This window comes from Calonectris borealis, chromosome 10 (assembly GCF_964195595.1).
Source record: "Calonectris borealis chromosome 10, bCalBor7.hap1.2, whole genome shotgun sequence".
NCBI classification, from domain to species: Eukaryota; Metazoa; Chordata; class Aves; order Procellariiformes; family Procellariidae; genus Calonectris; species Calonectris borealis.
In genome coordinates this window covers 9,296,147-10,385,116 of record NC_134321.1, presented here as the reverse complement: position 1 = coordinate 10,385,116, position 1,088,970 = coordinate 9,296,147, and the positions used below count along the sequence as shown (strand labels likewise).

General features: G+C 39.7%; 2 protein-coding genes across 3 annotated transcripts in view; one reads left to right on the top strand and one right to left on the bottom strand.

The window, feature by feature from the left end:
• Positions 1–114,340: 114,340 nt before the first annotated feature.
• Positions 114,341–742,431, bottom strand: FHIT (fragile histidine triad diadenosine triphosphatase). 2 transcript variants are annotated; one of them, XM_075158454.1, is made up of 9 exons: positions 742,346–742,379; positions 733,384–733,483; positions 615,958–616,004; positions 550,994–551,115; positions 265,498–265,643; positions 264,580–264,609; positions 206,252–206,320; positions 122,447–122,550; positions 114,556–114,876 (listed from the first exon to the last, which is right to left on the bottom strand). In XM_075158454.1, exons 4-8 carry the CDS (start codon positions 551,091–551,093, stop codon positions 122,449–122,451), a joined length of 447 nt encoding a protein of 148 aa, XP_075014555.1. In that variant the 5' UTR covers positions 551,094–551,115; positions 615,958–616,004; positions 733,384–733,483; positions 742,346–742,379; the 3' UTR covers positions 114,556–114,876; positions 122,447–122,448. The 2 variants fall into 2 exon arrangements, with proteins under 2 accessions (XP_075014554.1, XP_075014555.1); XM_075158453.1 differs by lacking the exon at positions 733,384–733,483 and having other exon boundaries at positions 114,341–114,876; positions 742,346–742,431.
• A 63,824-nt stretch (positions 742,432–806,255) lies between these two features.
• Positions 806,256–1,088,970, top strand: part of PTPRG (protein tyrosine phosphatase receptor type G) — a 415,889-nt gene continuing 133,174 nt past the window's right edge. Inside the window, exons 1-5 of the mRNA XM_075158716.1 lie at positions 806,256–806,505; positions 898,813–898,917; positions 1,027,635–1,027,814; positions 1,032,853–1,033,001; positions 1,077,780–1,077,875. Coding sequence (XP_075014817.1) covers positions 806,421–806,505; positions 898,813–898,917; positions 1,027,635–1,027,814; positions 1,032,853–1,033,001; positions 1,077,780–1,077,875 — 615 coding nt within the window. The 5' untranslated portion in view covers positions 806,256–806,420. The remainder of the gene's footprint in view (positions 806,506–898,812; positions 898,918–1,027,634; positions 1,027,815–1,032,852; positions 1,033,002–1,077,779; positions 1,077,876–1,088,970) is intronic.

Here is a 1,088,970-nt window from a genome sequence, read left to right as displayed (position 1 = left end):
GCAGGGGTTGTTCTGGTAACAAAGGCCGGGGACTGGTGTTGCTTGCAGAGCCTGGCTACCGGGCTCTGCACTTCCTCGCTGCGTCGCCCTGTGCGTGATGGAGGTGGGGAGGGTCTTCAGGGGACAAAAATACATGAATTGTCCCCTCTCCTTACAGACACAGTGCAGACACTAACGATAAGTGTCCTGGAGGGCACAGGGATGTGTGCACTGTTAACACGAGCGCTCTCAGAGGGGATCACAAGGCAGTGCTGCCCTTTCCTGCTCTGATGCTTTGCAGAGCCCAGCAAGGAGCTGAGAGGTTTGAGTTCGAGGGATGCTGCTGCTCACCTCAAAGGAGGAGAGGCTGCCCAGGTCCTGGCCTGTCCCACACGAGGCTCAGTTCTGTCTTGAGGGGACAGGAGACTTTGAAGATGTAGAGATAGATAAGGGGCTGGTCAGGGTCTGTCTGTGGGGTGTTTCATATCAAAGCCCACTGATGCACCAGGGGGCTGGTGTTTGTATGTCCAGGTCCTGGCTGAGATCCTGACTCTGGTCAGGGTCTTGTGAGGATTAAAAGCTGGGGAAAGCAAAACAAAACCCAAACAAGGCAACTCTTGTGTCCATGGGCTGGAATGGGAGGGCTGCCTGGCCGCTGAACGCTGTGCTCAGGTGTGACTGCTGCAGACTGGGCGAGTCCCTGGTCCTACACCATGGCAATCCCTGCTTGCCTCAGTTTCTTCCCTACTGCATTTCACTCGCCATGTGTCAGCAGCAAGCTTTCCTCTGCAGCCCTTTGCCATCCCACCTCTTGCACCTGGGAGCCCCCGAGGGAAGCCAGCGCCTCGTACAGCACCCAGTGTGCGGGGCTGCCGCCGCGTCGGGGTGCAACGTCAGTGGCAACTGCTTGGATCCAACCTTTTTGCCCTCCGGCTTTGCAGCAGAGTGGAGGCTTAAAAACAGAAAACAAAACAAAGCTGTCAGAAAATCTGGTATTTGTGTTGTTTCCCTGAAGGCAGAGTGGCACAGCAGGCAGCTGGGCAGCAGTGGTCGCTTTGGAGTGCTGGAGAGAGGCTGTGTCTCTTGGAGGGGTCTGGATTTGACCACGTACTTCTTATTCTGCAGGTTTGCTAGTCTAGATATATTTACTACATGGTTTCTTGGCTAATTATTTCCAGCGTGGCACTGATTGAGCTGTTAATAAAGTGTGAAGGTGCCTCGCAGGCACTTTTTGAGTCTTAAAGAAATGATCTACATCTAAATTGCAAATAGTAAAATTTCCTTACCCACCAATATTAAGGTGATAGCATCTCCACTATTGTAAAATTAATCAAACTTCTCTTGGTGACAGAAACGTTAATTTAAATTTTTCGTCACAATTACAGAGAGAGTTATTGCAGCCTCTGACTTGTAATTAATTTCTTTTTCTTTTCATCACTGTGTTACAGACCTTTATAATAGTGATAAATGGAGTATCTACCTGACCTTTTTTTCTTATATAATATAAATTACTTTTAGATTTTAAAAAAATTACTTCTGGTTAATCAGTGCTTTTCCATAAACAGGAGGATAGGGTAGAATAGCTTGGGGTGGCTGTTGTTTTAAATAAACATTGCTGCAGTTAAGATGATAGGCAGCAGGGGACCAGAGTCAAGAGTAGCAGGGGCCAAATACAATGCTAGACATGGTCCCTGTGTTATGCGTTGTCCCTGTGGAACCACATGCGCAGGAAACAGACAACGAGGAGAGATTTGCTGCTGCTGAGGAAGGCTTTAAAATAGGATTGGCAGAGGATGGTAGTGCATCAAACCGCTGGCAGGAGCGAGAACTGGGAGAGGTTGGGGGATAATTGTCACAAGAAGAAAATTAATGGGTCCATCAGTCAAATGTTTTTAGATATGTCAGCACAAGCAATAAAAAGGAGGAACTTCAGGTCTTGTGTGTAATCAATATTATAATTTAAATGCCTTAACAGAGGCTTGGTAGAAAATGGCCATGGCTAGAGTCCTGATAGAAGAGCATACAGGGAGGACCTGGTCATGGGGGAGAGGCTGATGTTGTGGTATGTCTGCTGCAGGGCTCCTGGTGCTGGTGGTTGGGAACAGGCAGTCTGTCGGAGACAGAGATGGGGTGAATGAGGCTGCTGCTGAGCATCTGGCAGATCAGATCCCTGGTAGTGCAAGGTAGGATTTGGAAAGAGAAACACAGCAGGACGCGATACCCAGCAGCTTCGCAGCTGGCTGGGCAGGAAAAGATCTGAAGAAACAGGGACATGATGGTGGAGTGGGAAAAGGTGAAAAAGCAATGCAGGTGATGGCTGTGAAAGGAAAGCTCATGATTCAAACCAAAGGCAATGTGCTTTAGGATTGACATATAAGGTCTATATAACCAAAAGAGACCAGTAGTGCTGAGCCCCTGAGCTTGCTAGAGCCCTGGGGAGAAAACATCTCCCCTTTGCTCTCTGGAAATCAGTGCACCAGCACACCCTACAGACTTCCAGATTTCTGCAGCTATTAGGATACTGGGGCAAACTGGATGTTCCCAGCTCTTGGAGCATTTTGAGAAGAGGCTGGAGCAATTTGCAAGGCCTATTAGCAGTTATCTTCAAGAGCATGAGGAGGTCGGGCAAGGCTCCAGGGGAAGAGAAGAGATGTGGGTAGCACCTGCCTCTGAAAGAGAGGGAAAAGAGCCAGGCAAGTCTAGACTGGTCTGTTTGAATTTGCTGCTGGGGCAAACAATCCAGTGATCTGTTCATACCACTTGTAGCTTCACAGGTGATAAAGAACAGCCAGCACAACTGTCAGGGACACATCAACTCCACCTAGTTCCCCTCTATGACAGCATGACAGGGCGGAAGGAGGGGTGTCAGATAGCTTGACCGTGGTGAGGCTTTTCGTGCCATCTCTCATGACAATCTCCAAAGCAATAGAAGGAAATGGAGTCTCTGAGACAGGTTATGAACGATTGGCAAATTGTGTGCAGGGAGAAGTTATCAGTGGTTTGCTGTCAAACTGGGGAGGGCTTTAGGTGAGGTACCTTACGGTGTCTATCAGGGGTCTGGGGCTGTTCGATATTGCACTTGTGACTTGGGCAGTGGAGTTAAGAGTCTACATGCAGGGCCCGGAGGTGACACCAACCTAAGAAAGGTGGCATCACCTCAGAGATCAGCATTAGAATTCAGTGTCACTGTGGAAAAACTGAGAAATGATCAGAAAGCAGTTCAGTTTAAAAAAAAAAAAAAAAGTATATGCACACACTCTATTTAGCTTTGAGTTTTCAGTAGCAGAGGCTTATCAGGGATCAGAAAACGAATGGGTGAAGGACTGCGTGTTCTTGCAGAGAAAACAAACCAGCCGCCACTTGCAGACTGATAACCCGAGGGGGCGAATGGGAGAGGGGCAGTTGCCTTTCGCTTGCCCACAGCAGTGGGACAGGGGCTTGAGCAGGGTGTGCGGTTTGGGGGGTGCTGTGGGGAAGATGAGGAGCTGGAGGGATCCGAAGGAGAGCTGTGGAGAGCCTCGCAGGGCTGGTGGGCACGCGCTGTGTGGAAAGGCTGGGGGAGATGGGCTTGTTTAATTCGAGGTAATGGGAAACAGAGTGGGAGAAGGTGGTAGCTTTTTAACTTGGCAAATGATTGCAGCAAGAGAGAAAGTAAGTGAGCTATTCCCAAAGCCTAGTGTGGCTTGGAAAAGGGGGGTTGAACCTTCAAATAGGTTTGTTTGAGGCTTATCAAGGGATGTGGTATACTGTTTCAGTAAAATCACTTGGGTGTCACGTGTCAGAAGTGGCTGTGCGTCTAGCAGAGTTGCTATCATTAGCCCCTGATTACAGACTATCTTAGCTGAATTACTGTATGACATTCAGTGATCTGTGTTACAGGAGAGAATAGAATAAATTACGAGAATACTGCCTCAGGCTGTACAATCTCATAAATCAGTAAATATCAAATTTTGTGTGTATCTTTGATAAGCATCCACTTCTTTGGATGCTTGTTTGAAACATGTTTTCTTTACCGTTAAGTTTCCCACCTGTAAAATTTGTGTGTCTGTGTTGCAGTCTCCTGTTGGAGGCATTTGGCCACCAACCAATTTGCCAGGCAAACTACATTTTTCACTCAAATGTAGTTAATGACCCAAACTAAATGAAATGCTTGTTAGGGGTTGATTTAAACAATGTGATCTAATGACAATGTTCTTTCCTTTCTGCCCACTCTCACTAACAATTCCACTTTATTTCAACTAGGCAGAAAGGAAACGAGCTTTTTAAGTAAGGTTCAGAAACGTGTCTATTGGCTGGAGGGAAGGGGGGGCACACTTAGGTGGAGATTTTTACTTTGAAATTTCCTGACAAAAATTAATTAGAAGAATCATGTAATTACAATAAATGTATCTCATTGGTCCCCAATGGCGTGTTTCTAAACACAGAAGGATTATTTAGGCATTCATGACAGCAACAAAAGGTACCAAATAAATGTGATGGGTTCTTTTTATATACAATAAAAATGACATACAGTAGCTGCATGTCTTACTAATTTGGCAACAGGATCTTAAAGAGGTGGGTATGGCTGTGCAGTTGTTTTAACTCTTGTTGTGGATGCAGAGGCTGGACTTGTACTTGCAAGGGCTAAGATGCTGAGTGGTGTTCCTGCTGGAGTCCCACAAGATACTGGGGAAGAGAGATGCCCCAGCACCCAGAAATGTGGCTGTTCTCCACATGCTGTGTCACCCACACTGCATGTTCCTCCCATGAAGTGGGAGATGTGAATGTTCCTGAAAGGCAGAGTAAGGCTGACAAATAACCCGAGGGGGCTGTATTGAGCAGCCAGTGCCAGCAGAGGGTAAGACCCCATTGCCTGCAGGGAGAGCAGCCTGAGCCCACGCAGGGAAGGTGCGGGTGCTTCTGTCACTACCTGGTGTTCTGCACTGACACAACAGCTCTCTTCCTCTGGTATCTTTAAAGTGGCTTTTTGAGCATGCTTTTGGGATGCCTTTGGTGCTGCTATGGCACAGGTTTCTGCCTCCCTCAATTCCAGGTAATGCAAAGATCCCTACTGAATCCTCCAAGGGAGGAATAGCAATCTGGGGCCTGCTGTAGATGCTGCTGTGTATCCTTCCCCTTCCCACTAGTAGTGCAGCCAGGCAGCGTTTTGGGTCACGTAAGGCAGTGGTGGCTGCACAGCTCCCCTCCGCCCTCCCTGGCCAGGCACCGCTGGACTTGCGTCTGCTGCACGGAGAGTGCTTCCCGGCTGAGCAGGGCTGCAAAATCACACGGGTGTGAAGGCAGAGGTGCTTCATTGCAGGACAAAGCTGAGCTCAGTGGCTGTTGTGGGACACGGTGGCTTGGTTTTCATCATGCCTGTGATGAACTCTGTTGCTGTGTGAAAATGGGTAAACCTTTTCTGGGACATTTCTGCCCCAAAGCTCAGTGGGGCAGGAGTGGTGCACATGTAGAGTCTGGGAAGGATTAGGATTAATCCACCTCCACTGCTTCTCTCTGCTTGTTACAGGGCTTGCATCTGCAGAAACCTGAGAATTGTGGTGTGATTTAGTCTCACAAATGCCTTGAGCTCAGGTCTTTTTTTTGTTTCACTGTGATTCCAGGATAAGTGAAGTTTGGAGGGGAAAATCTCATTAATCTATCATACAAATTGGACTAAAACAGTTATAAACATATACATAAGGTGGACATGTGCCATCTTAATACACTTCTCGCCTCTCCCTCCCTCTAAGTTGTGTTGCTTACAGGGCAGAGGTCTTACTGCTCTATAGCATGGATAAGTCTGTCCTGTGACACTGAACATATATAGTATCATCAGATAAGTATGTAACATCATTTTTGCTTGGATTCATCAAGTAGATGATTGAGTAGGTGGGAGATGCCTTTTCCTTTTTTGTTTTCTATAGAAAAAGAGCCTCTATAGCAAAGCAGGCTGAGTGCCTGACTTTGGGATGTTGGTGAGGTGAATCCCACTCTCTAACTGTGTTTGGATCTTAAAGGTTGTGCATAAGAGCCATTGGTGGAAACATATGAACACTGTAAATCTTTTTACTGCATGTACCAACCATAAAGAGAAGTGATCTTCAAATGACATCATCAGCACAAAGGGCACTAGGAGAAGTTCCAACTTATGACACAATAAATCATCAAGTAGTCCAGTAATGGACATTGAGCTTAGACAGTTTTGCAAAGTGAGTTCTCATATAAAATGGTATTCTGCTTTGAAATGTGGGCTCCAAACCTGCTTAGCTAGTACTACTTAAGCTGCTTTAGTGAGATCACTTTGGATTTCCACAGTCGACCAATCTTCCCAAATTGCTCAGTGTCTAATGTAATCCCAGATGTATTTACCATACTTCATTGTATTTATAGAGGTGACTAGGCCATGAAGACATGGCTTATTTCCAGGGACAAGAAGTCCAGATTCTTCAGTGCATTTGCTTCTTCTAAAAGCAATGCTATGGCACTCTCGGAGTTTGCAGTGAACACATTTGTCTTTGCTCAGTGACGATGGTTGATCATTAGCAAAATGTATTTCGGTATTTATGGTTACAGGCGTATTGACCTTAATGCTACATACAGCAGTGATCGGATCACAGCCAGCCACCATTAGGAGAAGGGGCAAGAGCTACTCTGCACTGCTTTTTCTGAGCAAAGAAAATGCCTCCAAGGCACAGCAGCTGCGAAGGGCAGTATATAAGAGGAGTAAGTCCTTGGTTCAAGTATGATAAACTGGCCGCTACAGACTTGTTCTTCTTCCTCTCCACTGGTTCTTGCCCTCACTTAGCACACAGGCACTGTTAAACCACATGTTCATCTGGTGCTTTTATGTATAGCTGCCCTGCCATAAAGGGAATTGCACTAATCGATATCAGTGTGAGGATGTGGCCTATAGACATGTCTACTGGTGATGGTGCCACAACTTGTGCTTGAGAGATGCTCTGCTCCAGTACACTGCTTTGTAGCGTCCAACTGCAGTTTTGTCAGTTTACCACCAGCGTATGTATGTTTGCATTGCACATTGCTTTATTCTCAGAAGTTCGGTTACATTTGCAAGACAAATATATGATATTCTGAAGCGCAATTTGTATTTTGCCATAGGTTTAGCGTGGTTCCCGGCAGCAAAAGGGTCTGATCTAAGCCAGGCAAAAGGCATGTTTTTCTGTTGAGCAACATGACAGTCTTGTGACATAATGAATTACACACAGCTGGTTTTTCTCTGGCTTAGGAATTTTGTTTCATTATTACTGTATCTGTGTGATTTCTTAATATTCTTGAATCTGGGCTCTGCTTACAGGCATAACAGATTATTCATATGCTAGAGTGAAATATGATGTGGAGAGGAGCACGGAATGTGCTTTATTTGTGGGTAACTGGGTATGTAATGGTGTATAAAGAGTCAGGAGCTGGTACTTAGCTGCAATGTCTCTTCTGCTTTCTTATTCAGCCCCAAGCCTGAGTTTACAAGAGACTTATCTTTTGTAAGCCTCTTCTCCTAGCACTGCTTCTCTTCTCTATCTCACCTTCTGAAAATTCTTTCTTAGCTAACAGCCTTTTAGACAGTTGACAGTGGTAATTAAATAAAGTAGACTTCAAGGGGATGGCTGACATGCCTTGTATGCAGCTCCATAATGTTAACAAGGCTGGGCCTTTGGGCTTGGAGCTATGATCTCCTAGGGTGTTTGTGGGACATGCTGTGCTCCCATCAACCTCAGAAGAAATTGAGAAGGGCATTTAGTATAGGAAAGGGTTGGGGGGAGTGCTTCTCCTGGCCTGCACTGGGATGAAATGGAGGTTCTTGGAAGGGAAATCTCAGAGGACAGGAGCACCAATTCTTACTCCCCAAACCAGCCAGAGGCACAGGAGTTAGGGGTCTGATTGGGAATATGGGGGACAGATTTAAGATCTTGCTCTATGCCTCAAATCAAGGCCTCAAATCTCAGTTTTTTACATGTGAGGCTGGGTTACTCATAGCTAGAATATTAGGCTTACGGAAAAAAAGGCTGAGCTGAAAGTCCCATTTATCTATGGTGAAACTGGTATGTATGATGTTATGAAATACTTTGTCAGAAAGTGTAAGTTTGTCTAGCAGACAGTTTTGTTAGTGTATTATTACTGATCACTTCTGACTCCTTATGTTCTTAATGAAGAGCATGAGGAGCAATGACTTTGTTCTTTGGGTGCTTCTATTGGTCAATCACATTCCCTAATTGTATGCCCAGTTGTATTAAATGCCAGTGCCCAATTGCCAATGCCCTTGAATTTTCTAAGTGATATTTTATTGATGCAACTGCATCTTGCTTTACCATAAGGTTTTACTACATCTTCACCAACAGTGATGAGAAACTTTCTTTTGCATTTTGTTAGTGCCTCTGTCCACCTCCAATGAAATATATCTCAATATAATCAAATACTGTGCGGTTTACTACCGAATCCACTGTGCCTACGGGCTTCCATTTAGGTAATAGGGTATGCCTGGCTTGGCTGCTTATAGGTGGAGCACTTGACTACTCTTGCTGTTACGGGCTCAGAGTCTGGGTTAGATTTCTCTGGAGAGCAGCATTCTGATTTAATAGCTGGTCCACTGTTCCATGAATTACATCCAAAGAATTGGTTCAAGATGGATGATAACATAAATGTGTTACTTGGGCTAATTCAAGACACTTTCTTGAGCATACTAGGTCAATTTTCTAATGGATCAAAGTGGGTGTGTTTCGGAAAACTGCTGGCACACATGTACGTACACTCCCATGCTGCATCATGTAGATGAAGGCAATTCCAAATTCTGTTCTATTTCAGTCTATTCACATTTCATCTCTATTTGAGACTTTTGAAACCGAATGAAGCACTAGAGATTGTGCTATAGGGAGTGACCTGGGACTGGTAAATGAGTGGTCTAAGTGTTCCCCTTCTATCTCTTCTATTTTCTGAAATTCAAATTGCGGGACAGGGAATACTGGCGAAGCAGAGAGTCCGTAGGTTGAATTTGCAACCTTTGCTGCCTGGTGATAATACCAAGCAATGGAAATGCATGCAGTCTGATGTCTGGATATTTACCCTAAGCCTTTCTACTTTGGGATCCTTTTCCTCCACTTGATGAATCAGAGTTGGGAAAAAGCCACAGCGTGAATCCATAGTTTACTATCAAATTAAGCTAAAGCAAAACCTCTGCTTGTTGCATAGTTTGGCAAATTTTTCATCCCTCTCCTAAATTTGTGCAAGTTGCATCTTGCTTGTGTAAGCTCAAACATGCAGCTGAGGCCTGTGGACACCCTGACATCTAGAGACAGAGCACAGTCAAAACCTATGGAGGGACGTGGGTTTCATAGACACATGTTCATCCATTCAAGTGCACAAGAATCTGGTGGGTGTTTTGTGCCTAAACCTTTGTAGGTGAACAGAAAGGGAGGCATCACCTGGAAGGCATTCGCTAGAGCTTGCCCTTTCCACGTTAAGGCAGTGGTTCCGAAGTCAATTCATCTGGCAGTTCTCATCATCTCCTCTTCAGGAGCTGAATGAGTGACGTCTAATGTTCTGCTGGTACTCAGTAGAACAGCAGACCTGGCACATTCATTTGTTTTCATCTAGTTTTATACAAATGTGCAAGGGGTATACGGTTTCCATGGAAGATACTAATAGAGATTTTATCAGAATGCAGACTATTAATGTAATTAAACTTTCCCATGGCAAACACATAGCAATTGCCCTTCCTGTACGGTCAGTAGACATAACTGGATTTTGTTGCCCGAGCATGAAGTTGCTTTGCTATTGTGTATCCTGTAATAGGAGAGGTGGAAGGGATAGACTCCCCTTGGAACTTTATTTTCAATTAATAACAGATTAAGAGGACTGAAGGAGACATAAGAAGAAGTTTTTATGGCACCTCAGTTAAACGTAAATTAATTTTTATTTTCATTCTGACTTTTGGCACTGAATTTTCTTCATTTTTGGTGTTTTTGTGAATATGAATAACTTTCTGAATTAATGTGAGGTTTTTTGCTTCCAGTACTGGGATTTTTTTGTCAGGTGACCCAGGGGCTTATTAATGAGTGTGATATAAAGTTAAAGTTGCTTAAATTTGTGGCCAAAACCTGCAGTTTTATGTGTCAAGTGGTTTGCGACAATGAGTGTGGGTCTTAGCCAAGTACACTGCTCCTCTGTCAGGTTTGGGCTATCATGCAGACAGGAACCACTCTGACTCTGGGCTTGGTTTTTGATAGGACCTTCCCTCACCGCTTCACATCAAAGAGAGCCATAAGCCATAAAAGGGTAACCAGTCTCTGCTTATTTTGGCATAAAGGGAAGATACCTGTCAAAGTCTATTCCTCCTTGAGAAGCCAAGTATCAAAGGAAGCTGATAAAGTTGCTGGTGAGCGCTTCCCAGTCTTTTGGTGTAATCATTGGAACGGAGGCGATACAAAGGAGGTGACGTATCAGGGGCACTCACATTTCAAGTGAAGTCTGGGGATGGAAGAGTGTCCTGGGTTGATTTTTGTGTAACTTTAGGAGTGTTGAGTGATGCTGGCTTATGCTTTTGATATGGTATGCTACTTTTTTTTTCCTTCTTGTTTTGCATAACTAGTTTAGTTGACAGCGTACTGGTTTTGCTCCTTTGATCTCTGCTCAGTTTGACTGTATTTTCAATAACTACTTAGTATAAAAATAAAATGTGCAGGCCGCATCAAATAAACTAATTAAGGATTAGAATGAAAAAGTGTCAAAATCCGAGACCTCGCCGAGGCAGATTAGTCACTGCATACGAGACACGATCTAATAACTAATGGGTTGCTGTAGTAACGGGGGAATCAATACCCCTCGGCTGGTCAGGGAGCTGACAGTAATTTCTGCTGGGTCATAGATTCCGGAAAATGAAGTGCCACCTACTACAGCACAAGTAATCTCTGTGGACTTTTTGACAACAAAGCATCCTACAAAGTTTATATCAAAGAAAATATTAATCTCCCAAGTCTGCTTGTTTATCTCTGCAGGGGTTACCTGATATTGTTACAGCCACAGACAATTAAGTTTAGACTCCTATGTGAGCTCTTAATGGGTTAGCTTTGGAAATAAGCCTTTGGTTTTTCTTACTAAGTGATGGGTTTGTAGTATCAGTACCAGGGTGTTGGGAGTATAGGAAAGGAAAGCTGTAAGAGTCCAGTCTGCTGTCCCAAATCAGCTCTTCTTACTCAAGGAAGACTCCTACAGAAGGCAAAAGAAGTTCAGCTCGGGTGGAGGGGAGGAGATATGCTTGGGCACTTAAAAGAAAAATGTGGTTTGCAACTGAGCTGTAAAGCTGGGGTTGCTGTAGGCTGTGTGTCTGTGCCTTAGCACCCAAGATTTCCGTGGGGATGATCATCCTTCCTTGTCTTCTCTGTATCGATTGCAAGCCCTCTGGGATGGGGACATTCTTAGGTGTCTGAGCAGCACCTAGAACAGTGTCAGCTGTGTACCTTGATGGCAAAAAGGGACTTACTCCATGCTGGGACAGACAGCACAGCTCTTTCATCCATGACTGGGAGCTAAAACTACCCAGTGCAGAAACTTGAGAAGGAAACCAGCAAGTGAAGGGGACTCCGGCAGGTGTTTCCCACCTGCAGGCAGGGAGAGGAGAGCCCTGTGAAGCACAAGGAGTTAATGTTAGTCAAAGAGCTACAGGGGGATAATAAGGACTTTTTCCAAACATCTAGGGGAATGGTAGTGCTGGAGAGAAAGTAGGCCACTCACTAATGAGGGGAGTGGTGGTGTTAATTACGTCTTGAAATTGCCTGAGATACTGAGCTCCTGAAATTCATCTTCAGCAGAAAACCATCAGGAAAATAAGTTCGGGCAATTAGGAGATGGGGGGGGAGAAACAGTGTAAAAATAGCCTGGATAATTAAGAGCAGATAAGGGAACATCTAAGAACTGGCAAGAAGCGCAAAGAGAGCCTCTTGCCTTTGCTGAGCTCCGCTACACTGATCTTGCAGGCGCGGGGCCGGGAGCGCTTGCTGGCACAGACGCTGTGAAGGGCAGGTCCCCAGCCCCGCTGCTGTGGGGCTCAGCTGTGCGAGGGCTGCTGGGTGGCAGGGGCACGTCTCGTTCCTCGTACCACACTCGTGGCAGCGCCGCTGACACCGCTGTGCTGCAAAACCCTGCAAAGTCCGCAAGTTGGTTAGGGCAGGTCTCAGCTGCGGGTGCAAGAGGGGGATTGACACTGAGCCACTGGCAATTATAGCCACAGATCTTTGTGAGTGGCAACCCGCTCCAGGCTTGGCGGGGAGCAAATGTAGCTCTGAATCTTTTAGATGGGCTGTGTTGTGGAAAGGCATGGCTGTTTTCTGCTCTCTGCAGCCTCCTGCTGTGATATTGGTTGTGAGAGTGCGTGTGTCCTGCTTGGCACAGGGAGGGAACGGAGAGCTGCTTCCCCTTCAGCTGCTCCCCCGTTTTATAGGACCAGTGTATGGCGGGGAAAAGCCCGGCACTAACTAACTCTGATATTCAGTGACAGCTCTGCAACTGCTGCTGGTGTTCATGACAGTTGGTACATAATGTTGGTGAATAATAATACCTGACCTAGTAGAACAAGAACTCTTTTACCAAACACATTTAAAGAAAAATGACAGTCCGTGTAGCATGTAATGGAATGGATGATAAATCACAAAATGGGGAAAAACAATTGTGTTACTCCTGCTGGTATGAGTTCCTGTTCAGAAGGTCCATATGTTATGTTTTTTGATGACATAAATTTAATGAAATTCTCTGGAAATGCTGACCAGAAGTCAATATACAACTCGGTCCCAAGAAGTTTCTTAATATCTTTGTTTGTTTTAGGTAATAGATCTGTTGATGTGTATCTCTCCTATTAAGTGCTGTGATAGGATGCTATAATGAAATCACAATATGGAATGGTAGCTTGACTAAAGCGGCATTATCAGAAATGTCACCCCCTTAACAAATTAGCAGTTGCAATGTTTGCCCTCTGGTTACAAAACCTTGCTCCTTTTGTCTTTTACTATAACTTATAATAACAAAGCCTGCGATGTGAATGTCTGCAGGGTATGTTTCCAGTAGCTATGAGTGAAACATGTTTCAGTGGGGATATGGGGGGGAAAAACAGACTTTCTTTTTTTTTTTTAAAACTTCAAGACAAAGGATTTTTGGCCTTGGGCATTCCAGCTGCTGCTGCTGTCGATACAGGGGAGATGGGACTGGTTTTCTATTTACTCCTTTTTTTTTTTCTTTAAAAAGAAAAAATATACCCAAGTATCTGGTTATATAATCCACAATATTTAAAACAGACAAACAAAACAAAATCCCCCACAGAAAAAGTAGTAATTAATTTTTCTGGAGATTAATTTATGATGGAGACGTTGCAGTTTTCAAATGAGTGAGGTGCAGTTGGTATTTACAACTTCAGAGCCTGGGGAGCAAGCGAGGAAATAGAATGAGATTTCCCGTGCCCCCCCCAGCTGAAACTAGAAATTCACGGGGCTCACTCCAAAGCCAGTGCAAATATCTCCATTGAGTCTGATGGCTCTTCTTCAACAGGTCATGGGAAGAACTGCCAATTTTAAAAGAAATTTAGGAAAAACCCAACCCTCAAAGCCATGACTAACCCCAATGCTGCATGCGTTGGAGCAGGTCGAGGGGGACCCCCTGTCTCCGGCTCAGCCTGGGGGGGGCAGATTTCTGAGAAGTTGCCCCCAAACATCTGCCAGTGAGAGCAGGACACACAGCATCTCTCTGGAAAGCCCGCCCGGCTCTCAGCTCTCCTGCCCTTGTTGGGCTGCTCCATACAGGTGGGAGAAGATCTTCTCCCTGTCCCTGCCAGTGGCAGTGGTCCCCAAAGTGGCCAGTAAAGGGTCATGAGCCGGCCATGGTGGTGGGTGTGCAGGGCTTTGGGCAGCTCAAGGTTGCCTCCAGGGAGGCTGCAGAGCATGCAGGATGCGAGAGGGGATGAAAATTGGATATCCAGTAGCAGATGGGAAAAAGAGATGATGGATTTGGTCAGCACGATGAGCCATGATCAACAAGTGCACGGGGCAGCATGTACGGTTGTGCAAGCCAACCGTGTGGCAAGGGTCTGGAGCTGGTCTTTTGTGCCAGTGGGTTTTTGTTTTACCAAGCCAGCATGTTCATGGTTAATAATCTTTGCTATCACCCTTCCTGGGAATCAAAGAACAGGCTACCTTGTGCTCCTCAGGAACAGTACCTGTCTTCATTTCAACAAAGGAGTCAGAGCCAGTCTTCAGTTAGATATAACTAAGTGTTGGTTTTTATTTTTAAGATGCAACAGAGAAAACTTAGACTATAGAAGCTTAATCCATAACAGTGACATTTCACTTATCCAAGCAACTGGGAAGTGCTTAAATACTGAAGCCTGTGGCTTAATTATTTACCTGTGGCTTAATTGGGTGTAATTTTACTGACGAGTCTGTTTATTTTCCTATGGAGAGGCTCTAAGACACCTCTAAATGAAAATGTTACTGGTCTCTACCTGTGCCCCTTGACATCAGTAGCACAGAGCTCATTTAAACCTGCAGAAGCCTGGAAAAACCGTGTTTTCTCTGATGCAATCAGCCTTTGGTTTCCTATTGCTCTGCAGCAGGGAATGTGTGTTGCGGGGTGAGAACGACCCTCCCATATTTGGGCGTGCGTTGCACTGCTCGCATCTGGCCCAGGAGCGCTCAGCAGAGCAGGGCGACACGTGAGCTATTGCCGACACTGCGCTGGGAGCAGAGAGTCTCCCCAGAGGGGACAGAAAATATTGTAATCCCCTGGAGCCGTCTCTGGGGTGATCCCACAGCGGCACCCTTCAGCTGCACCCGAAGGACTTAGGAGCAGAAGTCTAGCTGGGCTGGGAGGCTTGTGCTCTTCTGTTGTTTATTGGGACCTCGCTTGGTTTTCATCCTCTGCAAATTCAATGTTGGTAATTGGTTCTCTCCCAGAGCTGGTTCATTTATGCAGGATCAGATATTCAAAGTTATGCTCGTATCAGTGTGTCTGTGGGTATTTGCTGTTTATATTCCAGGCACAAATCCCTGGTGAGTAGAGACAGACCAAGGGCCGTACCCTGGCCAGTCATCCTTATTTAGACGACCCTTTCGACTTCAATGTGTTATTCTTGCATGCCTAAGAATAGTTTTCCTGCGTGAGAGGTTAGAGGATTGAATATTGGGGCTTTCCATTTGCATACCCCGGTTAGAGGCTAAACCAGTGCTTGTATCCCAGTGTGTGGAAAAGCTCTTCCTATTGTTCTGCCAGCGTAAAGTGCTATGAAAAGATTTTTATCTTGAAAATCCATTTAATTCAAACCAAATGTGCTCAGACACATTCTGGCTAGGTTTTCAATTCAGAAAGCTCCGATTTTTCTTCTCCCTGTTCCTCCCCCTCCCCAGCACAGAGGCTTGAACCAGGAACCTCCTTTTGAATCTCTGTAGGCAATTTCCTTATAGTGCTTGGATCTCCAAGCTGCATTGGACTTCTACAACAACAGAAGCTTTATATCATTGGTTTTTCACCCCAAAATGCTTAGTGTCTATTAACAACCTTACAAAAAGGGCAGTGTATTACTACTTGGTGATCCCAATGATAAATGAAGCACATTATATGTGAAGCAAAGGCTCTATTTATCCTTGCTCTTTTTTCTAAAGTCCCAGCAGGTTTAATGTGAGTCGCTTTTGATGACCTTCATAACAAATCAAGAATAAACCTCAGTGCATTCTCATGGAGGTGGACAGCATTGCGGACATTTTTTATTGAAATAACAATAATAGCAACGAGCTGTAGTATTTGATAATGCAAAAAAATTAATGTTCACTGAAAGCCAGGTGCCAGCACTATTTGATTGTTTACCAACATAGTCATAAAGAAACAGAGTTATTAAAGGATCTGAAATCACTCAGTAATTCAGCTGCTGACGCTGATGGATGGAACTTGGCTGTTCCTCTTTGCTAAAGCTGCTGACTGGATAAATGTTTTATTCATGAAGCCCAGGGCAGGAAGGCATGCCAAAGGTTTAAGAATATTTTAAGAAACTCTTTGAGATGTCAAGCAAGTTATCAGGTGTTGTTAAGCAAAGGAGCTGAAGTACTACATTTAAACATAACCAAGCTCTCAACATATACAACAACAACACATCAAAAGCCAGGATGCGATTCTTGTCTCAAGCAGTATATGGAATGATGAGTTGGGAATACAAGTCCTTTTATTTCCTACACCTTTGTACCTTCAGTCATCTCGCAGCCTTGTCTCTTTGAGCATTGTTATACCAAAGGGAATTTTCACACATCACACTGTGAATTTAGGCTTGGAAACAAATAAATATTTAGAGACCGAAGCCTACAAGGTCACATACTCAGATCAAAGACAAAATAAATGATATGATGACAATGTTCATGAAAATTGCAGCCAGGAATGAACAATCTGGATTAGAGCAAACGGATTCTGCCTGACCTCTCAGTGGGAGAAATTGTTTAAAATGGTAATTATTGAAAGAGGCTATTACCAAAATACAGGATAATAGGGAATTTCCCTCTATCCTCTTCACCCTGCCCCTGCCTCCTCTTTGTCCAAGGGAACGTCTGCCGACAGCAAGCCTATAGCTCCTCACCTCTTTGGTGGGGCAGCGCTGCTTTGCAGCAGTGAAGGACCTGGTTGTAATTTAAGCAGTTCTTTCAAATGCCTTGTTCCTGTTGTATGAGAATTCAGATCCTGATCCTTTGTTGATTTTTTTTTTTTTTTTTAAAAAAATGGAAAGATGTGATTTTTATAAAGAATTTTAATGAAGAGATCCTTAGCCCCACAAGCTCCTGCATGGACAAGTGTTTTAATATTTCATAATCTATATTAATACCTTCTTTTAAGTTCTGCAGTCTCGTAAGAGCAGAACAGATGAGCTCTTGATGGAACTGAACTGTCAATCTGAGCATAGTGGCATTAGAAAATAGCTCCGTTTCCAAGTCTAGCTGCGTGAAATGTCCCTTCTTGCCAAGGGAGCAGCAAAGTATAGTTTAAATGTGCCTTATTATGAGATCTCAAGAGTATAAAAATTGGGAAAGGTATTAAAAATGAGTAATTAAAATTGAAGACTGATAGATAATGGCGAATAAAGAGCAGGTAAGTACTGCGCTCCCGCTGCCCTTTTGATTTGCAGAGATTCAGTGCTAAAGACCAAAAGCATGTTTTTCATGGGCCCCAGTTAAAATTCAAATCCAATAGACTGACAGTGAAAACTACTGTCAAAAATGCTGTCAAGTTGTGTCAAAATAAGTCACTATATTACCTCTCTTTATCTGTCAAAGGCATTGATTATTTTCAATAGAGGAGCCCTCTGACAGTTGCTGAAACTGAAGAATGCCGTGTTGAAATGATTTGGTTGGCATATGTCACTATTTCCTAAACAGATAAGTCAAATATGTTATTTTTGACTCTTTCGGTAGGAGAAAGGGTGTATATGTAGTATTTTATGAAAGATTAATAATGCAGAAAGAAAGGAACATCCATTAGCACTTTACTTCCTCATGTGTTTGTATTGGTGTTTTTTTGGTGGCATCTTTTTAAGATGTTGTTCTTTGCATAAAATCATGTGTTCCTTTTGGTGGCTGTGATACATTGCAGGGATTTGCTAAGATACCCTGAAGTAATTCAAATAATCAGTGAACCATATTGATGCTATTCTTGATGCCAGCTGACAGTTTACTGTTGACTACACTAAACTTCTGTTTTCTACCAGCCACACGTCTGTGGCAGTGATACAGACATTAATGTTCTGCAAAATGCCCGTTTGAATTGCAGATGGACAAACCGAGAAGGGCAAAATAAGGACTGCATCTTGGACTGGCTGCCAGTGTTTGGGGTGAAGCTGGGGCCGAGCCTCTGCCCAAGCTCTTTGTGTAACTGTCGATTTTCATGTGGTGGATGTGGGCACCCCTGGTTTTATAGGCGCAATCCTGCAAGGCATCTTTAGCAGAGGGGAAAGTCTAGCTGTCTTCCAACAATTCTGTTACGTCTGGAAGTAAGTGCCTCTTTCCAGCTGAAACCGTACAAAATGGAGAAAGTTTCCAATATGCTCCCTCGGGAGGAGGCTGTTGAGTGGCAGAGCCATTGTGAATTACTAACGCTATTAAGAAGGTGAGAACTGGCTCAAGCAGCAGCAGTCAGAGACAGGCTAATACCCTTGTACACAGTCTTTATTATTCATTAGCACATATTGTGCTTCCTCCTAAATATAATTCAGGCTACACTTGTATCACATTAAGATAACACTAAATCTTTCTCTAATTTGAAGGAAATACTGCTCCCAGCTGTTGTTGCAGAAGTGAACTAAACAAAATCCGAAGAGGTGCTAAAGGAACAACCGTAAAACTCCAACTGCAGTTGGCACACATCTCCTTTGGTGCCGTTTATCACAGAAGTGGTTAGGAGCAGACCTCTGCATGTGTGCATGTGATGGCTCTGTGCTCGTGGCATCTTGCACGTTGGGAATTACTCTGCCAAAATGAAACAAGCTCCCAAATCCCGCGGTACTTGAGCACTTTGCTGCTTTTGGGGAGTTGGGTACCTCAATGACTGATGAACTGGGCTATCAAGATCCAGGCGCAGGTTGGCACGAGGGACCCAACAGTCCTTCCTTGTGCCCTGAAATGAGGCACCGCTGTGCAGAGCGCTGCACTGACATTGTCGGGGTGCTGCCGCTCCAGGAAGTGTTTGTTGACTATTACTGAAAATGAGGTGTGCAGGGACTGGGAGCCAGTTCTTCGAAGACATCTGGGTGCCTAATTCTGTCTCACCGTAACAGAAGTGGGGGCCCTAAACTCCTGTGATGACCTGGCCTATGCAGCATGGCTCTGTTGACACCGAATCAACCTGAATGAAGTCCAGCATTTAAGCATCTCCTCTGTTACAAGCTTCTCCTGAGGCTGTGAGCTCTTTGGAGAGATGTCATGTTGGTTTGCATTTGTACAGTGTTTAATGGGATAGGGTTCTTACCCATGTGGCTGCTCAGGAACTGCCAAGATGAGTTAATATTAATAATAATACTGAAAATAAACACGTGTAAATAGGGATAGCGGCAAGCTCAGAGTTCTGACAGCCAAGGAAGGCTTTGATCTTGCATCAGTAGAGATCAGGCTGTGCCGCCTCCCCAGATGACAGGCTTGGATGGAGAAAAGAAGAAAGAGCTATCAACATAGCCTGTAAAGCATGCCTCCGTCGTCCTCCTCAGGCTCCCTCCCCCCTTAGCTCTGATGATTTACTAAAAGAGCGTGTCTAAGTACCAGCAAAAAAGCAACTCAGAAATTAACCCCAGCAAACTTACAATCTCACACCTGACCCCAGAAGTGTGCAGCGTTGGTCATCCAAGCAGTAATGGCTCAGCGTAAAGCAGAGGAGAAATGTGCCATTAAAAGAGAAGCATGGAGTGAGCTGCTGAGTGGTGACAGCCGTTAAAAGATACAAACCAACGCATGGTTCTGGCAGCGTATTATATTCAGAAGATAGAGAGGCAGAGAGAGGAAGAAGCAAAACAAATGGGGTTGCTCAGGACATATGGCCAAAAGGGAATCACAGCATAAACGCCGCCAGTCAGAAATTACGGCATGTGGATGGACTGCCTGTTGGGGAGAGAAGCACCAGCCCTTTGGGGCTGGCGCTGGCCGAAAGCCTCATGGCAAGAGGGGAAAATGTTGCAGGAGATTTGGGGGAGCATCTGTCTGGCAGCGGGCCGGCAGGTGCTGCCGATCGTCGGTGGTAATGAGCTGAAGACAAGGGAGGAGTGTCATTTAGGGGGAAGTGGCAGACTGTGATTTTTGTCTAACTGCAGATTTGGTTTCTGAGCAAATCAGATTTATGCTTCTCTCAGACAATTTTGCTAATAAGCCGATGACTCAGAGCCCGCAGCAGATGGGATTCTTTAGCTGAGGTAGAAACTATTGTTTTTGTCCTAAAAGGAAAGTAGCCATTTTTCTTTTCTAGAAAACTGATCTCTGGAAAATGTGATGATTTTTCCTTCCCAGAAGAAACACAGCTTTCTCAAATAACACCTAGCTGTGCTTCTGGGCTCTTATATAATATGCAGAAGTTCTCATTAGAAAAAAGTAACTTGTGACAACTTAGTATGTCATATGCTGGGGAAATATTTTTTTTTTTTTAAATCAACTCCTGTAATTAATAACATCCCAGAAGCCATTGCCAACAACCACAGCACTCAGTGGTGATTTGAGGTGAGCTCTTCAGCTATCTGAAGGGCAAAATGCCTCCTGTCCATGGCTACAGGAGCTGCTGCCAAGATCTCGGGAATATTTCTTTAGTAGGAACATATCTATCTAAATCCTTGGAAAGGAACTTCTATGTAGATGTGAAACTGCTGAAGATCCTCTTCGTCTCTCTTCTTTCTCCTGTGGATGTTCAGAAACTTGATTCCCACTAAAATAATTCAACACTTTTTATGAGGGAAAAGTACCCACTCTATAGGAAGTCTCTGAAGGATGGCAGTGAGCATGAATATATCATTATAAAAAGATATTCTGCATTCAGAAACCACATGTGGTCCGAATTCCACTGAGAGGGGTGTTTCTCTTCACAGGCTATAGAAGTGTGTGGTACATAGGGTGATGAAGCCTTTCCTGACGTTTTGTTTAAAATCCCTTTGAAGACTGTTGTGTTCACCTTTCTTGAAAATTGTGTTGCAGCAGGTAGAGGAGGTGGGTTTGTTTGGCTTGGTGCTGTGTGTGGGAACACACCCTGGGACGCGACAGAGGCCGCTTCCCTCCCTCCCTCTTTGTAGGCTTGTGGTGCAGGTGCAGAAAGATGAGGTCTGAGATTTGAAAATGCTTTAGAAATAAATTAGGCTTTTATTTATGTTACAATTTTTAAAGAATGCATGTATTATATCTCTGTGGAGAGCTTCAGTAATTACATATACAGTCATTTGTATGGTAGGCACCCCTTGAGCCTGTACCCAGTATTTTATGATAATATGAAAAAGACAGTAAGTAACAAATTGGTGAAATTTGATGCTCCAAAATTTAATCAAGTCTAAACATGATTAAGAGTTTCCTTCGATTTTACCAAAGCTATATTAATCAAAATACTGGTAGAAAAATGCAATGTGAGTAAAAGGAAGTTACTGTTAATTGGATGGAACTGTTGATCTTATAATGGGGTAAGCTTCAAAACAGAAAAAGATCTTGAAGAGCTCAATGGAAAACATCTGCTCAGGTCTGAGCGGTGATCAGGAAAGCATAAATATGAAATGGCATGACATTAATTTGCTGAATAGAGGACAACACTGAAAATATGACAGTGTTGTTCTAGAGATGGTGATGTGGCCTCACCTTGAGAGGCATGTTTGGTTTGGTTACCCTAATTAAAAAATGATAGAGCAGGAAATAGAAGAGGTTCAGTGAAGGGCAACAAACCTAATCAGAGGCATGGAAAATACTTTAGCAGGAAGATTTGCATGCAAGCAGAGACTGCAAAGGTTAGATCTGTTTATTTTAGGGAGAACAATACATGGGATGTGCCACTGAGAGGCAGGCTATGATGGATATAAATAAAAGAACAATGCCATGACGTTTTCCTCTCTTGGATAAGAAAAAGAGACATCAAATTAAATTCGAAGTCAATGCATTGAGCAGCTTTAATAGGAAGCACTCTTAACCTAAGTTTTAATTAGCCTATGGGACTCATTGCCACAAGGTAGGATATTGAGACCGACAGATTGGCATCGTTTGTATGATTAGCAATATCATCTACAGTCAGGCAGGCTGGAGTTTCATCCTTTGTACTTCCGGCCATACGCTAAACACAGCTTCTCCCTCAGGCATACTGGTGCATAATCCTCCATTATGGGGTTTTACAGTGCCTTTTGAAGCAGCTGGCACAGGTTGGTCTCTAGGCCACTGCTTGACTCCAGCACTTTGACTCCTCTGCTAGTGACAAGGGCTGGGCTATAATTCCTCGATTTAAAAAAAAAAAAAAAAGTGTAGAAGTTTGGTTTGTTGGTTTTTCCTTCTCCCCACTGTTATTGACTTCCCTGTGAGTTGACTGTGAATACATCAGCTTGGAGGAAAGATTTTTGCTTCCTATGGAAGGTGTCTATTTGCCCATTCTGGACTGGCTTTTTTTTTTTTACTTTCTTTGTCCTTTTAATAGCTTGCATTCTTTACAGTCTTTAATTATTGCACATTTTGGACTTTTTCACTCCAAAGCAGCTGCCATCAATAAACTGGTCTAGTAATTATTTCTTTGGCTTCAGAAAATGGCTATCGTGAAGTCAATGGTACTAGGAACAGGTGGACTGCAGAATGCCTGTTTGATTTGGTAAACAGCATTAAAAAATTGGCACTTGGACTTAGTCCCTGTAACAGACTAGTTCTACAGCTTTTCTTAATAAGATGCTGCATGTTTTCCAATGTCACAGCATACGCTATTTGTCATTGCAAGACATTTGTTGCTTTTTTTTCTTCTTTTTGAAAATGTACAAAGTTAAAAACACGTATGAAACATCCATGGGATGGAAATTCTTCCAAAATATACAGTGGTGTTTGGTTGAGGAGAGCCCTTTGGGAAAAGGGGAGGGTACAGATGGACAGGCAAAGTCAGAGCAGGCTGAGCCTGGGGTACAGCGCCGGCACAGATGCTCTGCTCTGTGCAGTTCCTATTCCGTGCCCAAAAATTGTGCTCTGAGGCGCTTTATGCTTGTAGGACAGTTTAGCCTAATGTAGAGCTGGTAACTTGGCACGCAGGAAACCTGCGGTCTGTCCTTGGCTCTGCTTGGACCTCCTGGGTAAGCTTAGGGAAGTCACTGCAGCAACCTCAGCCCTCTGCAAAATGGGGATTGTGAACCTCCTGTCCCACGTAGAGGCTCTGTGAGCTACTGGGGAACAGTGTTACTAAATGGGGGGTGAGATGGTTACGGCTCCTCTCGAGGACAGGGCTGGGCAGGGGCCAGGTCGGGGTGCAGTCACCACACAGCGGAGTGCCCCAGTGCTGTGAGCCGCCGGCTTTCCTGCCCCCATGGCATCGTAACACAGCTTCAATACCGAATAACGCGTCTGGGTTTCTCTGTTCATCTGTTCTTCTTGTAGTCTTGAGTTTTATTCCTCAACAGTCACTGACATTTGGAAGTGCTGTTTCCCACTGCGGCTCTCGGTAACCAGGTCCTGCAGGAAGGGCTTTGTAAGGCAGACAGCCGTTACTGAGGGGCTCAGATGGGGCCATGGCTAATGAGAGCAGCAGTCCTGCCCCTTCCACCTCCCCAAGGATAAACAGTGCTAAAAAAGATCTAGGGGACTTCAGTTCCCTTGCTCTCCTCTCCACGTTAGCTGGCAGAGCAAGACTGAAACCAAGGGAGAGCAAACTTCATCCCTTTGGGAGGGGAGGCAGCGGCTGCTCCTCCTGAGAGCACTGTGCAAAATTCATTCTTCATTGCAGGTTGCAAATGAGCAAGTAAATAGATTCTTCTCTTATTCGCCCCCCCAGGAGTGGCTGCAAAGTGGTGACGGGGGATTTGTTCCTTCTGCCACTGCTCAGCATCAGGGCACATACGTGGGGACCCTAAGGAAGGTAGAGACACAAATTGTGTTTTTTTGGGGGGTTCCCCCCACCCCGTAAACTAGATATCTACTTCTTTCATATTAGTAGTTCTTCCCAGCACAGCAATCTGGTGGTTCTTCATCTTAAGGGCAAGTTGGGTGACAAAAGTGGGCTGATACAGCTTCGTATGAAGCCTAGCGGATTTTAAACTGGAGAGAGCGGTGTCCCTGCACACATCGACATCTGAGAAGCCTGTTCTTCTGCTTCCTGTGCTAGCAGTGCAGCTGTTAAAGCTCTGGAACATTTTTGGACAAAGAGTGCTATGTTCCTGTGAGACTTTAAAAATGAATTAATAGAACATTGATTTAACTTACCGGTTTTTTGCAATGCCTTTGTTTCCAGGCAGTAAAAGTCTGCTTGCCAGTTGTCCAGCCAGAAGCCAGTGTCTATAAAAACCTGCCCCAGGCAGTTTGTGGAAGGCCTTAGTTAATTAAGATATGCATTATCATCCCTGCTTTGGGCTGCTTGTGAGAGAATGTAAAAAGCACAACTAGACAACTGTCTTTTCCTCCTGTTTTGAGACTCATTCTTGATCCCACTGTGATTGCCAGCAGCAGACAAGGAACAGAGCCAGAAGAGTGAAAATTAATAGTGGTGGCATCTGAAATCTCCATCCGTGAGCTTAAAAACATGCCTGCTTTAGACTGGGACTTTATTTGCAGGGGGGGAACAGCTCATTCCCCCAGCCTGAGTGCTGGAAAATTTAGAAATAGAGTGTAAAGACCCCTGCTGCCATTCTGCACAAGGCTTCAGACAGCACATGGACTTCTTTGTGATCAAATGGAATATGTCCTGTTGTCTGTATAACCATGTCTATTCAGGCATATACATTTTACAAAGTGACTGTGTTCTTAATAGTCAAGGGTAAAATGGTATCCTGAAGAGTTTCTCAAACGTTAAGGGCTTTTGGTCCTTGACACACAGCCTTCCTGAATAAGAAAGCAACAGGACTTTGTTCTCAGAGTCTCCATCTCCCCCTTCGCCACCTTCCTCCTCACACAGGTTCTTTGCTTCCCTCCCTCTTTTTGGCTCCTTTGCTGTTGATTTGCACTAGGACATGGTCAGTCCTTATTCTTCCCACAGGGACCTTCCCTCCGTGCACACCTTGCTTGCAGCCTGCTCAAAAGCACAGAGTGCCTAGGAAAGCCCAAATGTGCAAGTTTTACATTCTTCATAAACCTTATGTGTTGGCTTGAAGTTCTTGCAAGGAATGTTCTACAAATGGACAGCTAGTGAAAGCAGCAGGCTGTTGTTTGCAGTAGGGCAGAGACGATAATGGTGGTACAAATCCTCCCCAGTGCCAAATCAACAGGGTACTGCCTGGCCTGGCAACACAGCAAGCTCCAGGCTTCAGCACTTCAAGTGAACCCTTTTCCTTGAAGATGGATCGGGAAAGGTCTCTGCTGGGATGTAAGCATATGGCTGCAGTAAGGTGCCCACTGCCTCTCCCCTAGACCATCAAAGCTTGTCTGGTGGTAGGTTCTTCAGGCTGCTATGGTTGAGTTGGGTTTGACCTAAAAGGAGGTGGGGGAGGACTCTGAATGCAGTCAGCAACTTCTGTTCCCCCAAGGAGGAAGGCAAGCTCCTAAGCCCTAGATAAAATGCTCGTCACTTAGACAAATGCACAGAGATCCTCAAATCCTGTTGTGGTTTAACCCCAGCTGGCAACTAAGCCCCACACAGCTGCTCGCTCACTCCCTCTCCCCCCCCCCCCCCCCCCCGCGGGATGGGGGAGAGAATAGGAAGGGTAAAAGTGAGAAAACTCTTTGAGATAAAGACTGTTTAATAGCTAAAGCAAAAGCCGCGCACACAAGCAAAGCAAAACAAGGAATTCATTCACCACTTCCCATGGGCAGGCAGGTGTTCAGCCATCTCCAGGAAAGCAGGGCTCCATCATGTGTAACGGGTTACTTGGGAAGTCAAATGCCATCGCTCTGAATGCACCCCCCTGCCTCTTCCTTCTTCCTCCCCCAGCTTTATGTGCTGATCATGACGTCATATGGTGTGGAATATCCCTTTGGTCAGTTAGGGTCAGCTGTCCCAGCCGTGTTCCCTCCCAGCTTCTTGTGCACCCCCAGCCTCCTCACTGGTGGGGTGGGGTGAGGAGCAGAAAAGGCCTTGACTCTGTGCAAGCACTGCTCAGCAGTAATGAAAACATCCCTGTGTTATCAACACTGTTTCCAGCACAAATCCAAAACACAGCCCCATACTAGTTACTGTGAAGAAAATTAACTCTACCCCAACCAAAACCGGCACAAATCCTCCCTAGAAATAGGGGATTGCAATATTAAACATAATTATGAAATATCTGTAGAGCTGCAGATGGAGCTTTACGACTGGTTTGAAGTAAGGCTGCACCAGCATCAGTTATCCCCAGCAACTGCACAGAGATATTCTTGGGGTGATATTTTCATTTTACAGCAGCATTTAGTCACTCGCAGCCACCAGCCAGGTGCCTCCCCATTTGCACCCCAAGCATGCAGTGATCTCTCAGCAATGCATGGCCTGCCATGTCCTGTTGCCTCAATAATCAACAGCTCAGATGAACATTTTACCCTATCTTGGCACCTATGCTGTCAAAATTACTGTGAATGAGGGAGCCTGCCTCTCTGCTACTGCAGCTGTGAATATTAGCTACAGAGTAGCACTAAATCTTGTTTAAGCTACAGTCATTCCACCCAGTGATGAATGTCACTACCTGAATAATTTGGGTAATTTCCTGCAGCTCTAGTGTACTAGCAGAGAAATGAATGTTAATTTAGTGCTAATTTAGTATACTAACCCTTAATTAGCAACGAGCAAGCTCTGAAATATTGGATTCTGAAAGCTCATCAAACTTTTACCAAAAAAAAAAAAAAAAATCACCCCTCCCAGCTGAACTCTTCACTCTATTTGAGGTTATTAGCAAAATGCTGTGGGAGTGCTGTTCATTACCTCTCACTAGGATATATGTAGCTGGGAACACCCCCATTTACCACTCTCGCTGCAGAAGTCCATTAAGAAGATTCTTGCCCTCACGCAGTATATTCAGCTGTTGTACAGTACTGCAGTGTGCAGGTATGCTGTAGCTTTAGTGACGGGCAGGATTAATGGCACAGATTATGAATGACTGGTGGCTAAAAAGGTGAAAGAAAGGCTGAGTAGGTCTAATGGGCTGGGTCATCGCTACAGGCAGCAGTACATGGCTGTGTAAAAAAGCTGGATGTGACATGACTACATCATCTCCCACTTTCTTCTCTGGGCTGTTTTGCCCTTTCCAGTCAGGTCTAGTGTATCCTACTCAATAGCCCTATTGATTTTTTTGTTGGCTTTTTTTTTTTGGTGGTGATAACTTGCACAGTAAGACATAATGCAGCCTGAAGAGGGGTCTGTGTGTCCTGCGTAGGGCACCACATGCAGCCCTACCTGTGAATGGAGAGTGTGTGCAGTGGGCTGAGTGGTGATGGAAAGCGGTGGGGCAGGAGGAGAAGGGACACTAGGGAAATGGAAGACTGGAGAAAGGAAATTGAAGAAAGATGTGTTTGTCAGCTGAGCTGCTGAAGCTAAACCAAACACTAAGCTGGGCAATGGGCCAGCACATGACTTATCCATGTCTCTGTGTCAGTACTAAAATATTTTTGCAGAGAAAAGACCAAACTGTTAGGTGAAACTTCATATTGTTGGAGATGAAGTTAGGCAAAGCCCCGTAATACTGGAGAGCTCTGCTAATTGTCCAGCAGCAATTTCCCCTGCTGTGCAGGATTATTCAGGTATCGTCTGGCCCGATTGCTCAGTAATGAGTAAAGAGCTTTCAATGGTGAAGAAAGACTTTGAACGCTTTTCCTGTCCCCATGGAAGATGGACCTGTCTCAGAGGGGAGAGAGGATGGGAGCTGCTCACGGTGTGTGGTTATGCCCTGACTGTGGGGACAGGTTACCCAGCACCCATCATTGCAACTTGATTTCCCACACCAAAAAAAAAAGAACTTTCCTCTTTCGATCTATGCGGACTCTTCTTTCCTAAGTGCGCTCCGGGTATGGGCTTCTTTGATGTTTCTGCCTGGGACCCCAGTATTTACCCAATATCTGCCAGTCCCCCTTATTCTACTTTCCCTTCTGCCTCTTAAGCTCCTCTCCTGGCCTCCTATCGGTCACTTGGTTGAGTGACAAGGACTCAATTGCTAGTGCTAGGGATTACCAAATGTCCTCTGTAATACAGGATTTACTGCACAACTTCCGTCAAATCCTGCAAAAAGTTGATGTGTTGGTCTTCTCCTGGAAATAACCAACGGCTGGACATTCAGAGAAGTGGCAGTTGCAGATAAGCTGCAGTGTGCCTGGGCTCGCTTTCTGTGAGTGTGGGTGGGTGCAAATCGAAGCCTGTCCAGCTGTGCCATGACTGCTGCAGCTCCAGATGGGCCAAAGACACGGAACTGCAGTGTTGCACAGCCTTGTCCCACCACTGGTGCCCGGACAGCCCCTGGCAGCATGCGGCTCCCTGGCCCTGCATCCATATTGCCACGTTCCTGGTTCTCCCCACTGCCCTGAGACCAACTCCAGCTTAGAGAGGTTCCTCGAGAGGATTTCAGTCAGACAAGTAGGAAAGAGCTGTGCTGAGAAAGGTGTCCTTTCTAAGGTGAGTGGAGCAGCAGGATGACAAGCCAGTCTTAAGTGCAGGTCATCCCTCTAGAGGCCACATTGTTCTTCCCTTCTCTCCCTCTGTTCCCCACTTCCTCCACACCGTATCTTTTGTCCCTCCTCAGGTCCCACCAAGTTTCTCTGCAGTAGATGGGGTTTCTATTGTGTTGTCCAAAATTTTCCTCCTTACGTAAATGCCCATATTCAGTGCCAGAGGACCCATTTCATATCAAACCAAGCACCAGTGCACAGAGGACTGTCTTGCTCTCAATCCTACATGGAAGTGCATGTTCAGGGGCTGGGGCATGCAGAGATTTCTGCAAAATCTCCCTCTTCCCCACAACAGCTCTTACCATTTTCCTTGCAGATTCTCTAGTGTGCCTGGCAGGGTAAGAAACCAGTTACCTGGCATGAGCTGTGAGCACGGCAAGCAGGCTGCAGCAGTTTTTCAGTTTGATTTTTCTGAGAAGTTCTCTGGTTTTGGGAGATCAGCATTGCTTCATTAGTTGCTCTTCTGCTCCTGCCAGGAGGAGTGGGGAACGGTTGTATTTGCACATTAGTAAAAGCTGATGAAAAATGGCTGTGTGTGCTTTCCATTCAGCTTTCTCTTTGAGACTTTTTGAGGATTTGTTGAGCCCTTCTTCCGTAGAATATAGTTTTCTTAAGGAAAATTTTGCTATTGCCAAATGAGCCATTCCATGAAATATAAAGAGAAGAAAAATGTTGCTAGGCTGTAGTCTTCTCCTGCCCCTTTAGGCAGAAATGGACCGAGATGTTGATATACAGGTGAGAGGGATGCATTCTCCACCCCCATTTTGTGGTGCTGACCATGTTGGAGAAGGGAACAACTATCTCTGTGTGCCACTTTTTGGAAGGGGCTGATTCTACCCAGCTATTCTTTACAAGGACTGAGCTGGGAGAACCCCTTACTCCCTCTTGTCTTGTTACACACATGTAAGAGCAGAATCTGACATCAAAATTAGCACTTAAAATCCATTATTTAAGGAAGTATGCACTTCCATATTTATGTGATGGGTGTTTTACTACTGGAGCACTTTAATAAGGTCATACATGTTATGCTATATTTATCTGCAGTATATTGTTTAGAGGTGAGATTCACCTAACCTGATGTAGATGTATTCATCTTAGTTTGGACACATGCAGCTTCTAGTACAGTCAGGGGAAGGAAGCTGATACTTTACAGGTGTCATTCATTGTCCAAAAATAGACGTGTAAGACAGGTGAGATGAAATGAACCCTAAAAGCCCCTGTTTCTCCCCGTTGATCACAAAGGATGTTTTGGGTACCAGGCCTCAATGGGTCCAGTCTGCAGTAAGGTGAGTACCATCCCACCTAAGTCTTCTGCAGAGCTCCAGGAAAGAAAGGGCCCTGATGAACGCGGGAAGAGAAGACTTGGGTTCAAGATGTGAAAACTTCTGTGTGTGTGCTTTCATAGTTACCGTTTCACGTAACAGGTAACTTTAAGATCTGTTTTACTACAGCCAAACCAAGATCAGTAGTCAAGTTTACAGAGTGGGAATTGCTAACCCTGGAAACAGCGATTAAAGTAAGAGTTAGAGCACAGGTTGGATGGGAGAAAGTCTAATGTGATTTTGTGGTCAGAAAGTACAGAGCAGATAACTGTGTATATTAACGTGACTTTCAGGAAGATGCTGCTGCCCTAATATCTGGCACTGGGTGCAACTATGTCCCAAGCTTGAGAAGCATGCTAAAAACTGGAGTAGCCTCAGAGCACCATGAGAAAGCTCAGGGCCTGTTTCATACCCATTTAATTGAGAAAGTCTGGAAGATCACAGCCCTGGTAATGAAAACTCAGTCACCATCTGTAAGAGCTTGTACAGGGAGCAAGGGCTTGCCAAATTGCCCTTTGTCCTAGCAGAAGAGGCGGCCAGTGGTGGGTGGAGTATGGGACTGAACAAATCGGCGGCGGAAAGAAGCAGGGGTTTCAGTGGGAGCCGGCCCTGGTACAGCACATCACGGCCATGCCGGCTTCTGCTTCGCTGCCAATTTTGTAATCAGGATGGGGTGTTTTTCTAACAGAACTGCTATAGTTCAAAGAGGGATTAATTCAGGGAAGTTTGTGCTGTGCAGTAGGTCAATATAGCTGATCACAACAGGCTCTATGGGAAAAAAGACTGTGTTTCCATAAATCACGGCCGTGGTTTTGTCCAAATGGTTTGGAAGCAGGCTCTTGTTTACTAATCTGTAAAGTCTTTAAGCAGAAATTTAAATTTTCTTTCTGGAAGCTCTTTAAAATTGATTCCCACGGTAAACCCAGCTTCAGGAAATCCAAGACAATGCCAGTTAATTAATTAAGGCGATTAACGAGTAAACTGGTGCTTCCTTTCACTGTGGGCGAGCAGTTGGCATTTTAGCAAACTTTGCCTCATAATAATAGTAATACTTCTTGGGGCTGTCACACTGTCCTCCCCCACCTCCGCCCTTTCCCAATTATAATTCTCTTCTTTTGATCTCGAAAATGTTTTTTATTTTTTTTTATCTAAAATATGCTGCTTGGAGATGACATTTTACGAAACGTTCGTTTTAATTATACAGGGATGGTTATCACTGCAGGGATGTTGGCACTGGCTTTCAATGCAAAATCTTTCTTTTCTGCTGATTATATCTAGGAAAGCTCTCTGAGCCTCAGGCACCTGAAAATTGTAATGCATCATCGTTCACTACTGCGAACGGCAGGGAACAGAAATTGCAGCAGAAGTAGGAGGGCAATGGTGGTGGCACCTAAATCAGCAGTCTGTGAGGACAGCGGGGAGGCTGGCATGCAGGTGTGCTGCTTCTGGCCCCAGGCGGGGGACCAGGGCTGTGGCCGTGCCCTGTGCACATATCGAGGGGCCTCCCACCCAGGGAGGCTGGCACTACATGTCCTCCCTCCTTTGTGGTGATCGAGGAGGGGAGTCATGAAGGTTTTCCAGCTCAAGAAGCATGGACACGAGCCAGTGGACTAACTGCCAGAGCCCATGGCTGTTGATGGCACGGATCTTCTTGGCTGGCCAAGCCTTCAACCTGGGGTCTACCAAAGCCTGGGGGTATAGGACCAGTCCCTGCATGGCTGTGGTGCATGTCCCTGCTCCCCCAGACCTGTGTGAGGAAGTCAGGGCTCCATCCTCTGTTTGGTGCTGGCACCAACCACACCAATATGCCCCGGCAAAGATTTCCCTTGCTGGCAGCAGGTTAATACGGGCCAGGAGCCAAGGGCTAATGCCGGCTAATGGAGTTACTCTCTCAGGTCTAGCAATAGAGGTTCCCCGTTCAAAAGACCCACATATGACAGTGGCAATTTCTTTGTGCCAGGCTGCTCCCTCCTGCATATCTAATACTTCTTGAGGCTTTTATCTGTCTCAGTGGGACTGCCTGAACAGTAAAGTGCTCCTTGATATAGGTAGGGGTGGTGCAATCTAAGGACATGGTAATAACACTCCTCAGCTTCAGTGCTTTCATGAGGAGATATGAAAAACCTGTTACAAAAGAGGCTGGAGCTGTTTTTCATGTACCATGCCTGCGGGCAGACGTGTGGTGAGATCTGCCCCGGGGCACAGGTAGGCAGCTGCAGCCTTCACCCGTCCCGCTGGAGGCGGAACATGAACTGCGGTCACTCCTTGGCACGACTTTACAAAGCTATTGCAGCTTTGAGAGATTCCCTGTTCCAATGAACTTTCTTGGTGTCATTCCCTGGGTTTAAATTTGGCCCAGGGTACCTACATTAGCATTTCTGCTTTTATGCCTACCCTATGGGCTGTCTAATGAAACCCGCGGCCATAAGTCTTTCTCGTTACTTGTATTGCAATATGGTCTTGCAGTGAACTAAGATTTGAACTTTATGCTGAACAAACATGTGACTAACGACAGGTCCTTCCCTAAGGACCTTATGTTAAATAGAGACCTCTTCAGGTTATTAAAACTGTTGGTTTGCTGCTTAGGTGAAGATAGAGCTGAGTAAATCGTGGATATTTTGGTTCAGTAGTAAAACTGAAAAATTGGCTAGGTGGAATGAGCAGTCATAGTTTAGTGGCCAAAAAGAAATACTCTGTACTCTGAAAAAGTACTTAGTTTAGTTCTCTGTTCTTTAATTTTTAAAACTGTCCCATCTTCTAAAAAACAACTCAATATTTAGTTTCAAAATGGTATTTTAAAAATTAATGGTGTTGACAGTTTATTTCCTTTTTGGGGCTAGAGGAAAGGGAAGGGAGTGACAGAAACAACTCATTACAAGTCATTTGGGTTCTTTCATTTCTGCTTTTCAAGAAATTTAATATTTGGAAAAATTAATAGATCTCGACTGAAATAATAACATAAAATGAGGTCTGTCTGTCTAATGCCACCCGGCTGTTTTACCACCATGGAAAAGAAATAATGAATTTCATTCATAAATGCAAAAAGTGAATGTGAGAGCTGGGTATAAAAAGTGATCATTAGAAGATTAGCTAAGACTTTTTTATTATTAATGAAAACTAGTTCCAAGTGTTAAAAGCCTCCAAACATCTTTAAAAAAACAAAGTGTGTATCACTTGGAGAAGAAAGCTCAGAAGTTAAAAGACCAACTTTAAAACCTTTTTGTCTTAACACAAAAGCACTCTTTAAAGAAACAAAAACCCCCTCAATTTCTTGTGTGAGAGGATGTTTTGCCTAATTTGATGTATTCGAAGAGTGGGAGGGAGGCGGGTAGCGAGGAAGCTGCATGTGGACCTGAAAGAAACGGATGTGGAGAAGCAGGAGGCGAGGAGCTCGCGGGGCTCTGCAGCCCGGCAGCTGCCCCTGGGCAGAGAGCAGCGCCGTGCCACGGCACGCGGCCATCCCGCCCCCCACCCAGCCGTCCCCTGCCCCGTGGCCCCCCGCTGCCTTGCCCTTCGAACCGCTGCACCAACCGGGCTTGCAGAAGAAATAAGTTTGCAAAAAAGTCCAGTACGGCTGAGCGCGGCTCCCTGGGTGTCATTGTGAAGGGCAGCGGAGGAGGATGCCTCTGGCCTGAGCAGGGGATTATAGGATCCTTTTGTGGTTTCGGGGCAGCATAAAGGGCTTGCGTGAGAAGAAGAGACGTTGCAGTTCAGGGCCTCGTCCCAAGGCCCGCTGGAGTCGGTGGGAGTCTGCAGAAGAAGAGCATAGCTGCCCAACAGCCCCTTCCGCATGCAGCGTGCCCTTTCCTGCAGCTCCACAGCTCATCCACCTCTGGTTTGTTACAGAATTGAAAAGAACTATTAGCTAACTACCTAGAAAACTGATTAACCTATTGAAGCACAAATCCTGGCTTTACTGTTAATCTCATTCAAGGAGTCCTTCTGTCCTGGTTTGTCCTGGACCTTAAGGCAGGGAACAGCATGAGCTGGAAGTGTTCGGCACCTTTGAAAAAGAGACCACATGCAGGTAGCTTGCATTAAAGGATGCTGGAAAATAATCCCCTGGCACATTAGCTCATGGACGTGTATGTTGGCAGAGATCAAGTCAGCGATTCCTGCTGAGCATCTGAGGTTACAACAAAACCCAAGTTCTGTAAAATAATGCTGGCTTTTTTAAATCCATATTTATTTCCTGCTTTCAGGCGCTTTCGTAGGTATTGATCTGATCAATGTGAGTAACTTTTTTGATAAACAGGCTTCTTAAAATGCCTTAAAAGCTTCATTATTAGGATAATGGAACCAAAGTTAAAAACAAATCAAACAATGCACGTGTAAAAGGTTTCCCCCAGACAGCTTGAAAATAAATTGAAAACAAATTCAATTAAAATAACAATCAACCTTTTTGTTCCTTCAGTGGTATGATTTCTCTGAGGCAGGTACACAATGATAAGAGATTTCTTTGAAATGCTCGGGATAGCACACCCATAGGCAGAGCTATGACAGATCAAAGCAGTATTTTTGCTAAAGAACAGCCTGCTACTATTAAGTTTCTACTTTAAGGTCTGAAATGTTTTTTTGTTTTTGTTTTTTTTTTTTCTTTTTTGGTTGTTTTCAATCCCAGATGCTTTTGCATCTGTTGCTGTTCTTTCCTCATGCCTTTTACCTCGCTAAGCTGGGTATTAGATCTTGACCCAAAGGAAATGTCTTTTTAAAATTTCTTTTCACACGTAGCATTGTTCTCTCCCTGTTCTATATAACCGGTGCTTTTCTATTTCTCTGCTTACTCTGATACCCTTATGCCTGAAATTTCTTTATGCCATTAATCTTTTACACCCCAGATGTAATGGAAACGGGGCCGTGCTTGGAGCAGCGCGGGGAAGCGGCGCGGTCAGAGGCCGGTCTGCAGAAGGGGGGCTGGTCCTGCCTGGCCGAGGGGCAGTGTGCCAGCAGCACTGGGGCACTGAAACAAGCTGCCAGCTCCCTTCATGGTCCCCTTGAGGATGTTTTGCTGTTATGAATAGAATTACAAATGGGTTGAGGATTTGCTTCTCCATTATTTGGCATCGTGCTGGCGGCCCCACATCTGCAGCATTGTGTGCAAAGGTAAAAGTAATGAAGGCAGCTACTGATGAGGTGTTGTTTGCAAATGATTGTGCTGTATGGGCTCATAGTGGTAAAGACATCCAGTTACTTACTGAGCGTTTTGTATATCCTACAAAGCACCTCAGCCTTGCAACCACTCTGAAAAAGACACATTTTCTGTTTTAACCGAGATCTGGCACTGCAAGAACCATCCTTGTATTATCCATTGATTAGGGTCCTCTCAGGGTTGCCTGCGCAGTGTGCTCTTGTGAAATAGGAGCCTCTCAGCTGGGTAGTGATGCTTTGGGAAATTACAGTGCTATCTACGGGGAGCACGTGGTGATGTTTGCAGAAGAAACTTGCTGGTTTTGTTCATGCTTTTTGTTGCAAATTTGCTTGATGGCTACTCTTCTCTGCCGAAGTACCTTTTAGTCTGGAAGAAGTTGATGGGCTTTCTGGTTTGAAGATCCAATAAAATGAGGTATGAAATATTCCCGTCATCTAGTGTGTGTTGGGACATCCTGTTCCCAGGCCTGTAACTGGAATTGGTTTGGATTGGTACTCTGCATGAGGTGAGTATTCGGTTCCCTGTATTGTCCATGCGCTGGTAGGCAAGTATGGACCTACTACACCCTTTTAGCAGAAGCAAACAGAGGATTAGAGGGATCGAGGGCCATATCTTCGTCTCCTCGTTCATGTAGAATGATAGCATGCTCCAAGTGTAGCATGTCAGACATGGCCAGGGAGGTGCTCTTTGGGATGGTCTCAGGTGTGAAGGCAGAGCTCTGGTAGGTTCATGAAAGCCAGGCAAGGAGCTGGCATTGTGGTGCTGACTTCAGCATGAATTTTTTTTTCTTCAGGAATGGTTTTTCACCTGGTAGTTCTGTGTAATGGCCGGGTTCGGAGCTACTTCTTGTTTGGTTTGAAACGATGGTGTCACAGAAGCGTGGTTGTGGTCAAAGAAAGAGTTTGTCTTGTTCTGAATGCAAAGTATATTCCTTGTTATTCCAGGCGCTGTCACTTCCATAATCACAGATTGTCTTTTGAGTCATCAGAATTGATTTTCATGCCCCACTAATTACTGCCATGTCTGTTCCTTGGAAACCATGGGCAGTAAAGGCGTAGTTCATGGGCATTGAACCCTAGTACAGTTAATTCTGAGATGAGTTAATATCTTGAAGGATATTTGATGTTAAATAGCTGGAGAGGTCCTGCAAGGTGTCTTGCTGCTTTGGAAAATAATATGCTTACAGTCACCATTCTGCGATTTTTCTGTTCGCATTCCTCTTCACTACATGATGCAGTCAAACTGCAAATCAGCTGGCATCATTTGCATTTTATACAAGCTCTGAGTTTTACTGGTTTGATTAAGGACTCCCAATAAAATGGTATTTTAAAGATAATTTTAGAAGATGTTTCCTTTCTGTCATCTATTGTCAGCAGGTCTGCCAGAATAAAAATAAGAATTGGGGTTGGTGATGTGTTTAGAGCTGTGTTTGGATACATCGAAGAAGAGCCAGAATATGACACTGGCAGGGGTAAAAGAGGTCGGTGTGCTGCATTCTTCTGTAAAAGCAGCCACATCTGCAGGATATTCTAAGCTGGCAGTACCTGATTACCAGAGCAAGTTCTGGTAACAAGAAGATCTTGGGAATTAAACTGATTGTACTGGGTAAGAATCCAATGGGGATATCGTATGGGTTAGGTGGTGTTAACATCTGTTTCACAGCAGCAAGGCAAAGGGAAACAGGACAATTCTGGGGTTTATTTCTCTTTCAGAAAAATATGATTTTTATTAAGACTTTATTAACAAGTTTTTCTGGAACGTTGTGCTGCTTTCAGCAATTACCAGGCTTTGCTTTTTGAACATGCAGAATACAGCTTTGTATGAAATCGGTGGGAGCTAAAGGTTTTGAGCACCTGTGATTAAGAGATAAACCAAAACAAGCCAGCTCTTAACAAGCTCTTCTCACTCGATAACCCAAATCTTTGGACAAGTTTGAAAGCTGAACCTGAATCCAAATTTTACAAATAACCTTTACTTTTTCAAGTGGCTGCACCGATGTTCCAGGTCCTGCAAGCACTGGCTCTGAATATTATAGCTTGATCCCATCTATGGTGATATAAAAGATATATATGATATATAAGTTTATCTGTCCACAGAGTGTAGTCATTCCTGGGTGAAATGGCTGGAAGCTCTTTTTAGCAGCATAAAGCACAATTTTAGGTAGGAGAGGAAATGATTTTACAGCCTACTCTGAAAGTAATTAACAGGAACCGGGTGTAAACACAGGCTTCTGCGCTCTCTGAAGTAAACAAAGTAAGAATTTATGCTATTGACCTTGTTAAGTAACTAACATTTTTCCTCCTCTGCAATAGCTTTTGCTTTCTCCCACAGTTCAAACCCCTCTGAGCCTGAGGCCGCATGCTACACCGAGATGTTCAATCCCACATTTGAATAAGCTGAATAAATCCAGCCATACTGCTAAACATATGGTAAGTAATAGCATCATTAACAATAGCATAGTGCATGTTTGACAACTGAAGGGATTTGGCTGCTTTGTGCCATGGGAGTGACAGCAGAGAAGCAGTCCTGGCTGCTCCTGCTGGGCTGTCCTGTCTTCCACCCTCCCTCCGCCCCTGCCTTGACCTTCTTGAAAATTTGAAAGGCTGCCCATCTTCCGACCTGTGACTTGGGCTCTTATCTTGCACTGTCAGCTCCAGGGCTACGTAACACCGGCTCTGCGAGACTGTTTCACCTTTAAACGCTGCTTTTTATTCTGTTTGGGGTGATAGCTTGCGTGGGAATGAGAGCGTAGGGGAACGAATGCCCTCTGCATCTGGTGAAGGCGATCGCCCTGGGGCCCACCTGCATCCTGAGCATGGCCTTCCATGGCTGAGCACTTCTTGTGGCATTTAAAGCAGGCTGTGTGATGCACTGGGGATGCCCACACTGTCCCAGCCTCCGGAGCACCGTCAGGGGCACAGAGCACTGGCACATGGTGCGTTCACCGCTCCGAAACCAAGAGGCCAGCAGACTGGGGCACATGGAGGTAGCTGATGGAGTGATGTATATGAATTTTGAACTTGTTCAGAGGAAAGCACATCACTCTCTTTCCCTGACCTACCCTGAAGATACAGGGGCTGTTGTTGCAGTCCAGCGCCAGAGGATGTGCACAAGATCCTGCCCCTCCTCTGCCAGAAGTGCTCTCGGGACCACGCTGCTGCAGGACGCAGCCGTGCTCAAGGGTCCTTGGGGTGCCCTGGCCTCCAGCACCTCGTTCCTCGGATGGCAGTATGGGATGGCAGCCGCTGTTTGCTTGACTTCTTGCTGCTCCTGCGGCAGTTGCTGGCAGTGACTCATCACCCCAGTCCCCTGCCTTCCCTGTTGCCCTTCTTTCTGTCCTGCTCCATCTTTGCTTCCCCTTCAAGCTGTCCTGGACTTGCTGTCCCTCCTTTCCCCCTCTCTCATTACCGGATTTGAAATCCATAAACCCAGCAAGTGCAACCCCTGCCCATCTCAGAGCTGGAAACACCAGGAGTTATCCCAGTTCTCCCACAAAGACCAGACCTTTGCCTTCTGCATCTGAGCAAATGTCACTGCCTGTCACCCTGGGGCCTCAGCAGCGGGATGCCTCATGCACTCTGATTTGTTTCAGAAACGGAATTAATTTGCATCTCAGTGTTGTTGCTGGTCTGGTGCCTGACAAAAACACCCACAGCCAAATTAAACTTTTCCTGTTTTGATAGCCAGCTTTGCAAATTCTTTTAGACTTTTACCCCGGAAACAGCAGATGGGTTCTGACCAAAAAGTCACTCCATCAATATAATGCTTAATGCTAGGGGATAAGTATTAAGATTGCTGCTTTACTATGCATCCTGGATACATAAAACCAGTTCACTTCATCATCTCTGAGCTCCCTTCGCTTGCCACCTGTTATTCTCCTCCTGTGGATCAGTGAGCTCCAGATAATCTCTCTTTCTGCAGCGGTGTGATGGGCAGTGCTCTCGCTGGTCGCCCGCAGCCTTTGGTGGCTGAAGGTGAGCAGCAGAGGCTCCTGCAAATGCTTCGTGCTGCAAGAGGTTGTCCCCGACAATTTGTCTGGCAATATTCGTATCCCAAACTTGGGGGTTCAAAACCACCAATGAGTGTTACGGATAGGTCACCAGGTCACACTGTCCCTTTGTTCGGATAGTGTTCTGAACTTCTGCTAGTCACTGGGTTAATAAAAACACCTCCGTAAATGAATTTCTTTTGTTTCTTTATTTTCAGCATGGGAACATTTTTTACATAAATGAGCATTGCCCTGCAGCATTTGCAATCCAGATGTTACCGCTTTATGTTAATGAAAAAGGACCCCGAAGTGAATTGACTATAAGGTGATGATATGCTAGAAAGTAAAAACAAAGCCAGGAAGTCAGTTCCTATATTTTGCACTGGCTGAGCTCTTAGAAATGCAAGAATTAGAATAAAGCATAATAAAAAGAGAAGTTAAATGCAAATGTTTAATTTTTTTTTTTACATGAATCATTGAATATGCTTTGAATAATTATCAAGACAAGGACTTTTTCTTTTTTTTAAATAAGGGATTTTAAATAGATTGTTTCAATGTAAAGCCATGTTACGCTGCTGGAGAAAGACACCATTTTATTCATCTAACTCACACTTGTTTTTAAAGCAGTATGAGTGTGTAGTGGGGGAGAGGTACTACTGGCCTGCATTGGAAAGATCAAGAGAGCAAAGATGTGTTTGGCTGTGCCTCAGGTCTGTTTTAACTATGTAATCTACCGTGTATCTATATATGAGAAGCTAGAAAAGAGAGCAGGTAGTGGAAGAGAGTCACTAGTAACAGCTGAGAACTATCGGTGCTGTGGGCTGAAAATAAGAAAAAGATTTATCTGCAAACAAGCGACAATGCTTTAACCAAAGGGGACGGTTGGAAAATGTGTTGTTACAGAGGGGTTGTGATTTTCAGCGAGCGAGGGAACCCGTGTTGCCTTATTGTACATAGGGAGCGTCAGCATAGGTGTGTGCGCTTGCACGGAGCATCGGGTAGGAGTTGTGAATGGTGATGTGTGTAAGGGGTGTTTATGTGCAGCCCCTCCCTTCGTTTGCATCCCAACGCTTGCCAGAAGGACAGCGCGTGTTTTAGGAAGATACACAACGTGCACCCTCTGCGGTTGACTTTGGCTGACGTGACTGATTTAATGCCCTAGCGCCAGGCGTCAATATGCCTCGAATTTATCGCTCAGGCTGAATCCTGCTTCAGCCCCCGCCCTTTCCTTGTCCCTTGTGCGGGAGCCCAGCAGATGGAGCAGTGTTCCTGCTCTAGAGGGCTGCCAGCGGGGGGGAGGATGTTCACTGCCTTGGAGCGGGCCCGGATCCAGAGCAGCACTATGAAAGTCAATAGAGTTAAGCCGATCGGCCCCCTGTGCATCTATAAAATACAGAATAAAAGGTTCAGTATAAAAAATATACGTGAGATTCCCAGTTTCGGGGAGGGAGGTGTTCTGTAATATATATATAAGATTAACTGAACAGTTTATATAGAAATATATCAGCTTTTCAAAACTTTATATGCTCTACAGTAGATTGTTTTTATCTGAGCTCTAATTTACAGTTAAAACTCAGACAAAGGCATAAGAGAATAATCCTTTTGATCACATTGCTATTTTATGGTAACGATATACTTTATTATTTTTAATAAAACACTAGTAGCTGCCGTTAGCGGTATTCCCACAGCGGCACAAACATGAACAGAGAACCCTTCTCCATCTCTTTTTTTTCTTAATAAATAATTGAAGGAGAAAACAAGAAAAATATGGTGTAGGATCCAAACAATAAACAAAAACCAGGGTCAGAAAGCAGGGCACATGCTTTCTTCTCCTTTAAACCTAACTACCCATATTTTTTTTTTTCTTGCTGTGACAGAGAAATGTACTCAACTCTTTTTGTAGTGAATTTTATCTTGGAAAAACATTTTTATATATGGCAGTGCTGAGCGGAGTAGCATGTTTAATGGCACATTTTCGTCTATATTACAGCAGTGGAGCTGAGGCAGCTCCGCTGCTGTGCAAAGCACAGCCCTGCTCCAAGTTAACGTACTCATGGCTGTGCCTGCCCTTAACCACCTGCTGCTCACCTGGAACAGTTATTGCACCCAGGTAAGTCTGGAATAAAAGAGGTCAGCATCTGGCCCCTGCAAGCTAATGGCAATTCAGCCCTTTGTAGGTTTTCTTGTCTCTCTCTTGACTTCACTGGCAAGGCAATGGCATCATCTTCCAGCTGTCTGTGGGCATTGTGCCTTGCTGGTGTCTGTGCATCTCTGCTTACTTCCCAAACTTCCTTGCTGCAGTGTATGTCCTTTGGACATCTTCTAATTTTACCCTCTGAGGCTGCACTGCTGTGACCTCCTTCTACAGCATCCTGCTGTCCATTTGTCTGTCTCTGTGTCCAAGATACCCAACAGATAATGCTGCATTTCAAAAGCATTAGAAGTTTTTAATTGCAAAGCAGACCTAACAGGAGTGTAACTTCCTTCCCCTGAATACAGGTATTTGACACTAGCAAGGCGTGTCTGGCAAGCTTCCCTCCGTTTCAAGAGGGCTGAATTTGGCTTCTGTTCAACCATCCTACCTGGTTGCACAAGGTAAGCAGTAGAAGTGAGCTTTAGCTTGCTGTGTTCACCATCCTGTATTTATTTCATTCACCAAGTGCCTATATTTCTAGTTTTGTGCCTGTAGCAGGAAAAAACAGGCCACTATTACATCATTTTAGCTCTATTTAAAAACTAATAGGAACTGCTACAAAGTCTTAGCTAACAAATAGATTTAAACTTCAGCTTGACCTCCTTAGCCAAGCAAAACAAAAGCCGAGAAGGGATTAGTTTGCTTCCTATGAGCACATCAAGGGGCAAAAACCCAAGCGGGTGGGGAAGAGCTGTTTCAGCTGAGGATAAGGTTAGCAAGAGAACAAAGGGGGCTAGATTTGTCATGAATTAATTTAGGATGCTGGAAGCTTCCTCATGTCTGGTCAGGGCAATCCTGGGACAACGTCTGGGTAGGAGCAGTCAGGCAAAAAAACAGAGCTGGCTTTTCAATGGAGCATCCTCAGGGCATGAAAGGGATTATGACGGGGTGGTGAGTCCTGCAGGAGCCTGGACTCACTGCCCAGGGAGCCCTTCTCAGTCCACTGCTACTTATTCCTGTGTTAAGAACATTTAATGCTCTAGTTGGAATTACTCTGAGGTATGGAAATTAGCGTTTCTTGTGGTTGCATTGCTCGGTAAGAGCTACCGCTCAGCTGGGAGGAGTAACCAGCAACTCCCAGGCTCTCTGCCTGACTGCTGTTTCACAGCTTTCAGCAGCTAGGTCAAGCTCGTGCCTCTGCTGCTTCTGGTTCAACCGGCTACCTCCTCTGAACCCTCTTTTGTCTTTCCATCAGGTCTATGTCCTGACTTTGAAAGCCACTCTGTACTCTGTCCTAGCCTCCCTCTCTGGAAACCTTACCCCATGTCCTTCACCTTCCCCAGCCCCTTAGCCTCATCTGCACCCCCAGCTGCCATTCCTCTTCCCAGGGAGCAATGACCTGCATCTCTCATCTGCAGGTATCTCATTTGGACCCAGTGCTCTGTTCTTCACCACCTGCTCCTCCCTTGGAGTCTCACCTGAGTCTGAACACATGCAACACCTGGGTGAATAGATTGCCCTCCTCCTCCTGCGCTCTATGCCCCAGTCTCTGCATCTCCTTGCTCTGTGCTAGAACATCTTACACCTGCTCTGTGGGGTTTTGTGGAGGCTTAGAGCCAAATTTCCAAGTGTGGCTGGTAGACTGTAACATTTTGACATGGTGCACACTTGGGTCAGTGTTGGTGACGCTTGCTTAGGACTGCTTTTGTGTCTTGCTGAGTACAGCTGTAGCACTCAATTTTATTACTAAGGGCTCTGGTTAAAGCTGGGTGCAGGGAAGAAACTTAAATTAGTGGAATGCTGGGTGTGATGGATGTATTTTCTGGGAGAGATGATCCAATTAGAGTATCCGTTGTTTCTTTGAGGATCCGCCTTGGATGTTTGATCAACTTTGTCAACAGGTGGAAGCCACGAGAGCAGGTGAGGCTTTGTTCAGAGGCAGTTCTCTGTAGTCTGCTGTTGGGTTGGAGTCTGGCCCGTAGGTGTAAGTGACACTTCTTACTGATTTCCCATGACCTTGTGCTGCGCCTGGCTCACTGCAGAGCGTGGCTGTTGTGCCCACCAGGGTGAACGCGTCTGTGAGAGCCTGTGGGTCTGCAGTACCCTGGGGCAGATCCTCACCAGCCCATGGAGCAGAGGTGCCACTAGCCAGGGCAAACGGGAGCCGTTATGCTGTAAGTCAGGCACTACAGGAATTCAGCATGCACTGCGGCAATGCATTCCAGCTTTGTACTGCTAGAATGGGGGTCCAATCTATCTGATCCATCTGCTGTCAAATTAATGTCCAAAGCCGGCTTTTGGATTCAGGTCTTTCACAAGGAGCAGCCTGAGTGACAGCTAGGGGAAAGAATAGAGAGATGTGAATTTCCTGCACTATAACTCTTGAAGACCAAAGTAGTTGGTATTCATAGTTAAGCTCAGCTTTGGCAGAGTGCTCTGAAATCATAAGTTACACAAAGGAGAAACCATGTGTGCTCAGATACATTAGATCTTTTTTTATTGTTATTGTACTAACTCTTCATTTCTAAGTACCTACATGCCAGATGCATGCCATTTCCATCCCGCCTTACAACAGAATTTTAAATTATGAAAACACTTTGTCTGAACTTTGGCAAAAGGACATCTAAAGCTCTGTGAGCATTGCAAGCCTCCCAGAGATGTAGTCCGCAAACTTCTGGCACTTTGCAAGTACCACCAGATAATACTTTACTTGATTATGAAGTTTGTGCATTTTGCCTTAGTAGTACTAATACCTCAGAGGAACAAAAGAACATTTTTAGCATTTCATTTACATAATGGCTGAAGTGAGAATTTGTTCCTTGTTGAATAGGTACCCTGGGGGTCCTTTGATTTGCTGTAGAGCTCTGTACGGCATGGAAATAGCACAGGAGTTAGTAGCACCAATGGAGCTTAGGTACTTTCTGGCTTGTCAGTGTCTTGCTACTCAAACCTCATTAACTTGCCACCTGCAGATTAGGTAGTGTCATGCATTTGCTTATAGTGATGCTGATTAGCCAACCATTAAGCACGGTGAGAAACCCATGATTTCAAGGCAAGTTTAAAGGAAGGCTGTGGACAGCAGTGAATTTGGGAGAAGGCTGTGAGCCCTGGTGCATCCTGCCTTTGCCTGAGGCAGAGGGGAGAGGGGTACGGCCGGCATGACTTACCTGTGCAAGCCCTGTTGCTCGTGCGGGGTGGCACTGCGTGTCTGTCATGGCCCAGGTTCCCGCTGTTCTCCGTGCTGTTCGTGACCATGCTTGAAGGATCCTGAGCCAATGACTTGGACGGGCAGTGCGCAGGTGAAAATAAGTGATTCCTGACCCTGTCTTAGAGGAGATTGAGGACCAGGGAAGGAGTTTCTCCATCATGCAAGGCAGTACAGCAAGCAGGTGAGCCCTGGAGCCAAAAGCCATTTAGCACAGCAGCTGTCAGTTCAAGATCGCAGCGAGGTTGATGCTGATGACCTGGGCACATTCCTCAGCTGTCACATACCCGCTGGGCTTGTCCAGTATGGCCAAGAGAGCCTTTGTTGGAAATGTGAATCTCAAAACACTGTCTTCTATTGCTTGGTACAATAAGCTAATCTCAGAACCATCCTCGCTCTACAACGTGCATTGACAGCTACTTCCAGTATGGAAACAGTGGGCCCAATTCGCTAACCCTTCTCCAAAAAAAAATTCCCATAAATTTATTCAAGAACTTTTGCTCCATCAAGGAATGCAGTATCTGACTCATTATTTTCTAGTATTTCACTTACGGTTTGACACTTGCAAGCCGAAAGAAGGGGGAACATGTGTTGTGGTGACATAAAGGAAAAGTAATGAAAATTAAGTGGATACATACATTTAAAGAGAATTAGTTAAACTGCATTTAACCTAAGCGTGAACAATCATTCAGAATTAGCGAAGTCTTCATTTGCTATAATTTACTTTGAAAGTGGATTAAGGTAAATTGAATTAAGGCCTCTTTAATTCTAAATAGAAGCATCTACATAGTGATGCAATTAAACTAATCTGTTCTGAGAGTTAATTTGAATAATGTATCTAGACCCATGAAAAGGGCTATGGGGCAGTTCCTTAGTTTGAAAAATCATGTTTGCTCTTAAGAGGGGCACTGGAAAGTATTATCTCATTTCAGAGATCCATGAAAATGTCATTGGAGCAGGTTCCCCGTGTCCTGAGCCATGCAGGGCCTCTCAGACACTGTCTGCAAAACCTTTCCAAGCACCTTGTCGTCTTCAAGCTGTGGATCCTCTGCTGCAGCTTTCTGAGCTGCTTGGCTCAGCGCTCCTTTCCTCAGCGAGGAGTAGTATGGCAATGGCTGCTCATTCATGGGACCGTAACTTGAAAAGCAGATAGAAACTCAGAGAAGAAGGTTGGCAAGAGTTATTTAAAAAATCCACCAAATTTTTAATGAAGGAAAATGCAAGGTGATTATCGTTAACCCTCTCTGGATCCAGAGCACAGGGCGAATGTTTGGTTTTTTAGCTAAAACTTTCTACGTATTCCAGCCCAAGAAGGAACATACAGGTGCAGTGTCTATACTGCTGTAGACTGATATATTCTTTTGTTTCCCCCCCAAAGACTACACTTGTCTTAATTTCCTTTCAATTACACTCAGGCATTAACTAATACTAACTACGGCCCCAAATAATTATTGCTATCTGTTCCCTTTGTAAATATAACTCCAGCACTGAGCTAGAAGAATAATGGCATATTTACAGAAGGCAGCTAATTAAATTGAGCTTCAATTGCTTTCAGTTTGCCAGAAGGAGCCATTTTCACAGCAAAAAATGTGTGCAAGCCTGCATGCTTACCAGGAACAACTCGGTATAACATAATTCAGAGTTCCCAAGACAAAAATTCAGTTCAAGACAAATTTACACTGGCAATAAAAATCTCATTAAGGAAGATATGAAGATCTTGCTACTACACCACGACAGTTAAAAGAGGTTATCATTTTTTCAGTTTATTTAAGGAACAGTATATATTTCATTGTTTCGGAACAGCTGTAATTGCAAGTGTCTTTCAAACACTGCTTGCAGTAATGCATTTGTCTTATGACTGTAACTTCAGAACCAGCCTGTTGATGCATCTTCATTAGGACAGGAGAAGACGCTGGAGTTTCAAAGCTCTTCAAGGCTTAGTTCAGTTTTTCCCTATTTTTCCAACCCTGGCTCCTGCACTTTGGAAAGTCTCTCTCCCCCTATTATTCAGCCACCTGCAAAGATTTCCTGTGGTCACAATCTGTCTCCAAGTGTTTGCACCCTCTTTTGTTCCTTTGAGATGTTTAGCTAAAACCATTCATGATAATTACAGAGCAGCAGTCCTTTGACAAATCAAAGTTTGAAAGAACCATTCTTGTTGAAGCCTGTTGTTACCAGTCCCCAGGGCCTTTTCTGTTTTGCAAAAACAAAAACAAGGGGATTGTTTCAGAGTTGTTTTTTCCTCCATAACAAAGAATGTGTCTTTCTTGTCCCAGTGTTCAGATAGAGAAGCCTGGTGCGCTGATTGTTATTTACAGTCTTTGTTGTAATAGTTCAATGTGTTGCTGGATGGAAAACTGATTTTCTTCTCCTGTCTGCATATCATTCCTAAATTTTTTTTTTATCTATTGGAAGTAACAATTTGGCAGACATCAGCACTTTTCCCATGTTTAATTAATTCCTTTAATTTCGTGGTAAATGAGAATAATAGGGCTTAATTTTGCTATTTATGTAAAATTGATTGGTAATTATGGAGATGGCAGGAGATTTGGCTTTACAAACCAAAATTAAGTGACCTCTCCATGAGGATGACTTGGCACATCTCCTTCACTTGTTCTGTGAAAGTGGAGATGGCACGGAAGCAGATGTCGCTAAGCTACGTTTAGGTTACAGGAAGACAAAATGTGGAAATTTGTAATTTAAAAATATATTACAGGAATGGAAACTGGTACCAAGAGTGAAACACAACATGCTGTACAAAGAGTGTTCCTACCAGATCCTCCTCTGATACAATGCCCCTTTCCTTTATTTATGAAGACGTGGCACTGTCGTGCCTCAGAGGGCTGAGGAGCAGGGGGGAAATTGGATAAATGGATGGTAGGGAGTGTCCGAGCTTGAAGCGGAGGATACCTGGCTTCAGTTTCTGTTTCTGCCACAGATGATTTCGGTGCACTTTAGCAAGTTCCTCATCTTTTTTTCCTGCTGCACCACTGGATTTATAATACTTCTGGTCTACTTTGGCTAGTTTTAGTGCCAATGCTTTGTGGAAGGATTTATCATGAAAAGGGCACAACAGAGGCAGGTCTGGCTCCTGTTGGAGACCTCTGTGTGCTGCTGAAACACCTATGGAACATAACACCATAAGATGTGCGCCAGCGTCTGGTGGCTCATGGTTGTCTCTAGTGATCCAGGATCTGGTGGGACAGAGATGCCGTAGGTGAGCTCTCCCCATCCTGGCTCTGCCGTTGAGTTTGCTTTGAAGAAATCTGGACTTCAGTTTGCACATTGAGCAATCATGAGCTGACCTGTACCTTTGTCTCAGAGTGGCTTTGCTGGCACTGCTGAGTTTGCAGTGCTGGCTTGGCCCCCCCGGCTGATGCTGCTGCAGGTGCAGCGCTGATGCCAACCCCCCATGCAGCCTGTCGGTTGAGCCAAGGCTCTGGGGTGAGACATGGCGGGCTGGACCCAGTGAGAGAGAAGAGCTTTTGTTAGCCCCTGTCAGAAGCGCCATGTTTATTCGCACGGAGTGGGGCAAGCTACAGGGGCTTCTTTGAATTTAGCCTCAAAATCTAATTTCAAAGGCAACCACTTGCAAATTTCCAACTGTCTTTTAGTCTTAATGTTGAAAGCCCCTTGCATTCCCCCAGTGGCAATGCTCAGCAGCCCTTGAAATTATTTCCAGCATGTATTTTAAGTTTCAAAAGGAGGAAGCATGGGAAAAAAACAATCTAGATTCTCCTCGGTGATGCCGCATCGATACTTGGCTGATCTGTATAATGCTAAGCACAGCGGAGCAGAGCTGAGCTACCAGTTGCTAGCTAACGAGAGGATTAGCTATGCCTGCAGATGGGCTGGCATAACTTAAGCAAGAGGGCGAATGTGTAGAAAAGTCAAACTCGGACTCCGGGTGAAGGTGGTACAGCTTTTCCTCTGAAGAGCATCTGCTGCACAAAAGGTGGGCAGGAAAGCAAAGCGAAAGCAGTTGTTTGGCTGGGGCTTGAAGAGCGTTTTGCAGTGAGTCAGTGCAGCTTTGCTTAATGCTTGTAACTACTGATAATTGTATTTATATTCCTGGCCAGCCCAAGTACTCTGAGGTTTATATGTGATAATCAAATTCAATCAAAATGTATTCACAAACTCTCAAGAAGGAGACATTTAACAAATAGCATCCTTCAAGGTGGGCTAGGGAAGAGGGAAATCAAACAAATTGAAAGCAAAGGGTTTTCAAAGCCAAGAAATAATGTAGCAATGCCTTTTCCCGTTGATCTAGGGAAAACAGATGAAAAGAGAAAAAATGCTTTTCCCCCTTGATCTGGGGGTGAGAACCCAGTCTGTGGGTGCAGGGGGGGTACGTGCAGTGGTCACCCTGTGAAATCTTCTCAGTACTGGGGTGACCTGAATTTCTTGAGGTTCCTTTGAGGCTTCCTCATTGAATGCTGATGATTCGAAAGGAACGTGGCTGTTTCAGAGGGATCTTTATCAATTGCTTTAATAGTCTGGAGAGCAAGTTATTCAATCTCACACTTAAATGTTTACATTTAATGGCTGTTTAAAATCTGTTGCTGTTGGAATAGAAAGTGATGCTATGTTGCTGTAAAAGATGAACAAATTTTCCATTGTTTTAAATACGGGACAGAAATGTTTGCTGTTTATTTCTGCATTTTCTGCATGATGTTTGACAATTTTTCCATCCTCATCTATTATGAAATCTGCAACCTTGCTAGGATGTAATGTCATGCTATCATATTAAATTTCTATATTTTTATTATTCTATAAGTCATAGAATTTCCATTGATACCTTTGGGTTCCTTTTACAAATTGCTCTTCCTTGTTGCTGATTTACGCTCCTTGAGATCATAGCCATCATTTTTCCATTTGTGATTGAATTTTTAAATTCTTTTTACAGCTTGCATTTTAACTGGATATTTTTCCTTTTTAACTAAAGAAACTTCCTTTTATGGTTGTAGGGATTTTTTTTTTTTTTGTTTTGTTTTTTTTTTTCTTACCTCCTGGATGTTATTCACTCACACTTTATTTGCCTCAAAAGCATTTTCAGTTTCTGTTTTGGCTTGTTGGTTTTTCAGAGTACCAGCAGTCAGCATTAATGGTCAAGCTAGTATCTGCAGAGAAAAATGAAATGTGGTCGTGATTACTAGTAGTGAAGCCATGATGAATATTTATGTTGGTGATTCATTCTCTTTATCTATTTTTTCATCCAGGGAGATTGACTGTTGAACCACCTCAATGTACCTGCTATTTTTTTTTGTGTTAGAAAAATATCAATTTCTAAAGTGTTTCCTGAAGTTGAGCCCCTGTGGTAATGTAACTTCTTCCACATATTATGGTAGATGCATTTCAGTAGGTCTGGAGGGGTCTCGGAGTGATGGCTCTTAATGCACTGTGGTAGCACCCTATACTAACTGGGTCTTAAATTTATAGATAAGCCTCTAATTCTGGGCTTTTTTGTGTGTTTAGGAAGCAAATACAGCAGTTTGAGTCAGGACCAAGCAGGAATTACAGTGATGGGTGAGTCAATAAAGAGGTAAAAGGTGCAAATTCAGTGAAGGACCAAAAAAAGCTGCTGACTTGGGAAGGAGTCGGGTCTAAAGGCACACTAAGGCACTTCAGCTAATTTCTGATATGTGGGCAAGTCACCCTCGGGGGTTGGCAGGTGGAAGATGGACCTCTCATAGAGACCATCAGCCCTCCCGGAGGAAAAAGCAGAGGCTGAAGCTTCAAATACTCAAACGCATTAAGCTGAGACTAAGGACATTGTTACTTGGGGGAGTCAGGTTTTGGTTGTGGGGAGCACAGCTGACGGTTCAGTGCTGCTGTCTCGCAGCATTGGGAGCAACGAGGAGGTCGTGATTTAAGGACCTGCTTCATGGAGTAATGCAAGCTGGATTAAGTAGGGAGGGATTGGTCAACTGTAAAAGCTCATGGTGGTAGAAAAGAAAGAGAAAATCATAATTGCAAATAGCAGGTGAAAGCAGTTGAAATTAATTAGGACTGCAGTGTGAGGTGAAGTTGCAGAAAGCTATGTGCAGGCTGTGTGTAACTACCTGCTGATTATCACAATCTCTTTGTTCATCCACAATTCCTCGAGGCAAATCGTAGCCCCTTCGCTTGAGGAGTCAGAGGAACAATTGGATTTTGGCCTCAGAGAGAAATCCTTGTTAACTTGAACAAGTAAAACATCCGTGCTGCTTATTCTATGCTTTTCATATGCTTATTGGCTGTTAGTTTAGCATTTTACAAGTGAGGCCAAGAAGACATGATATTATTTTATCTTTTCACATTTTTTTCTATAAATTTATTCTTTGTGTCCCTGCAGAAACCAAGTTTCCCCCTATTGTTCTTATTATTGGCATCATACATAGATAAAACGATTTAAGAGAGTATTTTTCCTAGTTAGGCAGAGCAGAGATACAATATACCATAGGCACATCTGTCAACATGATGCCTTTGCCTGTCTTTATTTTCTCAGTTTGCTTGTGGTCCATTTGAAATTAGATTACGACTGATTGGTTCCTGCATTCAAACTACTTTGCACGACACTCCATCCACTGGCATATAAAACAAAACTGAGGCGACTGGAAAGCCTAAGGGATCAATTCCAAATATCACTGTGTAATAAAAACTGTATTTCCTTAATTTTTTATTGATTCAGCACTCATTCTCCTATAATGCTGCTGTGGTAATATTAAAACTCAGTGACTGACAATGGCATCCCATAGAAGTGATTTAAATAGCAGTACCAGGGAAGAAAGTAGGCTTTGCTTTTGCAACAATTTTGCTCAAACTGGCCCATAGGATCTCCCTTGCAGGGAGGAAATAGACTGTGCCCCTTTTCCCCTTTGAAATATATCATCCGTATTTCTTCCAGCCCTGTACTATGCCTGTGAAACCAAGAAGATGCCTGCTGTTGGCACCGCTGGGTGCAGCCTGCAGCCTTTAAAAGCAGGTATGAATATTTGGGTTGTACAGGGGAATGGGTTATTTGTGTAGGGTAGGGAACTGATTATAGAATCATAGAATCATTAAGGTTGGAAAAGACCTCTAAGATCATCGAGTCCAACCACCAACCCAACACCACCATGCCCACTACACCATGTCCCTAAGCGCCTCATCTACACATCTTTTAAATACTTCCAGGGATGGTGACTCAACCACTTCCCTGGGCAGCCTGTTCCAAGGCCTGACCACTCTTTCAGTAAAGAAATTTCTCCTAATGTCCAGTCTAAACCTCCCTTGGTGCAACTTGAGGCCATTTCCTCTCGTTGTTTGTTCAAATGCAAACCCCAGACTATTCTTCATGTCATCCACAATACAAAACAAATGAAAAGAGCGTTCCTGTGAAAGGGAAGGAATTTGACTAATTAATAGTCACAAAATGTATGGCACTTACAGGTGGGAATTTCAAAGGACCTTGTGAGGTTTGGATTCACAGTCAGTGAAGTGGGAGCTGGGCATGGGAGTCCCTTGAAAGTGCCTGGGAGTCCTGGCCTGCCCATGGAAAATGGGATGGAGATTTCCTTATGTGCTGTGAACCTCCCGAGTCTGCAGCACTGCGCTGATGAGAGGCGTTTCTCAGCCTCTGCCCGTGAGGCATTTGGCTGGGGAAGCAGGGTGTTCGCAGCACTCTGACATGGGTTTCCGCTCCCTGCGGGCACAGACAAATAAAGAAGAATGCTAAAAATGAAATAAAACTTGAAAGTAGATATATGGGAGCTCCAGAGCCTGCTGGATGGTAACTGGTTGCTCTGTCAAGACAGGTTAATCTGCTCTCGTAAGCGTCCCAGAACCATAAAAAAGCCGTGGCCCAGAGTCCATTTCTGGACTGGGAAAATGTTAATGGAAACCCCTGCAGGAGTCCCCCAAGGTCTGGCAGAGACAATATTTCATGTTGGGGGTAGGTATAAATCTCCAAGATGTTTGTGGTCCAAAACTTGGAAACAAAAGCCAGGGAAAGTTTGATCAAAACTGTCCCAGTTGTGATGTGCTAACCAGAACTATTCACAGCAACTAAACTGTGATTAATGGGGATGTCTGAAGTAACCCAAAACCATTCAGCGGCAATTTGTCGAAGAGAACTGTGGCGGAGCCTCTGTAAGGACTGGCTGCTAGGAGCAAAGCTGAAAGCCTTCCCCCTTGGCTCAGCCTGATGAAAAAGCAAATCAAACCCACTCCTGAAAAAACAAGAAGCTGAAATCTGGTCCAAACCCAGCATCTCTGCACCCGAGAGGGGAAGTGACACCCGCTTTGACACTAAGTGGCCATTTAATTTGCTCTGCCAACTCTGTGCTTGTTGTTGATATCAGATACTAATTAAAAGAGTGAAAAAAAGGTGGCTCAGACCTCGTCTGAGTGGCATGAACAGCCCCTGGAAGCATAGGCACACGGGCATCTTTGCCTCGACAAGCAAAGCTGCAAGCTCAGCCATCAGCAGATGGAGGGGAGCCCAGCCCACGCCACCCTCCGTCATGCCGGGGAAGTCTCTCCCCCTGGGCCCGGTGAGGGATGAGCGCCCTGTCCCATCGTTGCTTCCCAAAGCAGAGGGCTGGTTTCCGAGCTGTAGCTCTGGACTTGTTTTTTGTTGACTGAAGTCAGGCAGTGGTATTGTTCGGGTGTGATACTGAATGAATATTGAGTGTGCCTCTAAGATAAAGTCATTATTTAGGAGCTCATTAAAGTACTGGCCTTGAAAAAATTTCCCACTGCTAATATCCTCTTCCATCACTGTGTCAGGGATCGGAGCTGGTTTGGAGAAAGCGCTCTGTGCTCCGCAGCCGCCTCCCTCCTCTTACCTGGCGGGCTGCTGGGACCGGGGCTGGGATGGAACTTTTTTAAGCCTAGAGCTAAGAAAGCGCCATGTGTTAACACGAGCTGTAAATTGCTAAGTACCTCTGGCAAAGTCCCTCAGCACCCTCATTTCCAGAAAAGACCCTGAGGCTATTTTCTCTCTACTCCTTCCTTTAGCGAGCTGGGGTATTGTCCCTGCCATGAAAGCACCTTTTTCCTCTCGGTTTCCCACCCCGCTTTCCCCTTTCTCTCCTCATGCTCCTGAGATTCACCTCTTGCTGTCCCTTCAGGATTTGCAAGGGGAAGGGAGAGAGCAGCCACCGCCATTCCCACCCTCTGCTCCCCTGTGTGCCGGGAGGCGGCTGGAGCCCCAGGAGTCACCGCGGACCCCTGTCCCACGGGGACACCTCTGAGCCTGCAGCTCGGGGAGCAGCATGGGGCTGCCTGAAGGTAACTTCAAAAAGGTCAAAAACGAGTCGCTGGACTTCATGGGCATGAAGTGCTTCCTCGCAGCCCCGTTGCGGTTTCCCAGGTGGACACTGTCAACGTTATTGCTGTGCTGGCAGATAGCAAGGTTCTCAACTCATCATGGCGGGATTCGGGACAGCAAGTGTCTGTGCTGGAGAGCCTGTCTGCAGCCCACCTTTTCTCCAGACGGTGTGCAAAGGCCTGCTGGAGCTTAAATAAATAGTAATTTGCAGTAATGGCATTTAATCCTCTTCAAACCATAATTTACAGTATCAGATTATTATCATAATATCTGATCTACTGTTCGTAATGCTTTATTGTTATCCCATTACAGGGAGTTCTGCTGGCACTGCATATTGTCTATTTCTCTTACAAATGTTCTACAGAAACCTTATTAATTATTAGTCTCATAAAACACCTGTTAATGTTACCATTTTAATAAATCTCCTCCTTAATTAAATTAGGTAGTTCTGATAGTAATCCTCTAATGTCCACTGCCTTTCTGTTCTCATCACAGTCTGATTGTAGAGTGGGAAGCAGTGTTCAATTATAATTGATGTGGGCTATAATTCAGAACCAAATTATAACATATAAAGCCATATGATCGTGGAGGAATATAATAGATCTCCACACTAAAGTGTCATTTGGATTGATTAGTGCTGTTTCTAGAGCCTTGTCAGAGGTGAGAAAAGGCTTAATTCAAAAGGATCTTTTTTCGCTTTTCTTTTTCTGTCTTTTTGTCTTAAATTCATGTACTCTATTTCCTCCTTGATATGCAGCATCTAATCCAGCTACTTTGGTGTAGTGTTCACAACATCTACTTTCCCACTTGTGTTTCAGTTCTAAAGCTGACCTTTTTTTTTATTTTGTAAAGCAGACTACATGATGATTTTATTTAATGATTTAATAAAACTTTTCCTCCTGAGATAGGTGCAAGAAACCTTGCTGATCTATTACTGCTGCTACCCAAGCATGAAAGTATAGTTATATATGATACAGCAATACTAAAGCTATAAGCAAAAAATTAAAAATATATCAGAATGAAGACCTTACCCTAGCTGGAAAGTTGAATAGGCTCCCGGAAGGTTTCCCACACTGGAGCAAACATGCTGCTCGCTTGGGTCCAGGTTGGTTCCTTTCTGCTAGGGAATGTCTTGGGAAAAACCTGTCGTGGAGACCATGCTGGTCCTTACCCAGATCCTGTTCCCATGTGGGGTCTGAGCACCTCTCAGCCTTGACTGCTTCTTTTCAGCTTTGTGAGTAGAGACGTGCCATGTTTTATGGGATTAGTGATGATCTCTTATCTTGCAGGAAACCCTAGAGCAAAGAGCAGTGCTTTCCCAGGACCATGGTGAGAACTTGACTCTCAGCTCTCCAAAGCTTTTCTGCTACTGGGGAAAGGTTCTGTTTTACGTTGCTTCACTGCCTGCCTCCCCTCCCATCATACTCATTTACCTTCCCCATGACAATTACAGTCATTTATTGTCCAGGAAAGCAATGTAACAAAATGTTATGTGTGGTTTTAATTGATTTTAATATAACTTAGAAGCTCAAGTCATAGCAGTTCCTCTTCAGGGTCTCCCCCTTCCCCTGTGCATGATGCTTCCTCCCCTCCCACTCCTCCCTCTTGCCTGTGGGCTTCGGTATCCAGCCCCTGTGAACCTAGTGACAGCCCCTGTGAACCTAGTGGAATGCCCTCCTCAGTAGGCTGTTGACTTCTTGCGCCGTTTCAAGAGGTGCATCCCATCTCTCCCCAGTAATCCTCATTTCTCTAAGAGGATCCCATGGTTGCAATTTTGGAATCAGTTGTGAATCAACCAAAAGGATGCCGTGGCTACTTTGTAGGTGATCTGACTCTTTAAAAAAAAAAAACAAAAAAAAAACAAAAACAAAGACAAAACCAAAACCCAAACCCCCAAATCTTTGCTTTCTTCCTTTTAAAACACACCAAAAATGTTTTGAAGAGAAAAAGCTGCAAGCTTCATTTGGAAGACATTGAAATGAAATATTTTGACTTTTTAAAAATGAAGCACTTTGGTGTGTTTGGATTATTTGCCTCATGTTTTCCCACAGTGGAAATATTTTATCAATTTTTTTCCACGTTTGCTCATAGCTTGCTGAAACTGTGTTGTTTTGATGCCTTCTGCAGTATCAGCTTTGGTTGCTCATTTGCTTAGCCCCAGATCCATTGGTTTTGGGGTTCCCATGCCTGCCCCATGTGTATCCAGACTATCTGTCCTTTCAGGCAGGGACTGAATAGGGATAGAAGATGAGGACTTCAATCTCAAGTCATTGAAAACAAGAAATAAGTGCAAATCCATGGAAAGCAGCTGTGGAATTTGGACTACCAAGGGGGGAAGGTGTGACATAGGTAACTTGCAAGTGATTGAAAAGCCCCGTGAACAAAATGAGGTGCCGGTTCGGTATGCCTAACCAAATTGGAAGTCATTCTCTAGCATTTTTCTACCACCTGAACTGCAGCCGTGGGTTGTTGTAGGCCTGCAGGAGTTTGTGAGCAGCAGATTCTGCAGCCAAGGCTTGCGATGAGGCGTTAGCTCCTGGTGCACACGGTGGATCTTCCTGTGGGAAAGAGATGATGCCCGTTTCTCTGTCCCCTCCCGGCACAGAGCGGAAGATCCTCCATTCACTTGCACACAATGTGATAATTGACAGTGAGTTTCCTGGAGCTGAATACTGCCTGCCCGAGGTCAGCATCTGCTCTTCCATCTTGCCTGCCTTTGACGTCCGATACAAACTCCCAGCATCAGGCGATCGAGGGAGTCCTCCAAGCTGATGAGCCTTTTTGTTGCTAAGAGACGACTTCTGGAGGAGCAACAGTCATTAACTTGTTGGGAGTGGATAAGGAAGCGCGAATTAAAGTAATTTGAAAACACTTCTACCTTCATACATTAATTGCAAACAGAAGGAAATTATCCTGAAATCTGGGGTATTCTGGTTACTCTTGAGCGTGGTCGTTCTAATGGATTGTTTGGATCTTTCACAGTGGGGCTGCAACTGTGCGTAAGTATTGCTGTCCTCCCGCTCTCTCTCTTTTGGGGTGCATTTAACCCATGCCAAGAGTGGCAGAGCCCAGCATCTGCTCGGTCCTGTCCCTGCTCTCCACTCGTCACACAGAGACACTCGGAGACTATTAACTGGTTAAATGTGGCGATCCTCAGCAGCAGTGTGTGGTCCAGCCTTACCGAACTTCGGTAGATGAAGCGTGTCTGTTGAGCTATATTCCTACTAGAGGGAGGTGATGCAGTAGGAGATAGCACGTTAATTACCTTGGTTTCAGGGCATTTTTTGGAATGTCACACATCTCTGCTGGGAGAGGAGAGGCAGGGCATGGAGTCACTCTTGTCCCAAGCACACGACACTTTGTGCCTCACCCTCTCCAAATAATACTTTGGACCATTTAACATCAGCAAAATCACGACTGTGGGCCCTTTGCAAGAAATAACGTGTGACTTCTGCCTCGGGAGGCCTGATCCTGCCCACAAACACCTTCCTGGCCAGGAGGGAGCCCTTTGGTCAGCGCAGCTTGTTCTCTCTGCCTTCATCCCCATGGAGTTTTAGTGATTGACTTGGCTGCCCGTTGCTGGGGTGAAGGCTTTGGGGGGGCTGTCTCCAACTTGCCGGCATGGCTGTGTTAGCATCCTCTCTGCCCTGGCCCAGGGCAGTGCAGAGCACAGCTGTGCTGTGCAATGAAACGCCTCTCCCGCGTCCTGCACAAAGACAATCGCTTACTGCATGTTAGTGGGATGTGGTGGAAAATTTATGTACAATTTCTCTCCCTTCTGCGAGAGAAGTGGGCCTCAACAGAGCTGAATGGCTCGAAGAATGGGTCCTATCAAGGCTGATAATCTTCCCCAGCGATAACGCAGTGGATTATACAGCGATTGGATGTTGGGAGTACGCTGACCTTAATCTCCCTTAACTTTGGTTTTCTCTCTCATCCGATAATAATGGAGAAAGTACAACATGTGCCATAGAAGATTACACACATCCTGCCACGCTTCGCAGATGGCTGATACAAAAATCAGAGACAATGCTAAAATAATTAAAAAGCCCACAAAAATAAACCAGTGTATTCAGCTCCTTTTGTGAGGCTGTGGCTAAGGAAACTGAGCCAGCCGGCCTGAAATGCACAATATAAATGTAAGTAGATCTTATTAAGATTCTGTGTGGCTGTTAAAGCATCCTCAGCCGTTGCTTCCAGCTTAGCGTCACTGCTAATGGGGAAGAGAGGGAGAGATTAGTTTAGGCTACTTTGAGACACCACAGATATACGCAGGAGGCATCCTCTGTTGCTTGAACTTGTATTTCACTGACCTGCTATGTGATGAGCGGAGTGCCAAAAATACAGAAGAGTTGGCACATAAAATCCATGTCTACTCTATCTACTCTGTCAAGGCTAAAAAAAAGTCCTGAATGAGCCTTGGAGAGTCAACAAATCACTAAAACAGCAGCTAAAGGAGGAAGTTCAGCACGAGTTCAAGTCATTAAAATTCCCTCTAATGTATGCTCTTGCAGACCAGTGGGCTGAGGGTGATCCTGGCGAGCGGAAGGATGCATGTGAACTTGCACGCAAGTAGAAAACGGGCAAGGTTGATGTGACTGACCTTCAGGGTTGAAGCCTGATCGTTCCTGTCATTTGAGATGGCTATGCGGTAAGAAAAGGTCAGTGGTGCACCTCTGAGCTGGAGATGGTGAGAAATCAGCTTTCTGCACAACTTCCTTGGGCAAATCCCCACCTGTGTGTAGAGGAGTGTGGCTTATTTATGTCTTGGAGTTTTGCTGGTACTGGCATGAGTTCCCAAAGGGGAAGGCAACTAGGTAAAGAGGTGGCTGTGGCAGGGCATGAACACAGATTGTTCATTTAGAAAACACCCTTTCCTAATGGTAATATTTGGCTAAAAAGCAGAGAAGGCCTATGAACAGTGAATATGTTCCTTTTATGTCCTTCCACACAGGCAACGTGGAAAAAAGGAAACTTAAACCTGCATTGTGTACCTTACCCACATTTCTCATTGCCTCCAATGGGAGTTTTGCTCAGGAAGTGGAAAACAGAGCTGGTAACTATATTTCCATTTATTCAATAGTTCCGAGATTGAAAATGATGGAGACTGGGCAAAAGAAATAACAGGGGCATCTCATATCTATGTGTCGCTTCATTAAACATCTGAAAATGGCAATGAAAAAGCAGAGATTGCAGAATGAGATTTCCAGACAGCAGGATGGTAACATGAAAGACTCTGTCCTCTGCTTGCACAATACACGTGGTCAGAAAAATAAAGGCAGCAAACTATCTTACTGTATAATAGACGAGGATTTTCATAGCTGTTATTTTGAATGCACAGGAAGTAGAAAACTGCTTTACACAAGAGTCACTTGTTAACTTCGGATATGTGATATGTGAATGTATAACTGAGATAAAAAATCATATGGTTTCATCCTTCTCCTTGTCAGGAAATATTTGCATTCAGAAGCTCCAGAAGTAACATTGAGTAGCTAAGGAATATATGACAAAATATTGTAAAGCTAACTGATATTGTGTGCAAGAAAATTAGTCTTTACAAAACAGGTTGTTTGCTTTTATTGCTGTTTTAAATAGAAAAGACTTGTTCAATCTCTGCCCCCTCAACACGCGGAAAAAAGTGACTGGACCACGAATTCCTGCAAAGCTGCTTGAAGGCGTAACGGTTGCTGAAGGAAGGGTTGCTCTTTCATCCTTGCAGAGGTGTCTGGTGGCCATGGGCGGCAGAACGGTCCTCCTGTTTTCAGATCCATCTTTTGGAAGTGGTAGCATCCAACATCTCATCCCCTTCTTTCTAAGCCCCATCAGAGAGATGAGGATAAAGCAGGCCCATGATTTAGTAAGCCTGAAGTGCCCAGGTCTGAGGGCTTTCTCAGGTCCTTCTTGTTCCTTTTGCTAACAAAGGTCTTGACGCCAAAAGCATCCCACAGCTGAAATGAGTGGATGATCTTCATATCAAGGATGATTTTTGAATGATCAAGGTCAGCCTGAGTGGAGGAAACAGCATTGGGTGACTCTGGCATAGGACCAAAGTCTTTGAGGAGTCCAGCAGAAACCCCTGGGCCCGGAAGTGGTCTTGTTCATCCTAAATATGCAGGCTTCTGCTTCCAAACTGTCTGTGTTTCTGCCTTGCTGTTTCTGAGGAGTGCTTTGATTTGCATTCACATCAGAAAGGAAAAAAGACTGAAAATATTTTGCCCTGAACAAAATTCAGATGACTGATTCCAACCTATTGAGTCCTTTTATGGCTCCAAATAAACTGCCCTGACCACTTCCATCTGCACAGTTTAGCTTTCGAAATCTGATATTAAATCTGAGGGTAAAGAGTAAATAATTAAAATATTGGGGGTAGGCAGTCTCACAGCTGTCCTTACTGATAACTTGGTCCTGCTGCCACAGGGATTGACTCTGCAGCTGAGGAAGATGCAAACCCATAAATTCATGCTCATGGACTTTCAAAGCCCATCTCTGCTGCCATTTACACCCAGTTCTCCTGCAGCATGTTGGGATCTTGCTGTAAGAACTGGGGTTTAAAGCAGTTGCCTGTCATCTTCACCAGTCCCATGCAGGCATTGTCCCTGGAGCAGAAATCGCCTCCCCATGGCCTCCACCCTGGGCAGCTCCCCGCCTCAGTTGGTCACCCTGCCTCTCGCTAACCAACTCCCATGAAACTCTGAAAGCTGCATCACCTCTCAGGAGCAGAGGTAAGAGCAATCTTTGGACCTGGTGTGGTGGCTGGGATGGAAGGGACCTGCCCAAGCCCTGCCTCTCTGTGGGTGACTTGTCTTTTGGTTTAGCTCAGCCCCCGGCACTGCCCCAACGGTCCCTAAACCAGCCCTGCTGCGGTGGAGATGCTCCAAAAGCCTTTTCTGACAATGGCAAATTTGTAACGTAAATTCCTACTTTTATTTTGAGATTTGTCGTTTAGGAAAAAAGGAATATAAGCTTTGCTTGTACTAGTTTGTGCCGTTAGGTCCTGAGGCAGACAATGAAAGCTGTAATTCCAGCTGTGTCTGCACATCTGGCCAGCTGCTGTATGCCTGCCCGATGGCCCTCCATGCCACTGCAGTCTGCTGCCATCCGCCTCATCTCCCTGGCACAAATCTCCTGAGGCAAATCACCTACTTTACCAAATTCAAACCCAGCTCCCTCACTGGGGAAGGGCTGCCCCTGAGCTCCTGCCATCCTTTTGTGTCCCCCCGAGTGGCTGAGCTCCCAAACCAAAGGGAGCAGATGGGCTGGGAGGAGCCCAGCCAGCACCAGCAGGTCAGGTTTTCGGTTCACCCAAATCTCACCTGCTGTCCAGGTGAGCTGCTGCTAATGTTGGGGCTTGTCCTCGTTAGCTCCCACGTGCTCTCCTCTAGTTGTCAAGGGCTTTGCCTCTTCGCTTTGACTGTTAAAAGGGACTTTTAAATTATGTTTTTGATGCATCTGTCTCTGTACAGCATTTCACAAGTTATGTGGTTCCCTGCACACCTTGGGTTTGTGTTGGCTCTGTAATTACAGTGATGGAGACGGATTCCCCAGGAGCTCCCAGCCTTTCCAACAGGTCTCTGCTGGTGGCACCCAGGCTGTGGGCTCTGGCCACACAGTGGCTCGGGAGGTGAGGAGGGACATCTCAATCCCTGCACCAGCATCCAACCTAACAGCCCAGCGCTGCCGCTGGCAAGTAGCACATATCACAGCGACAGCGAAGCCTCCAGCCTCTGGAGTCCGGATGCATTAGAGCCTAAAGAGCGAGCTGTGCTCCCTAATGGACACATGCCGTGTTTTTGAGCATCTGCGCATCTTTTCCTGATTGTCTGCTGTTGAGCTCTCGTTTCAAGCAGCGCTGGACTCTCCACTGTACGCCAGCAACAGCTCTTCCAAACTTCCTTGATTGTGTCTGTGCCTGTTGCTCGGTGCTTGCACGATGAAATGGAAGGCAGCAAGAGTGATGGAGATTAAATGAGCAGGGAGAGGAACCTGAGCTGAATTTTGGGAGGGTAATTAGTGGTGCCGGTGGCTCCAAGCAGAGTAAGGGGTTTTGCTTTCTTCTATTATCCGTGTGGCACTGGGAGAACACTGGGCAACTCCCTCCTGATCCTTCTCTAATTAAAAGGTTTTTCTGCATAAGGACTGGAATATATGAAAAAGTGATAAATTAAATGCTGCGAGTTCCCCGCTCTGTGCTCGTGCTGCAGCAGGAAATAGATTTTGCATCTCGCAGCGAAGGCCAGCGAAGAAACTGTTCCTTTCCCTTTGCAAACAGGAGCTTACGGCGCTTGCAGCAGCAGCCGGCTTCCCTTGGCAGGCGAGGAGGTGGACTGCTGTGTTTTCTGTACCTGGACACCCGTGACAGTGCCCAGTGTTAGCGAACTGGCCGTGGGAGGTAGCAAAGGCAGAATAAATGTGCCGAGTGCGGTAGGGCTCTGCTGGCATCAGTCCCGGAGAGGAAAGCAAAGGAATTGCCTTCTTCCAGCAGTCAAAAAGCAATAGCAGAGCTGCTTAACCCAGTTGCCGCAGCCCCTGGGCTGCACTGGCCTCTTTCCCAGTACACAGGGTAGAAAACGCAGCTTTTCTGCCTAACTGCAGGAGCTCAGGCTTCCACCCGACGTCTTCCTTCCCCCGCGCATCCCTCACGGCGGGCTGGAGACAAGCGGGGTGGATAGCAGGGAGGAGACTGGCAGCCCAGAAGGATGGAGCAGGAATTAATTGCAACCCTCAAACCCCGAGGTACCACAGCCCTGCTGGGACAGCTACAGGAGACCATCCGGGGGGATAACCCAGAGATAGAACCCTCTGCTCCCAGCTGACCTCCTTGGCACTGGGCAAATAACTAATGCACTAAGGCAAATCACACCCAGACAAAAAAGGAAATGCTTCAGGTTGATCCTAAGGGATTTTTTGGAAATTTTTCTTGAAACATCAATATTTTGTTATTTTATTTTTTTTTTAAAGTCTTGGTTAGAATGAAATGGCCTGGAGTCAGTTTTTAAAAAATATAGTTGTAAGTGAAAAATCATTTCAAAATAAAATTAAAAGCTGCCCCTCAGTGCTAAAAGAATGTCAAAGTGGAATTGTTTCGGTATAAAGATACGTTTTTTTGACCTGACCAAAACAACTCAACAGTTCAATAGCATTTCAAAATACTTGAGTGAATCCAAATCTGCATGTTCTAAGGAAAAAGCTTTCTTTCAAAAAAAATTCAATAAGCTCTCCACAGGCATCACCTCCCGGTCTGTCCTTGCAGTAGGAGGGATGGTTTGTTCCTCTCCTTCTGATAGATATTTTTTATTTTAATAAGTAAAACTCATGCATAACATAAACACACCAAAAAGCACACGCCCTATTGAATTTTCAGAGATAAGTATTTTAAATCCAGCCTTTCCCAAAGCTCCAGACATGCATTATTTACAATGGAGAATAATAATATAACAAAGCTGTATTATATTAAAATTGTTCCATAAAATATTACGATTATCATTTTTTGTAGCTTGACTTAAGGTGCACAATTTATATAAAACAATATGAATTATTTTCTGTTACAAAAAATTATTCAATGTGGGCTCTGTGTATTACAGTTATTAATCTTTCTATTTAAATGCAAATTTTTCCTTTCAACTGAGAGCTAAAGATACTTTTTATAAAACTAATAAAACACAACTTTGATCTTCTGATCCCTCATCAGGGAGATGGCTTTCTCAGTTGTGTTTGGGATGTCTCTGCCAGAACATGGTGTTCCTTTACAGCAAGGATGCTTTCTTCATAAATACATTGAAAATTATTCCCTGTTAAAAATGAAATATTCATTTGTACAGCAAGGTGTGACTTGGGCAATCCTTCGTTGCTTTGTTTTTGTAATAAGAGAAAAGAGCTAAAAAGAGTAGTGTCCTTTGTGTGGGCATATGCCGTGCCTGCAATATAGGAGGGTAATTTATCCTCAGAAAATCTTGCTTCGCGTCCCAGTCGGTTTGCTGCTATGAGAAACTTTAAATCAAGGTTTCTTTGAGCAGGCTGTTGTCAGCTCAGGCGGGAGCTGGCAGGGTGGCTCTGTCAGGGGAGACGGACGGGGTGGTCAGAAGTGTTTCATCCAGCCGTGAAGCAGCGGTGGAAGAAATGTCAGGCTTCCCAATCACCGCAGTACCTGTGCTGTTAAGAAACTTCAGAAGGCTTCGTGTCACCCCCAAAATGCTGTATCACCGGAAACTCAAGGGACATGGGAGCAGTTTGCTCTGCGTAAGCGTCACAGGCTCTGTCTAAATCCTCTCTCTTCTCTTCTGCAGAAGGGAGTGGAAGTGGCCCCATTGGACTGGAAGGAGACTTCCAGCGTCTGATCCCTGGGAGCTGCCATCAGCTGGTGTTTTCGCAGGTCTCGCCATACGTGCAAGAATGTGACAGCGCTCAAGGAGAGAGGTAACTCCTAGTTATCTGGCAGCTTGGATCCTAAAGCAGAAATCAAAGTTGTTTATGTGATTTCAGGCTAATTTCTGTCAATTCTTGTTCTGACAAATACTACTATTACTCTGAGCAACTCCAAGGACAGCTTCCTTAACACTGTTTATAGTGTCAGACTTTTAGTTACCAGTATTAGCAAATGAAGTTGAAAACGATGCTGCACCTCTGTCTTTCATCCTTGCATGAGTACAGGCTTCCTATTCCACCTTCTGAGAAATGCCATCTTCTGCTGGTGGAAAGCTTTCCAATGGTTTCCCAGGTCCTGCGTTGGCCAGCAGAGCGTGTTTTCCTCTGTTTGCTGGCCACCCCTTGGTCTCCCTTGTTAGTTTTGGTTGGACTAACTCTAGGTGGAAGCTTGGCTGCTTCAGCCAGTGGAAATGTGGGTAATTGAAAAGGCTAAAGCAGTGAGCAGTGTTATAATTAACTGGCCGTATTAGGCATTTTACAATTCTGACACCTTGCAAGAGTGGAAGTTTAATGAGAATGGAGAGAGGCTCAAAAGCAATCCATTTTCCCAGTAAATATTGTAATGAAGGTGTGAAATGATGCACAGCTAACTAAACCTGTCTGTAATGGCCTCTCTGTTATAATGTAGTGATCTGACAGACTTTAGAAAAAACAATACAGTGGTCATGTATGTGTATATATAATACACATACCTTTCCTTACAGTGCTAGTGTAATGTATAATACAGCTTCACTGGATGGGCCACACATAGGTCAGGTGCCAAAACGTGTAAAGAACTGATCTTTGAAAGAAAATGCTCATTTGCAATGCGAAGATCAATGCAACCCAAGGAACGCCCCATAGAAACCTGTCCCAGAAAGGACCTTCAAGTAGAACGCGTGGGGCTGTGAACGCCCGTGCCGGGGCCAGCTCTGATATGGCACAAAGTCCTTCTCTGCTGCCCATGTGCACCGGCACAACCTGCTCGCTACAGCCCTAACTGTGACAAATTCCTTGCAGATCTGCCACGGAGGGGCAGAAAGTTAGCGTAAAGGTATTTTCTTCCTATTTGCTTCAGAAGAGGCTGTGTCTCTGATTATTAATTTAAAATTCAGCGGTAGCAGCTGTAAACAGAGTGTACTTTGTACAGCAAAACCCTGTAGTCTGTCACTGCGATTGCATCTCTGTCTTCATTTGCAAGTAACACATCAAATTAGGGTGGGTGCGGAGGGAACTGGAACGAGAATGGCACATGTCATGCGGCTTCTGATGGCACTTGGGAGTGAGCAGCCCTCTGAGGGTATTTTTGGAAATGGATGCTTTCCTGTGGGATCTTGTATCCCCCATACTTCATAGGGTTTTATCTTCCAGCCCTGCAGGGTTTTACTCTCAGCTGAAGAGGAGCTGAGTACCTGTTTAACGCCGTGCCCTGCAGCAGCAGATACGCTGTGCCTCTCTGCAGCACCCGGTTGGTGCAGAGCGTGGTCGGGAGGTCATTTCTGCCCACAAAACGTCCCAGAGCTGTCCCCAGCACGGAGCACTGAGGACTGCTCCAGGTGTATTGCATTCAAAGAGGCAGGTTTCAATTTGGGTGGGTAAGTTCATTTGTCTACCTAGCAGCCCTTTGCCACCCGACGTCACCTTTGCTCTGCAGGATGAGCCCGTTCTCAGCTATCAGCATCCTCACGGGGTGGGAACGCGAGTCTGCTGTCGCCTTTGCATTTCCAGCGGGCTGAGTGGGGGCTGAGGGCCAGACCTCCGGGTGCTCAGAGGTCTGATGTTTCCTGTGCTGGAGCCTAAATGCATCAGTGTGGTTTATGGCAGATGTGCCTGGAGGACGGTTTCCATTCTGTGCAGCTCTTGTTCCAGTTTGATCCCAAAGAGGACTTTTCCTAGCTGAACTGAATTACCTTTTCCTTTTTTAAATGTATAATTTGTATGACTGATATAAATGTCAAGCACATAGACGAAGAACAAAAATGGAGATAAACACATTGTTATTTGTAATCCGTATGTAAATACCTGAGCCCACAAATTCCAACTCACATAATGAATTTTACAGTTTTCTTTACTTGTCAGGACTTGCATGAATATGGCTGAGCTTTCGCATAGCTGCTTGCAGGATAGAGCCTTGATTTCTAAACTGCATGTGTTTTGCATGTGGCATATGGTGAGAGCTCATGAAGCATAATTGTGGAGCATTAATGTTCAGCTCTCCTGCGGGGAGTATCACATCCTGAAGGGTGACTCCCTTCAGTAACATCAAGATCCTATAGGAAAGGAGCTTCTTTTAAAGATCTCAGCCATATGATTTATGGTAAATAACACTTGTATTTCCATACTATATGCTTCTGTTCTAAAGGCTTGCCCTTGTTGGTGCTCAAATTTGTTTTTGTTTAGCATGTCACAGGACTTGGAGCAATACAGTTTTGGCAAAATGTGTGGGAAGACTATGTAAACACCATGCAAGCTTTCTATATACTCTGCGTGTCCTCTCCAGTATATTTAAATGATCTAGCTATGCACTTAAAGCACACCCATTAATACAAGTTAATACAAAGACATGGTTACTTTATGGGAGTACTTAAGTTACATTTTTATAAAGAGAACAAGAGGATCCCCTGAGACACTGTTGTACAAATAACAAAGGACAGAAGCTCAATTAGTGAAAGAAGGAAGTGAAAAGTGAGACAAGAATCATGTAGAGTATAATTCAGTAGGTATATTAGTTTGTATAATATACTGTTTCTTATACATTAAAAGGCTGCATTGAGGAATGAATTAGCTGCTTTTCCTATGGCAGTTTTCTAAACTGGGGTTGTCAGAATTTTTTTGCAGTGTTCTGACTCAAGATAGGAAAAGTCGATTCCTTAATTCTAAATTGATGGAGGTGTCACTTTGATACTTCCATTTACTTTTTTCATTACAGGAAGAGCAGAAATTGTCCAGGATTATTTTTTCATTTTGTGCTCCCCTGAGACTCCAAAACCAACCAGTGATGTTTTTTGTCCATATTATTTTAGATTAATATTTTCCAAGCAGTGATATATAGAAGCATTATCCTGAACAGTTGGCCAGAAAGTAAAGAAAGAATTGTGTTTATGGAAATAAACCCAATCCCTATTCTTTTTTCCTTAGAAGCCAACAGCGTGTTTCCAACAAGGTGAGACTACATAACAAAATGCTGCACTCTGGCCGGTGCCTGCAGAGCTCTTTGGTAATGTGGCATCTGAAGCCCGTTATGCCTTTTCTAGAACAAAGCCGTGGTTTCCTTTCTGATCTCCTGAGAGAGCCTAAGGGCTAGCAGGGCTGTTTGCGGCATGTGCAATATGGGGTTTGCGCTGAGTTCAGAGACTTGAGAGCCTGATTTCATGCAGCTTCACATGCTTTAATCCTGCTCTCGTGGTAGTTCTCTCTCGGGGACTGCCAAGTGTCCATACTGGCCAGTGGTCTCATGAGGAAAGTGCATCTGTACAGAATCCTGGGAATAATCCCGGGGAAAATGGTTGCTAAGAAAAAATGAAATTATCGGCATCTATGTCATTTCCATCAAAAGCGCTTCCTAATTATCTGGTTCAAAGTGATTGTCGTTGGTAACCTTCTTCTGTCAATCACTGTTCCCATGTATTTATATAGGGCTTAGTGATGAAACCACTTTGAAACAAGTGTGAAAATATGTATTTTGCAAATTAAATTACTGTTTACCAGCTAAAAAGGAAAACTAAAAATACTGACTCTGGCAGAAATAGGGCCTGTAGAGGAACTTTTCCAGGACGGAGCTGGAGCTGTCAGCACCAGCTCTTGGTCTGGGGGAGTGTGTGGGGCAATGAGATTCAATTCAGTGGAGCTTGGCTGCAACCCCCATCTCAGCTTGCTGCTACCCTGGGAAGAGAAAAGATATTTTCAGAGCAAAGGTTGTCTTTATAAAGCATCTTGGAAGAACGCGTGGATGTGTCCTTTTCTGCAACAGCAATTTGTTTCTCAATTATCTTTACGTTCTTTTATGGCATTGGAAATTATGCAATTCCTTTGACCCCCTAAGTCATTATTATATTACTAAATGTTTCAGAACTTGAGTCGCTATTTTTTCTGTCACCAAAAATTGACAGCGCATTGCCCCCACTACAAAGATGCTGTGAGCCAGGGTTTGGTGTGGGCTTGTTTTGATTAGGGTTGGTACACAATTTTAGCATTTTTATCAGTATTTTGCCAACGTTGCCATTGGGTTTGCAGGCACCAGAACACAGTCCTACTCTCTTTTCGAACAATGACTACACTGGCTGCCTTTGTGGGCAAACCCAGAAAGCAGTCTGGAAACTTCCTTTCAAAACGTTATATACTGCCTGTCTGATGACAGCACCCACAAGTGAAGCAATACAAGCGGCGTTGCTTCATTTAATAGTGTGAGATCCTCACAATGTGTTTCAGTTTATATTATTCTAGAGATAAGAATCTTTAAATGCTGAAGGAGCATACAGTGTACAAGAATTGTATTGACGTTTTTCTATGCTATCATAACCATGGATTCATCTGCTTGTCCTTATGTTAGCAATTTAATTTTAATCCAGGGCAATAATGAAAAAATGCATTACTGGGGAAAAACAAACCCTTCATAGCCCGTGTTCCTGATATTTTTAGGGAATTGAATTGCATTTTCTGTTGACAATAACAGACTATCTTTAGGTCTCCCATGAACATCTATGAACAACAAAAATAGGTTTGCTAATGTATTGTCAGCCAGAAGAAAAAAACCTATTTGTAGCTCTTGTATTGGGGGGTGGATCTGGACGCCCCGTCTGTGTCCTGCGGCACCTTTACTCTGCAATTTTCCGCAAGGAACTCGAGCAGCTTCTGGGACGCAAGGAGGCACTTCTGCATGTGCTCACCTTCAGCTGGGAGCCCTGCCCTGCTCATGAAATGTTTTTGCCTGTCCGTATAGATTGGCGAGGGTGGGCTGAGCTGCCCTCCCGGCTCAGGGTGTAGTTGAGCGGAGCTGGAGTGCCCAGGTGGGGATTGCTCTTTCTGCTGCGTAGCCAGAGCCCAGGCAGGGCAAACCTCCCCCAGACCTGCGGAGAGGGGTTTTAACTGCCAACAGCAAGAATCCCTTCAGATGCTGAAAACCATGCTCTCCTGACACGGTACAGGTGACTGTTGCCGATTGCAGCGGGCACTGGGGTGGTAGCTCCCAGCCAGAGCACCCCAGGTGTGGAGGGGAGGCTGATTTTGGTGCTGTGCAGGGAAGGTGCAGCCTGTGTGGCTGCAGAGCACGGTGTAGCATAGACTGGGAAAGAGTATTCAGCAAAGGTGGCCTGGGAGATTTGCATCAAACGGGGCTCCTCGCCCCTGAAGAAGACTCGGCTTCTTGTAGGGATGTGGGTGTGAATGCTCTGGGATGGTGGGTCCTCCCCAGCTCCGGTGCCCTCCAAGGAATGGAGGCACAGCCCAGAGGCTGTTCAGTCGCAGGTTTTCATGGCCACAACACAACTGTAGCCACAGATTTGTTCAAAACTGGAAACAATGCAAGATGTAAAGATATTCAGATCAGAGATCAGACTTGAGTAAGTGCTCGAGAGTGTTGTAAAAGCAGAATAATTTGGATTCCATTTTTTAATAATTTAATCTTTTTATATATATACACTATTCAAAAATCCTACAAGATGGAGCACAGTATGAGATTTATTTCCCTTAGTTATTTTTTTCTAAACCCTTCCAAAGAATCTTCTATTACAATTTTGAGCTTTATTAAAAAAAATCCTGGGGGAAATGTGTACTATTCTTTATTAAACTACATAGGATGTATTCCTAAGAGTCGCTCACACTCCTCCCACCCACACCTTCCCACATGTGAGATAAATTAAGAATGTCACTATCTTTAATGCCAGAAGTATTTCCATCTTCCACTGCAAATATGCAGTGATGCATCTAGAATAGCACTGTCAGGGGAAGAAATCTTCACATGAACAGAATTTAGCTATTTGTGTTCCCTTTCTACGTGCACTTAGTATTTTATCCACAGGGGATATTTTCTTCAGTGGGATCATGTCAGTTGCAGGTAAATGGAGAAAGAAAACTCTTGTGTCTTTATATCTAAACCAGTTCTGAGTCCTGCCCCTTGGCCAGTCTCTCTCTGACAGCCTGCGCCCGGTTCAGAGCCTTGCAAAGCTGTAGGAGATGTTGACTGAAGGGCATTGCACTTGCTAATAGCGTGGTGGGTGCTGGGGAATGAGTCTGACATGTGATGGTGGTGCTGAGCCTTCACCTCCTGGGTCTGCGCAAAACTGCTGGCTCCAGTGGGGAAGCAGACGGGAATGGAGGCTTGAGAACTAATCTTGTGTCTGTGCTTCTGCCTCTGTGACTAATTGCTCTGAAATTTGCACATGTAATAGCTTTCACTTCTCCTAATACCTCTTACTAGGTTAGCATTTAAAAAGGATGTATTTTCTTGTCATTAAAAGTGTTAGATGCAAATGGAGAAGTGGATAGATATGCATTGCTTAATAATTAAAATAGAACCACAAATTTCAGGGAGTGCGGTCAGGCTCCAAAGAGTACCTGATCCCGTGTCCAACGCGCGGTACAGTAGCAAGAAATGCACCCACTGCACCACTCCTCTATGGGAATGTACAAATTAGAAATTTCAAGGGCTATTGAACACTGTGAATTTCCACTGTGGATCAGCACAAAGTTATTTGGCACAGGAGGTTCTGTAACTGTGATACATTGGGGAAGTTCATATTGTGCAATGGCCCTAAAACTCACCCTTCCTCCTCTAGTATGCAGAGATCCAGTGCTAAGACGTGTTTAATATAAAGCAGGTAGGATATTAGCTGACTGGAGCAGGTTTTTTGTGTCTTGTTGGTTTTTCATTATTCATCTTACAATCATCTCCTTTGCTATTTATATTCAGCATAAATAATAATTAAACCAGGGGGCAGAGGTGTGATAGTGTGAACGTGAAGAAAAACTCCATGTCCCTGCTGTTGCAAAGTTGCAAAGCTAGCCGGGACTGGAGGAGTCCTTAGCCTGAGGGAAACGTGGTCCATTGCAAATGCTTGCTGGAGAGCAGGAAAGCATTAACATGCAAGCACTACTCTTAAGTGGCCAGAATGTAGTGATTAAAGTGCTCTTGCTGTGTGATCTTGGGCCTCTTGCCCTTTCTATTCCTTAATTAATTTCCTCTATCATTTATGTATTAATAAAAACAAATTACCTGCTTCATGGGAGGTGAGAGGTTTTATTCATTTATGTTTGCAAACAGCTTTGAGATCCAAGGAAGGAAGGAAGAGGCTACAGAAGTGAGACAGCTGTATGTAGTGCATGAATGATATATGACAAGGTTTTATTCCTTGGCAGTCTGATAATTTGGCATAGGAGTAAGTCTTTTTCCTTTTCTGCTGTCCAAGTTTCTTTTCCTAACATTATCAAATAAGGCACAGCTTTGGCCTCTAGTGTGATATGTAAATGGATGGATGTATGGACACTTTGATTTGGGGTTGATCAGTACCTTTGTTTCAGCCTTTTTTCTTTCGTGAGCACTTATGGAGAAGGGCACTGCCCAGTGACTGTGGAGTCATCTGCCAGCAGGTCATCCATTTGAAACCAGTGCTGGGATTTAAAATTGCTACCATGTCCCATCTTTATGGAATGAACATGGATTTATCTCCTGGAATGACTGTCTGCTTTCTGCTATTACCAGTAGGGTAGCAGCTGCAGAGGTTATCGTACGCGGGACAGAGGTGTACAGAAAGGACGTTTCCAGGTAGAGATGTAGAGTTGGTTATTCTCTGCTGTCACAACTTGCGTCCTGCACTAGAATTCAGATTTTTAATGTCTTCCTCTGAAAACCAACTTGATCAAGGTCTTGCAGTCTAGCAAATCAACATGCAGTAGTGCTGGCCAAAGGCTGCCTATATATTGTCAGTAGCTTTGTTGATGAAGTTCAGTGAAGGCTGATGCATGCCAATGAAAGGCAGAAATGTGCTATCAGTGGATGCTCTTGATGTCTTTTCTCCTGGTGAGTAATGCAGACAAACACAACATTCCTTCCTACCTGCGCAAACCAGTCTCAGGGTGGAAGCAACATTAAAAGCCAGCATCTCTTCTCTTGTAATGTCTAATAGCAATGTCTAATTCTGGATTTTCAAAGCTATTCCCCTTAAGGTTATCCTGTAATACAGACCGTGTTTGTGCACAGGCGGTGTCACGAGAGCAGCTCAGCGCACTTCAGTATGCAGCGAGCTCCTCGGCTGCCGTTTCCCTTGGAGTTCCTCAGCAGGCACTAAGGATGTGTCATCCTTTGAGTCATCTTTTACTTTTAAAGCCGCTTTCCTCCATGAAAGCTGTTTTGGTTTTGACTTCAAAAACTTTACACAGAACACTGCATTTCACAGTCCTTTGACACAGATTTTTGCAGGGGCAGCAGGTGGGGGGTGAGAAGATGAGAGCTGCCTTTGGGGCCACGCATGCCTTCACCCCTTGTGTATCTCATGCCTTTTTCATCAGCAGTCTTCTCTGTGCCCCTCCCCAGTTTGCTTCTCCCAGAGATTTTTAGAAATGGTCGATGCCCTCTTGGACTGAGCTGTGTGGGGTGGGGAGCTTAAATTGCTGTTGGGTGTTTGCAGTTTGTCTCTTCTCAATCTCTCCTATGAAGATGCCTCTCACCCCGTCTCCCGTCTCGGATCGAAGCTCAGGTGTCCTGTTCCCTTCTCCCTCTTGAATGCTCAGGATTTATGTTTCTTTTGTGCTTATGACCTAGATTCACCCTGCGGCAGAAACTTCTATGGGGCAGGGAGAAGGGGAAATATCTGCCTTTGCAGTGCACGAGTGGCCCCAGCTCTTGCACAGCAGCCTCCCCTCATTTTTGGGGGTGATTTCCATGCTGCAGGGTGCTCTCTCAGCAGCTGGCGTTGAAACCCTCCTGGAGGCTCCTGCTGATGTACAGCCCGGCTCCCCGCAGGCAGTAGGAGTCTTGCACCCCTCCTCTGAGCTCTTGGGGCCAGGTCCCCGGGCAGCCCAAAGTGGTGGGCTCCCGTCACCCAGCCCTTCAGAGCCGAGGGCCGGTTAATGGTGTGTGTAAAGCCCTCCTACTGACGAGGCCATCCGTGCTGTTCCAGAAATGTTGAGCTAATTGCACAAAAGGTGAAGCTCCAGTGCAGCAATGATTGATTCAGCCGCAGGCCCTCCACAGCAGAGAGCAGCTCATGAAAACCAAAGACGAGGCATGTGATTGCAGACCCTTAATCCAGCTAAAATACCATGACGCCTGACCTCATTAGAAAAAAGCCACAAAACACATCTCCCTGGATTGTTCCTTGCTGTGTCCAGTGAAATACTGGGAGCTTGGCTAACCAGCCAGGTATTCCTCCCCCTCCTGCAGAGTACTGTGTTTTCCTCTCTGCCTTGGAAACACTCATAGACCCAGAATGAACTCCTATAAGCTCATGTGGAGGAAAACTTATCACTTACTAATTATTACATAGACATAATGTGATTGTAGCCGCAATGATAAAAGCTGATACACGGCTTGTAGGGTGAGGGAGTAAGGCAAACAAGCAAGGCACACGTAAGGTGTTATCAGGGGCCAGGAGAATTTGTAAAGTGGTCATCAGTGTTTCCCTTAGATACTAATTTTATGGGGAAGTTAATGCACAGCCACTGCACAGTCGCAGGGCTGCCAGCCCATAGTCTGGGCTAGCCCTCAGCACGACCCTCCCTCTCCCAGCAAGTCTGGTCCGCTTCAGAGCGTAAGTTTAGACTGCGCATTAAGTAGGGTGGACTTTACATGTGGCAGTGTTGTGCCTTTGCTTTCAACGCCTATCAGTTTCCTTAGCATAGACAAGTCTCTGCTTCTAACTGCAGACAGCTCTTGCTCCAGGCCTGACAATTTGGATGCTGAGGTCTCTACAGCGGTCTTGGAAATTCCTGGGAAAGGTGGGGGAATACTGGCATTTCCATGCATGTGGCTTAATTCTTACAGTGGTTGTCTGCACCCCCTGGGTCATGAATGAAGTAGTCCTACAAGGTGGCTTGGTCTCTACAGAGGTGCCTCTTCAGTTGGAGGGAGCAGGGTGCTGTGTCCCAGCACCCTCTTCTTTCTTTTGCCCCTCTCAGCTCAGCACAGGTAGGTGGTCCTGGCAGTGCAGAGTAATCTTCCCTTTCACAGCTGTGCCCCAGGCAGGGGATTGGGGGGACGAGGGATTTGGTTGGCATTTGTGGGCTAGGGATGAGTAATGTTTCCCTGTCACTAACACATCACCGCTTGTATCAACCAGGAGCGTCAGAGAAGCTTGGTGCAAACAGGCTGAGCGTCGTCAGCGATTTGTTGCGGTCATTAGCGTGGCGCGAAGCGCCGCGTCCGCAGGCTCCCGCTGGCATGCGGCGCTATGGGGTGCTGCCTGCAGGGCCTGCGGACCCCTCTGGGACACCCACGTGCAGCGGCTCTCATCTGTACCGTTCACGGTTAAATGTCAATATGAGCCTATTAGAGAGAGGCCAGGGGAAGCGGGAATGGCAGCTCAGCGGGCAGTGACGGATCATACGCTGGCGAATGATTGATTTACTTATTTAGGGCTCCGTTCAGCAAAGATTCGGATCCATGGGGCTTGGGCTTAATATGAGCTGGGGAGATGAGGCTGTTTCAGCAGCAGAGGAAACCACCAGTACTTCAGGCCTTTCATGGCACAGCGCTTGTGCATTTATTTACCCGTTGCAGAGCACTGGGGCCAGCCCCCCTGACAGCGGCAGCCCTTCGCCGTGCCACCAAGCTCAGCCACCGTGAGAGTTTCAAGTGCTGCAGCAGCACGGAGGGGAGTTTTGGAAATGCAGATTTTTGGGGGGCTCTGGGCCCAGCCCAAGCTTCGTGGCAGCAGCGCCGGGCAGATGCAGCCCCTCGTTGCAGGGGATGCTCAGTTACTCTCCAGCTTTTGCTTTGCTGCAATACACTGAAGGAAGAAGAGTTGCAGCGTGGGCTTTGTGAACAAGAAGGACCATCTTGGAGCAGGAAGGCCGTGGGGTAGGGTGGTCCTGGGGCCATTTCGCCAGTGACCATAACCGTCTTACTAATTTGGGAGACATCTCTTGTGAAATGCCTGTTGGCATGCCCTACCACTAATTGGGACAGAAAGACTCAATCTGACACTGCACCCTGCAAACCTCTGGTGTGATGTAGCCCAAATTCTATGCCCAGGCTTCGCTATGCACCTTCCGGATCCAGAGCACATGTCTGTCGTGGTCCAACTTGGTAGGAATTGCCAGGCTTAATCAAACCAGTGATTCATCCGTTCTGGGAGCCTGTCTCAGGGCGTGGGCAGCACCAGCTGCTTCCGAGGGAGGTGTGAAAGGGCCCTGACAAACAGCTATGCAATACCCCCGGGGAGGTGTTGCTTCCTGGCAGCAGTGTTTGGCCTGGAGCATCAGCCTTGTCTCAAGTGAAAATACAGCAAAGTACAGTCGTAGAGCACAGAGATTGGAAGGGAAAGGTCTAAAAAGGTCTCCCTATTTAAAATGCTACCTGAGGAGGGCAGCCGCTCTTCCTTACAGCTGCACGTGGCTTTCCTGCAAAAGAGTTAGAGACCTTCTCCTCCAGACAGGTCTTTGGCTGACAGCAGCGGTTTTGATGGGGCTGCCTTGTTCTCCTGCATGTCTCCACTCTACCAGGACTCCCTTTAGTTTAATTACCTGCTCTGTGCCCATTTACCACTAAACTTTTTGGGATGGTTTCTTGGCTGAAGCTGCCAATCTGAATACTCTATGACTTGGGGAAAAAAAAAATCAAACGTCTATTAAAAGTAGCCAAGCTGCTAATGGAGACAGATAAGTGTGATGTGCATCACCTGAGGGCTGAGACCAGGAGGAAGCACTCAGCTACTTAAGAGAGGGATGCAAAGAGACCCTCACTGGAGGAGGCACTAGCTACCTGTGAGGTGTCTGCAGCTCTGCCTAGTGTCTGCTGATATTCCATTCATTAGATGGGTAGTACAGCAGAAAAATTAATGCGAATAAGTCAGAAAAGCTGGAAATTTAGGGTGTTATCTGCAAAATGCAGGTGGAAGAAATGTGTTCTCTCTTAAAGATTTCCCACTGATTTAAGTCCCTTGTGTCTTTCCTCCTAAAGCCAGTGCTTAAAAATAGGATTGAAGAAGGAATATAACATTTTTGCTGGTGTTAAGCTGGCAGCTAGTTAGTGCTAGCTAATTATTGTATAGGCCATATAGCTCAGAAGAGACCTGCTTTATGGATGTGCAAAATGGCTGCTGCTCTCAGGAAACGGAAGAATTAGGAATCTCTTGTCTTTTTTACTTTTTAGGAGGCACAGTGCCTTAGTTTAGGGTAAAGAGTCTCTCTATCTCTATGAACTGGGCTCCTGGTAGAGTTGGGGAGGCTTAAATAAGGACAAGTAGGTTCTCTAGTGATCCCTGCTGCACTCCCGGAGGGGGCTCACCTAGGATAATGCTGTCCCTGCTGAGTGACTACCATCATCCTTTATTTCCAAATCTGCTTCTTGTACTTCTGTGGTTAAGAAGGATTTAAGGCTGTTCGCAAAAGGCAATGTGCTGTTTGGGAAAGGCTTGGCTCTGTGTTACGCTTCCTTCTGGGTGCTGGTCTGAGCTCTCTGCTGCGGAAACATCCAAACACTTTTTTTTGATGACAGCGAGTCACAGGTATGTCTGTTCATGGTCCATACTGGAGTTGCCAAAGCTGTGTGCAGTTATACTAGGATGCTGTCCCTTCTGCTCCCAATATCTGGGCATTCAATGCTTCCAGTCCTGATGATGTTTCTTTTTTTAAAAAAAACTACAACAAAACAACAAAAAACCAACCCCCCCCCAACCAACTCTGAAGTCTGAAAACAAATTACTAGTTGCCACTCTAATTTCACTAGTATAGCATCCATGACCATCAAAACCAACCCTTGTCCTGAAGAACTTGTAGTGGTTGCAGACTGAAGAGGGGTGGCTTCAGAGGGGGGCAGGAGCAGAACGAATGACCAGGCAGGGACCTGCCCCGCAGTGGGTAAGGCAGTGCTGGAAGATGGACCTCAAGTTCTTCAGACCCACAGACCTCCCCTACAAGGCTGTGTTTCAAATACAAAGCAATGTATTTTAATCAAATGTTTGAGAACATCTGTGGGAAGGGACTCTGCATTTGGTAGCTGTTTGGGTTTGCTGCCTGCTGGAGCGGAGTCTGCTTGTCGCCTACGAGGCACCGCGCCGTGCTGGCTGGAGTCTGAACATGCTGCTGCTTTTGCCACGCATCTGATTTTAAGTTCCAAAGTTACTGGTTTGGGGGAGTGGTGTGGCTGACTGGGTGGTTTTGTGATGGGCAAGGGGAGCAGGAGAACAGGCTGGAGTCCAGCAGCGGGAGTGCAGCGAGGCAAGCCTGGGTTCAGACTCAGTGGCTGAGCTGTGGGCTAGACCTTGCAGGGGTGTATTAAAGGCAAGGGAAATGGTGACTTGGGGACAGGCCTAGAAAACGGGGATGCTGCTGGCTCTCAGGGATTCCTGCCTCTTCCTCCGCCAGCATCTATTGGGTAAACTGTTTCTTCCAACTTGGTACCTTCCTTAGTGTGATGAGGCATGCTGTGGACTGAACCGCTCTTCTGCGAAAGCGTGCTCTCTGCAGCGAGTGAAGCTCTCTGTGGAGCTCAGTGACCCAAGGAACCAGGTAAAGGAAGAAGAAATCCTGATGGGAAGGTAGGGCTTCCCTGCAAAGCCATACGGTCCCTCCTGTCAGCACCTTTGAAGAGTTAGCTTGGTTTTCGTTTCAAATACATTTAGAAACCTTAGTCTGGTGAGATGGGATTCCTCTTCTCAGGTACCTGCAAAGTGGCTCTTTCTATCATGTCCTGCTTCTTTCCCACCAACAGCTGTGCTCATCAGCACAGATCTGCCAGACAGTACGAATCCCCATGGCTGCAGGAGAGGCAGGCAGAGCCCATCTACATGGTCCTTGCTTTCTCCACAGCTTCTCAGGCCTGATCCAGACCAGCTGAGCAGCTCTCTTCACTAGTAGCATCAGTGGATGCCCGTTGTCTCCTGCCGGCCAGGCAGCGGGGAGAGGTGGTGGCACCCCGTTGGCACAAGCAATTGCTGGTGTTGCCAGTTCAGGGTCCACAAAGTACATTTGTGGTGCTCCAAGAAAATATATCCCTCTTTCTGAAAACTATATGAGATGGAGCAGCACCTTCTGTTTATGCTCCCTCTTGCCAGGCTTTTTAACATTATTTATTTAGCAGCTTGAGAAGAGCTCACCAGCCAGCAGCACCTTCCCTTTGAACCATGGTCCATGCTGTCCCTCGCCGTGGCAGGCTGCCCGCTTGCAGAATGTGTTTTGCTCGCTCTTCAGCTGTTTTAAGGACCTGCTCACCAGCTAGACTTTGGAGAGATTAATAATGTCTCTTTTCCATACAAATGTCCTTGACAAGCCAGAAATCCGCCCATTCACTGTTTTGAGCAATTAAAATGATGACATGGCCATCAACCCCCACGCAACCAGTTGGCGAAAGCATTCTGCAATGGAAAATCCAGTCCTCGGCGAGTGAATTTGTATGTAGTTTGGCAGAGAACAGCCCTGCTGACTTCCCAGGCCGACACTGCTTTGTTACTCAAATACAAACATCTAAAACCAGCATTAGGCACTGCGAGCCGCGCCAAAGCCGACTGCTGTCGTCGTATAATAAAACAGCATGTTGAGGTTTGCTATTCTAATTGGGCAGCCAGGAACCCCGGCGGACGGCGGAGCTTATTTATTGATTGCTCTTCAGATCAGAAACTGGACGGCACCGCGGGGAGCTAGTAAAGGAGGAAAACCATTTTAAATACACTGTAAATGCTCCTTTGCAGGATTAATGAGCGGGAAACTGCAATGTGTGTTAACAGGATGCACAGAAAAGTAAAAGCTGGTAAACTTGCACGGCTTTCCCTTCCATAGGAGAATCTGCTTCAGCAGAGATGGGGAAATACAGGCTGTAATAAATGTTGCTTTATTGCTGGGGCCTTATAGTGGGAAAGAATCTATATTCTTACACTGAAGGTCTTGCAAAAGTGGAAATTGTTAGAAAATATAGGGGGAAAAACACTTTAAAAAAAAAAAAAGATGGGGGGGGTTGGAGTCGGCAGAAGTGGAAACCTTTCCTGTTGGCTACTTATTCCCTCAGGGCTAGCTCGCAAAAAGCATGAAATGCGTGCTATGCTCTATCTCCTGCATAGCTGGGAGGGATTCACCAAGCAAAATAGCTGAAGGGGTCCAGAGGGACAGGTTCCCCAGCTCTGTAATAGCCACGGTGCCATGAAGCACCCCACTGAGTCACCTCTCGCTGTGCAACACCTTCCCATCCTCAACAGCTGGTCTAGTCGGTGTGAGAGAGAAGAGCGGGTTGTGATCCTGTTTATCGCTTTGCTGAGTGTTTGGATCTTCACCCAAAAGCTTTGCATGGCTCTGGTTTACTTTCAAAATGCCTGGGAGGGGAGCTGAGATACTGATGCACAGATGTGCAATGAAAGTATAAAAGCCTGTGCTGTCGTTTTAGGAACATGTGCTGTTCCCATGGTTTGCCAAACTCTTATAATTATCGTAACACCTGCAGCTTGCCTGCAATTCAATCCTGGGTGCTTTTTTCCTGCTTGATCAGCTCATTTCTAGCTGCCTGTCATTTGGGAGATGCCCCCTCCAGCACAGCGGTTATAGTTACTGAAGCAACTCCTGCGAGGAGGGTGGTCGGCAGGAGGGGAGGTGCGGTTGCTCCGTGCCTCCCTTGGGCATCTCGTGATCTTGGCTGAAGGAGACAGGTGACAGGCACTGCCGGGGATTAGCATGTAGAAGTCTTGAGGAATTTAGGAAGTTTAATGTCTTCATGGTGATCTGACTCCTTGTAGAATCACTTATGAGTGAAATAGTAACAAAGTTAAGTAACCCAGAAAGATGCTGGAATTTCTCCGTATAAGGGGCTAGATGGGAAATGAACTCATCTGCAAAGCCTGTTTTGTTTTAACGTGGTATCACCCTCTGCTTGCTTCCCCTTTGTGTTTGTCCACCTGACACATCCAGTCTGAAATGTGAGCAGCTTGCGACAGGAGATGTTTTTCTTGTGTTTGTTAAGCCTGGAGATCTTGGGCTGTGGTCAAAAGGGGCCTGGGTAATCTCTGGTGGAGCGAGACCTGATCCTGAACTGAAGGACCATCACCAAGATCATTGCGTTAGATGCTCAGACCTCTGCATCCTCAGATATTTGCCATCCTGTGACTTTTAAGACAGGGTTGGTAGCGTCCTCTGGGAGACCTTTGGCCCACCCACGCATGGGTGTCTCCCGGGCCATCTGCCTGGGAGGCAGCTGCTCCAACCCCACCGCGTGCTCAGAGATGTGTTTCAGGACATCTTGGCAGACTTGAATGCAGTGGGCTGGGCTGTCTCCACAGGGCTCCGATGCTTTGGCGGTGACATGACTGCTTCATTGCTAGAGCTATCAGTCAGCGCTGCTTGAGAGATCTCCACTCATGATTAGACCACCAAGCACTTTTGCAAATGAGAGGGCTCTGGTTTTGTTACCCAGTCCTTCCTTGTGCAGCGTGAGTGATTTCTTAAGCACGCAGAGGTTTGTGATGCAAGTACTCATTATCCACCCCAGTTTGTGACAAATGAATCATAAAGTAAACTTAATGAAACAAAGCACACAAAAGTAGATTGATGTTTGGCTTGGCTTGATTTGATGTTTTCTCTTCTGGGTTTTTTGGTTGGTTTTTTTTGTTTGCTTGTTTTTGTTTTGTTTTTGTTGTTGGTGGTGGTTTTTTTTGTCAGTTTGGCAAATACTGTAGGTTTTTATCCAGCTTTGTTCCTTCATGTCATTCCTTTAGAGGTTTTCACAGATCAGTCCAAAGTAAGGAAGAACCAAGCAAAATGAGAGACAAACAGCCAACACAGAGGTAAAAGCAGAACAACCATATCAGGGTGTATTTTTCTTTTGACCGAGGTCTTTTGCACCCATTTGGGGCATCTTGACAAAGAAGCTTAATGTCTAAAGTTGTGGATATTATTTTCAGGGGACTCCTCTCTGCAAAATGCTTTGCTGTAACTGAAGAAATAAAGATTGGCATTGCTGCTGAGGGTAACTTCATGTGATGGGTGGAAAAGTAAAGTAAAATTTGCAGAATAACTATGGAAAAAAAATCATAATTTGTAGCCAAGTCCCAGGGCATATTTCCACTTGTTGCTTTAGAGGGGGGACCTTTTTGTTAGCATCTGTCCTAGGCCAGAGAGAGAATCACAAATAAAAGCCATCAGAAAAAGGAATGGAGAGTTATTTTCAGGTCGAGTCTGCATTAGCCAACAGTTTTGTTTCCTTTTAAAAACCAAAACCTCGTTGGAGTCAGTCCTCTGGCAACACAGAGCCTGCTTTGGGGAGGCTTTTTTTCTGGTTGCCTCAGCAAAACAAATATACTCAGGGCATATCTCACTCTGTGGGCTGGGTAACAAGCAAATAAAACCAATCAGCCCATCTCCAGGTGGCTTTTGATGCCTTTTAGTAGCAACCTACCTGCCAGGAGCATCGCTGCTTCCCTGCTGAGAGCTGAAGTGCTGACCGACGGGTGCAGGCGCAGCTCTGCACTAATGGTGGTGTGTGTCCGCCTGTCCCCCGGCCGGTACGACGGCTTGAAATAACGTAGTAATTCAGTTTGGCGGGGGTGCTGAGGGCTTTCAACTTGCTTGAGGCTTCAGGAGGTCTTAGTCCCAATCCTAAGCACCAAGCACCTTGGCAACCTGAGTGTTTGGAGGCCAAACCCACCACCTTTGAAAAGGGTGGCAAAGCCAGCATCGATTCCAGAGGATGAGTGTGATTATGTTTGCTGCTGGCTTGGGTACATCTGGGATCCAGGTGACAAAGGCTGGCTCCAGCGTGTCCTAGGTGGCTTTTTTGCAGGCAGAGCATTAGTCTGGTGAAGCCAAACCTTGAGGGTCAAATCCTCCACAGGCAGAAGCAGATGCAGTTGTTAGTGCTTTTGGAAAAGCTGGGCCATTAATTATGCATGGAGCACGTGTACTCGCCTGCTTCCAGGGGACACGGAGCATAAGGGTGTCTGCCTTTATACAAGATGTGTACAGGCACACAGTGAAATACAGCGATAGTTAAATCTTAATGCTCACGGTCTGGTTTTTGGCTGTCTTCCTGCATTTCTGTTTGCAGATGTGAGTTTTTTGTGTTTGGGGTTTTTTGTTGTTTCTTTTTTAGGAAAAAAAGTCTTGAAGAACAAAGAGCCTGAGAGCCCTCTGCATAAGATCTAAAAGCTCTCCTAATTAGAAAGGAGGAGGGAATAATTCAGCCAAATAAAACTCAGGTGCCAATTAAAACCAAAACAACCTTCCACTGACATTTGGAGTGATGTCTCGCTCCTGGAGAGGGAACGGCGTCTCTGGAAGCCTTCCAATTCATACATCTGAGAGTCACTTTTATTGACATTGACCTAATGGCTCAGGTCATTTGTTATAATCATAACAGGACTTTGATTATTCCTTGTGTGTGCATCACAGAGAAGTTATGAGACTTCTGGACAGTCTATAATGGTCTTTGGCTGCAATACTGCGGTTATTTGATGGTTAATGACAATATCACCCATTTAGAATCGCTAAGAAAAAAATAAAGAAACATAAAGCCTGGGCAATCAATAAAATAATTTTTTTACATAGTCAGAGTAAGGCAATAATTTTGCTATTTGAGAACAACAAATACATCAGAATCTGTGGAAAGCTTAAATTGTTTTACTGCTCGGGCAGCTGTTTGACAATTTGTGAAGCAGCACTGAGGTCACACAGTCCTGTTGTCCGAGGACGAGCGGCTGCAGGGAGCAAGGGCAAATTCAACAGGCGTCCGTGGCCGCAGGAGAGCCCGGCTGGGGAAAGCCTGGCTCCTGGCAATGCCGTGGAGCCCGCGCAGGCTGTGCGTGCCCTGAGGAGGAGCCTGCGCTGCCGTGCAGCACCCCGGCATGAGGGGGGTCAGGTGGGGCTCATTGGCCCTCAGCGCAGGGTGTGAATGTACCGACTTGGGGTTTTCCACTTGCTTTTGTGGAGATGGGAATCCTTCAGGCAGCCTCATTAGTTGTGGTTTAAGCAGAAAGTTACTTTTCCAGAACTTGGTTTTCTCGATTCTTTTGCCCTCTGCTTTGCTGAGACTGTGTGTTAGATCACTTGGGGAAAGGCGTGGGGATGGTGTGCCTGTGCAGCCAGGTTTTGATCCTTCCTGTCTGCTTTGCATGTATGCGATATGCTTGTTTCTGATTTTTTTTTTTTAATTATTTTACTTTGTATTGCTGCATTGATGTATTTATATCATTTTATAATCAGAAGTGTCTAGAGTATTAATTACTAGAAAACCACATGAGAAAATTGGGCTTTTATGCCAACATTCCTATGCTAATGTACCAAAAATAATCGTATTTAAGCATCACTAACACTAAAATACATTTAAATTGGAACTATTGAAATTCACCTCTTATTTGTGTCAAGGGCTCCAAAACATGTTTTTCTAAAATACAAAATGTAACATAAAAGCCTAAGGCTTCTAAAATGTCATCTCTTAAAAAATAATCTGGATTTCAGCTGGAGTTTGGTAGAGATGCAGCAAACCTTTTAGTGACTGAGCTAAGCAACCCTGAAAATCAAGTTTATAGTGCTTGTATCAACTGACTGGCTACAGAAGTTCAACTTCATTATCATGGCAACTTGCTATAAATAAGTGGTGGGGCAGTACTGAGAAGCTGAGGTTGTGCTGTGGGCTGCCTTGAGAAGCTACAGAGAAGTGAGAATGTGGGCATTCGTCCTCTGAAATGCATTGCATTCGTCTGTGGAAAAATGGGGCAATCTATTAACGTGCATTTCTAATCTGAACTCCTGCTTTCAGTCAGTCTTTTTAAGGATAAAGGACCTTTGCTGAGGGCAGTCACTCTCTGTGGTGTGTTGCATTGCTGCCAAGTGGAATGGTTCCTCAGGAAAGGACGAGGCCTCGGAGGCAGCACCAAAGTGTTTCTCCGCAGTCCCACGGATGAGCTGGGAGCGGCTGGCGAGAACCCGGCACGTGGAAACCACTGCCCTGTGCATCGGGCTCTACTGTGGTTAGTTCACAGCCCTCGCTGGGAACGGCAGGACCGGGACACGGAGGGGCCATGCTCAGCCTCCGTCCATCTGCGAGCAGATGATTTTCTTCTGCTCTGCTCTTTTCTGAGCAGCAAAGTGGTAGAGAGCAGGGGCTGGGCTGCCCTGTAGGGCTGCCCCCAGGACTGTAGAGAGCCCTGGGCTGCCCTGTGAGGCTCGGGGACATCTGATGCGATGCGTTATATTTTCCAAATCGTTCTCACTTCTCTGTGCTTTTACTTCCCCCCTGTATTAGTATCTAATACAGCAGCAGCTGGCTGCTATCGTTCTCTGACTTCCAAAGATCTCCAATTCTGGACTGGCTATGCAGAAGGAGCCCCCAATAACACACACCAGTGATTTTTTTTCCCACATGACCCCCCTTCTCCTCCCCAGTCTTCAAACCCAGATGCTCTGGTGGAGTTCAGGTGTCCCGCAGAGGTCCAATCTAAAGAGCTGTAGTGACAGAGAATCTGTCACATCCTCAGGTAAATTGTTCCAGTGGTTAATTAATTACCTTAACTGTTCTGCACCAAGAACAATTTTCTCTGTAGAAATGCCTTTGGTTTCCAGCCACTGGATCTCAAGATGCCTTCATCTGTCAGATTAAAGAGCCTCATCTTATTACTCCTCTCTCTGTGTGGGCAGTTGCTGACCACTCTCAAACCACCTCTTAACCTTCCCAGGGACAGAGTAAATGGATCGAACGTCTCTAGTTCCCTGCTGTAAGGGAGGTTTATCAACCTCCCCTTCTTCTTGCTTCTGCCTGCTGAAACCCCTCCAATTTATTCTTGTCCTCTTTCCCAGCCGGATGCACAGAGGCTTGTGCAGTCTTTCACGTCTTCTACCATGGCTGAAGAGCTCTGGCCACCCACTGAGCCTGGCCCTGCTCTGTACATCCCAGGGCCAAATCTGTCCTCAGCTGCTGCCATGTCTGGGGTCAGGCTGAGCCCTTAGTCCCACTCCAGTGTCCCCATGAGAATGGGATGGGAAGCGTGCAGAGGCCAGCTCCGAGCACAGGATCAGCCTGTTGTGGCCTGAGGGGTTTTTGTGCCTCTATTTTGGCATCTGTCCTGGCTATGAAAGAAGAAAAGGAAGGTCCTGAGACAGGCAGCTGTGCTGAGCTGGGAAGGAGGGACAGCGGAGCTGGCTGCGTTTGGAGTCCGCTCACACAAAAGTTCACCAGCTCCAAGTGAGTGTAATTGCAGAGACAAAGTAGGAGCAGCCTGAAAATCACAGGGAGAGCATAACTTCCAGCCGAGGAGAAAAGGGCCTTTACGAGGTCTTGAACCAGTGTCCCTACGTGCGCTGTGCTGCGGTGTGATGTGTGAGCGCTCACCACTCCGCCGCCGGTTAGAAATGAGAAATTTCAAGGGCTATTGAGCACTCTGTGAATTTTCACACTGGCTCAGCGCAAAGTTATTTAGCACAGGTGTTTTGGTAATTGTGATGCATTGGGAAAATTCACAGTGCTCAATGGCCCTCAAACTTCCACCTGCTTGGTGTGGTGGTTAAGTATTAGTGCAGTGGATTATAAGATAAAATATGCAGGAGAGACTTGCTGGCTGCAGGACTTTTTCTGGCACTGGTTATATTTCTTTGTTATTCTGCCATCGGTTTGTTTATCTGATGTGTATTAGAAGGACAGAAAGTTGACTTCGGTGGCTTTTAAAGTTGAGTGTTTTGCGCCTAGTAAACCTGACGGGCCCACGTCACCTCATGGCCCGGGCGAGAGCACCGCGGAGAGGAAAGGGGTCTCCAGCCCACATCCCTGGCTGCGCTCAGTGGCATCTCCGGAGGTCCCCTTCTGAGGCTGCATCGCTTCCGAAAATACCCAACCGCGAGCCCTGGGAGGGTGGAGAGGGAAGAAGAGGGACCTCTGCCCACACTTCTCTGAATGTGTGCAACTGCAGAGGGCCTGAGAGTCCTGGGTAGAGTTTTCTTTTAATTACTGCTTTCCAAGTCACCTCTGCTCCCATGCTGACTGTGCTAGGAGGGGCCCTTTGGGAAGGACGCTCTATCTGTCCTTTCATGCACAAATGAATTGATTAGGTATCTTTGCAAGGATGTGATATGGCCAAGTACAAAGAGTCAGAAGAAAGCTTTAATTTTACTTTTACTTCAGCCCTGGAAGTGGAACAGTGGAACATTGTGGCAAACACAAACGCTGAACTAATGACACAGGCCATTATTACAAAATAACTAAATACAGAAAATATTGTTTTCTGCTGTCTCCTAAGCTGAATTGTTGGACTGATCCTGCAAGTTTTACTGATTTTGCTGTGCTACGGATGGGCAGCTAAAGCAAAAGGACCTGTGACAATGTGGGATGGCTGAGCTTGTTGGCTGCTGCCATTTGCAGAGCAAACTGATTTTTCATTTTTCAGTTTTTGGTGCTGAATGGATATTAGCAATGTGATTTTCCTCCTTCCTCAGCTTTCCTCCCAGATAAACACGCGTAGCTGACTGGCTTCATTCCACTCAGTTATCTCCATATATTCACCCCAAGCCCAGTTATCATGGGAACGTGCCTGCACGCAACAATTGAATCAAAATTTTCAAAGAAGGGAGAGTTCAGCATCTGAAAGTAAAAGGTGATGAACAAGAACGCACTGAAAATCCCAGATCCGTGCAGTGAGAGGGGAAGGGTGGTTGGGTCGGCCGAGAGCCTGTCGCTGTATTCTTACGTGGAGGTGTAAGCGCAGGTGAGGAGGAGGAAAGCGGTGGTTGCGGTGGGGATGGGAACACTGGGATTGGGAGCTGTCAGTGTGTCCGTGTGCAGCTGCCACACCGCCGGAGCTGTCTGTCACCAGAGACAGCTCCATCCATGGGGACTGGAAACCCCTGAGTAGGGCTGGGGATGTTCAGCCCAGAGTTTCTTTTCAGTTTGTGGTGCCTGGTCCTCCATATAGAATCATAGAATGGTTTGGGTTGGAAGGCACCTTTAAAGGTCATCTAGTCCAACCCCCCTGCAGTGAGCAGGGACATCTTCAACTAGATCAGGTTGCTCAGAGCCCCGTCCAACCTGATTTTGAATGTTTCCCAGATTGTTCCACAACACGCTCCTCCACAGCCCTGCTGACCCGAGTGGGATGACAGTGATGCTTTCTTGACCCCCAGCTCCCGCAGCTAAGAAAGCAGCATTTCTGCTTTTGCTTCTTTTCTTCCCACCTCGTTTAGATGCCGTCTTTCTAATCGCAACCAGCCGCCTCCTCCATGCTGGAAGCGAGCACGTCCCCTGCGAATCCTGGCAAGGCTGCGGGCTGGCTCGCTGTGTGTCATGCTGCGGGTTTTTGGCAGGGCGAAGTGCTGACTCTACGGTGTATTTGGCTCTTGCAGGCAGAGGTGGGATTGTGGTGATGAAAAAGCAAAACCACAACAGTCAAGATTTGTCATGAGCAAAATGCAGCCACCTGCAAGAGTCTCCAGAAGATGAAAAGCTGATGCGTACCTAGAGGGTCCTGCCATGAAATGCAGGTAAAGTTAATGGATGGATTTTATTTTGAGCTTATTGAAACATTTCAAAATTCCCAATTCTGACAAGATTTCAAATGGAAGTTTCAGTTGTCTCCTCCCCACTTCACTTTCTCCTCAGTCTCCTCTCTCCCTCTCACACTGTGGTTTTTGGTGTTATTAACATATAAATTAAGCTCATTTATAGAAAGTAACATCTTGACAAGTTGACAAGTGTTGTGTATGACAAGAGTTTGGGCTGGGAGCCGTTCCTGTTTCCACAATTGCTTTTGTTCCCTGGGATGGAAACATAGCCGTGCGCAGTGGTGGTCTGGGGGCTTACGCTGCATTTAGCCCCAGTTCACTTGGAAATACGCAGCTGGGACACCGTGCTGGGTGCAGTCATCGGCGGCTGTGCAGGGTCTCTCCAGGTCCTACCAAAGTCAGCAGATGATTTGCTTTATTGCTGCTACTGGAATCAAGTTTGGACCTGTGTGTTGCATAGCAACCCAAAATTATTATAAGAACCCTCAAAAGAGTATTAATGGTACTCATGAATAAACACAGTTTGTCTCACTCCTGTTTATGAATTGTTTTTATGCCGTTCCCCAGCCGAGTGAAGGCTTTCATCTTCCCAAACAATGAAATTCAAGTTACTGCCAGAAGACTGGTAGCTCTCGCTCAGTGGCACAGCGGCTGTAATTAGTCTTTTCCAGTGCCTTCTTGGATTTCATTTTAAGGAGGACTTGGCTTTAACTTGTTGCTTATTACTCACAGCTGACCAAGCTCAGCTCCCACTTGTAAAATGGGTTTCCTGATAAGTGTTAGGAAGAGGTCGTGTTTCAGGTGTGGGTGTTTCCTGCGTGGATCCTCGTTCCCAGATGGAAAGCGCTTACAGTTCGTCTGTCTTTGTTTCTTCTAGGAAAAATCATCCCTGAAAGCAAGGGATATATTTTGCCTTTTTCTCCTACTCTTTGAAAGCTGTCAGTACTAATTTAATTAGTTGGTGCAAAATAACAGTTTATAATTTCCAAGTCTAATGTATTATAATGTTGTTTATACTGATTTGATGATTAAAGGCCTTGTCAGTGTCTTTGTTTCTTTTCAAAAAGAAAATGTATTTATCACCCTTAAAAAAAAAAGGCTTTGTTGTTTTGAAAATGAGACACACCAGATTAAGGAGGCTTATTTTACCTGAACAGGTATTTACAATAATTTTCCATACTCTTGCTGTCATATTTTTGTCTGCAGTGCCCTTGCCTTGCTCTGCAAGATAACTCCTCACCGGGACCAGCCCTGTCACGCGGCACTGTGGCTCTGCCCAGCCTTGGCCCATGCTCATGTCCACCCACACCCTCTTCGCCTTTACCTGTGAGCCCCATCCATCCTCAGAAGGGCCCTCCCCGCCTCTGTGCCTGCTAACAGGGTCTCTCAGAGCTTCTCCTGCAGCAGGACCCTCCTGCACAGGGCTGTTTCTTAGGGATGCTCCCAATGCACTGGTCCAACTGCAGGTCCCCGGGATGCTCAGTGCAGGCACTGGGGCGGCTGTGGGACCCACCACCAGCTGGGGAGCCCATGCCTGGGGGTAAATCATGGTGTGTTCAGGGGCAAAAAGCCCAGTTTGGAGGCTGAGGGAGCTTCTTGCCTCTGCTTTGCTGATGCAGGCAGTGTTGGTGGGTATGACCCTGCCCAGCAGAGAGGTGCTGCCGTCCTTGAGCTGATGGGTCTTCCCCAGCTGCCCTTCCCAGGGACCACGGAGCCTCCACCAGGATTTTACCAAATCCTACTTTATTTCCCCGATCTCCTTGCAAGAAGGAACATCTCTGCTTTGCATCAGAGTTGGACTGAAGATCCAGTCAGGTGAGTAAATGGAAGAAGGCCTCTCTGCTCAGAGCAGGATACTCTGTAAAACCTTCTGGTTTGAGGTGTTCACTATGTTCTGCTTTATTTTGCATGCATAAAGATGGTGTCCTACATGTGATGGCCATGGCTGCAGGCTGTGTTTCTGGTCCTTGAAAAAGAAATATGTTTCCTCCACCTTCCTGCTGGAGCCTTAGCTGCAGTTTTCTGCAGCTGGGTGAATGACCGTGTTTGTATCTGTCATCAATTCCACAGTCTGTTATTTAAATTACAAAGCTCATTCTTTGCATCAATATATGCACAGCAAGTTAGCAATCTATGCATAAAGTCCCAGCAGGCAATGATTGTCTCCTAAGGAAGGCAGAAGTAAGGGCAGCCCACTGGATTGACAGAAATATCGCCGAATTCAGATGCGTTCCTGGAACAATTGGTTTTCTTTCGAAGAAAGTTGCTGTTAACACTGTTGCGACTAAGCATAGGTGAGCAGGGTGTTGAAAATTAGGCTGCCGGCACAATTACAACGTGGTGTAAAAAACCCCCAGTGTCATCAGCTTGTTTATGACCTCAGTAAAAACAAACCCCAGACCTGAACAATTATGCTAATTCTGCTTTGATTTACAGCAATGATAACCAGCAAATGCGCTGCCGGAGCTGTCTGATGCGTGCGCCGGAGGAGCAAGCAGGGATCTCATGGGGCTTTCTGCAATGTTTTTCCTTAATGGTTCATTAAGTTTGGGTTCTGGTTAGCATCGCCCCCCCTTCGGGCACCTCCTCCAGCCGTGGGTAAGGGCGATGTGAGCCCACTGACTCGTCTTTACTAGCGGGGGAGAATGTGGGTGTGGGGAGCTGCACCCCATGAAATGGGGTATCAGCGATCTGGGTGAGCTGGCAAAGGAGAGAGGAAAAAGAAAGGGGTTTTTTAATTATTATTATTTTATTTTTTCTTTAATTGCAGACCATAACAGGGCTGCCCTCTCCTTGGCCTGGGCCGCAGCCAGGCAGGGAGGCAGAGGAGACTGATTTAGCCCTGTTTTGCCTCTGCGGTGTGGTCTCTTCAGGACACTGGCAGCAGACACTGCAGTCTCTCAAATGTGCAAGTTTGAGCTGTGCTGGCGCTTCCTCAAACCCTCCAGCAGCTCCCAGAGTGATCGCCCGCCCCACCAACACCCGCTGGGGCCGGCGGAGCCGGCGCTGTTTACCCACGAGCGTGGTGGAGATAGCAAGAGCACCTTGGGTCCTCTGAAGGTGCTGAGCCACCTGGATTTTTTGTGCTTACTGTGGATAAAAAAGCTATTTTCACAGAGATTGCTGGTTAAACTTTCAGTGGATAAAAAAGGAGCTAGAACTTAAAAGGAAATGAGCCCTCCCAGACCGTTCCCAGGTATCTTTGCAAGGGCAAGTTTCGGGGTCTTGCTGTTTAGCTGGCAGGGACGGCGGGGTGTGTGTATGTATATATGTAAATATATTTTATATCTATACACACACGTTTGTGCATGTATGGGTGGGAGAGATGCTCTGGAGGCTCTTGCTGTAATCCGTCTTGCTCAAATAAGTTGGAGGAAGCGGCTTCTGCCCTGGAGAGCCCCCTGCGCCAGCGGACCGGGAGCATCGTCCCCTGGCCACCCTGCAGCTGAGCCTGCTTGCCCGTCTCCCCACCTCGGGTAGTGCTGAGCGTGTGGAGGAGCCCCCCATAATATGTCCTGAGTAATTTTAAGCCTTGGAAAAATTTCTGGGTCCCTGGTAATTGCAGCAAAGCAATCTGAGAAAGGCTACCCTTCACTCTCAGGCTTTAAAGTGACCTTTTTTTCCCCTCTGGCATAAGGATAAAATCACAAAAATGAATGTGATAGTTTTTGTTGTTTGGGGTTTTATAATGCAGTATCTTTTGGCTGCTGTGAAAGTTACACTCACTGGATGTAGCTCCTGCACGCTTCGCCAAGCAGTCTCTGAGTGATAGGATTACAATGGCATGTCTTAGTCTAACGAGTTTAATCACAAACAGTTATTATTTCTAAATAAAAACGTGCTATTAAGTGCTATTAAGCTTCCACAGAAATTATTAAAACAGTGGATGGAAAACATATAAAAGGTTGAACCCTCACCTGGGAAGCAGCACATAATGCAAATCAATAGAGCTGCATTTCTTTACCACTTTATTGACTCACAAACATGCAGCTTGTAAGAATCCTTCAGGATCCTCCCCCCTTCACAACTCTCTTTTATTTCCAAATACCACTAAAGGAACATTTTTTCCCTCAAGGTAATTGCATAACTTCTTCTATTTCACACTCAAAAAGCACCCGTGCAAGTCAATGGACCACAGAGCGTGTTTAGATATCTCTTACCCTTCGCTAATGATGTTCAGTAGATCAATCAGGGGGAGAGAGTAATTTCTTTTTTTTTTCCCTTATAGAGGATCTTGATCTTTCTCTGAGGGGAATGACCTTGACTTGGTAATGCAGCTAAACTGGGAAAGCTATTCAAACTGAATTTAGACTAGCTAAATAAATAGTAGGCAAAAGAACAAATCTTGTCCCTTAAACAAATGTGAGATATTAAGACCTGGCTTTGTAATGATTATAGTCTAATACACAGCTTGCTGAGAAGTAGTATTTTTTCTTTTTTGCCTGTGTCTCTAACCTTGAATGTTCCATTCATCTCTGTGGAAATGCTTCCTTTTTGCTATACATTTTGTGCACACAAAGAACAATTTAAAACTTACATGGCATGGTCAATCAGAGATACCTAACTGGCTCTTTGGAAAACATGAATTGTGCTGCTTTTTTTTTTTTTTTAATACAAACACAAAACAAGTCAGTGGCACCACATTAATCATTCAAGCCGATTGGAAAGTCTCCAAGCACCAGCTGAGTTTAAAAAAAAAAACAACAAAAAAACCAAACAAAAACCCCACACACTTTGATAAGAACCAACTGGGAATGAGATTTCCCCCCCCCTAAGTTTCAAAAAGAACAACAAAAAAAAAACAATTCGAAGAATTGGCAAGCAAACGAATTGAACTATCATGGCCGGTTGTAAGGACCATGCTTTGGCTCTGGAGAAATGATTCATAAATATTCATTAGCCTGGGGAAACATGAAAAACAGGATTAGACTTATTCATGGGAGTTCATCTTCAGGGTCAATGCTAGGGTGAGAGAGCCAAGACAGGCAAATTGCAGTTTTATAACATATTTCCTGGGACAGACAAGATCTGCAGTCTTCTCTCTTAAAAAAAAAGGGAAAAAAACCCCTCAAAGGACAACAAAAAAGCATTTTCATTTCTTTACACAGCAGAGATGCTGTCTCAGCTCAGATCTGCCCATGGGTGATGCCCACCCCATGTCCCCAGGCGCCGTGCCACGGGACAGCGATGGCTCTGGCTGTGTGTCCCCAGGGGCTCTGTCTGGCATGTCCCCAGGGGTGGGTGCTGGCCTGTCCCCGCAGGCCGTGGCACCGCTCCCTGTGCTGTGTTTGCCCCTTCTGCAGTTGCCTTGGCCCGTTCACCCCCGGGACGCGGGAGGGTCCCTGTGCTCCTCAGCACTCGGTGCCGAGAGCCCCGTCCAGGCAGCCCTGTGCTGGTGGGGGATTAGTGCCCGTGGCACGATGTAGCCCTGTACAGCAATGAGGTTTTTACCGTAGGAAAATATCCTTCAGTTTTGAAGCTGGCAGGGTTGCTCCTGAAGTCCTTCCACACAAAGTCGGTGCCCAGCAGAGAGCTAATGAGCTCAAAAGGCAGAGAGGATGGAAAAAGTCCACGATGCTTCCAGGAACCACCCCCAACTTACCAGGGGAAAAGAAAAGGACTGTGACCTCTGGCAAGGTGGCCAGGAGCATGAAGACGTCCATATGTCACCTATCCACTAGAGGCTGAGATGAAGAGAAGCGAGTCTCAGGGAAAGGTAGCCAGGTCCAGACGATAACTCAATATTGCAGGACTTGGAGTCACTGCCTTCCTCTGCTTCCAGGGGAAAGGCTGTTCCTCTGTTTATCCTGCATCCCTTCGTTGCCCGTTTAGAAGGTGACATTGGTATTGCCTGTTGCCAAATGTATGCGTAATTTCTTAGCGATTGCTCTCCGCTGCCGGGATGGATGGCGATGTGCTGCCATGAGACACAGACTGATATTAGCAGCAGAATTGTGGAATCTGTGAGTGAGCCCCTGTGCTCATATTAAAGGAAAAATACAGCATGAGCGTATGCAACATACATTAGGAAATCTAGCAGACTGATGACAACTAGAACCAACTGAAAAATCAGACCTCCACTTATCCACCCTCTGCAGCACACAAAGTTAATCGTGCTCTAATGCCGCTAAAGCGAGTGGATAAGTGATTTTAGTGAGTTTATCCATCATCAGTTCAGGACAGATACACCAGTTGTGATTCCTAGACTTAGAATCATAGAATCATTTAGGTTGGAAAAGACCTTTAAGATTATTTAGTCCAACTGTAAATCTAACGCTGCCAAGTCCACCACTAAACCATGTCCCTAAACACCACATCCACACATCTTTTAAATACCTCCAGGGATGGTGACTCCACCACTTCCCTGGGCAGCCTGTTCCAGTGCTTGACAACCCTTTCAGTGAAGAAATTTTCCTAATATCCAATCTAAACATCCCCTGGCACAACTTGAGACTGTTTCCTCTCATCCTATCACTTCTTACTTGGCAGAAGAGACCAACACCCACCTCGCCACAACCTCCTTCCAGGTAGTTGTAGAGCGCGATGAGGTCCCCCCCTCAACCTCCTTTTCTCCAAGCTAAACAACCCCAGTTCCCTCAGCCGCTCCTCACAAGACTTGTGCTCCAGGCCCTTCACCAGCTTACTTGCACAGAGGGATATGATCCCCAAAATCAGGTAGCTGGGAGAAGGCGTCGGAGCCTCGCTGCCAGTGCACCACGACTGGGAAATGCAATATCCCTTGCAAAGTGTGCGTGGGAAAGTACTGCCAAAGAGTCTTGCCAGAAATTGCACAGGTTTTGTAGACAAATTGGGCAAGGATGAAGCTGAATTTAGGAAAACAATAGCTATAAATATTTTCTGCTTTGCTATAAGCAACAAAACCATAGAAGCAAATTGGTTAGTCTGCAGGATCCAGCTGTTAAATATCAGCTTTCCCAGTGCTGGTGGGAAATGCTTTGCCTTGTGGTAATCGGGATACTGTAGCATTGCCTTGCATTTTTGTCTGTTCTATGTCTGCAGAGTCATTCCCTCCATTTTTTTGGTTAGTATTGTTATCTCTGGTGCCTTTTAATATGCCAAAGTAACTCTTAGCAGAAGCACCAGAGGCTGAGGGGAAATTGGGCTTTCTCTGCCTGAGCCTTTTTGTGCAGGGTTTTCTATTTGCTGATTATTATCTTGAACAAGCAGAATCCCGACAAACAAAGGGGGGGAAAGGGGCGCTCACGTTACTTGAGCTTTTGTACCTTCCCCAGGTTGTTTTCCTCTGCTAGCTGGGTTACAGAGATACAATCATGGTGCTTTAATACTCTTGCTTTGGAGCGAGGGATTTCTAGTTCCCCAAGGTGGATATCACTGAACAACTCCGAGCTTGATGATGTGGGAAGGCAGAGGCTGCGGGACAGGCTGTGCTGTGCTACGGCTTTTCTCCATTTCGATTAGAGCTCATCATGTGCTGAGGATAACTTGCTGTAAGGGGAAACCAGCCCACAGCAAGGCAGTGCCAAACAACCGATTGCTCTTTTATTATAAGAGGACTTAAAACTCTCCTCCGCAGTGGGTCACCCTGATTCTGCCTTTTATCCTAGCCCAGGTGTCCCGTGGCTGTTCGGGGACAAGGGCTGTGGAAGCAGCATCCCGACTCAGCCTGACGGGGAGCTGCCGGCTTTTGAAGGGCACATCGCTGCTGTTTCCTCCTCCGGCACGCTCAGGCATTTCAGGCACTACCAGGTACAAACAGGGAGTCTGGGGCCCCGTCCCTCCCCACTCTGCACTCGCTCCAGCCTCTTGCTGTTTTCTTTTTCTTGCCCTGCATTGATACTTCCTTCACACTTCTGCTAGTCCTCGATCACCAGCAGCCAGGACATTGCAGCTGTCTATATTTTAACTTAAAGTGAGTGGCATCTTTTCTCCTGGCAACAGGCTGCCTTGCTTTCTTCCCCTCTCCTTCGATAAAAAGTGACAAGTGCTCCTTCACAGAGCAGCGCAATCAAAGGAGCCGCTCAAAGAGAGCTGACAGTAAGTTGTGCGCTGGCTGCAAGCTGTTTTACCGTGGGACCGCTTAAATAGAGTTCACATCCTTCCCATCCGTCTCCCTCGTGTGACAGTGCTTTGCACCCTTTCTGGTGATATCAGAGCTTATCTCGTTGTGGCTTATCTGAATAATCAGCTCCGGGGTTTCTAAACCATCTCAGAGGGGTTTTTGAGGTTCTGCAAGCTTTCCAAAGTCTGGTACGATGCAGCTGCGAGCCGTGCCAGAGGGCTTCAGTCCCCGCTCTGCCCCTCAGCACCCTGCTAATGGCTGGGTCAACACATAAGGAGCTTTTCTAACCATTTCAGGATGCACTGATGTGTGTCTTTAGCACTGGTTCAGGCAATCACAGACGCTGTTTGGAGGGATCCAAACATCTTACTGAGTGCCAGCGCTGCCTAGCAGCAAGGGAGCCTCTCAACAGTGCTGCAAATCAATAACGTCTGTAGTTCTCCAGATTCCCTGGAGCCAGGGAGTTTACTTCACCCCTTTCTTCATCTTCAGTAGTCTTCCTCAGCACTAATGGGCATCTATTACCCACTGTCTCAGTGCCAAGCATTTGCAAGCCTGTGTTGGAGGCACCTTGATTGAAAGCGCTACCGTTACTGGTAGCAAGCTGACGCTGAGCATCTGTGTTACCCAGCGTAGCTCCGCTCTCAAAGGGAGCATTTGTCAGGCTCCTTTTGGTTTGTAATGGCTGCTTTTACAGCGCGGCAGTCAATTCGGCAGACATCAGTGTAAGCGCTGATGGTAGATATGGCTGCTCCCCTCCGCTCGCCACTGTGGATACGGGGAGGGCAAAGTCAGCATGATAGGAGCTTTACGTTAAATGCATGCTTAAATCCCCCCCAGGGTAAGGCTGCTTTCTGTAACCCGGCCTTGCAGTTAGGAAGGGGAATGACTGCCCTGGCCACGTGTGCTCGGACAAACCCATCGCTGGGGTGCAGGTGTCGGCAGGAAGGTTTGGCTCCATTGCTGCCGCAGCAATGGAAGGACGGAGGGTTCAGAGACGGCTCTTTGCCTCATGCTTAAATCTGAGCATGCCTAAGTCCCACTACACTTAGTTTTAATTTGTTTGGACCAAGTGCATTTTAAGACGAAGTTTTGAGTTCAAAAGAAGTCACCAAGTCCTCCAGCCTGGCCTGCTTTCTGTCACCGGCCATTTCATCTTGGCCTGTTTTCCTAGAGATGATCCCAATAACATAGACTGGGCTACAGCGTATTTCCAGGGGGGCATCGGTCTCAATCTTTCTGTGTTCTGTTTTTTTTTTTTCTTAATTGTATCTACAGTATGTTCCAGTGCGTTATCACCTCCACTGTTAAATGTATTTTTTTTCTCTTCTAATTTTAAAGGGCGTGGCTTTAGCTAACCGATGTGCACTGGGAAGAGCATCAGGAAGTTCAAAAAACTACTTTGCAAGGGTTCTGCTGCTGCTGCTGCTGTACTAATGAAACTGAAACTCTTCCTTGCAGTGGTCTGTGTAAGATAGCTGGACTTTTTACATTTCATAATTAGTTTCTGGATGATTATCTATTAATATTTTCATGTTTGATTCCATGCCAATATCTGCTTTTGGCCAAGGTCTCTTTTGGCCGTCTTATTTTGCATATTTGGACTAAGCTGCTGAAGAAAACACTGCTTTTGCTGAAATTAGGGAGACTGCATTTGCTAAGCAGACTGGGGTAGCAATTGGGAACTTTTTGATAATTAGTCATTCATTTCCAGAAGTCTGCTTTATGTGGCACATAAATGTGAACTAACCTTTAGGAATCCTCTGAAGTTCTGACACTTAGTATCGAACTTACACTTCGCAACAGGACAGAGAATGTATAATTTATGAGCTAGTGAAGTATCTTTAATTAAACCAGTATTTTCTAAATTTTGACTTAATTTAATTTTAATCTAACAGAAAGAAGCAATCTGAGTCCAGCCAAGGTTTTCCTTAAATATCATCCTTGTTATCTGGGAGGCTTTGAATCAAGTAAGATAGATGATTTTAATTTCCATGTTCTCAGTGTAACACTTGGGGTCAATGTTTGCATACTTATCATAGGCAGTTTACCATTGACAACCACCGTAATTGTTCAACTTTTCCTTGGTGAAGACCTGATTGACTATTATGCACTGTATTTATTATGTCTCACACTAAAATGTAGATGATTGATTATTCCATTATTCTATTGACCAAGGCTGTAACAAGGTGTGACAAATATGTGCCATTACTGTCCATAACCAACTGAGGAAGGTAGTGCAGTCAGGTAGGAGAATTTTAATGTGTGCGACTCTCTGGAAAGCTTTAGCAAACTTTCAGGACACTGTATTTAAAAGACTTTATCTGAATGAATGTTCTTCATTTCTGCTAGGTACTTTCTAAGGATAAAAAAAAGGATAACAGGCCCTAATCTGAAAAGCTTAGAGTATGATTGAGCGCCCACTGGAGCCAAAGGAAATTCTTCCAATGGCTTGCTGGGCTTTGGCAGGGTCCTGAGGGTAATCTCTCTGTTTACTTCACTGAGAGTTGTGTCAGACCCTGAAAAAATCACCATTTGTTAACTGCATTAAAATGTGCAGGGAAAAAAAGTGTCTTCCGTCACTGATGTAGCACATTAATGTGAATTATGTGCACATATCAAGGGGACTTATAGTTGGAAAGAGAAAAATCCTGTATTTTAAAGCTCTTTATCTGCAGCTTGGTATTTGAAATGCATAATTTAATTATCTTTGAACTCCTTTGTTCCTCCTTAAAATAAATCATGTTTAATTTTCATTTTAAATATCATGCATTGATGGACGCAGCACTGGGGATCATGGTAACAAAATGGTGTTGAACCAGCTACTTAGTAGTAATAAACAATGCATTTGCTACCAGTCTGTCATATTAATTAGTCTTCAGAATGTGTCAGTGCTTTTCATTTGTATTTAATGTTGCCTGAGCTTACTGCCAATTAAATACAATGTTGTTATCAAATCAGCTCGCACGTGATTACATTGGATTAATGTGGTTATTTTCTTTGATCCACTACAATTAAAAATCACAGTTGTGATTTTAAACAAGTGTAAAAATATAATCAGTTTGCATACGCAGCTGCCTTTTTCTTCTAATTTACTTTAATAATGTTTTCCTCTAATTAACAGTTGTGGAAGTCTCGGGCCCTGTTTAGCAGCTCAGAGGAGACAGCAGCATTTTGCAAGCGCTGGAAGAAGCCCCCCACACCCGTGCTCTGTCCTCGCCTTCTGCCCAGCCATGGTGGGCGATGTTTTTGAGCGAGATCTATGGCAGTTCAGTCCTCAAATCCTCAAGGAGAACTCATCAGCCTCGAGGCAAAAGAAAATACCACCTTAAAACTCAATACTATTTCCCTTGAAGCCTGACGGCTGAGTCTAACAGGCCAGTCTGCACCGTGCTTAATTCCCAGGGAGGCTTTAATCGCTGTGAGCACTGCAGCGGGCTGCGCCGTGCAGCCTCCTTGCCCCCACAGAACCCGTCACTCCTGCAGTTAGGCAGCCAAGAGGCATATAGAGACATGGGCTCGTGCAAAATGGGCAACCATGGCATGCTGAGAAGGTGCGAATGCCTGCACGCCATCCCCAAAATGTCCAGTCTACCCAGCGCCGGCTTTTCACTGAGTGGGAGCTCTTCTTGGGACCTGCCACCCAGCAGGGGTAAGGGGGTAAGGAACAGGCGAAATGCCACAGCCCCGACCAGAAGGACGTTGTTTCTCATCGCTACCCACTTCTCTGCTGCTGACAGACAGGACCCAGACAGCAGAAAGGCTGGAGGAGACTGCTCTTCTGCTGGAGCAGATAGAAGTAATTAGTCAAATCACTGCGGCGCAGAGCGGGATGCTGGCCCATCTCCCGTCAGGCAGCAAATGACTCATTGCATAACAGCTTCAGTAAAGGAGCTGGTTTTTTTTTTTTTTTTCCCACTTTCAGCAGGGAAACAAAGAAATGAATTTTTCAAAAGGCCACAACGGCTTTTGTTTGGGAGCTTCGCCTTCCAGGTCTCCTAAGGCCACTGAGAAAGTCACCACCTGAATAAATGTCATCAGCAGTTACTCTGGTAGGGATGGAGACCAAAAGCCTTGCTGCCTCTTCAGGAGGCATAGACATGGTGAGCTGGTGAGCAGCTGGTAGGTAGCTGGTGAGTTGTTATTCACCAGCCTTATTGACCCATTTATACCACATGTGGATCAAGCGGTGCTGGATCCTGCAGGAATAAGGCAGCCCTGGCTGCTCACCACCTCCGACCACCCAGCCCCTTGTATCCCCCTTGTCCATGCCAGCCATGGGGGTAGGGCACAGCGAGGACATCACCACCGTGCAGCCTCCCAAAGCACTGCTGGCTGGAAGAGCACTTTCCCAACAAGCAGAAACAAATAGAAAAGTGCCATCATACATTCTGCATCACTTCCAAGCGAGTGATGAGTAGTGAGCACCATGTTTGCAGAAAGTTGGCCACTTCAGCTGAGTTTTGCCCACTGCTGTACTTCATCAGATGCCATCGCAAAGGTCTTCTGCACTACAGGAGGCTGAGTTTGCCGGTCCCACTGTGTGCCCTTCCTTACCAGTTCAGAAAGCAGATGAGAAATAACTAAGCAAAGAATTAAGCTTGAATGAGTGGAAGTTAGTGAAACATGAACCATGCCTCGCTGGCCCTTCGGTAAGTAATGCGCAGTGTTCTGCTGAGGTAGGGCTCTTTGTGCACATAATAAGTAATGTTCCAGTGAGATGAAACCTCAGGCTCCTGATTCAGCTGATATTTCTGGCAAATTGTTGACCTATTGCAGTTTATTCAGGATTTTTCTAGTCTTGGTAGAACTGCTTTAACAGCGACAGATTTGTCATGCTCTTTCTAACAAATATGCAGCTTTTGTAACTCCGAAAGTTATAATTTCTTGAAGCACCACAGATAATAATTGCCTCTGTCCTCTGCAGTAGCACTCTGTGTTTATAGGCAAGGAAAAGAATTAATTAAATATTAATTAATAGGATTTAATATAGCCGGTGCTAGCTTGTGTCGTAGAATAACTCATAGGGACAATTTTAATTTCACCTGACGTATGTATATTGATGATTTCTCTCCTGGGCTGGAACTGGAGGACTCTGTGGCTGCGCCGCGGGCGGGGAGAAGGGCAGCCTGGCTAATGAAAGGTGGCTGTGGGGAAAGGGTTCAACGGAGCCGTTTGCCACCTGGAAAAGATGTAAAGGGGAAAGCAGGAAAATGGCCCTTCTTTCTGTTCACCTAGGGAAGGAACAAATGCAGAAACCGTCTCCTTGCCTGGCTTTGATGCAGTGGGCATGATGGGGAAAATACTGCTCTATTAGAGTGGTTTTCCCTGCTTTATGATAGCACAAGCAAAATTTTAGTCCAATTTTGGATCTGTTAAAATTTGGAGGAATTTTCGGAGTTCCTGTGAAGCTAACAAAACATAAGGGCATTGCTTATGTCAGTTCAAAGAGGAGATGTGTAAAACGGAGTGACAAAACCAAATGCTAGCTTGTGCTTCGCCACCTATTAAACCCAGTAAGAGGCTGTGATCAAACCCCTTCTCCGAGTGTTGCTAAAAGGCTTTTATTAGCAGAGAGCTGCAGCCTGCGGGGACCTGTCACACCGATGTTTCCCTGCCAGGGGTCAGAGATCAGACAAACTACTACAACGCTGTAGGTCCGAGTTGTCTTTCAATATGCTTTGCCCTCAGATTTCATGTCACATTAAGGCTTTTCTCCAAAATACTTGTTTAAGGTAAATCTCAGGCTGGAGCTTGTACAAGCCCGTAGGTGTGCACCAGCAGTTGGTCTTTTGGTGATTTTTGGGGGGCTTGCCGTTGGAGCCCAGAGGTCAGGCAGTGCACGGCTCACCCTTGGCTGCTGTGGGGTGGACCTCCAGCGCAGCTCAGCCTGCGTGGGTGAGGATGCTTGCAGACAGCTGAGGTCTTGGGAATTGCTAATGAAACCGACTGCTCTGCCAGCAAACTATCCTGGGTCCCCCACCGGCTGTGTAATTAAAATGGGGACTGTATGGGTGTGAAGTTAATGCTGTATACATAATGTATCTGTCCCAAGGTAAGCCTTCACATCTGTTCTCTGTAAAACTGTAAGTGCAGGATATAATTAAGCGAGTGAGAAATAGTTTGAGCAGAACGCAGCGTTGTCCACCAGCAGCTCAAACCGCCTCTCGCTGCAGCAGCACAGTGAGTCTAACCAGCCAGTTAGAGCTCGTATAAAAACAGGCTGGAGGCGCTGGTGGTTAAAAACATTCGTGGGTTTGGCTTTTTTTTCTTTTTCCCCTTTATTCTGTCATTGAGCACAAGGAGAAACTTCAGTCTGTAAATGCCACCAGTTCTCCATTTCACACTGATGTTCCCAGGGACAGCAGAACTGCCTGTACAGTGTCTGTCACCCAATGAAAATTGGAAAAAAAAAATCTTCCAGGCTTCTGCACACTCTTGTCACTCGTAAATAAGCTGTCACTTAACCCCTGCCTGCCCTCCTCCTCCTGCTGCTGGAGTTGAAGATGGTGAAATGTTTGCCTCAACACTGCCGCTCTTCTGGGTGCAGGCAGTTCTGGGGGAGCTGCTAATGAGATGGAAAAGAGGGGGAAAATACTTTTCCTGGTGTTTTAGCAATGGGTCTGGAAGTGCTTTTATGTTGGAGAGCCAGAAAGGCTCACTCAAAAGATTTGCAACCGTAGCCAAACACACAACTACCCACCCAGGCTTTTCTTCCCATCTCACCTATTTTTTTGTTTGTGGTTTTTTTTTTTTTTTTTGTGTTAAATGTCAGTTTGCTTGTCAGCCTCTGGCTGAGGTTTTGATGTTATTCCCTCACTTCTTTCAGCAGGATCCCTTTGCCAGAGAAGAAGAGAAATGCCACCGTGTGACAGCTCCTCCTTCCCAGCCGGGGCTGCGCCTGAGAGCAGGGGCTCTGCAGCGGACGGGCGGCAGGAAAGGAAAGAAAAGAAGGGAAGGGGAGGTGTCAGGGCACCTGTCAGGCCCCAAAGCAGCAGCCAGCGGATTTAAAAGTAAGATGTGCAAACGGGGTGTCTGCACACAGGGGTTTGTCCTGGCGCAAGGGCTGGGGGTCTGCCCCGCAGGGCAGAGCAGGAGGGTGCCACGCGCACCCCGGGCACTTTTCTCGCCCACCATCATGCCCCAGGGCTGGCCCCCAGCTCCTGTTTTGCCAGGGCTTCTCATAAGTTACTGACATGCATATTGTATACATACTGCAGGAGTTTTATCCAGTTATACCTAACTTCATTTACAAATACACACACAGACTTTTCATGTGTAAAACTCTGCACAGCTACAGGGAGCAGTATTATTCCTCTTCTCCTACAATTTACATAATCTTTGGTGACGGGTTGCTGATTTTCTACACTAAGTATTTGTGCCAGCCCAGCCTCAGAGAGCCCCACCTGAGCAGCTTTTCCTTCTGACGGTCCCAGAGAGAAATGTAAGATGGGGTGTGGGTGTGCATACGCATGTATATGTGTGTGTATATAAACACACACACACATATATACCTCTGTGTGTGTGTGTATAGCATTGTCTAGGATCATTACGGGATGTTATCTACATCTTTTCACATTTGTATCTGCCAGGCAATAAGCAAGTATTAGTAAAACAGGGCTGCTTAAAAGAAAGCAGTTGGAGAAGAGAGTTTTCATTATGAGCCTGACAAATTATTTGAGTGATCTCCTCACCTTACCTCAGGTCTACCCAGGGGCTGCAACTGAAACGCTGTAAACCTCCTTCTGTGTTTTTATTTATTAGTTTTTCATTCATTCATATGCACAAACAGATATACATAAAACTATATGTATATATGTGTGTTTATATGCATATATATGCTGATTATACTTATATATGAAGACCTTTAGACCTTTAAAAACATATAAATATATATATAAAATTATAATATAAATGTACATAATGAAGAGCGTAAAACATACATAATATATATCTATTATATAATTATGCTTAGTATATTACAAAATGTGTGATAATATATATAAACTTTAATATTTATAGTTTATGCACATATAGTTGTATTTATTGATTACATTCATTTTATATATTATATGCATATTCATATAAATATACATATATGCACGCACATCCATATATATAGTCCTTCTAAAAGACCTTTATATACTTATATGTATGAGATGATACATAATATATATGTAAATGTATATATAATATAATATATACGTGTATATGTATATATAGAAGTCTTATATATGCATATATGTGTAAACATGTGTGTATATAAAGTCCTTTTAAAAGATCTTTATATATACATGTACAACCAGCGTATATATATATGCATATAAATATACATTTTAAACATTAAAAAAATTTCTTTTTTAGATATATAAAGATCTTTATATATAAATACCTGAAAACTTTCTAAATCTCTATGTCTGTCTCCCTAATATATGTATTTTGCGGGGAGGGCTGTGGCCCCGGTGCCCGGCTCAGCTGTGCTCAGCAGTGGCCGCGTCACCCGCCCAGCAGGTCTGGGAAGCCCCGGCCGGGGGGGCTGTGCACCCCTGTGCTGCTGCTGTTGACCCTCCTGTCCAGCAAAGTGTGACCCAGTGCCCGCAGCACCTTGGTTTGAGCTTGTGCCTGATGATTTGTGTTTGTTTCTCTGTCCCTTCATGCCACTCTATAGGGAAAGGATGGGATTTCCATTCCCCCCCGCCCCCTCAGCATTTCCAGGCATCTCTCTGTGTTTAGACCTGATAAACACGGAGTGTGCCAAAGCTTGTCCTGTGGGAGACACACAGGTGTGCGCACACACGGGGCTTGCTGTCTTGCAACTGTTAATTTTCCTCTCTTGTTTTACTGACAATCGTTGCCTCAACCTAATCAAAAAGTCACTGCAGAGAGCGGCCGAGCACAGCGAAGGGCCAGAGCCCTGCTCCAGGGCCAGCAGCGACGGCTAGGTCTTTGGAGAGGAGACCTAGGGGTGGAAAGGGATGCTTTTCTTCTTGGCTGCTGGATTTGACTAGAAACCCTTAGTTTAGTGTTTGTTTATAGCACAGATACTGATGGTTCGCTTATAATCTGCAGCTTGGTTTATGCCAGGAGAGGTTTGGGATTCAGCGTTCACTTCCCTTCTGGTTATGGGGCTCACGGGTGCTGCAGGAGCAGTCCGAGCCTGCGGGCAGTACCTGGAAAACCCCATCTAGCTGTGGCACGAGCATCTGTGCAGAGTTAAGGCAGTGTGACATTTATGCCTGCGTGCAGTTAAGTTGTTGTGTTGATTTTGTGCTTTTGTGGAAAGACTTCTTTTTTTTTGGCCATTTTTTTTGTACATCTCTGGCTTGAAATTTATAAAGTGCTTGATCACCCTACTCCGCCATCTGCATCGTCGCACAGCGAGCAGGTGGGGACAGGCCACCTGCTTCGGGTCTGGAAAGCGCCTCTCAGTTTAAGGGGAAAAAAACTTTAGGAAGGAGCTGGAGGTGGAATTGGATGAAAAATGTCTTCACAAAGAATCAGCAGAGTCTAAGTGGCATGAAGAAGGAAGACCTGGCAACAGAGCTAGCTGTGTGTAATAGGTCAGGAAAGGGAAAGGATGAAGAGAGACATGCCAAAAAGCACGCTTAGGTAGACTTAGGAAAGACTGTTCAAATGCACAACTTCTACAACCACAGGGCAAGAGAAAGACCAAGGAGAGAAGACTGGAGGGCTGCTGGCTGGTAGCACAGGGTAGGAGTACATGGGCAAGCATAATGCTATGTGTCCTCTTCCTCAAAGAGGGAGAAATGCCTGGCTTTTGGATGAGGAGGAAGATTTGGAGCACGGGCTAAAGGCAGCATGACAAAGGGACTGAATGCAAAACTGGAGGTTAAGAAAGATGTGCAGAAATGACATCCCAAATCCAACAGCCCACCTCGAGTTAGGTTTTATGGCTCCCGATTGCCCAGTGGGAACTTGCCACAGGAGCTTTTTTAGGTATTTAGAGACTTCATTGGGTTTGTTAGGCACCTAAGAAGCAGGTTCTGGTGCCCAACAGCAGAAAGTCCTGCAATTTTGAAGGGTCTGGCCCATGGACCCACAGGTAGGTGCTTAACAAGTATAGCAGCTCAGGGGTGGGACTGTGTACGTGGAGTGTGGCAAACATAGTGCATCTGTTTAAGAAGAGCTTGCTAAGTGAGCAGGGGCCAATACTCAGAGCCTGGTGACATTTTTCTGAGAGAAAGACCATTTACAGAGACATGAAGGCAAATGGGATAAAATGCAACATGATTTACCAAGCAAGATTAACTTGAAATCCCTAACTGATCTTGCAGATTAAGGAAAATCCAACAGTTCTCCTCCTCTAGGATTTCAGAGAATCCTCTGCCTTAGTGCTCTGAATATCTAACATTATAAACCATGCTGGAGAAGATGGGGATTAACTGAATACCTCAAAAATGGGTGGGGAACTGGCTAAGAGGGCCCAGTAATGGTGAAAGGAGAGGTTTTTCAAGCACTGGGCTGAAGCTTACTTTGATCCCTATCTGCCTTCATTAAAGGCCTCAGCAGAGGAACACGGGTGTTTGCTAATGGTACCTGGTGAGGAGGGTAGCACAAACCCATAAGGAGATTTGGGACATATTAGTGAAAAGATCTGGAAGACCGTGAGCACACAGGAGATCGAAAACAGCTGGTACAGCATGGTAGGGGGTACCCTGTTGTCCCCCAAGCAAGGCCGTGCACCGAGGCACTGGGCTTCCCAGTGCCCTGCTCCAGCCCTGTGCCTGGAGGCAGCCGGAGCTGCACGTTGGATACCGTCAGCTGCATAAAGCTGTGCTACAACCGAGCAATGCTGGGGCTATCCATTACCGAACAACCATTTGCGGTACACGTGCACCTGGTGCTCCAGAGCCTCCTGGGGAAATGCTGTATTGTAGCATGTAGGAAGGTACATACGGGAGCCTAAACTGGCTGATAGGAACATCGCTCCCAGGAAAAGGACGTGCCGATCAGCCCTGAAAGGTCGCTGAGGAAAAGCAGTGGTGCTGGTGGCATCACGCCTGGCTCAGCACCCCCTTGTTCCCCAGGGAAACCCGTCACAACCAGGCGCTGGGTTTTCTTTGCTACGCTTCTCCTTATTGTCACCCATCTCTCTGCATGCCTGATTTCTGACTAATATAAATACCCGCCCCCTTCTTTAGCATAATGAATATGTGTTATTCCTTAATACATGTTATTTTCTGCTGTATCTCCATTTCCCTGTTATCCATCTTAAGAGCACCAACAAGTGCTATCACCGTTTGTCTGCTCTGTGTATATAATTAGAACAGTTGGCTCAGGTAATTACTTTTTGCTTCCTTCAGTTCCTTACCCTGCTTTGCACTACTCTGCCTTGTTGGGGTTTTTTCTTCATTTTAGACTCTTTGGAGGAAGTTTTCAAAGCAGGGTGTGTGGCTTTTAACTCTACCAGCCATTGAATTGGAGGCCACCAGCTGCTAAACCCTCTAAAACCTCTGAGTTTGTTAAAAACTCCTGAGCAGCCGACTCTCTCTCATTCTCCATTTCTTATCCCTGAGGCTCTAAGTGGAACTTGGTAAATGATATTTCTGCAAGTGAATTGCCTGGTTGAGAAAATTGCCCGGCTGGTTTTATTCCCCCAGGGCTGCCAAGCATCCGGCACTGCTGGTGCTCAGCTACCTGCAGCATGCCCAGGGAAGGGAGATGCAGGCGCTGGATCTGGCCAGCCCCTCGCCTTCTGCTGACGTGTCCTACCCAGATGGAAGTCAGCGGCTTTCAGTGGGACATGAAGCCATCCTTGCTCCAGCAGCAGGAAAGGAAAACTCCCAGCGGTTGAGGGATTCACGCGGAGACACGAAGCAAACCCACGACAGAGACCTGGGAAGTTCCCGCTCTCCTCACCACCATGTCAGAGTTTGTCTGGAAAGATTTCCTTTCACAGGTAAGTATCTGTTTAATTACAGCTATTGCAAAGACAGATAATAGCTGATGAACACGCCAGTGTATTTTAATTGAATATATTGAGCACGCTGAACAAAACCACAGCTCTTGACCTTTCCTGTAAGTGAAATCTTAGGACAAGCTTTTCTGCATTCAGAGCCCAGGGAAAACGTGGAGGGGACCACCCACTGCGGTTAATGGGAGCCACCCATGTAAATCCCTTTCATGTCAGCTCAATAATAGGCTGCTTAGTGTCCAATTAGTTTAATTTCACATAGTCATTGTTCATGTTGGAGGGGAAAAAAGTGGGAGGAATGATCTGGCTAAAGCAGAGTTGCACTGTCTCCTCCGGCTACTCCAACCTCAGTCATCCCGCAATAACGCTTTTGTTACTGCCCTGAAGGTCTTGGGTGATTTAATGCCAGTGGCTACAGTTTGTCATTGCGATGGGACAGATCTGTGAACTAACCACCCTCTCCTGCCCTCCAGGATCATGACAGGACAAAGCCAGATTTATTCTGGATGCTGGGATGGCGGGAATCGCTGGCCCTTCGCCCGCCTGGGCACAGGCGCTGCAGGTGTGCGGGACCCGCACCCCCTACCATCCCCTCGCCCCCGCCAGCTTCTGTATTGATTTCTAAGGAGCAGGAGCTTGTGATTAAAGTTTGCTTGTGCTTAGGTACTTTCCTGAATTGGCGCTTGGGTCCTTACTCCAGCAAAAACTCTCATTGATTTGTGCTGGAGCACAGGCTGAGTAAGCCCCCGGGGACTGGCTATATATTTGCAGCATGGTGCTCTTCAGACACATGACAATTTCAGGGCAATTTTGTAACATTAAAACAGCATTACCGGTGTGTCTTTAACCGGCCATAAATAGAAACCTTGACTTGTCTATAGTGGTTTGATATTCCAAGCTAGGCAGGAACATTCAGTCCTGGCTGGCAATCCGTTTTATCACCAAAAAGAAATTTTGTAGGTTAGATAAGTCAAGAGCTTACTCTCGCAAAACTTCAGCCTGTGTCTGTGAGCTGCGGTGAGGCTGCATCTAATATTCAAGTGCAGGAAGAAAAGGGAAGGCTCTTTTTAAGGCTCATTAGAGATGGTAAAAAGATACAAAAAGACCAACACCATTTTACACTTGTAAAAATACCCCTAGTAGATTCATATTTTTAATCTTCAGTACAAAAGCTCCGTAACTACAGCAAGGCATTAGTTTCCGATGACTAGCTACCTTTTTTTCTATAGCCTCTGGCATTAAAGCTCTCAGTGAAAAGACACTTTAGAGCTAGTTCAGGCAGTTCATTTTCTGTCAATCAACTCTCAGGCTGGAAGTATAAAGGCAGTAACATGACAAGATTTCTATTTTAATATCTTTACTCTTGATAAGATAATCCTAGAGGAACGGTGGTGATCAAATATTTACAGGCAGTGCTCACTGGCACAGTCTATTGCAAAATTAAATACACAAAATTATGTGGGGATAATGTTAATGTTGTGATATGAGGACAAAAGGCAGCTCGCTTGAAATGAAGGTTGACTCTTCTTAATATATCCTCCTCTGTGGCAGGGACCAGTGCTGCCAGAGCGGGGAACAGAAGAGCAGCTTTCATTTCGCATTTTGTGACCTTTCTCCGCTTTTCAGTAGCTTGTTTCTTATATAAACATATTTGCGTACTTAATGATCTTGATTTTTAAGTATGTATTTATGTGTGTGTCCTTGTGTGCATCTCTGAGATGCACTAAATGACTAATAACGCCTGGGAGAGAGCAGTATTTGGTACTGAGCCGCCCCCTTGCCCCACTGTGAGCCCAGGCTTGGTCCCAGCCCTGGTTTGGGCTCCCTGGGAATGGCCGGTGCTGCAGGAGGCCGTGCAGAGCGGCAGGTACGTGTGGGAGTCTTTGCCAACTCGCTGCATGGGTCAGAGCAAGCCGTTACCTCCCGGGAGCTCTTCCTATGCACCCTGCAGACGTGCCCAAAACCAGACAGATGTGCCCAAATCCCTGGTTTTACAGACCATGAGACTCACAGCAAACGCACTCAGGGAGAAACCTTTGTAAAAGTGGATTTTTTTCTTCCCCTTTTCTCTATGCATCCCTGGTGTGTGGAGGTGGGACACGCGGTGACCTGAAAGCCCCGTCCCTGCCCAGACCGTCCCGGAGGAGTGCTGGCAGCACCGCGACGTGCTGAGGCTCCTCTGCCACCGCTTTTTAACGTCGCTCCGCTGGGGCTTAGCCAGAGCCCGGGGAAAGCGAAGCGCTGATTTAGGCTGAAAGGCCAGCGCTAGCTAATATGGGAAATTACTCCCGCAATCATCACTCTTTTCCTGTCACTATGGTGACAAAAGAAATGACAAAAGCCTGAGCAGAAAGAGATGGGGTGACACAAGTACAGAGGGACAGTGCAAATGCTTGGCAGCTGTGGCTGGGTCAGGGACAGAGCCAAGGGGGGGACAGGCAGTGCCCGAAAACTGCACTGGAGCCACTTCTCGCTGACGGATGCAGCTGTGTCCTGTGTGCGCATACAGGGGTTTGCAAGGTGACAGAAGTACTAAGCCCACTTACACCAAGAGCCACAGGCAGTGCAGCTACCACAGGCCTAAAAAAAAATAATCATGGTCATACAAGGCTTTTCTGCCACGGCTTTAATCCTAATGCATTAATCATTGATTTTTGCACCTCCTTCCTCAGCAGCTTTAAGGACAGGGTCTGCAACCCGCCTGGCCTCCCCGTCTTTCGGCTCCGAGCATCGTTAGAGGACACAGCGAGGAAGTCTGATCACCCGTGACTGAGAAACACATGTCTAAAAGGAGGGGGAAGGCAGTGGGGACATGCCTGGAGGTAACCCAGGACTGAGAGGAGCAGCTGAAGGCAGACCAGCGACTTGCTGCTCGGTCCCTCGTCTCTGCAGTGCTGCTGGTCGGGTTCCAGCGCCTGCCTTCTCCCCATGAACAGTCACCGTCACCAGCTCCCAGGTGCCTGAACAGCAGGTTTCTGAGCTGCTCAGGGAGGGGGATATCTTGCAGAAACTCTGAAGAAGAAACTGAGCAGTGGCAGCAAAAAGTGCAGGTCCAAGGACCTCTCGCCCAGGAGTCCCAGCTGGAGAAGGTGCCAGCGGGTTGGTGCCCGTCCTGCAGCAAGGCTCCTAGCCCTTGGGGGCCGGGAGGAGCTTGCCAGCAGATCAAACAGCATCCAATGACTTTGCCACTTTAAATGGGATTTTTATTTTCTGGAGTCACCTTCTAAAAAAATGGGGTAGGGGAGGAAAAAGGGAGATGCAGGCAGGAGAAGAAGAGGGTGCTGGAGGGAGCAGTGGAGAAAATCTTCATCCTGAAATGCCAAGCCAAACATCCCCCCTGCTCCACCAAATCTTCTTTTTTTTTTTTCCAAGGAGAAAAATTGCATTTTCCAGCCAGCTCTATTCATGAGTGATTGTGCAGAGCTCTGCTAATGGGCTATGCCAAGCTGTGGTCACCCTACAGAGCTATTGGCAGGAGAGGTGGCAAGTTGGAGAGGACTACAAGGGAACTCTGCATGGTATTTTTTGATGAGCTGATTATTCAGAAATTTCACAAGAACTGAAATACATCACTCTCTTCTGAAACTCGCAGCCCTGCCAACACACAGGACAGCTTACACGAGCAGCAGCGTTTTCTCCTTCGCAGCGCTGCTGGCCTGTACGTTAGGAACCAGATGCAGGAATCGGACAAGGCTGTTCGGCAGCCATCGACCGCAGTGACAGCGAGAGATGGGGAGCGGATAGGAGGACACAGAGAGCTGAGCTAGAAATGATTTAGGCACTTTCATGGCTGTCACTATGGCTGTCACTATGCCTGTATTTGGGCTTGCAAGTTTTTCATTAGCTCCGTGGGTACTGGGGTATTATGATTTTTATTGCTTTACAACTAGGGTGTGAGATCACCCCCCTATCCCACATGCATTCACGTATTTTTATTTCAAGGGGTGCTCAGTCCCCAGCCACCTTTCAGGGTGCTGTCAGAAGCCAGGTGCCGACCTTGACTTCCCTCATCCCGACCAGGATGTCGTCCCGAGTCTGCAGCCAAGTCAGGCTCCCACAGAGACCAAATGGTCATTTTCCCCTCTCTGCAACGTTAATTAAAAACCAAAACCCTGTGTTATTTGAGCACAGGATCAAATGAGACCCTGATACCTGGGGGCGGTGCGTGTGTGCTGGAGGAGGTTACAAGCAGCATGGAGCCCATTTCTGAAATACCGCACAAGGAATTCAAGAAGCCGACGTGGCACGTCCCCAGCCCATCGGTCTGTCAACACACAAGCACCTTTGAGCTACCTGGGCTGACACCGTCTGTCCCGTGGAGGACCAGGGGCTGGTGCCGAGAAGGACACTCCTGCTTCTGGAGCAAGAATAATGCTGAAAGGTAATTAAAAAATATCCTCATGCTGTAGTCACAGCCTTCATTGAAAGCATTGTAGAATAATACCTGCCTGCCTCAGTGCAAGCAGATTTGCTGCAGGACAATTAGCCATCTAAGTTGCTTTTCTGCACAAAGAAACATAATTGCGGTCCAGATGAGCATTCACACACTGGAAAACCAAGCAGGAATGTGCAGAAGCTGGGTGCCCGTGACCTTGCCAGCACAACACAGGCCCAGGCTGCCACCGCGCCAAAGCCTTCGGAGCCCGTTCCTAACGTTTTTGGCTTTCAAACGGGACTGCACACCTGGGCTGCCTGGCACGGCAGGGATCGGGTGCATGGGCTGACGGTGTCCCTGTCAGATGTGTGCTCCCAATAATCCGACTGTTCTCCTGCCCGCGGGACTAAGCGTGCCCGAGACTGCTCTTCTGCAGTTTCTGTTTCAAGGCCGGCAGGGGGAAGAGGGCATGGGGAGCCATATCCTACTCCCAGCCTGCTCCTACAAAAGTCAATGAAGAGCAATGTGGCTGAAACACAGCTGATTTGCTAATGAAAACAGACGCACACTGGCACGGCCGCTGCAGCCCCTTGGAGGAACTGCTCACTTCAGCGAAAAAAACTTTTAGTAATCGAAAAAGCCTGGGAAACTTGCTCATGTGTAAGGACAGGGAACGAGGGTCCGAGCTGTGTAACAGCAAGCACAATTAGCTCTGTCCTGTTATGAAGCCACCCCACTGGGACCACTCCACTTGCACTGTGTCCCTCTGAGCCCCCGCACGGGCAATTTTTCCTGTTTTCTGCTTTCGGTGGAGGAGCTCAGTACTCTGCAGCATCCCCCTGCCCAAAGGCAAGCCCTGGGCATGACCCCAGTGAGGGCAAGCGATTGAGGTTGGAAAGGACAAAGTTGGTTATAAAGACCATCAATGCCTTCAGCACAGCGGATCCTTGCATTTCCAGCAACTGCATCTTTGTATGCAGCGCCCTGCCTGAAGACAATTAAGTCTATAGGAAGTGTATGAATGATCTAGACACCATCCTCAAGGCTCAGGTTTTCAAAAAAGGGGGGTTTACTCCACATAGTGCTGCAGGATGTCATGTACTTCATGATCTGCCTTTTCTAATCTCTCCTTATCTCTCACTTCAATCCTTTCTCATGTCCCTCATCTATTGCAAATTCCCTTTTTAAGCTGGAGTGAAGCACATAAATATTTTCATGCTGCATAAAAAGGTTGTTTTGTGCATAATGCCACAGGAGCTTTTTTTTAAAAACAGGATCTTTAGTGCTGTGATAACGGCCTCCTCATTTACACAAATGAAATCTTCCATACAGCTCAGCACTCATCTGCTCGGCAGCCCCCATGCAAAATGGTTGGCACAGCACCCGCTCATCACAGGCTACAGAATTAATACAGAATATTCCATACTTAATAGGAAGCCATTGAGCATCAGGTTTGGAAATACCTTGCAAATGTAACTCAGGTTTTCCTTTTAGTGCTTCCCTGGCAGTACAACCGTTGTCTTCCTTCTATGTGAAATCACAGCTACTTTAAATATTAAAGTGCAAAAGAACAACCCTTTGTGTTGGCCCATTTGCCAGCATCTTTGACCATCCTGACTACTCACCTTTTCTTCTCTGTCACATCTTGCCCCCTGACCTTCATTTCCTGTTTATTCAGCCCTTGTTCAGGGTCTGGAAAGTGCAGACACCATCAAAATGTACTTTTCATTTACTCTGCATGGAAAAAGAAATAGCAGTAAAAAATCTACAGTTTTTAAAAGGGCTAACGGAAGATATTGGTGGTCACACTGGGTCATGGTAAATCTTTGAATCAAACTGGCTTTTCAGGAGCAATATTTTAACAGCACCACAGTAAAACCTGGAATCAAATATCAGTGATTTTGCTCTAGTGTTTCTATTTATATTTGACCAGCACAAAGACATCAAACCAATGGACTGAATTCCTCTGCAATATACAGCAGAGAGAGACTTAGGGAAAATTGTATGAGTCCATCCATTGTACATTTTCATACTTCTCAGGTCAGGTTGCAACCCTTTAGGACAGGCTGTTTTTCAGCATTTTTATTTGTTCAGGACAGTGACCACACTGTGCTGCCAGGCACACAAAGCACTGCCAGGCTCTGGTTTGGACCTGACCCTGACCTCCTCAAGCCTTCAGGCAGACTCTGCACCCTACGGCCCCTCTCAGCACGGCTCTTATTGAAAGACTTGGTGCATTTTATTCTCCATCCTGAGTTCAGGGGACACAGAAAGCTTCAGTTGTCGCTTCCCCGCAACTCAAGAGCAAGATTACGGGTGCTCTTTTCATACATATCTTGCAGACTCATTTCTTCTCTCTTCTATCTGTTGTCTGACTTTTTTTTCTTTATTATACGTTAGCAATCAACAGCTAAGCCATGGCGGGTTTCTTCCTGCGCAGGGCTCTGAACACGGCATTTCTTGCCGAGGGAGCGTTCCACATGGGTGGCTTCCACTCATGTTTGTTGCTGCAAGCGGGACATTCGTGCCAGTCTAACTCTAATGTGATTACTATCCCATTAACAGCTTTACATATTCATTGATTTGCAGAAGCGTTTTGTATCACCTTAAGCTCCAGAAGCGTTGTGACAATACATTAAAAGGAACAGAGAAAGAAAAGATCTTGGGAAGTGTTGTATTTCTCGTTATACTACCTTATCTGACAAAATGGTAGCTCTCAAAGTTTATCTTGGCTAGTCTGTAACAAAGCCTTGGTTTTTATGAATTGTCATTCTGCTAAAAGACCTAATTTTTCTACGATGTAATAGCCCACATACAATAACCGAATCTCAAAAAGCACAACATGGAGTAAACACTTTGTAATGTACCTAAACACAGTAGCTACCTGATTTTGCCACCACTTTATTTCAATTTAAGCCAAGGGACAATTTAAAAAGATTCATTCCCAAGTACACAATTCAGAAAAATATGAGTTACTACTCAGAGCAATATTTTGAATCAGTGCTGTTAGTTGTCTTAGCTGAAATTCAACCTTGATGATATCCAAAGGTCCAATAAAATTTTTCATGGAAGAATCCCATATTTGTAGAACATAATAAAATTGTTCAGCTGCAGCTCCACGGCCACTGAGAACTGGAGAATGAAGTCTGTCTTTCTGGGGAGTTTCTTATGTCACGGGATGTTTTTCAAACACTCTGTTACCTGAGAAATATCAAACATAACGGATAGTTACATATAATAGTACCTTTGATCTTTGTTAGTAACGGTTGGACCCGATGATCTTAGAGGTCTTTTTCAACCTTAATGATTCTATGATTCTAAGATAAAATGCAAGGCTGTTTATTGCTAACGAGTTAGGTGCTCATTACTGTGTTCCAATAGGAAATACTGACAGCGATAGGCAAAAGAAAATGTTCAGTGTTAAATCGACACACAGCACATTTTAGGTCCTATTATAGCCTGTGCAACGGAGAAAGGAGAAAACCCTTGCACACAACTATTTTAAAATTATGTATCAGAGCAAGAAAGAGGAGCATTTGTTTGATTTATTATCTACTTTTTCAATAAAGTTCACTTCCAAATAATACTAATGCCTGCCTTTCACATTGTGCTTTTCATTCCTAACTCACAAAGCACCCTCCAAAGGAAGTCAGGTTCATTTTACAGAAAACAAAAATGAAGTGAAGCCACCTCTCTGATGTCCCGGAGTAAGACAGCACAGTCCCCAGCTCTGTTGACCGCTAGTCATAGGAACAAAGGATTAGAAAGGGCATCTTGTGTCATCAAATCCAGCTTCTTACTCTTCAAATCAATTTTGCTATAATAATCTCATGCAAGAGTCTTTGGGGCGCATGATCTCCGATATAAGCTCCTGCAAATGCTCTTTCAAAATCATCTCTTGTATATCCTCATCCACGCTGACCCTGCGGTGGGACTCTACCTAACGCCAGGGTGTAACACACCAGTGATTTGGGACCATCACCCTGAAAATGCCCCCAGTCTCAGGCACTGGAGGATGAATGGGGTATTTCTTCCCATGTCTGCTCCAATTTTATGGAACTTTTGGTGTTCCATCCTAGTAAAAGACCTGTAATAGGTGCCGTGACAGACCTGGAAGGTGTTCCTGAAGCAGAGAAATAAAAATGCCGAGAGCCTGACAAGTGCAGCCGACTGCAGCTGTAAAAACTGTGTGTGAAATCCCTGCACAAATTCATGGCGCAATTATTATTGCAGCGTTAACTGGAGGCTTGCAGCAGCCCCGGGTGCTAACACAAACAGGGCATTTGGGTTTACCCATGCACATACCTGTCCTTTTGTGTAGAGACTGACATCCTGGCCAACCACAGAGCCTCCAGTACGCTCAGTCCAATATATTTCCAATGTCCATCACCCCCTTCCTCTTTCAAATAACTACTTACTGGAGGAGTTATTAATGCCTTTCCACCTACACAGCCTAGATACTAAAACTCACACAAAGGCAGCTTTTAAGCTTTGAGGTCACGTTCGAGTTGCTGGTTAGAGTGTCTCTCTGGGCAGTTCTATTATGCAGCAGCTACAGCAATAGGATAACATGATACAAACCTTTGCTAATAATTGAGCGTGAAGTGGGCTTTTTGCTCGGTATCTTCAGTTTTTGTACCTTCACTTCAGAGCATGTTTAGAACTGGCTTCAATACTGGGAAAATTATTTCAGTTTGTTAAACACAAAGCTGTTACCCAACTGTTAGATGAGGGCACGGCCCCCGAACTTGTTTCCCGGGGCTGTGCATGAGGCTTGGATCCTTGCTGCTGTTGCGGCTGCAACTCCCCAACCGCCCACTTCTTTGTTTGATTGTCTTTTCTCACTGAAACATATGTTCCCCCTTTCGATGGCATTTTGAGCAACAGTTTCCATTGTATGCCCCTCTTGACTGACAGTTTGATGGCAGCCTGTAAATTACTTGGCACGTGTTTTGTGAATCTGCTTGAAGGAGGGTCTGGCTGCTTAGGTAAGTGCATCCTTTTGCAGCTTTGGGGGCAAGAGATCAGCACAGGTTTGGGTATAAAAATACTTGACCACAGTTGATATCATCCTTATTTGAAGCTCAGCATTGTCCTGTACCTCAACACCTTTATCTCAGCTCCTGGGACACAATGTCCATCAGTTATGCTTGGCTTTCCCCATTTTCCTTTCATACAATGCGACACACATAAAGCTTAATGAGGAATCAAGAATGGATCAGACTGAAAACACCTGGGATCTGACAGACAGCCCAGGTAAGCATTCGGGCTGCTGGATGTGCAAGTTAAGAGAACTTTGCTAACAGTAATGCATTTGCTGCTTTGCCTTTATGCGGTACAATCTTGTCTGTGTCTCTGGCCATGACGTTTCCACTGTAGCTATAATTACAGGATCCAAGCAGTGCTGTATGGAATTCATGTACTCTTTACAGCTGAATCAAATGGCCACCTACAGGGAAATGGAAGTCCAGAAAATGAGGTGTGTAACTTTTAGCACAGTATTACTTACAAACTCAAAATAGAGCCCTGGAATAGGTGCGAAGGGGACATTATGCTTTTGCTGGCCTCCTACAAGAGGACGACATTTCACTTATAACCATAGCTAACTGTATTGCAGCTTTGTTTTCATAAGAATGATGATATGCTTCAACCAGAAAAACAATCAACCTCGATGCTGAGGCTGCTGTGCGTTAGCACACCCCATCTATTTGGGGAAGCCTTTTGCCCTAAGCCTTCTAAGAGTGGGTATGACTGCTCTGCACAGTCACTGCACTTCTTCTGGTTGTTTACATCTTCTCTTGAAGAGATAATTTAACTCCTGTGTGTAGCCTTCTCCCTGCTACAGAGGTGGTGGCTCCAGATGTTTTACACTTCAAAAATACCAGCACGGGCCAGATTATGTTTGTCTGTTGGATTTCTGTTGATATTAACTTCCCTTGCATTGATTGAAATGACAAAGAGATTACTTTATATGTACTTACTGCAGAAAAAAGAGAATTTTGGGTGAAAAAGCATAGACCCTATGATCTGATCCATCTTCTCTTTGCTATTTCCAACTACTTAAAGCATAATGTCACACTGAAATGCACACTTGGAGTGCTGCATTCTCTTCTCCTGACAGATTGTTATGATATTTTCCAAGGTGACCTTCATAAAACATGGTTTTTTTGAAGCTTATATTTCACTCTCAGGTCATAACAGTCTCACACAGACAAGCAAACTGTCAGCTCCTGCTTTCTAATTAATGGTTCTTGGAGGCTTCTGAGTGGGGGATATAATTAATAGCACTTAAGTTTGGAGTGCAGAGAAATCTATAGCTGATTACTAGGATGTGTATTTACTTAGGGATTATATGCAAACAGCTTCTAAGTGCAGCCATGAACAGCTCTCAGGAATGCTCTCTGGAAAGTCCTCAGGACCAGGCACCACCTTGAGTCTAACTCCAGTGTAAGCACTCAAAAACTTGCCCTGCTTATAAAGCGAGGCTCCCGCAACTGAGGGGTCCCTTCCTGCTGTACTCCTCTCCCCTGCTCCCGTTCCCCACACCAGAGTCCACAGCATGTTGTATTTTCTATGACTGCATGGTGGTTCTGCTTGCCAACAGGCCGCCTACAGTGGAGGAGAACTATTGCAGAAAATACCTCTGGCCATGCCTGTGTTGTCACTGTGGCACCCACCCAGGAGACAACCTGCTCTGTGGCCCATACTGCCCAGGTGCAGCATCTTCTGGGGCAGACGGGCCCGGATCCACCCCGTGGATCCACTCCGAGGCATAATCATTATTTTGTGTTTTTATTCAGTTTAAAGTACCAGAACTAATGGGAGGGCTTTTCTTGCAGTAAAGCAACCAAAGAAGGGTGTTGCGAGCCACCTTGTCATACTTTCCTAAATTTAAGGAAAGTGATGGGATTGCTCTGGCGCCCACTCGCACGCATGCAACGTGGATTGTCAGAGGTGCCGGAGCAAAACCAGATGCAAGCCAAATTGCCAGCTTAAGCTCCCTCTGGTCAGCTGCTGCTAACAGTGGTAATTTCCCTGCTGAAGTCAATAGAACAGCATCTTTTCACACATGCTGAGATCTTGGTGCAGAAGAGGTAGCTGTGAGGCAGGATGAGTGCTCTCAAAGAATGAGATCGTCTCTCTTTCACAGTGGGGTGAAAAAAATGAATAAAATTTCATATTCTCTGACAAAGTTGAAAAGACTGTATTCTCCAGAAACATTGCCAGACTGGGGATGAAGGGGAGAATTGACATCAGAAATCGTGTGCCACTGTGCAGCCCGCATTATTTGGAGACATTTTTAAATGAATTTTGCATGTTGAATGACACAAAATATTCAGATGGTTAAGCAATTAAAAGCTATTGAATATTTGTAACTCAAAAAGCACTAGGCAACAGAATATCACTGTCAACCCTTTTATGCAAAGGGACGTTTTGACATCGCACTTAAGACTGACTACTTTTCTAATGGCAAAAAAAATTACTTCAGTTATGCATAAAATAGGAAAACTTCTACTGAAACTTGTGCAGCCTGGTTCTTTCTTCAGAAACAACTCCACAGAGTGAAACTGCCTTTGAAGAGAAACATTTTTCATATACCATCTGAAGGTTAGTAACTCTTTTAATCTTTAGCCTTTTTGCTGGCATGTGTAATTTAAAATGCACAAAACAGACTATCAAACACTTACCCAGCTATAGATAGTTAGAAAATTTAAAAGGTGCATCTGAAAATAGGAAATTGGAAATTAAGATGCTGCATCAAATCTTGCTCTTTGAGTAAGGACTCTATCCCCATGGATCCACCTCAAAGAGCAACCAGTTATCAAACACAGCTGACCCCATGACAGCCAACACTGAACGAGGAATGGTCCCTAAAGAGGTCAAATCTTGGTGCTACTAAGCAAGAAAGTGACTAACTGGGGCAAATTATATATTAAAAATCCCTTCCACAGAAAGTTTTTTTCCTTTTCTTGTCCTCCTCCAGAGCCACATGAAGTTCTGCTGACCTTCGGCACTGCAGACACAGCACCATGAGCAGCCCTGCAGAGTCCGCACATGCTGGAGGTGTTCAAGAAGTGACAAGTCTTCTAAAGAGATGGGATACAGTGGCATGGGGACATGCAGTGAAAGACAAGAAACACATGCAAAACACAAATTCACTCACTGATTTCATCCACTCTAGGCAATTGTACACATGAATGAATTATTTTAAGACAAGTATTTTCTTAAGGGTGTAAACTTAGCAAGGCTAAATGGGGTTCATTTCTTTAGGCAAGTAGCTGGGTATTTCTGATCATCTGGGCACTGGTGTAGAAGCACTCAGCTGTGGCTACTCAACCAGTCAAGAGGGATCAGTACCAGCAAATGTAGTAGGGAGAAAATCTTGCCTTGTTCAAGTATTTCTTAGGAAAAAGTCACCTGCAAGTCCTTCTTGATCAGATAGTCTATAAATACAGGTAAAAGGTGCTACTGTACCTCGTCAAGTCATATAGGAGTTGTGGCAGTTGGTGAAGGACTTGTGATAAATGTAAGGGTAGCTGGGAAAGCTCTGAAACACAGCTCAGTCTGTCCAGGCTAATCTAGTTGAGCTGGGCTTCTTTGAACAAAACACTTAAGTAGAAAAATAATGCATGAGGCCTTAAAAATTGCCATTTTTTGGCTCCAGAACACCCACATTCAGCTCTTTCTGACTTTCCCTGTGCCACATGAAAAAACTCAAGTCAAATAGCATCCAGGTAAACTTATAAATGGCAAAATAAATCCTTTGTAGGTGAAAAACAAAAATAGCTTTGAAGAAGGATGCATATAACCTTGTTAATTTGCCAAAAGTTTTCAATCTTCTTCATGTTAGAAACAAGCTTGAGAGAGTAGATAAAGGTTGAGAAATTCAGAAGGTGCTTAGATATACCTTTATCTGAGGTTCAGAGCCTTAAACCTCAGAAGCAAAACAATGTCAGGGAGAAGAGATTGACAGTGATGCCTTGTGTTGGGAATCAAGGGTTGGAAGGACTGACTGTACTGGGCAAAATACCCTCATGATAATGATGCCAGTAGGATTTAATTTACCAGTCTGTTCTAGGAAAGGTAATGACCTTAATATCATGGGGAACTTATCAAGAGGTCATCCATGCTGATTTATTTTCATAATGAATGGAAATAAAAGTACAGCCACATGAATTTGCTTGCAGGAATGAATTTACACCATCTATCCAGCTTTGTGTTTAGTACCAGAAGAGCCTAAGAAGATTTTATTGGTATGTGGGGATTTAATTCCAACCCCTTTGAGAATCTCTGCAGAAAAGCATTTCTAACCAGACCAAAAAAAAAACCCCAAACCTACCAAATATATAATGGGGAACAACATCACATTGGAACAGGGATGCACCATTTTATCCGAAGTACTGTTCATTTGCTGCTGTGCCATAGATGAAGCACTACATAATGCCTCTGTTAGCAGAGAAGAGTGCCTACCTATGCATTACCTAAGGTTATGCTCTTTCTGGCCAAGTAATTAATTTTTGAGAAGCATATTTCCAAGAAGGTGAAAAGTGAGTGTCTGAATACAAACCCAGCGGCCACTGTGTAGTCCAAACCCTGCTGCTCCAAACCCGGGAGGTCCTAGGTCCCAGATGCCGAGGACAAGTTTCCTTCACAGATGGGAATTACGTGTGTTACATAGCTTTCTGTGTGCCAGTCCACAGAAGTGTTGGCACAGCTAATTTGACTGGAGAAGACAAGAGCATGGTTATCATGCAAGAAAAAGCGGAAAGGAAAGAGTCCGATGAACCAGCCCAAACGGAGATGACAGAATGGCACGGGAGACGAGAGCTGCCACGTAAGTGTGCCACGCGCACACTTAGCTCGAGATTTCTCAAGCTGGGCTGCAAGCAGTGAGTCACAGGCAGAGAGAAGGGATATTTATGGGATTTCGGTTCTTCAGAGGAAAAAATATGAAACAGTCAGAAATGACAGAGAAATGAGAGTGCTGGATGATGGCAAACAACATATGGGGAACAGGGGAGAGGGAGCTTTTGGCATCATTGCTGCAGCGTACATCCCAGCGTAACTCATATTGATCTCCGGGGGCCGGTTCCTTTCTACTGGAAGAATCTGGCTTCTGGGACTCCAGGTACAAAATGAAAAACTCTCAATTTCTAGGGCACCAATGTTAGTGTTTGCCGAGTGTTTTCTCTTTTCTATTCCTCCCTGCAAATCTTTTTTTTTTTCTTTTAGAGCCAGTGGAAGATTTAGCAGAACAGGCAGTTTTCCAGCAGGCTTAATTTTGAAAGTTGAACTGATCAGATGATTTAAGATTTGCCAGATGAAGTTAGCATTTGCTTATCCACTCTATCGTCTGAATTCTGCTGGGATTTTGTATCTATAGATGCATACACATACCTGGGTGTACACAGACACAGCAGTTTTTAACTCATCATAGAGGTACCAAGGCTATTTTCTGTTCTAAAAACACAGGGAGGATATGTTAGGTTAGACATTCCTCTTAAGTAACTGCTGATGATTCTGATTTCCAAATATGTTATTTTTGCTGTCTGGAAACTAAATGCTCTAGGATGGTGCTGATTTGTTCAAGAAGGAGCATGTTCCTTCAGCCACTGTTGGAGTGCTGTGTCCTTTTGGAAACAACACAAACCTAAGAGCTTTCATTTCTTTCGTTCCATTTTACATATTCTCCCTCTGTCCTCAGGAAGCCTATGGAGGACTGAACAGAGTTTTGGGTGTTGCAGGAGAAAGTTAATTTGTAAATCATTACCTTTAATTTTCCCCAAAATACTTCTTCAGAATTGCTGCTTCAGCTGCCATTTCTTCTTCTGTCCTCCACTTGTCAGAGGAATCCTCTTTGTCATGTCGTTGCAACTTTTTTGAGGGAGGAAGAAGAAAAAAAAGAACAAGTTTGTTGATTTTTTTTTCCAGTTTCATTGTCAAATTGAGGGCATGCCTGTATGCAACTAATCTAACTACTCCATGTGTCCGTGGGATGGAGGGACCTGGTGATGAAGAGATGAAGGGTGAAGGTTACTGGTTTAGAGTGTTGACAGTAGTTAACTGGCCCTGATGGATTTATGACGATAACGCAAGGTGCCAGGGTGATTGATAGGCAGTGAGAGAGTTCACCTTTGTGAGTTGATGGTCAGATACCTTGCGAGTCTTTGATGCAAAGCTGGTAGGTAACAGGATAACACACACACTCAGGTATTTTGAAGTGCCCATTACATCCATGGAGTGAGCTAGGCAGAAGCTGCCTGGAACCTTGTCAGTAATTCATGTAAAATTTTCTCTCTGCCTTTTCCTCTGCCCATGGGGCCACCTTTCCCATCAAAGACCTATTGTGATAACAAGGCCCTGTTGCAGCTGTTTCCCACTGGCAGTTTATACCAGTAGTTTTCAGAAGAGATACATTCCCTCCCTCCATGCAAGTTATTAGTCCTTCCTCGCCCTTGTTGAAAGTGAGACACATCCTTAGTCTAAAAATAAAACTTGTTCTTTTAAGCACAACTATATTTCATTGGTGATTTAGTGGGGAAAAATACCAAAAGTATGTGAAACAGGTAATTTTTGCATCTAGTTTGCATAATATGCCCACAAAAATAAGTTCTATCCCATATGCAGTAAGTATTAAGTGTTATTATCTCAGATATGACAATTTCAAACACATCCTTTGCCTCTCCGGAAGAAGGGAGAAGCTGATGGTTTTGCTGGTCTCCAGAAGAAGGGAGTTCTATTTTATGGTAAATATGTGCCAGCACTTGAGTGACTATTTGTACACATGTCCACTCAAAGAATGCCTGCCACTCATCGAGGGAAGACTACATTTACAACAGACAGCAGAAACATTTGCATGAACAGCTGAACTACTGAGATTTCCAGTGTATCTCTAGGTAGAGAGCTCAGCACAGATTGTATTAACAGCATCAGTACTTCTGAAGAAAATTATAATACCAACTTTTTGTTAATGTCACAAAGTCAGAAACTAATGAATTTACACCTTTTACTCCTGGACAAATTTTAGTACAGAAGATGAAGCAGTGGAAAATGAAGATGAAACAATACTGAACCTGCCAAGCAAACTGCTTTACTGTATATGGCATGTTTAGCAATAAACTAGGATTGTTAGCATACATCCAACTCACAAATACTTTTATTTGTGCTGTTTCTCCTACTCTGAATTTTGCTGCCAGCTATAGTCCTATGTAGTTTTACATTCTGCAGCACAGATTTCTTCCTGCTCAGCAGATGAAGCTGTGTCAGAAAGCTATTTCCTTTCATGCCAATACGATACAGTAGCTGTAGGCAAATTAAAGTGTATTACTGTTTGACTAGCAGAGGACTAATCTTCATTGTTACATTAGCTCTAGGTGTGTTATAAATCCATCTTGTAATACTGCTATAGTATTATGGAGAAAGATCTAAAAGCCAGGAACAGGTACAGTGTATACACTGTCACACGCATCCTTTGTGTCCATGTGCCTGCTCTCACCCACTCTACACCTATACGGTGTATAGGTACCACAGCTGAGCTGGCAACGAGAGGGAGTTATAGGAAACAGCATACATCATACATCATCCTGTACTTTCCATGGACTGCGAGCACTTACACTTCACAAGAGGATGCACCAGGATGAGCCAAGTGGTGGTAAATCAATTATCTGTCTGAGGTGTGAGCTGTTTTTCTAAAAAAGCAGTGTCTTGCTCATTCGACCCAGCATCAGCAGGAGATACAGCAGGCAGCAGCTAGAAGGAAGGGAGGGAAGCTCCTCTTCCTCAAGGTCTCCTTGTTTAACCTGCAAGAAGTGCTTTTAGTGACGTGATTTGGCTGCTGTTCTCCCTTGCTATCCTGTTTCTGCGCAACCCAGGTGAGAGCTGGCTCCAGGAGGAGACTGGTAAAGTGGGGATTTGACTTGTAGTTTTTATTTTTATTCTCCCTGTTCAAAGAAACTGAAGTGAACAGTAATAAGGAGGCATATCCTGAAATGGCTGTTGTTGTTGTCTAAATTAAAACCGTGTGAAGTCGCAGACCATGGTGACTTCTCAAAGCTGGCAAAGGAGAGGGTTGCTTTTGCTACATAACTGTTAACCTTTAAAAATAATCAATCTTTGACTTAAGGTTAAAACAGATATATGGAGAGCAGCAATGAATTCTGAAACTTGCCTGGAAATCCAACCTACTCCAGCAGCCCTGGCTCCCGGTACACAGCCCGCAGTACCGCACAGCGAGCCCCAGCCTGGCACGAAAGCGCTCAGCACAGCCTCACCGCGCTCTGCCACGGCAGGCGTTCACGTGCCTCTCATACTGAAAAGATGTATCCACATTTTGTGGACACACCGGGTATGACAAACAACAGACTGCAGTGTTAAATCACTGCCATGGCCATTGTATTAATCTATATTGACTTATAGATGAATGTTATTTCAGTATAAAATTGCTATATCTACCCAAACAGGATCCCAGGACTATTCTGTGTTCAAACCTCTTGCTGTGTCAGTAATTTCTGAAGTGCAATAAGCAGTTATCACCCCGATGCCACTTAGTTTCTGATATTATCTAACCACCACTGTGGAGATTTGGAAAACTGCCTCTGGTGGCTGCCTACCCTTCCCTGCCACCGCCATCCTGCAGCTCTACTACAAACCGAACTGTAGAGGTAGCCACTTTGAAGCACAATACTTGAATTATGGATAACCTTGCTGGAGGATGTTCTGGATGCTAAACATTACGCAGGTTCAAGATCAACAGTACCAATAAATGCAAGATAACTAAATTAAGGGCTGCTGATACCACCTCTAGTTCAGAGATTCTGCATGCCACAAATTAATGGAGGCTGGAGAGCACAATGGAGGCACATCTGTGCACCCGCCTGGTTCTTCAAATCTTCTCTTAGCATCTGCTAGTGGTCTCCAATGGTGACAAGATATTGGGATCATGGATGGGTTTGGTTTCAGCTAGTTATTTCATGTGTTCTTATGTAAGGTACTTTTCAACCAGCTTCAGATCTCCATGTGAGGGCCTCAGTAAGCAAGAGCTACTTTATTTAAATTTTTTTTTTTTTTAAAAAAAAAGAGGCTAAGAGTCTCCATAATATTTTGGCTGAGTTGGAAAGCTACTTTCAGGGAAGAAGAACATACATATTTCAGTATTAAGTTGTATTGATTTAGAATTCAGCTGAGAAACAAACGTAACAGTCGACACTTGTTTCTAAGGGACTTCTGTGCCTTGGAGTGTGTTCATATTCACACGCACATGCAAGTCCCAACCGTGCATCTTTACAAACATCTGACATACTATTGAAAGTTTGGATTATACAGGGGAAGCAATGCTCTTCTGCACCTGGAGAACACTCCGAAGTTCTGCTCAAAGCAAAAGGAAAAAAATACCTCTACTTGCCAGCTATCCATCCGTAAAAACAATTTCCCCTTGTTTTTTCCCCAGTCAGAAAAAGCTGGAGAACTTCAGCTGACATCCTTACTCAGATAGAGATATTCAAACACAGACTAGCTTGAAGTCTGTGATACTTTCTATATAACAATTCTCCTTCTGCAAGCTCTGAAAAGAAAAAACAAAAAAAAGTCTTATGCAGAGCCCCACATCATCTGCCTGACATGATTTTCCATGAGAGATGTTTTGCCCAGATTTCCCTGGTGGACATTGACACACAGGATCCACATCCTCTCAAAAACACTTTTGCTACCTTCTCCACGGTTCCTGGGACAGGGCTTCTATATTACCCAAAGGCCCCTAAACAACAACCGTCGTCTTTCTTGCAATGAACGCTTCTAGAAGAAACCGCTCATCTTCAGAACCCCTTCCCAAGCAAAACGTGTGCATTTCCAGTTGTGATAAGCTGCTACTATTTCAAGTGAGATAAAAATAGCAAATGATGAGGTTACAAGAGTCACTTGTGCAAAACACTGAAGTAAAGGGGACAGGGTCTTTCAGAGACATCCATGGGGTGATGGGGCCACCAGCAGGGGCTTTTGTGGGGCTCTGCAGGCACACTGGGCTCTCTGGACAAGCACTCTTTGGTGGGTAATGGAAGACTTGTCCCCACTGAAGCCCAGGTCCCCCATAGACGTGGAGCAGGAGAAGAGTGGGGAAGCACAGCCTGTTCTCAGCAATGTTACGGTAATATTAGCCAAAGTTGGTCAAATACAGACTAAAATATACAATCCCTACACTAAGTGAAAGAAAGAAGAATTAGGAAACTATAATGATTAAAAAACCCCCAAAACTGAAAAGATACAAGCTTTGGGTTAGCCTGGCAGGAACAGAGACAACGAATACCAAACTACAAGGGATGGATCTCCATAGTGTTTTATACTGATATGAGCTTCATCTTCTATCTCTAACCAAATCCTTCTGTTCTAGACTGCATTCCAGGAAGGAAGCAGCATTTCTTGCTCTCTGTACAGCAATTCCTCCTGCAGGACATGCTGGGACCTCCCATAGGTGCTGGGAGCGGGGTCTGCCTACACGCAGCCTTGCATCGCTGCAGCCAGAGTGCTTACCAAGGCACAGACAGGGCAGGCGGCAGCCTATAAAGCCTTTTCCATAGAGCTCCAAGCTAATTACCATTTTAAAACTGCTGGTACTTTGCCTGTTTTCGTAAGAGAAAGGTGACGCAAAAGCACCACACCAGCTAGACAAGATGTTCTACTGCAAAACTCAGGAAGCCCCAAATTCTCTGTTGTATTACAAGAGTGTCTCAGAAGCATAAGCATTAACAAAAAGGTAAGCAACCAGATTAGCGTAGCTCAGATAACTCCAAAAGGAGAGGATAGGATGGGAGAGCAGGAACATTTCTTTTAGACAATCTCTATTATGCTAACTTTTTCTTTTAATATTCTGAAGAAGCACCGAGACACACATTAGTCAATTCTCTAATCGCAGTTGCCCAGCAAATTACACACTGTATCTGTTCAACATTCTTCAAGCACTGAGACTCTTGTTTATAACTTAGTACATCTTCTTACCTTGCAGTACAAATAAATGCACTATTTCTAAGATATGCCCTTCTTCAAGCAGATCATTACTGATGTCTGACTTCTTGGGCTTCCTGATAAATTATCCTCTTCTTTCACCTCAAGCAGAAAATGCTCTTCCACCAATAATCTATGACTGTCAGTCTTGATTACTTGTAAACACTGAAGCTCTTTGAATATTTCTGCTTGTGAAAAGCATTCATTTTCTCACTCATGTCTCCCAGTGTGACATGCTGGCAGACCTGACAGCTGTACTTTATGTTATTTTATTAAAGTTGTTAGTGTTGCAGAATGGTCTACATTTTTATCACTGCAATTCTTAAGGGAAACGCAATATTGTTTTATAACACATTCACATTGGGGAACCTCTCCTTCCTGCCCTTTGAGGAGGAGCCCAGAATTCTCAATGCAGCAGGCTATAGGAGACCCGGGTCTAGGACTGGATGTTGCTTGAAGTAACATCTATATTACGGTTTATTCTACTTATGCCGTAGCATCAGCAGAAAAGCAACCTGTGTTAATATAAAGCACTAGCCAAAAGTATTGGGAAAAAAGCTTTTACAGTAGTTAGCACTGTTCTCACTCTCCATGAATATTTACTGTTGATAGTTAAGAGTTTATAACCTCCAAAGCATTTAACTAAAAGAAAAATCATAGTGATGGAGACTAATTATACCAAACTGCTGCAACACAACAAAACTCAACTGCCTTGGTGATTATAAGATATAATATTATCAAAACCAGCAGCTAACAAAAAAAATACCAAAACAAATTTCTGACAGCAGTTTGCATCAGACATTAGGCATTAGCCAGCTGGTGATGTTCGTTATTACAATACAGCTCGGGATACGCAGGCATCTTTTCCATACTTAATACCCACACTTGGGTGAAATCTGCAGAGTGATATTTCAGCATCAGATTAACATGTGAAACATGAGACTGAAAGTCTCATCTCCTCTCTCCAGTGGCAAGCCTTTTCCAGAGACTGGAGACAAAAACAATCCCACTGCTGCTACATGTACCTCTTCCTCCAACTCCCTTATGGACCCAGAGCCACGTGATGAACACACACCCACAGCACGTCCCTGCCCTATTCTTGCACTGGGGCAAACAGATGTGGGGGGGCTTCATCCCGAGCATCCCACTATGTGGGAGAAAAACTTGAGGACTCAGCTGGCTATGGCTCCTCATTCCTTTGGTGATACTAAGGACCTCCTGGTCCTGGTGGTGACTTCCAGCCATCCGTGCCTCCTCTTGTACTGCCTTTACATCAACTTAGTTCCTGAATTGCCTCCTTTGCCCTCTTCTCCCTGGTCTTGTCCTCCTTGTTCTTTTCCCCCAGTGCTTTCTTTCCTTTCATTTCTCTTTATATTTAGCTTATGTCCTCATAGCAAGACTTCATTTCCACTCCTTCCCATAATGTAATTAAATGTGACCTTTACTGCTATTATCTGTACCTCCTGCCACACTCTCTTTCCTCACCCTCTGCTGTCTTGCTAAAGGGAGCGTGAGCCTTTTGGTGGGCAGCCTCCTCTGCCAGCCCATGCCATTTGCCTTCAGTTGTGGTTCGAGTCTCGACTTGACTAGCAATGTAAAATGAAAGAATAATGGATGCAACAGCGGTTTCACAAAGCAGCTTCTCAGGGATGCTGCAATCACATGGCCCTAAATCCTGTTTTACCTACCTGGGGGTACTCATTGCAGGAGCTCCCACAGCCCTGGGCATGCCCCAGCAGGGTATCCCCCCTGCAACTGCTGCAGGCAGGGCCCCAGGAAAGGCAAAACCACAGGCAGTGTGGCACAGTCCTCCTTGACCACCTAAGAGACCACCTACAAGGTATTGTGCTAACACACTGCAAGAGGCCTGGCTGCCCCCCATCAGCTGCCACGGGATCAGGACCCATTTCTGAGCTGCCTTTACCATTGCTCCCACTCCGCAGCCTGAGCAGCCCTGGCAGTTCAGTGCTTTCCGCATCTCTGGGCCCATCTCCATATTTAATTACAGCTACAAAACTGCTGTAATTTAATTGCTCTAATTTACAGTGAACACTGCTGAAAAAACCCACATCCTATAATTTTCTCATCTGTTGACTTTGCTTAAGATTCTATATCATACTGATATCTGTGTGTGCATGAATCAGAAATCCCTGATTTTGGGGTGTTTTTCACTGGCTGCATTAAATCCGAGTTATTTAAGGGATGGAGAAAAAGCCAAAGTTGCCTGCATTCTATATGCGACACAATTTTTTAACTATCTACTGGAAAATCCTTCTCCAATTATTTTACCGCTTCCACATGAAAGACACTAGTACCTCACAGCTGCTGCTATTATTGCTGCAAAGCATATATTCCATTGGAAATCTCATTTTATCAAAGCTGTGGTTTAGAGTGGTGAGTTTTTTTCCTCCTATCAACTCTTTGTCAGTGACTGCAAATATTTTTTCAGTGTTATTGTTGTGCTTTGGGGAAAGACTTGAACCTCACACTTCATGTGGACATATGAATAACTGCATCCTTTTTAGCAAAGCACTTAGACGAAGAGAACTTTGTGGAACACACATAAAGGTTAAGTAAAACCCTTAAGCATATGTGTTTATGTGCTTTGCTAAAATAAACTCTGCAAACGCTAGTTTCTAACCATTCTGCATACAAAAATGATACGAAAAAGAATAAATATAAAAAGGCTTCCTAAGAAATTTGCTTTTGAAAGTACAAAAGACAAGTAAGCCCACAAGCAGAACGACGGTTGTATAGAAAACACATTTACCATTTGGTGAAATATGTAGATTGCATGCTGAAGAGCTCAAATCTTGACAGACTTCCAGTTTGGCTCCAGCTGAGATAAAATTCTTGGAAAGTGAGCACATTACAAAGGAGATACTTGAAGGAATATCCACTGAGGTAAGAAGTCCTGCCAAAGACTTGGAGAACTGCTATTTACAACCTGATACGAATCCAGGCAAGAATCTATAAATGTGTTTGGATACATTTTCACCATGCCCATTATCCTCCTAGTTAGCAGATAATGTTATAAACACCTCTGCAGTCTTCCTCACCTGGGAAGAAAAGGTAGATGATTGTGGGGAGCTTCCTAATGGCATTTGCTAGAGGGCTGCCTACATGAGAGAAATGTGTTGCATAGAGACCTGGGTAAGAAATGGCAATTTCATCAATGTGATAATGTTGGAGGAAATGTTATCCTGTGTGCACAGCCTGCCATGCAACATTACTCATTTGGAAAAAGGCTATTTTTAATCAAGGAAAAGCACTTTAATCAAGGATAGAGTCAGTGATTCAAAAATTTCATGCAAGTGCATGTATTACTTGACTGAAAGCCTTTTCCCAAAAGGTCAGAGCTGCAGAGCGATGTGCATGTCCCACTCCAAGAGCAGAGATAACCTCGAGGCACCTGTATCAGGCTGATGTATTCTGGCTCCTGACGCAGGGAGTTTCAAAGTCAGAACTGCCCCTGCTAATCTTCTTAACTTTAGATAAATATTTGCCGTACGCTGAGCACACTCAATAAGATTCACGGCACGCCAAGGAAGACTCATGTGTGTTAGGGAGGTTGATTTGGTTTATTTGTTTTCTTTGTCTTTTTCTGCCAGCACAAAGGAAATCAGCTGCAGGCCCCATGGCATTGGCACAGAGCCAGTTCAGTGCGCAGGGGGACGTGAGTGTGTCCCCATCTCCTGGGGGGATCTTCACCCTCCTCACCACGTCTCTGGCAGTTGCAGGAAGAGCCCACAATGGCCAAAGCGGAGAGCAGATTTCTTCTTCTCTGGGGAATTAGCTTATTCCTTTTAAAAAAATCCCCCCCCCCCAACACTTTCTGAAATTAAGAAGAAAACATGCAGTCAATGTGTCCTGGAGGAACTCATACTCTGAGTCACTCTCTCCACTGACTGTAGGAGGATTTTAAGGAGACTTCAGATGTCTAAAATGATACATACTGCATGCTTGAGGAAAACCACTGGGGTTTCAAAGCCTGCTTTTTGTGTGTGCTTCTCAGGGGACCACTCACCTGCCAAGAGACCTTCCCAGGATGGTCCTGTCTGCTTTCCCTGCAGCGCTTATGATCACGGCACTCCTGGATGACGCTACATCCCCAGGACAGCCTTTTCCCCCAGGCATCCCTCAAATACTTCTTTAGCTTTCAGCCTTGCACACGCAAGGCTACCTCGCCACCGAGATTGCCTCTCCAGGATGTAAGCAGTCAATACCCTCTAGTAAGTAGGTACTAAAATAGGTTGAGGAATAAATTGCTCTCATTTAACATTCACTCCGAAAAATACGGCTGCATTTATTATGCAGCATATTGTTTTATATACTGTTTTGTTATAATAAGTCATGTTTAAAATGTCATGACATTTAAATCAACAGCAGTAAGAGGGGAATGCTGAAAAAGAGCAAGATGATCAAAAACGATTTGAAAAATCCTGGTGAAACATTATGGGCCAAACACCCTCGTTACAGTAAAAATAAAGTCACAAGGGAGCTTAAAACTCATCTATGAGAAACTCACTCTGCCCCTCCTGTGAGGTGTTCTCCATGTTAGGTCTCTGTGCCACTGTGGTTGTCCCCAGGTCCGGTGGCCGAGGGGTGGTACCACCACCAGCTGGGCAGTTGGGGCTGGCTGTGGCCAAGGGACTCGGGCACCCGCAGCAAAGCCCTCCTGGTGCTCTGAATCCCCTTGCAGGATTAGCCTTCCTCTGTGCTGCCCTTTGCCACTAAGCCACCGCAATACTCTGGAAAACTCTACTGAATACGTCCTTGGAACTTGTTAATGCCATTTGTCTCGTTGAGGAGCTTTATTTCAATGCTTGTGCTAAGTTATATGAATGAACTTTACATATAATATAAAAGCCTACTTTAATGTGGCTTCTGCTTTGAGGAGACACAGAGACTATCTACCACTGATGATCTACATGCATAATGGCAGATTTTCGGCAGAAGACATTTAATGTTAAAAAGAAAATAGCTCAGATCAGAGGAGCTACTTTGTTCCTGCAGATTCAGTGCTCATCTGTTATATCTGGTCTGGACCCATATGCCAGCATCCCTTACTGCTGCCTCCATGCTCCCTCACCCCCCACCAAGGGAAAAAACAACAACAACTGCAACAACAAAACAGATGGTGATGCAACGAAACATTAAACCCAATCCCAATACCTGAGCCGTACCATGAATATTTCACTGAAGCATGGGGTAGAAAAGACAACAAAATGACCTTTTCTAGCATCTTAAGGGATATCTAACCTTGTAATTGCTATAGACACACTGAAGACACACAAGAGGGAGACCAAGACTGTTTAAAAGAAGCTGTGTATATTTTTAAAAATTAGTATCTCAATGTTCCCATTATAACCTGCCAATATGAATGACATTTACTCTTGCTCTGAGAAATGAAAGAAACTCTAAAAGACAGACTGCATTAAGAATCTATTGATATTCCACTGACCTAGTGGCATAAGAACCAGACAAGCTTTGTCAAGGGCAAATACCCCAGAGTCTGCAAATTCATCTCTTAAAGTAGCAGTAAAGGGAAAAAAATCTTCAGCGTCTAGAATATTTATAAAACCCAGCAGAGGCTTGCACTTCTTGATGTTATAATGGCAGTGGATGGCACTAGACCCAGATATGGGAGCAGAATTGGAGATTTCAGATAGTCAATCACCTCTTCCAGTTTTTCCAGTCAGTTAATACTGCCATAAAATTTATGTGGGAAGTTCCCTTAAGGGACATCTCATGGGGTTTTGCCCAATTTATTTCTTTCCTATTGTACAAACTTCACAAAGATATGTTATCCACAGCAGAATACGGTCCAAGATTCTGTTTGGGATGGATGGACACAGGAGGTGTAATCTGTGCAAGAGGTCCCTGCTGCGTTGCCTTCCCAGCATTAGTGGAAAGAACCAGACAAGGGAAGAGGAGGAAAAGTGAGGAACAGCTTGGTATTGTTCAAGCAGGCTCCTTCATCCCTCAGATGAACCTCTTAACTCATACACTAAATCAAATGAGAACAAAAGGTCACAGACAGCGGGCTCAATACAGAAGCCCTTATTTACTTGGTGAGACTCAGACTGGGATAACAGTGGCTTTTTCAGAGGGCGGAGGGACACAAGCTGCCTTCACTTTGAGGAGGAGGAATCTATTTGCTCCTCTTCCAAGCTGCAGTGTTGGCCTTCTGTTCAAATTCTTTTTCGGGGGAATAAGACCACAGTTGTACCCACATAATGCCCACGCTGAAGAACAGGGATGGCATAATAGCCTGGGAATATAATATTCTGCAATTAATTTCAGTGAAGGGACTGTGAATTTGGGGAGAATTAATTTTAGCTGGATACATGTTGCAGTTAATTAAGGCTGATAGCTTCTACTAGTAGGAAGGTGTTTTTGATGAAAATATATTGAAAATCTTATTAAACTGCCTAGGAAAAAACAGTTGGCATTGCCCATGCTACAACCTCCCAGACATCCCCATGTTTCTATATAGGAATCATACAATAGAATCATAGAATCGTTTAGGTTAGTAAAAAGACCTTTAAGATCATCAAGTCCAACTGTTAACCTAGCATTGCCAAGTCCACCACTGCACCATGGCCCTAAGCGCCTCATCTACACGTCTTTTAAATACTTCCAGGGATGGTGACTCAACCACTTCCCTGGGCAGCCTGTTCCAAGGCTTGACAACCCTTTTGGTAAAGAAATTTTTCCTAATATCCAATCTAAGCCTCCCCTGGTGCAACATGAGGCCATTTCCTCTCGTCCTATCGCTGTTACTTGGGAGAAGAGACCAGCACCCACCTCGCTACAACCTCCTTTCAGGTAGTTGTAGAGCGCGATGAGGTCTCCCCTCAGCCTCCTCTTCTCCAGGCTAAACAACCCCAGTTCCCTCAGCTGCTCCTCATAAGACTTGTGCTCTAGATCCTTCACCAGCTTCGTTCCCTTCTCTGGACACGCTCCAGCACCTCAATGTCCTTCTTGTAGTGAGGGGCCCAAAACTGAACACAGGATTCGAGGTCCGGCCTCACTAGTGCCGAGTACAGGGGCACGATCACCTCTCTACTCCTGCTGGCCACACTATTTCTGATACAGGCCAGGATCCTGCTGGTCTTCTTGGCCACACTGCTGGCTCATATTCAGTCGGCTGTCGACCAACACCCCCAGGTCCTTTTCTGCCAGGCAGATTTCCAGCCACTCTTCCCCAAGGCTGTAGCGTTGCATGGGGTTGTTGTGACCCAAGTGCAGGACCTGACACTTAACCTTATTGAACCTCGTACAATTGGCTTCGGCCCATTGATCCAGCCTGTCCAGATCCCTCTGCAGAGCCTTCCTACCCTCGAGCAGATCAACACTTCTGTCCAACTTGGTATTATCTGCAAACTTACTGAGGGAGCACTCGATCTCCTCGTCCAGATCGTCGATAAAGATATTGAACAGAACTGGCCCCAATACTGAGCCCTAGGGAACACCACTTGTGACCAGCCACCAACTGGATTTAACTCTATTCACCACAACCCTTTGGGCCTGGTCATCCAGCCAGTTTTTTACCCAGCAAAGAGTACACCCATCCAAGCCATGAGCAGCCAGTTTCTCCAGGAGAATGCTGTGGGAAATGGTGTCAAAGGCTTTACTAAAGTCTGGGTAGACAACATCCACAGCCTTTCTCTCACCCACTAAAGCGGGTCACCTTGTCAGAGAAGGAGATAAGGTTAGTCAAGCAGGACCTGCCTTTCATAAACCCACGCTGACTGGGTCTGATCACCTGGTTGTCCTGTACGTGCCACATGATGGCACTCAGGGTGATCTACTCTATGATCTTCCCTGGCACCGAGGTCAGACTGACAAGCCCATAGTTCCCCGGATCCTCCTTCCAGCCCTTCTTGTAGATAACCTCCAGTCAGCTGGGACCTCTCCAGTTAGCCAAGACTGCTGATGAAGGATTGAAAGGGGCTTGGTGAGCACTTCTGCCAGCTCCCTCAGTACCCTTGGGTGGATCCCATCTGGCCCCATAGACTTGTGTGTGTCTAAGTGGTGTAGCAGGTCGCTAACCATTTCCCTTTGGATTATGGGGGCTTCATTCTGCTCCCCATCCCTGAATTCCAGCTCAGGGGGCTGGGTACCCCGAGAACAACTGCTCTTACTCTTAAGGACTGAGGCAAAGAAGGCATTAAAAGTACCTCAGCCTTTTCCTCATCCTTTGTCACTATGTCCCCCCCTCGCATCCAATAAAGGATGGAGATTGTCCTTAGCCCTCCTTTTGTTGCTAATGTATTTATAGAAACATTTTTATTGTCTTTTACAGCAGTATCCAGATTAAGTTCTAGCTGGGCTTTGGCCCTTCTAATTTTCTCCCTGCATAACCTCACATCATCCTTGTAGTCCTACTGAGTTGCCTGTCCCTTCTTCCAAAGGTCATAAACTCTCCTTTTTTTCCTGTGTCCCAGCCAAACCTCTCAGTTCAGCCAGGCCGGTCTTCTTCCCCGCTGGCTTGTCTTTCAGCACATGGGGACAGCCTGCTCCTGTGCCTTTAAGATTTCCTTCTTGAAGAATGTCCAGCCTTCCTGGGCTCCTTTGCCCTTCAGGACTGCCTCCCAAGGGACTCTGTCAACCAGGCTCCTAAACAGGCCAAAGTCTGCCTTCTGGAAGTCCAAGGTAGCGGTTCCGCTGACCCCCCTTCTTACTTCACCAAGAATCGAAAACTATCATTTTGTGATCGCTATGTCCAAGACAGCCTCCAGCCGCCACATCACCCACAAGTCCTTCTCTGTTCACAAACAGGTCCAGCTGGGCACCTTCCCTAGTTGGCTCCCTCACCAGCTGAGTCAGGAAGTTCTCTTCCACACAATCCAGGAATGTCCTAGACTGTTTCTTCCCTGCTGTATTGTATTTCCAGCAGACATCTGGTCAGTTGAAGTCCCCCATGAGAACAAGGGCTAGCAATTGTGAGACTTCTCTCGAAATATCATAGAATATTTCATCTGCCTCTTTATCCTGGTTGGGTGGTCTATAAACAGATTCCCACCATGATATCTGCCTTGTTGGCCCTCCCCCTGTTTCTTACCCAGCTCCCCAGAATTATGAATTGATAGCATTTGCATAACAATTATTATTTAATATGTAGACTTCAGTATCATTGCTTTTGAACAGAATTAATATTCAAACATTTGAGCACAGACATTTTAGAAATATTCATCTGGAAAAGTCACAGGAACTTTTTTGCTTGCAATATTTTTGCAAGTTCCATTCCTGTGACGATACCCTGGCAGCAGATCACCACCTTCTCTCACCTTAACTCGGAGAACATGCATCAGAGCTACAGAAAACCTACACTGCATAGATGGGGTGATCACATGAACACGAGGGGATGGAGAGTAGGAAGGGTACAAAGATGGGAAAAGCAACCCAAACATTCTTAATTTTCAGAGACAAACAGTAATTTTGTTTGCTTTCAGTTCAATCCGTTTGTTCATGCCTTAGGAAACAATGAAATCAACAGAAATGAAAGCAATTTTCAGTAGATATGAATAAAACACATGGCTCAGCTGAGAAGAGGTTGTAGATTACTCCAGAAGCTCAGTCAAATACTTGTGGATTAAATGCTGTGAGAATGGATCTAGCGTGGGCTTGCTTCATCAGAGTTTGCCAGACTAGGAATTTGCAGGTTTCCCACTCATTGTTCATTAGAGTTGATTGGGGAATAGGTTGTACCCACCCACTCTGTGGAGGACTTGCAAAATAATTTTATTCATTTAGACACAATTCGAAGTCAGAGCAGGGTACCTTGCAAGCGGAACTTCTTGCACAGAAGGTCTACTGCTACAATTTTCTCTTTTTTCTTTAGGTCTTTTTTTTTTTTAAACTAGCCTTCAAGCAAAATTCACAAAAAATATCATGTTCTCAGTCTCTTTCCAGGGTTTAGCTTGAGCACGTACTGAGGTGTACAAAGGCACACAAGCTCTCCTCATTCATTCTGACCCGTAAGCATTATTACATTACATTTAATTGCAGAAGACACTGTCTTCACAGCTTTATTTCTCATATGACATCTTGTGAATTGCTTTTAAGAAAAGCCATTTACACAACTTCTATATATATGTAAACTAGTACTCTAATGTCACATTCTTGTTCACACATACCCTTGTGTTCATGTCAGCTAATCCTAATGCAAAAAGCAAGTGGCCCTTCATATATTTCAGTTAGGAAACAGTAGCATGGATTTTCATAAAACAAAAGTTTGACTGATACTATGCAAAATCTGTTCCACTGGAAAATGGGCATCTTGCCCATCATCTTCCACAAAGTTCAGTATCTTTGTCAGTGCTCATCTACTTGACTTCTTAATTGTCTGTGTTCACTGGCTGTATCAAATGGAGTTTTCTTTTTGCTTTTGCTCACTGTGTATTACATCTTTTAATCGGTATATATAATTACTTACCACAATCTGCCATGCCAGATTTTCCAAGCATTAGTCTAATTAACTTAAGCTTGATAATTATGTTTCAGATATCATAACAGTACGCACAGAACTTGCAGATTATGCTGTTGGCTTAGCTGTTTCTGATAATATTTTTCACCTATTCTTAATTTTCACTTTTTCCTTTTGCTTTTTCTCTTTTTGTACTGGGTGAGAGCGCAAGAAGAAAGAGACATTGCTGTTTCATTTAAATGACTGGAAGTTTCTCTAAAAGCAAAAGCAGGCTGTTTCTAATAACAAGTCACCAAGTAAGTCAACACAAATGAGAACAGATCCAAAACGTGAGGATTTCCTCTTTTTGTAAGAATAAAAGATGTCACTGAAGAAAGAAACTTGAGCTTCCAATAGTGGAAATCATAGAGGATTGAAGCACAAACCTACAGCACTTACTGGCCAATTATGAAAGTACTCAGACTTTCCACAGGTCTCCAGCCTGAGCTATTCTAATTATACGCCTGTTGGCGACAGCATGCCGCCAGGGAGGCAATAAATAAGTGATAACATGCGTGGGACCTGGCACACATACCTTTTCAGCACAGAAAGATCATCCTTCACAAAGTGATGCAGGCCATCTGGGCAAATGAAATATGCAAGTCTGAGACCCCAAGTAAGAGTAAATAGATGCAGAGGACACTTATGTCACAGTAATAAATAAAGGAAAGCAAAAGAAATCTGTAACAGGCTATAGATTTTTATTTGGCGCTCTGATGTAAAACAACATTTCTTTTCACTTCTGTCCAACTCACTTTGGTATTGTGCTTTTACGATGGAGAATGTATCCTGTATTGTTTAGTTTGCCTTTCTCCTGGATGAGGGCAGGGATATTGTGTCCCACCACACTGAACGGCCTCTGCCTGGTGGGAGATGGGGCAGAGCCAGGAGGGCCAGGCCTCCTCTTCCTGCTCCCAAGGGCAATGGATCTGTCATGCTGACTGGAGTCCAACAAGGCACGTTCAGGTCCCAAAGGCACCCAGACTGCAATTTGGGTACTTGGGCTGCAAACCCACCAAGATGCCCAGATGCTCCATGCCCAGAGCCCGTTTGTTTGAATTTTGGGTGCAGTGGTACATAAGTGTTGTCAAGTCCACTCAGAGAACCACACCGAAGACTTTGCATTTACTCTAGAGTTATTGGTGAGGATTTAATCAGCTATGAAACACTGACAGACTGCTCAGCTGCTCCTATTTTTAACAGAGACTTTCTGGATACAGAGACAGGAACAGGCAGTTTCTCTTGCTGAAGTTCCCCTCATTCAAGCCCTTATTTTCAGTTGACTGAAGGGCTGTCACCCTTGACAGAAAAGATTACCAGCAGTCAAGGAAGTAATCAGGGTGGCCAGTACATAAATAAGCATAACATAAATCTGAATATTAGTAATTAGCATTTGATTCAATCAGACTAAAAGTGTTAGACCACTGTAGCAGCGATCCCTTATAGGAAACTATTTAACATTCCAATTATCTTTAATGAATTAACCTCAAAGTATGGCTGAGGTGCAACATCCTAAGAATCCCTTTGCTCATCTACAGTCCACTTGCAACTAATTTCACTTCACAAGCCTACCTCAATTAACATTTTTCTGTATTTCACACATGAGTAACTGCAGTACAGAAATATGCACTCCTTTCCCAAATATAATAGCTGATACCTTAATTTTTTTTGATTCTACAAATGAAGGAAAATCATTTCCTGCTACTATCTCAAACCAATTAAAATTCTTTTTATATTGGCTTTGCATCTCTTCGATATATGTATGAACCAAAAAGGTCCTACGTTTTTCACATAATAATTACTTGGAAATGATCTGCTGTGCAGCACTCCAAAGACAGAGAGGCTTACAATTAGCAAACTTTAAAATTTGCTTCACAGTTTCCTTCTCTAGAGTTTTTAAAGAATGTTTTTTGGTTGAATGTTTTATCTCAGGAAAGACAACTCAATCAGTATAACTAAACTATCTGAATTAAAAAAAAAAATTGGAAAAACTGCAAATTTATTGATAGGCCTGGGAGGAAAGGAGAACACACTGCCTTATTGGCCACTATGCAACTACAATTACACAGATAGCTATTGTAAAATAAAGAACACTTTTGTATAATACACCTTGTGCATTATGTAGCATGGGTAGAACGACGTATCTAACTGCACGATCTCAAAGAGTTATCAAATGCCTCTAGGATAGGTTGAGACTGGTCAATGGCTTCCCTCTCTGCATAGCAGGGCAACTGCTGGCCCTCATGACTCTTTCCTTCTGCTTTCCTTGGTGTTCTCTGTGAATTGTATAAAAAGACATAGTGTCATTTAATATCATTCCCGCTTTAATGGGAAACATGGTGAGGAACCTCTTGCTTTGCACCATGGTCGCGGTAAAAGGAGCAGCATTCTTGAACAGATTATAAATCTGACGTTATCTTCCGTTTCGCTGCATGTTTGCAGCATTATTTTAGCATTAAGAAAAATGAACACACATGTAGATACAGCATCCACGCAGCAATATGGCATAGCTGTTACTCTTCTTACAAGCATCCAATTTAATTTTATCATCAAACACCACACAGTACAAATTCCTATGTTCTATTCCTTACTGATTTCAACCTCAGTTTAGAGCTAAGCATTTTGTGCTGTGCATATCATCTAGAGCTCACTGCGGAGGAGAGCATTACCAGTAGAGAGACACGTGTGGATACAGTACGTGAGTCGCCCTCATATCAGGACTGTTGGATTTTCTTCTCCATCTGAAGCACCCACGTGGTGTCACAGCGCTTCACTGTCATTTCTTCTCTGAGCTACTGAGTAATGTTATAATGAAGTTAACGCAGATAGGGACAGAGACATAATATAACTTGCCTATATACCTACATAGAGTTTATTTTGTATATTAATTTTTATAACAAATAGGGATATGCATGGCCTATTTGGTTACACGAGCAAATCCGTGCCCTGAAAGATGATGTTCTCATTAAGCAGAGCTGCAAGCCCAAATCTTCTCTAAAGTGCTGTTTACTTTGCTGGCAGAACAGTCAGCATGCTACAGAGCATAAATCTTTCACTATTGCCACTCAAATTGAGGGCACCCCATAGCAAATACTGAAAGCTTAAAAAAAATTGAAATCAGCCAGTAAGAGGAGAATGTATATTAATAATCAATAACTGCTTAATTTAGCTAACATTATAAACTAACATTTCTAGATGGAATAAGTTTTTTCTTATCACACCATTTCTCTCTAGTACTTTATCTACTCTCAGAGAATACTGAATATTTTAACATTTTACCCTTACCTGAATTTTTACCAGCCCTTGGTTTTTATAGCGTACTGCACTTTGGAAAGTCTAAATAGTAGTTAAAAATAAACTCTCTGCTATCATCCTATTTCAACTACTTCCATTTATAACCAATACCACACTGCATGTATACATGAATCTGTTCTTATTTCAAAATCTGGTTCAAGCCTGATTTTGTTGCTCTTTGTCAAACGTCACTGGGCTCCTGGAATGGCTCTGGTCCACTTGGCCAAGTTGGGAAGAAATTCTTTACATCAAGCAGGCACTTTTATCCCTGGGCAAATGTCCAGGGCCAAACCTTTGTGTGGTGCTCCACTTGAGCTAATGCACTGTCCAGACCTCTCTCTGTACCTTCCCTCGACTTAGGAGCCCAGCCAGGGCCATCCTGCTTCCAGGAAAGCACAGTAGAACTCTATCAGCTGCCTTGCAGCCAGACTGAGCCTGCAGGGTAGCAGTTCACTGCCTCCTATCACAGCTCACTGGCGCTGCTATCTGAACTGATCCTTTTTTTTTTTTTTTTTAGAGTTTGCTTTAGATGACAGTGCCAAGCATCTGGAGACATTTCAGGAGATAGCCTTGAGAACATTAGGAAAGCTATAAACACCGTGTTAGGGATTATTTCTGTGACACAGATCAAATCAAGAGTTTCCATCCTTCCAACTTATCTCTGGGGTTTTGGGGCATCAGTAAAAATTTGGATAAATCCGTTATTGCAAAAAAAATTTTGTCCCCATTCACAACTAAAAAGCCTCTTGAAAATTAACATTGTGAAGCATCTCATGTTCATTCTTTAATAAAGGGAGAGGGAAAGGCTGAGAATAAGCTAAAGAAAACAAAATAGTTTGTACCAGCTTGCTGCACTAAGCCTTTGCTTACCACATAAAGACAAATCTTGTGCTGATTTTGGCACCAGTAGGAAAAGGCTATTATCTCTAACTCATCTAATAAGATCCTAGGAAGGAAAGACATTTTCTCTAGATAATAATTTCGTCAGGAAATCAGAAGCTGATTCATGTTCCCTTTCAGCGGGGCATTTAAGTTTTCTCTTAATAGTGAGTGTATACTTAAGATCTGTTTGAACTCACTTAAGCTGATCACTTGCTTAAACACTAAAATGGGATTGCACTGAATACCAGTAGGCACATATGTAAATAAAAAAACCCTTCTGAGCCTAACAAGCATGGCTATCTGTGTTACTCATTGTCCACATTTGAGGGTAAGGACTTCTGCTTTAATTAAAGTGATTGAGTGAAGACATCTGAATGCTCACATATTATGGCAGTGAGCACAGTACAGAATGAGAAATTAAGTCTAGTGGTAGTCAGAAAACCACATACAAAGGTGGATTAAAACTAGGGAAAAATTATGACAAATTATTTGAAATTCTTCATGAAAATGTTATCTGTTAGTTCAAGATCAAACATTCTGACAAATTTTAGGAAAACACCACTTCCTTCATTCTTAGCATCTCTTCTCTTGCATCTTCAGAAGCTTCTCCTGTTATCACACTTTTCCACTGTCATGTTTCATTTGTGGCTAATGAACACTTAATATTATTTACAGTATTCTTGTGCCTCAACATAGAAAATATGCATGGCACTTCAGGGGTAAAAGGAGACTCAGCAAGGTCAGCAAGGGAGGACCACATCTTGCAGTGTTTACTTAGAAGCTTCATTCTTATTCACTAGCATGTCCCTTGACCCACTGTGATAATTGGGGTTTGCAGATCTTCCATAATTGTGAGCTTGGCACAGCAAAACGTGAGGTTTCACACAATAGTCTGGAAACCTGTAACACTCGCTGTTGATAAAAACAGCACAGAAAGGGAGGAGCCTGCATTCATCCAAACAAGATAGCTTTGTATGTAAACTCAGAATCATGATTAACACATAATAAATTAGAGTAGATCATAATTGGCATATCCACAATTACATTGACTTTGTGAAAAAATAAGGTGAATAATACCTACTCTAATATTTCCACCTCACTTTGGGGCTTCAAAAAAAGGCAGTATGAGAACACAAGGGGTGAAACAGGCTCCAGTGAAAGTGGGGAGAGTGCTCCTTTTTGCTCCAAATACTCAGTTTCAGTCACAGCTACACTGAGGCCAGCATACTTGTCAGGACTATAATCTGCTGCTGTGGAAGGAGATGCACCACAATCCTGGCCATCCTTCCCTTCCTTTGTGTGGTTTTCCATCCTCCATTGTGTTCTTCTCTTTCTCTCCCTTTCAACTTAATCTGATGCCCAACCAGACGCTGTGCAGCACCTAGCACGACTGAAGGAGATACCTAATCCAACAACGGTGAGAGGACAACCACGAGAAGGGTCTGGGATTTCCAATGCAGGAAGCATGAATTGAGAAGAACCAATTCACAATCAAGTCATGGTGTCCGCAGCACTGTTTCTTCTAACAGACGGTTTCAAAAGCATATTAAAATTAAAAACCTATACACCATTTAACACTGATGTCAGAAATGACACGTGGAGCTAATTTGATGCATTTGTCTGTGAGAAGAGGGGTATTGCTTCCATTTCTCTCTGCCACTGAAAAGCTGCCATGCAAACAGAGATGAAAAATTCCTGCTGTTTCCGCATGCCTACAAAGAAAGTATCCATAGGTCTTTTCTTTAAGGACACATTTTTAGTACAGATTGAATGAAAAAAATGACACATTTGCATATTTCCCCCAGCAACCACTTGTGCATTAGATCAGCCCTTGGCTGCCTTGGCAAAGAGTGAAATCATAACGGGGCTTGTCACAGAGCTGCAGATAAAGCAAACTAACCCCGTCCTGCCAGGCAGCCGCCCCTGTTCACATTTGAGCCACTGGTAACAGGAGACCGGGGCACGTCTTGCTGTTGGTTATTCTGCATTATCCAGGATAAGTCCTGGAGCCTGCATCGTAACTCTGGATTTGCAGAGCTGTAATGGGGCTTTGGTCTAATGTCACAACAGGTACAGGCAGCGAGTCAGGCCCCAGCAGCAGCAGATTTGACCCAGCCAGGGTCTGCTGCAGTCAGTGGAAAAACACCCATTGGCTTCAGTGGAAGTGAGTTCAGCATCTCAGTGACAGCAGGGAAAGGAAAAAAAAGCTCAAAAGGTCATACAGAGAAAACATAAAGGGGGAATTGTTCCAAGGCACAAGGAGCTGCTTCAATTTTTTTGTTCAGGCTGGCCTATCAGTTTGATTTTCAGCAGAGCAATGCATCTTACCATGCAGCCTGCCCTAACTAACTAGGCAGGAGCATGATCAGTTTTAAAGAAAATCATGGGTTTGTCTGCAGACAACTCAATATTTCATTGCATCAGGCCCTGTTCTCTCATACTATTTTTTATTGATCAGAATACCTCAAGCTATTAAGTTTATTAATTAAATGATAATTTTTTTTCCTGGTGAGTATACAAGGAGATAAATGCCTTACAAATAAACTCAGAGCTTGCAGGCTGAGTCATGTGGTGATTTAGAAGTCATTTATCTTTTTCTTTCCCCCTCAGCAAAAAGTAATCATTGCCACAATGCTCTGCAAGTCTAATGTGGCTGTGAAATGTGCAACATAAAGAGATATTTTTCATTTCCAGCACAATTATACCAAGCTTTTATGTTATACTAATTTGTAATTGCAATGCTAACAAGAGGATATGGATAGCTGCTAATCCATTTAAGCACAAAACTGCCACCCTTCTGAAGTAGGGAATGGTCTGACCCCATCGGCTGAAGCCAACCTCTGTAGAGACTGCATTTAGACTCAAGTGTCTCTATTCTTCAAAGACATACAAGTTTGTGTATGCCTGAATTTCCCAGCACTTCATTGCTGTTCTGAGCCAGGCCTAGGGTTGACAGGTGATGCTTTAAAGCTGAGAGGCAGTAGCTCTTTGAAGAGCTTTCCCCCAGTGCTGTTTTTCCTGGGCTGAGCCACTGGAGAGCACTCCAATGGGGAACGAGTGCCTTTTACCCCACCACCCACCCCAGGGCAAGCAGAGAAGCAGGTCAGGTGCCTGCTAAGCATGTAGGGAAAATACCATGGTTCTTTGATCACAGCCCCAATCAAACTGTGGGTGCCAACTGACACCAGGTAGAAAGGCCGAATAACAGCAGAAACTCAAAAAGCAAGTGTCCAGGTGGACAGACATGAAGAGAAGGGTGTAGGCCCACCCTGGAAGTGAGAGAAGGGGTGCCAGGAACACGAGGACATGTTCAGATACAGCAGTGGATGTAGTTCAACAACATGGACAGTTCAATCTAAACAAAGCCTCTAGACTGCAAAGAGGCTGCATGAAGCTCCCACTTACAAGTAGTTTTAATACATGGTAGCGTAGCTATTGCTTTAAGTGTTTGTAACACTGAATACACAGTGAAGCTGAACCCATTCCAGAACCCCTTATTTTCTTCTTGCTTCATCAACAGTACTTTGATTTTAAAAGACCGTCATCAGGACAAGCACATAGCGTGCAGGGTAACAGCTGAAAGTCTGGGTGATCAGGAGAAGAATATTGGAAGAGGGGAAAATAGTATGAACTGAGAGCAGCCTAAATAATTAATCTGAAACTGGACTTGTGTTCTGCAACAAGACAAACCAGCAGCAGTTGACATCATCTATGTGTAACTCTGCATTAACTCCATTAGCCCACAGGGTTTTCAGACCACAGGATGGTAGGAGAGCTGGAAGGGTGACAGGGGTTCCTCCTCTGCTGAAGCCCACAAAAGGTGCGGTTTGCTATTCTCAGTGGAAGTAGGTGAGAATGCAAATAACGCACCTTAATTTTTGTGCTCTTTGTCCTAAAAATCACAGCTTTTTGTTTCTTGAAGAAGAATATGTACAATATTCTTGGAAAGTGGGGTGTATCATACAGCATAGAGAGGGACACAGCAGCATTTGGGAAAAGAATGGTGATCTCTTGTGTAAAAACCAGACTTCAGTCTGGATCTCTTTTCTCTGATAACGGTTTTGCCCAAGTCAAGACAGGCTAAAAAGCCTTCACATTTTGGCCCATACATTCCTCATCCTCAGATCACCTGCACTTTGAATACAAAATACCAAATATTACTTTCTTTTCTTTAGCATTTATGAATCTCTTGAAAATCACAGCATTATTTCCCATTGATGGTACCCATGGTTTTGGGCAGGCTGAACTAGTTTGGTCCCAGATAGGCTGATTTGCAATGTCTCACTCAAAACTAACATAACAAGAGCCACATTCTCCTATGTTTGCTGTGTGGCTCTACCAGTTTGGAACTAGAAGAGGGGCTTAGCAGAAAGAATCATAAAGAGGCAATGGCAGCAAAGGCAGTGTTCACAGGAACATATTTTAAAATAAATAGCACAGGAATATAGGGTAAGGCCTCTAATTTTTCATGCCTCTTTCTGCAAGCAAGCAGCTGCCACAGTACCAGCCTACAGGTGGCTAAGGGACATCTGCAATTCCTTAGGGGGACCGTGGATGTTGTTCCAATAACACGTTTGACAGTAAGCTCAAGAGACCTTACTGACATCTTCCAGCTAGAAAGTAGGGCATGCTGTTAGCAGCATGCACCATGTACACTACACACAAGTCCTTTGGCCTTAAGCACAGAGACCACATTCTCCACAAACCCACAGCCATCATGCCTCTGCTGGCAGCTCCATGCACTCTAATCCAGGCTGCTTCCATCAACGCAGCTCAGGGGTATTTCTGCAATATCCCATCCTGCTCTCCAGAGCTCCTTACTTACTGTTCCAAGTCGACACCTGATACAGATTAAAAGAACCATAAAGCGTTTAAAGAAATCAAGACCATGACTGTCCTGTGACAGCTACGCTAAGAAACAGCGATGCTGCACTGAGTGCTAGTTTGTCAACCTTTGCTACTTATGCAATTCGCAGCCAATTTAATTAAAAATATAACAGATCTGAAAGCTGCTAAAATGCTTGCAATGACTATCAGTCATTTGATAATGGTATGAAAGAGCCATTAGAAGTGAACTGTAAGCAAACTTTTTCAAGATTGAAATACAGGGGCATTACAGTTCCAGCCATTAATGTCATGGTTTTTAAAAAATTAGCTGTCCATCTCGACCTAAAAACTAAGCATTTTTATCTCACACACATTTACAATCAAAATATGTTTATAAAAGGTACAGTAAATTTCATGGTTATGAGCTGCACATTTTGCATTCTGAACACTAAAACCGCCTCTGCTGACTCACTTCATCATTTAGGTGATTTAATACAAAACTTCTTTTCCAACCCTTTTCTGCTTGTCACTAAGATGAATACTCTGTATTCATTAGTAATCAAATACAATAGCAAATGTAATATTGTTGCACAGATGAACTCTTTTTATTACCAACACCCTTACATGTTTAAATTATTTCCTTTAAATAGTTGTCTCTTGTTATTCTAGTTCAGCTCATGAAGGAAGTTCTGACAGCAACAGCTTGGACAAAGAATGCCAAATTAGTTAAGTGAAAAAACCCAGAACCAACGGATACTGGTTTTGTCATTAAAATAAAGTCACATTTAGCCATACCCACAAGCCTTTGGGATTTCTGTTGTGGGATAGTGCTGGGAGATAATCCTACTGCTGGTCCTGAGCATAAACCACACAACTGTTTTTGTCAGTTGAACACTTAAATACTGATTGCCTCAACTTTGGGGCATGGACTGGTCCCAGAAAGCCTGCACAGCCCTGCAGGTCTCCCTGCTAGCACAAGGTGCCCACTAGATCAAAGTCAAGCATCCACAAGTTGTGCAATCCTGCAGGTGTTGGAAGACCTATGAGCTTTCAGAGGTTTGAAGAGGTGGAGAATTTCAGTCCCAGGAATATACAACTGGGAGGTCAGAACAGTATTAGCAGTGTTATTTGACTGGTCAGAATCCTGCAAATCAAATTTTGAATTTAATTCTGACTTGAACAAACAAAGCCATGGGTATTTGTTTTGCGAGATACATTTCTCAAATCTGTCTTCTAACTCGAGTACTTCAGATTACCTGCAAAGAAAGAGAGGCAAGTAGCTTCAGTTCCGAGTGGCTCGGGTGTTGTGCCCACAGCAAACTGCCAGCACACAAGCACACAACTGCAGATGTAAAAGGAAGCCTGCACTCCTGTGAGCCAGGACAGCCATAGAATCATTAAGGTTGGAAAAGACCTCTAAGATCAGATGCAAAGCTCTCCTAGTGAGAGCTCAAATTTTCAAAATGTCAAAAACATGAACCAAAGGAAGAAAAAAGAAAGCAGTGGCTTCCTTTGATCACATAGCTCCAAGAACGGAGTTTTTTTAACGATACTGTATTGCATACGAACTATATATACACACACACAAATATGTATTTATATGAAAAACAAGAGTTATTAAACCTTGTGCTGGAGATTAACCCCTATTCATAAAGGTCCTAAGCTCTGTTTTGAAATTCATTTTATATATCTTACCACAGAATATTTTTTCTGTTTAAAACTAGCCCAAATTACCTGCTTTATTGAAGTGCCACAAAGTTAGAATATTTATATGTATAGCAGCAGATGCTGCTGTATCTCTGTACAATATAATATAACTTTATATCATATACTGCCTTTCATACCACTGTATTCCCAAACACTGAACAGAATTAAATACAAGGAAGCAGTGGATGCAGACAGTACATAGTATAAATTACAGAAACCAGTGGTGTAAAGACATTGTATGATGAATAAATTAAGGCACTGAGCCATAAGGCCAATAAAAGAGAGAAAAAAAATTAAGAGGCATATGCAGATGAGAAAACCTACTTTAAAAAAAAAAAGAGAGAGACAAAGTTGAAGAGATGGAGAGTTGATGAGGCAGAAAGATTCACGGAGGCTGCTCCAGATGGTAGAAACAACAGCAAAGGTTCCTATAGTAGAGTGGCAAGACTATGTACAAAGCAGCACGGGGTAGTTGCAGAGTCTGCAAAAAGACAGCAAGCAAAAAAGGGGCTGCATGCATTGCTGAGATGAGTCACTATTTTTGGAAATAAGGAGGGACCCTGAAAAGACTGAAGAACTTGTTCTGAGCATGGTCATATTGCTTAAAGTACATACGAAGGCACCTGTGACTATGGCTGTAAAAGGGTCCTTTAGCTCTGGTGCTTGAGGAGCCTCTATTGCCCTGTCAGGGTGATTCGCAGATACAAGGGTCAGAAGGGAACATATTACCATGTGGTCTGATAACCACTGATTAACAACTGGGACAGAGAGATATCTACATGAACCCACGCAACGGGTACACGTGCACACAAGGTATTACTTATCTACATCACAAACATTGCATCAAAAGCATTTGCCCAAATGTGTGGTTGACCTAACATCCCCATAGTACATATTAGATATATGCTGCTACACATATGTTAGATTCTCCTTAGGGGCTCCACATATTTTGTGTACAGTGTAGAGAGGTCAATACCTAAAATACCCTGCTACCTGAATAGTTTTTAGCACAGACTGAAATGATGCACTAGTATCACCATATTGTTTAATATTTTGAAGAGTCAAACATGACTGTGCTATGCTATGCTGTTTTTAAAATATTAATAAACAAACATTAAACAATCTCAGATTTAGCTCTTGGGCCTGAAGCTACGATACACGAGTGGCAAACTGGCATAGATGTGTTGGCCAGAATTTACTCAGCTCTGAACTAAGTGGCAAAAGTGATGATAGTGCTACTTGAAATACCAAGCATACATATTTGTGGATCCATTTCACTCCGAAATTGTCAGTGTGAGAACACTGCTGAAAATAAACATCCCTCTGTTGACCTCCACTAACAAGCCTGCACAACCTTTAGGCTCTCAGACTAGCAAGGTCTAGCGCTCACACATAGCTTCCACAGTGGCATTTTCAAGCCGAGAATGACAGCAGTGACATATTTAAATCTTGTTCATCTCCTTTCCCTATCCAGCTTTATTTCCTTGCCCATCATCTGTAGTCTCTGCCAGCCTACTCCCAAGAAGATCCTGGTATATCAAAACAGGATACAGCTACAATACTTGTACATGTGGTCTTGCACACCTCAGAAGACCCAAATATATAAATGCTGTGCTTAACATTCATCAGACAGATCCAATAAAGCTGTAAATGAAGAGAAATTGAAGGGACTGTGTGCCTAGGAATAAAGCTAAATTAAGTAGCAAGTGTTTATAAGACCTAAACCACTAGCTCCTACAACATGGAATCAGTCACTCTGGCACATCTGGGCATTCAGTGGCCAGAAGCGAACTCAATTCTTACGCAGAAACCCAGTAAATAACCTACAGGTAATGCAAAAGCCCTCAAGAGGGCATGCAGAAAAAGCCAAGTCACTTACTGAGTTAGTATGGTGGCTATACATCCATCCCTCTGGTGTCAGCTAGGGAAGGCAGTAAATGTAAGCTGTCCCATGCACCCAAACAAAACAGCATGCAAAGAATTGGTAGCAATATAGATTCACTTTCCTGGCTACCTCCTTCTAGCTTTTGAACTCAGGCATTTCATTTTAACAACTGATGCTTTAGACACCTTGGCATTATCACCTATAGGTAGCCAACAGATAAACAAGTACATAACTCAAACATTTTAGGTCAGATACTTATTTTATGCTCAGTTTTGAGGATGATGGGTCATTACAAAGAGCTTGCATTACACAAATGCTTATGATGTGCTAGTGGGTCATATTCATATCAACGTGACAGTCCAGAATATGAAATGCAGTGTGAATAGATGCACTAAAAAGCAACAAATCACACATAAATAATCAGTGTTCAGGTTGAAGACAGGACAGTGTTGGTTTATATGAAATAGCCCTTGGAAAAAACTTCCATTATTCATCTATAACCTAACTTGGCATTTAAATAAGCTTCAGTTAACTATTAATACTCAGCTATCATCAATTTGATTTGCTTTTACTTTTCAAATAAAATTCTCATTAGTGGACCACTGGATTGACTACTTAATGGCACAGTGCTTTAAAGAGCATGCAAATGTCATGTGTGTCCAATGCCTGTGCAATATAAATACAGAACAACTCCATGACCAGAAGAATTGTATGTCTTCATAATGAATTTCGGATCCTGTCAGTCACAATCCTTTGCTTGGAACATCATGCTGAGATGCCAGCTGAGATCCCCAGACTGAGCAGGAGCTTGGGCTGTCAGAGCCATCCAGATCTGAACTCTTCGGAAAGGATTAGGTCTTCCTCCGAGTCAGAGGCAAGAATGCAATGCAGTTCCTTATGAAATTCTGAGTAACCTCTGTCCAAAACCACAGAAAAAACATAACATTTACAAAATCTAGGAGAAAGATACAAACGATCATGGCTAGGTGCATGTATAATTTGGAAAAAAGAAATAATCAACCACAAATAATCCACTGTAGGTATTTAGCTGCATTTATTCAATCTGATTGAGCAGAAAAAGCATTATTAAAAGAATTAACACATCCCATCCTGAGATTTATTTGTATGGAACCAAGTGGTGGGTGAGATCATGTAAGAATTGATTTTTCTGCCTTACTGAAAAAATAAGGTTATGTAGAGACTAAAAATCATTATCGGAGGTGTCCAGAAAGTCTTAAGCAAAGCTAAATCATACCTACAATTCACCCAGTGCATGTATACATCTGATCAAGGGGTGGTAAAAGTTGTTCTAATGGAGAAATTACTAAATACTTTTTTTAATTTTAATTTTTAAAGTACATCACATATTTTGAAGACACTGGGACTAACATTAATTCATTTACTAACTTGGTCAATAAAAATTGCTGTAGCCAAGAGCTCTATTAAAAGTCCATAATGTTACCTTAATGGAGGAAAACTAATAGAGTTCTTCTGGAAGTTCTCCATAAAATTAATATTATAGAATTTTAGTGGATGTCTTAAATAGTTGAAATAGACATTTTTATTAACAGACCTAATAATAGAATTAAAACAAATTAAAATCATTACTTTCTCTAAGAGAACGTATTTACATTCCAAGCATCTTAATGGAGTTTATTCTTAAAAGAATTTAGAAACAGTGTTCATTATTCAACATTGTGAAGTGGGAATTGGTATCTGGCACCCATGCACAGAAGATCTGCCAATTTGCAACTACTGTAGCACTTACTCGGAGCCTCTCTGTCTAAACCGCTTTGGCAGCTGTCCAGAACTTCGACCTGCAATACAATCCACCTCCTTGTCAAGAGCCCTCCTTGTTGCAAAGCATTAGAGTCAGCCAGCAACCAAGTAACAAAAAATAAAAAAATAAAAATCTGGGTAATCCACAAGGCAGATAACTGTAAGAAAAGTATTGTATCAGATATCTGCTCATACCATGTTTCCTGGGCATTTCACCACTTACAATTACACCCTTGGTTTACCTCAGGTTATCCTGTATTCCTTATTTCTGTGGCTAATTGCTTACTGATGGTCTATGCACATTTGCAGCTGAATGAAACCTTTATATTTCAATTGGACCGACTACTTGCTTGTAGGGTTAAAACACCCACCAGGCAATGCAGATGAGCTCAGTGTGAGCCTTAGAGGATTGTCACGGTTTAAGACGCAGACAGCATTCAAGGTGCTGGAAATGGCCCATCCTGCAAAACCAAGCACAGCACTGGAGGCAAGTTTTTGGCAAACTCTTCTGCTCACAGGACAGTAAGGGATGGCGCACAAAGTGCTGTGCACCTTGCACAGCTGGAAGAAACCCAGACTCAGAGGCAAACTTGATCTGGTCACAATTCTTAACTCCTGTTGGTGGGCAGAAAGCAAACAATGATATAGCTACTTTGGCCAAAAGCAGCCATGGAGTCTATGCTTGGGACCAAAACAGACAAATTTTGCTTTGAGCTCACACAGGCATTTCTCAGGGGGTTTATGGAGAAAAGGGAAGCCCTGACCTGACGGAAGGGTACTGAAGCAAGTTTACTTTCTTATTGAACTCTGTAGGCTTCCGATTCTGTTCCTAAATGAACAAGCTGATGAATTTCTGATGAAACCACTGTATATATAATATCCAATTACTGTGCAGGGGCAATTGAAATTAATGCTTTTGGAGTTTTATTGCCCTATGAACATTATCACAGTCTTAGGTTAGAAGAGTGCATTTTCTTGACCTGTCAGAGTTGATTATAACAGGCGTTACCAGCACTGGTTTTGTACACCAGGGTAACGCATGCATGTGCCTTCCAAAGTGATCAAAAATTCATGTCACACCTACACCTTCCTTACCTCCATCACACAGGGGCGAGGGGAAGGTTGCTGCGAGAATGCTGTCTGTGCAAACACAACCTGCCACGAGACCCAGCACAGCTCCCAGGCTAGGCACCTTCATTAAAAGATTTTACCAAAAAACACAGCTCCTTTGTTCAAGTCTTGTCATCAGAACACTAACTTACTGCAATGAAAACAGCAGATTATACAAAAGTTATTTGTCATTGTGTAATCAATAGTGATAACCAGATCTCACTTCTTGTTATCAAAGTTAGGTTGGAATACATATTGGCAGAGGTAGAATATCACATAATAATTGCTGCCAACACTGGAAGATTCCCCCCCCCCCCCCCCCCCTCCCCCGCCAAAATGGCTTGCCAGGGAGTTAAAGCCCTTCCACAGAAACTGGCAGCATTGTAGCATTCAGAGAACAGACCAGAGCACTGGGAACTGTTTCAGCCGTTACCTTACCAGACGCACTAAAGGACCAGATCCAAAGGCCATAAAAGCTCCAGGAAACTTTTCGTAGTCTATAATGAGGTTTGTATCATGCTTCAGGTCCCAAAAGGCCATCCCTAGTTTTGGTATTCATGTTTGCTAAAATTACAAGATGTCCTTTCATTCCACAGAATCTTATCAGAAAATTGATCTCTTTATATATAAAGTCTTCAGCCAAGGTAAAGTCCTTTCAGGAGCTTTATGGTTTGCTATCATTCTTTTCAAAACCCTCTGCAAACTGGAAAATATGCTGATACTGTTTCTATGTTAAAAATAACGGTTAAATAAAAGACAAATATAGTTCTCAAGTGTTTGCAAATATCCAACCTTTTCTAGTTTCTTTGGCAAAAATGGCAAAGGTTAATAGCATACAGGTAAAAAAAAATTCAGAATGACACAATTATTTAGAGAAGTACCTATGTGAACATTATCTCACTCAGTTTCTTGTTTATAAGACCCACAGCTGTGCTCTCTCTATGTATTTAGATTAAATTATCTAATGCAAATGTTATATATGAACAGCTCAGCAAGACACTGTATTGTAACAACACACCTTATTCCATGTAAAAGCAGATTGCTAGTTCTGGGATTGTAAATGTGTCAGACAATAATTCTGTTGCTTTGCAGGTAGCAGAACACCCAATGTTCTTGTTCCCAAATGGTGATTGAGTGATAGCTTTTAATATTGTCTAATGATCACAAACATGTGGAGTCTTGTGTTAACATCTGGTTTATGGGTAAAGTCGCACACAGAAACTATTGCAAAACAAATAACCCCCTGCCCTCCAAAAGCTAGAATTAATAGAACAACCACATGCTCTTTTATTACTGAAGAAAAAGTAGCAGGGCATGCTGCAAGTATTCTAGGTATGTTTTATGTAGTGTAACTAACTGAAGAACTTTTTGAACAAAGTGATCTCTTAGAAGTCACGAGCTCTAACGAGGGCAAAACAGTTTGTCAGGAACATTGGAGGAAGCAAACAACCACAAAACTAAATCCCATAATTCTGAGCCTGGCAGACTTTCACTGCAGACAAGGAGAGCTTTGCCTAAGGACAGCCTTAGCCAATAATATGTGATGTCCAGGTAAGCTCAAGAACTCCTGAAGATAAAAATAAAAACAGTGTCGGTTATTCCATCCTTATGGCTCATTTTTCAGCAATGAGCATCACATAACAAATAAAGCCTCAAGGACTATTAGAAATCGCCTTACTTGGGCAGAGCTACATTTTACTTACAGATCTCCTTCTATAAAACTGTATTCAACAGGCTCCACTGTGGGCTTTCCAGCCTTTTCACATTTATTCCAGTATCCCAGAAATTGCACTACTATACATTTTTCCTTTAAACTATTTTTCTTTGTTCTATCCCTATTTTTTTCTGTAGGGCTGGACTTTTTCCTTGATGCCTAGATCTTTCCAGATGTGTGTTCACAGCCCGGAGACCTGTTACTGGTACGACTTCAACAGAAGACATTGTCATTTGCAAGGCAGAGCAGCAGCTCTGCTCGGGGCTGAGAGAGCATGAAAACAAGTCCCCCACACCTCTGGCATATCCCATCGCATACCTCAGGCCAACTTGCACCTCTTGCTGGCCGTCCTGGAAGGGATGGGAAATATCTAAGCCCGGCGGCTGCAGAAACTGCTGCACTGCAGAGATGCAGAGGATGGAGGGGAATTTATTGCAATTGTTTAACAGAGCACCAAGGACATTGTGGCCATTTTGCAGGCATTTAGAGGGGAATCATCTTGTGTCCAAGAAGCTTGTGAAATCCAGATGAAGGATGAGACTGCAAATCTGCTATTCTGTAGCACTGAGATACAGAAAAAGAAATTCTCTTCTGAGCAGAGGGTGTACACAAGGCCTGTTCATTACACTTACCCCATATACACCAAAGATCTCAAACTCAGCAACACCCTTGCACCTGGGCCACAGGTGCATTATAAAGACCCACCAAAGCAAGCAAGTTTAAGCACACCAGTGCAGACCCAGCTAAGCGCTGTAGAGAGCTACAGCTCTGTGATCCTCTCCCAGTCCTCAAAGCATATCTTTCAGACAAGTTTTGGAAGAGAAACAAAGTGTGATTAATGCTATGAATAATATAGAGAACAACCTTCAGCATCACTGAAACTGTCATAAGTCTATCTCTTTACGATACCGTAGGGTACAACTACTCTTCCACCTCGGCATCAACTAGTCCTTACTGTGTACTGCTTTCCATGGAGAGCAGATTTCTCAGAATCCCAAAATGCCATAGCTGAGATTTGGATGAGACTCAGCATCTCTGCCCTCTAGACCCTAACATATGCATATATTCCCTTTCACATTCTCCCCCCTGCAATTAATTGAAGAGACATATATTTTAACAAACCAGTTAATTGAACAGAGCTAAGTTGCAAAATTTAAGAAATTTGCTACATTTATATACATAGTAATGAGATCAATTACTTTCAGCTCATGTAGACGTATTGAGAACTAATGAGGTACTTAAAACGTGCATGGAGAAAGTCTACTTTCTATTTCCACGCTGTAACTTAGAGCTTGTTAGGGATTTAGCTCTTTATCAGTTTGAGCTATGGCACTTACATTGATAGAAGGCCTGTTAGCTGTGGCTCCCGACTGCATTAAAAAGTCTTTTAATGCAGTTTTGTAGTGGCATACATCTCATTATAGTGCAAAAGTGGGCAAACACTGAAGACCACGTTGTTGGAAAATACTTTGTCTGAGAACACAGCAAGCAGAAAGCTTGTCCTTTGAAGGATAACATCCACCTCACTCATAATTTAGATAAGTAATCCAGAGACCCTTATAATAAGAAAACCCTTATCATTTTTTAAAGCTATTAAAAAAGACCTGCAAAGGTAAAGTGCCAAATTCTAGAACTGTTATCTTTATGGGTCACTTTTAACAACAAAACGCTCTTTCTCCCAATACAAAACACAGTGGTAATTTATTTCTTCAAAGAAATTGCACTGAGAGAACATCTACAACGCGCTACACTTCATACACTGAGCTCTAGGTTATTACCTGGGAAGCCAATTTTCAGGCAGCGATTTCAACATCTGAGCACAGCCTGGGATACAGCTCCAGGCACATCCAAAATTTCTCATTAAGTTAGACATGCAATGAAAATGTTGAAAGTTGTTTAAGGGTGAGGAGAAAAGGGATACAGATATTGTAAAGGGACAAGAAAGAACAGAAAGAAGCTGAGAAACCTTTGGCTCCGGTATGGAGAGTTACAGGTGAAGTCAGCCCAAGACAGTCTCACCATACAGCAGGTCCCCGTGTCCGCTTTCTGCACAGGCATGCTGGCCAAGCCACAGCAAAACTTTAAATCTTGCTGTTTGGCAGATAAAACCAGCTTCTTTTTAACTATAGTTCTGACCATGTTCTCTGCCTATTGGACCCTCTAGACATTTTATTTCCCTAGCCCAGATATTAAGTGGCACCCTTATACATGCGATAGCCCTCATCCATCAGGCTGTCTTCCAGGTTAGTATAACACCTTTCCCTGAGGAACAGGGACTCCTTATGCACAGAGGGAATGCTACTGCATAGATATCTCGGCTTGGCTCCCTGGGGCCGTTCAGGTTATGAGGGACATCTCCACAGCATGACTGGGAGCTTCTGGTTTCCAAGATGCACAAAACATCCTTTTGCAGCTCTATCACTGTAAAGCCTCCCTTTTCCTCCTACAGTTAAAATGGCTCAACAACTTAATTTTACTCACGCTTTTGAAATGCTCACTTACAACAAGACAACATCCACCAGAACAGCACCCCTTCAAATACCAAATCAATCCTGGATGTGAGGCTCAAGGCAGGAGACACAGGAATGACCTCCACGTGGAGCAGAGACTTCCAGATCTGACCTTCAGCTGCTAAGGGGAGGGAAGGAGAAAAACCACTTACTCAGCCATGGCCAAGTGAAACAACCCCCAGGCAGCTGGAAAGCAGCAGCAAAAGCCGAGGTGGGTGAAGGAGGATTTAAATAGCTGGCGTGGGACCCAGTTGTGATCCTACCGGGTTCACCTGCCTCCAGCACAGCCTTGATTACCCAGCCTGGGTGAAAACGTGACCCTATGTACACAGGTCTGTTGTTATAAGGCAGCAAAGCAGCTTATGCCCTGATTCGCTCCAGCTGTGGGTGCATCCCAGGGCTGATGCTCCCCATCTATGCCAGAATTGCCTTTGGGTTTCATCAGTCACCTGAAAGAGGAATAGACTCTGTCCCTAACTATCAGGCCAAATCAGCTCTGTGGGATTTTGTGGGCTTAGAGCAGGGCATCAGGGCTCCCAGTTCACAGTGAGAATTGGGAGCAGGTACGTGGGTCCACCAGCTCCTCCTCCCTGCAGGAGATGACAACCTGCAGAATGGAGGAGGAGACAGCTACGGGCTACGCCTGGCTTTGGTTTTCCTTACAATCAGTATGCATATGCACATATGCAGTATGTTCAGCCTGAATATACTGCTTTCTGTAGCACTGATCATACATTTGCTTGTCATTACAGTGCCTATAAGTAAATACAGAGAAATAAATAAGAATACTTAGCACTTTAAGCCCATTAAAGCATTGGCAAAGTTTCACATGAGATGGTCTTTAAAGCTTGATGTATGGCAATAAAATTAGTTCAGAAAGAGACAGCTGCATAAAAACAATGTATGCCTCCACATAAAACTGTGAAAAATATTTTGACTGGTACAGATTTTAAGGTAGGCTTATTTATTGGAGCTATGCTTCAGTGATTTACAAAATACAGAATCTGATAAACAGGAGCGTCAGATGCTCGCGGAGGGGAAGACCAATGTGCACTGATTTCAGCTGATGAGTTTGAAATCACATTAGGCTCATATCAAAGATTTATATCCAGTGTTGGGGAATGATCACACTTTACAGAAACTGACAGCTAACAAAGTAAAATTAAAAATAAGTGGAGTAGCAAGCTGAAAAGATTATCTAAAAATATAATATGAAAGGAATATCTAATAACTAAAGATTAATTCTTTTTAAAAAATCTACGAGTATCAAGTTTGAATTAGAACTAATATTTTTTTTTAAATTGTGCTTCTAGACTACGTGTGTCAGAAAAAAACATCCAATCTGTGTCTTTGATCCAGTTAGCAGTAATAGAAAACACTTTCCCAGAGAGTGATGCAAAAGAAAAACAGATTCATGAGAGCCTCCACTCCTTATTTATAGCTTTATGCAATTTTTATCTCATATCCTTCTTCCTGTCCTTTAATTGAAAAGCAAAATTTATACCTAAGAGCAACAGTGCAATGAGAGATGGTGCCTGTAGATTGGATTTGAGTCTCTGAAGTGAACTGAGTCACATGAATGATGCAGTGTTCTAGTTTTGGTGTGCTCTTTGCTATCTGGTTAATGATGTTGTGAGACAAAGGCACAGGACCAGCAGCAGTAGGCTTAGCTAGCTCTTTCTTACCCTGTTTTAAAGTGGTGACTGTAGTGGACTCAATTCACACAGGCCAATGAAAAATAGGACCTCTTACTCTCTGGAAATCGTAAAATGAGACAGAAACTTCATATTTTTAAACAAATATTAAAGGTGTATGTCTTTTGACAAGACCTTGGGCTTAAGAAAATAGATTGCTTTACCTTTTTATATCAGATAAAAAGTTTCACATAGTCAATGACCATTTGTCCTGGCTCTCCATTTACGCCTGGACTACCACTGAGCTTGTCTCGCATGGGGAAGGTCCTATTTATGCATTCTCTTAGTTGTCCATATAACGAATTCTCATTACAAATTGAAGCCTGTGCAGGCACATTAAAGTCCATTTATGTTCTTATATGTACATATGCGTTAATTCAGATTATATTCCTCTAATTGCACAAATTAATTGCTCTCTGATGAATTTTACAACACCTCATTTCTAAGGGTTTCTCCTGAAAGTACACTGAAAAGGTCAACAACACGATCAAACGCTATCCTGTTCAACATGCTTCGAAGATTATAATTATATCTAATTAGAACTTTTTGCAATTAGCCCATATTGTAAGTTTTCCATTCTACGAATTAATAAGATGCTTTTGTATTTATTTACCCTCCCAAGCATGTGTGCACGTACCACCCAACTGCTATTGTTAATGGACTATTTCAGCTCAGTGAGGACAACGAGATATCACCATTATTTGATATTTTTCTCAGGCAAAGATCTCCTTCTGCCTGGAAGTTTACCCCCAGTGTCTGCAGCCTGACCAGGACTCTTGGGACAGAAGAAGAATACGAATGAGCTGATATTTAATGTCACAGGCATTAGTAGTACTCTATGCCTTTTTCATGAAAAAATGCTAATGTGAGGAGAAACTACTGAGATATCGGGTACTCTGTGGTGACCGCTGTACATAGCCACTGAGCAAAGGAGAGGCACGAAACCAATGCATTTCTGAGTCTGCCAGAAGGCACATTTTTCTCATTCAGAAGGGTACAGATAACAGATTAGTATTCCAGGTATTGGTTGATTTTCAGCTCTTCTCTGAAAGCTACACATGCACTTGTACCCCAGAGAGCAACATAAGAGCAAGACTGTCAAGCTTCATCTCTGCTGTAGACTAATTACAAAACCTAGGAGCCTCATTTGCAAAACCAGGCTTCCTTTATGCCTATCCACGCTATTTTATGTATCTTAACAATATGGGGGATATTTTATTATGATAACAGATATGTTTAGTTTCTGGGTCTCTTTGAAACAGCAAAACAGGACAGTGACAGTATTTGCAGCACCATCAGGAGGAAAAGCTGGCAATGTGCTAAGTTTACCTCAAATTAATTACCTGCTGAAATCACAACAACAATTAGTTTGTTGATTTGAATTTTACCTAGGATATGAACGTAAAAAGAAGAGAAGATTAAAAAAACCGAAAAGCTGTAATGGTGAAATCAAGGTTTGGTTGTCATCTCTTGGGACAGGATCTCTCTCTAACACTCCATCACAAACATACATGGCTTTGATTGAAAGCCCATTGCTCTCAGGAAGATTTGATTACTTTCCAAACACAAGAAGGAAGCATCATTCCTCAAAAATCTGTCTTCCAGAATATACCTGGGGCTTTCACATCACCATTCATTTAGGGTAGCAACTCACAACACAGCCTGTCCCACAGCAACATCATATCAAACTTCATTTAGAGAATGGCTCATCTGTAAGTCTGTCTGCTGCCTGAGTATGCCCAAAACTGCCCGGAGAGCTAATGACTAGTTTAATGATCAGATTTTAATATTCCTGAGCTGCCACCACATCAGCCCTTTCACTGGATTGGATTCACATGTACACTACAGAGCCACTTTTTATCTACTTGTACATCCTCAGGCATGTTCTGTGCCGATTTGCTCACTGTCTTGGATATAGTATCTCTTTGGAACATAAAGAACTAATTATAAATAGAAATAACAATAAAGAGCCTTTTATCCCTCGAGGCAAATTTTCTTTGAACCTACATACTTTTAGCATATATGTGGCTTCCATATCTCAGCTTGAAGAATTACAAATGTATTACCGAGTGTTGGTAAAACTCTTCAGATTTATTCCTTGTATTCACATCCAACTGAACCAAATCTCTTTTTGTAGGATCTGTCTTCCTCCGACAGTGATGTCAATATAATAATCCCTTACCATCAAGGGAAACATGAATCAGGTCTCTCATTAGAATTGTTTCATTAAATCCTCCTTTATTGTCCCAGAAAATTCAGGAAAAAGTGAAATTTGATTCATTGCTCAGCTACCAACTGTGACACAACTTCTAATTGACCTTGACATTTGAGAACTTCACAAGATGGCAAATTACTAAGAGGACCTATAAGTCAGCCAGGTTAAGAGAAGTCAAATAGTGAATAGCAAGAAGGGCAACAGAGCCAACAGTATGTAAATTAGGAATTGTATTTAAGCCAACATATTGCATTATGCATGAAAAGGTGAGTAATAGCAAATAGTTTAAGAAATCTGTCCACAATTAATGAATCTTAAATAGCTTTATTAATGTAGGTCAAATTCCATCTTCTTGTGGGAATATGACATTTACTAATATGCCCCTGTATGAATTATTCAAAGAAGATATATTTAATATATATACAAAATTGTATTGAGTATGCTCTTCACAAAGGCTGCATTATACTTGTATTACAAAATCTACAGGGCTACTTAATTTCTAATCCAGTAATCATTAATTAAATAATATTTAAATCATACTCTAATATATCTAAATCCAAATGTTATGCAGAAGTCTGCAAAATATTGTTTTATTTGTAGCCTGTAGCACAATGTCATCACCCATCACAGAGCAGGTATTCAAATTTTGTCTTTGGTTCTTGTAAAATATAAACCTAGTATCAATTCCCACTGTGAAGAAAAACTATGATTAGTAATTAAATTACAGTGCATTAAACTTACTTAACTTAAGTTCACCAGCTGGGAAAATTCTATGCCTCTGGGCTTACCAATAACTCCTAATCTTGCTGTTGCCTGTACCTATTTTTTTAAGTTGTATTATAATTTTCTTTATTGGAATTTCATTAAAAATGGTAATGTCATTACTCCTGTTAATGCTTAAAACCAACACTATAATCCTGAATTTTAATTAGTAATTATAATTAATCATTATTTCATTAATGAAATGTTTAGTTGCTAATTGTCTTTGAGCACCCCAGTCCCTAGGCTTATAAGCATTTCACAACATTTAATTTCTCACAGTTTCTGATTAAATGGAACCATCAGCCTTATTCACTTTTAACACTTTCATGTGGTGCAGTACTTTGGGCCTTTTATTTACTGTTTCCACCTGTTCAAATGGATGGCTTCAAGTCCTGATTAGTGTGTCATTAACAGAGAAACAAATGCCTCAGGTATGCAGCAGACAACACAAAGCTACCTGGGAGGTAAAATCAGTTCATCCAGGGCTCTTTCCAATCACTTTGCTGTACCTGTAGATCTTCATTTTCCACCATCACAATGTCACACAGGTCTGGCTTCATCCACCTGGCATTCGGCAGACGAAGGAATGGCCAAAATTAGCACCTGTGCTCCCTACAGAGGGAGAGTGGGTGCCGGAGGGTCCCGTGGTCTTCATGGGCATGGGCAACTGCGCCCCTGACCATGATAGTAGTTGAAATTAGGTAGGATGATCTCGGGCCAGTCTGGTTAGATGCAAAGACTCGTGAAGATGTAATCTGCTTTTAGAAAACTTGGATCGACCCTAGAATGATTGCAAGGAGAAATGTGCCAGTGCGACGGCTGGGATCCACACACCATGAATTTTGAAGGACGGAATACAATGTGCAAAATTTTGCAACATGTAACTTATTGAACTATTCTTATACAAATGTCTACCAGCTCTCTCTTGGGATTAATTAAAAACAGATGCTGCCTAGCCAATGGCTGGGATAACAAACTGCCTTTTCTTTTTGTCAGGGGGTTGGAGGGTACAAGAACCAAAGAATTAAAATTAAATGGCTTAGTTTATGTGTGTGTGCTCTAAGAAAACTAACCTCTCACTGGCTGCACTGAACTTGGGCAAAACTGCAGGGGAATGTCTTGAACCACAAGTCCCTCTAGCCCAGGACCCATCTCCATCAGTGGCCAGTAGTGGGTCCCAAGGAAAGCACAGAAGAACAGGTTGAGTATATGTTGACGCTTCCCCAAACTCTTCTCCCTCTCTGGATTTCCCAAACCAGGCTCCTTTTATAAGTTTTATAAGTTACTCATAAAAGTCTAAAAGTGATTAATAGTGTTATTATACGTATACTACAGATACGAGTATTATGCATCAGACATCGTCCTAAATACAACAAAAGAAAGCTTTAGAGATGATCGCAAGACATGGTGATAATTGTTTTTTGAAGCTGTGGGGCTGTATAACAATTGGCTCACTGATGAACAAATATATCACTGCTAACACTAATATATTAACCTTTAATTTATAAATGGAACTCAGTATGGAGTATAGCCAATTTGATCTGCAAAAGGGGCTGTGAATCTTACAAGGAATGACTGATATTCTGCATCACCGTTTCCTGAGCTAAGGTTCACAGATTACTGACAGCCTGTGCAGCCTTGTCGGAAACCTTATCTGGTCCACAGAGACGTAACGCCCTTTGGGAATTTTTAATTTAAGGCTCCTTGATAAGGCTGCATGCCACCCCTAAGAAATTATGAGGACCAACAAATGGATGCTGGCCCAAAAGGCTGGAAAGCCGGAGTTCTGGGTTTATGCTGGCATTGCTGTTATGCCGAGCCAACATTCACTGCGTAAAATCTTGGGAATTCAAAATAGGAATTAACCTGAGGTTTTGGTGAAAGTCTGATATTTTTGTTTCTGCACAGATGTTCTTATTCCAGGAGAAGTAAACCAACAGAAATACCTACCATTTTTAAACCCATGTATTTTTTGGTACAGCAATAAAATAGTATTCCTTTACATTACACAACTTAAATGTCTACTGATCTTGTGAATACACACACACAGAGCATTCTCGGGGGGCGGGCGGGGAATACTTCTGTAAATTAGTTTCTGCTTATTTTACACTGACTATTCTTTAATATGCCTAATCATATGCGGTCTGTTACAATGAAGCACAAAGGACATATTTTCTCCTTTTCAGAACACAATGCTAGATTTTTGATGGCTACCCAAGAGAGGGTCAGCGAAAATGTCTAGAAATATGGTGGGATTTATATATAAAGAAGGGCTGGATTTTGAAAGAGGCACATTGTGCTCAGGGAAGCACCTCCCTCAGTCGGTGCTCAAGTCCATTGGCACCAGTTGAAGCTGGAGTATTTGTCTTAGGGCTGAAGGTTCAGAATACAAATCTCTGCCCCAATGCATTCAGGGACAAGAACTGCATGAAATACAGTAACAGCAAATAGACTTCCTCATGGTTCACCATCTGGATATTATCTAATTATTAATTAGGAGACAAAAAATAGGAAGGAAGCTATCTCTCTGTAAGATGTGGTCTACCCCCAGGAATATCTGACAACGCATACATCCAAACTCATGATATTTGCAGACAAGGGCATTTAATTGAGATTTATACCATATTTTCTTGGTTGCCCAGGAAATAAATATGCAGAAAGCCAAGAGCATTCTTCTGTGTTATGGTGGCTGAAGGATGATAGAAGTACATTTCTACTTACTGCACCTCTAAGAGCAACTCGGATGCTGTGCTCCGTATAAAGTTATGTTGCTAATGTAGTACTTGATTCAGTGAGAGAAATTCTTAAAAGATCATTTTGAAGCAGATGGGGGATCAATAGTTTCCTGTACAGTCTGTACTCTCTATAGACCAAATAGTATTCATACATCTGAAGTTTAGCAGATGGTGTTTTTGCATTAATTTTCTAAACTACCAACTGTAGGATACTCTGTTTTCAGAAAACCAGTTGCCTTAAGGCTTGAATTTTTAAAAGTATTTCAAATGTTTTCATGTGTTGTAAGCACACCTCTTTCTCAGGTTTTCTCTCCCAAAGGTGCCGTTCTGATTTTGGATCTCAAAAAAATGAATTGGCAACAGGCTCAGACGTGCGTGTTCATACTATGTTTATAACAGAAGGGTGGAATACGGCAGCAGTATTTCACCAGAGGGCATTTGCTCCACTCTGTCTGGCCACAGAGCCACGCCCTTTGCCATCACATTACTTTGCTGCTTAGAAGGAAGAAAACCAAACTGGTGGGTGGAAAGCACAATAAAACCATTCAACATGCTCAAAAGATGCCAAGGACCATTCGCTTCTGTTTCAAATCAGTGTCCAAAACCCACTCCACACTTGGAGCACCAATTTTCATCTATCTGCACTTCTTTTCTGATTTAAATTATTTATGTAAACAAAAGAAAAGTTGAGAAATTATGGGAAGGCATAGTGCCTCTGAATATTTTAAAGATAGTGGATTCTTCTTTTTTGGCCAGCTATCGCAAGCAATACTTTTGAAAATTTGACTATGGGTATATATATTAGGGCAGAAAAAGTTGCATGAAGGTCACTGCCTCACAGATTTTGTTTGAGTTCCTAAAGAGTCCCCCCAAACTGAAAAGTCTTTGATCCACACCAAAGGGGGAGAAAAAGAAAACTTCAAAGAAGAATAAAAATCCTCCTACTTTGCACCTGTCTTAACTGCAGTCAGTGTGTATTATTTATCATGCTCACCTCACTTCTGCATTGCTCTAAGCATGCCGAAGTCATTCAATTTAGCTTTTCAGTTTGGTCAGCATGCCAGGAAGGAGTAATCTTGCCTTCACCTTCCCTAGCCCTCTTCTGAACGTAAATATAGTGTGACTGCTAATTTGTTGATTTATACAAGGTTTAATCCACTAGAGTCATAAAATATTAAAGGAATCTTTCTTCAGTAAATTTACAGCTAAATAAAATCGTAGCTCTCAAGACTTGCAGGAAACTAGAGTGACATTTTATTTGCTTGAAATGCATTTTCTGATTCAGTGAGGTGGACTGACATGGGCAGCTTGCTTATTTAAACCACAGCGTATGCAGTGTGCTTGGGTGGTATCTTCCTGAGAGAGAAAATTTGTTTCCTTATTTCACAGAATAATGCAGCTAATGCCTTAATCTCATCTTTTATTTTTACTACTAAATAATTGTAATGAAAGAGTACATAGTTTCTGCTATAATTAATGTGAAATAATTAAGAGAAAACCCTGAATTAGTGCAAGATGGAAGCTTGGCTGATTTTGGTTGAAAATACATGCCCAAGCACCCTGGAAAACCTTGAAATAAGATCTCTCCTTCCTCCTCCCATTTAACAACTAATGGAGTTGGTACCCATGTCTGCTGCAAAGTGAAGACTGTGGTGTAAATACCCAAAAGGAGACTCAGTTTCCTACAGCACGTCTCCAAATGCTATTTCTATCAGTGTATAATTTTGCAACCACCACCAGTCTAGGCAGCACACCATGAAGAAAAAAATTCCCCCCCCCCATATATTTCAGATTGGAGGGAGGTCAGACAAGGCCTAGGAAAAATAATTTGATTTAAAAACATTAATTTCATCCCAAGTGTGATCCTGTCCATTTTTATTTCCATGTTTTATTTTATTCTTCATCAAGGGTCAGGCTATTCCATTTTGCTTTTCTGAGTACATTACAGGGGTCAAACAGAACATTTTTAGCTGTGGATTTCCATTACACAGGGTTATATGCAACCACTGTTTAAAAAGAAAGAAAATAAACATGGGGCTACATTTTTTTTGAGCAAGGCAGAATGGGGAAATGGCCTATAGATTTCAACTTCCCACTAACAAGAATGGACCATAGGATGTCATTTGTGAACTCCAGAAGTTCCCCTATATAAGCACTCTGCATATTTGTGGCAATTTCTCTACTGGAAAGATTTGTTTAGATGCTTGATGTGAATTCTATAAGGCAACAGAAGTTCTGAGTATTCGGCATTTTTGAAGATTCAGTCCTTTACTTAAATGCCTAAAAATAAGATTAAAGAACGAGTCAAGTGCCTGTATTAGTTTTGTTGCAACAGATTATTCAAGTGTATGGGAAAAATATGAGAGCGTGTGAGCTCAATGAACATTAAAATATGCAGATTATTAATGGGAAAACTAACAGTTTCCATTTTTTAAGATATTTATTGAAGAGTATATCTTTAAAAATGATTATTTTCAATAAAATGTGCTATTCTTATTGGAATAAAATCTTTTATGAGAAGTATGTGTTAGCTTGAAATCAGAGTTGTTCCTTAGCATGGTTTCGAGGCCCTTATTGACAAAGTCAAAAATTATTAAAGATTTTAAATCTCCATGTGTGGTTTTCTAGATATAATCCTAGAGTGGCTTTGCTGATTTTCAGCCTACAAGGCAGAACATCCGGTCCTTGAAGAAGACCAATTAACAATCAATCCTACAAATCCTATATTTTCTACGCAACTTTCAGAATCTGGCAGTTTCTGAATCCCCAAACTTTGCAGTATTGCAAAGAATCTATTCAAAGTACGTCTGCGTTGCTCAAAATAATCTCTTTGATGTAACAAAACCAAACCACAAAACAAAAAAAAAGTCTGCTCTCTCTGAGTTTTTTTAAAAAGGGGATTAAAAAATTACCATCTTTAGCTGTTCTTCTAAGAGCAAGCCTGCATCAGAAGGAATAATCTCCCTTGCCTCTTCATCACAGAAACAAGAGTGTTTCCTTAAGGATATAGCTCTATGAGTATAATCTGAGATCACTCAAAATTTTACCGTAAGCTTTCAAAACTTGCCGTGGATGAGGATAAAGTGCATTGCCGCACTTCTGCAGGCACCGAAAGCCCTGGCACTGTCCCTGCTGCAACTCAGCTTCAGCCACTCCCAGGAGTCCCCCAGCCGCGGGTCCCACAGCCCCGCTGACCACACGCTCGGCCACACTGCTGCGGCACACGGATATTTTCCAAAATGCTGGGCACTAGGAAATATTTAACCACACTCTCATCTCTGCGTCAGAATTAGCATTGTCTACTGAAAATATACCTCATTTCAAGCTCCATAATTTATTTTAAAAAAATATTTATTTCATCTCAGTACTGACCTATAGGAAATCATGTTGTTAAATTAAGATATTTGGGGTTTATACAAATGTTTACACGTAGCATATAAAGCCCGTTGCTTCCTTCCATCCTGAGATTTTTCTGTTCTCTTCTGTACTCTGATGTTTCCCACTGCATGGGAAGCAGTGTGTCAACTGGTAAGTCAGCTGCATCACTTCTTAAAACTGAGTTTCTCCCTACGTTTTCTTCTCGTTTATCTTTAAAAATCTACACTGTTTAGCAGTCATCCTCCTGCAGATCTGCACGCAGGCTGCTCCATTGCCCTCCATACTATGTTCATTTATCACTATTCCCTTCCCTCTAGACCTTGCCTCTTTCCATAACAAATGTTCCTATAATGTCTTTTTCTTCTTTCCCCTAAACCTGCACAGGAACTTGCCATAGTTTCTGCAAGCCTCAGTATGGGATTAGATGTAGCTTTGAATTCAGCTGCTGGCTAAACTCTGCCTGCTTGGGCCAGTGCACCTCTGCTCTTGCTTTGACGAGTCGCTGCAGCCTGCTGCAACTCTGAGTGACCCCAATTCCACCCTTACATGGTCCCATACTCCTCCCAAATGTAAGTCTTCCGCTAGCCCTAAACTCATCTTCATTTAAGTTGATGCCGATTCCTACTCTGGGACACTCCAGCCATAGGTCTACATAGAGGGGATGCTAACTTGTTATATCAGACGCTTCAGCTATCTACAGAGGTCTGCCACGTGGCAATGAAATTGCCAATACATATTTTACAATCCAGTTCTCAGCTGTTGAGGATCCTGAAACTCTTTGAAAACATCGGGAATTCAGTTGCAAAATTACATGTGCTCCAAGCACTAGCTTCTGCTATCAGTGCTTTCATTGTACTTTTCATTCAACCGGTGATTTAATTTATTGTTTCTCTTGAAGCCTTCCTTTGCTACTACTGGAGCCATAGCTTGGTCTAACACCATTTCCATCATGCTGCCCATCACCTATTTACATACAATATTGCAGCAAAGATGGTTGGATCATCCAGCGTTTGGGGGTTCTTGCAATGGGATTTATTCACCAAGAGACAAACCTGATTTATATGTTGCAGACTTTATACCTTCAGCTCTGTTTTGGCATGCCCTTCATACATTCAATATTCATTCCCTTCACTCTTATCCTTGCAGTTGTTGAGTTTATAAATCCTAATCTGTCTCTCTGGGATGGCGAGGTTATATTGCACCTTGTGCGATTCTCTGGCCCTCTCGAGATTCGTATCATTTATTAACTGTTTGCAAAAACATGAGATTGGAAAAAAGCTTTAATGCAGGGCCACGGATTAATCATAGTTATCAAAGCTCCTTTTTAAAATGGATAGCAACAAAGTATATACACACACACTGCAGTTAAAATTTAAAATGCATTACTAAATTACTTTTTCCATTTATATATAAATTATGCATCTAAACAGAAGTGTTAATAATTTAAGTTATTAAGTTGCTCAGCTAACATCAGATCTTAATTAGTCTTTAGTATATCTGTAAAGTGTAAATAGGTTGATTAGAACATGTAAATTTATTACATGTCTTTTCAGCTCTTAGTACAAAATGAAAATTTGTTTTTTGTTTGTTTGGGGAGCTTAGGTATCCCAATCACTGTGTACACTTGAAATTTTGTTGTTATTTTCTCTTACAGGCAACAAACAGGAAAGAAGAGAAAGAAATATTTAAACAAATTCCAAATTTTACTAGTAACAGGTTTTGGACATGCTTGGGATTTTCACTGTGAAACATGTTCTGAGTGAATGAAGTAAAGATTTACTGCCGTGGAACTAGCTGCAAGGAAATATTCTGGGGCAAAACAGTGTATCCCAGTTGAATCAGAAGCAGGACCCCAGGTTCAACAACACTGGGGAAATACTGATGAGGGGAAAAAAGTCACTGATCTAAAAACTGGAAAAGTGTTTTGAAAGTTACTTCCTTTGCCTTCACAAACAGAGTTAACTCAGTAGCCACACGCTCCTTCTTTGCTTCCTGGCCAACAGATGCCACCTGCCTGGCTGCTTGCAGTGGACCTTCTTTTATTTACATATCACATATTTCCAACTGGTCCATATTCAGCTCTGAGTTTTATTTGGGGGTGCAGAGGGCATTAATTTAAATACAAATGTACAAATATTATGCTTTGAAAAAAACACAGGCACGGTTCAATAAGAAAAGTTGCGAGCAGGCCTGCTCTTCTTATGGTTAGATAGTTGAACATGGGTCTAGTATAGATGAACATGTAGGCACATGTGCACCTTGTCATTGCAGTACCCCATTCTTGGCATTTCCAGCCACACACTCTGCAGAATGGTGATTTACCATTCAAAGGGACCAGTGAGGTCTGGAGACACCTGAAAATGATGAAGCACCTCGATAGTGTCCTGGATGGGCACAAGTGGTGCTGCCATCCTCTGCAAGACCACCAGCTGCTGGGAATGAACCCCCTAAGCTGTGATAACGCTGATGCTGAACAGTTTCTAGCGTTAATGGCTCAGCGAGATGAGGCACTTGAGCCTGGTCTTGTGTCCCTGCAGACATGGCAGAGTCCCAGATCTCATTTTGCATTTTTTGTATTTGCTCAGCTGGACCAGGTCCTTTTCTGCTCCCCCTCCAGGCAGGACTGTGGCTCTGAAAGACTCGGGCCCATTTTCTGTCTTCCTCTTTGCAGTCAGTCCTGCAGGTTTTCCCTCCTTGGAAGCAGCTTCTCTCCCAACATCCACAAATATATGGGTTTTTTCCTTCCTTCGTACATCTAAGACATTTCCTTGGACTTGTGAGTTGTATTCTTCAGTACGAAGTCCTTCTTGATGAACTGTAAGAACCTTTGTCTCCCAGCCCTGCTTCACCCGCTACTGGTACTGCTGCAATTTCAGAGATTCATTTTTCATCCTCTGCCTTCAGTACTTTTTTCCCCAGCAGTTTTGAAAAGACATGTCTATGGAAGGTTTCTAGATACTGCTCTGCCAGTTTAGAAGTATATTTCATCTCTTTAGTGCTAGATTTTCCTTGCAAGATGCGAGAATTATACAAAAAACCTCACCCCAATAACCATCTGTGTTCCTCTGTTGAAGAATATGTATGTGTACACATGGAAATAGATCTGTAAGTGAGGAGATGAACTGCACTCATCATGTGTGAGGATGAAGTTTTCTAAATTCTCTTTGACAGAAGACATCCAGCTTCAGGGAAAAAAAAGTAACAGTAACTGTTAACACAAGGCCGTCAGCATTTCCATGTGAATTATGAAGAGGAAGAGCGACTATGACCATCCGAACCGGAGAAAACTGTCAGCCTTTATCATATATAGACAAACGTTTTAATTTGAAAACTTTGCTAGGGAGTTTCCAAACAACAAATACGTCCCTTTATCAATGCCCACCTTTGTTCATAATGTCCAGCCTCATAAATAAACTTTCTGAAGCCATGAGCTACCAATCATCCCATGAGCGAGTCCTGTGACTTTGCTGCTCTACCGCATTACAGTGAAATTCAGATGCAGTCTAATGCTAGAGGACCTCAGCCCTCAGATAAAAAATGATATATGTATCTCCTCCTAAATTACAGGAAAGATGTGATATCTGCCTCATCAAACAATAAGGAGGTCCTAGAGGCTGAGCTATTGCAGTTAATGAGGCAGTCGCAGACCAAGCACCCTAACCTAAGAGGTCAGAAACTGAAAATGTGCCCATAATTTGCAAACTTCTTAATTTAATTTTTCAATTAAAACCCCTCCCTCACAAATCTCTTGCAGATCAGGGCACTTTGATCCAATCAGGGAACGTAAGCGCGATGCCTCTGTCGTACGTGAGCAGGTCCCTCGTGCAGCGCTGCTGAGCGAAAGGCACAGCCGCACCGGCCTGGCTGGCGGTGGCAAAGAGCAGCGCGGAAACTTGCATCTGGGAAAAACTCAATTACAGGCATTTTCTTGAAAAAAGAGTGAATCCGTCCTTGCCAGTGTTGACAAATGTCTGACTCAAAAGTTCCTCTGCTTTGCTTCCTCTCCCAGGCTTAATGGAGGTTATTAACAAAAAGTGCTTTTTGTTGCTTTTGTCCCCACATTTAACCCTTTGCTTCCTCGACAGCACTCATTATCCAAGGGTCAGGGATTTCCCCTCAAGCCCAGTCACAAAGTCTCTGCTACAGAACAATCCTAAACCAGCAGACACTAATTACGGCATCAGTCTGTAATTCAGGGGGCCCTGTTTTCCCACTCCCCAGAGCTGAGGGACAGCAAGACCCCGATGTGGCCGCCCCCAGCACTCTCCCGAAGCCGCTCAGCGCAGGGCAGCAGCTCCATGGGACGAGAAACGTGAGCCCTCACCAACATGCGAGTCGCAGCCCTCCACCACCGCCATTTCCAAAGGCCAGGATTGCCAGCACGGCTCCAAAACTGCTTCCAACCTCCACAGTTCAATTATGCATCATCTAATTCTATCACTTGTCTCAAATATATTGCTTCAAAGTTTCACTATATGTCCCCTCCTGCCCTTTCTTTGGAGGAACAGTGAATAACCATCTCCTAGTCACTCTCTCCACGTTATCCTATGATTTTTAGACACCTTTGTATTTCCTCCCTTCTTTGTCTCTTTTCCAGCTGGAGAACCTTAACCTGTGCGGTCTGCCTTCCCAGGGAAGTCGTGCGGATTTTCCTGAAGCTATTTGGTCGAATGGATTTCACTGAAAATTCCTTACATCCAAAAAATTCTGTACTGAACCCAAATATAATAAATCCAATATGCCCAAGAGGAGGTTTTGTTTATAGAAAGCTGTGAGTTCTGGGAAGAAAAGGGAAGGAAGATTATAATGGATGCTGCATTTCAACATTAATTATATCAAAAATGTTTCTGGTTTCTTCTGCAATTTCACATCTTTGTTGTGTGTCCCATCCACAACATAGTAATTTTCATTTATTCTCCAGTTCAAATGCACATATCTCTCCACAGGCCTTTTTTAATTAGCAAGAATATTTTATAAAAAACTATTATGTCTCACAAAGTTACAGCGAACTTAACATTTGTGCAACTACCATCTCACCAAAATAAATGCTCAGAGCAGAAACTATGCTTTAGCTAAAGACAGAATCTCATTTGCAATCCTGGTTTGGGACAGAGCAGTTATATTTTGAACGACTTCAGATTAAAAGTTCTTTCTAGCATTAGATGATGAGAAAATCACATTTTTAAAATTAATTTGGAGGGATGGAAACAGCTCAAATAATCAAATTCAGGGTTACGCAGCAGACACATATCTGTATGGCTGATTGTAATTTACAACTCCAAATTGTTTTAATAAATAAGTAATGCTAAAAGAGGGATACTTTTGCTAGGCATTTAATTTTTTATATATTACATAAGTTATTTAAATTATTTACTCAAATTTCTAGCAATTGAGCTACGTCTTGTTCACACATGCTTTCAAAACCCAATCTTTTACAAGGGAAACTGGGTCTAAAGATCCTGGAGACTTCCACATAAAAATCGGAGGCAGGAGGGGAGGAAGACTGAGGACAGCGAGTGAGACATCTGATTTTAGGCATTTAATTCGAGTGACATGGCCCAGCACCCCTCCCCGTGCAATCAGCACAGCCGAGGTCCCTACCATCGAGGAGGGCCCTTACCCGCCTTGAACAGATTTGCACGGATTAATATCAGTATAACACATCGCTCAGCCCCGTGAAACACTCAGAGACAAATAAATGAGAAACAAGTATTAGGATGAAACCGAGTCCCCTGCTTATTTGTCCCTCATTTTGTTAATTAATCTTTTTCTTTGCAGTCATGCTGGCTATTCCTTCCCAAGAAAAGCGTGAGAGCTTGGCATGATGGCAAGCACATCCCACGCCGTGCTCCAGCAAAACTGGAGTGATCAAACCTCGCAGCCAGATTCTCCAGGCAGGTCCCTTTCACCGCTGCCACGGGACTTACTGCAGCTTCAAAATGATTTCAAAGTGCGTTAACGGAGCTCATTTTACCTCGGAGCACTATTAGGAGGTTACCTTGCCATTGACTTCGTTTGCTGGGGAGAGTGGATTAATTGCCTTTGTTAAGTTATCATTACTGAGGAAAAAAAATTACTTTCACTGGGAATATCTCCCCCAGGCACCACCAAGTTATCTTACAATCTCCTAACTTGTTCATTTACCGGTAGAAACTTCATCATTTTCCCCTAATTTATACACACTCATATATATTATATGTATTCCAGACCAGTGACAGATATCTTGTCCAATATCTTGCAGTCCATCAGGGTTAGTAACAGGAGCTTTAAGCCATGGAAAACTACAAATCTCATTTTCCCAGTGGAATATGGCTTTATTTCTAGCCTTGAAAGGCCATGAAATGATAGGCTATAAATTGCAAGTTTTAATATCTATTTATAGGCACTTCTATGGTGCACATCTATGTATAAAAAAACTTTCTGATCTCTAAAGTTCTAAAATATATTACTGTCCTCTACTTCCAAGGTCTTTCTCGTGGAAGTCACAGATCTAAAGAAGCCAGGGCTTGCAAATGGCAGGGATCCATGAGACATGGATAAATTCATGCCAAAGTACCAAACTGCTGCCTCCCTGGACACGACACTCTGTTAGAGACATTGTCTACACCAGCATCATTTTCAGACTACTTATCCCATTAATATCTAATGATTAGTGAAAAGGAAACGCAAAGCAGGTGACCAGGACAGCTGATGCAATGAGAGTCTGGAGCAGAAGTCGGTACCTTCGTGCCCTGTCTCCTGTGACCCACATGACACTTCTGTCACTCACAGAGTAATGTGATAAGAAACAGCAAAGTGTTTCTTGCCACCACTTTCTTCTACACAAGAGGACAAATCTGTAAGACGTGTGAAGGGTAGTTATATTGAAAACTCTTTGCAGGAAGCATTTCCTGGTGGGTTGTGCCTCTGCATCTCCAGCGAAACCCCGTCCGCTCTGGCTTTGCACACACATCAGTGACCCATGGTGGTGAGCGCTCCGGGGATGGCAGCAGCAAGCTCCAGATGTCTACAAAAACACTGAACAAACTTTCTTCTTGAAATCAATACTTGCGCTAAGCTTCAGGAGCTTCTCTTGGACTGGGGACCATGCAAGCCAAAGTGAAACTGAAAAAGCAGAAATTGTGTAGGTACTGTCAGGAGCTGTTAGGAGCAGAAGCCCTTTCTGGCAGGAACAGCCTCCAAGACCCTTCTCTGCTGGCTGGAGTCCTGCTGCTCATGAAGATGGCTCTTCCCAAGTCGCAAGGCTGATGTATCAGGGACGAGCAATGTGGAGCCTCCACCCCAGCTGGGCTGCTGCTCCACGCTGCACATTTCCACCTCCGTTCCCCTCGCACAGCAGCACCAAAAGCAACCCCGTACAGAAACCACTGCGTTATCCAGAAGCAAGGGTTTCAACGGGCCACTTCAGCCTTCGCAGGAAGTCCAAAAAGCATCAGAAACAAGACCTGACTCTAGTATCAGCTAATGAGAGCTGTGGGCTGGGCTCATCCCTCTCTGCCTCATGGAAACCAAGGGAGTTGTTCCCGATTTGTGTCTGTGCACCAAAGCGAGGGGCCAGCCGGCAGCGCTGTTTGGCAGGACCTGCCGCAGCAGTGCACAGAAGAAGATGACAGCTGCAGAGTTGATTTGAGAACTTCACATGACTTTTTTCCCCCTTTTTTTTTTGTGTCAACACAGGCCTGAGCAGAATGCTTAATGATGGTGCACACAGCTACCACAGCACAAGATTTATGATTATTTTCATAACATAGGCCTTGTCAGGGATTTTTGATTTGATTTTGGTTGGATTATCTATTGCAATGCCAATAACATGTTTCACAGTTTTTTTAGGATGCAATACAGTCAAGGCTGGCGGAAAGCAGGGACAGACCCACTTAAATGTGATTTGTTGGGCGTCCTCGATTCTAGGAGCTCCTCCCTAGGGGCAGCAAAGTTTGCAATGCTCTACAAAGGAATTTCTTAATATCTTTTTTTTTTTCCCCCTAGACAACTACTTCCATTAATTATTTGAATAAGATTTAACTGAGATGAAAGGCTCTGGTCTGTCTTTGATGTGAACGCATAACTATCATTAACATTTTATTATTAATAGGAGTTGTGCACATAGAGAGGGAAGAATAGATCCCTTCTTATTTTAAGCTAAAGCTTTGCCTCTTTTTTTTCCCCTGTTCCTTTTACCTCTAATGACTAAAACAAGGGATAAACAGCTGGACGCACGCCTTAGTCATGTTAACAGCCCACAACACACCCTTTCTGTGATGGGAAGCCTTTGCCAGCCTCCAATACAAAAGTGGCAGAGCAACTTCCTCTGAAACTTCAGCTCTTGATTAACGTCCTCATGTGCTCACCGTGGGGATCACATTTTGCGTGGCTGACCAGTGCCCCCCCACCTACCTTTTGCTGGAAAGCTTAGGCATTAATTTGCTTGTTATTTTTGCATTCCAGAACAACAAAAAAACCCCAGAGTTTTTCCCCTGGAGACCTCTTTGTTAAAGTGAGGTACAAGCTGCCATCTGAACCTTAGAAAGCATTTATGCCCTGCGAAGACTTTACCTACATAAGGAAACTGGACTATAACCATGACAGTGAAATTCTCTGCATGAGAAAACTACTTCAGAAAAAAATATTTAGACTAGGAAGAGCTACATTATAATGGTATAACTATAGAAATGCAAGTATTTTACTACACCATTGCCGACCTATCTACAGATGTGGACAGGCTTTGCATCTAAGACATTCATGAGGCTTTAGGAAAAATTTAAAGGGTATAAACACTGGAAAAATTATACTATAGCATAAGGAGGGTTGACACCTCTTAGGAGTTTGGTCAAGCCTTGAGCAAGATCCAGCTTCTCCTACAAAAATGCATATTCTCACTACACATCTATTTTCCTGGTTTAGATAAGGAGATTGTGCTTCTTTCACAGAAATACCATGTGAGCAAATTAATGAAGCTAACAGAAACTTAACTTTTTCATTTCCAGAGTATATCATTTTAACTGTGCTGGTTTTATGGTGCATTAATGTTGTTGTTGGCATTTATATGGCATATTAATTACATTGCACTCAGTTATTTTCTCTGCTAAACTTAAAAGGTCATATCCTTTGTGTATACTTTTCTATATGGAAAGCTGATTTCTTTAGCATACCAAATAGAAGCTAAATCAACGAAATAATGCATTTTCTATGAAACGAGTAAACAGTATTCAGTGAAAGGACAGTTAATCTACAGGCTTGTTGTGAATGTTTGAGCATTAGAATGAATGTTTTCTTCCAATTCCTGCAGCAGAGGAACCGTGCCGCTCCTGTACGGCACTGCACGCTTTCTGCCAGTGCCAAGAGTGCTGACACCTGAGAAAGAAAAAAATGAGGGTGCGTATATAGCTTTCTATGTGCATAGTTTTATACATGGTATAGAAATACTTTCCCCAAGAAGATGGCAGCATAGAAGACATCTGATATACTACAAGCTATTAAGTTGTCACTAAGTCTATACTATATATCTTCCCTCGAGTGCAATTCTTGGATGTTTACCTTTTTAAAAAAAAATGGTTATATTTTACCCCAAAAAAATTCCCTGCAAAAATGAAGATCAATGGGGTGAGTGGAGAAGTGTAAATATTGTCTAGTGGAAAAAGCAGTCAATGCATAAAAGTTATTGACAACAGCGGGGGCAATACAATGATTTTCCACAGAGATGAGACTATTTCATCATGAAAAGTTCGTGTAACAGGAAAAAATTCATTCTGCTAGGGACCTGCTATACAATATTTTTCCACAGATTTCCTTTCTACCACAAGCTGACATGCAGGACACTAGTATGAATTGCAATGATAATGTGTTTTTTGATTCTTAAATTTCAGAAGTATGCATGATCGACAGCGCTCTGCTCCTGTGCTTGGGTTTATGTAGGGAGCTCTGAAGAATGCAGAGGCCCTGTGGTCTGGGTGCTTGGTCCTTGGAGGAACAACCCCCTTGAAATCCACAGAAATTGTGTTCGAGGGAAGCGGCAGGATGCAGGGTGCCAGCAGCTGCTGGCAGCTCCTATGAGATGTCAGACCCGTGAGCACAGACGCTCCGACCAGGGTCAGGGGATGTGTCCCCCGCTGCTTTCTTAGCTAGAGAAATGGCTCTGATCTAACGCAGGGAGACATTACGTCTCAGCCCTAAAATGGAAAAGAACATGAAAGAAATGCACAGGACAGCAGCAGCACAGACGGGGGACTGCGTGCGGAGACGCGATGGGACACTGCCAGTGCCTCCCGTGGAGCCAGGCTGCCTCCGCCTCCCTGCTCATCGCATAGACACCGACACCCTCGCCCCCTCCAGGATCCGGGGGCTGCCCTACTACAGATAAACAATAATGCAATATGTAATAATTACATTACAGTGTAATTACACCATTGATGCTCTACTGGAAACAAGGCTTAATAGCTAAATAAATGTACTTAGAGATCTGAGCCACCAACCACAACAAGTCTTTACACCATTTAGGTGTCTGACTCGAGACAACCATATCTGAAAAACATTTACTTTGGCCTCTCAGTGGCTGAATTTCCACCAGTCATAAAATATCACCCTACTGCCTGGTGCTTTGTAAAAGGCATTATGCATCTGCAGAACACAACTGCCATTACAGTACGGTCAGTTGTGCACCGTCCGAGTCAGCTGCTGGGTCTCGTTGGGACGTGCTCCGTACAAAAGCCATGAGGAGAGGTGCACCAGGGTTATCTGTCTGATGGCCATTCCCCACCATATGTTCAAGTATTTTTCAGGCAGTTTCTGCTCACAGCCCCCAGCGCTGTGGGGCAGGTACACACGGAGGGATGTCTAAGGTAGTTGGCACCGTAGCTCTTAACTACTTGAGTTTCCCTTAAGCAAAGGAAATTACACCTAAGCGTTCTTGGGCTCACAGGACAAAGGACTGGTGAATTAAGGTATTTAAGTTTAAGCATTTTCATTTCTTTTTGGAGAGAAGGCAAATTCCTTTCTGTCAAAATAGCACCCATCCTGCAAGGCAGCAAATTGCATCTTTTCACCCCAAAAGTGCAGGAAAGAATAGATGGATGTAATGACCATGTGGTTTCCTCAGGCCATATCTGTTTTCCTTCTTATAACAGGCTGAGTAGAGTGATTTTTTTCTACTTCTGCTAAAATGCAGAGGGAGTTAAGGCTGCAATTAAAAACCAAATATGAATTAGAAAAGCAAATAGAAAATAATGACATATATACAAAAACCCAGGCAAGCACAATGAGCTACAGCATTCCTTCAGCAGCTTGGGCTTTTTAAATGTATTTCCTTTGGAGAGGGTGGTTCCCTCCTATCACAACAAATATCTTGAAGGGCAGGAAACTGCCAGCAGTGGCAATAGCAATATATGAAATTGCTTCTCAATTCTTCATATCTGCAGTATGCCAGCAACTGTAAATCTAGCAATGTAAAAGCAGTCTGAACCCACTGGGCTCCAGTTGTGCTTATTGTAGTGTAGAATGGCCAGAAACTAGAAATGAATATATAACCTAGTGACCATGCTTGTGCCAGGTTCCCCCACGCCAAGTAACCGGTGCACTCAAAAAAATTTTAGGAAAAGATCATTGCCTGTAATGGAGCTGTTTGCTCCTTTTCATTCATTTCGCAAATTTATGTTTTATTGCGAGGCCACCCATTCCTCCACGATGAAGTGATGGGGGAGGAGAAGTAGCCTCCTGATGCTGAGGATGGGAGTGTGTAAGGGGGCTTCTGAGGAGGCAGTACTCCCTCTCTGGCAATGCACTACATGTTACTGTGTTGACTTGGCTTTTACCCCCGGTTTTGCCATGGGGCAGGGATGTGAGGGCTGTCTCACCCCTCTGCTGCATGGAAGCGGCCACCAAAAGCATCTCTCCTTCCCTTCCATCTCATCCAGTCTTCATACATCCTCTGAGGAGGCTCTGGGGGATTCTTCCTCCAGCTGAGGAAGAGGAGAAGCAGATGGCAGAAGAAGAGAGGGAGAGGATGCCTCTTTCCCGGCTGCTAAAACAGGGCTGTGACATTTAGGGGAGAAGAAAGACGGGAAGGAGGTCAACTCTCTCAGCATGTAGCACTCCCTCCCTCCTCCCCAGCACACAGCAGCGGTGCAGCCCGTGCTTCAGCGGCTGCAAGCTTCTCCAGGGATTAGTACCCGACCTGCCTGGAGCAAGGAAAGCCAGACTTTAAACGCACAGAGACTAGGTCAGCAAGGCGCATGCTCGTGCTCACACACATACAGGAATGGGCTGAAACCTTGTTGGAAGCAATAAGACTTGAGCACAGAGCTAAAAGCTTTGCTGCATCAGCAAAGAAAGGCAGGCTTAGGGTGGGGGGCTCGCCCAGGCACCCCCTCTGCCCCCAGGCAGCTCTGTCCAGAGCTATCAAGCACCATTCCCTGCGCTGAACCCCGCCGGCCGTTCCCATGTCACGGCTTCTCAGAATTTCAGCTTTCTTAAAGAAATAAAGAAGAGACCCTGAAATTAGAAAGGACATTTCTCTTCACATGTCCGGTGGGTTATCAACATTAGAAACTTAAAGTAAATTAATAACACCAGATTAGTACTACAATGGAAAATTAATTCAATCTTTATTTTTTTAAATAAAATTCCTTTTATGCTGTCGGTGTCACTGTGATATTAACAGTGTTGAAGCATAAATCCTTCCCTTCATGAAGCCATCATAATTGCATGCTGTGTGCTAACTATTCTATTCACATCGGAAATGCATCCTTAAAATATTTCAGCTTAAGCCTTGTCAGTACTAATCCTAATGCCTGATGCTGAGATGTGTATTTTATTACTGTCTATAAATGAAAATGGAAATCCTTCATGGAGGATTACAGGGTGTAGTAATGACCTCCACAGCATTACGGCACGAAGATGTTCCCAGGCGCCAAACGGGATTCTGGGATAAAAGTGACATGTGTCTATATAGCCTTGGCACCTGCTCCCAGTACACATGTACCTACCAGCTGCGGGATTGTAAACATATGTCCCTTCTAGTGAACTGAATTTTCATTTATGATGAGGCTAAAAACAAGGAGCGAGCAGGGGAGATGGATTTTGTCTGAGGCAGCTCGCTTGCCCCTAGCTGGGAAAAAGACTGCTGTTGTTTCGTGCTGTCATGAGAGCATGAGGGATGTCATGGACTCAGGGATGGCAGTGAAAACAAGAAGAAATGGCAGGAGAATGAAAAAGCGGAGGAGAACAAAGCTGGAGGGGGAGGAGAGAGGAGGGGGGAAGGAAGATGCAGGAGGAGGAGAGGAGGCAGCAAAGGGCTGGGGACGGGGGATGCGTCCCCCTGCTTCCATGTCCCACCCCTCCAAGAGGACTGTCCCTCCTGTGCGTTTTTAGGGATGCTTCAGAGAGGAGCTGTGACTGATCCACCCCACACTGGGTTGCTCCAGCCCAAGTGATGGACGAGCTTGGGATTACTCCAAAAGAAGAGGGGGAAGCACACCTGGGGAAGGGGAGATGGAGAAGCGGGGAAAGAGGCAAGGTTTATGTCACCCATGCTCCCTAAAAACATTCCTCGCTACCTTTTCCAATAGCAGTGAAATAGAAGTGAGATGCTTTGAAGGCTCATTTTATTTGGCCCAGTTTTACTCCAATCTACCCTGGGCCCAGAAACACAGCTTTTCAATCTGCCAGAAAGTTGTTCTGCTGACCCTGAAATGTCAAACTGTTATAGGGGGCTGAATCCAAAATTGATTACTTCAGAGGTCAGACAATAGTCAGTTTTATAGCGATTTTTTTTTTAAAGTCTTTCCTATAAACTTCAAAAAAAGAAAGAAAGAAAGAAAGAAAGAAAGACTTTTGAAATAAGAGCAAGTAACCACGAGCACAGAGCTTTCCGAGACACCGGCAGCGGCTCTTTGCAGAGGAGGGGAAGGATGCGCAGACCAGTGCCGGACACGGTGTCTGCTGCCCCAGGGCGAGAGCGAGACCCCAGGGATACAGCACGCAGGGCATGTTTTTAGCCCAGTACTAGTACACAAACACAGATTTGGGGCCGGTTGGCTGCCTTGACTGACTCCCAGTCCATTTCCATCATGAGCTTACCCCTTACAGACTTGCAAGGAACCGTGTGCCTTTTCCCTCCACCCCACAGCAATCTCCAGCGGCTTCGGGATTCATCCTGCAAGATCCGAAGCTGCAGCAGCCGCCGCCGAGCCACTGCGCTCACTGGGGAGAGCCCCCTCCTACCTGCGTCTGACACAACTCCCTCTGCCAAAGCCCCTTGTTCAAGTTCCCCTCGAGCAACGAGAAATGCCCACAGGAAGCGTTTGGATTACTGTCTCCAGCTATTAGACCATCGCAAATACTGTAATCTATATGTTTATTCTCCGTAGTAAATATGTGCTCTTGCTAAATTTCAGCAATTACAAGTGCTTCATCCTTTTCTCTAGCCAGCCAGCAATATAAATACATTTAATTAGTTAACACCCCCTGCCAATTACAACATCTGAGGAAAGTATTGCTGAGATTGTTGGTCCTAATTATTTTAATATTCAGGAGAACCACTTTAACATAACAAGATAATTACTCACGGATAAGGGTTTATGAGAGCTGCAATCCTTTTCTTTATTTTCTGCAGTGCAAGCCTGGGCCTAGTTAAATTTCTGGACACATTTTCAATTTAAGATTAAAAATTCTAATTTGTGAGAAATCATCAAAGCACCACATGTTGGAAGAAAAATAACTATATGCAATCTCTGTTAACACTATAGCAAAATAAATTCACTGTGTATTACATGTGATTAAGAGTGGAATCTAAGGGAATCAGTTTATTTCTTTTTAAAAAGATCATTTTACCTGTACTGAATTGATCAGCTATGAGAAAAACCCTGACTGTTCCTCATTTTAGACAGAATGTGAGTTGTCCTTTATTAATCTAGCCTGTATCCTTTTGTAACTATGTAAATCCTCTTTCCCCACTAACGGCCAATCGAAAACCTGAGCTACCTTCTCTACTGCCTATCTGAGAAATCCTTAAATCAAATTTCTGTTTTTTGCAGCGTTACCATCAATGGAAGAGTTATTCAGCTCAAAAAAGGTTGGTCTCGGTATCTGTTATATATTAATACTATAGCACGCCCAAAGAGATATCCCACAAGGGTTTTTCACATGCCAAATCCCAGAAATATATGCATGTATTCATTTAAAAAGGGTTTGGCCGGGGCTGTTGAACAATAAATTGTGTGCTGTTCTCTTCATGTGCATTCAGAAGGAAACCTTTCTTACCATGTCCCCAAAGACAGCTTTAATATATATCCAGTGAAACATTTCAATGTTTCTGTTTCTCTTTCTGTATTTGTACTCATGGAAGTACAGCCTGTTTACAGCAGAAGCCCATTTTCAAAGGAAATTTTCCTTTAAAAAAGTAATTTGCCCATAACTCCCATATTATGTATTTGCTTGGTCTCTGTACAATGCGCTAGTGGGAAAATAGGAAGACAAGAGATCAGCGCCACCATTAAATATCTCCATTGGCTCTGTGTGTAAAGAAGGCACCTGATGACACAGCCCTTGCTCGGGACGACGGACTGGACTGGCTTTTGGGTTACCGCTACCTGACCATTTGACTTTAGACTGGGGAGATGAATAGGCCAGGCACCAACTAGAAATAAGAGTTAATCATCAGTTCTACTCCTTTCACTACTGCCACCACCAAATACTAGAGCTAACCTCAGGTGAAAGAGGTTGGCTGCTAATTAGGTGTTTAAATATTAAGGAAGAATTTAGAATTTGACCAAAAAAAAAAGGAAAATGCCAGCATTATCCATTACTTCTACTCTATAATCAAAATAATTTGAATTTATTTACCAGAGTATTTGCCACTTTTACAGCGGACTACCAGAGTGCACAGGAAAAAAACCTGTCTGGGTAAATATATAGTAACAGAGAGGAGAAAGAAAGCTGCTTGATTTAGTGAAGCAAACTTTGCCTTTAGCCCAACAAGTGTGCTTTAACTCAGTTGCAAGTGTTATAAAAACAATGCATATCTAAACAGTGGTGATAAATTAGTGAAATTAATCTAAGTAATAGGCAAATGTTAAGAGCAACATATGTAGAATGATTGCAAAGTTAGATTAATTTAAAATAAAACCCTGGAGTTGTGTAACCAATTACAAAAATTGCATTTAACAGTAAAAGAGCAATTAAAAACAAAAAAATGCCCTAACCCCGACATTATGTGCTGGGGACAGAGACAGGGCTCATAGAGAACTCGGAGATGAGCTGGAAAAGCAATTGAACAGAAAGTTAGTCTGGTTTTACTCTGTTATGGAATCAAAGTGCTCAGATATGGCCTCATAATATACAGATGAAAGGCTCGTTTCTCCCCAGATGGGGCTCAGTAATCAGATATAGAAACAGCTATTTTTAATGAAGACCTGCAAAATCATCAAGGCTTAGATGTTGCTGGCTGGGATAAAGCAATGGGAGGCAGACGAAGCAATTTGCTAATCTGCCTGGTGGCACAAAGTCAAGCCCGATCAACACATTTTTCATAGCAAATCACATTCCTTCAGTAGGGCTGGCCCAGAAAGGCAGCCATGCCAGGCAAGGGGGGAGCCTCGTGCCAACTGGCATGCGTGCCCCTCAGGTGGGAGAGCCCAAGCTGCATTACACAGCCTTATACATTAAAAGACAGAAAATACCTGCTGTATTTTTCAGTCCATCATCCTGACAAAATGTTCCCATCAGTTCACTTTTTTTTTTTTTTCCCCCCCATGTCTCCTGTCCGGTCTATTTAAAATTTTTCCAATTGGGGGTATTCATTCGGTATGCAGGCAGACATCCCGGTAATTACAGCAAGACTGAACATCTCTCCCTTAACCCCTTATTTTCCATTACACACACTACATATTCTTTGAATTCAACATGCTCTGATATGCAAAGTGAACACCATTTTTTAAAATGAAGTACTATCTTCTAGTGGTAAACATTTTGATAAGTGGTGGCAGAGAAAATTGACTTATCTTTGTAGTACACTAGGATGCTAACCCTGAAGGGCAAAGACACCAAAGAAACAAGCACCAAATCCCTAATAAAAATCTTAGTGGAACAAACACAGTCTCAAGCAAGTCAAATAAATAATTTCTAATGGGACAAATTTGTGTATTTCCACACTAAGCAAACACATGGTTAAATTGCTGTCCAAAGTTGAAATTTTATATGAAAAGACCTGCAATGTGCAGGTTCTTTGTGGCACCCGCAGACACAATCTATGCGCCGGGCACCTGAGATTCACCATCATTTCCCACCTGTTGTAGAAAAACTTAGATAACAACTCTGCAAGAAAGAAGTGCTGTCAGATTCCTGGCAGAAGCAACATACATTATTCTTGGCGAAACAAAATCAAGTTGTTCCTGCCAGAACAGAAGCAGAAGCATGAGATCCTGGCTAGCAAAGATAGCAGTAGAACTCCTATTCTGAAAAAAAAAAAAAAAATTAATAAAACAAAGCAAAAAGAACTTTACATAATTCTTGGCATTGAAAGTATATTGTGTGGGTTTGATTTCCTGACAAGACAATCTGGCATTTGCAGACAAATAATACCACACAGACACGGGCAACCACTCAGCTCATGCTACAGAGTTGCCAGCCCACCACAAAAGCAAAAAAGCAAACATAAAACCCGCAGTAGTTCCGCAAAACCATTTTCATTTCTTTGTGAATCCTGGCCAAGTTACACATCTCATGCCCACAAGAAAGTCCGTCCGTCTTTCCCATGAGTAGATTTTCTTAGGAGTGGAGAATGGGGGGGGCGGGGGGGTAATGCATTACATCCTCATTTCAGCAGTGCCATGGCTGTAATATTCCCATAATGAAGAAATTAAGAAACACGGCTAAGTTTCATAGAAATGTTAAGCACTATTAGCAAGAAGTCAATGTATGGACTTCTCAGCCACAGCAACCTCAAATCCATTAAAAAATAAAGTCACAGCTATTAGAGATATAGGACATTACCAAATGTCCATTAGCAAAGGCCAGTGAACTGCTGTAAGTGGGCTGTCAGGCTTGCAAGAGCAAAACTCAATATTTGTCTATAACCTCATTTGAGTTCAGTGTTCTTCTGACTCACCTGAGTAAAAGTCTGGCTTTCAGACACCCCATTCAGGCTTTTTCTGCTTCAGATTAAAATCTCCCTACTGATACTGGATGCCAGAAATAAAAAATAAAACCACACATACAAAAACATTGTTTTGATGATGGTTTACCTTACTGTTGGCAAGCTATACTGTTTTCACACTTGCTGCTGCTTCCTTGTCAGGTATCTATGAATGAGGCTGAGGATGTGTGAAGGAGGAGAAGTCACAGAAATCCAGCAACTTACAGTTTTGTACTGAAATAATCTTTATCTTTCAATTCTTGGTAAAACAAATAAATTAAAAAGGAGGTCATAGCATTTCTAGCACACTGATGATTAGATGAAACCAGCCTTTACTGTGAAATAAATGCTTCCGTAGCCAGAGCAGGGAAGAAGCCATACCAGCCAGGGACCCCAGCAAACTCTGCCTGAGAGCTGAAGTCAAGACACTGTGTCTTGGCTGATCTTCTGACCTTGCTGTCTCAACGAAGCCAGCGGAGCGACCTTGCTAGAGCCCCCAGCTCGCCCTCCCTTTTGCATTGTACACACCCACAAGGTGGGAGGGTGAGGAGAAACACCAGCACTACAGACATGGGTCTGAACTGAGAAACTGCGAGGCGTTCAACCAGATTTCTTAAAAGAGCTGTGTTCAATCTAGAGAAAACTCTTTGCAAATGCAGAGGTCCTAGTAAGGAGCCTCCTTACTGGTTCTCAAAGCCTCTGAGATTTTGATCTCTGCTTCCCAAGGGGCAATGGGCTGCAGTTTAGCTTTATGCGTATCAAAACTGCTAGTCAATATAACTGCTATTTTGGATCATCACAGGATCAAGCCCTCACTTCTGTGAGTCTGTTGCCAGGTTTTCCAGTCCACTAGCAATCAGTCACCCAAAGCTGCCAGAAGCCACAGATGTTCACTAAATGACACTTTCTTTCTTGGTGGGTGGGTAGGGGTGGATTTTTTGGTTTTTGGAGTTTTGTCCTGTTTTGGTTTTATGGTAGCTAAATGAAATGCAAGTGCAGTGAAATTTTGCCATCTAAGTCTTCAATTACCTGAAAGCCTTCCTTCATGGAAATTTGAGGACAAACATGTTTGTTCATTCCTTACAAACCCCAACAAGTTGGGCTGACTGTTAAAAATTATATTTTAGAAATAGGTAAAACTAAACGACTGAACAAAACTCCTAAGAGAGACAGAGGGTGCAATTTGCCAGCACATAGCACACAGTCTGATAATACACTCTACTGCCAAGAACTAGCAAACCCCATGGTCTGATAAAACAGGACGCACAAGAGGGTCAAGAGTCAGGCCCAGGAAATTCCTCTGTATCGATGACAGCAAAAGAGAGATGCCAACAGCCCGAGCTCCATCGCTTAGATAAAGAGGAAAGAGAGGGTTCAGCTATGTCATGTGTACTCACTGGAGAATTTTTAATTCAAGAGCCTAGTTTAATGCCAATCAAGCTTAATATATCTTCACACTGGTTTAAATAGGAACAGGACCGGACTCCAAGGAGCCTGTGTGAGCACAGATGTCCTCAGCTCCCAATGCACTGAACAGAAGCTGGTGGTCTGCATTCCCACTATCAGGCACTAACCATCCCCATATGCTATCGCAGTCAAAAGTGTTAACCACCATCAGAGTTTAATATTAACTCCTGATACAGCCATAAATGAATTCCCAGCAATAATCTGCTCTGCTTTTTTTTTTTTTTTAATCTTGCTCTAATTATTAAGGAGCAAAACACTGATGAACAACACTGATTGCATATTCTAAAAAAAGTACCACCCTCCAGCTGCTCTGCTGGTGAATCCCCTGCTTGCTGCTTGTTGGGATTTACTCTCAGCCCGTTGCATCTGAAACTAATTACTGCAACACCATCCTTAACATTAATTCCCTTCTCCTCTCTGGAATCGGAAGCAATATGGTACATTCAGAAGATAATTTTTCATCTCTCTTCCTAAAGGGAAGATCTCAGCTGTTCAATGGAGATAATGGTAAATGAGTACCAATTTCAGAAGGTGAAGCTTTCTGACGTCCCTTTATCAGAAACCATTGTCCGAAATTTCAGCTGGTGATTTAGGAAACTTTTTTTATATGAATGTCACCAAGACCTAGAGAAATCTGTCAGCTTTCTCTGTGATCTCAAAGACAAATTGCAGCAATATCTTGTCAACCAGCTCTCTTAAACTTACTTCACTGCCTATTCTCATTGCACCTGTTTCACTATTATTTTTTCTCCCAGAAAACACTTTGCCCAACTTCCTTCAGCCATACTTGCGGGAAATTAACTATTTTTCTTCCTTTTTAATTAAGTCCCTTTGTTTTCAGTGAGAAGAAGCACTTATTAAATGACCAGACTTATCAGGCATTTATGGTACGGCACTATTAAAAAGAAAGATTGTGCCGTCAGGCCCCGATACGTCAGTGAGATGCCCTGCCACAGTCGGTTTCAGGAAGGAAAGTCATCCCTTGCCACCTGCCTGAGCTCACTCCTGTCTCCTGTTACCTTATCAGCCCTGTTCCTGCATCTGTCTGGTCTCTGTGCTCTGGTGCAGCTGCACCTCTGGTGCACCTAAATGTCCCTCCCATTAGAGATCCTCGGCTCACACTTCAGCAAGCAGCAAATGTGCTGCCGCCCACCTGCTCCCTTGGACCAGGCATCTGAAGAGTGGCTTTTTAAGAGGCAGAGCCTTTAGTCCAAGAGATATTGCTATAGCAAATACGTACTCATACATTTTCCGCTCTTCAACAGGATGCTAAAAATAAACGGAAATGAAAAATCAGTAATTCATTCAATTCAGCAAGCAGATGTAACTTGTGCCCTTCCACATAGACTTCCCTATGCTAAATATTAATCATAACAATTAGACCTTCTAGTAGATGACATCGTGCTTTCTCAAATTGCTGCAGAGCATTAAGACTTGCTGCTCGAGTTCTCTGGTGCCTGAACTATTGCATTGCTATGCATAACATTAGAAGAATTAAACAATTCAAAGCTGTACTGTTATGGCCACACTGACACAACTGAAGCAGTTTTCAGTTTCCGTGTGCGTTCTCTGAATATAACCTGAGCCTTTCTAAGAATACGTTCAAAACACTTACATCCTGACAATGCATTATAAAGTTAGAAAAACAGCAACAAGATAAAACCAAACCCACCTGAGGATCAGATGTCCCCAGTCATTTAGGTAAAGATGAGAATGAAAAGCTGTATCATTTCAATAAAACTCTAGTCCAAATACTCTCAAGATCTATCTAGTCTGTATTTTTTAAGCTATCAGGTTAAAATGAAGAACTGTTTGTTTGGCCCTTGTTTTTTCCATTATGTTGACTGAGAGATTGCATTTGGCACTTGCCATTTGTGGCTCACTGACATTTGAAATAATGCAGCCAAGAAGTTTTCAATGGATGAAACGGAAAGCGAATAATTGAATGAAAGCAACTTTCATGCAAGTCGTGAAAGAAGGGCTATTTCTGTTGGGTTTAGCCTGGTTTGGTCCTGACCTGAAACTTGAGTCACGCACACATCCCCTGTTCAGGCTGATTTTGTATCAGTGCTGCCTAACACAATCCCTCGCATGGACAAGCCCTTATTAACGCTGTGCACAGAGGTGGTGAACAGCTGTATTGCTCCAAGAGGCAACATCCCACTCTTTGTGCTGCCCCGTTCCCTATGTTGGTGGGCTGTGCAGATGAGTCACTGGCACCTTGAGATGACTCTATTACATTAGGGGCTGTAATTTCCCCCTGTGTAGCCCACTTGTGCTTTGAGCACAGTTTTCATGCCCACGCTTTGGAACGGGAGAGCTTTAGAGCCGACAGTCGAGCTGAGAGCGAGCTTTGACTGCGAGGATTAGAAGAAATTTGCAACATCGTGTTTGCAGTATTTTGTACTCCGTTGTTCCCAGAGATAATGCCTTCACTTTTACTTGCAAGAGCTGTGTGTTCCCCACTACAATCAAGGAGAGGAAATCTTACTGTAAACCTTTTTGTTCCATATTATCATTTCATGTTGGTTTGGTGTGTTAATCAATGTGTCAGTAATGGCTGCAAAAAGAACTCATTCAATCCTCAAATGAAGAGAAATCTGAGCTTTCTAACACTGGCACATTTTCCAGTGGATAAGCTTTTTCACAAAGTAATTATTTCATTTTCCAGAAAGATTACTGATTACATCACACTGGGAAAAACTAAGAGAGGGGCCCTTTATCTTCCCCATGTTTCTGCAATTCTTGTACAAACTTATACTTGTTACCATGAAAAATGACAAATTTGCCATCTGATCAAAATGTTAACAAGGTAAGTGTCACTGAGATGGATCACTGACTGTCACTGCAAGCCAGAACATGAGGATACATTGATATTTCTCAATATATTCACTGCTTCCCCAATGTTCGCTAACAACATTTCTACTGCGAGTGTAATAAATCACGCAGAAATAACAAGCTGCATAGGATCTCTAGGATATGATAGATTTGTTGTAATAGCAGTATCTGCAAGGTAGAAAACAATTGGTAATGATCTATAGAAAGACCTAATCAACTGTCATTTGCTATAATGTGGCAGATGAAGCAAAGATATGAAATCCATAACACTTCTTTAGCCACTGCCCTCCCCCTAGACATACACACGCGTCAAGTGGGAAATAGTAAAAAGAATGAATGAGCTTTGGGGTTGCAGAAGTAGAAAAGAAAGTTAATAGCACGCCCTGGATGCAATCATTAAGTTATACACTGCTGAACAAGGCAAGGGATAATCACAGAAGCTGCACAGTCCTGTAACAACGATAAAGGCTTTTACCAAGCCTGCTCCTCCCCCTTTGCTTTATTTCTTTTTCATCGATTTCAGTATTTTAAAAAGTACTTATGTCGAGGTGAAACCAAATGCAAGTGGGGCTGGATAACCAAAGGAAAAACCCATCCTGAGTTCACAGGGGATCTCAGAGGACTGAAGGCAATAAGTGCCAAGGCTCTCCAGGTATTTTGTGCAGCTCCAGAGATCAAAAACAAATGGCTGTTTTGCACTGGACTGTGCCAGGTGCACAGTCCCTGGCCTCAGCAGGGAGGGACTTTAGTGTTCCTTTGTCTGTTCCTATGTGGGAGTGAAACACTCACCTTCCAGCAGACACATGCAAGATGTGCAGTTTCAGTTTACTGAAACACAAAAGTTTATCACAACTAGTTTCCAAGGAGCTCAAGTGCTGCCTAGGGTTAAAGCCTAAAGTCTTGCATTTTTATACACTGAAATACCCTCTCCCCACCACATTCGCCATTGCCACCTGCCTGCAATAACTTCCAGGTCAAGAACTAACACTTACCTATTAACCCATAAGCTTCCTAGGTTACACAGACTATTCTGCACAGATTTTTCTTGCTCGCCACATCAGGGAAGTCTCTCTGGAGAACAAGGCACTGTAGTGCATGCAAGGGGAATCTCGGGTTTAAAACTTCAAAAGAAAAATTCAACCCGTTTTTACAAGGTACAAATGAATCTTTTCCTTCTCCTCTCCTCTCCTCTCCTCTTTTCTCCTCCCCAGGAAAGATGGTGGAAGAATAATGGCTGCTTTGTGCTACTTTGCTTGCAAATCACATTTTGCTAAGTGAATGCATTTTTGGGAACACAGGAATTGCCATGCTGCCTCAGCACAGCGGTGCTCTGCTCCAGCATCCTGCCTGGCAGCTGCTGCAGAGGAATGTGCAGGAAACCTCCTAGTGGGCAATTATGGGAAAACCTGTTCAGATCCAAGATTTTCTCCCAGCCCCTCTATCAGTCAATAAAAATTGGCACGTCTTGAAACCTGGAGGTTTGTCTCTTCTCAAACATTTGTTTCAAGTCGTTCCCGATGTTTGTAACTTAGTATTTTCCATATCAGAGAGTTTGTTAAAAGCCGTATTTTCAAAAGTCCTCATCTTCCAGCTCGGCGCTAAACAAAGCTGGACTGATTTTGGAAAGGGCTCAGCTCCTTGGTGAAAGAGAACTGCTGAGTTCTTTTGCAAATCTGTCCTTAAAGGGTCACAACAGGAGCTGCTCTGTGTTGAGCAGTTTTGAAAATCTGTCCTCAGTGGGAGGTGCTAAGCCTTTGGAAAGCTGGTGCTCAACACTTTTGATAATCTGGCCCCAAGTTAAGTAACAGGGGCCAAATTATGTGATTTAGAGGCAGAAATTCCCTACTGACAGCAGTGGAGATTTCCACTCAGCGATGAATGCCTCAATAGGATTCTGGAATAATAGAGCCATGAAAAGTGGATAATGCAACAAATAAACATCAAAGGGTAGTACTTTCCTTTTCAATCATGTCTCCTTGCGCTCTACATAAAAGGACTGAAATATTCTGACATGAAAGAGGGAGAAGGAATGGTTAACTATACAGCCCTACATTTGCTTCTAAGATGAAAATACAGAGCATTTTTTAGGAACAGCGTATTCATATAACATACAACTGGTAGTTTACACAATATATACGACACTGGTGGTGCTAGCACTAGCCTCCTCTTTTATACGCACTGACATGCATAGAGAGAAGAGCCTTACATTTCTCCAGTTCTTTTCCACGCTGGGAGCAAAGTTTTCTCAGTTGAGCTCACCCCTTTTTTCTTATGAACAAGTGACCTCCCGCTCTCTCCCTTAGATATTTTCAACATTCAGCCACTTCCACCCACAATTCTGATCAAAAGTGAGTTTTGCACACAATTATTTTATGATTGCTTGTGGCATTTTTGACCGAGAATTTCAGGGGAACTTACTGGTACCCAGATGAGCTTGGCCACCACAGAGATTGAACCTCAGGCACTTTCCCCACATTCCCATGACAGTTTTGGCCATACTTACCACCATGATTAAGACTTTTGTCCTTCACTTCTGCTGGAATATCCAGTTAACGGGTTGCCTGTGCATTTAGAGGGGTAGGCTTGAGCACAGAGCTAAGGATGGTATGTAAGTTGTAGGCTGGATGGGAGTACATCATGTTTCTTTCATGGCTTCCAGTCTCTTCCAAAGCCCTCGACAGAAGACTTATTCCCAGGTCCCTGTAACACAGCCGGACGCAGGGGCACACAGGTTTTTTGGGGCCATAGGACCGGCCTGTTCACAGAAGCTGAAGACACCATATTAGGAGGACAGTGGGAAGATATCAGGGAAGACCCTGATATCTTTTCTGCACTCTGGGGAGAAAAGTTGGGCACTGGACTAGTTATCAGAACAAGGTTATTTAGCAAGTGTTAATGGCAGCTTTCTGTTGCAGGAGTTATTTGTCTTGGTGAAACCATGGGGTAAGGCAGAACAGACCGAGACATGGAAGATGCTGCACACTCCTTCCCCCAAAGGAAGGGAGCAAGGCAGAGGATGAACATTTTCATTTCACCCGAGGAAAACTGGTTATCAAGATGTAATTTGCTAATAAATGCTGTTCCATGTAATTAAAAGAAAACAACAACAAACAAAAATGACTGTGGACCAGCAGGAAACAAGAAACTCTCCACGGAGAGTGGCAATTCAGAGAACACCCACCACGCGGCCCACCTTCCCCATTCTCCCTCTAGAAATAGACCCATTTTATACATGGTGATTAAGGCACTAAAGAAAAAAGTATTAACATGATTCACATGTAGAAAACAAGGTTATTAGGAGTAGGGATCATTTCAGCACATTGTTCTCCCTAATAAGCATAGCAACGAGTAATTGAGATTCAGGCAATCTCCAAGGTGGCGCTTTGTAGAGAAAACGGAACTTGGCATGATGTCTACTTTTCCTTTAATTACATTGCCCTAATGAGCAACTTTCTTTACTCTCAGCAAATTTATTTCTTGAGAAGAAGCAACAGTAATAAACGCGTAAAAAGGATCACCAGGTAGTACCAGAGAAGAAATATCAGCAGCTTAAAATGACAAGGGGTTGCTAAAAGTGATGGAAAAACACCAGATTGCTCTCAGCTTCATTATGTTTACTGCACTTAAAAGTGGAGTAAAGGATGTTAATCAATGGAGCACATTATCTAACCTGGGAACTGTCCTTGTTCTACAGTTATTTTCCTTCCGCACATGTTCACAAGAGCAACCCAGAAACACGAAGTGCTGATACATCAATCCAAAGCTCCTCTGCTCACACGCAGCAGAGGGCAATTCCGCCTCATGCCCTTGTGCAAGATGAGAGGAGAAAATCACATGCCAATAACATCCTACTGAGTGTCAATACCGCACACCGCAACCTAATACAGAAGGAAAAAGGGCTGGCTTTTCAAAAGATTTTAAGGCATTTAGACACCTGACTCTTGTTGAAATGGCAGGCAAGGCCTGGCTGTTCTGCTTATAGTTTTTTAGACAATTCCACTGAGAATCCACTTATGGCAAAGGACTCCCTGGATGTGCCTTTCTGGAGCAAAAAAAGCTCGGACACTCCATACATGTGTTCATTCTTGTAATTTTTTTCCCTAAATATTTGCTAGGAGACACCACAACAGTGAAGGTAGACCCCCAACCCTAGTAAAACCACTCTTATCTACAGGTGGGTGAACATGTCACCCTTTGTTAAAATACCTGAGGTGTCCACCTTCAGAGAGTAGCAATTGCTACAGCTCACAGGCCTTAGTTGAATTAAGCCAGTATACTCCCAGGTGACAGTCTGACTTTGTAAATGCCAGCAGTATTATTCTCCAGAAAAAAGCTGAAGCAAAGTTCTTTAGAGTCATCCAAGTTTTCAATGTTGCTCAAAGCTGGGGAGTACATCCCAGCATATCTATCGGCTGCCTTAGGGCCACAATTTCCTACAAGGAAGCATGAACTTCACGTGTTGGATTACTCCATGTAGCTGTAGATGGGTGATCAATCCACCTCCCTCCTTTTGCTTGTTCAGAGATTCATGAATGTATCTGCACTCAGCAGCTTTACCCTGACTCATTCCATAACTTCACAATGTCCCTTCACCTCTCTGCATCGCACCTGCAAGTACTATTACTTAACGCACTCACTGAGCTGGTAGGAAATTTAACATATGTAAAAAAAAAAAATACTCGGAGGTCTCCAAAAACAGGCACTTCAGATGTAAAAGTGTGAAATGAAATTATCTTCAAATAGAAAATTTGAAAGTGCCAGTGGAAGCAAACACCTAACACCTTAAGTGTTTATGCAGCTTTATGTATTGTTATTTCTTCAGTAAGACTGTCACAGAAATGGCAGGGGTATGGGCAGAAAGTATGTTAGCACTTAGAGTCTACTCGTAAATGCATTAAGTGCAACTATTTTACTGAGAAAAAAATCAGGAGGAGAGCAGAGTCCCTTCTCCTGGGGAGCTAATCTCAATTACTGCTCACAATCATGCTTCAGCTGAAGAAAGCCCTGCATAACTCCCATGCTGTACGTGATCTGGCAGTTGTGTGCATTTGCCACTTCCAAGACACTAATGTAATGAACGAGAACAGACTTTTTCCTTACAAAAAGGAAGAAAAAAGTGATCGTTCAAGAAAAAAAAATTCTAAAAATAGGCCTTCCATTAAAAACTCTATTTATTGTAGTACCTTCCCACGTCCACAGAGACTACAATCTCTAGAAGCGAGTTGCCAGTACACAGAAGTCATTTACGTAGGCAAAAGGGAGATACAAATGTTTAGTTGGATTTGCTTATACGTTTACCACAAACTCATGATCAGTTTTTGCAATCAGATGCAGGAAGGGGTTCTTTGCCAGCCCCATACACAATGCTGCAACTGTCCAGGCAATGGGGGACAAAGGCTGCCTTATTTCTTTGCTTTCCCTGGTTATTGGAATACCTGCGTTTGGATAGCTATAATTAGGTTGCAGCTCAGTCCAGCAGGATTTTGAAGCTTGCTTTTTCTTGAAACAGTAAATGCCGCTGCTCGATGTGGGCACCAATAACCACTTTCTCCATTTCACAGAATGCAAAAGCTGAGATTTGGGAAAAATGCTGCACAGCACTACTTGAAACCATTTCAGTGGCTCCCTGCAACATGGGGAGGCATTTTCAGCCGAAAGAAGTTGTTAGCACACAAGTTAGTTGTCAGAAATATATAAGTTTCCTATACATGGAAAATAGCAACATGAGCTGTTTTTGAAAACAGACCATACATTTCCGGTAATTAATTAAATTTTGGAGATGTTTCATTTTTGCCCCCCAAGGAAACACTATTAGCTTCTCTCTTCTTCTGAGCATCCTGTGTGTTAAAACGCACACTTAATTCCACAGAGAATTAACAATTCTGAAGACTTTGCAGCGATACGAGCATTTTAAAGCTCCCTGCAACAAGACATCACCCAGTGTGGGAATTAAAGCTCTTCGCTCCCCCCACCCCGACGGGTACCTTGTGGTTCGAAGCTGGGAAGTGTGGTGGCTGTGGTCTGCTCGTGGCACTGCTGAAGCCCACCTGCCTCTGCAGTGCCACGTAAACCCTGTGCAGGGTTATAAACGCTATCTAATAAATTTGAGGGCTGGAGAACAGTAGGAGAGAGGGGAGCAGATTCTCACATCATCAGGAGGGAAATAGACTTTTAAAAAGCCAGTTGTGTCTGTGCACAACAATGAAGCTTTATGTCTATATAAACTGACAAGTCAAATTGTACTCCTGGGCCCAATTCTCAACATCAGCGCCATTTGACGGTGATAGCTCGCCTCCTGCCTCTGCAGCCTAATGGCTCTGTCTGCCAGGAAGGGCAGGCAGGATGATTAAAATAAGCGTTAACAGAATGGTTCGGTGATTAGCTTCTCCCTCTCTCTTTTTTCTCTTTGCTTTCTCTTTTTTTACATATAGTTTTGTCTGCCAAAGATTGCTAAAGCCTTTTCTTCATTAGCAGTGTACTTAACAAGTGTAAATTTAAAGTATTCATTTTCTTAAGGCCAAGGATTAAAGCAATTATGGAAAACTGCTGCAACCTAGCACTCAAGTCAATCCTTAACATGGAAAAGAAACAATGGTGCTTAACATATTTAAACAAAACCAAATTGTGTATAATTATCCTGACACTCTGTCAAACTAAATTTTCACTCTGCTGAAATGATTTGTTAAAAACTCTTTTCTGAAACTGTAATAAACATTTTCTTTCCCAGTAGCAGAACAGGTCTGTGGTCTCTTTGGACTACCTTCATGGCAAAAACGTTGCAACAAAAGGTAATGTTCTGTACTCATTTTACCATCCGCCTTCTTCCTGATATCGTATGGGCTTAATCCCTCGCCAGGTCTGCCCTGGAGACCTGAGCCCTTGCCATCCCAGCAACTGGCCTGTGTACTTACATCATCAGGGCCCAAAAGAGCAGAAAATAATTTTGAGCAAATGCATCTAGAAAAGGAAGCCGTATTCCTGCCGTATTTAGCCTAAAATAATTTTGTACCTTTGCCTTTCATGCACATTAAGTCCTTCTTAACATATGGCAATGATGGTATAGAATGGGGCCTGATCTATCTTTGGCAATGAATTTTTTAGCTACTGTTTTAAATGCATGAAACTAAGACTTGCCTATGATAAACTCTGTAGCTTTTTTGCCAGACCACAAGCTGTAATGTAAAGTGTTGTCTTCTACAGAAAGAGGTGAGGTGTTAACTGTGAAACCACAGCGAGCTGGTAACAGAAAAGTGTTAGCTCTGGAGCCTCAAGGATGGCAATTTATATTTTGATGTTGTTAACTGTTTCACTGATGATTGTTGTCGCAGAAATACTAAGCAAAGGCATGACATAATCAGATCTTGCTCAGAGATGTAGGTGCTCAAGTCCCATTCATTACTGTGGAAAATAGAAGGTCCACAAGTTCCCACAAACACTAAGTTTATGAATAAAACCCAAACACACAGCTATGGCATACTACAATAGAAAATGTAAAAATGCGGCATTATTCCTCTTCTCAGAGGGAGCCAAAATAAATACTCCATGTGCTTCTGAGCTCTCCACTCTGTCCATATGTGTATGCCTATAAGTGTGTGTCCATAAAGTGTATGCCCATAAACATATACATGCAAATGTATAAATACCTGTTTATTAAAAAAGAAGTATTTTTCTTCAGACTTCATAATTTTCACTTTTATTTTAATAAACCATTTTGTATTTAAAAGTGCCTAAATAAGAGGTTTGGTGATTTTTGTTTCAACTTAAACTGTCAGCATGTGATTTTGGTTTCTGAAAACCAGAAACATTCAGCTCTCTATTTTCCATTTTAGGATTATTGGCAGTTTTTTCTAACTCTCTCTCAGCTCAGCTTCCTTCTACACTTTTATTTCCCCAGAAGAAAAAAGAATGCTTTTTTCCCCCCCACAAAACGAACAAAACCAGAATGCAAGCACATATCTGGAAAGCTTATTTCTCATATCTATATATTTTTTCACTCTTTTGACTCAAAAAATAAATGAACTTGACCTTGCAGATATTGGTAAACCCATCCCGTCAGACTTTTATTTACTTCCCAACCAGGAAGAACACCTGGCTCCATTAGTATACCTCCACCTTCATTTACAAAAGTCATATTCAGAAAGTGACAGAGAGCATCACATCTGAACCACTGAAACTGCTGACTCAGTTCTGGGTGAGCCAACGAAACTGCCAGCAACAACCAGCTCAGATGGTGTCTCCTATAAGATAATAATTTCCAGGTACCTGATACTTGAACCTCCATTGGACAAAGCTGATCCCTCAAAATAGCGTGATCCACATTTGCAAGACAGCAGATAAAGGAACTGCCCCAAATTACAGGGTACAAAGAGCTCTTTCCTTGTGGGATCACCAGCTAAAACCATAGCATCTTTACACAGCTGCATGTGGGTCAGAGGGTTGGATCACTGTGAGCTGCTGGTCATATCGGAACCAGTCCTATGGATTGAGAGGGGACTCTCAAAATTCTTGCTATTGGCAGAACAAATTGCTGAAGTCATCTGTTGCACAGTGCATTGGGTTTCAGTCTGATTTGATTTGGGGATTACCAACTAGGTGCTCCCATATCCTGAACCTTAAACAGAATGCAAGGGAGTATTTCATTTTAAGTTTACGGCAACATTTCAGTTCAGACAAGAAAAATCTCTTTTTGGAAAATGCCAACTCCCTGATAGTTTTGTTTACTTTCCATCTCACCAATTCCAAAAAGCCGAGTATCTAGGATACTAATGGGGCATGTTCTCCCCACCAGCATGAATTCAGCTTACACTGTGCATCAAAGGATCAGCAGAGGTCTGGAGACAGTTTTACCTCGGTGACTGGGAATACACAAGAAGCACCTGAGCAGCTATGCAAGCCCAAGCACTGACAGAGGAAACAGGCCTGAGAGACCATGTTCACTTTAATCCCCTTATCAGCAATTTGTCTTTGGTTGGAGGCTTTCTGTCATTAAGTCACTTGCCAATGAACTACCATCAAGGACACAAAAGAGCAAATACACCATGAGCTAAACACAGTAAATATCTTACAGAAGGGGCCAAGAGATCTTTTATAATGGTCACAATAATTTGTCTCTGCTATATTATAGACTAAATGTAAGTGATTTCTGGAAGCCGATATTTTTTACCTATGAGGAAAACGATTGTAGAAGCCTTGAGGCAGGAAAGGGTAAGAAGCAGCAAGAGCAGTGATGGAATGCAGAGAGACAGCCGGGCTAGAGGGCAATCAGACTACATGATGATATGTAAAATGCCAAATGTACGGTACCTTCCAGACAAAGCCTAGGTGTAAAGGTCATGTGTGTGATCATGAGGGATGGCTGCCTTAATGGGAACCCTTCTAACCACTTCTAAATCGTTCCTGTAGTTGAGCTGATTCCACTTCTCTAGATCCGACGGAAGATATCAGTGAATATGGGTCTTAATCAGATCTGATTATGATATCCTGCTATCTTAAAATAAATGCAGCAATGTATGCAGCATACCGGCAGGTCTCAGAGATTTCAGGTATCAAATTAAGAAATGCCTCACAGGGTTGGAAAGGGCAGAAAATACCACAGACAGTGGGGTTTCCACCTCGGGAGCTACACGTGACGATAGGACGTCTCCCAGGATTCCTGCTAGGCCCTACTGACAAATTTGTCAGTTTTGCCTTACGTAAGTTGGGTGCGTGCAACAAGCTTGCACAGGGTGCCAGCAGTCTCCAGTGGGTTTCAAATCATAATCAGATAAAATATCATGGTCCAGAAAACAAATCACCCTGTTTGACTCAAAAAGGAAATCCATTTGATGGGAAAAAAAATTGGTTTAGGTCAACTCAAAATGACTTTTTGTCTGTTCAGCTACCAAATCCAAAACATAATTATTTGCACAGTTTTAGCTTCTATGGCAATACTCTCAGCTGGAAATATTCATGCACAGTTAATTCGTCTTGCCCTGCTGGAGTCGCTATAATATCACAAGACTCATGAAGCAACTGGGAAAGGCTTATGCTCCTTGGCTAGCAGAAACCTCCTCTGATGCTCTGTCAGTCAGAAAGAGCAACACTGGCAAGACCATGATAAAATCCACAGCCTACTGGGAAGAATTTATTTGCTGCCACATCAGAAGATGATAGGGAAATAGACTTGTACCTGGAAAAACCGGAGCTTTTTCTTAAAAAAAAAAATACGAATTTAGATTCTGTGCTGCTTCCCTCCCTTTCCATGGGTATACCCATGCAGGGTGCAAAGAAAGCAGAGTCTGGCCCCAAGGGAGTTCAGATGCAGCAGACTGATCTACCAGCAGGCTACAATATGTTCCCAGAAGGTGCAATATAATTCTGAGGCCAAGGAACAGCCTATTAGCTCTGCATGCCATTAATTTTCATGAATAGTTCAATCCAATGCTCACAGAAGCTGTTGGGCATCTTTCCATTTTGTCTAGCAGGACCTGGATTAGGGCTTATTTGTCTTTTCATTATATACCTTATCTTTAAGTAGGAAGCAGCCCAAACAGTTCAGTGCAGCTGTGCAGGTTTCAGGCCCTCCACCAGGCTCTGTGCCCAGCAGCACGCGAGACGCTGTCTGCAGGTCAGAGCGAAGGCATGTCACAGTCAAAGCCACTCATGGAGAATTAAACTTCAGGCTTGTTTGACTAAACTTCTGAATTTACCACGGTTCCCCTGTTTTGCCAGCCTGAAGAAGCAGCCCTGCAGGTTCTTGAGTCACATGCCAAAATGCCTCCTTCATCCTCCCTGGAACTGGAAATGATTACTAATAGGTATTCTCGCTGAAATGATTTAACATAATGTGCCGAATGAGATCACAAAGTCAAAATATCTTTCCCTAAGTGACTTTCTCTCTGCGTGCCTGAATGCCGAATTCTTTTGCTGGCTTCTGCGTTTTACAAAATCTCTAAGTTACTGAAGAATTCACATTAGAAGTCTCACCCAGGCTCATTACAAGAGGTCTGTGATGCAGGTCTGGCAGGCAGCTGGGGATGGAGACACAGGGGTTTGGGTTAACCTCTCTCATTCACACTTTCCCCTTCTACAGTATTTTCAGTGCTCTCCAGCCTCGGTTGGGAACTGAAGACGGGCGAGGAAATGAGGTGGGCATGAAAGCAAAGCTGGCGAGGGGATGGGCACGCTCTGCCCTGCATGTGCAGCCCTGGATGTGCATCACTGCTGCAGCTGCATCCGTTCCAGCAGGCTGCAACCACCAAGTGAAACACAGAGTTTGGGGAGGAAAAAGGGTCTGCACCACAAAACACATCACTGCATGCCAGGGATGCTCAGGGTTTGGCTGAGAGGCCAGCCTGCCCTCATCCATCCGAGTCTGTCAGCCTCAAAATTAACTTATTGAGGTCAGTACTCATAACAGCGGTATTGCGGACTTTTGATTCAGTCTTCCTTTCTGAGAAAGCCCCACACTCTCTGGCCCAGTACGGCTATTACCTGCCAACCTAAAGGATGATGAATGTTATTTATATTGCGGTAATGGCTAACCACTCAGTGGAGACCAGGGACAGGCTGTGCTATGGACTTTTCAAACACACACTGAATGAGGACTGCCCACAGATGGCTGAGTGTATGAAACTGCTGAGACATTTCAGGATAATGTTCTTGAATGCCTTGGACAGGATGACCTCCAACAACTCTGCAGTACTTGTGCTGACTGCAACAACACAGGGTGCCATTCTACAGTAAAGACGTTCATTAATACCAAATTCTTATCAGTTACTGTGAACATGCCCTTACAACAGCAAAAACTCGTCTACTTCAAAGCAGACAACTCCTTGGTAGGAAGGCCTTTAAGTTCCTTGATTAATAAATGTAAAATATTAATCTATTTCAAACTGAACAGAAAACATAGAGGAATAAAGAAGTATTCTGATTAAAAGTTTTCCTAATATTTAGCTGCTATAGTTTTGCTGTCCAAGAAAAAAAGTGAATCAATGAATAAGAACTACTCAAGATGTAGATGAGAAAAGTAATCCAGCAATAGTAAAACATGAAGGGCCTGATCCTTTAAAAAAGCCTGTAAGACCAATTTAACTCTGACATGTGCGCACTTGCAGGATTAGGCTTCAAATGATTGCAAGAAAATGTAAGAACTGAAAAATTGTACCTTTAGCTTTTCACTGTGGTGAGCTCAGAGGGTGGATAGCTAACACTCCCTGGGAAATATCGTCCCAAGAAATAGCCCCACAAAGAAGCAGAGGAAATACACCTAAAACATTCAATGCAGATTTTTTTTTCGTTATTAATCATTCTCTCTGTATCTTAGAAAAATCATGCAGGGACTTCTTTCATAATGTACTGAGGTACAGAAACCTAAAATATTAAGTGACATACCCCACCAAGAAATACCTTAGAGAAGGTGCTGTGGAATAGGTGTCGGCCCCTCTTTTATCCCTTCCACAATTAATGTTCCAGTATTGAAGTTCTAAATATATATCCAGAAACCAGCAGACATTAGTGTCCATCAGCAACCTTATTAAAAATCAAATGCTAAAGATATACCTTACCCTTAAGTATACTCTTTACAGTTCAAAGTTGCTTTAGACAAGGCTATGTCAGAGCTTCATAGCCAAAAGCCTGAAAGATACCAGAGCCCACTAAACAGACTATGCAGGGATCAACCTGATGTGCTTTTTTCTGTCTTTTCAATCAGATGGGTGGTCACTCCCAAACCGAATGGGAGAAATAAAGCACACGGTAAGAGACTGCAAGCACTTTCTAGCTGTCTCAAATCTAGAAGTCTCCTAGGAGGACTGATGTCTCAACATCTGGGCATTCCCTTCACTGTCAAACATTCACAGAGCAAAGGGATTTGTCAGCAATCTGCTGAGCATATACAGATGACAACTGCAGAGCTTGGAGAGCTCAAAGGCATTTACAGATAGATAGGGGTTTGTGATAAATATGTTGAACCAGAGCTGATATCCAGAATCTGTGAAAATTACGCCCAATAGTTGTAAAGCCTTTAGCTGCGCTAGTTAAACCAGGCACCACAATATGCAAGATTTAGCCTGGGTGTGCTTTACAATTACACAAATTGTTTAAGGAAGGCTGATCAGCCCCCATGTCATATACTACAAGGAAAAGGCTGTGGGGATGATTTTGGAAGGTGGTCTTTGCTGCCTAAACTACAACTCGATCTATCACTCAAATATATGGAAATGAAGCATTGTTTATAAACAGGTTTTGGATTGTCCTAAGTACAAATTTCATGGATGATGGATTTAAAGCTCTCTCCAGCACCTACATCTCACCTAACGGTACTCTATCCCTTGTAGATTTTCAGCCTGTTGCTCCACCATCATCCACATATCCTCCTAAATCTTTTGAAAGATCTTAACAAAGGGATATGTCTTGTTGGTACAACACAGAGAGGCATTATATCAAAAGATACAATGCCTTACTGACATAAGCTCAAATGATTTCCAAAGTCAGCTGTACTTTCAATAATTTGTCCATTTTGTATTTTTCAAACTAGATTTATCCACTTATGATAGCATACTGCATAAGCCCCTCCATCCTCCAGTCCAGCCAGTGGTAGAACTTTGCATCAAATTTTTTATAGTGGGTTTTTTCCCTGGCATCCTAAAAAGAATGAAATCTTCATCCTAAAAAGAATGAAATCTGATAAAGATTTTGTACAGTCTGTACAAAAGCATAAGTTAGCTCTGTGGTATTCAAGAATAGCTGGTTGACTCTGAGGCTATACAATCTTCTGCTAAAAGATATATTATCACATCGGTGTCTAAATATTTTTGCTTCCTATGTCTGCTAAAAGCAACACCTACCATTGCTGTAACTGAAAATGACAAGATAAAAATATTTTTCACCAACTTGTCACCTTTTTGCATTTAACAACACTAAATGTATAGTCTAGTTCATTAACAGAGTTTTGCCTGTTTGTATTTACATATAACAAGGGAGAAATAAATGTGTTAAAAAAGAAGAAAATGGAATTGTAAATATGACAAAAATGGAAACAGAGTTTGTGGGTTGGTGCAGCCTCTAAAACCACTTAACCCATTTGAAAAGGAAAAAATATTAACTTTCAAGTTGCCTTACTTAACTGCTTCTAACTACAGCAGCACATAAGATGGCCGTCATGTATTTTCATTTGTTTTCCTTGCTCAGCAGTCTCATTATAAGATTTTACCCTTATTAGTGGGGTTCTCAGTCTCTACGCTTCATATAACTGGTCAATAATAAACTTTTTTCACCACTTTTGCATAGTTAAGTCATTAAAAAACTTTAAAATACACTACCTTTTTTTCGCGAGTGGGGAGTTGTCATCATGTATATATCACAAAGGAAAAAATACAAAAGCAGAAAATGTCATGAATTCTCCTTCAAGCAGATGGTATTGCAGTAGCACTGAACAAGTTTATATTAATTACTTTCAGAAAGAGAAGGAGATGTCATATTTGAGATAGAGGATCCTACCAGACCCACCAAGAACCATCTGTAAACCTAACAATAGTGAGATTTTTTTCATTAACTCATTGTGACAGCTGTCAAGCTGGGGAAAACTTTTTGTTAATGCCAGTACAATTGTTCATTTAAACAAAAGCCAGTAATTCAGTCACACTGGAACAGCTCATGTCCCCAGCTCTACCGTACAATCTGCGCACATGCACCTATCACATCCATATGTGTAGTCGCTCTTTAATTTTTATCTTTGGGCAGAGCTCTACAAAAAGCAGGCCAGAAGGCAATTTGTGATTGAGTTGTAACGAGCCGCCTGTGTTTTCCCTTGTTGGAAGGGGGAAGTTTGGCACCCCAGGCTGGCAGACGGGGGTAGGACATGCTCCCTGCATGCCAGGCTAACCATGTGGTCATCCTTTTTCCCCACACCCTCAAAATAAGAGAACACAACTATTGGTAGAGATGTCACCTCACTCTGCGTGTGGTAACAGACTGAAGTACCAAAGGCATCGACGGCATCCTCCCTCAGGACCCTGTGTGACCACAGCTTGACCCAGAGCTCACAAGGAAATCCCAGTGTAGGGCTTGGTGCTATCACAGACTCTTTGCAACCAGTAAAGATGCAGAGATCCCATTAACGACCTCCACTCAAGGCAGGGTCTGTATCGTTAAGGTGATTTTCTCACAGCAAACCCAACTCTGAAAAAGAAATGGAGTGCAGCCCTTACCTCCTCGTAGACATCGTCATTCCTGCTGAAGTCTCCAGCCCTCCTTGGAAGGACATGGACATGAACATGCTGAAAATGTGAAACAAAATAATGGTGATTATCAAGCTCATGACTTTCTTTTCTGGATTGTCAGCATTATTCTCCACACATACAAGTTACCATTACTGTGCACAGGCTCCCACAGTATTATTTTCAGAGGAAAATACATTAACCTGTTCCATAACTGTATCTCAACTCTTTGGAGAATATAAAAGATGAAAAACATGAGAGAGTAGCTCTGCTGTATTATATGAGCTTCAGAGTGAAATGCCTGGAAGTTTAGGGGCTCTGTGGAATTATTCATAGTTGTCAGTCAGAGACGTATTTAGCCACAGCTTTGAAATGACAATGTACCTCGGAGCTGCGTGTTGTGACTTCAAAACCTACAAGAATAAGAAGGCGCCAGTGATGGGACACGGCTGTAGCAGGCGTGGGCAGAGGGCTCGCATGGGCAGCCCCGGGCTCAGTGCTGCGCTGCACCGGCCGGGGGATAGAGGAACCGATGGTACCTAGTGGAGACCACGCAGGTGGAAAGGCTGTCAGAAAAGGACATGCACTAGGCTGTTCAGCATGGCTAATGCAATGTCTTTTGCAAGGTTAAAAAAGACTTTAATGTTTTGCTTTCCCCCCCTCAGAGGTTGTAGCCCGAATATAACAAGACTGAAGGCCCCAGGGGTACGAGGTGCCTGCTGGGGGCACACGTCTGCAGGGACACCGGTTCCAGTGCACCAAGTGGTCCCAAACCTACGAGGCACAAGAATTATGAGTCCGGTTTTGTAGACCCTGAAGTGTGAGCATCACTCTCCTGACGGCAGGGCCATCGCTCGGGGGGTAGCAGAGCTGAGGACTATGAGCTGCACAGGCGGCTTTGGGTTTCCAGTATGGAAGGGAGGTGAGGGGCAATGTATTTTTGTCACAAATGCTGGTGAGATATGGGGAAAAGGAACAAAAATATGGACAAGAAAGCAAATATATGACTTGCCACCTTGCCAATGTGATGTTGTATTATTACTATTTTTTTTTTCTGTTAAGAGATTATGACAGTCTCTTTATACCATTTAGGAAGGGTAATTTAAGATTCTCAAGACTCAAACTCTACTAGGAAATCAAACAAGCGCTCATCTATCTGCATTTCTGCAGTAAGTTCAGCCACAACATTGCAAAGCACTCCTTTATCTTCTCCCTTTTCTTTTTCACTCTCGTTTGAGAAAAAAAAATGACTGAGAACAATTCTTCAGGAAAAAAACCCCACCACCTCATTGAGGAGAGGCAGCAAATGATCTGAGTGACAGATCACATTTATGCATCTCCAGATCTTTTTAGATGGTGCCTAAAACCTTTTAAAAAAAAAGACTGCATCAGAAACAGCACCAAATGCTTTACATAGAATTTAGATAGCTTGCACCTGACTCAATTTGATGAGGTAGAAATCAGCTGAAATTCATGCACCTCATTGAAACATTCTCAAAACATGGCTCAAGTCTATAATGAAATCCAAAATCAAAAAAGATTTTCTTAGGCTATTTGTAAGAAAATTCAAGCACACCTACATTGTGTTAGCTTCAATCCATAAAAACATTTGCTCAGTGAATAAAATGAAATCACAAGGATGTTTCAGTTAATAAAATATTCCTAATACCACTCTTTTTTTCTCAGCTTATCCGAGAAACCGAATATGTGATCGCTTATTCTTATCATTACCCACAGCTTTCATTGGATTCAGCCTAGAGATGAGGATGATTCTTGAGGGTTAAAAACTGTGTTTTTGAGTAATACATCAGTGATAGTGTTCTGATAGTGTATTATACTAATATATCATGAGAGCGATAGTGCTCTTGTGATGTATTAGTGCAATGTATCATCTGAACATCACTGCTCTCATGATGTATTGCTCAAAATCACAAGGCAAGTTTAAAGATGGTCTTCAGTAGCCCTAGGCCTGAAATTTTGCTTTTGGACAAAGACAGACTTTCAAGAAAAATAAAAGTGAAGATTAAAGTTTGCAGTGGAACTGTAAAATTTCAGTAGTGCGTCACACCTGTGGTTCTCGTTAGATTTTAAATTTATTCATAAAAATAGAGAATAACCTGCCAGTCAGTTTCTTTCTCTTCTGCTACAAGGAGTGATAGTTTTGCTACAAATACAAATTTTCAGGAATTTCTCTTGATGATATATATACAGCCTAATATCAGCTATCAACAACCATATCACCCAAAAGTTCAGCCACCTTTAAGAGTAATTTTCATCTCTGTGGCAGAATGTTCCAGGATGCACACAGGAGAAGATCTGTATACCCACGACAGACAATTTGGGATATCAGAAAGCACGCAGGGACGTAGTCCAAAGCTCTGTGCAGGGATGCTGCACTGCAGATGCACCGACCAGCACAGCAGGTAATGAATGAGCCTAATGTGATCTTCTACCCAAAATGGGCTCTTGCGATCAGCGTGAAAAAAAGAAGAAAAAGCGTTTATGACAGCATATGGGCCACTTGGCATCAGTGGGAACATTCTCAGGGGTTAGTCACCTTTACTACATGCATTATGTTCTTACAAAATGCCAGGCTGCATAGCAAAATCTGTCAACTGTATCAGAAAACAAATGAGTATTTCCAAGGTTTGAGGTAACTACAATCAATTTAAAAGAGTAATTTTTCCCAGACATCCCAATTTTTTTTCAAATTCTGTGCATGGAACATAAATAAATATCTGGATTCTCCCTACTGTTTTTGTAATAGAAATGAGCAGGATTGGCAATAGTGTCTGAAGTAGTTTCCGTCTCTTCAGCTTTACCAAGAAAACACAGAGAAATAGAAGCAGCACAGAGTGGTGGCTACCACGTAGTAAGAAACACCGAACAAGGGGATTTCACACCTTCTCTAATCTGCCTTTCAGCTTCTGGTCTTCCCAACTCAGGGACGCTGATATTTTCATTCATTAGGAGTTCTTTAATTGATCATTTTTGCTCCTTAGTGCTATTTGTTATTGCTAAAGCCTCAATCCACCAAGGCACTTAAGCACCAGCTCGATTTCCAACCTGTCAATTGGTTCAGTGGGAGTATTCGCATCCCGGACATTATGTATATGTCTCAGTGTTTTGCATCTGCTGCTGGCTACAGAGAAGTCTCCCCAACTGGAGGCAGTGGAAATAACTTCAAGATGCCCACAAATTAAAGTTGCTTCCTTCCATTTTGTTTTCCAGGCTAAACAAAAACCTGCACATCCAAAAAAGACATTTACAGTTGACTGAAATGTGTCAGTAGATACAAACAAAACATTTGGTTGCACTTTTTTTTTAACCAAACAAACAGATCTTCCCTCAAAACACTGCTTGGAAACAAAAAATCCAAACATTGTTTGTACAAAATGTCAAAATAAAGCATTTCAACTTTTTCCCCAGTTATTGTGGGTATCCTCAAGCCTGGTGGGTGGCAGACAGCCCCATCACATTCCAGCAGGCTGTATTCAATCACTGTTGATTGTATTTCATTTTTTTCCTAAAAAATTGCTTTCCCCTCATTTTGCATTATTTTGATTAATAAGCAAGAAAAGCAACATACAAAAGCCAAGACATTTACATTAATGGACCGATCAATATCACCCGCATCAGGGTAGAAAAAATGCAGACACACGCTTGCATCGCTTAGAGTGTTAGCTACCATTCCCTCTTCTCGTCAGACACTGATGGAGAAAGCTGCACGCGATGGCAGGAGACGGGCACACTGGGTACGACAACATGGGGACACAGCAATTTGTCCCTAGGTGGGGTATACCATGTGGGTCAAAGGTGCCTGAGCCCCAGTTGCTTCTGAAATGGGGGACAAAGTTTCCTGCCAGGGATGTCCAGAGCAGCAGCAGCTAGGAGGAGGCTGTAGGAGGCTGAATTTTATAGCACCTTCAAAATTAAAATTATTAGACTGACAATCTTGTAGGGCTGAGACTGTAGCTTCCTCTATTTTCACAGTGGCTACCACCTTATAAATGAAATCTCAGTTTGAGAAACTCCTAATGGTGGGAATTGTTCAAGTGATGCAAAATCACTCTTAAGAGAAGTTTTTTCAAGACCTTTAAACAATAAATAGCAAGAGAATTAGAAAACATACTGCAAGGAACAAATCTGTAGTGCCGTGAGGAAATCATGAGCCAGAGCCAGCATGTGCCATCTCTGACCTCCCACCGCAGTGAGGGGACCCTCCACTCCAGCCCCACAGTGTTCCCAGCATGACTGTGAGAGCGTGGGGCTGCTGACGGGCACTTCGGAGAGCGCTCATCCCACCACTGCTGAAATCTGGCAGCAGCACAGGCATTTGTGAGATTATACATCTAAAGCCGATTTCCAGTGAACCAGGACTGCAAAACGCTCACAAAAGTCTCAGCCAAAAAACCTGGAGCCTGTTTTGTTGGAAAAACACCCATTCACATCAGGTGAGTTTTGCTTCAGCACTCAAGGCCATGCAGAAAGCAATGTTCCTAGTTACGGCTGTTTTTATATACTGAATTATGGTCAAATAACCAATGTGTCACCACTGCACTGGATGTAAAGCGAAAATAATAGGCAAAAACAGACACTGAAAGAGATTTCCCGGGTAGACCAGAACAGTGAAGAGCAGATGACCCTGCCACACACCACTGGGGAGGACATGGACATTGCCTGCAATAATTCATGAACATTATGTTGTGTTCGCTCAGCTGCTGTGCTGGTTAGCAGAGAAACAAAGCTCAGCTTCCAACAGAAAGGGAGATAATAGCCTGTACGAGAGCCCCTCAGCACACACCCAGGGTTTATTAGCAATAAATGTTGCTATAGGACGAATATATAAAAACTGGCAACGGGTCACGCAACCTTGAGGACAGGGGGATTGCCAAAAAGTTGGCAGAGAAAGGGTTGCTCCCCCCATGCCTGCAAAAGCAGTACGTGGCTGAGCTGTGCCTTCACACAGCGAAACCAGGTGCCTTTCAGCAGCTTAATCCTTTCCCTCGAAACTTTTCATTCTTTCTACAGGGACAAAGCTTTGCAGCCCTGGGCTTCCATGGTCTCATGGTGCAGCAAGATCAGGAAAAGCCGTGATGTGGGGCATGGAGGGAGATCAGGGCCGGGAAGGGTGAACCCCCATGTCCCTGCCACTGTTGTGTTCAGGCAGGTGGAAGGGCAGGAAGGGCTTTAGCGGCTGCAGGCAGCACGACTTGCTGGCCAGGAGACCCCCATCAGCCAGGGAAAAGGATGGGAAAAAGGATGGTGGTTTGCAGATAACACCTTGTTTGCTCCGAAGTCCCCTGTCCATTACAGAGACATGGGCTTCTTACGGGAGGCTGTGATAATGCTTCTTCTAAACTACCAGATTAACTGTAGAAATTCCAAACTAATAACCATTCTCCAAGTAAGACTGTTAGCAGGCGATAAAGAAAATCAACCAGAATACCGAGATAGCCACATGAAAAATAGGGCAATTTTGTCCTCTCTGTAAACTGGGCTTCCATGGAGCCCTTGTTTGCTATTCTTGATTAACTGCTCAATTATCCCTGTTACAAAATTATTCCGTGGAAAGCCCTGCCTGTATATCCATAGCTCATTAACAGAAAGCACTCCCTCTGCTGTCCCCGAAAATACATCGCATTACCCAGACGCTAGCAGGCTCGGTACAATCGCTCTTTCTAGGCATTGCAAGCCAATTTCTAGGGCCCTTGATTTGCAGGCCCCGGCAAAGACATCTTCATGGGAAAGCAATTCCTGTTCAGTGAGTATTTATGAGTTCTTGACATTTTTCCTAGTCCTGAATTGGGTTGAATTGGGAGAAACAAATTAAAAAAAAAAAAAAATCCTATCCAGCATTAGGAAAAAAAAGAGTTCCGGTCAATTAAAATACTCAGTGTTCACAGCCTTCAAAATTATTGCCAACACTAATATTTTTCTTTTTTTTTTTTTTTTTTACATTTCCAGGAGTTATAAATTACACAAAGTAAGACCACTTTAAAAGACCTAATTTTTAGAAAATATTAAAACATGACAGGAAACTACTTGAAACAATTCCTTTCCTACAAATATTTCCCATTTCTAGGAATCAGTATTTTCCTTTCCAGCATCACCAAACCCTCATGCACGAGGCTGTATAGATGCAGGCACCCGGCGCCTCCTCCCCAGATGGCAGCTCTGGCATTCTGGTGGTAGGGTTGCTCCAAACCCAGGAAGGCTGCACAGACTAACACGCTCTTGTAACGCCTTTGCTTTGGCTCTGGTTTATTAAAACACAAAACCGAAGCTTGCTTTTCTACCATCATGAGAAACGTAAGGATGCGATACAGAAGGAAAGGAGTGGCACAGACTGCCAGACTTGAGAGCAGCCTGTGCAGGGGGACAGAGGGACGCTTTGGAAGGGAAGGGCAGGGAAATCCACATCTGTCTCAGAAAGTCCAGGGCAACAGCAGAGGAAACAGCAGAGATGCAGATGGGAATGGACTAGAAGAGCCACCAGAGAACAGGAAGGGTGGGAGCTACCGACAGAATGGAGATGGTGGTGGAAGTTTTGTGAATCAAAAACGTCATGTGGAAAGAGGGTCCAAAGAGAGAAAACAGAAGAAACTGGAACAAGTCTTGGGAGAGGAGGCCACACAGGCTGCCCAGATGCTACCAAGCTGCAGCGTGAGGACCCTTTCAGGAGCCACTTGTGTACCTCTGCATGGCACTGCATGTACACATACCCTTAGGAGGGAAAAAAAAATCTTTGCAATGATCCCTACCAAGGTTTATACCATGGATTTGCCTCTGGAAGAGTGAGTATCAAGATACTTGCTCTGCACAGAGAACATGTACTTGGTAAAGCAACAAAATGGAAAGAATTTGCAAACATATCAGAAACCAAACCAAGTGGGGGACTTACAGCAGAGTACATCTTCAAACACGTAGACTGAGAAATGTGCAGATTCAGCATCCTCCATAAATAATGTATCTGTCAACTGCTATAAAGTTTTAAAGACATGAGCTGTGGATGAGCTAGAAAAGAGACCTAGACCTAATGAAAATATGCATAGAAAGATTTTAAACCCACTTGAGATCTGCAGTTATAACTTCCACAGCTGAAGGCAACTTTAGCATCTGCAAGAGAACTGCCAACTCCTCCCCTCCAGCCCCAAACCCAAGAAAATTGGCACAATAATGAGGGTAATTAGACTGTTCATTGGAAGTGGTGATCCAAATGTAATTTGGACGTCTCCTATGAGATCCTCTGAAAGGCAGCAAATGAATAAACTAAATGGAAATAAGGGTGGGATGGTGCTTCTGAACTGATATTTCCTGACCTCTAACCTGGTCCACAGCTCTAGGAATGAGTGTCGACACATGGTGATAGGAAGGTTAGGCCAAGGACCATCACCAGTTCCTCTCACCTGCCATTATTCAGTGCCTATCACCTCCCCAGCACCCACAGAGGACAGGATGGGCCGAACCGTTACTCTGTGTGAATCAATAGGAAGAACAACACCTTGGTCCAACCAAGGACCCTGATGGGGAAACTGCTACGCCATATTCCTAGAATATATGTCAGCAACACTACGACTGGAACACTGTGAGACCTGTACAGCATCTTCTACCCCCTGAATACCAAAGAACTGCAAAACCAACCCTAAGCCCTCGCAGCCCCTGCATAAAGTATCACTTCCATTTTACAGATGGTAAGGCTGATGCACAAACCAATGAAGGTGCCTCCAAAGATGCTCGGGAAGATGGTGCAGGCTTAGGGACAGCTGGGGAGCACCTGCCTTGAGGTCCTGTGCCTTTGCCTTCCCTCAGGGTCACTTTGCCCAGGTGTTTTTGTGCAAATTTGGTGTTGCTGAGATGCAAATGAAAGCCAATTGCATTTCCCTTCACCTCTGATCTTTAGTTAAGTCTTGATAAATGCATATTGTTTTAACACTTGTGATACGTATAATTAGGGTTCTTTAATTTATGTTTCAATAAAATGTTCCATAATAAACGTTTACTGCTCTGCAAATAAACATTTAAATGAAGTTCCTAATGGGGTTACATGTTTCGAAGCAGTTCATGGCTTTGCCGAAATCTCTCCCTATACTTAATGAGAGTAATTTCCATAATCTGTGCATTATTGCTTAAGCCTCCCTTTAGGAATATTTTACAAAGTAAAATTCTGTGAAATATTATCAGCCAAAAGAGAAAATGCTAAGAGGATTATCAAATTGTCCCGTTAAAGGGACAGCACAGGCTTTCATTTCTCCCCTGAGATGCTAATATTGTAATTACATAGAATGTGCTTACTAATTATCACACCAGTGTGTTATCACTGGGTTTTTCCCTCAGAGACCTGGTCTAAATGAAAAGGATGGGATACCCCTAAAAGGTCTGATAGGAAGGGCAATATAATGCTAATTTACTTTCTGATATTAATAAGAGTAAGGATCAACCCCCCGCTAGGCAAATCTTGTAGATGCCAAGAAAGGTCCAGCTCCCTGGGAGGGGGCAGAGTGCTGTTACGTACGAAGTTGTGTACAGCTTCTCCCACAACGTCGGCCCTACAGCCCCACAATTAACACCCAGGGTCTCATCCCCATTTTGCTGACACTTGCACCCATTTTTCTCACTGACTCCAATAACAGCAGGACTCGGCACCCCAGCTGAGATATAAAGTACACTGAGGTCGAGGGTAAGATTATTGTTGGAATACAGAGGGTTTTCAATTCTCTGGAGTATCTGCAATGATACAAACACCTGTAAGATATTTCTTCCATGTGCCTGAGTACATTTGAGGAGAGCATAAAACTGAAATATATCTTCTCTCCACTAGCAGGGAATAAGAGCATTACAGCAGCAATGGCCCACTCCCCCTTTAATGCAGGGGGTAGGGAAGTGGAAGGAAAATGAGAGAAGATAAATCAGGAATGGATGTGGCAGGGGGAAGACAAGCCTTACCAGTTACTCTTATTCTGAGAGGGAAATCATTATCTCTAATTTTTGTGGTTATTGCCTTTTTAGACAACTGTTGCAACTACTTCTAGGACGATGACAAGGTTCCTGCAGAATTAAAATACTGTCCCGTCTCCTCTTTCATTAGTTAAAGATGGAAGTGAGGTGCTACTGCAAGGAGAAAGAAAAGGTTTCCAATGACAGTAACGTGACTGAGCCTCATAACTTTCTGCATTCAAGACACGGTGCTTTCCGTCACCGTATCTATCGGTGCTGAGGGAGATTTCTGAGGCTCTGTGTCAGTACTGAGGCATTTTATACCTTTAGGGATACATTTCCCAAGAACTAGCAAATACCTCTCTGCATACCTATAGCACTCACTAGACTGTATTTAGTTATTTATAATATTAAAATTATATATAGCAGCGATGGGTTCCAAAACATGGGCTGTTTTCCTGTTTTATTGCCGAATGTGCACATTCATCTCTAAGGTTTAGCTGCTTCGGTTAAACCTTTTAAATGTAAATTATTTTCTGTTATAAAAAGCTGATTGTGGGAGTTTTATTATTTCAGAGATGGTAATTTATGTGACTGGAACAAAATAAAACATTCAACAGAAACAGAATTTTACTTGATCAGAAACACTTTTATGTTTCAGTATAGTTTTCTTTTCATATTTTCCTCCTGCAGCAGTGGCCTCTGTCTTTCAATTAGCTTGAAACAGAAAATCTTAGATAAAACCATAATTTAATGCCATTTGCATACGTGTCATTCCACAACTTCTTCACCTCACATTTAAGGTATTTTTAAGCTGTTGTGAACCAACACCTGAAATCCCTTATGCAGCTGCTCAGCTGTTCATCCCTCAACAGTCCACCAAAGTCTCTGGGACGACGGGGAAGCAGGACCAGTCTCCAAACAACCCACAGGAGTAAGTCTCCTCTCTTGTCACCTCAAACCATTTCAATGGCATATCCTGTGAGGGAGCTGAGAATCAAGAAAGCAGATTTTTGGCATGGACTATATGACTGCTGGTCAATCCTATTTTTCTTTGACTTACTTCCCGCACATACTGTTGAATGTGGGATACAAAATGGTTTTGTGGAAGTAAACAGCCTCCTTGAAAATCAGACTTCATAGGTCACCTACAACATCACCCAAAGGTGACTGAAATCCCCATAACGACTCCTCGGTCTCAGCAGCTATTGCATCAGGCCTTGCAGAATACCACAGTATCAGCACCGACACAAGTCACCGTTGAAGATTTTGACAACAATCTATACAAGCTAATAACTTCTCCAAGGCTACCAGTGCAAAAGTACTTTCATTCTTAATTTCCCAAGTAACTAGGATTTTTCTTGTCATCTTTTGTAATATGCAGGCCTGTGCTAGCTCCCTTTCTGCTCAAGCCAGTGGCAACACTTACTAATTTCAGGTTTGTAGAAATCTGGCAAGCAGATGTGCTAATAATGGCAAAGGATATACAATAGTATGTCCCTAAACTTCAAAATAAAATAAAATGCATTCCATTGCCTTTATTGATTGTGTAATATTTTGAAATCAGGTTAGAAAAGGTACCGATGTCCCTGTCTCAAACTTTTTTTAACCTCTTAAAGTACTTCTTTTGTAAGCCCTTACATGGCATGCAACGGTTGCACATCTCCCACCTAAGTGTAGTGAATGGCTACAAGGCCAACACTGATAAACACACAGAAATGCATTTTCCATTGACTGTTTGCTAAAACAAGAACTCGATCATTTTAACTTACCAATTTAATTACAGAAATGTATTATTGATTCAATCTTTTTTCATATTCATGAGCTGGCTAGAGAGAAGAGTGAACTGTTCTTCTTAGTACACTTTCACCTTGATAAGCATGAATTACCCTAATTGGGAAAGGGGTTCTTTCAAAATTGTTTAAATCCACAAAGTCCTTTCAACCAGGGAACTTTGGTGGATTTGTAATGCACGCTGGCGTTTGCCAGAAACCCAGCTGAAACCACCAGACTTGCTGTCCTGGAGACCTTTCAACAGACAGTCTGTCCAAATGGACTTTCACTGTGACTAGCAGGGCCATATGGGCAGAAGGGTAGCAGAGGTGAACAGTTTGTGATTACGTCCCTAAGTCGTTTAACCTTCAGATTTACGATTCCGCACACTCTGCCACCCAACAGGAGGCTGTACAAGCAGGTGAAAAGATAGATGTCTATTCTTAATGACTGTTTAGGAGACTGCTGCGCTCTGGTCTGTGCCCATGTTGGTTCAGTTCATTAATGTAATTAACCAACAATCAATCTTTTTAAATTAGTTACACAAAAACAGCTACTGCCAGATCAACTGACATGAAAGTTAGGTCACGCTCCATTTCTGCACGATTTAACATCCACACTGGAACAGAATACAGGGCATGGAAGCATCAGAAACTGGAGCCAAATTCATCTGAAGTCCTACAACTTAATTAAAGTGTGCAAAATCTGTGCAGCTGGCTTGGTCTTATTTGCATGGCCTTCCGTGTTTGCAGCTAAACACCTTGGCAATATAAAAAGTGCTCAGAAAACAAAAGAAAGAAAGAAAGAAAGAAGTGCTTCCAGAAAATATTTAGTAGTGAAGGAATTTAAATAAATTTAAACAGCGTAACTTTATGCAGGGCTTGAAACTGGACCTTAACAGCAGCTTTCATGATTCACCAGCGGCTATGTTCACAAAATAAAATGAAAACAGAAGGGGCTGAAGTCCTTATTAGTGTCTGTTCCCTTTCTTTGGGCTAGGAAAAGATCATCAAAGCAACCTTGGTTTTCACTGAATGCAAAGGTTACCTGTGAAGGGTTACAGCACAGTTTCACGGCCAGCCTCGACATGCTTGATCCGCTGTCCCAGCATCAGAGCTGAGAGCAGCTTATAACTCAGGCTCACAACCTGCCTCCCTCTTTCCCCTTCCCTCTGGGGCTTGGGGAAAGGATTTGGTTGGTCTAAACCTGGTGCAAAGTGTTCTCCAGAAGTGCTGGCCGAGGGGTTGCTAAGGTGATCGAATCCTGCCCCTGCTCGCCTTCCAGCCCAGTGCTGGAGGGACGAGGAGCAAACAGCAGCCCTGCAGAGTCTGGTTCAGACCGAACAGACCTCACGTCGTACAGACGTGCCCCATTTGCACCAGTCTGAGAGCTGGTCTCAGGGGAAGCGGCTCAGTGACCTCTGGGTTGCCGCTTGTGCAGGTCCGCAAGCCCGAGCCAGGCTGCGAGGGGAAGCGCGTGCCCCCGCGTCGCCGGCAGGTTAATGCGCAGCTCTGCCTGGCGGGTGCGGGGCATCTGCGAGCTCGGTGCGGGTGCACTGTCAGCCTGGTTTGAGACTAATAGACAACTTCTTTCTCAACCCTCTAAGCTGAACCTGAACCAAACTGCTTTCAATTTCCCCAAAAGGCCAAGTTTGCAACTTCGCCTTATGCTTGTCCATTAAGACAGCATCTGGCTTCTTTTAATCCCTTGCACTAACTGAGTTGATCCAATTGCTTCCACTGGGCCTAATGCAGGCATTGCTGCTGAATGACTGCCCTGAAACCAGGTTCCTCCTCCTAAATCCACCACAAAGCGGATCGGTAAGAGCCTCCCTGCGATGCAGGGCTGCAGGAGAGTACAGCAGTGCCCGGGCTGCAAGTCTGCAGATGGCTGAGCACATCCCATAAAGTGCTGAGCACTTTCCCTGCTGTTTGCCAGAACAGCCATTGAAGGCTGCAGGATCAGGCCCGCAGATTCCCCTTAAGTGAAGAGTAAGTGAAAAACCCACCTGGTTTTCACTTTTGTGAAATCAGGCAATTAGGCTGGTGCAGCAGAAGAGGAGGAGTGGGAATTGGGGCAGATGGGGAAGGAGAGGGAGGATGCCTGCTCAAGTTTCGTTTTGAAAGCTGCGTGTAAATTAGCATGACTGGAGGAAAAAAAAGCCATTTCTAGGAGAGCGAGGAGGAATGTGCAACCTGTCACTTAACACTCCCCAGCCTCTGGAGCGCTGCTGCCAGAAACCCACCAGAGCAGGTGCCTCCAGAAACGAAACTGAAGCAGACGTAACTGAATTTAAAACTAATAACAGCAAGAAACTATAATGAAACTCTCTCTGACTGGCTAGCGAAGCTTTTCTCATATAGGATTTTCTGAACTTTTATAAGTTGCACTCAAAAACCATCCTAAAGTTGCAGACAGCATATTATCACTTCGTGCCTCTGTGTGAACATACATGCATCGTTCCTGCAGCATACGTATGACAGCAGCAGTTGTAACAGTATATATATAACAGTATAACAGCAAAATTGGCAAATTCCTTATTCATTACCACAGTGATCTCCATTTTCTTGATATATGCAATTCTGTGTCATTGCTCTATGATATACACGCTGCTAATTGCAAACGGGCTGCTTCTGTAGCTGGAGGACTGGGTTACGGGAGCTGGGGGAGAGGAGATCTTGCCCCAGGGGAAGATCCCAGTTTGGTTTGGAACTGCCTCACTCCACAAGCTGAGCAGAGAGCCTGAGCTATTTGTGGTTTTAGTATCCAACATTGCTGCCAGAGTCAAAAGCAGGCTGCAATGCACAAGGAATACAAAATAGAGACCTAGAGGGCAGGCAAAACTTTCATAAATTCAGCTCATCTACCAACATCGAAAGAATTACTAATCAGAGAAAGAAAGCTACAGAAGTGTTAACATTAATTCTACTTTGCTACAAGCATGTGGCTAAGACCATGACACCTTGCCATTTACTGAGGGAGAGCTATTTATTTATGTAACCTATAGCTCACATTTAAATAATTAGTCTGCCTGATAAATTTTAGAACTTGCAGTCTGTGTGCCACGTTTGCGTAAGCACAGCATATTTAATGCAGGTACAATTGTTTAACACCTCCAGCATCATATTAAAGAGTTTCATATAATTAGCAGAGTTAGTCACTCCAACTTTCAGGCCAGTTACACATTTTAAAAAAAAAATGTGCTAGTTGTACAGAGTGAAGCTGCTGCTCCAGAAATGTAACCTGCGCTCCCAACAGGGGATGTCCAGAGAGTGATATGTGCTGCCTAGGAATAAGCAAATCAGATCAGATAAGACAGGACTTGATCCAAAGTTCCCCCCAAATTTTCTGTTATCTCCAAGAGTCTGAACACTCCCCAAATCAGTCTGCTGTCTTTGGTATTCTTTCAGCCCACCAGGAGCAAAGGCCTGAATTTAAGAGGTGCTGACTAGTTGTTGCTGTCTTCTGCGTCAGAAGCTCAGTGCTTCCTTATAGCCAGATGCCTGAATACCACCTGCAAGACTGTGGATCAGAGCTGAGCGTTTTTTACATCACATCATCTTTGCTTTAGGCCAGGTTTCTAGAAGGTGAAGAGTAAAACTCCTGGGATGCTATTCTGGATGCAGAAGTTCTGACTTCAATAAGCAGCAGCAGCAGTTGCATAGGGATACAACTAATGAGCTATATTCACTCCTCAGCAGAACGGTCCTCACTTCCAGGAGGTGCATCAGGGATGAGCTTGATCTTTGTTGCTATTATTTTGACATAGTCAGGTGAGCAGAACCCCAGTTGTGTGAATTGTATCATGGCAGTCTCTTGGCATCTCAGCAGAATAAGAATGCAAAACCTTGTAGTTCAGATTGTAAACATAAACTACAAAACCTTGTAGTTCAGATTGTAAACATAAAAATAAACCTGAGTTTCAGCTTAAAAATTGAATCAGTGGAGGAACTTGAGGTGAAAGCTATGCTCATAGAGAGTGGATGCCATTGACATTCCTACTATATTAGAATTTGCTAAACAACATGACCTGAACTAGCCTGTATTTTAGAACTTAGGGTCTGCAAAGTGACAATTAGAGAGCAAGGTGATATTCTGAAAATCAGATCACAAATTCAGACATTAGAAATGCTCACTTAAGAGCTTTCCTTTAGGCATCTCATCTGAAAAGAAGGCCAAAATAAATTTTTTTATTTGCTTCTTTGTTAACTGTTGCTCTTAGGCCAGATCTTCAAACACCCAAATTTAAAGCCAAATTTCTGAAGTCATTCTGCAACGAGCAGCAACTGTGACATTGACACCTCTTGTCAGATTTTCAAAGCACTTCAACATTCAGTACACTTCAGAGAAATTAGCCACCTGCATTATTGCCAATCAGTTCTGAAAACCCTGTTTCATCTATGTTAAGCTCTCATGAAAACTTCTACCTATATGTCTTTTCCAAATGGTGTTTAGGCACTTCAGAAGCTATTCTAAGTTTGATTATTTTGGAGACATGTCAAGGTCCTTTGCACAGGGAGTTATTTTCTAGTTCAATCTATACACAATTGTAAAGAAACTGGGATCAATCCCACCTGTTTATCACAAAGTCTTGTATCTTCACGTGACATTCATCCTAGACAAGTAAAATGAAGCCAAACTTAAGCTTAAAAATAGCACTACGCAGACTCCTACTTTGGTAACTTAGCTGCTAGGAACATTTACCTCTATATTATACCAAACTCAGTCAAGCAAATAAACACCCTCTTGCTACTGCTGGAGAGAAGGAGCAAAGACCAATATATCTTTTAATAAGGAACCTTGATTTCTCTGGGAAAATAAGTTCTTATCAGTGAGAAGAATATATTCTCCAAGGAGAACTGCCACGAGCAACGATGACTCTTAGCAGGAGGTCTGGGGGGAAGCACCGCATGATACTATAAGGGACATAAAAGACTCTTATAGTGGCACAAGGAGAGCATAAGCAGAAGACAAAAGGGATGAAATATTCCATATTCTTAGGCATGAGAAAGGAAGCAGTCCATATTCAGAAGTCCAAGGAAAGAAGATGCCTGTTCTTTGTTGAAGCAATGCACAAAACATGGCCTGGAAAAAAAGGACCTTCTTTCTCCATGTGCTGGTTTTGAGTGGGATAGAGTTAATTTTTTTCCGTAGTAGCTAGTATGGGGCAATGTTTTGGATTTGTGCTGAAAACAGTGTTGATAACACAGGGATGTTTTCATTACTGCTGAGCAGTGCTTACACAGGGTCAAGGCCTTTTCTGTTCCTCACCCCACCCCACCAGCGAGGAAGCTGGGGGTGCATAAGAAGCTGGGAGGGGACACAGTCGGGACAGCTGACCCCAACTGACCAAAGGGATATCCCATACCGTATGACGTCATGCTTAGCACATAAAGCTGGGGGAAGAAGAAGGAAGGGGGGATGTTCGGAGTTATGGCATTTGTCTTCCCAAGTAACTGCTACGCGTGATGGAGCCCTGCTTTCCTGGAGATGGCTGAACACCTGCCTGCCCATGGGAAGTAGTGAATGAATTCCTTGTTCTGCTTTGCTTGTGTGTGCGGCTTTTGCTTTACTTTATATAGACTTAACTCTCTATATCTCAACCCATGAGTTTTCTTACTTTTACTCTTCCGATTCTCTCCCCTATCCCACTGGCAGGGGAGTGAGCGAGTGGGTGCGTGGTGCTTAGTTGCCAGCTGGGGTTAAACCACAACACTCCACAAAGAAAAAACACTGCACTGAATTCAGTTACACCAAAATCCTCAGCTGAACAGGCATTTTAAGGGGAGAGTTTTCCCCTGATTTTCTCCACAACTTGAAAACAACTTAAAGAAACTCTTCCCCCCCAGTCATTTCTATGAGGAAGCAAACTCTCCATTTCCTACTTCTCCAAGCACAGAACCAGATCCCTGCCCTCTCCGCAAGAGAGAAGAGGTGGGGAGATACAGGAGAGAGAAACCTCCTCTTTGCCTCTTTAGAGAGGTTGTTCACCCTGAGAAACAGGTAGTCTCCTGCCAAAGAAGGACGACACTGGGAGTAGGCTGATGTTGGTATTGCAGCAGGATAATGAGCAAGGCTGAGACCATCCAACCAGCTGCAATGCAACTGTGCGAGGTCCATCCATGTGGTGCATTTCAATGTCAGGAATCATTTCTCATGTTGAATCAAAGCCAGAATAAATATAAGGGAGTAGGCTGCGAAATCATCCTTCGTAATCTGCAGCTCACAAAAACCAACCACCCAAAGGGGTATTCCAAAACAGTTTCTGAAGCTGTGTTTGACAAAACCTGTTAATTTCTGAAATGCTAATCAGGGCAGAATTAGCTGATCAGGGAAACGCCAAATTAGATGAGGATAGGAGGCCAGCAGCAGATTACAGTCTAAAAAGGTTTAAATAGACTTGTTAACATCTGTTTAGGGTACAACTATAATTAAGAGATCTCCTTTCCATGTTTGGGGGTTTGAGAGTTTTGTTTGTTTGGGGTTTTGTCTTTGCTAGTTTTCTGCCTTTCCAGTTCTGACAATGAATTTTGTATCAGGACTCTGGGGAAGCAGAGCAGACTTTCAGCATTCACAATCAGGAGAAGCAGAAGATCATGGCAATGGAAAGGCAGTTTAGTCCCAGAGTTGTTACATTCTTTCAGAAGCTTTTCATCTTATGAATACAAATCTCTAAAAATTCTCTTTGCTCATGGATTTACTTCTTTGGGCAGTGGTATCAGTAAACACCTAAATCTGCACAAGTCACTGTTGCTCATTTGTCCATACTTGTTCTGCTACCTCACTTAGTCACAAAATTAGTTAAAGAAATCAATTCCTTCCATGTGTACAGGCAGTTAAAAGCAGATGTCCAAATTACACAACCCTCACTTGATCCCTTATCTCCTTCAAAAGTATGGAGTAAGTCAAAATTTATGAGTAAGCTAACAGTTTTCATAGTGCCCAAATACATTCCAAGGGGCAGATTTTGAAAGGCAGATTTTTTTGGACCATCCTGACCAGGGGACATGCACTGGTGATAGCCAGAGAGCACAGCTTGGAGGGATAGTGGCTAACAACAGCAAAACAGGCCACAGGTTCACCTAGACAATGGAAGGCTAGCATTTGTCTTTGGTAAGTTAATGTAGACCTTTCCAAGCAATTTTTTAGGGCCTACTTTTGCTTTAGACTGCTGAACCTAATAGGTGCTTTTAGCACAAGGAGTGGGAGGGATCCGTTTGTCAGGGAGCAACTTGCTGGGAGAGTCAAGAGGATATGATAACAGGAATATCTAAACATAAATTGCAGCCTTTTCCTGGAAGACAAAGGAAAACACAACAGAAGTGCAAAGGGCTAGGGAAAGACCATACGATCTAGAGTAATACTACAGGTCTCGGTGATTAAACTGGGCTGGCAAAAGCAAGGTACCTGCATCTAAATTTAGCTACCTAAATGATTGGTTTGATTTTCAGAGGTGATGAATGCCTGCAGCTCCTGTCGACTTCAGGTGCCCACATTTGAAATGTTTGGCCTTTAGTCTTCAGCTCAAACTAATTGAAGGATTTAACATTTCAAAGCTAAGGGGGTTTATCCAATCCAAAGTGCCATAAAGCTGCCGTTCCTAGGCATGAGAGATATGACACACGAGCAACTCAAAGGCAAAGCAGGAGAAGAAAGATGATTATTCCCTAAAGTGCATACATTTGAAAGACAGGCTAATGAGTTCTTAAATGACATAATTTAATCCCAAGGCTTCTCAAATACAATGCTGGAGTTTTCCCTTCCTCAGTCATTACAGAGTGCACAAGGAAATTTTAATTGTACTTCTCCTGCCCTTTGAAATACAGAAAAAATGTGCCCCTCAGTTTAGTTCCCCCTGAGCTGCATAATAGATCAAATTAGCCAACAACAGCCCTGCATCACAGCTAGGCAGGAAAGCCAGCCAAAGGGATCCTGCCTTCCCAAAGAGCGCGAGGCACAACATTTTCACAGGGATCCAAGGCCCATCAACCCTTGAAAGCAGCAAAAGAGCATTGCCAGGAGCCGCGACAGGCTTAGAGACACTTTGCAGAGAAGGGGACACCTCTAGAGAGGGGATACCGGTGTGGACGATCCTACAGAGTATTAGGTGCTCAAGGTGCTCACACAAGGGATGAGCAAATTTTCAAGAAAGCCTTGTAGGCCATTTGGCATCCAGTTCAACAGCTGTAGTGCTGTCTGTGGGGTTTTTGTAATGGGGCTATTCCTAGGAGCCTCTGCCTACCAGGATCCCCACTGGCTTTTGCACCAGCTTTACCCTGGAGAATTAAGCTTCCATCAGTCTATATGATGATAAAGAATACAGTGTAGATGCTTAATTATAGGTTAAAACATTTAGTCAAAAGCAAGAACAGTGAAAATATTGTTTTAAGAAAGGAGTGCAAAGCTCAAGAGAGAGTTCTAGCAGCAGATTGAGGTTAAGTGAGGCTTTATGTGAGGTGATATGGTCCTTGCTCTATCTGGTAGAGACATTTGAGAAAGTCCAGTAAATTATGCGTAAGAGTGTTACAAGAAAAAAGTTAAGGATAAACCCATAAGGTTTATCAAAGGATAAGGTAATTAAACACCATGTTACAGAACAGAGCCTATCCTTTTTGCCAATTTTGTACTGCTAGGAAAGTCACCTCAGCCAGAACATCCAACAGTTGGTCACCTTCTAGGCATCCACATGAAACTTGCTGGCCTAGTCTGCAGAAATCCTGAGCAATGACAAGTGTAACTGTAGTCTGTAAGAGTCACGAGCTGAATCTGTCATTTAAGCTGCTAAGTATGCAAAAGAAATCAAGCTCTAAAGCTGAGTTGTCACCCAAAGAGAATGAGCATTACTTAAAATATAAAATATATGTATTAATGCTTCAGAGACTTTCAGATACTCTGCTGAGAGGCTCTGTACAAAAGCTCAGAGGACATTAATAACCTTGTATTCAGGGCAGAGTTTGGATGGCATCTAAGTACTGGAACTGCACACTGAACAATACCGATAAAAATAAACACTTGATTTTGTCCACCCTGTGCACAGAATAAAGTAGCAGCTTGTGATTGAGTCTTTAAGACTGTATCGCATTCATGTTCCAAATTAAAGCTACACAGGCAGTCTTAATTCTGCCTTTTCCTAATCCTTCAGAGTTCAATTTTGCAGTTCTAACTTTCTTTAAACATAGAACTTTTTGCACATCAGTAATAGTTTACCCATCTCTGGCAAGAGTGATTTACATCCAGTGTACTAGCAAAGTAAATTCTAATGAAATGATCCCATGAATCATAACATAGCATTACATTTAATTGCTATATTCATTAAATAAGAACATTGGAATTTTTTGTACAATTAGAAATTTTGAGGTGCTATCAAGTAAGATTAAACTAATGAGATAAGATTTAACTGCATACGTAACTTGTATAAAATAAGATTTTATGCTGTGCTCGATTCTAGCTCAATTTTAATTTGATTTAAGACACCAACATCAAACTCAGCTTTCAGATTTGTTTCAGTTAATTTCATGCTAGCTTTAAGAAGTTGAGTCTAATAACGATTGCATTGATAGCATATTGATTTCTTTTCCTATTACAGGTGATGTTTTCTGAGCAACACCACTACTATTACACAGAAAAAACAAGAGGTGGGCAAGATTTGCTTAGGTGCAAAGGGGGTCTGTTTATACAATGGCAATGGAGAGCTTATATACAGAGACTGTAAGATTAACTTTGTGGGGATGTTTCTGAGGCATGTAATTGCACTTCTCACCTAAGCACAAAGCTGCTATAGGGTGGAGGGTCCTATGGTGACTGCAAGAGTTCAGACAAGGTGGCTGATGATGCGCATTTGTACAAAACAATCTCTATGTTTCTTACTTGTGTTAAATAGTGCTAATTAACATGTGCAAGAAGTTGGTGAGGGGAACTCCTTTAACAAGCACAGGAGACCATCGCAGGATACAGACAGCGGAACAGGGAACTACCATCAAATTCCTAAGCAGCCACTCAGACACAGGGCTAAATGTCACCACTGAGAATCCCAGGAGCCCCACCAGTTAGGGTGCAGAATTAAATGTCTTGGAAACATTCACATGGGCATCGGAGGATATAAAGATTTTTTTTTTCCCCTGGAGGTAGTCTTTCTTTTGGTGACTGGCTTGCAAAATTATAGAGCAGAAAGGCCTGGGCATCTGGTGAAGAGAAACATCTCTCTTTTGCACCAGGTCCTGCCTTCCACAAGTATAAAAACAACCTAGAAGCCTAATATTAGTGCCAACTATGAAGATTTCATAAGCTTTTCTGTGAGAAATGCTGTTGTACCTTGGAGCACCATCTACTTAAAAATTACCATAAATCATTAACATATACAGTGACTCTCACAAGCTCCACAGCTTCCACCCACAGCAAACAGTTGCAGGCATTCATTTCAATGACTTTGACATGCTCTTGCTTCTGTTTTGTGAGAGAAGGTTCTACAGATGTCCAATCTTCATGTACAACTGAAAAAAAAAAGGATGCAGAGACCGGAAACAAACTGTCACACAAATAAAACAAATACCTGGAAATGCCCAGAAATGAGAACACAGAAGTAGGGTGTTTCCATTATCTATTGGGTATTAAAAGCCAGCTGCAGACTGTTGAAATTAGACTTGAGTTAAACTGACAAAAAGTGTTACTGAATAACATTGGACTATGTGAGCAGCACGAAAATCAGCAGTGTAAGTTGAGCAGCCCATTTGGGCAAGATACAGAAAAACAGGGGGTCTTTTGAAAAGCGAATTGTAATAAGCCAAGTGTGAAGCAATCTTTGACTGAATCACTTTTGTAGTTGCATGCAGAGTTACTTGACAGAGGACTTCAGAAGCATTAAGCAAATCTTATCTCCGAATCTGAAGAACTAAGCAGGCATCAAACAGCAGCAAAAAGTCACAACTGAAAATGCGCTCAAGATCATCACCAGCACAATGGGGGCAGAACAGCATCATAAAGAGAAACAAATAGACAGTTTGGTAACTGAAATAAAAGCTGTATAGTTTGTTTTATGCCAAGTTAGATTTTGTAATGCACGTCAGAAAAATGATGTGGCTTTTAGTAATGCTGAGCAATTGAAAGCAAGCTCAAGGACATGTTCCTACTAAACCTCACTTGTTTACACACTCCTTGCAGGCATACACGGTTGGACCTACCAACTTCGTAATTCATTGAATTTTCAAAAAGATACACTTCTTCATTTTAGCACTTCCTGGACTTTTTCACAGTGTTTGAATTGCATACTCAGACACAGACTTTTGTAAGTTCAGTAGATCCATCTGCACTTCTTATGGACCATTACCCTGTGCTCTCCACTTTTGATCCAACTATGCCACTCTTAAACAAACCAACCAACCCACCCTAATTATTTTCAATTTTCATGCCTTTGTTTATGTATCTTCAAAATATAAATGTGAAATCTGAACAAACCCAATGACCCTGATACTGTTTCTTCAATGTTAGGATCCCTGCATTCCTGCCATATTACTGACAGACAGGCGGAGGGTATTGGAGGAAATCCGAGCACTGATTATGGTTTTCTCTCTAGCCTAATATATGTAGCAACATAGAACCTCATTAACACACACTTTAAACACCATACTCTATAGCTTATCAACCCACTTACAGAAAAAGAAGCCTTTGAAAATAGTCCCAGTTCAAAAGGGGGAAAATACCTCCCACCAACCATAAAAGTGTCAAATCAGAGCCTCTCTCCCTGGAAAACCACTCATCCTCGAGCTATGGGGGTGGAGGAGTCTTTTGAGGACAGACAAGATCTCACTGTTTGCATGCCCAGAAGGCGGGATGCAGGGAGCACGGATTCAAGCACCATGACAACATTTACAAGGTCCATGGCCCAAGCTTGCTGGGTTTATTAGCTTTCGTTCACCATGATGCTAGCACAGCCTCGGGGCTTTTGGATCAGTGCTGCCTTGCGTCCCCCTGACCTGCACCTCAGGCAGAGCTCACCTGCAACTGTCTTAAAGAACAGGTAGCCAAAGGCCTTACGTTACCTTCTGTGATTGTGACTTAGAGCTGTCTATTTGTCAGAATACCTTTCACAAATGGCTAAGGAAAAAATCAGGCAAATCATTACATACCCTTACTGTGGCTTCCTGCTTTAGAAGCTTTAAACAGGCCTTTTTTGCCCTTAGCAAACTTCTATATCAACTGCGCTTTGGTATGCCAACATTATTCAAGTGTGGATCTGGTTCAAATGTTACAGAAAACCATTGGATATTGTACCAGAGCTTTGGATCAGACACCGTAACACTAATGCCTTTTGGTTTTGCAGAAAAATCATATCCATATTAATATTCTGAAGAGTGAATACATAGGGCCTGTAAAAACATGATCCACCTAAAATCTAACGAGATATGCTCTTTGTGAATAAGTTGTCCCAGGTCTTTTTTCCATTAATCTTGCATATTTTCTTGAAAGAAATAATTCCTAATAAAATGGAAACTTTTTACATTTATGCATAACTCATCCTACTATGTGAAGCTCCTCTGGAGAATAGTATGTGGAGAACACAGACAATAAAATTGTTTGGCAGTCTCTCTGACATACAGGGGTATCTTGTCATAGAAGAGATGCATATGCTTCTGATAAGAGTGTACAGTAGGTCACATTGATATTGAAGGTTTGATAACTCCCACAGTACAGAGCTGTCACTTAGGCGCTCCATACAACAGTGACTTGTTTATGTCTGATATACAATAATTTACTTCTGTGAGACAATTCAATAGCGCTAATGGCCAGAGGATTCTCTTACCGTTGGTTACACTGATTTTGCTGCTTGAGAAGAAGCTATTAGCTAATGACAAGAATTTCCTCTGTAATCTTCCCTTCATCTTTGGGGAAAAAAATTAATCACGTTCCAAGTACTTCAGCATTGCTCAGTTCATTATTTCTGGTTGCAATTATTCTGTGTTTTGCTTAGGTTTCTAAGAAAGCCCAGTATACATGCTTTAGTTGGTATAAGAAATTAACCATTAAACAACAACAAAAAATGTTTATCTTAACTCTTGCGTGGAGTTAACATTTATTCTCTTGTCTGAATTCTGGATAAGAATGTTATCTTGTTTGCTCTCTATTGCCATGGTTATGTCTGTGCAGGTCATGAAGGGCTATACTTGCATAATCTACGTTGAAGTTGCAGGAACACTTAATTTGTTCTGTGTAATATGAAAACATTACCAACATTTACAGCACTTCTGTGCATTTTTTGTACTGCTAACCTCACTGGGGGCATTTCACATTCTTTCACGGATATCTTTATGGTGGTGGAGTTCTGTCTCATTGACTTTCAGTTTAGTCTACTCTTTCAGTTTATGCATAGGATTAAATTGAACAGAATTGTTTATTTAAAGGAGACCAACCTGCTATTCATCCAGGCCACTGTAAAGCTGAATAGTACCTAACTACAACAGGACAATTTGTAGAATAAAGCAGCACTCAGTGTTACTGTCGTAGGGTGGAATCCAGACCTTTACACTGCATGTGTAAAGGTTTGTAATGTGACTATTTATGATCCATCCAAGCAAAATGAAAATTTAAGTGCTTCATTTTCTACAAAGTAAAAACAGCTTCACCACAATCACTGCTCAAGTAATTTGCCACTTGGTACATTCCATTCAGGTGTAGGTAGAAAGAACAAAATTACTCAGTCAAAGGTGGCAGAATTCAGAGCAGGTAAAAAATTCTGTAAAAGTAAAGGAGGAAGATAATTACAATCTTTCCAGCACAGAACCATTCTAATGTGTACAGAACAGCTTTACCTAGTCTCAATCCACACACATTTTCATTTAAATACAGTCCTTTGCTAATTCTACCACTCTTTAAAGTTTACTGCAGGGAGCATGAAAAAGATGGTCTTTATGAACAGATGGTCTTTTCAAGGAAATGTAGTTACACTTAAATACAGACAAATGTACTGCAGACTAATGGTCCTGTTAGAATGCAAGTTCTGAAAAGGGAAAATATGGGACCACATAATATGCTAGCCCTTAATTATGGAGGGTTTTTTCCTCTTCTGAAGACAAACTAATCACTAATGAAGCTTAATTAGCAGTAAACAGGTACCAGTGTACAGTCATTCATGTACAAACAGATGTCTATTGATTGTATTTGACTGAATACAAATGTGAGTAACTGTTGTTTAGGTATTATTAGTATAGGATGGGAAATCGCAACACAACTGCTACCTCCTGTATGACAAGTGAACAAATTCAGTCTGTCATGCACAGCTGCATTCTTACTTTAAAGGATCAGCTTACATCTGAACACTTGGTAGCAACCTCTTAGCATCCAGCATGCTATTCAACGAGCATAGTTGTATTTGAGAGCAAAGGTGGAGAGATTTTACCAAACTGCAGTCCAAATGAGCAATATGCTTTTTTCTTACCTTCCAAGACACCTCCTGATATTTGCTGTTTTCCACATTTTTGCAGAGATCCTGCAATTTTGTGCACACTGCCTGGGCCAGCTGTAATGCTGAGTGCAACAAAGGACCAAGTGGGACATAAAAGTCTGGTTTGGGTTTGTTTTTTCTTTAAGGCACCTCTCTTCTCTTTTTCGTGTTCAACAGGGTTCGTTTATCAAGTCCATCAGGCCTAAATCTGTGAAAGGCCAGCTAAACTTGAGGAGGCCAGATGACTTTCACAGGAGCAGAATATTTGGGGAGTAAACACTGTCAGCTGGGGAACACAATCATGCTAGGGCAAAGATACAAAGAAACCTTGAAATTGAGAAGAAATCCTAACCTTTAAACTATATTGCTTTTTGTGTGCATATGTGTTTGTTTTCTTTGTAAGGCTCCTTGAGCTCACTATCTGAAGTTTAGGGCAATGCCTTTCAATCCTCAGCAGCCAGAATCCACTTTCAAGTCTACAAATACAATAAAATTAAATTATGGAAGATAAAGGCCCTCTGAATTCTTATTTCTACTGACAGTTTCCTATTAGGTATAATGTTTTTTTGAAAAACATTTGAACCAAAGTAGCCAAAGTTGTACTCTTTTTCTTTTTTACTCTCTAATGAGAATGGTGAACCTTTCACCTTCCAGAAATAAGCCCTACGGTCTTCCCTGTGGGTCTGTGGAAACGAGCAAAACGATGTGAGTGCTAACAATAGCCAAGATCATTCCCCTGCTATGTCTGCAATAGGAGCAGCAGCACAAACAGGCGGTGCTGCCTGCTGCAGGACTCCAATTTCCAGAGATGAAAAGTGAGCACAGCTTGGAGTTGCACCACCTCCCCAGGAAAGCCCACTCTCTGGCTGCAATGGCACAGATGCACCAGAGTCTAACTGAGGGCACTAAGAGTCTTTCTGATGTGATGAGGAGGGATAGGTATCAAGAGCTATTCCCACTCTTATGGTTATCCAGTGTCCTCAGTTAGGAGGCTCTCACAGTCACCAGAAGACACTTGAAGAGAAGTCAGTACTGCAGAAGTCCACATGACAAATCTTAGTGACTTATTTTGGTCTTCTCTAATTGGTTTTTCAAAGTGAAAGAGGCAGTGAATTTGGAAAGGATGACAAGACATGCAGTGTATAGCACTGGACCAGGACTTTGGGGTATCAATTTATTTCAAGTTCTGCCCCAGGCTCCATCTGTAAATTTCAGCATGTCACTTCTCTCCCAGTGTCCCTCCATAAAGCAAGATAACAATGACTCCTTTGTCTGTTTAAGCTCAATTCTAACACTAAGTATAGTTACGTATTTCATCAAAGTACTTCCCGATATAGGAGTTTAGCATTCAAAAGAATTGAGGCTGTGTCTGTACAGCACATACTGTGATTTCAAATGCTACTGCAATATTAGTATAATAATATTAATAATTTATTTAATAATAAAGCAAGTTGTAGTTGAAGATGCTAACAGAAATTTTAATAATGATCAGGTTTCCATTTATTACTTTTTCTAGTATTATAACGGAGAATGAAACATTCATTTTAAAGTCACTTAGTGATGAAGATTGGGGAAAAAAAAATCAATGATTAATATATTGAGTAAAGAAATGAACACTATAAGGCATATAGTGACAGATAATGTCACAGCTGAGAAGAAGCATCTCCCACAGTTAAATATTCTGTCATATCACGATATCTTATTTCTGTTTCTCCCTTTTTTGGAGTAAAGTGACTAAGCTGAAGAACAGCAATGCTACATTCTCTTCAAAATCAGATGAGTGAATATGCTCAAAATTGTCTTCTCTTCCCTTGGGCAACAAGGATGATATGGCTAACCTTAAATTGGGATTTGGCAAAATAACACATGAAAACTGTAACTAAAGGAATGCCAAATCTATTAAGATGAAGACAAAAGAACCATAATATGTATTATAAAATAGGGAGGCTTATTTGATGCCAGTTGAAATATTCATTCTATCCTTTTTGCTGTGGCCAGTATTTTGACTGAAGTCCTAAGAGAACGGCCCAAAATTTGGTCTTGCCTCTCGGGTAAAGCAGTGAAAATCCAGAACAAATCCACTAAAGCAACAGAATTAGTCAGGATTTATTCTGGTGTTCTTCAGAGTACACTGAGGCCAGTTGTTCTTTTCTCTTTTAACTTTAGGGTTTAGTTTTAAACAAGACAGAAAGGACTTCTCATCACAGTAGAGGTCTATGGATGGTCTGACTGCCCAACAATCTTATTTCTCTTCCTTGAAAAACAACTTGATTCAGACAAATTGGCACAAGAACATGCAGATACCACATCAGAGTTCCTATCTTGAAAAGAAGCGGTGAACCAATGTCTCATTCACAGCCACTTGGGACTCTGCTATTGATTTCACACAGCAGTTAGCTTCTCTAAAGTATGAGTCAGGTGTGTTAGGCAGACACAAGTGTATCCAGTCTCCTATTTCTGTTCTCCTCCCTCATTTGTTTCACCCCACTGATGCATCAAAACATTTACAGAAAAGTTAAAATTTAACATCTCTATCCATCTGATGGCTTTTGACTACAAACTTTGTGAAGGAAGAAATAAACCTCTTTAAAATGGTAAACTGCACGCTTGTCTATCATCCAGAATGGTTACTGGTCTATGCCTCAAAACACAAATAACATTACCACATTGCTGAGCATGTCCTTCATGTCTTTCCACTTTGTTTCAACTATAAACATTAAAGTTCCTTCATGCAATAATTATCTTTTTGTTTGCAACACAAATACGCTCAGTAACAACAAATAATTGAATTTTCCAAGGAAAGAATTAATTTGAAAAGTCTGTTTTAAATATTTCTTCCTGCTGTAGTTCTAAGTAATCCCCATGCTTACTGTAACTAAGAAAAGTTTTGTGAAAATATGTATTTGTCCTGGCTTTTTTTTTGTGTAGATAGCAATACCTTGAACACATAATCCTTCACTCTTTACTTCTGTGGTTGATCAGGTATGAAATTTTCACTTGGCTCATCAGCCATAGTGGAGGAGGAAAACAGTAAAATACTGACTACCCTGAAGTCATCAGATGGGTCTTTGGCAGTTATTTCTGTGGAGACAAGAATGAACTCTATGGCAGCTTTTAAGGAAATAATCAGTACTGAACTAATTCAGCTTGTGCAGTTACTACTGGAAGTTTGACTGCGGAAGTCAGCCAAGTGGACATCAGCTGATGATAAACACTTGAAAAAAAAAATCCTTATTTTATAAAAAATAAATATATGCAACAATATCAATGCTTTGACAGCTGTCCTATGAGGAACTTAATTTTTCTCTCTTAATTTGGAAACAAACATGTAGAAAGTTGACAATGTCTTTAGAGTTTTCTTATTTCTAGCTATAGAAACAGTACAGAACAAATAGATTAGAGATTATCTAAGAGTCTCTAGTAAGTTTGCATACATTTCCCCTTGGATTTGACTTTGATTCACAATACCATCATTTGCACTGTTTCTGAAATAGGTGACACGTATTAGTCCTGCACAATTTTAGGTTTACAGATTCGAGACACATTTGTAACTGATTCTGTAGCACAGCCACAGATCAAAGTGATGATTAAAATCTAAGTTCTGGTGGGAGTTCAATCACTTCAAAGCCTATACATAGCAACATTAACATCCAGCCGTGCATAGTTTTAAAGAGTGTGTGGCTGGGATCAGAACTCCCGGAGGGAAACGAGGCAGTCTTTCTGTGGAAGCAGATAGCACTCATAATATTCAAAGGTTTAAATCTCAACTACTGTCAAACCCTCCTGGATGGTGAGGAGTCCTTTTGTGTTTATCTCAAGAAGAGTAGCGTTTTTTATTTTTTTGCTCTTGCTAAAATAGTAACAATAGAATTTCCATGTATAAGATTAAATGCACTGCTGTTACCACACAAATGCAGTGCAAAGAGCAATCTTTGCATCAATTGCATACAGACATCTGCTCCATAAATCCAAAAATAGTTATTTTGAAATCATCATTTTCTACTGCAATGCTCAGGAACATTCCCATTGTACTCTTTTGTTGTCTCATCCAATAATACCTCCGCACATAAATGGTACTAACACAATCAGTTTACCTCTGCTATTATTTATTATTCATGTTGTGGGAGCACATAGGAACCCCAGCCATGGGGCCTTGATCTTATTTGTACTTGCTGAACAAATACATCCTGAGAGACAAGTTGCTGTCCTGAAGATACATTTTATTTACAGCCTAAACAGACAAGACAGACAAAGGGTGGGAGAGGAAATAACAAGGTGAAGTGGCTTGCCCACAGTCACACTGCTAACCACTGACTTATGGAGGACAAGTAACAAGCCACTGTCAATTCTAAGAATAGAAATCTGGTCAACAGGATTGCTGCAAAGAGCCAAACTCCCCAACCTGGCCCCTGGAGTACAGAATGCTTTGACTACAGTCAGCCTTTCATAGACACTGCCCTGAATGATCTTATATGGCAGTCGTACAATCCATCACATCTCAAACGCTTTTGCACTGAAACCTCGAGAAGAAGCTACTAGGTTTTAGGGGTTGCATGGAGTATATGCTGCCATAGTTGAGGATCAGCAGCACAGGTTCGCCCTGTGAGATGCCCAGTTCCTGCAGCTTTCATACACGTCACGTGATGCACATCAAATTTCTTGGGATCCCTCACAGAGTTACTATGCTGCGAGTTTGCCTGGGCAGAGCAAAATACATTTATTTATTCACGTCTGTCTCAGTGGCATAAGGAGCAATTACTGCTTACGGGGATTGAATGTGGAAGTCTGCAGTGATTAAAGAACATAGGATGGAGAACAGCTCGATCACCTTCACCACTCCTGAAAGACTCAGGCTCATTAGGCTCATCTGTTCATGCAGAACAATGTTAATTCACCCTAAAAAGGATGGCAGGAGAGGTGAAAGGTTGCTACACATCCCCAGAGCTTACATATGGCACTGATAAGCTACAAGAGATAAAAAAAAAAAATGGAAATGAGTGGGAGACGCCCTTGGATCACAGCGTGACTGGAGGTGAAACAACTGTCACATCCAGTTTTCTACAGCACCAGAAAGACTCATTTATTACCCAACTCTCCATCCAGAGATTTATATGCACAGTAACATCTAATAGGTGAATGATATAAAACTTAATAGTTACAGCTAAAAAGGTAGAAAGACTTAGGAAAACCTCACCAAAGCCATAAGACTGAAGTGCTGACTCCTGGTCATCCCAGATTAGATCCCAGGCCTCTGTTCTGCGTAAGCAGACAGGTTGGCACCAATGTCCTGGGCAAATTGCAACTGAAGTAACAATGTCCCTCCTAATTTACACCCCACTTCCCCACCTTTTAACTAGCCATCAGATTTTTCTTACTGCGTTTTCACATGCTGCTTTTTAAATGATAGCACTGTATTTTTCCAGAGATGTGGCTCTATTTTCTGACAGATGGAATAATTTTTATATATTGTTTTACCTGCCCCACTGGGGAGCTCTGCAGCATAACTAAAACACAGGACAGATGAAGAGGTTTACAGCACAACTACATCACTGCAATATAATGTTCACTTGAGCATCACTTATTTCTTCCTGTTTCCCAAGGATGCAACAGACAGTGCAATGCTTGCTGGATGCCAGGCTGTTTGGCTCCTCCTGGTAAGTGACTGGAGGGCAAAACAAATGCAGTAATTCTGCCCCATAGTTGCTTGGCACCAGCTTAGCATCTAGACCTCTGTTGGCCATTCCTAACCTAAAATATTACCTATATCAGAAAAATCTGTTCTATGAGAAGGCAGATGAATCAGGTAATGGGACCTCACAATGTTAGGCATGGGATAGAGAAGAAACAAATTCAGACATGCCACTAGCTGTGTATTAACGTGTGCTACACTAGCTGATCACACCAGTGCTAGTGCGGGGGGAGAATTCAGAAGTTAAATGAAAAAAACAAAAACAAACAAACAAAACAACCCATACAAAGCCGTTGGGTTTACCTATCAGTGCTGGGATTTTCAATGATACCTCCCAATGAGATTTGTGCATCTAAATCTCTCGATCTTCTTCAAAATCCCAACCTGAAGGTTGTCTATAACCATAGTATTAAGAGCTGTAATGGTAAATATAAAAAAACCCAAACCAACCAAAACCAAAAAACAAATAAACAAACAAAAAACCCCCAAACCCTCAACCCCAAACCAAAAACTGTTTGGAAACAGCTAGAGTGATAACCTTCTTTCCCTCTAGAGATTAAACCAACATCAAAGAGCAGTATGGAATGTATCCAGAGGACCAGTTATTGTATTATTATCTACAATAGGGCTTCATCCTGACGCACATGAGATTAGCCATTATTGGTGAGAAATTGCTAGACTAAAAAAAATAAATAATAATCACTGGTGTGAGGCAACCTGGCTGTACATATTACCACACTGCTCCTATGTTATTTCTTAGTGATCTTTTCTCAGTTTCTGTCTTTTATCACTCATCGGGCATGCTGTGCATGGGATGAAGAAGCAGCAAGAAATACCAGCAAGTTTCTGGATTAAGAGTGACCTTCTGAAGCTACTATGATAAATTCAGCCTTGCTACTGCTAACGATGTAAGTTCCCAAGGGTACCACCAGCTGTAAACAGCAGAGAAAGAAGACTCTGCCCCAGGATCTTAGGGTACAATCCATAAACATGACAGAACTACCCATGTCGGATAGTCTTTATACATATACATATAGAATAAAGCCCAACATTTTCATAGCATTTCTGATGCTATTTAATTTTGTTCACTTTTGCACAAAGAACATAAAACTTACACAATATTAAACTGATACAAGACTCTACGGACAAATGTCTAGAGAATTTTGGAGTGAAGACTTCACCTCATTCCCACAGCACTGACAAAGCAGCTTAACAACACAGGAAAGACAGATGTAGTCTGGCATTTTTTTGTTGAACAAAGGAAACAACAGAGAATTTTTAGCATTTTAATTTTTTAAACTACTTTAGAATGGAAATTAAGTATAAAGACTTCCATGAAGTCAGCAAATCACCAGAAACCAGATACGTAGATAAAACACATGTGAAATGAGTGGTTCAAATGGACGCAAGATGACATTAACTTAAAAATTAAAGTAAAAAAACCAGTAGAACACAGATGAACCATGAAGGCCTTGCAGACAGATGTTGTTACTGAGGTCAAAAAACCCTTTATCTTGGCATGCATTAATAACCCATAGGGACTGTAGGTATCTGTTCAATAGTCTGAACTATCAGCAAGATCAGCAAAACCAGAAAAAGTTATTGATTATCATTAAAAATCAGTTGACGTGAAGTCCTCTGTGAATAGGCAGCACTTAGGATCGGAGATATACTCATGGCCGACCTTTTTAGTGACAAGATGAAACAATAAATTGACTATTCAGACAAACCTCTCTTCTCACATTTGCCTTGGAAATATCAGTGTTCTGGAAAAAATATCAAGGAATACCCCTTATTAGACAACCTACAGCATATCATTAATTTTATTGGAATTTTAAATTTCAGTATTAGTAATCTGAAAATAAAAATACCTGTAGAGAAAAGTTCTGACATATTATTATAACAAAGGGGCAATGTCAAAAAAAAAAAAAAAAACAACAAATCCAAAACAAAAAACTCTTTGCAAGGCAATATCCAGAAGAAGCAAAGTGAAAGACTGGATTATTTCTGTATGTTAGCAAATTAAGTTAGCTCTGTTGTCAAATAAGTTTTTTGCCATTATTATATTTTTAAATAATTCATGCTCTTTTTTGCTCCTTCTTTTACTAACAGGCTTATGTTTCCTGTTTTTATGTTTAGCAAAACCAAAAGGCATATTTTATTATGTAAAGATAAAAACATTCTTATGTGGTTGGTTAGCTGACATGCATCATGACAGTTTCTCTACAAAAAGCCTTTAAGACACTATGGGAGAAATGCGACATTCAGGGACACATTCCTGTTTAGCTATCTGCAAAAATCAGATCTCAGCAAACCTACAGAGCAACAGGACATCTAACAAGTCCTTCTGGCCATAAACACAGTTTATTGTTACATAAATATGATACTGTGAAGCGTTCTTGGATGAGGGAGCGTGACCCTTGTATTTCTAGCCATCTTTTCCTAATAAAATCTTCCTAGTCTATGTGGCTGTCCTTGAAATCTTGCCCTTCTTTTGCTAGTATAAGTCAGCCTTCTTTTGGGTCACTTTCTACTTTTCGATTTTTCTCTTGGTACGCCTTTAGAAAAACTTCCATTTTCCCTGTCATTTCTTCTTCACGGCTCTGTTGGAACCATGGCTCCTTCCCTTTCCCTGGTAATCCCACACATGCACACCAGCCGTTACCCGCTCTCGCAGAGGACACACAGGTATATACATTTCTGCACCAGACCACGACTGCTGCCTGTCTTGTTGGGTCGGGGCATTGTCCGAGACCATGGCAAATTTAATCTCCTCCACTTACACCTATCCCCAAAGCCCTGTAAAGATCTTCCCTTAGCCTGTTATTTCGGCCATCCTACCTCTCTCTTTGCATCACTGCGTTATCTCACTGTCTCTTCTTGTTTCACCAAACATTAAAGTTTTTCCTTCAAGAGAGACATCTACCTCCATCACCGATAGCACTCCCTATTGCATTCTCTTCTGCTGTCAAATACTTTATTTTAAGATCAGACGACATTTGTTTAATTGCAAGCATGATTATAAGACTTCTGCTACGACAGAGGCAATGCCTGGTAATAATTTTGTTTTGCTTTTTAAGTAAAGCAAATGGATGTACTTATGCTTTTTAGTCAAAAATTAATTCCTGCCAACATTTTCAAACAGGCAAAATTACATGAGCTCAGCATATAGAAATCTCTGATAGGCAGAAGATGAAATATCATCAAGCTTCATCCACTGAATTTGTATTATAGGATATATTTATGTTGTGCATAGAGGATAACTCTGCATTACTTCTTTTTACATATGATAGATGTCTTTCCTCATTCCGGTTATACAGTATAACTTTGTAGGAAATACCACACATTTCCTTTAACAGCAGAATTTAACCCCAGATTTTGCCCTCTAAAACTACAGTGTGGCTTTTATCCTCATTTATTCTAAAAACACAGTAATCCACTGCTCTCTACCACTTGAGGAGTGTGGTAACAGGCAATCTGTTGCAGCCAGTTCTCTGTTACACTTGCTGGGTGGTAACAGAGCCATCACCTGGGAGAAGCAGCAACGTAAAGCAAAACCACTCATCTCCTTCCACTTAGCTGTTGTGTAGAAAAAAAAAAGTAGCACTGAACTGGTACCACCTGATGCCATTCGTATCAGATATAATTTTAACATTTATCACTAAATTTGGTGATAAATTTGGTGGTGTGAAGCCTGATACTCTCCTGTCAACCAAGCTCTCTCACTACTGCGTTGTGCAGGAGACTGCATAGCAGCCACATCTCAGCAGACGAAACTGTACGTAGCTGCACGGAAAAAACTGAATGCCTTACATGAAAAGCTGTTAAGTGATTTTTAAGAGATATAAGACAAACAGAACAAGGGATGTGTCATGATAAGAGTTCTTCTTTTGATCAAATAGCTTCCTGTTTTTACCTGATATAGCAAACAGGCACCTCTGACTTCCATTCCCTTAAACACTTTTGGGCCTACAGAAGGAAAGATGAGGAGCATCAGTTAAGTATTGCAGCCCATACCATGCCTCACCTAAATCGTTTTTACAGAGATGAGCACATGCGAATCCAACAGATGATTTTGCCTTGCAGTGTGTGTTGGGCTGTGGACTGTAGACAGTAGCTTAATCGAGTTTTGCTGTGAGTATGCACAAGCGCTTTCAGCGTACCTCTTGTTTGGGGTGCTAAGCTTAAGCATCATTAAATTGACATAAATGCAGTAGACTTCAAATAGCAAGCTCAAGCATTAGACCTAGAACAAAAGTCTTAGATCACCTTGTCTGGACCCTTACCCCTCCAGGACTGCTCCCTGTGATACATGTTGAAACGCTGTTTTACCTACTCCTGTTGTACCTTTTTTCACTCTTGTATACCATCAGTGATTACCACTTTGTTAACATTCAAACAAAATAATATCCAAGGCCAATATTTAGTGCATTAGCAACACCCTGTCCCAAGACTCAAACCTGTTTGGAGACATTTGTAAACCTAAGCCTTGGTATTCAGTTTTTAATTAACAAAGAAAGCTTAATATGCGATTTTTTTCATCCATCTGGCACTAAAATTGCTGAGTTGCTTCTGTTGCATTTTCAGGAAGAGTTTGGGGCTATTAGAAGAAAATTACAGTATATTTCTCTCTCTATGGTCCACTTGCCTATTTCAAAGGAAAAGGTTGTTTGGAATTGAGAAAAAAAAGTGTTAGAGAAGATACATATTTTTGTGCATTCTTTCTAGTGGCAGTAGAAAAGCCTTTTATTTGCCTTTTCATATGTTCCATATCAGCTGTCTGCATTTTCCCCCCATCAAATCTTAAGACACAAAGAAAGAAAGGGGGGAAAAAAAAAAAAAAAGCTGCAATTAATGCATTGTCCATAGCTTGAAAAAGGCCCAACTTCCAATTCAAAGACCCTGTTGTGGTGAAATGACTTAAAAGTGGAATATTTTTATATTGCAGTCTAGCACTTGTTCTCCTCAGTGATTCCTTTATTCACTTGGAGGTATCTTCAGGGACTGTATATTGAGCTTTTAAATGAAACTCTCTGAGTCTTTTCCTTCTGATGCTTTCAAACTTCACTGAAGAAAATGTTTGTGAGCTCTGCACAGCCTTCGGTAGTACTCCTATCCATATTCTACCTTGCCTGTTACAACTTTACCACGAACCACATTATAAAGAAATTCAAAGAAACTAGAAACAACTTTGTTTCTAACTAAAAACCAGAGAGGGCAGAACATGTAAGGAGCATGTTAGGAACTGCTCTTTTTCTGACTTAGTTTCATTAGATATCCCAGTGGAAATATAACAGGGAACATATGTTCATAAATAAAGTGAACATCTGATTAATTCTGTTCCTATGTTTTTAATTGATCCATTTCTCAATACATAATGCACAAATTACCATACCTAGGTTGCACTGGAAAGCCCACATGAAACCCTAGAATATGCAGTGGAAGAGGCTTTGGGGAATTTTTAGCACAAGGTAAGCTTTAACTAAGTTCATTCGCCCCCCCTTTCTGAAAGGCATCCAGCACACCCCATCTTCACAACGGCTCCCTGAAAGGCATCACCCCGTGACACCCTCCGTACCAGAAGTACCACCACCCGCCCAAGCCAGCCAAGTAATCCATCAGGGCCAATCTCTTGCTGTGGGACTGGCAACTGCCAGATGCCGCAGCAGAAGCTGAATATCTCTTAACAGTACATCTAATTATCTATATTATCCAGGGGAGGAAAAGAGATTTCTTTATATCTCCACATGGTAATCAATAGGCGCAGAACTTGGAGATACAATCTTTGACTTAACTATAATTTGGAACTTGCCTAGTGCCACCACAGATGTTATTCTTCAAACAGGAGCTATCAAACACTAGATACAAACTTCTGAGTTCATTACTGCAGCCACTGACAATAACATCAGGGTTTTCCTTCCCTGGGAACAAAGGGCGTGTCTATACAGCTATCATTGCAGTCTATCAAATGCCGAGTGTTAATTGTCTTCCCTCCACTGCCACTTACTGCAGGACCACATAGCTGCTTCTGCAAGAAGAGTCAGAGAAATACGGAAAATACAGTTTCAGCTCAAGGAGGTTTTTTTCTAGATACGCTTTCTTTCATTAAAATTCCTGTGCAAAGGAACAAGCCTGCAAAGCTATGGACTCCAAGGGTGTCACGAAAACTCTAAGATTTCTAGGATGTCCTTGAGTATGAGGGAAATTTTCACAATTTCTCTAACGAGAATTTTCTTGCCTATGTTGGCCCCCAATACACTGTGCTTATTTATATAACCCAGGATTAATTCTTCATTCATTTACAAAACAAATCAGTAAGTTTTGAAAGGATGGGAAAGCAAAAATCTTTTGTCTTTTAGCCTAAAAGGCCAAATCTAAGCCTACTCCAGAGTTTGCTGTAACCAATACGAAAAAAGGACACAAACCGATGCAGCTTATTCCCCTGGAAACAGGAATCTGAATTTACATTCATTTAATCTAAACACATCAAAAGGAACATCTTAAAGCAGAATGATGTTTCACAGTTCATATGGCAATTACTACGGGGTCATGTTGTCCATTACTGTGGCTCTTCTCTTGCACTGTATGTTTTTATTGCTTACTAATTACAGGAATGCAAAATCAATTAAGAGAAAATAATGAAAGGGAATATGTAATTTCCATAAATAAAAAGAGCCACTTTCTTTAAAAACATTATATAAGCAAATGAAGGAAATCAGCTTTAATTTAACAGATGGCAATCCATTTGAAGACACTGCTCACCACTAAGCCATACTTCCTAATTAGAGAATTTTGTCTCTGTGAACCTTTACTTATTACTGCATCATGATCTTTCCTGCCTAATCTGCCATGAAGGGCTAATTAATAATAACCCACACTAGCCAATGCAGACAGACTAAAGTGAAAAGAGAATTAGATATACATTATCTGGAAATAATGCTCACTCTCTGAAAAACAACTAAAGGACTTTATTGACCTAACTCATTTAACAAATGACACTTAAGTAATTCATTGACAAGCCAGAACAATGGCAGGACTGAAAGCCTATTAAGTCATTTTTCTAACAGACATCACACTGCATTGGCTGTAAATTTCTGGTGTAATTAATTAATTAAGACTTAAATATTTCAGTGATTAATTTCTATGAAAAATTCATAAAATATAATGGCACTTAGGGAAAGAGATTAAGGTTACTAGCATTTATTGACTGGGCTATACAAAAAAAACCTATTTAGAAAAAAACCCTCTCCTAGTTCAGCCTCAGAACACTGAAAGCATTTATTGCAAACACTGTGAAAACAAAGTGCTGATACTGCTCTTACTTTTGGTGCATTTTCATTTTTCATTTGAGAACTGCTTTTAGCAGATTTTATTTAGGGATGAATATTCAACTCAACTTAGCTGCACACAGCATTTCCAAGTCCCACCACCCCAGGCCTGTCTGCTTAAGGATTTGCCTTGAAATTGTGGTGCACCTTGCCCAGATATCACAGCTCCATCTCCTCTGTTCCCTGCTGAGCTCGTGCCACATCCAACCCAACTTGTAGACAAGAGCATGCCAGCCTTTCCACCTAACCTCAACTCTGTGCCTCTCTTCATTGTGTCTTGAGCCTCCTCCCTTCCCAGCCTCGTACTTCATGTAGTGTCTGCCACCCAGTATAATTACTGTTCTACTTGCAGCACGTGGGGAAGTTCTTTTTTTTCTTCTTTTTTTTGGCTTTAGCACCTTAGCACAAACCACTCGTCTCAGTCTGCCCGCTAGAAAGAAAGATGATTTGCTTTTATCCCTCTTCCACATTAAAGTCCCAGTCACACACGGAGGGACCTGGATACCAGTGCAAAGAGGCAGCGAAGCCATGAGGCACACGGTGCCTCCACAGATAAAATTTCCTTCCAATCCGCAGGAGATACTCACAGTTTTTAAAACCAGCAGGGGACACTAGATTACCCACACTGACCTCCGTTTTACGGCACATTAGATTTCTCCCAATTACCATTCCACTGAGATCTGCAGGTTTAGCCCAACCAGCTGACTTTGCAGGATCAGGGCTAACCTCTTCCATCCCACAGGAAGTAATAACAAGAAAAAGAAACTTAGAGGAAAATCAAAAGAAAATAATTTCCTGGCATTCTAGCCTTAGCTGTTATCAATGCATATTGCATTTCACTTCATCTTCTATACACCTCGTAGCATATTCAGCACCTCTGATGGAAATCAGCATGGTAGAATGACAACAAACATACCCAGGGCTCTTCAACCCTCTTGGCTATATCATTTCTTTTTATCTGTTGTCTGCATAAGTCTCTTTATTATAAACTCTTTCTTGAGGCTAAACATTAATGAGTGATATTGCAAACTCAAAGCTCAAGATTTCTGCAAGCTCAATAGAATTTATAATCATTGCAAATGCTTTTTATATAAAAAGCTAATATTTTAATATTTTTTTCTTTTTTTGAATTAAAAGCCTCTTTCATATTTGATGTATTAACTGTATTAGCATTTGTTCTCTACGGATATCAAATCTTGATGATAATTATTTGCATGTTAATGCTTATTAGTACATCCAACTGGATGTGAACAATAAACAGAAAAAAGTGTAAAGTGCAAAACACTTCACATTATATATTTCTGGAAAAGGATGGGAAGCTCTAATTGCCAGTGATTGCAGCCAAGCCTATAATAACTGGAGTGAAATCTAACATGAAAACTGTAATGTAGTTTAACATAAGTTAGAGGGTTAGATTAGTTTATTAAATTTGCCTAGAAAATAGAATAAATTTAGTTTCTTTACATTTCCTCAGGTACGGCATTTTGAGTAATGTAAGCAGTTAAATAATGTCGTCCCCATAGTCCTCCTTAATTCTCTGAATAAAATTCACCTGTTCACAGAAACACCAACATCCCTGGAGCTGGAGAGCCATGGGGGGAACACGGCTCCAGCATGAGCCGAAAGCTGTGCCGGTGAGCGCAATGTATGACTGCACAAGCTGGGTGCCACTGGCCACACTTCAGCTCCTCATCTTTTTGGTCTATCAGACCTGTTTTCCCACAATGGCTTTTATGCCAGTATCATTGTGGTGATGACTGAGGGTTTGGCCTGTTTGTGGGGTTTTGGTTTTTTGTTGGTTGGTTGGTTTTGTTTGCTTGTTTGTTTTAAAAGAAAAAAGATTATTTGGGGACAAATTAAAGACCTAGCAAGTACAGGAGAAACTTGCTCAGCTTGTTCTTTGGAGTCATTGTCCATGCTTGTCCTTTTCTCTCAGTTTTGCTCCTCTGGGATGTTATCTCCCCACTCTCACGGATCACTGCAGGGTTCCCTTCTCCTTTTTCAAGCCCAGAAGCTTCCAAGTCTGCTGCCCACTGCCTTGGCAGACCACTGCCACAAGGAGGGAGAGATGCCCAGAATGACTCCCAGCAGCAGGAGGAGTAGGATCAAGCAGGGCTCTCTTACCACTCTGTCACCTCTCATTTGCAGTGAAATTATCAGTCCTTTGAGAAAAAACCTGTGTCTTCGTGCATAGCCTCAGGCAAAAGATGCTGAGTCTGGATCCCACAGAATTTTAGGGAGCTGCTGGTGTAGGGGAACAGATCACCCCATGTCCACTCCACAGTGACACACCACCAGCTGCCAGGGCTTGTGTTTGTTCTCTATGGGAAAGGGTAATCTCTACTTAGGATAAAAGGGTTATCTCCTGCTGATTGTTTAAACGAAAACTGCTATGAGACAGTGAACATACACTTGGACTGCCAACACTGTGATTCAGACTCCAGTTCTTGAGGGTACTTAAAAGTCTCTTAGCACAGTCCTAGTCAAATACAGCTCTTCAGTCTGATGTAGGACTTGACCCTAACACAATCTTGGCCTGAAGGCAGGAGTACCAGCCAAGCAAGGCACACTAACACCTACACTATGACAAGATAACCTCTTCTTTCTTTCTGAAAACTGAGTTTAATTGCAGTTTCATTCATGATAATGACCTACATAATTTTCAATAATTGGATACAATTTATCTTTTCTTAATGAAAAAAATGGAAATTAGCAAAGAGATAGGATACTGGAAAATGCTTCATCTGAAACCTCTTCATTAATTATCAGGATGGCTAAACACCATTTTGAGAACTGCACTTATAGAACAAGAATCCAACTAATAATTTCTTTCATTCTTCTGTAGAGTTTACTGTAATACTCTACTTAAAAAATAGCACCTTCTTCTAGGAGGTACCTGTTTCATTTGGGTACCATTAGCTCCACTTCTGAAGTGAGCGATAGCTCCACATATACTTTCTTGAACAGGTAGCACAACTGCCAGTATAAATGTGAAGGTACACTCTGAACTCATTAAATGAAGATGTTTAGGACTTACTGACATTCTTATAAATTGCTTGGATCTTCCCAGAATTTTTAGTGGGCTTTGTATCAACCACAGAATTCTTTACATCCTTATTTTAAAATTAATTAATTAATTATTATAATTCACATCATGTTCTTCATAACTAGCTCTGACACCAGTGTTTGATGGATGAAACAAAACAAACCGGACTTTGAAAAGACTAGTATACCTGTTATATTCTTGCAGATGACAATGATTAATAAAACTTAGTGTAGCACACTATATTTACCAAGTCTCATTTTACATTTGTCGACTTACTAAATTACTTTGACATATCTCCAGTTTATGTTCTATTACTGAAGAATAACTACACAACAGATGGCAGTGTGTTTGCATAACAATTTTTTTAGGCAGGTCAATCTACAAGGTGGTTATAGGGATTGATATATATTGGTAAGCATGGGGATTTTTTTGGCAGGATCAATCAGACAGTCAATCAGTCAACATAGTAATTTCTATATTGCAAAGGAGAGGTTTAGCAAACATATATCATTATGAACAATTCTTTAAAGAGCAAAATTGTAGTACCAAGGACTAAGATTGGAGTAGAGCCAGTATACGGAAAACGACATTTCTAGATAGAATAATTTTTCAAAGAGGGACTTCAAACCTTTGAATCTTCCAAAAATATTAACAAAGAATGGCTCTGAAATCATATTGGAATTCATTTGGTATATAATTAAATAGCTATAGCTATATCTATTGCATACTTCAGCAATAAGCAGTAGATAATTACGGACTATGTCATATCAAGTGAAAATAATATCTTGCAAATAATGAAATTATTATACAGGAAAGCTATGCTGCTCTGAGAGCCATGTTATTTATTTATTAAAAAAAACCAAAAAAGCAAATCCAAAACAACCCCCAAAATCCTTGATTCCTGGAATGCAGCCAAAGATATTTGAATGAAAAGTTACATTTTCCCCTTACACTGCAGACTGAAACAAACTTCTCAATCTAACGGGAATGACTTTGGTTGTCTTACCTCAGCCACCACTCCGCAATGCTACATAACATGACAGTACTGATTAATAAATCAGAACAGTTTGATCCTGTCTTAAGATGGAATGGCTGTAGAGAGAATGTAGAAAAATGAGTCGACCTGCAGCTCAGGATGCCTGGCTTCAATTCCCAGTGCCACTGTCGTGGTTTAACCCTAGCCAGCTACTAACCACCACACAGCCGCTCTCTCACTTCCTCCCTCTCTCTCCCCCCCGGTGGGATAGGGGAGAGAATCGAAAGAGTAAAAGTGAGAAAACTCATGGGTTGAGATAAGAACAGTTTAATGATTGAAATAAAATAAAGCAAAATAGTAGTAATAATAACAACAATAATAAAAGAATATACAAAGCAAGTTGTCGTGGTTTAACCTGGCAGGCAGCCAAATACCACGCAGCCGCTCACTCACTCCCCCCCGCCCACCCAGTGGGACGGGGAGAAAATTGGACGGGTAAGAGTGAGAAAAACTCGTGGGTTGAGATAAAGACAGTTTAATAGAACAGAAAAGGGAAAACAATAATAATAAATAATGATAGAATATACAAAATGAGTGATGCACAACGCAATTGCTCGCCACCCGCGCTGACCAATAACCAAGTAGCAATTGATACTTCCTGGATCACGCCTACCGTTCATATACTGAGCATGACATCACATGGTATGGAATACCCCATTAGCCAACTGGGCTGGCTGTCCTGATTATGTTCCCTCCCATCTCGTGTACCTAGCTCAGTCAGTAGGCATGGGAGCTGTCCTTGGACTAGGAGGGCACTTAGCAACAACTGAAAACATCAGCATGTTATCAACATTCTTCTCATACTAAATCCAAAACACAGCACTAGGAAGAAATTTAACCCTATCCCAGCCGAAACCGGGACACAAGTGATGCACAATGCAATTGCTCACCACCCGCCAACCGAGCGGCGGTCACTGCCCCCCAGCTAAGTCCCCCCAGCTTACATACTGAGCATGACGTCATATGGTATGGAATACCCCGTTGGCCAGTCTGGGTTAGCTGTCCTGGCTATGCTCCCTCCCAGTTTCTTGTGCACCTGGCAGACCACGGGAAGCTGAAATGTCCTTGACTTAGTGTAAGCACTGCTCAGCAACAACTAAAACATCAGTGTGTTATCAACATTCTTCTCATACTAAATCCAAAACACAGCACTATACCTGCTACTAGGAAGAAAATTAACCCTAACCCAGCCGAAACCAGGATAGCCACCCTTGTGCTGTTGTCTGGCCCTGGACACGTGTCTTAAACTATTTGCATTTCAGTAATTAGGACAGTGATTCATTCTCTGAGACCTAAGAATATAAAGCATTATAACAAAGTGAGGTACTTATAGTTGCCATACACTGTAAGTGGTTCTTTCTATTTTGTCTGGTTGTAAGAACTGATAAGTGACATTCCAATTGATTTTCAGCCAAAGAGACAGCTGATATTAACAACTTTTTGTCAAAGTCTTGAAATGAAATAATAATGAAAGAGTTAACAAAACACTATCATTGTATGTTCTTCCAAGGAACAATACAAAGACAAAGTTCTGATTAATTAGTGCATTCTTTAAAAAGAACATCTCTTTTGGCATCCTACTCCAACGTATGACTGCCATTGGGGAGGGCAGGGAACAGCTGTTTTCCATGAGAAATTCTAGCTTGTCTCTGTGGGTGAGTATTTCTGTTTGTGATGTACCCTGCTTAGTGCCAGACCACTAATTTTTAGTAATGCAGGCTCTGTCTTTGAGGCACAAAAAGGGTGAAGTGGTGTAATAATTTGGAGGTTGAAAATTCACTGCTTGATGCCTCCTGTAGTAAATTTGACCCTGGAATATTAAGGGGTGTTAAATAAATTGGACAAAGAGGTGTTTGGGGAGTAAAAGTGCCAGACACACTGCCATGAATGAGCAATTAGATGTTCACGAACCAGCTTATCACAAATTACATGCCTACAATATCTATTACTGTAATGACCTTGAGAGTTGACTCATATTCTCCCTTAACCTAATGAGCATGCTGAGTATAATCAATTACGTCTGCAATTAAAATTATAATTTGTCTAACAAACTCTTCTTTGCTTTCAGACGTTTTTTAACAAAGCCTGTTACATACTGGTAAAAGATAAATATTAATTTTCTGTTGTGTACTCATTTTTTCACTTACTCTGTGGCTAATTTATTAAATCATATTACCTCTGCCATTATTTTTTAAGTTTTCAGCAAAATTTAGTTAAGTTTCAGTCCTGAATGTCACGGGATAATTATAACATTTAACAGCAATTTATCATTTCCCAATAGGGTTTGCAACCTGTCTTTGCCTGCCTATTGAAATTTGTTTGCATGTCCCACCCAACAGCTACTGCAAATATTCTGCCTTTCACTTCTATACACACATGTCCTGTTTTAATGGAATGACCAGAAGATATTCTGCTGAACAGAGCTGACATCTGTTTGCCAGCCTGGACCTGCTGAGGTCAAGTCAACACAACATAAGCAAAACTCGGCCCTAACCATTAAGGAACAGGATGTCATTCATTGCAATCTGCTGCTAATTATAGAGCCAACCAGGCAGGTAACTACACAACAACTTTTTTGCTTATGTATCCAGGTGTTCAACAAACACTTAGAAAGATTAATACAGAAATTCAGCATATTAATCATCAGAAAATGGAAAGAAATGGAAGAAGGATTTAAAAAATGGATCCACGCATTTTATGTAAGGAACAAGCAAAGGAAACCCTTCCAGTTCTCAAGAAAGGACAACTTTGGCTCTTCTAATGTACGACTGGTTCAAAGTCCCCAGCGTGCTGAATCCCTGCACTGAGCTCAGAGGGTTTTGAGAGAAGCCATGTATCTCTAAAGGGTCATTGCTTGGACACTCCTCTCTGTCAGGACCGTTACTGCACATGCTGCCAGTGAACAGCACCCACTGGCATGCAGTCATCACAGCGAGGGGAGCAAGCATCTGGCTGGCTCTGCACCACAAAAGCAGCAGCTTGGCTTCAGGCAAGTGAAGGCCAGGGTTTGTAACTGCAGGCATAAGACTTCAGGGCATCGCACAAAGATGCTCCATCAAGTAAAGCCAACCTAGAATAATGCTCTGTCCAAGGCAATATGCTCTACTAAATCCTACCACTAGCCTACCTGCAGCGAGCTAGCTCAGGGATAGCGTGTTCCCCAGCACAACAGCAACGAAACGCATGCCCAGGTCTGTACAGATGTGTAGACTCCTGCACAGGTAGGCTCGGCGCTTTCTACAACAGAACAAGCAATCTGTCTCCCTGCTTCAATCTGCTGCCAGGCAAGCCCAGCAAATGCAAGCAAAACACAGCCCTAACCGCTAATGAATGAGATGCCATTGCTCGTCCTGCAATCTGCTGTTAATTATAGAGCCAACCAGGTAGGCAACCCCTGAGCCACAGATGCCACCAGGGCATTGCTGTGGCACGGTGCTGTGCCAAGGAATTACACCCAAGGAGTCTTCTCACCCAGGACAGCAGTGTTTTGGCACGCAGCATTTTTCATGCAGAAGGGAATTAGCTGAAAGACTCATTTCCTGCTCCCACGATCTGCTCTTAAAACTTCCAATTAAGTGAAAGTATGTCAAACTGAAGAGCTTTATTTGCTTACTTTCCTTCTCCAACACGCCTTCTTCCCAGGACCTTCACAGACTTAATGCTCTCTGTGAAATATTGATGTCTGCCTCAGAAATGAGGAATGATGAAGCTGTTATTTACATGAAATGAATTAAGTTTCCCACAGAAATGAGTTTTGTATCCTCTGGATTTTGAATCTTTGTAATGTACTACACCTGAATGGGGCCTGGAGGATGACTGACTGCTGTGAAATACAGCTAAAAGCACAGGAAATGGGGGAAAAAAGCCCCTTCAGGTACAGAAATACCCATGAGTCACTTCTCTCAATATGCTACAGATAATGAATAAACTATCCTATATTTTGCATTTATTTTTGTCAACAAAATCTAATCAAAGCTCATTTTTTTTAGAAACTCAATAGTTACAGTAAATTAGATTACATAGAAAATTAAATCATAAATCCATGTAACTAGGCCCTGCCTCTGTCTCTGTTGCTCCAAAACACAACTTTGCTCTCTTGAGCACCTCATTTAATTCTAAGAGCCTGAGCTTCCAAACTAGTTATGGATTTGATCATTTAATAACATGAAACAAGTAATTGTATGAGGGAAAATTTATTATTTAATTAGGCCATACTGGTAATCAATAGCAATCTATTAATTCATTAATTTGCATAGCCCTTATTTTTATGTGTGTCCACAAATTCTGTTAGATTTTTTTTAATTTATGAACTTTCTACCTTCACTATGCAAAAGGAGGTGCTCAAACTGTATATATAAAGTAGAACAAATAATTGAGCAGCAGGAATGCATGTATGCCCTATAGAACTGACGGCAGGACAAGATTTAATACTGAAAACAAGGAAAAGAAATAAAACAACAGCGCCTATTCTCCCCAGGATGCATGCATAATTCTCATTAATGTTAATGAAAGATACTAAATGTATGTGCACTGAGGGGAGTTTATTAGAACCTAATAAATTCTGAGATTTTTTCCTTTTTTTTTTTTTTTACTTGATAGTTACTATAACAGTGAACTTCTTCAGGTGAAGTGGAAGATATTTAAAGAAAAAAATAAAACCACTATATCAAATTATGCTTCATAGGTTATTTTCTCAGAATGCTATTTTGCATTCAGAATTACTAGATTTACACATATGACTAATAATTGTAGGTTTAAATGATAAACTATATGAAATAAAGAGTTGTTTGTATAGAAATGGCAAAAGCTCCATTGATTTAGTCCACATATTTTCACAAGTGAACTGAACCATTTATACCAGAGAATAATCTAGCCCCAGACACCAAGGTTGTTCTACTTACATGGGACTCAAAGAATCGAAGACAGGTTACAGATTCATATTCTGCTAGATCATAATTCTAAATGTAACTCAGGGTGGCCTCACCAAAAGGCCAGGGTTGAAAGAATGGCTTTTGTTGAGTTCAGAAATTACTTATTTGCAGAAAAAAGCATCCATTAAATATGGTTTGAACTGATCCACTCCTCAATCTTGGCAGACCGACCACCCCCTAATGATAACTCCACTCCAGCTGAGGTGTGCTGAAAGGCCAGGTGAGAAAACATCACAGTATTATTGTCTTTTCTATACCTTCTCAATGGAGAACTAATAAAGCTCATTCACAGATCCATCAAAAAAAACGAAAAAAAAAAAGAAGAAAAATAAAGTGCTACCTCTAGGCATTATTACTTCAAATACTAAAAACTACACTTGAAATGGGACAAAGAAATTCAACATTCATGAAATCAGATAGAGGAATTCAGCATTTCAGATTTTAACATCTTTACAAGCAAGATCAAGACAATCATTCACATGAGCACTTTCCATCTGGTCTAGTTTATTTTCTTTCAGCTCTAACAGAGAGAATTTGGATCAGTGATGCCAGGCAGACAACATGAAATACAGATTTTCATGGTAGCAATGAAGGAGGTAACTCACAAAAAGTATAAATGAAAGAGAAAAGAAAATGGTTTGGATTTTTCAGAGATAATAAGCTAGAAGATTACCAAAGGAGAAACCATTTTTCTCCTTCAAAAGACCCGAGCAATCTAGCAAACACAGGATGTTTTTCCAATCTTCTGCCTTTGCCACTAAATACCAGCAGATTTCCCCGGCTCCTGGCTGCAGAGCTTTGCTCTGAAGTGCTACTAGGCAGGATTTATTTAGAGGAGACATGTGCATGGACACATCACACTTAGCACTGGTCCTTGCATACGGGTACAGGCAGAAACAAATTTGTTCTGACTGCATATGTCATTCCCCAGTCCACAAGCAGAGGCAGCCTCTTAGCCCAGACTCGAGCCCATGCTAACAAATCCAGCCTGTTTGCATCTGTCCACGCAGACAGATGCATCCATGATGAAAACCAAACTAGTTTCTCAGGGTTCTCCACTTGGGCATGCTGCCCCTTCTCCCTGGGACTGCCATAGCGAAGGATCCCGTTCGCACCCTGCACAAAACAAAGCCCCAGGTCATGGGAGAAGGGATGGGAGAGAGAAAAGCTCAGGACAGAAGCAAGACATGGTGCAGATGTAAAACTCGGGGAACAACAAAATGTCACGGATACAGGTGAGCTCTCCTGGCACGGCCAGAGCAGGGCAGTGCCCCATGACTCTGTGCTGCCTCTAAACAACACAGGTATTATCAACCCCAGCTTCTTCATCTGCTCAACAAAACAGGAATAATGATTTGGCCCTTCTTTAAATCACTTTTGCCGCAACAATTTGTTTGGTAAAATTGAATACCAGTCTGCTGCACCTAGCAAGGGACTGAGAACTCCTGGGAAGAACTGAGGCATCTCAGACTCCAGAAAAAGGCAGTCTGTGATGGAAAAGAAAAAAATGTGCGAAGACCTAACGGTAAAAAAGAAAGCTTCAGGATTAATTTTACTCAGCTGGCTAACTATTACAAGTGAATCTTCCTCTCTGAAAGTGAACAGTTTATCTCCAAAGTAGGTAACTGTGTTAAAGTAGGGAATCTAAGCTTCTCTCCTCAAATCTTCTGTCTGTAATTTCAGTTAAAAGGACAGTGTAATTGTTAAAAGATTCATTTGGTTTTCCCCAATTTATGCCAATTGTAGCATCATTCCTAGAAATTTGAAATATTAAAAGAAATTTAAAAATACCCAGAAATGTTTTTGTTTACAGAATTCATTGTTTGGAAGTTACAATTTTTTTTTTTTCCTTCAAAATCAAGGGGCTGCAGAATGTTTATGTATTGAAAGAAAATCATGAGCAGCAGCAGCTAATTTAGACAAAGAATAACTTATTTAAAAAATCTGAATCCTGACTGCCAACTTATTTACTAGTCAAGCAGGGAATTTCTCCCCAGAAAAGGCCTGACCGTTGCACTGAACTGCATCCATAGATGCTGATTTCTTTCATGTGATCTAAAACCGAGAAGTGGATACATCTACCAACCTGATTTTACCAGGTAACTGCCTACATTTAAGTAAGAATCAGGCTTTGTTTCATTATTCCTTTCTCTTTTAAAAGACACGTCTCTTAACATTTGGTCCATGTATGCGTGTGCAATCCGCCTGGAGACACCAGCATTCAGATTTCTGCAAAAGGGAAAGGGTTTAGAGTGTTTCTCTGACTCTTCAGGGAGTGCTACACCTCACTTGCCCAAAAAAGCACCACAGTGCAAGCAGCAGAGCATTGCTCAATAGCTGTCACCAAAACGGTAAAACAGAAAACAGCAGTGTGGAGTCATAGACCTCTGAAAAACACAACTAGTGGAGATACTGCCTTGAGGAGTCACCACATGAGCAGCACTGCATAAGCTGCAGGTTTTTACTCCCATCACTACAAGCAAGTGAAAGGAAAACGCAAAATGGTGAGCACCACACAAGAGGTGCACTGGCATCTGTTCTCGTTCAACCTCAGAAACTGCTATTCCAGCAACATTTCCATCACCAGCTAGCGTGGGCTTTTCCTACAGCTAACCAAATGAAGAGGGGCCATTTGACAAAGCTCCCAGAGACTGGATTTTGAAGGCATATTTCAAATTCTTTCAAACCGCAGCTTAGCTTTATGGAATGACCCTGTGTATGAGTGGTCTTGCCAGAGGGCACCCAAGCAGCTTTCAGGAGGGATGGAGGAAATGAGGCTTGAGAGAGGGGTTTTGTTTTATATTGCAGGAAGCTCTTGGTCCAGCCTGGCTTGCAATGAGCATGATACAAAAAAACACTGCAGTATCCAGAATGCTTGACTTTTTTTTTTTTAACAGTGAAAATATTACATACTCTTCACCCTGTCATCCTGTCTGGAGCTTGCTGAGCAAGTTTTATTCTATTATTTTAACCTTAGTTTTCCATTTCTAAATCATTTCAAGCAGAGGCTTTTCTTTCTCTGAAAGAAAGAAAGTCCTACATGGGCTAACATGGTGCTGCCAGAACAGACTAAAATGCATGGACTAGATCAGATGTACTTGTATTTAAGATGTGCTTAGAATTTCAGTAAGTTACAGGACAGTGTAACCACCTACTCTTTCATGTGATACAGGAACATAGGGCTAAGAAAGGCCTCCATTCCCTTGCTATCACATGCAAAAACATTACATACACTTTCCCTATTGATATTTTTAAGGAACAAACTCATTCAAGCTGTGCAGGCTCTCTGGAGCTGCAGGGACAGCTATAAGTAGACAGCTCTTTCATTTTCAGAAGGGGAGGTGACTTTAAGGGAAAAAAAATATGGAGCCAAGTTAACATTTTCTTTATTATTGTATTGATAAGGCAGCCAGGACTCTAATAAATGGGTTCCCTTTGTCTGGCTGAAACTGGGTCATTAACACGAGCAAAGCACTGTGGTTCTGCCCTTCCCTGGGAGACTCTGGATGTCACAGCATCCAGCCAGACAGCTGAGGCACCAAAGTTTCACACAGATCAGTCAACTGAAAATGCCTTTGGGCAAGAACACCCAATAAACTCAAGCACAAAACAGTTTAAGTGTGGGTAAATGCCTTCTTATAGAAGGCATACGTTGGCATGAAGAAAAGTCGTCTGTTTTGCACGTGACCCTTTGATATCCCTTCTAATTTGTGGTCAGCATAAGAATAATTTTATGGTGGATCTTTGGAGGAAGCAAAAGCAGTACCTGGTGGGTAAGAATGCAACGACAAATGTGCAAAATCACATGAGGTTAGAGCACTGGCACACAATATTCTGTTGTAAAGCATTATATTAATTTTTAGGAGTTAGTCAGAAACCTATTAAACTGAAATCTAGCTTTGCAACACTTGCTTAATAAACAATTTTCACCTAGTACAAAACACAGAACAGCATCAAGTTACACATCTGAATTAAACGGGAATGCTTTTGCACACTTCTTGGTGAGTTATATTCTAGTTGAAAGCAATGTAACAAAAAAAAAAGCAAGCAAGCATTTCCTGTTAAATGAAGAGGTTTATAAGATATGAGCTTGACAAAGAGAAAAAGTATTATGGATGAGATGGAGCTTGGAAAGAAATTCATACACTAACCACACAAAAATTAATCAGACAGCCTTGACTGTGCTATTAATGATTTTAGACCTCATGCATTGTCTGGGATTTCTAGAGGCTTTGCATTTACAGTACAATAGGGTATTTGTAGGACCTGTACTCAAGAGTGGCATTTGATCGATTGTACATACTCTGAGACAGAGAATGATTTAAATGCAAAACATATTGCTGTAACATGGGAACAAAGAAGTGAAAGATACTTTCTAATTAAAACATAAGATTTTTGATCCTAATCTCAGTCATTGTGGGGCAAATGAAGAGCAGCATGTACAGCAATTCATGGATTTCTTAACACCCCTCCCCATATTGTTTTTTTTTGTCACAAAATGCCAATTCAGTAAAACAGAAAGCATTTCCAAAAGAGGTTTTTTTTTTCATAAAGAAAAAGGTTTTGTTGTCAAAATACCATTACAACTTTTTCAGAGGAAAACTTTTCCACCTTTCTGCTAGAAATACTTTCTCATTTTGAAGTGTAACTCTGTTTATAGGGAAAAAAAAAAAATAAAGAGCTCTCAACCTCCCAAATAAACCCTTCTGAATGACTGATTTGTTCAAGATTCTCCTGTCATGAAAATTGTAAATATCTGAACACATACCAGGGGGAAAAAAAAAAAAGTATATTTAAAATGCTTTTGTCAAAGCAGGAGCAGGCTCTGCTGGAGCTGCACAGAAGGGCAGAGCATGGGGAGCCCTGGCAGTGTTTAACCCTTCCCTGCAGTAATCAGTCAGGTCACTGTGGGCAGCATGAAGCAGTGACACAGCATGAGCAGGGCTCCGTGGGGCAACTGCTTGCTTTCCACTTGGAGTAGCTGCTGGCACAGCCACCCGCAGCTCCAGCCTCTCCCCAGGCTTGCAGGGCTCTCCTGACACATGATGTGGCTGCTGGGGACCGGGACAGGCACAGCTGTGCTCCCACGGACATTCCTGAAAGTCCACACACCCTTCACGTTACGCACAGGCAAGTACCTTTGCAGGACTGCAGGCGTTACCCGCAGTTTAGCTCTCACCCGTTGACCTTTGGGAGAAAAAAAAGCCAGTGGCCAGCGCTCTGCATCTGGGATCATGCCCAGCAAGGGAAGAGCTAGATGCTGGATGGGGCCAACAGAGCTGCAGGACTTTTAATACCTGTACACTAAGGCAATTTAAACAAGCATTTGAGCTCACTTACTTGCTTATTATAGTTTAATTTAGACAGCGTCAATAACTCTGACTAGCTCTGGGGGTATTTTTGGAATTAAACTACCTAAAGAGAATATTCATCTATTTCCTTCCATATGGCAGGAAAGAAGGGTAGAATTGCTGGCATGGAATAGTAAAATCTTCCTTCTCATTACCATTCTTCAACTTCTTTTACTTTCCTCATTTATAGTTGCATGTTTTTAATCGTGTTTTGTTTTGTTTTGTTTTTTTCTTTACATTCTAGTCCATACAGACTATTCTGTGTTTGTCCAGGGACAGAGAATGATATTACTTTACAAGTCAGGGGTACAGCATGTCATGACATTCACTATTGGAAATTCAAAAACATCCAGATTCAGAACCATCATAATTCACTGCTAAAGAGAATCTTTCAAAAATTTCTGTCCTCGTCCCTTCAGGGAACTTCACAACCCGATATTTCTAGATCAGACTTCATTATCCAGGTCATCATTTCAATTTATCAGTGCCTTGGAGCCTCTGGTATTCTCAGCTAGGATGGTGTCATGTCCATCAATCACTAGGCTGTTTCCACATTCCCAATTTTCTTTCATCTCTTTCAGTCTTCAAAAAACTTCTATAACTTTACATGGGTATCAACTGTTACCATGTTTTAAGTACAGGAACGCATCTGTGCAAATTAAGGGGGGCTTAAGAACTGTGTTCATTCTAGGTCCTGCATATTATTATTTGTATTAAGGGAGGGTTTACAGATCCACCAGGGCCTCTTTGGACTATAAGCATGGCAAACAAAAAAGCAATACGATGCTTTTCCTGGAAAGCTTATAGTTCAATCAAAACCTAAATGTTACATGTAATGAACAGGAGTAAGGACCTGAGAAAGCAAAGAGGAAATTGGGACTCTAGCACTATATCCATTAATTGCATCATAGAACACATAGGTCTGGCCAAGGGACTGAAAGGAGGATTAGACCAACACAAGGCAGATTTTGAAAAGGGCCTTGAAGGAAAGGGCAAGAATTATTATTAGAGTGAGTAGAAAACAAAGAGCTAGCTAAAGGCTTTAAGGGAGGCAAACTATATGGATGCCCCTGCTGCTTCACCATGTCTGTAAGGGGCAGCATAATCCTAGCTTTGAAAATATACACTAACATCCCACCAAAACCCACCCCAATTTAAGTATAGTACCAAAATAGAAAGAACATTATGAGCTCCAGACATACATAGCAGCCCTGAAACTACTGAATTTGCTGTACCAATTACCTACCTGCAATATTACATATTCTCCAACCACTCCAACCAAATATTATTAGTGTGGTTCGCAAAGCAATTCAAAGAGACTGCTGTACTTCATCAAATAATTTTTGGACATCCCACAAGCTTTCAAGAGAATCATCATTCTTAAGAGTAAAGCAAACGACCATTTGTTCACATGTTTCGGAACAATATAGTTTTCAAAAACTTGTTTCTTTCTTCCATGTTTTTTCTACTTGAATTTTTATATTTGTTTAGAGGTAAGAAAAATTGCATTTCTCAAATGCCAGCTATTTTGTTCTTTTAAGAGAGCAAAAGGTGATTTCCAATACTCCATTAAACAAGGACTTACATCTGCCAGTCTACAGGGAAAGCATGCTGAGGCATCAAAAGTATTGCAGTTAGTGAATTTAATCCTTCTGATGCAATCAGTCTGCAATGCGATCTGATTAAATTTAAAGACTCAAACCTGAAGTCCAGTACTTCAGGCCCAGAGATAAGTAGACAAATAGTATGAAAGAGCAGTCTGCTGTGGGCTTAAATAAACCCTAGACTCCACAGTTCAGGTTAAGATTTCTAAAGAATGCAAGCCAGGTGGATTGATTTAACACAACATTAAAAAAACATCTGGGAAAGAAAAACATGTACATCAAAAAATAACCGTGAGACAATCTTCTCAGTGTAAAATAATTAGTGGAATGCGTGACATATAAAATAAATTTCTGCACGTATACCCACACTGCCACCATCAGCCTTGCTTTCTCATTTATTTAGGTGAACCTGTAATTGGCAAACAGGCACTTACTCATGGCTAACAGTGGAGGTGCTGAACTGCTGGAGACTTCAACACTGCTGCAAAATAGAGTATGTGTTCATATGTGTTTGTGCAATGGACACTTGCTGTGCAATATTATCTTGTCTCCACAGATAAATTAGTTGCATCATGCTCCTGCCAGCTTGATTTGTTTTGCCTTTACGGAGTACACAGTACATGGAGTTTCTTGTGATTGAATCTCACATAAAAGGTAAACCTGAGAGTTTATTCTATGCTATGCTATACATCCTCCAAGGCATCTAGAGCATTTGCTGACTTGACGTTGAAAAGAAGGCTATAAAATATACTGGGGAAATCTTGAAACGTCACTCACTTGACATAGCAATAAGAGCCCTGCATTAAGATACAGCGCTGATTTCCCTGATCCATGAAATTGCCTAGATATTTAAGGCATTCTCAAACAGAACTGGCATGAAACTCACCCTCCATTCCTGGCACAAGGACACCATGTTTCTTGTGTTCTCCAAGAAAAAGAGAGCTCAAAATTGCAGAGATAAATATTCTTTAAAAGAGGACCTAAACACAATTTCCTTCCTTTCTCAAGTAAGAAGAAATAAGTATTCAAAATGTCTTTAATGCTGGAAGATGGTTATGCTTGCTGACACACTGCTCAGAGATGCTCAGGTTCTCTGTTGTGAATTGGCGCAAGAACCTCTTACAATGAAACACAAAGCGTGCAAGTCTGTGACCACCTTTGGAGAGGGACATTTGTCCCTCTCATAAATAGGTGACAGGGCTGGAATAGGCACAATCTGTGGACAGCTATGAAAAATATTATGATGCAATATATTCTATTATTTTACAGTCTGAGATCTGGGACATGGTTCAGAATTCCTTAGCAAATGTATATTTCCAGCTGCTAAAGGGTAAGAAAAGACCCATCTACACTTCCAAAGTATTGGTGAGCTGAGGGTCACGTATAAGAATATAATTTCTTCCAAAGGCTCATCCAATGCAAACACACAGTCTGCAATAACAGGGGAATTTGAAAGGACTATAAGCTTCCCTAGAACACTGTCCTGCAGGGTCTGCTAGCTTAGATTCAGAGGAGGATAGCATCCACAAGGAACAGAGTACAGCAATAACAGATCTACATGTTAGATTATAAACAGCTTCCCATTAAGTAGCTAGGAAGGTTTTAGTCCAAGAGGCACCACTAAAGTATCCTGACATTGCAGTACATGGTACATCTGACTGAAACCTGCACACACCAGCACAATGAACACGTAAGATTGGCAGACAATCTTATCATTGATTTCTATCCTAAACCACACTGAAAGGGTAATCTCTTTTAAACCTGGTGCATGCATTGCACATACAATTTTCGGCATCTCCATAGCAAAGAAAGACCTGAGACTCATACTCAAACTGAGGTCCAAGATTTTTCTTCGACATGGATTACCATTCCTTCTTGTTGACAAAGGAAGAGAATTTCCTAATTTTTTTCAGATAAAATTTCTCAGTCAGTTTTTGTCTTAGCTAGGCTGATAGCTCTTCCCATTTTGTAGTAAAGCTTTGCACTGACCAATTTAACAGCCAGTACTCTTCCCCTGCTTCCTGTAACTCTTTTCCTACATAGCACACATAGTAGCCTATATTTATACAGAATTTATACAGAATTATACAAAATAGGAATAGAAAGGACTCTTGAAGCCATCTGGTATGTGACCCCATTCAAAGTAAGATCAGCTACACCTAATTAGCTCCTGACATACGCTTGCTTACCTTATTGAAACAGAGACTCCACAAACTCCCTTGGATATTTATTGTGATGCTTTGCTATTCTTACTATTAGAATGTTTTTCTACTGTTTAGTCTGTTCCAGAAATTTTAATTAAAAGGTCCCTTAGAGGAAGACTGGATTATTGTGCATTCTGATACATTAAGAAAAACACATACAGAAACACATGACACATTGAATTTAAGGTTCATAAATTATTTGTAGATCACATAGGTGGTTTTTCAAACCTTCTGGTTCAAAACAGCTTAAATGGAACCAGCTATTTATGTATCCACTCTATCGTTCACTTTAAAGAAGATCTTGATCATAGTAATTTCTTCCCCAATTCAAGTTTTGAAAGCTCTAAGTTCTCTGAAGAAAATAGTTGTTGGCATTTTTGGGTGATAAACATCCCAAAGTGATGATGATAAATTACAGTGTTGCCCAATGATGCAGAAAAGTAGAGAAATGCAGACTGCTAACCTCTGATTTATGAATACGCACTCTTTATTACAGAGTCTAGGGGTTCGCAGCTGTAAGAGCGGGTCTTTTTCATCTCATTGCTTATTAAAAGCGTGAGAAGGAAGCACGAAGGATGACTACTATTTTGCAATGTGTTGGATAGATTAACACTTAATGCTCGTCTCCAGTACGAATACAAGATGATACAGAATTTGCCTTTTTAAGGCCTACATAAGCATTTGTTACTCTTCACAATCACAGAAGATGGGAATTTTTACATCTAGTTTTGCTCATTCATACTAGCAAATTTTCTCACATTTTAATATAACCATTCCTATAAACCTTTTCTTTACACAGAAAAAAACCTTTGTCCAAGATGTTAAAAGAAATCCTGTGATCTGCTTGTCAAAACATGGTGGCGTTGATGACAAAATTTACTTCGGAAAGTATTTAAACTGAGACTTTCACCTATCAACAGGCATTCCCAGTGAAACCCACCCAATGCACTATAAGTCACGAGGCAAGGAATCTGTTTTGTTGCAGTACTGAAGTAAATTGTACTACATTCCTTCATCACTCCTCAGCTTTCCAAAGTTTGGGGATTTTCTAATTTCTTCTTCTCTCTCCCTATTACCTCTCTGCTAAATATTCAAAGCAGGCCACAAAAAGGAGTAGGAAAAATAAGGTCAATACAGGAAATTGGAAAGAAGTAAAATGTTTCTATACGCCATCATTTGGTTGTTGCAGTTATCTTAATCAACCCAAACAGCTTCTTTGAGACATTTAATTTGATTTTACAAAGTGCTAACCCATAGCCATATTTGACTTTCCTTTGATTCCAAATGTAAAAACAGCCTTTATCTAATGTTCAGGCATATAATCTAACTAACTACACATGCATTTGCATTTGCATTACGAGGCAGTGAAACATGGCTGGAGAGCCATCTTGGATGTTATCTATGTTATTACTCAAGTGGAGAGTATAATCATAAATCCTTCTCTTCCCCTCCACCCCTCCGCCTTTTTTTCAGAAGTACACTTAAAATCTGTTTTTAAGCTTCACTGGCTCCATTACATTTGAACTTCAGTAACAAGAATGTGATATGAATATGTAGAGAGAAAGCACAGACAAAAGGTATATTTTCATAATGTGGTTCAGTTTAACTGTTCCTATAATTAGCTTCAACTCATTAGGCAATAAAAAGACAAACAAAGAGATTATGAATGGAAGGGCAATATTTTCTCCATAAAACAAACAAAAAACTTTAACACATGCCTCTTTTCTAAGGCTTTCCTTGCATAAATACACCCAGCAGCTTAGAAAAGATATTTTCATGATTGAAAATTTTTGTCTAGAAAGAAAACCTGTAAACATTATCCTGTGCAATTTCAATAAAAAGTATTTACAGCTATTGTACACTTGGGATTTTTTGATCTCAAGGATAAAATAATGATACAGCAATGTTCTGCAGATGACTAGCTTTGATCTTTTATTAGTTCTTAGAATTGTCTCTTAATTTGTATTCTGCATAATAAGCACTCACCTTCACCGTTTGTCCAGCTTCGGGGCCATCCTGTAAGCAAAAGGAGAAGTCTCAGGTTAGAGGAACTAACAAGGATCACACAGGGATTCAGAAATCTTACCCAATAATCATTTACATCCAATTTTACTGTATGTTAATTTAGCATATTTTCCTGGGGACCATCCAACACAAAGTTTTTGGACAAGGCGCCTTTCCATATCAGGCCATGGCAAAGTGAGAAACTGCATCTTAGACCACGAAAATGACAGTTGTTATTTTTCATTCTTTCAGATCATATTTTTTAATAGCTAGCAATAGATTTATGATCCTTGTGAATATAAAATCAGACATGTGAGTGAGAATTTAATCGATGCATGCTTGCTTAAATTCCTATTCTAATGAAATGGGCTTAGTCTCCTGATTTGCTTTAAACAGAGCTCTTTTTTTGGTATAAAAAGACCCAGCACAAATAACTGAAAGGTCAGAATTGATAACATATTTACATAGCTACATCTCTCTGCCTGCATATAAATAGCTGTAAGCAGGAATTATCTGTTTCCACCACAAGCAGTGGGTTACCTGCTGAACAGGGAGATGTGGCTGCCTCCTCTAGGTCAATCCTGCAAATGCTTCTTTGAAGGAAGAGTATTTGCTGAAATACTCACAAGCAAACACTGCGTTTGGAGTGTTCACAGGCTTATTCCAAAGTTTTGCAGTTAGCAATTATCTACACTTTTCTGCTGGTTTGCATCTTAGGTTTCTTTCAATGGCAAATCCGGCAGACTGCAATGCTGTTATTGTGCCTCTTTTTTTTTATTATTGTTTTGCATTTATTGCCCCTCAAACTTTGAATGTCCTTCTGTCATTGGACTAGGGAAGAAGGTTGAAAGCTTGATAAAATCAACCATTAAACATTTTTTAGTTGACTGGTTTACAAACCTGAATTGAGATGGTGAGTGAGGTGCCGCAGAAGTGTTTCTCCACCACATTGCCAACCCTTTGCGCCGTACAAAATAAATCGGCCACTTCCTCAGGACACAAGTCACGGAAACGCGCCACTGGCCGCAGAGGACAAACAAGGACATCTGAAGGTGGTATTGTCAAGGCACAAATGCAAGTCTGAGTGGTCCAGAAGGACAAGTGTCTCAATCCCTAGCCTGTAACCTGCTTCTGATCACTTTTGAATTGCCTAAATTCCTCCTCTCCAAGGATTACAGCAAGAGCAACTAAAACATAAGGCTAAATACAGGGAATCATATGATGCTTTGTTCAGAAGTTTCCTCAAACCCCTCAGATATGGGCAAAATGGCTAAAATAAGGTCCACATGTTACTACTGAGACATCTAAAAGAAAGCAAAGTTTTCACAGACTTGAAATTACCATTTTGATTGAGAGATGCTCGTATTTAACACCTCTGAAAGTCAGAGACCTTTCCTTTTGTAATTAAAAATGGGGGAAAGCCAAAGGAATTTAAGATAGGTTTGGCTGTGTGATCTGAGACAGCAGCTTTACAATGCTTTTCCACATATGTGGTACGTATTTTCGAAAATCTTGATCTTGCACCTCTAATTTTAGGTGAAAAAAAGCTGACACTATGCTGATAATAGCAGATCACTTATTTCTACATCACATTAATTACCATTCACAAGGAATGCCCACCTGTTATAAATATTATATGTTTTTAGAAATTAAGACTACTCCCTTTGAAGCACGGTGTTCACAACACTGCAAATATACTTTGATTTTACTCTATCTTGGTGACTGCACTTTGTGAGTCAGTGAAATGAAGCTATAAAGTAAACAATGGAAGTACACAGACACTATTCACTGTCACCTATCTGCTGTGTTCACAGAAATTAATAATTGGTATGATTCCTCACTTGAAAGACAATTTTGTAACATTATTAATAAGGTCCAGCATTCTTAGCAGTGCCTCAGTTGTGTAAATCCAACAAGCAAGCACTTGGGACTTGATTCTCATTTCAATTCCCTGCAGACAGGATTTTTCTTCTGACTTACGGTATTGTGTTTGCAGAATAAAGACCTTAAAATCACCTTTTACATCACTTGAACTTTCATGACCAAAGGCTATGAAATTAAAAAACTTCTTATTTTTTCAGTATTAAAACGAGTGTTCAAAGGACTATTTGAAGAAAATTAAGTTTCATGCCATTGTATTACAGTCATTTTTATTTTTACTGCATCTTGAAGCCTGCAGGTATTCAGGAATATTCTCTATACTCCAGGAAATGTGACTAGGAGATAGTCTGTAGTTAACAGGTTCACACAAAGGTTACATCAACCTGATTTTCAAGAACTGTATGAGACGTTTGAAATAAAGAATGATTAATACATGTGAAAGATAATTTATTTCCATAAATACAGAGACAACATGTTTACATTCACCAAGTTTATCACAGGAATCACATTTATAATTCTGATTGGAGGGAAAAACAGACATATTCTGGAAGTAAAGAAGTAGGGGCAGGTTTTGATCATTTTTCAGAGTCCAGATGAGGACAGACAAGATTGTGATGGATATTTGCTAAAGTGGGAGCAGATTTTTCGAGCAAGCGCCCAACAGAACAGGAGAAGACTGGCCCCAGCTGTAGGTGTTAATCTGCTTTGAAAATCTGTCCCTCATGTTTTTTAGCACAGCACTGGCTATGCCACCACTATTCTCTTTTTCTCTTGTTACGGTATTAAAATTTAAGAAAGAAGAAATACATATTTAGAAAGCAGGTACTTGGAAATAAACCAATCCTGGACGGGCACAAAAAGCCTAGTTTTGTGGGTTTTTAGTTCTAAAATGCCGTGCTTCTTGGAAAGCTACTGGGCATAATAAAGCTCCTGTAATTTATTTGTGCCTTCCCAGCACACTGTACAAAGCACCTCCATAAAGGATGCTATTGGCTGAACTTAGGGCCCAAGGGAAGAGCTGGAAACTTGCTTGGCAGACCTGATTTCCATACCAGGAATAAAGGAATAGAAAAACTAATTAATTTTACTCATAAAAAGGAAATCCATGTCAACAGTAAAACAGGAAAAAGGACATTCGTTTAATCTGAGTTCATTTTTCAAAAGGAGAGAAGGGAAGCTTTTACCCTTAGGGCATCTGATACTTAAGTAGATAATTATCCTTCTTCTGCAGCACTGCTTTATTATCATGGGTCAACGAACCATTTATAAATGAAGAATTTCCCCTCACTTACCTCTAGCAAAACTGCTGCTTACATTAAGACAAGTTTCCTTTCCTCCTTTAGATTTTTTCCCAGAAGTTTCTCGCCCTCTCAGACGCGCACACGCCTCACCAGCAATTGTTTGTTCTCTGCCTAGCTCAGGGCCACAGCCACAAGTATGAATTTTTGCATTAATCATGGTTTCTACAACCTTATATTAACACTGTACTACTTGTCACTGTGATGCATTGTGAAAAACATGGGCTAAACGCTGCTTGCGAAAGCTTTTGTTTCCACAGCACGTAGCAGAGGGAGAAGAGAGTGCGGTGAATGCTGGTTGTGACCGAGGCAGGACATCTGTTTTCTCTTCTTCATTCTGTCACTAATCCGCTATGTCATTTGGGCAAGTTGTCTCTCTACCTCTCTCTCCTCTTCCACACTTTATCTGTCTTATCTGCTTAGATAGCATTCGCCAGTTAGTGCAATGGATGTTTTCGTATTAAGCTGTGAGGCTTTCCGCGCATGTGGGGCCGCAAAGTGCTCCCGCAATATCAAACGATGCACCCATAAACCATGTCGTTCTGCAAAAAGGATTTTTACTTCCTCCTGACATTACCAAGACTCATTTACAACTCAAACTAGATTTTAACCATATTTCTGTCTTTGAATGTGATAAATAATTCAAAGGCACAATCACACATTGGAGCATCTTTACTGAACTTTCCATCATTTCAAAATAATTCTACAAAGAATAATGATAGAAATTCAGAGCTAAATTAACATGAGAATGTAATTAGGACAACATTCAAGTTATATTTAACTATGAATATATAAAAAGGCAAATGTTAGAATGAATTCATGGATTTGAGGTCATTAAGAAAACAACCATCCACTGCAACTTTAAATCATAGTTTTTAACTACAGTTTTTAACACTAGGATAGTTTTTAACTTTATATCCTGGTAGATTTTAATCTGGATAAATGCCCTATTCACCTCAAAATTCTTCCTAAGTTTAAAATTAGGTAAACCGTTCATTGCTTTCTGCAATTACCCACTGCAAACACTGCTATGAACTACTGATGTGCTTCAGGTGACTGTGTATTAAAGATGCAAGTGAAAGTGAGTCTGTACTTATGTCTACGTGCAATTACTCTTAGACAGAAGCATCTACTGCCATCTGAGACACCTCAGGGCATCCAGCTGCCACTCCAGAAGGGCAGGAGTCTCCCATATGCCCTGTGTCATATCTGTCAGCCAGGTGGGAAGCCTGAGTCATCTTAGGGTATCTGAAATGGCAGTAGGTGCCTATGTTTGGGCAAAGCCCCCACCTTTACAGAGTGGCTCAGCAGGACAAGGGGCTGATACCCAGCAGATGTGCTGCATGATTGAAGACAGCATTCTGCCTTCAGAAAATTTGAACTTTATGTTTCCTTTCTCTAGCCACCATAATTAATAATTTTGTGATTTCTTCATTCATTCTAAACTGCTACTGACAAAGTTTCTATTTTTAAGCTTTGATGTGCACAGCTGTTATTTCCTTCAAATTCTCTGAGTCAGTCCACATCATTAGAGTATGTGCAATTTAATATGTCAACTTCTCCATTTTAAGGAGTGGAAACCCTTTACACCTTATTATAATCTGTGATTGTACATTCTTCTCTTTAGATCTTGCAGGAGTCTCTCAACAGCCTTACTTTTTTCCTAATACCTAAATATGCATACACAAATCAATATGCATACCCTCACACACAGTAAAAGCTCCATTAAAGATTTATTAAACAATTAGGAATGTCAGTATTTTCCAAAGACTACCAGTAGATAGTAGACTAAAACTCCAGGTGTATTAGTGGAAGTGCATAACCATAAAGAAGCAGTAAAGCAACAGTGGATCAGACCCATTACCCCCAAACTGAGCTAAAACCTAAGGATGACCTATGATTTCAACATCATCACTTGTCCTTATATATTGGGCACAGCAGCCCGCTTCCTGCACAACCTTGGGCGGGCTCTTTAATGCACCAAAGCCCATGAGCCTCCTCCATAATTCAAATTAACAGCCTCTGCCTGTTGGTCTATTAAGATTGTAACCTGTCTGGAAAAGATCAGACTCATGGCCAAACAAGCGTGGTTCAACAAGTTTCTACACATCAGCAGAGCAAGGATGCTGAAACACCTGTGCCAGCTCTCAGCCCTCAACAGTCAAGGTTGCACACATTTCTGTAAATCTCTTTCACTCTTTCATTGACTTTTTAAGCCATAATAACTGGAGTCCTTTGAGACTGGCATTCAGAGGCATTTACTGCAATGTGGTTCTGCAATGGGCACTCTGGCCACTGTCAAAGCTATGTTCAATTGTGCCAAGCACAAGTACAAATTTCCCAGGTAAATCTAAGTATTTAAGGATATGCTCACACTGGAGATTACGGGTCACTACTGAAAAGTGAGCATTTGTTAACCGCATAATGACTTTAAGTTGATCAGACAGAAAGCGCTCAGATTCTACAAGAAAAGCAAAACACATGCCCAACATCTGCATGCTGACCACTTCAAATGCAATTTTCCTTCCACTAATACACATAGAGCGGAGGCTGAAATTGAAAGACACGGTAGCAATTTTTATTTGCTTTATCTGAATTTTGACTTTGAAGCCTAAATTATTGCAATTCTGTATTTAAGCTCTAAGACAGGCTCTGTGTTCCCTTCAATGGGATTCTGATCAATCCCACAAAGTGCCCATTATAAATTTTCACACACAACTATCAAGGTACACACGTTCTGTAGTTCTGAAACGTTGGGAAAATGGCCTTTGGGGAGTCAAAAAAAAGAGAGAAAACCAAAAAAAAGAAACCCCAAAGAGGTTAAAATTCCTTTTATGTGACAAGCTTTAGAACTAAACACAGTTCTTTCCTGGTTAAGTCCATTAGTTTGCTATATAGAAAACACACTTTCCGTTTTGACTTTTGTTTTATTCCTGAATTTGAACTTCAAACAGAACAATTCAAAGCTTTATAAAGGAAAAAATTAAAGGCTCTCCAGGTACTGACATTCTAACAATAGGAATAAAGTTGTTTTTTTTTTTCTTTGTCTTTTTGAGGAACCAGTTAAAAACATTAAAATTGACAGGATTTCTTAATATGCGAGACTTTAAAAGAACACAATACAAGGGGAAAAAGGCAGAGTATCTAAAAGAGAAAGGTAAATTGCTTTTTTATGAAGCTCCTGGGTTTGACCAATATTGTTAGTTTCCTAAACCATTTGTTACAAAAGTTTTTAACTTAGGAAAATTAGTTATTTTCAATGTGCAACATGGTCAGGAATCCATAGCTCACATTGGGATGGAAATACTATTCCTGTTCAGGAGACTTTTTAAAAGATTTTAAAAAGTCTAAAGATTTTAACATTTTTACACAAAAGGCAGCTTAGTTAATAATAAAAATTTTCCTTAATAATTTAAGTTTGGGAAAATAATCAAAACTGACTTTTTCATTAATATTTTGGTTTTGACTAACCGGTTTTCATTAAAAAAAAAGTGTCCCAAACTATGGTACCTATGGACACTTAATATTGCTTCATGTAGTTCATAAGCTTGGGTGAATAACTTAAAGCACAGTAGCCTCTGCCTCTCCCTCCTGGTGAAAACACCCCAATCATTTACAGAGCAACTTTCAGCAACAACTCCTGCCTTGGAGATCAGGGCTTTGCTCATTTTAGGATTAATATAGACTGCAGCACCATGGATACTGCTACCGTCTCTTTCTAACAGCAGGAAGCATTTGAGAGACATATAGAGATGGTGTCCCCTGGGCGCGAGGCTGCTCCGTGGCCAGTTCAGCCCTCACTGAGGTGGGAAGACAGAACCTTGGTGTGGCTGCTGGGAGCTTAAAGGCCAGAAGAACCAGAGGCGGAAGACTGCAATAAATGATTATTTCTATCTATCTCATGCGCCTGTATGAAAGACCCCTTCTGCACATCCATAAGCTAGCTGACGGGAATGCAGAAATAATGCAGAAATAATGCAATAACGTGGGGAGCTCGGTGAGGGATTATTCTTTTCTTACACTCTGTTTTACATGAATTTGCATCAAGTGCCCCAAGCAGAAAGAATCACTCAGACAAAGCTTCAGGTATTAAAACTCACCACAATGTTGTCCCCAGATTCAACTGAGGAGTGTAGGCAGGGGTATTGAATTCATCATTGCATCTAAGCAGAAGTTTTCTTTGTTCAAAAGCTCTAATTGCTAGCAGGAAGAAGTCCCATAGCTCAGAAAAAACACAGGAGAATGCATGACTAATAAAATTAATATAACTGAAAAACAACTGCCAGTCATTTATCTTTTTTCTGCCCTTGAACAATTCTTCACATTTTGAAGGCTACGGGAGCAACTTCTCTGTGCAGAGAAAACAATAATGGTTCCACAGACACTGCCTATAGGAGGAGTTAAGAAGGAAGCAAAAACAACTGAAATAGCGCACACACGTACGCATACAAGGCAAAAAAAAGCAAAAGCCTTTAAAAATGAATCAAATACATATTACGACAACAATACATCAAGGCATCCATTCAGTCCCCACTAAACCCACTGAATTAGGATGTACATAAAACTGTAGTAATGCAAGAACTGACGTCTCCCCCCCAGGACAAATCTTATTCAATAAGATGGAGTGACTCACTTTTGGAAGGAAATCTGTAGAGGCTATGTGGATTAAGAGTGAGCATCTCATAATAGGAAAAGGTGGAGGAGCACTCTTTAGTGCATGTTGTACATGTAGAAGTGGATTTAAACATATTTTAGAAGGCTGCTTTGGTACAGTACAGGAAATAGCACATCGCAGAACCTGCTAGTCTGGGAGAACACTTAGCTGTGAACGATAAAGATGATTAAGAACCAATGAAAATGCCTTAAAATTCCAATAAAAACTTAAACATTGCTTCAGACTATTAAAACCACACACAATGCATTTTTTTGATCTTGCTATGCCACATCTTAGCATTAACAAAAAAAGGCATTAAGATAAGACAAATTATCTAAACACAGTTGATCTTGATAAGGCAGCTCAGTACATGTTTACAGTAATACAGAAGACCAGATTTATGCAATGAAACAGAGAATTAGTGGTTCCAGTGGAAAGAAGAGCAATCAGTGTAAATCTTTGACGTGGATCTCTCTGCACTATCAGTGCTTTAAGACCACACCACAGTGTGTTTTTTTACTCTACCTGATCTTCTCATTCCACTGAAGCTACTTAAAATAATTCTTCATATCAATGAAAGGTGCAACAGTTCCAAGAAATGAACAATAAATATTATTTTACTTTTTCTGTAGGAAAAAAAGTCAATACATTTAATTTAAATATAGATATGGCTTATAGTCTAAATCATGCTAGATAGCACACCAAAGTATAAAGTACTGCTACTCAAAGTACAGTGACTGCACAAGACAGAGGGCCACAGCAAGGAAATGTGAGATTCAGAACTGTTCACTTTTCATTTTAAACAAGCCTTTCATATATTTGATATTCCCTTTAAATACCTTTAGGGTATGTCAAGTAGGTCACTAAAAGCTCAGTTCCTCATAGCGAGTGGTATTTTACTGTAGGATTCGTCCTTTTCTGCTAGCTACTGACCTCAGGGGCAGCCTCAGGCAATAGCAGGTGCCTAAGTGGAACCACAGTGAGAATAGCCATGGGAGAGTTTGTGGCTCAGAAACACGCCTCTGATCCAAGTTTTACTTGGTACAAATTTACTGCAGACCTAAACTTACATTTGTACCAGGAATCATGATCACATTCTAGAATCACATTAAGCTTTTGATCTTGGAAGGCCCAAAAGCAATAACCAGTGGCCAAATTGGAAATGTAGAAGTCCCAATATGAAAGGACTTCATCTACAACTGCTAAGATGCTCTGAGAAGATCCTGTAAAGAAATACTGCTGTACAACAACCCATTTCAGCTAAAAACTGCGTCTATATTGCTCCAGATGGTATGTCCTACTTCTAAATATATGACGAAACTATTCATAATTACATGAAGCTATCTATGCACATATACCAATTCTAAATGTACAAGACCACTGAAATAAACAGCCATGCCTGAAGCTGACAGGAGAAACCAAACAACACCTGGGGTGTAACACTCAAAGAGTGGTTTTTTGGCCTAAACATTGAAGCGATGGCATTTGCCATAGAAACTAATACGTCCATGCAGAACAACTCAGCAGCTACAAGTCTTGTTCAAATGACGTGCACCACCAGAAAACTGCACTGAATTCAATTTACCAAACTTAACCCTGCTGGAATTGCAATGTGTCATTGCAAAGCCTCATTTCAAACAGAGGAAGTAAGCTCATGATCCAGTCTCTCCACCTGTGAATAAGAAACAACTTGTGAGAAAATGCTTCAGCACTGAGTCTTAATTAAAGCTGTGGCACCATCATATTCAAAAAATAACATGATCATTATGAAGTTATATTCTAGCTCGTGATTCAGGAACCATGATGAGGGAATAATTAATTCCTAAATATTAGTTATGACAAATTTACTTTCTTGCAATTTATTGGATGCCATATTCCAGACATTAAGCTTTATCAGAAACAAGCTTTAACCTGGTAGAAAGATACCATAGAATATGTTGGGAATTAAGGTTCTGTACAAACCGTAAGAATTATTGACATTGTTGTCTATGGTACTTGAAAGTACAATCTTTTTTTCTGTTCTGGGCATCTATGGCTGGAGACAGCAATAAAATAAATGGATGAATTTTCGGTGAATGTCCCTGGGATTTAGCTTGCCTAATTTTGAAGGTAAATTGGTTTGACCAGCAGAGCAAACCACTGGATTTGGAACTGTGAAAAGCCAGTGTTTTATGGCAGTGTTGAAGTATCTTGCTGCTCAGGAAGTTTCACTCTTCCCATCCTCTTCTGTTTTGTCTGGAATTAAGTTATCTCAAGGAAGGTTCTCTTGGACCTGCTACTGGAGTAGCTGCTAACAGATCCACTTTCTCTAACTACCTATCAATGGCAGATGATAAAGAGCTTTACACATACTCTTTATAACTCTGCACTAAGTCTATGCTGAACAGCACAGAGAAAGACAAGCTTGTGGTAGCACGTGCCAGACCAACAGTGCCTTCATTTCATAACCAGTGAAGCATCAGCTAGAGGACTGCGGTACAAGATCAATTATCAGAGTATCACAGGGGACAATGAATACGTTTGGATAATCAAGGTTTCAGGTAATGAAGGTAATTTTGAATGTAATTGATAGATAATGAGGAACATGAATAACAGGGAGTTTTGGAAAACTGAATTTGGATAATTCAGACTGTCTTACACTAAGTGTATTCCTCAAAGAGTATTGTAATGTATGCTGGGATTTTCAAAGTTTTTAAATTCAATAAACCACCTGATTCCCATTAATTTCTCAGAAGTGGTTTTCTACCTTGTTCTGTTAGGGCATTCAGAAAACTGCTCCAATTAAAGTCAATGGAGAGCTGTGTTTGTCTTAAGCTGGAAGCTCTCATGGCATATTTTGCATGCTTAGTTACTGAAATTGCTTCTAAAGCAACAGGATGGGCTGTTCCAGGGAACTATTCCATGAGAGTAGAATAAGCCTAAATTACAAAGGAGAAAAAGAAACTCTCTCGCAAAAAAGAAATGCTCTCTACACCCCTTGCAGGAATGGCTTAGCCCTCCGTAAGAACATCAGCACCTTTAGGAACAGTCTGAAAAATAAGAGAACCTTCTATCTGCCTTATGAAAGAGCTGTTCAGCACACTTGCACAGCAGAAAGGCAAATCACAGTACCTTTGCCCTTCAAGATCACATCTTTGCTGCCACACCTAAAAATAAATCTGCCAGTGTATTTCCATCAGTTCCTTTGAATGCTTAAAATTGCAAAGTCCGTGATAAAGAACCTAGATGAGTATCTTTACTGCATTGGCTAATACACAGTTGAAGTAGATGTAGCGAGAGATGACTTTGCAAGTAAAAGAGTTTATTATTGTTTTTGCAAATGTTATTACTACTTTGCTATTTAGCAGGACCTACTGAAAACAGTAGTGTTGTCATCCCAAGGAGTTCTACATTATTCACCAATGAAACCCAGGAGCATGCACATACCCCTCCATGCATTCAGGAGACAGGTGGTGACCCTTAGAAACATTAATAGTAGGAGGACGGGGACACTGAAATGGTAAACAAGGGAAATGTAACTGGGGGCTGAGAGAGGTATTTCAAAATGAAAAGGAATAGAGCAATAGCCTCTTCTGCAGTTTACGTATCTGGGGATTAAAACAACTAGTGCAGCAAAGCAGGGAATCAGCCTTCACTGCAGTAGAGCGAAAGGTGGGGTGGAAACACCAAAGACCCTGTGTAGTGTTTACGCAGAGACTCAGAGGCAGTCCAACATGAAAATAAATTATTTTAAGCCACTATTCTTTAGCTACTTAATTTTGACAACTTATTTCATATCTGCTTTAACACAAAAAGCTTGATATCGACAAGAATGTTCACAGAAAGTGCATGTGTCAGGGGAAAATGCTCCCAAAAATGCACTTTCCCTCACCTGCCAGGGGAGTCAGTTTTGGATAAGTCATACTTAAGGGCTGATAAAATGTAAAACAGATGTAGAGTACATCTTCAACACGAAACTACCCGTATGAAGCCCTCCTTTTAATACAGAATAAAACTCAAGCAGAGATGGTAAAACATAGCTTACAAAGCACCCGAGACAATGAAAGCTGTAAAGGAGGAGGAAATCAGTAAGTAGGTCTCCCCCCTGTTTTTCACTTGCATAATAAGCCCTCTTGGATAAGGACAACAGGGCCCTGTGTCATGATTGCCTCTGTAGATGTTGTTCTAATACTATTACTGTCATTAATGCTCATTGTTCCCAGCTCTGCGCATCATATCTAGGCATTTCAGCATGCTCGGTACATAAATTCATACACTCATCCAGGACTCCTGCAATATTCAAGAACATGAGGATGAAGAAGACAAACTAGCAGTTTAACTCTGAATAACCTTATTTTGTGTGTGTGTCATCTGAAACCATTACTTTAATGTGATTATCTGTTTTTATTATTTCCTTTCTGTGGACTTGGAATAAAGACACAACCGAGACTCTCTCAGACACGGTCATTGGCATCATTACAGTCTTTCTACTGTCATCAACAGAGATCTGATCTGTAAATCAAGTTAGACTGTAAGGGCTACTGAAGAGCAAGCACTCTTTATCATGCTATTACATACCCAAGCTACCGATTCCTCTGGTTCACTGAGAAAAACAGACCGTTTTAGTTCCTTTACATAACCAGAGTAGTTCTTAATGCACAGATTATTGACTTAGTGGGGTTTTATCATGTCCCAGTGTACCAGGGGATTCCTTAATCCAGGACTTCTTCACGTGATCTATTTTCATGGCTCTTTTTATTGTCACAGGCTGTCATTATAATGATTTGCAAATCCAGAACCAGTATATGCTTAGCTCCTTAACAGGTGCTCAAGGAGGAGAGGGGGAGAAGGCGTTTCCCCCTTCTCGTTTGCCCTCTCACACTCCATAAGTGCCGAACCCCATCACACGCAGCATGACAAAACCCCTGCAGGTCTGAGCGCCGTAGGGAGTTGCGTGACACGATGTTGGCTTTCTGCCCATAGGAGCATTTCCACATCAGCCTATCACCTTCACAAAACCAGCAGGACGGAGGTCCTCCTTTGCCGTTCTCCAAAGGTCAGCCTTTGTAGAGAGGCACAGAACATGCACACATTCTTGAGGAGCGAAGTCCATCAGACCAGTGCTCTACAGAAACAGGAGTCTCCAAGAGCAAATATGGGTCTCAAAATGGTTTGCTGCACACCAGTCGCTAGTAAAAGCCATTGATGTTTGATTCCTTTGTTGATACTACTGAAAGTAGCCAGAGATGTTCATTCCTAATACACGGTCACTGCTGGGAAAAATAAATGTTCCAAAGCAAATGGGTGATGTCACATAACTGTGAAGGGGAGATCCTGAATGTTTTGTAGTCGTGAGATCAACAAAAAATCAACTGAACAAGGGGTATGAAGAGATGTCTGCAGAGATGAAACCTTCCGTGTCTCCCTCTGTGGGTTTCTGCTCAGTAAAGACCTGTACCTGCTCTCCTCCCTTCCACTCCCTCCTCCAATTTATTGAGCCCCAGTTACATAGGCCCAAATAGAAACATCCATATGTACTTCAATACCTGCATGAAGCTCCCTATGAGTGCTATACAGTACGAGGTCAGGGTTCAAGGTTATCAGATGCTTTAGACTGAGGTCCACCACGGCAAGCATCTGATTTTATGGCCCTTCAACCCTTACATCCTATCTCACCCTCATTAATAGATATTTCCCTTGCCACTGTTGGAACCAGTGTAGGAATCTGCAAGACCGCTGTGTGCTCCAAGTTAATCACAGGCCTAAAAAAGTCTCACTGGAGCAAGATCTGAGTAGCTGTTAGCACTTCACAGCAAGTCTACATACCCCCAAAGATTTGGGCTGTGATCTCTGGTTTGGACCTCTCAGCGTTACCATAATACAAGCTGATAACAACAATATGTCACTGTGCATGTTGCTAGCAGACAGTTCCCTGGAGTGAAGAAAAAAATGATTTAAATCTGACATGTTATCAATGTTAAAAAAGAAAGTAAATTTATGCCAAAAAAAAAACCCAACAAAGAAAGATGACAGTACTCCAACTGCATCCTGGATGCGAGGGAGAAAATTGATGTTGAATTTGGTATCACAAACTTTGTTCCAGCAAATAAATGTCTAGATCTCTTCCTTAAATTACAGGCACACAGCGTTTCTTGGGGGTTTATGATCACCATCAAAGCAGTCTTGCTGAGAAACATGGATGTCTTTCTCTTTCCAAAGGTCACAAAGTAGATATCCCATATCTAGGGGCTGAAAGAGCAGGAACATCTGGTATTCCTCCAAATGAAAGCATCTCCAGTGTCATTTGTTCAGCTTCCTCTTGTTAAGCTGTTGGATGTGAATCACTCAGCGACCTCCCAATCATGTCAGTGATGGCTGTGTATAGCGTTATAAAACTCAGTCTTGCAAAAGTGATGTGCATTCTTGTTGCTCTGGAAATTAAACACATGTTCTCTACAGAGTCCCCTTGAATGTGTCTGTCTGAATTTCACATGCAACCCCATGCTGATACTTACCACTGGTGTGAAAAACACTTGCGAATTATTTTTCCTGGGCTTTGCATTACTATCTTAGGCTTCTTATCAGGCCAGTCAGAAACTGGTGGTACACTCATTCCTGGCTGCATGTCACTGATACAGAACGGAAGACACAAGAGATGCCTAAGCAGAAGCAAGCAAACTAACAGCAGTATAAATAAAAAAAGGCAGAAAACACTGCTTTTCAGTTGTTTATAGGAACTTCAAAGTTCTCCTTGATTATAAATCATTCTTAGGCAACTACCAGTCTGCCTAAGGATGGCTGTGCTTTTGAAGGTGAAAGCTTGAAGATCAGACTTTGGGTGATAAAAAGAATGCTGGTTCCACTACAGACAAATTCAATTGCAGAGGAGATAAAATGGTGTCCAAGAATAGGATAGATCAGGCTGAGATGTTTTTGCGATGCAAGAGATGAAAGTACTTCTATAGGATAGATTTTCAGTAGGACAGAATTAAGCTCTTTTAAGCCATATATGCCACCAGAAAGAGAAAGAGTAAATAAAATTTCCATTTGACTACCACTTTCTTAGGACATTTGATTAGAATGGAAAGTTACTGAATAAAAACCCCAACCTTTTAAACCAAACTTAAAAAAAAATCTTAAACCAATCGTGAACAATGTAAAAAAATGCTTGCAGCCATGATGCCACATCCAATTATATTTGTACTACTAATGTATAAGTGCAAGATAAGCAAAGTTATCAATGGAGATGAGAAGCCAAAGAATTATAAAAGGGAAGGGAAATTGTTCTGTAGCAAGACATGCTCAGGATGTCCTCAAAAGAGGAACCAAAAGGCAATTTAATGTTGCTTCACTCTCTTCTGTTCCAGAAGCAGCTCATCAGATTGCGTATGAAAACAAAGGACTGGCTCATAAAACTTTCAGACAAACTATGTTTAGGAAGCATTAAAAAAAAAAAAAATCAGCCTTTTCCTGGAAGAAAGTGATTTGTATGCAAATATACCCCAACATTTGTCACCAAAACTAAAGAATTTTGAAGTCAGAGAAGTTTTTTGGAATATAAAGTTTATCACTGCTTTGATGAAATGAGATGCCAGCTGCGAGGTTGCTGCTGTCTCCTTTAATACCAATTAAAAGGATGAAAAATGGAGCTCTAGCTTGTGCTCACAGGCACAGCTGACACCACACGTGTAGCACAACTTTGACACCTAAACCTCCAGTAGCAGCACCTAAGACATTAAGGGGCCTACATTTAAAAGTAAAACACTAGACTTACTGGTAACCTCTATGACCTGAAGTATTACAAAATGCATGAAACACTCACGTATTACTTATAATAATTTAATGTTTTCCAATGACAGGAGGAATGGGGAGCCAATGTTTGGCTAAAATAAAAAGCACACTCTGCTGGTCAAACTTGTGTCATTTTACATGTTTTAAACTTCTTTCAGTTTGCTCAGAAAAGTGTGTTTGCCCTTGGGCATCTTGGACGGTTTCACCTGATCCTTCTAGTCAGCAAGGACCGCGGAGGAAAGAAGTACCACAAATTGCACCCAGTAGCCATGCCTCCCTCCCCAAGCCCCAGGGAAGGGACAAGCCTTCCAGCACACTTTAAAGGTCAACAGGAGCAGACAGAGCCCAAAGCCATGGGGCCCACTTAGAAAATGCCTTGTCAGCAACTCTGTCTTACAGATCTCAGATTTGGAAACATTCAATAACCCCTCTGTTCTTTTTAATTACACACTCTGCATTTTTATTTGCACTTACAGAAATCCTGAAATAATGAAATCCTGCAAGGAGAAGCTTCCTACTCTCCCAGTAATTTTGACCTCAGCAAGTACTGGAAAATTCAAAAGAGTTGCTCAGACTTAGAAAACTATACACACTTCCAGATGCTATTGCTATTGCTCTGCAATAGTCAATTGCTAATTGATTTCCTTTAAACTTGTGTAAGCTATAGATACATAGATCTGTACATGCATTGAAACTCAAAGTGTGTTTCTTTGTTCAGAACTCTGATATCAAAACATCTATAACGTCCTCAAGTGTGGTCTAGGACAACCTACAGGACAAAAGTATATCAGTTTTAACAAAGCAGGAGAGATTACTAGAGTAGTGAACATCTCCTTAAAATATAATTTTTAAAATTATTTTCTTGCCTGAACTCACGTAGCCGCACAACAATGTGTTTTAGAGGATGACATTTCTGAGACTGCCACTGATCTATCAAAATAACCCCAAAACTTACCAACAACCAGAGAACTCTCACTTGGAGGTTTAGCTTACATGCCTGCACGTACATATCTGCTTCCTCTGTTTGCATGTTATAAAGATTTTCCAGAAATAAGAGTCCCAATAGGTGAAGGCTAAAGTCATTAAACATCATTTTGAATACATCAGAGAACAAAACATTCCCACAATGGCAAGCACAATGCAAAAGAATACATCTGCACATAATAGCAAGTAAAACATTGGGGAAGCAGATGTCAAGAAAATGGTTTTACCTTGATTTAGTTTCCTCAAGCTGAAGGATTTAAAAATGTTTTTCTGAAACATGGCTTCACACTGATGGACAAGAGGCTGGGCTGAGCAGCTGGGACATTTGCAGCTCCCTTCTCCCACAAGGTATCTGTGTAGGTGATAGCACATCTGGATCTCTCACCCTGCCTTGGGCACATGCAAGGAAAACGCCAAGCGTGGCTGGTTGTGCTGCTGACGTGTGGGAGGCCATGCCCAGGGAGCGGGAGGCATGGGCGGGCAGCAGCATGCACCAGCTCCACTGCAGGCAGGAGGATGCAGCAAGGTGGGGATGCAGCCCTCATGTTGTGTGTTACACCTTACTGGTGCCCTAGTGCATCCTCCCACTGCTCAGCGGCCATCTCACAGCACAAATCATGCCATCGAGAAAATGCAACTGAAAAATCTAACATACTACATTACGTATCTTTAACTACAGAAATAGATGCATGCACAGAACAAGACCCTCTAGAGCTGTCAAACAAGACTTGCAACCCAGTTTCTTTGGCATGGGGCACACAAATCTTCTGCAACAGCTAAAGGAGATCTTGACTGATGGTGGGAGCGCACACAGATACTGTTTGTTTTACACACAAATCTGCACAAAGCAGAAACAGTTTTGGGACTTCAGCTTTACAAAATAGTTTTACTATTCAGAAATGCTAACCCTTGAGACTAAAAAAAAAAAAGAAAAAAGCAAAGAAGTTTTCCAAGATAACAACTTTTTTAGCTAAAAGAATGCTTAAAAAAAACCAAAAAAAAAGTAGAGAAGAAAGGACCCTGGGATCCATCCATCCTGCTCCATATAATCCCCAAACAGGCTGTGTGCAATAAGGGATATATTATTATGTAATATTTTTGCCTTACATAATTTAGTACAGCACTGGATGTTGCAAAACCTTTTAACCCCTGCTTTTTTTTCACTCTCAATTTCCACAAAAACTGGTGACTTTTCTGTAAGGAAGTAAGTAAGGAAGTTAGTAAGTTGAGTAGCATTTCATCCTCACATAAAAATTCATAAAGAATTCTTTAAAAAACAAACCAAGAGAAATCCCAAATAGAAGAAAATCATTAGTGCTAGAGTTTCAACAGAGGGCAACAGAGATGGCCTCACTTGGAGCCCAGCCCCTCACTCAAAAGAAAAAACAAGGGTATCTATTGCCTCTTTTACAAATGCAGTTTGGAAGCCACAAAAAGCAGTTGTAACACCACGTCAGGCAATGTAAATATGCAGGTAGGTGTCCAATTACTTCAGCTTTAAAGATCGGTGCAGTCTCTCTCTTTATAAGCAGACAGGGTGCACACAGGTTTTGATACGTACGCTTGATGTATTTACCTTTGAAATCTGGCACTGCTGGTGACTGTTGTAGTTCAACCAAAGTGTATGTATGCAAAAGCTAGATCATTTTCATCACGCTGTGCAGTGTATAGCTGCACCTTTCAGACTAAATATCTATACTGCTGAAGAAAATGCCCTTTTTCTTTTGAAGTAGGAGAGTACGAACCTGAAAGGTTCATTTCTTTGCAATGACTAAGGCCTTAATGAGCATAACCAACACGCTATTACACCAGCTCCGGAATTACATACAAATATATCCAAGGTAGATCTTTGTCAATACATCCCATAGCACAAATCCATATTGCAGAGAATAAAGTTGGTATAAACTGTGCTTTCATATATTATTTCATATTGAAAGAAATATTGGTGACCTTATCCAGCATGACTGTTATAATAGTAATAAAACTGAATCTTGGAAGATTACACTTCTGGTCAAAGTAGTAAAATGTGACCTTATGCTATTCAATATTGACATTTATTATATTAATTCAGACACAAAAACTGCATTAAAATGATGTTAAGTGTCTGGCTTTCAAGCACAACAGCTAAAAAATTTGATCTGCAAGTAAGACTTCACCAACTCTCCATTTCGCATTTCACCATTGCAACACATATAGCACAAAATCCTTCTGGCTGCCCAGAGGATCTCAAATCTGGTAGTTGGGGCTCCTTAAATAAAAATCTGCTTGTATCTCAGCCACAGGGATCATGGCAGGGGTGACACAATGTATTGCACTTACAGTGTTCATACACGGTGACCTCAATATAAAAACCAAAATGCAAAAATACACCCCAGAATCAGGAGTTCATCTTTGCTTTTCAAGTGGAAATACAAAGGGCTAAATGCAAAATGCTGACCACCAGACTGCAACAAGAATGAAATTTTTCACAGTCATTTTTAATAACACAGCAGCATCTCCATTTCAAACACAGAAAAACAAAAAATCTAGTCTCAGGTCAGCAAGGAAGATCGAGCATTCTGCAGGCCCACATACTCTGAACTCCCACTGATTTCACTAAAAATACAGGACATACAGAGAGAGCAGCATATCAGAGCAAAGATGTGCACTGCAGATCTCGGAACAGAATGAGGTCTGGAGCTATTTTGGGAGAGAGCAAAAGTTGAAAAGTAGAGCTATCTGGCATTCTTTTTTATTTTTCTTCTGTAGTTAGTGTTTATTCACAGGCAAATATTGCCATACCAAAAAAAGATTTTTCAGGGTTATAAGACAATTCCTGGTTTAAAAAAAATAAAAAGAATAATAATATTAAAAGACTCCAGAGTCTAAGTGATCTCAGATCAGGCAACAATATGGGGATTTGAGCATTCATTTGGAGCGTGGTAATTCTGCACACAGATCTGTCTCCTGTTATGAGTATCCTGACTGTTCTGTGCTGTGTTACATGCTCACAGTGATTTTTAATGAGAAATTCAACAGCCATTTCAGTAACAACAAATAGCAGGATATCAACCATTTTTTTCCCAGAACAGAACTCTTATTTTCTGGCCAGCCTAAATTTGCAAATATGCCTGATTTTAACAATTCTGAGAATTAAATGAGAACGCTAATGCTTCCCACTATGTTGGCAAGTTGCAAATTTCTGTTTTAAATTTCAGACAGAAAGAAAAGAGAAAAATGTTGCATTTTTATAATCCAAGTTGCATAATCTGTCAAGAACAATGATTTGCGTCTGGCAAATGCTGATACGCATTTTTAGCAGAGCTAAGCAACAACAGCTCAGTGAAGTGAGCAGCATCCTCCTCGCCTGTGGGCCAGGCATTGCAAATGAAGCTTTTTTTTTTTTTTAAAAAAAAAAAAAAAACCCAAAAGTGGGTTTGTCATCAGAGTGGCAGGCAACCACATTTATTTCATTTCAGTAACCTAGAATACAGACTTTGTTTTTTTAGGCTATGACTGACAGAGCTGCAGCTCTCCTGTAGTACGGATGACATCTCATTTCAACAGCACCCCAAAACATCTTTCGGGTATGAGCACCAGGCATACTCTCTTCCCAGACCCTCCAGATTTGCTCGAGCATCGCAACAGCACATTTGTGCAGGAGATCTACTGCTCTTCTGCCTCAGCAGAAGCTGTTCCCCTGGGGATGGGCTAAAAACGCAGTGCTCTGTGTCACAGAATCATAGAATAGAATCATAAAATCATTAAGGTTGGAAAAGACCTCTAAGATCATCGAGTCCAACCGTCAACCCAACACCACCATGCCCACTAAACCACGTCCCTAAGCGCCTCATCTACACGTCTTTTAAATACTTCCAGGGATGGTGACTCAACCACTTCCCTGGGCAGCCTGTTCCAAGGCCTGACCACTCTTTCAGTAAAGACATTTCTCCTAATGTCCAGCCTAAACCTCCCTTGGCATAACTTGAGGCCATTTCCTCTCGTCCTATCGCTGTTACTTGGGAGAAGAGACCAACCCCCACCTCGCCACAACCTCCTTTCAGGTAGTTGTAGAGCGCGATGAGGTCTCCCCTCAGCCTCCTCTTCTCCAGACTAAACAGTCCCAGTTCCCCCAACCGCTCATCATCAGACTTGTGCCCCAGACCCTTTACCAGCTTCGTTGCCCTTCTCTGGACACACTCCAGCACCTCAATGTCCTTCTTTGTCCTTCTGTGTCTACACAGATCCCTTGATTTGGTTCCCTTCCCCTCTCAGGGGTGCAACTGGGTCAGGCTTTTTTTTTTGAAATCTCCTTTTTGACACATTTCAGCAGGTTTCTCCTAATCCACCCATATTCATGCCTCATCTTCATATAATGTGCTCTTTCAACAATGCGTAATGCACAGCAGGCCCCAACACCTGGATATAAAAGCCTTCTTTCTTTGCTCTTTACCTCTTCTCCTACATTATTTGCATCCCACTATAATGCATCTCCTCTTATTTAAGAGGACAGAAATGTGACTAGTAAGGCATATTATGAACTAGAGCATCTCACAAAAAATCTGCCAAGGCCTCCATGGCCAAACTAATTATAACTATACTCTCTCCGGCTTGATGAAGCTAAATGCAGACATACAAACTATATTTGAAAATAGAAAAACACGCAAGTGAAAAATGTTCATATGGAGAAATATGCATAGAGCATCAAGGCTTCAGGAGCAGCAGTTTATAGACCCAGTTACTACTACATGCATTTTAAATTTGAATGCCTCCTCAGTATTCATGAAGTGTACCACAGTTCAATAGTTGTTTTCATGAGTTGTGCCTTCATTAGGTGAACAACATTAAACACCTGGGATACTGTTCAAACTAGTCCTAAGGGGCAAATTTTCATGACAAATGAGCTGAGATAAATTTTACAACTGAAAAAAAAAAATCTCTATTTTGCAATGGTAAATTTACTACTTGTTTCAAAGAAATAAAATAAAGCAACAAAGACACAAAGTTAATATTAATATTACTTCTACAAAATCCCTACAGAAAAGCTTTCAGCTGGCTGTGCAAATAAGAACACTTTCAAATACCGGAAAAAGAGTAAATATTTATTGACACGTGCTTTTTTCCCCCCCTTTCAGGTTAATGGGGTTAATTCCCCACTATCTTTGGAAACTTCTCTATGTTCATTATCAGGGTGACTTCTCATGCGTTTATGGCTAACAGTATCTTACAGATTTTGTTCAAATCTGTTCTTTTTTTTCCTAAGGCTTGTAGCGTCCTTGTTTCGATTCTTATTTGGATAACATCCCATTGGAGATGTTACCAAATGTACATTTTTATCCGCCCTCTCCTTCCTTGTTCAGCGCTCAGCAAGAAGTGCTCAGTGCATTCACAGCCCTCTGGCTCAGAGTCAGCCAGAGGTGTTTTCTCACCCAAAAGCTTTGGGAAGGCACAGAGACAGCTAATTGCAAGGAAGTCCTCTTGCCCTGCAGGCCTGCCGTGACTTCCCACAGCCCTGGCCATCCCCACTGTACACGTGGCAAAGGTTGATTCCCCTCCGGGTACTGCTATCACGACAGAGAAACATTTTGTATATGGGATTTTCATCTCTCCACTCACAGCTGGCCCTGTCCAAATGGGTGTTAACCTTGACAGCTTACTGAACTGTAAAAAGACTTAAAATAATTTAGACTGGAGGTCTGACAGCTCAAGACTTGGTATCAGTCTGATATCAATGACTGTCACACAGTCAGGCTGAGTCAGGGCCAGTCTTTTTCAGCTGGCTCCGCACCATCTAGGCAGCATGACAATCTCAGTCCCGTGCCCTGCAGAGAAATACTGACATCGTCACCTACACTGTGAGCTGACACTCATGCCAGAGGCAATAAGGACACAGAGACAGGCTTACATCTCCATTTTGTTCAGACACCAAGGTCATGGAGAAGATGTGGTGGAGAGGACGAAGGAGCAGGGAGGACCAGCCTGCTATTCCTAACGCTGCCGGAATCATATGCAGGAAGATTCAGTCTGTGGTCCTTGCACCCGGCATCTTCTCCCAAGCTCTACGACAGTTGCGAATAAGGAAAAGCAGCTGTATTTTGAGATAATTCTAATAACAATTACTATTTCCATAAATCTTTAGTCTAGCTTCTTAAATCACAGTTGCCTCCTCCTTCAATGACACCATTGCAGTAAGATAATACTGTCTAGTTGAGTAATATCTGTACATGCACAAACATCCCTTGTGCCGTAGAAGCTCTCAAGACATTTTCTTCTCTGCCTCTTTTTACTGTCTTTCTGGTTTATTATACCCTAAACAACTCCTCCCTCAGGAGACCTTCCAGCTCTCTTCCAAGCAGCCACTGAGCCTTTCATACTTAATAAAACATAAAAATTAAAGCAATGAATATTAGAAATATCCATCTTACTCGATTAGCTACTCCATAGTGGACTGTAACCCTTTGAATGTGGTCAGCTAATCCCATTAGCTGATCAAGCAATTTTCTCTACTGCTTCTAGGAGTACAGAGCTCACTAGAAAATACATTTACAACCATGCTCACCCTTTAGATTAGATTAAGCTGCCTATACAACTCCGAAGTGTTTCCCTAAGGTTTAAGACCTATATAGTAATCCCTGTATTTTTCACAATTCAGTGGGTATGCATTGCTCCTAAAAATTACTACAGGCTTCATTTCATTTAAAGGTTAGACCCTCCTCCAAAGTACCAATTATTGTGGAATTACAGGCCAAGGGAACAAGGACTTTCTTTAAAGATTACCAAAATGATCTTTTTCCTCATAGTGAGAAAGAATTCCCCCAAATTTGGTTTATTAGCAGATTTGAGGAAGGCTTGAAAAGGAGCAGGCTGGTTCCTCTGGATTGCATTTCAGTGACTGCTGGCCTTTGCTGTGCAGGAGGTTGCAAACTCTGACTCAAGTCCCCCCTGTGCTGGTCCCCGTTCATAAGGACTCAGTGGTTTATTGCTGTAAGCTCATGCTTCAAGCCCTCCTTGGAAGAACCGGGGGAAATGAGGGAGGACAGTTGGAGCCTGCCTCCTGCACCCAAACGTCTCCATCCAGTTACTAGGGAACCTCTGAGAACATAGTATCTCCCTTCCCTTCTCACCACTTGAGACCACTTCCCTGTCAAAGTTGGTTAACGGGTTCAAAGCATGGGCAGGCTCCAGGGGATGCTTGGATCTGAATCCAATTTTTCCCTTGGTTTGAAGGTGGACAAGACAGTTCATTATCAACATCAGGCTTTTTTTTTATTTGCACTATAAAATACCAATCCCTTCAGGCCCCAAAAGCAAAACTAGAGGCAAGGTGCTAGTTCCTGCACAGACGAAGTAAGAAATAGTCCCTGCTCAAAAACCATGCAGGGCAGACAGGGGACAGGAACACAGAAGAAGAAGAAATAAAACACATGTTCAAAACAGAGATATATAGCACAAGCATATAAACGTCATTTCCTAAGAAAACTCTGCTAAAAATCTGTCATAATCTAATTCGGCAACACAGGCTGCAGATGACTGAAAAACCCCATAGTGCTTGTAAACTTGTAAACCCTATCCATGTGGACTCATTTTAAGAGTGCAAGAAAGCAAATTAGTACCAAAGTTTAGCTATTTACATCAGATAATAATGCCAGAAACATGTTATGTCACTCTGTATTATATACCTAAACAAAGGATGCTAGAAGAGCAGAAGAAAGATATTTGAAATTAGTAACTAGAAAGGCAAATTATTTTAATTTTAAAACAGTGACATCTTGACGTGTGTTTTCATGAAAGGTTCATAAATTGGCTGGTATTAAAGCTGAGTTTAGCTCAGAATATTCTTCATAGGTGAATTATTCCAACAACAGGAGGCTACTGAGAAAATGTTCTCTGAGCTGAACCCTAATTATAAGTGTAAAACATACCACTTCACTAATAGAGCACGTCTTTCAGTGACGACTGTTCTGAAAAAATGCTACTTTTTGTCATATGTGTGAATTCTCTACATTTTCCAAGAAGCAGCAAAGTAATAGTAAATATTTGGTTGGCACAGCTTCAGCATACAGATCACATACTCCAAGATTTGAGGGCTCCGAGTCAAGAAAATGCTTCAGTGAATGCTTAAGCTTGAATATTTACACATCAGCCGCCTTCTTTCCCCACAGTTGCTCCCCACAAGGCCCCTGCGTGACAGCATAACCCTGTAGATTAGACAGGCTCCACTCCAGCTAAATCAAAAGCAGGTAGTGCTGCGAATCTGGGAATGTCTGCAGAACAATGTCTGCTCTAAACCAGGGATGCAAGAGTCTTATTTTCATAAATGAACCATTTTTGTAAGTGATACACAAGTGAGGACTTAAGCAGAAAAAGGGCAGACCGCAGAAAATATGTCACATCACAGGTATGCAGAAAAATCAACTGTAACATTTGCCCAAGAAAGGAGATAAACAGGGCTTTGATGGGTAGGTTCTTAAATAATCCCCATGGAGATCTTTAATAGGAAATGCATTTAGAAACACATTTGTCTACTTTCAATAACAGGGCCCACGTTTTTATAAAGTCGGGCACACCGAGCAGAGCACAGACAACACAGAGGAAAGCACACAGACACGGATCACAGGCACTCAGTCACACCCAGCGCGAGCTCGACGGGGAGCAGACAACGGCGCAGCTCCCTAAGCGCACAGAGCCCTGTGCGGCCGCACAAACCTCCGGCACGGGAGCAGAGCAGGGTGCTTGCCCTGAACACCTGCCCAAATTGAGCCATGCAACGTCGCACTGATGTGGCTAAGCGGTCCCATGGCCATGCTGACTGGTGTCACAGCTGCGGCTCTAACCCACCCTGGGCAGTGCCACAGGAAGCTCTGGCAGTAGAAGTCTATCTCTAAAGGCTGCTGCTGGGTACGTGCATCGCTGTGCTGTTGCTTAGCCCCAAGTCCAGACTGGTTCACTGCTGCTGTGTGTAATTTGGAGGAGTCTGGGGAGCCAAAGCACCACAGCCTGGAGTTATGTTGTTTTCAAACTTTAACCTTTGTCACCTCCGGCCCTCAAAGAGCCAAGCTGAGCTCTGGCACAACTCAGAATCTACATCACGATGGGTCACTTGGTATCAGAAATGCTGGACACTGAAAAAACTGAGTCCATAAGCAGGATGATATGAGTAGATTCATCTCATTGCAGACATACCTTTTATCTACTTAGCGGCATTTGACATGTTAAGGGAGCCAACATGCATGGAAGAGAGAATGCATTTCAGTCGGTGACATTTTCACTACAATACTCAGAGTTAAAAATGCATTAGCAGTAACTTTCCATCTATCAAAAGCATGAGGCAGGAAGCAACACTTGCCTGGCAAAGTCTAAGAATGCTATTAAATGTGCTGGAGGCCAGACTCTGTCCTTTTTTATGATCCATTTGCATAAATAGGACATTTTCACATAAGTCTACATGGCTCTAGGGCAGCATAACTTACCACCTCTCTACCTGACTTGGATTGCCTGACTACCAAGCATCAAGGGCTGACTAAACATGGTTTTTAAAAAACGTTTATACCCTGACCCATATGATATTTGCTCATTATTTGAATTTTTATAACATACAAACAGCAAGTAATTACAATCTCATATGGCTGGAATGACTGCTGGGGGTAAGAAGCTACAACACATCAGCTGATTTGCAGTAGCTGTGCAAGCACACACTATCCGCCCTCAGTGAATACAAAGGACTTAGCTTGTGCTCAAGGAAAGAAAATTACTATTTAGCAATAAGGTCTGGAAAACCCCTCACAGGTTGACGCAGACATCCCTCCCTCCATACATGGGGTCACTGAGTCTCCATCTTGCCATGGACTTGCCTTTGATTTGCAAACCCATGAACCACCCCCTTCTCCTCGCTTTCTTCCTGTTACATGGAAGTAGAGATCACTTCCTATCCCACAACGGCAGTTCATTCTTGCAGCTCCCCAGTGATGCAAGAAATGCAGGTCATGTGAGACTGACAGAAAGCCGAGGACAAAAAGAATTAAAACACCACTCCACAGTGCCATCTTGTACGACTCTGAACTGCCCCATTCAGAGAGGCTGTGAAGTTTGTTACAAAAGGCTAGCAGTCAGAAGTTCCCCAAAGCCTGCCACGCCAGAAGCCGTGCATGGCCCAACACTGCCCATAAGAGTTGGCCAGGGCTTTCCTGGTTTGGCTGCCAGTGCTCCACCTGCATTAACTGCTACTTCCCAGGGGCTTCTGTGTTTATAGAATAAACACTTACCAGAGTCCAGTATCCTGTGTTAGACAGTGCACTCAGTTAACTTTTATCTGCATATTTAGCCCTCTACAGAAGGCTTGTGTAAGAGACTTTCAAAGAATCTTCTTTGAAGTGGCGTAAGGTAGGAACCAGCCACAGGCATGCTTGCTCCTGCTCTCCGTGGGAGGAAAGGAGGAGGGCAGCAAATACCCTCAGTGTCACTACTCTTTCTGCTATTCTAATGAATGCTCCTCACAGCCGCCTTTCTGACGGAAAGCCTGCAGTTTCTTTACATAATGACTTCAGAATAAATTGCATGGGGATCAGACCAGAGAGAAAATTATAACTTGCAAGTACAGTTCCCCGTCAAAGGCTTCTTAGTTACTTCTTTATTTGGATCATACTCACCATGTTTCTGATGATACAAACACATAAACGTGGGCAGTGCCTTTACCATGACTAGCAGTTACTCTGGAGTAAAGCCGCATGTGCGTGGGCAGGCATTTGAAGTAGTCAGGTGCCTAACCGTGATTAGAATAAAAACAGGTTTCCTTGCCATTTCTTCAGGGTCCCAATAGTTAATCTTAAAACCTGTTACCTGTCAGTGAATTTTAGACACTACTTGAAAGCAACCCACAACTTTAGGAGTAGGCAAACTATCTTTTATTTCTTCTTAGATGTCCCTGTTGAGTAATATTCTTTAGGAATTGTTATGGGCATCTAAGGATTTGGGCAATGTAGTTTCTTCTCAGATAATGTTGTTCTTACAGTCAGTGAGATGGTCAAGAGCTACTGCAAGTCTTGCCTAGTAGCACTTGGAATGGCAAACCTATTTCTATTAGCAACAGCAGGGGAAGGGACTGAGAGCAGTTGTTTAAAAATGTAGTAACCAGCCCAGGCAGCTTCCTGCAGACAAAAGTTCTCAAGACACTAAAAAAGAAAAATGTCTTCTGTTCTTGAATCCAAGAGATGCTGTGGGGTGAGCCAAGGGAAAATTCTCCCTGAGCCTTAAATATGACAGCATGAGAGTCATAAAATCCCCCACTCATTTCTTGCTATTCCTTGGGCTCACTTCACCTAACTTTAGCCATCTAAATATTAGGGTAGTTTAAATGTGTTTAAATCTAGTTTAAACCTGTCCTCAGGGGAAAGAGAAAGACTTCTCTAGAATGCAATTTTCTTGTCCTATGGCAGCTGTCTCAGGTAACCAGGATAAATTGCCTCCTGGAATTATCTGCTGCTTTTCAGCCTAGATGACTGCCAGGGCTGACCCATGTGAAACAAAGGGCTGGGTAACTACGAGGTGTGTGCGCGCGTGGGGGTGATATAGTTAGGTTTCCAGCAAGCGCAAAACGAAGATTTCAGCTTACCCCAGGAAATGCATGGTTGTGAGGGTACTCTGCCTGGTTCCTGGTTTATCACTAGGACTGCTTTCTGATCAAGGAAGGAAAGGCTGCCTCTGGCTTTTAAAGACCCGCAGATCCAGACCTGACAGACTCCAGGCGAATGGCAAAGCCATCAATTCCTGTCTTCTGTAAACTGCAGTAGGGCAACAAAGGAAAGCAGAAAGCAAAAAAAGGTGGCAGTATCAGGAACTTGTGCTGAATTATAGTCTAGTGTATCAGGACGGCAGCCAGGTAGGCAGTGTGAGCTACAGAGGCAGTATCAATGCTGGGAGTAGGTCCTAATTCCTAACATTAGATCAGGTACTGTGTCCAGGTTGCTCAGTATTAGCAAGCCACCCTCTCTGTTACTTACCTCACCCTGGTCTGTATCATATGCAAAGCTGAATAGTAACAGTCCAGCGCTTTCATCCTGTCCACTGATAAAAATACTAAAAATGACAAGTGATACCAAGTTGAAGGATACATGGAAATCTTACACCAGTATTATCAGCTTTACCAGCACAACTTGGAATCGTACTTAAGAAGTCCACCCCGTCAGTCTCATAAGAACCATTTGTTGCAAACTTACAGTGATAAGTATTATCTTCTTTTCATTTCTTCAGCATTATTAATTAAATCTTACATTAACTGCTCTGTTATTTTATCATGAAAGTCAACCTTACAATTTTTAAATAGCGGCACAACATTAGATTTGCTCTAGTCTTCTGGAAATCACACAGCCTTCTGAGTCTTATTAATAGTCAACATTAATGGTCAACTCTTAAAAAGTTCAAGAATGTAAGCTACTTAATAATTGAAAACAAACAAAATCATGGCTGGCTTTTGCTTGAGTACCAAATTATTTTGCAACATTTTAATTTCCTAACTTATAATTCCTGTTCAATCATTTTCATGCAGAAGTGGACTAATAACACTACCAGGCTTTCTTCCTGTCCCTATCCTTTCCACATCACATTTCTCCAAGTTTTAGCTTCTGATTTACACCAAAGCATTGAGCACTTGGGGCATCATTTAAAGTTTCATGAAACTTTGAAACAGGTTGTGATTTTTTTCTCAATTATTTTGTAACAGACCATAATTTTAATTTTAGAAAACAATTAAATTTAAAACCCCCAAAATGTTAAAGTTACAAAGTTGCCATAGACGCCTAGCTACATTTTGAATCACTAGGATATACAGCTTAGGGGAGAGAAAGAGCACGAGCAAGCAAGCAGAATGGCAGATATATTTGTAGGAACCACATACATGTCTGGGTTGATAAATATATCTGTCTGCATAGGCATTTATCTACCAAAAAGAAACAGAGATAAAATGTGCAAAGAGAAAGAGTAATTGTAAATAACAGTCTCTGTTGCTCTTGTTTCGTTCTAAAATTAGTCAATTTGATTTCTGAGGTCTTGATCTACATTTTCTATTGCAGACTATTTATTCCAAACACAAGTCGTCAAAGCATCTACAGAACTTTAGTCTATTATTAACCTTGGGAATGGCAGCTTATTAAAAGTCATAGGTTGAGTATTCCAATTATCAGCCAAGGAGATGGAAAGAAACAAATTAAACATTGTGGCAAACAACAAGGGTCTTGTGGCCCACCGCATGCAATAAAATCTTGTTTTGTCTAGTGTCTATTATTTTGGAATGCAGTTCTCAGAGGGCTGGAGATTGGGGATATTGTGCTCTTATTCAGAGATTCTTGTATATTTGTCTCTGTTATGTAAATCCCTGCACTCATCAGGGATGAGAGCTATTAATAGAGATCACAAGGACTCAGAAAATTGCATATTTCTCTTCCTGTACTACTTTAGACTTTGATCCTGTAAACACTCATGCACATTAAAAAACCCACAAACTTGCAGTACTTAAAAGTGCAAGTGTCCATGCCAAAATGCATGCTGTATTTCCTACCTTACTTCTCACCTGCTCACAAAGTTACTTTTTCATTTCAAACATTAGACTTCTGTACTATAGCGTGGAAATTCTTGCTCTTGAAACCTGCCAATTACACAGGCTCTGCCATTTACAAGCTTGAAACCCATGTGTAAGAATATACTCCCTTCCAGTAGCCTGATAAATTGTAAATATTGGCTATTTAATGTCACACAGAGATCACAGTTGTTAGCTTATGTGACAAAATCTCTGGATTTGGGACAGATAATCTATGTGTTTGCATATGTAAGAGAGGACTTGCAGGAGCTCTGTGTTTTACAGCATCTTGACTGCCTTTTTTATTACTTCCTATTTCTATCATCTATACGACTTTGTACCCACAATCATGCATTTATGCATGATTTGCCCCGCTTGTATCCAAATAGCTTACTGGTGGGATCATAAATGAAGCTTTCTCTGCAGAAAAACTAAGTGGCATGAAGAAGCTGAAGCTACTATTTCTTCCTGTGCCAGTCTTTGCTCAATCACATTTCAGCCTTTGACCCTTCATAGTGAATTTGTTAAGCTGATGCAATGTGGAGAGAGTTGCATTTTCCTTTCCAGGGAAGGAAATTGTGTCTAAGACTAATTATTTTTCATTCAACAGTGCTACTAACAGACTTGCAGTGTGGCCGTGTTTTCTACCTAACATTAAATAGCAAGTTTGTTGGAAATAGTTAGCACTGCTACAAATGCCAATATAGGCACTACAGAGAAAAATTTGAGGTATGTTTTTTCCCCTTAAGGACTGTTAAGTGAATTTAAATCGGTCATCTCCGTAGATTATTATCTATTTTTTGTACTGACTTGCAGTGCACTATAGCTCAGAAGTATTTATCCAAAATTCTACTCGGGTACACAGTGCGTAATCATGGTATCAGATTGAGAAGAAACAAATATCCTTAAGACATAATGGAAAATGGAATTTTCTGCAGAAAAACTATCCTTACTAATTGGAAGCCACAACTGCCATCATACAACTATACAGAGGCAATTTCTGTGCCCCACTTGGAACAGAAGCCCCACAAAGAGATACCAGTTAGGAAGAGATAGTAAGAATTATTACACTGCATAAAAATGAGCTGTGGAAAACATTCGTATTACTCCTGAAATGTCACAATTAAAATGCAGAATGGTATAACAACATATGAAGAGTGCTATAAATGCATAGCACATCAGCACTTTGAATGAAAATATTTTTTTTCTTTATATATCTCTTACTACTACTTTTGTACTTCAATTCTGGTATTAATTTCTTATGTGCAATCACATTGTTTAGTGACTCAGCAAGAAATAATGCATATTTTTTAAAAAATAGCCAAAAATCCAAGAAAGAACAAGTTTTATTCTCTTACCACACCCCAAAAATATAAATAAATACTAAAAAGGGATTGTTCTGCAAAGCAAACGGAGGAGAAGACCCCTAATGCGGAACAGCTGCATAGCACAACAGTAACAAAAAGAGTAATAAGATCTGAATGTCATATCATAATATGATTCTCTACAGAAACAAAATACTTTATGAATAATAGAACACTCCCCTTCAGAATTACAGTCTCATTCTTTTGTATTTTTAACCTCTCTTCTTATGTGATAAGGAAGGTACCCTTGACTGCTTTGTACTTCTATCCTCTTGAAGCTGAAATGCACTGGCATATCATCTACAAGGCACAGAAGAGACTTCATTAGCAATTCCAGGTTCAGGATGCTATGAACTGACATCTCTAGTGCGCATCTCCTTGTCACTTTACCCTTCCTTAGCACAAAAACAACAAAAAAACACCAAACAAAAAAACCAACCCCACAACCATCCTGTCAAACACTCTTCCAGACACACGAGTCTCTAGATGGAAGAGAGTATTTTAAAACCAAATCCTCTAACCAGAAAAGGCAATGAGAAACCTGGTTAGTAATGCACAGTGATAATATTCCACATTGATTATGAATCTTCAAGCCCAGTGGTATTACTCTGAAGGTTTCTTTTCTTCCACACAAATACTAAAGTAGCTGCTTAAGTATAAAAAAATATACCTACAGAGTAACTGGAATATTTGTGAACAAATAAAACTTTGTGAAAGTACTCAAGAGTAGAATTACCCATCAGTGATGTCCGTAACACCCAGGAAATACATCATGATAACCGTGGAATAAGCTTCTAGTTCCCTAATTCTTAGTATACAAAAATAAGCAGTTAGTTGTTTACTGAATAGCCTTCACTCTGGTACAAAGAAGGCTTATGTTACCCAATCAGTTCTTTTGTCTTTAAAATATCTTATGGCCAGCACATAAACAAGACCCTGCTTTCAGTGCCAGCTGGCTTACTTCCATACAGAGCAACATTGAGAGCGGTCCACCTTGCCTCTTGGAAAGCAATCCATATGGACCTGCTCTACCTACATGTACAGACACAACTGTCAGTCACAGGGAGACAGGACAGTTCTGGTGTCACAATTATATAAATATTTTAAAGGACTGGAAAGGGTTGCAAAATGAAATTTTCCTTTTAGGGGAAATTCTATTAGTTCACCACTTGTTTTCACCTTGAATAGACAAAAATTAAACCTCCCCCAAAATATAATGTTGAAGTTTTGACATTGAGGGGGATAGTTTTTACATTTTAAAATAAAAATACAAACTTGATGGAAAGACTGAAAAATGTAATCAAGCCAGATGGTACATGATTGGAATGCCATTTTTAAACATAAACAATTTGCAGCATGACATGGTAAAAAGATCTGTGTTTTTAAATACTGTGGTCAGAAGACAAATCTATATACAGTCAAGTTTACTTTTTTTAAATTAAAATGTTAAGATGAGGGCTAATACCAAATTTTTAACATCTTTACTCTTCAGGTTTATATATTGCTCCTGACGGTTTCCTCTAGAAGATAGATGGCAATTTGCATTCACAAAATACCATGCGAAACATTAATCACATAATCCTCACTGTCAACTCTGTAATATATATTAGTAAACCCATTTCACAAAGAAAGAAACTGAGAAGCTAGACAGGTCAACCACAGGCAAAGCTGCCATTTATGCTTAAGCCTTTCTAATTCCACTCTCGACCCAGCGTTGTGCACCCTCTTGTGCTGCCTGGACTCCGCACAGCCTTCTCCAGTAACACATCTGCAACTTCTCAGCACTTACAGGCTATCTCATTTCCAAGTAGTTTTGGTTATTCCAGAATAGGGAACCAAACACTTTAGAACAGAAACTCAGCTAATCGGAGATACTTTAACTACATGACAGCTCCTTCTCAGCCCAGCACAGAAGGAGCACAGGACACACCCAGCCAGCAGCTAACTACCCAGATATTTCTTTCAGCCAAAGATGTAACCAAGGGCTGGGTTTCAAATACCTCTGGGCCAAGGACTAGTTTGGTGCAACACTGCTGGGTGACCTTTGTTCAGCTTTACTGAGAAAACTGTTGCTGAGCTGGGATAGAGACCGTGAGGTAAAGCCCGGCAAGATAAGAAGAGCAAAAAGACCAAAGTGTAATTGTTGAGTTGATAACCATTAGCTACTCAAGCGAAAAATACCGACATGAAAATATATAAAACTATAAGGAAAAAAAAAAAACCACAACCAAAACGAAAAAGCAGAAGGTGGCAACTCAGCAAGACTGAGGATCAGCCTTTTCCAATAGACAATGTAGGTCAATACCTCCCCTCCTTCCTGTCTGGACATCAGAAACTCTTTGGTATCTCCTTGGTAGTGGTGAGCATACTAATGCTAAATATATTACGTTGTGCTTATACATATGTACATATAAAAACATATGTTGTACATAAATACAATGTGTTGCCATGCAGCACATTTGTCCTAGCTCTCGTATATGTGCATTTTGCACTAAATAGCTGATATGTCCTCAGATTACATCTATTCTGCCTGCTGTTCCTCTGTGCATGGTAAAAGGTGCCCAGACAAAAGTGGCCCCCAAAAGGAGGCGGTTCACAAACATAAATTGGGACTTCAGTAGTAAATCTTACCTTAGGATTCAAGGAGCTTAGTCACACTGAATGGCAAGCTGGAGATGGATAGAATAACAACATGGCTACAAATATTGGTCAGCAAATTGACTCAGAAAGTCAAAGAGAGCTTCAGGCATGGGATGTGCATTGCACACAGTAAGTCTGGGGGATTTGTAGAATTGCCTGCTTGGTCTTCTGCTGCTTACATTTTTAAACTCCTGTACTACAAAGAAAGGAAAACCGAAGAATTATACACAAATGCAGCACGTGCATAGCCATGCCAGGCAGTAAAGGAAGCTCTTCCCACTAACCAGCTCAACTAGAAGTTGCATTTCAGACACTAGAATTCAGTAAGAGTCTTAGTCACCTTTCATTGCTATGGAAAACGCTGACCACCTCTGTCCTGGTTTTGGCTGGGATAGAGTTAATTTGGCTGCCTTTGACTCCAGTTCATATTGAAGTCACGATACCACTGAGCGCTGCCATGCCAGACATGCTAGAACTTCAATACGAACTGGAGTCAAAGGCAGCCAAATGGCATGCTACAATTGATATTGCTAATGCGTTCTTCTCAATCTCTTTGGCAGCAGACTGCAGGCTACATTTGCTTTCACTTGGAGGGGCATCCAGTACACCTGTAATCGACTGCCCCAGCAGTGGAAACCATTTGCCATGGACTGATCCAGACTGCACTGGAACAAGGTGAGGCTCCGGAACACCTGCAATGTATTGATGACATCATCATATGGGGCAACACAGCAGAAGAAGTTTTTGAGAAAGGGAAGAAAATAATCCAAATCCTTCTGAAGGCCAGTTTTGCCATAAAACAAAGTAAGGTCAAGGGACCTGTACAGGAAATCCAGTTTTTAGGAATAAAATAGGAGGACGGTCTTCGTCAGATCCCAATGGATGTGATCAACAAAATAATAGCTATGTCTCCACCAACTAGTAAGAAGGAAACACAAGCTTTCTTAGGTGTTGTGGGTTTTTGGAAAATGCATACTCCAAATTATAGCCTGATCGTAAACCCTCTCTATCAAGTGACCTGGAAGAAGAACGATTTCAAATGGGGCCCTGAACAACGACAAGTCTTTGAACAAATCAAATGGGAGATAGCTCATGCAGTAGCCCTTGGGCCAGTCCGGGCAGGACAAGATGTAAAGAACGTGCTCTACACCGCAGCCGGGGAGAATGGCCCTACCTGGAGCCTCTGGCAGAAAGCACCAGGGGAGACTCCAGGTCGACCCTTAGGGTTTTGGAGTCGGGGATACAGAGGGTCCGAGGCCTGCTACACTCCAACTGAGAAGGAGATATTGGCAGCATATGAAAGGCTTCAGAAGTGTTTGGTACTGAAGCACAGCTCCTCATGGCACCCCGACTGCTGGGGCTGGGCTGGATGTTCAAAGGGAGCTTCCCCTCTACACATCATGCAACCGATGCTACGTGGAGTAAGTGGGTCGCACTGATCACACAACGGGCTCAAATAGGAAACCCCAGTCACCCAGGAATCTTGGAAGCCATCACAGACTGCCCAGAAGGCAAAGAATTCAGAATATCACCAGAGGAGAAGCGATGCATGCTGAAAAGGCCCCACTGTAAAATAAACTACCAGAAAACGAGAAGCAATATGCCCTGTACTGATGGGTCCTGTCGTCTTGTGGGAAAGCATCGGAGGTGGAAGGCTGCTTATGGAGTCCTATACGACAAGTCACAGAAACCGCTGAAGGAGAAGGTGAATTGAGTCAGTTTGCAGAGGTGAAAGCCATCCAGCTGGCCTTGGACATTGCTGAATGAGAAAAACGGCCAGTACTTTATCTCTGTACTGACTCAGGGATGGTAGCAAATGCTCTATGGGGATGGTTACAGCAATGGAAGCAGAAAAACTGGCAGCGCAGAGGTAAACCCATCTGGGCTGCCGTGTTGTGGCATGATATTGCTGCCCAGGTAGAGAACCTGGCTGTAAAAGTATGTCACGTAGATTCTCACGTACCCAAGAGTCGGGCCACTGAAGAACATCAAAACAACTAGCAGGTGGATCAGGCTGCTAAGATTGAAGTGGCTCAGGTGGATCTGGACTGGCAACATAAGGATGAATTATTTATAGCTCGGTGGACCCATGACACCTCAGGCCATCATGGGCTCGTGATTGAGGGGTGGACTTGACCACGGACACTATTGCGCAGGTTATCCATGAATGTGAAACATTCACTGCAATCAAGCAAGCCAAGCGAGTAAAGCCTCCCTGGTATGGAGGACAATGGCTGAAATATAAATATGGGGGGCCTGACAGATTGATTACATCACTCTCCCACAAACCCGCCATGGCAAGCGCTATGTGCTTGCAATGGTGGAAGCAACTACCGGATGGCTGAAAACATATCCATGCCACCACTCGGAACACTATCCTGGGCCTTGAAAAGCAAGTCTTATGGTGACACGGTACCCCAGAAAGAACTGAGTCACATAATGAGACTCATTTCCGAAACACCCTCATAGACACCTGGGCCAAAGAGCATGGCATTGAGTGGGTATATCACATCCCCTACCATACACCAGCCTCTGGGAAAATCGAATGATAAAATGGTCTGTTAAAGACTACACTGAGAGCAATGTGTGGTGGGAAATGTAAACATTGGGATACACATTTAGCAAAGGCCACCTGGTTAGTCAACACCAGGGGATCTGTTAATCGAGCTGGCCCTGCCTATTCAAAACTTTCACATACCCTAGCGGGGGATGAAGTCCCTGTAGTGCACATAAAAAAATATGGTGGGGAAGACAGTCTGGGTTACTCCTGCCTCAGGCAAAGGAAAACCCATTTGTAGGATCGCTTTTGCTCAAGGACCTGGGTGCATTTGGTGGATGATGCAAAAGGACGGGGAAGTCCGATGTGTACCTCAAGGGGATTTGATTTTGAGTGAAAATAGCCAACGAACTGAATAGTGTGATGTTAATTGCTATATAATACTGAATGTCATGACTTCCATGGTTGCTATATGTCATATCAACAGTATTACAGTAAGAATCACCTGGATTAATGAAGAATGAACTTTGATGAAACTGAGCAAAGTGCAACCATGATAGAACCAGGAGAGCACAGTGATAATGGAACCAGAATTGGCTTCAGCATGCAACAATCCAACAGCACACGCCATCTCTCCTGCCCTGAAAGACTGTTATGACAGCTGGAGCCCAAAGTCATGGACTAAATGAACTCAACGGACATTTTAGAGGGATGGCCCATAGAGTAAGGGGGCCACTATCTGTGTTTATATATCAAGAGACAGGAAAGGTGGTGGGGATCACTTGGAATGTATTGGAAAATGTAAGACCTGGGCATGATGTAGATGGTATAGAATAAGGGGTAGATACTGTCCTGGTTTTGGCTGGGATAGAGTTAATTTTCTTCCTAGTAGCAGGTATAGTGCTGTGTTGAGAAAAATGAGAAAAATGTTGATAACACACTGATGTTTTAGTTGTTGCTAAGTAGTGCTTACATGAAGTCAAGGACTTTTCAGCTTCCCGTGGTCTGCCAGGTGCACAAGAAGCTGGGAGGGAGCATAGGCAGGACAGCTGACCCAAACTGGCCAACGGGGTATTCAATACCATATGATGTCATGCTCAGTATATAAAACCGGGGGGAGTTGACCGGGGGGCAGTGACTGCTGCTCAGGGTCTGGATGGGCATCGGTCAGCGGGTGGTGAGCAATTGCATTGTGCATCACTTGCTTTGTATATTCTATCATCATCATCATCATTATTTTCCCTTCCTTTTCTGTTCTATTAAACTGTCTTTGTCTCAATCCACAAATTTTACTTTTTTCCCTTTGATTCTTTCCCTCATCCCACTGTGGGGGGGAGTGAGCAAGCAGCTGTGTGGTGTGTGGCTGCCTGCCGGGTTAAACCACAACAACCCTAAATACCTTCCTTTGCAGCAGAAGGAAGAGCGGAGTCTACTAAATAATGTGCTGCTGCCCCAGTGAAGCAACAACTGTCAGTGACTCATTAAAAAATGCTCAATGCAGGGCTCTTGTGCAGGTGCACAGGAGAAACAGGTGCCAACAGGTGCCAACATCAGCAATTAGCAGCCTTGTCTTCTGCCCATTAAGCAAACATCAATGATCAGACCCTAAGTTCCTCCTTGCTTCACCACCTGCGAATCCAACCTCTGAGTAGGAACAGCATTCCTCCTTCCCCAGACAGAGGTTCAGAGCTGCCACATGTCATCTCACCACCCTGCACCATCGCTTGTAAGCTAGAAGTGAGGTAGAATCTCTAAAATCCAACTTAAAGTCCACGAGCAAAATTTGAAACTATTACATGGTCTAGGATTTTACACAGTGAAAGAGTTAGCAGGATTAAAAAACCCAAAACAGTGCAACATTAGCACCTGCCAGGAACATTTGGGAGTCAAACATTGTTAGAGTCTGCAATGAGTAGAGCAGAACAGATAGATATCCTCCCATAACATACACACTGACAGGCAGGTGTCCCTGGACATACCTTGCTCCCCATTCCTCTTCAAGCCAGCTCAAAATTGCCTCTGGTGACTGAGAAAATACATTCTAAGCTCAATCATCTGTTACTCCTGTAATGAAGTATTAAAAGATGTTTGGCTTCAGGTGTGAAAGCAAAGCAAGATATTGTAGTAATGGATTTGAGTAGGTTCAAAGAACTTACAAAAAATTCTACTCGGTGAGATGGTGAGACTGCCAGAGTATGAGAGGTCTGCACAACTTCTAAAAACAGAGTGTGATCTCTATCTCTTCAAATCCAGATGTGATTTGAAAGGCAATTCATTTCATTACTGTTCTCCTTGGCATGATAGTGATTTCTTTTTATGCCAAGACATCAGATCCAGAACTAAAGTAAACAGGATGCTCTTCCAGTAAAGAACATGCAACATCACATTATCTCTCACAGACTCAGACATGGGTTTTTCAAGATGAGAAACCAATTATCTAAACTTTTTTCTTTACTCCCTTTTCAAAAACCAATTTGGTGAAAACTTAATTGAACCAACATAATGCGAACTGATAACACATGACATGGATTTGAACTCATAGCCCAAGATGCTTAATTTCTAGAACCAGTCTCAATGAAATTTAATTTTACTTCACTTTTTGTGGCTCTCTTTCAGCAATAATAATCTATAGCTTACTATAGTTCCCTAGTAGGAGTACTGGGTCTCAAGGCTGACTTCAAAAAGCCAGGAAATGACTACACAAAAATGGGAAGTGGGCCAAAAAGCAATTAATTTTTTTTCTACCATTTCATTATATTTGCACATATATGGAAATACATAGCCAAATATCGTTCCAAGGTTTTCTTTAATCAGGCTAAACAAGCAATGTTCAGCAGATGTCTAGTGGGCAATGATCAATGAAAAGTTATGTCTTGGACCGCTGTGGCTTTCCTGACTGTCCCAGACCTTTTGATTTCTCTTATCACACTTCCATTCCCAACAATGGAATCCCTGCACACATACATAAGTACAGGTCTCTCAACTACTGCTGTATTCTGATATTCCAGACTGAGCTTTCTAGTTAGTTCTTGACTATAGGCTTGTTTTGCATTGGTGGGGTTGGGGTTTTTTTGGGTGGTTTTTTGGTTTTGGTTGGGGTTTTTTTGTTTTGTTTTGGTTGTTTGTTTGTTTTTTTTTTTTTCCAAATTTGGGTATTTTCCACCATGCTTAGTATTTTCTGAGAGTTCCCCAAAGTCACTGGAAAGGCTTTCAATGAATTGAGTTTCAGGCCAGGTCCTATGGAGCTTTTTCAACTAAAACATAGCACAGCTCCAGGCTCCAAGCAGCAGATAAACAACAGACAGTGACAGATTCACTCTAGGCAATTGTATCTACTGATTTTAGGGGGAGGGGAGAGAATATCTTAAACAGTTCTTGAAATCTTGTGACTTTGCATGATCAAGCAGATAATGTGACACAAGATGGGAGTATAAATGATATACATACAACAAACAACAGCTCAGCTGCTCATAATATCTCCCTGAAGCAAGACAGTCCAATCTGAATGACGATATTGTGGATATCATGTAAAATATAAATGAGACAAACTATTTTTAAATAGTACGTTTCACATTTTAAAGGTATATCTAAGTAACCTATTTCCTCATATGTACCTACCACTTCACTAACTGTAATAGCAGCAACATAATCTAGCCTGATAAATTCTGTAAATGCAATGTTTCCAAGAAAAAATTCCAGCCATTTGGGTGTAGATGGCTGCCCGTTTCAATTGACTAAATAAGCAAAATAAAATTTTTGTCTGTATATTTCAGAGACCAAATCTTAAATAGCTTCAAATTGGTAAGTTTCTGGAAGTAGAAACTTTGTATTCCTTTACCAGTCAAGTAAGGCATCTTGAGGCGCTGCTCAAAATCCCTATCACAGATACTGCTCATAAAGAAGAGTCTGATGATTTTAAACATGCTTGGGCAAGAATCCCTATGTGCTTTTATTAAAATCCACTCAAATGGTGAGATAAACCATATCCCCTTAACGCCAGCGCTGGATCAGGACCAACGAGCGTACATATTATGGCTGCAACTGTCACCTCCGGCCTTACTGTTACACCCATAACTATGTTTGATGCCATTCTTGTTCCAGCATTGTAATCAAGATGTAAACTCACTATGGATAGTAAGGATGAAGAAATGAGTCTTCTTACCAGCTCCATAAGGTACCTACTATGCCTCAGGGCATTACAAACTAATGAAATCTAATTATATAGTATCTTAAAGACATGTAAAGCAAAATCCTTTTTTTTTTGATTGCCTCTTCTAAGGACCTAAAGAAAGCAGGTAATTCATTCAACTGTACTCACCGTTAACTTATGGTAACTGGTAACTCACTGTTATGAATTAAAGCTATGAGCTTCAGCATACTTGACTATAACAGCATTGTGAGTCAGAGCTATGACCATGAAAGCTATTTTGAGAAGCACTTGTAAAACATATAGGGCTCATTTCAAGACATGACAGAGACCTACATTTTGTAAAGTGCTGTGGACAAGTTTTCTGGAAGTCAGAGTCCAACCCTTCTTCTTCCAGGTTCCCCAAAACTTAATCAGTTTTGGTTTTAATCTGAGCCAGTATTTTTCCCTTTGTAAAAAACAGTTTGATTATTCCACATTTTGGGATCCTATACTTTGGTTTTTTTAAACTGTTTCATTCTTACTGAATCGCTTTCAGGCAGACTTTAGAAGGAACTCGGGATCTAACAACCTCTCACAGGAAAACCTCTGCTCTGTTAAAAGCCCACAAAGAAATGCAACCTTTTCATTTTGTACCCAACTGATCGATACACAGAAACTGTATTTAAGAAATTCACATTCTTATGAACATCCTTTTTGAACTTAGCTTCCCCCGGTATCTCCTGAGTGATAATTCATAGCTCAAGACATACTTCACAATACTGTCCTAAATAGTGTTAAATTGGTATTCTCTGCTCCACTGGGCAACCTATCTAGATGTGTAAAGAAAAGTCAAGACAGTCACAATTATTTATGGTTGACAGACACTGGCAACAAGAAATTGCAACATAACTCTTGGAAGCTCTATACCTTGTTTGAACCATAAAAAGATGAAGCTTCATAGCAAATTCATGATTACGATTAGAAGGAAATAATAACCACCCCAACCCAAACAACTACCTCAGCAATCAAATGTCACTTAAATTGCTTGATTCATTTGACATATCTTTAATGTAGAATACATATTAATATAACAAATGAGGAGTACAACCAAGATTTCAGAGGACAGCACTCCAGTACAGCCTGAGAAAAAAGCAACTTAAAATGAATTAAGATCACAGAATCGATATCTAGGGATTAACTTAGGATCACTGAATCCTTCATTATTGATCCACCAAAATACCGTCCTTTTACTATGCAGCACAGAATTACTTGTTATTTTTACAAACTCACACAATAAGCATCAACAAACTGTGTACTGATTAAAATTCAGTGCTGAATAAATTACATGAGGAATTAAAGTCACCTCAAAAACGAGAGCATGTTGTTACAAAATTCATAGGCTTCATGCTCTTAACCGGAGATCATAGAATCATAGAATCATTAAGGTTGGAAAAGACCTCTAAGATCATCGAGTCCAACCGTGAACCCAACACCACCATGCCCACTAAACCACGTCCCTAAGCGCCTCATCTACACATCTTTTAAATACTTCCAGGGATGGTGACTCAACCACTTCCCTGGGCAGCCTGTTCCAAGACCTGACCACTCTTTCAGTAAAGACATTTCTCCTAATGTCCAGTCTAAACCTCCCTTGGCGCAACTTGAGGCCATTTCCTCTCGTCCTATCGCTGTTACTTGGGAGAAGAGACCAACACCCACCTCGCCACAACCTCCTTTCAGGTAGTTGTAGAGCGCGATGAGGTCTCCCCTCAGCCTCCTCTTCTCCAGGCTAAACAACCCCAGTTCCCTCAGCCACTCCTCATAAGACTTGTGCTCCAGGCCCTTCACCAGCTTCGTTGCCCTTCTCTGGACACGCTCCAGCACCTCAACGTCTTTCTTGTAGTGAGGGGCCCAAACCTGAACACAGTATTCGAGGTGCGGCCTCACCAGTGCCGAGTACAGGGGCACAATCACCTCCCTACTCCTGTTGGCCACACTATTTCTGATACAGGCCAGGATGCCATTAGCCTTCTTGGCCACCTGGGCACACTGCCGGCTCATGTTCAGCCGGCTGTCAACCAGTACCCCCAGGTCCTTTTCCTCTGGGGAGCTTTCCAGCCACTCTTCTCCAAGCCTGTAGCGTTGCTTGGGGTTGTTGTGACCAAGTACAGGACCTGGCACTTGGCCATGTTGAACCTCATACAGTTGGCCTCAGTCCATTGATGCAGCCTGTCCAGGTCCCTCTGCAGAGCCTTCCTACCCTCGAGCAGATCAACACTCCTGCCCAACTTGGTGTCGTCATATGAAATGCATGCTTGCTTCCTTGTCATCTCATTTCAGTCTTTCTGGGGTTTTGATGCTAGCTGGTCCTCTACACCTTCTCCTAACATCAACGTATATTTTAAAATGAAAATTAGTCAAAGAAAATCTATGGAAAGTTTTCACTATATATTTCTACTTTGTAAAGACAACTCGCTTGACTTTGTTTTCTGCTAAAAACCCCGTAAACAGACTATACTGTATTTATGCATTTCAATCTCTTATTTTATCAGTGACTAACTGCATTACATAAAAAGAGCACTGCCACTCAATTCATATTGCTAATAAATTGTATCATGCTAGAATATGTTTTTTCTCTCAGTTTTGCACCTTACCCTCAAAAAATATTAAATGGGGTAAGACTGGTAAATAAGAAGAGGCTTTTCTGACAACATTAAACTTAAACAAACCCTGTTCCCCATAAACAATCTGCATCTCCACAGAGCACGCAGCTTTTCATTGCTTGCATTCAGGTCTGAAAGGCCCTGGCTGAAAAACCCAGGGCACAGTTGAGTTAAATCCACCTAAGAGCTTTCAAATAATGGAAGCTTCATTAATTAGCTACACTTTGAGAAAAATATGATAAAAGCTATTCATCTAAAAAGCTACCACACTTACAGGGAGAACAAGTGCCTTATAAAGATATATCCAACTGGTTTTGAACAGGAACCTCTCAAAATGCCTAAACCGTTTGTTATTATGTTATTTTCCCTGAAATCATAGAATGGTTTGTGTTGGAAGAGACCTTAAAGATCATCTAGTTCCAATCCCCTGTCATGGGCAAGGACACCTTCCATTAGACCAGGTTGCTCAAAGCCCCATCCAACCTGGCCTTGAACATTTCCAGGGATGGGGCATCCACAACTTCTCTGGGCAACCTGTTCCAGTGCCTCACCACCCTCATAGTGAAGCATTTCTTCCTTATATCTAATGTAAATCTACCCTCTTTCAGTTTAAAGCCATTACCCCTTGTCGTATCATTACATGCCCTTGTAAAAAGTCCCTCTTCAGCTTTATGGTAGGCCCCCTTATTGCTATTTTATTCTGTATCAGAATCTCATGGGGATATTGTCAATGAGTGAGCATGTTTTAATCTTCCGTTTGGCATTAGTCAGAGCAGTGGAAGTCAAGATCATGTCACAGTTATGATTATTACAGTAGCCTCAACCAGAAATAGAGAAGACATTTGATGTCTATTTCATATTTGTCTGGTTTTGTATGCACAAACAGAAATCTGTTGATATATAAAAAATTTCAGACAAAATTGCGTTGAAACCCATTAGCTATGAAATTCATAAAAACAAAAACATTTGCACCAGAAGAACCTAATGTAAAAACCAAAACAACAAATGAATGTTGAGCTCATGAATGTTCTCAGCACAGTCATATATAGTTTTCTAAGTAGATGCAGTCCCAAACCATACAGTCACACAATAGAATGTGCACGGAGAAAAGGAGGGGGAAAAAAGGAGGGGGAAAAAAGGAGGGGGAAAAAAGGAGGGGGAAAAAAGGAGGGGGAAAAAAGGAGGGGGAAAAAAGGAGGGGGAAAAAAGGAGGGGGAAAAAAGGAGGGGGAAAAAAGGAGGGGGAAAAAAGGAGGGGGAAAAAAGGAGGGGGAAAAAAGGAGGGGGAAAAAAGGAGGGGGAAAAAAGGAGGGGGAAAAAAGGAGGGGGAAAAAAGGAGGGGGGAAAAGGAGGGGGAAAAAGGAGGGGGAAAAAGGAGGGGGAAAAAGGAGGGGGAAAAAGGAGGGGGAAAAAGGAGGGGGAAAAAGGAGGGGGAAAAAGGAGGGGGAAAAAGGAGGGGGAAAAAGGAGGGGGAAAAAGGAGGGGAAAAAAGGAGGGGAAAAAAGGAGGGGAAAAAGGAGGGGAAAAAGGAGGGGAAAAAGGAGGGGAAAAAGGAGGGAAAAAAGGAGGGGAAAAAGGAGGGGAAAAAGGAGGGGAAAAAGGAGGGGAAAAAGGAGGGGAAAAAGGAGGGAAAAAAAAGAAAAAAGGCAAAACCACTCACAGAGTCCAAGAAGTTAGAACAATATTTGGATAGTGGAATTTTGTAACACATTATTTATTAGAATAAAAAGAATTAGGAAGGTTCCAAGTGTGCAAAATAATGACATCCCACAACACAGAAATCATATAAAACATAATATGAAAGTCCTTTATAGCTAATTTTAAAAAATGGTAAATTAAATTAGGCAGTTAGGAGAGGCAAATACTCCCACTATCCTGCTAAATTATCCTGCCTCATATCCAGAAATCAGCCTCCAAAGCTTCTCAAATCTCACCTTGTGAGGCACAGTTCCCAAAGGATGCCCATAAATACAGCCCTGCTTGACAAGCTTTCCACTCAAATAAAAAAGCTGTTGCATTGCAAGTAAATTTAATTTCTAAAATTTCATTCCCTAGCACAATCCCTCTATCTTTTCAACTTTGAAAGTAAGACAAAGAAAAAATAAATCATTATGTGGAGGCAGTAAAACAATATGGTTTATAATTTTCCTTTTTCTGACCTTTGAATGTGTGCAGTTCTCTCTGAACTTACTTCAGTGAGCTGTGCAACGGTTGGCATTTTTCAATTTGAAGCAGTAATGAAGGAGTGTAACTATGACTAATGTGCCATAGTTGCTTTGCTCTATTCTGTCATTTCCTTCCATCCTAAACGGTAATATCTACCATGCATTTTAAAAGTACACAGCGAAGCTGTTCAGCACGCTCTCTATACCATCGTGCCACTGATTTCAACCCTGTTGTAAACAAGCTACAATGATATTCACCAAGGAAAACAGGTTGCACTGCAGTCTAAGGAAAGCAACTGCTTCTGACAGAGGAGCAAATGCAGACACATCTCAGGGATGGAAAACAAAAGCTGTTACCTTTACCTATTTTTATTTTTTATTACTTTTCTTTTTTTTCCATAATGCATCTTTAATATATCACAAAAGGTATAACATTTTCCGAGTCAATTTTTTGGGGAGGTGAGGGCTGGATCCTTAGCAAAGAGAAACTGCAGAAACTGGGAAACCTGCACCAATGTATTCTAATAGAAGGTCCTCTTCAATATCTGAATTATCCCTGTAATCTACATTTCTTTACTAGAGATGAGTTTAGCAAATCACAGCACATAAGCTATTTCTGCTGGGTTCCTTCTGGAGGTTTCTCCATATTGGTGCCAGCAGGGCATATTGGGAAAAAGTTATAAATTTAATCATACATTATCATGCAAAATGGGCTCTCTTCAAAAAGGGTGGGCTAACGGAAGTGAAAATACAGTAATATTTGGGTTTCTCTTAACACAGAAAGAATAGCCCCTTAACTAACAACATTTTTTCCACACAGTTGGAAAGCAATCCCTAATTCAGGTCTACTTTGTATGTTAGCTCCATATTCTCACTGAAATCAGTTGAAAGCGTGTCTTACTAAATAAGCATTTCTTAGATTCAAGAGAGTATTAAATACACTGCATTTCAAGGCAGACCAAAAGCATTTTTATAATACTCTGGCCATTGAAATGTTTACTTTCCAAGCACTGACCTTAAATACTGTTAAACTGCAGAACAACAGAATCCAAGATTCTTTTCTATATGATTACAAAGCTGAATTCCCTTTAAATTATTCACAACATGAAGAAATATTATTAAATAGTTAATGTTCTTAACATACTGCAAATATGTTTCAAGGAAGAATTTACTTTCAAAGGAAAAATCCTCACCCTCTCCTCCACCTTGGGCAGTGACATTTACCACTTTCAACAAACTAAACTGGGAAAACTTTAACAGATGTCTAGAAATTATCCACTGCTTACTAATAACCGAAACTTTTTTCCTGAAGAAGTTCTGTGGAAGATTTGAGCACTACCTATTCGTATTACACGCCTCACAAGAGAAACATGAATAAAAGCTTGCATTTCATTAGAATTGCATCCTTTTCCCAAAGTATTGGGTCCATTTTTTTTGCCTAATAGAAAAGAAAAAGAATAAGGTCTTTCCCTTAGACTGTAAGTCTTATCTGAATTTTTTATGTGATCTAACTGCTAAGTGCATGCTCCAGAGAAGCAGTAGTCTCCTTATCTCCTAAGGGGAGGAAGCCCAGGCAATAAACCTGCTTCTCTGTCCCTTGCTCTGGACACCAGTCTCTCTTCCCTGCCTTTCCCATCCCCAAACGTTTTGACCTTGAGCAGTGGGGTCGGATAAAGCTTAGCTGGGAACAGTCTCAACATAAAGATTCACAGATATTTCAAGGAAATCGGCAGGTAGAGTTGGAGAGAACACCACACTGAGAGAAGGGCTGGGGACATTTAGCAGCTGCAGCCTCTGAGACCTGTTGGGGCCACTTGGCTGCATGACTCGCAGGCACATTTGGGATGTCAGAAGACATATGACGGGATGTGTGCACCATGTATTATTCCACTCATGAACAGACAGTTGCTCTGAGAAGCATGCAATTTAAGGTTCAGACTGCAAACAGAGGTTGGGGGAGATATAAATGTGGATCAGAGAAGGACCTTCTCAAACTTCCCCCTCGCAGAAGCCAACACAAGTGACTAGAGGGCCACGACTAATCTGCAAAGTCTGAAAATCTACAGAGAAACGCCCAACACCACTGGAGAACGGGAACATTCATATTTTCTGAGCAAATAGAAGGCGTGTGAGTAGGCAAAATGTTGCAATACTCCTAAGAAAGTGATACATCTTCCCCCAACCACTAGAAGCTACAGTCGCTCTCTAATCAGGAGTGTTAGAAAAGGAAAGGACCACTCCCATTCCCTCTATGATTTCCCTTAAAATGACACACGACAGAGAAATTTATAAAACTGAAACCATTAATCATATTTGCCAGGGAGCCCACAGTGTGCAGTAAACATCTGGCTGTTTGTTCACTGATACTTGCTTGCTTGTCTTGAAGGCTGCTTTACAAAGGTGACAACATTTGCACGGCTCTTGAAACCTTATTTTATCACTACTGGATTTCACACAGTGCTGCATCTCCTAGCTCCCTTCACACTGTCAAAAAGAGCACCCTACATTTTGCAGCAATCTTGAACAAATATCTCTGAGCAGACCAGACAGTCTCTGGCCTAGAAGTTGGTGCTGGTCAGAGGAGCTCTCCCAGCTGCATCAGTTGTTCAAGCCACATCAGTTGAAAACAGTAAAACTGTTTTATTCCAGCAGGGAGGATATTACAGTCTCTAATACTATTACCCAAAAGAGGTTTACTAGTGGGAATTAACATCTTGTCGTATTTGCAGAGGCTTTTCTCATCCCCTATCTTATTTCCCTCCGGGCTCCCATAAAATTAATATATTAACCCAGAGTTGTGTCAGTGGTGCTGAAAATAACCCAGGAGTACAACCTGTCAATGTTATGGTGCATTGTGGGGAACCTTGCTGAGACTGATGACCATAATAGCTGCCTTTCTTTTGGGATAGTTGTGGGGGATCACTGAGCTCACTTACAGACTTGGGAGGAAAAAAACGTTGCAGGTTCCAGCCCTCCAACACAGCTATGCCTCCACCCAAATAAAAACTAGTTTTTTGAATATCATTTGAGTTAAGTTTGTGGTCACACATCTGAGAGAGAGAGAGGACAGAGACAGATTAAAAGGAAAGCACAACCCAACCCAGCTTCAGTGATCCCGAAACAAAAGAAAAAAATTGGGGTCATGGTGGCATGAGCAGCAAAATTATTTCTGGCTGATTCCTTCAGTGCAGGGTTGGCATTTTTTTTTTCCTCTGAGTAATCCGCAATAGATCAAAGGATCCACTGGATCAAGCACCAATTTTACCTTCTAACTGAAATAACCCCTGGAGATCCTAAATTTTGACAAAATTTTTGGCTCAAGAGACTACAAAATTGCTTTACTTTCTCAATCCATTTATATAGCAACTCTGGAGCACTGCATTTACTGGCAGAATTGTCATATCAGCATCTAGAGAAGTAACTGGCAATAAAAGCTTTAGATTTTGCTTTGAGTCCTCCAGATTCAGCATTTGGAAGTTCTAGAGTCTCCAAGAACACTTTTAATTGCTTGTTCTCTATAGAAAGTCCAGATGCTTCCTGGATTAGTTATTATCTTCTTAATATGAAAGAAATAACGTCTTGTCAACAAATAATAATCCAACCTTAGTAATAGAGCAACATGGTAATGGCAGAGGGAAAAGAGAAGGTCTCTTGGTTAAAGCGCTGAGCACAGACACTGGAGATGAGCACTAAATACTGTATGACACTATCTACTTGTCCTACACACAGTTTCCCTTGGGCTCTATGGGTAGTTTCCAACTCCATGGAGACGGTGTGATGAGACCTTCAGTAATAACAAGGGACTGTAAAGATACTCCACTAGTTTGGACAACTGGTTTGCTGGCCATTGCAGCCAGGACTATTGGTCATCCCTTAGGGTCCACACAACATCTTGCTTATCCATAATTTTATGATACATCTCATTTGTGTTCACCCTCTTTTTGAGCAGTGAAGTATGCCGTCTGTGCTCAGACTGAAATCCTTTATTACAATTCTTCCAACATTCTGAGTAGCCTGCCAGGAGATATTTAGTAGAATAATAAATCTTATTGGTGCCAGGGATGTGGGAGAAGGGCTCAGGACTAATGTGGAGATCTGTTTTATGAGTGTCATCTGTTCCTGTTCTGTCAAAGGAAGAATGGCATATTGAAATTACTCTGCTGTAGGCAAGAACAGCAATGACAGCACATTATCCTCTGTTGGCACCCAGGGGAAAAAAAAAAAAAAACAACCAAAACCAAAAAACCCACAACACATTGATGCTAGTACTAGGAAGATGATGTGGTGCAAGTTAAAATATTAAGTCACTCAGTTACTGAAGCAGCAAAAATTCCAGAGAGTTGCATACAGTTGGCTGCTGTTCCTGTTTTTTGTGGTAGGAAAGATTTTCAGTGGCATTACAGCAAATAAGCATGATATCCTCTAAGCAAGAGAGTGGAAGACACACACTAGTGAAAGTAAGTAAGTAATTCACATGTCTGCTAATGGAGGCAAAGAAGCCTGGCGCAGCTGAAGCAATCAACACATATCAACTGTCCACAAAAGGACATAAGGAGCTTGGAAAGATTTTACTGCAAAATTAAAGACATCTTGCACACTTTAATCTCATTTGGCAAAGAAACTGCAATGAGGGCAGCTACTTCTTTCATACTATATGAAAGAAGGTCTAGAAGATGTAAGCATTTAAATCTTTAGTGGGGAGGATATAATAAATAAAGTCGAGAATAAAGGGATTTCTCTTCTTTTTATCAGGTTTTGGTCAGCATGTACACATCTATATTGATGATGTTCATTTATGATGAGCAGTCACACATCAGTGACCACTGAGCTCTTTAAAATGGCTTCTGCCTAAGGAGGGTGATGGAGGCTTTAGATAAAAATCTTAAATGACATCACTGGTAATGGGCTACAGGAACCTAAAGAAGAAAATACGGGACCATAACAATCTTGAGATATATATGTATCTGTTGCAAAGAGGAGACACTATGCTCTCTGATAGCCAGAAAACATAACAAGCTTAAACTGTAACATGAAAGGACCACTGGAGAGAGGAAAATCTTTCTGTTGGAGGATGCCCAATAGGGCTGTGGGGTAGATGTGTCCTAAGAGGCTGTGGGACCTCGCACTGGTGACAAAGGGATAGGTGATTCTGCCCGCGAGCAGGGAACAGATTAGACAACCTCTGAAAGCTGAAAGTCTCTTTCGGATGTTTTTATGTAATTCCGACACAAGAACATGCTGCAGTCATCATGATGGGGAAGCTGTAATATTTGATAAAGCCGTAGTGAATGGCTCCTATGCCAAGTTGGGGAGTGGATGAGTTCTAGATAACAGCAGATGCTAAGTTGAAGCAGAATTCAAAGGAAAGATACTCCATTTTCCATTGAACAATGATCATAATTTGGAGTAACTGGCTATAAAACAGACATCTCTGGCACCGAGGCCCAGTTGGGGTCTCATCATTGGGCACATTGTGCACACAGAGCTGCCAAGACAGCCAATATTGTTTTGCCAAGTGCAGAGAATAAACTACAGACTGGTACTCCTGAGACTTCCTCATGATTTTATCTAAGATTTTGGTCGTCTTTTTTTTTTCCCCAGAGACCCAGAAAGGCTTAAAGTAGCAGGCTGTTTTCTTCCAACTGCAAAATTTAGTACACATATTGACATATTTTTCAAACTTCAAAAAGGTATAATTTCAGTCTGTAGAACAGGCTTGGCTGGTTCTTAGGGTAACCACATCAAGTGACCCATCAACAGCAGAAACTCATGTTCAAAGACATAGCTTTCAAGCATGGCTTTCATCTCCTGAGGAGGAGAAGAAAGAGTTGCCTTTAAAGATCCTAAACCCAGTGCCAATTACTTATAAGAATCAGCCAGAAAGAATCTCTTCAAACAGAAGCATGGACACACAATGAGTGGCATTTCAAGTGAAAATGTCTCCTGTTTTTCTCAAGAAACCCTGGAAACTGAAAAGGGGAGGCTCCATATGTTAATATATTCCAGGCAGTGAAAACCCCCAGATTCACAGCCCTCTTCCCTGCTACCAACGCTCCACACACAGCACCATCCAGCTGCCTTTTTGTGCACCACAGAATTGGCGCTGCAAGTGCTCCTCATGCAAGCTCCCAGTCATGGAGCACTGTATTCAGAAAAAAACTGAAATCTCAAGGCTTACGTGTAAACAAAGTAAGAAAAGAAAACAGCAAGGCATAGACAGGTGTCACAAAGTTGCATACTTTTAAAATCTATTTTTTAGCATGCCAAGGAAGTGATGTTTTCACAGACCGAAATGGGATCAAATCCTCAGGCAATACACTGTAGAAAAGCAGGCACCCTCACTGAACTGTTCTCATTAAAACACTCTCCCTTTGTCAATGCTAGCATTACTTTTTTTAAAAAGGAAAAAAACAAATCAGCTTTCATTTTCAAATGACCTTTTAAAAAAATCCTTTCTATAAAATATTAAAAGCATTCTTGAAAAAAACACTCCTATTTCTGTGCTGATAAAACCACAGGTTGATTATAATCCTTTGCGTTTTTTCAAGTATTAAGGTAGCATTGTGCAATTGTTGCTGACCTGGGATGAAAAGAAACAAAACAAAAACAAACAAGCATAAACATACAACTGTCATTACCCATGTAGGCTCACCACGCAGATGCCGGGATATTAGCTTGAATTGTGCAAGTATGAGAGAGGAAGAGACTGTGATAGATGAGGAGATAATATCGCACAATGTCACCTAGCAAATGGTGATCACTGTGCTCATAGGCAGCTGAACAGCCACGCTGATATCCAGCAGCAACATAATTATATTTCAAATTAGTTTTCTGCAATGTAAAAGGGAAAATAAGAAAGATCGTATGATGTGATCAAGCTACAGAAAGAGACTTGAGTAATACATTTTGGGTTTCTGGCCCATTATTATACACAGAAAATTAGGCTGTACAATTCGAGAACGTTCAGGGTCATCTTATTAGGAACAACGTATTTACTGTGAACCTGAAGAGCCGGTATTGATTTGAATATAAGAGTTTATGCTTGGTTTTAGGATCCCTCTTTTCCTATGCTGTCCTAATGAGCCATGAAAATAACCTCAGCTAAATCAGAAATGCCCAACCATGGCTGAAATAAGCCTTGTAACCGTGCTATCATTTGACAGTGGTAACGTGGAAGGAACAAATTTCCGGCTCAGTGGTTTTTAGGAGATACAGGAAAACAGCAAGAGGATATGGGAACACCAGGATTGATTTGCTATAGCAAAATGCTTAACAACAATCCAGGCTTGCCACATACATGTAATTACAGGATCAGCCAGTTTTTGTGCTTTGTCTTGTCTCATTCTGCATTGTCTGAAAATGTATAAATGGTGGCAGCATAGGTGTTGCCAAAACTGGAGTTTTGGACCAGTTCACACATGCACCAAGGAAAAGCAGAGTATAGCTGAGCAATAACTGAATCAACAACACAGGCTTGTATCCTAAACTCCATGCTAAGAAGACATAGGCAGGCTCCTCAACAACATAACTAAAGTCCAACTAACCAGTGTATCATCCTGGAGACTTTTTTTTTCTTGAATTCATTACAAAAGCAGAGCCATTTGGAGGATTCTTTTTAAGTAACATGCTTTGAAATTAGCATTTTTATATTCCTTTTTACTTTAATGCATTTCCTGCTTCTTGTCTGGCATTTTGCTAGAAAGAAAATGCCTGCCTCTACACAACAAACCTAGGAACTGAGTCAACAAGCTACTATTATGGGTGAAATCTGGTTGGAGCAGAGGCATTTGGCAGCTCCATTTCATTTGTACTAAATGTAGGAAGCAGTTAGAAGGTAGAATAGTTGAAACAACACTGATTCATCCACTCAAATACAAACCTCAGGAAAGGTTATTTAGGAATTGGCCTATGTGGACAGGAACTTTTGCTAGATATTAGTGTCATGAGGGGTGTATGTATGTAGAAAGCAGAAAGAGAACAGAAACACCTTAAGCCTTTTAAGTGTTAGACAGAAAGAAACATCCCAAAAGTTCTACAATAAGAATAGACAATAAGAATAGAACGGGAAAAGTTGCGCTGTGAGACCAGAAACCAAGCCTTTGAGCAAAGCACTAGCCAAGAAAGAGGCTTGGCCTCATAGACAAAGAAAAGTAGTCTTGTTATCTGCTGCCTAATGTGTGTCTGGGAAACAGGTCACAGGACTGCTAGACTCCAAATGCTGGCTACCTTCTCAGTAGTACCTTCTCAGCAATAGTACTGATTTATGCCTATAGCTAATTTTAAGCCTAGGCATTGTCTTTAAGTACCTCACTGCATAATGACAACTGCACGAGATAAAGGAGAAAACTATACTTTTGCAAGTAATTTCCTTCTTTTTTGGTCACAAGTTGTTATCGATACTAGGAGTGCAAAATGTCACTTTTGTGCATAAATGCAAGCTGCAAGGTGATGGTGTCTTTTAAAATGTAATTTCTTTATCTACCAGGACCAGGCGAGCACTGGTCCTACCGAGCTCATTGGCAAATCTGCTGCTTCCTGTAGGACCAGAGTCAGACCTGTACTTGTGAATCCTGTCACACAAATAAGCTCTGTAAAATAACAACATAAGGCTGGCAGCTCAGGGGCACCATGAGGCTGATGGGGGCAGAAGGCCTTATTTAATTTCATTTTTGAAGACATCATCCTGTCTCCCTCTTTCTGGTTCCATTCCTTTTCTTTCTTCCATTTCTATCTGTCCAGAATCTTTCTGTCCATTCATTCTCCTTTACTCCATCCCTCATCTATTTCTCTGCTGTCATCTATCAATTTTGTCTTGTCCCAGACCCCTGCTCTCCCACTTCACTATCACTTCTTCTAAACAAGCACTAATTGAAGGGTGAAAAGACAAGAAAGAAAAAAGGGAAAGACACGGAAAAAAGCCGAATATTGCTGCTACCGCAGTTTGTAACTCATTTCTATGGCTCCCCCTGAATCCTGCAACATTTTCTAACCATCAAGGAGTCACAGTAAAATATAACCCCTGATTATGAGGGTGGGAAAAGCAAGTGGCACAGAAAACTTGGTAATTCTCATCTAAGGGCTGCAACTATCTACCGGCAGCAGGACTGCAGTGACATAGTCTGTGATTTAGGGTCCTTACCAGAATTAACGCTGGTGTTATACCAACTAATAAAGAGTTGCAGCAGAGATGTGCTAATTACATTTTTCCACTTCAGTGTGTACCAAACATTGTAAACTATCATTTAGCGTCATTATTTTAATGATATATTATGTTGATAATACAATCTGGGTTAATTCCCAAATGCGAAATCTAGGGAGAAAAAGCTACTCTGATATTTTTTAAATGTGATTTCTCATTAACCCTAAACCAGAAACTATTATAGTCACAGCTACAGAGAAAGCATTCATTTACCAGCAAAGGTAGCAACTATAATTATTCTGGAAACAGTTGTCCCAAACCAATTGTAATCTCTCTTTATTTTAGTAGGGGGCAAAAAGCAAAGAAGAGATGAAAACAGTATTTTGTATAGTAAGGCCCATGATTAAGTGCTTTCTTTCAAGGCATCTCTCATCTTTTGCTGAGAGAGGGCAAACAGTCAGCAGTGTATTCAACACTGGCAGAGAAGGAGAAAATAGATATACTTTTGTATGCCTGTCTCAAAGGTACGAGGACATCAAAGTGTAACAAAGTGAAAGCAAAATACGTAATTCTAATCACGCATGTTCCCCATCATTTTAAGCAGTATCAGGCACTTGATACTTTAAACGGCGTTTTTTCCCCTAGTCTACTAACCTGCAATCAGCAAGTAATCGTTACCTCTGAAATTCCACCTGAATCAAGAGACAGGTATTTTCTTATATATTTAGGTAATTACTCCAATACAACCCAAGATGTGACGACAGCTCACACAGGTATTTGCTTACTACTTTATACTTCGTTGTCAGGTATCTCTGGACTGCTGCAGAAGCTTACAGCCCACAAAGTATTTAACTAATTGCTCAAGGGCAAGATGGAAGTGTTTCTTATCCTGACTATCAGAATCACATTTTCTTCAGGTAGGTAGCTTTACCTACCTTGGTGTTATATATTCATGGTTAATATCCACATATCTCTCTAAAAGAAGTTTAAAGATTGTATGTAAGATTTAAGCTTTAAACATGCTTGAAAGTCACTAACAAAAAATTCCTAAATGTCTAGGTGTTTGAATGGTCCTCTAGACATATGCATCCTGCCAAGAGTCTGACTTCCTCTTCCCTAGCACTCATGAAGTCAGGAATAACCACCTTGAGTAACAGAGGGGTCTGCTAATATGGGATATGTCAATGGGACAAATGAATCAAGTCTAGGATCTTCAACATCTTTCTCTGCTTCCTGCAGAGGCAGCTGGGGGAGCACTGATGCACTGCAGACTGGCAGAATAGGCTGTTAAACCCCGCACACCTTCAATACCAACTTCTTGTTAACAGAGCCCCAACAGATTCATTCAGTGTTTATCAAACCATGGAAAAATGATGTTTCTCCCCAAACAGAGAAAGGCAGAAGGATTCAAAAGGACTCAGAAAGCATTTACATTAGCCACTGCTGGCAGCAGCTGACGGGGACAGAGAATAAGTCTTTGCTACTGCAGCCACTAATTACTGGGTGCAGGTTCTTGTCTCCAGTCCTGGAGGAAGGGCTGCTTTCAGCAATTACAGGCAGTCAAAACAGTTTGAAAACCAATGGATTTTAGATATTCAGAGGATACATTGGAGAGTGGTTATGGCATTTCACCATTGTGTCAAAGGCAAGGGTTTGAGCCTCACTTCTGACTGTCATTAGTTGACCAAAGCACAAATAGAAGCTTGTCAAGGAAAGAAGTGATCCAAATCCCTTCATTTTATCCTGTGCTGTCCTATTTTTACGCAAAATCTACCCCAGCATAGGGAAGATGTGAGAACTTGCAGGTTACGCAATCCTGCATTTTCACAGTGTTGTTTAGCACTGTGATGGCTATAATTGTGATACACTGAGAACATTTGCAACCTTCTGCAGATCTCACACTCACACTTCTGCCCAAGTGGTGTGATGTGCTCGTGTTATAACAGTTCAACGTGTTGCAACCAAAAGCTGTCAAGAATGCCAGCTCAAATGATTTTTCTCCATGCACTGTCCTTTGTTCAGGCCTTTACATCTAGGCAGTCGGAGCAGGGGATGGAGACTCAGTGCTATTCACAGCCTTTCCAATTCCTTATTATGACACTGGGAAAACCATCTAATCTCTGTGTCTCAGCATCCTTAGTTGTCAGTCTGATATACTAATACCCTGCTCACAAAGGCAAGCAATCACAGACTTTGGAAATGAAGGACCAGGTGGGTGGCACCACTCTACAGATAAATTAATTATGTAAATCAGATAGAGGTTTATGACAGATTAGGTATTCCAGGAAATCTTACGATCTTGGCGTTCCTGGTCATATCACAGAGCAGTCAGCTGTATTTTCCATCAGCTTACTAATGCCTTGAGGCAAGAATAAGAAGAAAATGTTTCCCAGCAGCTGCACTTGGACAGAACAGCAAACATTCTTAGTAAAAGATCCTGACTGTAGTGTCCAAACCTCACAGAGTCTGGGAAGGAACTAACAACAAATGAAATCTCTCCAAGCAAGCCATTCCTTTTCCATCTCAGAACACTGCTGACTCACATGTTTTGCCTGGGGGATGGAAGCGGTGGGATTTGTTTGAATCTCTCCGATTTGTCTGAGGTTTTTTTCCCCTCAGACTTCTTGACCCCTTGGGAAGCTTCTGCTCCATCAGGTGCATAATCAGTGGGCTCACTTACAAAGTCATTATTGGTCTTTACAAAGCCCAAGGGGCTCCTTTACTCATGCTTTCTGAGATTTGTAAAACAAATCGGGAAAGGGTTGTAAAATAAAGGAAATCAAGAGAGGAGAAAAGATGGAACATATGATTGAGGAGGTCTACTGGAGGCACTCCACTTTTTGCAGCAAACCCAGCAGCCTCTGCTGAGATTTGTTGGAAGAAAAGAGCCATCAGATCTGAATCACTAGCCCTTTGCAAATTTTTTTCAATCTTCATCGCATGCAGATCATCACCTGAATGTTCTAGCTGCAGACAACTCAGGTATCTTTTTCTCAATAAACAGATTGTCTGAAAAACATCAGGAAAACAGGTGTAACCTATTAGGAAGGGCTGACAATAAATCCCTTATCTTTATTAAGATTCAAATCTTGCTCCACCCCACACTTATCGAATCTATTGATTTCAAAGTAAACAAAACTCTCTGTATAGATTGTCTGTACGGTGGATCTTGAATTTAATCTAAGTGTGCAGGTACCATGATTTAAGCAATAGAAAATCGTACTATCGCAACAGGCTAGGTAATCATCTTGAAAAATTTGCATTCAATCAAAATGTATGCTATGTATGTTATTTGCTATATTGTGTCCTTATATTATTTATGTAAATTAATTTTAACCCCTCACGAGTCACACAACTAGACAACTGTGAAGCATTTGTACATAAGAATCTAGGAAAAAAAAGACTGATGTGTTGATCTGCAATTTGTTTTGGAAAAAAATTGTTATCCACTTCATATGGTCATTGGAGAAATTGCTTTTCAAATCTATTACATCTCAGGCATACTAAGTACACTCTAATAAGTTCAAAAATGTGTAATGACACTGTTAATTCTATGGCTAGCTTGGAATCAAGACTGTTTCTTTTCTTCAAAGGAAAATAGGATTATCAAGTGCACTAGGAGAATTTCCTTAACATGATTGATAGGAAGAAAGAGTAATCACCTTTGAAGTGCCACTACATATAATACCTCTCTAGTGTTCTCCTTCTCTTCCTGACATCCATGAGTAATTGAAAGTAAAGAAGCTGCTTAGTGTGATCAATGAAGCCCAGATGACAGCCCCTTCTACAACACCTACCAGCACTGTCGGGTGACAACAACATCATCTTTGATACTTTAGAGTTGACACAGGGCAACATATTTTTGAAGTGCCAGACTTCAGTTTGGCAGGTATCACACTTCCAGGAACACTAATGCCTTGTATTAGGTGCTCCTCTGTCAGCACAGAGGGCCTTGCACTTTGTGGGAAATAATGCTGGAAGTTGGGTTGGAAATCTGAGCCAGACACTTGCTGGGTTTGGATTCAGTTTCATACCATCAGGCTCCTGCTACAGAAAAGCCTCAGGACCTCAGTTTTGTGGCTATTGAATATATGGTCCCCCTCCTGATTCTGGCTGCCACATAGGCTGCTGAGCCCTTCCTAAACATCATCTCTTTGACATTGCACAGGACAGCAACAGTTCTGCACAGTACCTTAAGTCAAGGTAGACAAGGCGGGGAGGCACTACTGTGTTCCCCAGTATGCGATAAACAGACCAAGATGCACATACTTTGCTAGTCACAAATTCTGGTAATTGGACAAAATTGGAGTTGACTCACTGCAGGTTTTTCAGGGATTACATTGTCTAAAAAAATACCTATTTGGATTGCTTCACATTTATCCATGTAACATCCTCTAATATTGTTTTGGTATTAACGGCTTAGATATTTATAGTGAATTAAATTACCGTTACATAAGGAAGTAGCAAAACAACTGTATCTCTTTTACTAAATTCTTTGCAAGATGACAGACTGGTCTGAGCTGACTTTTCTGAGAATAATTCTCCTAAAAGATAACCTACAAATCAAGAAAATGTGAATAAATTGGGCTTCTATCCTAAGCACCAAGAAAAAAATTCTCCTACACACAGAGCATCTCTTCAAAAAAAAAAATTAAATGCAACTTTATTGAAGTTTCACCAGCTGAGATCAGATCTATTGTTTCACAGTCCTAGGCACTGAAATTGGAGGTGGCACACCAAGGTTAAATCACAGTATTGACAGCTTCTTGTGTCAGACACCTGTCAAAATGTAATAAGGAATCCGTGAAAAGAAATAAGATGCCAAAAGCACATCACAACAGGTTTTTTTCATTTTCATACATCATGATTCATAAGTCACAGAAACAGTATACCCATGAAAAAAAGGTGGCAGCTACATGCTAACTCTTCTTGTTTGGCAAAAAATTAGACTGGGTCAAACCGTAAAGTCCTGCCTGGGCATGGTCTAGAAGGCTGCGTACTCCACACATAGGAATAACCTACATAGGGTAGTGGAAAGTGTCAAATTTCTGCTTCACCTGGTAGGGCTGGCAGAGGCAGCGGAGATTGCTGAAGTCTGGCCAAATCAATACCCCAACTCAGCACCCCATATCTGCTGTGGCTGCAGCTTCTCCATGGGGTCTCCTCCACACCTGTTTTCCATGAGTCCTAGTACACACCACAAATCCAAGCTCCCTTTTCTTTACAAAGCACCCAGTGAGTATCAGACACACTGATCCAGAACTACAAAATAGTTTAAGAAAAATCAAAGCCATCAACTGAGTCAAGCCAATATGCTCAAAAACATATTTAGTTAATGTATTTATAGGAGTCCTATCAATACAGTATCTGGACTAGGGCATTGGGGCTGAGGAAAATGGGACAATCACAAAAAGATGGATAGTTTCAAATCTGCAGATGGGTCCATGAGCACAGGAAGGAAATAGGTCCAGGGCTGTAGCACGGCCTCTTTTTTGCTAAAGGGGATTATTTTAATATCTGTTCTTTGTAATTAAAGTGAAGTGACTTTCGGGCAGATGGGCTCTCTGAACGTTATTCGAATTATCAAATGATGCAGTCAGAATACCATGCACTCCTCTTGGCTTGCAAGCCTGCTTTAACAAATTCTAGCTTTACAGCAATAAGGAACCTCCAGTAAATCCCCTTTTTGGTCCTACATTACCTATATTTATATGAGAAAAATAATGAAAATGGTGGCGAAAAGATGTACATACATTATGTAAAGGCAATATTCATTTCCATGCAGACAAAGACGACTTTCCTTTCAGAGCCCGGTCAGCTTTTTCTGGTTTGTTTTTAAATAGCTCTATTCTGCAATATAGGACAGTGCTGTATTTGCTTGAAGGTCTGCTTCTTGAAGTCGATTTCTTTAAAACTGTGAATGATACTGTCTGTTCTGAACTACCTATGTAGGGCTTTGGCAATAACACTCCTGCTGGCAGGAAGGGGAGTTTATAGCTGCAGCTTTGCAAGAAACAAATAACATTTTCCTGTGATTATTGATTGCCACCTATTTTTATGACACATCTGTGACTTTCAGTGACTTACACAATAAGTGTTCTGTATTAATAATGTATCTGCTCCAGTTATTTATATATTTACTTGATAAATTAAAAAATACAAACTAATAAAACAAGTCTAAGATTTTCCACAGAGAGGAAAATATTAAATGACTACTTTTATATGAAAGGCCACAGAGCAACACTCAACAAAAGAACAATTTGTTATTTGTATGCACACATGCATACACATCACATATCCACATATATCAATGTATATACAGCATGTTCCTTCCCTTTTCCTCCCTCCTCCTTTAGGTGGTTCGGTAACCTGCTACCTTCTCCCTTGCCAGAAGGGCCAGCAGCTGGGCTTAGCCACCCGCTCCTTCCAGGGGCCCAGAAGATAAGATTCTGGACCTTATGCTTGACCCCTACCACAAGCAATTTGAAAAGGACAAAGTTATCAACAGTGGTCATTTCCCTGAGGCTCTTCATGCCTCTGCTACTGGCAGGACTTAGAGAGCCACAAAATAAAAATTATTGTTTACTATTTTTTTTCTGGCAATTTCTAAACATCTAAAAAAAATTTTAATTAAAAAAAAATCTCACTGTGCTGGGTGCACACACACACACCCCCAACAAATAAAAACCCAGTCTTTGCCAAAATGTTTGCAAGCCAAGTGCCTTCTCCTGTACTTTGTTTAGTCTCATGCTTACCTGCAGTCCAGTCAATGTCACATCCTCTGTGCCGCATACTACAACAATCTGCTTGAATTGACACCACAAGAAGGTAGTGTATATTAAAAAAAAAAAAAAGAAAAAAAAGGCAGCTTAAGCTGAAATAATTTGTGGTATCTCCAAAAAGTTATTTCTATTTCTATCAATAGCACTGTTTTCCAGGCTGGCATTTACTCCTTAAAGTAACTACACTTGATGCTATCCTCTGTGTGTCTTCAAGCCCTCCTGCTCCTCAGCAGTTCATATTCCCAACAGTGCTGGCTCTGGCCTTCTCGCACTTGCTGCAGTCTGATGCAGCACCACTGAGCTAACCGGTGGCTTGCTTATGAACTAAACTTCTACTAAAAAGTTCAGAACAAAGGCACTTGGGTGTTGGTTCTTGCATTTAGAATTGCAAGAGGTCAAACCTTATGTGACCTTTTATATTTACATCAGCGATCAGCTCAGATGAAATGTAAAAGGATATGACACTCCAAAACTGTGCCCTGCTGCTCATCTAATGGTAACTATGACACAGAAATATCCTTTAATCAGAGTTATCCTAAACCATCTTACAGTGCTCTGCATTTTATAATTAAAACATGCTAGCCAGAAGGAAATGTTAGATTAACTAGCATTCACAACATGCCTTTGAGCAGAGATTTACAGAGAACAAGTCATTTTAAATTGAAAAGATATTCCAATCCATTCTCGAAGTTCTGCAGAACATGAGCAGAAGTGCAAAGAGAATAACCAGAACTATTCATACAGACTACTAATGTCAAAGATGATGAAAATACAAAGTTGTGTATTCCCGTTACTGGAAGAAGAAAGATTCTGCCAGGCACCAAGCTCTGCCGTCAGCTCTGCCACCAGCCTGCCGGCTAACCCTGGAAATCAATTTCTCCACCTGCATCTCCCATTGCAGAGAGGTTCCTCATCTCGCCCTCTTTGCTCACATGGTTGTCCTTTTAAAAAGTGCTTTAAAATCTCCTGAGCATTTTGAGCCTGTATTTGCGAGGCTGAGGATCCACATGATGGGTTGTACTCCGCCAGGGAAGTCCCTTGATCCTGGTCACCATGCTGTGCCACTGTAGCACAATGGGTGGCATGGAGTTGAGAGCAGGAGCCAGGGGATCATCAAGGACAGAAACCATTAAGCTGCCACTAAATGTGAAACCACAGCCCAATTGAAATGAACTGGGCACGTTTTCAGTAAGTCCATAAGGCAAAGGAGTTCAACAGCCTGGCTACCATGGGGAAGGAGCAGGAGTCAAAGACACTGTAGCATTATATGTGTTCTGAGTTGTTTTATATGCTCATAAAATTGCCTACCCCTTTCCAGCTCTAAAATCAGGCACCTAAGAGAAGCCTTCTCACACTGGCATCCCTCAATAGTCTATTAAGAAATCCTTTCATCCTGTGGAAGTGCCTCTGTTTGCCCACTGGCTATGGAGAAAGCATTCTGGACTGAGGTGCCTTAGCTCTGTGCCCGCTGCTCAGCCAGATGAGCCCTGAGCCTAGAGTTAAACATCCTCTTCCATATTCAGACAGGCATTTCTGGTGATGCTATGGAAATCATTGCTTTTCTCTATAGAGACTCAAAGCTGCATTAAATACTTTCTTTTACAAGCTAAACTTTCCTTCCTTCAATGTTGGCACCATTATGAAAATGGATGCTGACGGGCTTTGCTCTTGACCTCAGTGTTTCTCTAACAAAGAGGTAAATGCTAAAGGGGGCTTACAAACACTAATGTCTGGGGAAAGGGTGAGGAAAAACTGCTTATATTATCACACCGCTACTGCGTAAATAGTTAAAGTAAGGGACTAGGTTAGATGCTGCATTTAGCATGTTATAAATCTGGAGGTTTCAGTCTTAAATCCCAAGGCAAATGCTGTTCAGCCAACCCTCCTCTTTCTAGCCTTTAACAACTGCACCTCATCCTCAGTCCTTGATAACATACAGCTATGCAAAAGCAGAAGGTGCTACAACTCAATCACTGAGCCTTTTCTTAAAAGACAGGTTTTCTTTTATGCAGCACACTTCAAAAACGTGTAACGTAATAGGGCCAAGAAAAGGAGCAGGGGTCATTACTCTTTAGGTCCTTCAGTTTAAGCTTCTGGTTTTGAAATACACCTGCCTTCTAATTGGATAATGGTTCTGTTGCTGTTTTCTTAATCACTTTACATATATCCATTCGCTCCAAACAGATTAAGATGAGAAAATAGGTCACTACAACTGCTGAATAGATACTATCCAAAGTTATTTGCATGCATACCACGCTGTTACAAATATTGAAATAAAATGCATGTTCCACGGCATGTAAACTAAATCACAACAAGAGAAGAAAAAAGGAGCTAATTAAAATACAAAGGTGAAAGACAAAATAAACAGAACAAGCAATGAGCCAGATGACAGTGTTCTTTAGGTCATTACAAGGACGCTACTTCTCCATACATGCTTGGTAGAAGCACCCATCTCCAACAGAGAGATTTCTATTGTCCCCTGTAAAGGCTTTTGTTTTTATTGGCACCAATCTTACTTTTCAAATGTGGATTACACGGGTCAAATCCATTTCCACTCACATAGCATGTCTCAAAAAATGTTATGGTCAGAAGACAAGCTAGAATGGTCTCATACTTGACCTTCCTGGAGTGCTACTTACAGTTGCAACAGCTGGATTTTTCCCTTGGTTGCTGAGATCAATGGCTTTCAGGAACATTCCTGCTTTTACCGAAAACACAAAGCAATTTTTTAATCTTCCTGATGGATGAGAAAAGCCTGAAAATGTATCTCAATGCACCCAAAATGTTCAGAAACAAAAAGACAAAGAATAATAAGTCCAAGGTTAGTCCTTCTCCTTCCTCTCAATCTCTTATTTTATTAAGCCAATTTTTATAATTTTCAGAGGCCAACTCATGCTTCCTGCAAACCTGAAAGCAGTCATACCCACTAGTAGGCCAGTTTAATAACAGCTTAAGGATTTTGCAAAGAAATTATCATGTCCTGAGCTAAGGACTTTCTCTGACCAAGAAAGAGCAGTTCTCCAGCTAACTGGAGGCCCAAACAATTTTATTATACTGAATATGCTCTCTCTATTATTTCTAGGGCTCTGCTTAAGAATTACGAATTGACTGCACAGGCAGTGCAGTCTGAGAGACTGATTACTTATCTTCGCTGTCTCTTTTACACAGGGTCACTGCAGCAGTGGGAAACCCAGCCCCAGCCCCTTCCCAGCCCATAGCTGTGTGTATGGCTCTGAGCACAGTGGAGTCTAGACCCCACCTGGGGTCTGTAGGGTGGACACTGCAGCTCAATCAATCACCCAGCCAACTCCCTTCTACGCTGACTCAAGGAAGCTCTGACTTTTTGCCCACATAGATGAGTCACAGGAAACCTTGCACTACAAAACCTCCGAGATAAAACCACTGGAGTTCATCTTCCCTTGTATTACCTATACACCTGCAAGCCAAGCAGAGAGGCTAAAGATACAGTTTGTCTCTTAACTTTTAAATATTTAATCCATACCTTCTACACAATATTCTAGCTTCTAGATACACTCCTGTAAATCACTGAATGTCTGTAATTGCCCTATTCTAGATTTTTTTATATTCCATTCTGTGGCATATACACATATGATGTGAAGGCTGATTGAGTTATGCCTTTACACATTCTGACACGGTCTTCCCACAGTGCTCAGGAATATTTCAGGCAAGAGAAGGAAATGGTACTGAAACACAGAAACTTGCCATTCTCACCCTCGCAAATAGTTTGCTTTGAGTCCATCCTAAATGCTAAATCCTGCAGAAAAACAGATGTAGTATGTAAGAAATAGTGCAAAAGCGACATAGCCAAGAAGAAAAAAAGTGTACTTTATGCCAAGCAATAATTTGTGCTTCTCTACAAACACACAACTGAAATTAAACAAGTTCTTTTCCAAAAGAAAGACACATTACACTGATAAATTAAGTAAACTGTTAAGAGACCTTACCCTGAGAAACCTGAGTCATCATTGGTGACTGCTCCTAAGAGAACATAGCTGCATCATTTTGTAAATGACACTTTGCTGTCTCTGCATCTCACCACAGCTGAATAATAGAGGATTTATGAATTGTGGGCATTGTGGGAAAGTCAGCAGGATTTTAAGTATCACAGGTGCAATTTGCATCTAGGCACCCAGTGAATGAAGGACAAATGTCCATTTTTACTTCAATGTATTTAAGGTAGAATGTGGTTTTTTGATAATGCAAAAATAGGACTGTGTCCTGAGCAGTGCTTTTGCCTTTAAAAGATGTGAAGGGACAGGATTATTCTCTGTTAGCAGGATAAAGTATGGCTGAGTGCTTGACTGCTCAGGAATTTACAGTGATTTCTAGAATAGTCCTTTCAGGAAGGGAGTTACCTATATGATTTTCTCTTCTATTATGAAACAAATAATCAGGTGCATTTTCCACTCTTGGCTACTAGAAATTAAGTCCCCTTGTTCCTCAGGATGAAACACTAGCCACGAGCACAATCTTTTTTTTTTCTTCTTCTTCTTTTCTTTCTGTTTAGCAGGAAATGGCCCGACTGCTAAATGAATAAGTAACTAAGCTCCACAAGCAGGGTTTAAGAAAGACTTTTACTAATTTTAGTAGTCAGGAGTTTTTTCACCTTTATAGTATCCTTAAGTAGGTTTTCACGATAAGTTTGTTTATTAATTAAATCTGTCACACCTGGGACACAAATAGCATTCAGATTATTTTACAAAAGGACAAAAAAGCCAATGTCACCTGCTGGCTATTGAAAGTAGCAGAGAACAGAGCCTAGAAATCCCTATTTCCACATTCTCTGTCTCCATTAGACCACTTCAGCTCACACAAGTTTGCTGCCACACCTTAAAATGCCATGAGCAACAGCCACGGCTGCTCAGAAGTAACAAGGTACTAGAAAGCCAGTGAGTACGGGTTCTAAGACAGAAAACAGATTAAGAATTCCAAGTATAGGTTAGATTTTACTTATTTCAGCTCTCCTAGAGGGGATCTACTGTCTCCAAGTCCTTAAATTAAAAAGTCAGCAAAAGGATGTGCTGAATCCCAGATGTTAATTGCATGGACTCACTGGATTAGAACTGCAGATAATTAATTGCCAAATTTTAATACCTGCTGAACTAAATGGATGATAAGATTTCCAGTAGGTGGTTTTGAGGTCCAGAAGAGGAAGATTATTTCTTAAAATGTGAGAGCTCTAGAGGCCAAAGTCATCTAAAATGTCTGATTTCAGGAAGTTAGAGAAGCTTGGGAGACTAGTGGAAGGGCCAAGTGAGGAGCTTTAATGCTTGGGTATACAGTGCAGCAGCTCAAGGGAACATATATGCTGCTAAATTCCTTTTGGTAAGAAGGAAGCAGCTTTTCAGCTTTCAGAAATGGGCAGTCATTGTTCACTATGTTTCCTGTAAGGTCAGCTATACACAAAATGCTCTATTAGATTTTGCTTTAAAGAAAAAAAATCACAGCATTAACTGCTATGATACCATAATCTTATTTTCCCAGTTCTTAGGAATTCAGTTTGTCAGTTAAAGCTCAGAGTAAAATAATGTAATGACAGTAGAACTAAGATATAAACCTTTTTAAGGGAAAAATGTCTACCTTTATGAAGACATTTTTATCTGGAAAGTACATAAAGCTAAAACAACAAAACTAACACAGAGAAAAATTATTTTTATGATATATACAATAGTAGATCTGGAAGACCTCAGCCACGATAAAAGCCACACTGTACTTGGTGTTACCTGCTCATTAAAACCTGAATTGAAAAGGAAGAGCAAAAGTAAATAATGGCATAGGCTTTAAGACATGTGTAGTCTATAGCAGAACAGGGAATTGAACCTCGGTCTTGAGTCCCCTGCCCAGTTTCTTACCCTCACCACTCCTTTCTAGAGCACTACCCTATTGCACACTGCCTTCCTGGTGTTTTCATTGACACAGGCAGAATAAAATTTTTATTATTTTTTTTCCCTCCAGAAATGTGCTACAGAGATTCTCAGACCTAAATTCACAGGTGCTGTGTCCTCTTAGGGTTTTATTTGGAACTATGACTGAGAGGTATAATTTGAAACTATTGTTATACTAATAAGGCCACAGCTTATTTTCCTATAACAGGTGACCCAAGGGAAGTAATTTCCTGTTTGATGAGACGCCTAAATGACGTTTAGCTGCAATTAGATTTAAAGAATGTTGAGCTTATTTTGGCTGGTGCCTGACACCTTTTGAATTGCACTTCATCCTTTGCAGCTCCTTTTAAAGGAAGTATTAGAGTGTCTGGTTTGAAGGTTCATGACCTGGAGGTCATCTTTTGATATCAGCCCATCTTTTGATTATCAGTTTAGCTACATGACAAAAACTTCTACATCTACAGAGGATAGTAAGTAAGGCTACAACCAAGGCTGTCTCAGGAGGGTGCTAGGCTGTCATTCATGCTTTCATTACATCTCAGCTGGATTATCGAAACACATTGTTCACGGGCCTTCCAGACCAGACACTTCAGAAACTGCAACACAGCAAAAATATGGAAGCCGGAGGGATAAGTAGCTGTCAGTGAGCATAGCCCATTGCACCCATGCTGAGAGCTTAACAAGAACCTCAGGCAAGACAGCAAACTGCACTTCTGGTCTCCCACCCCCACCTCTAATAATAGTTCTCCACACCTGCACCAGCAGTGAGCCCAAGAAATAGGTTTGGCCCCTCTGGGTGTTATTTGGTTATTAATGACAGGGCAGACAGAGGTTCAGGACTTGTTGAGCACTGTGTGGTGCTCTGCACATCAGGCACCCATGGGGAAAGCAGATTTGCCTTCACACTGCCCCAGAGCCCAGGGCTTCTCCTGTCAAATTTAACCAACAGACCCACTCTTCATTTACTCAGACTTATTTATTTTGTCAAAAGGAAAATGGCCCAGACCACCTGGGCTTTCTCAGTTCTCCTGGATGTCACCCAATTCACCTGAGTTCCCCAACTCTGTAGTTTGGAACCAGAACTGTTTATTAAAAACAAAACAAACCAAACAATAATTACAATTTTGATGTTAAACCCAAGATATTTATTTAAAGTGAGAAACGGTACTAACCATGCAAGAGCTTAAAACACTGCTCAGCTGTGAGGCTAAAATACAGAGCAGATCATTTGCTCCATTAGCAGAGGGCTGCAGCTATTCCTCCCTACTGAACGGAGCCGCAGAGGGGGTGTTCACAGGAGAGTCTCAGGTCAGATGGGCTTGAGCTACAGGTGTTGTGCAAACCAGCTCCAGCTGCACTCTCATCTCCTGGCATTGTGGCTACAAAGTGATTGTACAGTTACTTTCAGTCTGCGTGGAAATATAACAAAGTTATACCAAACACTCTTGGAGAACAAAAATTAAGACAGGCCAAACATGACCCCAATATAACCAGGACTTCTGTGTTAACAGAATCATGAGAGTTAAAACATCCAGCGCGTATCTTTAACATAGAGGTTTTACATTAAAGTAAGTTGAGCCATAACTCACTGAGCATCACACTACAATCTTGGGATACTTTAAACATAGACTAAATACTTCAGCTGCATGTATTCACAACGGTATCTCAATATCTCTTCCCTTTAAGTACTACCGCAGCTTTCATTCTGTAGTTTGCTACTTCTGCAATTTTCCTACATATGAAGGGCATTCAGAAATTTACTGTATTTTGTAATGTATTGGTATAATTACAAAAATCTCATTAAGGAGGACTTTATTATTGATTTACTGGTTTTCTATTCATTAAGTTTCACTATAAAAAGGATTATTACTTTTAAAGTCAGCATGCTTAAACACAAATGGAATTATCGTAAGAGAAACAACATAAAATGGAGCTATTAATATTAAAACAGCTATAGTTTGAAGATTATTCATTTAATAAATCTTTGTGATATTAGCAAGATTGATGAGTAGTAGTACAAATGAGGGGAACATGGGAGAGATGATCATTTATTATCATTACAGAGATATAAAGTATGATTCAGTGTTTCATAATGGATGTTAAATTTGATTTAACATATGGCTGACTCATTCTCTGAAAACTATTCCTGAAGACATAAACTCATTGAAAAGTCAAATCCATTGTCTTAATAATACACATGAATTATCTTTTGATAAGAAAATAACTACTATGTCCTAAGACAAATCAGGCAGATTGTGGCAGAGCTGCCACGCTATATGCCAGCAGTACAGAAAAAATGCACACCTATAGGTAGAAACAATGCCTCAAGCATGCTGTGGTAAGCAAGAATAGAAAATGAGCAGAAGATGTCTTCTCATTTTGCAGCACACCCACGGGCCCACAGACTACCTGCCATTTTCCCTGTGCATGTATGCCAGATACTGCTTTTACCCACGCAAAACACCATGGCAACAGCATACCTGATTGTGAACAGGGGCAAGACTTCCTAATTCACATGGTACATGGCCTGCTTGCACCGCTTTGATGTGCAAACAGGGATCACTTCTCCATACACACATAGCTCATCCCGCACTTGGGCAGAATAACTTTTTACTAACACCAATGGGCTTTGAATCAAGTCTCTGCACAAGAAAAATTACACACAAGTGATGTAGCAAACCCACAAGGTTCACTGAAAACACACTTTAAACCCATTCAAGAGGTATGTTTCAGTATTTGACATGTACAGAGCAGTACCTTTGAGACAGAAACATGCAGTCCTATGTTAGAACATCTGCACAATTCAAATATTACAAACTCCATACAAATGTTGAGCAGCAGAAACTGAATTTTGTTACCCTGTTTACACTATTTATTCATGTAAAATCAAACATACTGTAAGAAAGGACCATTAATTGCCTAATCATCTAGGAAATAGTACTGCTTTAAATATCCTAGCAGATTAAAATACACATTTAACAAATGAGTCATCTTAAATGAGTGACTAGTATTTCTTGGTGAATAAAGTCCTGGCAGATATTTTCTGAGTGTATATCTGAAAGAACTGCTATCCAAATTAGCTATGTGTTCATAACGAGTTCTGTGTCATGGTGATGTTTCTACTTAGCAATCCTGACCACAAAGACTTCTGAAAAATACTTCTGTACATCCATCACTATATTGCTGTGAAATAAGAGCAAACAAAATGGCTTCTCCCCTACCCTGTCCCCAAGAATTTCACCCCCACATGAACAGGACACAGATGAGACTGAATGAATGCCATATAGCATCCTTGTTATGTTCAATGCCTGTATCATGTGCAAAGTGTCACCATTTTCCACAGAGGGCACTTCTGCTGCCTCCTTCCTTGCCTGCAGTTATTTGCAATAATTTTTTTTTAATTAGGAAAATAACTGAATCAATACCTCACCACCTCACTGTTCCTCTCACTTGTGATGTAGCACTAATAGGATATTTATTTATTTATTCACCCTCTTGTGATAGTCCAGTCCCTGTTAAAATACTGGCAGCACAAGTCCCAGCAATATGGTTTACTGGAAGGTTTACTGTTCTGGCCTACCAGGTTCCTGCTTAGAAATCATCCTCATAAATAGACTCCAGTAAAGGTCTGATGTTTTAATTTCCCACCTCTACAGAGTTTTTTTACTTGTTTCTACACTCTGTCATATGCTATAACTAATCCAGACTTCTACTTAATGGAAAAGGATTGCTGAGTTGCTCTGTTACCCCTTCTTATGAAACAATCTACATTTCTAAGGGAAAGGCTTTGTCTTGTTCTAATGAATTACAGGGCTAATCCCGGAGCCTGTTGCAGGATCTGGTCTTTAATAACTGACATGTTCCTATACATACATCTTCCCAAACACCATCTCGTTTAAGTGAAATGTGACAGACTTGAACGTGCAGAAGAGTAACCAAGTAATAGAGTCTTTATTCTTTCAATGTTATAATAATGTAATCATCTGCTAAAATGTCCTATTCACTACCTCTATTCAGCCATTTGTTTGTTTAGGCAGGAATTGAATCTGCACATCAACATTACGTACATCTCTGAGACATTGTCATACTTTGCCTGCTTCACCTTTTCTCTATCTCTTCTGTGAGAATCTACTTTCTCTTATGTAGCACTATTCAGGCAAACTTCCCAGTTGTTAAATGCACGAAAGAAGTATGAGAAGAAAATTGCGACAGGATGAAAAGGTTTCAGAACATTTGGCAATGGATGGATATGCAGATAATCTACTGAGGCAGAGATGATTTGTAATAGGAAAATTCTAGCAACTACATAGGTTTTAACTCACTCTTCTTTCTAATTTTACAGACTGACAACGGATTCAAAGGCTCCCAGGAGAAAGCGAGTATGGCTGAAACGTAGGAGGTCTGCTACAAAGATGAACAAGCCTTGTTAAGTGAAAGCTTTTGAATATATATTCCCTTTTTTGTTTGCTGCAATGAATTTCTCTACTGCCAGTAATTCACTTCTGCTTGTTTACAATTAAAGGATAACATTCATGTTAGAATATACAAGTGAAAAAGTGCCTTCTGCAGGTGATTAAATGTCACAGAAAGATAAGGATGCAAGTTAGCTGTGAAAGCTGTTAATTGCAAATATACTCCAATGTTAGCAACACTGTCCCTGTTACAATCTCCTTCCTAGCAAATCACACCAGAAAAAGGACATTTGCAAGTCACATGGAGGAATGGACATCTTTTGCTAATGCTTTGCTGGACTATCCATTGATTCTCATTCTGTGCCGTTTCTCACAGGTGAATAAACTGTCCAAAGGTAAAGCCTTGAATATTCAGTGAAGTGCTGAGGAGACAGAATTAAGAAAAAAAAAATCTTTAATTGCTTTTGCTTAGTTTGTAACTGATCAAAATTATGTCTCTTCTCATGATAACATAGCAGGTATTTGCAAAAATCTTACATTTTAATCAGACACATATACATCTTGGGTCAAATTAATAAACGGTGAAATAGCAGACCAACCAGGTTCAACCAGCAATGAGATATTCCTAAGTGTACAGAAGTAGTAAACATAACCACAAGATTTGCACTAAATGGCAATTGTTGCTTATATAAACATCAGAAAGATACTAATAATGCAAACTGTGGCTTCAAGCACACTTTATCCCAGCGTTGTTCATTCCAGTATTGGACCCATCCCAGGTCATTATCCCTGTACCAGCATCTCCGTGTTCAAGTAAGCATGTTCTGCAAGACTTGCAGTGTTTCACTGGACAGATCCACTCTGTCAGACACAGGCTCACCTTCTGCTGATTTTACTTCACTTTCTTTAGAGTTTTATTGTTGCCTTTAATATGATTGATTTAATCTCTTTTTTCTTTTGTGGTTTGTCTTTTCTTCTTTCTTCCTATAATGGCGATATTTTATTCCAGAACTTTATCCTATCAACTTCAGTCTTATTCCATCTCCTTAAGCATTTCTAAATGGAACAGGTGTCATGTGAATATTTGAAACAAAAAAAGACTGGTTCATTATAGTGTTTGGAAATTCAAATAATGTTGATCTATCTTTGATGCTCGTCATCTTTGGCCAAGTTGTCATAGACTTCTTAATTAGCATTCAGTTCTTTTACATCCACTGTAGCTTTTTCCTACTTCCTGGTGTGGCGCATATATATATATACACATACATATATACACACACTTTATATGAATGTCTCAACTGCAAGATTCATAATTTACTTTAAATTATATGATTATACCTCCATTGTTTTATGAGTTTTTGAGAATGAAGACAACCAAAACCAGTTAGTGGCTGGAACACATCAAATACCAGGGATACTATGTTTATAATCTTGACAACTGCTTTCTCCTAGAGTCTCTTCAGGGGCACTACCTTAACCTCTTTACACACTCAGTCATTACCAGACATGAGCACCCTTGATTTGTAGCAGTAGGACCTATCATTTCTAAGGATACTCAGGGCTACCATCTTGGGTGAAGATTTGAGCACATTTGCACCACTGGTAAAGTACTACCTGCCTATGAAAATTATCACAGCCCCGAGAACATGAAGTACTGAGGTCTGAAAATGCTAGGCATACATATTGTTACTTATGCCTCTTCCTTGTCATGGTCCTATCTTCTAAAAAGTCTCTCCAAATAGGAGGTGAGGATGTAAATGAGATAAAGCCTTTTTTGTGCAGCACCATGTTTTATCTGAATCTTTTCATTCTCTCCTAGCCAAGCTTAAATGCCATGTAGATGATTTTCAGAATATATGGCTTTTCTGTTCTTTTTTCTTCTTGGGCTTCCAACACTGATGCTATTGTTGAGCACTCAAAGGCTCTTTGTAGCCCAAAATAGCTGTACCAAAGACTTTGCTGTATTCAGTCATTTTACCCAGAACCTGATTCTTATTCTGTGGAGTAGTGATGAGTCTTTTAAACCCTGCATGTTTTTTCAGGCATTTAAGGTTCAAAAGTCCCCAATGCCTAGTTAATCAATACTTTAGGAAGATCTTGTGTAATGCTCATTAAAGTCTAATGTATTGTATTTCTTCAGTTCCTCTGCACTCAGAACACCCTGCAGCTTCTCTCCAGCTAAATGGCCTTCGAGTTCCTCACACAGCTTGTTGAGGTGTTTTCCTGCGCATTTTTCAGTGATACAGCTTAACATCTCAGATAAATCTTTCGTCCTAAATCCTCCCTCTCCTATAGACAATCCGTCAAGAAAATATGGGGGGGTGGGGAGAACCAACTTAAGTGTTAATTCCTGGAGCTGCTGCTGTGCTTTTTGCTCTAAAGCGAAAAACCTGCAGGCTGTCAGAGGCAGCTGAGCACACAGCAAGGACACCCTCACACGGCCCCAATCCACACGGATGAATGGCTGGGTGTCTTTGAATGACAGTTATTTTCTCCATCTCGCTCTTTGAACTCAACTGCGGGCAAAGCTGACAAAGGCTATATTGCCACCTCTTCTGTCTGCTGCCTCCAAGACCAAAGAGATTCCAAGTGATGCCAGTCCAAACAACACTAAGTGTTATTTAACCTTTAACCAGACCTCATCTCTATGGGGAGGGCTAGAACAAAGCTTATACACTGCTTATTTACTATTTCTGGCCTATTTAAAATGTTTAAGTTTTCCACACATATAGCTGTTAGCTATCTGTTCAGTCAGGACTACATTTCACCCCAGACTAATTCCCCCCTACTCCGAACCAGTAGCCTGAGTTGCCTGCAGCTGGACCTCCAAGGGCTGGACCTCCAACAGGCTACTTTGCAAAATTTGACTTCAGCAGTAATGATCCAGCCAGACCTACCAGCAATAGCTAGGCTGGGGAGAAGGCTGCTATGGAGAAGCATTATACTACATAACTGCCACTTGGGCATAATTTGGCATATCACTGGCTTCTGACCAGAGGCACACACCAACCCTTTACATTAGCTGAGAGAAATATGAACTAGTACAGCAAACAAAATCCTTATTTCACTACTCTGGGCTGTAAAGCCAACCCATCTTCCAACCCCATGTTGGGGTGACATTCAAATGAACATACTGTTTGCATTTTCTCCTTCCTTACTTTCTCCATAGTTACGTTACTATGGATCAAATGAGATCTTCTTAGTCAAAGTAAAAACACCCGACAGGAAACTTACAAACAAAAGGCCAAATAACTTCTGAAAATAAATTTATATCTCCTAATTGAAAAGAAAGGATTATAAAATGACCAAACCAATGGCTAATAGCTATTTAGACAAGTTAAGATGGGATTTTTCTAATCTTTAAACAGCAGGATAGGCTGCTCTCTCCAAGTCAGAAAGGCAGGCCACTGTTTAAGCTCAGCCTGTGTTTGTTTTATCACACGTAAGCTATGATGTACCAAGTGACCTAAACTGCAAGCTTAAAATAGCAGCTCAGAAGACATATTTGTCTTTTGCCACCTTATCTGGAAAGCGCTGTAAAATGACCACCAGTCAATCTCAAATCAGAGCACATGACAAGTAAGAATCGTATGTCTGTATTACCAGCATAATTTTACATTCAATTGATTTTTTAAAGGCAGATTTTACAGAAATCAAGCAGCAATACAATCATGCAGGTAACAGCTTCACAATGTAAGCCAGGATGCTTCTTGGTGTGTAAAGAGACTTACTTAAAAGACTAGATGAAAACCACAGTTCAGAACCAGATGTGTCTATTTTCAGATATAAGTTCACATGCCTGACCCACGAGACTGGCAAAATCTTAGTTTGATAAGGCAGTCATGGATTTGGGAACGTGAAATACGTAAATGCAATCTATACTCCCACACACATCCAAAGCGTTTCCCCAAAGACAGCAGAATGATCTCCATTCCACATAATATGTATTCGCATTCTTTTCTTCTGAATTATATTAATAGCCTGATGAGACAAATTATCAGAGGGGAGAAACACAAAATAAAACTTTTTTTGCTAAAGATGAAACACCTGTACTCACCCCACCTCAGCCTCATTCTAATTAAGTGAGGTCCATATCAATGTTGAAAGGAAGCGTCCCCACAAAAAGGTCAATTAGAATCACACAATAACATTGCAGGCCTCGGCACAGAGCACAGCTTCCTAATGGCAACAGTGACTGCAAGGAGATGCCAGCTTTAGACATTGTGTGACCCGAGCTAGTTAATACTGTCAGAACTAGCCATTTCACCAAATTAAATCACAGTTCTCCTCCGGAGGGTGACTGGCATTTCCAGAGCAAGTGTGCTCAGCTTTCTGCAAGCTCAACCTCAGACATATGAAAGTCAAGCTATGCTCTTTCTGGTTCACACCGCAGAGCCGGCAGCAGCGACAAGATTCTCCTGACCAAATCTTGCCCTCAATTACGCTTGCGCAATCCTGGCTCTGTGAGGCTAACTGGAATACAAAGCAAGTACAAATGTGACAAAGGCAGCGCATGTGGCTCAGGATATGCATGAGACTGGTTTGTTGGCAAAGAAGGTGACATTCTTAGGTGATTTTTCTGATCTACCCTAACTTTACCCAGCAATGTCTGTAGGAAGCTATTTGTAGCAAGCAGAGGAAAAATTGCTGCAATTTGAAAAGAGAATCTAAGTAAGGATTTTTAGATTAAGTCCATTCCAAGCTCCAAGAAACTCCTCTGGGAACATATTTGAACATGTTTACTCATGCCTGTGAACACTGAAGGAAGGGTCTATTTGTTTTTCCAGTACCTAGCACAGGGCAGCTGACTATGCCCTAAAGAGTGCACAGCGCTGATTTACCCGTTCAGTGACGCAGGAAGGAATGGGGTGCTTTAATTCCCCTTCAGTCTTTATTTCCATTTCAGAACTTCTGAGCCATAGGCTCCTAGTGTTCATGGAAGCAGCAGATGCCAACTGTTCAATTCCTTTCCTCCTGAATGAGGTCTATCCTTTCTATTGGTTGACGGTTGGACACGATGATCTTAGAGGTCTTTTCCAACCTTGATGATTCTATGATTCTATTGCAACCCAGTGTCAGGTCAAGTAGATATACAAATCTGAGACCTATGTAGTAAGTTCCCAACCATTCTTGATTTCAGTTTTGGGGAGTCATAACGGTTTCCTAAGGTAATGCTTATGAAAGAAATGCTTAGAGCTGATTTTGTTTTCTTCTGGAGAATGAAACACAATAAACCTACTAATTTCTGAGTGCTTTGGAAATAATTGCTCTTTTATTTAGATGACGCTTCTTTCTCTCAGTCCCATGGAGGTAAATCCAAAGCAACTACTTGAAATCAGTGGAATAACCTCTTCAATTTCACCCTTTGTTTTCATAAGCTTATATAAAAATACTTGACTAGCAAAAGCTACAAATAATAAATAATAATAAACTACAATTTTAGTTTGACTGAGAGGGAAAAAAATACCCTAATTTTACCTTAAAGAATAAAAATTAAAGTTTTCCCAAATATTGCCAAAAGTTAATGGAACTGTGCAGCAATAATTACAGTAGGAGCAGCAAAACAAGATTGGCCTCTGTCCTGACCACAGACATGAGCCTTTTAGAAAAGCCAAATCGCTGGCTTCCCACACAACAAAGAGCTTCCTAACACCTTATAAAGCAAAGAACTCTATTTTACCATAAAAGAAGCAGTATCCTGCCACCAGCCAGGTGGAATAATCCCAGGCTCTCTGTTCAATAGGATTATACCCATATCCATTCGTTTATTATAATACTGAGCTTTTCCCTCGCCTATTTCCATGACCTTCACATTTCCATGAGACAAGACTAAGTAATATTACCCTACCCACTTTCAATTACTGCTTTGATATTTTGTTGCTCAAAGCTATCAAATTCAGTGTGATTCCAGTCTTGCAGAAAGAAGAAATAGGAATGCGATTATTATTAGGAGAAAAGTTTTGGACCATCTGCAAAAAATAGCAATAATAATGAAACACACTTTCCCAAAGATGCCGTATATCACCTTTGTTTAATATTTTTGTCAGTTCCACTCAGAAAAATTAATGCCTTGGGAAAAAATAATTGAAAGTGTCTTTCTGGAGTACTGTAAACATCCCCTTGGGGTCTTTATTATTCTAACAATTTCCCATTTTAAAATACACAGGTACTAACAATGAACAAATTATTATATTTCCTTTAAATGAACTGAAACAACAGAGATAATTAACTAAGAACATAAGCCTGCTTTCCATATGGTAATACACATCCCAAGGGCAAAGCACTTCTCTTTTAAGGAATTCCCCACAGACTCCTTATCCACCTTGTAAGGGTAATTAACAACTGCAAAACACAACTGAACTTGCTTAATGTCACAATATTCTGCAATGCATTACTTTTTCACGGAAAATGAATACGTTCTGTAAAAAAGAACATAAGACCTTGGAAGAATAAGGTGTTATTTTCTGTGATGGAACATGCTGATGTAACTAGCAGTATGATTTAAACTCTGAAAAGTTGTTTAGAACAACGTTTACATTGAGGGTTATGTCAAAAAGAAAGCTAAAATGGGAAGCATGGCTTCCCACTTAGCTAAGTAGTAGTTTATCTCCTGTGAACAACAATTTTGGGGGAAAAGAGAAAGGAACACATTGGTTAACAGATATCTAATGTGTTAAAAAATTTAGGTTAGATAAGGCAAACTATAATTTTATCATAATTTCATTAGCTGAAGCAAACAGTACACAGAATACTAATGCTTGCTTAGAGCGCACAGTGCGTATTAAAATTCAAAAGCATTTTGTCTACGCTACAATTTTAAGCTTGGAAGGTATATTAGGCAACAAGCCTGTTGTTACTAGGAATGATATAAGGAAGAAGGTGGTAAGTGGAATAAAATTAAAACTCAAGAGCTAAAACCAGGGTAAGCACAAGGGAGCAGGGAAGGTAAAGAGAAGTCTTTGGATTTGCTGTGGATTTACATGGGAGACAAACCCTCACTCGAAGGAATCCCAGAGGGGAAAGATATGCCCAAAGTTGATCAAACAGCGACAGAAGAAATGATCACAACTTCTGTCTTACTACAGTAATGGCTTGTTCAGCCTTCCAGGAGAACGCTTCCATGGTTGTATAATCCCTTCACACCAGTGATGTGTCTTTCACCATACAGGAGACCAAACTAGAAATTCAGAGCTACCCTTCCTGGGCAAAAGTCTCCAGGCAAAATTCTGGACAGGTTACGTCAAAGTAAACTTTGACAACAACTTCCATGGCACAACTATTTTGCTTTATATATCTTTAAAACAAACAAACCCCCACAACTCCACAAACAAAACCAACCACCTTATTTCCCTAAGGAAGATGCAAAGTAGTATCTCATCAAGAGTAGTCTTAATGCCTGCCAATAATTGCAGGAAGGCAGGCAGGCCATGCAGTGATGAGTAACCCAACTCTGGTTAGTGTTCAAGTTTTCATATTTTATGATGTTGCTTCAGTGAGGTATTTGACACCTTAACATTGGTGCAGTGTGGACCAGTTTTAAATACAAGAACATTTTACATGGAATAAATCACTGAGCTGGAAGAAAGTGAATGATTGGCACAGGGCAGAAGTACTTTTTGCTTCAAGGCTCTGGCCTGTCATTTGCTGGAAAATCTGTTTTATTAAATGCCATTCACACTTCCCAGATAAGTCACTGAGGGATGTGCCAGATTCTTTCCCAAATACTACTTGATACTCAGTGCTGATCACTGATGCGAACACAACATCTCTTTTGATGTTCCTAAGCACTGAAGTGTATACATTTCCCAACACACCAAATGTTTATAAGGCTAAAAGAGAAAGATATCAACCCTTTGGACAGAGAAAGGGCAGAGGAAATTGTGGTTTTATTTAAATAAACATATTAGGTACTTAAAAGAGTTCAGGAAAACTCAAAGCAGATGCCAATTGGCAGTGAGGTTTGGGGTTTTTTTTTACTGTATACAGCAATTTTTACTTAAATGTAAATTTTTACTTAGATTTCAGTCAATCAAGTAAACATTTATTACCAGGAGACAGGATGCAAGAGGGTAATAAGGTCTACTGTGTAACAGTGATATACCAGGAGTCCTCACTGTGGCTTCTGATCTGCTCCTGTAAAATATCTCTCTCTATAATCTACCCATGCAGAGCAGGGTGCAGGATCATGGCCTAAGTTTGCAGGTGACAGTGAAGGTCAAAGGAGTAAACAGAAGCTGACTTATACACACATTTGACTGTAGATGCACACAGATGCATTTCGTTGAACTAAGACCCCTCATTTGACTCAACGGGTCTTTGTCAGACGTGACAGCTAAACACACTGATATCATCCACATCAATGGCTGCTTTTCACTTCTGCTGTATATGTCAAAAGAAAATAAAAATATTCCAGTGACATCCCACAGTCAGGTAGATTATTAGCATGAAAATAATACTGTAATTCAGGGACCATACAGAATGCTTTTCTGCTTAGTCCCCTTCAATCATATGAAACATCTTAATTCCTCCCCTGAAAAAACTTATGGGCTCAGATCACCTTTAAATAATTGCAAAGTGCTCTTATATCAGAAGTCCCCTAACACTGATTATTTGTGGTGGGTTGACCTTGGTTGGATGCCAGGTGCCCACCAAAGCTGCTCTATCACTCCCCTCCTCAGCTGGACAAGGGAAAGAAAATATAATGAAAAGTTCATGGGTCAAGATAAGGGCAGGAAGAGATCATTCACCAATTACTGTCACGGGCAGAACAGACTCAACTTGGGGAAAATTAATTTAATTTATTACCAATCTAATCAGAGTAGGATAATGAGAAAATAAAAACTAAATCTTAAAGCACCTTCCCCCCACCCCTCCCTTCTTCCCAGGCTTAACTTTACTCCTGATTTTCTCTACCTCCTCCTGCCCCAGCAGCGCAAAGGGACGGGGAATGGGGGTTGCGGTCAGGTCATCACACGTTGTCTCTGCCACTCCTTCCTCCTCAGGGGGAGAACTCCTCACACTCTTCCCCTGCTCTAGCATGGGGTCCCTCCCACGGGAGACAGTCCTCCACGAACTCCTCCAACATGAGTCCTTCCCATGGACTCCCGTTCTTTACGAACTGCTCCAGTGTGGGTCCTCTCCACGGGGTGCAGTCCTTCAGGAACAGACCTCTCCAGTGTGGAGGTCACAAGTCCTGCCAGCAAACCTGCTCTAGTGTGGGCTCCTCTCTCCACGGCTCCACACGTCCTGCCAGGATCCGGCTCCAGCACGGGCTTCCCACAGGGTCACAGTCTCCTTTGGGCATCCCGGGGTCCTCCACAGTCTGCAGGTGGATATCTGCTCCACCGTTCACCTCCATGGGCTGCAGGGGGACAGCCTGCCTCACCATGGTCTTCCCCACGGGCTGCAGGGGAATCTCTGCTCTGGCGCCCGGAGCACCCCCTCCCCCTCCTTCTTCACCGACCTTGGTGTCTGCAGAGCTGTTTCTCTCACATATTCTCACCCCCCTCTCCGCTGCTGTTTCCACACAGGTTTGGGTTTTTTCCCCCCTTCTTACATAGGTTATCCCAGAGGCGCTACCACCGTCACTGATGGGCTCAGCCTTGGCCAGCGGCAGGTCCGTCTTGGAGCCGGCTGGCATTGGCTCTGTCGGGCATAGGGGAAGCTTCTAGCAGCTTCTCACAGAAGCCACCCTGTAGCCCCCCCGCTATCGAAACCTTGCCACGCAAACCCAATACATCATTTAACATACATAGTATTTACAGCAATAAATGAAGTAGATTTACCATTAAAGCTGTGAAAATCAAGGATGTTACTACAGCAAGTCTATCCATCACCAGCACTCACTTCAAATGGCCTTTTCTGCAGCTCAGGCACTGCACGGATTTCAGTGTGATATGTAATAGAACACCTAGCATGCTTTACAGCAGTGTTTAAAAAAAGTAATGTGAAGATTCAACCAACTAAGCCTTGTTGAGTGTTTTTGCCTATATCATCTGCATTACTGTTTTAACCTCCCTTTTTCCTTTATATCAAAACTAATGACAAACTGCACGCCCACATACACATTATCAAGAAGACTCACAACTAACCCTAATACATTATTCTAATTATTTTCTACAAAAGAGCACATTATACTTGATAATAACCAGCAGCAGATCATTATAAATTAAATTTACAAATAGTAGAGGCAGGAAATAAACATTTATAATGCAAGCAAAGATCACTTTACCTGAAACGTAGCTCAGATTATGAAATGAAAGACCACTGGTGTTTCTAAGGACTCTCAGTAAACGAAGTACATCCCATGTTGCAGACATAGTCACACAGAATACTAATTATCACTTAATATCCAAGTGAAAATAACATAACACCTTTGTTCAGATGAAGGCTCTGATTCCTGGCAACTGCTACATGGGACTTGCCCAGTCTGCAAATGCAACCCACAGAACGCCATTTCCAGGCAAGCCCCGGGTTCCCTTTTGAAAAGGCCCCTCACAACCCACACGCACCTCTCAACCTGGAATTTTCCATCCTGCACAATCAAATCACCAGCCCCAACATATGCTAAAAAAACCGAAAAGTCTATATAAGAGGTTTTTTCCTACCACTTCAGGCACGCACCGTCGTTGCAGCTGGGCTCAGCACAGGAAAGCCAGCACTGTCCAGGACCACGGAAGCTGTAATCCACCCTCCGGCCACAGCTTCCCAAATCCCTGGGACGGCCCTGAGCTCACTTTATTAAGCATTTTTGATCACTATTTAGGTCAGGTTTTGCTGCTCCTGCTCTTAGCTCAGCCTGCTGATCAGAGCTATCTGTGGGAGACGGGACTGCTTGACAGGAGGAAGCGCCAGCGTAGGCCGCTGGTAGAGTTTCTGTAGTAACAGGTAGGCGCCCGTGGCAAAACCGACAGAGAAATTATTGATCTCGTGCTTCAGGCCCCTTCTGACATATTCGCTCTCGGGATTGAAAATTTCTATTCTTAGTCCTCTTCTCAGTGTTGCCCCTCTCGCACCCACCGGAGCTTTGAGCAGGGCCGGCATCTCCCCACAGCAGCCTCCTTCCCCCGCCAGGCACCCGGCGTGCGGCCGGGGAAGCCAAGCCTCCAGGCATGGCTGCCGTGAGGCTGCCAGGGCACCGTGCGCGGCAGGGGGTCAGCGCAAAGCTACGGCACAGAGATTTTACAGTTGCTCCAGAGAAAACTTTGCATCCACTTTCAAACAGGTGATTAAAGGTAAAACAACTCAGTCTTGGGGCAAGATTTATTATAAGAACTGACAAATGCCAGCAGCTCCAGAATTTTAACTGAAGCCTCACATGCTTTTCTCTATTCCTCTTTCCTTCATAAACCTAGGCCTTATCAAACACGTTAGCAGCATGCTACCTCAGTACATCATAAAATATGTAAGAGTATACAGGATAGCAAAGTGAACGGCTCCAGAAGAAGCGAGGCCCTTAGTATTTCCTGACTTTGGGGTACTCTTCGTTCTCAGTGCTGCATTAGTGTTATTTTCAAGTCTTTGATGCAGTATTAACTAGTGTCATGTTTTGAGGAATAGAGCTGTACAACGCTGCCTGAAGGAAAGAGCAAATACCTTGAAATGAAATGTGTGATCGTTTACAATGCCGAAAGCTTTTTAGCTATGGGCATTATTTCATAGCCAAGGTAAGCACTCTCTCCTATGGGTACAACCACACAGCTGCTGTTTAAAAAGGAAATAGGGTTTCTGTTTCCAGCCCATCTTTCCTTCTTAAATTCACATTGATGAGAATTGATCTCCCAGCCCTGGAGGTGACAGAGCTGCCCCCAAACCAGACCACAAGCAACCGCAATGGGGCTTTCCTCCAGGCAGCCCCTCCAGCCTCCTGCAGCACATTCCCAGCGCACGGAAGCGAGCACAGCTGTAGGGAAACCCACAGAGCTGACAGACATACCTGACCTTGGAAGCAGAGAGGGATATGAAATTCAGAGTTGGCATGATGTTGCTTGAAAGCAGTAAGGTGCCACAGGGAAGTCACTGGTGTGGGGCCAGCATAACCAGTGGGGAGCAGCTACTCCGCACGGAAGAAGAATCGAGGGCCACTCCAGGGACCTCACACAGCCCCGCAGCATCTGGGCACAGCAGCAAAGACAGATGCTCCTTCCAAAGTCCATCAACCACCTTGGAAACAGCAAGTGATAGACCAGAATCCAGGCAGAGCTGGAGACAAGCACACCCACAGCACAGCTCAGGGCTGAGCTTAAATAGAGCCCTCAGAGCAACAAACTGAGGGTGGGTGGGTGGAGGTCCCAGGTGAAGCTGGTCAGGGCAATTAAGCACAGCCAGAGCCCTGGAGATGGCTGCACATGGATGCAAGAGCCTTGACAGGGGTGTCTGCTTCAACTTGGAAAGAAGCAGGAGGTAGCAATTTTCAGATCCCCCCTTTAAATATATTCTGAATTGCAGAGCTAAACCAAAAGGCTTCTGTAAGTCCTTCCTTTGCCTTTGGGCTCTCCAAACCCACCCTGGTTTGTAGAAAGCACAGCATGAGTGAGCACATGCAATCCCCCCTGCATCAGCAGGAGCACACAGTGAAAAAGTGAGTTAACATTTGAATTAAAGTAAATAAATGTATATAGCATTCCCAGACACACATTTTATTTAATTTCTCAGGTTCCTTATCCCTGAAAAAGAAATTAAGTTTCATCTCATGAAGACTTGAAAGCTGGACAATCTCTGGGAAAAATCTGCCTTTCAAGAATGCTAGAAATTGGAAAAATATATTCTATGCAGCATAAATAAACCTTAGCCCACAAAGAGGCTGCCTTCAGCTATACATATATGAATGTGCAAACATATAATTGATGCATAAATTTATTAATGCAAGCTCAGAAGCTTTACACCTTGTAGTCAAGTTGACATATGATCTTTTTATTTTATTTTCCAATAGGAGAAAAAAGTAGTGCAGAACTGATAAAACTGTTTGAGATTAAATTGGATTTTCCACTACAGAAAGCTGTTTGGAGACAGGTATTCCAACAGCGAGACACAGTACAAAAAAGTCTCTCAGAGCCTTAATGAGAGTGACAAGGGAGAAAAAAGTGTCGGTGCTCTTCTAGAACGTTACTCCAAATGCTGCTTTTGTCATAAAATACTTCTGCTTCTTTGCAGAAACTATTTTCTTGTTGTCATTATTTTGCAGTATTTAGCTGAAAGGTTGGAACAAGAAAGCTGCATTATGTAAAAATGTCTTATGTGCTATTCAAGCAAAATATGACACCAGTTTTGGGTGTAGTGAGTAATACACTCATTATGCACTCAGATTCAAAGATCTAAATTCAATATAATGAATATGGTATATTAGAGTTCACCTGAAAGTACCAAGGGGTTGGCATTTTCGTAAAGTTATCATAAGAAATATGGGATTGCAGTGGGTCTTGGCTCCATAGAATGAGCTCACTGCAGAAGTCCAGAGCTTCCTCCATGCTTCCATCCCTTGCTCCATGCTTCCATCCGTTGCTCCATGCTGACCTCCTAGCTAGTCACCTCCTCCTTCCCCACACCATCAGGGCTGCCTGAAGTCCACAACCCCTCCTCCATGGCTGGGGAATAGCTTGTACCTCCTTCTCTCCTCCTTTCCAGGATAGAGGCAGCTCACCATGTCCCTAACACCGTCACACTCCTCCTGCCTTTTCAGTTGCCTTCCTCTTCCCCTTGCAAGGACTCTGTTTGACCTTCACGTTTCTCTCTGCCACCAGGAAAGATTTCTTATTCTCTCCCCTGTGCCAAAGACAACATTCGTTCCTCAACACACACCACCTTCCGGCCCATCCCAGGATCTCTCAGTCCTTGACTCCACCTCATCTCTGGGTACACATGTACTTCCTCCTTCAGGATGCGTGTTATCTCCTTTTCCTGTGGGGTGTCACACGTATTTTATTCCCTTCATCGTTTATACTCACAATTCTTGGATAAAGACAAAAGGAAAACCACAAATCCCCATTCCATGTCAAGAACAGCAGGACAAATGAAAAACATCCTTTCCTTCAACTCCCAGATCCCTGCAGTCTAGTGAGAGATGAGCTCTCATTGAAGCTTAGACAAATTGAAGATCCCATTGAAGATGTGAAGTCCCTTACAACCTGAATTATTCTGTGATTCTATGTGAATTTGATCTGCACTGGGGCTGGGAAAAAGGTAAAGTTGTGACTCACGGGCAGCTGCAGTTGGGAAAGTGATGTTAACATTTTTTTCGGCCAGATCAGATAGTTCCAGTGGCACTGCATATGCAGAAAAGTTCATTGAACCAGGAAGGTTTCAGCTGAAACACAGTCAGCTAAATGAACCAGTATTTTCTGGTTCAACTTTATAATTTCACAAAATAACTCTAAATTCACACATATCAAGGAAAACTTCAGCTTGAAAAAATTGTATGCAATTTATTTGACTTTCCTGAAGTACAGAAGGATGGCAGGTTGTTGCCGGTACTGCTAACTGAGCAGTGAAAGGGAATCTGTCTTTAAGCATTTGCGGACTGAGTTATCAGTTAAATCTATCAAAATACTTTGAATCAAATACTGGGGATTCAGAGAGTAAATACAGACAGGCTATGCAAGCTGCTAAAGAAGCTATTTGTTGTGTCATTCACCAAAGACCCACATTAGCAAGTTCTGATACCCCCAAGGTTGTAAACACAGAATTGAAATCATTAAGATTTACTGGGCCTACTGTGTAGGTAATGATGATAAGGAACGTCCATGTAGCAGAACTCTGCTTGGAGTGTCTGTGAGGATCCAGCTGTAATATAACAAAGTTTGTCTTAGGTGACTAGTAAAATCTCATCTTAGCACTGCTATTTTCTGCACAATAATGCAAATATTCATACTTGTTCAGAGAAGTAATTTCTTTTTGACCTTTTTTCTTTCCAAACAGCACTCATTACATATTTTGCCCTACCATCTTCAACACAGGCATTCATCTTCCTCTGGACTCCTCAGTGTAGCACTCAGTCTAGCTGTTGCCCAGTCAAACAGAACATCACAACAATGTCATGACAAATGCACAACAGCATCCAGTATAGTTCATGTTATTACAACCCAGAATTCAGTTTGCACTGCTCGTAACAGCTTCTACCTCACCTTTACCAAGTGAAAAAGTTTGTCACCTCTAATAGAGACCTTTGTAACAGAAACTCTTTGAAAAGGATGGATTGAACAACTTCTTCAAAGCAGTAACTGACACAGCTATGAATGTTTGAAAAAATCTGGAGCTTGGAATACAACCAACATATATGTATTCTTTGCAAACAGCCCCAGCATGCTTGCACATGGATCCTGGGGAAACAGCACTTCTCAAATCTTCCAAAGAAGTGAGCCCCAAGAGCATTTCAAGGCCACAAGCCTGGGGTTCCACAGCCCAGTACACAACAGAGACCACTGCAACAATGCACCCTAGAATTTTCCCTGCAAGGGAAACAGTATGAAGAAAGACCAAATCAAACATGTCTAATTCTCTGTTAGACCACCCAATCTACACAAGGTACATGCAGTCCCACCATTTTCTTTCCTTCCTTCCTACACTCTCTATGAAAAATCACCTTGTCCCTACATAGGAGCTATGGATTTCCCTGAATTTGTTGTCTATTTTCTCCACACAGCCATTGCCTGCACTCACAGTTTCATGGTATGAAGATTCTGGCTACAACATTCTTGTCCATCCCCACACCATCCCTTTGCACCATGACTCCCCTCCAGTTGTGCAAATCTGCATTTTTTGAGGTCTGTGGTACAAAACAGGCCTCAAAACTGATGTCGTAGAAGTCTTTATACCACTATTTCCATCACACATCTATTGTCATGGACTGGGTACCTGCTGTTAGCTCAGAAAGTAGACTGAAATCTTAAGGGACGTCCAGTTGGGAACATCTGCTTTTATTAATGTCACTTCCCACATTTTTTACAGTTACTTAGTAATGTCAACAAATTTTATTAATTTGGACTGGTATTTTCTAAGTTGCATGCCTCAAGATTTTTGTTTGTTAGTTGTTTTTTAAAGTTTTTTGGCCATAATAGTGAACAAGGTTTCTGAGGAATAAGCTAAGGAAAATTACTTTTTTTTTTTTGCACAAACTTAAAGATTCTAACAAATCTTTATTAAGAAGTTCTATTTACACCATATCTTCAGTAAGGAAATTGCCCAGGACATTTCTTTTGCCATCCATACAAATGTCTGCTCAAATTCAGCTAACTTAAACTTCTTATAATCATAGCTGTGGTCATTTATGCCATCCTATACCATTTTTATATAATACTTACTCCTATAACGGACCAGTTTCTCCCAGTAGCATATTAAGCAAGAAGATTAACAGCAAAAATGTTGTCTGTTTTTTTCCCTGATGCTCTTCCTGGAGTTTTGCAGCTTAATCCATTACAAACTCTGCAACAGCAACCTGTTTGTGTGGGACATCCCTTTCAGCAGCAACATCCCACCACAATGGGGCATTGCATCCAATGGAAGGAAAATGGGAATCCCCACACACTCCATTGCTTCTACTTGGTGTTTGGATCCAAGTAGTGAAGAAAAGGAAGCCTTTTCCAGTCAATTGCCCTGGGCAATCTTAACTTGAGAATTTCCTAACTCCACTTCACTACTTTGGTATGTGCTTTTAAAATAATTCTGTGCACTATGGAAATTAAATAAATTTTTCTAAAACTAAGTTCATGCTTTTGATGTTTGACACGTTTTAATACTTCAACAATTCAACTATGCTCAGGTACAGGTAAGGAAGGACAGTGGTTACTGACAACTACCAACACTCTGCATGTACATCATCATTTACAGAAATCTATTGCTTTTTTCTAGATACTTAACAGTTATTTACCCAAATTGTCCTCAAGTAACTACTTTTTTTAAAAAGGAATTATCATCAAAATTCAGTGAAACAACTTCAATTAATTTCAACCTCTAACAGAAAGATACACTTTCTGAAAGCAAAGAAACAGTTGGCAATCATTTATGGCAAATTTCACCTTGACTTCTTGTCAGTTTGCGTTCGATAACCACCCTGAATAGAACTAACACATTATTCAAGGTTGTCTTGGGCCTACTAACCTTTGGTATTTCATGACTTCTGAGTTACTATTATTACTGAAAGATGGATGATACTAATAACTGACACTTTTGGAGGATATATTTTAGGGATTTCTTTTCCCACTTTCAAATACAATTTATTTGTAGGTTTTAAGAAAAATATTGATATTGAAATTAAAACCCATCAGTAAACTGAATTGGATTATTCTATAGCATACAGATAATGATCAGGCATTGATCTGACACAAGCTGAAGTCAATGGAAGGATGGTTATTAACCTTTAGGTCATACTCTCTAGAGAGTGAAAGGGATTCTTTAACAAAAGGATAGTAAAATAACCACAGTGCATCAACATCCACATCTAGCTCTCCCTGCATAGGTCCACGGTACACATTTTGCATATTTTAAGTGTGTGGAGCATTAAATTGCTGGAGGAAACATTGAAGGGTACCTTGAAGCAATTCTCTACCCAAACAGACTGACTGTCCTTTATCTGGGCAAAAAGGCAGAAGAGACTAAGCTCCTACATAGCAGGAGCTGGAAGCAGTGAGAGCTACCACATACACCATAGCATCACCTAAAAAGTTTTGGGAAAATTCTATTTCAGAGCAAGAACAAGAAGTGTTTCTTGGAGATTGGCTGAAAACTTCGAGATTGTCCCAGAACTTCAAATTAATTAAATCAGCAGAGGAAAACAGTCATGGGTATGGCTCCAAGAGCAAGAAGAGGGTGATTTCTGTGGCCCTAAAACCTGCTAGAAAAACCTACTGAGAAAAGCAAGCTCAAAGATCACTGAACAACTAAACCTGCTCTGTTTAGGGCAATAACGTTCTCTGTAAAGGAGAGGTAGGAAAGGAACGTATGACTTGTGATCTCCACTGAGCAGAAGAAACTAGCCAGCGTTCAGGGCTATTATTTGGGCCGAAGAAGAAAAAGATGAAGAACTGGGCCATAAAGGCTTGGACACAAGTGGAATAAATCCAATAAGGAAGAGAACTACTGAGGAGAAACTTTCCAGAGGAATGTGAAAACAAGGAGCCCAAGACCCCTTGCAGAAGGACCATCTTTGATAGGATCAGAATACAGTCAGAATACACAAAATCTGCCAGCACATATTCAAATTTCACCTGCTCTGCTGTACTGTATAACCACTGAAACAGGCTACTATCTGTAATTTATTAGATGAAGAATTATTACACTTTGCCCTTCACTTAAGGGCTATTCACATATACATAAAGAAACATGACCTGCAGTAAATGGAATGTTTTTACAGTACTTTATAAAACGTTTAGAACATATTTAAAATAAGAGAGAGTAGTGGTACAGTGTACCAAAACACTACTGGAACAAAATCTGAACCCGATTCTTAGCTTCATGTAGGCAATTTTCAAATAAAGTAAAGGATGAGCAAATTGCTGAAGTTCTATGGCTAGACCTGCAGTTTCTGAAAAGTCTCAAAAATATATGTAACTTACAGCAACTTCCCAAAATTAAACCCTTTCTCCTTGCAGATTGTGGTATGTTACTTCCCTAAACAGGTACTGAACATCCAGTCCTTGGTCAAGACAAACTCACTTTACCTGCAGTTGGAATTTTGCTGAATTCTACTTCATGAAAATCCACAAGATAATAATATATAACCAAAGCATACAGCCAAAACCATTTTACCTTTCATTTGTCTAAGTGGGTGAAACTCTAAACACAGTAAATCAATTGGAATTTTGCCTGTGATGTTATTAAATCAACCATTTATCTTTTAACTTTATAGTTCTAGCTGGTCAGTGAGATATCTTCAAAGGGTAAAACAGGTATAATTTTTCAGGGAATTAGAGTGTAAGGGAGTAGATGGTTTGGATGCAATTCATAGTAAGTGTTTAGAACCTGAAATTTGGGCTCAGTTTATTGCAATTGGTCACTCAACTGGAGGCCACCTGAAAATTTTCTTTCTTTAACTGAAACGTATACATATTGTAATCCAGCACAAAGACCGAATGATCACCATTAGGAATATAAATTTCCTTCTCTATAAGTATTGTGCCTTAGCTGGTAAATATTTGTTTTTCCTACAGTTAGTCTGCCTAGCGTATGCATTTGTTAAAATAATCACAGAGAAAGTTAACATGCAAACAGGTATGTAATTTGGCTACAAATGGAAGAAAACATCAGCAGAAATTTTGGAGCACAATACAACCAGCTCTAGTAAAAGGGCAGTACTGTTGAATCTGTAACATTATCACAAAAATGATAAATTATAAAGAGGCTTTCAGCATTCAAGTGAAACTCTGATAATTTTACTATTCTATGTCAATAAGAATTTGTAAAACAGTTTAACAAATTTGTATTATCAGGGATTGTTACAGATGTAGAAATTTTTTAAAAGGTAGATTTCAGGATAAGAACTACATGGTTCTTGGTCATGAGGTATATGTCTCTTCTGTTATCACCACACATACAAAAAGAACCCAATAATTTCTTTTTTATAGTAAGCATGTGTAAGCTTAACATATTCTATGTAATAAACAATAGAATTTTACATAATTCTATGTAAAAGCTGTAGAGATAGCATTTTTAATTGTTGCCTAGTAACAGTTACAGTATTGGAACTGACCTTCAGCTAAAAATAAAGAAAATATTTTAAAACAGAAAAGAGAGGAAGACAGTATTGCTATATCAAAAATATAAAATTATTTTTAAATTACTGTGCTACCATTTCTAAAGGTTCATTTTAACTTCTTCCTATTAAAATGTCTGAAATAGTTAAATAATCCCCCCATTAAGCCGTTTCCCATTTCACTATCCAAGCTAAGATTTTATGAAGTGTTGCTAAAACACGACACAGAGGACGAGTCTGTCACCTTGACAGCAAAAGCCAAATTGAAATCTAATGTAAGTGAACTTCAGATGTCTGAGAAACTTCAAAGAATAACATAAAAAATGGTCTACATGTGCTGCATTTGCTAAATGCATATTGCCTTTTGTTTTCACCATAAATCTAATATGTATAAAATTCGCACTGACCAAAAGAAATGAGCAGATTCTGGGGAAGTCCTTACTTGTTAGCATGCACTTACATGCAGCTCTGGTTGGAAATCCTCTTTTATGTGACCAGACAAAAATATTTTTACATATGTTACAATCTAAGGTATACAACATCCCCAATTACAGTTCCTCTTAACTTTGCAAATATTATTTATACTAATAAACAGGACACAATTATGCTAAAACGTATAGTTCTGTATACATAGTAATGGTAAGTTCTTTCCATGGCTGTTGAGTATTTCAGCGTTGAAACAGATCTTCAAAATTCAGAAGTAACAAATTTGGGGTCCCTTTGCAGCAGCCATATGTATTGGAGAACATATTTCTCCAAAAAAGAAATTTCACAGGTGTAAAGGTGGTCTTTATGTTAACCAGATATATACCTAAAGGGCATTCCTAAAACTGTTGTCTGTTTTCAGGTCAGTTCCCTTGTTTAGAAGGCTCAGCTTTAATTGAAGCAGTAAGTTAGCTGATTTTACACATTTGGATGGAAGAGGAAAATGGCTTTTGTGATGAGCATCTGCTGTTTTGTTAAAAATGTGGTTAAAGACATTAACAAAAGTGACATTACCAGCTGTTCTAATGTCAAACAGCTTAGTAAAACTGTTTTTTGTCAAATGACAACATATGACACCAAAATCAATTCCAAACCAATAACACTCTCTTAGTTGCAAAACAGGCTGCAATCTAGAAAAAAAATGTTAATTAAAGTACAAATTATACTTTTTTCCCCCTGAAAGAATAGAACGCCAGATTTACTGACAAAACTCAACCTCTTTTCTAAATTCATAAAAGGCAAAATATAATCCACAATAAGTTCTCTGATGTATAAATAACACCTTATTCCCATAATATACTCATAATAGCAATAGAACATGACAGGCTGTGCCTTTCAGGATAATTAAAGCATGCCTCAGGTGGTTAAAGTACGGTGGCCTTTGGACTTTCAGCTTCCAATCCCCCCGCCCTTTTGTGCTGTAATCATCAGGCAGGCAATGCCTGTTGTGTGCTGCTGTTCAACTATCCCACGCTCATGTTCACATCATTTATAATTATCAGATTATTAGAAGGTGACACATTAGCAGCCTTGTCAGCCAGCATTCTTCTAAGGGGAAGATTATAGTCACAGCTAAGCTGTGTATTTGGGTCAATGCCCTTCTCTAAAAAATTATTTGGAAAGAAAGAAGCAGGAAAATAAATTACCAAAACTCAAATGGCATCATTTATACCTTAAAGTCAGGCTGCAAGTCAAAAGTGGACAAATTTCCCTTCAACATCTTAATCAACCTGGTAAGATCAGATGAAATGAAATTCTAAATGCCTGTTGGTGCAGACCTTATTTAAGGGGTATACCCTGTTTTTTTTTTTTAATTAGGAGAAAGATGCATATCAGAAATGTTTGGGAAAATGCCTTCCCGAAACATACGGTGAATTACATGAGTAGAGAGACTCAAGGTAACTTCAGTCCTCTGAGACAGCTATGCTGCAAAAGAGATTGGTGGGAGAAGCAAGCAACAGCTGTGCCTTCTTGTTAACTAAATAAAGGACAAATGCTTTAAATCATGATTGATGTATGCAAACTTGCAAACCTTGAAAAACATGGAAACTGGAATAATGGCTTCCAGATGGAATTGCCAGTAGTGCTTAAGTGACCGAGGTACAGAAGCCTGATGGCATCCACTGGATCCAATGCTTTTGAACACAACCCAGCTTGTACAGTACACATCATGGCAATTTTCATTTCTATATTAAACTCAGCCCACTAAAATGCTGATTTTTATTAAAATATTTTAAAACGGATGCTATTTTCCATTTAAAAAACCCAAACACATTTCAATACACATTTTTAGCCAGCTCCAGCAAAGAAACAGGATATGTAACATAAGTGTTTGTTGCTGTCCCCTCACACCACAGCATATGGTAGGTGAGTTACAGACACTTGTGTTGCTGCTGCAGCTCTTCAAAACTAAATTGTTACATTAAAACCTTAGGCATATGCTATTTTCAAGCTGTAAAATACCTGCTTACTTAAACACACAGATGCCAATAATCCCCATATGTCTTAAGAAGATTTTGAGCCACTTTTAATAATTGATTAGCTCTGTACAATGCAAATTTGAAAATGTAATGAGAAGAAGAGAAAAAAAGTCTCACATTTGTCATAAATAACTGAAGTGCAGAACCCAGGCCCCGTTGCAGGCAGAATGCGTGTCCAGCACACTGGAATGGGTCATTTCAGCCTTTGTCATATACTCAGAGTTGCACCTTCCCTGCTATAGGTACCATTGCTCTTTGCTGTGGCTGATTAAAACCTAACTTGGAAATGATGCACGTTGCAGAGGATGGAGAGGACCTGGTCCTCTCTCCTTGGTGCTCGGGAGAGGAGACACCTCAGGTAAGGTGATCCTTCCTGGGGAGACAAAGAAAGAGGAAACCCATAAGTAGCAAGAGTGAGGGGAAAAAACATGCCAGGGAAGAATAGAGATTATGCTTGTGGAAAGAGGGAGACAGACTAAAACAAGAAAGAAAGAAAGAAATACCCAATGGCAGTATTCCTGATGAAGGAAGGAAAATACCAAAAAAGGATGTAGAATGTAGACAGATGTCCTGAGCAGCAGCGTATCGACTGAATTGGGAACTTGTGGCTTTCTGGTCTGCTCAGCTGCTAGCCTGGATTCCGCACTCTCTTATCACTGTGTTTACATTACTGTTGATTGTGCATTAGACAGCACAGCAAATATTTTGTGTTTCTTTTTCAGTGGGGAAAACAGCATGCAATGGTTGTTTGCTTTTTCATTTAGGAGAATTATTCTTTTCCAGTCGTTCAATTTGATAATATCATGTACCACTACATGTATAGTAGAAAACGCAGGTCAAATGCATATACTAGTTGTTTGAAGAAGATGGCTGGGACCTGGTAGCTTCAAGGTGAATTTGTTGCATGGTTCCTGTTCAGGACAGGTGACTTTACCCTTACTACCACTTTCTGTTATGAAGCATCCCAGCACCTTGCTGACAGCCCAAGATTGCACTGTGCTACCCACTGCCCAAAACAAAAAGATGGCTTCTGCTGTTATGAAGTAATTTTGGGGGGTCCCAAGTGGGCTTAGTCTATCCAACAAGGGCTCTCAGCCAGGTTTTGCTACCACAGGCCCAGGCCATAGGAAACCTTGAAGACGGGACCCACAAGCACCCAGAAGAGGCCAGGTCTTCTCAGTGCACAGCAGCCCATGACTGAGGAGGAAGGCTGCCATGGTTTGGCCATGCTATGTTCTCAGCAAGAAGAGCCCAGCAATCCTGAGAATGGCTTTTCCCCTTTGAAGATTCTTCTAAAACAGAAACTTGAGGAATGCAACCATCGCACCAGTACGGAAAGCCTGGAAAACAGTTGCCTAGGATTCCCCTTTGAACAGTCCCCGCTGATGTCCTGGAAATTTCAGTAAAAAGGAGAGTTGCCTGGTAGAAACCACAATTATCTGAATGCACTGTCTCCACAGACCTCTTTGCATGGCCTCACTTACATATAAGCAAATCATTATGTACAGTAAATATAAGGGACTGAACTCGCACAGTACAACCATTAATCTAATGCTCCCACTGCATCCACCTAACTAATGAGATGCTTTTCTTTCCAGCCATCTGCAGAGCTATGGATTCTCCTCCCACAACTTCTTGCTTTAGCTTGCTCTAAAACATCACACACACAGAGACAAATCAAGGAAACAAACTAGATACATATTTTCCTTAGTAATTCATTAGGATTTCCTAGCTGCTATTATTATTGATTACTACTTGTTTGCACCATGCTGCAAGTGGAATTTATATTCCACATGTTAAAATGAGGCACTGCCAAGGAAATTAAGAAAAAAGACGCAAAAGGCTGACAATACAGATCAAACGGTCAAAACTAAGCACACAAAAAGACAGCAGCAGACTGATGTTTAAAGTGTAGAGCTTAACCATTTTGTATGTTTTGATCAGGACACAATCTTATAATAAAACACACACAACAGCGGGCTGCGTGGTCACGAGTCTGCCATTTCTCCCCAGCTGTGCAGCAGCATGTTACACTGGTGAAAATTAGAAAGCAACATAACCTCAGCTGACAGGTTTATTAAGACACAGAAGACATTACACAAGCCCCTTTGACATTATAATCACTAACTCAGTCAGAAGTAAAAACCTACTTGCTATCATTATTGGAAGTAATTGGTAAAAAAAAAAAAAAAAAAGAAAAAAGAGGAAAAGAGTAAGCAAACAGTCTTGTAAATGTCATGTTAATTATTTAGGATACAGGTGCTTTCAGCCACATAGATTGGATCCCATCTGTACTTTGGTAGTTTTCAGTGATCAAAAGTAAAGACCCAGCAAAAGGAGTCTACTACTTTGACCTTGCTCCGTTAGTTCAACTGCTCTGATTTACGTTAATGAAACTGTTCGTGCTCCTGTTCCGCAGCTAAGGCTGTATCATTGCTACTAGCATAAGTCCCAGTTTGCAAGAATTTATAATTAAATTCTACAAAATTTACAAAATTTTAAACAATTTTAGTCTCAACACATATTTGAACTTCTGCTTTTGCTAAGTTTTGTTCTGCTTCTCTGGGCAGGACCTCTTTTGCTCCCTGTGTCCTGGGAGAGCCTAGAGCCACAGGCATGTCCTGTGTAGACCTGCTGAGACTGCCTCTGGCTCCACCGATTGTTTCTCTCTGCCTTCAAGCACAACACAGGTATCTGGCACGAACTCCAAAGGACAGTGGTCTCCCTATAAAGGGGCACAAAGTGAAAATGCTCATATTCGCAGTCTCCTCCATGGATTTTTATAGGACTCAAAACCAGTTCACTTACTGCCCTAATCCGATCCCATAAGGCACAGAAATCAGACATCAGCAAGTGCAGATAACAGCTTGTGAGTTTATGAACACAGAGCTCCTCTATTAACTTCAAAATGGGGACCACCTTCAGAGAAACACCGTGCGAGTGTACTGCAGGTATGTGCATGGATGAAAGGAGATATGGAAGTTCAGAGCAGTGCACTCTATTTATTTTATCTTCAAACTTTTCTGAGATAATAAATGCAAAGCTAACAAACATTCACCATACTGGATTTCCTGATTTCTACTAGACTCTGCCACAAGGGTCCATTTAATAAAAAGGAATTGCAAAAAGACTTGAATATGCAGCCTTTTGATGCTAAGCAGCCACTGCAAGCAATAAATGTTCAATATACCTGCAAATATGCTTAAAAGGTGTTTATAAACACATGTGGTGACATGACTTAGCTAGCTTTAATTTAAGAAGAAACCATACAAAGGCCTTAGATGCTCCTGTTTGATAGACATGATAATGTACACCAACACTTGTGCCCTGGAGGGACTTAGTGGATGATTTAGTGGGTATAGAAATGCTTGTGTTAGGGGATTCCTTTAGTTTATTTATTTGCCTTTAGAGGCTTATACTGAAGAGTACTCTGTGAAGATGTCTCAGGGAAGGTCATATTGCTTGGATTTTTACACCTTGTACAGAAAGTCCTCCAGAGAGCTACCTGCAAGCCAGCGGTGAATAAACATTCTTTAGTGATGTTTGCTCCCAACTTACCTCAGCAGCCTGCAAGGCAATAGCAGAGCTCTGCTTTCCCTTGCAGGATGCGTGCCTTTCTTTTTAATGTCTGTGAGCTGAGACAAGATCTGCTTTTTGTTTCCTCTCATTTCGAGCTGCCTTTTTCCTTTGTCAGAACTGACAACTTAGAGGACAATAAAAACACCGAGTTTGACCTTACTGCCAAGAGTCTTAAAAAATTAATGTTTACAGCTATTTATATGTATTGGGAAATCACTCTCTCTCCTTTGAGTTTAGATGTTTCAAAATGTGTTTTTCAAGCTCTCTAGACATCACCAAACCTTAAGAACTTTTCACAAGCCATGATCTTCACTTTAAAAAACATAAAAGGACTGATGAGAAACTGATGTTTCTCAAATACCCAGAGAGAGACCTTCCAGCCACTGTCCAATGGCTAGATTCGCTCTAACACAATTCCAAGCATAAAATGTTTTCCAAGCATACACCTTCCAAACCCACCTGTATAACACAAAGTCTTTTCTGCTTCAGATCTATTCCAATGCCAGTCATTAATCCAGCAATACTTTCTCCATATCCAAAACAAAGAGGCATCCTCTTGTCTGTCTTTTTAGGAGTTACAGCTGATCACTTGGAATGTTTTGCAGCCCCAGCTTATTTTCCCAATAAAAGATATTCTTTTAGTAGTAGTTGTAACTACTGACTGTTCAGTTAAAAAAGCAAGAATAACAAGGGAAAATAAAACAAAATGATTGCACACATTATTCTGTTCCCCACTGAAAGAAGTATTTGTGTTCAACTTCTGTGCATCTGTACTCTTTAGCTTGTCAGTAGAATTGGACACAAAGTCATTTGAAGCTTAAAGGTCAGAGGGTGCTTCTTTAACAATTGATGCTGTTCTCTAAGAAAACACTTGAGTTTGAACAGTTATGTTCTCTCATTCCTTTAAAAACAAGAAAAAGCGAATGCTATTTTAAAGCTCCTTAAGGAAGCGCACCAAAAGCCCTGCAGAAATCAAACTAGAAAGACCATCTTAACACATTGGGATTCATCAAGCAAACTTTATCAGATGTCAAGCCCTCGAGTAGTGCTTGGAACTATGTTATGCCAGGTGAAAGCGTGCATGCGACCTAAACAGTGAAATGGTCCTAGTTGCCCTATATGAAAAACAGCTTAATCTATTGCCCATGCTGACGTGAGACATTACCTTTACACAGAAAGAGGAAAGAGATAAGAAAGGGAATGCACAGACTTAATAAGGAACAGATGTCATTTTCTCTCTAGTAGGAGGCTAGCATCAGGGAAATGTTTGAAAAATTGTTAAATCAACTGTTGTGGCAGCTGAACATCCTTGAGGTTAGCCAATGTGATCTAAGTCTTCACAATGTGATTTGAAGATCCCACAAAGCAACCTGGATTGGAAATTGCAGTCAGGGTGAAAACATAGCTTCTAGGCCTTTAAGTGCCAGGTAGAGATTGTTTTTTACAATTGCTTCTTGTGGAGGAGGAGCTGGAAACACAGGCATTGTGAAAGGAAGCTCTGTCAATCAAATTTTACAATTTATTTTTTCAATGGTTTATTTTCACCCCAAAGCAATGCAATTCACCTGAGTGGGAAAAGTGGTTGAAAACCTTTAGAAATGTCAAAGATCACTTCTGTACAAGAAAGGTAGGGAACATGCCTAGTGTGTGCCATTAGGCTGGTAGTCCAGACAGCATCAATATGAGGTGGATGATGGCATGGATGTTGCTTTTTTATCCTGTTTTTTTCCAGCAGTAGAGCCCCAAAAGAGCCATTAATGAGAAATACAGGTGGAGTAAAGATAGCCAGAACGATACACTATCAATGAATTGAAAAATAAAACTATATTACTTTTACAGACACGCTTAGATTTCTGAGTAGTATATTACATCTCCATAATGCCTTTAATTTCAAGTGCTCTGCAGACTGTTCACAGAATAATCACGATAACCTCAGCTGAAGTGCAGTCAGTTCTAGGGTCAGAGAAAGTAACTATTACAGGGCTTACAGAACCTCACTGAGGGTGACTACAAATGTTCAGTACAATGACCAAACACCACTGTGTATATTCTTGGGTGGGAAGCAAAGAAAATTATGGTAATTATGGTGCAGGAGGAAGAATATAAATAAAATAGAATGTAATTCTGAAACCTGTAATTTAGCCAGGATATCAGATTTAATATGTAATGTTCAGCAGGCTTAGCAAGAAGAGCAATGCAATTTTCAGGAATTAATGGAATCCAGGGGGTCTTTGTTTACTCTACTAGACTGAAAGCCCTGGATAAGCTTTGAGTCCTCAGTGTTCTGCAACATTCACCGCACGTGAAAGACCAGAAAAGAGCTTTCTGAGAAAACAAATGGTGAAGACACCTGGTGATGTATAGAGCTGAAAGTGAAACCCCTGGCACATCTATTCCTTTTACATCCTGCTGTCTCTAATGATACCCATGCATCCCTCCCATAGACTGGACTCCACTAGGCTGCTGCTGAAAAGGAAAAAGATTTACGACATTGCTCTGAACAGCAGTATCAGGATAATTGTTTTTCCGTTGGATTTGGGTTAAATATTTACCAGTACTTTGAAACCACAGCCCGAACAGCAGTCTTGGCAGATGTATGCACTCTTAGCAATTCTTTTAACTAGTAAAAAGAACGCCAGTTTGTGACACAAGGATTAAGATTTCTCTTGCCGACCTCCCCTAACGGTCGGGAGAAATCTTGCCGGTTGTCTCCTCAGCTTTTCTGCTGCACTCTCTCCAAGCAGCATTTACACTTGTCAGAAAGCTATGCTATTACTACGCTCTTAAATTTTATCTTGCATAGCCAAAATGCTGTGTTATGCCTATCTACAAATTTCAGCACAGTGCACTGCACCATGTTCATAAAACAAAAGTTCATACACGCAAAGTCAACATTAATATGCAGCAGTTGAAAATGGATAATCTCAGTACACTGAATGCCAATGTTGTAAAGCTGTGAGATACACTAAACTTAGATATACTGTCATATTAAATACAAAACTAATGTTACTTTAGTGGTGAGAGGGAGCATTGGAATTACCAAAAGTGTGTTCCTACTGTTACAGTGGGAATAATTACAGGGTATTGAATACGTTATAGAGGGAATTTGAAGATGTGAAGCAATGATGTAACAAGGGAAGTGTTTCCATACAGTTTCTGCTCTTAATTCCTTCGGGTAACAGTGATAGAAAAAATAAAGAGGGTAAGAGACAGAGAAAGAACACTAAACTATTTCTAATCACCTTAAGTGTACATTAGAGAATCTGACTGCAACATTAGTGAAATTACACAGCATAGCTCAGATCAGGGGGACTGGATTTAATATACAGAAACCCTTTCATAGGCTGTACTGAGGATAATATGGTAAGGAACATTGGGCTGGAAATTTGCAGGGTGAAAAAACCCACACTGTACAGTCTCATTAAAAGTTTGAGAGCGGTTGATATTCTTTGTAACAAACCTTTCAAGGAGCTGCAGCAGCAAGACACAAACTAGCATAGCCTTAAGCTGCTAGCAATTGCACAACAGTTTAAATACAATATATGCCTGGCCAGGACAGTGATTATTCATAGGCAGTCTGGGCAGCCTATCTTGAAGACACGACGACTAGTTTGTGACATAAATTATTAGAGAACCCAAAGACAATCTTCCACAAAACCAACCTAGAATGAACAGAAGCACTAGAAATTGCCCAAAGCACAATAGCTGAACAGAAAATAATGCTGACTTACACTGAAGTCCCAAGGCTCAGACAGCCACTTGACGATCGGCAGCGTGTACATGCTTTCAACGCATCTCAGAAAAAAAGAAACATCTCGGAAGGCAGAGAGAGGTCCCTAAGGTCATATAGGAAAATGTGGGTTTGTGGGCAAGAGATGGGGAACGTGCAGTGGGGAGAATGTGTGTATGTATAATACAGACACATGCTGTAATTTATATTCAGATGAAGGTCTTCGCTAGTCAGAAATGTCGCTGTGCAGAAGAGGTGCTGATACAGCTCAAAGTAGGGAAACAGAATGTTTACTATGGGAAATGTATTTAACTAGGTCAATGCCATGGCTATCAACCCAGGATATGTCCATGTGACCAGCATAAGGTCAGCAGATCAAGTCTGGCGAGGAGGATCCCCAAACTTGTCATCCCATCCCTCCATAGCTTTCATTCCTTTCACTCCTTTTCACAATTATCGATAGGAAGAGAAGCACTGGATTTTTCACTGTACAGATTAGAGACACATAAAAGGGTAAAGCACAAAAATAAGTATGTGGAGAGAGGTACAGAATGATGGGCAACAGATAGGAGCAGAACATCAGTGGAAGGAGAGTTTTGTAGGGAAAAGGAGGATTTACAAAGACAAGTGTTCAAAGGAGCTAGAAGCTGCCCCGCAAGTAGAAAGAGGAAAAACACACAAAGAGCTGAGAAGGCGGCATTCATCTGGAATAAAAGAGCAGGCAATAAGACACATAGCAGAGACTCGGAGAGAGAAGAGGGGCTGGAAGAGGAAGACATGTTTGCACACTTTTTCTGGAGGGTGAAAAAAGTTTTTGAGCATACATGGAGGTCTGCAGTAAAGGACCGAACGCTAAAACCCACTCCTCCCTCCAACCCCTTAGTCCACATCAATTGACTTTTAAGACATGCTATATGGCTGATCTGTTGCTGTAGTTTTAGGTGAAGGCTGTGAAATGAGGAGGAGAGTTGTTCATTAAGATGGAGCAGTATTTTTTACTGTGTAGGAGGGTGTTGATCTGGTATGATGCACTGTGTAGTGTTTACATTTACAGCATTGTCAATAGCATAGACAGATGCTTTATAAAACAAACTACGAACATCTTAAAAGTCAAAAGTACACGGATACACCAACACAAGGCAAATACTACCCTTGTCTTTTCTAAGAGCAATAAACAGCCCATTCACACAGATCAAATGTGGTTAAGGCAAATAAAGCTAAACTAGGCCACGATTAAGATTGACACGCTGTCCATTTAAGCACTTGCAGAAGAAATGCTGAGCTTCATTCTCAAAGGGCAGTGCTCACAATGTGGTCACTCCTCAAAACTGGAAACCTGTGGTTTACCTCTTATTGAAAGAAGCCATTTATACAATCCATCCCTGTAACTCTCGGCTGTCTGCCTACACCTTACCCTTGGCTGGGACCACAGCCCATCCAGCATATAAGCAGTGAAGCTCATTTCTCTTTTTCCTGGCAATAAAACCAGTGGGAGTCTTCACTCTGCTAGGGTTCTCGCAGAGCTAATATGGACATCCTCAGTCCTCCTAAGCAGGTTATGGGTGACTAGCGTGACCAAAGATACAACTGGCTAAAGGACAGCTGCTGAATAATAAGGAACATATAGGTATATAGGCTTAGTATCTGAATATTTGAAAAAGGGCTAGCAAGCAACCCATATCCAAAAGGGTTAAAGATCCAGGAAGACTCCAGAGGGAGGTGTGGATCCATCCTCTTGCCTATGCAGGCGGAGGGATCGCTACTGCAAGGACAAGGGCGGCAGCCAGAGCTACGTGGCTTTTCTCAGCCCTCTTTGTCTTAAGCTCGGGAACAGTTCATACGAAACAAAAGAGGCTTTCAAATAGGTGGCACTGCTACTTGAGAAAGGAAATTATTTCTGCCTATGATCAGCCAGAATCGCTTTCTAAATAGTTTGGGGAAGGCTCATGGGCCTGAACAGTCATCCACTATTTCTCACAGAAAAAAATGCCCTAAGCAACTGAGGTTGGGAAGAGCACAGACAGGTAGGGAAGACCACACAGTGTCATCTCAAAAAGTAACAGCTAGGACAGATAATGCATCAATTTAACCAGGTGTTGTCAGATCAAATAAGAAACGCTGCTGCTACCCAGTTTCGAGTTAATGTAGGTCAAGGCACTCCATTCCTCTCTCATATATAATCTCCCACACTTGTTATGTAGATAAATGCAAAACAAACAGCACACTAAAAATAGGCTGAAAAGCCAAAAAGATTACTCAGATTATGCCGTGAGCATGTAAGACAGCAGGACAGCAACTGCTCTCAGATTTGGGAGATGAGGAATATTCATATTTAAGATTATTTGTCCTGTTTTCAGGGTACAATTTAATTGCTCTTAGCTCACGGGTTAGAGAGCAATGCCACCGTGTATACTGTATTCACAATAAATATAGGTATATGACCAATGCAAAGCCTTTCAGTGGAATTTACAGAGGTGATAAAATGGTCATACCAGAAATGCAGTGACCGAATCAAATTACCAGGCCTTTCTTGATAGAGCATACACTCTACCACACATAAATTAAGTCACTCTGTAACAAACCCTTTTTAAAAAAAGCACGAGCTAAAAGCAGTGGGAGAAGCTTAACTGTAGTTGTGGTACACTGTTATCAGTTAAAAGGCTTAATTCAAAAAGATTAATTCTAATTTTTAATTAAAGATAGAGAATATTGTTATACCAGTTAAGGCACAGTGAAGGGAAATGGTGCGTACAAGACAGTTGGACGGGGGCTGTTTTTAATAAAGTAAATAATAAAAAACAAATACAACCTTCTGCCTCACACCTGCAGTGGAATCACCATGACGTGACACCAGAGCTTTCAGTTTGCCCAAGTTAAGGACACACTCGCTCCATTCCTCCTTTCCTCTCTATCGTGTGACCTGAGAAAATGTAGGAGAAAGAATTGCAAGGGGCTGCAAAGTAGAACAGAGACTGATCGGGCTTATAAGAATTTCTACTGATTTGTAAATTGTCATTGCAAGCACCAGGTTACACCGCTTAGAAGTATATTTGTACAGGAACTTTTAAAATACTGGTATTTGGTAAGTCACATACTGCTGAACCTTTTTGCTCTACATGCTTCTCTTTTCCTGTGTCACTGTAGCAGCCTCTTTCTTGGGATAATAACCCTGTTCAGGCAGACTTTGGGAAGTTACTGTCCAGCTGCGAGATACATCCCTTCAGCTGAGACAGACTGACTGGGCATGTGAAGCAACCAGTTTTATCTCAGTGCAAAGGAAAACACTTCTACATAAATCATCTTCAATTATTTAAGGGCACCTTGCTGTGATTCGCACTAGAAGAGCCCAGACATGCTTATGATTTCCCTTACGAGAAGAGCAGTAATTCCCAGCTGAGGAATATATCTGTCCCGATATGATTTTCACATGATTTTACTTTTGGGGAAAAGGATGCTAATCCTTCCTCAGCTGTAATGCAGGGAGATTAGGACAACTGGCTTGTCTTCAGGCAAGCTCAAGGGCAGTTTGTCAGCTGAAATTACTCCACCTGGACCCTGTCGTGACACCATTTGTTGTATGATATTAAGATCAGTGTGGCTAATGATGGAGGACAAGGATGTTCCAGTATCATTAAATGTACTAAAATCTATCAGTTTTTATTTCTGGTCAGTAATTTCACAAATATCTCATGAATTGCACTGGAAAACAAACATGTTTTCTTGGAAAATGAATTGATGAAAGGGAAAAGCCCAGGTGAGCTTAAAATGGTCAGATTGGAGGCAGAAGCATTTCAGTGGTAGAGAAGACAGGGGAAGTATTTTAAGACTATACAGGTAAAGAAACTGTAAAAGACTTTAAAGAGGAAAATAAGCAGCCTTACAGCTGTCTTCTGCAAAACACTAAATATTAGTGTTACCTTACAAAGCACTAAATGGAATTTAAATACTTTTCATGCATGTAGCATAAAAAGAAAAAATAAGTTCAAAAACCAGAGTCAGGTAGGCGGTTTTGAAGTACTCTGTAAATAGCAGGAATAACCCAAAGCGATATAACTGAGATATTACCGTGGAAAACCACAACTTACATCTCCATCTTAGCATATTACTTTTCAGTTAAACCAATTACACAGAAATCCACTTTTGATGGTTATCAGGAGCTGGCAAAAATATTCCATAAAGGATATAAAAGCTACATGCTAAAGTAAAAAAAAAAAACACCCACACTACATAATTTTGTCATTTATTTTCAAGTAAACATCCCATGAATTTGAAATGCATAGCCTGGGCTGGAAGTTGACAGGTACCATCAAATTATGAGGTACTAAAATTTTTAATTCCTGATTTTTAATCAAATTTCCTAACCTAAACATCAAACAGATTTTATGTCTAAAATACCATGTAAAAATGACACTCTTCCCTAGGAGATTTATTACCTCAGAGCACAAACACAAAATCTGATCCTGCAAATGCTCCCACACAAGTAACCTCTCTGATACAGGTTTGGTCTCAAATAACTTACTGGCATGAATCTAGTGACCAATGAGTCAAAGGTGGTAAACACCGGCACTACGGCAGTTTACACCACCTGAGCGTTTATCTCAATTCCTGCAGAATTAGACCCATGACCATGGGTCCATTACATAGCTATTATTCACTGTTGATAGTAACAGCAGCAGACAACTCCCAGTCAGAATCAGAGCCCTACTGAAAAGCCTTTCAGCACACATAGAGTCTTTAGTCCCAGATATGAGTATAGAAATTTTCTAGTATAAAATGTGGAAAAGGCAAGTAACTCCCCCAGTATGATATGACAGATATGACTACGGGAAATATATGAAACTACCCTGCAGCAAGAAATAAGGGGGAAGATCAAATCTTGCCCATATTAAATGCACAACAGATTCATATTCTTTCAGTAAGCATGATTTCAGAATGGCCCAAGTCTATCTCATGAAAACAAGCCATCAGAGAATAGATTTAAACTGGAAACCACAAATCAGAATGAGCAAAAATGGAATAACCCCTTTGAAATCTGAAATAACATTTTTAAAATTTCAAACATTTCAAACAGCAACATGAGAAGAGGTTGTTGTTTGGTGCTATGGAGTGGAAGGCAGAGGACAAAACCAATCTTGACTTCACACTGTTACCACAGCAATCCATCCCCAAACGAACACTTCTGCAACACGTACCTCCTCGTATGGCGCACTGCGCTGGCCACCGACAACCAAGACCAATGGCCACACTGCAAGACACTGGTTCACTTGGTCTCCAGTCTCACGTGTACAAACTCTTCAATATTTCAGGGTATCTCACCACTAGAAATACCATAATTAAAAGAAATGAAGGCTGATTTAGTGGAAGAAAGTCTTTCAAGTGCAATGCAAGGTGCCTCGAAGACCTGTTCCCTGCTGTGCATTACCCTGCTCAGGACATGGGGCTCTGCTCCTCCTCAGCACATTGCTCTGTTCATCTAACCTTCCTTGTGTTCATCTAACCTTCCTGTGACCACTGGTTTTTCCCCATTCTGTTCATAGAATCATTTAGGTTGGAAAAGACCCTTAATATCATCGAGTCCAACTGTAAACCCAACACTGCCAAGTCTACCACTAAACCATGTCCCTACATGCCATGTCGACACGTCTTTTAAATACCTCCAGGGATGGTAACTCAACCACTTCCCCGGGCAGCCGGTTCTAGTGCTTGATAATGCTTTCGGTGAGGAAATTTTTCCTAATATCCAATCTAAACCTCCCCTGGCGTAACTTGAGGCCATTTCCACTCGTCATATATGTAGAAAACAGTTTTATAATGACTGTGTCCACCAAAACTAAAAATTGGTGATTCAGCTGTTAAAAAGATGGTTCTACAGATTTGTTTCTTGGTGTTTGCCAATGCATCAGAGAGATCAGCAACAGATCCACTTGATGAACACCTTTGTAACGAATCTCAGCTGGAAGAGACATTGTAGCTACCATTGCCCTTGCCTCGCTCACAATAGTATTGTAAAGGAGCAGATTTTAATGCAATATATCTTTTTCAGCACATTTCTCAGCAACAGCATTCATAAGCACAACGACGAGAAGACAGTAACATTTCAGATGACAATCCAATTCCAATTTCAAGCCTCACAGGGTGCTATTACAAACAGCAGGGAAAAATTACAGAAGGTACTGTAAAGGCACCTTTAACTTTTAATAGCCATTTTAATGCAGATGATCTTGACATAATTTTACTGCCTATTTGGTAATCTTTGGAAAACGGAATGAACACAAGATCATTTTGCAATAGACAGTAACATTTTTTTTTTTTTTTCAGTATCTGTTTTCCTGAGCATCCTTCTAGAGGAATCTTATCATAAATCAGTATACCCTGAATTGCTGGAATTTATTTGACTGTGTTGGCAGCTGGTGCTGATAGCTACAAATGTGAGTCACAGAACTGTAAATTAGAATATAGTGCATCAATGGATTTCTTTAGGCAGAGACTTTTTAATAGCATCACAGGAGTGACTGCATTTATGGCTCAAGTGGTATCTTGAGTTCTTTTCCAGCTTAACTTGTGAAGTGAGTTGAGTGGCAATGGGACTTTAGCAAATTTTCCCCTAAAATTTATGTCTATAAAAACCCACAAAAGAAATAAAAAAAAAAGCAAAAAAAAATTCGGAATAATTATGGGAACCCTTTTAGGATATAAGCACCTAGGAAAGGAAGCTGTCATTTCTTACTAATGCCTCTTTTTTGGGGAAAGGAAAACAGAATAATCAAACCAAACCCCACCACCAAGCACACATCAGTGGTATGTCCACACAGGCTAAGATCTTTATGAAGATTAACATAAATTCTTTTTGTCTGTGTCCCTTAGCACGTCAGCATAAAGATGATGAAACTCTAAATAAAACTCGTACAACTTTACCAATAAAAATACTGAGAACAAGTAATAGAGCTTTAGCTAAAGTTGCAGTGTAAAATCCCAAGGATGATTTGACATCCCACACATTTGTCTCTCTGCCTTCTGGAGATATCGATGGGCCAAATGGTATGTTTTATATTTACCAATGTTTTCGCATGACAGCAGGACCTCAGAACCAGGCTTCCAGAGGGTCTGTGTTTACATATACCCTAGAAGGAAAATTTTCTCTCATAAAGCTATTGAGGGAAACTTAATTAGAATTAATATCTTTTCCATGTATACTAAAATAAACTCTCACACATTAGAAATCAGAAGGAAAAATAAAGATATTTAGATCATACAAAATTGCCAAAAAAAAAAAAGGATGAAAATTCATTCCAGTTGAAAATGAAAACAACGAATAAAATTTAATGACAGATGATAAATAGGAAAAAAAAGGTTTCTCTTTGACAAAATTGAAATGTTACATTTCAGCCTGGAACTTAAAAAAATAAAGTAAATTTTAAGGAAATGGTTTGAAAGAAATCTTATTCTGAAAAAGGAAAGTATTTTCTTTTAGAAAATGACAAAACTAAATGTTTCAAAATTCGTTTTGTTTTGGTTTTAAATGACAAAATTGAAAAATTTACTAATTGGCATTTCTGCCAAATGAAGCTCTGCTCCATTCCATCTGTTACATATTTCAGGTAGCCCAATTGTTCCTACATTTACATCGATCAAAATGTGTGCTAACAGTCTGTATTACCAGCAGAACTCTCTTATATGAACGCACAGAAAATTAGCTGGGATGCGTCATTACATGGCACAGCAATTCTGCCTAATACTTTCCAAAACCCTTAAGAAAAAACAGCAAGAAAAAAAGAAAAATAAGTCAATAAATTTTACTTTCTCAGTGAAAAGAAAAATCCCATCATTACATTCACTGTCATTAATCAATTTTTAAAAAATTACATACTTTGAAGATTAAAACATAGTTTGAATATAAGAACAGTAAAGTAACTGTTCATATACAGATAAACCCGTTAGAAGTATGAGTCAAAATCTGTTACATTATATCCTCTACATACACCTTAATGTATTCACAATGCCAACACACAGAAAGCTAACTCAGGTACTTCCTTGGGGACCCAGTCTTTCTCAGCTGTCCTATTCCTATGGGATGGATTACCGGAATCGCCCTATGGAAAAGCACGTATGCAATGGAGTCCAATCTGTAATCAGGGCAGATGGAGCTCAAGTCAGACAGTGTAAATATTTGTTAGATGCCTCTGTTGCAGTGACTGTACTAGTTCACATTAGACCTCTGAATTCCAGAAAAAATATGTAAATTCTGAATGCAGGAACCAGTATAATTTTTTTCACACATGTCACAGATGTCTGAAAAAGCAGGAATAAGTATATCCTTGTTGTTTTTCAAGTCATTACTCTATCTGGAGAAAGGATAGCATACCGAGTGCTACTGAATATGGGGAAGAAATTTGGTATAAATTAATATTTGGGAATTTAGAGATAACAAAGATTAAAAAAGGTATATTATATAGAGAACACTAAGATTTAAGGAAAACAGAATTTTATCACACATCAATAAGATGTCTTTAAACTAACAATAAATAAACTAACATAAATAAAGGCTGCCTGAAACTTAACACTCCAGAGGTGGTAGATATTTAAATTAGAATTTAAGAAATTAGCTGAAATCACAAGAGTAAAACTTCTCTTATTCAAGCTATGTGATCATTTTGGTCTATATCTGCTCGAGAGCTCTGGCTGCTTTTTTTTTTATTATTATTAAATTAAAAAAGTGGAAGTGATCATAATTAGAGTCTGCTGGAAGCAAGTAAATTCCAGACAAGGTCAAAGAACTGTTTTTCTGTCCCAAGGGCACCACTGGGAATGAAGTGGTGAGAATTCTGAACCACTTCCCTGTCCTCTCTGTGCATGTTTACAAATGATAAAAAAAAGATTTCTCAGTTGCTCACACACTCACAGAAATCACACCAGCCAATCCATCAATGATAATACCATCACACTGGACTCAAGTTATCATACATTTAGCCTCTGTTTCTCATGCTTTGTAAAAGAAAGAAAGAAAGATGGATAAAATTATAGATATACTGCAAAAAGAGAACCCAAAGATACTGAAGTTCTGCTAAAAGGCTGTCCTTTGAGAACTGAAGTGTATTACTTTGGATTTAGACTTTGGATGAGAGGACTACCATGTCTTAGTCTATTGTTGTTCTTATCAGTGTTCTCTAAAGACTGTGGACAACATCCAGTAATGATTGCGGAATTTGATCATGTTTCTAAATTAATTGCGCTTTGGCCTGTTGGGAGTATGCAGTTGTATCCAGGGGAAAGGAAGGGAATAATACTGTATCGTGCCAAATAACCCCAAATAGACATTGTACTCAGCCTAGGCTGTGATCTAAATCAACTCAATTTACATAATCAGTTGAACGTATTAATTTACATAATCAAGTCTAAGTACAGTAAAGGTATGCAACTGCAGCACAAACATATTTCTTATTCAGAATTTGCAGTCTACTAGTTCTTTTCAAATGACTTGAAGTTTTTAAACTTTCTCCACAGTGTTAACATGGCAAAAAAAAGGATTTATTTTGCTGAATAAGAGAGGGTTGGGAGGAAGATTAAAGAGAATCAAACATTCCAAGTTTTACTTTCTGTTTCTTTAACATTCCTTTGTGTCTGACCAGACAATGCCTAAAGAATACGTACCTCAGCATCTATGACCACTCTGAACCGCATTCTCACAAGGAAGTAAGCTGCTGTGGAAACCCCAGATAAAAAAACAATTAATATTACAGTACTTTGAGTAAAAAATAGGAAACTACTTTAGAGATGTTGCAGTATTGAGCAACTTGAATGTTCATACCCATCGAAGTTTTGTAGATTTCTAACTAAAGAACAAACTGTTTTTTCAGAAAGCGAGAAAGCCATAGATTGGTGTTTAGCGGAAAGTGTCCTTTAGAACACTTAAAGATACTGTAACCTCATCATCTAAAAAGCCACCCAAAAATCACATCAATATTCAAACAGGCCACTATAATTGAGTATCCTCAGTTGAAGACGATGGCCGTGGGACACTGAGGACTGGCTCAGATACAGGATGTGCCTGGCCAAGGGCTGCTCTGCCCAAGGCGATGGAGCGCACGCAGAGAAGCCCGAGTGAGTAGAAGCCTGGGCTTCTTATCAGCCCTTACAAAGCTCTGGCACAGCTGCCGTCTACCTCCTGTGTTTGGACATTGCACTCATTGAGTGCAAGTGAAAGTGCAAGTGAAATTCTGTGCATTTCACTTGCAATTCCCACAATTCTGGGGTTAGGGCACATCCACCTGTGCCCACTGACTCACCTTTGGGCAAAGGCCAGTGCAGAAGCACCATCTTCCACAAAGTCTCACAGTTCCCTTCGTCCTGTAAACACAACCGTCCCTGCTGCAGTACTTATGCCATTTTTATGCTCGAGAAGCACCAGGACTAGCTTTGCCTGGACTCCCTACTACAATTTCTCACCAAAGACTCCCAATGCTGAACTGATAAACTCATTCATTCCAAGTACTACTGCAGAGAAGCCCTAAAATTCCTCCTTTGGCAGCCTCCTCTTGCCGAGTGTGAGCCCATGGTAGAGCAGATGCTTGGGCATTTGCGCATCAGCTGTGCCACATGTCCAGCCCCCATCTGAGCCCTCACAATCAGCGCTTCGTCACTCAGAGCAAATACTGCTTTTCTGGGCTCCTTCTCGTGTTAGCTGCAGGGCACCCCAGGAGATGGTAAAAATTGATTACACTTTAAGTCATTTCTGGAAGAAACACTGCTGTTTAAAATGTGAGTGCTTCCGTTCTGCAGTTGTTTCATTAGGGAGTAAAAAACGAAACCAAAACAAAACAAAAAAGAAATCTGCAGCCCCGCAAATAAAAACTGATTCACTTACAAAGTTTCTAACATTTCCATTCTGACACTGCCTTTGAAAGCCAGTTTGAAACAACTCCTGCCTAGCAAATTGCAGAGGAATTATTCTCAATTACAGCCCTCCGTCTGTTAAAAAGTATAGTCACTGATCAGTGCTGACCTCTCCTGCAACAGGTCAAACAGATGAAAAATTCTGACAGCTGCTCAGTTTTGAAGCTCCAGGGAGAGGGAGACAGAGAAAGATGGAAAGAAATACGGTTCCTTGGCTCAATTTGATTTCAGTCTTTTTTTGTGTTATTATTAAAACTGCATTTGCTTTCTCTCTGCTGAATGAATTGCACATGGCAATGCAATTTTCTTTAAAGTCATTAGCTTAATGTTTTAATTTTGGTATCATTTGCGGAAATCTTCACACAATCAATCACTTCAGCTTTTGTTTCCTAGTTCTGGACAGTTTTGCTGAGCAGCACAACTTTGCTCCTCTCCCTGTTCCAGTGCCCATGTAACTAGGTTGAATATAAATCTGATGGATTCAGCAATGTCACACTACTGGGAGAGACCTATTGCTGGGGACACTTTGCCAAGCTACGGAGTAATCACTGAAAACACTCCTTCGAAGCAGATTTGGGTTAATTAAATTTAACTGCATGAAGAGAGTTTTTCTTAAAAAACTATCTGACATTTACCTGTGACTGTTCCCTCCAGGAAAAGAGTTTCTGTGAAGGGAAGAGACACTGACCTAATGAAAGGTAAACACAAAACAGTCTCACTTAAGCCTGACTTAGTGAAGTCTATATACTCCTGCATCCGCAAGGTAGAGCTGTTAATTAGGAGTGGGAACTATTTATATAGCTGGGCTGCCACTTCTAAGGATTTAAAAAAGATCAAAAGGACCCAAGAAAGAAGTGTCCCCTCAGGAGCACTTCTAACCCACATTTAGGTCAGCTCATGACTGATCCTTGAGCTACATCAGATGTGTTTTATTAGAGAATACTGTGTTCTGCCCCCAAAAGAAATGCAGTTACTTAATCTCACTGGAAAGAGTACAATCCGGCCAGTGCAGCCTAGGCAGGCCAAAAGAAACAGGAAAACAACATTCTGATATTTTGCTTATGAATGACAGCAAAAGTCTTAGCGAAAATGCTAATATTCATATTCATCTCTTACTCTGCTATTTTTTCCACAAATAAACAGGAAAGGGAGGTCTAGAGCTGTCAAATCATTGTTCCTTGAGATCACTGGCTAAACAGGAAAAAAAAAGAAAAACAAGCAAAGAACCTATAACTTCACAACAAGCCAAAATGTAAAAAAGGTTTTGTTTTTTTAAATTAAAACAAAACCAAAAAAGCAGCCGAACTATCTGACATGACACCACATTTTTAGTCCAGGTTAACCAGAACCGTCTCTTTGATCTATAATAAATGATTTCCAGGTTGGGATGGTGCATGTGTGATGCTAGAACTTGCTTAATTAAATCAGACTGATTTCAGAAGAAAATGTTATTCCAGAATAAAAATCCAAATTATTTATTTTTAACATGTCAAATCGAAGGAATATTTTCCTACATGTGCATGCCAACCCCAGAAACATTTTTTCATTGACTATTTTAAGCAGCAGTTAAATTATTTGTGTGAAAAAAAGAAAACACAAATTCAGTTGCCCGTGTATCTTTGCTTAAGGTGGCAAGAAACTGTTTTGTTGTTGCTTTTGTCTCTTAACTAATTGTGGGACAAACTTTTGGGTTTTGTTACCCTCAGCTTTAAACATGAGCAACCCCACTGGCCTGGTGGGACAATTCCAACCAGTGAAGCTGGTCCTCTAGTTTCTGTTCCTGTAAGTGTTCTGCCTTATTCTGTAAGCCTAAGAAGCCCATTAGCACACAATATTTTCTCCTCATGACAACACTTACACCCAGTAGCCACCGCATCTCTCAGCCTTTTTTTTGATTAAATGACCAGGCTGAACAACAGCTTCTCCACTCAGGCATTTTCTCCATTTCTTGACTCATTATTATTGTTCTTTTCTGCAGTCTCACTATTTTTCATCATCCTGTGAGCACCAGAGCTGAGCACGGTACCCTAGCACTGGCCTCGCTGATGTGATGCGTGAGAAAGTGAAAGGTTTTGGAGAAGACCATTTCAACAGCTCCACTGTCAGCAGAAGACTGCTTCAAATTCATCAAAACAAAAAGTGCTATAGTCATGCAAACTGCCGTTAAGTCCCCTGCAATTATCAGGTTGTTAGTATTTTCAAACTCTTCAATTCTAGATATCTATTTCCCAGCAAACTGATTTAAAAAAAAAAAAAAAAAAAAAGCCCATTTCACTTTGAGTGAAATGAATATGTAGGAATAGGAGAAATCCCAAGACATGTTTCCAGCACAGTAGTACCAGGGCTGACAAAGCGCTGGTAATGTGATTCAGCCCTGGTGGTTCAGCAGGTGATTGCTCCCCCATGCCTCCTGAGACATTACAGATGTAGGATCTCACTGCAAAGAAAGGTGGGTGTTGCAGAGTCACTCTGAGGACCAAGATTTGGCACAAAAAACTGGGACCTATAGACTTCTTGTTCTTAATTCTTATGGTAATTCGTATAATCTCAGGGATGGGAATCTTGGCACTATAGGTAATTTCCAATTACATTTTGACCACAAATCCTTATAGACTTTATTTTTTATATAAAAGGTGGTTTTTTTCAGCTCTTACATATTACTGGGCACTGGTACAAGATTTCCATCTCCTTCCCTAGAAAGGATGAGCAAAGGCAGTATTGTAAAACCTCTGGCCTGCCCCACACCCCACCTTCATCTGTTGAGAGGCTGTCCTGACTAAGACTAGCAGAAAATGACCTGTGTTTCACCCAGTCCTTGAGAACAAAAGACCTCACCATAATTATCTTGATTATAATTGCAATTTTAATAATCTGACAAGAGACATAGCTTAGAAGATACTCCGGAGAGCTTTATCAATTAAACTCACCTCCTCTGTTACTATTGCTACTCCTACAAGGTCTACAGCATTTTTTAGCTTTTCTATCTCGGGTGGCGATAAATATACTTTTATGACTTTCCAGATGTTAGTGTACAAAGTCTCTTTCATTATTCATGCTCCATAAACCCATACGAAGAGCTGGGCACAGATCAAGCACATGGGAAACCTAATTCCAACTATCTCACCATATTTTAGAAGTAATTTAGTACAGCATGCTCAGTGCCCTTATTTATGAAGGTTATCTGCTTTAGAAATATATAAAGCCTCTACTTGTCCTTTTACTGAAGTTTTTCAGTACTGAAGCTTGTAACACATCATGATAGCATAAGTCACGCCAAGAGCTAGTAAGGGATAATGCCTGCATACAACAAAGGGTCTGATTTAACTGACAATCTCTGTTTTAAGAGTAAAACTTCCCAAAGAGGTTAGGCCTAGAAGTTGATCTGAAGGCTCATCCATCATGACTTTGTGTTGTTAAACACGAAGGAGTCAAAGCCTCCAAGAAGAGTCACGCAACCATGGCTGTAGTTCTCTTTTTTACACAGGATTTGTAGAAGTTTATTTTGCATTTTAGCAAACTGAAGATCTTAGTTTAGACTAGTTCATAGCCACCTGGTTGACCGCATTACATCATGGGCCTTCAAAATGGAAAATTAGGTTTTTGTTAGTCAACTAAAAAATACTACCAAAAGATCTATTTTATATTGATGTTGGCAAAGACCAAAATACTTCACAAGATAAAAATCTGTGTTTACATTCTACATGTTAGCAGCACGGTCTCCTTTCTGCAGATGTGTTCCAGCCTCTGGGATCAGAAATCCCCAAACCGCTAGTAACCAGCAAGCAGAACAGTAGAGAGATCTTCAGATTCAAACTGGTCTCCCTCCCATTAAAAGGTCTAAGTGAAAAGCAATATCCCTAATTACTGTGATACCTCCCTTACGAGCGATACATGTGAAGGCACAGAAGTCATAGTCGTAAGTGATACAGGGCACGCAAACTGCCCAGCGAAGCAAGTGATGCACTGAGCGAGCCAGCGACTTCTGAAGGCAAGGACTAGGACTACACCAAACTTGCGAGGATCCACACGATGAGGTTTACCTGTTAGTTTTCTCACTTTAGAAGATGCTGCTAAGCAAACCAAAAGGCACGAGACCTTTGGTAGACTCAGAAATCTGTGAGCTCTTGTGGCAAAATATCCTTTCCTCCTTCATTAAGGGTGGAGGCAACAGTACCATGTGTTTCAGAAATTCCTCCAGCTTAATTCATAATCTGCCTTTCCCTCTGTGCAGAAATAAAGAGTGCAGGGAGTAAGTAGTAGAAAATGAACCAAAATCCTATACCATATATATATCTCCACGTAGGTGGATGCTACCTTTTTTAATGCATAGTGTTTCATTGCCAAGAGATCAGTTAGAACATATGTATCAAATCATCACTTTCACGGAGCCAACTGTGAAGAAAAAAAAAAAAGACATTTTGTTCGCATTCCTTTAGGGGACACAACCAGAACAAAATAATTGCAACCCTTTTCCTGGAAGTGTGTGGAAGCACCCTTCCAACCCACTCCTCACCCACAGCTTGGATAGTCCAGCTCAAAGGAGTGTGCCCCTCTTAACTTTCTGGACCTGAAAACTCAAAGGAGCAAATCCATAGCGACTACCAGTGTGAGCTCTGGCTCTCGGTCCTCAGCTTGGTAAGCGTGTAGAGGTGAATTCATGGTTTCTGTCCTCTTCTATTGCTGACATAGCCCCTACCCCATGCAAAGGAAATTAGAAGGTCAGGGCTCGCTGGGACACACCATCATGTTCTGCACACTCTGCGAAGCTTAACAAGGTCACACCGCAGGCAAGGCTGCCTGGAACAGAGGGCTAGATTTGCACCAACAAATCAAAAATGCAGTGTTACATCAAAGAACTCACTTTGCCTTTTAAACTAAACCAAGGTAAATTGGCTTTAATATACCGCAGACATCCTTCTAGCTTGCAATACTCAGATGCAGTAACACTGAACTATCTTCTGACCACTTCATGTTAAATTACAATTCTGTAGAAATGAAAGTGATAAGCAGAGAGCTAAGAACGACTAAAGAGTTTAGATCATTTCAAGGAGTTTTGTTATTCTGAAAAGCTCCCAGCTCCATTTATGACATACAGGAGTTTCATAATTGATTCACTGAAATTAGGATCAAAACAAGTAACTCTTGAGGAACCTTGAAGTGATTGTACATGCACATTTCTCATCTATAAACTCAGTTCCGTTATTACGAAATCTTGCCTGCCTTTCCTGATGATGGATATAACAAACGTATAATTTGCCTCAGAGGCAATGCAGAAATTAAAAATGCATTAATTCATGCAAACTGAGATCTGGGATACAGCCGTTTTGTTTTGTTCTATTATTAAAAAAAGAAAGTTTAAACAAGATGAAAATTTAGCATTAAACATAATCCTGAAACTCCTAGGGTCCACTAGAATGCTTGGACAAAAATCAAATGCATTTTATCCAAAGTATGGCTCCAGCTTCTATCAAAAAATTATATGTTCAGTCACAAATGGTTATTGTAAAATCTTTATTAACCTAAGTGCATATAAAAATTGTGAATTCTTAATACAAAGCAGTATTTGACTTTTAAATTTCATTTTAAGCTTGCCCTGTTCACTTGGAATGTGATTACAGAGTAAATTAAAAAGTAATCACATGTGAATTACATTTCCTCATGAATGTAATGACTTCAGGAGACTGATTAATGTTAAGCAGTGCCTGTCCTACCTCATGCATACCTTCCCAGGTGAGATGTGCAAGATAGCTGTCATGAGTTGATTTAATTTCCTTTCCCTGGTAGTCCAGTGAGAAATGCTGAACAGAAACCAATTCAGTGCGTTCATTAGATCTGTATATGTTCGCTTCTTTTGTCCATCCAAGCACCATCTGCAAAATGCTATCAGTGTCAGCTTATGATTGTGAGCAAGACCCAAGAGACTTAGCTCATCCTGTACACTGTATTCTAGCCAGGAAAACTCTTTACATATAGATAGAACAACTCAGCTGGTGCATAGAGCAAGAGATACATACGTGTCAGCATATTAAAGGCTGATGAAAAAGAATACCTTGTCAATAAACTAGGAAATAGGTCTGTCTAGGAAAATACACACACACAAATATATATACACCTATTTAAAAAGCTGTACATAACTCAAAACATGCCTAAAATATTTTTTGGAAAATAATTTTTTATTTGGACATGTGTATTAAATTAAAACTCACAATATTACAGGAATAATTTATTATCTAGGAGTAAAATAGATGCCACACAATTCTGTCTCTAACACAATAGTCACACAGCGGCCCAGTTCAAACTTTGTTTCCCAAGTATTATTTTTAATTTAAATAAGAACCAGAAGGAATATCAGCCTTATCCTCCGTTTGTTCAGATCAATTCTCCTTACATTTTCTCCTCCTCTTTGCCAGGGAAAGACTTATATCCCTCTTTTATTCTTGACTTCAATAATAAATAGGAATCCACTTAATGTCATGGCTCAAGTGAGTCACAAGAAATAAATCTGCCTTTCTGCACAGGTTTGTATGTTTTTATACATGGTTTCTATTCAGATAATCATATTTCCAGACCCTTTGTAAGCAAAACATTCCACAAGATACAGAGAATCAGAAGGGTGTTTAATGCTTATGAGGATGAGAGGTAAATGCAGGATGTTCTCTGAAGACAGGAAAGGAAGATGTCTCCAAAGGAACCAACCCTACATGACTCATCACTTGTCTCAGAAGGTGATACTGATGTTTTTCCAGTCTTCGATATCTTGATGGGCAATAGTATGAACGAGAGATAGATATATGGAGACAGGAATTTACAAAATAAACCTCTCACTTTGTTTTTACCAGCCAGCAAAAAAAAAAAAAAAATTAAAAAGTATAGACCCAGCAATGATTTTAGACCAACCTACCAGAAGGTAAAAGGCTAAAGCATCAATTTTGCAGCTTAATTCAGCCTTGTAAATACTAAACACAAAAGCATGGTCTAATTGTTCCAGAGCACAGTTCATTTCTGCTGGCAAGAGAACCGTTTTGAATTCTAAGTGTGCTTTTTAGTAGCAGCATGACAATAAATTCCAGCATCTTAACGAGGCTTTTTACAATTATGTATACATATGTATATATATTCCTTTTCATTACCTTGTGCTGTCACTTTCCATTATTTGTGCGTCCTCAGCAGTAAGGCTTTGTTTCTTATTGATTTTCCTCCCATCCCAAGCCCGCTCCATCCCCTCCTAGCAGTGCTCCTAACACAACACAGCCCAACACTTCTGCTTTTGCAGTCCTGGTTAGGTCCCAGGTGGAGCCATCCTCTCACGGACTCATTTGCTGGCTGGCTCTGAGCAGTACCTTCTCTTCCAGCATCCAGCTGTGTCCAAACAGGTCACATTTTGGACTTATTAGACAGCAACTGCACCATTTAAAACTGTATCTCTACTTTGAAGCAGCAACAAATAAAAACTCTGCAAACTGGACTGTCTCCTGATAGGAATAAAAATCCCTGCAAGTAATCAATTTATAACCTATTTTTATATGTGAAAGTTCAAACTATCTAAAACATCTGGTTAAAAAGAAAAGGTCACCTATAACAAGACACATTATTATGTGACTATTAATACAACTATTTTCCCAAAGGAGAGCCTTTACATGTTGTGTAATGCCATGCACATTTTCCAGCCCATGAGATTATTGCTTTAAACTTTCCTCTTGACACCCGGTACTCCAGTTTCCCTTCCTGAGAAGGGCGCACAATCACAAGACACTGTTTTTCAGATAGCATATGACAGTGCTCTCCTCCTATCTGCTTCTTTTTTATTTCCTTGGACATTAAGGATCTCAAGAGACTATTCATAAAGACAGCAAGAGATACTACTGCCCCAACTATCATTCTGTCTCTTAAATAATACAACTGGAAATTAATTGGCATTAATTCACTTGTTCAGAGTTGTACAGGAGATGATGTTTACAAACAGCAGCCATGGTTGACTGATTACAGATAGGTAATTAATTTAGAAAAAGGATATTGTAAAATAAGGATCCAATATAATCTCAGCAGGTGTCACTGTAGTCAGAAGAACATATCAGAGCAAGAATGCTGAATATTTAGGCTACACTGGCATCACCTGTCCTGCACAAAGGAAATTTTTTTCTATTTACCTGGCCTCTTCCAGTTGTAAACATATTTGTAATCACAAATATTCAATTCAGAGCTTCACTTTAGTTGTTTACTGGAATAAAGATTCAGAGTGCAAGCACAGTATTTCTCTGCCCAGAATGAGAATCCTACAGCACACACTGCTTGTAATGAGTATCACCATCGAGACATTTTTCTGCAAAACGCATTTCCTGAATTATAAATGAAAATAAAATGAAACATCTAGCTTGGCACAGGTTACTTCAGTATGCACCTACTACCATTTTTCAGGGCAGGATATTTTCAGAAGCAATGCAGTGAAGGGGACAGGATGTTAGCATGGATGTCAGGATGCCTGAGTCTATTTGAGCTCTGCCATTCATGTGCCATACCTCTTTTCCAAATGACATCTTACCTCCGTGCCCCGTTCTCCTGTCATATTTGCTTCTTATACTTACTTAGTTTCCAGTCTCTTCTAAATCACTTACTTTGTGTTTGTGCAGCATGTAACTTAGTGGAGTTCCAGCTCTGATTTGGCCCAAAGACAGTGCAGTCATGGCTCTGCTGGAGGGGGTGATGCACATGTGCTGCACCAAATTGTACCCATGCTGGCACTGCACTTTTGTGCAACACCCCGTCTTCCCCTTTGCAGCCAGTAAGCTTGACACTGCCTAGTTCAGACAACGTGGTTTGGTCCAGTCCTATTTCTTACTGACCTATTGTTTCTCCTTCCTCACACATTCTACAATGTTCATACAGCAAAACAAAAACCTTGATAAGCTTAGCATTTCTCTGCTATCAGCACTTTATACACAAAATATAAAACTACTAGGAGTATAATATTAACTGAAGTGACATAGCTGTGAGGTAGATATGGCAGCTAAGGGCAGTTTGAAAAGCCCTCAAGGGATCATCAAACCGATATCTGAACACACATCACTTTCAAAACATATTTGACTGTTACCAAAGGACAACAAGAAACCACGACATCTTTAAGTGCCTATGCTCAGCATGAAGAGGAACAAATTTATTAAGCAGACAACATACATAAAGAAAAAAAAAACCCAAAGAAGGAAAAAAAAAAAAAGACCAATATACCTTTTAAAACTAACAACTCTCATTTGGGATGCAGAAAACCCAACTTCAAATCCCCACGCTGTTTCTTTCAGTGGCTTGAATCTGGTTCATGCCAAATGTACGCCCTAAGTGCTTAGTAACTTTGAAGTGCAGCAGGCTATTTGCTCTTGTATTTTGTAAAACCTTTCAAAAGATCTTTTCATTCCAGTGAAAATGAAGCTGATTTCACAGTATCATGTTTTTGTACACCTTGGAATTGGTGTCTTCCAGCCAACCATATTAGCATTCTTCAAGATTTCATTCAAAAATAAGTAAAATTGCCTTCAATCTTCTCAAAAACCTTGAAGGCAATTTAGGATTAATGTTCTCAAAAGCCTTGATCTAAAATATTCAAATATGGATTGATTCATTAAGGTGTTAAGTAAATATTTTTTTAACAACTGATTTTATCTCAGCATTCTGCCTTTACCACCTATTGTAAGAAGTCAAGCTAATACAGAAAACCAAGGATTTTCAACAAGGAAATGAAAGCCTGTTGTTATTCTGACTGGCCTTGGAGTCCCATTGTCTCGTAAAAACACCAGTTAAATTTGCAGTAGTTACAACTGAAGAAATAGTCTGTTTAATGCGTTGATTTTTTTTTTCTGACTTTTGCAGTTAGGCCTCTTGCTACATTAATGTTAAAGAGCAGCAGTGAAAGACGCAATAGTAATTGCTTCAAGTGGCACCATTTAGGTGCCACCTTTAGGCATCATTAAGAAGCCCAGCTAGCTTTTTGAAGGTAACAATTATACCCTTACACTATGTAATTTTAAGACAATTGGCTGAAATGCCAATTCACATCTTGTGTTCTTTGTCTTACTAATAAAATAAATAAAATATACTCCACTTAATACTAGGAGTATTAAGAGGTACATTTTCTATTTGACAGAGATATAAAACTGTCATTAATATGTTATAAGAGAAGATTATAGTCCTAAATGTAGCTATCCTTTCCACTTCTGACATGTCAAATTAATCTTTGCTTACACCATTACATGAACTAGACACAGGATGAAAATTCATGCCTTTGTAAGAAGACACTGCAAGACCTCTGCAATACTCAATTTCCATTGTAAGTGCTAAGTGAGAACATGGACCTCACTGCTGCTATGAATCTTATGTGAATGACTCAGACATTTCTACGACAATTCACAATATATCCTCCTAAAACTGCTAGCAAGATGGACAAAGCAGTACAAGCGTTACCTGCATTGGTTGAATTTTATCTACCAAGGACAAATTACATATATAGTATATATTATGTATATTTATGTTCAGAGTTGTTCATCCATGATCCAGATGAAAAATCCACACGGTTAATAACCACACAGAACTTGAACTGCCTTACAAGCCACACAGTAGATTATAAACTAATTTGACTACTCGTGACATAGACCTAATCTTCACTTCTCCATGAGAATTGCTTCAATCAAAGTTGGTCTGTCTAATTTTAAGATTAAAAAAGAAGTAAAGACCAAGATTAATAGCATTCACACTGTTTAAACAAAGATTGCCAGATGACATCTTTTAGGGAAAAGGCCAAATTAGTTCTGACAGCTTCCTTTTATACAATTATGTGTTATAGTGGTAAGAGGGGTGACAGTCATGTTTTAAAAGTCGACTGCAGAGGTCTTCAGAGGACCTGAGCAGAACAGTATATTAGAGGGTCCAAAGGAAAACACAGAGACTGCTCATCACAATTAATTCCCAGAGCTTCCAGCCATGGCCATGTAAGCTCAGTTCTTTTGTAAATACGTTGTAAAGTACAGGGATTCAGGAAGCAAGTTGAAGGAAGATGAAGTGAGAATGTTTTATCACCAAAACTTTGAAACAACTGCATTGCTCCATTAGGCCTTGTTTAGCACAGGAAATTCAGGTTGTTCTGACTGTGCATTGATTGGTAGGTAGAGGAAAGTAAGTGAGGATGCACTGTCTCTCTACGGCACATGTTTTTAAAATATCGCATTTCTCCATAGAAGGAGGAGAATAATGTTATCAAACAAAAACCCTGAAGTTTTAAGTTGGTATGACTGCATCCAAGGGAGGATCGCACCTCTCATTAAAAAAAAAACCAATGATGTGGCAAGCATACATAAAAGCATTACATCCTGGGAGAGTTTTTCTAGCATTAAGTTTCCTGCTGCCATCACACGGTCCTTTGACAGTGTTCAACAGCATTTGCCAAAGCGGGCCCCCGAGAGCCAGACCCTGGGGAACTCCATGCAGCACCCAGCTACATTCGGAGAGGCACCGCCAAATGAAAACCCCGTGGGGGGAAAAGGGTCTGCACAATCTCCCACCTCCCAGCCCATGCTATGGTGCTGGCTAGACAGTTTGGCAGAAGCTCCTGAAATGAGTAGCTCACAAAAGCTACTCATAAATTTGCTTTATTTTGTTCTGCATTCTTGATCTTACAAAAGTAGTGCAGCTGAGAAATCTTCTCATGCTGATTTTGGTATGGTTGATCTGATGTTCATCCAGAGCCACTGTGGGCCATTCATGTTGAAACAGGAGCCTCCGGGAAAATGGTTCTTTGCGACTATTCTCATCTCAACATGCCTGGTTGTGAAGGAAGGACTTGAAGTAATCTCTTTACATGGAAATGTCACAATTTAAAGCACCTTTTCTCCACACCTGCCAGGTCCAGAAAGGCTGTCAGAAATCTCTGCTACCAGTGCTGAAAAGCTCATGCTAAGATTTGGTGTGTTGGAGAACACTATACCTCAAATTGGTCCCTGACTTGGGATTCAGTATTATCTTTGAGCAGTGAAATCCCTCACTTGGATGGGAAACCATGAAATCTCTGTGGCATGCAGATGTTTTAAAGAGCAACCTGAAACAGTCTGTTATCAGACAGAAAGTTGAAGCATATCCAGTGAGACATGATATATATACAATCTACCATGTGTGCATCAGGAGAACATACAGAAAATCACAGGTGCGTGCTATCTACAAATTCCTACATGTATATCAACACAGACACACGTGCCCATGCTGCTGAACTACAGCTAAAATTATACATTCAAAGAGTATAGATTCCATCTGATCAATCATTCAAGATGTATTTACCTTTAATTTGCATAAAGGGTATGATGAGAAAGCCAAATACGTCACTGTGAAGATGTGATAAGCCAAAGAAATTCAGAGTGCTTTGGGCAAAACCCCAACCTTATTAAGCATTTTAATCACATTTTTATAGGGACAGTCATATAAATGTATGCCATTGCTGGAAACCTGACAAATTTTTTTTGATGGTTTGCCAAGCATGAAGTGAGCCAAGGGTGCCCTGGAATCACCCAACTTTATTTGTAAACTCACTTTTAAAAATTAGATATTAGCCTGGAGTGAAAGTCAAAATCTGAAAGGATAGCACAGAAACCTATTAAAATCTACTAAGTCTATTTAAATAAGAAGTTATCTAAAGTAGTAAGAGAATAGCAACTACAATCTTCACTTAGATAACATCTTGCAATTTGAACCACTATAGACCTTTCTCAGTTGGTCCTCTTCAGGCATTTCAAAGCACCTTGAAACTGAAATAGGGCCTTAAAATTCTCTAGTCAAAAAAAAAAAAACGGGGGAGGGGGGCGGGCTTCCTTAGAAACAGCGCAGCAAAAGCCAGCCATAAAACTACCTCCTGGACACCCATCCTCCGTGTTACTTTAAAACTAGGGAAAGGCCAACATCATAAGCAACCTGTAAAACAGCATGGGAAGCTACTACCAGCTTGTTTAACTCCCCCTCCTCTCCCACCCATCTTAGTTATTCTGAGTCTCTTCCGGCACTAAATTCGCAGGGTCAGGATGTTAATGTTAATGATGCCTTTCTTCTGCCTGGGCTGACAAAGAGAGTCTCTACACAAAATCACACAAATTTCCATTCACAGCAATTTCTTGCAATAGGCAGGTTGGTAAAATATTGGAGAACCAAAACCAGGGGTAAGTAGACCATCAGAAAATCCATTTGCACTTTGCTACCTGCAAGAAGTAGCACTTTGCTCCTAGAATGGGGAGCAAGATAACAATAGAAGGTACACGCGCGTGAGAGAATGTGTATATATACAGCAAGAAACGGAAAATATCAATGTCAATCCACGTCATGGATTATAAATACTAAAATAAGAAGTGAGTGCAATTGACTTTCACTAAGCAGAACTCAGCACTGTTGCCCACAGTAAGGTGTAATTAAGTAGCGTCTTTGCAAAGTTTTGGAGAATTTTTTGAATGGAGGCTGACATACAATTCCTCATGGGCAGAAAATCAGAGTTATTTGGTTTGCATGTTTCTATATGTCTAAACAAGTTCTGTTCCAAGTATAAGTATTGGCATTAGGCTGTGTCTTACTAAGGATGCAGAAGAACTGCCCGAGGGCTTTTAGTTCTGCCCTTTCAAAAATATGGACTGTTTTCTGTTTAATGACCTAAAAGTCAATACCTAAAAATGTTAATGCAACATGTTCTATGTTACATCCCAAAAGAAAAGAGATAATCCCATGATTAAGATATTTGACAGGAAATGAAGCAATCTTACTTCAACTTCTTTCTTCTGTTATAAACTTAGCTGTGTGACATTAGCAAATAACTTCATTTCTCTGTGCCTTCATTAACCTTTCCTGTTACTAGCATTTCTCATGCTGTTTGGCACTATGCATAGCCTCATAACCATTGTTAAACATGAATACCCATTTATTCATGAGGTTATACATACTTTTCCTGAAATCAGTGCTGGAAATCAGGAAGGATAAAAAGTAAAAAAAAAAAAATTTAAAATTCTGAAGGTAAATAGATGCAGAATGTACTGTACAGAGGATAATGTTTTCCATATTCTAATAGCACTCCTTGTTCTTCGACTAACAAGAGGAGCACTTTCTCTAGCATTTTGTAATTGTTATATGAATATTTGCCAGATGAATACTGGCACCAACTTGTTTGTTTTGATTGAAAGGGTAGAAAACTAGATGTAATTGTTCCATTAAAATGTGAAATTAAAGTTGGCTAATTTTACTAAAAAATATAGTGGTTTTCTTTTTTCCTCCTTTTTTAAAACTACCATAACTTGTTTTAAAGATCTCTCAATCCTCACGGGATGAAGTCATCCCTGATACTTGACAACTAAACACAGCTTATCACTATACATAAAGGTGACATGAAAATACATTAAAAACAAATACTAAGTTTATGGCACATTAAAAAGTTTTCATAGAGAGTTTTCAGTAAACCTTGTGCAACATGGCAGAAAAGCAGTCCACTGATGGACAGCACTCTATCTAGGAAAAATGTGATTTCATCCATATGACTCTGTAGATTACCAAAAGACCGTAGGTAATTTCATAGCATTACCTCCAAGAAAATAAGAGTAATCTTAGCATATTGCTACAGGGAGGGGTCCTGATATTAAGGGGATGATGATGACCTTGAAATATAAATGGGGAAGAAGAGATGAAAGGAAAATTATGTGTAATTTTTGTTCTCAAGCACCGGTAATTCTAAAGAATCCCTAGGTGAGTTCCATGCCTCATGATTCTGACAGAAGCAAAGCATTCTGAGCTACTTAAATACCGCGCTGGTGATGGATACCTGCTTATCCAATTGCCATGTCTTTTATAGGAAATTTCAGCCAGTAAGTTTTTCTGTTCTGCTCACTGATACGCAGAAACCTTGTTAGAGCAACAGGTGCATTTCAGTTGGTTCATTGAGAAACTTCTCCTTTTTATTTTCCTTGGGCAATACCAGTTACTGTTTTAAGAAAACAGCTTTTGCCAAGAGCTATCAAACACCAGGTTACTGCAATTATTTCTTCCTTGAAATAGAAAGGAATAGTTATAGTGCTGCTCATTTTTAAATAGAAACAACAGTACATTTTCTCTTTCTATCTGCTTCTCACTGGGGAAGAGTGGCTGGAAAGCTGCCTGACAGAAAAGGACCTGGGGGTGCTGGTTGATAGCTGGCTGAACATGAGGTGGCCAAGAAGGCCAACAGCATCCTGGCCTGTATCAGAAATAGTGTGGCCAGCAGGAGCAGGGAGGTGATCGTGGCCCTGTACTCGGCACTGGTGAGGCCGCACCTCGAATACTGTGTTCAGGTTTGGGCCCCTCACTACAAGAAGGACATGGAGGTGCTGGAGCGTGTCCAGAGAAGGGCAACGAAGCTGGTGAAGGGCCTGGAGCACAAGTCTTATGAGGAGTGGCTGAGGGAACTGGGGTTGTTTAGCCTGGAGAAGAGGAGGCTGAGGGGAGACCTCATCGCGCTCTACAACTACCTGAAAGGAGGTTGTGGCGAGGTGGGTGTTGGTCTCTTCTCCCAAGTAACAGCGATAGGACGAGAGGAAATGGCCTCAAGTTGCGCCAAGGGAGGTTTAGATTGGACATTAGGAGAAATGTCTTTACTGAAAGAGTGGTCAGGCCTTGGAACAGGCTGCCCAGGGAAGTGGTTGGGTCCCTATCCCTGGAAGTATTTAAAAGACGTGTAGATGAGGCGCTTAGGGACATGGTTTAGTGGGCATGGTGGTGTTGGGTTGATGGTTGGACTCAATGATCTTAGAGGTCTTTTCCAACCTTAATGATTCTATCATTCTATGATTTAGTTCAGGTATTAAGAAGACTCACAGGGAAATACCAAATTTGAGTTTTCTTTGACCAGTGTTGAGCTCACTTTCCTTGTGGTACTGTTATTATGCAATTTGCTGCCTTTTTTTGCTCAAAATGGTGCCATCTTTAAGGATATTAGGTGAAAGATGAAACCCTAGCTAATAGAAGACACTGCATTCTTAGCACAACAGAAAGGGCATTTTTATATTCCCTTTTACAGTCCCCAGGAGACTTAGTCCTCTTGTTCAGAGAGCAGTGCCAAAATTAAATTCCAGCGGTAGTTCATTGCACTCACTACCATGGAAGAAATCTAGAAGTAGAGACAGATGTAGAACCTGTTGAGAAGGTAAACAACACAGGCAACTGCTGAGTTCCTGTTACTCTTATTTTTTGAGCTAAAATAAAAAGTACATTTATTAGCAAAAACCACACTAAGGAATGGAGCTAAACAGCCCATTGATTTGCATTTTGGCATAGGCTTTGACAGTATGGGAGTATGGACAGAATGAGATCAATCACTTTCCTGTAGATTTGGTAACACATATCCTTCAGGTTGTGCGGTCGCTTCAGTCTAAAGTCTGAGCTAATAAAATGCTCAAGAGTAACTAAGAAACAGCAGCATAACAGACACGTGCACATGCAGCAGAGTCTTCCTGAAATACGCAATGAGACACAGAGAAGGGAGTAGAGTGTGAGTAACGTTCAGGCAATGTATACAGAGTAGGCCAGAATGTACAGTGAAGCATGTTGCATCTAAATAGCCAAATTACATATACTGTATTTTAGTAAAATTAATGACGAACTGAACTCAGAGGCACCTCATCTAAATTTGAAATGGTAATATGCATCTGCCATGTTTATTTCATTATTATTTCATGAGGAGTCTATGCTTGTTTATGAATTCTTAAAGTATATTTAAGCAATCAAGCATAATAGTGGTGTAATTATCTCAAACTTATTACAGTTCCAGGACTTTATGAGAAATCTAAGTGCATTTCATGTAGCTAGCTCCTAAGGTGTCTCACTCATGAGCTTATTGCCTGCCGTGTCTCACTGAAAAAAAGAGGCACTGACAGTCACCGGACAAGAAAAAAAAACCCACCATGTTACATGAATGGGGAAGGCAACCCAGCAGTCAAGGAAGCTGACACCAGTCCCATAAACCGTGTCCCCATCCTTCACTGCACCAGCCTAAAGCCTGGAGCAGAGATCTTACAAGATCGCATTTTTATTGGGTTCAAAGCTAACTCTGTAATGCATTTCTGAACCTGGCATCTGTGCCTTGCAGCCAGCTTGCAATACAGTTGCCACCGTTAGGGGAAAAGAATACTGTTGGGGAGTTGGTATATAATGAAAATGATTGAAAAGAGGCTTTGCACTTAATAACATTGCTGCCATGGTGATCCCTTTTCTATTCTGCTGCTTGCTGGGTAGAAAGCACTTGCCTGTTCCCCTTCACATGTGATATCAGCTCCTTTTTAGACAGAGGTGGTAATGCTTGGCAGCTTGCATATCAGCAGGGCAGCGTAAAGCAGAAAAACTCTGTTGGACCATAAGAGAAGGGACAAAGGAAATAGCTAAAACTTGCCAAGAGTTTTGGGTTTTTTTTTTTAAAAAAGTGAGCAAGAAGCCCCATTTTGTGGATTGTCCCCAGTGTAGAAACAAAAAGGCAATACAAAGAATCGTTCAGTGTTCAACGTTTGTGGAAGACACACTTTCTGACAACATCCTCAATATTCTCCTATCAAAAGTTAAGAAGAATTTGTAGGAGGAAAGACAAGACACAGAAGGGAAAGTGACAGCAGAGGACAGGCATCGTTAGAGACCAGCAAAGACCTTTCCCTTCTTTCCAAACTGAAGTGAGTATCACAGCTCGGAAATTAGCTTGTTCAAGCTAGGCAAAATTCTTGTCCAGGCTTGCTACTACCAGAGCACGTTTCCAGCAGATGTGGGCCACTTTTCCTGTGAAATCAAATACGGAGATAGGGTTTGTATTTTCAGAGGAGAACTCTGAAAATGTCACCTTGGATTGGACTCAGGCTCCAGCACAAATTATCTTTCGTCTTCTTAAAACTGATCCAGCTAACTGGACTCTTTCCACTCAGTAAAAGCAAAATGGGGTCAAATGCAGGAAAGATATCTGCTGCACAAATTATTCTCAAGCTAAGCTTTTCACAGACAACATATCTAACTATTAATGATTTGAAGAGTGTGAAAAGCGAGCTCCAGGAAAACACGTTTGTTAATCTTGCCTGGAGGTCTACCTTAAACTCAGCTCAAAGAATTGCCACTGCTCTAAATTCTGATACACACCTTTGAACTTTCAGTCTTGTTATGGTACAATCAAGACAAATGGGAGGTGACAGCTAAGTAGCAACGGTTCTTTAGTATAAAATGAAATTCATTAGATGAACTTTCAAAGGGTTTGTACACTGTTTCATACTGAAGGAGCAGCTTTTCTACGGCCTGTTTCAAGACATCCAAAACTATCTTGTTCCTAGACAAGTCTGGCTGCAGGGGAGTTTGTCAAAAATTTCTGAACTGATACAATAACTGGATACACAGTCATTGACAAGGATTAGGAGGTCTCCTTTATGGTGCTACTGTAAAAGGATTAGTTCTTTGGTTTTACAGTGTAAATCCCTAAAGGGAAAGTTAATTTTTTTTTTTTTAATATATGAGCTACAAAAATATCACAGTATTTCTTTGTGAGATATGAACTTACCGCAATTTTTAAAACACTCTTCATCCTTATCTTTATTGCTGTATTCCAGTCGACAAACAACATTTCCCATGCAATCCTTCTTTTTATCTCACCCTTTGCTTTATTAGCTCTGTCCTTTTTAGCCCTAGTTCTACTTTTCAGGTGATATTTGATTAATCTGTGATCACTGCTTCTGGGCATCACGTTCTTTAAGATACACTATTGTGCAGAGGCTTATACAAGGGAAATAACATCCTTTGTATTTACCTCTGCTTATTAACCTTTCCCATTGTTCAGTGCCCATTTTTCCTTTTGTGCCACAGATACTGTATCTGACTTTACGCTAGCCACCAAGTTTTGGTCTCTGGCAATTGAAAAATTCTTTATCCAGTGTTATTGCTTTTACTGAGGTCAAAAGCTCTGGACATCTCACATTCTTGAAATGCATTGAATTACATGAGCAAGTAGGTATTCAGTTGTTTAAAAGAATCACACACAACAGTCTTTTAACCAGCAAAGACTCTTCAAAGTAGTTAACAGCACTGTACTATCAGAAACTGTTGTTTAGATGCTCATATTAAAAGCACAAAGATTACTCAACCTGCTTTAACCTAAAATAAACTCATATTACCTGACACCAAAGCAATATGCATACACATAGTGTAGTCCATACCCTAGCAGTACTTGGGCTCACAATTTCTCTTCTACTAATATTGCAGAAATAAAAACATAGAATGTGTCCCTTTGAGACAGGAAAATCATAGAGATACTCTTGGATCCAATACTGCTGTATGTTAAAGGACTTATTAGAATTTAAATGACTATTGTGTATTGTTTTAATATGCCTTCACAGCATGCACCATAACAGTTCCTTTGCAGCTATTATACTGTACATTGGTTACATCAATTAACAGAAATGCACATTACATATTATGGACCTATATAATACCTAATACATTTTTCCACAGTCTATTTATTCTTCCTAATGTGCATTCAGAAAACATACTATGAGTTTTCCTAAGAAAGGCATGTATCTGTGCACTTATTCCAAGAACAGTGTGCATACATACATATATCTGAATCTTGTGGCTCCTTTTTAAAATTGAATTTTACTGTTTCCTTTCCTTTTGTAAATAAAGTCAGAATCCCATTGTGTTTCTTTTAAAAAATATAATTTTAAAACCATGGCATTAAATTGATGCTTTGTGCCTAATTTTGTATTATTAACTGCCACCAAGCAGCACAGAGAAAAAAACTTGTGCAAGTTCAAATAACTTTATAAATATGAAAAATGTCAAATCTAAGCCAACATGATCAGATGATTACATTTGACATGTGATATCACACAATAAACAGACTGCAAAAGATCTAAACGCAATTCACTAAATCAAGACAAAATGTTGAAATTGGCTTTCTTACAGATCACCGTTTCTAGAATCAATATTTTAACATTAAACTTGATCTTTGTGACTCTGCCTCAGAAAGAAGAAAATAAAATCTTTAAAGCAGTGCCGAGAATTTAAATATTTAACTTTGACAGCCTGAAAAAAATATTCAAGCATTCCTAAGAATTTCAATTATGTAAATGAGAAGACAGTTTATACATAACTGACAAAACAAACTGTTTCTTTGGTGGCCTGTTAGTATTGTATTGCTAAACCAAAGTCACTGTTAAGTTCATAGTGACTTACAATCATATAATGACTTAATGGTAAAATATCATACATATAGAATGCCACTGAATGCAAAAGCCTTTACACATTTCCAGGTTTGAAATAAAAAATACATATACAAAGAAAAAGAAAAAAAGGGCATAATAAAAAAGCTTTTCTAAACTTTTTGCAGAGAGCTAAGCAGCTCTGGCTGTTCACAATAAAATAAAATACCTGCTATTCCAAGACCGCTGATTTAAATTCGGCCTCTGTTGGAAATGACCAAAAGCTGCTTAAACATGACATGGTCCGTGTGGAAAAAATTGGTGGCTTTGCAGTAGTGGATAAGGACTCCCACCTCAGAAAGTTTCCTCGCCAGGGCTGGAAGTCAGGGCCAGCTCTCAGGGAGAGGCTCAGCTCCTTTCTCCAGGCTATAATACATCCTTGGCACAGTCTGGGTGCTTGACACTACCGTTTTAGTGAACAATTGTTTTAGTGAAATACTTGGGCTCCAACCCACAGCTCATGGTGACTCTAAACTCTAAGGCAGCTCGTAAACCCCTCCATGTGAGGGTGAAAGACCATTCGAAGGTTCAGCACCAAGGCAAATTTTTCAGAGATCTCCAGCAGTGATTTCAGCACAGATGAGCTACACATAATCCCCTTTTGCCCTGTCCAGAGGACATCCTAGCAGCCTGGTATATGGATTTAAAGTGGGTTGAGGAGAGTACAAAGGAAAAAAGAGTGGGTTCATAATGCTTTCACAAATCCTTCTTTTTTTCCTGTCTCATTCCCCTACTTTAATCTCTCCTTTCATGTTTCTTTTCTTTTCTTCTTTTTCTCTTCGTGCCCGAGCAGTGGTGCTGAATGCTAACGAGACCTGACCCAGTCAGTTCGTCACTTTGGGTAATTTCTTAGGGTACGAGCCACGTGATTTGTTCTTTGTGTACACCACCTAGATACCACAAGGTTAGACTCTTCATCGAAAGTAATGTTTCTGGTATCCAATTTTCAAAACCTGCCTACCTGATAGCAATCTCCGGATTCCATGTCTATTGTAGCTTTGGTTCTCTTTCACTGAGCCTTTTTCATTTTCTCTTCACGAAAGTGCTTCAATCTATCTTACATTTTAATTGAATCAAATTTAATTTAAACCAAATCAAAGGTCCTTTCAATACATCTACATAAGAAAGCACTTAATCTTAATAAACCACCATTTAAGAAGGAGAGGGAATCTACAGTAGCAGTGAAATATATAGCAAATCAAAATTCTCTCTGTTCATATAAAGGAATGAAGCCAAAATAAGCTCACTCTACTGTTTAAACTCTGCTGCATGTAATGTGTAAGGAAGAGAAATGTGCTGCTAAAGTAATGCACTGTGACTGCGAACTATTCGCTGAAATCTGAAAAGAATCCCATTTCCCAAAGCAGCTTAGAAAATGACATTTGCTGGGACCCTGTATTAATGAGATGAAGATCCTTACCCCCTTCAGATTTTATTACATTTCAGAAGACATTTCAAAAAGTCAAATAATTTACTTTGCCTAGGTGAGGAGGAGTTAACCCTCTGGGATTCTCTGTCTCTTCAGATCTACAGCTGTCTAGCATATGAATTTTACTAGAGCTGTAACTTTTATTTCTGGCAATGCATGGATATGAAATACTAACTGCTCCTCCCTCCTCCTTTATGCTTTTGCGTTGGGAAGCGTGTACAATTCTTCAAAACCAAACACTGTATAGTCCTACATTAGCTGGCCTATACATTCATATATTATTTACTACAATTTACATAAGAACTAGCTCACACCGAATAAAGATTTGTGATCTTTCAACAGGAATGAATAAGAGACATTAGTTTATGGTAGACAACTCAATTATCTTTCAAAGTTCTGCAATAAGATCGTTAGATTTCTCCTTTATCAAAGCATTTCTACAGATGCTTAGTGAAGAAGAAAGCAGTGTTAGGTATAACTCCTTAAGTCAATGCATTTTCAAAACCTTAAAATAGAACATTTGTTCTGGCAAAATCTGTTTAAGCTTGTGGAGTCTAGAGAGACACTCAGCTGGTTTTTGCAGCAGGGAGCAGAGAGCATGCAGGCTCTTAGACAGCCTCTGCACTAGATTCAGGGTCATCGCTTAGTGATAATACCATGCAACTAAAGAGACATCACATGTGCTCTGGGTGAAACCCTGGGCACAGCAATAACAGCATTTTTACTGTCAGTGGTAAAAACATGAGATTGAGAAACCATGGAAGAGTCTAGATAGGTAAAAGTGTAAATGCAACATCTGCACCATAGCCTCACTCTGCTCTTGTGAACACTTCTGCTTCCACGCTCACAGGGAAAGAGGTAATGAGAAATTTTGGGATTCTAGTGCACGGCTAAGAAAATAGCGCAAATCAGACTGATATGACTAAGAGTTTCCTCCATCCTCCACTTGCAGGGCACTGTCGTTACCACACAATGTGGCAAGAAAGAGCACTGATGGTTAGTATGTTTTGGTGCCAATAGTATTTGGTTTGGTCAGTAACACCTGGAAGACTAAGGCATTTCTCTCTGCAGGAGTAAAGGCCAAGAAATGACAGCCAAGCAAGAAAGAGCAAGATGACACCTCAGAGGTAGAGAAAATAAAAATAAAATAAAATAGGCACATGGTGGTGTTTTGTTTTTTTTTTTTTAACACTACATATTAATATGGTGCTCCCTTTCTGGCAGCCCTGAAACCCAAGGAACTGACTAAACTGGGAAAAATTGAAGGGAACAAAGAGCACAAAAATACCTGCAAAACATGTATTGGTTACTCTTCCTGAATTCCTCTGCTGGGTGCTTTCCATCTGCTGTGCCTGGAGGCAATGTATCTAACCCTTGTACACTTCTACAAAGATGTGGTAACCTCTGCTGGTTCTAAAATAGTTTTACTCTCTGTGCAAGTAGTTAAAATTTTAATATTACACCTTCACTTCTTTTCAAAAATCCAGCTGGCTGACTGGATATTTTCAAATGGCTTCATTCAAAGTACCTAAGTACACTAGACTGCATTATGCTCACATGGTTGGAGGCAAATGACTGTACTCAATAAAATTAGATAACTAAATATCTCAAATAAATCTAAGGAGTAAATACTCATCCTACACCTGTATTACTAAATGCATGCCTGCATACCATACCAGTGTGATACATTTTGGTAGCACCAGGTCAACCTCTTCAAGAAAATACCTTGGCAACAGCCCATTGTTTACTGTTGAGACTCTTACCAGTACTTTTTGATGCATAGGAGGCATCAAGTTGGCTGAATAAAGGGGACAAAAATACATACTTCAGAAATCTCTCATTAATGAAGAGGATGAGAAGATAGAAAATAGGATGATATGCTGAACCATGCAGGAGGACTGGCAACAGACTGCACCAGAGGTAAGGGAAAGCAGACTGTCAGGGGACAAACAGAAACACAGATGAGCACTGGAGTTTTCAATACATTAATGGAAGTGGGAAGTCAGTATCCACTCTTGAACTTCCCCCATGTTAAACACTCAAACCGCTATGATACCTCAAAAGAAACAGAATTGTACTCCACGCACGCAAAATGTTTTCTAGCTAAGCTGTTCACACCACTTATATTTCTGAAAGCATATACCTGTGCCCAGGGTCTTTCCTGGATGTAAGTTCAGTCTGGCGCGGAGTTACCCTGACATTATGCTGTACTTAGCCTGACTTTTTTCTCCTGTTGTTTTCACTATCATTCAGTCTCTGAAACAGACACGTTTATAGCCACTTCACTGGGCGTTTCCATCCCTTTAATGATTCAAAGTGCCTAATACCACAACAACAGGCCACTGGCAGGGCTTGACTCAAACTGTGTCAACTAGACAAACATAGTTGTATACATGCAGAGTTATGAAGACCATGATACTTTAAAAATATAAAAAACCCTAAAATTTAGGTTCCTAAATACAGACTCGGGTACCTGCCTGATTTTCAGAAGCACTGAGCAATTATTAGCACACACTGAGATCCAAGTAGGATTTAGGCTCCTCTTCCTGAAAATCTTGGCTTTCGTATATACGCCTTTTGTGATCTAACTGGTTTTAAAGTCCAGCATGTACAATATATTGCACATTACTCATACATCAACCATTCTTTCCCTCTTCCTTGCCCTTTTTATTGTTGTCTTAAAGATTAGTGTTTTTCTGGGAAGCTAACACTATATTTGTTGAAGATATTTTTATGTGGCAGCTAGAGTTGAATTATTGTCTGGCATTCTCTGATAGGGTTACAGGTGAATATAAAAGCATAACTTTTCCTCCTTTGTTACATGTGTTAATGGGCCCGTGTTTTATTTTGCTTTCTTTTAATTCTTTCCATATCTCACTTATTTGAGGACATGTATGGTATGAGAAACGTCAAAGACTGAATCAAACATTTTAATATTAACTGTTTCCTGACATAAGTGGTGTTTCTGAGTTTATTAATTTTCTGGCAACCTCCATTTCTCCCATGCATTTGACCCCACCATACACAGTCTTTAATGCATTGGCAGGTAAAAAACAGACTTTCCTCATCCCCCACAGCTATCATTCACTTGAAGCATGTTTTAGCTGAAGAGAAAAGGAGAACATGCATCAGTAGAGTCACTATTGTTTCTAAACTTCCCGTTCCTAAAGATGCTGTTGACACTGCATTTCATTAACCACTCAACAGCTTTGACGCTTGGGCAAACAAAAAGTAACACATTCTCCCAGGAGCAAACTCCCCATTTAAGCATGGCTCAAACATCAAGCTAGCATGTTTAGTAAAAAAGAAGCTTCCTACCTAGACGTACCTCTTCCCTAACACATATACTAGAAGGAAACAATATCCATGGCACTACATGAACTCATCTGTTTCTCCAGGGACCCATCTCCGCCGTCACCAGCAGGAGAACTCAACACAACTCCACTGAGCAGCACGGCTCCGTCACTGGCATACTGAAACTGCGCTGGCTCTGCTGCCCCACTGCGAAAAGCCAGGCTACGCTTCCAGCAGGCATATTTGAAAAAGTAATTTAACCACAGCCAGAGAGGGCATGCACTAGCTATATGGATAACAGGGATAGCCAAAATAGTTAATGGTAACAAAAAAAAATACAGTCATTTAAAATCTGATGGATTGTGAATTGAGTCTATTTGGAATTACATCAAGACAACTACTGACTGCACCGTTCTCTGAAAAAGCTGGGGATGCCCAGAAGCAGATACAAGATACTGTATTGACTGGACCTGAAGCTATTTGTTTTGATAGTTCTGGAAAAAAGGAGTGGGTTATCTAAAATGTTGTGAGAGTTGGCTCAAGTAAAACAACGGGAAGCAAGTTCTGAAAAATAAGTTGGAAAATCATGAGGACAATGTCTGATTCTACCTGTTCCTCTTTGCATTTCCAGCTGGAATTCAAGTGTAAGGATAAGGCAACTCATAAATCTCTCATTTTTTAGTTTGAAAAGTGTTTACATTTGGGGCCAAACCAGAGATTTTATACGAGATAGCTTCTACTGCCCTAGGAAAAGCACATAAAATATTTCAAAGCAGAGAAAGCAAAATATTGCTTATGCTTAATACTTTTTTAATAACTGGCCTCTTCTACCTGGTAATTACCTATATTCAAGCAGTTTCAATTGATGAACTGAGGCTTAAAAATGCCTAAAGATGCTAAGAGAAAGACAATTCTTCCTTTCAGTGGTTCTCTACAGCCTATATTAAAGTTTCTTGCTATTTGTTATTGTACTGTTAACTACCTACATTATTCACAAGAACAAAAGTTCCAATATCTCCCTGAAAGGTAATAATTTTTATGCTCCTTTTGTGACTTCTGATCAAAGTATAGCATCTATGACAAAATTCTTCATTATATGGCAGATATCAAATAAAGAGAAATCCCTTAGAGATAAATAACATCCTATAAACTAGGTCAGTTCTTCCTCTTTAAACTGAAAGGTTCCCCAGTACCTGTGAGCCATCACAGAAAAAAAATAAATATCCTTATTCTGACCAAGATATGGATAAAGATTAAAATAAGCCAGAGAAGATTTGAGCCAGAGAAAGAGCAGGTATATTTAAAAGCATTCACTTGCAGACAGTTATAATGACTATGTCTGGTTTCAGTCTAGTCAGAAAGATGAAGAAGAATTCATAGGCTCCCTTCAGCAGTACTGAGGACATTATGTGGCAGCTGTTTGTTCATACGGTAAATGTATAACATCATGTCTTGATTATTAAACATGTATTTCCAGGTTTACGGGAATATTCCTCTGTCAAACTTCAGCATACTTTATATTCAGGTGCAAAAGCCTTATCTAGTGTTAAGCAACCTCAGCATATTAAGTACACTTTGATTTTCTTTCAGTTATTCCATGACTCTCAGAAAATTGATTTTTAAGATTTTTATCAATAACCTTTAAGGTTCTTTTGGGGATGATTCTCTGCTATCATGAGGATTCATGATGTACTTACATGCCTGGTTGTTGTCCACCACTCCTTTGCAGTGCTCACTTCTTTATATACAGTATCTTTTGAGAAATACTTAATTCTTTGTGCTAGATTAGTTGCGGGTATTTTTAAGCTCTCTGAGATTGGTCTTTCTGTGCAACTTCCTGAACTATGATTTCTCCTTCTTAAATGTTAAAACTAATGACCAGGAGCTTGCAGTACCTGATTACATTGCATGATAATGAATTTCCTCCTTTAATGTAATTTTATGTTACTGTTCCAATTACATGGGCATAGTATATAGATTTCTACTTGCATGCATAATTTCTTTCACAAAAGTTTAAATATAAATTGCCCAAAGCCTTCTTTAAAGAGATGCTTTGTACCATGCTCCAGCCTAGAAAACAAATTCAGATCAAGCAATTTCTGTCTGAAGGGACTGCCACTGGTAACACATTGATCCATCCACTCTTTGTGTTACACAAAAGAGCACATTACCTTGTCTTAAGGTAATGTCTTGTCTCCAGTCTGAAAATCTAAGAATCAGTTATGATCTTGGAATAGCCATCTACTCTTATCATAATAAAAGGATGCTCAGCTCAGAGCCAACAGTCCAGAAGTTCTTGCCTTAGCTGGTCAAAACCATTCCAAAATATCCTGATCCATGGATCCAACAGAAAACTCACTGGGTAGAATAATTTTCACAGTCCTAAGTATACTCTGAGAAAAGAGAGAGTATTAACTCTCATTTTCCTTACAGTTAACATATATCTATTTCTCTAAAAATTAGATGTGAGTGCATACAAATTAAATATGTAAGCAAAACTAGAATCTACCTTTCCCACATGATAACCTCAAGTGTAACAGCATTCTCAGTCTATTTGTCATCTGAGCCACGAGTGAGCTGAATCTGGCATCTGAACTCCTTTTTCACTCAAGCAAACACCTATATAGGTCAAAGAAAAATTGCTTTTGTAAAGACTGTGAAAATTGAGCACGGAACATAGGACCTGGTATACAAGTAGCAGGATGCAGTATGCTACAGGGAGATTACACAGTTTAGCTATCCATCGCCACAGTGCTTGCATTTCTCTTAGCAAAAGACACTGCAGCAGAACCATAAAATACAGCCTACACACATTGTACATTTGAAATATATGAGAAAGTGTCAAAAGCGACTAAGTGAAAAAATGTCTAATATAGAGACGAGTGGAAACATCATGTCTCCCATCAAGACAATGGAGTTAAATTAAAAGTACAATCAGTGACTTTGGTTAGGCATCTCCTACTGTGAACACGAATGTGTAATTTTCCCTTTTTTCCAGAGGTATGGTGTATGGCCCTTATTGTTCTCTCCTTCAACAACATAAATAACTTGGGTACTATAGTAAAGAAAGATCCATGCTGGAAGCTGGAAAGTGTTGTGGGGAAACCTGAGTGTTTACTTGCCCTGTTCTGCTGGCCCCTTTCCGAAACAAGGCCAGGTGGACCTGTGATTGCTCTACTAGGTCATTTACGCTCCTTTAGGCAGAAGAGAGCCTAAAATGAGCTTCTTTGGGTCCTGCTGCCAAAAAAGGGAGTACAACCCAAACTTAATATTATGACATTGCCTTTGAATATACAAGCTTTAAATTGCAGCTTGTAATTTATACAATTTCTAAAAATTTTGATTAAATATATTTATAGGGTCTTAATGACACCTTAAAAGTAATTGCAAAAGGGCTTTCACTTCTAAGATCTGGTATTAAAGGAGTGAGGAAAAAACACAAAGACCTTTTTAGATTTACTTTTCCCAGACATTAAAAACACCAAAAGGGAAACATTTCAGAACGACTCATTTGTAACCTCACAATTGAAAAAAATATTTAAAAATCCCCCAACCTTGACAGCCTGCAATCAAATGAATCAACCAGGAACAGAACCCAGCCAGAAGCTCCTACCACATATTGACGCCTGGAAAATGTGACTCTGGGAAGCCATCATTCTCCAACTACAATGGCCTGAAATTATTTGGTAAACAACATGACTGCAATGTAAAGGTGCAATAAACAGAGCGATATTAAAAATTCAAGAATGACTGCAGGGACTGAGAAAATTATTACTCTATGTTTTTTGTTTTATTCAAGTGCCAACAATATTTAGTCATCTTTCTTTCTTGTTTTTATTTCTTGCATTCCTTTCAAAATATACTTGTGGTAATGCCCTAGGTTAACCCTAACGGCACTACTGAATAGTAGTGGCTTGAGCATAAGCCACTACATTCTTTACAGCTCTGAGGAAGGCCTCAGCACTTACTGTTTTAAATAAAAATACACAAATGTTAAAAAAAAAAAAGTATAAAATTTCCATACAATGTCCACTGATTGTACTCTATGGGGATTTTTATCTGAAAGTGCAGACACCAACATCCATGCTAAGTTTTTTGGTATTCAGGAAAAAACCACTACATTCAAAGAAACTGTAGCCTAAAGGCTAAATAACCTGCTCAGCCGAAACACACACCGAGATCATATGCAGACCCCAAACACCCTTCTTATTGCGTGACAGCAGATTCCCAAGTTGGATTCCAACAATGCAACTGAGGCACATATTCTCTGGGAAAAACTGAATAAACAAACTTTAAGTGTTCATTTACCAAAGCGCTCTCTGATGGAGCTACCACGTGAAAAGGACAAGAGATGTGGCTGGTTCGCCTCCGCACAGCCATTCACACACACAGCACTTCACTGACACCAGTGAAACCACATCGCAGTGAAAATCAGGGCGTTTAGTCAAAAACTGCAGCCAATAAATGTAAACATGACATGTTCATACCCAGTTGGAAAAGTTCAAGACCAAAACACTGCCACACTGTTCAAGCTACAGGTAACACAATTTCAAGATTATTCTGTCTTCCACAACAACCATGGCAACATTCGTATCTTTGCTATGGGAATGCTCAGAGTTTGGACAAGTAAAATCCATGAGGATTAAGCCACAGGACAACACAAATCCACATCAAGGACACAAGCACCTCAGTGCAGCATGTCCTGGACAAAAGCAGGGTGAAATAGCAGAATGTGACCTCCTGAGGACTTAAACTGCTAGTTTGTCCATGCTGCAAAGAGGTTTTCCTATAAGCGTACATATATGGTATTAGGTTCAATTAAAAGAAATGCAGGAAATCTTGCAAGGAAGAAGTCACAGAAATCAGTTTAATTTCGCTTGGTCACAATTGATGTATCTCATCTGTGCAACCTCTCTGTCAGCGGGTCAGAGGATAATGCACTTCCAAAAAGACACGGGGAGGCTGGTTGAATTCGTAGTTATCCTCACCAATGCCCTTCTCTTTTTTTTTAATCCATGTATTGTTATCCTACAATAATGACATTTCTGAGTTACAGAGGAAGACGTGTTTCAAGTGGAAAGCCAATTCCTTCCTTTTAGTTCTATGGAAAGTGGAAACCTTTTTGGTAAGGGAGAGTGAGAGTGAGAGTTACTGTCCTATTCTTTGCATTCCCAGTTGTGTTCATTTTTCAACTTGAGAAAAAACTAAAATCCAAGCACTGAACTTCGCCTTTCTGTAATAGGCCACCCACGTGTCGAGGTTCTTGAGCTTGGAAGTTAGAAACTGCCAAGTGTGCAGACTCACCCCATGCTAGGGCAATGAGAATTGATACATCTGAATTCAGACTTAGGATCCAGGGTTTCATCTGCCAACAGTTCTGAGTTAACAAGGAACTGCCAGGAAATTCTATAAATTGCACAACCCTCAAACTCCAGGCTCTCTCATCCCAACCACAAAGTAATAAGTTAAAATTATGATCATTTTTATTTTAGTGTTCCAAATATTTATTGATTTTTATTGTTCTTGCCAGAAATTAATTTAAACTAATTTTAATACAATTATTTTCTCTGTTGATTTAAGAAAGCTCTGCATTTACTTTCTGATCTATCTGCAAACTAACATGGAAAAACATTTGGACCATGTGAGAATATCAAATAAGAAGTTTTCTCTTGAGGAAATTACTTTCTAGTCAAAAAATTGCACCTGCTTTCCAAATCTGGCCATATAAGTTTCTAACTTCTTTTTAGATGCATCATACATTAAACATTCAAGAATCAGATAACTGAGCCTGGAGCAATCACTTTTCCTCTCCCGATGCATAAAGTCATTGCCCTCTGGCAGAAGCCCAAAAGCATTTCCCTATTTCTTTTTGTCCTGAAGCATCCTCTAATTTGTCTTCTTACAACTTCTACTGTATGAGCAAGGAAAATGAAAGATAACAGAATCCCTGACTGATGAAATAATTAAACGTTACTGGGACCTCAGAGAACATTCAAGTTCAGCACACTAAAGAAAGTAAAATAGGGTCAGAATGGGGGGTGTCAGCAAAGGTGTGCCCCTAACATTTTGAAGTGGTGGGAAAAATACGGCTTCATAATTCATTGAAGTTAAGGAAACAGGACACATACTATTTGTGAGAGAGTGGTGACACAGACTGCAGGCTGGATCCTCCAAGACCTCCATGATGCACCCACTTCCAGAGCTTCTTGATTAAGAATACTGAGGGTAAGTGTTAGTAGAGATTAAAACCATCAGGCTTCACAGTAATTTTATCATAAAGTCCACCTTGCAGAAACTTGAGAATTTGACTGAAATCTTTCTTTCTGAGACAAAACTTAATAAGCAGTATTCCAGCCTGACAGATTTTTTTTAAAAAAATTCTTGACTTGTTTTGTACAAGATGGCAACATTTCAGAAAAACCAAGCCAGTAAAATAGCAGAAGTAAGGATTTTTGCTATTTTGAGCTGTTCTGAGAGATTTATGTATTAAAAATAAACTTGTAAGAGTGTAGTTCATAATACCAATCATATCTGCTACTTTGTTTTCTTTTTAATGCTAGAGAAAAAAATGAAAGCTGTCTGCCAGGATGGTGAAAGAATTTTTTTAAATTGTAAATTAAATTATATTAAAGTAATAATGGCAAACATTTCAGTAATTACTTCATATCTTACTAGAACATAAATGCGTTTGCATTAACTAGGTAATCAGAACAAGTAAAAGGGCAAAAAACATTAAAAAAATAAAAAGTATATTAAAAAATGTAACGGAGGCAAAAATTGGCTATTTTCATTGTCTTTTCAGTTTGCGTTGACACAAAAGTCCTTTTCAGCAACAATAACTGACAGAGGCTCTGCTTGTTCAAGCTGCAGACCTTGGATGAATATTTGCCCATCCAGTGACATTAATAAGGCTTTCGGTTACTATAGGGACTTGCCCATGTCCACCCAAAGCAAGATCAGACTCCCCATCACAAAGGTCAGGGACTTTCCTTGTTATGCACAGTTCTTCCCATTCTCTCTCAAATGTACACAACTGGTTCTGATGAGAATCCACGTTGTCTTTGATCAAGCTTATAGATAACCACCTGTAGCTTGCTGCTACTTATCTCTTAGTCTGTATTTCCAAGACACCTTTCTGAGGACTATTTCTGGGCACTTCTGATTAAATTTCAGCACTGAGTTTTCAGATTTTTCCTCTAACTCATGCATGCCCCTCAATCACCTGGATTTCCCCTATGTCCACCTCTGATAGTTTTCTCATTCAGTCCAGCATTGTTAACTTCACATCCTAAAAATCAGAAGTTCAGCTTACAACTCCTTTAATTAGATACAGCAAATCTTAGATTTCTGGGTTTTAATCTTTACAGATCACACATATGTTTTTCAGGTTTACTGTAAGACTTAAGAATTCAGTGTTTCATGTAATCTCCAAAATTCCAATACATACAAGATTTACACACCTTCACCTGTTTTGTTTTAGTTTTTAATGGCATTCATGTATTAGCCATTAAAAAAAGCTTTAACTGTTACAGCCATTCTTCATTTTAAGATGACTAACCAGCTATCTCATTCCTATCTGCTTAGTAAAAAGAACTATCTTGTGACTTTTTCAAATTTACCCTAACATAATCTTTCTCCTATTCCTTTTCTGGTTAGTCCTGTTCCCACCCAAATAAAGATTGACCCTGCCCCTTGCTTTAAGTATAATGCGTAGTTTTAAGTATAACGCTTAATACATATTGAGGATTTCTTCCCTGAATGCAAGTTACATTCTCTTAAACCTCAGTGACTCCACAGTCTCATTGTTGAATTCTGCTCATGCCGTGTAGAAGCGAGGCACTATAACCAGAGAATACCCAAGTTTAACTGTTATTTCTTTGGTGACAACAAAAGCATTCCTGAAAGCTCACTGAGCTTAACAGCATGTGCCATAGCTTATAAATTCCCTTATGGGCACTTCCATTCAGTCTTGACTGATGAACACATGCCAGTTCTTAATGATAATGTATATAACAAAGGCATGTTCCATTTGGCTTTAATGGTGTTAATCACGTTCTGTCAATAGTATTTTCACGTGGTTCACTATATTTTCCTCACATTGATCAAAGAGATTCACTTATGCTCTTGGCATCACTGCTACCCAAAAGTTAGATATTTTCACCTTTAATGGAAGAGTCTTCCAAGAACACCTACAACCAGCCTTCTATTGGCCTATGTCCCTTTCTGTTCATTGTGCTGGTCACCATTTGTGGGGATCACAAATATAAAATGCTAATATATGTGCACAAACGTAGGAATTTCTACACCAACGTTTTAACTGGTGAATTACTGTTTTTACTGTATATTTTTAGCCCAAGAAATTCAGCCATGAACCTCTTTTACATCAATTAGTGTCTTAACAAATTAAAGACAGATGTACAATCTGTAGCATAAGCTTACACAATGTAAGGCAAAACAAGCGAGTTTTTCTATAATTGCTTTAAGAATCTTTTTAGGATATATAGCGTTCATATATACTCTGAATTATATAGCCACTCGTATTCCAAGAAAGGAAAAAGTAAGCAATGGCTTACATATAAACCTTAACCATGCATAAGGAATTATTTCAGTTGTACAAATTAATTCTTGCTGGTAACAGATACTTGACTGATTGATTTGCTTTAATTATGTCATAAAGAAATATTCTGTGTATTCATTGCAGTTATTCATACAAAGCAAAACTCCTAAATGTATGTTCATTTTGACACTTAAATTCCCAGTATCATAATGTTTTGATCTGAGCATGGTGCTCATTAATCCAGCCCAGTTACCACTTTTTAAACATCACTGCAGTGTTTACACTTGGATATAATGAGATGGACATTGTAAATTGGACAACACACTAGGGCAATAGAATACTTTTAAAAACAACAAAAACACCCCAAACATTTTGTCAAAAGCCACAAAACAAATTTAGGTGACACAGACATTTTCTTAGATAGCCTTGTTTTTTAATTTACTTTAAATATTTTCATGCTCTGGGAAAACACTTTAGCCTTCTAGAAATGATACGTTATTAGTGGCTGTCAACTCATCTGACTAAAGCCTCTATCATAAAAAATGTATAGCTTCATATAATTAAAAAATCCAAGCACTGCGAGTTGACTAAAATACTGTGGACTCTTAAATAATTTAAATTTGTGTTTAGTTACAGCAGCTGTTTAATTAAAAGGTAGAAACTGCAACTAATCCACTATGGTTGAATGAAATATAATCTATAACAGAGTTTAATCCCCCTAAGACAGAGAACAGTGATATGGATTCTAGAAGTCAGGGGCTCCATTTAATGAATCTCACAAAAGGGATCATAATACATCCAAGCCAGCGCATCTTTGTTTCTCTGATTATCCAAACAATGACTCATTTCCCAGCTTGATGCTGAAATTATAATTTTGTATTTTAATATTAAAAAGAAAGGTCTTTCACATGCATTATGTAAACTCTTCTGCTGGAATTTGTACTCAAAGCTTTACCAGAGTGAGAAATTAGATGCACAAGAACAGCAGAAATGCGTTTTTTGACTCTTAGCTAACTACTTAATTGTTCATAATTAAAACATTTTGTAACAAAATTCTTGCATGAATGGCCTGGAAGTATCTTTTGCAACTTAAAAGTCAGCTAAGGAAACTGCTGCACACAGGAGTCCCGCAGTTGCTCTAGCTCTAGCTCAGCTGCAATGATTCAGGCATGATTTCAACTTTATATCAATTCCCAGAAGTATACTTCAAGGCAGGAGCAGAACAAAACATTTTTTCTTCACTTCTATATTTTTAATTACAAAACAGAACGAATAAAGCTAAAAATCACCACATTTGCCTTCTCATATCCAGAAAGCATTCATTATTTGGGGATGTTTGTAATCATACTGAATTTTGTTTATAGCAAGGCAGAGGGGCTATCAAAGCAGAAAATGGTAGTCCTTAATTAGAGAGGCCAGGTGGCACGCAGAGTCACAGCACAAGTGCCTCTCCACATCCCTGCCAATGATTGAAGACTTGACCTCAGCAACCATTCTTCAGGGGTGAAAAATAATACAATCACCAGGTGGCCATCTCTTCAACATAGACAGCCATCTGCACCAAAATGTGCTAAATTATGTTTAGTTCTTTTTAATGTGAACCATTATCCATTAGAGTCACAGCAGGAACCCACGAGGTCCTGTTAATTGAAACTTCAACTGCGACTTAAACCTCTGTCCCAGACAGGAGACAGACACTTCACCTGCTGAGTCCTTCAGACTAACACAGTGAACGTTTTTTCCTAAGTGTCCGATCAGACACAGAACAGTAAATGCCTGATCTGCAAAATAGTCGAGGTTTTGTGGAAGGAGTCATTCTGTGGAAGAGTTTTTATAGGTTTCTCAGTGCTGTGCGCCAGCCCAAAAATCCGTTTGATTTTGCATACCACTGTTTATTTTACTAACGCGCTGAAACACAGTTGTACTTGTGACTTGTTAACAAGCAGCTATTAACCACTTCCGAGGAATGCCCTGAGAAGATGCAATGCAACGCAACCTGCTTGCTAGTGCCGAGACGTGTACAGAAAGTGGGCTCTATTTCTGCCAAGAGAACCCAAAACTTCTGTCCTAGTCTGTCACCTCTCCTGGTAGATGGAAGGGAGTCACACAGTTTGCTCGCTCATCCATTCCTCAAGTATGGGGAGACTGAAAATGTAGACTGAAACGCAAAGAGAGGGTGAACATATTGGGAAAAAGCAGAGACAGGAGAAACAAGAGAGAAGTTTGCACCCATCATAAAGATGCTCCCTCCAATGCTCATATTTCCCTAAGCACCTTGATTGCTGCAACCAGAGAAGCTAAATGGGAACCTCCATCTTTATCAAGACCAGTGCCCTCTATGGACATGCCCTGACACTCAGCAATATTTCTCCTTTGTTATTTCAGCTGCACTTGAAAGAGGTCCAGCACTGAACAGGAACTGCCGCGAGGAAGAGCCACCTGAGAAAGATCACTTCAAGGACCCTGGCAGAAGGCGCACCAGCAGGGCAAGGAAACATCTGATGGAGCAGGAAGCTTAGGAGACATTGACCCACTGCATTCTGCATCTGGAGGAGCAGGGACTGTGTGAAGTAAACGACACCTGTCATTTCTGAAAAGACTCGATTAAAAGTTCATGGGCAGGTGCCCAAACTTTACTGGTTTGTAAAGTACCGGTGGCATCATGAAGTCATCTGTGGTTCGTGCATTAGGAGTACCATGCTAAGAGTTAACTTTCTCCACTGTCATCTACACCTCCGAGTGCCCAGGCGATCCTCGTAACATGGGCAGGCGGAGAGGGTCACAGACGATCATGGATCTTCACTCAAAGATGTTTTTATTCAAATGAATAAAACAGTAAAGACACAGAGTGTTACAACTCCAAGCCCGCACATCAACAGAATCATGGTTCATCAATTTTTAAATCCAAATTTAGAGCTTCCTCCTAAAAGCCAAAAAGTAGCTACAATAGATAGTCTTGCAAAACATAGCATCTGTTCTCTCTCATTCTATGGTTATAGATAACCTTCATAAGCTGATTTGCTCATGACAATAAATTTATTTTCAGAAATTATACTCCTGATCTAATATGAAACAATAAATAATTCAGAAGTTTCACATTATTACAGGGAATTATATTTAGGAGATCAACTAGGGATCTCTGTAATGAGAAACATTCACCTTGCTGGAGGAGTGCTACTCCGCATTTAATCTTATAATATTCCCTTCAGGGTGTACAAGACAGCTTGCTGGAAAATATAATGACTCCTTGACTGTTTTCTGAAGAAAAAAAAAGGAGTAAAGAAAACAGTGATATGGAAATGAGATCTACATTTCATTTGAAATTCCATATGCACTATTTTGAAGCCACCTTGTTTCAATATGGAGAAAATCAAAAGATTTTGATGGGCCTGATGATGTTATTTAGAAAAGGAGAGATTAAAACCACAAAGAAACAAAAAGATGTGGCACACGTGGTCATATTAATAGAAAGTCACTTATATTTCACAAACAGGAGAAGATCTGCTTCGGCTGTTTTTACTTTAGTATTTGTTACTAGAAAGAGAAGAGTTTGTTCACAACGTTCCCATTGGCCAAAAAGTAAAAGCATCTCTTGAAGTCACGAGTGACTTGTTAACCAAGTGCAGCAGCAATGGTGCTTACAGCAGTACCGCTCCGATCTCACCGGTAGGCTTTTAGGCAACTGGCACCAGTTACAGCTGAGAACACATTTCAGAGTACTGCCATGTTTGGGCACCCATCTCCAAGTAACTACGTTGTAGCAAAGTGTTTTTCCTTCTTGGCCGCCCCCTCCAACCGCTGTATTGTAATTTCTGTTGGTCAAAAGAAGGAAGCGATCTACTTTTTCCAACCAAAGCTGATGTTGGGTGTCTGCTGCGTGCAGGGTAATGAATATTGATGTATGCAGCCATCTTCCAAATGAGATAACTAAACAATATATACATAGGTTCCACCAGTCTGGAGTCTCCAAGAAAAATCATTAAATTGTCAGTATGTATGATCAACTCTGAAGGAAAAATAAATATTATTGATGATGACAGCACGCTATTGTATCTCTGCATCATTATGCCAGAGGTGTACATTTTCAAAGCATCCCATGAGAAGTAGGCAGACAACACCATTAATTGCCTGTGGGATTTAGGCATGCCATTTAGATGCAACAGCCTGAAAAAACATATCTAAATCTTCTAAATGTTTTATTATTTTTTTAAACATGGTACATTCTGCCACAGAGTATTTCAAATTACATTCTTCAGTGTAATTAAAAATCTATTCACAATTAACTTTGTGGCAAAAAAGAAAATTTATCTTAACAAGTAAAAATAGATAATCTAAAAGATCAACTTTGATACTTTAGAAAGTACAGTGACACACAGTCCACAATGCAAAAGAGTTCCAGGAACAGGGACCTCAAAAATTTCCATTTTGGTTTCCAACCATGTTATTATTACACATCACATGTCCATAGACAACCGCCAGCACAAAAATTAATAGATGAAAAATTTCTACTGAGGCTCTAATTTCAGGGTTTCACTTTGAAACACGGGTTCTGACATAAATAAAGTCTTACTGTGATCTTTTTTCTGTAATAAGTCTCAAAAACCAATGCCCTATGTTATATTTACAAAATAACCTACAGTAAGTTGACTATCTTTCAAACAAGTTTCCAGTCCCTGTATCATAAGATTCCACAACAGTAATGCGGAGACATTGACCCCTGCCAACTATCTTTATTTACATTTTTCTTCAGTTTTGGCAGTTTTCCTCCAGAATTGACTATCAAATATATTCACAAATTATTATCTTGCTGCTTTTATTCTAGTTAATTGGAGACCAGGTTTACTATACACAAATACTATTTTGTAAACAGCCTAGCAAGATATGCTGTACAATTCATGTGAAAACAGACACTGTAAATATGTAGAACCCAGATGTAATTCCATCCATAGGTAGTCACAAGAATAACTCATATTCATTACAAATCCTGCGCCAAATAAGAAAGAGTGTTCTTTACCATTATCAAGACAACCTCATTTCTATTACCCTGTGAAATGCAACTAAACTATTTGTTACAGGTATTGGTTAACAGCATTCACTACAAATATGTTAAAATGGCATATATTTAAATTAATTAGATTTCCAGAGGAGTAATGTGGTATTTGGACTTTGACATTAAATCAATTCAAGCTTTACAGATACTCTTGACAACCCCACCCGTAAAATCAATAGTAAAACCTTGTATCCCTCGGAAAGGACAATGATATCTGTCTGAAAATAGGAATTTAAATAAAATTGGAATTGTCTGGAGCAGGTAGCTTTGGGATTATTCTAGCACTTGTACAGTATTTAACATGACTTCTGAGTTATTCTTAATCTTATATTCCAAATCTCAATGAAGAGGTTCTTTAAAGATATAATTGACTATTGTGAATATTTTCTCTATGATATCACGTATGTGGCACTTCCTTTTTTTTTCCACTATCAAAGGAAAGTTAAACAGTTTTGGGATTAGTTTAAGGTAAAATGTGTATCTTCTGTTAGCACTTCCTCTACCAAAGTGACTTTACAAATCACACACTGATGGCAAGATTCTAAATTATCCTTACAATAGGGAGCAGCTGTGAAAATCATTATGGGAACCTTGGTAGGAGGAGGCAATACCCTTTGCACAGAACTAAACTTCTTATTTTTGTGCTACATAATAGAAATTATTACTTTTTAAGATGGCTTTTGTTGTTGTCACCTCTCATCTTCCAGTTTCTCATTATGTTAAACAACAATATCAAAGAAAAGGTGCTTTTCTTCCAGAAAGATACCATAAGCATCAGTCTAGGAACCAAGACCTGACAGTGACAGAAGGAACTGGCGAGACACACTTTCACAATCACTGAAAATATTAAGGCTTGAAATAGGAAACAAAATGAAAGAGTCCTGAAGGATGCAGCTACCACAAAACAATTCTGAATCTCCAGAGAAGAGCGGAAGAATATAAATATTCATTGTGTTCAACAGAGAATAGCACATCGCATGCTCACTGCAAAATAGAGACACTTTAGTATATGTTGAGGCCTCATAACAATGGGATTTGCCAATTAAATCTGAGGGGTGTGATCATTTCTGTTGTGATATGGTGAATAACATGCTGAGAGACACTCAGATGAAAGGGTTTTGAATCACTGCAATATTCTGTTTCAGGCTTTTTTTTTTTTCATCCTGTGTAAATATGAGAATGAAATGTGGTAGACAAGCCTGGGGAGACTTAAAGGAAGGTTATTTTGAGGTTGTTTTTCTTTACGTATGTCAGCTAAATGCTAAACTAATATCAGCTATATTTACTTTTCTTTTAAAGCCTGTAAATTGCACCTAATTAATAGACCCTGATGAAGTAAGATACCTGCATTCCCTCAGATTTGGATCTAGTGGAATTTTTCCCTGCTATGTCTCTTGATTAAATCTTGGGATTGTGCTGTGCATATCTAAAGAAACAAATTCCCTTGGTTTCTTCCACCAAATAAGTGCGAAGGACAGAGGATGGCCACCCTGCCACTACTGTAATTTTTAATCCTTTCACGGCAAGCAGCAAAAAAAACCCTCACTGTGACTCTCTGAGTCTGAGGAGGGAAAGGGAGCTCCTAATACAACCTGACAGCATTCGCAGAGAGCAGCATGGAAGAGCTCACCACACTCCTGCAGGATTCACTGCTAATAATCCTCACAAGAAGGTTAGCGGGTTCCCTACCCCATCCTTTTCAAAGGCTGAGAGTTAGGTGAGGCACTGAAGTGACAGACCCAAGATTATCATCGTCGTTTACATTAACATAGCACCTGGGAGCCAAGTCATGGACCACAAACCCTAGACTAAGTGCAGTTCAAGTAGAACATAAAGCCATCTTGCTTGAAAATCTTATAATAGATGGAAACACAGAATAAAAAACTGCTGTCCAGCATCTCTACAGTAGTCTCTAGTTATTAACAACCTCTCTCGATAACCTTAAACTATTACCTTTCTGGTGTATATACCATGGAAAAGGAGATATCTAAGGAGTGTTTTGAAGGAGAACCAACATCAACTTTATGGGAATACATTGGGAGCTCTTCTGCCTGAGGGCATGGAAGGGGGTGCTGGCAGCACTGCTGACAATGTGGTCATTTGCACTCTGCATTCACTTCTTTTCTGAACTGATCTGAGGGTTCTATGTTTCCAGTATAGTCATTATTACTGTTTAACTGGCAGGCACAGACATTTAAAGAAATCTAAAGGGAAAACTCCTTTATGTATGCCTGTATTTAAATAATGTTTCGGATGTCTTGTATAAACCCCATCCCTACAAGCAACTCCCAGAGTATTTCAACCCTCAGCAGATTCTGTAAGACATTGCCTGTCATTTTAATATGACCTACACTTATTTATTTAGAAAATGAAGCCACCAAAACCTAAAACACTACCAAAAGTATCGATGATAATAGGTGGGTATGTCTGGAGGATCGTTTAGCAGAACTGAACCAAATATGCCCAGCTAATATATTTAATTAATAACTTTTTGTCTGTTAACATGGTGTCTTGTATTAAGTGACAACTAGCAAAGTGTTTTCACTGAGCACAAAGTATCTTATTTCAGGTCATATTCTACAGTACATATTTCGATTGCCAGTCACCATTATGTCTATATGGCAGATATCATACAATGTTCATGCAGCAACATAAATTAGACCTATGTTCATTTTTCTTGGTAATCTCATTTACCCCCTTACAGCAGCCATCAGCTTCCACTGTATGTATAGCTATATGCCAAATCCCATTTTGGTCTCTAAAAATCATTGTCACAATTTCCTTTGACTTCAGCAAGACTTGGATTTGGCCTAGGGAATTTATCCCATTTATTTGCAAAGCTTTTGCTAAGTTTGTAAATCCCTGGAGTAATGTTCATATTGCAGGAAGAGAAATTTCTTAAATGTGACAGAGTTGATAAATTTCTCAGGCAGAAAAGTTTGGAGGATGCTATTGCTATGGTCTGAGCAGTTGCCTGGCACCATGGGTGACGGCAAACTGGTTAATCCAAAGGGCTTCATGAGAATTTTTTAAAACAATTTCTCCTCCACGCTTTCGAATGGCCGCACAACTACTGTCAGATTCTGTATTAATATGAATTATAGGGACAAAGATGTGAATAAGTTAAGCAGTTCTCCCTGCAGGCACTTACTGCTGATCCATAAGCCTTATTATGTGTAGTATCATCATTTTGGAGGTCACATATACATGAAATTTAATTTTGTTTAGTTATCATAAGAACTTCATTGCTGCAAAATAATTCAGGTTCAGCTAGAGAAATAAGCTCACCAATCAGTTAAGACTTAGCTCTGGACTCTTCTTGTCAAGAGTAATCCAGAAAGAAGCAGAAGAATAAAAACAAGTAAAGGGTAATGACAATTTTCATAAGCAAACTAGGAACAGCTGCTCCAAGGTCAGTAACTGGAAAAATGATGTTAATGATCCTGCATTAGCTGGGTAAAGTGTCACTGCTAAAACAAATCAGTCCAGATTTGAACCATTGTGTGGCTCTACATCAGTACCAATTAAGGTGGCAGATGATGTACAAAGAGCCTGGACAAAGGATATTATTATGTTACGAGCTGTATTGATTTTTACAAGGTTGTTTGATTGACTGACTGATACTATCAAGTAATTAGCTTTAATCTTGGGTTACAATGACCAGAAGAAATCCTGAATCAGGTTATATTTGATCTTTGATAGTACTTTACTGATAGGAAAGTGCTTAAATAAGGCAGAACCCTAGTTTCCTTTGTAAAGCCAGTGTTACACAAATAGTCTGTGCAGAACTTGGCACACCCAGGAGGTGCCCAGCTGCATACAAATTCTGGTCACGTAGACAGCGGTCAGTAGAGAACAACCTGATAAGCGATTCCAGCACAAGAGTTCTTCATAATTGGTTTAATGTTTTAGCATCTCCGATTTTAACAAGCATATATGTAAAAAGGTATGCAAATCCAGAGCTTTTGTTTTTTTAAAGATGCGCATTTCTTTTTCGTAAAAGACAGCCACAGGGATAGGGAGGGGAAAGATGCCCAGCCACTTCTCCCACTGACAAAACCAGGACATTTACAAGAGTATTTACAATTTGCAAGCTCGTTACCCATAAGAAAACCAGACTAAGGTGGTGCCAGGAACCTTGCTTTACAAGTGAGCCCCTCCAGTGCATTTCTGATCCCAAGTCCCAAGCTGACCCTTTATTACCTGAAAGGAAATTCCGTAGGGGCAGAAGACCAGACATTTGCAATACCTCTCCTAGGACAACTTACAGCAAGGTATCTTGGTTTTGTCTTTATCAGCCCCAGCTCTTTTATCTCCATTTCACATATATGCCTAATTTTAGACCAAGTCTGTAAGAAACATTGCATGTTTTGATCTCTGAGCTCCCCAATACACCTGTTGATTGCCACATACATACTTGCCTTCCCTCCCTTCAAAACAGTCACCAAGCATTTGCTCACTCTGCTTCCTCAGATATCACCTCCCTCCCTTCACATATTTCCTCTCACACCCCTGTCCTCCTGATCCCATATAATTCAGCTCCACACTCATGAATGTCTCTCCTTTCTCCCACTTATGCCTCATTTTTTTTTCTGTATACAGACACTCCCCGTTTTTCCATAGGCTTTTCCCCTCTTCCTGAGCAAAGAAAAGCTCCTCTACTTAAAGGCATGTAGCTAGACCCCTTTCCTGTTTCAATTAATAAACCTGACAATTTGGGACTAAGAAACCACAGGCAAATACCATCACTGAATTTGCTTGCTCTGGCTTCTCCATCTCCCTTCAGCCTGTCAGCTTTCTCTGTGATAAGCTACACGTGGCTGCAACCACCTCAACATGCTTCTTTGTAAAGCAGCTGTCAAATCTTCAATTGCATGCGAATTATAAATAATGCCACTGGAGATCGTGACAGCAGATGTGCCGTGATTTCTACAATGGGCAGCCCCACTGAATTAAAACCTAGTATAGTGCTGAAGATACCCATTTGTAAGAGAAACAGAATATTATTTCTGCCACTGTGCTAGTTATTGACTTGCAGTATATCCAGGCTCAAATATAATTTTTTTTCATTAGGATAATTTTATAATCATAGCATTTAAACAGTTTGAAAAATAGAGGTAGCGTGAACAAGTTACAGCTCAACTTATCTCTGCAGTGCTTTTAATGTAAAACCCAGTTCTTGGTCATCGGGGCGGGGGGGGGGGGGTGGTGTTGAAACACAGTAAGTTTTCTTGTTAAATCTCTCTTTTCCCGCTTTTTTATAGATTTGCAGATCTTTGCTCCCAGAATGAATTCTCAGTTCCTTTTCTGGTGACACATTTTGTGCATTGATATTTATTGTGGTTTTGGCTATATATATGTATGCCCCAGGGCTTCAGCTCTTATCAAAAGAGAGATTCAGTTTCTCAAAGCTTCAGGTCCTGTTTTTTCTGGTTCAACACATCCTTGCTCTGGAAGTTTCTGGGTTTGCTTGCCTCCTGAGAATTTACAAACTAAGCCAAAGTTCCAGCGTAAAGATAAATGTCTGTATATGCGATAGGAAAAAAGAAAAATCACAGCTGTTCTGATCAAATAACGCTGCCAGCTCATTTAAAAACTGTACTAATTTAGATTGAAACAGCATAAGCTGATGCGTGCAGGCAGATATTTACAACTACCCTGGACCCCAGAAGAAAGCTTCCACCCCAAGGACCTGCCGAGAGCCAGGCGGCCTTTAGAGCCAGGGACAAAACTTGGTTCAGCCTTACCACGGCCCAGCTCATGCCCTCATGAGAGCGAATGGGAGATTTGCCGTTCTTTTCAAAAAGAACATATTTGAGTTAAAAGTTTGCTAGCCACCACTGACTGCGCGCGTAAGTGGGCAAATGATGCATTTTCATACACAAATAGCCTCTGTGAGGGCAAATTACACACAAAACCCCCAGTAATCAGGCTTGGAAAACTTGACTCCATATAAAAGGAACTTAACTTATTTCATCTTTTTAAAAGGAATTTGTATAACCTCCCATTGTTTTTACAGCCATTCTTAAGATGATGGGGCATATTAAAAAGAAAGTTTAAGAAAACAATAAAGTAGGCTGTTCCTTACTGTAACTTGTAAATGTCAAACTAGTGCTGCCTAGGAAAACATCACTGGTGTTGGAGATCAGGGAATGGGGAGGACAAGACAGAAGGCATCAGGCACGAAAATAAGCACATACAACTGAGATTTTTACATCTCTTGAGAAATCATCTGTCTTCACTTTGAAAATTGTCAGAAATGGCTGCTATGTATTCTCAGGGATTTCCCTCCCTTTCTCACTCAATACTGTTTTCTTTGCTAAAAAGAGATAAAGCATCCACAGAGCTTCTTAAAATAACCGTCCTTTTCCTTCCGATGGGATAACAGTTAAGCTAATGGGATAACCTTAGGAAACAGAAATTCGACGCAAACCAGACAGCAGGTACTACCAAGCAGATCCCTCTGGAACAGAAATAATGCCACATATTTCCCAGAACTTTATGAGCCTCCCTCCAAAGTACCAAAAAACTAACCAAGTCCCTAGTCCTTAAAACAGTTTTTAGCCTGAAAAGACAGGTTGCAGAGACTCCATGAAATCTAAGGACATGTTGCTTTGGATTTTCTATGGAAAATGTTCAGATAATAATGTTCACATAATTATATACATCACAGCAATATAAAACCTTGAGATAAATTAATTTAAAATAAAGCCAGGAAAGAGAAGGTTAAATTTGTACAAAATGAACATATTACATACTCAGCAGCAGGAGAATATCACATGTTCACCCCATTTTGAGAATGATAGCCAAATTATTCTTTCTTGGAGTGAAATCCTAGCCCCATTGAAATCAATAGCTGTATCATCAGAGCTTCACTATCATCTCAGTCTTTACGACTGCCAGCTCTTTGGCCAATGAAACAAAATTTCAAAGAAAGAATACTATCTTCAAAGGATCTTTATTCACTCTAATACACAGGCATGTATACCAAGTATATTTTTTACTATTATGAAAGAACTGACGTTCATTTTTTGGTCATATAAAAACAGCAGATGCCTTACTAGGCAAAATGGGAAAGACAGGAAGGATAATGATAGCATAACAATGCTGTTTAGGGGGGGAAAATGTACTCCGATGGGTTTGGGGAGTTTTCTTTTATCTGCTTTGCTGGAAAGAACTGTATCTTTGTGAAACAGCCAATATTCAATAGCTGTGGTTGTTCTTTTTCATTCTAAAATAACTAAGAAAAGCTATAGATAAAATTTAAGATTTTAGATTTGCTCTTAAATTCCAGCTGTTGGACTGGCTCTGAATTTAGAAGCAGCTGTAATTCAACACCACTGCAAGAGTTCCCCACTCCCTCTGCCTGCCCCCCTAAATGATTTATATACAGGAACAGGGACCAGAATGAAAAACAGCAGATGCCAGATAAAACCATTCAAGCCACATGCTAAGGAGCTGTGAAAGTAGAATTGTAAAGGGAAACGCTGTGAATCGCCAGCAGGAATTGCAGCTCATTCAGCCCTGCCTGGGCTGGGCACTCTCGTGGGGTACCTGCGGTGCCCTGATGCCCAGTGTGGGTTGCCTACCACTGCTCCTAGGATTCATTACATTCTTGTCTGAGCCATGCCAATGACAGGTCTCTCTAACTAGTCTAAAGCTAATATAGGTCTTATGCAAGCTACAGAAGTGACTACAATATAGATGTACCCAGAGAGACTGTGTTTCTCTTAGGCCAGAAAACCATGAACCACTTTTGTGTTTTTCCTATTTCAGCTGCTATTGTCTCATTCCTACAGTCAAGGTTCAGTTACAAAGATGTTCTTTGAAGCTGAATGTTATTCCATGATATCTGTTTTAACAGTAGATACCAGAAAAGTCAGCAACATTTCATATTATCTTACAGTGTCTTGAAAAAGCACAAAACCCCTCTGAACAGCAGGGCAAACCAAAAGCAATTCAAATTCTTACTGCCTGAGCAACTACCAAAAGGGCTTCCCCACATACCATGTATGTTGAAGAACATACCTATCTTTGTTTCCAACTTTAGCTGGATCTGGTATGGATATTTTTATCATAGAAAATCTACCAGTAAAGTAATTTTCTTCTTATCATTATTTTCTTTATGAAGAAACCTTAGCATTAAAAAGTATTTTAGCAAATTAGAACTGAAATGCCTTTGTTTAAGTAACAAAACCTGCTCTCTGAAGATTCAAATAGCACTACAAAGCCAGTCAACATTAATAATAATGACAGTCAGCATCCATTCAAGACAGCAATTAAAATAATGTTATCTCCTGAGTTTTAAGAACCACTTACTTAACAGGAAGGGACTTGATATATACACTGACACACAGATGGCACTTCAGTTCTTACGAAAGAAATACCTTTCAGGAACATTCAGAACCCAACTGGCAATTTTAATGTCGCTATGCCCAAGAGAATTGTCTGTATCTGAAGATCAATTATCAAAACACATGACTATTGGAACATGATTACATCTAGAATTTACAGTAATAAAATCAAACTATTTCTTTAACAAGTTCACTACAGGCCAGAGAAGGGTTTTGAATCACAGCACCGTGTCCTGTGGCCCTGCACCTCCACTGTGGGCAAAGAGAGCACAAAATGGGACACGCTGAGGTGCTGCCACCAGCACGAAGAGGAGGGCGGTGACCCTCCTGGGCACGCCTCAAGACCAGTCTCTCTCTTACTTTTGCTAGCCAGAAGCACAGGGTGCCTCAGCAACATGCAAAGAGGAGGCGAATGAGACAGGCAGGGTTCTGCAGTCCATGGCAGCGTGGAAGGGCAAGAGGAGATTGCCTCTGGACCAGCCATGGAAGAAGAGCTGAGAAATGTACTCTGTGAGAGTTAGAAGGATAAGAGCAGTCTAAGAGCTGATGCAGCAGGTTGGTTCACATTTAATTATATATGCTGAAGGCTTAGATTTGAAGTAATTTACTATCCTCACCAAAATCAGAGTGGAGAGAGACTGACTTCAGGGACTTGAACAGCAGTCCACTAGATTTTAATACTAAAGTTTCAATTTCAATTATAAAAGGCAACCTATTCTCAACATGAAACCTGAATGGAGTATTTACATTTACTGTATGCACCTGTACACTGGCAGAAATCAAGTATTTGTAATGTAAATGCTTCCATTCTCGTCTTTGGTTCAAATCCAGGAGTGACTGAAGGTTGTGACCATCTGGGGACATATGAATGGTCCCTGCTAAATTAACTCCCAGCTTCACCCAGTGTTTTCACAGGCAACTGCTATAGCACAGCTGCAATCGCTAGCCATTTTGGCAGTTTCATGGCTAAGCAAGATTCATGGAAACTGGCTCTGGAAAGAAAATCAAGTGTGCTTGTAGAGAATCAGCGGTTGTGCTGGCTGGTTCTGCGACTGCATTGAGAGTTCCTCCTCTGAAACTGCTCATTCTCACCCTTTAAAAGTGCTAAATCTACACCTGAACAGGCACAGCATAGGTACAGAGTGAGCGGGAAATAGCATTCTTTAAGGCACAAAGAAGAGGTTATGTACTTTAAGAACTTAAAATATCACTTTTCCAAGAAAAAAAAATAGCTCATTCATTGCTGGCAGATACAGTGAGCTTCCAGACAGAATACAATGATTTTGTGAATAAATACTTATTTACTCTGACCTCAGGGTTTCTCTGCCAGCACATCTGCAGAACTACGATTAACTCAGCAAAACTTTGCCTCCTCCACTGTCCAGCTTCACCAGTGTCAGATTCTACCTGGGGGACATCAGAACGATTTCAGTAAGAAAGCTAAGGAACTGGAAACACCAACACTTTAATGAATCAGCACAGATGCACTGATTTGGTTTAATTTTCAGTTTAAGTTAGTAATTCTCAGTTCTGGAAGAAAGAGAATAAAATAATAGCAAGTAGCCACTGTTCACTGGAAGTTTTAAAATTTCTTCACATCCCTCTGCCAATTTACTGCTCGTCCTGAGCCACAAGGTATTAGGAGTGAAATGTGCAGATTTTCAACTAAATAACGGAAATGTGATTCAGCCGTGGTATACTAAGGGAGAGTAAAAGAGAATCTGGGAATATGCATATGCAATAAGGGATATTAAAAAGTTTCTTGGGCACTGCAGTATGACAATGCACTCTGATGATTATCTTTATTAGATAGCACTGGATAAAGAGCCAATTCATTAAAAATTAATGGGACAGTACTGCCATCCATACATTATACATACCCATAAAGTGGATGTGGACAGCTAAATGTTAAATCTGTTAGAAATAACTGCAAAGTGAAGTAGGAGAGTGTATCATAAAATAACAGGAACCATGTAATACGAAGCCCATACAATAAAATGGGGAGAAAAGAAAGTCAACCTCACTGTGTAAGTCTGTAAAATCAAATGAGGAGATTAGAAAAACTACAATAAGCCAAAACTTTTCCCTGAAATGGAAAAATTATTCCCGGAAAGTGTACAACAGCAAATAAAAGAACCTTATTAAAGAGCAACACTGGAGAATGGTGAATACAATGACAAATGGCAGAGAGATGTTTGATTGCAAAACAGCACAGCTATTCATGAAAAGAAAACAATTTTATTGTGTCTTTTGATGAAAGCTTAACAATGTGAGGCATTAATATCACTGAGGCAGAATCAGTAATAGGTATCAAAATAGGTAGATAAACCTTTTTTATTCAATCACAAAATGAAAATTCCATTTATACCATGTTTTCTAATTAAATGTTTCATTTTAGAGCAATTTAAAAATATATGTTTCAATATTCTAAAATCTCTTAAAGTTTTTGATTACAAAATGAATACCTGTGGCAAAGTCCATGATTTTGGATTAAAAGCACTATCAGAATACTCATATTTGCTAGAATGATTATTTCTAAGGTTTGTAGAAAGCTTTAGTGTGGACTTCAACTATCAGAAATAAACAACATACACACCATTAGATATGTACAGCCCTAAAAAGATATGCCTTTAAGAATATGTGGAATATTCCACATGTTTATACAGCAAAATACTTTCTGAAACAATTTTGCTATCAAATGATTCCTTCACAGTGCACTAAGAATTAATGTTGCTTCATGGTGGCGATGAAGAGGAAGAAATGGAACTTCAAAGAAAAACTGTTCGGCTCAAATACAGATGTATTTTCATAAACACTCTCTTAAATCCTAATATTCCCAAGACTTATTCACAAGGCACAAACTTAAGCATGTTCAAACAACTCTATCTTTGCAAATCAAATTTCAAGAGGAAAATTATATGGAGAACCTCTCTGCCTACCTATGAAAGCTAACAACCTGATTTAGGAACACAACAAATACACATCAGTGCAATTTAAGAGCATGCAAACAAATTGAAGGAACTACAATAGTTAGCATGAGGCCAATTTTAAAATTTGACCAGGGGCACAGGAACAGTGTTACTCATACAAAACACACCTAAACCAGGCAAAACTCCACTCATTTCTAATAAACTGAAATGAAATTCTGAACCTGCAGCTCTAAGAACTACCAATCTGACAGTGACAGCAGGAACAACATCCCGTGTCATCTACAGATGACAGGCACTGGCATTTCTAAGCCTCTGTGAAAGTCTGTGCTTTGTGTTTCCAGGCTTGGCTTTTAATTATCACGTTGCGCTGCAATACAAGTCACCCTAAAAATGTATTGGTGCACCTCAGTGGAGCTCGACTCCCTGCACTGAGTCTGAGCCACGGATCCCACCGTTTTGCTGTTTGTAGACTTCTCCCTAATAAAGCCGAGCGTCGCACATCTGGTTTTACGATGTATTTATCATGACGGTTAGCCTGATACTTTGATATGTCAAATATAGTTCCCTCAGACAACTGACAACCTTTTCATTTTAGCTCCTTCTAATGACAGTCCTTTAGAAGAAGCTAGACATAGACAAAGACTAATACAAAGCGAACGTGAAAAGCAAGTTTTGAGTTTGGGCTAGGAAAGACCCCTAACACTTATAGCTCTGGAAAACATCCATTCCATGCCTCAGAGATCCTTGAGGATTATAAATGTGGAAACTACGAACAGAAAAGGAATTATTCACCACATTATTAAACATGACAAAAACCTTCTGAATTGAAGCTTAAAACAGGCTATTTAAGATTCCAGAAATCCCTGGGACTTTGGCAACAAAAAATGTTCAAAAGCCTTTTATAGTTGCTGTCAGATTTACGTAAAGCATTTGAGATTCCTGTGAACTTATTTATATAACAACCTAAAAGTTGAAGCCAACTTGAAAGTCTTTCTATTCTAATTATTCAGAATTGGAGGTGCCGTACAAAAGATACGCAATGTTCTTTCTTGAACATCTTCTAAAATGGTGGCTAGCAAAACAGAGACTTCAGGTGAACATTTCATGGAATGGCTGTTATCATTGATAAGCTACATCATTCGATATAAAAACTATTTGGTGAGGTTTTTTCCTGTTTCCTGTTCAGAGACAACAGGTGAGGTATCACCGCATGCTACATTCAACTCTAATTGACTGCTCACATTCTGCCCCACTCATTTCACATAATTATTTTTAGGATAATGCTGTAGTATGTAAAAATAAAATGTTTCCATCTCTTTTCAGAACTATAGCACTAGAATACTCCCTGGAGTCAGGCTCAGGATGGACACCAAGATATTATTGGGAACTGAGGCCCAGCTGATCTGGATGCAAGGCATGGTCATTCAAAAGCATTTGGTTTATATCCCACATGAACACTCTGCCATCGCTCTGGGTCACTCCTTCAGCTCCAAAGTGGAAAGAAGCATCAGCTGAAAAAGCATCTAGCGCCTCTCCAATAGCATTCACACTGCAGGTAGGGGTCACCATGGGAGCAGCAGCAGGACAAGACCTATCTGGGTCTGCACGATGCAGTAAGAGCTACTACACATTAAAACAGCTCCCACCCCCAGAAGCCTTTCAAGCTTTATCTTTCAGGATGATTTGAACATGTTTTCCCTTTCATCTTCCTCTGCCCAAAAGCTCTCAATGCCATTTCCTTTCTTCCCAACTCCCAATTTTCCTGTTCCTACCATTTCGCTATCTCAATGAGGTCACCAAATTCTCTCCCGTTTCAGCTACGAGCTTCACTCCTCCTTCATCCTTCACGTCAGCACTTCTCAACTATCCATGCTGTGCATGCTTTCAAATGCAGACTTGTCAAACAGACTTCTAATTAGCTCAAATGTCTTTATATAGATTCTGCATCACGGTGTCTGCAGCCTCAGAAATCCATGGGTCTAAGAAGAAATAAATACAAATCCTAGAGTATTGACATTCCATATAAACATTGTTGTGAATTACAGACACAACAAAAGCGCATTTGCTTGTATTAGCTGGGATGTGAATTATCTTTTATAACTATTATGAAATTGTTTTATCCTTACATCTCTATAACCACTCAATGCCCAAAGGATGGAACTTTCACAGAAATGAAGAATCTCTTCACAGAAACATATAGTTCGTTGTCATTCTTATTTCTTTCATTACTATACTACTCATTTAATACTAGCTTATATTAATTATTCAAAGCAGGAGAAAATTTATAACTTAAATGTGACCGGAAGCAATAGTACACAAGTTCACAATCTTTTCATTTATCAAAATTTTGCCATGTCAATCAACAACCAGAAATGTAGTTGCAGTACACCTAAAAAGAAATCCACACATACAGTACTGCAAGTAATAAGTATGCTAACCTGTTTTGGGTGGGCTTTTTGTTTGTTTGTTTTTTGTGGCGTTTGTTTTTTTTTTTTTTAATTGTGCTGATGAGCATAGTCTAACACCCATGGATTGTTATAAGCCAGTGTGGCTTCTCTCTCTTCCTGTGTTTCTTTCATATAGCATTATTCCATATACATTCCGGCTGTGGGATTTTTATGGATTAAGACAGAAGCCAGCAGCATTCTTTATTCGCTGCTTTTGGCATTAAAACACCACTTTGATTGCATTTCTTTTTTTCTACTTAATCATGTTTTAGACAGACAGAATCCAGATTTAACTCATCCAGGCTCTGCTTTGCCATTTTCCCTTTAGCCATGAGAGCTAGAGACAGAGGTTACAAAGAGCAAGGAAAAGGTAATTTAGTATTTAGTTCAATGATGCCTGCGGAAGAATCCAGTGAACCTGTGCTGAGATCTCAATGAATCACCAGTGACTTATGATGCAAAAACAGTGACATAAAGGGGTAAAATGTTCATAAAGTCTTTAAGAGTCCCTTAGCTATCAGAAAGAATATACTAATATCTCTAATACAAGCATCCTTAAGACATGCACAGTACATTGCAGGCCCTGGGTCAATCTCATCCAACATATGCCAGTACAGATCCTGCTGAACATGAGGGTGGAAAACCTATCCACATAGGGAGCATAATAAAAACAAGCACCTATTTCCCTTGTGTTGCTTTGATCTCTTGAGTCAGGCGAAGTGAAGCCTCAACAAGATGTGATGTATTTATTCTACAGGCAGGTGTGAGTACAGTCCTAGCTGAAACCTCTTTGGAGGCAAAAGCAAAAGCCAGTGCCTTTTACCTCCTATAGTAATTCCCATTGCCCGGGGATCAATGAGCATTCAAAGTGAACTGGAACATCTTCCATCTGCCATACAACTTTTCTATGAAAAATAAAGCTTTGAGAAAACATATGAAGACAAACCAAAAGGGCGGGGGTACGTGCATCTCATTCTTCCTTGCAAAAGACATATTTTTCATTCTGGCAGAGAAAATATCCAGCAGTACTCACTACCCAAGACAGACAGGCATGACCTTCCTAAGCATGCTGATCCACACAATAACTTTGCACTTGCTTCTAAGAAGGGCTGTTTTCATGCTTTTTGATCAGGAATGATTTACTTTGGGGGATTGTATGATACTAAGATCGCTAATAGGATACAGAGCCTTTCACCTGTAGGTCAGTGTCTTCAATTTCACCCCAGCTTATGAAGCTTGATCTAGCAACACACTGTGTGCTCCACAGCGACTGCCCTCAGCTCCTGCAGACACCAGGAGCTGCTCAGGGCACTTGGCAGGGGACAAGAGTGCTCAGCTCTTGGGAGAAGCAAGCTCCTGCTGTCTAAAAGTCAATATGTGCTGAACAGAGACCTAGGTGAAACACAGTGCTGTTCTCAGGTTTATTCCTATTACGTAAATAAAAGAAAACACAAGGGCTGCCCCATTTGTTGCGTGAAATTGTGGTGATAGATGCAACTTCCCCAGGTATGCACAGGGCCTTAATCACTTTCGCAGCCCAGAAGAATCTGTTCACAGCACAGCAGCACATGGCATGCTCCACCCAAAGGCTGATGATGCCTATAATTAGCCACAGAGTAACTAGAGTGGTTCTCCAATAACACAAATTCAGGGCTCTTTACAAACATTAAGTTTCTTTTTTCTTATTAAAAAAAGGATAATAATGTCTTTTGAATAAACTAATGGCATCCAGTAGTTAGGAAAGAGTTACTTGCATGTATGCATTATTTAGACTAATCTTTTCCCCAGGAAATAATGAGCTGAGTAAGACCCTAACAATTCCAGCCTCAGGTACAGTGGTGGAAAAAGTCACCCCCGCATCTGCATTTAACTGTGTAACATATTTCTAAGTGTCTACATTACCAATTTGGAAATATACTGCAAGTCCCCAGGATCAAAATTAACAAAATTATGTAACACAGCTGAACTGTTCAGCTGCAGATAACACCTCTTGGACTAGAAATCATTAAAATCAGCTAGAAAAATATTTCTTTTCCCTAGAAGAAGCTTTCATGTTTTTCAGGGAAAACAAATAAGAGAGACTTGTCCATGGGAACTATTTAACTCATCTGAAAAGCTAATGCGTTTACTTTTGACTGAGGTCAAAGTCGCATGGCATTGTAAGTCAAAATTGCAATTCTGACTATAAAATGGCATCTTATTTTGTCTTTTAATCTCAAAAACTGGAATTAAAGTACTTTGTAAGTCAACATGAAATTAGTTCAAAATATTCTCTTCTATTTATTATAGGAAGAAGCCTTTTGACCAAATAAATATTTTCTATTTAATAGAGAATTTGTTTTGACAAAATCTTTGCTTAGAAAGTATCTTTCACAAGTAATTCAACCTGCTTTAAAAAACTAGGGGGTTTTGCATATGCTTGTTTCTGCATGGAAGAGGTGGCTGCTCTTCAGTCTTTCAATTTTGTTGCCCTCTCCTCTATCATACAAACCCACCATTAGAGATGCCAGCACTGAACCATCAAAGGGCAGTTGGCATTCACCAGCCCAGTGTTCCTGTACAACAAAGACATATGTCTAAGTTTAGGCAGGATTTGCCTGGAAAAAAAGACTCTCAGCATCCAGAAATAAAAATGATGAAGAAAACCTGATTTCATAATTGCATTTTTAAATGGAGAAATGTACAATAAATTTATTATGAAACTACAGCCATCAGAAAACACAATAATAAATATAAAACCCCTACCAGTTTATCAATTCCAGGCCCATGACTGCGATAGTTAAGAGCTTTCTGCTTGCTGATACATATTCTGCTAGCTGTCACACTGTATTTCTAAATTGTTAAAAAACCCCTTACCTACCGGCCCCTAAGGCATTCATTTTTCCCTGGACTTTATAAAAACTGGAACATGTTTCCATGATATTTCTTTTACAATAGGAGCCCTGTTAAAAACAGCATCATGAATATTCTAGTTATGACAGATATGAAAGGACATAATATCCAGGAAACAGTTCTTTCTTAACATATTCATGAAGAGGTCCTTGTCAATCACAGCTAGTGAATTGAATAAAAAAATAATACTCTGGGTCTTAGGAGGATACAACTGAGTTTTACATGCTGGAGATATAAAGACTGAAGTGAGACCGGGTTCCACTAACAAGATTCCTGGCCTGAAGTGCCTTTGTGAAATTATTCAGAAACCTGCCATTAACGATGTTTCAGGCTGCAGCTATCTCCTCCGTGGTTGTGCTCCGTGTGGGTCCGTGTGTTACTGCCACAGAGTTAATGGAGTCTCTCAGCTGGTGCTTTAAAGGAACAATGTCTCCAATTGTCCATTTACCTTGGAGTTTCAAAACAATGTGTTTTACACCCCCGCTTCTTTTGAATATTAAAAAATTTACATCTTGAAATATTCTGGAAATAAGAAATAAACTGCCAAATGCCTTAAGCAGGAGAAGCACTTACAAGGCTACTTATATATATTTTAAAGTGTAAAAGCAACATTATTTACTATTTATGTTGGGTTGTCAACTTGTTCAGCAGTATCTGCATAGATAATTAAACAAACTTTTATATTAAAATAGTTTTTTGCTGCTTTGCTACTTCTAAAGCAGGTACAAAGTATAATATTTAAAAGATACTACTCAAAAATATACAAACAAAATATAGTCAAACTTTAATTGAATTTTTTACATGTATTGAAGGCTAATTCCAAATGTTTTAATACACACAGCACACAACAGCAGTCTGAAAAAAGCCAGTTTACTAAGATTATCAAACAAGTGCACCTCTTAAACCATGTGGCATTTTCCTAATTAAAGCCTATAGGACAGCACTTCCGACAATAACATTACAAGCCAATTTAAAAGGCTGTGTCTGTTCTTACAGGTGCCATATTTACCTCTAATATAATTACATGACATTGAAAGTTATTTTGCATCAAAATAGTAAAAACCCAAACCCCAAGTATAAGAGATACATCTACTATTTAAAATGAGTGAAATAAAACCAAAACCATGATTAGAATGAGTTGATAGAACACCACGCCCTGGGTGTCATTGCTGGCCGCTATCTCCACAGCTAGGAACGCCATTAGTATAACTCCTGCAGTGTTCCTCTATGCCAGCCTAAGTTTCCAGGGTGCTGAAAATATCAAAATTATTTGCCTAGGAAATGCACATGGTTTTCTCTCTTACAGCTTCCTACTGGCACTTCAAGAGCTGCCCCAGGTCATATTTTATTTACTTGTCTGGCTGAAGATATAGCACTTTGTTGCTCTTACATTTAAAAGCAACCCATCTGAGATCCATTCTGAATTTAAAAGAAGTGTATCACCCCATCAGACACACCACAGTAAAAGAGGAAACACAGGTAAACTTGCAGGCTAATGCAGGTAGCGAAGTAAAGATGTATGAAATGGCAGCAGCACTACTGGCATTTCGGTATGGAGACCTCTTGTGCAAGCTTGTTGCGGATAAAACGAACCTTCAAGCCCACCAGCCTGACTCCAAAAAGGTTTGCTACTACACTCAGATGTTAAGTGTATATATAAAAAAACCCCAATCCCAAACAAAAAGAAAAATCCTGCTTGAAGATACAAATCACCTACATTTGAAACACTGGGGTAAATTTACAACAGCTTTCAAATTGAAACTAACTGTAAATTGAATGTCTGAGATTAATCCACATATATGGCATTTCACAGCCTTGCTCCTTTATGGAGATGGAAAAAACTGTGCACTGCTGGACACGCCAGCCCGCAGGGCAATATACAGTGTTGACAGCTTTCATAGATTCGATGTTTGCATCCTTTTCACAGCGCATCTGATTCCAATTCAACGGGATCTCTTTCAAAAAGATAGGTTTCCATGCCTGGATTTCAGTAAAGAGCTGAGATTTGCCAACTCTCATTGCAAAGACACCTTTAAGGCTCAGAAAAATACTGCAATTTTTTTTTAACGGGAAACAAAAATAATATGAAACAACATCACAGAGCACATTGCAATGAAATCCGAAATGTGGGTTACCGAAACCTTGAGGCAGAATACCAAATTGCCAAGAGGCTGTTTCTTAAATGGAAGTGCCTCAGACTTTTCACCTACTTGTGGCAGAGTACACTGAATTGCAAACAGAAATACCCAAGCACATTTTGGACTCCATTTGCAAGCACCAGTGGAATGCCAAGTTTAAAAAAAAAAAAAAGTATCTGTCTGGCACTCATATATTACCAATACCTACTACAGGTAATGTCTGGCCCAGCACCACATTTATTATGTGACTCATCCTGTTGAAAACAACAACGACTATTCATCTGAATAATACTAAAAACATTGCTGAATCAAGCTGAGCCCTGGTTTCAGACCCTTCTCATGTTTGCACTAAAATAAATACACAGGTTTTCTGAGCCACAGAGGTAAGATTTAATCACATTTCAACAGTTTAAACATGTGCAAGTACAGCATCGGCATGTACCAACGTGAAAACTGCAAGAATAATGAGGAACCGCTGTTTGAAAACAAAACAAAACAGATCTGAAATTTAAAAGGATGAATTTTCTGTGCACAGAAGCTATGTATTTAATACTTTCCCACTGGGAGTCTAAGTTGTTTCACCTTTGGTAAACTTGATTCATTAGTGTATTAATTGACAGTTGTTTCCTGTTCTAAGTGATTGTTTTCTAGTTCTATTACGTACTGTCAAACAACCGCACATGATTAATTACAAATAAACCAAGAATTAACTTTCCTAACAATGGGATGTTTCAAAGCCTCCTACCTTCAGGAAAAGAAGTCTGCTACTCACATGGCCGGGATGTTTTCTGGAGCTCCCCTCGCAGTCTCTCAAGAGATTTTGGCTGACATTCGAGGTTGATATAAACGGGTTATTTTTTATTTTGTGCCTTACAAACTGACCCCTTAAATGCACAAAGTCATATACCAGTGCCGGTCAGTACACAAAACATCTATCAAATGAGAAATGAGAACATATATGGAGGAAAACAAAAGGCTATATATTAGCCACTTCACAGACCTTCAGCATGAAGTCCAGGTCCAATAGAAAGCTACCTCAGCCCTGTAGTCTTCCAAAGAATCCCCTGATCGATAGTGCGAAATTAAGATACTTCATTTCGCTGTCAATATAATTAATATGAACTCCACTTAAGTGAACAGATTATCTATGGTCTCACAGCTCACCAGAAAGAATTGGAAACTTAACATGTTGCAATACCAAAGATATTGCTGGATAGAGACCTCTGACAGGCTATTTATCACCCACCTCAGCACTAATGGCAGGAGTTCATAATGATTAAGAAGATACATTCTGTCTGAGGTTGAAGTTGAGGTGGTTTAACTTTCCCTTTCCAATCTGTTTGCAATGGATTTCCAGGGCTCTTATACGAACAGTTACTTGAATTGCAGGCCAAACAGAAGTCCCTTAATCAAAATCCGAACTTGAGTTCCTTCTTAAATGTTCATGCTAGCTGGCTGCCTAGTTTCCTATTACTGGGATGAACTACAAACCCTTTTTCTTTTAATAAGTCAGAAAGTTTCCCTCTGTCTATATTTCTTTTGGGTTTATCTGAAAATTAATTTCAGTAACTGACATTCCTGAAATTACAACAATAACTCCATGAAGTGTACCCTTTTGCTCTCTTTCAGAGCCTATCAAAACATTGGAATCAGCTATGCTGGAATAGCTTGCTATTTCTGCTGTACAATTTTAAGATATTATATTTCCAAAGGAATAGAACTACTGTTACTTAGGAAGAGCACACTTCCATGAGTAAAATATTTTTCATCAATTTCAATAACATTAACAGAAAATAATTATTACCTCGTGGAAAACAATTATGGTCTTCATATCATGTAGCCAAGATGAACAAAACATCCAAGATAGCTACACACTGCAGAAATGGAGAGCACCAAGTGTTTATTTTAAAACATGGAACATGGAGGAATAACATTTATTCCTCTAAACGCTATGGTGAATAGTTCTGGTATGTCCATGGTTCGCATTTTTGGACAGGTTTAATATGGCTACTCTTAGGAACCAGTGGAATTTGAAGTAGATTCCCCACCCCCAGGAGCCCCGCCAAAAAAAAGATAGACTATACATACAAGAAAAAGATTATTTACCTTGGCCCGTTATATAATAAAAAGCAGATACAGTTAACTGGACCCTTCAGCTAAAGCTGTTAAAATACATATGTCAATCATCATTTGGGGGCAGTCAGGAAAACAAGAGTGATGACCTTTTGCACTGAATTTTCTTTGTAAAGAAAGAGCCACACGCACAAGCAAGAATCTATTGGAAAGTCAAAATAAGTCATTTGCCAAGATCCTCAGATTCTCATATTGTAAGTGGCCGTGATTTACATGGCTTCTTTTACTTCCTGGACAATTACTTTTTCTTAAAGCAGTTTTATTGAAAAGAAAGCCCATTCTACAGCCACCAAAGACTGCAAAACCAGAAGAACCTAAATCTTTGTAATGCACAAACAAGGCTTATTTATTTCACAGCTACTGTTAAGACGCAAAGATGAGGCATTTTGCTGGCTGTATTTTTCATTAAGATATATATTATTAAATATTATTTACTAAACTAGTAAGATAAAATGATGCATAATAAATAGTATGTGCATAGTCCTGTGCTCATCTCTGTAACCCCCACTCAAATCTTTACTAAAATGACAACGTCAGACAATCATCATCCCAGCATCCCTGGGACCAGTTTCATAACTACACAAGTAGAAGTTAAAAAGGTGACTATATCACTTGTAAAAGCTTTCCTTCTATCACAATAACCTTCTTTTTCTGACAGGATTTTCTCAACTAAGTAATGATTTATTGCCACAAAGCTCTAAATACTCCTCCAAAAAAAATCTATTCACTTTTGAGAAGAACATTGTCTGTTTTATCAGAAACGTTAATCTAGAAACTTTTATTATTAATATTCTGAAAAACATTCTACTTACAGGCCTTCCTAATCCATTCCTCCATACGCTTTTTCTAATTCAGATTTATTCTACTTTTGGGATAATTCTCTACAATCTCATCACACTTCTATACAGCATCTCACTACTGACCTACTTCAGGTCAGACGCTAAGCCAAATAAAGTTAATCGAGCACCTTTCTTCTATATAAAGTGTATTTGGATCTTAATAAACCTTAAATTTTGCTAGCTTTTTTCCCTCCTCTAACAGTTGTGATCTTTAGTTACATTTCTTCATTGTTGCCTTGCTTCCATGCCTTCACACTCAACTTCTCTCTGCAAAATCTCCAAAACTGAGAGAAGATGAAGAGAGTGAGCGAGCTCTTCTGCTGAGGGAAAGAAGAAGTGAGGCTCGAGCGTTAAGATGAATTGAATTCAATATATCTTTGTGACATATTCCAGAAGTAACAGATAAAGGTAGATTGTCCCATTAATTTTCAGGAACTTACTCAGAATAAGAAATCCCAACAGAGGAGCCTGCATACCTGACACTGACCCAGAAACATAGGTCTCACTGGCTACAAGTCATGCAAAACTGCTATTTTCAAAAATTAATTTAAGAGACATGCAATAAAATTAAGTTTTAAAAAATTCAGCATTTGAAAAAGGAAATGGCCACGCATATATTCTGTTTGGCTTAAATCTTTTATGCCTAATGTTTAAGTACACAATGGAAGGCTATATAATCTTTTCAACTATATTTCACTGCATTTTATAATTATTTCATATTTCTGGGTATAAGCAATTTAAAAATAACTTGCAAGTAGAACTTGAAGAAATCTCAGCTTTTTTTAAAAATAACTTGGAGAAATGAAGTAGCAGATGTATTAAAAGATCAAATCATCATATCATATAACTGATGGAACCTTTCATAATTCCATTTCCCAAATCAGCTACAAAACTTCACTTTGTGCTTTCTCAGGAACTGTCAAGGACCAGAGAGTGAAAACATAAAGGACAAAGTATTCAATAAATGGAATGAAACAAAATAGTGCATTGTGTGTGATGCAGAATCACTCCTTATCTTTATGGCTGACATTCAGCGCTGGCAGGGAGCGAGTATCTTGAACAGCAATGAGCCAAATAAAACACTGCTGAATTCCTCTGAGCTTTAAATCCAGCTTTGGAAACAAACCCACTAGGTCAATCCCCCTCTTCGGGCATTTTGCAGCCTCTGTGAAAGACTTGCATTGGGTGGGGTATGGACTGCAGGAGCTGAGTGGAATAAAGGAGAACAAACGGTTGGGAGCCCACGAGACATACAGAACCAGAGTTAAACCTCATGCTTATAGGAGCACCTATGCCTGCCTTTATGCACTCAGTTTGAGTTTCATGCAAATTAACATGCATAAGAAGATACACACACAGAATCCAGGAAATGGCTACGTATCCCATAGTGTCATTTTGGTGCTGTTATAGTAAGTTTGATCGGTTGTCACAAATATCACAGAGATTTTTGCCTCCCCCCTCCTTTTTTTTTAGAACTAAACAAAGCAAAAAGCAAATTTTACGCAATCCCATCCCTTTGGAATCATGCATAGCAACATGATATTTTCCACAAAGGATTTTATTATGCCAAGATTCTAAAACCCACAATAAGCAACATGACAAGAGAAAGATCAAGAAAAAGCAAGTATGCTAGAAGAAAATAGGCACTGCTGCTCCAGTGCTTCATTTGAAGCACAAGAAGTTCCCCCCATCCGTAGAACACATGCATTTGGAAATCCCTTAATTTACAAATGTCAGCATCTGAATATAGAAATTTACAGATATATTGGAACCTGCATTTAATTGCACGGTCACTAAATTGTCATGAGAAACTACAGTGCACTTGAGCCCACGGCTCACACGACTCCTCAGGGAGCCCACGCAGCCTACTAAATCAGCAGAAAACCAGTCAAGCCAAAAAAAAATGAAGTTTGAACTATCTAGTTTTAGGATAGTTGGATTTGGCTGCAATAGCACAAAGCTCAGCACAGGGAACTAGGTGAATACTTGTTTGCTTAGATCACAGTGAGCTCCATGCTACCATAGCTACTTGGATAAAACAAAGCCCAGGTCTGTAGGACTAGCAGTCAAAGCCATGTCAGGTATGGTTGTCCAATGTCTCAAGCTGGTGACATACTTAAGTTACCTTCTTTGAACACTTCCAGTGTGCTGACTGTATTTAGAACAATAATTCACTACGGCTGTCACCTGCAGCACTGCAGTTCAGCTGATTATGCACTCCCCACCTCTGCTCCCTGCCATGCAGGTAGGTGAACTCCAGCATTCACCCAGCCATTTGCCACAAGACACCAGTCTCCATTCAGTGCAACACCCAGCCTGCTGGAATACCTGGACATCGTAGTCTTGCTCAGAGCACACTGCTTCCAGAAGAGCACCACCCGCATCATACTTTATTCTGCTTGAATCGCAGGAACAAGAGAAGAACAAGACCAAGCCTTGTTTATAATTCTGGTTTCGCTCTCAGTAAAAGCCAAAAGGTCTAACTAGTAACTAGCCTCTAACACTTCCCAGCAGCTTCTCAGGATCAGGGGTTAAAAGCAATGTTTTCTAAGATCACATTTTACATGTTTAAAGCTATATAAAGTTTTAAAGGAACAAAACTAATCCTCAACACATTAAAAATACATCCTAAGAGCTTACCTATTCTAATGCCATAATGTAATTTTCCTCTATTTCCATTTCAGCCATTAATGAGTACTTAGATATTTACCAGAGCACTTCATATTCCTCCATTAACGTCGACACTTGCCTCTTTAAGACAGGCACTGTGTTATTTAACTGTCCGGTAAGTACCATGAGCACTGAGTGCACTGCATAAATAATAGGATATAAACAGAGACACATGAGGGACACTGGGCCCAAACAGCTAGGTGTCTTCCCCAAAAATCTATTACCATTGTCAAAATCTGAGCAGCCAAGTTATAGGGGCAGAGAACTTAAGGAATAGATCTGTCTCTAGCATAACCTATGTTTTTCCTAAAATGAGAACTACTCAGCAGTGCTGAGAGACACATTAGCTATCAATAGACCGGGGGTCCAGAAGATCGGTACGGAAAGGATGTGCCCTGGAACCACCTGCTTTGTGCCTGCTCCTGACTGAGAGGAAGGGCAGAAGGAAGTCTCTGTGCTATTTTCTGAGCAAAGTCTCAAACTATAAGTATGGGACTCCTTTATTTCAACCTTTTGCCATGTTCCTCCTCCCAACAAGCCCTGCATCTTGGGTATTAGCAATGCAACAATGTGACTCCTTTACCACTTTGTTACCTGATGGGTCACATGCATTTTGGGGTTCATATAATTTGGGATCTTCTGCACCTTGCACGTAGCACAACAGACGATGCCTCCCAGCAGGAGCCTGCAACTGCTGGGCTCAGTTGCAAGGAACATTTCCCAGGAAAAGCCCAATATCCCATCCCCTCCATACTGTCATGTGTCTTTCACACTTACAGAGGCACCCACTATATGACTACACTTGCAAGAGACCATTAATCGTGTAAGCAAGACACTTTCCCTATTATGTGATCCAAAGCAGAACTCCTACCCATTAGGATGCTAGAAACTTGTGATGTCTGTGTTTTAAATGGGGGAGAGCATTTACTAGATAAAAACAAACAAACAACAAAACCCCAAACCCCCAAACCAAAAACCAACACTCAAAAGAAGTGTGGCTTAGTCCAGGGTTTCAGCTGCTCCTGCATCTCACATGCAGCGTGTCCTTCAACAAGTCGTCTGCAGTCTATCTTTGGGCTAAACAACGTGAAGATCTCAATGCTGAAGAGCTTCAAAGTGTATGGAAATAAAACTACACGGGAAGAACTGATAATATAAAAATACCACCAATAAAAGCAGTTCCATATTATTCTACCAGAAGCCAGGTATCATCATCCTTGACAGTGTTTCCGTGCCAGAAGACTGCAAGCAAGCACAGACTATGCACCAAATTATATACCTTGTCAGTCTAACTACAAATAACTCAGAGTATCCACCAGCTTCAAACCCATACCAAATTAACGTTTTCTGTAACAACACATTCTCACTACTACACTGACAATGTTTAGGTAAAATGTGCTTTAGGGAAATATTTTGTTGACTGCTCATTATAGAACAAAAGGTTGGTTTACATTAATTTTCTTAATACTAAATACTAGAGTAAACTTTAGCTTAAAGTTGTTTAGCAAATTTGTGCTTTAGCTGCTGCACTGCACATTTTCTCAGGGTACACGAGACTACAAAACATGCATAGTAAAATCTGATAGTACCATTTTCTCTTTTAATTGTGCTTATTTAAAAAAAAAAAAAAAAAAAACAAACCACAATAAAACCCCAAACAGATAGCTTCTGGAAATTTGACAAGATAGTTGAGTTAGACAGCAGAAAAAAAACTCCCCTCAACATGTCCCCAGATGAATAGTATTATACTGAAACCGATTTTCCTGGAGATGTTGTGGAGCCTCCATCACCAAAGATATGGGGGGAAAAAAAGGTTAAACAAGCATTTGAGAGGCAGAGCATCAGCATAACCCAACACAGGCTGATACTGCCCTGGGACAGTGGGGCACACTAAACTATCTCTTGAGAGACCTTCAAGCCTATTTTTCTATGTTTCTAAATTGTGTTTGTGTGTGTTTCTCCGCACAATAGCCCAAGAGAAAAAGTGTTTAGTTTCAAGATATAAAAGAAAGTGCATCTCTGGGTAGGTAGAAGTGGGAAAGGTTAAGAACTTCAAACATAGCCAAGAGGATAGTCAGTTTTTCAACACTGGTTTGAATATGTTTCACATTGCTGCAAAACTCTAAGATATAGAAATAACTCGTGAAAAAGCAGCTTGCTTTTTGTTCATCCCATACACAAGATCCTGTATGTTACAGGATGATTTTTATGTAAAGTTGCGCCTGGCAAAAGAATGCAGCTGAGCAAATAAGCGTGGGTTCTTTCAAGCGGCCACATTTCTACTTCTCAGTGCATCAGTACATCCAGTTATGAGCAAATCATGTGCACACAAAGGATTTCACCTCATATTGTTTCATGAGAGCCTCCATATCATGGCAGCTGATGCACAAAACTCAGCTGCACGTACTGCCAATGGCCCCTCCTCACCAGCTATTAATATGTATGGACGAAAGTTTGGCAGAATCATTTTAAAAGTTTCTCCAAGCAGAGAAGGAAGGAAGGAGGTATGATAGGAATTCTCTAAGAGGTACGAGGGTACGCAGGAAGTCTTTGCATCTCTGCCTTTAAGATGTCCGTCAAACCTTCCTATAGACTGGAGGGGACTCTCCTCTCTGCACTGCAGTGAGTGAGGCACGCCGAGTGGCGACCCCAGCTTCGACAGACCAGCATTCGTTCTGGGAGAGCAGTTCCAGTGTTGAAGTCTTTCAGGCTAGTAACAGTTTAAGTATAAGATATTATTCCTGTATGATTTCCAGAGCCAGGGACTTGTATAAATTAGACATGTCATGAAAAATCTGAATTATGCGTCGCATGGTGCAGCAGAGGGTAATATACAGACCTTTATTATGTAATAAAACAATTGTGAGATATTTATGGTATAATCCTGTATGTCCTCATAGTACTCTTCGGAAACATATAATTTAATACCCACTGTATATTTTGTCTGTATGTGTTTACATTTAAAGTAATGCAAACTTTATTCTCTAAAATCCCAGTAATATATCTGGATAGGTTATTGCATGGCATACTGGTAAACGCTAGCAGAAGCCATACACTCTTGAAAAAGGCCACTTACTGCTAGTGACTCGTTCTGCACATTTCTTTATTATTTTGCTTTTTAAGTCAGAGCAAGCTTCCCAAATGCTTAATGAGTAGACTCTAAGGCTTTAATTTTCAGCCAATCCTAACTTTATTACAAAAGTTTATCAAGCTATAAACACACTACTTCACTACGCTGTCATGTTTTTATAAAGTAGTTTATAAAAGGTGACATCTGGCAAAGAGGCAGATCTATAAAAATCATGCTGGTGGATGTAGTGTCATTTTTTCTGCCATCCTCCCAGAAAGAGTAATATTATTTTGACACACACATTCATCTCCACTGTCAAGCTTCTATTTTTATAGTTAGCTTACTGCACATATCCTTAAGCTATACAAAACCTTTGGGCTAATGTAAAGAATGACATTTCTGCATATTTATTATAACACTTATTTTAGGGGTTGACTTTGCCTGATAGGATTTTTCCAAGTACAATGTCATTTTCATGACAATACACTTCGTTCAGAAACAATAAATAAAGATGCACAATAAGTCATGAAAGGCCAAATATGCACGGACAAGTTTACAGCAGCTCAGCTTGGCAAGCCCTACATTTGTCCTTCTTTAATATTTTATCAGATGTGTGAACTGTACATTGGAGTTCAGTACAAACTTCAGTGTACGAAACATAATGAAATCTCTCTAGGACATTATAAACTCCAGCAGAGCATAATTTTAATACTGTGGAGCTTTTAGCTCTGACATGTTGGGAGATATTTTCTTTCAAAGAGTTCAGCTTCTTCTATGTTTGTGTTGGCTCAAGCAGACCAGGATATAAGCAAGTGAGAGACCACTGAAATCAGGAGGCTGACGAAGCACTTTTTTGTGATTTAATTACAGCAAGTAACTGATTAATCTCTGCTATGTCTTAGGTTATCTACTAAAGTAGACGATATGAATCCCAACATACCACAGAAAGGTTGTTTCATTTGATTGTGCATAACGACTTGTTCTTTTTAGTCTTCCTCCAATACAATGGATACTTTATTTTTAAAATATGAAGTCTATCATCATTCACCTCTGTTGAAAGCTAGAACTCTAAAATATTTAGCTTTAAAGCACATTCACTATTCATGAAAAGACTTAATGCTCTTTCCCAGTATTTAAATAAGGAACGGAAGTGTGTATTCACATCAACAAGCCCAGAAATTAGAATTATTTAACTGCTTTTGAACATGACACTGATGTAGACAAAACCAAAAATAGGAGTAGGAGTCTATTAACAGCAGCATTATTCTGCCATCAAAAGGGTTCAATATTAGAATATTTCTGAGCAGAGATAATTATTGGCAGTTCACTAAATGATAATTTGGGTTAGAAGCAGCATTCTGATCCTTAAACAGAGCACTATCTTTGAAGTTGATGAAAAACATTTCACACTGCATTTCAAACCAAAGAATCTCCCAGATCTGCTAAGAAACCAACGTCACCCTCTGGATTGTTTTTTCACTATAAATGTGCTACAGATCAAGGCATGTTTAACTTGATTGGTTTAGGTCAGAAATAAGAATTCAATACAGTTTTTATTATTGTTGCCATTGCCCTTTTGCAGATGCTATTTTCAGATGCAATTAACCATAACATCCCACTTTCTAAGATCCCAATTCCACAGCTGCACATGAATAGTCAGATCTTTGCATCTGTATGATGTCCCTATAAGCGTCAATTACAGAATCAGGGACTATTTTGCTCTCTAATTAAAATAACTTCAGTTTGAGCCATATAAGAGAAGGTCCTCAAGTGCACTAAGCCTGGAGTTTCATAGGATTGCTGCCCCTAGGGCACAAGTAAGGGCAAGAGACAGTAAAGAAATAGGAATCCACTAAGGGGGTGGAAGTAACAAAACTCTCCCATGAATCCATCCTCACATCTGCTGCTGTAATGTCTTTTCATCTTTATATACAACCAGTGGTTAAAAACATGTCTTCAGAAATACCAGAATATATGCCTAATTGTACTGATACATATAGATTTACATATTGCTGTCTTTTCCAATTTGCCAGGCTACCTTCACAAGGTACAGTCACAGCTAATTCGTGTCTGCAAGCTCCCTTTGACCACTGCATTATATTTAGTACAGAAATCGTAACTCTAAAATGCTATTGTATGTGCACTTCCCGGGCTCTTGAAACAACCCACCACTTGCAATTATTCTGGTGTGACCAGGGGAATCATCCCCTTTAAGCAAAAATCTTGGGCAGTGTCTCTAGCTTTCAATATCATCAAATGCAAATCAGCATGTTATGTTTGGGTGGTGAGTAAAGGAAAAGGGGCATACTCACATAAATGTGAAAAACATTACAGGAACATTACAGAGGGCATTCTGAAAAGACTGGATTGAAAAATATTTTGCTGAAGAGTCATGTAAATATAATGCACTGGGAATGCTCTTTATAGAGCTGATCTATTTTTGATTAGTTTTATGGTATTTTGCAAGGCAGTACATTGTAGTGTCATGGTAATCAAGGACTGGAAGTATTATTACCTAGAGTCAGCAATAATGAGAACAGAACCTTTAATTTCAAACTATAAGATAACACACTGATTAATAACCATGGGATGATTAGTCAATCCAAGACCTTAATGCACAATGGAGAAATTCATCCATTATCTGTTCAATGTAATTCTTCTTTCATCTTGGTGACTTTAAAAACAACCAAGGAAAATTACTGTCCCTCAGTAAAGGCTTTTGAATTTCATATGCATTTAATTAGATAACTGCCAGCCCAAGGACAGGAACCATGACAAATAGTTGTTCTTTTCAAATTAGAAGAATAGACTGTTCAATGAGCAATATTGATGTTCTCTTGTACTGAGTTATACAAGAGTTCTGCTACTACTTCCTTTAATTTATCTAACCTTTTTTAACATTTAATGAGTTTTTTAACACGGTTTTAGTTACATAGGCTAGTTGGTCATTTTAAAAAATGTTGCTAACAGCAACAGTACCTGCACAGACATAAACGCATACCCTACCATAATTTCCTTGGAATTAGGTATGAAAGTATAATTTACATAGGAAAAAAAGCATTAGAAATTAAGAGGCCATCTTTATGTTAGTAGAAAAACAACAGTTAATCCTGTTTAATCTGTTTAATTGCTTCAATAGCCATAATAATAAAGATTAGCTGGCTGTGAAATACTAACTATAAAACAAAGGAGGATTTTTTTTTCCATTTCTGGCCCTGAGATGTTGTTTTCTGCTTTTGCAGGATGAGGGTAGAATGGAGGAAAGGTTCTTTTTCAGGTTTTGTTGTTGTTTGGTTTGGGGATTTACTTGGGTTTTGGTTTTTTGTCTTTTTTTTCTGCTAAAAACCTTGCAGTAACAGTCTGACTATCTCCTTCTTCCCTGCAATATATACACATAATCTAAAGACTGCCTAGCAGATGAGAGATGGTTTATTTATTAATAGGAGGATCCCTCTCCTATTGCACAGGCGGTTAAGACTTGACCATCCTGAGTTTGGTACAACAAGAGCACTTTAGATGTAAAAGGCCAATGACAAAAATAAGAGCAAAAGACGACTCCTGAAGAGCTTCCCCTGGTTTTCAAAGGCAAGTTACTATGAAGTTGTGATGCTAGGCTTATCCTACCCAGGCACAGCAGAGAGGCGGGTTAAAGGGAGGCAGCAAGGAAAGTAATTCAGATTTAAAAAAACAACAACAACAAAACAACTCTTCAGTATTCCACTAAATACAAAGACAAATTTTCTCAAAGTTAAAAACATTATCTGGAAAAGTTAGAAACTTTGAGCAACCATCCAACCTGGTACTTTTGGTTTCCTGTCCAGCAGCCACTGTTAACGCTACCAATGAGAAAATCATTGTCACCTGTCATTTGCCTGTGCTCTGTAGTAAGAACACAGGAGCTCCCAGGACCTAAGGGGCTATGCTACAGCATCTACACTCAGGGCACTGCAGAGCCGGCATATGCCATTCTTGGTGTCTGCTTGCAACGATCACTCAAAAGATTACAACAGCTATCTCAGCCTTCAGTGCCCTCCTGAACTGCCTCTTCCCAAGATTTCCCACTGCAGAGGCAGGACTCCAGCTCCACTTTTGCAGTGGAGTAACAAAAACTTCTTTATGATTAGAAAAACCACAAAGACCACGGCCGTGCTAACTGCTGCCATCCTCATCAGCCCGGCTTTAACTTACAGTTGCTCAACAGGCCAAACCTTGCAACCAGCCTGGACCCATATCTTGCTGTGGGCTCCCATGGAGGGGTACTGGCTATCCCCAGAAGTGAATTTGGCCTCAGGCTTCCCTAGAGCTCTGGGCACAGATTTTCTGCCCTCAAGGAGACTAACTGCGTTCAGTAATCACTTACCAGACGTGTTTGCCTCAAAGGAAACCTTTCATACATTAAATGTCAGATCTGAAATAACTTATTCCTGAAAGGGTTAAGCTCACAGTACATCTTACTTGACAAGTAAAATGGCATGCTCTCTAAACATGACATACCGATACTCAGTGATAAAATTTTTCCCAATCTTTATACTATTTTGATAATTCACTGTGTGTATTACACACAATCAAGCTGTACAGGTTTCAGAGGGATTCTGAGCACATCGCTCAGACTGACAGAGCAAGTATTCCAGACAATTGGCTCCCCGAGGGTCAAGACAGTGATGCTCAATCAGGATTCAAACGGGTCATAAACCCTTCATGGATCTCGCTCAAGTGGGTGGTGATGTCTCCCTGGGGCAGCTCATCATTTTCTGGTACAGTCAAGCACTTGTCATTACAGACAAACTCCCCGTCAGTCTTAGGCACTCATTTAATCGAGTCTTAGTGAGAACAGCAAATATTATCAGTGCCACAAAAACCCTAAAGAGACAAATATATTAATCATAACTGCTGTGATGGTAATTTAAGACACTCTCAAAACTCTGCTGGTGGTCCTTATACTATGACTGCTTTTTAATGTAGACTCAGATTTTCAAACCTGGGTGCTGAAGTCAGGCACTGCCATTTGGGTTTAAGCTCCTCAAGACAAGCGGGCTACTACTGAGAAGAAAGAGGTGCCAGACTACCCAGTTGCTGAGCATGGGAAATCGGAGTGTGGCAAAGCGCTCCTGAATGTTGGAAATCTTTCATTAAAAACCTAGGTCAGGATTCAAGGCCATAATTTTAAGCACATGAAAAGGAAACTAGCCTTCAAACATCCAGAAATGCTCAGAATAACTCAAAACATTTGCTTTTGGAACAGTTCAGATAACCTGGCATATAACCAAGGCAGCTATAATACACTACAAGCTTGAAATAAAAACCTAACGCAAACCTGGCAGCTTGGGACACAATATTTTTATTGTACTGTTTTCATATCTAATTATGCTCCTATGCAAAAAAAAAAAAAAAGAAAGAAAGAAAAAAAAAGAAAAAAGGGAAAACATTGTTATGCACTAGAAAAGGATCGTGATAATCTAACATTAGACTTCACTAGCTTTATAAAAACCTTCCACACAAAGCTTAGTGGAGGCAAGTACACCACCCTGCAACCACACAATTCCACACTCATACAGTCCCAAATTTAATCTAGCTCAGAATCTCCGAACTGCTGTAAACAGCTAGGGTTTTTATGTTCAGATCATATTTTAGAGTAAAGCTGAACACATGATAATTTATTTCTTGGTTTGCTGTAGCATGCAGAATGAGCTCCTCGCTCATTTAGCTGCAAACACAGAGGTGTAAACTTGAGAGTGGGGTTTTTCTTTTTCCCCAGCAAAGGAGTCAGCCAATACAAGAGTGATGTCATGTTCCCATGAGGATAAAAATCCCCAGTGATATAAATCAGGTGCTGTTCTGCTACAACCTAAATAACTTACTGAAAAAGAAAAAAAAAAAAACAAAAACAATAGGGTTTCCAACTTTGCCTTTCCAGCTGGTTCTGGTTCTTACAGGACCCATATCTCTGTGTTCACTCACGACCACATCTCTCACTATCTGCTAGTCTTCTCTCGGCTTCCTGGGGAATTTCAGTGCCAATGAATCCAGGGATGCACTGGTGCAAACTAATAAACAAGCCAGGCTCTGCCTTTGCACCTAGTCTCCAGGAAGACCGGTTAATCTACACAGCCCCAAACCTTTTGCAATTACCAGGGGTCTAGCGGCTCGACCGATCCATCTACTGTCTCCAGGTATGTTCTCCACAGAAAAGCTTAAACATCACTTCTGCCTGGCCTCCCTGAGGGACGGCTGGGACTCCCATGAGCCTAAAACTGCTTAGACATCAGGGAGACGTGTTTAGCACCCATCAGTTCCTTTCACACACTGACAGTCACACACACACATCTCTTAGAGGCCTCAATCTTTTGTCTGTCTGGAAACATACAAATAAATTTATTTATTTCTACATAGCAGATGGATAAAATATATTTTCTTAATGTAAAACTGTTCTAAGTTGAAAATCTTGTGACTATATTCCAAAATATTAAAGCATAAATCAAAGCAGCATTTAGCAGGATAAACCAAATCAGAAGCTGTATTTGAATAATGGGGTTTTACAAGCTACTTGTGCTCAGTTTTCAACAGTAACATCAGCAGCACAATAAAGAGAAATGAGGCTCACGTGGCCATTGCTGTTATTACGTAAGATTCTTGATCCTAAAATTCTTGATACTTTTCTTCAAAGACCTTGGATCTGATCAATACCCATAACTAAATAGGCCTGAAAATCAATCTATTTGTGTTTTCAATCCCCTATATTTTACAAAAAAGAAATAAACTATTGCATGTGAAACAAAAAACAGATAACCCCAAAGCAATCTGAAACCTTTTTACAATACTCAAGGCAGATTAGTGTAAACAGATGCAGTGACCTTATTTAATAATGGATAATAATGCTATAAACATAGTGACCGCACCAGAATGCTCTGAAAATAATACACAGCTAATCATATACAACTAAAGAATTAATGAGCATTGAAAAGAATTGCAATATTGGATATTAAAGCCCTGTCCAGCAAAGTACACACCTTTTGGATTGACTTAACTGTTCACAAGTTCTGGATCAACTAACACAGTATTTGTGTAACCTGACTTCCTGAAAAAGAATACGAATAAATCTGCACATGTAGTTCTCTTCCAGTCTAATCTGAAGCTTCATTCCCTAATCCAGCACAGGTAGGAGGAGAAAGATTATCCTTATAATAAAGATCTCTACCAAAATTCAGAAGAAATTAAAAAAAAAGAAAAAAAGAAAAAAAAACAAACCCTCAGATTTGAAAAGAACTGTAATTGTCAAGTGATAAGAAGCCTAGAAATGTTGCAGAAGTTTAAGTTGGACAAGCACCAGTCAGGTATAATTTAGGCTCAGCTGAGCACCCCTTTGGCAGAGGGATAAACTGAATAAATTTTCAAGGTCTCTTCCAGCCTATGAATTTTGTGAAGTGATTTGGGATCTATAAAGACAAAATCCATCATATAAACATAAAAGGGCAAAATTCTGCTCTTTCTCTAGTGTGTGCAAGGCCCAAAACACAGTGGGAGAAAGGAGCTTTCACTTCAAAAGCATGAAAAGCTTTAGTGCAAAGCCCAGTGCCATGATCAAAAGGAGGCCTGAGGTCTTGGATCGGATGGCAGAGAAGGGAGCCTACCACTGCTGCTGCAAAGCAGGCCACAAGGTGGGACAAGGGGACATACTCTTGCAAAGTAAATAGACATCATATCATGGGAAGGGTCTTCTCTTGAATTCTTGCAGATACAAGCAAAAGCAGCTTGCTACCTGGATCCACGCTAGCTGAACACATCTGCAAACAACTGGGAAGGTGGAAAGCATCATCCTTAAAACTCTGGCAAAATTCTAGAAGAGTTTTGCACGTGAAACCACAGCCAGAACATACAGTATTGGGGATTACAGACATTTTAAAATGAGAAAATATTTTCCTACCCAGGGTTTTTTTCCTGATGCCTATCATTTATGATAGGAAACTATAACACTGGGTCTTTATTTTCCATGTATTTGAATTCCCAGTGTCCTGAAAATAAAGGAACAAAATATGCTTGCTTGACATTTTACTGAAATACTAAGAATGAACATGCACTTCATTGTGTCACCAGGGAGTATTTAGTAAACTTATAATTGAATAGAAAAATAGCGCAACAAGTTTACAAGTTTCTTTCCATAAACAAGTTACATTTCTCTTAGCTAATAACAGTATTTCAGCTTGATCCATGCATAGCAGGATATTGCTGTGTTGCAAAAACACAAGAAAAATAAAAAGATTTAAAAACATGAACCCTAAAATAAATACAGGAACAAAGCTGTTCAAAACCATCCATTTATTTAAACATGAAGTTTGTTAGCTTGGTGTCTCTAGTGCAACTCAACACTGTTTTAACACATTTGCATTTTTCTTGGCACCAGCTTCTTCAGGCTCCTCTCTGGAGTTCACAGCAATAATCCTATGCTATAGGAGAGCTTACCACAGTGCAGATCATTTAAATGGTGATGTCAATTCATCCCCATTTCCAATGAGTGGAGATGAGAATCAGTGATAAGCACAACCGCAGCATCTACCTTGTTGGACTAGAGCAGCTCTTTCATGTCAGAGCGTTGTACAGGTTCTTGACTTGGTGTCTAGCAATTAAGACTACGCTTATGAAAATGGGTGTGAAGGGCACTGAAAAATGTCACGAAAAAGGAAATGAATGAATAAAAACAGCACAAGAGAGGTGAGCACTGCTGACAAGTAGCGCTTAAACAGATCAGAATTCATTTTGATGAACTTTCCTTCTCTTTCAAACCATTCTCCTTTGCGTCCATAGCGTCTCTGAGGGTGAACTAGACACAGTGAAAAAAACCTAATGCAAAATCAGCAATTAGCTCAAGAGTCAGATTCACTTTGAAAATTGCCAAGTAGTGGAGCAAGGGCAGAGGGAGAGGAGACAGAGTTACATCTGCAAACAGCCAGCCTTTTACTACCCAACTTCAAAATTAAAGCCACCATAGCAACTGAATGCCAAACATATTCAAGAGTTCTTCCACTTTGTACCACAAAAACACTTTTTCTTTTCTGGCTGCACTGTGGGGAACTAAGGATAGCTGACAGTCTTGTGACTTGCAAGTTCTATTTTCTGCTGTTATCCTTATTTTTTGCTGCCTGTATGAAAACTAACAGCAGGTAGTCATTGCTGCTTTATTGAATGAACCCTAGCTATGAGTGCATGGGAAGTTCTACTAATGTCAGGAAGGGTGAATTTTCTATAGGATTTTTACTCAAGCAGCTAACTAAACTAGAACAATAACATATGCTGGAGCACGTCCATGTAAATCCTGAATTTTTCTATTTGAATTGAGCTTACTGTATTCTTCTTTGGTATGAAATATTCATGGCAAAAATGTAACCTCTTTAGTATGAGGTTAAGCTTTTAAATACTGGGAAGAGCTTTAAAATGTCATGGCAACGCAAAAGCAAGCAATATAAATATTATGAGTTTTCATAAGTCAAATCTTTGGATTTTCTGGTAGTTACAGATTACATTCAATATCATTTACACATTAAGGGTTATGCTTCAGGTAAATTCTATAGGTGTTTCTGACTACAGAATTAGTGTGCTACTTCCTACATTATGGGACCTCTCCTTCCACAAAATCTTCAGAGTTCCCTGTAGGAACTGCACATGGGAAATGGCCAAGGAGAAGGCATCAGACCCAGTACACGGAACTTAACTCACCAGCTTCGTTTCGTGACATAGAATTGTCTGTAACAGTAAGGAGTTTCAATTTAGCATAGAGCCACTCAGATTCCAGTTCATGAGATTAAGAGGAGACAGTTCAAATTCAGAAACAGAAACATTTCCTTCTGAATCTCACAAAATCCCCTTCTTTGGGAGATTAAAACTCTGCCGTTTGACAAAGCAACAAGAAGAGGAGGAACTCCCTATAACTTGATCAGTCACTGCTCAGATCATTTTGCATTCACACTCTACTCTCTCCTTATCCTTTCTCCCATGGCTGGAAGTCCTCAGGGGATAGAATTATGTGTTAGTGGGTTGTCCACTAACATACAATTAAGCGAGAAGACTGAGAAAATAAACTTCTCTTTCCCAGTCTGACCCCTGCCTCTAGCAGCGAGAAGGTAAAAAGATCAACTGTCCAGTTACTGCAGATAGAAATAATGGACATCCAACAAGCATCCAGATCCTCAGAAGTGAGATTGTGTGTTCATTTAAAGACTTCATTGATCTGTCTCTCCTTGCTTGCTTAAAAGGCCTGAAAAGGTACAGAGGAACAAAGAGAAATCCAGCTTTTGTAATCAGGCTGTTTTGCACTTCAAATTAATATTTTCACATTCGCTGTAATTTAAAGATGTTCAAATCAGCACATACTACCAAGCTGACTTGGTTATGCATAATTTTAATTCTTGCAATTTGTCACTTGCTTTCCAGACAATAATGTCATGTTGTTTCTAAACACGGATCACAGCGACTTTCTCACTTTATGCGTCCTGCAAATTGCTTTGTTTTACACAGCCATACTCTGTTATATTTTCAATTACAGTCACATTTTATAACTTTGACATTCTTAAAAGTATTATATGTTAATATATTAAGGAATGTCAGATGAAGTGTGTAAACTTAGCACAGAACATATTCTGACAGACCTGACAGAAAACATGAAAAATGTGTGCTTTCTATCATAATGATTATTTTTCAGATAACACCAGCTGTGCAACTGTTAAACCAAGTGACTGCTTTTCCACATAACACCAAGTACCAGCATTCAATCATGAAAGAAATATAAATCTCCATGGGCTTTTTCCACATGCTTTAAATCAGCAGCAATCTGTGCATTTGTATCTGCACTAAAAACATGGTAAAAACTGGGAATGTCTTCCAGCTGGAAACTCTTTGGCATCTTTATTGATAGAGACTATGAATGGGGTATGTAGCGCAATGTTTTTAGGGATGTAGTTCGGTTTTAATCTTCCAAGTTAAATATGAGACACAAAAAAAGATTTCACTAATCAAATAACTTGAGCAATTCCAGGAATTATTTAATCTTTCATTTCATCCTTCCCATTATTTTATTCTGGAAGCCTTGGATTCCTCATCAACTTTAGGTTAAAATTGTTCAAATGAAATGCATGGCAAAAGGTATCATTCCCCTTATGAAACTCAGAGTTTTTAAAGGGTCTTTAGTAATTCTTGGGTATTACAAGATTCTGTCTACAAGCTCCATGTTCAAGAATAGCCTTTTCTGACAGCTAACTGATTGGATAATGCCATCCTGCATCAGATGTTGCAAGGCAAAAAGAGTCTTGTGCCTTTTTTCCATCCTACTCAGTAGAGTTCAGATGTGCTTATTAAACACCGTTAATTCTCTTTTATGTTCATTTCAGCCTCAGAATCACAGATCATCACTATATCTCAGATCCTGAGGAGATGAAAAGGAAACACAGTCATTTTTCTGGGTACGTTATTTGTATATGTGGTGAGGTATGAATTCTCCAGGGCAACAGCCTTTTGAAATGATGATTTTTTGAACTGGTCTGTGACCTGGTAATATGATAAATGGAACAGCTTAAAAATGTAGTAATTACATTAAAATATCTGCTTCAGATTATGACACCAATTCTGGACTCAAAACATACATAAAATACTCTATGAAGAAAAGTTTGTGGGTTATAATGTGGAAAAAATAGCATACCTCAGGTTTGGCTTGGTACTGCATGTACACGTAGGGCATATAACTCTGGCTTGTGAATAATATGGCTCATAAAAGGTCTGATCACATTGAGTGATACACAGTTGCTTAGGACCAGCATGAATTAACCAAAAAAGCAAACTAATGTCAAGGCAAAGCAAGAGCAACCTTGTACAGTGCAATGAAAGATGAGCAAAACCCTTCCCTGGAGCTTCTGCTGGCTCTCTCCCAGACCTGCCAGATTCTGTTGCATTTCTCTCGTTTATGACTATGGAAGAGAAAAGCAAGATCTTTTGCAAAGGTTTTTTAAACCTAGCTGGGCTGAGTTGGCAGCTTGCCACATACATTGCTTCCTCTTAGTATTTCACACAAATACTGTATTAGAACGAAACAGAAAAGAAGAAACAATAAAGGAAAAAAACCCCATGTCTCTCTTAAATCCTCTTTTGCCCACTCCCGGCTCAGGGAGCCGCAGGGGAAAAATGTCCCAGAAAAGTAAATAGTCCACATGTAGGTAAGACACCTCACTGGAAAAATCACAGAATCTAAGTCAATATAAAATTCGCAAAAATTTTAGAGCAAATGCTCTACTAAGTCATTGTATTTAGACAGAAAATTGAGTCAAGGTGTGTTTAAACCCACTGGGTACTAATGTCCCTATGCTTTAGTGGGAGAGAACAGAGTACCCGTGACCTGCCTATCAGGCACTCAAGACACTAAATTACAAGCCCTGCTAGGTCTTCTGCTCTACCTGCATTCTCTAACTTTCCAAACTCCTTCAGCACACACATTACACCTCTCTCCAAGCGCAGCATGTTTTGCAAGCAGTTGGTTTCTAACAGCTATGTGGCTCCTTCAACATTCAAGTCTACTCATGAACCACAGCACACCGAACTCCCTTTAACAGCCCACAACTCCCTTGAACAGTCCGAAAATGTTAAAAGCAACGTTGGTTAAGGAAGTTGGGAAAAAAATCTACGCACAGCGATGGCGAACTAAATTGGAGATGTAAAAGAAAATTTTAAAAGCGAGGGCTCTAAGGAAAGACACATGATTTTTAAAACACTGCAAGGGGAATAAAAGTAAGCAGTAATCTCCACAGTTCCTTACAACGTTCTTTTCTGTCTTTATGGCTCACAGTAAGAGGAAAAATCCTACCAGAACGAAATAAAAAAAAAAAAAAACAAAAAAAAACACACAACAAAACCAACTATCTGAACCCAACACAGCAACAGATGATTCTCTGTTTCTTAACAGCTGTAAATCACATGAATAGCTAAAATTATCTGCACTGGGCTGCCAAACAGATGTGCCCAGAAAGGGCCCTAAATCTTTGCTTCCATCCACTAATAACTTACCCAAGAAGGTCAGGTTGTTCTATCTTCTCATCTCTTTATTATTCATTATTACTCTTAACTTTAGCAAATTGTTACTTTATTCGGAACATCACACATTAAGAACAGGGGTTTCAGTGCGGTTAGTGGACTTTTTCCTCATTAAAAAAAAAAAGGCAGAACAGTGCACTGCCAATCAGTTACAGCAAGCATAATCTAAACAGATGGGTTACGCTTCTTGGGATGATTTTTCATGCAAATATTTTAATTCCAGTTCAAGCATAGTTTCTCTTGTTTCAAAATCTTTTTGGTTTTTGCTTACTGGACTTAGAAACTCTTGAACAGTTTTGGTTCCACAAACACAACATAATGCTGAATTATTTACTTATTCATCAGTGAATCTATTAAGAAATGTGTTGGTATATAAAGCTACAAAATGGAGTGAGACCACTTGGAAGTGTCAACAGGAGAAATTCTGGGAATCCTTAGCCATTTCTGTTTGGCCAAGCAAATAAACCAAGAAAAGTCCCTAGTAGACTAAGCTGACCTGCTAACTGTTATCTTTCCAACCTGTCGATCCTACCTATCTGTCCGGTCTTGTCAAAAGTAGAGCTAGAGGGAATTGGTTTTGGTGAGTTTGCTAAGCAATGTTGTTTGAGTCACTGCCACACATTTTGCACATACAGATAAAACATATCTAATAGTATCACCTGCACAAAGTATTTTCAAAGCTAAAATCACAAAACTGCCAAAGGACTAACTCATGGTTTCTTTCACTGAACAGCCCAGTAGTCAGTAGTTTCCTGACAGACTGAAGCTCTGAGGACTGCCCACAGAGGCTGTTCACTCTGTAGAAGCAGCTGAAAATTCAGCAACCAGGAACCAAGCATATCTTGAGCCAAATGAGTCAAGTTGAACCAAATGTTCCTTCTAATTCCTTTGATTTGCATGGAAACCAAAGAAATTCACTATATTTGGGAGAACTTTCACTTAAGCCTTGAAGGTCTTGAAGCTGCTCTTAAACCTTGCCCAAATCTGTTCACCCTTTAAGATCTCCCTTTTCCTCTCACAGTCTTTCATGGATTTTGCCTTTTTAGATGGTATGATTTTCAGAGCAGAAGATAATCTCCTTCCAGATACTTAAATGTGATGAAATTCAAATACTTGGTTTGGACCATTAAACTTTATCATGATACAAATACTAATATGCATTTCCATGGCCAGCTTCTTCATTTTGTAACTAGGCTAAAGAAGGATGCAGAGAAACTATAGTCCAAGTTGGAAAAATAAATGCAGTATATTATACAGTTCCTTAGTCCACGGTGCAGAATGACAAACATCTACAGTTCATGATATATCTGTGGGTGCACACACAGGCTTGTCTGGTTCGTATACACACATTTCCATTCCCCTTCAACAGTAACAGTAGCCTTTTTGAGGTATAGAATTGCCATAGACATACTAAAGAAAGAGAAAGCTGCAGCCGTTAGCAGCAAGTGGCATGCTAAAGTGGAGCAAAGTGTTTGTTGTTGCCAAGTAAACAGAGCAGCCATTATGCACTCTGCAACCTGACCTACAACCGTGAAAGTCAGTGTTGCTGGTTTATCAGAGTATTAAGTGACAGAGAGGCTGTTAGCCAGAACTTCTTTATCTGCTCTTATTCTGAATCCTGTCACGTTATCTTTCAAATTTATCTAAACTACCATGACAAACAAGCAGACAGGCTCTCAGTTTTCAGCTGCACTTCAAGTAGCTTAATCCAAAGCATTGCCCTGTTTATTGCCAGACACGAGATGAAGGGTGCATGTGGCTGGGTCATCTGCCATCACCCAAGGCAGGCCAGGAACAGTGAAGCACAATCATTCACTTTTTTTTTTTTTTTTAAATCACATCTGGTGTCACACACTCCAGATTTTTATTGCACCGAGAGCACCAGTAATCAGGCTGACCAATACTCTTCCATTGGCCTTGGTACTTCTTTGCATGCTTGTGTTGAGTGGTTGTCTCTTGCATTGTGTATTTCCTCACCAGCTTGTGATGGCAGGAAATACCTGTGATCGTATCACATATAGCACAATGTACGGTCGATAACAAAGAAACCCAAATAATACAGCAAGCACTATGATTATATCTGACTGAATTTCTGTATCTAGCAGAAGACCAACATCAGGATAGTGTGTCTCAAGTACAGCGTGCCATTTGGTCCTTTTTCCAGATACGGATTTCACACTTCAATTCATATCCAGGTTAGGGGAGAAGCAACAATATTTTTCCAAATCAGCTGTATAATATATGAGAGTCTTCTGTATAAAACCTAGTCAAAACAGTTCCAGATAATGAACATCAATCAATTTTTCTCATGAATGCTTAAGGGAAGATGGTACAGGATATTTTTTTTTATATATATGTATTTTTTTTTTTTAAATATTTTCTCATAAATTCCTTTGTCCAGGCTTGACACACTGAATGACTTCTGCTGTAACACAACTGGCAGACTCGTAAGTGCAATATTATGGGTTTCTCCTGCCAGCAGGCCTAGCAGATTGGTCTAACAGACGGGTAATACAATACCTCGGTTTTTGTAATGGGTGGAGTTCTCCTTCACGATCTTCTGCTTACAAGCAAGAAAAAAGCCTACCTTTTCTTCACCTGTTTGAAAGAAATTCAATCATTTCTGTAATTCAGTAAACCACTAAAACTACCTGCAATATTTCTGGGGTTTCAAACTGTGTTATGCTTAACTTTGCTGCACAGAAATTATTTTATGAAGTGATTCAGTGCTCTGTGCAGACCTCAACCCTCTTTAGAAAACTGGTGCTGTCGACTGCAATAGATTTTTCAACAGAACAGTCAAACAACACAAATGATTTGCAACATTGCAGGACCCAGTAATTCCCACTATTCATCTTTTCAGAAGAGCTATGAATCCAATGAAGATTTATAAGCAGAAAGTCACTTTCATTCTCAAATAATGTACAACTGGCAATATAATGCACACACTTTTAGCAGACTCTGTTTATAACATGCTGCATCACTTTGTGTTATGACATGCTGTAAAGTCTGACCTAATTTGACACGACAGCTAAAATTTAAAGGATGACATTTCCCACTTCACTTCCAAATGGGATAACTGCAACGTTCCAACAAAAGCTGGCCAGTGGAAGAAGGGCAGACAGGAAAGTGTCCATGGTCTGCCAACTTCAGATTACTGTTGAGTAGTTCAGTATATCTCTAGGGAAAAAAAAAAACCTTAAAACAGTAATTAATCATCATTTAGGAAAGGTCTTCAATGAAGTGCATTTATTGTCTTTTATTCATGCATTTCAGTTTATTAGCAAACACTGAACTTTTCTGCACTCATGTCCCTGTACTTATGGCAATTCTAAGCTAGTAGCTCAGAACTGAATCAGAAAAAAATGTTCATTCTAAAATCCAAAGCAAAAAGTGTTCAGAGGTATCTTAATATTCTCCAATTGTTTGGGTTTTTTTCTAGAGATGTTCGAATCCAGTGCCCAGTGACTAGGATACTTCTCCATTATTAATGCACCTCCTGGGATAGTAACTGAGGTTTCCAAATAAATCGTTAAAGTCTCTTTGAAACTGTATGATGTACTGTATTTAGAAATAAACAAATAAAAATCTGAGTTCCATGGATTGCAACAGAACAACTTAGTGTCAGAAGTTCCGAAGAGTAAATTCAGAGAACAACAAGTATCTTCTAACCAGTCCAAAACTTCTGCATTGCGAGCTTAATCTGTATCTGTGTGTAAGATGGGTAAGATCTGAATGATTTCTTCTTCCTATCAGGATATGTCCAGGACCTAACATCTCCATGTGGTACAAAAAAATTAACTCTGTTTTAACTTCTTAACTTCACCTTAATTTCTCTCTTCACCAAAATACAGACGTTTTCGAATAACATATCAATCTAATTTGCATCAACCTGTAGAAAATAAATCAAAATGCCACCTCAAATTTGTATTTCGCTTTATTAAGCCAATATATACGTGCTTGCATTGTAGGTGCTAAATGATGTTATAAAAAAAACTCTCCATAAGCCAAAAACTTCAACCCAGCAACTGCAGCCTGCACTGTACTTCAGTCCCCAGTCAAGCAGACATAAGAGTTCAGAACACAGTCAAAGCCTAAGAAAAATGCCCTTCAATCAAAGCAAATCCTAATCTTTTGTGCATTTCATGACGGTGGGACATTTAGAAAATGGGATGATTTTCCCAAATCATCTTAATGTGTGGAAGTCATATGAAAATCTCCATTTTCCATCACCTCTGTACTTCTTTCCCTGAATGAATGTCTGAGGCAATCATTTTAAAATGCTACTAAAAGAAAAGCTGGGGCAGTAGAAGCATGCTTGCTGGCAATGCTTGCCTTTATCTGCTTCAAAATTAGTAGTGATGGTAGAAGACCTTATAAAACACTAGTAAATTCATTTATTATCCTTAGTGGCAGATGCCTTCAAAATCTTGGGGGATGTGAACTCTTGCTTGTGCTATCTGGCTTAAGTCTTAATGAACCACTTAGAGCAGTGCAAAGGCACTACTTTCTCCAAGAAAGATAAAATAATAATTTTTATAGTAACTCTCATTTCTTCAGTGAATTAATAACATTTCAAAGAAGACTTCTGACCTATCCTTTCAACTTAAATTATCCACTTATAATTACCTGGTAAAATATTATGGCATTTCCATATGCGTGGCTAAACCTGGCCTTCTCATAACTAAGTCTGATTACATTCCAGAGCTGTAAATTACAGATTTCCGATATCCTTAGAGAATTAAAATATATTAAAAAATAAATCAAGAGACACGAATCATCTCTAGTAGTTCAAGCAAATGTCTCATTTATAACTTATAACCAGCTTGACTTTTTTATGCCATTGGCACGTACCTAGAAGTTTTGCACAGTGACATTTGCTATTGATCCTTCAAGAATTCAAAGAAAACATCTCTCTTGATTAAGAAAATTCCCCATTTAAGATGGCAGGGGCTATGGCTCTATTCTAAATATCTACCTCTACCATCCATCTTGAGTTATTCCTACAAGTGCTCATCTTAGAAATATTAAAATAAAGCAATGGAAAGCTAGAATAATTTTAATCTTTTTGTGACCTGCATACTACTATTTTATAATTTTTTTTTTTTTTTAATATATAGAGGTACCTAGCCTGTAATGCTAACCCTTGCGGGTCAACAGAAATGTTGTTATTTATAGCTATTTATAAGGTGTGTGATGAGAATGTGCCAGGTTGGCTCTCTTCCACAATCTATCTATCCAGTGGGTTATTTCTAATGATGACCCCATCAGATGTTTCATAGGGATGAGCAAGAATCACTGCAGCGTACTGAAATAAGACAGTTTGCATCCTCCACTGAAGGTCTCGGACTAATTCTCGGCAGTTCAAGATTGGGTTCAAACATTGAAACAGGAGCCTTTTTCTACCTCCAGTCCTCCTTGGGTTATAACTAACTCTGAGCATACTTGTCATTCTCTTAAATATACAAGTGTCCTAACTAAATTGCCTTAACATTATTTGGTGTAAATTCTGTATTCACCATGTGACAGTGTTAATGAAATAAGCTCCAACAGCCTTCTGAGACCAAAAAGCACCCTCACTATTACCCATTGGAAAACATGGGTGGAGACTTGCCCAGCCTGTGACAAATAACAGTTTCTCACTGCACATATTAAATATCCCAGCCACAGGACCTTTCTCGTTCTTTCTCTCAGTGAAATGCTCCCCATATTTCAGAGCCCTTCGATTCAGCAGCTGAAATACTACTTTCAGAGATGGCTTCAAACAATGTGATATAATAAGGGATTCAATTCTAGTACTTCCATCAACGACTAGGCAAAGCGAGGCTTAAACCAACCACAATGCTTCAGAATACACTGAAGTCAAACGTATACCTTACACCGCAACCAGATAAAAAATTTTAAATTCTAGTGTATATAAATTATAGTTTGCAATGTTCTTTGAAGCTCTCTGACTGAATCTAAATACAAAGATTCCCAGTCTGCCTACAAACTGAACTATTTTGGTCATGAAACATTACCTTCCCAGCGTGTGGTATGCCTATCAGCAGAAAAGTGGTAAAAAAGAACTGACTAACTTTATTTATTACATTTGTATTGCTTACAAAACCATTTACTTAATGGATGAGTATCATTAGCAGTCCAACCACAAAAAAAGAATACAATGATGTGTTTCATAGGTTCATTAAAATAATATTTCAAAGCAATCATTAGAACAAGAAGCTAAAGATCCAAGAGACAGTAAGTTATCTGCAAATAAATGAGGCAGAACAAACATGTTTTGAAGTAAGTTAAGAAACATGTTTACAAATATATTACACCATAAAGAAAGCAGGGCATGAAGCTTAGAGACTGCTGTTCATGCAACTTATTAAACAAAACAAAACAAAAGTGGTAACTAGTTTTGAATCAAGGGTCCCCAGACCTGTGGTCAGCATGCTGTGCTTAGGAGTATGTGCTTGAACGCATGGCATATAAAAGTTCATAAAGCACAGTAAAGCTAAGGTTATGCATAAAAGTCCCTTAGACTGAAGCCAGAAAACTATAGACATCGTCACCCCCTACTGTGTTTAAAAAAAAACAACACAAATCCAAACAACAAAAAAAAACCAAAACAAAACAATCAAAAAAGACCCCCCTCACTATTGCAGAAGCAAAGACCATCCTTCTGCTCACAGGCTTCCAATGGTGAAATAGAAGCGTTTCCAGCAGACCAGGCAAAGGTTGTAGCAACGTGCTGGTGTGACAACTGGTGAGTCGTAAGTTTGCCCCTTTGGTAAATTCAGTCATAGAAACATGGGTGAAGATTCTTGAGCATTATACTTATTTACTGCAATAGCTGTTAACAGAAAAGAGGAAAACAGAAATAGGGGGCAAATGGATTTGTCCAAGCAGAAAGGTAAGAGGATGATACTGAAATCATGCTGGACAAATGCAACCAGGACAGAGTTATATTAGAAAAAGTTTAGAGAAGGACAAAGTACAAAGGTATAAACCCTTTTTCTTATGAAGAATTACTAAATAAGATTAGGACTCTTCAGTTTAAAAAAAAAGACAACTGCGTGAGGGTACAGCAGACACCTATGAACTTGCAAGTGGTGTGGAAAGAGTGAGTTCAACTGTTCATGGTATCTTCCAGCAGAAGAACTGGGGAGATGCTAAGCTCTCAGGAAGCAGTTCCACAAGGGAGACAGCTCCTCATACAGTGCATGGATGAGCTGTGGAGTCTTGTCCTGCAATATTGAAGATTGTAAAAGCTATTGTGATTTATAGGAGTGGCTGAACATAGAAGAGAAATTGTCAGCTGTAACACATACAGACATACTCTGGCTCAGAAAGTCCCTAGACTGCAAATGGTTGGGTGTCAGGAGAGCATTGGAGTGAAGTACAACCAGGTGCTCAACCTATTACACCCTTATACCCTTCCACAGACATCTGTTTTGGCAACTGTCAAAGACAGTTCCTGGCCTGAATGGACCCAGGATCTCACATAGTTTAGCCATTCTTACATTCAAAGGTGGAAATAATATATCAGAAATCAGGCCTAGACAAAGTGACCAGGAAATGGGCCTCTTTGCCCCTCAGCTGGACCTTTGCAAGGTCTTTAAAACTAGACTTCAGTGGCACAGTGGAGAACTGGTAGACTGAAAAAAGCATGGTCTATTGTCCCAGCTGTTTGTTCCACCTTAGATGGCACCACAGGCTACTAGGTCTTCACCATCCTGGTCCTTAGAGGTATCCTGCCCAAAGCACTTCCACCTGCTTCAGATAAATTCCAGGTCTATCCACAGTGCAAGACATCAGTTCCTGTTGTGACTTCCTTTCCCTTTTGCATCCCTTACCATCATCCTCCCTTCTCCAAGATCTTTTTTCATGCCTCAGGTTCAAGCAGCCAAGTTAACACCTTTTGCGGTTCTATTAAAAAATTAGATGACAAAGGTTGCTAAAAGCAATGCCCTTATGTCGTGGTTTAACCTGGCAGGCAGCCAAATACCATGTAGCCGCTCACTCACTCCTCCCACCCCCAGCCGGACGGGGAGAGAATCGGAAGGGTAAGAGTGAGAAAAACTCGTGGGTTGAGATAAAGACAGTTTAATAGAACAGGGAAAAAAAAAGGGAAAATAATAATGATAATGATAAAATATACAAAATGAGTGATACACAATGCAATTGCTCACCACCCGCGCTGACCGATAACCAAGTAGCGATCGATACTTCCTGGATCACGCCTACCCTTCATATACTGAGCATGATGTCACATGGTATGGAATACCCCATTGGCCAGCTGGGCTGGCTGTCCTGATTATGTTCCCTCCCATCTTGTGTACCTAGCTCAGTCAGTAGGCACGGGAGCTGTCCTTGGACTAGGAGGGCACTTAGCAACAACTGAAAACATCAGTGTGTTATCAACATTCTCCTCATACTAAATCCAAAACACAGCACTAGGAAGAAATTTAACCCTATCCCAGCCGAAACCAGGACACCTTAATTAGTCCAACAATGCCTCTTCATCAGTGAGACAAGAAATAATCAGCGCACAAGCCTGTCCTCCTTGCACCCACTGGTCCTTTCTGCTCCCTTGTGCCTGCTTGCCTTCACAGAAGCAGGATCAGATTTGCAAAACATAGTGCTAATAGTTCCATTTTAATATATTCCTCTTCTCGCTAAAAAGGGCCTGTGAATATTGCTTTTGGTGATGATTTTTAAATAAAATTTAGCCTAACTAGAGGGAAAAGGAATAAAGAATATTACTAGCATAAAAGCTTTCCTCATTTCATTACATATTAAATGCTTTACCCGATTTTCATTGTTTTTCTGATCCTTTGATCTTTAAAAAAATGTAAACAATTGTTGCTGTCATCGAAGTACAAAGACTAATAACTGTAGTCTCTAATCAGCTGCTTAGAATTGTCAGCACCTTTAATTTTCTGGACAATCTCCTATCTAATGAAATTAAAGCAAGCTGTCTTCCAGACATCAAAACACAGAGCAGCTGACTGTCTGAGAGGAACTCTTGTTCTCCCCAAACCACCTGTGCCACAAATGTTTTGTTATGGGCCAGCAGTTACACAACTGTGCCTGCGTCAAACAAGGAGCATGATAGAATGATTTAATAAAGACTATACTGAAGGAGGGAGCAAAAAACATTAGGGAAAGGAAGTAACAGCTCCTGAGTTAAAGCCGCAATCAATTCCTATTACAAAGCTCTCTTTCAGTACTCTTATAATCAGAACTAGATTGGAAGGTGCTCCACTTAAAAATTGTCAGATTTACTCTGAAAGCAAAAGGAAAAGCTTAAACAGGTTTCAGTTCTATCCTGTTAAAATATTGCCATGTTTCAAAAATGCCTGTCACACTTCTTAGTCCCATTCTCTCTTTAAAAAAAAAAAAAAAATTAACCTTTCTCCAACACCCCTGCATCCTGCAGCCTTACACCATACTTAGCACTCCTTGAGCCGATGAGCACTCATTACACACTGTAATAAGCAACTGCAATTAATAGGAAGTCCATGTATTCTTGCTGTGGATAGTTTGGGTCATATTTGAGATATCTGGGAATCTTGCCATTTACATTGGTAAGATTTTCTGCATGTATGAGTACGCACTAACTAGCAGAAAGTAATAAAAAGAAAAAAAATCAAGAAAAAAAAGGGGGGCAAAAAAGAAGGAAAAAAACCCAAAACACCCAAAACAGAAAAACACTTTTACAAGTGACAGAGACCTTCCTACAGAGTGAGCACAGAAATCTGTTTGGAGAGGTAGCATAAGTGTTCCTAAAACTCATAGCTGTGTACTGTTATAAGGGGTTAAGTGACAGGTTTTCTACAAGTAGCAGAACAATTTGGATTTACTTGAAATTCCAAACCAAGAAATAGTACAAGAGTTCACAGAATTTAAGTCTAAATGAGAGATCTCCAAAGTGGAAAAGTCTTCTGGTTGAGTTCAAGCAACTAGAATGTGTTCTGAACACAAATGAAGCCTGGGTTTAAGACGTGGGAATTTATCCCTTTCTGAAATTTTCGTGACATGTATAATAGTTCCTTATGAACCTATACTGGCCCAACAAATCAAGCACTAATATTGACACCAGACATGGAACAGGCAGCTTTTGTGGCCAGAAACAACAGATTGCACTGATTTGAAATCAATCAGTGTTTTCAGGGCAGATGCAGGCACACCATCAGATTGTATGACAAGCACTGCAGTGGACAATCCTGATGCACATGCAAAAAAGCTGGATCTGATGCTCTATCAATGAATCACAGAATGGTTCAAGTTGGAATGGACCTCTGGAGGTCATTTTACCCACCCCTGCTGAACCATCCTGTTCAAGCATGGTCACCTACAGCAGGTTGCCCAGGACCACGTCCAGGAGGTTTTTTTAATACCTCCAAGGATGGAGATGCCGCAGCCTCTCTAGCAGCCTGTTCCAGTGCTCAGTCACCCTGAAAGAAAAGTCTTTCTTCTGAGAGATGAATTCTCTAATCAATTCTCTTTCTTCTAAGACATGATTTTTCTTCTAAGAAATGAAAGACTTCTAAGAACTCAACCAAAACCAAGGAAAAAAAAAAGTAGGTTGACCCCAAGTTATCTTCTATCACCAGCTTCTAAACTAGTGTAGAATCTTACTCAAAAAAACTTCCACAGCCTGGAAAGTTGTGTTTCCATTTTTATTTTACACCAAAACATTTGCTTAATCAAATAAGAAATGTTATATCTCTTTTTTTTAAGGGGAGGGGGCAGTAAGGAAAGAGGTTATAGCATTTTACATTGCGTTTAAGCAAGTTTAAGTGACTTACCAACATACACAAAAGATAGCATTAACTGCGGACTAGAGAAAAGCAACGCTGATTTTTAAATTTATTGTCATATACTTAAGTATTTATTCAATATATCTTATTATTGGAAAACTCAGACTTGTTTAGTGTACCAGAATAGAAGCTGACAAAGAGATCTCAGTTGTTATATTATCTATAACATAAAGGATTGGGATGGGATAGAAAAAGACGAGAGGAGGCAAGAACTGTTAAGCTAAAGGACAGTGTGGCAAAAAGATAAATGAGTATAAACCAGCAAGTGGTTTTTTGTTTGTTTAGTATTAAAGTATAAGAAATAAATTCAGCCACGAATTGTATATCTTAGGAAAACAGCAATCATACCCAAGAAAAACATTGCTACCACATGATGCAACCAGTTGGCTACGAAAGGCTCTAGGTGAGGGCAGTTTCTGCCTGGGGCAAGGCAAGCCTTGCTCAGCACATCCAGGTTTGCGTGCCGCTGCCTGAGGCACTTGCTGTCAGGGTTCAGACCTGATGTTCCTCCTCTCAGGACAATTCAGGGATGCAACCCGGGGCCTCAGCCTGTGCAAGAATGCCCAAGGGTCTTTGTATAAATAACACTAGGAAAATATAAAACAAGCAAGCAAGCAGTTTGATCATGCCATTTTCACTGAGCCTGCCCTCAGGCTAATGCAGATTAATCTTTTTCTCTGAATAACAACATGATTAAAGAAAATAAATAAAGTTCTCAAGAATGTGTGGAGTGTCAGCACCTGCATATTTGCACAAATGGCAGCTTCTAGAGTAAGCAAATCCAGGCCAGGATGCAACACAGGGCATGGTGACCTCTGCGCACATCTCTGCTGGAGCAAAGACTGCACACATTTGAAAAAGGGAACTCCGAGACTGCAAAGCACCATGAAAATTTGTAGAAAAACAGATGAGGAGAGTCATAAATTGACTGATTAGAGCTGCAGGCTTATTGCAGGAGAACAAATACATATTCTTACATTTATTTACCTGTTACCAAAACAATAAACTATGATTTAATAAGCATCATATTGCAAATATACTACAGACTGTGAATCAGTAAAAGAGATACTTACCTATAACGTTTACTTGTGATGAGAAATGCTAAAGGATTACTCATCACACAAGAATCAGCCAATTTTTGCTCTTTCAGTTTCAAGATCTACCATATTAAAAGTACCTACAATTCTGTTAACTAGTAAGCATTTAAGAGAAGCTGGTGGAAATCACACATCACACAAAGTATTAGAAACTCCTGAGCATGACCTGAGATTACAGGCTGAGTACCATCTGCAGGTACCAGCAAGTACTACCTCTATTTTTAGTGCCATGAATACCTAGGGCAGGATTTTACTAAGCGTCATTAAAAAACATGTGTTGGAATCCACCAGTGTTATATAAATTCATTTATGGATCATGTGAATTTAGAATTCAGACCAGTTTTTCAAGCAACTTGTCTATCACTTTGATAGGATGCAGATTCTCAAGAAATCAAATGCACTATTTTTTACATGCAGTTGTCATCTTGAAAAATTCATTAAACACACAAATATACATTAGCTACTAGGTAGATCTAGCCCAAAAACATTATAAAACAAATTAAAAAGTCATTCCTGTCACAACCACTACTGAAACTAACATGAATGAAAAAAAACTTTCACTGGGCATCCAAAATGAGGACATGTATATAGAAGGAGACTATGAATTAACAGTAGTTCCAGTAGATTTTACAGCTTCTCAAATTCTTTTACTTTCCTAAGGAACAGCTGCCATCCTGTCCTCTTTGACCAACTCCCTAAATAATTCAGCTCATCTAAGGAAAAGAGGGAAACAAGAAAGGAAGAGAATCCACTTTAGTTGCTCTAAACTCTTTTCTAAAAAATCACCTCCAGTGAATCCTCCACAAAGCCAGTGCTGAAGAACTACACTAAACAGCTCTTAATGTATTGCTTCCCTCATCCAGTGAGTGCTTAGAAAAATCCAATACTGAATTCATTAATATTAAAACACTAAATTCTATGCTAACATTTACAGTTTCTATGAACTACAATTCAACAACATTAAATTAGTGCAGCCATAGCAGGTGAGAATTAAAAATTATGGTTAATAACAAGAAAAAAACTTTTTTTTGCACATCTCTAATACACTCCACAGCTGATTATTGGTATTGACAAGATTAAAAAATTACTCAGTTATAATTTTAATATATGTTAGTCTAATACATAACTCTAATGCCTACCTAAGCAAAAGATAATATTTTCAAATGTACTGACGAACAGGAGCTCTCACATTGAGGTTAATAAAAACTTGAAGGCCCTCAAGACTATAAAAATAACATTTCACACATGGATAAGTACAGCTATATGGGAGTAAATACAGTTTCAAGTTTTAAAAAATTGTCTCTTCAATATTTATTTTGATCCTTAGATCTTGGGGAAGAAGATAGGTTTAGATACTTTGTGGAGCAAAGTCGAGCGTGAATGATTAAAAAGAATGCAGGTGAGAGTCTCTATGATTTTCTGTTCAAAAAATTGTTCTCTCTTTGAAGGTGTGAAAACCAAAAGCACAGAAATACTAAGTTTCAAAAAGTTAATTTTTTATCAAGTTTATGTAACAGCTACAGGAATCTCAATCCTCACAGGCAGAAGAATCACGATCTTAAGAAAACAAATTATAATTGAAAAAAATAAAAACAGACAACAGCAGCAAACCCTTCTACCCTCAGAGTAAAGACTGTTCCAGGCAGCATGATTTGACCAGTTTTGGAAGCTCCTGAAAACCAGAAACTTCTGCTGTGGCCCTGGCACAGGAAGAGATGCTAGAAGGTAGAGGAATAGCTCGATTGCTATGTGAATTTCAGAACAACAAAATCTTTCTACACAAACTGGGAGGTAAGTGTTCAACTCGTTTTCTGTCACCCAGCTGAATCTTCTAAAGACACCAATATAATTCTGCCAACTTAGAAGAATGGGGATTCTCCTCCCTCACTGACAAAATCAACAAAATTTTCAAAGAATTAAAAAATTAAATAACAAATTCAGTGTATGCTTGAAGTGATGCAAAGCCCACACTTATTCATCACTACACAAAATTAGTCAAATTGTTTTATCTTGGAAAACTATTAAACAAATTTGTTGAAAGTTGACACAAAAAATTCTGGAAACAAATCTTAAGCAGTTTAGTCCTCTGTCTTCAATGGAACGGCAATGATTTTGTTTTTAGCATGAAATAATATTGTTTGGGTTTTGTCACTGGAGTTTTGGAGAGATGTTTGGACAGTGGAGAAAAGGGAAATATCAAAATGGTGGAAGTGACAGTTGTACACTGTGTACAGTAGTATGTTGACTTATCTAAAAGTGACATAGTTAATTACAAACATGATTATACAAAACTGTTTAAATTTAAAATTGAGGAAATTTGGTATATCTTCAAAGGACAGAATATCAGTGGAACTTACTAAACTTCTTCCACTTGGACAAAAACAAGTGATATGACATTCTCACATATCACAAGCCACACACTTTTAAGTGCTATAAATGGACTTATCCTAGGCAGAGACCTTACACAATACCATAGCATGGATAAGGGCAACCGATTTCATCACCCCTACGATGGGAAGTAACTGGAATTCAGCTGTGTTTATCTGTACAACAGAGTTTGTCTTATATACTATTAAAAGTCCGATATATAAAAGTGAAACTATTAAAAATCACAGCATCGCTGAGTCTAAAAGCATCAATAAGACAGAAGGACTGTGACACTGCAGCAAACCAATTTGAAGAAGTGAAACATTCGATTTCCAGTTTCAGGCTGTTTTGCTTGGTTGTGCATTGAACAGAAAACATGAAAAGCACAAAGAAATAGACTATTGTCCTTGAAGACTCTGACCCCCAAAATGAATCACGGTTTGCTTGCTGTATCTTCTAGGGCTAGAACTATTTGATCTGAGATAGTTTTCTTTAATTAAACTTATGTCACATAAACAAGAGTATTGCTTAGTCAATTCAAACGGACTTCTGACCTGCATAAATTAGAGCTCTGTGGTTTGGTAGCAATGCAGTCTTTGAGAAATACCAAGGAACTTTATTTCAGAAGTAAAGAGTACACTCAGTAGCAAGAATAGACAGGGTGAAGTACTTTTTCATATGTAAACACACACATACATACATACAGAGGTATACACACACTCTAAGCATTCAGTATTTGTTGCAAGTTTCATCTCTGCTTTACAGTTGAGAATGAAGAAGAAAAAGAACTTTATCGCCAAAAAGCACTCAGCATGAACATACTGTGCCTCTCCTTTAATATCAATATAAAACTTCTGACACACAAGAGAAAGATAACCTTCAAAGAGTCTGCCCATGCTTACTTTTCTACGTGCTTTTGGTGGCTTTAGGCTATCTTTGCTTGAAAAGCAAGGATGTGATAAGGCTCAAGACAAACAAGTAGGATCTGCTTAATTGTGACACTTTCATTCTTTCAGCATTCAGGCACGGCTCTTGGCCACAGCTTTACTTGTGTACAATACATGCAATTAATAAAATGCACTGCTGCTTGGCACAGCCTCCAGTTCCACAGCCTCAAAGCTCTTCAACAAGGAGAAAAAGCCCGAGGCAGGGAAGTGGGGTTTGGAAAAGAGAAAAGCTTTCAAGGAGCACTCTCAGCATTGCTGACTCCCAGAGACCTATCTCAAGGCATACAAAGAATTAATTACTCCATGAGGTACACAACTATAACATCACTTGAAACTATGTGACATTTTTGGATAGTTCCCAGGCATTTGTAGCCAACAGGTGCCTAGTAGTTGCACAATTTTCTAATTAGTTCATGTGCTATACTTCAAAACTAATTACTAAAATGGCTGGATTATAATGTTGCAGGGATTCATTCATGTGCTACCTACCATTAAGGGGAGGGAAGTTTTATGAAGGTTAATTAGCATTTTTAAAGTACTTTGGAGATGAAAAGCTTTAACTATATGCCTAATAAAAGAAGCAAAGGTAATACTTTCTATTCAGTGAATTCCTTTTTGCATTGAAAGTGAATTACATGGGTTGCTTTAAGTCTAAGAACATAAATTTTCATGCACAAGGAATGAAATCAACTCCCAACAGGATCGATCTGTTAGGGAGTGGAGAAGTCCAGCAAGATGCAAATCAACAGAGGTGACCCTGGCATCCTGGTGCAAGAGGGGCCAGTGCTGGTTTCCAGATAGAGGTTCTGTGCAACTAAAAGTAGACACTTCCTTATAACATGTCCTTGAAGAGGTCGAATAATCAAATCATTATGAACAGGTATCCTTTTCATTAAAATAATGCACAGATATTCTCCTCTTGGGTCATCTGCTGACCATTCTCCGCTCAGACAATACCCACTGGCCTCTCTAAGAGGGGATCTTTGTGAATCCGAATCTTCTAACTGAAATTGCATCCTCAGCATTTTGCACTCTCCTTGCCTACTGTTAAGATTTTCAGAATGACAAATGACATTAGACACATTTTCTATAAACATAAAATTATCTTCCCCAGACTTAGAGTTACATATAATATTTTTAATGAACCTATAATTGCTTTTTATGAGCTTGGGAGATAATATACAAATATTTTTTGTATAAATTCTGTTTCTCCACGAGGCTAATAGGAAAAAAAGAGTATTCATTAATTGCAAAAAATACGTTCCAATTAATTGGTTCATATGATTACTATTTATGCTGTAAATCCAAAATTGTCACTGACTTAGAAAGTTATTACTGTCATCAATAGAAAGATTATTTTAGTGCTACAGATGGTTGTCCTTTTATAGGCCACATTTTAATGACTTGTTCTTATCTAATCTGTCATGCATTATTTTGTTGTCGTTTTGAACTTTTTAAGTTTCATATCAATCCATTTTGATGTTTACTAAACAGATGGTGTTATACGAAAAAGAAAAGGGAAAAGCATAATGACGTTTAGTTCTCAAAAATACTCCAACAGCTACACATTTATTTTGTCAAATATGAAATCTATGTCATTTGTTTTAAAAAAAACTTACATCAGAAACAAAACTATTCATAAGTTGTAAACCCAAACAGCTTACAAAGCAGAGCATGAAATCAACTGAAAGAAGGTTTTTCTGAAAGGGGGTTATTGAACTTCAAAAATGTTTGTCAATTAAGATACATTAGGAACCTATTTACTGTAGTTCTCAGCATTCCTTTTCTTTATACAACGCACTATTGGCAAACAGTTGCCAATTGCTAAGTGATGTAGATAATTATTTAATACACAGGTGTGACTCAGGTCTGCTGCTTGAAATCTATTTGTGAGTTGTGGTAATTATTGAGGCAAGCGCCTCAATTTACAGAAAGTTTTGCTTTATCTTTGCAATCCTTATAATTCTTTTGTTTAATCAGTGCACTGTCCTCAAATAGACACAAAGATTTGGAGAGCTGAGCACTACAGCAAACAAAATTACTCACATCTAAATGAACTAAGAGTTCAGAGGATTGTAAATAACATTCAACATCAGAACAATAACACAGTTCAATCTCACATCACCAGTATGAGCTGAAAAACATTTCCTCCCACCCATAACTCCTAAGATTTTGCAGAAAACTACCTCAAAACATGAACATGACAAAGTGAAGCATTCTTAGATGAGGAGATTCCGGAATTCAGGATCTCTTAACTCTACACCTTCCATACCTGCATTACAATACAGGCTTCAATTATAGGATTACCTTCCTCACACACAGAATACCCAAGTTCCTCCTAATTTCAAACAGTCAACAAAAACTATTTGTGGAGTTCATCTGATTAACCGTCTATTTCTAACAAATATTACAGTGGCTAAAAGGGAAATATTATAATAATCATTGGACCACAGCTCAGAGCCTTCCCAAGCTTCGAATATCTCCAAGAATGGGTATCCCACAGTCTCTCTAAGCCTCAGTTCCAGTTTGTAACCACTTCTACTGAGAAAAATGTTTTCCCTGACATCGAATCAAAATTTCCTTTGCTGCAACTTATGCCTGTTGTCTCCTGTCCTTTCAAGCTGCTCCTCCTCTGAGAAGAGTCTGGCTCCACCTCCTCTCCAGCCCCCTCCAGGTGGTGGAGGACAGCAACTGGATCCCTCTCTTACCCTGCTCTCCTCCAGGCTGAACAAACCTCATCTCTCTGCCCCTCCTTCATTCAATACATTCTTTCTAAAGAGTTCAGAGGGCAATGTATCAGACTTCCAACGTGCGTATCCAGTCCCTCCTGTTCCCCACCAGGAATCAATTACCTTTAGGTGACAATAATTGATGGAACTAGAGCATTAACACCACTATAACCAATTCCAGGTGATGAATCTAACCATGCTTTTGGATGGCCAAGGTAGTATTTTCTCCCTGCTTTGTAGAACAGGAAAAGGAGGAAGAGAAATCAGGAAAATGGATGTTCTTTGTTCCAAGTATTCTCTCTTAGTAAGATTGTTACTGAGCTTCCCATAATTTTAGGGGATTTTATGTTTGTGATAAAATATCATGAGTAAAATGCAACTAATTAGCCTTTGTTAATTGTGTTGCCTGTTTACAGTATGCTGCAGTAGAATAGGTATCATCGTATACCTGCTTTCTTATTAAGCCAACAGATGTGTCCCCAGCAGGAAGTTCCTTCTACAATATATACTTAGCATAGCGATGATTCCCTCAAAATGTGGATTTCTCTTGGCATAGACAAAACATTGAAAAGGAGATAAAAAAGACATGTTATAGATATACTACTTTTGCCTAGGGAAATTAGTAAAACCTGTCAATTTGTACAATTGTTTCTAAGAGGGAAAGACAGAGTTACTAAATTCCCATTGCCCTGACAAGAACAAACATCTCTTAGTGCAGTAAGTGGCTCACTGGACATGACATGAGCCTCAGCGCTTGTATTCCTGGTATCTAAAGTGGGCAAAATTTATCTCTGGTACAGCTCTGTTTAATTCATTGGAATTCCACCAAGTCTGCATTTGATTTGATGGTGATCGTTAACAATAAGCTAAAGGAAGGGCTATTAGCAAGGCTGATGTCATTGTCTTTCATCAGTCTTCTACAGGGAAAAATTAGAGTTGACTTGAACTCAGGATGACTTCAGGTTTTTTTTTTTTTAAACATATTTGGACTAGTACAATATCAGTTTCTCATTAAACTGAACTCATTCAGGCAGTGATTGCAGAGAATAAAAGTAAGTTGAAAATTTTCCACCTTCTCTAAATAATATATCTATTTTTAAAGCACTGAAGACTGTCATTTATTACAGAAGCACAACTCCAAGTCATCTCTACGCATACTCATATAGAAGTGAATGAAAGACACAGTACCTGTCACTACAGGCTTATATTTAATGAATAGCATTTAGTTTCTTAAACAGACAAAATCAGGTTCTTTTAACAGACCAGTTTCTCCCTGTTTTATCTCCATAGTCTTGCTCCATTTGCATGTCTGGTGTGCCAACTGTTATTCTTTAAATTAATGCAATCATCTGTTCACCAGAAAAAAGAAAACACTGAACTATATTTAACAAGATGAAGGAGTCGGATAAAAGTCATCTCAGAGGCAAGCTTTATGTTATGTCAACGATGAGTTTCGCCTCAAATAATACCGGCTGTAAACGTATTTGTTTCAAGACGCACTCACTGTTCCTGTGTTTTATGTGGGCTATACTGAGTGGCATGGATACAGTGCACTCTACTTTGGGCCACAGTGGGAGGCTAAAACAAGACTCATATTCCCTTGTCTACAGGCTGGCAGAGGCTGAATATGTCACAGTCAAAGAAATACAAATGCTGTTTATCGGAATAGACACGTCTTTAGGCTGCCACATGCAACAGTATCTCCTGAAAGCTAGCCAAGCAGCAGTCAAAAGTCACATCCCTAGTGTTAGACTGGATGTTGACGAGAAGCAAAGGCTTACTGTGTACTAAAACCTCATCGCTTTCCCAAGAGTCTCAGTTCCCCAGAGGCTCAAGAAATGCCTCAATCAGAGATACAGTCATTGTTTAATGATTAGAGGGCTGGAACACCTCTCATATGAAGAAAGGCTGAGAGAGTTGGGGGGACTTTATTGTGGCCTTTCAATACTTAAAGGGTGCTTATAAGAAAGATGGAGAGAGACTTTTTACCAAGGCCTGTAGTGATAAGACAAGGGGTAACAGTTTTACACTAAAATAGGCAGATTGAGATTAGATATAAGGAAGCCATTCTTTACACTGAGGGTGATGAGACACCAGAACACGTTGCCCATCGAAGTTGTGGATGCCCCAATCCCTGAAAGTATTCAAGGTAAGGTGGGATGGGGTTTTGAGCAACCTGATCCAGTGAAAGATGTCCCTGCCCACAGCAGGGGGGATGGAACTAGATGATCTTTAAAGGTCCCTTCCAACCCAAACCATTCTATGATTCTCACCCTTTGATTCTGCTTTTAGTTTGGGATTTTTACCTTTACACTGTATATTTTACCTGCTCTCTACTCAGAGTCTGGGCTTCACCACTGATCTGGAGGTCTTGGGACCCACTGTTCCCAAGCGCCAGAAGATGATCATTAGAAGTAAGCAAGCATTACTAGGAAGAGCAGGAGTAAGGCAAAGACTTGCAGAGATGGATCCCAAGCACTGATGCTCTTATCAAACAGTTGTTTCAAAGTGGGCCTTGTGACAAAGTGCAGAGCACAAGATCTGAAGAAAGAATGATACAGACCTGAGAGCTCCCAAGAGCTTCCCAAGGCTTCCCAGAGGGCCTGCAGCACTCCCTGCTTCAGCCTAAAAGCAACAGAAGTCCAGGAAATTCAGCACCTGGCGCTTCTCCCAAAGAACAGACAGAATGGCTTTCTGCTCGGGGTTGCTCCTAATTTAAGGTCTGCATCTCCCCTTCTCTTCCCAGAGAGGCAGTAAAGCTGGGCTGAACCAGGCTCCCCCAGCATGTGGAAATTCTACTAATAGATAATGATTCCCCATGAACTGGGAATTGTCTTATAAAAGTTTTGCTGCACCAAAAAGAAATCAGTCACTAACTGGTAGGGCTTTCTTCCTTCCCCGTTCCCCACATATTATTTCAAATGTAAAGATCCCTTTTCTCACTTTCCTCTGCAAAAGGAACTCCTGCTCATTTGTAGTACTAAGGACATACTTTCTATATCAGTAGGGCTCATATAGTTAAAATAGGGGGAGAAAATTTATAGCAGTTTTTTGAACGTGTCGGTCGTGTTTAAAGAATAGTATTTCCAGTATCTGTCTGCATGAAGCTTCACCGTTAACTTTTAGAACGATGTTAATTAAAAAAAAAACAGGATCTGAAGAGTTGTTGCTGCTGTCTGGAGCAATTCAGTACAATTTCATGGAAAGGTTAAACAAATTCTGCCGGATGCTTGATTTAATTCTGTACCAAAGATAATGAGACCACCTTGCTGTCTCTAATTTTCCATTATTATTTAACAAACTCTCTGGCAGGTCTGCCTATAAATATTCCTGTTTTCCATAATTCTGTGACTTTCACAGCCAAATCCATTAACCAGTTTTTTTTTCTAATGACTGTGCATAGAAACATCACTTGGGGTCTGCAAGTTATTTTATTAAGAGAGGTTGAAAACACACAGAAATTGCAGAGAAATATAGAAGAAAAAACTAGGACTGCAGGAAAATTAAAACAGCTTTTTTATGTGCTTTTTGCTACTCTAGCTCTTCCATCAGTGAGAAAAGCTCTTCTCACCTATCAGGACAAAAGCATGGAGTGAAGTATGGATGGGATTTTCAGCTCCTCTTGCTCTTCATTTCAGTGCTCTCTCTTTCCCGCCCTCCTTTTGCATCTCTATTTTCAAACAGAACAAGGGGTGTGAATGCTGGAAGTAAAGATTATTCTCAAACGCTCTGCCCCTTAGGAGATGCTGACACAGCTCAGTGTCAGAATTCCATGGAGGCTAGAAAAATTTTCCAAAGGAAAGGCCACTACAGCATTTTCAAAACCAACATTTTCCTTAATATTCTTTTTGGGAATAGATTAATAACTTAATCTAAATTTTGCAATATAATCAACAAAAAAACGGGCAAACATGCAATGAAACCATTCAGCCTAAGATCTAAAATGTGTCTGTATCATGCATAAAAGAGTTTAGCCCTGAAGATAGTACCTGGAAGAGCTACAAGCAAATGAAGACAAGATGTTTGAATGGGATGTTTGCGATATCTCTACATCAGTGCCATGTATAAAAATGGCAATTTGTAATTTTAGAACAGTTTTGAATCATATTTGCAGAGCTAGGAGTCCATCGTGTGAAGCTGGCCACAAGGTTCTGTTTAATAAATATTAAGCTCCTACTCCATGTGGATTTTGCTACCTCAAAGCAATTTTAAAACACATCAATCAAATCCCTGTGAATCAGCAAAAGCAGATGCTGCTAACTGTTACAGGCAATATCACTTGAAGTTTCATTTTCTGCAGTGCTCATTTAATGTAAGGTGCACAGGCAGTCCTTGGAGTGGAGACTGGATCCTGGCATTCCTGCCTATAACTAAGTTCCCCTAAGTTCCCCAGTCTCTAGACTATGGTGTCAGGCTCCCCCTTCCCTCTCTCTGGTTGACTGAAGCTTGAAAATATTCATAAATGTATAAGTCCATCCTCACCTTGCAAAAGGCACAGACTCACCTGAAAGAGTGAAGCATGCCTTCGCGGCAGGACAAAGGCTGTCCTGGTAGACAAAGAACTTTTCTGAGACACGAGAGCACGGACCAGCTTGACAAAGCCTGACATCCCAAAGGAGCCCTTCCTCCTTCACTGTGTGGAGGAGGCACCATCGCTATCCCGCTTCTAGTCAGCTTTCTAAGAAAGGGGCATTCCCCGTTCAGCTTTTGATGATATGGGTGTCCAACTTCAAGAGGTTTTGGTCTGTGATTCTCTGTCAGAAATAAGTACATAAGTACATTACCCCACGCCTGAGATAATGTTTAAGTTCCCAGAGCAGGATTTAAACAACACTTTTTCTTCAATGTTCAGTATGAATAAGCTCAGGTCACAAAGATAGTGGCGGTTATATCCCACTCTCCCACACATTACACCGTAGCAGCCCGAACATTAACTTAGCACCAAGTCCAAAGGCCGATTATGCACTGTGACAACTCAGCATCAGAAGGTCCAAGTGACTCTGTAGATTTGGTCAACAGGACACTATAACAGCAGCTATTCTCCTTTCCTGCGTGTTTTGAAGAACTATTATGGGAAAGAATTGGATAACCCTATGCACTATGAATATGTAAATTAAATGTTAACTGGCAGAAGTGTATTGTGCCTTTAAGGCACAGAATAACTACGGGCCATAAACCACTGTTGGCTCACACACAGATCTCCCACTGCTGTCAGTGGGAATCTCAAACACAGACTGAGATCTGTATATGCCCCTGAGAGTCTTTATTCAAATAAGAAATTTAAATGACTGGTAGAGCTATAGGAAAAAAAGTCAAAACCAAATCCTACTGCCTTCAGAAGTGGTAAATGAAAATCATGTTTTGTGCCAATTTTATCTCAAATTTCCTTTCTGATTTCATGAAAACACAGGCTTAATGCTTCCAGCTTTCCTTTTTGTCTCCCAGAAGCCATGCTCTGGCTGTGAAAATTATGAAAAATATCTCTGAAAACAGCAAAATTCTACTTTGGGCCAAATGTCTGATTTTGCCTACAGTGGAATTTTGCTTATTTAACACTAAGAAAAATGTTTAATGACAGATTTGGTTCTTTTTCATATCAGACTAAGCCCACTAAATTTTATCAATTCTTAGAATTGACATGAAGAATTGTTTTACTCCCCACTGGGGAAAAAAACCCCAACCCAAAAAACCCCAACCAATTAAACCAAACCAGAAAGAATCACAAAACCATAGCAGGTAAATCTCCTATTAAAGTCAGTTTTGCATGTTACACAATAATTTTACTTTCATGAAGGACAGTTTTCCCTTTCATGCAATGGGAATTAAGCAATTTGCCAGCTAGTACTGCCATCTAAAAAAGTGAACGATTTCTAAGAGGATAAAACCTTCTGCAATGTAGACTTGGGGACTACAAGCCAATCAATTAAACCTTTGTGGGGAATTACTGAGATAGTAATAAGTATTTGCCTTCTGTAAGGATGTCTTTATAGGTAGATGTGATCCAGAAAATGTAAGCCAACAGCGAACTAATTATTCTATGTGTGTATGTGTGCCTAAGTAAAATGAGGATAAACCTAAAGCTAATGGGTATTTAAGGAACTCCAACTCTGCGTTGCCGAGACAAATCCACCCTATTCTTCAATAGCAGGTCAAGGAGTAGTTCTGGGAATTTAAAATCTCTGAACTAAATGACTTGAATCAATAGGATTGAATGTAGAAACAGGGTAAGTACTGACCACAGTATGCTCACGCTCAGCTAAGACTTAGCTCTGTTAAATATTAGCTTTAAATTTTACAAGTTATTAGAAAATTCACTGCGAGCTTGATCAATGTGATCTATACCAGCAATAAGCTCAGAAAAGTCTGGCGTCATATTAAGATCAAAATAGTGTTCCTTTGTTTATATTAGTATACCAAGCTTTGACTGTACTAAATCTGACACTGTGAGGTAGAAAGTATGCAATTCTATCAAAGAAATAATAATTTAGTAAGAAAACTGGTTTTCAAAATCTCAGAAAAAAAATACAAAAACTTAACCTATCCTATTAACTGCTGAAATTATTTCTAGAATAAAAATGATATATGTGCTATCTTTTGTTCATCCTTAAAGTACATATACAGAAAGAATGATCTAGGGTTAGAAATATTAGTAAGCAGTCAGGTCAAATAATCTGACACTGGTGGAAAAGCTTATATCGAAGCTTATATCAAAGATTTACAAAACACTGAAATTCATAATCCATATTCTGGAACTAAAAATGTGACTTCTGTTTCCAACAGTTTTGGTTTGCTCCTATCCTTACCCTGTGTTTTGTGCACCTCGCAGAAGAGATAAAAGGTGACAACATTCTTCCATCCCCCTTTCTACAGTTAACTTCAGAGACCTGGAAACCTAGGGTGTTATCTTTTATCCCAGGATCAGCTTTTGCCTTTCAATTTAGGAGTTAGAGGCTGCTTCAGATGGCACAGAATTTGAAGGAAAATTCTTCCCTGTTCTTCCCTGGAACAATTGAAAAGTAGAGCAGGAAACCGGCAAACAAAAGCCTGAACAGAACAAGTCAGAACTTAAAATTTGTATTTATGAAATTCATGCTATGGAGGCAATTACATCTGTTTATCAAGTTATAGTTATTCCCATGTTAGAAAAAAACTTGTAGAAATGTGCGACTAACATGCTATCTCTTTGAAAGATGGATACTAGCATAAAGAAACATGGTTTGAAATAATTATTTGAAAATACATTTTTTCCTCAAAGTCCCATACAAAAGACTATTAAGGAAAATAAGTACTGAGGGATGAGAAGTAAAGTATGATCTTCGGTCAAAATTTGTCTAAAATAGTACAGACATTAATTAAGATGACACTAATTAAGACTAAAGTGAGAGGTCATAAAATGTAGCACAGATATTCCTAATGCATTCTTCTTATTAAAGAAGAACAATGTATTTTAAATTGTTAGAACTTCCCCAGACACCCATTCCATCTCCCCCCATCCATGGCATAAAAAGCCCATAGAAGATATGGTCACAAAATTTTGGTACAGCAACTTGATAGAAAAAAAAAAAACAGAAAAGATATTTCTAAAGCACACATGCAAGGACAGTAAGAAGAGAGAGAACTGTATGTGCACACATTTTAAGGGCTATAAGCCAGCCACAACATTAGCATTTTTCTTCCCAACCTCTACCAAGGACCATGTCATTCCGTAATGCTGTAGTAAGTGAATTGTTTCATTTTCCTTTCAGCATTTGATTTTCAGCACTGTTAGAGAAACAGGATAATGGACAAGATAGACCACTAGCATGATACTGTAAAGCAATTCTTACGTTCCCAAGAAACATTAAAAGGATCTGTTAGTTCTTCACTGAAGCAGTGAAAGCACAATTTGTTTATCAGACTTCACACTACCATGACTGATTAACAATTAATACATACAAGAGAAATGAGACAACACTACACACTGAACAGGAGAGATGTTTCTGATACCAGTTTGGCATCTCAGTATCTTTCATTTCCAAGAGGTAGTGAGAAATAAGTTATTAATCATTTGGAATGGAGGACATATTATTTTAACACCAGATACTCTTTTTAAAACCATGCTTAAATTTAAATGATATAAAAAGAGATTTTACTGAGATTATTTCCCCAACAGGAATTAATTTTATTGTCAGGATTTATCACTGAGATGACACAACTCCTGGTCACATCGGCACATCTGTCAAACTAAGTCAGTATATTGCAATGTGGCATCAACCGCATTAAATCTTTGAAAAGTCCCCAAAATTTTAAGCACATGAGCATCACACAATTATTGTACTGTATTGTGTTGTACTTTGTAATGTATATTATCATTATTGTACTGTATTGTATTATACACAGTGTATTTCAAATGTGGTAAAAAATAAAAATCCTTTAGGAATTCTTAATAAGACTCAATTTTTGCACATTGCCAACCTTTTAGAGTCAAGAATTGAACTCCGGCAGAAAATTATTACATTGGATGGCAGGTAGGGAAAGGGAAAAGAGGGGAAATGAAGTAGCCATCTGCCTTTTTTATGCTTTTTTAAGCACCTACTAATAAGGGAGAAAGAAAACAAAATTATATCAAAAATGAAAGTAAAAATAGTTTAAAATCTTCAGCTCTTCTTCTGAGGTTCTTCACAAATATAAATCTATATCACCTCCTTAGACAAGGCTCTGAAAATGTTAAAGACTGATAGCTACCTCAGCAACATCTGATGTTTGAACTCAAAAAAATTAATCATACTTGAGACTCTTAGAACATTGTGAAATGTTACATGTCCAGTGATTCCATGAGCCCTGGACAAACCTCAAAGTATCTAGACTTCATAGAAATTCCTCTCTGAGTGCAAGCATAATCTGAACTGTCTATTAAGGGAAGATAAAAATATATCGACTGCTTTTCTTGGATGTTTTTTGCATCTCTCAAACCCTTGCTCTCCTGAAACAGTTTGTTCAATTACAATTCATAGTTCCACACTGCCAAAATAAAAACTGAAAGATAGAAGATGCAAATAGGCTGCAACAACTATTTCAGCTATAGGAAATCTAATTTATGCAAGAGAACATATTGTTTGAAAGTCCATATACTTTTCAAGACTTGACCCTGTCTTCAATTAGAATATATAAAGGTACTTTCATTTAAAACCAGAAATAAAACTACCATGTTGAACCTCAAAGCATACAAGAGTTCAAAGTGGAATACCATCTCCACTACTAGAACCATCAAATGTAAACAAGGTGAGACAGAACCACAAGTGACATATCACTCACCTACAAGAGCAAATTAATTACCCCTTGACATAAGTATCATTTTTACTTACAGAGTCTGGATCATAATGAGGTCTTTACTATGCAACCATATTTCAAGTAATTGTCATCTTAAGTAAACATGTTTTAATTACTGTCACTTTTTTCATTATTCATTCTCAAGTCGACAATACCTGTCAGGGTTTAACGGATTGTCATCGCCTGCTACTTTCCTGTGGCAACATATGTCCCCATTTATTTCACCAGCAAACCAATTAAAATACCCAGAATATGGAGTGAATTTAGGGTAATTTTGATGGTGATGGTGTCGCCGTTGTCCATCCTAACAAGCCTTAAAAGCTTTTATCTGCTTCTCTGAATACTTTCATGGTGTTTTATAACTGGAAATAAGGTGATGTGTGACTGTTGTTGATAAAGTGGCATTTGCCACAAGCACTGTCATTTTGAAGAATATCCAAGGAACAAATAGGAAATCAATGTAATTGCCAGTTATGGACTTTAAATTTTCATTCAATTACATGATAAGGAACAGCATATTGAGAATAATTTCAGTTCACCTAGTGCAGGGAAATAAGTGTACATTCTGGAAAAAAAATACTGCCCTCTTGTATCTAATTCTTAATAACCTTAAAAGTAAATAAATAACTTCTTCATCTAGTCACAAACAAGCTGCTTACTTATGTGTTGAGACTTTTTATTTATATTGTTTTTCACCATTAACAGTGGTCCACTGAGAACTTGAAGGCACCTTGAGGATGCTCCTAAAATGTCTACTACTTGCATTACAAATGAGGTATCTCAAATGTTAAACTAGCTGCCATATTCACACCAAATACTTCTTGAATTTACTTGGTCCAGCAGTCCTTCATCAATTCCTCATAGATGTTTTCCTAGAGCCCTGAAGGGAAAGCAACAACGGGGGATTGGTGTTCAGTCCTGTGCCAAACCTCTAACCTTTACATAAATAAAGCAATAATTCTGACAAAAGCAGCTTCAGAACACATCTAAAATGCAAGCTAAAAATAAAATGTAAAAGGGAGAATAGCAGGAGCAAGAGAAGGAAAACAGAGGAAAAGACATAGTAGCCTGGATTATGTCTACTTTAACCCCACTGACTATAGGGTCTTTACATCAGAGATGATACCAGATACATCCTGCTCTTGGAGCTATTAGTGCTATTTCAAAGGTACTCATCATGTGTACAGTGAATCACATTTGACTCATTTCCAACATTCCTGTTCTGAAAGGAGACAGTAAAACTGCAGTGCCTGCAGAAAATAAATGCACATGCCTTATTGGTAGAAATTCTGATCAGCACTATGAAGTGAAAGATTAATTTAATACTTTTAATCACATAAAAACTCAGTGACTTCTTTCTGTAAGCCACATATACCTCTCATTTCCTTAACCTGACATATAAGAGAAGTGTCTACTTGAAAGTCAAGTTTTGAAATTAGCATCTGGCTGTTTTTTCCTATCAAACACAATCACACTGGGTACGGCTGAAACTTTTATTGCTCTCCTGACAGACACCTGGAGCCAGTGCTGTCACTGCTCCTTTTTGTAAGCACTGAGGAAGTGAATGAGATGGACAGCTCTTCAAAGAAATGTTTAACAAAAAGCAGACTGAAGCCTTTTACAAGGACATCACCTTTTGCAATTCAAAAAGCTTCTTTTTGTTTGACTTTCTAGCACTGTCACATTTAGCAGTTCACCTTCTCTCTTCTCAGGCAATTTTTCCCTATGATGAACCTACATTGTCAAGGAGACTAAGATAATCGCCAAAAAGCAGACAGAGGAATTCAGGTCGGGTTGTGAAGGTGAGGTAAGGGGAAGACTGTGATTCAAGCAGAGGCCTGTACAGGCATTAACAGGTCCTGGAGCAGCACAGGCAGGAGCCGAAACCCTGCTGTACTTCTGAGGAGCACACACGAGATCCTTCTTCAGTTCCAGGGTCACTGGGGCAGTGGTCAAGGCTCTCACTTCACCTCCTGCTCTTTCTGGGACAAGGACTAGCCAAGAATTACTCCGAGCAAGTCCTGTGTTAGTACAGGAAGCTCTTAAAATATTCTTCTTTGTCCATCTGACACTGCAGAAACTGGACTCTATTCATTCTTGATAAAAGCGCACTGACACCACTTCTAGGCCAGTGGGCAGCTATATGAGCTGGGGAGTTAACAGTAATTCTGGTCCTGTTTGGATGCCCTTACTCTGTGTCAAATAGACTACACTGACTGCTGTGATATGGCAAACATGCCTGTAGCATCCCAGAAAGCTTTAAAAGGGTTCAGTCAAGCCTCTATTAGTTTACGTGCTGGAGAGCTACTGCTAAAAATGTCCCAGCACAGTGAGGATCATGATACCTTAGTACAATATCAGCACACCACTGAATAAAATAGCAAAATAGCCAATAATATTTTGAAACTGCCCAGAGAAAGACGAATTGATTGCTAACTATAGCCTATTTCTAATCATTGCTGCCTCGCCAAGTGATAAGAAATATTTGCTTTTCTTCATCAGAAAGCAACCGTAGCTGCTGGAGCATTGGTGAATTATTTCTTTCATATCCTTGGAAACATATTATACAGCCTTAATTAAAAGAGATTTCTGAAAGAATAGCAAAACACTCTTAATGGAAAAAGGACATTCTGGCTTTCAATAGCAAGGAAAATAGAATGCATTTGTTTACTTCCCTTGATTTTTTTATAAGCCAGGAAAGGTCTTCTCTCCATATCTTACCTCCTAAAGCTTTGATTTGGTCTATTCTGCAGTATTTCTCCTCCAGCAAAGATCAGGGGCTATAAGAGGCCAGTTTCCTCTTACAACAATTTTATTTCTCCTCTGTACTTACATTTAATACAAGCCATTATTTAGAGAGAAGAAGAAAAAATACGAGGAAAATGGGTTCTCCAAGGCCTCAGGATCCAGAAGGGCGGACAGCAAACCTCCTTCAATAACGAAGAAACCAAGAACAGATTGGTCATTGTACATCATACACTAATTTCACTAAATTGGAAAATTCTAACAAGTCCCTTGGGAAGCCCCTGAGCAGACGAGGCAGAAACAAGGCAGAGAGCAGTGCAAGTTAAGACAGCACTGAATAAGTCACAATAATGTCATATGAGCCACATTCATATCTGGGTGAGAAGGGAGGTAAGAAATTATTATTACAGTGCCAATAAACCAAAGACGCTCTGAAAGAGGAAAAGCTGACAATTAGGAGCAATTACTCAAACAAGACTCATCGACCAGCCTTCTATCAAGAGAAAGAAGAATATTTCTTTTTTACATTAACTACAAAATTCATACAGATTTTTATTTGGAAAACTGGATTTATTTGGGCACAGGTTGAAACCCAGTGCCAATTATGGTTCAAAACCTGTTATTTATAAACCAGCAAAGAAAGTCCATATACAGAAAAGTAAATTTAAATACATTTTAATACAATAAGTAAATAAGATAGTAAATAAGACTTGTAATAAACATGTAGGAAAACTAAGACAATTTTCTTGTACTATTCCTATGATACAGCTCAGGAGTAGAACATAATTACATTTCTATCCATTGTCTAATCAATATCTAGGCATTACAGCAGCAAAGATTATGCATCTTTTCACTTAGTACGTGGACAAAAAACACCTATGAGAAAAGCCACGTATATTTAGAAACAGGGTAAAGACAGGCTGTGCGTTGCTCTGAAGCTGTACTGTCTCAATGATTGTTAGCATCTAGTTAATTTTAAACATGTTTGTGATTATATGTGCTAACTTTAAGGTTAAAACTTAGGCGGTTCCATTTAAAAAACAATAATGAAGAATAATAAACCTTTCTTTTCTGATTTTCCCCGGTTCCTCAGGATCACAAATCAGGTCCCTGTGCAGGCTTTCAGTCATTACATTTAAGCATCAATGCTTTCCCTAATCAAATATATACAGTGATCGCCCCTCTATATATTGCCCTCTCGTCAGTCCTTCCATTTCAGACACTCTAAAAATGTATTTGCCTCAGAAAAATTAGTAAGCAAACTCTTCAAGATAACTGCTTCTAGGAAACCAAGTCTATCAAATCTTGTAACTTATTTTTCTAACATGTTTAGAGACTTAGCACCCAGTAGCTATTCTTCTCCAAAGCAAATATACACATACCTTCCAATATCTTATCAAATATCCATAAAATCTCCTTAGCAACTTTTGGCTTCATTTTTCTGGCTACATTTGACTAAGTTTCTACTGAAAATTGAATAAAGAACAAATAAAATGAGCCACCTTGGGAGAAACTCACAGTGCAGGAAAAATACAGCTGATCCTCTTAAAGCCAAAATCCAACTCTTAGGATTTTTCTTTTTTAACAAACAAGAAAATGCAACCACTTGACACTGGGAATAGGGTTTCCTGAAATCCAGTCCAATTGCTGCGATTAAATGTGGCACATAAACCAAGAACACAGAATTAGTTAGATTATACCTAACACGCATGAACGCGTGTTATACCTAACACGCAAGCTTAACCTTAAAAAACATTTATAATAAATTTTCCCCTTGCAAAGTCAAGATTGGTGAGGTTAGACAATTTCTGCTGTGAATGTCCTTTCTTTAAAAATTGATCACAGGTGGAATCCCTTGCAGTTTTTTTTTCATTCAAAGCACTTCGAAGGATGTTGTCAGGAAGAAAAGCACACACATGTGGGCCAGGCTGCCCAAATTTCTCACAGGGTACATCCTCCCCTATAATCCACAGTGAGTCAGCAGTAATGCAGGGCTCACATCTCCACCTGAAACCAATATTTTAGCTCATGTGGAACTGTCCCTTTGTTACCATTCACCTGACTGAATTTTTAACAGTTTACCTATAACTATTATGTCCCCCTATCATTCCTCTGAGTCATTCACTCTGTCTCATAATGCATGTAGAATTGCAAAGCATAGAAATGCAGCCTAATGACATCAAAATTAATTTATTCAAAAGCTAAAGTATTGACAATCAGAGAAGGAAAGCTTAATCCTCTATTCTCCTGACGTGCACGCAAGTAGAAACACTGGCCCAAATATCTTTCCCAAAGCTCTACATGTACAGAAAGTGACAACGTTATATGAAAAAGCTGTTATGTCACTATCGGTGGGAAATTTTTCAAACAATATGTAATTAAGTTGTGGAACACATCTCTACAGAACAGCATGTAGGATAAGAGCATAAATGGATTCAAAGGGAAATTAAATAGATTCATGGAGAAAAAGTAATCTGTGATTACTAACGATGATGTAATAATGTACAGACTCGTGAAGTCTGTAAATCACTGGTGGTTCAAGCTGGAACATATACTAAGGGGAAAGCATCACCCTGTATTGACCCAGGTCTTGTAGTCTATCCAAGAGCAACCACTACTGGGTACTAGATTATTACATTCCGTTCAAGTATGCATGCACAGTTTGAACTGCACCACTGACCACTGTAGCTGGCAAAGAAAATCCCGAAAAGGCTATTTAGTGGTTCCAGGAAAGTGTTACACAAACTGAAATGAAAACACAATACGGGAGCACCTTAACTTTTGGCCTTAAGCGTTTTCTGCTATAATTAAATATTCGAGGATAACTCCAAGAAAGATGGGTGCAGTTTTCCAAGTTCAGAGGAATGCCTGCATTCATAGACATGGCCAAGCCCACCAAGTAAATATTTCATGCTCAAAATATTTACTCTGTGTGAGCAAAACATCACAGCTCTTATGTAACATGTTTGGGACAGATAGCTCTTCAAACCAGACTTCAGAATGGCTTACTGCATTCTGGTATATTGCCCCAGCATTTGCAGTAAAAAGATACAACTAAAGGGATGTTAATTAGCATGTGCTGCAGAAAAACACCAACGCTGCTTGTGCTTACTACAAATACGCTGAAACAACTGCAAACAGAGAGATTTGTTAATCCTAGTTCAGAAATGCCCTCCTTCCTTGTGAGGTTGTTCTCAGGAGCTAAGTATTATTGTAGCAAAGACAAAGCTTATTCCATTTTTTTCCCCAGACAAATGCAATCAAACAGGGACTTTCTGAAACATATTATAGCTTGTCTCAGACATCTGGAGCCAGGGCTGCCACAGACTTTCTGCTATTCAGAAGAAAAGTGAAAAAGACAGACAGCACTTCAAAATAAATCAATTGCATTTATTAGCTCCGTTTACTGATGTTTTTGGGAAGGAAGGAATGGAAGGGAGAAGAGAGGAAGAGGTTTTCAGCATTAAAGGTCTTATTTTCTTTGCTATTTAAAACTCCTATTAGTTCTACTCAGATCAATGGCATTGTGCATTTTCCAATAATTTGTCTGAGATAAAACTAGAGCTATAAAAGCTTCAGGATTTACTAAGGACATCTATTTTCATTTCAAGAGCTAAATAAAACCGGAAAGAGAAATAGATCAATTTGAGCCCAACATAGTTGGGTATATACTTGCATTTCCACACACTGAAACCAAGTATGACTCTCAAATTTGCCTTGAAGAAGTTCAAAAGTCAAAACATTTGCTTGCACAGATTTAAGGATATAATTTGTAAGAGTTCACACATTGCCCCATACTGTAAGCACAACTGATATTCACGCATTTTAGGAAACATACTGCAGTAGCTGCAACATATTGGAAAGTGCATTTTTTCCACCTAAAACAAAAACCTGAGTGTTTTAGAAAGTCTGTAAGGAATTGACCATCAGAGAGAATAAATACAAAATCTTATAATAATTTTTAAAAAATCTTTTTGGATTGGAAGAATGTGTCAACATGCTCAAGGCTTCACATAGAAGGCTGGAATACCACATACTGTTTGTCAACCCAAAATGAAGTCTTCTAGTCATTCTTTCAGATAGCAAAATAAAAACCAATAAGCTGTCAGAATACTGGAGTTTTCTGAGCTATATGCAATTGCATTGTCTCATTTCTCTTAAAATAATGCTTGTCCACACAATTAAACACAGAAATAGAACAGCCAATTCATTAGATTCAGTTTTCCTTTACACTAACATAAATTGGGAGAGATGAAGTGAAATAAACTGAGTTAATTTCTGATTTGTATTGATGACAATCAGAATCTGGCTTAAATATGATCATCTGCTAAAATACATGAACTAAGAATTTCAAAACAAAACAAAGTCTCTTCCTACAGAAGGCGACTGTGAAAAACAGATGTCTCTGCTGTAAGAATGTTCAGTTTGATGCTATTACAAGAATCATAAAAACTAAGTTCCATGGAAACTTCCTTCCTGTTGGAAAATATAATATGGTTCACTTCATTAAAACAAACAAAATCTGCCATGTAAAAAGGCCAAACAAACCTACACTACTGTTGCAGTCATTAACAATAGATCCTACATTCCAAATTTCACTCGGTCTTCTCATAACCTGAATAAGGTCTCAGAATACTAAAACATTGTTTTAAAATATTTATGATTCTGCTTGGCTTCAAAGTAAAAGTGATTTGGTGGATGAGTGGGAGTGGAATAGGAAGGCAAGAAATAAGAATACTGTAAACTCATTTTTGAGTACAAATAAGTTGAACGTGGTGTGGGAAGAATGTCACTGTGGGCATCATACTAACCACCGAAAAAGGCTACACTCGGTTCCATACAACCGTGTAGAAAAGAGGTAGATAGCTTCTGAGGCTGCAGACACTGAGTTCAAGGCAGTCCAGAAAACCAGTCTGAAACAAATTCTGCAGTGTCGAAGATCATTAATAACATAAACACTAAATAGCAAATAGTAAAAGAAAGGAGACATCTTCTTGATACCTGCAATACTAGTCAGCACTCCTGTGACTGTCTACCAACTACAGTTACTTCAAAGTAGGCTCATTAAAGCAGTCTGAGCTACCTCCAATTTTCCTCTGTCAAGCTCTATGGATTCTCAAGTCTGGTTGAAGCACCGCAACTATTATTTTCCCTATCCAATATTTATTTCAAGAATTCCTCTCCCAAAAGACTTTCCAAAATAAGCTTTTATGTCTTTATCTTGGCTTTGAAGCCGACGTCTGTCAGATGTGCATCAACTTACAGACAGAAAAAAAGAGCCTTTTACTCAGCCCCAGTTTAATTGAAAAGGATTGTTTTCCAGAGCCTCAGAAGCAGCACTGCAACCAAGCTACAGCCATTGCATTTTTCTCCTCTATATGAGAAGCAACTGCCAGAACACTTGTTGCTAAATAAGCCTGGGGTTTTCAATGTTTCCAGTTGTCTGTCGGATGTTCAACATAATCAAGACAATACAGACATTTTAGATTGAACCATACAAATCAGCACACGCTCCTACCATAAACGGTGGGGTGACTGGGACTTGGTTTACACAACGTGTAATGCCGAAACAGTTACCTTTAGAAAAAAAAATGTTGGATCTTCCACTTAGAGGCAGATGACTCAAATAGACTAACTTTAGAAACTAAAATTCATTATTTGCAGCAACAGATACTGGTTGAAAAGAAGAAAGTGATTTTTTGGCTGGTTGATCTCTGCACTCATATCTACATAGAGATAGAGATATCAGGTCAGCAATTCATACAGACAAACTTGTATGTGATTATACAATGTTGTAATTGTTGACTGGAACAACACAGTTAATTTAACATACTTTGAGTCATTTAATGGTACTGAGCAGCTCTGCACCTCCAGAAAAGAGTGGGAATAGTGGAACATTGCTAAGATTATTCAAATAATACTTGAAAAGTTTATATGGAAGCACTTTTGGCATAGAGTTTCTTGTGATTGTTCTGTCTTCCTGACAGAACTGGCATAATCAAAAATACATGTTACAGAAATCCAGGGGAAATGCAAAAGAACTTCAATTTGTTCTCATAGCCTTGACAGACCAAGGCATTATCCTTATGTACACTGCAGTGTGCATTTTGGGATCAGAGAATGACAACCTGCTACCACACATTTATATCATTTGTACTATGTCCATTACATACTTCTCAGAAAGATGTCTAGTCAAATTAATAAAAGCCATAAAAGAAGTCAAAGTCTTTCTGGAGAAACTTGCAGAAGTTTGCAGAGCTCTGTCTTTGCTGCTAAAAACTCAGAATTTGAAGGAAATACAACACTGCTATAGCTGCCTCCTGCTTTATGAATGAAAAATACAATATTAAGTATTCTATTCTATCAGCAAGTTAATTAGCAGCAAAGACTGGACAACAAAAACAACTTTCTGGAGCCTACATGGCTTCCAGTGATATAACATACAGTACCATCTAACTTTAAAGAAACCATATGTTTACTTGTATGAAATAAGATGGAAAATATACACTGACTTTACTTACAAAAGCAATTTCACTATGCATTCATAGAAAGACAAAAATCACATAATACTGTCGATTATTAAAGCACTCTGAGAACAATAAAAAAACCTGAAAAGGGAAAGAAAATGGCACTGGTGACTAATCATTTAAGACTTGCTAAAGAATCACGGACCTCTAAATTACTAAAACCTACTTTATTTAACAAAAGCATGTGTACAAAAGGCATTGCTGAGGTGGGGGGGGGGGAAACCCACATTCAAACACTTTTCAGACATTTCCAGGAAGTGATTTATCTATTGGAGCAAAGGTTAAGGGCTCAGAGGAGTAGACAGGTTAATTTTGAATGCAGGAAAGGAGTCTACAGAGCCTGTACTATATACGTAAGTAGAAATAACATCAAGGAAGAGATATCCCAGGTTTGACATCCATTCCCGATTTTTTTTTATCCAGAGGAGAGACAAAATGAAAAAAATTATTTTTGTGCGTTCTGAAAGTTAAAGGTGTCTTACTAGCAAAATTAAAGGAATGCATGGTTATCCAGATGGCTTAAGATGGCAAATAGTTATGCAGAACCATAATCCTCCCTAAGGTTAAACAGAGCAAGGCAGAAGAGATGAACAAGGTCTTGAGATGAACTAGACAAAGGAAAAAACACATCCAGCAGCCCTACAAATTCTTACTTGCAATAATGGCACAGGTTAATATCACACCTGTTATGAGACTATATGCAATTTCCCAGAGGATTTTTAAAGAGAAATTTGGCAAGCGATAAGTCCATAATAAGCTCTAATCACTTTTCATACTTTTGAGGGTAGGGGAAAAGAAAAGAAAAAAGAAATATCAAATACCCATGTTTGAGTTATGGCTACTTTGGATTATGGCTACTTTGCATGTATATTAAGAGCTTTCCCAAGAAATTTTACCATACCTTTTAATGCACATAATAGACAGGAATGGCTCCCATTAGGGAAAATTATATGTCCTTAATAAAAACATATAGAAAGGTATCTCTCTAATAAAACAGCCAAGCACCACTCAATACTGGCAACCTTTTAGAAGACAAAATTACACATCAGATATTATACAAGCCTGTTATTGAAAAGAAAGCAGCAATCCGCAGATTCTCTTGCCTCTCGGCTCTGATGCTGGTCCTCCACTAGCCACGTTGCAGTTGCTTTCTCCCCAATCCCAGGTTACTAGCCGGTCCATATTCCTCTCCGGATTTTCTCCAGACTCCGCTCGCTAAAGTTTGCGGTCTAGGTGATCCTCCTTCTCTTCCTAGCACAGTTTCTGACTGTACTCAATTTTCCTCCTACTCTCTCTGCAGCTCTACAATATCTTAATTTCCCTCATTCTGAATTCCCATGTACTTATTCTGGGCTTGTTTCTACCCTCACTTGTTGCTTCATACTATACCAATTCTACTGAGTTTCTTCTGATTTCCTGAGCAATACCTTAAATCTCTTGAGTTCAGAAGGAATTGGCTGCTAAGTCCATTCTGGATCAGAATTTTACTTCTCATGTAAGGAAACATTGCAGAGGGTTTTCTAATCCCCGTGATCACTTCAGAGATCTGTGATCAAAACCTCAGATTTTAAGCCCTATGTAAATAAGAGCACCATAATCTCTCACACCAACGAAAGGACATGTGCTGAACACTGCCAACAGTAGAAAGTGTTGCTGTTTCTTCTTCCAGGAACATTGGCTACATAGTTTGAATCATCCAGTTGCAATAAACATACTTATTCTTTGCATAATGCTACTAATTATTGGATACACAAGTCCAAATAACTGGAAACACTGCTATGAATTTGATCAGCAAGATACATAATGACCAGCAGAAGTAAAGTATCTTATAGAAGATCCCTGGAGACAAATAGCCACAGATACAATGACATTTAATAACAAAACAATCTAAAAGCCTCAGACTTTGTCAGAATCACAGAATTGCAATATTCACAACATGAGCTAGCTTTAACTCCTGCTTGAAGCACCTTTGATTAATCTAGTAAGAGGAATGAAATGAAAGTTTGGGTTACTTCTTCCTTTTGGGCAAAGGTTGGAAGGAGATGTAAAGGCTACATCAACTAAATCCAGGCAAAGTGGCATCAAAAACATTGGAACTCAATTCCCTATTCAGACAGCATACGCATCTCATTCACCCGTACGACAGCCCTTGTCAGTGTTCCTCCAGGAAGGACACCGGGGCTTCTTGTCTGTCTCACGTCAACCATGAGACACTTGCAAGGGCAGAAGCAGATATGACAGGGTATCTGTCATATATATATATATACACACTCACACATATATACAGGCAGACAGGCACCTTGGTCAGACATGGCATGTTAGTACTTATCCGTACTCCCAGAGCACACTCAGCAGTGCTGGATTCCCCTCCTGTGCAAACCATTTGATTGACCCAAAGGGTGCTCTGACAGCAATCCTGTTAGTCAGCTCCAAACCTGGCATCACACTTAGAGCTGAAAATGTCTTTAAGAATCACACCACCCACTTTGCAGGCAGATTGTTGGGAAAACCATGCAGCTTAATGGTCAAGGTAGCAGCTTATAATACAATGGTGAAAGTGTTGAAGTTGCTACTTGGTGACAATGAATTGTAAAGCCTGGATCTCTTAAGTAAGTAAAATAATTTCACATAGAACATAATAAGAAGTTGCAAAGTTCTGATTACAAAGAGATCTTGGGAATTACATACTAAAACTATCTTTACCTATCACTTTGACAACAGTGCTTTACAAGATCCTAGGTTAAGCAGTACTCTAAAAGGTATTTCATTACATTTTTTAAGACAAATAGATACAAACATGGACAATAGTTCAACTGCACGTTCAACTTAGGCAAAGAAATGCTTTCAATTCTAAGAAGAAAGTGAAGAACATGTATTCATTAATAGCTTCCACTTTGGGAATTTTGGACTGATTCCTTATGTATTCCTGTTGCAAATGTCACCATTCTTCGATGATCACAAGACTGATGGAAGCATCAGGAAAATGCAATGTTGGATCTCACTATAAAGCATTCTGGACTCCAACTGGCATTAGGTTCCCTAACCAGATTAGAGTGAGAGGCCGGTCACAGCAGATGCCCTGTCTCAGTTCATTACTGAACACCTGTTAAACTTGATTAACAGCCCCAGCTAATTATCTGTTAGGAGTAACTCATGCTGTAACAGATCCCAGAGGTCTGAGAAGTTGACTTCATTTACATGTTTGTCTCCTCTCACAAGGTCTCAGTTAACCATCACCAAAAAAATGCCTTCCAGAAAACAACAATAAAAACCCTTTAAGTAGAATACCATTGGCACCCATATGACCTACTTTATAGTTTCAGGTGTATACCTGCAGCGAAAACTTTACAACAGGACTTGAAATGCTCAAAATATACACCTGCCCTGCAATTTAAAACTGTCTCCAAACAATGTGCAATAAACTATAGCCATGTGCACTCTAGTAGCTGAAACAGATGTCATGGCAGCCAAACAAAAAAATGTTCTAATTTCAAATTCAAAATTCTGTGCTTGGGCAAACACAATTTCCCTAACATAATCCAAAAAAAGTCATATTTCCAGGTGCTGAATGCAATAGAGATACATAATACTTTGCTACTTAGCAAAGTAGAGTTGACACTATCACTCTATTTAGACTAATAGTTTTCACACCTGTTTTAGTACTTTTCCAGATCTAAAAATAATCTTATGTTAGGCTCTGTTACCAATAACTCCTACAGTCCATGAATTAAGACATTTTGGTTTTGGTGGTTACAATGTTTTGTAGGACGCCCATTCCTAACAAACACGATGATTTCCACTCGCTAAGTAGACTGGATATCTGATCACATGATATGCACCACAGATTGTTTTCCAACATTTGTTACTCTGTTTCGGTGAAACAAATCACGCTGTAGCAGTCATTTTACTCCATTCTAAAGATGTGTAACAACATGTAATACATCCTCCTCTTTTTCACTAAACAGGTATTGCTTCCACAAAACAGCACAAAATTGTATAGACCACATTAGTGGTTTCCTTTCTTTTCCAAGCAAGCCTCATTGACATCACTGAACATCCTTTCTGTCCAAAGACTAATTCCCTTTGCCCTGGGAACAGTGCCAGCATGTTCCTATGGCCTCCTCTCACCTCCTCCTTGCACATTTACACCTCTTAAGCACCCAAAGTGACTGGCCTTCAGATCAGGCGTGCCAAGTCTTTTGTCTGGTATCCGTGTCCTCAGAGCACAGATTCGTGTGTACCAGCAACATCCACTGCTCTTCTTCGCATGTCTCCATCCCAGGGCACCTCCTCAGCTGTGCAGGTGCAGTTGTACACTAAGATCCACTAATGTTATTTGCTAGAGCTCTACATCTAAAACTTTCTTCTACTGTATGATGTAAATGTTAAATGAAAGCATCACAAACGCATTCGTCTCCTTGCATTCTGCACAAATCCTTCTATCTAGATTCTTCCAAACTGCAAGGTGATTTTGCTTAGATCCAAAATTCAAAAGAAGTACCTAGGTACTAGCCTTATACATGTAAGTGCCTAATTTCACATGCAAGTTTACCATGGTTGTATTTTTTAAAAACAGTGGGGTACTATGCACTAAAATCACTGAAGACACAGCCTAAATATAAGACTGGCTAAAAGCAGTGTACATGCTTTTCCCTTGGGCAACTTAAGAACACTTTTCAGAGGCAGCTTAGATTATCCTGACTTGCTGCATCTTTTGCAACTCTTCCCTTATAATTGTACTAAACCTTACAGTAACTTGAAGGAGGAGTGTCAGCTTTAGTGCAATCTCTTTATTCAGTCAATGAGCAAAGAAAACATTATTTTGTAGACATTTTACCATTTGTAAAATTCACTAAATGAAAGTAGACATGGTAACTTTAGATCATGCTCACGAAAGTGAAAAAGACAGTAATTTTCAGAAGTCCCTGTATTCCCCTGCTAACTGCCTTTTAGAGAAAGCGACACATGACAATATTGATGTTACAGTGGCATGCTATACAACTGTACCGCAAATGGAAAGGAGAGGTTTAACACTACATTATTAGTATCATTTAGGGTGAATGGGCCACAAAATCTCTAAAGACAAAACATCTTAACTCATCCTAACAAAAGAAGAAATTTCTGCATCTGAGAATAAATTTCTCAATCTGTTCATGTGAATTTTGTGGTAACACATGCTAAATCTATGGGGGCGGGGGATCTACAAAACCTGGTAGCGAGCAGCCAATTCAGTTTGTAATTACATATTTATTCCAATCAGCCACCATATTTCCTAAGACTGAACTTGAAGAAGAGTTCCCAACAAAACTAAAAGATGAACAATACTGTGCAAAAATTAAGGTAGAAGAGCACACTAACTAGATCAGGACACATATACAGTAAGTGGACCGCAACTAAAGAGCTGAAAACATGCTTTTGTCTCAAAATCTGTGGTTTTTTTCCCCAGCAATATCAGTTGAACTAATGAAAGACCTTCTCGCAACCATTATATTGCTTACGATTATTCTAGCATTTCTTTAGTATCCTAAATGTCATATCCAATCACTTTTATCTGTCCTTACTCCTTTTATGTATTCCATCCCCTTCATACTACTGGAATCGACCCAGCTACAATCAGGAATCTTCTGTTCTTCCTTTCTTTGTGCCTTGTGTGCATTTTTCAGGGCATGAAATAACTGGTTATAATGGGTTGTAAGTAGCTATATTCGTAGTTATTTTTGCTTGTATTAAAAGAAAACAAATTTCTACATTTCTACATTTCTGAAATTATATAGTTTTTTATAACAGCTAAACAGATAGAGAACAGTTAAAGAATTTGGATTTCTTCCATAAATTCAAACCCATTGCTTCTTTAGTATTAGACTTTTTTTTCCCTCCCCCCCCCCCCCTTTTTTTTTTCCTGGAAGAACTGCATATGAAAGGATATAATACAGGAAGCAAAATAAATCGCACTACTACCAGAACGCCGTATGTTTTTGTATTTCTTCTAGACTTCCTAACAGCAGCCAGTATTAAAGTCATTAAAATCTTTTTCACTTTTCTTCAGACTATCATTTTCAGCTTAACATTTCTATTTTTTTCCCTTTCCATAGCACCTTATATATAAATATATTTACTAACAAACTCTTAAATCAATTCTGTCCCTCAGTTAGATCAGCACTGTACTTGTTGTTATTCTCTTCCTTTATAAGCAACATCTTTACTCCAGTACATTTCAAATTTTCCCTTTCTTGTATCACACCAAGATGTAGAATTGTGATTTAACATTTCAGATCCTGATATTATCAAATATTAGCTATCTCAGTTATGGCACATTTGCTGTCCCTTCAAAAACTAAGCACTTTTTCTCAGGCTTCCAGCTTGTAGTTAGAAAAGGGAAGAATTATTTTATAGATTGTCTGTAAATACAGACATTACACACATTCATTTCACACCTACAGCAAGATTTTCGTGACAGTGCATGATACTCCAAGACATGTGTTTCTTTCAGAAATAACGGATCATAGATATATAAAAAGATGCAATTTCAAGCTCTAGGGGCAGGAGTGAAATTATCATGTCACCAGTCTAAATGTCACCTTTTATTTTACCTCCTACTACCAGGTTCACATTGAAAATGCATTCAATTAGCTAGCCTGACAAAGACGTCATCACATTCGTTGTCTTCTTTCCTTCATTTGTTTCTTTAAAAAAAAGTCGCCAAGCATTCAGTCATTATCCTTGATTTTGAATCATGATAAACTCTTCTTTTTATTCTCATGTTTATGAAAATATTAATTGTTGCACAGCATATATCTCTCTATATATAAATACACAGAGGTGTGAAATAGTCTATAGTGGTAATAGTGAAATAGAGAAAGCTCTTTTTCATCATTATTATGCCTCTGTGAAAGAAACAGGAGGCAGAAATTTTATGGGCAATATTCAACTTGAATCCACAGCAGAAATGAGCAAGAATTAGTCATGCCAGAAAAGTTGTCTTGTAATCCTCCAGTTTATCTTTCTGCATTACATGAGATGGATATATTTTTAATTTTTAAAAAAGGGAGAAAAAGAAATTTATCTGTTCACTGAATGAAAAGGGTTTAAAATTTGCTTTTGATTAGGGAGCACAACAAGTTTCTGCACTTGTAGATATGACACAACAAAGGGAAAATGGCAAACAATAGAATAAAGATATTGCTTTCAAAGAAAGTAATGACTAATAAGGACCATGCTGATTTAGTTGGAGGACAGAACTAGTAGGAAGAATAAAACAGTTCATTAGTAAATACATATATTCATAAAGCAGGAAAAACTGACAAGGATGGTCTGAAAAATAGTTTAAGCTGCCAGTTTTTTAAATTTTCAGAAAAAGAGCCCTCATTTCCTTTTACAATTTTGAAAGTCATCACTTACGGAATATCAGATCTACCTAACTCGTTTTGGCAGCAAAAGGAATGGTGATAGCCATTCAGAGTACAGTTCGTCTAACATCACAGCTTTGCAATGCGATGGGAACCCTCAAGCCACACTATAACCTATTGGAAAGGCTGATTTAGCCTTACAGGAAATAGAATGACGAAAAAGTGGCAGAAAAATAAGAATAAAATGGGCCGCAAAAAATGCTGAGGGAGAAAGAAAATAATGGAAGTTTCTTTAACAAAAATGAACAGCGGGGAAGATGACCTACTGCTCCCTAGCATCAGTCCCAATCTTTGAAAAGACTCAGACTCCTCTAAAACTACATGTCCTTCACATTATTCTTTCAAAGCATGGATTACAGAAGGGCCAACAGGAAAGGAATTGCAAGCTAAGGAAAATCAAGTATGTTTATTTTACCTGAATGAAAATCATGTAAATTCCAGGCACAGAAATTACACTTTCAATACGCAAGACATAAGCCTGGTTATGAATAGGAAGCAGCAAACAAGGGAGTTACCAAAAAAAACCCCAAAAATGGTCTCAGTACTGAACACAGCTAATGAAATAAAAGTGTTCCATGAGGCAGAAGCAGCAGTTAGAACTAATCTATTGCAGAGGAGGCACAGCATGCCTCTAACATCACAAGAACACCTGAATGTTACAAGACAACATAAAATGAATATATAATTTAATATGTTATGTACACACGTGTTATAGAAAACAAAGGGTATTTTTCCGTTCTGGAGAAGCTAGATAAACTCGAAATGCCATTAAAATCTGTTGGGGAAAATAGAAACTTCTTTGAAGGGACCAAAAAGTTAGAGAAGTCACAGACTGAAAGCAAAGGTGACAAAGCTGTCTATGAAGATAAAAGAAAATGGAAAACTAGTAACAAAGGCATGAAAAAACTGACCAGAATATGGTTACCCCATTGCAGTTATCTACAAAAGAGGACTGAAAGAATCAGCTAATTCATATAACCCAGCCTGCTCACTTTAAACTTCTAGCGCTTTTTTGGAAGATGTACCTGCTCCTCTTAACAGCATCCTCATTTTGCAGTTGCAAGTTATATTACACAAGCAGCAAAAGAGTAATCAAGCTGAAAAAATAGAAAATATTCTTTTTTGCCTACAGGCATCCACAAGACATGAAAACAAGCAATTTACTCTATACCTCTCCTAACTTCTGTGTCTAGTTTTAATCAATGGTACTTCTGCAAAAACGTAATGATTAGAAATATCACCACTTACCATTTGCCTTCTGTATGAGGAAGTTGCTTGTGCAGACAGAGGCATTTTTGGTTTATTTTGATTGTTTCTCAGTTCTGTTGAAGTTCAGGGTGCATCAGCTTGCATGTCGTTTCTTGCCAGGCCCACAAGAGCTTGACACGCAAACGACAAACACCTTCTGTTACTTAACACCAAACAATGTACAGAATATAAAAATGTGTCCAAAAGAATTGAAAACCCTTTCCTTATATTTTGATGGATGTTAGGGTAAAGCTGGTAGATTAAACAATTCCAGGAAAACTGCAGTCGTTCATAACATGCTGCACAGCTCTGGAGATTATCTCCAACACATCCAGCCTTGCTTTGAAAAACTTTCTGCTTGAGACCCGCTCTTTTCTTCCATAACCAAAGTGTCAGATGACATAAATACTTCAAGGTTAATGGAAGCACAATTATTTATACCTGCTGGGACTCTGGATACTGATTTTACTAAAAATATCTTCTTAAACTGTGCAAATTATTTAAAAGCTATACATGCATCCTTTTCTACTACTGAACTCTAGTGCATAGAGCAAACTGTTATCTGCATTTAATGTACAATGTCCAACATTTGACTTTTTTCCCTTTTCCCTAGTCTTTTTATACAAAACTTTCATTTAAGCTTAAAGTATTTTATTTTTAGTTTAAAAAGCTGCACCCATATTTTGTCACTTAAAACTTTTATGAAGAATAATGCACATGTGCAACTCAAAATATCAAAGTAAACAAACATTTTAATTTACGTGGGTAAGGATGCATGAAGGCAAATGCCTTTCACAACTTGATAAAGGTAAATTCACTGTTTTGGAAACACTTTATAATGATGATAAATGAAGACATAGAGAACGTTTTTGAAGTACATTGGGTGACTGTACATCCTCATACATTGAGGTAATTATGTTTTCCTTTCTTTTTCCTGATAGCAACAGACTTTATTATAGTCAACATATAAGTTTCACCTTTTTTTTTTAAATGTCTTTGATATTGTCTGGCATACAGCGTTAAAAAAAGTAGTTGGGCACTGCTTCTGATACCATCTTGGATTTCAGTATTGCAACTTACAGGTTTGAATAAGTATGCACAGGGTATGGTTACTATTTTGCCCGCTGGGGGAAAAAAAGAAAAGTAAAATTCCATGTTTCCCATCACAAAGTATACCAACACCAGAATAAATACAACAGCTGTGTGCAGTCTGCTTTCTCGCCCGTACTGTTACTTATGGCACAAGCAATCCACGGGAGGTTGCTGCGCAGTGTACCACTGTGAACAGATTCTTTGCAAGTAAGCTGGGTCATGAATCAGTTCATGATTTGGTAAGAAGAGGAATAGTGTGAATAACTGATTTTCTGGCTGAACATCGAAACTGGGAAGTAAAAAAAACACCAAGCAAACAACACACTAAAGAACCCCAAACTGGTTTTGATTAAGCTATTCCATTATTTATCTTGTTTTTCCCCATCAGATTGCAATGAAACAGTACCAGAATTTCTCAGTTCAGCACAAGATGGTTAATTCAACCTGACATAAAATATTTATTGTGGGTATCTATAAAAAAAGCAAAGGGAAAACAAGAGCGTGCTTCGAAAAAGTTGAAGGTAGAGCCAGTGGTACAGTTTAATGGTACAGTTCAGAATTTAAAATGCCCTTCCATGAGCCTAAAGATCTGTGTTCATTTTCCTCCTCTCTACCTCTCTGGAGATGTATTATGGACTACTCTGCTGGTGGAGTATTCTCAGTCTCACAGGTAATGCTGTTCTACCGCATTCACTGAAGCAAGTCTGGTACTCCAGGAATCCTCCACAGAGTAAGAAGTTATTCTTTTTCTCTCCTTAAATGATTACTTCAGTATTTCAAGTCAAAGAAAACACCTCCAGAAGGAGCCAAAGGTGCTCAAATAGTTATGGTATTTACCTAAGCAGAATTTCAGCTTAACCATTATTGTACTCAGTCCAAGGAAAGGACTTGAGTTCTTCTTGCAGAGGTCTTGAAGAACTATTCCCTGAAATGGTCTGAAGCGCTTGCAGCTACACAATGCTCCAAACTTATCTGATAGGGATTTTCAAAAAGAGTGTACACAATCATACTAAAGCAAAAGAAAAAAGTAAAACATTGTTTTCTGTAGATTTATTTAGTAGCAATGTTTTTTCTGCCATTATTGAAGGACTTCAGAAGCTACAAGAGGTTATAAATACGTATGTTCACACACAGAAAAAAAAGTAATAAGAAAAACATACCTATTCACATACACTGAGAAGCTCTAATTCAGAAAACATATGGAATATTCTAAACACATTGATACCATTTAACAACTGTTATTTTTATGTTAAATCAAGTTCTAGAACTAGGAGACTATTCTCTGACTTGCATCTATTCATTTGTTCAAATGAAGGTAAATTTAATAACTGACATTAAAAGTAATGTTTTATATGTGGCAGTTCAGAGTTTTGGGCACTTAAAACACCAGAACTTAAAAATACTTCTGAAACATTTTTGCAAATACGGTTAAAACTGTCTCTTAAAATTTCTCACGACAGAGTCATTTTATTTAGGTTGTCCTGTTTGAACCCTACAAAGACACATTCTTTGTACAGTACAGCTTGACAAGTAACATTATATGTTATTGTATTTTTATAGAAAAAAACAAAGTTGTTTATATGCAAAACTATAGCAGCAGATAAAATTTGTGACTAGCAATTTGTAAGAAATAAATGCAGATGCTCTTCTCAAAGACAATCACATCTGCAGAAACAGTAAAAACAATCCTACCTCATTTAAAGATAAAAAAAGCACACAGAATCACTTAGAACAATGGGTTAGGGGACACAACATGAGCATTCAACTAATTTATCATCTCAATTTGCTCCCAAACCCTGCTATTTCTTCAGTATTCCCACCATGGAGAACAGTCAATTGCAAAAAATATTTGATTAATGTTCCATTACTTGTACCAAATAAATACAACACAGAAAACAATATCCTAGTTACCATCTAATGAAATGGTCTCTAGATGAGCCCTCTGCTCAGTTGCTTTAAAAGTAGGCACCAACACTGGAAAAAGGACACAGGGAAATGCAGAACTTTGGTTTTGACTGTAAATTACTTTCCATTGTTACGGAAGCTATAAATTTTACATCTTGCCTACACAGTATCATCTTGTAACTTGACCAGGTATTTTTATGACACTCGAGATCAGTGATTTTACTTTAAACTTATTTTAAATAGTGTCTTACTTTTTAAATGCCCAATGTAATTTGTTTCCTGCAGTAATCATGCAATCAGAAAATAAAATCGACGTTTTTGATTTTCCATATATCGCAATGAGTTCAGTAACTAATGTGCAAAGCAACAAGGAGCTTGAACCATTATGAACATACTGAACAAACCTTACATAAGGGAAAACCACTGGGTTTTTTAACCAAACAAATATGGGGCAAGCGTACTAGAATTATTCCTGGTTCACAAATGGAAAAAACTAAGCACCGAAAACCTAAGTAAAATAATCCAAGGTCACACAAGTGCACACCAGAAACCAAGTACCATATTGGCATTTTTCCAAAAACTTTTTCCCTATCAAAATAATACTGCCAGTTTGCTGCGTGGTGTTTTGAAAATTTACCGTGCGCATACACACACACACGCTCGCATTCTTCTCCCCCGCTTTCCACACACATACACACGATGCCTACGAACACATAAGCTTGCACTGAAGCTCACAAAGGGCTACAGAGAAAGTTAGCAGAAGCCCAAACAAGATTACTCTGGCAGTCTGCTCTCCCCACGCTGGATGTTAAATATCACAGTGACTGCAGGAACTTACTAGGGAAAAAAATCCTAAGCAGATCTCTGCTGAAGATTGATTTACTGTCCAATACGCACAGACGAACTAGAATGTGCTTTCTGCAACAAATAGATTAAATCCAAGTTTCATTGTTGTATATACTCTATTTTGCAAAATGGACTATTTGTATACATTCAGTAATCAAATTATTTTATTCTACTGGTAAATATCATTCACACGCCAATTTTAAAGAAGCATGTGCAGTTATGGTATTACAGAACACATTCAGCAGGACTGTGCTTACAGAAAAATCTATCACTTCTTAACAAATTAATGCTTATAATACTAAGTCTACAGAAAAATGCTCAGGACTCAGTCATGTTCCTTAAACTATCGATTTCCAGATTTTACACTGTAATAAAATATTTAACCTTACAGTTCTAACACCTCACTGGAACTGCAGGCATTCTTTATACAGTAAGTCCCTGAATTAATGGATCCAGACCTTTCCAGTCTCAAGCCCAAAGGAACTGGCCCTCCCCTCCAACCCCATTGTAAGAAAAGACTTTAAAAGCTCTGAACATTTGCTCTTCAGTGAAGAGTTGTTAAAAACGTGCTGCACTTTTGCATACGGATCATTATCCAGCTAAATTCTCATTTAATGCCTAACACCATTGTTACCAAGCAGCTGGCATTTAACCAACCTTTTCAGCTATTTTGGTGAACAGGCTTTGTGGTGAATAAGTTTCTTTTACCTATTATAGAAGTTTGGTGACCTTTTCCTTGATTATCCTCCCGCACTTTAGGCATAAGTAGTGGGAAGGAGCAGCTCACTGGGCATCTTTGTCAAAAATCCCTCTACATTTGGATGTCCAATAAAGCCGGCTGAAGAAGTGCCGTTTCAACATTCTCAGTCAAATAACTAACATCACCATGCAGCCTCCATATGTTGGGGTTTGATGCTTCCACAGCTCTTCATGCTAACATGAAAGGGCCCACCTTGTTCTTACAAACCACCTGCCTCTTCCTCATACCTCTCTCATGCGATACAACCGCTTGTACGCTATCCTCACCACATCCTCACAGGTGGGGAATTCCTAAGTACCTCTTCTACTGCCATTAAAAACTGGCCCAAACCAGGGGGGAGAATTAAATCAATTGGTAAAAGTGTACCTTGAGATACGGACTGCAGTACAAACCCCAAAAACATTTAAGCTTCTTCGTCTTGTTAAGATCTCAGAGACCACGAGAATTAGTGGTGGAGAAAGGGAAACAGAGGAGTTAAGTGTGAAGACTTTGAAAAGGATTGAGTGAGGAAAAATCTGCTCAGGTAGCCAACTGGCCATGAGAGAAAAGGATAGAGCCTAAAGTGAATGGGACAGGAGGATTGTGCACCGTCTAGAAACGGGCAACAGAAACTAGACCCGCAGGGTCTGATGCAAAACAAGTTACTTCGATTTTTTGCTCATTGAATATTCCTTAGTTTGGTGTAGTCCTGATTTGCAAAACTACTCCTTTTTTTCTCACAGCTGCAAATAAAGGGAGAGATGAACTTTGTATATTACAAGGCTACATAAAACAGAGCTCTAAAAAATCATGGCTCAGACTGGGCTCCCAAATCCGCTGATGTTTATGCTCACTGTTCCTCAGCTCCACCTGCATCAGTGGGGGTAAACACCATCACATCATTTCCCAGCAGAGACAGCGTGAGCAGAAGTTCATTACATTTGTGTAGTTCATAAATACAGTTGTGCTAAGTGTCACAGGAAAGTCCATAAAGCAAATAATACTGCAGATAGTCCTAGTACAGTGTGTAAAAACGAGGGCCATATACTGAATCATGCAGGGAAGCAAAACTCTCAACAGCTGCTCCTGAAGCTAGCACCACTCCTTCTGCATACTGAAAGCTGCAGAGATCTTAAGGAAAGAAGTAGTGTGATCATGTAACTAGAGATGGCATGTATACACAGGAACGAAAAAAACTGTACAAGTTATCTTAATTCCAGTATTTCCTAACTCCTGGCTGGCTTTGTAACGTCAGTTATGTTTTAGGTTTTCTGTATTTATAGAAATATAGATAAGTTTGAGTTATCTTGGAAGGATAACACTCTTCTCCCTTGCAGACTTCATTACTTGTGGTTGGACTTCACACAGTATGACAAGCTGCATCCAGCAAATAAGACCTGTGTTATTTTTCTGATAATAATAATAGCTTCACTTACTCTAAACAAAAAAGCCACTGTTATTAAAGTGATTTACAGGACAACAGATATGCTTGCATTGACTGTATTGGAACAAGATTATCGCTGCTGAGATTATAATTAAAGCTTTCAAAGTTGACATGGGAGAAAGAGGGATTCTAAGCAGTTGTCATTTTGGGAAAATAATGATAGGATTGTCATATTTTAATAAAACACTCTTAAATACAGGAGTGATTTCCGAGAACAGTGCATTTGTGTGTTAGATTTTAAAGTATTGCCTGTAAGAATATCATGCGAAGTAGAAATAATCACGGCAAGAAAGGAAAACAAGTTGAAAACAAGCTCAGACATGCTCAAGTGGATTGCAGCTGGCCCTGAGGGAAGGCATTTTGGTGATGTGGCATGTGCTTTTCCAACACGTGCTGTCTATGGCTGCAAAACTAACAAAGCAAGGGAATGTTGGTATCTGACAGCAAGCTTGTTGCTCTTGATATGCTTTGCAGAAAGCAACTGCTTTTTAGAGAAAAAAAGAGAGAGAGAATATACTGGAACAATTTTATTTGCCTTTTGTAAAAAATGTTGCCATTGGTGTTACTTGGAAGAACAGAAACAAAGGGATAAGGGGAAGGGTGGAGGAAACAGGAAAAAAATGTATACTGTGGATTTATTAATGATCTGAAATGCTGTGTAAGGACAAATTCCAGGACCACCATATAACAGCATTCAGGTTAAAGCTGGAAGAAAGGCTGTGGATATGGATATTCAGCAAGAAGTGAACAGAGGAAAAGATGTGCTTTTAACTTTTTTTTTTTAAACCCACCATGCCTCTTTACAAACTTTGTAAATCATCATGTTCTCTTCAGCCTCCTCCTCTCCATAATGCAATGTCTCATCCTTATTAGACCACCACTGCTAGGCAGCTCCTTTATCATCTTGATAATTTCAGCCACCCTTCTGTATTTTAAATTAATGTTTATATTTTAAGAACCGAAATAATAAAAAGCTGGAAAAAGACTATGAAACACTAAGACTATCGGATCGGTACGTTAGCCTGTATTATCTGTCATGCACAACTGAAACCACATGCTTGTAACTCTTCACATCTTCCCCACAGCCATACAAGAAGGTTCTTGACAATATGAACAGCAATATAAATCTTGCTTTGAGGTCAAAGGCCAAACATATTTGGAAGCATCGCACCAGAAGCTGTCTCTGGAAGCAGCAAAGGGGGAACAGAGGTGCTTTCATATTGTTGAACCTGTTCTTCAAGTGAATAATGAGCTTCCATATGAGAGTACTAAAAGTACGTATTTCATTACGTACAGTTTGAAAAAGCATAAAGTTGCTGCCAGCTTCCCCCAGCACCCCATCAAATACTCTATGGGTCCCAGGTAATACTGCTGAAAATAAGATCTGCTCTTACAGAGCATTTTCACATTTTTACAAAGTGCATTCTTGAAGTAGCTGTATAAGATTATGGCATTTGTCTAACCCCAAAATTCTCTCTCTCTCTCCCCCCCAACAATACATACAGTATCAGCATCCTGAAGAATTTGTCCGTTGAAATACATAATTCCTGACGAGTGGCACCTTCGCATATGAATTTATCTTTGATTCTTCTGCAAGTGAGATATGGTTCCTGTTTGTTCAGAACAGAACACCACACACTGCCTGGATACAAGCTGCTGCTTAAGATAAGCTGACTGTAATTTCAGTATACAGTGGTATATTTCTTGCCCTAGAATAACCTGACTTTATAGCAGCTGGATGTATGCCAGTTTCTAATTGTCTTTAGACTGCTGCCTTTCTTCTAATTATTCTCATCCTGGAATACTTGGCTCATCTACTCCTCATTTTGTGCTAAATATCCTTATAAAGTCTTTATAAGCTTTCTTGCCTTCTTGTATGACTAGTATTTTCACTATGAAATAAAGTCTTTCATAATTCTAGGCCTGGCAGTCAAAGCCTTTCCAAGTTTTAAAAGCCCATGCTATCTCATTTTCCTTCCTTTTAGCCAATAGGCATTTGAGTGACTTCTTGGCATTTGAGACCTGCAGTCCTCTCTCATTTAACAAGTTACTAGGACATTTTACAGTATGTTTACGGGGAATCTGGAAAGTCTTGTTTTTCCTGCAGTATCTCTTGTCCACTTTGTCGCTGCATTCTAGTAAATGGAGACATCTTCCTGGCACTTAGATTATAAATTGGCTTTCCATAATCACTGGTTTGTCTCTACCTTTCAAATCTGGTAGGGTGAAGTAATTTTCTTTCCATTCCTTTCTTTATATGTGCAAAGCTCCATATATAGAAAGGTCAGGGGACAATGGGCGTTTACTGTTCATATACACCGCTATTAAAGGAACTATATGCAATTTGCGTACAATTTGCATTCTCGTCTTTTTGGGGCAGGAACATCTTTTATTCTGTGTCTCTGTTGTAATTAGTATAATAGCACTCCTGATTTCCAGGCTGTGTCCCTAGAAGCTAATGTACAATGAACATATACTATTATTAAGCCTGTGAAAAGGATCAAGCTTTTTTTAAAATGCTACGAGTCTGTTGGCTTGTTGTGCTGGTTTATAATTTGGCGTCATGTTCACCCTGTCCACTACACAAACAAACGCAGACATCCCAAGAGGTCAATTATAGACAGAGTTATGGCTAGCAACCAGTATTCTTGAAGGAATCAAAGCTACCTGGTATTCTAACTTACTAGATAACTTTTCTTCTTGATGAGAACTGCAACCAGTATTTTATGCACTTTGAAATATAAAAACTTTGTATACAAATTTTAAGCCATCTCTCTGGCTTCTAGAGTAAGTATGTGTCTGCTAAAGAAATTAACAGTTTTTATTCATCTTTTAAACCCAAACTATTTATTAATTTATATATTAATTTATTCTAAAAATAGCTCCTTATTATGCTTCATGCATAATAAGGGAGAGTCTGTCTCAAAAAGGTTACAATTTAATGAGTACATTTTTAAAAAACACAGGAGGGAAGTGAAACAATTATTCTGTCCTGGTGTATGGAGAAACTGAGACACAGAGGCTTAGATTCTGTCTAATTAGCAATCCTGCTGCTTTAGGCTCACTCTATCATGCATGGAGAAATTGGCACTTCTTCCACTGCATCATTTCAGAACCTAAGTGAAATCTGAGTTCTTGGAAATTGCAAATGAGGCAGGAAGAAGCAAAAATCTTTTCAAGGTCAAAGACAGTCACTGGAAGACCTGAGACTTGACCTCATGGCTGGTAAGATTCAGTGCTATTTTACATCTTGATTCAAAGCCTACTGAATTCAATGGTCAGACTCTTGTGAGCAACAAAGATGAAATCTTCTATTAAAAAACCAAAACCACGCAGTCACTAATTTCATATGATGAATCCAACTATAAGAAAGAGTGGCTTTAAATATCTTAAGATTTAATGATAGTACAGTAGTAATTAATCACAACCCTTCAGAATTATCATTCTAAGAATATGGTTACTTTTTAAAACATTTCTGCAAAGTGAAAAGATCTTAACTGAGGGGGAAAACCCCACATGTATATTTATAGCCCTCAAGGTACATCTTTTTTTGAAATACACCCCTCTTTTTTTTAAACTGAACAAATGAGAGCACAGCATGGACAATAAAAGCCACATTAGACTGTTGCACAGACTTAAATAAAGAGCCAAATGGCACTTATACTGTATTTCAAAGCAAAAACTCAAACCAACACACAAAATTTCTGTATAGTGATTATGAACTAAAAGAGTGAAAGTACGTATTCATGTGAAAAATGAAATAACTTCATCCCATATTTAGGCTCCTAAAAGTACTCAGAAAATCTAAAAGAGCTAGGTTACTATAACTCCGGCATGTTTGTTAGAATCAAAGAGAGAGATCAGAAGGTATGGCAAACTAATGATTGCATTATCAAACCGATTTAGAAAAGTAGTTGTAACTTATATAGTTCGCTTCAAACTTTCTAAGTTTTGTGGTTTGAAAATAAACTCAAAGCAATTCCTCTAGGAAATGTTAAAATGGAATTAAACATCATTACAGAGATTTTGACACTTTGCCCTCCAATGATCCAAATTACAGAAACAGGAGTGTGTACATAATGATGTAATTACATGCAGTCATGAACAGTTTAATTACTGTATGCCTGAGCAAGCTTTTTTTTTTTTTTAAATTTGAGGGCACTGTTGGAATTTTCTTACTTCTATACCTGACTGATTTTAAGTATATTGATACTGTAGTCCTAGATTACAATGTCAGCATATAGAAGTTAATTTCCTCCTGAAGCAGCACAACACAAACAAAAAGCAAGTACACATCAGTGGATTAAGAAGTCACTAATAGGCATTAAATCATACTTTTTCTTCGTAGAAAATATTGCCTGTGGTCAGATAGAACTATGAAAGGTCTTCATTAAAAATTAGTATGCATCAAAGGAATTTTGAAGTTGTTGGATAATCAGCTGCATCTTCAGTGCCTAAACACTTCTTAAAGCCTCTCTGTAGCTCTTGCATTGTTTTATAGGAAAAGTGTGATACATCTGACGCGCAAAGCACGTTCCCCTGGGGACGGCACGGAACTGCATACTGCAAAGAAAGCTTCCCATCCCCATTTTAGGACACACTGATGCAATGCTGCTCATTGAATAACTAAGCTGTAAAGGCATTTGCATTAAAGAAAAACATGCATGATTCAATGAAGGGCTCCACACAGCACTGTGTGAAGGTTCTACTGGCAAGCTAGGGTTTGTTTCAAGTGTACATTTGTAAAAGATTGTAATTCGGATCACACTGTCAGAGTCAGGCAATAACAGTTTTCCCTCAAATTTTCCTGCATTTCAGTAGTCACATTTGATCTATAAATGAACTTGACAATTTTTACGTTTTTTTAAGCCTTCTTATTAGTGCTTCCACTGGATTAGCCAAGCCCAGTGAGAAATGCATTTCATAAAATTGCCTAAGGTACACGAGACAGCAAGGAACGAACTGTATGACATTGCAAAGCTGGCAGGGAGCACTAAACTGGTTGTCCTTCATTATGAGGAAAAGCCAGTGGGGTTTGTGGATGAGAAAGGGAAACCAAAAGCAGGTCTTCAACTTTCCATTAAAAAGAAAGCAGTCAGATGCATGCCTTAATACATTTGTACTCTCACACTCTGTACTAAAAAGATATCATGAAAAGTCTTGTTTCTCCTAAATATTTTGCAGCACTGCAAGCTACAATTAAGTTAAATCTCCAGTGTGCATAACTCATTAATTAGAGTTCACAACCACGTTTCGTACACTAAAAATAAATCCTCGCACATCTAACCATCCGAAAAAATCTCACACAAACATGTTAAGAAACTACAACTGTACTGGGGATCTTGCATTTCCACCTACAAATGATTTTTAAATCTACTCCTTTTGTTGGTGAACTGTCCCACCAAACAGATGAACATTTGCATCCACATACAACCCTCCTCTACCACATGAACTCTACAGGCTTGGCAGTAGCTATCCCAAGTCCTGCATCTGCCAGCAGGAGGCCAACAAAACAAGGAGACGTGTTAGAGCAGAGATGGGGAGCAGGCAGAGAGCAATTTAAACTCTAACCCAACAAGAATCTTCTTTGTTTTATTCTAAGCTTGGCTTTGCCTCAAGCCAATTATCATTATTAAATGAAATTAATTCACCATTCCGTAAGTGGGAATGTGTATTGCCAAAAGCAAAAGCACCCAACTTTGCTGACCAGTAAATTGCTCACAAACTTTTACAGAGGAACAATTTTTCTTGAAAACACATTAATTTTCTGTTCTTGGTTAAAACAAAAAGACACCTTACACAACCATTGCTAAAGCCATGCTTCTATTAATATTAATACCAAAAGTAAAATATCCTTGAGACTGAAAGGAAGGCAACTTTGATTGCTTTGAGAAGCACCACAAAATATTAAAATTCAGAAACCTTCCTCAGACTGGAATCTCTTCAGACCTGAACAGTTAAAAGTACTCTCTGTTAAACAAGAAGTCCTTTTTCCTCCATATCATCAGTTCTTTACATTCTGCTAATAATTTAAGCCCTGCCCTGTCTAGTAATTAACTTTAAACGTAATTAAAAGTGCAGCAGCACCTTGAAAATACATCCTTGGGGGGAAAAGCATCTCAAAATTCAAACTGTAATTTTAAAAGGAGGAGGATGGCAGCAGCAAGGCAGATGATGGAATGAGCATTACCACCCCTACGTGCACTAGTGGCACAACTCAGCGTTCCACTTGGTAGTTTCAGCCCATTCACTGGAGTTACTGCAGGACATGTTGGAATAACTAGTGGCACATCACATGGAAATGCAGATGATAACTCATGTCAGCTCCGCTGGGGCCTGCTTTTAAAATATACTTTAAGACAACACTAATTGCAGAGAAAACACTATTTGCTTTAGATTTTTTTTCCAAGGGTTCAGCTGTTTATCTCCCTGCAGATCCAAACATTTACTGTACTCTGAGTTTTCACTGTACTCTAGCAATTAAATTAATGGCTGCAGCAACAGCAAGAAATCCTTTAAACCCCTGTGGGCTTGTTCCTTTGATTAGACTAGATCAGTGAAGCTACAGCTATTTGCAGGCAGATTAGATAGGCTAGGCTTTTATTGCCATTTGCACTAGAGATTGAAAGGTCATGTTTGTTGACATCTTACCAAAACCCATCTGTGAAAGTTTACTTTCAAAGTTATTTTTCAGGAATATTTTTAATATTTAAAGAGTACCATATGGATCTAAGAATAAGAAATGACCTAACCATACCAATACAAAGCGGAGTACTCCAATTTTTCCAGTGAGCAGCAGAACATATCTAACACCCGCACATATATTTTCTCCTCTCTAAAAGCAAAGTTTGAACAAATTACAAAACATAGGGCGCTATTAATGTTAGGCTTTGCGGATGAATCATAAGGTAGTTCATGATCTGCATCTCTCTCTGATTTTGTTTTGGCTGAAAGACTGGATTCAAGGAATGTTTGTATTTCCTGTTTAACTGTGCCATGCTATTTTTAACGGTATCATCTTTTTTTTTCCAGTAATTAAGAATGCTTATGATGACAGTGTCATAGGTAGTAATGAGCATCTCAGAACATCTTACAAGCATTAATGTTCCTATGCTATTTGAGGTGTCAAATGACGAACATTCTGGGATCAGAAAAAATCTGCACAGCCTTCCGAGAACAGCGTTGCAATTCCTGATTTCCTGAGACAACGATAAAAGAACACGAAAGTTAGTGGCAAAGCTGGGAAGTGAATCCAGCCTTCTGACGACCTTATCGCCTGCCTTAACAATGAGACGATCGCTTTCTCAGATGATTTGTTTCTTTGCCGTAATACAACAGTTGTGCTTTGAATGGTAATAATGCTTTAAGAAATTCCCCAACAAATGGCAAGATGACACCAGAAGCTAAACAGAAACCTATAAAAAGTGAGATCCTCATATTTGTACTGCAGGGAAACAGCAGTAAGCTAATGGAGTTTTGATAAAAATGTGTTACATTCCATACAATCAACGAAAACACCACCTTTCCCCATACCTATTCACTCCATACACAGTACAATTCACAGGCCCACTGAACGTTAATACTCAAACTACTGAACTGTTTGTTTGCTTTAATTTCAACACTGAAGTCAATAATACTTATTAAAAAAGACATGGGCTAAAAAGAAAGTGCTGTCTATTTTGATACCACATTATTTATATCACCAAAATATTTTATTTTCCTTCTTTCAAATTTAAGTTCATATCTAAAGCAATTCATCAAAATAAGTACTGTAAAAGATAAGATTTCCATCCCCCAAATGAGATTCCTGTAACTTGGTTTTAAGAAAATGGTACATTTTGAGTTCTTCTGAGTTCTCAATACTTGTTCAGTTTTAAAGTCAGATTTGTTTAAACAACTAAAGAGAAAACCACAAAACATTATACTTTTTAAAATTGTAAAATATTTTGCACTTTGTAACATGCAGGTTTCACACCAACTTATTCTGCTCCTACTGTACTGCCAATAGTAGGACTATCTCAAGAAAACAAATCTTTAATTAAACACTTATGAGAGGATTAAAAGAAATTACAGTTTACTTTTTTCTTAGTGATATTAAAATAGGTCTCTTAGGCCATTTTATTATAACCCTGTAATCCCACTCACTCCTTGTGTGGCTAGTGTGAAGCAGATGTCTTCAACTCTGCTCACAAAGGCATTGCTCTCTGCATGGAATTATGTCTCCTAAGGAGATAAAAGGTTTCTACATTTAATTTTGAAGCACATGACTTCACCTGAAATTTTCAGATTTAAGACTACTTGCAAAGAGTAGAACTATTCATTCCTCCATCCCAGTTGCAGCCCTGCCAATTCTAGTCATTTTCCCTTCTTTTAATTGATAGTACATAGAATTATGCTAGAACCTTAATTTTTAAAAAAACAACTCAAAAAGGATACATGTGGCCATTTCCCAGAAGTTTGAAAATTATCTTCCTTAGGATGTATCTTATTTTCTTAAAAGACCACATAAAAATGTATTCAGAAACATCTCTTCTTTGGCCAGTCAGCTCTTTGAAAATTCCATTTTTGCTGACACAAATGTATTCTATTGTTTAAGAAATTTCGGGGGTGTGGAGGGTTAGAGAAGAGACTAGAGAAGAGTGGAGACAGATGCCACACATCTTCCTAACAGTTATACAGATCAAAAAACTCTCTTGAAATATCTTTCAAAACCTCCAAAGGCAAAATTTCCAGGCTGTTCCTTATATATAGCCATAACACCCTGTTTTGTGAATGTGTGTGACAACTGTAATCCGTGAAAGTTATGGGAAAGATTAAGGGAAATTAAAATTAAAATTAAAAAAGATTAAGGGAAATTAAAAAAGATATTAATGGCAATTCAATAATAATTCTTTGTATTTTTCATTTTAAAGAAAACAAAGTAGAATGCTTGAGGAAATGGCCTGGAAAGAAGCTGGTCATGGGATGCATCAGCTTCCTGAAACCAGGAATCAATCAGAGACCACAAGCTGTTTCTCATTATCTTGGCTCCCCAAATGAATGCTGTGAATAGCCAGTGCTGAGCTTCAGGGACTTTTCGGACTGAGAGTCACAGTCACAATTCACTCACCCTTACTTCCACATGGATATTAGGGAACATAAGATTTTTGGGGAATATAATTCAGTTCATAATACAGATCAGCTGTTTTCGACTTCTAGAAAATACACATCTCAAAACCAAGCGCCAATAGTTCTTCATTTCTACTTGATATTTTTCAAATATTTATATAGCACTACAGAAATGTGTTCTAAAGTAAAAAGCAGAACATAATAAAAAACTGATCTTAAATGTTTTCCAATTTCAAAAACCACACAAAGTATTTTACGGTTTATACACCTGCAGTTTTTCAGTTCAATATCTGTGCAGCAATCCACTGAGAATGAGCATGTAAGAAAACCACAAGGCAGCAAAGAATCTGGGTTGTGACTTACCTCCTGATATTTACTCCTTCATTTCTTCACACCCTGCAGCACGGCCTCTACTTGATCACACATTTGTTAAAGAGTCTTAGGAAAGGTGTTGTGATTTCATATATAAGGCAGTAGCAACAAAAATATCTCCTACACTTAATTTTTGTATTTCTCTGCATTCTAAAGGGGGAGAGAAAGCAAGAAACGTACTGGGTAAAGTTTCTGGGTTGGTTTTCTAAAGAACAGCTGTCTCCTACCAGAGAATAAAAATCTTTGCATTCAGGTGGATCTCTCTAACTCTTCCTAAAAATCTCCACTACAGCTGCAAAGGAAAAATTACTTGATTCTCTACCTAAACAATACAGTTCACAAAAGAGAAATGAGGAAATACATCAACTCTATGGCATCTTTGTTTTTTTATTTGTATACTATCTTTATGCCATGCACTGGTAATGAAACAGAGAAGTTAATAATTCAGTGAACTGATATAATTCAATAAACCACTGAATTTGAATACTCATCTTGGGTAATAGCAGTTTACTAGTTTTATGATCTGTGCAGTTCTTTGGGGAGAATTCAATTATCAAAACCAGATTTTCTCTTTCTTCTAGACTCTATTCTCTCTCGTTGATTTTATAGTAAAAATCAACACCAAACATGCTTCACTGTCTCTAAAAGTCAGCCATATGTAACCCTCTTAACTCAGAGTGACTAAGGAAACACGGACCAATAACTTTAGTTTCTAAAACATAAATACGATAGATGCATGAAATAAATATGACATACAGAAGAGGGACAAAAATATGTTCTTGAAATAACTGCACATGCTCCAGAAAAACAGTGTTACATACCAGCCACAACCTCTGGATGCATTCTGTAGGAAGTTAACCCATTCCTTCCCCTGAGTTTCTATGTTAACCAAGTTTTAAACCACGCCAGCTGTTCTTTCTTTCCTCAGTTTGGAGTGTAAGACTTTATCTCAGGCTGGAAAGGAAGTTCTTAGACCTATGAAAGCCCATTTGCCATTGCTTTGCAGTGACCTGCCAGATGTTGCTTCTCTGTAGGAAGCCTCTCCAATTGCCTAGCAGATATGTTTCCCGTCCTAGGGCTTTTTTCCTAGGACTTTTTCCCTGATTTTATGGCATCAAAAGATGCCTCAGTCATCTGCAAAAAGTAACACCATGCATATTAAAATATTTTGGTACCCAGTTCATAAAACTATTGGGGTCCTATGCTATCATTACACTGGGAGGCAAATTTTTTGTGATTTTTTTTTTGTCCCAGATTAGCCCTGGTTAATTTTTCTAATGCTCTTCAGCCTAGAAGACCTTTTCAGGTTTTAATATCACCAACTAAGAGGTTTCTTTCCAGAGAAAACATGAATGGCGTTTGAGTTCTGTAGTCTTCCTGCTTAAGGACACCAGAAAATTACAATAAAGTTTCACACAATTGATATTTTAATATACTGGCAAATAGGCAGATGAGAATGAGGTAATACTCTGGAAAATTTGTAGTTAACTGCAATCAACAAATGGGTTATAAATTTAGGTTGCTAATTTGTCAGTTTGTGAACTACTGCAGTACCATCTAGAGAAACATCCCCATACAAGGACTTGGATGCACGTGCTTTCACTCGTGTCTGATTATAGTTTATTGTTTTAATCCATAATCTGTTTGTGATGAGTGGGACTCATTTTTCTAGATATTTAATCATGATCAAATATTAACAGGCATAGGATCTAGGATAACAGTCTATGGACCTAGTCCACAGTGAAAGCACTTCCTAGGGGAAGTATTACCAACTGTGTTAAATAACCCATTGGTTAACCCTAGTGATTTTTGTTAGATAGTAAAAAAGACTGTATAAAAATAGATACATAAAACGACATATATTAAAGGCCTATCATGCGACTATGTTGACGACAAAGTACAGTATATATGGCTCACAACAGCCTGGAGCATGGATTCCAGTCCCAACCACCTCACCTTGGTAAGTCTGTCCCTGGCCATACTGCACAAATTTCCATTTCACTCAGTAGCTTTACAAATCCTTTGGAAGATGCCAGGAAGTCACACAATATCAATCGAGATGTGCACCCTAATCAGTTTGTTTGCCTTGTGCTAACAGCAACACTGAGGAGTGGGCAACAGATCTCACGGCAGACTACTACCAAAGAGAAGATTGGATCAATCACAGCATAAAAACAGTTTCTCAGAAGGACGTGAAGCAGGATGCACTGAGCAGCTAGGAGTAAGTAAGCTGTCCTGAGCACAAGTCACAGCTTGATAAAACTTCAGAACCAGCTAGAGGAGAAAGCAGTTCTCACAGCTATTGTCACCAAACTAGACAGTGTAAGTGTGACCAGCATGCCCTCACCCTGTCCCCCAACGTGGCCTCACAGGGCACAGCAACTTACCCAGGAAAAGGCTGCAGAGACTTCTCCAGTGCTGCGGAGAAACTATCAGGCCTTCTCTGCTTTACAGGATATAGCAACGGGATGTCTGTATGACACCCACAACGAAGAGACATTTTAAAAAGCAGATTCTTGAAAATAAAAAGATTAAAGTACAGCACTACCACTGACTGCATTTATTTCTAGTCCATGGATATCACTTTGGGAATATTCTTTTCATATCTTTTATTTTCAATTTCAATGAAGCAGCGTTATCAGCATGTTAAAGAGTTCATTCATTAGAATTAGAAACTTTCTTATAATAGTATAATAGTTTTTTCTCGATAATACCTTTTTTAGTCTCTAACTGCATATTTGTATACATGTACATACATCCTCTCCATTTCAGATGTATTATATTGAAGTTCAGCACATAGATATTTTTATTCCAATATTGACAATTCATGGATTTCCAATGTGCTTAATTCTCTCCTACTGACAAAACTCTCCATGAGTCTTCATTTCACACAGAGAACCATCATATTTCATGCACTCCTTCAAACATACTACAAAAATTTGGGATTTTTTTAAGCCTTTGTACATTTTGGATTAATACAAAGTCCCAAAACCCCAAAAGACATTAGTGTTCAAATGAATAGGAATGGCTTTTTGATCTTAAAATTGCAGCAATTATCATATCCCATAAATTGCAGGAAAATCAAGTGGCTTGAATAAACGTTATTTGCTTCCCCAAAAAAAGTGGCACCTAGCATCTGCCTCATTGAATGCTAAAGTACAGAAGACAAAAGGCTCCTTTCTTTTTTTCTTCATGTTATCTTATATGGATCAAGTGTCATTAATAATAATATGTGCATATTATTACAAAAAGTCAGTCAAGTCTTGCTTTTTTAAGAAAAGTAGATAAATCAGGATTAAGTCTAATTTGTTACCATCAATAAGTCAGTAAAAAAATGCTGTGTAAAAGCAGAATACTTTTTAGAATTGAAGAGCGCAGGGACGAGTTCCCTCAGGCCTTAATTTCCCAGATGTCAAAGGCTCACGGGAATTTTAAAAATGCTTATTAAATCATCTAATAGAACTTCTCCACAAGCACAGAACTCTTCTCCTATTATGTTGCAGTGGTGTTTTTAACCTTTAAATTTTAAACATACAAAGCATAACAGACTATGAAGACACTGATAGTACATCTTACTCTCAGAAACTTATCTGATAGTCAAGATTTCTGCTGACTCTTTTTCTCCTGCCCCATTGTGTCTTATTATTAACCATCACACTGCTTTTTATGACTTGATGAAACTTTCTTTTGTATTTCAGCATTCCATAGCAATCCATAATTGTCTTAGGCAGGATGGTTGTAAGGCATACCTCTCCTCAAAGAACAATCTCATTGCCTTCTTTGATAGCGGCATTCACTTTGACATTCGTCATGACAGCATTTATGACAAGTGTGTCTGAAACAGAACAGCATTTTCCTCCATCATGACTGCTGAGGTGGATGAAATTACACACTGGAGATTAAGTTGAGTCAATATGCCAAGTATTCTCAAATCAGCACCAAATATAGATTGCTTTTGGCTTGATATCACTGCACTATGTAGTCCAAAACCATAATTAGTTGATCAAATCACATGATAAGTTTGTTTATTCACCATCTGTCATTACCTCTAGGTGGTCACCTTCTTCCAGAAGAATATCTATGCCTGCATTCTTGCTTTCCCAGATGTTATGGTGATTTTTCCTACCTGTATCCTATCCATCAAAGCCATGTAACAACCTGCTGGAAGCATACACAGCAATGTTGGACAAATTTACCGCAAAGCCTTTTGCTACCTGCTGGGAGGCAACAACAGATTTAGCACAATTCAGCGTAATGATTCTCAAACATGCTCCTCCAGTTGGAATGCTCAAAGGCACACTCTGAGCGTTATGAATTGTTTAGGAAGGCTGAAAACAACTTTGAGATTCTCATTCCTGGGATTCTGCTGTTCTGGAGACACACTGCCCTTCCAATGTCTAGAAAATGCATCTCTCTTCCATTAATGGGCTTGAAGAAAGATAAGGGAAAATATGGCTACTGTGTGGGAAAACAAATCTGTTATTTTCCTTCCACTCCAAAAGGAGTGATGTATAAGGTTTCTCTCCCCTCCCGCCCCAGTATTTACAGGAGTACATGGGGCAGTGTTCTTACAGCCCCTCCAGAACAGATGCAACAGCAATAAGACCAGTGTTTATAGACATGAATGCTAAAAAGGAAGAGCACAAGACTATAGGAATAGAAATTCAAAGCAAATGACTAGCTCGAGAAGTCTGTCAGCAAAGGCTTTCCCTTGAAAAAGGAAAAGTTCAAGGAAAATTGGTTTGAGGCACTCCTTAAAAAGATATACTAAAATAGTGTTTATTAATAAAATATTTCTGCATTTTCAGAAATAAAAGTTTTAATAACTGTTTTTTAAATTTGAATTTTTATTTCATATATGAATTATATTATGCATAATATAATTCATATATATTAATTCAATATTTAAAGTATTTATATATAAATATACAAATATTTATATATTTAAATATTCTTTTATGTTCTTTAATATATTCTTGAAATAGTCTTTTATGTTCAAGAACAGAACAAACCTTTTTGATTGAATCAAAACAAAAATGTTTGGAAAATTTTCATTCTGTTCTCAACAAGGAAAAACATAAGAAAAATGTTGTTTCCAGTCAACTATTTCAAGCAGAATGCATGGTTACTGTTGTTAAGACCACCATCCAACATTATTTCCTAAGGTTTGACCAGGATTTTTTCCCAAGGTTTGACCAGGATTTTTGCTAGCATTGTCTTAGTTCCAGAATTTTTCAGTCAGCAGATTTCTCAGGCTAGGTATTTTACTAGGTCTCTATTCATGTCCAACATCTCCTGGCTTTTCAGCCTTAGCTTTGCAAACAGCTATGCAGAGCATCAAAGGGCTAGCTGAATTAGCAAACATAAGCAAGTAAGAGAAGACACCACCCTAGTTGACAAGCTTCCAAAGATTTTTATGCTTATGTTTCCATAATTGCAATGAAACATATTGAACAAAAAAGTTATCAAACAATTGCATATTTTCATTTTCTGACACCAATATGATTTGTTGACGAGAATTAATTTTTTGAAGGCAAGCATCAATTTGATTGGCAAAAATGTGATTTCTGTTCAGCTTGTTAGCTGTGTTTTTTTCTTTAAGAGGGTATAAAAAGCTAATCTAAATTAAAAATCAGTGTTTCTGCAAAGTTCAACATAAATGAAAGGATTAAACATAAGACTTTCTAATATCAGTTCAATATATCAAAGATAACTTGTATGGCAGGGAGCATTCTGGCACATCAAAGAGAATGAAAAGTTACAGTCGTCTTTTGTAATATTTATCAACTTCTCAATCTAAAGTACTTGATACACGAATATCTCTTGCACTATTTGGAAACCTTCATAATCCATCCATTCCTTGTTTAATATTTAGCAATGCACAAAGGCGAGTACACGGGATTCAGCATCCCAGTAACACCAGCTCTAGATAAGTTACCCTGCACTATTCACACACTACTCCAAGACACACCCTTCAACGTTGCTGCATTTAGTTCTCTTAGGATTAAAAGAAAGGAAAAGAACAAACCAAAACAGCTCTGAGAGCTGCATTTTTGACCAATTATGAAGTAGCATAATTTAAACCTTTTTACTGGAGCTGCTACACAACAGACATCCACCTCAATGCTAGGAAAAATATATATATTGCACACAGTGCTTTCCTCAAGCCCTCACTAACCTTGCTGGGTTCAGTAGGACTTGTTTGTGTACTGTTTGTCAAGTGTGTGAATGTTTCCTTACAGGAAAGAGAAGCAAGGGGAAAGGTATGAAAGAAAGAATACAGCTGAGGGAAAAAAGCAGTAACGCCACACCAGGGTTTATTAGGCCAAGGCAGCTTTTTCTACATTCAGATATATCAAAAATTTTGTGATTAATAACTTATATTTACCTTTTTTTATTTGTATCACTGACTACAGTAGATTCTCTAGATGTTTTAGTTTGACAATTCTTGGTAGCTTAGCCCACTTTTTTTTTATTTTTTTTAAGAACATTAGAAGTAGCAAGCCTTCATCAAAAAGCAAGAAATACTCCTAGGACAAATTTTTTAAGTCCTTGCCTGTTGTAGAACTCTATATCCAACCCCCCCAAGCTCCCATGCAAGTCTGGCAATACAGCCAATGTTCCAACACCTGTATTTTCAAAGCTCATTCACCTTCCTACCAGGACTATGGGAGAAAAACAGACCAGACCTCCTGGAAAACAGAGAATTCTTATATGCTACTCAGACTGGAGTATGCAACAGCTCCAGCCTCATACTTTTTCCATCAATACACAAGAAACACATGCTTTAGTAATGCACATATAATCAACAATAAATACCTTAACCTTAGCAAGGTGAGACAGTATCTGTCAGAGACATGAAAAATGTATGGAAGCATGTGTAGGGGGTGTAGGTTCCCCATCACTTGTGATTTACTTGCTTTTATGAATTAGCATAAGAGCATTTGGGTTTATGATATCATTTTTAACTTTGAGCGCTCTTAATTGACTGCCAACTAAATTTTTGCTGGAATATGAATTCAAATGTCCTCTGTTAGTTTCTCATTAGTTTCTCTTAGTTTAGTCTCACTAAACGACTGCACTTTAATGTATTTATAATTAAAAATCGGAAGTTAGATAAACAATTCAGAATCCAGCAGATTCTTGCAGGCTCACTGTACGACACACAAATTATCTGCCAAACATATGCTTTGAGAGAAACTGTCCTTTAATTCTCAATTTATTTATTGGTGATACTACTGTGAAAGAGCTGGACAGAAAAGCAGCATAAAGTCAGTTGAGAGGTGACTTCAGCGTTGCCATGGCAATTTGTCTGTGAGCGTTCCTCTGTGTGTACTTGGATGTCAGGAAATTCTGTACTGAGCAAAGTGAGCAGATAAGAAGGTTTAGTCTATTTTAGGGTAAAGAAGCTTGGAGAAAAAGCCTGCATCCCACAGCCAAATTATGCAAGGAAGTTGGCACTAGTAATGTTTTTTAATTTCTGTAAGCATCTTACAACTATGAATAATTAATGTATAAAACCAAAAGCACCATATCACCCTCGTTCAACCAGAGCACCCAATGATGACTTCAGCCTCTAGCTGGGTTTTGTATGCTAAGTACCCACCGATGCGTTCAAAGCGATGCTATACAGTGATTGGATCAGCGATCAGTAACACAGCGATCAGTCTCTAGTACTACTGTAAAAAGTCTAAAATGGAAAAATAACTAAAAATTACTACTTTTCAAAGAGCTAACAAAAGTTTCTTACTGCAGTACTATCTTTGTTTCTGCCCTCTAAAATGGCCCTGTTCTGTGTCATATTTCTGATTAGAAATTATTAGTAACTATTACCTGTGAGTCTACATAAGTAAGCACTGCCTTGCACCTTACAAGTTGTTCCTGTGACAAGCCTTTGCTTCTAAATAACTCAGAATATTTCTTTCAAAAGAACATCTAAGTAGAAAATTTGCACAGACACACTGAAAGAATGGCCTTTTGACAAGGACTGGAGCTTCCCCACCACCTTTCTGATAATCTGCAATTTCTAAGCAAACCTTAACAATTTTATTTTGTTGACAAACTTGTTCTCATTTGAAAAAAAGGAGTCATATTAAAATGGAAACATTTTGCAAGAAGAGGTTGCTTGGAATAACATTCCTACAGGTGAATTGTTCAAATGAATTCTCACCTTACAATAAGCTTAAAACATTTCAACTTCATCATTTTATTTTAGTCCTTCTAAAAACTAAAACATATTTCAGTTGAGTAACACTCACACTTTTTATGAAAGATGAAATTCATCAGCAGGAGATATTTTCATACTAGAGAAATATTTTAATACCACAGAAATTATATTTTCCTTATGATCCAAATATTGTATTTTTGTGACTCCAATTGAAATCGACCTAAGTTTGTGTTGAGGAAATCTCGGATTCAAACTTTTCATTCTGATTTCTTTCCAATTACTTTTTTTTTTTTTAAATAAAGAGAACTTTTTGTAGGATAGTATTGCTACTTCCTATCAAGATCTTTCCCTAAACTGTGTTAACAGCGTTCTACACTGATATTATCATACTCTAAAGATATTCCTTATTTTATAATTCAGGATATTTGCTCTTAATTCATGTGTAAGCAAGAAATGTCACTGAAGGCTTGACTACTCTGGGTAGGTATTACAAATTCTCTGAATATTAAGGGTGTGTTCATTTGTGTGTGTGTGCATACATGCATCCGCAGATAGTTTTTTTTTCAAATAAAGAATAGTTTGAGATATTATCTAACAATTTGAAAAAACAGATTGAAGAAGAGGTTCAGAAGTACTTTTCAAAGAAACCCATTCCAGACTGAACATGCTGCCATCAACAACATTACTGAAAGACCTATCTTATGTATCACATAGCTTTGAAAATACTCGATAAAGCGAGGGAGAACAGAAGGTGCATCAAAAATGAAATTTCTGCATGTCTGCCAGGAGGAGGTAAAACATGCAATCACGACCAAGAAATAGGTACAATTTTCTTTTGTGTTTTTCATTCCTCCGTTCATGTAGCAAAAGTTCCAGCTCCTTTCTTGGTGCTCCTGCTTGAGATAGCATTTTAACAAATGCCTTTCTGATCCCACTAAGTGGTATAACATGTCCTTTTCAGATCTATGCTTTCTGGAACATAATGTTTCCAGTCTAATTACAAAATTCATAGGAAATCCTGATACTACCTAGGGCAATAAAGTCCTGGCTAATAGAATGGCTTCTCTATTTACTTTCAGAGAGTGAGAGTCAATAATTAAAGCCTGGAGCTTACCCACTTCTCTGAGCAGCTGTAATAACCAAAGGAAAGCTCATTTTGTTGGAAGTAGCCTGGTGAGATAGGCGTTTTAACAATAGGCAGAAAAAAAGAAGTGGGTATGGTAGTCCTATTTTCAGCTTTTATTTCGTATTTCTCTTGTGAAAAGGTCAAGCATGGGCAGCAGCATGCAACTCTTTAATGAACAAAGCCCTTAGTGTTTTCTCAGCTTTCTTTTTGCTCCAATATGTGAAACATCCTTACTTTTAACTACATCAAGTCTAAAACATATTGAATGTTCCAAAAGTCTCTTTCTCAATTTCTTCATAAAACTTACTGAACCTATTATCTCAGAACCACTGATACATATTATATCAAGGTTAGAATTTTCATAATTAATTATGTTTTATAGAAGCTGCTTTGTGCATATTATTAAAGAAAAACTAAATTTCACCTTCAGAATAAACACAGATAAATCACTGTACATTATATTACATTTAATAGTGTACTTCTGGTTAATAATCTAAATAACTCACTTTGAAAAAAATGAAAGAGAGGTTTTCTTGTTAATGGATAGTGAATGTTTTGTAATTTTCAGTTTATATTATATCAAAACACAAGATCTCCCACCAAAAGCAAAATACATCGAATGATAACGTTAGTAATAAGCTGGCTTAGAATATACTTTTTCACATGCTTTATTATCCATTCTTTGTTACACTCCAGCTTCTCAAATAAGCAGACTTTTGCAAGAAATATGTGAATCATTAGCTTGTTGAAAATGCATGTACTATTATCACAGAAGGACCTGTTTGGACACACATTGAGTCACGGTTAAGCTCACGGGCCTATCTTTTTCTACTGCAGATATGAACCAGAGAAGTGCCAGAAAGTATCTTTTTGCTGGTAAGAATCAAGTAGTTAAAACTGCAGATATCCTTATCATAATTGTTTTTTAAGGCATATTTTTAGGACAATTAAGCCTTAATTCCTTAGAAAGTAAACCTCTTGCACTCTTATTTGCAAGAGCATCATCTACATTTCTATTACGTAAATGGTAGCCTGAAAATAAAGGTTTGCATGGTAATTACTTCATTTAAACAACACTTCTTTCTGCTTTTTTTTAATGTAAGGACTGATCAAATAAAGACATCAGGATTAGACTCATGAAAGACTCCAGTATCTAAGACATTCTGTAGATTAAAAATGAATACAGGAGATTAGAAAGCTTTTTCCATGGGAAATACTGAGTTATGTTTAGATTAGCAGGATTTTGAAAAGTTGCATGGCTTTAAAACTTGCACGTCCTTTCCAAACAAGTAGTAAATAAAAAATGCAGGTCCTTAAGAGAAGGTCATCTCAATGTTTCCTCATACATAACATTCATACACAACATTCCCATTACATAACCCAATATTAAGCAGTTCTCAAAAGTAACTCATTAGGAATCTTGAAAACTGAGCTACACATCACCTAAGTATATACATAACTGCGTCTAAGACTGAGAATTTGCGTTCATACTTCCATTTTCTTTGGACCAAAGATCCCTAAACTGAGGATTGCCAACCAATAACTCTCTATCTCTTGTCCCGCAAGCTATCTTGACTTTCCAGTGTTTACCATTAAAAATTGTACGATATGAATATCTGGCAACAGTAAGAAGCACAGAGCATTTGTATAAAAAGTCATTGAACCTCCACTACATCCATTTGTTTTATGCCCCTTGATTCCTCCATAGTCAAATTACTCCAGTGACAATTGGGAAGACAAGATTTCTCAAATTTTGTATCCACAGGCATACCCCATTGCTGTTAGTCTGTCCAAATAATTTCTTTAAGTAATGAATCCCTGTAAAATTTTACTTGTTTTCTCATGCACTTCCCTAAAAAGTAATACACAGGAGAAAGCTCTAAAATGCTAGGGGTTTATTGATACATTTTCCTAATAAAGGGCCTGATGGGTTAACATTTTAACTAATAAATATTATGTTCAGAACGGAATCCCATATTTCAATGAGAAAAAGGAAAGAGTGGAGGAAAGGTTAATTAGTAGGTTAAAAACATTGCAACTGTAATGGTCAGGTCTGAGCATGTTTTTATGTCCAAGTTATAAGCCTTGGAAAAAAGGAGTTTGTGACACAAATGCTGACATAATACTATAGCCATTCCAAACACAACACTATGTTTTTTGATTGCCAAATGGTTGAAAGAATTGCCATCCAGAACAAAATTGTAATTTCTAGCTAGAAACAGTCAATCAGAATTCCCAGATTATAGAAAACTCATATGAGACTATTATCTATACAGCCACAGCCAGAAGATGTCAGGGAATCAATTCATATAACATGCCAGCTTAATAAAATCTGCATACAAAATTTATGAATACAGTAATATTCCTTTATATCGCAAGTTATTAATGGTCAATTTAATGAATATCTACAGCTGAACTGCTTTGGTTCTGTATGATATTTTAATCATCTTTAGCCATGTATTTAAATGCATTTCATTCTATAGCCATCAGCTCCTTACAGATAAGACAGCCTTCACATTTGCATGGAGACATTTGAAGTAGCTACTAATTCTGTCTTTATGCTGTTATTGATTTCCTTAAAATTTACTACATCAGGAACAGAACTACATGTGCCATTACAACAGTACTTGTTCTAAAGCTTAAATTAGACTAAAAAAGGTGTTTATGAGAAGTACTGCATGCATAATCATTCTAATATTTCTTTATGTTTACAATACACAGCCCTACATTGCTGGAAATTCAACATTCCCTTAAGATGAAGAAAAAAGGTTGAATTCAAATACCAGTATCCTTAAGATGAAGCTGTGTTCTCCTTATTTCATATTTACATCAAAACAATGGACTTGTTAAAAGCTTGTTTTTATTTTATTTTCATAAAGGTATTATTCAAAAACTCATTTTGTTGAAAAAAATTGATGAGATGTCATTTTCATCCTATTATTTTTGAGGCAAGCAAGTAATCATAAAATTAGGGCTATTCTGTTTGCTGTTTGTTTGACATGTATAGCCAAAGCAAAAGAAGTTAAGAGACTCAGCAAAAAGAGATAGAGGACACCACGTAGGACACTTGAGCATGGTAAGTCTTCTTTCAAGTAAAGTCTACAGCAAATACATACTCCTATAGAAAACCCAAGTCACATGTGTTTGAAAGGATAAAAGACTAAACCTAAATCTCATACTTATTTTTCCATATCATCATTCAGTTTCTCTTATTATTCAGTTAGAGCTAAATATAAATCTTTGTACCCTTATAGAATTTAGATCTGCTCCTATAACTCTAATGGCTCACAAAGCTATTTCTACTTCAATATATGTTATGAATACAGGTAATTATAATTCATTAAAATTCATTTTAATCCATTTCGATTTTCCCCATCTCATCAAACAAGATAACATATGCACAAGCTATTGGACTAAAGCGACAAACTAACCTGAGACTGGAATGAGCTAAATTAAATTATAAGAGAGCATTTGTACTAGTGCTGCAGAATCTCAAAAATAAAACATATGCCTGATAAACAATACCCGGAGTATCTGAATATATTAATTACGTTCTCATACAGGTGTATTTTAAGCCATAGTGTGATTACAATATTATATACATATTATTAAAATATTTCAAAGACTTCAAGAGAAATATTATTCTTAAATAGGAACACAGTTTCATCATTTCTGTATCACTAATGATACTATAAAACAAAGAGTTTTATGAGCAGTGAAAATAATGAAAAAAAAACCCAAACTCAAACTGTTTTCCTATGGATTTATGCCTCGGGGAATCCATTTACTGTGATTTCTCTACTGCCTAATAAAATACAAGACCCTGTAAAATCTTCACTTTGGGTCACCATTAGTATCTCTCCTCCACTCTGCCACCTACTTACATTTGACGTATTCTCTGCCCCTCTGCCAAATCTGGTTAAAATTGGGCAGGGAACTCTTCCAGTCTGAAGATAAATTATAACATTTAAATGTTATCATGATACATACATGATAAATGCTTACTGTTGTTCACATATAAAATCCTTTCTAGCTCTTTACTTGCAAATTTAGTCCAAACCGATAAACTCACTTAGGACAGTTGAATCTCTGAAACAGTAACATATTGACCCCACACATACCATCATTCCTTTTATTTAGAATAAACTATAAACGTGTAACAAAGACAGTAATACGTAAAAATGTCTTTTATTTTTTTATTATAATTTCATAAAACTTTAAAATGTTATTCTTGTTATATAAATACAGCATCTGCTTCTACAGCATCTTATGCAAAGCAAGTTTTATTAAGTGACCGCATTTGAATCAGTAGGAAGAGCTTAAATGAATAAGGACTGTTCACAGCAGTACACATAGGTCAAATTAGCACCACCTTTACCGCTCTTCTGTGTTTATTTTATTCTGTTCTGTAAGATAAGTGCAATAAGATAACAGAACATGATTTTGAAAATCGCATAGGAATTTGTTTACATTGTATACGTGACCAGGGTCACAGCGCTCTGACCTGCAGTTTGCTGGCACAGGAATTTTTCTTCTGGAACTGCTTTGCAAGCCAGGGTCCTCTGTATTCAGAGGAGCAACACACTGTGTATATGTACAATGTAACTTGCAAGCACCCGATAAACACTGTTACCATTCTGCTGCAAAGCCACACCATTGCTGTAGGTGCAGCTCCTCGGGTATGTAAGGCATTGTCCACCCAGTTGCTGGAGGATGAAAAACTAGCAAACTCCGAAGTTTTGGAATTGTATTCCAGTGTTTTACAAAGAAAAAAATTAATAACAATAACATCTCTTTCTCATTGCCAGACTTTCATAATTGGTAAAGGGTTATGTCTCATCATCTTTTGCATATTCAAGAATAGGCTACTTTCCAGCTTCCTGGTAATAACATACACTTCACATCACACACACACCCCCCCCATGTTTAAGGTTTCCATTTACTGCTTGAGCAATCATTTGACAACTTGTGAAGTGGCAGTTCTGCTGAGATTGAAAACCTGTTGACCAGGGTAGAAGCCCAGAGCAGCAGGGAGCAAAAGAAGATTCAGAAGTTTTTAACACCCTGAAAATAAGTATTGGAAATCACCTAACTATTCTGTTAGCCCCATACATTTTCACTGTACAGGGACTTAAAAGAAAATACGCTTCCACATAAATTCCCAAGCTGCCAACTTCAGCCTGGTTTTAGGAACATCATGAACAAAAGGTAAATTAGATCATCAGGATTGTGACTTAGGTTTAATATACAAATAAAGAAGCACTCCAAATTACTGTGAGTATATCTATAGGGAAGAAAAAAAGGAGGAAAAAAAAGAGCCGCTTCAGACAAGGCAACATAGAGCTCAACAGAAATTGCAAAATTCAGCAGTGAAGTAAGACAAAAGCCAATCTTACTAAACGCCATGCTGTACGTGGTTAAACTGTAAGAGTACTTCACCAAGGCAATAGTGTTGGTATCTTCAGGTGGCATGTATTTACCTACGTGTCTATAGGGATTAGGAAGGTTAGTCTTAGCCATCTACCATGGTCCATCGTGGCTTTTTTAAAGCTTCAAAGCACAGAAGTAGTAATTGTGCTAGGAAGTGAGTAGGGAAACCTATCCCTGCCTAAAGCTATGAATATCTATCATATAACCCAAAGCCAAGGCACAACCCCATCTCAACATAAAAATGACATAAAGGTGTGTGATCCTACAGCATGGCATGCAACTGCTGCTGCACAGCTTTCCTGTTCACTGTGTGTTTGCTCTGCCCTTGGCCCTACCACGCTGCAGCCACTGTCCTGTCTATAGACCACCTCTTACTAATAAAAGCCAATTTGTGTATGAAATACACATTATAGACCCCCCAAATCCTACGGAAACTCCAGGAATTCTGAGAAAATCGGCTGTTCTGTGCAGTCAGTTAAATAATTTGCAGCTTTGCTCTATTTTCATTGTGAACATAACAGCTGATCCCTCAGCCACTTCTTAAGCATGCCACCTCCCATTGACGAGAACAGTGTGGCTGATATCTGCAGGTCAGGGCCTCAAAATTATCTTTTGGCATGACTCAGATCAGGCAGAAAACATATCATAAAACATTATTACAGTTTTTGTCCTCCTGATAAGCAAAATTCATTTTCACAGCTCATTCATGTCTCAGGTGTAAGATCTTAATTACCCAAATCAACACAGGTTACTCATAATTTATTTCTATAGGCTATAATTCAAGAAACTGCATAAGTGTGTGCTCAGCTTTAGGCATCTGGATGGCCTGTTTGAAACCACATGGTAGTTCCTGACCCAGGCCATCAACTTCCTGTGGATTTAATTGAAGGAGAAATACCTATTTGTGATTTCAGTTTAAATTCTAAACAATGACCTCTTGGAACTAAAGTCTAGACTCTGCATTTAGGCTTCTGAGAATAGAGGGTAAAATTGCAGTTCTACTGCAAATAATCTGTATTGTATTTTTTCTTTCTACTGAACAAAAATGTCACCCAGAAAACTGTGATTATTGATATATTCTTATGCTGCAAAACCCTGTAATCTAAGGATGTTTTCAATTTTTAGCAGAAGTAGAACAGAAGTTAAAACATTATCACTAGTAGTTACTCTTAGACACTTAATACATGACCTGACCTACTAAAAATACTTTTCTGATATTATTGACATTTACTTAACCTATAACATTAATCCTTTGTAGCTCAATAAATCTGAGTATCTTCCCCCTGTATCATCAAGAGACCGGCACTGACAAAGAAAGTCAATCTGCAGCCCACACACAAATAATAACTTTCCATTACATTTGCCATTTCACCTGAATAATTCCTGATAATCATGAATAATGATGTTATTTGACATTCTAATGATATCATGCTGTGCAACTTAAATCCATCAGTCACTGTCAGGAAGGTCAAATATTTGTATTCCATTACATTATGCAGAGTTCATTAAACAGTTAAATGACATTATACACCTTAATTATACTTCCAAATGAAACTAGCACATATCATTTAGATTTTAGAGTCTATGTGATGCATCTCCATTTAAAAGAAGGATCATGATTTTGAATATTCATTCATGACAATGAAATATATTGAAACTTCAAACAATAGTCTTTCAGCTCTATCAAACCCTGATGTAAAGATGAGTTTACTTGATACAACTAAACACAATGTTCTTCACAGCCTAAGAAAGTTTATCATATTTTCTACTGTGTTACTATGGGTTACTTCTTAGTGATCCTAACAAGGGCTCAAATACAGAGCCATAACTGATATAGGAAACTGATTATTGACTAGAGCTATCTGTACACAATATGAGAATATAATATTTATGTAAGAGAACAGGCAGGGAAAAAGAAGAGAAATTTTTGTTGTCAGCAATATTTTCTTCTTCTTGAAAGCAATGATTTAAACTCAAAACCTGCAGAAACCTATCTTTGCTTTCTGAAGAACTGGGAAAAAATATGGCTTTCCTTCAAAACCATCATAAGGAAAAGGAAAGTAGCATATTCAACTGTGGCATTAAAAGAGTGCTATTTTATTAATACCTAATATTCAAAAACATTAAGCTCACCCCAGGTTATCAGTGTAAATATTTACTAATGAACTACTGTGGCAAGTAATCTAAAAGACCTGTTCTGCATGAATACAGCTTTTTTTTTTCCTCCCATCAAAACCATTTTCCTTGACAAGAAAAAGAAAAACAATGAGTTCTAAGACAGTCATTAAGTAGCCATCAGAAGCTATGTATTGATTTAAGTAGACTTTTTGAGAAATCATAGCCTTTGTGATTGTACTGAGCATCTCCACTCAACCACAACCTTCTATATGAGACACACAAAATAGGCAGAGAAATGGAAAGATTAATACAGAAGAAAAATACCTTTAAAATCCACAAAAAGTACAAGTAGGGACAAGACCTTTGTTAGATTAGTGTCGCTTACCAGCTTACAAAAGGCTTATTAAAATGCAACTTTCCTCTTAGCTACAAATTGGTTGCTTCCTAAACAAGTCTTTGAGTCTAATATTAATAGACCAAAACAACCTTTTTATCAGATTCTTTTTAATTCATTACAGTATTTTATGGCTGGGAAAAGAAGCAAATCCATTAGATGACAGCAGACGCTAGGTGCGTTCTTCAGTTCTTTATCTAGCTTGAACCACTGATGAGCAATGTGATTTTAAGCAATCAAAATCAACTCAGTCATCTATGAAACCGGAGAAGAAGCAACCAAACACTACAGGAAAAAAAGGATATCCCCTCCTCCACCCAGAACTTGCTACAGTGCATTCACAAGCTAAGTTTGATGATTTCATAGGTGGAAATCAGATTTGAAAGGTCAGTTCAAAAAAGCAATTAATGCTTGCTTATTCTTAAAAAATGATTTTGCTTGAATCATTAGGTTAGCAAAATTTCAAGAATTCTGTGGAACATGACCTGAGTAAATAATAGGGTTTCCTTCTCCATATTAGCTTAGCCTCACTTATAGGGCGATGTATGTATGTTGTCACCTCTAATTTACAGAAATACAGTTGAAACAACCAATGCAATACAGTTTTGGAGAATAAATTTAGACATGTTAATTGGGTTAATAACTGCCATCATACAGACGTAGACAATCTGAAGAGTTTATTTAAGTTGAATTTTCTATCTTTCACTAAGCTATCTTTCTTTGCTTTCTGAAGAACTGGGAAAAAATATTGCTTTCCTTTCAGATTACCTGTTCTTTCACTGTTCTAAACCTCTCACAGCTGCCAAAAGGTATTGAAGGGAATTGGGAAATAAGCAATAACAGCTTTCCAGTTTTGGAGTTATTCCTTACTGTTTCTACGGCTTCAGTAAAAGACACTTTCAAGTTATTGGAAACTACTTCCAAATGTCCATCATTTGGGGTATTTTTATACCCTGAAGTGAGCTGAGCTACACTGTCATCTGCAGAGTCAAACCCAATTAATTACTTTTCTACTTCCTTTTGTCAGTGCCAAATGCACCATCACATCCTTATTACCAAATACTGCACAGTGGTGAAGGCCAGGCCTTGGGCATCAGTTTCTAATAGAGCAGATTCAAGGCACTAGAGTCTGCAAATATCTCTAAAGAAAATGGCACACAACGTTACATCCTCAGTATTTAGTGTGCCTAGCACAACTAATTCCAATGAGCATGATGGAAAGATGACAACTGCCTTTTTCTTTTCTATGGGGGGGATATTTTAAACCTAATTTTCAACTGAAACCACATAGAAAGTTTTAGAGTTAAATTAAGTCTCAACAATATAAAAAGAAAAAACATTTTAAGGCTAACATTTTTACATCAAGAGGCACAAAACAACTAATATCATAAGATGAAACATGCCTCTGAAATCAATCTTAAACTTTGCTAATTGGGCAAATTGAATTGCTTTCAGTATATGTAGCACACTTACGCTTCCCTTTACTTAACAAAATACGGACAATCCAGTAGTAACTAAAGGTAATGATATTTAATTACTCAGTGTGAATGGCAGTTTTTCAAGGTTTATCACTGTGTTGCATATATTATATGTTTATATTAAAACTAATTTTGAAAGTTTTCCGTTTCATTATTATACTGAACAAAGCAGGACTGTCATGAAATATAATTAGGAAGTCACAAAGGACCTTCTTAAACAGATATTCAGAATTCTGTGGCTCTGACAGCAGAGGCTTTGCAGAGTACAGCAGCGCAACTGACAACGAACAAAAATTAGATTCAAGATTTGGAATAACATTAGGTTTATATGAGTCTGCTGGCTTTCATCGCATTCCACAATACTATGGGACAAGGCACTCACAGGGAACCTCCTCAGCCCTACAATAGTAGGATAGTCAAACGCCCACTGTCTCTCATGAGAAAAACACAACACATTATTATACCTCCACATTGTTTCTCTTCCTTTTCTGTCCAGTATTTGTACTGGCACTTTCAGTTTTTAAATGAAGCCCTTTAAAATAACTTTGTAAGGGTCACATGTTCCTAAATATCTGGATTCCAACTGGAAAATATTCTCAGGTTTAAGAGTATCTTACTCTTAAGCTATCTTCTATCCTTCTTTGTGGGTAGAAATGGACAACAACCTGTGACTACTGACCAACTGGTACAGCATAAAGAATAATAAGAATACACATCTTGCTTAAAGAAGGACAAATACTGATCTTTTTGAAGTTAATGAAACTGCCCCCCCTCCGCCTGCAAGTGGAAACAATTATCACAGGAGTCACTCATCATAATCTCAGCAGTGGCTTTGAAAATCTAAGCCACCAAACATATATGGTTTAAAAAACCTTAACTACCATTTTAAACAACCATATGAATTAAAAACACAATTAGATTAGGTAAGTCATTATTTTTCTCATCAAACCTGCAGGGGTTAGGAACATAGGAGGTCTCTATGACAATTGAGAATGATATCATCTCCTCACAAAATCACCAATTCAGTGAAGAGATTTTAAAGTACGTATGTACCCTTAAGTTGTGCAGTAAATGGTACAACAAACACTTGAGATCTACAACAGTTGACAACTTTTCTTGCAAAGATTAAAAAGTTTCAAAAGGGATGGGGAAGTAATGAGATGGAAGATAGTTATTGCTGCTGAATCCTCTGACAGAGCAGACGACAATCCTGATTCAACTTTCATTATTTAAAAAGACAAATAAAGCACCTCAGTGTGCCTTTTCAATCGTGACAGAACACAATCATCAAATCACATTATCTTCTTTACTCCGATATCTTGTAGGCAATCTAAAATGATCTTCCATGGACAACACTTCAGCTGAGGTACAAAGTTAAATTCATTCAGGTACCATCAATGTGATGGTTAAAGATCAAAGTGGATCTGAGAAAATACTCAAAGCTGGACTAGCCATCATTGCCTTTCCCCTGACCCCCCACACACGTTGGGAAAAATGGAGGAGCATCACAAGAGCAGTAGATTTTTGGAATATATAGGTACAACAGCAATCCAACCATTGCACAGAACGGGCCCTTGCATTTCTTCTAGTTGGTTAAAATATTATTTTTTCTTCTCTTTCATTTAGCAGTGCTAGACTCTTTGTATCCATTTCATATCAAAATACTCATTATTATGCATCCTGCTATTTAATTTAGGAGGATTAAAACCCCATTACATTTCCAAATACATCCCACATATAATTCTCCTGATTGTGAACTAGGCAGCTACGTAAGTATCATCCATTTGATTTGTGCACAACCCCCTCTCCCCCTGCCCCAGTTTTAGCAGTCAGTTTTACAGACTGTCCTCTACTCTGCAAGCACTGTAACATACACGAATGAACAGATAAATCCATGGGCTTCTAAGAGACCAATGAACGTTGAAAAAAATACAGTCATCAACTAGAATAAACAATCCGCACTACATATCAGGGTTAGACTAAAACAAACAATGCTGCTGTGAATCCCATATAAATGGATCAGATTTTTCTTGTTTAAGGATGAATAAAGGCTAACCTGGACTCTCACCAGAGGTTTGGATTAAGTATATCATTCACATATACAGGGGAAAAAAAAAAATCTCATCTTGACATCTTGTGTCCCCGTAGTTTAAAAATGGGTCAAACAAGTTTAAGATTTGTATACGAAGATGTAATAAATGTTATAAAAACAATCACCACAAGAGAGAACTTTACGTGCAGGTGAAGGAGCACAGCATAGAAATACATATATGCGTACAGTGCTACAGCCCCTCACTTCCTACATAAAACTCCTTATTTCCATGCAAGGCATCTTCAGACGCTAACCTGGGGCCGATATGCTTTCTAACAAACAGAGTCTAATTTGTTCTCTCTATGGTGCTCCAGTTTGAATACGATCTGCACCAACTCCATTACTGTTAGTGACTACAACTGAACTAAAACATTTCCTCCAACTTTTAACTCTGTAAAAATCCAGAAAATGAAGCAATAGATGACTAGTTAATCTACATGATAAAAATCAAGCTAGATGCTATAAGCATTAAGAAAAGCAGTTCAGTTTAGTTCAAAATTCTCTCCCATTTTTCTCTTTCAACAGAATACATAAATGCTATTGTAAGATGTTTCTTGGTTTTTGCTTTCTGCAAACATCTGTTTGCATCGGATCCTTTCAGTTAATAGCTGAATCTTCATGTAAGAAGCATGTTTCTCCACATTTAAAAAAGATGATTCAATACCATGTGGTATTCATAAGTTATAATCAATATTAAATGCATAGCATTTTATTTTGTTAAGGAACTGGAGAGGAAAAGGGGATACGTTCACTGTTTGCTAAGCTAAAATAACCTCAGCAAAATATTATGCTAAGTCAGCAGTGTTCCATGTGGCTGTTTTCAGATTAAGATAAAAATAGAATTATACAACTCCACAATATTTTTGTGATGAACTTTCTCCAGGTCAAATTCAGAATTTTTTTTGAAAGACAAGCAAGTATAACTTATTTTATTAATATTGATAGGGTCATGTTAGGGAAACATTAATTGAGCAAAGATGTCATTAACATCCTTCCACATGACTGGACACTAATTAGGTGGCTTTTTTTCTTAGAGTTTTCCTATTATCTAAAAAGGGTGGCAATTCCATGTTTTACATTCATTCAAAATGACTGCGGGAGGCGGGGGGAACCACCCAAAAAAGCCTTCTTGCAATACTCTACTAGTTCCTCTGCAACTCAGAGTGAACAGCCATGTCTGAAGTCTCTCACTACAATTTTTTAAGGAGAGTCATTTGAAAAATACATTGATCCTATTTCACAGTGCTTATAAAGTTTTCACTCCCAACATAATTGCACTCCACCACAACGGAACTCTGCAAAATAGAGTGTATTAAAAAGTTCGGTTTCATTTTGTCTTTCATTTGCACTACCTGGAGCTAAAGTAATTGGGGGGAGGGGAGGGCATGTAATTTCATTTTGCAAATATGATAGGTGGACCTTCTGCCAAAAATTTCAGTAGAACATTGAGACACAAGGCATTCGACTCTAACAAGAAAGTGTTAGACTGTTTTCAACATTGATGGTGGTTCTTGCACCCAAACATTCAACAGGTAGGTAGTGCTTGGCGGAGGTATCCTGCTATGTCCTCATGAATAGGCAAAATTAAATCACAAAACATTGGCCTTTTTTTTAGATGCAGTTCGAAGTAATTCAATTTTGCTATACATTGAATGCAATTCACAGAAGACATGTTAAGTGTTCAGACTTAAAGAAACACAATCAATAATATGTAAGTTAAGCAGAATTATAACAAATTCTAATTTAGCTATTAATAGACAGTTAGCTATAGGGTAACTTGATGTTCCCTTTAAAGGTCCTGGCAGGAATATCAAACTGCAGGTCAATAAAGCTGCTTTATTTGTAATTCTCCATTACCATTTCAGCAAGCCAGTAGATCGGCTTCACTGTATTCTCAAGCTACCTTCTGGGAAAAAGGTTCTCCTCAGCCCAAAGAATGAGTGCTCCGCTCTGTGTATGCAAACCACTTGAATTTAGTGGTTATAGAGAGGCCAGTTAATTATCTCAGGGCTGGAGTAATTTTGTTTGCAGTCCACAAACAAAAGGATGGTGTTTGACTCGCATTAGGAAATGCTGCTTCTGAAGATAATAGTCTCAGGGCTCTGTGCACAAAAGCTTGTCTGTCTGTCTTATTTGGGGGGCTGGAGTTCAACTGTATCATTTGGTCTGATAAAAATAATTTCTCTCCCTTCAAATCCTGTCTTGCTTGAGAGGTGCTCACTGTTGAAGGAGAACGTACTTCACCATAAGGATTTACCTATTCTGTTTGCGTTGTTATAGTTGCATTAATATAATAGTGTTGATGAAAATCCCATTCTAAATGCTTTGTGCCAGTATGTTAAATAGAAAGAAAAAATGAAAGTAATGAAATCAAAAGTATTTTTTGCTGATTTGCAAACGGATTAAACTACCAACTAAATTACTCATTTACCTGCATTCAGCAGATTAGTGATGAGAATTTCTCAGGTTGTAGCACAACCTAGAAGAGATATTAAAAAAGCTGTCTTAAGGCCACATCTGGGAGAGGCAGTAGCTTCTAGGTTGGAGCCTGGTACGTCTTACCAAATGCCATGGATGGCTACATTGCTAACATATGCTGAAATCCAGTTTAAAAAGTCCAATTCCATTTTGGTCTAATCCCTTTTATTCACTTGTTCGTTATCATTGTTGTTTGGAACTTATAAATGACTTAAAACCACATCACGCATGAACCTCTCTACTGCTTTATGTGTTTCAGGGGCACTCAGTGTACAGTTTTGAAGATGTGTTACTAATGTGTGTCCTCTAAAAGTGGAATTGCTTGTCCTTACAAGCTCCAGGGACATGCAGAAGAATTTTTGAAACCTAGTCTGTGAGTCCTACCATTGTGGTACCTATTATGCATACTTACACCATGCCCATAAAGTAAAGAACAATTTGAAAAGCCCATTCTTGTCATCATGAAAAAATGTAAAACATCTAAATTTTAGATCAATTGGCTAATGATTGCTATGGAGGATCAAATTTCATAGAGGCTGCCTACTGTCTTCCTAATGTGATTTTTATTTTTATGATATAATTGTTGAGACCCTGTTTTATATGAAAGCAGCTTATTTTTTGAAGGTTGAAAATACTTAATTAAACTTACATTCATATTTAAAATTATTTCACTGTGTCTTAGGTTAGTTACAGCCTCCCATTTTGTCGTGTTTATCCTCATTAACAATTTGCAAAGCATATTAGCGTTTTTACATCAACTTACAGCTATAGTTTTATAGTAACTGACTTAAGTGAATTTACTTTGACGTTCCTGTCATTGGGGTGGCAGAGGTCATCTGGAAAAAAGAGTTTACCCATTCATATTTTAGCATAGCAAGAAACCTGGCTAAATGTTTAGGGAGAAAAGCCTCATCCTAAGAAGCCGGAAGAAGTCAAGTTTAAAAGACAGAGGAGAAAAGCTGTGTAGAAGGAAGTAAAATTCAGAGGTAGCAAAGTTTTGTATGAAAAGTGGCAGGGAAACTGAGGTGGGATTCATAAAGGGTAAAATGAGTTTTTCCTTTGAGGTTTAACACAATAATTGGTATTCTTGTTTAAAAAACTGTGAAGACCTGTTTGTAAGTAATGAATACTTTTAGTCCAGCAGTTATTTTCTAGTCTAGTAGAGAGCAAATTTTTAATTGGTGTGGTTATTGAACAAACCTGTAATTTTATCCTTTTTATCATATAGTAAACCCAAACAAATTCAACAGCCATAAATGGACAATAGATAACAAATACAAAGGAGGCGTTTGCTGCTGTTGCAATTTTGCCACTACAGAAAATTTAGTATCAATAGCAGATATCCATGTGCTTTGCATTCAGGTACCAATTACCATGAACTTTATAAAAGAAAGGGATAAAAAGAATTTTTTTTTCTCAACACATAACTGGATTTAAATTCAGCTTTTTTTACTCTTTTGTTTTAAGTAGTTTCTGACTAATGAAGGAGATGACAGTTACAAGCCGTTCCCGTTACGATTTGTGCGTGTCTAGGACCTTTTGTCCTCCACATAGCCATCAGAATGCGATAGGTAGCACACACACAGTTAACTGAGTCTGGGTAAGGTATTGCATGGCTTGCTCTTACGGCAGAATATAATTAAAAGAGATGATTGGAATACATGGTTATTCATAATAGATGTCACACAATTACCATAAGTAATGCAATACATGCAAAATCTCCATTTGTAATGAAAATAGATTTGCTGGAAAGTCAATTGGAAATTTCATTTATTGCTTATTGTTTCTAGCATAGTGGAATATTTTGTGCTATTCAGTGTAATACAACTATGTGTTTTCTTCAAGTACGTATTTTTGAGAAGCATCTGACATGATGCAACTCCTAAGAGGAGATCTAGCAATACAATGTTAAACTGTCATCTCTTCTGTTTTCTGAAGCTAGTTTGCTGTGAAGAGCCTAATATATAGTATTTTTCTGTTGAAACATACATTAATATTCCTTGGTGTACCATAATTATAAGCCAAAGAAGACATTTCATAATTTACAAGGAATCATCTTGTACTCCTTATATTTAAAGGACCTCTGTCGTGGTTTAACCCCGGCCGGCAACTGAGCACCACACAGCCACTCGCTCACTCCCCCAGTGGGATGGGGGAGCGAATTGGAAGGGTGAAAGTGAGGAAAACTTATGGGTTGAAATAAAGACAGCTTAATGGGTAAAGCAAGAGCTGCGCACGCAAGCAAAGCAAAACAAACCAAGGAATTCATTCACCACTTCCCATGGGCAGGCAGGGGTTCAGCCATCTCCAGGAAAGCAGGGCTCCATCACGCGTAGCGGTTACTTGGGAAGACAAATGCCATCACTCCAAACATCCCCCCCTTCCTTCTTCTTCCCCCAGCTTTATGTGCTGAGCATGACGTCATATGGTATGGAATATCCCTTTGGCCAGTTGGGGTCAGCTGTCCCAGCTGTGTCCCCTCCCAGCTTCTTATGCACCCCCAGCCTCCTCGCTGGTGGGGTGGGGTGAGGAGCAGAAAAGGCCTTGACCCTGTGTAAGCACTGCTCAGCAGTAATGAAAACATCCCTGTGTTATCAACTCTGTTTTCAGCACAAATCCAAAACATTGCCCCATACTAGCTACTGTGAAGAAAATTAACTCTATCCCAGCCAAAACCAATACAACCTCCAGCAGTGAAGAAGGGAAAAACGGACATGCCATGTACATGAAAAATAAGCAGGAATGCTCTCTAAACATACAGAAATGAAGCAATAGTGCAGTGTGGTATGTCATCCTAGTACCTTCTCCAGGGCATAAAGAGCGATAAATAATGCCATAGCTTAATCTCTTCAGACTACCTGAGGTAGATGTCAATCCTTTGAGGGTAAATCCAATTTACTGTATTCTCCCAGTAAGTGCAGACGCAGAGTAGAGTCCAGTCAGCGATACGGATTTCTTCAGAGGCAACTTAAGGAAAACTGTTCACAAAAGGAATATTTTGAACACAATTGCTTTACTCTGAAGCAGTACTAGACTTCTGAATACCTGTGCAAAATAACTGAGTTTTGAGATGCAAGGCCCCAACTCTGTTGGGCTTCACCCCTTCTGGCATCTGTTGTTTTTTAGGTAGGACAAAGTCCTTTCCTCCTCCTTCTCCTCCTCTCCACCCCGCAGCACAGTTAACTCACGCCCAGTGGTGCGCTTTCCTCCACTGCCTGCTCAGGAAGGTAGCACGTACAGTCTCTCCCACTTTGTTGTGTGCCCAAAGCTGCTCAGCTGTGCTCCTTCGTTTGTTTAGGAAATGCTTTCTTCTGTGGGTTTCAACTGGCAGGTGAGACTATCAAAGGCAGTGATTCCAAATGCCCTATAATTGCTTTGCAGAGCTTCAGCTGAGGGTCAAGCACCTTCTCTGAGCAAGGTAATTGGGTAAATTATGTTTTAATAAGTTGTCTTATGTAAAGTTAGATATGAACATAGCACACAATGGAGGCTTTGTTGTAAAATGAGGCTACAGTAGAAAATGGAGTGCATAATTCATTGATACAGATGTATTTCACTTTCTGAGGTTTCTAAGGTTGCACAAGTGTGTATAGTCTGCTATTCGTTTGCTACTGTATTTTACTTTTTGCTGTTCCTTGTAACCTGCTGAATTCTAATGTTTCTTCTCAAAACATATGAACATCAACACCTCTCAGACTGAGCTCTCTTGAGCAGATGTTCGTGTTGTACAACAAAAGTTAAAAATTCCCCTACTGATGCTCTTCACTTTAACATTATAGTGCATTCAGATGAGAGACCTCTCTTCAGAAACTGCCTAAGAGCAGCTAGTTTTAGTTCAGGATTTGTCGTCTTTATCTGTTAATAATTGGAAGTGCATTGAGATTACCTCATTGCTGTTTGTTTCATAAAATTGGAAATTGTGTGCGACGAGTTTGAGTTTAAATAGGTGAATTTGGAAATACTGCTTTTTATGCAGTCTGGTCTGATGGACTTCAAGTAGCCAAATACAAGGTTTTGCTCTGATGTGAATGTAAAATGTAACTATTTATGAATGTATTTTACAAATGTGTCATTGTACGGTTCTGTATTTCTTTTTCTGTCACTCCCAGGTAGAATTTGCCTGGTTGCATGGAAAAAATATATGACACAGATTATATATTTATATTATGCCATAGAAATTAACGTTGCCAGAATTAGCCACTGCAGTTTAGTCACTATAAGCCCACATTTCAGGAACACTTTGTTAGGCTCAGTTTTGTTAATGATGGTTCAGTTGGAATAGAACCTAGCTCATTTGGTACATAGTTCACTTTACTACATTCATACTCCAGGGATACAGTTGAGAAAAAAATATTGTAAGGACATAGTTCAGTAAATAAATTGCATTCCTGGCCGAGAAGAAACCCAGAATCCAATGGTGAAAACATTACGTTTCTGTTTATACTGTTGAATTCAAAATCATGTGTGATTTGGGGGAGAAGAGGGAGAAGGAAGGAGAAAGGGGAGAGGAAGATAGGTTTGTATTTGTCTCCTTACTTTTGATGTTTTGGGTGCATCTGGGTAGCATTTATACAGCTTCTTTTACGGCACATTTCTTTTTTTTTTTTTTTTCTTTTAGGGACAGAATAAGTTCATGCAGTGAACTTATTCCAGAAGCTTTAAGAGCTCAAAATGTAGTGAGGCTTGTGATAACATTACAAGAACATAAAAGAAGTTACCAGAATGTATGATCTTGCCAGAGAAAGGTGAAAAATATCTTGATCATACCTGCCTGTATAGGAACACAATTTCCAGGAATAAAAGTCTTAGACTAACAAAGGCATTAATAAGAGCCATAGCTGTAAATTTGAAGCTGGAGATACATGAACTATAAGCAGTGAGATATATATACACACACATATATATATATTTATATTGAGAGTAACTTAGTGACTGAAACACATTGCTGGAGTTGAGGAGCATTTGTTATTATTTGGTACTTTGAAATCAAGATTGGACTTCTCTTTAAGGTTAATAGGAAGCTATTATCTTCATGGAGGAATGATAATGATGGAATCTGTGGGTTGACATGGAGGAAATCAGAAAGTTGATCTCTTTCTGTCTTACTGGCTGAATGATGTGGACTGTTGGTGGAACAACAGTGAGCTGTGACATTTTTTGCCATTCTCAAGTCTTCAGCATGAAATCTCATCTTTAGAAGAAAGATTGATATAAGAAGGAAGGAAGAGATGCGCATTAGGAAGTGAAGTCAAGATAATTGGATAACCTTTCAAAAAAGAGGTGGGTCTTATTTTTCAAGTGGTATCACTTAACTTTGCTGCCAAGGGTGCAGTCCCACTCCTTACCCTCGGCGCAACATAGTTTAATTTAGCTAAAAATTATTAAGCGTAGGAACTGTTTTTCTTACTCTCATTTGTGCAAGTAAACATTATGGCACTAATAAGTCCCAGTTGAGGGATCAGGACTGCTCATATAAGGAAGAGTCAGGGATCAGCTTTATTTGGGATCTGAGGAAAAAAAAAAAAAACTTGGGATTTTCCACTGATCCTCAACAGCTTCAGTATGGTATCTCAAAAAGAATTTATCTAATACTGACAATACAGAAAGTAAGTCTGAATCTCTTCTGCATTCCTGCTGAAGAAATATACTCTATATTTCCCCCACATTTTCACTCAACATGCATCATTTATATCTGTTCTTCCCATTCAGGAGGTCTTTTCTACACCACCAAAGGTACTTCATCCTCTTCCTAGTACTCTCTTCTTCTAGAGTTATTAGACATTTTGAGAAATGCATATAAGTAATTCATTCCTTATTGTACCAAACAACATTATCTGTCTCCATGTGATTCCCTTGCTATCTCTAGGATCATATTTAGGTTTCAAAGTCTTTACCAAAACCCCTTATTTTTAGCTCTTTGCTAAAGAGCTAAAAGGAGTGTGACTGCTCCTTAGCATTATGCTAAAGCAAACTAATAATAACAGTAATGCATACAAAGCTTCTGTAAGAAGCACTAAATAGTACTTTCCCACAGGGTTTGATATGTATAATGCGTAGCGGTAACAGTGCAGTGTACGTTACTGCAACGTGTAAATGCAAATTTATATATTTTGCAATGTAACTGAATTTTATTTTCTAAATCTTAGTTTTATGGCAAATATTAACACTTGTTTAGGCTAAAAACCATAAAATTCATAATTATGTAGCATAAATACAGATCTGATAAACGTGCAATGTACATACTAACTAAATCACAATATACTTTATGAAGTATTAAAATTTAAACATACATGCTAAACACCATGGTTTTCAACCAAAGCTTGTGAGAGAATACTACTGTTCTTTCCAGAGCCAGTGTGCTATCTTCAATTGAAATTCTGTCAGGAATTCTGTAACTAAATTAAAAATTACTTTAAAAATATATTAACAAATAATACTACTCAAAAGGATTATTTCTTTCTAACTGCAAATCTTTTAAGAAAACCAGCAATGATTTGTGACAATACCAAATATGTCACACTCAAGTAATATGGCGATTCTGACAGCATATGACACGGAAGCTCACAAACAGACAAATCATACAGCAAAGCAGATGCTCTTCTTACATTGCACGACCCTGGATCCCATCCCACCCATGCAACAGACCCAGAACAATTACACTGCATTTTAGGGTGTTATCAAGTCTTTGAAGGAGCATCTGGTTCAACTAATGTTTTCTCTACTCATTAATGAAAGGAACAAGCTGCAGTAACTCACAGTACAGCATGCTGTCTCAGCAACAAATAATGACCATTAACTTCATATAGCGATGAAGTTGCCAGAAAATATCACATGCTTTGGGTTTTTATATATGGTCTATTCCCCGCAATCAGAATACTTTCTAGATCCCTATGAAAATAGCAATACCAAATAGTCCAGCAAAATTCAGCATATAACAGTTAAAGTGTCTTTTTTTTTTTTAAAAAATGGAAAAACCTTTTCATAATCAAACCCAGATGAAAAGTTACTGTAAAGTGTTTATTCTAATTCATTACACACACACACATATATGTGCACTCACTGAAGGAGCCACACTGTCCACCACAAATTTCTATAAAATTGCTTGGTCCTGATAACCCTCAGCTCATTGTTCGCAGCCGGAAAGCCTGTTCTTTTTAATAACCAATTCAATAAGCTGTTGAAAAATGCTTTGTATAATATAGTATTGCCATAGATCTGATGTTTGTCTCTGTCATTACATATTGCATTCAATCAATTTACAAATGTTGCTGTTCCTTTTGTGCTAGTTCTTCTTATGGCATCCTGAACACAAATCCAAAGATCAATACCTTGTCTACTGAAAAAAAATTGGACATAACAAATGAATAATTTTATTTATAATAAAAGTCCTAGTCCCCAAATAGATTCTACTAATGTTCAAATTCATTTTTCATGTTTAACACAAGATGAAAGCAAGTACCCTGCATAATGCAATGAGAAAAGCAGTGATAAAAAAACCAGTTGATATTTATTGAAGATGTGAGCAAAACCATGTAAAGCTATGGTGTATGGCTAGGAAAACATCAATAAAATGGTAGGTCTTTCACAAAGTATTTGTTACCATATTAAAGAGCAAAAAGTTCCTGTCAAAGAGCAGATGGATTTTCTTTAAAAAGACACCACAGTTCTGCTCTGAACTGTGGAAGAAGCAAGGCTCTAAATGAAATAATTTAAGTAAGAAAACAAGTAGAAGCTTAGCTCATGCTGGTTGCATGAGCCGATTCAGTTCGTCTTGTGCCTTCTGAGTGACAGAAACAATGCATTTGCCGACTACAGACACATCCCTGCGCTATTCCAGCTATTGAATAGCTACCTCCTCTAAAACAGCTATGTAGCTGTTCAAGGGAGCCGCAAATGACTTCTTTCACAACCACTCTTTGCAGAGCAGGAAGCTAACAGAACTTAGGGGAAAGGGAAACAGGGACTCTGCTTTTCATAGGAACATGGTATTGGTACCTGTAAAAGCGTATAAATCCCAGCAAGTTTACACAATAACTGGCTCACCGCCTCCCCACTCCCAAGCTAACTGCCAAGATGTGCACGGCATACAGTATTCCCACCTAGACTCTTGGCTTCATAACAATTCACAGGCATTAGCAAAACAAAATCATGCCATTTCTGTAAAAAACAGAAAACCAACATAAAAACACACCCCAAAAAACAGTATCTCATTCATCAAGACTGTTCCCAATACCATGTGCCTGGCTGCTCTGAAATAAGACAGACAGGTAGAAGGGGCAGGGAACCCCCATCTTCCCTTTTGAACTATGTGCAAGAACCGAGCAGGTATGTACTCCTCATTTTGTCATGGGAGTTGAGCGACTTGATCTTTTCAGACAGACTGTGGTCAGACACCTCTGAGCCTTAACTATTTTCCTATTAGGTGACAGCAAAGGGACTGGCTGTCGTGAGGGGAACACGCACTAATCCTGCATAGCTCGCTCTCTCCATTTGGATGTGCCAAAAGAGGTGAATGAGTTTGCTAATACTGTTAAACGTGCATATTTTAGCTCACACAGTAGAGATTCCAGCTGAATGCCAGATATCCCTTACTCAATAGTAAGATCCCAGTTACCTCCTATTCAAGAATCTGCAATAATCACGTCTTCACTCAAAGGGATCCTATCACAAACAGGTTCCTGAATCCATGAACTAGCGTGCACCCATTAGACAGGAGTCTAATGCTGGGGCAATTGAGGCAGCTTTCTGCAGGAACAGAGGAACTCTTGCCTTACCATGAATACTATGTTCTTGCTATTCCTGTTCTTGGTTACTATTAGCACAGCTTGACTTTCAAGTGTCAAACTGAATTCACAGGATTGGCAGCTGGAAATAAACAAAACAAAACTTTCTAATCTGTTAACTGAACAAGCATGCTTCGGCATTGCTCAAATTATGAACGCTGCACTCCACGAGACCATTTTGACTGAATTTTTTCCAGAGTATAGCTTTATTTTGAAACTATTACAGCAAATTCACAACTCCAATCCTACGTTCTGTTTCAAGATGGAATTTCAACCTTACCAGTTAATTAAAGCCACCACCTGGAGTGAGCTGGCTTTCAAACGGATTTCCTTTGTCTCTCTAATTCACACACATTAATATTTTATTTTCTACTGAAAAAAAAAATGAAAAGGAATGTCACAAGTGTGCCAAAGACAAGGCAGATAAAATTATTGCAATAAAACAAAGAAAATACACTTGTTACTGCCAGGTCTTGAGATGAATGCTGCATTATACAGACATTTTAAAGGCTTACAACTGCAAATTGCTCTATTTTACATACTGTATTCTAGCCTTTGCATCAAGATCTTTTCTAATTTTTTCTATTGTAATGAGAAAGGGAAAGGGTAGGGTTTTTATTACCTGAACGTTTATTCAATGGAGAAACAAAGACTACATTATATATTACAACACATGAGCTATTAAAACAATGTGACACTATAAAATATGCTGCAATACTCATTATGGGATAACAAAGCTAAACCTGAGCAAATAAATGTATCTGCCAAACAGTCAGCAATAACTATATAACTAGAGTTTATAATCTTTAATTATTTAAGACGGAAAGAAGCTTGTAATAATTAAGTTTTATAGGCTGCTTAAATTGTCATTACTAGGTGCTCAGAAAACTTTAAAACAAGTGTCTTTCATCTGAAATAAGTCTTCCTTATTTGTAACAACAGATGCAATTGTTCACTTAACTGATTAATTGAAAACATTAACTATTGTTTTTAAAACTTCCACACACAGTACAGGTAACATTTTATCTCTGATCTGGACAATGCATATACCAACATACTGCTCAGGTGTTTACAGGCTCTGCACCTCACAATGACTGATGTAATACTGTCTTTAGATAGCTTTGAAAATGTTTTTTTATGACAAATCTGTAAATCACATTGACTTATCAGATACTTCAGAAACTTGAAGCTGAGAAGAACTGTTCATTTAATTCATTAAAATATTGGTGAGATAGTAACACCACTGAAGTTTCTATAAAGTCTATGCACCTTTGCCATGCATTTATAACCAAATGACCTGACTTCTGGTACAAACAGACACCATTCAAAGCAGATGTAGCGAGAAGTTCTATATTGAAAAATTATAATCTACAGAAGTGACGGGAGGAGAGGAAGGTTCCATATTTCAGAAGAAATACATTTATGGGTTTAAAAAATATAATAAAAGTTACTAAATTTTAAATTATACATTAAATTATGAAAGAAACAACATAAATCTACAGAAGAACAAGAAAGCTTTCAATAAACACCAGACGACTTTCTTCTTTTCCCAAAACACATTTAGCCATTGCCTAACTGAGTTCCTACTAAAATTTTACCATGGACCTCTACGGAAATGAAGTGATCAGTCTTGACTATTTCTGAAAAGTTCCACCTCCAGCCACCGAAATCAGCACAAGTTACACAGCAGCAGAGTTTTGATTGGAAAACCATATGCCACACTATAAAATATACTAAATAGGTACATTTAGCTTCTTGCAGAATCAAGTTCCTGTACCGTTTCTAAACTGAGAATTTACCTTACAACATGGGGCTTCATTTCTTCCTCAGGAAATGTGTGCGCTATACAGATGGTTTATTTAATCCATTCCTACCTAAATTAATCAAAGCAATCTGTCCCAAAAAAATAAGAGTCTTCATACAGGATTCTGCTGCCGTTTGACAAATTGTGTACCTTTAGCTAGGAGTAGTTGAAAATCCTCCATAAAGAAGTTACCACATCTAAAAATAAGTGACATTATTAAAAGGGAAGCAGGATGTGTTATTTAGCATAATATGAAATTTAAACAGTACCACCTCAGATACACTTTAAAATGCTTTTAGTAGCACCTGGTTGTTTATACATCTTCTGTGGTGAAAAGGTCAATAGAAATTCACCTCTAAGGTCACAGTTGCTAAGCAACTGTTTTCGGCAGTTCTGCAACACCGATCAAGCGTATTACGTTCCACTGCCTGGTTTCAGAATAAACCGCGTAGCATCCTACCTGGCCTTTAAAGCGCACCAAGCTCCTCCTGCTTTTCCCAAGAGCGCAGGTGCCCACCGTCAAGGCACTGCTCGAAAGGATACGCCCTGGGACCACTGGCTTCCGGTTCACGAGAGCAAAGGAGAGCTCAGTCTTCAGGAAGACCATGGAGGGCTTGATGAGGTGCTGCCCAAATCTCAGCATGATAAATGTTAATCTTCAGGGTCTGAAAGAGACAATGGTTAAGATAAAGGACTGACTTTGCCTTTTCAAACAACAGGAATAAGACAACAAAATTGTCTAGGCAGCTTGTGAAAGAAAGTGCCTCCTGGGCTCACCAAGGCATTGGGTGTTTTGGAAAGGTTGGTAAGGCTTTCCTAAAACGGGTGGTGGAAAGGACTTCTTTCCAAAGCAAACATTTTACATATAATTTCTTAAACTCTTTTCCTCATCATCATGGCAGGGCTACAAAATTCTAGACAGAGAATGTAATTTCTCCCTCCCATTTTCATTTGTTCTGCATTCTATACATTTGAGTCATAAGTGCTTGGAGGAGCACGAATAGTATTTCACATGCTCTTTGCCACAATGCAAATCAATGCACACAGGACTTACGAAACAGGGACCACATTATCTAAATCAATCTCTCCACTAAATACCTCAATTGAAGAAATACTGACAAATTAAAGAAAGCATATTTAGTCATTTTCCATCCATGCTTTCTAGTTTGAGCAACTGAAATGAGAACACGATCAATAGTTGTGTGCAACATTTTCTCTTACACAAAGAAAGCCAAAGATTTCCACTTTCATTCACTAAAATTTTCTCTCTTCCTGGTGAGGATGACAATCCTTCTTAAATAACCATGGCACAATCCTAACAGTGTCTATTTTACGTATTTAAAGTATTTAATTCAATCTGAAATATCCAAGGTGCTGCAGGGGAAAATATGAAGTAATGAAGAATTTCACGTGACACACTACTTCAGACACATCGAAAGCATTACATCAGCATTACCTTGCTTGAACAAAGTGACTAATCAGAAAACTCAGTTTCATAAGTTGCTTCAGATGGGGAAAGACACTGTTAGAGTCATGCAGGGTCTTTTGTTGCAGTTCTTTTCTTGCAAGCCTACCGTGTTTAGTAAGACCCAAACTTGGTTCTTAATCTAAAAGATTTATTCTAATTTAAGGTCCCACTCCTTGTATCTGCTCCAACAAAAAGTACATATAACAACCCCCTCTAAGTGCACACACTTTGGAAGTGTCTCTGAGAAGTGCTTGTTCTTTGGAAGGAAGTTCTGGCTTTTTCACCTATCTGACTCCACAAAAGAACTTAGCTAAATTAAATTAAGGATAGCAGATGCATCTAGTCAAGCTTTACACCAGAAACACATGCATAAAACTTAGTATAAGATACAGTAACCAATCAGATGACTACACGTTCAAGAAATAAACATTCTCTAAGCAGGCACCATGTCTTGTTTTATTTTTTAAAATCACAGATTAAAGGAAATGCTTGAGCAGACCATGGAAGAGTGGAGATTTTAACTATCCCTGTTTCAAAGATCTGAAAAGGTTCTATCATTATTTTTTTCCCATAAAGTCAAATGAAGATTAAGTGCCTGAGAAGATGCATCCCTTACTGTATATTAAACCTGAAACTTGACAGCACACAAAAATCAAGTCTCTTTAGCTACTAGAAGAATCATTTACCAGAGGAAACACCTGCTATCTTGTGCTGATATCTGGAAAAAAAAATTATTAGGAACTTCAAGCTTCCTCATTTCTCTTAAGCAGTCCATCAGCAACCCCCCTGTGCGGGTTTCTCATTCTGATTAAAACATGCAAGAAGGTTTTACATGGTATGATAAAGAAACATGGTTCTCTTCGCAATGAAGGAAATGTTTCTGATAAAGGAGCAAAACACATTAAATAGCCACTACTACCATCCAGTGATGAAACTGTAAGCTAGTATCTCCAGTATCTGGAAAATAAAACCTACCAGCACACCTGCCGTTGCATCTGGCAATACTATGGCCAGAAATAAAAGTACTACCAATCATTTCTTATTCTGTCTTCCAGACTACTGATAACTAGAAGCACTGTCCAGAGACATGGAATAGATTTAAACACAGACCCAAGACTTTAAAATAACAGATGCTGATTTTAAAACCTGATGCTTTGAAATTCGATTCAAGGAGGCAGAGAACCTGAGATTTTGGTAATCACCAGGAGAAGTCCTCTGGCTGTTTGCTGCCATAAGCAAAAAACAATAAACAGCAGCAGGATAAGGTTGATGAAATTGGAAATAAGGCCTGGATCCCATGCTTCAACAACTGAGACTCCGGGGAAGCTGGAAATGGATGACCTGGTGCTTTTCCATTCTAATTATCTACCTGAAATTACTAGGGGCTCCTGTGGGTCTTGCCAGTCTAATGGCCACTCTGAAACTCACTGTTAAAAATAACCAAATCCCAATCTGAAGCATATGTTGCAAAATCCTTCAAGTTGCAGAATGGAACAAATATTGATATTACAAGAACCAAGGTTAAATTTGTGTTAAGGGCTTCATGTTACGGGCAAGGGCATCCCCCGAGGTAAAAGTTTTGCTAAGTCAAAACATCACTGCAGATAGTGGATTTGGGACAGACAAGGACCATATTGGAGACTTGATAAGCAATAAAAACCATTTTTATTTGAACAAGAAATCCAATATGAAGATCATCTCTTCCAGCTTAAATATCTAAATATCCTAAATATTCTACTACAAATCTAAATGCTCCACTATCCTACCCAATATCCTACTATCCATACAATAAAAATGTATTTCTCTCTCCCCCTTTAACTCTAAGGATTTGGAATCCTATTTAGATTTAATAGCAGACTATTAATCTCCATTTAACATCTGCACACAATAGATGTTAAATTCATGGGAAATCCTGAGTGTTCAATATCTTAAAACGGGAAGAGCTAGGACCACAAAGCAGTGGGTAGAATGTACCAGAATAATGGAACGGAGCCCAAAATCCAAAACCCACATTTGGGTTTACTTGAAGTCAAACAGAGCACTGTAGCCAGTAGGTACTGCTCCAGCGGGTAACCTGTGGCAGGCAGGGAAGCGGCAGAATGCCCTGGGTCCAGGAAGCTCATTCACAACTGGAAATCAAGGCCATGACTCTACAAATCTCTGCATCATCATACGCAGTTTGTGCAACCTGCAATGAACCTATGGAGAATATGTCCGCAATCCATAGTAACACCATAAAGGAGAAGAGTCTCTTCAGGATATTCACCATCTGGACGCTATCAGTTACTGACCATAATTTCATCACTGGAATGTTTTTATTAAAATTAACCCTAAGCTGTATTGGGAAAAATACATATCTGATGGCCCTATCAGAACAATGCCATACCTCCTTTTTCATACTCCAAGAGAGATTTAAAAAAAGATTTTGTCAGCTGAGTGGACATCCTGTATAAATACACTCAACATTTGCCAAAATAAACATACCCAACATTATTAGCCACAAAATTTGGGTCACCATTGCTCTCTAATATTGATGGGTATTTTCAATGCTTTAAAAACAATTAAAAATGCATTTTCAGAAAATGCTAAATGGATCCATACATAGATCCTGTGGACCACAGAATTTAGGTTGACTATAGCGTGTATTCATAATACACTTAACACATGCATCTCTACTTATTTCACTGCCATCTTGTTAAAAAAAGTCTGGAAAGGATCAGTAAAGTAAAAGCACTGGCCTCACTCCTCCCTAAGCAATAGTTTGAAGAATCAGGTTACAGCCCAACTGGGTTGACCCAGAATTATTGGAACATTTTTAAATCTCATGCATATTATTAATGCATGTATTAAAACCTTTTCTATTTGCTTACTATATAATAATATATCTGAATAATGTATTTCTATCTCTTGTTTTAGTCTAAATAAATATAGCATGCGTTTCAAACAAGTTTGTCAGTTGTATTGGTTGCGCTATGTAATACTGCAGACTTCCCAGTGCTGTTCCCTCCAATTCTGAAAGGGGATTATGGGAATTTTTTTACTTGAACTATTACTCACGATCTATTATATACTACTTAAGCTGTTCTCTGTCCTAGATGATCCTCTGTGTTTTTCTGTACAGCATGATCGTCTGTGCTCAGAACCAATACATATGCTAAAAAATACATTAGGGAAATGAGTAATGGGTACAACCAAAAAATCCGTGGCTGCACAGCAACACACTGCAGCAAGGCTGGAATATTCCAGAGTGCAGTGAGGCTGGAAACTGCTACCAGCAGAGCAAGTTTTCAGACATCTGAATTCTACGTGCTTATTGCTTGAATGGCCTGTAAACAAGCAGAAATCAATACAGTACAGGTGCATGCATGCAGGTCATGAGATGCAAATAGTGTGTGCACAAGGTTTCCCAGCTGATTGGAATCACTTCACTAAGTCTGTTCCTCTGGGGATTTCCATTTTTCACATAATGAGAAGGTCATTGCCAGCTAAAACAGAAACTAAATATAATTGGTGAAAGATGTTTCTTCTTTTATGATAGTAGTCTTTCTAATCCCAGTAATAAGGAAGACAATTACATAGTAATGTTAGAAAATGAAAGAAATCCATTTCTGATAGAAGAAAATTTCAGCCCAGTTTAACACAGTTTCTGTTCTGACTATTCAGATGAAAAGTGTATTTACTCTTCTTCATATTGCACGTATACATTACATTGCCTATTTCATCTGCCTCATTTTCCTAATTAAATTTCCTTCAAGCTGTGTTCCTGCAGTTGTTTGTGGGAATATCGTACTAAAGGCTAACATAGCAAGTAGACTAATTTTACAGCCACAACAGATCTCAAACCTGTATAACCCATACTAGGAAAACAAAAATTACACTGGCATTCTGCAACACAGCCTGAAAAATAAGAGTGCTAAAATTAAGAAAAATGTTGAGATACACTGAAATATTTTCAAATATTATTACAGTTTTGTAAAATTTCAAGAATAGGCACATTGCATTTGCCCAGCCTATATAAATACTACTCATACATTTAATGTATTTTTGAGAGGAAATCTAAACACAGATTTCAATTCTCGCAGTTTATTTGGCTTTGAGGGCTACGGGTTTTGTTTTGTGCTTCATTTTTTAATTAGCAGGAGCTGTAGAATCGTTGGTGTCAAATACACAGGGAGAACTCTGAACAGAAGATAAGGTTCACCTAAAGACAGGTCCCTAGGACATCAAGATAGGTGTCTGCTTGTTACATATCATCTCTAGAGTTAGAGACCAATAGCCTGGAATACTACTGGAAATTACTTTCTCTGTAGTGACTATAAGGAATGATGGCACTAATTCTTTACGGCTGTCTTCCTGCCTCCACAGACCTCCCCATTAGACGCTTAATTAAGATGGTGCTGGTACTCCAAAATGCCCCTTTATTTTATCATACAATTACTTGTCTCTAACGATAAGGTGTTGAGATCGCCACCCGCTGGGAACCAAGCTCAAGGCTTTTGCTGAGCAATCACGTGAGCACTGTACTAGGAAAGCTACGCATCTGGTTGCAACAAGAGAACACAAGATAATACAAAATGGGCTGCTAAATTAAAATGTGTATATTAAAGAAAACCAATTACAATACCGTTCTCTTTCTGTGCTAATATAAATGAATATTTTAGAAACAATCCGAGGAGTATTCTTAAATTTTAAAGTTTGTCATTTTACCATGTTAATATCACCCATTCATTAATTTTGTCACCCCTGATCCTGCTACTCAATTTCACTGTAAAAACACTGCAAAATTATATGACAAAATGAAAACAACTTAGTTGATTTTTTCTTTTAAGGTCTTACAAAAAATCTTTTTTTTTTTTTTAAATTCAGCAGGATAAGACAACTTGTGTCATACACTGTAGTTAAGGGAACAAAGTAACTCTCCAGTAAACGATGTTTATGGCTAACTTCAGATTTTTCCATCACATTTTCTAAGCTGCCCTTTATCCTACAAAACTATATCCTTAAATACATACTTGGCATTTTTCCCCTCTAAAAGGTTTGATCATGTGGAAAGTGATATTCCTACTTAGGAATTTTGAATTCTGCACCATGTTCAAGAAGTGATGTACAATGAATAACTGTCCTGCATGCTATCTCCCCTCTCTTCATGCTTTATTATTTTTTTACTCATTCCCTCCCCTCGCTGCCACTTTGTGAGGGTGAAATCCACACAATTCAGAATATTACTTATTGAACCCAAACACATAGCAACGAACGCCCTTGTTCCTAGCAGCCAGGATTTGCCATTTTGATCAAAGACTACTTAAAAAAAACAATGAAAAAAAAAATTATTCTAAAATCACTCAGTTTTTCTGCTAGCCCTTTGTCCCTAGAGCGGCTTTATCTCTCAGCATCCTCCACTTCCACCCTTGTACAAGATTTAACTACGTGTTTTGAGTTCTTCCAGTTTCAGAAAACAGCCTCTAATTAAAAAAGCCCTCTCCCTCTCAGTTAGCAAAAATATAGCATGTTCTAAAAAAGCCAAGAAGAATTACAAAACTAGAAAAGGTGCTCAAGTATCTTTGACAGCCATATAGCCTAGATTCTCTCCATGGGGATGGTATTTAATGTTCTACATGGGGTTGAAGGGAAAGGCTTGTGTGGATTATTTTCCATTTTCACCACCCACAGAAGCCACTCAACAGAAAGCCCATTAAATGTGATGCATGCAACCAATCCTGGCGGTGTTGACAAGGACTGATTTCTCACGTCATATGCAGATTATGATGGACTCGAATCCACTACATGTGGCTTCCCCAGCTTAATCTAGCAGCAAAGAAAACATCAGAATTATTACTGTTTAAATATATTGCCATTTTCTTAGCATGGTCAATCGAGTTAAATTATCTACACTTAAAATTAAAATAGACTGTGGTCTGTTGCATAGTACCTAAGCACCGTAATGTGTATGATGCGAAGGGCCATCCATCTGCAATTCCATAGCCTGCCTTCCCCTCGCAGCTCTGTTCCCTTTCACCCAAGCCGCAGCAGCATTTCCTAGTCCCTCTGGGACAGTATTTTTCCATTCTGCTCTCACAGTGTTGATCTCAGTCTTGCACCTGGAAGCCCTGGTATTGCTGTTACAGCAGATTCTCCTAGGGCATGACTGTGACCACCATAAGAATCACCCCTTCCTCCGCCCCCTTCCCTACTGCCTGTTTGTAGCTTTTGGGTTACACCAGTGGACCCAAGAACATGCCTCCACAAAGCTTACTGACCAAGAAGCACCCAACCCTTGGCACAGCACGCTTCAGTTAACATTAGTAGCATCACGAGCAGGAACCTGAGGGAGACGTAAAGAGCAGGTCCTGATGAAAACTAGATAGTTTCCAATTGTACTGGGTCTGACTGGGACAGGGTTAACTTTCTTCACAGTAGCCTGTATGGTACTGTGTTTTGGATTTGTGACAAAAACAGTGCTGATAACACACCAATGTTTTGGCTATTGCTGAATAAGGCTTTCTCTTTTTCCCACTCTGCCCACCTGTGGGCTTCCGATAGTAAAGCTGCATGCCTCTAAACCTGTCTCAACACCCTTTGCGCAACCAGTCTAGCCCTCAACATAATATATTTAAAACGGAAGATGCACAAAATTCAAACAAAACACTGTTAGCCTATTTAAAATCTATAGGTCAAGTACAATACTAGCATATACTAGTTGTATTGGGACCTGAACTTACAGCCCCCAGAATAAAGCAAAACTCAGATCTGTTCTAAACGCCAATATAGACAAGTTAAGTTTTAATGGGAGCCTTACATGCTACTAAAACATCTTCCTGCTGCCTCCTTTAGATCTTCATCTGTTTTGGTTCTTTTTCCCTTTTACTTATTTATTTTTAAAGTAAACTTTATACATTTTTTCAAAATTGTTCCTCTTTAGACATTAAACAGCTTGTCCACTGCACCTGATTAGCTAATGTGTGGGTACACACAGGCACACGCATGTAAGTCTGTCCTCAGTTTCCTCTCTCCTAGTGGTCTGGGCCGTCATTGCCATGACTTTTACAGTCTTCATTTAAGAAACAAAACAAAACCCCAAAACCAAACAAACAAAACAACAACAAAAACCAAACAAAAACCCCAGCCTGCTCCACCCCAAAAAACCCCACACCACCATCAAAAACCAATTCAAACCTCCAGACACCCAAGTCTTTGTTGACCAAGGATACAGACACCTAAAAGGAAGCGAACAGCTCTGTAGCAACACTGTAAAGCAATAACTACATTGACAAGTTAATCAACAAATGCAGAATCAAGCTAGATATCAAAAGTGATATACCCATCCATAATACATGTAGAGGGCATAAATATTTTTAAATTATGTAGAAGTAGTTGTCAAATTCATTTCTATAGCAAGCATTTTGGAATACAAATTAGGCCAACTTGTTTGTTTCTTGTAATTCAGGTAAAGAGTGCAAAGTTATACACAATAAATGAAAAGGTTTGTAGAGGCAAAAGAACTGTATAATCCATTACACTTAAAGAAAAATGAGGGCTTAGAAGAGTCATGAAAGCACTAAAGACGCACTACATCCTTCAACTGTCCATACGTATACCCTGTTCACTAGAAGATGACTCATATAGCATTTAATCATACTGAGAAAATAATTCTGTCAGCAGAAGCTCATTGTTTGACTCCGTGCTTGGGTAACAGCTCAACTTTTCCTTACCCTTACCCTAGGACTTGTTACCAAATATCACATTAAATTTTTTTTGCTTTTTTGACACTCTAGCTATACCTGCAACTTTATTTTTTTCAAAAAACTTTTATGATGACTAACATGAAATAAAATTCCTGTCTTGCATTATAGTGGAGTTGGTTTATGTCCATTTTATGCCAGAATACATAAGCATGAACTTAACACACCACAATATTACAGAAGATATCTTTCAAGCAGAATCCCAATTCCAAGACTTGATCTAGAGCTTCACAATCTTCTCTGCTAGACATCTGTGCCCACCTTTCCTCATATTAGCAGAGATGATCCAAGATTATGATTCCTCCTCCCATCATCATCAAGAAGACAATATGAATCCAAAGAACAGTCTGATAACTAAGAACTTTTCAAAATTCATATACTATATGAGTGATTTTAAGGAATATTTTTTTATGAAATGGGATACAATCAACAGATTCACCTCCTCGGCTTCTACTGAAAGAGCAAAATATGTACAAGCGTACATATGCAATAAAATAAATGATGTTCACAAATCTTTCCTTAGTGTTAACCTCCTAGAAAAACAAACAAACAAACAAAACAGCCACACACTGTATTTTAAACATTGCTTAATAACTTGCATCCACCATAGCTATTATCCTGATGCATGGAGAAATCAGCATTTTGGGTTTGCCTCTGCAAGTCATTCTGATGAACGAGACCTTTAGTGTTGTAATAACTATTGTGAGTAATGGAACAACCAATGGCTTTTATTAAGAAGAAGCACTGAATAATGTATTACCAACACTAAGATCAAGGAAAAATACATTTTTGTCAGGAAAAAATATTAATATCAATCATGCCCTTTTTTTAAAGCAGAAAGGTGAAAGGCAGAAAAGGAAAAATTGAAGAAAATGCTACACAGTGTGCAGTAAATGGCAGAAATTATACTGTGAAAATCCTTTTTTTCTAGGGTGGCTACCTAGGGCTACATTACATGCTAGAGGAACAATAAAAGATTGTGACATTTCTTGAGATATGTAAGGGTAAGGAAAACTCTACCCTGGTGAAGGTAGAGATGGGGGAGGAAGGTCGCTGTAGAGACTAGCACACTGCACATTGAAACACTTGAGTTAAAGTTCATTTCTTTTGAGGCTACAAACTAAGAGAGCTGACATGACGGAACAACTAGGAGTGTTCTTTTGCTATACCTTTCAGTGGAAAAAGGTGGCTTTAAAAATGCAGAGAGAAGAAAAAGCTGTCGTGTTTTAGCATTCTTATTTATTACTTATATAGCGCTACAGAAAGCCTCTTTATAGGTTTTAGAAATACACACCAAGACTAAGCCTTCCCCTGAAGTGGCTATTTCCTTTGAGTGAATGCAATTTGGACATCTGTAGTATTGGACAGAAGAGATGAGGCAAATACAGTTGCAGAAGAAAAGCAGCACGGAGCTAAGTGAAAAGATTCAAGGAGTAAAAGTCCATGGGCAGAAGACAGAAACGGCTCTTCCCAAAATTCTGTGATGGTATAAACCAAAGCACAATCAGAAAGAGAGCGAGCACAGGGTGGGCTATGGCAAAAGGATGGTCCACACAACTCAGGGCCAGCACAAATCCAGACAAACATAAGTGTGCAATGAACAAGACATGTCGCATGCTGAGTTTCCAGTCACAGTCCAGAATATTTTAACTTATGTCACTTCAAAAAACCCTATGGATTCCGTATACACATTTAAAGATTGATTTTCTGTATATTGTTCTTTTGTCATTTAAACTTTTTGATACTTAGCACCAGAGAAGCTGAAAGATGCAAAAAGTTTCACCTTCTTCAGATGAAACTACTTTAGTTAAAGGACTGCAAAGTTAAAGTAAATCCAGCATATTAAAAAGAAAATTATCAACAGAAAGATTGAGGCAGTTGAGACTTCTGAAAACTCACGAAGAAAAAAGCCGCACATACACAGTGACTCCTGACCATGCTTTTTGCCCATGTTAAGAAAAATAAGACACAAACAGTAAGAACAAGTCTGGGATTAGTGTTATCATAGTTAAGTTCATTCTGAATGCAATGTATTAATGTTAGACCATGGCTTTGCCTCCAATACTACAAATTTGTTATATTTGGAGCAATTCCTGAGACACCAAAGTGTCTCCACAAGCATTTTATCTTGCTGAATTAATAAATTTAACACAAACATTTAGAGGAAAATGCAGCCACTGTGTTTTACCTAACAATTCCTCAGGCATATAGATTAAAAGAGTCATTTAATGAAAATTTATTGTCAGATTCACATTTATGTATAGCTAATAATGCTAGATAGTGAGTTCTTTACATTTATGTACGGTGCATTTATGTGTAATGCTAGATGTTGGAATCTTTAAGACATCCCATTTGCTTTCATTTTACCACCTTCTATATGCACATGCTCTCCAAAATAAAGCCATTTAAACCAGGTTGTTCCATCGGCACCGGAATTAATGACGCCTCATTTCAAAGGATATATGTCCCTGTCTTTCCCACACCTCTTTTTGTTCCCCCCACAAGATAAGAGCCCTCCCCCATGGCCCTTAGAGTATCCCAGACAGGTGAGTTACCGCAGTGCTGTGGTTAACGGAGGCTTCTGCAAGTGATGAGTAGCCAGCCCAGAGGTGCACGCCGCCTGCTGCCAAGCAACACGTGTAACAGTTGGGAGGAAAAAAAGCGCTCCCATCATGATAAGCAGGTCAAGGCCACTGTCCAAAATGGACTGTTATAACCGTACAGTCTAATTATAAAACCACCACGGTACATGTACATGTCTAATTATATACTACACAATTAAAAGATGAAGTGCTGTTCGAATGCTGAAATATATTCGATTTTTTTTTTAATGTTTATACAATAGTCACTAGCAAAATGCAAGCATGCATGACTTTTTCTTACTATTTCTGGTTCATTTAAACCAGTAGGACTGCAAACTGCATGCAAACAATGGTGGAAAGGAAACAGAGAAAACAGCTGTAAATGCACAAAATGATTTGCAAATCTTTCAAAAAATATAGACTACACGCTTTACTGAACTGTTTGAAGAAAGGTGGTCATGAGTAAAGGAATCTGTCTGAGAAAAAGAGGTTGTACGCTCTTCTAGGTAACTGTCCCTCTCTGCACATGTTTTCTCTCTGATTTTCCACAAATGCTCTCTGTATACTTGACCATATGTTCAGAAAATGGCAAATAATATTCCTGCCTTCTGGCCGCTTCCCTGTCTTTATCAAAGATACCTGTGGCAGGGATCATAGCTTTCTGCATTTTTGAACAGTGTGCACTATGAGGTACTCGGTCAACAAGGTAATGTTGAATGATAACTGGGTTGCAAGTCAACTGAAAGAATAAGCAAATTTTGGAAAGGGAAACAATCTTTTTCTCACTGTCAAACCAGCATTGAAGCATGATGGGAACCTACTTATAGTTTATTCTGGTTGGTTAGATAATTCTGAACACAACGACTTAACTAAATTCAGGCAAAAATAGGGCAGTCCGATGTGATTATTTTTCAGGAGATGTTGCATATCTGGTAGCAGAAAATCGACCCTACTAGGGTTATAACAAAATACATCTATTTACTGAATATGACCCCTTTTGATAAGATATTTTCTGCTGAGAAAAAGTTTCTTGCAGTTCCTGTTATCTAATACACACATGCATTAGATTTAGTCCAGTAAGATACTAACCCTAAAAGGTTTGGGTTTAGATTTTAGCAATGAGACCTGACTATTTTCCCGCTCCTTCCCAATCAAAAGAGTCAAATTTCCTTGTCTAAAGCCAACATGAGTTTGTCGGAGCCTTTACTGGACACAGACCTCAAAACATAGGTGACAGAAGCTTATGAAAAAAAAGAGTCAATGCAGTGTTTGTCCATTTCAGCCTAAACTTTTGTTTGGAACATGGCCATGGACACAATCACGTGGGGAGAATGTTTTTCATGTTTTCTAGAAAACATTGCTACAGCAGAAGATGTCTCTGAGTGAATCATCTTCCTGTATTCAACTGTCTGGACTTTGGATAACAGGCTGTAGTGTGATGTCCTAACATAACAATAGCGAAACTTAGGCTCCCAAATTAGAATAACAGAGGATAATAATTTCTGTGCAACACCGTAATGCTACAGTAAGCCTTATCTAGAGTAGGGCAATGACTATGCTACCTGCTGAAATAGCCATCATTGTTGCATGCATCTCCCAAGCACATTTTATATTTAAAGATGTTGACCTTAAATTGCTTTCTTTATGAGTCTCTTTCCACCGTAGACATGAACTCTTAGCAAATTAACCACTAAGACGTATCATATAGTTTTCTAGCTTCAGTAGGTTACTTTCAGAATCAGGACTTAACACAGCTCCAGCATTTTCTCCTTTCATTAATTTACACAAGCAAGAGAAGTCAAAGATAATCTTGTCAATATTCTTAAAGTCAAATTTAAAAAATATAGATGTAAGAAGCTATTTTCTCCACTGTAATATTCGCAGCAGAAATACCGAGAAGTCAAAACCAGAGGGGAAGATATTGTGGTAAAGAGCTTAAACCTGCATTTAAAATATGCTGGCCTGCATCTTCTTTGGTAAAAGATTAAGGGCCACTTAAAACATTTCCTTAAACATAAGAAAGTTTTTAAGTGCACATAATTTCTACAAGTGTATTATTTTAATGGTTTTATGTCAGAAGTATGTAGTAGCATGTACTAATTATAACATTCAACTGTATATGTGCATCATTCTCCAGCTTGCTTTTTACTTCATGGTTGCCAAATATCCTGAAAAATATGCATTTTAATCTATCTGTAACTACCCTAAGGTTCCTGATTTTTTTTCCTTTTAGACAATAGTCTATATTACTATTTTTTGACCTAGTCTCACCATACAGAATTGCCTAAGTCACATAATCAAGCCATAAACCAAGAAAATAATTTTGTATGTTTTTGCTGTATTTCCAGCTTCCTTTCCAACTCTGCATCACTTCAGGCATCAACAAAAAATGTTTTAGTGTTACTCATTTTAACTTTTCAAGATTAAAATAAACATTTATGGTCACATGGTGAACTGGAATAACTGAGACAGTATTATATTCTCTTTTGTCAGTAAACCTGATAACATTTTAAACAAGAATTGGGTGCCAGATTCTGTTCTGCAACTAATTCTGGAACAAATTTCTGTATAATCTACTGAAAGTGCTTTGGAGCTCCTTGCCATATTTGTGAGTAATTAGAAATCTATAGACATGATTAAATCTTAATCTACAATCTGCAGGATGAATGTTTAGGCTGAAGCATGGCAAACTGGCAGAGAACTCAACTGGAGATCCCTCTATAGGTTCAAGAATTTGGCTGGCATTTGTCTAAGCTGAAGCTCCGATTTATTTGTGAATTCCTCAGACTGCACTGGTTTCCACTGGACAGGTAACTCATAAAAGAGACTGCTAGCTCAGTTCCACAGCCCTCCACTTACAGCCCTGACTGCTTGAGTACCAGTATCAAATATTTTACAGAAGGTGGGCATAAATTGGTTATATCTAATGAAAACTTCGGACTATCATTGCACCTCTTAAATAATGGATGTAATTTGCCTGGTCTTTATTATTTAAAAGACCATTTACATGACATATATGTACTACACAAGGTGTAATTACTAGTAGGTAATTATACTTAGTCAAGCAAAGTTCTCACTAACTTTCATTTTTTTCCTCAATAGCAAGAAGTTGTTCTGTAAGTAATGTCACAGCAATACCATAAAGTTCTGGGAATAGCTGGTTCTAAGCAGCCTAGAAACAGCTACAGCTGTAAACAAAAGAGACCTTGACTGAAACTACTGAAAAATTCATTTTCTCTTGTTGTTATAAGAGATTTATTGGCTTATGCAAGTGCACTTCACAGCCAGGACAAAACCTCCCAACTTTCTACACATAGAGTAGCCTTCCAGTTGCACAAAAGCTATGCATTTGGCACAATATGAGGAATGTAGTCTAATAACAAGCTAAACATAGGCTAACACTGAAAAGGTTTAAAGAAACTGCTTCTATAACTAGCTAGGCAATTACGACATACATAGCCACCGTTCTAATTGGCAGAGCCACGCTGAACACAAGAAACATTTCACTTCTCTAATCTTTGTCAGCTAAAGATTTCAAAGAGCTTTGGAAAAATATATAGAAATATCCATCTTATGGATAAGAAAACAAAGCACAGATAGACTTAGGAGAGCACAAATTGTCAGAAAAGAATACAGTAAGATCTTTTTTCCTTGGTCAATCCAATCAAATTAAAATTCTCCAAAATTAACAGAAAGACTCACAAATCGCTATATTTAGCCTTGGTTCAAATCCATACTGCTAGTTTTAAAGGACTATGAAGAATTAAGGTGTTACCTTGAATTATCTATGCTACTCTTTTAGCAGCCAGCAAGCCTAAAAGAAGAACTGGCATAAAGTAAACTGTCAACGGAGAAAATACAAGTAAAATCAGGTACATGTAAACATACTTGCTATACAAAACGTGGACATTACACATACAAATCGCCAATTAAAGTTTTCCTAAACAGAGGAATAGTATTTTGCTAGGCTCGCTCATGAATCTTCTGGTATTTAAAATGTCTTCATAGAGGAAAGAAATCTGAATATATGATGAAAATAAATGAAAGTACATTTGGCAAGATCCTCTTAATATTTATAATAGAAAAGATAGTACTACCTTTTAGGCAATGTGGTTTCTCAATTAATATGCATTCCCCAAATTAACTGGATAACGTATTTCAATATTCCCAATTAATCTCTCTCCATTGCAAAAATCAAACAATCAAATTGACAGGGATGAGAATTCAGATGGCTTGTGTAATCCCAATTTATGTGCAAGCATTAAGAAAGAGTCTTTAATAATAAAATCACATACTAAAGTTTTCAACAGGACACACTGCCTCTTCTCCTCTGCAGGTGATTCACTGAAGTTTTGCCTCTTTCAGAGGAAGCTCAGAGTTCCTGTGTGATGCTACACAAGGTACCAAATACCAACTTTTCCTTAGTGATCAACAGTGCCATGTAAATTTTCAGTTTACACGCTTGAGATGCTGTGGAAGATATCCAGACACAAGAAAAACACACCTGAAGGTGAAGTAGCAAGTGCTGTTTTCTGAGCACAGTATGTACTATATGATCTGAAGTGCTCTAAAAATCCAATCTTAAGTCTTAAAATGTGCATCCAAATTTGGTGAATTTTTCTGACCTTAATCTCTGTCAGTTCCCCATCTGTAAAACAGAGATAATACCACATGCCTCACTGGGGTTTTGTGGAGATAAATTTAATTTAAAACCTGTGAAGTACTTGGATACAGTAGTGATGAGCAGCACAGCAAAGCCTATGAAGAAATTAATAATTCTAACTTCTGAGCAGGGTCTGAATGATGTGCTGTAAATAAGGCTTAGGGCCACATACCAAACACTGAGGATAAAACAGTACCTTGAATAGCTGCTCATTAACTGAGTACTGTCCATTTTGTATACTGAGTAAGGAAGAAGTCTTCTGGAAAAGTATTATGTGTTTTTATAGTTAAAAACTTCAACACAATGCATATGCATAAGAGAAGCTGACTTTAGGTTGTAATGCCAGCCTTAATGTTGACACCCTCTTCTCTCGACTGCGAGCTTTTGCATTCTTAATAATGTTCTCTCCATGCAGTTTGTACGTGTAACTTTTATATACAAAGAACGAATTATGATCTCATTGTGAATCTCCGATTTCCATGTACAAGTGATAATGAACAAAGCTTGGTTTAAAAAAATCCATTAGAAAAATAAAATACCAAGCTTGCCTAGGCTTGGTAAATTCAGCAGGGCTTCTACTGAATTTTCTCTTCAATTGTTTGAAATGGTCCAAGTGCTACTTCTGTTAACACTTAGTATGTATTACCAGAAGAGACTTGGGAAGGGAAAAATATATTGGGGGACTGTCCTTTCAATTTTTATCAAAGGCATTCAATTTTAACTCTCAACAATAACAGCAGCTGACATGTTCCCTTTGCTAGTTCCTGTGAAAATAAATCAGGCAGAAATTAAACTAGAAGTGCACATGAGAATCAAGGAGAAATAGCATCTCCCCAGCATGCTCTCCAGTGCCTTCTTCCTCTTCCAAAACAACCCCCTCTGCACCTTGTAGGAGCAGGGTAATGGCTGATCTTTTGAGGCTTTATATGCAAGTCCTTTTCCAGTGATAACCGCTTCCTTCTCCAGACTGCATATACATGCTCTCAAGGCAACGGATACCATTGCGACAGTCCTCTGACAGCCCTCTTACACAAAGAGCCCTAAACAAACAGTCCTGCCACCTAACCCAAGACAGCAGACTCTAGGAAGCTGGACAGTTTCCAGTCCTGATTTCATTTAGATGACATGCAAGTTGCTCATTAAAAGCAAGAAGAGTTACACCTAGCAATAGAAGATCAGAACCAGATCCTGCAAGTTTCAGCTCAAGGAGTTTCCTAGAATTCAAGTACTAAAATAGCATAACGTATTTAAGTTAAAATGAAATTTTTGAATATTAAATCATTTGAAAGTGATCACATATTTACTGATCATTTGAAAAAATACAGTAGATTTCCCAGAGACTAATTGTACAAAACCTTAAGAAAATAATATTCTCTTAACTAATTTTATCTGTGTAAAATTATCAATGGTCTTAAATATCACCAAGATAAGTGAATTGTATTCCAGCTAAAATATCTGTCTTCAGAGAGTACTTAGAAGACATTCTTTGTTCAAATCGAGAGTATTCACTATACTTTGTTAACAGATCTTACATATTTATAACAATTTTTATAGTAATATGAAGCCAGAAGATGTTGTACCTAGAATATTCCATCTTCTCAAAAGGGCAACAGAAAGCCAACATCTTTTAAATATTTAATTAGGACTAAAATCAAATTTACATTTTCAGCTAGCGATGAAGACAAACATCTCTGCATATTATCAGTACTTGAAAGGGTAGTCATTTCTATTTCACTTTGCTTACAGAATGTCTCCAGAGATTTTCATGGTATTGTGCACCATTTCAGATGCTTCTTTTAGTTTTTTATTTAACTAGTTCATTGTTGATATAAGTTGGAACTTTACAGTTTCAACAGTACAATATTTGGTACTTGATCAAAGTTTGAGATATGCCCTAAAATAATTGTATTTGCCTTTAGCAAACATTTTATTTGAGTTTTGAACAAAACTGCTGATGGAAGCTGATGAAAATTACTCCAGCTTGAAATGCACTGACAGATGCGCTATCTAGCAAGGGATTTCCCTGGAAGTTTTCTAATTTTCTTTCACTAATTTAGAAAAGGATATTTAAAATCTGTTAGAATGGACTGAAGGATAGGGTCACGTAATATCTGGTCATGGGAAGAAAGGGAAAATGTAGCTGAGAAACCTAAGGTCTGGCATCTTGAAATGGTAAAAATTTATCCAGAAACCAGAAGTCTTTTAAAGGATCTAACATTTTCTAGCAAAAAAAAAAAAAAAAAAAAAAAACAAACCAAAAAACAAACAAACAAACCACACCACACAAAAAAAGTAAAATCTAAAATTTAATCACCTTTAACCTATAATTAAATTAAATTAAGAATTAATAAAGTGGACATGCATTTCTCACTTTATGAGCTTTTGGAAAAAAGGAAAGGGAAAAAAAATCCATAGAAAGCTTTCTCATTTTTCCTCTCTATTGAATAAGTACTTAATTGCCAAGAAACCAAATTTCAGTAAACAGCAACAAATACTCAAGCATACAAACACTGCATAAAAAAGCACTATGGAGATGTAACACATTTCAAGGTTATGACTTGTAGAATCTTTAAAAGTTCCCACACAGATATTATCACCTGCCAGGAAATTTGTGAAGTCAAACTGGTATGAAATCAAATAATTTAATCATTAATCATAAAAACCAAAATGATAACATGGCCAAAACAAACAAACCAACCCCTTACCTTCAACCTTTAGTTAGCTAATAATTTTCTTTTTCCGACAGCAATATAACCAGATAAACTGTGCATTTCCCTCTCCCCCCAGCATTAGAAGATCAGCAAGTCAAAGGTGCAGAGAGAAGTAGTAGCTATTTTTATTAGAACTCCTATGCAATCTAGAAATGTTGGCTGGAAGGGGTCTCTGCAAGTGTCGCCTCCAACCTTGGGACAAAACTGTAACTATCGCAAATATTAGATCATTTCAACCATGACTTTGGCCAGCTGAATCTCCAAGGATGGACATTCCATAACCAATCCCAGAAACTTGTTTTTCAATAAAAGGAAAAAAAGGTAGATTATGAATGAGCACTGAAGAAGGTTTCCAGCAAAAACATCATAAACCTTATGGGGCAGCCGGCTCTTAGGTTAGATAAGTATTACTACCTCAACTTGTTAGATGGAATCTTGCCACAGATTGGCTTCCTAATAATCATTAGAAACATTATAAAGGCTGTGTTTTTCTCATCCTCTTCCCATCTCTTTCCAGTGCTTCCTCGCATGATTAGCACAGCTTAAGTATCCACATCCCCTTCACTGAAAGTACTTAAAAGCGCACTGAAGAAGGCTCCTTTCATATTGTTGTAGTCAAGTTCTCCTAACTTGCCTCTTACAATGATATTGGAAAAACATTTCTCTGCAGTAGAAATAGGTAAACTAGCTCATATTTTGCTATTTGATTAAACAAGATGCTTGTACACATGTATATGTATCTACACATGTGAATTTCCAGACGTGCATCATTCTGTCTCCAGTATCAGTTAAATCTTCAAAACTTCACAAATTAATGCAGTTTAACAGGTGATCACTTCCAAGCGAAGATTTTCTTTGACAGTAAGTTTTAACAACCAATTCTTATTCTTTCGCTCTCTGAAGTAATTGCACTAACAATCTAAACTGAGTTAATCCAGGTTATTTAGTATTAATCTTGATAATTGATTCTTATTTTAATATATGTTCATTAACTTTGCATTGCACATGTTGAGCAAAGCTTCTACCCTCTAGCAATCCAACATGCTCTCCATACGCTCCCCTCTGACCTGTTCCAATAGACCTTGAAGAAGTGATACGACATAGAAGTTCACTTTCCAGTATCACACTCCTGGCAGTGTTAAAGCAGAGAAACCCACATCCACAAAACTGAACATTTCCTGAATACAATGTTTCAAGTGATTAAAACACTTGGAGATTTTTCTTTTGTTGTTTTATTTGCATGTAACACACTCTTAATGCATTTAGCTAAATGGAAAGTGAAACTCAACTGTTTGCAAAATATTCCAGTTCTATATGCACCACATGTTCCAAGCTGTGATTGACCTATGTGTTAACTTTAAAGAATGAAATCTTGGGCCTTGCTCTTTAAGATGTAGGACTGATATTTTGTAATTCATTGTTTTAACTGAAGAATGTATACAGGTTACTATAGCAATAACTAATCTGTATTCCTATAGCTGAATACTTTACTCAAAATTATTACTTTTAAAGTACTTTGATATGCACCTCTTCAGAACACACAGCACAGGATACTACATCTCTAGATTTGCTCAGATGCAACTTCTCAGTTTGCACATGTTCCCTGGACATTTGCACTATTAAAACAGGCAAGTGCACTTTTGGAATCTTTGCATTACTGATAAAGAAGCTACTCTGCAGAATTAGCAATTCGGCATGAGTAATCTTGGATGAGAGAGTCATATAATCTCACACGAAGTCTCCTAAGCAATTGCATCTCTTGAAATGTGATTTGAAACTCAAAAGCGGTGTGGGGAGCAGCCACATTCCCCCATGGTGAACACTTGTAGTTCTGTGCATGGGGACAAACAGAGCGCAATGACCCCATTTTGCAGGAGACTTACTTTCTGAAAGTCACAATGAGGGAACCATGCTTGTGCCTACTCTACTCAGACGGATAGTGAGGTTATTTACTGGGCAGGGTAGATTTTTTTTCTCCAATTTCTACATGTCCATAAAGAAACGCTGGCTAAATTTGCAAAACAGCTTTTTATTTAAAGATGAAATATATATATGATTAATTATTCAAAGCATCATACTTCATGGGAGAATTCTGAAGACAAATCAGTGCATATTATTACTACATCATTTATTTTACTAACATTCAGTGCACACATATATATGGCCTATACCCACTCAACAACACTAGGAAAAAAAGGCAGTTCTATTGCACACATTTTGTCATTATTTCCATGTTGGAGAAAAATCTCAGTAAAGCATGTTTCTCCAGCTAGTTACAATCCCCTTTATCTTCCCCATACACTGGTATTCCCTATCCCTACTGAACACAAACATAGGCAGTCAAACATTTGTTGGGTATACAGGAAACAAGCCAAGGCAGCAGGAGCCAGAGCTATTACTTTCTCAAGTTCAGAATTAGAATTTACCCACTCTGGTGTAGGGTGTTCAGGGAAAAGACAGAAGAGAGCAGGATGATAGATGAATCTGGACTGAGCAATCCTTTATTCCACAAATAGATCCTGCTAATACAGTAGCAAATGAACGATCAGCTCTTCCCCAGAGGCAACCCTGTCCCCCAGCAAAGGTATGGAATCTGACATGACAAATACTTATTTCCCCAGAGGAATTTATTTTCCAAACACAAGTGAATTATTATCTTAAATCAGCTATCAAAGCTCAGCAGCAGTTTGCATTTAAAGACATTTAAAACTACTATACTGTAGTGCATATAATATGTAAATAACCAGGTAAGCCTAAGTACAATATGTTTTTATATACAATTCTTGTATGCATTAGATATAAGTGTTGCCATATTTTATTATTTCTGAATCAACACTGTTTCAAATTAATTTCTCAGTTTATTTTGGTTTAATTTACTAAAGGCACAATCCAAAGCCTTTTCAACAGGAAGGAAAAATTCCCATCACACTAGAATTGAGTTAAGATATGTTCTCAGAAATCCTACTTATCTCATTAATATTATAGATCTTCTAGTCTTCTCTGCTATCGTTTAGTGCCACTTCACCTACATAAAGTTAAACTAGGTAAATTGTCCATAATTTATTTCACTATTTGAAAGAATTTATAGCCTATTTGCCTATTTCTGCAGTCAACAGTATGGATCTCCCAGACGTGAGACTAGTATTTGACCCAGATTTAACTGATTTTAATAACAAAGTTCCCCAAACTTGAAGAGGAATAAAAAGTGGATTATAAATGGATATACCTATTCCATTCAAGAACACATACTCAAGATTCATCCTATTCTTTCAACATTAGTATATCAAAACAATAATATGAAATAACATGGAAACTGGAAAATTTAATTCTTAAGTGGTATATACAGCTCTCTGACATTCCTCTGATGAATAAAGGTCATCTACTACTAATCCCCTTCTAATTTATTCCATTAACTCATTGTCTATTTGCATGATTTATTTGAATGCCTTTTCAGGGCAAAGAGCGATTTCTGCAGCCAAAAGTAACCCTAAGATGTTACTAGTTAATTTTCTGTGCCATCTGATTAACTTTCAGCAGTATGTATACTCTTCCACTGTTAAAACTAGCACATTTTACATTAGTTTTATAGCAGAAAATGTTCATATACAAGAGCAGCAAGACCAAACCAAAGCAGAATTCTTGCGTTCGTAAGTATCAGTTGGAAAAAATAAAAATGCTCTAAAATAAAAAATTAGTATCCTCAAATGTCCTTTTGTACCAAGACGACCCAGGAACAGTTTCTTTACAGGCAATTATTTAAGTGAGGAAGAAGAATCGCACGATGATCGTGCTTATCAAGCTTACACTCAAACTCATAATCTATGGATAGTGTTGTTTCAGTACTCAATCTGTCTGTCAACTTCTACCTCAAAATCTCTGTTCCAAATCAGAGCACTTGAATACTTTATCTAACAGACATGTCTTCTCACAAATTAGAAATAAATTTCTCGATTTATTTATAGTGTCAAGAATACTTAGGACAAATTACTAATATTTTCCTTAAACTCCAAACCAAACTCCATTCATCTATCAAAATCAAATGCATACTTTATAGTAGAAACAAGCTAGACTATACCAGAATAATTTCCTTGGCCAATAAAATCTGCTTTTTTCTATGGAATATACACAAATATTTTCTTTAAGCACTGGAAGGTTTGTCCACAAAGACAAGCTTTATAGGAATTTTCTTATAAGTGTTTCTAAACTATGAACAGCAAACTGAGCCCTTCAGCATCCACACCAGCTCCACTGAACATATACTGTTTCCACTCTAGGAGATGATCCATGACATTCTATGATCTTCTAGCACCTGGCAATACCAACATCTCAAATGCAGCCCAACTTTTAACAGAATTTTTCATTTACATATATTTGTACACATTTCCATTCCAAAAGTTAATAAGAAACGGAAGCAAACGTGACAAGCTATAGTGAGGGAAATAGATTGATCTACCAATCCTAGACTGAAGAAAAGAAAGGAATATGATGGCACAGTTCTTGAAGGACCATTTAGAAAACATCACCATCTTGCCTTTGCTTACCCCTTCCCCAAAGTTGTAAGTAAAATTAAGATTCAGATGTACAAAACAAAATTATCCACAATGCAAGAGAACAAAAAAAAGTGACAGTAAACTAAGTAAACATTTGGTAAACTAAGCAATTATGGAAACCTGAGTGTGAATTGTTCATTATAAAAGTCAGTTGAGAACAACTGTAGGGCACTATTTAAGAGCATGTTGCAAGCTCACAGAAAGTCATAACTCAAACAGAAATTAGGTCAGATTGATTTAAAAAAAACCAAACTAACTTGGTTTAGATGAGTAGTGAAAGATACATAATGAATAGAAGAATGTAAAGCCATTCCCAGCAATACATATGAGTCAGGACTAAGAAATTACATAACTGACCAGGGAAAAAAGAAAAATGTAGAAAAATGAATGGCCAGGAGAGTTTAGGACACTAAGAAAGATTTCATTAAGAACACAGAATTTATAAGCATGCTGTTTATCTGCATGGTTTGTGGCAGAAGTATTAATAGAAATAGTAATACAGAAAAAACCAAAAGTATTTACCAAGTATTAGTCTTCAGGAAAAAGCTAGATGATGCAGTTGCAGGGTGAGGTGCTTTCTACAACAGTAATTAGGGAGAGAAAATTAATCAACAGTTGCTGAAATTAAATAGATCTGGATAACTTGCATCCCAGAATTTTGAGACAGCTAGCCAAGCAGCATCAAGAATGTCAGAAAAAGATTACATTGCTAAGCTTTAAGAAACAAGCAAGCAAAACCAAAATCCACAAATTGGGCAAGTCAGGTAATTATATTCTTGTTAGCCTGAAATCGGCTAATGGCAAAATACTGGAATGGTTGATATATTACTTTACTCATAAGCAATTAAAATAAAGTAAAACTAATGCCATCCGAGATGGATTTATGGGAAAAAGTTAGCTATCTGGAATCTAGCTTCTTTTTTTTTTGAATGTGTTTGAAAGCTTGACTGATAAAAAAGGCTGCATCTTCAAAATGATACACATTTCCACAAAACAACTTGGCAGGCCACATCATTTTAGTTAAGAAACTGGAATTACGTAAAGTTAACATGAAATACACAAATTGCTTTTTTTTTTTTTTAAATCATTAATAGATGTCAATAAACAACTGTAAATAAGGATCACCTGGTTTTAGCTGAACACTGCAGAATTTGGCATTTAACCCCATACTAACATCTTAACTGGTATTTAAAAGGAAATTTAAATCATTACAGATAAGGTGTGTGCATAATGGACTGAAGCATGCTCTAAAATACAGTATGACACCAATGCTAAGCAAGAAAATGGGTTGACTGGGGAAGCTAAGGAAAAAAGAGTAGAGGCTGTGCTAAACATCAAGTTTAACAGAAAGTATGTTGTCCTATTTGCATACCAAGAAACTACACTGAGAATCAGCAGTTTAGAAGAGACCTAGAGTTGTCAGAATTAATCTCTCAGACCTTGCAGCAAAGGTTTAGCATCATCACTGGATGTACACGCAGGGAAATCCCAAGCACACAAACGGATGTTAAACTATTTTCTGTATTTGATACTGGTACAGTCACAGCTGGAATAGGGCCTCATTCAACGATTTATAATTTTTTAATTCAGGTGGACATATTGGAGAATATTCAAGCGAGGCAAACACAACAAATCAACTAGAAAACAGACTTTGCAAAAGCGCACAGAACTCCATCTATCTCACTTATTGAAGGGAAGCTTGAGGTGTGTCATGAGTGCAAAAGCAGCTACAAGCCACACAGATCTTCACAATCTAGAAACACAAAGATATAAAAGCTTCTATTGATGGAAAATGCTAACCTATTAAAAAAAGAGCAGATTAGAAATTAAGTGCATGTTTTGTTTGGTGCATTTCTCTTAAGGATAATTTATTATTTGAATAAATTACCAAGAGCAGTGATTTTCTATCAAGAGTAATTTTTAACAAAACAAGATAAAATGTTCTTCTGAAAAATCTAATTCAACCATGAATGAACTTGGGGAAGTCGCATGGCTTTGTCCAGTGACTGTCGAAGCCAGACTAAGGTGACCACACTGGTGCCTGCCTCTCTAAACTATGAAATATTTCCTTTAAGCAATCCTACTGCTGTACATAGCAGGTTCACCAATATTTTGGTGCTTTTAGTGTCACGATAATGATCATTGAGCAGACAGGTGTGGTAGGGGATTGAGTAAATGAGGTAATTTGTAATTAAAATTAAATGCAAGTTTAATTTCTGTTACACCTTTGATTCTATTATGAATGCTAGTCCAGTACTTACATAATAACCCACATTAATCAACATTATCTTTGCACCTTTTTAAAAACTTGGTATGCAGCCTCTTTTCTCAGTGCCAAAAAAGTCTGCCACTACAAGCAGAAAAACAGTGATTTATATTTACTTTCAAAATATAACTTAAAATGTTTAGAATGACTGTTGGAAGGCTGGTTGTCACTAATCATACATATGTCTTTATTTGCAATCAGGTATAAAACTAAATTTAAAAAGCTGATTATAGTGTAAACAATACTTAAAACCAAGTACAATATTTTGTTTTGTAAATACATAAACAAACATTTGGCTTTTTCTCTCTGCAGTCTCTTCTTCCAAAATTATTTAGTTTGAACTGGGCAAAGCTTATTCAAGTGAAAACAAACAAGGCAGATGGTTAAACGTCTGTATTGTCTGGAATTCCATCAACATACCAGCTACCAAATTACCACTAGGTACAATTGCTCATCACCAGTACCAGAAAAAATTAATTAATCCTTGGAGACTTGTATAAACCAGCACATGGAGCAGCGGCCTTTCATCTCCAGTGGTCTTTTTCAAGATTAGATTCCCAATGAAATTCATACAACATAGTTCTAAATTTTCACAAAGATTCAGCTGCCACTGCCACCACCATATGTCACAGTGTCTCTCTAGGCAGAAGAAAGTGATGTTTCTGGAGTTTGGAGATTGATTCAGAAATGCACTTATGCACTTTTTTTTTCTTTTAAAAAACAAAAAAGGCCATTCCTCTTCCAGACAACACTCAAACATGTGTTAAAGCTTCTGATGAATTTCAATGCCATCTAAAATATAAGCACTATTCTAAATAGAAAACCTTTGAAAATTTTAGGAAAGGACATGCCAACTTAGAACCAACAGAAAAGTGCAGTGTTTTTTGGATCTTTAATGTAAATCAAAGCATGCTCACTTATATTCCATTACAGCAATGGCTGCATGATTCTGTGGAAAAAAGAAAAACAATAAAACTGTCAGTATCTTCAGCTAGCAGTGATTAGCAATAAGATATAAGCTTACGGGTTCCAAATCCCTTAAAGGGGAACCAGAAGTATCATTACTAAATTTCTTGCAAGAAATCAGCACTTAGCAGACTACAGTTTTTGCTTACTATCTACATGTCTCTATTGTCACTCACTCACATCCAGCCTTAAATTTTTGAGGGAAAATTAAACATTCCTCTGGTCCAGAGAGCAGCAGAACACTGTGTGGATCCTGCTTTCTCTATGCTCCTTTCATTAGGATGTGGAAGACAAAAAAGTCATTTCTCAGCGTTACAGGAAAACTAAGAACCTAGACAAATCAGGAATGCTAGGCAGCAGCTTCAGCATAAACACTGGGAAAAAAAAAATTGCTATCTAATCAACAAACTGAAGAAATGGATTCATAAACAGACGCCCAAGAGTAAGCCAAACACCACTTCAGTGAAAAGAAAGCATGAGGCAGGTCTCCTGAGAGCCAGAAAAACGGATTACCCACATTTGGCAGGTGAAATAGCAAAGACTAGTGACTCCTAACACATGCACACACACCCCCCTCCACACACCCCTTTAGAATTTAAAATTGAACTTTATTAGCCTCCCACTCTAATGATTCCAGAGTTTTGAATAGGAAAGGACCTTATTTAAAATGTCTCACTTTGCCTGAAGAGAACCATTATAATGATTACACTGTTGTATAAATACCTCTGCTCAGGGCACGACTTCATTTGTTTAAAAACAGAAGTCTTGTTAAAATGCAGCTTACGTTTTACTACAGGATAGAACATTCAAAAAACTGTCTTAGCAGAAGGCCCTGTACTGTTTAAGGATTGAAAAGCAAAGAAAAGAACAACCCAGAAACCTACCAGCCTTAGAGTCAGTATTCTGGCCTCTTGGAAACAGGTATAGATATCAAGAGCAAACAGATAAGCAGCCCTTTAGGCAAGGGTTAAATCTTGATCTTATCTATCACAAGGCAGCAACAAAAAACAGTGAGAAAAGCTGGAGTGAGCTCTGTTTAATATATATTTCCACATTACTAAAATTTAGAAAGGTACAATGTTCCCTAAGGGAGAGGATACATTTCTAATTATTCAAATTTTAAAATTTAAGCATATCAGACCTGAGCTCTGGATCCAGAACTGCATTTGAGGCTAATCCTCAAATGTACCCATTCCCTGTTCATGATATCACTTATGCAGATATTTATCCTTCAGTCCATGCTTATGTGTTTTTCTAAGTCATATGTGAATTAATTTGCTATAATAAAGGAGATAGTTATAAAAATATACATAATTCATATTGAATTTTCTGTATTTCAAGATTTTTGAGAAAAACCAGGGAAATTATTGTTCTGTATATTCAACCCAATATGTGGCGAATGCAAACCAACTACAGAAGCACTCAAAATATATGGCTTTTTAAATTTTTTATTTTTTAGTATAATTCTGTGGGTAGGGGAATGATGTGCACTAAGATGTATGCACTTCTCGGCTTTCTTACATCTAATCTAACCAGAAGTCATAGCAAACACTTTCTGGAGACTGGCAACAGCTGATACCTAAAGATTTAGACCTCGTGGTTTTCACATGATTACCAGTTCAGTGACACTCAAACACAACCTCCATGCAAACCACCCTTTTGCATCTAAAGGATTGAGAAGGTTTGCTTCCACTGTATGGAGGAGTCTGACACAAGATTGTTACTGATTTACTTCTTCCCCTTAAATTATGAAATAATGATAATGAATGCAAAACAATAAGTCACCAACATACATAAGATTAACATATGAAACTAAATAACAAAACAAAACAAACACACACACAGAAAAGCTTAGGAAGACTCAATAAGCCCAGTGAAGGAGGGAATTCACCCTGACACAAATTGGTTAAGGGCAAAGAGACAAACTGTGCTGGTGGGGCTACTCAGTTCCCACAATTTATTCTTTAATACCTTCTGCTGTAATATTTTTGGGGCACATCAAACAACAATACAGGCTGATGTTGGTAATCCCTCTCACATATAAAAACTTTCATTACAGAGTGTTAAAGGCATCGTTCTGTCTGAGAAATGGGAATTGATAGGGGTTGGCTTTTTTTTTCCTGGGGAAATATCTAAGGCTCTTTCTCATGGTGACGCTGAGTACTCTTGCCAGGATTTGTTCTGCAGGCTGCAGATGTGCAATATGATGAAAAATCTCTTTGATAAATGGGAAAAGGAGAAAAAAAAAAGTTCAGCAGACCACTTCTCTGTGTCAGACCTAGAAACTGCTTTCCATTCTAATTAGTTTTAAAATGTTTCTTGTAAACACTTTTCTATTTCTTCCTCCAAAGTTGTCAGCACTAATTTTTACAGAGATGCCTGTATTTAACATCTTCTCTTATAGAAGCACAGTGAAACAAGTTTTATTTTTCATCCACAGGAACTGCAGAGTTCCTTTCCCTGTTGTAGTTACAGTAGTCAGATAGTCTGAGTTGGCTAAGGTGCACCCTCATAATTTCCATTTCAATTCAGTGCAATATTCTTGCTTGTTTCTCAAGCTAAACTGCTGCACTCTGTGGCTGTCTTAATTACGCAGTTGCCAAAGTCCACGTCAGGAAAGACTGCATCTTGGAAACCCAGCAGAACTACTTATGCATTTAGTACACAACATAAACTTCAGAGGTTTGAAAGGATAGCATTGCATTTCCTAGCTTCATGCAAAATCAAGCGATCTCACTTATTTTTAATACACACGTACGGAATTGCAAAATGAGAATGTATAATAAAACCAAGAGACTAAATTATCATTTCAGTCCTTAAACCAGCAAATCAAATTAGAGCTGTATCTGATTTACAGAAATAAATTTACACAGAATTTGACCCAAAATTCATATCAAAGATAACCAGTGCCCAAAGATAACTAGAGCTAGGCAGGAAAAGCTGCCAACAGCATGAAGAATTTTAAACAGAGGCTATTACCTACTGCTGATTTCTTTTTCAACCTAGGAAAAGAAACTACTTACCAGATGCTGAGACCTTCAGCAGAAGAGAATCCATCATTCTCTTCTGATTGCTGTAGTGTACATGAAAAGTACCTTCCTTGACTTCAGTGCAGTTAGATGACTACAAACTAGAAAGAGGAGAAACAGTCCCTATATTTTGTTAAACACTTCAAAAATTGATACAAGTGCTCCAGTTACAAGAGCTGACAGCTTTGATTAACGTGGCCGCATTTCCTTCCTATCCATATATCATATCCATTGTAACTTAAAAAAATAAATAAAACTTCATTCTACTTCATAAAGTTCATGAAACTTCTAAAAAACACCTATTCGTAAATTCAAAGCAAACAGAAAATAAACCTAAAACTTTACTCCCCACAAGTCATGCTAGATAAAATGGAAGGGTCTAGACCTAGGAAGAAGCCCCTGCCTGTATTGTGTGATTAAACATTATTACATTAAGTACTTGAACACGTGCCTAGAGTCACTATATTACATCCAGACAGAAAAAGCAGCATGATCTCTGCCCCAGACCGTCTCCAATCTGAATAGATACAACAGATAAACAAGGGGAATCCACATAGACAAGTGGAAGGAAACACAAAACATTAGTCAACATGATAGTTTATTTTCTGTAAAGGACTACAGACAGAAAGAGCATTCCCAATAGTCCCATGTATCATAAAACAAGGTTTCTCATGTGGTAACAGTATCATCTTGCCCCAAGATCATTCAGGCCTATTTTAGTCACATTTTCTGTTGCTATTTTTCTTTTTTTATTAAAGTAGGCAAGAGCCAACAGCTTTAAAATCATATTACCTTGTCTCAGCCAATTGTTTGGCAATGTAACCATCCAGTATTGTAGTGTATATTAAAGTTCAAAAGTTAGACTTCAAAGCAAAAGCTATTGAGAAGAATTATTTATAACCTATAAATTAAGCTGCAAGAAAAGCAGTGGTAAGGGTTTCCAGTTGACTGTTGGGGCAGTGGGGCACAAAAGGAGAAGGGATGATTTAAATCGTTTAAGTTTATAACTTTTAAAATTATTGTCATTAAGACACAAATAAAAACACTACTTTCATGTATGTATAAGTACTGGCTGTGACAGCACTAGTTGTTGAGTCCAGCTGCCAGGGCATGTGCATGTGTACCTGCTTCCAGCACTGGCCATGTTCTGCTTTTCAGGACAGAGATTTCCTCTATTACTTAGTGACAACTATTAGTGACAACTGTTAGTAGTCAAATTCATTTCAGAAGGATTACTTCCAGGCTTACTGACATACCAACTGTATGCACAAAATCAGACCTTCGTCTACTGGCTACAGCATCCTGGCATTACCAGAACACAACCAAGATTTGGTTTTCCTGGGCTCTTCTGGAAGAAATTTGGGAGAGAATTATTAACAATGAAAATTACCACAAAAAAGACCACAAAACCTTATGCAAAAACTGAAAAGGCTAAGGGAGACCCTACAAATGGCATTTTTTTCATTTTCTGCCCAAACTGACTTGGAGTTATGGTATTCCTCTAATGTATGCTTCTGCCTTTGATGTAGCTATTAACTGAATGTGCCACTGACCTTGGCTGGATGACAGAGGTAATCGTTTCCAAAGGATGAACTGCTCTTTGAACAGTTCTTTATTATCAGGCAGGCCTGTGATTTCTTTTAAACACTAGCCATGCCTCTATCTATTCTTCTGTTTTGTTTATTTTGATAAAGCAAGTGTATCTCATTACTAAAAAACATGCTAAAAATCTATTTTATTTCCAGCTTGCTGTATTCCAGAATACAGATTATCTTCCATGTTTTCTTAAAAGAGACCTGTATGAACATTAAAGAGAATTACTGGATACTGAACACTTCTGAAAATTACATTCAGCTCATAGGAGCACACAGGAGGTTTAATCTTCGGGGTTTTTTGGTTTTGGTTTTTTTGGGTTTTTTGGTTTTGTTTTGTTTTTTTTTTTTAAATCTGGCCCAAAAATCAAAGTATTAAGCAATCAAAACCAGCTTATTCCAGTGCCTAGAAAACTGATATGGTAGACTTTCTCAACCCTGTGATCTTTTATAATCAGGCAAAACTTACTTTTGGTGCCAATTAGCCCTCTGGATGCCTCAAAATGGGAAGAATCTCCCTGCAGAAATGCTCACAGAGGAAGAGAGGACTTCCCAGTGTTACTAGTACACATTGCCATTTTCCGTTCCTTATAAGACCACTGATCTTAGAACAAAAAACATGGACAAATATAACACCACCACCACTTTATCTTCTTCTTGTCTTCTGTACTAACTAGAGAAATATACATGTAGCTCCTTGGTCTCTTTTAGCAACTTATATCTCAGGATTTGATACGTCTAGAGCCTTACTCTGATATAACAATAACTCATTCTTTCCTGTCCATCAACCAGCATGCTATTTTTCAATATCACTGTTAAAGGTGAGGTTTCTGAAATCCAGACCTATTACTTGCATTGCATACATTTTCCCACCCATTCTGTCTATATATTGAAAAAACTGCCATGTTGGTTGACATAAACCACATTTTACAAATCTACGTATCTGCAATGTAGAAAACCCCTTTTCTGCATATTAGCACAAATTAATTCTGCTACTCTATGCAGTGTGACCTCACGTATGCCAAATACCCTTTTCTACTGAAGGACAGAATGACACTAGTTCTTTTGTGCACCTGAGATTAAAAACGTTGGCCAAAATTTAGAAAAAACACGTATGTAGCTATTATCTCTGAGGTGCCATCCACCAGGCCTCTAAGAACAACATTAGTCTTACAGGACAGCTTTCTAATCTGGGCAAAGCACATCTCACATACAAGGCCCCAGTACATCCCCTCTCAAGTCAAGATAACAGGATTCCAAAGAGGGAATCTGGACTTCTATGAAGTTATTTATTCATTCACTCCTCTTCGGATTTTCACTCTACAGCCTTACTTGCCTCCTTTAACACATAATGAAAAACAGTTTTTAAGGAGCACAATTGTTCTAATTTATCTATTGCCATCTCTGCTTCTTATAAGTGTATCTGTTTTTTCCCATATCTGATTTTACTCCTTTTTCCCCCTGTTATTTAGTAATATCAAGGCAGGGGAAGGAATATCTTACGTTCGTCTTCTAAATTCTAGTATGCAGGTTGCTCAATATTATATGCAAATACTTCATAATACATTTACACACTCCCTTTAAAGCTCCCTAGTCTCAAAGGGGCTGAGACAAAAGGTTCTTTAAAAACAATTACTGATACCAAGTATTTCCAGCTCTTAGTATTCAAATTAAAACACTACAAAGGAGAAAGATTTTTACTGATGATCATTTTACTGAATGATCTTTACCAAAAAAGCTCTCAACTGGCTCATCACCTATTTCAAAGCAGAGCTCTATGCATTCAGACCACTCCTCTCCATAGGACACACTCCCCCCGCCCCCACCTTCCCAGTCTGCTCATCCTGTATCCATACATTGCAGCACTCCAGCCAGGAGACTAGCCCACTGCTCCACCAACAAGACCGAATTGCTGCAATTCTGCGCGAACTTCCAATTCTTCTGGTTTGCTTCCTTTGCTGCATGTTTTCATGTATCACTAATGAGAAAGAAGCAAGCTAAATCAGAATTCTTTAGTCATGGACAGATGCTTTAAAGCGTGTAGCTGCTCAGACATCCACATCAAACTTACTGAGCTGAAAAAGTTACTTATTTTAAAACTGGAAGATTCTTATTCTATTACCTTGTGGGGTCACGGTCAATTGATGACTATTGTAGAACATTCCCTGAAAGTATGTATTTTATAAGACAACACCTGAGACACGAACAGCTTGACGCTGCCTAATGCAAGAAGCCATAATCAAGAACACGAATAGTCAATTTATTTTAAAATTGCCATTACTTAAACAGTAAACACATCTCTCGTATATAACTTGCAAGTGCAATTGCTTATATTGGACAGTAATTTTAGCAAGCTATTCAATATAATTTGCCTGTCTTTTAACGAAATTTAACTGCTGGAAATAAGGAGGTACAAGTTGACTCAAAGTTGCCACAATGCACAAGCCCATGCTCTTCTGACTGTGGACCGAAGTTCAAAATCAGCTGCTCAGAGATAAATGGGTTCCACTGAGGTAGCTAAATTAGGTTCCAGGGAAGGGGAGGGAATTGACTCCTTAGCAGCAATTCATTCTCAGACTTGAGATTCTCTAAAAGAATCAGAATTTACCTACGTGACATGTTATTCTAAACTCCTCAGCCAGAAGGCTATCTATCTTGATTATAAGTTTACTGTTTGGGAAGGAAAAAAAAAATACTACCACCCCGTTTTTAGAAACAGGTGAAAGGGAGATAAAGATATACACTGTTCAAAATTGTATCAACATCAAGTACCAAACCAAAGACTGCCAGGAAGTCCTTGCCATACTTCCAAAATGTTCTGATCAAATTTCATTTTTTTTTAAACAAATCAAATTATTCAGGCTGAGGATCCTATATTAAAAAGATTACCAGTACTTTGTAACTTGGGCTACAAATTTTGCCCTAAATAAAGTGGATTTCTTCAACTTCCCTCATTTTTCTGAGATCATGATTTAAGAATACAGTCATTACTTAAAGTACATTATTAACTAAATTTTGTGAACTTACTGCTTAACAGAGAGAACAGATGCTCAGCACTTCGGAAAATGCTTTATTAAAATGGATTAAATGCTTTTGCTTCTAACATAGTTTAGGGTTATGATTCTGCTCAGCCCCGTAACAGAATTGGATCATCTACTACATCATCCAGTTTCTTGTTTTCAGAAATATAATAGTCCTACCAATGTGAGTAGGCTTCAGCACCACAAAAAAATTGGCCATTGCACACACAGTGAAATGCAAAAGTCACATTAATGCAAAGATAAATTATCAGCTGAGCGTAGGGAGCGAGGGCACAAACATCAACAATATCAGCAAATGGGAATGTTAGAACAAGAATATTAACCTGCTTGTATTTCACAAATTCTGCATACTTTTCAGACAAAAAAAAACAGCAATAAGATTCTCTATTGGCATTTTCAGAGGACTTTATGGATGCTAGATTTCAACCGATAGGGTAAGCTTAGGAAAATTAAGAGCAAGTTAAAAGATTAAAAAGAATTCTAGAACATTTACTTTTAGTGGTTACTTTCATCTGCATCATAATGTCAAATCCATTCTCTGAAACTGAAGTTCAATCTCACAGATTTATTGAGCAGCCCAAGTAGAAATATCAGACTATTTCGATATTGGAATACTTCAGTTAATAGATGTTTAATATTAATAATTTCTGGTGTGTCCATTTTAAATTTCTATTTCAAAGACTCATTTCTTCAGGATGGCCTAATGCAGGACAGCATTGATGAAACTCAAAAAGCTCTTACTTTCCAAGTCATCTCTATTTCCAGGCCAAATCCTCAAAAAATAAATTAGGCAAAATTGCCTTTGATGTCTCTAGAAGAAAAAGGAAGTTTTGTTTCAATAATTAGCACAGGACCAACAACAGGGACCCTGAAAGGAGTCAGTCCTCAGAAAAAGCAGTTTCTAAGCTCTCCAGAGGACAGAACTGCCGGACTAGTCGTCTTTCAACATTAAGCTTCATATTCCCTAGGAAACCAAGTGCAAAACAACCTTACAATGTTAATGAAATGGTAAGAGGGAGTACCAAGTAGTCAGATGTAGCTAATATTAATCTTTCTTCTATGTCAACCGTGGTCCCATTGTTCTAAGACAGTACTTCCCAAGTCCTTTTTCTTAAATACAAACACTAGTGTCTTTTTTGCAAAGTAAAAAATCAATATTGTACAAGAACCCCGAGCCTAAGCAGTTAATACTTATGTTGTTGCAACCTTGGGCTAAAAATATACAAACCTCCTATCTCATCGCAAACTCTATTCACAAAGTGGGCCTGTGTAGATATTTTATCATTCATTCATGGAAGACACCAGAAAGTGTGGAGGAAAATTTTGCCCTCCATTACAATCTGTTTGGAAATTAGGAAATTGATGCAACATAAGGAGACATGCACTTCGGAGGGGGAAACACCACACCACCACAATAAAATAACAGCAAAGTCTAACTTGCTTTGGGAAAGCTATGATTTACCAACTTAAATACAGAACTTCTGCATGTGGAAAAAGCAGTTTACACTGTGAACTTTAACATGCAGCAGATAATTGAATATATATGTTTGTGGGGATTGAATGTCCGAAATTGAACTTCTAAACTGTCAAGCAGAAGCCTGATATTTGCAACTAGTATGAACTGGTTGGAAATTTTGTTAAGTCCTGGACTAGAAGTGGCATGTCCTGAATGCTCCAACTGAGAGTCACGTGAGACAGAACTACTAATTAGGAGGCTGAAGACATGTTGTGCTTTTGCACATAGACTGTTTAGATTGGGAAAACCAGACAGCTTCAAGTTCTGGAAACTAGAGTAGCTGAAAAGAAGGGTTCCCAGAAAGAAGCAGTGGTTTCAGAAAAAGTAGGCCAGGAAAAAAAGAAGCTCAAGATCCTGGCTGGAGGAATGATTCTGGAGGCAAAGGAAGATCCTGGAGATGAGACAGATGCATGGATATGAATGCCAGGGGATGCCCAGGGACCTTGGCCAGTAATGCCCCATACCAGTAACTGCAGACAGTGGTGCAACACAAACTGACACAATTTTCTGTCCAACCTTCCCAGAGCAGCAGTGATGTCCCAGCTGGAAAGGGAAGTCAAGACCAAGTGAATACAATGCTAGCAGCGAACAATTGTGATATGCAAGGAGGGTAAAAGCTCTAGTCTTGTTTGTTCTTAAATAAACCCCAATATCCAGATCCACTACAGGTTAATTACTCTGTCTTGCTCATGACAGGAACTTCTCCTTAGAGAAACCCTTCACCGCAAAATGCTAATAATACCAGTATTTTTAAAACAAAACACACGCAGACCAGGAAAAAAAGCCAGAGTAAATAAGGCAAAGGAATCATATGATACAATCAAATCTTACCTGAAGGCAACAAAAGAAAATTATGACTCTTGGCAAACCTATTAGGATTTCCCTCTACCAGGTTCCTTCTTTGAATGGTCAGAGCAATATACTATTATTTTTATAGATGTATTTGCAGGCATATATATACACTTAGACATACATATGTGTATTTGGATCAAGTGGAAGATACACAATGAACAAATGAAGGCAAGATGCTAGTTCTGCTAAGAGAAAGATATGAAGACACATGTGGCAACATTAAAAAAAAATGGATTAAACTAGTAAACTGAAAACAGACCATTTTCTTGGTTAATGCATGTGCTCTATGAGTCTACAGCCACAGCTGATAAAACGAAATTGCAGTGTCTGTTTTCAAAGAAGCAGACATGAAGCCTAATAAGCCTAACCATGAGACCGAATTGGATAAACTTTCTGTTGACCAGCCAGTACCCTTTCTCTGATTCCCCTTAATGTCTGACTTTTCAAATCTTAGCAAAAAGATTTGCGGGTTCATGTGGCTTAACAGAAAGTGCACATATTTCAACAGCAACAATCTTCATTCTGCTTATTAGAGTAGAAAAAGCAGGATGGAAAAACAAAGCAATTTCAGTCAAGCTAACTAAATTCTGAGGCGAGTGAAGTACAACTTCAGCACAATTACATGTTAGATTGGGTAAGAATCAAGAGCAAAGCAGGGGCAGAGTTTTCAGCATCTTGTTCACCTCCCCTCAAATATACACTTCTCATGTGAAGAAATTGAAATCCCAAGGCTACTGCAACTCTTCTCTAAGATGACAAACAAGGAGAAAATGATCAAGGAACAAGATGACAGACAAAGAATTAAAATATCTGATGTTGTTGCTTGCTAACACTCCTCTCCCACTGAGAGGGAGCTAAGGCCGGGAGCAAACCGATGACTGATGCTAGGGAAAGGACTATTAAGATTATGGGTCCTTACCTATGCTGGTGCATATCTTCTTGATAGAAGATGGAAGGCATTATGGACATGGACAGTACACATATAATGACTCTAAGCAAAACATGAATGCAAGCATGCAACCAATAGTTTGCAGCAGTTTAAGGCATAACATTTCAGAGAATTGTTTGATTATCTTTGAGATCTCCAACTGAAAACATAGCTTGGTATAAAACAAAGGAAAGGAGAAGCCTTAGATCAGAAAAGAAGTGATGGCATTTTAGAATAGTTAAAGCACAGGGAATAGTAGCCAAGGTAAGCTGGACTTGTCCCTTGAGTTGAAGTTGATGCACACTGACTTGTTACCTACAATTTTGTTCTCTTCTTATTTCCACTAACAGGTTATGTTGGTTTTTATATACTCTTTTTTCTAGCTATCAAAAAAGAACTGCAGTGAGCAATACCCCATCAGATCTGCTAAGCAATCATTGTTTATACTAAAGTTCCTGTATCCCTAGGAGCAGCCGTAACACAAGAATCGAATGTTACCTCCTTAAGGCCAGGATAGGTGGAGACTGAAAGTTTACCAGGCTGCGACTGTACAATCCAGGGACAACAGGAGTGAGAGAAATGCAGGTAGCCCAGATACACAACATCTAACTTCAGGCATCATGTATTCAGTTATCAGTGAAGAGACAGACATGCAAGCAGCTAGGTAATTTAGGTGCTCAGCTTCTTTTAAGCAAACTGTTATTTGGGTTAGCAGCTTATTGTCAACACAATATAGTTTTAAAATAGTAAGATACTGAACCACTTAAAGATAAGAGATGAAAAGGAAACTTCCTTGTTGCTCTCTCAGCCTTACTGGAGTTTACCAAAGATCGTGATTAACAGGGAATGCCAGCAAGTTTAATAAAAACAAGACAACAATGGGAATTTTGAGGTTACAGTGAAAGCAATGTCTGCTCAAAGGCAGACAAAAACACATTCAAAGAGATGATTTACCATTTTTTTTCAAGAGATAGTTAACACATCTGAACTTCAGCCTTAAAACTTTAATATTTTTTTCCTATAGTTGGCAATAAATTTTTCCTTGTCCACAAAGGAGACCTAATCAGCGGTACTTTTCCCTAACAAGATAACATCTGGCAGTAGCAATTATATTGATTATCTGATTCCAGCTACCTTTGCAGAACAAAGCCTTGGCTATGAATGAATAATTCTCACCTCTCTATCATGGTTTATTATGTACTAAGACAATGATGAACTGGGGGAGGGAGCTTTCTGCTGCTAGTCTTTCAGGTATATTTAACTACCATCTAGCTCCTTTTCCTAATAAACACACAGCAACTGGATAATTAAGCCTCACACTATGTTTGCCGACTGCTTGGGTTTTCAGGGCCCATTTCCATTTTGCTCCTCCCACAAAAGCAGGCATAAAAACCAGCCTAGATGACTTAACTGCTGAATTACTGCACTGTCAGAAACACTGTGCCTTTATGACAGCAAAATTCTTCTTAAAAGAGACGCAAGAGAAATGAGCTTTGATAAATCACCGTATTTCAGACCTATTCTGTTTTATAGCTAGAAAGTGGATGAAAAAATGCTTCTAGTGCATGAGAAAAAGCAACCTTCCATCGTGTCTCTTGCACCTTCTTCTCCCTACTTACCCATTAAAAAAAAAAACCACCAAACCCCAAAACCACTCAAAAACCCAGAACACCTTCACCACTCCAGTGCAGCTTAGTGCAGGATCCTGAAGAAGGGAGATTATCTGGGCCAAAAACTAGACAGTTTGACACTAGCCTCCTGGCATGTCCCACTATGAGAACTTCTCCACAAAAGAATTATGATCAATGTCAACAAATAAATACAGCAGCAACATAGGGTAATATGCAAATGATGTTTGTAATTAACCACTTGTTCTGAGAACACTAATATCATTCCATTTTGTAGATTCATTAACAGCAAATTAAACAGATTATTTTTATTGCTGTACCACAGTTTGAGCTGTGTGCATTATGCAGCTAAATAGCATTGATAAAACTAATACACTGTTATACAGAAATGCAGAATGTAATTAGTATTCCACTTTGCATATGCAATTGCTGCTATACTATAATAAAGAACTAACTGATAAACAAGATTCAGGATACAACCATTTGCCCTCTTTCCAATCATTATATTTTGTAATGAAATGGCATTGCTCAATTCAGCTTCTAAATATCTTAACAGAGAATAATGAACTTGAGATGTTCTGGAAAGGCGGCCAGGGAATGCTGCGTTGATAACGGCATTGTGTTCCCATGACAAGAATGAACTGGTAAAGTCTAGGACATAAAAAAAAGTTTGTTGTGTGATGAGGATAACATTGTGCTTATGTTATATTAAGTTTGTTCATTCTCCTTTCTGTGCATGTGCCTTTTACTTCCAATGCATCATAGTTGAGTATTTGGGTTTAACTTAATTATTCCACAAAGTCATAAAGCGGGGAAAACCAAGCCCTAACTGTACTGCAAAATAACTCATTTCTGAGTTCCCGCTTTCTGTTCTTTTAATTGATTCTAATAAAGTTTGCCTGCAGGCATTGAACACAAGTACGAATACCATGAAACACTCAAGCTTGCAGAAGCTTGATAATTGGCCACAATTTCATTTTCACAACAAAAAAGAACAGTACAAATTAGGAGGGGCAGCTCTGGAGATGTTCATGGCCCCATATACCCGGTATTTGAGAATGCCTTGTTTGAAAAACAAGTTACGATACCAAGACTGGAAGCATGAAGTATAAAACAGAAAAGATTACTCAAAGGATGCCCTATACAAAATAGCACCACATGAATTCTGCTGTCTTAAATTTTTTTTTTTTTTTTTTTTTTTTAATCACTATGTCAATACACTTACTTGGATTCCATTTCTACCACTTCAGGAATCACTAAAGTACTATGTCAAACTCCCTTCCTGCTACAGCCAAAGATGTCATTTTGGAGTGGCTATGTCTTGTTTTTTTTTCTATTTTCTGTTAACGTTTGGGATAATATTTCACAGAAATATGCTACTGCTGGGTGTATTCACCTTACTAAGTGACATATTTTAAATGTTTTTATATTTTATGCTTCTATTTCACTCTCCTCTAAGAAATATATTATCTAAACAATGTGTATGGGGGAAAAGACAAGTCACTGAAGAAAGTACTTGAATGGCTCAAAGACCTCAAATGCACACAGAATTTTGCGACCTTACCTCAAATCACAGTCCTCAACTGTCACAGTCTTGATCTACATCAGCATCTAGAAAAGCACTGAACAAGCATTTCAATATTTTCTTCATGGTATCTAACCATATTTATTTAGATGTTGCTGTTAAATTGGAACTAACAGTTGTTGTGGATAAGTGCCATCCACTCATTCTCTTCACTTCACGGGTAAAGCATTTCTCTAAACTATAAGCACATCCATGAAATGAAAGGACAACTCCCATTTCCAGAATATACCGCTTGGCATTAAAAGCAAAAGCTTATATTACTGCATAAGAAGGAAACAGAATGACAGAGACAAAAGCAAACAAGAGAGTAACCACCAGCACCTACCTTCAGCTACATTTCAAATTCTTTTATTTTCTCCTTAAACAAACTAAAACCCTGCATGATTAATTAATCCAAGATTTTCCAACTTCAATAACTCCACATAAAGATTAGCTTCTCAAAATCTTTAACCTATCACTAAAAATTAAAGATCATTACAAAAAAACAGACCAATCACTAATTCTCTGTGATATGGTGAGAGATCACCCTCTGCTCTTGTGGTAGCAGCATTTTTTAAATAGGGCGCTCATTAAATCTCCCAAAGCATGGTCATTCCCCAGGTCTTGCATGCAGGATACAGATTTAAGAATGTTCCCTCCCAAAAGATCAAAGCGGTTTTCCAAACTGAAGTTTACCAATAACACATTTAGAAAAGTGATACCAGCACGCTGTAAGTTTTTCTCATCTTGAAAACACTTTACAATATTAAGCTGGTGTCATTATTCCTTTTTTACTGAACAAGGCACAAAAGGATAAATAACATGGCAAAAGTCTTAACAGTGACAAAGCTGTAAACAGAATTTACATATGACACCCTGTTCCTTACCCTACTTCCAAGGCTACACAACTTCACATTTATCCGGTTATTTACCTGAAAATACAAAGCCTACTAGCATTAGGGTATCTTTGGGCCAAAGGAAAATTAAAATATATTACAAATACTGTGACAGCAGTCTGCAAAACCATCACTGAACAGCTTCTAGTGGGAATGTCTCAAGCTGACCTGTAAAATTAATTCCTTGTTCTTTTTAGATGAACTTATCTGGAACCAGAACTAACGTTGATACACTTGAAAAGAGGAATTACAATGTCCTATTTTATACTTCATCTGACATCAAATCTGTGCTGGATATAAACCTCAAATATTGACTAGCTCACAGTGCAGAAGTTTGTAACATCTAAATCCTAACTGCTTCTGAAACATTTTGGAAGGAAAACAGCTGTATCTTCCAAGGGAAGTGGAATAGCAATTGTTTTTCCTAGCACTTTCATTTTACATCAAGACAGATTAATCTCTAGAGTAATTTCACTCATTTGGTTTTACATAAATTATGAGTTTGGCTGATTATGTTTCACCCAAGCTCTACTACTACCACACTAGTGCTTGTTGACTTGATAATTAAAAATGCAGGTCCATCAAACTAGTCAGAGAATTAAAAACCTCCTCAGAAATGGTAGTCTCTATAGCTGCTAATTTTTGCATGCCTAAAGCCAGTTTAGTACACACCAGAGTAAACTATAAAAGATAATTTTTTTCTTTATGCAAGAACAATGAGTAATAAAAGGTATCAATTATTCACATTGTTTCCTAGCAGTTTGAATTTCAAGAGGAAAAAAAAAAAAGAAGCTATACTGCTTTTGAGTAAAGAGTAAAAATTATTTAGTGAAATACAGATATCTCTTAGCACAGAATTTGGATAAATATATTACTATTAATTTGGAACCAAGAAATACATACCCAGCTTGTTTTTTTCCTCTATTTCTTAATAATATGGATTCTTTGCCAAAGTATAATTTCCAGAATTGAAAATTCAGATCAGAGAAGCCACTGAATAGCTCATACTTGGTGTTACCAAGCCAAAAAACTATTGCCTTGCAAGAGCTGATGCTTCTGGGAATGTTGAGAAACCACAGTTGGCCCTTTGCCTCCTTGGCTTGAATCAGATGTACTTACGCACCAACAGCTGAATATTTGAAGAAGAGTTGCTTCCACAGACATGGGGCTTATCTCCGATTTACTGATGTTGGAAACATTGTGTCTATTGGACAAAGTCAGCTCCCTTTACCTTTTTTTTTTTTTTAAAGGAAGAGGCAAGGAACAGTAATGAAAGGAATATGAAAATTGCAAGTGTCAAAAAAGTTTCAAAATGTTTATTAAGACTCATGAGCTAGTAAATATCATCTACCAATGAAGTAAACCTTTCCACAGGAATGCAGATTAAGCATTCAATGCTTAACAAGATTTTATCTTGGTGTACTCAAAGGGAAAGTAAAAATTAAATTGAACATATCTTCCTGCCATTTTTTCCTATTTCAGTATTCACCTGTACCCTCTCACTTATCCACATCAAAAAAGCATTCATTTAAATTTAAGTTTGGTGGCCATACTTTAATTTCACTGCATTATTTATTACCTGAAAGAGTAGGAAGCACCCTGGTCTGTGCAGAGAGTACAGACCGATAAAAACCAGTTCACAGAGGACTATCAGCAGAAAAGTTGTATGTTGCCATTGAGAAGGCAAAGCACCAAAAGAAGAACTGGAAAGAGTGAAGGTGTGTTAGAATTTGCAAAGCTCATTTTGAAAATATTAGAAATTGCTTTAATTATTTAAAGGACCAGAACTAAAACTGCTAGGCAAAGATCAAAGATGACTAAAGCAGGTGCTAGGAGGACAAGAAGGATGGACTACAGATAGGGATCAGGTGCTTTCCCTAAACATCATCTCAAATTACTGCTGTCAGACAGAATGCTGTCCTAGATGTGCCACTGCTCTCATGAAGGAGGATATTTCATAATCTAAGCCAACTGAATTGAAACAGAAATGTTGAATATGACAACAAAGTAAGAACTAACAAAAGCGAGGGCATAGACAGGGAAACCACTGCACTGGAAAGTGAGCAGAATTCTGTGTGAAAATGTATTGGGTTTTCGTGGCAAGGTTTTGGTAGCGGGGGGGCTACCGGGGTGGCTTCTGTGAGAAGCTGCTAGAAGCTTCCCCTATGTCCGACAGAGCCAATGCCAGCCGGCTCCAAGACGGACCTGCCGCTGGCCAAGGCTGAGCCCATCAGTGACGGTGGTAGCGCCTCTGGGATAACCTATGTAAGAAGGGTGGGAAAAAACCCCAAACCTGTGTGGAAACAGCAGCGGAGAGGGGAGTGAGAATATGTGAGAGAAACAGCTCTGCAGACACCAAGGTCAGTGAAGAAGTAGGGGGAGGGGGTGCTCCGGGCGCCAGAGCAGAGATTCCCCTGCAGCCCGTGGGGAAGACCATGGTGAGGCAGGCTGTCCCCCTGCAGCCCATGGAGGTGAACGGTAGAGCAGATATCCACCTGCAGACCGTGGAGGACCCCACGCCGGAGCAGGTGGATGCCCGAAGGAGGTTATGACCCCGTGGGAAGCCCGCGCAGGTTTGCTGGCAGGACTTGTGACCTCGTGGGGGACCCATGCTGGAGCAGTCTGTTCCTGAAGGACTGCACCCTGTGAAAGGGACCCACACTGGAGCAGTTCGTGAAGAATTGGAGTCCATGGGAAGGACTCACGTTGAAGAAGTTTGTGGAGGACTGTCTCCCGTGGGAGGGACCCCACGCTGGAGCAGGGGAAGAGTGTGAGGAGTCCTCCCCCTGAGGAGGAAGGAGCAGCAGAAACAACGTATGATGACCTAACCACAACCCGCACTCCCCGTCCCCCTGCACTGCTCGGGGGGAGGAGGTAAAGAAAATCAGGAGTAAAGTTAAGCCCGGAAAGAAGGGAGGGATGGGGGGAAGGTGCTTTAAGATTTAGTTTTTATTTCTTATTATCCTCCTCTCATTTGATTGGTAATAAATTGATTTTCCTCAAGTGAGTCTGTTTTGCCCACGACGATAATTGGTGAATGATCTCTTCCTGCCCTTATTTCAACACACAAGTCTTTCGTTATATTTTTTTCTCCCCCGTCCAGCTGAGGAGGGGAGTGATAGAGCGGCTTTGGTGGGCACCTGGCATCCAGCCAGGGTCAACCCACCACAGAATACAACGATACAGAACCACTCTTATAAATCTCAAGACAACAACTGATGGCAGGAAACACGGACAGACCTAGCTGTGTCCAGCTCAAGATACTGAAATCACAGTCTTGGTAGAACACATTTTAGAATTAGGGTTAGTACTAGATAAGTTAATGAAAGAAGTCAAAGAATAAAAACAACGGTTGCCCTGTATTGTATTCAAGCAGCTGCCATACCCATGGTAACAGCATCACACGGTTTGCAAGAGCTGCAAAGGAAAAGCATATTAGCTTTCTAAGCCTTAAAAAGGTAATCACCCTATCCATCAGGCATTTGATGAATTGGTCCATTTCAGCTGCTCTTAACAGAAGGGACTCAACAAAAGTCTGACTTGTGTTTTCTTCCTTCCCCAAAGTCCTTAAATTATTACATTACAGTGGTTTAGAATATTGATATAACCATGCATTTTTCTAAATAATAAAATATGAAGAAAAGAAAGGGCTAGCTTTCCTTTATGGTATTTTCTTAATGAATTCAAGAGGGAAAAAAGGATATCAAGAGTTTATGAACTGTTTAAACATAAAGCCAAAGAATTATAGATAAAGTTCCAAACCATTAATCCATTATATATTGTGAATTGGACAACCCCAGTGAGATATCATTTCCAGAAATGAATTGAGCAAAGCCATCAGCAAATAGTTAACACTCTGAACCTCTGAAACATTCTTTGATTCAATTCAAGCTGCAAACCTCTATGTTTAGAAGCTAATTTACACTGGAATCTAGAATTTAATCATCTCTTCTCATGCATTTGAAAAAGGATGACTTTACTTCACATAGTCTAAATTAACTTTGAAATTTTGCTACACATAGTAATATAATATCTAGTCGGATATGCTGATCTTACCTTGAAAGAAAGTAATTGCTTGATTCCTCCTCTTAATATTATCCTGATGCTGATAAAATTTCCCTAGGCAGCACTATGAGATGCTCTGGACTTTGCTCAAATAGGGTAGGATGTATATAAAACCAAATAAAGATTATCAGTGATGGGGAAAGAAACACTTTTTAGGAGGAAAGAAGAGATGGAAGGCAAATAATTTTTTGTTTGATCCCAAGTTCACTGATTTCAAAATAAATCAACCAAAGGCCATTGAAATAAATAAGAAAAAAGTTGTATTTGCAAAGTGAGTATAATGTTGAATTTTCCTTTTAATTTTGTTGTTGTTGTTACTTTTAAGTCAATAAAACTTCTACTTGTGCCATCATTTACATCACGCTTACTGCAAGAACACTATCAAAGTGATTAGCTACAGATTTCCAAAAGTGCTCTGAAGAATCCTGTGGAAGGGGAAATTCTGAGAAGTCTAGATGTTCAGGTGGTAAATAAAGGGGAAAAGTTTATGATTTTCTCTTCCTCAAGAAACAAATTCTGCAATCAGTAACAAGGAAGGAAAAAACCATAATCAATATGAAGAGAGTCTGCCTATGCTTCAGACTGTATGAAGGCAGATGTGTTTTCTGATAAGAGTCCTCTAGCTCAGGAAGAAAAATGTCAAGTATTAGCATGATTTAGTGGGTTTATTCTTGTTCAACATTTGAAGAGAACAGCAAGTTCTTTGATCTTTCTAAGCCAAAGTCCTGACCTTCACAGAATCACAATGCAGTCAGGCCCCCTCTTAATAAAGTAAAACAGTGTGATATTAGAATAAGCTATTATTAGTTAACATAATAAGCAGTTAAACTGGTTTATTATCACCATGCCAGGCTCTGCTGATCCACAGGAGTTCATACCGATGATCTTTCCATAGAACAGGATCTGAGAGCAGCCATTTTTAAGGAAAGTAATAAATTCTCCAAGAAGAAACTCTATAAATGGATATTTTAAAAAGCAACGAACAGTGCTCGGTTTGGCTGGGGTAGAGTTAATTTTCTTCATAGTAGCTAGTATGGGGCTATGTTTTGGATTTGTGCTGAAAACAGAGTTGATAACACAGGGATGTTTTCATTACTGCTGAGCAGTGCTTGCACAGGGTCAAGGCCTTTTCTGCTTCTCACCCCACCAATGAATAGGATGGGGGTGCACAACTTCTGTTGAGAGGGGACACAGCCCGGACAGCTGACCCCAACTGACCAAAGGGATATTCCATACCATATGACGTCATGCTCAGCACATAAAGCTGGGGGAGGAAGAAGGAAGAGGCAGGGGGTTGCATTCAGAGTGATGGCATTTCTCTTCTCAAGTAACCCGTTACACATGATGGAGCCCTGGTTTCCTGGAGGTGGCTGAACACCTGCCTGCCCATGGGAAGTGGTGAATGAATTCCTTGGTTTGCTTTGCTTGTGTGCGTGGCTTTTGCTTTACTTATTAAACTGTCTTTATCTGACTACATGAGTTTTCTCACTTCTACTCTTCTGATTCTCTCCCCCATCCCACTGGGGGGGGGGAGTGAGAGAGCGGCTGTGTGGTGCTTAGTTGCTGGCTGGGGCTAAATCACAACTCTCAATTTATTTACAGCACATTCATATTAATATTATCCCCTTCTCACTTATTCCTCCCAAATTAGTAATTAAAATGTTGAGGTCTGATACTGGATTCTTAAATATATGTTCCACAAATCGCAGCTATGCATTCATATTATCTTTGTATAACTTTAATCAATTTTAAACAAAATAACATTTGCACTTTTCACCTCTCAAAAAAGGTGTATGTATTTATAGTTCTTTTTCTCATTCTTCATAACGCAAAGTGCATTAGGCATAACATGCCTTTATTTACAATGGAATACAAAATAGTATCTAAGTATATCAAGTCCTTTGTGATGTACATACCCAATAAGCAAAACAGTAATATCATCTGTAGATAAAGAAAAATGCCTAATATTGTAATCTTTACAACACAAATTAATGATTGTCTGCTACACAAAGATGCTAATCCACTCCACAGTGAAGCACTGGAGAGTATTATGTATATCTTTTTCTTTTTTTTTTTTTCTTTAAATTGCCAAAATAAAATGTCATTGCTTACCTATAAAACCACTTCTTTTCTGCCTCTTACGTTTAGTAAACTTGTAGTCAGCTCTCAATTGTTAATATAGCTTGAAAAGACTGTATTGGGATTTTTCACAAGCAATTAAGGTCAATTAACGCTCAATACCTTACTTTCCATTTGATAGCTTACACTATAGCAGATATTTAACTCATAACCACTTATTAAATTTCCTGCTTACTAAGCTAGGCTGAAGACTTCCAACATCCTTCTTTTTTCCCTGTTGGATTTTTATTTTTAAAGTTATATGAAAAACTTAAATGTAACCATTTATTCTTCAAGACATGTTTATCTAACATACATAAGCTTTTATTTGAAAATCAGTTTCTCTTCTTTTGGCCTTGAATATAGGCAAACTGCAAGGTGTCAACTTCTCTACTTGGAGAAGAGTCAATGGCTCTGTGGGCAGCCTCAGTACACATCCACCTTGAGTTCCAACACAGAGACAAATAGCAGGGTTCAATCCATGACAGGAGTAATGCTCCAACGTGATGACCAAACACCGTGCTGAAACGTCCCTCCTCGCTCAAAACATCACATTGCATCAGCATTATTCAGCTAACATGGAAATTGCAATCCATTTGCTTATGAGCCACAGCCACAGCACTTAACCAGGCAGATAAGCAACTGAAAAATAAGTCAGGTTGACCTTTAAGAGCAGCATGTAGGAAGAATCCACAGCACTTGGTTCCAGCCAACAATGAATGCATTTAAGATCACCCTGCACCCTTCTTAAGAAGAAAGTTGTGCTTCGTTAGCTTTACATTACTAAAAACACCAGAATCTATAACCATTCATGCCATTAACAAACTGAACTCTGTGGCTTTGTTGTTATTATTAATAATACGGTAATGATAGTAAATGATAAGTTTTCATGCATGCACCTCATTTTAGTGATTAACTAAGTAATGTCTAATTTCATTTGAGAACAAATATATTTCAGGAAAAAAAAACTGAGAACTAATTCAAATAAACAGATATAAGTATATATTGTTTACAATTTAAGGGAGGGGAAAAAGCTTTTAAGGTAATTTTCCAGGAGAAATGTGCAACCAGAAAACTAAAAAAAAGTTTGAAGGAAAAAGCATTGTAAAAATAGAAGGAATATAAATTATGGGAAACGTTTATGACAACATGAGTTCTCAAAACAAATGCTATGGATAACAGATGCAGAAAATTCAAATATATGTGAACTATTTTGACTTAGTATTCTTTTTAATTTGCATTTGGCAAGTCACAGAAAGTGAAAGACTAATCTGAAAAATTAGTCTTTCCAAAATGGATTCCTAGCCCACAGTCTTTCCTACGTGCAGAAACTGAGCTTTATAGATAAAACAACAAAAATTACTAATGACCCTTGACATTAGAATTTAAAATGTCCTTCATGCAAATACACTGGTTCCTTGATTCTTTTGTAATACAATAGCAAGCAGGTATTAGAATTGGAAGAAAAAAGAAAAGCAAAAGGAGATGCATGGAAATTACACAATGAAGTAGTTTCATTGTGATATTGAGAGGAGTATGAAATGAATACAAGACAACACTGATAGAGGAGTCTAGCAAGCCTTTTCCCCTCAAACTATCCATTCACTTAGATTGCCCTCATTGCAAAAAAGGTTTTAAAAAAAAAAATCAAATTACATGATTTAATCTGCTCAGCAACAGCTTAAATAGCAGGAAACAATAATTAATTTTAGCAAGAAAATGAGTGGTTTCTTCTTAGAGGGATAGTGTCAAACAAAATTGACCCACAACTTACATGCAATCACATCAGCTTTTTGAAAAATTGAGCAACAGAATTTCCATATTCTAAAAAATGGAAATTAACATTTAATATAAGAAGTCCTTTGCCTTTCAGTACTTTTAGCACAAACATGGCTGCACTCCATCGCTATGCGAACGTCTAAAGAGTGACGTTACAAAGGATGGCTGCACAAGCTCAGAAGTTTGCCTCTAAAAGGGCAATCCTTCTCTGCCCCTGGAATTCCTCTTCCATGTCCCCGGTCTTTCCCTCTGCTCAGCTCTGGCACCCAGCGTGCCTCTTGGAAAGCACACTCAAACCCAGCATAACGCACAGTTCGTGTTACATTACAAGTCGAATTAGTTCAGGGATGGGTTCAATGCACACCAGAGTGGGGAGAGCAGAGTAACGGGTCCCCTGCCACCGGTACAGAGTTGTTAGAAAGGCTCAGCTGTCCCCCGTAACTTCCCCTTAAATGCAAGTCAATGACAATTATTTCAGTTTCCAAACTTCAAGAGGCGGAATAGGAAACAAAATTAAGCATCTGTTATTTTAAAAGTATTTTTGCAACTAATGTTATTTCATTAGCAACGTGGTCTTAAAAAATTAAAATTAAGATGTACAGACAAGATTATACCTATCATTGTACCGAACCATAACAACATGAGACAGACTATCCACAGCAGATTACAAAATTTGTGATCTCAAAGGAACATTCATGATTTGAGTTGGCCACAAACAACTACAGGATTAGATCTGAACTTCAGACATTTTTCTTTTAACCAGTCTGCCTTTTACAGATTTTCAAACATCTCTAGAAAAACTAATTTTCAGAAGAAAAAATATTGAAAAAATAAATCTTTCCTAAAAAACGTATAAGCAAAATTGGCTGTCTTACTGTTAGCCCCTTAACATACCAAGGCATAGAAACATAAATATTTGTCATGAGGAAAAACAAAAAGAGCTCAAACAAAAAGGACACTCAACTCCATTTTTACAGTTTCTATCTATTTGATTTATTTTCCCACACTCGCAATGATTCAAATCTTGCAATTTGAAATATTTCTGTTCAAAATGTCTTTTTCGACCAATCTGGTCCTTTTCCATTGATCAGACATTGATTCCTTTTACCTCCCTTAATCCTAATAGAAAACTAGAGCGATGCTGGGTTGTGTAACTATTCCTTTGCATGCCCTCCATCATCAGTGAACATTAGAATACTTCTGGAAACAGTTTTATTAAACATGTATTTCCTCTGCCATGGCAAACCCAAATATCACCTAACAAGATACAACCAAGGAAAACCGATTTTAAGTTGCAAGAATGTTGTCTGACATAGGACAAGCAGTAAAAACACTGGAATGTTTCTTTTTCATCATATCAAGAGGGAGGAGAAAATATCAAAGTAGTGCAGGCATTAGACATTTACTATTAAAACAAACTGATGCCGAAAGACGTGTATACCACCAAAAAAAATCAACAATAGCAAAACACAAAAATCAGAACAGAAATCCATTCTCAGACCTTGAGGGCCAGATTTCTGTCCACCCCAAAAGAAAAAGAAGCTGGAACACAGGTCTTTGCCTTGATTCCAAGCAGCTTTATTGCACTTAGTGATAGCAACAGCTATGTTGCCTATAATCCAAATCCAAGACTAAACTGCTGCTCAGCCAGAGCTGATAACCACATCTTTAAGATTCGGCACGTAGTCCAAATCTCCTAACTACATGTAATGCAAAATGGTTTAGCCCCGTAACATTAAACGTTTTTGGGATAAGTCTGAAATAGTATCACGTTATTTGCATTAGACCAGCCTGACAGGTTTTCTTCTGCAAAGCCAGCATACCCTACAAGAATGATTAAAAGATGCTACAGCACAAATTAAAGAAAGATGAAAATAATTAACTAGATATATAAACAAGTAAATGTTCCATTCTGCTTCATTTCCACAAAGAAAAAATAAGCTGAATTTAAGAATCAGACAAGGATATGTCTCACTGTTAAAGCTCTACACATAACGAGAATTAGCCCAAAACTAGCTACTATATCTAAACTATAAAATAGGCTGCAGATGGGAAGAACAAGTGACCCTTAAACTTTAGTTTAACTACATATTACACAAGACAAATTGGACAAGCAAAACAATTTGCTTTGCAGAATTCACACAAGGAAATGCTATTTGCAGAAGGCTAAAAATGTTCTCCCAATATTGCGTGGTATTTGGATTATCTATTATACCAAGAGGCAAAAAAATTAAACATCTTGAAAATCAGATCCACTTGTCATGAAAAGAAAGTTTCTGAAGAACAATAAAAGAGGCTCAAAATTGAACTTCATCAAAAAACAATGCAATTGCTCTAGTACCAAAATTTAAATGGGAAAAGAAATGCAAGATATAAAGGTTCTGAGACTATTTCTTACAAATTAGAAAGATAACCTTTCATGGGTTCTTTGCTGAATATTTGTGCACAACAAGGACCAGAAGTACCAGAACATCAGTCATCATCTAACATAGGGTCTGTAAAGGATTGTTAAAATTCCTAGTTATGATCCATGATTCCTTTTGAACAGAAAGGTAAATGTGTTGAAGAAAGTAAGAACTGGAAAAAACAAAGTCAGTATTGAAGACTCTGGAAGCTGCAAAGCTGTAGGAAAAAGAAAATTCCAAGCAGGGGTATTTTCAACTCAAATACTCTAAAAGGAAACAAAAGCAGGGGGGCCAGGGTGGAGTCAAAGCATGAAACAGTTCTCTCAACAAAATTTTCATAGTCAAAGCTGTTTGTCACGTTTTTGGACTGTGTTCAGAAAACCTTAAGATCTAACTGCAATCATTAGACCAACTCTCACCTCAGAAATGTATTTCTTTGTATAGGACTGGAAAAGGTACTTTCACAGAAGACAACCCCTCAAGAAGCTATGGGTCAGCTCCATTCCACAGTCCCATCTCTTACTGCCATTTGCCTGATATGCAAACAAAACTGATACTGAAGATGTGAATATCACAAGAGACTTCCCCTCTGCTAGAGGAGATCTCTTCAGGCAATACTGCCATGGTTTCATTCATTTATTGCTATTGAAACTGATGTAGAAAATGGGGGGAGTTCAGTACCTAGAGGCCACCAAATTCTTGCAGGGATAGTTTCTTTTCTTCTTTGAAAATTCCAGGCAAAAATCTAAGCTGCTCTCTGTAGCAGCCATAGTATCCTAAAAATCTACTGAAAAAGGACAGGAATTCCAGTGCAATAGAAGCATAGAGACAAATCTCACTTTGCATGGATTTGCCGATTCATACATCCTGAGGAACCACTTCAGAGTATCCTTTGAGCAAGATAAGACCACTTCAAACACAGTTGTTCATCTTCTCCTCATCCCCATATTGATGTGCTCCTCCCTGTCACAGGGCTTGGTTATCCAACAGCACTGAAGGGGCTGTCCATCTACAGCTCACCTGCCTGAATTTAGCTAAACCTTATCTTTGACACACTTATTTATGATACTGTTGTTGCTCCTCTAAGACAGAAGTCAGACAGAATGCTTTACAGAGTCGAGCCCTTCATTTCAGAAACTTACAGGGAGCACAGAGTACTACTACATTTACTAGATGACCAGAGAGAGCAGTGAACCTGCCACTGAACAGCTGACATATGCCAAGACACCATATCGCTAAACGCCTAGGTGATGCAACAGGATGTGATCACCCCTTTCCTCCAAGAGGAAAAATACATTTCCTGCTTTATTAATGTATCGCTATTGTAATAAGGTGCAACTCCAGCCACGGAAGTTACAGTAGGGATAACGGTCATCTATCTGTCTTTACAGAAAGGGTCCCCATTCTCCTTGTAACATGTGTAACTCTCACAAAACATAAGCACACTAACACAGCACATTAAACCTGGTGAACTGGGACATCTTTTATGAAGGCAAGTCCAGTTATCTGTTTAGTGGGCAGTAACTCATGCCATGCTGCATGCACACAGCACAGTCACAGAAGAAAGCTGTCTCCATGGCACTCAGAAGTTAATGCAGCCCTTCCTCAACTTGTGACATTGGGGGTATCATCACAATAGTCTAAGAAAAACTGGAACAGAGCTCAGTACATAATCTCACATGCCCCTTTAATACCCCTTTTTTAATTTTATGTTTATATCCAGTTGAAGAATTCTTCAGCACTAATACAGCCATCAAACCCGCTCCTTGACACATGAATTCACAGGTTTTCCAAGGCGTGTCCACTGAATTATGTCAGAATTTAGTCACTGAATGCCAGTTGCATCACTTTTTGTCAATCCCTTTGTTCCTTTAGCCCAAGACTAGTATATTTGATCAACATAAATCTTTTCTGTCATCTTATTTTTGCTGTCACTCTGTGAAGTATTATGTTGCTGAGCCAAGATCTTCATTTATCCCTGGTATTGCAGTCCTGTCCCTCCTGACAGTTACCCTGTGAATATATCATTATCAATCTCCCTGATCCTCCCAGGTTTGTACATAAATTCACCTCTCAGGAATTGACTTCCATAAAGTTGTAAGTCCCACCCCATCAAATGCTACCTGCTGCAAAGAGGCTTTACTTGAAAGTAGCACTGTTAAGAGACATGTTTGTTGTATTTTATGGTGAAGAGAGCCATTCAGCAACAGTCAAGTGGGGACGCAAGGAGTTCAAATCATGGATACTGGAAGCTCCAGCTAATTTTTCACATCTATTCAAAATGGTGTTTAATTTAATGGTTAGTGCAGCACCACTTCCCACTTTATAGTGGAACACCTCTTTACACTAGAATAGAAATACCAATGAAATAGTTACAGAAAGAAAGAAAGTTCTTAATTTTATATACTTAGCACACAATAAATATAAGACAAGTATTTCTATGCACAACGGTTAGACCTTACAAATCTTTGCATGCATACAAACATGAAGCTGAATCCTTTCTATTTAAAACAGCTGAAAATTCAAGTCTTCTTTCTCTGCACGCAATATCAAATCTAACATTTTTCATATCTGCTAAACAGAACCCCAGTCCGGAGCTGGGAGGAGGATAATGATCGTAGCTTTCAGAAACACTGTCATCACTGGGACAGATTCATAGCTGTAATAAACTGTAGTAATGCTATAAGAGTATTATCACTCATCACTCTTCATCGTGCAACACATTTTTCACTAATTCAGAAAACACTCAAAACTTGGTGTCTTTCTGTGCTTTTCCTTCTCCATCCTTCTCAGGTACGCTCCAGAAGATGATGAAAAATAGTTCTTATTTGCCATACAGTTATCCAGCCAGAGGAAAGAGATAATGATAATATTTAAATACTAGCACTAATCAAAACTCCCCCCCCCCCCCCATCTTACTCTTATTCACTTGTTAATACTACTATTCTTGCATTTTGTTCTCTGGGCAATAAGCCCATATACATAAATACATACATACGTATATTTATGTCTGTATTCACACCAGTGTAAGACAAATGGAAATATTTATTTCCTTTCAACCCACCCAAAAGCTGAGAAATTCTGTAACACTAAACAATGTCCTACTCTTTATCATACCACACTATGATAACAGCAAAACAAAGTAACCTCTACCTTCTGGGTTTGGTAATTAATTCCAATACTACTATTTCATACATTTCATGAGTATCTTCAAACCTAGAAAAATTTCCAGAATTACCGATCTCACATTAGACAGCTTAGTTCTTGGTCTTGGCTCAGCCACAAACACCACCACATTTGTTGGCATGACCAGCTAAACTTTGGTAGCCTTTCCTACACCTATTCCCTTAATTACCTAATTATCTCTAATTTTTGAGCAAACTGTATTATCATCGCAAATAATAAGGGTAATCACATGCATAAGCAAACCAGACAAGGATACTAATGTATATCCTTGTCTGGTTCCCTTGCACATGTGATTTTCACAGCTACAGCCATTCAGGCCTTCAATACAAAGTGAGATCGTTAGGATGTCCTCCTATCATCTACAGGGTTTTTGGGTAATTGTTTTGGGTTTTGGGGGGTTTTTCAACATACATCTGTTCAATTCTACCAAACTTTCCAAGTCTCATCAAAATGCCAATTTCTTTTTTCACCAAAAATATTCTGCCAGTGTTCCTTCATGGTTACTTACAGTAAATAAAACCCCTTTTGATACTTATATGCTGAGATAACACTATTTAATCATGGTAACTAAATGCTTGATCAATATTTAAGAAAAAAAAAACTATACCCAGCAGTAATGTATAGTTTATTAATGGTAGGAAATCTCCACAAGCCATGTTAGGATATAATTAACAACTTATGGCTAAAACAGCAGGTACGTAGATAATTTACTTAAGAATGTCTGTCAGAAAATGTTCTTGTTTCCAACACCCATTTCTGTTGTGTGGTTTTATCATATCTTCTTCTTAAAACAATTTATATTATCCTGCAAACAATGGTGGGTAGGCGGGTTTTGGGATTTTTTGTGTGTTTGTTAACAGCAAATGATAAAACACCATTTCTGATGCCATCTTGTTCTCATTCTTCTGAAAAAAAAATCTCCTTGATCAACAGAGAGCAGACAGGCCTGTACTCCCACAAAGACCATTAATATTTATTCATCCTGATACGACTGAAAAAGTATGTGATAATTATAGACACAGGCCCATTTGGAGCTCATTATCTCCACACTTTTTTGTTTCTGTTACTGCATTTTTCCACAGCTGTATGTAACTTGGCAAAGCATTATTCCTTTATTATAACTCAGTGTAAAGTATTTTATGTCTTCTCATATGAAGCATGCAACACAAAAATAATCTTCACTTACTGTATAATAATAATAGAGAAATGCACTGTCTGGCATACTTCATTGCCTAAACGGATTTTAAAAGGCAGATTTTGTTTTTCCTTAGTCCAAAAAATTCATCATAACTGAACTAAAATACCTGTTCAGAACATTAGGTCATTTGTTGTCTTATTGATGACTATGCAAGTAGGCAACAACCTGTAACGTTAGATCTTTGCACCACTTTTCTTCTGAAGCTTTAATTGATGGAAAAAATAAATTTTATTTGAAGAGAGAAATCGGAAACAAAAATAGCATTTATTTTCTTCAGCATTATATATTAGCAATAAACAACTGCAGTAATTCACCAGAGTTATTATGGAGCCTCCCAATAATAACGTACCACAGTGAGAAAATAGTAAATAATAGACTGCCCATCAAGCCAGGTAAGCCTTCACTCTCTGCAGTGCAATGTACACTGCAGCAGACGTAGATCAAGAGTCACATTCTGGAGTGTGAATGCATGAAAACATAAATTTATAATCCCTAATACATAATAATCCCAGTTTTGTATACTCGTTTCACCTTTCCTATAGGAAACAGTACAAGTCAGCTTTCGCATATTTCTTCTAGCAGCTCTTGTGGTGACAGGAAATTCTGGCAAATAATAAATATGGAATGTTTTTTGAAATTTACAATCTTTGGAGACTGTCATTTAAGAGCTAGATTATACCACTATTTATTATTCAAGGGGCATAATCAGTGAACACCTTAATTGTGTTTAACATCTAAAATAAGCAAGAATACCAACAGAAAATAATCATTGGTTTAAATAGGAACTATTTTAACTATAACTGTAACCAAGACAGTTATAGTGTTAATGATTCAATGTTGGTTGAAAACCACTCTCTTATGACTGATATATACAGACTGAAGTAGGCATATGTTATGCTACAGGTGGATGTGAGGTCATAAGAAACCACTTCACAGTCTTCCCAGAAGTACAGTGTCAAAAAGGTCACCTGTGGTAAAGGATCTTTTGGATTAGTCTTTCAAATCAATGCATGAATTAAAGGCAATTTCCATATAAATGGGCTAATACACTGGCTTTGAAATTAGATGAATTTTTAAGAGATTTAAGAACAGCAGAAAAGGTCAGTTAGGCATTAAGTATACATAATGCAATTTTTAAAAAATGCTTGTCTTGGAACTACATGTTTCTGGTTTATTAATATTTTGTATTCACAGCCTGTTCTGCTCAGAAAGGTACTGCCAGCTATTTGTGAGCAAATGCAGAAAAATAATCCATGCTAGGGATATCAGATTTAAGGTAAGTATGGTCTAAGTCTTAGAAAGTGAAATTTTCTTAATATTAACATAGTTTGAAAGCATCTTCGTTTTCACAAGGCAAAACTAAGAAGCTTTAGTCAAAGTCAATGAAGATTATTATATAGTGGAAAACAAACAGAATCTTAGGGACACTTTTCATATGACTTTTCATTTTCTCCCTCATATAAATCAAGGTTCTGGTATGGTTTGATTTCTCCCTCTTTAGACCCTTATGACAAGAATGTCTTATTCATCACTATACAGCAGAACCTGCACTGGATTTTATTGTGCCTAACAGCCCAAATGCATGCCACAGATGAAGGCGAGATCTAAGAATTAACCTCCGGTTTTGTGTGTGCATACGTGTGTATGTGTAAGTAATCTTTTGGAGTCAGGATTTTTCTTTCTCATCTTCAGAAAGAATCCTTAAATGTACTGTATTATTTACCATGGACATTCTTTCCTTAGACATTTGTTTATATTATTGTCTCTTTCCATAAAAAAGTCATTACTAACTCCTACATGCTGGTGCTTTTTCACCACAGTACACCTTGGTGATGACTCTTTACTTTGCAGAATTAGAAAATGACAGTGATATGGGATGAGTGTTGCATAAAAAAAAGTAAAACACATGATTACCCCCCTTTTGGATATATCCGTGTAATTAAATAGTACGTTCAACTTCCCATTCATGGTGGCACAGAACTCAAATATAAAGATATAGTCAAACAATGGACATTGAAATAAAATACCTTCTTCAAGGCCAAGGTTAGACAGAAGTGCTTGCTCAAACCATCTAAGTAAAATCCAGCACCATATAAATACAAACTAACAACGTGGTTCAATGCTGAAGCCTTTTTGCTAATGGTACTTCTGCATTCTCGGTATCCATGCCATTGACTTGATGTTTTGTCAACACTGAGATGGATCATATTCAGTGGATTTATGTTTCTCACAACTGGACTTGGGATAAAAAGAGAGAAGAATTATTACCAGGATTAAATAATTAAAAAAAAAAAATCTCAAAAAAGAAGTAGTGACAGTAAGATAGCAAGCAATGCTGATGCGCAGGACTGGCTATTGGTAAGACATGAGAAATAGCCAAAGTACTTCTCTATAACCAAAAAGAAGAAATAATATTTTAAAACAGAGGGATTGCTTGCTAAAAAGCACCAAAGAATTATAACTTATGTTGTACCACAAGAATAATCCTTCTGATAATATCCTACAGTATTTAATAAAGACAAAACCAGCATGTGTCAGACATTAACAATACTGTTCTATGAAAAGCTTCAAAACCATTTATAATGAAGTTCATAATCCTTCCATACAGTTAATTTTTAAAATTACAGAATTCTAAAGAAAATATGATTATCTAATCAACCTTTAGGATAGTTTCCTTAGAAAGCCTGTTTTCTATCATACTGTGCAGTGCAAAACTGAATTTTATGTGGTAATTATTAAATTGGTCCCTTCCCTTAGAGGAACGCAAAAGAACTCAACAGATGCTTGCAATGAGCCCTGCAGCAAGGCACAATCAAAAACAAGAAAATTTTATAGTTTGAGTTGATTTCAGAAGATAAACAATGAAGTTGTATAGATACAAATAGAATTCCGAGGCACAGGAAAAGGAGTAATAAAGTGAGGCACAGAAGATACACTACAACCAACAAACTGTGGGTAAATGGTAACAGTACTATTAAGAAAATTACTTAGTTAAGTGTTCAAGTAACCAGTGAGTGTCAGATCACTTACATCCTACACGAAGTATATACTTTATTGGAATCAGATCAGGTTTAGTTTATACTACAGAGCACAACTTCTCAAGACTCCAGGCAGCTTAGCTTTGGAAAAAATAAGGGAAAAAAAAATTTATTAAAAGATATCCAAGAGACTCAAAAGAGAAAAGTACTTCCCAGTAATTTGATAAAAATTCTGATATTACAGAAAGTATTAACCATAAAGGAAAAAGGAACACCATACACCTGGTTCCTATGAAGGTATTATTATAGGAGAGACTCCTTATCACAAGAGGTAACTTGGCCCTCAAATATAAAAGACAATTTAAGATAGTTAAAAAGATGTTTAGCAACAAGTTCTAACAAAGAATATGAAGATTTTTTGTTCTCTTCTTATGGTAAATTCATTCTTACAGAACCAAAAATAGCTTAAACCAATTACTGCAAAGTTGAGAGAAAATTCACACAGATTTACCTTAACAAATTACCATTCTGTGCAGATACTTTTAAAGCAGGTAGATGAACTTGTACAGCAATTCAGTTGATAAAGCTAGATTGCTTTTGGTATGTAACTGACTTTTTCTGGTGCAGATTATGCCCCATAAATGGGGTCATTTCTTCAGTTGTCAATTTTAGATGTCAATGTCAAAAGAAACATCTTTTGAGTAAAAGCTAGCATGAAAAAAAAAACTGAAAATTTAATCCTATAGTACTGTGTGTTCAAATGCAACAAATACTACTTATTTATACATATTTTGAATGGTTTCATGTTGAACAGGTTGTAAGTCAGAGGAACATTATCTATTGCATATATGAGACTCAGAGCACATGTGGAACAATGCTCACATTTCCAATCACTGCTTTATGAGAAGTATGCAAAAATAAAGATATAAAGATATCACTCAATCATGCAGGTACTGGAAGATCTCAGATAATACTAATTAAAAAAAAAACCACAAAACAATTAGAGGAATGAGGTATAGCCTTTGGAAAAAGAAATTAACAGCCGATCTTGCCAAGTTACACACGAATTTTGTAAAAGAACAAACGGTATGCTTTACAAGACTATAGGAGCTTGTGTCAAATAACAACAAAGAGCATGAACTTAAGCTAAGGAAAGGTCATCTTCAAAGAGAATGTTGGAAGAAATGCTTTACATGGAGAATAGTTACGATGGAAAATAAACCACTATGACAACCTTTGCGACAAGTGATATAAACTTTAAAAAGTGACAAGCATTTGAAAGACAGTTATTGTGCAAATAGAGAAAGAGGGAGAGAGAGATGTCTGGCCTTTTCAAAAATAGGCTTTGCATCCATCCATCTTTAAATCACCAGCATTACCTCCCTATCTACTGTCTCGTAAGTCCACTACAAGAGAAAATTGACACCAAACTAAACTGAAGGATCTAACAAGATCCTGACATTTGAAACGGGTCTCAGAGATTCCATCTCCAAATGTTATTGCCTAAACTGCTCATTTCAGTGAAGGAATAAATCTTGTCCCATCTATTTCAGAGCCTTCATTTCTGTTTTAATGATTCTTCGACTTAAATTTTGATTCAATAATCTGGGTGTTTTAAAACAAACGTATAATCTTAAGTGGCTACCCATCATAAATATACTGCAGGTGCATATTAAAAAACTAAAAATTTTTATCTTGTGTCATCTGGACATCACCTTGAATCCCACATCTTTAAAAAAGTCAGAAAAAATATTATTTTTACCAGTTTTATGAAATATCAAGAACAGCTGAGTAGTACTTTTTAAGTTCTGACCAACTGCAGAATAGGCAAGGGAAACTGTCACAATGCAGGCAAGCCTCTGAGGAAGTCCAAGCTACATTTGGAATTGTATCCTCAGAAAGGTTCAAAAGGAGCTTGACATCATCTTTGTTACACGTTCAAGGGCACACATGTTGCAAAAGTAAAAAATAACTCTCACCATAAGAAGTCTCACTGAAACAAATATAATCAAGATGGCTCCAGATGCTCAGTTCTTCAGTGAAGGTATCAATAAAATAGTTTAAATTACAGGATTCCATTAAAAATTAACTGCACTGTATCCTACTATATGCAATATAGAAAACAAACTCTACTAACCACAGCTACCTGCTTGCTTAAGAGGGAAACTACTTCTGGAATTAACATTTGTTATTGTCTGTGCTAACAGATTCTACTATGAGATTGGTCTTGGGTTACCATCATTCAATAGTGTTGCTAACAAGAACAATTTTTACCAAAATTAAAGTATTTTAGAAAGCATAAAGAAGTTGAATGGTTCTTAAAAATCTTTAATGATTTGTGGTGATGTTCACCATAAAGATGACAATATATTAGTTTACCAGACGTTAATGATCCATTGCATGATCTGACAAGAGGGTGTTTTCTGAATACTTCCCAACCAAACACCAGCTGGTTTATTCTCAGCAAGCAGACATAGTCACAGGCATCTCTTATCTGATTCACTCAACGGATGTCAAATAAGTCATGTATTAAAATCTCTAACGTCCATTTATAACTTTTGTCTCAAAAGCAGTACACTATGTACACTATTCTGCAAAGATCCACAATTATACAATCACTATTTTCAGACTTTAAAAAAAAAAATTATTTAAATGAGAAAAAAATTATTATGTTACACAACTATTCCAGATGTACACAAGAGGTGATCTGATTATAAGATAAGGAATAGCACATTTCTTATCTGTCAAGAATACTTTGAAGATCAAGACAGTTGAAGAGAATAATTTCAATGGATTAGAACTTCAGGCCACTGCATTTGAACAATCATATCCACACATTTGAAATAGAGACTAAAACCAATCTACTTGGCTATCTGGAATTTGCTATATATTTTAGGCAAGACAATACAGATGCTCCCTGACAATCAGCTGCTGCTCATCTTACAGAGAGGCACCTGACCCTTGCACATCTCCAATGCAAGTATAGAACCAACAGTTATCGTCATTGGCTTGTTGTAGCTAGCGAAAACATGTGCAAGTAGTACTTGTATTGCCTTCCAGCCCCTTTCCAAGGGGGGGGGGGGGGGGGGGGGGGGCAAAAAAAACGAAACAACAACACAACACCACCACCACCACATTGGAGCGGAAAAAAAACCCCACAGTGTTCTCAGCATTCATCTCTTTTTACCTCTTTTGGGGAGCAAGCTGGCTCTAACAGACTCAGTCTCTAGTGTCTGCCTCTTTTCACTGTAATTGTAAAGCTGGAATCAAGGAAGACATCTATTTGTTCCTCTCTGTCTCTAAAATGAAGATGTCTCCTGCTATTTCGTCAGGTTTGAGTATCCCTCTGCTGGACAAGACCTCATTTCTCTAGAGTAAAGCATAACTTATGGGGGGAAAACCAGAAGAAGAAAAGATTTATGGAAAAGGAAAAGGGTACAACTTTAAATTTTGTTTCCCTTTTGCAAGTGACCCGTTTAAAAAAGAAAAAGTTCTCAGTCACAGTTAAGGAAGTAGAAATTCCTCGAATAAAGCACAAAATGAAAAAGCAACTTCTCCCCATCACCAAAAAGCAATAGCTTACTTCCAAGAAAAGTTGATAATGACAGACCACCCACAGCTTTATATAAAGGAAAAGGGGTAAATATCAACATATGTGATAGCTGCTGGTTATCAGAGTGAATAATTTAGAACTCATTTACTAGGTATGTGTCTGCCAATACATCAATTGCTTGAGTTGCTCACTCCACAGCTAAACTACTGCACAAGAAGCAATTTCAAAACAATTTTTTACATAATGCTTAACAATTAATCAAAATGTATCCATGGCTTTTCAAATGAACCATTTTTCCTTTCACATTACACATATAATAATGAGTTTATTCTTAAACTGACCGATTATAATTCTCTGTCTTCATAAAAATACAAATGGAAGAGGGAGAAGTTCGATATCCCACACTCCTTGCAGCACGTTCATTTTATGCCACTCAGTGAATCAAAGGGCAAGCAAGTATCTCTGGATATTATCTAGCTCATATTTTCACCCTACGGAAGGATAAATCCAGGTCATTTCTGTATTAGCCATTTTACTCATCCAAGATGATCAAAGAACCTAAGAGCTGCAAGGTAGCCTGACAGAAGTTTTGTCCTAACCTATTCATATTCATAATGGGAAGATTATTGAGTTTCTGATCCATTTGCATGCTTAACTAGCCTTGCTGTATTTCTTATCTAACATGAAACTGTTTAAATTTCAGTCTGTTCTGTTTTAGTTGTTCTGTTTAGGCCTAGAAGAAGGAAAAAAAAAAAAGAAAGAGCATTTCCCCTCATTGCAATGGTCATTTATGTTTTTGAAGACATAAGGCTTTTGGGGGTTTTGTTTTGGTTTTGTTTTGCTAAACTACCTCAATTCTTAGGAATTTGGAGCCTGAAAAGTACTCAAGAAATGACAAATCAAGTGAGACTCCTCTTTAACTAGATCAGCTCTATATTAGCCAAGAAATTTATTTACAGAGTGGGAACATAGCATACTTCGCCCCCACCCTCAATATCTGAGATCATAGATGATTAATTGATGATATACCCAAGGCTTTGATGCTTCAATACATTGTACCGCCAGCCACATACTCTACCTCATGCCTTCTTGGATCATTTCCATTGTACTCCACTACAATTTACCAAAACAAATCTACAATCCTATCGAAGAGGGGCACCAGAACAAGACTAATGAAACCCAAACATAAGAATCTTCTTTGCTTCCCAAATCAGAAGTATCATGGTGGTTCCTTCTAAGAAGTGAAGATAGTTTTATATGAAGGTTTTTTCTTTTAGCTTTAAAACCAGTGAGGTTTTTCCTCCCTGCAAAACTAATAGTTCGGTGTTGAAAGGTCCTGATTTCACTACCTAATTTCTTCAGGGAATTACTATTAAGTTACCAGCTCACTAGCGTGACCATTTGGGGTCCCATTATTGCCACATGCATTTGAATGGAAAAGACTGAAGGCTTCAATGTCTGGACATACTCCAGCTTGACTAAACTTTAATTTTAGAATTCATATAGGCACATCAGCTGTACAGTTCAGCTCCTCATTAAATAACATTAGCTTCGTGAAGAATTAGCAGATACAAAAGGCTACAGGCAGGGAAGCAGAAGAGAGCAGGAGAAGGTTTGTATTTGAGTGTACCTCACAACAGATTTCAGCAGAAAGTCAATTTCTCTCCAGAGGTTAGGGTGTACAGCTGGGTAATCTGTTTACCAATGCCAAGCCTCTTGGCTTCATAAAATCTGCTGTTGTCATCAGATTAAAACATTTTTGCAAGAGATACAGGGGAATAAGCTCTATCACAGATCGCAAAATAACCCCCACCCCAGCTCTCTCTACTGGGGGTTGGACTCTCCAGCCTAATCTCTTATTCAAACAAAGAGCCTTATATACAGCCTGTGTCCTGAGTACCTAAAGCTGTTTTGCATTACTGGATGTATTGTAATCCTTCTGTTTCTTTCTAACATGTTTTGATGTACAAGACTCTGCTCCCAGTTCAAAAATGAGGCATGTAGATTTAGGGACTCATAGAGATTACACGATTTATCTGGTTTGGGGTAGTTTTTTCCCCCCAAGGTGAATATATGTTACATAGCCCCCCCCTCCCCCCCCGTGACAATACATTAGCGATTTGGATTTTGTTATTCATTTCTTTGTTCATTGCTGTCAGGACCATGTGAAGAAATCGCTGATGGGTCTCATGTCTCAGTGAACAGAGCAGTATGTTCATACGAGAAATACTTACGTTAGGAGGTTGCAGGGGGCCTCTTCTATGTATTACTCAATCTTTACCTGAAAGAAGAAAACACAACTTAGAGGTCTTTAACAGAAAGGGTCAAAAAATTGTTCAATGAAGAAATTCATCCACGAGTGCTCATTGTGTGGGAAGAGGAGTATTCTCCAAGGGAATCTTACTGAGCTTCTCAGAATAGAACAGTTCAGTTTGGGGGGACTCAATTTCTATTTGACTCTTTTTTTTTTTGCATATAGTTACAAAAGTGTACATTGCTTTACAGTACATACTTCTGCCACTAAACCATCAAAACAAAAAATTTTAATAATCGTTAACATTTAGAGCATCAATTATCAGCTACCTGTTAAAGTACCAGCTGCCAAAATGTCTATTTAGTAAATATTATCATAATTGGAAAGCATTACCATCAACACCATGTATTTTAGGATAACCACTAAACACAAATTTTGCGGTAAAGCAAAACCTTGACAAACCTAATGTTTCTTTGGTGAGAAGCTTCAACATTACGTCTTTTCATTCAGATTTTCTTTTAAGCCTCAGCCCAAAGATTATGCATTCTGAGTTTTAATTAGATCTGCTCTTTAGAACAAGTCACAACTCTATCCTTACAGATAGCACAGCTAGAGCTAATCGATCTTCTAAAAGGGTTACAGGAAATGACATTAACTTGCCACTACCGTACAGTAAAACAACGCATTGTCTGAAGAGAACAGAAAAGCAAAGGTATTTCTCATTTTTGTACACTGTTAGGAGCTCCTTATTAGGACCTATTTTAAATACACAAGTATTTTAGCTCCAAAGAAAAGAAAAAAAATCCATATCACATGGCTCAGTGCAAAGGATGATTAGAGTGATTTTGTAGTGTGCAAAGAAGGGACAATATGACCCTATGCATTTCACTCTGAATTACACTAGTGTATTATAGGAGAATGGAGATTAAACATTCCTGTCATGCACAAGATGTATGCAGCTGCCTCTTACTATTTGGTGAAGGTCATGAGTAAGGCTAAACCTATGACTGCATTCAAGCTAAGTAATTCAGCAGTCCCTTTTCCAAATGTGATTTGATAATGAGTTATTAGGAAATATGAGCCTGGAGTAAGAAATATGCCAATGTTTAGGAGACAAGTATATGCAACAATCCACCCTGTTACTGCAAATTAGTGGCATGAAGATTTCTCTAAGTATAAGTACAAAGCCACCATGAACAGAATTAACCTTAATGTGGCATTTTGTCAGTCTACAGAGTGTTTAACACTGGAAAGTGCTCTCAGTAGTAGTTTCATTGATTCTATTAAATCCCTCTATCCAGGTGCACATCTTGTGAGACAGTCATTTCCTCATCAGTAACTTGTCTATTGTTTTGTTGCCATCAATATGATTTACTGTCATCCAATAAAACCCTTTGGGTTTCATAAAAGTAACGTAAGAATCTATAAAGAGGAAATATTTTGTTCCAGAAATGTAATTCCAGTGTTTAGGATTGATCACTGTTAAATCAGAAGAATGGAGGAATTCATACTTTGTTTTGTGTTCTTCCAAAACACCTTTCTCAAATGTAAACAAAAAGTTAACAGCAACGTGCACAGCATTAGGTATTATGAAAGGTTAACAATATGGGAAAGAAAGGCTTGAAGAAAGTACAAATTCTGGTTGGTAGGGACACAGTATTTTAAAACATAAGGACTCCTTAAAAGTACCCTTGACTGCTAACAACCATCCTAGGATGTTCACTTTACTACTAGTACCTGGATTAGAACTGGCAGATGGCAGGGTTGACACCCAGAGTTTGGGTTTGGAGACCTAACCGAAAATGTCCTGTTCGGGCGCCAAAAAGGACTGTCGTGGTTTAACCTGGCAGGCAGCCAAATACCACACAGCCGCTCGCTCACTCCCCCCGCCAGTGGGGCAGGGAGAGAATCGGAAGGGTGAGAGTGAGAAAAACTCGTGGGTTAAGATAAAGACAGTTTAGTAGAACAGAAAAGGGAAAATAATAATAATAACAATGATAGAATATACAAAATGAGTGATGCACAATGCAATTGCTCACCACCCGCACTGACTGATAACCAAGTAGCGATCGGTACCTGGATCACGCCTACCATTCATATACTGAGCATGACGTCACATGGTATGGAATACCCCATTAGCCAACTGGGCTGGCTGTCCTGATTATGTTCCCTCCCATCTTGTGTACCTAGCTCAGTCAGTAAGCATGGGAGCTGTCCTTGGACTAGGAGGGCACTTAGCAACAACTGAAAACATCAGCATGTTATCAACATTCTCCTCATACTAAATCCAAAACACAGCACTAGGAAGAAATTTAACCCTATCCCAGCCGAAACCAGGACAAAAGACCACTTGGGACTGCCCTAATTTCAGCTACTGGGAACATTGCCAAAGCAACATATTCAGCTGACAAGTTTCAGCAGTTTCTGAGCACCACGTCTAAACCAGGATCCGCACTAAAAAAATCTTCCTGAGATAGAGAAGATAATAAAAGTACCTCCAAGGAACAATAAGAATAAACTAATTCATGGATAATTGAATTTTAATAACTAATAATTCTGCAAAACCAAGTCTGGAGAGAAGCAGCAATAACCAATCATTCCAGTAGCAAACCTCAAAGGAAGGTCAAAACACTGGGGCAGACTCCTTGAGACTGAGAGGTTTCTTCAGGAACACATCTTTAACATTACCTTTGACAGCATTAACAGTTAGAGCAACTGTTTGCTTGGTTTTGACTCCTACTTTTACTTTTTGGTAATTTAAGCAGTTTATTGTGTTAGTGGCTAAGGATCAAGCACGAATGGATCCTCCTGTCCTAAACAATCTATGAACACAGAATAATCCATATGCCCTGCCCTGAAGAGTCTCCATGGCCCAACACTAGGGACCAACGCTGAGTCACACATAGCTTTTAGTATTCACCATTGCCAAGAACAAGGGAAGGAAGATAAACGCCGCTTCTCTTTTTCTCAACTAGAAGGGGACATCTAATAAAGCCATTCAAACAGAAGGGGATCATTTTACAGGGTGCCAGGCCTCTGGAGAGATTACTGTGCACATTCTTTATTGTTTCAAGTGATAGCAAAGCCTACCTTTGTTACAAAACTTACAGACTTCAGCTGATGCAACATGGAAGGATGAAGTGCACTGCCACAAGCATTCAGACCAACTTCACTTATACTATGAAACATCCATGGCTGCTTTCACTGGTGTTCCAGGAATGAACAGTTTGCCTTTTTTTTTTTCTTTTCCATTCATGGTTAGCTGATTTAATACTGCTCTTTCAAAAGCCATTATAATTATAGAATCCAAGCTGTTAAAAGAAATCTTAATTAAAAAAATCATCCTCACCACATAAAAGGAAACTCTGAAATATTTTGTTTCCCTTATTAATCCCATTAAAAACCTTCTATTCTTTATCCTGCAAAAAAGCATCTCCATATTTTTCCAGCTAGGTAACTTGACAGCATAAAGGCAACTTTAGAGGCCAACTTAGATATGATATATATACACATATCTATATAGTGTGTACAAACACTAATTTTCAAGCCAACACTTTGAAGAGACTGACAGAGACAAACATTAACAAAAAGCCTAGTCATCCACAAATTAAGAAGCTTTATACTTGAACATATTTCAGGTATGTTTTAGAACCATGCTAATATTTCAGTTATTTGACCTTCCTTGACATCACACACATTCGCTCCTCAGCGTATGTCGCAGAATCATTATTTAAGACTAAAGCTGACAGATGCATGAAAGATACTTAAAAATAACTGTCAAAGGTTACAGGCAGGATTTCAACTCATTATATTAAAACTCCATTGGTTCTCAGTTTCATTAATTTGCCCACCATTCTGATTCTCTGGAATAAAGAACACAGGATTTAAAACCCAAAGATATAGGCTCAGGTTTACAGGGCAGAACCCAGGACAGCCTTTTAAACAAGAAAATTTATTATTTTGGCAGGTTTTTCATTACAACCTAAAGCAATAAATTAGTAATTATCATTACTTACCATGTCCCTTCGAGGATGAAGATGGCTCATAGAAAAAGTACAGAAAAATCAAAGCAGAAAGTACAAATTTTATATATCTATCAGGAAGTTTTTAGATGGATTTGGCATTTGAAATGTTGAAGAGAGAAGGAGACATTCATTTATCAGGGTATATGGGTTTTTTTTCCCTAAATTTGTCATCTCAGCAAACTACTAAGACCACTGGAATAAAGACTGTATCTTCTCTAGGAAGAGTTTCATATATATTTATAAGCTGTTATGTAAGCATGTCCACATAATGGGACTAATCATGTTCCATCATTTAAAAAAAAAAGAGTAGCAAGAAGGATTTGTTTGTTTGAAGTGTTGTAGATTTTTAAAATTAACGCCTATATTTTCATCCTTGGACACATCCATAACATTAAGATTTATACTCTTGTCAATGATTTATAGTAAGATATATTCCATATCTAGGATATCTGAATTTCAATGAGGACAGATTTTCATTAATACTGCCATTGGTGCATCCTATTTTATTAAGTCCCAGCAAGAATGAATACAGCTCCACAACACTGAGAAACATGTACAGAAGTACGAGACAGAAGCCTACAGGCTAAAAGCTACTCTGAAACCCTGTCATGCTACCTGCCACAGATGAATTTTTTTTTACTGATTTATAGAATCATAGAATCATTAAGGTTGGAAAAGACCTCTAAGATCATCAAGTCCAACCGTCAACCCAACACCACCATGCCCACTACACCACGTCCCTAAGGGCCTCATCTACACGTCTTTTAAATACCTCCAGGGATGGTGACTCAACCACTTCCCTGGGCAGCCTGTTCCAAGGCCTGACCACTCTTTCATTATGAAGTATTTCATAATGAATTCCAGTCTTTTGAACTTGTCACTAATTTAATATTACACGTTGCATCAAAAATCTCAACTAAAATACTGCCAGTACCTACAACATAACCTTCTCCCCCTGCCAGTCAGACATTCCTAACTGTGAGGAGGGAGCAAACATAACTTATCAAAACCCATCTAGGATGTTTATTCAGTCCACCACCTATATGCACAGCAAATATGTCAGCTAGAAGGTTTAAATTTAGCCAGAGATCGTTCAGTATTTCATTCCTGAGAAAAGGCTGACAATTGTAGCTTGCTTCAAAAAAATTGAAATCCAAAGACCACTTACAGAGGCAGTTTTACTGTATGCTTTACTTATTCTGTTAGTCACAGAGTTTGCTTTTTTATGAAGATATGCAAAACTAGATTCTTCTAATGAAGCAGTAGCAAGCAGACACTTGCAATTGCTTTTACTCTGTAAAGTCAAATGGGAGTATTTAACATTTTTCTGTAATTGCTAAACCAAAGGCTAATCATAGACACCTGTGACAGCTAATGGGTCTGTATTAGTTAAGCTAGTCAGACAGGATTTAACCTTCACTTCTGTTCGGGTGATGTCCACAAGTCATTAAAAGGAGAGAATTAGCTGCAGAGTATCCAAGCAATACAGTGCAATTCAGGGATGAGAGCTGCTTAATAGCTCTTAAAAAAAAATCCTCTTCAATTTCTTGTAAGTTCACTTTACCTATATGTCATACGTACAAAAAGCTTAGCAGCAGATAAGGGTTTGGGCATTTAAGACAACTGCCCAGCATGCTGACCAACACCTTATTTCTGTACTTCCATACTCCCACCTATTTGTCCGTACTGACTGTTTTCAGCCTTCCATTTAGAGGCCTTAAGCTCTCGGGATCAGAGCGCTTTTTCCCTGTAGGTCTGTAAGGCAGCTCTCAAAGTGGGTCCTGGTTTGCAGCTTAATTACTCAGTGCTACAGTAATTTAATTTATGAGAATGTGGCTTGTCAAACCTGTGATATTTAAGATGTGAAAAATACATTGAGAAAGTCAAATATTTGTAAAGTTCTACCGTTGTGTGGGAGTGAGATGAGCTCAGACCAAGTTGAAAACACAGAATAGTTGTTTAAAAACTGAAATTCTTAATTTTAAAAAATCCTTATGCACAAGCCTTGAAGTGGCAGCTGCTAATAAAAGTCATTTAAGAGCAGCTTCTGCTACAGCAGGCTTTAGGATGGATATTTTATTTAACAGCTACTGCCACAGTTCGGTGACATTAAAAAAACAACTATAACACACAATCAAGTGAGAAAATCATAAAGAAATAAAGTAGCAACTAATTTTTGTAATATCAGTAGTTTCTAGCGAGCTGCTTGAGATATTTTAAACAGTATCTCATGCAGTTGAATTCCAGCCTACTAGTAAAAGGGATTCACTGGGGCAACAAAGTGTGCTGAGTCTACAGAAGGAGAAAAATGCCAAGAGGATATATAAACTGTATAAATTACATTGAATGTAATTTACATTCTGCTGAATTTAGTGTCTGCCAAGTCTAGTATACTGCTTGAAATGTTGTGTTTATCAGACATCTGGGTAAAATTTAGGAAAGCTGGGAGATACAGAAATTTCAAAACCATTTAGAACAACCTCATAATAGTTTATTGTCATGCTTCAAGATAGGTCTTTTTATAACACAATGACTATATGGTCACTATGAAACCATCCTAAAATTCTGATTCTTGAAGATAATACAAAAACTTTTGGAACTGAGTGTTTAGGGAATGTCAAAAGGATGGGAATATCAAAACACTTAAGTTTTGGAAGACAGTCTGTGTCCAGAACCTTTACACCTAAGACTTAAAGAAGTCTGCAGGATAAAAGCAAAAAATGTTTTCTGCCTTAACAGTTTCTCCAGTATTACCTTTTTTCCCCAGCATTTCTAAAAAAACTTTCATGGGAAGATAAAGATCTCTTGAAAATTGTTGAAGACAAATTTGGGAGTTGTTGCGATATTCAACAGTGCATTTTTTTAAGGTACTCAGCTTGTGCTGAACAGTGCATAAATACTGAACAAGAACGCAGCAAATTTGCAAAAACTGTCACCACAAATGAGGACAGTGAACTGGTCTGATCCTTGCCTTGATCATGGCACAGCTATTTTATATTTTCTTCTAAAATTCTTGCATTTCAGAAGTTTCTGTAAAGAAAAGCCAACAACACAGAAAAAAGCCCACTGAATTTATAGTATTCATTTGTGAGAATGATGAAAGCTTGGCCTGTGAAAACAATCAGCTTTCCTCGTATAGAGTAAAGCAGGACTTAGCTTGCACTTCCCAGACCGTTGTTTTCCTAATAGGCAGGATATCAAACTGCAGCATTTACAAGGAGACTGTTCTTGGGGAAGAACATTTTCTCCAAGAAGCAGACAGGTAACTAAATGAGACATATATACTTGTATCCCCAGATTTGCTGCAAGCCCAATAGCCAGGGAACATAGAAAACCAAAGAAAAATAAAAAACATGAAAGATTCATCACCTTGAGACATATCCATGCCCCATTTTCTCATCTTCCCCCAGTTTCAGGGGCATGCCTTGCTTCTCATGTGAAAAGACCTGGAATTCCATTCACCCTTTTTAAAATAGTTCTTCTACCTATTCTCTCGCCATCTTTATACACCTTTTTTAGAAAAAGACAAAAAGCACCTCCACAATCAAAAAAAAAAAACAAACCACACACCAAAAAAAACCCCACACAATACATCCCTGAGCATACGCAGTCAATGCAGGAAACAGTTTCCCACCCATAACTTTGTAGGCTGAACTTTGAACCCGTAACTCCCAGGAATCCTGCTAAGTCTAGCTCAGTAAGATAAATAAGTACCTACTATACCTCAGCTAGCAGAAAGAAATATGAATTTTAAACAAGACTAATGCTCAGAACCCTTGGCAAATAAGGCAAAAACTTCAATGAGTCACTTTCTCCTGTACTTATGATGGCTTCCAGTAAGTCCAGACCCACGTATTAAAAACACCTAAAAGTGCTGATGACTTGCATTCACTGGAAGAGAAACTGAAGTCAGAATCAGCTAAAAGGAATCAGGCTAAGCCCAACAAAACCTTTATGTTTCAACAAATATTTGCCCAAAGGCTACAACTGAAGTGTCCAGTTAATAGCTTGAGTTAATAATGTCACAGACACATAGCTTATGTCAGCACGTGATCCCACATCCACTACTCTAACCTAGTTCCTGGAACTACCTAATGGATTTTGACTTCCATGGATTTTTTTTCCTGAATAAACTTTTCTTTATCTAAGAGCATGTCTTGGCTACACCAAAGATTTCAGACTGTATTTTGCTACACATTATAAAGTAGCAAACACACTTTTGGCCTTTATGTAAAATCTAAGGCTGCACAGAAACCCCAAGGTCTCTGATCAGCCAATTCCCTCCCAGAGCAGGCTGCTGCTGCCCTGACCGTTTTCAATTTCACTTGGGAATAAGCCATAAAACGTTCAGGAAAGAAGCATCTAGAAACATCCATTCTATTTTTCATGCATATCTGGGGAGGTTTCTTCTCTGGTTAACAGAATAATTTTAAGTAAAGGTTAATTATGCACTAGCTTTCTAAGAGCCTATAAAGGATTTACAACAGGTTCTTGGCAGCATGTTGTAGCACTGATCACCTCCCTGCACGCCTGCAAAAAACTCCAGATTGATAGCTGCTTTATGCAGAGTTAGTTTAACTATATTTTCCTTATTTCCTTTATAATTGAAAAAAAAACCAAAAATAAAAGCAGAAAACCTAGTGTTCCGCAATCTGAATTCATGAACTAAACCATACATAGCAATGAATTGCAGATCTCCTAGAATCAGTGGCAAAGCTTCTGTTAACTTCAGAGCAGCCCAAATTTGTCCAAAAGGAATGCAATAAAAGTATGACATCTGAGGTTCTCATGGTTAGGGTAGAAAATATGAACAAAGGGGAAAATACTTTTACCAGCAGCTCTCCGCAGCTTTCCTTCAGAACCATTGTTACAGCTTATATTCATCCACCCAAGGAGCCTAAGGCAGTGACCTGCTAGCAGTCATACACAGAATTTGCTTCAATCCTAGAAGGAACTTCACCCAACTTGACTAGTCAATACTAGTTATTGATAGGTGAATACGCAGCCTAGGTACCATTTTCTTAAGTTTGTGAATTTTCAGTATTTCAGAACAAATATTACTAAAGGTTATCAAAAGTCTGCTTCATTACTGGAAATAGACCAAAATTTTTCAAGGAATAAATTTTTCTTTTTTATAAATATTCACAGTAACAGAAGCCGACACCAAAAAAGTTACTGACAAACTGAATACACGACAGGTATCTTCCAGGTACCATATCCACCACATATATATTTTTAAATGCTGTACATGCATAATTATGTTACAAACCATAATAGCACTACAGAGGCAGTTAGGTACAAATCACAAATAAAATCATGGTTCAAAATTGCATCAGTACAAGAATTGCTCCAGCAGAGCTCACAGTAACCTGTATGTAAAGGAGAAGTTCAGAACGGAGTAGACAGATTAATATTTGTATATGCATTAAAAACCTGTAACGTTAGTTAAGCATTTATGAGCTAAATAACAGGTCCATGCTTTGAGTTTGGATTAAAAATAAAGCAAACACCATGAAACATCAATGTTACCAAAAAAGCAGCCAATGTAAAATTCATGTTTTGTCTTTTTGCCAGATGATAAAAATGATTCCCTCCATGGAAATTGGATTTTTCAAAGCTACCATACTGAATCATTTAATTTGTCTAAGTACTTCTAATGCAGTTGCACACTGCAATGAGCATTTGAATTTTAGATTAAGCAAATGAAGGGCAAGGTATTTCTTCATACACACAGTTAGAAAGACTATTTAATAGCAGGATGCCACACAGCTTATAGAGACAGGCAGTAACCCAGTGCAATTTCATCTAGCCGTCACAAGGATGGATGTATCTTTTACCAATATTGTTTTTACTTAAATATTTAAATTGCATCCCTTTTACATCCCTCCTATATCTAACAGTGTCTCATAGCTAAGGCATGGAATTAACCTGGTGTAGGATTAACTACAGTTTCTGCTTTGACTCACTGCCACTTAAACTTTCACCACCTTACCATCATTCTAACTTCTAAAAGTCTGTTTAAATAAATTTGTTTTGTTCATTAGTCAGGGCAGGCCTTCCAACTGTAAAGTCAAAGTTTGCACACAGAGTGTTTAGAGAGAAGTTAAGCAGTCTTAAAGTCTCCTTGTATTCTGTCTACTGATTACCCTTGCCAATCCCTTCTCTGTCTCCCTCAATTTCACACAAACCCAGTAAAGGAAACCTAGACCTTCTCAGGTTGGCAGCACCTAACTGTAAACTATTTATTGCATATTTACTAAGCATAAGCAGCTCAGGCATGGCTGAAGTAATTGTACCTGTATCTTGTCTTCCATTTAAAAAAATAATAACAGAAGAACAGAAGTAAGTCTAGGGAAAAGGTTTCTAAATTATATCATAAAGCACTTATTAATAGTCCGAGTTCTTGTTACCCTTTGTTGCCAACAATTAAAAGAAAAATAGCCCATTAATGCTACTAATCATAGATCACATAGGCACTCATCTCTGACCTGGAGACATAATAATACTACAAAAAAGTAGTGCTGCCTTCAGTACTTCATGTAATTAAGAGTGAATGCAAAGATCAGTTTACTGAGAACTGAGTACTCCATCTCTTTCTGGAGAAAGAGAGATCACCTATTAGATTTAAGTGGCCAGAAATATTTTGTCAGCAAAAGGAAATAAATTGAAAACATCGTTGGACAGATGAAAGGATGATATGCAGGGAAGAGAAATTTCTAATATGAGGAGTTGAGTAGAATATACTTAAAATCCATTTGACGTCTTCTTTCCCCAACCCCATCCCCACTATCAATTGTTCTGTTTCACGTGGTTTAAATGTATATTAGTCATTCTCATGTTGCCATAAGCATGATCTTATTAATTTTAAGCAAAGAACTCAGTCCTGGGTTAATTACCTACAGCCTGGCAGGTCTGTAGGCACTTTGTGATCCTTGTATGGTAATGTGCATTCATGTGTTCAGTAATGACATCCCAATCATTAGGCAGATGGGGGGCCACTGACAGTTTTCCATAGGCATCAGAAGCATGCATGTGGTTATTACAGAGATTCAACTCTACGGTCCTGCAGAGCAGACTAGAATGGCTCTAATCCATGAAAAGGATGAGAAACAGCTAAACAGATATTAAACATCTGCACACTATACAAGCGCACTTTGTCCTAGGAACAGGTACATATCTTGGAAAAGACTCAGTGGATAGGCTAGGCTAGCATTAAATATTTTAGTACTAAATTCTTCAGAAGCGGTCTGATGTTTGACTGACTGTTTCTTGTCCTACTGCACTATTTAAGAACTGCATAGGGTAAGTTATTAAGTCGCCTGACTTCCCCGACAACTAAACACAGAGCAGTTTACTGGCACTACCAATACTAGATGGGAAAAGATTTTTAAGAATCTGCAATGCACCTGAAGAGCCCAAACCCTCTAACACAGGGTTTCCAGTCTACTACCAGTAAGCTTCAGTCAGAGAAAACTGAAGTTATATTTGCTAGCACTATAGGACCAGCTGTCACTTTGTCAAATGATTTCTTACTAAACCTGACTGCAAGCATAAGGCATTAACATAATTTATTAGAACAATTAGAATGCATCCTTGTTGTCTTCTAATTAGATTATTCCTTGTACTGGTAATTACATTAGACAAGAAAAGAATAATAGCTTCAGATTTCTAAAATCATCTGTAGAGTACGTGAGGAGAGAATGATCAATAATGCTAATCTACTGGAACACAAATTCCCAGAAAGAGATATTTTATCATGAGTGATTCTTTAAATAATCAGCATTATTTCTCAAAGTCCATGTTATTCTCAGTCATACTTTAAAAAGCACAAACATGAAGTAATAAACACTGAAATAATAATCAAAAACACTGAATGATAACTGTACTTTGAGGGCTTCTAGGTGAAGGGCACATTACCATCTTCTCCCACTGACCACAAACCCAGAAGTAAGAGCTGTCATTACATTACCTTCATACAGACGAAGGCAAGAAGAAACTGGTGCAGAATACCCCTCCTCCCCCATACTTCCAACACCAGAGATGTTCCAAAACACCTGATTACTTCTAATATCTAAAAAGAGTTAACAGCATGTCTTTTAAATTATTTTCTCAGTGGGAATGCTGTAACAGGAAACTGTTCACCCACACAGTCTTTTCTTTACCATTTCCAAAGTTCTCTGAACTTTGTTAGCACTCTGCATTAACTATGTCAATCAAAGTTGCCCTGAACTTTAAGAATCATTACATATTTTACAGCTAGGAAAAAAACAGCAGGAAGGAAAGCGGGGGAGGATGCAAAACCAAAGAATGAAAACCAGCAAAAATATGAGAACAAACATGACTAAAAGGTCCAACAACAGAGCACAAAAGGTACCATCAGATTTCTCCACATTAATGGAAGTAACCCTACAGTTGAAGGGCAACTCATAGAGCAAAAAGGCAGAGTAGCGTCAACTTTTATTATATCCCTGGTCCTTCCTTTTCTAACCAACATGAACCATGTACACAAATTGTAATGCCAGTGTTGGTTGGTTAATTTAACATTACAAACTGTGAAGCCGGTTAAGCACACTATTGTCAGGATTGTACTTGAGAACAAGTGACACGTGAAATATTATATCTGCTACATTCCATCCTTCAAGCCATCCCATCTCCAAAAGATTCAGATTAGGGGAATAATCCAAATCTCGAGCAATTTTCCACTATAAAGATCCTACTTTTTTTCTGGAATTCTGCAAACTCCTTGGGGAGGTTTTTGTTGCTTACAGTCCCACTTTCACGTTTTACCCACTTCACTATTAGCTTTGAGTGAGAGGAAGGGAAAGGCAAAATAGTTTGTAGCACCTCTACCTCAAAGAAGTCTCTGGACATCACTGAAATCTAGAGCCTTTTAAAAGCCATCAACCCAGTAAACACCGTAATAGCCAATGGGAAATCACTCATGAGAAGAACCTAGGGTCTAATGAGGGCACAATAATCTTCTAATAAAATTCAGATCATGTAAAATAAGGAATGGAAAATAACATTGAACCAGGGAAAAGCAAACTAGTGGCCAAAAAGCTAATAAAGCAAACTAGAAGAATACCAGAATTAAAAGTGGAATTTAGAAGAAGAGGAAAAAGCTTGTTGAACTTAGGTAAGTCACATAAGTTTAAAAGTAAAAATAAAGCTAGGGAAGAGACTGGAGAAAGAAGTGAACAGATAGAAGTAATTACTAAGCATTTTAGTGAACTTCAACTGGGGTTGATTTCATTACACCCCTGTATAGCATTCCAGAATTTATGGTAGCAGATAGCATGATAAAACAGAAAGTTCTGCAACCTCTCTTGAAACTTCTGCGTCACCTAAACTGAAGAAAAGCCTGTAGGCCATTTGAACATTAGACACTATTTTGTTAGGTTTTTTAAATTGTTCATTTTAGGAAGAGCTTTTTCTCTGAAGATTCAAGACGTCAGGTTTATTTCCTCTAAGCAGTGCTTTGTACCTTGATTAACAGGAATTAAATCTACGCTGACTGACAATATCTAGACAGACATCTTCCCCCGCAAAATCTGGGGTCAATATACTTAATTCCCATTCTTTGTTCTTATACATCTATTCTAGGATCTTCTACAGAGTTTTGCAAATTTCAGACCTGTCACCACAGATTTGTACTTTCCCAGTTAAGATAATCAAATGGTCCAAAGGCAAGCGCTTTTGAGCAACTTGAAGCATATTTAGCCCTTGTCTAACCCAAGACAAAAACTTTATGGAAATACGTAATTCATAGCATACCCTGCTTGGCCCTCCTTTTGGAGAGATCATATCTCAAGCTGAACTCAAATGGAATTTTTTTTTCAGATAAATCCAGAAATTCAAAAAACAAGTAATTCACACTACAACTTCTACACAAATCACACTCATCTTTTACCCAGAAAAGTATCTGGAGAATGGCTTGAAATAAGAAAACAGCACCCAGATGAAACAGCCTTCATCATGCCCTGCTAAAACTGAAGTCTAGGCCAAAGCTTTAATCTTCTATGGTTTCGCAACAGAGCGCAAGACTTAATCCATAAAGCTTAAAAAATGGACATACAATCTATCTGGGATAAGTCTGAATTCATTTGAAATCTTCACCTGGCACTCAGCTGTTCATTTATGCCTTTCATACTTAGAAATGAGAAATAATGTATGCAAGTGATAAATGCAGCACAAAACCCTCAAGCTTCCCTTTCTCACAACACAAGGCTCTCAAGTTTGGGTAATGGACCTTCAGTGGGAAGGATGCACAATATATAAGATGCACAGTATATATGCCTACACGAACACGTACTTATACACACATCACCTTCCCCGCTGTGGGGTTAACCACTGGATCCGCACAACTTGTAGGCCCAGAGTTTAAGATGCTCCCCTCCCTTCAGGGCCACAGGGAATATAGGACCTCATTACTAATCATAAAAGTAGAAAGGCAAGATCTAATCTATCCTTAAGTCTCAAAAGCTGCAAATATTGTTATTTTTGTGGCAGAGTAACTAAGGAAAGCTCAGATCAGAAAGTGGTCCCTAAAACAGTGTGTTACCCTAAAAAATTATCATTTTATATTATCAAAAATAAATGCCCTCAGCAGCGCTCATTATCGTTTCAGCAAAGAAAATCTGGACAAAAATATGCAGTAGTTTTTCCAGTGCTCACTCTGGAAAAACTGCAGCTGTTAAATTTAAGTAGAAAATTCAGCCTTTTGCATTCTTTACTTTCAAGGGTACCTCAGACAAGCAAAGACCTGACTTATCTATTGATAGCTCAGACAGCTTCCCTAAATGGACTGCAAATAATTTTCTGAAAGCTTTGTAAAAGTCCAAGTATTTTTCAATGCAGTAAAAAGACAACAATCTTGAATTTCTTTTCCATCAGACATTTCCACATCAGTGAAACTGTGCAGCAGTAAGCAAATAGGAGATGATACAGTACAGGTGATTGCACATATCTTCAGTAAAGAAGATACTGAGAATAAGTTTTTCTAAGTTTCATCCCAAGTCTAAAGTCCTTTTATCTTCTTGGGAGTTTAGAGTTTGTTTGGGGTGTTTTTATGTTTTTTGAGGGGGCTAGGGGGACAGGGCTGGAAAGGAGAAAAAAAAATTTAAAAAAAAAAAACACAACTAATTGCATCCTATGCATTTAACAGAGACATGGAATTAAAGATATAAATGAGCTGCAAAGAGTTACTTAACCATTCAGAAAATAGACCTAAATCTAATCCTAACAGACTCTTCCCAGCCTACTAACAGGAAGGCACCCCGCAGTGAGCCAACGTGGTTAAATGCTGATGAAGAGTTCATGTTTTATGAATCCACTGGATTTGTAACTGAAGCAAACAACATTATTATACCCAGGAATTTACATCTGCAAAAAAGGATTTACAATGGTTCACTCAACTGTAGGAAAGATTTAAGTCTTATACCAGTCAACTGGCAGCACAAGAACAAAACCACAAATAACATGAATGAACTGAAGGTATAGAACTACACAAATAAGTGAGACCACAAAGACACAAACATATACAAAGGAAGGAAAGAAATATGTAAAGCCAAACAAAAAACTAACTTAATAGTCCATATACAAAGACAGCATTGCTGCCAGAGCCATGTAGCACCATGATTCTTTTGAGGCCATGTGTTGTTCTTATCTCTACCACCTAACCAAAAAGTACAGGAATTTCCAGTTCAAGTACAAGCTGTAGTAAAATGAAATTCACTTGACAAAGAAATATATTTTTAAAAAAGTACCCAAGGAATTTGGAGATTCTTGCCACATCACCTATTTCCCATTTTTTTCATGCAAAGTTTCCCATTGAAAACTCACCCACAGGAGTATAGGGGTGTAATTTGGAGACAAAAGTATGAAAGAAATTTGTTGCACAGATTTTCATTAAGGATTGGCTTTAAGTATTATAAGTTTAGAAAGTCAGTATATTCCTGTAAGCCTGTTTGTTAACGAAGCACAAATATGGATATGCTACCATTTGGTTTGTTCGTATATTATTTATAAATATAGCTTTAAAACTCTTACAATAAAACTCTACAACCAATAATCTCAATGAAGCAGCCGTCATCAGCAGTCAGCAGGAAGTCTAAGAAAACAGGCAGTAGCATCGAATCTTTTAAAACTCTTCTACCACCTTCCACAATTATCTTAAATAAAATGATAGTCTCCCCAGTGACTGCTCCAAGGTGTGCTTTTTTCTTTTTTTCTTCTCCTTTTTTTTTTCCTTTTAATTCCTTTATTTAATGCAAAAAAATAAAGATATGGTTTTTCCAAAAACAGGGAGGGAAAAAAACCACCAAAAACTTCATGCTTTTCTTTAAGAGCATCCCTGGAGAGGTTTGCTTCCTGCACTGTCCCTTTCACAGAAGAAAGTTCCAATTATACTACAGATAACTCTGAGGTTTGAAATCGCTTAGAAATAAATGAATTGTTAAAAAAATAGAAAGTTTATTTTGTTTAGTTAACACTTCACATAAAATTCCTTTCCCGACCTTTTTCAGCAAGCATAATTTTATCACCTAGTCACTAGACTGAGATTCATGTTACTTGAGTTCAGTACTTTGCTCTGTCACAGACTTCAAGACTAGTTTTTCATACATCATTTTATCTTTCTGTGGCTCTAATGAGGGCCAGTTCACTGATGTCTGTGGAGCATTCAGATGTCAAGAAGGAAAAAAGGTAAACCCACGGATGTCCCAGTTCACTAGTACCTGGGAACATTCCAGCATCTTGCAAACTCAGAACATTATTGCAGTCCAAATAAGCAATCGCTATTTTTCAGAATGCTCTAACATACAAAATACAAATTTACATTGATGCCTGCAATCCTAGAGGTTCTTAAAAATAAGGCTTGAATGCAGAACTTACAGGGCTTTGGACATGAAAAAGCCTAAAATAACCTCCTCCCTCCACAAATACCAATGTAAAAATAAACAATCTAAGAAATATGTATCTGTATTATTATTTGTAATAGCAAAGACAAGCAAAAACCCATACAAACATTCAAATAATTTTTCAACTACTGAAGTGCCAATAATTTTATTCCAATGCATCAAAAGTTGAATTTTAATATTTCATTATGGTAATCTAAAACAAGTTTTATAGAGGAAAAACAAAGTAATCCCTCAGTTGCACAGATTATCCGAAAAAGATTTGCTGGTGTTTGTTGTGTAGGTCACAGACAAAACAGAAGCACAAATTTAAACTGAATCCAACTTCCGTATGCATGTTTAACACTATCTTCATCTGGTTATTTCAGCACCACATATCCCCCAGCAATCCCACTCCAAGTAGCGGGCAGTGGATACATCTCACTAGCTCTGCTCACAGGCAGCACAGAACTGGCCACGCTTATTCATTAGGTCCTTACTCTGGGTCTCACTTGTAACACACTTGTTCCTTTGTAGTTTGGCCTATCTCCCCAGTTGAGAAACGGGAAGTTTCCTTCATTACAAACCAAAGATCAATACATGACAAACTACCAAAATATTTCAGAAGTTTATGTTGCCTGTGAGCAAGAGAATGAAAACAAGAACACTGAAAGCTTGTTCCTAAGGCAGACATCCTGTGAAGGACTGAGCTCCTTCACCAATAGCGCAGTATATAAAAGGGGTCATTTAAAAACCAAAAGAAATTGGGTTACTGGCAAAGCCATGGTAAGACACATTAAACATGGCTCATATTAATTAAAATACAGAAGAAAAATTTGTAATTTACTCAAGACTCCTAGCTAGTTTTAGATGAAAATGACATCCTGTGGGTAGCAAGTCAGCATGATCTGGTATTACGCATTTTCAAACTATTTAATGAACCTTTTTATTGCTATTATTTGTAGTTTGAAAAATAATTACAAAGAAAGAAGTGTTTGAAAGCATGATATTTAGCCAAAAAAAGCTTAAAGCCTGCCAATAACTCTGAACTCCTTGCACATCTATCACATCTGCCATCCCAAACATGAGTAAAAGCAGAGATCATATGATAAGCAAAGATGAGATGAAGATGCCCATCCTGGGGGAGAGGGAGAGGAGGCAAGGGGAACTGGATTAAACTAGTTCACTCCATTTTTTTCATAGAAATTGCTAATGAAGTGCTGCAGATTAAACTAACAGCTGTTCTTTAGTAACTGGATCCTACACAAGATACTGCAAACAATTCAGATTTCCTGATTTTTTTTTTTTTAAATATAGAAGCTTTACTATTATCATAAATAACAGCAACACTGCTAAAGCACCACCTTACTCATAGGCTAAAGATACTTTGCACTAACATTGAACAAAGGGGAAATGTAGATCCTACAGTTCACGTAAGCAAACTAATGAACTAGGAGAACAGGTAGGTAAGAAGTGGTAGCTATTTTAAGTCTTCTACCTGAACTGGCTCTCTGAAGCCAACAGGAGGTCAGGAAATCGACTCAGAATCTCTCCTGAAGGAGGTCTGAAGGGCCTGCTTTAGGGAGGAGCTCCAATCCAACCCAAAACTGAAGGAATTTAAAAACTGAAGGAATTAAAAACTGAAGGAATTTAAAAACTGAAGTATTTAAAAGACATGTAGATGAGGCCCTTAGGGACATGGTTTAGTGGACATGGTGTGTTGGGTTGACGGTTGGACACGATGATCTTAGAGGTCTTTTCCAACCTGTATGATTCTATGATTCTATGATACCAAAACCACTCTCAGAACAGCTGAAGCTCTTCAGACACAAGTGCAGAAGTAGAAAGTCTGAAACTGGTATCTCGTAATTTTGCTCTCTGTAAAAAAATCAAACAATAATTTAATTTTTTTACATGTTTATGCATTTTTCAATTGTTCTGCTTGTTCAACTGTAGATGCCTACTGTATCTACTGTGGGAATAACTCAGTAGGTAATGCTAGACACTTCTAATTCTTGCCAATCTGGTTCTCCATTAGTCTTCACCTACATCCTATGCATCAGCAATTGTAAACTAACTGAGATTTCACAGAAAACTGACAATCACATCTTTGAAGCGTTAGCTTAAACTAACGTGTAATTAGCTTTTCTGAAAAGGAAAAATAAACTGTGAACCTGTGCAAGATTTAGTGGTGTGGATGGAAAGAAGAATGTTGATTCTGTCTTATTTTGTTGATCTCTGTTAAGTAATTGGCATTTTGCACCAAGATTTGCAAAAATAAGGATCAGACACTAAAAAGAAACAACACATGACATCTTTAGGTGAGATGAATCTTACTAGAATCTTAGAACATTTCATGCATGAATTCATAGCAAGAACTTTGGAAGCCTGTATGTGCCAGTTCCCTAGATCACTATGACACCTACAACATTATGTGGTATACATCATTAAAGACACAAATGTCTAAGCCATATATCTGAATTTCCACACTCTAAAGAGCAGTGTGCTCAAATCTTTAGAAAAAAGTATATGCCTGATAATTCTCTAAAGCTAACCTATTTGCCATGCATTCCTAAAACAAGCAGAAAATCTTCAATAAAGGAAAGCCATCTTTCAACATTTCTCATTCAAGTTGGTAAGAAGGAAACATGCTATTATTAATTAAGATGAGATGAAAAGATTTTACCCATATGGCATAGAAGTATCTACTCCCTTAAAACACTGACGGATGTTCAGTGAAATGTTACACCATCTATGCCATTTACTGTAGTATGCTGTCAAGATCTTCAGCAAACCTCATTACCTCTTCTGGCAGTTCCACTACTGTACTGAAAGCTTATCTGAACAGCACATAACATCTTGTGCTGCAGCATGGCTGGGTAATGTAAGGCCAACACTGCAGCCGTCATTCTGTTTCCCTGGTTTTATTAGAATCATAGAATCATTAAGGTTGGAAAAGACCTCTAAGATCATCAAGTCCAACCACCAACCCAACACCACCACTAAACCACGTCCCCAAGCGCCTCATCTACACGTCTTTTAAATACTTCCAGGGATGGTGACTCAACCACTTCCCTGGGCAGCCTGTTCCAAGGCCTGACCACTCTTTCAGTAAAGACATGTTTCCTAATGTCCAATCTAAGCCTCCCCTGGTGCAACTTGAGGCCATTTCCTCTCGTCCTATCGCTGTTACTTGGCAGAAGACACCAGCACCCACCTCGCCACAACCTCCTTTCAGGTAGTTGTAGAGCGCGATGAGGTCTCCCCTCAGCCTCCTCTTCTCCAGGCTAAACAACCCCAGTTCCCTCAGCCGCTCCTCATAAGTCTTGTTCTCTAGATCCTTCACCAGCTTCGTTGCCCTTCTCTGGACACGCTCCAGCACCTCAATGTCCTTCTTGTAGTGAGGGGCCCAAAACTGAACACAGTATTCGAGGTGCGGCCTCACCAGTGCCGAGTACAGGGGCACAATCACCTCCCTACTCCTGTTGGCCACACTATTTCTGATACAGGCCAGGATGCCGTTGGCATTCTTGGCCACCTGGGCACACTGCCAGCTCATGTTCAGCCGGCTGTCAACCAGCACCCCCAGGTCCTTTTCCTCTGGGCAGCTTTCCAGCCACTCTTCCCCAAGCCTGTAGCGTTGCATGAGGTTGTTGTGACCCAAGTACAGGACTCGGCACTTGGCCTTGTTGAACCTCATACGGTTGGCCTCAGCCCATCGATCCAGCCTGTCCAGGTCCCTCTGCAGATCAACACTCCCGCCCAACTTGGTGTCGTCTGCAAACTTACTGAGGGAGCACTCGATCCCCTCATCCAGATCGTTGATAAAGATATTGAACAGGACCAGCCCCAAAACTGAGCCCTGGGGAACACCGCTCGTGACCGGCCGCCAACTGGATTTAACTCCATTGACCACAACGCTCTGGGCTCGGCCATCCAGCCAGTTTTTTACCCAGCGAAGAGTGCACCTGTCTAGGCCGTGAGCCGCCAGCTTCTCTAGGAGAATGCTGTGGGAGACAGTGTCAAAGGCTTTACTGAAGTCCAGGTAGACCACATCCACAGCCTTTCCCTCATCCACTAGGCAGGTCACCTGGTCATAGAAGGAGATCAGGCTGGTCAAGCAGGACCTGCCTTCCATGAACCCATGCTGGCTGGGCCTGATCCCCTGGTTGTCCTAGACATGGCTGGTGAGCGCCCTCAAAACAAACTGCTCTATGATCTTCTCCAGCACCGAGGTCAGGCTGACCAGCCTGTAGTTCCCTGGATCCCCCTTCCAGCCCTTCTTGTAGATGGGCGTCACATTGGCGAGCCTCCAGTCGTCCGGGACCTCCCCTGTTAATCAGGGCTGCTGGTAAATGATGGAGAGTGGCCTGGCAAGCTCCTTCACCAGCTCCCTCAGTACCCTCGGGTAGATCCCATCCGGCCCCATAGATTTGTGAGCATCCAGGTGGCGTAGCAGGTTGTTAACTGCTTCCTCTTGGATTATGGGGGGTTTATCCTGCTCACGTCCCTGTCTTCCAGCTCAGGGGGCTGAGTACCCTGAGGATAACAGCTCTGACTATTAAAGACTGAGGCAAAGAAGGTGTTAAGTACCTCAGCCTTACCCTCACCCTCTGTGGCAATGTTCCCCCCACACATCCAATAAAGGATGGAGATCTCCTTGGCTCTCTTTTTGTCATTAATATACTTGTAAAAACATTTTTTGTCGTTTCTCACAACAGCGGCCAGGTTGAGTTCTAGCTGCGCTTTTGCCTTTCTAATTTCCTCTCTGCACGACCTAACGAGATCCCTGTACTCTTCTTGAGTTGCCTGCCCCTTCTTCCACAAGTGATAAACTCTCCTTTTTCCTGAGTCCCCGCCAGAGCTCCCCATTCAGCCAGGCCGGTCATCTTCCCCGCCCATTCTTCTTACAGCACATGGGGACAGCCTGCTCCCGCACCTTTAAGACTTCTTTCTTTTTTAAGAAGTCTTTAAGACTTAAGACTTTAAGAAATTAGCATTTCTCTCAGTCAAAATGTTTTAAAGATAATTATTACATCATGGTTTTCAGGTGGATATTTAAGCATCTACACAAACAGGATTTGCACAAATAATTTTATGGGTCTATGGCTGGTATGCTTAAACCAGCCTGATATTCACAGTTGAAGTGTCCTTGGAAATTATGTAGTTGCTCTCCCGTTTTTCTTGGAACACAATAGCAGAAGGTCTGAGTACTCCTTCAGCTCTTGACAAGGTTCTTGACCTCCAGAACCTTGTAGCAACTGCAAAATTATCCTAAAATATTTTCATAACTTCCCATAAATTCCAATAACTTTTCACATAACCCACAATCTACACTAGGCATAAATGTATTATTATAGGAATAAGACATACAGGCTTGGCTGAGCCAAGCTGAGTAAGAATGAAATAGCAGGTATTTCACACAAGCTAGAACAATTGCAAAAATCTTTCAAAAAAATATTTTTCCACCTTTTTAGAAACTACTGTATATGGAAGGAGAAAGCTTTTAGATACCTTCTCAACATTAATCAAATTAGATCAATGCTGAGTATTTCTAAATATTTATTAACCTTTATGGCCAAAGTCTTTTCTCTCAGCTACCCTCTTTTACCTTTAATGTTTTTCTTTATTTGTTAAAGCGGTGATACAAGCATTACTTGGCTTAGAAGTCTAGCTTAAGAAAGAACACAGATAATTGATTTAAACCTCAGTTTCAGCCAGAATTCAAAGTTAATGTTCAGACAAGTCATATGATGCGTATATACATAAGACAAAGTCTGCACTGGTCCAACTACATCAGTCATGTGAGAAATAAGGTACAACCACTGATCAGACTCCTGAGCACAGAAACAATTTTTACGAGGAAAACTGTCTTTTCACAAACAGCATGTCCTACAGGTAATGGATAGAATAAACCGTAGCACAACAGTACAGTTCTTAGTTGCATTTATCCTATTGCTATTACAGCAAACTTTCCCTTATCCAGACCCACCAACAGAATGGTAAACAATTTAAGAGTTTTCTAAGTTGAAATATGTTAACTAGTGATGTAGTATTAACTTGATCCTATCAATAAAAGCCATAGAATAGATAGATACTTTTTACTGATATAAATCAGCATTACAGGATAGTAATTCCTAAGGAAGAATAATTATGCCAATGTGAGAACTTTCAGTGATGTAGCTGCATTCAGAAGAATCAAAAGAAAGCATTTTCCTAATGTAAATATGCTATCATAAGAAAAGCAGAAGAAAAGCAGTAAACGTGCATTTCAATACAGCGGAAGTAATGCCCCTATTTAACAAGATGCTTCAAGTTTCTCAAGGCAGTTGTTTATTTGTAACACAAAACACTACCGCTTCATCTTTCCATTATGTCCTGTGTCATTTGTCTTGCTGAAAGAAATCTGTATTGTCAATATCTATTTTATTGTTCAGTAAATTTTCATTACACATGCCATTATGTCTACATTCTATTATTTCCCTGGTATACGTGCCCCTTTTTATATTTTTCTAACAGTGATACGTATTTAAATTCACACAAAAAAGAATCCCGTAAGTGGCCACCTCGCCTAAGCAGCCTTTTCACCAACAATTAGCACTTCTCTTACTCAAGGATAAATAAATTATTCGCAAAACAAATTATGTCTACATTGGACTTATTGTTTAGTTTCTTTGGAAAAGGACTCATAGGTTTGTTTTATTTTAAAGGATGATAAAAGTTCTTAGCCCAGGGCCTGGCGATGGAAATCAGCCAAAAACTCTTAACCTGGAATCACTTACACGCCTTCACCCAAAGCACTGACATCCATTTACCAAATACAATTTTAACATATCTGCAGAGTCTAGAAGTTACTTCCATCCATTACAAAAAAAAACAAACCTCCAAGCCAGCAATCTTATGTGATACGGAAAACCACTGCATTAAAATTCAAAGGTGCATCTCTCTTAGGCCTTTAGAATAACACTGATTTCTGAGCTTCAGATAGCTTTTCTCCTACACACATTTCACATTGTTTCAGATGGCAGAAACAGTTTTAATTTCTTTAAATATTGGTCTGCTTTTCAAATCCCTACGGACCTTGTTCAAGCTGATACTGCAAATTTGGAATCGAAAACCAGTTCTGAAACCATCACACCAGTGCCTCATGTTTCTTCTTCGGTCTAGGGGAATCTTGCTTTGCGAGGAAAAGCAGCAGTGGCCTAGATCCATCTCTCATGCATGGGAATGATATCTTTATACCATTTGAAACACCAAAAATGAGGGTTTCATAGCAACATTAGCCTAAAAAGCAATCTTCATGTTCCTTTACGAAGACAAAGAGACTGTCTTAAAAAAAAAAAAAAACAAAACAAAACACAACACCTCCTAATAGCTGCTGCTCATTCTATTGTAGAACACGACAAAACAGCATGAAAATGTTGTATAGACTAACATATTTTTCAATACTATTCAAAAGTTACGTGTCTCACAAAAGCCTGAAGAGAACCACACTAGATATAAGGAAGAAATTTTTTACAATGAGGGTGGTGAAACACTGGAACAGGTTGTCCAGAGAGGTACAGGTTGGACAGGTCTCTGAGCAACCTGATCTAACTGAAGATGTCCCTGCCCATGGCACGGGGGTTCAACTAGATGACCTTCCAAGGTCCCTTCCAATCCAAACTATTCTATGATTCTATGCTAGAGTGGTTTGTTAGTATAAAATTTAAAGTTTATTACTAATATTTTTAATGTCTTTAGATCTTTTGAAGCACCACTTAGCCATTCTTTTTTCAAACACACCCACCCCCCAAATGACAAAATTCATCAAATCCTTACTGATGGCCTCTTGAGGGGAGCCTATTTTTAGTCTAAGTAAAGCCTTCTTATTTACCTTCAAAATACCATAGGTCTATCACTCCTGCCAGTGACATTCCTGTTTCCCATGTTAATATTATGTCAAAGTGAAAAAAATCTCTTTCAGAGAGATTCTGATGAAGGTGTTCTAAGGGGGCACTACGAAAGTCTAGAATAAGTTGTTTCTACAGTTTTGAAGAATGTTTCAGACAGTACACATTTATGAGTGATCAGATTTCAGGATATTATTTGTATTTATATGTTAAAGTTTGCAAGGCTTTTGTCTTCCTTGATAAATATTACTATCTATAAACCAGATGCCTGTAAGAGGTGTATTTACTTATATTCTCTGATCCCACCTTCAAACCTGCTTAAGTACAGGAGTCTTGAAAAAACACGTATTTTGTTCCTGTTGAAAAAAGTAGTAGTATTAACCTCCCCCCACCCCCATCTTTGCAATTCTACACAAAACAAGCCAAGTAGAAAGAGTCACAAAGAGAAAAGAAACTATTCCTCCAAGGAAGTGCTTTAATGAAGTAGAAAAAGGCATAAACATCTCTGGATGCCTTGTGTGGAACGTGGGAAGTCACATGAAGAAAAAATACAAGGAACTTGAAAGCTTAGTAAGGTATTCTGGGTCCTGTCAGAAAATGGCTGCTACATAAAAGCAAAAGTTATTGCCCTAAGGGAAACCTGCATTTTCTTTGCTGTTTTTTGTTTTCTGTCATGCTTTCCTGCTAGTGACACCTTCCAGCAAGGCAGAGTGTCACCAGGCTTCAACGTATGGAGAATAAGCATACAACAACAAAAAAACATATCCAGACTGTCAGATGGAGCATGTACATTGGTTAGAATTAATTGGCAGAACCGATCTATCCACATATTGTAAATTTCTACTTAGAGGCTAATAAACCCTTATCACCAATTAAAAACACCTATTCCATTTTAACTACTACCAGACTCCTCAGGTACTCACTTCAGATCAAGAAAGATACTAAGAATCACAGAAATCACACTCTTACAGCAAATCAAGACCGCTCATGCTTTAGACAACAGGCCACTCAAAATATTCCAAACTGAACTTAACATCACAGCAGGAAGGCAGGGGCGGGTGGGGGGGCATGAACAACAAATATACTCGTGAGGATATATACCAAAGAACACAGGAGCAGGTACAAACACAGCAAAACTTCATACCAATAGTGGTTTGCATAACAGCCCACTGAAATCAATGGAAGAACAAATCTAGCCTGAATGGGGGTATGTCAAATATCGAGAAATTGCTCAAAAGTTAAATGGTATCATTTCAGGTACAACTACAAGTTCAAGAAGAAATGAGAACAAGAGCATGCCTCGTACTTCTTCCTGAGCCAGGTTAAGTTAAAAAGCTTACCAAAACAGCACGTTCACCACAACGCTCATTCCAAGTGATCAGACAAGCAACCCAAACCAGCAAGTCTGAAAACATGGTAACCACCAAGCAGCAGAAGAGAGGTAAGCAGCCTCTTCCACCAGTATAGACAGCTCTAGAAAAGGTTATCAGTTCACAGCCCCAAATCACCTAAACTTCCCCATAACATTTCAGTGCAAACCACTGCAGCAACGTAAGACATTCTCTTTCCAGTTAAGCAACTTGAAGGTCTTCCTTTCTCTCCTCCGGTGAAGCCTACCACATTCTTTGTGAACAGCACAGAGACAGTTTACATTCTGTATTTGAGGACGACATACAGCATTTGGCATGTTTTTCTGAACGGTCTTTTTTTCTCCAATCTTTTCCAAGAAAAAAGCTCTGCCAAGTTTTTTAGTTGCTGGCTCAACAGGTAATACAGAGATGAAATTTCTCGTTGACGTAAGAAGCTGAAGGAGGGAAAGTTATGAAGGGGGTCTTAATTGGAAGTAATTTTCATTATATCACATCGCTGGCACATTTAATGATACTGCTACTTGTAAGGAACAAAGCAATTTTATTTTTTTTTAAACACAAAAAAAAAAGGTAAATTCTTTATCACAGTGTATTTGATACTGAATGGATACACCTAGAAGAACAGACCATGAAGTTCAGTTAGGAAAAACAAAGGATAAGTTTCTTCTGGCAACATTGGACAGGTATGTGCTGCACTTCCAAGCTGTTTATAGCTGGTACATTTACTTTAGAAGAAAAGAAACCAGATGTGTATTTGTTTTAAATTATTTGCAAGTACCTGCTGTGCAACAGTGCTACCTCTCCTGCTAGATATCACTGGAAATTAATTTTACCAGATTTTTCAACTTAGCCAACGAAATGAGAATTAATTCATAGCAATGGTTTCTGGTTTTGCAAGTTTCTTGTTTCTCTGGTTGTTAGCTGACCGCAATTGCCGTAAGAAAACTCACTGCAACCTGTTAGTATCTGCAATCTCTTAGTATTAGATCTGCTAATGTCCTTATTTCAGTGAAAGTAGGCAAAATTAGTAATTCAATTAGCAAACTAGGTTGCACTCAATGACTTTGCTGCTATTTGGCTCAGACTGTGAAACTTATGGGAACAGATTTATCTGTGCAAATTAACAGATATCCTTTGTTACACGTTCCTTTATGTAGTTATGGTATTGACAATAAGCAACTCTCCAAATTCCATCTGAAGAAGCAAGGACAAAAGGCAATACGCACAAGCTGTAGCATGAAAAATTCCAATCATGTAAGGACAAATTATTCACAAAGAGAACAATCAAGTACTGCAACAGGTAGCCCAGAGGGGCTGTAGAATTACCCATCCTTAGAGAATTTCAGAGTTAAACCGGAAAAAGTCCTGAGCAACCTGCTTTAGTTATAGCTTTGAGCAGGCAGTTGGTCTAGAGACTTCCAGTATTCTACGATTCCACAAAGTAACAGCAGTTTCTGCTTGACAACCACAGACACTTGAAAGCCACTCTATCATAACTATGGCAGTCATAATTAGACTAAAATGGTTGCTGTGGTAAGAGTTCAACAGACAAAGAAATCTGGATAGTGAAGAAAACTGTGACAAAAGTAAAGTAGTAACATAGAAGATCTAGTTAGAAAGGCCTATCTAGAAAGACAATCATTCAAAAACGCAAGGAGAGAACTTGAACAACAGCGGAAAGCCCAAAACGCATAGGATGCAGAAGAGCACGAACTAACAAAGCTGTAACACAGCAAACTGGAAATTAATATAAAGAATTTAAAAGTTTGAGTTTGACACAAGGAGAAAAGGAAAATCAGCAAAGAAACAAAGAGTAATGATATAATGAAAACAGTGGGTGAGGTAGCTGCACTGGCATCACGGCAACAGCAAAGGAGGTTAAAGCTTTTATCGCACAGTGCAAGATTAGGAAGGTCTTAGGTGCCTAGGCATGGTCACAAGAGAGACACAGAAGAGTTACTATGAGTCCATCTTTTCCGGAATAGCACTGGTGCATCTGAACTAACTGTATCTGAAAGAAAAGTCAGTCAGTCAATGAAAAGAATATGCTTGAAACTATGTGACTATAATGATCACAGTATGGTACAAACAAGAGAACGGTAGTTTTTAAAAGAAAAAAAAAAAAATCTATATTTGATCTAGCTCAGGCTTCCTTTGTGTCAGTGCTTTAAATAACGCAGCAAAGGTGCTGACAATAGTTCTGTTAACATTACTGTGAAAGCTTCTAAAACTAAATGAGGTTTTAAAGACTGCTTATATTTAACTGATGGCCTGAATTGCAAACCTAAAAACAAGACTCTACGCATCATATCCCAATTTTCAGTGTATTTGACCTATGTAGAAACAAAGCAAACTACATGGAAAAGCAATGTCATTCTTCATGAGAAAAGGAAAAATCCACCAGCGATTCCCAAGCTTGCCAAGTTTCTAATTCAAAATTATTTTCAGAATATTCCCCATTTACTATCAACACAATTAATCTGCAGCTATTAAGACCTCAAGCACTTTATCTTCTTCATAAATACTGAAGTTCCTTTAGTATGTTACAGTGCAATCTATATTACTACAACTGCTATAAAAGCAGGTAGCTGCTGAAAATATCATTCAAGATGAAATTATTGTTAAAGTGTTTACAGAACAGTCAGCATCAGAATTATTTATTCTCATAGAGAGAAAACGGTAATAGTAAATAGAATATCCAGCAGATTAAAAATACTGAATTGTCTTAATAACAGTGGTGTGCAATTAATTCTTGCAGCCTTCTGGACAGAACTTCTTTCTTTTCCACTTAGCTTTACTTGTACTGACTGTAGCAGAAATTATGCCTCCCGCTACTGAATTACGGGCATAGTCCAGAGGGCCTGAGAACAGTCTCACAAGTCCAGATCTCAGCTCAAAGTATAACAAACAACTGGTACAAGAAGTGGAATATACAGTCTCCTCAGCATAACATTTCTGTACATGCATCAACAGCCAGAGTACCTACTCCTGTGAATAAACCCCAGCAATGCTACCCATTTCCACGGTTTCTATTGTGACTTTTCCCACAGGGTACATTCATAATACATTCCCTGCATCACAGTCAGCAATGTTGGACTGTACTCGCAATAAAAGTCTTTTCCTAACCGTACACGCTTTACTACCCCATAAGGAAAGAACAGTGCCATGGCCATCATTAAACAACCACTTGGAAATTTCACAATTCACTATGAAGACACTGGCACTTTAGTGGTATTAAGCAGCAACTTACAAATTCTGCTCTTCCTTAGGAAACAAAAAGCACAGAGAAGAACTATTTAGCAGTAACGTGTAAATTTAATCCTCTGGTGTGAGAAAATCATCTCTGATTGCACTACATAGTTCACACAACGTGTCGAGTACCTGTTTTACTATACCTGAAGGTATACTGGAGTTGCTTTTCTTATACAGAGAAAAATTTACAAGTTGTTGCTTAATGTTACCTTTTGGCATTCCCTTGTAAAGGGCTGAGAAATTTACACAGCGTTTCTGAACGCCAACACTTTTATTCTGTAATGGAAGATGAAACAACTTAAAGTTTACCCGTAGGTCTCATGGTGTAGTGCATGATTTTGTCCAACTCTGTAAGGTCATTATTTTCCCTTCTAGAACATTTCAGTTTTTTTTTTACTTTTGAAGATTTAGTCTGACATTTTATGCTTTCTGTTGATATAATAAAGAGCTTGAGCACCAGAAACACTAGTATTTCCATTCAATGCAAGTAATCAAATTTCAGCCAGGGAGGGGATATAAAAATTAAAAATAATTTAAAAAAAAACAGTGTTGCAAAATGCAGTAAAGTTAGTGCTCCCATAAACCCTGAAGAACAATAATTGGTTAAAACTGGCATAACCACCAAATTGAGATATTTTCTCTAAACCAAAAGACAGACATGTTCATATTTAAAATGCTAAATAAGACACTGTAGTATCTCAAACTCAGGCAGCTAAAACATAAGATAAAAAGCATCTTTCAATACCAAAGAAAGGAAGTCAGACCCCACGGTCTTTCAATACCAAAGAAAGGAAGTCAGAGCAATAGCCAAACCCCAGCGACAGATGAACCAAGAAATAAGGCATGCTTTTAGCTGCTTTTCCTCTTTGAGGAAATTCTTAAGCAATACATGTTTATGATCTCAGAGTAAAGTCTATAAGTTAAGAAAACTCCACCTACAAGTCACATAAATGGTATACTAAAGCCACCAAAATATTTTCTCTTAACCAGAAGCAGATTATAATTGACAGTGCAAGATATTAAAGGCCATTTTATTACTTCTGCAATGCCACTCTGTCCTTACAATGCTGTAATCATGACTGGTCAAGTAGATCTTTAATTTGCACACCTCTTCCAAATACTGATTATCTGTGTTCTGCAGACATCTGCAAATACATACATCAAAGCTGCCGACTGTCACAGAATGTTAACCAGGGTTCATTGTTCTTATATTCTTTTTAGAGTTGGAACGCAATGCTTTAGGTCTATAAACAAGTCCACTTAGTCATTTTCTTACAAGTTATTCATGTAGAAACTATAATGTTCTGTTCTCCCCAGAAGCTTATAATACATCACATGGATAATAGCATTTGAAAAGATTAAGCATGAAATACAGGAACCACCAACAAAATTCAAAGTATACCTCAGTCATCACTGGAGAAATTCCATTATTTCTTAAAAAGCAGGTAGGAATGCATGGGGGAAGGGGGGAAACACTAAAAAAAAAAAAAACAAAACCAAAACAAAACCAAAAAAACAATGCAAGTTTCAAAGAACAGATGCATGTAAGCACTGTGAAAGCATATAGCCCTCTCCACACTGGGCACTGGCACTTACAAGGGACTTTTTTTTAAAAAAAAAAAAATCATTCCATAAAATAATTTCCTATGGTAGAAAAATTTTACATTCAGAAATAAAGCCGGTTTACTGCTCGTAAATAGTAATATTTAGAATAAACACAGACTAAGATAAATGGAAGTGCATCTCTATTTAGCTGACAGAAGAACTGAATATGAAGCAACACTAATGAGCATCAAACCAGGTGTTTGAGCCTTTGAATTATACAAACTGACCTCAGGCACAAACAGTATGCCACAAAGTATTAAACACAAACTACAGTAGAATTAGCCTCATATACACCCAATAGAGCATAAATCTCCACTTAAGTCTCCTAAAACATGCAAAACACTTACACAAATGAAGCATTGAGAGAAGACTTTCCCCAGCTGGTGAGACAGAATACAATATTCTGAGCTTCTGCACCACCAGTCCTCTCCTGAAGCTAGAAAGTCTTTTTTAACAAGGATATTTGAGAACTAGAACATATTTTTTAGAGGTTAAAGACTACTCAAGCAGCTTGGGAATTTCATCACTGGAGGTTGTTGAGAATAACTTCAATAGAGGCATTGGCCACAAATTCTATCTTGGGAGATTCAGCTGGGCATTAAACATGGCAGTAGATCAACATCCTCAGAAATTTAACCAAACAAACCCATGGTTGACTTGATCTATTGTTGGCAATAATCATGCTTTAAGCAGATGTTTTGACCAGATGACATATAGAAGTCCCTTCCAAGCAACAGGCTGCCCAGCCAGGCTGTGGAATGTCCCAGTCCTGGAGATTTTTAACCTCCAATGGACAAGGCTCTAAGGAATCTGATTTAAAGTCAAAGTCAGCTCTACCTTGAGCAGGAGTTGGACTAAGATCCAAGTATAACATGAAGCTCATTATTTATAATCTTCGATATGTCACTGAACCTGGTTTGTCCCTGGCTGTGGTTACAGATACGCCAATTCAATACCTGTTAGCTACACAACGTCTACAATGCCTAAGTTTGATGTGAGAGATGAGATTTAGCATACAGAGTGTGAACTTTCTGCCTGAAGTTACACAGATCCTCAGTGTCAGAGCTCAGAAAGAAAAGATCTCCCAATGCCCTAAAGCCTCTTTATCGTAAGTATACTAATATAAAAGTAGTAAATACAATATTTAACTATTAATTTGCTATTTCATTAGTTAATAAAAAATGTAGAAAAAGATCATAGCAACTTTTAAAATTGCAGTGATCGCTTTGTAAACTTAGTTAGAAATTGCAAAAATAAAATTTCATATTATTTATATCAAAGGAGACCCAGATCTTCAGCAGTTTTGAACTTCTTTACTTCAGAAGTCATTCTTTAAGCAAGCAGGGATTAGTAGCGATACAACAATTACTTATACTTACAATAAACTCCACTACTTTGCCAATTATCTTAACAGAGTTGCATTAGTGCCAGTGTCTGAAGAGAAAATGTTCTCAGTGATCACCTCTGACACAGCATCTCATCATGCCAGGATACAGAGCAATAACTGTAATTTAATAATACTGTCTGCAGTGCCCAGCCAGCAACTGCGAGCATAGAGAATAAGCAAGAGTTTCAATACAAGCAAAATGGCAATACTGCAATAACTAATAAAAATGCTCTTTCTTTTCTGTTTCTAGTACAGTAGGCAGCGTTAATGTCAAGGTCCAAAGATGAGAAAGATCATTCAAAACAATGAATTAATTCAACAATCTGGTTGTAAGACTTTGAAAGAGAGCAAGACAATTAAAAACACTAAGCACAAAAGATTCATCCTTTCTGCCTACCTGGCTTCTTAGGATAAAACAGTTTAACACTCCTGACTAAACACATACATGTCACTTCACACACCAAGTAAACAAGAAATGGAATTAACTTCTTTTAGCACAGAAACAAAATTAAAAGTACCCAGAAATCTTCAATAGCCAAACAAACATTACTCAAACAACTGAATTTAGAACTCACTTCATTCAAAACCTGAAAGATTGGAAATAATTGGTTTAAGAGAAAATTTGTGCCTTACTTTTCACTTTTCTATTGCCCATGCTGCAACTGCAGCGTACAATGTTTTTCTTTTTAACCAATTTGTGTTCTTTTAAAATATGAAAAAAGGGTTAAGAGTCCCATTAAAATGAATGTCATCGTCTTCACTGCAGAACATCAACATCACACTATATTACCAAGCTCTAGAACTTCTGAACTTTCTGTATTCCTAAATAATGACATAAACATTAAACCTGTTCAATTAAATGCAGCATAACAGGAGATAGTTTTATAAAATTGTTACTGACTTTTTTGGATATGTAATTGTTTTAGATGAGCCACTGTATTTTGAAGAAATAACCTCTTTTCCAATCATGTTAACTATTATCTGTTCTGACACCCGTTTAACTGGCAAGGATTTAGCCACTCATTCTAAATATTTCCATTTGCTATGCATTAATCATTTAAATAGTTTTTGCTGTCTCCTGTTGAGCACCTTCAGGATAACTTCAGCTGCTTTTCCCATTTATACCTGATTTACAAAAAAATCGTGACAGAACACAATGCCACTTTCGAAACTAGTAACAAAATGTCATTGGAAATGGCTCATTAAAATTGCAAAATAGGCATTGCATTCTCCCAGTTGAGTCAGTATCTACATTATTAAAGACACTTAAAGACAGTAAATCCAATTTAAACCACAACTTTTAATAAAATTCAAGCGTTGAAGTTCTTAATATGGTACCTGACAATATTCACAAAATACAGAGGGCAAGATGTACCTTATTTGATTGTCAAACAGACTAAATTCAACTAATTTATTAGATTTAAAATTAATTTTGGTATAGCAACATGCAATGTTTCCAAATGTTTTGTTAACTCATTTAGTGGAAAATATTGTAGGCAAATATTTTGTGAATCCAGTTCAGTAGTGATTTTTACAGACAGACACGCTCACGTAATCTAGTGGACATATGAGCACATAATACATGAACCCAGACTTTTAATATTAAAAGTTCTTCATCCAAACTTCTTCAAAACATTCCATGATGCTAAAGGATCAAACTACATGGTATAAGACAAAAAGGGGAGGGAAAAAACCTCCCTTTGCTCTGTTATTTAGATTCCTGTAGAACAGAGTCCTTCTATCCGAGCTTCTTATAATCACTTACATACAGACTTATTTTTACCCATAAGATTAAGTCCTAACAGCTTTACACAGAAGGGGCAGGGGAAACTCCAGTATAGGTAAGTAGATGGCTCAAGCAAAGCAAAAAGTACTATTGTAAAGAGATTTATCAGGTTGAAGAAAAGTTAATAAAATTTTTGAAACAAGAGTTATTGAATATATTTATCGGTACTGGGTATGTGCTGATGACACTTCCTAACATTAGAGTCGGTCAACACTATCAACAGAGATGATGATCAGTATACTTATAGACAGAAAATCAAACAATTTTGAGGTCTGGAAAAAGCAAATAGGCTAAAAATATATAGTAAAACATGTGTTGTACACTTGGGAGTCCGTAACAAAATAACTTAAGAGCTTATCAATTGCAAACAGCAGAAGAGATTTAAGATGGGATTTATTACAGGACAATGCTGAGCTACTGTGGTACGCTCATGAAAGTATTTTCAAACCTTAGAATGCATGAAAATCCTTAACCCAACAGTAAGTATTATACAAGGCCTACTGGTGACATGATATCAGGACTTTTCCATCCAGTCCTGGACATGTAAATTGAAGAAAAGTGAATAGGTTCAGAGCAAGGCTGCCAAGATGATTAGATGAACAGAGGATCTCACAGCTTCCAGCTTCAAAGTACAATGTAGAAGCAACTAGTTCATACACAAATGGTTTGTCAAAAGTATATTCATATTTGCGGAAATAATCTCCAAGTTCTGCAACACCTAATACAGGTTATCCTTCTCAATTTAAGGTGATCTATATGTAAAAAGTAGTTAACATACATTGCTGCAGTATATTTTCGGCCTGTTTTTGTCTTTCCCCCTCCTCCTAATTTTTTTTTTTTTCCCCTAGAGGGGACTGTGGGGAATGGCAAACAGAGCTCTTAGCAAGAAAACTGATAGAAGTGGGATAACCTAACTCATAACCCAGAACTAACATGTTATCATGGAAGTTTCCAGACGTGTTACTTCCTCTATTAAAATCAATCTGCATTATGTTTCATTACCTTGGTTTTGCTAATGCAAAATACTTAAGAGCACTGCTGATGGTGGTGATAATCATTTTGCACAAAATTAATCTCAAGGGGCCTCACTGCAGATTTACCAGAGTGAAAACCTATCCCATTACACCTAGCAGTCTTAATTTAAGCACTTAGACACACAGACAAATTTTACTTGTGACAGGTATTTAAAATCTGGCATCTTTTCAGAAGTTACAAGAAATCACACTCAAGCACTGTTTTCAAGTAAGAGCACAAAGTTTACATATGTATTTGACAATTTTGTAAGTATTCAGAAAATCATATCGGTATGAGTTGGACAATGCAAAAGCAAAACAGCATTTATAAGTGTTTCTTTTCCTAAAGAAAGTAGATTTGAGCCATTCTTTTTTGTTCCTTCTCTTTTTTTTAGCACTCAGACTCAATCTCGACTTCTTTGGAGGAATCTATCAATCTAATATGTCTGTGTTATAACCCCTAGGTTCCAACCATTACAGTAGGCAGACCCAGCCTTATTGATATATGAAAGACTTCAGATATACCTGTTTGAGAAGAGACAAGAAGCCATTTGTTTAAAGTAAAGTATACTCAACTTGCCAAAAACAAAGGTGCTTGCATTCTGTCTTACCTATGGTTGGCAATTTCCCCAAACTCCTGGATAGACACAACTTCGTCTTAATTCCCTGTGTTCTACCAGCACCAAGTTGCAAATATCTTGCTTCAGAATATAGATACTACTAAATATAGTTTGTGGTAACTGGCTGTACCGCATAACTTCCCTCTGCCTTTTTTAGTGTCACACGTTGTTATCAGTTCCAATTTCTCAGTTTTGGCAAAGCTGACAGGTCAGGACTTGAGGATGAGAAGACATTGCCAACTCAGGTAACGGTACTTTTCAAGGCTCATTGCCCTCCTCCCTATTTAAGCCTTCCCTGTAAGGCTAATCTCCCGGGAAACCAAAATGCACGAGCATTCTTCATTAAAATAGTACAAGTGCAACAATTCTCAGTGTATTGCATTCATTTCCCCATTATTCAACACAAAGACATTGTTCAATAAGACCGCACAGACTAAACTCAGCAATAAGATAATGTTAAGGACTTCAAACTCTTTCAAAAAGCTCAAAAATTTATGGTTGTTTTTGAGATACCTCAAAACAGATTCCTGTTGCGAAAGAAAGAATGCTCCTTCCTTAGCATGCAGCGCAGCTCAATTCTTTTCGTCTCTGTCAGAGTTATTCCTCTTTTCCTTTGTTTTTCTCCAAATTACTAGAAAAATATCACTTCAGGATCTAGCTATTGGCGATATGGTATTTAAACTTCCACTCTTGCTGTTGTAGCTAAGCATGTTCCATATTCAAATCAACAGTAGTAGTCAAGCAACTAATGTGAAAAATGCAACTTCTGTTTTTCCTGTTAAAAACATGAACCCCTACTTCCATAACACGTACAGAATCTGCACTAGTCATTCTTATCACTTTTACAAAGCTTTTAAACATTGAATGCATTAACTAATTAATTTGACATTAACTAATTAATCTACTGACCAGAGAGAGAAACTGGCACTGGGAAATGATTAGTTTGGAGGTTAAATTAATTAAAAATAGTACAGTAGTGACAGAATTTCATCTCATGCTTCTCGTGAGAGCATGGAATCACTCACAGCTGCAGCAATTTGTGATAAATCCATGGAGAGATTTCATGATGGGAGTGGAATTAATTTGTGTCACCCCTAAGAGTATATGTGCTCATTCAACAGTACCTGTACTAAACAATATTAAAAATACACAAATTGAACAAGCCAAAAGAATCTATCGTTTGAGCTAGCATATGACACATGCCCTTCAATACTTCAATATCAAGATACAATTATTTGCCTTGATAAAATTCAGGGGATCACAACCGTGGTCAGGAGGACCAGAACATTCTTTAGTCTTTATCTGTGTGAATACACAGTGTGAAGTGTAAATACACTTCCTTGACTAGTTTAAGTTCATTCTTATATTCTACTTTTATCATGATAGCTTTTAATCCAACAACTTGAAAACTGGGGAATGACTTTAAAACATGGCCAAGACAAAAATCTACATATGCTTGAGGAAGGAAGGAAGAGAGAGGATAATAAACAGAGCTGGGGACAGACAGAAAGAGGCTATCGCAATACTCAATCTCACAAATACAACTACTAAGCAACGGAGTTGTAGATAGTTACCCAACTCAAAAAGAAAGATGGACACTTGTACACAAGTACACTGAACAATACACAATGAAGCATACAAACTATACATGCATTGTACTCATTCAGAACTATTTTTGACATTTTTGATTCTGATTAATAGAGGAGCTCTTAAATTAACAAAGAAACTGTCCTTCGATAGGAGCTCAGTTACAAAACTCTTATCTATGACCTAAATGAGGGTCATAGCTCAATCTGTAACCCCTGTTGGAATGGGTATAAGACAGACTAGTATTTCATATCCAGTCTTCAAAAAAATCTTAAACACTGTTTTATGCCACTCAGCTGCAACCACCACTCAGACAAGAGCAGAAGCAGAGCAGACTGAGCTGCAATGAACCTGCCAAGCACTAGGCTGCTCATGGGCTGGCTCAGTGAAGAAAAGCTGCCTGTCTTGAGAAGGCTTTGCAGGAACATGGTCAGCCCCGAGCAATGGAAGAGGCAACATCAGCAGTTCTGGTTCCTGTTGGTTAGGATCAGGAGCAGAGGAATAAAGCACTCAGGACATGAGTGTTACAGAGATGAAGTGCCCATCATCCTCCGCATTTTGTTTCTTCTCACCTCACTTACCTATCGCTAGCTATAAGTTTTCCCACAGCACAGTACACAAAGGTAAAAGAACGCAACTCCACAAGGAAGAGCCCAAACATGTTTCAACTTGCATAACTCCTTTTCCCATCTTTAGACTTGTGTTCAAGCATGCTGGTGTGCAATTCCAAGAACAAATGAGATACTATGGCAGAAAACTTTAAATCTGCTGTTCATATACTGAATAAAAAGACAACCAAGGCTGGGTTAGCACTTGCATAAATAACCCAGTAACACACAAGGGCAGTGAAGGACCACAGACAACACACTGCCAAACTCAACACCCCCCACCCAAAACCAATCACTACATCACTTTTAGGAAACTGCTACCAACTCACACGTCTAAAAGAAGAGAGATCTCTGGGACTGAATAAAGAGAGCAGCAACTGGATTCACAAACAAATTCAGTGGCAAAGCAACATCTGAGAGAAGCATGAGAAGATGGAAGTATGAGCTACTCCAACCACAGGGACTTAGGCTTCTGCAGTAACTATTGATCTCTCCACTCAACTCTTTTCTGGAGCTTAATAAAAGACACCCTGAATACACGAGCCTTCTACTAAAGTCAGGCGCTAACTATCCAAGTACCTGGGCTGTTTTGAACAGAGGATGAAAAAACGCAGCTTGGAAGATTCTTTTGTCCCTACCTCTTAATAACACAAGGCTGATGACAGAACCTGTTACACCTTTGAGGCACACTGCAGCAGAGTATGCCAACTGAAAGCGAGATATGTTTTTGCAGCTTACACACATATAATCCAAATGGCTTCAAATTTACTATTGCAAGTACTAGCGACAAGGTAGTTGTGGCAGCATAGTTTCCAGCATGAATTGTACAATTCTGCCCAGAAGCTAAGGTAAGTACCCACATTAGGCATGCCATGTGTAAAAGGAAGATAATATTTTGTCTTGCTTTCGGTATTATTGGCAAGGTATCTTATACGTGCAAGCAGAAACTTACACTACAGCTTATGACAACAGCCACATTTGCTAGGTGGTACTGTCAAACAAATAATAGTAACTAATAACTAGAAGGAAGTATTAAGATGAATCAATACAAAAAGAAATGACAATGCATATGTAAAACATTACTGTCTATTCATTCAAAAATTACAAACCACAGAATATAACTGATCTGGCAACACAGCTAAATTATTATTGATTTGCATTAAGACTTTTTCCCTTCTTGTCATTTCTAGAATTTTTAAATAACTATATATTATGGCTCATAGTGAAGATGAAATCTATTATAAATTCCACACATCTGCTGAGATATGCCATTCCAAAATTAACTGTCTTGAAACCTACATTTGGAGCACATGAAAGTCATTCAATTTCTCAATATTAACTCCTCTTAGATCAATACCTGAATTTAAGATAGTTTGCGTTCTTGTTCACGTTGTAGAACAAAAACCAGAGTCTCTTTCCTGTGGGGTCACAAGAAACAAGCAAAACCAGTATTTTTTGAACAGTAGCTCAGAGGAACACATTCAGCTGAGAAGGATAACATTTAAGTGGCAGAATAAACATATGATGTAATCAAAGCTTTTGAAGTTCAAGTCATGAAAATCCGATGATTAAATTTAAGGTTTTATTACCATTAATGTCATTCCCTTTTAGCAATTTAAATCTGTTTTAACAAGGATTTTGGCATACAATATAGACTTCTAACATCTAGTATAGACTTACGCGCTTATGCATAGCTACTCAGGATCCACAACTACAGCAATGATCAATTAGAGATGCAGGCCAGCATCTCTGAAAATGATACCCTCTAACATGGATTGTGAGTGTGTAAACATGTAAATATGCACTGATAGAAAGTTACAGTAACGAGGGGACTCGAGTATTACGTATACTCAGTTACGATGCAGGTATCAACCACTAAGAGGTTTGTTTCAAACAAAATTCATTGTGACTTAAAAACCTCTTACAATTATTTTTCTCCTATGCTGCTGTAATTTCCTGTTGAAATAAAAATTATTGTGTGATACCAAATGACATCTGAATATTTGAGATACACATTATACATTCTATTTGTCTCACAGATACTGTCTTTAGCTTTACATTAGCTATCCTCAAAACTCAACAGGGATCTATATAAACACCACAACTATTATTTTTTGTGAGGGAGGTAACATTTAAGCTTCACAAACCAGCAAGCTACTTCCTGATTACTCTTCCTCAATCTGTATCACTAAACTAATGTATCATGTCTTTTCCCCTCCATTGTTAATCTCATACTCCCACACAAGGAATTAATCAGAGAGCAACAAACCAATACCTATGTTATCTGACATCATTAATGATGTATTTCTTTATTAACAAGAAAAATCTATTTATCAAAGTTCCAGCTTCAGGTTTTACAGGCAGCTGATCGACAGGACAGTTGTGGGTCCAACTTCAAAAACTGAACCACACTGAAAGGGCTCAGAAGAGCATTTTCTTTAGTCATTATGATAATCTTCCTGCTCATCTGGACAATTTTAGACTTGGACTACCATCTACCTGCTGTAAAACATTTGTTCAGTAGTTGAAGCTGGAGATACCTGACTACAAAAATACAATGAGAAGATGAACTAATATGCAATACAACAGCACAGAGGCCAAGGTCTAGTGCAGACAGACCAGAACTTTGCAAGACAGAAAAATTAAATTAACATTACAGAACAGAGTACAAACTGGGTCAAAGCAAATAATGACTCATTCAGGGGATAGTAAAGCACAGAATGTTGTAAGGAAAAAATAGCAGGCAGGCTTTGCTGAGAATGTTGGCTTTTTTTTTATTATTATTTTAATAATCAGTATTTTTTGTTAAAATTAGATACACTTTTTCTCCAAGTTGTTTTTAATATAAAAGGCAAGTCATAAAAGACTACAAAATTATTATTTCTGACACCCACCTCTGCAAACTATCTAAAGTTAAAACACAGAAATAATTAAACAGAATATGCTGCAGAGGTCTTATATTTTTATCTGATACTTCATTTGATACTCAAGGAGAAAATTGTGTGTTACTTTGAAGATGCTCCTAAATTAAGTTTCCTTGTACAAATTAGAAACTTTGACATTTATAATGAATTTTAATAGGGTAATAAACCCAGGGAATTTCATAACTCCATCCAAGATATGAGGCATCTCTGACCTACTAATAGCTTATGCTCAATGAAAGTCATCATTAAACTCTCATGAGGCAGCACACCAATAGGTATTTTAGAGAGACTTATCTGAGTGATAAAGATAAATATAAAGGGAAAAACAGTTCAGCCTATTTTTAGCACTATCTTTACAACGATCTTTACAACATTGCGGGATTTGCATTGTACTCACAACTGTACAGCAGGATGCAATATTTGGTATTTTCTTAAACACTGAATAGCCAAAGTTTTTAAAATATTTCCATACTTTAAAAAAGCTATTTTTCCTCTCCCTTCTTCCACAGTAAAACCTGAAAGTTTACACCGACCAGGCTAAGTGCTCAGAAACCAGGAAGCAAATAACAAGGACATAAAGAATTATACATTTCCACCTACTGATTCTTTGGAGCTTGACTTCTTAAGAGACTTTTTTGTATAATTAATCTGTAAAGCATGGAATGCCATATTCAGCACTTCTTGGCAACCCATACAACATAAATATAAAGCTTTAACATTATTTTTTTAAAAAACCAGCTCTAATCTGATACTTTTTCTAATTATGTTCCTCTTATTGAGCCCTAATGCTACACTGCACTCGAAACCAAGTGCTTGCGCTGTGTTTTTGTCTGAGTCTGCTGCTCAGACCTTGATCCAAGAAGTTTTCAGGATCATCTTCACCTTAAAATCTGAACTATCACATGATAAATCGTTGCTGTTCCCACAGGCTTCAGTAAGACTTATTTGTCCAGCATCTCTCGGCACCAAGCTCTCTTCCTCAGAAGCCTGCCTGGCTACAAAGCTTCCCTGGATATCCCTCCCGCAAATATAACTTCTGAATACAAAGCAACCTTAGGTATTTAGATCCCTCCTACTGATGACAGATTGAAATAAAGGCAGTGTAGAATGCAGCTTATGTGATTTTATAGATTGTATGTATTCTCAGAGTTAACATTTCCCACGTTTTTATCTTTAATTTACTACGATTTCACTCAATTAAACACAGGAATTTTTAATTAGTATTTTTACAGAATATTTCACAATAAAGAACGTGGAAAATATAAAGCAATACCATTGAACTGAAATAATCCAACAAATTGCGGTAGTAACAGAGTTTTCATGGAAGATATTCCATAAATGATGCTCAAAAAAAATTTGAAGAACTTCCTTTTTTAGTTCATTTTTTCTCAGTTACTTGACTGTCCATCTAATAAAAGCAATCACTCCACTCCTTTTATTGTAGTAACAATCAGTTACACCAATAGCCACAGTTTAGGTTAGTATTTTTGGAGGGATGTTTTTGCCCTGGTCATAATCATAAGTACTTATTCTCTACAGTTACAAGATTTCTAAATAAATATTTGTCATTGGCTTGTCCTAGTTTTTCTTAATATTCCAGAAGAAAAGTCTGCCATATATATATTTCCTACTATGAAAAACTATTACCAAATGAAACAAAGAACATTTTTTTATCCTTCTGCTAGATAGAAAAGGAACATTTCCCACTACTAAATTGTGATTCCTAAACTCAGCAGAGTTATATGAGACATGTTAAAAATTGGCCCAAAGCAATCAATGATTCTGATTTCTGTATGCCAACTAGCTATAAGGAACATTTACAATCTCTTCCTTGAAATCTGACAAATCTATAAAAGAGAACCAGAATTGTTACAATGGGTAAGTACGGAAAAAGATAAGAGAAAAAGCTAAAAATTCCTACTATAAGAAATTTAAAAATTTCTCTTCTAAAAATCACTGAAAAGTCACTTAAGTCAAGTAGGAGAGAGGTTTCTCTGCATACTATACACCACTGCAGCTTGTTTTTACTAGTATTATAATGAAAGAAAGGTCTTATAATCAATTCTTCCATAGCCATCCCTGTTGCGTAGCATAGGAAGGACTCCACCTACATCCCCATTCCAGCATAAACATTAAGTTGCTTCAACTCCACTGATCTGTACCAGTAACGGAGGAAGATTCCTGAACCTACTAAATCTCTGTGTGGTGGTGCATTCACACACACCCCTTTTCTTCTCTGGGCCGCCTGTTGATCTCAGAAATTTCCATGAAACCTTGGCCTTGGTGTATTGAGTCTGGCAGTTGAGCGCTCCTTGACTGTATCAGAAACTCTGCATAGCTGAGGCTGGGAACATCCTCCTACTGCCTGGCCCAGGTGTCCAGTAGAACAACACCGAAACCTTGAGAATTTTTTAGTAATTACCACCTGGGACTGTGGCCAGGATGGAAATTTATGGATGACTAAAGTCAACCATCTTGCGAACCTATAAACGGTGGTCCTAAGTGAGGCCCTTTGAGCTCTCCCGGACTGCAGCGGGCTGCACCCAGCATCTCCCTCTGAGTGGGACGCCTCTCAGAGCTCGCGATCTTTTGGGCCTGTGGTATTTGGAGGATCGTTGGATCCTGGGCTGGGTTCCCTTCGAAGCTCAACCCTTTCGCCCATTGAGAGAGAATGCCTAGACATTTGACATGAATATTTCTTCACTGAAATCGAGGGGAATTTTTAACAGGTATACCTTCTGTATTTTTTTTTTTTATATATATATATATATATATATATATTTCTGTGTGTGTGTGAACTGATAGTAAACATAATCTGTAATTAAGTTGTGATTGTAGTAGACTTACTAACTCACTTTGCAAACATTGAATTAGTTAATGATGAAGCGTTACTTAAGTTTGTAAATGATTAGTTGATAATTAAGTGTTGTTAAATTGTGAATGAAACCTAGACTGCTGCCAAACACATATAGTCCCTGAAATATAAACCCTTAGATGATTTTCCTTTATATGTTTCATCCGTGTAATAAGTAATAGAGTGAACCTTGCCATCGAATTCTGTTAGGTCGCACATTTATAAATCTCTATTAAAATCACTTTCTACTAATATCTTTGATAGTGATTCTTTAAGCGGCCTCTAAAGCACTCATTCACAACACTCTCAAGTGCTCACTGATAAAATGAGACAGGTTGGTAGAGATTTACTTGGTTTAGAAACTGAATTAATTTTCTGCTTTACCAAAACTGGACTTAAGTAAACAGTCACAACAGCTAGTTTTAATGGAACACTATAGCTTTATAACAAAATTGGAGTTTATTCTACTGTAAGATGGAAAATACAAATTGCGAAACAGAATGTTGTTGTTTAAGACTATTATAACTGAAATAGCAACAGTAGCCTTGAAGGGGATAGGAAGACCACCAGCTGCACTGCTATTCATATCCTGTTGGCAAATTCATGGAAAGGCATTTGCAAATGGCTTCAAAAAGGACACTTCGGCACCTTTCCAACAATAACAGCTTCCAAAAAAAAAAACCCCACACCACCAAAAACAAACCACAAACCCAAAACATAGCCCCATGCTAGCTATTACATAGCCCCATACTAGCTATTATGAAGAAAATTAACTCTATCTCAGCCAAAACCAGCACAAACAGTCAAACCTACGAACAACCAGGTCATAAATAAGTTACAGAAGCTTATAAAACCAGCATTAGAAAATGAATGGCTGCAATCCCCTGGCCAGCTGCAGATAATCAATGACCCTACAGATTGCCAGTTCTTGCCCTCAATATACAAACAACAACACATCCACCAGGCTTGTCAAGACAGGAATCATTTGGGCAAAAGCTGTACTGGTAACACCTGCATTAGCATCAATCATGCATCAGAATGCTTCTTTCTCTCAATTAATACTCCTTCCAACTCACCTAATTAAAGCTAATCTATTAATTTCACTACAGATCAACAGATTCTGACAAAGCAGCAGTAGTCTGGACTCTTGAATTAATAAAAATTGTCATCTACTTATTGATAACTGCGTGTTCCCAAGTTACCATCCAAAAAAGATGTGAAAGAGAGACAGATGGAAACATTCACAAGTAAAAAATACAAACGTGTGCATGCAGACATGTGTGCACGCTCCTGTGCATGTGAACAATAGACAAGCCATACCAGTAACAGTGAGGAATTCAGACCAAATTACTCAAATAATTTAAAGGACAATACTGAAAGACAAATGTGAAGTATCTAAACATTTTAGAATTACTAAAATAGGGATATCACGGTCTATGTAGTAAAAGTGTCACAAAAAGTCACCTCCCAAAATCAGAATAAACTTTGTGAGTTTGAATCAAATTCAATCCTTGGTACTTTCCTTCATTTCGCTGTCTAGGAACACAGAGGGAAGAGGAGTTTGGAAGAGGGAGAATTAAAAAAAAAGAAAAAAAAATCATTTGACATATATCAACTTTTCATCTTTATTCATTTTGGTTTCACCACCAAGCAAAACATTCACTGCCTATTCAGCTGCAGCGGAAGGGAATCCTGCAAAAACTTGCATGTAAGATCTTCAGGGAAGTACTGTTACTCCTTTTATCTCAGAGAAACTTAAACTATTGCCAGGATAGTCAGTCTACTTGTGCAAGACACTGCAAGTTAATTAGTAGCATCACTTACGTGACCAGTAATATGAAGAGCACTTAAGAAATATAAGAGGAATTCTGGTACACCCTTGGACACAGACTGATTTTTACCATATAACCCTGTGAAAGACGTAAAATCCTCTAGGTTATAAAACTCTGCTGGAGAAAGGGCTGCCTAAAAGCCAGTTAAGGGAGTTGCACAAAACTACCTCAAATAGAGCCTGAAAAGGCAGGGGAATGGGGAACCCACACACTATTTTCCATCAAGTAATTTCCACTATTCATTAAGGCCTCAATGGCAGGGTTCCCACCCTCCTCCCCACTAACAACTACCACATACGTCATCAATTAGCATGGAGGGGGGGCTAATTTCAGCAGTTTCCCCTTTGACTTCTCTCCCAACTTCTTCAAAATCACTTAGATGAGCTCTGAAGAGAAACGCTATGGTTTTTTTCCTTATTTTTAAGCATATACATCATCTAACCATCCATGTTTTTTAAGAGATTTATGAACAAATTCTCTCATATTTATTCTGCATAAAATGCCAGCTCTTGTCCTCCTCCTTGTTGTACATATTTAATGAAATTAAAAGTGGTTTTGAAAATTGTTCCACACCCTCACACTTCATTATTTCACCTCTCACTCATCTTATTAAACAACTGCTTTATAGATGTCTTATAATCACAGTTGTTTGGGGTTTTTTTTACATTATCAAAGTGTAAGATTTAATTATTAAAAAAAAAAATCTACTTTATTGCATGCCAGATAGGCTTAGTTTGCAATTAAACACCTTCTGGTAAGCCAGCAAATATCCAGTAGGAAGCAGAGAAATATAAGGAAACGTGCTACTCGTTTTGAAGGCAAAATCAGAAAGAAATTTGGAACACAACACAGATACCGGTGCATTAATATGAATAGTAGTTGCAGAATCAAAGTCTTTCTGAAATTTTACATTGGCTAAATGAAATAAGTTTTTCACGAAAAGTTATTTCTCAATTTTGCATCTTTTAACTGAGTATAAACACTCCTAAAGTATCAATAGCAATGACACTGCAGTATAGCTGTTTTGTCATCATTTGACCAAAACGTAGAATATGAAAAGAAACACATATTCAAATGAAGGATATCTAAAAATAGCATTAAGAAATTTTATGATAGATGCCCTCATTTCTTGTGCACCGTGAAAGTTGATTTTTAAGCAAATGACATGAGTTTTAAGAGAAAGAGCAGCAGTAGTGCTGCACCATTCCTGCTCCACTGAACGATAATGACACAAGGGGCAGAACATCATAACTAAACTTGGGTAAGGTGTTTCAAAAGAAATGGGATGATTTGATTTACAAATTAGGATTACAATATGCTTATAAAAGCAAAACAAACGTGGATATGTATTCTTAAAATGAAGAAACAGAGAAACCTTTAAAACAAAAAATCTGTATACTTAGCTAAGAAAACAAAATTTTAATTTTTGTATTCATAGATGTTAAACTGGGAAACCAACAAGTCAAGACATGACTCCTGATATTTGTTTCTGCCCAGTTTATCTACCTGTTTTAATGGATATTTAATTGAAAACTGAACCATGAAGGAGACAAAAGTAGCACTGATTATATGTACATGTAAAGAAAAAAGCATGTACATACAGCATAATTTTACAACATCTGTCTCTTGTTCTGACTTATCTAATTAGAGTGTGATTTTATCCTTGGTATTTCAATTTGTTATTGTCAAATACTATCTGAATTTCAAGAACTGAGAAATAAGCTAAAATAAATGCTATTTTATAAACCATGACTATGGAAAAAAACTAGAATTTCCAGATTTTCGTAATTCTCAACTTTTTTTTTCTAGCATAGCTTTTTGTGTTCCTTTAAAACAGTTTTCTAATAAAAAATTTTGTCAAATTTGGAAATTCTCATTTTGGCTGAAATTTGCCTTTGGGGTGCCGTATTTATTATTTTTAGTACCATAAGCCTAATCAGGGAATAAACCTGCTGTCAGATTCTCTGTAAACATGGATCAAAGCAGGATAGCTTAGTCAAGAGCCTGCAAAAGGCAGATGAGATGTTTAATGGAAACTATGAAATAATGTCATTGCTGCAGACATGCAGAAGCATTAGCAAACCTGAAGCCTACCTAATGTTAACATCTTTGAGACAACACAGTTAAAGAGATATGGTCAAGTTTCAATGCAGATAATTCAGTAGCTATAAATGCATTTAAGGGGAATCACTACTAAGTGTAAAGGGCAGCAAGACAGAAATTACAAGAGGTGCTTACCAGTAATTTAATTCTATCTAGTAATTTAAGTTTCTCTAAAACTAGTGGACGTAAGAACTGAGCTGACATGCAGGACCAAAGAAGGAGTAATTACTATCTGTTTGTATAGAGCAATGTAGGTCACCACCCATAATTCACACTTGCACCTCAGGAGTTTAAAGAAGCTATGCCACTAACATAGAGGCAATTTCTTGGGGATGTCAGTAGATATGAGTAGACTTACTGTTTACAGAGCCATGTTCAACTTCATATTTCAAAGAAACAAAAGCACATACTGATGAAGTGGGGCAAAATCCAAGAACATCATGAGAATAAGTGCAGGAAGCAGCATCCTGAGAGCAGTTAATTGATAGGGTTTTCAGGTTAGGAGGTGACTGGAGAGGGTTGCATGGAGCTGAGTTCAAATCAAAGTCGTCTATTCAATTCCTACTGCATTAAGGGAAACAGATTTCTGTAGCCTTGCAAATAAATAGATCTACTCCTAATAATTCCAACATCCTTTTCTTCTGATAACTTCTAAACTGGATAATTGGTTAGGCTAAAGGAATAGCATTAAGCAAGTGCAGGCTAGAAGCATGAGAGACAGCATTAGCATCGTAACAGGAAATGAGATATGGGAAGTAATATCAGAACAGATAAGGGATCCTAAAAAGTGATGCAGTTTTCAGGACATAAGAGAGCTAGGATAAGGCTGCAGAACAGAAACTCAAGAGCCTTTGCAGAAAGACAAATTTTACTTAAAAGGCAAACTTTGGTCCCATTTTAAACACCTGTGACTGTTATTGATCTCAACAAATGCAGGAATTTTATTATTAATAAACTAATTGCTGAGAGTTGTACAGAGGAAGTACATGTATAGAAACCATTCCTGCAAACTTACTGTATCTTATCTTTGCCCCCTGATCCACAGTGCATTCTCCTGTCATACTGTCTTTTCAAAAAAGTAATTATAATATCTGCTATATAGTTATAATATATCATAATACTTAATATACGAGAAGACAACTGCACAACAGCAGCACTTCTACGTGATGGGAGATAAGCACATTGGTAGCACTTGGTATCCTATAAATCTTGTTAGGACAGTATTATCTTATTCTACTCCTAAAATGCATGCATTGCTTTTTCTTGTTCTGGATCAAGAACTTGTTAATGCACAGAACAGGATTCAGCTACATGAAACAAAACGCGAAACTTCTGAACCTGTCACAAAAGTGTAAAAACTAACCATTTCCTTCCTGCTTCTTCTGACTTAATGGATGAAAAGAATTTGCTAAAAACCCAGCGATGAAGAACTCAGCATACGATCTGAATCTTTCTTCTTCCTTTCCATACAGTGCTAACTAAACCCTTCAATCCTATCCAAATTCCACCATAGAGATATTCAGAAATACCTTTTTTGGTCAGTTTGCTCTCTTCTTCCATGTCTTTTGAGACTGGAAGCACTAATATCTTCATTGTAGTAATGGTCCTTTAGGTGGAGATTCCATTTGACAGCTCTTAGTTTTACCTGTTTTATTCCTCTTTTCAAAACAGCACACCACTTTCTCACAGATACTTTCCACTATTCAAAGCAGAACCTTTCTTCCTGACTTCTTTTCCTTTTAGAGCAACAAAGAATTAACAACAGACTGTCAGAAGGGCTTGATGGTCAGGGTAGCAACAAAGACATGCAGTCAAAAATTTTAAAAAAATGGAGGCAAGGATGATGTGGGAATCACAGGAGACAACCAAGCAAACTTCAGGGCATGGAGATATAAAGAAGGGGTGGCAGCAGACGAACGAAGTCAAGAAACTACAGTAAAACGCAAGGACAAAGATCACAGAGAAAAAGCATAGTATAGCCACAGCCTTTACTATAGAGATGAGCCTCCATGGAACCAAGTACTGTTTATTTTGTGATTATGTGGGCTTGCTGTAATGTTGTGCCATTTTTAAACTTAAAAAACGTCATTAGAAGAAAGCAGAGATTTTATAGAAAACTTCTCTTTTTAAAGTAAAACATACACTCAGAGATTTTATATGGTTGATGGAGAATAAATCATTCATTGGCAAACATGGTTCTACTTACCATAGAACCATCACCACTTCTCAGAATTCAATAAGGAATACTTTTCCCCCCCGCCCTTCATCATCATTATCGCAGTACTACAGAATGAAATACACAGAAGTAACAGCAGCATACAGTGATCTCCATGGTTGTTACAAGGTAACCTGGTTTTCTCACAAGAAAGGAGAAAAAAGCATTAGTTATGCTAGACAAGTACCTGCACAGTTTTATAGCACTTTGGGATTATAAAGCTTTTCGAGATGCTATTATTTGGAAATTTTCCAAGAAGCACTAAATATCAAAAATAGCACCTGTAGTCAGCTAAGTTGAATTACCTGTTTACCACTCATGAGAGTAAAATCATTTAATGAAGTATTATGCAAAGTTCACTGAAAAAGCCAACACAAGAGACTAAAGATTCAGAGATTTTTTATACTTTTATTAAGTATTAATCTGACAGGCACAAGGTTGAGAAAATTGGTTAGAAAAAGATCCAGATAGTTTTATAAAATAGGAAAAGAAGTTTGTGTTAAATTTTTATTGAAGAAATTAGACTTTAATGGCCAACCTATGTAATATTCTGTAAATCAGCAGTAGAGCCTGGCAACAAGAGCATAATAGCATGGGATTTAATACCATCATCTTGTTAACTGAAAGGACCTGACCTCATCAGGGTCATGCACTGCAAGTCAGAATGATAATGCTGCAAATTACCACTGCTTTGCAGATGCCAGTGTCTCCTACCTGTAAAGAGAATGTAACTTTGCACGTTACATTCTGTTGATTAAAAATTAATTTTTTCCTAGTCTACACGGTTTGTAGAAGCTTTAGAAATAGAAAAACCTATGGTAAGATAGAATGTTGGGGTGCAAAGCTTTTTTCCCCCACAATTCAAAGGTCTCAGTCATTTAGAAAATCAATATGCTGTTCCATGTATCATTCATATTGATATTCAAGTTAGTCCTGGAGCTTTGTGAGAGATGAGAAATGAGAAGTTTGTAAGCAGTGATGTATATACACAGTATCAACCCAATGTTATAAACTTTACTCACGCAGTTTGCCTTTACTTATACAAATGGTACCACTGAAGTCAATAAGACAACTCAAGCTAAAAACCTGACTCATAGAAGAAAGGGTAAGAAAAGAATCATACTACTTATATACTTCAACATGTAGTTTTAGGACGCTCGATCCCAAGATTTCTTTGCCCATTTTTTGAAAAACAGCATTCCAAATATATAAGCAAAAGGATGTGACTGCTGGGAATAAAGTTTCAGTTCCCTGTAGGTACTTTTCCTCTGATAAAGGTATATTCAGCATATGTATATACTGAAAATTCTACGTTGCTGTTCTTGGCATTTAATTAGGGGTAAAGGAAAATGTGCAGGACTAGAATTTTAAGTGTTGGTTTAATAACCTTTATCCAGCTCATTTCTGAATGATTTTCTTCCTCTCTGGAGAGGCTTTTAATGTCAAACACTGGTATTAAGGTGAGTCATGGTTACTGAAGAGGCACAGAGAAGACACATGACAAAATTATTAATTATAGGGAGGGAAGGAGTCAGAGTATTTTTTTCACTCCATAAATGGCCTTCTAAAACAGAATATTTAATATTGAATTCAAATACACTTTCAGTAGTCAATAGCCATTAAAGTCTTACTGGTGTCAATAAAAGTTGGGGATTTAAGAATGTAATTTAAAAACTGTTATAAATGAGGCTTTTAGAAGGCATTGGAGATTTTGAGAAGGCACAAGGATTTTTTTTTTTTTTTAAGTACAATAACAGAAATTGGGCAACTATTCTATATCTAAGATATGTGGTAAGTTAAACTTCAATAGAATAATTTGATATATACTCATTCATACTGCTATTTGTTATTGTTCATTTTTCAGATTCCTTCTGTCCTGGTTTCAGCTGGGATAGAGTTAATTATCTTCCTAGTAGCAGGTATAGTGCTGTGTTTTGGATTTAGTATGAGAATAGTGTCCATAACACACTGATGTTTTAGTTGTTGCTAAGTAGTGTTCACTAGTCAAGGACTTTTCAGCTTCCCATGCTCTGCCAGGTGCACAAGAAGCTGGGAGGGAGCACAGCCAGGACAGCTGACCCAAACTGGCCAAAGGGGTATTCCATACCATATGATGTCATGCTCAGTATATAAGCTGGGGGAGGGAGGAGTTAGCTGGGGAGCAGCAATCGCTGCTCAGGGTCTGGCTGGGCATCGGTCGGCGGGTGGTGAGCAACTGCATTGTGCATGACTTATTTTGTATATTCTATCATCATCATTATTATTATTTTCCCTTCCTTTTCTATTCTATTAAACTGTCTTTATTTCAATCCATGAATTTTACTTCCCCCTCCCCCCCCCCCCGATTCTCTCCCCCATCCCACTGACAGGGGAGGAGTGAGCGAACAGCTGTGTGGTGTTTGGCTGCCTGCCGGGTTAAACCACACCACCTTCCTTTCATATCAAATGTTAAGAATTGTACGTATGAGAAGACCAACAGGAGAAGTAGGTCAGTGCTATTTTCTGCTATTTCTGCTGAACTGAAATCCAACACCTCATATTCTAACACGAAAAGGTATATATTTGGATACATAAAATACCTTAAAGCAACAGTACAGGTGGAGTTTGGGGTTGGGTTTGTTGTTTGGTTGGTTTTTTGTTGTTTTTTTTTGGAGGGGGGGGGGAATTGTGGTTTTACTGTAACCCATTTTATTTCTACTAAATTACTAGAGTTATGGAAACTATGCTTTTTTATTTTGTATCTTACTTGCAACCAGCTTCCCATGTGATAAGCACAAAACAACTTCTCTATAAATGTATTCTTGCAGGTGACATTAAATTATTATGCAGTACCTTATAATGATGACAATATACAAAGTAATCAAAAGCTAAAATGAATAGTGACAGCTATAGAACATTAAATTCATGAGCACCATTCAGGTTAAAGCCATCGCGGCCATTTTCTTTCTGTGAAAGCTTTTTAACATTGGGCAGTCTATGTTTGTGTTTATAATGCCAATGGAACATGAGTAGAAGAAAGACGATTTAAAATAAAGACCTTTGCAAAAGTTCTAATACTTTTTACATTCCAAAACAATTGCTACAATCACGCTTATCTGCTTTAAGTCAACTCAAACAAAACAATTTCGAAGTTGAAAGATTCTTAAAGTGTTGAAAGCTCTTCCTCCCCTTCCCTCTCCACCCCCTCTCCCCAAGATTAGGAAACTATAACACATATTTCAATATTATCTCATCTATGTACCACTATATATAAATATAACCTATAAAAAGCAAACTTCTGTGGAACTTCACTATCTCATAGGAGAAGCGGGACTTCAAAAGTAAATGAAATAACTAGAATTCCAGACAACTGGAATCTAAGCTTTCTCTGGAATTCTTTGTTTGCTTTTTTCCTCTGGAATTCTTAGGTTTTTGCACATTTGGAGCTATCAAACTTCTAGGTATGATTTAACAAAGTAAGACTAACTCGCAATTACCTTAAACATCAAGTGCAAGAATATTTTGTTTATAAATACAAGTGCAAACTGCACACAACAGCTGAGAGGAAAAACCTTTTACAGTACACCAATATATCCACACCTCTTCATTATATCTTTCCTTCATTACAGCAAAATCTATTTCCCAAAATTTGGGGATTATTTTCTTCTCACATTATATCACTTGTCCAGAAGAAAACATAGAATATAATATTATACTAGAAAATTTGATTAACAAACAAATGCACTAGACAATGCAATGACATTATTGCTAGAATAAAGAACCATTTTATGATTTGATGTTCTTCGCTTACTGTAGGAGTAGAGGAGCATGACACTTAAGTATTCCCATGAATTTGAGAGGATAACGGGCATAATTGGAATTAAACTAGTTTTTAGCAGCTGAGAATCTGACTTTCACATTTTATTGCAATATATGTCACAAAAACATGTATTTGGAAAACAGCATGCCTTCTTATGAAAGAGCTCTCTGCTGCTGAAACTCCATCCCAGAGTTTGCCTCCCATTTTTTCCACTTAAGTAGTTATGTACCATTATATAAAGATTGGCACAGTCCTAATGCATATCATGGCAATACTTCTAATTGTTTCTTAAGGTGTCTCAAGTTGAGGAAATAATTTCTGCATAGCAAAAGAAATATTTTTAAAAGTAATGAAAATACAGCAGCAGATTTTGGTTTGGTTTTGTTTTTCCTAAAGCTACAATGCCCATGATTTTAGTAATTGGAGAAAACTAAAGCCCTTGTTCCTACAAAGCTTTCAAAAAATGAAAGCTTTCTACAAAGCTTTCTTCAGAAAACTGTCTCATCTCCATTGCAAACCCATAGCAAGTCCATTTTTTAAGCAAATTTACACTTAGAATTAAATCCTATTAACCAAATGTAAAGCCAAATAAATTCTGAAACAGAGATATTAATCACACTTCACACCCCTCAAAATCACACCTTTTAACAGACATTACCGATTCAATTAAAGTAGCGCTATCATCAGGAACACAGTTTCATTTGATACAAGTTCATGACAACTATGACACTGCTATAATTAACAAAATGACAACTGGAATAAAAAGACAGCAAGATCACTAAAACATAAAGCAACAAACAGGCACAAACTTTAGCCAAGGGCTTGCAGGTCAACATTGACCATCACCAAAACTTTAATTTCCATTAGAGAAAAACAATAAATTGCAATCCTATAGTGAGACCTAAAACAGTATTCCAAAACAAAATTTAATTCATTAATATTACAGATGATCATCTAAACAAATCCAATTATATGCCCGCTCACAACATTTAATCATAGTGTATGCTTTGTGTACTTCATAACAAGGCAGTGAATACTAAAATCAAAAAAATGTATCTTATTTCATAACAGTTATCTTATTTCATGTTGCAGAAAGTGACATACATTAGTTGCTGTTAGATGATGATTCTATATTAGTATGAGTTCTTTGATGGAAAAATTGTGAAGCCATTTTGACTACAGAATTGTATCACTGCAATACTGCTGCTTCAGAATGGAATTTGCCTTTAGTTTATAAAACGTACAAGAGTAAGCTCTGCTACCAGTCACACAACTGCTAAGCATTATAATCAAAGCAAGCATCTCCTGTCTACAGCAGCCCTCACCTCTACCAGTCCACACCTCTACTTTCTTCTTACCCAACTTCTAGCTTCATATTTCCTCAGTCTTTCTTCTTCCCTGTCCTGTGTGTCTTCCCTTGTCTCCAACTGGTTTGACCACCCATATGCTTTTTCATTGTTTTGCAATTCTTCTCCTTAGAATAGGCCTGACTGTGCCTTGTCTTCCATAATTCTCAGGGGTATCAAATACAAACTCTTTAGCATCATCACTCCTGTCACAGTTAACACATTAAGTGTTTGATTCTTCTCACCTGGTAAAACATATGCACAGAACATTGATTATTTTTTTATTATTATTATTACTCCTGAGACAAAAACAATGTTCTCTGCCCTGCTGGAATTCCAGCCAAAAAAGAGTTAAGAGTCCCCTATTTTATGCAGCCAGCTCTTCAAGGACAACAATCTCCCCCTAGATTGTGGAATGATTATTTGCAAGGTAATGTTTTGTATCTCATGTATAGTATTTAACAGGATTCAAAAAACCACACTGAATCAAGTGAGAAGCGTATCCATTTTTAACTAAAAATAAACTCTCTAAAATATCCCCATGGATATCTCCTGCTTCCCTCACCCATGATCACAGAAGAGAATAAAAACCTCTACAAATACAACACACAGTAAGGGACTCCCTATTCCCCCACTGCCCTTTCTGCATGGGGGAAAATGTAAAATGTTATTTTCAATACGCACATCTCAAATTTACAATGACAGATATCTAACATTTAATGGGAAGGCTTATTTTGCCAATATTCACTTTAAAGATAGAATTTGCTTGCAGACCCCCAAAAATACAGATTCTTCAGCATGACAAATAAACAACCCTTGATTTGAAGTCATACAGACCCGAAACTTAACCTGCCAGTAGCAGTGAATTATAGCCAGAACAGTAGTTGCTACTGCTTGGATATTATGACAAAGCACAGGCTTATAATATATTCCTCTGGAATGATCTATGACAATATCATATATTAATTCAATAAATGTTCAGAAAGCAATAATAATCTATTTATAATTATTCTACTATAGTCTGTAAGTACCTACATCTGTGTAATAATTCCTTACAAATACCAGTTACTGCAGCTTAAAAACAAACTCACTCTGTTTTGCTGAATTGGAGCCAAGGAGCTGCATTTTAGCCTCCCATCTATTACACTGGGCAGGCTTCATCATGAACTGTATCTTTGAACTAACACTCTAATCACAATTTAGGCAGGAAGCTCTTGCAGAAGAAAGCACAAAATAATGTTAACGAATATAATTTAGGCTTCCAAAATGAAATATTTCCCTTAAAAGTAAAAAAATCTGATGATGCTTTTGTCTAGGAAACACTTTATTTGCATTACAGAAAGTCTATATTATCCTGCATTCAAGTAATTCTTCAAGTTAGTTTGCCTGATACAATCCTACTTCTTACAAACATCAGAACATTTAACTCTACCAATGAATTGCATTTATGAAAAGCGCAAGTTGTGAATGCCAAAGGCCATGTTTGTCAATGAGAAAAACAATACATGCTTTAAAAGATGACAAACAGTTTTTATGAAAGCCATTCCTGCTCTTTCCATTACGGAAAAAGAAATCACAGTGGGAATACTAAGCTCAGCATGTATTTGGCAGCACACTGACCAAACATGCTATTAACTATAGAAAAGGCTATTTCTGAACTTCTTTTCTTTAAAGAAAGTTTTGATTTTTCAATGATTACAGGTCCAACGATGAATGCAAGTGGAAGCTACTTATTAGGAACAGTATATCATCATCCCTGCACTCTATGTTTTACCATATCTCCTACATCAAATGCATTTCTTCTGTAGCTTCCAATACATACCTTTAACCTAGAACTTCCTCCATGTTCCTTAACATCTCTTGTTCCCAGTTATCCCTCCGTCATTTTCTACAGCTTCCCTTCACCTGGCTGTCTACTCTTCCACCACGTCTATTTTAAAAAAAACTTTTATTTGATCCTGAAAAACTTAGCAAGTCTCCTTTACTGCCCCTTTAAAGGCATAATATGCTCTCTCATTATGCAAGCTCTTCTTCTGGCTCCCTTCAACAGTATTCAAGCTCTTCCTTTGTGTGATAGCAATCATTTATGACCTTATCACCAGAAGACAGAGTTTGTTGTGGTGGTTTTGTTTGGTGTTTTTTTTAAATACAAATATAAAATATGAGAATGAGAAAGCTTTTTTAAAAATAACAGAGCAAAAAAATAGTTTGCTATTTATGATGAACCTTCTGCTACCAGTTGACAGCCAGCAGAACAAGGCGTCAATACAGATCATGATTTTGAATATAAACAAAGTCTTTTGGATATCAAGGGCCATACTCACACATGAAACCTAAAAAATAGGACACAGGCATCAAAATATTCACAGAGGAAGCACAGAAGTGCTGATGGAGGTTTCTTGTTCCTAATAATCTCTGCTTTTGAGACAGCTAGTTGCTGTGTTCAGTACTGTGTAGGACTCCACACCTAAATGCAGAACTTTACAAAAGCAAAGACCAGATGTTACAAGGGTTAGGGATCATCACAACCAGATTAGTGCACAGTATCTGCTTATAATCTTGTGGTCACACACAACTGAAAGTGAGTATTTCTCTCAAATCTGAATTTCCACACAAGTACAGAATTTAAGAATACTACATGCTTGTGGACCATTTTAGCAATCCAGTAACAGATTTCAAGATGTATGGGGCTGTTCTCTGGAATTATTAAAATAAATGGAATAGAGAAGAGTATGCTGTAGTATTCTGTAGTTTAGCTCAATTTGTCCCTGTAATAGGTTTAGAGACAAATACTTCCTTTTTATTTAAACATACCTTTAAAGCTGAAATAACATGACACAAGTCAAGGACCAGCATTTAAATAGGTAGGCCAATATAGCCATCAGATAAAGTCTATCATTTCCCTAGTCCCTGTTTCGGTATTAATCTTCACGTATTTATTATGTAGCCCCTGGTCAATATAAACTGGAAGTGAAGCAGGTGCCCTCCTGCAAAGGAGAGAACGGTTAGTGTTTATCCAAGCCAGGAAGAATTAGAGGTCACCGCTACTTTTAAATGGGAGAGCAGAGGTGATCTGGTGGCCTCAGCCTTCCTCTTCCCCTAATTTTCCTTTGTTCTGTAGAGACTGTTGATCTGAAATAAAGATTAGACTATTTTTGTTAGACTATTTTTGCCACACTCAGAACTTGTATTTTTTAAAGCATTTATTTCTGACCACTTTTCTCACATTTGTATTTGACTTAACTTCAGAACTCTTTCCCAGCCTCTGTAGGAAAAGTAGGCTTTGGAGAACACGAGAAAAACCTGGGATCATAAATGTAGACAGAGACTATCTATGAACATACACAGTTCAGTCTTAAAAGCAAGAATCAGAAGTTTGACTTTGTTGCAATGCAAAACTGATTGGAACAAAAATGAGCTATCCAGATAAAGCAAGGTGCAGGAGGAAAGGAGGGAGAAGAGAGAGAGAAGAAAATATTGCTTCACCAGCAGCGTTCAGATGGACTGGACATAAGGTGTTTCATTAATTATGTTTATCATAAGAGAAGTAATACAAAACAACAGTTCTGTATATAAGAGGGATGCTTCCTATCTATAAGTGAAACTTGAAAATAAAACCAACCACCTCAAATTTAATATTCTCTTAGTATTCCCCAATACCGAGTCATGTTTGATAAGACTAGAAAGGGCTCACTGAACTGAAGATACGAACAGAAATTCAAAGTGACAGAACAAAGTTCTGTGCGTGACTCAGTTATATAAGTTTAACATTTAAAAAAGTCATCTTAGTTTGTCGGTAGCACACAACATAACCAATGTAAAAACTCAAAGACCTAAATTTTGAAGATTTTGTTGTTATTTAGCTTTATTGGTTTTGCAGGAGTGGGGAAGGGGATGGGGAGTTTTTCTATATTTCACTAGATGATATCCCATATACAAATTCTTTTTCTTGCATTATTTCTTCTTGCTTTCTTATGCCTGTGTTCAAGCAGCCAAGGGACCTAACTACCACTTTCACTGAAAAGAAAAAGAACTGATAAAATAGTAGATTCATTACATTCTCTTCAGCCGTCTCTGTCTCTCCACAGATGCAACATAGCAAAAGGTTAAATCAACTTTACTGTGTCACAAAAAAAACAATCCACAGGTACACTACTTAAACCTCTTAAGAGAAAATAAAATTTGATTGGCTCAAAGTTCTTTTTAATTTCCCTCCCATCCCACTATAAAATTATCACTGAATTGAAGTGTTAAAAGCAACTTTTTAAAAAGTAAAAAAACATTTAATTGTGTAAAAATTGGTATACTACAGTATTTTTTGTTTTTCAAAAAAGTATTTCATTTTCTACAGCAGAGCAGACAAATTAATAATGTAGTATATTCATTTGCTTTAATGATAACCTAACTCACATTCAGAAAGGACAGGGGGTATCGTGTGGAGCTAAGACAAGAAAGACTTACTAGAATTTGTCAAGATTTTATAAATGGGTAGTAAACATTGCTTATTTCTCATATAACTGTATTCAGGACAAATCTGTTATATTCTGAACAGTCACTTTGATCCTGGAGTTCTACTTTCTCTTTTTGAGTGAGAATGCCACTGATTAACCACGGAGAGACACTAACACCAATAATAGCACAAGTGCCTCTTGCCAAAGCAGTGGATAATGGGGGACTAAAGGTTACCCCAGAACAGCCAACATTGCTGAACACATCTAGAGGACATAGCCTGTGGTCTTGCCTCTAAACGCCCATTGTAGCAGACAATGTAGCTTTCCAAAGCCTTCTATTCAACGCTTCAGGAGAGAGTCATTGATTACACAGAATACATGCAAACAAGACTGTCTCAACGCTTCCTCCTATTGTACGAGCCTTAAGTAGTGCAGCTTGCATGACTCCACCCTACTAACCTCTAATTGAGATTTGCTACTAAAGTTATACTCTAGATGAATGAGATCAAAGATTTGCAATTTATTTTCAACTTGAAGGGAACTCAAAGGCTTTTACTAACTCATGTTCATAGTGACTTTTATTTTAAAGGGATAAAACCTTCTCTTTTCTAAAAATATAATTATACCGCAAAGTATTGTGATTTATTAGATAAACAGTACTTCAACATATACAGAAACAGTCCTGAAGAAACAACCAATGTTCATAAATACAAACTTTTTTTTATTGGTGACCAACAGAAAGCAGCCTTCTTTGGTTTGTTTGATATGCAGAAGCAAAAAGGATACAACCAGACACTCTCTTTAATAAAGTGTTTCCACTAAGTATGATTACTGTCCAAACCAACTCTGTTCAGAAGTGGATCTTTCAATTACTAATGAAAGTTAATTGGAGCCTCAAACTCCACCCACAAAAAAAGAATAGTTTAACTAATTCAAAGTTTCTTCCATTTCAAATTGCCATAATATTGGGTTTTAGAGACAAAATATATGCCAGCATCCATATCAAGTCTTCAAGATATTAAAAGCAAAAGCAAACCTTTTTACCATTACTTCCTTTTAAAGAATCACCTGTCATACTGAATGTGATTCTCTGTATGAAATGATACTACACAAGTGATAACATATTTGAATTATAACAAAACCAATGGAAGACTGTTGTTCTATATATTATTGCTTTTGATATTTCTTTAGCAATCGTCATTGCAGTCTGTCTAAACAATTCTCTGTGCACTGACATTCACAATAATGTGTTTTCATCATAAAGTTAGACACTGTCATTAGGTTTTGCAGAAGGCTATATTTACAGTTCCTAGCCATTTTTATTACACCTCATTTGCATCATTGGGATGTGAATGCAACAGTTTTTACATCTGTCAGCTTTAGTTATATTTACTTGAATACAAGCATTAATAACAGATTACTGGAAATCTGAAGAGAGATGATGAATTAGTTATGTTCTTATTATCCAACACTGGAATGGGACCAAGAGAGGAGGGTTTATCACATTCTCTGCTAAGAGAGAACCTATCCATCAGCCATAACAATCTTCTACAAAGCTTGAGAAATGCAGCTTGTGAAACACATAGTTATTCAGATTTCATTATTTCTCAGCTGATATTCTACATACCAGCTCTTAAAATACATTTTGATTTCCTAGAATTGTTTGGTAAAAAACTTATTTGATTGTCAATAGCTGCAATAACTTGAGATACAAGTAGAAAACGTACTTAACCTACTCAAAAGTCTACTACTTTTCATATTCACCTACTAGTGTACAGATGCTCCGAGTACAATTTTTTTCCCCCTTTTACACTGTCTTACACTTAGAAGCAGTTGTCTATTACAGAACCTTACCAACAGAGGAAAGCATTGGGGAATTTTTATTGTACACCCTGAGGTGAATTAAACACACATTTGTGCACACAAACCACACAAACTGCCCCATCCCTGTCCCCAGTGAGGGTCTTTGCCTCATAAGGCTCTGTAGAGAGGAAATGGAATCACCTGAGGATACCTGCAAACAAAAAAACCCTCAGTCTCCAAGAAGGAGTGAAAAAAAAGGCATGCTTTAGCAGAATGGCATCATCCTAGCTATAAAAAATGGATATAATATACTGAAGGGGGAAAAAAAAAAAAATCTATTTTAAAAGACTAGCAGTTATGACTATGATAAGTAATGTCTCTGAATTCTAGAGTTCAGCTAGACTCAAGCCCCAAACTGCCTCTTTCCAAAACCTCAAATGATACAGATTTTTTAAACAAACCTAGTTCCCTCTTTTTATATATATATATATACACACACACCTAGATATCTATAAGATATATATATATAAAGTGCTTGTCATTAAGAAAAGCAATTTTCTTATATATCTATTTATATTTCAAAACATCAGTATATTAATGCTAGAAAGCTCTCAGGTAAGAAATATGAAAAACTGGAGGGGAAAAAAGCTACGAATAAGCGTTGTCTTAAGGTTCTTTAAATCGCAACCAGTTAAGCATCAATTGTCAGAGAGCGCAAGCTGCTTTGTAAGTTTCTCACAGACATGAAAAGCCTCCTCATTTATTCATGTCATTGGTGAGTTCTGCTCCAGGGATGGCTGCAGTTAGGTACCCCCATGCTCAGAAGCAAGCGTCATTTCTACATAGCCTAATTCCTGAAATGTTCAAAAGAACAAAAGAAGATTTTGTCCCAATGAAAAAAAAAGGCATGACAAGTTGAACATCAAACAACAAACATTTCTTTGTCTACCCAATAGCTGTGGCTTTTTCCTCTGCAGTTGCACTGCTGATTCCAATAGCAAAAGTAATTAATGGTCATCGTTTAGTCTACACAGTCAGTAATAAGGCAAATCAAAACCAAGCATGAATATACCTGACTGACAAAAGGTTTTAAAAGCATAAGACTAAATCATCTGAAAAATCAAAACAGTGATAATTGCATTCTACACATAGCCTGAACAATATCACGAGAAATGACAGCTTCTTTCTTTAAACTTTATCCTTCTGTTCAGCCCTACAGTAAGACCACCACCCACACTGCTGCTGAGCTGTACAATAGCACATTCATTCCCACAAAACTCCTGCTGGGACTGCAGCACAGGTTTCTCTCTCTGACAGGCTCATTGCCTACCCAGTAGCAGAGCACAGCAATCTGTAAGAAAGAAGGGCAAAGTCAGCTTAACAACCTGCTATCATACCACTCTCCCTATATTGGAAATGAGCTTTGCACACAACATCAGCCAGCCATCAGAAACTCACCTTGTTTCAGTGTTCTGCCTCTCTTGCCCAAGGAGCAAAGAAAGCCAGAAAAGTATCTCCAAAGAAAGGTATCTGTGAGGCAATCTGCTTCTCATTCACATGTCACCTGTCCACTTGTGAATTGGGCAGTACTGAAGAGGAACGAGAACTTACTCAAACCTGGTTAAGATCAGTCTGAAGGAGTCAAGCAGACATCCCTAGCAATTAGCTTAGGTACTCTGTAACTGAGATCCTAATCTAAATACGGCAAGCTTATTCAAATACTTTAATCTGAAAGCTTCCCTTCATACAAAGAGCAGACTGCTTTGAAAATAGACTCAAGAAAATAGACATTATATCTGCTTTGGTACTGATAACATCTGATGCTCTCTGCAAGTCTGTGCACAGCAATAGTCCCCACAAGGAAGGTCTAAATTCAGGCCTAGGCTCAAATGCCGTTGCTAACCCTCTAACTCCTGAAGACATCTTGAAGTAAAATTAATTCTGCATAAAAAGTATGTTAGAACAATTTGTCTTTCAGGGACAAGGAATGTGGGAGGAAGCCTATGACATAGATCAAACATATAGACAGCATCTTTATACTTATGAAGGAAGACGCTATCAGGACAAATTTATTGGCTTTTAGGGCTATTCAATGCCCTATACAATTAAATTCTTTGTCACGTTTACTAAACATATCACTATCAGTGCAACAGAAACCACATCAGCCCATTTCAACATAGCAGTGATATATGGTATCTAACAAGCTGAATTAATCCTACAACAATAGCTAAGAATTCTTTTTATTAGGAGTTCACTAGAGGAGCTTAAGAAATACTTTTCCAAGTGCTCACATTTCCTCATCACCATTATACACAAATCACCTAACATGAAACTTTTCATACCTACAACTCACAGACTAAATACTATTGCATATTTTTAAACAAGCAGATCAAACATAACACATTTTACTTGCAAGTATTTTCATATATACATATTTGCTTAACACTAGGCATTCCTACAGTCAGCACATAAAGTGAAAACTAGAAGCATCTTTCACAAACTAGAGACAGTTAAAAAAAGACCATGCACACTGTCTTCACTATTTTACTTGATGACATTCATGTTACTCTGAACACAAAAAGAGTAGATACTGGGTTTTTCTTCCTGATTTAAAGCAAAAGAGCATGGTTTTGAATCAGTGGAGTTTGGTTCATCTTTTAAAGCCATTCTGAATGCAACGGTCTACAGACAACAATTTGGAGTAAAGAGTACGTAAAAAGAGACTCAACTGTTGCTACACTAAATCGAGTTTCTGTAATTATGTCCCATTGTCTTAACAGTATGGTATGCCTTATATCTGTAAAATAAGAATACCTCATAGTCAGTAAATATATTTACTTCAACTTTTTAAGCACCAGTACATCTCAGCTTTTCTTCATGCTTCAAGAAACTTTTCCTATGACAATGCTCTACATAGACAACAGTCGTCCTACTTCCCTGATATATGTGTATTTTAAACAATTCATTTTTTCTATTAACAAGGAAACAGTCCATTAAAATGTGTGAGTGAAGGAGAATGGAAGGGGGTGGGGGGAACAGGAACAACTTTATTTTTAAATCTAGGGATAAGACTAGTTCCCCTTGCTCTTTTCAAGCATCTCTTTTCCCTGGGAAGTATATACCTGTTTACTCCTCTGTATCTTGGAGGGGGGGGAGGGGGAGAAAAGAAAAAAGAAAAGAATCTTTAGGGACATGCTGTCAAGAGGCTGAGAATCTCAAAGGCTACATTAATCAAGGAAAATCCATGCTTTCAACACTTCACAACTTTCACACTGAAAAAAAATGTCAAGAGAATGAAAAAAGCACTCTTCCCAAGAATCTTGAAGCCTTTTAAAGCATATTTACAAGAACAAAAAATCTACAAGGAATAATATTCACAGATAAACCATTTTCCTTATGTCACATTCACTCTAAGAACAAAATAGTCCCTGGAAGAGTGACTTGGTGGTCAGCTGTCAAAATGAATTTTAGTTTAGCAGTAGCAATAGGCAAGGTATGTTAGTCTAAGCGCTCAATAAAAAACACGAAGACCTCCTTGAATGAAATGCTTTTAACATAAGTTGTATCTGTAATAAAATTTTAGATCTTCATCTCTGCAAAGAAAAAAGTACTGTGGAATACTTTCTTATTATAAATCTTAAAATACACAAATTATAAAAATTACCATTTGGATTTTCTTCTGAAAAGTACCATTTTTCCTCTATTTTTCCATGTATCTTTGTAAAAGGCACTGATGCTTTTTCCAAAAATAGACCAATTGCCTAGACAGTTCTGAGCACTGTCACAGTTCACTTCTCTGAAGACGGCGGCTGCTTTGTTTCTATTCTGCAGAAGTATAGCACGAAAAGTTACTAGCTAGGCTCTGAAAGTAGCTCGTGTGATTTGGTGACATTTACTTGATTATTTTTATATTAATTTACTAAACCACCTTTCTTTCACTAAATGGTATAAGCACTTAAACTCCTTAATACACTCACGTAGCTGAAACAGCAGAAGCTGCTTACCAAGTCACTGGATCATTTGTAAAGGCCTATGCTAGAAGTTACTCTTGGAAAATAATCAAGCTTTAAATGGTAGAAGCCTGGGGCATTTCACTGATTTAACACCCCACCCCACCCCCGCTCCAGCTTTGTGGAGGTGTTAGAAGGAAAAAACTTTAAAAGGCCAAAAAGTAATTATGAGTTTAATCCCGAGAGAGCAGAAAACAATACTGTGACGTAGGGAGCCAGGTCTGGAAATAGTGAGCAAGGTTTTCCTTACTGAAGCTATTACACTCACAGCTGGAGAAGGAAGCATGCCTATTTTACTTAGAAAGAGGCTAGAACCAAAGAACTAGCTGACTTGTATCATCATTTTCTCACAGCAGAATACTTGCAGGCCAGCTTGTTACCTAACCACCGAGCCAGCAGACAGCACACCAGCTTCACACCACCGCAACTCCTACCCTAGCTCAGTACTTCTGGAAGCCGAACAGCAACAGTTCTGAGAGGAAAAGTCTGAGATCTTTCTCATTCTGGTCCATGTTGCTCAAACATGGATTGATGTTTACTCTTCCACTCCAATAAAGCAAGAACTTTCTAAAGTTAAAATAAGGCTTCTGTAACATAGTAGTATTAATTCTACAAAACAAAAAAGCCCACATCTTATAGCCAAGCAGACAGTTTCAACATATTCTTCTGTTGAAAATTCTGTAAAAAAAAGTATCCAGAAATACTCTGAAACATTTCTATGACCCTTCCCCAAAAAATAACAACCAAACCTTTAATTTCAAATCCATTTTAAGTCAATGCATCTGTACTCTGCTCACTGATGTATAAAAAGTGTCCACATTAATAGGCATGCAGTTATTCATATGATTTTCACCTTGGGTAGAAAAAGACCGTAAGAATTTCTCAGTCCATGAAAATAATTGAGTAAGCAACACGTGTTTCAAACAAATACTCTGAGAACACTGACCTGAAGTAGTTCACAAGCAATCATGATGCACGCCTGGTATTGTATGAAAAGTACAGACATTCTTAAAGCAAGCCTCAGTTTTTCAATTCTGCAATAGCAATTGTTCAGGAAAAAGAGGGGAACTGAACACAAATGCAAAAAGGGGGAAAAAAGCAAAGTAATTGCACACAACCAAAAATGTTAGTACTAATAATGGAAGCTTACAGAGGACTACATGTTCCTGCTCATAAAACTACAGAAATGAGTGATAGGTTTAAAAAAAAAAACCACACCATTAAATTAAATTTTATTTGTATACATCTTTCTCTGTAAGTAGCACAAAATCTCTGCTTCAGGGCTGCCGTTTTAATCTTCTGATTTTGGAGCCCACAAATACAATTAGTTAAAACCTTCTAATAATGATGAAAATGTCTCTTTCCTCATTTCAACTAAACATTTTAATTCCTCATGTTCGAGTTCAGCATATATTTAAGAAAAACATACACATATTTGAGAAGAATTATTCATGATATGTTGTGGGGAGGAGAACGGTGAAGTGTGTTTCTATTAAATGGTTCCCATCATTACTTTTTATTCTAAATTTGATATAAATCAATAATGGAGAAGAAAGGTGGCAAGAAGCATTTCAATAATACCAAAGTTTGGTTTTAAAATTACAAAGTTTTGCCCATATAATAAACCCATTCTGAAAAAGTTAATTTGATATCACTATTCTTAAAATTAAGACCAAAATATAAGTTTCAGTTTCTATAATGCAATGTTTCAATTCTTTCACAAACCATTTTTCCTTGTTTTTTTTATTTTTTATTCTAATTAAAAGTCATCTTTAGCAGAAAAGACACTAAACCACAATGACTGTATTTTGTTCCAGACACAACACTTAAATTTTGCATGCACAGCATCACATAAAATACCAGCATAATTACAGTTTTTACTTTTAAAAAATTAAAAATAGAAAACATCAGTTTGTTTTCCTGCCATTCCATCTTGTGTTGATTATGTGATGGACATAAATCATTTGGGTTTTTTTAACCTTGGAAAAATCTTCAAACGTCACAGCAGTAAGTGCAATAAGAACTTCAGAGAACTTGTTTTCCATACATTACACACAAAGTAGTATTGTTCAAACAATATTTTCCTTAGATTAGTAATTAATCAGCACTTTCCTCAAAGTCCAGTGAAATCTTGTAGCAATGCAAATTATACCAAAAACATTTTTCACCAATTAGTCTTTCATGCTATCTGCTGTCATTTTCTGCATCAATGTGAAAAGCCTCAAAACACTGCACTACAGTGCTCCACAGGTCCATGTCTTAATATTGGTGTACTATTTACTTGGTAACCTTCTTATACATAAGGGTAAGGTAGGAGACTGCAAAATGGGACAACAGTTTGATTTAGTTGTTTTTTTTTTTTTTTTTTTTTTAATTATACAGGACTCATTATTTTAAAAGTTGTTATTATTACAATATTACCCTCAGAGTTCTTTATTTCCAAAACATACATCCTCTGAGACAGCCATACATACTCCCAGCTTTGGCAATTCATGCAATATCCCCTTCCAAACCACAGTTGTCGTTATATCGCACTTACAAACACACAGATAAGAGAGATGAGATTTGGCCAGGATACAACAGAGTACAGGTACTAGAGGGGGGAAAAAAAAGAGAAAAGAAAAAAAAAACCCAAACCACTCATCTTTCAACAGTCAACTTGCTCGCTGTCCTAAACAACCCTTTGGGATTTTTTTGTGTGGCAGAGAAGAAAATCCAGTGACTGAGAAGTCATTTTGCTTGAGGAATTTCCATAATATTGAAGTGAAGACGCTGCTGCTGTGAAAAGCTGTAACCATTCTTTGAAAGAACTACTGTGAGGAGTGCCATTATGCAGAGGTATATAGTTCCAGACCGTCTATCTTTTACTTCTGTCCCCTAGGGTCACTTCCATTCCTTACAGTCATTTCTATTTCAGGTGGATTTCAAGGAGAAGATTAAAACCTATTCTGCTTTTCATCTGAATTTGCACTATAATCATCATTCTTTCGGGGGGGGGGGGGGGGGGGGGGGGGGAGGACACACACGACAACAACAATCAGTTATACTCTATAAACTGAAGATCTATAGATCATCAGGTACACATCATGAATAGTCTTTAAATTAGATAACGTCTCCTATTCACTGATACTTTAAATATTAGTACTTATTAAAAATAATTACATAGAGGTACAAACCAGATTAACACAGGTGACAGAGCTCACCTAGAGAGGGTCTGTATTAATGAAGAGCTAATACCATACATCCACACTACATAGAAGCGTGAACAAAATTTTAAGCTCAAGAGAATAATTGTTCATTTTTCTACAGGTGGATTGCACAGATGCAAACATGCACAGCAACTTTCCAAAATTTTATCTATGATATTTTAAAAAAAAACTTTATGCAGTTAACTATTATGCTTATTGGGTATTTTTTGCAAGGCACACTTAGGTATAACAGCTATAAGAAGAGAGTTTTCCACAAGTTAGAAGAAAGCAGTTTTTACACTGCACTTTTTCACTTGGAGTTGTCTATTTGCCACCAAAAAAAATACATTTGCCACCAAAAAAAAACACAAAAAAACTCCAAAACACTACATTACATTGTGTAAGCAAAAGCAGCTCCTCAAATTTTATGTAATACCAAAATCTAATAATGCAGGGGTCTTAATATTATCACATACACACAAACTGGTTTTTATTAAAGGGTAAAATAAACAGCTGAGGTCATTATGAGCAGAAAAGGGCAGTCTTCTCTCCAGCAAGTTCATTTGTCTGTAAGTTTTGGTAACACCAGATGTTTTCTAATGCTGTTCAAACAGAGGTCGTTAAAATTTATTGCTGTGAAAAAACAGATACCTTTCTAAAATACTTATTAATATGCAAAGACACAAGATTCAACCTGTGTCTAAACATCATCTATTGGAAAATTGAAATATGTCAATTCGATTGAATTCTAACACTAACTTAGAGCTGAATACAGAACAAAATTACTGCTACTCTATGACATCTTGTTTAGAAACAAAAAGAGGCAGAGTAAAAATCAGTATTTCACAATAACTGCCTAGATTTACTTTTGGAACTTAGTACTGAAGAAAAGTAACTCAGAGTTTTACTGATTAAGACTTCCCAATAAGACTGACGCGCAAGACCTGTGAGTTCCATGAAGGACAAAGAAAACCTAGAGCTAGATAGGAGATGATTTTTCCAGGTGAAAGGCTTATCAGATATTCATTTTTTTCTTACATCCTTAAGTATGAGAGACAGGCAAAAGACAAAAAGAGGGAAGGCTTGTCCTGTTTGTCTAAGCAATTATTTAATTTCCATCCCTTGGGAAAGCTTCTGGAGGGATCAGTTCCCAGGTCTTCCAAAAGACACCTGACTGGCAAAAAACAACTACTAACACCACCACCCCCTGACTCCAAAAAAAAAAGCAAAAGGCACAGATACAGCCTTACACTCTACATTCCCCTGTTCAAAGGACTAACTTGCAGCACTGTGGGAACTATCCATTGGGCCAGTTCATTCTTAAACTTATCCACAGAATGCACTCAAAAAATTACCTCTTGCAAGTCATCATTCCTCTATCTCTCCTGAAAGAATAGGTTTCATATTACATATTCAAAGCTATGAATATATATCACAAAGTAATTCCTCTGTAGATCAGAAACCCAAAGAAACACCAGTAACACAACACTGACTCACCATCCTGTGTTCTCACCATCTAAGGGTCCAAAAGGTTTTTGCACTGTGCTGAAGCAGCTGTTATTTGAGGTAGCTTTGCACATTGTGGGTAAAGACATAGTTGAGATAAGTTTTTAGTCAAGCCCCTAAAAGTGAGCAACTCTGATGAGGAAATGAAAATAGTGTGAAGTTAGGTAAATAAATGCTCAAAAGCCAGGTCATATAATGGCATGTGGGTACAGTTGTCATGTCCTTTTTACCATGGGAAGTTCCAATATAAGCCTGGGTAATCAAAGCCAGGAAAGTTTGTGTCTATGTAGTGAAATACAAAAAGGTCACCTTTAGTGAATTAAATTAAATGCGCAATAAATCAGGCAGCAAAGCTGCATAACCACTGCAACTTGTTTAACTGTCCATTGTATATAACAGTTAAGGGGTGAGGGAGGGAGGGAGGGAATCTACACACTCAGTATTTCAGCAGAATTTTGTGCTATTCATCCCCACCAAACAAAACTTTTCTAACCCTCAGTTTTTTGGTGACACCTATAGTATTTTAGAATTTCAAACTAGATCAACAGAATGCATGTTTTCTAATAATTCTACCAATATACAATTCCTGAAGTTACTACAATAATTTTATTACCTGGCCCCATGAGATAGTTCTCCATTTTTTTAAAATCCTCTAAGAGGTTTTCAGACTTCTTACCAAAAGGCATTACCATTATCCAGCAGCATTTCTAATTTTTGCACACACATAATCTAGACAGCAGCCACATCCTAAACTATAGCTTTCCCAATAAACAGCCAATGTAAGATGAACAGAAGTAAAGCTGTTGTGCATCACCGTAAGACCCCTACTTGTTCTGTTGTTAAAAGCCTTGATGTTTTAAATGTCTTTACCCATTATTAAAAACCTTACATCTCTTATCTAATTTTAATAGCTCTTACGTTGAAAAATAAAGTGATTCCATAGTTGTCAACAAGCAAAGCACGTATCTTATTTTGCCTTAAAAATAAAGCAGCTGGGAAGACATCTTTTTAAATGGAACAGCACTGGGTGATGGGTAGGCATATGGCTGAAAATTGTACTGTTCCAGTTGACACAAGCAAATGGCTATTTCAGTCTCCAGTTTTTTATGCATCATTTTGATTTGAACCTATTAGTTTTCTGAAGACACCAAATACATTTCCATATGACTGTAGGAGTCACTATGTCTCAGGGAAACACAGTACTTCCTGGAATTCTTGACATGCCAAGGAATCAGGGTTATGACTATTGCTCCTTGCTGAGAGCTCTTATTATCAGTTCGGCCATTAACTTAGACTAAAATCCAATTCTGGCTAGCTCCTTGACAAGACATTTAAGACAACCAAATACTTCGAAAAACTCTCCTTGGACTTTTTGCATCCAGGCAAGCTGAGTTCTTGTTGCTGGTTTGTATTTTTTTGTTTTAATTTTCTACTGAAGAGCTAAAACAAAATCTTCCTCTTTGAAATTTTCATGCAGAGACTACAGTTGCCAGGAGATTTTGCATAAATAGTTCATATCCATCAAACTTGTACTACATTATTTTGGGTTTTTTTCAGCTAAGCTATTGTTCAGCATACCTCTAAGAAATCTGCTGACACAGTAATAACTTTTACTATACATCTGTACAAATGCATGTAAAAAAAAAAAGGCCTTTAATTTGCAGTTTTCAAGATATCAAAGAATTTTTAACATAGCATAGTGCATTTCCATGAACAAATCCCCTATAGCCTTTCATGAGTTCTGGAACTCTCAAACCGGCCCAGTCCTACTGGGATGGTCATTGTTCATGTACAGGAGCGCAGTTCCCCTGTCCAGTGAAGATAATGTAAATTAAAAAAGGAGATAAGGGAATGGAGTTATCATCATCTCTCTCTCAGAGGGGAGCGAAGAATGAAAGGTAAGATTTTTCGAAATAATCTACTTCCACATCTAAATTCCTTTGACTTTGAAAGTCAGTGGGATTTACAAACAAAATCTTCAAAATACTGGACAAAACAAAAATTATTTTACTAGTGCCAAGCAGGAAGTCAGTAGAAGCAAAAGCCAGGAACTGAGCTCATATCTGCTGACCTTAAATCTACTACTTCCACCCCAACCTTTCCTTTATTCTTCAGCACCACTGTGATATTTGCAGCTCCAGGGCTACTTGAAAGACTAGAAATAATCTTAATGCTCAAACAGCCGTCAGTCACATTTGATTGGAGAAAGGTATTCTAGAATCCAGGTTAGACTTAACCAAAGAAGAAATTTCTCTGCCGCTGTGTTAAAACTTCTTTGGAAAGGTTTTATCAGAATTAAGGCAGGGGAAGGGGGCGGACAAAAAAACCAAAAACCTTCAATTACCAGTACTATTAATGGGCAAGCCATACTACGAAAGAAACTTTTGTTTAACTTTTAGTGGTACAGTTTGTCTCCCTGAGCAACTTTCACTCATTCCACTATCACACAGACTACAAAGTTTACCAATTTAAACTTGGAATGTAAGTTAGTTTCAAGTCTTACCTGTGGCAGTAAACAGAGAGGAAAGTACAACTTAAACAGTGTCTAGCATCAATATGTCCAAATGTGCTACTTTAGACTTATGCATCTATTCTCAAAGCAACAGTTGAAAAATCTGGCTGAAGGAGGTTCCTGACTCACTAAACAAGCCAATCAAAGTCAAAAACTGTTTGACCAAGACACCTATAACAATGCCAGTACTGAATAAGGGGCAGCGGGGGGGGGGATGGAACCCACAACCTAAACTGTGTGCATAACATAAACCAGAATTGTTCAAGTTATCTAAAAGTGTTCTTTTAACCAACTATAAACATAACATACATAGATATGAAGTAAGATGACTTCCTCCTACCTAATATACATCTAAATTAACTATTTGCAAATAATGGAATGAAAGAAGAAGGAAAACAGAAAAGTCTGAGCTGCAATGAAAGAAAACTGAGGGACTGGGGGAAAAGTCATTTGTTTAGTTTTGGGGGCTTGTGGGCAGGGTGATGAGAAAATAAGTAACCAGCATAAAACATAACTGAAAGTTCCTCCAGGGAAAAGAGCTGCATAAATCTGTCCAAAAGAGTGAGAGACTGCTAGACTGCAGAAAGAAAACAGTATGCAAGAGTTTCAGACATGAAGTGACATACGGAATGCTTCCATCTGGCATAGATATTTAAGAGTTTTAAAACACATAAGTCACATCCACAATATAGCTATACAGACTAAGATGTAAAACAAACAAACAAAAAACCAAAAAACAACAAACAAAAAACAAACAAAAAAACAAACCCAAACACCTGCTAGCAACAGAAAAGTACTTTCAAAATGCTTTAAGTATGAAAGACAGAATTTGGTAGGACAAAGCTCCTCGAACTGCTCAGGGAGGTTGGCAGAATATGGCAAAGGACAGTACAGTCTGAAGGGTAAGAATTACTAGAACAGAGTCAGCACTCTGAACAAATGCTATTTGAAAGAAACAATTAGAAACTGGCATATGTCCCAAATCAATAAATGGAGGTAGCTTTAGGATAGAGTGTAATGGTCAGTAAAAGAATCTAAAATGCAAATGATTTAGCACTGAACACATAGTTGTTTTAGATGCGATACAGCTTTAGAAATTCTACCAAATACCCTGGCACACATTTTAATCTATTATCACTCCTTCAATAAACTACATACCCAAAGGTGCTCTTCCACTTTTGAGAAAAAAAACACCTCGTGTTGTTAGATAAACAGGTTCTATAGGAAACTGATCTAAAGACAGTAGAAGTCTACGGAAAGACATTGTTGACTTTGAGATGACTTGGGCTAGGGCCTATAGAAATAGTTCTCTGTACATGAAATTAAATTAAGCCTGAGTGCTTTATTTCTTGATTTCTAGGGAAACTAGTCAGTCCCCTTTCTTTGGGGCTGAAAGACCTTAGAAATGCAAAAAACTTAACAGTAAATCAGTGACATGTTGAGAATGGAACATACAGTTCTCATTAACATTAAAGGGGTGTTATGACAATATTTTTAATACACCAGAAAGCTGAACAACAACAATTAACACAAAATCTAAAAGCACACCAAATCTGAATTAAATAACCCTATACTATACATATTACAAACAACATTTACAGCACCTTGAATTCCAACCACTCTGAACCTTAGCATCTGAAACATTTGGTCCTTGTCTATAACCCCACCATCTTCTAGAACAGCTCTTTCTAGGTATCTTTTCTCCCTCAGGTTCTCTTTCAACTGCTGTAAAATTGTTGAGTTTGCTGGACTGGCTTTACTAAGGCTACTTGCAAATCTTAAATTTAGTTGCATCAGGATCTCAGTTGGAGAGAAGCTTCCTCCCACAAGACAGACTTCGATGCTTTGGTATTAAGAAACAAAAACCTTATTTTCAAACCTCATTTTAAACAGCTTAACTTAAATCGTACTATAAAAAAGTCAGCATTTAAGTACAAGTTTATTGAAGGCTAAAAAGTTTCCTGGGGCAGGGGGGGAAGCTTTATTATAAACTGATTCCCATTACATTAAAAGTATACTGTTCCTCGATGCAAAGTACAACGTCCATCTCCTGTTATGTGGTAAGTAAAATGTCCGTTAATCAGGAAAGCATTTTTAAAATCCACAGAAAAATTCCAAACCAAAAAATAATGTGAAGTTTAACTCTATCTAGTATTTCCTCCTCCCCCAGCCTATTAATAAACATATACTTGGAAGCCCCAGGAGAATACCCTACTCCTTTTACACCTAATCACTTGAAGACACACTTTTAAGGCAGTGAGCTTGATCACAGAGGAGGAAACAATGTATCACCTTGTTCCAGGGTGAGCAGAGTCCTGCAGTGAGGTCTCACATTGGGTAAGCAGTCTACAGAGAAAAGTTTTTGGGTAAGTTTGAATAACTCATTAATACATTCAACTTGCTTTTCTTCCACCAATGCTTTTAAGTTGTCCAAGGGCTAGCTGGAGGTTTAATGATTTATTTTTTAATCTAAAACACTTGAACAATAATGGTTGCTACGGCAGCATTGATTTATCAATATGCTACCTCAATATATTAACATTGAACTCTTTTTGCCCAATTTTGCACGATTACAGGCAAGTCCCCTTGAAGAGAGCTAGAAGCGATCAAGACCTAAAGCGATACACACAAAATGGAACTAAAAAAGGTTGTTCTCTCAAACTGGTTAACCTGCCCAAATGGGAAGGGCTGCAAGACTTACTGTTGTGAAGCTGCCAACAAAGAGGGCAGATAAGGATGGTTCAGAGTCATCACTGCCAACAGCCATGGATGTCAGCCGGTTGCAGACAACTGTGCACCGTTGTTGAGACAAAAACCTGGTTATGACCTGAAGTAGATGATGTTTGGTCAGTGCATGCCCTCAGAAGTTCACAGGACCTTTTGTTTGACATTGATCCGTGAGTTTGAAGAGAGGACTGATAGACAGAAACACAGCATGATTACATAAGGTATGTGATTTAGGAACGGATGCCAAAGATACATTAACACAATAAAGGGCAGGGGGGACCAACTTACACAACTCAGGAACATAAGGGACCTCCTAGAATGCTTAACTGAGTCCAGTCTCATCAACATCCACTTATGTAATTCATTCACGTAAAAAGTCCCTTCTAAATCAAGGCTTTTTATGTTCCACAGTTCTTAGTGAAGATTCCTCTAGAATTTCACAAAATATAACTTAACAAAAATTGCAAAATAACAGTATTAAGAAAATTGCAATACTGTATGCTGGAGGTATAGTTACTCGATTTAACTAACCTTCTAGGTCTTTTCCAAGACAAATTTTCAGTCGTGCCATTTACGTCAAATCTCCTGGCATACTAAAACAGTAATAAAGACAAGCTTGTAGATGACCACAGAGAGTCATATGTATAGCTACATAGAGTCATGCCCTAGGAAGAATGCTGAGCAGAAAAAGGGGAGAGGAAGTAACAGAGTTGAGTTTCACAGTTGTGTTTTGCTTACTCCTGAACTAAACCAAATGAAAAAAGGAAGATGAGTTTTCATTTCTCTGGGAAATCCAGGCAAAACAGACTATTGAATCTTTTATTAATCAAATAACAAATGCTAAATTTGTACATATGAAAAGTCTCAGTTCAGAAAAGCAGCAAGTGGCTTGTTGAAGATAAAAGGCAGAGAATTGGTATAATGGCTATGGGGCCTCCACACACTAATTAAGGCAGTAAAATGCTATAACACAGAATGGAGTCCATCTCACAACTCTGTCTCCACATAGCCCAACTACGCAGAAAACCTGCTAGAATTCAGAATTCATCTACCTTTTTTATTAAAGTTTCTAAGCTGTATGCAGTAATTCTAATACACACACTTTAAAAAAATATTAAAGGGTGCTATATCCCCATGGGTATCTTGAAAAGTGTTTTCAATCATTTCTAGTTTTAGTTATAAGGCTGATGCCACTTGATTATATTTTGCAGAAAATATTTACTCCTAGGTAAACTATACAGTATAAATGAGTTTGTCAACATGCAACATTATCATCTTTTTTTCTATTGCAAATAACAAAATAAAAAGGTTTAAGCCAAAGGGAAATATTCAAACATTTATGTGAATATTTCATCTTACAAAGCATTTCCATTTCCAGCACTTCAGTTCAGTCTATCTATACAGTTTTTTCCTAAATCACACTGTACTATTCATTTAATTTATACTTTAGTAAATTAATAATCTGAAACATCTATTACCACATATTAAAAGACACTGAAACAGCTGAATTTGGCCTTCATGTCAAGGTTACAAGCAAAATGAACCACAACCAGGAACTGAATTCAGTGTTCAATTTTCCAGTTTGATTCCAATGGTTTTTTGATTAAGTTGCCCTTAAAGAATCAACTGTATTTCATAGAATTAAGAACTCGCTCCATGAACTAGTTCTTTCTATTCATCCTGTTACGAGATTTTGAACATGGGATCACATCCCATTTGCAATACCACGAATCAAAATACTATGTACTGTGACGAAAGCTTAATTGTTTTTTTCCCCAAAAAGAAGGGGCATTTCAAGCTGTTTCAGATTTTATTCACTTCCCAAAATTATACAGTATATTTGGCACAAAGGTTTCTTCCTTTTCCTTTATAAATGTGAGCCTATATACCCTAGAAAAGAGACTAAGTATGCAGACTGGCTCTCTTTGTGTCATACTTGCTGTGCTTCTAGTTAATAGTGCAACTTTCATAAGCAATTTAAATAAGGGACATTTAAGTAGAAGTTTTAAGGACACAAGGTAGAAATTCCTACAGTTTATGACTATCATTGGCAATTTGTTCATCATTTCTTTAAGCAGGGTTAAGGTAGTTAAACTGATTGTGTAAATATTAACTAAAACAAAACAGCTGCTTATTCTTGATTTGACACAGGATATTTGTAACAAATGAGATACACTTGCTATCCGTGGGTCATTACATTCATGAAAATAATTTATATTAACCAAGTTGCACACTCCAAAGAATACTTAACACCTGCCAATATAATTTCTTAAACCACAAGCTATATAATACATTTAATTTTTGCTTTTTCTGTTCAGTAAGAATCTTGCATCTGATATCACTGGTATGCCAGAGAGGTTGAGACCTCTGGCAAAATGAGGCAGATTGCAGTATATATTTCAGCTGTTTCTTTGGTTCCAAATAAATAGTTAATCACTGGTTTGGGTGGGGTTTATTTTGTTTTGTTTTGTTTTGGGGGGGTGGGGGTGGTTTTTTGATTGTTAAGGGTTTTTTTGGAGGGGGTGTGTTGTTGGTTTTTTGTTTTGTTTTGTTTAGGTTTTTTGGGGGGTTTTGTTTGTTTGTTTTGTTTGGTTGGGGTTTTTTGTTTTGGTTTTTTTGTTTTTAACAAAGCAAGTCCAAGACTTCCACCTTATTCTAGTATGTCCATTCAAATGGCAAGACAGATTCATTTTAGGTAGGGTGCATTTAATAAACTAAAGTTTCAGGAAAATATCTAGTCTTGGCAAGTTCTCTGTAGCCAAAATACCTATCATAATTGTAAATTATAATTCTAGATACATTTTTTTATATAATGATAGAATAAGTAACAGATAAAAGGCCTTCATATTTACAGATTTAGATCACTTACAGTGATTTTAAATCTTGAATTTGTTTCATACTTGTAGATTTTTCTGATGTTGGATTAGAATGACTTCATAAAGCTAGTCACAACTGGGGTTTTATTTTGGGTTTTTTTGTTGTTTTTTAAAGTGATGCCTGTAATTAAGTGCTAAAGAAGAAAGTCACAGAAGAGCAAAACTAGCTCAAGGTAGGTCAACAAAAAAGCTAGATTCAAATCAACTTCAAGCCTTGTTCAAACGTCCCCACATTAATATTCTAGGTAGAACACAGCAAACCTTTTTGCAAGCTCTGATTACATAAATTAGATTATCTCACACATACATTTCTAAAGAGGAGCAATACAGATAAACTGAGCAATTACAAGCAAAAAACTGTAAGAGTGTCATTTATATTCACACCTTAAAACATTAAAACCCACCTTTGTTAAAGACATTCATTCTGTTACTGCAGATCCGCTCTACAACATTAACAAATATTGTACAAGCAAATCCAATACCCTACAGTTGCAGTAGCAGGACCAAAACTTCCTATGAAACAATTAGTTTATGCATACCATTTGTACCTAGTTTCGCTTCTTAAGCTACTCAGATACCTTTTCCCCCCAACACTCTTCCTACTACAGCAGAGTAATAATAAAAGCAAATGTTGCTATTTCTGTACAGCTATTTCTGTAAAGCCATATCTATAAAATTAGTACAAGCGTAAGAAATGAACTTTACATATTATATGCCAAGTGCAGATTTCTAAATACATTGAGATTTATTTTAGCAACAACAACAAAATCTAAAATGAAGGTAGGAAGCTCAGAGTTATTTTGAGCAAATTTATCAAAATGAGTGCAACACCACATAAAATATTCTATTTGCCACTTAGCTGCCAATTCTGCAAGTACTTATGTACTTGCTTATCTTTAGATACCCATGTAGTTTCCTTGGAATCAGTCCGTAAATGCTATACTACCAGCATCTGGGGAGTACACTTTCCATCTTTAGCCCTTTGCCTGCCACCATAGATTACACTCCTCTCTCGACTGGCCTAACTGTAAGATTAACTTTGAAGTCTGTTTGAACATCTATTTAAAAATATAAAGGGGGAAAAAGAAAACATCTTCCTTATGTTGGGTGCCACATATATAAGGTGGAAAGAAGAAATAGAAATAATATCACGTTTAAAGAAACTGAAAAATATTTTTAAGAATCAGTAACGGCATGTTGTGCTTTGAAAAGACAAATTATCCCAGGGCCACAATAGGATTTCAATATGACTGTGCACTAATGAGTTCATTTACATATGTCTTAGAAAATCCTATGTACCACAACTTCAAGTAAAATTTAGTCCCAATAGAATTTAACAAAAACAACTAATTTTCTTTTCTCAAAATAAATACTTAGTATATTCTATCATCAGTAATTAATTCCTTGCACAAAAAAGTTATAAAATTTAGAATTGCATTTTGAGTCTTATTGTTTTTAATTAAGTTATGACAGATCAAAGTATTTCCTGCCAATCAAAAGAAAGTCTATTAATGTCACTTACTTGATTTAAAGTTTGGAGAACTTTCATCTTTGCTTCAGACCAACAACTTCAGCAATCACTGAAAAGACATGCTTTGCTATTTACTGCTCTTCTTCGGGGAGGGTGGGGCAGGGGGGAACACAAACCAAACCAAAACCAACAACAACAACAAAAAAAACCCCATGTACACAAGAAGCAGCCCACCAGCAGTGACATCTTGCTATCTGTTAGTATCCACAAACCCCATTGCTAATTTCAAGTTAGTCTCTCAGAAGACTCCCATCCTTCAACACTGCCAGGTAATAAGTTGAACTATACACCACTCTGTATCTTAACATAGCTTTTCAGATGCATACCTGAAATTACTTCAATTCACATGCCTCCAATTTGTCCCTGCTGTGACTTCCACAAATAAAGTCATGCTAAAGAAGGATCATTCCTTTTTTTTTTTTTAAAAAAAAAAACCAAACAAACCACACACCAACAAAAAACCCCACTACAAACATAGTTACTGTCTTTTACCAAGACCCTGTAAGTAAACAAGCTTTTTTCCCTATGCTGATGCCTTTTCTCCTTTGAGCCAGCAGTATAGGGAGAGAAAAGCAGCAACACAAGACCCTCATTAAAGAAACAAACATTCTCAAATTACAAGGTGTGCAGGGATACACCCAGCTCTGTTAAAAAAACAGCAAAACAGATTTACTTCAGCACTAGCAAAAGCCCAATTTATTTTATCTCCTCTCTTCAAAAAGACTTAGAAAATGTCATTGTTTAGACAGCTTATCATAAAACTCAGACAATTTCCCCGGCCATAATGAAATTATAGATTGGTTTACAAAAACATTAAGTGTAGAACTATAAAAGTTTACCATTTTGCATTTAATGAAATGCTACAGCTCCAGTCTTGCAAAGATTTATGCATATACTCAACTTGATACAGGTGAGGCATTCCACTGTGAAGGCTGTTATGCAGAGGCAGTAACAGCTGGTATAAGCCAACATTAATTTGAAGCATACAGTTGTTATAATAGTTAGAAGGGGTTTTCATTTGTGTTTAACATCACTTTTAGACATGAAACACATTCTTATTAACACAAAATAACTCCTACATTAAGTTAGATGCGCTGCCAAACCACAGGAATACCACCTTTTTTGTTCATTTTTACTTTCAAGATTTCTATCACTGATACGCTTGATTCTTATATTCCAACTATAAACATAAATAGGAGTCAAATGTTTCTCAGCCCTGATTTTCATTATTTAGTTCTAAATGCACACTTTTTCGCCTTCAGCTGTCAGAGCACTTCTCTAAAGTACTTGATGGAATGTATATCAGAAAAGTAGAAAAGAACAACCATTTAAAAAAGGGGGGGACAAAAAAACCCACCCAAACCTTTTGCTACAACTTCATTGTTTTTCCATGTTTAAGTCAGGTAGTAACACATTCTGCCTCCTATGTTATAGATCTCTGTAATACATTATGCTCAAAGCAAGTCAGTGAAATACCTTCTAAACATTTTTGCTGTTCATAAATTACTATCTTCAACAGCCATTTGAGCAGTCATACCTTCAGAAGCTTCTCATTCTGCCTTTAAGTTATAGTATGAACCAGGCTATTTTCCCTAGTCACTTTTATAAGGAAAAAAGGAAGCCACTTTTCCTCCAAAATTTTCAATTGTCAAGACCTCTTTTTAATAGATTTTTATGTTTTGTAATTCCTGTCACAAAATAATTTCTGAGTCACTAGACAGAACCAAAACAAATTTGGGTATTAATAAAACAAATCCCTTTATTATATGCAAGAATCTTGAAGGGAAAAATTCTTATGCTATTGACACTCCACAGGCATATGTTAAAAACAAGATTAACTGGAGAAAAGATAAAAATCTTTCAGAGTCAGCATTAATCCATAGTCTCTTTTGATGCTTACTCCTTTGGTACTAGGTACTGGTTTTGCCAAGCCCAAGTGCTCAGATGAGCTACATTACTACTTTTAGTAAGTCACCTATCAATGGAAACACATTAACACAAAGACAAAATATGGAAAGGCTCAAATACCTTTGAAAACCTCAAGGGCTGCAGCAAACATGGGGAAAAAGGAAACTCCTCCCCACCCCTGAACTGTCAGTCCATAAGTCCCAGGAGACCGAGACTGCTGGTATTTAACCAGCAAACACAAAGAAACGGTGAAATAACTTACCAACATCTACCTACCAAAAAACATGGCTAGCACATGTGTGCCAGAACCTGTGGCCAACACTACAAAAAAATTGTATTGTTTCACGGTTTTCCTGCTTGACAAAGAGGTACCCACTCACACCTAAGCCACCTGAGGCCTGTGATGCATACTTGAGTCTGCTCCGAAACACTTAGGGAAGAATACCAAGATAATCCTAGCCGAACTAAAACAGGATCACCAAAAAACAAGAAACACCATCAAACAAAACTTCAAAATCTTCGTTTCTAACCTTGAAGAGACATAGAAACATCTACACAAACGTCAAGAAAAGTAAATTTTCAACAGCATCTAAATGACCAAGGATATGAAGTCATATTTTTGTGGCATAAATAATAACACCTCAATGTTCAAAATATTTGAAGACAATATTAAGAGAACAAATTGACTATAACTATCCTGCCCCTAGTATTAGATACTAAACAACTAATAAATATTGCCCTAACCTTAGAAGCATAGTATTGATATATATTCCCTGGACAGTTGCATCTAATTTTTCTGAGAATACCACATAAAATTTATTTGTATTGAGAAATAAATCAGCTGAAGAGACTGAATATCCATTCTACAGAAAAGCTGGGTGCTACTCCCAGCTAGTATTGTTCTCAGCATGCCAGTGGGATAAAGAAATACTGAAAACAATTTTCTGCCTGACAGGACACTGTTTCTTCAATAGTAAAGAGTATTAGCTGTATGCAACTTTGCAACCCCAATTGAAATCATTAAGTTCCTTTACCAAAGTAGCCATGCAGTCACCAAAAGTGACCCAAATTTATGCTTTCAAGAATGCAGTATATGACCAAGACTACCAATACTACAAGGTTAAATACTCTGGTGAAATGTATAACTTGTTTTTTTCTATTTAGTACAGTACAAATATAATTAGACAAATCTTGGAGTATACCTTTGGCTGGCACTCTGTTTTTGTTTGCAACATGTTCTTGAAATTTCTGAATTGTTTGACTAGGAAGTTAGTTTTTACGTATGTACAGCCACTTCTCATTGTGGTTCTATGCCTCAAGCAGCCATCACATTGTGTGCAAAAGAGAATAGTCTGACAAATACAGGAAGCTTTTACCTGCTGTTAATTTTAGATCTGTGTAACTGAACAACCCAGTCTATTCTCGCAGAAGTCTGCGTGGCAGCAAGACTAAACATTTCCTAGACATTTCTGATTGAAGTCATTTTCTGCACAACAGAAAGAGAAGGAAACTTGAAGAAAACCTGAAAAAGTAATCTATGAAATACATTATTGAAAAATCTCAACTTTAACACCAGCCATATTACAGCTGTGTCTATACTGAGACTCCAAGTAATTATATGCAATGAATGACTAATGTGTTGGAGGAAGATTTATTAAATCAAATTGTTTTTCTTGGTTAGCATGTTGTATTATTTATATTATATTACACTTACAGGCCACAGTGCCATTATGCAAATTAGATACAAGTGAAGAGAGAGATTTTAAGTTGTAACAGTCAGCACTAAGTAGACTGCTACCTTCAGAATAATCTTAGAAGCTTTCTCATTGTTTGGACAAAAATAAAGAAATCTACGAAAACCAGTATAGAGTTGGTGAACTACAAATATATATGCTTGCCTTCAACCAAAAACAAGGCATGGGAAAGTAGAGACAGGGAGGAGGAAGTACTGAAAGATTCATTGGTTGTCTTATTTCTGAAAAAGGTAAATCTTCTGAACATGTTAACCTGGACGTTAAAAATTTACTGCATTTGAAGCTTTAAAAATCAGTTTAAATTAGATGAGAATGCTACATCACATGATTTTCCTATTTAAAACTTTAGCACTCGCTTATGCACTTACTTGCATTACCTTAGAAGCAGCAACGCTCAAAGAAAAGATCATGTTGTGCCACAATTATACGCTCTACATAGGTGCTGCGTTACTGGTAATCAGCAATCACAACAAGAAATTTATACGGCATTTCAAAAAACTTTTATGGCCTAAAATATACTTTTTTTTTTTTTAAACTGCAAAGAAATAACAGTTTTCAAAGCAGGCATTTTGGTGCATAAAGTCAAGTGCTGCTAATTAAGAGAATGAGTGATGAATTCCAGCCTTGTTCATTAAACAAAATTGCATTTAACTGGGATTTACTGGATTGAAACTAAAGTTTGAAATAAAGGTTATTCTATTTTGAAAAGCTTCTAACATTTTTATAATACAAATAATACTTTCCCATCATAACAGATTTCAAACTTTCAAAGCATTTTACAAGTATTATGCCAATTTTGCAAATCTAGAAACTGTATTAAAACCAGTTTAAATTGATCTGTCAAAGAATACATAAAGAACCAACACCAGGAGTCTGACGAAGTTGCAGGTTTCTTAAGACCCAAGCATCATCACTTTTACTACCAGATCTGAATACCTGGGTATAAGAACAGGGGAAACAGGGCTATAAATCAAACAAAATAAAGCCCTCTCTCCTAAATTACTTTCTTTCCTATCAAGCCAGCATAACTACAGAGATGGATTCCCCCAGAAATAAAATTTTACTAATGAGTTTCTTCAGCTGAAATTGTATTTTTCATTAATGAGAGTGAAAACATTTAACAGGAAACAATTTTTTATATTTTTTTAAATTAGAAGTGGTGGTTACACAACTTAAATAATTGGAACCAACAGGAAACATGACCGAATGACTTTTAAAATTATTTGACAAGTCTCTTTTCCCCTCACTTTTCAATTTATTTGTTATCTGTGTGTTAAATTAGATTAAGTGAAATTAGAATGTTTCTATTAACAACTCAGACCAAACAGGAATGCTAGTTTTAATTTATACTTTGACATAAACTAGCACAAACTTGCACATAGACACACACTTTGCATTAAGACTGTTTTCCATTCATTTAGTTTAAGTTTCTGTTAGATTAAACCCAGTTCAAATGCAACTCCGTTCAGTTGTCTATACTCAAAACATGCAAAGTACCTAGATAAAGTTAAAACTGATTTGGTCACTTCAACCCTATTTTGTGCATAGAAAAGCTTATTATAACTTGACAATAAGCCAAACATTATTTTAAGCCACAAAAATTATTTCAGAAGCACAGCCTAATGGTTAAAGCATGAGACTGCAAATCCAGACATTTTTAAATAGAAACCAATTTCATCACAGATCACTGAGTGACTCTGGGCAAGTTAATTAACCTCCCTGCAATCTGTGAAATTGGGATAATACGTACCTTGCAGTAAGGCTTAATTCATTAACGCTTATGAAATGCTGTGAGATCCTTAGATGGATATACTACAGAAACACAAACAAGCTTAGTATTTCAAACAGTACTTTGGAACATAATTCCTATTTGAAAATACACCTCATTGTCAAGTAAAATGTCAATTTGTAAGTAGTATTTGAGTGCTTTTAGGTGCACTGAAAATATATTCAACACCATATAAAAATCACAAGCAAAATAACAAAAAGGCTACGTATTACATCTTTTCCTTCAACAACGCACAGAATTAATTATTACTCTGCATTTATAGAACTCATCAGATACTCGTTAGGTGCAACTACATACATTGCAATTAACTTTGAAGAGTTCCTGAGAGTCTGCCAATGCACCAGAATTCTTCTCAATTCACAATCTAGTTCTCACTGCAAAGCTGTAAAGCTCATTTCCAGTGTAACTCCAGTGCAAATATTAAAACATTTCACTGTACCTTATTTTTATATATTATGTAGCCCCCTGATTCTTATCTGCCTTTAAGAAAAGAGTGCAATAGGAAGTGGTTCATTCCAAGAACTATGAGGTTAGAGATGAAACCTGAATGGATGAAGTAGCTGGCAATCATCACAAGAGGTTACCGAAGTTATTCAGGAAGAAAGGGAATTTTGAGAAGATGCAGCAAGTGTTATGAGGACCAGCATTCTTTCTTCCAGCTATCATGGTTGGAAAACTCTTGGCAGCACGCTCAGACTTTGAGCACGCCACTATCTCAAAGGGAAACTGGTTTTACGTCACAAAAATTTCTGCAAAATATAAAATTGAAAAGTAGGTGCAAGTTCCCCCCTGAACACCTGTACATCATTCCTCTTAGACTGCTTGCTCTCTAATTAAAACATGCTCTTCTGCTTCTAAAGTCATTAATGCCTGCACGTATTTTCAGTTTGGTTTGTTTCTCTTTATATTCCCAGTAAGAACAGTGATTTTTATTTCCTTTATTGTGTAACTACAAGCTGCTGCTGCATAACAGGTTATATTTCAACAACTTCAGTGTTTCACTAAATCTTCACAATCTCTAACGTATTTAAGGTCTAGAAAAATGTCTGTAATCCACTAGGTATGGCTAATATTCCCACCCCACCCTCCCCCCAAACAGTTGCTAATACAGATATTGCATGTGGATCATTCAGCGCACTTTTAATACTTCATTTGACATCCTTACCAAAGCTAATTTAATGGAAGATGGTTTTGTACAAAGAAGAGCGCATCTAGAATGATTCATTATTTAAATGAAAAAATATTTTGTTCCAAGATTTTCTTTTCTAAGGGAGACTCCATGGGAACTTCATATTTTGGCCTCTTTTAAAAGTTTTAATCTTCTGATAACAATTCCATCTATCAAAAGTTTCAACGACAAACAACAATAATATCACTCATGGCAATACTTTGTCATTTGTATATAGACAGATCTATTAATCAAAAGCAACAATATTACAATACCATGTTACAACTACTGTGGTATGCTTTAAATAAAGCTCCTGAATGTATCCAATCTTGCAGAAAATAGGTACCAAAAAACCCCCAAACCAGATGCAACACTTCTGGTATAAATAGGAATATTTACATTGTCAACAACAATGTTTATTTTAACGATTAACACCACATCTTTAAGGTTCTAGCTAATCAGTTTCATACAGTTATCCTTTATCCTATAGTGTGCACTCTTTCTTAATGTTTTTCAAAAGGTTTTCTTTAACATATTTTAACCAGCTATGGAATGCAAGTATCCTAATTCAGGGAATACTTTCAAACATTTTTGTGATGTTTTCTAGCAACCATTTTTGTGCTTGTGCTTCACTCACTATGACAGAAGGCCTGAGAACAAGTAACTGAGGCCACTAAACCATTAGCAAATTCTTCTAACAACTCACTGATGCCCAACTGCAGGATTTTTATCCAGAAATAGCAGGTATACAATTGTTCGACCACATGGCAAGACCTTCAAGCCCAATCACTAAGTCCACAATAGAAAATTAATAAATAAATAAGCAAAGAAGCAGTTACTACTTTACTCCAAAGTTAAGGAGTATATTTTCTAAAAAGAAATACCAAGAAGCAGTTTGGCTTGATAGACAGGCCCAGTAGGTGTTTGGTCTACTATTTAGTACTGCGAAAGCTCATCTTAGCAATTATATTTTCTATTTTAAATACTCTTTAATGGGACTGTTATAGGAAACGGCAGGCAAAACTGCAGAAATGCTTTTACTTAAATTTAAATTTCTCTCTTAGGCAGTACATACTTGGAACATTACCAAAATAGAAAAAAAATGCTTTTCCATGTATTTGGAAAAAGTTACATGAAATATCATTATAACATAACATACAGATCATCATATACTACACTGTTCTGCAGTCCCTTCAAAATGTCACAAGCACCCATGACTGAACATATCTCCATAATGTCTAAGAGGTTAGAACATTTAGATAAAAGCGTTGATCCTGTAAGAGAAGTATAACCTGTTTTGTTTATTAAATTCTTGCACATGTTCCTCTTCCTAAAGAACATTATGCTTCAGAGTTAATATTTTTATAGTAAGTGTTTATAATTTAGTAATGTATTAATATGCATTTAGTAATGCATATTAACTATGCTGATGACAAACTTTTTCCCCAAGCTTGGAAGCCAACAAAAGATTCCTGTAACTCAATAAAAATTCTTTACTGTTTCTATTCCTGAAGTACCAATTCACAGCCTTTAAGACTTCTCTGAAAAATGACGATACAATACTGTGACACTTAGAAATACAAGTGAAGCAATCACCATTCTTTAGGGCTTGATGACTCCTTTCTCGGCCTACTGAAACAAAGTTTACAGAAAACTAATTTTCTTAGTGATTAAGGAACATTAATAACGAACTTACTCCTCCGTAAGTCAAGAGTTACTGAATACCTAAATACAACAGTGATCGATTCTAAATGCATAATAATAATCTGTCAGCCAAAGACAACTGAACTGCAAAAATACATCATTAAGACTGTTGGGAGTTTCTACTTCAACTCTCTTCTGTTGGAAAAGTGTTTCAAGCAAATAAAATACTTCGCCGCCTATTTTTCTTTTCCTTGATTTCTTTTCCCCAGTATTAGAAAACTACAAACTTCAACTGTTTGTTCAAAAGCCAAGTATTTTGCAGACTTTGTCTCCTAAAAAGTATAGTTTTTCAACTCAAAGGTGTTAAAATTTAGTTGAAGGTTCAGCAGATAACATATCAGTAACAAATAAGCAACTCCTGTGAACTTGCGTACAAGCAAAGAGAGCTCAATAATCTGAAGGGAGTAAGAAATTCTCTGACAAGAGGTAAAGGTAAAAAGAATTTTCTCAAAGTAGCATTTTTAAAGGAAATTATAACATCAGCTAGTTTCTTTGGGTATTTGTATTTCAGCTTCAGAAAGTTATTTCAGGAATTATGTACCTTATGTATTTAAAGCGTTATCAATATTAGAATTTGATGTTTCTCTAAACAAAGCATGTCTAGTATTTTTTCAGGCACTTCTCTAAACTTTAACTCTGAACAACCACCTGTTCAGAGACAACATTTTAATAAAAATTACAGTAGGATCCCCTGCTCTCAAGAAAAGGCAGCAAGACTATCTCTAGTTCCGTACTAGTATTAAGGCAATTTTTCTTGTCAGAATGGGTTAGTTTTCAGAAAATTTTAGATATAAATCACTGATTTCTTAATCATAAGATAAAGTAAATAAATTTGCCCTTTCATTTGAAGATCAGTGTACTGGCTTCAAAGCAACTCATACACTGGTTTAACAGAGGTATGAGTGGGAACAGAGTACAATAGAGCATATATAAATTCTGAAGCAATTAATTGTCACACTATTTGTGAAAAAGCTGATTTCCAAGGGTTAAGCAAATATTTCCAATTAGCCATTAATTATTGCAAAGCCACCCTGTACCTTACAATGATTTGAAAGAAAGCACAGTCCCAGTGACCCGAACTAAATGCAGACAACTTATGTGGAAAAGCATTCGAGTAACTAGTAAGTTAGAGCTTTCAAGAAATACTAGGCAATGGAAATTACTTCTGTTGGTGTTAACTGCTCTGGACAACACAGCAATGTTCTTTTTATCTCTAAGACCTCTTCTGTGCTGCTCAGTATGCTTGGAATACCCTTTCAAATTCAGTTTATCAAATCTCTATCTCCTTCAAACCATCGCTGACCAAAGTGTTGCTGAAACACAGCTTTCATGAAGATGAACAGACATTGGGTTGGGAGGCACCTCCGTGACATTAATGTAGTTCATACAGGTAAGTGTGTGGCACTGAACTGTGCCACTTTTTACTCTTTTCCCTCCAGCTATACATTAGAACCCAACTGTCTGTTGAATCCATCAAAAGGCTAAATCCTTTGGGCTCAAACAGATTGTTTTCTGTGACATCTTACAAGTGAGTTAAGCTGATAAGTAAAGAAGATATTAGGAGCAACTAACTACTCATTTTGATAACAATTTAACTGAACTCTGGTATAAAGTTAGTGTTACCATAAAACCAATTGATCAGTATCATACTAATTCTTAGGTGATACTAAAACTAACCTCATTTTGCTTAAAATTGAGTAATATACATATTAAAAATTTTAGACTAATAAATGTAATAACTTTTTCATTTTCGCTATACTCTACAATTTTCTTGCACTCTAGACCAACATGTAAACATCTCTCAATATAAAAAGTAAGATTTAAAACTTCAAAACCTGTTAACACTGGTAAATGAAGCATATGTTTAGCCATGAAAAAAAAAAATTACTCTGCTAGAATTACCTTGCTGAATTAAGTCAAGTAAAAACATAACAAAAAAGTGGATTTTGATATTTCATATTTTGTTGAATACCATTACTGCACAGGCAATCACTGTCTCTTACATATAAATTAACAGCCTACCATCTGTCAAGTGTTCAGATAATCACAGGGTTTAATGCACAATATGGTTATTAGAATGTGACCTGACAAAAAGAAAAAGAACACAACCTAATTTGGACTACGAAATCTATGATCTCACTTGCAAATGACAGTTTGACAAGCTATTATTCTGCATTTTGGCTTCTACAGTAAAAGCAATTTTACGCATACGTAATTCTATTAGTCATACAGCCAACTGCCTGTGGAAGATTACTTCAAACTATAAAATTTGCTTGGTCATTCAGGATTTTGAACTTACACAAATATTTGCACCATGAATAGGAATTTAATGATCTGTATATACACACCTAGGAATAAAACACAAGTCACTATGCAAAATAATCCTCTCTGATGCTACCATTAGCTATTAACTACAGACTTCCCATGTAGATTTTCAAGAAAGCATGCAAAAAGTCATTAAACCCATTAATTACCTATATATCAACTGACATCAGCTGTTTCTGAAGTATAGTGTACAGGACAGTTCTGTATGCAATGTTTCACATGCAACTGTGTCATCTGCTAATAAGCACCATTAATAACTACTTTTATTCAGAATATTACTTACATACTATCTTTGTGGCTTATTCCACTTGCAATACCTTGTTTTTACCAAAGTAAACGTTATTGACAGTTGTCTCTACTCAAGACCACTAAAAAATCCTATTACTCTCTATTAACAGAAAACTATACCTGGCAAGCTCATGTGCCCATGGCGTCCACATTTTTCAATGACTCAACTGCATTGTTAATGCTCCAAAGAATATATTTCCAAAGGACATACTCTAACGATCACTTCAAAGTATAAAACACGTGCTTGGGAAAGGTGAAATTATGTCTTCAGGAAAAAACAAACAAATAAAACATTCTAAGGAGGTGACACAACAAAAACAAACTGCAACAAGAACAAAAAAAGTTTTCAACACAAACGGTTTTATTACCTGCAGAACTTCAGGAAGAGAATAACTATGAAATAAGTAAAACCAACAAGTGAGGTAAATTTTATTTCTTTACTTTTGCCTTTACTCAGCCTCTGTATTTTTAACTTTCATGTTTTCTTTAGTCACGAAAAATTATGGTTTTTCCGGTCATGTTGGCTCAATACACTTGTGACTCAGTGCACTGAAGCCTCTGCAGTAGGGAATCATGGTATCAGCTTGGCACTATCAAACCCACAGAAATGAAATTTAAGAACAATGTGATAGATTTTTCAAGCTTTAGTTACACTACACAAGAACCTGCCTCAATAATAAAGCATCATGATCTTGTCTTTTTGGCAGAAGGCAATAAAAAAATCAGATCATGGTTTATGCAAGGCCCGTCAGCATTTCAAAGTGTAGTACCACTTACAGCTATACAAAACAGCTCTTACCAGACAGAGGGGTCTCTGCTATTCTGATTACCAGTTTCTACCGAAAGGGAAATAAGAAAAAACAAGAACAAACCACGAGCAAGGAACATTTAGACTACCTCATTCAGGTTCAGTTTTACATGTAGTAAAAGATTTTCCCTACTAAATGCCAGAAAATATCAGTTGTACAAGATAAACATCACGAAGTACCATTTTTCAAAGCACCTGAGTGACATACGAGCCTTATCCTTGTTTTGAAAGGTCACACAATATAATAACCGCAGGTCACCAAACTCTCAAATGTCTAATAACGCAGATAGTGGGATTTATAAAACATGCTTAGTTGCATCATCCAAACCTGTAATTGCTTTCTGAAACTGGTTCCTATATACTGATGAGCCTCCAAGATTGTCTTCATGGGGAAGTTACCATAATAAACAAAGGTAAGAATAATCATGATACAATCTACTAACTCTCTGGATGTCTCTTAGTGTGTAGTAAGTGTGAGGTAGTGCAAACAAAAGCATCTTATGTTAGTGTGCTCTACAAATGTTTACCTGGGAAATGACCACAGAGTAACCACCAAGCAGAAAATTCAGCCTCTCTTATTGTTCATTGAATTCATGAGGTAAAAAAGTGTTAACTTTTGGTAAAGTCAAGCCTCTCCCAAAAGTGAAATTTAAGCGCTTCAATCAGTTGGGTATATCTGAAAAATTTACCCTTAAATTTAACCATTTGGAACATTATTCCTCCCCAACAATAACGGACAACTCTAACCAACTTCAGGCTTTAAGTAGAAAACACTGTACATTAAATCCCAGCTTATGAAAGTTGGAGAATTACATGGAATTGTACTTGCCTAGTTATGGTTATTAGAGTTTGACTCTTCAGGGCAGACTTGCACTGAGACTAACACTGAAGTTAACCTTCTATGATAGCTCCTAATTGCTAGCTGCTCAAGTGACTGAAAGCAGATCTACATGACCACAGCTGCTAAATCACACCTGAACAGCTTTGCTGCTGTACATGACACTTTGAACAGAATGAAGTTGGTCAGCCTTAAGTAACAGTGCAGATAATGATTTTAAGTTGCAGTCTTTGGTAGGAAGCTGTGAAAATAACCACAGTCCCAACAGGATGTTCTAGAGACTCCACATCTCACTTCAGACAAAATGCTTCTGGAATACACCCTCTGCTGCACTTTTATAATTTACAGCTTGTGCTGGCAGAAGTAGGGTGGGGAGCAGAGTAAAGTCTTCTGGGTCAAAGCCCACCGGACTGGTGAAAGGAAAAGCTTCCCACAGATGGTGTAGCTCTCAGGTGAAGGAATAGCAACAGCAGGGCTTGCCAAAGATTGTTTATAGCAGACAGGTAATTTTGGCTGGGTCTGGAACAGTCACTTCTACTAGACTGGGAGGAACACCCTCAAGCACCACCCCTGTATCAGCTACTTAAAGAAAGCACGATTCTGGGACAGGCTGTGCACTCCCAAGAGGGACTGGCACAATACCAGAATGTATGGTGGAGGTACAGAAAGAATAATACCTTCCAGCATTTTCTACTTAGACCTGGCAAGAATCTCTCTTTATGTATGCTAAAGAAATCACCTGTTCTTTTCCGTTTAGAGGCAGCACACAAACTCTTTCTTTGTTTTTTGGTGTTTTTTTTTTTTTTTTTTCCCCCCCTTTGTTTGGGTTTTTTATCACTACTAGAGTTCTGCAGATAAAGTTCTAAGGATAAAGTTTAGGTATTTAAAATAATTTTCTTGTATTTATACATTCTAGTGAAGAAATAGTAAAAATGAAAGGGAAGAAAAAAAGAGTGTATCAAAACACATCAAAAGCTACTATTTTCAGGATTTTTACTCTTTGAATCCTGCAGACAAGGCTGAGAAAAGGCTATAGGCATCTAGGATACTCTATTTTTACAAACGTTGGTTTCCAAAACAAAATACATTTAAAAGATACTGTGTATACATAGGTCTCCCACTTTTACTTTTTTTCCCTAAGCAACTGACACATCAAGATGCATTTCGTCTACCTATGGAAAGGTTTCATTTTAAAGATTCAGTACATCATCTTTTAATTTTCTTTTGTTCAAAGAGTGTTTTCACAGGACATTGATCAAGCTTTTGTGTTTTAAGGTCAATTTGCAAGTTCTTTGGCCTGTACTATTCAACAGGACATTTATATTATGATTCACCCATCTCACCTGCCTTCTGTATTCTCTCATGGGAGCATGAAATTGAATATATTAGTATCAGAATAATTAAATAATCAGAAAGATAATGTAAGTTTTCTTACTGAAACATTTGAAGTAATTTCTCACTAGGCCAAGGTCAGGGGAAGATGAAGATTAATGTCTGATTATCCCAAATCAACCAAAATACAAGAGTAGCAGCTGACCTGAAGTAGTATATTACAACTACCAAAACAGGTGGCAATGAGAACACCTTTGTATACCGTGTAATGAAAATACTGTAAGTGAGAGGAAGAGAAAAACACTTTAAAAGAAGTACCTTTGGTAATCAAAGGAGCTTCATACTTCTCTTCCTCCCAGAATATTCAGCAAATTACATTTGCTTCTCTATAATAATTTCATCCCTAACAAGATCAGAGGAAATTATTTATTCCACCCCCAGCCTTCCTACATTTGTACGTCATCCTATGGGACACTGACTTTCTGAATTGCTTTTGGCCATCTGATATTATATTACTGCAGCCTTCCGCAGAAGAAGCCAGAAAAGAAAAAAAGAAAAAAATCAAAATAATGACATTAATGCTGGGAATCAAAGTTTGTTGACTTTCCCTTGAGCTATAATACCTGGTTATAAAAAAGCTGGTTATAGAAGTTGCCAACTTATTTAATGATACCACCAACTCCTCCCTGAACTCATCAAAATATCTTCTGAAAACATTCTCAAAAAAGTTTTTGATGTACAATAATACATTAATTCTGGTTCATCTCAATGCTGAAGATAAAGTTATCTGCCTCTGCTCCTTCTACCTATTTGTGCCTACTAAAAACCATTGTCATTGTAACGAAAAAACCTTTAAGGGTGCTCTGAATTGCACATTCCCAAGCAAACCAACATCTCATTTTCACATCCCAAGTATGTCCTATTTATTCTACAAAACCTAGGAAAAGCTTTTATTAGGCTACAGTTCTAATAAAAGTAAACACCTCATACCCACATGGTAGCTTGCTCTGAGAACTTAAGTTCATAACATGGTTTTCTGCAGTATGAATGCTCCAGTGGACAGAGTTTCCATAGCTCATTATCCTTTTTTCAGTTTTCACTCGCACTGACCCCTACCAAGCAAAGAGGGCTACCTATACATGTATTTGTTCCAAAAGTTCTCTTTGAAATTGCTAATACTTCTTCCCCAAATGTCCTCCTTTGAAGAGCAGATTTCCTCTCCCAACACTTTTTCATCTAGACCAATAGTGTCAAAAGCATCTTTTTCCTTCCCGCCCTTTTTTGAAATTACTTTAAGGTATAATGTGTATTTGTGGGAAGAGGGAAATAGTTTATTAGACAACTGATAATGAGAAAAAATGGCCAGAGCTACATTTTCCGTAAGGGTCAGCAGTGCAACTAAGATATCACCTCTAACAAAAGATTTGTCCTCCTATCATTTACAATACAGCTTATTTAAAACATACTGAAAAAGTACAATAAACAGATTCACAAGACAACGCTGCTTTCAAGTTTTCTGAATACTAACAAAACCAAGAAGTATTTAATTAATTGAAAGAAGCAGCTATAGCTAATCACTTTCTCTTGCAATATAACTGTGAGCATGCTATGGAGTGTTTACAGAAAACCTCTCCCTCCTAAAAAGGCTGGGGCCAAGAATTCATTATTTTTAAATCTAAACAACATACCCTCTTCTGAACAACATGCAATTAGAAAACCCATAAAATATAATGTTAATCTTCACAGTTTTGGATAAAGGAAAAACAGAATTTCTAAAGAACCAAATAAATGAAATCCTTCAGCAAGATCTCCATTCACAAATCTGTTTCTTTAATTCACTTATATGGGACAAATCAAGTTTGTTAGTTTCATTATCTGGTGATTGAACAAAGGGATTTATGCCAGAACACTCTTGCCAACATATGATACCTGCACATCTGTAACTTAATCTAACATGTTTTAGTAGCAATAGATAGACCCTTTGATGTTATAGTGAATAGGCCCTTTGATACTCATCCACAGTCAATCACTGCATATAACATCACTCCGCAATGGCAAACTGCTTCGAAAGTTTGGCTTGAACGTAAGGTTATTCAAGAAAACTGTTCAAACAAGATATCATGACACGACAGATCAGAAGAAACAGCTTTCAATAAAGGCAGATGGGGCATGCTTCTTACCTTCTGCAAGGCAATTTGTTCTGTAACATTAGAAGGGACAACATCAGAGAGAACCAACAACCTGGTCAACTGAATTGGTGTCAGTGCCTCCCACTACAGGTAGAATCTCTTCCACTTAAGCACCTAACAGTCCTATTAGATGAAGTTGAGATACACCCAGGGAGCAATACTCATACTAAATAGGACCAAACTTCTGCACTCTTCCAAAACGTAATACGGTTTGTTTAATTAAATTAGCTTTTGCCAGGTAGGGGAAAATGAAAAAAATAAAAGCTTCTAAGTTAAGAGAGGCAAAAAATGCATTATAATACTTTCCAGTCAACTTAGAATAGTGTATTCACCACTAAACTTCTATTCTTGTAAATAGTCTTTAAATGCATAAGAAAAGGGCAAGTCCTTTATAGGACCTTTCAGTGTTGTCCAGGCTTGGAAGTCAGCAAAGATTTTACTGGAAGAAATCTAGTTTGTAAAACCATTATACATCAGCAGCAGCAGGGATTTGCATTACTACAGCATTACCCAGAGGAAGATACCAAAATAAATGTTTCTAAAATACTGACATAAATAGCATAAAACATATTAACGGGTTCAGATTACCACTGTTTTACTCAACATCTCATTTTTATAATAATAAAAATAAGCAGGTTTACCTATATTTTAAATCGTACATGTGAATTACGGTAAGAATTTATGCTCCCTCATGCAGAGAATAGAAACTGACATTGGGAAAAAGAAGAATCAATTAGCTACCGCAGCTTCTTAGTTCTAACCATTAGTAACAACATTTGAGAGGCAAAAAAGATGACGACATTTCATAACAAGGACATGGTAAAAAGCCATCTTAGCCATGTAGCACTGAACCCAAGTTAGAGTTTCTCTACAATGAAGCCACTCCTGAACACAGCCTCACTGAAACCACTCAGCTCAGCTTACCTGTGATAGCTCCTCAGGGCAGGGAGGGACAGCTACCAGACACAATCTTCCAGGAGAGCAGCTAGAACAAATGCTTTAGTTTCTACCTTCTTTGCTCATCTCATTCCATTGAGAAGATTAGCAGAGATTCCAAGAAACTCTCTTTTCATTTGAAAATGAAACAATAGTTTGAGACACAAAAATATGGTGTGGGTTTAAAGATGATAATCACAAGCTTCTTGAAAATTGTTTAATGAAGACTAATTTATTAGAGAGTTGGACTACTGTAGAACTATTGAGTAGTCACTGAACTATTTAGTGATAACAAAATACTGCAACTTTGATTTAAATTGTTGTAAATTTTTATTCTTAAGTCTGAAATACGTAACATACAATAATGCAACATACAATACTGCATTTACAGTAGTATGATTATTTAGATATTAAACTTTATCATCATACAAAAATGGCATGATACACATCTAGTACGGATAAGCAGGAATAATGCTTAAGCTACATAGCAATAACAAAAATTACAACTTCTAGATATAAATTGGATCTCTCATTGAATTAAGCCAGCTTTTTACGTTGACAGTATACAGTATGAAAGACAAAATTAGAATCTTTATTTAATTTCTAAAGAGTTCAAAACTGCAATTTCAGAAGTGCTTGATAAAGAATGTCTTTTTTGAAAATTGGTTTGCATTAACCTTTTGACAATCTTCCTAATTGAATTAGTTTAAAGGGTACCTAACATCTGCAGTGACATGTACTATCCCTGTTTCTACTCCTAAGAAAATTCCCTTGCCAGGGTGATGATGTATTTCAGTGGCTTTTCCTTCAGATATATTTTCAAAAAAACAATAAATACATGCCAGAAGTTATACAGCCAAGGGTGGGGTTTTTTGTTTATTTTGGTTTTTTTTTATTATTATTATTTTAATTTTTTTTTAAAGCATAGTTGAAGGAAATAAGACCTTCTAAAAAGAAAAGTTTATTTTCTCATACTTAATGACAAATTATGGCCCTGCCATACTTGGGCTTTTGAGTCCAGCTTTGGGTCTGCTTCTGCTCAAAAGACAGCTGAATGATTTCAAACACTAGCTTTGTCTTTACCCTAAGAGTACATGAAAGGTGGAGCAGCTTGAATGTGTCAAGTTTTCCTGCTAAGTATTCAAAGCTCTTTGCTAAGTCTTCCTGGTGATTTCAATTCTCTGCAACTGAGTTTTAGTACCTTTAAATGAGCAATTTCCTAATAACATCTTTCAGTCTTGCTGCTATCACACAGAAGTGTGATAGTTATCTTTTTAATAGTAAAGAGCGTACAGCAGTTTCCACTGGATGACGCCTTGACAATGTAGGTTTCATTAGTTGACAATTTTAAGGCATATAAAAAAAATAAACTATATGATTTCTTCAACTACCTTATTAAATACAAACCATTCCTTTACAAAATATTCAATATGCTAGTGCAAAGAGAATACTGTTTTGCAGTGTCAAGCAACACATACTTATTCAGACCAAGTTTTTTTGTTACTGATCTTCTAGTGTTAGACCAAAAACTTTAATTAAATGATTAAAGTTTAATCTCTTTCCAACTATGATTAAGTGGAATCCCTTAAACTGTAATCTGAACACCTTTTTGCCATTTCTGCCCAGAAGCTATGGCTTCAAGAGACATGGTACAGAGAGAATTCTGTTGCACATTATACTTTTACCAAGAACATCAAGCACAACATCAAGCATAATGCATTTTTCATGTTTAGCCCAGTGAACAAGCTTTTTTCCCAAGACCGAGAAGTTAGCCTTTAACAAAAGCAACCTAGGGCAAAAGGATTATGAGAAATATATTGGCATTACCAATGGGCTTTAAAGCAATCTAATTAGGTAGCCACACACTATGTTTTGTGAGAAAACTAGCAACCTAATAACCAGATTGTCCTCGGAAAGAAAATGAAAAATGCATGCTAGCAGTGAAATACTAGATTTTCCTCTGCCACCTGCAGCCTATGAAATCCTGTCGATATCTCGTTGGGCTGACAGTCTGTCTACTAAAATGCTTTTGGTTTTGTTTTTTAAAAACTTATAATATTTGGAAAACTATTTTAACTTAAGAATTACCTGCCCTATTGCAGGCTTGGAACTACAATGAGAGGCATTCAAGTTTAAGCAGCACCTTCCAAAAGAGAAGAATTCAACACGCATTAGATGCAAAATTTCAACTTTACAACTAAGTCATTTTGTTGTGATGTGAGCAAGTTTGTTTTGTGGAGTATTGATCCACCTCCAGTAGGAGGGGAAAAAAAAAGTCCTCCTTTTGGCTTGGAATATTAAAATAAATAGTTGTAGCTTAGCTAGAAAGGTAAATAAAGTAAGATTCATTGGTAAGACACAACATACTAGTTATCCTTACTTAAAACTTGAGGAACATAATATTACTTAAATTCTGTTTGTAAATCATTTAACTCTCCAAGTTATTTATACTCTATACTTGTTATCAATTCATAGCAAAGCTCCCATTGATGCCATTTCTAATACTGCTGTAGACTAGTTACCGTATAAAGCCCTTATGCAGCATTGCTTTGTTTCGTCTACTGAATGGTGTGCTACCATTTGAACACTTTATCCTTAAACCAAGAGCTTCAGAAAAACAGCTGCTTAATAGTTATTATATAAACAAGTACAAAAAAAGAAAAATAATTTAGATACAGCATACTATTCTAATTCAATACAGTAAAAAAAGTTCCTTTACTGTCTCATTTCAGAGACAACACATCAGAAAGACAACAGAAAACATTGGGTTTATATCGACTGAAAATATGAAAGACAATTCTTGATTATAAGCATAACATCCAGTCCTCATATTTTATTCCCCAAGTCTCAGTTGAAGAATAAAAAGATTTTTCTCTCCTTCCCAGGAAATAGATTAGGTAGGCATGACATTTTTCCACTTCACTGTTGTATGCGTTTATAAGCTTTCCTTTTGTAGCATTTATGAATTCAAACAGTGCTAGGGTTAAGCTGGAGCAAAGCAATTTGGCATGCTTGCATCTGCTTTTATCAGGGAAAGCAAAAGCAATCCATGAAGTCTGGACTGACCTTAAGGCCCAAGTATTTATTTGGAGATTCTAAGGGCTTACCAATTGTGTTTGGTAAGAGGGCACCTAAATTCGATCACACTCGCACACAATGTCACCTTAATTCAAGCAATCACCTTTCAGTTCTTCTGGTGCATCAATAATATAATCGGTATTCTATTACTATAAATACTCTCTCTTTAAAAAGGACATATTAACCATACATTCCAATTCTACCATGCTGATTTCTACAGGACAGAGTCAGGTTTCCAGAGTCAGCTACTTTCAAATTCAGATAATTTATTAAAAAAAAATTAAATCTATGCTGTTCAATGCAATTATATTTTCAAAGTATATATATAACCCAGTGATGCCTGCCTTCCATAAACAACTGTTCCAGAAAAATATTAAAATCAATCATCTCACAAGCAAGCAACTACTACCGAAAATTGTCTTAGAAACCTCAGATTTATGAAGGAGGTAGTTTGGAAAACAGGTCTTCACTGCTTTCACTAAGTAAGCTGTTTCTAAATTAATCTGCTGAAATACAAATGCATTCAGAGAACACACTTCCTCTAGGAACTGGACACTACTATTTTGTTTCAAGGTAGGATTGGTCCCATTCATTTGAGGAATTTGAGCAACTATTAGTGTTTCCAACTCTCAAGTCCACAATAAATTAGAAGAAATGCATTAGGAACAATTAGTGGGGAAACTTTTACTGCCTCTCACTGACAAAGACACTTGATCAAATTTAGATCCACTGCAGTGCAAGAAGTAAAACAATGAGAATACACAGTCCACTGCTTTGCAAATAGACTGCTTTTCCTGAACACTTCCATCTTTCCACCTAATAACTATTACCATTATTTCCAGGTAGTGACGTGCCAGTGATTAAGATTTTATTATTCTTTTTTCTAGTTAATGACTCTTCCTTGATCATTTTTTCCTCCTTCCTTGGTTATTTCCTTTAACTATCGGAAAATCTGAGACTATTTTAAAACCAGCAGTACATAGAATTCATTCTCAGTGACATGATAGCAAGTCCCACCTTTCACACATTTGAGGTACATAAACATCCTATATTCGAATACAATTTGGTGTCCTGTAACCTTAACTAATGTTGTCTCTTATGCTTTTTCCTGTTAGAGTACTGGTAAGTCAGTATTCAGGATTATTTGTTTCCACATAGCCAGTATCTCAAACACCCAACACCATTTTGACATAGTATTGTTCTCCCTCCCCTTTAATTCCCTCAGTCCTTTTTAGCTAAGCTACAACTATTTATTTTAATATTCCAAGCCAAAAGGAGGACTTTTTTTTCCCCTCCTACTGGAGGTGGATCAATACTCCACAAAACAAACTCGCTCACATCACTCATTTTCACTAACAGTCTAGTCACAGAGTTTGCTTTGAAGAATGTTTCCTTCTTTTTTGAATGGTCTGAGAAGAGCAGCTGGACATTAATCCTTCAACAACTCAAAAGAAATAGTCATCTGTAATTTGCACAGCAGTACAATGGCACCTGTTACGCACCATTACATTCTTACTTTGCTGGCATTTCAGTAGTCTATTCAAACTTAAATATGTGTCATTTTTAGATTTAAAAGGTTGGGCTGAGCAGCTATCTTCGCTTACATCTTGAGCAATTTCCATGGCATAGACATTTACACAACAGAGTATGTTCCTGAAATTTCTAGACCTGGCTGTCTCAGGATGCCAATTCTCTTCCAGAATTCAAAATGACAACTGGTTGATGGCTATGTGCTGTCAAGTCTACTCTTTCCATTCTGCCTACATAATGAATTCCTTTCTTGGGTCAGATACACAGATTTTTCATAGTTCTGGTTGTCCAAAAATATTTCTGATTCTGCAGTGTCTCTAATCTGTTATTTGAGACTACTGATTCACACACACAAACATACACTTTATATAAAGAAAATGACCACTGGCCTCCAACAGGAAAGAGAACTGTTGTAGCTCTTAACAACTCCTCCCCCACCAAACTGAACACAGAATTGCAGAAGGAAAGACACTTGCATTCCTTTCTTCTCAAAATTGCCTTCAGAGCTCCTGTTTTCTGTATCTGGAGCCAGACTAATCACTGTTCAAACACAAGCATGCTCAGAAAATGGGAAATTCAAGCCACATGTTCTCACAAAAAGATACACTGATCCAGTTCACCAGGCCTGCTCAGGGTTCAAAAGCAAAGTAATCGGGCTCTCACTGAGACAGAGATCAACACATACAATTCTATTACCACCAAGTACAAGGTTCTACAGTCGAGATTCTTCATCGCCGTTTCCTGCTTACCCAGTCTGTTTGCTTAACATCCTACTAACATACTAATGGCATACCTACACTACCTTTTCAATCCAAATAAAAACTGCACGATTCTCTTAATCTGACATCAAACCCAGATCAGTAGCTTATGCTAAGGGGCAAATCACAGTAGCTTGAGCTCAGCTCAGTGCTAAACGGATGAGACAGCAGCTGCAGGATGGATCTAGCTCATATTTACCAGTTCACAATGAAAGTGTGAAGAGCTTCTATCAGCATGGACTATAACATCTAAGAAATGTGCTCATACTAGGGCAGAATTAATCACCTCCTCCTCAGAAGAGATTATTTCTCTTGCCAGTATCCCTCCAAGGAAAAGCAAGTCTGACAATTAATGCAGGTAATAGCACCTAACAGCAGCTATGCAGATGTGCCACTTATGCACTGAAGGATGCAGACAAAGAAAGGAATCTAACATACATTTTCTCTCTGTACCCAAATAAAGAAGAGGAGAAAGAACTGGGAGGGGTGGGGGTGTGTGTAAGAAATGGAAGCCAAAACTGTTTAAATTAAAGATAAATATAATAAGGATATTTGGTTCACAGGTCACCTATGGCATGCAATACCACAGGTACCGTGATAACTATAGCTAAACAGAAGATTAAGCAGGTACAACAAGCTGTAAACCTAAAAATTGCTGCTGCCACATATAAGTACACTTTCTTGCTTCTCTTAAGTTTTCCTTTGAAAATACTTTTATCCACCGCAAATCTTTGCTCCAATCTTTTTTTTATTCATCTACCTATGAACAATTTAACTGTGCATATAAATACTAAAAATGAATTTACCATGGCATAAAATGGTCAGAACAAAAAAAACAACCAAACAAAAAAATCAAACTCATACCACAGCATAGCATACATTCATTTTTTCTATATTATATAAATCTGTTGTTTAACAAGTGTTTAAACAGTTGATCATACTGATTTACAATTTATGACACCACAAATTCATACCAATTTAAATTTCACTGCATAATGTGAATATCATGAATTTCTAAATCTTCCTTTTATGTTGCAGGCTACTTTAATTATCACAGTTCAACTTTCTGAAACTGAGAACAGAAAATCTCAAAATGAAAAGAGGAGGTTGTTGAAAACAAATATGAGATTACGTGATATTTGAATCTGACCAAAAAAGCTTATTGATGAAAATGGGTCTCTGTTAGGGCACCTGTTGGATGTATTATTGGATGTATTATCCAATCTCTTTTTAGCAAAAAACTATTTCTACTTTAACTATTAATCAAAGAACAATTAAGTTACGTATTTACGAGTAAGTACAGAATGCTGAATTATCTTCAAAGGAAAGACTAAAGTTACTGTGATACTTTATACACAGACAACTATTATGCTCTGCTACCTAAATTTTAGGTATTTATCCACTTAATACATAGTGAAAAATCCACAACTATGCGGTATTATGTATCTTAATTTCCTGCTTTCTGTAGAAATGCTTGATGCATACTACTACATAAGCAAGCCTCATGCAAATTCAGAAGAACCATTAAAAAAAGCCACTTCCCCCGCCCCGGCATTATTCAGCTGGGGACCAGAAGCAGTACCGGTGCATTTATTTTTAAATACACTAGCATTAATCTTTGCGAACATAACTATACCAGAATAACTTAACCACTATAAATAAAGCAAGAGTCAGCAGTCATTCTCTAAGATTTGGCGACCCTCAGCACATCAACTTTCTTTACATTTTCCCCTCTAACTATCACTCAGCATTTTCCCTGACAGGGAAGCCAGGTGGCTAAAGAAGTTGTCCTGTCAGCTTTATCTTTATTCTATGCACTTAGATCTGTGAATATAACAACAAAGGGTGTAAGGCAATGTTTGTCAACACAATGTAATAAATACATTTACCTTCAGAGTACCTTCTTTTTGTACTTCAAGGCTACAAAGGGATAATAAATACATATATAAAAGTAATGACTTGTCTATCAGTAAAAAGAGAATGTTTGGCCTATATATTAATAATCATATTTACTTTGTTCAGCTACTACCTTATGAAAAAAGTCTGTACTAATAAGACATTGCTTCTCTCTACTGCTTTAATGACACCAAAGTTTAGTCATTAACACTAAAGTCATCCAGCAGTCATGTACATAGAGAGAGGAGCCAGGGCTAAAGCAATTTTGGCCAGTACCGATATCCTCTGAAAGTGGAACTGCCCTGCATGTTTGTCAGCGAGACAACTCAACACAGCCAAAAGATCAATTTGTACAAACCAAAGTTTAATATGGAAGATGATTAACAAACAAGTAGAACTAATTACCAAAGGAAGTGGACGCTCATCGCACTCTCAGTTTCTTCAAATTAAGACAAGCTTTCCAGCAGATACACTTTAGCTTAACACAAGTTATTTGCCTCCATCAAGGGAAGTGAGTGAAATTTACATTCCTGACACAGGAGATCAAACTAAACGCTTCAATGATCTCTTCTGATCTTTACTACTATGAACCTATACATCACGCTAGTAACACTATGTACAATTTTAATCTTATTTTAGCACAAAAACAAACACAAATTTGTCCAAAATCAAATTCTTATGAGTATTTCCTTCCGTTTTCCTGGAAGAAGGAAAGAATCAAGTAAGGGAGAATTACCTCTTCTCTTCACCTCATTACTGCTCCACTGAGAAAAAACATTTCTACCCTCTTCCCTCTGTTAATTTCACAGTTGCACCTAAATGATAATGATTCTTCAAATTATTTAGACTAGCAAGATCTGGCTACATAAGGAGCAAGATATCTGCTCCAATAAAAACAGGTCAAGTCAAGGGACAAAGCTGCACATGTATTAGCTAGGAACTTAGGATTTAGGAAATAGGAACATAGATTTCAGGTGTATACATCTTTACTATTACTGAAAATTTTTAGCGAGACTGTAAGCATGCATGTTTTTATCAGCATGCATTTGGATTATCCTCTCATAAATCCCTCTTCTCTTATCCACAGAAAAACTGACTCAGATTTCACAGTCTTCTACTGAAAAAAAAAAAACATACAAAACACACTTTAGCCTTTATATATTGTAGAGTTCATTACAGAAGAAGCAGCCTTCTGCTGGCTTTTTAAAATGTTCCTGCTCACTTACATTTTACTTCAGAGCTTGTTTTGGATATTCTTTTTACATCTGTGACATTGCCATTGATTCATTCAGGTCAGAAGTCATAGGTTTTATTTCTTTTGAGCAAACCAGTGGGCCAGGGGACTTTCTGAATGAATCTTTTTTTTTTTTTTTAAGGTTAAAAAGTTTAAAACTAATGGTTTTACCAACAAACTGCACTCTGGGAAGTTCATTACACTCTCAGTCTTCAAGATCACCAGAAGTCATTCTGGTTCTTTGTTATGCTCTCAACTATGATATTGAGTGGAGGTGCTGTCTATAATGACCAGGTGAGCAGACTTCAGCTGAACATCTTCATTTAATTTTTCAAACCTAGAACAATATGTTCTAGGTTCATTTTTATGAGCCTTATTTCAAACTTTTTCCACACAAGTCTTGGGTACAAAGATGATATTTTTCTTTGGGGTTTTTTTTTTCATAGCTCTCTAAGCCATCCACAGAACTCATCAGCTGAATTGTCATCAGCCGTTGTTGAGCTTTACAACAGTCATATTGATTGGCATCTCCCAAAGGCATATTGTAATCATTTTACCACTGATAGGGTTATAGGCAGACACACACTTTGACATTCCCCTTAGATATGATAAATGCAATCCTCATTTTCTCAGATCTTGTGTAATTCACCATATATCCATCTATTGCCACAGAATGACCCTTTCTATTCTAAATGAAGCTGTAAAGCCCAAAGATATAAATATCTTCCTAATTCATACGTATGCCATACATTCCATAGTCCTATTTTGATTAGTTCATGGTGGTTCAGCTCATCATTTCCTCAACAAAAATACCAGCTGGTGTATTCCTTTTGAATAATTTTGTACAGCATCACTTTGAATAAAACATTATTAACAGGCTTCTCCCCCAGTGTAACCTATCTCATTCTTAAATATTAGAGGGTATTTCTGACATGTGCCACATATGGATCATTTTGCTTGGACTGCCACAATCATTCTTCTTATAAGAAACAGAAACCAATTTGTGGTTGTAAACAGCTGAAGCAAAGACTTGATCTGTCTACTTTTAACAGCATGTTCTCCACTGATGCCTCGCTATCATCCTCAAATGATCATCCGTTCTAACATTTGTCTAGTTTCTAAATACCCCTGTAAACCCACCACCAAAGTAGCCTGGTACTGCCACAATAGAGAAAGCCTAAGTTTTATCCACATATGGTCATTTTAAGACATGCACAATGCAGACACAGTTAAGGTGCTATGTGTTTATGGAAGCAATAGATAAAACATATAATCAGCATAATCTTTTAAATAAAAAGGTCATAAGACAATTTCACAAGTACTATAACTAAAAACAAATTACATCCTGTGTCTGTAAACATTACATCCAGTAGCTACAGTATTTCACATAGCCAGTTTTCAGTGACAGATGATTAAAAGAAAATTAATTCTCTTTAAACAGCAAAAGAAAAAATCCAAGCCAATGTAGCAAATTACTTTTCCATATTAAAATTACACTTGTCTTCACTTTTGCAGTTAAATTTTTTTTTAACATCAGTCAAGTGCACATCTAATTGGGTGCAAGTTAATGTGAATTAGAATATGTAATTCACAGCAGCATTTAAAAAAAAAAAAACAGTGAGGATACACACCTTTTCTTCAAGAAGTCACAATCTTACTAGCTTACTATGTAATGCGCACATTCTTGTTGCAGTTATCAAAATTAGGGTTACTGAGGAACTATATACTTTTGTATACATTAGGAAGAATGGAACGATGCCTTAATTCAGGAGAAGACTAGACCAAAGCAGAAAGTTTTATTATTAAAAAAAATAAATATTGTGACTATGTGTGAATCACCTCATTACTGTAAGACCTGTAATGATTAAAAAAAAAGCCTTAAGTATTTCAAGTCTTAACTATTACACCTCAGTTCAATGTGTTTTAAAATTCAAGCCATAATCATTTTCCCCAAAGATTTATCAATTGTTACTACTACTATTCTTATATTTGAGAGCTGTAATGTACTTCTAAAATATTCAAATTTATTAACAATACTTAAAATTATATATAATTTACCTCCAGTGTTCACACAGGAAAAAAGGACAGTCAAAAATATCAGTCAGTACTTTAAAGAAAAGACTAAAAATCATCTAATTTGGGACCAACAAACATTTTTAGAAATATATTAAGTAGCTACAACAGATCAATGAAAGCAAGGATCAATGAAACAATTATTTTTCAAATTTTACTCAGATAAGAGTTAAACATTGCACTATTGTAAATCAAAATATTTGGTTAAATGGAATTTCCATCAAAGCTAAATAACCAAATTCAAGTTAACACAAATTGAAGTGTTATGTACTTTCTGCGGTTCCAATAATGGCTAATTTAATAACCATAAATGGAGTGTTACTGCTGATTATTCTAAGTTGGATAAGACAATCTGACAGTTACTGTACTTTGAAATTTTACTCTAGCAAAAGCATTTTAAAAACTAGACATATCATAAAGGGCTAGAAAAACTTCTTCCTATGTTTGCCATGGGAAAAACCTCTAATCAACATTTACTAAGCATTATGCTTTGTGCTTCTTTTGCTAATACTCTCAAAACGACAAGTAAAAATCAGTCATTACAAGAGTAAAGCAGTCAAGCCAGCCATATATGAAGTTCAAAGAGCAACCTGCAAAACTCAGTGCCCTAACATAGCTCTTTGACATTCTGTGATGAGAGCACTGTGTGGAGATTATGGCAAGACTTGGCCTAGTGTACAAGTTTCTAGCTGCACTATTTTCGGAAAATATAATAAAATCTCCATAAAAGTTTAAACATTTTAAATGCTAAGAAAGTGTTCACAATGAAAACAGAGATGACTGTCACTGCCCTACTGAATTACAAAACTGTTCTTAGCATTGGATCTTAAATAAATAACGAAAAGCTTTTCATCTTTCTTTTCAGATAAAGTAATCGCAAGCCTTCTTTGGAAATTAACTTTCCATGCAATCCAAAGCCCTCCATCTAGTTCCTGGACATTATTTCTTTTCTTTTTCTTTTTTTTTTTAACCATAAAGCTTTTAATTATTAAATGTGGTTTACATTTGCATCTCTGGAAATAATTTTTACTCTCTATTTTTCTAGCATTTCATTTCACGCTGTTACCAGGGGTGTGAGCAGGTTGCTGACTATGCTGATAGGCAGAGAGCAGGGAGAAGTACTCTCTCCACATTTCATTCAAATAATAGAAATCTGCAAGCTGCTCAGTGTGACAGATGAGCTATGTGAGCTAAAGCAACTTGTTCCGCTTGTCAGCCTCCAAGAGTCTACAGCAGCAAGATACAATTGTGATGACACCACGATCGCAGAACTGGGTCAAACATACGGTCACTTTAAAACAGAATGTCAACTGTTCTTTCTACTTGAAGAATTTGATTCAGTGACACTAAAAGCTGTTAGATACCATTAGCTTTATATCTAGGTTCAAAATGAAAGTGTTACTTTGACAGTATTTGAAGAATCCTCTTGCGAGCCCTACCTTGCCATTAAAGTTTGTAGGAATCACAAACTGTCAAATAATATCACTATTGCCCATAGGGATTGGGTACTTTATGACCAAAACACTTTCCTGTGTTGCACCAGGGGATCTATGCCTTTAGAGTAATATTTCCATTATGACCTTTGTGGATTAACTGGATTAAAATCCTCACAGAATTTTAAAAGATTATACAGATATATAATTTTTTTTTAATTGCAGAAATAAAAATAAAAGACTTTAACTCATGCCTAGACCTAATATTTTGTTTAAATCATCATCTCATACAGAACTGAGTTTTTAATTTTATTTTAGTGGAATAGAAGAATTACTCATTGAATGATACTAGACATTTAAAGAGAACTGAAAAGTAGTATTTAATAAGCTATTCCAATTATTTCCCTAAATCTTGGAAGATTCACTTGCATTATAGTGTGATGATGAAATACTCCATGTACTAGCATGCACAGTTCAAAGTTTAATAACTGTGGTATACAGATCATGCCACATGGTGGATCTAGATAACATCTCAAAAAGCAGATATTGAGATGAAGATCTTACTCTGACATTCAATCATCAGAATTTTTATTCAGTGACATACAAAACCATGTTCTCTAACAGAATTACACTATGTATATATTTCAGCACAGGTAACTTTTGTCCAAAAGCACTAGCAATGTAGAAGGAAATAGCAGAAGTCTGAGACATCCAAAAGTAATTTGCTTCTCAGTATTTCACCAATTTGTGTTGGCAGTCTGACTCAAGCTCAAATCATGAACTCTGGCCAAGCTCCAATTTGCAGCCTATTAGATTCCACAGTTGAACTGATAGATATTTCAATACACCATATTTAAAACATTTTATATATTTTGGGGTTTGATGTATGTATTTTAGGTTGTTTACATTACGTAATTGCCTTTCTAGTTCAACATCAAAATTTTCAAGAAAAATATTTTCAAGAAAAACTTCTCATGGAGCTGTTCAGTTAAGAAGATTTGTTTTCTTGTGCAATTAAGAACTTATATAATTCTTAAAATAATTGTTGTTTACTTGCTTTGATTTCTAAATGTCTTTGATCTCATTCATTAATATTCATTAGACTTCTGATGTTGGGCTAATGAGAATCTTACTCATTTATGAGAATGCTATTTAAACGTTACCAGATTTTCTTCCAATTTACGTTTTTCATCAACACTGCCAATACTTTATTCTTTCTATTCTCCAGCTTTTTCTTCAAACTTCCTGAAGACATAGTCTACATACTCCAAACCAAAGTGGAACTCAACAAATGCGTAACTAATTCAGTCAATTACGAGCACAGAACCCTAAATGGGTAACAGCATAAACCCATGATATATATGGACAGAATGAATAATGCTCATACTCAGCATCATTTACTTCCATGTTTTACATACATTATTTATATTTATGATGGAACATCTCTGAAGCAAGAAAGAAAGAATACTTTTTCAGCTTCAAGAACTTAAAGGCACAAAAGCAGCAGTGTTGTTGCCAGAAGAGAATACCAGCCACCGATATTTCACATCACAGGTGCACACACAACATGCACAAACAGCTAGTCACTTGTATTCTTTGCATTTAAGAAAACATTAGTTGTTTTTATATTTAGTTTCCACTGTTTGCAATACATATTCACAAGAAGGTGAAAGGAAGAGTGTCCCAGCATATGCTGCACAACATACCTGCAGTACAGACACTGCATAAGTTAGAAGCACCTAGGGGAACCAATGTAAGCTTATGAGCTGAGACAATCCATCAGAACATGCCAACAAACAGTTTCAGGTTAAACATCCACTGCTCACTAAACCTTCTACACTGCTAAGAGTTTTGCTATTTCCTCATTCAAAATGCTGATTTACACTAGAAGTAACTTAGGCAAAGCAGTCCTATCCTACTACGTCTAATGTGTATGCAAAGATAATTAAAAGATGCAATAACTTCCAAAGAAATATTGTTACTTCAGAAGTAAGCATCTATGAAGTCAGCTCCAGTAACTCTTACTTCCCCAAGCAACTGCAAAGGTCTTTTGCTGAAATACCATTTTGGTTAAAGAAATGACTTGACATAAACCTCAATGCTAATCAAGTCAATGCCACACATTCACATTTGCTTCACTGGATCTGGATTTAACCTCTGTGTCTATTACAGTTCTTACATTCCAGGCTTTCACTGGTATTTCCAACTTAAAGATCAAATATTAATTTTTATTATTTATTAATCTTTTTTTATTTTATTTTGAGATAAAGCTACACCAATTTGAAACCATCCATTAGAGCATTCTATCTAGGAATTAAATCTTACACCACAAGAGAAATACCCATTATAAGCTTCATAATGATAATACAATAAATGTGCAAAAGCAGGAAAGTACGTAATTATACAGTGCCCACTACAACATACACAGACCAGAACATTTGACTACACACCCATATACCAAATTTCCATACACAAAGAAAGCCGTTGCTCTAGTCTCAGTATCAAATAATAACAAAAAAGTTCAAAGAACTAAGTATCCCTAATTCTAGGACTCCCAGTGTATCTCACAAGACACTCGGTATCTAATAGCATTGAATCCACCAACAAACCCAAACATTTCAAGAGAGTTGTTTTATGTATATCAAAGTTTAAAAGATCTTCACTGGTACCAATGTTTGATTATATGTAAAGCTATGGATATTAATATGAATTTGGTTCTACATTACAGTACAATTCTGGAAAAAAAAAAAAGGAAGTAATTTTAGAAGCTTTAAGTAGTATCCAAAGTATTTATATAAGCCAGATGCTGTAGATAGTCATCCATTTCTAATCCTGATTATGTGCAACATCAGGCCTTATATATCACTCTCAAAGGTAAGTATTATTAATCTTCCTCCAAAAAACAGTATTTTCTTACTCTACCTTTTCTCCCCTTCTATTCCTCTCTTTTCACTTGAACTAACAAACGTCTACATTTAGATACTGATACTCAGTCTTTAATTCTGATACTCAAACTCACTGCTTGGAGATGCGCCATTATAGCATACATCATATTGAGATTTTATCCCAGCTAATCAAGTCTTTAAAAACAAGTCACACATCAGAATTAACGTGACATGAAAAGTGTTAATGTCACAATACAAGAAGGCAAATTTTTTTCCTGATACCTGGCAAAGTTAAAACCAGGATAAAACTTTATTTAATAGAAATTGTTTCAAGTAAATCAAATACGTACAATAGTTTTGTATGTTTTATAAAACATTTACATTCTAAGTTGTACTTCAAATATCCTAAAGTTCGCAAATTTCAAAATTTTTTTTTAGTTTTGTTAAATCATACCGTCAAGGCCTAACAGCTACTGCTTCAGTTGCAGCACTGGGAAGGATACATCTCACAACAGGTATAAAACACAAGAGCTATTTAATGGATTAGGATTGAAACAGCAAAATTGAGGAAAAGCTGACAGAGAAATCTCTCTCATTGAAGACACTCAGGTAAAGAGAAAAAACAGGACCTGCTACTAAGAATAATGAATCAGTGCGGGGAAGCTTACAAATTAGTAAGAAGCAGGCTAGAAAACTAAGAGCCTCAAAGCAGTAGCAGCATCTTGGCAAAACTCCCAAAAGCAAACACACTACCAGTCTAGGCCACACCATCCTTCCGTGTCTTTAAAAGTACACATACCCAGCGGTCAACTGTCTGCCATATGAAATTAGAGTGAACCAGCCTGGCCAAATACCCAATGTACTAAAGCCATTTTTTAAACTAAAAAGAAATCTGTATGACCAATCTGTTGCTACTAATATCCAAGTTCGATTATGTCCACACAAACTGAAGGAACTGCAGATTAAATATATACTAAATTAATCTTTGGCACGGAAAATTAGTGCTTTACTTAGAAAGACATCTATTACTTACTACTGAAAGAGACGCAACCTCCTAGATGAGATTTATATTCTTTTACCCATAAAAAGAGACTCAGAACAATTTTTTAACCTTTCATATAACTGCAAAATATGTCCATCCTTTCCATAACATGTGCACGAAAACATAGAGTTTTGTTAAGTTTTGGTATTATGTTCATTCAATAAGCATGTTCTGCCTCATTCAGATTTTATCTCCTGAAGTCAGAAAAGAAACAATATCAGAATACTTTTGACAGAAAAATCTGATTTGGTTAAACAGCTCAAGGCTTTCCAAGTGAATGTAAACTTTGAAAAAGGTACTCGCGTTTAAGTGAAAAGTCATCATTATTATTGTTTTGAAAATCTCTTTATTGCTATGTGTTATCATTAAAAAAGTCAACGAAAATATTTCTACCAATCTACAGATAGAACTACAACATAAGGGGACTTATATAACAGCCTTTTTTAGGACAAAAATTAGCCACCTTACAGATGCAGTTTCTTTTGTATTTAATAGAAGCCCACTTCCTTACTAATTGTCATTCGTTCTGTGACTGAAAACTGCAATTAGTTATGCTTCACTGACACACACATGAATCCTTTTGTGGTTATATTATTCAACCTGAACATTAATAAGCAGGACTTATTAATAACTTAAAAATTCTAAGGGATTGCCCCACCACCCCTATTTTACTAAACCATTTGTAGCAAGAGACAGTTAAATATTGTGTATCCTTTAAATACCTTATTCTAGCTAGGAAAATGTTAGTCTGCCACATGAATTAAACAAGCCAAGAAACCAAAAACCAAATAAGACTACTGTTTAATTTGTGCAAACAAGTACTGAATTTTTAAGATCACATAAAATATGAAAAAATAAAATGCATTACTAATACTGTTTTATTTTCAAATGGACCTCATATTTATAAATGAGTTTCACTAGAGAAATAAAACTGACAGCAAAAAAACAACAAAGGAAAACAATTTTCATTAGTTCAAATGAAACTAGCAAGGGCTACCAGCAGTAAAACCCTAACGTCTTTAAATTCCAAAATGAATCTCCTCTCCTGACCTTTATAGAGCTCAAGATGCATACGTACACAGAATAAACAAAATAATTTGAAAGCAAATTCACTGAGTGCGCCTGACCTTTGAAACAGCACAGATAATTTTAATCAGATCTGCACAATGTTAGTCTGTCTCAGTTTCCATGTAGCAACACAAAGATGACAAAACTACTTAAGGAAAAAAAAGACAACATTTTACCAAAATAAAAGCATCTTTAAATATTTTTTAAAATAGCCAACAGCCCTAAAAGTCTCAGGTTCAGGAAAGATTCCTCCGTGTCCAGCTAAAGCTGCACAATCAGCTCTAGAAAGAAAAGCCCTTTCTGCCAGTTACGCAAGTTTCTGCCAGTTAAGTTGAAGAGCTGACACCTAAAAGAAAAAATATAAGTTACACAAACATTTTAAAAATCGGTTTTTGTAGTAGTTGCCTCCTTGATCACCTAGCATACAGTAGGCTACTTAAAGCAGTTATGTTTATTTATGCTGCAAATTTTGATTTTTTTTTTTTAAATTCATTATCTCTGAAAATCTAAGATAATAATGTGACAAGCAGTGCTGACTAGTAAAAATCTCTAGTTACAAAGAATAGAAGTTCTCAGAACTATACACGAATTAGCCGTAGTTGAACTAGCTGACAATATCTTCCTTTCTGGAAGGACGGATTTTACAAGAGTTATAATCCACTTATCAGCCACCAAAACTGACCATTGCTTGTAACACTTGGAAAACAAAGAAGGATACCTTATACTTTATGCAAGCTCCAAAACAGCTTACTGCAAGTATGGTTTTATTACTTATGCCTGATGAAATGAGGAGAATTAACATGGAGAGCTGAAAGCCCTGTTTAGATTCAGAACGTGCAACCTCCATCAGATTAGACCTTCCACACTGACAGGGTTCTGCCCAAGCTGGAAAACATAGCATGAGAGTAAAATACAACTAACAAACAAAACCACTTATAAAATGCTGAAGTTTCGCTTTGGTACTTTTGAGAAAAGAACAACACTGAGTAGAACACAGATCCTCATTAATTTAGTATTTACCCAAGACTAAACTCCATTTAAGGGATGCAATAGGACAATATAGCTTTGTCAAATAATGCGCTTTAATCGAACAGCACAAGTCCTAATTACTTCTAGTAATTGGTTTTAACGCTTGGTTTTAACACTCAACTTCTCAGAATTTACAGGGGAATGGTCAGTTTAACAAACCACTTAGATATTAGAACAGCCAGAAAGAAAGTACAAAGTAAATACTGTTAACTACATGAATTTGTAACTATGCATGGCTCACAAATGAATTTTATACATTGGCTGTTTCCTTGTAGAACCACCACTACCCTTGTAATATCTATGAGCAGCAAGGTGAGCCAATTGTGTTTCTAAAGATAGAATTTGGTCACGTCATCCACACTCAGATCATTAAGAGCAAATATCATAACATTCAACACAGCCTCTGAGACAATAAGCAACAGAACAGAGTTTATAAATCATTTGAAAACAAGCGTTGCTGAGAGCTAACACATGTTAAGGTGGGACCATGAACAAGACATTTTTCCAGAACAGCAATCCACCACTTCTGTGTCACTGATTCATTACCTGAATTTATTGTAGGCCAGCCAACCCTTTTTGATTATGGCAACAATCACATTCCTCTTTTGCCAGACTATTTTGGTCTTTTTCTCTCTTCTTTGCTCACAGTGGATTTTATCCTGGAGCTTGTCTTTTGCCAAAGCTATCCGATATCCTCATCTACTCCTAATAAGGACTTTAACTTATTCAGCTTATCAGGAAGGTTGAGAAGGGAGCTGATCACTGTGTATAGACACTTATACAGTCTGACAATGTAAAGCATTCTGACCTTGTAAATAGAGTCATACAGGATCTAGCACTTGGAAATGAACATTAGAGAAATTGAAACTTGAGTAAGGCCCTATTTCCAGACACTGAAAGTGATTTAAAATGAGCTAAAAAAATTGTAAACAAGTATTGAAGTAACTTATGACAATGTTATTGCATTACAATTTATTAACATGAAATGGAAGTTACCACCCTGCTGAAAGGTAAATTCCAGCTTTGTTTTATTTGGGGTAGGAGAAGGAAGCCTCCATGTACCACTAATTACTACAGTTTCCACTTAGGAAAGCTCCAATCTATGGAATACTCATCAGAGTCTAGTAGAAAAAAAAATATTAGTTCAATCACTCACATCATTAAAGGAAAAAGAATGTTTCTATAAAAAGATGTAAAGAGATGCAATGCTCTGTTGAACTGCACTTTCAGGAAAAGCTCATTCAGTCAAAACCTGCTCTTTTTTCTTCAAGACTTTTTTTTTTTAAATTTAGAAAAAATTAGACTGAAGAAGACCCAGCCTTGATCTGATTATTAGTTAAAATTGCTTTTCTCTTTTTTCAACGACAGCTTTCAAGATTTTTTTCTAACATCCTTAAAAATCAAAATGGACAATTACATGTTTCATTGTTTTCCATAGGAAACAACACTAACAGCAACATCTGTTAAGGAGCAACACCTATCTTAAGCAGAGGCGGGGCGGGGGTGGTGGGGTGGAAGAGACTTCACTATATGCACTCACTCTAATTTAACTTCATAATAAGTTCTCCTAAACTGTCAGGCAAAGTTTAAAGTAAGAAGTGTCTCCTAGGAACACCAAATATTTATAGTCACATGTATTTCAAGCAATAGGTTTTAAGGCAATGTTTATTTTGAATTTTTTTAAAACTTTTAATTCAATATATATATACTATGCTGGCTGCATAAGGTATATAGGAAAAATTATTCAGAAAGCATATCCAAGAAAAACTCTGTTGATCCACTAACAGTATAGGCCAACGATCTATCCATGCTCTATTTGACTAGTCAAATTTACAATGCAGAACTTGTATGACCTGTTCGTAATATACACTAATAAAATACATTTTTATTCTGAACTTCTATACGATATTTTTATGCCAATACATAATTTTTTAAATGTATATTTTTATGCCGATACTTCTGTACACAGTAATTCAACTCGGCTGCTGATCCATTAAAACATGGCCACATCCCAGTTTGATGCTAATATTGAATAAATCCAGTTTTGGTGCACTGCCTGTATGGCTGGAAGTCTGTAAGTAGTATCCACAAAGAAATGACAGCATTCAGCTTATCTCTAAAACTGACTGTAAGCATCCCACCATCATTAAGAGCTAAGAAGCAGCAGCCACCTTTTAACAGAGAAATCCAATAACAGGTGATTGATTACCTAGCCCACTTTGGATCACAATCAAACTGGTTTAAATGAACCTGTTGAACTTATGGAGGCATTTGCACAGATACGTAAAGGCTATTTAGAAATTGTTCCTTTTCACCTCAGTTGGGACAATGCACAAGTAAAGCAGCACTTTTTCTATACTACTGCAGTGTAAATCTGGTTCAGAGGATGAGGCACTCTCAGTTACCCCATGTTTCGAAGCACAGTTTTCTGGGGGGTAAGGCTAGCAATTATTCCACCTGAAGCAACTCCCACTTCTCTCTCCAGATTTTGCATAAGCTTATGTGAGCAACTGTCTGTAGGATGTAAAATGAATCGGAACAATGAACTTTTCAAGGTTGTCAAGGTTGAAAACAACCCTTTTTTGAAGAGTCAGTTTGCTCAGATGTGTCCACTGGTCTGACTCACCACATGATCCAAGAAACAGCTGTACCACGATAACAAATGGGACACGAAACCAGCAGCTGAGATAGAGTTGCTTGATCTGGAATTCCTTGAGCTGGTTATGCTATTAAAAATAAAATAAATAAAAACAAGGAATTAAAGCTCCTATTAATAAGTCCCACTTTTTGTAGTAGTTGAATCTCGTAAGACTGACTCTGTCCTGAAAAAAGCAGTAGTGCTTATGCTGTTAGTTAGCAGGCAGTTTAGAAATTGGGGGGTTTTTTATCACTTCTCAATTAAATGATTACATAAGTATCTCTAGACACGCAGACTCAAGCACTAGCTCAGTATTTCTTGCATCTACATAGCAAGTAGTCTTACAAGTACAGGTGTAGTTCGCTCCCGTTATCAAGCTATCTTTCCCACGCTTGACTTTGAACATTTCTGCAGTGGTTTCTGCATGGACTCAATCCACAGGTTTGAAACTGACACTCACCTCAGCTGCTTATATAGGCTATATCCTTCTAGATGCTAGTACCACAGCAACACATTCGGTCTGGCAGCAGCAGTCTCAAAACATATTCTTATCATTTGAATGATTAAAATGTGATTTCAATCTCTGATGCTCAGAGGAAAAGGATATAGTATCATCTGATGACCGTCAGCCCCCAAGCATCTAAGTTTCCATCATATGTTTTCATAAGGTAGTATAGTACAAAAATATTTGTGAATTAACAGCTCTGCAATAGGTAGTTTCTTACAACATTGGAAAATATTATTGTTAGTTGCATCATACAGTCTCAACACACAAAACTGAAAACTAGTTAAGATGTGGGTCTTAAACAGAAAACATTCAAGGAATAATACAGGGTGATTTTATCTTTTCTAATGCTGCCTTCATACTCATATTTTCAACGTACAGACAAAGAATGCTCACATATATGTTAAGTGTATCTCAAAAACTAACATTACACTAGAAAAATACAGGAAAAAACAGCTGCCAAATACAGAATAAATCTCTTTCTACTTTGATATTTTCTTTTCAAATTTTAAAGCACTCGCCCACATCTTTAGGGACACAAATCCTTTAAAAATACTTGTTTTCCTTTTCATTCGTTTGACTACTCCCATAAAAACATTTATACTAAAATGCACTACTTTGTCTAATGTTAGAGTACCTCAAATTGTATCCTGAGTTCAAAATAAAAAACACAGTAAGATTCTTTGCACTGTGTTGCATGAACATCCAATACCACTAAACCTTTCCTGTTTCAAATCCTGCATTTAGCATCCTCTTATACAACTGCAAAGACTAATCCTGATTTTTATTACAAAGTTACAGACCGGTAACTACTTACCATCCCACACTGAATCCTTTAATAGCTACAGTCCAAGTGCCAAGAATACCCTTCTTCTGCCAATTCAGTACTTACCAGGACAACTTAGGATAAATAAATTTATAATGATTTATTCTATAAATAACATAAATATTTAATAATACCTATAAACAATAATAGTCAGAGTTTTTAATAGGCAAATAGCTACTCTTACACAAGTCTGTAATGATAACTGAACCAAAAATATTAGTTGATAATCTGCATGTAGCAACACGCAAACAGGCACAATAGTTTGACAATCAACATTTCACAAAACAATAACATCACTGTAGTTTCATGATAATTTAAATACAACTTCTAAGAAAGCTTGAATAGCAATGGAGGCTGAAGTCCAGGGTCATAAAATTTTCTATTGAAATATTGTGCAGACTATTAGCTCTTTGAGATGTGCTTGTCTGTATTTTGTTTTTTCCATAAATACATGAACCTAATCATATTTTAAACAAGACTGCACATTTACCTCAGCAAAACATCTGCCTAATCAAAAATATGACTGAAGAGATTTAGAAACCTTACATTTAAGCACGTTCCCTTCTGTCCTTCCCCCATCTCCTTCTAAAATTGAATGTTTTAAAACCAAATTTGACCTGAAAACTTCTCTGCAATGAACAAAATTCTGCTATTCTCAAACAGTATTCAATACAACCATATAATTCTTAAATATTTAATAACACAACATGCACTAAAAAGAGACTGAAAGCCTGAAATCATTAGATGTCCCAGCACAAGAAATAAAAAGGAGACATACATTTCTCTGCAAGTGTGATTTCAAAGTCCTTTCGCACAGGGATCTAAAGGCTGTCAGCTTGGTTGCTCTGCTACTGTATATTAAATAAGCATGTAATGAAGCTACGGGTTTTGATTCATTGAGATGCCAAAGATCATGGCTAAAGTATATAAAATTAATGATTTTTTTTTTGAAAGTGGAATATCAAGAACGTGGTAAGAATCAGGCACAGCATCAAGAAGAACAAAATACTGACAACAGAAAACAACATAAAATCCAGGACCACTTCATCAATTTAGAGACCATTTAGAAAAATAATAACACATGAATGTCATTTAAAAGCTATTTCCAAATCCAAAACCACTATGAAATACTTCACTTCCTATCAGTTCAGGGAATTATTATATTGATTTTATTAACAGAACACTGATTCCCAGTCTTAATACAAGGTAAATGCAAATTTGAGCCTTGTATGTTACCTAGCGCTTTCTAACATGCCTTCATTATCTCTTCGTTCTCAGTTAAGACTTTTACACAAATCCAGCAAAACAGGTACTTAATTTTCAGTATTTGCATAATACCATTGAACAAGACAAATAATATGCATACTTAGTGCCAAATATCAGCACTATGCCAACTTAAAGCCTTATTCTTTAACATTTCAGAAACACTTTTGAAAACAAATTAACTGACATATGTAAACTATTCCAACAAATCAGTGTGCAATGACTTCTAAACAACAGAATACCTTCTGAGGCCAATACCTACCAGACACATCAGATTTTTAGGAACTTAAGACCTTGCTAAATCTGCGCAAATGCTAAAAAACATTTGTGTTCAGAAGAATTAATATAAATGGTTTTGACTATTTATGCACTAAGCCACAGCATTATTTTGATTAAGTAACAGGCAGCACTGCAGTGCCAACACAGAAAATCTGTACTTTGGAGTAAATAGAAGTATGAATCTGATAAATGTAGTTGCTGAGTTGGTTGCATTACACTGCAAATCTGATAAGCTATACTGGGAATATTCAGTATTGCAGTAAAACTGATAAGAGGAAAAGAACACATTCTGATTAAAATCAAAAGGTTTATTTACATCTCACAATTAGAACATTTTCTTCAGGGTTGCCCACAAGGTTAAAAACAGCTCTTTTACCAAGGCTGATTTCATTTTTCAAGTTTACTACTAGAATAACCACACCACTTCCAAAAAGAGTAGGCCTTTAGAAGCACTATATAATTTGGAAAATTTCTACTGTAATTTTAAGTGTTTGAGAATGAGGGTTTGTTTTTGAAGAATCAGATTTGGCATTACCCAAATCTCTCTATCATCCAAGGATATTCTTGTTTCTCATGGCACAAAGGAATGTAACTCTTTATCCCGAAAGGAAATACAGTATACAGCATATCTGTTTTTTAACATAGGAAAACCAGATATTAGCTATCAATGACCTATCTTGAATTCATTAAATCATCACCTTGCTAGGCATGATCTGCCCAAAGCCTACATTTTGCCCATCTATTCACTGTTGACCATTAAAATACGCCTGACCTTTCCAAGTTCCTTCTAAGAAGAAACAGAAAGCAAAAATCACTAGGGGCTTCTGGCCACGATAATCTATTTGATTTTCAGCAAATATCAATGCTTGACTCTCCTATGGAGTTGCATGTTGATAATTATTTAAAGTTTTAAGTGATTCCTACACATGTCCTTTTATCTTTTTTTTTTTAATCTTTTTTTTTTCCTTTTTTTTTTTTTAATGTGACAGGACTGTGTTTTTCTGTGCAGTTTTTCTAAGACCCAAGGGATCTGCGGCTCTTCTGGAGAAAATAATACTACCAAACGCATTACTGTTCAAAAGCTTTCACTTACATGAAGACAAGTCAGTATTCTGAATCTTTACAACACAATCACCATTTCTGTGCTGTGTACGTATAAAGCAAGAATAAAGAGTGGCACCAGGGCCAACAGACAGACACCACTATTTATACAGCTACTGGTACTCCCAAGCTCTTCTTCCCTTTTTTTACAGGAGTCAGTACTCTAATTTACTTTTACCTTAAGTATTTTAAAATACACGTTCTGTACTCGTTGGTCTTCATTACAAATATTTTCAAGGAGAACATTTCACTTGAAATGTACATTGGAACACTATCTTGCCTGTCTTGTGCTCCAAGGAAGCTGAAACCTGGTAACTTAAACAGAACAACTGGCAGAAGCAAGCTGAAGTAATCTTGTAAGACTGGAAAAGCAAGCAGGAATGGAAAGGTCCAGTATCAGCAGCTGACTTTAACAAGGATAAAGCGTCAACAAAGGAAAATTAAGTTCAGAAATAGCATTAGCTGTTTTGTCTATTCATTATGAAAACTTGGTTTTTTTGAACTCTTCTTGGTCTGTGACACCACTCTATATATAAGAGCTAAGACAGGAGGAAAAATAAATTTCTAATTACTGCAGTACAAAGGAGTCTGGTCAACAAAGCGTTTCCTTAGAAAAGTCAGTAACATACTGTCCACAATTATATAATCTGATTACTGCAAGATGTGCCTCCAGAATGCTAGTTTTCCTATAGTTTAATAATTTCTATGCTGATCAACCTCTTCTTCAACACCATCTCAAGCTAAAGTTTAACCAGACTAAGAATCAAGGATGATTCCTTAACATTCCATTTGCCGATCAAAGCTAATTCTCTAGCTGAGTATAGATAATAATTCTATTAAAATGTAGCTAACAAATAATCTGATTACTGTCCCAATCCTTGAAATTCAGCACAATGATATCCACTTCTGGTGGAATATCACAATAATAGCAAAAGATCAATGTAAGTAAATCTGAATAGCCATGAAAATATTCATGAAGTTGGCAACGTTTATCTTCTGTACTTCACCTGAAGACAGGGGAAACAAGTAAAATAGAAAATAGATCTTCAATACATTGTACTGCCTAGCTATAGGATTTCTTATGTTAAGGATTTCAACTTTCAGAGGTGGGGTGGTATTTTTGAAAATAATGAAGTCCAATGCACTCAAACCCAGTCTTTTCTTCCACTCTGTTACCATCTGCAGGAAACTATCTATATATACCTTCTCCTCTCTGAAGGCAACCTTAGCCCTCCCGCTCTGATACACCTCCCTGAGGGATTACATTCTGTTGAACCTCCATTCAGGGTCCTTTTATAGTATGGGATTCCTCCTCACAATTTAAGCACTTGTAGAGGAGTGCTCTTTTTAACAACAACTCTCCAATCTGTTCCTCGTAGGAATACAATTAACATACTGTCTTGAAATTTAAGGGAGGGGAGGGGGAATTAATCTTAATTAAGGACTTCTGCAGAAGCTTTCAGCAGCTGAGTCACTTATTGGCTTTTGAGAGAAGAAGCAAATTTTAATTGCATACTCACCAATAAGACTGCATCAACATAGGAAGTGATGGGTTAGTCATAAACAGGACTAGATCCAGCTTACAGATACAACCAAAACAAGCATGGGAATCAAGTTCAACTAACGTAAGTTTCATTTTTACTAGTAAAGCTTTCTAAATGCTGAACATTATGAAGCTGCTTCTCATACAACCCGATTTTATCCTTACTTTGTGTGCACATTATTATGTAAAGAGGTAACTACTTCACTATAAATACTTACAAACACTCAGAAGTGAAAGGCTTCAAATTCTGACATTGAGTATTTACGATGGATATTCAGAATTATCCTGTAGCTTTAGGGACAACTGTATTTCCCTCATGTAGACTCAACCACCCAAAGGAACCAGTAGGCATTTTATCACCAAATAAACCAAACACAGATTTGGTTAGGCCCTTTTTTAAAAAAAAAAATTCCAATTACATACACATTTTAACATTGCACTCAGAAAATATGAGTTTTAAACTACACGGATGCACAAAGAACACATTGTGCCAAACATATCTGACAGTTTTACTTGTTAAATTACTGATGTAGTAGAGAAAGACTAGAAGAATGAACATAATTTAAGACTTTTTTTAAAGCATCCATTTTCCCCTAGAGCTTATAGAAATAACAAAGCAACAAAAACATGTAGCCCTGTAAGAATAATTTGTAGCCCAGTAAAAGTAATTTAAATGTAAGTGCGAAGAATCTATAGTAAGGCAAACAAGACATTTAAGCTATTATTAAAAAAAGGAGAAAATATGGATCATACTGGTCAACCTAAGTTCCACTTAAAAACAATTAATCTTAACGTACAAAATAAAACATTGCCTACATAGCACCAAATTATTTGGAAATAATCAACTTGCATTTCAGAATCATTCTAGTAGTAGAATTTGAGCTATAGCAGTCAAGAACAGTTTTCTCGCAGACTTAATAGATCAACATTTGGGCCTCTGTAGTAAATATTACCAATTTGTCTGAAGCTGTTTATATATACACTAATGACATTCTATACACAAAGCAGTTGACAAGGTTGAAAAGTAGCAGTATTTTTAACTTTTGCAGAAATAGACAACATTATAAATACATAAAATTATATAAATAAACGTAATTGACAAATGAAGCTGCAGACACTGGAGAAGAAAGAATGACTTCAACATGTATAAAACTGAATAATTCTATTTACTGCAAATTCACAAAAGGATTCATGTGACAGATGATGAAATGAATATGAGAGGATTATACATTGTAACTATAAAAAGGCAAATCCTATAAAGTAAGTACACAGTTGTACTACGCAAGAAAAGTGGATAATCCTGTGCTCAACATGAAGTTCTATGAGTTGACCCAAGCCATTGTTTCCAATATCATCTCTATATCCGCCAATTTTCCCCACACATAAAAATATTAACTTGGTCACTAGTAAAGTCAATGGAAACTGCAAACATACAACTCAAAGGCTGTCAAACTAAAATATTTGACTATTACTACAGCCTTAGTTTAACACACTCTTCTCATTGCACTCAGAGACTGAGACATAAACCATAACAAAGGTAACAAAATTACAAGACGCTGAACACAAACGTCTGAAAAATGGACTCAACTAAAAAAACCTGTTTAATAAATAAGTCAATGAAAACAAGTAGGCTCCACAGTTTTCACATATTGCTGCCTTAATTATTCTAAGTTTTCTCACAACTGTAATACCAATTAAATTAGCATTATTAGAAACAGCATGTTTTGAAGAGATTTAATTAGAACTTGCATCAGAAGTGCTATACTTGGAAACATAACAGCTCACATTGAATGAAACTAGCAACATTTCTGCCCAAATATCTTACAAGGAAAAAAAAAATAAACAAGCTGAAAGAAATACAACTAAAGATTTCATAGTAAGTGGCAGAATTGACAAGTGAACTAAATTCAGCATTTACCAGCACTCTATGCCTAACACTCACATGAAAAAAGCAGTGTGTGTGTGCAGAATTTCTTTTCAGCACACAGAATGTAACTTTTAAAGATAGAAACTGTACTCTGCTATCATTCAAAGATTTAAAACTACTCAGAATATCTAAAAATGCATTTGAGGGGAAATATAAAGCAGGTTATGAAATCAGGGGGCCTACTAATTGGAGATAAGAGACATCTCGCCCTGAGGAAAAAGGCAAAGTAATGCCATTTTTCCATTAGACGTTTCAGTGATTCAATTTAAAATTAAGTAGCCAAGATCTTAGCACATGCTCTGGAATGTCTTATTTGAATCACCAACATCCAACATTTGAAATTTAATTACTCAGAAAACTGCTTAGAGATGACATATTGTGTGCAATTATTCTTTGAACTGAACTTTGTCTTTTCCTCTTTTTAAGAGTGTTATCATTTAAGATTTTTAATTACATTAAATCCCACAAAAATGATTTAAATGCTAAAATGCTTTTTGTCTCAAAAGCTTTCACCTGAACATCCCTGAGCTCACATTTTTTCAGTTCTAACCTAGAACCAAGAATCAGATGACTACTTTTTTTTTGTTTGTTTTCCATCTTGATTTTACTCATTTCCTAAGTGACTTACTTATTAAGAATCTGCAAAGTTAATCTGTTCGTTGGACACATGCTATCCTTAAAAAAGCACAACTACCTTTGCTATGCATATTGTGTTATCACCCAGTCTACCCTTGTTGAGCTAAAATCCTTCATGAACTGGTATAAGAGCACCAGATCAATCACTTGGACAAAGTGTGTAAAGCACCTAAAATGACTTTAAGTGTTACTACCTTATACATAAATTTAAATTCAACTGATACGCCAGAGTCTGTGTGATCCTAACATAGGTAGCTTGTTGCAATGACTGCTTTGGTTTTGCTGGGGCGTGAAAATGAATCAATTCGGTTTAACCCACTGCATTTCTGTCGAGAAAGCGGGTTCCCCGCCCTCTCCCGCTGACCACCGACAGGTCAAAGGCAGGCGGGCACACAGACGGGATGGGAAAATGCCACCACAGACAGCGAGCGTGCCGCTTCCGCGCGGGCACCCAGCCTGCTGCCCGCACGCCGCCAAACGCGAGCCCCAAGCGAGGGAGATGGCCAAGCGGTCCCAGCAAATAAAACGCTTAAAGCAGTGCGAAATGCGCCCATAACGGTTTTTCAACATCCAGCCGGGAGGAACAGAGGGAAGAACGGGCCAGTGAGTCGGCCTCAGCCGCGGCGCGGGGCGGCGGGCTCAGCTGCCCGAGCGCTGAGGGAGGAGAAAGCGGCGCCAGCAGCAGCCACCTCAGGGAGCGCGCGGCAACCCCGGGCACAGCGGCCAACCGGCCCTGAAGTAAGGCGGCGGGGGACGGTACAGCGCTTCCCTCCCTGCCCTCCTTAGCGGCCCCCGCCTCCTCCCCGCTGGAAAGCTCAGCGGCACAAGCAAAGAGAGGGAGGGGAAAAGGAACACAAAATGGAGACTTACACTCCCTCTCCTAACACGCATGCGTTGCGCCAGCGAAAAGGAGTGAGCCGCAGCGCGCCGACACCAGCCTGTAGCAGCCAACGGGCGGGTGGGGGCGGGTCCGCCACTTAAGTAACGGCCGCCGGGGCAGTGCGGGTGCGTGCGCGCTGAGCGCGCGCGGGGACGGTTGGGGTCGGTGGCCCAGGGAGCAGGTGGGCGCGTGGCGTTCCCGCCCCGGCCGTTAGCGGGTGCTTAGCTGTGGTGGCCGCCCTCAGCTGGCCTCAGGTGACAGCCCTCAGGAGACAAGTTACAGCTGGTGAGTTGAGGAGCACACCTGGGGCTCTGCTGTGGGCGGTAAAAGCGGTGCCTGAGTTCAGCTGTGCCCGACGCGAGTTGGTAGGGAAGAAGTCTCACAAGTTGTGTGATGCCCCCCTTGACTCAGCATTACAAGTATGTCACACCATTACAAGTAGGGAAGGTAGTGTCACAGTGTGTTCCCCATGCTTATGCTGTTGCCCAGGTATCTGCTTTTGGCCCACACTGGAGACAGAGTTGTAACACTACCATCAATTTTACTTTCTCTCATGTGGCTTTAATTTTTAGTTTCTATGTAGTGATAGCGAGACTTTATCCTTCCTGCCTCCGTGCAGGCAGTGGGAATGTTCCTGTGGAATTCCTTGGCACAGACATGGGCGCTGGTGCTCCTCAGTTCAGTATCGGAGTCGTACAAGGCCCTCTGCAGCAGCGGGCACCTTCTAAAGCAGCGCATCCAGCACTGTGACTAGCTTCTGCCATTAAGTATTTTTCCTTCCACCTTTTTCCTAAAGGGAAAAAGCATGATTGGTAGCTTGCTTTATTTCAGCTGGACTGAGCTTTTTTAGTGAAGACAAGGTCTTTCAGTAGAAAGACACGTTTCTTGTAGACCTGTGGTTTGTACGAAAGTTCACTTCCAGTCTGGTATCTCAGAAAGCTCTCTTACATAGCTACTTTTATGTATATCCACTGTAGAGGAATGAAGTTGCTGAAGATTACTGTTATTCCAGTGCTTCAGGCAATCAGATATGCTGGGCTCAAGCCCAAACCTTGAACTTTATTTTATATTCTAAAGGAAGTGAGTATAACGAATGGAAGACAGGTTTGATGTATTTGCTGGAGCCACTACCACTGAGAATTAATGCAAGGCGCTCTTCATATTGCTGTATTAATGACACTGCCACAAATAATGACCAATACTGCAACATCATAGCTTACCCTGCACACTCATATTGAAGACATTGTTGTCACCAACCCATGAATGTGGTGTCAAGTGTCATTATTACTTAATGCCAACAGAGAGCTAAGATTGCCTTTTGATGCCACTGCTTGTGGATAATGCTTCAGTATCTGTACTTCCATACAGCAAAGTCCCCTGCCTAATCCCAAAAATCACTCCATGCTGAAGTGACAGCATTAATTCCCCCTGCTGCTACATATTTTGCCAGCCCTCTGTGACGGTGCACAGTGACAGCTCCCTTGTGTCAGTTGTCTGCAAAGCTACCCCAGATATGTCTCTTTTATGGTGCATACACCTGTCTTCTAGGATTATGCAATTGATAATCCAATACTGGCTGCTCTTCCTACATCCACTTGATCCTGAGAAACATACTGAGCACTCATTTTGTTTACAAAAGCAAATACAGTGTGTACAATTCCCATACCTAGTACAAGTGAAGTATTTTGCCATCACAGGGGCACTTTTGTCTATTTCTCAATGATTGTCTTCTGCAGTTACACCCTGGATGGCAGACAGACCTTTCCCTCAAATTACCAGGTCATTGCAAATGCTAATTTCTGTGTAGTAAATTTTGACTCTCTAAAGATTGCTTTGTACTTTCCTGAAGTCCTGGCGTGAAGTCCTAGTGTTTTTAATGACATTACAGTTGTGCATCGATTTTATTACCTTGCACTGATTTGGTAGTTTTCCTCATGTCTTATTGATCTCAGTGAACTGAGTTAATATATAATAGTACAGCAGGCAAATAGCAGCAACTCTGTTTCCCCAAATTGACTCAATTTGTCATTAAGGAACATGAAGACAGTGAAGTCTATCTCTTCACCAACAGCCTAATCTGTTTCACCTTGCTGCCTTTAAGTTATTTGACTTTTCTGGTCATCCCACCCTGTAAGGATCTTACTTTTCCCTTCATGATATGCTTACTGCCATTAATTGTTAAGGAGACTATATCACTAGTAAAAGCAAAGACCATCAGACTTCTATACAGACAGTTTCACTGCTATTTGCAGATGGAACTCCATTCAAATTAAGGGGTACTGTGTGAGATGATGTGTTCATGACATCCTGATGAAAATATGCTCATTTATCCTTTTGTGTGTGTTGTCCCTTGTTTACTCAGTATTTTAAAATAGTATTCAAAAACATTCCCTCTTTTAAGGTCTGCAAACAAATATAAAAATTTAAGACTGTTTTGTTGTCCCAGGCACATGCTTGTGATACCGTGAAAACAAACACTATATTGAAGTATATGCTGAAAAGAATTGAGACTTCAGTAAAGCAGCACATCAGAAAATTTGTTTAAATATGTCAGAAAGTTTTAAAACCAAAAAAAGAAAAAAAAAAAGTGAATGTTATTCAACAGTGTTGAAAACAAACTGCAAAACCTAATCTCTTTGAATAGGTCTAGTCATAATTCTTCATTTCTAACATTGCAACCTCTGTCTGTAACCAGAGATTATGTGTTACATAAATACTTGCAACTGCTAAAATATGTAAAAAGCACATGAAGAGGTGGGCTACTGCTACAGCAGAAGCCTTTGCTTACCAAAAAATAGGTTTAATATTCTGTTATTAACAGAGAAAAACAAATGCAATACATATAAGCAAAAGTTAAGTGTGTTTCTAGATAATCTGCTTCCAACCTTCAACTGAGCATGAAATCTCTTGAAGAAAAGCTGGGTAGAGATCCCAGGAAAACCTTCTTTTAGCTCACTACTGCTTATTTGTTTGATGGGACAGTTCACTTTGTTCTTTTATACTGAGCTGCTTTATACTTAAGCAGAAAAAAATTTTTTTCTCCCTCTAATCCTTAGCAGGAGCATGAGCCCTTAATGTCTTGTCTTTGCCAATCTCACAGTTTCAGTAAGTCAAGTCCTTACAAAAGCTGTTTTACCTGCAAGTGATACATGAGAGTCAATTTGGCTCTGTGATGCATGGGAATTGTAGTTTATTTTTCAGTGAATTCTGTGGTTTCCACTATGAAACTATTTTTATTTTAACTTACAAGAGCTGTGATGTTACATAGCGTGTATTTTCAAACAAACTTTCTTCTGCCTTTTGCCTTAATATTTGTTGTGTGTCCAAGAAGTAGGAGCACAGTAGTTCTGAAGAAGTAACAATGTTATTAGTAAATCAAAATCTTGCAGTTTTGTCATCCTTCATATAATAAAGTGATTCTTCTTATGGTCTGTTTCTGCTGGGTTCTGAGATTTAAAGTGTGTCTTATTTCTTCTTTCTATGTGAAATGACATTATTCACAATCCTTAAACATCTGTGAGAAAAGACCTTAGTGTATAGCCATCAGCAAAGCAACAAAGCATCATAGGACTTTTGTAAGAAGTTTTCATTGTTTTTTAGTATTCAATCCTAAAGCTATCTTTTGTTGGTTTTATTTAGATGGAATCCAGAGAATATACTGTGCTGGATTAACACTATTTTAGAGAGGCTGCGTCTTAGGCATTAATACAGTTCCAATTTCATGGCTACTTCTTTATTACTGTGATGCAGGTTTGCTCTCACTAAGTATTTTCTTCAAGCCACAATGTATTATCCATTGGTCAACTCAACAACTACTTCTTTAAGACCAATTGGCTGTTTCTTCTAACTCACTATTAGTCATTTCTCTTTTCCTCAAAACTGGGAACAGTATTCATGTTTTTGGCAGAGTAACAATGATAGTGCATCTAACCAAAACAGCCTCTTCTGTGAAGCCAGTCATTAATTCCTCTCTGGTAGCTTGTCATCACCAGATGTCTGCTGAGTTTACACCCTGTGCATTTCCCGTGACTGCACCCACAAGCATCCACAAATGATTCTGTATTTTCAATAAGAGCACCACATCCTTTTATGAACTTTCCTCTTCACTACCTCAGCAGCTGCAGCTGCTGACCACAGAACTGCAGCCTTTCTTTACGTTACGTGTTGTACCTCTCTTTTGACTGAAAGAGTCTACAAGCAGCGTAAGAGTATGTTACTTTTCCTTTAAGGATAGAGTTTCATCACTTAAGATTTTGGAAAGTGGGTTTTGCACATAAAGTAATGAGAAGTATTCTACATCCAACACAGAAAAGCATTTCCAGGTTTATATCAACAAGTTGAGTACAAAATGTTTTTGTTTCTCATAAGAAGCACTGGCAATGAAGTCTAACCCTGCTAATAATAAAGCATATCTGAAGGAGGACTCAGTTATATCTAAGCATGAGGAGAAGCGTAGGCACATTTCCCTACAGAAATCTGCACTCACTGAACATGATCACCAGCAGTATATGCAATTAGCTATGTCCAATTTACATTTTGAGCACAAGGGACAAGCTTTCACAGCATGCTTAATACAGTGAACACACCAAACTGGTTTTTGTGAACACAATGCACAGTTTCTCAGTTCAATGGGAAACTTTACAAAATAGATATGCAAGGTATAATTACAGCATGCCATAAATAAAATTTCAAAAGGATAGTTGAAACAACAATCATATCTTGAAAAAGAAACTGGTTAATTGATGTAGGGTCATAGACATATGTCATAGCATACAATACAATAAATAAAATATAAACACCCATTTTCAAATCAACGCAGCTTGATAACTTGAATTCAAATTTCAGGAACAGCAAAAAAAAAAAAAAACCCTAACATTTTTTTAGGTAACAAAGTAAGCCCTAAATTACAATCCCTCAGCTAACTGGTAAAGATGAAGGAAAAAGTTTGGGAACTGTTAATATTTTTCTAACTCGTTAGGGGTCTTTCTTTTATCTGTTTTTTTCTTGCTCTCTGTGGCCATTGAGGCTAGTAGGAAACCAGCCAATTTAGTCAGAAAACTTTGCAGCATAGCAGGGAGTCTTATTTGTCATCACATGCAATAGCAGCTGTCTCCATCAAGAATGAAGTTAATCACTACAGACTAAATAAATTAGGTAATTCTTTAGATGGTTAACAATATACTTTGAATGACCAAAGACCAATCTTTGTCTCCTGATACTGGGAAACTTTTCTTTCAAATATGCCGATTTTGTGGTTTGAAACTAAGGAGCAATGAAGTTCCTTAATGTATTTTTTACACAAATATTTCTGGTAACTGAAGATACTCAGTTTACACAAGGGACACAAGGCGTTATAATTGTTGTAAGAGCTATATCCAGACTCAGGTTTTCTTCAAATTTCTTCAACTTCCTCCATTCTATTCCATTCCATTCCAATTATTTCAAATTCTTGCCTAAATTTCTTAGCCAGGTCAAATTTGAGAATTGCAAGAAACAATTGGGAGCATGTTTCTTCACATAAAAAATATATTGTGTTCAGTTAATATGCTGAACATGTAGCCAATAAATCTATAAAGATACTGCACTTCATGCAAATTTGCACCCTCCCCAACTTCTGCACTAAGTAAAGCAGCTTGTATGCCATTCAGGAAGACAGAATTTTCTTTTTAAAAATTCATTTTGTACAGCCTTGAGAACATTTAAGACCTTTCTAACCCCAGGTTTTGTCACTTGGCACGATGTCTCTAGCCTGAAAACACAGATGGATTATGTGGTTAAAATCTCCCCCATGGACATAAATAAAGGAAGAAACTCGTTGCATAACCTTTATGCCTCTTGTCTTTACACCCTCTATATGTTTATTATGGAAGTTATATGTAAAGCAGGTAACCAAGCAGGAAAAAAATGACCTATTCTGTAAAATATGAGAGTTACCTGTTTAGAACTCTGGCCTACAGCCATAAAAGATTTCTTTAGTTTTCTCACAGTTTGTGTCATGTACTCCTTCCTCAAAAGATCTGGACTGGATGAATTTGACACTGTAAAAATATGTGATATTGCGAAAAGAAGAGCTGACACATCAGCCTTCAACTTTGAGAAGAAAGCACATCTCAGAATGTTCATAATTCTAAGAATGATATAAAAATGGGGGGAAAAAAGCTAGTACTGGTGCACTAGCTTAAGGGAAAGCCTATCAATTGTTTATATTATTAAATGACCTTACTAATGGTATAACTCAGTCTATGTTGCAATCATAAGCTACTGGGAAAGGACACACTGAGTGAGCTAAATCACAGGTATATGAGGTATACATACTGTGGGCATGATGGTTTCTCAGAATGCTGCTTGCCTGAGCGGACAGAGGGCCTGTTCCAAAGACATCATGTGATGAATACCCTCAGAGACTGTTAGAGGATGATACATAGAATATCAGTGTAAAAGGCAGAAAAAGAAACAGGCTTGTACATGAAGACTTCAGTATTTACCTTACTCTTATGATCACAGTGTATTACCTCTTTCTGAAAACAACGATATAGATTTTCAGTTTGTTTCAGGTTTTATTTTAATTCTTTCTGCAATTGGTATATGGTGCCTGTTTAACTAAAGGAGCAACAAAAACCTTAAGCAAGATCATTTTAATATAAAAAGAACTGGATATTTATCACAAAAAAGAAAGCAAGGAAGCTCTCATGTACTACAGAAAACTCATTTAACCTTCAAAATCTGCTAGGCAATTTTGTGAGGAAGCACAGCAATTAAAACACATATTACAATAATTAAATATATAAGTAAAGGTTGGGCAGCACATATGTTATCTTCAAAAGTTGTTAAACAATGGATTGGAATATTAATGCAAAGAATATTCATATTGTGGTGCTATCAAGGGCATACATCAAAGTGGAGTACTTTTTGCAAAATCAAGCAAAAATTACTTTTGTTTTGGCACAGGGCATGACATGGCATGTCAAAAGAAATTAGAAAATGTTTTCAAAATGTACCAAGTATATTACTTATAAAGTATTGTGCGTTACTAGGAAGGAAGAAACAAAAAGCAGAAAAATTGCAGGATACTAACAGCACTTAAAGCAGCATAGGTAAGCATTGTTACAATCTTTGTTCTTTTGCAAGCTAGCTCTAGTCTTCACACACAAACTCTGTGTGAGGAATATGGCTCATATGGTTTTACAGAACTTAGATAAAATTTTAAATTTCTTTTGTGAAGTGGTTTCATCTTGATAAGCTTCAAATTGTCTTTTTCTCCTGAAGATTCGATAAGGTAAGTTGATTTAGAGCTCTGTTTTACATAGAAAAATGATCTAAATTTCTCTTGTAAGCATCTCACTGGAAGTACCAAAACCGATCATAGGTTTGCTCAAATGTATTTTAAATTGGCTGATGGACTAATGTTGAAGAACTACTTATAGCTATAGATTCACTTTCAGTGAGTAATTTGTATAAAATTTCCGTATGTCAGTGACACAATGTCATTTAAGGACCTTTTTTCTAAATCACGTAAAACTGATTTAAATCAGTTATTGCTTTTAATCAAGTTCTGCTGGCCCAACTTAGAACTTGTCCTTTGAATCCATAAATTACCTGAAGGAAATTTATCTTGAGAACAGTACAATAAAGTATCAACAAACACGTAACTCATCCTTTGACAATTGTCAGTGCTTGTGAAAAACGTTCAGTGGTGAAAACAGCTGTGCCAGCAACTACTTAAATGCAGTTCCAATCTTACTTGACCAGACCATAGAAAACTGAGAAAGCTGAAGAGCTTCCACACCCCTGATAGCTTAAGTGTTTCATGTTTTCCTCTTTATGCTCCAATTTTAGTAGGTAAAGGAAATTCCAATATTTTTAGATTTCTTTTTCCTTCGGTTTCTCTGGTGATTTCTTTTTGCAAGGGAGTGAGGGAGTTTGAAAGTGACTGTAGGTTTCATAGACTGTATATGCACGTACCTCTGTGAGCACCTATGCAGTCAACAAAGGAAAGATGCTAGAAAAAAACAGGAACGAGTTTTAAACAGTACTAAAATACTATCTCATAGTCATTCTTATTACAGCATATTCTGACCTTTAAAATCTTAAGGAACTGATATTATTACTGTAATTTTTGGTAAATGGGAATCATCAAACTACTGTTTCTCAATGTCACAGTCTCAGCACAGTCTTGTCACATTATTCCCATCTACACCACTCCTTTGGGGAAAGGAAAGGATTTCAAACTGGGATATCAGCAAAAGTGCCTCTACTGCTGGCTAGCTAGAGGGAGAATCTAAAAGTACGTGGTTTTATTGATGATTTACAGTAATTCTCCGCAGGCTGCTTTTGCCTTCGTCAGTACCCTGTGGCTGTGTCTTCTGTGTGCTCCCTAGCAATTGTCCAGAAGTGAACTGAACCAACTGAGACTAACCTTATAAAAATACAAGCTGCATAAATTAATCAAAAGCTATATTGCTAAATTCAAGAGGAAGACCAAGATATTTGAGGTTTAGATTCAGTCCTTTATAAGCCTCCCAACTGGATCCATTATGAAGTCATTGGTCTTCTAGAACATAATGATTCAGTAGAGAAATTCACAGGTCTTTAAATTGTTGTTTTGCTTTCATACTTTTTGTGCAAAAAGATTAGAGTACAAAGCAAAACTGCATAGCTATCACAAGGAACTTCTAAGCAAAGCAAAATTAACATGAGAAGCAAGTAGAGAATTACAGAGAAAAATGGTGCTACTCAAGAAACAGATAGTACTATTAAGATTGCTTAGTTGGCAAGACAGCAAGCCTAGACTGATTGCCAGCAGAATGGCAACAAAAATGTTCAGATAAATTCCAGTTTCACAAACATTTGGCCACATGGAAGCATTTAAATGCAATCTAGTATGCTTGCCTAAATAAGTGGTGGAAAAAAATGTTTCTTTTATTTTGGTAGAGGAGAATATTATATTTGGTAGAGGAGAATGGCTAAAAGCTATAGGCAGAATTTTGACCTAGATTGGCATTCCACTCAGGCAGTGAGTAGGCAAAAAGGCTTGTCCTAGCCGATATATTTTATGATTCCTATAAGATGGGGAAGGATTCTCTAGTCCTCACTCATTCCTCACTCAGTCTCTAAAATGCACAGGTAGCTAGCTATTCTCTGCTTGAAAGAGAAGCAGCATGCGGTTTGATCTGGTAACACCATAACATAATACACTGGGTAGCATGGGAATAGGATATAGATAATAGGATATGTAGAAAGTACAGTAAAGGACTATTCCATCTTGAAGCTACAGTATTCAAATTAGTGCAGCCCTATCCTTGGGCACTGAGGAGAAATCATAACCAACTTATTGTGCTGAAAAAGAAAGTCCCCATGTTTTTTCCTAATACCTACTTTCTCACTTCTGTCCTTTACTATGATCTGTCTCCATGGGGAGCAGAATCTAGCCCTGGCTGCTCTAAAATTTTTATGTGATGTTTAATAAATGGCTCTTGGTTTCAGTCTCTTTTCCATAAGATGTCATTTGAATTTTAATACATTTAGCATAAAATATAAGGCCTATCTCTGTGCAGGTATTTTCCCTATTACAAAAACTGCAGACATTCCACTTGAATGCTATGAAGGATTATATCTGAAGAATACTAAGATACATAAATATCTATTTTAAAATTAGGCTGTTTTAAAACGAAGTTGGAATGATCACTGCTCATTTTTATGACAGGATTCTTTACTTAAATTTCTTATATAGCTACTATCTGTTTATACCTCCCCATCTGTAAGTACACAAAAGCAAGATTAGAATGATAGGTTAGAAAATACTAACTATTCTGGATTTTTGCTTTTACAGTGTAAATCGCTAGGCACTAGCTGAGATGGTTGTTTTATATATAATATTAAATGGTTGGAACCAATCCAAATTGTTTTTATTTGGCTTTAGTATGGCTTTTGACTGAGTGTCACGCCCAGGGAATAATGGCATTCATTAGGGCCCAGATTTAAATCAATTGAAAAAATTGCTCTACAGAAAACAAAAAACGTAGTTATCGGCAAGCTATCCACCTCAAGAAATTTTAAATAAGCAAATACCAGTTATGTTTCACCACTGTCTCCTTTCCAGATAGTATGCTTATCACAGACTTGTTTACCAAAATAGCAGCATAAGCCTGTAAAAGTGCTGTTTATTGTGTGCTACTAAACTCAGAGCAGTTATCATTGTCAGATTAATTGGGGTGAATATTCAAAGGTTGTAGAAAAATATATAGAAAAATCATAATTGAGCCCTGCACAACAGAATCTGATGAAAAATTTTAAGATTTAGAGTAAGTTCAAATATTTGTACCCCATCTTCAGAAAAACAAGCCAGTGAAAAAGATATCACTAAAGTCTGAGTGACTCTATAATTTTCAGGTTAAATTCAGATTTAGGTTTTTTAGATTTGTTTTGTACTTAGAATATGTAGAAGCCTTTTAAAGTATGTATCACAACTCATTTTAGAAAATCACTTTTTTCCAAAATATCCAATATGGTCACCCATGACTTAGAAAAGCCTGAAGAATTTCATGCAGAAAGGAGATTTTCATAATCTTGCAAAATAGGAAGCATGTTACATGCAGTATCTCTTGTAATGACCTGAACATAACAACTCAAATGCAATGAGGGTTTTAACTTTGAAGTCAATACTCTGTTTCTGTAATCAAACATGAATACTATTAAACAACAGAGAACTGTTACCATGTTGAAATATTCCACTTACAAACAAACATACAACAAATATGGTGTGTGATGCATTTTTGCTGCACAACATAAATTGTATCTGCTTTGTATTTAATATTCAGTAAGATACAACATGGGTCTGCAAGAGATGATTTGTAAGAATTCACCTGCATCAGGTTCTCCCCTCTCTGCATAACAATGAGCCATCCCACTTTCCAGAGATGTGGAGGGACATGCAGCGAAGAAACGATGGTGCAAAACCAGAGCACAGTGTTTGATCAGAGGTTTTAAACATTATACTCTTACAAAGAACCTGTGATAGGTACAGAGTAGCACCCAGTAATTACAGGCATCATTCTGTTTCCACTCCGTCCTCTTATATGAACAGAGAACCTCTGGGAGCTGGTGGGCTTGAAATTCAATTCACTCTACCTGGCATAGATTACTGTTCATTCAGTGGAGTTGTACTAGCGTAAAACCAGTGAAAGAAAGCTGCGAAGCAAGCCTTTTATGGTACAATAGCAGGTGTAATATATGACCTTTAGCTGGCACATTCACATGCTCGATGATGTTTGGTGACTGTGCCATGTAAATGTCTGGCAGAAAGAAGCAGACTCTGAGCCCTCATTGTATTTACTTGAGTATTACACCTAGCAGGTCACAGTAATGCATTGCCACACTAGAGACACTGGTGGAGTTAGAGCTGCGCAACAGTGGAGAAGCAGTGGTGATTCAGTTCATGTTTCATGTGTGTTTATTTGTTAATGGTGGTGGCCATGTTTGTTGATTTACTTAAATATCGCTGGCATTTTGCAACAAACCTTTAGTAAATATTTAGGAATCTTCATTTTATATTTAGTTGGGCCCCAATAATCTGTCTGTTTATTACTTTAATTATTCTTGGTAGAAAAGGGCTTTTATGTACTTAAGAAAGAAGACAAGCAAATTGGAAAGTGTCCTGCTGGCACACCAACATTTGGGAAAGGATACAGACAGTACATCCTTAGACATTTATATTTATTTCCATGCTACAAACTGGCTAAGATATTTTATTCTATGCAAACACTGGCAAGAGATCAATATAAACAAAATGATCCCGGATGAGCAGCTCCAGCTCATTGTTATGGCCATTTCTCATGCAACTGCCTGTTTTAGCTATTGAACAATTGCTGGTATTCCTGACTTGAAAGTATCAGTTACTTTCCTATGAAGAATCTCACAAGTAAGGAGTAAGTGACAGTGGAAAATTGTATAGTATGATGATATAAACTATATAAAAAATCATGGTTTTGAGGCTAAATCTTTTATTCATAACCATAATTTTCATGCTATTGCATCTCTATTTATCAGCCTTCATAGCATGTCAGTTTCCACATTCATTCTTTCGGCACTACAGCTTCTAGCAGCTTAGCCAATAAGACAGATACTCAAGATCTCTATCCAAACATGCATTTTCTAGAACATAAGGTAAAACCAGATGGAAACTGAATTACATAAGTACAGTAATCACAATCCACATTAATAACCTGTAAAAGTAGACTGAGTCTTTGAAATGTAGTCTACATATAGTCCTTTTATGTAGTGTCTGCAGGTCTTGTTTTATTTATCATTATTGATTCTGAATGAAATAGTTAAGAAGATAGCTTTTACAATAAAAAAGCTACAGCTGGACCCATGATATTCACAACAAACTTTGCCTTCGGTACAGTTAATATAGTGTCTGTTTTTTCCATGTTAACCTTAATTTTTAAGTAATTCAAAATTTCAGTATCATCTATTGAGTTGGCAATAAGAAACAGCACAAAGAACTTGAAAGAATGCTTTTTAGTCATATCTATAGAGAGACTTCTAATTGCACAGCATAAGAAAACAACTTTCTTAAAAACTCAGGATGCAGTTCAAAGAGCTACTCCCAACCAATAAATTAATCTCAGACAAGAAAAAGATGCTATATTCTTGGACCAGCCTTAACTGACAAGTCTGCAGACAGATAGTGTGACATAGTCTCAACTTAACTTTTAGCCACGCTTGCAAATACATATCAATTGCATGACCTTCTACAGAATGCCTTACAATTAGCAAACCTCTCTGGGCCCTACATTTAGATGACACTCCAGCTAGCTACACGATGCAAGTTTTGTTTCTCTGGAGTAATTGTTTAAAAAAATTATATACATACACACCTATAGTAATAGTATAACAATAGTAGTCATAGCATAGCAGTACTATTTTTTAGGGGTTTTTTGTTAGACATTACCCCAAAATTCCAAAAATAGCAACCTGTATCAGGGAAGATCAGCAATAAAAACTTAAGTCCCTCTGTTATGGAATTAGGGTTCCTTAATGTCACAACTTAAGGTTTTTTTTATTACTTAATGATAATTAATAAAATATTGTTTTAATTGTTCTGCTTCATTCTCTGAAGAGCCTTGTGGATGGAAGACTGCAAAAGAGCATTTATACAAATAAGAATGTGGATATATCAGATATTTTAAAAGAATACATTGTCCATAAGTATTTTTACATTGCTTTTTGAGCAGGTGCACATGAAGGATTCACTCAGGTTGTTTGTTAACTCTAAAATAGGAACATCTTAATTTTACATCATTTACATTTGCGTTCTCTATGTTAAAACATTTCTCACCTGGAATATGTTGCCCCAGTTCAGCAAACTCATAGGCAGAGGAACAATGTTACTGCGTTGCAACTTCTACTAAGTCTATGGGTCTAGTTCTAGGCTTAAGGTTAAATCTATATATAAGTGCAGAATCAGAATAAAACCCTAAGCCAGCTGAAGCCGATGGCAAAATTCCCATAAGCTACAATGATGCCAGCATTTAATCACACAGTGTTGATATTCAAACAAACACCTGTATCTAACAACCCTCCTTAAATTACTATTTCAAATTCCATTATTTTAAATTAGCAAAACTGAACAGACATTATTCCTATATAGCTGTACATATGAAAAATATATACAGTACATACTTTAATATTTTTATGAGGCGATCACATTTTAATATACAAGTTCTACATAGAAACATCCCTTAGTCATAAATATGGCAACACAGTCCATTTACAAAATGAAAGGAGGAAAAGAACACATAATAGACGAGAGCTAAAAATACAAGCAACTACATCTGTAATACAGAACAATTGAAATAATAAGAAAGGGAGAGGGCAAAATAGAATTCAAGTTAAGGGTGTAACCTGGGAGAAGAGATGAAGAAAATAAATACACTGTGGATAAAAGAAAACAAAGATCATCCTAAATCAAAAGAAAGGTCAACTGATACTGGCCAGAGAGAAAAAGAATTGCTCAACATCTACCTTTTTTCCCAGTATTTAATATAAAAGAAGAGGGAAGCACGGAGCTCAGTGAGATAAATATTAATGAGGCTTTGGGAATATCTAGCAGCAGAATTAATAAAAAGCAGGTAAAAGAATATTTAGATAATTTAAATATTTATGATTCAAAAGGTCCAAATCATATTCAACCAAAGGATCTTAAGGAATTGGCTGAGAAGAATCTGACAGACATCTTTGAGACCTCATGGAAAAAAGGTTAGGTACCAAAGGATTGAAGACGGATGAATCTTAAGAAGCAGCAAAAGGTAAAAAATTGAGAATTTCAAGCAAATTCCCGCTCTTCCCTACCATGCAAAATACCCAGTAAATATATAACTAATAGTGTATCATTTAATCCACAGCCACATCAGAATACTCTTTTGAGGCTCTAAAGTCTGTGTCTCTGTCCACCTCTCTCTTTTTGGTTAATGTCATTCAGTCTTTATCATTGCTGGATAAAAGTAAAAGCTAATGAGTTTCAAAAAACTCAACCCAGATTATTTGGAAATAAACAGACTATTTACACAATAAAACAGAATATTTAACTGCAAATTTGTAGAAACTGATAAGTTAAAGAACAAAGATTATAAAATGCAACAATCAAGAGGGCTATAAATAAAATTACTTAGAATTACAGATTTGTTTTAAAGTACAGAAGTTCTTGAATGCCCAAGTTCAGTCCCAGAATAAATGGGACTCACAGAAAGCAAACAGTTCTCATGGAAAGCAATACAAGATATGACATAAGTCTGAGTTAGTAACTGTCTGTTTGAATCACTTAATCATGTGCCAAGATCACACTTTTCACTCAGAGGTAAGTTATTAAGATTACTATTCAAAATATATTATTGCATAGGATAACATTCTGGCATGCAAAGGTGATTCCTATCTTGTGGGCTTGCCACCACTATCCCCTGTTCATCCCATTCACAAACTGTTCACATCCTATATTAGAAACCACTAGGTGTTTGACACATATTCCTATTGGAAGTTGTTCCAGTATGTCACTCCTCCAATGACCAGAATCATCCTTTTAATTTCCAACTAAAAAGCATGCGTTGCCAATGTGAAACTGTCCGTTATTGGCAATACTTTTAATTTCAATAGCTACCCTCTATGTCTGGTGTTCACCTATCTGCAGTATTTGCAGACGTTAATCACAACCTTTCTCAGCCTTTGTTTTGCTGGCTAAACAAGTCAAATTCTTTACATTTTCTCTAATCATATTAACAATCTTGTTCTTTCAGCCTATGATTCTCTACCATACTCAAGATCAGGTCTTACATCACTGTCTAAATGCAATACTGTTTCCCATATCTTCCTGATACATCCTAAGATGATGTTTTCCTTTCTCACTACTATTTTGCATTGGTCCTTACAGTTATCTTGCAGCTGATTAAGACTCCTAGATCTCCTTTTGCTAAAAGCAAATACTCTCCTTTTTGTCTTTGAACCCATGACTTCTCAGTGTGCAATATTAATTGCCATTCTATTTGTATTTCTGAGATCATCAAATCATCTAAGTTGTCCCACATGATATTCCGGTCCTCTTCTGTATTGATTATATCTCCCAATTTTCTGTTTTTGGGAAATTTCATTACCACATTTTTCCTTTCTGTGTCACGCTCATTAATGAAAAAATTAAATCAGTCTTTGAAAAACTCCATTAGCAAGCTCTTTTCATGGCAATGCTTTCCCTTTAAATTGTTATCTCTTCTTTAGATATTTCCTTGCCTACTTTAGATTTCTTGTACTATTCCCCAACTTCTCTTGCTTAACTAGTAATTTTCCAAATGGTATTATATCAAAAACCTTTATGAAGTCCAGATAAATGAGACCTACTTCATTTGCTTTGTCAAAAATCAGTTACGTTATCTAAGAAAAAATATCAGAAGTTACTAAAGTTACATTTTGCTGGTGGATATATTTTAGTTTTTCTTCTGCATTTTGATGAAACTTACAGTACTGTGTTCTCAATTTTAAAAACAACTACATGCTGTACTTATCCACTATCTGCATGTTGTTAAAATTTTCATGAGGATTTTTAGTATGCAGAGGCAGTACTCATGCTCATCGGCTACATTAACACAATGGCTCTTTTGGAGCCATTACAGCTGATCGTGCCAATGATCCATGGATTATATACTTTTATAAGGTCTGATGCACTTGCAAACAAAAGGTTTTTTTCCTTTGCATTTCTGTTTCTCAAGAGACATTCTTTCTCCCCCCCCCCAAATCATCCTTTAATATTAATGCAAAGCAACCAAACAAAGGAAACCAAGCCACAAAAATGCTAGCTATGATGATGTGATGAATACCTTAATCCTGGAACAGAAAAGTAATTTCTGTCTCTTAAGTAGGCTCTTTGTGGCTGCTTTTCTGTTCTGTGCTTCCGTAGTACAGAAAGGCCCTGACCCACTCTTGGGATCATAAGCACACACGCAAATTTAGTCCCATTTTTAACTATACCTCCAGGACAAAAACTGTTCCCTGAGAAGAGCAGTTGTAAGTATCTTTGTGTCTTTCATATCACATGTTGCCACTTATCACTGATTCTCACCATTCCCAAATAAAACTGTATTCTGAATCAGGTCCATTTTACTATCCACCTGTGCTCCTGACCCATCCCAGTAGCCATGGCCTCTGGAACAGAGAAACCCCTGGAGTCTTAGATGATGTCTAACAATGCAGATTATTTAAGGTGTTTGGGAATTTGTTTGTCCTGCCTAATGGTAGTTTTCAGGCCATGCTCTAAAGGGATAAATCGAGAAGGGAATACAAGAGGAATGGTGCCATCAGACAGATTTCCGTGCTTGTCCTCTACTAATCCTTTCTGCTGACAAGACACCTGTGAGGATATCAGGGAAAAGGTCACGCTAGAATCAACCAAAAGTAATCCCTATGCTGAGTGGAAAGATTCAATTAGCATTAGCTACACTGCTGTGTTGATTCACTTGTTTGCCTCTAAGCCAAAGCCTCCCAGTTGTCCCCACTATATACATACTAGTTTCTTGCCTAACCCATTCTAGATAAAACCAATTCAATTGCTGGACAGAGACACCCTAATACAGATTAAAGGGTAGTGTTACACTACGTAGACACAATGCAGTCTGAGATAAGTTTTATTCCTTCCACATGATATAGAGCTCCAGTGGTAAGTCAGCCAGCTTCACACTCACGCTTTATCCCAGATTTAGTGCAGATACAGCCAGTCTGCACCAGAAGCATTAACTCTGCTCACTATGTGCACAAGCCAGTTACTTGGCTCAGGTACCTGCTGAACACATAGTAGAGACAGTATTAATGTAACCAAGGACATTGGCCAGCAATAGGGGGACAGTGAAGTTTAATAAAAACAAAACAAAGCACCTGGAGGAATTCAGGGAGGGTTTCATCATACACAAAACCAAAAAAACCCAAACCTAATGCCAGGTCCATGAAAATACAGGGACTGAATCTGCAATGATATGTCTGAAGGTGATTAGTTAGAACATCATGGAAGATTCCCATAAAAAGCTGTGCTGTAAGTTGCTTAAAAGAGAAAAGGTGATTTAACAAAAGAGCTTTAACATCCTTGCAACTCAGAGTTCATAGACTCCTCACCAAAGAGTGAAGGCTTTGTTTGGAACATGCCTGTGCCAAAGACCTCCTGTGTGACCACAGGATTGTATCTTACTTTCCCTGTACCTTTGTTACTTATCTATCAAATGGGTAATATATTCTTCCTTTCTCCATCCTTTATCTCATCTGTTTAGATGTTAGTTTCTTTAAAGAAAAAATTTGCTCTCACAGCAAGGGAGAAAGAGTGCAGGCTCAGTAATAATAACACTGAGACCTAGACATTGTCTGACAAAAGAAGATGATTTCCTCTTTGTCTCCTTGTTCATCAACCAGGGGTATCAGGATGTGCAATTCTTATGAGTCAGTGGGCATATAATGGAAGGCTACATAACGGAGTAACCACAGGGGCATTCAGTGGCTTTTACCAAGGGATATAAACTGTATTTGAACTAGGAGCAACTGACATTCAGGGTCTCCAACAATACAGGTAATTTGGGCTTGTGTAAGGAAGTAGGAAGTACTTATTAAATAGAAAAGTTGTGCAGAGTACTGACCAGAAAAAGAATATATAAGGACTATTGTCAATAAGTACTTGAAGTCATCATCCCAGTGAATTGGAAAAAACCCCACACTTGCTGAAATGCATCAATAGAAAGAGGAAAACACAGAGACAGAGAATACTAATGAAAAGATGTAGTGTATAAAATCTAGTTCCATCTGCAGTATTGCAGTCAACTTTGATTACCTTATCATGTATGGGATGCTATCAGTCCTGGAAGGGTGCAGTGCAGGAAGTCAGGGTGGTTCCAGCTTATGAGAGTCTTTGATACAAAGCAGTTATGAGGAGTTAGGCTTGTTTTCTCTGGGAGATTTCAAGGACACTCTAATAGAATAGAATACAAGGTGACACAAAAATATTAAAGTTACCTTTGTACTCAGCTAGAGTGAACCAGACATCTGTGAGAAGCACATAGCTAAAGATCACAATCTAAAAGAAGGACTGAAGGGGGAAAAAACGTACTCAGGAGAGCAACTTACTCATTTCCAGAGGAGATCTCCCTCTCTTTTGGGGATCCAGATTATTGTTTGGTCTCCCTTGTGCCATAGAGCTCCATTTGCCACTCTACTGATGAAGTGAGCTCTTAAAGAGCATTAAAGTTACTCGAAGTAATTCCCATTATAGGAACAACACACTGTGAGGATATAAGTTCTATAGTTCTATATCATCTTTTTATTGTGATTCCTTCATAGGAGCAAGGCTGGGGATAGAAATGTCACAGAGGCATATAGAAAGCAGGTTATCTGAGGAACAAACAAGAGTTCTTTTCTTCTGCTAAGCAAATAGATTCTTCCTGTGCCTAAGCAAACAAGTTCTAATAGGGCAGTCTTCTAGTTTGAATGTTAAAAGGTCACTGTTGGCCTCTTTTTCTCTCACTCAGCCCAATAGATTCTTTGGTGCAATCGTTTCCCTAACAAATGTCATGTGTTCGGTGATTGTCATTAAGTTGGTAAGAGTAAGAAAATATGTATTGCATCCTCATAGACTTTCAGAGACTGTGGAAATGAACATATGCTGTTAAGACTGATTTGTCTGGCAGTCCAAAAATACTCTGATCGTTGTGTCAGGCTCAAATTCAGCACTTACTAAGTTACTTCACCATTATTGTACTGGCAAACCAACAGAATTAGTAATTCAAACCTCTTGGAAAAGGAATACATTTCAATGTTCCTTTTTAAAATGACTGTCAAGGACTGTGGATACTTATGTTTTATGGAACGAGAAAAGGTAAAATACTGGAAGATTAGATTTGCTGATCAATACCTTAGAATCCCAGTTGCACAAATTATTTCACTTGCACAGCTGTAAAAGTATTGTTTTGTATAGTTAGTTGTAACAGACTCCAGACCTTCATTGTTCATTAAAATGATTGTATTTTTTAGTCATTGTTCTAATCATAATATAAAATATTAAAAAGGTATAATATAATTCTCATTGTATAGAACTGAAGTGAAGGTGCTCCTCTTTTGTCAACTGCTACAATTGAAATTATTGAAGTTACTCATAGATGACAGTATGAAAAGTACGGAATTACACTTTTTTACAGCCCTAATTATTCACCTGATAACAATTCAGTAAGAGCAAGATCTTCTAAAGCGCTTATACTGTACTTAGATACCTAACTGAGACTTTAGACAATCACACCACATTTAATCCTCAGATTCACTTCTCAGCTGCCACCTGAAGTCTATAAATGTAAAACTTGTCCACCAGTAGTTGATCATGATCATAAACAGCCAAGTAGGAATTGATCATGATCAGAAATGCCTTTTGCCAGTGCTGAACAGTTCAGAGTCTGTCTCAAATTTGTTGAAATATTTGAATGCACAGATTGAAGATGTGACAGATCCATATTGAGTTTTCTCTTTTCCTGAGGAGGACTTGACCCTGCAAATTCTGTCATGTTGTCCTCAAAACCCAATTATTGATTATTCTAAGAGAGAATACTCATCTCCTGAACTTGTAGCAGATTGCATGGAAAAATTGAATATTAATTGCAAATTCAATATATTTTTATAGGGAGAGAAATAAAAATAGTGAGCACAGCTAAAATCTGTCTCTCCACTTGGGAAGTGGGGAGTCCTAGGTTCTTTCTCCAATGACTTTATATTTTTGAATTAGGTGTATTATTTCTTCACCGAAAGGGTTGTCAAGCATTTGAACAGGCTGCCCAGGGAAGTGGTGGAGTCGCCATCCCTGGACGTATTTAAAAGATGTGTAGATGTGGTGCTTAAGGACATGGTTTAGTAGTGGACTTGGCAGCGTTAGCTTAATGGTTGGACTCAATGATCTTAAAGGTCTTTTCCAACCTAAATGGTCGAGTGCTTGTGGGTAAGGATGAGGGGGAAGGCCAACAAGGCAGATATCCTGCTGGGAGTCTGTTATAGACCACCTAGCCAGGACGAGGAGGCAGATGAAATATTCTACCAGAGGCTGGCAGAAGTCTCCCAGTCGTTAGCCCTTGTTCTCGTGGGGGACTTCAACTTTCCGGATGTCTGCTGGAAATACCACACAGCAGAGAGGAAACAGTCGAGGAGGTTCCTGGAGTGTGTGGAGGATAACTTCCTGACGCAGCTGGTAAGCGAGCCCACCAGGGGAGATGCCTCGCTTGACCTGCTGTTCACGAACAGAGAAGGGCTGGTGGGAGATGTGGTGGTCGGAGGCCGGCTTGGGCTTAGCGACCATGAAATGGTAGAATTTTCGATACTTGGTGAAGTAAAGAGGGGGGCCAGCAAAACTGCTACCATGGACTTCCGGCGGGCGGACTTTGGCCTGCTCAGGACACTGGTTGAGAGGGTCCCTTGGGAGACGGTCCTGAAGGGCAAAGGGGTCCAGGAAGGCTGGACGTTCTTCAAGAAGGAAGTCTTAAAGGCGCAGGAGCGGGCTGTCCCCATGTGCCGCAAGAAGAACGGGCGGGGAAGGCGACCAGCCTGGCTGAACGGGGAGCTCTGGCTGGGACTCAGGGAAAAAAGGAGAGTTTATCACTTGTGGAAAAAGGGGCAGGCAACTCAGGAAGAGTACAGGGATCGCGTTAGGTCGTGCAGAGAGGAAATTAGAAAGGCAAAAGCCCAGCTAGAACTCAACCTGGCCACTGTCGTGAGAGACAACAAAAAATGCTTTTATAAGTATGTTAATGACAAAAGGAGAGCCAAGGAGAATCTCCATCCTCTATTGGATGCGGGGGGGAACGTTGCCACCAAGGACGAGGAAAAGGCTGAGGTACTCAACGCCTTCTTTGCCTCAGTCTTTAGTAGTCAGAGCGGTTATCCTCAGGGTACTCAGCCCCCTGAGCTGGAAGACAGGGACTGCGAGCAGGATAAACCCCCCATAATTCAAGAGGATGAAGTTAATGACCTGCTATGCCACCTGGACGTTCACAAGTCTATGGGGCCGGATGGGATCCACCCGAGGGTACTGAGGGAGCTGGCGGAGGAGCTTGCCGAGCCGCTCTCCATCATTTACCAGCAGTCCTGGTTAACTGGGGAGGTCCCGGACGACTGGAGGCTCGCCAATGTGACTCCCATCTACAAGAAGGGCCGGAGGGAGGATCCGGGGAACTACAGACCGGTCAGCCTGACCTCGGTGCCGGGGAAGATCATGGAGCGGTTGGTTTTGAGGGTGCTCACGAGCCATGTCCGGGACAACCAGGGGATCAGGCCCAGCCAGCACGGGTTCATGGAAGGCAGGTCCTGCTTGACCAACCTGATCTCCTTCTATGACCAGGTGACCCGCCTAGTGGATGAGGGAAAGGCAGTGGATGTGGTCTACTTGGACTTCAGTAAGGCCTTTGACACTGTCTCCCACAGCATTCTCCTAGAGAAGCTGGTGGCTCACGGCCTAGACAGGTGCACTCTTCGCTGGGTAAAAAACTGGCTGGACGGCCGAGCCCAGAGAGTTGTGGTCAACGGAGTTAAATCCAGTTGGCGGCTGGTCACGAGCGGTGTTCCCCAGGGCTCAGTACTGGGGCCTTGTTCAATATCTTTATCAATGATCTGGACGAGGGGATCGAGTGCTCCCTCAGTAAGTTTGCAGACGACACCAAGCTGGGCGGGAGTGTTGATCTGCTGGAGGGTAGGAAGGCTCTGCAGAGGGACCTGGACAGGCTGGATCGATGGGCTGAGGCCAATTGTATGAGGTTCAACAAGGCCAAGTGCTGGGTCCTGCACTTCGGCCACAACAACCCCAGGCAACGCTACAGGCTTGGGGAAGAGTGGCTGGAAAGCTGCCCGGAGGAAAAGGACCTGGGGGTGCTGATTGACAGCCGGCTGAACATGAGCCGGCAGTGTGCTCAGGTGGCCAAGAAGGCCAACGGCATCCTGGCCTGTATCAGGAATAGTGTGGCCAGCAGGAGTAGAGAGGTGATCGTGCCCCTGTACTCGGCACTGGTGAGGCCGCACCTTGAATACTGTGTTCAGTTTTGGGCCCCTCACTACAAGAAGGACATGGAGGTGCTGGAGCGTGTCCAGAGGAGGGCAACGAAGCTGGTAAAGGGCCTGGAGCACAAGCCTTATGAGGAGCAGCTGAGGGAACTGGGGTTGTTTAGCCTGGAGAAGAGGAGGCTGAGGGGAGACCTCATCGCGCTCTACAACTACCTGAAAGGAGGTTGTAGCGAGGTGGGTGCTGGTCTCTTCTGCCAAGTAACTAGCGATAGGACAAGAGGAAATGGCCTCAAGTTGCACCAAGGGAGGTTTAGATTGAACATTAGGAGAAATTTCTTTACTGAAAGAGTGGTCAGGCCTTGGAACAGGCTGCCCAGGGAAGTGGTGGAGTCACCATCCCTGGAGGTATTTAAAAGACGTGTAGATGAGGCCCTTAGGGACATGGTGTAGAGGGCATGGTGGTGTTGGGTTGACGGTTGGACACGATGATCTTAGAGGTCTTTTCCAACCTGTATGATTCTATTATTCTATGATTCTATGATTTCAGATAGGTCATGTCAAAGTGAAATGATAAAAGTCAAAACTGAGAGCAACTCTCAAAATCAACCAGGCTGCTGGAAAACAGATTTTTCTGGAAGGATGAAGATGTGTCTTAAAATCTGCTGAAACTAAAAAGAAATTTGAGTCTGTATTTTTCACAGCCTTCACACTCTAACCCTTGATCACCTAGGTAAAAGGTAGTGGCAACACCACCAAAGTGGCTGTATTTTCTGAAAAGGCATCTGAAGTAGAGAGCCAGCCATTCACATCTGTAAAGTTCTGAGGGGGGGAAATGCCAGAAAAGAGTGGAGATTAGGAAATAACTTTTTTTCTCCTTGGCATTTACTATCAGTTGACATTAGGCAGCATCTTATTCAACAACGTAGCTTTGAAAGATACCTAGTTCTTCCCTGGCACTGGCATAGGGAAACTAGTTATTTACTCTAGTAAGGAACAAGAAACTCCAGTAGTAAGCCAAAAAATAGGTATAGCATGCTGAGCCTAGGTCACCTTTGTGGAAGAGTTATTAATTATTTAGTGATTCTGAGGGATTCTGCCAGCTTCAGTTGTTCTGATGAATTTTTAATAAATCACTATTAACATAAATGGGAAGTATAAATTGCTTGCATTATGCTATATGCAGTAGTAGCAATGAGAGACTTCTGCACTAAGGTCCAAGATATGCTGCTTACCTAACAGAAACTGACAACTGAATGATCCAGTTCTCCTGGGAATGTCCTGAAAAAAACAAAATCTTTTCACCATAAAGGAGTTCTATTTTACAGTTGCCAAAAAGCACCTGAAGCAGTTAAGTTATCTGAAAAACTGACAAGAATAAACAGTATTTTAGTGATCTGCTCCAAAGACTTACCTGGAGATGGAACTATGTGCTAAGAGAAAATTCTATTGAGCCAAAGGGACTTTGTTTCCTAAAAATATCTGGCAAAAATAAAGTTCTGTTAGGAGAGTGTGAGTCTTCCTGAAGCACTGAAGATATTTTTCTGAATATAATCTGTTGTTCTTGAAAAAAGATTTAAAGACCAAAATACTAATTTAAGGATTCATTATCACTGGAGGAATTCCAGTGCTTTCTGTTTTCCCAAGAAGTTAGAAAATGTTTAATAGTTTTTTGCATTAAATTAGGTTGTATTAACACTTTTTATATTTTGACCATTGACAGGACAGTGAGTCAGCCACAGCACTGTGTTCGATGTGCCTTCACCCCAGAGCAGACAGAATGGTTTTAAATTCAGAAAAGCCAACATTTACTTGAAGAAAAACTAGAAATGAAACCTTTTAATTAAATACTACTTAAAACAGCTAGGGAGGACAGAACTGCATTACAATGTTTTGTACACAGCTATCCCATGTTCCTTTTGTCCTTGCAGGCAGTTGGCTGCTTCCAGCCAACCCAATGACTTCCTAAGTCACTCAGCAAATTCTGTGCTGCTCTTGTCACTGAGGGGGTCTCTTCATCTTTTGTGAGATTTGCCTGACTGCACCCTTCCCATCCCTGCTGTGTCTTTGCATGAACTTCAAGCCATCACCTTCATTCTGTGTATCTTTTGCCTGTCCCATGAAGCCTGGAATTTTTTCTGTCTCAACATACTCAACAGCTTCCCTGAGGAAGGAGTCTGCACACCCTCTCTGTGAGGCTCCACCCAGACAGACTTCTTAAAAGAACATAAACACAGTTGTGAAGACATAAATAAAACAAATACCATCTGTCAGGCTAGCATTGCCCCATATGTGTAACCACCTTTTCTTAGTCCTTTCAACTGATTTTCCACCATACCCAAATACACATTTGGCTTATTAAAGAATTTTAGCACCTTATGGATGCCATTCCCCAACATTTTAAGTGCAATCCATGCAAGTACCCAAATAATTCTGGATTTTTCTTGTCCAACTACAGCCATTTCTACTTCCTAATGAGCTGTAGATCAGCTGTACAGTTAAACTCCTTTTATCTGAATTACCTGTGGTTGTTTTAATCCTTTCTGACTGTCTTTTTCAGAGCATCCCTTACCCCTCAGATAAAGAGAAAACTGAATGGGTCAAATCGATTTGGCACAATTTTCCTGAAATCAGCTGTGTTACAGCATACATGACTTTACTGAAATCTTTTTGCTTTGTTGCTGCCAAATTTTTAAAACTACTCTTGGTCCTTAACTTTATCTCTTTTTTTATCTTTGTAAAAGTCCCATTAAAAATGCGGTAAATTTTATTTACTACAAAGGATCATTGACTCCTGTTGAGTGGTAACAGAATCACAAAAGTGACCCATTTGCACCAATAGGTTGCAAAGCCAGGGAGAATAAGATACTCAGGGGGTAAACTGGTGTACCACCACTGTGCTGCAGCCCAGCGGTGGACAAAATTGTGAGGGAGCTGAACCAGAAAATGAAGCTGCTCAGTATTTCCCAGATTTGGGAAGTACTATAAAAGCCATCAAACTTCCTTACAGTTTAATTTTTCTGTTGCAAGCTAGCTTTATTGTTGATCCGAAAGAAGCATAATCACTAAGCAAGGTAAACCTGTTCTACTTACTGAGATTAAACTAAGCATCAGGTTAGCAATGGCATTTCACATACATAGTGCAGAAAATTTCATTTCATATAATTTATTAGTATATGTGATTTGGGCTGCCTGAGAGTCATACTGTTGCTTTCCGACTGAAGGCTAGAAACCGAGTGTGCAATAACTGTCCAGTTGTCCCATGATGGAGGGAGAAAAATTCTGACCATAGATGTCGGTTTGAACTTAAAATTAATCATACTTACATAAAGATATGGATCTCAGCTGACAAATTCACTTTAAAAGTGTTCATTCTTCAGTTAAAGCTGCAGTAGTTTTGCATTAGTAAAAAAAAAAGGGGGGGAAATGTAGCATCAAGTATGTATAAAAGCAAGCTGTGGAAATTCATCTGCTCCTTGTTTAAAGATCGAACCTTACTGAGACTAAAGAAATTCTGAGAACTAGTCTCATTTTAGAGAACATTTAAAATTATTTTCCTGCATAGGGTAGGAAACAAAGAGGAACTTGTCCTATGAAGAATTAGGCCAAAAGAATTACAATGGCTGTGTATACTATTACAAATTACATTTGCTCATGGCCTTATTTCAAAGCACGATCACAGTGTGAAAGACAAGTCAAAAGGCAACTTGAAAACCTGTTGACTGTGTAGCACAGAGGTTTACAAAAGACTGTATGAAATACAGAAAATGGGCACTGCCACAGACTATTTGTGCGGCCTTGGGCAGATCATTTAATCTCATGGAGACCCAGAAGGTCTATCTGTCTAGAATGATGATTCTGCTTTTTCCTATCTTTTGTCTGTCCTGCCTATATTGCAAGCTTTTCTACTGAGGAGCACAGTAGAGTCTCTCAGTAGTGATGTAATGCAAATCCATGAATGAAGAGAAAAGCTGTACTGTCGAACAGTATGGGTCCCATGACATTAGAATTTGTCATGCCTTGATAGCATTCTTCTTACCATAATCTTATTAACATGATAAACTCCCGATTCTCATGATAGAAGACTGCGAGTGAAAATGATATCATGGAATTTCTCTCATTTTGGCCCTATGGGACCATAACTGACAATGTAGCTCTTGAAGCTGATTGACAGCTGTAACTGCAAGATGAACAGCAACCTCATATTAAGCATCCTGCCCTAGAAGGACAAGGAGCCTCCTACTTACCTGGCCACAGGTGGAGGAAAACTAGAGACTGTGAGGAAAAGAAGATCAACTGGATGATACGTAGTCAGAGAAGGCTTAATTTTCCCCTCTTTTTTACCAATGTCAGTTGGCCGTAATTCCACAGTGGTGGTGTATCAGTGTTAAACCATCCAAGTGATGGAAAAATGAAGTTCAGACTCAGTTGCCACAGGCAGGCATATGATCAGCAAAAGTGCTCACCTCAGCCCCAATTACCATTTAGCAGACATGAGATACTTCCCTTTCTGCCATCACTCATGTGTTTTTTCCTATCGTATACTGATATGTTATATTATAGGCACTTAATTTTCTCATTTATTATTGCAATATCAGAACATATTACAGTGTCAGATCATAACGTGAGGGAATGTTTATGTCTCTCTGCAAGCACAGCTGTATTGGTTACTTGGTACTCTGTAGGCAGGAAGGGGAATGACAGTAAATAATAAGTAAGGAAAATAAAAACAGATTTAAAAGCACGTAACATTTTGGTAAGGAAATTTTTTTTATAGCTGTGGCTTTGGGGAAAATTACTTTTATAGCCAGCTTTTCAACAGTCCTGCACAAATGTGCCTATAGTGTTTGCAGGTGCAACCATTTGTATGCAAGGCATGACTATCTAAAGAAAAAGCTTTCAGCAGGCTGAGAGAGTTTCTTTTTTCTTCCTACTTGCTTTTAAAACACAGGTCTTCTAGGTAAGAAATAATAACCTCCAGCTGAGCTCCTTAAGCTATGTGGTTGGAAGAGTGAGAAAGGCTCAGCATCTCAGGTGTTAAACTTTCCTGAGAAATCCAGCACTGAATTCTTCTGAATGTCACAGTGGATGCAACTGGGTGCAGAAGCTTGAAAAATCTGATCTTAACATCTAGATGACTCCATCTAACTTAGCTCTGGTTTTTCTTTCCCTCGCTCTTTTCCTGATGCCCCCCACCATTTATATGCAGACATGCACACACACTTATGCCTGTACACATACACACACACACACACATGTGTGTATGTATGTGTGTGTAAGTTTATATGGGTGCATAGACACACCTACAGAGAGAGAAACACAGACTGTGTATTTCAAAAAATGCAAATCTTTCCTATTCAATCATAATCTGCATGCAAGCAATGTGTTTAATCATGCTAAAAAAGATACAAGTTGATAATTTTATTCAAATGAAGGAATTGAACAGAACTCAGAGGTTAGAAATCCTGAAAGCTGATTGCTAGGGTTGAGAGTGTATATTTATAAGCAATTAATGGCATGCTTGGGTTTTTTTTCTTCTACACATTTTTTGCCAATGATAAAGTACTCCCTGTATGGTATCCACCAGCTATATTATCAAATAGAAAGAAATAGATGAAAGAAAAAGCCACAAAATCCTGGAATATACTTATTCTCTGCCCACACAGTGCTATTCTCTCCTCCTTTTCTCAGTGGGCTGTAATTTCTCCTTGCTCTTTGAAAGAAAGCAGAATTATGGGGAAAATTGTAAACATGTTTAAGAATTGGTCACAAAATGCTAATATATTACAGTCCTGTTGTGTCACAACCTGTATGTGGTGAATACATACACATATGCAGTAGTGCTAATTATCAGGGACATTGACTGAAAGTGGAGGTAAGCAGGAGCAAATACTATTTTCATTGAGTATTAGACATGTATGCCTTTAAGAAAGGACAGATAAGGAGGACAAATGTATTTTTTATTGAGGTTTTAAACTGTTACATTCAAATGAAATCCATAGTTTTGTTTTGGTTTGGTTTTTTTTGCAATGCAGAAAACCATAAACCTTGTCTCCAGCTGTTGATTGGAAAAGATTCGGAAATAAAACAATGTTTCTTGAAAAAACAGTGATTTGTCAAAAGCAAAAGTTTTCACAGGAATATATCATATTTTTTGACAGGTGAAAAATGTCTTAGGTTCAGAAAATTCTGGGAAGAGGTGGAGGGGAGGAAAGAGACTGGGAGTGACCCCAGAATATCTTGAAGGTAGGGTGCTTGCACAGGTATGGGAGACCAATCCAAGATTTCCTTTGAAGGAATAGTTAATTACTTCTAGATTATTCCACCATGAGACACCCTTCTCATTACAGTCTGGTGTAGAGCCCTATCTTGTGACATGGCGATATTGACTTACTCCTAGATCTTCATCCTTTGAGAGTGATGGATTAACATAGCTAAATATTGTATTAATTCAAACTCAAGGAATACAATGACTTAAGAAGGAAAAATGGGATTGGAAAGGACCTCGATAGATCCTGTAGTCCACCTCCCTGCACTGAGCACACAGTGAGTGGACTGGATTATAGCAGTTTGGAGAAGGGACCTGTTTGTGGGGTAGCGCTCTCCTTTCCCTTGTTGGAAACTACAGCCACTTACCTTGGAAGAATAGTGTATCTTGGAGTAGGGAAAAAGAGAAGAAAGACAGACCTTTGTTCCGGTAAACTCTTCAGAATTAACATTAATGAAATTGAACCCATGGATTTTTTCCCTTAATCATCTTTATTTCTTTTCAGAACAACTGACAGAAGTTAAGTATTTTACCGAAAATGCTGAGTGTGTCAAGAAGTGTGCATGAAATAATGGCAGAATTATTGGTGTTTTTCAGTCAAAAGCATCCATCAGTACCAGAGTTCTCTAGTCTTTCAATATGTAGACTACGAGTCTACTCTACCACTGGAGTGACCACATCAGCATTGAGAAAAGACTTGTTAAACTAAAACATCGTAAGTCATCTGATCTCAAAAGTATGCACATAATTTCTTCTCTTACATTCCTTAGTCATTTGGATTTAGTAGTCATGTTTGTGTTTGGCATTGAGAGTTGCTAGGCACCAGATTCTCATACTTTCTGCTTTATCTATGCAAACATGAGGAAATCATCCAGATGCAGAACATTCAATTGTATGTGAGGCTTTTTGTCCTGCTCAGCAGCACAGAAGTCACGCAAGTTCCTTCTCAACGTTCATGTTGAATGATGAAGTACAGAGACTTTAGAAAGTCCAAAGACATAGAAATTTCATGTCATCTCTTCTTGCCATGGGGCCAGTCCTAAAATTCCTGAAACCTGTTTCTCCAGGAATTCTTAACCCGTAGCAAAATACTGGTTACTTTATAGATGTGTGTTGCTGTGCTGTCATCTAGTGGCAAGGATGAATTAGACGTCATTCAGTGTCACTCAGTGACAGTGGCTGACAAGGTGTCCCTTTGCTAGAAATAAACGCATGATGTTTGAAAGCTTTCATCTTTGGTACGTGCAGCACCACCGCAAAGGTCACTTCCTCAGTTTGTGTTCTGCAGAAAATCACTGTTCTTGGAGCCTATGGAATGGGCTGTGCAATGGAAACTCTTGTTGCAAACAACAAGGCTCTACAGAACCCTGGCACTTCCTGCCACACGGTCTTCCTCTCCATCTTCTGTCATCCGTCTTGTCTGTTAACTATTTGCAGACAAATACTTGAAGCTTAAACAGTGATTGGTATTTTCTTAACTACTGCCATTCGGAGCAGTGTCAACTAATGAAATGAGTAATTAAATCTATATTGTTCTAAGATTAAGAAGATACTTTTCCCTCAGCAAAAAGTCCTTCCTCCTGCATTCATTTTCAATTGACTCAGGGAAAAATTAGAAGTGCCACAATGCATTTTTTCAGGAGAAAACAGACAAAAATACCTACATTTGTTTTGGTATTTAGCAAGCTGACTGATGTCAGTAGACAGACTTACTGCCAGTGATTTCTAAGGGCTTTCAGTGAGATCTGTAATATCATATGCCAGGTAACATTACAATTCCTTGTTCTTTGTTTGCATTGGTGATGTTATTATTAACACATATAAAAATTTACAGTCCTGAGTTTATTTTCAAACTGCAAGTGCAATACTTGAATTAGTCTTGCATTATTTTTTGTAAACTGCTTATGAAATTATGTAGAAAGTAATAGAACTTTAACAATTAAACTGGTCACAACATCTGTAACACCTTTTTGGCATCACCTACTGAACACTGCTGAGCTTGGCTGCATTAGATAAACCAGTTGTAGCATATCCTTTGCTCCTTGAAATACTGATCTCGTTACCATTTTGATAGGAAGACTGGCAGCTGCTTTTCAAAACTTACCCTCTTCTTTATAGATGGAATTTCATATGAATGGAGTGACTGGAGGACAATCCATCACACAAAGGTGAACTCTTCATAGTTATCAGACTCTGAAAAGGAAACATCAATGAGCAATCGTCACTGCAAAGCACCACTATCAAAGAAGCATTTTGCAAATATGTATAAATGGTTTATTTTCATTCCTGCAAAATGGAGTCAACAAATAATGCTAAGATTCCTTTTTATGAGGAAATTGGAATTTGTGTTTATATTTCCCTGTCTTCCTATAGTATAAATTGTGCTCTATCTCTGAATTTAGAAAGATTTCTCGGTTCAATCAAGCACAGTAAAAAGATACCTAAATCTCCAAGCAAACAGAAGAATGTACTGATGTGCTTTACTGACAGGGGACATTTAAGCACATTCTTAAATACCTCGCCTCTCTGAGGACTTCAGTAGATTCTCAAAAGAGAAAAAGAACGATGCTCTATATTTATGACCTTTCTTGTTTTGTCCAAATCACAGACCTCTATCCCTATAGTAATGGAAAATAATAACGAGGGTAAGAAACATTCTGTTTTCCAAATTAATTATAATTAGTCAGAGGCAGTAAATCAATGACCTTTCACTTTGGAATTTGATAAGAGATTTCTTTATAAATAAATTCCAGAAGAGGTTTAGTTTATTTTTGGCTCAGAATTTCATCTTCCTTAGGTGCTTTATAGAAACAAAATTGCATCTTTTTAATTAAGAAATTGAAAGACAAGCTGTAACAAGGTCAATCAGGTTGAAATAGCTGCATCCTCATTATAATGTAAATGCTTCTTCTATTAACTTATAGTATTTTGATATAGTAAATGGTTATATATAAATAAAGTGTTAAATAAAAATAGAAAGGTTTAGGTCAAATACAATGAGTAAAAGTGTATGTGCTTGTATAAAAAAGAGAGCTAGGCTTTCATACAGAAATAGAAAAAATACAAGCTCTTTGTTAGCAAGACTTAAGAACAATTCAACACACACACATATCAAAAAAGAGGTGGAAAAGATATCCAAAGCATTCCAGTGTCACCTTGAAACGTTTGGTCAGGGCTGTATGGGCAATGACACTTGAGACTAAGATTGGGTTAAAAGCAGTATGTGAAGAAAGATGAGACCTGCAACGTTCACTGCCACAGTAACTACAATACTATTGTCATCACTGAATATTGCTTTTCATGAATGACCATTTGTACATTTTGTACATATATTTTATCCTTTTTGCAGTCATGCTTTATATGTTCTCATTTAAGTGGAGGCCCTTTGTGTCTCTTCACAAATCCAGACCCTGCTCACGATCCTTGCTCCAGATGTTCACAATACCTACATAAATAAACACAGTTTAGCAGTTCTGACACTGAATGGAGGAATAACTTGTGAATTATTATTTTTCATCACTTGTAAATTTGTAATTTCCTCATCAGAGTGACAGAAAAAGAGAAAAAGAAGCAAGGATGTCTTGAGTTTGACTTGATTGTTTCTCAATTTGATTACATGTGGAAATAAAAGCATAATTATTCCATTTAATGTCATAATCTTCTCTCAGCCTCCTACTTACAAGTTTATTTCTCTTTGTCTAAGCATGGAAGGAGGCCCATAAAATTCTATCCTTGCTGATGATTCTTTTGTATTGATAATCCTTGTTTTGACTTGGTTCTTTCTGAAGATGCTCTTAAAATGTAGATCACAGATAATGTTACTTACTGCATGAGGCAGCTTTCAAATTTTCTTTCTGTTTCACCTCTTTCTCAGCATACAGGAGATTTTTTCCAATTCTTTTCAGCTCCAGAGCAGACATTAAAACTTTTCTCTGTTTCATAAACATATTCAGCTTTGCTTTACATACATTCGGTCTTTGTCATACAAGGACATCACCACAGAGTTTTTCATGTAATTTATGCATTTTGCTACTATTTAATTCATATAATGGATGTCTTAAGATGGACTTGTAATGAGGATTGGTTATTTTTTGTAGTTGGAAGAAAAAATCATTTTTTTATATATATATGAAAATACTGTCTACTTCACAGAGATGAATTTGGTTACATTCCAAGAAAACTGAATTTTAATATCTATCGTTTCCTTTATTAGATGAGTGTGCAATTCCTACACCCACAGAGAATCTGTATAAATTCATCTAACTTTCCTTGGGTGTGCAAACAATACCAAAAAATAGCCAAAGTTAGCATATTCTATATAAAACACATTTGCATATGTTATGCACAGCTTCCTACGCTCTTCATCTTTAATTTAGGAATGGCTGGATGATGAAGTCATTGAGTTTTAGGAATGTGCTCAGGTCAGGGTCTAAAGCTTTATACTTCATCCAAATACCATTTTGGTTTGGCCCTTTTTACTGAGATGCAATCCATCGTGGTACAGAAGATTTAAGTGAGCACCACTAATAAATCAAGCAGAAATGAATGTTCTACTACAAATTATGTTGCAGCCAGCTGCAAATGCTACATGACCAACTTTTTTTTTACGTTTGAGGCCGAATTATGAGATTAAGGACTGAACTAAAGTTTGTGGCTGTAGAAAGAAATCCAAAAAGAACTTGGAGGCATTAATATCTATGATGAGAACTGAATCTACACAAATACTTCGTTTCATTGCCTTTGATGATAGCTATAGGAAAGGCTCTTCTGACTCAGCCTATGATTTGTGCATACTTAATGCAAGTCTCTCTTTGTAAGTAACAAGGCTTTTTACTTCAGTGATTGATCTGTGCTGTTTTCATGGCCACAGTTAATTCTGTTGTATGCCACCATGAAGGCTATGTTGTAGGGGATAAAGATTCTATTGCTTGGAAGGCTGATGAAAATATGGACCAAGATTTTTTCTCAGAGTAATTAAGTGTAGCAATATTGACTTTGTGAAAGTTATTCTGAGCTACCACAGCCACGAAACAGCCCCAACTTTCCATCACATTGTTTTTATTTTGCAGTGGCCTCCATGACTTTCAGCAGTCTCTTTTCAGTCACTGGGGAAAGGTGAAAACATCCAGCGTGTCTTATGAAAGCACTTAAGGTTAGACAGTGAGAATGTCTCCCAGTGTATTAAAGAGCCCAGTTAGACATAATGAGTTTCAACAAACAACCAATTTGTCCTGGAGAGTTCTGGAAAAAGGACACAGCTTCTGGGTGGAAATCTTAAGAATGCTAATTCCTCCTGAAGTTCTCATCAGCATACAGGATTTTCTCCATCTCTCCTGGCAAGTCAGGAAGCTGAAAGTAGGAATTTCCATTGCTGCAGCAAGAAAAACGTAAAAAGGGATTCCAGCCCCTTGTATGAAGTAACCCAGTGCAGTTGGTATGTTCACTGCCAAATGCCCATAGCTCTATAGTGTCAGCTGGAAGTAACAAATCATTAATGTAGGGCACCTTGTAGCATGCCAAGAGGTAGACTCAAGACTGTAAACAGGACAATAAGTTGTTCCACTTTTAAATTTTCAACACAAAATCCTAAGTCAGGAAACCACTTAAGTTTGGAACTTAGATGTTTGGAACTTGTGTGTGGAAGATAAAGAGGGCATAGTATTAGAAACATAAATCATTCGAACATTTCCCCTTTGGACATGAAACTGCTCCAAGAAAACGTTTTTTTTCTTTATACATTTTCCCAGTGATTAGGTTTGGTTGGGTTTTTTTTTTCAATCACATATTGAAATACAGGTCAGTGTATTAGGTACCCACATTGTAAGCCCAGAAATTAGATAAGGAAAAGAGAAACCCACAAACCACTGAGAATTAGATCAGCTAGAATTTTATTGTTTGTCTATTAAAACAAAGTAGTGCATTTCAACATCAGTCAAAATTTGCATTTTTCTGCACTGTAACAGACAACAATTTAGTAGGTATTTGCTACCAAGTGTGACTTGCTAATGCAAGATTCCTGTATTAATTTAAAGGGAATGTAATTGTGTTGTAAAACACATAATCTCAGGTAACCTACTATGACATTTACATTTGATTACCATATCAATGGCTGTTCCTTTGCATTACAGATACCTTTGGTGGTGTTCTTTGAAAAGTGCAGAGGCATAATGCAGTACGCAGTATTTCAAGCAAAAAAATCTCTATTAGGAAGGAGTTATGGTGGCAAATGGCTCTCCAGTGCTTCAGCCCCTTAATTGGGATTTTCACTATTTTTTTTTCCTTTCTTAAATGAAGAACACAGATAATGCTTCACAAATAATTGTACTTGTTTTCTGCTGCTAATGTCACAGACATCAGAGAGGAGTGCTGGAGCAGGTACCCAGATGATTGTTCTATGCTAACACTGTTCCACCAGCTTGTAAGTACATTATGACTCTGTGGCATGTATTTTTTTAATATTCTTATGGCTTATGCCATGAGATGTATAGTACGAAAAAATACAGCAGGCAATGTGCAGCTGCATAGGGAATGCTTTTCATTAACCTAGAACACTAGCAATAAAGCTAAATTAGACTTAAATATTTCCTGAAGTACCTTGTAATCATTATTTTGGGGAACAATTTAATTAAAAGACAGATGTTACATATCAAATACTTTTAGTCAATCGTCAGAGAAGATATAATTTGCCATGGTTCCTATAAACTATACATTTTATCCTTCACCTTAATATTGCCCAGAAATAGCTTCCAGACATCTTCAAATTAGTCAATTCACTTTAATTAAATAGGTTATTTTTCCTCAGTAGAACAATGCACTGAATACAGTGATATTTCCTGTTCTCCTTTTCCAAATGAATATTTTTTTGCAAGCAGAAATGCAATGTGCAACATTGGAATGTAACTTGTGCAAATTCTCTGTAAATACATTTGCATTACATCACCATTTCAAGAATGTTTTAACTCTGTAGCTTTTATTTCATTGTCAGGGTTCAGAATACTTTGAGTCTCTGAACAACTACATGTAGAAAACAAATTTCTTTAATATTTTATCTCTGTCAATGGCAAGAAGAGAATGTGAATGCCATCTTTAATTGGCAGATCTGCAAAAGGAGAACAGCCTACTACTGTTATCAGCAGCCTCAGGTTACCCTCTAGCAAAAGTGTCAGTTCCCCTAGATGCAGGGCCTAGTCTTTCCGTGGCTGAGGGTTTCAGTGTGGTTTTGGATTACTTGATGAAATAAGAGCAATTGCCCTTTTCATTACAAGCTTCTAGAGACCCAAAATACAACAAAAAGTTTGGGATTGGCCCAGTTCTGTTGTTGAAGGGATTGTAAGTGATGCAGGAGACCTAATAACTGCTGTAAAACTCTTTTTGTGGAGGATTTCTTCCTATCCAGGCAGACTCACATGAATTGAAACAAAATAAATGAAAATATAATACTTTGAATGACATGAACCCTTAAGATCGGCTCAAATTCTAACTTTTCTAATATGTCACCTTCTTCAGAGCAGTCTCTCTTGTAAAACACAGATGACACTGTTGAGAGGATGGGCCCCATTGGCAGAAAAGTGCCCAACTTGATCTTTCTGTGCTTTCCAAGCACTTCCTGTAGGCACACAGCCAACACATGCTTGTTACTTGCCTCACAAAGGCTTTGATGATCCCAGGTATTTAATGTAATTGAATTGAACTATGGGTCCACCACAGCGTAACCACAAAGCATCTTCTAAATATCTTGTGTCTGCAGGATTTGTCCCAAACAGCTGGGCAGCTTCATTAACTCTGCCTTCTTCTGTTTCTCTTTCTTTTTGTTCTCTCAAAGCCCATGTTACTCAAAATCATCATAGCTCCACATCTACCCAATGTTATTGTTGCATCTTTCAGTCCGGAACTGGACTCTTGGTTTACACTAGGAATTTCTTCACAGGGACTGGTAGTTACGTAGTGCTCTCAAGGAGAATTTTTGAAATCTGAAATTTAAATAAATTGGTATCATATATTTAGTGTCTGTATTATATGGTTTTCACCTGAAGTTTTTATGAAGTGAGTAGACTAGGAACTCAGAAATACAAAATCTTTTTAATGAGTTTTCTAAATAGATGATCTTGGCATTTAAAAATCATCTCATGTAATGAAGATTTTTCTTTTTCAAAGTGAACTGAAATTACTTCCCAGACCACATGGTATTTTTTTGCTCTGCAGTTAGATACATTTAACCTCTGGGGTTCTGACTTGCATCTTTTCCTATACCCAAATGGTCATTAAGACATAAGGTCAGTGGCATAGATTTTGTTGCAAATGTGTATTAATAGAGAAGGAGGAAATCGGCTTTGTAAAGACCGACTGTAGGGCTGTCAGGAGAACCAGTGCACTATATGGTTAATTATTACTTCAATGCTGAAACGCTTTGACCAGCTATAATTACCCAATTCTAAAACTGGAGCAATTAAATCTCATTAGAATTCTTATTGCTGCAGAAGCATGATAGCTGTATGATTGCAGTTCTGCGGTTTAGAAGGACAGTTATGTGCGGTACTTCTAGCTCTGAGTGGCAAGCACGTTCCCCACCATGGTCAGCCTTGTTCACCAGCATGTTCCTGTCTCATGCAACTCCAGGAACACATGCTTTGCCCAGCATAAGATCCTTGGACTGGGATGCCCCTTTGGCTCATGCTGCGAAGAGAGGCTGTATCTTATATGCAAGGCCCTCTTTCCCTCTCCATAGTGCTTTATTAATGTTAAACCTTGCCATTAATGCAGAGCATTACTGTATATCTATAGCTACTTTCATTCAAGCATATAAAAGCACTTATAAATATTAATGTATTAAACCTAATAACACCCCTAGGAGGTAGGTAAGCATACACTTTACTGGTGCGTAAACATATAAAGAACCAACTTCAGACAGTGGTAAAAGGCTAAGATGGTGAACAGAGTGCCTGTAGGAGTGAGTCATGTGGCTTACCTGTTTCCTACACTAAGCTACTGACTAGAGCTAGAAGCAAAATACAGGAGAACTAGTTTTTACCAGTCATTATTACTATTTCTTTTTTTTGCAATTATAATAGTACCCAGACATTCCAATTAAAATTCAGGGCCCCATAGTTTCAGGTACTGCACTGATGCATGGTAGAGCCCCTACTCTAAAGAACTTGAAGCCTAAGTAGATGAGATATAGAAAGCTTAAAAGAGAGACAGAGTAGAAAGAAATTCACACAGTGGAGATGGTAAGACACTCCCTGAGTCCCAGTGCAGGGACCTTGCCTCTAGACGTAATTCCTTTCCTTTGTATTAGTCAGCTGATAACTTCCCCCCCCCCCCTTCAACTTAAACACTTCCATTACTCAGGCAGACAACTCTCCTGATATCTTGTAACATTAGGAAAAGGTTACTTTTAATGTTTTCTGAACTGGAACATGACAAGGAGCAACTCAAAAGAATGAAAGGCAAAGTTGAAAGCGATAGTTGAAAGGTGAGAATTATATGAAATCATTTAAACTTAATTCAAAAAATTCAGGAGTGTTTCTTGCTTATGAAACACTTACTTTCTGAAAATTATCATCTTTGAGATTAAAAGCTAAGATTTTGCTAAACCCAGAGTACACCTATGAGAAATGAGAAGGAACTGGTGACAACCTATGTCAACAGCTGGTGGATGAACATGGTGGGGACTGTTACAAATAAAAGTGCCTGTGGTATGTAGCAGGACAGCAGCTGATTATAGCCTTCATTCTGAGTGGCAAAAAACTGCCTGGACAGGGTGAAAAGGCCGCAACTTTAACATCACTTCAGCACTTACTACCTATTGCATAGAAAAATGGGAGCAAATCTGCTGCACCTCCATGCCATAGCATGGGTGAAGGCAGCTTGTATGTACCTATGCTGGGAATAATTAGGCACGCTGCAGGGCAGTCAGAAACCTGTAGACTTCACAAGCATTAGGATGCCTGAGCAATAGTATTTCCCAGTCTGCACCCAACAACTCATATATCCACAAGGAGGGGTAAACACCCTCCCCATTTTGCACCAAGGCAGTCCCCAGCAGAGCAGAAAGAAGGGCTGCAGCCCAGCTATCATTTGAGCACAACACATTGACATAAAATGTTCACACATGAATCAAGATCTGTAAAACAGCTGCCTGGGAAATAGAAGAGGAAGACCCCACCATTGATGTGGTTTGGGGTTTGGATGCAACCCTGGAGGAAACCTTCTGTTACCCTTTTACCTTTTGATTATTGGCTTTTTGGTTGTAAATATTACCATGGAGGAGAAGCCCAGGCTGACTGCACCTGTCATCTGAGTGCTGCTGAGTCGTTCTCCAGCTTTAGTCTATGTGCAGATGTACAGTGGTAACGAGACAGCACTCTGGAGCCTAATGGGCTTGTTTCTTCGAGGACAAGAACAATTAATAATAATTGAGAAGTTCTATACTAAGGGAATTTATAACCAATTAATAAAAATGTGGCTGTTGCAGTTAAACACAATGAAAATTACTCTTTATGCACTAAAGGAAAAACACATACACTTACATAATCATGTTCATGTCAGCACTGTTTAATGTATAAACAGTTTTGTGTATATGTAGCTACATTTACTGATAAAGAAGTAATTATTAATCAGAGTTTGTACAATATTACACTAAGTATATGATGCACTAATCTGTTATCAAAGAATGGGCTTTTACAATATTCAAAATCAAACTATAGGAAAGCTGTTGAGTTGTACCCGCGTCGTGGATCTCTGCCAGGGGTGGCTGCCAGCCCTCACCTGTCCAGCTCACTCAGGCTTGCAAGTCTGAATGAATCCATTAGCTATGTGATGAGAAGTGAACCTAAACTAAACTACAAATAATGAGATGTAGTACCTTGGTCAAAATTAAAGACTTCAGACAGCTGATACCAAGGCAAAAGGATATGCTGTGACATCAGTTTATGTTATTTCATTATTTTTGTGCTGAAACAACTGAAGTCCAGGAATCTAAAATATATGGACTAACAGAAATCTCTTGGGAGACCCTCTAGCGGCACTTTATTGGAAACAAGAGAAAGAGCTTTACTTTCCGTTTTACCCACAGGATTTTATTCATCTTCTTCACCTGCACCTTTATTTCTTAGGAAATAGAGGCCTTTTTTTCATCTCATCTAAGGCCTGACCAGCTTCTTAGCACATTAGCATCTTTGCAGATTTAGTATGATTTCCGCTTGGGCTTATCTGATTTTTTCCACTAGTCGGAAAAGCAGGATTTGCTTGTGTGCTCACAGTAGCATCATAGGAAAAAGGACCTGGCACTACAAACTGCAGTTATTAACCATTTTTTTGGAAACCATCTTTTGGAAACCAAAAGTTTCTTTCTGAATTGTATGCTGTTAGGTTACAAATACAACACTTGCAGAATATGATTTCCTGGCAGAAAAGCAATAGATTAAACAGTGGGAAAACTATGGTTAGCTTTTAGTTTAAATTAAAATAGAAAAGAAATTATAAAATCAGTACAGCATAAGAAGAGCTTGTTGGCATTGTCTTTTAAGGGTAATGGTAAAATAATCTATGGAAGTGATGCTTAGAGTACAGACAATGTGAATTTCAACTTAGTTTGGGTAAATATAGAACTTTATGATAGCAATTTTTGAGGAACGACCTCATCTTGCAGTTCTTTTCTGTGAGTGTCAGGAAAGGAAATCTCAAAAGTAGAAACCTAATATTTTAATCTGATTACTGTCAGAAAGCAGATGATTCAAATCATGACAAAGCCTAAGCAATGGGAATGGAAGGGGGCGGGGGGGAATATTAAGAGAAGTGTAGAGCAGACAATGCTTCAGTCTGATGGCATCAGAAAAAAGCTCCTGGTTTCTCAGAAGTGCAGGCAAATTTGATTTTTGCTCTTCTGAAGAAAATAGCTGGGACTGAGGAGCAGGGAGAGGTTTGTGGATAAGGCAGCACCTTCTGCTTTCATGGGAGGAGCGGGGAGGATGATGCTGCTCCCTCACCCCACTTCCTGCCTGCCCTGTCCTCTCCTGTGGCATCAGAAGGAGCTGTCAGTATGGCTCTGGGGTAAGCAAAATAGAGTCATGTCCCACAGCCAAGCCCTGGCAATTTTGACACCAATGACTGTCTGCCACTCTAGGTACCTGCTTTTTTTTTGCCCAACCTCAATCTGGATGGCACTGTGGGCAGCACTGAATATCAGAATAAAACAGAGCGAACTGGAAAGCTAGTGCTGTGGACAAAAATAGATTGCCAAAGATCAAAGAAACAAAAGCAAATTCAGATCTTTGAGAGGGGAAGCAATAGTCTCCAAACAGGAACTTAGCAAATCAAACACATTTGGAAAGCAGTGGAAGAGATGCAAGTACAAAAATGGACACCAGAATACAAATCCAATGTGAGATAATTCTGCATCAGATCAAGGTGTAAGAACATCGACAAATACAGAATAATGTACTCAGTAGAGGCATTTAGGGGGAGAATTATAGAAATCATCAAGGGATGCTGAGGCTAGTCTAAAGAAAAAGACTAAAATGATGACACAAGCTGCGTTCATATAGCTGCAGTTCCAGCACTGACTTCCAGTAGGCACACTTGGATCAATCATGTAAGAATCATGTAAGAATTAAAAATGGTAATTAAAAAGGGGAAGGTTCAGGGTTGCCGGTATGTCAAAGTAACAGAGGACAGACAGGAGTAAAATGTAAGATGCCTACATCTCTCATAAGCAAAGGCAGTTCTCACTGATATCAGGGGGAATAGCTTGCACATATCTGAAGGCAGAATATGCCCAGGAATCATCCTCTGAGACTGTCAGCTAAGCATCTTTCAAAAGCATTAAATACACATGGTAAGATGTAGCCCTAACTGCATGAAGCCACTTAGCAAGAAGCAAGTGACAGACCTTGGGACGCTTTGCAGTATCAAAATCTAGGCTACTATGCCTACATTTTTTTCCCATTTGGAGATGAATCCAACAGTGAAAATCACTTCCAAAATACTTAAACAGGGAGAGTTGAATTCTCAGGTCCATATTCATACAAGTAGTTCCCTGAGCAGCCCGAACCGATATTGCCTGTTTTTCTGTGGATTACACTTAGATTGCCTCTGTGTAGTTCCCAATACCTAATAAGGCATGATGTGATTGAAGTTTTTTCCCCTTAGCAGGATTGCCTCTTTCCTCTCACTGCCTACTACTGTGTATGAAAGCTGCAGGAATTAGAGACCTCTATCCCTGTGCCCATCCCCGCAATTGCATGATCCTAGGAAACCAGTCTGAAACATTGCTTGACCATGTTATCAAGCATCACAGTCCTGTCTGCTGGCTGATGGCTTTCCAGTGGACTTTTTGCAGTGGTCCTACATAAAGCCACCACATGTCCAGAGCTGCTGCTATTTTAAGAGTTAAAGCACTAAATGTTTAAAAATTAAATTTTCAGTGTGATGACCTAAGAATCATTCCAGGATACCAAGAAAAAGATACTAATTCAGAGGAATCTGCCATCTCACTACAGAATCTACAGGGCTGTTTCTTCTTTTTGCTTTTTGATATGTCCATCTCTTTCTCTCTATTTTATTTTTCTAAGCGTTTTCATTGATTTCTTTTTCATTTTGTGCACAAACTGAACACAGTTAATCAGTAGATACAAAATGCGTCCTGCAACATTGCCAGTAGCCTAACGTAAGGGGATTCAATTGCTGAATTGTCGTAAGATTAGGCCTAAGCCACAGTATAAGCTTCATTGATCCATGCACAGCAAGATATCCATTCAATAATATGTGTTTTAGCAAGGTTTTCCACTTGTAAAGACTTCCTGCAAATTAGGGTTCATCCAATATGTGCTATAAACACGGTGGATCAAATCTTCCGTCAGTTTAAAAAACCATCTCACTCCTTAGGAAAGAAGCAGTGTAACTGGGTGTATTGTGTAAGCAAAGAGACATACATGTAATGAAGTTAGCTATCGAGAGAGCCATATCTGTCGAGCTGCATGTTTAATAGACACTGTGCTTCCTGACAAGTTGCCTCTAAAAAGTCAAAGGATGAAAGAACAGATGATGTGCTGGTGTTCATAAAACCATAGGTTCAGTAAAGCTGCTGTTGTTACCACCTGAGCAGTTCTTAGATGTAAGCACTTGCAGTGGGGAGGTTAGAAAAAGGTGCCTGGCCCTGGTCATTGGACAGTCCCATCCCTATAGTATCTGAAAGTCTCACAGTGCAGTATGTCCCCTCACACTGCCCTGCAGTGGGGCAATGCTGCTGCCCCACTGTGCAGAGGGGAGCTCTGGTAGGCAGTAGCCAAAGGACTGTTCCAGCCCTCACAGACTTCTCTGTGACCCTGGCTCTCTCTCCTCTCAGCATTGGTCCCCACCTGTTGAGAAGAACATGAGATTTCAGTGGAAAACGGGTGTAATACCACAAGAGATAAATAATGTGGGATTCCAAATTGTGCTGGGGAAAAACAGGGGTCTGGGGCACCAAGCAGTGCTGCTAGCCAATATCACTGACACCTGTGTGTGAATACTGAGGGCCCACATAGCCTTCAGTATGGGGACTGGCTGATTAGCTTTGGTCTGGAGCAGAGACAGGTGCCAATACATGATTAATTTGGAACAGACCCCTGGTGGCGTTTTAGGAATTGTTGAGCTCCTCCACGTAGGGATGTCTATGTCAGCAAGACAGGCAAAAACCCAAATGGCAGAGGTGATCTAAATGCATCCAAGGGTTTGTGTGTCTGCTTACAATGTCCAGCACCCAGCACAAGGCATGCAATGACATGGTTGTGATTAGACCTCAGATTCAAGCCATGACAAATTACGTGGGCATGCTGACGCCAAAGGAAGAAGCTGAATGGTATATAGAGTTTCAAAATTATATACCTCTACCAGGAAGATAATGATTTTATAGCACCTAAGGCTGCTTTTTCTTTAGAGGGTTTTCTTTCTTTGGATTTTGCCCAAATCACAACTCCTGTTTGGTTCTAGATACCTAAATGTAGACATTTTTTTCAGTCCTTCATCCTAAAATCTTAAATGCACAGCATGCAGACTTTGGCATCAGAAAGGACTGACAGCATAATGATTTTACAAATATGTGAGGCTTAAAATTACCACCATGGTCTTATTCACTGGATGCTGCTCTTGAGAATAAACTTGAGTACTGGTAAACATATTCCTGAATACAGTCTCAGCTGGTACAAATACCTTATCATCTTTCCACGCAGATTAAGAAAGCCCTTTATTATATAAATGTCCCCATTTTTTCCAATTGGGAACCGATAGCTTATGTATACTTAATTGTTGGTGTTGCTTGAGGAATGAGTCATCCTTATTTCCACTGAGAATTTCCCCGAACTACTTTAGTTCCATGTAGGGAGCTGTATTATTTTGCTTAATTATATAAAGATTTCAGATCACTAAGATTTTAAGTTATTAACACAAATGTCAAATAATTTAAGCAAGTTCCTAGAATACCTAAGTGGAAAAATCAAAACAAGTGCCTTAGAGGAACGGCTTCTTAAGTTTTGAAGGGGTGGGCAAATGAAAAAGATGAGTTAGTCAAGTATTTTGCTCACAGGAAAACTAATAAACAGAAAGGCACCTATATCTTCCTTGGAAGGTGAAACCTCCTATGGCTAATGTTTCACCTTCTTTTATTTAGCTTAAAACCCCACCCTGCAAAAACATAAACAGATCTTTAAATTTATGAGCTTGAGAAGTCTACCCACATGAGCTTTTACGGGATCAAGACCTGAGAGAATGATTTCTGTTCATAAAGCACTTTTAAAGTTTTATGTGCCAAATTTTGAGAACAATCTATTTTCACCCACCCACTCTGACCTTATTTGCTCAGCAGGCACTATTTCTAGAACTGCCAGAAACTTCAATGTGGCCATACATTTTGCTGTCGACTCTTGAGGAGATAAGGCTAGTGTTTTCAAATGCTTTATGCACTTAGTCAGCTGGTTGAATGGTTCCTCATAGACGTGCTGGGTATGGGATTTTTCAGTGAATGCAGATTCAGGGAGGCCCTGCATAGGTCTATTTATGCCATGATTACAGTCCTGAGACAAATATCCTTTGAATGCAAAGCATGACTTGCACAGAGTCAAGATGGGAAAAAATGGCCTTAGATAATCTTTAGTAGAGCAGACACAGATGAAGAGCTCATCTGAAAGGGAGTCTGGTTCCTCCTCCCTGTCCTCTCTCCAGGAGAACCAGGTGGCTTTTGTCACAGCAAAAATCAATCATACTGTTCCCTGCTCCCATCTAGTCACTGTGTGTGAAATAAACCCTATTTCTAGGGTTTAAGTGGGATGCTAGGGGAAACTGTAGTTTGTTTCAGCCTATGGATAATACACAAGGTAATAATCTAGTTCAAGATCTGGATTTAAGGAAAAGATCCTAAATACGTGTTTGCTCAAAACTTCCTCTTTTTCTAAGAGTTCCGAGTATGTGAGACAAGACACTGGCCTCACACCTGCTTAAAGCTCTACTGAAAGAATTGAAAGTTATCAGTTGCGCTTTACTATTCAGTATCTTCGAGTTTCATACCAGAAATGTTTCTTAAATATAACCTTGCACTTCCTGATTAAAAAAAATAAGAGGTGAGTAACTCCATAAATGGTAATGGAGCTTGCAGGAATGTACCTTCTTCTATGATTGTTTTCTTCTCATCTTCCTCTCCTAAAAGATCCACTCACTGCACAAGTTGGTAGAAGAATGGACAGCTTTGTTGAATAAGACTGACAGTATCTGGTTTGAAATTCAGACTAGTGGCTAGTTATTAAAGATAATAGCTTGTTTGAGCTTCTTAAGAAAAGAAAAACTTCCTAAAAACCAACTCTGATAAGCATAATAGTTTCCCTTACCTTTTACACCCAGGGCGTCTACATTGTCTTTTGTGGTAATTACACTTTCAACAGGTTTATTTACTTTTTCTAAAAGTTCTCAGAGATTTCAACTATTGCTTTGGGTTTTCCCTGATGAACAGCCTGCAGAATCATTTCAAGCCATCCAAAATCTTCCATGGACACTACCCAAGCCTGTGGTAAAATGAAACATCACACTAAGAGGTAATAACATTAAGGTCTTGAAGTTCCCTTTGTATGTATCTCACATGCCGAATAAAAACTGAAGTTTGATCATGCAGTCTGTGGGATTATTCCTACAAGTAGTCACTGTAGGACTCAGCACATTTCTGGGACATACTGGCAATTGCCACAACATATCTATGACACATAATATTTTGGAAACATCTTTCATAGGCCCTGATGTGGTCACTGGACACGGTATAGAAAGGGATATCTTCTGAGAATTCACTGGATCCTTTTGTTGCTGAAGCAGAGTTTAGGGAATACAGGGAGTGCTGTATGGGGCACAGCACATAGCATGACTACAGGATGTATCACAACAGGTTCCCATTTTATACAGATGAATCCCAGTTGTAACTGTGAATTTTTATAAGGCTCAGGCAGATTATCTATGATGCCCACCCATCCAAATTCCTACTTTGGCAGCCTGGATACTGAGAGGGGACCCAGTTAGCCCAGTTTCAGTTAGCTGAAATAATTGCAAGAAAACACAATTCATATGTTACAAGTAAAATTATCTCCCTTTATCCTACAGAAAGTGGGAGAGTTTGGGCTACAGTTAAAAGCTGAAAAAAGCAGCACAGAGGATTAGACAAGCTCAGTTTCAAATTCCTGGCTATCTAATTCACCAGCCCCAATTAATTTAAATATTTTAAAACCTGATTTTAAAGTAATATAAAATATTTATAGACTGTAATTACAAATGACAGTGAAAAGCAGAGTTGGTTAGTTCAGACGAAAGTATCAACAGACTGAATTGGGGAACAAACACCTCCTCTGGGGTTGTATAGCTTGCTAAAATCTTTATATTGAAAACCCAAGAGCCTTCTCTTGTAACTCCTGGGAACAGACTTTTTCCCAGGTGTATCCTACTACAGGGATTGGGCATTACTTTAATGTGTAAGTAGCTCACCAGAAGGTGCTGTGCTAGAAATCTAAATATGGTTACAATCTCTCTGCGGGGCATGACAAAATAAGAGGTTCTAGGAGTACTCGGAGCTATTGCCTCCTGCCAGTCTAATCACTAAGAAAGACACTAAGAGACTTGTGGTTCTCATGTGCACGCTTAGCCATCAGCACTAAGCTATCGTCACAGGGCTGACAGCAGAGAGGAAATGGGTAGCGATTGCTGGCCTGATGTCACGGTGTGCTTCTCTGAGCCTCAGAATGGGTAGGATTGGGAAGGATCTTTCTTAGTTAGGGTCAAGATACATCAGGGAAGAAAAGGAGGGCAATATTGTTCTCTTCATTCCTCAGCTGTGGAATACAGATATTTTTAAACAGAGAGTTAATATGTAGGAATCACTGCTTACAGCTTGTCTAAAGAGAATCTACATCTCTCACGGTGTAATTGAGCGAGAAAAATACAGTGTAGGCGCTATCTTTGATGGATGGGACTTACAAAACTATGATGGCTTAGAAGTAAATATCAACACCATGAGTTTTCAAAATGAAAAAGCATCATTCAGAAAAGCTAAGATCAAACTCCAAACATCACCAGATACCTCTGATAACTCACTTGTGAAATGGAGATCTGCTGCTGTCGCATACTGGAGGGCCAACAATTCAAAACTGTGTACCGAAAGCTTGTACCGTAAAGGTGGGAGCAGTGGACAAACTCTCATCAGCAGCAACAAGTAGCTGTCCAAATATTGCACGTTAGGCACCATTATAAGAACATGGAAAAGAGGAGTGTCTTTAGTGGAGATATAAATAATGCGGACAGGCACAAACACATAGGCTGTGTGAGCTGAGATAGACTGCCTTTCAGGGAAAAATAGAAGTTATTTGCAAAAAGGCAGAGGACTATGGATTATAAACTAAGTGTTGAAAAGCTAGTACTCCATAAATATGGTAAGAGTAGTTTATTTGCAAGAGGATTCAGACCAAAGAGAATTTCACATGCTTAGATGAATGTATTCCTGAAATTCTGCAACTCAACTGTGGCTTCCCTCAGTGTGCAAATGGAAAGCAGAGACTTGATTTATTTATCAATAAATCCACAGCATAATTGAACATACAGAAAAAAAATAGTGCCTGAGGATAGTTGAAGCAATATTAAACTACCCCCCAATGTTTGCTGAATCTGCCACTTTTGTCCCTGCAAATTTCACTCTGTTAGGACACCACTGCGTGGGGAATGGGTTCTGTCAGTGTCGGGGAGGAATCTGCATAAGACACCCTCTTGCTTTCCCCTGTTGCTACTCTTACATACTTTCTGAACTCCTTTCCTCTGTCTCGAACCATAGACTGTGTGGTGCTGGAGAAGAACATGGAAATGCTGGCCACAATGTTCAGAGAGACCCCTTTGTGTGCTCTTTTCAGCTCCAATCAAGTTCTTGCTCGTGCATATCATAGGGTGCCTTCCTGGACTCTCCCTGGACTCTCTGCAAAAGCAGAGACAAGATAAAACAGAACAAGAACTTCCCAGCTTTTCCGGGAGATAAAGATACAGGGAAGGCTCTTAGAGGGTGGGTAGCAGAACAGGTATTACTTATTCCCCAGTTCTGCCTTCCCCACCTTCAGCATCTCTATTCCTTCTGTGTCTAAGTCCTATACCTCTGTTAAAACACAGCTGAATCTGGAATCATCAGAGTCAGCAAAAAGATACTGACTTCTTTTACTTACCACTGATCTTTGAAATGCTAGGATCCACATTTTCTTTTGGGTTTTTTTTTTTTGTGTTGTTTGTTTGTACGTTTGTTTTTAATTAAAATTAGGGACAATATGCAACTTTAATTAAAACCAGGACAATATGCAACTACAAAACTATGCAACTACAGCATTTCAGGAGCTGAGGAAGGTAGGGCTGGCAAGGAGCTTAAAGGATGTTTGGTGTAAGTCCACCTCTGCTGAGGTGTGTGGATCAAGTATACCCAACAAGGTTGACAGCTGTTTTATCTAATCTGTTCTTTAAAACCCCAAGTAATGGAGATTCTACAGACACTCTAGCAGCCTGTTCCAGTGCTTACCTAGGTTTATAGTTAGAAAGATAACCTAAATCTCCTTTGTTGAAAATTAAAGCAATTGTTCCTGCCCTAACCTCTGTGGGTAATGGATTGCTATCTTCTTTTGGTATGTTCTTACACACTGGAAGTCTGTTACCATACTCCCCTCAATTGCATAAATGAAACAAACTCAGCTTCTCCAAACTTTTCTCATAGCTTATGTGTTTATAGGTTTCTATTTATTTCTATTCCTGTCCAGTGGGACTGAACCTTTTATTTAAAAATATGGTACTTAAGCCAGATTCAGTGTAAACTGGTAAACCTCCAATAGTTCTGAGCACAGCAGAGTAACTATGTTTGGCATGTTACAAGCAGTGCTACTGTTCGTACATTGTACAAGATTTTCTTTCTTACAAGAACATTTCAACTCTCATTTCCTGTGGATCTTACCACCTTCAGATCCTCCTGGCTTCTGCTGCCTTCTTGATATGTGGAGATTTGGCTTCTCCTGCCTATATGTAGTTCTTTTTATTTCTCTTGAGTGAATATGACCTTGTTGAATTGGGATCATTTCCCTGGTTTACCAAGAGCACTAGTTCTAACTGTGGTGCTATAGTATTTCCAGCCCCTTCCAAAATGGTGTCATTCACAAAGGTTATAATCTCTAACTTATCCTTTCCAGTTATAGCTTGTTTAAAGTTAGGCTGAGAAATCCATGGTTTCTTGAGAGTTCCTTTTTCCATTTTTTTGAAAGCAAGTACTATATTTGCCCTCTTCCAGTTTTCTGGGGCTTGACCTATCCTCCACAGGTTCTGAGAGATGATAACTAATAATTATGAAATTGCACTGCTTAATTCCTTAACTGCTGTAGGGGAACAGGCCTTGGTGTCTAGAATATATGCAACTTAGCTAAATCGTCTCTAATTCTTTCTCCATTCTAGTTCACACTCCATCACCCTGTTAGAACAAATTGTGGTAAGGATCAAGTTACAATTAACCTTTTTTGAGGTAAGACCCTGAGATAGCATTTCAAGAGTGAGCAAAATTGCTACTGCATCCTCTTGGCTCCCTTCCCCCTCCAAAGAAAATCCCACAAAGCTTGTGAGAGGAAGAATTAGCAAAAAGTAGAGTGAGAGAATAGCAAAAGCTGTTATGGCAACTTGAACTCTTCCTTATTTATCTCTTTGTGTTCTCTGCTAGACTTCCGTCTTTGTTCTAATTAATTGGCAAACTACTGCTAAAGTCATTCATTTCTCAAAACTTATTTATTTTGCCTCACAACATTTATTTGCACAGCACTACTGTTGTGTACAAAGATTACTCTTTAATGGAGTTCAGAACACCCTTTCACAGCATGCATTTCTGTTCAGTCCAAAGAATACAATACACCATATACGTGAGTCTCAAATTAATCTTATTTGGTTTTACCCTGCTTGATTACTCTTTATGTGCTTTCTTAAAGTCATGTGATTTTTACTCATTATTTTGACTATTTTAATTACTTGTTTTCACAATGTGTTTACAAGGATATTCCTCAGCTCTTTTCAAAACAGTTTGTATTACCTAACTGAAATAGATTTATTTTTACAAGAACAAATTTAAAAGAACACAGTCTTTTTAGATCTCAGGTGTGTATTTAAGTAAAAGTGAGTCAAAACCAGTAACTCCACACTGAACTCTTTAAAATTTGGGGCATTGGAGAAAATGTTGGCACTGTTTCAGCATGTCTGGATGTAAACATACCCCATGTGAAGGTCTGTGTTACAGGCTATCTTGGCTGCAGCCATGCAAAGCACAGCAGGAAGACACATCTGCAAGAAGGTCTATATTTCTGGAGATCAAATAAAGCTGTCTATTGGCAGAGTTGATCTGAACTTTTGCCCAGGCTTGATCTTCAGTTCTAGCTTACAGACTCAACAGGAAAAAACCTACGTGTGAAAAAAAGGACTTTAAGACGAGTAAGCATCACCTGCAGTAAGGCTGAAATCTCTAACCTTGGCCCAGGTAGAGGACATCAATACTGAGCCACTCAGACCTGGTGCAGTCAGTCTTGGGAACTCACGGAGGCAGCACCCAGACCAATCTGTCTCAGTCAGGGCAAAATAACAATAAAGATGGCCCCATGCTGGCTTAAGCAGACTGTAGAGCCTCCAGCAGATCCTGGCATGCATTCAAGCAGTCGAAGTCAGCTGCTATGCTATCAATACTCAAACTAGCTAGAATAAGCTATGGTAACGTGTCTGCTCAGGGACAGGCCCATTTCAAGATAGAAGTCTCAGGGTAGGTCTGTACTGCAGCCCACACAGCCGCATACTGTAAGCACTGACTTGGCAAACTGCAACAGTGCAAAGCCCAGCATAGGCTGCATGCTCTGCTTGAGAAGCTGCCCCAGCCCTTCAGCAGTTGCTTTGACCTCCAGCTGTGCTGATAACAGCACCAACACCAAGAAGTCTGAAGGGAGTGTGGGTGCTGGGAATGCTCTACGGACTCTTGCTAGCCAAGATGCTAACAATGCACCTTCTATACTTTGATTATGCTGGTTGTTTCCCTGAGGACAGTGAAACAGGCCAGGGCAGAGGAATGCCTGCAAAGAGCAGTCACAAGGGGGAAGAAAGATGAAGCTGTGTTTTGTATTTTATCACTGTTATTTAAGTGACCAGTTAAGCCAAAGTCTGTAAGTGATAGATAGGAATAACACCTACCTGATCTGAAAGCAGGAGCCTCAGTGACTTTCACATATACTGCGGATAAGCAATATCTTGTTTGGTCATAGAGGCACGTATTAACACTGCTATTACTGCCAGTGTTTAAGAGGGCAGCTGCCCCCATCTGCACATCCAACAGATGCACAGATGCTACTGGTACCTCTGCTTGCTAGATAAAGCCAGCCAGTAATATCAGCAGACTCCAAGCTAGCTTTATCTAACCAGCATGGATACACACATGACATGTAAGGGGCATGCAGTATCAGGAGCTGCCCTCACAGATACTGGCAGTAACACTGTCAAATGCTCAGTTAAGGGTGGAGATGGCTGCTGCCAAACATTTTAAATGCAGAAAGAAAGCCAAGTTATTTATCTCATTTTATTTACAGTAATAGGGGACTGTTGAACAACATGTAAGTGCACTACAATAAAATCAATAGAGAATATTAAAAGCAGAAATAAAGATCAGCCAACCTGAGGAAACTGCTAACTTGAATGAAAGCATCTAACAGGAGGGCAGACTGAACAGCTCAGGAAAACCAACCCACCAAAACAAAAGGGGACAATTCCCAGGTTTGATTAGATAAATCCTGAGCCTTGTAGTGAAACAAACTGCCCTTGACATGATGGTTTCTCTGAAGCATTTAAAGGGAATTTTGCTCAGTGAGTACTGAGATGGGACTTCAGGATTTAGCTCCCCAAAATACAGAAGAAGGGGTGATGTATTGAAGTATACCAAAGCATGAGTTCCAAAAGGATGAAGAAAAATTCTAGAGAAATTTATTAACTGTAAGCCATACCCTGAAAGAGTGAGCTTTGCATTTGCAAAAGTTTCATAATCAAGGACCTGAAAATGCATAATCTCCACTTGGTCTGATCTCAGGTGAATATAATTCCAAAAGCTGATTTGCCTACACTGTTACTGCAGGACTGGAAGCCAAAGGGAGCATCTAACAAGTCAGCAAGTCACTCCATCCCTTCTGAAGTCAACATTAATTTTGCCATTGGCCTTAAAATAGTGGCAGAAATTCTCCCCCCATGTAGAGGGATGTTGGATTTCTGAGTATAGACTAGCGCTCTCCTTTCAGATGTAAGCAATAGATGGCTGGTACTGTAAGTCAGCATGACTGAAAGATTTCTCTGTGGTAAAGATACTCAGATTCTGAGACAAAGTGTAATGGGCAAAACTCAAGTCTTGCTAGAAAAGCTGTTAGCTGGATCACTGACCCAGGATAGTCCAGTTTGTGAACGATTTATATGATAATGTCCCAAGAAATCTGTTTTTAAAAAACCAAAAATGTGTTTCCTGTCAGGCTGATTTCTGTCTGGTTTAACTGGATTGTAAATGAGCTATCAAAGATAGCTACCCATTAGTGGAGGTTATAGCAAAAGCCACTGCTATACTTTGCTGAATATCCTCTCAGCAATCGCCTGATCTCCTCAGGTTGTTTGTAAGGGCTGCATTAAACCAGCTACCTCAGCTCTTACTGCAGTATTTCAGACTGCTGTCACTGCAACAATGGGTTAGAGACGTCACCTGTCTTGTTTCTAACCAAAGACTGTATAAAATTGGGAGGAAAATATAAAGATGGAAACTTGTAAGCAGGTTGAAATCCTTAACCTGAAACTTTAAAAAATTATATTTGATCCAAAATATTTCTTTTGTGTGAAAATCTGACCCCTTAGAAGTTTCTGAGCTTTTCTCAAAGTTAGAAATTTTGAATTATCATTGTTCAGTGGTGGCTGTTTTTTCACTGTCCCTTCCTTCATCTTTCCTTCATTCTTTTCTGCCACTGAATGTCTTAAAATGAATGATCTGAGGGCTCCTTCTTTACTTTTCAATTTTGCTGTTTCTCTATTACTATTTTTTCTTGTTCTGCTGTTTTTCAAAACTTTTATGTCTCTGGTAAAGTTAAAGAACAGAAAGAAGTTTTAAAAAGAACTCTGTCAGTCTCTTGACTGGGACCGGAGAGTCCCAAAAACTTTTCAGCTGCACATTCTGGTTCCACTGATCCCAAATTACTGTCCAGGTAATTGAACTGGAAGTGGTTCACATTCCTATTCGTAACTGCTAGGCCCAAAGAAAACAGTGAGCAATAAAAAAAACCCAGAGTCATTGCTCGTACTGAGAGTGGCCTCTGCAGTAGAGAAAGACGGGTATGAGGGGGAAAGGTCCAATGGGGAAAAATTAAAAGTCAACTTCAAAGAGTGTAAATTAATATTTGCATAAAAGAGAGAAAGTTTTAAAATATGAACACACACGCACACTTGTGCATTTAAAGGAGATGCTTATTCCATATCATAATTCAGCTAAAAATTCTATGCCACAGAAAGCAGCAATTATTCCAGCTTTGCATATTGTAAACCTGGTCACTGTCATTCTTCCTTTGCCTCCACATGCCTCAATGCCACATTTTCTACAATCGTGGGGAGATTGCCTTGGCTCTCACTCAGCTGGCTCCGCTAATGCAATTCACAGGCCTTCAAATGTAAGCCTGTAAACTATTTAGTTCTTTTTCTCTATAACAGCTTGTCTATTAACAGCTCATTCAATGGAGGAGGGAGAAGAAGCTAGTGAGACCTCTTTTGGTATTGTTCAGCAGTGACCCTGGCTTTCTCAGATTGGTAGCAATACTCACTAAACAGTGTTTGCCAGTACATGTTGTTTTGCTAGATAATAGTATATTGTGCTTGCAGCGGTCTGTATTAGTAGCAGGTAACAATGAGCTGGCAAAGAAAGTCTCCTGCGTGGCATGGTAAGGTCATAAGAATGATGTATAAAACTCCAAGAGAAAGCTTGTTAGGATGGTCTGATGCAGTGCTAGAAAACCTGTGCCGCCTTGAAAGATCTTTCAGCACTTCCCTTTGTGCATTGTTCAGGAGCTTCATCACTGCTGTATCCTCTGGGTTGAGATGGACTTGGGGAATGAGGATGGTTCACCCTTCAAGATATGCTACATGATTTTCAGGCTGTATGTCCACTGCTCATGGTCTATACTTCTTGAAAGGTGTGTTTTGTCAAGATACGAGGCTCATTAAATCCCAGGACGGGTGTACCCAGAGACTGCCCACACCGTGGCCCATGCCCATTATTCCTGTAACTATATGATAGAAGGCTACGCTATACATTGCAATGAAAAATGTGATATTGAAATGGCTGAATCCTCCACCGGCATTGTTGTTCCATTTTTGCTGTGCTGAGATAACGTGTGGCCGTGCCATGAATGAACCTGCCACACCCTCTGCTTTCCTAAATGATTAAATAAAATCTGTAGTATTTTATTACCTGATGACTGAGATTTCTTGAAATTTTCTTAGTGTTTTATATGGAAATACCAGGCAAGTTGGTGGCTTAAACAGTGTTTAATAAAGAGAATCGTGCTTGACACAGATTTCCCCACCAACAAAATCCTCTCCACCTTACTTATAAGTAATTTATTAATAGAAACATCATGGTTTAGGCTTTGGTTTTTGCCCTGCCAAGTGTTGCAGATCTTATGTTTTCTCTCAGACAGACTGACAAAACTGCAGTACAGAGAAATCAGGTTTCAAAGTGAGTGATTTATGAAACACGAACTTTTCCATGCATGCAGAGAGACTCCCCCGTGTGGTACGACTGCTTTGGCTGATGTCACTGACAGCGGCTCAACTAGTGGGGCTGCCAGAGCTGGGCAGGCTGACATGTCAGCAGTTAACATAATTAAATGTGGCCCAGTGAAGACTCCCATGTTCAGAAGTGGCCATCAGTTTGCAATTAATGTTGACCGCTAGAGAATAATGTTGTTCTGTTGTGTTTCTGCTGTAGAAAAGAAGTGTAATATTTTACTAACTGTGATGCTTTGGGAAGAATTATGAAGTCTCATATTTCTTTACCATGAATTAGTCTTACAACTTTATTCTCAGTTTCCTTTTTCCCCAACAATGTGTCTTAAGATGATACCTTTAATAGATGCTAAAATCTATTTGGACGTCATTAGTTATTTTAAAACCTGGAATTATAAGTTCATGTTGATTAACAGAACAGTTCAAGGTTCTAAACACATTTTAATTGTACTCCTCCTTAGGTCATTTATGACAAACATTCCCCTTTTTGGCTCAGTTCTGAAAGGCCCATTTTCAGCCCGGAATGGGATGCTTTTACCCAATACCCCCATAAAAAATTGTTAATTAAAATTTGTTCTATCTATTGTATATCTTAAATATATTTTCTTGGGCATGGGCCAGAGGAAGCAATTGTGTTCTTCCAAATTAAAGGGCTTGACTCTGCCCTATATTATACTGGCTCAAATCTACCTGTCGGCTGGATGAAGAGATGTTAGATTTACACCAGCATAGATGAAGGGAGAATTTGGCCCAAAGTGTTTATTGTTCTCTGGAACTTGGCATGCTCTTTTCCCATTCTCCTCCTGAAATCAACACAAAACAGATGCTGAAATTCTAAAATGTTTTAAACCCTCCTATACCGTAGCTGTAAGCACAGTGCATTGTAACCACCAGACCTTGATGGCACAAAGATATGCATCATGAACATGAAATCTGCGTAGAAAAGATAAGGGCACAGTCTTGCAACACTTCCAAAGTAGCAAAACACTGTAGAAAGTAACAACTGCATTTTTGTGGTATTTGGTCATATCCCTCCTTGCACTGGCAAAACCTTGACTTGGATCCAAGTAGGTGTAGTTCCAAGAAAGTGAATGCCCAGTCATTTACGTCAGTGGAGTTGTGCCCAGCTACATTGGATCTATATTTGATGACAATTGAAAAGATGAATGAAAATCATTTCAGTTGCATTAGGGATGTAAACTGGCAGAGGTTTGGATTACTGCTTATTCAACTTTTTGGACAGCATCTTTACACTTCCAAGAAACCCTTTTTAGACCAGGCATCAAGAGGAGACAGGATGAACTCCAGCAAGAAACTGTTTGCAGACAAGTAGCTCATGCTCATGACACTCATCTTTGGCTGGAGAGTAAGGGAATGGAAAGCAAAACTGGAGAAACAAAGGGTACTTTATGGGTGTGCTGTACTGCCAAATCTCAGTGGCCTAGATATGTTTTTGTTGTTTAGATATTTCCATCAGTGTTTATGGGTACGTATTGATCTGACTAGCACTCATGTCTGTGGGGTCACTGTGGGTATCTGATTTTATCCCTTTCTTTGGAAGGTTTATTAATACTGACATTTCTTCATTTAATTGGGGCACTGGCTATGGAATCCCTTTCTAATGGAATATTAGCTAACGTACTGCCTGTCCACACTCAAATCCAGAGTGCTTCACACAAGCCCATAGATGAGTAACTGATAATGTTATAAGAAAAAAAAAAAAAACCACACACAGATCTGTGAAACCAGAGAGGAATGGCAAAGATAGAACTATGCTGCAATCTGCAACCTGCATTTCTCTATTGCAACAGTCGGGGCCCAAAATAAAGTAAGAATTACTTGTCCCTGTAACACACAAATGTTATTTCTTCCCTTGTTCTGTCAAGGCCTTCCCCCCCCACACACACCCACCAGGGGCTGCATTCATTTCTGGAATGTAATTATTCACATCTGTACAAGCTGTTGTAAAATATTACCAACTAAAAAAGGCAGCCAGAACATACAAGTTTGCACATTATCTTATACCTGCACTCAAAAAGAGTGCATCTCTGAAAGAACATAGGTTTGGCAAATGTTCCTCTTTAACGTTCTCTTCTTTCCTTAAACAGATTTGGAGGCTCGTTCTACTATTTATAGAAGAGAGGTTTTTTTGCCTTAAAGTGCTCTCCTGGGATTGGCTAGGAAAGTATTTTTGCAGTCTGCTTGATTGGTCTTCATTGTGGAGCAATTTCAGAGGCCTGGCTTTGGACACCATTTGCAATGGGTTTATATTAGAAGGTCATGTCTTGTTACAGAGCCATTATTGCCTCTCCCTCTTGGGACCATTGCACGCCTGTGACTTTACCCTTCACAAGTAGGTTCTGGCACATCTTTTTGACATCCGTGCAGGAAGGCAGGAGCATGTTGCACTAACTGCTTTGACAGAAAGCAGCAGAGAAATGGCAGAAAGCAGGGAGAAAGGAACAGCAGAAATTCCACCTTTAATAAATTTATTCGTTCTCACCGATTTACTTATAGGGGAAAAGATGGAGTCTGATGTTTTGGTCGTTGTAATGCATGAGGCCTTTAAAAGAGTAGATATCCCATTGTGATACTGCTTTCTGGAGTCCTCTGGAAGACAAGGGGTCTGGAAGTTGAGGTTATTAGAGACAAGAAGATTGCTCATATTAACTGTGTCTATAATATGTCTAGGTCAAGCACACTGCACCCATGCTGTTCATTACAGCAGCTTATATTCAGCCTGAATTCATGCTGCCTGCAAATCCTGCCTGTCCTTGAGTCAACTTTCCTATGAAGGACCTCAAGATACTTTCAAGGAAGTTCCTTGGGTTCTCATCGATATTACATGATATCAATGGCCAAGCAAGGAAAACTAGAGGCCTCACAGAGTGCACAGTTCATCCATCCATTATTATTTACTAAGATAATTTTATCTCGACTGTGTAAACATATTTAGACCATTGAGGAAACATGGACCCAGCCAAACACTTTGGGAAGAGTGCTTTGATCATGAGAGGGTGACCACATCCTCCAGACTCAAAGTCATGCAAAGCTTTCAGCTTCTTATGAAATGTTCCTGAGAGCAGTTTAGGGCCTTCCTCATGATCTCCTCACAAAACTCACCATGCCCTTAGATTTTAGGTTGCCACCCTGTTCTTCAAGCAAACAGTAAAAATGGTCCATCTCTGGAAACACTTGCTTCGTGTGGATGGTTCCAATGGCTGGCTGCTGTTGCTCCAGGGCTCTCAGGACACATTTGTGTGTGCACAGTAGGCTCCACAAGACCAGACCACATACAAACTCCTGCACACGCCTAACTCAGCTGCTTATTGCCTTGGCAGAATTTTGACACATCCCATGTCAAAGCTACTGAGAGTTGCAGTTATCTCACTGGCAAGCTGCATGATAGTGTTAAAAACATCGAGGCTGGATAGAACCTTCCCAGTCAAAAGGATTTTTGCTTTCCTGCAACTGATGTTCCCAAGACTTACATTGAACCCAAATGTTATTGAAATCTGTAAACAATTTTTTCACCAACAATGAAAGTTCATATGTCTCTTGTCTCATTAGTTTCCACCTTAAATTCTGCAAAGACAGTATATTCCTGGTGAGCTACTTGCATGGTAACAGACAAGCAGGACAGTGAGCTGGGTCTTCCATGCTCATCCCTCAGCTTCAGTCATTAACAGGCTTGCTCTGCTCACTGCTACACTGATAATAGATTTTTTTTCTTTTTTCTTTTAACAAGAGAGGATTTGTGAATTAAACACACATTTACAGCCCTAGCAAGGTCATACCACAGGACTCTGAACTACAGTTGCTTTTGAAAGAGAGAAACTCATTGCTGATCAGTCTGACCCTCCACTGTGCCCTTTACTAACACACGTTTTTACAAAACACAGTCATTTTGAGGCCATTTCAGGAGACAAACGAGTTGTATGACTTCAAGATTAAGATGAAGCTTTCAAGTGGGTATTTCAGCATGTGACCAAGTGTCTGTTCTGAATGACTTAGCCTAAGGGTACTCCAAGGAGGAGGCTCCTTCTATAGACCACAAGAAAATAAATGTATTGGTCTTCCAAAAGAACCTTGTGCAAAACCCTGTGGGACACTGCGTAGTTGGGACATCTTGGAGTGTCACTCAAGTCAGTGCTCAGATACCCTCATTCATATAATGCTGATAGTGCTACAGATGCGCAGCCTAACAATACTTGCAGTAATCTCTGAGCTACAACGTATGTCTTTACCTAAAGTTTGCATTACCCATCAACATTTTTTGTACATTTTGCTTTACCTGCCTCTCTGGGTTAATCTATTTTTATGTCTTCATAAATCAAACAACTCAGCTCATTGCTATGATTGTATTGAAATAAAGCCCTCTTTTTTTTCCCTCACAGCTTCTTTGCTTGCCCTCCACCTCTGTTTCTCAGCAGGTTCTCAGATGCCTTGTTAAGACTTTCAAAGCCTCACAGCACACTCTGAGAAGAATGCATCTGTCCTGAGGCTACGAGAAAGTAACTCTGCAGTAATACAATTTATGAAACTCCATGTTCAGTATCTTTTTTTCCTTTCTATGCAAAGCTAGACAGAAACTAGGGCTGCTGAATTAACCTGGAAGTTTATACCTCACATTGCTTATAATCTGAACTGTAGCTTCTTCTCAGGTACTTCACGTTGATTTATCCTTTCAGGGCTAGATCCTCACCTGGTATTTTCCCCACAGGTTAACCATTCCAGTGAGGCTGGCTGGATGTAAATCAGTGAAAACTCATCCCTTTCTTTCTAAACACAAAAAAGTGTAACTTTCTATATCTGATTTTTTTCTTTTATTTTTATTTCCCCAATCCTTTATATAGTCATTCTAGATGTTAAGAAGCCTGTTTTGGAAATGATTAATGCTATTAATATTTTTCTAATTCAATAAACCCTCACATCTTTGAACTCCTTGCAATATTTTTCTGCTTTCTTCAGCTTTCCAGTAATTCAAACATATGACAAATGCGAGTCTTCGTTTTAGTTTTCTATTATTTCTCATGTCTGATCAAATAAATTAACAGACTTTCATTTCTTTCCCAGGAGTGATGCCCATATGTTGACGAAGGCAGCGTAAAAATATTACCTGTTCAAACAGGAGGAAAAAAAAGATAAAAGTTATCTTTTATTCACTGTTCCATGCAAACCAGAGATGCTGATCCTATTCCTTTCACCTTGACAGCGCCCACCATGTTTAACGGTAAATATTGCAAGATTTGTAGAACACCCATCAGTCTGGTTTAACTGCACTGTATTATTATATCCCTTTACAATCTCTCCATACAGTAGCAGTTATTTTAATCACACTACAGTACTTCAGTCATTGGGAAAGAATCAGCTGTCCTATCTAATGTACACGCTCTCCAGTCACATGGCACCAGTCCGGCAGAGCAGCATGCTGCTAATGCAGTTTTTTTCCTGTTTGGATAGTTAAAGATACATCTCCAGGCCAATTTGTACCTGTGTATTGTTGATAGACAGTGTGCCGCAGGCAAAGAGATACTGCAGGAAATGGATTCTCATTTAATTGTGTTTAATTTTGTTCTCTGGATCTCCATCATACATCTTTCCATTTCTCTGCCCACCCAAATTGCTAATGTGAAACAAAGGTACTTCCGTCACTAAGGCTCCTAAACTGATGTGTGACGATGCAATGATTGATTTGCCACTCCAGGAAAAGTGGGTCATTGTACACGTTGTACCACAGCATGTTGAACCAAGCTGTCCGTGCTGACACTGGGGTTTTACAGATTTGTTTTTAGAAGTTCAGACCTGAGGGGACTGTTGTGAATATCCAGCCTGAACACTTGCGGTTTTTGATGGGAGCACTGCCATTCTAAAATCTTCCTTAGCAGCTTTTAGGGGTCTGAAGTCATCTGTGCTCCTCAAGAGACAGTATTCTGCTTATGTATTATTTTATACCTCACTTGCATGTTTGCTCTGAGGATGGAAAATGTAAAATTCTTCCAATTCCAAGATATGGGGGCAGTTTCAGATTTGTCGTTTTCCAGGATAGGAAACCCTAAACCAATGTAAAAATATATTTTAAATATAAAGTGGTGTAATTAACAGCTTTTGGAAAGGATATTGAATCAGTGAGAAAAATACTGATGCAAACTGCTTTTTGAAGAAAAACCATTCCTTTTATTCTTCTTTTGTGAGATTGCAGTAGTGTTTAATAACTTTTCTCATGTAATGAGACCTGTTGAAACTCACTTTAAGATTGCCACTTACAATACCAGGGAGCCATCATTTGAAGAGATAAGTCTCAGTAATGGAGGAGAACCTGCCTACCTATCTATCTGTTGCATTAGATCAGTAACGTTAGGAATTGATTGCTGAAAGGGGAATATTTTGCAGGTTTTTCTGGGGCAGCCCAATAAGTAACTGAGCACAAATGTCACTGCAGAATCCAAAAGGTCAGGGGATTTGTTTTTTGTTTTTCATAGGAACAAAAAATTCACGGAAATTTAGCTCTTAAAATTTTATCTTTGTTTTTATGAGGGTTGAAACCAACCTCCAAACTCCAGCTGTTTTGGGAAATGACTTAATGAACAGTAAGTTGGATAAGAACTTTCTTCAGGGCCTATAAATTTTTTGCTTTGTTTTAGATAAATCCTTACGCAAGCGCCTTCTCTACTCTGCCCAGTCCAAAGGGTACTGCCCTCAAGGGCAGAGAACATCTAATCAAGACCTTAAATCCTTACACAGGTAAAATCCCTATTGGGATAAACAGTTTTGCCTAGTAAGGACTGCACTTTTAACTTCCAACTGTAATTTTTGGCAGGCACAACCTGGGATGTGGAGAGAAAGTCAAAGGAAAGCCTATGAAAACGCAATGCTTCCTAATTAGGGGCCCTTTGGCTGCAGTGTAATCCACTGATTTGGCACTCTCTGCTGCGTGGGGTAAACCTGGATGGACACAAAGCCACAGCCTCTTACAGAAAAGTCAGAGCGCAGCAGTAGTAAGTACCCAAGCCCTGAGGGCTCTGCTCTAGTGATTCCTAAGTTGAGGCAGGGGGAGAGAAAATCAGACATCCCACTGAATAAATATGACTTCTGAATTTTCCTACTCTGCTCCTCCTCCTGCCACCCATCTCCTCACCTCTGGAAACACCACAGATGTGGAAGGTTTGCAGGTAAGCAAAGAGAAGATGGTCACAGCAAATGACAGAGCCAGAGCTGAGCACAGCATACACTGATAAACCCCTGCCAAACCCTTTCCCTTTTGAAACAGAATCCCTGTAATGGAAATAATTACCAAAGAAACAGACAAAAACTACTTCTGAATGAAATTTAAGCAGCAGCAGACCACAGCACCGCCAGGAAATGCCAAGTACAAGCAACCATCCCTTCATCCTGAATTCACACCATTTTCTGTTTCTGTTTCCTGTGCAAAGTTATCAATCACTCGGGGGGGGGGGGGGGACGGCTAGGAGGGGGGCTGTGGATCAAGATTTGGATGCGGAATGCCTTGGGACAGGCTTCACCTGACTCTGCAAAAATATCAGACAACTATCTCATTTTGAGGGGGGTCTCTGGAATTGTGTAGTATAATACACAATACTGGGGGAAAAAACAGCAATTTTGGGGGGGACCTCTGGCAATACCCAGAATGATGCATATTACTGGGGGAGAAAAAATCTATGTGATTGGGGGGGGGGGCAGAGGGGGTCTCTGGCAATACCCAGTACAGTATTGGGGGGAAAAAAAGCTGTACAATTTTGTGGGGGAACCTCTGGCAATACCAAAATGATGGATAATACTGGGGGAGAAGAAAAGCTGTATGATTTTTGGTGAGAATTTCTGGCAATACCCAGCACAGCATTAGACAAAAAAACCCAAAAGGCGGCATGATTTTGTGGGGGACCTCTGGCAATACGCAGTGTGATACACAGTGCTGAAGGGGACGGAGAACTGATGATTTCGCGGGGGGGCACGGACACCTCTGGCAATACACATAATGCACACAACTGGGGGGGGACACGGGGGACACGGACACCCAACAGCAAGCCCCGGCCTCAGGCAGCACGCACCGAGGGCGGCATAATGACACAAGTAACTTCAGACAGATACCGCTTGGATAAGGGTGCAAAATCCGAAATTACAAACGGCAAATTACATCGGCTCAATAGCGCACTTTCCCCCAAACCTGCCGCTGCCGGCAGCGTGTCCCCCCCCCCCCCCCCCAACACACACTCCGCAGGCAAAGGGGCGGGCGCCGCCGCTGCTCCGCGGAGAGTGCGCGGGGCGCGGTGGGGCGCAGGGCAGCGGTGCGGGTGCGTGCACACCAGCGGACCCCGCGGCGCGCGCGCCCCCGCCCCGCCGCCGCGGCCGCTTTAAGGGCGGCGGGGGCGCGCCGCCGGGGCGCCCGGCGCGCCGCCGCCTCGCCTCGCCTCGCCGCCGCGCAGCGCTCCCTCTCCCTCTCCCTCGCCCCGCTTTAAAGTCTCCGCCAGGATCCGGGCTCGCCCGCCACTTCCTGTACGGCAGGATGGAGCGCGCCGGGGCCCCTGCTGACCGCCGCCCGCCCGCCCGTGCGCGGAGGCGGCTCTGAGCGCCCCGTCCGCGGCATGCCGCGCGCCCCGCCGCCGCTGCCCGCCTGAGCCGCGCCGCCCCGCGCCCCGCCGCGCTGTGCCGCGCGGGGGTCCCCGCGCCCCGCCGGCGCGCCGTCTCTTTCCTCCCCCTGCCCCACGGTTGTGGGATTTTTTCCCCGTTGAGGAGGCGAGCAGGAGCCCCCCGCTTTCTCCCGCAGGAAGAGGGGTGCGGGGAGAAACTTATTTTCAACAAGTTTGTCTTTTTTCCTTTTTTTTTTTTTTTTTTTTTTTTTCCTTCCCCCCGCCTGTGTGTTAATTATTTTAGCCCCTCTCCCCTTTCGATGTGCGGCTTTGGACATGCGGAGGCTACTGCAACCGTGTTGGTGGATCTTTTTCTTGAAAATCACCAGCTCCGTGCTCCATGATGTGGTGTGCTTCCCCGGTGAGTGAGCGCGGCGGTCGAGGGGGGTTCCCGGTGCCTCCGCCACACGTGTCCGCGACCCCCGTGGGGTGCCGGCGGGGCACCCTGCGAGTGCGGAGGATGCGCCAGGGACTGCGGGGGCCCCTTTGCACGGGTGGCCCCAATATTGGGTTTCCCCCAGCTCCGCAGCACCCTCCCGGCTGCGGGCAGCGCTGCCCGCGAGTGGGGCCGTGCGTGGTGCATGGGCTCGGCTCCGCGCGCCCGGCGCGGTATCCCCTCTCTCCGGTGCATTGCAGCCCCCGACGGCGTGGGGCGGGCGGAGGGGGTCCTTGTGCGCTGCCCTCTGTCGCGGGGCTGCCTGGGGGCCCCCTTTGTGCTGCGGAACTGCCGCCCGCCGCCCCGAAGGGAGCGTGACTCCGCGCTCCGATCCCTTGTTGCAGCCCCCCGTCCCCCGCCAAAAACTTAGTTGTGCGCGGGGGTCCCTGCCTTCTCCACCCCACTCGTGTCCGCGGTGGGTGTCTCGCCGTGCCGGCGCGCTGACCTTGGCAGGGCGGGGGAGGGGGGAGCGCGGAACTGCGCGCCCGATCCGCACCCGGGACTGGCTCTGTGCAACCGCCACCCCGCACCCGTGGGAGAGGGGTTATGCACCCAGCGCCCACCGTGCTTTCCACCCCCCGCTTCGCACCCCGTGGCTTGTGTCCCTGCATGGCTCCTCGCCCCCCACCGAAATGCAGGGGCCGCGCATAACGGGGCCGGGTGGGCCTTCGCCCCGCTCCGCGCCCCGCGGTGGGACCCGTGTCTTCCTCCCCCCCCCCCCGCCGGGAGCGCCCCCGGCCCGGGGGAACTTGCAGCGCCCGCGCGGGGCTCCGGCTCCCGCCGCCTCCGCGGTGCCCCCGGCCGTCCGCCAGGGGCGCTGTCGTGCCGCCGGCGCCCCCGCGGGGCCGCGCGCCCCCCTCCGCCCCCCCGCCCCGCGTCCCTCCGCCGGCGCGCAGCGCGGGCCCCGCGGCTCGCCGCCCCCCGTAAGACAGCTCTGAAGCACAGCGGGCTGCTTCTTTTTTTGTCGTGCCCCTCACCGCATTTGCGGCTGAAAGGATCTTCCTGAAAACGGCTTAGCACCCCCGCACGCCCCAAAAGTGGTTTATTTATCTACTTTTTCCTGGGCTTCCCCCCTCCTGGCACTGATGGGGCGGGGGGGCCCCGCGGTGGGGTCCGCGGTGGGGTGTGACCTAGGTGGGGTGGGTGTGATGTGAGGGGCCTTGGGCAGGGCGAGCCCCCTTACCCCGTGAGGTCCTCGCCCCGCGGCTCCTCCCGTCCCTTCTGTGGGCTCCTGATGCATCCGGGTGTGCAAGTGTGAAAAAGAAGCAAATTCTGGAAGCTTTATAGGAACTTCCACTTCTGTGTCTTTTTTTCCTTTTTTCCTAAAATACACTTTTTTTCTAACCCCAAACTTCTATCTATAAGCAGATAGACCCTTCATATCCCAGTCCTTCCAGCAGCTTTTCACATGGTAAAATGATTTGAAGCAAAAAGAAAATAAGTTGGAGAGAGCAGCTCTTGAAGAAACATTTATCTTCTTTGTATTGATTTCTTCTCAATTTCAAGCCTCAGAGTGAAGCCTTTCTCTCTGGTTCTGATATATATTGTACAGTAATTACATCTAGAAGGCAGGCTCCAGGAACGCTTCAGGAAAACAAGCTATGATGTAGGTTTAATATGACAGTATTGTACGACTTGCTGATTTAGATCAGTGGTGTTTGAACCAGATAATATTTGCATTATGGTTTGAATATAAAGACGAATGCAAGCAGAGGGTGGTACGTCTATGGACATTTTCTGTGTGCAGATAAACTCTGTAATGCTAGAAGCAGTAAAACAGCTGTGTAACACTTCGGAATGTTTCAGGGTCGTTCATTGCTAAAGGTTTACTTGGAAAGCAAGGTATTTTCCAGAACGCCTTTAATGCATTTAGTTTTTGTACAGAGCTACCATGTTAGACCTCAGTGACTTGCTTACTCTTTTATGCCTTCTTCTGAAAAGTAGTAATATCTGGTGTGTGTGCGTGCAAGGGGGTGGTAAGTGAAACATCGTGATAAACGGGGACGCTCCAGACTCTGATCCGGTACATCAGAGATGCCCGAGGCAGGAAAGCTGCAGGGAGGATCTCAGTGGACTATGACAGGACATTGGTGCTGACAACATCCAATGGCAAATCATCGGAATTTGTGTTGGCGGGGAATCCCGGCCAGATATTAACCGTTTAGTATCTGCCACAAATGTTTCAGTACCTTTTTATAGCGTTTTCTAGAGAGAGGATTAGAGAATTAAGGTATTTGTTATTTTATGTGTTAATTTACAAGCATCTTTCTTCCTTCCGCTTCATATCTAGCTCTTTTTAAATGAAAGAGAGGTCCCTATTTAATTTCTCCCCTGCAAATCACTTTAATTTGTGAAGAAAAATAAAGGCTATTTTTTCTTTGTTCAGCAACGATAAATGAACCATTTAGAAAATAAATCTTTGCAGTATTCCTTTGTTAGGAGGATTGTAATAGGTTTTCGTTGTTTAAGTAGATATTTTTGTTGCTGTTCCTTTGGTTGCAATAAGAGGAAGGAGTCATTCTTGCACAAAAAATATGTGGGTAAGGTTTTGCTCTTTCTGAAATGTTTAGTGCATTTCTCTGTGGGCTTGTCACTGGTAATTGCATTGCTTAATAAATCAAACTAAGACAAGGTAAGAGAGGTTGTTTCCATGGGGTCTGTTTGCTCATTAATCTAAATTCACAGTACCAAAAATCAGTAAGACATAAATATTAACATTACTGTGATATCCTTACTACGTAGTTTCTCAGTGCTTTGCCAAGAGAGGGTAAATATTTTTTTTGTAAAGGAAAAAGTACACATTTGTGCAGTTCTTAGCTGTTGCTGTGACAATCCTGTCATCTAAGGAGTGACAATTGTTAGCATTTTCTTAGGCTAGATGCATAAATGAAAGTCATTTTCTTAAATCTAGATTGGCTCTGGTAATGGATCAAATTGTTGCTGACCTGGTAACTGTCTGTAAATCGCTTTTGGATTTTGAGTCTTCATGGTTCTGAGTTGAGAGTTAATTTTGCATTATCTTTTGCATCTCTTCTGCTTGGAGGAAAAAAATATACTAGGAGCTTTTCCCTATCAACTAATCAAATGCTACTTCAGATGTTTTTAAAGGTACAAAGAAGACTGGCTTTGTTTATTAAAGATTTTACAGAGGAAGGTGCGTTGTGCACGTAGAGAAATACGGAATGTACAGGAGAGGGCCCTCCAAGACTTTATTTAGTCCTGTGGCTTTTATGAAGATGACACTTCTTACATTTTAATTATCCCTTATTTTCAGTGCCTTTTTAAAATATGGTTTACGTTACGGGAAGTTGCTAATGGAGTCCTTGCAGATAAAGAATGTCAAGTGAGCCTTCCCAGGCTGTAAGAGCTGAGCTTGCTGGTGTGCTTCTGGGGGGAGAACTCAAGGGAGAGCTTCGCTATCCATTAGCAGGTTTACAGGAGCTGATTTGTGGTTAACAGAGCCAGGACACAGCTTTCAAAAGTCTTCAAGTACTCACAGGAGCTGTCTGCACTAGCAGCCAGAGTAAGAGGCTTCCTAAGTTGGGGAGGGAGAAAGAGGCATCAAGGAAGGAAGGGATTTCAGTATATCCAAAAAAGAAAGGAACGCAGTTTGAGGGTAGCTGGAATTCCCTCAGTCATATTGGGGTGTTTGCAATGTCTAAAATGTCCTGCTTGGTACCCTAAAAATCACCAAAACCCACCCATTGATTTCAGTAGGGTGATGGTTTCACTCCCAGTTTCTGGTCCTTTGCAAGGACAAGTGGTATCTGAAGTTAAAGTGCACTCAGTTAAAGCTGTACTGTTATCAGGTGTGCAAGTTTAATAGTTGGGGTTTGTTTCCAATTACAGAAAAGACAGATAACAGTGAGGACTCTATCCATCTTATGATCAGTGCTCAAAGACTGATGATAAACATACTTAGAGTTTTCTGAAATAAAATGTTATTAACGTTGACTCTAATTTCAATGTTCGAGTTTCATGGTTAAATTAAAGAAATTACTTAAAACTATTAATCTCAACTGTCCTTGGAAAAAATGCTAATCATTTGGTTGCTGCTAAAAATGAACAGCAGCCAAATGAACATGTGGCATGACGTCTCTGAAGCCCAAGGGTATAGTAATAACACTGTACTTTAGCTAATATATAACTTTAATCTGAGAAATTATGAAAAAATGAGACTAATTTCTGTTTGCCTAAGTTACTGTCCTTCCATTTTTAAAGATCAGAGTTGCTCCTGTGTGTTGACGAAATTGTAATTACTTATATTTACGTGCCATCCTACTTAAAATTCAATTCTAAACAACAATTTTAAAGTATTTTAGGAAGTGGAATCTCATCAGTAGAGACAAGTGTTCTTAAAAGATATGGAGTCACCTGAGGACGCAGATATGTACCAAATGGGTTAATTTATGGTTTTATGTGTCCTTTCTGGGTACTGCTTGCTGCTTTAGGTGCCTAAATATCTTTACAAATTTTTCCCTTCTTCATGAGGTAAGCTCCTGTCAGTGTTTCTTCAAGTGAAAATTGTGGACCTGCGTCTTCTTGCACCAGGTTGACAGGAATGTGACTTCTTTGATTGCCAGAGTTACTCCCAGGAAGAATTGGCCTGTATCAGCTTTGTAGAGACATGCAGGGGTTGGAAGCAAAGCAAAGAAGGAAGATGCAAATTAATGCACGCTTTCATACTAAGCAGAGAAACCTGGGGCATGGCCAACTGGAGATGCCCAGCCAGAGAATAACTTTTGATGAAAGCAGCTAGTTTTTACATTTGTGTGTAAATAAACCTTTAGACAAAAAAAAATCACAGAAAAATGATCCTTGGTTGCTGTTAATTTTTCCATTACTCTAGATCTTGTGTAGTGCTGATAATAATGTTATCCATGTTGTAGGCTACAGATACCCATCCACATTACTTGCCATGGGGCAAGTCAAACTGGCTTCTTTCTTTTAATGCTGCTAATACGTGGTACAGCTCTCCAAAGTGATCTTGCCCCACTTCAGTGAGCACAGGTGTACTCTTAGATGAATCAGGGCTACCTTGGTCATATCTTCAAATGCTTGCCTTTCAATATACCATTGTCTTTTGAGGCACAGCTGCCAGGATTCCTGGTTTATGCCTTGAGCTGTCACATATTTGTAGCCTAAACAGAGGCTCTTCCCACCCAGAAAATGAACAGATGAATGAGGGTGCAGACTGCAAGCACAGCAGTGAAGATATTGTAATACTCCATGGGTATTGCTGCTGCTGTTTCATTTTTCCTTTTCTCTGATTGCTAGCAGTACTCATGGGAAGCTGAAGGAAATGGTGGTGAATAAACTCCCCAGCTGACTGGAGGAGGAGGGAGGGCACAGGGCGGTAGGGAAACTAAGAAGTTCACGCAATCACTGTAAGATATGTTTTTATTACACTGAATGGGCTCACCTTACGGCAATTTGAATTAGTCTTCAAGTGAACTATGGTTAAAGTAAAATCAGTTAGTACATGGCCTTGTTTTTTTTAATGTGGTTTTATTATGCATCTCTAAGTTTGCTTGGGAGTTGAAGTACTAGCATTCTTAATTATCAAGTCATTTGAATAATGATGAACCATTTTCTAGAACTTAAAACTTGACCGCATCGTGCACCTGCCAGCAGTACTGACACATAAAATCTCAATTGACGTGGGTGTTGCAGTTTTTCTATGCATAAATGCTGCAGTGATGCCTGAATATGTTTATCCTGTGCCAGTGCCTGCTTTGAGGGACTTTGCATTCAGAGCATGGAGGCCTTTCTAAAGAAAATCTAGGTGTTTTGAGACTTGGATGCTTAGCTTAGGAAAGCTGCTTTGAAAACTCCTTTTCTCTGCTTGCAGATACGTAATGAATGAGACCTTGAGCCCTGAAGAGCTACACTGGTATTTAGGAGCAAAATGTGGGATGTTATTTGGTCTTGTGGCAGCTGTTTTGTTCTCTTTTTTGAAATAAAATGTGCCTGTCTCCCTGACAGAGTGCTGTTAAAGTTATTCTGTTGGGAGTCGGTTTATTCTGCTGACACTAAAGGAAAGCTATCTGATAACTCCTCGCAGGCAAAGCGGACAGTTGCTCAGTTTTCCCACGCTTCACTCTTTCCGTCTTCTGTCCTTGCAGGAGGCTTGTAAGAGACACATAAAATGCTGTAGTACTTGCTTTAATCAAAGCAGTGCCTTGCCCTTTCCTTACTCCTATAAAAGCATCTACAATTTGGATTTTTTTTTTTTAGCAGTCTGCAGTCTTAGACCTGGAGTTCCTTGGTCAGTTTGTCAGACTGGTTGAAAAGCAGTGTTAGTTGTCCCAGAGTGGAAGAAGACTTCACTGTAACAAGTGGTGAACACTGAATGAGCAGGATATGAAGGTAAAATCACTTGTGCCACTGTACTGGATAAGCCATTTTCTACTGCAGAGGTAAATAGAAACAGTTCAGTCCTGACCCTTGCTGATCCGAAACAGTAGGCAAGTTACTTTCTTTGGGCCTCTTTCCATTTCTTTAAAACAAGGATGTCTGTGAAGTAACCCCTGCACCACTAAGGACCAGTGCCCTCTCTTTTTTTTTTCTTTTTTTTTTTTTTTCCTCCCCTTCTGGATTTTAAAATAACTCATTTTATGTCTTAGGAGATAGTGAAGTTAGTAATACACATCTCAAAATAAATAAGTCTTGGCTAAGAGTTTTTTAGAGCAAGTTTAGTGATTTTTTTTTTTTTGATGGATGTATGTTTATATAAGCCTCTGCTTAGTGGACCTCCGCATGAGACTCTTGTGTCCATGTCGTCCCTCCCCCCCCAGGAAACTCCAAGTTGAGACAATAAAGATACCTAGTAGCTTACAAATAATTAGGTACAGATCTACATTGCTATCACAAGTGAGTTTAGGGATGAAATTTTCGATAGACTTTCATTGGTATTTTGATTCCTAAGGTGCTTTCAGACTTTTGGAGATTATGGTATAGATTTACTGCAGTCAAAGTAGAAATGAGGGTTTGTGCAGCCTGACTGTCTCTTAGACATTGCATCCGTTTAGTAGGTAGGCAGAGAGAACCAGTCGAATGTTTCTTATTGTTGACCTCCATACTACTTGCAACTAGTTTACTTATTATTCTTATAGTGCAGTAGCTTATGTATTTTGTATTTAAATCCATGCTTAAAATACAACTAAAATTTGCCTGTTGACAGCAGTTGCATCATATTTTAATTGGTGAGAATTGCTAATGGAGTGTTCAGGTTCTAAAATTAGTTGTTTATTTTTCCTTTCTTCTTTGCCCAGGGGTTTTGCATCAGATTATATGGCTTCGGTATAACTGTTTGTGTTCCAAGGCAACACCTTTGTGCAGTTTTAGCTATTTAAGTAAGTGTCAAAAGTATGGGCTCAGTGACAGCAGTTTCAGAAACTGTGACTTTTTAAATTGTTTCTTACTACATTGTTTATGCATTGTAAAGTGATTCTCTTTTGTTTACTGTGAATTAATTCATTGTTATCTTTGTAAACCTGGGGTGCAAAATGTGCAAGTTTATAATGTTTTATCTTGACACGATGGCAGGTCCTCAGCTGCTGCAAATTGTCATAGCACGATTGATGCTACTGTTTCTGTGGGAGCTTTCATCAGGTGAGGTTTTGCACCATAACCCTCATCATGACATTATTCTGAAAAATGACTGTGCACGTTCTTTTCAATATTTCCATAGGCTGGCTTTGTGTCAAAGGTGCACAGTTTTGATACTGTCTTTATGCTTCTTGGAGGGTTTTTCTTTTACTGTGTGGTGAAATGCAAAACCACCTCTTTGTCTGATTCTGCTTGCTGTGAAGCAAAGGTGGCCAGTCTTTCCACTAAAATTCTGGCTTTGTGGAGGGACGCTTGTCATGTGTATAAGTTCTTGGAATCATTCTGTTGGGTTGTACCTAGTTTTTTGACGAAAGCTGTGGCTGTTGCAAAGGAATTTGTGAGGCTTTCTGACAACAGCTGTCAGGTTTTTTTAAAAGCAATTATTTGTTTGATGCCCATTTTGAAACGATACTCAACTTCTATTCCTTGAATAAAGTAGTTACCAAAATAAATAAACCACCAAAAAAGTGGTTGTTTGAATTATTCACTGTAGCTGTGAAGCTCAAACTACAAATATACAGCCACTTTAACAGTCATCTTTTATCTGTTTCACTTTTTTCTACTAACGAGCCCTCTGATACTTTGTTACCCTAACCCTTTGTTACTTACACACTACAATAAAACCATGTCACAATGTCCTGATTAACTCAGTTACCTGAAGTCCACAAGCCTTTTGCTATCAGATTTTATCCAGTCCTTGAATAATTTTTGTGGCAATCTTTTTTGCCTTTTCTCCAATTTTTTTTTCAACTTGTTTTTAGAAAGGTGCACGCCAGATCTGAACACTGATCTTATTCACATCATATATGCGCAATACTATTGCCCTTTCTGTTTGTCCAAGGATTTTCAGTGGCCTATTTTTCTGCCGCAGCAAGAAAGCTCATGTTGATTGTTTGCCTCGTATGACTTCTAGATTGTTATTGGAGTCAGTGTTGAACAAAATAGTCTTCTGTTCAGTGGATGTAGCCTGGATCACTAATTCTTAGGGTTTTTAACTTTATTAAAATAAACTCTTTGAATGGATCTCCTTTTTTTATGTGACTTGAATACTATAGTGGCAATTTTAGCAATAGAAAGAAAGACGGGCCTTTTTGACTTAAGTCCTCTGCAATCTTAGTGTCTTAGATACATCTTTTGTTCTGTTTTTTTTTCGTTTCCTTTTGTAGCCCAATAGTTTTTCAGGGAGTAGCAGTCAGTGCATCCCATAATAGTCCAGGTGCCTGTTGTGGAGTTATCTAAAATGGGTGTCTTAGGGTTTGACTTCTGTTAAGCATTGTAAACTGAAAGCTTCACACAGCTCCAGAACATGACTGTGACCTTCTGGTCACAGTTATCACCCTTGTGTGGTAACACTGATGTGGCTAACAGTTGAGCTTCACCGGAAGCTTGGAGTGGGGATTACGATTTGGATGTAAACCCAAGGAGGCAATAGATTTCTTAGGAATGTGTTTTCTCCCCATCCATTCCCTCACCCTGTTACCATTACTCATGCTGCTGTTTTTGGTAGAAAGTGTTTCTTGTAGCGTCCTCATTGTCTTCTGCTGCTGGATGCAGTGGGGGGACTGGATATTGAGATAGTTGCAAGAATTTAGAAGATCTGCTCTGTTACTGTGGCCTCCCTTGGATGCTTTTAGCTTTCCACCTTCATTGTGTTTGTTTTGAGCAAACTTGTACCATGCACCAAATGAGGAAAAACAATCCCTTTTCCCCCAGCTAATATTATCCTGTCTGGGAAGAGGCTGGTGTCTGTGAAAGTAGATGAAAAGGTGGAGAGGTCCTTATGACTAAAGTACAGAGGGAGCCCGATCTTCCAAATGTGAGAGCCTTCACCAAAAACCACTGAGAAGACCTGATCAGCTAATATTGGATCAAGTTCTGTCATGCTGAAAGGATCATAAACTTAATTGTGCTTGATCGATACTGATACTTCTCACGTGCTTCAGGAGAACAGAGTGCGGTATGAGCCAGGCAAGCCCTGGCAGTGCATGCTGCCCGGAGAGCCAGGAGGAGTGACCAGGCAGTCTGCCAGGAAGGTTTTAACTAGCCTTTAAAGTGATGGGCTAGATGGCCATCACCAAAAGTCCCTTCCAGCGTTGTTCTGCGCTGCACATACTCTTACTGCGCACCCTAAGCCCCTGGTTGCCTCTGCTCTGTGTCCGTGCTTGCCCTGGGGACTGGAGGAGTAAAGCGCATCTGCAGCTGCTGCAGCCTATGAGAGACTCGTGGTCAAAGAGCCTCTGCCGCGCACAGAAGGGGAGCGTGGTGCCCAGTGTTGTTACTTGCTAGAGCGTGAAGCCTGCGAGTAATGGTAATACAAATGTATTTCAATTTGTAACCTGGCCTTCTGTAGCAAGATTGGACTACTTCTATTCCGTTGCACATGTGCATCACTTGGGGAAACATGCTGATAGTACTTAACATTTAATTGCTTCTCTTGATTTTATTTGTAAATTAGAATCTAGAGGATCTAAGAAAAAAACAGTAGAGCTTAATTGGACAACATTTTAGAGTAACTAAAAAAAAAAAAGACACGTAGCTTTCCAGCTTTTGGAGTTGAGACAAATGCAAACTTGCTTATTGATCCATACATATGATATCATATTTTAACTACTGTCTAAACTGGAGGTCATCTCTATACTAGATTGCTTAAGAATCTGTCTATCTTATCACATCTTGTACTCATTTATAGTTGTTTCCATTTCTGGCTTTGTTGGCGAGACAGCTAGTGTTTCAACCTAAATTAAAATCAATAAGAAGCAATTTCGTTTGTTTTTTAACTACTAGAGCAGGCTTTTTTTTTTTCAGTAAACCTCTGTATGTTCAACTAAGTCACTTGGTTCTTTCCATCAAGATAATTGCCAGACCTCATTAATTCCTTATTTTTGCATATGTGGGAATGGGCTTATTTTCCAGTGTACCTAACAAAATGTCAAATATGATTTAAAAATAAACATTTATTTTAAATCATCACTGAGAAATAAGTGCAGTAAAGAGTACTTGGAAGTTAGAAATAGTTTAAAAACATCTTGAGGTGAAGCATATGCTTAGGAACTGTGGTGAATACTGTTGACCCACGAGTCCTGAACTGGCAGGACACAGGCTTCCTCTGGCACATTTGGGCAATGTTCTGCAGGGATGACTTCCAGTGGAAAAAGCAGAGTCTGGGTCTCTATGCCTTCAGTCCTTGGCTTTGATATATTTGCATCACACCAATTTATGTAAGAAGCTGTTGTCATGTTGTCAGCTGGCTTCTACCACACAGCCAGCAGATTGCCAGCAATAACAATTAACCTGGGTCAAATTCAACATGGAATTCAGACTGAAGCAATGTTGGTTCTTCCTAGATAAGGCAATGGTGAACCATAACATAATATTAGAGTAAATATCTGAAGGTAATGCTCTCATGAAGTGTTCAAAAAAGCATGTGTTGCTGCTCTGGCGAGTTGATCACAGGGTGCAGGAAATCATCATCTTTCGTTTGCAGTACAGGCTGCCCAAATGGACAGATAGACACATCGCTGTGTAATGGTTGTCCTCTATGTTTATGAAGGTTCAGTTTTCACTGGCAAGGCTTCCTGTCACTAATGTAGGTATCCAGTTGGAAGAATTAGTTTGTGTCTTAAGAAACAGAATTTCCATAAAGGGTATACCAGATGCCGTGGTGGAGAACCTGGCTTTTGTGTGGAAGCTTTTGGTAAAATGTTTGCTCTACCTCTTCTGGGTCAAGTGAAGTTCAGCATCCAGTGATGTTGGGCAACTGTCTATATGAGCATTTATATTCTTCTGCATCATGTTTTAAGTTGTGCAAGGTGAAACTTTAGACCCTGAAAAAGTGAATGCCAGTATTTTTCTCAGGTGGTTCTTTGGGTTGCTGTGATCTTGCCCAATGCTTCTTATAATTTCAGAAATGTTTAAGAATTCCTAGAATACAAGAAGCTTTTGGATGGTCTAAATCTCATTTCGTGTTTAACTTTCCTTTGAAGATCCTGAGTATTATGAGCTACCTGTTACTTTAATCTCTTGGGTTCAGTTTTCTCTCACCTTTTCTTTTGCTTCCACTTGCTTTGATTCAGATATGTTAATGAGTCAAGGAAGAGAGCAAACCAAGGGCAAAAAGAGGCAGATCCGGCTACCCTGGTAATCAAAGCTAGAGTCTGTTCCCTTAAGTAAACTGCTAAAGCAGGGTTTTGTAGGAGCAAAACATAATTAGTAAATAGATGCCACTGATGAAGAGCACATTTCCTTCATCCTCAAAGGCAACTTAAGAGTTGTGCATGCATTGCTTGAATTTGATATCAAAACAGCAAACTATTTCTTTTTAACTAATCACTTAAAACCACACAGGAATTTATGTTTGTGCCAGGAAGCCAGCTGTGTCTAAAAACGTATGAGCAGACCTGGTACACAGTGTTCCAGGAATGTAAGGTAAAAGTGACTTGTCCACACACTAGTGACACCTATCGTAAGTGAATCCTAAGCCATACTTCAATACAAGGAGTAATACATTACAGCATAAACGGATTCCCTGTCAAAAAGGTAATTAATACCTGATGTCAGACACTATCTGCATGTACTGCTTTCTTTACTTCATGTTATTAAGCAGTGTGACCTTTTCTCTTTCAACAATTAGCTTTCAAGGTGAAAACCAACTTAAGAAGAAAATTAACATTTTTTCATTGGATCTGAGGAGTCTTATAGTTTCACAGTAGTCTTGATTACGCCTTCACGCTTTACAGTTTTGATTGCTATCTTGATCAATGACTCTTCATTTCTGTAGTTTGAGATTGCATTCCTCTATTTGCTTCTGTATTTGGGAGACATCATCAGGCATTTTGGGTGCAGACTGTGTCTGCAAAGCCAGACAAGACTTGTAAGATGCATGCTGTCAAGGGGTAACAACTCTAGCTTGTCTCATTTGCACTCTATTAGTTACAAGTTTACTTGCTAAATAATTCTGTTCTGATCTTCAGTTTTTAATTTACCTGACAGTTGTGCTTTCTGTTGAACTGAGACTATGAGCACCCACTGTCATAAAGTAGTGCTCTCTTTCTTTGCAAAACCAGATGTTTCTAAACTACATACACTGAGTATGAGAGACAGTTTGATTTGCCTTTTTGCCTCTATTTGTGAAATAGAGGCCATCCTGGAGTTTGCTACGTTTGGTTGCATTCCTTGGAAATAATGTTGAAGCACATGGGCCTTACTGAGAGTATTCTTTCTTAATGAGCTAGAAATAAAATACATCATTTTGGTGAACACTGTTTCTGTTCTCACTGACTGTCTGGGCCATACAATACTGAGTGAAATAAAGGATCAAAGCCAGTAGCACTGTCCTGTCTGCTGTGGAAAGCTGATGAATTGTTCAGTGCTTCTCTTGATGCCTTTCAGTGACTTCTGCTGTGATCGATACAAGCAACATCAACAAAAATTGGACCCTTCTGCTAGCTCTTATGCTTGCGAGTAAAGTGGAGAAAGCTCAGTTTGTTTTGCTGCTGAAGCCCTTGCTGTCCTCACACATGTGCTATATAGAGGCCTGCTTACCTGTTTGTTTATTATGTGACTCTGCTGTCCTGCCTTCCAGGATGACACTTCAGTGGTGCCAAGCTGGTTGTGAAGAAGCTAATGCTGTGGTTTTGTATATATCAAAAAAAAAAAAAAAAAAGCTCCAGAGATCTTTCAGCTGGACTGTAAGGATAATACACTATTAGTGTCTTTAATATTTGCAGTCTCTCTCAGAAAGGGCTTAGACTGACAAATTGTCTATTATTCAGAACTATCAATACCTTTAGAAAGCTGCTTTGCCATTCCTTTGCTCTTTCATCTTGACTGTCTTCCACTGATGAATTGTTCTGATGGCCACGGGCCTTTGCGGTTGTTCTGGTAGTCTTTGCCATGTGGGTTCCTAAACCGCCATCCTTGCTGCAAAACCAAAATCCAGCAAGAGGTGCAGTGCTGCCTTCCTGAGCACTGTGTTGTCTTTGCTGTAGGTGTTTGCCTCTCATCTGCGTGAATGCTCCCATTTGGACTGGGGGCTCCTTTCTTTGCCCCATCCCTCTCCCGTGTGGCTGGGCCCTTACACTTTAGCGGTGTTTGCTATCCAGGCCTTATGTGGGCTTCAAGCAGGAATCGCCAGTGCCTGAACGCATAAGCTGAGGCTAGCTGTGTCATTCATCGTCTTGTTGCTGAGTGCTTGGAGCAGTCTTCCGGACATCAGGACCTGATTTTCAGATATTTTGTGTCTTACCCTTTCTGGTAAGGAGGATACTCTGATGCTCTAGGATCAGTCTTCTGCTCTGTCTGGTCTGTTGAGCACTTCTTAGGTGCTATTTTGCATTCAAGTTGCTATGTGTTGCTATATATATATTTATGTATGAATATTACTGCTTTTGAAACCTGGCATAATAATAATTAAGCTTAGAAATTATATACCTGAATAGGTTTCTTCCATTAGTAAAGCAGTTAGTAGGTGGATTAGAACAAATATTCAGCAGATGTTGTAGTAGTAGAGTAGAACTGACTTCACATTGGGGATTCATAATGTGTGTCTGAATCCACGCTTACAGACGAAATTGTGAAATGAGATTTTTTTGGAAGAATAGTCTTGTCCAAAGAACAGATGAGGCTACTTTATAGGGTAGGAAACTTCTTTGGTAGGTGATACTGAAGTCAGATGGCCTTGTGATTCCCTTGGCTGAAGTGTGTTTAGCTAATGCTTTTTTGTAAACTTTGAAGCCAGAGTTGTACATATGCATATAAAAACTGATAGCACCTGTTAATTTTGCACCAGTGGTATGGTGAAAGGCTATATTACATAGTAACAGGTAATTAGTTATACAGGACTGTTGGTTTTGGTCTGGAAAAAACCCTCCCTGTTCAGTTCAGTGGAGATTTCTACCCTGAGTGTGATGGCGAAACGTCAGATGAAATCTGATTAGTGAGTGATTTATTGCAATGCTGACAAGAAAAAACTATCTACTACAGGATATGTTGATAGAGGACAAAGATACTTCATTGCAGTTTCTTCTCTGAAAAGCTACAGTGGCATTGATGTTTTATTGTTTACATGTTGCTTCATCAGTTTGGGTAGTTTGTGTCATGGAGGAGAAATGTGCAGAGATTGCTTGTTTTCAAACACTAATGCCTATAGACACTTCTTTTTTTCAAAGAGTAAGACCAGTGAGGAAGAAAGCTATTTGTACAATTGTGTTCGCAGTCAGATTGCTCCCTTTTCCTGCTTATGCTCCATTTTGCCAACTATGTATTTTCTTTAGTGTTTTAAGAAAAAGACTGAAAAAGCAATAGAAACTGTGTCAACAGAGTCTGAGTAAAATACATATTGGTGTTCTAAAAATCAGTTTAATTTTAGCGCGTATTTTAACATAAACTTCAGCTGTATTTTTCTTTGCTACTTCTTCCCCAGTTCAGCTGTTTTCCGTTCCATGCCAGCAGTGTTTGTGAAGCCCAGAATTCTCACTGGGCAACACGCAAGAATTCTGCAAGTGACAATTAGCAGGAAATTGCATGGTATAATATACCAGATCATAGGTGATTTGCTCAAGGTATAAAATAACTGAGGGGATCTGATGATAATTTTGAGAGAAAAAAAACCAAAACTAATTCTGGGGGACTGTGTATTGTAGAATCTTGAACTCGATAGTTTCTAGTGTCCTGGTTTGAACCTTACTTTGAAGAAACATAGGCCTTTAAGAGCTATGGGGTGTGAAGCCCCTAAAGACCTCAATGTCTCCTGATGTTCCAGTATCCCTGAGAAGGGCACCAACGGACTGGGCCGTAGCTATTTTTGAAATGACAAAGCTGGACAAACATACTAAAAATACCTTCTTAAGTTGGCTTGTGTGTAACTAGCACTTCTCAGGTGACAGTCTGCATTTTCATCACTTCCGGGATGTTGAACCGGGTTGAATTGCTCCAGCTTTTGTTACTGGAGTTGGATCCGACAGCTACGGAAAAGCTGAATCTGACACCCTGTCTTCCTTACAATGAAGGCCAGTGTGAACACGTCACACCTGTGACTGGCAAACTGAACTCCTTTGTTCTCCTTAGACCAAAGTCACTCCTGATTGAGAAGCATTTAAATTTAATTAGACCATGTTCATCACAATATACCCATACACACAGTCTGTCCTGACTCCTTATCTTCCTGTATCTTGTGTGATGCTTAAAACATTGCAGTGAAAGGAGACACTAAGGAAGGCATCCAGTTGTTTCCTTGCATTCAGTGACACGGATTGTTTTGGTCAGAGAAACATTGTGAGATTCCTCATTGCATTCTCCCAGCTGTGTGAGTGTGGCTTGAGGGTTCTGGTGTGGTTAATGTGGGAGGTTGGATAACTGAAGATGTATGTTTGGATGAGAAGCTCTGAGGAGGTGGCTGTGCTTTCTCCCTCTTAGACTCTGGCTCAGCAGGGTGCTGGCAAAGTTATTGATGGTGCTTTCAAGACTTGCTGCACAAGGACGAAATTGCATGCCCAGGCATATGCAATCAAGGCTGACTGAACCAGCTTGCTGAAGCCAGGATGGCTTCTCTCACTGTTGTGGCAAAGGAGAAGATGAACTCCTATGCTGCAGTTTGTTGGGCTCAGCTGAGTGTAAGTACCAAATGGCAAGACTTCCTCCTGCTTTAATCCCTGTGGAGACAAAGAGCAAGAGAGCAGCCAGGGTACTGTGGAGCTCTTTGCATCTTGGGAGAGAGGAGCACCTTTCTGGTGGGAAATTCAGGATCTTGGTGCATTGCCATGCCACCAGTGAAGTTAGGCTGCCAGACAGCCTTCTCGGCCTGGGAGTTATATGTGCCTAGCTCACTTCTCTCCTTGGGAATGAAGACAAGAAGTGTATGTTGCGCAGCAGTAGATTGATCTGTTTGAGTGGATCCAAGATGCTTGTGAGGACACTGAGGTATCTGTGTGGGCACTGTTCATCAGGCTAGGAGATGTCCTTAAGGGTCCTAATGTCTGACAGTGCTGAGTATGAGTACCTTGACAATGAGGAAGAGATGGTGTATATTCCACAGAGAAATTGTTTTTTTTTCCTTTAATGGCTTGAATTCCATTCGGATGCAGCTGTCTATCAGACCACCCTACACTTCAGAAAAAAGAAGCCTTTCCTCAGCGTTATCTAAGTTTCTCTGACCTAGAGGACATTACAGCTACACTTTCACCCTTTGAGCTTCTGTAAGGCTGGCTTTAAGATAAATCTGGTTTTCTCTTGAGCTTCATAATCATGAAGTCCGCATTAATACTGAGCTGGTGGAATTTTTCAAAGACGACAAATAGCAGTAGTCTCTACATTTCTCTTTAATCAGATAGCTCTCTTCTGAGAGAGGGTAGGAGCTGGTAAACTGATGTGCAGTGGCTGAGACAGATCAAAAATGATACATCCACTAATTGCCGAATAGTTTCTGAAACAGCAATTCTTTTTGGTGTGTAAAATAAATTGTCTCTGGGTGATGGTATTGGTATGCTGTTGATCATGCAACAACCATCTTTGCAAGCCTGAGTTTTCATTTAAAAAGGCATCATTGTCTGTTAAATATTTGGGCATTTATACTCCCCCTGGGTTGATCAACTATTTGAAATGAATTATCTCACAGTGCTGTCACAATTAAAGAACGGCATGCTCAGGTGAAAGGGTTTGTCTGTTTCATAGATTAGAGAGATATGCTCACTGAAAATGAACATCCTCCCAAGGTTAAATTATCTATTTAAAGCTCCTCCAATTACAATGTTGGATAGAAGGATTTTTTTTTTAATGTGGATAAGAGTTAGCAGAGGACAGATGACATAATTGGAGGGGGGGAGAGAGACTTCATACGTGCTTGCTTCTATAAGAATGAGAGGGATAAGGAGAAGACAATGCCAGGGATCTGCCTTCAGACATCTTAGTCCTTTCTGGTTGCCTTAACCTCAAGCAGTTTGCAGGTTGGGAAGGAAAGAAAAAAAGAGTTAGTATTTGTGTAAAAGCTTCCTGTGACTTCTCCTAGGTGTGCTATGTGGGGCTTGATGCCATCTGGCCTTTTTGTAAGAAAAAGTGAAAAAAGCGACCCTCATATTGGGATGTATAAATACTCTACTTCTTGCTCTCATATAGTACAGAAGAACATATTAGCTGGTGAGTCAAATTGATGTATTCCTTTGTGCACAAGTTATAGCAACTTAAATGAAAATTACACTCATAGCAGGAGAATGCACTCTGTTTAAATTAGATAAGGAGATTATAACAAAAAGAGCATTGAATAAAGGGGTTTTTAAACTAGCCAGTGAAATAAATGTATGACTTCAAACTTTGTCTTGCCAGAATTTATTAATAAAACACAATGAGGTTTTTGGAATACAATGAAGACCTCTTCCTTTGAAGGTTTCAGTGTAATTTGTGTAATTGTGTTTGTATAACTTGACTTCAAGATATGTCCTTGTAATTTTGTAAACTGCAGATGTTGCTCCAATCTATTGCATTTTTCTTGTGCCTCATATTGACGCATCTAATTGCCTCATAAGTATATACTCAGTTTGAAGCCACTGCACTGCCCTCTGGACCTTGAGAAATTCACCTTCTGGTCTGTAATGATGATCTCTGTATGGATCTTATCTGTGAAGCAGCTGGCCACCTTTGGTTGCTTCCTTACTAAGTATACACAGCTAATTGCTGTTCTGAATAACCTCATTTTGCTATCATACAGCTGAAGAAAGCTTACTGTATGACGGCTTAATTTTTCCCAGCTGCAGGATGCCCTCTTTTGGCAGGGAAGCCAGAACACAGCAGTCGCAGGCATCCTCATGTCAGGAGCTGGCTGATCCTCGCTGAGAAAATCCCCTAGCATTGTACTTGTATGGCACTGTTTCAGCTGGTCCTTTACTGAAGTGTGTTTCCTGCTGGAATGGGATAGAAGAGTAGCTTTGGGCAAGGCAGTGATCAGTGTTGGTAGGATGTGTATGTAATTATGGATATATTATTCTAATTACACTCTCTTATTAAATGGATTTTAAACTCTTGAGTTTTCTCAGTACAAAAGGGGTGCTGAAACATCTAGACAGACTTGGAAAAAAGTTACCATTTTAGTGCTACTTGTTGCTGAACTCCTTTGAAATGAGCAAAAAATGTGGGCAAACGATTTATATTCTAAGGCATTAATACTATGTGTTGAGTTTGTTCACCTAGAGAATCTGAGACGAGATTGCTCTTGGCTGATAAAGCAGGGTGAAATTTTTAATCTGGGGTGAAAGCTCAAAACACTGCAGAGGGAGGCAAAAATAAATTGGATAAGAGGTGCCCGTGGGAGAGTTGAGGGCAGAGAGTCATGTTGAGGAGTGGAGTCACTGGAACTCTGGGTGTAGACAATGCTGATTTAAAGATGGTTTTTATTGTGTTGCAGTAATTTCTCCATTGGCTTTACACAGCAGGGCCTGAAGAAATGGCTGTTGTTAAAACCATTGGAAATGTAATGTGTCTTTAAATCTTAAAATTGCACAGAATTTTTTGAAAAAAAATATTTAGGAAAGATACCTCTTCACATATGTATTGATTCTTAAATGAATAGTATGAGACTTGAAAAGAAATTGCACCATTTACAACTTATTTCTATGTCCTTGGATTGAAATATTAGGTATAGAGTTCAGAGCAGAAGACGTTGAGTGAAGTTATACAAGCTTATTAAAAATAAACCTACACATGACTTTGCATAAAGGGGGGAAAAAATCAAAGGACTAACAAATTTGCATAGATAACATTTGAATTGTTAATTCATATTGCACTTCATTGCAAGGATGTCATTTTTAATTAAGAATAAAATGTGGTAGATATTTTAAATGGGAAATGATTATAATTGCAGATGGAAATTGAGGTAATGAGAACAGGTTTAATTAATTGTTAAAACTTAAAATTTTTCCTTTTTGGTTTTTGTTTATAAGCTTGTGGTCTGTAGGCACGGACATTTGTTTTGTAGATGTGTATATTTAAACATAGAATGATTAAGACATGAAATGTTGGCAGCAAACACCGGTTTAGTCTGAGTTGTATCAGTTACTTGAAAGGGTCTGTTTGGATGGATGGACTTTCACACCAATCCTGCAAACAGCAAAGTCTGTCTACCAAAGATGCTCGAAATTGTGAAAAACTCTTTTCCCAAAATGTCCTTTTTAAACCATATTTATCTTTCACTGTAAGTTTCACAGATGGTGGAGATACTTCACTGGAGAAAAATGAGGCGTTATTTGTACCAAACGACTGTTGCCTTTAGAGTTCTCCATTGATGAATATGACAATACCGTATTGACCTGAATTTAACTCTGCAAGATTTTGTTATCCTTTGTGCTCTGTCTGTGGTTAATCGTTGTGGCCATTCAGGAAGCTGTGGGCAGCTCTTCATACAGATCCGTGCCTGCAGAAGAGGGAAGGGAAAACTGGGGTGTGCAGGTCCTATCATCAAAAACCCTACATATGTCTGGGGGGGTTCTGATAGCTCCACAGAGCAGTGTGTCCAGCAAAAGTCTGCCAGGGAAGAGGATGGTGATACTGGAGGGAAAGAAACTCCAGGTCTGTGCAGAAGCAGCCCTGCTATTTTGCTATGCCTCAAGCGTATTTTGGACACAGCCTGTTTTGAGCAGGTAGGTTGCTGCCACTTGGAGAAGGTCCTTTGGCCCTGTGTAAAGCACCAGAGCGAAGGCCCCTATGGGGGCTGTGTATGGGATTTGAGACTGGGGAGCTGTGGGGTGGCACATAACTTCTCAGTATGCACTTCATTATTTTCTTTCTTAAAACTTTATCAAGGTCTTTTAAGATTTACAACTCTATGTTTAGGGAAATGCAGCATGAAAACCTACAAAACAACCATTTCCTAGTCAGATTAGCTATGAGACCTGAGGTAAAGAAAAATATTTGTGTAGAATTCTTAGAAATAGAGGGTACTTCTGCCATTTGAAAGCTTGGTAAACTTATTTACCAAGCTTAGAGCTTGGTAAATCCAGAAAGGATTTTGAAGTGAACAAAATTGTTGTTGCCACTTATGTTAAGAGCCATGTATGAAGTCTCTGTCATCTCTGGCTGCAGAGGGACTTGGAGAGAACTACAATTAGCACTAATTGGAGTTGCGTCTGAATCTTCTGTCTGTTGGTGTGAGAATGGACCCTCAAAGTGATTGGCAGGAACTACCTGCCTGCTCTAATTCCCTAAAGAGCGGCTCTGTTATATTGCAGCACATCACAAATGAAATGAGTGTTTACCAGAAGCGACCAGCTAGCATGCTCGAATTATCCATGCAGCACAGATGCTGAAGTTTAATGCAAGTTACGCAGTGTGCTGGGTACTCGTAGCTGTAATAAAGATGTGCTACAATTTGTTTCTGAGAAGTCTAGAGTTTTGATTCCTGCAGATTTCATTGCTCTGTGACGCTCCACAAAATGGGTGGAAAAGAAGGTTTGGCATACCAAGGAGTTGTGTAACCTTTTCAGTACGTGTGGGGGTTTTTTGTGGGTTTTTTGTTGTTGTTATTGTTTTGTTTTTTGTTTTATTTTGGATTTTTGTCATGTTACTTGGAAAGCAGTGCTTCAGCTGAAATCTAGCTTGTGTTACCCATGTTGGTCATGGGAAAAAATTTTGCCAAAGTAGATAAAAACTATATATGCAGAAAGACACATCTCTGCTTGGTTTTGTTGCCCCTAGGTAAATAAAATAGAAACCTAAAAAGTAAACTAATATTCAGTAAAATGATAAAAGAATTTACTTGAATGACAACGTAGTGGTTTTTTTTTTTTTCCTCTGAAGTAGGCAACCAGAGATATGAAGTATGGTAATGTCACTAGGGTAATATACAGCTGATAGCAGTGCACTCATTTGCATTTCTTCCCCTTACCTTGTGTTTCTTTTTTTCCCTGAAGCGCATGTGTTGGGAATTGAAAATGCAGTTTGCCTATTATACACTGGCAGTAATCTTTCAATTTTTTTTAATGTAAAAAATGAGGCCACAAACATGAGCAGCCACTGATGTATGGGGCTATTGATGGGAATTGAATTTGCAAAGGGAAAATGGGATTTGGTTGTAGTCTGAAATGATAATGATGTAGCCCAAATGGATTTGTAATGGTCATTCATTCTTTTTTTTTCCCCCCCCCCTGCGATTTTGTGGTTTGACAAAACATATTTATGCAGGTGACTATGAAAGTAGCATAGGTTCACTCTGAGTGGGAGTTAATAGCTAATGGCAAATAATAAGTATGCAAAGTCTGAGCTTGAGCCTGTTCCCACAGACTTCATCAGGTGAAGGAAGGGATGCTGTGATTTATTTTCCTAAGAGGGGAAAAATGGTCGGGGTAGTGCTTTTTTGTGAGATTTAGGAAATAATAAAAAGAAAACGTTCCTTGACATGAATTCTTAAAAATGTATGGGTTTGTAGTATCAACCTAGAGAATACCTTATTCAATGCAACAAATGTATGAGAGTTTCCAGTCTAACTATGATCAAACAATGTAATGTGCATACATTGAGGTGCTGTTAGATGCTTGTGTTCCTGTAAGCTGTAGTTGTACCTGTGTGACTATTTCCCTCCACCCCCACCCCCAGCCTGTAGTCTGAATTTGTAATTTGGGCTGCCAGGGGACTGCAGAATTCTCTATATGTCCTGGGTGCAGTTTTATGTGCCTTATGGTAACTTTCATGTTGGTCTGATTTCAGTGGAACTCTGTCTTCCCTTCTGTGAAAGCAAGGGGTGAATGACATGCCAGTGTTCATATGGTCAGAACAAACTGGTGGTGACAGGAAAATGATAATTTAATGGTGTGGATGGATTTTTGGCTTTGTTTTCCTCTTGTTTCTATTTTTTTTCCCCCTTCTTTTTTTGGACCAGTGAACATCACACTTGTAAACTGCCTTTCATTTTAACTGGAGGATAATCCTTGTTAAATGCCATATAATTTAGAAGTATGAATAGAAGTAATTATGGAGTATAGGAAGAGTGCTTCTGGTTTTATAAATATATTCCTTATCATAAATTTTTCCATTTAAAATCAATACAGCCAGTGGTTCCGATGCAAAGGCTGAAACACATGCCAGTGTAAAGGAACCTGCTCTCAAGCTGTAGAAGACAAAAAGGGAGCATGTGAGGAAAAGCGGCGCTGATTTACCTGTAGCTAATATTGCCTCTATTCTCCTCTTGCTGCTGATTAAAGCCTGAGCTTTCTGGAAAAGAGCTTGGCTTAATGCTCTGAAGCCAAGCTGTGATGCAATCCTTGTGGGGCCTTCCTGGGGGAGAGCAGGCACCTCGAGGATCGCTGGTGCGCGGCAGGAAACCGCCTATTGTGAGCAGAATCGCTTAAGTATTTCCTGCAACGTAACTTCAACTATTTTGGCTACAGGCCTTACTGCTTTTGTGTTTGTTTTTTTTTTTTTTTTGGTAAGCATTCCATGAACGGTCCTGATGAAGAAAGGCTGTGAGCATCTTAAGTCTGTTTATTTTAATTGGCTTTGCTATCCTGATAAGCTAAAGGCAGAAAGAGCCAGGCGGCTCAGAGGGCTGTGGGTGGGGTTTCGTTTGTTTAAATATTGGCATTTGGAAACTGCTGGTTTGTTTTATAACCGAGCGAGACTGATGTGGGCTGGGTTAGTCTGACATCCCATTTGTGCGAACCGTTTGGGGCAGAGACTGTTTCCCTGTCTGTACAGTGTTCAAAACACTGCAGACCTCTTCAGAGCTTTCGAGTGCTGCAGCAGTATAAATAGCATTAAGGGACAGTACTTTTCTCTGTCTCCTTTCTTTGTGAAGGATGGCAGTTTCCTCTCCTGCTCCATTGTTTTGGTCTGTTTTGCACAATGATAAAGAAAAAGCTGCAAATACCAAGAAGTGCCTGTCACTCTTCAATAGTCACCTTTGAATCCAGGAGACCTGTGCTGGGTCTGCCTTTGTAAGAGTGCTTAAAGGATAAGTACTGAAAGAATCAAAGAATTTTGTTTTGACTATGAAATTGCTAAACATTTCCCCTCTGAATTTTCAAATGTTAAGGTAAAACTAGATTTGGCAATGGTTACTTTAAAATACTATTGTACCTTTTTAATCTCTTGCATTGGTTCTAATGGAGTGTATTTTCTGTGAGAGATTTAATCTTAATTTTTGTCTATTTAGGACTGGCTGCTAAATAAGCAAATTCCTTTTTGTTATATAGTAATTTACATTTGTGAAGCAGTGGTCTAGAACTATCTGGGCTGTGGTGTAATTTGCACTTTTAACGAACATAATCTTGGGGGGAGGTGGGCCCCTAAAATTATTTTGCAGTTTCACCCAAGTGCAGTGAGTGTTGTGAAAGGTCAGGTGCCAGCAGTTGTAAAGCTTAGCTGATGCAGGGTTTGTGGGTGTCTCCTCAGGAGTAGCATAGTTGCCGGGCATGGATGGAAGCCATGAGAGCTTGCAGATAACACAAGCCTCCAGATAGCCTATGTGACATTTTGACTTTGTGCTCAAGGCATAGCCAAATAAAGGTTGATGGAACCATTGTGGTGTTGTCTGTTGGAGCAGGAGCTCTTAGCTAATGTAGGAGAGACTCATACTTCATGATATTAAGTTTCATACTCTGTGCGTGCCCAGCTAGGTGCATTATGTTGCAACTGTACTTTGGTTTAATGCTGTGTTTCTTCTACATTGACTCAACAGCCCATTATCACCTCTTGGCTTTAACTCAGGAACATACTTAAACATGAACTTAACTCTTGAATTCTTTAAGTGTGTTATTGGATTGGAGCCAAAATGGTGAAAATGAGAAGTTTCTCACTAAACAAGCAGATTATTGTTCTTTTAAATTTTTTTACAGAAACTCTGAGTAAATTCCTTCTGAAGCCGTGTAGGTGATTGTACTGCTTAGTGTTTCCCATCTATTTTGGGAACATAAATATTTGTTGCTCTAATAATTTGGTGCCTGTACACCTGAAATGCCCTTTCACACACTGCAAAGGGAAGAAAATTGATGTGCCATTGCAACCAAATTTGCTCGGATGGAACTCTTGTGAAGTCTCTGTTTTGTTCTGAGGTAGGTTGCCTTCTATCTTCTGTCTCCTGCAATTCAGTAGAGGTTCGCACTGCTACAGCTCCATTATGAAGTGTTTTGGTGATACTGTATTAGTAAGATGGAATTGTCAATTGTAGCCCAGTAATGTTCTGGTTGATCAGTGAAAGTATTTTTTATAGTGTATCTATGTGCAGACATTTGTTCTGAATACTTTTACGCAATGGCTCAGGGTTCGGTTGTTTTACTGGAAGTAGCAAATGTTTTTCGTCTTTTCCTTACTTAGCACCCGCATAAAACATCATGAAACATTTATGGTAGCAATCCATTAACGGGAGGACAAAGGCTTTCCTCTAAAGAGAATCACCAAAATGTCTTGCTGAAATGAAACCTGTTCTCCAGCTGTTTTGTATGCATCATTGCTGCCTCTTACTGAAAGTTTAAAGGTCCGTGTGATGTAACGCAATGATACCTTTGTGTGCAAAGCTGCTTGGAAGCAATCTGAGTCAACAGGAAAGCAATATCTTCTTAAAGCTTGTGACTTATATTAGTTTTGTGATCTCAAGTATGAAGGAGATAAAAAGGGCAAGGGTTTACTGTAGATTCTCTTGAAGGCATGTAGAGTTCTCGAAGTAGTAATAAATGGCAGATTAAAATTGATCTCAGTGAGACTTCCAATGTTAACCAGTGTTATAGAAGTAAATGACTTCAGCTTTTCGGCTGCTTCATCAAACGGATCATGTTGTATTGTGCTGTCAAGAAACTGCTTTACCTGAAAATTTCAGCTGCGGAAAGAGCCTTTCTGGAGTATCTCTAAAATAGTAAGCTTAAAACTATAATGAATGATTGAATGACTATTTGTATGTATATACACACACATCATTTTAATGGAAGAGATAATGTTCTTGAAGAAAAGATTAAGGATTCAGAGGAGCATTAAAAGCAAAAATATTATTTCTAGGTGATGGGGAGATGAGAATTTATTATTAAAATGTTAAAATAATAATTAATACTGCTAGGAAGTGGTAGAAGAAAAACTGTCTGGTTCAGCTGGTATAGATGAGCAGTTTTAAAACCACAATATGCCATGAATCACTTCCTCAAAGCGTCAGGATTGCTTGGTGTGTTGTTACCAGTGAGGATTCTGTTGGCTTGGGTGCTCTTCAGTGGAAGAAAGGGGGAACTGTGTCTGTATGTGTTCTTTTACAGTGGAGGGCAACTGACTTTGCAACTGCTAGATGAACATGGTGCTAGGACTAAAATAAGCAGCTGTTTGAATACAGAGCCTGAACACAGAGCCGTGGTCAAACTTACCATCAGCCAAAATACGTGCATTTCTGCTAAAGTCACTGGAGTTGTGCCTATTTTCACTACTTAAGAAACTGCTGTTGATGTTCAGGTATGAACTGTACTAAGTGTCTGGCACTGCATGGAGAGTACGCGGGGACGTTCTTGGTGTTCTCTGCTGCTGAAGTACCACTTCATTGCACCATGGGTTTCCATGAACCCATACGTACTACAATAGTTACATGGAGGAGGGAAGTTTTTAAGAAATAAACATGGAGGATTTTTATAACAGTTTTTTCAGTTTGTTTTGTTTTTAATTTCTTGTGGATGTATGGGCCATAGGAGATAGTCCAATAGCTATGCCTGGCACTATTATTACCTCAAGATCTGTTTCCAGCAATTCTCTCCTTCACGGGAATGCTCAAAGGTTTAATCTTCTTGTCCTGGCAATTGCTCAGAAAGCCCTGAATTAAAGTTTTTTATAAAAAGTATGATAGACTAAATAGGTTATGTGTTTTGCTAGGCTCTGTAGCTTCTAGAGGAAAGAATCACAATTTTGTGAGTTCCCAAGTGCTTAAAATGTCCAAAATCTGATAGAGAAGTGATTGGTTTTCTAGTGAAGGCTAGAACTTAGTATATTATCTTCCATGGACGAATAAAGCTAATCTATTTTTGTTCTGCCACACTAGTGTTAAATTCATGAAATACAAATCTGAAGTGTACGTACTGTGCATATTTGCCTTAACCCTGGAAAGGAATAGAAGTTTATTACTAAGCACAGAACAATTTTTCAAGGTGTCGGTTTACATTCCTTTTGCTTACTAATGAACTATGGAAATAGCTTACTAATGAGCTATAGAAATGGAGATTCTGCCTTCTCCCAAGTATGAAAGTGTTCTCTACACAGTAAGTAAAATGACTTGTTACAGGTTGTGGAGAATATGGCTGTTCAGCGTATTGCTTTTATGTTCTATGGAGCCAAAGCTTCACCAGCTCCCAACTTTGCTATTGCTGCCTGCAGTTTTCTTCTAATAGTTCTGAAAATAAAAGTTTGTTTGTCTTCAATGCATAAATCAGCAGCACTCTAGTAAGCGGATTCTTGCGTATAGAAATAATAAGCCAAGAGATACTGAATCAGAACTGAACTTAGGCGATTTAAGTTTGCTTGGAAATGCTGCATTTCTAAACATTGAATGCAATATATTGATCCTTGTGTGCTGTATGGTATTCGAGGACAGCTGGGGTACTCTAATGTCTAGTTTCTTTTTTTTAGTGCTTGAGCGCACAAACTAGGGAGACAGGATCTGTGAAATCTGTAGAAGGAGGTAGAATGCAGATTTTCCAGTCATTTGCAAATCTGCTGGAGATATAGAAGACCTTTCAAAAGCAATAAGTAAGAGCATCTCCAGTTCTGTATATGAATTTCAAGTCTCATGGGCTTGAAGCCACTAAGTTTATGTGCAAATAAAATGTTAATCCGAGTTAGAGATGTTGAGTGTATATTTGTATACACACATGCATATAGTAATATGCAAAGGCTTTAGAAGAGTTATTATTTCTATACGTAAAAAGAGCCATGAAGAATTTTTACTGATTGGGAAGAAAAATGTAAACAAAAATAGTTGGAAACCATTTAAAATGCTTTGTTGTACACCCTTCAAAACCAAATGTTCTTTTCAGAGAAACAATAATGTATGTTTTCAAAATAAAAGTCCTGGTTAGAGGGACTAGAGAGTATAAATAATAAAAAAGGGAAACTTACAGGGGAAAAAAATACAGACAAGGCAGTAGCAGTAAAAGCAGCTGATAAAGGAAGGTAAGTGTCAATGAAGAATTACTGGTCAACTGACTTATGTTGCCAATATCCACTCGTCCATACCGTATTAAATGAATGTCTGTTTTGTAGTAAGAGGGGAACAGATGCTGTGTTCCCATATTGCAAGAATAACAACATAACTTTTCTTCAGTAAGTAAAGAAAATGTTAAACAATCACTATTAAGGATAAACTTTTTTAGATAGCAGTTTACACCCCCAAAATATTAAAGACTTATAGTACATTTTAGGACACTGAGAAGCATGAGGGGATTAGAGAACAACCATTATTTTCAGGTGTCTAAAATATGGATGAACTAGGGACAGTGTGTTGCCCTGAGATCAATTCCAGGCAAAATAAGGAAAAGTGGATCTGGGAAGCAATGAATAGTGTGAATAAAATATAGTAACATAATGCATGCTGACCATCACTGTTTTATGGGAACCAGTCAGGCTTTCTGCAATGGAGCTTCAAGTTTGACTGAAACACAATGATATGATATACTTTGATTTCTGTAAGACATTTGATTTAGTTCCCCATGACAGCTTAACGTGAAAAAGAGAGTGGGGTAGAAGGGGAGCAACAGCTAAAATTGGGCAAATTTGGTCTTGAAACAAAGCAAAAACGCTTTGTCGGTGTATTCCCACTGGATACACTGTTGTGTGTTGGGACATATATTCCTCTGATAGTAGGATCACATTCTTTCTCTAGAAACAGCAATTAACAGATGCTTTTTTTTCCCCTTACAGGAGTAGAACGAGCTAGTGCAGCAGGAAGCTATGTCCGATGTGAATACCATCGGTTTGTTTGTTTTGCCAGTGTAATACTGTCAAAGCTTTATTGAATGAGCTGACTTCAAGCTGTTGATATAGTTCAGACCTTGGCAGCTCTCTAATCTCCTTGAAGCTTTAGTGTTTGATTGCATTCGTTTGCCCTGCAAATAGTCAACTGTGTAAGTTATCTCAAAGTGAGAATATATCTAAAGCCTGTATTTATAATGGACAAGGTTCACAGGAGTGCAGAGACCTTGTAAAACACACATGAGCTTTTTTTTGAATATGCAGTGAAATATTGAGTTCTACTTCCTGAAACCTGGCAAACCATGTGGTTACAAGAATCCTTTGGACACTTAGCTTTAATTATTTAATGGTATGTGAAATCACTGTCTGCCTGTTGTTGGCAGGTCACTGCTTAGTTTTATGTTGATATTGCATGTTGGTGCCCTACTTGCTATATATACATAAAACAACATTTTTTGTCATTATTGGACGAGGGAGTGATGAGATACATGAAGTGATTTTATTTTTTTTTTTAATTAGATGGTTGAATTTTGTTGTGGTTTTCATGTTTTGTCATCTATATCCAAAAAGCATTCCTTTGCAGGTAGGGTAATGAGTTCAGGAAAACAAATGCATGTAGTCTGTTCCTCATTGATAAACGGTTTGCTTTCAAATACATGATAGCCCAGGTACAATGCGACTACTGCAGTTGAGGCTCTGTAAATAGTTTCATTCTAAATGGTCCCTCCTAGGGCATTATATCTTCTTTTGGGTACCAATTTGACAAATCTGTGCTTAATGCAGAATAACATTGCTGAGAATTTGAGTAAAAATATATTGGCTGCTTTTTGAGACTATAGAAAAATAGAGTGTATGTTTTAAGAAATGCAAGCTTTTTTGCATCCTTTTTTCATGAATATGTAAGCTTCTTAGTGGGTTCTTTTTTAAAATAAAAAAGCTGCTTTGGAGGGGAGAGGAAATGATAGGAAGGACGCTTCTGCTTCATGGGAAAGTATCCAAGTAAGGGTGTTTGTCCTCCCTTTCCTACCCACAGTTTCTTTTGTGGGTTTTTTTTTTTGGGGGGGGGAGGGGGGGAGCAGGGTTTAACTGTTGTCATCCTGGAGGTAGTGTGTGAACACTGCACACTTGAAAGTTTTCTGTTCTTGAACCAGAGACAGGTAACAGCAGTCTGTGAGAGGAAAATAATGTGGCCATTAAGTCCTCTGCTTATGCCTTCTTAGGACTATTAAGAAACAAGAAAACAATTAAAACCAACCAAACAAAAACCCCATAGATGTTGACTGTCCAGGAGTCTTGAAGTTGGTTACCTTGTATCTGATCAACACAGACTCCAGTAGTTATTACTGTAAATTTATTGTTTTGTGTCTTGGAGAGGAGCAGATGGATGGTCTTTATTTAGTGTCTGTCAGCCTGTAGTTCTGTTTTTGCTGGACGCTTTGCTGCTCTGACTAGTGCTGGCTATTCACTCAGCTCTGTGATCAGATTTTGGGAGGAAACACCAAAACCTCTAGAAATGCATCCTTTTGCGTATGGATCTGTTTCTATCTGGTGCATTGCACAGCTGTTCAAACTAATGTACTAAAACAGTGGGGGAATTAACTACTGGAAAGGCGTGGGAGGATGTCTGCTTCCAAAAGTCTAAATGTAGAGTGCTGTTAAGTTTCTGTGGTTGTTTCTCATTCAGCTGTAGTAGGTCGTAAAAGCTGCTGATCAATAGTACAAGCAGGTGATTAGCAGTTTGAGTTCTGAACACTTCTTTTAATTTGGTTGATGCAGTATGCTGAAAATTGAAGGATGCGGTAAAAGGCTAGTGGTGAAATGAATGAGGGAAGGAAAGCAGAATTTGGGGTGTTTTTGCGAACTGAAGGTAACGCCAAGGGCTCGTAAGTTCTCAAATCGGAATTGTTGCATGTTTTAGAACCAAAAGAAAATCACTTGGTTTCTCAGGATCATTAGATCTGCCAACATCACTTGATGTGCCATTGAAGGAAACATTCAGTGTTTGAAAAGAGTGGTTCACTGCATCAGATTGTACAAAGGAATCATTTTCCCATTGATGACATTTTCATCAAACACTGAGGATTTAAGTTCCTCCTTCATGCCTCCTGATAGCACCTTTAGAAATTTCTTCTTTTCAAGCAATATATAAGTATGTCAAAATTCAACTGTTAAGGTCATAAAACTAATTGAAAAGAAGCAGAAACGTGAGGTCTGTCAAGAATGAGCTTTCTAAAATGCAGCACAACTTAAAACAGCATTGGAGTGCTCTGCTAGAATATTTTGTTTCTGCAGGTATAAAATTCATAGGTAGTTTAGGGTGTGGTGGTGTACTCTTCAATGCTCCCATTCCGCTTGTGCATTGATTGTGGCATGAATCTTTTGAAAATACATCATTTGATAATTCATCTAAAGACTACAGTGTCATGCAAATATAGCAGGCTAAAAAGTCCCTTTTGTCTAAATTGCTTTAATGTTGCCACTTGAACATTTCAATCTGCAGCCTTAAAATAGCTTTCAAATATAGCTGTCTGAATGGGATATATAAATAAATGCATTCTTCCTTTCCCAGAGAGGCAGGAAGGGTGTGTATGAGTTTAACTATTTCGTAATTCTTGCTCAGATGAGTTACTAACACAAAACAATACTTCCCTCCCGCCCCCCTGCCCCGTACCAGGTTTGAAAGAAACACTTATTTCTTGGTGGAACATGTGGTTGTACCCTTATGTGATTAAAGACTTATTTCAAAATTCCCATTTTCCCCCCAAGCAAGTAGAAGTTCAAATTAACACGAAAAGTTTGAAAGGGCAAGTATAGAAATGCAGAAAGCCCTCAGGAGAGTTTTTATATATATATAAACCTAGTTCAGAATTGTAGTCCTGTCCTTACTTCTAAGAGACCCTTCAGTCAGCAGCAGCTTGTGAGGCATACATGCAGCCCCTTCTCATGCATGACTCTTTTCTCATTGCATTTTCAATCCTTAAATCTGCGGAAGTAAATTGACTTCAGAACATGTGAATTTCTACTGCTTAAAAATAAACTAAGCAAACATGAAACCCTTTTTCCAGTTTTGCAACCCCAATTTTTGTGGTAACTTTCTCCTTTCTTCCTTTCTCTTTTCTTTCTGAATATTCAAGGTTTGTTATTACAGACAATTTAAATTCCTTTCCCTCCTAATAATCTCTTGCTTGCACATGCAAGATAACAGTCACATATATGGTTTTGCTGGATTACTAAATTGACAAAGCACCAGAATAAATAACAATGATGTGTTGCGAGTAGAATTAGCTGATGTTTAACCTCCTTTTTAATTTATTCAGGTTCTATAACTCTGCTTGGCTCTGGTAAAAGCAGCCCAATTGCTTGCTTCAGATCATTCTGTGGCATGCAAACCGATTACACTAACCTATCAAGATGAATGCTGGGTGTAACCAGGAGAGCCTAGAGCCAGAATATTTGCAGGATTTTTTCGGCAGACATCCAGGAAGAACCTGCTCAGTAATCTGTAAATGTGTAATCCTTTTAATATGTCAACTTTGTTAGAACACATTAGTGTCAAATGTTAAGTGTAATATTTTAGTCTGTGAAACATATTGTTGAAACAAAATTAAACTGGAAATGTAATGTGGTGATGGTGAGGAAAAAACCCTGTGAAATATTTTGGAGATGAATCTGGATTAGTTTCCTTAGGTGTTCTCAATTGTCCTCTAAATGCTGGTGGCATTACATTTGCATGTGCCTGGGTTGAAGGTGTTTGACCTTGAACCTAATGGTGTCCGCAGGAGACCTCATCTGGTTTGAACTAACTGAAGATGAGACTGTGTTGCCATCTAAGTTATTGTATTGGATTTTCTCATTAATCTATTAATCCATATTGGCAGTGTATCCTGATATATTTCTAGTGGAAATTCGACTAGTTTATGGAGGTGCTTTGTTGCTAAAGGCTTCAGTTAAAGGAGTGTCCCTTTCCAGTGGGGTGCAAGGAAGCTTGTGGGGTTCAAGCTGTTAGGAAACTTTTGAACTATATACTTTCAGCTTTGTGTGTTTTTTGGAAGAGGAAAACAAAATGTTCTTCTTGGTCTGCAGACCTTTCCTTCCTCTGTAATTTTAAACCCATTTCCTCCCCTTTTCTCCACGAACAATCCAACGTGCAGAACTTTTTTTTTTCTCTTTTTTTCCTTGTTGCGGGCTGGGGGAAAGCCTGTGATAAGCGTCAGTGCAAGACTGGTGCAGCCAGCGGCCATAGCCAACTGGGTAATCATTGTTTTGTACTGACTTCTTTCTGCCCCTTCATTGATGTACTTGATAGTACCCAACCTGTATCTGGGCTGGATTATTAGCAGGTTTCCCAAGCTTTATGGAGGTTGAGGGTAACTGTCCTCACCTTGACATCTTCCAGCTTGTAGTGTCTCCCCGGTGAGTTAGCCAGTTAGTGTACTGACAGGTATTAGACGGGCACAGAATCTTTAAAATTAGAAGGAATTAATATAAATCAAAGCTTGCTTGGATTTAAGCAGCACGTTGCATTTAGCCTCTTTATCCTTAATGCTACATCCCCCAGCTCTGGACAGACACTGTAAATCTGCAGCTTGCTCCAACTGCCTTATGCAGATACTAAAAAATCCCAACCTTTTCTCTTAAATTTATCAGTGCCTTGACATTAAATATTCCAAGTGGGTTTTGTTGAACAGTGTGTAGCCTTTTTTGTGTGTTCTTCTTAAAGGTTACTTCTTGTTGGAATGAAATCGAAGGTTGGGAGTTCTTAGCAGATGTTATGATTAAATCTGACTGGTTGTAGGCTCCTTCCTCCCCCAGCTCCCAAATGTAACATTTGAGATGATGAATAGCAGAATTTATAAGTGATGTCGGTGGTTCTAATTGTTCAGTTTTTTGCGTGTGTGTGTGTGTATGAATAAACTCCTTTCTGTGAGCAAAAGCTCACAGCAAAACCAATGGTTCTTACCTGGCTTGTAACTGTATTTAATGTGTCAGTAAGTCCCTTTCATATGAGAGCATCCTCATAATTGTGAATGAATGGTTTGATACATGACTTCAGTAGCCTCAGCTGAAGATAAATCTCAAAGTACTTGATGTCTTTTCTGTATGTCTGGTGGACAAATTTTGTGTGCTTACACGTTTCAGATAGATTTTGTTCTTTTTAAGTGCAGGAACTAGATGTTACTAAATCTTACCTCCAAAACAGTTCTCCTTATTTCTTTTTCTTCTTACAGTGAAATTGCCCGCTATCAGGCTAGCATTGACCCAGTCATCTAATATGTGCCTCTTTTGCCTCCGGCTCTTCAGCCTTCGATTTGTAAAAGCATTGTTAAATCGAGCTCACGCTGTTCATTCGGTTTTTCTCATTGTGCAGTTTGTCAGTTCTGTGCTCGCTGCCCTTGTATAAGGACCTTTCTTAGCTTACCCCAAGGGAGGCTGTATGTTTTCCACAGGTGCCTTCTGGGGATTGTGTTGGGATTGTCTAGCAGTGAAAGGCCAGGCAGAGGAGTCTCTCTCAATCAGTGCACCAGAATTGAGAGTGCTGTTGTGGAGCACCTTGAGTACAAAGCCCTTGTTTTGCACAGAGGCTCGTTATTCAGTAGCTGAATGGCAGCTCTTCTGCCAGCAGCAGAGGGGTGCACCTTTCGCATCTGAGCTGACAGAGACACTGCTTTACCAGAGTTAGCCTTCTGCACGAGTGGGGTAAAATAAACCATGCACAGTATTTAGAAAAATTTCTGTTGGCTACTAATTACTTAATATCTTTTAATCTTTAGTGTTGTTATTCCCCAATAAAAACACCGTAGTGAATTCAAGCAGTTGCTTTATTTCCATAGCAAAGAGAGCTACCTGGCAACTGAGCAAAATCCCATCCCACTTAAATTTTTCTTTCCCCTCTCAAACAATATCTGTATCATGCCAGCACTGGGACAAAGGCAATGGAAGTGGATCGTTGTGATAGTGCTGGTGTGGAGGAGTCTGTGTTTAACACCCTCTGGATGTTAAACCAGGATTTAGCTACTGGGAATGTGAATACTGGAGATGTACTGAGGAAGAGTAACTAAGAACAGCCCAAGAGCCCAGCTGTTTTTCAGCTTGCTGCTGACAATAATTCAGGTTTCTGCTAGACAATTAACAGTTAAGAAATGGCTATTTGAGGAGCTAACTTGCTGTTTCTTTGCACCATAATTCATAGATGTTTCATGAAAGCCTGAGTAGTCTACCAACTGCTAATAAATTTGATCATCTTCCATGTACATAAATATATCTAAAGTCTGCTGGATGTTGTGGAAAAATATTGGTGTTTTTTTTCTTCTCTGATATAACATTTAACTTTATGTTTTAGTGGCAGTGCTGTGTAATGAAAATGAAATCAATGCTCCTGTGTCTGAGCCCTAGAAATAAACATTATTAATATACTTAAATACAAGACTTTGTGCAGTTATGCATTTGTGTATAAAAGCTTATACATTCAGATCAGGTGAAAACTGGGCTCTTCTTCCAAGGAAAGCCCAGAACTTCCAAATCCAAATTCTCGAAATTGAGTCAGATTCTGCCCTGTGCATTCATAATATCTAAGCCTATGTAGGTTTATTTGCCCCGACTGTTCTGTGCTTTTTTTTAGTTCTTGGGACTTCAAGATTTGTTTTCCATGATAATTGCACGTCTCTTTTCATGTAATACAAAATCCTACCAGTATGATCCATGTGAGTGTAATGTTCTGAGTGATATGAAGCGATTACAGAAAATAGTGAGCAGTGTTTCTTCCTTCATGAGGTCCCTGACTTCCTCCTGTCATACATATCAGGGAGCTGAGCAGGGCAACAATTATAATTATTGTACCTAATCACATTTTTTTATTGGTTTTGTTTCATGTAGAACCAGCTAAGCTGTTTGCAGCCGCTGCAATGAGTTTCTAGTGCCAGCAGAGATTTCTTGGTGATCTCTGTAGAGCAGTTATGTTATATATACAGTGCTATACCCTCACAGTGATGAAAGGAATGATTTGGGGCAGAAGTCCATTATTTCTGGACTGGCTTCGTTTAAAGTTACTAGTTCACCTTTGAACTGCTGTTCCTTGTCTGGTGGCTTTACAAAGGAGCAGCTAAGGCTTATTGAAACTTAAAAATCAATTAAAAAAAAAATCCCACATCTCTATGTGTCCATTTGTGACCTCAAAGTGGAGAAGGCACACAGATGCCAGATTGATTCCATTTTCATCTTGGATAAATATTGATACTGAAGTACGTTTTACAAAGATCTACTGAAATTCCTGGAAGTAATATCTACCTACAAGAGATTGTTAGTGCCCTGACCTAGCTGAAGATAAAGTATATTAAAATATTATTAACATAGAAAAAAATTAACTGGCTGAGTACAGTGGGTTCCAATGTCATCTCTTTGTCTGGAGGAGCACTGAGAAGGCTGCTAATGCGACTTAAATACTGCTGCTGATGCAGTTCTGGGTCTGACAGTCTGAACTAAGCAGGATGTTTTCAGTTGTCAGAATGACAGTAGACTCAACATTCTATTGTCTCTGTTTATACAGCAACAGTCTATATTTAGTAATCTTGAATCCTAATTAACAAGCAATACTATTTAAAGGAGGAAAAAAAAACCAACTCTGTGACAAATGTGATAGGCCATAGTCTCTAGTGTCTTACTGAACTCTAGGATGAGGCAGGTACAGCTGGAGCAGGGTCAGACCAGGTAGTCCGTGTACTGTTTCAGGTAGAGATGAAATAGCAAACAAAAGACCCTGAATTATAAAGCAGGATTCCCAGCTGGGATTGATCATACTGTTACTTTTACTTAGCACTCAAGTATCTGTCTCGCTTCTAATTTTAATGCTTCTAGGAGAGTAATATATTACTTTTAGTCATAAAATGTTTATTAAATGGAAAATATGATATAAAAAGGAGTTTTTGTTATTGCCTTCAAATGAATCCAGAATTTCATTTGTTTCTTGGTGCTTCGTTAAAAAGCTGTAAAGAAAAGAGAATAGTCTCTACTGATAGACATGAATCTCCCCTGTATTGCTGCACAAGCAGCCTCAAAGCAAGGTGCCATTTTAGTGAGACAAAACCATATGGTTCTTGGTAAAAGTATGGCCAGAACGTTTCTATATTAATGCTTCAGTGCGTGCTGCATAAAATGGTTCTGTTCTTTACGATGCAACGGACATGTGCTTCTGGGAACATCTGGCTGGCTGTTTAGAAGATGCCAGTGATCTAAGAGTTTGAATGAGATGTCCTTTTGGGTAAATGTGTACTCATTATTTCTTTAATATTAATAGAATGAGACAATGCATGAAATCCTGGCTCTAGCAAACTGGATGGCAGAACTCCCACTGATTTCAATATGCCTGGGCTTTCTCCTTCTGTGTCTTGGTTGCTATGACTTTTTTTCCTCCTATCAGTGTTGCATTGAACTGTTCAAGGAAAGGAGAAGAGCAAGCAAACTCCACATAATTTAAACTGTCACTTGGCAATCGTGCTGCACAGCAGCTGAAGGAATGTGACACTCTGGTGGTCATATGCCTTGACGGTGGACTCGGACCCATAGAGACCTCTCCAAGAGTACGCTTAATCGGTGTTTGTCCAGAGAGTTTTGTCATTCTCGCTTGCCTCTTGCTTATGCCACTGTAAAATAGAAGTTACTCTACTGAAGTTGAAGTAACTAAATCAGCATTGAGAAGAGAATTAGACTTGTGACTCTTGATTTTAAACAAATAAAAATAAGAAAACCTTTGGTTTTTCTAACACAGTTCTTTGAAAAATAACAGGTCTGGTAATTTGTAACTGAGAATGTGTATTTTCCTGACTGACAGGCTTAACTTCACCTCCCTCAGACTATGAAGTATTGTCAAAACTGAAGGTCAAAGACCAATGACATTTACTGGCGTGGGGTTTTTGGGGTTTGTTTGGGTTTTTTTTCTTTTTGCTCTGCATGTCCTGGTGAAAGTGTTTGGGGAAAAAAAAAAATCTGGATTCAGTCAGGACAGTCATCTTCAGGAAGAGATCTTTTAGTGAGCATCTTTATTCCACTGGTGGCCTTGTTAAACATACTGTGAGTGGATGTTCTGCTGCCTCCTTGAGACCTCACCTTCCTTACCTTAAGGGAACCTAAAGAGTTTTCCAATACGTGGCAATAGAGGGTATATAAAGGCTGTATTAATGACAAAATATGCTCAATGCTTTTCTTGTGGTGGCCACATGTGAAGTATCTGGCCACACTTGAGAATTACTGCTGTGGATACAAAGCTAAATAGTTTGAGGTCTTTTGTTTCATCTGTTGTGCCATTGAGTTAATGTATTCTTGGCTAGACCTGCTGGGCTTTCTACTGTTGTGCTCTTTTTGGAATTGCTTATTGCTGCAAGTAAATGTAAGCTGGCTGGAAAAAAAAAAAATCTTATATTAACTTAACATTGTTGAAAATAATGCAAGGTGCAAAGATAAGTTGACCTCTGATTTCCCTTGGAGCGTAAATTCAGGAACCTGTGCTGTCTGCTGCTTTGCTCTTTGTATTTGTGTAGGAACTTTGCACATCTAAGCTTCTAATCTGTGCTGTAAACTGTATTAAAATACCAGTACGAACGTTTTAAAAACTCATTCACATAAGAATAGCGATTCAGCAGTCTAAAGTTTTTTTGTGTGTGTGTGAGGAACATGGTGGCAGTCACTCAATGGTAACACTTACTCTAATGATGCAGATAAATTGTGCTTGCTCTTCTCTCTGTATATACATTTATATTTCTTCCCTGCCGTGCACAATTTTAGCGCCTGATTTATCAACCTCAATTACAGGGGTAGAGCTTGATCTCTTTTCCTACATCACTTCTATATGCAGCCAGATGGGTGCATTGGCTGCCATGTTTTTTAAAAACCAAAAACACTCAGCAGCCCATCTGGAATCTTGGTTGGCATTGGCTAAAGCCAGCATCGAGCAGAGATTCCAGATAAGTGCCAGCAGCAACACACTTCTCACTTTTAAAAAATATACGTCATTTTCTTTCAGTTCTTGAGTTGAAACTTAAGATGGAATAAAAAACTGTTCCAAAAATACAAAAGCATTGCAATGTTAATACAGGTGCTTTCTGAAATATTCAGGGACTGTTCTGCAAATGTGCTGAGAATCCTGCAGCTACTTAAAGAGGCTGTGGTTATGCTGCACTTGAAAACTGGATTGCAGTATTTGCAGGCATTTACATTGTAGCTCTAATGTAGCTAGCACAGGTACCACTAAGCATGAACTTCAGTAGTACGGGCTTTGATGTGGAATATATTAGCCCAGCAGGGAATCTGATTACAACTTTGGGTAGCTGTCCCAGAGTAAAACCGATTATTTTCAAGTGAAGTGGAGTGTTTGAAAAATCTGACCTTCCCGTTTAGCTAGTAGTTGTTGTTGTAAGTAGTTGTTCAATGTGGAGCTAGAAATCTTTCTGCTCCCCAAGTTACTGATAGCACGTGCACAAATTGTTGCTATAATAAGCAGTGTGTGCATGGGAAGTAAGAATGTAGGGGAAAAACAAAACCAAAAAATCCCCCCACTGTATCTTGCATTTCGAGTGGATATCATATGTTTATCTCGGACTCTGCCTGTGTGAATGAACAAAAAAAAAGCATACCTAGATTTTTAAATTTTTTTAAAGGAATACTGTTTGATTATAGTTAATTGCAGCAAAAAGACATGTGGCAAGAGTGGGAAACACTCCAGGATCTAGTTTTGAATTTTCTTTTGCAGGTTTTACTCTTTTTTTAATGTGATGTAAAATGGGAAGCTTTAGTTTGTGACTCAGTGGAGCAAAACTGACCCATCTGAGAAGGAACTCTGCCTAGCAATAGAGGGAATGCAAGGAAATTCTGACCCATCCAAAGTGTAATTACTGATGTAATTACTGTTGTTACTATAATTCTGATTCTACTTTTGGACCTCAACAGACTACCTCAGCATGATTTTGGGGGGGGAAGAAATAGTAGAACAATTTATATTAGTAAATAGTTGTATTAATATGAATTCAGATTCTTTATTATAGTTCTACCTTTAAAAATTAGTTTTTCTTCCTCTGAACTTCACCTTTGCTTTTTGGATACTAATACTTGTTGGTTGATTGGATTTTTTTGTGGGTGTGTGGTTTTTTGTGTTGTTGTTTTTGGGTTTTTTGTGGGGATTTTTGGGGGTTTTTTTGTTTTTTTCAAAAAACCCAAACAAGAATGATGGTTGCCTTTCCTCCTTAAAACTTGATGCTTAATTCTAAGTTGTTCCAGCTTTATATCCAATTTTTCAACAAGGAGTTTGAATCTGAATATGTATTCTTTGAGTATGTTGCAAAGCCTTATTATCATGTGCATGGGATTTTTAAGTTGTTTCCATTTTCATCCATAATGAAGTATTCAGAGGCAGTATGCTAACACAAGAGCCATAATAAAGTTAGCTTTATTTACATGCAAGTTACAGGGTATAAAACCCAAGTTAATTCATACTGTTTTGCTGCATTAACTTCTCTCCATCCTCTTTAGGATGCAAGAGTATTTTTGTTTCTTTAGACTGGAAATTTACTTCTGTCTTTCAGATGGTAGAGAATAGATGGAACTGGAGACAAGCACGCACAGTCTGCTTCATCTGTGCATATGGGACAATGCTGAAACCAGTGCTATACACCTCTCTGATTAACAATTTTGATTTTTTGGTTTTTTGAGCAGTGGCTTCCAATATATCAACTCTGAATTCTCCCTAGGCTGTCCTTTTACATACTTTTCATTGGAAATGCCTGCGTCTAAGTGAAATACAATAGCAAATACTGTGTAACTTGGTTCTGTAGACTACACTCCTGTATTTAGTGGAGTGGCTGGTGGAGATGAACAGAAAAAGCCCTTCTCTGTTGTAGGAGTCATTGGCTTTGTACTGGGAAGCAGTGGATGTCCTTCTTGGTAGGGCAAGGAATGCCTCCCATTGACGTGCGGAAAACAAACTCCACAACCTAAAAGGTTATAAAGTAGGTATGTTTATTCAGCGCTGGGCAGCACGGGGGGTAGTCCCACCAAAGTCGTGCATGCCTCAACGCGGCACCTACCATAAATATATACAGTAAAACATTACATATTCATATAATTTTGTAATATGCATATACATATGCATGACCTGTCCCCGCTTCGTATTAAAATGAGTTCCAAAAGTCATTTACATAGTCCAAGCGTGCGCAGTAAAATTAGGGTTAGGGTCTTTTCCTCTCCGGTGGTCGCTCATAGTCTTCTTCACTGTGTCCGTTAGTTGAACTCTGGGCTTCCTTTGCTATATATGGTCATTTAATTAACTCATCTGTTCCTTGACTCTTGGAATGTAACAAGGCATTGGGTTATCTTGTCCTTTAACACTTATCCTTTCACAGGTGTTCGTTATTAGTGATTTACTTAGGACACTACCTCATCACAGCTGTTACATAGGAGGCCTAACGAGCCAGCTCAAGGTCTATCCTCTCTTATCAAGTGGGAGGATGCACTACAGTAAGGTCTCAGTCAGGAATTGTTAGTTAGTTTAGTAATTCAAGGATTCTGTTATCTACACAGCCTTTGTAACTTCTGCTTACAATATTTATTATGCGTATAACAGCATCTTGTCTATCCGAGTTGCTAGCTGCAAAAGATTGCACTAGCAAGCCAGACAATGGCTCTGCTATTAACCCTTAAGTGTTAGTTCCCTCTATCACCATGAGTGTTTTCTCGCCTACCTTCTTTCTCTTTCCTCTTCCATCCCTGTGTAGAGAGGGAACAACACTTTCATTGACTACTTAAGGGAGGCACTGGTTAAGGGTGGAGGGGCTCAATTTTTGTATGGAAAGGGGGATTTGACACATGGGAAGTTTAGGTGTTGTGGACAGACTTGAGTCTTGTTGTCTTCAGTCACTGACTGCTTTTGGAAGTGCTGTGCTTTGGCAGACTGATGTGAGACGCGATACTGAAAAGTTCTGGTGTCCTGTGATCTGTGAAATAGGCTGGGCTGCTGGGTCAATTTGTAGTACAAGTGGTTGCTGCCTGGTTATTGCAAACAAAGTGAAGCTCAGAGGATTATGGGCTGAGCTTTTGAAACCTGTCTGGCTTGCTACCGAAGGGTGCCACTGACACTAGACGGTTCCTTAGCTGTCTAATAAAACAAAAAGTTTTATTGTATTCGTCAATATTATAGTTTAAAACAGTACTACAAAATGCAAGAGTCCAATATCTATTTACAGTTTAGGTACTCTGTTTCATCTAATGTTCTTTGTAGTCCATCCATTTAGAGTGGTATTTGTGCCTTGTACAGCAGTGGAGAAAGACATTTGAAATTAGGGTGACATGACTATGAAACATGAGAACTGGCTGGGGCTGTGGGAACACAAATAGCGCCAGAATCTTCCAACTTGTGTTTTGAATTTTCCAGGTTGTGTTTCTTTAAAACTGGAATGACTTTGAGCAGCCAGAAAATGCTAAAGCTTTAGCATAATGATGTGTGGGTGTGGTGTCAGGAACTGTTATTTCCCTTGAGAATATTTGTCATCCCTTGAATAAGATCAGAAATAGATTTGAGCACTCACTACTGTGAGTTTTTCTTCTTGGTATTTATTTTATTCTTTTGTTAGATGCTGTTCACCTTATTGTTTCCTCCTCCTCCCAATACCTCTTACCCTTCTGCCTGTTTAGTCTCCAGCTTGTCCTGTCTGCCTTGTGGGTTATGACCTGTCTTGGCCAGGAACCAGTGAATTCCTGGAAGGGAAGTGGTGTCGTTTGTTGTTCCTCCTGCACCTTGCACAGCAGGGCTCTGAGCTTGCAAGTGCACTCCGAGGCATTGCTCTAAAGCACTGCTAAATATTTCTGCCTACTCTTCTGGTGTATTTCTCATCTTCTAAAGATGATTCTAGCTTAAAAGAAAAAGAAAACCAAACAAAATAAAGTGCCTACCCAGAAACAGCTCCATACTCTGAAAGTAGGAAATACCCCCGCCCCCCCATCTTTGCTGAACACTGATTGAGCCAGTACAGTTGAGAAACTTCCTGAAGAGCAATGCTGTATTTTACACTGACTTCAGCATCCAAAGAGTTGTGGACGGTGCAGGTTTTCTTAGGTGCTGTTACCAGAGGGGGAATTTGGCTCTCGACTTCATTTGGCTGGAAGGAAAAAGGAGAGGGGCTGCTCCCAATTTTATTTTAATCGGCTTCTGGAAAGCTAATCTTAAACCATGTGTCCACTGTTTAATTAGTGGTCTGGGCACAATTCTGCTGCATAAGCATAGATATGCTTATAGAACCTTTCAAAATGCTGTAGGGTATTTGAGAGAATGCCTCAGGGTCAGCAAATCTGACATGGGACCTGTGGGATACCCAGGTCCTTCTGAAGCAGCCTCTAGAGCCTTAGTGAGTTATCTTAGAGCATCTTGGATGGTGTGTGAATGAGAAACTACATAGTTTCATGTGTTTTCTGCCCACATTAGACAGCAGTTTCTGGTTTGTGTGCTGATGGAGACAGGAAATATCTTCATCTGTATATTAGAATGAACCTGGCACAGCTTGGGTACCACATAAGCAAAATTGGATCTCATCATCCATAGCTCATTTTTATTAACTTTGGTACCGATATCAGCATTTCATAAATGAGAACAGCATTGCATATCAAGCCAGCTTTCTTTTCTGCTGCTCAGTTGATGGGATCTGGGTGGCAACAGGCCACTAACTCAAGGCATAATTTTGGTTAATACTCCAGCTTTATTTTTTCCCTATTCAGGAAGTACTGTCAATATATACATGTTTTTACTGGCCTTTTCAGTTTACACGGGCGCTTGTTTCTTGCCCATGGCAGGTTACTCTAAGAACTTTCTTGAGTATCTGTACTTTCAGTGTCTCTTTCAACTTTTTGTTTGTTTGTTTTTTATTATATGGAAAGAATATTCTTTGTGCTTTATTTCTGGCAGTGATTGTTAAAATGGGGCTGTGAGCTTAAGTTTTTGCTGGTAGAGAGCTTCTTGCTCTCTGCCAAGGTAGAATTCCTTGTTCTTTTTTATATATATATAAAAATATATATATATATATAGGGTTTTTTCAGTGTCTCCAAGGAATTTAGAATATGCAGCAGTTAATCATGTCCTATTTTTCTATGCAATTGCAACTTTGCAACTTGTCAATTTTTTGTGCATGTAGACTCCCAATACACTTTTCTGTTGGTAGTTTGAGAGAGGGAGTGTGTGTATGTGTTTGTATTTGGCAGTAGGAATGGACGAGACCTGTAAGAGGCTGTTTGATTTGTTCCTTTTGCATATCTGGAGTTGGAATGATTCTGTGCATTAGATTCTTTGCCTGTAGATAACCTGGAGCGGTGGTGACAACTGCCATCCTGTTGGCATCCTGTGTGGACAGGTGTCCTGGTTCCAGCTGGGACAGGGTTAACTTTCTTCCCAGTAGCTTGGGGGGTGCGCTGTGATTTGGGTTCGGTGTGAAAGGAGCGTTGATGGCCCATTGATGCTTTGGCTGTTGCTGGGTGATGCTTGCACCGGGAGGGGGGACCACAGCCGGGGTGGTGGACCCAGCTGGCCCATGGGGTATTCTATACCATGGGACATCATGCTCAGTATAAAAACCAGGTGTGTGGGGGGGGCTCGCCCCCCGTTCGTGACACGCGGTCGGCAGTCAGTGAGCGGTTGTGTTGTGCATTGCGTGTTTTGTGTATTCTGTTATTGTTGTTGTTCTCATTGTTATTATTACTGTTCTACTTAGTTTTATTTCAATTATTAAACTGTTTTTATCTCAACCCGGGAGCTTTCCTACTTGTGCCCTCCCGATTCTCTCCCCCATCCCACCGGGGGGGGTGATCGAGCGGCTGCGTGGAGTTTATTTTTTGCTGGCTGGGGTTAAACCACGACAACAGGATAATGTGCCTTTGCTTAGAAATGTTTCTCTGTTGTCTGCTCAATAATTAGAGGATGGAAGAACAGTTCTAAGCCATGTTTATTTAAATGTAAAAACTTGCAACAATTGATAGACACACTTGAGCATAAAAGTCAGATCTGCGATACACAGCAGATACAGCCATCTCCCAAGTAGCATAAGGATGCCTAATAAATAAGCTCAAATCCCTGAGAAAATTATGCTGTATTTGAGGGGATATGTGTTATCTCCTTTTATCAGCCTCTGAGATGCTGTTGTGCTCTCTACATGGGATTAGTAATAGTGGGATTAGTAATAACATACTATAACTATGAAAGGGAAGGGAGACACCACATTATAAAGCTGCATAATGCCTCCAGGAGGAAGAGTGTTGTGGTTTTGAGTGTTTAGAGGTCAGCTCTTTATGCTATGTTTGGTGTGGGGATTTTTTTGAGGGCAGAGAGGACAGCTGTAGTCATATGTTCTGTTGCTGTTGCCAGTACTAGGCATCTAATTTTGCTGGTTAAATGTGTTGTAATAAAAATCATAATAGGCTTGTTTTGAATGGCCAAGTGTCTGGTCCTTGACGCTTTTCCTCTTCTATGAGATGCTGCTATTTTCAGTTGCTACTTTCCCCAATGATTTTGGGAGGGAAGAGGTTGTTCCTTAAGGCTTTGTTCTTGGCCTCTTTGCTCTTCACCTTGATCTTCAGGTAATTTCTTCAATTCATAGCTGAATCAATGATAGCTGAGGCTATCATATCTCTGTGCAGATGATTTGTAAAAGTGTCTCTTTGTCCTCTGCTAAGCTTCTGCTTTTCGATCTTGTGTATTGGCTTGTTTCTGTAAAATGCCTTACAAATGTCTTCTCAGAGCAAATAGTGTTACAGAAGCCTGAATATCTCCTTTGGCTCAGAACCACACCAGGGAGGTTATTTTCCAGGGTATTTTCTTGTTCAGGCTTTTCTCTGCTCACCTGTTCTGATTAATATATGTTAAGTAAATCTGTCTTCTCAGTCATGCTCATTACTCCTGTTGGTCCAGCCAAAACACTTCTACTAACCTACCTGTCCATGAAATTCCCTTCTTAGAAATCCCCTGTAAACTTCTCATCCAGTTATTGTATCTGATGGATACTTTTCATCACTCTTGAAAGCTATACGTAACTGTGACCCTCTCCGTTTAGCTTCACTTGCCAGGCTTTCCAAGGTCTCTTGTCGCTTCTGCTCTGCTTCTTGCTTGTCAGATGCTTCATGATCCATCTTTGTGCCGCCTTCTGTGTGGCTCCCTATATGTTAATTTGTGACCTCCCTGCATTCATCTGCACAGGTCCCTATCCTGTCTGCTTTGTAAGTCCCTCTTGAAGACCTATGTGTACTATGCTGCTCAGTGAACCGAGCTGACAGATGTACAAATTGCTGACTGTTCCCTGAATCAAGGTTCAGAAAAGTGTTTGGAAAATGCCTCACATCTGTATTTGCTGGCAGCACCCACAAAGCAATAATACTTGAAGTGGAAATCAGTCTGACTTCTTGGTACAACTTCTCCACTTGTAGCTCCTGGCATGGATGGCTGAATCATCTTCGTCTAAATAGACAGTACTGTGAACAGATGGTAAATAATTTACGAAAAGTGAAGCTATGAGCAGGCCTAAGATTGAACTTCGTGTCATATCTTTCTTACTGTCATAGATGTAGACTTGCAGCCCTGAATCACAGCAGACTATATTCCATTTATAAGATGAATTTTAAATCATTTAAGAGTAAATGAGACAAAGCTGAATTTCTTGAATTAGGCTAATAACAGGCAATGATCCCCCAGAACAAAGGGCCGTGAAAGCACTGAAAAGCATTGCCAGAAATTCATCTTCTGCCTCTACCCAGAAGCCCTGGTCCAAAGTAATGCTGAAGCCACTTGTCATTTTCACTTCAGCTGTTCCACTGACGTTTTCAAACCCAGCACTAGATGCTGTGTCAGAAAGTTTCTTGATGTTTGAAGAAACAGCATTAGCTGTGAATTCGGGAAGATACTGCAGGAGGAATAAATTCAGTATTTTAGAAGTAAGGGGCCATACTGGTAACTGTATGCTTTAGGAATGTTTACCAACAGTGATACCTCTGTAAACTTAGGGTGACTTGGACAGTGGGGATCGCTATCAAAGATCACAGCACCTGCTAGTGTTCAAGAGAAATGCAGGGGTCTGCAGTCCCTGGGTAAATTACAAACCTGTTCCTGGTTGTAATATGGGACTGGAAGTACTAAATGACGTTATTCCTCAATTTATTACAGTTAACCTTGTAGACATGTTTAGGTTTTTTTTGTTGGTTCCCCCCCTCCACTAGTTTGCAGAACTGTGGTTCTCTCCAAATTGTTTTAGGGGAAACAGACTATTAGCACTTATTTGATGTCATACTCCAGTACATAGAGCACCAATTATCTTTCAGTCTTCATGTGATTGCTTTGAAAGTAGAACCAAGATAAAAATGAAGGGATGCTTTGACGGTCAGCAACACACATTTGCAAATAACCAATTGAAGTCTGCATTGTCCCAGTGCTGTATTTTCAACATGCAAAACTGGTACTAGCTCTTGCAGGGAGAAAGCGATCTGGGCCAGCATAACAGATCTTGGAGAAAAAGGAAGACAAAGAAGTATAGTATGTTTTCTCCTGTCTCTTTGATCAGTCAAGTCTGTCCAGATGTTTTATATCTCCCACAGCAGTTAAGGTATTGGCTGGAAATAGCTGCCCAGTTGCTCCCTGCAGCAACTGTGTGTCAAAGGCTGTATTGGCTGAGGACTTTTCATGTAAAAATGAGTGTATCTTTGCTGAAGTCAGCAGCGTGAATATTGACTTTTATGGCTTGAAGTAGTCACTGTTCTTTTGAATAATTCCCTGACCATTATTGACCTTTGGAGGATTCTGCCACTGCTTTTCTCCCAATGTAGACACTTTTTCCGACTAAGATCTCATTTTTGGCAATGCCTATTGATCTGTTGACAAGACTTAGTGGAACCGTTGCTTAATTCAGTGGCTGTAGCACGGCCTGCCCAGACTAGCCATGCTGTGTACCGATATCTGCGGTTGCCCTAAGTAATTGCAATTTGCTTTGGATATATGTACAATAGGGACTGTGTAACCCCCTGAACAAGTGCTTTCTTAATTACAGAGCCACCAACCACTCCAGAGAAAAAATAGTTGGTAATGCTTGCTAGAAGCAAACTTAGTCCAAATGGTATCTGACATACTATAATCAGCATTTAGCTCTAAGATGTAATACAGAAGGGAGTTTCATGGTGATTGATATGTGAAAAGTCTTAGATTCAGTTGTGGATTATACACTTTTTTTAAGATTCTTTCATAAGTATTCTTTGAACTTGCGCCCTTTAATCAAAGAAGTCAGTGGTAAGGCTGTTCTGCAATAGTAAATAACATCAGTACTCCTCACCAGTCATGAAGACAGACTTAGATTTCAGTCAAACTGATGAATAGAAATTTTGTTTGGAATATCAAAGTAGTGATAATGTAGAAGTTTTATCACAGTAATGGGTGATATATTTCTTTTTTCTCTTTAGTCAGCCTTGTGGCTAATGGTACAACTTAGATGATGGTTCCTGCACAAAGAGAAAAAGGGCGTAATTCTGCCAAATGAGAAGTTACATGATTCATTACAAGGACCCTTAATTTGCCTTATTAATTCTTTAGGAGTAATTTGTGAAATCTATTAAGCATGGTATTCTTGCTGAAAACCTAGTGTGATCTCAAAATTGCAAAAATTCTCAGAATTGTTTTTGAGATGAGTGCTATCCTGTGCTAAAAATATGTTGCACTACTGCAATCATTTTGTAGATGGATTCACTCCATCACACAAGCTCTTTATCTGAAATTGCTATAAGCCATAACATAAAGCTTTTTACTTGCACACATGTAATTGAGGGAATATTTATTTGGTGCATATTAAATTCTAACTGGCCTACTTCTGAAGGAATATTTATTACTTTAAATCTCAGTACTTTGAAGAGAGAAGTTTTAGAACAACTCTTATCCATATGACAAAGTTAATTAGAAACTTGTATTTTAGCTCCTGTAATAGTTGAAAGGGAGTAGAGTAGTGTTTGACAGATATAGTAAATCATGATTTGTTGACAAAATTAAACTGTAAATGAAAATTTAACTTTTATTGGGCACATTTTGAAACAGTTTACAGGATACGCATGGAACTTCAGACAAATCTAGTATGTTATAGCTTAGAGCTTGTAATGCAGCAATGTCTATTCTGGCTTTTACAGCTTGATCATGCATTATGGATACACTGTAAAATGGGGACATGTTCCCTGCTCTTGGCTTGAGGAAGCAGTGTGGCTAACAATCCCAACATTTTTTTTATAAACTTTTGTTTTTTATGCATATGGAACAAGGTCAAGAACCAAAATGTCAAGAACTGAAGCTATATCTCAAATATTTATTAACTACAAACCAACCTGTTAGCTCTCACTATGGCCATAAAGCTGTGCTTGCACTTTTTGAGGAGATCTTGTAGCACAATACCTGGCTCCTTCCACTGGGGACTTAGCAGCTTACTGCAATCACAACCACTTGTCTCCTGCATAAACCCCTTTGAAGCAGTACTATGTGTGTATTTTGAGAGGAAGCCATCTTCCAGTAAACTGCTGTCATGCTGATGATAAAGATCAAACTTACGTGCTGGAAAACAGCAGTAGTGAACAGCAATTATTGGGCTGAGGCAGTTGTAGTTACGCGCAGCACATGTTTAAAAATAGGTAAGAGAAGTAATTCATTAATAGTTACATAATATGGCAAAAACTTTGATGTTGCACTTCTTACGCGTCTGTGTAGTCATGTTGTAGTGAGCCATTTGTGCCTTAGACAGGGTTATGCTTGGGACTTAGAGCTATTTGCTCTATGATTACAGCTCCCTTCCACCCAACTAAGAGCTTTTAGCCTGAAGTGTACTAAATCCCAATCAGGATGTTACACATTCATGGGAGGACAGGCTTGGATGAAGGTTTGATGCAGCTCATGTGAGGAGTTGGCGTATCAGATAGATTGCTTGTTAATATTTTCCCTAACTTACTTATTTATTTTGCTTGTGATGTCCCTAAAATTGGCTGAAGTCTAAAATTCATTCTTTGCTTCTCATGGAGTTCCTAAAGAAAAATTTTTTTCACTAATCTGGACAGAGCTCAGGCTTCAGTGTGAACAGTCAAAGGATTCTACTTTATCTAAGCACGAATAGGCATATATATGCAACTGTATGTGTTTTTTCAAGAAGACTCTGTTTGTACTTTGCATTTCTGTGATGTGTGCCTAATGTCTGAGGTGTTGTGTAAAGTCCAAGCAAGTTACAGATGTACAGTATCAGCTAACAACTTGAAATTGGATGTTATGTCTTCGAGTTTGCCCAGGTGTAGCTGAGAAACTGACAATACTCTCAACTCCCTTTGTTCGAAATTATATGAAAGCTATTTCGTATTATTTAAAAGTACAAAAGCAAAGACAAATCTTCACCCACTTATGAACTAACAGAGGCCAAAGAAAAGATGTTGAGACAGTATCTGCTTAGACCATCCAAAGTCTTGACCTTCTGTCAGAGAGTTCCGGAGTATCTGGTAGAGGCGCACCTTATGCTCTGAATGCCTCCTAAATAATTAAGAGGCCATTAATATATGTTGGAAGCATTTGAGACTGATTTTAAATATAAATGCAACAATTCAAAATGTAATGGGAAATAGGACATGAAACCGAAGTGAAGGTTATAGTGTATGAAAGGCTATTTGGGGAAGAAGGGGTACAACAAAAACACTAAGAAAACTGGGCACATGTGAGAGTCTGTAGCAGTTTTTGTGCCAGACTGTTTAGACTTCTTGTTCCTGGGATTTCTTATACATTTTTCTTCCTCTGGCTTGGTATTCTTAAATTGCACAGTGTAGTAGTACAGCTTATAGGCTACCAAAGCACAGATTCCCATCTTGTGACGTACCATCAAGAATAATATTCTCAAATGTTAAAAACCATATGCTCAGGGAAATAGCCTATCACAAAGTAACTGGAAGGCAAATGCCATACAATATGTTCTGCATCTTTAACTATGTAATCATGGTGAAATGGATAACGTAACCACAAATTCAAGGTGCCATTGGCTTTTGGCTATCTATCATAATGTCATAGTGGAATTCAACCTCAGAATATTACGGAAAAGGAGCAGTAATATGGCTCAGTGATCTCTGCAGATGGAGAGAATAACTGAAGGTAGCCAGAGAAATGCTAGTCAATCAGCCTAAGCTACTGAGTAAGTGAATCAAGAATCACTCTCTGAATGTTGCTTATATCAGTATTAGATTTTTGGTACAGGTTTTTATATAGTTTGCCAGAACAGGGGATGGATATCTCTTCTCTGAGTAAACATTGGCCGTTAGCCAGATGGGAAGCAAACACAGAAAGAGTAGACCTACTGTGAAAGTATAGAAATAACATCTGGTTGCCAGGCTTAAGCAAAAAAACCCACTGATATTCTTGAGAAAGTTAGAGGCTTAAGATGCTGAATGCGTGGAGTTCACTGACCTTGTATTTAACTACTTACTATCTTTAGCCCTATCAGTAGTTACAACCTACTGCCCTCCAGGTGCTTATTTTTCAAGTAAGAAATTGTCCTCAGCTCTTGTTGCATCCTGCCTGTTAAGGAATGTTATTTTCACTTTGTTGGAACATGACCAGCTTTTTGTACAACTGGGTCCGTAGAGTTAACTGCGAAGTCAAAAGTTTCATTAAAAAAAAAAAATAGTGAAAACACTTTTCTTGATTCCAAATAAACCTCTGTCACTGCTAGAGACAGTATGGGACTTACAAATGTGGATGCGTTCGTGGAGCATTATGAAACATAATGGGATTGGGGATCTGAAGTCATTTGTGTGGGAACTGTTGAACATTCTGTCAATAGCGGCTTCTTGGGTGGTGGTTGGTTTTTTTTGTTTGTTTTGGTTTTTTTGTTGTTGTTTGTTTGTTTTTTTAATATAGTGTCACTTGCACAGAAGTTTCTTCTCTACCAAGTTATGGAAGGTATTTGAGGTGATAACACATTATGATTTTAAGTTGTGGTGTTTGTTTTTTTTTTTTTTAATTTTTTATTTACTCAGCAGACCAAGGCATGGTTCAGTCATCTCCCTTAAGAAAATTGGGAGAGGAAAAAAAAAAACTTAGTACAATGGCTTGCTTCTCAGGGAGGAGCTCTGTTTCTTGGAATGTCTTCAGGCAGGGACTGAGAGTGTGTTCATGTGAATTCATGCTCTGCTTCAAACAGATGTGGCTACACTCTGAGCTCTAACGGGTAGCTGTGATCAAGCGGTTAACACAGTGGATTATTGGCCAAAGTGAGTAAGTCCAGTTTGGCCAACGTGGCTGCACAGACTCTGGTCCAGGCAAGCTTGTATCTGCCTGCAAAAGACTATGTGAACAACCTGTGGGGAGGAGCACACTTCCCTGCTGCTTCTTCATCTCCTTTTCTGAGAACTACTGCCTGTACCGAGCATTGTGTGACGAAACCCAGCAACAACACAGCAGGTCTTCCTAGGTCTGCACACTTGTTTGCGCAAAGAGAAAAAGAGCTCGGAAGGCTGCCTACTGGTACCTCTTAAGATTCAGAGGCAGTCTGCACTAGTAACAGGCAGGTTGTGAGATCTTGACCCTCCTAGGAGTATATGGTCCAGAAATCTTGCTGTGTTCAGTGGGATTATTTGTGATGTAAGGTAGTATGTAACACAAGGAAGGGACATCACAATCTGTCTCTCTAAATTAGCAATCTGTTACAAAGATCAAATTAAAATTAAGGTCAGATTTCCATTCTCCCATGCACGTATTTGGCTGACATGCAAGTCAACAAGAGTTCTGTGTGTGACTCAAGATGCAATTTGGCCCTAAATTAATTTCATTAGTAAAACTGAAACTCAAACATGGTGTGAATGAGACATCTGTTAGTCTGCTGATTCATGTCTAAAGAGAAATGTCATAAGGGTTTTTAGAATGCGATGCTGCATATGAGGCAGCTGCACTGACGTTGCGGATCAGTCTGTTTCAAATGAAGTCTTAAACAATAAACCCTTCTGTGATTCTTTTTGTTGTGAATGTATGTCTTTGAAAATGCAGAAAAATTAACGTGTATCAGTGAAAATGACGTGTATCAGGAATGCAATGAAGGAAGCATGGAAGCTTCCCATTAGTACTGACCCATCAAGCTCAGGTAAATTGTCACTGTCCTTGTAATTTAACTCCCCTTAAATCATCTTGGTGCTTTCTTTCTCCCCCGCCCCCATGAAGAGAAGGACTTTAGTTAGGTGTGGCAGCACACAGTAGTAAAGAAATAATGTACGTGGGAAATATTAGCTTTAAATGACAGTCTGTTACCCCTTTGTCCGAGCTGGCATTTCATCTGCCTTTTCCATTTAATTTCATTGGATGTATTTTGCGTTGGTGCTTTTTTCTTGTTGAAAATGTATTTGCTCCTATTGAATACTCACATAATTACAAACCTTCACTAATGGTGACAAAATGTTATTTATTTATGTTTATTTGTTTTTTATTGGCTTTTATAGCATCTGTTTCCTTTGGCATGTGAGCCTCCCTGCTACTAAAACTGGGATCTCAGGAACATGAGCTGAAACTGCAGTGGAATGGCACTTAAAACTCCCTTTAATTTTTTTTTGGTGAGAGGCTGGGTATGCAGGGATGGCAGGGTAGGTAGCATGCCTCTTCCAGTGAGAAATAAGCACTAGGAACACAAGAATGTCAGAGCAATAACAATCCTGTTTTCATGCAAATTTCCCAGGAGTAAGAGAGGCATATTGTAGATGACACATTAACAGGCTTGTCTGTAAATAGAATGTTTTTTCAAAGTCTTCCTTGGGGCACCAATGACTGTTCAATGCAACATTAATGAATGCATTCTCCTGATAAAATAACAGGAATTTGGAGACTGAAAGAGGTACTAAACTTGCCTCCTGCCAGATTTTGCATGTCTTTGTTTTTCCTCTAAATATGTACCTGGATTGAGGGCTTGCTGTCTCACAGCAAGGGAAAATCCACTCTCATGTCTGCAGTGCCAGTGACCTCCTTTAGGAAAACGTCTTCTACTGTGTAAGTTTGAGAGATTGTGAGTAACCAGAGCAGTAAGTGCAGCTGCTCCCGATGATTTGAATACAGGAGATGTACGGTCCAGCAGCTGGAGTGCTGTGGGGATGTGGAGTGTCTTCTGAACGTGGCTCTGGTGATGGAAAGATAATAAAGAACCTGTACATTAATGCAGTTCCTAGTACCCACAAGTACTGTTCATTGGATCAGTTCTGCTTTCTCATGCAGAAGCCTCGTCGCTGCTTGCAAGTTCATGGGGCAGTGAACAGCTGCACCACAAGCAGGGACAGAAATGAAAAGCGAATGCAAAATACAATTTGGCCTTACTTTGAAGACTGAAGTACATTTCCTCTCTTCTTTGGCCCCAAAGGAAGTTGCCTTCCTCCCCCATATGATTTGGTAAGTCAAACAATTTAGCTCTGTTTTTCAAAATGTTTGACTATTTGACTAGTCTTCTTTATTATTCTCTTTGTCTTTGCTCTCTTTTTATACCTGTTGTCAAAATCAGGAGCTTTGAAGGGTGTCTTTTTCTTATTCAAGAGGGCACTGCAAATCAGTTTGGGCACTAAAACTCACCCTTTCACTCATCTCTTATTCCTTCTGTGTTGTCATTGCAACACCCCGTTATACCTATGGTCTCTGATCAGGTTGTGGAAAGACTGTATAGAATAGCATTTTGGCTTCAGCGGATTTCACTGGCTGTGATGATTTGGCACAATTTCCATCTGGGTTATGCATGATTTCCAGGTCCCTTTATGTCAGAGGGACAAGAAATGTTTTTTATTTTGACAGGTGTCTGTTGTTTGTTTTTTAATTTATTTATCGGGATGAAGTCATCAACTTGTCTGGATGAAGGTGGCATAAGTTAGCACATCCACAGAAAACCTAGGTTGCTACAGTAGTGCTCCAGGGACATGAAGTATTTCAAGCCTATCAAATGTCTTCTGCCCTTCCAGGTTAAGTCTTTTGTTAGTTACTTTCCACTGAAGCTGTTCTATCTACTCTGCTTAATTTAAATACTCATTTTAGCAGAACCTAGAACTTGAGTTCTTTCCTTTTCCCTTTTTTCTGCCCCAGGCAAATTCTCTAAGTACTAGACAATTGAGCCTTTTTTTGATCCAATGAATATTTAAATGTTTTATACAAATATTTGCTATATATTAATTGAGAACAAGTGAGCAAACAAGAATAACTCCATATGCTGATGCTTACTATAGTTTACTGGTAGGGGGGAAACAGGATGATGCTAGAGCTCTAGCACATGCCTTTGCAAATACTTGTTAGGCAGAGTGAGTAGCTTTGTGATGGTCTGCCCTTAGAATATTCTGTAGTTCAGTAGTGTAAGGGCACTTGCTGAGTAGGAGACCCAGATCTACCGGAAAGGAGGTTTAAACCTCCAGGTGAATGTTATAATTGCTTAACATGCAAGTTCATGCAAAATTCTTGTTCCTTCAAACTGCGTTTTTGTCTTTTTAATTCTTGGAGGGAGGAGGAGGAGTGACTTTAGTACTGAAAAGGACCATTTTGGACCTCATCAGCTTATGCTATAAGAGTCACCTGGACTTCTAAGGCTGTCCTAACTTGTACAGAAGCCTGGAAGAGCAGGGAAGTGCTAACGCAAAAACTTGTAAGATTGAAATGCTCCAATATACTCCAAGCAGTTCTTTTTAAGAACATGAAAATTAGAATGCACCATATATGATAACTTAAATTCTATTGCTTAATTCATAACTTTGCGTCTCTGATATGCTGGAAGAACCTGTAGAGAGTCAAATGCCATTGTAGCCATTAATTTCTTTGCCATAACTCCTTTCTTTCTGAAGTATAAGTAGTAAGAAGGAAATAAAAGAAACTAGATCAAAAAGGAGTGGCTAATCTTTTTCTATTGTTTTATATTCTTAGCTGATGCAAAAGGAATAATTAATGTTACTACTTTATGTTCTAGTATGTAGGTCTGTTTAAATGTCAGTGTCTTGTCAAGCAACCACTTCTGGCTAGTACTGAACTGTTAACTTAGAGTGAACAAAAAGACTTCTGAGGAAAAAGTAACGGCGCAAAGTTCTCGTTTGTGTGGGATTTTGATTTACTTGGTTCTTGGTTTATTTTGGTTTACTTGGTTTATAAAGCCCCAAGATACCTGATGAAAGAGAATGCATGGCAGAACACACTGCAGTAGGCCACAGGGCTTTTTGTCTTGGAAAACATCTTGGTTATATAAGAAAATTGTTTGTCTTTGTTGCCAATCATAATTATTCTTCATTGGACAATAGAGTCTTCTAATACTCTTCACTCTAGTCTTGGACTTTCAGGATTAAAACCTGTTATCTTACTGTCTATTAATTTTTCTTGTTAATGGCGGTGAAGATAAATGTTTCTCAGCAAATAAGCACGTACCTCCATGAACAAGCCAGTCTGGCAAGCATCTCCCTAACAATGCTGCACAAAACAATAAAACGTACCAGTAAGCATATTACTCTTTCTGCATACCCTTGAATTGAAATCAGTGGCTCAGACTCATCAATCACTGAAAGAAGATGCTGATACAATGAGTATATATTTTGTTAGATCAAAAAGACTTGAAGAAAACTTTTTCTTCTGAAGACCATCTATTTATCTTGGCTGAAACTAACAGTAATTCTGAATTGTTTTGCCAAGGTGGGGTTGGGAAACAATGGACACAAGAAAAACCCCTCCCAAAAAACATCTCTAATTCAGTAGATTTGGTTAAGGTGGAAGAGATGTCAGAGCTGGCAAGTTTTGAAAGATTGTCTTTTGAAGCTTAAATAAGCATTTTCTTTTAAAGCTAACTATTCCCCAATCCCTTGCCTTCAGCCAAGACCAGAATTCCAATAATGCACTTGTACAGAGCTGAAGCAGCTGCTGTGGTAAAGAAGCGGGCATTTTGTCCTATATTTTCTTCTCTGACCATCCTCCAGAAAAGTAACCCAGAACGTTCATCGTGTCTTACCGCTTTAGCTCACCCGTTAAGAACCAAGACTGTCCAATAAGTAGTCAATTGTGTGTTGATAAACCACGGTAGTTTTCCAGAGGATAATCAACAGGGCCCTGTGGAAGCAGGAAGCATTGGATTTCTGTTCTCGGCTCTTTTTCTGGATCCCTAGTAGAGTTGCTTGACCTTAATGAATTTATTAAAGGGAGCTTACTCAAGAACTTTTGAGCATCTGTAAAGGTAGAACAACTTAGATTTGGGTGGTGGAGCTTCTTCATTTGAATAAAAAGCAGTGAAAAACTGTTCCTTTTTTTTTTTTTTAAAGATTAACAGAAGTCTGAAGAATTTTTAGGTCAATGCTTGTAGGAAAACTTGTTTAGCACAGAGAACTAGTAAGTGTTAAGAACAGTTCAGTGAGACTGCTTTTGAATGCTTTTAGCACTCTTATACAACAGATTAGGGTATTACAGAAACAGTTTTGAGGTATTATATTAATATTCAGCAGCATATGATGCAATCTCACAAATCACTTGATAAAATGGCTCTGCAAATAAGAAAGCTTAACTTTCCAATCTCTGGTAAAAACCTTGAAGCTGTTGGCTCAAATCCATGTCAGTGTGGGAATTGGGCTATGAAAGGTCTAGTGATACAGAGCAAGAATGGAGTATTTCACACTGCAGTTCAGTTTTGTCCCAGTTTTGTATTAACATTTGATAGTCCGGTGCATCAGAAACTTTCTAGAGCCAGCAGCGAGTTCTGATGCTCCCAGGTTTGCCTTGTTGCTTTTTTAAATTCGTGCCTTACTATTTTGAGAGATCTTCATCAGAAAGCATATGTTTTTGTGCATTGCTTTGGAGGTTAGTATGCTTAAACCAATGGGTAAGCTAGTTGCTGAGAAGCTCAGGTCATCTGGAAGGTGAGGATTCAGCTTTGCTCAGGATCTTGCCTGGTGCACAAACTTGACACCTCAGGCTGAAGGCTTTGCACATCCTGTGGCACAGCCAGCTCGGGGTACAGGGCTGCTCCCAGTTGCTAACTTCTTCCTGAGCCAGGAGCTTTAGTGGGTTTGTGTTGCTGGTTGCTAGCGCTCTGTGCTGCTGGTTAGAATTAGCCCAGAAAACCATGACACTGAGGGGGCTTTTTGAAGGGAATTTAAACATAATTTTGAGTTTGACTAAGACAAGCATTCGCTGGAGCGATTACATAGCATACACTCAGCAGATAGTCTTTGTACAGCTTATGGCTGATCCTCTTGCCAAACTGGGGGAAGAAAGCAGCAGCGCCTTTGTACAGCAGGAGAGCATAGTTTATTACCCAGTAGGTGCAATTTGAAAAGATCTGAAGGAGAGATGACAGATGTGAGGAGAACTTATGTCCAAGTAGGGTCAGTTATATTTAGATGCCCTGGTATATTTGTGTTTTGAAATGGCTTTTTGAGAAATAGCAGTCTTAAAAGGAAGACCAAAGCCTAGCCAAACAACATGCTGTTTGATTTCACATCAAACCTTTAAGACAGGATAATATTCACTCCAGGGAGAAAGAAAGGCTGAATAAACATGTAGAAACTTAAAGGTACTGAAGTTTTGAGTAATCAGTCTGCAGTGTCCAATGAAGTCTACTGAAATTTTATGAAACAGCTCTGTAAATTTAGTCAGAGTGGAATTTAACCTACACTGTAATTATTGAGCTGGGGTTTTTGCAGAGGCAGTCGCCTTTGACAGGTTTGTACCAAAGTCTGTTGAGCCTAGTTTTTTTTTTTTTAGTGACCCATGACTCTGGCCTTTCTATTTCATCAGTTGTTGAATCTTCACCTCCAGCCAATATTGCCAAACATTTCCAGCAAATCCTTCAAGTCCATACTTCCCCCCCGGCTTTGGTGACCTAAACTGAGCACTTATATAACTGCATGATGTGGTCCTCTATTCCTGCTCCCCTCTGGCATCCTCACCTATTACCTTTCCTTTTAAAGTGGAGTAATAGTTCCTTGGGAGAGCACCTGAGCGTCTCTGTGACCATGTAAAACTGAGCCTGGTGGATTTCTGGTCACGGGCAGGGCCTGTGAGCTTTGATTTTTAAGAATGTGTTTTATTCACTAATGAAATAACTAGTAGGAAAAAACTGATGGAACAAAAACAAGTGGCAAAGTATTAGAATATACTACTAGGAGAGAAAACAGATGATCCTTCTGTGTTTTTCCTTGCCAATTTAATATTTCAATATAGACAGTTTTGTTTTTTTTTCCCCCATAACAAGGAATTCTTGGCAGTTGTATAATGAAGTGTTGATTTTTAATGGTGTTTTTTTTGTTGTTTGTTCATTTTAATGTAGGGTTAGCCTGTTTGGGTTGTTGTTTTTTTTGGTTGTGTGTTTTTTTTTTTTTTCCTTTTTAACTCATATGTGACCTAAGTTAGTCTGTGTGGGACTCTCAAATTTAAAGAACCTTCCCTTCCCTTTCACCGCTCTGGTACATCCTTATTTGCTGCCTTACATATTCTCTGGCTTAGTAAAAACCATTACTGTTGGTTTTGCTTCTCTCCTTTTGTCCCTCTGATCAGTGCTCCCACAACTGCCTTTCTGTCAGTTTGAGAAAAGGCCTGGTGTGCAAGCAGCCAGTTACATGCAGCACTAAGCGAAGCTTTCCATCTTTTCTAGTATAAGCTTCCAGTAGGGATTCGACACATTTCTATTCTCCCAGCACCTCCCTATGTCCAACTAATTTTCTGCTGGTTCTGTGTTCAGTTTTATTTACCACATGTTGCTGCTGCTGTTTCTTTCTAAGTCATGGAGGCAAGTTTGGGCCACCCTTGGTGCCAAAATTGTTGCATGTTCTCCTGGGAAGTCCTTAGTGTGGTGTTTATGATGCTACACAGCGCTTTTCCAGTGTGTTGGTACAGAACGATTCATTGTAGATGAACAGGACAGAGGGATGTGCAGGAAGGTGTTTCAGGGTTTAATGACCCACTGTGTTTTGACTCCTTTGTCTTGGTTGTGCAAATTGTTGTGATATTTAATCAGAAACCTACAGTACTGCTTCCCTGAAAGCCCTAGTTCCTGGAGACATGGGATTATATGAGAAGCCTATCTGGGTTTTTTGTATTTGTGTGTGAGTTGTTTGCCTTTTAGTAGAAATAGATCCCTTGGTCCTTAGAGCTTTAGAGAAAAGCTTAAAAAATGTCACCCAGGAAGGTTCAAAACCTGAAGGGGAAACTAAAAAATAATATATTATTTCTGAATAAAAACACACAACAAGAAAAAAGTCCTCTTGTGATTGTTTTAAGCTGTGTTTATGAAAGGTCTGGGCTGTAGTGTACACTGGGAGGTAATAGTGGAGCAGACACTGCAGATTTGTATCTTCTTGTATTGCTTTACCCCTTTTCCAAAAAGAAAAAGGGAGGGGCGAGAAATAACAAAGAAACCTTTGAGGTGAAGTGGTGTTGGGGGGGTATTGTGCACATCTTCAAAAAAACAAAAAAAAAACCCCCCAAAAACCCCAAAAATAAAAAAAAGGCCAAAACAACAAAAAAAAAAAACCAGAAAAACAAAAACCAAAAAAAACCAACCAAACAGTGACAAAAACACCCCTCCCCCCAAAAAAAAACCCAAACAAACAAAAACCAAACATTACTCTGCAAACAGCTGCTATTCCTCTTTTTATTTTTAAGTAGCTTTAAAATCATGAGCTAGATATGGAGGAGGGTGGAATCTTTGCCTGCTTCTAGCTCAGAAATGAATATTTAGTCATGTAGAAAGGGTTTATGAAAGCAGATTCCCTTTTCAAAGATGATTGTCACAGTAGCTTAAATTGTCTGCCAAGCATCATAATAGAATTTTACTACTGTAGGAAAACAAAAGCAAAAGATAAGCTTAACTCACTGAAACAAAAAGAGAACAAAGAGGGAAAAACATCGGAACAGCAAAGAGTCTCATTGATGACAAGAGAGCACAGTGATTTCCATGCAAGTAACAACTTGAAAGGGGCTCCTAAAATAAGGTTAATACACTGAACAGATTCAGAGATGTTTCCCTTCTCAGATGCTCAGATGCTGTGGTAACAAGCATGGAGGAACAGATTTGTGGGCTCTGGAGTAAAGCCACCCTCCTGTTCTCCAAGAGGGGCTCTGAAGGCAACATCTGGGGCCACATGCCCATCAAAAAGTCTTGTTAGGCAGAGAAGGCAAGAGATTCCTTAGTGGGAGAAATCACTAAGTGATGCAGACATGGCCCAAACCAATTTTTGCCGTTTTTGTTGCTCTGCTGGAAACTGAATCAATTGGCTAATCTTGCTTTTTCCCTTTTTCAGTTGGTACGAAAGGCATGGCTTAGGCCAAAAGATGACACGAGAGAAGGTGTCTAGGTAAAGCAATGGTATTAAAAACTATTTTCTTTTCAAGGAGAAAGGAGATGTTTGCCTTTGAGATAAGCAGTTACAAGGCACTAGCACTGTCAGGAAGCCAGAGCTCGCTACCAGTCTTAAAATGTCACATACAGTTTCTGTCTAGCCCTTGCAGTCTCTAAGGATTCCTATTTTGTTTTCATTTCTTAAATTGTTTATAAATATTCATTATTGGATATGAAATGAATGAGTGAAAATCAACCAGGTGAATAGTTCCTAGGACTGTAAGACACACTGTCTATTGGGATGTAGCAAGCTATCTCAATTTCCAGAAATTCAGCCCTGATGCTGCATACGCTTAGGCATTTAGGCTTCCTGTACTGAATATTTGTGTGTCTAGACTTAAACACAGGACGTGACTCTGCGTGTTACAGTATTATGCTGAAGTATGGAAAGACTTGTCAGAACCTCACTGCAGTGCTCCATGAAACACCCTGTGAGCTCCACTTTCCTTATGAAAATGGGAAAGAATATATTATACAAAGCCTTAAAGGTAGCTTGACCACACTACTTTTCCTCTTTAAATGTTGTGTTTGTGGTGGGTTTTTTGTTGCTTTATTTTTAAATTTGCAAACTACGTATAGAAAGAAATGGTGAGCAGAATGGCAAACGTGTGACTGAGGCTTGCACCAAGCTTTTCTGCCTGCGCTGCCCCTTGGAGTCAGTGGTGATGCTGCAGGTAGGGGGATTGGATGGTCGAACCTCATGTTTAGACTTGTATAATTAATTCATCCCTTTCCTTGAAAAGGGATCCCCTTTTCATATACTCCAGAGCAATGATAGTAAGGCTGCTGATACTGCCCTTCTCCATCGGCTGCATGAAGGGCAGAGATAAAAGGGTTGATCAGGTGGCACCTCCACACAGTGAGGCAGTGGGGTGAGCTGGAGTGCCTGTGTGCCCCAGGCTGTGCGTGGGAGACTTCTACGAGCTGCCTTACTTTGGCCATTTGTCTTTCATCTCAATTTTCAGCGTAACTTCATAACCAACTTATATCTGTACTACAGTCATCGTGGCTTGCTAGTACTGTGTATGTCAAGCCAATCTTAATTTTTTCTACAGTAGGATAGTATCCTTTGTGGATAAAGGAGAAGCAGCTATTACACATCTTGACTTCAGTGTCTTGCTGTGTATCTACTTGTGGGTGTTGGATGCAAATCTGGCTGGATAATGGTGATGAGAGTTCACTTATTGGTGTTTTATTTCCAGAAACTGTCCTGGTTCCAACTGGGACAGGGTTAACTTTCTTCCCAGTAGCTTGGGGTGTGCGCTGTGTTTTGGGTTCGGTGTGAAAGGAGCGTTGATGGCCCATTGATGCTTTGGCTGTTGCTGGGTGATGCTTGCACCGGGAGGGGGGAGCACAGCCAGGGTGGTGGACCCAGCTGGCCCATGGGGTATTCTATACCATGGGACATCATGCTCAGTATAAAAACCAGGTGTGTGGGGGGCTCGACTCCCGTTCGTGACACGCGGTCGGCAGTCAGTGAGCGGTTGTGTTGTGCATTGCGTGTTTTGTGTATTCTGTTATTGTTGTTGTTCTCATTGTTATTATTACTGTTCTACTTAGTTTTATTTCAATTATTAAACTGTTTTTATCTCAACCCGGGAGCTTTCCTATTTGTGCCCTCCCGATTCTCTCCCCCATCCCACCGGGGGAGGGGTGATCGAGCGGCTGCGTGGCGTTTATTTTTGCTGGCTGGTGTTAAACCACGACAGAAACGTATGGGATAACGTACCGAGCACAGCTTGGAAAAGGTCTGTCCTGGCACCAGTTCTGTTCAGTATTTTTGTTTTCATAATGATTCGGATGATGCAGAAGGGATTGTACTTATTAAGCTTGCAGATGACGTGAAGCTGGGACGGGCTATAAATACATCACATCAATGGATCACATCCAAACTTTTTTTAAGATTGTTTAAGACAAATGTAGGAACAACCACTTGGATTTGTGCAGAAGGCTTGCAAAAAAAGATCTGGATTTGTAGTATGTCACAAGCTGAATATGAGTCAGCAAAGCCACTGCTGTGAGAACACTTCACAAAAATCAAAACTCCTCGTTGTGAGAAACGCAGCGGTCACGTTGGCTGTGCTGCCTGCGGGTCACCTGGTGTCATCCTTCTGCTTTGCGCTGTTCCTGAGACCCGTGTTAAGTCATTATGGCTGGTTTGGGACACGGAGCTTCAAGCGGAAAGGTGGGGTGACTGAGCTGACTTGACTTGAGGCTGCTTACCCTGAAGAAGGTTGCTGGGAGGTGTGATAATAGGCTTCAAGAGAGAAATCTGTTCTCTGTATTCTGGTGCAAGAAATTTAAATTTAACCAAGTGTTAGGTACCAGGAAAAGCCAAATAGTGAGTCTGGGAAGATTTGGGGTAGATTGTTTGAGAGGCTATGGGGTCTGTTTAACAACAGGCAGGTGAGGTCTGTTAGGTTCATGGTAAGCTTGGTGCCTTTCGACTGTTTCCTGTGAATTACAGTTGATGTTACAGCCCTGCTGAATCGCTGCCTTTCTGTGAATGAAAGCTACCCGTTAGAGTGCTTGGTGTCTCATATGCCTCCTAGACAAGCGCTCACTAAGCCTACTCCGTTGGGAGCTCAAAGAGAGATGCTGTGAACGTTGGGCAAACTGAGATGAGGGGGTACATGTTTTATTTATCTATATCCATACTTTTGTCTAATCCCAATACAAACAGTTGTGTTGAAAGAGTTTATAAAATCTGTGTGTCGGTTTGCTCCCGCTGTTGCGTGCATCCGAGGACGTCACGGTGAGTCTGTACCTACATGCTGGAGTGCTGAGAAGGGTGTGCTTGCGTCTGTGCGGTTTCTGTGTGCGCCAGCTCTTATCTTGGGAACTTGTCGTGGCTGGGATTGGTGCTCCGAAGGCGTAGGAGGGAACTCTCGTCGGCTCCAAGGAAGCATGCCAAGAGGAAACGCAGGAGTCGATTACCTACCTGCTCAGGTCATGGTTTGCCTCTCTGATATGGTGGCAGTGTGTCTTCACTTCTCCTGCTGCCTCCTCTTCAGTTGTGTTGGCACCGCTTTAGGCACTACGTGATGTTTATAGGCCCACATAGTGACCTGTGTCAATCAAGTGATCTAAACTAGACGTAACCATTAAAGAAAACTGTTATTTTGCTGAAGGCTTTTTTTGGCTTAAGTGTGGTTCCCCACTTGAACCCACACACAGCTGTGCCAGCCCAAGTGGGTTTTTTGAGCAGGGAGAGGAATGAATGGAATGGGAGGGCTTGGAGGATGCCTGAACTTTTACTGGTGCCAGAAAAAGCATGCCTCGCTACAGCCCAAAGGCTCCCACACCTGGAGCAAATGCTCAAATACAGCAGCTTTGGAAGCTGTCGACTTCAGGTGTGCCATAAAAGCTGTATGTAGCATGCAGGTATATTGTCTGTCAAGTAGCAAACATGTAATTTGTATTCTGTTGCCTATGTAAGCATTAAATTACATGCTGTTATAGTTTTGAAGGAAGTATTTGAAGCCATCTAAACTTTAATGGAAACAAGATTTCAATTATTCTTGTAATGATAAGGATGAAAGTTTTCTAGTTTATCTAGAAAAAGCCCTGTTATTTAATGAACCTCAGTAATTAGAAATGCACTAGTCTATAACTGAATTTCTAATGAATAATCTATAGATTTAGCAGCTTCTGCCTTCTTTCCCCTTGTCCTTTATAAAAAGTTCCCAGTAAGCTACATATTTCCCACTGTGCACTCATAGAGCATGCTACTGTCTTGCCATATGTTTGCCTTCCTCTAGCAATTAACAGGATTGTATGCAAAGGCCCCTGAATCTTTGGGGACTATATATTTGCTTGTGGTCTTGTCAGAACATGCAGTATTTCTATAGGCAATTTCTCATGTTTATGTCCACTGAATAACAAGTTGCCCAAAAGACAGTATAGTAACATAATTGTGCAGAACTTGAACAGAGTAATTTGGTTTATACAATTTAAAAAAAAAAAAAAATTAGAGTGGATATATCTTTTCAAGCTTCTTGGGTCATTTTCTAGAACTAGTTTTTATGGCTGGATGCATGTTTCATGGATGCATGTAATCAGTTTCCTGGCAAATGCATTTACAAGGACATTATTTACAGTCATTTTTCCCCTGCATTATTTAAAAATTAATATGACCCCAAATAAGAAAACTTGGAGGAATCAACTACCATTGATAGAGATGTAGTAAGGGAAGGAGGAGAAAGATTATGGAAACAATAGTCAAAGGTGTCTATTTAAAAAAGGGAAAAAGTGATTAAATAGCAGTGTATTGATGGTGCTAAGCAGTGCACCTTTACCCCATTTACATGAGCACTGAAGCATTTGAAGAGTATTTTAGATAATTTCCACACAGGTTTTTCTTCAGAGTTGAAAACTATAGGCACCTTTTTAGAACGAATTTTGTCTGAATTATCTCTTCTTTGTGCTGCTGGAGCCTACCTGCATGACATTTGAAAGTGGCTATGCATGATTTCCCCTTCCTCGTAGCTCTCATTATGCGCCACGGCGGAGGCGGTTCTGCGCTGAGAGACCCACAGCATTCAGGGGTTTGAGCTGCTCTGTGTTGAAGCATCACCTCTGCGGTGTCTGTGCCACTGCAATACCCGTTTCACTGAGCTGTTTTTTTTTTGTAGGGATGTCCAGGAAGCCAGTGACAGGTGAATCTGACCTAGGCTTAGTGGGAGAAATGTTGTCGTCTTGTGCCTATGGAGCATGGGGTGCTCTTGAGGAAGGAGGAGTTTCAAGGGTGAAAATATGGCTCAATTGCTTTAGTGGAAATTGAACAATCTGGGTCAGTTCTTGGGTTTTGGGCAACTCTGAACAAGCCTCTTGCTTTATACCTATTTAGACTGTAAACTTGTGGAAGGTGGAGCATGTCCCCTTCTGTGTATACTATAGTGTCTAGTAAAAAAGGACCTTTTTCTGCATGTCTCTCAGATAATATTAAGGATATCTTTTTGGGTGGAGTTTAGTCCCGCCAAAAGAAATGGGGTGCGGGAAAGATGTATGGCATGTTCTGCTCGGAAATCTTAACAGCATTAGGGACATAGTGGGTTAACAAAGCTGACACTGAAGAAGTCAGTAGGTATTTTAGTGCACCAATATTACGGTGACTTGAGGGCTTGCTTACCTGCTGAGGAATTCAGGAGGTTATTCAAACCTTATTTTCTTTCAGTATAGCAGGAAGGGGAGGCAGAGAGAGGATGATGGCAACTAATCCTCTTGTGATGCTGGAGATGATGATTTTACTAAATCTGCTAAGTTTCTGTGGGTCTGCCTGGGAACTGGCTTAGGGCAAGGGATTACAGAGCTTGTGACAGCTATCAGATGCACAGTTGCAATGGACTGCCACTGGGTCCTTGCCTTAGCTTCTTCTAAGGGCATGTCAGCACATGTCTGCTTTATGTGCATACCTTGATACCAGGATACCTCCTCAGCATCTTGGGGGAAATGTTCTCCCCACACCTCCAGCTTAACTCTGAAAGGTCAGTATCTGTATTTTTATTTTCTCCCCGCCCCTCGCCCCCCATTTCACCGTGGAACGGAAATATGAGTATGTCACACTCAACTATGCCCCATGAACATCAGATGGTTTTGAGCAGATACAAAGGACACCAGGTTCATTTCTGTCTACAAACCTGTTGAATCAGAAAATTTGGCCAGGGGTTTTTAATACAGAAAATGCAGCTGTCACTCTGTTGTTGCTGTTAAAGATGCTTATATGATCTGACAGTGTTAAGGAGTGGGTAACATCAGTTAAGTCTAAAAAACTATTGCACAGGAAGAATCCCTTAAATTTCATGGCCATGGACACATTCTGCCTTTTTAGCTACCCTGATGAGGAAAGAAACTTATTTATTATAGAGTAACCCAAACAAATTTGGAAATCAGCTTGTGTCTCTTTCCCATTAGGTTAAGTGTCTTTAGATAAAATGAACAGTGACTGTACCTGGACTGGAAGCAACTGGAATGCTGTGGTGCTCCAAGAAAGGTTGATATGTTTATCAATAAGTTTGGAACAGGAATATCAAACAGCAAATGAATGAATGGGAGCTGTACTAATAAATTTTGGGCTTTTCTATTTGGCATGTGAGTAGGTGGAGAGGTGTCGGCCCCCCCTTCTATAGTGGTTAATTACATTTCCCACATGACATTTCTCTCTCCTTGACATATCCCATCATTCGCATCAGTGATGATTGTCACCAGCCCCCCCGGCATCTCCTCTGCTTGTTTGAAAGATGAAGCCATTTGTTTAGGGAAAAAAAATCCCAGTGTTTTTTTTCCGCTGTCCTAATTTTCTCGCCAACTTAGTTGAGATACTCTGTGAGGTTTTTATTCTCATAAACAAGCTTATTCTCCAGATAGGCTTTTCCCAGATGTCCCAGCCCTATTAGATACCTTGGTTTCCATGTGTTTGTTACCTGTGAGAGGAGTGTGTTTGACATAGTATTTTCCTAACTAGAAAAACATATTTCTATTCCATACTTAATAGAATACAGCTGTTCTGTGTATTGAGTTTGAGCTGGTGAAGCTTTTTTCAAGTAGGCATTCTCTACATGTCTAAGTGTCCAAACAGAAGTATTCTGTGTACATAATGTATTAAAAAATGACACCAGCTTCTTGTCTTCTGGAGGACAAGGCGGCTTTTATCATTTTAAAGGCCTCTCAAGGAAATGAAACAATACAGTTGTACTGGTTTATTTATGTTGCTGCTGTTGTACCAGTATCCCATTTAAATGGTTTTATTCTGGAATAAGAATCCACATGGAGGTAGCAGCAGTCCTAGTAGCTGTTCCAGGAGCTATTCCAACATAAATGAATGCAGTGCAGCTCCCTGGGAAGATGCTGACCTGGTAGGTCTGGCGCAGGGTAGCCCTTCTGCCTAGTCTTCCTCCATGTAAAGTCTCATAGGAATGGGATCAACGCCGTGACTTACAGGAGAGTGCTGCCTACTTTCTGTGATTTCAACGTAAATGTTGCCGAAAGCTGCCCAGATAGTGTCTCTGACTTTGTTTTTATTAATGAAAATAATTTTCCTTATGGTGTTGCCAAACCATGTTGAAAAGTTGTTTCACCTTTACTTAGGCACTGCTGTGCCAGCAGATGTCCGGTTTCTGCCTCTCTAATTGCCTTTTAAACTCTTCCTCTGTAACTAACTCCCACCTTGTTAAATATTCCAGGAGATTTGAAGCTTCACAGTGTTTTTACCATGCAGCCCAGGACTGAAACCTGACCAAGCAATGGAAAATTAGATTTAGATCTGGGAAGAGACTAATAGCAGGGATCCCTGTGCTCCTTATGACAATGCATTCAATTTTTTATGTGTGAGCTGAAAAAGGGGACAGGAAATGATGCAGAATTATTTAAGTTGAGATTGAGGAGCAGTGGAAGGAATGTCAGGGAGACCTGGGAGGGAGGGCAGCAGGGTGGTGGGTATAGTATGGGGCACTCGGCATAGGAGGAATTAGACCTATGGCTGAACCTGGCTGACTTCTGAATTGGCTAGCACGGGAACAGTCTCACGGGAACAGAAGACTTGGGCATTAAGGTGAGCTGCTCAGTGCAACATGGTGGTGAATGCTTGATGGCAATTATTGATTCAGGTCTCAGAAACTGGCGTGTATATTGGATTTCAGAGGTGATGTGTTGGGCTGTCGGAGAGGAGCAGACAGTTTCGGCTCTCCCCCTGACAAGTGGATTCAGTCATAAGACCAGCAATTGCAAGGCATTAAGCTTGAATGGATCTAACTGCCTGGGGCAATTAGGGTGGTGCTCTTCTGGAGGGTCTGTTTGTCTGAGGTTAAAAAAAAAAAAAAAAAAAAAAAAAAACCAAAACAAAGCAGAACTTAAAACCATTCAAGTCTTTGTCCCTTACCAAAGGCACTGCTGGAAAGTACAGTAAAGGAAGATGAGGGAATGTTGTGTGTGTGTGTGTATGTATATGTCTGTATAAAAACATATAAATATATTTTTGTGGGGGATGGCAGAGGGGAATTTGAAAAGGTTGCTACTCTTGGAAGCTGGTAACAGGTACTATGTGATCCCATCTCTTGGATAGGTAAACTGATACCAGGTGAGCTCCCAGCATATCACTTAAAAACATACTCCTGAAAAAGTCTGTCAACCTTTTCTTGTACTGAAGTGTAAGATACATGAGATGCTTCATATCCATCGTAATCTTTTTTTATTCTTAGTTAAGCAGAAATGTTCCAAGAATGCTTTTAGTCTGTCTGACCTTGGGCTCAGGTTCCCAAAGGATCTGTGCAGCTAGTCAAAACCATGTTGGACCTACATGGTGGTAAGTGGCTGATACTGTATCAGGGTAGTGTACTTTGAACATGTTCTAAAAATTAGTTACAGTTAACCTGGAACTTTGCAAGCAGGTACCAGGAGAGCAGGATTGCCCCTGGCTGTAATATATCAGTGGCCTAAGGGACTCAAGATTTAGTTAATGAAAAACTCCGATATTGCCCTCCCCTGTTTCCTCAACTGGCATTGAGTGCAAAATCCTCCAAGATTTTTGAAAAGGTGATTGCAAAGTATGGTAGATGCAAAGGCAGAGGGGCCGGAGGTATGAAAGGAGCCCCCAGCTGCACTTGCAATCTATGACACGCTACATAATAAGAAGGCACAGCAGTGAAATATCGTTCAACTGTAATGCAATAAACTTTAACTGAGGTATAACAATGGTTTGGGGAATTCTGCTCATATTGGTATAAATCGGTAGATTTCAGTGGGGTTATTCTGATTCAAAATTGTGCAGTTTAGAAAAGCTATGGTCCTCTATTTCTTTAGAGCTCTGCTTATCAGAGCACTTAGGACAAAATCACATCCTTGTTGAAGTGAATGGCAAAGCTTTATTTTGGTGGTGTCAGATTTCATCCATTGCAAATTGCTGAACATTATAGAATTCAGTCAGATGTAATCAAAATATAAATGCAAATTGGTATCATCTCATAATGTGGCAAATACAGGGGGAGTATCTTGCTAGTGCTGGTGTGAAAGACACATCTGTGCATATTTTTAATGTACCTATGCAGTGATGAACAGATTTAGATACTGTGTCATTATGATCACAGGGGAGATACATTTGCACTGTCATTGACTGATTGCTTCTGCTTATTCCTTGTTCTTTCATAGTAAGAAATCTAGGGATTATGATGGACAAGGCAGGAAAAAATAATCTAGCTATTTGTGCTGTGGTTTCAGATGCTAGTGACCTTCCCTCCACCGTTTGGATGTCAGATGCACTGCTGAATGGTGAGAGGCAGTGGAGTTTCACTCTTTGAGAAACCGAGGGAGGGGAGAAAAAGTACCTATCCATTATCAGGGAGTTACTGTGATGGTAAAATTACTGAGTGCTGATTAAGTACTAGCTGCTTCAGAGCCCGGTGTAGATCTTCTCAAATCAGTGTTATATTGGATAGTGTTTTGAGGTAATTTCTTAAAATGTAGGAAATACTTCCCAGCAGCTTTTGAAAACTCAATCTGATTTTCACAACGTTTTCCAGAGAAAAACTTCTCAGGATAGTCAGAGTGCTGATGATGGGATTTAGGTGATTTACTTGGTACAATCAGTCAATTCACTGATTAAACTGTTCTTGAACCTTTAAGATAATCATAAGTTAAAAACCAGAACTGCTATTTTAAAACTCAGCCTTTCAAAACATTGAGGGGGAAGACTACCTCTTCCAAGTTATCTGAGTCAGCCTGGGAACCTTTGGTATCCAACATGCTTCATTTTAGGGAATGCAGCTTGTGAATCAGAATGGGGCTAGGGTGTTGAAGAGGGGGGAAAAGTATCCTAATTTATCTTCCAAGCAACAATTTTAACTTGAAAGCTAGTTCTTTCCTCTCCTTCCCTGCTAATATAATGGGACATAGCAGTGGATGAAAAGTATGGATAAGCTAGCTGGCAGAGTTGGAGACAAGTTGGACAGTGATGAGATAGTTTTGGAAATGGTTGTGCGGAGTTGCATAACTGTAAGAAGTATTGTAAGAAAACAGGATCAGCGTGTTTCTTCAGTGTGAACCAGTAGGCCTGTATGGGTTACCTGTGGGGTTTGCAGGCAGTTCTGGATAAAATGAGCTATATATTTGTGGTCTCTTATTTAGGAAGCTTTGATTAACAGCTCTCCGTGAGGTTTCGGAGTCTGTTCAGCATTTCTGTCACCAAGTACTGTGGGAATGAGGAGAATGTTCCTGCTGTTAAGGCAGCCATAAAAGCATATGTAAAGTAAGTATTTCTGGTAGCATGGTGAGTCTCCTCCCCTAGGGTTTTGAATCAAAACTCCTCCATGAATGTGTACTGTGGTCAAAGGAGAAAAGTCTGTAAGACTTTTGAGAAAGAGCTAATACATCATGCTGATGCCTGTTATAGTGTGACATGAGATTCCTTTTATGCTGTATCACCGTGACTAGAGGTGTTCCCTTCCTTTGTAGTGGTGGTTGGAAGCTAACCGGGAGATACGAGTTTATGTCTCATTTCTGTAATGTGAATCCTAAGTGCTACTGTGGGGCTTTAAATAGTTAACTGCTTCGATGTCAGCATATTAAGCTGCAGGGTGTCCCCTAGGTATTATAAATTATCCTAATAATAAATTTAAAAATATTTCATAGGAGTGTACCTACACCAGCAGGATGGAGAGTGGGAGGAGGAGGAAAAAGAAGGCAGTGGGTTTTTGCCTGGGTTTCTAATAAAACTTGTATAATTGAATATGTACTAAATGAGAGCAGCCTTTAACGAGAGTAGATGAGCAGAATGACAATTGAGGCTATGCACTTCAAGCTTAAAACTACAAACAGGGCAGTAAAACGTACCTGGTACTAGGTAGCCAGATAACAGAAAGTTTAAGACTTAATAAAAATGAGCAATGTTCTTTCTTCAGGAACACAAAAAAGAACGGTCTTGATTCCTCTAGCATTGTATCATGTCCTTTCTTTGTCCTTAATCAGCTGCAGCAGAGGCTTAGAGTTCAATACATATTGACTTAGAGCATATGCTGAAGTCTGAACTACTTGGGTTTCAAAACTTCAATTGTCAGGAGCAGCATACAAATCTGGGTTAGGCTATCTGTTCTTTTAAAGTTACTTCTGCAGTGTGGTCACACTTTTAATTCTAACATATTAAACTTCGAGGTGTTTAAAAATCCATGCATCCCTACCACTGAGCAGCTTGTTGGAAGAGCAAGCGTATAACTTATTACAGAACTCTGATTGCCTTTAGAACGGCACTGCCTATGTCCATTAATCTCACTAACGTTATATACACATAATATATTGATAAAATGTTAATGACCTAACTTAATGCCAATAAAAGCAGGAAATGAGGGTGTAGGAGTTCAAAGTGTAGCACTCTTTAGCGTTCAGTCTTTCTGGTTGGTTTATTTGTTTGCTTACTGATTATGTTTTTTTAAACATGTGCCCCCCCCGCCTCGCATTGCACCAGACTGTATGCAAAAGCACACATTGTGCCCAGATTCTAAACTAGCTATTCACACATCAGAGGATGAGAAATGTCCTCAGACTGGCCAGTGCACAAATGTTTTGATATTCTGATCTCCTTTGCCAATTTGTGCTGTTCTTTGGGCACCTTCTGTGCACGTTGCTTGTTGTGCCACTGCTTCAGCCAACAGTCAGTGCCTGCCCTGCCCCTACTGGCAATCAGTGATTGAGTTGTCTCATTGCATGCCAATCGCTTATTCCTTTATTTAAAAAGCAGCTGGTAGCTTAACAGGTTTTCCACTGGGAGTAAGAGCACACCAAGTTGAATGGTCTTATTTGGAGCCTTTCAGAATATCTATACTTACGATCAGTAAAAACAATAGCAAACACTTTTAAATTGCTGCTGAGCCAAACTTTGCTGCTGCTGCTGGTACCTACACAGCACTGTGAAACCTGATGGATTTCTGTAGCTGGAACTCAGAAAAATGCAGCCCGGTAAGGTATTAAGGCTCCTAAGCATTTCAATTAAAACTTAAATCTGAACTCCACAACGCATCAGATAGACAGAGGAGAAACAGAGCAACAAAAATCAATATAAAAAATAGTTCATGCTAATGACATTTAACAGTCCTGCCCTGCGGTGTGTTCTCATTCAGGGAGGAGGCAAGTGTATTGGCTATTGAAATCTTACATAAAGTGTGAAATGAAGAATGTGTGCTGGAGGGCATCGATATAAATCTCGTAATATATTTAAAATTTTTCCCCTCCTAATTAAACCAAACGAATCTTATGGTCATCCTCATGGGATTTTTCTTGAAGAGGGAAAAATGAACTGAATCTAGATTCTGTATACTGAAGGTTAATTCTAATAAATCAGAAAACAAAGATCTTGTAATGGGAAAGTATTTTCTGCACTCACCCAATTAAATGTTAGAAGCTGGATAATGGAATAATTGTAGTTAGTCAATTGCTACAAAGTCATAATAGCTTGAGTACAACTAAGACTCCAAGGCAGTAAAATGCTGGTGGTAAAATAATAAAACCATTATTTCAATAATAATCTCAAGTTAATTAGAATAAGGCAGTGCAGTGTATTTTTAATACTAGACAAAAACAATTAACATAATACTTAGTAACAACAATATCCTTATTATTTGAAAGACAAAATAGGATTAATACAGCAGTAAAGCATTGAAACCATATGTCAACAAAAGAACACAGAGGAAAAATAACTTTGCCAATAGCCCAAGCCCCAGCACAAGTGATGGAAACTTCCATCTCTAAGGAAAGGAAAACTTGGTTGTAGCAGATGTATGGTTGAGTTTCTTAATACAAATGTGGTCTTCTCCCTGTGCCAAATGTTTATTTGTGTAGATTCATTCTTCACAAAATGTCTTGAGTCTGTTCTGATTATTCCTCCCTCTTTTTTCTTGGCAAGATTGAGACATGATATATCCCCACATGCCTGCCTGAGTACAAAATAACTAAAAGTTAAGGCTAGAGGGATTATTTAAATTATGGTCTGACCTCCTGCAAAGCACAGATCAGAGAAGTCTGCCCCGTTACTCCCGTATTATCAGGCTGACACTTGAAGCAGATATGTGTTGTAGATGCCTCAAGTTTCAGGACTGCTTTACAGCATGCGGCAGTCGGTATTCTGACCCCATCACTTCTTAATGATAGGGTGAAAAACTGCAGTATATTTTGTGGCAGTTGCCTTGATAGAGATCTGGAAGGCTGAGAATACATTTAGCATTCAAACCAAGCCTCATCCTACGGCTACAGCAAGCTTTCCATGGGGACGTGTGAACACGGTCTTTTTACTTGCAGAGAACAGTCAAGAACAAAATGTTTGATTTTTGTTCTAAAAATCTTTATAGTTGCTTTCAAGGTGATCCACTCTATGTTATGGTGTTTTCACTTTGGTGCTTTTGTCCTCTGTGGGCTTTTGGGTAGTTGTTACGTTTTCAGGGTTTGAGCTGGAGCAAATAATCTCTTTGCTCACCCTTACCTGCACTGTTACTCATGAAGAAAATGAGGTACTCCTTCTCCATGAGGGAATACAGTGACTAGCAGTAGTTTTTGTATTAGTTCAAGTCCTCTAAGGTTCACTGTCTCACTGCCTCTGGCTTGCGTTTAGTTTTAGGCTACTGTCAGATCAAGAGGCTGGTCGGCCTGTCTTCTGATCCTCCTTTTGAAATTTTAAGAAGGATCTAAATTGTGTGCTTAATTATGTCCAGGCCCTATCCTTGCAGGATAGGATAGTTTGCAATGCACTTTCTTTTTTGCTTTTCTGCTGAAATCTGGAATAGCATAGGGGAGAGGCTTTCTACTTGTGCTGCCTGACCCTGTGCTCAGCAAAGGCGACAGTGAAGGTCCTATTGGCACAAAGAGGTGGAAGATGCGCTTGGCTTCCCTGCTGAGACACCCAAAAAATGCTAATCAATACAGTTCATGACCAAATATTGTAATGCAGCCATCTCATGGTAAAGGCTGTCAGCTGGGTGGACCTGGGCTGAATCGGAAATGGTGACCTAAATGGGAAAAGCCTTGAAGAGTTGTGGTGTAGAGAGGGGATGGGGAAGGGGCATTTTTCTTACTTGAAAATCTTGGTATTTTTGCTTTCTGTGTATGTCTTACAGAGAAATATCCACGCTTGCATTCTGGCAGATTTGCTTGTTAATATTGGTAAAAGAGAGGCAGTGGTTTTGGAGAAACTTGGCTGTTCAGAGAAATACCAAGCATTCCTGCCTAGCTACCGATATCTGGATTATAATATCTGCCACGTTGCAATAATATTTTGCAATTTAAGCCCCAAGACATAAATTCAGGAACTGCAGCATAGTCAATAAACTACAAAATTGCTTGGTGTGGATAATTATGGCACTGATCTTGCATTACATTTTAACCTACATGAGACCCTGCTGACTTGACAATGTTAGTTATTTCCTTTTCTTGTAATGCGTGTTTCTTGTAATGCTTTGGCCTAGCACACTGGCCAAAAAAAAAAGGGCCACGGATCTGTTCCACTATGTGTATTCCTATTTTACAGTACAGTGATAACCACTAACTAGTTTGTATTCTGAAAAATCTAGGAAATGCACTGTAGGAGGAAATGCTCTAAAAGCATAACTTCAGTTTATTAGAAATGGGATCTTAGCATTTTATTCCTTTTTATTATCATTTATGATTTTGCTGTGAGTCGTGCATTCCTCTTGGGTTCTATCACTGGGAATAATGGCTGACATTTGGTTGGGGAGCATGGGGTAGCGGAGAAGGTTAGGTAAGTTCTCCATTCTCTGTCATGACAGTTTCCTATTTAATCTAGATAAAATAAGAATCCTAATGAGATGTGTCCTATGATTAATTTGTAGCATTTTGCCTCCTGTTAATTATAACCTACTGTCTGGGGAATCGGTAAGAGAGGGCAAAGTCTCGCATACGATCAAGCATTTGAAAAGAATCAAAATATATAAGCTAATTCCCACAAACCTATCTTGAAGAGAGAGGCATCTCCCAAAGGCCCTTTACACAATGGAAAAGCTCTTATTTTCAGCAACATCCTAATGTCTGTGTGTTGCTTGAGATTTTCATGATGCTGTCAGCCGCTGCAGACATATGGCTCCAATTGATTTGTCCTGACAATAACAGTTACCGGCACTCATTTCTCCACACTCAGAATGAGGCACATCTGTTATAAATTTGTTGACCGTCAAGGACCAGTAAAGACCTATCTGAAAAACATCCTTTTTTGTCTCGTACTTCCCCCATCCTCCCTGCCCCTTCTTAAGCATGGTTGTGGCTTGCTGTCCAAGACCATGGCTCTTTAAAGGTCATTTCCATGGTATGGTGTCTATCATGGGCATTGATTTTTTTCCTTTTTTTTTTTTTTTTTTTTTTTAATCAAGAATGTATTGCTGTGATGAAATAATTCCTAAGCACACTTGCTCATTTTATTCTGGGAATTCTCAATTGTTCAGAAGGGGTTTGGGGGGCTCGTTTGGTTTCTACTTGGGGACCTTAATTCTGCCCTTTCGTCCCATTTCAGGCTATAGATGATTATTTTAGTGTGTACTTTTGCCTTTGATTGGCTAACAGAGGTTTATTTGATTTTTGAGTCTGGGCTACAAGATTCCTGGAAACTATAGTGGGACCTTATAGAAGAAAAAAGGCATAATTTTTTACAATATGGCAAATACACAAAGAAATGCTTCTCCTGCTTGTAGGCAAGTGTTACACAAGCACATGCAGCATAAGGTTATCCCTCTGCCACCCAAACCCCCTTTGTTTCATGTACATCTTCTATCAGTTTCTTCTGTGGTTGAATACCGGGATGCACTTTCTGAACTAGTGCAGTCTGAACTTCTGTCATTACCCTGTGTTTAACTTTTGAAGGACAAATCGGTGCAACTGCCTGGATGGAATATTCCACTGGCGTTCAGGTCTGATTCTGCATTTTAATCCTGATTTGGCTGATAGCCATCAGATGGTAGTGAGTAATGATTTGTCTTCTCTGCACTTCTGTTTTTCCAATGCTGACCACCTCTGCAAAATGCTATGGTATCTAACCTTGTGCAGGACTATGTAAAAGCAGTTTTATCTAGCTGTGATAGAAAACCTCCCTGACTTGGTGGGAGCAACGGTATGAGACTTTGTGAGAAGTGTGAGCTGTGTGGAATGCGGCAATGCCTAATCATTTCAGCAGAAGTGTGGGCCAGGTCTTGGAGTGCTGCATGGGACTGCTTTAGGTTCTGCTTTGCTGACCAACAGTAGAGTAAAATAAACTCTTTGGCCTTCTGCTACTAGTTCCCAGTCTGTAAGCTCCAGTGTGTTCCCATTGCTCTCACCTACCAGAGTCAGAAAAACGTAAATATCTAACAGATACGGGAAGTTTACCGCTGTTGGCACTGCAGGCAAGACGTGCCTGCCTTCCAGGTGGAAGAGGGAGTAGGATGGACAGGCACTGTAGGTATTTTGCTTCTCCTTTGACTGGCTTGACTCATTTGAGGATGACTTCTGTTCCCTTGCTCTGCACTTCACCTGGCTATGATAATACAGAGCAATAAGCTCTACCTGTTATCCTCTGCTTCAGCAGGAGGAACATGCATCTTGGCTTAGGACCTTTGCCCTTAGACTATGCAAAGATGCAAGTTTTGGCTTTCTGGTATCTATGAGGTATCTATCTGGTATCTATTTTGCGTTTTCTTTGAGTTTTCATAAAAATGGTAAAGTTCCCTTTCCTGCTTCTCATTCAATAGCTGAAGCTGGGATTCATAACACTGCAAGGGAAATATTAATTTAAAAGAAAAATCCTTTTCTTCCACTTTAAATTAAATTTGAAATGAAGGAAGACATCTCTATTCCTCCCATGGTAATCTGTCTTTTGTTTTTAATACAATGTATTATAACATCATAAATAGAAATGTAATCTTATTAAAAGACATGCAGCAAGTGCTACTTTATTAGAAACTTTTTAAAAAGAATAATTTACCAAGTTGAAATATTAATGCAGCTGGCTGGCAATTGCAGATTTTTACTAGGGCGTAGTCATTTTTTTTAAAAAGCGAATTAAAGTAGATATATTTTAAAGAAGTCCAATTTCTGATAGTGCCAAGCTTTTACTAGCATATGCTGGCACTACTATATATTTTTTTACTTTTTTTTTTAAAAAGCCCTTTAACTAAGAATTTATTCAAATGTAAATAAAAAATTTTAAAAAGTTTCTTTTTCATTCTGCCCCTTTTTTCCCCTGTAATTGTAATCTGCAGTGTTTGTAAGTGTGGAGTAGGAACAAAATTACCTTAAAAAGTCTCAATTCGACTGTCACTTGACTTTTATATAGTACAAATAAACTTACACCAACCCAAGGCCCTTGGCCGTGAATGACATATTGTATGTGTAACACCTTCTCACCTACCTAATTCTAAGGGGCACGAATGCAGAGTGTGCTGAATATCTCAGCTGTGTTAGACCTCAGTGGCAATTAAGAATTTGCAGGTCTTTCAAGGATTTCTTTCCTTCTGACTTGACATATTCCTTACTGTGCCCTAAGAAGCACCTTTTTCCTCTCCTTACCCATACAGAAAATAACGAATAGTTATTGATTACATGTTGCTTAATGGGCTCTAATAAATTTACACTTACAATAAAATTTTCAAATGAAGTGTTTCCAGATTAATCGGTGCTTGGTTCATTTGCAGTTAACACTGCTCTGCTGCAGTGGAGTGGCTAAAAATTGCAAAAGCAGCCTCCTGCTCTGTGTCTTTTTTGTTATTATAATATTTAGACTTACATGAGTGGGTTACTGATAAGAAAGTAATCAGTGCCATCAGAAATTCATGAAGGGTACTCAGCAATAACTTTGGCAGGCCTTGGCCCTAAGTGGAGTACCGGTCTCTGCGATGTTTCTGTTACTATTTGGTTTGTCCCGTGTTTGGGCGCTCTCCTCCTTGCCCCATCTCCAATCTGCTATGGCAGTGCTTCTCTGCAATCTTGGCTTCATGTTGCCCACCCTTCTGCTCCAGCTACCTGGGGCCAGAAGAGGCTGTTGTGTTCCTTTCCCAAAACATTTTATTTTTTTGACTGCTGTGAGCAGTGCTTTTGTCCTGCTGGTCTGTCAGACCTGACCCCTGAATGTGTTCTTCAAGCCAGACCTTTCTCAGCGTAGCTGTGCTGTATCTGAGCATTTTGGGTTCTTTCTGCATGATGTCTCTAAGAAATAGTCCTCCTTCTCCATCCACCCAGCTACATACCTCCCCAGGGTTTTGTCCCTGAGCAGTTTGAAAGATCTTTGCTGGTCTTGTGTCTATTTAGAAGACTGGTTTTCAAGCGTGTTTCTTTGAATATGGGACCTTTTTCTCTATTGCACCAACCTCCTTCACACTCCCTGTGGCTCAGTCTTGTCCCACATGTCCCGATTCCCCCTGAAGCTGATTCTGGCCTGTTGCTGCTGTTCAGTTTTGAAGCCTCAGCCTCTGTGCCCCTTTTCTGCGCATTCCGTGTTTTTTGGGGGGTGAAAATGAGGATTGTTTGTGGGTGTTGGGTGGTTGTGTTTTGGACTTCCAAAATCCTGGCAAGTCCTAGTATCCATCTTGATAAGGTAATGGCTAGAGCCAGCTCTGCCGGAAGCTAAGCTTCTTCAGTTTCTTGGTATTTCAGCAGATCTGCTTAAACTAACTTCTTATCTCATGTTTGTATCTTGTAGTTCATTTCAGAGCAATGCAGTAATGAGAGGGATATACTCCATGTGGGCAAAGATGGTCTTTGTACATGCTGTGCTAACACGGATAATATAAGTTGCCAAATGTGCTCTACATCAGTCCTCATTTTCCTGCAGCTTTAAATCTAATCACATACAGTAGATGATATTTTACTAGTCATTGTTAACTTTTTTATAGCTATTTAAAGTCCTGTGTTCAAATCTCATTTGGTTGTCAGCTGGCAAGTAGCTTGAGTATAGAGATGCTTCTTTGTAATACATCAGTTTGTTCATCAGAGAAAATACAATGTCAAGAGTCCTCTTCCCCCCCTCCCTAAAATTTTGATGCATGTTTTTTGAAGAAGTCATGAAAGGATTTAAATCCAGAGCTGAAAAGCCTGACTGGAACTGATTGCTTTGAGCTTCTTGTTTACAAAATATGAATTGGGGGTTAAGAAGGAAAGACAACATGAGCTTTTCTTACAAATAGTGTTACTTTTGATTTCTCTAGCAAAGACTGTGGTGTATATGGAGAATGTAAAAATGAATAACATAAAAGCATATTTAATGGTGAACAACTTTTTTGAGGAAAACTTGTTTTTGGTAGTCTATGCAGTATTGGTAGACGTTCTTTGTAGTTGTAAGATGCAGCTTTGCAGATCCCTGTCATGGATAGGACTAATGCTGTCACAGAACAAGTACTGACATGCTGGCAATGTTTAATGCACTTGTTATTTTAAGAGTCATTTCCTTATTACAACGTATTTTTGAATTGTTTAGAGTAAGAGAATATCTGTTGTGATATTAATATCTCCTTTTTGTGGACAAACTAGAACATAGGATATTGCCATGAAGAAATCTTCTAAGCATTGCAATAAAAGGATGAATCTGTTTAACACTGACACTGGCTGTATGGGAGACAGAATATTGTTACAGTTCACAGTGAAAGCATAAAAGAAGAAGCATGAAATATGGAAATAGAAACTGTGGAACACATGCACACACTTTGGAATTAACTAGCCTGGAGGGAGTTATTTTCTTGAGTAATTAAACTTTCTGTGGGTATTGAGGGCCATTCTGGGGCTTTCTGAGTCAAGTGGGGACTAAGTACAAAGCTGTATTGTAATTAAATAGCCAAGCCAATCTGCTTGGGAAGTGGGAAACCTGCAGCAGTCAACAACCTTGCTTTCTGCAGGTGGTCTGAAGTCTTCGTGAGGATTCTTATGATCCTTAAGAAAACAATTACATTTGTCAGGCTGCGGGCTGTACGCTAGATCTATCTTCCACAGCACAGTGCTTTTGTTGTGTTTTTTAGTAATTTAAGTGGGGAAAGTGAAAGCTTGGGCATTGATTGTGCATCTCTCCAGCTTTCTTCTACCAGACTTCTCTCGTGTTGGCCTGGCAATGTGGGACCTGTTCAGATTGGTTGGGAAGGCTGTATACCTCTCTGCTGATGATCACTTATGCTACGGTCTCTATTCTCAGCCAGAGCTGATCTGCAGTGGCACTCAAGCAAAGCGTGTGTTGTTCCCAGCACTTGTGTGCACTGAACGTCTCCTCTCAAACCTGCCCCTTGTTTAAAAGATGATGTGCATTTGAGCTCCCACCGTGCCCACCACAAGGTGAAAGCATCCCTTTGTTCCTTACGGAGCTCTTCATCTCCTCCTCTTTCACTCTTGTGCTGTGAGAGCACTTCTTCTCTGATGATCAACACTTTTGAGTGCTCTAAAATCTAACTCTTTATGAGGCTTGTTATGAAAATTGATGGATGAAACAAGGAGGTAGAGAGTGGAGTGTCTGAGACTTGAGAGGATATGAGCATGCCAAGGCAAGGCCAGTTAGGGCTGAGCAGCCTGTGGCTGGGCTGTCCAGGCCAGCACAGAGTAGGGCACAAGGTTGGTGGTAAAGATGCTTTGATTCATTCCATGTGTTGTGTGTCATCCCCCGTCATCCCTTCCTCCCCCGCCCCAGGTCTTAGATTTTTGGTTAAAAATGAAATTTTTTTTTTTTTTTTTTAGTTTGAGTAATGGGCCTCAAACAGCATGTGGCACTGCAGCGACAGTCTTGCCAAAGACTGTCTAAAACTGAGTTATTGCTTCCAGTATCTCTGTGCATGTGCCCCAGGATAGCAATTGCCTTTTTCTGCAGTGGTATTGCAGCATGAACTTTCATCTAATTCATTATCCACCCTAATGCTCAAGTCTTTCTGCATTACTGCTTTCTAAACAGCAGTCTCTCACTTCATTCCTGCACTGATTATTATTTCTTCCCAACTGCATTGCCTTACATCTATCTTCAGTGGAATGTCTCACTTACATCAGCCCATTTCGCTGAGCTTGCCAGACAGCTGAATATTTTTGAGGCCATTCTTGCTTGCTTCTCCTCCTCTTGGTTTAGCATCATTTACGTTTACTGAGTGTGGCGTTAGCTTTGTCCTCCAGATGGTTAAATTGGTTGTATAGGAAAGAACAGTGACCCCATGCCTTTTCAGACTGTGCTGCATACCATTGCTGTATGATTACAAAGTGTGCACCATTGCTGGCAATTTTTATCTATTTACTTCATCTGAGCTCTATTACTGCTTTTTTGTTCTTGCTGCCAAAGGCCTTAGTACTCTTGCTCTTAGTAGCATGAGGTTTTGTGTTGAGATCTTTATTGCATTCTCTGGAGACAAATGACCAAGGAACCAAGTATTAGTTTTGGACCCTAAACAGCACCAGACCCTCCTGCTGGGCAATTTCCAGAAAAATTCTTGCCTGGATGAAAAACTAGTGGTGAACTGCAAAGCAAAGATGGAAGTTTGATTCATTTTACAGACCAGCTCTGTAGTATTTATAGTGTCTTTTCCCTTTCAACAATGCAACTTACTTGGAAGGAAAAGAGAGAGTTCTCAAAATGGTAGGTCATGTTTTTGGGGCATATATCCCTGACTAACCACTTGTTCAGTCAGCACAAGAAATCTCTGTTTATCTCAGTTTCCACTTTAGATTTATATTTTGGGAAATAAATGTGATGAAACCCTTTGCTACAAAATCTGTATGTAATGCAAACTGTCAACATAAAAAAAGTTGAAAAACCCCTGTTTTGTAGATCATAAGCCAAATTAAATTCATTTTTATTTGTGTAAAAATGTATGCTTGTTTGCTTGGTTCTACTCAGCTTTTAAGTTTGATCCTAAAATAATTTTTGTGGATCTGGCTGGAATTGCTGTAACATGCTGGAGGCACTAAATATGGCTACCTGAGGGCTCCTGATCTGTTTCAGTGCAGAGTGATACAAATCTCAAGTTATTTCTGCTCGATCCGGGGGAGCATGCTGGTTTATGCCCTTCCATCTTTCCTCCAGGAGATTGTGCAGCTGCGGATGGCGAGATCTGACTGCAGACTGAGAGGAAGATATCTCACAGTGGGACTAGAGCATTTCTCCTTTCTTTTCTTAAATAGTTCTTTATTGAGCTTTCCACCTTCTGCATTAATTTGAGAGCCTGAACCAAATAACCAGGAAGAGATTGATGTGGCCTCACTTTATTTCCCACAGTCAATAAATTGTTAAATGGGCCAAAGGACACAGGTTTAAAAAAATCATTTTGTATAAAGAATGAGGGATTTTTATTAGCTGACAGAGCCCCTGTCTCTGAAGACTTTATAATGGGGCAAGTTTGATCTCATGCCATGCAATGGGAGCAGCTTTGTTGGCTTCATAAAGTGCCTCATCGTTCTCCACGTGAATGAAATCAGCACTGTGCCCTGGATTTTCTGCTGAATGAATGCTGGGCTTGCTGCTCCTTCAGCGTTAGAGGCAGGTGAGTTTGAAGGGATGCCTTGGAGTGAGGACTCCCTGCAGTGGCAATGCTGACCTCTTCCCCAGGAGAGGTCTGGCATGCTCTTACGCGAGAACAGAGTCTCCCTCTGGGGATTCTGCATAAGTTTAGCAGAGAAGGCCCTGGTTTGTAGGTATATTCTTGTCTTTACTGATATGATGCGAAGGTGGCTTTAATGGGATGATGACATGAGTAAACGAAATTGTAGGCTACCTACAAGGGAAGCATGAATCTGTCTGGCAAGATGGCAGCCTGGGTGGACAGAAGTCATGCACAGAGCAGGTCTGCATCACAAGGTCCTTGCTAGGGTTGTTTGGATGAGTCTAGTAAATATTTTTTTTAACCAAGATACTTCTTTTTATGTGACTTAGGGGAATCTGTTTTGAAAAAGTAATAAGGCTGTACTACTACAAATGCTGGCAGTGGATACAAGCAGATTATTTCCAGAGCAGAGAGGTGAAACTGGTGATTTTGCATGAGTTTGTGTGGTTTTGAGAGTATTACTGTGTTTAGTGAAATGAAAATGGTATGATTCTGCATTAAACAAGGAATTGAAGGTACAAAATACTCCATTAGGATCGCATTTATTTGCTATTTGGAGGCTGCTCTTCTAACACTGCATGCTGCAGCACCTGATTATGTGAGAATGAAAGTGAGACAGGTGGTTCCAGCCATGGTGTTTTCTGTTGTAAAACCCTTAAGGTTTAGGTACTTGCAGTAAGGCAAGAAGTGAAATAAAGGCCCCTTTTGCCATGTTAATTCATTGTACAAACAAGACTCCATTATACATGTGTGGTTTATACATTTTCTGGATAAACCATGCCATGAATGAAGAGACCAAGATGGACTCTTCTCAGTGTGCCTGTGCTCCTGGATTCAAGTCCCTTCTGCACTGTGTTGCCTCTGGGTTCCAGCTTGTTCCAAGCTTGACTTCAAGCTTGCCCTTGGGGAAATAGTGCAAAGATATTGGAGCTGGCTGTGTGAGTGGTCATTTTGCCCTCATACCTGCCTTGGTTCACTCTGACCATGCTACCCTAGATACTGGAGAATTGATTTTATCTGTTTTCTCCCTAATATCTGCTGTGATGCAGTCAGCACTGGCTGAGAGAGCGTTAGTTATCCTGCGGAGGTCAGCCTTGCTTATGAACCTCTGCTCTGAAGTTTTATTTCTGTGTTTGCGTCACACATTGTTATGAATAAAATTCAGAGGTGACATGAACCTTCTGAAGTACAGCATGGAGAGGTGATGAACAAGGATGAAGATTCCTCCTTTTAAGAAATGCAGATAATGATGGTTAACAGAAGTCTGAGGGACTGTGAAGAATGCGCAGACCAAGAGTTTTCAAGGTTACAGAGTTTTCAGGTGTTCCCAATTATTTTTTCTGTCTGACTACCCAACTCAGAAGTGTCTAAAAGGAGCCCGATTTTTAGGATGTAATGTGCATTAGTTGTCTTTAAGGTATCTCAACTTAGATGCCTAGAATACCAGTCTGTTTGAAAAATTTGTCTTAAGGGTAGATGGAGTGTATTTCTGCATGCAGGGAAGAGTCAGGGAACTAACAGTGGGATAAAGGTTTTACTCTGCATTTGGATCAAACACAGCTTGTTTTATGTCTGAAGCTGGGGTCCTCAAGCTTCATTTCTGCGGCTCTCGCCATCGCACACAGTGTGGCACGAACAGCAGCCCCTCCATCCTGGAGGAGAGTGCAGTTGTCTGGGCTATTTTTTTTCTGCTCAGCATTTCTGTATTTTCTCAGGGGTAAAGTTAAGAGACTGGGTTTCTTTTTCTACCTGTTGCTCACACATGGGTAGATTTGAGTTCATGTACCTCAGTCGGAGAACCCTTAGTCTAAGGGTATTCCCCAAGTTCTCTGGCAGAAGCTTTGCTGCCGGGCACTGTCCTCCTGGAAGGGGTGATGTTGTGGTTAGTATAATCTGTGTTTTTTATCTTGAGATGGAAATTGTTGGCACTCTTGGTTATCTGGCTGACTTGGCTTATTCCTAGCAGAAGTGTTGCAGGTGATGCCAATTGACATCAGTGGTCCAAATTCACCAGCTATGTCATATCTTGCACAGCTGATGCCAGCAGAGTGTAAGCCATGAAAACGCAAAATCAAGCCCTTTCTAATCATCAGGCAGCATCTGCCTCTTTCTGGCCTCCCAAGCTTCTTTTTCTGAGTCCCCTTAATGGGGCATCGTTAATGCAACTCGAAGTTGCGTTACTGTCTTGCTAATGAGCTTTGCTCATCTTGCTTATAAAGCCAGGCAGGCTGAGAGAAGGATCCGTGGGAACTCGTGACTGAGGAGACTGGTTTGCTTTTCCCTGGGAGGGCATCTGCTCTGCTGGAGAGTGGCTGATAGCACTGGTATTGGGGTACACTTGTGTGTCCTTGTTCTGGTTTGGCGTAAGGCTTGCTCTGAAGTAGAATACTTTCCTGTCACCCTTAAACTTCATCCCTTGTAATGTAAGGAAAAGACTGCACTGAAAATCTGTTTTCTGCTTCTTGTCTGCATCAGCTGTAATGCTTTGGCACTTGCATTGTGTTGATACATTGGAGTAATACAAAATTGCATTACACTTAACTCTCTGGCTTTGGTCTCAACAGGTTGCCAAGGGTTAATGCACGTAGTGACTGTTGTATTCATGTTTGGGATAAGGGCTTTTAATTCTGCTAGTTAATTTAATCCCCACAGTTTGACAGCGCGTTCCCTGGACTATTTTTCATCTTCAAATTGCAGTCTGCTGGTTAGTTCCTGTAAAGGCCTGCTGGGCTCTGCATTTATGTTCTTGTTCTTAGGATTTGCGCTGTTACCACATCATCTATCAGACACGTGAACAATAGAGAATGAATGGTGTGAAAAGTCCCCATGTCATTTTTAGGAATAAACCTGTGGGTTGTGCTCATACAGGAATTAAGGGGCTGCCTGGGTAACTGTCATCTGGGAAAGGTATATACATCTCTTGGCAGATGTAGCATCCGGGTGTCTGTTATTTCACTTAGTTGTGAGAAACTTGTGATTTGTAACTCCCGTATTTCATTAATGGAAAACTGTGAAAAGTGCATGTGCATTCATAGGAGAACAGATTTTGTCTTTTATCTGATAATCAGAAGAAATCTCTGCAGCGTAATCAAGGGAAGAAGTCTCATTCAGAATATAATTTGTTGATGCTGTCTGACCACCATATGTTGTTTTAACTTTCATCCTTCTTTGGCAAAATATAAAATAATCTGCAAAACATGGGAATCCATGCCTGAAGAGTCTGCTTAAAAGTAATGCGCTATCAAAATGGATTAGTTGTGCCTGAAATATTTCTAGATTTATTTGCTGTCAAAGGATGGTAAAATATTTAAGGCAAATAACCTAGTTTTGTTTAGGAAGTTGTCTGTGAAAGAGCCTAGAAAGATGAATTTAACCATTATTTATTTTAATTGTACAAAAATATTTTAATTGTTTAATATTATACATTTATTTCCTATCAGGTTTTTTTTTTTCTCCTCTCTTTTTCCCTTCTGGCCCAGTTGACAACATTTATTCTAAGAAATTGCCCGGAAGCCTAAACTCTTTTCAGCAGAGCGTGTGTTACAGTGTGTAGCATTGCAGTGTCTTCAGCTTACCTGCTTCTCTTTTTAGCACAGTCCAATTAAAAATACAGTAAATGCACCTAGATAAAGATGCTGCATTTCTTTGGTGAGGCTTGCTTAAAGCTTTAGGCTTGCAGATGGCTAAGTGTCTTGGCTCACTGATCTCTTAAACTCCATTTAAGAGATGATACAAAAGCCCTTCAGGTAATGTTTCTGTGCTCCCTCCCCCTTATAAAATGTGGTGTTGTGCAGTCTTCAAGAAAATAGTGGTTTTCTTGTTTTTGAAAAGTTTCCTTTCTGCATTGATTTGATACAGAACTAATTGCTAGCATTCCTTATGACTTGGTGCTTTTTTGCTACACACTAGCAAGATTTTATTTTTAACCCTGCTGTTTTAGTGTTTTTATAGTGTGACACTACTCCAGATTCCAATAGCCAAGTCTCTTGTCTCCAAAGGCTGGCTTGTTTTTCAGCAGTAGCACGAGGTTGAGAAGTACATCAGTTAAGAAGTGTGTCCACATTAGCGACTAGGACTAAAACTGATTCAACTGCTAGTATAGTCCACAGTGGCAAGTCACAGAATGATTACGAACTGGGCAATGTGTGTACCTGTGACTTTGTACCGTTTTAATCGGAACAGCTGAACACAGATTTGTGTGCAACCCTTGTCTTCAAAGAAGGCTTAAAAGAATCCGAGTTTGGCACAGAATCTAGTTAATCTACCATCATAACTAATGATTTCACCATTCAGACATAAAGTATCGACCTTAAAGGATTTTTTTTACATAGCTGATGGCTTGATACCTTTTAAACACCAATGCCGAGGGTATAATCTCTCTGAATAGCTTTATATTTAAGGTAGATTGGGGATAAAATTTTGTGTTTTCATGTGAACTGTGAATACTAGTAAGGTATTCAGGCAGGAATTACCTTATCGTACCTTTGAGGGCACTTATCAAATAATTTTTATTGGAAAGTTAATACATTGAGACAGAGTGAATGGAAAGCTGAGCAGAATGCTAAGCCATATCCAGCATTGCATTGCTTTGCTGTCTGCTGATATGCCGCATGGGTTGATTCATTTAGCACATCATCTAAAATCATGTAGCGTTCAGTACCGATTAAAATTATATGAAATTGTGTGTAAGATATTTCTCCGTGTTAGCTTTGAAGGATCCTCTGTTCCTTGCAGAAGTAGTTCTGATAGGCACAGCACAACTCCACTGACTGCAGGTGTTACGCTTCATAGACACCAATACTGCACCAGCAGCCAGAGAAGTTGCTCAGGATTTAATTTCACGCTTGTGTATCTGAGTATAAGATTGGTCCCCTTCTCTTTTAATCGTGTATCTGCAAGTCTCAGACCATATATTATGGTATTCGTTACTCCTCTGCCATCAGCACTGGCGTGATGTATCAAATGAAACCTTGCAGGGCAAGGGCTTCTGCTGTCCCTTCTCTTCCTCTCTGCCTCCTGCTCTGTGTGTGTGCCTGTATTCCACGCCAGCGCTTCATTTTGGCTGCTCCATTTTGAGCCTTCATGGAGCATGTTCCTACCCCTCCCTGTTGTCCCAATTTCTACTTCCCCAACTTTTCCAGGGTTCCCAGAAAAGAGGAGCCTCCCTGTGTTTGCTCCGTGCCAGGCCAGCCCATCTAATTGCTGGCTTTTCTCCAGCATCCAATTCTGCAGGAGTTTATATTTTCTCCAAAACTTGTTCGGATGTTAGAAACACTGGAAGATGTCAGTTGAGTTTGAGTAACTTATTTGCATGCATAGCTTCTGAAAACGTGGATTGGGGCATTTCAAAAATGAATAAATGTACTCTAATGGCTGGAGCTGAACGAAATACTTTAGCTGTATGTATTTTCAGTGAAAGAAGCAGATTCAGCAATACTGAGATGCCTGTTAAATTTTCATTGGTAATGCCAAGTTGTTTTGGTTGGAAGGTACATCCCCAGCCCCCCCAAAAATCTGGAAAAAGTAATGATTCTGCCTGAAACATAAGATGGTTTTGATAGATGAAGCACTTCATTTTTTGAAATAACTTGACTCGAATGCTTTGGCTTTTCCAAACTTTTATCGGAAAAGCCACTGTATGCTCTATGTACCTTGTACCTCTTCAGTACGAGAGAGTCCGTTGACCCCAGTTGACACCACAGAACAAAAGCACCATGAGATTGAGTCTGTGGTTTCCTGATGGCTTTACCAGTATAAGATATTAGAACAATAGCTATTTGTTCCCACAGTGTTTTCTTGGAGTGTTTGTGCGGCCCCATGCAGAAATGCATGACCGTACTGTGAACAGGCTGGGGAACTGAGCCAGCTTAGGGAAGAAGGTGGTGTCATGATTTTTGATAGAGACAGACCATTACCTTTCCAGTTCACAGCATGGCCAGAGATCTTGACCTATCATCCTTTTCCCAGAGTTTCTGCAGCTATCCAGTAAACATATATCTTCTCTAAATTGCTAATGACTACTGAACTATTGCACATTTGTAAGGGGACTATTGACATTAATGTTGGGCTGCCTAACAGTGATGCAGGATTTTATTTAGAACAGGATGTTCCAATTTGTTTCTTTTTCAGTCCTACAGAAGATATTTAGCGGTATAACCAGCAAGTTCCTTCCCACAGTTGTCTTGACAAATACTTGAGCTCCTCTCTTGGTTTCTAACATCCTTTTTGGTGGAAATAAATTTGTGTACAGCGTGGCTCTTCACTATTTATAAGTATAGATAAATGTACAAATCTGTTAAGTGTCTATGCAGAAAACTAAACCTGCATATTTTCACAAGAATGTCAGGTTTTTAATTGCATAAATAAGATGCTGACTGAAGAAAATGTTCAATTTCACATTAAAGTTAGGCATTCATAAAGGCTTGGATTTGCATAATTTAATTTTCTGCACAGAGGATACTGAAAATCAGTGGTATGATTCATAGCCATACCATGGTTGCCATGTGGCTTTTTGATGGTTCAAGCTAGGCGTACAAAGGGTTTTACAACTTCAGATGTTTTGCACTGACTCAGAGCCTTTTTTCCTTCAACAATATAGATTATTTGGACATAGTTTCTTTTTTCTGATGGTAAGGCATGCAGAAGGGCTCACTGAGCAGGCACCTGCAGGAATACCTTATTCCTTGGAGGAGGCAGGGTGAAATCTTCCTTCTGCCTGCAGGAATCAATTTTTCTGGGCAACAAAACCCCCACAACTATTTGCCTCCTCTTTGTAGAGGATGCTCAGAAGAAAGCTGCTGTTCTCTTTCATTTTGTAATAAGGAGGGACTTTAGGTGTATTTCTCAGCACATGTGATTTTTAAGTGAATAATCAGGCCATTTTTTTCTGATAGTCTTTCCAGCCATCCACCTAGGTTATTTCTATGTGATTAGTATAGATTAGGATTTTCATGGTCTCTGATCTTTGCTCAGGTGGGGTTTTTTTGCCAAGAGGGTTTGGGTCTCCACATCCCTTACCTGTTCTTTCCTGTTCAAATGAGTGCCTATAGCCTCCCAACCAGGTAGACATATTAGGATAAATCAGAAAAGGAAAAGAAGGTATGTGATACAGTATTGCCTACAAATCCTGGTAGCATGATGTGTTCCAGCATTTCTAGTTTGCAGCCTGGAGTGAATTAGCATTTAGAAAGTTGCCAAGAAATCTGGAAAACTCATTCAAATCAGAGGCTCATAATAAATTGCACAATTAGTACAAAGTACCTTTGCTTGCACAAGAGAAAATTTGTCAGGGGCAAACCCATAATGCCTTTTCTGAGATTGCATGACTTTTCCTACCACTTCAGGATTCCAGAATCTGCAGAAATCCATGATCCACGTTGCAGAGTGAAGGGTGTCTATAGAGCTGTTTAGCAGACTTGGGATAGCCCTCGGACACAGCATGCTCTCTGCTGCTGTGGTACAAAGGGGGTGTCACCCAGAAGCTTTTCTAAAGGGAAAGAAAGCCAAATTCTGAGTTACTGGTGCTTGATGTTCAAGGAAGTCCTGTTAAAAGCTTCATTTCAGCCCAGCTATAATTGGCCTGGAAATAGAAGGGAATACAGTGCTTGGTGACTGCATTATGGGTAGCAGTGCTTTACATGGTTTTCTAAAGTTTTAATTTGAATTATTCAGCTAGTTTCTTACTGATCAAATAAGTGGTTTGGGATCAGTTGGACTTAAATTTCCATAGACCCAGTTGGTGCATACTATTTCTTCACATTCCGTGTCTGTGGATCTAAGGGGTTTTTTTGTTTATGTGCATGTATTATAGCACAAAAGTTTTTGGCTGTGGTGCTCTGAGAAAGGTAGTTGAATTTATTACAGACTTTTTACTGACATTTGTGAATTCACACACCTTCAGTTTGGTTCAGTCAGATGCATAGAAACAATAAGCAAAATTTGCACAGAAAAAACCTGAATAACCCAGTCCTCATGGAAGCTATGCATTCCTTTACCAGAAAAAAAAATATTGTTTGAGGTATAAAAGAAAAAACCTGGGTTGCAATGTAGGATTCGTTCTTTTCTGTTTTGGTTGATAAATTTAATTTCTTGTAGGTTGTGAAGTTCTATAAAGATTTCTTCGTTACTGGCCTCTCCCTTTCATGTCATAAGGCATTGGTATTGCACGCTGCGTGTTTTGTCTGACAAACACAACCTTCCTTTGGCTAGAGAGCAGTGCTACGTCTGCCTTGCTTGAGTGACTTATATGAAGTGATGTTACTCGAGCCTCGCTCGTGTTGAGACTGTTACGCAGTGCGCTGTGGGCTCAGGTCTGCAGGTTGTACGTAGAGGAGATTCATTCGGTCCTGCGTGAAACTGTTCTACGTGGGATTTTCAGATATGGCTTAAAATAGGTGCAGTTACAAAAACCAGGATAACCCTGTACCGGCATATTCCACCCGCTTGCATCTGTATTCTTTTAAGGATCTTGATAATTTTTGTGTGGAATTACAATTAGTAGTTTGGTGGTCACTAGCAAAGTAAGCTATCTTTTGGGTCTAGGCAGAGAGAGTTTGGTCATATGTCATGGCTCATACTTGTTTGCTTGTGTATATCAGAATTTCCTTATGGAAATTATTGGAGTTATGCAGGCACGTGCCAGATCAGAATAATGGCATCAGTGAGTCCTGGCTTCTGTGAATCATCTTTGTATGGTGGGTTTTCATGGGTGGGGAACATGCCTGTTAAATTTTTTTTAAGCAATGCCAAGTTTATAGTCTCTGCTCAGCAAAGATTTAAGCTTCACAGTGTAAACTCCAGGGAGTAACTACCACTTTCCTAATGGTTCCTGCTGCTTCTCTTCCCAGCTCTGACTGAAGGTTATGTTGGCTCTCTGCATGAAAACAGACATGGTAGTTCTGTGCAGATACGGAGGCGAAAGGCTTCGGGGGATCCTTACTGGGCATACTCGGGTGAGTTGATCTCTTCAGAAGACTGAAACATGAAATATCTCCAAAATCAAATTGTTTCCTTGCTTTTTGTTACTACTATGCTCAGAAACAGTTTAAATTAGTTTTACAGTGTATTTTCTCCCTCTACACACATCCTCTCCTTTCTTGCGTTCCTGCCATTTACCTGCAGGATTTGCCTTATTACTCTGCTCTTTCTCTCAATCTGCTTTTAGTTTCTTAACATACCCTTAAAAAGGCATACTCCCACAAACTTTTCGCTACTCTCCCTGCCCAATCAATATATTCCCAAGCTCACCATTTGCTTATCCTGTCGAGCCTTCTAGGAAGACTGTAAGCATCCATATATACATCCAGATTAAAAAAAACCCTGGAAATGTTACATTTCTTTCTGTGCATGTATTTTTGCGGTAGTGTATAATGACAACAATGTCAGTGCAGCATCACACCAGGATGTGTGATGCTGAGAAGGTAGGATATTGGGAGGGTATTTTGTTGTTTGTCCCACTGCTCTTATAAGTCTTATGGAAAACCTGATGTGTCTGCACAATTTTGAAATGCCACAAATCAAAATATACTTCAGAATTATGACTTTGATATATGGTTTGACGGTTGGTTCAGGTCTAGAAAATTCCAGCTCTGTATTTGAAGTTGTTAAAAAAACCCCAAAAACTTGAAATCATGTTAATAGCTATGTTGACTCTATGGGAAAATGTCTAATATCTAGAAAGTTTTTATGAAGATTTCAAGCATCATAATGAACTTGTGCATGTTTTTTTGGAAGATCTGAGATGCATTTCAAACATTTGGTGCTCGTCCAAGAAGAATGGTGTGCAGGCCTAGTTTAAGCTAAAGGAAAAATATTACTTTCTAAGAAGTCTGAATACTGATACCAGATAAACAGACAAATATTAATTTTTGACTGCCAACTCCTCACTTTTAAATTTAAAGACCATAAATTTCATTGGATATGAATGGTTATAGGTAAGCTTAGAGTTTTTTTCTGTTAATACACAAAATACCAGATGTCACAAGTTTTCTCTATTAGATCTCAAAATACAAGCCATCTCATTTGCAAGTGAGGTCACGCAAATAAAATACATATAAACATTTTAGTAATGTAGGACAAATGACCACTTTTTGTTAAACTTTGAGACTATCAGATGGACAAATATTGCCACAAGATGTACATCCATATTGCAGCTTAAAATAACTTTTTTAGATTTTAAGCCCCCAAACTCATAAAGAATAGAAATAAGCAAATAGAGGAAAAATTTATATGTTGGAATGAATGGCCTGTTCCTATCTGCTGTCTTGTGTAACATATTACAAGTTAAGTGCCACTTGGCAGATTTATTTTGTTTCTGTTACTGAAAAATGTATTTGGAATATTCATTGCAGGTAGTTAAATGAAAATGTTTTTAAAAAGTTAAAACTCTAGTGGAATTACTCTGTCATATATGTCAAAACTCTTTGCTTGAGTTACTGGACTTTTTTTTTTTTAAACCAGTCCTGGTTTAAAAAAAAAAAAGGGGGGGGGGGAACCCACCCAAAACAAACGAACGAAGCAGCAAAAAACTACAAACCCACCACAGAACAGTTTATGCATAGACAGTTTTCCTAATTGCATTTTTGTGATGGTGTTGTTCTTCCTTTATGAGGAATATCACTTGTTCACCCCTCCAAAACAGCTTTTACCACCCACGAATCCTTTTAGATTATGTCAAAATGAAATGTATAGACCTGATGTGTAATTATGCCTTACCTTTTGGGGGTTTGCATCTTTTTGTCTATTGTTTTCTGCTTCTGTGAGGAAAATAGCCAATCTGTTTTTCAGAGAACAGATAGTGACTTCTCAGCTGTCAATCACATGCCATTTTACCTGATTAGTGCTATCTAATTAGAACCTTTTTGTCACTATTGCTGATAAAAAGAGTAAATTAGGAGATGGAAAATGAGGAAATGATATATCTACCAGCATTTGTCCAGAAACCAGAACAGGATATAATATCGTTTTCTCAGGATGCTTTGTCAGGATACTGTTTGAACAGAGTGACTTGAAATGCCATTCCAGGGGAATGTGGTTTAGGACCGAGTATTCCAGCTGCAGAAACGTGAGTCTTCACCAAAGGTTTCGTGACATGAAATAGAGGTGTGAGCAAACAGCCTAGGTACTGCATGTCCTGGCTGCGTGGGTTGTGCATATGCTGCATTGGAGCAAGCCCATCCTGGAAATGGATGGAGATCTGGTGTCCTCCTGAGCCATGTTGTGGTCTCTGCCTGGAAGGAGGAGCAGCTCTGCCCTGCCGAGCCCTGCAGCGAGCGCCCGGGGATCCGCATGAGAGCGGGAGGAGCAGGGCCACGTGCAAAGTGTGAATGCTGAGATGCAGGCAACGATTTGGGTTGTGTCTGAGAGGGAAAAGGCAAAGGCAAGTAGAGACTTGGGAAAGACATGGTTATTTCTAAAGGAATGTCCTGCAGGAGGGTCAGTATTGCTAGCATCTCCCTGAGAAAGGGAGGGAATTAAGATGAGCAATTAGGTGGGGAAAGGAGCCTGTGCTCTGTTAGAAATTGGATGTTTCTACAGGCTGCTGCTTTGTCATGGCTTGTCATATGTGGGAGTTTCTCTCTCTTTCCTCCCCTCACTTGGTTCCTTCCAGCTCCAGGTGGGATTTTCTGCCAGTTCGGCCTCTCTTATCTGATGTCTTTTGTCCATATTTGCTCACTGAGGGGGCCAGAGGTAATGAAAATGCCTAGCTTCTGTGTTTAGGTTGAAGATGGAAATAAATGGTTGGTGGCAGAGCCCAGATGCCAGACAGATGTTTGTTTCTAGCTGAGAACAGTGAGGAGGGCGATATCTGTTTCTTTCTCCTTGCTTTTCCATTCCCCAGAATATTTCCCAGGAACCCTGAGCAGGGCTTGGCTGAGCAGTTTATGTATTACCAGCGTTTGTCCTGCGGGAAGGATTTTGGACATGACTAGGAAGTTTACATCAAACGAGCCTATAGAGTGTGGAAACTTTACTCTGCAGTAAGCAATTAGTCTGTGTCAATGGTTTCCAAGCTCTTTTACAGACATTATCTGGTAGGCTGCTTCCCTTCCCTATCCTCAAATGGTTAGGCCAGCTCCCCTCCAGTTAGTTGTACAACATCTGCTGGCCCAGCCCCAGCAATTACGGGCAGGGAAGAAGGTTATGCTAGATTGTGCGCTGCTGAATTTGAAGTTTCTTCTAAGGGAATTTGCCAACTGGAGTAAATAAGACCAGGACAGCTTCTGCCAGCCGTCAGTGGACAGCTGTCTGTTGAACCCCAATATTGACCAGCGTGCCCGTGTCTCTGCTGGGCCTACATTAGACTGGACTATGGCTTTATATTGATTTTAATTGAGCTGTGCTGATTTACAGCAGCAGAGGCTTCTCTGTATTTATGCCTGTGCCTGCCTGCTTGCAGAGCTTTTGTATTTTGGGGCTTAAGTGTTCTGTAATAAATCCTGAGGTGGGGTTGGAGAGGTCTGAAAGCAGCCAGGCAGTTGTGGTTTTCCTGCCTGGGGGTGAAAAAAGGGCACAGCCATACTGCAGAGAGCCCTCAAGTCTTCATCTTCCACAGGATATATCTGTCCTATACTGTGCTGATAGAGCAATTCCTCTGCAGCCTGTAGGAAACACTACTGCTGCTCCATGCTCTTGTGGAAGGCTGAATGATCCAGGAGCTGATTTAAACTCTGGAGATCAGGAATTTTCCTGGTTTCATGAGCTATCTATGGCATTACCATGTACTGCCTGGTAATATTGCTCCTTTCAGGCACAAGAGTTTAGAGAGGATAAGTTCAATTATTGATCAGGAGTCAGACAACCCTTGGGTCTGTAACATTGGTATAAGGCACCTACTTACCTAAATGTCGCTGCGACAGGACCCGGTGAACTTCAGTGCCCTGTGCTCATACTGTATGTGCCATGGACAAAGCTGTGGAGTCTGCACCACAGAGCTCTTGCTTCACTGTCTGGTTGTAAAGGAAAGGATTTTTAAGCCTTATAAAATAAGCCTTATAAAATGAGCCTGTTGTCTACAAACACAATTCTGGCTATAGCATTTATTCCAATTCAGAAATAAAACTCGCAAAAATAAAGACTAGATAATTAAATGAAGAGGGCCCATTTTAAATGGATTCTGTCAAAAAGACAGAAGGAAACACAATCAGCCTTTCAGAAGAAACTTCGTTAAGTCTACGCTAGCAGCTCTTTAAACCAAATTCAGACGTGAGCAAACACTGAAAACAGAAGACTAACTTGTCTTTAAATAGGAACTGCAAGACTGAACAGAGACTGAGATCTCCTAGATGTTCTTTTCAGGATTTTTCAGGAAGCTCAAACTACATTTCTAGGGGGATTTCTCTGTGCGTGTGTATTCGTGTATGTTTTGGCGAAATATTTATTCCATGATTGTGTCTTATGGTTTGCCAAAGACTTCCTAAATTGCGACTGGCCACATTACTTGCAGTGTAACAGGAATGTGGAATAGGCGCAGCACAGTCAAAGCAAGAAGTAGGTGTGGATCCTGAATGTGCTTCAGTGCAGTCTTTTCTTTTCACAGTAATCTCTTCTGTTAGACTAACCACTGAATGGACAAGTTTGAAATTATTTTTAGCACATCCTTATAATTGCCACAGAACTCAGTATGTTTCTAATACCTGTAATAGTGACAGGTAGCAGTTCAGGTGCCTTGTCATCAGTGTGGAAACATTTTTATAAATGTATAAGCTGTTTTTAAAACAAAACAAAACTTGAAAAGAAATCCTACAGAAATACGCGATTCAAACGTCTACCACATCCAGGGCTTTCTGACTGGCCCTCCCTCGTGTAATGTATGCTACTTCACAGAGCATAATATTCCAGACATTTAAAGATGCCTCTCAATGTCAAGTGTTGCATCTGTCAATGCTGAGAACACTTTGCTGGTGACCTGAGCAGACCCTATTTTGCCTTGCAGTAGCCCAAAAAATGGGTAGTGAGGGGGTCAGGACTTTAGGAGGAGATTACGGTATGAGATGCAGACGCAGATGCTTGTATTTTAAGTGATAGTAGCTCTAAAGGGCCTATACCTACTCATATCTGTTTTTCTGAAAAACTATTACGTAAAATTAATGTGACAATCATTGCATGAGATTGTGGAAAACCAGAAGTAGCTATGGGGAAATATTGCTCCTTACTCTGTTACTCAAATTGGGAAACTCCTCTAGGAATCTTCAGATATAAGATGTGATGTCTAATTATTCCCAGTATTAACATGTGTGATCAATGGGTATGGAATGGGAGGCTGCCCTGTCCTGGGGCAGGAAGTTGCAGGCGATGGTGCCTTTGTCACTGGAGTTTCCCAGTTGAGCTGTGGTGCTGGCACTGGTGGGGCTGGTGTATCCTGCTCTCTTAATGGCTGTTCTGCTGATCATCCTCAGTGTTGCAAGCTGACTCATTCAAGGAATACTCTCTTAAAAGAGAGTATTCAAATAATGTATGGTAATCAAAACCATTTGGGCTTCTCAGAACAAAAAAGCAGACACTGGTCAAGGACGTATACGTGTTCTTTTTACTTGTTTCTTTAACTATGGCTTTGTAAAAAGAACCCTGTGTAGAAAATGCATACAGTTGTTTTTTCTCTTTAATCTTATGGTGTATTCAAGGCATCTCTTTCCTCTTTGTATCTTTGATCTCTCATTTTCTGTGTGAAATTATTAGCACTACTTATGATGCTTCTGTTCTTTATGTGTGTCCTTACTGATGTTTTTTCTGTATAAAATGTTGGATCCTTTCTCTCCAAGATTCTGTGCGACTACCGTGAACATTAGTAGAAGTTAATAGAAGAAAAATAGGCTTCACAAGAGTAGGGATGACCCTGTGAGTGGGGAAAAGTGTCCATTAAGAATAGGAACTGTGGCCATGCTGTCATGCTAGTGGACACTATCAGTATGTGAATGCTTTGTCCTACAACACTTAGGCAGTTATTGCTGTCCTTTAAGATGCTATTATTTAAAATATAACCGGTAGTGAATATAAGAATTGAGTGTTCTTCTCAAAAGCAATTGCTGGCATTAAAACAGGAAAGATCAGTAAAGGTTATTTCCTGAAAGAATAGTAAGTGGTGTTAACTGTGATGAAATGTAACTTGGTGATGTCCTTTGTAAATGTGTGAATTTCTCTCCCTTTGCTTAGATTGTTCTCATTAAATAAGCTGCTAATGTGAATTGGACAGGAAATAATCAGCACATAGTAAGGAAAGCATCAAGACTTATTGAACTGAGAGGTAACTAATGGCCTATTTGCTGTGGTCAGTATTTCACTCTTTCTGTCCCTCGGAATAATAAATCTTGATATTGACCAAAACTCTGGCATACCGCATGCATGGTTATCGTTCCACTGTAGGAATACTCATCTCCGTTAAATGCAGGATGGTCAAAATGAGCAGGTTCTGGCTCTCTCCCTTCCTCTCTCTTTTAAGCTGGCTTTCTAAAGAGGAACTAAGCTGAGAGAACTAGGAAAAATATTCCCATTAATATCTGATCTGATCAGTAAACTGAGCTTTGAATATTTTATCTGTGTTCATCAGAGATGAATGGTAGTCTTCACTGAACCCTGCTGAAACCAGCTGTGATGCATTCGTTTCCACGTGCAATCTTATTAGAGTAACAGTTGTTCCAGAAATCAATGCTACACTCTTTCATAAGAGAAACATGGAAAATCATAGCTTGGGAGTTTGCTGTTACTGTCTAAGCATGAACCCTGATTTTTTAACGTGCACAGCTAAAGCAAGCAGTCTACTGCTGTGTGTTTTGTTAAATAAACAGGAAAATACCATCTGTATATTTTGATTGATTGTATTCTGACGGTACTGGGTCATGGGTTTTCATGTCTATGAGCTAGGCACTGTGCAAATGTGGATTAGACAAGTACTTGTCTGCAGAATGTGTATGAAAATGTGCACTTACTAGGACAATGTCAAGGAGAATGCTTTTTATCTTTCTTTAGCTATTCTGCATTGTGAAGTAACAAATACGAAATACTATCTTTTGTTTTTGTTGTGAGAATGAAGAAATAAGTTTTCAAGTTCCTATCCCTGAGAATAGGATAGATCTTCCTCACCATAAGCTGGCGTGAATAAGGAATTAACAATCACATGTTTGTGTTGAGTATTTAACATTAGCAGTCCTCTAAGGAGAGCCAGCCTTGCCAGAAGCAGTCCAAGTAGTCTGTGTCATTTTTACTGAGCCATATTGCTGGGGAACACAGCTCTGATTGAGAGTCTTGTCATTTACTTTGTTTGTCTATTGGCAAGTTTCTAAATAATCTGCGAAGAAAACCTCGGATAGTAATTTAGTTTCTACTTAGACACAGACATGATTTCTGTATTGAATACCATTAATACTGTTTTCTCACTCTTCTTGCCACCTTTTCTTGTGTGCCACACTTGCAGTTTATTCCAAGTACTGTCACAGTCAATTCTGGTATCTAGTCTATAATGAAATGGTTGACTGAATTTTTAGATGTTGGACACGGTTATAGTGAAATTGCTTTTTTCTTTTTTTTGGCAAGGTTCTTTCTGAAAGTTGATTGTTTTTCATGACTTAAATACATTAAAGCAAATCTCTGATTTTTGAATGCTCTGAATTTTTTCTTTACTGTTTTTGAGTAGATAGGCAATTGGCAGATGAACAGCTTTGAGAAGCTTAAATATAAGAGGTGCAAAGAACCAGATATTCCCTCAACTTTCATTCTTTCATGAAGTTTTTCCCTACCACAGCACAAAAGTATAAAATAACTACAACAGATGCTAGATGAAATCTTCAGAGCTTCAGATACAGTTGTTCCAATACTACATCAAAGTATTTTTACTTTTCACTGCCGCAATCACAGCTCTGGCTATCTATGCTGAAATGAGGAAGCACAAAGAGCTGCTTTTGCTGGGAAGGGGGGGACCCCTTACTTCTTTAAACGTACTGTGCTTTTTGTTGCATTTTCTTTCAATGTGAACACTGGGACATTTGTAGAAAACCTCTGGAATGACAACAACCAGTGCACTGTTTCATAAAACTGAAAGTGTGCTGAAGTGCAGCAAAAAGTTGTCAATGTAGCTGATTTCTAGGCATTGAAATAGGAAACAGTATAAAATATTTCAAGCTCTTTAGACATAAAAACATGTGAAATACCTGTATTTTAAACATACAAAAGAAAGATGGAGTATTTGGGTAGCAGCTGTGATACAAGCTCAGCAAATGGACTGCAGGATACACAGAAGGTTGGAGTCTGCTGTTGCCTTGAGGTTCTTGAATGATTGCAGTAATACATTGAACTCCCAATCTTGGTTTCATATGTAACTGAATGCATATAGGACAATAACAATGGGGAAAAAAGTATGCGAACAGCAAGGATACTGCAGTGAGAAACAAAGCAAGCAGGGAAGCTCTGAATAGCCTTGTAGAGCGAGGATAAAAAAAAGTAGCTTGGCACAAACATTATTGCAATAGTCCAAGCATGAAATAATCAAGGAATGAATCAGAATTCTTGTTGCAGGATATAAGTGGAGTCTTTGTGTGAAAGGGCTGAGCAAGGCCAGTACTGCAGTTGATGCAGTAGATGTAGAATTATTTCCATTATTTTTGTGATGTCGGATGGCTGCTTTGTGTCATTCCAGTCGCTGTTCAGAAGATAATCTTCTTTTCAGTATCTCTGCCCCAGGAATTGCCCCATCTCTTCCCTTTCCGAGAAGGCGTCTCCATCTTGCAGAATGTGGCATTGAAGACTTGCAGTTTTTAATCATTATCATCCTTGAAAAAGCAGCCCCTGCCTGCAAGAGGAGTGCATCTGCCTTGCTGGGTTCCCTTGCGAGGGGAAGAGTGAGCCGAAGCAGTGCTGCGGTGGGCTGCTGGCAGGGCATTCCCACCCAGCGCCTTGTCAGCTGCCAGTGGGGCAGTGTCTGCCATAGGTGGATAGAGGTGCCATGCATTTCTTCTATGTTGAATGTCACATGCCTGTTAGAGAAAGGTAGAATTAAAAAGTGTGTCATCTATGTATGTTCTGAGGTGTCCTTTGGTACTGCAGTGTGAGTACTTAGCAGTTGAGAGAGTTCTAATTCTTGTAGTGTCTCTGAGGTGATGTGTTTACGTGGTGGGAACTGAAGGACAGGGCAGTTGAAGTAACTTCTTTGATATACCCCATGCAGAGTTGGAAATTCAGCCCAAGTCCCAGTGCTGCGCACTGTTTCTTAGGCCACACATCCAACCTTATCAAATGCTAGTTAAAGAGGTCTTGGTTGCCTTGGAGGCTGCCCCTTCTTGGGGGACCATGTCAGTAGCACAGGTGTTGTGAAGCTCCTGAGCTAACAGGAGGCCTTCCTGGAGGTGATCCAGCTATGGAGCTTAATTCTTCCTTCAGCAGCAAACTGAACTTCTCCCTGTCCTGGCTGCTTTGTTGAAGCTCTCGATCTTTTTGGTGCTCTCAGTTTTTTCCAGTGGGGTTGGGACAATGTTGGGCTTGAGTAAGAAGACATTCTTTTCCTATTCAATACACTGAACATTTGACTCTAAATTACAAAGTTTTTTATTAAAGACTGCATGTGCCCAAAGAGTTGGATGGGCACACTTTTAACTATCAAATTAAATAAATATGAAATCCTGCAATGGAGTGCAGAGCTGTGCATATAAATTACATCTTTAAACAGCACTTGAATGATTTTCTGGAAATGTTTTTAGCTCTCCTCTGAACTCTTAAGGGTCATCTCTGTAGCCTTCCTATCTGAGGGAGGCTATGGGCACTGGAATGATTTATTGAAGAGGTATGTTGCTCTGCGGCATAAAAGTAATGTCAAGCCTTACTGAGAACCTGAGTATCAAGCTCCTGTTTTTATAGAGCTGGGAAAGCAAGTGGGTTTAATTCAGTTGAACCCTGAATGAATGTTTCCTAAGTATGTGTTCCCACCCACTCCCATCTCTTAACACTGCCCAGTTGTGAGGTGAGTGGGACTGTGGGCTGATAATGTCTTCAGGACAATTAGTGAGATGACTGATTTCATTCATGAAGAATTAGGAGCTCTATGTCCCTGTTGCAGAGATATGAAGAGTGCAACCTGAGCTGACACAGTAAGGACTGGTGGGCGTCGCTGTCTAATGGAGCCCTTATGGTTGAACCCTCAGTAGGGTGAGATGCCTTTGAGACATGTAACTGCTTTAAAAATACTTAAATGGACTGACTTGACCAGCAAGCAACTCTTCGACCAAAGGAGTCTTTGCTGCCATAAGCATTAGACCTTCTGTCTTCCTCCCTCTCAAAGAAAATCCTGCCTGTTGTCTTCCAAACAGTACTGCTGAATTTAACCTAAGCCAGTCTGTTCTATCCATAGCTGAAGTAAACCCTTCCTCCCCTACATTTCTCTTTGAATGCAGTCTTACTTTATGCGTGTTTGCTCCACAGTGCTATAGGATTACAGCCTTGCAGGCACGTACGCAGATACACATCTATCCTAGCATAGCTGCTTTAAGGTAAGGTCATGTTGTGATCACAGTTGTGAAGACCAGGAGGCACAGAGAGGCTGGGTGCCGTGTCTCAGATTACCCAAGTGTGGCTGAGCAGAGGGCTGAACTGAGGTCTCTGAAGCTGGCCTGTACTGCTTTTTTTACCTTGCTGTAATTAGAGCTTTCAGGCCAACATCTAAGTTGTCCAGCTGCCAGAAAGCTCAGTTGGAGCTGTTTCACGTGGGGTTCTTTATTTCTGACTCACTTCCGAGACTTTCTCAACTGTCTTGGTGTATAAATTTCCTCAGAAACGAACAAAAGAGGAAACGTCCCTGCAATTGAATGCCTGAATGTGATGAGTATTGGCAATTTTTGTTGCTTTTCCTATGTGGAATAGTGACACCAATGTCTCCTGTCTCCTTCCCAACTCGCCCGTAATACACTTGCAGCTAGAGCTGAGGTGATGAAGGTCCCTTAAATGTTGATCACGTGCTGTTGCACTGTGCTGTATCAGGACCTCACAGGACTCCTTTGCTGTATTTCACATCATCTGACCCAGCATGGGGGTCAATCCCATGTGCGGAGCTCCTGTGTGAACAAACCGGTCAGCGGATGCACTCAGAATGAAGAATTGAATGTTATGTGATTTGCTTTACGTGAATATATTTCTTAAGTACAGAAATAAGATTTACCCTGAGGTAACGTCGGCAGTGAAGTCATGGAGAGTTTAGATCACTTCACATTCAGTCTCACATGCTGTGTTTTGCTCCTGAGGTGTGGTGGTGTGTCTCAGGCTGCTGCTGAAGCCTTCTGACCCCTTGGGGCATGAAAAGCCATTTTACATGCCAGATGCTAGTCTGCTCCTAACCAGAGGTGACGTGAACTTTTCAGATAGATTTCAACTTGGAAGCTTCTGTGGCACTTCAGATCATGTTTTTAATTTATATTTCTGTTGCTGGAGACTTGAAATTGAGACACTTACCTGCCTGATACAGTATTATCATATGCTGATCTCTGAGGAAGGGGATTTGCTATGTGAAGAAAGTTTGCAGAGAGAATTGGATGTGACTTCTGTAGAGAAGGGTTCGGTGTATGTAGTTCAGTTACTGTTAATATTGCACAAGGACTCCCCAGATGTCTGCAGGACTTAATTGCTCTCAGTGCAAACACAGAAAAGTTACCTCTACTTTAAACTTGTATCAGCCATCTGAGAGATTGAATGTGTGAGTATTGGTATTGAATGTGTGAGTGGCTGAAGCAGGGCGTAAGGAGGTGAGGACTATGAGCTGGAGAAGGTACTAAGAGCCTTCCCTTTCTCTGCTGTTAAAAAAAACAGAACTGTGTAGCTCTGTGAGCAGCTAAGTGCTCCATATTCCTGAGAAGTCACCAAAGCCTGAGAAGCTTTGAGCTTCTTTTGTGGCCTTCAGTAGTGCTCCCTGCCACTGTTCCCCGTGTTGATGCTTGCGCTTCACAAAACTGGTGGCTATGCTGTATCTGTAAGATCACCCACTTCTCTCAGATTTGGTCAGAGTTAGCCAGCAGGTTCGAAAGTGGTGGGGGCGGGAAGGGTGCAATAGAAGGCTCAAACGCATAAGCCTGTTTCCTTAGGAAACTAGGCTAATCCATTATGGGCCCCTATGCAAAAGTACAAGCTCTCACGAGTAGCTTTTCAGAGTACATGCCAGTTAAGTCCTGCTTCTGCGAGGAAGTCCTTGCAATTTCAGCAGATGGGTTCTTAAGGCTGGAGAACATCTGCATAGTTCAAGTGATCAAAATTTTAGTCACAATTCTGTCCTGTTGGCTAAGTGAAGTATAACTTCAGAGGAAACAGTCCAAGTCCCTGCAACCTTTCCGTTTGAGGCCATCCATGATCTTGATCATACGTGCCAATGAAGGAGGTCTGCAGAGAAGCCCTTGGAAGACGGCATGGTAGACAACCATCTGTTTGGCAATTACAGAAGACCTTAAATTAGGCAAGGTGGTTGTGGTGTGGTGCCTGGACACGTGATTCAACGTTGCATCTTACGATCTCTGTATGAACTGGAGTGCAGAGTACGGTAAACATTTTCAGCTTTTTTCCCCAAAGTACTATTGGAAACTGTAATAAAAAGTAACTGCTGGTAAAGTAGTTTTGCTGAGTTATGCTATTTTTGAAAATGCATAATACTCCATAGGCTTTTAAGTAATACTGGGCATATTTAACATTCTTTGATGTTAATTTCCTGGCATATGGACATCTCAACTTATTAAAATAAATAAGTACTTTCAAATTTAATGAAATGATGGAGGAAATGGCCTTTTTTACACATTCATGTCCGCTTCACAGGATAATTTAATGTTTTAAAATGTAAGTTCATATTAAAGTTTAAAATTCAAGTATTGGTTTTTGAAATTCTGTAATAAAAAGGTTTTGCTGTAGGAGAGATGTATGAATTAGTGCGCATGATAACACGATTAACAAAGTCTAGCTGGTGATTTCTTCTGTACAAAACGCTAGCTGTAAATCCTCCCACTAGGACTACAGCGACAGTCTGGTGGTAGGATCTTCTGGTACTAGTAACTATTCCTTTCCTGGGGCATTACTCTGTAGCCTGTCAGACTTGCCAATTGTCTATAATCTGCAGGGAAGGTACATCTATAGAAAAGGTCTCCTACATTGTTCACCTTTTCTTTTTTCCCCCCACATTTTACTGTCTCTTGGAGCTTACACTTGTAAGCTCCTTGGGGCAGAGATGGTCATTTGTTTATGTTGGCTAGCAACAAGATCTTTATATCCTGTTTTATACTAGATTTGTATGTTGGCTTCCAAGGTCTTTGCATCTAATGGGAAGGATTTCTTTATAGCCTTAGGCGTTACTATGTTATTAGTAAGTATAGGAAGTGCACTTTGGCCCTCTCCTCATGCTGAGGGAAGGTAAGAATTCCCTGGAGGATAAGTAATGCTCAATTTAATTGACTGGATATAAATATTTGAGTCCTAAATGTTTAATGGAAATCATTGTGTTTGAATGTAGGGATGTGCAGATGATAGAAGTTTACTCTGTCTTGCATTTCTTGAGAGACTGCTTACGTGCTGTGTTGAAGCCAAGGATGGCTTTATTTCATTTCAAGGCAGACTAGAAACTAAAGAACTTATTTTCAGGGAGAAAAATGGCAAGGGACCTGAATGAAAAACCTACTCAGCTGAAGCAGAGGTGACAAAGTTCACTGTGATTATATTGATTTTAAATTACTGTATAGAGCTAGGACTAGCCTATGTCTGGTCCTTCTCTCATGATGAGAAGAAGAAAGGAAGAAGGCATGCATACTCCGCTCTCCTCTGCTTCCAGGTATTTTGTTACAAGTATGATAACCGAGAGCAGTCTCGTCCTCCTGACATTCCCGACATGCGAAGGCAAGGGCGTTCTGGCATCCTCAGTGGAGCTGAAAGGAGATAAGAGGCACAGTGGGACTGAAATGTGTTTCTTCCTCAGCAGCCTACCCCTGCGTGCTGGCTGCCGGAACCGGAGAAGCACGCAGTGCCCTGTTCGGGGTGTAACAGATGCCTCCAGTCTGTGTGTGCCCCCAGCTCTACGAGAGATGACATTAATAAGAAACAGAGCATGTCTGGGTTTGATGCATTTTTGGTGAAAAGTACTACAGCTGCCTATACCACAAATTATAACTAAGCTAGAATTAATAGCAATTAACAGCACCAATACTCATTTACTAGAAGTTTTACAGAAAAGTCATTACAGTTTAACTTTATGTAATTTGCATTTGTTTCACTGTCAATGAGAAAATTATTCAGTCAATAAGAGTTAATGTTTTATTTTAGACCAGTCTTACCTATTTTAGTATCTAGTGTGCCTTTTGGGAACAAGAACTAAGAGCAAATAAAGCTAATTGTGATAGAAATTTGATACATTATTGTAATGAAACTCTTAGTTGCCGCATGACTGAAAAAGCACAGAAAAATGTCTTGTACCTGCACTAAATCCAGCAAAGTTGTTACGGGAGATGGTGTGTCTTCTTGTTTGGTGTGATGGAGAGAATGCCTGAGGCACTTGGGTAGGGAAGATGACTATTTCTGTTTCTTCCCTGTGGTTTTTAGCAATCTGACATAGTGTGCATGCCGGGGCCTATGCCAAGCAGAGATTCAGCCTCCAAGTAAGACTATTACTGCAGTCCTAGATGATTAATTTTGTACCAAATTGTATGGGCCTGATTAACCCAGAACATAGAGATAATGCTGTTTTAAAGATCTTGAGTGCATCCATTACTTCTGTTTCCAGCGTGCTTCTTCACAAGGAAAATATTTGTTTCTTACCATCAAATCTTCAGGTAGAGTCTGGGCCATAAAAATCAGAGAGCTCACAGTGGCTTGTGCATTTGTTATGTTTAACTTTGACTTCATTGAGGGAACGTCTAAGATATCCGTACTTGTAGCACTTTTGTAAGGCCAGAGATTATTGCCTCCCCCATCATTGTAAGGGAGAAAAGAAAGCCATTATCTGTCTTGAGCCATCCAGAAGACTGAGAAAGCCGAGACTAGAATTGAAATCAGGGTTTGTAGATGTGCTTCATCCCTTTCAAGACGCAGACTACTTCTGTATGTGGCAGCACACTTGTCTGATCCACCCAGGGTGGCAAGTGCTTTGTGTATTTTCTAATCGGTGAGGCTCTAGCTAGCTGGAGCCGGAACTGTTATTCTCGCAGTGCAGTATTTATGGAAGCTGCAGAGCAGGCAGGAGGATGCTACCTGCCTGTAAGTGTTGGATCTGTGGAAGTGGGAAGAGTTGGGGTGGTTCTGCAGGCAGGGCAGGACTGCTTTTGCGTTCACAACTCTTAGCTTTTTTTTATAAGATGTTGCAATAGCTTTGTGGTGTGTTTGTTGTTTGGTGTTTTTTTTTTAATTTTAAGCTCCAAAATACTTTGTAGAAGTGCAGATTAGAATAATCTATCCATCTTTTGCAAATCGCTGCGCTTTGATACCTTTATCTAAAAGCATTTTTTGGGCACTGCTTAGCTCTTAGAAACCCTCTCTTCATTAAATCACTCTTGAGGTTTTGCATAGTTCAGGTCTTTAAAAAATTAAAATAAAAAAAACAATCTTCCTGTTTTCCCTGGAAAAGCCTCGTAACCTTATCAACATCCTCTGGCTTGTTTGGGGAAAGCAAATACACCCCCTCATGCCAATGGCCATATACGGGCACAGTCTCATATTATTTCTGTAGGATCATGACCCCTTGCAGTGGAGTGTTTGCATAAGAAATAATATGATAATGTGCTGCTGGCTGAACTTACCCATACTGGGAGAGCAGTGATGGTGTGAAGCAGGGAGCACCCATTCAGACACTCGCCCTTGTGAAAAGAAGCATTTTTGCCAAGACTGGAAGAAGAAAAAATGTGTGTGGGAATCCTTTCTCCGTACAACATGTGCAGTTCAAGTGTCACCTGCGTAGCCCCATCAGAAGGCCCCTGTCCTAATCAGAGGTTTCATATCTGGCGGAGAGACAGGTCAGACTTCATATGGGCCTCCTGGGCCTTACTGATGTCTTTCGAGATGAGGGTGCTTAGCAGAATCAGCTGAGGTGACCTCCGTTTCCCAACACGTGGCAGTTCTGCTTTCTGCTTCTTGTCACACTTCAGCTAGAGGTGATAGACTTGGGTCTCGTTATCTGTTCTTGTCAATCCTCAATTTGCTTGCCTCCACACACCTTTCTTCCTTGAATATCCGTAACAAGGCAGAGGTCTCCAGCCAGTTACCACTGTTCTGTCTCTCTTGCAAACGCTTTTTTGAATAATTGTGCCCTTTCTCCCCAAGACTCGCTTTCACAAAAGGATATATTGCTGACTTTTGAGACACTAGATCCCATTATCTTGATGCAAAGACATTGTCTCCCTAAATGAAGGGAAAATTATTTTTAATCAATGAAACTATAAATGCCGTTCCTGTATGGTTTTAAACTCGAAGTACTGGAAACAGTCTGACAGTGTCCTGCCAACCAGAGCCTCTGAGAGGTGTTTCTCAAGCGAGCTACGTTCCTGGAGGCTGACAGGGAAAGCTTACTTCTTAAACAAAATCAGTTCCAAAAAGTCAGGCTTTGGCTCCCTGGAAGCCTATATTTTTTGCAGCCACCTGTCCTGACTGCTTCCTGGTGTGATTTAAAGCTGTGCAGTCTGCCAATGTATGCTGATAGAGATTGTTTTACAGTAGGCTGGGCTGTGGGACCGTGTCAAGATGTGCTCGAGGTGTATTTCACTCCCTCCACTATGTGGAGGTGGGCAAAAACCCAAAACCCTGAGTCAGAACTCCACATGGTTCATGAAACTGTTAGACTGTAAACTTAAACGGCACACAGATTGAACTGTCAGAAACTGGGTCCATCTTCACTTACAAAAAGGACAGATAAAGGAAGAAGCATCTCCCGCAGGCAACTTCTATAAGCAGAATTTTATTACATACAGACCTCCAGGACAATCAGACAAGGATTTTGATTTATGAGATAACAGCTACCTTTAAAATACTGAAGGGAGGATTCAGGAAAAGGTTACTGTTAGATTAATTAGTGTTGATAGAATTGACACAGTGGATGGAAGTCACTGGATAGACAGCCAGGGAAAGCTTGTTTGTTTAGTTTTTGCTCACCTTGTCTCGTTTCTTGTTGTACAGGTGACTCATGTATGAATGTGAAATGAGGTTTTCTGTGTTTAATGCTCTGATAAAAAACTAAATATTGATGTTTTTATATAGGAAGTGCATTATAAATTAATTTAAATCAAGTTCCTTCTTTGATAGTTGGTTTCTCTCCTAATATTCAGTGATCCCTGTTGTTGTGTTTTTTTTTTTTTTACTGACTACGGATATTAAAGCAAAGCCAGTTGATAGAAAAGAGGAATATATGTATTCCACAGCACTACAAAATAGATGGCGAGTTTTGTCTTCAATGGCTTAAGAAGGCGCTTTCAAGGCCTTACGGTATAAATAAATTCTGCAGACTTAAAGCTTTTTTGCTTGTTTAATCCAAAATGATACCAGTATCTCCTACAAAATTGATAATACAGAGAAAGTGTAGGACTTCATTTTCAGGGAGATGAATTTGGATGAATAAATGCTACTGGAAGGGAGAATTTAGGAGAAATCTTAATAGAAATCACCAATTAGTTGAATGGCTGGTTATCTGTGACAAGTCTTAATATTTACTAGACACTGGAAGCTGCAGGAGTACTTACAAAGAAAAAGGTAAAATAAGATTAAAGTTTGTGTACTCTGTGTTGTAAAACACGGGCAATCTTTGCAAGGCTTTATGGCTTAAATAAGTTTTTGAGAAAATATTGGGAGAAAGGTATTAGTGGAGTGTAATATTATGAAAATGATAGTGTTTGGGTACCTTGCTAAAATCTTTGTCCAACAACCGTTTTATTATACTTGGCTCTAATTTGATAAGCAAGGCTGGCAGAATTGGGATCTTATATTTTTATTTAGTAAAGGCAGCTCTATGAAAATAAGGAGGAAGAAAATCTATCCCTTTCAGTGCATAAATAAAAACAAATTGAAACAAACAGAAAGCTACGTGGTAAATGGTATGAAGTGTGACCATTAAACTCCTTTCATCAGATACTTCAATTTAAAAAAAAAAAAAACCCACACGAAGTAATTTTATGAAAATTACAAATTCTATTCTTAGTCCTAGAGATGGCTTGAATCTTGCATTGATGAGTCATAGGTGTGAGGACAAGGCAAAGTGGCATTAGCTCGTTTGTAATTGCAGAATGAATTTTATAATATAAAATGTCTTTATGTGGCTGAAAATCTAAAAGAAAAAAACCAAGATAGCTCTTGAAACTGAGTGCTACATGTGAAATATGGTTCTTTTACCATCACTGACAGTTTTCCAGGTAATCTGCAAAACATCTGTCAGTCCTCAAGCAGTGACATTTCCTCCTGTTCCCATTGTAGTGCAAGGTTAATTTGGGGTTTCATCACCTCTTCTGAAGTCAGTTAATATCAGATAGAAGCACATCTGGGTGTAGCATGTACCCCTGCTTTTGCATCTTGGGTTTTGTTTTTCAATAGGAGGTGGAGACCTGTGGTAATTTATGTTCTACAATCTTGATAATAATATTTTCACCTGATGAAGATAGAGGGCATTCAGACTTTTGAAGCACCCTGGTATGGCTGGGAACTGAAGCAGCAAAGGAGTGTTTAAAACAAGTAAATGAAATGCTGTGAGGCTAGAGGCATGAGATAAAGGGCCACTGGAACAAAACTGGGGGGTGGAAATAAACCAGAGCTGCATCTTCTTTTACTGTATTTGGCTTATTTCACCACTGAATTGTGAATGTTCCTACTTCACATCGCAGTTGGGAAGTGTCCTGGGAGATGGTCCTGCAAAGGCCTCAAGTGCACGCTGTCTATAGCATTGCATCTGCTGTACAAACCCAGAGAGGGAGGGGAAAGGGATGAGATATTCTGCCCCCCCTCCTTGTCTGGAAGAGTCAGAGGAGAAAATAAGAGGCCGTTAACTTGGTTGCCAGTGACTAATCATCACCTGTTGCTCCCACAAGAGCTGAACAGGGGATTAGCATTCCCTGTGCTCCCCCTGCTACTCCTGCCCTCAATCTGAATTTTTTTCAAACCCTGTTTGCAATGAAAATGCAATAGTCTGGCATGAATGAACACTGATACAGATCTGTCTAAGCTCCTTTCTCACTTCAAACTCACTGATAGTTAAGACAGGATTATAAAGAAGCAAGAAAATTCAGCTCAGAAGTCTTGAAATCAAAGCAGTTCAGTAAAACTAAGGTATTCTCAAACCTTTGTGCCAATTAACACTGGGCTGTGACAGCAGTCTCTTTTTTTACTTCATAAAAATTCTAACTTGTGCTTATTTGGGTGGGTGGATTTAAGTACGGGGAACCTATAAGGCTTCCTTTTGATTAGCTTTCCCCAGGCATTACGTCAGATCAAGCCATGCTTGACAGTTGGATTTTTATCACTTCAAAGAAGAAATATTTAGCATGATACAGAGATTAGATGCCCATGCTGATGCTGTTAACTGTGCTGAGGACACCTTTTTTTCAGCCAAATACATGTCTCGGGAGGTGTTTCTTGCTGCAGAACAGAAGCATTTAATTTTGGAAAAACGTCTATGGATTTTGGTTCATATTCTACTTATCTAGAATAAATTAGTGAGCTCAAATTCTGCAGTCACTTAAGCAATCATGAAATTTAATTCATATCAGTAATTCTGTAAAGCTGCTCACGTGAATTACACTGCATATATGCTCTTAATAATGTCAGGGCATTAGCATCCAACTGTGCATGAAATAAATAAGAATACTGTTGTAATCCTCTTCAAGCGTGTTTAAAAATTATTGATTCAACCCAAGTAACGTCATCACCACTATAGTAGGTGTTTTTACAGTAGACCTTTCCCATTTTAAAGTTCAATTAAACACTGCATGGCATAATTAATTTTTTTTATTGTATTACTTCCAGGGAGAGAAATAATTGGCTGCTCTTAAAAAACGTAGTTGCTTTAAAGAAAAAAACAAAACTAAATTACAGTGTTTTCCAACTATCTAGGATCCTCTGAGAGTAATGATGCTACAAGATGCAGAGTTCACTCCATACACAGCTGAAATTTGGTCAGCCAACTCCACAGTGAAATGAAACAACCGTTTAACAACACTTAAGAACAGCACAAAACAGATCAGTACGTGAAGTGAAGAATATTAAACTTCACTAAAAGTTTTAGGTGGACAGAATGTCATTACTAAAATTGAAATTGTCAGGCTCCTGGGATTAATATCCCTGTACTTACAAAAATTGCTGTAACGTCAATGACCACAAGTAGTCACGACCTCGGTTCTATTTAGAGAGCTTTTAAAGGTCTCCTACTGACCTTAAAAACCCAATTTCCAACATTTTAGATAAGCCCATTATTGCAAAGATAGGAACACAGAAGGATCCATACTGGAGCAATGATTAGATGCCTTAGTTCAAGGTTACATCTCCAGCCGTGGTCCGTGGTTAGTGCTTGTGGATTTTTTTATTAAATGAAAGTAATGCTACCTGACTACAGGCTTCGAATCGCCTTTGTATGCCGCTACTTTGTGCCATGGTAAGGCTGCCAGTGGAGTCCGAGTTTGCAGAGAGAAGGAGCTGTTGCCATGGGAATTTTGAAAGCTGTCGTCGTTTCACCCTTTGCTAGCAATTGTGGAGAAACGTGACTCACTGGAGCAAATTCTTCCCGGGGTGTAACTCTGCTTGGCCACGCTGAGATGCCTGGCAGATAGGGAGACTGGTATAGCTGGAGAGACGGACAGGAAGGGGGAGGCTTGCTTTTCTTCTGCCCAAATCACTAGCAGAGTTTGCAAGTAGCAGGGCTGATTTGGAAATTCATGACTACTGGGTTATTAGGCCATCTTATTCTTTTCCCAGGGCTTGTGCTTCTCCAGCAGTCTCCAGAAGGAGGTTTTCAAAGGAGTTCTCTATTCCTATAGAAAATGGTTGTGAAAATGAAAAACTCTTTGTAAAGGTCAGCCTGAACGGGGTGCTGAATTGACATTTATGCCTTTCAGAAGTTCCTCTGAGGAGTTGTTTTGTTATGCATGATGGAGAAACTTACTTACAGGGCACTAAGTAATTTTGTTTTATTGTTTTGTTTACTTGTCTTTTTTTTTTTTGTTATAACACCTGTTTGATACCTCTCTGGGCAATACTGTTACAGCCAGCTGCTCTTGTGTTCAAACCCAGATTTTCCTGGCAAAATTCTACTTCAGTCTGACACTTCACAAGCTTTTCTCAAGCCAGAGATGAATGAATACTCTTGGAAAATCTGCTAAGATTCTTTAGCCTGCTATTTTCTGTGCTATCTAAGAATTTAATCCAATAAACATTTCTAATGGCTGTGTCAGGCTTTTGGATCAGACCCAAAGCATGTCAAAAAAAAAAGAGAAAAGTTTAGATGTTTATGAGAAACATCCTTCCTTGGCAGCAGAATATTGCAGATAAGTTTGGGTCTATCCCCCTAATTTCTTGTGTGCCCCTGTGCTCAGAAGAGGTAGAAAGAGAATAATAGTTTTTCTTCCTTGCCTGTCACCTCTAGTCTCCTAAGAAAGTAATGGTTTGACTTCATATTGTTCCTTCCTCTATGCTCCCACTTTCCACTTCTTTCCTTGCCCAGTTTGCTCACTGGCACTGAATGTATAATGTAGTGACACATGGAAGTGATTCCCCAGTTATTTTTATTTAAACCCTGAAAACTTGTTGCAGATCTTTATGAACCTATATCATCAGACTGCAAATGGACATCATCACAAGGCTGTTTGCTAGATGTCTGATACCTGGCCGTTGTCCCATTTTCTGTGACTTTGTGGCTGGATGGAAGTTTTGGGCTTGCTGTCAACACATCCTACATCTGAATACAGAAACCAAAAGAAATCTGAATCTGTGTTTCCTCATTCTGTTGCCTCTTTCTTGATCTACGGAGTATTTGTGGGCAATGAAATAAGGCAGGTGAAGAGCCTTATCTTACATTAATCCGTGAGAAAAGGTAGAGCTCTGCTTGTGAAAACATCTGCTGGGATATCCACCTTCAGACCACACGCACATTGGTGAAGAAATCAGTGCCCGATCTGCTAATTTTATTCGTGTACTTCGTACTTGCCCATTTACTTTCCCCCAAGCGAAGGATGACTTCTTCATTGAGGGCTGTTTTTCCTCAGTTATCAGAGCACAAAATAAAGCAGCTGTTTATACCAATTTCTTTCGCACTGTAAGGATCATTTAGTATGCAGGAGACCAAAAACTTCACATGCACCACAAGAAATCATGTGAGTCTAATGATGCCATTTAACAGACAATGTTTTTCTTGGCATAAATTAAGACCCCTTAGAAAAAGGTTATAAAAATCAGAAGAAGCTGTGTTGTCTGAAGAGATGCTGAAAAAGAGAGGAGTGGATTGAGGAAGACAGTTTTGTAGTTTTAAGAGCTGATAAATCTTCAGCTAAGCAAGAAATTTGTGTTGCCATACATTGAAGTTCAAGAATCGCTGTTCTTTTCTGAGTTGAGATGAAGTTCCTGTGCTTATGGAAAGGCATTAAGTAGAAGAGTTGATTTTTTAGCCTAGATTCCTGTAATTCTGGGGCATTGACTTTTGACTCTTGAGAGGAGACATTGCAGAGGAAACAGTGTCTCAATTAAAAGAGCTTTTCAGAAAGCAGTTGGGAATAATTCATATTTCTAATATAGACATGCAAAATGTATGCTAAACAGGTTGATTAAAATGGCCACCCACCTAAACCTGACAGCTAGAGCTCTGTCGTGCCTGCATTCTTAAAGGGAAATCCCTCTCTTGAGTTCATGTTCTCTACTTTTGTAATTAAAATAGACTGACATTTCCATTGGTTTTGAATCCCTTTTTCACTGGGCTGTCTAGGACTTCATAAGGTTTTCCATTTCTATCGTATGTGATACCTTCCTTACAAGGCAATCCTGAAAAATCTCTTTTCTTCTGCTGTTATTCAGAACAAAGTTAGACTGATTGACTGATTTGTTTTTAATAGTAACATCCCAGAATCCCATTGCCTATCTTTCTTGCATCAATTAGCTCTCTGTTAACCAGGGGGTGCTATTACTTTCAGTATGTCTTCAGAACTTGTAAAAAGATAATTGTTAACCTAGATGCCAATAGGGCTTTAGTGAAGACTTGTTTAGAGCTCAAAGGTTTCAGCAGTAATCGATTTGATAAAATAATGGCTTCTGTTCCCATGTGGATATATTTCTGTCTTTTCAGGCACTGTTTGTTGAATGGTCATCAGATCTATGGCCCTTACTAGACGACTGCTGAAAGCAGTTGTGGCTTGTTCCCTGTAACTGGCATCTTTGAGTCCTTTTGATTCTGGAAGTGAAACAGAAGCAAAAATCTTATGTGATTCTGTCACTACTGTTCCGATGCTTGTCAGTGTTTTATGCCACACCTCCCTGTCCAATCCCTTGCATTTTGCATACAGTTATCTTTTCTTACTAGGCTTTCGCTCTCTAAACTTTTGATGGATGTAGGTGCTTGCTGTTTTAAGCATGTTTAAAAACCTGGCAAAAAAATCTCTCTAATTGGCATCTAAATGTTCGTGCACATCTCCTGCATCGCCTTTTAGGGATGTCTGCATACTGCTGTGGCAGCCTGCTGTTATTAAACAATTAGCTTCAGTGGCCTGCATAGGTAGGAGGGCTTGAGAAGCCAAGGGGATGTGTAGCTGTATTTAAGTGCTATATTGGCAGATCCCCCTGTATTAAGTGGTGTTGCTGCTGCTGCTTTCCTTTTTAACTCTTACGTTGCTGACAACCAAGTTGAATGCTTCTCTGCTGCTTGTTTGCAAGCAGTTGGTATTGTTCTGAGGGAGATCTTACATTGGTTTGGCTTTTTCCTTTTAAATTCATACATTGTAGTTCAGAAAGATAAAATAGCCACTTCTAGCTAAATGCCAGAAGAGTGTATCAGTTTCTGTAAGAAATAACTTCTCTGCTTTTTAATTTGTCCTAGGGGAAAAGTGAGTACGTTGAGACATGTTAACCAGGTTGGGAACTTGCTAGGAGATTTGAGGACAGCAAACTGAGGAAGAAGGCTTTTCTCAGCTCCCTGGTCCTCCCTCTGTTTGCCAGTAATGTGTTGGGAAAAAGTTCCATTTAACCTTTTCCTTTTGCCCTCTTCTTAATCTAGTTTGTTCTTTTGTTTGGGACTCGCTCCAGAGAACAGGGCATATCTGCACATTAGAGATTTTTCAGTGAGGAGCAGGGAATGGTAATGGTGCCCAGATTTCTGTCTTTGGCAGAACAGCTGAGCTTTCTGATCCACAGTCAGGTGTGGGGTAGGAAGAACAGGAACCGGTCACACACCTGACACTTCTCTCTGCTTGACTACTCAGGGTCAAACCATGACCACAGGCTACAGAGTCCTTCCAGATTTTTAACAGCACAAACATATTTTTACAAATTCTATTAATACATCATAGTTTGTTTTGACTTAAACATTGTCAGGAAGACTTACCATCATAGTGTCGATTTCTGTGATGTGATAGAGAAGATTTTAATAGTTTGAAAATGAATGAATTTAAAATTGGATAGTTGAAGGTCAGAACCCTATAGTGATAACTCAGCTAATGTAATATTCATATGTTGGTCTAAAGTAGTGCTGTATATCAATACATTGTCCCTGTCTGCCATGATTATATAGGGTAGAAACGCATTTGTGCGCTGACAAATATCTAAGGGAGAAAGAGACAGGGTATTATACAGACAACGTATAGGAAAATTCAAGAGTGAGGCACCTGAAAGAATTCATAGGCCATGAACTGTTATTCTCTTCTGACTAAAGCAAATTATATTTTTTAAGCATTAACCACTGTCAATACTTGCCACAGTAGAATTGCCTGGACCATCCTTCAGCTGGTTCTGTGCACCAGATTAATGCCTCATTTTTTTAAAAAGGACTGAGCTAGGACGGTGGAAAATACCTGATTTGTTTCTAGTAGGTTTAGTTCTCAAATCAAGAATGTGTCCAAAGGACTGAAAATTATTGCTGCCTCTCCAATATGGATGGACCAAATCAAACATGATGCATGAGATCTAACTCTAACACCAAATACTAGCCTAATACAGGTCAGCATTCGATCTGTTCCAGATCTGAGAAGCAAAAATTCCTACATGGATGTTTTACAAGTCAGAGGTCTGGTTTGTTCTGGCAAGGATTTCTTGGACACTGGTTCATTGGCTGCAATCTCTCCCTGTCTTCTCTGAGCTATGTTGCCTGACTAGGGAAATTTTCAAGTTACAGTGGTCAAAATCTTGATTATCCTTTGTCATCCTAAAAGAAAAGATGTGATAAGTTCTGTGAATTGTTATCCATCAGTTAAATGAAGATGATCTGCCCTTGGATTTAAGAAAGGAGCATGCCTCGCCCTAAAGAGGCATAACATGAGACTACAGGACAGGGTCAGTTTGGATCCTGTGATTACCAGATAAAGAATGAGGAGGAACTGCAATTGTACTTGCAAACATTTACTTGGGGAAAAACATACCAAAATTAGCATTTATATACCAACTCCAGTGAATTGCTTACCAAGTAGACTTAGCACCTGAATTAATCATAAACACTCAACCTGTAGCTGGCTAGATGAACCTTCTGTATGCGTTCATACTATCTTGCTCCAAAAAGAGCACTTAATCCTTTACCCTGTATCACAAGCAAAGGGCTGAACTCTAGAGTTGAAATCTCTTGAGAGAGGAGCTGTAGTGGTTAGCTGAGTTGGATGTGGTGGGATCAGGATTTGGTATCCCCTTCTTGGTATGCTTCTAAATATTCAGGGCAAAAGTTGAACTTATGTTGAGGGTTTTCTTGTTGGTGGGTTTTTTTGCTATTGTTTTTTAAATCTTTTGGAATTTGGCAGTGAACTTGGGAGGTCTCGAGGCTCCTTTAAAATCCTATGTCTCTATGTGCCGTTCCCATAGATATATTGCAAACCACATTAATGTGGTCATTGGCAGGCTAAAAACATGACACCATGACACCTCTCTGCTATCTTGACAAAAAAGGGTAGTCTGTAAGAGCTAATACACTACCTGAATAGGAGATAGTTTATTTTTTCTGGCTTTCAAAAGAGCACCTTTTACAGGAACATATGGCAGAGGATCTCCTGCAAAGGAGGAGAAGCGCTTATATGCAAAATGAGACCTGAAAAAAAGAAAATCTTCAAACTTGTTAGACAAACCAGTTTATAAATACAAGTGTTCTTCCTCTGTTCCTGTTACCAGATTTCTCAAGAGTCAAGAAAATTAATCAAAAGTAAGCTTCTGTAGGAGGATATCTAAATAGATATTGATTTTTTTTTAATGCATTTTGTATTTTGCACAGTTTTGTAGTTTATAAGCCCTTTTAACTCATGAAATGGGGGAAGACTCATTGTGATATTTGACAGGTGGTCACAATAATGATCAAATGCCTGTCACTTGTAATTGTACAGCAATAAGGGTGGGGGGGAGTTTTTATGCTTTCACGCCATTACTGAGACTAGTATGGAATTGCATTATTTGTATGAATATGTTGAAAAAATTGTTTGAATGTCCTGTATTTTGTGTACAACTAGAGGAAGATAGTGTTTTCTTTTCAAAAAGGATACAGTCAGCTACTTTAAAAACAACATTTGAAATTATAATAATCTCTGGGGGTTTATCTTCTGGATTTATATAAACAGACCTCTCTCTCTTAAAAAGCTATTTTCTTATACAGCAAAGACAGAATTCAAATAAAAACAAGAACAACAGATTTGTTATAATGTTCTTTTCAGAATCTGGTGACCAGTAGAGAAGGAAGAAATGAGAAGCTTTGCCCCAGGCTCCCTGGTTTGCCAGCTTAGCCTGTTCATGACATACTCCAGCTTAGCCTGTTCATGACTTTTGCTCCAAGCCACAGGAAAGCTGTGTAAATGATTTTGGATGGCTTGATGTTTCGGTTGCCTTGGTGGAGGCTCAGATGTAAGGAGTTGTCATCTTCCTGTTTGTTCATTTGGTCTTGAATAGTTAACAGATGTCCATCCTGGGCTTAGGCAAGTTGTATAAATAACTAAACATGTGAGGTTCATCATACCCATGGCACAGAGGAAAGATGGGTCTCAATAGGTGGCAGATGTATGCCCTGTGACAACAGGAGATGCTAATTCCAGCCCAACAGGGAAAAATTCACTGAAAGTAAGAAACCCTTATTCTAAGGAAATTCCTTTTCCCGCTTGCTGTGAGGAATGAGAGTTGAAGGTCCAGCCTCCAGTGGGATCTGTCTGATGTGGCCATGTTGGATGGAGATCAATAGTGTCCTCTCTGTGACTTCCCTATTCTCACTTAGTCTGTAAACAAAACTAATCTGTAATCACAGCACAGGGAGAAAACTGATGTGGAGTCAGGAGCTGGGCCTTTGGTGTGACCAGCCTGGTGGTGCTCTCCCAATGCCTCTCTGGTGGTCCAGTGAGGATCCCCACAGTGGAGACTTACTGTCTCAGTGCTGGAGGATCATGTCCCACCCATCATCGCAATCTTCACATCCCAGACACCATTCTTATCCCTGTGGTGGAGGCCGAGTGTACCACCTCTAAATGGGCTGTCTGTGCCTGGTGGGGCAGCTGGGAACCGGGGCAGGCTGACATTGTGTATGAGACATTAAAACACCGAGTATGGTTGATACTTTTTGTCTCTGTCATCAACACAGGGATTAAAAAAAACCCAAACAACCCAAAAACCAATCTTGTGAATTTCTTGTTGGCGGTTTCAATAGGCAGAGTGTAGCAAAGTGATAGATAATACCTTAAGTTCCTAATGGATTTTTAAAAAAGGTTGTGTTTTTTTTTTTTAAACGCAGGCTGAAAAGTCACTGCTGTAAATGTATTTGAGAGCCATGAGAGATAACAGATAATTTTCTTTCACATAAAGCTTTAATGTTTTCTTTTTCCTTAAGTAAATAACACCTTGCTGAGCTGTATTTAAGTGTGCCAATTTCTCCCTGCTAAGAAGACTGTGAAGGTGTTAATTACAGTGAGCAAACTAGTTATTAATGGTATTTTTACATTCTTGTCATCTATTGGTGGCTAAAGGAGGATGAGGGGAAGGGATGCTTCATTTGTAATCTAGGTTCCTTTCCACCAGCAGAAAAAGGATAGCAAGAACAGGGAGGATTTTAAATTTTGCTGTAAGGGTTAAAGGAGCTAGCATTCGTGCATGGCTGGCTGGCTGATAGAAGTTCTGAAGAGTTGCCTTTACTGCCTTTCACTTAAGTGATCCGTGAACTAAAGTGTCCCCAAGTAGGATATGACACAACAACCTGTGACTTGCTCATTAAAGGCTCATATTAAGGCCTGTCTGGGAACTCTCTAATGCCAGATCACCGAGACCATGGACCGGAACAGCGCCTTTAGAGCTCCTATGATCCTTAATGGTAATGCCTCAATATCTGGCTCATGGGCAGAATATACAGCATCACTGTCCTGTGGGACTGTTAAAGACTGTTCTCCGAGACCCCTTAAGATGAAGATGATTGATACAATGGGCTTAAAGTGGTTACTGTTCTTTGTGCCAGTAATCTTCATCAGGTGGCAGTACAGCCATGTGTTGATAGACATTATTGTAGCATAGTAATGCTATATACAGAATTGTAATGTCCTGACAGTGAAGTATGACCAGCCTAGGAGGTCTCTGAAAGACCTATCTATATGTTTACTTTATATTGCTGCTACATAAAACCTTGGTGTGCCTGTAGCTTGAGTGCTCTGTGCAGTTCTGGTATTTGCAGCTTAAGAAAGGTATAGTGCTAACTAAAAGAACAGACCTGTGAACAAGAGCTAATGGGAATTGTCAGAGATGCACCTTTTAACATTCCCAATCCAACATGCTTTTGTGCACTTCCTAAACAGCTCCTTCAGTTGCTACTGCTGGAGGGATGACAGTAGGCTGCTGGGCATCGCTCTGACCCACCAGGACATCTCCTCTGTCCCTACAGCCCATTAAAGAGTTTCGTGCTGGAACCCAGTCACAGTAAAATTTGACCAAAGCCAAATGAGAAGAAATAGCAGGGAGTAACTTATGTTTGAACATTAGGCTCCTTTGATCATCTATTTCGTCTCAGTATTTTTGAAGATATAGTTGTATGGTCAGCAAGTGTGTGTGGCAATGTCATTTCATGCTGACGGAGCATAGAATACAGGTTGATTTTACTGATAGGCCTTTTTCTGTGAAGAGATGTGACAGAACTTGGGTACAATCAGTTATTCAGCTTAGAACAAAGATATATGCACTGTCTTGATAGAAAATGTTTTTGTGTACAGATGTGTTTCAAGGAATTCTATTGTATTACAGAGATAAAATGTGAATAGAGTATAGTTAGTGGGTTTTGGGGGTTTTGAGGGGGGTTGTTTGTTTTTTGGGTTTTTTTTGGGTTTTTTTGGGTTTTGTTTTTTTTTTGTTTTTTTTTTTTTTTTAACAGCATGGATTGTAGCATTTATGTGTTAGCAGGAGCAAGGACAATCATTTATGTGCAAGTGTAAAGCTGCATTCCTAGCATACCTGTGCTGTTGGTGTATGTAAACTGGCCTGTGTATGTAAACTGGCCTGTGTATGTATAAGGAAAAACTCTCCAAATTGCTTCATATTCAACAACTCCTCAGGCCACAGTTAGGCGCTAGTAGCGAAGTAACAGCTAAGATAAAAGCTGTTGTTGCAAAGTGAGTACTGGGAGTCTTGAACCTGGCTTGGACAAGTCCTGAGCATTGGCATGGAGTGGGTGAACCCCTGAAGGAATAAGCTGTGTTTGGCGCAGTGGTAGACACAGGCAGTGATGCTACTTAGGCTAAAGCCCTAAAAGGATATGGATGTGTCTGTAAACTGTGAGGGCTGATGCTCATACTGCCAGAAAGTTTGATAGATGGAAAGTAATTTGGGGATTTAAAATATGTATCAAAAGGGATTTTGAAGACTGTGGTCCTTAGTCTTGATTTCCTGGCTTGAATGAGAAACATAATGAAGATGTATGTTGTACTTCAGTATTAGATGAAATTGTGTTGGTTCAGGATCAGTGTTAGCCATTTGCTTTTCTTCACCGTCTCCCTGCCCCGAGTTTTCTGATGTTTTCTCAACGTATTGTATTTTCTTCCCACTTTGAGCTTTTTCTGGTTTGGGTCTGTCTATATGGGTTAGGCATATGTATTGTTTATTCCTGTGCTGCTGTTATCGTATGGTCGTTGTTTTTGATCCCTCTTATTTAAGATAGTTATTGCTTCGATAGTTATTGTTTGGTTTTAGTTAGTTAGAGGTTGTTTAGCTCTGGCTCTTCCTCAGAGACTGTGGGTCAAACCTTTAGCTGGGTAAAATCAATGTCATCAATAGAGCACTGCTGATACACATCAGCGCAGATGAGCCCTTGTGTAACATCAGCTCAGCAGAATTCTACTTGAATCTTTGCTTTATTTCCCAGTTCAGCTTTTGGAAGGCATTTATGGTCACAAAACACTTGTTTTCTTTCTGCAAACCCTGTGGTTTTCAAAGGATAGAGCAAACAGAACTCAATTAAGAATGATAGCTTCCCATTAGGCATGTCAGAAATGTACCCTTTTTTTCTGTACGAATAAATTGAAGCTTGGAATATTTTAGAGGAAGAATTGTGATCTTTTCCCTGATGACTGAGTATATTAGTTCACAAGTCCCATATTCCAGGCATTAGCCATTTGCCATTTCATGACACTCTTTCAAACAACAATAGTAGCTGTTTATGTGGAGTATAATTAGGAAAATATCTGATGCGTTTTTGCTTTTGCCTTGGCAATAAATCCCACATACATGGGAACAAGGAGAGCCAACAGTACTTGGCCAGCCAATTTCTCAGAACATCAACCAGCAAATGTTCCTTCTGCAAGTGGTGTTCCACCGACCACAATTTGAAACTACTGGTTTAAATACCTGACCCAGCTACCACTAAAGAGGCAGCAAAAAAGCAACTGGTGGAGCCCAGCAGTGGTGACTTTCAGTCTCCTTCTCTAACCTTTATATATGCTGCCTCTGTGTGTCAAGAGACAGTAATACGTCTTCCTAAAATAGATGGCTGCAGGAGGTGATGGTAAATTGGTTGACTGACAACATGAGCAAAATCATCAAGAGATACATGGTAAAAAGCAGTATTGGGCACCCTATCCTGGAGCATCTGCATGGGCAGTTAAGACTCTGGCAATTTTCAATAAATTTGAGAGATCTATCTTCTTTTTTAAGTGTCCATTGTCTGTAAAGGAAGCTGTTAGGGTGGAAAGGGAGGATCTTTCAAAATATGACAGTAATTAGGATTTGTTCTTGATGAAAAGCCTCTTCACTAATGGGTGGATACCCTGCATGGTTCCTATGTGTAGCACACCCACTACCTGTCCCTGTTTCAAATAGGAAAGGCTTAAAACAAAGAAGGGAAGAGCACTGATTACCAGGAAATTGCAACACAGAATGAAGGAACAGCAGGAGAGAGCTATGTTACAAACAGGCCTCTCTTCCTGACCTGAGCTGCAATGATTTACGGGTCACAACACAGAATCGAGTCCTTCATCTACAGATGCTGCTGGGCAGACTGGAGGGAAGCTTGGCAGGTTTCTTCTGGTGGAGGTCATACGCCAGCTGAGGTGAACTTTGCATGAAAAAAGCAAAAAAGCTAAGTTTGCATGTGAAAGATGGAGACAACATCATATTAAATAATTGTTTCGCCTCAGTAAACTCTGAGTTCCCCGCCTTGCAAGTATCCTCCAAAGTCCTTGCAAGAAGCAGGGCCATTATTTTCCCAAATACTTGTGTCTTTTTGAGCACCTCTTGATACACTTTTCACATGCAGATGGAAATCTGGGCAGGAAAGTTGCATCTCCTTTACGTGACCTCCCCTTCTGTCTCAAACTGGCCTGTTGTCAAGTTTCCACAACATTTTGTAGAATCCTGTGTTTTCTCTTGGTTTTTCATGACCAGTAGTCAAGGCTATGTTGTCACCAGTGAAAGAGCACGGTTATGCCACTTGATAGCTTAAAAAATGAGGATATGTTCATGAGTTAGGATTTATAAAAAGCGGCCCGCTCTAATGCATAGTTGTACAAAACCCAGTGCAACAATTTCTTGAATGTTTATAAAAGTGTTGTATTTGTTTAAGGCTGCTGGTAGCCCCTTCCCAGCTGGTCCCTGAAATCTAAATCCTTTGTGTATTTCAGCAACTAATGTGTAAATAAGAATTAGGTGTTTAAATACCTTTGTGGATATAAGTCTGGCGTTTTTCCTGTTTTGGAACATTTTTTTTCCCTTGGTTCAACTCTTAGCTTTGGTTTTAAGTGGTGGCACACATTAAAGAAATTTTTCAGCTTCAGAGAAACCATGTCTTTCAATCTGAAAAACAGTATCCTAGCTTGTATCTCAGACCTATCTTTGAAGATACCCTTGATGTAATTCATCAATACCTTTAAGGAAATAGAAAGGAGACTGCTCTCAGTAAATTCCAGAAAAAAAATATCATTACCTAGTCATATATACACAGGAAAATTTCAGAACATTCAGGGTGATTAATGATATAATGTATAATACTTGGCAATTAGTCTAGATGTAGCAGCCTGACTTTAAGGAGTTTTATGTCACAATTTTTAGGTGCAAAAAAAAAAAAGGAATAAAAATTTTAGTGTTTTTTTAAAAAGTCTTAAAGAGAAATAATTTGTTTACATATTTAAAAATACTTTTTAGAACTCTTTTTAGTACTAGAGTGTGCATTACAGTCCTGCCAAGGTTCTTCCTGCAGTTACACATTCACTTGTTAATGACTTTGTCTTAATCAATACTTTCTCAAATGGAGACGCTCAGATATTCCAAGAGTCACCTTAAAAGACCTCTGGCAGATAAATAATTAAATGATCTGCTGGCTGCCTTCCTGTGTGCAAAGAACTTCTGGTAGAAACCTAATTGTTTGATTTCAAAAATCAAAACCTGCCAACTTCTTGAAAAAAGGCAGTTTTAGCTGTTTGAAGAACCTCATCGCTTATAACAGGTCACTGTAGTGATGGGCTGTTGAGTGAAAGAAGAGATACTTTTATTCTTTAAATGGTATAGCTTACAGAAGGGAAGTAGAATGGAGGGGGGAATTGTTGAAAACTAGTACATAAAATCTCATCTTGTCAGGTTGCTAACTAGGAGCTTGATCCTGGAATTGCTCAAGTGTTTGTATAACTTTGCTAGTGTGAGTTGTGTTGACTGCATTATGCTTGTACATACGTGTGTGAAAGATGAGACGCAGGAAATCTGAATCTGTTTCCTTTATTGCCCTGACATTAACTTCAGTGGTAATAATAGGGGAGTCTGAGTGTTGGGGCTAACTGTCTCTCTCCTGTATGTCCTTCCGACCAGTGGATCCTCTGCTCTGACTATTTTGAACTTGCCAGAAATAGCTTGGACATGGTGATAGGATGTGTGTTAAGCTTCACAAATGTGCATATTAACTTGGTAATAAAACAAGTTAGTATTTGTCATTGTTGCTTATTAGATTGATTTATTATCTATCTAGACAGAAGTCTGCATCTTTTGGAGACAGTGCTCGAGGATGACAGCTGCCAGCACAGAAAAGGGATGGAAACTGGGGTGTCAAACTCTTTTATCTTCAGGAAAAAACATTTGCCAGCACTGGCCTGTTAGTAGCCTTTCCTCATTCGGTATGTCCTGTAGTTGGTAAATCATTGCAGGCTTCGGTAGATAAGCTTAGTCACCCCAGAGAATAGATTGGGAATTTAATTATGTTATGTATATTGGATTGAATATTAAGGTGGACTGTCAGATCATTTGGAAAATGTGGTGGCTGATTCCTTGAGGAAGCAAGATGTGCAAGTCCAGATTATTAGATTTTAGGCAACATCTGACACAACATTTGACTTAAGAATTATGTGAATACAGTTTCCTGCTGCTTTGAGACTGTTCTGAATGCCAAAGGGCTCTGCCGTCACAATCTGGATTTCAGGTACCTGTGTAAGCTGGTGGGATCTCTTAACTCCATGTAACTCACGGGGGTGATGGTCAGGTCTTCAGACCTTGCTGGTAACCTCTTTCCCATGAAAGGTGCTTGTAGGGAGTCAGGTAATCAGCCTTGCTAGGATGAAAATAAGCCGTGTTTAGGATTCATTGGTGAACGGTGGCAAAGTGTTGTGTTGCTGTGGAGTTTGGTGGGATCAGCACAGCTAGGCTTAGCACAGAATCTTGATGAATGGGGGTGGTTCAGTGGGTATTAATAAGTATGTGTTAGAGAGCAGAACTCAGGTTCTTCGCCTCCTTTGTGTGGATTAGTTTTTAATTTTGGTTACCTGTTTTTAGCTTCTTCATTCATGTGTGTTTGTATCACGTATAAAGTAGTACAAACACTGTCTTTGCTTTACACGGAAGATCAAAGTAAAAGTGTCTCAGATTTCTCAAGGAATTAAAATAATCATTTAGCATAATATCTGGAAATAAAAGAATTTGACAGTCAGTTAAGGGAAAAAAAAAGGAATACCTGAGAATGAATAAAGGATTATATCACTGTGAGTTTTGAGGGTAAATGTAGTTGATGAGCAAGTTCATCAGGATCCTAAGACTAGGAAGAATTAAACTCTTGTACTTTCTGTGTTTTTGAATCACGGTTCATGTATTATAAGACAGTGTGTGGTCCTCTTCCCTCTGACCTATCCCCTTTCCTATCCACCTCAAAAAAGGGGTGTAAGGTTGCTTTCTCTGTTCAGTTGCCAAGTACTAAGTTTCTCAGATAAACTGTAATTTTATTTAACTAGTCTAGACCTTGATGTGTTTAGTTCCCTGCAGTTATCAGATGAGCGTCTTGGTTATAACAGCTGAGTATGTAACTTAACTTAAGGAGGTTGGAGAAACCTGAAGTCCAGCCATGCTCAATATCTTCTGCAAAGCTCTCTGTTCAAATATTTCCACCATTACCAACAGAGCAGTTGCATCAGACCTTTCCTTCTTCTCTAGCCAAGAAGATTCTACTTTAGATAGAGCTGAAACTTGAAAAGGGAGAAATGCTTTCGAAGTCTCCTGTCCACGTCTCTGCAGCAGTTTCATTCTGTGGAAAAGCTCCCAGATTCTACAGTGATGAGCTGTAGTAGCAAAGCTCGTGACAGGAATAGGTAAATAAATGTTACTTTATTTTGCTGTTTTTAACAAAGAGGAATGGCACTTCATGTTTAAATCACAAAAGTTCACTTTGTATGAGCTTGATTTTGAATCCTGCCATCTGTGTTATGCAGAAATGTAGTTGCTGTTCAGTGAGAACAGTTTTGCAAACAAGAGTTGTGAGAACAAGTTGCATTCGATGCACCCTCTAAAGCTTCCCGGAGCAGTACTTTTGTTCAAAATTCAGCAAATAATGCTCAAAAATCTCCCAGAACGTGCCTTAGGGAACTTCATACTTAATGCTGATGTCAAGTTAGTTTTACACCCTTTGAATCTGACATTTGGTCCTCATGAGCCTATTTGTTACTTGGCGACTGCTTGTCATTGCTCGTAGGAGCAAATGTTCTCAGCCAGGACATGGCTGAAGCATCAGACTTTGTCCCATTCCCCTCTGTGATGGGCCTGCAGATGAGTATTTTTCCCTAAACTCTGCAATTCTGGCTTCAAAAGATGCTCACTTTGAGGCTGTGGTGTAGTCCGGTGCAATTAGTGCTTCATCTTCTAGAGGACCAGTAGTAGCAGAGGCACAGGTATGAGCCCTCACTCTGCTTCTTTAGTGACCTTCACTGCCGCTTGAGGACTAGGTTTCTTATGTTCTCATCTTCTGAGACAATTTAGGTAGCACAGGATTCTCCTACCCTGTCCTTAGCTTGTCGATTCCCTTGGGTACTCGTGGAAGTAGAGGGATCTTTGCAGGCTTGATAATCCCATAATAAAGGTGAAAGATGCCTGAAAACTTTCCCTCCTCCTTCTGGTACCTTGCCCATCACTCCAGTAAGGCTGAAAGCATTCAGATTCTGGCAGTTCTCTCAGCCCTAATCCTTGAAAAGCCCAACCTATCAAGAGACTGGTATTAAAAATCAGTCTATTGAGAGGAGGAAGAAAAAAATAATCCTCTGATTTTTCTTTTGAGTTTTTCTCTGATTCTTTTTGGGTGGTATTTCTTTAGCTTTTCTGTGAAACCTGAAAGGATTGACTTTTATTTCACCCACCCCATTTTCTGCCTGGAAGTTGATAAGATCATCCCATAACCACAAGATCCCAGAAGTTGGTACATATATGCCAACTGTGTTTCCAAAATGTGGTAAGAAATACCTTCTGTTAGTTTCATTTGACTGTCAGAAGCTTGAAGAGGAGTTATTGAACTCCTCATCTCTTCTAAGGTGGTCAGCTCATGGCCATGACTGTCATGCATTTGGGCAAGCGGTGGCCCTCAGACCACATCTCATTGGGAAGCTCCACTATGCAATAGTCTTGGTGGACTCCTCCATGGATGCATCCCTAGGAGGGAGAGGGTCAGTGTTTTGTGAGCTGAGAGCCAGGGTGAGCTGGCAGTCTGCTCTACTTCTCCCTCCACAGCTGTGAGGGCCTGGGTGGACCTGCTGTCATTGCATGTGCTCCGCAGGTCAAAATCATCTGCCTATGTCCAGTGATGTTCTCATAAAAATAGTCATAGAGGCATAATTTGTAGTGTGGAAGGAGAGTTTAGGTCTAGCAGGCTCTGGCTATGTGGTTCTCTGCTGGTTGTCCTCCTCACAGTATGTTCAGGGCATTTTGCCTCTTCCTAAGTAGATTTTCCTCTTTCTTTGGAAGCCTTCCAGGAAAAAATGCAAATAGAGCAGTGTGATGGAGCGCATGGTAACACTGATTAATTTTATTCTGGAAATGCCATACACACATCTCAGCTAATCATGCTATATATATATTTATTTTTTTTAAAATTATACTGTTTGTCTGTAAGGAGAAGCCGTTCTTCCTCTAGAAAATTAATTTTTAATTCCTTATTCTTACTGAAAACGGTGGTGTACAGTCACAGATTTAATTAAAGGTATAGCAGGCTTTGTCAATGAAGGGAGGCAGAATTATACTTTGGTTACCTTCCAAAATGACAGAGGTTTAAAATCAAAACCAAAAAGCCTTCCCCAAAGTGTGTTAACACACCTTGACAATTATTACAGCTCATGTTTGTTTGGTTGGTTTTTTCCTTGTGCCAATAAGAGAATATCATTATACTGAAAATCAGATCTTAACAGTTTCTAGTCATCACTGGCTTGGAGCTTTAGATCTTTCTCTGCTGCTCTGTGTAGCTTTAATTAAGCATTAGGTCAGTCTTGGAGGGGAGAAAGCCTTTCATAAAGTAATATGTAGGGAATGGTATTATAATATTTCTTTCATTTCAGCAGAGATTTTATTTGTTGTCAGGGCAAGAGATGCATAAAAATAATGGCAAGTCTGCAAGGAAGTAAGTGTCTTGTTATTATGATAATGGAGCTTTGTTTACCTGACCTTCCAATTAGTCAAATGTGGATTCTTGTTTGTATCCCGATTACCTGATCTCAGTGGATTCGGCTGGTTCAGATGCAGTTTAAAAAAAAGAAAAGCAACCCCCTCAAAGTTGATTTCCTACACCCACCCCCTCCCCATCACCACCCCCACCTTGTAAAAGCAAATAAGATTTCAGCGTGATATTAATGAATAGTAACAGAGAGTCAGAATAATTGGTACCTTCCTGGTTGTGATTAGGATTCAGAGGAGTTACTTAACAACCACTGTTTCTTAAATATGAATTCTGATTAATAACAGAGACCTTTTTCTCTCATCTGCTGTGTCTGTTACTAACACACTTTGCAGTTGCAGTACTTTGAAATTATATATTTCTTTTTATGCACTGTCATGTCTTGAATTATAATAAACTCAGTGGGACGTTTTGAGCAGTACATGTCAGTGCGACCCTTGATTTTTTTCTTTTTTATCATTTTCATGTATTTATTTGTTTTTGCCTTTATGGTTGTGGATTACACTTGGTACTGTTTAAATCTGCTGCATCTTGTAAGAGATACTGAGATAAAGGTTCTTGGTTACCTCTGGCAATAAACATGCTGTCAAGAGTGACTGTTATGTAAACACACGGATGCTGTAAGTGATTTCATTGTACCCAGTGAGTCATTATACATAAGCTGTTAATGTCACAAACGTAACTTAGGAAATAAACTTTATTGTGGGTGGTTTTTTGTTTGTTTGTTTTAGTTTTATGGAGGTCATATAGCTCAGGAAAAGCGTTGGAGCTTTGACAGCAGTCCTGGACGTGCAGTGCGTTAATCCCAAGCTAGCCGCCATATACGCTGCTCTCCTTGCTGTTACAGTTTGGTGCATGTCAGTCTTCATTAACTGACCATTCCCAGGCTGCAGCTAATTAAGAGTATTCTAGTGGTAGGAGTGCAGGAGGTCAGATGCTATTTTACGAAGTGCAGTTATGTGTCCAGCAACCCTCCAGCCGCTGCTCAAATGTGTTGTGCTGTTCTGGAAATCCACGTGAAGGGAGGGGAATGAAAGCCTCTGTCAGTGCATTTCACCTGCTGTTTTATTCCTGGGAGGTCATGGTGTGTTGGGCAGAGCAAGGAGTGCCGACAGATTTGGCTGTTTATCAGATTTGTTGGTGGTCTGGAGGGCCAGAACTGTTTCTGCGTCTTGGGTTTTCAGAATTAGGTTTGAGGGTGTTTGAGAAAAACTGCAGGTTGGAAAATGGATGTTTCTGGGCTTTGCATCGGTATAGTAAAATTTGCTGTAAAAAGAGTGAAGCGGCAAATTTTTCATACCTTTTGAACTTGCTGACAGGTTTTAATGTAAATTTAAAAATTTCCCCACTGATGTCAGCAACAGATATTTCAGAACTTACTAGGTCAGTTACAAGCAAGAAGTACTTACTTAATAATAAAGTATTAATATTTATGAGAATTGCATATTTATTCAGGGATCTCAAATCGTATTAGAGATTAAATGAATTAGTGCGTACAACACAGGCTGAGGTACAGAGAAGTGAAATCAAATGCAAGTCATCCAGGCTTGGAGCCGATGAGGTTCTTCAGGGAGTGCAATGATTTTATCCACATCCTGAGCGTTTGCAAGCGCTTTGTGGAATCAGGTTTAGTGAGTCACTGGCAAGGCTGGGAATTGAGGTTGCAGGCCTGTCTCCCAGGCCTGTGCTGTAACCAGTAGACCATACTTCTGCACCTTACTTCAGCTTCTTTCAGTGCTAATTTGAACTTTGAGTTAGCTCAAGGAGAAAGTCAATTTGCCTTTGTCAGACCTCCCTATTCTACATTTCTAGTTGATCAAACAGCAAATTCCACTCCAGATGTAACCATGTTCCATTAGGGCGTTTTTATTTCTAAAAAGGACTGGAAATGAAAGACTCACTCACTCAAATCATGTAGAGATGACTCAGATAGCAAACTTTTTAAATCCTCACTTTTTTTTTTTTTTTTAATCTATGAACAAACTCCAAAAGGAATATCAAGAGACTTGGACTGAAAGGAAAGTGTGTGAGCCATTCAGACTACCATTAAGAGCTGGTGGTATGCCAGCTCGTGGTCAGGCACTGTTCTTCAGTGTAATTTATTTTACTCCTAAAACAAACCACCCCCACTAATGGCAAACAAAAAAGCTTCTTTCTTCCAGATTTTGATTGTTGAATGAAAGAGGATTTGGGAATAAGCAAACCTAACCCACTTAAATTTCAGGGCATGCACCTTCTTGGGAGAAAATAGTTTTCCATTTTCGGATGGCCCAGGATTTTTTTGTGTGTGTCTCTGTTAACTTTTCCACTCTACGCTTGTGTTGCTGTAACTGTGTCAGTAAGATCAGACTAATAACCCAGAACCTAATTCCAATGTATTACCTGGCCTCACCTGGACATTCTAGCCCTGACTTTTGAAGTAGGTAAATTTGACTCATCCTCAGCTGTGTAAGTAAATAAGTATTTGTGGTGATCGTAAATTCCATTGAATTAAGGGGGCTGCTCATACGCAGTCGAAGTGCATACTTAAAAGAATTTCTCTGAATTGGGGGCCAGAGGGATCAGTCCTCTCAGCTTTGCTCATGTTGTGAACTAAAAACTGAGCTAACTGAATAAATTAATTTAATTAAGATTCATGTTTAACAGTTTATTTTAAAGCAGAGCATGGCTGAGATGTTCAAGCTCTTGAAAATACAGATTTGTAAAACAAGTGTGAAAGCTTGGAAACTTTGTAAGACTTGGAGTATGTAGAAATTTGGTATGAAATTAGTATTTTGGAGTCTGTAAACATGCCTCTGGCTGTGTTGCCCAGCAATATCCTGAAAGGCGATTGAACTGAAGTTTTCCAGAACAGTATTGTTTTGATCCAGAGAACCATCAGAAACTTTGTATGGATGTTTCAGCTCCCCTCTTTTAGCAAAGATTTGAAAACCAAGTGAATACACTCATTAAATAAGGGTTTGTGCAGAAGTATGTCTACAGTTGCTTTGAAAAAGAGGCCTGTTATAAGGAATTTTAAGCAAGGTACAGGTTAAAGTAATTTCAAATTCTGAATAAGAAGTGTGTCACTTTGTATGCATAGTGTTGGCATTGTTTTGATCCTTTGTACACATGTAATTTACTCCCACATAGAAGCCATTTACACTGCTCTTTGCCCTTTGGGAGTGGTTTAAAATGATCTTAATGTAAATGAGAGCCCTACCCTAAGGTCCACACTTCGCCAGCCTGCTCCCTGCATTTTACTGCCTGAAGCTTATTGCATCAATGTGGTTGCAGAGTGTGTATCAGGGCTGCAGCTCTGACCCCTAAGAGTACCTCTAAGAATTTTCCAAAAAGAAACTCTCAGAATGGCATCTCATTCTTCTGTAAACTACTTTTTTAAGCAAATGAAAGGAGGTTCCTTTGTAGCCTCCAAAGAATCTTTCCATGGACCAACCAGACAAGAAATATACATCAGGTGTTTACAGGAAAGGAGATAGTTCAGGTGAGAGATCCTTAAAGGTATTCTACATTGTAGTGCCATTAGAGCTAATGGTCCAGAGATTTGTTACTCTTAAATTATGTGGAAGAGTATTTTCCAAACTTTGGAAGTTTTTTGGTTGTTTAACGTGCCTGTCAAAGAGATTTGATGGTGCCCTTTTTTTCTTTTTTTTTGAGTCTTCAAATCTGCTGACAGGTAAAACACTTTCTGGCTGACCTGCCACATGAAAAATAATTTATCCCCTGCGCTTGTTGCTTTTCCCCTGATATTTTTACAGCTGGTTTAATAAAAGGGGTCGGGGGGAGAGGCTTTTCTAGAACAACAAATAATTTGTGCTTTTATTGCAGTAATACATTTGTCCTAAAAAATGCCATGTTTTGGCTTTACTTAGGAGTGGATGCAGAGCTGGGTTTCTCAGCTGTGGGTCTGAACTAGAGTGAGCAACACCCTGCTACACTTGTCTGGAACTAGTGAGACAGCTGGATCTTGTTGCCTGGCAAATCAGAGCTTCTTGAAATTTAGTTCTTGTTGAAGGAATAAGAGTTTCAGTGGGAGAATTTTCAATGTACCAATTATATTTTTTTCAGTGCCTACAGGTGGGGGGTTGGTTTTGGGTAGAAGCTAATGGGATTGTCACAGTGACCCCTCCCATTGAATGTCAAATCAGTGGAGCCACTCACAGCTTCTACCCTTTTGCTTGTATGATTTGACCCTTGAAAAGAGATGGCTGCATTGGCAACAGCTTCTGTTGTAGCTGGATCCAGCCTTTTCCTTCTGACTTTCAGTTTATATGACTGGATGCTCTAGGATAAGTGCCACATGCTTCCTATTGACAAGCAAATAAACGTATTTGGGCTAAGGTGTCAGGTAGGAGGTACCAACCCACCGCGATAACTACGTGGTTTTTGCATTTTGACTCTGCTGTAGGCATTGTAGGTGGTGAGCTGTGAAAGCGTTGAGAACATCTGAGCTGTTGCCCGGTCTGGGTGGCTACAACAGAAGCTGTTGCCAACGCAGCCATCCCTTTTTGCAGGACAAATCATGTTGGCAATGGACGCTCAGACTCCTGAAGTTCTGGTGCTTTAAAGTTGGGTGCTGTGATAGCTTCCTTCTCGGCAGTAAGGCCAGGCTGTAGGGGCTGAATATGGAGCTGGAAGTCTCCATATTTAGGGCAAATGTTCCTGTTCCTTTGAACCTCCTGTTACAGCATCATTTGGAGAGAGGTACAGAAGGGAACCCAGGAAAAAAAATTTTGAAAGCCTTTCCATCAGTTACACATCAAAAACATGTGCTTTGCTTTTAAAAAAAAAAAGTTATGAGAATAAGCCAGTTGTGTACACTTCTGTGCATATACACACATATGCAGAGATACTATATGCGTATAGTATATCTAACGTATATGCTGCATATAGATAGAAAATGTTATATGTAGCTATTGGGAAGTTTTCTAACTGAACATTGTTATTCAAGTTTTTGTACCATTTCCACAGAGAAGTAGAAAAATATATACCTAACAGAAAGCAAGTAGCTCTAGTTTTCTTTGTGTTAGGAATTTTTTTTATAGAGCTTGCTTTGCCTTTCGCTGTAAAGCCTAAAATTTAAATTGCTGCAGGCTTCCTTGATTTCCATGGTTGAAATAAGTGCTCTGTATCATTTTGCTATTCATGTCATTACTCCCAGTAATCACCACACTCATCCTAGCACACTGTGTAGTATGCTCAGTTGAATATCTCTGACTTTCAGGAGGCTTCGTGGCTGGCTGTTGTTTGTTTCTGAAGCTGCACAATGACATACTCTATTGGGCTAATTTGATAGTTTGCACTCCAGTTGTTGTGAGTTATGACCTATGTTTTCTGTTTGCCATGTAAATGAAGAATTGGAATTTACAGGGAATCATTTGCTTCTCTGGGCTCTTCATCTGAATTTACAGATTGCGATTAATGGTACAAGTTTGGTGCAAGTTCAAAACTCGCCCTTTTCTCCTCCCTCCTCACCTCTGTAAAAGTTAATTGCTACTGCGGCATGTTCAGCAGAGACCTGGGATGGAAATGCAGGAGAGTTAATTTCCTGCTGAATATTGGAGCACATAGCTGCTTGGACTCTCTTCCTGTGATCAGATTCATGCACTCAAGCGTTCACGTCCTTGCATTCACGCGGTGACCAGTTCATTTCCCTTGCACACGTGTGGCTGGAGGTGCTTCTCATGAGCAGGGCAAGTCGTTGACTGAAAACAAACAGAAGTGCTGGGCTGAAAGCCAGCAGAGATTGCAAGATTATACCTAATGCTGCTTTAAGTACAAGCGGTATTGTGAGATTGAACACATGCAACTAGGTATGTTGGTGCGAGAAAACAATTTGATCCTAAACACTTCTAAAAATCCTTCCAAATTTTTAATATGGTTTGAAAAAAGTTAGTTGTCCATCTACCCTATAATCCTGCATTGCCACAAAAGGCTCAAATTGTGGCACATATAGCAGAAGCCCAGCAAGGCAGGGTGTTCAGGGAGCCAGTACAGCTAGCAGATTTGTCAATGTAATTGAGATAATTTCTGGGGAGTTTCCCTCTTTGTACCCAGCAAGGGAGAACAGGCAGCAGACACTGCAGACACTTCTGCTTACTTCATACTGGACAAAGGTCGATAAGTGGAAGAATGTATTTCAGTATATTAACTTTCTATGGCAGTGATTTATTTCACAAAAAGGTCTCAGATAATCCCTTTATTTTACTAGGAACACTTGGGAAGCACAGTGTTTCTCAGTGTGATGAGACATCTTAGACTATGGTTTTGCAGTTGCTCATATTGTGAGAGTTAGGACGAACCATCCGTTCTCCGTGTCAGAACAACTCTCTGCACGTGCCGTGCTTACCAGGTTTGAACTAATATTAAAGCCTTTCATAGTCTTAAGAAATGATGTTTTATTTAGAAGATTGACCAGCAAGTGAAAACTGTACAGGCATAACCTGCCCTTCTGGTCATGGTGGCAGGGAAAGAAAACCTTGCGGAGGTTGTTTGCTCGCTTGAAATGGATTTTAAAGCAACCACTGAGAACTGATATCTTGGGAGTTTCCTGACCAGAGGTTGGCTTCCTAATTACTGTTTCTATTACGATCCTGAGATCCACATCATGAGTGATGAGGGGAGTGAAAATAAAGGCAAATACGCCACTTGTATCCTGTTTATTTTGTAGTAGATGAGACAAACAACTTTGTGCCCTGCATACCATAACCAAACAAATGATTTTAAAAATATATGTGTGTGTGGATACACATATACACACTCACACACACTCACACACATATATATATTCATACTTAGGTTATGAGTTTAATCCATACATGTATGGGGGTCTTTATCAAGGAAGCTGATTTTAAATAATTACATTTAAAGAGTAATACAGGGGAAGTCATGCGCAGCTACAGAGCAGAAAACCTCAGTGTGTTTTGTAGCTCTGTAATAGCTATTATTTATCACAAATGTGCCGTCTGTTTGTTCACACTGAGTAATGAATGACCTTTCTGTTTCCACAGCTAGACCTGTGCAGACTTCAGCTGATGGGGGTGTAGTGCAGTAGCTATTTATCATGCTTCACTTATAGTGATCACTGGTTTAAGCTGCACCACCAGGGAAATATCTTGGACTTATGTTATGGTTCAAAAAAGGCGTTTTTATGGGGTTAACAGCTAAGAAAAGCAGCTATTTTCTATCCCTGGCTGCTATAATTCAAAATTGACTTTGCTGGAATTTGAATCAAATTACTGCCAATATTGTCATAAGCAAATTTATCAGCCAAGGGCTTGTTTACTGTGTCTTAGCAATGCAGAGCCTGTTTTGTTGTCTTTTTTTTTTAGTGATTCCTTTGTAAAGCTTCAATTTCTTACATTGATAAATGGGATAGAATATATGAATGAGAATGAGGTAGCTCAGAAGAGGTAGTGCATATACTTTTTAACACAGAAAAGGTATATGAAGAAGTTACATTTTTAGCTCCTCATACTCCTCAGAAATGAATAATGTAAAGAACAAAAAAGATTGTATTTGGGAGGGCAGGGGAGAGGTTAGGATGGGGTGGGAGAGTGAAATAACTGAACTGTTCTTAGGAACAATCAAGGTCTCCTATTTTGTTCTTGCAGATTGCACCAATTAGTTATGTTTTACTGATGCAATCCCTGGATGTCAGAAGTCGGTCTTTTCCCATATGGCATGTTAAAAAGCAAAATGCATTATTAATGCTTGAGGTGGGACCTCTGGAACTGTGGTATAAAGCGTTAAATGACATTAATTTAGACAATAATACTATCATCATACTGTTTTACAAGCCAATAACCCAGCTCTTGTTCCCCCTAGTAGTTTATCTCAAGGAGAGAAGTGGATTATTGCCTTATAAAATAGGCACAATGGTGTTGGTGCCATTATGCTGCTATTATTACAAGTGTTTCAGAAATACTAAACGAGAGGTAGCTGAACAAAAGTAGAGAGAGATGGAAGACTGCAACAGAGCAGCGTTCACCCTGTGTCATGTAAGTGAACTGAAAACTGCGGAAAACATTTCACGTGTGTAAAGACATGGATGGGAATGTCTTCCCCACTGTAAGAACATGACCCAGGAGGCACTCACTCTTTCAACGCAGACCACTGGATTGAAAAGATTAGTGAGAGAATTTTGGTCTCAAGGCCATGCTTGCAGTTGCAGCAGCATGCATGGTCCAGGCTGAATTGGTGCAGGGTTAGAGCAGATATTAAGGAAACTTTACTACCTGCCGGTTGGCAAAGGTATATCACCCAGCTTGTTCCTGGAAAGCTTTTGTATTCTAAATAACATCTACAGCTTTGGACCAGCAAATTCCAGATTCTGCAGGGTGTTTCTGATGGCCACTATGAGGCCGAGACCAGCAAATTCAGTGCTTGCAGTTGAGGTGATGCAGGGAGGCTTGGTTTTGGAGATGAAGAGGAAAGCTGGTAGGCTCTTATCCTCGGGCCTTGCTCTGGGACTTGGGGAACTGGGTGGGTGCTGCTGTAGCTCCTGCTGCTGAAGGGATGAGGTGCATGGTAAATTCTTCAGAGGGAGGAATTCACTTTTCAAGGTACAAACCACTTCTCTGTTGTCTGGCAGATGAGCAGTATGTGGTTTGGCACAAAATACCTTGTAGCAGTGCTTTTCGCATGTGAAATTAATGGTCTCTGTGCTCATTTGATCTTGAACTCCTTTTCAGTAAAAGCTTTTCAATAAAAACCTTTACAGTATTCAGTAAGATAAGTGGTAAGACAGCAGCATTCGATTATCTAACCTTCCCTGTTATTTGGAACACGGTCATGTCCCCTGACATTAGTTAATTACTCTGAAAATTACCTTGGTTGTCCAAAACCTCAACTCTCCACACACATCCTGTGTCACTGTGACATTCAGATACCCAAGGTTGTTCTATATTAGCATAAATATCTGACCAGCTCCCAGGAACTAAACAGACAGATTTTGGCTCTTCATCTATGCATATTTCTGCCAACCTCAACAAGTCTGCTTTATATTCATCGGTTTAAACTGGTGATTTTTGTATTATACTTAAAGCCTCTCTGTGCTACATATTGCAGAAAACCATAGTATTATACTGTCTTCACCTCAATTTGTGTAACATCTACTACAGAGCCCTTTTTCCTTTATTTGTCAAAAAAACCCAGATATTTTTCTTTAGCCACATTTAAAGTTAAATTGTATTGCTCCTACTACTGCAAAAATATTCAGCAGAGCTGGTTCAAGAAAGACAAACTTAAAAGTATTTGGTATTCTAAATGTATCTTTTAATGTTTTACTTTTCCTTTGAGTAACTGTTCTTTGGAATTAATTTTTGCCTTGTTTTTCAGTAAATGCATTGGATAATGTGACTAGTCTCTATTTTCAACATTTTATATGTTTGTGTGTTCAAAAACACTGTAAAAAAAAGAAGTCAGATGACATTATGAATTAATGTCTAGGAAGTGTTTTTCTTGCTACACCTTTCCCTCTACTTCTGAAGCAGAAGAAATGGGCAATTAAAAAGGAACAGGGATATTTTTCTATTACTAGGTTTTGTCTCAGGAGGGTTCTGCATGTTGCAGTTTACCAAAACATTACTCAGGGTATGTGAAGTAGTTTGCATGAAGCAAAATACTCTGTATGTTTTTCAGGTTTCATCATAAATTACTCAAGAGAAAGTCGCATGCAAGATTCCTGGGAGAACACAAAGCATTATATTGATATCTGGGGTTGTAAAGGCATGGAGAGATGATTTGGAGTGGTATAGATTAAATATGTGTTTTCAAACCTCAGTTTGATTTGAGTGAATGCTTTATTTCTTTCCTAATAAGTGATTGTAACAGAAAAAATACTTATTTGCTAGGGGGGAGTCATGCTGCTGGTGGCTTGGTTTATTGGGATGTTTTGGTTTTATTTATTCTGTTCCCTGCTCAAACCCAAACCACTTGGAGTTAGAGTTGCCTCTTACTGTGAAGGTCGCACCCTATGTGTGCAATTATGCTTTGAATAAATGCATCTTGATTGTTATTTTTCTCCTACTAGAATAAATAATGAACTGGTAATCTATAAATCTGTTGACTTAACAACAGTTAATAAGTGTTTTATGTGGATGAACTGGGTTGTCCTACAGGTGATGCTTAAATATGTAACTCTGGAAGTGGTTTTGTTTCGAATGAATGAAAGAAAGCGGGGCTGTCATGTCTCTGCTTGTTTTGATTCTTTGTAATATCTCAGCAAAAGAGCTGAGTTCTCTGGAAAGACATACGTCTTGAAAGAGGGGCAAGCATCAAATTAGGTTCAGAAATGCATTTTCACATTCTTGATCATAGTTATTTTTAAAATTGTTTGAAATCAAGGGAGCTTGTAAATAAGGGATTGTACTGATACTTATATTGTAATTTGGGAAACGGTGATGTTACCATCCTTGTCAGAATATAGAGAATATATGTACCATTGGATCTTGTCTCCAGAAAATTGTTCCCTGCCAACACGCTGCTGACTGCCGCATACCTCTGCCTCCTTTCCCGCAGCCGGGTTCGCAGAGGGTGGAAACCACAGCTCTTGCAGTTCTGGCTTGTGGGCTATTGCACAGATATCCTCCCTAAATGTGGAGATGGCAGCTGAAGGCATGGTTGTCCCTTCTCTTCTCTTGGTGACCATCAGTGCTGTCCCAGAGCTGGTAGAAGGGAGCCGAACTGGTCCTTGGCTGCTGCATGGCCCGTAAGCTTTGACTGGCAACAATACTGCATATTTGTATTAACAAGCCAAGTCACGAACCAGAGTACTGAGGCCTGGGCTCCTGTCCCATCTTGCCATTTCTTTCTACATCCAGCTGAGGGACAGTGCAATAACATCTTAAACCTTGCAGAAGGACAGCAGTCTGAGCACAGCTCTGTTTTTTCGCATTGCGGTGATTGATAGCAAGGATGTTCTAGTCCTCTGCCTGCTGCAGAGCAAAGAACCTCCTCCTTGCTCATTCCAGAGCTGAGCTCACAAGTTCAGTTATTCATTGCTGAACAGTAGGACAGTGGACATTAAACATGTCATATTTTCTGCTATTCCCACTTGGTCTGTACAGTGAAAGGTGAGAAGGTGGTAGGAGTTGGAAGTTATTTCACAGAGATATCAGAATAGATGAGGAACAAAGTGAATTCCTGCTGTGGTTCTCTGTGGGAAATACCAGTTATAAGCAGCTTAGTCTTGGTCATAAGCACCACAGAATGGGATCTGTTACCATAGTAGAACCAGAAAGGATTCCCTTACCAAAAGAAATGAAAAAAACCAGTACCTTTCTTGTATCTGAGAGCAATGTGATGAAGCTGCTGTGTAAGAATCCAAGTAACAAAATATGATAGTTTCTACCACCTAGTAAAAACACCATGGAAAAAGGTACTCTCCTAAGGTAAGTGATGTATTATGTTTTGGTTTTCTGTTTTTTCCCCAAAAGCAACTACAATTTTTTGAAACTCTTGATCTTTCTGGGTAGGTTGTTTCTGTATCTTAATTGAGGTGAGTTTTTAACTCTGATCAACAATGTTGTTGATCGCTAAAACGTGCATGACTGAATAGGTAAGCTCCAGGAAGACGAGTTATATTCCCTCAGCCTCCATGCTTTTCTTTGCATTGACTTCAGGACACCCACATACAAGCTTGCAGATGAGAAGCCATTAGATGGGCTAATGGGGCATTTAACTAACCTGAGGCAATGTATGTAGGGAACTGCTTATCTCAATATCTTATTAGAACTCTCTCAAGTATAACAGGAGGCTAGAGGTAATTAAGCTAAAAATGCAAATAAACATGGTGTGATCATTTTTATGCCAAGTGACCAGCTAAAAATAAGTATCTGCTTGGCATACGTCGTTTCCATGGAGCAGGGTAAATACAAGCTTGCTGCTTGTGGCAGGGTCGTGGTCTCCTGCTGTGGCCCAGATTGAAAGGTGAAGATTCACAATATTTATCCTTTCAGCAAGTGTCTGGGGTCCTGTTACAGGAAAGAGAAAAAGATGGACGATCGGTAGGTTGTTCAGGTAGTCTTCCCACGTTGAGCCACTAGCTTACCTGCAGCAGAAGGGGGACAGCTGTTATCAGTGCTGGCTCTGTGGGGACAGTAAAAATGAACTGATGGCTCTACTCCAGCTCCTAATAGAGCAACTTGCTCTAATTGTGCCTTTTTTGTAGACTCCATAGAGAAGAAATGTTTGGCAGAACATAGAGGATTAACTATTCTTCTGCCACTGGAAGTGACTGACTCTGAGGAGAGCATGAGCATGTTGGAGGCAAGACTGCCACGCAACTGCTTGTATTCCAAGCTCAGCATCAGCTGAGAATGAAATCAGTCCATCGCTTTTCACAGGCAATATAGCACTTTCTTTAAAGGCTTTTCTCATGGCCCCTGGTCCTCTGTACACCAGTGAAAGCTTTGCCACTGGCATCCATGGATCTGGAATTCAAGATCTTTCATTTAGTCATCAAACAGCTATTGATGGAGCTGAATGATGCTCACCTTGTGAGCTCCTTCTGGCAGTGACTTAATATGCCGCATATGTTCACGAGGCCCATGTCTTCTCATTGAGTCTCTAAGGATTACAGTGCAAAGCTAATGGTGTCCTAGTTTCTTACTGCATCGGTTTTGAAGAGGAGCAGTCTTCCTGGTAGCTTGGACATTTCCTGAGCAATTGAAAGATCTGTGCAATTTTTCCTGAATGCGAGCTTTTTCAAGGATGCCAGCTTGTGATTTGGGCAAGTTGTGTTTAAATTGATTTTTATTCTCTCAGAAGGCTTTTCATTCAGTAACTGGCTAGCGCAAGTTCACAGTAGAAATTTGCTTGATGCTGAGTGCCCTTTACTCCTGTTGGCTTTAAAACGACTTATGGGTAGTAAGCTTCTTGCAGGATCATGCACTGTCATTTATTTTACACAACAGTCTGTTTTACATAATAAGATTTACAACATCAAAGACAGCAAGAATGTTCTTTTTAAGAAAGAGAGTGAGAACCCTTTACACACTTAAGAAAAACATTCATATCCTGTATGTATTTTTCACATACTGGAATGCCTGCTATTTAACAGCAGTCTAGGGATTTAAATGAAAGCCGTCAACAGAAATATCCCAGACATACCTCTTTTGTAAATACCTTTAACTTCTTTTAGCTGCCTGTCTTCTGGCTTTGCTTTGTTACAATAAAAGCCAAAATGTTAGAACTACTTTGTTTACAGGATTTCCAGAATACTCCAAATCATTTCTGTGCGTGGTGGAAACCCAATAAAGATGTATGAGAGCACTGTCAAAAATGCACTGAGGAGAAGATATCTGGCGTTGTGTTTTTTCTCTTTCAGTGAAGCAGTTACATTCCTATTGACTCAAATTCAGGCAGGACCAGGCCCTTTCCTTTACAGCTTTTGCCTAAGGAAGGAGCGGAGTGGAGTACAAACCATGTTTCATTAATTTCATGGGTCCTGCCGAAAAGGCAGGGGCACTGCAGAGAAGTATTTGGAGAGCAAGGTGGGGACATCTGATGTGCATTGCCCTGGTGAACAGAGACCTTGACCGATCCGTTTGTTTGATAATGTTTTCTTGCGTAGCAGTGCAGGGGAGGTTGAAACGATACAAAGACGAGGAGTAAGATGCTTACAGGTGAAGTGATTAAATACACATAGTGTTAGATCCTTGTCTTGTTCCTAGAAAGATGACAGCGACATACAAATGGTGGAAGAGGACCATTGTAATGTCTGTGGACCAGGACGTCAGGAAGGGCCACTACACAATGCAGGGATTTTTACAGGTTGTTTAAAGAGCTGTTTAGTGAGTAGAATACGTACTAGGAGTAATGGGTTGAAGTTAGGTGCAGAAGTCTGACCAGTTGATTAAAACAAATAGTTTTCAATACATTGCTCTCTGAAAATTTTAGACTTCCCATTCACTGCAGTCCTTTAAAGTCCTTTGCTGTTTCAGTGTCCTCTGTCATGCTTCTCATAACCTTGTGAAATTGTCTGGCTCTGCAACCTGAACAGACTTTCTGGCAGCTGCAGTATCCCAGAATTGGGCATTTTGGGATTTTATAGCAAAAAGAGATCCATGGCAAGCAAGATCTTTACTTTTTTTTTTCCCCCTTAATGTTTAGACCATTTCTGTGCAAGACAACAACTTATTTTTGCTATGTTGCACATAGTTGTAGGGTTAACTAATTTTGTTAAGATCTAGAACGTGCATTTAAATATACTCTGGAGAAAAATTTTGCCATAGCAGGAAATGAAGAAGATGAACTAATTGGTTGTCTTTGTCACCGGTTTTACGATTCATTTTTATGGTGCTGTGTCTTTATGAAATCATATGAAATGTACGAAATTGTCCTTGTTTGCAAGACTCGTCTTAAATGTTTTGGAATTCTTATTTGCAAGCCATGTTTCAGCTATAAATACATCAGCAGATTAGAATTTCATTGCTGCAGTTTTTCATAACTGCTTCAAGCACAATCTTCATGCAAATGGAGTAATCCCTTCGCTTTGCAGTCTCTAGGTCAAAACTGGAAGAATTTTTGCAGGGACCTGACTGCCTTTTTTAGCTGGCTCCTATAAAGGAACAGACAGACAGTCATTGGAATAGCTCATGACATATGTTTGGCAGCAAAAGTACCCCTGATTCCAAGTTCCAGATTATACTTCTCAGCTATGGCTGGCCCTCTTCCTGGGCACTCATTAGCTTTTCTTTTAGTCATTTTACACCCCACAGAGGTAGTCTCCTTCTGCTGAAATTTTGCTGGTGGTGGTTTCTTTTCTTTTTTTTTTTTAATTGCAGAAGACCTCATCTCTCCTGTGTAGTTGTATGAATGTGTTGGGGTTTCCTTTGGATGAGAGGGTGGCTGGCAGAAAATCTGTGCATTTTTTCGTAATGAAGAAGGAAGTGTGAACTGGGGAGAACAGTTCATGAGAAATCTGAAGTGTGTCGTGAGTCTTATCTTGCACTACATAGCCCTCATGTATACATGCTTCTGTGAAAGGCAGATATGCATTTCATCCCTTCTGTCTCAGACACTATGTACATGGACCGATTCTTTTGTGCTTGAGCAGCAGATTTCTCTAGGACTGTATCGGTGCTGGTCACTTTTTAGACTTGGGGTCATCTTCCATCCCTGGCTGCAGCATCCTGTGTTTCTGAAGAGCAGCATCAGAATGATGAAAACCACCTACAGCATTTAAAACAAGAGAATGAATAGCAACAAGAGAAACCTCAGAATGCAGAGAGGTGACTGGCTGGGGTAATTTAAAATAAAAAATGGCTCTTGTCTAGCAGCTCCTTTATAACACATAGTTACTGTCCAGAATATCTCAGGAAACCATTTTGTATTCTGCTAGTGTAAACCTAGATAGCAGTTTTATCTTTAGAGATTAGGAGTTATTTGGGAAAGTTTCATTTCATTGTTGTATTTAAAACAGAACATTCCTGCTGCTTTGTCATCTAACTGTGCTATATATTAAACTAATTACTTTAGTGAAGTTGAGTTAAACAAATATTAGTCAGACTGCATATTTAAGTCTACTTATGGCATCAAGATAAAAATCCAGCCATCCCATGTTATAAGCACTTCCCTTCGCTTCCCTTGACTCCCCCAAAAAAGGTTTAAGTTGTTTGGTTGTTTGTATTCTTTGAAGAATATGAAGGTTTTGCACTTCAGACAAGCCCATTTCCTTTTTTAATGGGAAAAGCTCCAAGCATTTCTTTTCAAACAGAACTAGAAAGATTATTTTTGCAGACTTCTGTTGAGCAGTTTTGGACAACACCCTATAACAGGAAACCATGGCTTCTCCTAAATTTCTTCAAGATGAAAATAGATAACATTCCTGTTTTAAAGTAGTAGCCGCAATTAATGATTTGAGATTATGATAGTAATTTATAAGTTGTTTTACCTTTTTACCCTTTTTATATGAATGAGTTTAGTCCATTGTCCAACTAGAAGTTTGTTATTGAACATATGGTACTTGAACTTGCAAGTTTTTTTGTTACAAAGAACGGCTACGACAACCAACTCCTTATGTAAAAACACATTCCTAAGGAATGGATCTGGGAGTAGGCCTAGTGTTTAGTCAGTGTTGAGAGTAATGGGTTTAAGCATAGGTTAGAAAGAAGGTAAGATCTTCAGTTAGAGATGATAGTATGGGCCCTTAAGGAAAGAAGTGATGGAATTAAAGAAACAAATACTCACAGTTGTGTTGCACAAAAACATTTTGAAAATTCTCCTGAATCTTTTCATTTTGTATCTGCTGATGAGTGTAGGTCATAAAAATATTTCAGGAATGCAAACTAAACATAACCACAACTTAACAAACTAAATATAACGACAACTTTACAAAATATCAAAGCATTTTTGCACATGGAATCATGCAGTGTGGTCTGAGAGAGGATATAAATGCTTATCTAATTTCTAAAAACTTACTTTGTATCTGAGGAGTAATAAGTACTAGGTACACGTAATGCACACTGATAGACACGGACATCCAAGTCGTATTGCATGGGCAGAGGACCTCATATTTCTTCTTGCTGTTCTGGGTGGTGAGGATTGTGGGTAACTAGACAGGGACCAAACTGAAACTTCCGTCTTCGTTCAATAGGATGACGAATAATTTTGTGACGCCTTTTTGCTTAGCCTGTACAGTAGAATTACGTGATTCACCACTTGAGCCAAATTCCTAGTATCTGCCAAGTTTGGACTAGCAATTTTAGCCTAAGTGGATGTCCTTGGTGATGCAGTGTGAAGTCAAGATTGCAGGACATGCAGTAAATGATTTGAAGATAAAAGTGCTGTTATTGAAAATTTTCAGGATTGCAGAGTTAGGAGAAATTGTACTGTTTTATTAAAAAGAGACTGTTAGCCATATCTGATGGGCCCAAGACAGCCAGAAACTTCTCACTAAGAACCAGTTCAGGGGGAAGTGGAATGTGATCTTTTGAACTTTGCCTCCAGTATTTTCTTGGTTCATCGTATTCCATGGAAGACTCATCAAGGGGAGACCCTGCTTTCTGTTAGTTTAAAAAATAAAAGAAAACAACCCCCCCAAACCACTAAAATGGGTTATATGATGATTAGATAAGCATGTTTTAAAAAACAGCGTATCATTTTTTTGCTCGTTTCTGGAGTTCCAGAACCTTATGCTAACCTCTTTTTCCTTTTCTTTTCTTCTTCTCTTGTTTATTTGAACGATGAGTACAAAGCAGAAAATAGCTTTCTGGCAGTAAATGCTCTCTGGCATTGGAAAGTATTTGATGGTTAAGTTAAGAATGAAAAATATGGGGTTGGAATATGTGGTGGTTGAGCTGCTGTGCTGGCTGAGCTCCTTCCCGGATGGCCAGACATGTGTCTTGCTGCCATAGATTTATACTATGGCATTTCTGCAGAAGAGGGAAGAAAAGGCTATTTCTAAATGGGGAAGGGAAAGGCTTTGAAACAGAGAAGCTGTTTTTAGTTTGGTTTTTAGATGCTTTTTGAAGTCATAATTCACTTCTTGCCTTCTAAAAGACAACACCACTGAATAAAGGAGTAATACCTTACAGATTACCTCACGCTTGCCCTTCCTTCTGTACCAGAGTTTTCCTCTTGCATGTTTGTAGAGCATCTAGCCCACGGAAGCCCAGTGCTGGAGGCATATAGGCCACAGTATATTAATAATATTAATGCCATGCCACCACATCTATGTTATGTTTTCTGTACTGTGGAATTACCCTTTTAGCCAGATAAGTGACTGAAGTGCCTGCTTTCCTCTTTCCATTCCATGCAAAAGTGAGACTCGTTTCACTGCTCACTAGCTCAGGAAGAGGGCTTTGAACATGAATTTCCTTTGCAATTGCCACAGTGGGACAACGCTCGCATACCAGCATAATTTGCATTGCTGTCTGAGGACAATTCCATGGTTTAAGCACTTCAGAAGCCACCAAAGCAATTTATGCACTGGGCAGCCAAATGCATTCTTTCCTGCGCCCTGCCGTGTAGCAGATCTCCCCGCAAAACAGAAATCCTGTGTATTGCCCCACCTTCCTCCCACAACCTCCTCCCTGGCTACACTTGTTGTTTATGAAATCAGCTTTCAAGCCAGAGACGTCTGCAGAAGTGACCTTTGTTCCTGAAGGAATCTCCTCTCCCGCTGCTCCTCTCCGTTGAGGTTAGCAGCGCTCTGTGCTGCACCTGCAGCAGCTGGATAGCACAGTGCCGTGGGGCACAGAGCGAGCAGGGAGAGCGCCATTCGCTTCCCTCTCTGTTGTGATTAATTTAGTGTGTGTTGGGAGATACGAAATGGTGATGGTGATGATCTTGCACTCCCGTACAGGCAGCCTGACCCAGAGTATGTCCCATGGAAGAAACTCGTACTTAATTACAAGTGTCAACTTAGAAAAACACTTCTGTTTATTTGTTACTAAATACATAGTTTAATTGCTATTGTAAACTGGTTATGTGTTCTGGTAGTTAAGTGCAGCTTATTTTTAAACTGAAACTGGCTTTTCGTGAATAATATCCTTCCTACAGCCTGTTTGCAGTGCTGTGGCTGAGCAGCTGGAGGAAAAAAGAATGTGCTATTTCCCATAAATAACTGCTGTGCCAACAGGAGCGCTACTAAGAACCAAGATACAGTGGGGCAAATGATAATATGGATGCTTATACATTGATTTTTTTGTTTGATAGGAGGGAAGTAATGATGATACTAGAAGATTTAGCAAAAGGAAAATAAATATAAAGGTAGCCCTTGGTTTACATGGAAATAGTGTCGTCTTATCACATGGATACTTGGTGTTTTATAACAATAGATGCCATGCTAGTACTTAAAGCATGTATAGCATGATTTATATTCAGGGGCCTAGTGACTGGTACTGTTTTAGGAAGAAAAGACATATGGTTTTAATATGTTAAAATTTGTCTTCAGCAGCAGAATGGTTTTTAAATACTATTGCCTTTCCCTCTCTGTACGCTTCTCCCATTTCTCGTTTCCCAAATTCCATGAGATCCAGCCATCTGGCTTTCTCATTATCTGGCCCATTGTATATTGTTAGTCTACCTTTCTCTAAAGAAGGGGAGACAAAGAAATTCCATATTTAATTTTGTGTAGTTACTCATTCCCTATTTGGAGTCAGATTTTAGTTTAATTTGCATTTCTTTATGTGTTTCTTCGTCCTGCCTGGTTGTACTCTGCGTTAGCGCCTGCTGATGGTTGCTAGCTCCGTGTGGAGGAAAGACGTGCGCTGCTTGGGGTGTTGTTTTTTTGCTTGCTGGCTAAACTTCGTTGGTTTTTTTAACTCTTTGTGCAGCAGGGAGACATATGCTTTTTCTGTGGCTTGAGCAGAAGTTCAACAGCTGCAGCCTGTAGACTGGCCAGCCTCGGGGTAGGTCTTTGTGCGGAGCCGCCTGTTCGTTTTCAGGAGCTGTGGTCCCAGAAACTCTCCTGACTGTGAGGTTTCCTTGTGACTCCCCTCTGCAGGGACAAGGCAATGACAGCAACTGCCTGTGCTGAAGGCTGTGTTAACCTCCCTTAGGCCCCTCTAGGGGGAAGGGGAGAGCGATGGCTCCTTCAGAGCAGAGGGCGTTGTGTGAAGGTGGTCAGGAGGAGGTGGGATGGGTCCTGGGCTGAGCCCCTCAGGGGGCACTGGGAGGAGTGATAGGGCGCAGCGGGGGGATCTGGGAAATGAGGGCTTATGAAGAAACCCAGAAGTCTCCTCTGCTTTATTCTACCTGAATGTCTTGAAAATTCAGGTACTATTTAGAGGCTGCTTGGAAGGACTGAGAGGGATGGGTTGGACGAGAGCGTTACAGCATGGAGTAGGGGCAGAGGCTTTTCTGCCTCCGCGTATCCGGGCTCTGTTCCACGTGAACTGGAAAGGCCCCTGTGGCCTCGAGGAAGTACAGGAGTCGAGGACTGGGAGAAGTTAGCAAAATCCATGGACATTAATCCAAATTAACCTTTGAACACCTCACGTTTTCTGAATGCAGTTTTTTAAATGGCAGCAGACAGCGGTAAATGATCTTGTTTAATATCTTTGGGCTTCAGTGAATGTGAAACATTAGTATGAAATCTCCTTATTGTTATAATAAATATCTGGTTTAGCCTGATAAGAGGTGAGATGGTTCATAAAATGCTGGATGAGTAAGCCTAAAGAATCTGTTTAATTGAATCTTCTTTCTTACAATGTCAGAGCAGTCGAAAATAGAGGTCTGGGGAATTGTGGTAAAATGCTGCTCTGGCATTTTCTCATTGGCGGGCTGGGCTGGTGATGATCCTGCTTTGCATCCCCGTGAAACCAATTGTAGGCAAGTCGCTCTTAACAGCAAACGAGGCATTTTCTTATACACCTTGACTGTATGAAAATGTGCATGTGTGGGTTGGGAGGCACATAGCTTAATTTCATAGGTCAAATAAGGAAGCGAGGTTGAATTTAACCATAGTGTTTGAAGTAGCAGGAAATGTGTTTCTTAATGTCACCATTTTCCTTTTCTTTTAGAAACTCTACGCGTTATATTGCATAGGGAACACTTAACAGTTGTGTCTGAGTCCCTGTTGTTTACTGATGTGACCTTTTATAGAGCTCTCAAATGTGGTGGGTTTTTTTCCCGTAATGTAAAATGAAGCTTAAATTTAAATTTCCTGTACCACTCACATTGGCATGGCTTGGTCTTACACAAGCTGAACAAGTATCCCTGCCTCAAGTGAGTAAGCTGCTGGAGCTAGCTATATGAGAAAAGGCTCTAAGAAAGGTTAGTACATTCTACTTTAAAATATCCGTATTGCATATGAGACCTTTGTTTTAGCCGACAAAAAAAGAAGATAGAAGCACAAAAAAAGTGATTAGCTATCATGTAATTTATAAAAACTAAGCACTTCGAAGCAAGTTAATGAGTAGTTAAGGGGATCATAAATCTTATGCCTAGGTAGCAAATACCCACATTGTGCTTGCCAAATACAAAGAAATGCTTATTTCTTCACACATAGGTCTGAGCTCTGACCTATAGATTTCTGAGACTTAGAGATTTTATGTCATGATCTTACTATTTCGTGCCATGCTGCAGCCTTCTAATCATCTGGGAAGAATCATGTCAAGTTGTCAAACAGACTAATTGGTTTAATATTTTGCAATTCTTTCACTTGAAAACTGATTCTTAGCTAGTGATAAAATCACTTTTGTTTTAAATGTTAGTGTCTTTGGCAGATAGAAGTATTAGATACTTTGATAGGATTTTCAGAATCGCCCATGGGTTTGGACGTTTAATTCCCATTAATTTCTGAGAGGTTCTCTGCTTCCCTCAGGACACTTTCAAAATCTCAGGCTTTGTAAACCTTCTGGTAGTGGCTGGTTTTAAAATCTCAGTTTCACCTTAATGGTGAATCTGTTTCTCACCCCGTTTCTACAACTATAAAAGGAACGTAGGATTTTCCTTGGAGTACTGGGCAAGGGAGGCAGCCAAAACAAGCACAAATAGGATCACAGCGACAACCTCGCTGAGATCCTGACGCCTCTTCGGGAGGGAGCTCTGTTTGCTTTTGCAGCGCTGCGGGCAGAGTGCGCATCCTCTCCTTGAGATGAGCTGCTTCCCACCGGGACCGAGGGGAGGGAGAGGGCTTGCAGGCACAGAAGTATCCCGGTGCTTGTGACCCAGCGAGGACTGCTGTGGCTCCCACTGGTGTACTGCACCTTCACGCCTCCCCGTGCAGGGAGCCACGCAGAAATTCTTGGTAGTGTTGCTAAAATATGGTTGTTTAAGAACTGGGGAAGGTCTCATCTTCTTTGACTTGTTATATTTCCTATCTTGGAGCACGAGCGTATAATAGAAGGACGCCCAGCTGGAAGGCTGCAGCTCTGAAGAGATTAGAGAAAGGCTGGTATTAGCTGCAAAACCTTTCTTGTGGTTTTGTTCGGAAACATACAGCTTGAGGAGCTTAGTAAATTCTGGGTTAAAACTAGTAAGTGAATTCAGAGGCAGACAATATGGCCTGTGAAATCTGGGCTGATGACTGTGAGAAAGCAGAATGTGTAAAACAATGGGGCTGGAAGCAGGCTGGGAACGCGGGGAGCCGAGCTGCGCAGCCTTAGGCTAGCCTGGGAGTTGCGATACACGTGATGAAAGCAGGCTGGTCCAGTAGGGAAATTCTGCCTGAAAATTTCACTTCTGCCCTGAAATCATCAGCCTTCATCTCTGTATTGCTGACATTTCTTGGCTCAACGATTTGCCTTGTCAGTAGCAAAAGACAACGTGAGAAAAAACATTTTGCAATTCATGTTGTTCCTTTGTGTTCATTCAAAATGGCTGCTGGGCAAGGGAGAGAAAGTCTTTTTCCAAAGTTTAAGAAAGGGGAACACAGCAGAGTGGCCCTGGGTCATTCTGCGTAGTCTGGCTGTGTAAAGCATTAGCAGTAATCCTCCAGGAGTTACTCTGGAATGCCTGAAGCTTCTGAATGGTTTCCTAAACGGGCCTTTTCCTCGTCACAAGGAAGGGTGGGGAGACAAAAGTGACCTTTGAAGTGATCTTGTCAAACTAGGGGTTGTAAAAAATGCGTCGCTGTTGATCAGAGACACCATTGTAAAAATAAAGGGCATCCAATATGCTGTCTTAATTTTTCTGACTTGCATTTGTCTGCTGTTAGTAAAGTCCTGTCCTTTGTCTTCAAAAGCACTGGAGAGATGTGCAACATAAAAGGAACGATCATGGGGCCACCAAAGAGTCCCGTCTTTGTTGTTGTTTATACCAAAGTATTATGTTATGCTATTGGCAAAGTAATTTTCAGCTCCAAGTGAGACAAGATCAGTCACAGTGGTTTTCACAAGATTGATGTGAAGAGCTAGAGTGGTGCTAATTAATCAGAGATGGGGAGAGCGTGTGCCTGCATACTCAATTAGTGTAACATTTCCTAAATTGGGAAGGAGCTCTGCCATACAGTAATACTATAGCAAAGCCTGAAGGGTGCAGAGATACAATTCATAATGAACTACCTTAACTCATTACTTGAACACTTGCACCCCAAGACCCTGTTGAATGCTGAGCCCAGAGTGATTTTCTGTTGTAGGTACCGCAGTGCTGGGAATCGCCAAAAATGCTAGAAAAACAGCATTTCCTTTTATTTAGAGGACGTTATATAACTAGGCTCCTTAGTTATATTTTTACTTAAACAGAAAGAGGAATGGGTGTTTGTTACAGTAAATCATCTTTGACATAAACAGTATTTAGTTACAGCTGCTTTTCACTGTCCTTTGAAATCCGGTCTCTTTTAAGAAAAACTGCAGGTTGTGATAGCTGCTACAACACTATAAATAATAATAAAATGGTAGTTCCAGCTTTGTTCCAATACTGCACATGGAATCTTAAAAATGAAAAATGATCTCCACCTAAAAAAAGGCATAGATGGTAGGAGAGAATATTTTCTGTACTTGATATCTAAATTAATTTCACTCTTAAACTCTAGTATGTGTGCTTGCTTGTTCTTATGTTACAGCAAAGATGCTTCATCTCGCCTATAGGTAGAATAACCTGTAAGCCATTGTGATCTGAAGTAGCAGAAGATTTTTGTTAAGTCTTTGAAAATAAAGTGATTTAGTGGTATTGCAGCTTTAATTTTATCCAGATTTGTAGTTTACATCAGGCACAGCTGTTGAGTAAACCTGCAGAATGAATTAGAAATGGATTAATGAAGCTCTGAGACAAATACATTAGAATATTTTAAACGGCTCTCAAGGAAACAGTTTTATTTAATTTTAGTCATGTAATGGCTTTATACTCTGAGCAAAATAAAGTAAAACAATAGACTCGAATTCCAAATTGACAGCCAATGTATAATTTTTTTCCACAGGCTTTTGAAGTATGCAAACCCATATAATTATTTTCTGACTAGTGAAATTGGTTCATATGGTTTATGAGGGAAAGAAGCCCTCCCTAACAAATATGGTTTGTGGCAGCTGGCCCGATACCTACTATGCCACTCCAATGGCTATAAAGCCAGAGATAACGGTCCAATTTCATTTGTAGTTATGCTGCTATAAATCTGGAGTAAGTTCATTGGTCTGATTCCAGCATTAGAAACCTAAGTTACTTTTCCTCTCCTAATCTCTGTCATTTCAGGTCATGCTCTATGCAATATAGCGTGGATGAAATGTGTCTAGTATCTTTGATATCTTAAGTCAGAAATAGATCACTGATGTTTGATTCTCCAAGGCAAAAATACTCAGTTCAGCAGCCAGACAAGGGGAGAGGAGGGATGATAGGTTCTGATAGACTTACTCAACTTAAGAACTGCTCAAGCTAATTATGTACCTTATTCAAGTTTCTGCCTCGTTTCTGCTGAAACGGTCCTTGAAAACACGAACTTCTGACGCTCCTAGGTTTGCTGGAGGAACCTGGGAACTAGTGGCTATCTAAGTCTTTGGGTTGTTGTCGTCATCCTTAGAACATGTGTTAGTCCTGTAGCATGGCTAACACAACAGGAGCTGCCTAGCAAATTTAAGAAAGTGCCAGTAGGTTTACTTGTCTTAATCGTAGTGCTGTAGTTAAACTGCTGCAAATCTCTTATAATTCAGAATATCCTCCTTTTTGCAGTTTAGCTGAAGTGTTACTACCCGAGAATTTAATTTGGCAGAAGGAAGACTGTACCTGTGTGGAAGGAGTGGTGGACTCCCACTGATAGACACACTCTTGCTGAGTTGCTCTGTAGCTGTTTGCTTGAAGTATGACTGGTGAAGCTGGATAGAGATGGATTTATTCTTTGTTCTGTTTATTTGTGGTGTTTGCTTACTTTACAGTTGAAACTATTCCTATAAGAAGTTGAGAAGGGATCAGGAATGCTTAATAAAAGCACAGGTACTTGGGAATCTGGATAGAAGAGTGTTTGTAAGAAATAATTATCCTTGCCTCACACTGAAGACATACAAGTTACGCTTTTCACCTAACCAAGCATAGGTCAAACTGAGCTTAGCCCACTCTTGAGAGATTTGAAAAGCCTGTGCAAGTAGTTAAATTCTAGTGCAGTGGAACAAATCCTCTGGTTGACTTCCTAGGGTAGACTGTTATTCTAAAAATGCTACTGAATTTAGAGAGCATATGCAGGAGTTTACCTTGGCCCGCTCTTTATTGCGTTGTTCAGAGTAGCGTACCTTTCTTTGGCCATTGAGCATGGCTGATCTGCCTCAGGGTTACCTGCTCTACACCCTGCAGAATCACCTGGAGCAGCATATATATTTTTTTTCTCACTGCAGTGACTTGGCTGTGCTTAAAGTCTGTGTAAGTAAAAATAAATAAAATTCAAGTCAATAAAATATAATAAATAGTATCCCTGTTACAGGTACAGAATGATACTGCTGTACCTCAGTCATGCAGTTGTACAGCAGAAAATGCTTCTAGGACAAAAACGTGATCTTTCACAATCCAGAATATATTTTTCCCATTTCTGTGTGACTTCATGGTCTAGTCAGAAAAAGCTCCAGTTTTTTCTCTTGGACCATAATTTGTCTGCCTTTGTTCCTACTTTGTTGAGTGCTGTAATCAATCCCAATTATCTCCACGTCTCTGCATCTGATTTCAAAGGATGGTATCATGCCATACCCAAAACCATTAGGGTTACCAATTAAATAAAATATTGCAGAGTAGGTTAACATATTAGCAACCTTTGTTCAGAATATTTTTGCAAAGATAATCTGAGTTATTAACTAGCTGAACAGGGACACAAGTTTTGTCATTAAATGCAGCTGACTGAAAATTGAGTTAAGTCTTCTAATTATATGGACAAACAGCCCTGGAAGCTGTTTCTGTTCAAGCCATTGTTCTCTGATCAAAAGGAGTTTGTGATAGAGTTGTCTTTTTTATGAGATGGGAACTGTGAGTTGTATGAAATGTGCTACCTTAACATCATCTGTTACGTATCGATAAGATGTTTTCAAGCTTCTCAGAATGAAACGTGATCCTATAGTAGGCTATGATGATAGTATATTTTAGCTTTGTATGGAAATCATGTATTTCGTGTCTTTTTGTCACTGGTTTAATTTTGGCCTTGATGTTAGCTGTGCCGTTCTGACGTTTTCAGTGACTGGTGATGTTTTAGCCCCTTTTCCAAAGGAGCAGACAATAACTTTCCATGAACGCAGCTCTTGAGGGAGGAAACACTGCAGGCCTTTTAATCTGTGAGAGTGGGAATGAAAACTAGCACTCAGAAGCTGAAGTCTCACAAATAAAAAAGATGCACAGTCATGGATCGTTGGTCTGAGCATTTCTCATGTTCCCAAGTTCTTACGTCACCTCTCCAGGAGCACCTGTGTCGGGCTTCTGGATGCACTTTTTGCTGATGGATGCACCGAAGGATGACTGTGTGCCAACCGTATCGTGTACCTGGCGTGGAAGAACTAGGGAACAGTTTGCAAAGTTACCTCAGCTAATTCAATGGAGAACAGAGCTGGGTATCTCTTTCCAGCACTTTCAGTCTCAGCGAGCGAGTTCCTGTATAGGACCATTTGTTTGTGAAGCCCTTGAGCTAATAAGCCTCCTTATTAACCAGTAGCTCTGGGTTATCTAATCCGGACACGCGAGCTGGCTGCCTGGTGGGACTGCTTAGGTCCTGAACCACCGGTAGCATCTGGGATTTTCTTTGTCTGTTTGCCAGCTGGTGAGAAGCTTGACTGAAAGGCACAAATTAAAATCTAAAGAGAACCTTAATGGAAGGGCCAAGCAGATGGAGATCAGTGCGGAGGCTGGTAAACGGGATAGTAAGACATAGGACACAACTTGTACTGTTGCCCTTAGGCTGCATCTGTTACTGGAAATAAAACTTGGGGTTGTCATTATTTTAACTTACCAAATATATATGAGCTGACAAAAAGCAATTCTCATGTCTGTAAGCATTTTCACCATAATGAATCTTATGTTTTTGCATTAGGACACAACCCTATTGCTGCAACTTTACCTCGTAATGCAGACACTGAACACGTGAAGGACTTGTGTGTATTCACACCCATATTCAACATCATGCATTTGCTGTTAATCACTGATAAATTGTATGCCAGGCCAGCTGTACAGTTTAATTCCTGCCCTCTGTTTGCAAATAACATGACTATGCATATTGAGTCATATTCCAGATACTTTATTGACAGTAACTTTTTATAACCTTTTATACCCATGGCTATGTTTAAGTCGTTTATCATAGGCTATATATCTACAAAATAAATTAAACATAGTTATTTATAACAAAATGACTCTAAGTAAAGCTATGAAGTGATTACGGTATTTTTAATAAGCAAAGGATTTGGAAATCACTATGGTTTCCATTTTTGCAAGTGAATTAGTATAATTATGTGTTTTAGTGACTAAAATAAAAAACAAATTGCAAAGCATGTTTTTATTCTATTAATAAACTTGGCTAAAATGCTGATTCTTCAAATGCATTCTCCTAGGTGGGAAAGGATGAGGTTAATAATAAGATAGCAGCCTTTCATCACCTCTGTAGTTTGAAAGCCTTGTTGATTTTAACTTTTTTGATGAATTTCCTTTTTTTGTTTTGTTATGTTTTTTAGGTTTTTGGGGTTTTTTTTGTTTTAGTTTTTGGAATAGAAAAGTGAAGATCATGTTGAGAAAGTACCATGTAGATGTAACCATGCAAGTATAGTCCTGTTTTGAACTGAGTGAAAGTTTCTAAGTTGAATGCTTTAAGTTGCAGGTTATTCCTGTTGGTTCCTTGTAGTACAAAATACAGATCACCTATATAACATTTTTAACTTTCAACTGTAGGAGCTATAATTTGAAAATATTTTGCCCATCTGTTTAAGTGAATATTTTTGCTCATGCTTGTTCATGAGTGTTTAACGTGGGTCAGGTGCATCAAAGATGATGTTTTAGTGCCCTATATAAAGGTGTGTTTCAATGGAGACATATTTGCTAGTAGGTATAAGGTCCCTTCCTGCACCGGGACCTTGACCTCGAGTCTCTTCTCTGCTCTCTGTCCTGGTTCTCATATTGGTAAAATGGATTCTTGCTTATCTCTATGAATTCTTCTGAGCTTGTCAGGGGGAAAGTGGTGGATATTTTATGAGTGAAGTATAAGAATGAAGAATAAGGCACATGGGAAGTGGTGTAGTGTCCACTGAAATTGATGGATGTCTTTCCTCTTAAACAGAGGTTGAATCGGAAGCTAAGGCACACAGCAGTCCTTGGGTAGGAGTTCTGCATGGTACAGCGTGTGTGTGTGCATGTATACCGATGATCTAATTGTGGATATGTTTTTTTTTTAAAAAAAAAAAAAAGGCTTTCTATATGAGCTGTGGTTTACAAAATGTTTCTAATGATTAGATTTTTATTACATAAACTCTCTTCTGCTTTTGATTAGTGTCTTAGTGTAAAGACTTTATTTTGTATGTCCTTTTATAATTTTATATAGGAACAATCAAAACCTGAAGGGGTTCTGCACTGTTTGTATATTAAATCAGTCCTGATGGTCTTAATCTCATCAGTAATTAAAAACAAAGTTAACTTGGTACTTGATTGAGATGTAAGGATGTTGGTAATTCAATGTTTCCCTCTCTAGAACAGTAAAGTTTGGGAGGTTTGGTTTACGTCAGCATTTCACAGTCATTCCAAGAAGTTGAATCTTATATCCATGGGGTTTTTTTAAAGTTGTTTTTTTTCCTTTGGATAAACTGATTTTGTCTTGCGCATACAGGTGGCAAGATCCACATAGGTCTGACTGTGTTTACTGTGTTTACATGCAGCAAGCTGTGTAACTTTTTTTAAGTTTTTTTTTTTTTGGGGGGGGTGGGTAGATGGTTGCAAGTGGTTGTGTAGTGAACTCTATAGAACTGCGTTGTTGCATAAGGGACTGGATGCCAGTATCTTCCTATTCATATAAATTCTAGGGATACTGGCAGTATTGTGTAGTCTGAGTCCCTGTGTAGAATAGGCATAAAAACCTATCCAGTACTTTCAAAGCCAAGAAGTCCTTGCTAATGTTTGTCCTTTGCATAAACACAGGTTTTGTCTACAGACTGACTTTACCATAGCTTGGTTAATTCCCCTTGCTGCTAGCTTGAGCTGATTTCTGCCCCAGCCACTCTGGGGTAGGTTAAAACTGGATGTCTTCCAGGAGCTTTTAGAGCCCACCGGTCAGCTATTGCTCAAGGAGCCTGTATGGCTGGCAAATTAATTTTTGCCCTATTGAAATTAAAAACAAATAAATAATTGCTACAGGGTGACGGTGCATCGTAATATAAGTAATAAATTCATGGTAAATTATATTTATACTGAAACAGGGAGGCACCATGTATCTTTGGTGATTTATACACACAATCTGCCAAGTTACTGAGCTAATATTAATTTGTGGGAGACATCAACCTTGCTCTGCAAGATAATTTAGATTATTCCTTGTACGATTCCAATGCATTCACATGAAGCTGTGAGAACAATAAAAATATTAATAAAGGACTTAAAAATGAGAATGCTTATGGGAAGGGAAAAGCCCCCTACATCCCTGAATAAATCTTGTTTCTTACAAGCTGATTTATTTCTTAATTCTCATTCTATTCTAGTATATTTTCTATAGTTTTCTAGCCTGTGTTCATCACCATGGTATTTGAATACTTTCAGGTAGTCCATTAAGTAGCATGTTCATCAGATCATTATACCCTGTCACTGAGGAGAGGATTAAATAGTGATATTGTATCTATTAATCTGGGAAACTGTGCTTCAATTACAGCAGACTGGAGAATGGATGAAGAGATGAGTTTTATTGGCGTATGGCTTTGATAAAATATAGGTGTTTTACTTAATTTGGTATTTTTTCTAATGTATTTGTCTTTTTAAAAAAACTTATTTGAAAATCCACATACTGATATAGGAGAATTACCTTTCTTTTACTAGGTAATTATCAAATGACATATAATAGTCATATAAAGAAAAGAATGTTAGAACCTGTCTGTCTATCCAAGGAGAAAAAATAAAACATTTTTATTTAAAAAATACCATGCAAGTAAGCAGTCAGTCTCCAAGGAAGAGGTGAGGAGTAGAAAAATTACTGAAATATATTTAGATAAGAGTACATCCGCTGTAGAGGAAAACAAACCAGAAAATTCCATCTCCTGGTAGTTAAAAAGGAAAAAATTCCATCTGCCAACACCTGGGATCGGAGGGGACGCAAACAAACATCAACCAAAGTTATGATAAAATATTAAAGAAATATTTTAAACTATTCCCATGTGGCATTCACACTTCACTGCAAGTATGTGCACAGGGACATAGAAGACTATGTAGTTAGATTATATTAGCTTGCTGGAGCTAGATGGAAAAATTCAGAAGTTATGTAAAGGTTTTCAAACACAAATACTGCATCCCAGCAGGAGAAACAACTGTTGGGAATGGTGACATGTAAGAGTTATATGAATTTTTAATTAACTAGATTAATTCCTTTTTTGAAAGCTTTTGGCTACATAATTGAGAGGAAAGTTTTCCAGAGTGTTGTTCTTCTGCAATCTTTGCTTTTTTTAAATGTAACAAAAATTTCATGGAACTAACCCATTAAGATACTTGGCTTCATCAAGGTATGCATTTTTCATTTATCTTTATTTTAAAAGCAAACATTTAAAACCTTGGAGGGAAGAAACTAGCAAAACTTGTATATTCAACTGAGACAGCTTTGTGGCCAGTGTTTTCCAGGTGGTATTAACAAGATCATGATTATAACAGCAGCCAAAGGGTCCGAAATGTGTATTCTGAGAAGGCTGTTGGCAGAGCTGAAGGAGGATTGACAGTGGCTCTGCACCCACTTGGACGTGGCTCTTCCAGATTTAAAAACGTGCAAGTTTAAAATAGGAGATTGTCCCATACTGTAGCAGGCTTAATGCTGCTTCTGTAATTACTGATCCCCTTGTAACGGAGCCCTGGAAGGGGAAACGGTATCATGCTTAAGGTTGGGTTCGGTTGTCCCTGCTCTGTTCCCAGCACCTTGTGTCATCAGAAATACGGGAACCAGGGCATTAGCAGGAGGTGACATGAGGGACAGCAAAAGTAAATGTGAAATGTCCTTTGGGTTAAAGTGCCACCGTAGGGAAAATGCGGAGACTGCTTCCTGAATGCTTCTGAGTGTGAATATTTCTCATAAATGGAATGAGATTTAGTGGGTGCGTTATATGTGCCTGCGCTGCAATAGAAACAAAACTATATAAAGAACAGAGCAAAGTGCAAGCTTAGAAAATGCATTCATTCAGTGTATTGCTGTACTATCTGTTTCTTGACACTTGTAATTTGTTTATCTTCTGTTTTTACTGAAACAATTGGCTCACCCCCACTCTTCTCTCTGAAAGTGTTGGTGATGAGCAGTTAATTATGAAATCACTTTATCACAGTTTCTTAAATGCAGTTTGTTGATTGACCAATGACAACATACTAATAATTACCTGTAACTCTTTCTGATTTATCTTGTTTTACAGTAAGCTACATTTAATAATAGCAACCTTGCTTTGCCTCCAACCCTCTAGAGACTTGCTTAAGTAATAATTACTTGCAGATGCAGCTCATTTGTGCCCTGATTCACACCCATTCAGCCCCAGTGAGGTCAGGCCTTTCACATTTGTGTTTTCCATCTTTAAGCAAAACAATATGTTGATAGAAAACAGAATATGAAAAAGAAATACTGCAGGATTTGTGTATGAACGCTGCCCCTGGGAACAAGGGCTTTGCCTCACAACTTCTGGAGAGTCTTCCTCAAGGGATCCCTGCTGGCACAAGGTAATAGGGCCTGCCTTCCTTCTGCTAGGTGATCGGTTTTGGCTGAAAACTTGAAAAATTGCTTTCAACCAATTTCACAACCTGAAGTGCACATCAGGTGGCTTAACTTCTCAGGCTGATGCTTCTGTCCACCTGTCTGTCCTCCCAAAATTCCTTCCATCTGCTAGCAAGGCTCCTGAATGGGATGGGACAGGAAAAGTGGGGTTAGGAGAGTTGAATACCTTGGAGTTTGACAAGTTTCGTGGAAACAGAAGCCAGGGTAGAGAAACACAGCTCTGTTAATGCCTCTCCCTGAAAGGAACGGTGCTGCAGGGACTGTGCTTTCATTAGACATCAGCGAATCCCCTGGGGAAACAGCTGTTGCGAGTGCCTTGACACCGGGATGGGGGAACCTTAAATCAGACACACTATGAGACACTGGTGAAGCTAACCGCAAGATGCAAAATCCATTGGAAATCCAAGTTCCGTTAGTTTTGTTACCCAGCTTCCCACTGTGTGTGCAAGGGTCTGTTCCTGTGAGATGCTGAACACCTTTAGCTAAAGAAGAGTGTGGTCATTGCTGTTCACATGCCTTCTGCTTCTCCTGGCTCTTATGGGGATTTAAAGGGTTTTATGTTGCATAATCGAACCTCTTCTGAGTACACATTAGTGAAGAGGACATGGGAAATCACCCTATGACAGGTTTTAGTCATGAAATTTCAAAAGTGCTTTTGCCTGTGTATGCCAAGTAAGGAAAGCTCCATATATTTGCATGAATTGTCTTTGGGTAGCAATGAAAAAGATAACTGACCACTTGGTTTTCTGGGAAAGAAAGGGGCATTATCAGGGAAGATACTGGAAAAGTTAATTAGAATACTAAACGAGCAAATATTTTACTGTCATTACTTAAGCTTTCCGAGGAAAAGAGATAACTTAACATTAATTGCCTATCAGAGAAATGGTGGAGGATTATGACAAATGAATGTGTGGGATACAAGATGAACACTCAGATACAGGAGAAATAGGGCAAAACAAATAATATTAATAATAATAATTTGTGAATGTATATGTGTCAGAAGTAGTTGAAAAATGTTTTTAAAATTTAATTAATCTTGTATATGTGTGCATGCACATGCAATTTTTTTATTGGATTAGCAGGGACATCTTTCAGAATTATGAAATACAAGCTGTATTCTCCAATACTGAGAGCTTTTATAATTGCCAGAAGTACAGTAAATGTCCCTATCATTCTCTGGGTTTAATCTCAGCATAATTAGCTCCTTGCACAATAGAGTGTTTAATTTGAATGGCTGCCAAGGCTCATTAAGTTAGAGAAGTAGTTCCTGAGATCTCTGTTGTTAAAATTGGGACTTTTATATGAGAGAATTTTCACTGGAGGTGTCACAGGGTTCTTTTTGATATTCCAGTATTAATTTTAGGCAGGAAACTAAATATTTAAGAGATACCAATGCATCTTTCTACCAGATGCTAGAAGTTGGACTTCACACGTTGCTCAGCAATGGATCTGCAATCTAGCAGATCTTGCAGAGCAAACTGGGACAAAAACAGTGTGCAATTAGTACTGCCTTGAGCAGTGAAAGAGAATATTTTTCTACAGAGGGGTGTGTATCCATTTTTGCTGGTGATAGTTGCAAAATAATTACTCTTCTTAATTTGGAGAATAGGAACTCTTACACTGAATATTATTGTGATTTATTTGTAGTAATGAAATCCTTTCATCAAATATTTTCACTCATACTAAACATCAGTTTAATATGAATTCTTGACTCTGATTATCTCTGTTCTGCTTCTCTGAGTCGTTTTCCCACTGCAGAAAACTATTTCCGATGCATACGGCTGGCAGTGGGACTACACTGCTGACTGAGGGTAATTGTGTTCCTTGTATTACCTGGCAATTACCTGTGACTCATTCATATTGTCACCTAAATTAAAGCAATGTTAGACTGCCTCATCTTGATGGATCTCATATTTCTGTTTTTTCAGATTGGAATACTAACAATGCTGCTTCATGTCACTTCTAGACTGTTTGAAACTAGATGTCAAAGGCTGTACCAAAAATGTTTGAAAAATACCAAAAACCAACCAACATGTTTGCAGAGTTTGAGGCTGGTTGTGTGCAGAATTGCATGCTTCTTTACACCATTGAGACCTTGTCTGCGTGAGATAGCTATGTAAATACAAGCTGATGTGAAGGAAAAAAGCCCCTCAGAAAACAACTGACATGTCTCCAGACCCTATTATTTTTCTGTAAGTTTGGATATTTTGTTCCTTTCTGAAGCCTGATCTTTTTTGATTTATAGAGCAGGCAGTGTCTGTTCCTTTATCGTGTTCTTTGAGATGGTCTCAGGACAGCAGAAATTATATGATAAAAACCCAGTCAAGAATCAGACCCCTCGAGTACAGAAACTTACTGTGTTCATTGCTGACAGTGCTGAAGTCTGAAATTTCAGAAAGCTACACCAGATGTCTTTACATATATATCTTGTACTGCCTTGTACTGACTTGTGTTTCCTATCTCTTGAGATTTCACAGCACTAGCCCAAGACTAATGGACATGGTTTCCATTTAAATTGCCTGAAACATACAGGAGGGTTACTGTTGGGGTCCGTCATGCTTTATGCATATGTGAAATAAATACAAATGTGTCTGTAGATCACATTTCTTCCGATGTGGCACATTATCTGCATGAGATTCTCAAATGCTTCTCCACGGTAGTTAGTATGCCCGTGTGGAAAAATCCTGCCTTGTCTCTTTTTGAGACAGTCTGGGAGAAGTGTACAGGCGTCAACTTAACCTGAATTCTGTTCCCGACGCTCTGGTTTGGAGGAGGAAGAGCCGACTCATCTCTGTTTCTATTCTCCCTATGATCTCTCTACTATATATTTTAACATTACTTGCTGGCTCTGTGGGACAAGAACTGTCTCTTCCTCTGTTTGCACAGGACACAATGGGACCCTGGGCTCAGCTGGGCCTCTAACTTCCACCAGAATATCAACATAATTAGTACTAGCTTCAGACTGCGGAAGGATGTGGAGGATGAATTATTTGTTTATTTAAGAAAAGCCTAAAGAGCTTAGATGGCAAAATTTGCATGAATTATACATTGCCTCGAAGTGGCTCTTTACATTTTCTGCTTATTCCAGTGCAGGTGTGATGGAGCTGTGGATATCAGGATTTTTAGTGTGTGATCCCATTGCACCACGGTTAAACGTGTCTCAGCTTGATCTTCAGAAAAATACTAAGATGGCCATGGAGGTCAAACAAGAGGTCTGTTTAGCCCAGTATTTTGTCTTTTGCTAACTCGGTAAGAGCGGGCTACGGATTAGGGAAAGAGCGTGAGAAGGCAGCCATGTCCCAGCGGCCTGCCCTGCCAGGCAGTGGTGGTCTGTGGCTGAGGGGCTTCTTCAGCCGCAGCTTGTATCTGCGTAATTGTTTTTAATAGCTCTTGATTGGATTTTCTCCCTAGCATTTGTCTAATTGACTTTTTGCAGCATTTTAATATTTTTGGCCTCGGCAGCGTCCTGTGGCAATGCGTGCATTAGGCAAAGGGAGAAGCGCTTGTTTGTTATAAACCTCCTGCCCTGTAACTCCACCTGGTGCTCTGGAGCTCTTGTGTTGGCCCAAAGGGTGAACAGTAGCTCTGTGTTCATCTACTCCTCACAATTTCTGATTTTTAAAGACTGGTAGTGTATTCCCTCTCTCCACCCTGAATCGTCTCTTTTCCAGGCTCAGACATTTTTTTCCTTTTCGAAACGGAAGCCATTGCGTACCTGTGCTTGTCCTTCATGCCTTTCCTGATAACTCTTTTCCATCCTTTTTGAGAGGGGTGAGCAGAACTGCTCCCAGCGTTGGGGAGGTGGGTTTGTAAGATGGTTGCGATGGCCTTTCACCTTCTCTAATTCTTTCATAGTAATTCCTTGGGTTCTGTTTGCCTTCAGGCTGCTGTGGAACATGGAGGTGACACACAGAGAACTGCCGGCCTAAGTGATTACTCTGAAGTCTTCCCTGAACATTAACAGCTAATTTCAAGTAGATCATTGTATATGTAATTAGGGTTGATTCTGCATTGATTGTCATTGAATTTCATCTGCTATTTATTGTACATCCTTGTACAACACTTTGCAGTCATTTTTGGCACAAGGCAGGTGGCAAGATCTGCTGATCACCAGACTTGTTTATTTTTAAATTATCCACAGATAACTTTTCAACTCCTTTTCCCAGTTAAATTAAGATTTGAGCATCTGTCTTGAGTGGGAATCCCTTCAGTGTCAACTTCCTTCCATGGAAAAACCTGTCCATTTATTACCACTGTTTGTTTCCTATTTTTAAACAGGCTTGCATCAACTTAACATGCCATGTGAACATGTATTTATTTTTATACATTAGTGCTGCCTGCCCCCCCCCCCCCCCCCCCCCCCAGGATGTGCATATTTTAGGTAAAAGTAGGTTATATTGTCGCAAATTAAGTTGTGGGAACATGTTTAAGTTCATTCACCCTCATACTTTCCCTACCAGGATTTGTACCAGTTTAATGCGAATGGATTAGAATTCAATTTAAGTTGATATCGTAGTATGTGAGAAGCCTTTACAGAGATGAGCATATGTGGAGCTGACAGTAACATTTAATTCCAAAATGTGCAAAAAAAAATCAATAAAATTTATTTTTAAATAAATTGGGGCCTTAAGGCAGCTGTTTAATATATAAAGTTACAGCTCTGAATTTATATTCTCTAGATTTGTCTGAGTCACTGAATTCAGCTAAATATTTCAACATTTAATAAAACCCTCTCATATATTATTTTTTAAGGATCTCAGAAGCTGTCATTTAGAGATCTCTTTCTCTTCATCAAATAATTAAGATCAATGAACTACAGCAGCCAATTTTAAAGTCAGGATAATGCTGGTCATTCTATATTTTAAAAACAAAAACAAATAAAAATAACTAATGATACATGGATGCTTAAAATCTTCAGCTCTGCCTGCTTACAGGCTCTGATTTAGCCGGTGAAGCAGACTGGACCTAAGAAGGTTGGGGAGGGAAATGAAAGGTCCTCAGAGAAATCACAGGAAAAAATTGCAACGTTAGAAATCTCTGTGAGTTGAGGAGCTGTGAAGAAGATACAGCTTTCACCGTAAGTGGGTACTTAAAACCAGGTATCATCTCACAGTCTGTAGAAGTGAAAAACTGAGTTTCCCTACCTTGGTCCAGCTCAGTACACATAGTCCACTTAGCATCCTTAGAGAAGTGAAGTCCAAGGCTGAGGGTAAAAGAGTGTATGAATGCAAGAAGTGGTTGTCCCATGGGACTTTCCACCTCTAGTGGACATCTTGGTAAGGAAGGTCCATTGAAAAGGGGAAGGAAATACTTTTGTAGTAGCTTGCATTTGGACAAATTTATAATGACCCCCTGAAAGTTGTTGAAAAACATGAAAAGGTAAATGTAGTTCCAGGAGGAAATCATTGATGGTGGGTTTGCAGGCCTTTTGTTCCACATGTCAAGTGTGGGAACGGCTGTGGGGAAAATGTGGGTCTGGCTGCCTGCAGGCAAGTAAAAAATTGCAGGATCATGTGATAAATTGTACTTGTGCTACAAATGTCATTATATAATATAGCAATAGGGCTTATTTTGGGTTATAGTATTTTATGTTTGAAATTTTTCATGTTTAGATACGAGAAGCTGCCTGCAGCATTGCAGAAGTATGAAAACTCCAAGGTGTAGGTAGAGCTGTTCTTACCAGCACAATTTTTTTTTTAATGTATTGTGCGCTCTTTTTGGATTTTTGTAGAGAGAAGACAAAGCTTAATGTGTCCAGGGGGTTGTAGCAGAAAAACAGAAGTGGGACGAGGTTTGCGACTACTGATAGTCTACAAAGAGAATCTTGTCTTTGCCTTTTGCTAGAACTATTCTTCAAACCAGTACTGCGGCTGTTCTTCCATTAGCCCAGTGAGACAACTGCAAAATATAATATTGATTAGACATAAAAGAGAGAGCATGGCCCATAGTCCTGCCATTCTGGGTAGACGAATCCTGCCGTTCCTAGTGCTAATGGCTAAATTATGACCTCAGCCCTGTCAGCCCGAATCTGGCCCTGCTGGAATCAATAATGCAGTTGGAGCTGAGCTATATTTTGCCTTTCATCTCCATTAGGTCTGGGGGTTGACAGTAGAGAGTAGGAATTGGCGTTTTGCCTTGGAATACAGAGATGGCCAAAAGTATGAAAATACGATCTTGTTGTTCGCTCAAACAAACGTCTGCCACAGGCTACTGAATCTTATCACACTTGTTTTGCTTGTGAAATATTGTTTGAACTGCAGTGATTACTCAGCTACTCTTTTATTTCCATTCATATTTTATCTATATCCTTCCCAAAGGAGGAGGGGAGTTATTTTATGCTTAATTAAGTGTAAATAAGTGATTGCCTGTTTCTTTTTTTTTTTTTTTTTTTTTTTTTTTTAGTTTTCTGGGTTTTTATTTGTTTATTTACGTGACTGCTTTTGGTCTGTGCTAGAAAACTGATCTACGGAGGGACTGGCCTCTTTTAAATAAGTGAAAGTTTGATCAAAGCACCAATCGATACATGCACGCAGTTCCTGGGTGCTAAGTAAACTAATGAAGTGCTATGCGTACCCTGCCAATAAAAGGTGAAATATGGTTCCTATTTTCCTAATATTACTCTTGGAGCTTTGCAGCTGGAACTAAACTGCCACTTTTCTTGTAAATTGACTTGTAAAGTGCTTGTGCCAAGATGACAAGGAGTTGCTTGAGAAGTTGGATGAATGCAAGCCTTCCTTTGGCCAAATTACCGGGAGCCCAAGTTTAAGTGTATTGTGAGGGTGAAGAATGTATCTGTTGTCGTGTTCGCTGGGTAATGTGGGCTGTGTTGGCCATGAGCCACTGAACTCTGAAAGGGATTACGTAGGGTTGAGATTTATACAGGAGTTGGAGTCTGCAGAGAGATTGACAGAGAAGGTACAGCAGAAATTGGAGACCTCTTCACTGCTCTTTTTTGACACTTTTTAATCATTTTGTTTCTGGCAAAGAGATTGTGAATTCTTAAGGTTGCAGTCTTAGAGAAACATGGAAAGCAGTCACAGACTGCTTGGATATAGATGTGTCCTGTGAGAACTAATATGGTATTAAATACAAAGCCTTTTTATCTTCTTACTGATTATCCCAGATAGTATTAAAACGGAAAAAAACCCCAAACCATTTACAAATTCCTTTAACATTTTATGCTCTGATTAGTTATTCCCAAATTCTTCACAGTAAATTTTTTGTTGTTGTTGTTCTGTATCTGGAAGTCCAGCAGATGACCCCCTCTTGCCCCTGTCTAGATTTAGTGGATAAGCACGTTCATCTCTTTCACTAAAGCAGTTCACTTACGTGAAGATTTTGATCCTTGTTTTTTGCAGCCTCTCACTTCTGTATAGTAAAGTGACTGTACAGCTTTCAACAGCTTGTTAGCTTCCATTTCTAATACAAAAGTAGTTGTTTCCTGGCCTTCTGCTATGGAAGTATAACTACAGTGCACTTTTAAATTGTGTCCTTTGATAATCTCGTGGTAATATTCCTTCTTATTTTAGCTTTGATGAAACGTCTATATAGTTCTAGAGGCATTAGACTATTGCTGTAGTTGGTGGTGGAAAATTAACAGTAATGCTCCAACATTTGAAAATATTCACTTCTGCTGTTGAGAGTTTTTGGAAAAATAAGTGAAGGCTAACAAAAATGGCTTACATGTTTTTTGTGTTATTAATAAAAGCAGGCACGTATATACTCAAGATATTTCATACGTGTAATGCTACTGCTTTTCTTGCTGCACAGCTCATGGCAGATCCTTTGGGTTGTTGTGGGCTCTGTGTTCCCTGCAGCAGAGTAATTCTTTCAGCAGCTTTTGTTGCATCAAGGAAGATGATTCCTTTGTGCGTTCTTTGTCTGGCATGTGGTAATGGTGGAATGTGGCTGGGTTTTTTTATGAAATCACTGGGGGATTAGGTGCTTGGAGTAAGTTTTAGAAATTGCAGTGTACTGTGCTTTTTGTCAAGCAGCAAGGAGCTATCAATAGAATTGAGAAGAGGTTAGTAACAATATTATCACCACTTTTTAAAAAAACCCCATGATTAATGTCATTATCAATGACGTCAATTTTTATTTCCATTCTTCATATGCATCCGTGGGCTTAAGACTGATGAAGGTTAAATCTGACCAATGTAAGGTCTTGGACATATCAGTTTGAAATAGCCAACTACGGTAACTGGAGCTGACTGCATTTTGGTTGAGTGTTAACCATATTAGCAGAAAATGATGGAAACACCTTTTTTCCCTGATGTAACACAGATTTAGATATTCTTTCTAGGTTCCTGTTTCTTTCTGCTGGGTTGGGAGGAAGCCTAGGTGACTGATGTAGATGTTTCTCTTAGGTAGCTTAGGTGAGGTTGGACCCCAGTTTGCTATCTGTGAAATGAGGCTGAGGCAATACAATTGCATTTGGCCGTGGGGCACCCTCACTGCTTGGGCTATAGAAAAGTACTGATTTGTGAGCAGTTCCCCACTCAACAGAACGGAATAACTGCTGCCTAATTACTACAGCACTAACATGACGGCCAATGGCTGGCACTTCAACATGGAAAATGCTGTATTTGTGTGAAGTATTTGTTGTAATTTTTTTTTCCTTGAACATTTTTATCCCTTAAATCTAAACATTAGTATGTCTCTACGGTCCAAACAGGTAATTTTCTGTCTATATATGTATTTGTTTCAAAAAGACTATTGCATATGTTGATGTGATGGAAAAATAAGTTGTACTATGCCATCTTCTGAGACTAGTGTATGTGTTCTGGGTAACAGCAAGCCCAAGTCATAAGTCTTCGGTAAAAGTCACATTGTTTGGGACACATGAGAATAGGGTTGAACAGAGTGGTAGAAGAGAGACCCTAGGGAATGGTTCCGTCCTGGCGGGCATGTGCAGCAAATGGCATAGCAAATTTTTTTTCTCATACTACTGTAAGACATCATGTTGAAATACACATTTGTGATTTTAAAGTTATTTTTTAAGGCATTGCATTTTCCTGGCCTCTTTGTGAAACATTACTCTGTGCAAGCAGGTGTTGGAAAGAAAAGAAAAATGTTTTGTGTAGTTATCTATCTGTTATCACTATAATTATGGATGGAGAGCTCAGCCTGAGTGAAAAGAAAAGGAATAACATGGGCTGTGATTATAACATATATCACTTCTTAATTTGTGTACTTGGTTGTTTAGTTTCCTGCTTGCTGAATATGTTTCTAAAACATATTTTATTATTAGTTATTATTAAGGAAAACTATGAAAAGTTACTCTGTTTCATTTAAGTTACTGGGATGTGCTTCTACTATTTCAATTAAAATTAGGACAATATTTTTGTCCAATTGTTTTTAACTGTTTTACCTAAGGTAGCACAATTTACTTTTGTCCAACATAAAAGCAGAAGTCATAACTTGATTCAAAAACTACAAAATAGATAACATTAATTTTACATTAAGATTTCTCTGTTTTGTTCATATGGAAACATTATAGGAGTAAGTCTTACAGTTCTTAATACATTAAATGTCCTTATGGGTTAATGCTGGTTAATAACTGAGCAGAAGGTATAAGACGGTAATTAAATGTCAAATTTTATGTGTTCAAAAACTGTGTTAGCAGTTTCCTAACAAAGGGATGTAACAGATGTTTTTGCATTCAGACTTCTATCTTGATAGGTGACACATCGTTATCAACAACTGTTGATTAAGAGCATTTAATACCCTAGGGACCTGATGTTGTAGAGGTGCGTAAGCCTTCATTGAAACACGCTTACATTTGTGTGTGTTTAAAATTTAAAAGCTGTTATCTGATTTATTAGGACTCTTTTTCTGCCCCCCCTCCCCCCTTCTTTTTTCTTCTCTTTTTTCCTCCCCAGAAAAAGCATATGTATTCATTTGCATGAAATACCAGCACTGGAAAATGTTACATAAAGTCAGCTGATCTTGGCAAGTTTGGTAAAATTAAATGTCCCATTTAACTTCCCACACCATCTCCAAGACTTTTATGTTTGCAAGTTATCATGAACTTGGAAAATAATCAAAACTTTGTTGTGTATTTTGTTCCTTTTTGTAGATGTTAAATTTAAAGTATTTTCTATGGCTTTCTCTTGCTTTCAGATGCATGGATGTGAGTCATCACATATTTTCTCAATTTTGATACGCTGCAAATAAATAATGATCAGTAGCTAATTTTGTAAATTGAACCACACTGCACAACCTTGCATTGAAAGCCTTAAGTCTAGAAAATATAGAATGTGTTTCAAGAACTGACTTCACTTTGGTAGAGCGTTAGCATGTTGCCTTGTTGACAGAAAATCACACACAGTAAATTTGTTACAATTTAGGTTCTGGACTCTGAGGCGCTTTCAGTTCTTTCTAAAGGCAGGTCCATAATGGGTGTTGGGATATACAGCGAGGTAGAGGGGAGAGCCAAACAGTGCTTTGTGAGAAATACTGTAGCTCAGGGAATTCATTAGGTTGGTTTTGGTCATCTTCAGTTATTGAAGGAAAAAAAAAAAGTGTATTTTATTTTGAAAGCTTCTTTTAAAAAAGATGCTTTATAAAATTGCTGCTTTTTATGAAGCATTGGTTTGCTATTATGCTGAACTCCTCACGTCTCAGTTATGCGTTTTTGCTTATATAAGGCATTTAAGAAAGCAATAAATGACTTGGTTGCTGCCTATAAATTCAAATAAATCCTCAACTGAACTATTTAGGGGCGATAGACACACAGACTTTTGGGGGAAGCGGGACTTCATTACATTCCTGAATGCATTTAGATACATTCAAACAATGTTAAAAGTTTTGTTTAAACTGACAAATGCTGGAATATCTCTGAGTCAAAGCAGCAATTAGGGCAAATAGACTGTGCAGATAGAGATGTGAATCCCTGCAGATTCAGATAAAATCCAGTTTTATGACCCCATATACTGGTATACAACTTTCTGACCTCATGCAGATGGAAAACGATGCCGGAAGATGAGTTCTGGCGCTAGTTCCCACACCCACTGGATCTGGGACGTGGGAAACTTCAAGTACAGCCTGCGAAAAGCCAGGCAAGCGCTGAGCTCTGCCTGGAGATGGGCGCGTGCGTGTGCGATGCCGTGAGACCCGGTCTTAGCCCTGACGTGCTGCTTCTCGCTGGCTGCAAAGGGGCTTTCTCAGGCAGGGACCGTTCTGAGCAGCGTTGGACCCAGAGGGTGGGAATGCTTTTTTTTATGCAGTGGATGCAAGTTCTTTAGCTGGGTGACTTTGTTGGGATAAGTAATGGAAAATAACTGGCTCTGCAGTGATGAGAGAGGGAAATGGAAGGAATTGCCCAAACTATCGGTGGCTTTTCTTCTCTCCTTTTGATACTGGAGTTACAGGGTGCCTTACATGCTTATTTACCTAAGAAATCAGAGGGGAAAAATATCTCAGTAATAACAGTATTGAATTATTTGTGGGTGTGATTTAAGAAGCTGGCAGGAAATACTTTTCTTGAAGAGCAAGAGCAGATGAGCAGTGACGACAGGAGACATCCCTTTTTCACTTGCCTCACACCTACAATTTCTAACCCCTTATATAACCTTTGAGGTTGCCTTTCACGACCCATAGAGGCGTTACACTGGCGAAACACCACTCTATTCAAACTGCAGATTTTAAAGTAAAACGTTAAAATCCGAGTTTGAGTTGTTAAGAGCGAAGTGTACATGCAGATGTGTAGTACATTCCTGCAGAGTTCATGCAGCTGGCTGAGTCTGTAGTGTGTGAATGTGGGTACTTGTGCCTCTCACATGTGAGAGTAATTCAGCATCCAAACTGAAGTGAGCATCCTCAGCCCTATAGCGCTCATGTCCTATAGCCCTAATGCCATATAGCAGCTATGACTACATGGATAACTGTTTCTCATTCATAATAGGCCAGCGTTCTATAAAAACAAATGTGAAATTCATATTTTTCTTCTGCTGCTGTCTAGAGATATGAACCTAATCTTCACATCCTGCTAGAATAACTCTAATTTCCCAATTTAGGAGAGTGAATCCTGCCCAGGCTTTTCACACCAGCAGGATTTGTTGCTAATTCCCTGCCCATGGCTCTTGTGGAATGTAGTGAAGGTTTGCTGAGGGGGCGTGCAGGTATCGTCATGGTTGGAGTGGATTGACTGGCTTCAAATGCTGCCCAGGCTCCCCCCTTGACGAGCTGTTGGCTAGCTGTGTCTACTTATTTGTGCCTTAGTTGCCAAATGTTATTCCATTGAGGTGATTGGCATGTCAGATTCACCCAGAAAAAAATAGATCTTTCATCTTGACCTAAGGGGCCGTCGGAGTCCCTAATCAAAGGAAATTGCTTCTGCCTTAGTAGAGAGGAAAGTAAAAGCTTTTGGGTCTAGCATCATCTCACAGCAAGGATTCTTCAGAAATCCTGCTTCAGCATCCCTTAATTGTGCCTTTAGACTTTCCTCCTGAAGTGCTTACCTGGAAGAGTTAAATTAATCACCAAGTCTCGGTGTCGTAGCTGTTTTCCTGTTGTTTTTCTTGTGCTGTGAGATGATTAGCTGACTGGACAAGCTTGGCATCTTGAAATCTGAAACTGTCTCTTGGCACTTTTTTATTGCTTTGAAAAGTTGGTTAACATTTAGTATGTAGTTTAATTATTACTATACCCTGGGTGTTCTAAAAACTGATAAACCCAGTAAGAGAAATGCAGGGCAGGTGAGCTTTCAAATGATGGTTTCTCAGAAACATTAAGTATATTTTATATGTACTGGAGACTATTTTTCACATGGTAAAACTGACTGAGAATGATTTGGTTGTCATACCTGTTTAACTGCAAGTCTTCATTAGTAATGCATCTTCATGTAAGTTTAAGTTAAAAATTATTTTGGATTTTAATTAGGTGGGTTTTAACTGACCCAACTTCACTCCAAATGCTGGTGCAAGAAATACACATCCTCCTCTCTTTCCATAATCGAAAGATTATGGAAAGCAACAGTTGGAAATAGAATTCTGAAATTTTTCTTTTATATATCTATTTGTTCATTTTGTTCCCGTCTGTCACACTAAAACTCTATGCAACAAGTAGTAAATCAGTTGGCTTGGTTAAATATTATTTTTTCCTAAAAGTACCGAATAGTCTTCTTTCATAGTTAAATATGAACGTTAAGAACTTGGCTATGAATTATTTACCCCCTAAGAGCATTATAGTAACATCTTCGGGGTTTTTTTAAGTTGTTTTTCATCTCAAACTTTAAATTTTTGCTTTCTTTTTTAAAGAAGTGAGCAGAATATCCAATTAACTTCAGTGATGTGTAGTTAATGTCTTGTTTCTTAGTAGTGAAATATTTTTGGAAGGTTCTACTTCCAGCAGATTGCATTGATATACATTACAATTATCTTATTTACCGATAGTACTAATAGTTACAGAACTGCTGAATTCTGTACATGGTCTTGAGTAATTGAGGAATCAAAGGGATGTGCTATTGTTGTATTCTTTCAGGAAAAGCATTTAAATTTTATACATGTTTCCGTATGTCTCCTTATGGCAGATCGACTGTGGTCCTAGTAATGCAAAAAAAAATCTTTCAGCCTTGCCTGAGTCAGAGCAGTTTTTCACGTCTACCAGCTCCTACATTGCTCATCTTGTGACACTGAGTTGGTTTCCCAGAATCTAAACATCTGTCAGAAAAACCCAAATGTGGAAGGAAGGACATCAGTAATGCAGTCCGCGTGAATCCCGTCCCACAGTTTGTTCATTCACGTGATCCTTCCCATTGCATTTCAATGTCATTGAAGGTCCATGTAAGGCAGTGGTCGCTACTCTTTTATTCATAAATTAAATTTGGAGCTTTTCAGTTACTGAGAACACAGCAGTCTGTAGCAACGGGCATGGCACAGTAGGGTGAAACTGATACCTTCCTCTCCCTTTCCCATCTTGCATTTTGTGACATATTCGGAAGACGGAAAGGTTACACCTCCTTTTAGACCAATCTTCCCAAGCATTGAGGGAAATGTGAGCCAAAGAAGGGAGCTCTTCAAGCCAAATGTCGTACTAATATTCCTTTTATTTACATAGCATGGGAAGTCCAGTTCTAGTGCTCATGCCTTGAAGATGCAAGCTAGTAAATACTAAGGATTTATAAACTATAGGTTTCTTGGGTGTGATTTTTGAGTTAATAAAGCATCAGTATTAATTTCTGTGTTCTCCATAAGTGCATGGATGTATATTTATGCAGACAATCAGAGCTACCTGGGATATCAGCCATGCTATTTATCCTACAGAGAGATGGCCCTTTTCTGCCTTGTCTTTTTTACTAACACAGTTCAGCAGTGAGCCCTAAGCATCGATCAGATAGAGCAAATAGGAATCAATTATGTTTTATGAGGTTAAATGGACCATAATGAAAAGTCTGTTGATATAGCACATATTTATTATAATTAATCTACCTAAAAATGAATGATACTGATATAAAAATAATGTTAGTAATATCAGTGTGACCTGAATACTAAACTCCTTTTGAGGTCATACCATTGTATCTGCTCATCTCAGGCAGGGCAGGCAGGGATGGAATTCACAAGGTATGTATGGTGTGTTCACAAGGTCTGATTAGGATTTTTGTATTTATGTAGTTTTTCATTAGAGAACTCAGCAGGAACTGCCTCAAATTTTTGTAGCAAGGGTTCTGTGAATTCTACAACATTTCCATCCACAAGATAATATGCAAAGAAAGCTCATCAGGGAATGTGCCAGATGATTTCATTGCTCGGGTAAGAGGTGCTCGTTCTGTAAGGGTTCCGATGCTTTGAATCTGTTTCATTTTTCATCCAACAGCTCCAAGTAACTTTACAGTTCCAAGTTTCTCGGTTAGCAATAGCTTAATTTTAAAATATGTTGAGCTATTCTTCCTTTCACTCTTTTCAATCAGATTTGTAGGTGATAGGAGCCTCTGGAAATAAGACGTGTTTGCCAAATTCTAGGTTCTTCCTGACCTGTAAGTCACACTGATGGCTACCAGGAACTGTGCACTTAGCAGAAGAGCAAAGTAATTTGATTTCATATGCTGTAAAAACGCAAAGCAAGCATAGCTATAACAGTAATAATGCAAGGTCTAACAGTAATATTGTATTACACTAACCCTTTGACCCAGTGGCATTTAAATCTTAAATATTTATGTATTAATGTTCTTCGAGAGGTTTCCTTCAATATTGGAAAGCGACGTGTTCAGGGGAGGAATTTGGGGATGTTTTCGTCTTCAGTGAGAGAAATGTTTACTGCAGAACTTCATGCTGCTTCTAACTACCTACCGGCTAGTGATTATACTTAAGTGTTGATGCTGTTGCACTACTGAGAAAATAGATGTTTAATTTTGTTTTTTTTTAAAAAACAGTATTTGTCTGTAAAGCAAACTGATACTTTATAGATTTTTTTTTATTGCTTCCTTTTTTTAATTAAAATTTAATTACAGATTCACATTCCAGAGTTTGTCATCTTTTAGCATTAGTTTTTCCTCATTAAACTGTAACCACAGATTTCACATAAGGACAAAACAATTGCCCTTTAATTTCAGATTACAGATTTTTGTCATTATGATTGACTTGAGTGTACTAAAAACCAGTGAGATTTGAAGACACTTTGATGTTTGTATTTTCTTTTAGAATGGTGCATAAAACAATAAAGACAATTTTTGTGCTTTTGTTCATATCCTTAACATTAAATCAAGACTAGAAGCTTAAAGACAAATAAACATTTGTAATCATTCTTTTTTTCTGTTTAACAAATCATCACAGATCTGTAAAGTTCTGAATCATTACAGAAGTTGGCAGAGTATACAGTCAGAATGACTTCTGCAATGCAGAACATAATGGAGTTTCTTAAGCAAAATGCATAAAGATGTGGGAGTCCCACATTGATCTGATTTTTCTTAGAACTATGTTTAGCTAAGCTCTTAGTCACTTTATTCAATAAAAAGTGTTTATTAGCATCGGTGTTTCAGTTACTCTACCTTTGTATGCTGTTACAGTTTCTCTTGGTTAGATTTTTCTTAGTATCTGCATAATCATCTTGATAAAAGGTATCCTTAGCCCTTTTGGTCCCCACCAGTATGTAGCAAAAGGGCTGCTTGGAAACCCAGGGCATGAATGCACGAGGAAAGGCTTGGGTGAAGTCATCTGCTCTATGGTTTTATGATATTCACACCCCTTACAGTAACCATGAGGTGTGTTCAGCAAGCAGTGAAGGAGGACCTGTTTGCTTCGCGCTTGGCCTTTGAAAAGATTGCAAGCACTGGCAGCTGATGTTTTCCAAGTTCACGCCCTCTCTCCCCTTTTGTTAGCATTTTGTGTGTCACTTACTTTGCGTGGACACATGTGTGACCCTTTGCTGCCTGTAGTCTCTTCTCTTTTATGCCTTGTTCCCCAGAGCAAGTCTTTGATTCTGCCGTAGCTAATTCGGGCACATAGTGTAGTGTAATTGCCTACTTGAAGTGCTGTTGCTGCTTTGTAGATGCTTTTGCTGATGCCTGGTGGACACACTTTCTTTTGGAGACTTAATAAATGAATAAACAAATGAAAACCCCTTGAAGCATACAGGGAAGAGGACTGCGTGGAAGGGCACAGTGCAGCTTCTGACCAACAGCTTTATGTTATTACCTGCTGAATCTATTGTTGAAATGGAACATGTTGCATGCAAAAAATTGACTTTCTTCTAGTAGTCTGATAATAAGCAGACTCTTAAGAGGTAGCTTATTCATAATAAGTTAATCTTGTTAGTATGAGTTTTATCTAGCTTCATAATTACTGAATTTGGTGATTTCCTCTTGGATGCTCGTCTTCCTCCTATTCTGTGCATGGTCTGCAATAACTTTCCCTGTGCTTAAGCTAGAGCTAGAAGATACTGAACAGTTGTAGCCTCTTTCTGCACAATTCAGAGCTGCAAAGGTCTGTAGGCAGAGTTCAGGACTCTAGTCCTGAATGGGCTGTGCCCTGTCACCTTTTAATGACATGCAAGGCAAGTCATTGATTTTTTGCGGTACGGAGGTATCTAGTCCTTATAGCTGAATTCATGGTGGTGCGTTGTGACTGTCCTAGGGTCCTGTGTGCAGAGAGCAGCTGCGGTGCTCCTCCGGAGGAAGCAGCTCAGCCTGACGCAGGGCAGGGGGGCTTGGTGCCTTCCCTTCTGCTCGGGCTGCAGCCGCTTCCAAATCCCAATCTTTGATCTTTCTTTTTTTTTTTTTTCCCCCTTTTAAGTTTAAATAAAAAGCAGCAATGAAATTTTATTGAAAGCATCAGCTTTCTCTGCATTACTGCAGTGGAAAATAACTACCAAGAAGATCGGACTGGGCAGCCAGGCCATGAGTCTCAATTGCAATGCATGGCTTTTCATCTCCATTTTAAAAAGCTAGATTAATCCATTAAAATGTGTATTTTAATTTTATCAAGAGTGCTAGTCACAATTAAAGAGCCACTGAAGGTCAGTAGTAAAAGGCTTGGAAGGGTGGGAGCTGACACCTGACAACGTCAAGATTATAGCTTCCTGCAGTAAAACTGTGGACACTTGAAATGAGTGTAAATAAAAACTTATTCTTGGCGGACCTCTTTCAAGCTAGGTTGTTCGATTCCTCCCTGGGGAACTCATTATCTCTTGAGTGTGCTCATCTTTACATGGGCTTCTTTTTGACATTGGGGATGTATCTTAGGCTGTTTGCAGCTGCCTTGCAATGCTCAGCCAGAGTGTGAAGGGTTGTATGTACTCTGTGCTGTACGAAATTTTGGCAGAGTCTTTTCCTCCTCCTGCTAATCTGATAGGAACCTGTGGCTGTGACAGTCTTCAGAAGGTGGTGAAGAGTGAGCTCCCAGGTGGGAGCTATAATAACTGTTGTCGGGAGCATCCCAGCAGAGGGAAGATAAATGGATTTTGTTTGTTTGTATCTTTATTTCTGTGGGGAGGGGCAAGCAGTGAAAGCCTTTTTTTAATCTCATTTCCTCCTTTAATTTTTCCCCAGCATTTAAAATGAGCAAACAGAAATGAGTAAAAGATGGCTGGCTGCCCTCAGGGGTGTTGTGGTAATGTCCCTCTTTGGACTACTGCAACTACAGAGGAGCTTTGTTTGGGAAGATAATTGATATTTTCAATTGTGGTTACATCTACAGCAGTGAGGACCTATAATATCTGTTTAATCCCTGTGCTGTCCCACACAGCTTGCTCCTTGGAGAAGAGGCTTTTGTGTGATAAACAGCAATAATATCAATCTGCAGATAATCTACCCCCCACCCCCCCAAAAAAGAAACAGCAGTAGCAGTGTGTCATCTGCATTTCTTTTAAAAGACAAAACAATGATCTTGAACAAACACAGCAGAAAAGGAGAGGCTGCCTCCATTTGTTTTTTGTTGCCCTCAGTATTTCCAAAGAGCGAGAGAATTTCTTGATGATTGGTTTGAGAACCTGGAGAATTGTGCTGAAAATCCTGATTAACACACAAGTTTTTCAAGCCTCTCCAGTGCTTTCAGTGTGAAAGGAATTGGCATTTGCAAGAGAAAGAATCATTGTTTAAACAGCAATGTGAAATATCTTATTTATCTTATCATTTTCACTGCCTTCATGATTAAGGTGAATGCATGAAGCTTGCAGTCTTCGTTTCTCAGTGCACCCTGAGCTTTATATGAAAAATGAACAGCTGAGGCATTCTTTTCTTTTCAAATTTTGGTGATGGAAGAAGTGGTCTTAATTCTGTAATTCTATGGGGTTTTTTAGGTAATAGGAAATGAATTTTCCAGCAAGAAAACCGAACCTAGTGGGAACCCATTAGAAAGTGCATAGAATGACACTGTCGCTATTATGATTTAGCATTATATACCCTAACATCTGCATCTAAGGGAACAATAGAGCAAATCTTATGCAATGACATTGAACTGCAGCCAATTCTGTTTGCATTTACTGCCCCTAGCTGAATAGCAAAAAATAATTGCAGCCAATTCCTGAATTAATGTTCCTGTGCCTCTGTGGATTAGAAAATATGTGGGAAAATAAAATACAGTAAACTGCTCATCTACTGGAGTTAATTCTAATAAATCCAGAAGCCAAGAAGCAAAGTCAAGTTAGGGCAGAAATTTTTAATAAATATTTCTGTTCAGTAAATCAGATGATGTATTCATATTAGATGTTGGTGATTAACTACGTACCATCACACTGACAAGTAGGCATGATATTGGACAGAAGGTATTAAAATCTGTCATTTTTATATCAGTGGGGACAGATAACTTGTATCCAAGAGTTCTTGCAGAGTTGAGGAGTTGATTTCCACTAAGGATGAGTGCTGCTAAATTGTTTTGAAGGAGATGCATACCCAGCTGAGAGGCAAGATGTAAGGCTACTCTCTCCTATTCCGAGGGTCTTGCCTCCCCAGCCCTGTGGGATCGGAGGCCCAGTGTTTCAGGTTCAGAGTTCGGTGACCAGAAATAAGGTGTAAAACTCCATACTTTGCTAAGTGCAACAATGTAGGCATTGTTGTTTGAGTCTGGACTTTAATTGCAACTAACCTCAAGTCCTATAAAAGCCCTCTCAAGTCTCAGGGGAATTCTGGATGGCCTCCTGTGGTGGTTGAGCAGGAGAATGATAATATTGTTTTAAAAGTTGGGAATATGATTCATGGATTACTTCCCCCCCCCCCCCTTCTCTTCTTTCCAATTTGTGAATCGTTACTATAATCTGAAATTTTAAATCAGAAGAGAAAGTAAACTTTCCTTGCTAACAGAACAACAGAATTTTAATAAATCATACAGTGAAACTGTATGTCGAAAACCACTTTACACATAATTACTAAAAATAATTGTCTTTTGAACTGTGTGCTATCTGCAGGACTAAGCAGTAATACAGGAGTCCTTCATTTGCATTTGTAATTCATGTTGCAGTAATTGCACCAGAATAAAATCTAAAGCTTTAAATGTCTGCCTTTTCCTGTCCCTTAAATCTTTGTGAATAAATGTGACATTCTTACCCTGACGACAAAGGTACAGACTTGGTTAAATATTTTAGAGCTTGTGGTTAGATCAATATTTCACAGCCCTGTGTAGTGTACATAGGATGCCATAGGTACTTAGTCTCTTTGAAAGCCAGCAATTAGAGTGATGTGGACTTTAAAGGTGTGTTCAGAAAAATCATCTTCTAATCAGGTGTGCTGGCTGATTGTGGTTGCGTTCTAGGTCAAAGCATTAGTTAATGCTTAGTGGGCACACTGCAGCTGTTGAAAGAATATGAATTTGGTTGGTGGAGACATGCCAAGGAAGACTTGCATCTCCTTATTATGCTTCAGGAACTGTAGCTTTCAACAAGCCTCCTGCCCTGCAGTGGCTCGGATCATCGCATTGCTATGTCATGCTGAACAATTCGCAGCGTTTAGCACTTAAATTGGCTCATTGCAGACAATCCAATTAGAATAAAGTCTATTATCATTTTGGAACCTTGGGATGAAATAGTGTTTAAGCGATGAGCGTGCCGTACAGCCGCCTGCGCTTCCTGTAGCTTCCCCCAAGTCTTGCAGGTCTCGTGCTGTGCCGAAATGGTGCCTGATGCTTACAGAGGGAAGCTCCCGCCCAGCCCTTGGTTGCAAGTTGCGTTTTCATCTGAAGATGTATGGGAAGCCCACAGTCTCAAGAGAGACCTGAGGTGCTTCATCTTTTTGTCTGCTTGTGTGTAAAACTTTCTAAGCATTTTTCTTTTTGTCGAGGCAGACAAATTAAAATAGCTGCTGCTGTGATAGGAGCACTATGGCTGGTGAAATTTGGTGTGGCTCTGCTGGCTTGGGCTAAGCTGGGCTATTCCCCATGCCAGGCTCAGGAAGCCATGCATTCTGCTGTGAATTTTGCTGTTGACCTTTTGCTCAGACTTTGAAAGTCAACAGAGGCCAGGTTTGAAAGAGATGCTGTGAGGTGTGTAGGGGAAGGAATTCACAAACCACCTGAATGGTTTAGGCATTGAAATCCCATGGACTAGTTGGAAACAGCACCTGAGCTACAGGGATGCACTTGAAATCCCAACTAGATGTGTGTCTGTACCGTTGGGTGTCTATGCTGGGCCTTCAGCTTCTCTCTGCTTTAGGACATGATTTTTTGGTTGTATTTATTGGTGACAAATGAGTGGTTTCTACCCCTCCTCCCCTAGCTTGTACCCAGCCATGTGCATTCCTCTTGTGCCAGTTCTTGAGCTATGCAATGAACTGATTTGGGAACTGTCCCAGGTTAAAAATAACTCTTTTCTTCATCAAACTTCGGCAGATGATGTAGCTAACGCATTCAGATATTTTTGCTTCTATTCAGTAGAAAAACTGTAATAAGGTAGATGGAAAACCATATATGACTTGAAGTGTTGTATATAAGCTAAAACACTGACGAGAGAATAATACATGAACATTATGCTATAATACTAATATTGATTCCTAATGCTTAGATAAGTCTCTCGGCACTCAGGATGCTTTAGCAAGAGGAGATAAGGGCCAAATCCATTAGCTCTGGTGAGATTTGGATCTGCTTACCTTTGGATTTCATGAAGTGAGGCACTTGCATCCTGAGCAGCTGTTGCGCTGGGTTCAATACTGCTGTGTAGAGCAGGGGGAGCAGGGGCATGAGGAGCTCGTAACAAACAGAGAAGTGAGTTTGGCAGTGAGAGCATTTTTCAAGTGGGGAGATCAGATGTGTGTTCTGTATGTCGTTCATCTTGTTGAAAGGTTTTTCTTTATGTACCTTAGATCTGACTGTGTATCTAAACATACATGCATATAATAACATTTTCTCAGCCCTGAAAAATGCAGGCTGGGATAGATTTTTGTGGTGCTTTGTATTTAAGTATTTGTCTTATTCCTTGGTGACATTAAAGAAATTGTCCACAGAATAACAGTAAGCACATTAATCTTCCTATTCAAGAAGATATTTCATGCACAGTGTTTGGCATGCAATAGCTGCCTATTACCAAACCACTTTGACAATAAAATCCTTTTTCCATTTAAAAAAAAAAGCCAAGTGTATATATTGCATGACACTTCCACACTGTGACATATTGAAAAATAGTATTTTAATATACTAATTAAAAAGATGCCAAGTTTACATGTTAGAATCTTGTAATTTAAGCAGCTCAAGATTTGTGGATAGAGGTAGCTGTTTAATATTGACAAACTAATTTTGCTGCAGAAGTTAGACTAGTTTTCTTGCCCAATCTCATAGTATATGTGGTACCCAAGACGAAGTGTTTTAGCTTTTAAGCCTTAAACACCTAAGTGTAGCTGAAACATGCCTCCTATCCTCTGTTGGTCCATCAGTTGCAAAGAAGTGTTCCATTACATGCAAAAGCTTTTTTGTTCAGCAGGAAGATTTTAAAATATAATTACCTTAGAGTCACAGTTTTATGGTGCACCTGAGCCAATTCAAGCTTGTGCCGCCGCTGGAAAGCACAGTTCCTTCCTCTGCCCCAGCCACGTGCTGCTGCCTCTCCCTGGGCTCTGGTGGCTATGCTCATCTGACCCCCGTGTAGTCTCTTTATGAAGAATTCACCTTAGGAAAAAAAGAAGAGAATTGTTTCAGGCCCCTGTGGGATCAGCCCAACAGCCAGAGCAATGGAGAGGGTGGTAGGTACATAGGAGAGGAAGGTCCAGTCCTTTCAGCAGCAGTCACTGGTCGGGATGGCTCAGCCATATGGTTGGGTCTCAACCTTAGGTACCACTGCCCATGTTGTCTCAGTATTTTGTTGTGGCTGGTATTTCGTCACTGTGCTAGGAACCCTGTGGAGTTGAAAGAAAGCGGAGTTTTTACGGTGTAAATACCTGCTTTGTGTTTGAGTCAGAATAATGCTTTGAGAGGGGTAGGTAGGACCAAGGAGTAGCATTTCTTTAGCACAGCCTTTTCTTCGCTACTGACTGCAGCACAGCTCTAGGAAAGGTGGTAAAAGGATTGTCAGATTGAATGAACACTGGTTGGAAAATGAACTTAGCACCTGCTGCTTTCTTCCCTGCTCGTCAGTGTGCTGGCCAAGCGGAGGCTGTCTGATGCGGTACTGGTTACATATGTGTATACTGGGGGATGCATGAGTCTTCTGCTGAGGTGGCATTTTGTGGTTGCTTTTAATACACCCGTTAGTGAGAACTGGGGAAAACACTACATGTCTTCTGGGTATACATTGCTGTAAAATGCAGGAAAGAAGTGAAGTTTATGTTGATTAAAAAGCCTCTTTGTTTATTCAATGGTGATTAGCTTCAGAGCAGTGGTTGGGTTTTGTTTTTAATTTGTACTTTCAGAGTCTCTCATAGAATAGCCAATTAAAGAAAACATACATAACGAACAGTTACTTTTAACTGTCCTAAAAATAGAGGTTTAGATTGGAAGCGTTATCTCAATTTTAACTACACAGTAGCATAAGCTATAATAATGCGGTAATAGCTGGAGTTGATGCAGCAGGTAATGAATCTTCAGTTGGATATGAACTTTATTATCCAATGTATGGTTTCAGCTTGAGTCTGTCTCTTGTTGTCACAAGAGTAGCATTTGCATAATTAAATAAATGATCCTAAAACTGTCTACTCCTGTGTGGCTGTGAAATACAACGCTTCTTTCTGTCAGTGCTCAAACTCGTACTCATGGATTATTGGAAAGTGCATCACAGAAAATTAACATCAAACCTTTGGTCTTTATGAAATATACAGTAAGCAGAGGACTTACTGAACCAACAGCCTGGGTTTTGTTTCTCATCTCACTTAATTCATCTTATCAGCTGTTCTTCACTGAAGAGAAGAATTGAAAAGGGTATTTTGAGGGCCTTTTCACACTGGCTAAAATTAAAAAAAACCCATGCAGTGGTAAGGAAGATGGAAGGCATTAGGTATTCTTAAAAGGTGGGGGGAGATAAGCTTGTGTTCCTGGTTTTTATTTACCTTCAGTATTTCATGAAGCAGATTATGCTAAGACTCATTGCAGTGTATTAACATCAAAAGGCACTTCAAGGGTGCAGCTTCCACTCTCTTCCTGTGTGGGTTTTTTTAATTATTTATTTTTATCCTGTGTCTGTTGTTGCTAAGGGCTACATTTTCTGTTTTTAATTGAAAAATTCAGTGCAACCCATGTGCTGGTGTGTTCCCATTGCCGTGCCCCTGGAGAACATCGGCCTGTTGTAGCTGTGCTCCAGAAGTGTTAGGTCTCTAGCTCGGGATATACACCTATAATCATTTTAGTTCTGGAAGTCACCAGTTCAGTCCCTTGTTTTGGCCAAAGCAGTGTTAGAAGCAAAATAGTATGATGGCATCATTTATTTTTTCGAGTTTCTTTTTGTTGTAATGGTGAGTATGTTCAGTTGCAACAAGGTGTGATCCCAGGCCCTTCACCTTCAGCGCATGCTCCTCACTTGGGAGGTCCTTGGATCTCTTACAGCTGGTGGAGAGAGCTGTGCTTAGGAGCTTTAATTGCTAATGAAGCTGGCAAAGCACAGAGCATATTACTAAGAGCAGGCATATTACTAAGAAGGGAGAGGGTGTGTGACCCAGCACACATTTAGGATATAATGGAAGACTTTACCAATTTGGCTTCTAAGGCTGGGAAGGAGACTAGGATTAAATTTTGTACCTCACTTTGAGGTACAAAATGAATAAACAAATTCATGCTGAATTTCACAAATGAGTTTTCCTAATGGCTAGAGACAGCCATTCAGGACATCGAACACAGGAGAATAACTGGCCAGTGAAGGAATGTCAGTGGCATTGATATTCTCCTTCTGTCCTCATGCAGAACCCCCTAAAGCCCATGGGAGAAGTTCAGCAGGAGGTGTATCGGGGGCTTGTCACTTGTGAATTGTTACACAGGCATTGGCACTTCTCAGGGAGAAAAAAAAGAGAAAGACACGCTGCTAAAATGCCATATGTGTTTTTTCCAAGCTTTGTGTTTCTGTAAAGGTGTCAACTGTACCATGATATTTTCCAGACATAATAGAATGTCATAGTTCTACCAAAAATCTGTGATTGATTGCCACTATAATGAAAGCCAGTGTACATTGATGTACACATTTTAAACTATTTTTGCCTTTATGCTTTTCTTGTTTAACCTGACATTTCTGATTACTGTATCTAGGTGCCTAAATATGTCAAATGTTTATAGTGCGTAAACAGCTTTTTCCTTTTTTTTTTTAAAAATAGCACTAATCCTGTTTGAACCTGCAATTTCTTGAAGGTTTTTCTCCATTGTTGGACATGATGTTCTGTTAAAAAAAAAGAATATAAAATACTGCTATGTGGCTTGTGAAAGGAGGATGACTGATTTATAACAGTAGTCCAATCCTCTTTTTTAATCCATTGGCTGAATTCAGCTTGTTCATCCTAAATTTATTTCCTGAGACATAGAGCAAACATTTAGTTGAAAAGTGAATAGCTTATTCTATTTCCATATGTTTTTAATTGTCCAGTTCCTCTGAGAAAAGACCATTAACTGAACCAAATTACAGTTTGGATGTGAATTTTTCAGCATGGATCTCTGCCCAAAAGGTGATAAATTAGATGCTAAACTGTCTTTGATAGTGACCTGAGAGATTAACACAAAACTATTTTGAAAACAGAAGAAAAGATTTGTTAGCCAGTCAGTGACTGTCAGGTTTGGGCATCATAAATTCCTGCAGTACTTGCCTTTTTTGAAGCAATTGACGATAAATAGGAAAATTTCAAGCAAAGTTAACCCTTTGGCATCCCCATAAATCTTGGAATTAAACTTGAGCAGCAGTAATGTTGAAATTGTAAGGAAACCAAAAACCTTCTGTGGCCTACCGCTTGCTGTTTAGATTTGTGGAACCTTTGATTGGTGCAGGAGCACGTAGAGGGCTGGTGGGAATCTATAAAGAGTATGATAGCTGTAATCCTGGGGGGGCTTCAGGTTACAAATAAAGCAATAACAAAATACAACTGAACAATTAAATCTCAAGTCCTCTGTGGCTTTGGTTCTTGTGTTTTGATTTTATGGAACAACACAAGTAATAGAGAGGTATGTTTTCCCTCCACCACTTTTAACAGCCCTCAAGTTAAATGAGAAGCGTTTAGTGTGTTTTGTGCAGCTGCGTTTGATACATTAAATGCACAGACATGCCGGCTGTATTGACCTGTAAAAGGAGAAGATATGCATTCCTGTAATTCTAGCTGCTTTGTGGTCATTAGGAAAATGTCATCGTTTTTATGCTTACATCTGCTATTTGATGATGACCTTTGGTGAATGCTCCCAGTACCTCTCAGCCCGTTAATGCGTGCTGCTGTGTAATGTAGGGCTTTACTGCAGCGTGGCCCAGGCATGGTCCATCATCTTCTTGGTGGTGGAGAGTCTAGATGTGGTCAGTGTAGGACTCTAATTCCTACTTCTCTTAACCATGCTTTAAGAGATGCTTGCTTAAAAGGTATCTATAGCTGGATCTTGTTTCCAGGATGAAACTGGGAAGAAACTCATTTTTTGAAGGACACTCATTCTCCCCTGTTAAACATTTTCCCCTTTAGAGAAATCGTCTCCTCCTTCAAGGGATTTGAAGAGAGCCTGGGCACGACATTGGAGTGGATAATCTTTACAGCTGCCTTTTTCAGCAAACCTCTGGGGAAAGGGGGGTGAAGCAAGCGTCTGGGAAGCCAGAAGACAGGATATTTCTTCAGACAAGTTGAGAAATAATCAGGGGCTATGGGAGGCTTCTTGGGATGAGAATGAAAAGGAACAGATGGATTCTGGAGATTACCCAGCGGGATTTAGTGACCACGTCAACATGTAGGGTGGGGGGAGGATATTCAGTTTTAAGAAGTGCTCTGATTGCTTTTATTTTAAGGCAGCCCTAAAACTAGTGATAAGGCTGGTGCTGTGTGATACTTGGGTGCTGCCCATAGTTTACACGGTTTTGACTAGGTCAGTCTCAAATAAATGTGAAAGTAGTAAAGAGGGGGGAGCTGCCGGCAAGGAAATAGTACCTCTTACTTTTAAGAAAAACATTGGACTAGAAATTATCATGGGGCAGCTGGGAACTCACATTTGAAGAATTACCTTTTGTTTCCATTGGGAGATCATTGGGATTTGAGGCTCGCAGCTTTCTTCCGAGTCCCCTTTTTCTGGGCTTACATTGTTAAAATCCTTGTCTCTGTTTTTCAGTGTCTCGGTCAGGTGTGAGAGCAGCAGGTCTGGAGCAGTGCCCCTCTCAACAGACATGTTAATTCAAGTCCAATGCCACCTTATCTGCTAAAATGAAGGAGAGAGATCAGAGTTTTCCAATACCTGAACAGGGCAAAATTCTAATACTTTTCTGTGTGAGGCACTTTTTGTAATGGCATGTTTTTGTTCTTTTTTTCTTAAAAGAAATAGTTCAATTTGCTTCTGCAAAGAAGGATGATAAAAAGCACCAACTAGCCAGATTATTTCTGGTCTCCCAGGAAGAGTTGAAAATGCTGAATTTTAAGATAGATTTTTTTTTTTTAAGTAAGTTTAAGCTATAATATAGAGCCATACCTATCAAACATTGAACAGCACTATTTTTGGGCTGTCAGCAAAGACATGAAGGACATGGGGAGACACATTTATCCCCTGCTCTTTTCCTGATGACCCTATTCAATATAGTTGTGGGATTCCTACATTTTTTCCTACCTATTTTTAGACATGGTTATTCTTTTGTTTCTTGTTGCTTGGCAAAGCCACTTGAATGAAGTAAATCTCTGCAGAAAAATGATTATAATTACATAGAAGCAAGTGCCTACGGGGTGATGCTAAGAAATGACTTGAAATGCTTGCAAAATCGTTTGGATTGATTGGCTGGATTGGTAAATTACTCTAAAAGCATAATGAAGAGCAAATGTAAATAAAATAGGAAACACTAGTCTCAAAAGACAGGTAGCACTGATGTCCATTCTGCTCAAAATGGACTGTAAAAAGCTTGTAGCTCTTTATATAAATCATGCTCCCTTCAGCTTTCTGAAAGCTTTCAGTGGAGCTTTTGAATCTTAAATGGGCAAAGCAGTCATATCAGATGTAGACTTTTTTTTTCTTTCTCCTCCATAGGGCACATAACAGTAACCAGATGTAGTAGCAGAGGCTGAGCAGACAGCTGTAATCCCCACTGCCTGTGTCACTGCTGTTAATCCGTTTTATTATGTAGCTCATTCTTGTACTTTTCGCAGTTCTAACGACCATCTTCTATGTTGCTGAATGTCATTTTTAATCTGCAAGAGCCTCCTTTTGGGTTTTCTGCATGTATTTCCACTTTCGGCTTTGAGAATGTCACATAATAGATACAACTCGTAAACATCGTGAATTATAGCTCCTTTGGAGACTACAGCTGGATTTAGTGCTGAATGTGTTTATCAGGTTGACTTTTGTAGTGGTACTGGCCAAAATTTTGTGCAACTGTAACGTAAGAACAATGAAATGTTTAGATTTGAGACTGAAATCCCACCTTGACACTAGACACTGTTGTTTTGCAAGTCTCCATTTGTAGCTGGATTTTTTTTTTAAATTTTAACAGATAGCATTTTCTGTATAATAATTGATTTGGAACAAATCCATTTGGTCATATGGCTGACAACTATGTATGGATTTGACTTTTGTGGCACTAGTGGCTTTGAACTGAGTGTTCCTCTTCCAAGCTTTCTTGTGTATTTATTAGCAGTTCCTAAATCCATTGCAATTACCGATTAAACATGTTTTTTCATCTTTACAAACTGCTGGTGCTTTCAGGCAATGTAATGAAAGAAAAAGGAATCCTTGATCTTAATTTTGAGGATTCTTTGCAGCAAGTACTTAATGATAACCTGAAGGACACCAGCATTTTGTCCTACTTGCTATCCCATATTGGTTTCCCATTTAAATCAAGATTAATTTTGACGTGATGTCTATTGCAGTGTTATGTTTCCTTCTCTAGATGGCTCAGTTTATATGAACTGCTTATCCATGTTCTTACAGTTACTGTTAGGTTCTTGTGTTTTCGATTTGACTTGATTTTTATGGTGGATTTGGAAACAACTATGAGTTTCACTGGAAGTGTCACCAGAATTCTTATTTTGCAAATATTGAGAAGACATGAGCACCGCTCTGGTACACAGATTGTGGAAACTTTGATTTGGGCTGCAATGTTTGGGACAAAGTAAAACTTCTGGCTTCAATTTTGCATTATGATTTTCTTATGCCTTTGTAATTGATACATAATTTTGACCTGAAGTGTTGAAATACCTTGAATCGAAATGTTAGAATCAGCTGATTCTATTTGTGGGGAAAAGGAGAAGCTTTATTTCACTCTGGCCTCCTCTTGACTGCTTCCAGTCAAGATATCTGCCAAATTAATCTCAAATTGTAAACCCTTAGCCCCCAGACATGATGGCTGGGCAGAAGTGCAGAAGGCAGCTGTTGGCAGCTGTACAGAGCCTGTCCTGGCAGTGGTGTGGAGACCAGCCTGGCTTCCCCTTCATCTCTAGGGACAAGTCATGCTATTGATACTGATCCGTGGTGGCCTTTGTAGTTTGGGGCCTGGCTTGTGAGACTGCTTCTGGGGCCAAGAGCTGCCAGGACAGAGGAGATCAACGGGAGGCCCGTTTGTTACATGTCAGGAGGTGGGTCTGTTCGCTCAAGCAGCCTTAGCTTGGAATTCCCTTCCCCGGTGGCTTGTCAGTTGGTATCTGCTGGCATTCGGGAGACTGTGGCAGGCTCATCCATCAACTGTGCTTTTGCTCACTGGGCTGATTGCAGAGATTGTGATAAACTTAATCTAGGGTGGGAAGTCTATTTTCCCTGACGTAAGTCAATAAGCCATATATATTCTTGTATACAGGCCTACAGACCACATGGGATAATGGATTAACAAATCCCTAAATAGATGGCTTGCCTTAAACTTAATGAGCACTTCTTATATACATGGGGAATGTAGCAACAGACCCCTTTCAACATAGTCAGTTTCTGCTTTTTTTTCTGTAAAGCCCACATCCCTTGATGCATTTCTCACATCTGCTCTGGGATGGTACAGTCAGAAGTACGTAGCCCAAAAATACATGGACTCAAATCATGCCTCTGTCCTGCTTTACTGCTTCCCCCTTTGATTCCCACAATTGTGTGGACTGACTTGCTGACCCCTCCGTGGGTGGATGTCGGCTTTATCAGATAGATCTCTAGCAGCAGTCCAGGAGCCAGCATGCCGTCAGTTGGGGTATAGGAGGAGACTCACCTGTGGTCACATCTGCTGGCACTGCCCCTCCTGGGATCCAACCACCCAGCAGGGCTGGAGAGAGGCTGCAGAGCTTTCCCACATCTTGTCTTGTTGGAGAAACCTTGGCAGTGTTGAATTCCTGCCTCTGTAGAAACAATGGTGGCAGTGGAGGAGGAGGTGACAGTGTTTTGTAGGGAGAGACAGAATAGGTTGACTGCAGCCCATGAGGACAGAGTATGCCAGGGAGAAGGAACAAGTTACCATAATATATTTGTATATTGAGGAATTGCCTTAATATATAAGCTGTCTGCCATGTTGCATAACTTTGCTTCAGAAGCCTCTCCTTTCGCTAGCTGCTTTCTAAATGCATGAAACAGGAATGTTTGCAAACCAAGTGCTTGCAGTTTGCGCAGATCCATATCACACATTAAGCATTCGCCAGGACCACTGACACATGGCTCTCCAAGCAGCCAGCTGGCCACTGCCATATATAAAAGTTTTGGCAAAACTGTAGAAACAGATTTCACTCGGGAGAGAAAGATGCTCTGGCTTGAATATGTCTGATGAACAAGGTGGAGCCACAGAAACAAAACCCAGCGTTCCTGTCCCCATTTCTCCCTCCTCTTCTGCATCTTGAGCACTTTTTGGAAGGTGATATAGTTGTTTTAGTAACTCCTCCAAGCATACAAATACATACGTGTACAAGCTTGGGGTGTATCTGCTTTCCAGCACTAAGACTGTGAGGTTTTTTGAAGTCTGAGCCTTAATACTACATGATGCTCTGTGCGTGCGCCCTTTTGGTCTCGTAGGACCTTGAAACTAAGTCAGAAATGATCTTCAATGAGAAAAAAAAACTAGGTTTCAAAGGGACTGCTGGTGTGAATTTGTGTGGATGTTCTATGTGAGCCTTTGAACTTCTGAAATATGAAGTGCTATCCGGATATATTGGATTGCGTGCTCTTCTTCTGCTATGAACCTGCCTCTGGTGGAGGTAGCAGTTGTTCATACCAGTATGTACTGGTATTGTTGGCATGAGCAGTTATTACTTGGAAAATTGCAGGCCAAAAATAGATATTGCTTGTTTCTGGATGGGAATTTCTTTCCCTTTTCCTAGCAACATGTGCAAACACAAGTTGCGTTGTTGTCAGGTAACCTTTTTTCTTTGGACCATAGAGAGAAAATTCATCTCAGAAGCTTCTCAGGGAGAATGCCTCATGGCATTTATGTTCTGAAAAAGGGCCTTATCTCCCATCTTCAAAGCCAAACTTGACAGTATTGGGCCATCTATGTGAGACTGAAAAATATCAGCACTAATGTGAATGAGGTGACCATTGCTGGAGAATAACAGGAAGAGAAGATTGGAAAGCTCAGCTGATAATGCAGCTCCCAAAGGAATGACAAACACTGAATGTCACCTCCTTGGCTTCTCGTCTGGGGCAGATGTGTTTGGGGGTAAAGCAAGGAGGTAGAAGTAGGACTTCGGTGTGTTGTGTTTCACCCTGTGTAACTCAAAGAACAAAGAAGAATCCCCTTAGGGTCACAGATTGATTCCTACTGAACTTCAGCATCCCCGCCCATTCTTGATGGTGCCTCTTTCTCCACCAAAACAGACCTCATCCCATCAGACCTCTGTTCTGGAATTACCCATCATCTTTTGCATGCTAGTGTCACGTTTCCAGGTGCTCCTTCCCAGCTTTAAAAGGCTCCCTTTCTGCCACAGTCTTCTGTTTCTCTTCCTAGTTGTCTGCCAGCTGTGCAGTCTGCCGTTGCTGGTCCTGCACCCCAGACTTTTTTGTTCTTTTTCCTTTAAAGAGGAGGACAGCAACATCATGGCTGCCCTAAGAGCAATGCTGCTCTTGCTGCCTCTCGCTGTATGGGGAATCTTAAATAGGAGTCTTCAGCCAGGCTGGAGACCTTGGCTGACCGCTGGTGGAAAGCTTAGTTGTGCTCTGCTGGGCTGGCTGTGATGGCAAACTGCCACATGAAGTACCTGGGCTTGAAATGTCAAGGAAATTTATTCAGTTTCAATTAATCTGTGAAAATACCTTAGGAGCTTATATGAGAATCAGAATTCGATGTTATAAAAGGATTTCACATGATGAGACTCTTGATGCAATAAAATCTCAGAAATCTTCCCCATTACTAGGGGATGTAGATGCCTCCGTGAAATTGGAAGGGCAGGAGACACACACAGGGTCTCTATCATTGCAGGAGCAAATGTCCAGGGAGTGGAAGGAAGGAGAAATGGGGCCACCTTTTTTGACAGTACCCAGATGTCAGATGAGCTCTCCTGGGTCATTTAACTGCCCTCTGAGAATATTTCTGAGAATTCAGAATCCTGATTTGGGTGTAATAGGGTTTAGGATTGTTTAAGGAGAGGAAGCTTTATTGGGTGTGGGATCAGTTTTGTCTTGTTTCCCCAACACTGTGTTAATATTTTCCTCTAGTTAATATTTGAATAGCCTGGTGATTATTTCTAAGGAAATGAGATTAAACTATTGGTAATGTTGCTGAAGAACAGAAAGACTTAGAGTGCACCAGAATAACTTCTTTTAGGTTGTTTTTTGTTGGAAGCAGTGATTTAAGTTTCACCAGAAAGCCAACATACAGGTAACTTTGGAGCTAGTGGCAATTTTGCAATTATTAATTACTGTAGATCTGGTATATCTGTTTGTTGCTTGATACCCTCATCTGCTATTGAGTTGTCATAGTAGAAAACTGTACGTTTTTGGTGCTGGAACTCGTGTTTTGGGATGAGGGGAAAAGGCTCTGGCTCTCCTGTAACTGGTAGGAGAAGGCTGCAGTCCGGTCGATGGGAAGAAGGAGCGCAGCCCACAAGGACAGGACCGTGTCAGCTGTGTCCTCAGCATGCAACAAATGTACGTGGTCTCCTACTCTGCTTTCCCTCCATAATCCCTGACTTCAACAGATGTTTTCCGTATGGTTTTTTTTCTTTTTTTAAACACTAAGGCTGTTTAAAGTGAATCCGTTGTAATCCATGTAGCAAAGCTGTGCAAGTTCCTCTTAATGCCTATTGGGTTGTTTTTTGAATGAAGATCCGTAATCTTTTATCTGGCTGTGTCTTTAGACTAAATTTTTACAGCTGGTATTCTCTCTTCTCTGGGTAGCTGGGTCAGTAGTTCATTTCTGGAGACAGTGGCCAAACAGAAAAATAAGGGAGAGGAGGTTGGAGATGGGAAATGTATTGGACTGATCCTAAAAGAATACCATTTATTCATGCTGAAATGTAAAACAAACCAAAAAGTTTTCAGCTGAACTAAATATTCTTTTAGAAGGGTATTCTTAATCCTTTTCCAAAATGTAGCTCCACTGCAAAAATAAGTATTTCTTCAAAACAAAAAATAAAACATTTAATTTAAGGCTGGTCAAAGTGAACACGTTAGCTTTTCAAATTTTAATTTTTTTTTTTTAGCTGAAAATACTTAGGAGGTTAGACTAGTTTGAATCGGATTTGTTGGAGTCCAGTTCAAACTGGCCCTTTTAAGCAAATAAACTCTGTATGTGAACAAACCCCACCGACTAACTTGTGTGCATCCACGGCAAATACTGCTACCTTTGTCTTCTGCTGAGAATAAAGTAACATTTAAAAAGGAAGAAGGAAGTTCCAAGTGAATGGTACAGTGTGGGATAGGGGGATTCAGCAATCCCATGTTTCTAATTGCAGATCAGGTGGAGGTGGTTTTGGTAGCAGGATGGAAATATTACAGTCAAAGGGAACCATCTGTTCCCCCATTAGAAGGAGGGTTGGAAGAAATGCCTGAAATAAGGCATCGGTCACGGTCTGCCAGTGGCGTAACGGAGGCAGTGGACGGTGATGAGAGCCAGCCGTGGCGAAGACGCCCTGCAGAATTTCTTGGCATTTCTTCCACCTCTGAATCTGCCTGTTCAGACCGAGGTCAGGGAATAACAGCACCGTGTTTAGGAAAGGCTCGTGTATGGGAGGAAATTGGTCTATTAATTGCCATTGAGGTTTTAAAAAACTTGTATCACCTTGATCCAGGAAACCGAGTGGTATTCAATAATCTTAGACTATGCCCTGGAGAGATGTCTCCAAGAACAGAAGCCAGGAATAATTAAATTTATGGATGACTTTTTTTCTTTCTTTTTGGTTATGCTACAAGCACAGTAAAAGTTTTATAGGCTTCATAAACCTGACTGGCACATACCTTTCTTCAAACCTGAAGGATCACTATATATTACAGTGCTGGACAGTGATCAGTAGTACAATAACAGCAGTTACGAAAGGCGTAAGACCCAAAAGATGTACTAATGAGAAAGCACATTTTGCATCTTAAATGTGAATTATGCTCCTGCAGCCTGAGTGCTGGTGAAGGGAAACTTTTTCTATTCAGTTGATCTTGCATCATGTCAGACATCAGACATTAAAATTGAAGACCAAGGCTAAGACCTTAAGTGAAAGACTGCTGAAAAACTGGTTTTGAGGATGTTTCGAGTGTTGTGGGATTGCAGAGTGAGTGAGTGGATTGGGATCAAGCCATGTTCAGTCCCCAGTTTAAGTATTTGGCGAAGTTTTCAGAAGCTGACTTTCCAAGAAACCCGCTTGCTATAGATACTTGAAGGTATGAACCTTCATCTCTTGTCATTTAACAGAGCTGTCCAGGTGGCTAGATCCAAGGCATATAATATATGGCTGTAAATAGTGAAAACACTTTCGACAGGACTTGCACCTCTTCTGACTATTAAGTATGTGGAATGATGTTGGTTGAATTTCAGGAAATTTCTTCCAGGGTGTGTGTTATTTGTTTAGAACAGGATTAAACACCATACTGAAGGGAATAATCCAACCACTGGCAGGGGCACACTAACTAATTTAATAGTCAAGTCGTCGATACTGTCTTGTGCTGAAATGTTTATTTGTGACTTTAATAGAAGATTCTTACCAGAACAATATAATTTAAGAATTAAAATTCTATGAAAATGCTTTAATAATTGTCAAGATAAGAATTTGCTTTGTTGCAAGCAAACCGTTTTGTAAAAAATTTTTAAAAAAGATTTGGAAAAACCTCAGCTAGCAGGTTGTTTCAGCCTTATCTTATTCCATACCAGGAGGGACAGTTTCACAGACATCTTCTGTGTGTTGTTCTGTTTTGATTTGTTTGTTTTAATTGAAATGCTACATTTTTTTTCTTGCTGAAAAATATTAAACTGAATGATAAGAATAACACACAAGCTGCTCATTTCACAAAAGTCTGGCTGAAAAAGATTCTCAAAAGTGAGTTTATTTCTATTCATGGACAATACCAATTTTCCTTTGGTATTTGAGTATAAAATCTGAAGGAAGCTTTGGCTCGCTTTCAGCATATTGCTGTCTTTTGGGCAGCAAACTGTTATCAGCATAGGTATTTCCTCTTTAGATCTTGTGGTCTTGTGTGTAGTAGTGCATAGTCCTTAGAGAGGAAAATAAGGAGTTAGCAGAAAGTTATGTGGTGCCTCTACTGTCTGCTATCATTTTCAGTTTTCTACTTCTTTTCTTTTGTTGTTGTTTTTTTTCCCCTCCTTTTTTTTTTTTTCCCTTTAATATTTGGGGTTTAAAACTTCAACCAAGAAAAAAAAAAGTTCTTTATGAGTAGTTCCAAATATACTGAGATTTCTCCTTGCTGCTAACTCTGGAGTGTGTATGGGACAGACTTCTATGTATCATCTCTTTCCAGTTTTGTCCCTCATGGAATTCCCTGTTGAGCTGCGCATCATCTTCACTTTGCTGGTGAACTATTTCTCCTAAAGCTATTCACTTAGATTAACAGTCCCATCCTGATATTCACGGGACATATTTTGCAGATTTTATGGCAGTTGAAGATGGGTTGTCTGCTAAAAGGGCAGATGTAGAGGAACTGGCTTTCTGTGTAGCTCTACTTTTCATGTATTTCAAGAAGGATTGTTAATACAGGTAGCATACAAGAAATATATATGTGAATAGTAACAGGCTGGATGGATATCTAAGATTTAAACAATTTTCTAAACATGTGCTAGGAAAGAAATTGAAAACACCAAATTTGCTTGGATCCTTCATGGAGCTGTTAAGAAAACACTTTGTCTCTGAAACTGAGAATTAAATGGGTTTGCTATCTTCCTAGTCCCATTTGGCTTATGTGATATACAGATGGGTATAGATGTAAAATAGGCCTATATACTGCATGCATACATGCACAATAGATACACATGCACATAAACATTTACAATATGCATTAAACTTCTGATTGATTTAGGCTTCAGAGAGAAGCCTGGGATATGGATTTATCAATGCTTCTCACAGTAGTATTTCTTCTTTTGTGTGGAAGCGAATAGCCACTGTAAAAGCAGATTCCACTGGAATAATTAAAAGCAATTAGGTCAATATGTTTATAAGTAGTCTAACAAAGTGTCTACTGAAAAATAATCAGTGAAATCATGGTAGTCCTGCAGGGGAACCTGTAAAAAGAATGAATACACAGGGGAGCACCAGTCAGAGATGTGCAGTCCTCTAGCACTTAACAAATCAGCTGACAAAGGGAACTTTGAAAAGAAATACAATTTAGGTGGAAAGAATGCATTTATCAGAGTTGATTAAACGATGCAAATATATCAAAGGGAAAACAAAGGTTTTCACACAGCTGTTTAAAAGTTGTGGTCATCATAAGGACAGTTGTGTGTGCTGGTGTCTGTGTAATGGGTGTTCTGCAGTACTGGACACGCACAGACGTATACCTGCTGTAATCTGTCCCAGGTTTGGGTTTGTGGACCCTCGAGGATCCATGGGTTTTTTAATAAAGGGTCCGTGAATGGTATCTAAGAAAAGAAAACCAATTATCAATGGGCTTAAATCCACAGTTACTGGAATCTGCACCCTCTTGGGAGACGTTTTGCAGTGTACAAATCAACAGGGTTGAAAACCCCAGACCTTACAGCATTTGCAGCAGTAGGAAAATTAGTAGCTGCAGGATGAGGCACATAGCCCATATAAGAGCTCCTGTGTATATTTACATCCTTTCTTCAGTACCTCATTAGTCTTCAAAAGTGTGGGTTTTTTTAAACCTAGTTCTCATGAGTTTTGTGACCCCAAGAGTCTGTTATTTTAGCAAGGAAATGATGTTCTTTTTTGTTTTATGAGAAGTAAATGTTAAATAAATTGAATTTTAATGTTTACTATGGTCCCAAAGGAAGATAAAAACATTAGCTAATGACCATAATGATGAACAGATTTTATTTAAATTTGGAATAATATTTGATCTGCTATGCTATTAATGGTGATTCTGTTAAAAAAATCTCTATAAATATAAAGGAATAAGTGTGATTTATGCAAGCAATATGAAGTTGAAAGCAGTATAAAGAATCTGTTTGGACTAGAATTTATTTATATGCAAGTTTGGATGCTGAATATAGCTAGAAAAGCTTCCTACTTTGTAAAAACAGAATAGCAAATTACCCTGCAGTTACCTATTCCTTTGGAATGTTCTTCCCTTAAGTTTACCCGAGCAATAGAAAGGGATTAGTAATTATCACAGAATGATCTTCCAGGAATTAAAATTCAGTTCTGCACATCAGAGCTTTGATTTTTTTTTTTTATTCGAAGGATTGCAAAATCTACATTAAAAATACTTTAATGATGTTAAGGTGTATAATATTTATGCATTTCCATATATCATCACAGAGGAAACCTCCAGCGTTTCATTTTTCTTGAACATTGTTTTCAATTGATAAAAATATGTGCAAGGTTTAAAAAAAAAGAAAACCAAGTACCTGCGTGGTGTCAGTTACCAAAAGCTGCTCAGAGACATACTGTTCACATGAGTTCCAGACTTCCAAAAAACCGTATTTATGTATTTCCGTGTAGGGCAAAGCCTTGGGCCATGTCTGTGAGGTTATTCTGGTTACGCTTGCTGAAGAAAAACAGGGTGCTGTAGATCTGGGCTTGGTGCTCCGGCATTTAGAAGACCCCGGCCCAGTCCCTTGGGTTCAGAACGCCAGAATGCTGCTAATCTCATCTGCTCACACCAAACGAGGATTTGCAAAGACCCTCTGTGCTGCTAAAATCTCATTTAAATCTTTGGTCTGGTGCTTGGGGCTTTATGCAGTCTTCATCACTGTTGTAGGCTTCCCCTGTGCTGTTGAGGGAGCGAGAACAAGGAACCTGGGTCGTAGGGGCCTTTCAGGGTCCCGGTTAACATCTGGAATTGCACATGGAAGGAAATTGCAAGCCCATAGAGGCTCTGGAGAACAGATGGAGCATGTTTCCCATAGTTAAAGGGGTATCATTATCTTGAAATACAATCAAATTAAATAAAAACTGGGCTAAAAGTCTTTTATTGTTTCTAACCTTGGCTGTCCTGCCAGTATTTGTTTTATAACCATGATTTATGAGAGAATGAGGTGATACATATATCACCAAATTGGTTGTACTTCATCTTGGTGCTGCTGATCCCAGCTGGATACTGATGATAAATCCAAAGAAATTTTCCTTTTATCTTTTTTTGCATTAGTGAAGTTGGATGCTGTTTGGGACAGGAGTGGATAGGGGCGTGCTTTTTAAGCTTTATGTCCTTGCAACGTCTGTGAAGGAAGCTTGCAGCTTCTGATGAAGAGTGCTGCAGGCCTGGAAGAGATTGAGTCTGTAGCGCTTACCCAAATCTTTGCGAGTCTGCAAGGGAAGGCGCACCTATGCCTTCCTTGTTAAGTGCAGACCATTGCCTACTCCAAAGCAGTAGGTTATTCATCACTTGAAGACGTGTTGTGCCCTGTGAATCTGGCGTAAAAGCCCCGTTAGCATGGGAACGATGGACCCCTTCATCCTGAACGTTGGTGGAGCTGCTCATGGGAGCATTGCAGGGTGAAGCCTTTCCTGGCTCAGCTCTTGCATGCAGATTTAATTTGTGTATCAATTAAGAAGCTACCTTTTAAGTGACTCTTTAAATACCTCTGTAAAGAATTACTGACTGCTTGTAGGGGTTGAAAATGTTGCAGTCACTGCTATCCTCTGTAATGTCACCAAAATGTCCTAGAACATCAGCTCTCCCACAGGAGCTGGTGAACCGCAGCAGGGATCCCTGCGTGATCCTCTGAGCTGTGTCAGGTGGGCAGCGGCGTGAGCAGAGATACCGCTCTTCTGTAAATGTTTAAACGCGTAACCTGGCAAAGAAAGCTCGGGATGTTCAGCTGTAAGGACTCGCGTGTTAAAACTGAACTAAATATTGTCATACAGATTAGAATGGAAAAACACACAGCCAGATCTCTAATGTCTTCTCTTTACTGTGCACATTGAATAATAATTATTTTATGAAGATAGTGCATGGTAAATATTTATAAACAAAACAGGCAAACAGTGAGACCACAGTGAATAAATAACTATAAATGTATTGAAGTCCTGTTTCAGAATAAACTACAATTACATTCCTTGCTATAATCAATACTTCTTTTTTCCTTTCACAGAGAGTTATACAGTTATCAGTGTTCAGTTCCAGTGGGGTGACACTGGATAAGTTCTGGCTAAATTTTGGTTTAATATCAAAGTAGTATGCTTGTTCCATAAAAACAAATAATCTCTATATATAGATCCTTTTTGGTATAGTAATTACTGCTTCTTCACCAACTGTAAGAGCAATTAAGGCCCAACTAATGAGCAGTTTTCTACATTATAGTTATTCTGCTCTATCTTAATAACACTTATCTCATTAAATAGCTTTCTTCCTTCGGAAAAGAAATGTCTAAATTCATTACACGTTTTACAGCTACTGGTCAGAAGAGCTTAATCCTTTTATCTTTTAAGGCAATTTTAGTTTTTTTCTTTTCTCAGGTGCACCTGGTTCTGTTTACATTTTTTACCCATTTTAATTTGGCTTCTCCAGCCAGCTTAGAATATAAACTTGCTTTACCTGCAGGCCCGGGGCAGGGGCTTTCATCTGAAACAATGGGACTTAATGCCGGGCAAGGGAGGTGTTCTGCCCTGAGAGCAGATGCCTGTTAAGTGTGAATTTCATTCTTTGCCTTTTTATCTAACAAATTTAAAGAGCTGGCTTTTCAGAAAGTTGTGCTTTTGGCAGCCTTTTTTTTTTTTTTTTTTTTTTGGCATGCCTTCTTCTAATAATTTAAAACACTGTATTTTCAAACATTTGGGGCAGCAGCTAACAAACTAGTAAGGGGCCCTGCATTGTGTGGTTCAGTAGGGAGCCGCTCGGAATGGAAATGGCCCAAAGGGGTAAAGCAGCACTGCCAGGTCTGGTAGTTTTATTGTTAGTCTCACAGTATTTGGTGTTTTTCTTAAAGCCACAGCTGCTGGAGTTTTCTAATGAGAAGAAAATTCATCAGCTTCTATGTAAAAATGCAGCAGTGGTTATGGGAGAGGAACTTGAAAGTCTGTCCCAAGTATTTCCTTCTGACCGAAAACAAAAAAGACATATGAACAGACCCTCAGAACACTCTGGTCATATTTTTGTAATCAAACATTATTATTTGGAGACTGAAATGCATAGTAGAACTGGGGATACTGTAAATCGAGAGGCAAGTTCTCCCAAGAGGCCCCTTCCTCTTCCTGACGTAGCACTGGCTGCAGCCCCAGTGCAAGAGCATGGCTCTGTGTGACTTGTGGGCTGTGGGGAAAAGCCTCTGCAGAGGTAGTTTTAACCCAGGATTTTTTAATTATTTTTTTCTTTTTTTTAGTTTAAGGAGCAAACACATCTCCTAAAATGGGTGGGGGAAAAAAAATCCTAATGCTTTACTGAACCATGTTGCCACAATTGTAGTCAGTGCTAAATCAAGGTACAGATATGAAAGAAATTGCAGTAAATCCAATGGTTATTTAGTTTTCCTTTTTAAAATGCTTGACAGTTTAGAACTGAATTTGTAGAAGCGTTATTAAATAAACTCTGGCTGTGGCATATTTGCTTTAGGACCTTGTTTAGCAAAGCACTTAAGTAAATGCGTAATGTAAAGCCCATGAATAATATTATATCTGTGCAATGAATAGAGCACATAAGTGAGCGCTCAGTGTCCAAGATATGAGGAGCCCTTGAACTGGAACTATTCACGCAATTAAAGTTAAACATTTGCTGAAAAGACATCGGATTATTCAGCTATTTGAAGTAAAGCATGTGCTTAAGTACATCGCTGAATCAGAGCCTATAAAAAGAAATGTTCACAAAAACATGTGAATGCTGAAAATGGAAACTAATCGCTAGCTAACTGATATTGTGTCACAAACGCAAGCGAACTAAAGCTGTTGTCGGCTGAGTTAGTGCCGTACGTCTCACAGCAAAGCTCTAGGCTGTGAGCTTTGCTCTTGAGTGTTTGTGCTGGCTGCCCTGGGTGAGTAAAACTGGAGTCTCTTCTAGGGCGATAAATCCACTGCTTAGTTTGCAAGTCATCATACCAGGAGCGTTATGCTACATGATGTGCATACTATAAAATGCAAGACTTCTCTGAACCACTTAATCGAGGCATAAACTGGAGCTGTGAGGTAAACTCTAGAGGCTGAGTGTGAGTAAAGATCAATAAGATCTGTCTCAGTAACTACTAAATTAATAAACTTCTATTACTGATTTACTAGCTTCTCTGTGTTAGTGGAGTTACAAGTGGTTACATCCAGAATTTACTTCAAAATAAGCCCTGCTTGCTTTTTTGCTGCTGTGAAAACCTGACAAGACCAGCGAGACCAGAAGATGTGGGCAGAAGTCAGCTAGCATCAGTCACTGATAGTTAAAGAGAGACATACAAAAAACCTGGTTCCACCACTCTCACAAAACCTTACTATTTGCATGAGCTTCTGTCCCTCAGAAAACAACCTTCTCCACCCAAAGGTGTGTACCAGGTTGTGTTTCTGAGAGCAGGCACTTGTACAGGATACATCACAACCAAAGAAGAAATGGGAGTGCTATATGTGCTTCTAAAATAGTCATTAAAAAAAAGGCCTGGAAAAGATCCAAATAAATCCGATTTTACCAAAAAACCACCACCTTTTCTTGCTAGATAGTATGATTGTATGATCCGGAATAAAGGCATCCTGAAGTAAATAGCAGTCTGTGGTTTTCTGCCCTTTTGCTTATAAAGATGATGGCAGTGGCTCTGAGCTGAGTTCTGAAGAGTGGTTGGCATTTGGGCACCTGTGTGGGTCGCTTGTATTAGCCCAGCTTTTGGTATTGATGGTTTTGGTTTCTTTCTGTTATTTCCCCTGGCATCAGGTTCTGTTTGGTATTTGTCAATTAACTCAGGTGCACTGGAGTAGTGCCAGGATCAGTTGCTCAAAAGTAATGAGACTGACAAAAACAAATCGGGGGAGACTGAAAAAAGATAGTAATTTTAAGGTTCTTGCTTGCCTTCTGGCTCCTGGACCTTTCTTCTTCTGTGTTTTCAAATTTTCCTGTGAAGCCACAGAGCCTGGAAACTTTCTAGTTTAAAAAGCAGGACAGAATTCATTCTCATGAGACCAAGGCTTCAGTCTCTCAAGTCCACCAACTACGGCTTTAATAAAGGCATTAAATTACCTAAGCCATGCTCTATAATCAGGAAGGTGGTATTTAGTTACTTATTTTGGTCTGTGTTCCCAAACACTGCTTCTGCGATTACCTTTTAATACTCAGAATACTCTAACTCATTCCTATAGGTCTGTACTGGCAAGAAATTCTAGTCATGGATTGAAATCTTATTTTATATTTTACTCTGAACAAAACAAGAACAGAAAGTCAGTCTGCTCCTCAAAAAACTCTTGGCTTCAGTGTAAGATAATAGATAACGCAGGAATACAGACAAGTGCCATGGTGCAGTGGGACAGCATCGCTTAGTGTAGTAGGAACTTATCTCACCCCCACAGCAAGCTTAATTGGCGTCCAGATGAATTATTGTTGTAGGTGAAACTATTAAGGGTTGACCTAAAGGAAAAAAAGAACTTCTGTGAATATTTGTAAATGGTTCTTAGTGATTCTTAGTCTGGATCTGTTTATCTGTTTTTTTTCCCCCCCGTTGCCTTTGGCTGCTGCAAGTTCATTCACAAATTCTATCTGAGCCAAAGGAAGAAATCTAGGCTTTTGGAGGATATCTGTGATTTAGGAGGGACAGTATTCCTTTACTCATCTTTGATCCAAGGAACATCCTCTGACTAAGGCAGTGGACAGCTCTGGTTAGGTCTATTCAGTGTTTTCACGGAATTTCCAGCTTGGCTGACTTCCTCACTGGATGGTTGTTCTGGGCAGCGTATGACCTTCCCTCAGGAGGAAAGTTGTCCAGCCCCAACTGCATTTACTAATCAAGACTCTCTGCAAGTGTATGGATGTCCTGGTTTCGGCTGGGATAGGGTTAAATTTCTTCCTAGTGCTGTGTTTTGGATTTAGTACGAGGAGAATGTTGATAACACACTGATGTTTTCAGTTGTTGCTAAGTGCCCTCCTAGTCCAAGGACAGCTCCCGTGCCTACTGACTGAGCTAGGTACACAAGATGGGAGGGAACATAATCAGGACAGCCAGCCCAGCTGGCCAATGGGGTATTCCATACCATGTGACGTCATGCTCAGTATATGAAGGGTAGGCGTGATCCAGGAAGTACCGATCGCTACTTGGTTATCGGTCAGCGCGGGTGGTGAGCAATTGCATTGTGCATCACTCATTTTGTATATTCTATCATTATTTATTATCATTATTCTCCCTTTTCTGTTCTATTAAACTGTCTTTATCTCAACCCACGAGTTTTTCTCACTCTTACCCTTCCGATTCTCTCCCCGTCCCATTGGGGGGGCGGGGGGAGTGAGTGAGCGGCTGCGTGGTATTTGGCTGCCTGCCAGGTTAAACCACGACAATGGATAAGTCACGTGAGAAGCGTGCATCTCCGTAAAGAGAAGGTGCTATCTCCTGAAGACCTCTTGCAGTCTACCGCTAGAAGCCAAATAAAGACTGTGCTGGAAACATGATGAACTGGCATTAGAAGCAAGCTGCAGATTGAAACTTGGAGAGCAATTGAACACTGAAACAATCTTTAAAAAACACCAAAACAAAACCCTGAACAGTGGCTTCTCAAGTCTTGATTTCTTCAATGCTGGATACTTACTGAAAGAGGTGAAACCTGTTTTTAAGGCTCTGTGGAGAGGTAACTTTATGAAGTGTAATGACTCATGCTCATCATGTCAGTGTGTGTTATCCAACTGTTTCTTCTGGCATGAAAATCTGTTACTTTTTACTGATACTGTAAGCATGGAAAACCAAACAAAACCTGAGATACCATCCCCTGGGACACAGCAGATTTCAACAGCCTTTTGGAGTTATAACAAGTTTTTCCTCGATACAGTGAACTGTTTACAGACCTGAGGAACTAGCAAGGATGCTGATGCTATTAAATGAGGGAGTTAATTTTTTATGAAAATTAGAAATAACAAAACCTGGTTTCTATTCCGTGCGTTAATATGCCTGTCAAGCAAATGGAAATATCGTTTAAGGCAGATCTAGTTTGTAAATGAATAAGGATTTCAGGCCTGGAGTAGAGAATCTGTATAAACTATGCAGCCAAGGCAAAGACTGCTCTGTTGGAGGTGGAGTGTGTGGTTCTGCATAACAGGTGAACTGAAAATGATGGGTATGACAGGAGCTATATTTAAATGAGCCGAGTTGAAAGCAGTGCAAGAATAGAGGAAAATAATATACACAAATCACGTTGAATTCTGTCCTCCGCAGATCCATTTCTTTTGTCACAAGCAAAAATTGCTGCGATGGAACATGAGGAACTAACTTCTGTGACCGAATGAGTCGAAAGAACAGTGAGTTTGGCAGAGGTACATGCCTTGTGCTACATGAAGAGGAAAGGAACAAATGTCTTCTGGACAAAACTGAGCAAAAGAAAAGTTTCATTTTCCAGGACTTCAGAAGGATTTTTCCTCGGGTAGAAGGAAACTTAAAGATCACAATTTCCACTGGTTTAGGTCAACGCAGTCAGAGAACTTCTGAGCAAGAATTTGTCATGAAAGGTCAAAGTTGGAATTAATAATGCTGTGAATGGGTCTTTATCCTAGCCAAGTTCCTGCTTTTTTCAAGTGTTATTATGTACATTTTGGAGTTTCAGCTACTTTTGGTTTAAAGGAAGGACCAGGACAGTGTAGAGCGAGAGACATTGTTTTGTACAACACTAGCCAGACTACTCCGGCGTGGCATGAAGATCACATGCTTCCTGGTCTCTGGTACCGAGCAAATTATTAAGGTAATTAAGGTCATAGTTTAGAGCGTGTTCAGATCAGAGGAGCACTCCACAAAGGCTCTGGTGTCTTTGTAGTGTCTTTGTATTCCCAAGGGAAAGTCCTGGTGTTATCAAAGTCAGTGCCAGTCCTGTCACTTCAGGCAAAGACCGCCTTTAATGTTTCATCTTGCCAGTCTGCACTGGGGTCAGCCCAGTACCCCTGCATTGCTTCTGCACTGAGTAATTCACCATCTGTTTGTACCATAGCCTTTCATCCTACAGATAGATAAGTACAGGAGTAACTTTACGCCAGTTTACCTCTTGACATTCCCGAGATGACTTGTGTATTTCAAGTCATGTTCCTGGGTGGAGTCTTTTAGGTGGGGTGTATAATAAATCGCATGTTTTTATTTAGGGAGTTTTCACTGTCGTTGAACTCTACGCTTAAAAGCACTCTATGCTTAAAATAGCAAATTACCTTTTTTTATTTGATATAAAAGTTGAAATGCACTGTTCTTCTGTATTTGCGGACACCAGTAATCTCAGTAATGCTGCATTGAAGGGAATCTCCTCTTTGCTTCAGGTTTTTCCCCCTTTTTTCTTCTATACCATATGGATCTTGTGTCTGTCCTTGTTACATCAGACTTTCACAAGGGCCGCTCAGGTTGATCTCCATGCTCACCCTTTCAGTGAACACCTTTACTGCTTGCCAGTTTTTCCCCCTAAAGAAACTTCCTACATATTGAGCAAGAGTGATAAAAATGATGTATTTTTTTGTTACCACTCGAGAAGCTCCTGTTGGTACGGGCAGTATGGTGCGTGTTAGCGTTGTATCAGAAAGAGCTGCATTTCTCCTAAGTAGCGCTTTGTTATGAAGTTCATTTGACTGAAAATATTTTGCATGCTTAACTACCTGCTGGTGAATTTTTCTATGCCAAGTAACGTGTCAGGAGCTAGCGGAGCATAGTAAGTTAATTACTTGTGTGCATACTGTGAAGGAAAAGCAAACAGCAAGGCACCAGTGATACGAAGAATGAGACTTCATTTCAGTCACCAGAGACTGTGTTGTTAATGAATCCGCTCAATCAGCAGGGAATTGGTAATGTAGATAAGACCAGGTATGGCTGTGTACTGATACGAAGATTAGTCCCTCGACCAAAACATTGTTTTTAGTGAGAGTTTGCTAATATTAAATAGTTTTTCAAAAGCACCGGTGAAATAGAGTAACAGTCTGAATAATTATGGCTGTCTTGAAAAGACACGATGATGATGATCTTCTAATGTGCTCTGCAGACACCATATAAATCCAATATCTTACAGATTTCACAGTTAAGTGATACACTCCAGATTCCATTTTATGGTATATGTCACCGTGGGCTGCCCAAACGCTGCTGTGACGAAACAGCACAGGGAAGCGTGTTCAAAGCTGGCTGCTGCCTTCCTCGCATCGGGCCGAGAGGGGTGGGGAGCGCTGTGCAAATGCACCTGCCTCGCTCCCGAGCATCCTCGGTGGCAGGACGTGAGGACGCTCCCATCAGAGGGAGCGGGCAGCTCTGTGAGCTGCAGGCAGGGAGGTGAAGGGACAGGTGATGCTCTTACCTTGCCCTGGGAAAAATTAATCTTGGTGACAAGCTGTGGCTTAAAGCCTGCAAGCTGCACGCCGGGGTGACCGACCCTAAAGTGACAGTCCCTAAACAAAATGTTCATGCAAAGCTGGAGGAAAGAACATTTATCCCAGCCTTCTTTTTTTCTTTCTTTCTTTCTTTTTTTTTTTCTTTTTTTAACACGGTGTTTGAATGTGCACCACTGGTGCTGTGGAAGTGAATTTCCTGCAATTCTCGCCCCGACTCCATCCATCACAGCAGTCGCTTTGCTGCCAGCTCTCTGCAGCAGCTGGTTTTTCCCCACAGCAGCTGCTCAGCCGTTTGCGTGCAGGGTACCCGCCGCAGAGCAGCACCGGCAGGAGGAAAGAGGCTCTGCCTGTCCTGGCCGGGCAAGACTGCGGGGCCAGGGGACAGCAGGGCAGGAGGAGGGCTGCTGCTGGTCCTCTCCTCCAGCACTAACACGCTTCTACCTAAGACTCATCCAGGCAGGAGGGGTGCAATGGGCTAAGATCCACCTTAGGAACATCAGGTCCTTTTCATAACTTTGTTGGGGTTTGTTGTTTTTTGGTTTGGTTTGGTTTCGGTTTTGTCTGTGTTGTTTTTTTTTTGTTTAAATTTTTGAAATTCTGGACATTCCTAATTGGAAAACTAAAGCTGGTTTTGAATAGTTTAAACCATTTAGCATAACATACTGGAAATGGCAGATATGGAACAAAAATGAAAAAAATGGTTCTAAGTGTTCTCTGCCTCATCTACAGAAGCAGTGCTGTCTGCTAGAGTACCTCAGGCTGGAAGCTATGGCTGCTTATTGTCTTCCTATTTATTCCTACTCCTGATGCTCTTAAATTAATGGTAGAAACATAGACTGAATGTTAATGGAAGTTGAGGCCAGGGTTCACAATGTGTCATTAAGTAAAAGCTGGCAATCTCCCAGAAACTCTCCCGGGAGCTATTTTGCTGGTGCGTATTAGTGAAAGGGACAGCTGGATTGAGAAGGCTGTTGTAACAGGGATGCCATTAAGAACTTAGTTGGGCAAAAGTTGATTTTCACCTAAAAAGGAAATATCATAGCAAAGCCAATGTTTGTCAAGGTTTAATGAGTGATTCCAGGGACTGCAGTGTTGCCTGTGGTATAATCAAACAATAAGGTCCTGGTATGGTGGCTGTCTTCTGGTCAGGTTAGGATCAATAAGGGGTCTTGGAAAGCTGAAGGTGACTTGTGTTTCAGCAACAGATGATTTTATCTTCCTGATTTTATTTTTTAAGCCACCCTCTGCTTAGGACACTTCTGTTTTTTGTAAATTTTAAACCTGAGCCAAAGCAACAAGTGAAAATCATTTTTGTAGCAGGTTTCTTTTGAAATCATGAGTACTTTCACTCCACCAGTGCCTCTGGATAGGCTTTATTGATATCAGCCCTCCCTCCCTTTATTCCCTTTCTATATTGCTCTGTGCTCTCTGTGGGTGTTTTATTAACCTGCATCCTGCAAAAATTCAATAAAAATATACAATTTTTTCCTTTCTTTCCTCCTTTTCTTTTTTTTTTTCATGCTGGCTTTCAGAGACAGAGCTCTGGGGAAGGCTCCTTTGGTTAGTTACGAGGAACAGATGGGAATCAAGAAAAGGTACTTTCTGTTCCCATACCCACCTAAATTGGAGGTAATTAAGTTACAGTGAGGCATCATTTACGTTAGCAGTTTCTTTGGTGAGATCAAGGCTATTAAGGGTACACGTGAGAAGTAGTAGGATTCAAGTCTGTGGTGCTTTGAGAAATAATTGGAACTGTGTTTTTCCTAAACGCGTTTGCAGGCAGCCTGGCACCGAGGTCCGTAGTGGGACAGCTGAGTCTTGCACAGTTACTGCGCTTTTTTCTCTGCAGCTCTTCTCAAGTTTTGAGCAATCCTTGCAGATGCTCTGATGAGACAGGTGAACTTCTCCCTTTATAAAGGAAGGGAGTGAAATGGAGCATGTAGCTCCTGGTGGTAGGAAGGAGACAGAGAAGCAAGATGGGAATTTGAGATTTCCTGACTTAAATGTCACAGCTTATTACTGTCACTGTCGTTCAGCATTCATCTCTGAGCCGCTGGGCAGGTTCAGCAGCACGGGAGCTTTGATGCTTCAGCAGGGTCTCAGTCAAGCCCTCAAACAAGCCAAGATCTCTGGTTTAAAGACAAAATCCCCCCATAAAAGGGTTCCTTAGCCCACCATGCCTGTTCTGGCAGGTTTTCCTGTCGCCTCGCTCCTCCTACAGCCTGAGGTCTCTCTACCACAGTTTCAGCTCAGCGGCCGCTCCCACGCTGCTGCCCAGTTTCAGCTCGGGCTGGGTCCTACGGGGACCGTCAGCCGCAATCCGGCTGTAAGGTCACAGGCACAGACGGCAAGCTGTCTGCTCGGCCTCCTTGCTTCTGCCTGCTCTGGCTGTTGGCAAGGGATGCTGTAATTAGCACCAAGCCAAATTCAGATCATCTTCCTTCCTCTTCTTTCAACAAAGTCTTCTTGAAGCCCCCCAGGCCTCCATCTGCATCTAACAGTTCTTGGGTGGGAAAGTTTCCTGCCCAGTTTCTTCCTCGTTTCCTCTGTTTTATTTTCTCAGAGCTTTATTCACGCTGTGCTTTCTCCTCGGAGTAGCCCAGATGGAACCATCGTTTACATCAGCGTTATATATGCTTGTGCTCCTTCTTCATCTGTTTAATTCCATGAAACACCAGACTAATTTCTTCTTTTATCTTTGCTCTTTGGAAGAATTGGCGTTTCTTTTCTGTTCTGTCCCGTGGGAAGGTTGATCGCCTTTCTGTTGTGCTAGTGGGTTATGCAGCTCAGGGAGATGGCTTTGGAGAAGAGAGCATGAAGCAAGGTTGTTGCAAAATAGGGAAGGTTAGCCCAGGAGGGCTGCATGTTTTCAAATTTGAGGTGCTTCGTGTTGGGTTGCTTGCAGATCTGTCTTACGTTGTTCGGTTGTAAGCTTTTCAAGGCAGGCGCTGTTTGCTGCTCTGTGCATGAAAAAAATGGACCCTATCTTCCTTCTACAGTATTTGGGCAATATAAGTATTTCTGCTGTCAAGGTCCATCTTTATACAGCCATTTCTCTGTAAAGGAAAAAAGGATAGTGAGAGAGAGAGACCCTTCCGCAGAGAAAGTTGTCCCAGACATGACCTGTCCGAGGCACCCGTACCCTGTCCAAGGCACCCATTACCGAAATGTATGTCTTCCTCCCAGTAACGCGAAGTGCTGTTGTTGAGCTACTGCATTGATTCATAATACATCTTCATTCAGTAATCTCCATTAGGATTTATACTTTTTAAAATTATATTTAGGAAAAAATCTATTTTTATGTCTGTCCTTAGCCTTCATGGAGCTTTACTCAACTCGTATAGGAATAGAAGAAAGTTAATTTACAATGTCATCATATAAATTAATCTCCTGTTTTCTCCTTATACTGTAAGTTATCACCTCGTTTATTATATGCAGCTCAGGGGTGAGCAGTTTTAAAAAGGCCTCAGACAGTTATGAAATGAATGGTGTGAAATGTCAGATACATTTATTAAAAATGCAGAAAATTATAAAAAACAGAGGATGGAGATGTATATTGTCTCAGTCACCTGCCGCCAGCAGGCACCTTCCATACCACAATTTATCCTCCCACTCAGTGAGTTCTACATAATGATTTCATTGATATTGTTGTGCTCTGTGCTCAATATAAATATTTTTTAAATATTAGAGTTGCAAAACTCAACAGCTCGTTAGTTGTGTCTATCAAGAGTTTATTGTGTGAGACACCCCTTAAAAGCCCCCAAACTATTTTGCCAGCACAGCTAAACTTAGTACCATTTTCACTTTTCTGTAGTGGTAAATTATTCAGCTCACAAATGCTAAAACTTGAAATGTTTATGGAAAAAGCTTGTTTTAGTAATTACACTTACTCCACTTTATTGTGAGCTTCCTGCAACATTTGTCTTAAGGTCCTGATGTTTCCTGATGTTGGATATTTATCATACATTTGTGCCGCTGGCAGGTTGATAGGTACAGTGGGAGCTTCATACAAGATTCATGGCAGCTTCATACTTTTTTGAGGAACAAAATTAGGATGCAGAAAGTATGTATAGGTATGGGGGATATATATATAAAAAAACCCCAATGTGTTTGTGACTAGGTAATACAGATGTTCACATACATACTAGGGAATGCAAAGGTTTTAAAAACATATACATAAAAATTTTTGCCAAAGATAATTGAAGGTTAGAAGATTTAATTAAAGAACCCAGCAATAATTGTAGCATCTGTGGATATGAAAATTTAAGGAGAACATGCACCTCACTCTGTCTTCAGTTTTAAAAGCTGCAGACATTATAGGATAGTTTATATTTAGGAGCGTGGTTTAAAGCCTTTCTTTCTGTCTTTGCATCTGCCACATTTTGGCAGTGAGACAGTATCACTGACAAAATCAGTTCTGAAGATTAGCTTTGCTTTTACAGCCCCATGGCTGGGCATTTCTGTAAGCGTGGTGGCATCAGTGCAGAAAGGAGTTGTTGGTGCTTCTGATGTTGCTGCTAGCTATTGCTCAAAGGTTATCTAAATCCAAACCCTTTTTGTTCCGTCTTCCTGTATTTGTGTTTGTTCCAACAACTGCCGGTTAAGATATCCCTTATCAGAGATTGTTCTTGAGGAAAATTTCTTTCAGCTTCTTTCAGTTCTCCAAAAAACTGTCCGTGGCTGTTCACGACTCCCACATGTCTTACACACACTTTTCTGTACTGAGCTTGCAGACTGGATGATGCTTAGACCTGTTTGGGTCTCAGCAAGCTCTTCAGGATCTTGCTCTTGGTATTCGGTCTCATTTTTCAAGCAGTAATTGGAATTTTCTGCAAGCATGAGTGTCTCCTGTTAAACAGAGTGATGACAGAGAATAGTAAAATGAAAAGCCCTTTTCCCTCAGGGTAGGAAATCCTGAAATCTTTGTTCAAAACAGCACTGTGAACTCTAACTGTGGGCTCTCCTTCTCCATCTCTTTGATTTTGGTATGCCATCATTTTAGAGCAAGACAGTATAATTTCAGCAACTTTTCCCCCTAATATAATGATTCAACAACTTGATTGCTTTCTCTGCATTGCGAAGGCCCCTGAAAGATGCCACTGATTTTTATCAAGGCTTTCAGGGATTTTTATACCTTTCCCCCTGCAGACTCATGGTAAATCACTCAGCAAGAGATATGTCATTCAAATAATTCTTTTCTGCCTTATATCTAAATGCAGTCTTTAGGCTTCATCCTATGGGGTTCACTTTATTTCTCCTTTGTGGGAGGGAACTGGAGGTGAGAGGAGAGGGTGAAGGGAGGCTGATTTTTCGGCTGATCTGGATCTGCAGTACGTGCCTTGCCTCCTCTCATAACTCACATGGTATAAGCACCTTCCTTTGGTGCCTTCCTGGACTTACTGGTAGAGAGTTGCTTTTAAAAAGTGATGGTGAAGTCTTAGTTTATGGCATCAAGTAACAGTTTAAATCTTTTTGTCCCAGGTAACAGAGAGAAGCCCCAGACTGAGATTTCTGAAGGATCTTAAAATGCGTTCAGTTTCGTACTGAGTTTCACTGATATTTGATTGGTTTAAGCAATTTTTTTCCTGTTTGAAAATTCAGCCTGCTGTTGAAGTTCATTGCTTTGTAGCGGAGCAAGGGCACCACTTCCTTGCTCTTTCTCAGTATGAAAAAAGGAACCAGTTTTGTTTACTGGTGGTGACATTTCTTTTCAGTGTTTCTTGAGATTTGGCTCATGGTGGAGCAGTTAAGTATGACAGGGACTCTGAGGCAGAGATTCTATCTTTAGTGTTGCTCAGCTAAATGCTGAGATGGTTGGGCAGGTCATAGCTGCCAGTCCGTGCAAAATAAAGCATCCCTATTTATCCAGAGCCTGTAAAACTTGCAGAGGTTCTTACTAGCTTGGTCCTTTAAGTTAGGCTACCCATCCAGAGCTGTGTAAGCAAAGGTTGGGATGTTTTTGCGTGAAGAGGAAATGCTATTTCATTCCATCCATCCTTAATAACTGGTTGGATTTTGCCATAAGAGAAGCCTGGAATTTTCCCTTTTATGCCCAGTTGCGCTGAATGGCACGATATTGTCACATATCTGAAATAGCGAGACACTTTTGGACATTCTGAGTCAGAGGCTTTGACTTCCAAGTGAGATATGGCTTTTAAACACTTGAACCCTTTCTGATTTTGTTTCTTGTGCTTTAAGCAGGAAGGCAGCCTGTGGTACCTGCTAGAGGCAACCGGCTTGGTTGGCATCACTAACATAAAAGACTAAATACCACTGCCATCCAAGAAGATACCAAGCCACTGCTTAGCAGGTCTTTTGCCCTAGTTTAGATGAGCTGGTCCCACATCCTTCTAACCCAGCAAGAAAAGAGCCTTTGCTACTTTACATGAACAGTGGGCATGCTGTCTCTATTACAGATCATGTCTTCATATGAGGATAGCTTCTGTTGGCGTTACAAAACCAACCATGCAGCAACCATGAGCAGCAAGAGCCGTCTGCATGTGGGGTGGTGAGGACAAAGTAGGGCTAGAAAGGGGTGAGGGATATAAGCCTTTCTGCAGTGCCCTTTTTCTTACGGCTCTGTAAATATCTGCCTTGCACATAATCACGGATGAATGATCCCCCATATTAAGAAGATGGGATAGGACGTCCCCATGAAGTGACCAAGCTAATTTGCTTTAATTGCAGAAGTGAGGGGTTTTGGTTCCTTTGCAATCATTACTACCATTTTCATTCGGAAATGAAAAGTTAAGAGGCATCAAATACAGACAAGGATTTGTGTGAGGTAATTTTGTTAAAAAAAAAAAACCAAAAAAACCAAAAAAACGATAAGAACAAATAATAAAAAACCTCCAAAATTAAAACCCCTAAACTGGTTCTTTGCATGCCAGGCCTGAGATTTAAAGCCAGATTTTTGTGAAAATGTTAAAAACAAGTGAAATTAAAAAAAAGAAGTGTTGATATTTCTGCCTCTTTCCCAACTTATAAATGAATGATCAAAATCACATTACTCAAAAATTGTTAATGTCTGTTAAACTATATCTGGATGTTGTGTAAAGGCATATGTGTTACACCAGTCTGTATCAGAATAGGTGATCCGTTAACTGGAAAATGATTTAAAATCAAGGAAATGCCAGTGGTTTTAATAAGAGATGTTTTAAACAAAAGATTGTGGAGGAAAAATAAACATATTTGATTTTTTTTAGAGTGGAAGTTTTTATACAAGCTTTAATTAGATTTTGGCGGAATGCATTATTTTAATGGTTTTTCATTAATGAAGACTGCTCATTGTTTTGGTTGTACAGTAAAAAGAAGAAAAAAGTAATCTTGGATTCTATTTAAAGAGCAGCCTGTGTATTAAAAAACTATTAAAGATACTGCAGTCATTGACAGAAAGATTTTGCATGAGAAAAGAATGCAGAATCCATCTAGGAAGCATCAAGTAATTTCAGATGAGGACGGGTGATAACTTCTCTGGCGTTACGTGGTGTTTGAAACGTCGCTTGTAAGAAGCCGCGGTGTTGCTGAGGTTCCTGACCCCAGCTCTGCTTTCACGCCTTGGAAGCCAGCGGCCCTTTTGCCCCTGATTTCAGAGGAGATGAGGTCAAGTCCCCAGGGACCTGGCTGCAATCCGAAATGAGCTCGCGGGGTTGCCAGCCCCGGGAGATCGATGGGTTCTGCAGCTCCCTGAGCTGCAGGCGGATACGGGGCAGGATTTCGGCAGGGCTGGAGTTACTGGGGCTGCGGTGGAGAGGTGCTCTGTCCCCCGCGCCAGCCCGAGCCAGGGAGCAGAGCAGGTGTCGGGGTAGCTCTGTGTGGTGGGGCTGGGTGAGAAAACCAGGAGGGTGGCCTCCCCTCTGCAGTGCTCAGGGGATGGCGGTGGCCAAATTCCCTTTCCTCGCTGCTTTCCTTAGCCCCTAGCCCCATCCTGTCACTCAGGCGTTCTCCCGTCGCCATCTTGTCTTGCTGTCATGCATCTGGCTGGCCTGGGGGGTGATCACAGCCCTCCTTCCCCAGTGTGTGCACGTAGTTGTTGGACCCGATGGCATGATTTCCTGGAGGCAGGACACTGATTTCAGTATCTGAGGATGCCAAATGTTATCGTCTGTCCTATTTCTGTGCTGCTCGTGCACCAAATACTCCAGCTCCAGGATGGGGCTGTCTGATGTTTACCTTTGCTTGCAGGTCGTCCCACCCTCTCAGTGGAAACGTGTGTTATTTATTAACAGAGGTGAGGGCTCTTAACTTCTTTAGGTTTCGAAAACTGAATTATTTGTCAGCCCTTAAAAGGCCAATTCAAATTCATTCCAAATTTTATTTGATTAAAGCCACGATGCTTACTGTTGGAAAAATGAAATACAAATAGCCATAAGTTACTCTGTTTCAGATGGGTAAATGTCACACACGGAATGAAGGGATTTTTTTTTACTAGGTTTAAGTGAAACAGAGTCTTTATTTAGTGTCATGTTTTTATTTAAAAGCATTTATTTAAAGTTCTAAAAAACAAAGAATTCAATAAAGCAAGACAGGTGCAACTGCAAATGATTAATGATATAATTCTCAGTACTTTATAAAGTGTCTAACGCTGAAGAGATTTATACAGTGCAGAATGGCAATTGTGCTTTGATGGAAGGAATAGGTAATCAATACCTGCAAGCTTAGAAAAAGTGTTCTATTTCCTCCTCTAATGATATAGGGTTTTTTTGCAAGGCAAGGATGTCTGGAGCATGAGACACTTGGAAGAAGAATTAATTTGAAATCTGTAGTGGAAGATCAGTTTCAATTAAAAGTGCACTTGAATGTCCACAGAAAAAAGCAGGCAGTTAGGCTTAAACCTTCTGATGGCTACCAGTGAATAAATGAATCCCACTGTACTATTCTTGATTACATTCTATAGGTTGTTGAGCTTATTTTTTCTGGGTAGGGGATATAATTTATTTACTTTGGTCTCAAACTCAAAAATACAAAGTTGCTTCTCATCCCCCTAGCTCTGCTTTGCCTTTTCACGCTAATTGTTAAAGCCGGGATGGCCCCAATCCTGCACAACTGGGAATGAAGATGTTGGGGTCATGGCCTCTATTTCTGTCTAGAATTGCTGCCATAATGGTGTAGGTCATATTGCATGTAATAATTTGCATATCAAAAACTTTTGAAAGAAATTAATGGAAAACCTAGCCATTTATAAAATCCTGTGCTGGTTATAACTAGCAGGTCTTGAACCTCTAAATCAGAGTTTAGCCTTATGACTGTAATTTGGGATGTCAGGACTTGGAGTCACTGCACCAGCACTAAGTTGGGGTTTTGAATTGCTGAGAGAGTTTCATTGCATTAGATTTTGCTTTAATAATTCAGCACCAATATGGAAACATTTTATGCATAAAAACTAACACTATCACATGAAGACAGCAGATACCACTAGGCTTTTTTTTTTAATTATAGATTTAGAACCAAGTGAAGCTACTGTATTTATAGAAAGAGATGTATTGCTATCAAATTAAGCCAAGCAAGTTTAATCTTAAAAAAGCAGACTTAATGTTTTTTAAAATGATACAAAGCTATACAAGCCTTTAAAGGTCTGTGAAAAGCTACATTGCAGTGAGAGTCCGTCCAGGTACCTAAGTCACTTGAGTTTTTAATTCAACATGGTGGTTGGTTTTTTTGTTTGTTTACCCCTATGGGTTATTTTATTCATTTTGACAAGACAGTTTTCACTGCAAATTGGTTGAGAGCTGGCTATACTTTTTTTTTAAAAAAAAAAAAAAGTCTTTGTGACAAGATGCATGGAAGGAACCCTACAGTCCCTGTTAAAATAAATCCGCCTACTCAAAAAAAAAAAAAAATCTCTCTATTGACTGAAGGGTCACCAAAATACTTAAAAAAGAAAAATTTGAGTGCACAGCTCCTTTTGAATGCACAGCTGAAACCACTGCGATAGCCTCCGTGTGCAGAGTGCTTTTGAAAATCTCACCCCATGTTTATAACAAAGCCAAAAAATGAGAGCTGGCAGGTTTGATGATTATGTGCAGTACTAAACATTTTAAAGCAAATTCCCAAATTTCATGGAGTAAATGCAAGGTTATATGAAAAGTAAATCTGAATTGGCAATTAATTCACTGCCAACCAATTACTAAGAGCATCCTGAATCAGGAAAAGTATCTATGTTTGAATGGAACATGTTTGGTTTTCCCCATGTAGGGTTTTTAATAATTCTGTTCTCCTTGGGTGTGGTGCATTGGGAAATTAACTGAAAGTGGCTTTTGCTGACAATACAAGTTGAACCGTGAGATACACAAAACTGATTTTTAACCTGGACAGATAATGTAAACGATTTTTAAAGGATGTTGTGATTTTGCCTAATTGTAGTTGAAAGTAAAACACTTTCTTGATGTTGTTTTGGTTACTATACAGCATTTGTGTGTGATGAGTATAGCACAAAATCTTGCTATTGATTAAGTGTCCTGCATTAGCCCACGGGAAGAGAGGAAGAATGCATTTTGCAACTAGACAGATTAAAACCTAGGGGCCAAAGAAACTGGCCTTCACAACCGCTGGGTTTGGATGGCACTAATTGAATTTACGTACGCTTCTCAGATGCAAGGGTAATAAATGCATATTGGTGCATCATTTACTGCTGTCTGCCTATCGAACAGACATGCTGACTGTGTAGTTTGGAGGTATGATACAGGTATGACATCAGGGGTCTCAGGAGAGCAGAGTTCAACTCTGGGTTGTAACTTGGTTTTGGTAGATGAGCTTGGGCAAATTGCTTCCCTTCTCAGGCCATCAGTTTCCCTGTCTTTACATGAGAATAATGGTGCTGATTCCTGCTGTAAAGCACTTCAAGGACTGTGAGCGAAAAGTCCTTTACAAGAACTCTGCTGTTATTTCAGGAGCTTAAACCACTGTTTGCACTCATAGGAAGATAATCTCCTAGTCTCTGTTAATACAATTTAAGAGTTGGAGGGGGCAGTCATAAGAAAAATTTGAAATTCACTGGAGATCCTCCTGCGTGTGCTGTGAGGGTCCCCGGTGTTATATTGCATCTAGAGCTGGTATGTGGTGGGGATGACAAGGTCTTTGCCTGAAACCTTTTATTTTTATTGACTGTTCATGCTGGAGAATCTTGCAGAATGGGCAGGGTGAGTGAGGGCCGTGGCAGACAACCTCCGGCAGATTTAGTGGTGGTCTGTGATACTACCTCTCACAGCTCCACCACCACACCGTAAGACACTTCTCCTTTCCTTCTCCCAGCAGCAGTGCCGGTGCAATCCTGTCATGAAAATTAGTTAAACAATTTGGCAGTTGAGGACTTATTAATACACCAAAAAGTGATCTGGAGCTGGAGAAAGCTCTGGAACAGGAGCAGGATGCACTCTTCCTCCTGTGCTTTGTGAGTTGGGTGGACAGCTGTGATAACAGCAATATCTTAATCTACTGAAAAATACTTCAAACCATTATGCTGAGCCCATGAGGACCCTGATGTGCTGGGGACAGAGGCTGCTGGTGTCATTTCTCTTTGCAGCTGTAGCATGCTCTACTCTTGCTGACCTTGCACAGTGGCTAGTGATGGGCTCTCAAATTACAGAAGCCTATATTGCTTTCCAGAACTTAAACTCCTCCCTGTAATTTTTTTAAATCAAAAAAGAGACTAGAGGGGTGTGGAGGGGAGGAGAGGTGACAGTGTTTGGCTCTGTGTCTGCTTTTGGCTAGCTGTCATGCAATATGGATGGCTCTGACGTGCCCAGGTACGGACACACATGCAAAACACTGCCCGTCAGTCTATGGAGCTTCTCATTTACTGCTAATATTTCACTTGACTTGTTTTGAGAGAGTAGTTTACATCAGATGAGAACAGACTGTGCTAATAAGGAAGACAGAAAACTCATGTAAGAGCAGCAGCAAAAGAAAGTTACAGTATTTTCCTGACAGGTCATTGTCCTCTCTACTTCCTCCATCCAGAGTAATTCTCTTTTTCCTTTGTTGTTTTCTTCAAATTTACTAATATACACTTAGCTTAATTCTTTCTTTTCATCTTTTCTGGCTTCAAAACCTCCAAAAGAAATGAGATCATTAATAAAGATCATATTATCTAAGCACAAGTTAATGGATAACTGGTACATTATTGTCTCATGTGAAAAGGTAAACGATATACTAATATATTTAGGCTGAAGCTTTAGGAGAGTTCCTGTAACACCATGCTAATTCATAACATATGCACGAGGGGAACTTGGGAATTGCAGATAGTTTTATAGAAAAGTAATTAAAAAAAAAAGGCCATTGTTCGTTACTGCTAGAGGCAAAGTTGGAGTACTGCGCAAAGCTAATGGATTTCAATCTTATCCTAAGTTTCTAAGTCTTAACCTCTTTCAAATGCGAGAAGTGTAACTGTGGTGGAGTTACCTGGGGAACTTAAGTGCTTCATCCTCTTACTTAAGAGTTATCCAGAACTATTCAGCCACTGGAATATTAATTGACGTTGGTATTTTTTAACAGGTACCTATGGTCCCGAGCACTGGGTTACTTCCAGCGAGAAGTGCGGAGGGTCTCACCAGTCTCCCATAGACATCGTAGACCATCAGGCGCATGTTGGAGACGAGTATCAAGAACTGCAGCTTGATGGTTTTGACAATGAATCTTCGAACAAGACTTGGATGAAAAACACAGGAAAAACGGGTATGTTCTTTTCTGTTTGTCTCCATAGCCTGCCTGGAGTCAATTAAAAATTCAAGCCATGTTCCACCCTCCTCCTTTTTCATTGTTCTGTTTTTTGGGTTTTGCTGCTTTTTTTTTTTTTAATATAATTTTCCAGCAGCAGCCACCTATCTCTGCCTCTGCATTCTGTGCAAAGCTGGTTCTGCAGATTGATTTTAAGTTTTTTTTTAAGGGATTTTTTTTTTTTAGGTTCCCAGTATAAAATAATTATCATGGTAGTCAGTTGTTCCTCAGAATAAAAGGCTGTATAAGAGTTTCAAGGTGTAACCTTGAATTATCAGCTTTGGGAGGCTGTAACATCTAATCCAAAAGAACGCTGAGATGCAAGGCTCAGACTTTTGTAGGAAAGGGGAAGCCTTAGAAATTGCAAGGTTTTAGAGAAGAAAGAGCAATAACTGTTCAGAGTAGTGGGGGCTTATTAATGTGTTTCTGATATGATTATAGCACTGTGTCCTTCACTGAACTGAATCCTCTTCTGTTCTGTCTGTTCTGGCTTTTAGAGAAAAGAACAGTCACAGTACTGCTTATTTTTACCAAAACAGTTCACCAAAAGGTCAAGGTTGATTTATATGCAAAGCCGCATGCATTTGATTACTCTTTAATTCTAAAAATGTAAAAAGCAGAAATTATAAGGCCACCCTCTTCATTTGACAAGGTCAAATATTTTTAGGGAATTGGATTAAACCACTAATTAATTCAATTTTATTTATTGGAAGTATATTTTTATCTTTATTAACATTCGACATGCATTTCTATAGTGCTTTATGTAACGTGGCCCTAGTCAGAGGTCTGCTAGCAAAACCCAGCGCATGTACCTGCTCCGGGAGTTTGCAACACAGCTGTGCACGCTGCGTGCCCTCAGATACACCCATTGCTTCCAGGGGACTTTGGACCTGAGCCACAACCTGGAGTCCAGCAAGTGCTTCAGATTCAGTTCCAGCAATTCAGGATCTCAGCAGGAGTTGAGAGTTTTTGCCCCTCAGATGAGATGGAGTGACAGGCTGTGATCCTGTTTTCTTCCGCTGCAAAGCAAATGCAGTTAACATAAACCACCACCAAGTATAGCTTGGGTTTTTGATGCATTATTGAGGGTTTTTTCCAGCTTCACTAAGAAATGCTTCTCTTTGCTTTGAAATCCTGACTTTGTTGCCCTTTGTAGCAACATGAGGTTCAGGCAAGGGTGAATGCTATGGAAATTTGGTCCTTAATTAATCTATTCATGTTATGCACCCTGCCCTTTTGGTCACAGAGGGGTGTTTGTAGTAACCAGCAATAAATGTAATTAGAAATACCATGAAAAAGTGATGGTGCTATTCTTCTAAGAAAGATGCTAATGCTATACTGTATGTGTAATAGGAACATATTGCTGCACATATAATAGGAAACCATATTGAACTGAAACGTGCCAGCAAATTTTCCAGTCTCCATGCAGTTGGCAATGAAAGCTGTATCTTCAGTCTTCTCTTCTGGGTGATTTTAGCACTGCTGCTATATTTGATTTCCTCACCCATTGGGGTATGGATTTTTGCTGACAAGTTATTGCTTCGCAGAGCAACAGTAACTGTCACTTTTCTTGGTAACTTACGGCCTTTTACTGGTAACGTGAAGACTCTTTTCGCCTTGCTGTCATCCCTGATTTCTTCTGCTAAGCTCTTAACTCCTCCCTTATTTTATCAAGTCCTATTGCTTTTCTTGGTATTCTGACCTGAAGAAACTTGCCTGGGATTAATTTTTAAGGTGGTAAGTCGTAAAACAGCAAACCAAGTAGGATGTTTTGGCTTGTGGGTAGAACATAGAGGAAGGTTGTGCCATAAATTGCGATGCATTTTGGCAGCAGAGTCTTGGAGCAGATGGCCGCATGAGACCTTCATATTGCAGACTGACAGAGACAGTAAACTAAATATCTGTTTAAGCAACGGTGACGGATGTAGAGGGCATTTCTCAGCAATTAATGACTGGTTAAAAGAGACAGGGGTCTGAGGGAAAGCCAAAGGTCCTTAACCTTGGCGCTCATTAACTGGCAGGAAATGTGTTACTTGGATTATTGTTATTGCTATTGGACCTAGTAATTTTTTTTTAGGATAGAACAATTAGTTATTTTTATGCTCTGAAATTTTAAAAGGTAAAGAGGTTATTGCTCTTTAGATTTGTTGTGCTTTTTCTTGTTTTCCCTCCCCCCCATATCAGGTAAAGGGCAGGCAATGTACAGAAACCAGCGTTTCATTCAGAAAATGGAAATGGATTCATTAAGCCCTTGTTTCGACTAGAAATGCTTTTGTGCATGATTACACTGGCAAAGGCACTAATGTGCGTTCGATTTCATCACCACAGTAGCTGGTTTCCAAGTGGTAAAGATCACTTGGAGAGTATAAGCACATTTCACAGTTGTATTTGCATTAGTTGTTTTCATTTGTACCACCTTATAATTAAGTGTTAGCTGGTGTCAGCGGGCCTGAGGCTGACGAGGCTTTTTCGAGCCCGACCTGCCCCATGGGAAGAGCGCCTGTGGGAGCGGTAACCCTTGCCAGCATTACACAGACATTCCCACTTTACCCCTTTTTAGGTCACTGAGAGCTTCTAAAAACTCCTTCTACTTAGAGAAACCTACTAAAATTTCTGCCAGAGATGTGTTTCTATTAAGTACTTTTCCTATGTGATGTGCATCACTCTGGCTGGTCCTGACCATCAGAGCCACTCTGCTAAGGCAGGGGAAGAACTGCTTTGTATCCAGGTTTATTTTTGCTCTCACGAGGGTGATGGGCATACAGCTCCAGCCCTGATTCTGCAAACGGCGTCACACAATTGTGATCCCGTGGCTGTGCACCACCTCATTTGGTTTTGTAATCTCAATTATATAGTATTTTAAATTTGTGGACTTTGGGGGTTGATTCCTTGCTGTGCACTCTACAGAAATCACTGGATAAAAGCAGTGGCTCCCAAAGCCCAGTAAGGTGATGTTTGGTTATTCCAGTCCTGAACACTAGAGATCACATGCAAGGGAGGGAAGCCCCCAAATCACTAGCAATAAGGGGATGCTGCTAAGATAGGAAGGTGATGGGAACATGTGTCGTACAGCTCAGCAGTGTAAGAAATACTGTAAAATGAACAATTAGATGAACATTTCAGATTGTACATCCTCCTAATTATCCTTTTAATTATTCATCTAAAACAAGTAAAATGACCCCTGACAGAGCCATAAATGATTTAGGAACTATCAAATATTTATCAGATGCAACTGAATCCCCACAGAGGTTTTTAACAGATGCACACGAATCTGCTTTCCTCTATTCCTCATGTCCTTCAATTTTATCTATGGAATTTATAACCAATTGAGTGAGATTTTCAGTATTTAAAATACTACTGAGTTCCTTGAGAATTTTTTAAGGGAGGAAGAGAGCAGTGGTTCTTTCAGTCACTTATATTTCACAGATTTGGTGTAGGAAGTCCACCAGTGACCACCAGTAGTACCCTGGCTGACACAGGCAGTATCCTATAGCCAGTCCTGCACCACCCATCTTCCTGCACAAACACTTTGATGCAAAGGGAGTTCTGAAAGAACCAGAAATCATGGAAGAAAATAGCCCCGTGATGTTGCTGGCACAATTTAGAAACATCTCGTGCAACTTAACATTTAGATGGTTTTAACATAAACAATTTAAAGTTGAGATGTGTCTAAATTGTACAATTGCACCTGAGATGAGGCTGCTGTAGCCAACTGTCCGTACTCACGGGAGGGCAGCCCTGGTGCGGCAGAAAGCCTAGCCTGCAGCAAAGCCTGATTCACCAACAGGGGAATAACTTTTATTTCACAACTAGCTTTTTTGTTTTTTCAGCAGTGAATAAAAGCCTCCCTCTTACATAATAAAATTGGATTTATATTAATGTTCTCGTTGCGATGACACAGTTGGCTTGAGAACACAGAGAAATCTTTGTGGGTTATGCTATTCCCATTAAAAAAAAAAAAATCCAAAAAACCAACCCAAAAACTTTAATCACAGGATTCTGGGCACAGCAAGCGGTGGTCTGCATTGGCTTTTACAAGAATAAAATTCTAATTTTAGTTCTGTTTTTAAGCAACAGTTTTGTAAGGAATGAGAAGAAAGGATTTTGTAGGGAGTAATTTTTAGGAATCAAGCACATTAAAAATGGGAGATGCTAGAAATGCAGGTGAGAGCCTGTAGTGAGAGCAGCAGACAGGAGTTGTTTGAAAGCTGGATTCAGTTCTTGGTTGGACCATAGACCTCCCCTGTAACATGTGCCAGCTTCCACTATATGATTTTGCCCTCTATTTGGACCTACAGCTTTTATTGTTACATAAAATACAAAGGCTTTTGGAAATGAAAATACAAAGATCCTTTTGGCCCTTATTGAATCACATAATAATAATGTCAGCGTTACTGTAATAAAACCCAGTTCTTATGGAGGACGTCTCGTGAGTGGGTCTCAAAAACATTATTGTCGCTCTCCCCATTTTACAGAAAGGACAAGCAGGGAGGCTAAGGAAAGTACCCGCCATGTCCAGCAGTAGAGGTGGGACAGGGCATAGGGGTTTCCCCCTGCCCCCCTCGCCCAACAACACAGAGGAAATCCAACAAACAGACAATCCGTTCTTTTCCTAACTTGTGATCTACAGACCTTCAGTGGTTTGTAAGGCCAAGGAACGTGGTCAGCTGTTACTCTCTGGAACCACATTAAACAGGTTTTGATGGTGTTTGCCATTTAAATTTTAATCAAAGCCCAATAAGGAGGGCAAAAAGTCCTTGAGAAATTTGGTCTTTGACATTTTCTGTAGTCTATGTAACTTCATAATCACTTCCATAACTAGCTAGCATTACTGGTAGTCTTTTTTTTTAAAACCAATCCCTATAAAGAAGAAAATGATGACCCAACATTTTACTTGCATTAGAAGAAGTATTCTAATACTCTAATGAGCAAAAACTGTAAATGTTTCAGAAAAAACTGTGCTAAGAACGTCTTTCTCCTTGTTCTATGTGTGCAGTTGCCATCCTGCTGAAGGACGATTATTTTGTCAGTGGTGCTGGGTTGCCAGGCAGATTCAAGGCAGAGAAAGTGGAGTTTCACTGGGGTCAAAGCAACGGATCAGCTGGCTCTGAGCACAGCATCAATGGCAAGAGGTTCCCCGTTGAGGTGAGTGGAAAGACATGTGCTTATGTTCTCGAAAAAAATAAAATCAGAGTGTATTGCTGTAGTTTGAGACGACTGTGAAATAGGGCAATGTTTCCTTCGGTGAACATATCACTTTCAGGGCCCTTCCGGCCCTCGCAGCACTCTATCTATCATTTCTTATGTGCTTTTGCAATGTCAGCTCTGAGCTCTGCTTTGCTAGCCTTGCCAGCTCTCATGTCCCATGGGTTAAGTTGCAAACAGCCACTTTTCTCGTTTCTCCCATAAGCTTTTCATGTGTGGGAGGATCTCCTTGCAAATATCCACAAAGTGACCTCGTTGTCCTCCAAATCTTTCCTTTCCCATGATGCTTACAAACAAATAGCAGCGGTTTGGAAGCCGTCGTGCTGAGAACGCTGTCTTTCATCAGTATTGCTTCCTTGCACACGTACGGCCCTCTCTCTACCTGTATTCAGCTGCGGTCCCTTGCCTTGTCCTTACAGGACGTCTGCTTAGATCTGTGCAAACAGCTGTGTGTTTGCTCTGCCCGTGCAGGAGCCAGCTGGACCCGAGCCAGCCCCGGTCTGCCCGCCGCCCAGCTATCCTAGCAGAGCGCTGTGCCGCGGCGGGAGCAAGGTATCGGCTCGGGCTCAGCACCCTGCAAACGCGGCCGTGTTCAGAGCACGGGGCGGGGCGACCGTCTGCGGCTGACCCCAAGGACATGCCTTTAGGTGGCAGGGAGGGTCCTGGTGCCGTGGGCTGCTGTGGAGCCTGGTGCTGTTGGGTCTTGGCTTGTGACTGATAGTCCGAGGTCGCTCTGTCGTCAGTGCAATGTTTTCTGTGTCAATAGAGTTTGTTGATATTTTTCACTCTATATTCAAGGTTTTGCGTGGTGAGATAAAACAGATGTTATCTGGGATTACCTTTGCCTGCCGGTAAGCAGATAAGCACTTTCAGACCGTGGCAGGTGGATGTGAGCAGGTTGCGGGGAGCTGCGCTTGCCCAGAAAGCTCACGTGTGGGCAGAAATGGTTGTCTCATGAGCTGGGACTTGCAAGAACTTGATTCAGCCCCCAGCTTGCCATAATTCGTCGCACGTGGCTTTAGCCAAGTCACATTTTTCAGGAGGTGGGAAAGGGCTTCCAAAGCACAAAGGGAGTTGTAATAGACTCTGGTGCGTGACCAAAACCTCCAATTTTCACCTCCCTGCTCCAACTGCCCCATCACACAAGAATTAGAAGCCATTTTTTGTCTCCCAATTCTAAACCTGTACGTTGGATGTTCTATGAGGCAGAATTATTTTTATCTTATTTTTAATGAGCTTTTCCAACAGCTTCTGGCTTGATGTAGCTGTGATTTCTCACAAGCGGCCACCCCTGAACACATGGAGCAAAGGTCCAAACATTGTCATGCTGCCCTGTCTGTCTCAGTTGGCAATACTGGTATTTGTAAACCCATTTCTGGGTGGCAGAAGGAGCACTCAGGAAGTCTACAGAGCCAGTCAACTCCTCTTTTGAAGCTTCAGGGAGTGGAGATGGCAAAGGAGCCTGGGCCTTCTTGTTTGTGTCAGGAATAGTATTTCCACTTCACAAACCCTTTCTTATGATGCCAAGGCTATTTGATGCTGGCTTGATGAATGGAAGCTATTTTACTTTGGAAAAAAGCAAATTCCTAAAAAATAATTTTCCTTTGGTTTAAATATTTTCATTTTCTTTTCAATTGGTTGGAATACTAATTTTTTCTACTTCAAAATTGAAAAAAAAAAAAGGAGACTGCCTTTCAGAATTTAGGTCACTTGTTTATGAATGCTGTGCAAAATAAATTGCTGTATCAGATAGGTTTAGTGTTAATCCTAATAATGAAAATGTGATTTTCCAAGTGATTTGTATTCATTGCAATGACATGAACCTCTGTTCTCTGGCCTTCCTCTGTATGACGGCATTAGCAGAATTTCCACAGCCTTTCCTTTACTATTTTGTAAAGGAAGAGCAGTTTCCAAACCAAGCCTTTCCCCGTTGTGATGCTATCTACCTCCTACCCAAGAATTCCAAATTTCAATCATGTGCTGAAAAGGGTTTTCATGGGTGGGTTTTGAGGGGTTCAGTAGGTCTAAGGTGATGAAATTGAGACCTTCTTGCCGATACATGCAGAAACAGTCCTCATAGTTGGGATTAGGGATTAGATCTCTCGAACAGTAACTGTACATGTATGCATGATGGAGCTTTTAATTTGTAATGCTGACTGTAGTTCAGCTTGCAACTGTCTGATGCAACCCTGATTGCCTGATGCTGGGAGGTCTGTGCCAGAAATACTGTACTTCATTTGAGAAGTGGCATTTCTAGGAAGGCTGTAGAAAGGAAAAAACAAAATCCTGTCCTACAGAAAGCAAAGCCCAAATCACTCTGATTATTCTGAGCCCGTGGACATAGGTAAAGCTTTTAAGGAGCGCGCAGGTATTGGCATTCCAGGTCTGCAGCAGTTGCAGTGGCGATGCAGCTGAAAGGAAACATTTTCTGAGTCTAATTGTGCAACCAGATGTGGACTATGCAAAACCCATTAGTTCCAAAGCACATCCCAAGGGAACGCAGATAGATCAGCTTCATCCATAGACTATGCTCTGTGCACACGAAGTTTAGATGTTTTTTCCTCTGGGAAACAAAGTGCTTGCTGGTAGTCTTTTTTCTTGAAGAGGATGCAGAAACTAATTAGAAATGTCAGACATAATACAGAGCATTATTGTTTGACCATGTTGTTTGGTTTTTATTATTACAACTAATGTGTCAGATGCTAAGGCTGTCTACGTTAATTGGTTTCCTCATTGAAGCCCATCTGGATCATATTTTTTTGTGATTTATACGTTAAATTAGTTGGTAAGATATATGAGAACATCCTTTTGTTTCCTGCTTTAAAGGCATGTTGGATCAAAGGCGTATTATCTTGCAGTACTTTTATGCATATGTAGCATATTGTGATTCCTTTTCAAACCATGGCATATGTAATGGTATTCTTTCATTATGTGGTCTTGATTGCTTATTTATTGATTAGATTTTCCTTGGTGATACTTGAGCTTTATGAAGCCATTATGAGCTTGGCTGTCTCTGAAGTAGCATTCATGAATGGAGATGTCCCCATGCTTCAAACTCTTATCCACAGCCAGGTTCCAGTTTGATACCAGGCCTGGTCAGCATTGGCCTGAAGTTTCTTTTTCCCTCCTTCTTGCCATTTTAGCACCATCATCTGGGTGAGGCCAGGAACTAGTGCTGTGATGCTGAAGATTAAAGCAATGCCATTAGCATATTGCTGTGTGAGTAGAGCGTGAATCCTAATGAGGACGTGGGCTCTGTGCCAGTTTAGAAAAAGTCTCTCTTCTTTTTTCTTCAAGTTAAGAAAAGTTTTTAACATTGCATTCTCTAAATTTTAATGAATTGCTGACCTCTTTGTATTTTGTTATTGTTCTTCTCCACTATAATTACTCAGGTTTTTCTTTTTCTTTCTGAAGTCAAAGCAGTATAAATGAACATGCAAATGCTAGAAACCATTTAAATGGTGAAGTGACAAAATTAAAATAAAGAAGATGAGCTTCCCTCAGGCCAGGAGAGAACCCAGGTTCCCCTCATTAGAGCCAAGAGGAATAATTGCAGCGTTTTAATCTCCAGTGTCACCGCACCGGTTACCAGCCCTGCCTGCGCAGAGCTTGCGGCAGGCAGGGCACGCCATGCAGGCTGCCTGCTAGGAGGGAAACCCGGCGCTTAATATTTCATAGGCAAGCGAACAGCTGACGTGGCAGTGCTGTGCTGTGCTGGCAGAGATCGGTGCCACTGTCCCAGCATAACTGTGATTTTTTTGAGCTGTTTTGTACTCATTTTTATGCAAAATGCTGATTATTTCTGTGAAGAGCAGAAATCAGAAGAGTGATTTTAATCATGACTGTGTTAATTTGATGTGAGCTTTGGCTGTTTATGAGCTTTCTCTTTAATGGCGCTAATTGTCAGTTATAATGTGAACACCATTATACAGTAATATACAGTAATTTATTTAGTAAATGAGAATCTTATTCCAAGGACCATACTGCAATATGCCATAGAGACCTCATCCCTTTAATCTTACATGAACAAACTTGCACTGTCTAGGCCAAATTGGTAATAGGAACATCAACTTGGCTTCTGAAATAGCAATATGATTTCGTACCCACAAGTGCCAACATGCATGTTTTTGGAGATCTCGAGTTCTTCTCCCTTAAGAAAAAAAAAAAAAATCCAAAAAAAACCCCCGACAAAACCCCACAAACCATCCCAGCAGAAAATGGAGAGCTAACACCCTTTCATGTCGATTAATGAGCCTTTACGTTATGTTGATAGATTCATTTTACTAAATTATTATTACAAAACAATCATTTGCATTAACAATTCTTGCTGTTCTTTAAGCGTGTTTCTTAGAAGACTTTCCAGGTTCTAATGGTGTCTTTGTTCTTGCTGCTACTTTGATTTTCTTCCTTTTCCCTTTGAATATACATACTAACTTCACCATGGTCTACATCTACAGCTAGTTGCTCTAATTTGAATGCTCGATCTCCTTGCCTAAGTTTATCACTGTATGCTATCCTACCTCTCATATATCACTTAAATTGTTTTATATTATCATAGGCAGAACTCAATCAATGTCATTAATGTCGAAGAAATGTGTGGTATTCAGTGCACAAAAACCTTTACTACAGGGAATAAACTGAGACTAGTTAATGTTTTTTTGTTTTATCCTGAATGTTAAGGTTTTTTATCACACCTGGAGTCATCTACCGTATCTGTCCAGCCTTTTGTCCACCTGTGGACGGCAAGAGATACTTACTTTTTAATGTTAGAATTGGGGCCTTTTCTGTTCTTTAGTTTTACTCTTGGTGCATTTGTAAGTCTGTTTAGATTTGTGCACGCTTTTTGACATTAAAAGATGAATGTATCACAGTATGTTTTCTTGATATACAGGAGAGAACTAACACCCTATGTTGCTGTCTTGCAGCTGGGTTTATTATTTCTGGCATCCAGCATATCTGGTAATTGTAATTTTGCAAAGATCTCTGGTGTTGGCTTCAAGTAAAGACTAATTGTGAAACAGGGAGCCAAAGTTAGTTTTATTTCCTTATATTTCGTTTACTAGTTGCTCTTCAAATTTCCTTGCCTCCATCTGGCAGGATGTAGCAAAGTAGAAGTCAATAAATGATGGAGGGACCTAAAGAGGACCATTGGGAATATATCACAGTAAAAGACTTTGACTGTCTTAAGTAATTTTAATGTAATACTCTCTCCAAGGACCAAATCCGCACTCATAGGGGGATACTTAGAGCTCCCAGTGACTTTGATGGGAGATGTGCTGGTGAGTGAGGATTTGGCTCCATACTCATGCTGTCTGTGCTGTAGAGTGTCCAGGGAATTTAGCATGCACTGCTTATTCCATCTACATCTCTTACAGCACCCCTGATTTAATCATTCAGACAAGGAGATGGCTTGGGGATTTTCACGTTTAATTATTTTAAAATTTTTTTTCAAACTGCCATTTAGCATGTTTTTTTCAGTCTGTTTTCTTACAATCTTCTGTCTCCCCTTTCCCCACAGTCTTCGGGGGTCCAGACAGCCATAAAATACTCTAAAAATACAAGATGCTGCTGCTCTGTCTTATCTCCAGGAAAGTAAGATTTTACTCCAGGAGTCTCCAGGCTTTACTCCTCTTTGCTCTTCATTGCTTTTAAAACTTATTCAGGTTTCTCATCATGAGGAAATCAGTGTGTCATAATTTTAAAACATAAAATGGATGGATATATTGAGCACATGGAGTTTCCATCATATTGCTCTGAAAAGACTGTGAGCAGTGCAAGTTAAACATCATCTTCTAACTGTCTGGTTTACTGTTTTATTTTCCTTAGTGTAGCTGATACGCTGTTTCCTCACAGTTGTCTTTAGTGCCTCCCATATACTGACAGAAGAATCAGTTGAGACTTTAATTAATGACTTTATTGCAATCAAGGTTCCATTTTAGTGCAGAATGCTTCATCTTGTAGTAGTGAAATATTTAGTCTCCATCTGGCTGATCTTTTCTGTGAATGCCCCATGATAATTAAGAAGAAACATGAGAGGATGGTCTGAAATTAAAATATGTTTAGTGGAGGGGTTAGCGTATCTTGGGACTGTTCGTGTAGAGACCCAGACAAAATTTAGGGATGTAACAGCAGTTTGGTTTTATGGCAGCATCTTCCTGCTGCCTGCCAGGCCCCAGTAATTTCTAGAATGAGTTGCAAATGTTACAGTGCATCCAGAGTTTTATTTTGAAATAACTATCCAGTAACAGGAACCAGATATAACTCTTTTCATGTTGGCTGGGAATGTCCTGCTTTCCCCAAAGGATTTCCACTGTCTTGTTGAAAAGGTCGGAGGCAGTAGCACTACACTGCAATTACAGTATGTTAATGATGAGCTAAGAGTTGTACATTCCTCTTAACATAAATCCCTGATTTTCTACATGATTAATTGGAGTCTGGAAAGACTGACAAGGAGAAGGAGGATCAGATGGGGTGAAAATAAGAGATAAGAGGCTGACAGCCAGCTCTTGTTGTAAAGGAGAGTTATTTTGAATAGGAGAAAAAAATCAATACAAAGGTTGGAGAATTTGACAGAGTTATAAGAGCTACTTTAATGAAAGGTAGCAGATTCAATAGGATTGTGACTTGAAATGTGGGATTGTCTGAGTTAGAAAAATGGGACTGTCTCTCCCCTGCTGTAAAGGTGAGCTTTACGTGCCGAGCTTACTGGGTACTTAGGCCACTGGATTTACTGGTGTTCACTCTGGGCACTCGATGTGGAAAGAAAAGGGAAAAAAAGTATGTATGGGAGCTTGCTAAATTCTGTTCTTCTGGAAGAGTTACTTGATTATGGGAGGAGAAGGAAGAGGACAGCAGGTGATAGCTACTTCTGCTGCTTCACCATGTTAAGTAACTACCGTGTCAGAGCATCTGGCAGGCTTCTGTAAGGTAAAGTGTTTCATTATGAGGAGGTTACTTCATTTGGCCCTAGCTGTAAGGAACAGGCTAGGACTTTGATAGACTGGAAGGGACATTCAGCAGGAGCTCTTCTCTGACATGTCCATGTCAGCCTCCTTCCCCCAGCAGTGATGGTGAGAGGTGAGCACAGGTAGGGAGGCTGTGCATGGAGGCTAGGTTAGAGGTGAGGTGAGGAGTCAACTGAACCTCAGCATCCCCCTGTGCAAATACTTCATTTAGTATGGCTAGATATGGCGGCTTCAGTAATGCTGTGGAAAGAAACTTGCTCCTGCAGCTGTTAGAGGGCTATTTTATTGCTCTCAGTGGAAATGGCCACATCAGTCTTAAACAGGGAGCCAAGTTTTCCAAAACTGCTCATAGCTTTTTAAGATTGGGAACTTAGATGCAGGAAGGCAATTTTTTCAGAGTCAAATGCACAGCCGTGAAGCACGGGAGGATTACAGAGAGGTGACGGGCAGGTCAGTCAAGTGTCCCTGGGCTGCGGGCTCTGAGCATGTGTACGGGTGCACCGAGTGCGCAGGTCGGTGTGTTTGCACGCCATACTGTGCCAGGTCGGCTGTACACAAGGGTCCTGGGACGCTGGTTAAAAACGCGTGAAGTTTGGTAAGTGCCCAGCACTGCTTCTTTCCATCAGGCAAGTCTAACAGTCCTGGGACTTTGGGACGTTTTCCCCTGGAGATGTATGACCCTTCATAATTACTCCAATAGGCCCTCTGGAAATAACAAAGATAGATAACATTTGGCAAAAAAAAAAAGAAACATTGCATAAATGTGTTAAGAAGTGATAATGTTTCCTTGGCACACAAAAAATCAAAACAAAACCTTAATGTGGTTAATGGGCTTGTTGGTAGCTTGTCGGCCAGTATTTCCCATGGAAGTCATTTCACTGGGTCTCAAACAGTGGGAATAGATTTCACCAATGTTAATCATGATTTAAGGCAGCAAGCAGGAAATGATTTAAATTGTCTATTATACTGGTGCTTTACTGATTGCATTTTTGTTTGCTTTTTTTTTTCCTGAAGAATTCTAAACAGTTGCTGTAATTTCATGCCAAAAGAATAAATTACGTCAGACATGTTTTTCGCAGTTAGAAAACTCGGTACATTTATTCAGGTTTTACTTTTTTTTTTCTGTTTTATCACATGTTAAAGAACTGTTTTCTAAGGAATGTTGACCAAAAGCTTATGTAAACCAGAAAGGAAGATGCATCTTGCTGTCTGGTTATCCATGTGTCCAAAAAGGTTTTCATTAAAATTTATTTTATAATGCAGGTCACCAAAAGGCTTTTTAATTCTAGGGGGAGACAGGCTGTGAAATGCATTCACTGCGGACCGTGCTGATCAGTAGTATCATATTTACATTCTTGCCCTCCCACCTGAATCCCTCTGCTGTCTCTTATATTGAGTTTAAAAGCTCTTTGGGACAAAGAGTGTCTCTTTGCTGGGTTTGTGCGGTGCCTGCCCCAGTGGAATTCCTGCTCTGGGATACAGCAGTGCTGCTGCTGCTATAACCGCAGGCTTTGCAGGGATGAATTGCTTTGTTTTTTCTATGATAAAGCTTCACATGATGTAAGAGATCAGGCAGCAATATGAGTGTAGTCCCTGTTATTTCCCCAGTTCACAGGCATTGTATTTCCAGACGGGATGGGAAGGTTAACTAAAGTTGAAAAAGGATCTAAAACACAGCAAGAGTTTACTGTCTGGTAGAAATGAAATAACAATCAAGTGGTTGAAAATGAGAAAAAAAGGTATGTGTTTGCTCATGCTTTGAGACACACAGCACTCATCTTTCTGTAAAGAAAAAACAATTTGGGGAAAACAGTTGTATCCCTGCACACGTGTGTCCTCTTGCTCCCTATTTTTCTACCCAGCTTAATAAGCAAAATCCTGTATTCTCTAATTAGTTGGGCTTTTCACCATATGCCTCGAAAGGCCAATAATGTCCTTTTCTATCACCATCCCATCTAGGCTGGCTGTCCTCAGAGGGGGTCTTCCTTTATCCTCTGGCTTCAGAGAGGAGGCAAAGCGGACTCGTATTTCCAGGAAATCGCAGCCCCTTCTGTTTCCTGCCTGCAGCTGCCTCCAGCGCGCTCGCTGCCTGGGCAGGAAAGCCTTTGTTATCGTATCCCTCAAAGAGGGCTTGGGTATCGTTGTCCATTGACCATTCAGGAGGTTTTTTTTATAAAACATAGCTCCTGATCTACACGTGTAAGAAATACAAATTTTGGCTTCCCACCAGAATTAGAAATAGCATTACCAGGTGGGAAAGAGCTTTTCCCCCTGCAGTGGGCGAACAGTTTGTTAATAGTTTATTCAAGCACAGAAAATGGCACCTGATCTGCCAAAAGACCGTTAGTTTCTCCAGAGGGGACTGTTAATTGTCCAGGAAAAGAAGACTGAAAGTGTCTCCCTAATAAGTCAGGGATGAATCATTCTTCTCTGGGACTGGGGGCAAATTTGATATTTTGAACAGACTCTCAGACACCAAATAAATGGTGGAGAGGCAACCTTGCTCCCTCCGGGTGGTGAATGTAACTTGAGAATTAAAAACATGCATTAGCGCAAGATCTATCACACATTTGTTATGGAAGAGAGAGAGATCTTTGGGATTTGATCATGCTGGGGATGGATTAGTTTTCTTGAATTTTGTCATTTTTGTCTTTATAGAGCTTTTAACTACACTCTGTGTTTTGGAAGTTCATGCCTGCAACACCGCTTGTGTTTGCTCTTTACCTTAACCAGATTGCTGTGAGGGTGATTTTAGTTGATTTTTGTTCCTACATCAAGCCCTTCCATTCCTTCAGGGTGGTAGTGCCTACAACTAAGATAACAAATTCAGCGCTCAATGCCTGCATGCAGCGCTCAAGGGTTTTCAAGGAGTAACAGATTTAACTTTTTAAAATGCAAAACTACCCACAGATGAGTAACCAAAATTACAAAATTCATTTGAAAAGAAGAGGGAACCTCTGTTTTTAATTTCTCATCACCCTTGGTTGAGCAGGAAATTCTATTCTCCTTTTTCTGAGGCCTAGATCCTCTTAGGGCAGGCTACTGCTCTTGAGGAGACGGTGGCTTGCTGAGAATTGAGTGACACATTTAATCTTGTGGTGGCACGTACCAGGCAGGACCATAATATCCTTTAAGAAAAAGAAATGTCATTACATCCAGTTCAAAATAGGAGATTGGAGATAACGGGAAGGTTTTAAAAAAGATTCATTTGAAATTCTTTGCTTGAGAGGTCTCATTCTGTTTGGGAGGCAGGAATGTGAGCACTCGCTTAATGAGCTGCATTCAAAAGATGAAATTTCAAGAGAGTAAAAGTAAAACCCATTATTTCCTGAACATAAATGGAGTCGCCCATCCTCAAATCCATAGTCGTGTCTTTCTCCTCAACCTCATCTAATATTCCCCTTGCTCCCCTTTTAACTAGGAAGAATTTTAGGGGCCTTTGCCTCCAGGAAATACCCAAAGTAGATACCTTCAATCATATCAGTCACTGATGTAAAGCCACATGCTGTTTACTAAGTAATGCTGAAAGCTACATGCTGTTGTTGCTGGCATACCATTTATGAAAGGCCTGTTAGCCCTCCCACTGAACCATATGGTGGTTCAGTACCAGACAGTTTAGTAGTAGCAAGACCAAGACCCAAATTGGTCAAAACTAAAAACGGATATTCCTTATGTTGCCTCTGATAAAATGTTCCCGTTCCTATTCCCTTTGTAGTATAGGGGATGTGCGTGCCGAGCTGCGTGTCCCCTTACCAGGCACAGCCTGGAAGGGAGTTGCTGTATTTCCAGGGTACAGAATTACAATCTTACAAGTTAGTCTTTCAAGAAACTGAAAACAGCAATTTCTGGATGCTTGCAGCTCAAACAGCTGCTGTCTTGGTCTATTTTAAAGAAAATAAATAGGAGGTGTATATGAAACATATGAAAGCTCAAGTATGGGGCTCAACTCTGAGGATTTTGAAGGTGAGACCATGTAAGAGGAAATTAATATTTTCTGTAGAAGAAAAGCAAGCTCTCGTTTCGAAGAAAACTTCCTAGCAAACGATTTTGGCCTGCTTAACACTTGAGGTAGCAAAACATCCACATGTGATCTCTGACATAATATTGCTGCATTATTAGCAGAGTTAGTTCAGATGTTTTCCCATCATGATCAAGTAAGATAGAAGTGAAAAACATTTTGGTAACCCTGCAAGGAATGATTTGGCAGCAGTCAGAAGTTGGAACTGGAAAAGGGCAGTAGGAGAGAAATAATTAGCAAGGATAATTTTCAGGCCTTGACAACCTGGCATGTCTTTCTAGCAGTGAATGGATTCACCTGACACCCAGAGATAGCCATCTGATAATAGCACTCATAAGATCAATACATCGATACTTTATCCTTGAAACAGTATTTAAAGTCTGTTCTTAGGTTCATTTCTTTAGTTCTGTAAAGCTCTAGCAATCTGGGTTTTGAGATAATGCATTCATTACAGTCTTACTGGCCCTTCTTCATTTACTGTATTTTAATGCATCTTCCATGATTGCTGAAGAAGGATGCTCAGTGAGCTTAAGCTGCTTATGCTTTAAAAAGAAAGGATGCTCAAAAGATTAAAATGGGACTTCATACAGAACAGGTTTGAGAGTTCGCAGTGCTTGCAATGGCAGGGCAGTTTGTGCAAGAGGTATTTTGAATGTAAAGCTTCCGTGGTGCTGGCTCTGCAGACCTCATGGCGAGGAGAGGAGAGCTGGGCACAGCTGAGATTTTCCTTTTGTAGATTGAGATTCTGCCCAGGCTCTCGCATGGCTAATGATGCCAAAACGTCCCTGGTTTAAACCTAATGCTGCTTCATTCTGTTAACGTATCTTGCTGGTCCACATCTCTTCACATTGTGGAGAATTATTTGTGGGATTGTGATGCAGACCCCAGGACCCAGAAATAGCGTTTGTATGCTTGAAATAATGCTCATGCAGATAAGTACCCTGCACGTAAGCACGGTGAGAGATTTGTATCTGTTTCCTCTGTATAGACTCACCAAATCCCCCCAAATGCGTGCGTTTTGGAAGAATTTAAATGGGACTGGAAATTTTATTTTTGATGAGCGCTGCTGTGAAGGACAGGAGACATTCAGCAGGGCAGTACTGTTTCCGTGATTGCACCATGTATATGTTCTGTCTCTAGCAAGGGAGAAGCTTATGTTGAAAAAGACCTATTTATCTAACAACATCAACAGCAAAGAAATCCTTTTTCTGATAAAGACATGAAAGATCAGTGGCTGCCCTCTGAGCGCCCGGGAGGAATTATTCGTACCTCTGTCTCTTGGTATTGACGGGTGCTTTACTGCAGCAGCCTGAGGGGCTGGTGCCACCCCTGCCGCGCCACCGCCGGCCTCGCTGGCGGGTGGAAAGTTCAGCACTTTCGAACTGGTGGGTTTTGTTCGTTTTAAGCAGATTATGGCGTGAAAGATGGAAGAGGAGATCAGAACTGGCAGGAAGCTGTGATTTGAATAGGACCTTCAATTTGACACATGTTATGTCCTTAAGAGAGGAGTCGGCGCCTGGTTTTTGTTGACAGGTGTGGCGACAGCCTTGAGCGATGATGGGCACTTCGGCGAATCGCTAAATTGATTTGACAATCAGTAAGTGAATTTGCTAAGAGCGGGTACTACGCGCCTTCTTTGGGGCTCAGTTAACCTAGTGACAGCTTGTTTTAAATGTACTAGGAGGCTTTAGTTTATTTTTCCTTCTCTTTTCCCGACGAGAGCTCTACACAGTTACTGCCAAATAAAAGAAGCCGTTTCTCCTCTTTGGCTGTAAAACTAACCTGAAGACGACCAGACCTCACTTTTACAAAGAAGCTGCTGTCCTAGGTTAAACTCTCTCCATTTCCTCCAGATATGCCCAGATAGCAGTGATCGTCATCGTCAGGTCTGTAATGTTTATGTCCCCTCGACAGGGCTATAGTGTTTCATCACCGTTGCCCTCTCTAGGTGGAGAGCGTCAGCATTGCAGGCAGCCTTTGACTCGCTAGGAGCCTGTTACAACTGCCTTGCTCCGCTTTCCAGCTGCTCTTTCCCAGCTGGTCCTGTAACCCATGGACTTTCCCTCCACCTGGAGCCCGAAGCGGAGGTTTTTCCTTTCCCTGGCAGGGACGACGGGTGCTGCAGCGCGAGCCCCAAGCCGGCAGGGCGGGAAAGGCGGGCAGGCGCCGCGGCCCGGGGTGGCGGACGGCTGTGGCTGGAGGCGATGTCCCTCGGGTGCGCTTCTGTGTAACCTTTAGGCCATTTGTGCAGCTCCTGGTTGGATTTGCAGTTATCTCCCCAGTAGCCCTGCTATTTACCGTGGAAACCTGACACAGGACAAGTCTGTCACATTAAAAAGCACTGCCTCTAGCGTCCCGCATACTTATTAGAGTTTATGCTGGTTTATGTTGGAGCTGTTCAGGAGGGGGATTTTGCTTCAGGCCTTTCCAAAAGGCAATACATATTAAACTTTTACAAATTGTATTTATTTTCTGGTTCCCCAGCAATGTCTGTATTGTTTGCTTGGGTTCAGATTAGAAGCATTTGTGTTCTAGGTAGCTCTCACTTGCCCAACTATTACAAATATGAGTAGTGTTTTTTTTTTTTCTTCTTATATGCATTCATAATTGTCCTCTGTTCTTAAGACATAAATTGAAATTGTGTCCTTCATACCATGATGCTCAAACGATTTCCTTTTCAACAAAGAGTATGTAATAAAGGTTAAAAATGATTTTTGCAATCCATGCATTTAAGTATACATTACTATCTGTTTTAAGGATGGATAATCAATGTAAAAAAATGATACTTCCGTGTATTCCTAATAGGTCACTGTGTAAATATCCATAATGGAATCGATCCCTTAGGTTATGGCAACCATTAGTACAGAAAGGGGTTTCACAATTAATGTATCAGACATTTGCCTTTCATACTTACACGCAAAATGATTATTTATTGATTATTTTCAATCCAGGTTAATGATGTTGAAGAGGTTTCAGTATCTCAATTTAAAGTACTTAAAGTGCGGTTGAAACAGAAATATCATATCCCTTTCAAGAAGTTGTGACTAATATCTGATAAGTGGTTTTGCTCTATACGTTCTCTCTCATTCATATGTGCATATATATACATCATATATAAATTAAGGATGTTTGTGCACCTAGAAAGTCTTGGTGATGCATTCAGTGTCAGCCTGGGGTTGTAAGTTTTACTGTTTCTATAGTTTTGTATTTTCTGTACAGCAATAGGATATTGCTATAGCCAAACACTCAGGGGTTCACCTTTCTCAAAGCCTGTGTGACTCTCACTGGGGTTAACGGGAGTTGTGCATTTGCCACAACAGGGGGGAGGATTTTCTTGCCGAGTGGAAATTTTTTTAACTGCAAATGTTTCCACAAGTTGAATAATGGATTCAGTTATTGCCGTTAGAAATATCCACATAAACATGGGCATTATTATCTCAGGTAAGCAGCTAAGGGAGCAGGAGCAGAGATGCGGCTTTTGAAAACAAGCTGATTCCCCCAGTATCTGCCAAACACCTTTTCTTGCAGAGCTCTGCTGAATGCGGGGAGCCAACAGGCAGAAGAGGAGGGCACCACTGTGCCCACCAAGACTGGCAACGCTGCGTATGCCAAATTCTGAAATGCATAGCCCAAACAGAACACCCCGCAGGTCTTCAGGGTCTCCACTGACAGAGGGGCAAGTAAGACAGTTGAGCATGGCTGCTTACTGCTGTGCAAGGTGAAGATGCAACATTTACCTACGCTGACGCTGTTTCAGCAGCGATATACCACCACACTAAGAAACTGCATTGAGCGAATGGGGGTGAAAGGCTGGCCAGGCTTGACGGTTGCACCCCTGGTGTGAGTATATATAACGGTAGCCGGGATTAGGCCATGACTGAAAGAGTTCTTAGCTGTGGAAGTATAATTGAGAGGAAGGAAAACTATTGCATTTCATCCCAGTTCAGCAGAAGAGGGTTCCTAAGCTGTCAGCTGAACTGGTTTTCTTTAGCAATCAGCTTTTGGGTCAGGAAAAATGATTATATTTTTACTGTTACCTACTGTTTTATCTTTAACAAACGAATTGCTGCCTAGAGCTGTATACACCATGAGCATGAAAAGCACGTATAAAACCAAATTGTATGCTAAAAGACTTGCTTGATTATCATAGAACATTTTGCATTTGTAGAGCTTTCCAGCTGAATATGGTAGAGCACTTTGGCAATATTAATGAGCAGTAGGAAGAACATTAAAAAAGTGTATAAGTGACTTAGGATCCTGTGTCCCGTTTGCAAAGTGACTTGGCACATGGCTCTAAATACTTCCAGGTCGATACATGGTGGCTTCCCCAGTTCCTGAAAGTCTAAGCCCACAAGCATCAACACAACTGTTAGTCCAGAAAGAGCTTGATCTCAACTTCTGGCACCGTGTACCCCCTTGGTACGCATTTGCGTTCATAGCCTAGCTCCCCTGTGCAAAGAAGTATCTAAAAAGAGAAAGATCTCTCCCAGGCAGCCTGTCCCACCACAGTCCAAAGGGACTAAAGATGGGTGAGATGAGACAAGGACAGAGTCTGTTTTTTATTAAAAGTGGAGGACATTTTCTTCCTCTGGTACGCGACTCCAAAGAAACTGTGATCCAGACAGTGACTCCGTTTCAATTCAAAAGGGCGTTAAGCTGACATGTTTACCTCTGCTTGATCGTATATACAAGCAGGAGTTGGAGCACTCTGTGACAGCTTGGTGAAGTGGTGACCCTGGCAGTGGAGGAGTGGGTATGGTGCAAATTCACCGGTCCTTTCAGAGGCAGAGCTGGCATTTGAAGGCTGCTGGCATGTGCTGCTATGACTGCTGCATATAAGCTCTGAGCCTATAAGGCTGACATCTGCTTTTGAATAAAACTCTCTGTACTGGAAGCTGACATCAACCCTCTATGCTGCTTTAAATTCATATTCTCCTTGGAAAAGATAATCTAGTATTTCAGTGCAGGTTTGAACTTCTTTTTAATTTGTGAGTCTCCTAAACGGTTTCCTGCTGAAGCGTAGGCCCTTGTTCAGTGAGTTTAAGCCTATTGACAGTACACTGACTTTTCTTAATTATCTTTTCCAGACCCCTTTAAATTAGTCCCCCAGGATTCTGTGAACCTCGTGTTGAAAATGACAGCTTTAATATTTCCTTACTAAATACTTACAGAGAGTTGTCCAGGGATGCTGACTCACATAAGACTGCTAATTCCCACCGAAAAACAAAAGAATCTGATTTTAAGCAGTAATACATCTGAGGGGATGGGGCACAGTATGGAGGAAGAGGAGAATGGCCATCAAATGTGACCATGGCTTTGTACATACTGAAAACAGGAGAGTGTGGGAGGGGAAAAATCATTTGAAACCATTGAACTCATGCATAAATGTATAGCTTTCAAATAGCTAATTTTTTTATGTCATAAAAGAAAACTGGCTAGGGCTGGTTCCTTTTTTATAGCCCTGTCATAAACTCTGAAAAATGAGGTTTATAATTTATGGTCTGAAACCACCTTAACTATTGCAATACAAACAGCATCACTGTACTGCAGTTTATTTCTAAAATGCCTCCGGTGAAAATATTGCAGTGCTATAATTAACTAATACCAAGATCCTGTTTGCGGCGCTTTGTGCTGCTTTCTCCAGAAATATGCAGTTAGTATAAATCCTCAAGGCTCAGAAGATGGTGGTGCTTCAGAATAATCTCACATCACCGTGTCAGATAAGACAATCACTAATACTGTTTCTGTGGTTCACAGAATCTGTCCCATCACTGGTTGGATTTATAAGGAGGGTGTTATGTGGTTTATATATGTGTGTGTGTGTGTGTGTCTGTATATGTAAAAAAAAGTGGAGGAGAACAGTGTGCATGCTGTCTCCTAATTACTTTGTTTTCTGATATCTCAGCAACATTGATCTTTCAAAATGATCTCTTGCTGGTGGCATCAGTTTTATGTTGGAAAATATTCCTGCCATTCTGGCAATGATAAACTAATTACAGACCATACATTTTTAATGATTTAATCTCTTGTCATATTCCTAGAGAGAAGTGATCCTGATTCCAAACAAATCTCCCATGCATGACCAAACACTCGTCATGAAATGTATGGTTTTCATTAAACCCTGTTGTTAATACAGGCTTAGGATTGTTTTGTTAAAATGGGGAGAAGTTGGGGAGTAAAAGCATGCTGAAAGATTACTGTAATAATGCTGCAGTAAGCGTTTTGAATCACACAGAGCTCCCAGCAACATTCCAACTGACATGTGCCTCCCATTACGGAGGGCTCTTGGCAAACCATATGTGACGGCGGAGCCACATGTGTCAAAGGGGCTTTCGATGGGTGGCAATTAGAAAGATGCATTCGTGTTCCTTATTTTGTGCTAGAAATCCAGGTTTGTGTCACTCACCCCATCTGTGTTAGTCTTTAGGTTTAAGAATAATGATTAGGCAAGCGGTGGGTCAAATAAACAGCTCCAAGTAATGTCCTTTGGTTTTTTATCTGCTGAGATTTCTGCTTTGTGAACTGCTGTTGCATGAGTGCAGTTTATACCCTTGTTGCCCCCCTGTCTCATTGCTGTGTGCCTTGGCGGCGGTCTGCTTTTTAATCTTGCATAAAGACTAAAGCAACGTGCTTTGGCCTCTGACTGGAGTCTGAGGGTGGTGCTGCAATGGGGAAACATAAAACGATGATCTCCTTTGCATTTACTGGGAGGGACTGGATCTGTAATCCTCATCGGCAGCAGCTCCTATAATTGTGCATCAGATCTAGAAATGGAAGAGAGACTTGGTTCTCTTGAGAGCGCAGATGTAAGAGGTGTTGGAAAGATGACAGGGAAAAACAATTGTTAGAAATTTCTCTTACTTAGGGGAGAAATTTCAGGCAATTTCAGTGAGCTGTAAACATTCCTGCCATTTTGCTTGCTTTCAGGTGCCTTTGCTCCTTTTCCAGAGAGCTGTTTTGTTGTTTTTAATGCCTCCAATCTTCAGGAAGTCTGAAGATAAGAATAGCATTTAGAGGAGACATTTAAAGCAAATCAGTATATCTGGACCGACTATGAGCATGCTGATACACTTTTAAGAATTTGAGTCAGATGCATGCGCGTTCACATAGCTAATAAAAATCAGGGCCTATAATTGCTTAACCTAGAGGAGTGAGTATGTGGAGGGTGAATTAAGGTTCCTGTGAACTTCTTGTGGTTTTCCTGGCACAGTGAGGGTGAAACTATTATTATGAACTAGAACTCCAATTTTATTAATGTTCTGAAGTATGGAAGGAAGCAACAAATCTGATTTAAGTGAAGACATTTGTCTTGGCAGCGTGATTTACTCCAGGGTTGTAAATTTGACATGATGGAGACTAAAATGTACTGAAACTTAAATTTCTCCCATATCTCACTCAAAGTCAAATGATTTAAATAGCAGGATATGAGGAATGACATGTATCCTTGGATGCAAATATATTTTTGGTCCTGAAGATTTTAATTTCATGTCTGAGGAAATTTATCAATTTGAGGACTAAACTTTTAGGAAAACAAGGGTCAAAGTTTCAGGGCATGGTGTGGGGATGCAGCTCTAACGAGTCCATCACCATATGCTGCAGTGAAGGTTTCCTGCCTGGTAGCCTCCAATCCAGGGTCCAGTAATGATAAAACAGGTATTATCAAAGGTGAAATCTGCTTTGCTGACACAGATCCTGATAACGCGCCTGTCCTGCAGGGCTCACCACGCTCCTGTCTGGCACTGTGCCTCCTCTGTCTCCTGCGCTGTAAAAATCTGTTCAGGACAAAACATTAAAACACGTTAAAGGTACAAAAGTGTTAACAAACCAAAACGGAACTGGGGCGGGGGACTGAGTTATCGTTGCAGGCAGAAGGCCCCCAACATGATATAGCACTGAGCATCCTGCCTGCTCTCAATTTGGGGGAGAATTTGTTGCTGTTTTTTTGTTCTCTTAGGACCAGCTCAGGTAGGTGGACCAAACCAAGGTCCCTAACTTTGGACTTTTCACCCTGGTTTTCCTCTTCATTCAGTGATGACTTGCATTTTCCCGAGGGTCACCGAGCCCTTGGGATCATTTGCCCTCTGAAGGGGCCCTCTCCTTCCACTGAGGATTAAGGAAATTTATGGGAACTTTACTCCTCACTTTCACACATGTCAAAGGTGCCTGAAGTTAATTTTCAGGCTTTGACTTTTTGGTATCAGCAGGGGGACTTTTTTTTTTCTGATGAACGTGAATTTAACCCAATGGCTATATGATTGATTTGGGATAGCTCTAATTCTCCTATTCATTTCCTGAGTAGTGTCTTTAAAAAATTGCCATATTATGGAAGTAAAAATCAGAGCTTGAGTTTAATTTTTTTTATTATTTTTTAAGATAAGCCAGTAACTTTTACAGCCTTGCTCTGTGATTCCGTGAAATGGGATTAATTTCTTAGCAGCACTGGACCTACTCTGTCAGTTCAATAAAAGTAATGTAGACAATTTCAGTCTATTACTTTTAAATTAACTCAGCCCATATGACTCTTCCTAATACACTGCCACCTTGTGAAAAACAGGGTTGCGTTTTATTGATTCATGTGATAGATGAGAATATTAAGTGTTCCCTGGCAAACAGCACCCCAAACAACACGAGGCTCTTAGGCATGCCAGGACTGAGGAACTAATTATGCTGAGACAGAAGAGGTTATTTTACTCATATGTTGTAAAATGGAAAAAATATTAAAGTAACTTTATATCTTAAAAAACCCGCACCATCTCTCCTCCATCCCCCCACAGCCTAGCTGATACATTTTGTCTTGCCATATTTTAAAGTGGGTTTCTGAAAATGCAGAATTTAAGAAGGTCATCGGGGAGTGAATAAGGAAGAAACCAAAGCAGGGAAAACCTCAAGCCAGTGAAAATATAAGGAAATGAAAAGAGGCCCTTGTAACACAACACACCTGATATTTCAGTGCACGTAGTATCCCTGTTTCCCACAGAGGGAGACGAATGAACGGGTATTGCCCCTTTAGAGATCAAAACTTTTCAGAAAGGTTGCTTGTTAAAATTTCACTCGGTGAAAAATGAAGTCTGAAAAAGCTGGTGTGATGATCCTTTGAGGACATTTTAGAATAATTGTAACAATAATGCATTAAAATGTCACTAGGGGAAATGATTAATTGGAATTGCCTTCATTTTTCTCCTCCATTAGCTTGCATTCCTGTCCTTAGTTCCTCATATGAAAAATAAAAATAGTAACATCCAGTCCTAGCACTATATATGAAGTCTTTTATTACTGCAAAGTGACATATGTGAAACCTTACTACTGACATTCATGGACTTATATATGCCTACTACTTCAATTGCTTTATTAATGTTTTGGCTTTCAGCATAAAAGCTGAAACACTGAAAACCACTGAAAAATTCTGACCATGGCTGTGAGATTTATCATTCTGTAACAGAAAGTGTGGTAGGTTGTTTGCTGGCTGTTGGTTTGCTCTTTCTTTTAAGGCAGAGAACCTGATTTTCAGTTATTTTTCTCTCAACTCTTGTCCTCATTTAACAAGGACTAATCCAAGCCAGCACACTCTACAAAACAAAGATCAGTACTAGAGGTGACTTTTATTCTTGAGGCTCTAAAACACGAGCAAAGTGGGAGTAAATGACAGACAGATGTAATAGGAGCAAGAGAAATTGGGAACGGGAAGTTTATTTTCATGAACTTTTGCCCATGCTTGCTGGTTAACTCCTCCAGATGATGAGCTTTAAAATAGGCTGCTGGGCCAGCATTGAAACCTAACCTTGTGTGGGTGCATCTTCCCTTTGTGCATTTTCCTTTATAAAATCTATATGGCATTCAGGGTTGAAAACTCATCCCAGTATTTAAAAAACTATGTGGTTCTGTATTTCATCAGAAGAACTAGAGGAGAGGAAAAAAAGAAAGCAACATTACAAATAAGTAAAATAAGTAATCTGCTTGTTGCTTTAGGCATGTTTCTGCTCATTTTAGTTTTTTGTCATTCAGTTTGATTCACTGACCTGATTCAATTTTAATGGTTCACTTATGCATGCAACTACCTGGAAAAAAAGATAAAAAAATGCCCCTAAAGCAAATCTTACTGAGATTTTGGTCAAAAAAGGATCATAAATAAGCAGAAGTAAGAGCAAAAGCTAAAACAATATGGCACGCATCAAGTAGAAAGTAAGTACAATATGTGAACTGAAGAGCAGAAAACAAACATGAGCTACAAAATAGAAGTTAAAAAATAGTACCTAAGGTAAAAAATCAAATTCAATATGGTTTACAATTACACAGGAGAATGAGTTTCTTCAACCTTTAGACTCCTTCTTTATTCAGTTAATTTAAAGACAACGAGGCTGGAAGGGTGTCTCTTACAAGGCGCACCAGCAGTTTCTTAGAGCCCTTGCTGAACGCTGGAAAATTTAGCAAGGGGGAAAATTGCATATACTAAGAATATAACGTGATGAATATGTTGTGTCACATACATACCATCTGTGAGTTACTCTGATAGACAGAACAGCTTGTCTGCCAAATCCTAAAGCATGGCTTTGATTAGCGCATACGTTGTAAAATAATCATCTTGGGGACTTCGGCTGAATTAAAGTATGACCTTGAACTTCAAAGGTCATGCCATCTAGGTCTGGAAGGGTAACTCCCTACTTCTGTAATTAGATCTTTCTGTAATGAGTGCTGTAGAACAGAAGTTTTCACAAATGAGGCTGCTGGCAGTTACTAAGGAGAGGAGAACCACATCAGGACGTAAGTCCTAGAGAACAGGGATGGTGGTTTTTTTTTTCCTGCGGACTTCATGATGGTTGTAAAACAAGATGTGTTGTATCCAGTGCTTGATACTGGGGGAGAGCAATGAGGAGGGGAGTTTTAAACTTGCCGGGGTTGCAGCCACTCAAGAAGTGTCCTGTGCACAGTAATTTGTTAATCGGCTGCACAACTCTGTAAATCATCTGCTTTTGTGGTGGTCACAATGTTCCCCACTTCTTGGCCCACCGCAGGCACTTACACGGCGGGAGGATGATCAGTGTCTCACAGATTTGGTTCTTGCTGTTCTGTTTTTAGAACTGTTGGAAGTTAATTTCATATGTTATCATTTACTTAACGTTGTTAAATGTTAGCCTGAGTTTAAAAAAAAAACGCATTTTTGTGCAATAACATGATTCAGCTGCAATGGCTGCTGCAGTAAATGTCTTAGAAAAGAGGTCCCTTCCTGAGCTATAGTGCCCATAAATATTAGCTTTATTTTTATAAGTAGTTGCTTTTTCAGCAGCAGAGTAGCTGTAACCATAAAAATGCTTAATAAGAAATGCTTTCTCAGTCACTGTTTATATGGTTAAACATTTGGAAAAAAAAACTAGTTTGCATTTCCTGAATAGCCCTTACCATTAAATGTAAGTTATAAGCAATTGTTTTTCTGTGTGTGGGGATTTTCTGCAAAATGACTCTTGAGCATGGAAGGCTTTCTTCTATTTTTTTTCTTTTTTTTTTGTTTTTTTTCTTTTTTTTGGTTTTTTTTCCTTTTTTTTCCTTTTTTCCTTTTTTCCTTTTTTCCTTTTTCCTTTTTCTTTTTTCCTTTTTCCTTTTTCTTTTTTCCTTTTTCCTTTTTCCTTTTTCCTTTTTCCTTTTTCCTTTTTCCTTTTTCCTTTTTCCTTTTTCCTTTTTCCTTTTTCCTTTTTCCTTTTTCCTTTTTCCTTTTTCCTTTTTCCTTTTTCCTTTTTTCCTCTGTCTTTTTTCCTTTGTCTTTTTTTTTTTTAAACTGCTGAGCAGCAGCTCTGAGTGTTGAAGATTTAGATTTTGAGAATGAAGAAACTTAAAAGAGGCTCCGCGCACATCCTCTCTCAGCAAGCTGCTTTAATACAGACATCGCCAAGCGGAATTGAGGCAGTTTCAAAACATGAACTTGCTGTTTCTAATTGCTACCTGTTCTGAGTCACCCTGACTCACTGTTGTGGTTTGAAAATCAAATTTTCCTGTCTTTCCCCCTTTCCCAAGTTGCATGAAAATAATAGAGAAAAATTAATTCAGGCTGCCTTTTGCTAATTACATGGAGTGACATGTGAAAGGTTCAGGTGTTTTAGGTGCCTTTCTCCATGGGCTTCAGTGGGAGCAAGCAACTAAAAATTCTGGCATGTCTAATCCCTGTTACCTTTCTTAGTCCTTCCATGGGTGGAGAATCTCAGCAAGTTTCTGATTCACTTTGATAGGAATAAAAAGCTGCAAGCATTGCTTGAGACTCTCTCGAAGCAGAGCAGAATCCTGTTAACTGATCTGTGACTCATCTAGTAGCACTTCTCTGTATTCAAGGTTTAAGAGCTACGCAAGCCTGGAGAAACCTTTTAAGTGTAGCAGACTTCAGAGTGGGTAGGGGCAGACGTAGTAAACTCCACCATTTGAGTCCAGTCCCAGGGTTATCTTGTGCTTTGCTGTATGAAAAGAAAACGATCCGAGTGAATCCTCTACAAAAATTATATCCTACCCTGTTCTGTAAGTGCGATCATTTGTAAGCTTTTGCAGAGAGAGAAGAAAATCTATTTTTAAAAGTTTCACTCTGTGTGTTGGAATTGTTTATTTTGAAGTCTGCATTAAAAGAGGAAAAAAAATGGTCATCAGCTAGGAACTTATCACTTGATAACCAGAAGGCATAGTGAAACCGCAAAACTCATTTCCATTGTCTGTTTGATTTGATCCTATAAAAATCATGACAATGAACACAAGCAAGCATAATATATTCTTTCATTATGCTTCCATATTTATTTTGTATAATAGGCAGAAAAAATAAGTATGTCTCTAGGAGCTTCCCTTTTTAAGAATATTATTGTTGATTTAAATATATATATACTTTTTAAAAGTTATGTATAGATAGTATATTTTCACTTTGGAGGGTTTTGTTTCACACATTCATGTTTTAAATCAACGCTGTTTTCATCAGGGGTTGTGATCTTTCCTGAATAATACCTTTAAAGAAAATCTTTACTCTCAGTGGCTTGCACAAATGTCTAAGTTTTCTTCAGGCACACAGGGAAGGTCAGTAGCTGTCCTGAATAAGAGATGTGATCAGAACAAAATCATTTGTGATGTGCTATTAGGTTTCATTTGCAAAACACCAGAAGATCACCATATAGAAGCTATGGTTGCTTATGTTCTCCATGGTGAATTTTATAGTATCAAATCAAATAGTGTAAATGTGTTTTGTGGTTTCACTGCTGTTCCCCCCCTGTTTTTTGTGCAGGGTGCAGTAATTGCCACAAATTCTGCAGAGAATTTGCAATCAGATGTATTTTCTGTTATAACAAGGGGGCCCACCTCGAGTGCCTTTCCCAGCAATAGATCTTGGCAGCAAGTCCTTAGGGGAAAAGTTGTTCCTGAAGCTGTTTCTGGACAGGAGACCAACTCGTAAAATGAATAAGCAGTAGGTGCAGATACAAGAGATCAGGTTCGTATACCATAATCCGGTATGAAAAATGCTACAGCTCTATCTCTATGTCTTTTAGATGCTGCCTTGGCCACAGTATGGTGTAAATGAAAAGAGAGGAAAAGGTTTTACATATTCCAGTTGGGACAGCATGGGAGATGTGAATTTCCACAGATAGATCAAGGTGTTAAAGTTAGATCCAGTTACAGCGGAGACCAGTTCTGTGGAAGACCATGTGTAAGGAGGAAATGTTCTAGTCTGGAATCAAAAAAACTTTCTAAAACTATGTCTTAAAATATGCACTCAGCTCCAGAATAGCAGATGCTCTCCACTCCAGCTGCAGTGTATTGGAAGAAGTCTGCATTTTTTAGTTGCTGCTAAAATAATGTGTATTGCATTTCAGTTTGGAGATACTTTGCAATTCAGGAAGAAGTTCCCCAGATGGAAGGATGTGAATTATTTATGCAATGTTTATCTCAGGGTTTACTTCCCATCACAACCAATTAAGGCTATTTCATTTCATTAAAACTAACATTTTCACATTGGGGAAATCATTTATCTAAGGAAAATGTTATAGTATCCACTGCTTAAAAGCTTGGAAGCTTCCATTAATCATATAGTCTCACATTCTTCTAAAAACTTACAAGATGGGAAAGTAAAGACATTTTCCTGTATTAGGGCTTGCCAAATTGAATTATAATTAATTGGAGTTTAACAAATTGAGATATTCATTCTTTTCTTCCTACTTAGTAGGAAACGATGGGGTTCAGAAGTGCTGCCCTGTCACCTCTGTCTTGCAGTCACTGGACAAGCCTCAACTCATTTTTGTCTGGATACATAGAGCAGAAAAGAAGCCTTTGCTCCCACTGAATTGTCTTAAGACTTTTTTACATGAGCAAAGATTGAGATCAAGCCTCACAGAAACAGAATGTATTGTGAAATAAAATTGGCTGCTTGGTATGTAACTGTGCATTTAAAGCAGCTGTGTTTGCATGGCAGTGAGGAATCTACTGTAATTCTTTTCTTTGTTCCTCTCCTGCTGCCAGTGTCTGAGGGTGACTTGTCCAAAGTGCACCATTAGGTATCTGTGATAGCCAAGGCATTGAACTGAAAGGTCATCTTATTATTAATTTTAGAACTATTTTCCTGTTGAGATACTGCCAGGTCTCACTGAGGTTTCGGCAGATTAGATTAGATGGTCTTGTGTATAGACCTGCTCTAAATGAATAGCGTCAGTCTTGGGGAGGAGGGGAAGGGAGAAAGAGAGCCCATTACTGTCACTTGACAACTTCATTTCAGTTCTTGCCCCCAGTAATTATAACTCCTAGAAAAGCCAAATTTTGGAATCTGAGGAGTTGAGGTCTGGTCAAACAAATCACTTCCTGTCACTGCTTTTTTAAAAGCCTAGAGTGACAAAGATGCCAATCTATGAAATATGCTAGGAAAATACAGGCAAGAATAACCAAAGTCTTCATATATGATGGGTTTAAAATTATAGCATATGCTGTAACTAACTTTCGTGGTGGCTCTTTGTGAGGTCTGATCAACAATATCACAGTAAGAATGTTAAAATATCAATTTGTTCTTGTGGCGGGCAGGATTCCTGCATTATCTCCATCCTCTCTGGGGACAGGCATTAACAAAGGCCTTCGGAAGTCATTCAAGACTAGTTTGCAAACAGCTAAAATTTCTCAGAGTTTTATAAGTAGACCATAGTGGTCTGACAATCAGTTATTGTAATTTCACGCATTTAAGGGGAAATAAACATTGTTTTTCACAGCATCCTGCTGAAAAAGAATCTATTGTTTCCCTAAGCTTGTGGGCGTATGTGTGTATTTATTTATGTGGAAGCTCTGAATCTTTTAAAACCGTATGCATATAACTACTATTTCTTGGTGAGATACGACAAAATTCTGCATGTGATAAAGAGGATCTAACAGTGGGTGAAATTTCTTTATATCACGGATTTAGTAAAATGCCTGACATTATTATTGTGAAGGAAAGTTCATCCTTATTTATGCCTTGCTGCTGTTAACACGGAAGAGAGCAGGATGATAGTGATTACAAACTCAGATTTGTATGTGACTGTAATCAGGTTGTGGTGTGAAAGAAAGGAGGAGGAAATCTCACCTAAGTTAAGTCAGCTCCAATAGTTTGTTATGTTATGCATTAAGTCTTCTTTAAACCATCTTCCTCCAGAAATGTTTGCGTGTCTAGTTATGCCAGAGAAAATCCAAGTAATTCTTGCCTCTTTTTTAAGGTTCTTTTATCTGAGCTGAAAATACTGTGCAGAAGTCCTGTGGTTTGCTGGCTTCTGCGGCTGTAGTGCCTTTTGAACCAGGCTCCATGTCTGTTGGGCTGGATCCTGGACAAAGACCAAGCAAGGAGGCTGCCCCAGGTCCGAGTAGTTTACAAATGGGTGGCTTCAGACCGAGCCTCCTGCAGTGAGCCCTCACTCTTAACTAACTGTTGATTTTATTGTCAGCATCCAACTTCTAAGATTTAATCCCTGTCTAGCATAGGGCTGTTTTAACTTGTTTTATCTGTGTGTGGGTAAAGAAGGAATATCTAAGTGATACAATTAAGGAATGTACCTAAACCTATCGACTGTGCTGTGTTACTCTGCTTGTAACTTGCTGCATTCATCTGGCACTTGTCAGGTTGCACTGGTCAAATGCTTTACATTCTGAAAAGGTAATTTAATAGAGGCAGGGCTCAGTATATGTGTCCGTGAACACTCTTGCATTTGTCTAGCAGATTAAATTTGATATCACATAGTATAGCTAGCATGATTTTTTTGGTGTGGAGGCTGTTAGCATTACCAGCTTTTGAACATCTGCAGATGGGAGTGTGGCTTTCTGAGGAATGACCTGCAACTACAGAAATCCCAGGTCCGAAACCTCACAGGATGGGTCCAGACATCAGAATAGTAAAGTCCATTCATTGAGGATGTAGTCTTCCTTCATATCCTCTCTTACTGAACCATCATTAATTGAAATCATAAGATAGCATCAGGAGGAGACTTCTGTCTGTACAAACTTACATCTGAATACACCGGAGTTTCATTCCAGCAGGTCTCACCACAACAGCTCTAGAAGCATGTTCCATGTAAAGCTCTGAAAATTATTTTATGCATTTATTAAATCTCAGTTAATTTCAGGATGGGAAGACACAGAAATTTGCTGCTTCTGTTTCTCTTGAATGACTTGCTGACCCTCAGAAACTGAAGCTAGGTATAATATAGCTGTTTAGAGGGAAACCCTTCACAGGTGAAGGCCACATTTAAGTCCAGGACACGTGATTACATCATGCAGTGGGAGTCTGCTCTTGGGTGGCCGTATCCCTCCAGTTCTATTCCTGCAGTGGCCACAGAGGAAGTGTTTGTGATTGAACCTCACACACAGACTGTTTTTCCTATGTTTTTCAGACCTTCCTTCCTTTCCACAACAGGACTCAGCAGAACAGCCACGCGGCTTTATTTAGTATTCAGCTGGGCTTCAATTGTCAGTGAGATACTAATGGAAATTTATCGCATACTGAACCCGAAGTGACATATATATATGTTAAAATGCTGTGTTTTATTGCACACCTAAAAATACTTCACTGTCCTTACTTTTTTGAGCTTTTTTTATGTAAAGTCCTCAATCATTGCTTAAAATCTGGCACTTCCGTATTAATCTTTCTCTTTTTTTCATGTAACTTTTTCTAACGAGGAAGAAAGTACAATGGCAGTTTTTGATCACCAAGTTATCAAATCATTCATCTTATTTTCATTCGTCATTCAAAGCAGAATTAAGTACAGGAGCATTTCATGACGTACTGTCAAATGATGATGAAACTACTTGATACTAGGGGTCAGATAGTCAGCTGCTACAAATTGGCTTTATTGCAGTAATTTTAACTTCTGCTTTCTCCGTATAAGGAGATGGCCTCTTTTGTGTATTATTGATGGCTGCTTTTGAAATGAAGCTGAGACATTGAGTGAATTAGCATGAAGGTAAATACAATCTGACGTGGTTTGCTTTGGACAGCTCGTCATCTCTAAAGGCTTCTGAATGTCCCTGAGAGGGTGAGGAGACAAGTATTTTTATGCCTTTTGCTTCCATCTTTTTGCTCTTGACTGTGAAAAGGCAACCTTCTCCTTTATGGAGTGACATGCTGAATCGCTCTATTCACAGACCTCTGGTGACCAGAGAATGCAAATTTCTTTCCCTAGGCTCTTTTATTAGCAGTAAGTAACATGCAAGCAGACGGAGTTTTAGGAGAAACATCTTTAGGGAGCATGAATAAAGGCCAGCATTTTATATGAACAAGAGGTCTGCATTTTCCTGATATTCTAGAGCTTTGTGTGTTACATAAAAGCAGGTTCATTTGAAAACTCTCTCCCCAGTCATGCCTCGATTCACTGCTGTGAGTTTGGATTGAATACTCTTTCTGTTCCCTGTATTTTTCTGCTCAGCAATTCTTTCCTGGAATGACAGAGGGATGTTCTGGAGGGATAGACCAATTATTCCTCACCAGTTAATCCATAAGGATTGTGGCATTTTGAGGAGTTCCCACTCAGCTATCCCATCCAGTTATTCTTCCTCTGATATGTTTTGCTAAGACAGCTTTCCCTGCGAGTCTGAGTACTAATTTTGCTCGTAAGGAACCTTTGCTGATGTCTGGAAGAACAAATTTGCATACCCTGCTTTATTAGAGCAAGTAGGAGGGGCTACCCCCTAATTTTCTAAGGAGTTGTCTTTGAAGTCCAGCTAACAGGTGAGAAAAAAATGGCCTATTCCTCATCCACACGAGGACTAAAATGGAGTGCAAGGTATTTATCACCATCTTTGTTACGTTTCTGAGAGATTTAATAGTCCCCAGAATTGTTCATTTCTTAAGAGCTATATGCTATTAAACTGAGGCATTATTTAGCAATTGGTGCTGTCTCAAGAGGATAATTACTCAGAAGTATCTATTTGAAAATTCATCTACTGCTAGTTGTATAAATGTCTACAGTGCCTGAAGTATTTAAATACTGAGAGGCTTTATGATTAAAGTTACCATATTACAATATTTAACAGAATGTTGGATTTCCATTAATATTGTGTGTGCTTAGATCCAAATGCTGGTATTTTCTCAGTGACTCATAGGAATCCGCACCTACTGATGTCAATCCCACAGAGTAAAAGAAAGTAGGTACATTGTGTGTCCTGGTGCATCCCTGGGTGCAGAAATGAATGCAGTACAACTCTCAAGTCAAAAAAGGCCCAGCTTAGCTACGTACAGCACTGCTGAGTTTGGAGGGAACGTGACAGCTGCTGAAATGGCTGCTGCCCATGCCAGACATGATGATGAAGTGCTTTGTGAAGGAAGACAGGGAGAGTCTTCAATATTTGATCCATACCAGTGAAACTAATAGGGTCTTTCTTTAACTTTGCCGCTTAATTGCAAGGGAACTTGTATGGTTGTAAAGTCTTTGAGAAACCGGGTGAGCATTCAGGTCTTGGTGAAATTGGTCAATGCGCTCTAAAGTTATTACAAGGGTCTGACATGTCATATGCAGACACACACACAAAGCAGGATCATATAAATCTTATTTTCTAGTTTAACTAGGTTAAAAAGAAGACTCCGAGTATGCACGTATAGTAATGAACATTAAATTAGTTATTGCCACTCAAGGAAATGTTCCCAGAGTCCTTACAGAGAGCTCTCTGAAGGAGAGCTCAGTGCTCAGCAGTAGCAAAAAGGAAAATAGGAAGATTAGAAATTATTAGGAAATGAGTACGATCAACAGGAAAAATCTTTACTCCATGGTACATATGACTTGGGCAGTTCTGCTTGCCCAACCTCAAAAATGCTTTGTACGTCCCAAAAACATAGAGGACCTTCAGTGATACAAAACACCTTCCATAAGACAAAAATCTACATAGTTGTTGTGACATCTCAGCTTGGAAAAGGTAACTCAGGGCACATGATTACAAAGGTCCATGAAATCTCAAAGAAGTTAAATAGATGGTACTTGTAATGCATCACGATGTGACTAAGGGTCTGCACCCAGAAAGACGGAAGGTACACGTTCAACAGAGAGGAACATTTTTCATGCAGTGCATCAAAGTGCATGAATTGTGGAACCTCTTGTGAAATGATCTTCTAGCAGTCAGCAGTAAATACAGGTTGGAAAGAGGATTTAAGAGAGTTTGGTCAAAGGATGGTCCTTGTGCAGCTTCCAGCTCAGAAAGGCCCCTGAGGCTTGCTGGTGTAGCTAAGGGGACAGTTGCTGTTTGTCCATGTAAACACGCACTGTCTTGTTTTTAATTTCCGTTAATGCTTGGTACTTGGGAGAGGGTACAGAGCTAGATGCACCTGTGTCCTGAACCAAGTGTTCTTCTGAGGGCTCTCCAGGGTTATATTAATGCAGCCTTGGGTATCAGACAACATGCACAGCAACACTGCTCTACACAAGATCAGTGTCTGGCAGTCTTAAGAAACTCTACAGAAAGAGGGCAGATGAAATAATCTAAAAAACATCGAGATACCTTCCGAGGTATGTGCTTAAATGAGAAGGGAATGGAGCTGGAAACTAGCAGATCAAAACTGGTGTTTTGTAAATCATTGGTGGATGTAATTAATGGATACACTCGTGCCATCCGTAGCCCTTGGCTGGCAGTCTGTGTAAAGGAAGCTCTTGAGAGTGAAAGGGCCAGATGATGTATTGATGAAGGGAAGGAGATAAAATACAGTGCTTGCAGTTTCACGATCTCCTGGGATCTCAGGACCCTGTAATACCAACGCACCAGCCACCACGTGACTGGGTGTTCTGGGAAGACAGTCACGATCCCGAATGTGTTTTGACCTGCTCAGAGCAGCAGTGTGGGAAGCTACCAGAACTGCCACTGACTTCACCTAAATCTTCAACCTTTGGCATGAGATACACGGGTGCTGTCTCTTCTTTGTTTGTCCTTTTCTTCCCCCATCTGACTTCTCTTTCCTCCTATCTCTTTCTTCCTTCTGTTTAATACGAGCCTGGCGTAGTGAGCCCAGACGCGCTCCCTTTCACAGCGCTGCTGTGATCCCGTGGCTGGCGAGGCAGGGAGAGCTGTGCCCTGTGCCGCCTGACAGGAGCTACCAGGTGTTGGAGTGGCTGATAACAGCCACTCTCAGTGCCTGTTTTCCACAGTAATGAAGTTGGAAGTATCAGTCGCAGAAACTGCGTTATCTGTCTGTGCGCTTCTTTTCTTTTTGCTGTTACATTTTTTTTCTGCAGAAATTAGGACTGGACTCCAGAACTAGCTCTAGCCTATCTCACCTGTTTTTCTGAAGAAGAATATTTGTCACCACATTTAATACTATCCAAAGATTGTCTTAGTAAGAAAAACCTGTTTGCTAACAGAGGTGGGGATGAGGCATATGGGTATGGTGAAACTCGAAGACTTAATTGTTTATATTTGAAATCCTTTATTTTTCTGTACCGTTCTTAACTTTTATCCTATATCTTTAATAAAAGGTTATAAAGATGTTTAAATCATCAGTGTTGCCATGGAGCTGAGCAGCCTGGGTCTGTGCTCTCAACTCAAACCAAGTTTGACTGTTCAGCATTATAGACAGGGTCATGTTAACACCTTAGCCTGTGACTCTTTGTACTCCATTTTATTACCGTGAGTGAGCCAAGATGTTGGATGCTTTTTCCCCTGGAGTCACAGGCTCTGCTGCTGGAGGGCAGAATGAGGCTCTGGGTCACTGGTGAATACTGTTATATGAACAGGGTAGTTCAACTCCCTCAGGATCAAGCAGATGACGTTACAGCTGTGGATTCAGGTCGCATTCACCACCTTTTCTCTACAGCTATGAAAGCGAGATGCATGCGTTTATTAAGTGAATATGGAGATTATTGAGTAAACACAAGACTTTCTTATCTAGGGCTCTAATTACAAACCTGCAATATTTCTGTCATAAATTGACCTGGAAGACTTCTCTTAGTGAAGCGTTAGCATTAGATGCTGACAGCCTTTGGAGTGTTTGTGTTTGACAGGGGATGCTGTGGAAGGAAAACAGGCATGCTGGATTAAAGAATGAAGCTAGCCAGGGTGGAAGAGGAAAGCTAAGAAAAAACTGAAATAGGATGTGAGCCATCTATCAGAGCCAACAGCCCCTCAGCCTCTGCAGCAAGCACTACTGCTCCTGAGGTATCGACACAGGAGTCAGGAGGTGGTGCCTGAACCTAGTTTAAGAGCAAAAATACTGCGATATGAGTATGACCTTCAAAACATGCTGGGGCATGATTATTTTGTGCATCTGGTGAGGAGGACCCTGTTGTTTTTTTCTGAAATGCCCCTAGCATATTAGTGACATTCGCTAGTTGAGTCAGGAAATTGTTATTTTCTTGAAACTGGACATTTTGGAATATCCTCTGGCTATGCACTCTTAGGTGGTTGGTTATGATCAAGGCTGTACGGTTAGAGCACCTTTTGCAGCATGTCCTGTTACTATGTAGTAAGTTAATTTTAAAATTCTCTTTGAGATACCATTCTGGGTTTAATCTCCTTTCAATATTTGAGTGCAGCATCTGCTCACCTTTTTCTAAACCTTTGTTACAATAATAGAAAAGTTTAAAGTTTAAATCAAGGCTTTAACTTTAATTCTGTTCCTTGAGCCATGGTGCATTTTTAAATATATTTGAACAATCTGTTTGGCAATACGTTGCTGACCAAGATTTATGCAAGTAGTTTTATCTCAGATTTGTGATTCATAGTATATCTTACCTTATAAAAAGGTTAAATAAAAGAAATATAACTTTTATAGAACATAGGCTATAAACAGACTCCTAAATGAATCAGTGATTTGTAGGTTAATATTTGAATTTTTAACTTCAGTGCCACAGTTTTAATATATTTCAGGCTTCTTGATCCAAAGCTCACTTTATATTCTGAAGGTGTGCAATTGTTTGCTGTAATCTCAAGAGAAGATAAGCATGACATCTGGTTCACACCTGTGGTTTTAGGGATAAGAGCGTAGCTGCTTTATGTATTATTCAGGGCACTCTGTTGAAACTGCAAGGAATTTGACTCTTTGAGGCCCTTTGTCCCTAGGTTTTTATACCTGCTTAAAGTAAACATGAAATATAGGAGTCTTCTCTCAGCAGGTATTGAATAGACTATTCCAACCTATGCCTGCTGCCAGAAGGGAAATTAGTTATGCAGGTTAATTATCAGATTTATGATAAAGACTTTACTTGTGCAACTCCCATATTTCAAAAGTTCCATTGAGGCATTTCGTGCTGTGACAGAACAACGCCAGGAGAGGTGAATGTACTGGTAACACATACAACGGTGTGGTTTTGTGTCGCAGGTGACACCCTCCCTGGCCACCGCAGCCCCAGCCTTGGCCCCAGGCAGCATGGGGCATGCTTCCGTGTTATGTGACAGGGAGCGGCTGCACCATTTTGCAGCATTTCCAGTTTCCATTCATGGTTGCAGGCGCAAACCAAGTGTCTGGGCTGGTAGAGACAGCAGTGGCATGAGCAAGAATTAATTTGGTTGGGCACTTCTGGAGCCAAAGACACCCACAGTCTGGAGAAAAGCCAGCAGCTGTCATACTGAAAACCAGAACTTATATGGTGTCCATTACCCAGGTGAATTGTTCAAATGTGAGATGCTGAAGCAGAAGAGGTGCTCTCAGAAATACACAGATGTGAGCCAGGGTGGAAATGTGACTCTCTGGCTTGAGACTCGTTTCTATTATTAAAATGCAGACTAGAGGGAAGGGACAAAGCTGGCACAGAGCCTGGCTGAGCAGAGACACAACTGTGCATGCCTCCCACAAGGAGTGTATGCTGAAAACTCTGCTGAACCAAAGCCTGTAAAATTTGGACTCAAATGCCAATCTGGTAGTACTGTTGTGTTCATCAGGAGTCCAAAGAAGTTCAACATGCTTTTCTTTCAACATCAATGGGCCCTTAAAAAATTGGAAGTGTTAAAGCTGAGAGGTGGTTGTATTCACATCATATAAGGTGATGCCATGAGCGGGCAGCAGAGTCAGATGCACCAGGGGAGTCTCGAGACGGCATCTGCAGACAAGTACCAGTGTGTGAGCGTGGGAGGGGGTGAGAGTTAGATTTGTGTTTCTGTTTCGTAGGCATGGAAGAATAACTTTGACATTTAGCAAAGGACCATTACAGAATGTGTTTGCAAATGGGTTTGCAGATGTGACAGTGGACAAGGTTTTAACTTTAAAAGGCTACACAATTTCTAGCACTTTAACCTTTCCATCAATTTTGCTGCTTACTTGAATATTTTGCTTCTTGCTGTGCTGAAGTCCAGTTCTTTTTGGTTTGCTAGTGCTAATACAGAATCATGTCCTTAACAAGCTGGTGCCATTAAGGTGGTGTATTCAGCTACTCTGTATGTGTGTCCGTACACAAAGTCGTTAAGACAAGAAGTTTACAAATTTCTTAACAGTGCACATCAGATGTGTGTAGACTTGATTTTCTGCTCTGGTAAAACAGTCAGAGGGTAAGGGTAAAGAAAGCTGGAAAATTAGAGACAGAGTACAGAGATATTACATGCAAGGTTTTCCAAGAGACTGGGGAATTTGGGTAGGCACCCCGTGGTGGGGAAGGGGAAGATTTCAATTCGAGGTGTTTTCAAGAGATCCTGAATTTTAGAAGGAATATAGTGTACTCACTCCGTGCGTATTAAGCCCTTTTGAGAAACGAAGTAAAACACCCACATTAAGCAGTTGCATTGGAAAAATCCCTCTTGTGTTCAGACGGGAAGCCTGTGGCAGAACTGGTGCTGTCCCCGCAGCGCAGGGCTGTCCCACCTTCCTCCAGTAATCTGCAAGTAGCTACTGAGACGTCTGATGCTGAGGACCCTGCTTGTTCTATCTTTGGGATTACGATGCTGCCTTAGATAGATGTGTATTCTGCAAGATATGGGAAAGCCTATATTATTTTTACGCTCTGTTATGAAGCCCTCCAAGTAAGCTCTTCTCATGAGCTAGTTCTGCTGTAATTGCCCATATACTTCACAGTTCATAAATAAAAATAACTCTGCAAGTGTAGAGCCTGGAGGATTTCACATCCCCTCAGAGATAGGAATGGCCTTTCGCCCAGCAAAATGCTTCTGAAAACGTGCCCCATCTGCTGCATGGCTTTGCATCCAGAGATGCAACAAAACTATAAATATCTCAAAATTTCTTCTAAGGCATTTTGAAGATCATTAAACCTCATGGAAGAGCTCGCCTTCTCCCGTTTGAAAAAAAAAACAAACCACAAAAAACCCAAATAAACCACACAGGACATCCTGAATTCTTTGCAGCACAAAAAGAATAATTTGCGCTAAGATGTGAGCCCTCAGAGGAATGAATACTTGTGCTAGTGCATCTTTAAAGTGAATGGTATATGAAATTGTATTAATCACACATGCTAGGAAAAGTGTGCTTTTGTAGGGTTTATTTTTAACGTGCAGCTCCTTTCTGTTCCCTGAAGAATGCTGGAGTGTTTTTGCTAGGAAATCCCAGCAGTTGTCTCCATTCTGGCAGCACTTCTTGATGTTTAAGAAAGTAAATGGATTCTTGAAAGACAAGCTGAAGTATGGACAGTTTGGATATTGGAGTTTAAAACTCTTCAGTAGTTTAGTTCTCCTTGTACGAAGACCATGGGAAACAGATGAAGAAGAGATCTGAAACAGTCACTTTTGGGTTGAGTTCAGAGCTATTCTGTTCATACAGTGAGTCCATCCGGCTTGTTTTCAGTTGCTGTGGCATTTGGTGCTTAGCCACTTCCTAAATTGCCTGTTTCAGTTTTTCACCCCCGCCAGCAGCTAAGTATTGCTTCTAATTTTTCAATTTGGACAGTTTTAGAAAGCAAAGTTTGCCTCTTGCTGAAATGGGAGTCTCAGCGTTGCGTGTTCCCGCATGCATGCGCTTGCTGTCTTGTTTGGAATATGCCACGATTAGACAAAGCCACTGTGGGTGAGACTCAGAACTACTTGATAAATAAATCAAAAAGTCTCTGGCAGAGTCAGAGTCTGGTAGCAGAGCTAAAGACCAGTGAAAGATCCCAGCTGACCTCTGCGAGCCTGGGAAGATGCCCTCAGGGGTAGGTGAATGCAGTGCCTTGCAATAAGTGTCTGCACTGAACTCCGGCGACATCAGTTCTATGTCAGATATGAGCTGTTTAGAAGTTGGTACCAGCATTAAGAGACAAGTACTGTCTCCATGAGGTACTTGTGTGACTCCTCCTTATTGCAGTATCAAACAAATGAACAGCAACCCCAAAGTTTTCTTGTCCAACAGCACTCCAAATAGTAGTTTATTTCATGTGTCTTTCAATTGCTTGTCATTCTTCCCATTTATTCCCAATCTTTCATATTTTTCTTCATAAAGCATCCAGTTAAAGGAGGGATGGGCAATGACCATAGTTTACACATAAGGAAACGAGGCCTGGAAACAGGTAATGATTTATGCAAGATAGCAGAAACTCTCTAGTATTCTGGGAAGATGAGCCTTTGCAATCCAAGGACTAGTAGGATGCTGCTTCTTCTCAAGTTACCAAAAGACCTGATTTGTAAGAAGTACTCCTACTTCTACCTAAAAATCAGAATACTGAGCTATTTATCCCTCTTTTGGTTTTATGGGCTGCTTAATCTTTTCAGAAGGGAAGGAGCTTTGCATTTTCAAGGTTTTTCTCACAGGCATGAAAGCAACAGCCACAGTGATTTTTAAATTACAGTGAAAGTCCTCCTGGAATCACTGCATTCCAGATCCGTGGACTTTAAGTGAAATACCGTATGTAAGGAACCCTCTGATGGAGGGGTACGAATGAGCAATACTGTGTGGTGTAATCTTTTATCCTTTTTTTATTTTTACCTCCTCCTCTCCTTGGATCTCCTCCATCCCTTGGGCATGTGGTTCACATCCTTTTTATGAGCTGACTGAGCACCCTATTGTACACTTACCACCCACGTTTCCAGAAAAAGACCCTCCTAAATTTGTGAGTCTAACAAGATGCGGTGATGTATATCTGGATACACAGGTATAATTACCACAGGATGAAGATATTTAAACATTTTTAGAAGAAAAAGAGAGAAAAGGAGGAAAGGTTCAAAAAAGCCTCCTGCTCATTATGCTTCAATTCTTGTTTACATCTTAGTATTAAAGTATTAGTATTATAATTTCCTGTGTTTGGAAGAAGGTCAGATATGAAACAACACTTGTAACAAGGAAGAGGATCAGAAATGAGAGGCACTGCATGGGGAGGTAATAACCACAGCTCTATAATTCAGGGGTCTTGTGTGTTGTGAAAGAGAAGACTTACTGCTGATTTTTTGTTGGTTTTGAATGATTTATAACATTTTACTTGTGGCGGAGTGTTGCAATCTATGTTGTCATGGAAATTCTATTGAATTTATAGTTCCATTTATCCAAAACGATTTTCCAGACTTCATTTCATGGTGAATCATATGGCTGTTACTCGGAGTACAAAGCAATTGCAAAAAAGTTTCATGTTATGGAAAGCATAAACACTGAAACCGTTATTTTCATATTATGGAAATACAAATGAATGCAACATACAGCTTTTTAGCATCAAAATATGCCTTCATTGTTTAATGACTCAGTGTATATACACGAGATGGATTTTCTTGTTTGGGACGGGAGTGGGTCTAAGGGGTATTTATTTCTGGCAGTAGAAATCAGGGAAGTTTCTGGCTTGTCAAGGTACTTTCTCTCTTAACACTCAAGATGCTGAGTGATATGGCCACGATCCAGCAATGCATTGAAGCCCAGGGCAATCCTACAAGCGTCGTGTTGCCTCGCTGTTCCTACTGGGCTGTTACTGGACCACTCACAGGTTTAAACGCTGCACAGAGTTAGGGGCAGAATGTGTGACAACTACCCAACTTTCAGGTTGAAAATGACTATGAAATCGCTTAGTCTCGACTTATAACCTAGATGCACCTACTGCATTGTTTGTAGACAACAAAGCAATAATTAATGCTTACTATTAAAAAAGATTAAAGGGAAATTTACCATACTTCTACGGCACGCGAATGTCTAAATTGAGTTAAATTCTGTTATTTCACTTGTATGATCTTTGCTCTTCCTGTTGTTTCAACTCCTTCCTTTTTTCAGCCTAGCATTGTATTCATTATCAAGTTGCAATTACTTCAGGGCAAAGACCCTGTCTGACTCTTTGTTTTGCAATTTACCCAGCACACTTTTAGGCACTGTAAAACACTAAGTTATGACATTCAAAATACATCTCTGTACCTGCCTAACTATAGTTAAAAATTCACTGATGAATAATAGACTAGGCAGGAAAAACATGCCATTATCTGCTCCTGTTCAACTTTATCTTGTAAAAAGAATGCAGTATACTCTGTTATTACATCAAGCTTTAGTAGGAGAACTGGAAAACATCACGACTCGCTCTTCCCCCCCACACCTTTTCTAAGCAGATTTAGAATATGTTATCAATGATAAGTTTCATAGGTTTTTTTAAAGAGAATATAATGAGAAGTCAAACATCAGACTATTGTCCCAGTGTACATCTCTAACTCCAGTAAACACACAGACTGCAGGACAGTTATTCTGAATTTTCAGTGCTGCTGTGAAGATTACATTATGTCTGTAGAAAATTTTTATTCCAGCCAAATGGATTGCATTTTCCAGTTTGCTGGAAAACTATGCACATATTTAAAGCAGAATTAAGTTACATACGGGCTTTCAATTAAGAAAAGTCATGTATGATTCATAATCTTAGCACAGAATTTGTTTTTTGTGAGAGGTTTTAAATCCAGCTGTAGAAGTGGCTGAAAATAATTTATTCTTACAATATAAGCAGCAAAGGTACTAATTAAGAATTAGTATATTCAGTGATTAACTTCATCGTTTAAAGCAAACATTTCAAAATTTTTGTTTAGCCACTCTGCAAAGATTTGCAATCTACCTGCAATGCCTGTGTGTTTTGCTCCTCTGAAAATACTCTCAGTTTCTAAAGCAGTACATAATAAACCACGTATCTGTTGCCTCTGCATCTTGCTGCCTGATTCATCAAAAAATTGGCTGGCCTATAAAACCTTTTTTTGTTGTTGTTTTTTGGTTTTTTAAGCTTTAAATTGCATGGTAGTCCTTGGATTTCTGGAAGGAGATGAGCAGAAAGCTAATTCTGATGATCTTTTCCCTTCCACCAGAATTCCTGATACTATTGAATATTCTGCACTCCGCATCTGTGACAGCACAATGAGCCTTTGTTCATTTTTTAATCTAAAGAGAAATCTGCTGTAGGAGGTTGCACAGGGTGATAGCAGTCCAATTTAAAAGTCTCAATTATTTATTTTTAAAATACTTGGCATCTGTCTATGGAAAATGTACTTGCTTGGTTTCCAGTCTCTTAGAACTGCTTTGAACTCGCTTGCATCTTCTGGGATCTATCAAATGCTCATTGTGGCTTTTCTCTCATAAGTGCTGAATGAGTTTAGCCATGATAGTCTGTACTGGATGTAAACTTTCTGTCTTTGTAGTGGGGTAATAAGAGCAAAAAGATGTCATGCACAGGAATGGTGATTTCTGTCTGGATGTCTGTCTTGCCAAGCAGAGGAGGAGCATCCGAGCAGAGAGCTGGAGCCTTTTATTTGTGGCAGGGAGAAGTCATTCATTTGAATCAGGCTCAGTTTTTGCAAGCCAGTGACATTTCACGAGGAGGGTTTCGTCATTCAGAGGCAATTGTACTTAATAAAATCAGAACTGATCTCTGGTGGGCAGTATTTCTCAGTAATACACACGCACATTTTGGACAGCCTGTCCTTACAAGGTCAGCGTTGTGGCAGCCCAGTTTTGACTCAAAATCTCTTAAGCACAGAGCAGGGCCTGACATTTTCCCAGCTCTGGAGAACACCAGATTTCTGTAGAGGTTGGAAGAACACAGTTGAAGAAAGGTGTTTCTGCAGAGAGTAGGTTGACCCCGAGGAAGAGGGGATTGCCTGCCCCATGGCGTGGTGGAGGGCTGTTGTAGCTGTTAGAAGCATGGAGGCAAAGACGCTCCAGGCTGGAAAATTACTCAGGTGTTGGATGTATGTGGTGTATTCATTTGTGTAAGCGTCGCCAGCTGGAAAAAGGCCTGGAGTGTTTGGAAACTGTAATGGTTGGGCACTGGATCTTCCTGGACAGAAGAGACTAGAAAACATGACATGGTTTTATAGGGTGACTGGCAATTACCTCCTACGTTATGGCGGAGTGGGGTTTTTCTCTCTAATCCTCTGTTTTAAGGCACTTGTAACATTCTGAAGATTTTCCCCTTCAGTGAGATTTTTTCAAGCTTAATCTGTGCTGTACAGCATACCTCTCTCAAGTTTGAGTGAAAACAATTCTACTCTTACAGTGTGAAGAGTGTCAAAGCATAAAGTTTTTCCATGAAAAGCAAACTCTTGCCCTCTCCCTGCCTTGGTAAAGCTCTGTAGCTGCAGTAGTTGTTGGTAGCATTTTAGGATGGAGAGAGTCTTCCTGCAAGAAAATTGCCTTTGTGTCACCAGGGATGGTTTGTTTCCGCTTAGCCTTATCAAAATACTGAAAATTTCAAGTTGCTTGGGCACTACATGTTTTTTCTAACAGATCTTTACAAGGTATATGCAAGCATTCTGCTATGTTGCACACCTGAGATTAAGGAAGTCCATGTAAGCCTTTCCCAGCCTTGTTAGTTGTAGCGGGGCCAGATGTGAAAGGCTTATAAACCTAGTACATTGTGCCATAGAGAACAGGACTCTTACGCCCTCTGGGACCTATGCCACCGGGAAGGCTATCTGGAGCACTATCAGCAGGGATGTGTGGAACAGAGCACTGACTGCAGACAGTTAGTGTCACACTATAGAAACTACAAAGGGTATTTCAGGTTTTCCCATTGCTAAGGGATTCAGAGCCTTTAAATTTTTTTTTATTATTATTTTGGAAAATAGAAGCTATTGTGAAATCACATGCAAAAATGTACGAGAAAATGATGGTTTATGGTGCTGAAATCAGGCAGTGCCACAATTCAGGTTGGATGCGCAAGCTTGGGTGATGCTCCATTCTGCATTTCACAAATAGCATATTATAATAAGATCCGAATTTTCTTTAGCTTAAATGCCCCTTTGTTGCATTCTGTACTCCTGCTTTGTATGTACCAGGCAGAGACAGTAGAAGTCATTTATATGCAAAATGCACCATATATTATATATACTAATTATATAATAAGGAGTAATAATGAAAATTTTCTAGCATGTTTAGGCCACTTAAGTATGCAGTGAAATTAGTTTTATGGTTAACTATCTTATTCCTGATTTGTACACAAAAAACATTATATCATCCATAGAAAATATTAAATTAAATATCTACTGATAAATGCATTCAAGATTATGTATATTATGTATAAAAGAACAAAAATACGTTAGATACATTTACAATTTATTGTAAATTGGGGAAAACAGATGAGACTGTATTATGGAAGAGAACAATATGTGATCACATAATTAGAAAATTGTCATAATACTAAAGCTCAGCGGTGTCCAGGTGTGGTTTTATGAGCAGCCTGAACCATGCAGCTTTGAGGATGTAACTTTACCATCTTCTTAACATTGTTTTTGCAGTGTATGAGTGTAAATTATATAATAGCAATTCCGGGGAGGTTCTACTCCTAAAATGTTCCTTGTAGCTGTATGAACACATAAGAAAGCTACTGTATGACAGATGACGATAATTTTTCATCCAAGGCGGTTCCCCTTGACTTGAAGGATGCAGAGAGAGGAACCACGCTCTCTGGTAAACCACCAGGGAGCAACGGTAAAATGTTTTGATGTGTATGGTAATCAAGGCAGAGTGTGGTTCTTGATTAGTCTGTGAAATTGCACTGCTGAGACGAGGGATCTGAATTAAGCACTTTTTTACCAAAGCCCTTTGCACTGCTATCCAAAAGTGTATTGTAAAAATTAATTTCCTTAAAATGCCGTGAGCAAAATTGATCCAAAATGATTTTGGCATATGCTGAACTCACTCAGTGATACTTTTCTTCATGAACTCCTATGAGGACTACATAGTGAAGTGTTTTATATAAGGTATACCTAATTTTAGGCTTCTTTTTAAAGGGGAGTAAAATGTAATTTGTGAGTGTTTTGTGAGCTTTGTCTATGCTGGCTAAATTGAAGTTTAAGCAATTCTACTTGAAACAAACTGTTTCTAATTTCTACATCAATGAATGCCTGTACCTCGGTCTACATTTGTTCAAAGCATGAGTTGTCAGAACCTGGAGGCACGACCAACTATGTGAGATATTGCCAGCATCTCTGTGTGTGCTGTGAATACACTGGGAATAGGAAGGCCAAAATAGGGGAAGAAAATTGCTTTCAAATTTTATGAAGCTAGAGTGAGTGCCAGACAATTTTTTCATTTTTTTGTGAGCCATTTGGAGTGTGGTCTTATTTTATCCTCCTGCTGAAAAAAGTACCTCTACCTCTGAAGAGACTGATCTTCATCTTGGCCTTTTCTCTATATGGTGGTTTTATTAGATGTATAGGTACTTTGCCAGTATTATACATTACAGCCAATATATACAGTCAGAAGCCTCAAAATCAGTAAATAGGAGTAGGACCATATCTGAGCAAGATAAAAGGGTATCATCTCATCTGGCAATATACAATATTTCAGAATACGGGAAAAATATTTGCATTTGTGAATACAGTAGGATTTGTCATGCAGCAGGATCTTGGAAAAACCCAAACAGCCCCAAACAAGTTATTGATGCCAGCAGAGCATTTGCCTGCAGACAGACTTGCAGGAGGGAACGATGGTCAGGCCAGCGGTGTGTTGGGAGGCATGGACAGACTCAGCTAGATCTTACATCTCCATTTAACTGTGCACTGTGTGGTTATTTCTTATCACCTAGTAATGCTGTGAAAGGCCTGAATAGGTCGGGTAATGGGTGATGGGCAGCAGAGAAGCAGGAGTGAATGCACAGGTTCAGGCAAGAGGCCAGTGGCAGAGGAGCCTGATGGGTCCATTCCTGTTTCATAGCCAGGACCAGATTTTTTTGCTGGAGTCAATGTGCACGAGTGAGCGTACTCGTTGGCCAAGCATCCTGTAGTAGTGTTACCCCCACAGATGCACCGGTGGATTGTTCGGATTGTGAAATCCATCAGGGAGGATCCTGAATGGCCCCAAGAGCAACCACTGCAAAGTCCAGTTCTTGTGTTTGGCTGTTACTATCAGGCACATGTTTTTAATTTGTAACGTGTAGAGCACACATACAACAAATGTTACCAATACTGAATTTATTCTATGAAAATGTACACACCTGCATGGTGTAATGTTGAGAAGGGAGCGTTGCATATTTTGGATGTAAACCAGATCCTTTGGAGCAAATCATGGCTGATACAGATGGACTAACACTAGAGCCTTCTTTGGGAATGGAAGGGGTTGAACAACTGCTGTTGGGACGGCTGGCAGAAGTGGGAGCTCAGCTAATGTGGTAAATGGAACAAGAACTATACAGGAAATTAAAAGCAGTAGTGCCCATGGGCCTCTGTGAGTTGCCCTTATTCATGGCATGTGTGTGTAGTAAAGCGGGATTGTTCAACAGCAGAGCGTATGAAGGAAGCTATTTCTCGGTCCTCTTATAGTTGTGTAACTCAGACATTTGCTGTTTTGGGGTAATCATTGTTCTCACCTGCTTTCACTTTGGGTTTGCCTAATTATTAATATTTATTCATCCTAAAATGACATTAAAATATCTGGTTTTGTCTCACACTTTTTGCCGAGTATTAATGCTTTGGAAATAAAAGTAATGAAATTTAACTGAAGTCAGGGAGAAGTCTGACCCTAACTGATAGTCCTGAATATCAGAGGCTCATAAAAATGCATTGCTACAGAGACAGACTTTTATCTTACAAATTGCTTTAGGAGTAAAGGAATAACTCTAAACGTTGAAATCCTTTTCAAAAATTCTCTATGGTTTTTGAGATAAATGTGTTTAGCACATTTAACAGAGCAGGAGATGAGCCTGCAATGAGCAAAGAAATGAAGAGATCCTGGCAGAAAGCACAAAGTTTACCATCTAAGCAGACTGGCCATACTGTTTATCCTTGGGTTTGTTATTAAAATGCATTGCATTGACTCTGTTCCCTGGTTACTGTCCCAGTAGGGCAGTCATGCTATTAATCAAGGTGCTAGTTAAACAATTTTGTTCAGCAGAATTCCTTTATCTCAGGTTCATAACACTGGGTTTATGTATGATGCGTATGCATTACCTCATTTGAAAGCTGTATGAATCAACACTAATGTGATTTTGTTTTTAATTTTTACAGATGCAGATTTACTTCTACAATCCTGATGACTTTGACAGTTTTGGAACAGCAGTTCTAGAAAACAGGGTAGTAGGAGCCATGGCCGTGTTTTTTCAAGTAAGTTTAAACAAGGGCTATATCCATAAGCCAAAGCATTCACCAAGTACTGTTTAATTCATTGAATTGTTTCAAGCTTAATGGATGCATCTGTTTTCTTGTTCCCACCTGTCTAAGTGAAAGATCTTTCATACTGTCTAAGTGTGATTTAAAATGTAAATAAGTATATTTAGAAACGTAATGAAAAATTTTGCATGAATTGTTCTGATTTTATAGCTGCTTTACAGATGCAGATTGGAGAACACATTTATCATGGAACTTCCTTCACTGCTGAAGCACATTGCTGGGGTCCCTGGAATACTAACAAACTGATGTGAATTGGTTCTGTTTAGAGAAAACTTAAAATTCAAACATAGCTTGAGAGAAAATTAATCAATAAGTTTCATCAATCTTATCTGCAGCAGCTTCTTCTAAATTGTCATAGTAACAAGTTCTTGAAGACACCAGGTTTCCGAATGAGTGAATTTATGCATCCCTTTTTTAAAAATGCATCCTCAAGAGCACGACTGCTCGGTTAGCTCATTTGTTGGTTCGACACGCTCAAGAACTGCGGTGTGGGGTAGAGCCTGCTGCTTGCGATGGCTGGCAGGTCAAGCCACATGGCAGTGGTGTTCAGCAATGTGGGCTTTTTGTCATATTGCATCAGAAATGGAGTTTTTCCTTTGACTCAAGCATGAATTGAACAGAGGGACTTGGAGCAACTCCATACCACCAGGCTGTCACAAGCAGAGAAGTGGCTAATGAAGGTTTTGAAATATCTCAAGGTGTTGCTTTTTCAAAAGAGAGGAAAGGAGGGAGGGAAGGGAAAACGCTGGTCCTCTGTGAGGTTGCACACTAGTTTTTACTGTGGAAGAAAATGATCTTACTGTTATCTTTATGAAGTCAGATAAAAAAGAATATGCAAGTACCCATATGTAAATACCTCCCTTTTTCTTATGATGTTAGAGTGACAAGCCTGACTCTCTTGCTCAAATTAAGTAAGGTTGTCTTTTTCCATGTCACTGATTTTGATCAAATGCTTTGATAAGGAGAAAAGGATGGATCCTTGTATTCCATAAATTGCTGTAACTCTGCTGACATCAGGCTAGTGGAAGTAGGCATGTTAAATTCATCACTGTTGAATTCTAAGCACTTCTGTGGTATTTCATGTTAGGGTAAAGTTGGTGGAGCTGCGATAATTTACAGTGGCATAGCAGGATGATTCCCCAGACTTCTTAATCTTGATGTGCTGTGGGAAGGATTTGGGCAAATTGAATTTGGCCTTACAAGACAGAAGTTTAGAAACAGAACAAACAAAGGCACTGTTGCTTGATTTATACCACAGTGAAAAGCTGCACGTTATGTGTGTGTGCCATGTCAGAAGGAGCATGTGTTATGCCATGGCATGCAATACATGTTGTGGCATCATGTGTCTGGAGTTTAATTGCTAAATTACCCTCATGTGCCTCACATAAGCCATGTGAAACATTGCCCCATGTTGCACCATTTCTTAGTCTGTATATGACATTTATTCCAAGAACCCTGTTTTTAGAGGATCTTAAAATTGCAGTGGGGCTGTGTTTTGTATTCTCCACTTGCAAAGCCAGGTGCTGCACTTACTGCGAGTCCCACTTTGCACAATTCCGAGGGAGCCATTAAACTCACTAGAAATAACCTAAAATAGTCTATAATGCTGTTAAAAAAACCATCTTTGATTGTAAGGGACCTGAGGCTCTTTAAGACCACAACCGAGTGTTGTGGTCCCCTCAGGGAAGCAGAAATCTATACTTTTCATCATTTCTAGCCCTCCAGGCCACAGGACATTAGGCTGTAAAGTCTGGATGATGGTACAGCTGGGCTCCTCTGCTCCAGGAGCCATGAAATCTGAAGCCGTTACTGGTAAACAGTCTCTGATCTCTTCCAGAGAGTGGGGGTAAGATAATTCTTTGGCAAAGTGACCCAGGGATAACCTGTTTTGTGGCTGCAAGGAAATAGTTTTCTTTTTTTGGTATTTTTCTCCTTGCCTTTGGGTCGAAATGATAAATCAATGGCGTGTATCAGGTCTTCCTTCTGGGTAGTTCTGCTCTGAGATGGAAAGCTGTCAAGGCAGATTTGTAGAGCCCGAAGTCCCCAGTCTGGAAGGGCATGTGCTGAATTCTGGCCTGTGTAAGTAAACTCGAAGGACTTCAGTGTGGCAACTGCTATTTTGGCCATCATGAGGGTTTTCCAGAGTTTGTCCCATAGAGCTTGAGGTTTTGCACATAGGGTTATTAATTGATGGTGATAATCCTTTGCAGATTCATACTGTGTTTGACCAAGGTGCCATTCTAGTTCCCTCAGCTGTGTATCGTGTGCTGGAGCTGGTGAACCAGCTGGTGACTTGGAAAAACCTTTACAGATAGTTTCGTTCAGAAATACTTGGTGTTCCTTTAGCCTTCCTCCCCAGGGCACCATGCGCATAAGCTTACCGTGGCTAGTATTTCATGCAATTAATTTAAAAGCTATCTTTTAAAACTGATTCTTAGTAACTGTTGAATGAAATGTCCCTAAGATGTCCATGGCCACATTTTGACTGGCAGCTTTGACTATTCAAGTAGTAATTTTATAGTTTGCTATTTTCCAGAGCTATGGTCCAATCTCTAACTCATTTATCTAGAACACAGCTTTAAAAAAATGTAGCAATAGAGGTCATACTGTTTTTTACAAATACATTAGAAAACTGAATTGTGCATGCTTTTCTATGTAAATATTTTAACACAGAAATTATTGGATAGATTTGCCATTAAGTCAAGACTTGGATTTTTGCTAATGTGTTAATGCTGTGTTGGAAAGAATGTGTACTGCACTGACTGAATTTATAGTCTGGCAGGTGTTTTTTGTTTGACTGATGTTCACAAATGTTCCTTTAAAAATCAGGTTCTCCAGTGAGTGAACATTATACTGAACTATATAATTATTGGTGAAACATTAAATAATTAAGAACCCTCTTTCCTCCTTTTTAAATAATTTAACTTGGACTATATAAGAATTTTCCTTATTGAATTCACTGTTTCAGGGCAAATTTCCAGGTAAAGTACATTGGTTCTGAACTTGGATAATTGAAGCACTTGGAACTTTGTTGTAATTGCTAATTAAATCTATGCTTTTCTCATTGCTTTCAGTGTAGACTCTGTTGATAGATTGTATTTCTGTTTGCATGCTGCAGGTCAGTTGACCTGACAAATACAAAAAAAATCACTAGTTAAAAATCAGGAAACAATTCTTGCATATACAAACTGCTATAATTGCTCATCTCTGTATTTCATTGTGGATAGACGCTCAGAGGGTCTCACATAAAATAGCACTGTGGGGACTCTATAACAGGTATTCTTAATTTGCAAATGAGATGGGCTGGCCTGAAATCTTTAGCTGGGCTCTGAAAGCTGATTTTTGTATTGGAGTACAAGTTGTAAAGTGAACAGGTATGTTGAGGAAAAGGGTCCCATGATACTTGGTCCCTTTTCCGACCGTAGCATCACTTCAGGCAAAATGCTGGGGACTATTGTATGCACGGGGGAGTGCTGCTGAAAATTCCTGCAGACTTTTGTTCTGTAACTGCGTATTTGGGGCAGAATGAGCTGCCTCGCTTTGCAAAAACCAAACAGCAAACAAACAAAACCTTGCACTGTGTTGTGCTGTTTCCTTCAAGATCCTCTCTTGTCCTCACTGAGGCCACAGTGAGTGTAACAGAGGAGCAAAGTGACTTAGGAACCTCTGATCTTTTTAGTTCAAATTATTTTAAAAGCTGTTCAGCTGGAAGAAGCTGAAAGGAGAAGGGAACTCCAGCCTGCTGGTGTCAGGTATAATGGTTATTAAAGCCCACAAACGTGCTTCACTGAGGGTGGAGGAATCAGTGGGAAAAATTACTTTTTTCTTAAAGTGGGAATATCTGTGGAAAAAAGTCAGTATGTTTCAAGAGGGAGAGGGGATCAGAGTATTAAACAGCAATGTGAGTCAAAAAGCTCATTTTTTTGTTGTTAAAGAGAACTCACTTGTTATTTTAGCAAAAATCTGAATCTTCTGGAGACAAATGAGGTAATGCCAATGATTTCTCTTTGCCTCCTGAGAAGTTTTTCAGGAGAAAAAAAAAAAAGACCTTTCCTGTCAGTGTTGGGGTTACTTGGCATTTCTCAAAGTGAAACTAGTGCTAGCAGAAGATGTTTAACTTCACATATCCATTACCTCCTGCCAACAGTATCCTCCTGGTCTGCAGTAAAGGCTTCTGGATTTGCAGAAACGGTAACACCGCAGTGGCGGGACCCGGCTGCGGGGGCTCACTGCTTCGTGAACCTCTTAAAAATTGCCCGTGGCTGCACCTTGAGACCCACCGACCTGCTGAAACACGTAGCGGGTCCAAGTCCAGCAGGGCACTTCAGTCTTGATTTAAATGATCCTAACTTGAATAGTTGGTGCATGTGCTTAATTTCAGCCTGCATGAGGTTTGACTTGCACTTAATGATATTCTGGCTCTGGGCCTTGGTTAATTGTGAGGCTGGGCCAGTTTTGAAGCAAGCCAGGAGTGGAAGGGAAGGCCCAGATCTCTCACTGGTCCCCGAGTCATCCGTTCTTATGTATACATGTAATACATATTTACAAGTTGCATTTAAAATGAGTAGTTACTTGGATTAAATGCATTCAGACATATTGCACGACTCTGTTTTAACCATCTAACAATATAATTCATGGCACACTTCACTACTTGCTTTATTAAAGCCAAACTTTAAATGTGTTCAAAACAAACATATTGCTTTTGCATTTGAAATATTCATCTTTTGGGCCTGCGTTAGATTCATTACAGCAGAAAATACTTCATTCCTTGATTACTACTGTGAAAAGACACAATACTGATTCCCTAAGCACTCATCAAATATTCGATAGCTCAGAAATTCAGGAGGTGGTGATGGAATTCTTGTTCCTACAGGGAGGGCATATAAATCTATTTTATTATTTGCAAAGAAAACCATCAGTGATTAGTTACTGTATCTCAGGTACTCAAACAAATCATCTCTAAAGAAGTTAAAGTAAAAATGAATTTTAAAATAACTTTTAGCAATGCTTTCATCATTAAAATTATCTTCATAATGATGAGTGATGTTGATACCTCGATCACTCAAGAGCTTTAGCAGTGCAGGGCTAGATTTTTAAAGGTAATTAGGTACTTGGCAGCAAATATGCAACTAACGGTATTTTCAAGAATATGTGAGATAAAAATCAAGGGTTCTACAGCTCTCTTTCTGGGATGCCATTCTTAATTCTCTTTTCAATACTAATGTTTTTTAAGGTTGTTAAAAAAAATACTGTGTAGCACTTTTAACATTTAGATCTATGTGTGTGTTATTTGTGTATAAATGTCTTTATATTTAGTACTAACTTATGTATGCAGAGATTTGTTCTTCAGTCAACAAATAGTAATTATGGCCTTGCTTTTTGTAAGGTTTTTTGGTAGCAGTTCTTGGTGTGCTTCGTGAAGGCGATGAATAACTCACTTTTCACAGGGACCTAAATGAGTTAAACACAGAATAAATCGGTGGAACACCATCAAAGCCATTGACTATTTGGCACAAATATGCTTTTTTTTAATGTATATTTCTCAAATAACAGAATTCAGCTTTTAACTTCCCTAGAAGCCTTTTTCTTTCCTCTTCTTCCCTTTCATTAACTGTTTCATGTGTTTGCCATCATAACCAAATAAATTTAGTGAATAAGTGCTTTAAATACAGTAGCTGTTGAGAAAACCGTATCATGGTAGGTTCTCATGTCCCCATCTCAATTCCTGGCAATTCCCTAATTCCGTCTGTCCCTTACTATAATGCTTTTTGAAAGTCTGAGGAAAACTAGCTTGATTTTGAAAATGAGAATGGAGAGGGAGGTGCGCACTTTTCCTGAAACATTATATCCACCTGCATGAAGCATAATCCGTGCTTCATTGTTTAGGCAATATCTTAAAGGTGATTTGCAGTAGTTCAAATAACATATAGCATCATTAACATGCAGGGCATCATCCAGAGTCATTGAGAGGCTTTTCATTTATTTTAATAGACTTCAGATACATGTAAAGACCTTAAAATTAAATTACAGTATTAATCTTTTAATAGTTGCATTAGAACCCGTGGTGTTTTATTAATAGTAGCTTATGAATAATAAAACTATTATTATTGATTAGCAGTATTATTTAGTAATTAGTACAGGTATTTTTTTATTATCTTCATAACATGAAAATGTGTGCAGGCTAAAGCTACTTATTCAATGCCTTTGGAAAGTATAATTTATATTTGTGAAAGTGTATGCGTATGTACTAGTAACTCTCCGTGTAACAGAAGACAAGCAAAACAATTTCAAATGTGTTCTTACTCACTAAGTCCAGTTTCCCAGCATTTTGAAATCATTGCAGCTGTTTAAAACCATTAGTTGTTACTAATAAAAGCAGTACTAGGGCCTTTAAATGGTTGAAGAATAATAGGGAGATACAAAGTAGCTACCCTGACATATAAAGAGAGCAAGTCAGAGTAGGTAGATATGGTCAGTACAGCACTGAGAGTACATTTTTCTGAGAAACACCTTGTACAATACATGTAATGATGTACAGTAATATGAAGCATCTCTGGAGCAGAAAACGATTCTCCTAATTTTCCAGTGAATAAATGGGGATAAAATTATCAAACGACAAAAGTGATTTTGCATCATGGAGACTTTAAATATAAAATGATGAGAGCTTCTTAAAGTCTGTTAGATTTGAGTTGAGTTCAGCGTGGGAATGGCACTGAACAGCCTCCAAAGGTGGTTGCTTTAGTCAAAACATGCAAGTTTGGGTGCCTAACAATAAGTATTCATGCTGATCAAAAAACTTGCACTGAAACCCTTTTGATTGGAAGTTGGGTTTGGGTAGAAGACAAAAATTCATGGAAAGTGTCTGTTTCTAAAAAATATATTCTACCTTTCCATTAAAGAAAATAAAAATAATTTTTTAAGCTAAGCCCAAAATTCAGTTTTTTATTTCAACTTCTGTTGAAAGTTTCTTTGGGAAATATGAATATTTTTGAATATTTTATGTAAAAAGAAAGAAAGGGGAGAACAGATGGGGAATAGCTCTGTGAGTAAAAAAAAAAAAATATATATATATATATCAGTTTCAATTTTGGTGCTTATTGAGTTTCAAATGCTTAACAATGAGACTTTAACTTTATTCTGATCCATACCTTTGCCCACATTGGTCATATTTCAGATGTTGTTTAATAGTAGAATTGCTGTTTACAGCAGAGATTTTTTAAAAAATAAAGGTTTCTTGTAATAAGGTTCTTTATCCTTTATTTTAGTACATATATGAGTAGGCTGACTCTCAAGAGTAATAAGCACACAATTCCTGATGGAGTCTTGAGTTTAGTAGAGAAACTTCAAAAGGTTTTTAGCTGTGGAGTGAGAGCTGTCATGTGATGGGCAGAGCTGCATCCCTTTCTTGAAGATCATTGCTTGAAGCAGGGCAGAGAAGCAGGTAAGGAAGCGGCTGGGGTGAGCCCTGGGACTTCACCGAGCAAAAGCCATGAGTGCTTTGGGGAGCACAGGGAGCTGGGAAGGGGTCGGGGCTGTGAGCCCAGTGACGTTCATCACTCACGTGCTGCTGGGCTCAAGGAACGAGGACTTTGTTAGTGAGCTGAATTGCACGGAAGAAAGACTGGCCCTTTCACCCGTGGGGCTTTTTTACTAGATAATCTTCAATACTCCAAATTTTTTTTCCATTGACAAAAGCACTGATACACACGCTTGCTGCTGGGGTCACTGTGCAGAACCTGGGCTCCTGGTAATCCCTCATTTCAAATCTCACACAAACACGAGCAAAGTTTCTCTTGATTTGCAGGGTACCGTGGGTCTGGGCTTTCTCATTCACGTGGTTGCACATTTGTCATGGCTTATCCATGAGAAGGAGCCCACGTGGCTAAATCTAGGACTGCTAAGAGCAGAGGTGTTCACACAGCAGCCTGAACATCCTGAGCAAGTGTGCTTGGAGGAATGAGGTACAAATGCGTGAGCGAAAGGGGGGCTGGATGTAAAGGCAGACAGACTGACAAGGCGGCTGAAACAGATCGTTCTTGGAAGCAAACACATCATTCCGCTTCTGCTTGCCTGTGTTCTGCCAAGAAGCATTTGCAGTCTCTAGATCATGATGGCTGCAACCTGCTGTGTTGAAACTTTTCTATCCACAGGCTGACTGTGCAGTGTAGAAAGATAATCTACCTTATGTGCACTTATCTTCTTCAGTGCCCAAGCAATCGTCTTCCTTTCCCTTCTTCTCTTCAGCTCTACGAACTCGTTCGTGGTATTTTCCAATAAGGCAGAAGAGCAGGAAGCCTGATTTTATGTCAGATGACCTCCAAAATGCAATACTTTCAATTAAAACCTTTTTCTTAGGTGGAGTTTTAAAGGATATGGGCTGTACAGAAAGCGGTGTCATGCAGTTCTTTTTACAGTGCAGAGCGAAATACCAGAATGCACAGAGAGTCTTTGACTTTTATTTTGGTTTTAATCTCAGATATATCTAGAGAAATGCAACTTCCAAAGTGTCTGAAAAAATTCTAATTGAAGGTAAAAATTAGATCCTTTTTTTTTTTTCCCCAAATGCTCTGTAAATGCTTTCTTACCTGCGGAGTCTGAGATCATAACTCATAACTTGTGCTGTCGCTTCTCTGGTTTGGATGAGTAGCAAGGAGGGTGGCTAACAATGGTCATGGGTTATTGAGTGACTTTTGCTTTTTGTGATAAATCATGGTCAGCTGCTCTGATATTTTTAATGGCAACATCACAATTATTGATGCTAGGAAGGAACTGTAAACTTCCTTGCTGTTGAGAGGACTTGGACTCCAAAGTTGTGCAATTCTACAAATTTGAAAAACACTCTGTATATTTTGTGGGGTCTCTCCTCAATATCTTGAGCTATCTGTTGTAACTATTAATGAGAGCTGGTTGTGTGCATTGCATGGGGAATAGATGTCTGCGCTCTTCTGGTTTAATGTTCATTTGAATGTCAGGATCACTATCTTTCAGTTTATAGCACTGTAAATGTTTTTGACTTGCAGCTTTTTTGCTTTCCCAGTGCTTCTTAATTGATTAATGTATTACGATTAATCCCAAGTGGGATGCCATTATTAACTTGCTTCATTAAATTACATACCAATTTGTTAGCCTTAATTCTCATAATTGTCCCCTTATATTTTAGTGTTTTTATTTGAATAACTTGCCCTGAGAATTTGATCAGCATGCATTTGTGTATTCTTTTGCCTCCCTTTCCTTGCTCTCACCCTTGATGTTCAAAAGTGGAGTCAGTTTAGGAATATTTATAGTGTCTAATGTCAGCATCTTAAACACAGTAATTTAATTCTCTGTGATTTAAAAATATCCTGTCTTAAAAAAATAAATGATTCACTTTTGTAGCCATGCTGTAAAAATCTTTAAATTGACAGAAAAATATCTTGTAGAGTTTTCATTACTAGACTCCTGAAAATGACACTTAGGTGTCTAATATGTAAAAATTACAGTCGTCAGTCTATAATCTCACCCCCTCTGTGGTTCAGGAAGATTGATACTCAGGAAGTCTGCTGATTATAACCATTAGACTAAAAAACAAATTAGTTCCCTAACTACAGTAATGCTTTTTGCATTTTACTCTAGTGTGCTTTGTTGATGCATCACTTTGCACTTTATCAAACATCACAAAGCAGACCTAGAGCTGGATGCCATGAGAGCTGGGTCAAAGTGGAGGGACCCCCAGCCTTCACGCAGGCTCCTGTCACTCACCTGTTGTCTGCTTTAGGGAAGGGACAACAGCCCCTTGTAGAGTCTTTCTTTGTGTCTTTGAGCATTGAGAAGCCATTGAACGTGGCTTGTTTTCTTTGCTGCAAGTACCTTTTCTCCTCTCTGTGATAGCAACGATTGCTTCATCCCCTTCCTTCTTACATGTTCCAAGTCTGGTGCATTTTGACTTGACCTTTTTTGTTTAAGAAACAGAGAGAGAGAGAAGCTGGAAAGAAAGCATCTATTTTTTGCTATCCAAGTCTTTGGAGAGTTTTGCTGGAATTGGTCTTAGTTACAGAATCAAAGGAGATGTAAAGCTGTACATTCATCTCCTTTCCTTTCTCCTCTCTCCCAAACACAGCAGCTGCCTCTGATAAGTCTCTGTTTTTACCTTGTTGTTCAACATCCAGCCTGGATTCCAGGAAGATCATTTTTATGCCTGTCTGCCTACCTCTTTTTTAAATTTAATTCCATTTCTTTTTCTGCAAAAACCATTCTCTGTAGCCATCCAGGACTCATACCCCATTAGTCTCTCAGAGGACTAATTAAGTATATTACATGTGGTTTACATTCATGAGACATAGACGGAGAAATCTAACATTTCAGTCGGGAATCTCCAGCTCTCCAGTCCGCATGTTGCCCAGTTCTGCAGGATTTTGCACAGGATTTGTGTATCCCTTAGAAAAATTACACTTGTTTTCATCCTCTGTATCTTCCATGAAACTTAGAGTCTTCATATGTCTCTGGTTACCAGTTAGTGTTATGGCACATTTTAAGTGAAGGCGAGCACAAGATCTATTCATGAATGATTGCCTAGTTTCACTTTGTGCCGTAAAAGAGAGATTGGTTGTAAAGTCTGAATATATAAAATAGATGGGTAAAATTGGGGCTTCCTTTGCCTTTAGATCTTCTGGCTCAGATGAAAAAGTTATTCTTGTTAAATTTAAGCTATTCTGCCTGAAGAATTATTACTGAAGTTCTCAGATATAACAGTGCCAAGTTTCTCCTAGTATTGGCAATAATAAACAATGCAAGCTTCAGACAGAATTTCCTGGGTAGCATACCAAATGTTCCAGAAAACCTTCTCGGACAGCAGCTAATACATTTTTAATACAAATAAAACATAATTCTTTAGTCTCGTTTCAGTTCGATCCCTAAGGTAGAAAAAGTATACCGACTATGCATAATTTATGTATTTGTTTGAAGTGTTTACCCAGATACTCCATTCACAAAGTCTCTTTTTGCTAATAGGTTGCTGTGAGATGTAAGAATCACTTAGGGCTCGCGTTGTACA

Excerpts from the sequence above, each read along its gene's own strand:
- FHIT (XM_075158453.1), bottom strand. The coding sequence starts at position 551,093 with ATGCTGAGATTTGGGCAGCACCTCATCAAGCCCTCCATGGTCTTCCTG. Across the intron at positions 264,610-265,497 it reads CACTCACCATCTCAATTCAG|GATGGCCCCGAAGCTGGACA; the intron begins GTTTGTAAACCA and ends TTTTGCTTACAG. Across the intron at positions 122,551-206,251 it reads ATGACGATGTCTACGAGGAG|TTGCAACGACATGACAAAGA; the intron begins GTAAGGGCTGCA and ends CCCTCAAAAAAG.